This window comes from Mirounga angustirostris, unplaced genomic scaffold (assembly GCF_029215605.1).
Source record: "Mirounga angustirostris isolate CCGP_5_RB_7025 unplaced genomic scaffold, mMirAng1.0.hap1 SCAF_4, whole genome shotgun sequence".
Taxonomy (NCBI): Eukaryota; Metazoa; Chordata; class Mammalia; order Carnivora; family Phocidae; genus Mirounga; species Mirounga angustirostris.
In genome coordinates this window covers 182,201,792-183,342,006 of record NW_026991712.1, presented here as the reverse complement: position 1 = coordinate 183,342,006, position 1,140,215 = coordinate 182,201,792, and the positions used below count along the sequence as shown (strand labels likewise).

Here is a 1,140,215-nt window from a genome sequence, read left to right as displayed (position 1 = left end):
GACAGGGAGAACCGGGCAGCAGGAAATCCACACAGTGTCCAGATTCACCACGAACCTGCTGAGAGGTCCCAAGTGAGGCCAGAAAGTCTGCAGGTAGAGCTGGAACTTGAGGGAGAGTGAACTCTTCGTAATCACTCTGCTAACCCGTCTGGCCTCCCTCCTCAGCCCCCTGTGACCCGTCACTCTCAGTGAGAACCAATGCATCCGACACTGGGTGTGAGACACTCGCCCTCAGCTTAGCTTCTGGAATCGAGTTCTTTGGCTGCTTTGTGGCTGTTTCTTCACTCGGCTGCTGTAATCGCGTCTGCGCTTGATCTGGCAAGAGTCCTGCAGATGGGGCGAAAATTCTGTCGCTTGCAAAACTGTCCCAGGTTGCAATCCTGAGTTCGTGTCTTAGAGTGGAGAGAGATGACAATCAGGAGCTGAATCATGTGATTGTTTTTGGTTTGTGCACAACCTGTTCCGGTGTTGTTGTTGTTGTTGTTTTTGTTGTTTAGATTTATTTATTTCTGGGGCACCTGGGTGGCTCAGTTGGTGAAGCGTCTGCCTTCGGCTCAGGTCATGATCCCAGGGTTCTGGGATGGAACCTGGTGTCGGTCTCCCTGCTCGGTGGGGAGCTTGCTTCTCCCTCTCCCTCTGCCTGCATCTCCCCCTGCTTGTGCTCTCTCTGTCAAATGAATAAGTGAAACTTTTTTTTTTTTAAAGATTTCATTCATTTATTTGAGAAAGTGAGCAAGAGAGAGCGAGCATGGAGAAGGAGCAGAGGGAGAGGGAGAAGCAGACTCCCTGCTGAGCAGGGAGCCTGCCTGACATGGGGCTGGATCCTGGGACTCCAGGATCATGATCTGAGCCGAAGACAGACGCTTCACAAAACTGAGCCTCCCATGCGCCCCTATTTATTTATGTTAGAGAGAGAGAGAGAGTACAAGTGGGAGGGCAGAGGGAGAGGGAGAGAGAGAATCTCCAGCAGACCTCCCTCTGAGCGAGGAGTCCGACAGGGGCTCAAGCTCACGACCCTGAGATCACGACCTGAGCCGAAATCAAGAGTTGGACATTGAAAGGATAGAGCCTCACAGGCGCCCCACACCTGTTCCCTTTTCATTCCCCCTCGGTCTCCAGGACCTCACAGATGTGCGCCGCCAGCCCCGAGGGTAATGTGGTTTTATGCCCTTTGAATAGGCCGCCTCCTCTGGTCCTGAGTTGATCTAAAGCTGCTCCACCCAAGCTGGGGATGTCATGAAAGTGCCAGTTTACGCAGTGACAGCTCCCGGTTGTGCATGTAAGTATTACTAATCTCAACGAAGACTGCCTTAAAGCAGTCAGAGAGGGTTTTATTTTGTTCCAGTTTTTAGCGACAGCTTTATCGAGCTGTAGTTCACATACCGTTCAGTTCACCCACTTAAAGTGTACAATTCGCTTTTGGTATATTCACAGGTAGGTGCGCCCATCACCACCACAGTCAATTCTAGAGCATTCTTACCCGAAGAAGGAGCCTTAAGCATCACCCACTCATTCTGCTTCCCCTCAGTTCCTAATAACCACTCATCTACTTTCCTTTCCGTCTCTATGGATTTACCTATTCTGGACATTTCATATAAATGGAATCATCTAATATGCGGCTTTTTTGTGTGTCTAGCTTCTTTCATGAGGCGTACTGTTTTCAAGGTTCATCCACACTGTAGCAGGTGACAGACCTTCTTTCCTTTCTATGCTGAGTAATATCCCATCATGAGGATAGACCACATTTTGTTTATCTGTTCATCAGTTGATGGACATTTGGGTTTTTATGCTGTTTGGCTATTATGAGTAATGTTGCTACGAGTGTTCGTGTCAGCAAGTTTGTGAAATATTGCGTTTCTTTTGGGACCACAAGTAGAAAATGTGCAAATGTCCTTAAGAGAACCATGGGCACCGTCTGGCCTGCTCACCAGGAGAGCTTGGGTCATGAATTCTTTCCAGAGAGAGAAGGGACCTCTGTGCACAGAGAGGGGGTGCCTCTTAAGCGTCGGGGACCCTAGCAACAGTCCTCTAATGGTCAATGTTTTTGCAAAATTTGCAAAAGTGAGATATTCAACAACAATCAGTTAAATATTGCTTCTTTCCCTTTGGACACCCCCTCCAATTCACTCCCCCTCCTGTGGGGGGGGGTCCTGCATGACAATGGCTGCGGGCCATGCTTGGGGACTGGGGAGGGGACAGGGAGCTGTGTTTCCTGGCATGCATTTATATGGGCCATAGCCAAGTCTGTTCTGTTAAGTGTCTGCAGACAAGCCTTCCAGAAATGCTTCCACCACTCACTGCAGCTCACCCCACATGGCGACGAGGCGTAGGGTCAGAGAGGGTGCAGCCAGATGTAGGAGAAAGAATGCCAGCAGCCTGCCGGCCAGCTGATTCACTTTTAAATGATTTTTTTTAAGTTTTTATTTATTTAAACAAAATGTTTTTATGGCCCCCCGCTTTGGGATGACTTCTAGTACCATGGGGGGCGGCAAGAGAATGAGGTTGCCGTGGGTCCCGCGGTGTTGGAGGCGCCTGTGAGAACACCTGGCGGGAGGTCCCGGGGAGAGCAGGAGGAGCTCAGTGAAGACAAGTCTGGGCGCGGTGTCCACGGGGGGGCCCGGCATGCGGGTGCTTATTAACGCTGGGGAGGAAATGAGTCACGGGGAGAGACAGTGTGGGGGAGAAGTGCGGGCTGGGCTTCCTCACCAGGAGGTGGCCAGAGGGCGGATGGAGGGTCCTCTGGGTTTAGCAACAAGGAAGCCATTGGTGACCTTGGCAAGAGCAGTGTCAGTGGCTAGAGTCAGGCTGAGGACAAATCCAGAGTTTGGGGGACACATGGGGTGCCATGGTGGGAGGAACCCAAGGTGATTGGGGAGAAGGATTTTCAAAGATGCTAAGTGCCAGGGCGCCTGGGTGGCTCAGCTGGTTAAGCGACTGCCTTCGGCTCAGGTCATGATCCTAGAGTCCCTGGATCGAGCCCCGCATCGGGCTCCCTGCTCGGCAGGGAGTCTGCTTCTCCCTCTGACCCTCCCCACTCTCATGTGCTCTCTCTCATTCTCTCTCTCTCAAATAAATAAATAAAATCTTTAAAAAAAAAAAAAAAAGATGCTAAGTGCCAGAGGGCAGGAACGCACAGGGAAAGTCAAGTTCAGTTAAAATGGGGAAGAGGGAGAGCAATGGTTGCCAGGGTTGGAAGGGAAGCTGAGTAGGTGACACACGGCGGGATTTGGGGGGCAGCGAACCTGTTCCGTGTGACACTGGGCCTTTCAAAATCCCTGGCTCCAGGAGTGAACCTTAATGGAGGCAACCTTTTAAAAACTCAATGAGGAGGATGAGAGGCAGACTGTGGTGAAGAATCCTAACTGTTACAAACGCGGGGCATGGCCGGCTGATGGGGGTGCCCACCCGACATCATCTAACAAACCAGGGCTGAGCGGAGACCCGGGGATGAAGACGGAGGAACATGCTCAGAAGCCCTTGCTCGCTGCTGGTGATGTGATGCCTGGCCGTGTGCGGGCCCATGGTTCTGCGGCACCACGCGTGTGTGCCGGGACTAAATACACAAGACGGTGGGGTGGGGGGGAGTGGGAGCCAGGTCCTCGCTGTTGGAGCAGGAGTGACAGACAAGCACGGGGGATGCCCAGAAGGAACCATGTGATATGGGTCTAGAGTTGGAGACATCCCCACGAACTCGTGTTCAGCCTAATGTAAGTACAGACGATGAACACAGAAATCCTCGACATGCATAGACGCACAGGTTACTGAATTTGTGTGTGCATTTCCAGTTTTGTCCCTCGAGAGGGCTAGCAGCATGGCACCCAGTGGCAAGGAGCACACATGGCACCCAGATCTGGGTCTCTGGTCCCATGCTCAACAGCAGGGACCGGGGCTCCTTGGTGAAATGGCTGATGCCAGGGTGGGGGAGGGAATGCATAAGAGCAGCCTCCCGACGTATCTTGTCGATCCAGAGCGTCCGAAGTGCTCGAAAAGCAGAACAGTGGGGGCTCTGTCAAAGAGACAGGGGCCAACTGAAAGCCCCTGGTGGCTAACGCTAGGACAATTGGAACAACAAAATAAATAGTGTAGTATTGATAACAACTCAAAGTGTATAATAAATGTCCGTGAGTCCATACTTATGCAAATAAATGATTGATTAAGTACGTAAATTGGAAAGACAAACCTCACGTACAGAGGAATTCTAAGTAACAATGTAGATATGACCCCCCGAGAAGGTGAAGCATAACTCCCACCCTTTAAGTGTGGGCTGTGCATAGTGACTTCCTTCCAACAAGGACACCAAGGAAGTGGGGACAAAGAGGAACTCTCCAGTGGAGACACCTGGCAGACACCACCTCGGCCAGGTAACCAAGGTCAAACCAGCAGTGGTGAGTCATGTTGGTAGCAGGTACCCTTGATAGGGCATGATGAGAAGGGCACCGTCCCTCTGTGGTCTTCCTCCCAAAAACAAACAAGCCCAGTCTACTCATGAACAAAACATTGGATAATTCCCAGCTGAGGACTTTGGACAAAACACCTGCCCAGTACTCAGAACTGTCAAGGTCGTGGGGCACCTGGGTGGCTCAGTCGGTTAAACGTCTGACTCTTGATTTCAGCTCAGGTTGTGATCTCAGAGTCGTGAGATTGAGCCCGTGGAGCTTGCTTAATATTCTCGCTCTCGCTCTTCTTCTGCCCCTCCCCCTGCTCGTGCATACGCACGCGCATGCACTCTCTCTCTCTCTCAAATAAATAAATAAATAAAAATCTTAAAAAAAAAAAAAAGAACTGTCAATCATCAAAAACAAGGAAAGTCTGAGGAACTGTCACAGGCAAGAGGAGCCTAAGGAGAACACAACAACCAAATGTGGTCTCCTGGATGGGCTCCTGGAACAGAAAGAGGATATTAAGTAAAAACTAAGGAAATCAGGAAATTTGAATAAAGTATGGACCTAAGTTAATAATAATGTGTCAATATTGGTCCATTAGTCGTAACAAACATACCATACTAACTGTAAGGTATCAATGGAGGGGAAACTGGGTTGGGAGGGGGGTGTTGTTAAGGGAACTCTCTGTGCTATCTTTGTAACTTTTCTGTGAATTTAAATGATTCTAAAATTAAAAGTTTTATTAAAAAACAAAACTAAGGGGGCGCCTGGGTGGCTCAGTCGTTAAGCGTCTGCCTTCGGCTCAGGTCATGATCCCAGGTCCTGGGATAGAGCCCCACGTCGGACTCCCTGCTCTGCGGGAAGCCTGCTTCTCCCTCTCCCACTCCCCCTGCTTGTGTTCCTGCTCTCACTATGTCTCTCTCTGTCAAATAAATAAATAAAATTAAAAAAAAAAAGTTAAAAAAAAGCAAAACTAAAATGCAGAAGACGAGCTCATCGGTGGAGCTGGAGGGGGTCGGGGAGCACTGGGCCAATAACAGGGAGGACCCCCTCCCACTGCACGGAAGGAAGGGAGGGGCTGGTGCTGCAGGGTCCCCAGCAGGAAGCCCCGGGAGTTTGAGGTGCACAGCCCCAACACCTGTTTTCTCTTTGAAGCCAAGCTGGGATCCTTTGAGGGCAGAAGGGGCTGGTGGGGCCTGAGCAAAAGGAGGTTTGCGGAGGCCACTGCTGGCGGAGGAGAGAACCCAGCTGAGGACACGGCATCACCTACTGAGCTATGGAATAATGAGCATTTTGTTTTCCTACTCTTGGAAAAAATAACGCAATTGTTTTCCCCTTCCTCTCTCTCCCCTCCTTGACACATACTATCTGGGCTTTGAGGCTAGAAACTCAGGGATTCTCTACTCTGGGACAAGTTCAGTTTTTTTCCATTTCCCCCAAAAAGTTGAACTGTCTGAGGCTAGGGGCTTAGAGAAGCAGGGAAGGGCAGACTGAGGGCCCTGGAGGAAGGCTGCCTGGAGGAGGTGGGGGTGGGGCTGCGGCTTCCGCCAGAAGAGGGTGGCTAGGAGGTGGGGCTGATCAGCAGCAACCCTCGAAGCCCAAGTTCCCTGGGTCCTGTCCCAGTGTCTGGGCCTCAGGACACCTTAGGACGCCCACAGGTGGGAAGGCGGGGGCTGCAGTGCCTAATAAAGAATTTCCCTTCTCGGGGCGCCTGGGTGGCTCAGTTGGTTAAGCCACTGCCTTCGGCTCAGGTCATGATCCTGGAGTCCCGGGATCGAGTCCTGCATCAGGCTCCCTGCTCGGCAGGGAGTCTGCTTCTCCCTCTGACCCTCCCCCGTCTCATGCTCTCTCTCTCTATCTCATTCTCTCTCTCAAATAAATAAACAAAATCTTAAAAAAATAAAAAAAAAAAAAGAATTTCCCTTCTCTGCCATATGACAGGGCCCAGAGCAGATACACTTTGATTTAAAGAAAATTAGGTGTGGAGCACCTGGGTGGCTCAGTCGGTTGAGCATCCGACTCTTGGTTTCAGCTCAAGGACACAATCATGATCTCAGGGTCGTGAGACCGAGCCCGGAGTTGGGCTCCCAACTTGAGATTCTCTCCCTCTGCCCCTCCCCCTGCCTCTCTCTCTCTCAAATAAATACATAAAATCTCTAAAAAAATAAAATTGTGTCCCCTCCCAAATTCATATGTTGAAGTCCTATTCCCTAGTACCTCAGAATGTAAATGTATAGGCAGATAGGGCCGGTAAGGAGGTGATCAAGGCTCAGTGAGGTCATTTGGGTGGGGGCCCCTCGTCCAGTAGGACTGGTATCCTCATAAGAAGAGAGAGACACCAGGGATGCCCACTCATGGAGGAAAGACCATGTTAGGATACAGGGAGAAGGAGGCCACACGCACCCAAGCAGAGAGGCCTCCCAGGAAGCAAGACCCGGTGGCACCTCGATCTAGGACTCCCAGCCTCCGGAACTGGGAGGAAATACATTTCTGTGGTGTAAGCCCCCCTAGTCTAGGGCACTTTGTTAGGGCAGCCTGAGCAGACTGAGACATTAGGTAACCTGACATTGCTCGCTCTGAGAATAAGGGAGTGGCATTTATGGGGGGACAGGTATGCTCCTGAGCGCCACTGGCTTGGTGGCTGTCCAGAGGGCAATTTGCTGATGCCCTGAGTCCTAGCACATGGGTATGACCTGTGCTGTCCGTGACCACCACTCCTCTGTGAAACCTTAGCATTGGTGCAGCCTGGATCTGGGAAGAGCCGCGGGTAGAGCTCTGTGTGAGGCCAAGTTACCTTGTCCACTTCATTCATTCATTCATTCATTCATCACATATGTACAAATGCTCAGTGCCGCCCAGCGTTTTACCAGGTGCTACCGATGGGTGGCGTTATTAACTGCTTTATCATCAGTATTCTAACCCAAGGCTCAGCAAACTTTCTCTAAAGTACCAACCAATAACTATTTTTACCTTTGCAGCCATGCAATCTCTGTCTCAACTACACAGCTCTGCCTTTATAGGGAAGGCAGTCACAGACAATATGTAAATGAGTGGGCATGGCTGTGTCCCAATAAAACTTTATTTAAGGATGGAGAACTTTGAATTTCTAGTCTTACGTCATGAAATACTGTTCTTCTTGTATTTTTCTTCCGACCCTTCAAAAAATGTAAAAACCAGGGCACCTGGGTGGCTCAGTGGGCTGAGTGTCTGACTCTTGATTTCGGCTTAGGTCATGATCTCGGGGTGGTGGGATCGAGCCCTGAGTCGGGCTCTACACTCAGGGTGGAGTCTGTTTGAGATTTTCTCCCTCTCTCTCTACCCCTCCCCGTGCTCGTTCACTCTATTTCTCTCTCTCTCAAATAAATAAATAAATCTTTTTAAAAAAAAATGTAAAAAAGATCTTAGAGCCCAGGCCATAAAAAAATGGGTCTTTGGGTTGTAGTTTGATGACCTCTATTTTAGTAATAAAAAAAAAAATCCATCAAAACAGATGAATAGGGCGCCTGAGTGGCTCAGTTGGTTAAGCGACTGCCTTCGGCTCAGGTCATGATCCTGGAGTCCCGGGATCGAGTCCCGCATCGGGCTCCCTGCTCAGCAGGGAGTCTGCTTCTCCCTCTGACCCTCCTCCCTCTCATGCTCTCTGTCTCTCATTCTCTCTGTCTCAAATAAATAAATAAAATCTTTAAAAAAAACCACAAAAACAAAAACAGATGAATAATAAAATGGCCCTGAGTCTAACTGATTCGTCAGTTTCAGTTTTCCTTTGTTTCACCCCTCCCTGATGGATGTGATTCCTGATACCAAGTCTGAGCTATAAAACATAAACTTAAGCTGGGCTCTCTCCCCGGGAGAGCCCCCCCCCCCTCCACCCTCTGCCTGGGCAGTTGATCCCGGAATAAAAACATCCACACGTAAAGTCACTTTCCCAGTTCACTCCTCACTGAAGACTTGTGACTTGTAACTGAAGCTGCCATTCAGGAATTTTTAAAGGCCTTGGGATGGAAATATGATCCGGGACTGTGAGGGCCTCCTGTGAGGGCACAGATGGGGGCCAATTCCCTGCACCGTGTCCTTAACAACCAGGGTTGAAGTGCCAGTTCTGTTTCTCGGTGGAAAGATTGGCTTGTCCCTGAGGTTGCCTAAGAAGTGCAAGCCACCCCAGGTCAGTCCTAGAGCACCTGCTGAGCCCCTGCACTCCCCCAGGGGAAAGCCCTTGGTGGGGGGGCCAGGGCTGAGGAAGGAGGCATCTCCATGCTGTCACAGCACAGCGAGTTCCCACCAGCTGCCAGGACGCGCCAGAGTCCCATCCCAGGGATGGGTCCCCGGAACCCGACGCCAAGAGGTGCGTTGGAAACCCCACTGTAGGGGAAGGAGGTAGAGCTCAGCACCATTTAAGACAAAAACAAAAACACTGATATGCACGCTTCGAAGGGAGACCTGATCTAAAATTCACAGACCGTTTTAAATAACTAAATGCTGTTGTTTTCGAGGACGCAGGGTTATTGAAACTAAGTGGACCAGCTTTGCAGTAGCCGGGCTCTCCTGAGGAAGGGACCAGACCGTGCAGTGAAAACTAAGGCAGAAACGACAAATGTAAACAAATGCTTCTCTTTTGGGACATCTGGCTGAGGTGCCCAGAGGCGCACAGGGAGGATTGCTTAGCTGGGGCCGGGGCAGAAGAGCAGCGGGCTCCCCGGGGAGGTGGCATTTGAGGTAGATCTACCAGCAGGGAAAGGGGAGAGTCCAGGCAGAGGGCACAGCATGGACAAAGGCACGAGGCATGAAGGAGTGTCCCGTGACAGAAGAATCTGAAACTATTGCCAGGGGGCAGATGGTGCTTTGAGGTGGTGGCTTTGAGCTCACATTCAGCTGGGCTCTGGGGGATGGGAATCCTGTAAAACCACTGTGGAGGGTGTGCGACTTCCATTAGACCCCCCAGCACTGCCACCTGGGGCTACTGAGTTAATGGATCAAACACTGTCAGGGACTCCCCTGTATCCCCTCAGCCAGCCCCAAGTCATGGCAGCCACTTCCTTGGTGGGCCCCTGTGGCTTCTGGAATCCTCCATGAGGACGGTCCCCGGCTATGGGAACACGGGCAGTCTGAGAGAGCCAGGAGTTAGCCCCAAAGAAGGAATAGAGGCTGGTGGACAGACACCCAGCTTCCATGCCCCTGAGGGAGGCATTCTGAACTGTGTCCCACACAGCCTCCCTGGGGTCCCATATCCCCACAGTGGTAACAGCTCCTTAGAACCCCCTGGACCTCTCTCCTCCCTTCCCTCACCTCACTGCAATGCCTGGGACCACCTCCCAAACAAACTAGCCCCGCTCAAGCCCCATCACAGTCCCTGCTTTGGGGAAAAGCATAACTTTCCCATCTGGTTCTTTCTGGATCACAAGGTCGTATCAGTTTAACCCACAAACTTACAGGGAAGCAGGCCTGTGAGCACACATTTTCGGAGGAGTTTTTTTTCCCTCCTCCCTGCGTCCAGATGACAGACAAACCTCCTTCCCTATCTTTGCTGGTGGATGTGTTCAAGGCCACCCTTCATAGAGGCTGTGGCCCCTGGAGGGCCCCTCCAGCACCCCTATTCCCTCAACCATCTGACCCCAAACACCTGGGTTATAAAGTTCAGCAAATAGCTAGAGGGTAGCCACAGCTCTGTCTGCTGACTCCTGGAGATTTCTCATGGGTTTACTGAAAACGTCATGGCACTTCCCCCAAAGAATTAAGCATAGAACGACCACATGACCCAGCAATTTCTCTTCTGCGCACACACCCAAAAGAATTGAAAGCAGTATTGTGAACAGATATTTGCACAGCCATGTTCGTAACAGTCTTACAATAGCCAAAGGCGGGGGCAACCCAAGTGACCATCGGTGCATGAATGGATACACAAAATGTGGTTTATACGTACAATGGAGCATTATCCAGCTTTAAAAAAGAAAAGACATTCTGATACCTGCTACAACATGGACGAACATTGAGGACATGATGCTAAGGGAAACGAGCCAGGCACAAAAGACAAATATTGTATTATTCCATGTCCATGAAGTACTTAGAGTTGTCAAATTCATAGAGGCAAAAAGTGGAAGGGTGGTTACCAGGGGCTCGAGGAGCGGGCACAGAGTTAGTGTTTACTGGGGACAGTTTCTGTTTGGGTAGATGAGAAAGTTTTAGAGAGAGATGGTGGTGATGGTTATATAACAATGTGAATGTATTTAATGCCCCTGAACGGTATTCTTAGAAATGGTTAAAATGGTAAGCTTTGTTAGGTCTATATTATTAGAATTAAAAATAAATAAATGAATCAGAGAATCACTCAAGTTTGTGTTTTGTTTATTTTTTTTTAAGATTTTATTTATTTATTTGACAGAGAGACACAGTGAGAGAGGGAACACAAGCAGGGGGAGTGGGAGAGGGAGAAGCAGGCTTCCCGCGGAGCAGGACCTGAGCCGAAGGCAGACACTTAACATCCGAGCCACCCAGGCGCCCCTCAGCTTTGTGTTTTAAAAGTTATTTGTGGGGCGCCCGGGGTGGTTCAGTCGGTTGAGCATCTGACTCTTGATATGGACTCAGGTCTTGATCTGAGGATCGAGTTCAGGCCCCCGCATTGGGCTCCATGCTGGGCATGGAGCCTACTTACAAATTTTTAATAAATACATCAATACATAAATAAATAAATGTTATTTGTTATGTCTCATCTTGGATTTGGAGGTGTTTTCTAGCGGGGGGGGGTGGGGATCTTTTGGGATCCCAAACCCGCCTCTTTCCAGAAGCAGAGGCTCTGGGACCAGAGTGGAGGGTCCTGACGTCCCTCAGCATTTCTGCAGAGAGGCTCCCTGGCCACCCTTTCCAAAGGGAATGTCTGATGCGTCACACAGCACCCCACCTATTCCCTCATGGCGTCAGACACGAGGTAAGGATTTAATGTACCATTTGTTTCTTTGTTTGGTGACAGTCTCCCCAGCTGGAATTTGAGCTCCAAGAGGCTCCCAGGGAACCACTCCTTGTTCTTACCTGAGTCCCTACTGCCCAGACCAGGAGGAATTCAGGTAGAAGTTATGTGTCTCCACCTCTCCCAATAAACTTGTATATATATCTCAGACTTTTCATGGTTCAAGGACACCATTAAACCCTGAGCTGCTTCCAGGCCTAGAAAGCACCTTGTGGGTGGCAATGTCCTTCTAATGATGGTAACTGTCCAGTGGGGCAGATAAGGCAGGCTTCGGGGATGGCAGATGCGGGGGAGGATGGGATGAAGGATTAATAGCGGTGCTTTGTCAATGTGCAGTCCTGCCTGCCTGCTCAGTGCCCGTCGGAAGTGTCAAGTAGGTAGGTGGATGGATGCTCCAGAACATATCTCAGGGAAAGTGTGGAGCTGCAGCTAGAAATGGGGAGTCATATGGATGCCATATAGATGGTTTTTAAGTCTTGGGGCTGGGGGAGGTCACCTAGGGAGAGGGTATAGCCCCCAATCACAGGTGAGGAAGTTTGGCATTTTTTTGAGCTGTAGGAACCACATTTATACCACATGGTCAACCACCCAAAACATCCCCTTTGGTGGTGGGCAATAGGATTCCACAGAAGGAGCTTGGAATCTGGAATGATAAGACTCAAGTTTCATCTTATCTCTGCCCTCCTAGCTATACAGCTCCGCAAGATGTGACCTCTCCCAGTTTCCCCATTTGTAAAATCGCCGTGGCCCACGGGATCTACCTTATTTATCAACAATAAAACCCGCCCTTATTTATCAACAATAAAACCCGCATTCCCCCAGTGTCCTTGAGCACCTGTCTGGGGGAACAATACGCCCTGTCCTGGGCCCCACCCTTTAATGGGAGAGGCCTGGAGGCAGAAGGAGGAGAGTTACAAGGAAACATGGACCGAGTTCCAAGGAATCAGGAGGAGCCACTTCTAACTCAGAGAGGGTGTGAGTTGGGAAGATTCGGAACCCCCTGAGGAGGTAAGAATTTTATTCATTTATTTATTTTATTTATTTTTTTAAGTAAGCTCCATACCCAACGTGGGGCTCAAACTCATGACCCCAACATTAAGAGTCGTGGGCTCTTCCAACTGAGCCAGCCAGGTGCCCCTGAAGGAGGCATTTTCTTTTCATAAAAAAGAAAGGTTCCGAGAAGGCGGGGAACTCGCTCGAAGTCATGCGGCCTGCCAGTGGCAGCGGGCTCGGTCATCTTAGCTTTGATGTGGACGGCCGGCCAGGGCAGGCTAAGCCCTGCGGTAATGAGAACCCAGCCTGCCCTCCTCTCTTGCCCCTGCCTCCCTCCTCCCTCACTGGTAACAGGTTTACACCTCAGCACAAAGGGGAGTGATCCCTGGGGAAGGTGGCTCACAGATCAGCTTAACGTGAACGTCAGAGGTAAGAAAGTCTGGGATGCATTCTGCTTAGAGCCTCTAATCCGCCTGGGAGGAAGTGGAGCACAGACTCCGGAGCCAAACCACACTGGTTCAAATCCTCTGTGCCTCCGCTGTAAAATGGGGACAATATTAATAGTCTCCACCTGACGGGGTTGAAACGGTTGGCTGAGTTAATATGAGCACAGGTACTCTCTAAAGGTTAGCTAGACTTCTGGATCCCTTTTGCCGACCTGTCCCCTTCCCTTGACCTGGGCCCAGGGCAGCTGCATCCCGGCTCTGCCCTACTTAGACCATGGCGATGTCAGGCCTGCAACCAGAGCCAGCTCCCCAGGGACGAGAGTGACCGTGGGAGAGTTTTCAGGAGCTAATGAATTCTTCAAACCCCTGGGGCTTGTTGGCATATTACCCCTTCAACACTCTGAAGGGTGCCCTGGTTCTGCCTCCCCGGGCAAGCAGGCCCAGAAAAAGGCCCACTGAAAAGTGACCCATCCAGGGGCGCCTGGGTGGCTCAGTGGTTAAGCGTCTGCCTTCAGCTCAGGTCGTGATCCCAGGGTCCTGGGATCGAGTCCCGCATCAGGCTCCCTGCTCAGCGGGAAGCCTGCTTCTCCCTCTCCCACTCCCCCCTGCTTGTGTTCCCTCTCTCGCTGTGTCTCTCTCTGTCAAATAAATAAATAAAATCTTAAAAAAAAAAAAAAAGTGACCCATCCAAGCCTGAACCGCTCTGCTTCCATGGCAGTACGGGGACCCAGGTGGGGACCCATGTCCATCTGTGTGTCTGCCCTGAGCTGCTGGGACTCCCGGCCCTGTTCTGCGTCCTTTGTCTACCAACTCCTGTGTTGTCTTCCAGGAGGCCAGAGAGAGCTGTTATTTCTCAAAGTACTGTCAGGTGCAACTGGGGTGAAGCCGCCCCGAGAAAAAGAGCTCTCCCCCACTCGGCATTTTCTTTTCTACAAGACGGCAGCCCCAGGCAGGCAGGACTCTGTGAGGCCCACCCATCATGGATGCGCCATGTCATACTCAGGTTTGCAACAGAGCGGGGGCCAAATCAGTACTGCTCATGTGAATCAATGAATGAAGGGGGGTGTATCAACCCTGTTTCTCTCTCCTGCTCTGTCCCCCCCTCCCACACACACACACTGTGGGTCCAGTCACCGTTGCCTCTCCCTGTGGGTCGGCCACATCCATGTAGATGCTCCCGGCCCAGCATCCCTCAGGATTCAGTGCTGTCGGGCTGAGGGCCACACTCTGTGGACAAGAACCCAGACCCCACTTCCTCTGCTGAGGGTCCTCAAAGGATTCTGGCACCATAGCATTTCCCAACTGCCAGCCGGCTCCCCTCAGTAATGCAGCTTCACCTCATACGGAGCTGAAAGCATGCCAATAACAAAGCTTATGTTTACTGCAGGCACAATGACCTTACCTAATCCTTACCACAACCCGTGCTGTCCTGTCCTTTTGCATTTGGGGAAAGAGATGCTCGGAGAGGCTGACTGTTCAAGGCTCTGGGACTGAACCCCCAAGACCTGACTTTAGGGTGGGCATGCTCACCTCGGCCTCAGCTTGGCGGAGGAGCACTCGCATTCTGCAGGCTGGGGTAGTTAGCTGACTTAGCCTCTCCGAAGCTCAGTCTGCTCATCTGCGAAAGGGGCGTAACAAGAGCCCATGGCACTGGCCTGGCGAATGCTCTGCCTCCCAGGCTTGCTGGAGGATGAAATGAAACGGCATCCTCCCAGTCCCTCATCCACAACTCCAAAATCCAAAAAGCCCCGAAGACTGGAAGCTAACTCCCTGGGCAGCAGAACCCGACCTAGCTCCACCTCGTTTGGTGGCAAATCCTGACCTTGCCTGACCATGAGGCTGTTCACAGAGTGCTTTTAAATCCCACAAAGTGTAACTGTTCAAAACTGTTTTGTGCTGGAAGAGTGAGTGCTGCCCTGGGGGTGGCCTCTAGCATATATGCGTCCTCTGACTTCTCTGATATCATCAGAACAGCTCTGACTTGTGAAACACAACCTCCAGGGGTTTGGGAAAAGGGGTTGTGTTTGTATATCCTTCACAGGAGGCTGGCCTACAGCAGGTGCTCAATAAATGACAGTTCTCTCTTGTTTTAGGATTAGACAGCTCCTTAACCTCTTTCTTGCCAGCCCACTCTGCTCTTCCATATTAGAAACAAGGCTTCCGGTGCATTTCAATGGCTGCAAACAGGTATGAGTACGAGTCCTGGTAATAACATCCGTGTGCTCAGTCCTGACTGCAGACAGGGCTCTGAGCCCTTCCTGTGTCCTGCCTCAGATCTTGTAGCTGGGTGGTTAAGCCCCTGCCCTCCCACCACGGCACTTCCTCTGTTCAAATCCCAGCTCTGCCACTTCCTAGCCAGGCCTGCTGTTTGAATGAAGTTATGGTTCCAACTTAAAGAGTCCTCGCAGGATAGAAAGCAGTGTCCGGCACACATTCAGAATTAGCAGAATTATTATTATTATTATTTTTTTTTTAAAGATTTTATTCATCCATCTGAGACAGAGAGAATGAGAGAGACAGAGAGCACATGAGAGGGGGGAGGGTCAGAGGGAGAAGCAGACTCCCTGCCGAGCAGGGAGCCCGATGCGGGACTCGATCCCGGGACTCCAGGATCATGACCTGAGCCGAAGGCAGTCGCCCAACCAACTGAGCCACCCAGGCGCCCCCAGAATTAGCAGAATTATTATGATTCATCTCCACTCCGCAGTATGTACCATAACTGGAATGGAGAGATGAAGTCACTTGGTAGTTTGGCACCATGCTCTACTGCCACTCAGAAGCTGGGACACAGGGAAGTGTGGGAGGGAAGGACAAGGGAAGAAGAAGGGCAGGGCCTGCCTGACCAGTCAGGTAGTCCGGTTACAAATGCCATAAGGTAATATCCAGTCTCCATCAAGCTCCAAGCGTTATTCAAAATGTACTGGAGTTGACATTATACCGAAGATGCTGATGGGGCTTAGAACAGGTCGCCCTAAAATATGCCACTTTGGCATGTTGATTATTTAGAATTAAAGTTACTTAAGAAGCAGCTGGTACATGAAGGACACTCTGACCCTCCTGTGTCCCCCTGAAAGCAGGAAATAATCTCTCATGTGAAAGTTACCCTCCCTGTACCAGGAGAAAGAAAGACATCCTTATCGCCAGAGACGGGAATTCTGGGCTGAGAAAGCCATATAAACAAAGCTTGGTACTTCCTCCCCAGTTTCTACCCCAAGCCCGAACCCCTTTGTCCTGTCAGTCCTTCACAAATTTTATTGTTTCCTTGTCCACAAGGTATAAAACCTACCTGCTTGGGTCACTTCCCTGGGTCTGATATCTTTGGGGCCCTGTACATATGAAATTCAATTAAATTGTTTTTCTCCTGTTAATCTCTCTTTGAATACAGGGAGTGTCTCAGCCAAGAACCTAGAAGGGTAGAAGTAAATTTATTTTTCCTCCCCCACAGTGCATTTCTTCTAAGAAATGAACAGGGAAACACGGGGGCAGGGACGACGGGCTTACAAAGAGTTTGGAAGGCAGCTATGCTGACCACTATGCCACCAACGCTTACAAAGAGTTTGGACAAACAGGTTCCAGCCTGGCGGACCTAAAGAGGGCAACTCACTGGCAGTGGCTGAGCCTTGCAGGAGCAGGGACAACACAGGCCTTTCATTAGCGAGAAGGCTGGGTTACAGAGTCTCACTTGGACTGTGGCAGAAACTTGGCTCAGGCTGGATCTCTTAAGGAGAAACAAAAGGAGGGAAGGCAGCAGCCTGCTGGGCATTTGTCCTTTGCCCCCCAGCCATACCCCCTGGACAGACAGAGGCCTTGAACATCAGCTCATTCTAGATGAGGCCTCTCAGGAGAGAAACCAGCCCTGTCCCAGAGTTAGGCTCAATGAAAAACTGAAATGCTCGTTACAATTCCCTGCAAAGATCTGAAATCCCAGCCCTTGGGGGTGCAGTGGGAGGAGGTGTTTTCCCAGTAGCTGGCAGGCAGCTGGAAGCTTTGCAGAAAAACAAGGATTAAAGAAGCAATTAGAGGTTTGACAGCCAATAATCAGAGGAAGAAAGCAAGAAGAAACCAGCAACAGGTCAGCAGGAAGCCTCAGGCCCTTCAAAATTCAAACAGTTGCAAAAAACCCAAACAAGCCTCTCCTCCCTCACCTACCAAGTCTGGGAGTGGTGGCTTAAATGGGGTAGCATCTAAATGGGTCTGCTTGTATAACCATCTGTCTGCACCCTTCCTCACCCCTAAACTTGATATGTTGTACATATATTTATACATGTAGTCTGCTTTGCTTTTTTCCTTGCCAATCAACTTTCTTGAGATATAATTTACATACAATAAAATGCACCTATTTTACTGAATTTTGACAAATACCTATACCCTGATCAGGATAGAGAACGTTTTCATCACTCTAAGAAGTTCTTCTGGCCTCTTTGCAGTCAATCCCCATCCCATTCCTAGCCTCAGCCCCAGGCATCACCTGATGTGCTCGCTGTCACACTAATGTACAGTTTTGCCTTTTCTAGATTTTCATATAAATGGAATTATGTATTCCTTTATGTCTGGCTTCTTTGTGATTGTTGCCGTTGTTCAGATGCTGTGGTAAATAGAATTTTTAAAAAATTTCATATTGAAAAAAATAAAAAAATAAATAAAAATTTCAATATGAAACCGTTTGCAGCTAGCAAAAGTTCTTTCTTCCTTGTATATTGACCTTGTCTCTTATGATCTTACTAAATTCACTAACTAGTTCTAGTACTTGTTACGTAGATTCCTTAGGATTGCCTAGTAAACTATGACATCATCTATAACTAAAGATAGGTTTCCTTCTTCCTTTCTGATCTTTATATCTTGTATTTATTTTTCTTGCCTTATTGCACTGACTGGGACCTCTAGTACCACACTGAATAAGTGGTAAGAGCAGACATCTTTTCTTGCTGCTGATCTTAGGGAGGTAGGCAAACAATCTTTTACCACCAAGTATGATGTTAGAGATAGCTTTATTATAGACACCCTTTATCAGGTAGAGGAATTCCTTCTTAATCCTGGTTTGTTGAGTTTTTTTTCAGGAATGGGTATTCAGCTTTCTCAAATGTTTTTCTGCATCTGTTGACATGATCATCTGGTTTTTCTTTTTTTATTCTGTTCGTATGCTGAATTATATTGATTGACTTTCAAATGTTAAACCAATCTCATTCCTGGGACGTATCTTGTTTGGTCATGATGTGTAATCCTTTATATATATCGCTGGATTTGAGTGCTACTGTTTCAATAAGGATTTTTATCCATTTTAATCCCTGATGTACCCCCAGAGCCTAGAAAACAACCTTAAACAGAACAAATGCTCAATAAATATGTGTTGAATAAATGAATTAATCAATCAAACATCTTCCTCCATGTGGGAGTCAAAGGATGTGCCCATTTCAACATTTTGGCAAAATGTCCAGACTTCCCTCTGAAGATGTTGTCCCAGTCTTCACTCCCACCAACACATATGCCAGGGAATGAATGCTGGTGCTGCTCCCTGGCTTTACAGAGAAGCTAATTGTTGAGGTGGCTTCAGAGGAGGTCCAACAGAGGAAGGGGACATCCTGGGCAACAGCATGTTCCAAAGCACAGAGGCATGAAAGATCATTGCATCAGCGGCTAACTAGCTGTGTGACCTTGGGCAAATTTGTCCTGCTTATCCATGAAACGGGAACGAAAACAACAGGTCTGCCAAACATTGTGAGTGTCCAGCGAGATAATATATGTGAAAGACCTTGGAAAAACTCTAACATGAAGGCAGCGTTACTATTAACAAGGAGGTGGGGAGGCTTGTTCTTGTGTCCAGCACAGCCCAGACTAGCTTAGCAAAAGCAGGCAAGAGGTTGGGTGCTGCCTTGGCATTACAAGCCTGTGTCCCACCCTCAGACCTCCATGGCATCTCCTTGGGTTAGAACCCTGCCCAGATATGGGAGAGGTTCCCTCCTGATTAACGGGGTCCCGTTACTCTCTCCTGCCTTCTATTCATGCCTCATAAATTATCTTCAGTTAAGACCAACGCTGACTGCATCAGCAGCTAAAGCAAGGGATTTGGGAGATCTAGGAAACACAAAGAAACTCACTTTTTTTCCCCCTTCCTGTTTGTCTTCTTCCCTTTTCTCTTTTTTCCCATATCATGGAGCACTAGTGTGCTTTTCCCCCTTTCTGAGCCTGGGAGTAATGGTTTTAATATGGAGTATTCACTGTGTTTGTGTTTTGGATGACTGCTCCTAAGAGCTGTTTTTAAATAGTCCCAGCAATCAAATACCTGGCTCTTGTGTTTGCACACAATTTCCCTTCTGCTTAAGCTCTCTTTGTGTTTACACACTGGACATCTAGCAACGTGGTCTGGTCAAGGTACTGCTTTTAGCAGCTCTGGAGACTGAAAACACAGGGCTGGTATATTCTGTATCTTGTGCCTCAGGAGGGGGATGGGAGTGGGGGATGACAGACTAAGGGGTGACCTGTGAGAGCAGGCAGATTTTTTTTTTAAAGGAAAGGTTTTTATTTTTATTTTTTTAAAGATTTATTTATTTGACAGAGAGAGATAGCGAGAGAAGGAACACAAGCAGGGGGAGTGGGAGAGGGAGAAGCAGGCTTCCCGCAGCGCAGGGAGCCTGATGTGGGGCTCAATCCCAGGATCCTGGGATCATGACCTGAGCCGAAGGCAGACGCTTAACGACTGAGCCACCCAGGCGCCCCGAGCAGGCAAATTTTTTGCTACAAAGTAGGTGAGAGGCATGAAAACTTCCAGCAGCAGTAAGGACAGGAACACAGAGAAGGAGATGGCTTTGGGAGAATTTCAGGAAATGGAAGTGCCAGGTGAGTGATGGGCTGCTGAGAAAAAGGGGGGGGGGGGGCGGAGTCCACGGTAACAGGGAAGTTTCTGGTGTTAGTGGCTGTGCAGATGGTGGTGTCACCATCTCGACAGGAAATACAACAGGCCGGACAGGTGTGGGGGAGGGGAAGAATGGTGAGATGAGTTTAGTTCGGGACATTTATTCATTACTTTCTCGGGCATCACTAGCGTTAGGTACCTTGCCAGGAACGAGAAATAAAAGAAACAAGATCCCCGCTCTCCTGAAGCTTACACTCCAGGGGTAAAAGGTCAGCTTAAAGGAATAAATCAACAGAGTAACTGCAGGAGCCTATATGAGACAATTAAGTGGAATCATGTGATAGTGTGCTACAGGGTGGCCAGGGAAGGCCTGCGTGTCAGACCTGGAGGTAAGATGCCAGCCTGAGTTTGACAGTGACCCAAGGACATACAAGTAGAGAAGCAGCTTGACTATAGAAGCTTGGAACTCAGAAGTCTGGGCAGCAGATGATCAGAAAGGATAGACCAAACGCGCTTTTGCAGAATCACAGAAGAATAAAAAATACACAACATTATACTAGGGGTACACTGGGGGCGAGGTCTAGGCTGTTCTGATCATGTGTTTTCCCTAAGCTGGATGTTGAATACAGAGCTGTGAGATGTAATACGTAATTTCGACACCTTTTTGTACATCGTATCACAAAAACTAAACTGAGCTAAAAATAGGCCAGAAAATGGGCGGCAAGTCCAGGCCCTGGGTCTCCCTACGTTTTGGCAAGCCGGGTTTCTCCGCATCAGGACGGGGACCAGGCAGCTTCGGCCGGATCTCACTCCCGGCGCATTGGCCCAGGCCGGCCCCGCCCAGCCGGGCGCTCCGAGCAGGCGCCCGCCCAGACGGCGCAGTCGCCCCGCCCACGTCCAACGCCGGCCAATGGGCGCGCGAGATCCGGGCCCACACCCTCGCCGCGTGCAGCCCGGGACTCGCGCAGCCGCGTGACGACGCGGCCCGGCCCCCGCCACGTGACGGCCGCGCGCCGGGCTCCGGCTGGTGCTGGGCTAGCGCCGCAGAGGCCGGTGAGACGCCGGCGGCCACGGTGGGGAGGGCGCCGTGCGAGGGCGCAGGGTGTCGGGGCGCGCGCGCATGGAGGCGGAGCCGGCAGCCGCGTGAGGGCGGCCGGGCGAGCCGAGCGGGCCTTCTCGCGCATCCCTCGAGCGACCTCGTGCTCGCGGCGCCCGGCGGCGGCGGGCCGCGGAGCCGGCGCGGCCATGGCGACGGGCACTCAGCAGAAGGAGAACACCCTGCTTCACCTCTTCGCCGGCGGGTGAGCGTCCCGGCCGGACCCCGCGCCCCCCACCCCGACCCCGCTGCCCCACCCCGCGCCCTCGGGCGCGCCGGCCGGTTACCCGCCCTCCCCCGGGCCGGAGCGCAGGCTCCCGGAGGAGGAAGTCCTGGTGGTGTGGGGAGGCCCCGGGGGCGCGGGCCTTCCCCCGCCCCGGGCCGCAGACTCCGAGGGTGGTTTTCCCGGCGCCCGCCGGGCTCCCACGCCCATTCCCCTCCCGCGGCGTCTCCTGCTTTTCCTCCTTTTAAACGTTAGAGGCTGGTGTGACGAGTGTCACTCGGGGGCGGTCCTGCCTGGCCGCTGTGGCTCGGTCCGCCCCACATCCTCCCAGCTGGCTGCTCTGTCGTGCTGCCCTCGCTGTCCTTCTGCCTGTATTGTGCTCCAGGGCCTCTTTCCGAAGGCCCTGGGCGGTCTCGTGGATGCTCGGGGGGCCCGGGACCTCCTCAGGGTAGCGCCGCGGCGAGTTCGGTCTAGAGGGCTGCAGGTGTTGGACATCGGCGGGGGCCTGGAAAGTGCTGGCGAGCCGTGATGCTGGCCCGCAAGCAACCTGTGGGAGGGCAACTGGGGGACGGGGACGGGGGTGGGGAATGAGGTCAGGAAGGTGGGTTGAAATGCTTCTCTGGGGTGCCTGGGTGGCTCAGTCGTTAAGCGTCTGCCTTTGGCTCAGGTCATGATCCCAGGGTCCTGGGATCGAGTCCCACATCCGGCTCCTGCTCAGCGGGAAGCCTGCTTCTCCCTCTCCCACTCCCCCTGCTTGTGTTCCTGCTCTCGCTCTCTCTCTGTCAAATAAATAAATAAAAATCTTTATAATAAAAAAAAAAAAAGAAATGCTTCTCTGGGCGCCTCGGTGGCTCAGTCGGTTAAGCGTCTGCCTTCGGCTCGGGTCATGATCCCAGAGTCCTAAGATCGAGCCCCACATAGGGCTCAGCTCAGCGGGGAACCTGCTTCTCCCTCTCCCTCTCCCTCCCTGCTTCTGCGCGCTCGCTCTCTCCCTACCTCTCTCTCTCTCTCTCTCTCTCTGTCAGATAAATAAATAAAATAAAATCTTAAAAAAAAAAAAAGGAAGAAATGCTTCTCATCTGCTGGTGGACGCATCCACTGTAAGATCTGCCCTGTTTTTGAAAGCTGCATTTTTTTTTTTAATATTTATTTGACACAGAGAGAGCACAAGCAGGGGGAGCGGCAGGCAGAGGGAGAAGCAGACTCCCCGCTAAGCAGGGAGCCCGATGCGGGACTTGATCCCAGGACCCTGGGATCGTGACTTGAGCTGAAGGCAGAAGCTTAACCGACTGAGCCACCTAGGCGCCCGAGAGCTGCATTTTTATGATCATCATGCACCTGATACTTTTCAGTGGCGGCGCATTTTTAGGGAGGTTGGGTGGTAGGGGGTTTAGGAGAGGAGCTGATTTTTTGTTTCTTCAGAAAATAGTAGTGAAAATGAGTATTAGTAATTTTCTTTTCTTTTAATACTGCCAGTGGCTTTGGTTCCTTTTGGAGTCTTCCAGATATTTTGTCTTATTTGAGGACCTCACAAGCTTGGCACAGCAATTTTTAAGTATAGGACATGCTGCATAAAATAGAATTTATTCTGGATTATCATCTTGACTTGAGTATTAGTTGCAGCTTGGACTGAGGTATGTTTCTTATTACAAACGAGTAATAGTTGAGAACTTACCTGCAAAATAACTATGATGAAAGTGTTTGTACGGGGCGCCTGGGTGGCTCAATCATTGAGCGCCTGCCTTCGGCTCGGGTCATGATCCCAGGGTCCTGGGATCAAACCCCGCATCAGGCTCCCTGCTCTGAGGAAAGCCTGCTTCTCCCTCTCCCACTCCCCCTGCTTCTGTTCCCTCTCTGGCTGTGTCTCTCTCTGTCAAATAAATAAATTAAAAATCTTAAAAAAAAAAAAAAAAAAGAAAGTGTACTTCTTACTGTACTTGACCACCCACTCTGTTTCTCCAACCAGAAAATTTTAGTTCTTCATACATAGGGAGAATTTCTCATTCATCTCTTCTCTGTCATTCCCCCTTCATCCATTCACTTTATCTCCCAGTGTTTCCTGAAAGTCACAGGGGAGGGGGGAGCATTCCTAAATTAATACAATATATTAATTGGTCATTCTAAGGAATTTTAAACAAGTTGGCCATGTTAAAGTAATTTCTCAAGCCAAGAAGGGTAACTTAAAAATGATTTTATACTTCATGATTTTGATTTCATGTTGTTGTGAGGTGGGCTTTTAAAAAATTTCTTTGTCTTCCAGACTAGGAAGAGTTACCTGCTCCCGAGCAGCCTCTGTGAGGCTTGCTGCATAATCCATTGCCCTGTCTTGATGAATCTCCCTACCTGCCCTTTACAGTGCCCTCTGGCTGCTAATTCTCCTACCAAGCAGCAGCCTCTTAACTTGTGTTGGAGGAAAACTGCAGTAGCCAGCACAAGTTGCAAGGACTGATTAGAATGTAGAGGGTTTATTAGGGAGGTGCCTGAAGCCATTGTATTTAACAGGTTCCTTCTTTGTCCAAAGCTCAGGATTACTTACGGATACTCCAGAAAGAAAAGAAATCTTCGAACAGGATGCTTTCAGAGTAACTAATTGGATTTTGATTCATTCCCACTAGCCTAAAGTAATATTACTTCCATTTCTTTTAGGGAAGAACATTAAAAGGAGCTAAGTATTGAGTGCTTAGTATATCATACAGTTAAAATCAGTAAACCCCGTGGTCCCACCTGGACCAATGGCAGACGCAGTGCTCTGCTCTAAGTAACTAGTTTCCACTGTTGTTAAGCTGGCATCTTTCCAGAAGTCAGAGCCCTTTGTAAATTTGTCACTTTTCTCCTGTTTGTTGAATAGCCATTGGAAACTAACATCAAACAAGCTTAATGCTATCACTAATTAATGATATTGAATAATGATTTTTACCAGGTATAAGAGGCTTAGGAATCGTTGAAAATTAATTTTAGAGCCTGGGAAATAAAAACTACACCCCAAACAACTCATAGTCTTTTAAATTTTTTTGATTTTTTTTTTTTTAAGACAGTTTCTTGGGCTCTTTGCAAAGGCAAAAATACTCCTTTAATCTCTAGTAGTCATCTTTTTTTTATTTTTAAGATTTTTTTTTTTTTTTTTTTGGAGAGAGATAGTGAGAGAGTGGAACACAAACAGGGAGTGGGTGGGAGAGGGAGAAGCAGACTTCCCGCAGAGCAGGGAGCCCAGTGCGGGACTCGATCCCAGGACCCTGGGATCATGATCTGAGCCGAAGTCAGTTGCTTAATGACTGAGCCACCCAGGCCACCCCTCTAATAGTCATCTTTTTAACACTGTTACCCTTGAAGAAGAGAACTGGAGGAAAACCACCCACAAACCAACACCTAAAAAAGGCACTTTAGAAAAGGTTATGTGTATGTGTACTAAATGTAATTCCATAGCTACTTTAAAATAGGCTCCTATTCTTTAAATTGCTTTCTTCTTAGTAATACGTTAATGGCAACATGGTAGTGAATTTTCTCAGTATACCTTTAATCAGTCCTTACTGTTCAGTGGTTGCAATGAAGAAGGCAAATACAGTTTCCAAGCCCAGTGACTGGAATGTAGAGTGAGGATGTTACAGTAATTTTATGACAGGGCTACCTAATTTATTCTGATGACATTGTTTCTATTTAATCTCGTTTCTGATTTTTTGCCAACATAAATAACTGGATATCCTTATGTGTACCTGTGTAGTTCTCTGATTACTTCCTTAGGATAAACCAGTAATGATACAGTTGCTGAGTCAAAACACATTTTTAAGGCTTCTGTTACCTCCCAGCACTTTCGTAACCAGTTCTTACGATGTGTTACTTCTGCATGAGCAAATGCCATTCACTTGATATTGATTTTTAGTATCTTTAGGGATTCTGTTTTCTGCTTTCTTCCCTCCTGTCCCAAAATCTGGATAGTGTTGTTGCCAAAATAAAAAACATTCAAACAGATGTTGTTACTACATAAAGAAACCTATGGTTCCTTTTCTACTGTTTAGATTCTCTCAGTAAGAGAGGCACAGAAATCCTCTGAAGTGGCTCTTCTGGGACTAGGACCTTATGGCTGTTAAGAAAAATCCTTTAACCTTTCCTTCTTGAATGTCTTGGCGCTCCACTAGTCCAGATAGTGTTAGCGACACCCTTCACCTGCTGAACAAGCAGTGAGAGCCGGGTGACAACTTAGTAGACATGCTCAGCGCCCGAACTAGCTGGGCTAAGCTGGCTCTGGAGTTAGAGGTGGACGGCCCGGATTATATGCTTTAGTGCTATTTCTCTGCCGGGAGTTTTTTCTTTTGTCATCAGATATACTCACATAGCTTTTAAAATGTATTTTAGTGGGAACATGGTATGTCTTTAAGGTTTTAAAATACGTAATCCAAAATAGTTCCAAGATTCAGTGTTTTGTGCCCCCCCCCCCCATTATGGACAGCTGTCACTTGGTATATATACTTCTACACTGTGCTTGTCCCTACGAATGTAATCTGTATCAGCTAATGGTTACTTCGGGAGTGTTAGGCACGTGTTCATGTATTTGCCAGGGGAGCAATGCAGAGAAGATGCAAGACTTAAATGATTAAAGAAATTTTGGTAAGACAAGAATAGTGTGCACATAATATTTTATATAGGGTTTATGTATATCGAGAATATAAATTGTTTCATCGGTGTATTTTTTTTATGTGACAAACATTTTTTTTTTGGACAAGGTCATATTTATTTGACAGAGAGAGACACAGCGAGAGAGGGAACACAAGCAGGGGAAGTGGGGAGGGAGAAGCAGGCTTCCCGCAGAGCAGGGAGCCTGATGCAGGGCTTGATCCCAGGACCCGGGATCATGACCTGAGCCGAAGGCAGATGCTTAACAAAGGCAGATGCTTAACGACTGAGCCACCCAGGCGCCCTGTATGTGATAAACATTTTCAAATGCTGTATGGTGTTTGTATGAAAGATTCCTGCTAGCAGTAAGCTTCGTGAGAATAGCTGCCATGTCTGTTTTCATCACTTGTACATCTTGAGTACAATATCACACTTGTTATAGATGCGTAAACAATACTTATTTAATGATTAAGTGAATAAAAGGTAGTGTGTGTCGGGGCGCCTTTAAATCTTTAAAAAAAAAAAAAGGTAGTGTGTGTTTTATCTGGGGGTTTAGGTTTATGTGGCCAGTTAAATTGTCCCAAATAAAGAGAAGCGGTACTTTGATTATTCATGAATTGTGAACATGGTTCTATATGTAAGATTTGCTGAACCAATATTGGCGTAAGGTAACATTTTGGATTTGTGTATTTGTGAAAAATAATGATTCTCTTCAGGTTTGGAAAGTACTATAGGGTTGGGTTTTTTTATTCATTCATAGGGTGCTATTTAATTTTTCTTTCTAAATGAGGTAGAATATAGGAAATAGCATCTAAAAGGTAATTAGCTGCATAGAAACTAGGCATTTTGCTTTGACTGAGTAAATACAGAATTTGCATAATCAAAATCTTCCAAGCCCTGTACCAGGTATTCAAATAAGACATTCCAGAAAGTTACAAAGAGGCACTAGTGTTTTCAAGTAGTGACCATAGAGTTAGCAGGTGAACGGGGGAATTCCTTGAAGACGCCAGAGATTGGGATCACAGGTTGTCTCACAGGTTCATTTGTTGGTGGAATCCATGTAGTTATGTATAAGCTGTGAATCTGGGAAACAGTTGACCACCAGTTGGGTAGCGATTAAAATAGAGAGCATATCGGTCTTGGCTTTAGTGCCTAAAGCACTAATATATACACTGTGTGTGTATATACAGGAAACAGGTTCTTGTTGAAAACATCTAGTTTTTGAAAGGTGTCCTTGTTACTTGATACTCAGAGTTAAAAGGCAAAAATTTGTGTGCATAATTAAAATTTTTTGTGTCTCTGGTCACATGAAGATAAAAGAAGAAATCCAGTGTATATATTGTAGTAGTGATAGTCTAGCTTTGTTCTATAAACTGGAAGAGAGGAGCCTAATCCATCGGGGAAGGTTTAGGTGGGTAAAAAGAAAAGGTTAAATCCATGTTTATATACTAAACACATGACTTCAATTCTGGGCAGAAAGAATGAGAGAAAGTGGGGGGAGGGCATTCAGGAATAAGTAGTAGGAGTGGGGAAATGCACAGAAAAATCCAGGTAATAGATTTTTTTAGAAAATTGGGCAAATAGATTTCAGAGAGCAGCTCTTTGACTGCTCCCAGACATGTAATTTAACGGCTTGCTGTGCATGGTCTTTCTGCCATTCTGTTCACTCACTTCCATGGTTTCAGTGAGTGGAATATCCCACGGAGCGTCCTCTCTGAACTTTGGCATCAGTTGTTAGAGAGCATTACCTCAGGACCAAAATTATATTAACATCCAGGGAGTTTCCTCATAGCTGCTGGAAACATAGCCTACTAGCTACATGAGTCCTAACTACTTTTTGGAAGATTACTGATAATAGTAAAATTCTGTAAGTGCTTTCTTGGAAAATGAGGGTGTAAATTTTTTTTTATTGACTAGGCTCATTTAGGAGGCTTTCATTTGTAAGTAATAAAAACTCACTTCCAAATGGCTTGATTATTGGCACATATACCTAAATTCTAAAGGGAGAACAGGCTTTGGTGAGGGCTTATTTAAATGGCTCAGCAATGTCACTGTGGGACCCCTCGTTGATTGCTGTGTTCCAGAAATATCTGTGTGATTCCAGAATTGGTTCCTGCATGGACACGGACTGGCTTCCAGCAGCTCCTAGTGTTTCTCCACCATTGAAAAGTCTTAAACTTAATCTGATTGGACCAACTTGGACATGCACCCATCTCTAAACTGGTCACTGCTCTGAGGAGATTATGCTGTTTATTTTGGGCTGAATCATGTACCCATCTCTGAACAGATGACATGGCAACATAGATGGTATTATGTTGATTAAGTGAGACATAGAAATGGGTTCAATATTATCCAAACTATATGACTTAAGAAATTTGGGCTCTTGTTAAGACAAAGGAAGAGGGGAATGGATGCTGGGGAAGCAACCCGGAGTGCCCTCCACATTGCTTGTACTGCCTTCAGATAGATTGTTTTATTGATCTAGAACAGAGGTTCTCAACCTTGGCCAGATAATTGTGTGGGGAGGGGCACGGTATTACTGGGTGGTTTCCCGTGCATCCCGTGTAGGATGTTTAATGGCTACCCTGGTCTCTACCCACTAGATGCTAGTACCTCCTCCCCCAATAGCAATAACCAAAAATGTCTCCGGACATTACCAAATGTCATTGGGGTGGAGGTGTAACTGCCACAGTTGAGAACCGCTGGTCTAGAATAGTGCTCTGCAGCCTTTGATCACACAGTCCTATAAACTGCAAAGTGTTCATGCATATCTGCATATATATTTATATTGCCCTGTTAATTTTATATATATTGTAAAGCATATACACAAAATAGAACTTTAATGGTAGAGATTATAAATAAGTGAAAAATTTTTTTCTGTAATTTTTCCCCCCTCTATGTCAGTATTCCATTGTGCACACTTAAGAGTATGTCCCCCACTTTGGAGATTAGGGGTCTGAAATACTGGTATCCAGTCAGACTTGCTTTCCCGACAACGTGATGCCAACACTGTCACCGTGTAATTGGATGTTGGATGGGACTTTTCCTGTTGGCCATGCATTGGCTGCTATGGCCCTCAGCTGAACCAAGAGGGGTCTACCGTAAGACTTAGAGATGGCAAGATCTGCCTGACTGCCCTTGAAGGAAAGGCACCTAGTGCTGTCCGTTGGGTTCCCAGCCAAGTGAGGCTGAAAGGAAGTTGGGGGATGGACTGCTGGTGGGACCAGTATGGGAGTGCCCAGTGAGATTGAGCACCACTCCAAGAAGGCTTGCACACCATCTACACTGAAATCATAACCTTTCCCGAGGCTGTTAATAAAACACACAGCCAGGTGGACCCACAGCAAGACAGAAACCAGTTACATAAGACCACTTCACTCCTCTCTGTCCTCATGCCCAGAGAACCCTTAAAAGAAGGGAAGAAAAAGAGCAGACCAAGTACCCTCACGCCATACTTCCAGCTGGCAGTGCTGGAGGGAAGTTTTGAATGAGATTTGAGATTGAAGTTTAAGACGGGCCTGAATTTGAAGACCTGGAAGTTACCAGATATCTGTCCATGGTGTCATTGCTAAGAACGGGGGAATTCAGTAGAGGACAGCTGAACAGCAGAGATGGAGGAGGCCTGGTGGACAGAGCTAATGTCTTTTTCTGAATTGAGACTCAAAAAGCTCTGTTAATAACTTCTGCCCAGAGTCACGGTGGACAGGGCTTTATCTGAGCTGAGTGACCACGGTTAGGAGCCAAGCTAATACTGAAGGACGTCTTTGTATCGAAAAATTAACAGGAACTTTTTTCAACAAATAGTGTAATTTGTTGTAATCGCAAGTGCTTAGGACTCAACATGATTAAATATTTTTAGAAAAACTTGGAAAGCCAATTCAGAGAAGTCCATATTTCTATTCATACTCCCAGATTGATGAGTGTCTTATATGTGATGGTTCATGAAGAAAGAAAATAAGTTGAGCTGAAAGATACTTTAAAAATTCTGCTGTGGGGCGCCTGGGTGGCTTAGTCAGTTAAGCGTTTGCCTTTGGCTCGGGTCGTGATCCCAGGGTCCCCGGATTGAGTCCCGCATCTGGCTCCTTGCTCTGCAGGGAGCCTGCGCCCTCTGCCTGCCGCTCCCCCTGCTTGTGCGCTCACTCGCTCGCGCGTGCTCTCTCTCTGACAAGTAAATAAAAATTCTGCTATGAAATGTTTTAAATTTGGGGAAGAATTTTGTTTGGAAATTTCAGTTTAGTATCAACTTCTTTCCTTCTAATCAGGAGTATTTTAGTGACGATGTATCCAACATAGCTTAATAACTTAAAAGTATTAATGAATTAAAAAATGATTTAAAATGACTGAAAATCAATGCTTGTTTCTCATCTAAGGTTTCTAGTAGGTAGGGAGGGGCTCGCCTACTGAAGAGTTGCTTCTTACCGCTGGTTACGGTTGGCAGTGTTTTCCCCGTTTTGTCATTTCTTATAACACTGAGGCAGCATCACTCTGTCTTGTAGAAGAGGTGCCTGAGAGTGCCTTAGTTTGTCCCCTGGTGAGTGGTCTAGAAGGCCAGCCGGGGCCTTTTTACCACCGCCCCCCTCCTGCCATGGGCCCGGGGTGTAACATACAAGAGGGTGTGTGGTTGAGTGTGGTCTGCCAGCCTCAAAGAGCTCCCCGACTTGCCCTCAGTAGGGCACTGCTTTGTGGGGCAAGCGTACCGTCCAGCGGGTCGTCCTTTGATCAGTGGCGTGGGTTTGGTTGGTGGTTGGCCAGAGTGAGGAACGTAACTGACATGGGGCCAAAGCAAAGGTGGTTGACCTATGTCGTGTTTGAACTTGACTTTCTTATGAAAGACTACCCAGAAGTTCTGTTCTTTTTCAGCCCCGTGGAATCATGTTATTGAACATAAGTAAATTTCAGTATTTTTTTTTTATCTTACTCTGTAGTATGTGAGTTTTCCAATGTTTTAAAATATTAAACCTTTTAAGCACATGGTTATTTTTCTAATAGGTAAGGGTAATTTCGTGTGAATGGACATGAGTTTTTACTTTTTTTTTTTTTTTTAAGACTCCCCACTATATCCCATTTTCTTTAGACACATTCTAGTGCTTAGCAAATTATACAGACCAGTATTAGGTAGGCTCACAAATTTTCCTTGGTGCAGAAGAACACAGAGATTGATTGATTTAGATTTTGTTTGAGAGAGAGCAAGAGTGCACACGAGCTAGGGAGAGGCAGAGGGAGGGGGAGAAGCAGACTCCCCGCTGAGCAGGGAGCCGCACTCTGCTCGATCCCAGAACCTCGGGATCACGACCTGAGCGGAAAGCAGACACTTAACCGCAGATGCTTAACCAACTGAGCCACCCAGGCGCCCCAAACACAGAGTTTTAAAGGCCTTATTGTCAAATCAGCTATTGGCCAAGTAGAGTGTGTATGTAAATAGTCTAAATTTAATCTAACAAAATTATCTTTCCATCATCCTTCCCAAGAGTATGGTGGGAAGAACATTGGATTTGGGTCTCAGTTTAGCCACTTCGTCACTTTGTGACTTTGAGAAAGTGTATGACCTCATTGAGACAAGGATTCCCCATCTAAAAAGTAAAGACAATACCAGTGGCAAAATCCTTGAGGGTTGAATGGTACTTGTCTGATATACATCATGTCCTTCCTGCCCTTCTCCCTTCCCATTCTGTTTGTGATCCCCTAAATTGCTTTTGTGGTTGATGGGCTTTGGCCCACAGTTCAGAAAACACTGTTGTATGTAAACAGTTCAATTTACGTGTATTATCATCATGATTCTAAAGCAGGTTTGCCTAAACTGTCAAAAATTACTATTTTCCTCTTCACCCTCCCCCAGTCTGTACATTTCATTCTTTTTCTTTTTTTAAGATTTTATTTATTTATTTGAGACAGAGAGAATGAGAGACAGAGAGAGCACATGAGAGGGGGGAGGGGGAGGGTCAGAGGGAGAAGCAGACTCCCTGCCGAGCAGGGAGCCTGATGTAGGACTCGATCCCGGGACTCCAGGATCATGACCTGAGCCGAAGGCAGTCGCTTAACCAACTGAGCCACCCAGGCGCCCTCGTTCTCTTTTTCTGACATTCATACTCCTCATGGTAAATTGGGGGTAAATAATAGCTCCTACCTCGTAGGATTGTTGGAGGATTGAATGCCTGTCATAGAATAGTCATTGGCAGTAATGCTATTTAAACTGATAGCTTCCAGCTCTTAGTTATCATCATTTTACTTGCTCTATGGAACTTTGGGCTCCTGATTCTAAAATACTGCATGGAGTTTTACTTCATTCTTTCAGAGTCTGTGCTGGGTGCTAGATTCACTTCCACATTTCCAACACTTAGATCTGGTGGCGTAGGGAAGCTAACTTAAGTACTCTCTGTCTGCCAGCGCCTGTCCTTTCCTGTCGTTACTGTTTCCCAATCACAGGTGCTGGTGCTTATTTTTATTGAGCCACCTGTTTGCCAGGTGCTATCCTCTCTAAGTGCAAGAGTATGTGAATACACAGCCCCTCCCTACCTGGAGCTCCCAGGTAATGGAGCCTGTGACAGAAGGTAGAGAGTATGTGCTATTTTCTTTTTCTTTTTTTTTTTTTAAAGATTGTATTTATTCATTTGACAGAGAGCACAAGTAGGCAGAGTGGCAGGCAGAGGGAGAGGGAGAAGCAGGCTCCCCCCTGAGCAGGGATCCCGATGCGGGGCTCGATCCCAGGACCGTGAGATCATGACCTGAGCTGAAGGCAGATGCTTAAATGACTGAGCCACCCAGGCGCCCCGAGAGTATATGCTATTTTCAAACATTTAGATCCCTTGAAAGACATTGTCCTTGAAATCTCAATTTAATAATTCCTTGGTTTAGCAAATACTGTTTGTGCACTTGCAAGTCCTGATGTCGGGGATATAAAGATGAGTAAGACACAGGTCCTGATCATCAGTGTTTTCCAAAGAGTAAAACATTTATTGGTGGTGGTGGGATGGTTTTAGATGGTACTGACATTGTTAATTATAACTAGCCCATCAAACATGCAATTCATGGATATTATTAAGAAAAGATGTGGGGTCCCTGGGTGGCTCAGTTGGTTGAGCATCTGATCTTGATCTCAGCTAGGTCTTTTTTTTTTTTTTTTAAGATTTATTTATTTGAGGGGCGCCTGGGTGGCTCAGTCGTTAAGCGTCTGCCTTCGGCTCAGGTCGTGATCCCGGGGTCTGGGATCGAGTCCCACATCGGGCTCCCTGCTCAGCGGGAAGCCTGCTTCTCCCTCTCCCACTACCCCTGCTTGTGTTCCTGCTCTCGCTGTCTCTCTCTCTCCGTCAAATAAATAAAATCTTTAAAAAAAAAAAAAGATATATTTATTTGAGAGAGAGCGTGTACGTGTGAGAGCCCCTGGGGCGGGGAGGTAGGGGGACAGGAGATGGAATCTCAAACAGACTCCACACTGAGCATGGAGCTGGACGTGAGGCTCGATCTCATGACCCGAGCTGGAAACCAAGAGTCGGACGCTTAACCGACTATGCCACCCAGGCGCCCCTCAACTCAGGCCTTGATCTCGGGGTCATGAGTTCAAGACCCATGTTGGGCTCCATGCTGGGCTTGGAGTCTACTTGGAAAAAAAAAAAGAAAAGATGAAAGTGGGTATTTTAGGATAAATAAGTGAGTTGTCTTGAGGAAAAATATTTAGATTTTTAATTCGGGTAATATTTTGACATGAACAAATTGTAAAGGGTGGTTAGGAGAACCCTGATCAGGGAGACTGAAGGACGCTTGAGGACTTCATCATTAAAAGGAGCTTTAGCTTTATTTTCAGTGGAGTCCAAATTAATCATATTTTAATAGAAGTCTGTGTTGTAGTGAATGTTGATTTCTCAAAATAGCAGCATTATCTGAATAATTTTTGACTGTGCAAAGAGGCATTGTCTAGAATATTCACTGCAGGGGTGCCTGGGTGGCTCAGTCAGTTAAACGGCTGCCTTTGGCGCAGGTCATGATCCCAGAGTCCTGGGATGAGTCCCGCATCGAGCTCCCTGCTCAGCAGGGAGCCTGCTTCTCCCTCTGCCTGTCTCTCTGACAAATAAAAATATTAAAAAAAAAAAAAAAAAAAAAGAATATTCACCACAGCATGGCAGCGGAGTTGGAAATGGCTAACAGAATAATGGGTTAAAATGGTAGACCTTGGCAGAGAGGACTAGTGTGTAGGCATCACAGATGGTATGGTAGCCATAGATGCGGCCCCAGAGAGTGGCCACAGCATCCGGGTAAGCTGGGGAGGGGACGTTAAAAAGCCAGTGATAGAGACCCTGAAGGGCGCGCATCATGTTAGCAGTGGTTCTCTCTTTAGCTGCTGAGACTTCAACAAATTCTTCTTACCTCCCAGTATGTTCTAATTATGAAATAAACAAGTGCCTTTTTTTCTTAAGAGAGAAAAATGAAATTTCATACTTTATCAGTCTAGGGAATAGTACAGCTTTTCTGATCCTGTTGTGATTTCTTCTCTTAACAGGTGTGGGGGCACGGTTGGTGCTATTTTTACTTGTCCACTAGAAGTCATTAAGACACGGTTGCAGTCTTCAAGATTAGCTCTTCGGACAGTCTATTATCCTCAGGTTCATCTGGGGACCATTAGTGGAGCTGGGATGGTGAGACCAACATCCGTGACACCTGGGCTCTTCCAGGTTCTGAAGTAAGTTCAGTCCCCGTGCTGGACCCCGACTCTCACTGAATACAGAAGGTCTGTCAAGCCCATCAGATGGGGTGTTCTGTTTGCAGTCTCTGTCCAAACTTGAGAGTTAGGTTTCCGTACTAATACCTTTGAGCTCTGACCTCCCTTGGCAGCAGGGCTGTGTGTGATCATCATCCAGCGACAAAGTAAACAAAGTAAACCAAAAATCCATGTTTAAATTGTTGCATCAGAATGTTGCTCTTGCCCAGAATCTTTTGAGGGCTGGCAAGATCTGGGTTGGTAGAGTGACGTTAAAAATTTAAAGACTGCACGTTATATAGAGACAAAATATTCTGATGTTTTTTACTTGCTGTTTGGAAATAATTTTACATTTATAGAAAAGTTGCAACATATATTTAGTGAAATGGTTTTTAAAATATTTGTTTCATACTGAGGCTGCCTGCTTAGTGTGTTATTTTTACTGCATTAAAAATGTCTCATTTGCTTATGAAGTGGCTGAATAGTCACAGGCTGAATTTGGCTTAAGGCAGAATCAGAAATGCAGAAGAGTGATTGGCAATGCCTGCATTTTAGCTTGGGGCCGTTTACTTTAATAGAGGTGTTCAACAGGGGTATCTGGCTGGCTCATTTGGACCGCACCACTCTTGATCTCAGGGTCGTCAGTTCAAGCCCCGGGTCAGGTGTAGAGATTACTTGAAAATAAAAAATCTTGGGACGCCTGGGTGGCTCATTCGGTTAAGCATCTGCCTTCAGCTCAGGTCATGATCCCTGGGTCCTGGGATCAAGTTCCTCATCTGGCTCCCTGCTCCACGGTGAGCCTGCTTCTCCTTCTACCTCTGCTCCCCACCCCCAACCTGCTCATGCTTGCTCTCTCTTTCTCTGACAAATAAAATCTAAAAAAAATAAATAATAAAAAATCTAAAAAAAAAATAAATATAAAAGGGGTGTTCAATAAATAGTAGTTGAATTTAGCTAAACATGACACTCAGATCTCTGAAACTTACCACCAGAAAAGGGTGTGTTCAAGAAGGACATTGCTGTTTTGTCGATGTAGACGTTTAGTTGGGAAACGTTAGGAAAAAAATGCAATAAAATGGAGATGTTCTGTCTTAATAACCATATCACTTAGCACTTTGGACAGAATTCAGTCACATTTTAGATAAGGTGGAATGAATTGGAAAGTGCTTAATTTATTTTTAGGCACGTTTTGTTTGTAAAGTCTACCAATGAGTCACCCAGGCCTCCATGCCAGATGTGTGTATGAGAGTGCATCTGAGTTTACTGAGCAAAACTGGACAGCAAACCAGCTGCGGAGGGCAAGGTCCCAAGGGAGAGGATCAGAAACCCAGCTAGGGGAAAAGGAGGGAAACCCAAGATTCCGGGACGATCAGCCAATTTAGTGAAATAGTGAAGAAGGGGCTTGGAGACACAAAAGGCAGAAAGCCTACCTGGCGGTAGGCCCAGGAAGGAGAAATACAGAGATGTGGAGGTACACTTTGATCCCAGTAGGGAGAGCGACAAGCCCACGTCGTTAAAAAGCCATGACTGTGGAGACACCCCCCACCCCCGCCCCCGGTTTGCCTTCTTCCATGTTTAGGCAGTGGCGGTGTCTCAGATGACACTTCCCTTTTGAGGAACACGAAGTGTTTTGGACACAATGAAACAGACAGGTAATTTGCCAACTTTACTGACATCCAAAAAGAACTCCCTCTTACGTGCTTGCCAAATAACTCATGACTAGCGGATTTATCTATTTACTGTAACTGGGAACTGTTACCCAAAAATGGTGGGTGTCAACAGGGCCAAGCTTGTAAGGTAGACAGAGGTAAATGGGGATGTTTCTCTAGTTGAACTTTTTAGGATGCATGTTCTACATCCCTAGTATTTCTATCTCCTGTAAATCTCTCTCTCTCTCTCTCTCTCTGTGTATGTACATATTTTCCCCCATTGAGGATAATTGTTTATTAAAATGTAAGTCAAAAAAAGCCTCTCCGTCTTGGAAAATACAGGAACAGTGCCCACACCACACCACACACAGGACAGTTCCTTGTCCCCACGGACCCACAGCAGTCATTGGTTCATGCAGCCACAGCTACACAATTGTGAGACATTCCTGACACATGAATACTTTTCAAAACCACCTCTTCTATATATATTCACATCAAAATATGAATAATGGATGGGCGCCTGGGTGGCTCACTTGGTTAAGCGACTGCCTTTGGCTCAGGTCATGATCCTGGAGTCCCGGGATCGAGTCCCACATCGGGCTCCCTGCTCAGCTGGGGGTCTGCTTCTCCCTCTGACCCTCCCCCCTCTCATGTGCTCTCTCTTTCTCTCTCTCTCAAATAAATAAAATCTTTAAAAAATATATATATATGAATAGTGGAAAAATTTTTGTCATGATATTTTGTTAGAAGAGTGTTTGTAAAGTGGCCTTTTTCACCCAAGAGCTGTTTCGTTAAGTTTTATTTCCTTAGCTTGATGTGTATATACATTTTTAATATTCTCAACTGATCTTCATTAGCTTTCAAGTTAAAAAATGATCACGTTTTTATAGTATTGCTTCATTGATTTTTCACAAGAACCCTGAGATTAGCGCTCCGGTGTGAAATTCTTTTATAGACCCTTATTTTATAGATGAGAAAATGCAAATTAGAGATTAAGTGACTTGTTCAATGTCATTTCAATGTATATTCACCTTAAAATAGATTTTTTTTTTAAAGATTTTGTTGATTTATTTGAGAGAGAGAGAGCATGAGAGCAGGTTGAAGGACAGAGGGAGAAGCAGACTCCCCGCTGAGCAGGGAGCCCGATGCAGGACTCGATCCTGGGATGCCAGGATCATGACCTGAGCCGAAGGCAGACGCTTAAGCAACTGAGCCACCCAGGCGCCTCTAAAATAGATTTCTAAGAAAGATTTGAAGAGCTAAGAGTAGACGACAACCACCGCCCCCCCCCCAACACGAACCTCTGCTGCTGCTTCTTTCATGTGGAAACAGCAGTGGTTCTGGCTCAGCGCCCGACAGGACCACATTCCCACCGCGCCAGCTGCTGCTTCTGCTGCTTTGCTGAGTCTCCATGACAGCCTCTTGATGTTGGAGGGCCCCAGGGCTCCCATGGTGACCCTCTGCCTTAGCTCCAGCCGCCCCTTCTAGGATCGCCTTCACTCTTGTGGCTTTAATACCACCTGTAAGCTGACAGCGTTTCTCCTCTGAGCCTCACACGTTAGTGCAGCTGCCTGTTGGACATCTCAGCTTGGATGTCTACTGGGCATCCAAAGTGTAACTTGTGGAAAACGAAACTTCCCCAAACCTGCCGCTCCCAAAGTCTTCTCCGTGTCCATTAAAGGCGACTCCATCCTTTCCACTCCAGATCTGAAGCCCCAGAGTCCTCCCGAGTTCTTATTTCTCTCAACCCCACAGGAAAATCTCCCAACTCTGCCTTCAGAATCTGTACAGAGGGCGTCTGGGTGGCTCAGATGGTGAAGCGTCTGCCTTCAGCTCAGGTCATGATCCCAGGGTCTTGGGATCAAGCCCCACATCAGGCTCCCTGCTCAGCGGGAAGTCTGCTTCTCCCTCTCCCTCTGCCTCTCCCCCTGCTCATGCTCTCTCTCTCTGTGTGTCTCAAATGAATAAATAAAATCTTAAAAAAAAAAAAATCTGTACAGAACCTGACCCCTCTGCCCTCCTTTCTGCCTCCTTTCTCCGCTGCTGCCATGATGGCGGCCGCCACATCTCACCTGTGTTGCTAGACTGGCGTCCTGTCTCGCGTGCCCACTCCTCAGCAGAAAATCTTCTGCTCACATCCCTCCAGGGGCTGCCTTCTCCCGCCAGGGAGATGCCAGAGTTGTGCTTGCCACTCAGTAGGCTCTCCATGGCTGCCACCCCTCGCCGACTTCTCTGACTTCACCTCCTTATGTTTCCCTTCCCATAGCCAGCTACACTGGCCTCCTTTCTGTTCCTTCTCAGCCTTTGCACCTGGGAACAGTACAACATTTGCTGAGGAAGGGCCTTTGTTCTAGGACGCCATCTGCCTGGCTGACTCCCAGTTGTTACCTTTGCAGGAAGGCCTTGCAGTGACCATGCTATTTAAAACTAAGCCCTCCCCTCACGCCATCCCTTCTTCCTGCTCTATTTTTACCTCCAGCACTTACCCTCCATCCAAGGTACAGTGTAGTTTACATATTTATATTGTTTCCTCTCTTCCCCCACCAGAATGGAGGTTCCTTAAACACAGGGACTTTGATTTATCTTGGTCCCCGAGGTGTCCCCACGCACATAGAATGCTGCCTGTCACGTAGTAATAAGCATTCAGTACCAATAGAATGAATGAATGAATTGGGGCATGTCGTAAGATATTGAATATAAAGGGTTCAGCATGCACACTGCACCATGTAAATAATAAATATTAGCTGCTGTCATAATATGTACTTTCTGCGCTTTTTTTTTCTTAAATATTTATTTGACAGAGAGCACGAGAGAGCACAAGCAGGGGGAGCAGCAGAGGGAGAGGGAGAAGCAGGCTCTCCGCTGAGCAGGGAGCCCGATGTGGGACTCGATCCCAGAACCCTGAGATCATGACCTGAGCTGAAGGCAGACGCCAACTGACTGAGCCACCCAGGCGCCCCATTTTCTGCGCTTTTTATTGATTTATTTATTTTTCTTTCATCCTTTTTTTAAAAGATTTTTATTTAATTATTTGAGAGAGAGAAACAGCATGAGAGGGGAGAGGGTCAGAGGGAGAAGCAGGCTCCCCTCTGAGCAGGGAGCCCGATGTGGGACTTGATCCCAGGACCCTGGGATCATGACCTGAGCCGAAGGCAGTCGCTTAACCAACTGAGCCACCCAGGCGCCCTCTGCGCTTTTTTTTTTTTTTTAATATTTAATTTATTTATTTGACAGAGAGAGAGAACAAGAGAGGGGACATAAACAGGGGGAGTGGGAGAGGGAGAAGTAGGCTTCCCGCCGAGCAGGGAGCCCGATGCGGGGCTCGATCCCAGGACCCTGGGATCATGACCTGAGCTGAAGGCAGACGCTTAACAACTGAGCCACCCAGGCACCCCCCTCTGCGCTTTTTATTTTTTTATTTTTTTATTTTTTAAGATTTTATTTATTTATTTGAGAGAGAGAGAATGAGAGACAGAGAGCATGAGAGGGAGAAGGGTCAGAGGAAGAAGCAGACTCCCTGCCGAGCAGGGAGCCCAATGCGGGACTCGATCCCGGGACTCCAGGATCATGACCTGAGCCGAAGGCAGTCGCTTAACCAACTGAGCCACCCAGGCGCCCCCCTCTGCGCTTTTTAAACATAAGATTTATAACTGAGTTTCTTGGTGGCCAAGGCAGAAAAAGGGGACTATCCTATTACATAATGCTCATCTGAAGAAAGTGCACTTGCTCTGCAGGGGAGATATGTGTCTTTCCCTGTTACGTTCTAGAAGCAGCATGTTGGGGCGCCTGGGCGGCTCAGTCGTTGAGCGTCTGCCTTCGGCTCAGGTCATGATCCCAGGGTCCTGGGATCCAGCCCCACATCGGGCTCCTTGCTCAGCGGGAAGCCTGCCTCTCCCTCTCCCACTCCCCCTACTTGTGTTCCCTCTCACGCTGTGTCTCCCTCCGTCAAATAAATAAATAAAATCTTCTGAGAGCAGCGGGTTACTCAGCGCTTGCATAAAGAGAGTGCGCCGCATGGGAAGCGTGCTTCCGGGTGCCGGAATAGCAGTGGCTGCTTTCCTCTCTGCCACCGCCTGGTTGAAGCAGCCGCCCTCCTGCCCGTAGATCGGTAGGTAGCTCTCTCCTTCCTCCATTAACATGGCTGAGCTACGGGCAGTGATGGGGGTCTACAGAGAGGGCTTCTCATCTGGTAAGTGATCAAAGGACGACAAGAGTTAGGCTTTTCCTCTATACCACAAGCCCATCAAGGTTGTCTGTTCAGTTTTAGAAGACGTTGGGTTACCAAAGACCCAAGTGAATAAAATGGTTATTCACTTAAAACTAAGCAGCTTATATCTAGTCTTACTCTTTCAGGCAGAACGACTTTAAAAGACTTACCACGCAACAGAATTTCTTTACAGGAAGCTAATTTTTCAAAATGCAAATCAGTGTTTGCATGTGTCTCATGTTAGGGTAACGTATTAGGGAAAAAAAAATATCCTCCGCCGGAGCACCAGTAACCTTTACATTTTGAGTATAGTTGCTTAAAAAGAAAAAAGGTAAGATGCTAGCATATTTAGGCTCTCGCTGTTAGACCTGCCATAGAGATTATTAATATATCAGTTTATGTCTGGTGTCTGCTTTAAAAAATCTTAAGCATTAATCTTTTTCTTTTTCTTTTCTTTCTGTCAGAGCTCCTATTCTGTAAAGTACTCAGGTATCTTATTTTTGTTTTTTCAAGTACTTTTTTAACCTGAAAAGTAATATATTAGTGAGCTAGTCTCTATCTTGTAAAAACCTTTATGTTCAGATGAGATCTTTGTCTTGGATTAGTCTGTAGTGTTCGTATTGTGATTAAAGCTAGTGAAGAGAATGAAATGCTCCAAACAAGACCCTAATTTCCTTTTGCATTTCTTTTCTAAATCAAAGTTGAAATGACTGTGGGAAGATTAGTCTGGATCCTAACATGCTTTATTATGAAGCCAAAGAATACCTATAGTAGGAACTTGATTGTTCCAGAAGAGTTTTGTAAACATCCAGATAGGTTAGCAGTTTGAATTATGTAACAAATTTGACTTTTTGCCCACTGTTAATATGCGTAGCTATGGAGACCGTCTTTCTGCAGTTCTGAAAAGGCCTGAGTCACTTGAGGACATGAGTTCCCTACTGCATTATAGATGAGAGGCTTCAGGCTTCCTAGAGCCAGAGTCCCTTAATTGTGTTTAACTGCCTTCTGGGCCTGGCTCTGCACCCTGTACGTTAATGGGACCACAGACAGAATCTAAACTTTAAAAATATTTGAATATACTGACCATTTGAAATCGTTTACATACTCTTAGAAGTTGTAAATCACTTCAAGGTGTTACTGGAGAGAAGTTTTTGTTCAGAGAGCTTGGCTTTTTGTAAAGCACAGTCCTGTTTTGAGTAAAAGTAAAGTATTTACAGTTGAAAACACTAAACTCTCATGCCTCTAGTAAGAGCTGAGTGGCTTGTTTGAGCCAGTATGAAAGTTCACTCAAAGTGCAGGAACTTCATTTGGCGTGTTAGGTTTACAGAAACCCAAGAATTGTCTTTACCCCACCCATTGCTTCTGTGACTTTGTGGGCTGTCGTCATGAGTTTAATTTTTTTTTTTTAAGATTTTATTTACTTATTTGACAGAGAGAGACACAGTGAGAGAGGGAACACAAGCAGGGGGAGTGGGAGAGGGAGAAGCAGGCTTCCCACTGAGCAGGGAGCCCGATGCGGGGCTCGATCCCAGGACCCTGGGATCGTGACCTGAGCCAAAGGCAGACGCTTAACGACTGAGCCACCCAGGCGCCCCTAATATTTTTATAATCTATGACCTATACCTTGTTTTGTTTTGTTTTTTTAAGAACTTTTTACTTTGAAATAATTTCAAACAGAATAGTTACAGAAATGGTACAGATTACTTGGTTATATTCTTTACCTCTAATCACCACTTTGTAACATTGGCCCATTTGTTTTTTGTTTTTTGTTTTTTGTTTTTCTTTTTTGCTCTGTATACATACATATTTTTTCTGAACCATTGGAAAATAGGTTACACGCATTATGCCCCTTTACCCTCAGTTCTTCAGCATTTATTTCCTAAGAACAAGGGTATTGTCTTAAAGCCAAGGTATGGTTTTCAAATTCAAGAAATTCAGTATTTATATACTGCTTTCTAACTAATCTACAGTCCATATTCATTCCTTTTATTTATTTGAGAGAGAGCATGAACAGGGGAAGGGGCAGAGGGAGAAGCAGACTTCCCCCTGAGCAGGGAGGTTGATGCAGGGCTTGATCCCAGGACTCAGGGACCATGACCTGAGCCAAAGGCAGACACTCAACCAACTGAACCACCCAGGTGCCCCCCACTCTGGTATTAGACGTTTTTCAAGGAGCCTTTCTCTTCTCCTTGCTGGGTTATTTTTTGGTTTGGTTTGGTTTGGTTTGTTTTTTTAAAAGATTTTATTTGACAGAGAGGGAACACAAGCAGGGGGAGTGGGAGAGGGGGAAGCAGGCTTCCTGCTGAGCAGGGAGCCCGATGCAGGACTCGATCCCAGAACTCTGGGATCATGACCTGAGCCGAAGGCAGATGCTTAACGACTGAGCCACCCAGGTGCCCCAAGTTTTTTGGTTTGTTTAACATTAAGATGTAATTCACATACCATACAATTTACCCATTTAAAGAATACCATCCAACTGTTTTTAGTATGTGCACAGAGTTTTGTGTGGCCAACACTACTAATTTGATTTTAGAACATTTTTATCCCTACTAAAAGAAAACCTCTCACCCATTTGCAGTCACTCGCCATCGCCCACCCCCAGCCTAGGCAACCAAGCACTAATTTACTTTCTGTCTCTGGATTTGTCTCCTCTGGACATTTCATATAAATAACATGAAACAACATACGGCCTTTTATGTCTGGCTTCTTTCACTTAATCTAATGTTTCTTGAAGGTCATCCTTGTTTTTGTGTATCAGTACTTCCTTTTTATTGCCAAGTAATGTTACATTGCATGGCTCGGTCTCATTTTAAATGCCTTGCTTTTACATTCCCCAGATGCCATGAAAAAAAAAGAAAGGTACTACTTACGGTAGCTGTGCCCTCTAATTGTGTAGTATCTCAGACAGAGGCCCTTCATGTGATGCTCAGGGCTGGCCAGAGGGTTTAGGCTGGGCTACACAAACAGGAGTGTGTCATGGGATCACTTAAAAGGGCCTGGGCTGATAACTGCCAGTAAGGAAAACATTCTATGATTAGAAAATAAGACTATTGTTTAGAGAGAGAGAAAAGAAAAGACTGTTGTCCCCCTAATATTTTGAAATAATTATTTAGCTGGAACTAGGGTCCAGTTCATTACTTTTTGAAAGAATAGCTTTATTGAGTTATTACTCACATACCATAAAATTTATCCTTGTGAAGTGCACAATTCAGTGGGCTTTAGTGTAGTCACAGAGTTATGTAACCACAACCACTATCGAATTGTAGAACATTTTCGTCACCCCGAAGGAAACATGCACCCATCAGTAGTCAGTCCCAGTTCCCCTCCCCCACCCTGGCAACCACTGATCTACTCCATCTCCCTGTGGTTAGGGATATTCTTCTCCTTGATGCTGTTGTAAATGGAATCAGTTTTTACTTTTGTATTCAGATTGTTCATTGCTACTGTGTAGAAATACAATTAATTTTTGTATATTGATCTCATATCCTGCAACCTTGCTGAACTTTATTAGTTATAGTAATTGTTTAGTGTACGCCTTAGTATTTCTATGTGTAAGATTGTGTTGTCTGTGTGAATAAAGATAGTTTTGCTGGGGCACCCAGCTGGCTGAGTCACTTAAGTGTCCGACTCTTGATCTCAGCTCAGGTCTTGATCTCAGGGTCATGAGTTCAAAAGCCCCATGTTGGGCTCAATGCTGGGCATGGAGCCTGCTTAAAAAAAAAAATGATAGTTTTGCTTTTTCGTTTCCAATTTAGATACCTTTTATTTCTTTTTTCTTATCTAGATAATTGCTAGCCTGCCATTTTTGAGGAGAGCTTACAGGTACAAGTATTCTTTCATTTTCAGGCAATTGAAATATTTTATAAACATCAAAAATTTGAGGAAGAGAAGCTAAGATTCACATTTTTTAGTTTGTACATTCAGGGACTCTAGACCATGAAAAATTACATTGACCTGAAAAAAGGAAAGAACAGGAAAGAAAACTATGAATGGATAAAAGTTGAACATTATCCAGCACGCTAGGGACCAAAACATCAACTTAACCTCTTCTGCACCAAAAATTTCAGCTTTGTTTCTAGAAACTTTCTCTATGGGAAAAGTGGAAGGTGGTAGAAATAAAATTGGCAGGATTCACTTTACCAATAGCTTTTCCATAAAGTGGAAGACACCATTTTATTTTACCTTCAGTATCCTAATGAAAGTAAAGCATTATATAAACTCTTTTGACAACAGTACAATTATTAGTGAGCTAGATAAACTTAGAATGCTGTCAGATTGGAGGTACTAATTACCAAGTGCAGAAAAATCTGCAGTAAGAGAAGGAAATGAAATCAGAGGGGACCTCAGTGTAATGTAAATTCTCTTGGATACCATGAAAATTGAGCCATTGAAAAGAATAAATTTAACCAACTTGAAGAATCATTACGTTGGAGCGGGAAAATGCCTCTAAAGAATGTTCTACACAGGGGCGCCTGGGTGGCTCAGTCGTTGGGCATCTGCCTTCGGCTCAGGTCATGATCCCAGGGTCCTGGGATTGAGCCCCACATCGGGCTCCCTGCTCGGCGGGAGGCCTGCTTCTCTCTCTCCCACTCCCCCTGCTTGTGTTCCCTCTCTCACTGTGTCTCTCTCTGTCAAAAAAAAAAAAAAAAAAAAAGTTCTACACAGTCCTTTCCTTAGTTTTTTTTTTTTTTTTAAGATTTTATTTATTTATTTGACAGAGAGAGAGCACACACAAGCAGGGGGAGCGGGAGCAGCAGAGGCAAAGGGAGAAGCAGACTCTCCACTGAGCACAGAGCCTGATGCGGGGCTTGATCCCAGGACTCCCGGATCATGACCCGAGCTGAAGGCAGATACTTAACTGACTGAGCCATCCAGATGTTGCCCCTTAGTCACTTTCAATGAGAAAACATATTAACACTTTTTTTTTTTTAAAGCACATTGGCAGGGGTGTGGCAAAATTGGAACCCTTGTGTATTGTTGGTAGGAATATAAAATGGTACAGCTGCTGTGATAGGACAGCATGGCAGATTCTCAAAAAATTAAACATAGAAATTACCATATGATTCAGCAATTCCACTTCTGAGCATGTACCCCTAAGAGTTTAAACGAGGGACGTGAACAGATATTTGGACACTCATGTTCACAGCAGCATTAATCACGATAGCCAAAAGTGGAAGCAATTCGAGTATCTATCAAACAGATAAATGGATAAACAACATGTGGCCCATATACAATGGAGTATTATTCAGCCTTAAAGAAAGAAGGAAATTTTGGCACATTCTGTAACATAGATGAACGTTAATGTCACTGTGCTGAATAAAAGAAGCCAGCCACAAAAGGACGAATACTGAACAATTGCACTCCTATGAGGTCCCTAAAGTAGTCTAATTCATAGAGACAGAAAGCAAAATGGTGGTTACCAAGGGCTGGGGTGGGGGGGAGGTTAATAGGGAGTTAGTATTTAACAGGTATGGATTGTAATTCAAGGAGATGAAAAAGTTTTGGAGATGGATCGTAATGGTTGTACAACATTATGGAAATACTTAATGCCACTGAACTGTACACTTTAAAATGGTAAGTTTTTATGTATATGTTACCATGATTTTTTTTTTTTTAAAGATTTTATTTATTTGACAGACACAGCAAGAGAGGGAACACAAGCAGGGGGAGCGAGAGGGGGAGAAGCAGGCCTCCCACCGAGCAGGGAGCCCTATATGGGGCTTGAATGCAGGACCCTGAGATCATGACCTGAGCCGAAGGCAGACGCCTAACAACTGAGCCACCCAGGCGCCCATGTTACCATGATTTTTAAAAATTAAAAAGAAAAAGTGTTCTCTTGGAGCTTGAGATACTGTGCTTTAACTTTAAAAAACATTCATCCAGCCCTTGAAAATAATTTGGTTTTTCTATTCTGTAGATCCCTGATTGGGGCCCTTCTACAGTAAGTAAAGATCTGAAGATAGGATTATTAGAAAGAAGGAGTAAACCCCAAAGAAATACGATCCAAAGAAATAAGACATGATTCCCTGGAGCAGCTGCTTTGCCAGATGCTTGTCCTACCTCACTAAGATTTCAGTGTGTAGTGCAAACCCTGAACATCTTGGTCCTTCATGAACCAGGGAAAAAGCTTCTTGAAAAGAGGTCAAACTGATGCTCTGAAGCCTGCTTTTTCACTACAGTAATGAAAGCAGTGTTCTTCAGCCTTCTGATGCTGTATTGTAATATAACCAGATAAGAGTCTGGGGTCTCGTAAACATTGTTCTGTATTCACAGAGCTGATGTGAAGGCTGACGCCTCACTGTTGCATAGGCCCTGCCTAAGGATTTTAAAGATCTTCTCTTATTATTCAGGTCAATCTTGGAGAAGGAGGGACCAAAGTCACTTTTTAGAGGCTTGGGTCCAAATTTGGTTGGAGTTGCGCCATCAAGGTAAGCATTAAACGTCCAGCTGGCTCACTACATATAATACTCCTTTCTTACTGAAGTGCAGTCCTGCTAGATGGCCAGTTTCTTTTTCTGTATGGGATTTGCCTAGTTGCAGCTGACATACAGAGTAGTGACAACTGCTAGTGTATCTTGTGGGGTGTGTGTGTGTGTGTGTGTGTGTGTGTGAGAGAGAGAGAGAGAGAGAGAGAGAGACTCTAGTTATTTTATTCTTCAGTGAAAATCTTCTCATTACCTGGAATCTTCTAAACAAGTATCTGCTACTTCCTGTATGGTTCGTGGCTAGCGATATTGGCATCACCTGGGGCTTGTTAGACCTGCACACTCTCAGGCCATACCCCAGACCTACACCACCTTCTAGCAAGATCCCCAGGTGATTCATATGCACTTGGTAGCACTGATCTGAAGCAATTTTAAAGGCTTCTAGCCTTTACTTTATTTAAAACACCCTTATTTCGGTATCTCTTTAAAGCCTGTTTGAGAAAAGTGAACAGGTGAGTGTGTGTGTAGCATATCTGAAAAGTAGATAAGAAATTGCTTCTAGAAATTGCCTCCTGGGAGGGGCGCTGGGTGGCAGGGTAGAATACTTTTATATTACTTTATGTAATAACTCGGATAGACTTTAAAGAGAATTAATCTTTATAACAAAAATGAAAACGTTTTCTATAAGGTAAAGACTAAAAGCTTCCTAGAATTCTTGCAGATTTGTGCTCTGAGGTGATTTATACACAAATCACCTGAGAATGTTGTAAAAATTCAGATTCTTAGTAAATCCTTTTGTTCCTTTAGAATTTTGTAGCATATGTGTATCATCTATTTAAAAATAAAAGCACTAGTCTGTGAGATTATATGGGGTATGCATTATAATAGATGGTAGACGTACTGCATTATGTATAGTAAATAAAATTGAGTTGTATCTCCTCATGGACAGTGCTCATTTGGTAACAGGTGTTAATCTGATGTAGCTTCCTGGCTGCCACACCCATTTAGAACAGTTGGGACCTAGAAAAAAAACAATACTGTTACATAAACACAATAATGATAAGTAGTCCAGAGCCTAAGTTGAAAAATACATTCTATGATTGATGCATTGGCCAGCCAAAATAAAGAAGCATTTTCCCTGGCATTGCTGGTGAAGGAGCAGGGAAAATACCAACCAGCCCCTACTCCCCAGCCCCAGTAAGAAAGAAGTCAAAAGAGGGAAAGCAAAGACCAGACCAGAGCTGGGGATGGGGATGGGAGGGCGGGCGCCTAGCCTCCACCTACAGGAGCTGCAGGGTTGGGGGAGGCGGGGGCGTATTCAGTGGCGGAAGCTCTACACGAAAATATGCTCATGATGATTGTTCCCTACGTGACCCTGAGTCATCAAAAAAAAGAAAGTCAAATTATATTTGACATACTCATTGTGTAAGGCAGGACAAGTGTGGTATATTTTAGAAGTATTACAAATTTTAGAAGTTTCAATATAGATTTTGGTGCTTAAAGAATTGACATCCAAAATGAAGAATATAAATAGATTTTACATAGTACCAAAATCTCCTCTTCCTCAATTATTTTGGACACTTCTGCCATCACTGAATACTTTCTGGAGGGACAAGCAGGAGCTTTCTGCAGGGGCCTGCAGCAGCTTTTGGTTTTACAGATGAGAGGTCAAGCTTTTGGTTACATGTTAACCTTCTTTCTCATATTTTCCTAAGTTTTTCAGAGGTTGCGGAGGGACGTATATAGTGCCATGCGAATGTCTGTAGCATTCTCTCTTTCTTCAAACAGGGCTGTGTACTTTGCGTGTTACTCCAAAGCCAAAGAGCAGTTCAATGGCATTTTTGTGCCTAACAGTAATATTGTGCATATTTTCTCAGCTGGCTCTGCAGGTATGTTACCCTAGTGAGTGGAGATAAGTTTCCCACTTCCCTAAAGCATGTGTTGTGCCAAACAGCTTTTTCCAGGAATTAGAAATTAGCTCTCTGCTTCTTTTGCATCTAAAAACATTTTTCTAACGCTTTATGTTAGAACTAATAAAACAGGAATGTATGAGAATAGTTTGTAACCTGGTTGCATTTTCTTTGATAACTAAGACTTCTACTCTCCCTCAAAATTTACCTGTGCTCATGTATACTACTGGTGAGTGTTATGTCTCTTTTAAAGGAATATTAATGCGTTTTCATGTCTTTCTGTTTCATTAGGTTATTTTTTTTTTTTAAAGATTTTATTTATCTTTTTGACAGAGACAGAGATAGCGAGAGCAGGAACACAAGCAGCGGGAGTGGGAGAGGGAGAAGCAGGCTTCCCCTCGAGGAGGGAGCCCGATGTGGGACTCGATCCCAGGACCCTGGGATCATGACCTGAGCCGAAGGCAGACGCCTAACGACTGAGCCACCCAGGCACCCTCATTAAGTTATTTTTAAAGGTGGAGCTTTTTTGTGTGTGACTCCCCATGGTGTCCAGCGTACCCTGTGGATAGCTGGCATTTCTGCCCACAGCTGGGTTCTGTGATGAGGGCTTGGGGCTGTGGAGGAGATCTTTTAGGAGGGCTGGTACCAGATCAGGTAGTATGGGAGTCATTCCACTCACTATAGAAAATGCGTAACAGGATTTGTTCCTCAGGAAATACTTGGCAAAGAACCACGGACTTGTAGATTGCTGAGAGAAGGCTATGTCTTTTTAGGTATCATTTTATGTCCGATGTAAATAGAAGAGTATTCTAGAGAACTTAAACAGGCATTCTGTGAAACGTTTCTGCCTCCTGCCAGCCTGTAAGGTTTTGTCTGCCTCTGTCACTCCAAATAAAAGTTCTAGTAACCTATCTGAGTAGTTATAAGTCATAATTACTAGACCCCAAGTAGAAGATAGCTGCTTCGCACAAGAAAGGAGTTTCTGCCAAATACAGAGCTCCGAGGAGGAAATGCAGAGTGGCAGAATGAACGGGTCAACCCTCACTGATGAGGGTGGTAGTAAGTGAGCCATAAGCCCTAAGCTGTTGATCAGTTTTGTGACTTTTGCAAAATTACCTTAGAGGAAAGGTTGCCAAATAAAGGAGACCTGGAGGGAGTTCTCTAAACCACTCTCTGGGTCCTAATTAATCTGCTTAGGACTGTGGAGGGGACGGGGTATTCAGAGCTCACCATGTGTCAGGCTGATGCCACGGTACTGCTCTTTCTGGTTGGCCTGGAACAATGAGCAACATTAAGATGAGGAAGACTTGAAAAATGGTTCCTATAAGCAGATCGGTCTTTAAAACTTCCAATTTCCTGATATGATTAGTGAGATACTAAAATGTGTATGTTCAGATTCAGGTAAATGGAGATTTAGTGGCTTCTATTTTAAGTTTGATATAAGGTAGCCTTTTGGATTAGATCACCAACTTTTTAAAACAAATTATTTCTGGACCTGAAGCTTATAAATTGAGTTTTAGAATAGTTTACATATTTATCATAGGAATTGCATTTACAGAAATATCAACAGCACCATCTACAGGTTGGAAAAACTAGACAGGGCTCTAGAAAATTGAGAGATTTCTTTTAGGTCCAAGATATCAATAGATGTTACATTTTAGGGGACTGTACCTTCCATCTGCAGTCTGGAAATATAACTGCTTCCTACTATCCATTTTTACTATTAAGCCATTTAAATCCTGATCTCAAAGTTTATCATATGAAATAGCTTTAATAAGCATGGACTGTGTTCAGTGATGATGTTTTCTGTTTCTTTTTTTTTCTTCCAGCTTTTGTCACAAATACCTTAATGAATCCTATATGGATGGTTAAAACCCGGATGCAGCTAGAACGGAAGTAAGTTATTAATTGTTCCTTCCTAAATATTCGTGGAGATTTTCTTTTTCCTCCCAACTCCAGTTGTGAAATGAGGTGTACAGAGCCCTTAGGCATCCCCATCCTTGTTTTTTCCTGAATATAAGCTATCTGTAGAAACTCCTTTTGTTTTGATATGTGTGCTGCCAGCCGTTGTGGGTATATGACAGCCAACAGAAGTTACCACTCGGGGGAGGTTGGAAGCTTATGGCCCCTGATCTGCTCCTGACTTCTCTCAGATAGTTGGTGGGTCTCCGCTCTTGGCCGACCCCACCCTCAACTGGAGCGCTGTGGGCTCCTCCAGATGGCCTCTCTTTTAAGTGGGAAGAAGCCGGTAAGGGTAGAATGGCAAAGGGTCATTTTAATCTCCAAGGCCCTCAGATTTACTGGGTTTCTGCCCTGAAACTCTGGCCCGTGGTTCTTTTTTTTTAAGATTTTATTTATTTGACAGAGAGCGCACAAGCTGGGGGATCAGCAGGCAGAGGGAGAAGCAGGCTCCCCACTGAGCAGAGAGCCTGACGTGGGGCTCGATCCCAGGACCCTGGGATCATGACCTGAGCCGAAGACAGACACTCAACCGACTGAGCCACGCAGGCACCCCTGGCCCGTGGTTCTTAACATTTTCTTTTTTTTTTTTTTTTTAAAGATTTTATTTATTTATTTGAGAGAGAGAATGAGATAGAGCATGAGAGTGGGGAGGGTCAGGGGGAGAAGCAGACTCCCTGCTGAGCAGGGAGCCCGATGTGGGACTCGATCCCAGGACTCCAGGATCATGACCTGAGCCGAAGGCAGTCGCTTAACCAACCGAGCCACCCAGGCACCCGGTTCTTAACATTTTCATGCTGTGGATCCCTTTGGCAGTCTGGGAAGCCTCTGCAGTTGCTTTTCAGAGTAATATTTTTGAAAGCAATGGAAACCAATTGTTGAAGTATAATTATCAATGTTTTTTTAAAATGCAATATAGTAATATACCTCTTTAATACCGTAAATAACAAGATCAAACGGTGGCCCAGTAACCACCATAATTTCAAAGACGTGATAGTGATAAGGGACACTCTCATCGAATTCTAAGAACCCTTGTGTAACCGTGTGGCCTGGAAATACGTGTGGGCACTGGAAGCTTTCAGCTAGTCCAGCTGAATTCTAAGCAACCTGTAAAGAAAAGAGAGAAGCAGCAAGAATACCCCCCTGGACGTGTAACTAGGGGTCTGCCTTACTTTGTTTTTTCTCTCTAATGACCACGAAAACCTCTGAATTGGTCTCAGATTACATGTTTCCCCAATCCATTCTGTGTGAAAGAACCTTCTAGAATGCATCAGATCTCATCATTTTGGACAGATTGCTAGCTGATAATCCTTCAGTGAATCTTGCTTACTCTGACGGTCAAATCCTAACTCCTGGGCTTAACATTCAAGGTCCTTTGCAATTTTCTAAAACTGTCACGTGCTCGTAGGCTTCCATCTCCCCGTGTGTGCTGTCCCTCACCAGGAATCCCTCTCCCCCTCTTGTCGCTCAAGAACACTTGCTTGTCCTTCAGGCTTCTGACCAGCATCCTCTCCTGGAAACCTTTGGTAATCACTCCCCATTCCAGGTGTGCCCCACACAGTCCTGGTATCATTCCTGCTTAGCAGCAGGTACGTGCACAAGTCAGCTAGGAGACTGGACGTGCACTCTTTTCAATCTCCATGCTCCATGCAATGTCCATGCTCAGGACATTGTGTTTTTTTTTTTTTTTTTAAGATTTATTTGTTTGTTTTAGAGAGAGAAAGAGTGCCTGAGTGGGGGGAGGGGCAGAGGGAGAGAGAGAATCCTCAGGCAGACTCCCCGCTAAGCACGGAGCCTGACTCAGGGCTGAGTCCCAGGACCCTGAGATCATGACCTGAGCCCAAATCAAGAATCGGATGCTTAACCGACCAAGCTCTCCGGGCGCCCCCATGCTCAGGACATTTTAAAAAGCTTCGTTTGGGTGGGCTCTGTTAACCAGTCCTGCAACAATGCAGATTTGTTGCATGCTTGCTGTGTACTAGTCACTGGGGAAAAGGGGGTTAAGCCATAGGCCCTGCCTTCCAGAAGCTCACAGCTTTACAGAAAATAAAGACAATTGTAGGCTGATGAAATAGGGGCCAGAAATGCTAAGGACCCCAGAGGTCCCTCATGCCATCCAGGCAGGGCGGGCACAGGAGGGCCTCCCGCGTCAGTGATGTCCACCCTCTACCGTCTGAAAAATAATGGGGAGGGGGCCCTGGCACTGCACGTGCTTCAGGCCAAGAACAGGGTATGCGGAAAATCTAGAGACAAGAAACACTTGTTTCCGGGGACCCGAAGGAAGGGCAGTGTGGTTGGAGTGTGCTCTGGGTGTGTGCGTGTGTGTATGTGTGTGTGTGTGGTGTGTGCGTGCACGCTGGAGGAGGGGGGGATCATAGAAAGCCAAGGCTGCAGAAATGCATGGGGTAGGGGGCATATCCTTCAAAGCCCTAGGAGGGTCTTGGAGTTTGGCTTCAGGCTCTAATTTGAGGGCCGTGGGGGGCCATTAGAGCCGTGGTTTGGGGTGGGAGTGGGGAACACTCTGCCCCCCAGGGGACATTTGGCAATGTCTGGAGACATTTCCAGTTGTCACAACTTAGGTGGGATGCTTCTGGCATCTGGTGGGTAAAGGCTGGGGTATTGCTCAACATCCTACAATGCAAGGACAGCTTCCACAGCAGAGAATCATCTGGTGGAAAGTGTCAGTAGTGCCCAGATTGAAAAACTACATTAGAGGCTTTTAAGCAGGGCAGTGGTGTGGTCAGATCTGTATTAGAAAGGTCGCTCCAGCTAGGGTGTGGAAGCCTCGGAAAGACACAAGGAAGAAGGGGAGAGCCCATTGTGACTGGTTGGAGCAAGGGGCGCGCTGGGCTTCAGCGCCGGGGGAGGACTCTGTGGTGCAGACCAGTGGATACACTGTCAGGCCCTGGGGTTCCCTCTGCATCAGGCTGTTTAGGATACTTGCCATCACGAGCCAGGAGCAGGGAGCCTGAAGCCTTTTATTAGTTCTTACGTAGTTTATTTGATGTTTATCATTCCATAAATTTAGAAATAATGGAATCAAAACACACCATCTGGAGACTAGAGTTAAGAAAGCTCACTAGCGTAAGCAACCTCGCGCTCACTGCCCAGGCGAAATGTTGGTGAGGCTTTTCCTTCGGCGTTTTCTGAAAGCACATTTGTGCCATGATTGTAATTACACTCACTGTATAATTGCGTCCTGCTTTCCACGCAAGCACTTCCACATAGTTGACTGCCTTCTCAACTATGTTAACCTAGTGTGCGTATCATAGTTTACTTATCTATTCCTATTTTTAGATATTCTGACTGTTTGGATTATATCGCAGTTATATTTTCCTCCGTGATGAACGTCTTCCTCCGTCCGGCTCTTTTCTAAAGTTAGGTCAGAGGCTATGGACATGTTTTCATGACTCTTGGTACAGATGCACATACTTTCTGTGGCTTATCAGGTGCCCCATCTGGTGGGCCTGGGCTCAGCTGAACACAGGACACGGAAGACATATTTCACCTGCCGTATAATTTCTCTTTATACTCAACGCTTATTTTTTGCAGCTTGATACAGGAGCCCAGCTCCTCCTGAGTGTGGACTTTAACAGCTCTTCATTGATCTTTACACAGAGTGAGAGGCTCTAAGCAGATGAACACAGTCCAGTGTGCTCGCTATGTTTACCAGACAGAAGGCATCCGTGGCTTCTACAGGGGATTAACGGCCTCGTATGCTGGAATTTCAGAAACTATCATCTGTTTTGCTATTTATGAAAGTTTGAAGAAGTATCTGAAAGAAGCTCCATTAGCCTCTTCTACAAACGGGACTGAGAAGAGTTCCCCGAGTTTTTTTGGACTTATGGCAGCTGCTGCGATTTCTAAGGGGTGTGCTTCCTGCATCGCTTATCCGCACGGTATGTTTTGCTCTTTCTTCCAGAACAGTAAAGCAGCTGTGCGGTTCGTGTCGCGGTCCGTGTATGTAGACCTCTGCAGCTCCCAGTGCAGTGCCAGTGTCCGCAGGTCCTGAGGTGATGGAGTACAGTTCACTGGCTTCTACTGTCTGTAGGTTAGGGGAGCGGCAGGCGCTCGGCTCGGCTCGGCTCAGCTCCAGCTACTAGTGGCCAAAACGTGGGCCTTCTGTTGTAGAACTTCAGGTGTTTTCAGAGAAGCCAGAAATCTGGATTTTATTTAAAATTCCTCGATTTAAGGGTGCCTGGGTGGCTCAGTTGGTTAAGCAACTGCCTTCGGCTCAAGTCGTGATCCTGGAGTCCCAGGATCAAGTCCCGCATCGGGCTCCCTGCTCAGCAGGGAGTCTGCTTCTCCCTCTGACCCTTCCCCCTCTCATGTGCTCTCTCTCTCTCTCTCTCAAATAAATAAATAAATAAATAAAATCTTTAAAATTCCTCGATTTAAAAAAATGGTGTGAGTGCCAACCAAAAAAAAAAAAAATCGCTCAGCTTCCACTTTGAACGGAGTGCTGAGTGAGGCTACTTTGCTAAGTCTGTTTTTTAAGGAATTAGAGACCTAATGTTCCACTGACCTACATTTTTAATTTTTTTTAAAGATCTTATTTATTTATTTGACAGAGAGAGAGACAGCGAGAGAGGGAACACATGCAGGGGGAGTGGGAGAGGGAGAAGCAGGCTTCCGGCCGAGCAGGGAGCCCGATGCGGGGCTCGATCCCAGGACCCTGGGATCATGACCTGAGCCGAAGGCAGATGCTTAACCAACTGAGCCAGCCAGGCGCCCCATCCACTGACCTACTTTAAAAAAGAATAGCTTAGTTTATTGTACCATGCAAAAGGGGTTTTGTTTCCAAAAGCCCGCTGTGCTGTCAGCTGTGACGAATGTACGTGGTCAGCTCCAAAGCAGGTAATTGAGCCCTTGTCACATGCTGGGACACTAAGCGGCTCCCCAGGGCTCAGGGAAAAGAGGTTGGGCTGCCTTCTGTGGGCTGGGGAAGATGGGAGCGTGCCAGGCAGTGACAGGTGTCAGGCTGGGCGTGGCTGCGTCAGGGAGGGCCAGGTGTGCAAAGGTTTGAAAATGTAGGAGGCAGCTTTTGAGCTGGAGAGAGTGGTGAAGGGTTTTAGTGGGAGAGGAAGTTGGCAAGTACATGAAAAGAAAATCTTGATGATTTGCCATGCTTAATACAAATTACACCTTCAGTGAAATTACAGCGTTTGCTTAATTGGGAGTAGAAAACCACAAACTATCTTAAAATGAAGTCCCATTCAAAGTAAGCTTTTACAGTCCCTTAAAAGTTACTTTGTACTTTTGTCTGTATATGTAATGTCCCTAATTGACCATTGCCCAGAGTTAGAAAATGTTCTAAAAAGATTGCAACTTTTCATTGTCCCTAAGCGACTTTGCTGTCCAAGTAGAACTCCGATGGCAAATAGCCGGAGATGTACATTGACGGTTACAGAGCTGTGTGCTTTGAATTCTCTCATTGTATCACTTGGTGATGCAGTTCGTTTGTAGCATAAAGTATGTGTTTCTGTCTGCAGAAGTCATAAGGACACGGCTCCGGGAGGAAGGCACCAAGTACAAGTCTTTTGTCCAGACCGCTCGGCTGGTCTTCCGGGAAGAAGGTTACCTTGCCTTCTATAGAGGACTCTTTGCCCAGCTCATCCGGCAGATACCAAATACTGCCATTGTGTTGTCTACCTATGAGTTAATTGTGTACCTGTTAGAAGACCGTACCCAGTAATGGGCCAGAAAATTGTGCCCTAGAAGAATAAAATTGAAAAACTCTAGAGAAAATTTTTTTTCCATTGATGTTTAGAATGTTTGAGACTGAAACAGGAAAGGCCATAAAATATGTGGCCTGTATCACCCGTTGGACATTTCCTTTTGGATTCATGTTTTCTGGAAGGTTTAAATTCATTAACGTTAATAGTTAATTATAACTTTTGTTTTTTTAACTTAAGAGGATTCAGGATTAAGCAGCAGCTAAATTAAATCATGCTACTTAATTTAAGTATAAATTTGGTTTGTGTCCTCTTTTATGTTCACTGTGCTGTAAACTTATTCCTAAGTACTTTAGTGAAACATGACCCTAGAAATGCAGAGAAAACCTGCAGAATCAAAATACAACTTATTGTCTCATGTGACACTACACCGCTGAACAGGTAAGATGTGTCACATTTTGGTGGCACTGGGTGGACCGAGACAGACTTCCCAGCCATTTTTTTTAATCTGTACATTTCCAAGTCTCACGCAGATTGATAATTTAAGCCTTCAGTCTGCTGAGTTAAAAAAAAATAAGTACAACTTTCTGATACTAAATATTTTAAACTGTAAACATCTTTCTAAAGTTATCCTTTATCCCCAGTTTGAACCAAAGGCAGGAGTTTTAATGAACTATTCACTGATTGTCTTACTCCTGGACCTATTTCCAGAAGTTTAAGTCTGGTCAAGCCCAGGTACCTTATATAAGTGTCAGCTGTGAATGTGGAGTAGGGTAATAGACTTTTCCTGTCAGGTCTTTAACCCTGTTCTTGGGTCCCTAGCACTGGGGAGAGGGAGGTGACACAGGGTTGATTGCCCACCTCTCAAAGAGTTCTCTTTTATTCTCACAGGAGGTGTGTTTAAATACCCTAGTTCGGGGGCGCCTGGGTGGCTCAGTTGGTTAAGCGACTGCCTTCGGCTCAGGTCATGATCCTGGAGTCCAGGGATCGAGTCCCGCATCAGGCTCCCTGCTCGGCAGGGAGTCTGCTTCTCCCTCTGACCCTCCTCCCTCTCATGCTCTCTGTATCTCATTCTCTCTGTCTCAAATAAATAAATAAAATCTTTAAAAAAAAAAATAAATAAAAATAAATAAATAAATACCCTAGTTCAGTGTTTAAAAAAAAAAAAAAAAAAGCCTACAAATGACCAGAATTTTAACCACACCCCATCACTCCCCATTTTTAAAGGAAATTTAATAAGGGACAAAGATAATGCAGAAGGCAGGTAAGACGGACGGCCTTCCATTAGCTCTTCCACTGGAATTTGCTTATTGTCCATTGAGATTAGTTTTCAGTCTGAATATCTAGAAAGATACTGGATTCTAATAACTGATGCATTATAGTTTCAGATTCAGTTGCAGATGCACTGGGGATGAGAATAGGATATTTTCAAATTGTATTTAAATGGAGTTTAACTTTGCTCATCTTTAGGCATGAAGGAGGTTAGTTGGTTTGCTTGAGCTCACTGGTAGAATTTGCTTGAACTGTAGCAACTGTGTGGAAGTCCAAATAAATCAAAATGTAACCGCATAGCAGTCAAGAGATTTCTATTCCAGGAGCTCGGTTTGATAGTGGCATTTAGCAGCATCTTCCTATTTTAGTATTCATATTAAAACCTGAATTTTTCCTCAAGATTTGAAGGTTTAAAAACTAGGTTGCTTAATATTTGCTAATTGGGTATGAGAATTATTTGAAAATAATTTTCATTTCTACATTCTTGAATTAATAAATTTGATGCTGACCTAGGATCATTTAGTTCTCTGATTGCTTCTGCACCAGAACATTGAAATGAAAAAGGTGAGCACCAGAAGTAGGAAGAAAAGCAGGAAACCATAAAGTGGCTTGTCAGATTTAAAATGGGAATTGTCGCTGTTTGAGCTGTCCACGGGGAGATCCCATGATTTATTTCTCTCTTGCGCACAAGCTCAGTCATTGGGATTTCATTATTTTTAAGTAGCCCTACGTATAAGACTTGAAGTACCAAACACTGTGTAAGATGTTCTGTATTTTCTCATGGAAATTATTTCTGACACCACCTCGTGAGGCAGGTATTACCATAATCCACATTTTACAAATAAGAGAGGCTCAGAGGTTTAATGACTTGTTTGAGGTCTGAGAGATGGTAAGTTGTAAAATGGCCAGTAGTGGGTTTGTAGTGCGTGTTGGGTAGATGAATATAAGCTAAAGGGGGCATCTGAGCCTGTGGAATGGTCTGACCGAAGCCAAGGTCCAGCACACCATTCCATTCACTCAAGGATCACGAGCCCACAGGCACTACCACTGATGAAGGTGAGATCACACTAGTGTAACCCCCAGGACACTGTTGGCCACCCTGTGAGTGGGACATCGTGCAGTCTCTGAATCTAACTCGGAAGGAAAATGGTACTTAAATACAGTGCGACACATTATAAAGGAGGTTTCACTGCTCTTTGTGCATTTGTCGTGAGAGCAGCAACACGGGCAAAGCAAGGCCTTGGCTCTGACCCACGTGGAAGAAACAGCAGCAGCCTCTCTCTCCAGCCCCTGGGTCCTGTGCCCTGCTCCCTGCCCCCTCTGCAGCTCCTAGAAATGCCGGTGACTAGGGTGCAGGACAGATCAATTGGCAACAGGAAACAACGGTAACATTTGCTGCTAAATGACCCCACACCAACACTGTCCACCACAGGAAGAACTCCAATTTGACCTCAGAAATGCTGGAAAAGTGTGGACACTGAGACATGTATAACTGAACACGAATATTTACAACCAGCTGGGTTTTTTGTTTTGTTTAGTTATGAAAGTAATTTAGCTCAAACCAATAATACTGAAACTGGCATAAAGTGAATCTTCTCTAAATCCAGACCCCTGGGGTAACTTTGCAGCTCAACGCTAACAGTCCTCGACTTCCTACAAGCATACACACCTTCTAGGAGTGTCTTTATTCAAGCTTCGTTATTCCCAAAATCAGTGTGCATGTCCCCGCCCCCACCTTTTTTTTTTGAACAGTATCCTCCCTCCAGGCCAGTACTCATAGCTCCCACCTTACGTTCCGAAGTTCCGAGGTAGAGCTGTCCCGTGATTCGTTCAACCTCGCCCCTGTGGATGGACGTTCCTGTCTCCATTACCTATTACTTTGTTTAATGGAGTGGCTTAAAAAGCTGCAACTTGCAGCAAAACAGCTATTCGCGCGCAGGCTGGTCTTGGCCAGCGTTGGGCAGACCGGACTGGAGGGAGAAAAGACTACTTACAGCCTGTGCCCCGAGGCGCTAAGGTTGGCGGACTTTGCAGGACGCGGCGGGCGGCGGGCGGGCGGGCGCCTCGCCGCCTCCCACCTCCCGCCGCGGGGGGGCGCGCGCGGCCCGGTGCCACCGCTTCCGCCGGCGCCCCGCCCCCCGGGCTCGCCCCGAGCCCCGATTGGCTGCGCGGCGGGAGCGCGCCGAGTCAGGGGGCGGGCCCGCGCCGGCTACAAAGCGGCGAAGGTCACGGCGCGGCCGCCGCCCCGCGTCCCGCCTGCGGCCCTGGGACCCCAGCCCCGCGGCCCACCGCCCGCCGCCCGCTGCCCGCCGCTCGCGCGGGGAACCATGGAGGGAGTGAGCGCGCTGCTGGCCCGCTGCCCCACGGCCGGCCTGGCCGGCGGCCTGGGAGTCACGGCGTGCGCCGCGGCCGGCGTGCTGCTCTACCGGATCGCGCGGAGGTGAGTGCGCGCGGCCCACGCGGCCTCGGCCCGCCGCCCTCCGCCCGCCCCAGCCCGCTCCGGGGCCGCACGGCTCCTCCCTGCCCGCGAGGCCGCGGCGTGGCGGTGGGGGCCCGGCCTGTGCGCCCACGCGCCGGGGCCCGCTGTGCACGCCCGCGTCCCCCTGGGGGCTGGGTTGGGCAGCTTCGCGGTGGGCAAGCGGCCGGGGAGTGGGTTCGGGGATCCCAGAAATGCGGGGCGGACGAGGACGGCCAGCGCGTGGGTTACAAACTTCCTCCCCCGCGGAGACGCGTGCCTGCCGAGCCGCGGGATCTGCGGGGCCGCCCCACGCCCACCCCGACACCCGGCGCCCTGCGGGAGAGAGCCGCCGAGATGGCACTGCGCGCTCGTCCGCCTTCAGCCCTGCTCCGCGGGCACGCGTTGGAATGGACTGATGCTAGCTGGCCCTTTCTGGTCGGCGTACGCTGTCTCAGGCGTTGGTCTGATTTCATAGGGGCCCAGTCGGAGTCACGACCCCAGCAGCCCGTAGAGAAGGAAGCCCGGGGACAAAAGAGCTGAGTAAATTGTCATTAATTAGAAGAGCCGCCGTGTGAACTGAAGCCGCCTGGGCCTGGAGCCTGCATTGCTAACCCCTGGGGTACGCTACCTCCGGGAGCAGGAGAGCCTCCTGCTGCTGAGCTGGTTCCGTGGCTGCCCCAGCCCTGGCAGCGCTCAGTCATGCTGACCCCCGTGTTCAGAGCGGGCCTCTGAGGGGCCTCCGTGGTCAGGGATAAAAGCCGAGGGGCCTCTTGTTTGAGATGTGTCCGCCTCTGATCCAGCGGCAGATGACAGGGAAAAAAGATAGGGCTGGGAACAAATCCTAGGGACAGAGTGGGTGGGTTTGTGCTTTCAGCAAGGGACCCGCAAAGCTCAGATAGGAGGTAGGAGAAGAGAAGGCCTTGCCTGCAGGCGCTCAGCAGCAGGTGTGGCAGAGCTGGGATTTGAACCTGGGCAGTCTGGTGGTTCTTCGTTAACCGCCACCATGTGCTGCTTCTCACCCGAGGGAGAAAGAAGTGAGGGCGACTGAGTCACAGGCTTCCTGGAGGAGGAAGGGTAGGTGGGACATCAGCTGTGTCTGCAGGGTGAGCCAGACGGGCAGGCTGAGGAGGGGGTGGCCTCCCAGGGGAGGATAGGTGGGGATCGAAAGAGCTTCTAATTCAAGGGGTCCCTGACACCGCACGTCTCCCAGTGTTCCAGTTCCTGCCCAATTTCGGGAAGCTGGAGGGGCTTCCAGGACCAGCTGGTTCAAAGTGGTCATTTTATACATGAGGGAACTGAGGTGCAGGGGCACGTGGCAGTTTGCTCAGATTCCCAGAGGGTGTGGACAGCAGAGGGGAGTCCAGGGCCCGGCCTGTCTCCTGGACGCTGCTGTCTGCCGGCTACCCTGGGGTGGGGAATCCAAGGATCGGAGCCTGGGTCAGGCTTCAGGTGTGTGTGTTAGTGTGGCTGAGTTTGCTGGGTTTGCTCACTGTGCCTCAAGCCCCTGTGTCTTCAGCTGTGGCTGTTTTCAGGGGTCCTGTTCTTCCCTCCTGGGCTGCTAGGCACAACTTCCCCTCCCCCGGAGGTAGGAATCTGGAGCCTCGGGGCAGTGTCGGGCAAGCTGGTTCACGGGGACCCAGGAGGGTACCTGGGAGGCCTTTGCACTCCAGCGGCATGACACCAGAGTCATGGTGTGGCGTGGGGACCTCTTGGTCGGGCTGAGAAGGACCAGACCTCTCCCAGAATGCTCTGAGATTTTCAAAAAGCACTGGCTTTTGTCTGGGCATCGTAAATTGGTCACTGTCCTGCTCCAGAAGCAAGACCAGCCCTGCAGAGACTGAGCCCTTCTCCCTCCAGCGTTGGGCTTATGCCCTTCTCTTGCCTCTGTTGAACAGCAGATCCACTCTAGCCCTTCAGCTCCTAACCAAGCCCCACACTCTGGGTCCTCGCTGAGCACGCGCAGAAGGCCACCACTGTCCGCACGGGCTGGGAGCCTGAATTCCGCTTCCCTGGGCTAGTTTGCCCTGCCTCCAGGCGCTCGCGATGGCTGTCTGTTCCTGCCCCCACCTGACTGCTATCTCCGGACTCTGCTGCTCCGCATTGTGTCCAGGATCTTATCTTCTGCCAGCATATCCCTGCTCAGGGCCTCAGGGGCCTCCCGTGGCACCCATGGGTGTTTGTTGGATTATCTCCTTTCTGGGGTTTGGAGACGGAGAAGAGCAGCCTCCCGGGTTAAGTCGCAGAGCCTCATCCTGGCGTCCAGAGTCCCTGTCTCCCGCCCACCTCTGGCCACACACTCCGGCTGCTAGCTGAGGGGCCACCACTCCCTGGATGCACGCTGGGTGTCCCCTCCCCCTTCGGCCCGGCAGCCCCGCCTGTTTGAATGCCATCTGCTCATTGTGCCCTGCTGACCAGCAAACCCGTTCCTTAGGGTAACGGCAAATGCTCTGCGTGTTGGCCTCCTGTGACATCTGTGACCAGCTGCCCTGTGAACTTGTCGTTCTCGTCCTCTTGTCCAGGTCGGAAGTGGAGAGCCTTGCTCATTTCAGTCTCCCTACAAGCCTAGCGTGTGCTCGGGAAACACAGGTTGTGCTGAGGTGAAGGAGGGCAGTCCGCCATCCCCAGGCCAGGTCTGCCCCCAGAGAGGTGGATTTGGGGGCTTTCTGGCTTGGTGCTGGCAGGACTGCCTTGAGGCTGGGCGGGAGGCCTGGAGGCACCAAGTTGCTCTTTGGTGCTGCGGCCCCCGGGGGCACCTGCTCGGACTCTCCCGGCCGGATAGGACGGCATGTGCTGGGCACGTGGGGCACAGAGGAGCAAGTGAGGAGCCACCTGGGTGTCCAGCAAGGCCCCCCCTCACCTGTGAAGCTGTCCTGTGCGATCTTTTGGGGCCCTGCCCCTGGTTCCTGAGGGAACCAGCCTGACTCTCATAGAGCCCATCTGCCAGACTACATGCAGCCAGCACACAGCGCCCAGAGTCATAAGCTGCCGGCCGGCCCCTCTCGGGGGAGGCTCGGCACTTCTTGGGGCCTGGTAGACACGAGTCTTCCCCAGACGCTAAGCCCACTTGGATAGGGATGAAGCCCTATCCTTGGGCCTCCTCTATGTGACACGGTGCTAGGCTCCCAGCAGGTGTCGAGGGTGTAGAGCTGCATCCCTCAGAGTGGTGGGCTCACTCCTAGGACAGACGCCCCCGCCGCCATCTGTAGGAAATATCAGGGCATGAGCTTCGTTTTAACTAAATGTCCATCAGAGCTGATGGGGTGATACCATTGTTGAGAGCATGTGTCCTTCTTTTTTCCCCCAGCTTGTGTGTTTAAAAGGGCTTGTAGGGGCACCTAGATGGCTCAGTCGTTAAGCGTCTGCCTTCGGCTCAGGTCATGATCCCAGGGTCCTGGGATTGAGCCCCACATCGGGCTCCTTGCTCAGCGGGAAGCCTGCTTCTCCCTCTCCCACTCCCCCTGCTTGTGTTCCCTCTCTCGCTGTCTCTCTCTCTGTCAAAAAATAAATAAAATCTTTAAAATAAAAAAAAATTTAAAAAGGGCTTGTGGAGGGGTGGGTCTGGAGCATGTAGCTGCCCCTTGCTTCTCCCAAGGGGCCTACCCTGCTCCTGGCTGCTTCAGGCCTCCTCTCGCTCCAGCAGAGCCCAGGAGCTCGGCACGCAGGTAGCAGAAGCTGGGTGGACCCTTCTAGACCCTCCTGTCTGCCCACCTGCTGGGGCCCAGCCTTCCTCCCTCAGGCGGCCTGACTGCGGCCCGTCTCACTCTTGCCTGTGTTACAGGGACAGGCTGTCTTACTACCTTAGACCTCGTCCACTACTCAGTGGTTTGTCCTACAGCCTCCCTGGGGTGGGGATTGTTGGCTTGAGGAGAAGGGGTTTGGAGGTGTCAGGAGGGGACCTGGGGGGGGCCTTTCCCTGGGCAAGAGCAGGACCAGTGCTAAGCTGGCTCAGAATACAGAGACCCTAACACTCCTTTGTCGGGCCTGTTATAGGTACAGGTGGAGGCCGAGGTGGGTGCAGCCCTGGGAGGAGCAGCGCTGGTGGGGGGCTGACACTCGTGCCCAGCCCCCCAGTGCCCACTGGCCCATCCGCCGCTCCCGGGCCCTGGACCCTTTGAGGACTAGCCACATAGGAGCTGTGGGGAGGACTCGGTGGCCGGGGGACCCCCGCCCCGGACAGGGATTGCCACGGATGAGAGTGACAGGAGCCAGAGCGGCTGGCTGGCCCCGGGGACCAGAGCTCATCCCCCCGCCTCCCCTTCCTGCCCCCCGCTTCCAGGCCGGGCTCATTTCCTGAGCAGCGGAGCTGGAGTTTCAGAGTGGAAATGGTGGCTTCCTGGGGCAGGAGGGGCTCCGGGGGCTCCCTGGGGCCGAAGCCGCAGGTCCTGCTCGCCCGCATGGGTCCCCAGGGCCAGCGCCTTTACCTCCTGCCTGGCTCGCCCTTGATGCTGAGGCTGCAGGTTCCTCTGCTTGGCTTCTCTCTAGAGGCCAGGCGTGGCCTGGTTTGGGGGGTAGAGGAGGCCCATGGTGAGGATGGGGGGGCCCCGGGGGCAGGAGAGAGAGATCTCTCGGCCTGCGCCATCACAGAGACACCTGCAAAGCAGGTACAAGTTAGCAAAGGGCAGGCCAAGTGCCCGCATCTCGGCGGGGCGGGTTTCCACGCCGCTCGCCCTGCCTGGCGCCGCTCCCACCGCTCTCTGCGCGGAGCCCAGGGAAGCTGTCCAAGGGCCTTGCGCCAACCACCTGCCAGGCTCAGCGCTTTCCTAAATGCCCTGGTTTGATCCTCTCGGCGGCCTCCGTTTGGGGCAAGGATTATCGTTATCCTCATTATCCCCACAGCAGTGGAGGGTCCAGGAGGTGGGTGACTTTGCCCAGAGGCCACACTGCACAGCCATGATCGCCGTGCTGTGCGGCGGGGCCGTTTCTAGGCCTTGCTCTGGCCTCTTGCTGTTGACAAGATGCGGCGGTCCCTTGTCCATCACGAGGGCTTTGGCCTGAACCGGGGCAGGGAGTGCGCTGCTGTGGTTGCGGGGGGCGATGCAGGGTGCCCTCTGTACCCTGGGGCCCTTCCTTGCATATCCTCCTCTCCCCCAACCCCTTCCCAGCCTCACGACCATTTTTTTTTTTTAAAGATTTTATTTATTGGGGCGCCTGGGTGGCTCAGTCGGTTAAGCGACTGCCTTCGGCTCAGGTCATGATCTCGGGGTCCTGGGATCGAGCCCCGCATCGGGCTCCCTGCTCGGCCGGAAGCCTGCTTCTCCCTCTCCCACTCCCCCTGCTTGTGTTCCCTCTCTCGCTTTCTCTCTCTCTGTCAAATAAATAAAATCTTTAAAAAAAAAAAAAAGATTTTATTTGAGAGAGAGAGAGAGCACATGAGTGGGGGAGGGTCAGAGGGAGAAGCAGACTCCCTGCTGAGCAGGGAGCCAGATGCGGGACTCGATCCCGGGACTCCAGGATTATGACCTGAGCCGAAGGCAGTCGCTTAACCAACTGAGCCACCCAGGTGCCCCTCACGACCATTTATAAGCACTTACGCTGGCATTGTTCAGTACTTCCCACCCTTGACATGCTCTTGTCCCCAGGTGGCAGGTGGTTGGACTGAGGCCTGGACAACCCTCATAACCTGCCCATGGTCAGTAGGGGGCAAGGAAGGGGCAAGGCCAGGAGGCAGCTGCGGATCCAGGAACTTCCTCCAAGGCCCCTGGCAAGCCCAGGGACAGGAGAGTGACCGAGCTGGCCCTTTGCATTACAGAGCACCTTTATGTGTCTCGTGTCCTCGGATCATCGTAACACACGGATGCACGGGTTCTATGATCGCTCGCACTTGGCAGGTGCAGGCCCAGCTGGGTGAGAAGGAGCTTCCTGGGGCTCACATCTAGAAGTTGGCAGAGCCAGGGCCTCTGGCTCGAGGAAGCACGAGGTCGTGGCTGCCCATGGCAGCAGGGGCCCAGGCAGTACCCCAGAGCTGGAGGTGGCCTTTGGCGGGGGGGACAGGGGCCGTGAGGGCAGGAACCCAGGGCTCAAGTAACTGCCGCCCATTGCCTACATGGTTTCTAGATCCCTGGGACTGGGGGGTTTGTTGGGCAGTTGCTCTACTCCCCCTGGCCCCCGCCACAGCCAGTGAGGTGGGCGGAGGGGCCCAGAGCACAGATCCCCCAGTGTCTGGGCCGGGATTATCCTGCAGACCCCACCTGTCACCGCATGTGTGGCCAACCAGGGCCACTGTGGATTGCCTGCCCTGTACCCCCCAGCAGGGACGCTTGGCTCCAGTCTGAGCAGCTGTCTCTAGTCCCCGCCCCTCAGTGTCCTCGGCCTCCATCTCTTGGGGTTTTCATCTGTGGAGCACAGGAGGCTCCTGCCATCTGGAAACGCCCAGAGGAGCACCGTTTCCACAGCCCAGGGACAGGCCCAGGGTCTGCAGACCTCAGGAGGGTGGTCCTAGGGCCTGGCCCCCTGTTGCTCCCCCTGCCTGAGCCCCAGGACGCCGGGAGCTGGTGGCCCTGGGTTCCCACGTAGACCAGCAGGAGCCAAAGGGTCTGGTGCATCTTCAGCTGTCCCCGTGGTGGGGGGTGGAGCCTGTGGCCTGAGGAGAAGGTTGACCCTGCCTCTGCCTCCTTGCTGGTCCTCCTGGTGAGCCCTCAACACGCAGCCAAGCCCCTCACCGAGTCATTTCCTCCAGCCCGCTGTGTCTGCGGCTCTGGGTCCCACGTCCTGCTTCCTGTGCTCTTTCTCGGGTCCCCGTAGCACGCGAGGCAGAGCTCTTCTGGCTGACGCGACCCTGTCCTCGTCCACAGGATGAAGCCGACACACACCATCGTCAACTGCTGGTTCTGCAACCAGGACACGGTCGTGCCGTACGGGAACCGCAACTGCTGGGACTGTCCGCACTGTGAGCAGTACAACGGCTTCCAGGAGGTGCGGGCCCAGGGAGCCGGGGTGGCAGGGTCACGCTGCTACAGGTGGAGGCTCGGGGTTCGCAGCCGGCTCTTTCTGGCTCCGACGCCCCTTGCCTGCCTTGCGTCAGACCAGGCGTCGGCAGGCTCCCCGCGGGCCGTGCTCGGCCGCGACCGCCCAGCTCTGCCACGCCACCGGGCTCTGCTGCGGGAAGACTGCACGCACAAACCCAGGCGGCCAGCCCGCGGGGTGCAGGTTGGCGGGGTGGGGGGCAGGCTGCACTCTGGGGGCTCCACGTGAAGCCTCTTCGGAAGAAGAGCTCCCGCCGCTGCGTGTAATGAGATCCGCCACCTCTCGTCTGGAGTGGCGCCGGCTGGGGCGTCTGCCCTCCCGCCGGCGTCGGTGGGGCTGGGCTCCCCCGCTGACTCCCGTCCCCCCCCCCCGCCCGCCCCCAGAACGGCGACTACAACAAGCCCATCCCCGCCCAGTACCTGGAGCACCTGAACCACGTGGTGAGCAGCGCGCCCCGCCCCCGCGCGCCCGCGCAGCCGCAGCAGTGGGTGAGCAGCCAGGTGCTGCTCTGCCGGAGGTGCAGCCACCACCAGACCACCAAGATCAAGCAGCTGGCCGCCTTCGCGCCGCGTGACGAGGTGAGGTGGGCGTGAGGCGGGGGAGGCGCGCACGGGGCCCCCTCCTCCCCCCGTGTGGCTGCAGCCGTCGGGGCTCCCGGCCTGGGCACCTCGTGGGGACCCTGGCGCCTGCCAGAGGGGTTTGTCCCCGTGCGGGGCTGGGGGGGTCCTTGGGCTCCCGCGCGGGCCCTGTCGGAGCCGTCGGCGTCCGTGTCCCTGGGTCAGTCTTGTCCACTGGCTGGGCAGGCGGTTTGCTCCGGAGTTGGCGGAGGACGCTCCCGGCTTCCGGGAGAGGAAACTAGGTCAGAGAGAGAGCACAAGCAGGGGGAGCGGCAGGCAGAGGGAGAAGCAGGCTCCGCTTCGCCGAGCAGCCCGATGTTAGGAGCTCGCCAGGCCTGGTTAGCTAGCATGGCCCAGCTGCCTGCCCCCCGCCAGGCCTCGCCCTGTCTGGGGGTTCGCTGACCACTGGAGAAGAGCCCACGTCTCCCACGGTTCTGTCGGCGGGAAGGAGTACAGCACAGAGCCGTGGCTGGGCAAGGGGGAGATGGGAAACCTGCATAAAGAAGGGAAGACGTGCAGTTTGGCAACCAGAGCAGTCGTTCTGGCATATTCGGTCCCAGGGAGAGACCAAACTGATAAGTCTCCTGGCCACTGCAGACTGCAATATTTGACTCCCCTGGGGAAGGGGAGGTAAGTTGCTGCATCTCTGGAGGGAGAAGGGCTGAGACTCGAATCTGGGCTCTTTTCTGAAGCCCAAAGGACCCTCCAGCTCCCACGAAAGCCCTTGACTTTAGTGTTTTCTGGGCCCTTGGTCTTCGGGGGAGGGCAGGCCCTGCCTCTGGGTGGTTCTGTCTGCATCTAAGTAGCGTCAGCCTGGAGCTATTTCTCCTGTGACTCACCTGCCTTCCTGGAGCCCAGGAGTGGAGCCTGAAGCAGGGCCCATGACCCAAGCCCCTGGCTTCTGGTGCCTCCCGTGCGGCCACAGAAGCTGGCTAGAGAGGCCCCTGTCGCCCGTGGGCCCCTTCCGTGGGCCGGGCTTGCCGCTCGGGCGCCGGCATCACCGCAGGCAGTGGGCCGTCGGTCTGGTCAGGCACCACCAGAAGCAGGTTCCAGCAGGGACGCCTTGCTCGAGGTCGCCCCCGAGGACGCTGAGCCGCTGTTGTGCCCCCACCCCCCGCAGGGCAGGTACGACGAAGAGATTGAGGTGTACCGCCACCACCTGGAGCAGATGTATAAGCTGTGTCGGCCCTGCCAGGCGGCCGTCGAGTACTACATCAAGCACCAGAACCGCCAGCTGCGCGCCCTGCTGCTCAGCCACCAGTTCCGGCGCCGGGACGCCGACCAGACCCACACGCAGGTTGGAGCGGGGCCCCCCCGCTGCGTTCAGGGGCTCACACCCTTGAGTGGGGCAAGAAACCCCGTGCGTGGAGGGCAGCTCTTCAGAGCCTAGAGCCTTCCCAGGGGCCCCATCCCACCCTGTCCCCATCCCCACCTGTCCCCAGGCCCCTTCGTGTCCTCAGCCCGAGCAGGGGTCCCAGGAAGAGTGGCTCAGGGTCGTGTTGCATTTGTGTTTGTGCTCTTGAGCGGGGGCTTGTCAGGGCCCTGCTGTACGTGGCTGCTGCCCCGACACCGGCATGTGTCCCCCACGGCACCCTTCGTGGTGGGTCTGCCCTTCGGCCCCGTGACCCCCGGGTACAGCTGGAGACCAAACTTGGGGAGTTAACTAACTTGCAGGGCGCCGCGCACCAGATTTGAACCCAGGACTATCTTGCTGAAAGTGTTTTTAATTATTATCACTACACTAGGTTGATGGAATGTTCTGGTTTAAAAACTCTAACGTGAAGCAGGTGCATTTAGAAGTAAAACCATCCACCCCAGGGGCGCCTGGGTGGCTCGGTTGGTTAAGCGTCTGCCTTCTGCTCAGGTCATGCTCCCAGGGTCCTGGGATCGAGCCCCGCATCGGGCTCCTTTGCTCGGCGGGGAGCCTGCTTCACCCTGTGCCTGCCACTCCCCCTGCTTGTGCTTTCTGTCTGACAAATAAATAAAATCTTAAAACAAAACAAAAAAAACCCACCCACCCCAGAAATATTCCAGGCTGCACCCAGGCCCCTGACCACAAGGCCACAGCCCCGGCCCCCATGCCCACTTCTGCATAGTCGGAAGCCAGACACTCTGACCTTTGGCCTTCCTCCTCAGCACCGTGTTCCTAGACCAGACAACTTATTGCTGTGTTCTTTTAATTGCATTTTGGCCTGAGTTATCTCTGTGTGTAGTTAAGAGCATGATAGGAACTTTTGATGAGACCTTGACAAAATGAAAAACGTACTAGAAAAAACAGGTCACCGTGATATCAAAAGGGTTTCTCTAAAGAACATAGCAGAGCAGTAGCCTACCTAGCGTAGTGACTTCTGCGGTGGATGAAGGCCGAGAAAGGAGACAGATCAGTGGAACACAGCAGTAAACCTAGAAACAGCTGGGAGTACGTAAGAATTTAAGACCCAGTAAAGACACTGTCTCTGACCATCAGGAACCAGGTGGATTTTTTTTTTCCCCCCAAGGGGGGCTTGGACTCAGAACCCTGAGATCAAGACCTGAGCTGAGATCAAGTCAGACACTTAACTGACTGGGCCACCCAGGTGCCCCTGGAACCAGGTGGATTCTACAGCAAGTGCTCTGGTGCCCTGGCCAGACCCCCACGCAGGGCGGGCACTGGGAATGGCTGTCGGTGGTGCTGGCCATCTCGCTAACCAGTCTCTCTTGGTCCCTCAGAGCTTCTCATCCGCGGTGAAGGCCCCGGTCCAGGTCATCATGCTCCGTGCCCTCGCCTTCCTGGCCTGTACCTTTCTGCTGACCCTTGCACTCTATGGCACCAGCAACCCCTTTGCCCCAGAGGCCACCCTGCCCCCAGCCCTGCTGCCTGGTGGCAATGGCTCAGCCTCACCCGACAACAGCACCGCCCCGGGGGCCGAGGGCTGGCAGCAGCTGCTGGGCCTGCTGCCCGAGCACGCGGCAGAGAAGCTGCGCGAGGCCTGGGCCTTCGGGCAGAGCCACCAGATGGGCGTCGTGGCCCTGGGCCTGCTCACCTGCCTGCTGGCCATGCTGCTGGCTGGTCGCATCAGGTGTGTGTGGAGCCAGGCGGGGCGGGACTCGGTAGGAGGAAAAGCTCCGTGGTGTGGCTGGAGCAAGACATGGTCCCTCTTCTCTGGCAGCTGGGAGCCAGGGTGGGGGGGTGGGGCAGAGGAAACAAGTGTGACCTGCCCAAGGGAGTGGTGGCACTTAGAGCTGGCCTGCCCCTCCCTGCCGTGCGCTTCGGCCACGTGGCATGCTTGTCCCCCTCAGGCTCCTCGCCTGCAGAGTCGGGGTGGTAATGACCACCTACCTCTCCGGTTGTTGGGGGACCAGGTGGGTCCCTGGCCCCCCTGTGCACTTGGAGACTGTACTGAATGGTGTCTGCGTCATGCCAGTGGCTCCGAGGGACGGTCCTCAGGCCGGCTTTACAGGCTGGGATCTGGAGGCCCATTCAGAGTCACGCAGCGTGTGGGTGTGGGAAGTGGGAGTCAGAGGCCCCTGCTCTCCTCTTGGCCCTGGACTCTGACCTCTGAGCAGGGTCAGGGATGGACGTGGGAGGCTGGAAGGGGCAGGAGGGGGTATGTTCTTACCCTGCCCGTCCTGGGCCCTCACCGCCGCCCCTCCTCTCTCCCGCAGGCTCCGGAGGATCGATGCCTTCTCCACCTGCCTGTGGGCCTTGCTGCTGGGGCTGCACCTGACCGAGCAGTACCTGCAGGCCGCCTCACCCGGCTGGCTGGACACGCTCAAGTTCAGCACCACGTCCCTGTGCTGCCTGGTGGGCTTCACGGCAGCAGTGGCCACAAGGAAGGCGACAGGCCCGCGGAGGTTCCGGCCCCGAAGGTCAGAGAAGCAGCAGTGACTGCGGGGGGAGGACAGACGGACGGACAGGCCCGGAGCAGGGCCCCTCTGACTTGCGTCTTACCTGCCTCACTCCTGCCCTTGCCCAGCCTAGTGCCCCCTGTCCTTCCAGCACCACCAAGCCACCCTCCCAAGTGCCCTCTAGCTGCCCACCACTGCCGCCGTCTTTCTGGCAAAGACCCCGTCAGTGCCCCGAGACTGGATCACGGGCAGCACCCGCACGGCCTGCCTCTGACCCAGGGCCTCCAGCTGGCAGCTCCAGGAGCCCCCACCCTGGCCGCGTCCTTTCCCTGGTTCTTACACCGTGGGTGAGCGTCGGGTCCCTGCCGCTCCTCTCACTTTGCTCCATCCCTGAGCCCCTCGCTCGGGCTGGTGACAGTGGCTGTGGGCTGGGCCCTTGCCGCATGGCCTCCTTGGGCTGCTCGGCATGGGCAGGTGCTGCTGAGCAGGGGCCGGAGCAGAGCCCCACACCCCCCCCCCCCCCCGGTCCCCACATCACTTCCCTGGTCCATCCTTCTGGGCCTGATGGTGGTCCGGCCAACCCTCACGGAGCCGGGGAAGCAAGAGGACACAGGGCTGCGCCCCCGGGTTTACAGTTCGCTTGCAGCTCCAGGACCTTCCTGAGACCCATGGTCCCTCAGCCTCCTTCCCCAGGAATGGAGAACACAGTTCTTGGGTCCCTACTGGGCCTGACCATGAGTGTGTGGGGCGAGGCTCTTGAGGGAGACAGTAGAGAATCCTGCTGCTCGTATGGTCAGCAAGTGTCTTCTTAGCAGCCAGGCTGCTGGGGGAGTTCACCCAGGTGGGGATCCGAGCAGTCTTTTCTTTATTCACCTATTTTTGGGGCACTGCTATGGGCTAGACAGAACCAGGGCACACACGTGCTGCTCCCTCTTCTGAGACGCAGCTGCTCTGCCCTTAAAAGCCAGGGCCCAGTCCTGGTGGCCGAGCCCTCCGCCCACCCCTGCAGGGGCTGGGGTGCAAGCCTCCCTAGCAAAGGCTGCCCCACCTGGCAGTGGGGGCCTGAGTGCTCTTGGCCCGCTCCCCTACCGCGTGCCTGGGATGTCCCGTTGCCTCCACTCAGCCCCCGTATGGTGCCTGGGGAAAGTTCTTGCTCCCTGCGGATAGCACGGGGCAGGGGCCCAAGAGTGACACACGTGACACTGGGTCATTTGTCACCTTCTCTCTCTCTGGCCTGTCACTACCCTCCTGGCTCCTGGCACTGCTCATGGAGGCCACTGAGGCTCCCGCGTTCCAGTTCCCTGTGGGGCAGGCGGAAGGGTGGGGACAGAGCCACCGCTCCCGGGGAAGCACGCCTGCTACTCACTAGCTGGTTCCAGCCAGGCCCCGGGCTCTTTCCAGCCTCAGTTTACCATCTGTGAAATGAGAGGTGGACCTTTCTCCAGGGCCCCTGAGTGCTGCCCTTGGCGTGGACACACTGTGGACGCAGAAGTGCCGCCCACATGCAGAGGAAGTAGTTAGCCTAGGGTGCCGTCTCTGAGTGCTGTCCCTGCAGGTGGCGGCCCAAGGCTGTCTCCGTCCTGCATTCTGCACTCTGATGACTCCTGCCAGGGCCGGTGTGCCCTGCCACTCATCATTCTGAGCATCAGTCCCCCTCCAGTTGGGACCCCAAGGATGCCAACCACTCCCCTTTACACATCGGAGCCGGGGGAAGGCAAAGCAGATGACGTGCACATGAGGCTCATGTGAGCCTGAGGGGCAGGTCAGAGAGCACCCTGGCCAGGCCCTTCATGGAGCCTGGGCCCCACCGTCACAGTCTTTCTATGCTCTCGGGGTCCTAAGAAGCCACCCCGCCCCACTCACATGCGTGTGCGGCAGCCCTTGCCCCGCCCTGGCACCCGGGTGGGTCTGGAGCTGCCCTCTTAGGCTTGTGGCCCCCGATCAAGCCCCTGCCTGGCTGGGCTCAGCTTGTTCTCTGCAGAGGGTGAGGTGCAAGGTGACTGACCAGGAAGGAGGAGTGGGGAGCCTGGCTAAACTGGGAGCGAGACCTGCTGGCCTGGCTTGGCTGTTGGGCGGGGGGGGGGGGGGGGGGACGGCCCGCCCGCTGCCTGTCCCTTCACCCCCATCAGTCTGCCCGAGAGGGGAGAGGAGGCCACAGGTACCAGGCCGAGAGCCAGTGGTCTGGCTGTGCGTGCCCTCGTACACGGAATCTCCCGTTTTCAAGGCAACGGACAGTGTGATGCTAATTACTGCTTTTCTTGGCGTTGAGTAGAAGCAGGACATCTGTGTGTATGTGTGTATTTAAGTTAAATTATTTATAATAACCATAACCAGCGCTCTCGCTGGCCAGGAGCCCCTGCTGAGCAGATGTTTTTCCTGCCCTCTAGCGGGGGGGTGGGGGGAAGTCACCCTCATGAGATGAGCCTCATCAGAGTGCGGCTTCCTGGGGTTTTTAGAGTTCTGTGTGACTTTTTAAAATTACGTGTCTGTCCTTTCATTATTTGGAACATATTTCCAGCACCTTCTGATGTTTACTGGCAACAGCTGAGGAAGTGCAGGCAGCACTGGGATCGTGGCTTATTAACTGGAAATGTGTCGCCCTACCCCGGACCTCTGTCCCCTCCACTGGGGACAACTGTCAGACCACCTGGGGTCAGGGTGACTGTCTCCAAGACGTGAGGGAGGCCCGCTTGGCTATCTTCTCTCTCCGAGTCTGGGGTCCCCACCGTGGGCTGAGCAACTGCCTCGACGCACCCGCTCGGGGAGGAGCCCGTGTCCCTTCTGTCTGTGACGCTTGCCAAGTGGCTCGCCTTCTCTGGTTGTGTAGCGCACCTGCGGAGGATTGGCCGGTGACTCTCTTTGCTGTAACCGTAACTCCTGGCCGTAGATGTCGTGTTTTTATGCTGTATTTTCAATAAATGCCTCCGGGGCTCTGCTTTTACCGGTGGGCATCAGGTACCATGTCTTTTTTTGTTTGTTCTTTCACGTTCCTTCAGAGGCTTCGGGGCCGGGGCAGGGGACTTCGGGGCACAGGCATGCCCACAGGAGTCAGGTTTGGTTGCTGGCGACGCGGGGCCCAAACGGCTCGGGGCCCGGCTGTCCTCCGTGCCCTGCCGGGTCCTCTTTTCCCCCATCTCAATAAACTGCTGCCTAAAATGTAGTCCTTCTCTCCTTCCGTTCCCATCTCGGACTGGGATTGGATCGAAAAAGACCGGCCGGCCCCCTTAGTGTCAGGTGGGACATGGGACAGCCGCCTGCCCCGTCCCAGAACCCATTTATTCCAGTAAGCGTACAGACTTGGATTCGGGGCTGAGGGCCTCTGTGAGATGGGGTTTGAGGGTGCAGGGTGGGCTGTGGGGGGTTGCTAGCCAAAGGAAGCGTCGATACTTCTGAGCCCTCTGGAGCCTGGCAGAGGTTCCCAGGGACCGGCTGCTGCGGAGCCGTGATGGCGGCTCCCTTGGCACTTTACAGAGGATCTGCCAGGTGACTGATGTCACTGCGTGTCACAGCAGGAGGGCTCGGGCCAAAGAACTGGCTCCTTAGGGCCAACGTTCTTAGTGGAATTAGAGATTGGGAACAGCTCCTGTGCCACATTGGCTGAGAGACGGGTTTGAAGCCCTGGGGTGGCCCCAGGTGTGAGCAGGATCTGGGAAAAGCAGGGAAGAGCTGGAAAGACCCTGGAAGCTTCTCCTGGGCACAGCTGACCACCTCTGAACCCTGCAGCCCGACGTGGAGCCTCTTCCCTCACTTGCCCGGGTTGGGGGGGACACGCTGTGGGCTCTGCGGTAGGGGGTGGGCACAGGAGGCCCTGTGCAGAGTCCTGCTGCCATCTGCTGGACAGGCCTAGACGTGCCCTGCCCCCACCCGGTCCTGGGGAGGTGCAGGGCCCGGCAGGGGACAGAACTTCAGGGCAAGGAGAGCAAGCTGACCAAGGGCCCCAGTGCGCCTTCCCTGCCCCCACAGCGAGTGAGGTGCCCCCCCCGCCGACCTCTGGTTCTTCCCCCACAATAGTGGCGCCATCCTGCCACATGGTATTACAGTTCTACAGTGACAACACCAAATCGATCTGTGTAGAGACAAAACCTTCCTCAGGTGTCTGGGGGTCAAGGAAGTGGGTGTCCGACAGGCTTGGGCAGAACAAGTCAGCATGCGGAGTGCGGGCGCGTCCAGCCTGGAGTTGGCCAGATCCTTCTGGTGATTGGCTTGATGAGTTCCTGCCACAATTTCCCCATGTCCCCCAAACCCGGGGGCCCTGCCTTTGGTTCTGACATCCACGTAGCCTCGTGGCGCTTTGGAAAGCATTAAAAAGGTCCCATGATTCTCTAGGAGGGCAACGGTGGACCCCACACTTGCCTCCTAGAATTTATTTAAAGCAAGGGCTGGGAGTGAAAAACAGGGAAATGAGTGGACTGTAGTTTGGCTAGCGGTGCCCTGAGCGTTTGGTCACGAGGGGCGCGGGGTGGGTCCCTTGGCAGGCCCCCGGCTCTGCTGCAGGGCCTGAGCCAGCCTGCCCGTCCATCAGCACCTTGTCCATGGCCCCAATTGTCCCTTGGGACTGAGGTAAGGCTGGACCTCCCCCAGCTCCGTCCAGACGGCGGACTAATGTATTAACTGCCTCTGTCCCTCTCCTCTCTCTGTAATCGGTTGCCTTAATCAGAAGCATGGTTGACAATCTGGCTTGGGGCCACCAGGTCCTGTTGTGTGATTTGTCCCATTCTCGAGTTAAAGAGACACTGTCACCTTCTGTCTTTTGGGCAGCCTTGCGATCGTTTACCGGTCTTTTCTAAGCTTGAGTTAGGCTTGTGTCCCCCAAGAGCCTCTTCCCGGGGATCCCCAGCCTGGCCGCCTCCCCCTCCGCTCTGCAAGGGGCTTTAGACGAGTGTCCAAGACCAGAGAGCAGTAACGGGATTCCCGGAGCCGGGCCCTGGGGAGCAGGGGGCTCCCTGAGCTCAGCCGCCCTGTCAGGAGGCTCTGGGCACGGAGCACAAAGTGGCCAGCGGGAGCCCAAGGCCTTTGGCCTTCATTGAGTGCCTGGCACGGGGTTGGGCATTTTTGCTTCAAGGTGAAGGGTTGGCGTGAGGTTGGCAAGGGCGACAGTGTCACTTTAATACCGAGACTAGTAGTGGAACTAGTTTGCTGTGAAGCCGAGGGGTGGGTGGGATCGGAGGGGGCATGCAGGGAGGGGTGGGTCACGCTGGCTCCTCCCAGCCACCCGCTCCTAATGGCGTGAATGTGGTCGGACTGCTTTTCTGCTTCAACTAACGCACGCCTCCCTGGGACCCCGGCTCCGGCCCCACCTGGCACCAGGGGAGAGGGGACAGGGGACGGGACCTGGGCGGAGGCCGCAGCCTCCAGAGCCACCCAGGGCTGACCCTCCTCTTCTCTCCCGTGCCCGACGGGCTCTTGCAGGTATTTCCCGCGCGACGCGGCCGGCCTTTTCCCCGCGAGCCCCAGCCTGGCTGTGCCCTGCCCGAGCACGGGCCCTTCGCCGTCTCTGTTCATCCCCACCGCACCCGGCTTCCTGCCGCTCGCCAACCAGCAGCTGTTCCGGTCTCCTCGACGGGCCTCACCCTCGTCGCTGCCAGGCCGCCTCAGCCGGGCCCTCTCGCTGGGAACCATACCCTCCCTGACGCGGGCAGGTAAGAGGTGCTGGACGCGGGCGGGCAGAGCGGGGCTGGGCGCGGGGCGGGAGGGTGCTGAGAGCTCCTGCCCTAGAGACAGGCGGAACTGGGGTTGGATCCCGGGGCGCCCATTCGGCAGCTGCCTCGCTCCTCTGAGCCTCGGTTTCCCTCCAAGAAAACGAGGTTAGTAGCAGAACCCGCCTGTGGGTGTTCGTGGCAAACTGAGGTGACACATTCAAAGCACCTTCTGGAAGGGCGGCAGGCACTCGGTAGGCATCCACACACGCTGGGCGTTGTCTTTCACCACCACTCTTACTGTCGTTACTACTGCCGTTGTTTTGAGATCTTGGGGGCTGGAAAATTTGCCCGCATTTACTGAGTGCTTGCCGCACGCAGGCCCTGGCGTGACCGAGACCTGGTCCTTGTCCCGAGAGTCTCATCTTTCACCTTTTCCAGCAGGATTTTCCCGGGAAGTCAGTTATAAATTAAATCCAGTGTTTCCTCCTCGGAGCCTGGCAAGCTCTCTGTGATGGCCCTCGGCGCTCTGGGAAGCCACCTGGGCAGACTGGGCTTGCCTCCTCCTCGGGCTGCGTCCTGGGGGCTGGCTGCGTGGGTGGCAGGTTTGGGAGTGGGAAGCCACGAGGCAGGATCCCAGCCTCCAAGAATGTGGATGCCATCTCGGTTAATCCAGGCTTGATAATCTGCAGTCGGTGTCTCGTTTAAGCCCCTCAGCAGCTCCACCGGGCTGGGAGGCTCCAGTTCCAGTCAGATGCCCCTCTGAGCTTCAGTCTCCCCCCGTGACTTGCCCAGGGTCCCACTGCAGGCTGGGCTTTGTGCCGTCATCTGGCTCCTGAGCTCAGGCATCCTCCTGGGTAGAGGGTGGGTCACACCGCAGGAGGGACAGGTCATAACGGTGGGTAGGGTTCAAGGCCTTTGGGGTAGGGCCGAAGGTGTGATTGCCCTGAATATAGACGCCCGGACTCCAGATAGTTCTGTGTAACCAGAAGTGAGCTGGCTTGCTGGGCGAGCTGCCCTCCTCCGGGAATGGTCATTCAGCAGAGTTCTTGATCCCCTGCCTGCGGCCCTGGGGGTGGGGGTGACCCTGGAATTCCCTGAATGTGGGAACCTGACAGGCCCAGCAGCTGGGCCCTTCCCCTAGAGTGTTCTCTGGAGCTGTCCCATCAGGCCTTCTGGGTGGGGATGCGGGTGGGGCTGGTTGGGGCCAAGGTGGGGACAGGGGCCCAAGCTCCCAGGCCTCTGTAGGACCAGCTCACATCGGGTCCTGCCAGAGCCTTCTGATGGCCGTCTTAGGGACAGAGATGCAGACTGTGGGAGAAGTCTGCCTCTTGTTTTGCTCTTTAAAATATGAAATGACTGGGGTGCCTAGCTGGCTCCCCAGTCAGTAGAGCATATGACTCTTGATCTCAGGATCATGAGTTCAAGCCCCATGTTGGGCATAGAGCCTACTTTAAAAAAAAAGAAAGAAAAAGAAATGACTCCGGTTAATGTCTACGGGGTGAAAGGCAGGGACTTGACCTCCGAGGGGCACCTTCCTACCCCTCCTGTCCCCTGTAGTCAAGCTCAGGGTTGAAAAAGTGAGCCCCAGGCTCCCTACCACTGCCCCTCCCTCTGGAGAAAAGCTGCCGGTCTGATGGAGGCAAAATGGGGGTGCTCAGACTCCCCCATCACCAGCCGGGCTGGTGATGGTACACGCACCATGGTGGTGTTGTGAGCACGTGATGTGGGCAACCGAAGTGCCAGGAATCATCAGCGGGGCGCAGCCAAGCAGGCCCCCAGCCCATGACCCTGGGAGGGTCTAGAGCCAGAGGCTGTGCCTCAGGGCTGAGATGGGCATGATGTCAGGGAAGCTTCTAGAACAGGGCCGTTAAAGGCCATTTTGCGTATATCCCGAGTTCATACTCGGATGGTTTTCCTTTTCCCCCTGAACAGAGATGTCCCTGTCTGTTCCCTGTGGCCCTTGAAGAGAACGTGGGGAGGGAACAGGCCGACTGCTGAGGGCGCCAGGAGCAGCCCTGCCCTGGGCCCCACACTCCCGGGACGACTCCCAGTGCACTCTGACCCCGGGGGGCCGAGCTGGGGGGCTCCCACTTCCAGCGCCTTGGAGCGGTGGGTGGCATTCCAGAGCCGGCGCAGGCCGTGGAGGCAGGGTCTCCCACCCATCGTGGAGGACCCGCAGCCTCCCTGTTGCCCTGTGGGGCTGGAGGCAAGGACAGCAGGGCAGTTGTGAGACGCGGGCTGGTCTCGGAATGTCTGGTGGTGGGTGGGATCCCAGGGTCTCCCTGCTGGGGGCGTTGAGGATGAGTTTCTGCAGCTCCTTGGCTCAGGTAACCAGGACGCGCTGGTGGTCCGGGGCTCAGGCGCCAGGCCAGGTTCCTGTTTCCTGTGTGTGTCTGTCTCTCTCTCGCCCTACTCGCCTCTGCTCCTCCCTGCTTCCAGCCTCATCCCTGCGCCCCTATAGCTCATGCCTGGCAAAGAGACTGCTCTCCTGGCATCTATAGAGCAGGTTCTGGAAAGGACTCTGTGCTTGGGCAACACGGGCACCCTTACCCAGACACGGGTTGACCTGGGTCTGTGTCCCTGGGCCTTGTGGGGGAAGGGGCAGGCAGCCGCTGTGACCGAGGGACCCTCGGAGACCCGAGGGTGGTGAAGCAGCAACCGCTCGGGACGGCACGTGGTGGCCGCTGGATCTTTGCACACTCAGCTCTCAGCCGAGCGCTGGGGGAACATAGGATACGTGGGGGGGTGTCTCTGCCCTCGGGGTGCACTTGGCTGAGGAAAAGCAGCATGTTCGGTGCCCCCTGAGGTGCAGCACGGCCGGCAGGCGCAGGTTAGTGGAGGGGAGGACCCCAGAAGGCTGAAGGAGTAGCTATGGGGGCAAGGGGCCGCTGTGGGTTTCTTTCTCTGCAAGCTGAGAGCGGGCCAAGCGGATCTCTCCTCAGTGAGAGACGCAGTCAGTTGAGGGCGCGTGTTTTTGTGAAGGCCTGACGTGAGTGACAAAGGTTAAGTGTCAGCAGAGCGGGGACTGGAGAATGGAGGGGGTGGGTGGCTGTTGTCACCACGGCCCGACACGTGTCGCCCTTCTCTTTCCTCTCCAGACTCGGGGTATCTGTTCAGTGGGAGTCGCCCCCCGTCTCAGGTGTCTCGATCTGGAGAGGTTCCTGTTTCAGGTAAGGAGGACGGGGAAGCTGCTTTCAACGGGGGCAGTGCGGGGCCGGGGTTTCCAGAGCATCCTGTGGGTGGGACAGCAGTGTGGTTAAGCGTGAGCTTTAGGGTCTGACAGGGGCCTGTGTTCAAGTCTCAGCCCTGTGCCTCCCAGCTGTGCAGCCCTGGGCAAGTGACTCACAGCACTGTGCCTCGCTTTCCTCTTCTGTGAAATGGGCGCGGTAGTTTCCAGGATTTGATACGATGCCGTCACCCTTACCAGTGATGACTGACGGAGACGCACACTCAGGATCCCGCCAGGAGCGGGGCTGGGGTTCGCTGACCCTAGTTAAGTCAGGAGTGCCCTTGGGGCAGCAGGGATGTGGTGAAGGGTCTGTGATCCTCTGCCCTCCCTCAGCCCCCAGCAGGCTTCCCTCTGTCCCCCGTCTGGGTGCAGCGTTGCCTTTCTTCCCGGGTTACTAGGGGAGAAGCCCCAGGAACAAGGCAGCCATAGCAAGGGTAGCTGCGACAGTGGGGGACGCTCACGCCTTGTCTCCAGTCTTACCCGAAATCGTGGTCTCTGTCCTCCTGCCCTCCAGATTACTTCTCTCTGCTGTCGGGATACTGCCCCTCTTCCCCACTCCCTTCCCCGGCGCCTTCCGTGGCCGGCTCCGTGGCCTCCAGCTCTGGCTCTCTGCGTCACCGCAGGCCCCTCATCAGCCCAGCCCGGCTCAACCTGAATGGGCAGAAGCTGCTGCTGTTCCCGTCACCCCCCGGGGAGGTCCCCAACACACCCAGCAGCTCAGACGAACACTCGCCCCACAACGGCAGCCTCTTCCCCATCGAGCCGCCCCAGGTCCCCCAGAGATCGCCGGCACAGGACACGAAGCTCACAGTGGGTACGACCCGCTGACCGCCGCCCCCCCGCCCCCCCCCCCCCCGGGAGTCGGGAGAGCCCAGCTGAGCTGTGACGGTGCCTCTGGCCCACAGGTGTGGGATGAGCCGGCACTGGGCCTGTCCTTCCTCTTCCCCAGGCACGTGCAGCCACTCTCCCAAGCTCCAGACACTCCCCGCCTGCCTTCTGGTGACCTTGAACCGTCCGAGACATTGCCCTCCGTTGGCTGATTTTATTTTCTTCTTTTGCAATTGACCTTGAGGGTCCTTTGTTCCTTGGGATGGATCAAAAACGCATCATGCCCTGCTAGCCTGCACCTGTCTGGTTGCAGATATTTTTGTTTTGCTCAAATGGTGGTGTTCTGCCAAGCATTTTTTTTTAATTTATTTTTTATTTTTTTTATTTTTTATTTATTTTTTTTTTTTAAAGATTTTATTTATTTATTCATGAGAGAGAGAGAGAGAGAGGCAGAGGGAGGAGCAGGCTCCCAAGGAGCAGGGAGCCCAATGCGGGACTCGATCCCAGGACCCTGAGATCATGACCTGAGCCGAAGGCAGACGCTTAACCATCTGAGCCACCCAGGTGCCCTTTTTTTTTTAAAGATTTTATTTATTTATTTGAGAGAGAGAATGAGATAGAGAGAGCATGACAGGGGGGAGGGTCAGAGGGAGAAGCAGACTCCCTGCTGAGCAGGGAGCCCGATGCGGGACTCGATCTCAGGATTCCAGGATCATGACCTGAGCCGAAGGCAGTTGCTTAACCAACTGAGCCACCCAGGCGCCCTCTGCCAGGCATTTTTAAAATTTTTAAAGTTAGGCCTCAATGTGTGGATTTGCTGTGCCTCTTACAATGTCAGAAGATCTGGCCACAGTGGCTCTGGATACTGGCCAGACAGGTGGAAGGACAGGTTGAGATCCCACATCCCAGCCTCGGCCACCCCCGCCCCACCTCCCGAAGCCTCGCTTGTGGCCACCATCTGTCAGCGCCCGTTGGCCATGGAGTTTGCTGCTCCTGATCTAAAACCAGCTCCCCTTCGTGGCAGCCACACAGCCGGGATATCAACGAGGCCCTGGCCTCCCGTTGCCCAGGGTAGGGCAAGTGGGCTGGGACGGGCAGGGCTGGCTGGCCACATCCACGGACGGTCCAGGGACTGGAGGTAGCGCTGCCCCACGTCCGTCCCTGGGGGTGAGCTGTGCACATCCACCGAGACACCCCTTCTCTCCGCAGACATGAGGTCGGCGCCAGAAAGAGGCAGTGCCTGCAGTAGCCGGTCCATCAAGAAAGAGGACGACTCATCTCAGTCGTCCACCTGCGTGGTGGACACCACCACCCAAGGGTGCGCGGAGGAGACCGCCGCCTGGCGAGGTCTGTGCTCCGACCTGGGGGTGGAAGGCAGGGGGCCGTGGGGGCCGCGGGGCTGCAGCCCCCCTCCCCTCCTGGTCTGTCTGGGACCCTGAGAGAAAAAGCCCTCCAGGCTCTTGAGTGGCGAAAGACAGTGAGTTAACCCGCCCAGCACCTTCTGGGTCCAGCCACCCCTCGGCAGACAGCAGCCCATCCTTGGATCAGGGTCTGGATCCGCTGCCGCACCCCGAGTACCCCAGAGCCCCGTGTGGGCTCCTGTCGCTAGCACAGACGCAGAGCGCTTCGGCCCCCACGCAGGGTCCCCAGGGGACGCCAGCCGGGAGCGCCGCAGGGCAGGGAGTGACATCAGATCCTGGTTCTTTGAAGTGCCGGGCACCCAGTGGGCATGCAGCAGTCAGCCCGGGGGACCCCGGGGGAGCCCGGGGGACACGTGTGTGGAGAAGATGGATGGACAGGGGTGCGCAGATGGTTTTGAGCTGACCGGAAATAGGTGCTTCCCCCACATCCGGCTGGTCTTGGGTGTGACCCAGCAGCCGCAAGACCCAGAGCACAGACTTGGGGCCGGGAACCCCAGCCTGGAGCCTGGGCGGGGTACTCCTCACTCCCCTAGAGCCCCGTTCCCTGTCTATGCAGTGGGAGTCGCACTGCTGACCCCTCACCAGGGTACCGTACAGGGCACCCTCACCCAGGACCTGCCTGGTAGCGCGGGCTCGGGAAATGAGGCGCCTCTGGGGAGGCAGGACTTGACCAAGTGACCCCAGGCGCAGGGGTCTTCCTGGCCTCTGGGCCCCACAGCAGCATCTCTGGGAGGGCTGGGCCGGTGGTCCGCTGCACGGCGACCCCGCCACCCACAGGTCCTTCTTCTGACCTTTGCCCTCTGACTGTGTCTCTTCACCGTCTCTCTCAAGGTCGTTTCAGGCCCTCCCTGGTCCGGGGCCTCCTGGCTGTGAGCTTGGCCGCCAACGTGCTCTTCACCTCGGCCTACCTGTACCAGGTCCTGCGCTGACCTGCGGTCCGCGGCCTCCCAGCGCCCAGAGGGGCTCGGAGGCGCCCAGGTGCATGCTGCTCCCACCACTGCCGGCCTCGGAGCCCCCCCAAGGGGCTGCCTCCGCTGTCCTCTCCAGGGCCCTTGACCTCGCTGGGCCAGTCCTGTCCTAGGGATCCCTCCTCCTCACCTAACAGGCCGCAGGGCTGAGCGTGGTCCGTGAGGTCACTCTCCTCCCTGCCTGTCTCCTCAGCTGACGTCACTTGTGTTTGGTGCTGACCCTGATCCCGAAGCCAGGGATCCCCGAGGGGCGGCAGGGCCCTGGGGCCCCCTCCCCCACTGCCCAGCCCGCCGGGCAGGACTACTACTACTGTAAGTGCAGCAGGAGCTGGCTGCCTCCCGACGCTGCGCTGCGGGCCGGGACCACGTCTCCGTACTGTGCTCTGATCCCACGCAGCCGCCTCAGGTTCCGTGGGGAGGAGGGAGCGACGGTCCCTGTGTCACTCCTCCTCAGTCCTGCCCGGGGAAGAACAGAGCCCTGGGGCAGGCCCCCTCAGGACGGGCATCCCCTGCCCCTGTCTTGCCCTGTCCTATCAGCTCTAGGCCCGGCCTGCCCTCTGGCTCTTCTGGCTGGGCAGGTGGGTGCCCGGGGTCCCCAACCCAGGGCCCCTCAGAGTTCTAGTGTAAGCACCTCCGCCCACCCCCGCCAGCCTCCCTGCTGCCCTCTCGTGCCCCCATTTTATTACCTCTAGTGACCTTCCCAGGCAGCAGCCCCGTGACACTGAGAACACTACCCAGGGCCCACCCACCTCCCTTCCAGGCCTGCGCTTCTGGGCCCCTCCTCCATGCACTGCCCACAGGGGCCTCGCTTGAGCCCTCAGCCTGCATCGCCCTGCAGGGCGGGCCCGGGACAGCCTGCGGGTCTCTGAGGAGACCGGACCCCGCCCCTGCCCTGCCACCAACCTGGCCCCTTTTGGCCCCCGAGGCCCTGCTTCCTTCCTCCCTTTCGTTGTACTGTCACTGTGGGCTCAGTGTGACCTCGGTCTCCAGGCCACCTCGGCTGGCTTTCTCTCCCACCCCCCTCCCCTCAGGCCCTGCCGCTGCCGTGCCGACTGCTACCACAGATTTGCCCCCCACCCCTGCCTTTGGGCCGGGGTCCTGTCCTGCCCCGAGCAGAGGAAGGGGGGCCCTTGGTCTGGCGCAGGGACACACCCCCCTCCCGCCGTGCTGTGAGGAACGAGTGTGCGTGTGCCTGTGGCCCTCAGAGTCCCCCCGCCCCCGCTGCCCTGGGCCCGGGCCGCGGGCCTGGGCCGCGTGTGTGTCCTGCAGGCGCCCGCGCCCCTCGGGGGGGGCCTGGCGGTCTTGGTGAATTCTGAGACTGCCTGGTGGGAGGGTGGTGGTCATGAGGGCAGGAGGAAGGGTCTTTACCATTCAGGGATAAAGTTTAGTTTTATTTTTCTATACATTGTTGCCAGGTAAGGCATTCTGCGGGTCAGCAGGATGCCCTCAGTTCTCCCTGCCAGGGAGCTTTCGTTTTTTTAAGCCTTGGGTGCTTTTTTAGTAATTTTTTTTACCATGTGGGGAAGGAGTTGCTCTGACTTCCCCCTCTCTCCTCTTCCCCCCACTCCTGTCCTGAGAGCTCTTTCCTGCCCCGTCTCCCACCCCAGCAGCTGGGGCCTGGGGGGCCAGGGGCCACACCAGGACCCCGAGTCCCACTGCCAGAAATGATGCCAACATGGAGGTGGTGCTTTGGGCCTCCGTTTGTAGAGTGGGCATGCGTGTCAAGTTTTTTAATTTTGTTTTTTTTGCCTAACAAAGCCGAACTCCATTCCCGAATACCCTTCCTCTGTGGCTCTGAGGAAGCCCCAACACAGAGTGCCCGCCCCTCTCCTCTCGCCCCTCCTGGCACCCCGCAGGGGCAGGGGAGAAGCAGAGTGGGGAGGGGGGCTTACTTATGTTTTCTTTCAAACAAAAAACACAACCTTATTTTTCTTTACAAAAGCAAAAAAGGAAACCAAAAAAGATACCAACCTTTGAACTATATACCTCAGTCCGTCTGGTCTTCATTCTGTTCCCTCGGGCGGCTCAGGCCTGCGGGAGTGAGGAGGGGTCCTGGATCTCAGCCCCGCAGCCAGCGAGAAGTGATTTCTCTCCTTTCTTCCATATGGAGTTGAGAGTGGGGTCCTGGGGCTTACGGTGGCTGTCGCCGTGGCAAGTACAGCGTGACCGTGTCCCCAGGAGGTGAAGGGATTTGAAACTAGGTGACCCGCTGCCTGGGGGCGGGGCGGGGGGGCGCTGGGCGGGCAGGGCAGACAGGAGTTTGCTGAGCACAGAGTCAAGGAGGGTGTCCCGGGGGACATGTGAGTGAGGGCTCAGGCAGAAAGCCTGTCCCAACCAGCAATCCCCAACCTGACCCCAGAGCTGCAGGGGCGACAGACCTTGTTTTCTCCTGAGCCCCCTCCCCTCTGCTGACCCTCCTGCCAGCTAGGCTCAGCGCTGACCCCCCACCCCCCCGAGGTGTGCAGACAGACACAGCCCAGCCTGGGTGAGGAGGCCAGGCTTCAGGCCCAGCGAGGGCAAGTGGCAGGGTGGGTCCCGAGAAAGCGCTCGAAGGTGCCCCAATGGACCCACGCTGAGCCAGAAGCGCAGGGGTGGCCCTGGTCAGTGTGCCCTGGACGGGCTCTGTGCTCGGGCTGCCTGGTGACTGTGTGGGGTCTGCATTTCTGTGGCCTCACTCGAACTCTGAAGGCGCGGGCGTGAGGGAGGCTGAAGCACAGCGCGATGCAGAGGGGCAGCCCAGCAAATGTGAGCAAGGGGAGGCGGGTGGTGGGTGGGTGGTTCTCGGGGGCCATTCAGTAGGGTCCTGGGCTGGGCCAGTCACCCGTGGCGCCGAAGCTGGTCCTCTGCGATGGCAGGGCCAAGCTGCTCACAGGTGGAACCTCAAACAGACCGCAGAGCTCACTGACTTTGAGGGTGCTTGCCGTGCCCCCTGAGGCCATGACCAGCCTGCAAGGTGTGTGCGCAGGACAAGCCCGCGGCTCCCACAGGTCACCTGCGTGTCCCCTTGCCCCGGGCTCCCTGGGCCCTGTGCCATGAGGAGGGAACCAGACTGGCGGTGGGAGAGTCCGTCCCAATGTGTCGGTTCTGTGAGGCGTTCTCCTCCTTCCCTGGATGTGTTCATCTTCTACTAATGTCTTCTGTTGCTTTCTTATAAATGGGAAACACGTTCATTGTAGAAAACCTGGAAATACCAGTGAGCAAGAAAGAAAATCCCCCACAGTCCCACAACTAAAGTACTGGCCTACCCTTTTTTTCTCTACATCTGTATCTACATATGTATCTTTTTTACAAAAACAAGGTCTTTCTGTACCTAACATTTGTCACTTTGTTTCTCTCCTGATACCATCATAAAACTATTTCCATGCCATTAAGTGGGCTTTCTCCTCCCCCTAGAGGCCGCTCCGTGTGGCACTGCTGTGGTTGATCTTCCCTCACGGTTTTTTTTTTTTTTTTTTTAAAGATTTTATTTATTTATTTGAGAGAGAGAGAGCACATGAGGGGGGAGGGTCAGAGGGAGAAGCAGACTCCCTGCTGAGCAGGGAGCCCGACGCAGGACTCGATCCCGGGACTCCAGGAACATGACCTGAGCCGAAGGCAGTTGCTCAACCAACTGAGTCACCCAGGTGCCCGATCTTCCCTCACTGTTGAGCGCCTAGAAGACTCTCCCGTTCTCCCTGCATTTATAACTGGGGCCGCCATTCACCTCTCTGTAGGCTCCTATTTCTTCTGTATGTTAGACTTTCCTTGGATAATTCTTGAGAGTCAAATCATTCTATCAAAGGTTTATCAAGATTCTAAAGCTTTCTATATGTGATGCCTGGTTGCATACTAGAAAGGACAGAAAATTATGTAGTTGTGGGACTTTGTGCTGGTTTTTTGTTCACTTGTTTTTGAAAAATCCAGAGCTGACTTTTGCTTTGCACACCTGACCCTGGCTACCAGACAGCTTACGTGGTGGGATGGGCAGATGATCAGGTTGGAGTTCTAGTAATATTTGTGAAGAGATGGTTTTCACCCCGGGCTCCAGGGGGAATCTGGGGAAGGATGAAGGGAGTGGGGGGGGTGCCTGGCACCACCCCCACTTCTCTGCTGGGCTCCACTTGAGTTTTATGTCAGGAAAAGTTCTGCTGATCTTTTTTTTTTTTTTTTTTAATATTTATTTATTAGAGAATGAGAGAGAGAGAGCACATGAGAGGGGGGAGGGTCGGAGGGAGAAGCAGACTCCCTGCCAAGCAGGGAGCCCGATGCGGGACTCGATCCTGGGACTCCAGGATCATGACCTGAGCCGAAAGCAGTCGCTTAACCAACTGAGCCACCCAGGCGCCCCTCTGCTGATCTTTTAAAAAGTTTCAAAACCACTGCTAGCCTATCACCCCCTTACCAATAAGCCATGTGACACCGGGACCTCTCTGTGCAGCAGGAGCCAAAGGACCTAGTTGATCTGGCCCTTCTGGGAGGTGATCAGACGCAAGACCCCCCGTGAGGACGCATCTGGGGGGTACAGAGTGGTTCCACCTCTGCAAAATGTTTTTTATGGTAGCAGCTCTGAGGACATTTTGCTACCTGGGGCGGGGGGCTGGGGAACCTGGGGAAGGCTGGGGTATAGCCAGCTTGGCTTCGGGGCCAACGTGGGATTGTGCGCACTTGCTGGCTTTGAGTTCTGGGTGCCCCCCACTCACTAGGTGGGAGAGTGGGGTCACAGTGAAGGAAGGGAGAGATCCGGGATTTCCACAGCACATTCTGCACACACACAGCAGAAGGCTGTGAGATCACAGGACATAGTGTCTCCAGTGCGAATAGTCAGGAGGCTCAAAGACAAGATAGAGATCACCGTATGGGGGGGGGGGGGGTCAGTGCTTATGGAAAGGCCCAGGGGCGGGCTTTCAAGGAATTGAGAGTGTGGCAAGAGCCCAGGGAGGGAGGAGAGCAGGAGGTCCCCCAGGAAGGATGCACTGGGGTTTTCGATTTCATCCTAAGAGCAAAGGGAATGCCGATCCTGCATTCAAGCAAGGGAGTGACAGGAGCAAATGTGCATTTTTTAGAAGGTCACTTGGCACAATATGGAGCCCGGGTTGGAAGAGCACAAGAATGAAAGGAGGGAGTCAGCAGGGGTGGCCGCCTGGTAGGGGGGAGAGCAGGGGCAGTGAGACCAGGAGGATGGAGGACACTGCCGGATTCCCAGGACAACCCACAGGACCCGGCGATTGGAGGTGGGGGCGGAGGGGTGTCCAGGTGGACCTCTGGGCTGTTGGCCTGCACAGTGGCTGGATGGAAGGGCCCCTCCTAATCTAGGGAAACCAGGAGGGGGACAGGGCCGAGCACGGGTTCTGTGAAACTCAGCTTCGAGCTTTTGCGTTGGATGCTTTGGAGACAGCGGGTGGACACGTACCCCTGGGCACCCTGCCCAGAGCCCTCCTCGGCTCACTGCGCAGCCGCGGGCACCCCTCAGAGGCCGCCTGCTTTGAGAGACCTCTGTCTGGATCCCCCCGTGACTCTCCCTCAGCGTCCTGTCGCTTCCATTCAGTCCCAGCGGTGGCTGCCTCCCCTTTGGAAGGGAACTCCCACCGGGGCAGGCCCCTCGGCTCATAGCTGGAGGCTCACGAAATACTGTTGGATGAATGAACGAGATGTCCACGAGGAAGCCAGCGTGCAGGTGTTTCCAGGTCTCAGCTCCGAGGAGAGGAGACAGGAGAGACACACGCCCCGAAGCCAGGCAAGAGCGCCAGAAGCTAGCTCATGGAACTGGAGCAGACGGGTGAGACCAGGTCCCCCGGGAGGCTTGAGGTCACGCATATTCCGTCTCCATAGGGGGCACGTTCCTGTCCCCCTAGGGTTTGCGGTGCTGGGGGGCAAGGGGACACAGGATTAAAGCAACAGTCACAAAGAATGAACTACTGTCAGAACATCAGGTAGGACAGCAGAGGCCAGGAGGCACCCAAAGCCCCTCCCCACCCCGGAAATCCACCACCCTAGAAGGGAGGGGGGAGGGCTGTGTGAGGTGGGGGCAGGAGCAGAAGGGGGCGGAAGGCTGGTCTTAGGGAAGGGGTCCTGACGGTTTGTAGCACTTGTGATTGCAGAGGCCTGAGTGACACAAGCTTTGACCCCCTTCCCCTGAGCTGCACCTGCTTGCCAGAGGGTCCCCAGGCCATGAGGGTCGGTGGGGGTGTTTCAGGGTGGAAGCCCAGCTCCAGTCTCCTACTGGAGGTCACCGGGGAACTGGTCTGACTTCCTAGATCCATTCGGAAGAAGGTGCCTGTCACCCACATTCAGAGGTGAGGTACCTGTGCTGGCTGAGGTTCAGAGAACGGGGAGTCTCTCAGGAGGAGGAAGGGGGGACAGGCATTTGCGAATGTCCTGCCCGGTCTGGCCACCAACCTGCTGTGACCCTAACAAAGAGAAGGATGTCAGGCTGGATCTGGGGCTGTGGGGAGGGACCTCATGGGACAGTGGGTCTGCTGGCCGGCAGGTAGGCCCTCACAGAGGAGTGCAGGGGTAAAGGGATGGCCTCCCGGGGGCCCAAGGTCATGGCCTTGGCTGCCACCGCAGGGATGGACCTCAGCAGAAGCATGCAGACTGTGGTGACTGTGGGCGGAGCTGCTTGCTTTGGACCTGAAGCACAGAGCCAGGGACGAAGCCTCAGCTGACCCTTGGGGCATCTGTCCTGCCCCCGAAAGCCGAATAAGGACCTAATGTTAACAATGCTTAGAAGCTACTCAGGGCCAGGTTTCCCACTCGGTGCAGGCTCTGGGGTTTGAGGGGGAACCTCCAAAAACTGACTGAGTTGTTGCTGCCCAGAAAAAGCACATAGGATATCAAAGACAGAGTCCCCAAGGGCCAGAAGAGGAGCACCTCTATTATACGCTGTTGGGTTGGCAGAGAGCAATGCTGGCTGTGACTCCCAGGGGTTTTTCTGCTGCACTCAGGGCTAAGGAGGCAGGGGGAAATTTACTGGGGTCTTTTCATTGTTACCATGGATTCTAAAGCCGGAAAGAGTTTTCAGGTGGTGAAATTTTTTTAACTTAAAAGTTGTTCAATTTTTGGAGAACCAAAAAAGATCGGAGTCCAAGATCTATGTGCGGAGAAGCATTTTTCGTGTTTGATGTTTTCCTCTACTTAACTGAATCAAATAGTCACTTACTTAGCTTGAATCCCGTGTGGGAATCAATAAATTCATGCCTACGGCGTCTCAGCCAGAATCAGGCAGTGCAGGTCACAGAAAAGCTTCTGGGGCCACTCGGGGCCTTTTGCAGAAGTAATTTTTTCTTTCCCTTTCTTTCTTTCTTTCTTTTTCTTTCTTCTTTTTTTTTTAAAGATTTTATCTATTTGACAGAGAGCGACACAGCGAGAGAGGGAACACAAGCAGGGGGAGTGGGAGAGGGAGAAGCAGGCCTCCCCCTGAGCAGGGAGCCCCATGCGGGGCTCGATCCCAGGACCCTGGGATCATGACCTGAGCCGAAGGCAGACGCTTAACAACTGAGCCACCCAGGCACCCCCAGAAATAATTTCTGTAAATGAATTTAACTTCCTTTCAATGCTAGTGGAAATTTCCAGATTAATGCATCTAAATGCTGCACATTAGCACAAATCCACATGGCAGGGCCCCAACATGCAGACCCCCAGGCCCAGGACCTGTGGGGTGTTCCATCCCAGTGAGGGGATGTAGAGTTTCCCCTTCTCCACTTGCTGTAGCCTGAACACAGGAAGAACAACAGAGCTAAAACATGCGGCACATGGATTTCGACTTTACGGCAAAGTCTAGTACAGAGCTGCTGTCACTGGTCAGGGCATTTTATGACTTTGAGTCCTCCCCACAGCTGCAGAGAGGTTTGCTGAGCTGGGATTTTGTCTAAAGATTTTGTTTTCTTTTTGCCAAGACACTGACAATTTGTCATGAACTTGCAGCTTCCAAACTCACTGTGGTCGGGCTTGAGGAACAGGCTTCTCTATTTTGACGTTATAAATAGTAAAGGGGGGGGAGTTGAATTTAATACTTCATTTTTATTTGGCCCTTTCACTCAAACCTGCTAAACTACCAACTGCATTCACTGATGACTTGACAAAAGGGCTGATATAAATGTCCCCAAGTGACCCCTGGCACAATGGAACAATCTAGAAAAAGACCAAATTAGCAAGTCCCTTCTTCTGCCTTTATGCTGTGTAAACAGCAGGATTACGTTGCTTTTATTTATTTATTTATTTATTTATTTATTTATTTATTTATTTAGGAGAGAGAGACAGAAAGTGTGATTGGGGTTGGGGCAGAGGGAAAGAGAGACTCTCAAGCAGGCTCCAAGCTCAGCGTGGAGCCCAATGTGGGGCTCGATCTTACAACCCTGAGATCATGGCCCGAGCTGAAATCAAGAGTTGGGTGCTCAACCTACTGAGCCACCCAGGTGCCCCAAGTTGCTTTTATTTATTTATTTATTTATTTTTAAGATTTTATTTATTTGAGAGAGAGAGTGCTTTCACGAGCCAGTGTTGGGGAGAGGGACAAGCAGACTCCCCGCTGAGCAGGGAGCATGACGATGCAGGGCTTGATCCCCTGAGATCATGACCTGAGCCAAAGTCAGATGCTTAACTGACTGAGCCACCCAGGCACCCCAAGTTGCTTCTAAACACATTTTGTTAAACTTGCATTCCCTCCCCGCTCACAACAAAATCACTAGAATACATGCAACCGGCATGCAGTTCCTAAATATTATCCTATGTAAAAATAGGACCTTGTTGTGGAGTTTTGCTAATAGTGTTACGGGTTCATTCATTTCGACAGAGGACCCACACCAACAATATGAGATGGTAACAATCAGCGAAAGCAGATGTGGGGTGTACAGAAACTCTGTTGTATCTTCTCTGTAAATCTAAAACTATTCTAAACTAAAAAGGTTATTTTTTTTTAAATGACAGAATGTGGGGAACTGGTCATTTTATAATAACATTGCTTAATGGGACAGTCACTTGAATATTTTTCTTAGGCATTTCCCCCAATAAATGTCTTCACTCTTCCACTTGGTTCCTAAGTGATCACCACTGTATATGCATCACCACTGTCTAATTCCAGAACATCTTCATCACCCCAAAAAGAAACCCCATGCACATTAGCAATCGCTCACCATGTAGTCATTAGAGAAATGGAAATCAAAACTACAGTGAGACCTCACCTCCCACCCCTCGGGGACGGCCAGAAACGACGGAGACAGACAACAGCAAGTGTGGACGAGGATTTGGAGGAACTGTAGGCCTCGTGATTTCCAAATGTTACGCACCAAGTTACCACGTGACCCGGACCCCACACAAAGACTCGCACTTTGTGCTATGAAATTCATAGCAGCTTTAGTCACAATGCCAAAAACTGAGAACAGCTTAAATGTCCATCACTGGGTGGATGGATAAGCAAAATTCGACAGAACGGAACACTGCCTAGAAACAAGGACCGGGCTGCTCACACGGCCAGCAGTATGGACGGGTCTCCAAATCAACTATGTTAAGCCAAAGAAGCTAGACACGAGTACTACAATTCTAGCAAATGCAAACTAATTTACAGTAATTAACAAACAACAAAACAAACCCCAACCCAGAGCTGCAGCCTGAGCTCAGCTCCCAGGCCCCAGTCAGTGCCTGAGGGTGGACCACACTCTCCCCTGCTGGCCCCTGGCCACCCTTCGGCTTGCAATTCCACCCCCCCCCCCCCCATTAGCTGTTCACAGCCCACACCTGAGGGCGCTGCTGTCTTCTCTCACCCGCCTCCTTCAGGGACCCTGGCCAGGCCCTGAGGTGGGACAGCCCCTCTCTCCCAGAGCTGGCTCCTCCCTGGGAGGGTGACTTCGGGCTGGCTGCCCCCTCTGTTTCCCATCCTCAGCTGAAGTTTGATGAACTGAAATTGGGCCTCTGTGCCAACTGTTTTTCTTTATTCTCAATAAATACTGGGTTTTGTAATTAAAAAAATAACAGATCAGTAGTTACCTGGGGCAGAGGGAAGGATAGATACAAAGGGGCCCAATGCATCTTGAGGAGTGACGGGAATGTTCTTCATCCTGACAGAGGCAATGTTTCAAGGGTGACTACGTTTGTCGAAACTCAGCCAACAGGATACTCTAAATGGATGCAGTTTGCACTACATAAATTATAACTCCAAAAGGTTTATTTTTTTAAAAAGAGAAGAGGGCACCTGGGTGGCTCAGTCGTTAAGCGTCTGCCTTCGGCTCAGGTCGTGATCCCAGGGTCCTGGATCGAGCCCTACATTGGGCTCCCTGCTCGGCGGGAAGCCTGCTTCTCCCTCTCCCACTCCCCTTGCTTGTGTTCCCGCTCTCGCTGTGTCTCTCTCTGTCAAATAAATAAAATCTTTTAAAAAATAAAGAGGTTTTTAAAAACTCTTTCATTGTCTCAGATGTGTGGCCCCCAACTTGATTAAAGGGACGTGGTGGCAGACAGAATAATGAATGGCCCCCAAAGATGTCTGCACCCTAATTCCTGGAACCTGTCGGACCTAGAGAGTTTGGGAGGTGCTTTGCTGCTGGCTTTGAAGTTGGAGAAAGGGCCAGAAGCCAAGGAGAACGGGCACCTCTAAATAGCTGGAAAGGGCCAGGAAGCAGATTCTCCCCTGGGGCCTCCAGAAGGAACGCAGTGCTGACTCCTTGACTGATCTTAGACCTGTGAGACCCCCGTGGCACATCTAACCTGAGGAGCTGTCACATGATGCACGTGTGTGGTTTTAAGCCCCGAACTTTGTGGTTACTTGTTACCGCAGCTACAGGGAGCTAACACAGACCTTCCTGGTATCTGTATGGACGCACTCGGAGCAGAACAACCCTCCCAGCACTTGGCTGATCTCTCTCACCGGCTGCAGGGCTGAGATCCAGAGCTCCTGTGGTTTTGTCATGCCACCCCCGCACCGCCTGCCCCCAGCCCAAGGCCCCCTCCCCGCCCCCCGCCCAGGGCCCTGCCGCTTCCCGCACCTGCCTGACTACTTACTCACACCTGCACCCTCCGCACTCTTATCCTCCGCCTGGATGTTCCAGGTGAAACATTTCCCTGGCACAGCCCTCTCTCCTGAGGACTTGACATTCCCGCTGGCTGGGGCTCAGCTCAGACTGCAAGCCCCCAGCCCACCGCATGGAAACATCCTCTCCCCAGAAACTCGGGTTGGTCATGAGATCGAGAAATTGAAAATAGCCTGCATGTCCGTCGGCAGGAGACTGATGAAATAAGTATGGCACATCTCCAGCTGGTGAAGCCTGGGACGGCTGCCGGCAGTGAGGACAGAGAGCTTTGCGCATGCAGACCTGGAAGTCGGCTCCTCATCCACAGTCTCTGCGTCAGGAGGCGCCAGGCAGAGGTCAGCCGGGCAAACCCCAGACCAAACCTCCTGTCCTCCAACCCGCCGTCCGCCACTCACACCTTAGCCTTGGACGAGCTGCTATTCCTCTCGTGCCTCTTGTCCCTTCAACTGTGCAATGGGGACAAGGACACTTTGCCTATATCCCGTGATCCCTACCTCATTGCACTGGAAAGGTACATAGCATTATGTGCCATTCTTCATAAATAAAAAAGCAAATGCCAGTTGCAGAATAGCAAGTTAGGAGGTTGGCTCTCTGTACATATTTAAAAGCCTGAACATATTTTAGGAGTGTATTGAAGAAGCAAACCAGGGAGCAGAGCTAGCTTTAGGGGTGGAGCGTGGGGCCTTTCTGAACGCGGGGGGCTGTGTCGCGGCATGGGCCTCACACCCCTAAAGCTGCGCCATCTTGAAATTTTTGATAATTTTTGAACCTGGGGCCTCACCTTTTTGTTTTGCACCAGGCCCCTCGATTATGTAGTCAGTGCTGGCAGGAAGGGACTTCCCACCTGACTGCTAGGACAGCTATCCCTGGGGAAGAGGACCTCGGCAGAGTGAAAGCCGCAAGGATCTCCTGGAAACTTCTGTGGAGTCTACAACACCTGGGGATTGCTTCCTACCCCTTAGAGCTGCTGTTAGCTGGAAAGAGTCCATAGCGCAAAGGAGCTTTGTCTGTAACAGGAGTAACGAACCACTGCTTGTTACTTAGTGAGCATGACTGGGGGAGGCGGGGGCGGAAGAGCACTGGAGGACAGACAGATTAGAGAGAAGACCCTGGGGTCAGAAGCCTCGACTGACATGTGCCAGGTGACAAAGTGGGAGAATCCAGCTCAGACCAGCTTCAGGGGGAGGTGAGGAGCCAGCCTGGTTGTGCCAGGATCAGAAGCACCCCCAGGTGGGACTTGGCTGGACCATTGTCCCTGTGCCTCTCAGGGCCCAGGGAGGAGGTCTCTGGCTCGCCCAGCTCACTCTGCATAGCCCCAACCCCAAAGATGGAGAGCCTGGGATGTGGGCCCCTGTCTCCAGGGGACAGGTAACGGGGCTGGGTGTTCGGAACCAGCAGCTGCTCCTTGGGTGAGGACAGGCGGGCAGGGGCGGCAGCCCAGGGGGGCAGGAAGAGAAGATGGAGGGGCAGGTGCAGGTGCAGACCCCCTCGGACCAAAGCCCAAAGTCGGGAGAAAAGCAGCCACGTGGATGGGTCTCACTTTGGCTGCATGGCCACCAAACCTCGAGGGGCCTTCTGCAGCCCCGCAGTTCCACTCCTGGGGGTGTGCTGGGTGCTCCTGGGAGACTTTCCACACCCTCACTTCCCGCCCTCATTCTCAGCATCTCCTCCCCTCTCCTCTGTCAGCCAATGAGCTTGCTTCCTACTGCACAGAACAAAACCCCAACACCCAGGAGAGAGGTGCACAGACTCGCCGGCCATAGCTACCAGCCACGCACAAGCTCCCCTGCCCCTGCCCTCCTGCGTGTGGCTGGACTGTCCACACAGCCCTCCAGGGCCGCCCCCTCCGCTGGCATGCGCTCCCGCTCCCTCCTACCGCGCCACCCCATCCAGTCCCCACCAGACTGTTCCTCTGTTATCAGAAGACACCTTGCTTTAGGGTGTATGGCGTTCACTGAGCTACTCCTTCTGCTTTTTGGAGGGTTTGAAATTTTCACAATATCCAGTTGAGGGACCACTACCCTCTCTGCCTGCTCCCCGCCCCCCATCCCTTCCCTCCTTTACAATTCAGGCCAGAGGGGAGGGGGGGAGGTGTGGGGTGAGGACAGCAGTTGTGAGGCGGGGTGTGGAGCCCAAGCAGGGGGGGCGCCTGGTCTGGTGGCCCCCCACCCTGCTTTGTTCTCCCCAGTACCACCCACCCTGCAAGGTATTAGAAATGCATTTGTTTCTTCTTTCTGAATCATCGGCTCCGCCCCCACCTCAATGTCCCGGAGGCTGGGACTTCGGTCACAGTATTCTCACGGCATAGGACCACACGTCTGGTGGCATTTGACATGTGTTGAATGGGTGAGTGAAACTTATAGCCCCGCCCCCCTGATGGTGGCACAGACCGCGAGGCTTGGCGACACCTGCAGTGATGGGGGAGGAGAGAGAAGTGAGCCGTGAGGCGGGTTTCTGCTTTGGCCACGGGGTGAAGAGGGACCACTTTCACTGAGGCGGGAAGGAAGTGAAGGACCGGGCTAGGCTGGGCGGGCAGTTGGGTTGGGGTCACGTTCCGTTGGAGGGGACTGCCAGATGTCCCGGTGGAGACGGCACAGGGCTGCCGGCGAGGAGCGGGGGAGCCGGGAGGGAAGCCCCGCGGGGAGACGCAGCGGCCCCGGGCGAGAACCGCGAGCGGCTGGCGCGCTGGGGAAAGGCGGAGCGGCTGGGGCTGCGCTGCCGGAAAGCGGCTCTGGAATAATCTGCCGCTTGCGTGCAGGAATTGAGAAAGGAATAGGAGGCGTGGAGAAACATACATTTTCAGCAGAATGAGCTTGCAGTCTCGATACCTGCCCGCAAACCAGCAGCGGCCCAAGCGCAGCAACGCAAGGGGTTCCGCGCTCGCCCCACCCCCGGAGGAAGCTGGGCAGGAAGGAGAGGGAGTTCCCTGGGCACCAGATCATTAGCTTGGCAGAGTCCCGCCCGGCACACCTTAGCCAAACGCGCGGCCGGGAGCGGCGAAGCGCGGCTGGGCCAGTGGTGGCGTTGACCCCCGCCGCCACCAGGTGGCGCCCGTGCCTCCCTGGCGCCCAACCAGGAGTCCCCGAGGTCGGTGCCCCGCGCGAGAAGAGGGGCTGGCCAGCCGGGAGGCCCCGCCCCGGGCTCCACCTCTGCCTCTTTGTCGGGTGCAGCCTCGCACCCCATCCTGTCCTCCTGCGGGGGTGGGGGCAGCCCAGGGTGGGTGTGTGGGTGGTGCTGGGGCGGGGGTGGGGTGGGCATCCAAAACTGGCCTCCAGACCAAGCCTCCAACAGACTTCGTTTTAATTTCTGTTCAGTCACTTAATGCTGCCTAAAAGTAAGCATGCGGCCTCACTTCCCTCACCTGTAAAATGGGCACATAATCCTGACCGCGCAGCAGTGTTGTAAAGATTAAATTAGATGGTGATGATAATACACATACACTGAGCTCTTACTAAGGGTTGGGCATTGTTCTAACCACTTTACATATAACAGCTCATTTATTATTTCTTTATTTCTTTATTTAAATTTATTTTAAGTAGGCTCCTCACCCAGTGTGGGGCTTGAACTCATGACTTTGACTGAAATCAAGAGTCACAGTCTTTCTTTTCTTTCTCTTTCTTTCTTTCTTCCTTTCTTTCTTCTTTCTTTCTTTCTTTCTTCGCCCCTCTAACACCTCATTTTAATAGCTCCCTTTTATGTGGAGTGGCTGAGGACAGAGCCTGGGTCTCCCCTGCAAAGGAAAGAGGCATCCTGCTGGCCCTGGGGTGCTGCTCAGGACTGAGGGGCGACTGCTACCCAAAGAGGGCAGAAAGAGGGAGGAACGCTTCTGACACCCAAGGCCCAGAGCCTCTCTTGTTTCCAGTCCTGCAGCCCAGCGGCCCTGCTGCAGGCGGCAGGGGCAGCTGGTGGGGGCAGAGCCCACCCACCACTCAGAGAGCAGCAGAGGGACCAGTGAGGCCGACCGTGCCCCCTGGCCTGTCCGTACCCGGCTCCTGCTGTGGTCTGACAGCCCCCAGGCTTCTGGGAAAGGCACCCCTGTCGTAGCGGGTGAGTGAAGGCCACAGCCCAACACGCTGTGTTCAACCTCAGAGACCGGGGGTGGGGGTGGGGGGGCAGTGCCTTCTCTAGGGGGTAGCCAGGTTTGGTGGGCCTGGGAAACTCCACTCAAGAGTTTTGGGGAATGTAATGCCCAGAGGTAGCCGGAGGTAAAGAGGCGATGGTCAGGAAGGAGGTGTGAGTGAAGCTCAGGGCAAGACCCTCTGCTCAAGGCCTGGGAGAAACTAGGGCCAGAAGGGCGATCTCCTGCCTCAAGGCCTCAGATCTTTGGAAGCCGGGGCCAGGAAAGACGGGGTGGAACTCTGTGAGGGGATCCCCAGATGTCCTGGTCTGCCTGCTGTGGTTTGTCCTGGCATGGGTGAGCAGGGTGAACTGGGCGTCATGTCCCGGGGCCGGGCGAGCCAGGGTCCAATGTGCGATCGGGTGGGGTGGCCTTCGGAGCATTCTCTCCCCACCTCATCACCTCACTCCTGTCTGGAGACCTAGAGCCGGCCTCCCCTCTTCTCCTTGGGCTCTCATTCTGATGCTGCCTCTCGGGCCCGAAACTATAGGATTGGGGCTACCCTGAGTCCCAGGCCTGAAAGGGAAAGAGGGTTCTGGACTCACCAGAATTTCTGAGTCCTTTGGGCTGTGAGCCAGCTGAGGTTATCAACACTTGATTTTACTGGGGGTCGATCCCTCCCCCATGACTGTCAGTTGGCTGACTTCCCCTCCAGGGCACCCCCACCCCCTCTCTAACAAAGGGACCAGGGCACTTGGGCCTTCCAGCTCACACATTGCAGGAAACTGAATCTCAGGGGATGAGCCCTCAGAAGCCTTTTCTTACCACCAGCTTAGACGTGCTGAGATGAAGGAGCCAGAAACAGTGCTCCCCCCTTCTGCCCTCCCCCGACCCCCCTGTCCGCTCACAGGCCCAGAACAAAAACACGCCACAAATAGAAATCGAAGTCTGAGAAAGAATCAAGGAGCCATGACCCGGCCGTGGGAAATGCTGTGTGGCCTTGGCCAAGTCACTTAACTTCTCTGAGTCTATTTGCTCATCTGTAAGCTAGGGGGGTTGTATTAACCTTGAGGAGCTGCTGGGAACAGGTGAGAGAAGATGTAAAATGCAGAACACAGATGTAATGTTTGGCCTAAAAACAAGGCCCCTAAAAATACAGCCGAAGGAAGGGTCTTTGCTGGACTCTGCCATCCGCCCCCCCCCCACAGTGCCCCCCTTCCAGTTCGGGCCGGGGCTGCCCCATCGCCACTTTCCTGTAAGGCTGCGGGTGGAAGGGGGCTGCCACATTCTCTGGGTAGCTGCTGCAGGCTTGCTCTCAGGCTCCACTTCCTGTTTTTCTCCCCAACGAGTTTTGCACCATTGCTTTCATCAGAGCAGGCTGGGGGGTGGGGGGTGGCGAGGTGAAGGCAGAGGCCCGCCTGGGAAGGAACCCTGGGGGTCAGAGGATCCCAGGGCGGCATCAGGAAGCCGGGGAGAGCACTGGCCTGACGTGCTCTGCCATCCAGCTGCCACGTTTTGGACCCTGTGGTCTCCAGCTTAGAGCAGATTCAGCAGTGGAGGTTGGGAGGCTGGGGGTGGGGGTGGCAAGCCGGGGGGGCTGCCTGATGGGAGGAGCAGAGGGGGCCTCGTGCCCATCCTCCATCGGAAAGCGGTGGTTTTTCTAGACATGGGGGCGGGACCTGGGAATGGACGGACCCAAGCTGAAGCCACACCTCTGAAGGAATGAGGGGTGGAGGGGCTACTCTGAAAGGTGAGGCTGGGCTCCCTGAGGCTCCCCGGTCACTGGGTGCTGAGCTCCCGCTGGGAGGAAATGAGGGCGCTGCTCCCACACTGGCAGGACCAGGACCTTTGTCCTTGCTCTCCCCTGGCTACAGACCCCTGACCCTTCCACTGGGCAAAGACCCTTCCACTGTCCAGCCATGACTGGGTCATTCATTCATTCGTTGGTCCCACATTCCCACACACTCAGCTTGTAACACTCTGCGTGCCCAACACAGAGCTCGGGGCCCGGATACCAGCCTGGATCCGCGCGGAGGCCCCGCTCCCAGGAGCCTCTGAGCACCCAGGCTGTCACACTTGAGCAGACCCAGCCTGGAATAAAGACCCTTCTAGACAAGGGGGCTCAGTGGGTAGTATCTGTGTGAACTGGCCAGGCAAATGAGAAGGGGTAGGGTAAAACAAAGAGTTTGGGAAGGGTACTCCAGGCAAAGGGAACAGCATGAGCAAAGGCCCAGAGTCAGAGAGCCTGGGGAGGTCTGGAGCTGCAAGAAACAGCCCAAGGGGGCGCCTGGGTGGCTCAGTCGTTGAGCGTCTGCCTTCGGCTCAGGTCATGATCCCAGGATCCTGGGATCGAGTCCCGCATCGGGCTCCCTGCTCAGCGGGAAGCCTGCTTCTCCCTCCCCCACTCCCCCTGCTTGTGTTCCCTCTCTCGCTGTGTCTCTCTCTGTCAAATAAATAAATAAAATCTTAAAAAAAAAAAAAAAAGAAACAGCCCAAGGTGCAGCACAAAGGGTGAGGTGGGAGAAGTGGTGGGAGGAACCCCAGGGGGCTGGCTGGGTTGCCTCCCTTGATTATTAGATGCCTCGAGCTTGTTCTCCAGCCACAGCTGACCCCATACCCCAGTGCAGGTCGCTGTCCCAGCCAATAAGTGGCTTTAAGGGTCAGAATCAGTCCCTGGTAGGGGCACCTGGCTGGCTCAATCAGTAGAGCGGGCAACTCTTAATCTCAGGGTTGTGAGTTCGAGCCCTACATTGGGTGTAGAGATTACTTAAAAATAAAAAATCTTTTTTTTTTTTTTTTAAGATTTTATTTATTTATTGACAGAGAGACACAGAGAGAGAGGGAACACAAGCAGGGGGAGTGGGAGAGGGAGAAGCGGCTTCCCGCGTAGCAGGGAGCCCGATGTGGGGCTGGATCCCAAGACTCTGGGATCATGACCTGAGCCGAAGGCAGTCGCTTAACAGCTGAGCCACTCAGGCTCCCCCAAAATAAAAAATATTTTTAAAAAAGAGGGCAGGAAGGAAGGGAGGGAGGGAGGGAGGGAGAGAGAGAGCAATCAATCAGTCCCTGGTAGCTGAGGCAGGAAAGGGGACTTTTAGCAAAGGTATGGGGTATTCTCATGGACCCCAGAGATGCAGCCTGGCTTTGGGGAGCCAGAACTCTTGGACACTTTTTCAGCGCTGCCTGCCTGTCCCCCATTTGCCCACCGGCGTCGCACCTGCCAAGCTGATGTGGCCTGGATCCCTTCACCCAGAGAGAACTAGGTCCAGGTCCCAAGCCCTGGGAAGCAGGAATCGGCTATGGCCAGTGGTCAAGTGGATATGCTGCTTTTCTGTCATGACTACGTGAGGAAGGGCTACCAGGAAAGGGGGCCAGAGGAACAGCCCAGTAGCCTGAAAGCCAGTGGCGTCCACTCTAGGCCATTCCGTTTTATCCTAGCCCCCCACCCAAACACGTGCTTAATTCCTTTGGCTTTCCCCAGATAGCTCCATTCCAGTTGCTGTCGCTTAATCTTTATATCACGAAGTCCACCACAAATATCTCTCCCCCTGCCGAAGGTAAGGCAATCCGGGTCAGGTCAAACTGCGGCTTCCAGAACTCCATTCTCAGAGCCTCTGTCTCCAGCGGACACCCAGCCCCGTCTGTTTCTACTGAATCTCCTCTGAGGTGGCTCCCCCGGGTCCCCCTCAATCTATAGACCGAGTGATCAGTTTCACCTCTCCTTCCATGCTTGATCTATGGAGCAGAAAAGGGAAGCACCATACAGGCAAGGTAAATTACACATCAGGAACAACATACCGCATGGGGTTTGCTCTGCTGGTTACCTTCTCTGGCTTCTTTGTTGGCAAACATGGCTGTCCCAGGTTCTGCTCACTGGGAAGGGGTCCCTTCTCTGGGGGTCTTTCAGGTCTGCCCTGAAAGGTTCTTGGGAAACCTTTTTCTAGGAGGGACCCAGCTGCCCTGGTAGCCTGCTTCATATTGGTGCTGGGACCTGGGCCGAGGGTAAGACATCACAAGCCCCAGTGTGCCAGGTTTTAGGGTTTCCTGGAGTTTCAGTCCCCACAGAAGCATCGTTAACTGGCTGCCAATTTTCTTTTGGGTCTTGTCATTAACCAATAACCATTGCCATGAAATCCTGTCTGGTTGAATATTTGGTCTTAGGCTGGGTCATCCCCCAGGGTTAGGGTGTCTCAGCAGCAAGCAGGGCAGCTAGTTTCTTCTTTTAGCCTAAAGGTGAAGAGGAAATCATCATCTAACTTGGGTGGAAAGAAGCTTTTTTTCTCTGGGGCGCCTGGGTGTCTCAGTCGTTAAGCGTCTGCCTTCGGCTCAGGTCATGATCCCAGAGTCTTGGGATCCAGCCCCACATCGGGCTCCCTGCTACGCGGGAAGCCGCTTCTCCCTCTCCCACTCCCCCTGCTTGTGTTCCCTGTCTTGCTGTGCCTCTCTGTCAAATTAATAAAAAATAAAATCTTAAAAAAAAAAAAAGAAGGGGGCACCTGGGTGGCTCAGTCATTAAGCGTCTGCTTTCGGCTCAGGTCATGATCCCAGGGTCCTGGGATCGAGCCCCGCATTGGGCTCCCTGCTCAGCGGGAAGCCTGCTTCTCCTCTCCCACTCCCCCTGCTTTTTTTAAAAAAAGATTTTTCTCTGATTTCTCTTGGAATACTACCCCTACCTGCCTTCGCGCCACTTGACAATGAGAGGCTAAAGGACCAGAGGTTAAGGATTATTCACTCCTGTGGCTCTTCCCAGATATCCCTATTCCAAAGCTAAGCTCACAGACTTTTCCGTTTTGTCTGAGACACGGGGCATGGCAGAGAGTGTGGCTGATGCTGTGCAGCAGGTGCATGATTATCTGATGCTTGCTTGTCACTGGCTATAGGAAAAATGGGATCTCCCTTCACATAAATATTTGCCTTGCTTTCCCCCAATAAGGCTGCTAGAAGTAAATCATATACTAATATGCTGGACCCTTTGCTACCATGTTCTGAGTCCCGTGAGACCACTGAAAACAGTTCAACTGATCTGTTACCACAAAGCAAGAGCTGCTGGAGTTCCATCCAAGAATAGGGAATCCTCAACACCCCTCATTCTGCCCCAGGTCACCTAGTTTCAATACTTTCCTTGAAAAGCTCTTTCTTTCTTTTTCTTTCTTTCTTTCTTTCTTTCTTTCTTTCTTTCTTTCTTTCTTTCTTTCTTTCTTTCTTTCTTTCTTTCTTTTTCTTTTTTAAAAGATTTTATTTATTTATTTCACAGAGAGAGACACAGTGAGAGAGGGAACACAGGCAGGGGGAGTGGGAGAGGGAGAAGAAGGCTCCCCGCGGAGCAGGGAGCCCGATACGGGGCTGGATCCCAGGACCCTGGGATCATGACCTGAGCCAAAGGCAGACGCTTAACGACTGAGACACCCAGGCGCCCCGAAAAGCTGTTTCTTTCAATGCTGCACTTCCAATACTGATTTCTGTATTAATTCTGAGTGTTGTGTTTGTTGTTTCAAAAAACAAAAACCAACTCAAGAGAGTTTGTACTGGGTTGAATATTATCCCTCCAAAATTCATGCTCACATGGAACCTCAAAATGGGACCTTCACTGGAAAGAGGGTCTTTGCAAATCTAATTAGTTAAGATGAGGTCATCCTGGATTAGGATATCTTTATAAGAAGTGGGAAATTTGGACAAAGACACAGACACACAGGGAGAATGCCAGTGAAGATGGAGGCAGAGATCAGAAGAATGCTTCTACGAGCCATTGAACGCCAAGAATTGCAGGCAGTGCTGGAAGATAAGAGAGAGGCCTGGAACAGATTCTCCCTAGAGCCTCTGGAAGGAACCAACCTGGCCAACACCTTGATTTCAGACTTCTGGCCTCTAGAACTGCAAGGGAATAAATTTCCATTGTTTTAAGCCATCTGGATTGTGCTAATTTGTTACAGCAGTCCTAGGAAACTGATACAGATTTTAAGCAGAATACAGGAGTAAGGCAGAAGGGCGTAGGGGACTTTCAGAGGAACCCAAGGGGAAGAATGCAAGGACATTCTTGATGCAAGACAAGGAACCGAAAAGTTGCCCGAAATTGTCTCTCTCACCTGCGATCCTCTCTTCCTCTCTGTGCATCTGCTTGCTGGTTTTCTTTCAATCTCAGTCTCTGCACGGCAGCTTCTCTGATTTCCTCAGTCCTGTCGAGAGGCGTAAGTGGCTCCCAGCACCCAAGGGTCCTGGGTACCTGAAGAATCACTACGCTCTTGGTTCTAATTCCGCATTCCTGAGGAAGCCACTGGTTGGCCAACCTGGGGCCAAGTGGCCACCACTGAGGCCATCACCTTGGGCATGCTTCAAGGCCGGCATACCTGACCGGAGACTGCAGGTATCCCCACGCAGATGCACAGAGAAGTGTTCCTGGAGAAAGGAGCTGGGTATACACCCCAGGAGCACCGGGCTCTTGGCATCTAGCACCTCCCCACATTGTAGTTCCCATTGGCTGAGGCCCTACTATCCACTGATGGACTTCCCTGATGCCACCTGTATTCCCAAAGGAGTCCTTCTCCAGGGGCTTCTCATCCCTCCTGCTGAGAGCTGAGGCCATGGGGTCATTACCCCAGTTTGACTGGAGCCCAGGCAGAATGGAGCAGCGGCTCATCCGTCGTTCTGGTGTGAACAGCAGTAAGAGGGATTGTTAGCTCTGACTTGGGGAAAGGAGATAAAGTTCACGTTTTTGCAGTTTTATTACACATTTGGCATAATGTGAACAGAAAGGAAAAATGGCAGGGAAAACATCTGTAATGCTCCTCCTCCGAGGCTTTCACAGTTCAGTCACCTCCCACTACATATGTGTGCATACGTCACGCTTACACGGTGGCGATCCTGCACAGAGGCAGTTCAGCGTTGAACTTGATCCCCTTGATGATGTCACCATTTCCCATGATGCTACGGGTCTCCAGGATTGCCACTTTTCTTTGCTTTTCTAAATTTATTTATTTATCTGAGAGCAAGAGCACACGCATGAATCAGGGGAGGGGCAGAGGGAAAGAATCTTCAAGCAGACTCCCCGCTGAGCACGGAGCCCGCCGTGGGGCTCAATCACACCACCCATGAGATCATGACATGAACCGAAACCAAGAGTCGGACACTTAACCGACTGAGTCGGACACTTAATCAATCCCCAGGCGCCCCAGGATGGCCACTTTCAATGGCTGCACACTGTTCCATTAAGTGAATGTACCATGCTTTCCTCCGGGCAGTTCTGGCCAAGGGGAGAAGGCAGACCCTCCACAGTGTTAAGGTGACACATTTTCTTCTTCCCATTTTTGGTTCACCGTCCAGCTTCCTGCGATCGCTGGTCCAATAGACCCCACACCCTTCCTGTCACCTGACTTCAGAGTTCTAGGAAGGCTGCCCCCTAATGAACTCCCACCTGCCATCTGGGTGACCTCGGCGAGTTACCTGCAGCATTGCCTTAATCTCTTTGTTTGTAAGATGGGGATAAGAACAGTATGCACCACACAGGGTTCCAAGGGGGATGAAACAGGGTAATGCATGAAAACAGCCCGCGCTGACAGCTCACTATAGTTCTACTTTTTTTCATTCGCTGTGTAGCCCGGATGCTTTCCACGAGGCCACGTTTACTGGTTCCATACATGCTATAACAAAGCACCACAAACCCTGTGGTTTAAAAAAACAGAGATTTGGGGCACCTGGCTGGCTCAGCTGGAAGAGCGTGCAACTCTTGATTTCAGGGTCTTGAGTTTGCACCCCACGTTGGGTATAGAGATTCCTAAAAAAATATATATATATAAATAAAAATAAACAGACTTAAAAACCAAAATCCAAAACACCAGAAATTTATTCTCTCACAGTTCAGGAGGCCAGAAGTTCAAAATCAAGGTGTCAGCAGGGCCACTCCCTCCAGAGGCTCTAGGGAGAACTCTTCCTTGCCTCTTCCAGCTTCTGGGGCTCCTGATGCTCCTCGGTTCGTGGCTACATCTCACCAACCTCTGCCTCCAAATGCACATGGCCTTCACCTCTGTCTGTCTCGACTTTCCCTCTGTCTTCCTCTCATCGGGACGCTTGCCATTGGATTTAGGGCCCACCCAGATAATCTAGGATGACCTCATCTCCAGATCCTTAACTTAATTATATCTGCAAAGACCCTATTTCCAAATAAGGTCCCGTTTCCAGGTTCCAGGGATTAGGACTTGGACATACCTTTTCGGAGGTCACCAGCCAGCCCCCTCCAGGTAGAAAATGGCTTTCCTTCTTCTTCTAACTCTTCTCTCTCTTCAACATTCATGCTCTTTTGTTCTCTTTTTCCTGTCTGGGGAAAAAGTCACCAGACATATGTCTTCTCATTGAGGTTTTTGGGGTTTCGCATGGGGGTGCTCCTCAGAATCGATGACTTTAAAGATAGATATCTATCTGGAGGGGTACTTATCTAGATAGAAGGAGGTTTTTAGAGCAGGTGGTAATGTGGTGGGACACAGGACCGGAGCAAACCCCAGCTCCCCTTAGCACTCCCTCTTCTGCGCCCCGTTTGCGAAGCTGTGACTGTCCCCAAACCGCTTTCACTGAAAGATATGTTAGTTTTACAGGCTCTCTGAAGCTGGAGTAATAAGCGCCATCTTATGGAGGAAGGGACAGACAGGAGGATGTGGGGGCAGGGCTGGGTCTCAGGGTCCCCAGAAAAGGTGCAAAAATACACTCCCCCCTCCATTAGACTCCAAGGGTGGGGAATAAGGCCACGCCTTCTTACTTTCTGCAGCCCCCCCTTCTGTGACTCTGCCCCTCCCGCCCCCCCCAAACCATTGTATTCTAGGCTTGTAAGGGAAGGCCCTGTTCCCAGCCCCAGGGACTGATTGGCCTTTTCCGCCTCCCACACCTCCCCATTCTATTATTTTTTCTTTTCTTTTCTTTTCTTTTTTTTTTAAAGATTTTTTACTTATTCATTTGAGAGAGAGAGACAGAGAGTGCTTGAGGGAGAGCAGAAGCTGGGGTGGGGGGTGGAGGAGGGACAGAGGCAGAGGGAGAAGCAGACTCCCCGCTGAGCAGGGAGCCCGACACCAATCCCAGGACCCGGGGATCATGACCTAAGCCCAATGGCAGACGCTTAACCGACTGAGCCACCCAGGCGCCCTATTATTTTTCCTTGAAATAAATGCTTAATTTTAGAACAGTTTTAGATTTTTAGGGAAGTTGCAGAGAGGATAGAGAGTTCGCACATACCCCACACCTTGTCTCTTCTATTGCTAACATCTTAACTACTACAGTACATGTGTCACAGGGGATGAACCAACATTGATACGTTATTATCAACTGAATCCCAACTACCTTAGTTTCACCTACTGTCCTCTCTCTGTTCCAGGAGCCCAGCCAGGACACTGCGTAACATTCGCTTGTCATGTCCTCCTTAGGCTCCTCTTGGCTGACAGTTGCTCTAATTTTCCTTGTCTCTGATGACCTTGACCGTTTGGGGGACTGGTCAGGTGTTTTTGTAGACCCCCACTATCCCTCCTCCATCTCTCCCCTCCTCCCCACCTCCTATGTCTTTGCAGTGCTTACTACTTCACGACACTGTATCTTATTTTTATTCTTCATAGTTTCTCTTCGTGGAGTGTAAGCCCCGGGAGGGCGGGTCTTTGGCTTGGACGGTGCTGTATCCCAGGGCCCCAACTGTAGCAGGCACGCAGGCTGAATGAGTCAGTGTTGCAAAGCCTGGGTCACCCCCAGTGTATGGAGGCAGGAGTTTGGATCCAGCCTCATGACCCCAAACCCTGCTGCTCCCCACCACCCCCTTTCCCCAACACCCCCACACCCTGGACTAGGAAGAGCATTAGAAGGTATGTTTAAAAGCCAACAGCTGTTTCTGGAACACTGACTTGGTGCCAGGGGCAGGACCCTCCCCCCTAGTCCCCGGTCCTGAGGGCCGGAGGGATCCCCCCAGGGTTGCACAGCGGGTAGGGGTTTGGGCTGGGATTGGAACCCAGGCATCTTGGGTTTGGAGTGTTTGTGTTTTACAAAAAGGACAACTCAACTTCTGTTTGGAGTCTCCATTTACTTGGGCCCAGAAACTCAATCTCCAGCAATTCAAACCTGACCCCATAAGGGCCTGGTTCACCTGGGCCACCTCTGAACTATCTGGGTCTTTCTGGACCGTTCAGTCCAGCTGTGACCCGGGATGAAGCACAGGGGCACGATCCATCCACCTCTGAGTCTTTCTCCGGAGGGCACAGCCTGGGGACGGGGGCTGCAAGGACCCCTGTCTTCTTTTCCTCGGGCACCTGCACCTGGCCAGCTCTCCGGGCTCCTCTGAGCCTGTGTCCTCAGAAGTCAGACTTTCCAGGAATCAGTTCTGACCTCGGCCTGGTTCTCCAGGTCTCACGCCCTTGCACCATCATCACCATGACGTTGCCCAGGCAGCCGCTGTCTCATCGCAGGGACCAGGGCCTGCAGTAAGAAATGCATTTTATGTCTTGACTTAATGCACACTCACGCGTACCTATAAACCGGGCAAAAGCCGCAGGCCATAGTATTCTCCCTCCCAAAGTGGAATACAATCTGATCATTTCTATTCTATTCCATTTTTGTAAACTTGACGTGCTGAGCGGGTTTCCAGTCCACTAACGTGTTCATATGTCACACCCTGCTGTGGGGAAATGTTGTTTTAGAGCAGAAACATCCAGTCCCATGGAGCACAGAGACCCTGTTCTAGGATTGCTCAAGAACTAACCTTCTCGGGGGGTTTGCTCTGTCAGTACCGTTAGAAGCAGTTTCCATGTATTATTACCTCGGGTAATTCTAAGAACAATTTTTAAAAGATTTTATTTATTTGAGAGAGAGAGAGAGAGAACAAGCAGGGAAGGGGGAGAGGGAGAGGGAGAAGCAAACTCCCTGCTCAGCTGGGAGCCTGACTTGGGGCTCCGTCCGGGTCCTGGGACCCCAAGGTCATGAGATCATGACCTGAGCCCAAGGCAGCTTAACCTGACTGAGCCACCCAGGCGCCCCTCTAAGAACAATTCTAAATGCCGAAAGCCATGATCAGCATCCCTGTTTTCTCAGATGAGGAGTGGAGGCTCAGACAATTTTAAGTCACTTGCCGGAGGTCACACAGCTCCACAGCAAGGCAGTGCTGAGGAGTTTGGCTCCAGGGAAGGTGCTCTTAATCAAGAAGCTTCACCACACGTTTCTTGGCCAAGGCAAAAGGGCGAGGGTTTGAGCTGGGTAATGTTTGCTTGGGAGGAAAGGACCCACAGCAAAGTGGGCTTCCTGCCAGGACGGGGCACACAGGTGCCTAGAGTCCTTTGTGGAGGGGCTGAAGAGGTGGGCTTCTCATGCTTGCACCCCTGCACTGGGTGCAGGTTCTGAGGTTGGCTCTGGCTGCCCTGAGATAACCCTGCTTGTGGGCATGTGTGCGTGTCCGTGCTGAAGCCCCTCAAAGCTGAACAAAGATGCTTACTGCATCCGCGAGAAGCTGCACACGCTGGATGGCTTTTGGAGGGGAAGTTTTGCAGGAGAGGGGACAGAAGGAAACAGGTCTGGAGGGCTGTGTGTGCCCCTCCGGGCTGCAGGGCACCTTCTGCCGGCCGGAGCCTCTTCTCCACTGACCAGCAGCCCCTTTAATAACCGAGACCTCTTTCTTCCCTTCCATAACATGGGGCGGAAGGATTGGCCCTTCAGGAGATCATGTGAATCAGGAGGCATTGACTTCCATGCAGCTAAGATGCTCCTTCTCTTCTAGGACTGCTATAAATTCTCCACCATGGCTAGTCTATTTTGTTTACAATTCAAAGGGAACTTGAAGTAGCTTCCTCCAAACACACATGACAACAGTTAAAAATAAAGTGAGAAAGAGAGATCAGAAACCATAGAGAGGAAGGCAGAAGGCGAGTCTATCGGGAACTTGAGAGACAAGGGAGAGCGATGGCAGAGCCCTGTGTTACTGTCAGCCTCTTTCTCCTGGCACCCCGGGCAACACAGGGAGATCCTATGGCGCCGTCTCAAAACGGAAATGTGCTGGGTTTTCAGGAAAGTGAAACTTCTAGAACTGGGCCATAGGCAGCATGATATGGTCAGAGGAGCAGTTAGACTGGCCCCCAAATGATTAAACTTTCCTGAGCCTTGGTTTTCTGATCTGTAAAGTGGGGCTAAGATTGCCCTTGGGAGATTGTTGTAGGGATCAGAGATAATAACAGGTGGAGCATATCTGAGCATTTGGCATGCCTTGGGTCCCTGTCTCGCATGTTACAGAGCATGATGCGAATGGCTGTCAGCAAATATTCAGTGAAGTGTTCTTCTGAATGAGGCAAAAACATTCCTCATCTGCCGGCTTCTTACACCAAACTCTGAAAGCCAGGGAGTAAATTGTTTAAACTGCAAACTAGCAAAAGCTGGGCTGGGGCAGGTGTTCAGAAACCTCAGGGCAGGCTGCTTACCCTGCCATCAGATTTTCTCTCCGATGTGCCCATTTCTCTTCTGGCACCCTGCAGTGGGCTGGAGACCTCTGCCAAGGACCAGTGAGCCGGGCCTGGGGTAGGAGTGAGGCTGTGAGCCTGGGATGTTTTGTTGGGAAGGATGTTAGGGTACGTTCCTGGGGACAGACCCAACATTCTTCCCTAAAGGGACAATATGGTCCCTTCTGGCTCCTCCAAAGATGTCTAGCTGAGAATTCAGAGCCTGCAGCCTAGATCTTAGAACACCGGAAGCGTTTAGTACCCAACGGGTCTTGCCTCAGTGCTCTCCCCTTTCCTGGCAGGACACGGAAGTTTCTGCTCCTCCCTTTGCTGCAGCCAGAGCTGGGCCCACGCTGGTCCCGGAGGCCAGGGTATTGCATGGGTAGAAAGAGTCTTCCCAAGTTTCAGGTTCCTCCTATCTCCAAGGGGACCAAACGGGTGTTTTACCTCCCAGACCCTGTTGGAGAGGGTCCTTTAAGTCTAAGCAACTGACCGACTCTTCCGCCATCACACCCCAGAAGGATTGGAAGCCACTCTTGTAATCTGGCTACTCCCACACCCCCTCCTTGCTCTTGACTCCCCCAAGCGTGGAGGCCACGTCTTCCCTCCAGGGCTGAGCCAGTGGGACTTTGCTCCAGTCTGTCTGCCCGGCCTCTTGGACCGTCCCTGGAGCCCAGCCCCGTTGCTCTTGGCACTGGGGGGCACCCCCCGGGTGCCTGGAGCTGCGGCCGCCGCCGCCTCCCTCTCCCGCCCTCCAGCCTTTCTCTAACCACTGTGGAAATTCTTGGTGTGTGAATGTGGAAGGCGTGGGAGTTTTATGGGCTTTAGGACCTTTATTTGGTTGTTTTCCTTTGTATAAAAAGAAAACTTGTTTTGAAGAAGGGCAAAATGCAGCTTCCAGAGACACCTGGGATGATGCCCTTCCAGCCGCAGACGGGGTGCAGATTTGGGGGGTGGAGAGGACGGGGGCGGGGGGGGTGCAGACTGGCGGCAGGAGGACCTGTTGTTTTTCCTGTTGCAAGTAAAAAGGAAACAAAGTGGGAAGTGGAGTGTGCGGGCTGTCAGCAGGCGGGGCGCCCCCAGCGCGCCCCGCCTCCCTCCCTCGAGGCTCACTCGCGCCCAGAGCCTTCGCTCCTAGCGGCCGCCGGGCCGAGCCGCCCAGCGCCTGCCCGCCGCGCCGGGACGGTAAGCACTCGCCTCCGGCTGCGTCTGGGGAGGTCGGGGGGAGCACCGGGACCCGGCGCTTCGGGGACCTCGGGGACCGGCTCGCGGGCGTCTCCCGGTGCCCGCAAGCGGTGCGCCCCGGCCGGCTGCGCCTCCCGCGTCTGGAGAGAGCCCGGCAAGGGGCGCCCCCCGGGCTGGCCGCCGGGACCTGGGCGCGCACGGCTCCCCTGCGCGGCTACCGCGCGCCCTGCGGGGCCCGACGGGGCGTTCACGGGCGCGGCGGCGGCGGTCCGGCTGCGCTCCCAGCGGCGGGGCATGGAGCCCGGCAGCGCTCGGCCGCGTGCGCCCTGCCCCGAGCGCTGGCGAGCCGGCCCACGGGCGCTCCGGCCGCGCTCCCACGAGCCGTGCAGCCCGGTGTGCCGTCCCCTGCGCCCTGGCCCTGCGCGCCCTCCCCGGCGCCGGCGAGCGGGGACCGGGCTGGGGAGCCGCCGGAGTCGAGTCTGCCGGGCGCCCCCCTCCGGCCCCGCCCGGCGCGCCTGGGGGCCCCGGGGCCTCGGGAGCCGCTTGCCGCGTGTTTACTGCAGCCGCCAGCGGAGACCAGCCCCCGGATCTGCGGCTGAGCCTGGGTTACGGCGGCAAAACCGCCTCCAGCTTTGCATTTCCGGACTCCCCCCCCCCCTTCTTTTTAATACTCTTACCCGTAATTCAGCCAGAATGAGGCTTCTTTTTTTAAATCGGGTTTCCTGTTTTTATTTAGGCTTCCTTCTCTGCATCTTCCTTGAAATCTGGGAGAGGGGAGCAGGGAGACCTTTGGTGGGGACCAGGATGCGGGAGCACGTAGCGGGCGGTGCTCTGCCCGGGTGGGGAGATGGGGGTCCAGAGAGCCAGGAAAAGGACTAATGCGAGGCCCCGAAAAGCGCGCTCCCGGAGGGGACGAGGTGGGGATGGGATTTCCGAGGCTGGGGTCGGGCGCCTGGGGCGGCCCGGGCTGGCGGTCCACGTACCAAGTGGTCCCGCGGCACCCTTGGGATCTGCCCAGGTTGCGGATGGAGCGCTCGGGAGCCCTCGAATGACCGAGTAGCTTTCACTTGGTTCAGATCCCCTGGAAGGAGAGAGCTGAAGGTCTAGAACCCCAACAGATTATGCAGTGGGGCGGCTTCACCTGGGCTCCTGCAGAAAGCCCCACTGCGCGCCGCCCGCCCCGGCAGAAATGTGCTGCACTGTCCCGCCTGTATGTGGGGCAGGTGTGCCCTCGGTGTGTATGTGTGTGTGTGGGGGGGGTCCTCTTTCAGGGGCTTCGAGGGTAAAGTTCGCCGCTCCAAAGGGACCCTGAAACTGAGGATTCATCCCACTGCTCACTTCCAGGAGAGAGGATGGTGCTGGAGCGCCTGGCACTGCCTTGGTGTTCTGGTCAAGTGAACGGTACTCCTGGGACTCTTCCCGCCCCCCTCACAAAGAATCAATCGTTTTTACATACGTGTTTTCAGTTAAGCAGTCGTAGGAGCTGACTGATGTCTCCATTTTCCAGTGGGAGAAACTAAGGCCCAGAAAAGTTACATAACTTCTTTTTGCAAGTAGCTGATCCAGAACCCGCTGAACAGTTCCATCATCTGTAGGTGCTGCGGTTTGCCGATTAAGGAGAACATTTCCTAATAGTTCTCTTGGTGTAGGGACGAGGACCCTTGGAGTGTCTCTTCAGAGATGCGGCCTCTAAGGGACCCACCTTGGTAATACCCGGTAAAAGCTGCCCCTACTATTCACCACCAGGTTTGACTGCGGTGATTAAGTGGGCATAAAGAACCTTCTGATTAAGGAGGCTGTCACCAAATATAAAGAGATGGGAATAGAACTTTCTCTTCCGTTCTCTAGAGCACATATTTGCCAACCCTTTATCGTTTCCACACCCTGCTGTGGTTTGATTTCTCAACTTCAGGATCCCATCATCCATCGTGCCTCATGAGAGCACCGCCCAGCACATGCTGAGGGTGGTTCTTGTGCTGCTTTCATGAACTCCTACAAGTGGTGGAGGACGCTGGGGGGGAGGGTCATGGGGCGGGGGGCGGGGGGGGGTCGGGTCTCTTGAAACCTAGTTGGCCCTTGCCTGTTCTAAGACATCCAAGCTTACCTCTTTCGGAGCCCCACTGCCCCCCACCTCCTCTGCCCACGTTTAGAAACAGTGCTGGCCACTCAGCAAATAGACATGTTTCTGGAACTAGGGCATGTGCCCCAGATGGTCCCCTTCCACTAGGACTTTTCTCTGGCTTTCCTACGTCTAACAAATGTTTACTCAGATCTCCCTCACAGGGGCTCTGCTAAGAACGAGGCAGGCAGGTGGGGAGGGTCCCAGCCCTCGGGTGGGTGGGTAGGGGGCTTATGAGACGCAGGCGGTCCGCACATAACTAGAGACCAGCCTCAGGCCTGGTTAGCTTGTACTCCCAGAACTGCTGTGTCCAGGGAGATTGTGGGCATGTGAATGGGGGTGTGAGGGGTCAGTTCCTGCTTCACCTTGTTTTTCTTCAATTGCACAGTTAAAGGGAGAAGTGAATGTGCAACTCATGAAGCAATTCCCCTTTGGCTGGCTTATTTTTCAAAACGATTTTTGTTTAGAGAGCAGTCTCCTCCCTCCCAGAGGCCAGATGCTTCTGCGGGTCTGGTGATGGGGCGTGGGGCCCCACCAAACGTTTCTTTACCATGGGACCTTAGAAAAGCTCTTTCAGCCACTCCCCAGGGGACAAACATGTTTCCCAGCAAAGCTGGCAGGTCCAGAGGGAAGTGCTCCAGGAGGATGGGGGGGTTGGTGCTGCCCTGTCTGATGGCGGAGGCATGTAGTCATCGACCACCAGCTGCAGGACGGCAGGAGCCTGACTTGTCAGGAAGGGAGGAAGACGTTCTCCTCGGTGCCACGGCCAGTGTTTCATAAATGGCAAGGCTTGCAAAACTCCTCCTCTCTCTCCTTGCCGCTAATGCTAAAACCGAATTTTCTTTGATTCGGTTGGTGGAAATCCCCCGCAATCATATCAGAAATGCTGCCAGTGTCAAGATGGGAAAAAAAAATTTAAAACCCCGGGAACCTCCCTGCCCACTCCTTCCTTGCAGAGCCACACGGTGGCCCACTCTCCCCTCCCTGGGGGCCCGCACAGTCCGCGGGGCCTGAGGCCGGTGCAGTGAAGGTTCCAGCTGCCCTGGCCTGTGAGAACCACCCCCCACCCACTCCTTCACCAGAGGTGATAACCTGGCTCCCTTGGATAAGGGGGGGGTCAGGACTTCTAGAAAAGGGTGCTTCTCAAGGCCGCCTACTTTCTGGGCCGAGAGGGAGAGTGATGGAGGAATGGGAGTGGCATTTCGAAAGTGGTATTTCAGTTCGCTTCTGTTTCACTCACTTTGGGGAAAATGCTTTCCACTTAGAGAAAATACCAGGAGAGTGGGGAGGGGGGAGGTGGGGAGAGGGCAGCCACAGAAAGGGAGCAAGCTGCCTGGGTCAGATTTATGTCCTGGAATGATGCTATCTGTGTTTCCTGGGACCGCTGTAACAAATTACCACAAATTCTGTGCCTTCAAGCAGCAGACGTGTATTCTCTCGCGGTTCTGGAGCTCAGAAGTTCTGAGTCAAGGTGTCAACAAGGCCTTACTTCCCTCCAGGGGCCTAGGGAAGACTCCTTCTTGCCTCTCCCAGCTCGAGGTGGCTCCGGGCTGCCCTTGACTCGTGGCCACGCCACCCCACTCTCTGCTCCCTCTTCACTTGGCCTTTTCCTCTGTGTCTGTGTCTTTCTGCTGTCTCTTAAAGGACACTTGTCATTGGATTTAGGGCCCATCCTTAACTTAATTACATCTGCAGCGACCCTTTCTCTGGATAGTGATTTTCCCAAATAATCCCCAGGTTCCTAGGGTTGAAACATGGACACATCCTTTTGGGACCACTGTTCAGCCCTCGGCAGGTGGACAGGAGCACGTTTCTTTCAGTATCTCCCGGGAAGGTGTTGAACACAGGTATCTTTGCAGGGAACCAGCCGTCCCCTGCGTCTGGGCCCTGGGCTACTGCTTCCCAGGCTCTACCCTTCCTCTCCTATTTCCAGCTTCACTTTCCCAGCTTTGTGAACTGGTAGCCACCTTAGTAGTGGGCTCTGCCAATGGCAGTCCCCCTCCCCAGGGTCCCAAGAGTAGAAAAGACAAGTCCCAAGCTTGGAGAAGTTGCCCGCAGGCTAAATTCTGCACCTGCAGAGAATTGCCCCTGCCTCCAGGCAGTCCTCCGGTCTGGTCTCCCTCCTGACCTTTCCCCTTCCCTTCAAGAACAGCTCCTTCGCTGCTCAGGGCCTCTCCCAGCCAGGGCTCCCCCCACCCTCTGTTTGGGGCCACACAGCACTTCTCATTTTGGAGTTTCCTCTGTTGAGCAGCCCCCGCCCCCAACCAGGAGAGGTGGGGGCAGGGCTTGGTTTTGCTGCTGTGTCTGCTGTGGGATGGAGCTGGTGGTACTGAGAGGGATCCGGAGCTCCCCGGACCTGGGGGTGCAATTAAGGAGTGCTCCAGGGCTCTCTGGAGGGCAGGGCCACTCTCCTGCCTCCTCTCCCCCTCCCCCAGCCTCCCCCCCCACCCCAGGACAGGAGAGGGGTGTGTGTGTGCATTGCCACTCTTTGCTTTGGTTGTGAAATCTGGGAGAAGTCTTTTCTTATCAACAGGGAAGCAAGGTCATAGCCCTGTTATTGAAATTTTGAAAAGTCACTTAAGTATGGTGGGGTGGGACGGGGCACAGAGGTGGTGGAGGGATCTCTGCATGGAAGAAGAAGCATTATCTTTGGAGTCAGCCAGACTGGGTTTTAATCTCAACCTCGTTTTATCTGCTGAGTGACCTGTGGCAAATCACTTAACCCTCCTGAACCTCAGAACCCCCGGGGGGAACATGGGTATAGTAATATCATCAGCCTGTAAGATTTCGTATGTTGTCACATGTCTAGGGCCAGGCACAGAGCCCCATGGCGGAACAGGCAATGCCTGTAAGGAGCTGGGGTACCGTGGGTGGCCTGTGAGTGTCATGATCCCACTGTCCCCAGTGCAGCCACTGCCAACTGGACTATCTTTTCCCTTTTTTTGGGGGGGGTGCACTTTTAATACAGTTGGACCTCATAAGCAGGTGAGTTTTTATATTTTTGTGTCTCAATTGTAAAATATACACGAAAAACTTTGCCATCTTGACCGTGTACAGTTTGGTGGCATTTGGTACATTCACACTGTCCTGCAACCAATGACTCCAGAACTTTCTCATCTTGCAAAATTGAAACGCTGTCCCCATGAAGCAATAAGGAGCCATTCTTCCCTCCCGCCGCACCCACCCCCGGCCACCGGCCAGCAACCACCATGCTACTTTCTGTCCCTCCAAATTTGACTGCTCTCTGTGCCTTATTAGTGGAAGCGCACAATGTCTGTCCTTGTATGACCGGCTTATTTCACTTTGCGTAATGTCCTCAAGGTTCATCCATGTTGTGGCCTGTGTCAAATGTGCCTCCTTTTTAAGATTGCAAAAGGTTCCTTTGGGTGCCACGGTTTGTTTATCCATTCATCGGTCCACGGACACTTGGGCTGCTTCTGTCTTTTGCCTACTAGGAATAACGCTGCTATGAACACGGATGTACAAATATCTGTTCACGTCCTTGCTTTGAATTCTTTTGGGTACATGTCCAGAAGGGGAATTGCTGGGTTGTTGGTAATCCTATGTTTAATTTTTTGACGAGCAAGCCATGTGCTTCTGGAGTTTGCTTCCTTCACGATGTCGGCTTGTTGGCATTTTTCCTCTTTGCTTTGCAACCAAGCCATCCTTCCCAGTGGTATTTTAAGTGTCCTAAGGGACACCATCATTTTATCAAGCATCTTCCATTGTGGGACGTTTATGTTGCTTCCAGCCACACACACACACACACACACACACACACACACGTGCCCACGAGACTCTCGAAATCCCGTCATTGACATTTGCCCATATTCGAGAATTATTCTATCAGGAGCGCCTGGGTGGCTCAGTTGGCTACGCGTCCAACTCTTGGTTTTGCCTCAGATCATGATCTCAGAGTCACGGGATCGAGCCCCACGTCGGGCTCCAGGCTGAGCGTGGAGTCTGCTTGAGACTCTCCCTCTGCCCCTTCTGGTTGTGCACGCAAGTGCGCGTGCACTCTCTCTCTCAAATAAATAAATTTTGAAAAAAAAAAAAAAGAATCATTGCATCAAAGGCATTGAACATTTTGATGGCTCTTCCTGCTAAATGGTTTTCGATTTAGGAAGACTGGACCAGTTTATCCCAGTGATACATAATAGTTTCATGACACGTTCACTAGTATTAAATAATATTGGGAAAAAATGTTTTACTCATAGGCCCCAAAGGTAATCATCTTAAATATGTTTCTTTTATTGCTAACGAAGTTAAATAGCTTTCTTCTTGGCTCTAGCTGTGTGTTTAACATGAGATTTGCTGCAGTGGAATGCAGTGGTTTAAACCCTTGAACTCTGGAATCGGATGGATTCAGATTCAAAACCTTAGCTTTGCCACTTGCCAGCTGTGTGACCTTGAGTAGATTATTTACCTTCTCTGATCCTTGGCTTCCTCCTCTGTAAAATGAAGCTAATTCGACCTGTTTGTCGGGTTGTCTCAAGGATTAAATGAGATCAAATTAGATAATGAACATTGGCTGGCCCGTAGTTGACAGTCAGGAAATATTACTGTCAACAATATTGCTGTTACTGTCCTTACCATTATTCTAATTTAAGTTAACAAGTCTCCACTCACCCTCAAGATTCATCTTGTTTCCACTAGGGCAGACGGTACACACTTACGCCAAAGGGATTTAGGTTAAGCACAGGGATCAGTTTCCTGCTCTAAACACAGACAGTCCCAGAAGGAAGCCAACAGCCGCCCTCCGGTGAAATGGACGGTGTCCTTGGCTGTCTGGCTGGATTTGGGTGTGAGCCTCCCTAAGGCAAGCGGATGAGCCTGTGTCACGTGATGCTTACCTCCCGGGAGATGAGAAGAGCCGTGACGGGCTGCCCAGAATCCTGAACCCCCGACAGGGCTGTTTCGCCAGGACCCTGTCCCCCTGCGGTTCCACAGCCTCTGTCACGTGCAAGTGGCAGATAAAGACTCACTAGATGGTCGAGTCCGGAGCTCATTCTGGTGGCTGTTCCACAGCTGACCTCCAGATGCTCCATCAAGCAGTTTGGGAAACTGAGGCAGACACTTCAAAGGCAGGACCCCCGGGCTTTGGTGCCAGCTTGGGTTGCTGCCCTTGAGGCCTGCTTTTGCAGCCCCGTAGAGGAAGGTGGGGGCCACTCTCGGGTAGACCTCGGGGAGCCCCAAGTGGGGGGGATGCCAGGGGAGCAGACAGTGCTGGGGCGCGCTCAGTGCGTGCATTTTCCTCTGCTGCCCACCTGGGTCCGAGGAGGAAGTTAATGAAACCGGGATCTGGGTCTCAACCAACCTTTTCTCAAGAAGTTTTCTCTTAGGGGGAAAAACACTGAAAACCGTCAACTTTCCCCGTCACCTGTCTCTGTGTTCAGAGCCAAGGGAAGGACAAGCAAGATCATACCTGCTGTTTCTGGTGGGAAGCACAGCACAAGGCACAGTATTTCAAGAACGAGTGGAAAGGAAGCTTAATGTTAGTGTCAAAAGCCAGAACTTCAGAATTCGATGGAAGTCCAGGTCTTAGCTTTGACGCTTGACACGTGGATGACCTTGCAAGTTATTTTCCCTCTCTGAGCCTCCAGGTTTTTTTCTGAAAATCGGGAACAAGTGCTTCTTTTACTTGATTATCGAAAAGATTAGAAATAAGGAAAAACCTGTCGAAGGTCACGGGCTCTCCAAAAATCGCTATTTTTGCCACTGGATGAATGAATCCTTGCAGCCCACGTTATGGGAGCGAGTGGGTTTTTAATGACAGGGGTCACTGATTGTTGGGGTTTGCTTGCATCGTAAAGTCTATCCACCCATCATTTCATCTGGCCCTCCCGGGGCTGACCCGTATGAAAGGCACAGAGCACGTGGCAACAAATACCACTGTTTTATACCTAAAAGTCGGAACGGCTTTGTCCTTTGTTATCAGCCCGCTTCTCTCAGATGTGTCAAAGCCCAACGTTTATTCTTTTTTTTTTTTGAGACAGAGACAATGAGAGAGAGAGAGCACATGAGAGGGGGGAGGGTCAGAGGGAGAAGCAGACTCCCTGCCAAGCTGGGAGCCCGATGCGGGACTCGATCCCAGGACCCTGGGATCATGAGCTGAGCCGAAGGCAGTCGCTTAACCAACTGAGCCACCCAGGCGCCCTGCCCAACGTTTATTCTTTTCCAGCTTTTTCTAACCCTTCAGGGTCTAAAGGAGCTTGGGGAATAAGAGCGGAGGGCTGAGGGGGTGAGATCTTTCTGGGCCTTTTCTTCCTTCAGAGCAGAAGGGAGGGGGTGAGAGGAGCAGCCCCTGGACTAGCCCACCTGGCCTGGACTGGCAGGCAAGAGCAGTTTGCCCGTGAGGTCTGCCATCCGGTGACCTTGGCTGTGGCAATTGGACCTTGGCCATGGCAGTTGGACCTTGGCCGTGGCAGTTGGACCTTGGGTCAGCCCGGTCATTTTGAGTGGCAGCAGCGAGACGGGGGGCTACCGAGTGGGCAAGGTGCCCTGCAGGCAGCCACCCCAGGAGCCCTTGTGCTGCAGGTGTGTGGGAAAGTGGTTGGGGAAGGTCTGGCGGCTGGCCGTGACCTTGGCCCTCATGGACCATGCCTGTCCTAGAGGGGATGGGATATGCAAGCCTGGCCTCCTGCAGCCCCCTCCAGCCATGACCTTGCTTTGAAGCTTCCAGTTTTATTTTTAACACGAACGTTAATTTTACATTTTATTCCATGATAAGCCTGTGTTTATTTTACTAGGAGGCATAGTTCCCCCTAAACATTGAGTCAGATGGACGCTCTGGGAAGATGTTTGTGTTTTTTCTGTGGCTTCCGCTACTCCCAGGACAGCATCTCTCACCATAGTTTGAAAGGGTGGATCGGGGCAAAACGGCGTGAAGGATGATTGGCCGCAATCATGACAAACCGTAAACAGTTTAATAGGAGTCCCGTTTTCCTATGTGATTCGCTGGTTGAGTCGCTGAAACTCTGGTTGGTGTAGAGAGTATTAAAATGCTACCCCTCAAGTCCAGGGGCGCCTGGGTGGCTCAGTCAGTTAAGCCTCTGACTCAGTCTCAGCTCAGGTCTTGATCTCAGGTTTGTGAGTTCAAGCCCCACCTTGGGCATGGAGTCTACCTGAAAAAGAAATAAAATAAAATGTTATCCCTCAAATCCAGACATTTTAACCTAAAACGCATACATGTACGTTGGTTCACTGATGCACAGAGGCAAGGCCCCAAGGGCAACAGTCCCTGTAAACTTTGCTCCTTCCCCCCAGTCTCTCATGCCTTGGCCATTCCGCTGCAATGGAAAGTTTGTTTTAATGACTCCTCTTCATTGGGTTTCTAAAGCATTCTGCTTCGTTGTCATGGAAACGACTCTTTCTTTATACACCCATATTTCTCTGCTTTTCCTCTTCCGTGTCATGTAATTACTAAGGTGGGCAACTGGCGTGAGCTGATGTGGGCCCAACCAAGCACAGCCAATTCCTGTTAGCGTGCAGGGACTGGGGCCCTGAGGAGGATCCTGCTGGCCCCAGTGGTCAGCACGCTGAGGCCATCGGCCAGGATGGGTTGGAGAGGGCATGGGGAGCACAATTCGCCCCTGAGTCTGCTGGGGGGAGGTTGCATAAGGCCGAGGGATAGAAGGAATCGCAGGGCAGGACCAGAGCAGGTCAGAACTCCCGGCTGAAATTCACCAGCCCCTCACTCTGAGAACGGGCACCACCAGCTCTAGAGCGGAGGCATCCAGAACCAGTTTCTTTTTCTGTGGAGCCAATCAGCAAGCATTCGTACTTCGGAGTTTCCCCATCAGCCAGCTCAGAATTGCCACCTTTGTTAACCGGGCTATTTCTTTGTCTGATAATTATAATGGCAACATGCACCCACTCTGTCGTGTTGCAGGCACTTTGAAAATGCAGATTTATTCTTCTAAGTACTGTTGCGATCCCTGCTTTATAGAAGGGGAAACCGAGGCACGGAAACACTTAGTAACTTACTTAGGGATTGCCCAGCTAGGAAGTGGCAGGGCCTGTTCCTCACCCCTGTGCTGGGCTGTCTCCAAATGTGGCTGCATTTGGGAGGGAGCACTTGGTTGGGGCAGGGGGATCTGGACCCCAGGCAGGAGGATGGGCGAGGCCTCTGAGAGTCCGTGGCTATGCAGAGGGGCTTCCCAGCCCATTCTGACCCGTCCCCTCTCCCCCCTCCCCACCCCAGGACTTAGTTGGGCTCCAAGCAGCCTTCCCTGTTCTTGCTGGTCCTGCAACTCTGGGAGAGCTGACATCCTGGCCTCTGGTCCTCTAGAGCGAGACAGGCCAGGAGGATGCGGCTTCTGTACCCAGCCCTGCCCCAGTCTGCCCAGGGTGGTGCCCATTCTCCCCCTCTGTCCCGAGGAAGCAGGGCCTGGCATCTGAAATCTCATCCCCTCCTTGCCCAACTCTTGAACCTTTTGCGGGAAGTCCGTCTGACAGTCCTCTGCTGGTGGGTGACAAACAGAGCAGCAGAACTCAGGTGTCTCTTCAGTCAATGGCCCCAATCAAAAGATGAGAAAAGAGACAGAAGGCGCCTACGCTTTGCCGGCTGATGGCAGGTGCCCAGCGATGGGCTCTGCCCTGATAAACCATGCAAGGCTGTTGTTCCGGACAGAGTCTGAGCATATCCAGAAGCTCCCAGGGGCAGAAGTGGCCTGGAGACCCGCTCTGGGAGGGGAAGGAGGTGACCCGGGGCACTTGCTGAGGAGAGACTGACCCCATGATGGATGATGGAGGGAGGTGTTCCGAGCACTGTGTGTCGTCCCCAACATAAGTAGTCTGCAGATCTGGGGTCTCGCAAGAACAGGAGGAGAGGAGGACGTGTAAACCCATGGCCGGATGGGGAACTGGAGTGTTGAGTGCCTGGGTAGGCAGCCAGCTGCAGAGCCAGACCCCAGGAGAAGGGGGTAAACCGCCCCTTAGCTGAGACCCTGAGAAGGGAACCCATCTCCACTGCTACCCCTCTGTGTGTGTGTGCGTGTGATTAGCTTAGGGGGTCAGAACAGAAGAAGGAAGTGGAATTTGCAGTTTTAAAGGATATTAATTATTTGGGGGTCTTGATATTGGGGCAGACTAGATCTTCTGGGTATTATAGGCTGGGATCCTGCCCGTGGGTGTTTTTAATATGTGTGCTATGTTTTATAAATATGTGCATGCGTGTGTGCTAAATATTTTTAGTTGTATAGGATTAGTGCAAGCTAGTTATGAAAGGCTTGTAAGATACAGATTTGCCAAAGAAGAAATCCATCATCTGCCTATCCTAGAAAACCCCCACCACTCAGTGGCTCCTGATCTTTTTCAGACTTTAAATCCTTTTGAAAATCTGCTAAAGATCATGGACCTCTCCCCCAGAAAAAGGCTCTTAGAGTATAATGTTAGGGGGTTCCTTGGTGTCTCCCAAGTTCACCCTAGACTCATTAGGGTGCACCGAAGGACTGTTTGGGTCCAACCCCCGGCTTCTCTGCATTATGGGATGCTGCCTCCAAAACCAGTGTCGAAGGCCAGAGGGAGACAGAAGATTCCAACACCACCGAGGGCTGCATAAGACATTCTTGCCCAACAACTTAGTCAAAGTCTGCTTTGAGGGGTGTCTGGGTGGCTCAGTCAGTTGAGCGTCCGACTCTGGATTTCGGCTCAGGTCATGATCTCAGGGCTGTGAGATCAAGCCCCACATAGGGCTCCACCCTGGGCATGGAGCCTGCTTGAGATTCTCTCTCTCCCTCTCCCTCTGCCTACCCGCCCTTACTGCTCATGTGCTCTCTGTCTTTAAAAAAAAAATCTGCTTTGAAGCTGCTTCTGTTTTCAGCCTTGACTGCCTCTTAGGTACCATGTACAAGTTTACTCTGTGCTGTTTAAATCCTTTCTTTTGTCTAAAATTCACTACTCCTTTTGGGGGGCTTTCAGCAAGGACAGACTCACCTGAATCCTTTGGTGACTCCTGTAACGTCAGCTCACTTACGGGGCCAGCTGAGCTTTGGGACAATTGCTACCTGTGGTTTTGTGGCCCTACCTTGGCTTGGCGGGTGGAAGGGCCTAGGAGAGGTGGGCATACGTCAGGTGGGGGGCGTCATCTACGGAGGTTGGGAAGTCAGAGCCCATGTCCAGGCTCGGCACGTTGGGCTCTGCGCAGCCTGCAACCAGGCAGGGTCTCCCTGGAAGATTAGCAGGCAAACCTCCTTTTGCCAAGTTTCGGGGAGCTGGCTGCAAGCATCCCACCCCACGGCATCCGAGGCTCTGGTTAGCTATCCTTCGCACCATGGTCTCTGCCCCAGGCACGGGGAAACCCCTCCACTTCGTTTCCCCAGCCTTGCCAGTGGCCGGCCTCCCTAGATGCCACTCCCTACTTGGGACCCGTGACCTTGCCTGAGCTCCTCCTCCTCTTTTAATAAAACAAGCTTTATATTTCACTTCATGTGCACAATTCCATGGTTTTCCTATATTTACAGAGTTGCACAACTGTCACTGGAATTGACTGTAGAACATTTTCATCACTCCAAAAAGAAACCTCATACCCATTCACAGTCACTCCCCACTTCTCCCCAGCCTTCCCAGCCCTTGGCAACCATGAATCTCCTTTCTGTCTCTATGGACTTGCCTATTCTGGACATTTTGAGTAAATGAAATCATACAGGATGTGGTCTTTTGTGGCCAGCTTCTTTCACTCAGCCTGTTGCCTCTTCTTTAGAAACATGTCTGACTCATACAATTACAGTAGAGGGGTTGTTCCTACCGATCATTTACTCCGTCACAAGTATTGATGGGGTGTCTGCTGTCCTAAGCCTGCAGCAGGTGCTGGGCCACATGGCAAGGAACGCAGCAGCCGTGGAAGGTGTATTAGTCATCAATTGCTGTGTAACAAATGATCCCAACACTTAGCAGCTTCATTAATTACCATCTCACAGTTGCTGTGGGTCCAGAATCTGGAAGGAGCTGGGGCTGCAGGTGTCTGGAGCCGGTTTGTTGGCAGGTCTCAGTGACTGTCCTGCTGATGGCCAGATATCTGCCCCCCCACTTCCCCCACCCTCACCCCCCCACCCCTGCCATGTGGCCTTCTTTACAGCGCAGTTTGTGTCCTTCCAACATGGCGGCCGGCTTACCTGATACTGAGAGGTGAGAAAGACAAAGAGCCCAAGGCTAAAGCCCTCAGTTTCTGTGAACCTAATTTTGAAGGTGACGTGCCATCACTCTGCCAGATTCTCTTGGTCACACAGAGCAATCATGCTATCATGTGGTGGGGGCTGCAAAGAGGTGTGAATACCAAGAGGGGCAAGGGACTGGATATGGTTTCATATGGAGAATGGTCCTCATGATAGCGAGCTCCCAGCCAGCTTGTTCATGAAGGGCCCACTGGGCTGCCTCTGGACGAGCCTTGGGTTGGCTGTGAGTTCTCTGGTTCCAGACTCCGCTCAGGCCTCCTCCACCTTTCCCCGCTTTGTATTTGTAACTAGGGAACGGAGCTTGTAACTATATACATTGCCCTTGGTACCACCTGATTTATTCACTTCACATAGAATAATTTTTACAGATGATTTTCCAGGTATTTGTGAATTCTGTGTGCATTTCTATCAAATGGATGAGTCAGCTTTGGGATTTCCTTTCATTTGTGTGGTCAAGAAGGATGTTGACTAGAACCGTCCCCGGGACCCATCCCGGTGGGTTTGATACTTCCCACCACGGCACGGGGACACACCATCCCACAGAAGTTGCTGGAGACACCTTCTTTCCCAGATGGCCCATGAGACTGTCTTGAGGGGCAGGATCAGGTCTTGTTAAAAGGGACATATATCATGCATTAAAAAACTGAGCCTCATACCCTGAAGTAGTTGGAAGCTTTGTTGTGAGAAGCAGTTTTAGGCTCAAACGCATTTAGTCAACACGGAACGGCCAGCAGATCAGTTTCCTGAGTCCCCAGGGTATCTTTCAGGAGCCTTGATGTGTGACTCACACAATGAACGCCCTGTTGGTCCCATTTATCCCCCTTACCCTAATTTCTCCCAGTACATATTCACACTTGATCTTCTTCACAAGCAAGGAATAGCTTTCCTTCTCTAAAAGATATAAAGAAGTCTAAGACGGGGCGTCCTCCCACGAGGATCACATTCTGGAACTGGAGAGACCTCAGACTCCAGGAAATGGTGGCAGAATGCAGCGTGTCCCCGGATGCTCTGCTGCGAGCTCCTGGCTAGAAACCCCCCCTCCAGAGGCTGTCCCATTGATATTTGCCTCCACTAGCCGAGCTGGGCACTGTGTGCGGGCACCTGCTTTTACAGCTGAGGAAACAGCTCTGGAGTAGTGAAGAAACTCCTCCAAATCCAGATCTAACGCCAGGGCTCATGCTCCTGCCTTTTGTGAGAGAGTCCCTGCAAGCATGAGTGCTTTTGGTATACCCCTCTCCACCCCAGGTCACAAACTCAGAAAGCCTCAATGAAGGCAGACTCTTAGTCTAAGCTTGGGGAATTGGCCAAAGGAAAAAAGAAAGAAGCTCCAGAGTCTAATTAACTTCACTTTTTAACTACAGATGAGGCAATTTTGAATTAATGGGGGGTGAGAGTCTTGAAGATTAATGGAAATATGTGAAGATGGCAGGAGAGCAGGGGCCAGACATTCCTGTAATTAGGCTCCCTCGTCTGTGTGCCTGGAAAGTAAAAAGATCAAGGGGACAAAGCCATGGGGGGATTATGTGAATAACTATGGAAACTATCTCTCCCCTTTGAGGAGGATTATTTTCCAGAGTCCTCCTGTTTTTCCTAAAAGAACTAAAAACATTTAGCTGGGTTTTTTTTCTTGTTAGTTGCATCTTATTTTTACTGACTGTAGCATTCTTGTTCTCGACTCTACTCCGCATCTTACCTGATCACACCTAAAAATGCTGTAGGGCAGGAAGAATAAATTTCCCTCTACCCTTCTAGATTCTTGGCTGAGAATCCCCCACCCAAAGATAAAAAGACGGGTTAACAGGAGAAAAACGTATTTAATTACTAAAGGATGGGAGCCCCACAAAAATACAAGATTCAAAGATGTCACCGGAGCAGGGGGCTTTATACTTTTTAGACAAAGAAACAATAAATGTATGAAGGATTGACAAGACAGAGAGGTTCGGGCTTGGGGAAGTAACAAGGTTTATTTATATGGCCTTCTTGGCCCTAAATTCCCAGTCCCTGATGATAAGGATGCCTTCTACCCTCCCCAGGCCCCCACCCCAACCCCCTGCCCCTTACAGGGAGGGGTACCTTTAACACGCAAGATTTAGCTCCTGCTGTCAGGGGGACAAAGGAGGTTCAGAGTGTCCTTCTTGCATTGCTGTTTCTCAAATACCTTTTATTCAAAATAATCAGTATGCCAAAGTGGCATATGGGGGTAACAATTCTAAACCCCTACAATGCAGAGTGCCAAATGTGAATAGGAAGAGCCCACCAAAATTCCAGGAAGGTTGGTGGTTGGGATATTGGTGGGCAGCTGGGAGAAGCTGACATTTCCTCACCTTGAGCTTACCTGGAAGTGTCAGGAGAGAGGAGGAGGAGTGACTAATGGAGCAGAGAAGTTTCCCTCTTATGGAGCTTCTTGATTGTAGCAAGGGTTCTCACGGGTGGGAGCAGAGACTCATCTGGTTTCCTGCCTTGTGCTTGCGAACTTATAAAGAGGATCCAATCTTTGTCTATAGCAAGTAGGAGGGCAGGAATCTAATTTTTCTGTTTACTCTGATTTCCTAAGAGTTGGTGAAACCTATTTAGCCACCAAACTAATTTATTTAGACCCTCATCTGTATTCCAGAAAGGATTTAACATACCTGAGCCCCGAATGAGGCAGGAATCAGGACACTTGGGTGTTCCTTTCCTCTCTGCCATGTTTTGAGCACGTCACTCCGTCTTTGCATGTTTCCCATCTATCTGTGAGAGCAAACGCTTTTCGAGCAATTACTGTACACACCAGGTACTGTTCTAGAGACTTTCCACTCACCTGTATTAATTCACTTCATTCCCTCCCAATTATTATGTGATGTGTCTTTCTGGATTTGTTAGCGCAGTTTCAGTACGTTGTTCTGATACGGGCAGGATGACTTTTGGTGGCTTCTGCCATTTTCAAGGGATGCTGGCTTTTCCTCGGGGCTCCAGAGGGACCAGTACCTGACGCTCCCAGTTTGAACCCCAAGCCATGTCACTGGGTTCCATTGCTGATAAAGAGCTTGTCTTTGCACTTGGCTTTCCATGCTGGAAAGAAAGCGAAGTCTGCAGGACTGGGCCCCTAAGGAGAAGGGCACGCACGGGGAGGATGGGGGAGTGGAACCAGGAAGCCTGTCTGCCCGCAGACAATCTCTCCCCTGGCTTGGTGGCATGGGGTCATTATCCTTTCCTGGTTGGGGGTTGTTGGGGATACTACAGACCCCCAGCCAAATGGTTGTCAGAGAGAACTCTCAGCTCAGTCAGCCTGTCTAAGATCAGGCTGTGACTTCTGGCGGCTTATGTCTCATCCTCATACTGCACCTCCACCCCACCCCACCCCCACACCCCTACACTCCCCGCCTGTGAGTCAAGGGCAGCTCAGCAGGAGGCCCGCCCTCCACCACCCTGACCTCCTTTGGACTGTCTTCTGCTGCACCGCTCCCCTTCCCAGCTGGGGGTGCGAGGAGCGAAGGGCAAAGTAGAAGAAGCCAGCAGGTGCAGCCCTGGGGTGGACGGGGTGGCACACGGGGCAGTCCCCATCGGGGGCCCAGGCTCCACCTTTTCCAGACCTCCTCTGCCATGTGGGTGGCTGGGTGAGGTTTGGTGTGTGAATGTGCATGACTTCGCTTTGCCTCCTCCAGCCCTGAGATGCCAGGGACACTGAACCCGTCTCTGACAGGGTTGCGGGGTGCTGGGGGCGGGGACACAAAGGTCACCGAGGGTGGCAGGACCCCCCCTTAACCCACAGCCCGGCCCTCTCATCCCAGGCTTCTTCACGATTCCAGGAGCTTGGGGCTGTTTTTCTCCTTTTCCTCCTCTGGGGCACTGGGCGACGCTGGGGCTGAGGGAGGCTCTGGGGGCTCAGATGGACGGGCCCTGCCCCGGGCGCCTCATCTGGAGCGCTCACGGCAGGCGGAGTCGACCACCAGAGTCGTCCTCAGACCACTTTCGTCCACCCCACGTCCGCCGCACCTGCAGGGACACCCGGGGTGATTCCGAACTCACACTCCCCTCCTCCTCTTGCGCTCCACGGTGGCAAAGCTTGAAGTCTAGGGCTGTGGACTCCAAAGAACATTCTGCCGGACACGGGACACTGTGGGGCAAGAAGCATTGCAGTCCGGTACCAAACCAAGGTGGTTCGGAAGCTAGCCCTGCCGCTGCGTGCGGACCTGTGTGCATGTGTCAACTGCTTGCCCTCGGAGCTTCGGGTTTCTCATTTACAACCCGAGGGAAAACAGCACCCACTTCGCAGGGGGATGCGTGGGTTCACTGGAGCGCTGTGTGAGGTGCAGGACGGGGGGTTACTGCGTTAATGCACCAACGCCCCGCCAGCGCGAACGTGGTTCATTGTAACGAATGGATGCACCAGCGAAGGTCCCTGGCAAACTCGTTTACCTTCCGAATCCGACCTGTTAAGGGGAACCCCGATGGAAAGGAAGGCCCAGCGGCTGGGGAACAGCCCGCACACCGGATGGGAGCCCAGAGCCCGGGATGGCCAGTTATGTGGGTGACCCCGGCTCCGGATCATTGACGGTGGTCCAGTGCCCCGTCGGTTCTGGTGACTCCCTGGGAACCCGGGAGGGGAGAGCGGTTTGGGGGACCACCGGGCCCCGTTCCCTTTGCAAATGGCACTTTCAGTTCTCCGGCTACGAGGCGGGAGGGGGGCCAGGGCCAGCGTGCGCACGCCGCCCGGGGTCCCGCGACGGCTGGGGCGCTCCCGGCTCCAAGCGCACACGCCACCTGCGGGCCGGGCGGGAGCAGCAGGGGTCGGGGAGGATTTGCAGCGGCGTCCGCTGCGCTCCCCGCGGTCGCCGGCTCTCCGACACTCCGCCTGGCTGGGGCTGCGAGAATTTGCCGACGGTGCCCGCGGCGCGGCGGGCCCTGGCCCCGCCCCCACCGTCGCCCCGCCCCCGGCCCCGCCCGCGCCGGCCTGCTGTCCGGGCCCCGCCCCGGGCCGCGCCCCTCCGCCGCTGCCCGGCTCGCCGGCTCCGCGCCGCGGGCCTGCCCTCAGGCCCCCGCGGGCTCGGCGCCGCCGCCGGGAGGCTCGCGTAGCTCCGGGACCCGCCCGCCGCGTCCCCTGGGCAACCGTCTCCAGGGAGATCGGGCCCCGCCCCCGGCACCGACACCCGGTACGGAGCCCACCTGTGCGGGCGTCTGCGGGGTCCCAGTGCACCCCTGCGCACACCCCGCCCCGCCCAGCGCGGGGCTTTGTCCGCCTGGGGAGATCGGGGTCCAGGGGCGTGGGGGCTGGGGGAGGCGCGCGCGTCCCGGGGCGGACCGGACCCGGCTGGGGAGGCCGAGGCAGGGGGCCGAGCTCGCGTTGTGATTCTCGGGTGTGGGCTGGTTCATGCTCTCCGGCTCTCCAGATCTCCATGCGTCCCTTTTGTGCCTCCAGGGGGGGCGGCGGGGATCGGGGTGTCCCGCGGCCGCCCTTGATGGGATGAGCAGGGCCCTCAGCCGGGCTCCGGACGTGGACGCGCCTGTTCAGGGCAAGCTGTTTACTTGTCAGGGACCCAGCAGTTGCCGTGCGCATCTTCCCCTCCCCCTGTCCCCGATTCGGGACGGAGCATCCTGCGCTGTGTCCATTCCTGGCGTTGCCTCCCAAGCTTTGCCCTTGAACCCAGAGGGCTAGAGGGCGGCCGACCCAGATCCTGAGGTCTTGGGCAGACTGAGGGCCAGAGCAGAAGACGCACCTTCCTCCGGGAAGAGCCTCCTCCTTAGCCGCCCTCTTGTGAATTCTGCCCCAGCTCCCTGTTTCCTGACCTGAATTCCTGAGCACTAATTCCTTCTTGCTTTCCCTAACTCTTCCTTCCCTAGGCTCCATCATGCTTTCTGCTTTGTCTTTCCTCATTTTGAAAGTGTTTTCTTTATAACCATGTCTCATTTCCCTGTGACTGAACGGGTGGGTTTTGTTCCCTTGTTAAACTCCATTGGTCAGCAATGGAAGTTCTTTCTTCCTTAGCTCCTGGCGCTGACCTCTCATTTCTCTTGGGAAGCCCTTGCTATCCTCGCCTGGATGCTGAGTGGAGAGACCATCCAAGTCCCCATTCCCGGGCTCCTGCAGCAGGGTCCATGGGATATCCTTCCAGGGATTAGTCTCTCAGCAGTGAGAATTCCAGCCTGGACCCTGGGAAATGTATTCTTGGAATGGACACCTTTTCCAACTGCTTCCCGGCACTGGGCTTTTTGCTTATGGAGAAGCAAATGGTTTAGGGGTCCTGATCCTCAAGAGCCCGCCCTAGCCTTGCCCAGTGGGTTCCCACTGTGGAGGTAGCTGTGCCCTGAGCCGCGGGTTGGAGAAAGGGGTTGGGTCCTACTCTGAGCATCCAGCCGGCTGGGCTTCCGGGCTTCCGGAGCTCAGGTGTCTTCCTGTCTCTGGGGTCAGATTATTTCCAGGAATGGCCGGCAGGGGGGGAAAAGAAACACCACGGATGCAGTGAGTGGGCGGCCCTCTCCCCACACACCTAGGCTTTTCACCTCCAGCAAGCAGGGATGAGTCTTCCTGTATGATGCAATTTAGTACTTGAGTAGGGACCTCCCTATTCAATGGGACCAGCCATTGAATGGAACTTGAACCCAGGCTTGGCACAGATCATTCACTTTGCCTTCAAAAACCAAACAAAAGCAATGGATACTTAAGAATGATCTGAGTTATCTGTATCTGAGTGCGTGTGTGTGTGAGTGCGTGTGCGTGTGTGTGCGTGCGTGCGTGTGCGTGTGGTGGCATTGATGTGGGTGGTAAGAAGAGCCCATCAAGCAGAATGTGATTGGTTTGCAAAATGGGAGCCTAGGTGCAAGAGTAGCTTTTGAGCTAAAGTCTTGCGAGGGAACGCATAGAAAGTTTGTGAGACTTTCTCTTTTAAAAATTTCATTCATTCATTCATTCTTTTTTTCCCCCCCCCAGACAGATAAGGAGCTCAGAGTCAGGCAGGGGCGGAATGGTGCTCACTGATTCCAAAGCATCTTTGATCTGCCAGCCAGAGGGGCATTTGCTGCTGGTCTTTCTTGGACCATTCCAGAGAGGTAGGTTGGGTGAAGGAGACAAATGTGTGGGGAAGAAGAGATGTGATTTTGTAGACAGCTTAAGAATTTGAACAGACTCCGCCCTCCCTGACCATCCAGCCAAAGGAGAAGCTCTCTTAACTTCCCATCTAGGACTAGATCACGCAAAGGAAGAGAATGACCCAAATGTGTTCTATGAGCCAACAAGGGGAAGTGAACTAGACCTTGGCCAGCTCCCCAGGAGAGGGGTGCTGCTCCCTTTGAAAGGAAGGGGGGCCCTGCTCCCAGAAACCCTGGAGCTCATTAATAAGCTATTTGACTTGCTTCAGTCATGGTAGAGTTGGGCTGGCCCATCTGGGGAGAGAAAAATGAAAACATTCTTCCGAAGGGAATGGATTGAATTCTTATAACTCAGCATTGCTTCTCAAAGAGTCCTTAGGTAGGGACGTTCTGTTTCTCCAGAGAGTTGGCAATCCTATATCAGTAAGACAGTGCTCCTTGGAACTTCTTAGATGTTCGCTGGGATATGAATGCAGTCCTTTCATTGTGCAAATGAAGAAACTGAGGCCAGAGACTGACATTGGCTGAGCATTGGCTTTGGTGTCTGGGGCTAGCTGGGTATGGTTAGCAAGCTCCCAGACTGGTAGGCCACAGTCCCATTTGCAAGCCCTATGGGTACATAGGTATGCTCTGGCTGCAAAGTACATTCCTTCTTACCTGGATGCTTGAGCAGCTCCTGTCATTTCTGATGGAAAAAAGCACAGGGTTACAGCATGGTGTCATCCTTGGAAGCTTCCCCCGGGCCCCACCCCAACCTCATTTTCTCTAGATCTTCATCAGTACTTTCCAAACGTCTTTGTTAGTGCAGCTCTCTTTAAAAAGATCAAAATATTGGGGGCGCCTGAGTGGCTCAGTTGTTAAGTGTCTGCCTTCGGCTCAGGTCATGATCCCAGGGTCCTGGGATCGAGCCCCACATTGGGCTCCCTGCTCGGCGGGAAGCCTGCTTCTCCCTCTCCCACTCCCCCTGCTTGTGTTCCCTCTCTTGCTGTGTCTCTCTCTGTCAAAATAAATTAATAAAATCTTAAAATAAAATAAAAGATATTAAAAACAGAATTTTGACCTGTAGAGTAGATAAAAACAGAGTGCCCTGTGGTCCAGGCAGAGACTGGCCTAGGACTTCCACTTAGCACCCCGTCCCACTTCTGCCACCCTCTGAAGACCTTGGGGTGCTTCTATGGAACCCCAGGACCTCCTGGAACATAGTAAAAAACCATGGGTTGTGTAGACCTCTGTTGGGGGATTAGAGTTTCTTCTATACACCTGTATACCTATTTACAATATCTTGATTCTCTCTCTTTTTTTTAGGATTTATTATTTATTTGAGAGAGAGAGTGTGTGCATGCAGTGGGAGGGACAGAGGGAGAGGGAGAGAGAGAATCCCAAGCAGACTCCACGCTGAGCACCGAGCCTGATGGCAGGGCTCAATCCATAACCCCAAGATCATGACCTAAGCCAAAACCAAGAGTCCTATGCTCAACCAACTGAGCCACCCAGAAGCCCCAACAGTATCTTGATTCTTGTTTCAGCAGATGCCTTTTAATAATTTTTAACCCTCATGCTTTTTTATTTATTAAAAAATACCGATTTACTGTTGAAAGTTTGCCCCCAAAATTAGCATAACCTACCCTCCCCTACACCCCCAGAGGACCACTGTTTCCTTGATGGAGTGTCCAACCCCCAAATCCTCCAGAAAGCCTTCTATGTGCCTATCTTTGGAAACCTGATTTTTATGTATTGTTAAATATTATTATGAACTTCCGTGAAAACTAATAACGTAACTAATTGAATGCATATGTTTCTCCTGGCTCTGCTTCAAAAGCCCACTAAAATGAGAATAAAGGACTAAAATAGGACTAAATCCTTAAGGAAACAGAAAAGGAAATGATTGAGGAGGAGGAGGTGGAGTGAGCAAACCCACGGAGAGACAGAAGGCAGGTCGGCAAAAGAGATGCAAAGCTTAGAATCTTGAATGTCCCGTGCCGTGGTGGAAGAAGGCTGGTGTGTTCAAGGACCCACCAAAAGTCCAGGAGTGGGAGCTACAGTGTTCCTAATGACAGGCTGCAGGGTGGGCTGGAAGCAGGAAGATTGATTAAAGGTATGTGTTGGAGCAACAGACCCCTCTCTCAGCCCACATAGTTAGGTGGCTCCCTCCTCCTTCCCAGCAGAAGATGCCTGTTTTCCCAGAGGCATTGCTGAACCAGAGTAGCTCAGGCCCAGCCTGGGGTGGAGGAGGCTTTGTGGGGAGCAGCTGAGGGCAAGAGGCACTGTATTGAGAACAGAAAGATTCAGTGAAAGTTTATATACTGAACAGTGAGACCCTTTCCTGGTTGGCTCCCAGAACATGGCAACCTCCTCTATACCACTCTCCAGTCAGGGCCTTGAAGAACTTCTCTCTGAGGAAATTGAGCTCACAAGAAAAAATGACCCTCAAATACTAACATTGAAGGGACCCTCTTGGAAAGCTGCCAAGCAACTGACCTTACCTGTGTACAAACAGCTTTGAGTGCCTCTCTCTTAAGTTTGAATACACAGCTATGGATCATCCCACATAGAATGAAACCTCTAGCGTGAAAGATAGAGACCCAAACAAACAGAAAAAAGGGAGCCAGAAGTGATAAACGTGGTTGTTTAAAAACAGGAATACTTAGGAAACAATAATAAGCTCGTGGATGTAAAAACTCTGATAGAAGAGGTGCCTGGCTGGCTCCGTTCAAAGAGCGTGCGACTCTTGATCTCAGGGTTGTGAGTTCAAGCCCCATGTTGGGTGTAGAGATTACTTAAAAATAAAATCTTAAAAAAAAAACTAATAATAGAAGCAAAAATTTCAATAGAATAGAGCTGGAGATTGAAAACTAAATTTCTAGAAAGTAGAACAGAAAGACTTGAGAGAAGGAAAATAGGAAAGAAAATATAAGAAAACTGGAGAATCAGTTCAAGACTCCTGATATCCACCTCAGAGGAACCCAAGACAAAGAGAAAAATGAAGACGGGGAAGTTATCAAACTACAGGAAAAAAATTCTAGAACTGAAGGAACTTCAACATGAAGAGTCTCTGAGTAGTACCCAACAATGAATAATAAAAGACATACTACATAAAAGTAAAGTATGTACTACAGGACATCATCATGAACTTTCAAAACTCCAGAGACAGGAATTGCCAAAAGTCAACAAAGAGAAAAGGGGCCACATCTAGAAGGTCAGATAAAAGAATGGCACTGGACTTTACAAAAGCAACACCAGAAGCTACAAGACAATGGAACAGCTCATTCAAATTTCCAAAGGAAATTAATTCCTGAGCAAGAATTCTGTAATTGTCATCCAAGCAAAATAATAGAATTAAGGCACCTTTGTAGATGTGAATTTTCCAAAGCTCTGTGTGTGAGCACCTTTGTATCGCTATTCAAGGAAACTAGTGGAGATTGTACTCTATGAAAATGACAGTAAACTAAGAAAGAGGAACAAGTGACACAATATATAATTGTCTCTTGTTCTCATTTGGCTCCATTTCCAAATGGCTTTCAGTATTTCAGCTGTTACCTTACTTTGTTACCGCACTTTGCAGATGCGGAGAAAAAACAAACACCTACCCCATCATGGGAACTGAAAAGGACTGACTTCCAAGCTTTCCCTGTAGCCAGGACCTGTGACCTCGACTCCACAGATGGAGATGTACCTATGCTGTATTTTGACAGAGGAGAGGGATGAAGCATGTGCTGTATCCGTTGTTATGGCGGTGGCGGCAACGATGGGCTACAAGTTCAACTTGTTGGCACGGAAATGACAGAAGTACAAACTGGCATTCAGTATTCAGTGGCAAATAGGGGCAGTTTTGCCATCAGACATGCATCATGGAATCTAGTGTACTAGGTTCTATTTCTTCTTTTTTGTTCAACTTTTTGTTTTTCCTGGAGTTGATAAGCGCCTCATCTCTTATTTGCTATGTTTGCAATATACTAACTACTAATTCTTCCTCAAACTCTCCAACAGAACTGTAAAACTCCTCACAGTGCAGCAAATAAGCCAAATAATCTGTCAGCAAATTTTCTGCTTAATCAGTGGGAGTTGGCTTCTTTACTTGCAACCAAGAACCTTGACTGGTAGAGAGAATGATGAGGAGAATCCCCATAATAATGGTGAAGCAAAGTTCCAACAGTATAGCTCTCTAACAGCTCATCTAGAGATGAACCAGGCGAATTTGGAGCAGTATGGCTGAGGACTCCAGGAGGAATATAAAAAATGAAGCTGATGGATTATCTGACATATTTACCATATTAGGAAGAGTTTTATAATTCTGTTAGAGAGTTGAGGGAAGAATTACATATTAGTACATAGAAAACAAAGGAATTATATTTGTACATGGAAAATGAAGCAAATTTTGAGTGAGGCAACTATCAACTATAGAAATAACAAAAAGTTGAACAAGAAAAGAAAGAAATTAGAGCGGTTTAGTGTTCTGTTCTATAAAAAGAGACCACTATGTGGTTTAGTGTTGAACAGTATTTTATGTAGTCATAATAATGTAAGCACTCAAGTTTTTTTTTTAAGATTTTATTTATTTACTTGAGAAAGAGAGAGCACAGAGGGAGAGGGAGAAGCAGACTCCCCGCCGAGCAGGGAGCCCGATTTGGGGCTCGATCCCAGGACCCCGAGATCATGACCCGAGCCGAAGGCAGACGCTTAACCAACTGAGCCACCCAGGCATCCTCAAGTTTGATTAACAAAAAAATGATCACATAGCTGTGTTCAGAGGATGTGTGTGTGTGCAGGAGGCCCAAACTCATCTTCTAAGATCAGAAGTTAATAGTTGAAAATCGAGAAATACCCGCCTAAATCGATTATTTAGATAATCAGAGATAAATACCCAAAGAAACACCTGCAATCGGGGGGTGGAGGTTTGGATGTGCAGGGCACGGGGCTGCTCCTTTTTTTGCTGCAAAAAGCTTAGCTTTAATTAATTTTTAAAACCGTGTGCTTGCCTAACTTTCATAGATAACAACATTTTGAAATCATTATTATAGCATCCATATCCACCCATGTTATAGCTGTTTTCATTTTCTCTACCCTTTCTGAAATGTTTTGTCCATAGACAGATGTTGCCATGGCCAAGTGGAGGGGCATTTTTGGGTTCCATTTCATGGGGGGAATATTTGCATTGCTCTGTATTCTACACACGTGCCATTGTAATGACTGTCTTCACTCCTGTTAAGTCAGTTATCATAATTTCCCTGTTATTTTGTGATTTTCTACTTCCGTGAATACCACAAATGAATATCTTTGTACATATAGCTTTGCACATATTTTTTCTTTTGCATTGCTTCCTTAGGACGATCCCCGAATTCCCCAAATTGCCAGACCTGAGACCATGGATCTTTCTCTTGATTTTGATGGGTAGTGGCAGGGGATTTTCCCCTTGGGTGCAGGCCTATGGCCTCCCTGGGTGGGCCATGAACTGAGCATCATAGGGGATAGTCGGGATAGAATTTTTTTGGTAGGATAGTTTGTTCATTCTTCTGATGACAGCAGAAGAAGTCAGGAGTCTCTCTCTCTCCCTCTGTCTCTTTTTATAGAACAGAATTTCCAGAGATCTTTGCCCCTCATTCTTCGATGTCTATTTGTCTATTTGGTTTTCCTCCACTGAGGACTTTTTCTTCATTTTTAAATATTCAAAATAAAAGTTACCACTCTGTTAAATAATATGGCTTCAAGGGAGACACATTTAAAATGGGAGAGAGTATGGGGCGCCTGGGGGGCTCAGTCGTTGGGCGTCTGCCCTCGGCTCAAGTCATGGTCCCAGGGTCCTGGGATCGAGCCCCGTGTCGGGCTCCCTGCTCCGCGGGAAGCCTGCTTCTCCCTCTCCCTCTGCTTGCCCTGCCTTCATGCTCTCTCTCTCAAATAAGTAAATAAAATCTTTTTTAAAAAAAAGTGGGAGAGAGTAAAAAGAAGAAGAAACAAAGAAAGAACAGGGGGAGGCAGCAGCGGATAGACATGGAGTAAGGCAGCTCATGTCCTCAGCTTACCTGCCAAGCAGACATCGGGATGCCTTTTGCAGGATTTCATGTCACTTTATTTCATCCATCCCCGGCCTTCACCCGTCTCATCCCTTTTCCTCCTGTGGTGGGAGCTTGGGGTGTCAGACCACCCTCCAGACAGGCCCTTCCTTCCTAGTCCTGGGCATGGTTTTGGGGATGTCCTACTTGGCTGGCCGCTGGCTTCTGGAGATTTCCCTCCCATTCCATTTTTGGGGACAGGTTCCTCCTTCACCTGGCCACCACTGGACACCGTCTGCAGGGCAAGGCCACTTTTGCTCTGCCGTTCCTTTGCTGTGGTGCAGACTCTGCCCCACCAACTGGGGTGTCCACCAGGGACGGAGGATGCTGCTACCCCCAGATCTCCGGGAGGGACACACTGACGCGGGCCTCAGGAAGGGTTTTGTGTTTTGGGAGAATAGCTCACCTGTCCTAAAACTGGACCTGTTGGGGGGACCCTGGGCCAGTCCGTTTTCCATCTGGTCTATAGCTTCAGTTCTTTGTCAAGAAGGTTCTTAGGGACGGGGAGTTTCAAGGCTGGGGTGCTAGAATGCCTGATCCTCAGCTGTTAAGAGCAGAGGATTGGGGCGTTTTGTGGCAGGTAGGGCCCAAGTTTTCCCTCATTAATCTCGCCCTGTCAGCTCTTGCCTGGGGCCCTGGCCTGATTGCTTTCCCACCTCATTCTTGCCTCTCTCACTTCCATCTTCCTCACAGCAGCCAAAGCAGTTTTTGTCAAGCATAAACTCAGGCCATATCAGTCTCCTGCTTAAAACCCTCCAGTGGCTTCCCATTGCAGTGATAACAAAATCTGGCTCCACACTGTGGCTACAAAGCCCTGCAGGATCGGCCTCACTGCCTCTCCCAGTCATCTCCCCTCTGGGTCCTGGACTCCAGGTACGTGGTCTCCTGCCTCAGGGCCTTTGCACTTCCTGTTCCAGCTGCCTGAATCCTATTTCATGGATCTTTGCCTGTTCTTTCTCATTCTTTGGGCCTCAACTCCAATATGACCTCACTTGAGCACCCTTCCCTGACCTGCCGTCCAAAGGAGACCCTCCCTCCCTGCAAAGCCCTTTTTATTCCATTCCAACTCTTTCCTTATCTGATGTCATCTTGTTTGTTATTCTTTTTCTTTTTCTGATTTCCTCCTGTTAGACTAAAAACTTTGTAGGATCAGGGATGGTGCCTGTTCCATTCCCGATGGGCACATTCCCTGATGCTCAAATAAATATTTGCGGAATGAATGAATGAACAGAACTTGCAGCCTGCAGCCTCCTGGGCTGAAGGGGGGCCCATTATGTCCTTTTTCCCAAGGGTCTCCAGGAGGATGTGGTTATTGAATCGTCTCTGGGCTTTCCCTGGATGCCAGAACAGGGGTGGTTTCTAGAAGGCTCCTTTAAGGCAAACATCCAGGAGCTCCGGTGGGAAGTGGGACCTCTGGGTAAAGCATCTTCGGAATTCACCTCTGAAGTGCCCACCTGCACCCACTTCCCACATAAGTTAGGCAACAGGAAAAGCATCCACTTCATTCTCCACAGAGGAGAGTGTGGGAAACAGAACACTTCTTAGAATGACTTTTTGAGGCTGAGAAGCACCTGAAAATCAGCCCAGGTCAGGAAGCTTGACTGGACTCTGCTCTGTCCAGCATGGTGCAGAAGGCCTGCCCGTATGGCTCGCTGTCCCTTGTCCCAGTGGTTGCTGGTCTTGTATCCTCCGAGCCTGGGTTGATGGTAGATATTGGATAATGTGTGTAACCACCTTTGAGACGTTCTGAGACTCCTCTTGAGCTATTGGGGTGGTAACTTTCAGCTCTGAAATCCGGGTTTTGAGCAGATGTTTTGTCCTAGAGTTACAAGAACAGAGCATGTCTCTCTATAGACGGATTCATAACAACGACCCAGGGGGACCTACGAGGCCTGTCTTGCTCAGGGCACCCTCAGGGAGGAGAATGTTTATTGCTCAGATAAGCAGGATACAGCTTCCCTTCTCCCTGCTGCTTGTCCCCTGCACCGAGCCCGCTGAGAGTGACTCATGTGTTCCCTTGGGAAGCTGTTCCCCGGGGCATGTGACTCGAGCACCGAAAAGCCTGTCTTTACATTGACAAATGGTGGGCAGCGGTTCCTGCTCAGAGTGTCCGCCACACTTGCGAGAGAGACGTGGAACCCTAGCAGACCCAGGAGCCAGATACCAGCTCACAGCCCTGACACGGTGGAACCTCAAAGAAACGAGAGGGAGGCTTCAGGGGTCCTGAGCTCGGCACAGGCCACCAGCCAGCAGGTCCTCCAGCCGGGGAGGCGGACTAGTCGATGGGCTGCCACTTCCTTCCCAGGCTGATGAAAGCACTGTGGCTGTTCTGTGGCTGTGGATGTGGATGCCACATCCCTCGCTTGCCCTCCTCTCTTAGAAATAGATTAGGGCTGTTGGGGTGCCTGGGTGGCTCAGTCGGTTAAGTGTCTCTTGATTTTGGCTCAGGTCATGATCTCAGGGTCGTGAGATCGAGCCCTGCGCTGGGCGTGGAGCCTGCTTAAGATTCTCTCCCTCTGCCCCCCACTCTAAAAAAAAATAAAAATAAACTGCATTAAAAAAAGAGAGGGAGAGAGAAAGAAATTAAGGCCCCGGAAACACTCTCTGCGGCCGGCTGGGAAGGACGGAGGTAGCATACATGCTGTTATGGACTCTGGGGAGAAACTCCTCTCCCGGCTGCTCGGGACTCAGACATGGGCAACCCGAGGAACTGCGCTCCGACCTCGGGCCGGAGGGAGCACGGCTAACTGGGCGCATCTCAGGACAGCCGGCCGAGGGCTGGGGCGCTCAGGGACAGAGCCCCACGGCTGGGGGGGTTCCACCATCACACGGCCGTTCTATGCATGGCGCTGGCCAGAGTGGGGACGTGGCAGGATTGTGCTCCCGCTTGTCCAGTTCCTTTGATACTGTGTTCATGATTTGGATGCGGACAGAGAGGGAAGCCTGCCGCAAGAGTCGGGCTGGCTCAGAGCAAGGAAGGATGGCTCATGGTTCATCTTGGGCTGATGCCTCTAGTGCCTTGAGGTGGTCCTGGCCCTCGCTTACCCTCTGTCTCCAGGCCAGCTCACCTCTCTCTGTGGGGAGCCTGCTGACCCCCAGTTATACCTTGGGAACCGCAAAGACCTCTCCCCTAGGCGCCACACTCGGGGCTGCTCCTCGGCTCTCGTCACAGGGCTGTTCACTAAGCAGCTCAGGTTCACTGTGTCTGGAATGGACCTCTTGCCGTCTTGTTGCCCCCCAAATCTGTTTCTCCCTCACACTTCCCCCATCTCGGTGCATTTCCCCCACCCCTCCAGTCTCCCAAGCCCGCACCCAGCTGTCATCCTTACTTCTTCCCCCACGACTTCCCATCTCATCCGCCAAGCTCCTAAATATATCCTGATTCCCTGCCTTTCTCATCCCCTGGGGCATGAGCCCCCCACCCCACTCCCCATGGGCATGCTTGCTTCTCTCCAGTCCTTCCACACTGAGCCAGTGGCATCATTTTAGGTGCAAATCGGGTCCCATGGCTCCTTTGCTAAGACTGCCCATCACTCTTTGAGTGACACCCAGGTGTCTCCCCTGTAAAGACTCCACAAACCTTGGTCCCTGCTGACCTCTTCAGCCCCTCTCGTCCTATGTCCTCCCCTCCCTGCCCCACCCATACGCTCCAGTGGCGGTGGCCTGCCTTCCGTCTGCTCTGGACACAACTGGCCCACTCTTGTCCTCTGCTCTGGTACCCTCTTCTCAGAGGGGCTCTTCCTGGCCTCCCCACAGGGAGTAGGCTGCTCTCCGTTACATCACCATTTAGCACGCTGTCTTAACCGTGTTGCTATAAGGTGTGATCGTTCTTCCTACCTACTCTGGGCTTGGGTATTAGTGTCTCCCCCTTGCACCACTCTTGGCACTTAATAGTTTAAACTAGTGTATCTCAGACTGAGTCGTATGTACAAAATATCAAATCCAGTAATACATGGGTGCCAATTATTTCCAAGAGATGAAATCACCAACAGTAATAGTGAATTTCTGCATTCAGATTCAGGATATTCATTGGGAGAACCTGGCTTCCTGGGAGAAATAGCTAGAAGGTTGGCAGCCAATGAGCTCAGTGATATGACCACTGAAGAACTTTCTTGGGGGAAAGGGGCTGATATGCTTTTATTAGGCTAAGCAATGGGAGTCTGGTACCCAGAACATTCTTCTACAGTTGGCCTGTCAGGCCCCATCCACAGCAACCTCTTGTTTTCTCAGAGTACCGAACTTTGGGAAGAGTCTAAAAACTGTGTTATAGGGAGAACAGCCAGAGGTACTGAGGCCATCATCCAGCAGAAAGAGCCATCAGATGACAGACAGCTCTCGGTACCTCTAGATGACAACACAAAGATCAGGGTTGGCTCCTAGAGGCAGGCCAAGTTCCAAGGAAAGAATCTTCTAAACACTAAAAGCTAAAATGGAACATGCAGCTGCAAGTGACCAAAAAACTAAAAACAAAAAACCAAAAAAAACCCCAAAACCAACTCGAACTGCACTAAGTTAAAAAAAGATGGGGGTGGGGGGAGGCAGGGAGGCTTTTTTGGCTGAAAGAACTGAAAAGTCCAAGGATAGAGTGTGGCGTCAGGCACGCCTGCCTCCAGGGGTTCAGAGGATGTCCTCAGGACCCCACCCCTCCAACCTGAGCTCTCCTCTCCTTCGTGGTGGTATTTTATCAGGTTTCACCCCTGAGAGCAGCAGGAGGTGCTCACCAGCAGCTCTAGGTGGATACTCTCTCTTTTTTGCCACCCCGGGAGGCAGTACCCAAAGAAGTCCGGGTGTCAAACGCCCTGGACTGACTTGACATTCTCACGCCCAACCTGGAATCAGTGGCCAGGAGAGGACACACAGTGATTGGCTGGGCCCAAACCCCCTTCCTGGTTCCAATCCAATCCCTGCGGCCGGGGGTGGGAGGGGGTGGGAAATTCAGGGCTCTGATTGGCTGGGCCTGAGGCTCAGGCCATGCCAGTGGCCAGGAGTGAAATCAACTTGGCTGAACCACTTGAACTGAGGGTGTGTTGCGTTTGTGAAAAGTCCTCAGCTTCCAGATCAAGAAACTGAAAAGTACCAGCCCCCAGAAGCCCCTCATACCCGTTTCCCTGGGGTAACTGCCCTCCTTCTGGGGTCCCCCCTGTCTCTTCCTCTGCCAATATAGATTAGCTCTGCCTGTGTTCTCTGGATAATTAGAATCATGAGCACATAGGCTTTTGTGCCTGACTTCTTTTGTTCAGCTTCATGTTTATGAGCTTCGTTTATACTGTTGTGTGTATTTGTAGATCGTTCATTCTCATTGCTATGTAACATTCCATTGGAAAAAAGAGACCATTATTTATTTCTCCATTATACTGCGGATGCGCATCTGGGAAGTTTCCAGTTTGGGGCTATTAGGAATAGCAGTGCTGTAGACACTCCTGTTTGTGTTTCTTCTTGCACATGGACTCATGTTTCTGGTGAGTGTATACCTAGGCTTGCGATTAATTGCTGGGTCATAGGGCACCATGTGCTCAGTTTTAGTAGATACTGCCAAGAGTAGATACTTTGCCAAAGCGGTTGTACCCGTTTGCATTCTTGGAGCAGTTCTAAAGTCCCTGGATTAGTTGGCATCTTTGTCCCGTACGTTGCAGAGTGATGAGTCTGAGCTTCATAGAGAGTTGGGGCTTGTGAGTAGCTGCACCTGGGTCCTGGGCCCGCAAAGAGAGAGAGGGTTCCTGCTTCCTCCTCTCGAATCTCTGGCATTTGATTATGTGTGGCCAACACCATCCTGGGTCTTCCTTCCTTAGGCACGAGCTTTATACATGAAAGTATGTCCATGCATCCCAGGTGGGTAAGTGTAGTTGAAGGCTTCATTCCACAGCACGAAGGGGCAGAAGAGCAAGGGGGTGCATTTGTCTCAGGCACCGCCCCTTTGGCTGGAGTCCCAAGAGCTCATGCTACATGTGCTCATCTTGGCCTCAGGATCGAGTGGCCGAAGGTGCCCCTGACTTCCTGAGCGTGGCCAAAGCACATTTAGCATTGTAAGTGCATTCTCGAGGATTCCTGCCTGCCCCCCCCCCTACATTTTGAATCAAAAGGAAAGCCTTTGGCCTGGCCATTCTCAGAAAGAGGAACCCAAAGTAGGATGTGGTTTTACAATCCGAGGAAGTGGATCCCAGCAGTGGTAACATGGTCGCGCCAGCGTGATGCGCATGTCCTACAGCTCCAGGCAGATTCTGCGTCCAGCGCTTCTGCAAGGCTGAGGTCTGGGCCCTATTGGCAGAGCCCCCAAAAGAATATCTCTCATAAACTAAACAATCTCTTTCAACTATTTTTCGAAGTCATTTAAATCTACGAGAATGGGACCCTAGGGTAAGGAAATCTTTTTTGAAAGAATAAAAATTGTAAAACATAAAGGACAATATTTGACTACATCAGCATTACAAACTTTTCCTCACCAAAAAAAGGCACCATAAACAAAGTGAAAAGGTGACTTGGACCAAAAGAAGATATTTTCAGCTCATTTAATCAACAGGGGAATTGAATCTAGAGTATATTTTTAAAAACCCTATAAACCAATAAGGAAAAGACAACCCCACAGGGAAAAAATGGGCAAAAATTATAAGCAGGCTATTTGCAGAAGATAAACATTTTATGGCTAATCAGGGAAATGCAAATTAAAATGACAAAAGAGCATTCCGTGCCCCTCAGATTGGCAGCAATGAGTGAATTGGACAATACCAAGCGCTGATGGAGATGTGGAGAGTAAGCGGTGGACAACTCTAGCACCACTGCCTTACTTACAAGATCCAAGCTCAGGATCTTGTTCGAGCCGTCCTAGGTATGGCTGTGATCCCACAGTTCCCCTGGACCCGTGCGGTCCAGCGTGGCGGCCCCTTGCCACGTGTCTCTCTTGAGCACTGGACATGCGGGAGAGTGACTGAGGAATAACATTTTTAAGCAGTTTATTTCATTTTGATTCATTCAAATGTAAGAATGGATACTCAACTCGTTTCTTGGAAAACTTTTCAGTACATTTGGAGCAACTTGAGTCCGCGGCCCTCCTTTTTCATCTGTAAAGTGTACGACATTGACATATAGATGAGGTATTTCTGATGGAAATCTAGTACCCAAGCTGCAATGTGCTCTAAGTGAAAATGCACCCCAGATTTCAAAGACTTCATGCCCTCCCAAAAGAATGTAAAATATCTCATTAGTAGTTTTGCTATGTTGATGGACATTTTGAAATGACTATATTTTGGATATATTGGGTTAAGCAAAATAGATGATTAAACTTAATTTTTATCTTTTTACTTCTTTTGAATGTGGCTACTGGCAACGTTGACATTATGCATGTGGTTCGCATTGTATTTCTTTGGACAACACTCATCCCCGCTCTACGTACACACAAAGTGAGGTGTGTAAGGATATACATTGTAGCGTTGTTTGTAATAACCAAAGAGTGGAAACAAACCCTGAGGGTCATCAACAAGAGGAGGGGTAAATAAATTGTGGTTTATTGACACAGCGAAATAACTCAGGAGTTACATAGCTACATGTATCCCCTCGGATTAGCCTAAAGAACATAATGTGGATTGCAGGTTGCAGAAGACTCCCTATTCATGCGAAGTTTGAAAGCATGCAAAAATATTGGGAATTGTTTGTGAATACATATTAGTATAATCAAAGTATAAAAACATGCATGGAAATTATAAACAACCAGAATCCAGATGGTGGTAGCCTGGAGGAGGGGAGATACTCGAAAGACCTTTAATTGTGTCTATAGCATTTTGTTACTGAGGAGTGGGTATGACTGAGGGGGGGTTGGTATGATTGAGCTATTTCAACAAATTGTTTGATGGCCAAAGCCATTTTTAAGCCACTTGATTTCTGGTTAGAAAGTTTCCAAGAGGGGTGCCTGAGTGGTTCAGTCAGTTAGGTGGCTGCCTTCGGTTTGGGTCATGATCCCGGGGTCCTGGGATAGAGCCCCACATCGGGCTCCCTGCTCGGTGGGGAGCCTGCTTCTCCCTCTCCCTCTGCCTCTCCCCCTGCTTGTGCTCTCTCTGTGTGTCAAATAAATAAATAAAATATGAAAGAAAGAAAGAGAAAGAAAGAAAGAAAGAAAGAAAGAAAGAAAGAAAGAAAGAAAGAAAGAAAGAAAGAAAAAGAAAGAGAAAGAAAGAAAAAGTTTCCAAGAACTGCATCCTTTGGTCCTTCTCAAGTCCTGGGTTGTCTGACCAGCGACCCTGCCATCCCCTGCCTCTGGCCGCCAGCTGGTGGTCGTGGAGGGGTCTCCCACGTGTATGTGTTCCTGAGAAAAAATGATTTGGAATGGGTCTGTTGGTGTCTTGAATTTGGGCCACTGTGGTGAGGGATGCAGGGTGTGATGAGAGGTGAAGTGGGGTCTGGGGGGCAATAAAGCCACCCCAGGCAGGATGAGGCCCAGAGGGAGGTGAGCCTCAGGTACCCGCGGGAGAGACTCCTTCCGGACCCTCCTGCCACCAAAGGTCCTGACATTCTGCTTTCCAGAGGATCCATTCAAAGAATTCATCCAGCACACACTTGGAAGGCCTCATTTTGCCTTTCCTTCCTTTTCAGGACAAGCAGGGTCTGAGAAGTGAAAGAGCAGGATGCCCCCTGGGGTTGACTGCCCCATGGAATTCTGGACCAAGGAGGAGAATCAGAGTGTGGCCGTTGACTTCCTGTTGCCCACCGGGGTCTATCTGAACTTCCCTGTGTCCCGGAATGCCAACCTCAGCACCATCAAGAAGGTACGATCCCGACCTTCGAGCTTGGAACTCAGAGGGAAAGACAGACAGACAGATGCTCAGGCTCAGATTTGAGATCCTATAAAACCAATTTCAAAAGATAAATAATATCTAAAATTTGTTTGCAAGCTTATAGTTAGAGCCCAGCTAGCATTTTGAATTCAGCTTCTCCCTTTATGGGGGCAGGATTACCCTCTCTAGATTCCAGTGGGAGCCTCGGGCTGTGGTTCCCATGGTGGCTTTTTCTTCTCTCCATGACTATGCTATCATTTCTGGAACTGATCCCCAGCCCTGGCCACTTAAAAGAGTCTTATCGGTCTTTTCTCTGTAGAGCTGTCATCATAGAAAACATCATCTTTGGAAATAGTTTTGGGTTCTGTTGAATAATTTTCAGGGTGGATTACTGAGTCAAAGGGTTAGACATCTGGAAAGTATTTGGCAGAGAATGTCTTGTGATCTTGCAGCGGGCTCGTCCCACTTGCGAAGTGTGGGATTTAGTGGGTCATGCCAGAGGACAAGACCTCAGCTCAGAATTTTAAAAGCTTATACTTGGGAATGGAACAAAAAAAAAAGGAAAGAAGCAGTGGATCGTGGATCATCCTTGAGGTTTTGTTTTGCTTTTTTAGTCTCCCCTTCCTGGGAGATTTTTTTTTTTTAATTAAATTTCTTCTTCTTTTTTGTTTTCCATTTCAAAAGTAATATGGACGCATTGATTGGGGAAAATAGGAAAAAGTAGAAGAAGGAAAAAAATCACCTGTGATCCAGCCCTTATGAGACAACCACAGTTAACACTTCGGGTGTTTCCTGTTTTCTATGGAGTGTTGTTTTTTGTGATAATTCTGATTATGAACTTTGAGATCTTTTTTTTTTTTTTTTCCTGAGTTAACATTATAACATCTTTTTCATGTGATTAACTCTATTTAAGGGTAATCTGATTTTCCTGAACCATACATGCATCCTACTACAATTCCAACAGAACAGAAATGCAAAACACATGGGTCCCTGCATACACCCCAATTTGCCTTCAGTTTCTTCATACTTTTCTTTATCCGAAAGGCCAGCTGGTAAATATTTGAGGCTTGGCTGACCATCTGGTATTTGTCGCAACCACTCAGCTCTGCCAGTGTGGGTCCAGAACAGCCTTAGACTCCATGTAAATGAGTGGGCATGGCTGTCTTCTAGCAACTTGGGAGTGGACCAGGTTTTGCCTGCAAACCCTAGTTCCTTTTGTCAAATCCCTGTCTCTATTCATTGTGATGTTTATTCGAGTTGTTTTTACAGAAATGGGCTTGAATTATACCTGCTGTTATATACCTTGGGGTTTTTTCCTACTTAGCACGTCTCTCGGAGCCTTCTGTGCCTGTTCATACAGGTATCCCTAGATTCTGGGTCATGCTCCCCATGCTATCCCTTTGTGCTGATGGACCATAATTATACATCCCTCATGGAAGAAGAATAGGACTATTCTTTTTTCTGTCTTCTCTGTGACTCAGTGGTGAACACCTTTGCAATAAAGCTTGACCATTAGATGGCTCTCCCAGGGGTCCCTGGGGACACCTTGCCCTGAGGGCACCCACTGACCGCCCTAGCTGAACACAGCCCATAGAGGGTTTGACAGCTGTCTCTATGTGTTCAGCTTTTCTGAATTCGTTGCCAACATTCGGAAATCAGGGTGATGAACCCCAGAACGATTAGCTGGGGGGTGCCTGGAGGTCATGTCCGGCCGGCCATCTCTCAAGGGTAACATACAGGGGAGACTGTGGACAGGCTTTTAGCCTATATCAGGCACCCTCCACAGAAGGGCAGCGACAGAGACTCCCGGGGTCCCATGTGGTCATCACTTAAGGGGTCAGGAGAGGACAGGGTTTGGGGATCTTGGCTTTGCCCTCTGGTCAGGGTCGTGCAGGGCTGACTGAGGCCAGCCCCAGCCACCTCGTGGCTGCCTGTGGCCCTGCTCGCCTCGGCTGGAGGGGCTGACCGGCCACTGTCCCCTCAGGTGTTGTGGCACCGAGCCCAGTATGAGCCACTCTTCCACATGCTCAGCGACCCCGAGGCCTACGTGTTCACCTGCGTCAACCAGACCGCAGAGCAGCAGGAACTGGAGGACGAGCAGCGGCGGCTCTGCGACATCCAGCCCTTCCTGCCAGTGCTGCGTCTGGTGGCCCGAGAGGGGGACAGGGTGAAGAAGCTGGTCAACTCGCAGATCAGCCTCCTCATCGGCAAAGGTGACCCGCGCGCGGGCGGGGCCTGCCCCGGCCCCCGGCCCCCGGCCCCCCCGGCCCCCCGCGCTGACCCAGCCTCCCCGCCTCTCAGGCCTCCATGAGTTCGACTCCTTGCATGACCCCGAAGTGAACGCCTTTCGCACCAAGATGCGCCAGTTCTGCGAGGAGGCGGCCGCCCGCCGGCAGCAGCTGGGCTGGGAGGCCTGGCTTCAGTACAGCTTCCCTCTGCAGCTGGAGCCCTCGGCCCGGAGCTGGGGGGCCGGCACCGTGCGGGTCCCCACCCGGGCCCTCCTGGTCAACGTCAAGTTTGAGGGCAGCGAGGTGAGCCCGTTGGCAGCGTGCGGGCTCCGGGGCCCACTAGGGGGCTGCTTCCCGTGAGGCTTCCCAGCCCTCCACCAGCACCCCAGATTCGCTCTCCTCCCAGGGGCACCAGGGGGGATTGGTGGGGCACCCATGCCTGTGAGGGGCTCGGGCAGACGTCCCACCAGGCAAGTTGGACAAGGCCGAACGACCCGATGGCCTTGGTCGTGGGTCCATTCATTCATTCAATAACTATTTCCGGGGTGTTGGCTGTGTGCCTTCATCAGACTCTGCCTCACGTTCGGGGGGCGGGGGGGGGGCTATTCCAGACAAATAGGCAGCGCCACCCTCTGCAACCCAGAATCCATGGGCCCTGCACAAGGGTGGAGGGCTGACCCTCCCTCCTCCCCCCAGGAGAGCTTCACCTTCCAGGTGTCCACCAAGGACGTGCCCCTGGCGCTGATGGCCTGTGCGCTCCGGAAGAAGGCCACCGTGTTCCGGCAGCCCCTGGTGGAGCAGCCCGAGGACTACACGCTGCAGGTGAACGGAAAGCACGAGTACCTGTATGGCAGCTACCCCCTGTGCCAGTTCCAGGTAAGGGGTGACGCTCCTGGGGCCTGCAGGGTGTAGGGAGCTGGGACTTTGGGGGTCCCCTTGCTCAGCTGCCCTCCCCAGGGGCACAAGGAGGGCTCCAACTTCAGGAAGTGGGGGAGGGCAGAAGGGTCAGCCGGAGAGGCCTGGGAGGCCTGGGACTGGCGGTGGTCAGCATCGGGGAGCCCCTTATCCGGACAAGGTTGGGGCTGCCCCATCGGCCACTCACTCTGCACCCCCCATCGCAGTACATCTGCAGCTGCCTGCACAGCGGGCTGACCCCCCACCTGACCATGGTGCACTCCTCGTCCATCCTGGCCATGCGGGACGAGCAGAGCGACCCTGCCCCCCAAGTCCAGAAACCACGCACCAAACCACCCCCCATTCCCATGAAGAAGGTGAGCCGGTGCCTTCCACCTCCCCTCCCCTCCATCCCTTCCTCCCCCTTGTCGGCCAACCCTAGAGCCCAGTGGCAACGCTGCGGGCTGGCAGTGGGTCCAGGGCCCCTGTCTCGTGCTCCTTGGTGGGTCAGTGTTGAGAGCTGGGCCTTGAGCTTGGCCCGCCACCACCACACCAGTGTGCAGGGGCAGCGGGTGATGTTTGAGCTTCCCGGGGCAGCTCCCAGGCCCGGCTCACGGGCTGCCCTTCTCATGTCCCTCCTGCCCCTGTACTGGAGAAAGAGACAGAACGCCATGCCCGCAGAGCTCAGGGGTCCTGGGGCAGCTGCATGGCAGGTTTTCTGACAAAGCAGCTGGTATTGCGGGCGGGCACCTGAACCTCATCCCCAACCAGCAACACTCACCCCACCCACGAGGGGCCACGGGCCTTGCGAGGGGCCGGGGGCGCTAGCCACGGGAGCTCCCCTGGATTCCTCTGCTTTGACGGCCCTGCTTCCCCCCCTCCGGCCCGCCCCAGCCTTCTTCCCTGTCCCTGTGGTCCCTGGAGCAGCCTTTCCGCGTGGAGCTGATTCAGGGCAGCAAAGTGAATGCCGATGAGCGGATGAAGGTAGGGGGCTCCTGGGGGGAGGGGGGATGTTTTCTGCACAAACAAGGTGGCTGTGGTCTAGAGGGATGGCAGAGGAAGAAGGGGGGGGTCACATGAAAGCCACCTGACCACATTACCCAGCATCCCTGCCTGGGGTGGTTGTGAGCCACTTCAAAACAGGAAGGGGGGAGGGGAGCTGGCTGGCCAGCCAGAGAGGCTAATTCGTGGAAACCAGGCCCAGCGAGTTCTGGGTATTTGACTCGGGTGGAAGTTGTGGGGCCAGGCCCAGGCCCAGGGATGTGGGAACTGCAGGGTCTGGGAGGTGACAAGTACGGGAGAGGAGCGGCTCTGGCTGGGCCCCGGGGCCTTGGGACTCCCAGGGGGCACTTAGGAGGCGTGCCGCCTGGACCCCTGGGGTTTGGCCACCTGGACCCCTGGGGGCCAAACCCGCTTCGCTTCGGGGCTGTTCCCACACCCCATCTCCCTCCATCCCCAGGACAGCTAGCGAGGTGCTTATTTCATTGTCCCATTTGCTGGATGTTACGCTTGGGTCCACAGAGGTCTAGTCTCTTTGTGGAGCACTTTTTGTTGGGGTGATTTCACAAGCAGGCGGGGCTGGGTTTCCCTGATGGCATCCTGGAGCCCTGGATGGAGGCAGCTTTCTGGCTGGGCCCTGAGGGCTGTCAAGGTGCAGTGGGAGGAGGCAGGGTAGGGGTGTTCAGGTGGCATGAAATCCTTGCCTGCTCGCGGGGCTCATATGATTCTGAGCTGTGCGGGGAGCTCGTGGGTATCAGAGCGTGAAGGGCCCCTGGAGTTCCCAAGCCCCAGTGGGGAAACTGAGGCCCCGAGCAGGGAAGCGACATGCCCTGGGGTCCCACAGAGTCGTGGGGAGCCCATGCATAGTGCCCATGGTGCCCTTCCCTTCACCCTGTGGCCCCTTGTCCCGCTCAAGGAGTCAGCCGCCCCTCTTCGGCGCCACTTTCTTCCGAGTGGGAAGTGGGATTCAGACCCATGTGAAATAAGGGTGTTTCAGGAGCTTTGGGCCTTAGGTGGGTGGGAGAACCTCGGAGGGGAGAGGGAGGCTGGGCCTCTGCCGCCTGGCACCAACACCCGCCCCTCCCCCAGCTGGTGGTGCAAGCTGGGCTCTTCCATGGCAACGAGACGCTGTGCAAGACGGTGTCCAGCTCGGAGGTGAGCGTGTGCTCGGAGCCCGTGTGGAAACAGCGGCTGGAGTTCGACATCAACATCTGCGACCTGCCTCGCATGGCCCGTCTCTGCTTTGCACTTTACGCCGTGATCGAGAAGGCCAAGAAGGCTCGCTCCACCAAGAAGAAGTCCAAGAAGGCGGTGGGTGGGGCTGGCTGGGAGGAGGCTGGGGCCAGGCCTCCGGGAGCCACTCGCCGCTCCTGGTCCACTCCAGCAGGCGTGCACCTCGGGAGGTGGGGATGGGGGCGGCCCTCCCTCCCATCCTGGCCACCATCCCTGCCACGTGACGGCTCTGGGTCCCAGGGCTGGTGAGCAGGGTGACTTGGAGGCACCTGGGAACCCGGAGGCCGCTCTCTGGGGTGGAAGGACAAGCACGCTGTCCTCACAGGGAGCAGGGTGTCCTGAGTCAGCAGCCAGCGGGGAAGGAATGGGGGGTGGGCCCTGAGTCACCAGGCCCAGGATGTGACCGGCCACTGAGCCACGCCGACTTACCCCACAGCCGAGGTGGGCCAGCCTTCTCGGGCCGGTGTGGTTGGTTTGGGGGTTTCTCAAGAAGCCGGCAGTAGGGATGCCTCTGGGAGCAGAAGGGAGCCGAGAGGTGGTGACCTTGCTGCCTTCCTCGCAGGGAGTCTGGGTGAGGGCAGGGAAGCTTGGCTCTGCCGCCGCTGGCCCTGACTTGCCCGTGCTCTTTCCCAGGACTGCCCCATCGCCTGGGCCAACCTCATGCTGTTCGACTACAAGGACCAGCTCAAGACCGGGGAATGCTGCCTGTATATGTGGCCGTCCGTCCCAGGTGCGCCCGGGTGGAAGGGAGAGGCGCAGGGGAGCGGGCTCCCGGATGGTGGCGTTCCCCGGGCAACTCCCGTCTGTCCCTGTGTCCAGACGAGAAAGGGGAGCTGCTGAACCCCACGGGAACAGTGCGGAGTAACCCCAACACGGAGAGCGCTGCGGCCCTCGTCATCTGCCTCCCTGAGGTGGCCCCCTACCCTGTGTACTACCCCACCCTGGACAAGGTCAGCCCCCTCGCCGTCCAGGGTCTGGGATGGTCCAGAGGCTGTGGGACTAAAGATGACTGTTCTTGACCCTGCCTCTGGGGTTCCCCCCGCCCATCCCCTGAGTTGCCCAGGGATAGGGCTTGGTCACCCACGCAGTCGGGGACTTCCTTAACTCTCTAGAACCCTCATGCGCTCTAGAGGAGTGGTTCTCGGTCAGGGCCACGTGGCTCCCCAGGGGACTTGGGGCAATGTCCAGAGACACTTTTGGTTGTCGTAGCTGGTGGGAGAGATGCTCCTGGCATCTGTGGGGTGGAGGCGGGGATGCTGTGCACAGGACAGCCTTCACCGCTGAGAGTTGCAGGCCCCCAAGGTCAGGGGTGCCGAGGGGTTGACGCCCTCCCCCCTCCCCCGCCGGCCCCAGGGCCCTGCCAGGGCTGGCCCAGGGTCCGGGGTCTCCGCTGAGATGGGCCACTCATTGCAGATTCTGGAGCTGGGGCGGCACGGGGAGCACGGGCGCTTCAGTGAGGAGGAGGTGAGCCGGGGCCCGGGGCTGGCGGGGCGCCAGGCTGGGCCGCAGCTCACCCTGCCTGCACCCCTCAGCAGCTACAGCTGCGGGAAATCCTGGAGCGGCGGGGCTCCGGGGAGCTGTACGAGCACGAGAAGGACCTGGTGTGGAAGATGCGGCACGAGGTCCAGGAGCGCTTCCCCGAGGCGCTGGCCCGCCTGCTGCTGGTCACCAAGTGGAACAAGCACGAGGATGTGGCCCAGGTGGGGGGCAGGGGAGGGGTGGGGGAAGGGGGGCAGGGCCTCCTGCCCGGCCCGCACCTTGACCACCGGCGCCCCCCAGATGCTCTACCTGCTGTGCTCCTGGCCCGAGCTGCCTGTCCTGAGCGCCCTGGAGCTGCTGGACTTCAGCTTCCCCGACCGCCACGTGGGCTCCTTCGCCATCAAGTCTCTGCGGAAGCTGACGTGAGGCCCCCCGGGGCTCCCTGCTCCTCGGGAGGGCGGTTTGGTCCCCACTACCCCCGGAAGGCGGAGCCCGTGCCCGGTGAGGACTGGACCTGGCCTGGGGTCTGCTCAGGTGAGGCCGGCCTCCCTTCTCCGCAGGGACGATGAGCTTTTCCAGTACCTGCTGCAGCTGGTGCAGGTGCTCAAGTACGAATCCTACCTCGACTGCGAGCTGACCAAGTTCCTGCTGGACCGGGCCCTGGCCAACCGCAAGATCGGCCACTTCCTCTTCTGGCACCTCCGGTAGTGGACCCACCGGGGCCGCTGCGTCTCCCCGAGGGCCCTGGGGAGGAGGGGCCCCTGGCCCGCTGGCCTCCCGTTCCTGCCGGCCTCGGGGGTGTGGCCCTGCCAGGCGCGAGGCTCAGCCGTCCTCCCCTCCCTCCCTCCGTCCGTCCAGCTCCGAGATGCACGTGCCCTCCGTGGCTCTGCGCTTTGGCCTCATCATGGAAGCCTACTGCCGGGGCAGCACCCACCACATGAAGGTGCTGATGAAGCAGGTGAGGCTCGGGCCCTGAGTCCCTGCCCTGGGCCAGGCTCTGTCTGAGGGGGTCGGGCCCTTTAGAGCCCCTGGGGCGGGGCCGAGGCCCAGAGCCTGCCCCTCCTGGCCTCCCACCCCACCACACCGGCCCATGCTCCCTGCCAGGGGGAGGCGTTGAGCAAGCTGAAGGCCCTGAGTGACTTCGTCAAAGTGAGCTCCCAGAAGACCACCAAGCCCCAGACCAAGGAGCTGATGCACCTGTGCATACGCCAGGAGACCTACCTGGAGGCCCTCTCCAACCTGCAGTCCCCGCTGGACCCCAGCACGCTGCTGGCTGAAGTCTGGTGAGCCCCGAGCCCCCGGCGCCTCCTCCCGCCCTGCTGAGCCCTGCCCCCCCCCCCCCCCCCGCTGACTGCTTTCTGGCCCGCAGCGTGGAGCAGTGCACCTTCATGGACTCCAAGATGAAGCCCCTGTGGGTGATGTACAGCAACGAGGAGGCGGGCAGTGACGGCAGTGTGGGCATCATCTTTAAGAACGGGGACGGTGAGCAGGCTGGGCCCCGGGCAGAGTGCCGCGGAGGCCTTGGCCCCCGACCCGTGCTGCGCTGAGTGGGGGGATGGGGAGGGCGGCCTGAAGATGGGGTCCCGGGGCTCCGGGGCCTGGGCCTGGCTGGGAGTGGAGAGCCCACCAGAAGCTCGTGCTTTTCCTTCCGGGGGGCGGCTGCGCAGACCTCCGCCAGGACATGCTGACTCTGCAGATGATCCAGCTCATGGATGTTCTGTGGAAGCAGGAGGGACTAGACCTGAGGTGAGAGGCCCTCCTGTCATCCGCTTGTTCTTGCTGCAGGCCTAGGACCCTGTCCCTTTGGAGGAGTCCTCTGTCAGAGCCAACACTGCCACCTCCGTTGGAAAAGGGGTTGTTCTAAGAAGAGCAGAGACCAGTTTAAAATTAGGGCCAAGGGAGGCGATGTGGGGCCACAGAGTGTGAGGGTGGAGAGGCCAGGCCTGGCCCTCGGCGTCTGTCTCGCTCCATTGTTTCCTTCACCCCACGCATCCCTGGCCTCCTGCCCCATCTTGGGAAGCGGTGGCATCTTCTTCCAGGCCACTTGGATTTCTCTCTGAGCAAACATGAGCTCGGCCAAAGTGCCTCCGTTCCTTCTGTGCAGCTTGGGTGCAGGTCCTGACCTCTCCAAGGAGTCTTCCCCCCGAGTTCCAGGCGTCACGGACCCCTTCCAGTGCCTCTCCCCTCCCTTGCAGCATCTCCTGGGGCTGTTTTGGCTGTCTTGAGCCCCTCTGGGTGGGGCGGAGTGTCAGGCCACCCCAGGGACAGCCCGTGACCTCAGCATTTCCTTGCCCCTCCTCCCCTCTGGCTAGGATGACCCCCTATGGCTGCCTCTCCACGGGGGACCGCACAGGCCTCATTGAGGTGGTGCTTCACTCAGACACCATCGCCAACATCCAGCTCAACAAGAGCAACATGGCGGCCACAGCAGCCTTCAACAAGGATGCCCTGCTCAACTGGCTCAAGTCCAAGAACCCTGGGTAGGTTCTGGGCCCGGGGACGGATGCCCTCTCCTTTCCAAGAGTCAAAGGTTTAGGAGTCAAAGGTGAGGGGCAGGGCCCGTGACAGTCTCCACGGCTTCTTGGCTCAGCCGGGGACCAGGTCTGCTCTGTTGGGGCGGGGTGGGTCTCCATGAGCCCAGGGGTCGGTTCCCCGTGTCGCTATGTAGCGACCACTCTCAGCTTAGGGACGTAAAACCACCACCAGGTATTATAGGCTCACAAACCTGCAGCTTGGGCTGGCTGAGCTAAGTGGTTCTCTGGCCTGGAACCACTCATGCCACTGTTCGCCGCTGGTGCCTTGACCGGCCGGGTGGGCCCCGGTCACATGTCTCCACGTGGCCTCCCCTCTGCAAGTAGACCAGCCTTGGCTTCCTGAACCGGCCTGGCAACAGGTCAGATTCGAGAGCTGCCAGGTGTCTTAAGGCTGAGGCTGTGGGATGAGCCCAACACCGCTTCCTCCCTGTCCCACTGGTCCTAAGGGCAGATTCAAGGGGAGGGGACACAGACCCCACCTCTTCGTAGAAGTTGCTGAGAAATGCGTGCCCACCGTTTTGAATCCCCCTTCCCACCAACACACACCCAGGGAGGCCTTGGATCGAGCCATCGAGGAGTTTACCCTCTCTTGCGCCGGCTACTGCGTGGCCACTTACGTGCTGGGCATCGGTGATCGGCACAGCGACAACATCATGATCCGCGAGAATGGGCAGGTAGGGCAGAGCCGGCTGCCAGGTGGGCTGCACCCTCCCGGCTTTCTCTCTCCCTCCCAACGCCCCCTTCCCCGACCGGGGCACTCTCCTCTCTGACCGCTTCTCCCTCCCTCTTCTTAGCTGTTCCACATTGATTTTGGCCACTTTCTGGGGAATTTCAAGACCAAGTTTGGAATCAACCGTGAGCGAGTCCCGTTCATCCTCACGTATGACTTTGTGCACGTGATCCAGCAGGGGAAAACGAATAACAGTGAGAAGTTTGAAAGGTGAGGGTGCTCAGGGTCCCGGGCCGGGCTCAGGGTCGGGTCCTGTAGGAGGAGGGGTTGGGGGCCCTTTCCGGGGCACGAGCAGGGTGGGAATGGCTGGGAGCCAGAGCCCCACCTGCCACGTCCCTCTGGCCCCGCAGATTCCGGGGTTACTGTGAGCGAGCCTACACCATCCTGCGGCGTCACGGGCTGCTCTTCCTTCACCTCTTCGCCCTGATGCGGGCCGCTGGCCTGCCGGAGCTCAGCTGTTCCAAAGACACCCAGTATCTCAAGGTAAATGCCAGGGTAGGGCCCAGCCGGGCAGACCCGGTAGCCCCCAAGGCCCCGAGGCCCGCCTCTGAGCGCTGTGGACCCCACAGGGCACTCCCGGTGGGGGTTCCTCACGCCGCCTGCGACCCAGCCGGGGGTCGGCCTGGGTCCATGGCAGATGTGCGGGGACCTCCCCTGGCCCGCCCTCCTGTCCTCCGCAGGCTGCCGTGGTTCCACTCGAACAAGAGGGCGCGATTAGATACGTTCCGTCCTCGTTTAAAAATGCTTTTCCTTCCTGTGTCTTTTCAGTGTGGGAGAAGCTGGGGGGTCGGGAGGGTGGTCGGCCACGAGCCCCTCTGTGGTGCCTGGTTCATGCACAACGACGCTGCCCCCTCCTCCGCTCCCCCTGTGCAGAAGGTGAGGCCACCTGTCCACCCCTGCGACTTTGGGGGCCCGCGGCTTCCTGGCTGGAGCTGGCGTCTTACTTGGAGGGTGGGTCAGGAGACCCATCTCGGTTTGGGATCAGAACAGAGAGCTTTTCCCAGGGCAGACGTTGGTGGCGGTCTCCTGATTCCCTTCCTGCGAGTCTTTCAGGAGGGAATTTACAGTATTCGGGGCGGGGTGGGGGTTGCCCCCCCTCGGGTCGAGCTCACTGCTTTGATGGTTTTACCCCAGGACTCTCTGGCGTTGGGGAAGACTGAGGAGGAGGCTCTAAAGCACTTCCGAGTGAAGTTTAACGAAGCCCTCCGGGAGAGCTGGAAGACCAAAGTGAACTGGCTGGCCCACAATGTGTCCAAAGATAACAGGCAATAGCCGCCCGAGAACTACCCACCCGCCTTGGGAACCGGGCACCGGGCACCCTCAGCCGTCCTGTGGGGCCGAAGAGCCTGAACGGCACCCCGTGGGCAAGCGCCTACACACTGCCTTTTGTTTACACTGGTTATTTATTTATGACTTGAAATGTTTCAGGAGCTAAACAGCCATAAATGGAGATGTATCCTTTGTACAGGGGAGGGGCGCCGTCCTCCTGCGCCCCTGAGCCGAGCCTCAGGCTCTGAGGAGGAGACGCTGGGAGTCGGGCACCTCCGAGGCCGCATCTTGCTAAGGACCGTCAGTCACCCCGAGTCTTCCAGCTGGTGAATCAGGACCCAGCAAAGACTGCTCTCTCCCCACTGCTGGGAAGCCTGCCTTCTTCCCGGGCTCCCGCCGGGCCGCACAGGGCTTGGCGCCTGGTGATCACCCTGGTGACAGGGTGCCCACGACTCCGTTCCCCCCTCCACCTTTGTGCTCTCCACTGACTGAGCACTGGGCAGCTCCCAGGGGAAGCCTGGGTACCCTCTAGATTCAGGGATGCTTGCTTTCCACTTTTAAAGTGACTCGGGTACGGGACTGCTCCCCTCTCTCTGCTGTAAAGCAATTTTGTTTGCGGGTAGGAAAGAAAACAAACTACTCACTGAACCTCGATGGCTCAGAATGGCCTCAGCCCCAGAAAGTATAATATACGCTGGTCCTCAAAACATTAAAAAGATTGGAGCTTGATTGAGCTCAACCACGGATCAAGGCGAACGCAGGTCGGAATACTCGGTTGCAATTATCTGAATCCGGCCTCGTAAAGCAGGCTTTGAGGACAGAGGACTTGCTCTTCAGACTCGCCCCTTTAACCTGCTGTGGGGGAGCAATCAGGTTTCGGAAATGTGGGGCCGGTCTGTGGTGGAATGTTTTTCTCTGACGGTACTTGGCTTGAACCAGTTCAGGCTTCGCCTTTGGTGGACCTGAAGAGCTCTAGCAGTGCCAGGTTCCTGGGCCCCTCCCGGCCATCTGAGGCCGACTCCGGAGACGGGGCTAGGAATCTGGGCTTCTCGAAGCCCACGGGTGAGCCTGACGTGTTAGCAGCCGCCTTGGGCCCCACCCAGCTCACTACTGGTCTCTCAATCTCTCAAAGGCCTCGCAAGGCCTGGCAGAGCCGGGAGCAGCTGCCCTCTGTGCAGGTGCGTGGCTTTAAAAAAAAAAGAAGCCAGGTGCCGACCTTCTTTGGTTAGAGGCACAGTCCGTGAGCAGGGAGTACCGGCCCCAGCCCACCACTGACCACACCCTTGTCCCCAACTAAGTGCTGAATTCATTCGCCCCACCTCGCCGGTTTGGCAATAGGAAGAGCTGAGTGTATGTCTCTATGTTGTGTTATTTATTTAAACGAGTCTATGTGCTTCCTGGCGTTCTGGTTCGGGTACACGGCCTGTGCACCTGCCGAGAAAGGATTTTTTTTTTTTTTTTGGTCTTTTAACATTTCTGTACGGGGAAGGTGAGTTCAACACTTAACCCGTGGGGGCTGAAGACCCGCACTCTGTGAAGCTTTCACAGGAGAGGTAAAAGCATACTAAAAGAAAGAAAAGCCTTTTTATGTTGTGTTCTCAGGTCAAAAAAACCCCCAAAGCCAAAAAAACCCACAAAAAACAAAGGGGATGCAGGATTCCAACAAAACCGGGCCCAAAGCTGACACACTGCCACTGGGGTTAGAACCAGCATTTTATTGTCGTGTATACACGTTCTGGCCTCATCAGTACACACATCCGGAAAGCGGCCCACGCGGAGCCCGCATCAGCCTCCACCATCGTCTACATGGGGCGGCTAGGGCAACAGGACACAGAGGACGGCCACACACGACGCAGGACAGCCGCAGTGTCCTCGCGACTAGCAGTCATGATCACAGAACAGGATTCAAATGATTTTCCCCCAGTTTTAGAAATCTAAAATTTTACATGTAAATTAAAAACAAAGTGCCCACAGGGGTTTTAGCTCAGGACATGTCCTCTCCTTTTCCTCCCCCACCAGGCCGAGCAGTGGGGCTCCCCACTCCTGGCGAGGGGGCTTACCTCTGGGGCTGTTGGGGGGGAAGCTAGCACTTTGCCTTCCGGCCACAGGGCGTCCTTGCAGTGCGTCTGTCCTCGGACGTTCCGAGTACGGGCCACTCAGGCCTGTTCTGTCTCCAACCAAGTGGCCAGACGCTTTGCACCGTCCGTACGCACACTCACCAGCAGGACAACGGACATCTAGTAGGTATGAACCCAAGGCTGCGCACAAGGAGTCCAGCTTCCTGCGCAAGGAGCTGCCGGTCATCGGAGTGTGTGAAAGAGGCCAGAGACCCCGGCATGCCCACCCCTCTGTCAGATCAGAAATGGGCAGAATCCCAAAGGAAAGGCCTGGCCGTTTCCCAGCCTCCAGAGAGGGGTCCCGATCTGGTGCCCTCCTGCTGAGCTCGGGTGGGAGCGCAAGTCCATTCCCCCTCACTGCCTGGCCACCCACCAAGGGGTGCACCCAGCAAGGCCCGAGCAGGGCAGGTCCCTCTCCTCTCAGGGTGGGGGTGAGGCAGGAGCCCGCGGGGTCTCTCCTGCACTGTTTCAGGCTTCACCTTGCATATGCCAGTCCCGGGTCACACTAGCATGGAGGACACGAGGAATCGCAATTTATTTACAAAATATTAAAAAGTCAGTTCATCATCTACATATTAACCCCCATTCTGCCATTTTATACATGCACTAGTTTGGAAAAAATAAAAACTTTTAAAAAAAAGAAGAAAAAAACGGATTACGAGGTGGGAGTGAGCGATTTTAACCCTTGGTCGAGTCCGGTCACTGCAGCTTTTCTGGAGGCGCGAGGGGGCCGCGCAGAGCGAGCCGTGGACAGCGTGCGTCAGCTCCTCACATAACTTAAGAGCGGTCTGGGTGGAGGGCGGGGGGCCTACACACCAAGCACAGGCGGATGGTCAGCGATGGGGAGGGTCTGCAGACCTACTGGCCAGAATGACTTTGTACACCGTGGACCCTTGGGCCTGGGAGGACAGATGGCAGCAGAGTCTCTTGAAGCAGAAAGGGAGGTGGTGGAGGGAGCGGCCGCGCGGCTCAGTAGCTGAGGGTCGAGTCGTCCCACTCCAGCTGCTGCTGCCTGTTCACGTTCTGCTGGTCTCCGTGCTCCCCCTCCTCCTCCTCGCTGCTTTCCGACTCGGCACTGGTGATGTCATCCTCCTCCTCCCCATCCTCGCTCTCCTCTTCCTCTTCCTCTTCCTCCTCCTCCTCGCTGCTGTGCTGGTCCTCGTAAGTCTGACAAAGAGACGGCATGTGAACCGAGCCCCCGGGCCCCGCCTCTGCACACGAGCCGAGCTTGCCCAGCTGTTCACCCTCCAGGAGCCGCGGAGGAAGGAACCCCCCGCGTCACATTCCACGTCGAGGGCGGGCTGGACCACGCTGGAAGTCACCTCATCCCAGACGGGAGGGAAAACGTAGCTCTAGTCGCTTCCCACGGGGTCTGTCACGTGCGGTGGCATGAGCTAGGATAAGGCCTCTCTGGGCCCTCAGTGTGTCCACCTGAGGAGCGGGGACACCTGCACCTCACCAACTTGTCATGTGGATCATGTGACATCTAAGCCACATAAACGTGGACGTGCCACCGCCATGTGGCTTCTCTGGGGCGCGCGTCGCTCTGGCCCTGGCCTGCAGTGGTTTTCAGTTGCGGGGTCGCCTGTCAGCACCTACCTCCATGGGGTTTACGGTGATGGTCAAGGCAGAGTCGTCCCAATCCATCTCGTTCTCCTTCCCGGCGTCCTGGTCCCGCATGGTTCGCTGGTGAGCAACCCGGATCCGGAACACGCCCAGGATGATCATGAAGACCAGGAAGCTAACGCACACCACAATCACCACCGTGGCGGTGCTGGGGACAACTGTGATCAAGGGGAGAGGGGGCGGTGAGGCTGGTGCCCGCCCCAGGTCGTGCCCGCGACCCCCCCGCCCCACGCACACAGGGCTGCTCCGTCCGACCCCAGAGAAAGGAAGAGATGTAAGGAGAGTCTGAGCACAGGTTTCGAGCCCTGGGCTGGCCACTTTCTGCCCTGCTGTGCTTCCATCCCTCGCGGATGGTGCAGAATCACAGAGCCCAGTCAGCTAGGGCTGCTCGGACCGGGGGCCAGGCTCCCAGCAGCACGCGGGAGGGTGTCCCCCCTAGACCTGACCCAGATGGCCCTGCTTCTGCTCACAGTCCTACCTGCAAAGGGGTGGGGGCTGGCCAGGTTGTGACCCGAGAGGTCGACGAAGGCATGGTGCTCTGGGTAGACGAACTGGGGCTGTGCTGCCATGTGGCTGGCGTGCTCCATGGGGCTGGCTGCGTGGATGACGTTCACCTGCAGCAGAGAAACACACAGCAGCCTGAATGTGGCCCAGGGACGGAAATGCAGTTCAGAAGCTACCGGGGCTAGCGCGACTCAAAGGGATCCCTGGACCAGCACTGCTGAGCAGATGAGAATAGAGAAAAAATCAAGGGTTAGCTCTCAGAAACCATCATTAACTGCCTAATGCTGTCACCCGTCCCAGAAATAGAGCGCTGTTCTAATAATTCCCTTTCATTGTATTTCATAAAAGAACCTGTCCACAAAAGAACAGAAAAACCACCACCACCGTCCTTCACTGCGGGTCATTCGAGAAGCACCGGCATAGCCCATTTCCCCGCTTTTCCCCAAAACCACAGCCACATGAAAGAGCACAAATCATAACCATTTATTTCCTTTCAAATACGTCAGCCTTTGGCTCAAACAAAACCCTCATCGATTCTTCAGCACCGTGACTTCAGCATTCTGCTGCTCTGAGGTCACTGTGCAGACATTCGATTGCTGAGAATAACTCGGCCCATTTCTTCGGACCACAGAAGCCCTGAGTGACGAAGGGGCTCCCATCCCAGCCTGTGGAAGACTTCAGAGTAGGGTGAGCACCCTCTGACCACCGCATGCTGAGTTGCCACCATCAGGCTTGGCAGAAAGCACAGCACCCCTCTCCCCGGGCCAGCCCCGTGCCGGGACCCCTCTCCCCCGGGCAAGCCCCACGTGAGGACCCCTCTGCCCAGGCAGGCCCGCACCGGGACCCCTCTCCCCGGGCCAGCCCCGCGCCGGGACCCCTCTCCCCCGGGCCAGCCCCGCGCCGGGACCCCTCTCCCCCGGGCCAGCCCCACGTGAGGACCCCTCTGCCCGGGCCAGCCCCGCGCCGGGACCCCTCTCCCCGGGCCAGCCCCGCGCCGGGACCCCTCTCCCCCGGGCCAGCCCCGCGCCGGGACCCCTCTGCCCGGGCCAGCCCCGCGCCGGGACCCTCTCCCCGGGGCCAGCAGTCTGCAAAGAATCTTTGGTTCCCTGGGAATCACTCTTTCTCAAGCAGAGTCAAATCTTAACAACGTTGGCTCTACTCATGAGGCATTAACTGCCTCCAGCTCTCGACCGCCTCCTTCCAAAGGCCCCTCAGACGCCCACGGAAGGGGCACCCCAGCTGCACCCAGCCCACCCAAACCTGCGCGGGTCTAACCTGCAGCAGCCCCCCGGGCTGGGAAAGGCTAGCGCGCCCCTGGACGCACCCCAACAGTTGTCACACGAATGCTCTGTAAATGGCGTTTGCAAACATCAGGGCTGTAGGTGGGCACCCAATCACCCACCTCCACCTGAAACTCGTTGCTGACATAGCGGCCATTTAGCTCGGAGCAGACAAGCTTGAACTTCCGGTCGAGCAGGGACCTGCTGTGCCAGTTCCGATAGCGCAGGAGACGCAGCCCCTCCTCGTAGCTGGCCATGCTGTCCACACCTGCGGGGGCGGGTGAGAAGGCTGCCTGCTGGCCGGGGTCAAAGCCAGGGTCAAAGCCGGGGTCAGGGGAGGCCGGGGTTGGGCCCGGGGGCAGCTGGACCAATGGGCACGGCACGCGTGTTGGCTTTCCAGTTGTGGGGAGAAGTGCGAGTGTGTGGGCACGTCTGCCCCTCTCTCGGGTGCCATCCCGAGCCTGACTTCTACCCCCTCGTAAGGACAGGAAGTAGGGCAATACCTGTACTTTCTGCCAGGAAAAGGCGAGCAGCCCATGCTGAGCCTCCAGGACTCGGACTCTCCCAGAGCTCAGAGAGGACAGGGGCAGGGCTGAGGCTCCCGCTCCGCCCCCAGCCTGGCCTTGGCCCGCTCACCCGTGAAGACCATGCCCAGGTCGGAGGCGCTCACTGCAATGCCCTTCTGCTGCAGGCGGGCCGTGTCCACCTCCAGGCTCTCCTGGGCCGGGTTCAGCTCGTCCCCGTCCACCGTGACCTCACAGGTATCCAGGTCGTGCACGATCTCCTCAGACACCAGCGACTCTTGGACTGCAAAAACAGACCAAGCACCCATAGCAGAGGCCGGGGAGCCCAGGCAGGCCGGTCACGCTGGGTGGCCTGCTGGCTGTCCTCGAGCTCACAGAGCCCTTTCAAAGACCGATGACAGAGGGACAAGAGAGGCCCTTTGCAGAATCGGGGTGCCTTCTGTGTCTGGGAGGACTGGCCCCCATGCAGCCAGCGGGAGCTGCATCGTCCGCTGCCATCGGCCCGGATCCTCTCAGCCTGCACAAGGGCAGCTCAGATCTGGACATCCCACTGGAAAAGGAGGAATGGACTCTCCAGGTGGGCTTCCGAAGAGCACAATGAGCTCTTGACCATGGGTCAGATTCCAGGAGCAGACCCGAAAATAACATTAAAACATTCAAATCTCAAAATCTCAGGAAAAAAGAATGCAGGAAGTAGGTAGCAGCCGTGGGGTGTCAGCCGCCCGGGTTCAAGCCAAGGGGAGGCCGCTAGCCTGGCAGAGCTGTTACCTGTGGGGTCCTCATCCCCTTCCCCTTCAGGCTCCACTTCTCTCGTGATGGTGCTGATGATCCGAAGCTCAGGGAAAAGGAAAACCCCTTCTGCGCTTTCAAATTCGGAAGCCGCTCGAGCGAAATGGTGGACGCCACTGAGGCTGATCTTGGGCTCCTCGGGCTGCAGCACCATCACGTAGCCGTCCACCGGGGGCACGGAGATGCAGGCGGCCTCGTTGAAACACCTGCCGGCAAGCGATGGAGGAGGCAAGGGTCAGGGCTTTGAGAAGCGGTTCTGCAGGCCACACACGCAATGGCCCACGGATTCCCCAAGCCCCTGGGGGGACAGAGGTAGCGGCCGGGCCCAACACCCTTCACGGACACCGTCCATGCCCTCTGGTAACAAATGATGGCTGGGGTGTCTTAGAAACCTAAATATACACGTTTTCTTCTCAAGAGTTAAGAATCAGCACATACTTGACCGTGCTGGTGATTCTGAGCTTTCGGATCCCCGGTGTGGGGAACTGCCTGGAGTTCAGGTAGGCAACGTGCTGCATGGCCTTATCCAGCTCCCCGATGTCGTCTCCCTCCAAGGTCAACGCCAACTGACTGGGGTTCGTATGGATCTGAAATCAGGCCAGAGGGGGAGAAAAAAAGGGTTGAAACTGCAAGAAGCTGAAACCACACACACTCTGGCAAAGAAAGAGGGTCAGCTGGGGATCGGTCTGAACTGGGGACCTGGGGAGGAAACCTCATGGAACTGCAGCGACGAGACCCTCTTGTTCAAGGGAAAACACCAAAGGTGCAAACGTATCTGTGGTATAAGAAATACGGGGGTGCCCGGCGGGCTCAGTCGGTGTAGTGCGTGACTCGACTGCGCGATTGTAGAGATTACTTAAAAACGGTAAAATCTTAAAAAGAAAGAAAAAAAAGAAATATATATATATTTGGTCTCTATCCCCGGTTTCTGGCACGGAGACCCCCAAACCCTGGAAATTTCCTGAGTGACAGGAGCACCTTTTGTTACTCACAATAAGCCCCTTCCAAGCACAGCAGCATCTGTGTTAACGAGAGTGGCTTCTGGGCGGCTGAGGCGGTTCGGGATGGAGCTGGCCACCACAGAGCCCGTGTGACTACAGGGCTGTCAGCCCCAACCCTGACCTCTGGCCAATGATTTAACCAGCTGTGCGTACCTGACAGAAGCTCCGTAAACACCCCTGAAGGACAGGGTTTGGGAGCTTCCCGTGTGTGGGAGGGTGGCGCTCCTGGGGCGGGGGGGAGCTCCCTCCTCCTCCCCACTTCCTTGCCTTCTGCAATGTCTCCATCTGGTTGTTCCTGAGTTGTATTCTTTATAATACACCAGCAGCAGTAAGCAAAGTGTTTTCTGCAGTTTTCTGAGTAGTTCAAGCAAATTACTGAAACCCAAAAGAGGGGGGGATAACGGGGGCCCCTAACTTTGTAGCCAAGCTGGACAGAAGTGTGGGTAACCCAAGGGCCCGGCACCTGCACACAGCATCTGCAGCGGGGGCAGTGTGGTGGCACCGAGCCCTCCTCTTCTGCAGGCTCTGTGCTAACTCCTGGGAGTCAGTGTCAGAAGTGAAGCGACTTGCAGGACACGTGGAGGTGCAGGTGTCTGGAGAGGTGGGGACTGGTTCCAGGGAACACCCCCCACCCCCCCACGTTTGGGGTCAGAGGTGTTGTGAGTAAACACATCAGTCCTTTGCCAGCAGCCTGCATGCTGGTGCTCGAGGAGGTCAGCAGGGCCATGCGAGGCAATGCCAAGGTTACCTCCACGCCTCTGCTGCTGTCTTCGGGGACCTGCAGGTCCAGCCCTTCTTTGCAGGTATAAAGACAGTCGATCACCTTCTTGTCAGCGAGTTTCCCGGAACGGACGGTCAGGCCGGCCAGGTTACCTCGGAAATACTGGGTCATGTGCAGCTCACCACCTTAGGGACACGGGGGGACAAAGCAGGCAATTACGTGCACGGCCCGGGGCCTCCTGCTTCACCTCACAATGCAGCGTTACCCGTGGTGACAGCTGGATGGAAGGACATGCAGGTTAGTTCGTACCAAATCCTGTTAGCCTTGCAATCTACATGGAAGCGCAATGGAGAAATTAAATTGTTTATGATCATGCACATGGCATGGAGAAAAGAGGTGGTGGGGGTCCCTCACCCAAAGCCCGGAAGCCAAGAGGTCCCATGAGTGTCCCCACGCAACCGGCCACTTCCTGGAAAGGGTGGCCTACGCTGCCCCCATCACCCTGTGCACTGGTGACATTTTCCAGTATGGCCAGCCTCCTGGGTCACTGCCTTCTCGATCGGCTGGGTCACGCTCTGGGCTGCTTTTTCTGACTGAGCACACTCGGGGACACATACAACCTTGGGAACGAACCCACACCGACAGGACTAGGAAGGTAAGAGGGACGCTTACTCCCCCAGCCTGCACGTGAGAGGCCTTGTGTGGCTGCTACCTGGCTGAGTCCCATCGGGCCGGCCCCCACGACTGAGGATAGCTGGCAACTGATGGTGTTATAAGGAAAATGGAGACCCAGAAAGTGGCCTTGATGGACTGTAGCCAAGAGCCCAAAGCAGGTGAAACAGAACTTATTCTCGCAATGACGAAGGAGACCCATGTCCACAGCATGTCTCGTTCCTGATAAGGACATTAGACACTATGAGCCATCACCAGGGACTGAAATTTCTAAGAAACGTTATGTCTAAAATTTAGTATTGGTCAGGATAGAGAATCTAGTAATGAGTCTCTTCCCGTCTTGTGGTTCAGCCACAGGGGAACCAGGAGGTGACCTCCCTGATGTGACCTGTGAGATTTCAGCAGGGAGCCTCATGCAGTTGGATCAGGGTCAAATCTGATGGGGGGTGGGGGGAGGAGTCCCATTAGTGCAGTGCATTGATGAGTCATTTGCCCTCACTTCAACTGGGATCAGATTGGGCAAAAAAAGGGTCAATCCCGTGAAGCAGTGGGGGGAGCATAACGCAAAGCAGCAGCTCAAATGGTTCTGGGACCAAAATGCAACTCGGGCATTTCATGCGAAACGTGGAATGAATTGATGTCTCGTCTTTAAATGAAACACAAGAGTGAACCGTAGGGAAAGATCCAGCAACCTGTTGAGGCCATAGGCACAGACTCGGTTTCATTGTCATTTTCAAATGCTGGATACTCTGTAGAAAAGCAAGACAAAGACAATAGAAAAGGACCAAGAGGTTAGGCTCTTCACACTGGAACTTGAAAATTAGTCTTGAAAAGCTACCTACTGAATATAAAACACAAAGGGAAGAATTCCTGTCTGGGCCCCTTGGGGACACCTCCCCTCCCCCAAGCAAGCTCATACTCCATCACCTTTTCCAACCCCCTGCTCCCTGCCTCTCCGCATTCTTCTTTTATCTTTGCACACCCGCCTTGCCAAAACCCAGGCCCAGTTCAAAACGGGACGAACAAAAGCACGTCCACTGAACTCCCATCTCTTCGGCCTGTGTTACTGGGTGGGGTATTCCAAAGAGGCTGCTCAGACCGACGGCAGAGACGTGCCAGATACAAATACAACCAAACCCTGGGCCCACAGCACTTCTCTCCCTAATAGGGAGGACACTTGTATAGACAAAATGGGACAGCACCAGTAAGCATCCAAAGCCTGGTATGTGTACGGTAAACATATAAAAGTATGTGTTTTTTGAGCTCCAAACAAGTTCACTTTGGTCTGGACTTTAACCCCTAAGCCACAGAGAAATGAAGGCATTTTTACCCACTTTTTCTGAACAGAAAGGGAGAGTCTGGGGTTAAGGAACTCACCCAGAAATAGGTCGTCAGTCATCGGTGGGGGGCCCGGGGCCTCTAACCACTGATCCCTCTTGGCCCTGGCCCGGTGTTCTGACAGTAACAGCAGGCCAGGGAGGCCCAGGCCCAGCGATTGAGCACAGGCTCTCCACTTTCCAGACTGTGTCGCGGGAGCGCCCCACAGCCCACGGCACAGGCCCCCACGCCTGCCGTGCTGCGGCGGCATGGGGATGCACTGGGGACGCGCTGGGGACAGGCCTGGCCTAAGCGTCTGCGTTCCCGTGATGCCTCCAGGTGCCTCCAGAACACCGTCAGGGATGACATCTCGGTCGATGGGCGGGAGGCTGCTGCTCACAGCATGGATCCTCCACCACGATGTGTAAGGGAAATGGTTTCAAATCTAAAGGGAGGGAGCGCCCGGGGGGCTCAGTCGTTAAGCGACTGCCTTCGGCTCGGGTCGTGATCCCGGGGTCCCGGGAATCGAGTCCTGCATCGGGCTGCCTGCTCAGCCGGAAGCCTGCTTCTCTATCTCTCACTCCCCCTGCTTGTGTTCCCTCTCTCGCTGTGTCTCTCTCTGTCAAATAAATAAAATCTTATAAAAAAATAATAAAAAATAAAAAAATAATAAATATCTAAAATAAAGAGTAGGTATATTGCATGAAAATGCAGGAAAACAGGGCGCCTGGGTGGCTCAGTTGGTTGAGCGACTGCCTTCGGCTCAGGTCATGAACCTGGAGTCCCGGGATCGAGTCCCGCATCGGGCTCCCTGCTCGGCGGGGAGCCTGCTTCTCCCTCTGACCCTCCCCCCTCTCATGCTCTCTCTATCTCATTCTCTCTCTCAAATAAATAAATAAAAAAAATCTTAAAAAAAAAAAAAATCTAAAGGGAGGAAGGAGATCTTTCCCCCGGGTAACTACATTTTATAAACCATGTGTTTGGGAGCTTAGGTGTGTTTTCCTGGCTGAGGATCTTGAGAGGCTGAGGTAGAAAGAGATGAAGCTGATGGCCAGTGGGTGACAGACGCTTTGGCCCAAACAGGCCCCGGAGGCAGCCCAGAACAGGGGCTTTACTTGGACCCAAGCAGCAAAGCTCTTGGGTTTGCATTCATATTTTTATTCTTATTTTATTTTTTAATTTATTTTTATTTATTTATTTTTTTATTCTTATTTTAAAACAACATGAATTATTGTTTAATTTGGGAAGCAACTCTGGACTGAAATGTTAAGACTTAGCAACTAAGGGGATGCCTGGGTGGCTCAGTCGTTAAGCGTCTGCCTTTGGCTCAGGTCATGATCCCAGGGTCCTGGGATCGAGGCCCGCATCGGGCTCCCTGCTCCGCGGGAAGCCTGCTTCTCCCTCTCCCACTCCCCCCGCTCATGCTCTATCTCTCAAATAAAATCTTAAAAAAAACAACAACAACAAAATCGACTTAGCAACTAAAACAATTCCCACTTCCCTGTAATCTGTTCCTCGTTCCTTGGCCTCAAGTTCTACTTTCTCATAGATGAACCGTCCCCGAAATTAAATCTAGTAGGAGTCAGCTAAAGAGATTCACTCTAAAATGCTGTCTTAACCTTTTTAATTTAAAAGGATCCGCAGGAAAATGATGAAATTCAAAGTCTCTGAAATTAAAGCAACGCTGTCACGGGAATTAGGCTATTTGGTAAATTTCTCGCCGACCTCAAGGTACGATGTTTCCACAGGGAGAAAGAAATACCAAGAGGTCTGTTTGGCAGGTACAGGCAGTGACGGCAGCCCCGTCGAGTGTGAGGATTCGTGTGTGAGGCCATGAGCCTTGAGGGGAGACTGAGGGTCCCGCAAGCTCGGGCGGGAAAAATTACGTGCTTACTTCCACGGATTTCTGCAGGTTGGCTTTCCCTTCGGGTACGAATGTCGCTACAAAGCACAGCCCTGGCTGTCACCACTACTTTCCAGCATATCGTGATGCTGCAAACACTACGAACCCTGTTACTACTTCCAGATTACGGCAGTTACTAAACCTGCTGCCAGAGCTTGTTCTCCATTTGTTAATAAAGCAGCACAGGTATTACCATCTCAAAACCGTCTTCTAGTACTTTGATAGCTCTCTTTCCATTTCATTGGTTACTTTGGAAATCCTACGTATTTTGTTTCATAGATTAATATAAAATTATCCTGAGAAGGGGTGCCCATCAGATCACAGGCTCCCAGTGCACTGGCTTCAGGGGTTCAAATCCTGATGCCAAGATTAACTAACGGGGTAACCCTGGGCTCTGAGCCTGTTTCTTCGGCTATAAAATGGGGCTAAAAACTGCTCTTTCCCCACACACTTACTGTTAAGGATTAGTGAGAGAACGCATATAAAGTAATCGGCACGCGGCCTGCCAGTCAGATAGTATGAATAAATGGTATTGTTGCTTGGTGGTTGTCATATCCCATCCCTGGTCCTGCAGCAGAGACGTCCTGGGAGTCCCTTCGAGCACCGCTCCTGCTGGGTTAGCCCTCACTCAACGCTCTGGAAGAGTCCTCTGGGTCAAAGTACACTTACAATTCTGTGCCTGATGGTCAGTTGCCGCCTCTCTGTTTTCGTGAACTTTTCAATAAACAGATTACTTTATAAAAACAATCCCTCAATTGCACTCTCCCTCCCAGGTTCCCAGAAGGGGCTGGTTGCTTCAGTCCTATAACACACCGTTAGTGAGCGCCCCAAAGTATGACATCAGCAGTGTCCCCAGAAAGGCCATTCCCAGGAGAAGGGACAAAAAGATGAAGGACACGAGGGTGAAGGGTGAGACACTGAGATGAGCCTGCTTCCACCGCTAAGGCCGAGAGGCAGGATTTACTTCCCGAGACTGGGGAGAGGGCGCCAATGACCCTTACCTTGCCAGCAGGCCCCAACCACGAGCTGAGTTTCGACCTTGGATGGATGAAGCGGGTAATCTTCGGTCACCGAGAAGGGCTCATGAGAAACTCCGTCCACGTACAGAGTCACGCTTGGGAATTCCACATTGAGGACGTAGTGATGCCACTCCTCATCACAGACCTACGAGAGGCCAGTGGAAAAACCAGAGCACGAAATGTCTACCTTCCCTCTCATCCAGAAACAACGAAAGCCATACAACTGGATACAGAGAGCAAGTCACCCATAAGGAATAATGTCTTCTGAAAAAGGAAACGATTTTTTAAAAACCTAACAACAAAATACATCTCACTCACTCAACCACATCTCACCCCAAAGGACCAAAGCAACACTATCACCTCTAGGGCGTTCCAGATCAGAGGGCAGTGCTCATTCATCATGCGACAGGGCCTCAGAGTACGGAACTGCCCAATTCTCTTCTGCCAATAGTCTGACACCAGGAGATTCTGGTATCGGCAGGCTAGACAGCCTGCCACTGAGCTGGCTTAGCCTGCCTACTGGCCATGCCTCCTTTTCTGGATCAAAATGAAAAACACCTCCCATCTCAAGATAAGGCATGCTGCAGCACATGTATCTTCTTTTTCAATTCAAAGGTGATGATCTAAGTAAACTGAGCATACAACTCAGAGGGCATGATAAATTAAACCGCGTTCCTTCCCCATCGTGAACAAGCATCTCTCTCGCGGCCAAGGGAAAGCACTGGTCAGCAGCGCTCTCAGTCCAGCAAGGCCCCTTCAGTCTGGCACCCCCTCATCTTTGGCTTCAGAGGAAGAGGCAGGCACTCAAGAACAGAGACAGGCAGAGAAAGAGACGGAGTGGGATAAAGAAGTTTTTAAAAAGGTATTTCTAAATAAGCTTGCCTAATTTACACATTCTAAAAAACTGAACCGATGAGAACTTCAACAGACCAGAAACAACACAATAAATGAAGAAATTACCAAAGAATACCCCCCAGAAAAAAGCGACTGCTCCTGATGAGTTTATTACAGAAAAAATTCAAACCTCTAACACCATGCACATGTCTATTTCATATGCATAACAGATCAGTACATATATTGATTACATGAAACATTTTTAAATGAAGGAATTGCACAGCAATTCACTTTTGAGGCAGGTAATATCTTAATTTCAGCCTGTCTGTATTTAAAACAAGTTCTGTAGTATTAGCTCCTTCAGAAAGCAATTTCTATTGTCCCCCTAGTTTCTGGAGCATCAGCAGAATGACACTGTAATGGAAAATCCATTTGACTCTAGTCAAAAGTCCATGAGAGTATTCTGGGAAGACAGGGCTAGAATTGGCATAATTTTCGGATTTCCCTGAAAACTGGGTGAGCAGAATAGCAAAGCCCAAAGCCACAGACAACACCCACGATACTCCTTAGTCCAGTGCCCGGGTGCACTCTGAGATGCTCATAGGTGGAGAAAAGCAACAGGGCTCCAGGTCCGGGGGATATCAGAGGACGATGAGACTGTATTTACTTGTTGAGATGCTTTATGACAACAGAAGGGGGAGGCAGAGCCCAGAAACTAGGAAAAAGGTCAGGCTACCCAACTCCCCCCCCATGAAAGTACAGGAAAAGGAATTTTATAAGAAAAATGAGGAGGGGAGAAAGCTCAATCCCCTATGAACTTTTTAAGAGAAAGAAAGAGAACTGCTGGAATAATATCCCTCCAGACCCCCTTTCAAGACACGCCGGCAACAAACATGAAAATGATCATGTACACACTAGAAACGTCAGGAAAGTGACACAAAACACGAAAGAACATAGCTCCTGGGGGCGCCTGGGTGGCTCAGTCATTAAGCATCTGCCTTCGGCTCAGGTTATGATCCCAGGGTCCGGGGACCGAGCCCCACATCGGGCTCCCTGCTCGGCGGGAGGCCTGCTTCCCCCTCTCCCACTCCCCCTGCTTGTGTTCCCTCTCTCGCTGTGTCTCTCTCTGTCAAATAAATAAATAAAATCTTTAAAAAAAAAAAAAAAAAAGAACGTAGCTCCTAACTACAGCAACTCTGACAAGAGCTGACAAAACAGGAATGACTCGGACAGAAAGTGCCAGATACAGAAAACAGGTAAGGAATACCAACCAAAGGCGAAGGGTCCCCAGGGAAGAAAAGCAAAATGATGAGGGGGGCGTGCTAAGAACTGTTCACAACAACATCAAAAACTTGCCTGAAATACCAAACGGCTTCAACTGTATACTAAAAAAGGGCATACCAATATCTGGGAAAACAGACCCAAAACAACCACGACGTAGGCATAAAATTAACTGGCTTCAAAAAAGAAAAGAATCCTTTGGTCACCCAAACGAAAGGACCAAGTGTCTTACAAGGGAAAGAAGACCGGACGGCCATCAGACGACCAGCAGCATCTTATGTTGGAAGACAATAGACAGAGAGATCTTCTGTTCTTGTAAATCCTAAATGGGAGCCAGAGATTTTATATCCAGCCAAACTGACCTTCCGTGTAAAGGCCATAGACACACTATTAAACATGGAGGAACTCAGGCTGTTCCCATGACTCCCTCCTGAGGACACACGCCCCACAACACAGATGATGGAGACAGAGTGGAGCACGAATGGCTCCTTACATCACAGAAACAGAAACAACCAGACACAGAGCCTAAAGGGACCAGGAACATGCAAACCCGAGCCTGATCAAGCCTCAAGGCCACATTACTGATTTACAGGCTGTAAGGAAGAGAATGGAATATATGGCCCCACAGGGATGCAACCAGCCAAATCTACACTATGGGAAACTCTGTGGGACAAACGGCCTGATTTTGTCATCAAATAAATTACAGGAGAGAAGAGAAAAATTTACAGATTATAAAATAAACTCAACCAGTCACCACGTACGGCCCCTTATTTGGATCCTGATTCAAACAGATTATAAACGTAGAAATATTTTTGAGACAGGGGCCTGGGTGGTTCAGTCAGTTGGACGTCTGCCTTCTGCTCGGGGTGTGATCTCAGGGTCCTGGGGTGGAGCCCTGTGTCAGGCTCCCTGCTCGACGGGGAGTGTGCTTCTCCTTTTCCCTCTACTCCTCCCCCCAACTCATGCTCTGTCTCTCAAATAAATTAAAAAAAAAAAAATTTACGAGACAATCTGAAACTTGAGCACTGGCTAGATATTTGACGATATTAAGGAATTGTTAATTTTTTTGAGAGTGAGAGAGAGCGTGCACATGCGCACAAGCAGAGGGAGAGAATCTCAAGCAGACTCCATGATGAGTGTGGAGCCTGGTGCGGGGCTCAATCTCATGACCCTGAGATCATGACCTGACTTGAAATCAAGAGTTGGATGCTTACCTGATTGAGCCACCCAGGCACCCTGTTAATTTCTTTAAGACGTGAAAAAGTATTATGATTATGTTTATCTTTTAGAGACACATATTGCATTATCTCCACAGAGAACGAAACGCCACATCTGGGATTTACCTTGAGGAGCTAACGACAATCATTGATAATGAAACCTGATTGGCCGAGTGTTAACTGTTGAAGCTAGATGTGGGGTTGTTCTTTACACTAATCTGTCTGCTTTTACGTATCTCTGAAATTTCGCATGGTGAGGTTTTTTTTTTTAAATGTTATCAGAAGAAACTAAACACATAAATATAGACTATGGTTATTATAAAAGAACTGTGCCTGTGAACTCTACGTACACTGCAAAAAGCTTTCTCTGGACTGTACCTTTCTTTAGTTTCTTGAAAAACTGTATATATAAAAGTTTCTGAGACCAAGTCTCTATGTAAATGAAAATGACACAGTAAGAGATGGATGCTACCGCTGGACAATCGCTTCGTCTTCACACCTACACACGGTCTTCCTCTCCTGTTTATGCTGGTACACACCCCTCTATCCTGTACGTGTCGTGGACGATGCTGTATTCCAGCAACTATGGGAGCATATTTGTCAGCCCTGGCCCACCAACTCCATGAGACAGAACTAAGCTCAGGCCACGGGTTTCCATCTTGACCCAACCAGAAATCAAGAGGAGAAATGATCTGCTGTGATTTTAATGGAGGGGCCTCAATTCACAGCGTCCCCTTGTTTCCTGTAACACATCGGTTTTTCTCACGTGATACTTGCTTTTTATCACAGAAATTATTGGGAAGGCGGCTTTGCAGAGACAGGCTATCATCAAAAGGGATATAACGTGACCTCATGTCGAAACTGTGAACTGCCTCCAGCTTGTAGCTTGTGTGGGTTCTGAAAGATGTCGAGATTGCTGGCTCCATGACAATTTAAAATATCCCGTGGCACCCCCAAATTTGCAGAGGCCCCCAGGGGAGCCAAGGCTTTAAGTAATGAATAAACCAATACAAGGACCTCAAGCCCAATTTTTAAGCAAGCGCTGCTTATTTCAATAAATTACAACACAGTATTTTTAATTTAAAAGCCTATAATTTCTTTATATTAATACTGGATATATAAAATACACACTTACGAAATGAAAAACTGAGGTTTTCAGTGGAAAGGAGTTCAAAGGATTTAATTTGCTATACTATCACCCACAGGTAATATAATAAATATAATAAAGTTTTTCTGAAGTGTCATCAGAAGAAACTAAACATGGTTACTATGCCTAAAATGTCTATGTAGGTTGCAAAAAGTTTTTTATATTTTTATATTTATTCATAAATATAAATATACAGTACCCATAAACTGCCCATAAGTAGCTGGTCCTGTGTAAAGTTGCAGCACCTAGTTAGAGTCTCTGAAAGATCAGAATCAGAATCAGCGAGTTTTCCGGGCACGTACCTGATTCAACTTCCAGTGGAATTCTGCAGGTTTGTATTTCTTCTCTTCCGAAGGATCCTGGCGGAGGAGGAAAATAAGCCGGCAGCCGTGGACATAGAGTGAATAATGGTGTCGGTTCATGTCTGCAGAAAGAAATCCTACTGGTAAACTGCCAACTTAAGACCCGAAGGAGAAGTAAAGGCCATCTCCTTAATGGATTCTGAAGACACGGTTTTATCAGCATAAGTGAACTCTCCAGTTGGGCCAAAGCAGAATTTAGAAACAAACACACTTGGGTTTCACTGCGACGTGGGACCCAATTCACTGAGTAAAACTAACAACCAAATACCAGTGCAGTATCTTGAGGACAGAGCGCCCTGGCCCAGGGCACAGAACGCTGTGTGTCGCCAACCAGCCTGTGGGAGCCTCTGGCGGAGGTCAGGAGCCCCGCCTCCAGCAACCACTGCGGGGGTCACTCGAGTATGACGGGCGCCAGGACGGCAAGTTGACTTACCGGTTTTGTCTGAACTACAGAGAATCGTCTCCTTCTTCCTGCCAAAAGGCCCGTGCCTCATCCACACAGAAATGGTAAAAGGCTCTTTCGGGTTGACCGAGACAACCCCATCGGGGATCCTCACTGCCTGTGTGCCATTGAACTCGAAGACCTGGTCACTGTCGTGGCCGTTGTCAGCGGGGAGGCCCACAGTCCAGTTCAAGGACCCGCTCGGGGAAGGGAGCAGCTCAGCAGTGCCAGACGCAGCACCTAGGCCAACACGGTAACGTTTAACACACCTTATGTGAAGGGCTTAAAAGGCGTAGTTTCAAAGCCACACTACGGCGACATCCTTATCTTAGACAATCGGCTAGTCCCAGTTTACATTCCCTCAAAAATAACGGTTTTGATAAAAAAAAAATCATAAATAGTAACTGTGAATATTTTTAAAAAAGGAAAAAAGGAAGAAAGCCTTACTTGCAATCCCACCCAAATATAACCACTATTAACATCTGCATATAAACACTTCCAGTCTTTTCTTTATGAGCATATACATATTATAAAAAATGGAGTCTAGTAACGTACATACATACATGCACCCCCATTAATATTCTTCTACAGTGTAATTTTACATGTCTGAAAGGCATTTCATTGCACAGATATGCTGTGATTTGATTAGGTCTCCCTAGTGAACACTGAGGTTGTCCCCACTTTTTTCTATGACAAACCTTGCCTTTATGAGGACCTCTGTGTGACTCCATCATTATTCCCTTAACATACAGTCCTACAGATGGAATCAGTAAGCCAAAGAACATGAAACAAATTTTCCAAATGCCGTTATACACTGCCAAGCTCAATTTTCTTTTAAACGTGTCCACAGAAGAAGGCTGCGCTCCCCCAGTCACCTGGTCCTTCCCTGTTCCTCGGAGCCACGTGACCTAACATAAAACCTCAGTCAGATGTGAGCGCCTGCCACTTCCTAAAAATGTGAACCTACCCTCCTCCAGTCACAGTTCATTCCTCAGTAAAAATGAGGTCAACACCACCTCCTTGTAGGCCTGATGGGCACATATGGAAACTCAGGGCATGCAGTAGGCACTCACATATGAAATTCTTCCATTCTTCCTGACTTTAAACTGTTCTGAGAAAATGTTCATTTAATACCTTAAAAAATCATGGCACTGGAGAGAGAAAATGAGTTTTAAACATTATACTTAAATATGTATGGGGCGCCTGGGTGGCTCAGTCAGTTAAGCGTCTGCCTTCGGCTCAGGTCATGATCCTGGGGTCCTGGGATCGAGCCCCGCATCGGGCTCCCTGCTCGGCGGGGAGCCTGCTTCTCTCTCTCCCTCTGCCCCTACTCACACATAGTTTAAAACAGAATATGTCCCAGTCCTCTTAACTACATATGTAAGTACATGAATATTTGGACTCAGAGTCATGCAAAACCAGAGTACATTCATCATAGGGATAAGCTAGCAGAGAATATACTCTTTTGTTTTTGCTTATTCCAGTTTTGTAAGAAATCCTCAATCTGCTGGCTGTGATCAGGCTGGTGGAAAGACAGGTAAGCATGGGTGAACGCCTGCTGCACAGGGGACACTGAGTAGCTCTTAAAGCACAAAATACCCTCAGATCACGAAGAGCTCATTCAAGTTACGGGTATCTTGTCACTGGTGAAATGAAACATTTTTCCTCAGCAGTTTCCACGCCAGGCATCCACACCTCACCTCTACCTCATTTAGATAAACTAGGAAAATGTCCACAACTGATGGTGAAGACAGAGCTCGAGGCTTTGATCAGATTTGTAACCACTGGTCTCCTGACTTCACGTAATGTTTGTGGTAAAAAGAATCTGCTGAGACTCGAAATTAGATGGGAGTATTCTTAGTTTTGATTTTCTATCTCATGTTTGCCATAAGCTATTGCATTACCTATGTTTTTTTCTTCAGTCCTGAGATAAACATCTCATTTCCTTTCAAACTCACTCCACTTACATAATCCCTCTTTTGAGGATTCCCTCGGTTAGAGAAATACTTTCTTCCAATCACTAGTTCTTAAGATGCACATGCACGTAACATTTTGAACAGACTGTTAGGGGTTTATGTACCTCCTAAAGCCCAAAGTATGAAAATTAGCCAGGAAGGCAGTAATGGCCACTTCAGATGAAGAGTCCAAGTCTGTTTCAATGTCTGATTCTAACCAGCGACACATGCACACATTCCCTTCCATTTGAGAGGGGGTCTCTCGCCTTCCCTGAAGACCACCGGGCCCCCTTACCACACAGTTGGTGAAGGGACTTCTCAGAATAGGTGTCCCGGTCACAGCCTTTCCCGATGTGGCCGGTCTCTAGCTCCACCGTCGCCTGCACCGAGGCCACGGATTCATCACATGTTTCCAGGTGGACACTGGGGAAGAGGGCCAGAGGGCCCATGCCAGGCTCATACTCGATCCTATTGTTCCACCCTGGGTCGGTCCACAAACCCGGGTGGGGAGAAAGGAGGAAAACTCATACTTTAGTTTTCTCTGGTAGATGGCGTTTAAGAGTAGGTGTGGGAGCAGGAAGGAGAACGAAGCTCACCTTGCCACCCCGGGGTGCAGGTGGGCTTGATGCTGACCTTCACCAAGGCATCTTCGGCTGCTCTCCGCTTCCCGCAGTCATAGGCGGTGACCGTCAGCTTGTACTGGTGCTCCTTCCCGTAGTTTAGCTTCTCTGTGTTTTTTATATAACCTTCCAGAGGGGCAGAACAACAGTGAGAACGCAGAGCCGGACTGAGACACAAGTTCACGAGCTTCAAGCGTCATAAACACCGATGGCGAAATAAAACCTCGGCTGGAGATAATTAACACTCGGTCTGGCTGTCCCGAGCTTGAACACACACTAAGTCCACCTTTAAGGACTGTTCCAACAGAAGGAACGAGACTAGACAATTCAACCTTCATTTATTCTTATGGTCTTTCTTTTTTGGTTTTATGTATTTGTTTTAAGATTAAGTAGTTCACATGTAAGAGGACAAAGAAGACAAAATAACTCAAGTAATTCAAATACGAAATACAGGATCAAGCTGCACTAAGTATTTCTTATTAAAAGATTTACTGTGTGTGTGTGTGTGTGTGTGTGTGTGTGTGTGTGTGTGTCAGACAGGCAGAGATTTCCTACCCCCACCCACCAGAACAGGAGCCTGCTTTTTGAATCTGAGTGCAGATGTCTGCAAAGAGTCTGCAATGTCCGTGATTTCCTTAGAAGATTCTGGACTGTGCATCAACCACAGAGACACTGTGTCACCATCAAGAAGCCATAACCTAATAAAGAAGCGGAGTTTAGCATGAGTTCGTTCAGCTCAGTGACGAAGGACGGGAGGATCTGGCAGGAAGGCATAAGCCTTCACGTTCCAGATGAGGCAGAAGATCCAAATCTAACAACAGAAAACAGACCAACCAAAGGTCAGTCTTTTCGGGTGCACACTGATGGAAAGGTGAGAAGGTACGGATTAAAAACATGTTAAGTGGGGGATTTTTTAGACCTTGGTGGGAGAGGAAAAAGAAGGGTGCAACTTCAGGTGCCAGGAGCAAGGCTTTCAGGAGACACACACACCCCATCAGGGCTCTCTGCTATGGACTGAAGGCTTGTGTTCCCCCAAATCCCTACGCTTAAGTCCTAACAAGGCTTGTGATGTTGTTACAAGGAGGTCCTCCTTGGGGAGGAACTTAGGTTTAGGTGAGGTCATGAGGGTGGGCCCCACACTGGGATCCCAGAGGGCTCTCTCCCCACCACGTGAGGAAGCAGCGGAAAGACCTCCTGTGAACCAGGCCTCAGGCCTCATGAGACACCGAATCTGCCAGCACCTCGATCCTGGTCTCCCAGCCTCCAGAACCATGCGAAGTTAAGCGTCTTGTGGTACTTTGTTACAGCCGCCTGAAGGGACGGACGAAGATGGTCTCGAATCTGAGTCTCGCCCGTGTGCAGACCTGTCCACGGACCGTCGCCCCGGTAACGAAGGCTTGCTCCTCTGACTTACCGTCTTTGTCGATGGCGAACGGCACATCTGGAGTGACGATCTCATAGCTGCAAATCTGGCTGAACTGAGGGGAGCAATCTGCGTCCACGGCCTCCACCCGCAAGATGCTGTCATACTGTTTGCCCTCGATGACGGTTGCCTTGTAGGACTTCTCCTTGAACACCGGTGCGTATTCGTTCACATCGTTCACCTGAATATGGACAGTTGCCCTGAAAGAAGAAAAAGAAAAAAAGCTGTATGTTTGGTTTGTTATTTTTCCCCAGAGCATAGCAATTCTGCCCTGGTTTTAAATTTCTTTTTGCTACTATCTTGTTTCATGAAGATCAAATGATGGAGATCAAAATCAAACAAGTCATTGTTTTTACTTTAGCGTGGAGACGACTTTAGAAAGTTAAAATAGGAATTTGAGTTGATTCTTCCAGGTCCTAAGAGTCAGGCGGCTGGTTTAAAAAAAAAAAAGGGGGGGGGGGGCGCCTGGGTGGCTCAGTCTTTAAGCTTCTGCCTTCGGCTCAGGTCATGATCTCAGGGTCCTGGGATCGAGCCCCAAATCCAGCTCCCTGCTCAGCAGAGAGCCTGCTTCTCCCTCTCCCTCTGCTGCTCCCCCTGCTTGTGCTTGTTCTCTGTGTCTCTCTCTGCCAAATAAATAAATAATCTTAAAAAAAAATTTTTTTTTAATTAAAAAAGTTAAAAAAAAAGAAAAAAGGGGCAGTAGTATAAAACAAAAGAGACTTGGGGTTGTCTTGACAGTATGGGACAGGGCATGCAGAAGGGGGATAAACTAGGTAAGACGAAATTAGAGCCCAAGGAAGAAGCGGTAAGACATAGAAGATGGGAAACATGGACGGGGAGTCTGACTAAGAGCATGGAAACGAGTTCTGTCCCACTTCTAAGGAACCGAGACCACTAGCAACCCATTGTTACCCATCCCCCACCACTGATCCAACCAACGAAGGACCTCAACATGACCTCAACGTTCCCCTCCTAGCAGACCCCTTGCTGCCCCGTTCCACCTCCCCAGCTCGGGCAAGAGGCAACAAAGGTGCCATCAGACGCGGCTGCCAAGAGAGGAAACAGTCAGTCTCAAGGGCTATTGATCAGGGCGTGTTTCTGACTCAGACAAGATCTCTGACCGAAATAATGCCTTTTTCAAGGACAACGGTAATGTCACACTGTGCGAAAGGGATGAGGAGAGATTCACTGGCTCTCAGCACCCGAGTGTTCACCAAGACCCTCCACACCCAAGGTGGAGCATCCTCCTGACCCAGCACAGTGGGTCACGTGCTATCGTCCCGAGTGCCCCTCTCCCCTTAGCCCAGGTGCTAAGTAAAAACTGAGACTCAACAAAACGAAATTTGCCTAATGCCGAAGGGATAGCAAGTGGTGGAGGAAACACTGGATTCTGGGACGCCTGGGTGGCTGAGTCGGTTAAGCATCTGCCTTCGGCTCCGGTCATGATCCCAGAGTCCTGGGATCGAGCCCCGCATCGGGCTCCTTGCTCTGCGGGGAGTCTGCTTCTCCCTCTGCCTCTGCCTGCAGCTCCCCCTGCTTGTGCTCTCTGTGTCAAATAAATAAAAAAAATCTTAAAAAAAAAAAAAAGTATATGCTGCTGGATTAAGTGTTAAAAAAAAAGAAAGTAAGTAAAGACTGGATTCTATCTAAATCTAGGTCTGTCCAGAGTCCCGTCGGTTACACCAGTAGTTCTCAGCCGGCAGGAAGGACAGGGACACAGCCAGGAGGGGGACGCAGCACTCAGCCTGCTCCCACCAGCAGGAAGGAATTCTACACCCTTAGAATTCACAGAAAAGGAGCAACTGGGTGGCTCAGTCGTTAAGCATCTGCCTTCGGCCAGGGTCCTGGGATGGAGCCCCGCATCGGGCTCCCTGCTTGGCAGGAAGTCTGCTTCTCCCTCTCCCACTCCCCCTGCTAGTTCCCTCTCTCGCTTATGTGTTTCTCTCTGTCAAATAAATAATAAAATCTTAAAAAAAAAAAAAAAAAGAATTCACAGAAAAAAGAAAGCTAACAACAAAATACCTCCCTCGGGAAAAATTGGGCTTTTCCAATTTTCAGTGTAGGGCCTTAGTGTCTTTAACAGAGTATTTGGTGGGATAAAATTACTCATTTATTTATTTATTCAACATCTAATGCTGTGGGGTAAACAGACAGGATTCCTGCCCTCAAAGAGCTTATAGTGTCATAGGGGACAACCCAGAAATATCTTCTGCCTCATCTTTAAAAACACAGAGCCTTGGGGGGCACCTGGGAGGCTCAGTTGGTTAAGCATTTGTCTTTGACTCAGGGGTCCTGGGACTGAGCCCCATGTTGGGCTCCCTGCTCAATGGGGAGTCTGCTTCCCCCTCTCCCTCTACCCCCTGCCCCAGCTTATGCTCTCTCTCTTTTTCTGTCTCTGTCCCAATTAAATAAATAAAAATAAAATCTTAAAAAAAAAAAAGTCTTGGGGACAGGGACAATGGTCACTATTGCCTTCCGCACGCACCCGCCCTCTGCCCAGCTTACTTACTTATGAGACTTTTTTACATTGGTGCCGTCCGGCCCCTTGCCGCAGTCATAGGCCTGGATGGTGAATGTGTAGTCTTTCTGCAGCTCACAGTCCAGTTTCTCTTTTGAGCGAATGACTCCCTCGCCAGTGGACTTATCCACTACCACTGCATCAAAGGGGACATTCTGCCCGTGAATTTTAAATCCACAGATCTCACCTAGGGAGTCAAAGCAGCGCAGGTTAGAACTTCTGCGCCGTGCATCTGCACATACCCCCTTCCTCCCCTCCCCGGCCCCACGCCCCCCAAAAGAAAAGAAACGACAACAGTTCAGCAGCCAGGGGTTTAGAGGGTCTGTGGACAAAGCAAGGGCACTGTGCTTTGACAGGGATAAGTTCTGGGGCTTTAGTAAAAAGAAGCATGTTCTGGCTTTCCAAGCAACTTGCTTAACTTTGCATCCATTCATGCAGGAGTACAAAAGAGAAAAAGAGAAACTATAGACAGGCATTTCACAGGAGTACTTAAGACAGCTCCAGGGTAAAAGCAGCGTCATTAGCAAACCACCGTGGCCTGAGAACACGGAGAGCTGTCCCCAGCTACTGGGGACAGCTGGGCAGCGATTTTGATTTGGACCAGAGAGAAGGCTAAAATGCAGTTAAGTGTCGAGAAGAGAAGTGTGACGTTATAGGTTCAACACCACAATTACAGAAATTCTGTCCAAAAAAAAAAAAAAAGAAAGAAAGAAAAATCAAAAGAAACAAGTCTTCCTGTGCAATGAGCCTGGCTAAAATTAGGGAATCAAAACAAACTACTGAATGAGAAAGGTAGAAATACCAACTTCTCAGGCATCCATTTCAACAACTATAGTCCACTATTAAGATCGGTTCTGTCACGGGCAGGGATTGGCTAGACTTGCCTTTGTTGCCAACACTAGACTACCAGACCTGGAAAAGAAGCCTGCCTGGGGACATCAGTACATCTAAGTTGGCTCACAAGCTAAATTAGGGGTGAAAATCTAGGTTTCCATTCTTGCCTGTGGGAGAACAAACAAAAATGTTTTGATATACATAACTTCAGAAAAATGTATTTCACATAAAAATAAGACTGCCCTCTTCCAAAATTACAACTCACAGAAAACGGTTACAAAGTGAATCTCTGAAGTTCAATTGAGAAAAAAAATGTACAGTATTATCCATACAGTTCAAATGGATGTCTGATTTCCAGATATTTCTAACCAAGGGTTTGGTTACATACAATTTCCATCAACATATTTAAAAATAGAAACAAAGTAGGAGAATAAATCAGGGTAAAAGAGCATGACAGTTTCTTCTGTTTAAGGGCTGATTCCCAATTTTATAAACAAGGTTAGTGGGTTAATATTCATAAGAGGGATAGAAAGAACCCTTTATCACCTTCTTTGGTGACTGTCACCTCAAAACTCTCTAAAGGGAGAAAAGACAAACCCATGTCAGTAACACAGGAAAGAATAAAGATGGAACAATAAGGAAAAAAGTCAAAGATGCACATATTACATAGAAAAGCTTGACATAATTCAACAATAGGCTCAGTAGCCACTCGCTAGAATCGCTCCAGAGAACTGGATCTTCAGGAGCACAAATGTCTCTGAACCCAACACCATAAACCACTACGTAATGTTGAAATTACACCAACCTGGAGGTGAAATCTACTATAAAATTTCGTAACACCCCTCAGGTGCCGTTTGGACCATTTTTAATGACCACTTTCACGGTAACAGTTAATAAGTAAACCTATTTGTTATTTTACAGTTTTCAGATTTTTCATTTTCAAACTGAGTTCTTGTGGCTCAATTCTGGTAACATTCAACCCAGTATGAGATTTGATGAAACAAAAAACAAAACACTTGGGGACCAGAGGGTTTTAATTCTCTGTTCTTGAGTGGGAGAAATAACCACGTTTTCTAATCTAAAGGACCCAACCAAGACAACGCACACAAACCCCTTGTCTAACGGAGTATCTGCTTGAATGTGAACTGAAACCAGGTTCAATCCTAACTGCAGTGATGCCACAATGACCGTGGCTTTTAGTGAAAACACTGTTCTCCAAAGTCAACAGAAGTGATGCTTGCTCACCCCCCAACCAGGGCTGCTACAGAGGAGTGCCACCACGCAGAGGTCAGGAGGTCAGGAGCCCCGCTGCCTCTTCAGGACAGAGCCAGCCTCACTGGGGCATCTTCTCTGCCCCAAAGGCAACGTACCCACTTTCTCCTGCTTTCCAATGGTTTTACCATATATTTGTATGTCCCTGAACAATGTTTCATTCTGCTTGTTTTTGAGGTTTGAAAAATGGTATCACATGGTGTGCAATTTCTGTGACTTGCTTTTTTGTTGTTATTTTAAAGTTTATTTATTCATTTTTTCTTTTCATTTTAAGTAGGCTCCATGCTGGGCGGGAGCCTACTTAAAATGCAGGGCTCGAACTCACGACCCCGAGATCAAGACCTAAGCTGAGATCAAGACTCGGACGCCTAACTGACTGAACCACCCAGACACCCCTACTTTATTTTTTTAAGTAGGCTCCGTGCCCACCATGGGGTTTGAACTCACAACCTCGTGATCGAGAGTTGCGTGCTCCGCCGACTGAGCGAGCCAGATGCCTCATGACTTGCGTTTTCACTCAACCTTGTGCATCTAAGATTCATTCATCCCTGTTGGCAGATACAGAATACAGTTTATTTCTTTTTACTACTACATTCGGCGAGAATCCAAGGAGTTAGAGCAGCTAAAGTGCTTAGAACATGGCCTGGCTTAAAGAAAGCACTCAACAAATGTCTGCTACTACTCTAAGTATTTTCCACTGTGTGAGTGCACCATCATTCCCGTTTTCTGCGACGGACAACGCTGTGATAGGTATTTCTCAATGTGCTTTCTGCTGCACGTCTGCAGTCACTGCAGGCCCTGTACTGCCCAAAACTAGAGCCACTAACCCACATGCACTGTTTAAAATTAAACTAAAATTCATATTAAAATTGAATAATATTGGGGCACCTGCGTGGCTCAGTTGGTTAAGCATCCACCCTCGGCTCAGGTCATGATCTCAGGGTCCTGGGATCAAGTCCCACATCGGGCTCCCTGCTCAGCAGGGAGTCTGCTTCTCCCTCTCCCTCTGCCCCTCCCCCCAACTCGGGCTTACTCAAATAAATAAATAAAATATTTTTTAAAAATTGAATAATATTAAAAATCAGTTCCTCAGCGCCCTGGCTGCCACACCGCGGGTGCTCAGTGGCCACACATGAGGAGTAACTACTGAGTGTGGGATGCAGACACAGAACATCTCTGTCACCACAGCAAGTTCTACTGGACAGAGCTGCTCAGAATCCGGGCAGACAAACTATGGCCTGCACACCAAATCCAGCCTCTGTGTGTTCTCGAATAGCCTGGAAGCTAAGAGTGGTTTTTACTTTTTAAAATATTACTTTGTAATATTTAACCGACTGGGTGGTTCAGTCGGTTAAGCTGCCTTCAGCTCAGGTCATGATCCCAGGGTCCTGGGATCGAGCCCCACATCGGGCTCCCCCTTGGCGGGAAGCCCATTTCTCCCTCTCCCTCTGTCTGCCGCTCTGCCTACCTGTGCTCCCTCTCTCTCTGTTAAATAAATAAAAATCGTTAAAAACAAACAAAAATATTACTTTGTGACAAGAGTAAATTGTTTGAAATTCAAAGTTCAGTGTCCATAAGTAATGTTTTACTGGAATGTAGACGTGCTCTTTTATTTCTGTATGGTCTACGGCTGCTTTTCCACTACAATGGCAAATGTGGGTCACTGCAAGAGAGACCCTATGGGCCACAAAGTCTAAAACATTCACTACCAGCCCTTTACAGACGTTTGCTGATCACTAACAGATACACCTCTGTGTAGAGAACTGCTGAGTACCAGGTATGTCAAATTTCCAGAATGTCCTATGTTTACGCTTCTTTTGAGTGTATATTAATACTGCATAATGCATTTTAAGATGAGTCAAGTTGCTCAGTTTTCAACTCAGAGTTTACTCTTTTTTTTTTTTTTTAAGATTTTATTTATTTATTTGACAGGGAGAAACACAGCGAGAGAGGGGACACAAGCAGGGGGAGTGGGAGAGGGAGAAGCAGGCTCCACGCAGAGCAGGGAGCCCGATGCGGGCCTCGATCCCAGGACCCTGGGATCATGACCCGAGCCGAAGGCAGTCGCTTAACCGACTGAGCCACCCAGGCGCCCATCAACTCAGAGTTTACTCTTCTAAAGAGAAAACAGTGATCCAGATCCACATTATCGGAGTTGCCATACCTGACAGTGGCCGAGGGTGCCTTCCTGGCAAAGGCCGCTGCGTAGGTGAGTGCAGATTTAAGACCCTGCCATGAGGTATCTATCGTGGGTAATGCTGCTTACGTAGTACATCACCGAATTAAAGTATAAAGCGGCTGGGGCGCCTGGGTGGCTCAGTCGTTAAGCGTCTGCCTTCGGCTCGGGTCATGGTCCCGGGGTCCTGGGATCGAGCCCCACGTCGGGATCCCTGCTCGGCGGGAAGCCTGCTTCTCCCTCTCCCCCTCCCCCTGCTTGTGTTCCCTCTCTCGCTGTCTCTCTCTCTGTCAAGTAAATAAATAAAATCTTAAAAAAAAAAAGTATAAAGAGGCTCGTTCAAGCAATATCCTTGAGACCGTTTCTGACCATGAGTTTATCATGAGGAGTGGAACTGTTTGCCAAAAGATGTACACTCCCTAACTCTCTCCTCTGAGATACCAGGCAGGGAGGCGGGAGGAGGAGAATGTAGAGTGTGTAGGAAGACAATGGGGTGTTTCAATTTTATATTTCAGTGTTCAGGGGAGGTTTAATTGATAATGTCTGAGTAGAAACCAGAGGGAACTACGGGAGCAAGCCACATGATTATCTAGGGAAGAATTTCAGACCGGGAACAGCAAGTGCAAAGGCCCTGAGGCAGGCCTGGGCCTGGCCTGGCTTAGGAACTTAGAGGCTGCTGCTGCTGCAGTGGCTAGGCAAAGCGGAGACCAGCAGAGGAGGTCCGACAAAGATGAGTAACCTGAAGCTACAGGGGCTGCTACAAGAATTGCAGCTTGTCCTCCGAGTGAGAAGGAAATGACTGGAACGTTTTATGCAGGGAAAAAAGTATGGTTTATATTTTGAAAGAATCCAACTGGCTGCTGAGTTGGAAATAAGTCTATAAGCAGGCAAGGATGGCTACTGGAATAAGGCAGGCACGAGAAGCTGAAAGTGGTCAGACTCGGGCCGTGTTCTGAAAGTACGGACAATGCCGCGGGATTACGAGTGAGAAACCCAAGGATTAATAAATTCCCTGCAGCCGACATGGGAGAGACCATGGGCAGAAGGCCTGGACGGGGAATGGGAATGCGAGCTGCAGCTTTGAACATGCAACTGTATTACAACGTGTTAAGGAATAGCCTCTCGAAGGTATGATTATCAAATAAAATATAAATTATCTAAACGCTTGTATTTCCAAGCTGCTCTCTAAAAGACTGGATCCATTTATAATGAGAACAGCAAAAGGGTGTACTTCTGTCTTTCCTACTATCCTCACCTATTTTCAGTATCTGAGGGGGCTACTTGAATCATGGGCTGCACCAGAAGGATTTGGCGCCTCAAATCCACGTACTTATTAAATCGCTGGCAGGCCGGGTCCTTTTGCCTAGAACGACTTTAGACACCGTCTGGCCAGGTGGCGCCTGCTGCAGCAGGAGCAGCGCTAGGCTCACACTCGGGCAGACCTGGGTCTTCCGCACCAGCTGTGTGACCCTACGCATCACTAAGCCCGCCGAGCCACCATCTACAGACCTGGCGGTAGACCAGGAAGATGGGCCCGAGTGGAGCAAAGCGAGGGGCAAGTAAACAAGTTAAAACACTGCAGTATGTCTGATGGGATCTCAAAAGGACTAATCAAAGGCAGTTTCAGGAGGAAACATTTAAGGGATCTTAAATTAAGGGATCTTAAGCCGGTCACTAGTGCCGGCTCGGACAGTCAGGGTTCTGCGGGTGCAACAGAAACCCACTCCAGCTAAACTCAGGCAAAAAGGGACTTCAGTGAAGAACCATCAGAAGCCCATGGAATTGACTGCAAGCCAGAGAAAAGGACTTGGAAAGAGCCAGAAACCGAGGCAGGAGGGCACCTGGGTGGTTCAGTCGTTAAGCGTCTGCCTTCGGCTCGGGTCATGATCTCAGGGTTCTGGGATCGAGCCCCACATCGGGCTCCCTGCTATGCGGGAAGCCTGCTTCTCCCTCTCCCACTCCCCCTGCTTGTGTCCCCTCTCTCGCTGTGTCTCTCTCTGTCAAATAAATAAATAAAATCTTTAAAAAAAAAAAAAGGAAGGAAAAATAGACATTTGCTGAGAGCAAGTGTCCAATACCATGTCCCTGCTAGTCCCGCTCTTGTCCCTAACCCAATTCTCTCTACACAGCCTTGGGCCCATGCTCGCCAGCTGGATGTCCAGGCCGACCCTTATTTTCAGTGACGTGACTCCTTTGCTGACTAGTCCAGGCTAATTTCTGGGACAAGCTTGAATGTTGCTCTAATCAGAGCAGTTTTCCAGTTTATATATATATTTTTAAAGATTTTTATTTACTTATTTGACAGAGAGAGACACAGCGAGAGAGGGAACACAAGCAGGGGGAGTGGGAGAGGGAGAAGCAGGCTTCCCGCTGAGCAGGGAGCCCGATGCGGGGTTCGATCCCAGAACCCTGGGATCACGACCTGAGCCAGAGGCAGAAGCCCAGCCTGAGCCGCCCGGCGCCCCAGTTTTCCAGCTTAAATGTGCAGCAACCACCACACACCCAGGGGCTACCCCTCCAAGCTCCTCACTGGCTTCAGCCACAACTCTCAAATTTCCTGTGCAAGAACCACCGGAGGAGCTTGTTAAAAATGTGGTCTGTCGAGCTCCATCCCCAGAAATTCTGACTCCGCGGCTCTGCGGTGCAGCCCAGTAGACCTGCATTTTTAACAAGTGTCACAGATAGCTGCAATGCAGCTAGAATGTGGTCTACACTCGAGAGCCTGGCCTGTCACCGGCTTCCAAACCTCGCCGGCTGGATACAGATTTCTTAGGCTCTCCTCCTGGACGTTTAGATTCAGGCAGCCGGGTCTGTACCTCAGTGACTGCACTCAACGTGCAGGCCCGGGTGATGTGGACACAGTATTAAAAACCACATATACAGAAACATCCCATCTACTCAAGTTGGCAACAGAAATCTTGGGGCCCCAAGCTGACTTCCAAGCCTCTGCTCCCGCACGGTGCGCTCACTCCACACGCCCCACGAGCTGTCCATCTCTCCCTTTGGAAGCCCCTCCGGCTCCCACCCCTGCTCGACTGTTCTCCACTAGGTATGTCAGGTCCGCTCATCCTTCACGCCCAGTCACCTCTGTACCTTCTTTAACCCACACCGTCTCCAGTCCAGGCTGCGTGTCGCCGCTCTCACTTGGCACTAAATTATAAACTCCAAGTATCCCCACTTAACTCTTGGTCAATGCTGGTTTTGCTTCCCACCTAGACTATTGGTGCTTTGAGAATAAACACCAACTTTTATGCTTTTTTTCTACTCTCTGGGAGACCTGGCGTGGCTACCTAATATTTAATGGTTACTATCTCAAACCTCTCCTGAAGGCAACTGCCCTCAAAATGAATTCCCTCTAGTCCATAACTTAACGTGGAGTTTCTGGCCTAACATTCAGATACTGAAAACTGCTAACTCAATGGAGAACTGCCTTATGTTAGGCTGAGCCACATGAAATTTCTGGCATTCTATTTTTTCAAATATTTTGATATTTTCAACACACAACAATGGCGATTTCATGTGGCTTAACCAAATATATCCAAGTCACTGTGGCAAACACAATGTCTGCCCAGTTGCATCTGCCAGAAAAGCAGAATTGGGTGGTGATGTGTGGCGGTCAACCCCCCTGGCCATCCTCAGGCCACATGAGTCACACAAATTACCCAGAATATGGAGAAAAGTATCACAGATCTGAGCTGGTTCTAACTAAATATCAACAAAGATAAAGTTCCCATTCTTGCCCTGAAATTTCCTTTGGTTCTCTTCTTGCAAATGATCCGAACTCCATCTGGGGAGGCAGGAAATGAGTGCTGGGCTGGAACCACGTAGTAAAGGGAAGAGCCTGCAAACAAGGGGGCGAGGGGGAGACTGGGGTTTCTCCTCCAGGCAGTGAGGAGGGGTGGCCTATATAAGGGGTGCGGGCTCCTAACTCCCCATCGAATACATAAAACATACAACATACTTCCATACCCACGTCTACCTGGGCTATTAGCAGATTATAGAAAAGGGGATGAGTAAGGAATTGACTCATTTTAATTTCCCAGAATAGCTGACAAGTACCAAGACTTTAGTCTCTGGGTTTCCCCCAAGAAGACAATCTGGGCTGGACCCTATATGTTCAACACTAGTGTCTGACTGGAGACCATTTACAAAGCACGCTGGTGACTAAGCTTCCAACGTTATGTGTGTTTATCTTGGGGCTTCGACAAGTAAGCCGTGGTGGTTGCCCACTCTCATGTCCTGTGATGGGACACGACTGTGAGCTGGGACATTCACAGTGTTTTGTTTTATTTTATTTTATTTTTTAAAAGATTTTATTTATTTATTTGACAGAGAGCGACATAGTGAGAGCAGGAACACAAGCAGGGGGAGTAGGAGAGGGAGAAGCAGGCCTCCCGCGGAGCAGGGAGCCCGATATGGGACTCGATCCCAGGACTCTGGGATCACGACCTGAGCCGAAGGCAGACGCTTGACGACTGAGCCACCCAGGCGCCCCACAGTGTTTTAAAGATAACGTCAGGGAAGTGGGCACAGCGAATGTATGAATCCACACTGGAGCCAGATTGCCTGGCTTGAGGCTGGCTCTACCACTTCTGAGCTGGGTGATCTTGGGCAAAGCCTCTCGTTCCTTCTACGAATGTTTGTGGGGCATCAGCTACTCCCACGTGCCAGCCTGGGCGCTGGGGATTAAGTGAAGAACAAGGCTGTCATGCTACTGACGGACACACTCCGACTGCCAGTCCCCCACCTGGAAAGCCAGCAGCAGCAAGCATCCCCACTGCAGGAGACTGCTGAATCAGAGAAAGTGACCCCTGTAAAGCCCTTAGAACAACCTCTGCCACCTGCTCAGCAAGCACTGGATGCTCCCATTGCCACAATACCAGCACCATCATGCTGGTAAACTAAATTGCATTTCATCACCAAAACCAATCTAAGATCAAAATAAGCCTCCCGATGGGGCCTCTGCCTTACCCAAAAAACTATTTAAGAAACTCAGTGAGAAAATGGAACACTATGAGGACTATTACAGAAAGACAGAAAAACATTTCTCACGAAATGTTAAATAAAATGTTTCTAGGGCGCCTGGGTGGCTCAGTCGGTTAAGCGACTGCCTTCGGCTCAGGTCATGATCCTGGAGTCCCGGGATCGAGTCCCGCATCGGGCTCCCTGCTCAGCGGGGGGTCTGCTTCTCCCTGTGACCCTCCCCCCTCTCATGCTCTCTCTCTCAAATAAATAAATATTAAAAAAAAAGATGTGTGTTTTCATATTGGGCGCCTGGGTGGCTCAGTCGGTTAAGCGACTGCCTTCGGCTCAGGTCATGATCCTGGAGTCCCGGGATCGAGTCCCGCATCGGGCTCCCTGCTCAGCGGGGGGTCTGCTTCTCCCTGTGACCCTCCCCCCTCTCATGCTCTCTCTCTCAAATAAATAAATATTAAAAAAAAAGATGTGTGTTTTCATATTGGGCGCCTGGGTGGCTCAGTCGGTTAAGCGACTGCCTTCGGCTCAGGTCATGATCCTGGAGTCCCGGGATCGAGTCCCGCATCGGGCTCCCTGCTCGGCGAGGAGCCTGCTTCTCCCTCTGACCCTCCTCCCTCTCATTCTGTCTCAAATAAATAAATAAAATCTTTAAAAAAAATGTTTCTAGAAGATTCTATTAATAACAGCAGCAGCAAACACTGTATACAGCACTTACTATGTACCAGGCATTGTTTTGAGCTCTTCATTTTTATAAATAAGCAAATCATCCCCAAGCCCTGGAGGTATGTGACGTCACTCTCCTTGTTTTACAACGGATGAAACTGGGACACGGAGATGTTCAGTCATTTGCCCAAGGCCATCCAGCCAGTAGTTGGCCGAGACAGGACTCAAGCCCAGGCTGGGGTCTGTGTTCCTGACGTACCTGCCAGCTATGGCCTCAGGGGGGCAGCGTTCTGAGCTGCGGCGGGACAGGTGCCATGGCAACAGAGGAGGGAGGGAGGCCCCCCGGCTGCCGCCCCCCAGGGCGGGGGGACCGGGGCTGTGCTTTAGTAAGAGCGTTTGCACAGCAACTCCACGCCCAGGAGTACACCCACGCACACCGGAGACCTACGCCCACACGAAGACTTGTACGCTAATGTTCACTTCAGCATGATTCATAATCATTCCACAAAGTGGAAACCATCCTAATGCATGTCAGCTGATGAACAGATAAACGGGAAATGTGGTACGTCCACACGACGGGCTAGTATTCAGCAATAAAAAGGACGGGCGGATGCATGCGACTACTGAAGCATGGGTGAAGCTTCAAAGTACCAGGTGAGGTGAAGACACTAGTCACAACAAATCCAGAATAGGCAAATCCATAGACACGAACTAGATTAATGGTTGCCAAAGGGGTGGGGGATGTGGGCAGTGGGTGCTAATCGGTGCAAGGATTTCTCTGAGGGTGATGAAAATGTTCTGGGATCAGACAGTGGTTGATTGCTGCACAATCCTGTGAATATACTCAAACCCAGTGAACTGTATGCTTTGCTGCTGCGTGGATTTTCTGCTGTGTGGATTATATTTTTTAAAAAGAATATAAGAATAATTGGTCCCCCGTGAAAATCTCCAGAAGGAAAGGACCGATTTACCTGTCTACCTAGGGCAAATATAATCACGTTACCACTGTGACTTGGCTCTCAACTGCTTCTCTTCATAGTTTTTTCAATCTCAATATGTTAACTTTTGCACATCAATAAAAAACAGCTGGGAACCCCTAAAAACATACAACTTTAAAATAAGTATTATTTCATTCATGATAATACATTAGGTTTTGGTAAATGCTGCAATAACATTTAATCCAACAAGAAAGAAAAAATAGATGACATTTTATTAATAGGACTCTTTCCTCAAAGTGTATTTCGCTTCCTGCTTCCGCTGTAGCTTCCTGCAGTGCCCACCAGGGCCTCATCGTGGCAAAGAGCCACCCTGCCTCTGACACATGCTGACAGATGGGGTCACTGCTCTGTGTTCCAGCTTCCTCTCCTTCAAATGAGGATGGCAGAAAGCACTTGCATCTGCTTTTGTTTCATTTGTGGGCAAAGACTTAGACAAGAGCACGAAGTAAGTCCTGTCTGGCAGCCCAGAACTCACTGTTCAGTCTGATTGGATAAGAAGGAACACGACACCTAAAACGGGGGAAACTGACGGTGGCGGTGCTGGTCAACAGGAAGGTTGGGTCCAGGACCACAAAATGACTAAAAGCTTAGGACATAAGAGAAATCTCAGCTATACTGAATTTAACATTCTAACTTTTACGTCGACATGAAACAAAGGTGCCTTCTCACTTGAGAACACAATGTCTGGACTTCAAGGTATTGGCATATCCCCCAAATCTGTCCAATGCTAGGGGGTGATCGTTCTGGGGTAAACACGGTTTGAACTTCTTCAGGTTAAGGGGGTGTCTGAAATTGAGAACCAGGCAGATCCATCTACTCTGACCTGAAACATGAGGGGAATTTTTGAAGTATGTCCATATTCAAGCGGAGGTCAAAGAAGCCTAACCAGAGGAACTGTGGACGGAGAAGTGACAACCGGGACTGAAAAAAGTTCCTTTGAAAAGGACTATTTTGAAGACTGCGATTCTGACTTCGGAGGAACTAAGGTGATTGGGAGCGGAAGGAATCACATGTAAATTCCTTACATAAAAATGTACTGACTTTAAAAAGGAAGAAAGAAACAAACCCGGGATGATGGCAGGAAGCGTACTTACCCCCTAAGACCATGGAGGATTACATACAAATTTGTATTTGTAAAGAACCTAGAACAGCGCCTGCAAGATCTCAAAGGCTCTATACACGTTCCGTATTATTAGTAAGGCAGCAGGAGGGTGCTCTGCACACAATAGGTCTGCAGCGGATACTCCACAGAGAGACCCAAAGGAATGAGTCTAGAACTCCTGACTGCAGTCACCTCTTCAAATGCATGAAAGGTGTAAATCCACTCTAAAACATAAACTTATTTACACAGCACTAAATATCCCACTCCCGAGGAAGAACTGGACATAATAACCATACGGTACACATGGGATGTCTGTGTGTGTACATATATATATATACACACACACACACAAACACCCCCAAAACCCAGGTAGTTACAGAGAAAACCAACACGCAATGCTAAAATGGTTTTAAACCTAGGGGAAACAAAACGGAACAAACCACCTCAACTGATAGACAAACACTATGTGCGTTCCCGGCACAGAGCGCTTCCTCTCCTGTCCATCTAACTGGGTTTCTCTGTAAAAACCAATAAACAAGTAAAACTAATTGGTCTGTCTCCACCACTGACTCGAGGAGCGCAAACTGGTGCTCAGGTTACGTTCCTGAAAATGGGATGTGGCACTCGAACAGAATATGAAGAACACAGTCATTGTAAAAATAGCTCTTCAGAAACAACCGCACACTCATTTCCCTCAATTTACCACAGTAAAATTAATGTACGATAGAATCTATACGAGTTCACTGAATTGTCCATATCTGTCCCTAGACAAAGAGAACACCTTCTTTAATATGAGAAACTGGGTTCGGGAAAAATACCCTACAAAAACTAGTCTTTACAAAAATTACCATCACAATGTCAGTTTTGACTCTGAGGCAAACCAAGGGTGAAGCAGCACTTCCCCCCCCAGCTAAGGAAGCTACTATGGTCACTGTGTAAAAGCAAGCACAGTTCTGACCTGGAAAGTGCTATTAAATGTTACAAAGCAGAGGGGCGCCTGGGTGGCTCAGTTGGTTAAGCGACTGCCTTCGGCTCAGGTCATGATCCTGGAGTCCCTGGATCGAGTCCCGCATCGGGCTCCCTGCTCAGCAGGGAGTCTGCTTCTCCCTCTCCCACTCCCCCTGCTTGTGTTCCCTCTCTCGCTGTGTCTTTCTCTGTCAAATAAAGAAATAAAATCTTTAAAAAAAAAAAAAAAAAAAGTTACAAAGCAGAAAACCTCCAAAGCAATCCCAGAGATTTGTCTCTTATAAATACTTAGGTTACAAGCTTATGAAGCAACTCCTGTTAAAAATTTATTAAAAGTAAAAATCTAAGCCAAAAGCATTCTTCTATAAACACGGCTCCGTTTTCTCAGCTCAGTCTTTCCTGGTACCTGACACCTGGGCCATGCAAGGACAGCCTCGAGCCACTCACGAACCAGCAGCACCAGGGAACAGGTCAGAAAGGCAGAATCGCAGGTCCTCCCCGACCCGCTGTACCCAAATCCGCATAAAAACATGATCCTCAGGTGCTCTGTGTGCACGCTAGTCTGAGACACACTGGTCTAGGTGTTCTCTATCTGGTCACACCGAGGAATACAATGATGCAATAAATATTTTGCTTTTCAGCAAGGACAGGTTTTTTCTTTCCAGTTACTCCAACTATTAAAATTAAAAGGAAAAAATGTCATACACAGAAGCCACAAACACCTCTTAACTATCAAGACATTTTCAGAAAGGCTCAGAAATAATCTAAACGGGATATGTGAAATGCTTCGCATCCAGTCCGCCATTTATCAACAGTAAGATAAAAGCCGCGTTCATACCTGCGAATCGCAGAGGTGCGTCTTTATCCAGGGCAATCAGAGGAGGGTCGAGAAGCACTGCATTATCGTTTTCTGTGATTATGCCATGATAGGTGGGCTCGAGCCATGGTTTGTGCTTGTTAACTGTGTTTAAAAAGAGAAAAAGAAGAAAGGGAACAGACCAGGTCAGAATTATTAAACTCCACTGCTTTTAAAGACACACATCTATTACTAAAATAATAAAACACTCATTAGTCTGGAAGGCAACACTTGTAATTTTTTTTAAGATTTTATTTATTTGAGAGAGAGTGAGAGAGAGAGAGCGTGCACGAGCAGGGGAGGGGGGCAGAGGGAGAAGGAGAAGCAAAATTCCTACTGAGCAGGGAGCCCGACCGTGGGGCTCGATCCCAGTAGTGACCTGAGCTGAGGCAGATGCTTAACCAACTGAGCCACCCAGACACCCCAACACTTGTATTTTTTGTTGAAAACTTTGGCATCAAGACCCTAATGGGATGAAATTCTGAATTCCAGAGTAAGTAATATAGAAACTGAGTCTATGAAGCAACCGGAATTAAGAAATAAACTGCTCTAGAAATTAAATGACTGATGGCTATAGACAAATTATCTGTTTTTAAGCTATCACAGAAAAGTTACAAAGAAAAATATACTATCACTTCTTTATGGCAATAATAATACAGTATTACCTATTTAAAACTAGCATTACAAATAAAAATATAAAAGAAAACTTATGAATATAAAATTACAGAGTACAGGGGCACCTGGGTGGCTCAGTCGGAAGTGTCTGCCTTCGGCTCAGGTCATGGTCCCGGGGTCCTGGGATCGAGCCCCGCATCGGGCTCCCTGCTATGTGGGAAGCCTGCTTCTCCCTCTCCCACTCCCCCTGCTTGTGTTCCCTCTCTTGCTGTCTCTCTCTGGGTCAAATAAATAAATAAAATCTTAAAAAAAAAAAAAAATTACAGAGTATAAATAAAACTAAATGCAAATTTCTGAAAACCTTGACTGAAAACAGTGTTTACAAATAACCCACTTTGAGGGTGAGGCCGTGTTAAGGTCAGATTCCAGCTCCCTCCTATTACTGGCTACGTGACCTTTAGCACATAAAACCGGCCTCTTAATCTCAGTGTCACCTGCACACCAGGGACATGCACACAACCCCCAAGGCTGGGGCAGATCACTGGAGAAGCGACCTGTGTCCTTCTTGGTTCGGCACTGGCACGGATGCTTTTGTTCCTAAGGTAAGAACTGCCATCCTGGCGGTGAAATCAAGTTTCATTCCTCTCCATTTGTTTTGCCTGGGGCTTGGCCCGTGTGAGACCTCCTCCCGCTCAGAGCCAGGGCCCTCTCTGAGTCCCCATCTCCCCCAGCACGGTCTGGGCGGCCCAAACCTTCTCATTCCTTTTTACCTTCACCTTACGAGCGCTCACACTACAACCTCGGCGTGTGTATTCACCGCCGAGCGCCGGCCCCAGCTGGGCCGATCGAAGTAGAAGGAATGGTATGAAGAAGCTCTACTTCCAAGCAGATGGTGCCTATTTGTTGAATGAACGACCCGATTCTTTCCCGTACGTCCATCTCCAGAAGGAGCTAAAGCTAAGGTTCAGTATTCAGCCACGATGGGATATTAGCAACCACCACGCTGTGTCTGCTGTCACGTGATGACCAGCACGAGCCGCCAGGAGACTGGGCTTCACGGGCCCGTGCTCTGCGGCTCCCGTGTGCCATTCTACCCCAGCACGGAGGCGGGAAAGCAGCTACCGTCTCCCTGACTGATGGCGCGTTTACCAGACATTTACACGTGCCTCTTCTAGACCAAGAGCAAAGCCCGTCGGCTTCGCTTTCAAAGTAAATCCAGACCCATGGGAGTTGTTGGTTCGTGGGTACAGAGTTTCAGTTTTGTGACAGGAACACAGTTCCGGGATCAACCACACAGCACAGTGAACGCATGTACTTAACACAGCGTGCACTTCCGATGGGAGGCTTCGCGTGTGCGTTACCACAATTAAAAAAAAAAAAAAATCCACACACACAAATCAATCCAGACGGAGCCATTTCTCATCGTCCGTGCTGCTCACCTGGACTGTTTACAAAATCCAGGTAACCAACCTCGTCCTTGCCCCCCTGCACGGCAGCCGGACGGACGCTTCTCCACCTCTGCTCTCAGAGCCCACGGACACGTGTTCCTGAGGACCCTACGTGGCTTTTGTTCATGTGGGATCTATCTGTTAACTGGTGACCTAATCAGCATTTATTGCACTGGGAATCAAAATCAAGAAATATTTTATTATTTATCAATTCATTTTTAAAAACAATAAGCCTATTACATGTTAACATAACATTTTCGTGGAAGTAACTATACTTTTTAAAACAGAGTTTACGGGGCGCCTGGGTGGCTCAGATGGTTAAGCGACTGCCTTCGGCTCAGGTCATGATCCCAGGGTCCTGGGATCGAGTCCCACATCGGGCTCCCTGCTCCTTGGGAGCCTGCTTCTCCCTCTGCCTCTCTCTCTCTGTCTCTCATGAATAAATAAATAAAAATCTTAAAAAAAAAAAAAAGAATAAAACAGAGTTTACGAAGAAGAGTGGCGACGTGTTACATGTGTGCAAGTCTTTCTACAGTCAGCGGAGTCCTGCTTCTCCCGCAGCCTGTGGGCCGCTCTGTCACATGTCACGCGGCCCCCAGAGAGCTCCAGCAGGCCCGTGAGAGACAAGGAGGAAAAAGGCAAGCGACGTCTTAGCGTAATTAAAACAGCTCTGACCTCTTCCAACCCAACAGGGTCTCAGGGGACTCATCACCTCACTCAGGTCTCCGTTCAAACGTTCCCTCCTCCAGCTACAGCACCTTCTACTCTGGTCCCTACGTCCGCTTTTCCTTTTCTTCGGCTGCTCGTCGCCACACCGTCAGGGAGAGGGCAGCGGTGTGAGCCGGGGGCCTCGGGGCAGGCTACACGGCTTCCTCCATGGGCCTCAGTTTCCCCACCCATAACTGAGGATGGCAATGGTACCCAGCTGATGGGTTGTTCAGTAAAAAGCTTAGGACAGAGTCTGGCGCTCAGTAAATGCCATTAGGTGTCGCTGTGACTTCTCTTCCATTCAAACGTGAACAAAAACACAGATTCCAGGAGAGGGAGACCTCTTGTTCTCTGGTAATTCCCAGCACCTAGCACTGTGCCATTCCTCAGGAACTACTGGCTAGATGGACGAGTGCATAAGGAATCTCATTATAGTACAATTAAAGTCAGTGCTCTGGTTTGTAAATTCTCCCACAGAGAAGATAATTTTGGTGCTGAGAACTGAAAAACAGGTATGATTTGGTCTTTTAGACACTGGGAAGGTGCTTTTTGTTGTTTGTTTGTTTCTGGCAGGTGGATGTTCCTTACAAGTAAAGGAGACTAGAGAATCTGGAGGCACAGAATACATCAAAATACCGTGGGATCTGCCTGGAAAGGTAAGCTGTGGTTAGATTATAGGGAGATATGATGGGAAACCAAACCCCGATTATAAAGACCAAAAATTCAAAGGGCCTTTGGGAAATCTCCCCCCCAATACCACCCCCCCCCACACACACACACAAAAGCTACAGCCGGACAAGAGATTTGGTGAAGAAAATTCAGATGGTTGTGCCCCACCTGCCCTTCTCCAGAAATACTCCCCAGGACAGAGGCGCGTTACCTGGGGGAGTAACTTGCAGGGGCCCCACAGTCTGCTGCGGCCACTGGTCTGAGAAGGTCCCACCGAACACAGGAAATAAGCTCACTTTGCAGTCAGGCTGAGTGTTTTACCCAGTTGCCGAGACTCCCATCCTCCCCAGACAGCTCGTTAAACCATCTAGGACAGAGGCTGGAACACTGCCTGCAGTTACAGAGACAATACTGAGAAACAGGCCACCTGAAAGGAAGTAGTGCAAAGCCCTCTGTTTTTTGTCACTAATCTCATTTTAAAAAAATTTTTTAAAAAGATTTTATTTATTTGCAGAGAGAGACACAGCGAGAGAGGGAACACAAGTGGAGGGGAGTGGGAGAGGGAGAAGCAGACTCCCCGCTGAGCAGGGAGCCCGATGCGGGACTCGATCCCAGGACCCTGGGATCATGACCTGAGCCGAAGGCAGACGCTTAACGACTGAGCCACCTAGGCGCCCCACTAATCTCATTTTAAAACACAGAAAATGTGAGTTCGACTTACTATTAACAATGCACCATTAATAGCAATATTTGGTTCCAATTTGGTTCCATATTAAAGGTTTCATTAATAAAGTTATAAGCGTGGCAAATAAAGCTGAAGATTATTCCAGTGTGCAAGTCCATAAACGTCCTGACACGTAAGCCAAATGACTGTTCAGCGCCCTAGGAATGTGGAAATGCCAGGCAGAGCACACCGCAGGAAGCCTGTGGTGGGTAGGAGCACGGTGTGTGCCCCTCTGCTATTCTCACGGGAAGACCCGCAGTGGGGCGCCCGGCTGGCTCAGTCGGTGGAGCATGTGACTCTTGATCTCAGGGTTGGGAGTTCGAGCCCCATGCTGGGTGTGGAGATTACTTAAAGATAAAATCTTAAAGAAAAAAAAAAGAAAAGAAAGGAAGAAGAAAGAAAGGCCCATAGCTGAAAATGGCTAATGGTTCAAAGCAAAAATAATTGTATAGCTATATTCCCAGTTCCTAATTTTGTAATTCAGAATTTATAAATTGCTCCTTTCAGCTGGCAGTAGAATGAAGAGATTCGGCCAGGTCCAAGGACTGAACTTTTAAATATTTAATAAATGGTATTTTTAATATTTCATCACATTCAATTGGCCTTATCAAATATTTATAGAAACAAGTGAATGATATTTCTGTAATCTTTCCCCCAAAAAACCACAAATAAAGGAACATGTCACCCATGTTCTACATTCACCACATTCCAGGTCATTAAAAAGCCAATTCAATTTTTAATTGAAATCATGGAATAGCCAAGACTGGCAATCAGACCTTCCGTACATGTAAGTTCCATCTGGGGACATGCCTATGATTTTAGGACACGGCTGGTTTTGTGGTTGTGGGAGATTTTATTTTTTTTAAAGATTTTTTTATTTACTTGAGAGCATGAGTGGAGGGAGGGGCAGAGGGAGAGGGAGAATCCCAAGCAGACTCCCCGCTGGGCGGACACAGGGCTCGATCTCACAACCCTGAGATCACAACCTGAGCCAAAATCAGGAAGAATCAGACACTTAACCAACTGAGCCCCACAGGCGCCCTGTGATAGATTTTAATCATTAGAAATTGCCATCAATTTAGAAATCAAGAGGAAAAGAATGCCAACAGTCAATCTCAGGGTTAACCTCAAATATATTACTTAGGCCTCCCTAGTACATCCCAACTCTGTGGGTTGAGGAGAGGCTGGTCCCCATCCAGGCCACACAAGTCACCCACCCCCAGAGACGTGGTTCTGGAGCCACCTCTGTGGCCTTGACATCAACCCAGCACCAAGCAGTTTCCCTCTGACTTCTTCCTTCTCCTATAAAGAGACACGCACTGTTTTCGAAAGAGAACTTAATGTGTGCCCCTTCTCATTCCCAGAAACCCAGGCTGGTCACACTGGGCCAAGAATGACATAATAAATAATAACAGCTCGATGTCTTAAGAGACCGCCAGCATTTCACAGCGAATCCTAGACGGTGTTACGTCTTGTTTGCAGAATCAGCTTTTCATCTCAGGCCATCCAAAGAATCTGCAATTAAGGGATGCTGCCACTAGGTGGCGAGAGGTACCATTGATCGGCTTGGATGAACCACTCCAGCCCTTGCCTCAGGGAACGAGCAGAATGTAACCTGAGTCACCGGGGCCCTCGGCTCAAGACGATCTGCACAGAAAAGTGTCCTAACTCTTTAAGTATAAAATCTCCAGCTGATTCTTTTTCACCTCAAAGAAACATTTAGAATAAGTAAAAGTCCCAAAATCAAAATGTAAAAAGGCACACATTCTCACAGACTCTCTTTGGGACAGTCCTCAGTCCAATACATTCTTATTTAAATCAGACCGTCCCTGGTCATTCAAGCCAGCTTAATGTCAAAGGTCCTTTCAGCTTCACATCCCACTGACTTTGATTTTGTCCCAAGAGATCCTTCCTGAGTATCTAACACACATGAGCACGCTGCAAGGTGCGGGGCTTTGGGGAATCAAATCACAGGCTCGCTGAGGACACAAACAGCAACAGCCATCTACAATATTCCAAAATGGCGTGGCTATAATTAAAGGGCTACACAGTGTGGTAAGAAAACTACAGAAGGGGACTCACCCAGTGTTGGGAACTTCATCAGCCAGCAGAGACCGACATGACCTAGGAGCCACCATCTCAAATGTGGCCCTGCCCTGTGCCAGAGGGAAAGGGGTCATGGGAGCGACACCTTCCACCCCAAGCCACACATGGCTCCTCACTCATTCAGCCAGAACTAGTCACACGGCCCCACCCAAACCCACCAGGGGGGAGAAGTGCCATGCTACCATGTCTGGAAGAAGGGCTGGAAATCCGAGATCAGCTCTAGGGTCCATCAAAGTACAAGCGGAGATCTCCCAAGGACATCTCTGAAGGGATAACTGAGGCTTCCTGGGTGTGAGGGAGTATTTTAAACAGAATAAAAACGTGTATCAGGTCTGTGGCACATTCTGGGCCCAGCAAGACTGCTGAATGTACGGCTCTAGTAGGAGTATAATGAGGTGCAGCTGGAGAGGGGCCTGACTTACAACTGACGGGGAGCACCCCCCTCCACCAATGAGCTCTCTTGATTCTTTAGACAGCAAGATGCTGTTAAAAGTTTTAGACAGTGCAGTCTGGTAGAAAAGGCAGGAACTTTGGGATCGGACAGAATGTAGTAAGTAAGTGAATTTTGTTTCTGACTCACTCTGTAACTAGGTGTGGATTCTTTAACCACCCCTTACTTATTTCTGCACTGTAAGTCAGGAATGGGACCACCTTCCACAACCTTGTTTGGCGGATTATAAATAACATCAGTGAAGAGCCCACTCTGTGCCTGGCACACAGGTGCTCAACAAATATTTGTGGATAAATTAAGTATAAGCAAGAGCTAGGTTTCAGAAATAACTGCGAGGGCAGAGCTAAGGAGACTCAGGAGGCATTCCCGTGATGACCTCCCTATCATCATCGTCTGAAGTACAGCCGAGAGCTACAGGAAATCCCTACAGTCTCAAACCCTGCAGGGGCCTCACTTTATTCCTTTTATTCAGGAAAGAAAGGAATTAAGTAGTATTATACACAGTAATATTAAGTGTAAAACAAAAAGCAAACCAAAAAAGTGGCTTTTTTTTTTTTTTAAGTAAAAGAGGAAACTTTTTAATTAACCAAAGTGACACTGCATGAAATTTACAAACAGTAGCTCCCCCTTTCAGGGGACACCGTTCCTAGTAACGAAACAGCATCACTTTCCCCTGACTTCGTAAAATACGTTTTTTAAAATTACTCTTTTTTTCTAAAATGGAACACTTCCAAAGACCCTCTAGACAAAATCTGTAAGCATAGGTTAAGGGCTTCATCACAATCCCAAATAAATTTAATACTAAAGTGTTGGGAAAACCTCTATCATGTAGCTCAGGGGCTCTCAACCATCCTGCGCCAGATCATTCTCTGTGGTGGAGCCGTCCTGTGCTCTGCAAGATGTTTAGCTGCTTTGCTGGCCTCCAGCCACCAGATGCCAGGAGCACCGTCCCCAGTTGTGACAAACAAAATGTCTCCAGACGTTGCCAATGTGCCCAGGGGGCAAACACCCTCCCCAGATCCCTTGAGAACCACTGACATACCCACTTCCTTAAGGAAAACCAAAGTTTTCCACATTAAAATCATTTGTAGACTTCAAAATAGCCATCTTTATAATTTATATGTATTACAAGTTCATTTTTATTTATTTTTAAAGATTTTATATATTTATTTGACAGAGAGAGAGACAGCGAGAGAGGGAACACAAGCAGGGGGAGTGGGAGAGGGAGAAGCAGGCCTCCCGTGGAGCAGGGAGCCCGACGTGGGGTTTGAATCCCAGGACCCTGGGATCATGACCTGAGCCGAAGGCAGACGCTTAACGCCTGAGCCATCCAGGTGCCCCAAGTCTTTTTTTTAATTGTGGAGTCAAAAACAACATAAAACTAACCACCTTACCCATTCTAGGTGTACTGTTCAATGGTTCTAGGAACATTCACATTGCTGTGCAGCCATCACCACCTTCCATCTCCAGAACTCTTTTCATCCCGCAAAACTGAAACTGTCCCCATTAAACACCAATTCTCCATCCCCCTTTCCCCCAGCCCCTGGTGACCATTCTACTTTGTCTCTATGAATTTGACTACACTATCCCCAATAAGTGGGTATTTGTTTTATGACTGGTTTATTTCACTTAGCATAATGTCCTCAAGGCTCATTCATGTTATATACTGTGTCAGAATTTCCCTCCTCGTTAAGCTTAATACTATTCCATTGTGTGGATATACTACACTTTGTTTATCCTCATCCATCAGTGGACACTTGGGTTGCTGCACCTTTCAGCTCTTGTGCATAATGCTGTCATGAATATGGGTGTACAAATATCTTCTCGAGATCCTGCTTTCAACTCTTTTGGGTATATACCCAGAAGTGGACTTGCTGGATCCAAGTAATTCTATTTTTAATGTTTTGAGGAACCGCCATACTGTCTTCCACAGTGGCTGCACCATTTTACGTTCCCACCACCAGTGCACGAGGGCTCCGGTTTCTCCACATTCTCGCCAATAGTCGTTCTTTTCTGGGTTTTGATAGTAGCCACCCTAATGGGTGTGACCAAACAAGTTTTACATTGAAGAATTTTATCTTTTTATATTAGGTAAGATATAAAAGTAGACAGAATAGAATAATGAATGACTCAACCACTACAGTGAGCAACAAAGGGCCAATCTTGTTTGATTTCTACACCCCCATTCCCACCACCAATTTCAAATATTTTGAAACAAATCCCAAACTTCATACACTTCACCCCTCATCTTCAACACACATCTCTAAAAGACAGTAACTCTTTTTAAAACCATAAGGGCATTATCATCTAAATAATTCACAATTACTTAATACCATCAAATACCCAGTCAGGATTCATATTTATCTGGATGTTTTGCTATAGCAAATGATTTAACCCAATATATCTCTCTGACATATTTCATCATAAAGTCTACTGCCATGAAAGAAAAAATTTTAAACAATAATGCTTTCGTGGTTTCTACAACGTTCCCGACTTTTTTCACCAATAAGTATGTCTACTAATTAGGTTTTTCTGTAACTATTCTTTATCAGGTTGAGAGTTCCCCTCTACTCTTAACTTGCTGAGAATTTTTGTCATGAATGGGTATTAGATTTTGTCAAACGCTATTTCTGCTTTGATCAACACGATCGGTGATTTTTCTTCTTTAACCTGTTGATATGGTAGATTATTGATTTTTTGAATATTGAAATAGCCTTGTGTACTTGGAATAAAGCCTATTTGGTCATGTTGTATAATTCTTTTTAGACATCGTTGGGTTTGCTCTGCTAATATTATATTGAGGATTTTTTTTTCAAACAGCTTTACTGAGATTGTCATTTTAAAGAGTATTTCAATAATATGGGGCGCCTGGGTGGCTCAGTTGGTTAAGCGACTGCCTTCAGCTCAGGTCATGATCCCAGAGTCCTGGGATCGAGTCCCGCATCAGGCTCCCTGCTCTGCAGGGAGCCTGCTTCTCCCTCTCCCACTTCCCCTGCTTGTGTTCCCTCTCCCGTTGTGTCTCTCTCTGTCAAATAAATAAATAAAATCTTTTTTAAAAAAAAGAGAGATTGTCATTTTAAAGAGTATTTCAATAATATGGGGCGCCTGGGTGGCTCAGTTGGTTAAGCGTCTGCTTTCAGCTCAGGTCATGATCTCATGGGTCCTGGGATGAGCCCTGCTCAGCGGGGAGTCTGCTTCTCCCTCTGCCCTCCCCCCGCCGCCACCCCGTTCACCCTCTCTCATGCATGCTTACTCTCTCTCAAATAAGTAAATAAAATCTTTTAAAAAATAGTATTTCAATAATACATTTCAATTCAGTTCTGTGTTGACCTGAAAATTCTACTGGCCTGAGGGGTGCCTGGCTGGCTGGGTCAGTGGAGCATGTGACTCTTGATCTCGGGGTTGTAAATTCGAGTCCCATGTTAAGTATAGAGATTAAATAAAATCTTAAAAAAAAAAAAATTCTACTGGCTTAAGTAATACCCCAGTTTTGTATATTCAACATCAAATACAGCATGTACTCACTGATCATTGGCTACATTCTAGGCACTCTGTATGCTCAATTTTGTTTACCATTAAGACTAATTTTCTAAAAGAGATGTAGCTACACGATTAGGCAAGAGACAGCAACAGTCACAATGCTATTTTTGAGAAATCAGAGTGTGATGATCTCAACTGTGATTTTAAAAATTAGGATAAAAAAAAGTCAAGTGGAGGGAGCCTGGGTGGCTCAGTTGGTTAAGCGTCTGCCTTCGGGTCAGGTCACGATCCCGGGGTCCTGGGATTGAGTCCCACGTCAGGCTCCCCTTGCTCAGCGGGAAACCTGCTTCTCCCTCTGCCTCTGCCTGCAACTCCCCCTGACTGTGCTCTCTCTCTGTCAAATAAATAAATAAAATCTAAAAAAAAAAAAAAGTCAAGTGGAATGAATGTTTCTGATATTAAGTCTGGCTTAAATATAGCATCCCCAAACTCAAATAACTGGAGAACTGTTATGGAAGTAGCATGACCCCCTAAAGCAAAGGTCATAACATCTTCACGTTATGGACTCTTTTAAGACCCTATAGAAAGGGGCGCCTGGGTGGTTCAGTCATTAAGCGTCTGCCTTCAGCTCAGGTCATGATCTCAGGGTCCCGGGATCGAGTCCCACATCGGGTTCCCTGCTCGGCAGGAAGCCTGCTTCTCCCTCTCCCACTCCCCCTGCTTGTGTTCCTGCTCTCGCTGTCTGTCAAATAAATAAAATCTTTAAAAAAAAAAAAAAAGAGAACCTATAGAAAGCCACAAAAACCCCTCCGAAGGAAAAAATGCAAACAAAAAAAACACTAGGCAGGAGGTTTTAGGGGCTTCAGACTCCTGCTGAAACCAGTCCAGTTAAGAATCACTATTCTAAAACATAGTGAAATCTCTATTAATGACCCTAAGAAATCTAGCAGCTTCAAAATCAAATTGTAACACTATGTTTCTTTTATGCCTGCCTTTCTCAAGTTTTACTTGTATTCTCTTCAGCAACAATATCTTAACAGTTCCCAGGAGACTCCCCCAAGTGCTACCCTGGGGAAGGAGACCAGGGAGGGGATACAAGCAAGGCATCAGTGACTCTGGTGCTGCATTTCCAGAGGACGCATCGGCTAGTGACACAGAAGGGCTGAAAGCAACAAAGAAGTTCATCTGAAGCTGAAATGACAGTGTATGCTTTGAATAATGGTAAGAAGTAAAGGATAAACACAAAAACATTATGCTTTTATTGAGAATACAAATTTTAAAAAACCAACTCCCAAGAGGGTTGCTTCCTTTTTGTTCCCCTAATTAGTTTTATAGATGGACATCTTTGTTACACTATTCAACAGGTTCCGTAACTCAGCATTCTCACTTCACTGTTATGAGAAAGACTGGAACAGAAGTCAGATAGATGGGTGGGTGGATGGATATACAGAGAGATGGACAGACAGACAATATAAGGGTTTCTTTCTTTAAATAAGTTCCGGGTATATTCTACAGAGGGGTCTGTGAAGCCCTGCTCTGTGTATGCACCCATCCAGAGCACAAAGTAACAACCTATCCTAAGCCAATCAAGAGCAGTTGGTATATTTTATTCACTGTTATCAGGAAAATGTGTATATTTTAAAGAAGTCTTTAATAAATGTTTTGATGTTTACATTTAAAGAGGCCACACCTCAGGGCCTTATTATCTCATTTTTCTACCACCCAGATTTTCATAAGAAGTTACACTTAATTTTCCAAAGTAACTCAGGATCATACAAACTTTTCTAGTAATCAAATGAAAACATTTCACTAGCATGAAGTGCAGAAATCAATTACTTTCCTAATCAAATTTTGTTTTACTCAATATTAAGATTTACCACATAAAATTAAAAGGCCAGGCACCAACCCAAAACATAACCAGCAAGGCTAATAGGAATTTAATGTCCGTGTTCCATTCTTCATCTCCTGAGCAACTATCTCACGTATTAACTGAGAGCCTCTCTTTAATGTCACAAATGTCATGTGGCAGCCACAGTAGTATAGGAACCTTGTGTCCAGCTCAGTAGGATTTCCAAAGGCAAAAACTCTTACACAACTCTTCCAGAAGTTCCAAAGGTGATGGGCAATGAGCACAGGGAGGATAATTCTTAAACGTTTACGGAGTAAGGGGTCTCCCTCAGGATGAGGCGGTCACATCTGGAAGGGTCCTGGTGGACGTGCTTCCGGAGTCACAGGATCCCTCGCAGGTGCTGGTATTAATGCCCTGAAGCCCACAGCCCTGCCCTCAGCTACAGGAGCCCTGGCAACAGAGCAAGCACTCGGCCTGAATCCCACAATACCCCAGAAGGACGTGTAAAGATGGGTGCCTGAAAGGGCACTGTTTGCTGGTCTGCATACCCAGGGGACTTGGGGATCTTCTCTGACCAACACGGGTGGGCGTTGGGTTGGGTCCAGAGGGTCCTGAGTTTTTTCTTAAGCTCTGTTCCCTCAGGTGGTGGCTGTTCATGCATGCATTTCAGAGCTATGTTTTACAAGGAGTGAAAAGGGAGGAAGAGATGGAGTTGGAGAACATGTCTTCCTCCTTCAGATGTTTATCTCTGCAGCAAGTAGGGGAGGTGCGAAACTGAAGACACTCCATTAAAATTAGTATCCTAACAGAGGAGGGGAGACCAAACCAGAGAGCAAAGAATATGCCTCAGTTCATCAGCCACAGCAGTGCTCCTTAGCCTGGTGTGAGGCAGAATCCCCTAGATGCCTCCCATCAACTACACCTCCTGGGCCGCGCCCCCGCCCCCCTGGAGTCTGAGTCAGGCAGGCTGACCTGGTGCTGGGCAGGTTTGGAATGGAACATTCTCCAGTTGGTTCTGACGCACTCCCCAACAAAGAACAAACGTATCACAGAAGGCTCATGAATAGAGACATTTGGAGAGTTTCCTTGTCAGAGAAACTGAGCCATTTTCACTTTTGCTCTCTTAAATGCTTTCTTGCCCTTTGTCCTCCCCACCCAAAACTCCCCCACTTCCAGGCTATTTTGGTAGGGACCTGTCTTTGGCTTAGCTTTTCTAGGACACTTACTCATAGCTGGTACCAACTATGGCCACTGGCTCCTTGCTTATTTTAGCACAAGAGCCCCCCCCCCCCCACTTAAGCAAAATCATCTCACGCATGACTATTAATTCTCAGAAATGTAACGTAGAGCATTTCTCACAGGCAAAGCGATGCAAAAGTGTGAACTTTCTCTTCGGTGTCAATCCACTGCCTTTTTTTTTTTTCTTTTTTTTTAAAGATTTTATTTATTTATTTGACAGAGAGAGACAGTGAGAAAGGGAACACAAGCAGGGGGAGTGGGAGAGGGAGAAGCAGGCTTCCCGCCAAGCAGGGAGCCCAATGCGGGGCTCGATCCCAGGACCCTGGGATCATGACCTGAGCCAAAGGCAGACGCTTAACGACTGAGCCACTCAGGCGCCCCAATCCACTGCCTTTCTACACGCGCTACTAACAGGTTCCCAGAGCTTCCCCTGGCAGGCCAGTTTCCAACATGTACACCTGCCCCTTCCCCCATCAGTATGTGCTTCCAGATTTTCCTGACCTCCTCATTTGCACCGAATCAAAACTTACCTGCAGCAACTTTCCACTTCCTCACAGTCCTGCTAAGACTGGCCAGTTGGCCTGAGAAATGAACTTGAGTTGGGCGCTGATCAATGACAATGACTTAAGGTCCCCACACTTGCATTTTGCAAAGAACTGCAATGATTTAATATAAAAGTAGAAACTAAGGTAAGAAGTGGAGGCAAGCTGCAAGCTGCTGGAAGAAAATATTTTTGGAACAGAGCCCTTTCACGCCTCTCAGTTCCTAGCTTATGAGCATGGAAAGGATTCAGAGTACATATATTTTTATGCAGTTTTCTACAGAATTAAATATATAACATGACAGTAACAAATTCACTGCCAAAACACGATCAGAACATTTCAAGTAGTTGGTTCATATTCATCCATTTATCAATTAACCCTTACAATGCAAGTCAATCAGAAATCTAGCGACACAACAAAGTGCAGGCCATGATTTCCTTAAATTTCCTCTTCTGCAATGTTATCAGAAAATACAGGCCAAGAATGCCCTTTCCTTTCTTCTTTATCATCACCACATTTGTCTCAAATTCAAATAGGACAGGGCGCTGTCCCGAATCGTAACATAATAGTCTGGTGGTAATTTCCAAGTTCTGCATGTTTTTTTTAGTCTCCTGACCTTCATATACAATGGAAAACTTTATCATATATAGTTCAGAAAAGGCCACCTAGCATTCAAGACCTGCTGACATTCATTATCAATGCAGAGTCCTTAACAGCTGTTACCCAAAATACTGTCATAAGTTGACTAGAATTGCCTAATAAATCCAGGACAGCTGGTCAGAAAAATGAAGATTCTGTCCATTGCTCCCCTATTTTTTGCTCATTGCTTACATTCTTACAATACTACCCACAACCAGATAAATGCTTTTACACAGAGTTCTTACATTACTTAAAAATCAATGTAACATTTTTATGATAAACACAGAAAATAGAACCGCTCAATCTTATTTTGCCACCTCGTCTCTCAAGAAGCACGTTTATAGTAGAAAGAGCAGAATCGCTGTAACGATGAGAGAAGTCCAGTCCAAGACTAGGGAAGACATACAGACTAAGAAGAAAAGGACACACTTCTCCTAAGTTTCGGGGTGGGGGGGGTTTAAGTTGCAGGACACGGAGAAAACATACAGACAGAATCGCTACACTACACTAAACTTTAAGGAATTTGCAAAACACATAATACCCGAATGTTCAAAATGGGAAGATGGACAGTTCAAAACTGTATTTCAGTGAGTCTGACACTGATCATGAACAAAATTCTAGATTGGTTTTTGTGCCTTTAGAGAAGGAAAAGAAATCACGAAGAGCTGGTAACATTACTCACAAGTACAAGTGATCTACACATTTCGGTTACTAGGAAAGTGACAGGGATGCTGGAAGAAGAACTTCAGCTACAATTTATGAAGTGCCAAGCACCTCAATAAAAACGATGCTTACCACAACTCAAATGAAACTCCAGAAAAGGTGTACTGAACTGTGACGAGGCATCTGACGAAGACTTTCATTTTCTTGTGACTAAGAACAAGATGGCAAAACGGAAACTGGATGGAAATAAAGATGGGTGGACTTCAATGGGTTTAATGACACCCCAAAAGGTCACTGAATAATGAACCTGGGGAAACCTAGGACAGTGTCTCATACCCTTTCAAAGTTCATACTTGGTTGGCTGTCTCCAGCCTTCACATCAAATTTGAGAACAAACAGATGGAATGTGGAGTCAGGATCAAAACTCACTTGACAGAATGGGGTGGTGGGTCACACACAGCAAGATGAAATGTAAAGACCTGCATTAAAACAAAGCATCGAGTTAGAAGATGAGAAGCATGGTTCAACACCAACATGGTGGAAGGACTTGGTTAAATAAAGTTGGTGTGACAAAGTGGCTGAAAAGCACAGACAGGGGGTGCTAGCCCCACAGCGTTCCAACTCTGCTCCTGTATGCAGAGCTCTATTAAACCCTCTGCCCCATCTGAAAGGTGGTATCTACAGCATGGAGCACTCAAGGAGAAAGGAACGAGGCAGGCTGGCAGAGATTTTGTTAATAAAGTCATAAGTGATATGAAGAACAGTTGAAGAAATAGAGGATGCTTTACTTTGAGACGTAAAAAGCTGAGGTGTCGGGATGGAGGAGGTAGTAACGCCCTCTGCAGGTAGGAATGCAAAATAGTTCAGGCATGTTCTCTGGTTCCTCAATCAAAGAATTACCATAGGACCCAATAATTCTACTCCTCAGTAGATACCCCAAAAACTGTCCCTGGTACTCAAACAAATACGCATACACTAATATTCACAGCGGCACTATTCACAACAGCTAACGGGTAGAAACAAGCCAGAATGTCCATCGGCAGATGAATGGATAAACAAAATGCAGTGGAATATTATTCAGCCATTAAGAAGGAATGGAGTACTAACACACACTCCATTGTGAATAAGCCTCAAAAATGTTATGCTAAGTGACAGAAGTCAGACATATTGTATAATTCTATTTACATGAACTATCCAGAACAATTAAATCCAGAGACAGAAAGCAGATTAGTGGTTACCAAGGACACAGGGGAGAAGGAGAGATGAAGTGACTTGAGGTGATGAAAATGTTTTGGATTTTGGAATTAGACAGAGGTGGTGGTTACACAACATTGTGAATATACTAAATGCCACTGAACTGTACGCTTTAAAATGTTATATTGATGGGGCGCCTGGGTGGCTCAGTCGGTGAAGGGTCTGCCTCTGGCTTGGGCTGTGATCCCAGGATCCTGAGATCGAGCCCCACATCAGGCTCCCTGCTCAGCGGGGAGTCTGCTTCTCCCTTTCCTTCTCCCCCTTCCCCCGCTGGTATTCTCTCTCTCTCCCTCCATCTCAAATAAATAAATAAAATCTTTAAAAAAAAGTTATATTGAGAACTTGTGGTTTCTGGTCCAGCATGTAAGGAGTTTAGAAGTCACCACTTTGGGGGCACCTGGGTGGCTCAGTCGTTAAGTGTCTGCCTTCAGCTTGGGTCGTGATCCCAGGGTCCTGGGATCGAGCCTCACATCGGGCTCCCTGCTAGCGGGAAGCCTGCTTCTCCCTCTCCTACTCCCCACTGCTTGTGTTCCCTCTCTCGCTGTGTCTCTCTCTGTCAAATAAATAAATAAAATCTTTAAAAAAAAAAAAAAAAAGAAGTCACCACTTTGTCCTAACAACAAGTAAAAAGTTGAACAAACTGCAATATCAACAACTCTTCTTATGTCATCAGAGAAGTGAGGTCAAAGGGCAGACCACTGCCCCCCTAAACTGTAGGGGCAGGAATACAGAGCGAGAACTAACAATTCATCTGAGCAAAACCCTCAGCAGAACCCTCTCTTACCAGTGCCCGGGTAAGAGATCCTGAACTATAATTGATGAACAGCTGGAGGCTCGGTGTGGACAAGTCTGAAAGCTAAAAACTCCAGGAGGGCCCAGTCTTCGGGAGACCCCCACACTTTTGTGAGTTTTATCTCCAGGAGCCCTACAAGATCCTCACAGGGACTATCAGAGAAAATCCCTTAGTGCTTCCAGCAAGGGAAAGGAGAAAAAGCATTATGAAATATACCAGACCATTCTGTTCTTCTTTATAGGGCCTGCCCTTGGGAGGAACTACTTGATCAGAGCCTAACCCACCTGGAGGAAAGGAAATACCCACCTCCAGCCCACCCAGCCATCCTGTCCCACCTTGGTGGGGAGAGGGATGACTGAGAGGTGCTCGTGTTGTTCACAGTCCCAGGGCACAGGTTACTCAAAGACTGACTTACTCACAGCACTAGGAAGCACCCCCACACACCCCTCACCACTACCTCACTGAAGGCCTCTTCCCGGCAGTTCCTTTCACCCAGCACATCATGTCCACTCTTCAACAAAAAATTACAAGACTTAAGATACAACAACACAGTTTGAAGAGACTGAACAAGCATCAGAAGCACTCACATATGGCAGAGTGTTGGAATTGTGAGACCAGGAGTTTTTAAAACTCGGAGTAATGTGCTAAGAGCTTTAATGGAAAAAGCAGACAACATGCAAGAACAGATGGATAATGTAAGGAGAGAGATGAAAATTCTACACAAGAATAAAAGAGAAATGCTAGAGATCAAAACCAGTGTCACAGAAATGAAGAATGCCCTTTGAAGGTCTCATTCCGACTGGACTGGACACAGTCAAAGAAACGTTCTTTGAGCTTGAGGATATGACAACAGAAAGTTCCCAAACTGAAAAGCAAACAGAAAAAAGACTGAACAATCAAACAAACAAAAGAACAGAATATCCAAGAACTGCAGGACAACTACAGAAGGTCTAACATGTACGTAATGGGAATACCTGAAGGAGAAGAAGGAATGGAATGGAAGCAATATTTGAAGCAATGACAGAATCTTCCCCAAAGACACCAAACCACAGAAGCTCAGAGAACACCAACTGGGATAAATATAAAAATAAAACAGGGGGCGCCTGGATGGCTCAGTGGGTAAAGCATCCGACTCTTGGTTTTGGCTCAGGTTGTGACCTCTGAGATGTGAGACTGAGCCCACATTGGGCTCCTTGCTCAGCACGGAGCCTGCTTAAGATTCTCTCTCTCCTTTTGCCCCTCTCCCCGCTTGCGCACATGCACGTATACTCTCTCTCAAATAAATAAGCCTTAAAAAACAAAACAAAACAGGGGGCACCTGGGTGGCTCAGTCGTTAAGCGTCTGCCTTCGGCTCAGGTCATGATCCCAGGGTCTTGGGATGGAGCCCTGCATTGGGCTCCCGGCTCAGCGGGAAGCCTGCTTTTCCCTCTCCCACTCCCCCTGCTTGTGTTCCCTCTCTCACTGTCTCTCTCTCTGTCAAATAAATAAATAAAATCTTAAAAAAACAAACAAACAAACAGAACCTCAGATGTACATAAAGGAAGGGCAATGGAGTATGAATAAGGTAAAATAAAAACTTTTATTTTTGTTACTCTTAATTGATCTAACAAATATAGTTTTTCAAAATAACAACAGCAACAACGTACTTGATAATGGAAGACATAAAAAGGAACAAAGAACAAGGCAACAAAAAGAAAACAGTAATTAAGACAATAGATATTAAACCAACTAAATCAATAATCACTGTAAGCATCAAAGGTATAAATCCACCAATTAAAAGACAGATTGTCAGGGGGTGCCTCGGTGGCTCAGTCAGTTAAGTGTCTGCCTTCGGCTCAGGTCATGATCCCAGGGTCCTGGGAAAATCAGTAAGGACACAGTTGAACTGAAAAGCACCAATAAACTGGGTATAATGAACATCTATAGACTACTTAATCCAACAACAGCAGATTACACATTCTTTTTAAGCTTACATGGAACATTCACCAAGATACACCACCACATTCAGGGCCATAAAACACACCTTAACAGATTTAAAAGAATAAAAATCATACATCATTTACTCCCAGACCATAATGTAATTAAATAAGAATCAATAACATAAAGATAGCTGGGAAAGCCCCAAATACTTGGAGATTAAACATTAAACTTCTAAATAACATAGAGATCAGAGAAGAAATCTCAAGAGAAATCTGAAAATATTCTGAACTAATGAAAGTGAAAATACAACTCATCAAAACATGTGGAGTGCAGCTAAAGCAGTACTTTGAGGGAAATTAATAGCATGGAATGCATATATTAGAAAAGAAGATCTAAAATCAATACTCTAAGCTTCTATCTTAGGAAACTAGAAAAGAAGAGCAAATTAAATCCAAAGTAAGCAAAAGAAAAGAAATAATAAAAGAGCAGAAATCAAGGAAATTGAACACAGGAAATGAACAGAGACCAAAAAAACAAAACAAAACAAAACAAACAACAAAACCAAAGTTGGCTCTTCAAAAAGACTGATAAGCTTCTAACCAAGATAACAAAAGAGAGAGAGAAAACACGAATTACTAATATCAGAAATGAAACAATCTACTAAAGAAACTGAATCAATAATGAATAACCTTCCAAAATAGAAAGCACTAGGCCCATATGGGTTCACTAATAAATTCTACCAAACGTTTAAGAAAAAAATTATATCAGTACTCCATAATCCCTTCCAGAAGACAGAAGCAGAGGGAAAACTTCCTAATTCTATGAGGCCAGCATTACCCTAATACCAAAACTAAGCAAAGATTTTATATGAATATCTTATCACACCAATATATCTCATGGAAAAATCCTCAACAAAACATTAGCAAATCTGTACCAACAAGGTATAAAAAGAATTATACAGCATGACCAAGTCAGATTTATCCTAAGTATGTAAGGCTGTTTCAACATACAAAAATCAATTAATGTAACCCATCACATCAATAGGTAAAAGATGAAAAACTACATGATCACATCAAAAGATGGAGAAAAAGCAGGGTACCTGGGTGGTGCAGTTGGTTGGGCAACCAACTCTTGGTTTCGGCTCAGGTCATGATCTCAGGGTCCTGATCTCAGGGTCGTGAGATCAAGCCCCACAATGGGGCGATGGAGCGATGGGGTGATGAGGTGATGGGGCAATGGGCTCTGAGCTCTGAGCTCAGCAGGGAGTCTGCTTGAGATTCTCTCCCTCTGCCCCTCCCCCACTGTGCTCACACTCTCTCCCTAATAAATCTTTTTTTAAAAAAATATTTATTTGTCAGAGAGAGAGCACAAGCAGGGGAAGCAGCAGAAAGAGTGAGAAGCAGGCTCCCTGCTGAGAAAGGAGCCCAATGCAGGACTTGATCCTAGGACCCTGGGATCGTGACTTAAGACAAAGGCAGATGTTTAACTGACTGAGCCACCCAGGTGTCCCTCAAATAAATAAATCTTAAAAAAAAAAAAGATGGAGAAAAAGCATTTGACAAAATCCAACACTCCTTGGGAGAAAACAAAAAAAACAAAAAACAAAACAAAAAAACTATCAGCAAGCTAGGAATAGAAAGGAATTTCCTGGGGTGCCTGACTGGCTCACTGGATTCAGTAGAGCATGCAACTCCTGATCTCAGGGTCATAAGTTCAAGCTCCACGTTGGGCATAGAGCTTACTTAAAAATAAAATAAAAAATTAAAATAAAAAAAAAAAAAAGAAAGGAATTTCCTCAGCTTGGTAAAGAGCATCTACAAAATACCTATAGTTAACATCATACTTAATGGTGAGAAACTTGAAGCTCTCCTGCTAAAATGAGGAATAAGACAAAAAAATGCCTTATGACTACTGCTTTTCAACACTGTCCTGGAAATCCTAGCTAATGAAATGAGACTAGAAAAGGAAATAAAAGGTCTGCAGACGGGGATGGAAGAAATAAAACCATCCTCTGTTCTCAGATGATACATGATCATCTATATAGAAAATGTGAAAGAGGGGCGCCTGGGTGGCTCAGGTGGTTAAGTGACTGCCTTCAGCTCAGGTCATGATCCCAGGGTGCTGGGATCGAGCCCCACATCGGGCTCCCTGCTCACCAGGAAGCCTGCTTCTCCCTCTCCCACTTCCCCTGCTTGTGTTCCTTCTCATGCTGTCTCTCTCTGTCAATTAAATAAATAAATAAAATCTTAAAATAAAAAAGAAAATGTGAAAGAATTAACAACAACAACAACAAAAACTCCTGGAAATAATAAGTGATTATAACAAGACTGCAGGATAGAAGGTTAATATGCAAAAATCAATCACTTTCCTACATACTAGCAGTGAACAAACAGAACAGAATTTAAAACACATTACCATTTACATTAGCACCCAAAAAATTAAATGCTTGGGTAAAAATCTAACATATTTATGCCTAAGATCTAGATGAGGAAAAATCTAATCAAAGATATCAAAAAACAACCAAATAAATGGAGAGATATTCCATGTTCATGAAGAACACTCCATATAGTCAAGATGGCAATTCTTTCCAACTTAATCTATAGATTCAATGTAATTCCAATCAAAATCCCAGCAAGTTATATTGTGGGTATCAATAAACTGATTCTAAATTTTATAAAGGGAGGCAAAAGACCCCGAATAGCCAACTGAATATTGAAGAAGAACAAAGATTTATACAAGGGCGCCTGGGTGGCTCAGTCATTAAGCGTCTGCCTTCGGCTCAGGTCATGATCCCAGGGCCCTGGGATCGAGTCCCACATCGGGCTCCCTCCTTGGGGGGAAGCCTGCTTCTCCCTCTCCCACTCCCGCTGCTTGTGTTCCTGCTCTCGCTATCTCTGTCTCTGTCAAATAAATAAATAAAATCTTAAAAAAAAAAAAAGAATAATTTAAAAAAAAGGCTTTATACAAAGCTACAGTAATCAACACAGTGTGGTATTGGTGAAGGAATAAACAGATCAACAGAACAGAATGGAGCCTAGAAGTAGATCCACATACAGTCAACTGATCTTTGACAAGGGATCAAAGGCAATACAATGGAACAAAATCTTTTCAACAAATGGTGCCAGAACAACTGGACCTTACACCCGTCACAAAAATTAAATCCAAATGGATGCAGGAGACCTAAACGTGAAATGCAAAACTATAAAACCCCTGGAAGATAATGTAGGAGAAAACGCAGATGACCTTGGGCACTGTCATGACACAGTCCATTAAAGAAAGAATTGATATATTGGACATTAAAATTGAAAAACCTCTGCTCTGTAAAAAGGAACGTCAGGAGAATGAGAAGACAAGCCACAAACTAGGAGAAAATATTGGCAAAAGATACATTTGATAAATGACTGTTATCCAAAATATACAAACAATAAGAAAACAAACACACAAACTCAACAATAAGAAAACAAACAATATGGTTTTTTAAATGGGCAAAAAACCTGAACAGACACCTCATCAAAGATATACAGATGGAAAGTAAGCATATAAAAACATGTTCAGGGCACCTGGGTGGCTCAGTTGGTTAAGCGACTGCCTTCGGCTCAGGTCATGATCCTGGAGTCCTGGGATCGAGTCCCGCATCGGGCTCCCTGCTCAGCAGGGAGCCTGCTTCTCCCTCTGACCCTCCCCCCTCTCATGTGCTCTCTGTCTCTCTCATTCTCTCTGTCTCAGATAAATAAATAAAATCTTAAAAAAATAAAAAAATAAAAAATAAAAAAAATAAAAACATGTTCAACATCATATGTCATTAGGGAATTGCAAGTTAAAACAACGATACCACTACACACCTATTCGAATGGCCAAAATCCAAAACACTGATAACACCAAATGCTGAGGAGGATATGGAGCATAAGGAACTCTCATTCACTGCTGCTGGGAGCCACTTTGAAAGACAGTTTGGCAAGTTTCTTACAAAACTAATCATACTCTTAACATATGATCCAGCAATCACACCCCTTGGTATTTACCCAAACGAGTAGAAAACTTATGTCCACACAAAAACCTGCACATGGATGTTGACAGCAACCTTTTTCATAATTGCCAAAACTTGGGAGCAACCAAGCTGTCCTTTAGAGTAGGTGCTTGGATAAACTGTATTCCATCCAGACAAGGATTATTCAGCACTTAAAAAAAGGGGGGGGGGGCGCCTGGGTGGCTCAGTTGGTTAAGCGACTGCCTTCAGCTCAGGTCATGATCCTGGAGTCCCGGGATCGAGTCCCGCGTCGGGCTCCCTGCTCGGCAGGGAGTCTGCTTCTCCCTCTGACCCTCCTCCCTCTCATGCTCTCTGTCTCTCATTCTCTCTCTCTCTCTCAAATAAATAAATAAAATCTTTAAAAATAAAAAAAAAAAAGGAGGGGGGGCGCCCGGGTGGCTCAGTTGGTTAAGCAGTTGCCTTCAGCTCAGGTCATGATCCTGGAGTCCGGGGATCGAGTCCCACATTGGGCTCCCTGCTCAGTGGGGAGTCTGCTTCTCCCTCTGACCCTCCCCCCTCTCATGCTCTCTCTCTCATTCTCTCTCTTAAATAAATAAATAAAATCTTTAAAAAAAAAAAAGGCTATCCTCCACGAAAAGACACGGAGGAACTTTAAGTGTGTTAGTAAGCAAAAGAAGCCAAGCTGAAAAGGCTACCTACTGTATGATTCCAACTCTATGACATTCTAGAAAATGGAAAACTATGGAGACAGTAAAAAGATCAGTGGCTGAGGGGTTGGGTGGAGAAGGGAACGAACAGGTGGAGCACAGAGGATTTTTAGGGCAGTTGGCACTATTCTATATGATCCTACAGTGGTGAATACATTTGTCAAAACCCACAGGATGTACAACCACCACCAGGAGCGAACCTTAACATACACTCTGGACTGGGTGATAATGATGTGTCAATGTAGGTTCTTCGATTGTAATACATGTAACACTATGGTGCGGGGTGTCAAAAGTGGGGGAAGCTGTACATGTGTGGGGAACAGGGTATATGAAAACTCTATGTACTTTCCACTCAATTTTGCTCTGAACCTAAAACTGCTCTTTAAAAAAAAAAAAGGTTCATTAATTTAAATCTGACAGGGGCACCTGGGTGGCTCAGTCAGTTAAAGCATCTGGCTTCGGCTCAGGTCATGATCCCCAGAGTCCTGGGATGGAGCCCCACATGGGGCTCTCTGCTCAGTAGGGAGCCTGCTTCTCCCTCTCCCCCTACTCGTGCTCTCTCTCACACTCGCTCACTCTTTCTCTCAAATAAATAAATAAAATCTTTAAAAAAAATTTAAATCTGGCAATGAAGGCTGCCGCTCCCCAAAATGAAAGGAGCTCCCTGATTAGATGAATCCCAGCAGACACTGGCTAACAGATGCCAGTCCTCATTGTAGAGAAAAATCACATGCCGAGAATCACTGTCAACTCTGACACTGTGATTTGGGCATAGTGTGCAAACATCTCAGATGTTTGCACAAACAAGTGCTACAGGATTAAAAATGATGTGACTTTAATACAGTGTACTTTCTCCAGACTCCACTCCAATTTCATAATCATTCCTGACTCAACTGCACATGAAATATTCCTAACTAGCCACTCAAATTTATGCTTCCTGAATATTCTTTATTACAGAAAAAAATGGGTTAAAGACTCTAGATGGGGCTCTACATATTCCTGCTTTTCATAGTATGAGCTACAAAATATCATACTGACAACAATAACAACTTCACTTGTTTATTCTTTGATAAAATGGGCTGATTGAGCTAAACTGATTCTAAAATCCTCTCCATTTCTAGAATTCTGGCCATATAATTCAGAAACTGATTTTTTAGATAGATTAGTAGGTTTTTAGGCCAGGTTTAAAAAAGTACTTGAAGTTCTAATGCAGTAATAGACAAGTAACCAGAGATTCCTTAAGTAGGAAAACAAATTGTCAGGTTTTATTTTTTTATTTTTTAAAGATTTTATTTATTTATTTGACACAGAAAGAGACAGTGAGAGAGGGAACACAAGCAGGGGGGAGTGGGAGAGGGAGAAGCAGGCTTCCTGTGAGCAGGGAGCCCGATGCGGGGCTGGATCCCAGGACCCTGAGATCACAACCTGAGCCGGAGGCAGACGCTTAAGGGCTGAGCCACCCAGGCGCCCCACAAATTGTCAGGTTTTAAAAGTAAAGGACTGGCGCTGGGGCACCTGGCTGCCTCAGTTGTAAGAGTACACGACTCTTGATCTTAGAGTTGTGAGTTTGAGTCCCATGTTGGGTCTGGAGATTATTTAAATATAAAATCTTTAAAACAATAAAAAGGGGCGCCTGGGTGGCTCAGTCGTTAAGCATCTGCCTTCAGCTCAGGTCATGATCCCAGGGTCCTGGGATCGAGCCCCGCATCGGGCTCCCTGCCCCGCGGGAGGCCTGCTTCTCCCTCTCCCACTCCCCCTGCTTGTGTTCCCTCTCTCGCTGTGTCTCTGTCAAATACATAAATCTTTAAAAAAAAAAAAAACTAAACTAAAAAATTAAAGGACTTTATCATAAAAGAGAGAAAAGGATTAGATTTGACCTTTCAAGAGGAAATTAGATTTATGGAATATAGTCCAACCAAGAACTAGGTCATCGGTTAACCAAGGATCCTGCCAAAACAACCAACCAACCATTCCCCACCAAGATAAACAGGACAAGTACTTATGTATAACTTATTCCAGATTCTGAGAAAACTACAAAAGATTTTTTAGGAAAAGAAAGCAAATAGCACCAGAGACTTCCTTTATTGGGGTAGTTATAAAAAGCACTTTTACAATGAAATCAGCCATTTAAAGGTCTCAAAAGGGCCATCTTATAAGGAAAAAAAAGATGGTAATTTTTTCTTTTAAGTATTGAACTTTAAAAAAAAAAAAGCTTGATTTTTTTCTAGATCTCATTCTAGAAATACTAATAAAGTGTATGCTCCCAAAGAAAAAGTCCAAATAAATCTGATTTTAACATCTATTTTTTCACCTATTCTTGCCTTTTCCCTCATTAAAAATTTGTCCTACAGTAAAACTAAAAAGAAAACCAAAGTAATCAACCACAGTCACACGAGATCTAGATTCCTCACATACAGGGTATTGACTGCCGACCTGTAAAGGCCCCTCACTGGGTGGCAGCAAGATGTGCTGTCCATCTGCACATTCCAGGCTAGTCCACGCCTGGGCCCCAGGGCCGCACTGTCTTCTAGAACACTCAAGAAAGCAAATGACAATGTAAATAAGAAAGACACAAGATTACAGGAATCAGTTCAATTAACTCTAATTTCTCTCTTTTTTTAAAGCAAATCCTTTGTAAGCTTTGCTTTCTACTTCATCTATTATTTAGAAGCAAATTACAGGTGACATATCCTTCAACTGTATTTTGACATCAACCACTGTTATCAGAATGTGGTTGGTCTGAGGACTCCTGGGGTCCCCAAGACCCCTTCAGGAGGTCCACAAAGTCCTCCCTTCTCCAGCTACATATCTGTGCTAGGCTAAATTTTCTTCACTGACTTCAACCAAACAACAGATAGCAAGGGGTTGAATACAGAATCTGGCGGACTTCTCTTAAATCCACATTACAGAGATTAGCAAAAATGTAAAACAATGCCAGTCTTCTCACTAAATTGTTTTTTGTTTTGGAAAATACAGTGTGTTTCGTTAAAAATATGTTGCCCAACTATATTTCAATTTTAATATAGTAAATAATGTTATCACTTAATGGGTTTATTACTGCTATTTTAAATAAGTTAATAAATATTTTAATAGGTTCTCAGTTTAATTTCTAAGAGTAAATATTCATCGATAAAACCCACATAAACTCTTTGAGGTCTTCAATAATTTTTTAGAGCACAGGGGTTCCTGAGACCAAACAGTCTGGAACCCTACAGGATTGTTAAATAGATCCTACTACATACATCTTTCTAATGGATATACCCACCATGCCCGGGACAAATGTTTAATTAATGACACTGAGGAAGTTACAAAACAACTTGTATAAAAGTGAACTCAATTTTGTTTAAAACTCTGACTACTTAAATTTTTACAAGAGAAAAAATCTAGAGAAATACACAAAAGGGTTGAGACTAGTGATCTCAAAGAGGCAGTATTTTAGGTCATTTTAACCTATTCTTTTTGCACTAAATCACATTTTTCTTTTTCTACAATATGGAGGCGATCGCATTTCCCAAACTGTTCTATGGTACAGTAGTGTCATGGAAGAGTCCATGGTCTTTAGCTGGATGAATGTGGATTATACCTCCCCACCCCTCACCCCCAGCAATTCTTCAACACAGTCTGCTAAGGGTTCTGAGAAGTCCTGCAGCGTTGACAGCATTTCCCAAACTTACGTATGACAGACCTCTTTTGCCAAATAACACCTAACCACGTAACACCCTTAGGGAAAAACTGCCTCAGAGACCATCCTAAACAATGATTTGAAGAGGGGGCCTGCAGGCATCCTTTATCATCGGTACTCTTAGAAGTCACCAGGTCACCACTATTTAGAATGGATGACCACCAGTAAACAACATGTACACATCCAATCAAGAATATTTGGGAGTTATGTAAACCACCTTTTTTACATTTGCTTCAGTAAATTAACTCTACAAGGAGTAAATTTAATTTGTATACATTCTGGAACTTGGACAATCCAAGCAATGGTTTTATTTTATTTTTTATTTATTTTATTTTTTATTTTTTTTTAAGATTTTATTTGAGAGAGAGTGACAGCGAGAGAGGGAACACAAGCAGGGGGAGTGGGAGAGGGAGAAGTAGGCTTCCTGCATAGCAGGGAGCCTGATGCGGGGCTCGATCCCAGGACCCTGGGATCATGACCTGAGCCGAAGGCAGATGCTTATTACAGACTGAGCCACCCAGGTGGCCCTAAGCAATGGTTTTAAATGGCAATTCTTAAGTAAAATCTTCTTTGATGAAAGTACATGTGACCATAAGTCATTCCTTTAAATGATGCACATGAGTAAGCATTCTCTACAGGGGGTGACCTGCACACACAGGCAGTTCATGTAGTAGACCCAGCTATTGGCAGAAAGCCCTCGGCACCCCGCACCCCCTCCCCGCCCTCCGCCCCAGGCTTCAGCCACCCCTGTAGTGTTGCCACCTGGCCACCAGGGGGCCTGCTGGCCCACATCTCTCCGCTTCCGCTTTCTTCCTCCTCAAGATCACAATGAACGGGTCGCTTTCCCACCCGTCCCTCTCAGGGGCCAGGTCACTTAGAAGTCACCCTCTTCAGTCCCAGTGTGAGCCAAGCGTGACTGATCACAGCTAATGCTCCCCACAAAATCTTTTAAAGCCACTCTACTACTTCAAGCCCTACTTACCATATTTTTTTAGAAGAATATGAACCTTTTTATTCATCACCTACTTTTAACAATTGTTAACATTTTGATATATTTGATTATTTTTTGTTGAAATATTTTAAAATAAATCACAGATATTATGATATTTAGCACTTCATCTCTGGTTTATAAAATTAATACTGTAATAGTGTGTGTGCTGTGTTTTACTACAAATTTGCCTGGTTTCCACCTGTGTTATGGGTTAAATGGGTTTCTGATGATCACTTTTATTTTATTTTATTTTATTTTTAAAGATTTTATTTATTTAACAGAGAGAGACATAGCGAGAGCAGGAACACAAGCAGGGGGAGTGGGAGAGGGAGAAGCAGGCTTCCCGCTGAGCAGGGAGCGCGATGCGGGGCTCGATCCCAGGACCCTGGGGTCATGAACTGAGCCAAAGGCAGACGCTTAACGACTGAGCCACTCAGGCGCCCCTGACGATCACTTTTAGAGCTTAAAGAGTTTATAACAATGTTTCCAGGGGAAAATGCAATTTGAGTTCTAACTTGAATTCCTAATAGGTAGATACACCTGGGAATCAGAAATGGGCCCCAGGAAGCAACACATCATCAAGTCAAAGCTCCGCTAACAGCTGAACGAGAAGACCGCCCAACCACCCGGAGCTAAGGTGGTCAAGGAGCTCGTACCCAGGCATCTAACTAACTTTTGTCGGCCACTGCTGAGGGTGTGGCGGCCCCGTCACCGCCCACTGCACCAGCCTGCCTCAGTTTGCCTGCCTGTACTTGAATTTCCCAAAGATAAGAAGGTACAGTCAGGACTGCTGTGTTCCAAGTCAAGGTTTCTGCCCCAAACCCATCTGCTCTCCTACACCACCGAGCTGAGTTTCCAGATAACACTGGAACTTCAGGAAACCCTTCTAGCATTCCTCCTTCCTAAACCATCAAAGCCTGGTCCAAGTGGCCCACATTTGCTTTCTCACTGCCCCTGGTTCCACTCTGTCCCCCAGCACTGAAAACCACATAAATACACACTTAATAGGAAGAGAAAAAATGCAACAAATACATACTTGCCTTATGCATTACTTTTTTAAAGCAGTGGTAAAAACCTCAAGCCTTTCAAGAATACTCAAAGAACAATTCTAGAAAAAGTGGGGTTAATAAATTTTATCAACTGAATAAGCAAATATATACTAATCACTGGCATTGATGACCTATCTAAAACATTTCATCAAATAAATATTCACATTGCAGTTGTTATTAATTAAAGTCACCATCAGGGGAAAAGGGAGACTATGTTATGAAAATATCCCACTGGTACATGTTCCTCCAGGTTTAAAAATGATCTCATATAAAAAAAAAAATTTAAGTCATTTTCTCTTCTAGGCTGTGAATGTTTGGAAGATGCTTATTAGCTGCTTCTCTTAATTAAACGAGTGGTTTCTTACACTCGGGCATGGACTTTTTAAACCCTTGCCAAATGAAAATGCTTCGTTCAGGAATCATGGCAGATATTAATGGATATCTTACAAACAACTCAGAAGCAAGTTCAAAAACACTGCCAATTCAGGGCTTTATAATACAGGCTGGGGATTATCAAGGTACCCCATTATCACAGCACTAGTAACAGGTGTTCCCATACCGAGAACGGCCCCTGCCCACCTTTTAATCCCTGTGGGGTTCCTATAATAACTGCAGCCCAAGTGAATGGGGCCTAGGAAGAAAATTCAATACAAGCCAGTGCATTTCGCTACTTACTAGCTACTCTGATGAATGTCTGAAAAGCGTGGCAAAAAAAGATGAGGGGTTATCCAAGAATTTTAATTATTTCTGTTGTCCTCGTTACCGATTCCATAAGTAATAGGAAACTGGCATGAACTAGTCACGGCATTTTATTTTATTTAAAGATTTTATTTATTTGACAGAGAGAGACACAGCGAGAGCGGGAACACAAGCAGGGGGAGTGGGAGAGGGAGAAGCAGGCTTCCCGCTGATCAGGGAACCCAAGGCGGGGCTCAATCCCAGGACCCTGGGATCATGACCTGAGCCGAAGGCAGACGCTTAACGACTGAGCCACCCAGGCGCCCTAGTCAAGGCATTTTAAAAGTAAACATCATCTGCTGATGCAAAGGCTTTAATCCCCCAAATCAAAAGCAACCTTATTCCTCAATTAGCTTCTACCTCTGATTTGCTGACACTATTGTAAGCTGAGTATACTCTGTCCTTTGCTAGGTGCTGAGGAGAGAAGAGTGAACACCCCCCACCCTAAGGCCATCAGTCTTGCCATGAGGAGGGGGGCATCAGGGGAAGGTGCCACTGAGGAAGGCAGGGCGTAAGCTGGTTGATCTGAGCAGGTCCAGAGGACCAAGGGCTCTGGTGAAAATGCTAGGGCCAGGCCAACGTTCCGACTATTAATACCCTGCCATGTAAGCCTATCAGTACTCAAGACAATTTTCTAGGTTTGCTGGGCCCCATGCTTGGTTTAATGCTCTTCATCATCTTGAAATTATTAATAATTTTTGAGCAAAGGGGTCTTCACTTTGATCTTGCACCTGGCCCCACATATTATGCAGCTGGTCCTCTCAATATTCATCATTAACTACATCTAAAATATGTAAAATTAAATGTGACTGGATTCTGCATTTCAGACGTAATAAATTATGTTCTTTAAAAGCCACTTAATAGACAACTTCATATAAATCATTTTCAAGTTTTACATATCTTCAATTTAAGTTTATGACAATCAATTTTTTTCTTGGTGATCCTTAAAATGAAAGTATTGTATTATACAAGAAAAAAATTTTAAGTATTAGGAAGAGCTCAGAATGTCTTTGTTACACCTTAAATAGGTCTTAAGCAAAGATGACATTCATATTCACTGAGTTTTAAAATTCACTTTGAATCTGAAGACATACATTTTACTAAGTATTTTATACTATGATTAAAGACTGGATAAATAACAAATCGTTACTTAAGAATAAAATCAAAGGACGAGACAAAATAATTCACTGTAAAAAAACACACTTTTTAGCCAATTAGCAGAACAAAAATGTAATGAATGAAGAAACGTCATATTTTAAACTAGTTCTAGCATTTCGGGGGCAGCTGGCTGGCTCAGTCAGGTAAGTGTCCAATTCTTGGTTTCGGCTCAGGTCATGATCTCAGGGTCCTGGGACTGAGCCCTGGATCAGGCTCCGCACTAGGCGAGGAGTCTGCTTGTCCCTTTCCCTCTGCTCGCTGGCTCTCTCTCTCTCTGTCTCCAGAATAAATAAATAAAATCTTTAAGAAAAAAAAAAGAATTCTAGCATTTCATCCATTTCTTTTCAGAAAGTTAAACCCTGCTCCTGGAAGCTGAGGTTCACTCTGCTTGTCCCCCAACCAGAGTCTGCACCTTATGAGCCCATTCCTCATCACAGCCAGAAATCAGAGCCTGGGGTTGGATGCAGGCTGCAAACGGTCTCAGCCTTTCTTAAAGTGAGAGGTGGTAAAAACAAAACAGCTGCCGGGCTGGATGAGGCAAAGATTTGAAGGACTGGTAAGCTTCAGACCTAAGGAAAGCCAACTCAAGTCTCAGTGTTTTTTCAGGAAAGTGTTGCTTTTTGTGCTAGCAGGTGCCCAGGCTAAATGATCAAATGTCAGGGAAGTGTGAAGAAATATCTGTTTTTACAGGGAAGGCTACTTAGGTGTAGAGGGCAGAACTTTCAACATTGGAAATGATATGGGAGAGGATGGTGGAGGAAGGAGCTGGATGGATGAAACACCAATTTATCCCTAGAGCAGGAAAACATCAGCAACTTAAAACCCTTGTAAGAAAACGCAGACAACCATGAAATATGTATCTGATTAGAAAAAAGCTCCCAGAGGGCACCTGGGTGGCTCAGTCGTTAAGGGTCTGCCTTTGGCTCAGGTCATGATCCCAGGGTCCTGGATTGAGCCCCGCATCAGGCTCCCTGCTCACCAGGAAGCCTGCTTCTCCCTCTCCCACTCCCCCTGCTTGTGTTCCCTCTCTCACTATCTCTGTCAAATAAATAAATAAAATCTTAAAAAAAAAAGAAAAAAGCTCCCAGAAGCAATTACAGAGGTCAAGAGCAAGTGTAAGTGGTGCAGCCACTCTGGGAAATGCTTCTGCAGGTCCCCCAACATGTTAAACAGTGACCATGCGACTCAGCAATTCCACTCTTGGGTGTACACCCCAGAGAACTGAAAATATGTGTGCACACAAAGCCTGCACACAAATGGGCAGAGCAGCATTATTCACAGTAGCCACAAAGTGGAAAACCACCCAAATGTCCATCGAGTGACGAACACATCAACAAAATGTGGTCCATCCATATAAAGAAACAGTGTCTTAGTCTATTTGGGCTGCCAAAACAAAATACCATAGACTGGGTCACTTATGAACAACAGAAATTTATTTCTCACAGATCCGGAGACTGGGAAGTCCAAGATCAAGGTGCCCACATGTTTGAGTTCTGGCGAGATCCCTCTTCTGGTTTGCAGCTGGCCATGTTCTCGCTGTCTTCACTTCGTGGAAGGGACTAGGGAGGCCTCTGGGTTCTCTTTTATAAGGGAGCTCATGCCTCATGAGGACTCTACCCTCAGACCCTAATCCCCTCCCAAAAGCCCCATCTCCAAATACCATGATATTGGGGATTTGGTTTCAACATACGAATCTTGGAGGGACACAAACCTATGGCAGATATTATTCAGCCATAAAAAGGAATGAAGTTCTGATACACGTTACAACATAGATGAACCTTTAAAACATCAAATGAAAGAAGCCAGTCACAAACAGATCACATACAGTAGGATTCCACTGATACGAAATGCCCAGAACAGGCAAATCCATAGAGAAAGGAAGTAGATTGGTGGTTGCCAAGAGCTGGGGAAAAGGGGAAATTAGAGTGACAGTTAAGGGCTCAGGAGCTCCTCTTTGGGGTGATGAAAATGTTCTGAAATGAGGACGCCTGGCTGGCCCAGTCAGTACAGCATGTACCTCTTGATCTCAGGGTCATGAATTCAAGCCCCACACTGGATGCAGAACTTACTTAAAAAAAAAAAAAAAAACTATTAGGGATGCCTGGCTGGCTCAGCCAGTAAAGCATGCGATTCTTGATCTCAGGGTTGTAAGTTCGAGCCCCACACTGGGCACAGAGCTCTGTCAGCTAAGCAACCAATTCTTGATTTCGGCTCAGGTCATGATCTCAGGGTCATGAGATTGAGCCCTGCGCTGGGCATGGAGCCTGCTTAAGATTCTCTCTCTCCCTCTCCCTCTGCCCCTCCCTGCCCCCCGCCCCCCCTGCTCATGCATGCTCTCTCTTAAAAAAAAAAAAAGTTAAAAAAAATAAAATTTGGGGGCGCCTGGGTGGCTCAGTTGGTTAAGCGACTGCCTTCGGCTCAGGTCATGATCCTGGAGTCCCGGGATCGAGTCCCACATCGGGCTCCCTGCTCGGCGGGAGTCTGCTTCTCCCTCTGACCCTCTCATGCTCTTTCTCTCTCATTCTCTCTCTCAAATAAATAAATAAAATCTTTAAAAAAATAAATAAATAAAATAAAATTTTTATGGGCACCTGGGTGGCTCAGTTGGTTAAACAGCTGCCTTCGGCTCAGGTCATGATCTCAGGGTCCTGGGATCAAGCCCCACATCAGGCTCCTTGCTCAGTGGGGAGTCTGCTTCTCCCTCTCCCTCTGCTGCTCCCCTGCTTGTGCTCTCTTACTTGTGCACTCTCTCTCTAATAAATAAAATCTTTAAAAAATAAAATAAAAAATAAAAACTTTAATAATAAAATCTTTAAAACCCAGAATCTTAAAAAAAAAAAAAAAACTTTAAAAAAAGGGGATGAAGAGGGGACTTGGGGGGCACAGTCAGTTGAGCGCCTGACTCTTGGTTTCAGCTCAGGCTGTGATCTTGGGGTCCTGGGACTGAGCCCTGCATCGGGATCTGCACTCAGTGGGGAATCTGCTTGAGATTCTCTCTCTCTGTCTCTCCCCTCCACTGCTCACCCACCCACACACACACACGAGCATGCACACTCTCTCTCTCTCAAATAAATCTTTAAAAAAATAAATGAGGGGATGAAGGAAAAGAGAGTCTTCTTTTGCCCTAAACAATGTGTTTAAGAAAGTACAGATGAGGGGCGCCTGGGTGGCTCAGTCGTTAAGCATCTGCCTTGGGCTCAGGTCATGATCCCAAGGTCCTGGGATCAAGCCCCACATTGGGCTCCCTGTTCAGTGGGGTGTCTGCTTCTCCCTCTCCCTCTACCCCTCCCCCTGTTCATGCTCTGTCTCTTTCTCAAAAATAAATAAGACCTTTAAAAAATAAATAAATAGGGGCGCCTGGGTGGCTCAGTCGTTAAGCGTCTGCCTTCGGCTCAGGTCATGATCCCAGGGTCCTAGGATCGAGCCCCACATTGGGCTCCCTGCTTGGCGGGAAGCCTGCTTCTCCCTCTCCCACTCCCCCTGCTTGTGTTCCCTCTCTCGCTGTGTCTCTCTCTGTCAAATAAATAAATAAATAAAAATCTAAAAAAAAAAAAGTAAGTACAGATCAAGGTAGACTTGAAAAGTAGCAGATTCCAAAGTTCTTGTCACAAGAGAATCAGCCTGGTCCAAAACAGATGGCTAAAAGATAATATTCATGCCTGACCTACAGTAAAAAAGGAAAACACGATTCTTCCTTTACTATGGTACCACCTACTTCTTACTGGGGTTCTGGAATAGATGTGTTTTATAGGTTTTTAAGATGTTCTCAATTCAGTTACTTTGAAGTAAATGAATTTTCATCTAAACCTTTAAAAATGAAAAAGCCTTGGCAACACATCTTGTGAAAAACTTTAACAATGATATCCTACAGTTAAATGAGAAAATGAACAAAAATACGCCTAAAACACAAAGAAAGGACCTATCAAACTGGGGACAAACAAATGCAGTATCCCCATTCCTAGGTGGTGGTGGCCCTAAGAAAGGATGGCTCACAGCAGGCAAGGGAATGTCGTCAGTTTGAGGGTTCCCATTTCTGGCTTTTGCACAGTCTCTACTAATATCAAAATGTTGTTTTTATACAGTGCTAGAACACAACGCCGCGTAAATCGTTTCCCCAATCTTGAATCCCTATTTCTGAAGCTCTACCAAACTCTGCATTTTGTAACAAATCAATTATCTTAAATTCCATTTATAAAAGACACAACATATCTTCAAATACCTCTGCTCTTACCAAATCAAGACCACAGAAATAGATATATTTTCTTTAAAGCATAATGATCTTAAACCTCAATTAACCAGAGTAAGTTAGAAATAGACTCTTGGTGATTTTCAGGATAATCAGACCTCCTATTTTGTTTCAACTCTTATAAATGAAAACTTTACCCTTGCCCCTGAAATTATATTTTCCTGCCTTAGGAAGCAATAATAAAAATAACTCAATCTTGGGGCGCCTGGGTGCCTCAGTCTGCCTTCGGCTCAGGTTATGATCCCAGGGTCCTGGGATCCAAGCCCCGCATCGGGCTCCCTGCTCAGCAGGGAGCCTGCTTCTCCCTCTCCCTCTGCTGCTCCCCCTGCTTGTGCTCTTTCTGTCAAATAAATCATCTTTAAAAAAAATAAAATAAAAAAATCACTCAATCCTTTTTAAAAATGTCTTAAAACTTTAACATCCTCACATTAAACATTAAGAGATGGTTTAATAAACTCAGCCAAGTCCTGAAACCAGTATCATGGAATTACAGCATTTTCTAACTTGAATGCAAAAATGTTTTATTTCATTAAAATTTCATTTATGGGCCATATTCTTCATATCTAAAACTGAAATATTAATTGCTTTTTTTCGTTTAAAAATCAAATAGTACCGACACAGATAATGTATGATATGAACTTCTAAAACTTCCTTTTGCAAAAGAATTCCTATGAAACTGCTTGGTTTTATGCTTTTCCGCCTAAAAGGGGTCTGCAGCCAGAAGATGAACTGTAGTTAACTGAAGGTTCCAGTTAACTGAGTTAGAGCTCTTAAACTGGAGTACATTCAGAATTATTAATATTTTATCATCTGGGGTGCCTGAGTGGCTCAGTCAGGTAAGCGTCTGCCTTCAGCTCAGGTCATGATCCCAGGGTCCTGGGATAGAGCTCAGCAGGGAGCCTGCTTCTCCCTCTCTCTCTCTCCCTCTGCCGCTTCCCCCTGCTCGTACTCTCTCTCTCTCTCCGTCAAATAAAATAAAATCTAAAAAAAAATTAATAAAAAAATTATTTTTAAAAATCTATCTTATTTCTTTAGTAGTACAGGTCTCCTATTTGAAATAAATGACATTTACTCCCAGCAATACAACTGTTAGATTAAGTATAATATTGAAGTCTGTATTCTAAGGACTTTTCCTCAAAGTTACTTATGAAAAACAAGGTAACAAATTAAGAAACCACTTTCCAAAAAAGCAGAGAATTACAGTATTTTTAAAAATTAGACTCAGAGGCACCTGGGTGGCTCAGATGGTTAAGCATCTGCCTTCAGCTCAAGTCATGATCCCAGGGTCCTGGGATGGAGTCCCACATGGGGTTCCTTGCTCAGCAGGGAGCCTGCTTCTCCCTCTGCCTGCCGCTCCGCCTGATTGTACTCTCTCTCTCTCTCTCTCTCTCTCTCGGGCAAATAAGTAAATAAAATCTTAAAAAAAAAAAAAAATTAGACTCAGAGTGGTAACCACAAAGCTACAGCCTTCAAAAGCTGCTACAGATTTTTATGGTCTAATATCCCCAACACTGCAATCAAAGAGCCTTGAAAAATTATCTACTAATGAATTTCTATATCATAATGCAGAATTTAGGTTTGTTTTATAGTCTGTAATGCCTTTTTCAGTATATAACATTTATCTGTCAGATGAAAATTAGGACATAAAAATACTATGCTGTCGAAACTGAGATAAGAGTTGTCCAAGATTCACATGCGAACAAAACAAACCAAACACCTTTCCATCTCGGGGCCTCTGTCCTAGTGAGGGGAGACAGACAATAAAAAGAATAAGGCTGTTTGAATGGGATCAAGTGCTATGGAAAGAGGGAAAGTAAGGCAGGGAAGGGAGGATTCAGGGGATCAGAGAGAGATGAAATTTCACAGAGGATGGTGAGGGGAGGCCTCACTGAGAAGTCTGTGTGCAAACAAACAGGACAATAACAATGAAAATGATTTATTTGGCTTTGAAATGCAGTCCGTGCTCGCATTAAAAAAAAAATATATATATATATATATTCATAAGCTTTCTGTATGCTCCATTTCAATTTACTATTTCCTGATCATTGACTGACTGGAGAGAAAGCAGGCAGCCTAGGGCATGCCAAGGATATGCCTAATATTTTGATTTACTCGTTTTTTAAGAACGACAGCTACAAATTAAAGTGAAATTCGGACTTCTCTATTAAATAACTAATTAATAGTCAACATGCAATTTATATTACAAAACCTAACATTCTCTCCAGCAATCTATATGGGATATTTATCCCATTAATAATTATTAGAGGTAGTTAGAGTACGGCCAGCAGTTCATGTCGTACTGTCTTAGAGCAATAAAAAAATCAGAATATTAGTTGAAATGATCACCTTCTAAAATGAGCCACAGCAAGTGTCTCTACAAATTGCGTATTTACATATAAAATCCACTTGTAACCCCTCAAAATGAAATCATTTTATTAGCATTTCTTGTAATATTCACAAGACATTTTCTACCTTGCAGGCTGGGGAAAAGAAAAAAAAAAGCAACAGAATAACTGATGTTTAAACTGTGTTTTTATTTTGAAGACTAATTATTCTTAAATACTACAAATGCACCAAGAAAAGCTTAGAAAGTCAGCAAAACACATCTTTCACATAAGAGTTCTGTTAGTCCACCACAATGAAGATATCTGATAGCTGAAATTTATATTTGTTGAATAACCCAAGTAATTCAATAATGAATAGCAAATGGAGGTGAATGGACAAACAAGAAAATACGGATTTTAACAAGAAACGTTATCACTGACTAAACTAAATATATTTGAACTATTCCCAAAATACTCAATCCAAGCACATATTTCTGTGAAATGTGTGGGTTTTCCCCAAGAGAAGCAGAACTTTGACATTTTCTCTTGGATATATTAGACTTTCAGACCTCCATTCCACATCTGGAAAGAACATTTCAAACTCAGCTTGATGTAACTTTCAAAAATCAAACTGAGAGCGATGAGATACTTAGTGACTGAGACTTGACTATGACCGTCAACAGAATGTTAGAAATGAAGTATTCAAAGTTTATCAGCCCCAATGTGAAGAAAGGAACACGGAACAAAAGCCGCATTTGCCTCTTCTGCCCTTTAATTTGTGAACACCATACTTAATTCCGTCTGTCATGCCAAGGAAGAGAAAATGAGCATCTTTTAAAAGCTTGCTAATATGAAATATGACCGCTTCATTTAGACTTCCATCAGCTCTCCCCTCCCCCCGATTTTTTCTTAAAAATAAAAAAATCAAAAGAATAGATCCAAGTCCTCTATAGACTACACCTAGATTACTTTGCTCCAAGGCCAAGGAAAATGTTTACGATTCCAAGATCCATTCGGAAGCAAGTATCTGCAATGCGTAAGCTTTTCGTTGGCAAGATCAGGCAATATCAGAAAGCGTGTACTATTTAAAAGGTTAAGTGGATGAAGGTTAAAACAACAAAACAATTCACTAAGAAATATTTTTTCTGCCAAGTAACCGTACAATGATGTCGGCCCCGAGGAATCAGAGAGGTTTCTGTTGAGGGTATGTAAGCCCCTGAACGATCTAAATCACCGCCAGAAAAACTGCACCGAGGTGTCGGGAGTGGAGGAGATGCAGATTTCTAACGCGGGGTGAGACCGCGATCGTAAAGCTCATCACAATTTCACCTCTGGATGAAACGTGGGTGGGAAGCGAGAAGTTTCAGCTTCTGCTCGTTTGAAAACAGACAAGATTCAAAAGGGGCGAGGATGCGGTGTCCGCGGTGCAGCAGCAGAGAACCGGGATCCTTGGAAAGGGGTGCGGAGGAGTGGGCTCTTATGTAAGCACACACCAAACACTGTGCGTGCACCCCAGCCTGATGCACATCTGAGCACACAACACACGTACACGGCCTCTCACCGGGGCGCACCCCCGCCCGCAGGCGCTGCGGAGGAAGGGGGACCGACCCTTGGGCCCTTCCGCACGTCCCCGCCAGACCCGCGCGGCCGCCAACCGGGGGCCCGGCGCCCGGCTTCCCCGGCCCCCCGCGCCCGCCCCGACTCCCGCGGACCCGCCCCGGCCGCCGCTTACCTCGCGAGGCCCAGACCCCGCCGCCGCTCAGCAGCCCGGCCAGCAGCAGCCAGGCGGCCGGGGCCAGCGCGGGCGCAGCGCGGCGCAGCATCGCTCCGGCTCCCGGCGCCGCGGCCGGCCCGAGGCGGGAGCGGCAGGCACGAGCGCGGGGCGCCGAGCGGGGCTCTCGCGGCCCGGAGCCGGCTGCTTCGCGCCGCGGCGAGTCCGGGGCACGACGAGCCGCCGCCGCGACGCTGGGCCGCGCGCTCGGGCCGCGGGCGCCCTCCCCTCCGCCGAGGCAGCGCTTGGCCGGAGGCGGCGGCAGCAACTAAGATGGCGGCGGCGCGCTCTCTCGGGTCCGGCCAGGGTACCGGCGGGGGCGGGGTGGCGGCGGGAGGGGCGCGCGCGCGCGCGCCCGGGAGGGGCGGGGTGGCGGCGGGAGGGGGGCGCGCGCGCGGGAGAGGTGGAGAGGGGGCGCGCGCGCGGGGGGAGGGCGGGGGCGGGGCGCGCGCCTCGGAGCGCCGGCGGAGTCCGGAGCGCGCGCCCGCGGGGCCGCGCCTGGGGGGTCCCTCCCGAGCGGCGGCGAGACGTCTGGGGGCTGCACCCCCTGCCCCCGCTGCGGCCGAGAGCATCAGCCCCTCATCCCCACGCGCGCCCCCAGGCCCCGGAGCCAAGCGCGGTACCCTGGGGCCAGCGCCGGCCTTTCAGCCCTTCGCAGCCCCAGCCCCGCGGAGTGCAGACCCCGCTGGAGGGTGCAGCCGGGGCCCCTGAGGGCCAACACGCTGGGCCACTTCGGGCAAGGCACGTCGCCTCCCAGAGTCTTGGTGTCCTCTGCTGCCAAGTGGAAGTGATGACAGGGAGCCTGCGGGGTCGTGAAAGGTTTTCAAGGAGATGGAGGTCAGCGAAACGCGCTTTGTAAACAGTCAGGGACCGCGCAGCACGTGCTGCCGTGGTTCCGCCCTGGGAGGGGGCATTAGGGGCCCCAGGGAGTCCGTCCGGAATTTGTAAATCCAGATCCCTTCGTCTGCTGGAGAAATCTGTGATGGCTGTTTAAAGACGGCTTGTGCGTGCCCTTTCTAGATGATCTGAGTGTGATGCCAGTGGTCCCTTAGAAATGCAGAGATCCAACTGGATAAAGAAGGGTTCCTGGGGGGGGTGTTAAGTCCTCCCCTTCTGTCCTGGTTCCCCCACCTTCCCTCGGCCCCTGGGACCACCCGACGCTAGAGGAAAGGACTGGCACAGTCATGGATGGGCCCCTCTGCCAGGCACTGTGAGACATTATTGGCCCCATTTTGCAGATGAGGGAACAAAGACTGAAAGGCAAAATGACATCCCCAGTTGTGACAACTACAGTGAAAAGAACACTCAGCCGTCAAGGCCAAGGAGGTGACGTTAGGGCGACCCGAAGAGCAAAAGCTAAATAACAGTAAAATGTGAATTATTCTAGACGGTGCTACAAGAGCTCTGGAAGGTGATTGGAACACTGTGATTGTCATAGCCGTGAAAGCTAAGAGGGTCCGGCAGGCCGGTGGGCTTTGTGGAGGCCAGCTTGGGGTGGGGTTCAGGAGGGGGCCCCTTTGGAGGCTGGGAGAAGTAGGAGGAGAGCGGAGGATTTATTTAGGAGGGTAGTGGGTGAAGAGCCCACAAAGTAGATTCAGGCCAGAGTGTGAGGTGCCTTCGTGGCCAGATGATGCTCCAGGCCACAGGAAGACCTTGAACAGCGGTGAACAGAGGGCTGATGTGACCTGATGGGAGTTTCAAAGCATCCTGTAATGGAATATGCTCCTCCCTGTCCTTTGTCCCTCGAAGGCATCCTCTAGCAAAGCCTGCAGATTCCATCTCTCCTTCCCCTGCCACCCCCTTCCCTGAGTCCAAGAGGACTGGACTCCCCTTGGGTGGACCCCTCCCGAGGTACCTTCCTGGCCCCTACCATCTCCAGGCCTCACAGCTCCACTCCTTTCAGCCAGCACTGCAGAGTCATCCTCTCCTAGCCTCCCCCCCTCCCCCCCACCGCCCCGGCTCCTGCTAGCTCCTTGTTGCCACTTTATCTGGTCCAGACAGCTCTGCCAGGCTTCCCACCCCTCAACCTCAAGGCCCCACCCAGCTGACCTCAGGACCTACTCTCTCAACACAGTCTGTGCTCAAGTTCATTTCTGCCCAGGGCCAGCATTATGTAGCACATCCTCCCTCACCTTTGCTCGGAGTCAGACCTGGGCTATCTCCTGCAGGAAGTCCTCCTGACCATCAGGCTGGCCCAAACCAGGCAGTCCAGGACTGATAATCTGCTACTTTGTGCTATTGACTAACTAACCCGTGTGTGTCTTTTTCTGCTCCCCACTGTGTTCTAGGGGAAAGGACCCAGACAGTAGAGTCAGAAGCACCAGACAGGAACTCTGGCTGCTTCTACTATGAATGATCTCAACAAGTCACGGAACTTCGAGTCTCTTTCCTCACCTGTCAAATGGGATAGCAATAGCTATTTCCTGGAGTTGTCAGAATTAAATGAGATGATGCAATGAAAGTGCCTCACAGAGCCTAGTACGTAGTAGGTCTAAACACATAGGAACTTCTTTTTTTCCCTCGGGGACCTTCTGAGCTGCTTCTGTCTGCTAAACATACAGTAGGCACTCAATAAATACTCAGCGATGAACTCAATGAATTCCTGTATTCTTTTTTGTATTGTGGAGATCGCACCTCAGAGGATAAAAAACATACCCTGTAGGTTTCCAGGGACCTTTGAAATTTACAAAACATAAAGTCAGAAAGGTATAAATCTCAGAACTATGTCTTGAGTCAATAGGCTGATGCCAAGAGGGAAAATGTAATATATTCAGTTCTATTAGAAACACAAACAAAAGCTCTTTGGTGTCTGGAATCCTGATCCCTTTATCTTCTTACCCTCACTGTCCCTTAAAGAAACAAAGAGGTAGATCAAAAAGGTTCAGCGGCAGGTGGGCAGACAGACGGACGGTGAGCTCAGTGCAACCTGCGCACGCTGAGATTTTGCCCGCACGAGAGTTCGTCCAGCTGCAGGGCTCAGCTTGAGTGTCTTGGAAGCCAGGGAAGCCAGTGAACTCAGTTTCCGGTCTGCATGACAATAGCCTTGGCCATATTGGTACTTCTCAAAGGTCTCCACGTGATGGATTAGTTAATCCTCAAAATGGCCCTGAGATGGGGATCCATCCAGCCTTAACAGTTAGCAGAGAGGGGCCTCTCCTGAGCTGAGCCAGCCGCTGAGAGAGCAGCACCAGGGGGTCCCAGAGCAGTGGGAAATGAGGCAGCACCCCAGGAGTGTCCTAGTCAGGGTCAGACATGGGAGGAGAAGGAGGAGGCTTTGATAACCAGGCCGAGGAAGACTTGAGCTTTTGAGCATATAGTCAACCCATCTGTGCGATAGGTAGAAGAATACAGAATTTCCAGGGTGCTGCATCTTTTGTAATGATTCTTGCTAGTAACAACAGTCTCCACTAAGCTCTTTACCGGGGACATTTCATTTATGCCTCCAGCAACCTTTCCAGAAGGTACTTTTGTGCTAGATGAGGAAAATGTAACATTTGATAAAGAGCCCGTTGTTAGAAAGCAGGACACCTGGGATTCAATTTCATGTAGGTCTGAGCCCTAAACAATGCCTCAGCCCCTACATGAAATGACACAACAAATACCAAAGGGGGAAAAAAACGCCCTGTGCAGGATCCCGCAGCGTGGAGTCATCAGCCTGGGCCACCAGAGTCAGAGGTGGGGCCCTGCCACCTGGCAGCTCTTCTGAAGCCATGGGAGGCATTTTCATCCAGCCTGGGTTTCTCACCAAGACAGTCATTCCCAGGTCCAGAGTTGCTGAGAGGAGGAAACACGGTCGCTCGCATGCAGGAAAACCCTTTGCCAGGAAGCTGAACCCCTGTTGGGTGGCGTGTTAGGACTGTTAGCAACAGTGTGCCCTAGGCCAGTGTTGGTGGGACTGAGCTAGAGGGAGTAAGCACCCCTGTGGCCACTGTGAATGATATGCTTGGAAGTTGACCCACTTTAAGGAAGCAGCGGAATGCGGCTGTGGGAATCTTGATGAGAGCCGCCAATCAAATGCCCCCAAAATACTAAAACCACAACCCCCAGCATCACCACTAGGGTCCCCCTGGAGCCCCCGAAGTTTTAAGATCTGGCCCTGTCTCTGCCTTCTGGTGGCCTGGTCAGGTGTCTCCATGGCTGTAAGAAGGGATAGTTAATGAGGGGCAAAAGCAGCAGAGACTCCAGTTGCCCCCCCACACACACACCGGGCTCAAACGCATCTCTATCCATTTCCTTTCCTTTTGCAGAATTTCCATTTAATTTTGTTTTACGGCCATATTAAAGAGTTACAAGGCTCCAAAGGCAAATCCGGAAAACGAGGTGCTCGGAAATGTCTGATTCCATTCGTGTGTGCTCCTCCCTGTCCCTTCCTGCCCTTAAAATTACCATTCTGTCTGGTTTTGGCTTATCCTTCCACTGTGGGTTTTTAAAATACAAGCAAGGATTCTAATACAGTACTCTCCCCTTTCTTAGATGAAAAGAAGCATATCACATCCACATCTTGCTTTTTTTTAATTAATAAAATATCCTGGAGATGGCTCCATCTCAGGATCCCTTTCAGAGCTGCATTGCACTCTCTTGTGCGGTGTGATACTCTGATATAATAAGAAATAGATGGTTGGTCTTCATCTCCAATTCCTAGCACGGAGCTGCTAAATCCCTTGGAATTTCCTGGGGGAGAGGAACATCTTTTGTTGTAATGAGGGAACCCTAGGCAGGCTCCCGGATGGCTCCTGGTTGGGTGCTGGTCACCAGAATAACCAAGCCATGATTAGAAGCTTGGAACTTTCAGGGGCGCCTGGGTGGCTCAGTTGGTTAAGCGACTGCCTTCGGCTCAGGTCATGATCCTGGAGTCCCGGGATCGAGTCCCGCATCAGGCTCCCTGCTCGGCAGGGAGTCTGCTTCTCCCTCTGACCCTCCTCCCTCTCATGCTCTCTGTCTCTCATTCTCTCTCTCTCAAATAAATAAATGAAATCTTTAAAAAAAAAAAAAGAAGCTTGGAACTTTCAGCCCCCTCCCCACCAAATTTGGGGAGGGGGGCGCTGGAGATCAAATTAGTGATCAATCATGCCAAGGTGATGAAGCCGCTGCAAAATCCCTCCACTACAGGATGCAGAGAGCTTCTGGGTTGGTAAACACATCCACGTGCCAGGAGGGTGGTGCACCCTAACTCCACAGGGACACTCGTTCCTGTGCTCAGGACCCTTCCACACCTTGCCCAATGTACTCCTCATCTGGCTGTTCACTTGTCTCCTTTATAATAGTCTTCATAATAAACTGGTAAATGTAAGTAAAGCATTTCCCTGAGTTTTGAGAGCCCTTATGGCAAAATATTGAACCTGAGGACGGGGTCTTGGGAATCCCTGGAAAGGTAGCCAAGTTAGACAGAAGTGGAGGTCACCTGGGGACCCGCTACTTGCAGTTGGCACCTGAAGTGGGGGCAGTGGGGGCGCCTGGGTGGCTCAGTCGGTTGGGCATCTGCCTTTGGCTCAGGTCATGATCCCAGGGTCCTGGGATTGAGTCCCACATCAGGCTCCCTGCTCAACAGGGAGCCTGCTTCTCCCTCTGCCTCCTCCCTCTGCTTGTGTTCTCTTTCTCTCAAATAAATAAATAAAATCTTTAAAAAGATAAACAGGAAATAATTTTTGTTTTTTTTAAATGAAGTGGGGGCAGTTGGTGTCCACAGAGAATCAGAGAATTGCCTGGTGTGGAAAACCTACACATCTGGCGTCAGAAGTGTGACATACGTATCATGTTTGTACATCTGACATGCATACATATAATGTTTTCCTTCATGTGGACGTACCGGAATTGACTGAATCAGTCCTCTATTGATGACTATTTCTCCCACACTGATGGGCTGTTTCCAATCTCTTACTTTCACAAAGAGAGCTGCAGTGAGCCTTTTTGTGTTTCTTGCTAATAGTGTGGTTTCTACCTCCTGGATAAGGCACTTCATCTCTCCAATCTCAGTATCTCATCTGTAAAACAGAGATAAGTCAGTGCCTGCTTCCCTGGGTGGGGTGGGGTGGGGGGTGGGGATGGTGGTAGTGAGGAATAGATGAGCCAACACACAAGTCTCTATCATTATTGTTCATTAGCGTCCATGGCTCAGAGCTTCGTGCCTCTCTGGCAGTGGCAGAGACCCTGACTTAGGAAGAGACATCCCTGTGGTCTCTAGGGAGTCAGGTTGAGGCCTGACGGTTTGTTTCAGACTCCCTTTAAAGCTCTCTATGGGGCGCCTGAGTGGCTCAGTTGGTTAAGCGACTGCCTTCGGCTCAGGTCATGATCCTGGAGTCCCAGGATCGAGTCCCGCATCGGGCTCCCTGCTCGGCAGGGAGTCTGCTTCTCCCTCTGACCCTCCCCCCTCTCATGTGCTCTCTCTCCTCCCATCCTCTCTCTCAAATAAATAAATAAAATCTTTAAAAAAAAAAAAAAAGCTCTCTATGGCTCTCCATTTGCAAAGGAAGCAGGCATTCCCACGCAGGCAACATCAGCCATCACTAGCTATTGAGAATTTCCAAAGAAGGAAAATCTCACTTTCCCATAGAAGCCGGGCAGCTCGCTTTTGCACCCTCAAAAGGTGGGACAAGGATTGGGGTTTCCTACTTATGCTTTCCCCCAGGTGACACACAGCATAGTCCCCTCCTCTCTTTGGGTAGACAGCTGGGAAAGGCACAGGACCTACTCACTCTTCTGTGTGGTGGAGGGGAGGGGTGGCTCTTTCATTCTGCAGCATGAATTATATACCCAACGCACGACATGAACAGACAACATATAGACAAGCATCATCCCTCTGTGGACGCACAAGGCAAACATGATGTGCCCTGTCTACACACAACATCCCAATGGACAGGATGGGGCTAGGTGTCTGGGAAGGAGCAAGGGAGGAGGGAGAGGCAGGGGCAGAAACAGCACAGCTTCCCTGGAGCCACCGAGGGAGCACGGCCACTCCTCGGGCATAGCAGAAGCAGCACCAAACCTAGGTTCTACCCATAGTTCCATCGTATTGCCTGGAATTGGGGGTAGAGTAGGATAAAGTGGTTTAAAAAAATAGGAGAGATGTCTTACTCACATCATTTGGATTCAGACAGACCTGGGTTCCAGTTATTAGCAGAAAAGACCGGAAAACCTAATTACTGTGAGCTTCAGTTTCCTTATCTGTAAAATGGGCATACAATAATACCCCGTGTAGATTACTGGGGAGATTGAACGAGAGGATGCATATCAAGGGTTTAGCTCCGTGTGTGGCACATAGTAGGTGCTCAATTAGCAGTTACTGTTCTCACCATGATGATGATATATATGAATATGCTTTGAAAAGTCTGAGGAGATGATGATGGTTATAACTGCTTTCACAGGGGCGCCTGGGTTGCTCAGTCACTTAAGCATCTGCCTTTGGCTCAGGTCATGATCCCGGGGTCCTGGGATTGAGTCCCACATTGGGCTCGCTGATCAGTGGGGAGCCTGCTTCTCCCTCTTCTGCTTCCCCTGATTGTGCTCTCTCTCTCTCTCAAATAAATAACCTTTTAAAAAAAGAAAAAAAGGTCTGAGGAGATGATGATGGTTATAACTGCTTTCCCAGGGGCGCCTGGGTGGCTCAGTTGGTTAAGCCTCCGACTCTTGATTTCAGCTCAGGTCATGATCTCAGGGTTGTGAGATGGAGCCCCACATTGGGCTCTGCACTGGGTGTGGAGTCTGCTTAAGATTTTTCTCTCTCGGGTGCCTGGGTGGCTCAGTCGTTAAGCGGCTGCCTTCGGCTCAGGTCGTGATCCCAGAATCCTGGGGTCGAGTCCCACATCGGGCTCCTGGCTCGGCGGGGAGCCTGCTTCTCCCTCTCCCACTCCCCCTGCTTGTGTTCCTGCTCTCGCTGTCTCTGTCAAATAAATAAATAAAATCTTTAAAAAAAAAAAAAGATTTTTCTCTCTCCCTCTGCCTCTCTACCCCCCCCCGCCCCTCTCCCTCTCTAAAAAATAAATAAATAAAAATAATAATAATAATAAATAACTGTGTTCACACAGCACTTTACAGTTTGGATTGGCTCAGCATACTCTTTTTTTTTTTGAAGGTCATCTCTACACTCTGGGGCCTCACGGCAAACTTCCTGGTAGAGGTTTTCACTCATCCCTATTTAACTGATGGGAAGCAGGAGTTCAGTGGGGTTAAGTGACTTGTCAGTGGAGAAGTAGCTCAGCTGGCCTCAGGTGAGGCTCCTCTGGCCTTTTTGTGCTTTTTCCTTGCCCCTCAAGCTCCCCGGACCAGCAAGCACCAATAAAAATCAAGAGCCAGACTTCAGAATCTCTGGCCCTTTCAAGCCTCCAGCTTGCTCAGGATTACTTCTCTTTTTCTCCTTCTTCATCTGGGTAGCAGGGATTAACCACTCCCGGAGATCAGGAGCTCACACAGTGAGTGTTTGCTGTGGGCCAGCCCTGCCCGAAGCCTGGTCTGATTCTGTGCCAGCAGCACGGAACACCGTTATTATCCTTCTTTTACGGAGCACAACACTGGGGCTGAGAGAGGTGACGTAATTTTCCCAAGGCCACACAGCAAAGTGGGAGAGTCAGGATTTGAACCTACATCTTTCTGTCTCCAAAGCAGAGGCTCTTACCTATGACATTACTATCTCCCAGAAGCTGCCTGATGGCAGAAGTTTCTGCATGGCCCTGGAAAGTCAGAAGACATCAAGATGGGAGAACTGCTTGGCTGATCCCCATCTGGCTCATGGTATGGTGGGTGGTCAGGAGGGAGCCAAGAAGTTCAGTGGGGCATGAAGGGAAGCAGATGTCCTGACCAAGGACCAGGCCTCCTGCTCCCAAAGGGCAGCCAAGACGTCCCCTCTGTGTAAGGACAGTCCCGTCCTAATCATCCCACGCTGGCTCCCACCCTCACACACCAGCAGACAGGGCCTTCTCCCCTGCCTGTAGCTCTTTTCAGATTACTCAGCCTTTCTTGGACCTTCTCTCATTTAACCCAAAGTCTGCCACTTCCCAGCTCAGTGGCCTCTCCTCTGTTTTGTCATCTATAAAATGGGGATCAGAATGACACATGCCTTATAGGGATGCTCTGTGGGTTAAATGTGATAATGCACGGGAGGACTCAGCACTAAGCCTCGCACATAGTCAGTGCTCCATCAATGTTGGTGATCATTCCAGTGAGGACGTTTTTGGTCACACATGGTGGGGGGATTAACCCTCTCCTCTCTGCCTCCCCAAATCCTGCTGGTTCTTTAAGAACCCTGAGGCCTGAGCCCTGGCATGTCTGACTGGGGAGGATGAGGTAGGTGGCTTCCTCCCAGAGCCTCCCTTTCCTCAGGTCTTGACCCAGGGCCCCAGTCATGTTCAGGGCCTGGAACATCACGGCAAGCCTTGTTGATACAGGCCTGGCACTGTCCTTTTGTCTGTTCAGCCTGCAGGAAAAGCAGAGGGAGAGAACCTTACCTAGAGAGGGACTTCTGCTCCTGCCCCTTTTTGCACTCCCAAGGGCCTCCTGTTTCCAGTTCCCCTTGGGCTTAAGGGGCAGCAGGAAAGGGGGAGGGGAGTCCTGCCTCTTCTCCCCTCCCAAGCCAACCTCACTGAGATTGTAGTGCTGGGCTTTGATCCGCTGAGGGCATTGATTTAGGGGATGCAAATGAGGAGGCTGTCTGTTGGAGGAAGAGACTCTTCTCGAAGTGGGCAGATAGGTCTCAGAGAATTCTCAATGAGCCTTGCTGTGGCTGGCTTGGCAGGAGCCAGGGAGGAGGCCGGCACAGCCCGGGAAGGGCAGGGAGGCAAATGGCAGGAGAGGGGCGAGCAAGTAGGGCCGTCACCCTCTGCCCAGGTCCAGGGAGGCAGGACCTAGTGGCCTAGAGGGGAGGGGAGGGGACCGGCTGAGGAGTCTGTTAATCCTACTCCCGCTGGGCCACCTGGCTTCACAGGCCCTGCAAGGTACAGTGATTGGTGGACGAGGAAAGGGTGCTTGACCTGCAGGCTGCAGGCTGAGTCCACAGGGGGAGAGGCACATGGGGAGACCAAGGACAAGGAGCCCCAGACAGGCAGTGGGGGGGCAGGGAGGCTCTGCCCGGTACTCGCTGGGCAGGCAATGGGATGAGTTGAGACTAAAGCTCGTGCCAGCCGCCTCCAGCTGAAGGAGACAAGCATGGGCAGGGCAGGCCCCAGACAGCCCGTCGCCGGGGCCACAGAGACACGGGGCAGTGAGGCCTGCGTGCTGACAGGGCGGAAAGAAGAGAGGCCAAGAGCATCTACTGGCCCTTTCTGAGGGGGTCTGCCCCCTGCCTCTGGACTTGACCGCCACCCCAGGAATGGAGGAGGAGAGGTGTGGCACTTAAGCCTCAAGCCTCCAAATTGACTCAAACCTGCCCCAGGGCCCCAAATAATCGCAGTGTTCTGTGAGTCACTCCACACGCCCCAATCGCAAGAATCCCTGCCATCCCAGGGCCGGGCATCAGCCAAGGCCCAGACAGGTTGTCGTGATGTCAGAACTTGAGGGAAGATCTGGATTCCTCACTCCTTCAAAGCCCTCACTTGCCTCTAGTTCCAAAGGTCAGGCCCGGGTGCTTGGCTCTGGACAGGATCTGCCCAGGGTGCCCCACCATCCGTTCCCCATCCCAAGGTTCCCCCCATAGCTCCCCTCTGAGCAGGGTGAAGGGGAAGCGGATGTTAATTTGCTCATCTCTGCTAATTTGAAAAGGAGCATAAACAGCAGAGCTCAGTTGCACTGCTCTGCCGAGGGTGTAGTTTAGGTCCAATTATGTGCTATTAGTGCATTTGCTCTTTGTTCCCATGGCATATTAATTGCAGATCTAGTATTGTGGCAATTAACACAATTATGGGCTCTCTCTTCTGGCAGGCCAGAATCCACATGCTTCCGGCCAAGGAACTGAGCTGGTGAGATGGAGAGAAGTGCCCACTGGGAAAATGCCCACTGCTATGGGTTGGATGGTGTCCCCCTCCAGTCTCCCCCAGCAAAAACCAGATGCTGAAGTCCTAACCCCCAGTACTTGGGAATGTGATCTTTGGAGGCAGGGTCTTTACAGACATCATCTGAGTTAAAATGAGGTCACTGGGGTGGACCTAATCCAATATGACTGGAGTCCTCACAAAAAGGGGAAATTTAGCCACATAGAGGGAGGATAATATGAAGAGACAAGGGAGAAGCCAAGGAGAGAGGCTTAGAGCACGTTCTCCTGCACGGCCCTTGGAAGGACCCAACCCTGCTCATACCTTGATTTTGGATTTCTGGCCTCCAGGACGTGAGACGGTACCTTTCTGTTGGTTAAGCACCTACAGGGTTTCATTGAGGCGGGCCGAACAAACTCATAGACCCACTCTGTTCCAGGCAGAGCATCCCCCACGGCAGGGGGTGCGGGGGCGGGGGGACAAGGAGAGGGAACACCAGCATTGCTGTCTGCTCAGAAGTCTCAAGAAGGGATCAGCAGGGATAGTCAGTACCTCCCTCCCACCAGATACCTGTTCCCAGGGCTTGCCACCCGTCAGTGTCACCTCTGTTCTCCTGGCCCCTGGGCCTTCATTCTTCACAGTACCGCTGCTAGAGCTCCTCCTCCCCTCGGAGCCCGTCTCTGAACCAGTCACCACCTTGGCTAGTCTTGGATGAGTCACTTTCTTTCCCTCTGGCGTCCCCTTACCTTGTGAGGTAAACAGCATATGTTATTTTCCAGGTTAAGCCAGTTATAATGGTCAGGTAGCCACACAGCACTTTGCAGCTTAGGAGATACTTACCAAAGGCCTGTTCTCCTTCCACACTTACGACAACCCTGCGGGGGTTAGAATTCCCCCTTATTTGGGGTGCCTGGGTGGCTCAGTTGGTTAAGCGACTGCCTTCGGCTCAGGTCATGATCCTGGAGTCCCGGGATCGAGTCCCACATCGGGCTCCCTGCTCAGCGGGGAGTCTGCTTCTCCCTCTGACCCTCCCCCGTCTCATGTGCTCTCTCTCTCTCTCAAATAAATAAATAAAATCTGAAAAAAAAAAAAAAAAAGAATTCCCCCTTATTTTACAGGTGGGGAAGCTGAGGCTTGGAGAAGTCAGACATAACCCATAACAAACTCAAGTTCCGAGTTCTGATTTTACACCTTGTACTCTTCCTCCACAAGAGCAGTTCTTATGGAATATTCTATGGAATCCGTAAGGAACTTAAGAGTTCTGTGGTCAAAAAGATAAGGTAGAAGCTAGATGAAATGGATGTCTTCATTGCAGGACTTCTCAGAACCTTCACTACATTGTGACTCTCCAAACGAATGTGTACAGCATGCATTTTCCAGCCTTCTTTTACTTTTGTGGGACAGCTGCCATTTCAGACAGGGCTGATGACACCACAGCACCGCTCTAGGCTGGCAAAGCCAGGTCCGAATGGGGAAGAAGCAAGCTCTGATTTCAAGCTCAATGGGAGGGCCCCCTTCCTCCCCCTGCTCTTCCTCTCCCCCGTGGCAGGCTGGCTGAGCACCAGGGTTGGTGTCACCGTGGGGTGTCCTGACGCAGAGGATCAGCCAGCACCAGAGCCCGAGAGTGGACAGCTTGTCCCTGACCACCCAGCATTCTTCCCTTTAGGGACCACTGCTGCCCCCTGCATGGGGCTCTGGTGGCCTGCTCCCACGAGCTGACCTTCTGGTGGAACAAGAAAGAAACAAGCAGATGTTTCACATAAAGAAAATAGAGCACATCAAAGTAAAAAGCAAAATAGGGCGGGTCAGTTAAGATGCTCTGAGGGCGCGGGGTGCCTGGGTGGCTCCCTCGGCGAAGCGTCTGCCTCCGGCTCAGGTCATGATCCTGGGGTCCTGGGATGGAGCCCCGAGTCGTCGTCGGGCTCCCTGCTCAGCAGGGCGTCTGCGTCTCCCTCTCCCTCTGCTGTGCGCTCTCTCTCTCTGTCAGATAAATAAAATCTTAAAAAAAAAAAAAAGAGGGCGCCTGGGTGGCTCAGTTGGTTAAGCGACTGCCTTCGGCTCAGGTCATGATCCTGGAGTCCCGGGATCGAGTCCCGCATCGGGCTCCCTGCTCGGCGGGGAGTCTGCTTCTCCCTCTCCCACTCCCCCTGCTTGTGTTCCCTCACTCGTTGTGTCTTTCTCTGTCAAATAAATAAATAAAATCTTTAAAAAAAAAAAAAGATCCTCTGAGGGAGGGTGTTATGGTCTGAATGTTCGTGTCCCCCCTAATTCACATGTTGAACACCCCCCAATGTCGTGGTGTTAGGAGGTGGGGCTTGGGGAGGGGATCAGGTCATGGGGGTGGAGCCCCATGCACGGGGGTGGTGCCCTCGTAGAAGAGAGCCCACAGGGCTCTCTCGGCCCTTCCATCATGGGAGGACATGGAGGGAAGACAGAACCTGGAAGGTGGCTCTCGCCAGAACCCGACCACACTGGCACCCTAATCTTGGACTTCCAGCCTCCAGAACTGGGAGGAATGAATTTCTGTTGTTTAGAAGTCACCCAGTGTGTGGGATTTTGTTATAGCAGCCCAAGGAGTCTAAGACGGGGGGTGACATTTAAGCTGACAGCTAAAAATTGAGGATTCAGGGCTGTCGGAAGAACAGTACAGGCAGAGGGAGGACGCGCGCGAGCTCTGAGGGACATAAGGCTGCGAGTCAGGAGGAGGGGACAGCGGTGGGAGAGGAGGTCAGAGGTCACCAGGAGCCAGGGCCCTGAGCCCCCAGGGCCGCCCACAACAGGGAAGGGAGATTTGTATCCTGAGTGCAAAGGACAGCCACTGCCTTATAGAGTCCAAGGCGGGGACCGGGGCAGGAGGAGTTCCTGGTGTTTTCTCAGATCCCAGAAAAGCGAGCGGCGGCTCCTGGACACAGCCTTTCAGGGAAGCCGTGGAGCTGGGAGGGGTCCAGAGTATTCTCAGGTACGACAAGAGTCAGATGCCACCCAGCTTCAGAGGCTCGAGCTCGCTGAGGCAACGTAGTGGTCAGGAGAGGCCAGCTGATGGTGCAGACACAGGCAGACCCCAGACCCCCAGGGAACGAAACCACACATTTCCTTGCTCACTTGGGCACTGCCTGGGGCTTTGCCAGGACCCAGGCAGATGGGCAGCAGCCTCTGGAACATTCCCAAGTGGTTCTTCAAGCTCTACCTGCACTGACCCATCATTTACACCCATACTTCATTAGCTAAAGCCAGTCAAGGTCACACTTAGTTAAAGGGGGACAGGGGGACACAACCTTTCCACATGCCTGGGAGGTAGGGGGCCGGGAGGATCCGAGGAGCAGCACCGAGGCAAGCAGCAACCCTGTTTTACAGCTGGGAAACTGAGGCTCAGACACATGGAATAGAATCAACCAAGGTCAGGGGACTCATGGTGGTCCCGCGCCCTGTCTGCAGGGCCCCACCCCCTCCTCATCCCCCCAGCTTCCTCTGCTGGCAAATAACCTTGAGGAGCTCAATCTCCTAAGCCTCTCTGCCCTCCACACCCGGGCCTGAGCTCATCCTCCTGGCTTCTCAGAGTGGGGACAGGGTACTTTTGTCTTTCCTTCCCCCCGGGGACAAACGCTTGGGGCCCTGAGGAGATCACACAGCCTGGGGAGGGCGGGGGTGAGAAGAGCAAGCCCATCCAGCACCAGGAGGAATGCTCCAGGCCAGGTGGGTCACGCTGTGCAGCTGGTTTTCCTCCAAGCCCCAGGCTCCAGCCTGAGTTCCAGGACCTGCCCTGACACATCACTGCAAAGGTTTTCTCCTTCTGAAGCAGCTTCCGGGGCCTCTCCGGCTGCCCTCTCTCGGTCTGGCTACTGGGGGGGAGCCAGGGACCAGCAGGGCACACACAGGCCTCTGCCACCTCCTTGCCCTGCCCCCAGCGTGAGCCGCACGGCACGGCCAGGAGAAGGACAGCCCGCGGGCGGTGCAGGAGTTCTCAGGGGCCCTCCTGACCCCCTCAGCTCCCTGCGGACAAGCCTCCTCGGTGACCAGGGTTTTCCTTCCCCGCGGGACACTGCTCTGTTGCAGCCTGTTTCCGGGTCAGTCAGGCCCAGCGGCCTCGGAGACCACAGGGCAAGGCTGCATCCGCTCATCCCTGCCTCCTCGGCTCACCCACGGCAGGTCCTTGGCCAGCAGGTCCTGACCCGCTCAGTGGTGCAGCTGGGCCCGGTTAACTCTCTGGGAGTCTGGAGAAGCCTGGGGGTCATCCAGATGGCTCAGGGCTCACCCGCCTCTGGAGCAAGCTGCGTCAGCTGGGAGGATCTGTGAGAGCCACGAAGAAGGAAGGTTCCAGATAGAAACCTTGAGGGACCAGAGTCCAGGCTGCCCCTCCCAGGGAATGGCTTGTCTGTCGCCTAGGCAGCTCCGGATGGGGTGTGGGGGGTGATTCAGCCGGAGGAAAGTCCACAGACCACCTTTTCCTGGGATGCTGGCCCATCACGCCCAGACAGATTCCCAAGGAGCAAGCCAGCGGGAGCAGTGGGCTGACACGGGTGGGCGGGCTGGGGTTGCGGAGGGAGCGGCCCCCGGAGGCCAGAGAGGCCCAGGAGGCCGCCTGGAGCACTGCGGCGGGTGGGGGCGTGTGGGGGGACAGCCAAGGGGGAGGCTGGCCCCACTGGGGACCTGTCCCGCTGTCCCCTCCGCCAGGCCCCTTCTCCGCTCACAGCCGAGCCCCCCAGCACGCCTGGGGCCGGGATGTGCTGCCCGGGCTCCCCAGGGTGGTCGGTGTTTTTCTTTCACACGAACACAGGGACACAGGAGGATGTGCAGCCTACGGTAAACAAAGAGCTATTTTTACCGCCTCATTGTTTCCTCGCGCCCTGTCCGAGCTCCCAGGCCAAGGGCCACCTCAGTCCCCCGTCCTCACAGCAACCCCCCCCACCCCCCCACTCCCCCCACCCCCCACCCCGGCTCCGGGGCCTGCCTGACCACCACAGGCTCTGCCCTGCCAGGCGTCCGCATCGCAGCCACCAGCTCTCCCTCGGGGGCAGCCTCGGGCCCAGTCTGCAGAGGGGCGCCTGCCCCGTGATCGCGGTGGGCCTCGCAGCCTGTCTTCCCCCCAACACATGGCCCTTTCCCCCCACGGCCCGTTCAGAAGAAACCCCTGGAGCAGCCCAGCCCCTGCCTCGGGGGAGGTTGAAATTGGGGCCCCCCCCGCCCTGCAGCCCCCAGGGTTTGAGCTGCTGGGTCCTGGAGACAAAAAGGAGGAGCCTGGCCTTCAGTCAGTCTTGTGGTCGTGAAATCCTCCCCAGCCGGCACACCCCCCATTGCCTGCCGGGGTGTGTGTCGGGGGGCGGCGGGGGGACAGGCCACTGCGGCTTCTCACACGCTGACTCCCGGCAGCACCCGAGAGCTCCTGCCATTACTACTCCCATGTTCCAGATTGGGAAGCAGGCTTGACAATGTTCAGTGATGCGTCCCCACCCAACAGCTTGTAACTAGGGGCGCCTGGGTGGCTCCGGCAGTTAAGCGTCCGACTCTCGGTCTCAGCTCGGGTCTTGATCTCAAGGTCGTGAGAGGGAGCCTGGAGTCGGGCTCCACGCGGGAGAGAAACCTTGAGGTTTGTGAGGGGGAAGGGCATTCATTGGGACAGTCCCTCGAGGGGGTCCCCCAGATGGACCTTGTCGAAAAAAAAGAAAAAAAGCCTGTAACTGTCAGAGGCTGAATCGGATCCCAGGTGTGTGCAGCTGAGCCCAGAGCCCAGGAGGGCCTCCCCTGACAGCAGGCGCCGCCTGAGGCCTAGAGGGGCTTCATCCCACTCCTTGGGGTTCAATGTGGGAGGGGTAACGTTAGGCCCTGGGGGCTGAGATCTGTGACCTGGGAGGGCCCGAAGGAGGGCAGCCAGGGCGGGCTGCTGGGGGCTCAGGGCTCAGGGCTCAGCGGCCCCCCTGTCCTCCTCCGCCTGTCTGCTCGGAAGCAGAGCCGGCTGCCGTGGGAAGGAGCCGCTGGCTGTGATGAGGTTTTTTTTAACCACTTGATCATGATCAAGGATTTAATTTTATCCCCTTCTCTGGCTGGCTCTGATTCTATTTGGAGTTTAAGCACGAGCTAGTGAGCAGGAGGGCCCTGGAAGACAGGACTCCTGCCCCCAGGCTGGGCAAGGCCCCTCCTTGCCTGCCCAGATAAGACAAGGTCCATCTGGGGGACCCCCTCAGCCCCGCAGGTTCGCGCGAAGGCCGACGGACTGCACACATTAACGCCCTTCCCCCTCACAAAGCTGCTTAGCAGACGGAGCGGTCTGGGGTGGGTAGGGGAGCAAAAGGGAGCTCTTCTCTCAGCCGCTATCAAGGGATCATCTCAGCTCTCTCTTACTCATCAAAAAAGTGTTTAACGGGGGCGCCTGGGTGACTCGGTCGGTTAATCGTCGAACTCTTGATTTCAGCTCAGGTCATGATCTCAGGGTCGTGGGATCAGGCCCTGTGCTCAGCGGGGAGCCTGCTTGGGATCCTCTCTCTCCTTCTCCCTCAGCCCTTTCCCCTGCTCGCCCTCGAACACTCTCTCTCTCTGTCTCACATAAATAAATCAATCTTTTAAAGATTTTTTTTTAATTCATTTGAGAGAGAATGAGATAGAGAGAGCATGAGAGGGGGGAGGGTCAGAGGGAGAAGCAGGCTCCCCGCCGAGCAGGGAGCCCGATGCGGGACTCGATCCCGGGACTCCAGGATCATGACCTGAGCCGAAGGCAGTCGCTCAACCAACTGAGCCACCCAGGCGCCCTAAATAAATCAATCTTAAAAAAAAAAAAAAAAAAAAGGCAGCATTCAACAAGTACCTGACTGGACCTGCGGCCACATTCCTCCCCTCCAGGAGCTGCACACAGGCCTTGCTCTGAATGACTTCAAAGTAGAGAGGATGGGGGGAGGGGAGGGAGAGACACCATCACGTGACTTAACGACGCCCATATGTGCCGACCACCCACTGTGGGCAGGTCTCTGCTAAACTGGTCATTTGCATTATATCATAATTCTCAGCAACAGCCTTATGGGATAGATGCTCTCGTTCCCATTTTTCCAGTGGGTTGGATAATTTGCCCCAAGTCACGCAGCTGCCTAGGGGCAGGGCCAGTTCTCAGTCCCACCAGCCGGCCTCCAGAGGTCTCGCTGTCTCCCCAGCCCTCACCTGCGTGGACATAAAGATTTATACTGTGGGACTAAACAGTATAAACCAGGTCAAGAGACAACTGTGTTTATCTAGGGCTTTATTGGATTCAAAGCACTTTTTTGTGTAGAATCTGTCAAAGGTACAATGGACTTTATTATTATTCCCATTGTACAGATGAGAAAATTAAGGCCAAGACCTGCCCAAGAGTACAGAGGTCACAGCAGGGAGGCAGGGCTCCTAGCCTAGCCTGCAGCCCCCCAATTCTGAGCTCTTTCACTGACTCACGTGGGGACAGGTGTGCTTTGAGGCTGGACTGTCAGTTCTGGCCAGGGCTGTGAACAGAAAGAGGCAGGGAGAATGGAAGAGGAAACTATTCTAGAAAGACCAGCTTAGCCTGGAGAACTGCTGGGTCCCCACGTGAGGCATCAGAGTGGGTTTAAGGTGAAGAGCAGGAGTTTCGATGGCCGGCTCCCGGCAGCTGCTGGGGCACCGTGAGGGGGTGGGGGGCCAGCTTCACACCCAGGCTGGAAAGGCAGAGGCTTCACCCCAGAGGTAAGGGCTGGCCTGAGGAGCCAGCACCCGACAAATATTTAACAACCTATGATAGCTGGACACAGCGGGACTTAGAGAACAAGGGCAAACCCCAGTTTGGTCCTGGGGTCACAGAGAGGGCACTGGGCAACCAGGGGATTTAGGGCTTACTCTCCCCCACCCCCACCCCCATCAAAGTAGTGGCTACAAGCATGGAGTCTGGGCTCTGACAACCTGGGTCCAAGTTCTGACTGTAGCATGATGATCGTTAGCAAACTATGTAACCCCCCACTCCCTCACCTGTAAAATGGGGATAATACCATACATACCTCACCCACGACTGAAGATGGCGTATACACAGCGCATGCGCCTGCACATAGGTGGCACCCAACACACATCCCTGGTGCTATTAAGACGGGGACAAGGGGGTGCCTGGGTGGCTCAGAGGGTTAAGCATCTGCCTTCGGCTCAGGTCATGATCCCAGGGTCCTGGGATCGAGTCCCACATCGGGCTCCCTGCTCAGCGGGGAGCCTGCTTCTCCCTCTGCCTCTCTCTCTCTCTGTCTCTGTCTCTTATGAATAAATAAATAAAATCTTAAAAAAAAAAAAAAAAGACGGGGACAAGGTAGTTACCTGCATAAAAGATGTTTGTGAAAACCCACCTCCTTCAAGGGCCAAGGCCAAAGGCCAAGGAGGTGGAAACTCTCAGGGGTCTTAGGTCTGAAGTCACCTCCCGGGGCTGTGTATGTGGGGCGGGGCCCCCACAGGTGTGCAAACAGGGAGGCCACCTGTTGCACACTCTGCTCCTTCCCTGGGGACTCAGGAAGAGGCCCCGGGCAGGGTGTGGCTCGGCTCCTGTCAGCAGCTCCCCTGGCCTGCTTGCCCAGCAGGACTGGCAGGTCCCTCTGGGAAACCATCCGTGAGGGAGCAGTTCCAAGGTCAAGGAGGAAAGTGAAGGCAAAGCACTGGCTGATATTCAACAAGCATTTCACCACCCTTATTCTTTGAGGAGGCCTTTCCTTAAATTAGGACTAGCAGCCATGGTCACCCCCAAGCCCCCTCCCCCTCAAATCTCCTAAATGCCCAGTTATTGCTCAAGAAATGTCAGTTCCTTCATTGGACAGAGAAGCGTTTTCTAAACATGGCCTCAGGTCAGTCTGGGACTATTTCATCTTCTGGGAAAGGGGTGGGTGCCATGGGCAACAGGCAAATTGAGAGAGTGCCCCGGGCAGGCGGGGCAGGTGGGTAGTGGTGGGGTCCCCGGGCCCCCCCACCCCGAGCTCCCGGCCCTGGAAGCTCATTCCTGCCCCCACCACCGAACCAGGTGCCATGGAGGGATTGGTTTCCCTGCTACAAAGGGTCCCGTTCAAAGGGTGGAGCAGCCTGGATTCTCCCAGCTGCTAGGCACCTGCAGGGACCGGCAAAGCAGCCCTTCATTCTCAACCACCCTCCCCCAGGGCTGGGAAACACCAACAAAAGGCAGGGTGCCCTGCCCCCCTTCTCAGCCCATCCCTGACCTCCCCCAGACTCAGCCTGGCCCCCAGCTGGCCTCAGGCCTCAGCAGTCCCAGGGCCACCTGTTGTTGTCAATCCTGGCTGCATGCACCTGTACCTAGGAAGATGAACCCAGAAGGTTGCCTGCTGTGCGGGCTGAGGGACCCTCAAAGACTCAGTGCTGCCCCCAGTATTTTTCCTTGGCCTGCTGAGGGGTCCCAAGTCCTCTTTCTTGGTGGCCTAATTCCCATTAGTTAGAGAACCCTCCCCGCCCCCCACCGCAGGATGCCTGCCTCCCTCCCTCCGGGCTCCAGTTCCAGGCTCGCTGCTGGGAGCTGGGCAGTGGGCACCAGAGCCAGCCAGCCCCTCCCTCTGCTCCGCGGCTCAGCTCAGAAGAGCAGATTGGCTGCGAGGTTAACTCCCCGACAGTGCAACTCAGAACACAAATAATTTACCTAATGTGAGCCCTTGATGCGTCTCTGTGATGTTTGGCTGACATAACTATCTTTTTTTGTTTCTTAAGAACCATAAAGTCCTTCCTGGAAAGGGAAGTTACAGAGAAAGGCAGGCCAACTCAATGTAAAGATGAATGTAAGTTACCTGAAGGTCAAATGGGCTGTTTTGTGAGGTAGTGAGTGCCCCATCCTAGAGCGGATTCAAGCAAAGTCTTTTTTAGAGCTATTTCAGAGGTGACGCACACATCTGGCCACTGCGTGGGCTGCTAGGCAACCTCCAACATCTCTCCCAACACTAAGAGTGAATGACGTCGATTGTGCCATCCGTCCTCGTATTCTATGAACCCCACAGTGCTTAGCACCCAGTGAAACTCTTTGAAAAGGAAATAGAAGCAGTGAGTCCATGTAAGCAGCAAAAAAAAAAAAAAAAAAAAAAAGACCTAAAATGGGATGATGAAGGGTAGAAATGAAAGATTCTAGAAAATGCTTCCAAAGCAAAAATTCCTAAAGGAGAAATGATTTCAGCTTCTAAACTTGAATATACAGCTGAACACCAATAAATCTCCCACTTCTGGGATGATGGAAGGACCGGATATTTTATTTGGACTTTTGTTACGAGCAGCCCAAGACCACGGCCATCACACGGGATGCTGGGTGTCTGGGTGGAAGGAAGCATCTCTCAGGGTGCTCGTGTCCGCTCAGGAGCATGAAGGGGCGAGGTCACCTCTGAAGACTACTGACCTCAGTCCCGTCTAGGATGATATTTGGAACCTCCAGGTCAAAAAGGGGGCTCAGCCTTCTATGGACCTGTCAGCTGCACGAGGTAAATCTCGGAATCCTTCCAAAGCCCAAGCTCCACTCCAGGTCGCAGACAATTAAACCAGCAAATGTGGTGGGGTTTTTTTTTTTTTTAAAGATTTTATTTATTTATTAGAGAGAGAGCACATGAGAGGGGGAGGGTCAGAGGAAGAAGCAGACTCCCTGCCGAGCAGGGAGCCCGATGCGGGACTCGATCCCGAGACTCCAGGATCATGACCTGAGCCGAAGGCAGTCGCTTAACCAACTGAGCCACCCAGGCGCCCCAAATGTGGTGTTTTTGACCCTCCTTGTGGTGCCTCCTTGAGGAGAGAGGGCCCCGCGGCAGAGCCCATGAGACACGGGGAATCAGTGAGTGCACCCAACTCTGAGGGAGATAACTCAGCTCACGCACCAAGCTATTAAAAATCTTTATTGTTAATTTTTTTTCTCCAACAGATATATTTTTAGTCGAAATATGGAGCCACAGCAACACCTTCACCTCTCCCGTTCAGACGACAAGACAGATCGGGGTCATTGCTGTTACAACAGGGACACCCGTGACCTTGACAAGGGCAGGCTGGGGCAGAGAACACACCATTGGCCAGGACACGGACCCTTTGTGGGAGCTACAGGTACAAAGAGAGGGCAAATGGCAACACGGCATTGGCACCTGGTGACAGATGTCATAACCTGGGGGGAGGGGGCTGGGAAAAAGCTCATTTTTCCCCAGGGGCTCAACTGGAGCTGCAGGACTCGGGACTGGGAGCGTGTGTGTGTGAGGACACACACGCACCACCTCTCCGGGAAGAAGATGCTCTCAGGCCCCTGCTGGAGCCCCACGGTCCTCGTTCCTGGGGGATCAACAGTCTTTGCAGGGTAACCTAACCGGGTCAGCTAAGCAGGGCCCGTGTGTGGAGGAGGTCAGGGCCATCTACGCTGTGATACACAAGTCCTTCTGGGGCAAAGGCCCAGACGATGCTCAGAGCACAGCATGAACCGCCCACATGGTCCCAGGGCAGCTCCTGTGATCCATGAAGCCCCAGCCCTGAGAAGGGGGAAATTTGGCTCCGAGAGTCTTCCCCTGGCTCTGGATACCTGGGGCAAAAAGAGGGCCTCAGCCATTTACTATCTCAGGAGGAGCGTGGAGGCTCCCCATCCCTGAGGCCTACATCTTTCTCCACCTCCCCACCCCCCGGGTTCCACTCTGGTGAGAGACACAGGGAGAAGGGCAGGGGGAGGACTACCCCCAAGGGAAGGGGGAGGATAGGTGGGAGAGATCCGGGGTTCTTTCAGCCCTTCACATACGGCTGCTCGGCAATGTGTTTCCAGGGACCTGAGTTGAGGGCCAGCCTGGTGGGACCTGCTCAGCGAAGGCCCAGCCAGCTGTCTCAGATGGCACTTCATAAATAATGACTCCGTCCATTCCAGGCTGACATGGAGAGAGACCCTTCTGAAGGCGGTGCAGTGAGGGGCGCAGGCCTGGGATCCGAGAACTCCGAGTGCTGGCCAGGGCCTACTGCCCAGCGGCAGGCACCTTGGGAGCCTGGCTGGCGGAGGTCGGGGCTGGGGGTTTAGAGCCAAAGGCCTCCCGGGCCTTGTGAGCCAAGCTTTGTGAGGGTTCCGGGCTCCTAGGCAGGGAGTTCTGCTCCACTGTGGGGTCTCACAGCCAGGAGCAGCTCCTGCCCATTGCAGGAGGAGCCCCAGATGAGGCCTCAGGAAGTAGATCTGGAGGGAAGAGCTGAAAAGACAGAGCCGCCCAGTGCAGTGCTCCTGTGCTTGGCATGGGCAGGCTGGAGAGGCCCAGCAATTCCATCCTCCACCCCCCCACCCCACCCCCAGGGAGCTGGCTGGTTGCCAACGCATGGAAGTGATGCACATAAATCCTGCCTAATGGTCACCTCTAAGCTGCGGTCTGCGAGTTCTGGACGGCACAAACCTCTCTGGGGGCTCCGCTTTCCAGCTGTAGACCCTGCATGAGGTCTTGGGGGTCCCCCCGCTGGGGAAGCCAGGTGTGGTCATTAAAGCAAATGCACTCTCCAGGTGGGTCCCCGTCTGGAGAGGGACTGCGCGCGGCAGAGTGGGGGGAAAGCCCATGGCAATGGGAGTCCTGGACGAGCCAATGAGAACCCAAACACACGTATCAAAAACCAATCAAATGCAAACACAAACAAAACATGGGAAAGCAGCAACAAGCTCTTTGTGTAATAAATATTGCAAAGCGCACTTGGTTTCTTTCTTTCTTTTCTTTTTTTCTTTTCAAGTCAAATATAACAACCAATGTCCCGAACCCTGTTTTCAGCATTCAAAAGAGAGAAGCTGTTGCTATCAGCAGAACACCTGCAGCCAATCAAAGAAAAAAACCCGTTTCCCACTAGCCGGCCAATCAAAATCCTCTTCCAGTTTAAGCAGCCAATCGGGCCTCTTCACATTCCTAAAAAGTGACCTAAATAAAGCACCAGATCTCGGAGAGCCTCCTGGGAAGCCATATACCGAGGCGCAAATTAAAAAAAAAAAAAAAAAAAAGTCAGAAATAAAAATAAAAGGTTTCTGTTGGTCAAGATTTAAAAATAAAAGGGTTTCTTTCTGCAGCCAATCATGAGTCCGTCCCCTTAAGCCAATTGTAACTGCACCACCGGTGGCTCCCTCGAGGCCAGCCCTGCTGAGTGACGGTGGAGTGGGGCGGGGTGGGGGTGTAGGGGCGGGGGAATCGGGAAGGTGATCTGCTGCCACTCAGCTGGCCGAGGTCCTCACAGATCTCTTGGCCCTTGCCAGCTTCCAGGGTGTTCCAAGGGGTTCACCACTACTGCCTCCGGTCCTCCGTCTCCGACCTGGAAAACGCCATCACCACATCCTCGGCACCTGCAGACCAGGGGGAAAGAACCGTTGGACGGGACAACGCAAGGCGGCTGGGGCCCCTTGCAGCGTTGGTCCGCCTAGGGCGCTCCTCCCCAGTACCCGGTGCTTCCAAGGCAGCCCACCTCCTCTCTAGGCCTTCTTGACAGCCTGGCCAGGGGACATGCCAGCAACCCTGCGGTAGGGTGGCAGGGGGGCCGTAGGGGTGAGGTTCGGAGGCTTGCTTAAGGCTATGGCATTGCAGGCCTGCATGACAAGAACCCAGGGCTGCTGTCCTAGCGCAGGGCTCTGCTCACATCCCTTGCTCCAAGGTCACCAAAGCCAGGGGCGCTGGGAACCTCCGTCTTTCTTCTCAAGGCTCATGTCTTGATCCCTTTGGAGGTTCTTGCTCATTAGGGCTTTTTTTTTTTAAAGATTTTATTTATTTGACAGAGAGACACAGTGAGAGAGGGAACACAAGCAGGGGGAGTGGGAGAGGGAGAAGCAGGCTTCCCGCCGAGCAGGGAGCCCGATGCGGGGCTCGATCCCAGGACCCTGAGATCATGACCTGAGCTGAAGGCAGACGCTTAACGACTGAGCCACCCAGGTGCCTCTCATCAGGACTTCTAATAGCCATCCCTCTTTGCCCAAATCCAGCACCTGCTCAAAGGAGCACAGCCGGGCCCATTTCCAGCATGCAGTCGGCCTGCCTCCTACAGAGATAGATAATGGCCAGAATCTTTATTATTGTTATTTTTAATCATGGATTTGAGATTCTGGTCCAGGCGCTCATGAAATCACTTCCTTTGTCTTGTTTTCCATAAGACAGGCTCTGACATGCAGCCAGAAAAGGCAAGAGGGAGGAGGGAAAGAGCTCAAAATACTGACCTGTCGCAGCCACCCAAAGCAGCTCAGCCACCCAAGGCTGCTCGGGCAGGAAGAGGCTGCAGGGCAAGGTGAGCTGACCAGCAGGTCCCGCCCCCGTCCTGGGCCCTGGCCCTCCCTGGGGCCTACTGTTTTCTCCCCTTTTTCTTTCTTTCCATAGTATTTGTTTTTTAAGAATTTTTTATTTTCATTTTTAAGTCATCTCTACCCCCAATGTGGGGCTCAAACTCACAACCCTGAGATCAAGAGTCGCACGCTCTACCGACTGAGCCAGCCAGGCGCCCCTCTCCCTTTTCTAACGGATGGTTCTTCACCACGCCCTGAACAAGAATCAGCGGCCAGGGCCTTTGGGACATACTTCTCTTCCAGACCACTGGAGGGATCTTCCCCAGGAGGGGAGGATGGGAAGGGCCGACAGAGGAAAGGCCACAGAAGAGGGGGCCAGTGTGCGTGGTGCATGGCGGAGTTTCAGGCACGGTGTTGGCCGGCATCCTCCACACCACAGAGGAGCTCCCCCTCCCCCTTCCTAACCGTCCCACCACACACCAAGGGCTGGCAGAGGCACCCAGCTGTGGGTGCTGCAGGAGGAGGGCTCACCCACAAGGACGCAACATCACAGAGATGGGCCTTCACTCTGGCCACCAGCGCACCAAGGTCCTGCCAAGGGAACCAGCCCCCCACTGGCACCCCAATCTGCCTTGAGGGGGTTCTGCTGTTACCAGCACAACTTCCATTCCTGAAAAGGGGAATAAGCATCTAGCAAGAAGCTCCAATTATCTGCTTCTTGGGATGGGGGCTCCTTTGCTTGGGAAGTCCTACAAATCCTTGCCCTTGTCTTCTTGGGAACATTCTGTTCTCGCCTCGGTCCTAGGACCATGAAATATCACTGCAGGCAGAATTTTCCTAGCAACCACAGAATCCAAGATGACATCATTGCCTGCAGAGCAGCTGAGCTGGTTACCTACCAGACGCTGGCTCTTCCCAGGCCCGCGCCGCCTGCCCAGCTCGCTATTCCAGAGGGGCCGGCGGGGGCTGGGGAAGGGGAGTGGTCAGCCACGAGCGGTGGCAGCCCACCTGCTTCTTTCCTTGCCTGCCTCGTGGGCTCTCTCGCAGGGACCTGAGGCCTCTCTACTGAGCTGCAGGCACAGAAATAGCGTTGGCTACCCGAGGAGGGAATGGTGAGTCTGCAGAGGGAACAGACCAGGGGCTAGGACTCCCGACACCGCGGCCTGCCCGCCATGTGTGCCGGGGTGACGTTCTGAGCTGGGGAAGGAAGTGACCTCCTCAAAGTCACACAGGGTAGCAAGACACCTGAAACAAGATTTGCCAGAGTCCCACTGGTGCCACGGTGCCGGCTGGTCTCCCGGCCCCGGCTGGGGTGGGGAAATCGGCAGCTTCCATTTTTAGAGCCTCCCACTCTGCTGCTGGAGCCGGGTGCGGAAAGGGCCCACAGAGCTGCTGCCCATCCTGTGCCCTGTTCCGTTCCCAAAGGACTTGCTGTTTTTCCCAGGCCTCACCAAGAGGGGACAGGCCCTGCAAGAGCATTGTCTGACCTGTCCTTATCATCGGCTAGCCTGCACTCGTCATTCCACAAGGGCCTGACCGGGAACGTGCAGGCCTCTAGGCAAGGATGTTGCTTTTCTCTCTCCTCTTCTCCATGAAATTTGGGCCAGCAGCCTAACAGGGAGGGTGCGCTGCTCAGTTAGCTGTTGTAAATTGAGCTCTTAGAGCTTTAGAGCTGGGGGCTTCAGGTTGATCCCCACGGTCCCTCCTGCTCCCTTAAAGTCCAGTATGTGGCAGATCCCTTGGGTGCTCTTCCTGCTGGCAATCACAAAGCTCAGAACAGGAAGGCCCAGCCCATGCCTCCAGGCTGTCGGCTAGTTTCCTATACCATTTTACACATGAGGCTGTGTCCATCCCATTGTTAGCTCTGCTGGCACTTTCTGGACTCGGGCTCAGAGCTTCCGGCCATCCCTCCCCACCTGACGCAGGTGAGCATGGGAGGGGAGAAGCTGAGCAGCCTCTCCTGTTCCACACTCTCTGACATACCAAAAGATAAAGATGGCCAAAACCAGGCAAAGGCATCGTGAGAAAAGAGAACATACACCTGTCTCTCTTACGAATACAGATATTCATAATACCTGTGATATGCAAAAATACTCAACAAAGTACTAGCAAACAATACAGCAATATACAAATAGGATTCCATACTCTGAACAAGTGAGATTTATCCCAGAAATGCAAGGGTGTTTTAACACCTGAAAAAAGAGACAAAAACCATACAATTGTCTGAACAGGCACAGAATACACATCTGACAAAATTCAACACCGCTTCACGGAAACACGCTCAACACACTAGTAATGGAAGGGAGCTTCCTCAATCTGATAAAGAGCATTTACTAAAAACCCACAGCTGTTATCATACTTAATGGTGAAAGACTGGAAGCTCTCCCCATTCAAGATTAGGAAGAAGAAAAGGATGTCCACTCCTGCCATTTCTATTCAACGTTGTGTTGAAAGCTCAATTCAGGGCAATTGGGCAAGAAAAAGAAACAAAAGGCATCCAAATTAAAAAGGGGAAGAAGTAAAACTCTATTTGCAGATAACATGGACCTTGTATACAGAAAATCCTAAGGAATCCACTAAAAAACTATTATAACAAATAAAGTTGCAGGATACCAGATCAATAAACAAACACCACTGGTATTTCTATACATTAGCGATGAATATCTGCAAATAAAATGAAGGAATCAATTTCATTTGCAAGAGCATAAAAAATAATAAAACACTTAGGAATAAATTTAACAAATGAAGTATGGAATTTGTACTCGGAAAAATACAAAACATCACTGTTCAAAAACATCATAGGAAGAAATTCGACACAACTCCTATCAAAATCCCTGCTGCCTTTTTCGCAGAAATTGACAAGCTGCTCCCAAAAATCGTAGGGAAATGCAAAGGATCCAGAACAGCCAAAATCATCTTGAGAAAGAAGAACAAAGTTGGACCCACACTTTGGGGATTTTACATCTACTACAAAGCTACAGCAAACAAGATGTGGTGGGACTGGCATAAGGAGAGACATGTAGGATGATGGAACAGAACAAAGAGTTCAGAAATAAACCCTCCCACTTAGGGTCAGTTAAGTTTTGAGAAGGGTATCAAGACAATTGGGTGGGAAAGAAGTGAACAGATGGTTCTGGGACAACTGGATATTCACATGTCAAGGACGAAGTTGGACCCTTACCTTGCACCGTATACAGAAATTAACTCAAAATGCACCAACGACCTACATATAAGTGCTAAGATTATAAAACTCTTACAAGAAAACACAGGAGTAAATCTTCATGACCTTGGGTTAGGAAATGATTTCTCAGATATGACACCCTAAGCATAAGTGATAAAGGGAAAAATCAATAAACTGGGCTTTCTCGAACCTAAAAACATTTATGCTTCAAAGGATACTACCAAAAAAGTGAAAAGGTGGGGGGCACCTGGTTGGCTCAGTCGGAAGAGCATGTGACCCTTGATCTCAGGGTGGTGAGTTCGAGCCCCACGTTGGGTTTAGAGATTACTTAAATAAATAAACTTAAAAAAAAAAAAAGCTTTAAAAAAACAAAATTAAAATAAATTACAATATATCTGTATATAAGATATAATAAGTCATAGGGGCGCCTGGGTGGCTCAGTCGGTTGGGCGACTGCCTTCGGCTCAAGTCATGATCCCAGGGTCCTGGGATCGAGTCCCGCATCGGGCTCCCTGCTCTGCGGGGAGCCTGCTTCTCCCTCTCCCACTTCCCCTGCTTGTGTTCCCTCTCTTGCTGTGTCTCTCTGTCAAATAAATAATTAAAAAAAAAAAAAAGATATATAAGTCATATATCTGGTAAGGGACCAGTACCTAGAATATATAAACAACACAACTCGATAATAATAAAAAGTCAACTCAATTTTTTTTTTTAAAGATTTTATTTATTTATTTGACAGCGAGAGACACAGTAAGAGAGGGAACACAAGCAGGGGGAGTGGGAGAGGGAAAAGCAGGCTCCCCGCAGAGCAAGGAGCCGGATGCGGGGCTCAATCCCAGGACCCCGGGAACATGACCTGAGCCGAAGGCAGATGCTTAACAACTGAGCCACCCAGGCGCCCCTCAACTCAATTTTTAAAATGGGCAAAGAACTTAGAGATTTCTCCAAAGATATAAGAATGGTCAACAAACACACGAAAAGCTGCTCAACATCATTAGTCACTATGGAAATGCAAATCAAAGCTACAATGAGACACCACTTCACACCCACTGGGATGGCTGGAATCAGAAAGTGACAATGACAGGAGTTGGGGAGGAGGTGGAGAAGTTGGAACCCTCATATGGTGCTGGTGGAATGCCAAATGGTGCGGCTCCCAAGCCCACTCCACCCTCAGCCATCCTCTAGTTGCTCAAAACCCCTGCGTGGGGGGTACTTCCTGATTCCCCACCCCCACCCCCATCCTGTGTGCGCACACACTGCCTATAGCACAGCAGCAGATCTTATTGGCTCTACTTTTATTGTTATTTTTTATTGTTATTTTTATTTTTATTTTTTTTAAAGATTTTATTTATTTGACAGAGAGAGACATAGCGAGAGCAGGAACATAAGCAGGGGGAGTGGGAGAGGGAGAAGCAGGCTTCCCGCAGAGCAGGGAACCCGATGCGGGGCTCGATCCCAGGACCCCGGGACCATGACCTGAGCCGAAGGCAGACGCTTAACGACTGCGCCACCCAGGCGCCCCTATTGTTATTTTTTAAAGATTTTATTTTGAGAGAGAGACAGAGAGAGAGAGAAAGAGCGGGGAGGGGGAGAGGGAGAGAGAGAATCTCAAGCAGGCTCCACACCTAGTGCGGAGCCTACGCAGGGCTCGATCTCACAACCCCCAGACCACAGCTTCAGCCAAAATCAAGAGTCAGACGCCCAATCGACTGAGCCACCCGGGTGCCCCTCTTATTTTTTAAAGTGTTTTTGTTTTTATTTTATTATTATTATTTTTTAATTTTATTTATTTATTTGAGAGAGAGAATGAGAGACAGAGAGCACGAGAGGGGAGAGGGTCAGAGGGAGAAGCAGACTCCCCGCTGAGCAGGGAGCCCGATACGGGACTCGATCCAGGGACTCCAGGATCATGACCCGAGCCGAAGGCAGTCGCTTAACCAACTGAGCCACCCAGGCGCCCCGGTTTTTGTGTTTATTTTGTTTTAGTAATCTCTACACCCAACGTGGGGCTCATACTCACAATCCTGAGATTAAGAGTTGCATGCTCTTCCAATTGAGCCAGCCAGGTGCCTCATGTTGGTTCTACTTTGTATGTATGTATGTATGTATGGGAAAGAGAGAGCATGAATGAGAGCACAAGCAGGGGGTGGGGGAGGCGGGAGGGGCAAAGGGAGAGAGAGAGAATCTTAAGCAGACTATGTGCTCAGCAGAGCCCAACACGGAGCTCAATCCCACAACCCGAAGATCACGACTTGAGCCGAAATCAAGAGTCAGATGCTCAACTACCGGTGACTGAGCCACCTAGGGGCCCCGGGCTCTACTTTTAAACTATTACATCACTATTTCCCCTATCACCACCCAGTCCAGGCTACCACTGTCCCTCGCTAGCTTCCTGTACCCCATTTCCTGGATCTCTCCACTCTGGTTCCGATTGTCCATTCTCCACACAGGAGTCAGAAAGTTCTTAAAAACATAAGTCAGACCCTGCCACTGCTTTGCTCAAAACTCTCCAAAGGCTTCTTCTTTTTTTTTTTTTTTTTTAAAGATTTTATTTATTTATTTGACAGAGAGCGACACAGCGAGAGAGGGAACACAAGCAGGGGGAGTGGGAGAGGGAGAAGCAGGCTTCCCAAGGAGCAGGGAGCCTGATACGGGGCTCGATCACAGGACCCTGGGATCATGACCCGAGCCGAAGGCAGACGCTTAATGACTGAGCCACCCAGGTGCCCCTCCAAAGGCTTCTTAATGCAAGATTTCTCACTGCACTCAAAGCAAACTCCGAACTCCATACCTGGCCTGTAAGACCCAACATGCTCTGGTCTCTGGCAGCCTCTTCACCTTTTATACACACCCCTCTCCTCACTCCACTCCAGCCCCATGGGTCTCCTGAGCTCTCTGTCCTTTAGGCACAAGTAACTTGTACCTCAGGACCTTTGCACTTGCTGTTTCCTTTGCCTCGGTGCTCTTCCCCAAGTTCATGTCATAGCTCTTGCTCTTCACGCCAGAGTCTGGGCAAAATGAGCTCCTCAGTCCCTCCCTGAACACAGCTTCTAAAACAGTGCCCTGCGTCAGTCCCTCAGGGGGCTGTAGCCTGCTTCAGCATGACCTACAGAGTTATATATTGATGTGATCTGATTCCCCATTGGAAAGCACATTCCATGGAATCAGGGACTTTATCCTGTTCACTCACACGTTCGAAGCACCTAGAGAGTTCCTGGGACACAGGATGAATCCTCATTTTATAGATGAGGAGCCTGAAGCTCAGAGACTCAGAGCAACTCGGTGAGTCAGAGGCACAGGGAGGACCCTGACCTAGACCCTGAAGTCCCCGCCTTCACCGCTACCACACACCGTCATTTCTCCTCAGGAGAAGGCAATAGCTGACCTGCTCCAGTCACCCAGGGCACGGTGGCGTCTCAGGCTTCCCAGCAGAGACTGGACCCATCCCTCGGCCCCCAACAGAATGGACCCAAGACCCAGGATTTAAAGACCACCACCAAAACAGCTCTCGGATAGTTGGAGAGAATTCAACATGGAGCCCAAAGCACCACCCCGGGAGGACCCCCGAGCCCAGACCCCTGCCTCCAGCCCCCAACTCCCCGCCCTGGCCTAGGGCTCTGCCAGATGTCTCCCTAGTCCCATGGTTCACCTGCCATGGAAACGGCCAAGGCGCTGGTGAGAACACAGCTCTCTGAACCAGGGCACGGCACCCGTCCCACGCCCGATGCCAGCTTTGCCCCTTTAACAGAGTCCAGTCAAGTGACTGGGCAGAGAAAAATGACAACTATGCAGGAGCTTAGAAAAGAGAAGCTGACCCCCCGCCGGGGGTGGGAGACAGACAATGGGCTCACTAGTCTGTTTGCAAGCTCAGGATGAATTCACAGCAGCAGAATCCAAAGCCCAGAACAGGCTCCTCACACCAGCACCAGCACCACCCTCAGCCGTGTCCCCGGCTCAGGGAGGCACTTGCACCTGGCCCTCAAGGAGTGTGGCTCCCTACAGGGTGCAGGGCGCTGGGGGCAGGGGGCAGCATGGAATGGGGAACGCCCAGGGGCACACACACAACCCCCAGCGTCTGGAGAATCCCTCTTGCTCTTTGAGGCTCTAACATAAAGTCTCTCAAAGGTCTTTTCATTAATACACAAGCACCTCAATATGTTTCCTGAATGGCCAGAACACTCTCCTATCAGCTGTCTGTTTCTAGCCAGCTCGGTGATCATGGATGACAAAGAACAGGAAAGAGGAGCAAGGAGATAGCTGCAGCCCCGAGGCCGATGTGCACAGGGTGCACATGGCCTGTAGCACAAACCCGTCTGGAGAAATCCTAGTGGAGCCCCTCACGATTTTCCAGGAAAGGCAGAGCTTGGTCTCAGAAATGCACAGATCCTGGAGTGCAAGCTTCAGGGCAGATGAGGTCGGCTCCGGATCCCACCCTCCCTCTCCAGGAGGGACCCTGCCCAGCGAGAGGCAGGCATGGGAGGATGGGGGGGGGGGAAGGCCTCCTAGGCAGCTTTGAGGAGCCGACCACACAGTTCCTGCCTGCATTCCACCAAAGCGCCTGGCTGCAGGGGGACAAACAGACCCCGAGAGCTCTTCCAGCTCTGGATGTTGCAAAGGCCACCTTAGAACCAGCACTCAAAGGTGGATGGGGAGGGAAGACAGCTCTTAGGGCAGACCCTGCCTAGAAATCGGTCCCATGGTACGGAAAGCCTGGTCCAGCTCCCACAGGCAGCTGGCCCCTGGGCCCCACGGTCCAGGATACAGCCCTGCATAGATGTCACTGAAATAAAGGGGGACTCCCAGGAATATCAGTCACTGGTGGGGGTGTCCCCATCACCCAACTTGGAGCCATGAGCTCGTGCAGACCCCGCCTCCCACAACCGCGGGGAGGGCTCTGAAACCCCTGCACCCCTCGCTGGCCAGAGCTTCCTAGGATTGCTCCAGAGTCCCATGTTCTAGGGCCAGGGAGCTCCTGACCTCTGAAGGGGCCTCACACCTTCCTCGTGAGAGTGAACAACTAGGGCCTGGGAAACTCAGAAATGGAACCCCGAAACCTCAGAGATTTCAAATTCCCATGGCTGCTGGAAGCTGGAGATGACCAAGGAAGCTCGCTTCGGCTAAGGGCTTCCAAACAGTCCCGGGCATCTGGCCTGCCAAGCCCCGGCCATCCTCCACACACACGGCTGACGGGCTAGAGAGGAAACATGACCACATGCTCCAAAGTGTCCAGGGCAACTCCCACCTCCCCAGTCTGCCCCTTCTCTGACCGAGGACTGTCGGTTGCGGTCCTTCCTCCTGAGCCCCAGGAGCTTGCTGTCGATATGAGCTAGGGTCTGCTACCTAGCTACCCAAGACTGCGGTGGCTCAGCTACCAGCTCCAGGGAGATGAGCCAGGCAGCAAGGCTTCTGGAAGAACAGGTCCCAGGCCCTCCTCCAAGGGGGAAAGTTTCCATGGGGTTGAGGTTCCAGTACCACCCTGGGCTAGGCCTCCTCCCAGACAAACCCGCTGGGTGGCACGCGCTGTTTTTAGCAGCCACGGCCTAGGAGCCCCGGGGGTTCTATACATCTCAACGCTGACGCCTCAAGTTCCCAGGGGATGGCTTTTACCTAGAGACAGCGATGCTGGTTGCCATGGGGACAGCGGCCACAGATCCACCAAGGTCTCAGCAGCCAAACCAGGCTCCAGGCTCTGTGGCGCCTACTGGGCTCCAGACTGACAACCACATCACCAGGCACTCAGGCTGCCCAAAGGTGAGCACACAGTACCAGACGTGGGATGGGCTCCTAGCAGAGGCGCTGGGCCTCCTGACCAGCCACCGAGGGCCTCCCTGGGCTTAGGCTCCCTCGGTGGACCCTGGCACCCCAGCACCTGGGCCTGGGTCTGACCCTGCCCACCTGGGCAACGTGCCCGCACACCTACCTCCATTTTCTCATCTGTGAAATGTGACGGATCCCACCTAGCCTACCCATCTGACCAGCCAGGATCTGCAGCAGAAAGCATCATAAACAGCTTCTGGGGGGCCACGGGGGGCGTCACAACTTGGGAGTTCTAATACACCTGCTCTGCTCTAATCCCAGGCAAGTTCCCTCAAACCCACCTCACGCCCGCCCACCCTCACACCCTCCCACACCCCCGCTGAGCCCAACACATACACACACCCTCTACCTCTGGGCTTGTTTTCCCAGGTGAGGTACTTGTTTTCCTCAAATTCTTTGGTCCCCCCCAAAATGTAAGCTCTCCTAAACCAGAGGGCTTGGCTGTACGCGGAAGGGACAGGACTTAGGAGGAGTGGGTGGGAGGGGTCAGGAATGACCAAGTCTTCATCTAAAGCCCTGGTATATTCTCAAATTCCAGTGGGCATCAGAATCACCCTGGGGGCGCTTATTTCAAATGCAGATTCCCAGGCTCACCTGGCAGGCACTCTGCTTCAGCAGAGCTGGGGTGGGGCCCAGGAGTCTGCATTTTTAACAAATACCCTCAGTGATTCAGGGGTGGTGGTCTGTGGCCCGTACGCCGAGAACTCAATGCCGCAGACTGTCCCTTGGCCCCCACCCCCACCCCTGAGCTGATGTCCCTTGTCCACCAGCATTCTGAAAGAGACTTCTGTCCTCCCACTTCCATTTCCTCACTGATCCCAGGCCCACGGCAATCTGGCTCCCAGCCCGGGCTCCGCAGAAACTGTTTTAGGAAAGTCGCCACTGACCCTTTCGTGACAAGCCTGGGGGACCCTGACAATGACCCTGCTGCCCCTCCCCTCCTTCCAAAGCTGCACTGTGTCCCCTGCTGCCCTCAGTGCTGTGCTCACCAGGCTCCGTCCTCCTCTCACTCTGCCTACTCTCCCTGTATGACCTCCCTTGATTCCCCGCCTCCCCCTGGCCCACACTCCTGTACCGGCTCCCACCTTGCACCTGAGCTCTGACCTGGCTCCTGCCCCTACCAGACAGCCCCAGGCACCTCCCACTCAGAGCTCCCCTTCCTGCCTCCCACAGCAGCTCCCGCCCTGGGTCTCGAACCTCACCCCACCTGTTCACGCTGCCTGCAGGTCCTTGGTCCTGAATGTCCCGCCTCTGAAAAATATCTGCATCACCTCACACGTGGGTGTCACTGTGACCTTCCAGCTATCTTCCTGCCTTACCCTTTGTCCTGTGACCTCTCCCCAGCGCTCGCCCTAAATGGATGACAATCTGACCTAGCCATCCCTCCCCTTCGGATCCGTGGGGACCCCTTGCAGTCCTCAAGATGAACTCTGTCCAGAGCCCATGTGCCTTTCCGGCCACTCACCACCCACCTGGCCACTACCCCACCAGTCTCTTAAGGGGACACAAAGACACCCAACACTCACGCTGGGCAGGCTCCTGAGGCTTCCTCCAATTTCCCCCTACACACGTTCCCACACATCCATCAGGGCTCAGGCAATTCTGGGTGGGCTTCCCTCCCCTCAGGATGAGTCATGTTTCAATCTGTGCATTTGTTCGTGTATCCGTCTGCCCCGCTGGACTGGCAGCTCGAGGGCGGGGGCTGTCACCTGGCACCACGCCCAGCACATGGATTGATGAGCCAAAAGGAGCGACACTGTCCCATGGATGCTGGACTGAGCGGCCCCCTGACGCTCCGCTCCAGGACAGGGGTCTGTCTTTGGTGGGGTGTTGAGAGGTCAACGCCGTGTTGCGGGAGGGGCTTTGAGACCTCTGACGCCCCTGTTCTAGTTCTGTGCACTAGAACCCACTAGGCTGGGTAAAGAAAGGTCAAAGCAGCCCTTCCCAGGCCAGGACCAGAGGCTGGACGGGGCAACTGGCCCTACATTTCAGCATATCCCTCACCCGGTCTTGGGATGCTTTTTTCTTTCTCTGTGACCTGGGTTATCACATACCCAATTCTTCTGACTGGCTTTTCAGTCTGATTCAATGCGTATGTGATCTTTTTGGTTCAATTTTATTAGTAGTAGGTTACAGGTAATTCTCCTCTAAATGTTGATTAAAGTTAAAAAAAAAAAAAATCATCTTCCCGTCCCCTAGACTGGAATTCTCCCGAGGCCTGACTGCCATTTCAGCCCAGAGTTTGTCACCGCCGGGAGCCCCTGGGAGAAGCCTGGCAGCCCCACCCGGGGGAAGAGAGGACGCAGAACCCCCAGCAGATGGTCCCCATTCCTACAGGACTCGCCTGCTGGAGGCCAGGCCTGCACAAGGATTCAGGGAACCCCGGCTCTGTGCCAGAATCTGGACGAGGGGCTGCCATGTGTCACGGGAACACAGCACACACCTGGGTCCCAAAGGGCTCCCGACGACATAACAGCAGCAACACTGCAGGAAAGGTCACAGGGAGCTCCGGAGCGAGAGGGGGGCCCAGGCTGACCCCGGAAGGAGTCAGAGAGGGCTCCGTGGAGGAGGTGAAAGAGAAGCTGGAGGGCGTGGGAGAGGACTCCAGGAAGAAGGCTGGCTGTGGAATAGGGCCCACGGTGCCAGGACCTCGCTGGGGGGATGAGCAGAGGAGGGCACTCCCTTGGTCAACCGTGAAGCCCGCGCGGTGGTGGGCCCTCCCCTGGGGTCACTGGCTTCCTGCGGGTTTGCCTGTGACCACAACTATTTTAACAAGGTTCCCGGTGTAACCCTGAGACCAAATGACCTATTTTAGGCTCTCTGGCAGCATACCCTGAGCAGTAGCTTTGGCTTCCAGGGGGGAAAGCCAGAAGAGCCCTGGGACAGCCCAGCTGGCTCCAGCCTGGGGACCTTCCCTGGAAAGTCTCTTGGAGAAGGAGTGTGATCAGACGGAGGCTGGAAGAGGCCTGAGCAGCCAGCGTGCCAGCACTGTGACTCCCAGGGCCAAGAAGGGGGGGCGGCGGCAGACCAAGGATGTCCTGAGGCCCCTGGGCGGGGAAGGGACAGAAGCTTCCTTCACAAAATGGGCCACATCTAGACCAGTGCCCCGGGACACCTGGACAAGAGCCTATCCACGGCACTGCACGAGGACGAGAGTTCTGCGGGCACCTTGTCCTGGGGGGGCCGGGAGAGAGCGCTCGGAGAACCAGCACATTCAAAGGCACCTCGGGTGAAGGGCCTGGGATTAAAAGGCAGAGAAAAACTCCAAATGTTTTCTGCACCTTCCTGAAATACATTAATTGCCTAAATCACCCCTGTTCCTCAGATAAAACGCAGCCCTGCTTAAAAACACACATGACCTTAAAGCCACTCCGAGAATTCACCTTAAAATAAATGATGACGAGGAAGAGCTATGTGCAAGGATGGGTGCTCAGTGCTTGGCACACTGGTGCCCGCCCTGACAGTCTGCGGCCCAGTGCCGGCCTAACCCTCTCCGGGCCCATCCTGTCCTCTCCAAGGCGGGGCCGCGCCGGCACCTGCTTCACAGGACGGTCTTGGGGACTCACGGGGTCACACTGTATGCTACGGGACAAGGAAGCCAGGCAACACAGGAGGAGCTCACCAGGTGTTTGCTGTTACTGTAATTAATAGCAAAAACGAGAACGAAATGTCCAACGGGGGGGGGGGGGCCTGGGTGGCTCAGTCGTTAAGCGACTGCCTTCGGCTCAGGTCATGATCCCGGGGTCCTGGGATCGAGTCCCGCATTGGGCTCCCTGCTCAGTGAGGAGCCTGCTTCTCCCTCTTCCTCTGCTGCTCCCCCTGCTTGTGCTCGCTCTCTCTCTCTCTCTGACAAATAAATAAATAAATAAATCTTAAAAAAAAAATGTCCAACGGGAAAGGACTGGTCAACGAATTACAGCACAGCCAGGTGGCCACATGTTATGTGATCACTAAAATGTTTTCTTGAAAATTGTTTTAAGGGGCGCCTAGGTGGCTCAGTTGGTTGAGTGGCTGCCTTCGGCTCAGGTCATGATCCCAGCGTCCTGGGATCGAGCCCTGCATTGGGCTCCCTGCTCTGCGGGAAGCCTGCTTCTCCCTCTCCCTCCACTGCTCCCCCTGCTTGTGCTCTATCTCTCTCTGTCAAATAAATAAATAAAATCTTTTAAAAAAGAAAAAAAAAGAAAATTGTTTTAAAATACTATAAAATTATTGGGGGGCCTGGGTGGCTCAGTCGGTGAAGCGTCTGCCTTTGGCTAGGTCATGATCCCGGGGCCTTGGGTTCAAGCCCTACATCGGGCTCCCTGCTCAGTGGGGAGTCTGCTTCTCCTTCTCCTTCTGCCCCTCTCCCCCTTTCATGCTCACTATCTCAAATAAATAAATAAAATCTTTAAGAAAATACTATAAAATTACCATAAGTAAAACGTGGATGTTAAAATGGATACTAAAATGTTTACCGTATTGTCCCAAATTTATGATGTAAATACAAGCCTATTTTGTTTTTTAAAGATTTTATTTATTTATTTATTTGACAGAGAAACACAGAAAGAGAAGGAACACAAGCAGGGGGAGTGGGAGAGGGAGAAGCAGGCTTCCTGCGGAGCAAGGAGCCCAATGCGGGGCTCGATCCCAGGACCCTGGGACCATGACCTGAGCCGAAGGCAGACGCTTAACGACTGAGCCACTCAGGCGCCCCCAACCCTATTATTTTAAACATTTTTTTTTAAGATTTTATTTATTTATTTATTAGAGAGCGAGCGAGAGAGAAACAGCATGAGCGAGGAGAGGGTCAGAGGGAGAAGCAGTCTCCCCGCTGAGCCGGAAGCCCGATGTGGGACTCGATCCCAGGACCCTGGGATCATGACCTGAGCCGAAGGCAGTCGCTTAACCAACTGAGCCACCCAGGCGCCCCAATACAAGCCTATTTTTAAAAGGCTGATGGGAACATGAGCAGGAGGTAATAGTGCTTGGAGCTGTGTGGTCGGATTCAATCCGTCCAGCTTTTCTGCTACTTCTCCCTTTCCCCGCTTTCAACAATGACTGTACATTATTTTATAACCAGGAAAAAAGATCAATATGTGTTATGGAGAGAGTAGCACCAGCAATAAGAAAGGAATGAACTCAGCATTCTGTCGAGCCTGCTTTTTGGAAGCTACAGCTCTCGACCGCCATGTTTCCAGCTGGCTTTCTCACCGAGGCGACCTTCCCAGAGAGGTATTGATCTCCTCTGGCTCAGAGTCAGTCCTGCCTGGCTGGCAGCTCTGCTTGGCCACCTTGGGGGAGCAGGAGACAGTGCTCAGAGAATTGGCTCCACGTTCTTGCCTTTCTGGGGGACGGTGGGCCCTCAGACCCACAGCCTGGTCCATTCATTTGTACAAGCATGCCCTGGGCCTCATGGGGGGCCAGCCCCAGAAATACAAAATGGGGGAAGCCACAGTCCCAAGCTGAAGGGGCTCAGAGTTGCTCAAGAGACGGACCAGGAGATGGTGTGGGGAGAAGCACAGCTGGGGTACATGTGTGTGATGGTAACCACAGGAGGCCTGGCCCAGCCTGCAAGAGGCAGGCGAAGGCTGGGGGTCAGGGCTGAGCTCCCAGCAGCCCAGAGGAAAATGCAGAGGCACAAAGACCAGCCCGAGACAGGAGCTGAAGGCCATTCGCTATGGCTGTTTACGGTGCATGAGGCCACCACGTCAGGGGATCTTGCTGATCACGTGAGGGGCTGGATTTCAGCCGCAAGGCCGTGGGGAGCCACTGAAAGATTTTAAGTTGGGCAAAGACCTGCTAAGTTAGGGGTAGGAAGTGCACGGGAGGGGCAAGGTGAGAAGGCAAGATGCCAGGAACTGCTTGCAGGGATCACGACAAAAATGAGCTCTGAACAAAATGAGGGTTCAAACCAAGGTGGAGAAGACAGAGCAGATTTGAGGAGCATTAAGGGAGAAGAATTACAAGGACTTGGTACCTCACTGGACACTCGGGTCTTCAAAGAGGAGTCCCCGGCACACTGGTTATTTGGTGATACATCCGTCACTGAGAATACAGGTGGAAGAATAGATTCGTGGGGGTAGAGCATGAATCCGGATCTGAGTGTGGGTTGTCTGTGGCAAGATGATCAGGAGGGAGTTGCACGTAAAGTTCTGGGGGGTCAGGAGAGGGTCTGGGCTGAGGGTGTATATTTGGAGGGTGTTGGCCAGAGCCTGTGAGACCCCCAGGGGGGAGGTGTGACAGAAGGGAGGGCAGAATGTGGAAAGCACCAGTGGGGTGCGGGAAAAGGAGCACTTACGGACAGTGAGCAGAGGGGGCAGAAGATGAGCTGGGGGAGATGGAGAGACAGAGAGAGGTGTATCACAGAAGACGAGGGAGGGGAAGGAGGGCTTCTAGAAGGAGGCTATCATGGGAGGTCTCAGACCAGCAGAGGCCAGCACTGGTTAGGGAGTCCCTATGGTGCAGGCCCACGCAGCATGGTCTCCAGCACCTGCCCGGACCCAGCAGATACTGTACACACTTTCACAGTTCACCAAGGGAAGACCAGGAGGGTGGGAGGCCTGGGCATGGGGCGAGGGATGCCCAGCCCACTCTCCTCCCTGGGGCTAGGAAGGGCCAGCAGGGCTCCCAGTACCAGACCCCTCCAGCCCCAGAGGGGAAGCGTGTGTGAGTCTAACGATGGTAGACCAATGCCAAGCTCTGTCCCGTTGGTGGGTGGCCTCAGACCCCCACTGAGGGGAACTCAAGGAGTCTGTTCTGTCTCTTGCGGAGGATAGCGCTGGGCATTTGCTGAGACACAGTGCCACCTCGTGGCAGGAGGTGCTCACACCAGACTTCTGCCAGACTGTCCAAGCCCAGACTGTCACCCTGACTGTTCCTAGGCCTTTACTGGGGGGGGGTGTCTCTTATGCTGGGAGCAATTATCCAGGACTTTTACCACTTGGACAGCACCTGAGCCCCTGCCAGCAGCATCCCTGTGGCATCAGCTAAGGTCGGCCCTGCCAACAGATAAGTGGGCAGGCTAGAATGTTAACCAAGACCCATTTGGCCCCCCGGTGTGGGCAGAGACGCAGGGTCCTGCTCCCGGGGTTGTGCCCCCATGACGGGAGAGACTGTACCAACTGCTGTTTTGTTGTGCATCTGTCTACAGTGTCCTTAGGCACACAAAAATAATGCTACGCTCCTAAAGCTCTTCCAGGCACAGCTGCCCATTCGCCCCCAACTCAGTCCACAGGAATCCTCAGGACTTCCTGCAGCAGTGTGTCTTCCTGTGCAGTTCAGCTCAGGGGAGTCCGTGGGGACCCAGGGCAGGAGGCAGGGGGCCCCAACAGCAGAGAATCACCCCAGCCACCAGCTGGGCCCTGGTGCAGCTCCAGAAGCCTGCTCCCTGGGGAGACAGCTCTGAGGCCTGCCTGGCTGTCCCTCGGACACCCCACAACTAGGAGGGCCCAGATTCTGGGGTCATACCCACATGCCCATGGCTCACTCCTGACGGCTCAGCAGTTTCAGGCCAGGTGAGGCCATCATGACCTTAACTCCACACGGTTCATTTTTATTCTCAACTGCTGGGTTAGCTAGGTGAGACAGAGTTCTCTCAATGCTTTTTTAAACTTCCCCTTATTACAGAAGAAATGCATGGGCAATGTTAAAAAATTAGTTTTCAAAAAAATGTGTGACTTGGAAAGTTAAAGTCCCTTACACAGTTCTATTCTCTATTAAAATTTCCTATTAACAGCCTGGTCTATATTCTTCCAGCTTTCCCCCCATACACATACATGAGTGAGTGTGTGTGTGTTGGGGGGTGCTTTCTACAATGACATACAGTTCTACAACTTATTATGGTTTTTTTCCTTTAAGAGCATCCTACTCGAGGCATCCTTATCACCCAGTCCCAATTCTGGTTGATTCAGTGACTTAAAATGGGGGAGGGAGAAAAGGCAATGTCCTAAGGACCCAGGAGCTTGAGGGTTTCAGGGAGATATGGTTCAGGAGCTTGGGGGCCTTGGGGAGCCCCGTGCTGGAAACCCAGATCAGCCGTGGGTGAGAAAGAAACAAACCCCAGGAGGGGCAGACTCCACCCCTGGCCGTTGGTACAGAACCAGCTGCGGCATGAGTGTGACCCAGGCAGGCTGTGCTTGGCGAGTGGCTGTCCCAGGAGCTGCCTGAGCCACGGGGACGCCCGGTACGTTTCTGCTGAGTTGAGTGCACAGACCAGGTGACAGCCAGCGTCAGAGCCGGGGAGCCAGGCCCTGCGCCAGAGCTGAGGCCTGTGATCTCCAGGAGAGCAAGGACAGCTTCAAGACAAGCGGCCCCTTGTGCTACACCTGCTCTCCTCCTGGGCCCCACGGATCAGCCACATGCCCCTCGGTGCTCCGCTGCTGGGAGCCAGCTCACATCTGACGCCCCCCGGCCGCACTATTTCATGGCCTGTAATGCCAATGAGGCAAAAAAAATAAAAGGACTAGATGGAAGAGCCAGTGAGGACATTGTGGGCTTCAGGGTGAGAGTAAGCCTTCCAGAACGGGAGGGCCCGTAAGTGCCCAGCCTCCCGCTACCCCAGGACAGACAGTGACAAGCCCTGCCCTGAGCTGGGCAGCAGGTTGTGCATCCTGAGCCCTCTGCTAACGGGCTGCAAGACCAGGGCGATCCCTTACTGCTTCGGAACCCGTTTCCTTGCCTGTGAAGTGCAAGTAATACCACTGGTACCTCTACGAGTAAATGAAATGATGTGTGCCCGGCACTCAGCAGGTGCCTCCTAGACGATAAATACCTGAGTGTTACCTGCCACCATTATTATGATCAGGTGAGGGGACCCAAAATGGAAACGACTGCCCCGGGCAGACGGAGACCTCAGGCACACAGAGCCCTTGGGGCCTCTCGCCTGGGTACAGCCAGGAACACACAAGCCCCTCACAGCCGTGCCCAGGACAGGTCCTAGCCCATGAGGGTGGTTTCACGCTCTCCCTGCACCAGGTGCTGGGTGGGCGGGGGTCAAGCCAAAGACTGAGGAAATGCAAAAACCCAGAGCCTCTGCAGTCACAGGGGCTCCCAGATGCCTCGATTTCTTGGCTCCTCCGGGCCTAGAAAGGGGGGATCCCACCATTACCTGAGGGGGTCCTCGGCTCCCATCTGGCGAAAGAGATGGGCCCACGCTTGGGGCTCAGCTCTCTGGATGGGAGGCGGCTACAGCCCCTCCTCATGGGCCCCAGGAGCTAAGTTTTCCCCAGGAGCCACAACTTAGCACCTCTGGGAAGGGCGTGGCTGGGCACCCTGGCTGGGACTCACCCTGGTCGATGGAGTGCTGGGGGAGCTGGCTGAGCTGGCTGTTGACTACCCCCGCGTAGGTGCGCAGGAACTCCTCCTCACTGGCCGTCAGCTGCAAGGGGGAGACAGCCACGGGTGAGGGACGGCACGCACGGGCTCCCCAAACGTACCTCCTCCTCTCATCCCAGGGTCGCTGTTCCTGAGTCCTGACCCTTCAGTTCTGGAGCGAGCACCCCCTGCCCCCACCCTGAAGTCTGGCCCATGGTCCCCCAGGCCTTGCCGCTCAGATCAGATCTGAGACTGGGTTCCGTGCAGCACGGGGCCTGCCCAGGGAGCCCATCCCTTTCTGAATCATGCTGTCCTCTTAGGGACCATCCTGCCCAGCGCCCCTTGGACAGCTCCTGGGGAGACAGGAGGAGAGTAAGGTCAGGGCCTGTAGGGGCTCACACACCCCGCCCCCGGGTCACACTCGGCACAGGGATGGGAAGGCCGCCCCAGCAGTCCCCCCGGAACTGGACGGGCAGGGCTCTGGGTGACAAGAATTGGCCACGGAGGCAAACCACAAGCCCCACGTCCCCCTTCCCAGAGCAGGGCTGTCACAGGAGGTGGCTACGGATCTCTGTTCCGCCCACATCAGGCACCCGCCCTGGGGGACCTGTTGCTTGGCACCCCGAAGCACTCACATTTGATCCCATCTTCCTCAGCATGAGCAGCACTCGGACCTTCTGCTGAATGTACATCTCCTCCGGACTCTTCCCGGGAGCCCCCTCGCGGTTCATTCCCTGGCCAGCCCTGGGGACTCCTGCGGGGCAAGGAGAGGCACTGAAGCGGGGGTCAGGACGAGACACACCAGACACAGACCGGGTGCTCGGCGGGAGTTGTCAGGCAGCCCACGGGGCTTCAGGGTCCCGCTTCTGAGAGCCCAGAGCAGGTGGCAAGTTGCCTGTTCCTGCCTCACCCCTGCAGGCCCCAGTCCGCCAGACTGAGCGGCTCGGGCCTGGAGCAGGCGCTGGGGGCCAGCACCCTCTGTGAGGAGCTGCTGGGCCCAGGGCACTGAGCTGACCCAGAACTTCTGGCCAGCCCAACCTTCCAGCCACCCCCTCAGGAACAACCCTGCGGTGAGCCCCTGGAGATGTGCTGAATGAAGCCCGAAGTGTCCCAGGTTTTCAAAGCATGCAACTTCCACAAGGAGAAGTGACATGACCAGAGGCAGCCGGCCGGCGCCCCTGGCTGGAGAAACTGAGAGATCGGGGCCCAGCCCCGAACACGAGGGCGGCCCCCCTCCGCAAAAGCCCCTGACGAATTCAAGAGGCCGGTGCCTGGGCTGGGTTCCAAGGAGTCCCTCGATGCAGACAGGCAGGCCGGGGCTGTGGGGCACAGATACCCACCTGAGCTCACTGCCGTCACCCTCACACACCCACCCCCCCCGTCAGAGGGGAGCGCCTGCAGGCAGCAGCTGCGTCCAGGGACAGCAGGGACCCAACCTGCAGAAAGGTCCCAGGAGAAAAGTCCTAGGGCTTCCCCCCTCCAGGAGGAGCCGGCGGAGAGGAAGCCGGGCGTGGAGGGGTTTGGGTTACACACTTGTAACCCCTGGATGAGTCAGAAATAACGCAGCAGCTGGTGGGGGTGGAGCCTCGGCAGCCCTGGTGCCAAGGAGCTGTGCTGGGAGGACCAAGGGAACCTGGCTTGCAAGCCAAGGACACTCCTCATGCCATCCATCCCTCAGGGGCCAGCAAGCCCTGGACCAGCAGGTTCTCCCAGGCCAGCCTGCTCTCTGTGCAGAGGGCAGACTCAGAAATGTGCCAGAGCCCTGGGCAGTGCCTCCTTGGAGGTCCCCGTCAACTGCTCAGTCCCCATAAGCTCACAGGGTCTCTGGCCCTAAAAGTCCCCACAAGGGTCTAAAAGCTGGCAAGCTGGGGCTTACTTAGAGCTGTATACTTGATGTAGCATGTCTCCTTCTGGGGCCTTCCTTCCCCCCACATCCTTCCCCCCCTCCCCCCCGCCAGGCTCCCTATTGTACTGTCTTCTCACCTGTCACCTCCTTTGGGCTCAGAAAAAAGCCTAATGAACACTTATAACCAGGAAAAGGGGTAAGCCACCTCCAGAGGGGCACTGATGGAAGGCAGCCCCGCCATCCCCAGTGTAGTGGACAACCCTAACTCCCTAGCCAGCTGAGTGGGAAAGCCCAGTTGTGGGACATCACTTCTCACATGGACCCCTCCTCACTTCCTTCCACTCCACTGTCCCACACAAGGACCCATGAGGCCTGCATGGGCGGCCCTGCCTCCTTCTCACACCTCCCCTTGCACCCTGCCCTCCTAACCCGAGTCTATTTCTAGAACATACAAAGAAGCTCTTTCCCCCGGCAGCCTTTGCACTGGGTGTCCCCCTGAGCCCGGGCTGGCTTCTTTTCATCCTTCAATGTGCTTAAAGACACCTTCCCAGGGAACCTCTCTTGTTCTGTGTCCAGCCCCCCCAACCCCTACACCCTCTGGGTCACATAGCCCAGTCCCAATTTTCTGAGAGGGTCTTGCTGGAGTACTTGCTTATCATCTCTCCCCTGCCCGACTAGAGGGCCAGGGCCCACTTAGCTCACCCCATCCTCCATAGCCCAGCACCCTGCCTGGTACTTAAGACATACCACCTGGCTGGCTGATTGGAAAATCAGGACGGCCTGTGATGTCTAAGCTTCTCCCTCTCTACAATATCCATGTTGATTTAGGGCCAAATGTCACCATGTTGACACTGACCAGAGTACCTAGTCTCCATAACCCAACCGAGTCTTGACAAAGGGCTCCCATTCGAGCAACTGGAGTGCCTTGGGCTATCCTGTTCTCCAGAGGACTTCTGAAACACTCCACAAAGCCTTCAAACTGGGAGTCAGGGCTTCGGGGAGTAAAAATCTTCCACCCCCGTCCTGTATCCAAGGGCTAATGGTCAGTTTGCTCTCTCTGTGAAAGGCAGCACTGAAGACCGCTGCCCGGCCACTAGGTGTCACCACACACAAAAGAACCAGAGTTCCAGCAAGCTTCTCCGCCTGCCCCCACCCCAACTCCCCAACAGGCCCATCTGGTTCAAGCCCTTACTCTCATCCTATGTCACAAACCACACCCCAGTCCCACAGCAAGATCTGTTCTTCATTCAGGGGCCGGCCCTACTCAGGCAAGAATACATATCTGGTTTTGCTGCACATCCCAGGACCTAGGGGTCCTGGCTTCCCCGTGGTTGGGGACACCTTCCTCACTGTCCTTTCCTGACCAGCCAAGCTTCCTCCAATAGAGAGGTAGGCTCGGAACCTGCAGAAGTGTGTGAGTGTGACCATGAGCCTGAGTGTGTGTGAATCATTTTACATGGTCCATTTTTACAGAATTTTGCTCTGTCCAACAATCCTGGCATCCTGTACAAATGGATGTCATTCCATTGTCTTCCACTCAAGCCTTACCGTCCGGGGGGAACCCCCACACTCAAACTGTCATTACTGAAGGGGGAGGGGTTCGCCACCCAGCCATGGGCCTAGGGTGTCATGGGGCCTGAATGGATCTTTGGGGCCAGGTTACTCCCACCTCAGCTTCCTTGGCAGAGACAGTCTTGCTTTGAGGCAGACTCATCATTTCTAAAACTTCTGGTTCTCTAGTATTCTTTGGGCTCTACTTCAAGCTGCTTCTGCCCTGCTGCCTGACAAGGGGAAACACTCAGGGCTGGATCTGGGGCAGAATGTAGGGGCCATGAGTGCATGTGCCCACCCAAGAGAGGAGGACATCATGGCTGGTTTACATGGTTCTGTCCTAAACAGAATCTGCATCGGGGGGTCGATGTGAAGAAAATTAATAACTGAAGAGAGTAAACCATGGTCAACCCAAACAACATAGACATTGCAGTCGCTGATATGCTACCAGTCTATTAAAGCATGTTTGGGTTTGGTGCCTATCCCAGCAAACATGCTATTAAATTTTCATCACCATTCTGACAAGTATCAGATTAACTTCATTTGAAAATCCGTATTGGATGAAGAACTGGGCTCCAGTGAGATGTGTCTGAATCACCTAAGTCCAAACTGCAAGTAATTTGGACACAGTAGTTGTATAGTCTTGAGCCGTGAGAGGCAAAGATAACAGTGCTTCTCAGTTATGGTCTCCCAGCTGCTCCAGAAACATCCCATCATCTACAGTGGCGGCACTTCCATTCTAAGCCCTGAGAAAATGTCTCGGTGTTCACGGCCCAAGTCAGAGACAGACCTGCTCCCTCTCCTCGCTACCACTGTGGGAGCTAACTAGGGAAAAATGTAGATGAGCCAGAAAATGAAAACAGAGAGAAACAGGAAACCATCAACTACCCAAATGAATGGTGAGGGCAGGGGCCCATGGCTACAGATGCTGCTGTAGATAGCCACGTGTTATGCAAAAAGTGGGGAGGAGTCCAGAAACTTACATCTGCAAATGGGACAAATGCAATTAAGGGAAACCAAGGAACATACATTCAGTGCACACACAGAGACACACTCCCTACCACACCCGCTATGTTCCTGTTGGTTCTGAGCCCGCATCTCTGTGGGAGGAAGGTTGACTGGGATGGGGATCCCAACCACTAGGAGGAATCCTAAGTGACAAAGTGGCCCATGGCCTCAGAGGCCACACTGCGTTCCGTGGGAGACACCAGGCCACAGGCGAGAGAGCATGCTCCTGCCCTGCCCTGCCGGGACCTAGCCTCTCCCAGAACTCAGTCTCCAGCTTTGAAGCAGTGGCTGTCACTTCAGAAGAACCGTGGCGCAGGAGGAACCCCAGAGCTGGACCGCCGAGTGTCCCCTGCGGCAATCAGGCCCATTCTGATAAACAGCTTTGAAAGCTGGCCTCCTCTGGACAGGCATAAGTGGCCCCGAATACAAACACAGCCACCTGCACGCATTCTTATTTATAAACTTGAAGCTCATGCTGTCTGAATACCCACATTTATAAAACTGGAATTTACATTTATACCCGGGGTGGTCTTACACCTGCTTGGAAAACAGTGAGTCACCTCAGGCTGGGGCCAGGCAGCCAGAGCGTCCTTGACACACACAATCCACCTCTGCTCCAGGGGTCCCAGCACTTGGCTTTTGTCCTATCCATTTTTTTAAAAAGTTGTGATATATTTTAAATGCTCACATTAAAAAAGGTACATTTACATGTATGCAATGTAAAACAACATCATATAATTGTGATTCACAGAACTGACACAAAATATTAGTCCAGAGACTGCACACATCTCAGCCTAAAAGAAATGAGCCGCGCCACGGCACTGACGAGAAGGGCCCACAGCGGCAGAAGAAATGAGCAGGAGCGGGCTTGGTGGAAGAAGGAAGCGAGAGGAGCTCCCTTCCACTCGAGCCCCGCAGCCCAGACCCAAGAGCCGCTCCCCAGCACTGCCCTGTGGCCTGCCACCAGAAGTCCTTCCCCTGGGGTCCTTACCTGCCTCTGGAAATTAACTTCAGGCAAACAGCTGCTCAACTGTGATGGACGGGCTGTGGCCGGGGAGAAATAGGAAGGTGGGGCCCTGCGGAAACACAGAACACGGGTCATGGGAGGAGCCGGGAGGGCCCACGGGGCTGCCGGAGTCGAAGCTGGAGCTCCCGCCCCACGCCCATGGACCCACCACACTGGCGGGAAGATCCTGGCAGCAGGCTCTGCCACGATCCGGAAATACCTGTGTGTCTGGCCAGCCCAGGGAACCTGCACCAACACCTCTGGGATCAGGCGCGGACTGCAGCTATGCTCACCTGCCACTTCCAGCTGAAGCAGGTCACCACACCCCCTCCTGCCTCGGCTTAGTCACCAAGTCCAACTGAGAGCTGCGCTCGGAGACGCAGCCCCAGAGGTGAGTCACTCCAGGCAGCTGACGGGCAGGTCCTGCACCTGCACAAGAAGGCGTCCCAGCCACCACACAGAACCTGAGCCGGGCACGTGCACGGGCACCGCGGTTCTCCACCTGCTCTGCGCTCAGACGTGCGTTTCTGACGGTCCTGTGCCTAGTGAACATCTGTAGCTGGACGTGTAAGCATAAACTAACCGCCCCCCATGCACATAAAACACAGCTGCAGGTCATTTACAACCTACCGGCCTGCCCGCATGTCTCCCGGCCCCTAACACAACTCTTGCAGGGATCAAAGAACACCGTCTTCTCTTTCACCCCTGCCGCCCAGCCTCATCATTGAGGTCCCGTGCAGGTTACTCTGGCAGGAGCACAGGCGGAGGCAGGTGGGGGGCACCAGGGAGCGGTGCCCACCGCACCAGCCCGGCCACCTCCTCCGCTGTGTGCACTGATCTCGGAGCCCCTGGTTCCAACAGGGGGACTCCCAACTCTCAGCCCTGCTGTGAGGACAGAGGTCTAAGGATGACACTTTGAGAAACCTGTTCTGCGGGAGATGCAGGACCAAGGACAGCTGGGAAACCCCTCTTCCACTGTCTTTCGGCAACGAAAGACGCTCACTCGCGGTCGGGGCGGGGCCCTAAAGAAAATGGGTTTCCCGGAGAAAGTGAGATTTCAAAAGCTCGAACCCTCTGGGGCTCTGGTCTGAGTATCTCTTCAAGCAACAAGGGCCCTCGGATGGAGGAACTGTCACCCACCCCTGCCACTCCCTCTGCCCTCAGACTGCCCCTATGGGGACACTCCCTCCACCTTCAGACTGCGGGAACAGCCATCCCTACGGGAACAAGCATCTTTAGCGATTAATTGCTCTTTTATTCCTGTAGATATCAAAGCACCAAAATACCAAGGCTCCCTGGGGAAACTTCCACCCAAGTCCCCACATTCCTTCAAAAAGAGATGAGAAGAGACAGCCTTCTCCCACCTCTGAGGGCTTTAATTTCTTCAGCTACCGCAACAGCCAATTAGCCTCCTACTGTCTACAGGACTCAGGTCCTTCCAAGAAGCAGAGAGTACCTTTGCATTAGTGACTTTAAGGGGAAGGCATCCAAAGGCTGCAGTGCTGTTCCTGATGGGACTGTCCGGGGATTTGCGACCAGCTGTTCTAGTTGCCATTTTATGACCAGGTCAATGTCCCCATTTTACAGAGAAAACTGAGGCTCAGAAGTCCTGGGGGCCCCTGAGCCAGTGGAAGGCAGTAAGCATGCTCCAGGAGCTGGCATGTTTTCAGTTCTGCTTTGTTGCCGATCAGCTGTGCACCCTGAGGTTGGTCACTGCCCTTTGGGCCCTTCATTTTGCCCTCTGTAAAAAGGAAATCATGACCTCTACCATGTCTTCCCTCATTGGATACAATGAGATCAGGGCAGGCTTCATGAGCTGAGGCCTAGAAGGCCCCATCCTTGGTTTAGAGCTCTACTATCACAGTCTTGAAACGCTTCATCATTTTTGAACAAGGGGCCCTGCGCGGGGCCCCGCAAATTATAAAGCTGGTCCAGAATGAGAAAAAGAGTGTCAAGGTGCCTCTCAAGCTGCCACGGGCCCTGGAACCTGAAGTAGACGTGACACTGACTCAAGAAGGATTCACTAAAACCTTTCTTGGGGTACCCAGCCCTGTGTCAGGCTCAGGGAACAGGAGATACAAAGGTGGGGCTGTGACACCTCCTTCCAGGAAGCGACCATGATGCTGAGGAAATCATACTACACAAAGCAAACGGGAAACAACACAAACAGCAACGACGAGCCAAGGACGTAGGTCGGGCTGAGACACAAACACCACCAGAGTGTCAGATGCGCGTATCGCGCCGGCCCCCCGCCCCCGAGCAGCTCCGTAGCAGCAGGGAAAGGCCGGGGCCTGCGCCCAGGGGAGTAAGTGGCAGAGTAAGGAATGTGCGAAGCTCTGCGAGAACGCAGAGGAGCTCCGGGGAGAGGAAACTGGAGCTAGGTCTCAAAGGATGAATAGGAGTTTGCTGGCAGAGAGGAAGGAGAAGGGCACTGGAGGCACTGGGATGTTGTCTGAACGATTACTGAGCGTCTATTGCATGCCAGGCCCTGTGCTAGGCCTCGAAGATAGACAGCTGAGCAAAACAGCCGTGGTCTGCCTGTGATGAGGGGCTCCGGGCGAGTCACACCCAGGTAGGCGCACCCACAGACACTGGGATAAGTGCAGACACAAAGGGTAAGTGCGCGGTGCCCCGAGGACACGCAGCTGGGAGTCTGACCCAGCCCTGCGGGGAGGCATCCAGAGAAGATTTAGTCTTTGGAAAACCTAGAGGAAGAAGAAGGTGTCGGGTGAGAGGTGTCAAGGTGAGCTGGTACTGGGCCCCAGGGGTCTCAGGAGGGGTGAGGAGAGGCGCTGAAGCAGGGGGTCCTCAGGTAAGGTCTGAGCTTCACAAGGCCACTGTGGCAGCAGTGGGAAAGACTCTGGGGCAGATCTGGAGGGGGGGCTCCTGCCGGACCAGGAGGGAGCCAGGGCCTGCGCTGGGGGGTGACAGGGAAGGGACGGTGAGGGGAAGGGTGGGGGCACGCTGGCAGGTGGGAGGGCAGGATGGGAGCTGGGTAAGAGCGTGGACTGGCACGGCGGCTGAAGTCAGGGGCATAGAAGGCCTGCTGGTAAGGGCCCTGAGGACAGGCTGAAGAGCTAGGGCTGGACTCCACAGGCCACGGAGAAGCCCACAGGGGCTGGCAAGTAGGGCAGAACCCCTTCAGATAAAGTCGTTCCTACAGTGGACATCTGCAAAGTGTTCTGGAGACAGAGTCAAAACGTGGTGAGCAGCCAGATCTGGGAGATGCTGCCCTGGACGGGGTGGGGAGGACGGAGCAACACGCATGAAGGTGAAGATGTGGCATCCTGGTGACCCCATTACCAGCCAGGTGGCCATGGGGAAGTCATTCAATCAACAAATGTATTCAGCACCTACTACGTATTGGGATATATCAGTGAAAAAACAGTCAAAAGTCCCTACATACTCTGGTGAGAGGGGAGAGCAGACAAAACAAAATAAAAATCAACCAATGGGAAATAATATAGTGTGGATGGAAGAAGGTGACCAAGAAGTGCTAGGATAAAAACCGAGCTGGGTGAGGGGATCAGGAACGTGCGGTGGCCGGGTGGGCCTTCCTGAGCAAAGACTGGAACGGGGTGACGGAGTGAGCCGTGGGAACCCAGAGCAGAGCTGGACGGAGGCCCCAGGGTGGGGTGCGCTGGAGGAAGAGCAAGAAAGGCCACAGGAAGGGAACGCGCATGGGGACAAGGGGCCCAGGGCACTGAGGCCTCTGGGAAACCTGACCTGGACCTGTAAGAAGGGGCAGCAAGCAGAGGTGTAGCCTGGCCTGACTTGGGTGTTGGCAGGTCCACCCTGACTCAGACACAGAGAGGAGGTGGGGGGCTGAGAACAGAAGCGGGGGGGGGGGGCCGTGGTGGGAATCCAGGCAAAAGGAGTGGACGGGACATCAGGAGGGCCAGTGGGTGCCGCACGCAGTGGGGGCAGGTACATGGGATGGGGACCCCCAGTTCTGGGGGCTGAGCAACTGAAGGCAGCATTCCTATCAACCAAGATGGGAGAGATGCAGGTGGAACAGTTTTGGAAAAGGACCAGGGGCTGAATTTCAGACAGCTTAGAGCCTTCCCATCAATAAGCCTCAGTTTCCTTATCTGTAGAATGGGGATGATAATGGCACCTGCCTATCAGGGCTGTGAAAATAAGATAACAGAGAGCACTAGGCATAGTATATGGCACACAGCAAACGCTCAATAAACACTAGTTACTCTAATGATAAGATCACAAGATGATAATAGGCAACGCGAGTAAGGGGTATTTTTGTTATAGAATGGGGGGTGGTGGGAATAAGACTAAACAGTAAGAATTCAAAGGCTTAACATACCCAGCTTCCTTTCCTCCCTTTTCCCTTCCAGTTCACCCATCGGCCCCCAACTGGCTCAAAGGAATGATCAGGGGTGAAGAGTTATGGGGTCGGCGGGGAGGGCAGGACCCCACCTCCATGTTCCACATGCCGCCCTGAATCACTGGGGGTGCTTTAAAGCAGAGTTTCCCAACCTTGGCACGATGGAGAATTTAGAATTCTTTGTTGTGAGGACTGTCCTGGGCATTGTAGGATATTTAGCAGCAACCCTGGGCTCTATCCGCTAGACTCCAGGAGCAGCCCCTCCCTGGTTGTGACAACCAAAAATGTCTCCAGACGTTGCCATTGTGTCCCCTGGGAGGCAAAATCACCCCAGGTTGAGAACTCCTCTAAAGAAATAGTTGACACACATTCTAACTATTGGCCAAGTACTGTGCTCACCCCTTCAGGTACATAAATCATTCAGGCTTCGGAGCAAACATCCTTGTTAAGGTTCAACAAATGAGGACACGGAGATGCAGAGATCACCCAGTGATCACTCAGCCAGTCTGTCCTACTCTGCACTGAGGCGGGATTCAAACCCAGATCGTCCAAGTTCTGAACCACTATGCGACACTGCTATCCAGGATACGTGTAGATGGGTAGAAAGCACTCAGGGCCAAGGAGAGGGAGGCGGGCCCGAGCCCGGTCTGCAGCTCCGTACCAGGCGGCAGCTCAGACCCTCAGCGACATCAAAACTAGGGCACTGGAGAGAATTTCCACAAGCTCTGCTCTCGGTAATTAAGCTGCAACCTCCTGGACTCTGGGGCCTCATGAGCAACTGCCTTAATTAATAAATTCCACATTGAAGCCTCCTCAATCCAGAGCCAGGCTCAGCATTCTCGAACCATGTTCCACCAGCATGAGCAAAACAGGTCTAATGGCAGCTCTGGTGAGTCAGGGAGTCTGCAGGACGTGGCATCATTCTTCCGGAGATGAGCTGGGGATAAGGAGTTCCTCCTGAGGTCGCCAACCCAAGTTCAAACCTGATCCAAAGCTCCTTCCTGTTCTATGAAGCCAGGCCACATGGCAGAACAATGATAATTACTGCTGTTGCCGGAGCGTTCTCCAAGGGACAGGCACACCTTCAGTCACATTCATCACATTTGTCTCGTTTAATTTTAGTCCTTGCAACAAGCCTGCAAGGTAAGAATTACTCCCATTTGATAGATAAGACAACTGCGACTCAGGGATGCTAAGTAACCTGCCCAAGGCCAAGGAGCTAAGAAGAGACAGGGCCCGAATTTGAATGCATGAGTTCCCTCCATCCTATCAAGCGCCTCCTGGCTCAGGAGTTGAGAGAAGCGTCAGCCATTTTAACTGAAATGAAAATGAAAATCCACTTCAGAGGAAAAAAAAAAAGGCCAGAGGCCCAAACTCCTGCCAGTCAGAAAAGAAGATAATACAGCATAACAACTGAACACAGTGAATGGTCCTTGATGGGATCCGGGGAGAGAGAGGGGGAAGGAGTCATAAAGGCCGTTATTGGGCAATTAGGCAAGGTTTACTAGAGAGTATTGATTAGATAATGGTATTGTATCAATGTTGCGTGTGTTGAATGTGATTTTATCCTGGGTGCTCTGGAAAATACCCTGGCCCTTAAGCGATGCAGGCTGGAGTACGTAAGGGTGAAACATCTCAATGCTTGCAGCTTACTCCTAAATGGTTCAGGGGGGAAAAATGTGTGTGCCTAAGTGCGTGTGAGCGTGCACAGAAGGTGCGTGAGCAACTATGGCAAAAGGTGAACACTGGTGACACTAGGTAAAGGTCAGAGTTCACTACTATTTCGACTTTTCTGCAGATTTGAAATCAAGATGAAAAGTCAGGAAAACACTGAAAAGCCACTGGGAAATGGTCAAGCAAGGCAGTAGGAGAGGCCTGCCCTTGCTCTGGGGTTGGGAGGGGTGGTGTGTGTGCGAGGAGCTATGTGTAGTACAACCTGAAGGCCCTGCCGTAGTGGGGAGCAGCTCTGAGGCCTGAACACAGATGAGCCCTGCTCCTCTCTGGCTGCAGGTTCGTGGGCACAGGAGTGAGTCCAAACTCTTGGGCTTTCCCCCCCGCCAAACACCTCCCACCTCAGAGCTGTAACCTCTCCTTCACGGCAATGCGGCAGGTGCATCCTGTTCCAGGAGTGAACCGCTCTGATGAAGGCCCTTGGGTGAAGGTTCTTGCAGCATTAAAATCAAATCCATGGGACCCGATTCAAAACAACCCAACAGCAAGCAGAGCGTGGCCGCCCTGCCCAGCTGTCCTGACAACCGTGGGGAAGGCAGCCACAGAGAAGACCGTGGTTAGGCTGGGAAGGGGGCGCCTGGAAGCATTGACGGTGGGGGAGTGGGGGGTGGGGGGCAGCTCAGTCAGTTAAGAGGCTGACTTGATTTTGGCTCAGGGTCCAGGGATGGAGCCCCGTGTTGGGCTCCTCGCTCAGTGAGGAGTCTGCTGGAGATTCTCTCTCCCTCTCTCTCTGCTCCTCCCCTACTCTCTCCCCAAAATAAATAATAAATCTTTAAATGATAACAACAAAGGGCTGCAGGACAGGCACAGATCTGCCCAGAGAGGGCTCCCCAGGACCTGCACGCTGGACAGGATGCGAGAAGAAAGGGCCTCCCCCCACACCCTGCCTTGGGCAGGGACAGGTAGTAGGACCAGCTGTCCACCACGTCCCTGAGAAGCGGGGGTGCTCAGTCGGGGGCATCTGGTGATGTCTGAGACATTTCTGGTCGTCGTAATGGGGAGGATGCTAGTGGGCAGGGGCCAGGGATGCTGCCGAAGGCCATGGGATGCCCGTGGTTTCCCTCAGTTACCTCAGTTACCTCTGGTAACCTCAGAGTTACCAGCTGCATGGGGTTCCTTCAACACCTCTGGGCCTTAGCAAGCTGCAGGTCCCTCGGCCCAGAATGCCCTTTCCTACTTACTGTTCTCTGCTCGGTAGCACCTTCCCTGGGCTGCCCTGAGCCCTGGGTTTACACCTGCCCAAATTTCCCGCCTCAAGACGCCTGACATCCCCCCCTGCCCCCACCCTGGGGTGTCTGCACATCTCCTCCCACCTCAACCTGCAAGCTATCTGCGGGCAGGCCCCAGGCAGCGTTTTCTCAGAGACATCAAAATGAACCCACACATCTCATTAAATATAATTCTTCTCTTACTCATAGAGGGAGCTGATACACTGGACGGGGGGTAGGGAACAGTGCCGCCAGTCACATCTGGGGCTCTGTTATGTGAATGAACAGATTCGGGAAGCCTGAGAGAGTCACCTGGGAACCACAAAGGAGCCCCCAGCCCCAATGCTGTCCCCACAGGGAATCTGAGACATCGAGGACTAGAAGGGGCCTATATGTATAGACTATATAATGTTGATGTGGTTGCACTGATATAAGGCATCTGTTTAGAACTTCAGGCTTAAAAAATTTTTTTCCCTATGATTTTGCCTGACTGATAAAAATAAGTTACTCGGATGTTGCTGTCTCTTCAAGTCCTGATTGGCGTGAAGCCCCTCTTTTTACAGCTAAGAAAGAGTACCTGGCAGGCCTGCTGTTCAGCTGAGAACAATGCAAACAGGAAGGGAATGCGGAGGGGCCGAAGGAAGTTTCCCCAGCTGCACGGGGACACTCCTGATCCCGGGCTAAGTTTCGAGGCTGTGGTTCCGACCAAGGGACACACAGGTGGTGGTGGTGTTCTCTCGGCACAACAGGGGAATGAGGACAGAAGGAAAAAAGCATCTTTTGACCTAATTTTAAAATATTCTTTTTTCTTCCCAGAGAACGGCTGGAGCCCTGAAACCCGGCCAAGCCAGAGCCGGAGACCTGAAGTCAGGAACCAGCGCGCCTACAAAACGCGGCTCCGGATCTTCCTCTGATTCAGTCTGATTCGTGACCCTCGGCCTCTGGCAGGTTCCAGGGAGTGGGTAATGCAGACTCCAGAGCCCTTGTCTATTTATAAGTGAATGGAGGAGTTGGAAGCTTCTGCTCTCGAATGGGTGCAAGCACACTCTGTCCCCCGTCCTGGGCAGGAGGTCTCCCAGGCTGGAGGACCCTCACCATGGGCTGAGCACCTGGCAGAGTCCGAAGCCACCCTGTGCAAGTTGATGACAGAAGGACCCTTTTTCTCTCCTGTAACCTAGATTGACATCTGAGATGCCCCCCAGCTTGCTGACGCCCCTGCTTCCCTCCACCGAGGGAAAACTCACTTTGCATCGCTGGTCAGTGTTCTGAGGGAGAAAGCTGAAGTCCACTGCAGGCCTGGTGGGAAGGAGCCTGGCCAGGAGGTTTCACAGACCTGTGTCACCTCCAGAGAAGGAGGCGAGAATGGTAATCTCAACCCATGGAAGTCCTGTCAACCCCACAGCCCACAGCTATGTCAATTCCTGCAGGTCACCATTTAACATTTTTAATTAAATTGAGAAATTTAAAAGATTTTTTTTCTAAAGAGGAAGGGGAAAGACTACTTATTCAGTGCTATTTATTTCTCAGGAGCTGCATGAGGTCCCTTCACTCAGAAGCCTATGGACGCGTTCATGCCACCCTCATAATGGCAGGCCAAAAAGCATGGCACCAGCCCGGCCCTCCCCGCCCCTCCCTGCGCTGGCCTCTCCAGCTCTTCTTCCTTTGCCTCAGCTCTCCCTCCATCCCTTCCCTCCATTAAAGTTCTCTTATAATTGGTTCAAGTAAATAAGCTTCCTGAATGGGTTCACTGCATCCCCTCAGAATCCCAGGGCCAGGAAGGCCTCCAACTTCCTGTTGTGAGAATTAGGTCATTAAATCAATGGGGTCGCCTGCTGGGGCGAGGGCTCAGTTCCCCCAGAGGCAGCAGGCTGGCCGCCTCCTGGCCTCCAGAGCCTGCAGGTCCTTACCGCCCAGCTCTGGGGATGACTATCCTTGGGATCCGGCTGGGAGGCTCGAAGCATGGCCTCCTGGGTGAAAATTCTTCCTACAGACCCTTAAGAAAATAAGTTTTAGGGGGCACCTGGGTGGCTCAGTCGGTGAAGCATCTGCCTTCATATCAGGTCATGATCCCAGGGTCTTGGGATCGAGCCCTGCATGGGGCTCCCTGCTCAGCGGGGAGCCTATTTCCCCCTCCCCTCCCTCTGTGTGCTTGCTCTCTCTTTCGCTCTCTCTCTCAAATAAATAAAATTTAAAAATCTTTAAAAAAAAAAAAAAGAAGAAGAAGCTATAGGATTACTGCCTCCTTTCTCCTGTAAGCTTTCAACATATAGGTGTGCGTTAATTTGCATAAAACATAGGCATGTTTGTTTACCTCAAAACCATACGCATACCATTGCTACAAATTGCAAGGATCCATTCTACCCACACGTGCCATTAGCCACACTGTTTGTTTGGATAACTGCTTCTGCTCTCTATGACACAAGCAGTAGCCTCCCCTCTCCTTGCCCTCCAGCTACCTCTGAACAAAAAAATAATCCAAGGAAGGAGGAAACCTCCCCCTAAGAGGCTGTGAAGACTCAGTTTCCTCCCTCTCTAAATGTTTAACAAGCTGATAATCAAAAACAAAAATGTTTCAAACAAAGACAACTCCAGAATCCATATGCATTTATTCCATTAGCTCGAGGTGGGTGGGGGAAGGGGGGTAACATGAAGACGAGAACTCCCGGATGGGGGCCACAAAGCTCCTGCCTGAGGACAAATGTGGTGGCGGCTGGAGAGGTGAGGGATGGTCAGGGAAAACACAGCACCTAACACAGCAGGAATCCAGCCACGGTCACCTAGAGGGTCTGCTCAGGGCCAGGGCCACCAGAGAAGCTCAGAACAGTGGACCGAGATGGACTAGAGGCTGCTGGGGCCCGAGCAGGGGCTGAGAAACTGTCCCCATTCCCAATGGGTGTAGGCATAAACACCCAGGCCAGGCACACCCAGATAATCCAGTTCAGCAGCCAAATCCCCATCATCCGCCTGTAACGACATCCCTCATTCCCAAAGCCACGAAACCATTAGTCACCAAGCCACGGACAGGGAGCAGAAGCTCCCAGCAAAACTGGCTTGTTACCACTCCCCTGGCAAAAAGGCTCCTGGTTTTACAGGCCAGCTACCCACCCAAGACCATCACATTTCTTTTTTTTTTTTTTTTCTTTTTAAAGATTTTATTTATTTATTTGACAGAGACGCAGCGAGAGAGGGAACACAAGCAGGGGGAGTGGGAGAGGGAGAAGCAGGCTTCCCGCGGAGCAGGGAGCCCGATGCGGGGCTCGATCCCAGGACCCTGGGATCATGACCTGAGCCGAAGGCAGACGCTTAACGACTGAGCCACCCAGGCGCCCCAAGACCATCACATTTCATAAAATGAGACGCAGGAGTCTTTTACCATATCTACATAATGCAAGTGGAGCCTGACCTCTTGCAAAAACTCTCAGTTGAGAAGAAAAAGCTTCTATCAAGGTTTGCAGAGGGAGAGGTTAATGACACTACATACTAGTTTGAGGGTATTCTCACGGACTGAGGCTTTTGGTCTCAGAGAACTAAACTTCCTTGCAAATTTACCTGGAGCACGTGATGCAATGTAGGAACAAAAGAAGAATACCAGCGCCAATGTGCACCGCTTCTTACCTGCTTCTAGAAAAGCCACGTAAGTCTGCCAGAAAGATACGAGGTCATAAAAATTTCCAACTCCAAAAAAAGAATAACCCGCCAAAAAAAAAAGGTTCCTAAGAGAAAGGGAAATAGACCACTGTGCACGCTGGAAAAGAAGGGGAAAGAAGCCAGAAATCCAGGACGGTAACCCAGGAGCGCCAGGCAAAGCCAAGAGAACCAGACCAAAATAGATTCCAGATGGAACAAAGTTGGGGTTTTTTTTCTCCTCACCTTTTTATTGTGACAAATGTCAAAGCCATGGAAAAGCTGAAAGATTGGTACAGGGAACATCCCAATACCTGACCCTAGAGTCACCGCTCGCTAACAATTTGCCACATTCGTCTCACTCATGTCTCTCCATGTTGTGGGCACACCAGGGTGTGTACCCTGCTTTTCTTCCTGAGCCATTTGAAAGTAAGCTGTAGACATCACGATACTTTGCTAAATGTCTCACTGCTATCTCCTAAGGCCATCCTCCCACATATAACCAGGACACTATTTGCACCCCCAAGGAATTTCATATTGACTCAGTAGTATTCTGTGATGTACACCCATGTCCCAGTTTCCAAGCCGCCCTGTGTGGCCATCACTGGTTTTCTTTAATTTTTTTAAAGATTTTATCTATTTATTTTTAAATAAAGATTTTATTTATTTATTTGACAGAGAGACAGACAGCGAGTGAGGGAACACAAGCAGGGGGAGCGGGAGAGGGAGAAGCAGGCTTCCCGCTCCGGCCATCACTGGTTTTCAATCCAGGATCCAATGGAGGATCTCAAGTGCATTCAATCCCCACGCTCTTTCACCTCCCTTAGCCTGGAATGGTTCACCAGCTTTTCTTTGTCTATCATGACATGAACATTTTTTAGAGTCCAGGAACGTAGTCTTTAGGACATCCCACAATCTAGATTTGCCTAAGAATCCCTAGAATTAAGAATAAGACTAACTGTTTGGCAAGAAGCTATCACAGCTGTTGCCAACACCCCACTGGAGGCACCCAATCCTGGTTCGCCCCATCTCTGGTGATGCCAGGTTTGATCCCTTGGTTGTGGAACAAAGTTTTAAATATCTAAAATAGAGGGGCGCCTGGGTGGCTCAGTCGTTAAATGTCTGCCTTTGGCTCAGGTCATGATCCCAGGGTCCTGGGATTGAGCCCCGCGTCGGGCTCTCTGCTCCGCGGGAAGCCTGCTTCTCCCTCTCCCACTCCCCCTGCTTGTGTTCCCTCTCTCGCTGTGTCTCTCTCTGTCAAATAAATAAAATCTTATAAAAAAATAATAAATATCTAAAATAAAGAGTAGGTATATTGCATGAAAATGCAGGAAAACAGTGGGACAAGAAAATAGTATGAAATGAAACCCAAACATTATAAAAGATTTTAAAATCTGATCATATAAAATCAAAACTCTATGCATGGAAAGAAATATATAATCAAAAGAATGATGACAAATTGTTGAGCTATGTGTAATGTATATCACAGCCATAGGACAAACTTTTTTTTTTTTTAGATTTTATTTATTTATTTGACAGAGAGAGAGCACACAAGCAGGGGAGCGGGAGAGGAAGAAGCAGGCTCCCCACTGAGCAGGGAGCCCGATGCGGGGCTCGATCCCAGGACCCTGGGATCATGATCTGAGCCGAAGGCAATTGCTGAACAACTGAGCCACCCAGGCGCCCCAAGACAAACTTTCTTAATATATAAAGAACACCTGTTGATCAATAAGAAAAGACTGCCAGCTCAAGAAAGAAATGAGCTAACAGTGTAACACATTGCTCATAAATGGCTCTTGAAGCTATGAACTGAAAAATTCCTCTATTTCTTCATAAGGAAAATGCAAATTAAAATGATAATGAAATACCATTTCTAACCTATCAGATTATCAACAATTAAACAGTTTGACAGCTGGGGTGCCTGCGTGGCTCAGTTGTTTAAGCATCTGCCTTTGGCTCAGGTCATGATCCCGGAATCCTGGGATCGAGCCCCTCTTCGGGCTCCCTGTGAGAGCCTGCTTCTCTCTCTCCCTGCTGCTCCCCCTGCCTGTACTCTCTCTCTCTGTCAAATAAATAAATAAAATCTTAAAAAAAAAAAAGTGTTTTTTTAATTTTTTTTAAGATTTTATTTATTTATTTGAGACAGAGAGAATGAGAGAGAGAGAGCACATGAGAGGGGGAGGGTCAGAGGGAGAAGCAGGCTCCCTGCTGAGCAGGGATCCCGATGCGGGACTCGATCCCAGGACTCCAGGATCATGACCTGAGCCGAAAGCAGTCGCTTAACCAACTGAGCCACCCAGGCGCCCCCCCCCCCAAAAAAAGTTGACAACTTCTGCCAAGGGATGGGGGAAATAGGTATTCGTGTACAGTTTTAATGGGCATATAAAATGTTACCATCTCCACGAGAATGAGTTGACAATACTGCAAATCTAAATTTTTTAAAATATTTTTTATTTATTTATTTGACAGAGAGAGACACAGTGAGAGAAGGAACACAAGCAGGGGGAGTGGGAGAAGGAGAAGCAGGCCTCCCGCCAAGCAAGGAGCCCAGTGCGGGGCTTGATCCCAGGACCCCGGGACCATGACCTGAGCCGAAGGCAGACGCTTAACGACTGAGCCACCAGGTGCCCTGACGATACTGCAAATCTAAACAGATGCACCCTTTGCTCTGGCAATTCAGCTAGAATTTATCCTATAGATACCCTTAAGTGCACAAAAATGTGTATATAAGAATATTCCTTGTTAATAGTAATAAAAGAAAACTTTAAAAGCTCACCAACAGGGGACTGGTTTTAAGAAATTAAAATACAACCGATCAGGGCGCCTGGGTGGCTCAGTTGGTCAAGTGTCTGCCTTCGACTCAGGTCATGATCCCAGAGTCCTGGGATTGAGCCCCGCATCGGGCTCCCTGCTCAGTGGGGAGCCTTCTTCTCCCTCTCCTGCACCCCCCCCCCCCCGCTTGGGCTCTCTCTTTGTCAAATAAATAAAATAAAAAATCTTTAAAAAAATAAAATAAAATACAACCAATCAAAAGAATGCCATGGAACCATTAAAATGAGTAAGACAGTTCTAAATGACCTTAGATATAACTTAACTTCTCCATGCCTCAGTTTACTCATCTGCAAACTGCAGACAATAATAGTACTTAGTTCACAGGACTTTTGTGAGTAAATGAGTAATATAAGTAAAGCACTTTTAACAATACCCAGCACACATGGGGCATCTGATCTCAGGGTCACGAGTTCAAGCCCCACACAGGGCGTGGAGTCTATTTAAAAAAAGAAAAGAAAAGAAAGGAATACCCAGCACACAAGAAGTGCTGGAGAGGTATTAGCTGAATGATGACAGTGATGACGGTGTTGGTACAGAATGAGTTCCAGTACTTATTGTGAGGTGAAAATAACAAGATGCAGAACACTGTGTATGACAGGTGTGCAAACAAACAGGGCACGTCAGGCATGCGTGTGTGATCACGCTTGTGCACGAAGCATGCGCACACATGTAGAATGTCTCTGGTTAAGACACACAGGACACTGGCTGAGAGCGGTCTCTTTTGGGGCTGGGAAGCCAGGAAGGAAGACTATATGGCCTTTTGAATTCTATACTATGTCTCGATGACCCAGGCCAAAAGAAATGAATGCTATTTTTTAAAGGAAGGGGAAGGGGGTCCGAAGACAAGAATAAGAGAGAGCTCTTCCTCTGGGTGGTCCCACCGGCCCAGGAAGTGCTTAGTGGGGGGCATTCAAGCTCCTCTGTCGTGGCTCTCAGGCCTAACAAACCTCTTCTCGCCCTACGAGACAGAACGTGGGCAGCCGACAGCTGCGGCAAAAATGAGGTGACGGGGCACACAGCCTCTCGGGCAGAGCGGCCGCTTCACCCTGGGGGGTACAGAAGGACTCTGTACTTGTCCTGACCGACTCCGCTCTCCCGTGAGCTCCAGAAGGCTGCTCTGTGCAGGAAAGCAGAGCCAGGGCCCTGGAGAGACACCCCCACAGCCGACCTGCGGGCTTGTAGGCCCCACCACGTCCTCCTAAAAATCACCGGCACCCCATCTTCCTCCAACTCCAGCGATCGGCTGGAGGAACACCGTGTGCCTTGAGAGGCCCCTGGGCAGCGGCAACAGCGGGGACAGACACGGGTGGGGGGTGAGGGGGAGACGACACAGTCTCTGTCTCAGTTGGGAAGCTGAGCACACGGTCTGAGGTCATGGCTTACCCAAGCTGACCTTGGCAGTTGCCCTACCACCTTTTGCTCCCACCTTTGTAAATACGATTGGATCATTCCGGGGCTCAGAACTACCACTTTTACCTGCTTAAAACCCCCAAATCATCTTGGTAGTTTTCACATCTCCATGGCTATAAATCAGCCTTCTTCCACCCACCCCCCCATCCCCACAGGAGAAACAAAATCACAAAGAGAAAAATCATTCAAATGTTCTCTACCTGAAGAGAATAAAAGAAACCTGGAAGGTCCGAAACACGTTTCAGTTCATATTCCTGCGCAGAAGAACATTCTGTGAGAGGCGAGGGTCAGGAGGGGTTTGTGGGAAGCCAGGGCTGCCTGGAGCAGGGGGCTGTGAGCCTTGGTCTGGGTAGGGGGGCTGTCAAGGCAAACCCATGTCCTTGGAAACCGGGCCTCTGGTTTGCCTGGTGATTTAGCAGGAAGAACAAGGGTGGGGCCCACATCAGGAAAGGTGTTTGAACCCACAGGGATCCTGACTCCCACAGGAAGCCTCGCTTGCAGAATCCAGGACTGCGGGATGATGAGGCAGTAACTTCATCTGTCTTGGAGCTGTTATTCAGCTCAGGGGCACGGACCACAGGATTCCAGCAGCAAGAAACATGTGGGTGGGATACTCAGGAGATACTCGGGCCTGAAAAAAACCTTAATTGGAGCTGGTCTCCAAAAGCCTCCCACCCAGCTCTCCACATGGGAGAGGACATGGAAGTGGGTCACATTCTCCCGGCTGAACCAGCGTCACTGTGGGCTCCAGCCACACTTAAAGAAGTCGGGGGGGGGCGCCTGGGTGGTTCAGTCGTTAAGTGTCTGCCTTCAGCTCGGGTCATGATCCCAGGGTCCTGGGATCGAGCCCAGCATCGGGCTCCCTGCTCATCAGGAAGCCTGCTTCTCTCTCTTCCACTTACCCTGCTTGTATTCTCTCTCTGGCTGTCACTCTCTGTCAAATAGATAAATAAAATCTTTAAAAAAAAAAAAAAAGTCCAGGGACACTGAGTGACCTGGCCTTCTTGCCGGGCCGGCCATTTCCTCCTGATCCGGCAGCAAATGGTGATGAGCCCCCAGGCGGAAGGGGCAGCTGATTAGCCCCAGGAAGGCAGTGACATGTTAGGGGCCGGGTGAAAGTAACATCACCCAGGAGTATGCTGTCCTGGGTCTTCCTCTTACTCTGAATATGGGCAGATGCCTCTGCCAGTCCTTTGCCCTCTCCACCCCAGCCCTGCTGGAGGGACAGAGGAAGAACGCTGTGTGCTTTCCCATGACCTGCTGGGCCTCCATGACCTCACTCTTTGAAGGGATCCTGAGGCCTGATGCTGGGAAGACTTGGGGAAGAAATAACCCTCCCACCCCACTGTGCATAAATTGACCCCACACAGGTGTTTACAGGCACCAGTCCCCTCGGGAACCCCGTGGGCCTGCCGGAGAGCACCAAGCACTAGCCCCACAGCCCACCCGCTGCCATATACCTGCTTTCCAGAGTTGGCAGAGGGAGACCTGACAGGCAGGAGAGACAAGGCATAAAGAAAGGCACCAGATTGGTGGCATAAATTAAAAAAAAAAAAAAAAATTTGGGAAGAGCCTATGATCATTCCCTCCTGACTTGAACTCATGTAACAAAGGGTTGAGGCTTTCAGTAGAAATGAGTTCTTACTGCCCACACCAAGTGCAGCTTTTGTTAAGCATGACATAGAAGGGCTCTAATCTATTAGCTCTCCCCTTGCTCTTCTGGGAAGCCAAACACAGTCCTCCACCTTAAGGCCCACCTAGGGCAGGTACCCAGGGGAGCCAACGTGTACACCTGGAAATTATATCCTCACTCTTCCCTGAGAGTTCAAAACATTCACCAACACATTCTTTCTTTATTCACATGACTCTATCTAGATAATAAGCCTCTTGGCCCTAGACTGTAAGCTTTGCATGGGGAAGAACTATTTTTACTCTGCTCATCACAATATCCCCAGTGCCTACCATGGAGCCCAGATCGTAATAAAAGTTCTGTAAATATTTATTAATTGAATCAGTGATTCATTAGAAGGAAGGAGGGTAGGAAGAAGGACAAATGGAGGAAGTCCATCACTTCTTGGTATCTCTGTGTTTTTGGCTTATCTTATAAAGACATCATAGCCAGGATTAGAAACCAAGCCCTTTATCCCCCTTCTCTGCCTTGCCATCAGTAGTCCTCAATCATGTTATGAGGCATGCAGATCTGCTTACAGAAACTTATACACTACGACACAACCAGGAAAAACAGAGAAACAATCATGACCCTCAATCCTTACGAAACTTCGGAAGGAGGAAAACAATGCTTTGGTCCAGTTGTGTCCACCACGCAAGGACACCTCTCCCTCTGGGGACTGTTGTCTTTCCCTTTTAACAAGGCTTCATGGAGGATCAGGGCATAATGGGTCTTTAATAACCGAGTTATAACAGCAATTGGTGCTCGGCGCCCTTTCATAAAAGAAGTTCAAAAGCACTTTGGCTCAAACATCACAATGCCCCTGGGACCTCTGAAGGTACAAGTATCATTATCCCCATTTACAGTTGGGGAAAGTAAGGTAAAGGGAGGTTAATTAGCTTGCCCAAGGTCAGATGAGACAGGGAAAGGGTATAGGATTCAAACCCTTTGCAGCAGGCAGTCAGCTAACTCTGGCTACCTGAACAGTGTCACCCATGCTGGGCTTGAGAGACTTTTCTCTTCTCTACTGTTTCTGCTGAGAAGCAGTATCTAACATGGGGCTCTGAGCTCGTGACCAGGAGACACACTGCCTAGGTTTGAATCCTGACTCTGTTCCTGACTAGCTTGATCTCTAACAAATTACTTAACTGTTGCGGGCCTCAGCGTCTGAATATGTAAAATGGAACTAATGGTGCGATCTCCAAAACCAGGGTGAGGATTAAATGAGATAATGTATGTAAAATGCCATTTTCATTCATTTTCTCAATGAGCACACATCACTCTCATTGAAAAAAAAATTACTTGAAAAAAGGGCTGCACCCACCCTGGGCTTAGTTTTTACAAGGCTGCAGATGACATACAACTAACAGGCATTTTGGATTCTGCCAATGAAATGTCCCAGGAGCCTGAAAGTGACTTGCAACACCAAGTTTAGATCCCCGCTGACGTGTGTTGGCCCCTCAAGGTTAGCAGAGCAAGTGGCATCATGAACACCAACTGACAAAGGGGATGCCTGAATGAGAAGCCAGCCAACAGCACCCCGTCTAACGAGGCCAACTCTGGATTCCTGGCCAACCGAACCCCTGGGTTCTAAATGCCATTTCTCTGAGTGCTCTGCTGAGCTTCCCAGCTGCACTCAGCCCAGACCAAAGACAGCCAATGCCTTCTAGGTAGCACCTTGTTCCTGCTCAAACAGGTGTTCATGGGTGACAGGTGTGGCCAAACCCTCTATAGAGGGCCAGGTGATACTGAGCAGGGGCCTGGAAGAGAAGTGGTGGTGGGCTGGGGGGAGACAGCTACCTAGTCAATCTCAACAAAGATGCTGTGACATACATGTGTGTGGACATCCCTGATGCACACATGGAGACCAACAGCAAAACTCCGTTATTTCAGTGTCACTGCCAAGATAAGCTTTAACTCGGGGCGCCTGGGTGGCTCAGTCGGTTAGGCATCTGCCTTTGGCTCAGGTCACAACCTTGGGGTCCTGGGATCAAGCCCTGTATCGGGCTCCCTGCTCATCGGAGAGCCTGCTTCTCCCTCTCCCTCTGCCTGCCGCTCCCCCTGCTTGTGCTCTCTCTCTAAATAAATAAATAAATAAAACCTTTAAAAAAATAAAAAGGTGGGAGAGGTATTTAATTAAAAAAAAAGAAGCTTTAACTCCTACAGAGAAGAGCAGAGAACATACGACACGCCACGGTATAAGGCAAGATGCTATGAGCTGGCAATGCTCATTCATTCAACTCAAGAAACTGATTATCCTCATTCTTGGCGGGGGGGGGGGGGGTGGGGAAGAAGGCTCAAAGGAATCTGCAAGACATACACATACGTGTGCATGCGCATGCGTGCACACACACACACACACACACACAGAAATGAGAGAAATGAGGAACCTGATGGGAATAAAGTCAACACTGCTAGCCTGCTGGCCTCCAAAAGCCTTCCCAGGACAAGGAGAACCCACTCACTGCTCTTGCTAGCATCCTGCTCTTTGTCCTAGCATGAACCCTCAAGGAAGAGTTCTCATGCAGTGACTTCCCACTTCAGAATTGATGAGTAAGATCCAAATTCCTCACCATGGCCACAGATCCAGCCTCTGTCAACTCCTCGGTCACCACACTCCAGCCCCACTGGACTTATGGCTCCTGCTGTCCTCTGTGCCCATCAGCCGGGTCCCCGTTCAAAGTCACCTCCTAAGAGCGAGCTAGAGTTCTGATCCCAACCCCTATCCCAGTCATCTCCATCTTAGTGCCCTGTTTTATTCTCCCCATATCTCTTTTCACCATCCTGTATTATTTTGTTTACCTATTTACTATTTGTCTCTCCCACCAGAGTATAATCTACATTAGACTACGGATCCTGGTGATCTTATTCTTGGCTCTATCCCCAGCACCTACCACAGGGCCTGGCATAAAGTAGATGTTCAATACGTCATTCAATTTAACAAATATTTACTGAGTGCCTACAAAGTTTAGACACTGGACTACAACAGTAGACCAAAAAAAAAAAAAAAAAGACAAAATCTCTGCCCTCAAAGAGCTTCTGGTGGCAAATAAGAAACAGATAAATAACAGTGAAACGATAACTACTACTTCAACCAACCACATACTAAGTCTTTGGTGCTGTTCTAAGCATCTGATAGGTATGACCTAATTTAATCCTCCCAACAACTCCCTGAAGGATTAGTATTTTACAGATGGGGAAACTGAGGCACAGGGAGGTTAAGTTACTTGCTGAAGGTCACGTAGCTTATAATGGCAGAAACCAAGATCCAAACCCAGATAGTCATGGCACAAAGTCCATGCTCTGATTAAGAGCTACACTTCAGGGCGCCTGGGTGGCTCAGTTGGTTAAGTGACTGCCTTCGGCTCAGGTCATGATCCTGGAGTCCCTGGATCGAGTCCCACATCGGGCTCCCTGCTTGGCGAGAAATAAATTCTTTAAAAAAAAAAAAAAAAAGAAGAGCTACAGTTCAGCTTTGCTGAGTGTTGAATAAGGACTCGGCCAGCGGCCCCCACAGCTGTTCTCTGTAGGCAGGGCTGGAGAGAGAGCAGATCCATCGAGGAGGGGCTGCCCTGTTCTGTGAGCTCAGTGAGGTGGAGACAGCTGGCTTTACCAGCGTACTGCTCCCTGGATGAGAAGGGATCTGCAGGGAAGTGTGGTCTGATGACAAGACAGGGACGGGGCCAGGATTCCTGGCTTCTAGTTCTAGGTGCTGAGACACCCAGACAAGTCAACTAATATTTGATGAGTTTATTTTTTGTGCAGGACACTGATCTTGATGTTAGGAGCGACGCAAAGATGAATCCACCAGAGATCCTAGCCTCAGAAAGCTGAGAGTCATGCAGGTACATTTGGAGCTGAAAGAGAAGTCGACATTGGCAGGTGCCACTAAAAAATGTACAAACTGCTATGGGATTTCAGGAGTCACATAGCCTCTAGGGGCCACAGGTCCCCAGCCAGAAAAGAGGGGGCTGGCCTACACAACCCCCAAGGTCCTCTGCCTCTCACATGTTCTGACAGCACAGTTTGGGAGCAGTACAGAGATCAAGTTTTATTCTGGTTAATAGTTCAAGTACATGGCCACTGACTGGTCCTCTCATCTACCATGAGAACAGTCCCAATTTCTCTGAGCAACATCTTACAGCATCGGCAGGGCAATAAAAATACTCTCATTTCCATAATGCAGCCAGATATGGGAACGAAGCCCAGTGTGTTCTGCGCTCCTCCACCTCTAACTGGTTTTTAAACCCACAAACCCTCTTCCATCAAGGAGGGGGTGACCCTTCCGTGAGCACATTGTTATTACGTGGAGCCCACTCCCTATTCACCTTGTTCTTGTCTATATCCCTAGAGTCTAGCACAGTACGTGGCTCACAATATGGGGCTGAGCAAGTTAGCTGGACTAAACCTGAGTATGATCTAGAAATTATCTGCTAGACGTATAAATCCGAGTCAGTGTTTCCTGAAGTTTTGCTTTTCACTTCACTTTTACTACCCCCAGCCTGGTCCCCCAGGTCACCACCGTCTCTCGCCCAGAAGGTGCACTACTCTATCTCCCAACTGGTATCCCTGCTTCTACCTTTGTGCCTTACAATCCAGTCCCTATACAACAGCCAGAACGGATCTTTGAAAGCTTAGATCTTATCACCTCTCTGCTTAAAATCCTCTAACAACTTCTAACTGCACTTGGAATAAGATCCAAACTGGTCCTTCATAGCACTTAACGCCACTAAAATTATTTTGTCTGCTTATTTGTTTACTCCCTCCTCTTTAGAGTGTCCGCTTCGGGCGGGCAGGGGCTGGGTCTGTTTTCACCACTGGAGCCCCAGTGTTCAGCATGGTGCATGTCACATAGTGAGCACTCACCACTGATGGATAAGTCTCCATCTTATAGAGGCAACTTGTATTTACAAGGCCCACTAACTCCACCAGAAAACCATGAATGACACACTGACATTTAACAGCCAGCACCTTTTTTATGATTCAAAGTCCTGCTTTAAATCAGAGGAAACTGGTATCTTTGGACACTTTAATGGCCCAAAAGATGAGTATTACTTAGGGTCTAAAGCCAGGAACAAGAGCCCAGTAGTTGCAGCAGGGAGCTAAGATCCAAAGCACTTGGGAACAAAACCTGAGGACAAACTCTGACTTGCCTCCAGGTCCAATACTGACACAGCCCGTGCCTCAATTTACCCAGCAGCCGGCCAGGCACACTTCGCTAAGTTCTTTGAGTGACAGGAGACAAAATATTAACAGCTACAGCATACTTAGATTCTCAGATAGGAGGTGCTGCAAGCCACACATCTCATTATGCATAAAACTCTTGATTTGCTGCCAAGGCAAGCCTCCCCCGCCTTCCCAGGGGCTAACCTGACAGCAGGTACTGCTCAGACAAGTTCAGCACACGAGAGAGGGAGGCATGGGGGGCCTAACAGAGGTTGGGTGTCCAGGTTACCAGGCTCAAGAATAAGGAAGGTGGTTGGGTGGGGGTGACGAAAAGGAGGTGACAAGTGCAGTTTGGGGCTCCCAGTGGTTCATTTTGCAGGCTCACGCATGCACACCCGCCATACAGGTGAAACATGTGCCCGCAATGTGCACCTTCCAGGAACACTCACCGGGAGAGGTGGAATGGGGAAGCGACAGTTCAGGCACACGAGAGAGAGGAAGGGCGGCCCAGCGGCCAGACCTCGGCAGCATTTACTTTGGGGAAATATGCAGGGGCTCTATACAGAGGGTCGGGATGCTGAGCGTGGGGAGCAAGTGAGGGGACGGTCAGGAGGGCACGGGACCTGGAGTGCTGACAGACGGTGACAACCGCGCCGACGCTGTGGGGTGAACCACAGAGTGGGTGGCTCGGACACCTGTGGAGGCGCCCCCGGGGCGAAGGTGAGGACGGCTGGAGGGTGGTCTGTGGCGGGGTCGGGGGCGGCGAGCGGCGGGAGGCGGCGGCGACCAGCCGGGGCCAGGAGGCCGGGCCCAGACCAGGGCGCCGCGCCGGGGGCCAGCCAGGGGGTCCGAGAGGGGTCAGGGGCGCCCTCCGCGGCCCCTCCCCGGGAGACAAAGGGCCGGCGGCTCCCCCGAGCCCCGGCGCGGCGCTGTGGGCGCGGGGCCGGCCTCGGCGCTTACCTGGGCCGCCCGACCCGGCCGGGCCGGCGGGGGCTGCGGGTCCGCGCACGGCGCGCGGCGGCCTGTTCCGGGGCGCGCTCAGCCCGAGCAGCCGCGACGGCGGCAGCAGCAGCAGAGGCGGCGGCGGCGGCGGCGGCGGTGGCGGCGGCGGCAGCAGCGGCAGCAGCAGCAGCGGGAGCGGCCGCCAGAGCCTCCGCCTCCCGCTCCGTGAGTCACCGCGGCGGGGAGGGAGGGAGGCGCCAGGCCGCCGGGGGAGGGACCGGCGGAGGGGGCGGCACCTGGCTCCGCGCGGGCGGCGGAGGCGCGGCCACCGCAAGGCCCCGGGGTGTGGGGGGGGGATTTGGGGGGGAAGGAGGGCCGGGCGCCAGGGGAGGGACCTGAGGGTGGGGCGGGGCCGCGGGGCCGTGGGGCGCCCATTGGTTAAATCGGCCCATGGGGCGGGGCCTCCCGCCTACGGGGCGGGTGCTCGAGGGAGCGCGGGGACGCTCATTGGGCTCCTCGGGAGAAGGTGGGGCCAGGGATCCCGGGGCGGGGCCACGAGGTGGGCGGGTGGAAACAGGGTCGTGGGTAGTGGCCGAGCCTTGCTCAGAACGAAGGGGTGGAGCGGGGCGGGGGCGGGGAGGGTGGGCAGGGGCTCGGAGGAGGAGGCGGTCTGAGGGCGGAGCCCGGATTAAGGATGGAGCTGGCTCTGCGGTGAAGCGAGTCTGCCCGTCCCTAGCTGCTCCAGAAGCACAGAGATCCCGTAAAAATAATGGCCTCTCCCACACACGAGTCTGTGTTTAAAAATGGGAGCGGTCAGACGGGGCGGAATCCTCGGTGAGGCCGGTTTCTCCAGGACCCCTAAAAATCTGAAACGGACGAGGTTGCAAAACGTTTCGAGGCGTGGTCTTCCTGCGCGGTGTAACTGGGAACAGAGCTACCTTTGAAGCTGCTAGGCCCACTCCTGAATTGGACGCCTGTCTAACCTGGGATCCACGGAGCCCAGAAAGCTCAGGAATGGGCCTCCGTGGGTCCGTTCAACTTAAAACATCATGTATCTTCGTGGGGAGTACATTTGCCTGGGGAGAAAGGGTCCATGATTAAAATGTTTATCTGCTAGATGGCTCTGTCTGGAGAGAATACAGGGAGAAACAGCCCTTTTTGGGCAAAATATGAAATGCTTTGAACACCCACTTTCCCTTTTAAAGGGACGCGTGTCTTTAAGAGTGGCCTCATTTTCAACATTTTTAACAGTTACATAGTGTTACACTAACCACACTTTAGAAGCCCTCCTGCCCGGCTTTTCCAGCCTTTCCTTTCGCCTCTTTTCCGTCCCATCCTCTTCCGCTCCCCTCACATTTCTTCCCCATCCTTTTGCGAGAATAGTTTTTTTTTTTTACTTTATTGTGTTTACATTTTGTAATGTCCACATTACTCTTTTTGAGTTCATAACTATTTTAGTTACAACTGAGGAATATTTTATCAAAATTAGGTGGACTTTAAATAAAATTAAAGTCATGAGGGGCGCCTGGGCGTCTCAGTCGTTAAGCGTCTGCCTTAGGTTTAGGTCATGATCTCAGGATCCTGGGATCGAGCCCCGCATCGGGCTTCCTGCTCGGCGGGGAGCCTGCTTCTCCCTCTCCCACTCCCCCCTGCTTGTGTTCCCTCTGTCCCTGTCTCTGTCAAATAAATAAATAAAATCTTAAAAAAAAATTAAAGTCATGAGATTATGAACTCAAAGGCCAGAAATAGGTCCTCGTCATGTCTGTATCCCCATTAGTATCCAGGCTACTATGTCCGCGGCAAGGGCTCAACCAATATTTGCCCACACTGTACCAGCGGATCCTTCAAGTTTCCCATAGCACACCAATGCAAAAAATGTACACATTCAGATTATTATGTAAATATTGATGTTTAAACAAATGAATTAAAACTAAACAAGTTGCTTGGTATTCAAGACATAATGTATAAATGCATTTTTTTTAAAGATTTTATTTGTTTAGGGGCGCCTGGGTGGCTCAGTCATTAAGCGTCTGCCTTCGGCTTAGGTCATGATCCCAGGATCCTGGGATCAAGCCCCACATCAAGCTCCCTGCTCCGTGGGAAGCCTGCTTCTCCCTCTCCTCCTCCCCCTGCTTGTGTACCTTCTCCCGCTGTGTCTTGCCCTGTCAAATAAATAAATAAAATCTTTAAAAAAAAAAAAGATTTTATTTGTTTATTTGAAAGAGCCAGCACAAGCAGGGGGAGCGGCAGACGGAGAGGGAGAAACAGGCTCCCCGCTGAGCAAGGAACCCGGCAGGGGGCTGGATCACAGGACCCTGGGATCATGACCCTAGCCGAAGGCAGACACTTAACCAACTGAGCCACCCAGGTGCCCCAGCATATGTCTTTTAAAAAATGTATGCATTTTATTGGGGCGCCTGGGTGGCTCAGTTGGTTAAGCAACTGCCTTCAGCTCAGGTCATGATCCTGGAGTCCCGGGATGGAGTCCGGCATCCGACTCCCTGCTCAGCGGGGAGTCTGCTTCTCCCTCTGATCTTCCCCCTCTCATGCTCTCTGTCTCCCATTCTCTCTCAGATAAATAAAAAAATAAAATTAAATTAAAAAAAATTTATGCATTTTATTTATTTATTTGTCAGAGAGAGAGAGATACAGAGAGAAAGAGCACAAGCAGGGAGGAGCGGCAGGCAGAGGGAAAAGCAGGCTCCCCACTGAGCAAGAAGCCCTACATGGGGTTTGATCACAGGACCCTGGGATCATGACCTGAACCAAAGGCAGATGCTTAACCCACTGAGCCCACCCAAGTGTCCCAATAAATAAAATCTTCAAAAAAATAAAATAAAAAATAAAAGACATACGCTTGGGGCGCCTGGGTGGCTCAGTCTGTTGGGTGTCTGCCTTCGGCTCAGGTTATGGTCCCAGGGTTCTGGGATCAAGTTTGGTGTCGGGCTCCCAGCTCAGTGAGGAGCTTGCTTCTCCCTCTTCCCCTTGCTCTTGCTCTCTCTCTCAAATAAATAAATAATCTTTAAAAAAAAAAAAAAGACATATGCTTAAGGATAAAGGTGGAAAAGGAATGCAGAAGATGAAAATGTGTCCGTGTGAAATAATGGATGCTTTTCCTTTTTTCAAATTTTTCATAAATCTATTGTTTTTATAGTTCAAAGTTACAATAAGTTCATCATTATAGTCAGTCTCTCAACTAGCTACCCTTTCAGCTCCGAGCTAGAAAATTCTTCCTTTCTAGACAAGAGTATTACTTCAGGATTAACTCAGGCTCCACCCATCTGTAGGGTCTTAGAATGAAACACTGAAGGTTTAGGATGTAGGGAACATCTGTTAGTTCTGACAGTCCAGCACTGTCTCTTCCCCTTAGGAAACTGCTCCTCCTTACCCTCTACTCCCTAGAGGTCCCGAGGAGGCTATCAATTACAGTATTCTGCCCTCTCCTCTCCACAAAAAAAAAACAAACAGGAGAGACATGGGACCCAAGCTGGACCAGTCAAGTGCTACATTCTCTTGACTGCTGGCTAAGAAGCAGTCCCAAGCTGAACCAGTTGGAGTCCTTCCCTAAAACTTTCTTTTTTCTTTCTTTTATTAAAGATTTTATTTATTTATTTATTTAAGAGAGAGGACAAGCTGGGGGAGGGGCAGAGGGAGAGAGAGAGAAGCAGACTTCCCGCTAAGCAGAGAGCTGGTCTCAGAACTTGATCCCAGGACTCTGGGATCGTGACCTGAGCTAAAGGCAGCAGCTTAACCGACTGAGCCACCCAGGCACCCATTCCCTAAAACTTTCTGAATTGGAAATGAAGGGAAGCTCTCTTTCTCATTAGATCAAGAGCTAGAAGGATATGAACTCAAAAATGTTAGTATCATCTTCCACACACCACATGGAAAATTGTGAAAGAATAAGGCAATGTTACAAGACAGAAAGGGACCAATATTTGGAAGTAGGAAAAAGGAACAGGTAGAGAAGAAGAGAGACCTCTAACATCCACAGTTTCAGTAGACCTTGTACCAGCTCTGTTCACACCATCTCACACTTAATAGGTCCCCAAATAAGCCTCTCCCCCAGCACTCCCCACCTTGAGTAACTGCCACCACACTCCACACAGTTGCTTGCACTAGGAGCTTAAGTCTCCTTGACACGCTGTCTCCTTTATCCCTCATATCCAGTCCATATCATTTCTGCCCCCAAACCTCTTCTTGAATGTCCCCACTTCCCACCACCTCCACTTCTCTTAACCCATCATCAACTCTCATCCTGTCTCCAATAGTAACTTCCAAATGCTCTCTCCTTCAGGCTTTCCCTACCACCCCCAATCCATTTTCTTTTTCTTTTTTTTTTAAGATTTTATTTATTTATTTATTTGACAGAGAGAGAACAGACAGGGGGAGTGGCAGGCAGAGGGAGAAACAGGCTCCCCACTGAGCAGGGAGCCTGACATGGGGCTCGGTCCCAGAACCCCAGGATCATGACCTGAGCTGAAGGCAGACACTTAACAACTGAGCCACCCAGGCATCCCCCCATTGTCCTCCTTAAAATGTACCAATCTTGTCAGTCCTCTGCTATTCAATGACTTCTCTTCGTTTTCACGATGAAGTTCAAACTTTTTAGCATGGCTACAAAGCCCTGTGTCATCTGGCTCCAGTCTGATCTTGTAACTGGGCTTTGCTGACTGGGCTCCAGCCCCACGTAGGCCTTCTCTCTGTTCCTTGATCACAGGGTAATTTGTGCTTCATGACTTCTAGTTGTGCAGTTCCCTTTGCCTCAGTGGTTCTTCTCCACTTTTCCCTTCATCACATGACTGAATATTTGATCTTCTTTAAGAAGACTTTTATTTATTTATTTATTTTAAGATTTTACTTATTTATTTGACACACAGAGAGAGTGAGCACAAGCAAGAGGAGCAGCAGAGGGAGAGGGAGAAGCAGGCTTCCCGCTGAGGAGGGAGCCCGACACTGGGCTCAGTCCCAGGACCCCGGGATCATGACCTGAGCCGAAGGCAGATGCCTAACTGACTGAGCCACCCAGACGCCCCAAGAATTTTCTTAACCTGTGCTAGCCATACATTCCAGGAGGGCAAGGACGTCCCTGCAAACCACTCCCACCTAACACAGGATCTGGCACATGCAGATGTCCACCAAATATTGTTGCATGAATAAATAAATTAATAAAGCCCATTTAGATACCCTGCCCAGGACTGTCCCTTCCACTGGGCAGCCACTCCTGCTTGCCCAGCTCCACCCCCAACCCGAATGCTATCAACCCCTCCTCACTCTTCACTCATCACATTTATGATTCTGGATTTTATCCTTTCAGCTTTGGGGAGGGCCTCTCTGTGCTCCCAGACATGTATGTATCTTTAAATACTTGTTTTCCGGGGCCAAAAAAAATCTCTATCCTCTCTGCCAAAGGGATAACTATAACAGTAAAAAAATTTAGGCCACGTGTGAAACAACAGAGGAGCCACAGGCTTACGGGGAAGGAGAACTATTCTGAAGTAGGCTTGCCAAAAGGGGTCCTCAAGTTTTACCCCGTAAGATGGCCTTCCTGCCTAGGAGTTTAGCGAGTACAAAACGAGGATGGGAAAGAAAGGAAGAAACTTTGTACCAAATAAGGACAAGGTTTGGTAGTAAAGAAAAATGAGAACCCATTCTTTCTGTGTTTTGAGAACCACATTTTAAATATTAATTAATAATTTCCAGGAAAGGGCGCCTGGGTGGCTCAGTCGGTTAAGCGACTGCCTTCGGCTCAGGTCATGATCCTGGGGTCCCTGGATCGAGTCCCGCATCGGGCTCCCTGCTCAGCTGGGGGTCTGCTTCTCCCTCTGACCCTCCCCACTCTCATGCTCTATCTCATTCTCTCTCTCAAATAAATAAATAAAATCTTAAAAAAAATAAAAAATAAATAATTTCTAGGAAGATAGAAAATAATTTGTCTTTTGCTCTGGTCCCGATTTTTGTCTTCCAGTTTACATTTGGTGCATCTCTAACTTTTCGGAGGACAGAGCGATAAGGGGGCTAACGGCACAGCAGGCAAGGAGAGCCACAGTCATGCGCCATTCTCCTGTGTTTCGCGTTGCAGATGACTTGTCATCTAATTTTACTTTGGAGATAATAAGGAATTATTAAACACAATGATGAAAGCATTTTGTAGATCAGTGAATATACATATTTTGTGTCACAAGTGGGCTATGTGCAGCTGTGAACATTTGGCTCTCTGCCAACCTGTCCCTAGAGCGTTGGTTTCTGCATGGGTAGATCCTAAATCACAGAACTCTGTTCGTATTGCACTTGGGAACAACAGAAAGAAACGATTATTCATTTCTTTGGCTGAGGGTAGACCAACATGTCTTGTAAATGTATTTTGTCTGTGCAGAAACATTTTACTTTATTTTTTAAAGATTTTATTTATTTATTAGAGAGAGAGAGAGAGATCACAAGCAGGGGAGAAGGGTAGAGGGAGAAGCAAACTCTCCGCTGAGCAGGGAGCCCGATGTGGGGCTCAATCCCAGGACCCTGGGATCATGACCTGAGCCGAAGGCAGACATTTAACCGACTGAGCCACCCAGGCGCCCCTGTGCAGAAACACTTTAATCACCTAGTAAAGACAAACCAACACAGGACTCCAATCTGGATCCAAATACTCAGCTTATCACCCTTTAAGCATACTAGTCTGTCACCTTTCTCCCCCTGCCGATTATCGTCCAAAATTACTATCCCAGGGGCGCCTGGGTGGCTCAACCAGTTAAGCATCTGCCTTCAGCTCAGGTCATGATCTCAGGGGCCTGGGATTGAGCCCCAAATTGGACTCTCTGCTCGGTGGGGAGTCACTTCTCCCTCTCCTCTCCTCCTCCCCCTGGCTTGTGGGAGCTAGCTCTCTCTCTCTCTCAAAATGAGTAATAAAAAAAAATTTACCATTCCTAAAAGCAAATAGCCTTTACTCTCTGGGAATAAACAGTAAAACAGCTCTTTCCCCCAGCGCATACCAGCAGGCTTCCTATCAGTAGATGTTGCAATGCTACCAATGTATTCAGGGTGAGACTGAAGAACATTCCTGACAGGCAGTTCCTCACCCTGTTGAGGCACAGATTGCCCAGCAGTTTACTGCTGTAAACAAATAGAGGGGCCTGTTCTGATTAAATATGTGTAGCTTTGCTCCTACTCTGCACTGTTGTAAGAGCGGAAATTTTCAAACCTGAGACTATAAACCCTCCCGTTTCACATTCATATATTTGTCAGGGAGTTCCTGAAATCCTTTGCTATTTGTAACACTGAAGCCTGGCTTTGGGGTAATGTGACAGACACTTAGATTTTGCATTTTGGTCCAGCAGCGATTGCTCAATCTAAATGAACTTTGTGGTTTTCTTTCCTCCACGTCCCCCTCCCCTCACTTTCTTCATGACTATTCTTCCGGGAAATTTCTTCCCATCAGCAGGTATTTGCCCCCAGCTGGTGCATCAGATGGGGCTCTTTTTTATAGTTAATAAACACTGAAGGCTGAGGGCGGCACATGTACACCCTGGTGTCAGCTAATGAAGAGCCTCAGATGAAAGCCTATGCAAAGGGGACAGGCATGGTGCAAATGTCCTGGGATCCAAGATTTACTCACTCTTCTCCCACATGCTGCATAACAGATAGTAATGATTATTAATTATTTAAGCAAAGAACATGAGAGCCAACATAGGCAGGAAAAAAAAAAAAAAGGAAGCTGCACTCCAGGATCCTCTGTGGAAACCATTTTAATTAGCACAAGCTATAGAGCCAAGGGAAATAGACCAACGTACTTAATAGCTAAAGAATTTTAAAAAATTCTTTACCACTTTTTTTTCCCCTTAAAAGAAAAGACAACTTAGCTTACATTTGTGTATGTTGCTGATAAACTGGAACAGGACAGTGAAATGGCTTCCATAGGCTCCCTTCAGTGATGGAAGTGGGGGTGGATGTCGCACGGGGGTGACTGGAAGAGGTTGTCAGATCTTTGCAGATGCCAGTGAATCCTAAGGCCATGAGTTCCAAGGCTCCCTGAAGACATGTCTTTTGTGTTCATAAGCGGTAAGGACATTGAAACCTGAAAGTTGAAGCTCCCTCCACCCTGATTTTCTTTCCTTTGTTCTTTGGACTGAAACCTTCATGAGATTTTCACTTCAAATTTCAAAGCTCGTGTCATTCCTGGTATGTTTTACTTTTTCTCTGTAAATATCATGATACTGAGAACAGTTTTTCTCTCTCAGGTAAGCTGTGACACGATTTAAAAAGCTAAGAACCCAAAAGCTGTGAATACAGAAGGGCAAAGGTTTTATTTTATTTTCAAATTCTTGGACTATCTTCACTTGGTTGAAACTAGTCCAACCTTCGCACATTGTCAGTCCCTCGGTTAATGACATTTCCTCTTATAATCAGAGTTTTCGTTTCTCATTCAGTCCCATTTAGAAATCAACTCTCATTATTATTATAACCAACCTGGCTCTGTGACTAACAAGAGACTGTTTCCTTTGCAGGTGTTTTTTTGTTTATTTTGTTTTGTTTTGTTTTCCCTTGTTCCAAAATTCACACTCTCTTACACTAAGTCCTTACAGGATATTTTAGTTGAACTGATTCAGATCGTCATCAACATCACATGTGGCCTATTCCCTGACTTCTGTTCAAGCAGTCTCTGTACTCATTCATTCATTCAAGAACTATTAGCTGCTTCCCAGATGCATGTCATCACTCTCAGCAGGAGATAAAGCAGCACATCAGACAAATATTGTCCTTGTCCTCGTGATGGCTAAGATGAGTTACACAATTGAATAATCCACCGCAGCTATAGTTAAGTGCTAAAAGCTGAAATACACCAGTCTGTGAGGCCATATTATTGAGAATCTAACCTTGCATTAGGGTCAAGGAGAATTTCCTTGGCAATGTAACATTTAAGCTTCCACTTAACTAGGCATTAACTAAGCAGAAGGTGGGGAGGAGAGGTTAGCACCACCGGGACCAGTCCATAAAAAGGTCATGGGGAGAAAGGAAAGCATGGTGAGATCAAACAACTGAGAGAAGGCTGGGTGGCTGGAGTGCAGAGTGATGGGAAAGAGGCCAGGCACTGATGGTACAGCACTTTATAGATCATGCTAAACTTTTGGTCTTTATTCCAAAATAAGAACTACTGAGAGGTTTAAACAAGGACGTGATATGGTGGGTTTGTATTTAAATAGAGAAATATGGGGCACGTGGGTGGCTCAGTTGGTTAAGCGTCCGACTCTTGATTTCGGCTCAGGTCATGATCTCGGGGTCGTGATCTCAGGATAGTGAGATTGAGCCCTGCATTGGGCTCTGTACTGAGCATAGAGACTGCTTGAGGTTCTCTCTCTCTCTCCCTCTGCCCTCCCTACCACTGACTTGCACGTGCTCTATCAAATAAATAGAGAACTATGGCTTTAATATGAAGAATGGAGTAAAATAAAACAACAATGATGTATTAGAGGTGCCTGGGTGGCTCGGTTGGTTAAGCCTCTGCCTTCGGCTCAGGTCATGATCCTGGGATCCTGGGTTTCTGGGATCGAGCCCCACATCCCAGGCCCCCTGCTCAGCCGGGAGTCTGCTTCTCGCCCTGCCCCTCCCCCTTCCCCTGCTGATGCTCTCTCTCTCAAATAAATAAAATCTTTTTTATTTTTTATTTTTAAAGATTTTATTTATTTATTTGACAGAGAGAGACACAGTGAGAGAGGGAACACAAGCAGGAGGAGTAGGAGAGGGAGAAGCAGGCTTCCCGCGGAGCAGGGAGCCCAATGTGGGGCTCGATCCCAGGACCCTGGGATCATGACCTGAGCCGAAGGCAGACGCTTAACGACCGAGCCACCCAGCACCCCTAAAATCTTTTTCAAAACATGATGTATCAGTCTATTGCTGCGTAAAAAGTCACCTCAAAACTCAATGGCAGAAACAAACATTTATAATTTTAGCTCAGGGGTCTGCGAATTGCCTAGTGTGGGTCTACTTCAGGCTGTGGGTTGACTAATTCTGCTGGTTTGGGCGGGGATCAGCAGGTTTTAGCTTCAGGATGGGATTAAGTCTGTTCCACATGTCTCCTCATTCTCCTCAGACCAGAGGCTACATAGGACATACTCCTCTTATGGATGAATGACAAAAGAGCAAGAGTGCCAAGCTAAACCATGGATGCACATTGAAGACCTCTCCAGAAGTCATATCCATAAACATTCCATTGGCCACATGCAGTCTCATGGCCAAGCCCAAAACAGTGGGATGGTGAGTAATATTCCAACATAACAAAGTGGGGATGATCAAGGCATTTTCCATTCTGATGGAAACCAAATAAATCGTAGAGGCTATTGCTTTCCTCATCCTAAGCCACCTTGCTTTAGCCCCCAAACAACTGCTTTAATTTCCCCAAAGCCTTTAACAGGTAGGGTATGGTATAAAATTGGTGTAATATTGGCCTAGAACTACTTTGATCATTCACAGAATGGTTTAGGGTCCTCAACCCCAATTTTTTCACTGGATCTATGGATGCAATGATGATTTTACAAGTTTTCAGAAACAGATTGACCCCTTTTTGCACGTACTTCTATGTAAACATGAGAGGAGTTTCTTCCTGTCATGGCTGGCTCCACCTTGCCCAGGAACGCTCCCTCTTCCGCCAGTTACTCCAAAGCTACCGGTTCTACAATGGTCTCCAAATGGAGAGGAAAGTCATAGTTGGTACCTGATTTATGATGGATGGCTCTGGCATAGTGCTATGTACTCTCATCGATGTTTATTTATTTAAAGATTTTATTTATTTATTTGAGAAAGAGAGAGAGACAGAGATAGCGAGAGAGAGAGCAAGAGTGGGGAGGACAGGAAGAAGCAGGTTCCCCACTGAGCAGGGAGCCCGATGTGGGACTCGATCCCAGGACCCCGGGATCACGACCTGAGCCGAAGGCAGACACTTAACTGACTGAGCCACCCAGGTGCCCCTCTCTGATCAATGTTTAGATATAATTTTGGTTTTTGTATTTATTTATTTATTTTTTAAAGATTTTATTTATTTGAGAAAAAGCATGAGAGAGAGAGAGAGCATGAGCGGGGGTGGGGGAGACAAAGGGAGAGGGAGAAGCAGGACCCCCCCCCCCCAGCTGAGCAGGGAGCCCAACACAGGATTTGATCCCAGAACCCTGGGATCATGACCCAAGCCAAAGGCAGCCACTTAACTGACTGAGCCACCCAGACACCCTATTTTTTGCATTTTAAAAAAATTATTTTTTGCAGGGAAAAAGAAAATCTGTGTCCCCCCCCACCAAGCCCTGATTTCTTGTCTCATATTCTTGGGCTCAGCTTTAGCAGTTAGGCATGTATTCACAACAATTGTCCTGGGTCTTTAATAACAAGCTAGGCTTGTTATGGGCATCAACATTTTTGGTGGGGTGTAAGGCTGAGGAGAAAGTTCAGGTTAAGTTGGAAGCAGCCCTGGGGAGTAAAAGTGAACTATTCTTAGCTGAATTCAAGTGGAGGCAATTCACTTAAAGAACCCAAAGTCTTTTGCAATATCTTAGGTTGACTTTAATGAGTAGTTGAGACTGAAATAGCTCCAGGCTCCAGGGGGTAGACCAGACCTATTGAGAACCTCTCCTAGGAGATAAAAAGGTGCTTATATAGCTTGCGTCATGAAGTAGTGTCACCTGCTTCCGTGGCCCCAGCACAGGCTCAGCATGGGAGCATTTCTGCTCATCTTACTAATTGGTGGCTAAGTACAGACAGAACAGAAAGGGACACTTACTTCACTAATGAGTAGAAAAGTGTTCTGAGGAAAGAGAAGACAGGCTCACAGGAGGCAGGGAGTCCTCAAGCAAGCATACAGGTGACACGTGAGACTTTTATTTATTTATTTATTTATTTATTTATTTATTTTTTTTAAAGATTTTATTTATTTATTTGCAAGAGAGAGAATGAGAGACAGAGAGCATGAGAGGGAGGAGGGTCAGAGGGAGAAGCAGGCTCCCTGCCGAGCAGGGAGCCCGATGCGGGACTCGATCCTGTGACTCCAGGATCATGACCTGAGCCGAAGGCAGTCGCTTAACCAACTGAGCCACCCAGACGCCCTCACATGAGACTTCTAAAAACAACTTTGAGCAGGCAATTTCCATTTAATTTCTTTTCAGAGTAAGAGACACATAGAAACAGCCTGCTAATGGGGCTGCAGAGTCTGGAAAAGATAAAGAGGCTAGTTTTAATATGCCTTCCATTTCTGCAGCTAATGACACCCTGCTGAGACAGACTATAATATTAACACAAATATTCCCATAAACTCAGTAACATTCTTTCAGTAGAATGTCTTGGGTTATTTATTATAAGATCTCCTTAGCAGAACTTATATCACTAAAAGGAAATAGAACAGAAAAAGTAATTTATCTCACCTCCAGGAAAGGAAAAAACAAAAGTAACAAAAGTAGGCTTTTTCCCACATTAGGTACTCCCAGTTAATTTTATGATCTTAATTTCCCATTACTTCAAATATCTAGAATATGAATATGAGCTTCCCTTAGTCAAACCAAACACAATGCCTCCATTTTATTTAGTATTCTTAAAATGCATGTTTGAGATTTAAAATATTTTATTCTGATGAAAGTGGTATTATTTAGCTTTTATACACCTCCTTACATCACAGTTTCAAAGCAATTTATACATTTAATAGCCACTCTTCACAAAATAGCTACATGAATATTTGAAAACATTTGTCTTTAGAGAATATTAAATGGAGAAGAAGTTGGAATACTTCTGTAGGGGAGGAAAAATATCCTTCCTCTACCCTTTAATGTTGTTGAATGGGACCCCTATTACAAAAGATTAACAAGAGAAAAGATACAAATTTAATTAATATAAGTTTTCTGTGACACAGGAGTCTTCATAAGGAAATGAAGACCCAGAGAAATACCTGAGTGGTTTTATGCTAGGTTTGGTGGAGAGTGGAAAGTCAGGGAAAGATGTTGATAAAGTGTAGTAAAGATGAGATAAGTGTAGTGAACTGAGAGAAACTTAGCAAGTTCTTTTTGTTGGGATTCCTCTCCCTGTCCCTTGCCTTCAGAGATAAGGATGCTGCTTGCTTCTAGGTACTGGAAGGGCACCTCTCATAAGGAAGGCAACTTGACAAAGTGGGACAGACCTAAGAGAGTGGCAGAAGTAGGACTAGAAATGGAGTGACGGGGCTCAGGACGTGCTCCCCCAAAATATGGCACCTTGGCACATGGAATATTTTAAGTTGAAGGAATTTGAGAAATGGCACAAAAATTTTCATGAGCTATGTAGTTTCCAAGATTGACCAAAAGGTGAAGTAAAAAATTATAGATGAAAGAGATCATTTAGATCAAATTATATAGATCAGGATTATTTCCAAGCATATATTTTTTTTAAAGATTTTTATTTATTTACTTGACAGAGAGAGACACACCAAGAGATGGAACACAAGCAGAGGGAGTGGGAGAGGGAGAAGCAGGCTTCCTGTCGAGCAGGGAGCCCGATGCGGGGCTCAATCCCAGGACCCTGGGATCATGAGCCGAAGGCAGACGCTTAACAACTGAGCCACCCAGGCGCCCCCAGCATAATATTCTTTACAATATATAGATACACAGTGAAGTAATGTTTCTAAGGACCCAGCTAATTATGATAGAGTAACATATCTTTTTTTTTTTTATTGTTAGGTCTATTTAAAACCTAATTTTATCACTGTAAAATAAACCTCTTGGTAATGCAGCTGGATATCTAAACCTCTATTTTTTTAAAATAGCTTTTTTAAAAGATTTTATTTATTCATTTGAGATACAGAGATAGAGAGAGAGAGAGAGAGAGCATGGGCAGGGGGAGAGGCAGAGGGAGAGGGAGAAGCAGGCTCCCTGCTGAGCCAGGAGCCCGATGTGGGGCTCGATCCCAGGACCCCGGGATCATGACCTGAGCCAAAGGCAGATGCTTAACCATCTGGGCCACCCAGGAGCCCCAAACCTCTATTTTTTTTTTTAAGATTTTATTTACTTGAAAGCACAGAGGGAGAGGGAGAAGCAGACCCCCACTCAGCAGGGAGCCAGACGTGGGGCTCAATCTTAGGACCCCAGGATCATGACCTGAGCCGAAGGCAGACTTAACCGACTGAGCCACCCAGGCACCCCTAAACCTGTATTAATTATATAAATACTAAAGAGTCATTTTTTTAAAAAAGATTTTATTCATTTATTTGACACAGAGAGAGCACAGGCAGGGGAAGCAGCAGAGGGAGAGGGAGAGGGAGAAGCAGGCTCCCCCCAGAGCAGGGAGCCCAACATGGGGCTTGATCCCAGGACTCTGGGATCATGACCCGAGCTGAAGGCAAACACTTAACCAACTGAGACACCCAGGCACCTTTAAACAGTCATTTTTTAAAAGATTTTATTTATTTACTTGAGAGAGAAATAGTGAGAGAGCACGAGCAGGGTGGAAGGGCAGAGGGAGGAGGAGAAGCACACCCCTACTGAGCAGGGAGCCAGACCTGGGGCTCCCAGGACCTGGGGATCATGACCCGAGTCAAAGGCAGACGCTTAACAACTGAGCCACCCAGGTGCCTCCTAAAGAGTCATAAAAAAAAAAAAAAAAAAAAAAGACACTAGGGGCACCTGGGTGGCTCAGTCAGTTGAGCGTCTGACTCTTGGTTTCAGCTCAGGTCATGATCTCAGGGTCCTGGGATTGAGTCTCTTGTCGGGCTCTGCACTCAACACAGAGTGTGCTGGAGATTCTCTCTCTCCCTCTCCTGCTCTCCCTCCCCTCAAATAAATTAAAAAAATTTTTTTTCTTTTTAAAGACTATCAAATATCCAACTGAGAATGTTTAATGGGGCGCCTGGATGGCTCAATCAGTTAAGTGTCTGATTCTTGATATCAGCTCAGGTCTCAATCTCAGGCCCTGTGTTGGACTCCACTCTGGGTGTTGAGCCTAGGGAAGGAAGGGAGGAAGGGAGGAAGGGAGGAAGGGAGGAAGGGAGGAAGGGAGGAAGGGAGGAAGGGAGGAAGGAAGGAAATTTAACAAAAGAGACCCAAGCAATGTGTCTGGCATATATCAGCGCTCAGAAAATGTCTGAGGAGGGACGCCTGGGTGGCTCAGTCGGTTAAGTGTCTGCCTTTGGCTCAGGTCATGATCCCAGGATCCTGGGATCAAGTCCTGCATTGGGCTCCTTGCTCGGCGGGGAGCCTGCTTCTCCCTCTGCCTTCCACTCCCCCTGCTTGTGCACGCTCTCCGTCTGTCTCTGACAAATAAATTAAAATCTTTAAAAACAAAGAAAACGTCTGAGGAAAGAAGAAATGACATCATAGTCAGAAGAGGTAGCCGATAGAAACTGTCCTTGTTCCCACATAGTAATTACTGTTAAGATTTCTCAAAACATGGTTTCTTCTCTCCAATCTCAAGACCTAATCCTCACCAGGGAAAAGCACATTTTGAGTTTTTCAAACCAAAAGGGCCTAGAGTACATTTGCCCAGTGCTTTGATTTTAACAGAATTAACCTGGCACAGTCAACCTCCCACTCTGGCAAGAACAGCACTGTGGGAGGTCCTGAGTGCCTGATGGGAGCAGACAAGCCACTTTTCCAGTCAGACTCCCAGAAGAGAGGCAGGCACATGAACAAGAACGCGCTCACATCCCTCATTTCTCCTCCAAGTTCACAAGTTAAAGACAGAGTTCACATTCTCCTTTCTGAGACTGGGAAGTGGATTTGGTAGGTCTATATGTACTCCTTTTTTCTTTTTTTAAAGATTTTTATTTTATTTATTTGAGAGAGAGAGAGAGCACAAGAGGGGGTAGGGTCAGAGGGAGAAGCAGGCTCCCAAGGAGCAGGGAGCCCGATGCGGGACTCTATCCCCGAACTCCGGGATCATGACCTGAGCTGAAGGCAGTTGTTTAACCAACTGAGCCACCCAGGTGCCCCTATATGTACTCCTTTATACAGTCTTGCTCATGGTATTTTCTTGCAGAGGAACAAACCACTCAAACTTCCAGAAGACAGGATGAAAAGAAATGCCATAAGACTAAGGCTAAGGGACTGAGATTTTACATGTTTGCTCATAAAGTACAAATGCTCCTTTCCTGAGTAAATATGACACAAAATATTTAAGTAAGAGTATAAGCTCAGAGCTTTATAAACCAAATCTAAGTTATAATTTACCAAAACCTAGATTAAATTTGATGTAAAACTTGTGATAAGAAAGTTTCTTTCTTTTCTTTTTACATACATGAAGTAGTAAAAGTACTACATTTTCTAAGATCATGGTCAAACCACAGGGTTAGGGCAATCAGTTATAATCTAATCTAGGCCAAATACTTGCTTTTACCTAATTACCTACCTCTTTGATTACCACTGCAGGTAACAGCCTCACTTTCAACTTGGTCTGGTTTATGAGTGTTGGAGGAGTGATGCCAGGCCTGAAAGAACAAGGTTTTCACACAAGCCAAAAAAAAAAAAAAAAAAATCCTTAAACTCCTTATAGGAAAGAACAGCCCCACATGACAATTTAGTGGTAACAAAGAATAGTACATGACCTACTCAGACGTTTTAAACATACATAATCAAGATAACCTAAGCCCTTAAATCATGTATTGAAATTATGACTGTAACACAAAGTCACAGGTTCTTGTGGGAAGGCTTCCAAAATTCCCAAAGTGGTCAGAAATTGGGGGCAGAGGATCTGTGGCTGGTGCGTTATCTTAGAAAAAACCCTTACCTAATCTTCCTCTTTATTCAAAAAACCAAACCAAAACAAGACCAAAAAAACCCCCAAAACACAAAACTGGTGACTCTCCTTCACCTTCTTTACAGAAAATAATTTTACTTGTTTACTTATTTTTCATTGCAGTCCGTTGTCTGAGGCCATAGGAATGTGGTCTTTTCCAGGGGAAAACCACCAAGCACTACGAAGCTTCCAACGGACAGCCTCAAACCTCTCACTTCCCTGGTCCTCTGCGTGGATGGCAGACGGCATGCAGCTGTGCCATGAGCCCGGTGCAGGAGGCTTTCAGGCGCTTCGTCTCCCCGCTTTGCTGTCAGTATGGCGGGGAGAGGGACTTCAAAAAGAAAGTGAGTTAGGATGTCAAAAGGCCACACTCTAGGGGAATAGCTAGAAGAACCGTATTTTTAACCTGCTTTTGGCAATTATTTTTTAAAAGATTTTATTTATTTGAGAGAGAGAGAATGAGAGAACACGGGAGCGGGAGAGGGAGAGGGAGAAGCAGACTCCCCGCAGAGCAGGGAGCCCGATGCGGGACTCGATCCCAGGACTCCAGGATCATGACCTGAGCCGAAGGCAGTCGCTTAACCAACTGAGCCACCCAGGCGCCCCTGCTTTTAGCAATTTAATGAAAATATTAAATACTAGTTAACCCAGTTTCTAAATCTTTTTAATTCCAGGGCCAAACAGACTGGAAGCAATTATGGCTTGTTCATGGGGGTCTGTGGGAATGCTGACAGTTTTAATTTACATATTAATGCTGAAAAACATTTTGAGAGGCAAAGAAGAGCATTCTTTGGCCTTAGTAATGAATGGAGTAAGGGGGGAAAAAAAAGACAGGAAAGTGGTTGAAAAGCACTAGGCAAAATGGTCTGGGTTTATTTTTTCTGTAATAATTTCAAACTATCCATCATTCACTGTAATCAGATACCATCCAGTGGTGGATTTGTACAGTCTTTTATTTTGGCTAAGATGACCATTCTTTGGCTGAGTTGTCTTCCAAAAAACGCCTAACAATCAAAGTTAACAATATCTGTCTCAACTCCAACTCTTTCCTGGGAACAACTCATTCTACTGCTTGGTTTCTTTCTTTACCACCCACCTAGCTTACCTATCTTACCGCTCACAGGAAAAAACAAAGCACTGAAAGAAACATAGAAATTGTTTGGTTTTTTTTTTTTAATTTTTTTAAAGACTTTATTTTTAAGTAATGTATATACCCAATGTGGGACTTGAACTTACAAATCCGAGATCAAGAGTCACACACTACAGACTGAGCCAGCCAGGTGCCCCTAAAAATTGTTTTAAATTATTAACTTTTATTAAACAGCCCAGTTGTACACTTGCTTGTTGGAATTTACTTCTGCTTCAAACCCAGTTCTTTGAAAAATGCAGGAATTCTTCTCATTAAAATATTAGCTTGACCTAAGGATATCAAAAAGTTAGCTGCCTTGGCATTAATTATTGCAGTCTGAAACCTCCCAAGAAGCTTAAAAAACCAGAAGATTAAATATAGTAAAATATGAACTGGAAATATAGTTTGCACATCATTTAATAACTATAATTGTACAGAATTTTCAAATTATTCACTTTTCAACTTATTTTTCTGAATTATACCAAATTTGTGTAACAAAACATATCATATGGCCCTTGAAAGAAATGTTAAAGGGTAGATTAGCTCCAATGCAAACCTTTCTGCATTAAGGAAAAGAGGGGAATCCACAGTAATCCTATGTGGTAGGTAGGTCCTACCCACTTATCCCCATTGAACAGAAGATGAAAATGAGACTCAAAAAGACTAAGTAACCTACCAAAGGTCACATGGCCATAAATGACAGTGTCTTGCTAGGCACTGCAAACTTCGCAACTTTCCCAAAGGAAGATTAATTTTAAGTTGATACCAGTCATTGCTTACAAAATGAATACACTAATGTGATTAATGACAAAATATTTCACTGATGTTAGTCTTAGAAAAAGTGTAAGAGAAACCAAAATTAAGGACTCGGGATTCATCTAGGCCCCTTTCAAATACCAAATATTCCTAATTTTCCTTATCCTACTACTGGAGGGGAAGGGGGAATCTTGTTATGGCTTAAAAAACAAAACAAAAAATACCCCAAAATACACATACAGACAGCAATTCCATTCATAGGTATATACCCAAAAGAGCTGAAAACAGGTAAACAAACGTACACAAATGTTCATAGCAGTACTATTTGCAATAGCCAAAAAGTGGAAAAAACCAAATGTTCAAGAGATAAATAGATAAGCACAATGTGGTATCCATGCAAGGAAGTATTTTCAGCCATTAAAAGATAGGAAGTACTGGTATGTGCTACAACTTAGATTAACCTTGAAAATATGATGCTAAGTGAAAGAAGCCAGACACAAAAGGTCACATACGGTATAATGCCATTAATATGAAATATCCAGAACAGGTAAACCCAGAGATAGAAACAGAAAGCAGATTAGTGGTTGCTGGAGGGCTGGGATAAAGAGGAGGGCATGGAGTGACTGCTTAATGGGCATGGGGTCTCCTTTGGGGTGGTAAAAATGTTTTGGAACAAGATGGCGATGGTTGCACAACATTGTGAATCTATTAAACACCCTGAATTGTACACTTTAAAATGGTGAATTTCATGGTATGAGAGTTTCACCTTGATTGAAAAAAAAATGTAGAATAGGGGTGCCTGGAGGGCTCAGTCAGTGGAGCATGCGACTCTTCATCTCGGGATCATGAGTTCAAGCTCCACGTTGGGTGTAGAGATTACTTAATAAAACACACAAGCAAAAATGCAGGATAATGAAATGATGATTGACCATAAAGTCCTAGATGAATAGCAGGTCATTTGCTTCTTCTTGGTTTGTCACAATTTCAATGAGTTTTTGACCATCGTAAACCCATATATAAAAAGTTACCCATTAAAAGTTCCAAATAAGGCATTAATGAAGCTGAGGTCCCTAATTTGTCCAGCTGGCAGAGCACCTAGTAGAGTTTACAGTATACAAGAAGCTTTAAAAATGTTTTTAATTTGTATAAAGTGCAAAGAAAAAGAAAACTGAGAAATACATGAAAAAATATAAAGTGGCCAGAGCCTAGAATATAAGCTAACATACACCTGCATGGGGAAATCTATATATTTAAGCATGCAGAGAAACATAAACACTCAATAGTATGCTTTTCCTCATAACTTATTTTGTGTTTCTCTAAAGACTGAAGAGTAAATAATAGTTTACAGTCACCACCCTCTGGGTTTCAGCAAAGAGGTCACACACAGGGAGGGCCTCCAGCTGCCACTTTCAATTGCCTCCCTGGTGGAACAATGGCAGGAGGTTAAGTTACTCCAGGAGACTCTCAACAGGGCTCCCATTGTTCTAAGCTCAAAACTCAGAGATACAATGGGCCCCATTCATACGGAGGCCTTACAGGCTGAGGAATGGTCCCTTAGAGACAACGTTCTGTTGGGACACCGAATTTTTCATAAACACAGACTTGCCCAAATATGTGTTAATTAGTTTTTAAAAACAGCACAAAATACAGAAATAAAACTCAATGGACACAAAGTTGAGAGTCAGGACACCCAAGTCTTATCACCAGCTCTGTCTTGGATGTGACATTAAGCAAGTTAACTTGCTCTTTCTGAGCCTCAGTTTCCTTGCTTATAAAATGGAAATGATTTCTAAGATCACTTAGAACTCTAAAATTCTATGAACACACATGAGGTCTATTGATGTTAGTACACTATTCACTCCAATAAATGAGGATAAATTATGAACAGAAAAGAATCATTAGTTCACATCTTTTCATTTACTATCAGCACTTAAAAACAAGGAGGCTTAAAAAAAACAGGCAGAGAAACTGTTTTCTGTTCTCTCTCTCAAACACACAAGACATAATGAATAAGGTCCAATGGGTCCCTCATCCCAACAAGTCTAGGATGACTCAGGCAGGAGCCCTACACAAAGCACAATGATGAAGGGTATAACCAGAAGCCACAAATATGTTTTTCTGTCACCTTTTCTCAGGTTATCAATGCATTTCAAGAATCTCTTGATTGCTTTGCAATGATTCAAAATCCCTAGAAGACAAACGCCATTTATAGCAAGAATGTGACCAATGTTCCAATCCTCCACACCATGTCATTTTTTTGTTTTTTCAACCTCAAAACTTGCCAATGCAAGAACTTTGTCTCCGGAGCCTAAGGAGAAAGACACATAATAAACAAAAGGTTATTTCAAATGCATTTACAGTTCCAGATAACAAGGGGGAAAATCTATCCCATATATACTGAAATAGAAAATAAAATGAGCTTCTATTATCAGAGCATTACCCCAAACCTTCCCAGTGCCAATTCCCAATTTCCTTTCCCCTGCACAAACATCTGACATACACGGGGTGATTTATTGCTTACAAAACCTTACTCTACCTTTAAATGCGAAATAGAATATATAAAATTTTAGCTTACTTTACTTTTAGTTGACAAGTATTTTTAAAATATTAAGTTATATTAATTTAACTATTTTTAAGTAAAAAGTATTAGGAAATAAACCCAATAAGAGGGATTTATAAAGAAAACACTTCTGGTTTTACCTTTAAACTGAAGAAAAGGCCATCCTGTTATCTTTACCCATGGTATCCAGTAATCTGGAGCAGTAATGCATGCTCAGCTTTCAGAAATACGAGGGTACTCACCAAGGTCTGTAGAGACTTTCTCAAACTGGCTGAGTATAGCACCTGCATTTGCTGACAAGAAGGCCTCATCATCTGCAGTCAGCTAAACAAAACAAAACAAAGCCCAAGGGAGTGGATTCCAATGTTAACAAGTGGTTCTAAGAAACACCATTAAGAATGTCTCAGGACCACAAACTGGATCACAGATCAAGAAGTTCTGTACCAAATACTTTATACCTTTTCTTTATACCTGATATATTAAGTTAAATACAGGTACCTTCTCTCCAAGTTTCCTGAGAGCTGTTAGTATCTCCACTTTCTGCTGAGTGTACAGGCCTCTGTCCAGCTTTCCTACCATGAGATCTCTATCCATCTGAAATGGATGAATGCAAAGTATATGGTACTTAAGTTAAAAACATTCTGCCCATAAAATCCAGCTTTTCAGATCTACCACTACTACTTTTTTTTGTTAAAGTAATCTCTACACCCAATGTGGGGCTTGAACTCACAACCCCGGGATCAAGAGTTGCATGCTCTTCTGACCAAGTCAGCCAGGTGCCCCCAGAACTACTATGACTTTTTTTTTTTTTTTAAGATTTATTAGTTTTAGGTGGGGAGGGGAAGAGGGAGAAGAATCTTCAAGCAGACTCCTTGCTGAGCACAGAGCCCAATGTAGGACTTGATCACCGGAACCACGAGATTGTGACCTGAGCTGAAACCAAGAGTCATATGCTTAACCAACTGAACCACCCAGGTGCCCCCAAATCTACTACTTCTTAAAAAAAATCCTCTAGGGCGCCTGGGTGGCTCAGTCGGTTAAGCGACTGCCTTCGGCTCAGGTCATGATCCTGGAGTCCCGGGATCGAGTCCCGCATCGGGCTCCCTGCTCAGCGGGGAGTCTGCTTCTCCCTCTGACCCTCCCCCCTCTCATGCTCTCTGTCTCTCATTCTCTCTGTCTCAAATAAATAAATAAAATCTTTAAAAAAAAAAAAAATCCTCTAGAGAGGTGCCTGGGTGGCTCAGTCGTTAAGTGTCTGCCTTCAGCTCAGGTCATGGTCCCAGGGTCCTGGGATTGAGTCCCGCATCGGGCTCCCTGCTCAGCGGGAAGCCTGCTTCTCCCTCCTCCACTCCCCCTGCTTGTGTTCCCTCTCTCGCTGTGTCTCTCTCTGTCAAATAAATAAATAAAAATAAAAAAAGATCCTCTAGAGGACTAATATAGAGAACTACACAAATTCAAGGCAAACATGCCAGGAATGCAATTTACACAGCTCTAGTAAATCTTTTTTTTTTTTAAGATTTTATTTTTTAAGTAATCTCTACACCCAATATGGGGCTCAAACTCACAACCCCAAGAACTGGAGTCACATGGGCTACTGACTGAGCCAGCCAGGTGCCCCTCAATCCTAAGAAATCTTTTTTTTTTTTTTTTAAGATTTATTTATTTATTTATTTATTTGAGAAAGAGAGAGAGAGAGAGAGCACAAGCCAGGGGAGCAGCAGGCAGAGGGAGAAGCAGGCTCCCCGCTGAGCAGGAAGCCTGATGCGGGGCTCGATCCCAGGACCCTGGGATCATGACCTGAGCCGAAGGCAGATGCTTAATGACTGAGCCACCCAGGCGCCCCTCTATTTTAGATAATAAATAAATAAATAAATATTTTTTCTTTTTATAGATGGGGAACTGAGGCACAAAGAAGTTGAATAAGATAACTTATCCAACTTCAATAATAATATTTGTTAAAAAGATTAATTGTGTTAAAACAATTTAAAAATAACTTCCCAAGGGGCACCTGGGTAGGTCAGTCGTTAAGCATCTCTCACGGTCTCTCTCTGTCAAATAAATAAATAAAAACTTAAAAAAAATAAATAAATAACTTCCCCAAGGTCAGCTACCTTCACAGTAGAGCAGGGATAAAAATCCTGCCAGTCTGACCCACATTCATGCTCTTAACCACTATGCTACTGAATTACCAGTGGTTGCAAATAACCTGTTAATGTCTTAATCATATTCAAGCCTATAAACAGACTTTCTCAAGTACCATGTTTTTTTTTTTTTTTAAGATTTTATTTATTTTTCAACAGAGAGAGAGAGAGACAGCGAGAGAGGGAACACAAGCAGGGGGAGTGGGAGAGGGAGAAGCAGGCTTCCCGCCGAGCAGGGAGCCCGATGCGGGGCTCGATCCCGGGACTCCAGGATCATGACTCGAGCCGAAAGCAGTCGCTCAACCAACTGAGCCACCCAGGCGCCCCTCTCAAGTACCATGTTTATAGAGATGTTTGGAATTCTTAGATGACAAAAGCCACATGTGCAGAAAGCAATGCTGCTAATGGATTCTAGATGGAATTTCAACTCAGGGCTCCAGAAGTATATGGTAAAACCTTAAAGGTAGGGTCCAAGTAGAAACAGTTAGTAGCAGTATAAACTGTCATATGCTGTTTAAACCTCCATATTCGTTATCAATAATAATTGCTCAAAAGACTAATTTTGTCAGAAAACTATGGGTTGTGGCTCTAAAATCAACTGATCAGGGGCCCCCGTATGGCACAGTCAGTTAAGGGTCTGACTCTTGGTTTTAGCTCAGATCATGATCTGAGGGTTGTGGGATCAAGCCCCATGTTGGGCTCCAAGTTCAGTGAGGAGTCTGCTGAAGTTTCTCTCTCCCTCTCCCCCTCCCCACATTCTCTCTAAAATAAATAAATAAATCTTAAAAAAAAAAAATCAGGGGCACCTGGGTGGCTCAGTCGGTTAAGCATCTGCCTTCGGCTCAGGTCATGGTCTCATGGTCCTGGGATCAAGCCCTGCATCAGGCTCCCTGCTCACTGGGGAGTCTGCTCCCTCTCCCTACCCCCCACTTCTTCTCTCTCTCTCAAATAAATGAAATCTTAAAAAAAAAAAATCAACTGATCAATTTTTTTCCTAACAGACTATTTTTCAGAACAGTTTTAGGTTCACAGTAAATTGTGTGAAAGGTACAAAGATTTCCCATATACCCCTCACCTCCACTCATGCACAGCCTCCCCATCATAAATATGCCCCACCAGAATGGTTCATTTGTTACAACAGGTGAACCTACCCTGACACATCATAATCCCCCAATTCCATAGTCTATACATCATTAGGGTTCACTCTTGGTGGTGTTATACATTCTTAGCCGACCAATTTTTAAATTTCAGAATAACATAATGAAATTCTGGAGCTGAGAAAACAAATACACACAGCAAATAAATCAATTTAAAGAAACTTTACCTCTGCTAACCTTGTCCGAAGCTGACCTGGTTGTTTCTTTGCAAATAACCTGATGACCTCTGGGGTTTTAAAGGCCTGGCTGATAGCTGCCTGGATAGCCTAGAATACAAGAAGGTAAAAACTGAGCAAAATATTCCAATGAATCAAATATTACAATAACTGACTGATGAGTCTTCATTTACAAATAGGTCTTCCTTGTTCGTCAAACACTGTTATAATTTTAGTTTCCACAAAAGCAAAAATGAACTACTGGGACTTCATCAAGATAAAAAGCTGCACAGCAAAGGAAACAATCAATAAAAGTAAAAGGCAGCCTAAAGAATGGGAGAAGATACTTGCAAACGATGTATCTGATTAGGGTTAGTATCCAAAATCTACTAAGAACTTAACAAATTCAACACCCAAAAAACAAATAACCCAGTTAAGAAATGGGCAGAAGACATGAATAGACACTATTCCGAAGAAGACATCCAGATGGCTAACAGACACATGAAAAGATGCTCAACATCACTCATCATCAGGGAAATACAAATCAAAACCATGATGAGATACCATCTCACACCTGTCAGAATGGCTAAAATTAACAACACAAGAAACAACAGATGTTGGGGACGCCTGGGTGGCTCAGTCGTTGAGCATCTGCCTTCAGCTCAGGTCATGATCCCAGGGTCCTGGGATCGAGTTCCGCATGGAGCCTGCTTCTCCCTCGGCCTGCCACTCCTCCTGCTTGTGCTCTCTCTGTCTCTGACAAATAAATAAAATCTTTAAAAAAAAAAAAAAAAGAAACAACAGATGTTGATAGGGATGTGGAGAAAGGGGAACCCTCTTGCACTGTTGGTAGGAATGCAAACTGGTGCAGCGACTCTGGAGAACAGTATAGAGGTTCCTCAAAATGTTAAAAATAGAACTACCCTACGATCCAGCAATTGCAACTACTAGGTATGTACCCAAAGGACACAAAAATACAGATTCGAAGGGATACATGCACCCCGATGTTTATAGCAGCATTAGCAACAACAGCCAAACTATGGAGAGAGCCCAAATATCCATTGACTGATGAATGGAAAAAAAGGATGTGGGTGGTGTGTGTACACCCCCCCCACAATGGAATACTACTCAGCCATGAAAAAGAATGAAATCTTACCATCTGCCATGATGTGGACGGAGCTAGAGTGTATTATGCTAAGTGAAATAAGTCAGTCAGAGAAAGACAAATACCATATGATCTCACTCATATGTGGAATTTAAGAAAGAAAACAGAGGAATATATGGGAAGGGGGAAAGAAAAAAAGGAGAGAGGGAAATGATCCATAAGAGATTCTTAACGATAAAGAACAAACTGAGGGTTGATGGAGGGAGGTGGGTGGGGGATGGGCTAGATGGGTGATGGGCATTAAGTTGGGATGACCACTGGGTATTGTATGTAAGTGATGAATCACTGATTTTTACTCCAGAAACCAACATTGCACTGTATGTTAACTACCTAAAATTTAAATTTAAAAAAAAAATTTAGTTTCCATTTGCTATTTCTGTGCATGTCACTGGAGCCAAATACATAACTAAATGAAGATCTGGAAGCTTATGCTGCTTTATCCATAAGTAGACACTCATCTAGAAGTCAAACCCCCAAACAGGGTTTCTTTTTTTTTTTTTAATTTCATAGTTATTTTAATAACCACGTGTACATTAACAGTCACTTGATGAACTTTTCTTTAATCTCAGCTAAACTCAAAACACAGTTTTCGGGCGCCTGGGTGGCTCAGTCGTTAAGCGTCTGCCTTCGGCTCAGGTCATGGTCCCAGGGTCCTGGGATCAAGCCCCACATCGGGCTCCCTGCTCGGCAAGAAGCCTGCTTCTCCCTCCCTCACTCCCGCTGCTTGTGTTCCCTCTCTCGCTGTATCTCTCTCTGTCAAATAAATAAAAAATCTTTAAAAAAAAAAAAAACAAAAAACCCCCACAGTTTTCTTCATGGTTCAAACCAAACAGCTCTTCACGTTCCAGAGCTGCCTCGCAGCTACCACAGATCACAGGGAGATTTACGGTCTGTTCATATTCACCAGACACAGAACTGAACACCCATACACCATTTTCCAAAGAGGGAACTTGTACAATGAATGCTGGCTGCCCGGGACAGGGTTTCTTTTCTATCTTAAATATACTTATAAAAAAAGAGAGAAAAACCAGCTGTGTCACCAGTGTACGTAAATTATGCTTACCAGTTGCATTCCACTTAGCTCATCTACCAAAGTCATATTTCCAGACATAATTTTCTTCAGTGAATCATTAAATTCACTTAGTTGCTCCAGAGTTTCCTTTTTGGTTTCTTCATATTCATCTGTATCAAGTTCCTCTCTGAAGTACAGTGAACATAATACAGAAAAACACAAGAGTTCCAAATGAAAAAAGCAATCTTAATATTTGTACTCTAAGACTTCAGATACATATATTTACAAAAAATATCTGGGCGGACAAGGCTGAAAGGAAATGACAAAATGCTAACAATAGATGTGTTCAGATGTTAGTAATATGGGCGTTTTCCTGCAATGTGGTTACCTTGATAATTAAACATTTTTCTTTTACCAAAATGAGGCACACTTAACAAACCATATTATAACTTCCTTTTAAGCAGCCTATGAATCAATTCATAACCATGGGCAAGATACTTAACACAGCCAAGTCTCAGTTTCTTGATCTACAAGCCACAGATAATGATAGTACCTACCTTACAGGGTTGCTATGAACATTACATGAACTACAGAAAGTCCTTGACAAACAATAGGTACTTGACAAAATAGATGCTTTTTTTTTAAATTTTTTTATTCTTATGTTAATCCCCATACATTACATCATTAGTTTTAGATGTAGTGTTCCATGATTTATTGTTTATGCATAACACCCAGTGCTCCATGCAGAATGTGCCCTCCTCAATACCCATCACCAGGCTAACCCATCCTCCCACCCCCCTCCCCTCTAGAACTCTCAGTTTGTTTTTCAGAGTCCATCGTCTCTCACGGTTCGTCTACCCCTCCGATGTCCCCCCCTTCATTCTTCCCCTCCTGCTACCTTCTTCTTTTTTTTTTTTTTCTTAACATATATGGCATTATTTGTTTCAGAGGTACAGATCTGAGATTCAACAGTCTTGCACAATTCACAGCGCTTACCAGAGCACATACCCTCCCCAGTGTCTATTACCCAGTCACCCCCTCCCTCCCACCCCACCCCCCACTCCAGCAACCCTCAGTTTGTTTCCTGCGATTAAGAATTCCTCATATCAGTGAGGTCATATGATACATGTCTTTCTCTGTTTGACTTATTTCACTCAACATAATACCCTCCAGTTCCATCCACGTCGTTGCAAATGGCAAGATCTCATTCCTTTTGATGGCTGCATAATATTCCATTGTATATATATACCACATCTTCTTTATCCATTCAATAGATGCTACTTTTATCACCATCATCAATGGTAGGTAAAATTTTGTGCATCGTGAAATACAACAGCAATGTAGTACCTGTCATCTGAGCACGAGGCTAGTTTTTTTTTTATTATGTTCAGTTAGCCAAGAGGCTATTTTTAGTCACTAATGGAACAAGCCATTTATTAAACATTTACTACAAATAATGATAGCTACCATTTATTGAGCACCTACTCTGGGCCAAGCCTACTCTTCATTTGAAATACCTACAACAACCTTTCAAAGTTGTTAAAAAAGGCAATGAACAGTTTCAGTCCTTTGAACAGTTAAGGCTGAAAATACACTAGAAGTTCAAGTATATACCAGGCAGGGCTATTTTAAATACTGAAGACAAGGTAGGTGTTACTATTTCTACTTCACACTCCAGGAAATGGAAACTTAAGGGAGTTACTTTTATGACTCCAAAGCTTGCACTTTTATTTCTCCAACAGACAAAGCACTGGGAAGAACACTACAGGCGAAACCCAAAATCACACATGGGCCTGCACCCACGGCTGGGCATCCAGCTGCAGAAAAAAACCATTTGACAGCAGAGCAGCATCCAGTTACGCTATTACCTGCATTCCTCCAGATCTTGTAATTGCTGCATTAGTCTATCCAACTGTTCTTCTAAATTCTGCTTTAGTTTGCTTGTCTCGGTCTTTCCTCTGGAAGCCATTTTGATCTCTAAGTAGAACAATAAGCCCACATATAGTATTATTTGGTTATCTGAAATGATTCAACATACCAGTACAATTTTAAATGGGCTATACTCTTCCTGAGCTACAGGTGTGGGAAAGGCAGCTGTGCAAAGAGAATTTCATTTTACATACAAAAGTTTAAACTCATATACTAGTAAAACCCCACAAAAATGCCTGGCAGTCTTCCTAACTGACTTGACAAGTTAATTAGAAATCTTACTGTTGGGACGCCTGGGTGGTTCAGTTGGTTAAGCGGCTGCCTTCAGCTCAGGCTATGATCCCAGGGTCCTGGGATCGAGCCCGCACTGGGCTCCTTGCTCAGCGGGGAGCCTGCTTCTCCCTCTCCCCCTGGCTTGTGTTCTCTCTCTCTCTCTCTAATAAATAAATAAAGTCATAAAAAAAAAAAAAGAAATCTTCACTATTGGTCCATCTTACTTTAAACGAATTGGAAACACAATTTTATAAAGAAATAGATCTGGTGTGACTTTGCATTACAAAAAGACTTTTATAACATTCTTTTTCATTCTTACTAAGTACTCTCCAGGACTCAGAACACTCCTAGCCTTATCTTGTTGGTCTTATGTGCATTTACCTGACTTATGGGCATTAACAACTTTTGATATGAGTTTCTTCTTTGGAAATGTGCCCATGTTTCTACTGGATTATCTTTCTCTTACTGATTTATAGAAGTATGAAGCCTTTGTAGTTATGTTGCAAATATTATCCCTTGTCTCTTGACTTTAAATTTCACTTAATGTTTTTTTGTCATGATAAATTATTTTTACTTTTTATTTTTTTTTAAGATTTTATTTATTTATTTGAGAGAGAGCGAGAAAGCACAAGCAGGGGGACAGGCAGAGGCAGAGGGAGAAGGAGAAGCAGGCTTCCCGCGGAGCAGGGAGCCCGATGCAGGACTTGATCCCAGGACCCTGAGATCATGACCTGAGCTGAAGGCAGACTCTTAACCGACTGAGCCACCCAGATGCCCCACAACAAATTATTATTTTTAATGGCCAAATCTGTCTTCTTCTTTAAGACTTTTTAGTTTTATGTCCCATGAAGGCAGGCCCTAACCATCTCAAGATTTAAAAATGTATATATTTTGTATTCTAAGATGTACATAAATTTTTCTCTTTTTACATGCAGTTAAGCCACCTGCAACTTTTTTTGTTAATGCTGTAAAATAGGAGTCTAACTTTTACTTTCTTTCAAATGGGCAGCCAGTTGCCCCAACACTGTTTACTAGTCAGTACTTATGCCACTTTTATTGGTTGTTTGTTTTAAATAGGCTCCATGTCCAGCATGGGGCCCAACACGTGGCTTGAACTCACAACCATGATATTGAGACCTGAGCTGAGATTGAGTCGGACGCTTAATCAACTGAGCCAACATGGGTGCCCCATGCCACTTTTAATAGATTCAGTAGAAACAGACTGAAGTTGATTTCACTGATAATGTTCTGGTCCTAAGACATTACCTTGCTATTTTAATTGTTAGCAGTAGAGCTGGTGTACATTGATAACTGATAAGGAGTTGCCTTTATTATTACAGAATTTTTCCCCCCATAACTCTTGGCTATTCCTACGCATTTTCTCTTCTGCATGAACTAAAGAATCAGCTTGTCAAATTCCCTTAAAAATGCAATTGAGGGGCGCCTGGGTGGCTCAGTTGGTTAAGCGACTGCCTTCGGCTCAGGTCATGATCCTGGAGTCCCGGGATCGAGTTCCGCATCGGGCTCCCTGCTCAGCAGGGAGTCTGCTTCTCCCTCTCCCACTCCCCGTTTGTGTTCCCTCTCTCGCTGTGTCTTTCTCTGTCAAATAAATAAATAAAATCTTAAAAAAAAAAAATGCAATTGAGGGGTGCCTAGGTGGCTCAGCTCGTTAAGCGTCTGCCTTCTGCTCAGGTCATGGTCCCAGGGTCCTAGGATCGGGTCCTGCATTGGGCTCCCTGCTCAGCGGGGAGTCTGCTTCTCCCTCTACCCTTCCCCCCTGCTCGTGATCTCTCTCTCTCCCGCTCCCTCTCTCAAATAAATAAATAAAATCTAAAAAAAAAAAAAATGCAATTGAAATTTTGACAGGGATTACATTAAAATTAGAGACTAATATGAGAAGATCTGTATCCTTGAAATTTGAATCTTCCTATTAAGCAATATATCACTCCATTTATCTCAGCTTTCTTTCATGATCTCTAATTTAAAAAGTATTGTTTCATTCACAAAGGCCTTGAACATTGGCTATTCTAAGACATTTTGTTTTTTTGTTAATACTGGGAATAGACTTTTTGTTACTACAATTTCTGATTATTGTGGGGCACCCGGCTGGCTCAGTCGGTGGAGCATGCGACCCTTGATCTCGGGGTTGTGAGTTCCAGCTCCATGTTGGGCGTAGAGCTTACTTAAAAACAAAAATTTCTGATTATTGCTAGTGTAGAGAAAAATTACTGATTTTGGCATGTTGATATTACATGCATTTACCTTAACATTTATAGCATTTAAGTTTTTCCATTTATAAAAATTAAACTTACATTCCTTTCAGGAAACACATTTTGCTTAATATTAGATATAACCATTCATTAAAACCTAAACCCTGGGGCGCCTGCTGGCTCAGTCAGTGGAGCACGAAACTCTTGATCTTGGGATCATGAGTTCGAGCCCCATGTTGGGTGTAGAGATTACTTAAACAAAAATTAAAAAAAACAAACACCAAAAAAACAAAACAAAAACAAAAACCCTAAATCCTAGGGTAACTTATTAAAGCATTTAAAATTTTCCCACACATAATCATTACCAGATGATCTGATATGTGAACTTCAACGAAGAGGATTCCTTACATTACACTCAAAATAGAATGTAATCAGTGAAAATCTATTCTTACTACTGTATCTTTTAAAATTGGCTTATCTATAATGATTAACGATATGTAAATACAAATGAGCTACATTATAGCCAAAAGTGTAATTTCATGTATAACAGGTTAGCCAGAAGTGTAATTTATTACACATAATTTAAATTCTTTTTTTTTTTTTTTTAAGATTTTATTTATTTATTTGAGAGAGAGAGAATGAGAGAGAGCACATGAGAGGGGGGAGGGTCAGAGGGAGAAGCAGACTCCCCGCCGAGGAGGTAGCCCGATGCGGGACTCGATCCAGGGACTCCAGGATCATGACCTGAGCCGAAGGCAGTTGCTTAACCAACTGAGCCACCCAGGCGCCCTATTACACATAATTTTTTTTTTTTTTTTTTAAAGATTTTATTTATTTATTTGAGAGAGAATGAGACAGAGAGAGAGAGCATGAGAGGGGGGAGGGTCAGAGGGAGAAGCAGACTCCCTGCCGAGCAGGGAGCCCGATGCGGGACTCGATCCCGGAACTCCAGGATCATGACCTGAGCCGAAGGCAGTCGCTCAACCAACTGAGCCACCCAGGCGCCCTATTACACATAATTTATTACAGCTATGCTTCATGTATAATTTCTCCTGGGACACATACAATTAAACTTTATTTTATATCTGCTGAATTTTCCAGTAAAAGTAAAACCAAACCTAAAACCGACAGTGTCTTTTCAGGCTCAGTTTCCTACAGTCTAACCACGCTAAACTATGTGCTGTTTCCATTTTTGTGTATGTGCAGCCGAAGCGAGCACAACTTGGTGTTTCAAAACGTGCCATGCACTTTCATCCTTCTCTTTTGAGCCAGCTTTTTTTTTTTCTTTTTTTTCCCTACCTATCAAGCCCAGGTAATCCATTCTTCAAGGTCTAGCTCAAGGTTCAGTTTCTCCATGTCTTACTTGGTTCCCTCCCAATCACTAAATTGTGAGCAGGGATTTTTTTTTTTTTTTTTAGATTTTATTTATTTGGGGCACCTGAATGGCTCAGTCCTTAAGTGTCTGCCTTCAGCTCAGGTCATGATCCCATCATCCTGGGACAGAGTCCCTCCCACATCAGGCTCCCTGCTCAGCGGGGAGCCTGCTTCTCCCTCTGCTGCTCCCCCTGCTTGTGTTCCCTCTCTCGTTGTCTCTCTCTGTCAAATAAATAAATAAAATCTTTGAAAAAAATATTTTATTTATTCATTTGAGATAGAACGCGAGAGAGCGCACACATGTGATCGCAGGCGCTGGGGGAGGGGATAGAGGGAGAGGGAGAAGAGCAGGGAGCCTGACAGGGCTCGATCCCAGGACCCCGGGATCATGACCTAAGCCCAAGGCAGATGCTTAACCGACGAAGCCACCCAGGCACCCCTACTTTTTCTTTATGCATCAGCATCCAGCATAACGTTGGGCAGACAGAAAGTACTGGATAAATACCTGGTAAATGAATAATGAGAACTGATTGCTTCTTCCACGGCATTTCACATCTTATTCTCTATTTAGCCCTTATTTCTTCCTTAAATTATATGTGATTTCATTACAGCACATTGTTTACTGGTCATTCTCTCCAGACTATAAACTCTGGGAGAGGAGAAAATGAGTCTGATTCCTCCTTTAGCATCCTCAGCACTTAAGAGGGAATAGGTATTTGATAACTGGATACAGCGTATAAAGGCACCAGATATTTTAAAGGAGGTAAAACTATTTTAAATAAATTTCAGGGAAGATGGGGCACTTTGAAAGCCTTAACCTGGTGCTGCCCGTCGTTTGAAATTTATCCCGGAAAGATTAACTCGCTGGCACCACCTAGTATCCAATACAGGCGGTGCAGCTTTCACAGAAACTGCCGAAATAGCCCTCAAAAACTGTCATCTGGAGCGGAAGATGCACTCATTCATGCTCACCTTGTCTCTTAGTACTTTGAACTCTGCACGCTCTTGGCCGGTCCCAAAGTGCATAAACCTCCAACTGTCGAAGTTCCAAGCGTCATAAACTTGAGGAAAGCGAAATTATTCATCAGGACTACAAGAGGCTCAAAGTTCAAACCACTTGGCGGTGGAGTTGGCTGGGAAACAGGGAACCATTAACAAGTAGTTTCATTGACTTTACAGAAACTAGCCTAAAGCAGTCCAGATAACGTCCACCTGAGCAGCCTGCATCGGACACACACCCTTCTCTTTTTAGGAAGACACCATGGGAGAGAGGGAGCGGGGCGAAGAGGGGCAGAAGACGTTTTCTCTCTTGACAGCGCCTCGGGCAGCCTTGCTGAGGCGTCCCCTAGCGATGCTGCGGGCGTTCCTGAGGAAAACCCTGCACCCCCACGTGTCCGGAGCGCGGCTGTCAAAGCCAGAAGCACGGATAAGATTAGGGCGGAGAGCACACGTTTTTCCCGGCTGGACGTGAGCAGCTAGGGACCTCAACCATCGGGACGCGACACGGAGCAGCTCGGGCCACCGCCCCAAACGCCGTCTCCACGGGGGAGCTCGGAGCTCCCGCACTTGGGTCCTGCGGCGGCCGGGCTCGACTAGGCCCCGGCTGCCACCAGAGGTCGCAATGAACCCCTGCCCCCGAAACTCTTCCAGCCCTCCCAGACCAAAACCCAGACAGCCTCCTGGGGCCCTCGGGGTCCCCTCTCCGCCTGTGCCAAAGCCTTGGTCCCAGAGTTCGGAGCCCGGGGCCCCGCCTACCTGAGGGTCCCGGCCCGGCCGACGCTCACAGTACGAGCACTTCCGCCGGACGCATGCACTTCCGGCCTCCAGGAGCCAATGAGAATGTAGCCAGGGGTGTTCCCCGTCTGGCGCCCGGGCTGCGGGTCGTCTCCGGGAGGGCTCGGGCGGGTCGGCCCTGAGAACGTGGTAAGCCCTCTAGCCCGAGCCCCCTGAAAAACCAGTCTCTAGGGGAGTCAGCGCAGGACTCTGTCGCAAGCATGGGGGAGTCCAAGATGGAGGAATCTTTGAGAGGCAGGTATAACGGTCCCCGAGGCAAGGTCATATTCCAGTTTGGGTCAAGGAGTCTTGCCCCTTCATTCTTTCCATCTTTCTTTTTTTTTTTTTTTTAAAGATTGTATTTATTTATTTACTCATAAGAGACAGAGAGAGAGAGAGGCAGAGGGAGAAGCAGGCTCCCCGCTGAGCAGGGAGCCCGATGCGGGACTCGATCCGAGGACCCTGGGATCATGACCTGAGCCGAAGGCAGATGCTTAACCCTCTGAGCCACCCAGGTGCCCTCTTTCCATCTTTCTGTGGAACCAAAAGCCTCGGTAATTTTTCCTCTGGCCCTCTGAACAGGTGATTCACCTTGGGGGGAAAAAAAAATCCCTTTGTAGAGGCTTCTTGAGCTTGGCGGAGGTGGGGGGGGGCGGAGGAGGAAGTTTTCCGTTCCGAAGGGCTTCTCTTTCCTCGGAAATCTCTTTCCAAATCCATAAAGACGAGACCCGCCCCCCAGGCAGCGGTTTGACGCTCACGGCCCCTTGAGGACACTACCAGCTGTTGGGCAGCACTTTTAAAGTTACTGAGATCGTGGGCGGAAACCCTTTTACCAGCTGTTGCCATCCCCGCTCCTTGAGTCCGTAGTTCCCAAGACAACATGAGGGTTGACGGCAAAATTGTTTCAGAGATGTTGCCTTTCAGGCTAATTCTATTCCAGCCACCCCAAACAGACTTCCAACTAAAGTTACCATAGGAATCTAGCAGAGAGAATTACTTCTGCCAGTTCGAATTGTAGGATTTCGTACTTATTACCATACGTTGTTTTTCAGAGTTACAGTTTGGGTGTGAAACCGCTGTGGCAGCCCAACTTAGAGAAACTTGACACAGTTGGAATGGTTCCAGTAACCTCCCTTGCAAAAGGCTTCGTGTTCACGGAATTTCCTTTGTGAAAGTAAGTGGACAGCTCTGTTAACGTAATCATCTCTAAATTTTGATACGTGAATGCGTGTGGACGGGTCAAGGCTTTGAGAAATGCGGAACTCCCAAGGACAAATAGGGTCAGTGCCAAACAAAACAAAACTGAAAAATATACTTCTTTGTTTCACCATTGGAAGAACTTGCGAAATACACATTTGCTCACAGTGTACTTCCCCTAATTTTTTTTTTTTTTTAAGATTTTATTGATTTATTTGACAGAGAGTTAGAGCCAGAGAGCACAAGCAGGGGCAATGGCAGAAGGAGAGGGAGAAGCAGACTCCCCCCTGAGCGGGGAGCCCTCCTCTGGGCAGGCCCCTGGGATCATGACCTGAGCTGAAGGCAGACGCCCAACCATCTGAGCCACCCAGGCGCCCCTACTTCCCTTAATTTTGAGGATGCTAATATGGTGTTCTATTCAGGCATTTGTGTTGGTTTTAGTGTGTGCAATCATAGGAGCTGTGGAGGGCAGGCCTCACCCGATCCATGCATTCTGTTTGCCTGCTCTTCTTTCTCAGTGACTTGATATGATTCAGCACTTCTATACTGAGGGTGTTCCTTGGGTTCTTTTTTTTTTTTTTTTTTTTAAGATTTTATTTCTTTATTTGACAGAGACACAGTGAGAGAGGGAACACAAGCAGGGGGAGTGGGAGAGAGAGAGAAGCAGGCTTCCCGCGGAGCAGGGAGCCCGATGCGGGGCTCGATCCCAGGACCCTGGGATCATGACCTGAGCCGAAGGCAGACGCTTAATGGCTGAGCCACCCAGGTGCCCCTGTTCCTTGGGTTCTTGTCTTCATTTAACGGATAATGAAAAAGTATTCCTAGTTCATAAGTAAGAGAAATTGGTTTGGGTTCCAGTTCTCAAACGAAAACAGAATCAAGGCTTTGGAGGGGTTGGTGAGGGAAGAGAAGAAACTGGGAAGATAGGAATAACATGTTAGGTAGGTAGTCACTGGAGAGAGCATGGGGGAAATAACCTCAGAGCTGGGAGTCATAACTGGGAAACTGGGATAAGTACTGTTTGGCAGCTGGAGGATTTTAGGACATTTTGACTTGGACTTGCGATGGGAGCCCAGAGAGTGCAGGTTGCTCCAACTAGGTAGGGAAAATGCTGGGGCAGATGAAGCTTGAGTGGCTAACAAGAAGTACATGAGCCAAAGGCTCTCTGAACATGTGGATCTCTTAAATATCTACCAGTAGATAGCTTGTACCATTGTAAGTCTTTTTTTTTTTTAAGATTTTTTTTTTTTTTTAATTTGACAGAGAGAGAGAGAGACAGTGAGAGAGGGAACATAAGCAGGGGGAGTGGGAGAGGGAGAAGCAGGCTTCCCGCCACCGAGCAGGAATCCCGATGTGGGGCTTGATCCCAGGACCCTGGGGTCATGATCTAAGCCGAATGCAGACACTTAACTGAGTCACAGAGATGTCCCTGGTTTTTTTTTGTTTGTTTGTTTAAGTAAACTCTATACCCAAACCTGGGGCTTGAACTCATGACCCTGAGGTCAAGAGTTGCATGTTCCACTGACTGAGCCAACCAGGCGCACTTCTCCCCATTATTTTTAAGCTATCCTTTTACATTGTACCTAAAATTCTTTCTCTGTAGTCTCCTTAAGGACCTTCCTCCATCAATTATTCACTTTCTTGAAGCTTCTGTGACTTCCCCAAACTAGCAATAGTCTTATTCTTAAAAAAAAATTAAATAAACAACCTTCTCTTAAGTATGATATCTCACTGAAGATAGTGTTTAATATCTCTGGGTTCTAATCTCTCTCTCTACGTCTGTCTGCCTGCGAGATCTCTACTTGGATGTCCGGTGTGTGTCTCAAATTCAATACCTATAAAACAGTAGCCTCTGTATGCCTTCCCCCCACACCTCCTCTAATATTCTTTGTCGACTAGTGGCACACCATCTACCCAGTCACTTGAGTCAGAAATCTCCTCCTTCTCCCTGCATTTCCTTCTCTCCTCCATTCAGCCACTTGTGAACACTTGCCATCATCCCTCCTGTTACTGCCCTTCATTATCTCTCACCTGAACCAATGGAGTGCGCCAAAGCAGTGCTTTGCGAACTTTAAAGAATCATACAGATCACCTGGGGATCTTGTTAAGACATAGATTTTGATTCAGCAGGCCTCAGGGCCTGTGATTCTGCATTTCTAACCAGCCCCAGGCGATGCCCATACTTGTCCGTTCTGTCTTCACTCCCTGTCTAGGTAATGTCATCCTGTCTTGTGACTTTAAATACCATCTATATGCAGATGACCCCAAATCGCTAGTAAATCTCTACAGTCTGTACTTCCCCCCCTGAACTTGGCTCTGTTCTCCATTTGCCTACTTACCATGACCACACTTGGATAGCTAGTAGACCTCCCAAATGTAACTTCTGTATAAACTGAACTACAGATCTTCTCCCCTAAACCTCCTCCCTGGCCATCTTTTTGTTCTCAATCAAAGGTGACCCTTACTCTTTCAGTTGCTTAGGCCAGACGTTTTTGGAGTCGTCCTTGACTCCTCTTTCTCTCACAGCCCACATTCCTGTCCTCAGCAATCACATTGGCTCTCCATTTATACTATTTCCAGACTCTGGTGCCTTGTCACCACTTCTGCTGCTGCCACCCTCGTCCAAGTCAGCATCAGCTCTCACCTGGCTGACTGGAGTAGCTTTCTGTCTGGTCTCCCTGCTTCCACCCTTACTTCTCTCTACGTTCTGTTCTCAACTTCAACAGCCAGAAAGATCCTTTAAAAATCTGTTGGATTGGGGCGCCTGGGTGGCTCAGTTGGTTAAGCAACTGCCTTCGGCTCAGGTCATGATCCTAGAGTCCCTGGATCGAGTCCCGCATCGGGCTCCCTGCTTGGCAGGGTGCCTGCTTCTCCCTCTGACCCTCCCCCCTCTCATGTGCTCTCTCTCTCTCATTCTCTCTGTCTCAAATAAATAAATAAAATATTTAAAAAAATAAAAATAAAAATAAAAATCCATTGGATCATGTCATTTCTCTGCTCAAAACCCCACAGTGGCTCCCTTTCACCTCTGACTACATCTGCCCCACCTTCTGTCTGTGAACTCTGACTCAGCCATTCTGGTTTCTCTGTTCCTGGAGCATGACTGGCATACTTCTGATTTTTCGTGGTTACCTTTGCTTATGACATTCTTCCTTCAGAAATCTGCATGGCTCACTCTTGCCTCTTTTAATTCTTTGCTCAGATGTCACTCGTTGGGGCCTTTGCTGAACACCCTACTTAGAATCCCACCTCTCCTTAACCTCTTGCCCTGCTTTGTTTTTCTCGCAGCCCCATTATTTAATATACAGAGTATATGTGTATTTATTTTGATTATTGTTTGTCTCCCAACACTGGCATGTAAGCTCCAGTGTGGATCGGGAATTTTGACAGTTTCATTTACTGCTTTATTCCCAGCATCTACAGCAAAGTGTTTGTTCAGAAATATTTGCTAAACTATGATGAATACATGAGAACTATTTCTAAAGTTCACCGGTACATTACTTCCTGTTGAAACCCGTGAATACATCCCCATTCCTTACAGGATAAAATCCAGTCTCCCTAACATGACATTTGAGGGTGGAAAGACCCTGAAAACAGTATTCTAGTAGTTCCATGTTAACTTTTTTTTTTAAGATTTTATTTATTTATTTGAGAGAGAGAGAGAGAGCATAGGCAGGGGGAGGGGCAGATGGACAAGCAGACTCCCCTCAGACCCAGCAAGGGGCTCAATCCCAGGACCTCAAGATCATTACCTGAACCGAAATCAAGAGTTGGTTGCTTAACTGACTGAGCCACCCAGGGGCCCCTCCAAGTTTTTATTTAAATTCCACCTAGTTAGCATACATATTTTGTTTCTTTCTGGGGTATATATGCTATTTATTTATTTATTTAATTTATTTTTTAGTGTAAGCTCTGTCCATTGTGGGGCTTGAATTCACAACCCGGGGATCAAGAGTCTCTTGTTCTACCAACTGAGCCAGCCAGGTGCTGAGAATTTGATTTTTTTTAAATTTAATTAATTAAATAATTATTTAAATTTTTTTTTTTTTTAAGATTTTGTTTATTTGGCAGAGAGAGACACAGCGAGAGAGGGAACACAAAAGCAGGGAGAGTGAGAGGGGGAGAAGCAGGCTTCCCGCGGACCGGGGAGCCCAATGTGGGGCTCGATCCCAGGACCCTGGGATCATGACCTGAGCTGAAGGCAGACGCTTAATGACTGAGCCACCCAGGAGCCCCAATTTATTTATTTATTTTAAAAGATTTATTTATTTGTTTGAGAGAGGGTGCATGCAGCAGGGAGGGGCAGAGAGAGAGAGAGAGAGAAATCTAAGCCGACTCTGCTGAGCGGGGCTCAATCTTATGACCCTGAGATCATCACCTGAGCCAAAACCAAGAGTTCATTGCTTAAGCAACTGAGCCACCCAGGTGCTCCTTAATTTTATTTTTTATTTTTATTTTTTAAAGATTTTATTTATTTATTTGACAGAGAGATAGCGAGAGAGGGAACACAAGCAGGGGGAGTGGGAGAGGGAGAAGCAGGCCTCCCGCGGAGCAGGGAGCCCGATGTGGGACTCGATCCCAAGACCCCGGGATCATGACCTGAGCCGAAGGCAGACGCTTAACGACTGAGCCACCGCGGCGCCCCCTTAATTTTATTTTTTAAAGTACTCTCTAACCCTAAGGTGGGGCTTGAATTCATAACCCAGAAATTGAGAGTTACATGCTCTACTGAGCCAGCCAGCCGCCCCCATCAGGTTCCTTTCTTTCTTTTTTTTTAAAGATTTTATTTATTTATTTGAGGTAGAGAGAGAGAGCAAGCCAGAGAGACCAGAAGTGGTGGGAAGGGGCAGAGGGAGAGGGAGAAAGAGGCTCCTCGCTCAGCAAGGAGCCCAATGTGGGGCTTGATCCCAGGACCTCGGGATCATGACCTAAGCCCAAGGCAGACGCTTAACTGACTGAGCCACCCAGGCGCCCCCCCCCCCCCCAATCAGGTTTCTAATTCATAAGTTTGAGCACTATGTCTGAGATATGGAAAGCCCTCAGAAATGTCAACGTGCTAGATGGATAGTGTTTGTTAGGTAACTTTTCCTCCGGCAGGTGTCCCCTGAATAGAGAAAGAGGTGGAGAACAGTCATTCCCACTTGTGAAGGTCTGTGCCTGTCATAGATGTGTTGGGAGATGTTTATATTGAATTTGATCCTCCTGCCATAGATAGTTCTTTTCCTCAAGAAATAGAGTTGTCTTCACTTTCTAAAAACGTTGAGAGCATCTGTGATTAACTAGCTCCTACTTAAAATACCTCAGAATCTGTGAATACACACAGGAAAAGCAAGAAGATGAACATTATGTGGATCAATTAGTTATTTTCTCTAGACAACCTTGACTGTCATGATGCAGAAGATTGTTGTCACCCATATGGAGGAGATTTTGGTTATTTTTACTCTAAAATTTCCCACTACATTTTTATTTTTATTTTATTTTATTTTTTAAAGATTTTATTTATTTATTTGACAGAGGGAGAGAGACAGTGAGAGAGGGAACACAAGCAGGGGGAGTGGGAGAGGGAGAAGCAGGCTTCCTGCTGAGCAGGGAGCCCAATGTGGGACTCGATCCCAGGACCCTGGGATCATGACCTGAGCCGAAGGCAGTCGCTTAACCAACTGAGCCACCCAGGCGCCCTCGGAAGAACATTCTTGAATGCAAACCTAAATAGAGGATGTTTCCTCACTTCCCTCCCGTGGGACACAGATGCTCAAAACCTAGCCAAGCTGAGGTTTTCCTTTGACGTGGGCTGTGTTCTTATTATTGGCATTGCTGGTGATAAGAACTCTGACTGCTTTTTTCACAATTCTATTATCTCATTTAAACCTTAGCAAAACTGAAGCCAGCTTTTTATCTCCACTTTATATTTGATTTTTTAAAAGATTTATTTATTTACTTTAGAGAGAGAGAGAGCATACGGGGGAGGATAGGGGCAGCGGGAGAGAGAGAATCCCAAGCAGACTCCCTGCTGAGCGTGGAGCCTCACACAGGGCTCAATCTCACGACGCTGAGATCCTGACCTGAACCGAAATCAAGAGTCAGATGCTTAATCGACTGAGCCATCCAGGCGCCCCTTATCTCCATTTCATAAATGAGGAGCAGGAAGCTCAGAGAGGTTAGGTAGCTCCGGTTGTTGCAGAGTCAGTGTTTCCGCTGGCCTCCCTCTGTCTCTAAAGCCAGTACTTTCACCATCACATATGTTGCCTCTCGTGGAGCTGGGATTCAGCAGCAGACTCTAGAACAGTGCCTAAGGCATTCAACAATTCTTTTTCTTTTAAGATTTTATTTATTTGGGGCCCCTGGGTGGCTCAGTCGGTTAGGCGTCTGCCTTCGGCTCAGGTCATGATCGCAGGGTCCTGGGATCAAGCCCCACCATCGGGCTCCCTGCTCGGCGGGAAGCCTGCTTCTCCCTCTCGCACTCCTCCTGCTTGTGTTCCCTCTCTCGCTGTGTCTCTCTCTGTCAAATAAATAAATAAAATCTTTAAGAAAATTTTTTTTATTTATTTATTTGAGAGAGAGGGAGAGAACAAGCAGTGGGGAGGGTCAGAGGGAGAGAGAGAGAGAAGCAGACTCCCTGCTGAACAGGAGGCCCGATGGGGGACTCGATCCCAGGACCCAGAGATCATGACCTGAGCAGAAGGCAGGTGCTTAACGACTGAGCCACCCAGGCGCCCCAGTGACTATTTTCTCATTAAAAAAATTTTAGGGGTGCCTGGCTAGCTCAGTTAGTGGAGCATATGACTCTTGTTCTTAGGGTTGTGAGTTCAAGCCCCACGTTCGGTGTAGAGATTACTTAAAAAAATAAAATCTTAAAAAAAAAATTTAGGGGCTCCACGGTGGCTCAGTTGCTTAAGCGTCCAATTCTTGATTTTGGCTCAGGTCATGATCTCAGGCTCATGCGATTGAGCCCTGTGTCTGCTTTTCTCCCTCTCCCTTTGCCCCTCCACCTCCACCCCTGGGCACACTATCTCCAAAATAAATAAATAAATCTTAAAAAAAAAATCTTAGATGGGGCACCTGGGTGGCTCAGATAGTTAAGCGTCTGCCTTCAGCTCAGGTTATGATGTCAAGGTCTTGGAATCAAGCACCTCATCGGGCTCCCTACTCAGTGGGGAGTCTGCTTCTCTCTCTTCCTCTGCCTCTTCCCTCTGCTTGTGCTCCTTCGCTCACTCTCAAATGAATAATGAATAAATAAACTCTTCAAAAAAATTTTTTAAAAATCTTAGACATAGTTTTTATTTAAATCACACATTGCTCTTATAAGCACACACATAGGAAAATGTAATCAAAATGTATTAAGATAATCCTAAAACTTTACATTTCAGAGTCCAACACGTCTCTGTCACTTCTTTATTTCAAATTGTCAAGGTCCCTGGTTTTCTACACGGTATTATCTCCTGTCCAGTAACCATTTATTAAATGAATGAATGAATTTGATATTTTTTTATATTATAACTAAAGAATTTTATAACACCAACAGCATATTGTATGGACCCAAATTTGAGGACAACCAAAACAGTTACTAAGGAACTTATAAAAAATTTCCTTCACCTGAATTTTAAATGTGAATTTTTTCTGAAGTTTCAGTCTGAGCTCCCAAGGAGCTTTTTTGTTTGGGGAATGTCTGGCAAATAATAGGCACTTAATAAGTCTTACCCATTTTTGTTTGGGCAATATCTGGCAAATAATAGGTACTTAATAAGTGCTTGATAAATGCACACTTACCAGTTGTGAAGAAAGTAAAGATGATACTGCCAGCCAAGTTGGTAAGGAGAGGTTGCCTGCAGTATCGGGAAGATCTGGGCCTAAAATCAATACACAGGTCATTAATTTATCAATTATTAGAAGAAATTCACCCTATAAGCAGGATACCAGAAGGCACTAACCATTGAATTCTAATTCTAATTCTGGCCTGAGGTTCATTTGGCTGCAGGCAACTCATTTAAGAACCTTCGTTCCTGGGGCACCTGGGTGGCTCAGCCGTTTAGCGTCTGCCTTCGGCTCAGGTCATGATCCCAGGGTCCTGGGATCGAGCCGCACATCGGGTTCCTTGCTCGGCAGGGAAGCCTGCTTCTCCCTCTCCCATGGCCCCTGCTTGTGTTCCCTCTCTCGCTGTCTCTCTCTCTCTGTCAAAAAATAAATAAAAATCTTAAAAAAAAAAAAAAAAAGAACCTTCGTTCCTGGGGCGCCTGAGTGGCTCAGAGGGTTAAGCATCTGCCTTCAGCTCAGGTCATGATCTCAGGGTCCTGGGATCGAGCCCTACGTCGGGCTCCCAGCTCAGTGGGGAGTCTGCTTCTCCCTCTCCCTCTGCTTCTCCCCTTGTGTGTGCTCTCTCTCTCCCAAATGAATAAATAAAATCTTTAAAAAGAGAAAGAACCTTCGTTCCTTTACAGTGACTGCAAATTAATAGTGTGAAAACAGCCCACAAGTAGTGTAAGAGTTGTTAACATTTACAATTGGTGGACAAATAATGTTTATCATCTTTATAATTCATGTTAACCAGATATTTTGGTGAGAAAATATCTTGTGGAATTTCTGGCCTTCTGGAGTAAGGAAATAGGCCTTACTGCACACAAAACTCCTATGACAGACGTTGGCAAGTTTAAACTAGGCTAATTACAGTGAGTATCACAGTTCCTTTTCTTGTCACTTAAGTAGATTCTCGGTTTTCAGATTGTTTTAGAATTTCCACATTTTTAGAGCTACAGTTTTTTTATTTTGATGTATCAAATGGCATTTGCTTCATTTGTCCAGTTACTAGCTGACTTTTTCTGCCAAGACTAATGTCCTCCATAGAATCTAAAATAATATATCAAGTCCCAATCTGGTCACATATGTCTGTGTCACCCTCAGCCCTGCAGACGTTAGCTCATATGAGGCTGTCAGGACTGGTCTCTAGAGAATCCATACATTGAAATGTTGGTGCCTTCGTCTCCCATTTAATGGCTTCTTGTACCAGAAGAAATTGTGTTAAGTTAAACTCAGTCTGCCCTATTCCCAGCTATTCTTTTGGTACTGAGATTTTTGACTTTCCAAAGAGGTAAAGCAGGTAACTACCATTGATAATAGGGGCAGAAGCAATGAGGCAGACTGCAGTTAAACACGTAACAGGAATCTCAGAGCATACCCCAACGATCTCCAGAGGTAAGACCTGCATGCTGGGCTGCCAGGTAAGGGGGTTGGTGGTGAAAGAACTTACCTTAGCAGAACATACAACTGGAGGACCAGAGCGGTGATCCCAAACAAGAACACTGTCACTTGCCTGCATGGGACACAGCGAGTTACATTTTACGTTACTTCTTTAGTGATAAAATGGCTTCAAGAAACTAAATTTATGGGGTGTCTGGGTGGCTCAGTCATTAAGCGTCTGCCTTCAGCTCAGGTCATGATCCCAGAGTCCTGGGATCGAGCCCCGCATCGGACTCCCTGCTCAGCGGGGAGCCTGCTTCTCCCTCTGCCTCTCCCCCTGCTTATGCTCTCTATCACTCTCTCAAATAAATAAATAAAATCTTAAAAAAAGAAACCAAATTTAGGTTCTGTTTCATAACAACGTTACGTTAAACCATGGAGATAAAGTTTTAAACACAACAAGGATGACTTGAGATCATCCCATTAGAGCAAAATTATGTCTAATAATGCTTCACTAAGAATAATGGCTACCATTTATTGAGCTCCTACTATGTAGCAGGCGCTGTTAATACGGTCTCTAAGGAATCTTTAGAACTTCTGTTCCTTTACCATGACTATAATTTAATGCTATAAGACAACCCACGGGTAATAGTAAAAGTTAATATTCATCATTAGTAAACAAATGTGTCAAACATTTTTTATTCACTTTCTCATTTAATATGCATAAAATCTGGAGTGCCTGGGTGGCTCGGTTGGGCGTCCAACTCTTGGTTTCAGCTCTGGTCGTGATCTCAGGGCTGTGAGATTGAGCCCCATGTCAGGCTCCACGCTCAGCAGGGAGTCTGCTTGAGATTCTTTCCCTCTCCCTCTCTGCCTCCCCCCTCCCCCCAGCTCAGTCTCTCTCTCTCTTTCAAATAAATGAATAAATAAGATCTTTAAAAAAATATGCACAAAATCCTATGAGGTAGGGACTGTGGTTCCCCATTTTTTTTTTTTAAAGATTTTATTTATTTATTTGAGACAGAGAGAATGAGAGAGAGAGAGAGAGCACATGAGAGGGGGGAGGGTCAGAGGGAGAAGCAGGCTCCCTGCCGAGCAGGGAGCCCGATGCGGGACTCGATCCAGGGACTCGATCCAGGGACTCCAGGATCATGACCTGAGCCGAAGGCAGTCGCTTAACCAACTGAGCCACCCAGGCGCCCCATGTGGTTCCCCATTTTATTGAGGAAACCGAGACTCAGAATGATGAAGTGTCCTGTCCAAGGACAAATGCTGAGTAGTGATAGAGCTAGAATTTTGAACCAGGTCTGAGAGTCTTAACCATGCCTCTGTGCTGCGCTAGCTCTGTTCTGGCCGGATGGTTCACACTGAGTGTAACGAATAAACAGAGTACCACAACTTACACAACCAAATGAAGTCTGCTGTTCCTGCTCATTTTTGAAATTCTTTTGAGATTATGTGCACATAGTTTCCATGCATATAAGAAAATCTTCTGCAATAACTAATAGTTCTCTTCACCATAAGCTGTATTATTTACCTTAATTATTTTATTAATCAGGTTTAACAATGAAAGAGTTTAGGATATTTGTAGAAATCAAATCTACCCTCCAGAGACAAAGATTTATCCCCATTGATGGGGGTGCCTGGGTGGCTCAGTCGTTGGGCGTCTGCCTTCAGCTCAGGTCATGATCCCAGGGTCCTGGGATCGAGCCCCGCATCGGGCTTCCTGCTCTGCGGGAGGCCTGCTTCTCCCTCTCCCACTCCCCCTGCTTGTGTTCCCTCTCTTGCTGTGTCTTTCTCTGTCAAATAAATTTTTAAAATCTTAAAAAAAAAAAAAAAGATTTATCCCCATTGAAAGTACTAAAAAAAAAAACCAGACAATTTTTTTTTTTTTTTTTTTTTAAACCAGACCATTTTAAAAGACCCCCAGACTGGTAATTGCACATTGTTACAACTAGGATATAGTTATAGGCTTAATGTGACTATTTTGGAAGGAATAGCATCTTTTTAGGGGTATAAATTCTGATCAGTTGTCAAGTCAATCATATTATTTTAACAGTCAGCCAACATAGATTTAATCATATTGAGCATTTCTGAAATGTGACAAGAAAAGACAGTTAACTATTTTTTTAAATGTTAACATTTAAAAAACTGGCTTAATGTTTACAAAATATTTCATTAATGTTTACATATCAGGTTTTAAAACTTAAGAGTCAGTAGTTATGTCAAGTACACCTGTTTTTAATAAAATGATTTAAAAATTGAAAATAAATTTTAGTTAAACGTTGAGACTGTCTCAGGAAGAAATGGGCTTTTTGTCATCGAGAGCTGGGGAGGGACACTTACAGCCTGAGCCGGCGTGATCTCGGCAGCCAGCCGTGTGCAGGTGATACGCTGTGTGGGCCAGACAGAAGTGAATCATGGGGACGCTGGTCCTTGAGCACCTGGAGCAGGGCACGGAGGATCCAGAGCAGCCCTGTTAGAGCTCCCAAACTACTTCTCCCCCCATTTGTCCTCAGCTTGTCCCGCTTCCCAGTGCAAGTACTCTGGTACCCTGCAGTGATCCAGAGGAAGTACTTTTCCTTGGAGAGGGACAGATCCTTGTTCTTCTAAAGCCACCCTGGGCTATGATGGACGCTCACTGTAACTTAATTCTTCTGTGGTTTTGAAGGTTGTAGCTCAAGTTGGCTGTGTTCACGGGGAATTAATAAAACCAAGCTGGATATTTGAGATGGGTTGAATGTGACAAGGGAGAAAACTTCCTTTAGCTGAGAGATCAGCTTCCCCCAGCCCCTTTCCCAGCCTTTCCCCTGGGGAGGACCTGGAAACCTGAGTGCATCCCCAAGGTTGGGGAAGGGCTCCAAGCTCTTTGTTCTGTCCTTCCCTGAACGGCAGGCAGCTCCCTTGGGGACCCATACCTCCTGTTCTTAGCTTTATTGTTCTTGCGGCTCACAGCACAGTCTCGGGGCGGGGGTGGGGCGGGGGAGAGCGGTGCCTGAAGCTTGAGGTGGGCGGGGCTGGAGCTGCTCTGCTGCTGGCCGGTTACCCTGGTTTCCATGTGGGCCTAGAGTACCCTTGGGGATGTTGTATTCACCACCACCCCATAATACCACAGGCACTTCCTATGGGAATTGGGGGATAGGGATGGGAGGAGTGGGAATGAGCCTCAAGTGAACCCCAGTATCATCCTTAGGCTGATAATTGAAAGGTAGGACATTTAAATCATTCTTACGAATTAACTCTTTTTTTGTTTTGTTTTTTTTATTTCCATGTGGAGCATTACTGACCCTTCTGTCCTTTATTTCTTAGCAACAATTAGCATCCCTCTGATCCCTACCACTATGCTTTGTTGGGGAAAACCTCAGATGTTTGTTTGTTTGTTTGTTTATTTATTTATTTTTAAAGATTTTATTTATTTATTTGACAGAGACACAGTGAGAGAGGGAAAACAAGCAGGGGGTGTGGGAGAGGGAGAAGCAGGCTTCCCGCGGAGCAGGGAGCCCGATGCGGGGCTCGATCCCAGGACCCTGGGATCATGACCTGAGCCGCTTAACGACTGAGCCACCCAGGCGCCCCTCAAATGTTTGTTGAATAAATGTTTCTTATTTCCATTCTCACTGACTACTTAAATTGAGGCACTCATGACTTTGTAACTGGACTTCCTGTCTTGTTTTGCCCCTTCCAGTTAATCCCCTAGCATTACCATCATCAGTATTGTCACTTTCCTCACAAATAACAGCTAGCATTTATTTTTACACTGTGCTAGGCAATATGCTAAGCACTTTGCCATTAATCAGAATTAATCCTCAAAGTAACTGAATTGGTGGTCATTGTCTCTATTTTACAGATGAGGAGACTGAAGACACATAATTAAGTGATTTGGTTAAGTTGGTAAAACCGAATAAAGGTTTTAAGTACCCATGTCTTATTTTTCTAAAACATTGTTTTTATAGAACCCTGTTGTCACTCCATTGCTCAGAAAGCTTCAGAGGTTCTCATTACCTAAGGGGTTAACAGTCAAATTCCTCAGCTCCTCAGCTAGGAGGGCTCATTTCTATTCTGCACAGCTCCGTGTATCTCCCATTTTTCTTCTTGACGAGAGAGCCTAGGATTCAGGAAACTGAGATGCTAACCCTGGTTCTTTCACTCCCTAGCTTTGTCCAATGAGCATAGAATCTGAGCAGAAGTGAGGTGGTCACCCTAGCAGTTGGATCTGAACACTATTGGGCTACAAATAAATGGTCCTGACACACAGATCTTCCGAGCATTGGCAAGTCTTAGAAGTGCACAGCGAGGGGCACCTGGGTGGCTCGGTCGTTAAGCATCTGCCTTCGGCTCAGGTCATGATCCCAGGGTCCTGGGATCGAGCCCCGCATCAGGCTCCCTGCTCCGCGGGAAGCCTGCTTCTCCCTCTCCCACTCCCCCTGCTTGTGTTCCCTCTCTCACTGTGTCTCGCTCTGTCAAATAAATAAAATCTTTAAAAAAAATAAAACTTTATAATAACAAAACTGTTTTTTGATGGTTCATAGGCAATGTTTATCAAAAAAATAGAACTGAGTGATTTGACTTTGAGGGATGGAAAGGTTCATTGTGTCAGGGAGCAAGAATTCCTGTCCTCTCAGGTCTTTCTAGCTTAGGGACTAAGAATCAAATTGACATGAGAGAGATAAAGAGGAGAAAATCAAATTTAATAGAGTACATACGGGGATTCCACACAGACATGGAAATTCCAAAGACAGGCAAAATGAGGCATATTATGTCATTCTGAACTAAGGCGAAGAGAGTGGAGGTCTGGGATTTCAGAGGAAAGGAATGCATCTCACAGGGCAGCAAGAAGAGCAGATATTTGGTAATTAGATGTTTGCCCTGCCATACAGGTGGGTCCCTCAGATAAAATTTATCTCTGCTAATAACCCTTATTCTGGGAAAGACCCCCAATTTAGATTCTTCTATGTAACTAAGGGAGGGACAAAAGTTTCTCTTGAGCCTGCAGGGTCTCAGATGCCTTCCACTCAAAGTAATCTGCATGCCAAAGTGGCACATTCTGAACCCCTTCAGCTGACTCCCAGCACAATGAATGAAAAAGACCCCCACGAAGATACAACACTAAGCCATTTCAGAGCACTGGGGATAAAGAGGACATCCCACAAATCAGCCAAAGAGAAAAAAGTCATGTAAAAAAGGAACAAGAGTCAGAATGGCGTTAGACTTTCAACAGCAGTGTTGGATGCTAGGAAACAATGAAGAAATGCATTCCTAATTTTATTCTTCTTATTATTATTTTTAAAGATTTTATTTATTTATTTGACAGAGAGAGACACAGTGAGAGAGAGAGCACAAGCAGGGGGAGTGGGAGAGGGAGAAGCAGGCTTCCCACCACAGAGCAGAGAGCCCAATGCGGGGCTCGATCCCAGGACCCTGGGATCATGACCTGAGCCGAAGGCAGGTCTGTTAACTGTTAACTGTTAACAGTTAACTGACTGAGCCACCCAGACGTCCCCAGACTACTGTTCGGAAGGGCAGGTTGTTGGGGAGTCCTATTATTTGGTAGTTGATAATGTCATTGTATCAGTTAACTGTGACCACAGTAGTGCAAACCTCGGCAGCATACAATAATAAACGTTAATTTTTGCTCATGAGTCGAGGGTCAGCTTGTGGGTTTGTTGATATAAGCCCGGCTCAGCTGATCTCGCTGGGGCTTGCCTGTGTGTCCGAGCGTGTCATCTGTGGTTTGGCTGGTGCAGGATGGCCCCCGCCGCATAGCTGGTGTGGTTGGCTGTCCATCAGTGGGAGTACAGTCTCTCTCCCAGGCGGTCTGTCATCCTCCAGCAGGCTGGCCCTGGCTTGTTTTCATGGCAGAGGCCGGACTCCAGAAGAGTGTGGAAGTGTGCAAAGCCTCAAAGGCCTGGCTCAGAACCGCACACTGTCACGTCTGCTACATTGTTTTGTCCAAAGCAAGTCACAAAGAGGGGGAAGGAGATCCCATCCCTGTACAGCAAGAGCTGCAAATGCACCCTGAAAAGGAAGGGTGGAGGATGGGGCTGTCTTTGTCACTGAAGCCACAGGCTTTTGTCCATCCACTTGGAAGGTGAAAGGACATCTAAAGACCTAGAACTGAACTTGTTGCCTTTGTCCTTTGCAGACCACAAGCAAAGTGTCAGAGTTTTCCATTCAGATCAACAACTTCAAATTCTTAGCATGGAACATTCAGAGAAGACCGAAGTGGTTCTCCTTGCTTGTGGTTCCTTTAATCCTATCACCAACATGCATCTCCGGCTATTTGAGCTGGCTAGGGACTACATGAATGAAACAGGTAGGAACAGTAGCCAGGACACTACCCCAAAATATGGCACTGTGGCTTGTTGGGTATTTTAAGCTGAAGGAGTTTGAAGAAATTGCAGAATCAGGAAGGTCCCTCTGACCTCCTCCGAACCGTTCTCCCCTGAAGCAGCTCATAAAATCTTGATGTGAGAAGTGCCCTCCGTATACTGGGAGGAAAGGAGCATCCTTATTGCTAAAGACAGATGGATGCCTGGAAGAATCTAAACTAATGGGCCTTGCCACATTTCCCTGAGTTTACTACACTTACCTTGTACTCTTTGCCCTATCATATTTCTCGACGACTGTCCACTCTTCACTAAACCTGGCATAAAAATACTCAGGTTTAACTGTTTCTTGGGGTCTTCATTTCCTTATGAAGACACCTGCGTCACATAAACCTTCTATTAAATAAGTTTCTACATTTTTCTTCTGTTTTTCTGTTTTTGTCAGTTTAATTTTCAGACCCAGCCAGGGACCCAAGGAGGGTTGAGGAAAACTATTACCTCCCCTACACAATATGTTTTGTTACATAAATGATCATGCATATGCTGCTAGATAGATGGATGGTTGCTCAGACTCACTAATAATCCTAATAATCAGGGAACTAAGATAAAAAAATGAGGTCTATTTTGCCCATCACATCGACAAAAATGTTTAAATTTGATAGTGTCAAGTATCAGAGGTTGGGCAGAAATGGGTTCTTACATACACTGTAGGTGGACGTACACATTGATGAAGGCTTTTTATAAGGCAATTTGGCAATATCAAAACTTACACTGTGTAGGGGGTTGGGGAGTTAGTGTTTCATGGGGACAGAGTTTCAGTTGGAGAAGATGAGAAAGTTCTGGAGACGGATGGTGGGAGACGGATGGTGGTGAGGACGGCGCAACAGTGTGAATGTGCTTGATGCACTGAACCGTGCACTTAAAATGGTGAATTTTATGTTCTATTTCACCTTGTTTGTAAATGAATGTATGAATGAACCTGAATCCCTGTTTTGAAAAGGGGGGGTCTGTTATAAAACCATATTGATGATAATATTTCCTGTGCATAAAATCTAACTTGTTACACCTCACATCAAATCTGACTCTTTATCCAGGAAAATACAGAGTTATCAAAGGCATAATCTCTCCTGTTGGCGATGCATATAAGAAGAAAGGACTCATCTCTGCCCGCCACCGAGTTATCATGGCAGAACTCGCCACCAAGAATTCAGAATGGGTGGAAGTTGACACCTGGGAAAGTCTTCAGAAGGAATGGGTAGAGACCGTTAAGGTGCTAAGGTATTTATGGTGAAATCAGCTTTGTCAGTTCTTCGGAAATGGGTTAGGGGCTTTTTGCCATGTTCCAGTGCTGCCTGTGTCTGTGAAATACAGATTTGCGAACTGTGACTCGGGTCGGGAGGGCTTCCCACGTCCGGTGATTTCTTGGGTGTAGAGCACAGCTACAGAGCACGGGGCTTCCTTAGCCTTTATGCCTTTCATCATGTTTTGAGCTGTTTGCATGCTTGTTACTGTATCTCTACGAGAGAGAATACATAGAGAAGCCTGCCCCAGACAAGAAAGGCACAGTTGTAAGATGTTGTCGTTAATTTTTTCTTTTTTTTTTTTTAAAGACTTTATTTATTATTTGACAGCGAGAGAGCACAAGCAGGGGGAACAGTAGAGGGAGAGGGAGAAGCAAGCTCCCCACCGAGCAGGGAGCCCGATGTGGGGCTCGATCCCAGTACCCTGGGATCATGACCTGAGCCGAAGGCAGACATGTAACCATCTGAGCCACCCAGGTGCCCCTTGTTGTTAATCTTATAAGATTTTTTTTTTTAAGATTTTTTATCTATTTATTTGACAGAGAGAGACATAGCGAGAGAGGGAACATAAGCAGGGGGAGTGGGAGAGGGAGAAGCAGGCTTCCCGTGGAGCAGGGAGCCCAATGTGGGGCTTGATCCCAGGACCCTGGGATCATGACCTAGGCTGAAGGCAGACGCTTAACAACTGAGCCACCCAGGCGCCCCCCTTTTTTTAATAAGATTTTTTTAAAATTAATTAATTAATTATTTATTTGACAGAGACACAGTGAGAGAGGGAACATAAGCAGGGGGAGTGGGAGAGGGAGAAGCAGGCTTCCCACGGAGCAGGGAGCGCGCCCTTGTCATTAATCTTTTAAGTAGAAAAGAGAGAGGCAGGTAATTTTTTTTTTTAAAGATTTTATTTATTTATTAGAGAGCGAGCGAGAGAGAAACAGCATGAGAGGGGAGAGGGTCAGAGGGAGAAGCAGGCTCCCCACTGAGCTGGGAGCCCAATGTGGGACTCGATCCCAGGACGCTGGGATCATGACCCGAGCCAAAGGCAGTCGCTTAACCAACTGAGCCACCCAGGCGCCCGAGAGGCAGGTAATTTGAAGCAAGAGAAGCAGTGGTACTTGGTCATGGACGGCCCTGATTTTACATGCTGCTTCCGTGACCACATATGGGGGTTGTCCCAGATCTCTGTTCTGTCACCTTTGAAACAGTTCCGGGTGAGGATTCAGAAACTAGAGGGAGTGACATCTAATTATTACTTAATATTATCTTGAGTATCAGAGAACTTTCTGAAAAACCTTCATGTCTAATGTCTGTTCTTAGAGTTCTGATTCCTTTGGTTCTAAACATATCAGTTAGGGTTTCAACAGGAAATAGAGACCACTCTGAAGTGTTTTTTGTTTTTGCTTTTTTATTTTTTTTTAAGGTTTTATTTATTTATTTATTTGAGAGAGCGAGAATGAGAGAGAGAGAGAGAGCACATGAGAGGGGGGAGGGTCAGAGGGAGAAGCAGACTCCCCGCTGAGCAGGGAGCCCGATGCGGGACTCGATCCAGGGACTCCAGGATCATGACCTGAGCCGAAGGCAGTCGCTTTTTGTTTTTTGCACCCTGTTTTTGCTTGTTTAAAGGTTTTATTTATTTGTTTATTTGAGAGAGAGAGAGTATGAGTTGGGGGAGGAGCAGAGGGAGAGAGAGAACCCTCAGGCAGACTCCATGCTGAGCGTGGAGCCAGCTGTGGGGCTCGATCCCCCCAACCCTGAGATCACAACCTGAGCCAGAATCAGGAGTTGGGCGCTCAACTGACTGAGCCAGGCGCCCCAAAAGCAGAAAGGGATTCAGGTGCTCGTGCGGAAGTGTCAAGGGGTGGCAGCAGGAAAGTCAGGTCTGTTCCAAGGTCATACCTCCTTAGCTGCAGTCAGCGTTCAGGAAGCTGTTCCTGCCTCTGCCACCACAAATACGGCTGTTCACCTGTCTCAGTCTCCTAAAGTTGGTGACTGGACAGTGGAGTATGGAGTCCGGCCACCACGCTCATGCCCTAAGAGATGCTTCTCAGGCTCCACAGCCCAGAAAGATGGCCTCTGCCTCCCTTCTTCCTTCCGAGTCTCTCGTGAGTGAATCTCATCAGCAGAATCTCTGTCACATCGAGAACATGCCGCAGGGACCTCTGGGAAGTGTGTTTAGGGCAGGATTGGATACTGAGCCAGCAGACCATATGCAGCACAGCAACTTAAGAAGAGGAGTGACTTTTCGGGCTCGGCAGGAAAGAGTCTGCCCTCTTTGTTGCCCAGCAGTTCTCCCGTCAGACGGCAGGCTTCTGCATGCCCACCTGGCCCAGCCTTCCCTCTCTGGCTCCACAGCGGTCGCACTGTCCGTTCCGTATTAACTCAGCTGCTCAAAAGGGAAAGGAGTTAGGGGCACAGAGGACCCACAGTGGGCTCCCCCAACTGTAGCTCATGTTTCCTGGGTAACTTCACAGTGGTAAAGTGGTGGGCATCCTGCTGCCAATCAAGAAGAAAGCTACACACGAGTACTGCCTGTGGTCCCTTCCTTTTAGGCCTCAGGCACTTGTCCCCTCTACGACCTTGTCCTTGGCCTTGTGGCTCTCCTTTACTAGGTCAAGCCACACTCTTCAGTGGTCAAGAGTATTGGCTCTGGAACCAGACTGCTGGGGTTCAAATACTAGCTCTGCTACTTATAAGCTAAATGGCCTTGGGCAGGGGCGCCTGGGTGGCTTAGTCGGTTGAGCATCTGACTCTTGATCTCGGCTCAGCTCTTGATCTCACAGTCATGAGTTCAAGCCCCACATTGGGCTCCGTGTTTGGTGTGGGGCCTACTTAAAAAAAAATGGCCTTGGGCAAATTAGTCTCCTGTCTCGATGGGGAGAACAATTCTGATATGATAGTGGGAATAAAAGAGTTGCTTTATAATAACCAAAACATTCACTCAATCAGATTGTTATTGAATGCCTCCTGTGTCCCGAGGAGTCTACCAAGAGCTGGAGTCACAGCTCCAAGCCTTCACTTCCCTCCACTATGGGAATAATAATAACAATAATAATACTCATGGCACGGGATATTGAAAAGATTTAATCAAATGATCCATGCAAAGGACTTAGTGTAGTGCTTAGCACATAATAAATAACTAATATTCACTCTTGTTATTATGACACACACATAAAGCTTCGAACAGTAATAGCCACCATCTGTTGTGCTCCCAGGATCTCCTTGCTTTCTGTTCCTGATAGCCAGTCCCCAGCACTACTGGCCAGCATCCATGCTGACTGGTCAGGCATCAGGGGTTCTTGTGGTTAAATGTTTTTAATATCACACAGCCTTAACTTTGGTCAGAGGCTCTCGGGCATCTCCAGAGAGACAGTATTTTATTTTATTTTATTTTATTTTTTTAAAGATTTTATTTATTTATTTGACAGAGAGAGACACAGCGAGAGAGGGAACACAAGCAGGGGGAGTGGGAGAGGGAGAAGCAGGCTCCCCGCAGAGCAGGGAGCCCGATGCGGGACTCGATCCCAGGACCCTGGGATCATGACCTGAGCTGAAGGCAGTCGCTTAACCAACTGAGCCACCCAGGCGCCCGAGAGACAGTATTTTAATTGAATGTTGTGAGAAGAGAAATGCGCTATTGCTTTGTTGTCTTATAGACACCATCAGGAGAAACTGGAGGCTGGGAGCTGTGACCACCAGCAGGACTCACCTACACCAGGAAGGCCTGGACAGAAAAGGAAGTGGGTGGAACAAAGACAAGATTTTAGTCAAAAGAAATTGCTAGAGCCAAAACCAAAAGGTCTGTATGTTTCATCAAGACTTACCAACTAAAGTAGATAAAATTCTAGAGCTGAACAAGCCCCTTTGTATTTTCATTTCATATTCAGTATGTGTGAGTGCCTGGAAAATACCCCTTGTTAGTTTTATGAAGGGAGGGAGGGAAGGAAAGGAAAAGGCATCTTGAGCTTATTTCTCCTACAGTGGTCCTTAACTTTTGTGGTATCCTAGATCTCTTTTGAGAATCTGATTCTGATCAAAACTATGAACCCTCTAGCCAGAAAAACACATTGTTGTGTTCATTTTGATGCAGGGAATTATTAGCAAAGCAGACCCTGAAGCTGTGTTTTCTTCTTCTTCCCAGTTGTGCCAGAGGTAAAGCTGCTGTGTGGGGCAGATTTATTGGAGTCCTTTGCTGTTCCCAATCTGTGGAAGAGTGAGGATATTACCCAAATTGTGGGAGACTATGGGCTCATATGTATTACTCGGGCTGGAAATGATGCTCAGAAATTCATCTATGAATCTGATGCACTGTGGAAACACCGGAACAACATTCACCTGGTAAATGAATGGATCACCAATGACATCTCATCCACAAAGATCCGGCGAGCCCTCAGAAGGGGCCAGAGCATTCGCTACTTGGTACCAGACCTTGTCCAAGAATATATCGAAAAGCATGATCTGTATAGCTATGAGAGTGAGGAGAAGAATGTCGGGGTCATCCTGGCTCCTTTGCAGAGGAAAGTTGCGGACGCTAACTCATAAATCCTACAGAATGATATTTTGGATTTCCAGTTTGGGAATTTGAAACAGTCTGGGTGTTAGTAACTGGGAAGAGAAATTGTGATTCTGTTTCATAAACTAAAGCTTCTTAAAAGTTTGGTAAAAATCAGAAGTAGATTAAAATCAGGTTTATCATTTTATTGGAAATTGCTAAGATGAATGTTTTCAATATGGTCTTTTTTCTTTTTTTTCTTTTTTAAAGAATGTACAAATCCTTGAATCTTTAAAATGGGATTAACGGCACTAAAATCAGAAGACATTCAGTTTAACTACAAATAAGAAGTCAAAAAGGACATTTTGGTTTTATCACATAAGAGGAACAAAGTGGGAAAAACAAGAGTCCATTTAAAATGCTAACTTTAGGGGTGCCTGGGTGGCTCAGTTGGTTAAGCATCCAACTCTTGGCTTCGGCTCAGGTTGCGATCTCGCAGTCATGGGATTGAGCCCCGTATCAGGCTCTGCATTCAGCGTGGAGTCGGCTTCAGATTCTCTCTCCCTCTCCCTTCCTGCTCACTCTCTTTCTCAAGTAAATAAATAAATAAAATCTTAAAAAAGAAACTATTTAATATCCTAACTTTAGTTATAAAGGGAATTAACATTTTGTGCATGCCTGTTTCTAGGCATTCTTCACCAGGGGTGGCCAAGGAAATAATTCTTAAAATAGTGATCTTATAAAATGCACCACTGATCAGTCATCTTCAGCTGTAAACTTGACGCTAACGGTTCAGTCTCTCTGGCACACATCCGAAGTTGGCCAGTTACGTTTTGCCAAGACACATCTGCCTGGAGCTCCACCTTTGGCCTCAAATGTTCAGAGAGGTGCACCAGTGTTCCTACTGCCCACAGCCGAGGTAGAGAGGTAGTGTGGGTGTTAGTAACTGGGGAAAGGAATTGTGAGCCTGTTTCATAAACTAAAGCTTAGAAGTTTGGTAAAAACTAATAGTAAATTAAAATCAGGTTACACGTTATGCATGTTCTCTCAGCACAGCCTCTGGTGGCTCTGGCCATCTGCCATCTCGCTGTCTTCAGGAATAACTTCAGAGATGACGTCACACTACCTGGAACAGAGAGAACCACAGAGAATGAGGGAACTTATTCAAAGATTTTATTAAATATCAGTGCTCTTAGCCTTTTTTTTTTTTTTTCCTCTTAGCCTTTCTTAATAGCTTAATAAACCAAAGATGAACGGAGATCCTACGAACATGGGAAATGCCGCAAGGATGAGCTCAGCAGTTCCTCCCGCTCAGAATTTTGGGCACTGACAAATGGCTGGTTGGAAGAATGCTCCATGATCTCAGTCTAAAACTCTCTTGAGTTTCTGAAGAGCCTTGCTGCTTCTGTTCCAGCCTGCTGTGAATCTGCCATTTGGGAATTTAAGCAGAAAAAGGGTCTACGTTCTTACCCTTTTCCCCTTGTCCTTTTATATGCACTTTAACCAAGTAGAACTCCCAAATAATAATTGAGGTCATAGCTTTTTTTTATGTTACAAACACAGGCTTGTTATACAGTTGGATGCTGATTACAATTTTGTGGAGGTTTTACCAACTGGTAAAGCAGTAAGACTAGAAATAGCTTTTTATAAAGTAGTTTCATGATTCAGGAAAATCATCCTGTGATAAAAACAGGACTAAAGTTAAATTTCTCATGACAGTACAATAATTTACTTTTTTGCAATTTATATTTCATACCTACACCATTCTAGATGAAGGGCTTATGACTCTGCGGAAGGAAAAAATACTTAAAACTATGCAGTTGTCCAGTCAAATCTGAATACACAGTCTGCAAAGGGACAATGTGAAAGCCAGCCAATGTACATTCTGCAGCTACTGACTTACTCTTACTGAAGCCAGCAGGCCAACCTGACAAAGACCGGGAGGGGTGAAGAGCCTGCCGCCAGTAGGCTTCAGTCTCTGCTGACGGAGTGACAGGTTAGAGTCTCGGATCGTAGAGATGAGGGTCATTTCTCCCCCTCCTTAGCTTTTTGGAGTTGAGAGTTGAAGCGGTCCTGAAAAAGAACCGTCTAGAAGCAGATGAAGCTACTGAAGTGTGTAACTTTGATTTCTTCTGGAAGACTGCACTTCGCTCATCTGATGTGTGTACGGACTGCAGAATGCTGGAAATGCTAGAAACTTCTTTTATTTTGTAGAAACTTCTCATACCATGGTGCCTTCCTACTTAGAAGTGCCCAACCATGCTCAGCTATGAGTATATTGACCTCAGGACCCACTGGGTAAAGCCTTTGAGGACCTCCCAGGAGATGTGGTAATAGTGAAATGATCCTGTTGTTGCGCTATTTATGGATCAATACCTTTGTACATGGAACAAGCTGCTTTTAGCTTTGTCCTAGTACCAAGGATGCTGCTAATGCCACAGCATAATGACATAGTTTTGGGTGACCCCAAGGGCAGAATTTCCTGTTTTGCTAATGGAAATTAGAACAATGAATTTCACAGGGGAATAAATATTAATAATTGTGACTTCCATTGAGGAAGAGGAAAATATGCCACTATTTCCTATTACGGCTTTCTCATAATCTGCTTTTGTAATGTGAATTTTGAGTTTAGCAAGTGTGTAAAGCTGGTGTTTTGTGTGTTTGATGCGGGTGTTTTTTATGTGTTGTACTCCTTTACCCCTTACGCTGTGTAATTTGCGTGCAGCCAATCAACAAAGTCCTTTACTGGCAGCTTAATTCAGTTGAATGTACAACATCTGGAGAATTTTTTGTTGTTTACCTGTTTAGGGGACAAGTGTGAACAGTAAACCATTTAGATAAAGAGGACTGGGTTCTCCTTGGTGATCAGGGTAGAGAGATTGAGCCAGAGGCATGATTTAGGCCCATCCTGCATCAAAGGATGCTCGCTCTTTTTCTGCCATCTGGAGGGCCTCCCCTCAGCGTGGAGGGAAGCCGTCAAGGGTCAGCATGCATGGTAGTGGCAGGCTATTTTTCTTACCCAGCCTCTGATTCACTTCTGTCAGCCCAGAAGTCACCATGGGCTGTGGTGAAATGGGCTCCTTTAGCATTGACTTCTGGGTGCCACAGGACATCCCTTCCCCTGCCATCCTCATACCTGTTCCCACAGGCCTCATGATCTAGAACGTTCGTCACAGCATCCACCCACCTGTGAGGCCGTACAGTGTCTCTGAAATGTGTACCTAGCTTCCCGGTGGTGCTGTCTGAACTTCAGGATGCCAACACTGAGCACCTACGGTGTGCTGGGCGGGAGTGAGTTGGAAAGAAACGAGGCACAATCAGGTGACTGGTATAAATGACGCACCCGAGGCTTGAATGAGCAGTTTGTCTTCAGAGCCTGGGCTCTTAACCTCTTTATGCCTCATGTAACATAACACTCTTCAAAGAATGAAGTTTTAGCCAAATCTTGGCGTTTTCATCCACCCCAAGTGGACGGCTACAAATAACACTTGCAACATACGATAGTCTGACGGTGACGTGTGATGTGTTCTGTCCGCACGGAAGGACCAAGTGGAGCCTGCCCGGTGTTGGCAGTTCCTTGGAATAAGGGCAGTGAACGCCCAGAGCGGGGGGTGGTAGGAGCCCTAGTTTACTCCTCATCAGCAGAGGCAGGAAGAAGGGCACCCAGACGCCCCGGCCGATACCGCAGTGCCACGGGCAGCACTGTTCCCTGCAAGACAGAGCAGAAGCGGCTTCTGCCCCGACGCGGGTGCCAGCACCAGGCGTGCCAGCCGGCTGGCTGCGGGGGGAGGGCGGGGGCGGTCACTGACTCCCAGAGTCTCCTTCTGTAGAATGATGCAGTCATCTCCGGGGTCCCTCCAGCTGTGAAAGGAGATCGGCCCGGTGGACGGTTGGCACCTGTCCCTTCTCCTCCGTGTGACCAGGAAGCATTTCTTGGAACACTATTATTATGTGAAGTGCCAACGGGGAGCACACAGTACAAGTCGGTCTCTGCCGCCAGGTCGCCTACAGTTAGGTGGCGAGAAAAACAAGGCTCCATCTGGAGCATCAGCAAGGGACTCTCCAGTATCACTGCTGAGGGTTTCCTAAACGTGAGCGCCCTGGAAACCAGGGTGGAGGGCCCTCCAGGGGGAGCTCCTCACACTGGGAATATTTGTCGTTTATCCGAAGGCCAAGGAGTCCTATTTCTGTTCTGTTTGGGGGGCTTTTGTTTTTCTAATGAGGGCAACCTTACGTGGGGGGAACAACCTACAAGGAGACACTGAGAATCGGCGTGCCATGCCACCGTATGTTACCACAGTTGTACGAAAGGCTCTCAGGAGGGTCTGAGGAGCCGAGGACAGTCAAGGAAGAAAGGAGGTATTTTTTTAAAAAAATCGTTTGCCCTATTCGGTCCTCCCCAAGGTCTCAAGAACAAACCGCTACAAGGGAAATCAGTGAGCTGTGTTTGGCCCAGCTCATGGAGGCAAAGTCCCTCTACCTTCTTCAAGGTACATTCTTGGCATCCAAATTTCTCTGGATTAATAGGCTTTAAAACAGTGCAGCTTGGGGCGCCTGGGGGGCTCAGTCGGTTAAGTGACTGCCTTCAGCTCAGGTCATGATCCCAGGGTCCTGGGATCGAGTCCCACATGGGGCTTCCGGCTCGGCGGGGAGCCAGCTTCTCCCTCTGACCCTATCCTCTCTCATGCTGTTTCTCTCTCTCTCAAATAAATAAATAAATAAAATCTTTAAAAACAACAACAACAGTGCAGCTAGAAGTATCACTCCCAGGCCTGAGCTTCTGGCCACACTGTTCTCGTTGAAATAGTAGTACTCAGGGCGCCTGGGGGGCTCAGTCGGTTGAGTGTCTGCCTTCAGCTCAGGTCATGATCATCGGGGAGCCTGCTTCTCCCTCTTCTCTGCTCGTATGCTCTCTGTCTCTCAAATAGATAAAATATTTTTTAAAAAATAGTATTGAAGTAGTATTTTTTAAAATATTTTTTGAAGTGTTTTTTTAGATTGTTTTCTTCTTTTCTTTTTTCTTAATTTAAATTTTAGGTAGTTAACATAAAAGTGCAATACTGATTTCAGGAGAATTCATCACTTACATACAACACCCAGTGCTCACCACGACAAATGCCCTCCTTAATACCCATCACCCGTCTAGCCCGTCCCCCGCCCACTTCCCTCCAGCAACCCTCAGTTTGTTCTCTGTAGTTGAGAGTCTCTTACGGCTTGTTTCACTCTCTCCAAAGCTTGCTTTATTTATGAGAGAGAGAGGGAGTGCCCATGAGTGGGGGGGAGGGGTAGAATGATCAAATCCTCAAGCAGACCCCGAGCTGAGCAGGAAGTCCGACATGGGGCTCAATCCCACAACCCATGAGATCATGACCTTGAGCCAAAGCCAAGAGTCAGAGGCTCAATCGACCGAGCCACCCAGGAGCCCCATAGTAGTATTTTATTTAACATTTGCTAAGTACTCTCAGCAAGTTAAACATGCTCAGAACGGATCCATAATTAGCTCTTCTGCCCTCAAACAGATTCAAAAAGGCAAATAAGTTACTTAAGGAGACAAGAGTAATTTAACTTATTTATTTTCTATATCAGGATATTCTCCACTGCAGGTAAACAGGAATTTTAACTCCAGGTGGTATAAACAATAAGGACACTTACACCCAGAAGCGCAGATGGAGGGCCGGATTCAAGGTGCGCAAACTGAACCAGTGGTGTCATTGGGGACCCAGGGGCTTTCCATCCCCCCACTCTGCAGCTCACGGCGTCCTGAGTCTGGAGCTCCTTCAGTAGTTAGGATGGTCACTGTAGCAAGGCTTCCCTGCTCTTGTTCAAAAGTGGGAGAAAGGCTGGCTCCCTGGGGCTTTGTTAAAATCAAAGAAACATCTTTCCCAACAGGCCTACCAAACTTACCATATATCCTTGGCTGATTCAAATTCACTGAAACTTGCTTGTCCCTAAAACCAATCACTGTCAAAGGAGGTAGCCCTTCTGTGATTGCCTTAGTCTTAAACTAACCCAGATCTCACTCCTAGACCTGGACCAAGCTCCTTGATGGCAATGCTTCTCTGCCTTAGGGGGTGGAAGGATGGATGGCATGAAGTGTCCACAGTGTCCACGCCATTCTTTGCTCAACCAGTACCAGACTCCACCAGGTGAGACAAGAGTGAGTCCACTACCAAGTGCCCCTCATTCATTCCCATGCATTTCTGTCAAGGAGGAGCAGAGTTGGTACACAGGTTTAGGATCTCATCTTGGCTATAATCTTATGATTTACTTTACCAGTATCAAATGGAGAGGAAGAAAGGGCTCAAATTGGCCAAATAAATGTCACCCCTCTTTCCAGAGATAACTTTTGGTCCTAGTCTAGAAAAAAGATCCAAGAATTGTGGAGGAGAAAATTACTCTTTATCCCATGGCCAAGCTCAGTCTATGTCCACTTCAACTGAAATTCAGCTCTATCCATACTACATGGCCCGTGCTCAAGCTAGCCAAAAGCCATACCAACCAGCACAGATGCCAAAATTATTATTAGTTATTTCTGTGACTTTCATTTTCAGGCCAGCATTTAGAACAATAAGATGTTAAAGGTAGGAAGTAAGTGTGACTTTTCCATGTCCTGTTCCTTTAGTTTTCTGGAATTTAAATAGGCTCCATGCTCCAGAAATCTGGTCAGAGTTCATCGTTCTCTGCCCATTAAATGGTAAGATATAGCTAATCCAGGATTTGATATCAGCCTGTCATATTCCACCAAAGGAATCAATGTCTTATAGTTAGGAGAATCAACAGTCTCATTCTGGGTGGGCCACTCTCGTTTCTCAGTAAAAATGGCATTTCTCCTTTGGAAAAGGCTGTAGCCATTCATTCAACAAACATTTATGGAACACTTGCCAGGTACCGTGCTAGGCCCTGGAGATGCTGTAGAGGCAAATGAGATGAACGTGGTCTCTGCCCTTAAAATTTTAATGAAAAAGGGAGTCCAAGAAACAAACCAAAAAAAGATAATTGTGGATTATAATTATAAGGAAGTAGAGATGTGATGCAGAGTAAATAGATATGAGAAATGTATCCGAAGACTGTCCTAAAAAGGTGACTCAGAGATTATTAAAGAGAGTCAAGTATTTTTTTGTCCACGTTCTAAACCAACTGAAAAATAAAATGAAAAAAAAACAACAAATGAATGAAAAGAGCATTTAAAAAAATTTTTTTAAAGTAATCTCTACACCCAAGGTGGGATCAAACTCATGACCCTAAGATCAAGAGTCATATGCTTCATGGACTGAGCCCACAGGCACCCAGAAAATAGCATCTTTACAACTGAGAAAGTCTGATAAACGTTCAAAGTTGAAGCCTGCTGTGAGGCTCAAAGCGGAATTAGGTAACCGTGACAGATTATGTGTTTTCCAAGATGGCTGTTATGAGACCTCCCATCCCACTTGCTCTTCTTACAATGTGACATTGAGAAATGAGGTCCAAGTTCCCTCCCTTTGGATTTGGGTAGGCGTGTGACTCCAGCGGAAATGACGTTATGTGACTTCGGAGACTAGGGCATAGAAGACAGTACGGCATCTTACTGGTTCTCTTGGAATGCTCCTTCTCAAAACCCAACCCCCCATGCTGTGAGGGAGCCCAAGCAGCCCATGGACAGGCCCCCATGGATAGGAACCTGGCTTCTGGCCCACAGCCCTGGCTAGGCTCCAAGATAAGACAGCCCGCACTAATTTGCCAATGGTGAGAATGAGCCATTTTGGAAATGTCTTCTACCCTGCCAATGTAGGGTCGGGGTACCCCTGCTAATACTACATGGAGCTGGGATGAGCCTTCCCCCGCGAGCCATGCTCAAATTGCAGATTTAAGAGGAAATTAATGATTTTTGTTATTTTTAAGCCATTAAATTGGGGGGAGCAATAATAGCTTATATACTAACTCCCCTAGACTAGACTTTGGAACAGTCAACCAGAGGGAAAGTTTGGATCTGTAAAACAAATACACTCTCGAATCTGTGTCAAAAGGGGAGAAGGAAAAAGTGGAAATACCCTGCATTTAGAATGTTTGATAGATTAACTCTACCTTACAGTAGAGAAAAATGGTTCAGTAGCTGTGTGCCTAAGGCAAGCAACACATTCTAGGTTTTCCTGGAACTTTTCCACCTGGAGCAGTGAGAGTCCCATGTGTTGGGCATTCCTTCAGTCCTGGGGAAACCAGGGTGGGTGGTCACCCTTGCTGACTCCAAGCAGAGAACTCATTCCACTTCCACGAGAAAGAAGTAGGTTTGGAAAGAAGCCAGGGTGTTTAGGGGAAATTTCTCTCCATGAAGAGCATGATTAGAAAAGACTGTTCCCCTAATTGTGACTTTTGAACTGGAAGTCAAAGGAGCTAACCATGCAAAAACCAGAGAAAAACATCCCAGGAAGAGGGAACACTGTATACAAAGACCCTGAAGAAGGAAACAAAACTGCTGTGATTGGAGTTCCTGAGTTGGGGAAGACAGAATGTAATACTGTTGGAGAAGTATCCAGAAGCCAAATCAGGAAGAGCTTTATAAACCATAGGAGAGAGTGCAAATTTCCTTTTAAGAAAAATAGGACAACACCTAAGAGTTTTAAGTAGAGGAGTGAAAAGATCCGAATTACTTTTCTCAAAAGCTTGCCCTCCTGGCTACAGTGTGGAGAATGGTTTGGTGGGATCAGAGGGGAAGCAGCAAGTCCAGGGAGGAGGCAAGACATGATGGCAGCTTAGGTTAGGTCCAGGACTTGCTGACAGATTGGAAATGGATGATCAGAGAAGAGAGAAATCCACAGTATCTACTGGGTTTTTGGCTTGAGCAACCAGGTGACTGGTAAACCAGTCATGTGGTTTATGGAGACAAGGAAAGTGAAGAATAACTATTGCGTGCCGTCCTGGATGTGTTCAGTTTTAGATGTATTTCAGACATCCAAGTGGAGACACCAAGCAGGCAGTGAGAGGTGGCAAAGGAGCTCAGAAGTCAGGCTGCCTGGGTTTGCATCCAGACTCTCCCACCAACTGTATAACCTCTCTTTGTCTCAGTTTTTGTCTCTGTCAAATGGGCCTAATAACGTAACTATTGGAGAAGTAGGATTTTGTGACGAATGATAATATACACAGTAAGCACTCAATAAATGTTAACTATTAATATATTTGAGTCTGCAGCGCCTGGCTTGCTCAGTTGGTAGAGCATGCGATTCCTGATCTCCAGGTTGTTAAGTTCGAGCCCCCATTCAGTGTAGAGAACTTAAAAATAAAATCTTGGGGCACCTGACTGGCTCAGTTGGTAGACTATGCAAATCTTAATCTCAGGGTTGTGAGTTCAAGCCCCACATTGGGTGTGGAGCCTACTTAAAATAAAATAATAAAAAAATAAAAAATAAAATCTTTAATATACAAGTATATATTTAAAGATTTATATTTAATATATAATATAAAGATAAATAAATATTTTGAAATATATATAAATGTAAATCTTTGTATTTAATGTATATATTAAATATAAATATATATTTGAGTCTGGAGCTCATGGGTGAGGTCAGAAATAGACTAACTTTTGCAGCCAGCCTATATGGATGGTGTTTGTGACTAATACTGTAGGGTAGCCTCCATTCCCAGCCCTCTTCTCGGTTGCCTTTCTCTACTGCCAAGACTGAAGAGGAGATGGGAGATTCCTCAGGCTCCCTTGCAGTTAGAAGTGGCATGTGACAGGGCGCCTGGGTGGCTCAGTCGTTAAGCATCTGCCTTCGGCTCACGTCATGATCCCCGGGTCCTGGGATCGAGCCCCGCATCGGGCTCCTTGCTCAGCAGGGAGTCCGGTTCTCCCTCTCCCACTCCCCCTGCTTGTGTCCCCTCTCTTGCTGTGTCTCTCTCTGTCGAATAAATAAATAAAATCTTAAAAAAAAAAAAAGTGGCAAGTGACACAGCTTTGGCCAATGACTGTCAACAGGAATCTAATGACGGGATAATGACAGGTGGTGCTTTCCCCCTTCCTTCTCACCTGGAACGCGGATGTCCTGGCTGGAAGCCCAGCAGCCAGTTCATGATGGTGAGGGAACCAGCAGGCATAAAAGGCCAGGAGAATCACAGCGACTCCACTTCCACCTTGGGGGGTTGCCAAATCATCCCCCATCCCGGGACTGCTTGAGAGAGGTAAGAGAAACCAACCTCTAGTATGTTGAGAACACCAGAGTTGGGTTTCCTGACCGGAGACGCTAATTAATGCCATGCGTTTGAATTCCCTTGGTCATAAGTACCATGCAGGCGGGTGCCTGGGTGGCTCAGTTGGTTAAGCGACTGCCTTCGGCTCAGGTCATGATCCTGGAGTCCCTGGATCGAGTCCCGCATCGGGCTCCCTCCTCGGCAGGGAGTCTGCTTCGTCCTCTGACCCTCCCCCCTCTCATGTGCTCTCTCTCTCTCATTCTCTCTCTCTCAAATAAATAAATAAAATCTTAAAAAAAAAAAAAAAGTACCATGCAGGCAGAGAGAAAAAAGTGTGGCCGGGAAGCCAGGGTTTAGAGCTCAAGAGGAGGAGGAGGAGGAGGAGGAAGGCGCAGGAAAGCAGGCGTGGCTGCGCGCGGGGCGGCCGGAGCCCAGAGGGTTTCCCAGCAGGTGCGTCCAGGCTCTGCTCCTCCGGGCGCGGCTGTCACCTCGCGGTCCCGCCCCCGCCCGCCTCCTCCCCCCGCACCCCCTACCCCCCACCCCCGGGCCGCAGATAAGCCCAGGCCCCGCCGCCCGCGGCCGCCGTCGCCCTGCCCCGCCATGCCCGCCGACCTCAGCGGCACCTGGAACCTGCTCAGCTGCGACAACTTCGAGGGCTACATGCTGGCCCTAGGTAGGGCGGGCCCGGCCTGGCCGTCCGTTTCCCGGGGCGGCCGCACCCCCGTCCGTCTCCCCCTCCTCCGTCGCTCCCGTCCATTCTCCATCCCCCCACCCCGATTCCCAGTCTCCCCGTCCTGTGTCCCTACTCCCGACCATCCAGTGTCCCCCCAACCCCGTCCCTACATCTCCGTCTCCCCGTCCCCTCACCCCCTCCCCCTTCTCCCCGTCTCCCCCTCCTCCGTCCCTCCCGTCCATTCTCCATCCCCCCCACCCCGATTCCCAGTCTCCCCGTCCTGTGTCCCTACTCCCGACCATCCAGTGTCCCCCCAACCCCGTCCCTACATCTCCGTCTCCCCGTCCCCTCACCCCCTCCCCCTTCTCCCCGTCCCCCCTCTTCCGTACCCTCCCCGTCCATCCTCCGTACCCCCCTTCCCGTCCCCCCGTCCTTCCATCTCCCCCGTCGCCCGTCCGTCCGCCTCTGCCCCCGTTGGTCTCTACCCGCCCGGTGGCCAAGTCTCCTGTCCCACCGCGGACAGCTGAGGCGCCGGCCACCTCGCAGGAGGACTCGGGGGCCCGACCCCCGTCCCCGTCCCTCTGCGGCGGGGCTCTGGGTTTCCCGGAGCCCGGGGGCTCTGCTAGGGAGGTCGCCGGCCCTCGGAGTCCGAGCTCCGGGCTGCGCTAAGGTGCTCGCGGTCCCCGCCGCCCCCACCAGGCGACTCTGGTGCCCGCTGGAGTTCGGGAACCGCTTTGGAAATCTTTGGTTTTCTGACTTCCCCGCTCCCCTCGAGGGCTTGGGGACAAGAAACCCAGACCCCTTGGTGGCCACCCACCCTCGGCCCCAGGGTCGCAGTGCCAGCCCGGGGAGGGGGCGGGGGGCGACAGTCGTGGGTGCCTGGAGGGGTTGCTTCTTCGCCTGAGAGGGAAGGGGACTTGGTGGCCGCCCGGGGTGTGTAAGGGGTGGCGGGGGTCTGGCCCATGTCCTTGCTTCCCAGAGGGCTTAGAGAATGTTTCCCGCCCTTGATGGTAGAACGCCTCCCTTCCTTACCGGTTCCCAGTTTGTCCTGCTCTTACTGTCATTCTTCAGATGTGGGGCATCGGAGCACCTCGGTGCCAAGCGCCTTCCCCTAAGTGACACCCATCAGTGGCTAGAGCTGCTGGGAGCATGGGGACCCAGCAGCTGCTTTGGCTTCTCCTTATCTGACACTGGGCCTGTTTCTCCATCTATAAGTTCAGACGGAGGGAGGGGGCCGATTTTTTTTCTTTTCAAAAAAATTGTGGTAAACTATACAAAACATAAAACTGGCCATTTCAGCCCTTTGAAATGTACAGTTCTGTAGCTCCAGTGTGTTCTTAAGAGTTCTGTGCTTTTGGTAGGCTTCTCTCCTCCCTTCTCACATCCGGGAGGGAAGTCCGGGGCTTCTCAAGCTAACTCTGATTCAGACCGCCATAAAACCCTGCAGCGGAGGAAAGAAATACTTTGCTCATCCCATCCTAGGTTCATGGGCTGGGGCTGTGTAAATTAGACGAACAAAAGACAGCTTAACCACCAGAAGTTAGTTGCACATGGGCGGGGAGGGCACCTGGGCGCACTCAGTGTTGCGTGGCTGGAACTTGAGCGAGTCTGTAGGGCATCTTAGCAAAGAGTAGTAACTTTTTTTTTTTTAAGATTTTATTTATTTATTCATGAGAGACAGAGAGAGAGAGAGGCAGGGGGAGAAGCAGGCTCCCAAGGAGCAGGGAGCCCGATGTGGGACTCGATCCCAGGACCCTGGGATCATGACCTGAGCCGAAGGCAGACGCTTAACCATCTGAGCCACCCAGGCGCCCCAAAGAGTAGTAACTTTGTCGAGAAGTGACAAGACGGAGACTTTGAGTTTAGTTTCTGGGGAGCGAATTGTGGGGAAGGTAACTAACAATACAAGGGGCTGGTTGGGAAGGTTTATCATGTAAGTTCTGGGGCCATGTCTAGGCTGCTAAGAGACCAGAGCTGCCTCCCTAACTTCTGCCTGTCCTGGAACAGAGGGGAGAGGGGACAACTTGACAAATTTATGTCCTGCTTTTAGGCAAATGGGGGAGGGCAGAGAGCTTTGCTTCTGTCGGCTTCTTCCCAGGTACCTTCGGTTCAAAATAATCAGTATGCCAGAGTGGCATATTTTGGGATGGCGTATCCTGCTCACCCTTCAACCTGAGTCGCATTTCCTTTCTGTTTCCAATTCCTAAGTAGGAATGAATGCTTACGTTTCCCAAAGGTGGTAGGTCCTGATATTTTACTTATCTGCCCACCTCCAAATTAGTGGTGACATGTGACCCTAAGTGCTTTCTTCCCTGATTTATCTGGCTGCGATCTGGCTACTTGTGTGGGGGATAAAGGCTAAACGTCAGGTGATGGCTTCGAATGTTGCCTTTATGTGTACTGTGTTTGTGACGATCTCCGTGGCTTTTAGAGCAAACCTCTGAGACAACAGGGAATGGAGTCAAGAGTCACCATTCCAAGTCTGGGAAGACATCCTGTGCTAAGTCCGTCTGGTATCACAAAGTAGGCTTCCGGGCGCCTGGGTAGCTCAGTTGTTAAGCTTCTGCCTTCGGCTCAGGTCATGATCTCAGAGTCCTGGGACCGAGTCCCACATCCGGCTCCCTGCTCGGCGGGAAGCCTGCTTCTCCCTCTCCCACTCCCCCTGCTTGTGTTCCCTCTCTCACTGTGTCTCTCTCTGTCAAATAAATAAAATCTTAAAAAAACCCACACACACACACACACACAAAAACAAAGCAGGCTTCTGAGGGCACCTGGGTGGCTCCGTCGGTTAAGCGTCTGCCTTCAACTCAGATCATGATTCCGGGGTCCTGGGATGGAGCCCCGCATCGGGCTCCCTGCTCAGCGGGGAGTCTGCTTCTCCCTCTCCCTCTGTGCTCTCACTCTCTCTCAAATAAAAAAATAAAATTTTTTTTAAAGATTTTATTTATTTATTTGACAGAGAGAGACACAGCGAGAGAGGGAACACAAGCAGCAGGAGTGGGAGAGGGAGAAGCAGGCTTCCTGCGGAGCAGGGAGCCTGATGCGGGGCTCGATCCCAGGACCCCGGGATCATGATCTGAGCTGAAGGCAGGCACTTAACGACTGAGCCACCCAGGCGCCCCTAAAAAATAAAATCTTTAAAAACAAAACAAATAAAGCAGCCTTCTGAATGTCAGAATTAAGTGTTTTCACATGTGTATAGTACCATCCGTCACCTGTCCCCACACTGTCTTGCTTTTCGGTATGCTCTGCTATGATCCCTTGTTTGATACTTCTTTCCCCATGATGTCAGTAGAGGCTTAACAATGATCTGCCACCATATTAGGTCCTAGAGGCTAGCAGAGGCCATTTATTTGTTTACTTGACATATTTATTTATCATCCAACTCCCATCCCAGAGGACTAAGCCATGTAGTACTGAGTCAGCATCCTGCCTCTCAACCCCTATTCTTACTTTTGGTTCAGGTTCCGGAAAGATACTGGATCCCGACAACACATGTAACTCTTACTTGCAATCTGTTTTCCAAAAGAAACGTAAGTGTGCTAAGGATTTCTGGAATAGAGAGACTGTTTAGTGTAACAGAGTGTCACACCGGAAACCCAGCGAGCTTAGCCATTGATTGTGGGTCATAGAATCAAAGTTACGAAACTTATGAGTTCCTTTAGTTTCCCTTTTTGTTAAATGAGGTAGTTGGGCCGGATCGGATGTTCTAAGTAGCTCAGTTACAGACCAAGAGATCTCTTGCATTTTATATGATAGCTGAAATCAGACTTAAAACCTCTTGCCTGTTCCTCATAAGCTGGGAAGAAAGTGATCTGGCAAACATTGTAAAGAACACAGCTTCCAGGGTCAACCCAGTCTCCCCTGGGCAGATTAGGGGCTCAGGACCAGATGAGGGTAGGGTTTTGTTACTCAGAACTAGCAGGAGCTTCTTAGCTTGCAGACTATGTGCCTCACCCCAGATCCCAGATCTACAGCATCAGAATCTGCATTTAACCAGATTCTCAGGTGATTCAGATGCCAATTAAAATTTAAGAAGTGCTGCTTTCTGATATGTCAAGTGGTCCTTGGGACAACTGCAGAATGTAACTACAGTTGACCTTGAACACACAGGTTTGAACTATGCGGGTCTGCTTATATGAGGATTTTTTTTTAAATAAATGCAGTATAGAATTGTTCATGTATTTTCTCTTATGATTTTCTTAATGACATTTTCTTTTCTCTAGCTTTATTTTAAGAATATAGCATCTAATACACATAATGTACAAAATGTGTATTAACTGTGTTATTGGGAAGGCTTCTGGTCAACAGGAGGCTATTAATAGTTAAGTTTTGAGGGAGTCAAAAATTATACAAGGATTTTCAACTGAGCACAGAGGTGCAGGGGGCGGGGCAGTGTGGTGGTGGGTGGGGGGGACTCCCCTAACCCTAACCCCAGTGTTGTTCAGGGTGAACTGTACTGTAAAACCTATTGTCCCTATTTATGTATGTTCTAATGCCAACTTATGCAGAAGTATTTAGACCTTTCCTGAGGACTTTTGCCTCTGCTAATGGCAAACCAATTTCTACTAACTCTCCCAAAGAAGATAGCTAAATTAAGTTAGACCATATATATATTTTTTTTTTGACTATATATATATATATATATATATATATATATATATATATTTCTTGAACAGACTGTAGTTTCACTGTGATTCATCTTGGTGGTCCAGAAAAATCTCAAGACCTGAACTTGAATTCAGGTGCTCCCAGACAGCTAGTAGCCTTAAAAGCAATTTAAAAAACCCTTTTTGGAGGAAGAGAACGTCATGGCAGCTCTGTATGCACACTCTACAGAAACAATGCCCAGGAAATAATCACAGTCAAACAAGTACATACGGAGATAAAAAGGCATGACAAGAAAATTCTGGAAGGTGTTGGCTCTGTCTGTTGCCGTGATTGTGTGATGGTACCATGGGTGTTTGCTTAAGTCCAGACACATTAAGTTGCACATATTAAATATGTACTGTTTTTTGTACATCAATTATACCTCAATAAAGCTGTTAAAAAATTAAAAGACCCTAATAGCAAGAACCCGTAGAAACAAGAACAACAGAAACAGGGTCTCCAGATACTGGGATTATCTGAAATAGAACAAGAAGCAGTTATGCTGAGCTTAATTATGGCAAAGAACCAGAATCTATACAAAGTAACATAGCAGAGTCGAGAAAGAAACAAATAGAAATTCTAGAATTGAAACATAACAAGCAAACTTAGAAATTTGGCAAGCTCTGTTCTTTAGATTCCCCTCTGTGTCCCATGTTTTCAGAGATAAGGATGCTCCTAACCTCTGTTGTAGAGAAGGCACCTCTCGTATGACGGTTTTAGGACCTGCTTAGGGGTAAGGTCAGAAAGCTCTTCTCCCACATACCATTCCTCAAATTCCTTCAGCTTGAACTATTCAGTATGCCAAGCTACCATATTTTGGGGGAGCGTGACCTATGCCCCATCAAGAACAGAGTTTCTGCCTAGGAGGATGAAAAAATTCTGGAATTGGATAATGGTGGTGGCTGGACAACACTGTGGATCTACTTACCACCCTTGACCTGTATGCCTAATAATGGATAAAATGGTAAATTTTATGTTAGGTATATTTTATTGCAAGGAGACTTTAGTAGAAAACCTACAGCAAATCCCATATTACATTAAAAAAAATTGAAACTCCTTTTAAATGCAGTTGTTTGAATGGGTTAATAAGTACGTTTTATGAATTAGCCTTCCCTCCTATCTTCACCGTGTCTTATTGATGTGGGAAAGAAAGGAAAAAGAAAAATTAAATTTCCTTACTTCGTACAGCCCATTGACAAGTCCTTGAAACAGGCAGAGTGACCTTCCTCTGGGAGCTCGGGTGCCTCGATGTTGACACTTTGCTAAGGGCAGAAGGCAATCTTAGCCCGACCCCCAGGATCCTGTAAGTCTACTTTAACTAAAATTCCTTTGGAAACTTCCTTTATCTCTACCCCCCAAGATACATATTGGCAATCATCCTCCAAGCATATGATCCACCGATATACATCTGAAGAGTCTCATGATGAGTTTTTACTGAACAGTAATAAAGGACCTTTTCCTAACAATAGCTAGACCCCCGGGATCCTGGAAACCTTGTTTCCAAAATACCTGGGAGACTTACGCTATCCCTGACCCCCTCCAACTTAAAAGTATATAATGGGCCACTCGTCATGACCCCAGTGCAGCTCCTGCTGCCCACGGGTCCTGTGCCCAAGCTTTAATAAAACTACCCTATTGCACCAAAGACGTCTCAAGAATTCTTTCTTGGCCATCGGCTTTGAACCCTAACATCTTTCCTACATCATTATGACTTTACACAGTGAACTAAAACATGTTTTGTTTTGTTTTTAAAGATTTTATTTATTTATTTGACAGAGACACAGCGAGAGAGGGAACACAAGCAGGGGGAGTGGGAGAGGGAGAAGCAGGCTTCCAGCAGAGCAGGGAGTCCGATGCAGGGCTCGATCCCAGGACCCTGGGATCACGACCCGAGACAAAGGCAGACGCTCAATGACTGAGCCATGCAGGCACCCCTAAAACATGTTTTTTAAACACAAAGTTTTATACTTCAGGTGAGTAAAGATAGCTCCTATAATAAAAACCAGAGAATCCTTATCTTTTTCATTAGATGGAAGGAATATACAACCAGGACATCCATCCTTTTTGGTGAAAAACAGAGCTTGAGATCTCTGTCCTGGCTGAATATTTAACTTAACAAAGTGCTTAGTAAATTATACAATGTCTTACGTTTAGATTCTTAAAAAAAAAAATAAGCACATAGCACATAGAAGGATTTTATTTATTTAATAAAATAAATAAATAAATAAAATCTTTTAAAAAAGGAAGATTGTTTTCAATTTTCCTTTAATTGGAACAGATTCTCCTCTTAAAGGGAGACTTTGATTATTCTGTTTTCACCCCCCTTCTTGGTTATAAGCGCATTTATAACTTTGATCTCTCTACCCTTTACTCCCACCCCCAGTAAAAGGTATTTAAATATGTCATTTGCCTGAAGAGAGGGAAGGTCGTACCACAGCCGATAAGAAAGTGTCTCTCCTTAAAGCTACTGTTCAACAAACTCCAGGAATCTCCTCCAGCTTTAATCCATTAATTAATATCATTTAGGCACTTCCTGTGTATTAGGGGCTGGGCAGGGGGAAGGTATATAAAGAAGCAAAGAAAGTGCCTGCTGTCTGAGATTTCCTATTCCAGTGCAGAGGGAGGGCACCTCCCCTGCCCTAGGGCTTTGCACACACTAGGTGTGTGTTTAATACATGCAACTTGACAGAGGTATTAAATAGTCATCAACTTAAACTACCAGCATTTCACTTTCAAAGAAATGAGGACGGTAGGGCAACCTATATAGGTTTCATGGGCACAGAAAGCAGGGCTCCTAAGTTAAAAAGGCAATTATGGGATCTGTGGAGGCAAACTATCTAAATCAGGAGGGTGGGGAACCTGGGTGGCTCAGTTGGTTAAGCGTCTGCCTTCAGTCGGGTCATGGTCTCTGGGTGCTGGGATTGAGCCCCACATCGGGCACTCTGCTCAGTGTGTGGGGGGGGTCTACTTCTCCCTCTCCCTCTGTGCTCTCCCCACCCCTCTCTCAAATTAAAAAAAAAAAAGTCTGGAGGAGCTAGCCTGGGGGCTGGGAGTTCCTGGTGGACCCCACAGTGGCCAAGGAAGACCCAGAGTGTGAAGCTCCAGGCAGGAAGGAACCAGCTGCTAATGGCTGCAGGTGTTCACCATTCTGTCCCTATCCTCCTCCTTAATCCTGATGACTACGAGAAGGTGGTGGTGTGATCACCTTGCCCAAGATCACCATGTAAGCTGGGATTTAAAACCAATTTCTCTTGGCTCCAAAACCCACGTTGCCTCAAGATTAGAAGTGGCTTTGGGATTAAGGGTTAATGTGAACAGATGAAGTTTAGAAAAGTATATGTCTGTCGGCTTCTTTGAGATCCTGCCCTAAAGGGTACACACACACACACTTGTAATGGAATGCAAAATAGCTAGATCATCTCTTCCTTCTGCATGAATGTCTTATTTCCTACGTAAAAACCTAATGGTATGGAAAAGCATGGCTTGCCTGGATAAAAGCCTTATGAGCACAAAGCCATTTGGACCACTGAGGTCACAGCAAACGTGGACTGGCAGAAATTGACCAGACGTTAAGCTGATTTAAATTTTGATCCTAAAGGGCACCTGGGTGGCTCAGTTGGTTGAGCATCTGACTTCAGCTTGGGTCATGATCCCGGGGTCCTGGGATCGAGCTCCTTGTGGGGCTCCCTGCTCAATGGGAAATCTCCTTCTCCCTCTCCCTCTGCCCCTACCCCTCCGCTCGTGCTCTCTCTCTCAAATAAATAAATAAAATCTTAAAAAAAAAATAAATTTTCATCTTTAAAACGACAAGCCCTAAGTAACAATTACAACATTGTAGTACAGATTATAAAGTTACTGGCAATGAATCACTTCACAGATTTTCTTTTTTTTTTTAAGTAATCTCCACACCCAGTGTGGGGCTCACAGATTTTAAAAGTATAACTGATGTAAAGTAATAATCTAAAGTTTGTTTTTTGTTTCTTGGGTTGGTTGGTTGTGTTTGACTTACAGAATAGGGTTTAAGGAAAGTCAGCAATAACTATTTTAAATTTGGCTTGGTCTGTTTAATAATGAGATAAGTATTTTAAGGCTTTAGCCTCAGTGCTTAAAGATTGCTGAAAACCAGTAAAGACTGGATCATTTGCAGCTCAAGCTAAAACGTTGCATTCTAGGTGTATTAAAAAAAAAGAGTTTTCTCAAAATAAGGACATTTATATTCTTTTGGGGCTAATGAGATGATGAAGGAGCCCTGCTCTGTGCTTGGCCAAGTTTTCTGGACTGGAAAAGCTTTCTGGGAAGCCCTGGGTGGCAGTTTCATGTCGGATGAAAATGAAATCTGTTAGGCAAACAAATTAAAATGGGGATCGGCACCTGGCTGGCTCAGTCGGTGGAGCGTGCGACTCTTTATCTCAGGGTTGTAAGTTCGAGCCCCACGTTGGATGTAGAGATTACTTAAAAAAAAAAAAAAAAACCTTAAAAAAAAAATTAAAAAATGAAACAGGGGTCAACTCTGGAACCAAACTACCTTCATTGAGGCATGTAATTCTCCGAAATGAAGATTCTTGGAACTTTATTTTACATAGTAGGATAATCCTAAATGGGAGAACCATGCATGCTCTGTGGCTCATGGAAATGTCTAGGTGATGAGCCAGCGTCAAGTAGTGCCTGACTGCCTATTAGACCATGTCACCTGCACCTAATAGTCCAGTGGCACCCATCTACATTTTCTTGAGTTAGAGCCCAGTGGTCCTTATGGTACCCCACATTTCAACTCTTGATCCTCTCCACTCCTCATCTCCCTCACTCTGCTCCAGCCACCCCAGGCTCCTGGTGGTTCCTGAAACCATCTGGCATACCCTTCCTTGGTGTCCCTGGGCTCCCTGTGATCTCTGCCTTACGCTCTCCCCAGAAATCTGCGTGGTTTGCTTCTTCACCTCATTTAGCTCTTGCCCGAAGTGTCATCTGGCTACCCTACTTAAGATAGCAACAGGTGCCTGGCTGGCTCAATTAGTAGAGCATGTGACTCTTGATCATGGGGTTTTGAGTTTGAGCCCCAAGTTGGGCATAGAGATTACTTAATTAATAAATAAAGTAGGGGCGCCTGGGTGGCTCAGTCGTTAGGCGTCTGCGCTTCACTCATGTCATGGTCCCAGGGTCCTGGGATCGAGCCCTGCATCGGGCTCCCTGCTCAGCGGGAAGCCTGCTTCTCCCACTCCCCGGGCTTGTGTTCCCTCTCTCTCTCTATCTCTGTGTCTCAAATAAATAAATAAAATCTTAAAAAAAAAAAAAAAGTAAAATAAAACAGCAACAGTTACCTCTAGCTACATAATGTGCTCAAAACTACTAAATGGGAAATGGGGTTCAAATCCACTGTCTATATCAAAACCTGGATATTCTCAGCATGCCATGTTTCTTCTGTGTGTGACTTCGTTTTAGGTTTATTTTATTTATTTTTTTAAGATTTTATTTATTTATTTGACAGAGAGAGACACACAGAGAGAGGGAACACGAGCAGGGGGAGTGGGAGAGGGAGAAGCAGGCTTTCCGCTGAGCGGAGAGCCCGATGTGGGGCTCGATCCCAGGACCCTGGGACTATGACCTGAGCCAAAGGCAGACGCTTAATGACTGAGCCACCCAGGCGCCCCTGTTTTAAGGTTTATTAAAGATTTTGGGGCGCCTGGGTGGCTCAGATGGTTGAGCATCTGCCTTCGGCTTGGGTCATGATCCCTGTGTTCTGGGATCGAGCCCCGCATGGGGCTCCCTGCTTGGAGGGGAGCCTGCTTCTCCTTCTCCTACTGCTCCCCCTGCTTGTGCTCTCTCCCTCTCTCTGTCAAATAAATAAAATCTAAAAAAAGAAAAAAAAATTCTAAAGGGATAGTAGTATATGCATATTTACAGTGGCTTTCGACCTTTTTTGTTGTTTAGAAACTGTTCAAATGCTTTTTTTTTTTTTTTAAGATTTTATTTATTTGACAGAGACACAGCGAGAGCAGGAACAGAAGCAGGGGGAGTGGGAGAGGGAGAAGCAGGGTTCCCGCCGAGCAGGGAGCCCGATGCGGGGCTCGATCCCAGGACCCTGGGACCATGAACTGAGCTGAAGGCAGACGCTTAACGATTGAGCCACCCGGGTGCCCCTGTTCAAATGCTTTTTAAATTTTTTAAAAAATTTTTATTTAAATTCAATTCATTAACTATAGTATATTATTAGTTTCAGAGGTAGAGTTCAGTGATGCATCCGTTGTCTCTAACAAATACTGTCTTAATCCAAAGTGTAAATACATAAAGCAGACAAAGGCTGAGTTGCTGTGTTTGAGTTTGGGTTGGGGCGTGAGTCCCGTCCCCTTGGCTTCCTTGTCCTCTTCTCTGCCTCTGGGGTGACTCCCAGAACTGCTTCTTCCAGGCCCCGCTTCAGATCCATTACCTAAGGCACAGCCAGCCAATGACTCTTCCCTGAAAGCTGTTCAAGCTTTTTTTTTTTTTTTTAAGATTTTATTTATTTATTTGAGAGAGAGAATGAGAGAGAGCACATGAAAGGGGGGAGGGTCAGAGGGAGAAGCAGACTCCCTGCCGAGCAGGGAGCCCGATGCGGGACTCGATCCAGGGACTCCAGATCATGACCTGAGCCGAAGGCAGTCGCTTAACCAACTGAGCCACCCAGGCGCCCGTGTTCAAGCTTTTTAATCAAGCCTCTGGATAGAGTTTTACCAGGACAACTCCCTACAGATCCAATTTCGGCAGCAAGCAGCACTGAAATTACAAAAGAAACACTAGTGATGAAAAACAATGGTTCTGGGGCTCCTGGGTGGTTCAGTCGTTAAGCATCTGCCTTCAGCTCAGGTCACGATCCCAGGGTCCTGGGATCGAGCCCCTCATCGGGCTCCTGCTCGGAGGGAAGCCTGCTTCTCCCTCTCCCACTCCCCCTGCTTGTGTTCCCTCTCTCGCTGCGTCTCTGTCAAATAAATAAATAAAATCTTAAAAAAAAAAAAAAAAAGAAATACAATGGTCTGAGGACAGCTGCCAAATTCTTAGCTTTCGCATCTCGAGTGAATGTTGAGATTTCTTTTTTAAAAATTGTTTTCGAAGGTATTGACTTTGCTACTCGTAAGATAGCCAAGCTGCTGAAGCCACAGAAAGTGATTGAGCAAGATGGGGATTCTTTTACCATCCACACATACAGCAGCCTGAGGAACTACTTTGTTACATTTAAAGTTGGAGAAGAATTTGATGAGGATAATAAAGGCCTGGATAACAGGAAATGCAAGGTAAAAAAAAAAAAATTCAAATGATAACACAGGCTCTTGATTTTGCAAGATTAACTGGGCCTTCTTAGTACCCGTTGAGGAGTCTGCCAGGGCAAACCAGCCTCTTCTCCCCTCTCTCATGCAGAGCCTGGTCACCTGGGACAATGACAGACTCACCTGTGTCCAGAAGGGGGAGAAGAAGAACCGAGGCTGGACCCATTGGATCGAAGGGGACAAACTTCACCTGGTACTTGCCACATTTTGTTCTTACGTCCCATGAGATGATACAGTATTAAACCATGACAGTGTTCCCACCATTCCAACCCGCTGTTTTCAAATTGGCATGTTACCTTCCAGTCTCTGGTGAAGTAGTCTTTTTCATTTACGACAGAACATATTCCAGGTTTCAAAATAATTTTCCTGTTGAATTCGTCATGTATTAACTGAAAAAAATATAGAGGGGCACCTTGGTAGCTCAGTCGGTTAAGTGTCTGCCTTTGGCTCAGGTCGTGATCCCAGGATCCTGGGATCGAGCCCCGGGTCAGTCTCCCTTCTCCATGAGGGGCCTGCTTCTTCCTCTCCGCGCCTCCTGCTTGTGCTCTCTCTCAGTCTCTCTCTCAAATAAATTAATAAATAAAACCTTTAAAAAGAAAAAGAAAAAAAACATAGTTCTTATAGATAATATATACGTATATTACATTTACCTTAATATATATATTTTATATATATAAAATAAGGTAGCAAACTGGCTTCATAATATTCTATCAGGTTGGTGAACTATTCATTTTTAGAAAACAATTCCATAATCTCAGTGTCCAGGAGTATTGTTTTTAGGGTGTTTTCTGCTATTGCTTAACTTCATGTAAGTAGAGCCTTTTGCATCCGTGGATTTACTTCCTGAGGAAGACTTCACAGAGAGGAGCATTGTCAGAGCACGTCACGGCCGCTCTCTACTTAGTGGCCTTACTTCCAAAAGATCGTCTCCTTGCTGATGTCACCAGCACTTCATGAACATACTAGTTATAGCTCAAGCTAATCAATAATTTTGAAATATAATTCAGAAGGTATAGGGGCGCTTGGGTGGCTCAGTCGGTTAAGCGTCCGGCTCATGATCTCAGCTCAGGTCTTGATCTCGGGGTTGTCAGTTTAAGCCCCACATTGGGCTCCACACTGGCCGTGGAGCCTACTTAAAAAAAGAGAGAGAGAGAGAGAAGGTATAAAATTGTACATCAAGGCTTAATTATGGCTTTTTTTAAAAAAGATTTTATTTTTTTGACAGAAAGAGAGAGAGAGCAAGAGCAGGAACACAAGCAGGGGGATTGGGAGAGGGAGAAGCAGGCTTCCCGTTGAGCAGGGAGCCCGACGCGAGGCTCGATCCCAGCACCCTGGGATCATGATCCAAGCTGAGGGCAGACGCTTAATGACTGAGCCACCCAGGTGCCCCTAATTATGCCTTTTTAAATGAAAATTGCTTCCTGCCATATGTATTATAACGGCTTACATTTTTCGAGTGATGATTTTTCGCTCAATTACTGTGCTAAATCTTTGTATGCATTATCTAAGTTGGTTTTCAAGACAATTCTGTGAAAGGGACACTATTTTTTCCATTTACAAATGAAGAGACTGAGATTTAGAAATTCCCCAAGGCTGCCAAGTAGAGATTCAAATCCAGATCTGATAAAAATGTGTGCTTTCAACTCTATGCCTTTTTACCTTAATGTATGGAAATCTAAGCCGGACCCATGAAAACAAAATTAGAGCACTTATCTTAGAATTGGATGTGGGTGGTCTTTGAGGGTCTGGGTAGTCTTTGATTACAAAGGCATTGAATATATTTTGATTTTGGGGGCGCCTTGCTGGCTCAGACATGGAGCATGTGACTCTTGATCTCGGGGTTATGAGTTCACACCCCAGGTTGGGTGAGGAGTATTCTTTAAAAAAAAACAAAGATATTTTGATTCTAGATTGATAAATCTTACACTCTTCTGACAATTGAAACAAAATTAAGAAACTTGCCATCACAAAAATGTAATATGGAACTTCAAGGAAAACACAAATACGTTTGAGGATATACAGGTGAGTTGGCTGTAAGAAGTAATGTTCAAATTGCATGCATCCTTCTTGGTATATACATGAACTCTGCCCAAGCAGAGAATAGAAGGAGCCTTCCTCTGAGGATACTCACAGGGCAATCTCTCCATGCTGTGATATAATACAAAATAAGTATTTGGTCTTGGTACGTGGTTCCTAAAACCCTCGGAATCTCCAGAGTAATTAATGAGTGTCTCCTGTAGGCTAATGAGATGATTGGTGATTGGGGTCTCCCAGATGGCCAAAGATTTAATCAATCATGCCTATGTAATGAAACCTCCACAAACACCCCTAAACGAGAGGGTCTGGAGAGCTTCCTAGTTGGTGAAAACATTGATGTGCTGGGACAGCGTCATTCCTGAAAGGGGCATGAAAGGTCCGCACACGCACCCCCACCCCCATACTGTGTCCTATGCATCTATTCGGCTGTTCTTGACTTGTATCCTTTATAATAAACCTGTAATGTAAAGAGTGAACCGTTCTTGCAAATTACTGAACCTGAGGAGGGGGTCATGGGAATCCTGTTCATAGCTGGTCCGTCAGAAGTTCGCGTAGCCTGGGACTTGGAACTGATGTCTGAAGTGGGAGCAGTTTTTGAGACTGAGCCTTACTTAACCTGTGGGGTCTGTGCTAGCTCTGGGTCGCTAGTATCAGAATCGAATTGAATTGTTGGACACCCAGTTGGAAAAGACACCACGTATTTGGAATCAAAAGTGTTGTGAGTAATAAATAATAATAATAGCCTGCATGCCCACTCATCTTCTTTCTCCTCCTATTCCTCCATGTCCCTAGGAAATGTTCTGTGAAGGCCAAGTGTGCAAACAGACGTTCCAGAGAGCCTGAGCTGTATCCAGCCACAGAGCCCATGTGTGACTGCAGCTGAACATTGAAATCTATCCCCAAATGAACAGATGTTCGTCTGTCCTGGTTTGGCGATGGGAACTTGTGGTCGGAGAGATGTCCCACAGCCTGTACCAGAAGTCATTTACTCTAACTGGGGCAAAATGGCTCCGTTTCAATAAACCTGTCCAACAACCCTGACTTTTTTTCCTTCTAAATTTAGTGTATCCCATTATTTGAAGAAGTATTTTGAAAGCCTTCTAGGTGCACCATGGACACACCAATGAACAGGATGTAATTCCGTCTTCAAGGTCTAGTGAGGAAATGGACAAAACAAGCATCGGAACCGCAGTGATAAGTACAGACAACTATGAGAACTCAGGAGGGGAAACCTGACTTTTGGGGATGAGCAAGTGGCAGCAGGGGTCAGGGGTAGCGGAGGTGGTCTCCAGGCTCAGAACTGAAGCACAGGTGGGCAGGAAGCATCGGGAAGCATTCCAGGTAAAAGGCTGGGGGTAAGTTGGAGGGATGTTTGAGGAACTGAAAGAATATGTTTGCTGGAGCAGGGGCGAATGTGGATGGAATGGTAAGAGATATCAGAGGAGGCTGGAAGGCAGGCAGGGGCTCTTTCATGAAGAATCTGGAAGAATCTGGCGACAGAGCTAAGATTTATCCCCAAAGTCATAGGAAGATGGTGCCTGGCTCTAAGCAGATCTGCACAGCCAGGTTGGCTCACAGAAAGGAACCCCAACTGCACAGGGGAGAAAGGGCTCTAGGTGGGGGATGCAATTCGGGAGCCAGTTTAGAAAGCACTGCTAGAAATCCCAGCGTGAGGTGGTGATGGTCAGGAGTACCTGGAGCCCAAGTCTCAAATACAGTGAATGGACTCGGGGCTGGAGAGAAAAAGCTAATCATGTAGGACCCAGACTCATAGTCCAAGGTGGTCAATGAGCCATGAGCTGTAGGGATGATGGAAGGGGAGGGGTCAAGGGAGATGCCCTGTTTGGGGTTCAGGCAGCTGTAGGAAGAAAGGCAGGAGCCACTCAGAAGGCAACACAGAAGAATGAGCTCTGGATCTTGAGGGGCCTGTGCCCAGTTTAAGCCAGGCCATCAGGAGAGGATGAGATGATGTGAAGCACATAAACTCTGCATATGGATGAGACTGCCTGGGACATTGTGTTTACAAGTAATCTCTACGCTCAGGGTGGGCTCGAACTTACAGCCCCAGAATCAGGAGTGGCTTGCTCTACCAACAGAGCCAGCCAGGCGCCCCAGGGACATGGTGCTCCAAGTGAGGAGAGAGAAACCTGAGGCCCAAAGGGGTACATTAGCAGGGGTGGCCAGAGGGGCTGGAGAAACAGGGGGGCATCCAGGAAGCAAAGGCAAGAAACGTTTCAGGGTCCAGGGAGTGGTGGGCTCTTCCTGAGATGTCCGAGGCAGCAATAAGTCAAGCTGATGGTTCTGCCTCGGTGAGGTTGGTTCAGGGGCAGGGCTGGTGCTGAGCCAGCACCCTGGAGGGTGTGGAAGTAGGGGAGGTGAGCAAGTACAGACAGGGAGCGTTTGGCTGAGAAGCAGAAGGAACACGGGGATAGTTTCAGGAAGGCCTGCGAGGGAGTGACCAGTTCAGACGGGTGGGACTGCTGGATCACAGAGTCAGCATGGGGTAAGGGAAGTCAGGAGTGCCCACGGTGAGCTAGGCTCTAAGCTGGGCTTTAGGGGCTCTCTGGACAACAGCTGAGGAAAGGTCTATGCCTGAAAGGAGCTTATAGACTCTAGAAAGTGACAGAATTCAAGAGGAAATTAAAGTCTGAGCATCTGATCTAACTCTTGTTTCAACTAACAGAAACCGACTTGTTTGACCTTAGCAGCAGTGACTTTAGAGCCAGAGAAAGTCAGAGGGCAATTGTGGGTCCAATTAGATATGGTGACCCCAAACAGAAAGACTATGAAATTGTTTCAGGGTCGAATCAGGTAGTAAGTGGATTAGCTGAGCTGGCAGATGGACACCTGATTTGAGAATTATGTGGAGAGTAATCTTTCTTTTCTTTTTGGTGCAAAATGGTGGTTTACTAAAGCCCAGGGACCGGACCTGTGGGCAGAAAGAGCTGCAGCACTGGGGTCTCGAGGAGTGGTGATGACATAGTCAGGACTTGGAGGAAGTAAGGAAAAGGGAGATTTCAAAAGAACTTTCATATGCTAAAGAGGACCGACCTACAAGATACCAGAGGCCTTAACATTGTCAAGGTAAGGTTGTTTTCCCCTCTAGCAAGGTATTAACATTAAGATAGTTGGGACATCCCTGGAAGAATGCCACACATTTCCCACCCTGGGGGGTGGGGGCAGGTTGCAGGGTGTCAGCTTGGGCTTTGTCTTCAGCTAGCCTTCTGCTCCATCATTCCCCGCCCTGAACAATTTTGACCCTTAAATCTTTAAGGTGGTTAGGTGGAAGGTGGTGAAGGTGGAAGGTCGCATGTTCTGTAACGTCTTCCTGCTCAATAGGGGCGTAGAGATGTCCCTACCTATGGGTCACTATTGGTCAGTTGGGGAACACATAGGGGAGTTACGAGAGGGCATTGTAGGGATGGGACCTCGACACCAAGCGGAGAGATACTGAAAAAGACAATGCATTAAGATTAGTGTTCCTAGTGTTCCAGAACCTGGACTGGATCGCCCGACGCAAGAACCAAGCGGCACTCCGAGATCTTGGAGGCTAGGAGGTTTATTTAAGGCCCGCGGGCTCAGAGGAGCGTGGTCTCCGAAGGTCTGAGCCCCGAGCACAAAGGGGGCAATTTATACACTTCTACTTCCGCATACTTGGCACTTTTGGCGCCTGCGCAAAGCGGGGCAGGGAGAAGAACCCGGATTGGTGCGCGCGGGAAGCAGAGCAGGAAGAAGAACCCGGAAGTGGCAAGGACTGGGACTCTCTCGCTGGCTCGGTCGGCCATCTTAGGACACAGATTTTCCTTATTCCCCCCTTTGATGCCCCTTTAAACACCTAGTTTAGAGGTCACCATCTTCATCTTTTTTTTTAAAGATTTTTTTTTTTTTTTGGAGACAGAGAGAATGAGAGACAGAGAGCATGAGAAGGGGTAGGGTCAGAGGGAGAAGCAGACCCCCTGCTGAGCAGGGAGCCCAGTGCGGGACTCGATCCAGGGACTCCAGGATCATGACCTGAGCCGAAGGCAGTCGCTTAACCAACTGAGCCACCCAGGCGCCCACCATCTTCATCTTCTAAGGGGCGATAGTGAGTAAGGAGTAACTGGAGTCTGATTTTAGCAATTTGAGTAGTGATAAACCTAGTAAGGGCATTAAGAATACAAAGACCAAATGCTACTATGAGGAGAAGCAATAGGAGGGGGCCGACGAGGGGGGCGAACCAAGGGAACCATTGTGAGACGGTATCCCACCAAGTTGTCTGCTGGAGTTTTCCCACCGGTGATGTACTCGTTCCTGTAGCTGGGTCAGAGTTTCTTGGACCACCCCAGCTCATTAGCATAGAAACAACATTCCTCCTGTAAGAAGAGGCAGAGCCCCCCTTGCACAGCCGTGAGCAAGTCCAGCCCGTGCCTGTTTTGGAGGACCGAGGCCAGTAAAAGTGGGATCTTTGACCTTAGGTAGAGGGAGCCATTGTGGCTAACCCATCAGCAGATGAAACCCGAGGACAAGTAAGTGCAGTAATACAGCCTAGAGACCCCCAATAAGCAATGACAATAGTAAGCTTCTGGGGGAAAGTCCAGTCAGGAGGGGCAACAGTGTAGAGTCTGACTCCCAAGACGAGGGCAATCACGCCGATGAGAGCCAGGGACCACGGTGAGCAGGTGTCCATCAGTCAGTGGGGTCTCACCGAAGGTGAAGCCGGAGTGGGTTTGTGAAGTCTGGCTGGACTCTCCACTGGCACGGCTTCTCGTCCAAATGATGAGCTTTCTTCACTCTGGAGTGGTGGACCCATGGGTGACACCTGAGACCTTGAGGGCAGTAGGGGCGGTTAGAAAAACAGTGTGGGGCCCTTTCCACTGTGGTTTGAGGGGGTCTTTCTTCCAATCTTTGACCCAACTGAGTCCCCTGTCTGGAAGGAGTGCACCTGAGACCCAAAGGAGATTGGGGCCCTCTCAATGGTATACTTTTGTAATTTATTTAGGGTGGCCCCCAGGGCCTGAGGCTGCTCCTTTATCCCTTTATCTCCAACCTGATGCAAGTTTCCTGGAAGGCTTCCCAAGCAAGCATGGGGGAGGCCATCCGTATATTAATTCAAACGGGGAGAAACCTGATGTCCCGGGCGTGCAGCGAGCACGCAGGAGAGCTAGGGGTAGCAGATGCGGCCATGGGAGGTTAGTCTCCTGATAAAACTTTGCTAAGGTTCCCTTGAGGGTGCGATTCATTTGCTCTATTTTCCCTGAACTTTGGGGCCGGTAAGTGGTGTCGAGTCTCTAGGTGATGTTGAGAGATCTGGTCAACACCTGCACAATGTCTGCCACAAATGTGGGTCCGCTGTCACTATGGATTGTCAATGGCAGGCTGAACTGGGGCACGATCTCCCGCAAGAGGACTTTAGCTACTTCCTGGCTTTGCTCCGTCCTGGTCGGGAAGGCTTTGACCCACCCAGAGTATGTGCATCTATTACTAGGAGATATCTGAACCCCCTGCTTGGCTGCACATATGTGGAGTCTACCTCTAGATCTTCGAAGGGGGTTGCTCCCATCCTCCGGACACCTGGCGGGGGCCGTGGTGCAGACCGAGCATTATGTTTAGCACATGTTAGGCACCGTTCACTCGGTGCTCGGCATAGTGCTGGCAGCTGACTGAGGTAGTGGTGCTTCTTGAGAAGGGCCTCTAATGCAGTTTTCCCCAGATGAGTGAGTTGGTGGTGTTCCTTGACTAGATGCCCTTCAGTTGCTGTCGGAACAAAGATTCGTCCATCTGGCATCATCCACCATCCCTTTTCAGTCAGGGCGGCTCCCTCAGCCATGGCCTGTTCTTTTTCCTTTTCAGTGTTAACTGGGCGGGGGGACTTCTTCCGGGGGTGTCAGGGCCATGGTGAGGGAAGGGGCTCTGTCCGTGTCCTCACTGGCTGAGGTCTTGGCTGCCTCATCTGCCAGATGATTTCCCCGCGCTATGGGGTCATCTCCTTTCTGGTGTCCCTTACAGTGCAGGATTGCTGCTTCCTTTGGAAGCCAGACGGCTTCGAGGAGTCTCAGTATCTCCTCCTTGTTCTTGATAGCTTTTCCTGTGGCGGTTAGGAGGCCCCTTTCCTTGTAGGTGGCTCCGTGTATATGTACGTAGCGAAGGCGTGTCGAGAGTCAGTGTAGATGTTGACTCATTTGCCTTCACCAGGGGTGAGGGCTCGCACTAAGGCATATAATTCAGCCCGTTGAGCTGACCATCCAGCTGGTAATGCCTTAGCTTCTAGGACTTTAGTGGTTGTGGTTTATTCTTGGTAGGATAAAAGTTTTGCATTTAGTGCTGATAACTTTAAAGGTCTATCTTAAACCAACAACCTTAAATATTGAATTATATTCCACCTGGGCCCACTCCATTTTCAGTTTTTACCTGAAACACTGGTGGGGAAATCTGGAGTGAGCGGTGTTAAGTCCAGGGAGTGCTCTTCTTGCTCCTTGAGAGCGAGGGAAGGAGCCATGGTGCCTGAGGCACTGAGGATGGTCTGGAAGCCAGCTATGCAGGCTGCAACCCAAGGTGGTGCAGAAAGAAGAAGGGGGAGGGGGACACAGAAGAGGCAAAGTGTTGCCAGAAGGCAGAGAAAGCGTTCCTGGTTCTAGAGCTCATCAGCTCCAACAGAGGCACAGATGCCATGTTTTCCTGCCAACAAGTGGAAATAGGCCGTCCAAGTCAGGCCAGAGAAGACAGGGAACTTGCCCGAAACAAAGCGAGTTTCAGCAGCTGCTTGGGAATATTCCTTAAAGTCCCTGTCCTGAGGGAGACTAACCACAGTCTGCTCCAGTTATAGCCATTAACTCAAGCAATGAATGAGGGACAAGCCCCCACATCTATTAGGAAGAACAGTGAGAGAGAGAGAGTCAAGCGTCCCCTTCGTCTGGAATGGTCCGTGTTTCCTCCAGCAACCTGGGTTTCCTCAGAGGAGGCCTATTTAGATAATTGTCATCTAATATGTTGGCGGGGGTGGGGGTTACAAGCTGACACATTAGGGCAAACACATTCTTCCAGAGGCTGTTAGGTCAGGGTCCTGGTGTAGAGCAATGAAGGCCTAGGTATGAGCAATGAAGGTATCCTAGGTCCACGTGCCCTGTTTCCTGCAGAGGAGATCTAACCGATAGACCCCACTGAGCCCATGCTGTGTTACAGGAGCTCAGTCCTTTCCTAAGTTTTGCAATCCAAATTGTTTCCAGTGGGTTAAAAGGCACCCCAAGGGGGAGTCCTTGGGAACCAAAGAAAAGAGAAGGTCCATTACCTAGAAAATCCCCCCGACTCCCGGGTGGTGTCCCATGCGCAGGATATGTCAGAAGCTCCTGGTGTCATAGCGACCCGAGGCGTCCCTGAACAAAATCGCTATGATCACTGCTGCAGTTAAAGGCCCCTGTAACAGGGAGGCCTGCCCTGCCCCCGCTTTCCCATTGCATCCTAGGACTGAAATATCATGCCTTGAAGGTCATGGATGAAGGTCACGCCTTTACCTGCTTTGAAGGTATTTTACCTTGATCTTGCCTTTAAGAACCTGCCGCTTTTAACCCATGGAGAACACTAGAAAAGTTTTACAATGGGAAAATTACCGAATTTTGTAATTTAAGTAATTAGTAGAGGACACTGACGGAAAACAGTAAAGATAGAAATCCACCATGATTCTAAGCGACATTCCAACACATGTAGTCCTTACAGCCGACTTCCCTACAAACAGTCCCCAGTTGGGTTTTAATTCAATCGGGTGCTGGTTTCGGCCGGCTCCCAGTGGAGGTCCCGTGGCCAGAAGCAGCTAGATCAGGGATGTGAAGGGGATCACATTAGATCAATCAGGAAGAACTCTCACATGGGAGTCTTAAGATTGGCAGCTGTCCTGGTGACTTAGGTGGCTGTCCCATGCCCAAGATAGACGACTTTGTATAAGGACAGCAGTAAAAAGAGGGCATCAAGTTTCTGGGTCTTACTACCATCTGGCAAGGTACTCACTTCCAGCCAAAAGGCAGGCTTTCTCCTCCCCGTAGAGTAGCCACAGGCTAGAGGTTTGGAGCCTGAGCAATCGGCGTGAAAGTGTTCCAGTAAGACCGTACTCCTTGAAGGGCCCCTGAAAGGAGAGTAAAGGAAGAGGAGAGAAAGTGCTCACCAACTTTGCACTGAAGCTCAGAGTTCAGATGTAAAGACTCAAAGCCCCGCGTTTGGGCACCATATGATGGGGTTTTGGAATACAGTTGAGGTTTGGTGGGGTGAGGTCCGGAGCCGACAACCAAGAAGGAATTCTTGAGACGTCCTTGGTGCAAAATGGTGGTTTATTAAAGTATGGGGACAGAACCCGTGGGCTGAAAGAGCTGCTCCCTGTGGTGAGTAATCTGAATCCGGGGCTGTGGGTGGTGCGGGCTCCCCTTTTTGGAAATCTCCTCCCTAACCTAAGGTCATTGCTTTGAGGCAATTTGAAACAATAGGCTCTTGTGGGAGGCAAAATTTTTTCAGCATTTATTAATTTATCCAAATATGGGTAAATGTGTGAATTCCTGGAATTTAGCAGTGAACAAAAGGAAAAATTTCTCCCCTCATGGAACTTCCATTCCCATGGGAGGAGACAGATAATAAACATAAGTTAAAAACATAGCGAATCAGGGGCGCCTGGGTGGCGCATTTGGTTAAGTGACTGACTCTTGGTTTCAGCTCAGGTCGTGATCTTGGGGTCGTGGGATTGAGCCCCACATCGGATTCCATGCTCAGCTTGAAGTCTACTTAAGACTCTCTCTCCCTCTCCCTCTGCCCCTCCCCCTGCTCTCTCCCTCTCTCTCTCTCAAATAAACAAATCTTTAAAAGATATATAATGCATCAGATAGTGGTAAGAGCTACAGAATAATAATAACAGGGAACTTGGGATGTTGGTGGTGCTCTTCAGGTAAGATGTTAAGGACTCAGAAAGTGTGACATTTAGGCAGAGTCTTTTTTTTTTTTTTAAGATTTTATTTATTTATTTGACAGAGAGAGACACAGTGAGAGAGGGAACACAAGCAGGGGAAGCGGGAGAGGGAGAAGCAGGCTTCCTGCGGAGCAGAGAGCCCGATGCGGGGCTCGATCCCAGGACCCTGGGACCATGACCTGAGCCGAAGGCAGACGCTTAACCGACTGAGCCACCCAGGCGCCCCTAGGCAGAGTCTTAAGCTGAGGAATAAGCTGGGTGGATGGCTGGGGCAGACAATCAGTGCAAAGGCCCTGGGGTGAGAGGATGTGTGATGTGCTAGAGGTGTAGCTAGGAGGCTGAGGGAGCAAGGCCAGGAGTATGAGGAGACGAGGTTGCCTTTGGCAGAGCCAAGAACTTTCAGCAACCTTATATTCTTTTTTTTTTTTTTAAGATTTTATTTGTTTATTTGAGAGAGAGAATGAGAGACAGCACAAGAGGGAAGAGGGTCAGAGGGAGAAGCAGACCCCCCGCTGAGCAGGGAGCCCGACGCCGGACTCGATCCCGGGACTCCAGGATCATGACCTGAGCCGAAGGCAGTCGCCCAACCAACTGAGCCACCCAGGCGCCCGAGCAACCTTATATTCTAAGACTGCTGCTTTGCTGCCCCCGGAAGAGCCAACTTCAGTTTAGGGCATAGAAGCAGTTGACTTTGCACTTCTTTTAGCAAAGCTGTGTTCCCCTCCACCTCTGCTTGCAGGCTGACCTGCTCCACTCTGGCTGGCCCCCATCCATCCTTCTCTCAGGGGACATGACCCAAACAGCTGCAAGTGACCAGCAGTTAGTTCAGATTAAGCAAATAGTCAAGGAAGGGAAGTTCTTGTGTATAGGATGCCAACTAATAGATGGGAAAAGAATAACAGATTGAGAAGATCACGATTTTTCAACCCTCGATGAAAGCGTGGCCCTGAGCCATAATCATCATTGGTTGCTAACCGAGTTCTATGAAGAGTTAAGAGGGTCTTTAAAACGGATGGGTCAGGCTGATGCCCCCAAATGAGCCCAGTGATCAATCTTTTTTTTTTCTTTTTAAGGATTTTATTTATTTATTTGAGAGAGAGAATGAGGGGGGGAGGGTCAGAGGGAGAGGCAGACTCCTGGCTGAGCAGGGAGCCCGATGCGGGACTCGATCCTGGGACTCCAGGATCATGACCTGAGCCAAAGGCAGACGCTTAACCAACTGAGCCACCCAGGTGCCCCCCACCCCCACCCACCCCCCAGTGATCAATGTTATCACTCAAGGTAGGGCCAGGTACTGTGTGTGTGTGTGGTATGATGCGGTGAGAGGTGCTATGGGAGTACCTGTGAATCCTCTTCCAAAAAGAACAGAGGGGTGCCTGGGTGGGCCAGTTGGTTAGGTGGCTGACTCTTGGCTTCGGCTCAGGTCATGATCTCACCATCATGAGATCAAGTCCCGAGTCAGGCTCTCAGCTCAGCGAGGAGTCCGCTTGGGATTTTCTCTCTCCCTCCCCTCCTCACCGTGCTCTGACTCGGGCACCTGCATGCACATGCACTCTCTCTCTCAAATAAATAAATAAATAAATAAATAAATAAATAAATAAATAAATAAATAAAATCTTAAAAAAAAACAAAAAAGAAAAGAAATTGAATCGAAATCAGCTTGTAAATCTAACCACTGGTTCATAGGGAATGTGGAGAGAAAGCAGGGCATGTTACACCGTCCGTCAAGTCCAGAATGTGAGGAATTCAATTCTAGAAGACAAATAAGCAATTATGTCACCCAATAACATAGCATGATAAAAATAGAGATAAGGAGAAGTGTTCTAAATTAAAAGAAGTAAAGAAGTAGAAGCCTTACCAATCAAATGCAATACGTGGAGCTTGTGTATGTCCTGCTTAAAATAAAGCAAACAGAAAAGACCTATCTTAGGGGCACCTGGCTGGCTCAGTTGGAATAGCATGAGACGCTTGATCTCGGGGTCATGGGTTCGAGCCAACATTGGGTGTAGAGATTACTTAAAAAGGGAAATTACTTAAGGGAAATTTGAGTGGATATTAGATGATAAAAAACTGTTGATTTCTGTGTGTTAATGGGGTGTGTGTTTTTTAAACTTACCTTTCAAGACATGCTGACATATTCACATGTAAAATTATATGTCTGAAATTTTCTTTGAAATATTCTAACAAAAAAAAATTTTTTTTTTTTTTTAAAGATTTTATTTATTTATTTGACAGAGAGAGACACAGCGAGAGAGGGAACACGAGCAGGGGGAGTGGGAGAGGGAGAAGCAGGCCTCCCGCCGAGCAGGGAGCCCGATGCGGGACTCGAGCCAGGGACTCCAGGATCATGACCTGAGCCGAAGGCAGTCGCTTAACCAACTGAGCCACCCAGGCGACCACAAAAAAAATTTTTAAAAACGCAAAACATGAGGTGTATCAATGAAACAAGGGTTGCAAAGTTTTTTATAACTTATTGGAGCTGGGTGTATGTGAGTGCTGTGGACAGAATTGTGTCCCCCAAAATTCATGATGAAGCTCTAACTACCAAGTGACTGTATTTGGAGATGGAACTTTAATGAGACGGTTAAGGTTAAGTGAGATCACTTAACCTGACCCTACAGAATCAGTGTTCTGGAAAAGACTCTAGAGAGCTTTCTCACTGTCTCTCCCTGAAATGCTTCCCCCGCCTCTCCCTCCTTCCCTGTTCCTTCTCCCTCATCTCCTTCCTCTCTTCCTCCTCAGGTCCAGAAATTTTATTTCAAGACTTTATTTTATTTATTGGGGGAGGGGTGGGCAAAGGGAGAGAGAGAATCTTAAGCAGGCTCCATGCCCAGTGCCAGGGAGGAGGCTGAAGGGGCGCTACCTCACAACCCTGAGATCATGACCTGAGCAGAAATCAAGCACCCCATGCTTAACCACTGAGCCACTCAGGTGCCCCTTATTTTTTTGTAAATATTTATGTTTGTACTATGGAATCTCTATGCCCAAGGTAGGGCTTGAACTCACAACCCTGAGATCTAGAGTTCCATGCTCCAGAGACTGAGCCAGCCAGGCGCCCCAAGAAAATGTTTCTTTTAAAAACAGTTCCTGACTTAAGCAGCACACAAAATCAAAGTGCATGGTTGTTTTCCTTCAACCTTCATCTTTTAGGACTGCTGAGATCTGCTTCTTCAGGCATCTTTTTTTTTTTTTTTAAGATTATTTATTTATTTATTTATTTATTTATTTATTTATTTATTTATTTGACAGAGAGAGAGCACAAGTAGGCAGAGTGACAGGCAGATGGAGAGGGAGAAACAGGCTCTCCGCTGAGCAGGGAGCCGGATGTGGGGCTCGATCCCAAGACCCCAGGATCATGACCTGAGCTGAAAGCAGCCGCTTAACGGACTGAGCCACCCAGGTGCCCCTAAGATTTTATTTATTTGATAGCGCGAGACAGTGAGAGAGGGAACACAAGCAGGGGGAGTGGGAGAGGGAGAAGCAGGCTTCCCGCCGAGCACGGAGCCCGATGCAGGGCTCGATCCCAGGACCCTGGGATCATGACCTGAGCTGAAGGCAGTCGCTTAACTAACTGAGCCACCCAGGCACCCCACCTTTTTTTTTTTTTTTTTTTAAGATTTTATTTATTTATTTGACAGAGAGACACAGCGAGAGAGGGAACACAAGCAGGGGGAGTGGGAGAGGGAGAAGCAGGCTTCCCGCTGAGCAGAGAGCCTAATGCAGGGCTCGATCCCAGGACCCTGGGATCATGACCTGAGCCAAAGGCAGATGCTTAATGACTGAGCCACCCAGGTGCCCCTTCAGGGATCTTTTTAAGGAAAGTTTTAAGTGTCAGAAATCAAACGGGAAAATGCAACTTCCTGAGGCTCTCACTCTCCTCGCTCTCCAAGGAAAGGACGGGCACCCACCTTCCTGTGGCCTTATTTTGGCCCCAAATACCGAGGGCTGGGGAAGCGGCACCGCGTGGGAGCTTCCCGCTCCAGCCGGGCTGCCCCCAGGGGACACCCAGTCACCCCCTGCCCTGACGCCCCCTGCCCCTGGCCCCTCTCCCCCTGGCCGGGGCGCCTCCTCCCCCTCCCCAGCCCTGGCCCCAGACGCCCCGCCCCCTCTACCCCCCTCCCCGGCAGGGCTGCGCTGCTGGCCCAGCGGCTCAGGCCCTGTGGGGGGCCTGCTGGTTGGGGGGCGGCGGCCCCCACGCTGTCTGTGCCCGGCGCCGCTGCCGGGCACCCTGGGCGCCGCCTGGGGGAGACGCGCTGCAGGTTGCAATGCGGGCTCCTCCCCGCCGCTCTTAGGCCGCTCGGAGGCTGCGGGGCCTCGCCGAGAGCGCCCCCTCCTGGCCCAGCCGCACCTCCTCCGCCGGTCCACTGCGGAGGGAGGGAGGGGGCCCTCGCTCTTTTTATTTTTTAGTTTTTTAGTTTTTAGATTTAGGGTGTTTTGTTTACATAACAAAATTTTATCATTTTAACAGTTTTTAAGAGTACAGTGCATTTGCATTAAATACACTCACGTTGCTGTGCAGCCATCCCCACCAACCGTCTGCGGAACTTTTCCATCTTCCAAACTGAAACTCTGTCCCCATTAAACACAACTTCCCATGCTCTCCTTCCCCAGCTCCTGGCAACCACCATTCTGCTTTCTGTCTCTACCACTCGCTCTGACTCCTCATATATTCGTCCTTTGTGGCCGGCTGGCTTTATATAGCTCACATCAGGGCTCATCCATGCGGCAACATGTGTCAGAATTACCTTCCTTTTATTTATTTATTTTTTATTTTTTAAAGATTTATTTATTTGACAGATAGAGACACAGCGAGAGAGGGAACACAAGCAGGGAGAGTGGGAGAGGGAGAAGCAGGCTTCCCGCAGAGCAGGGAGCCCGATGTGGGGCTTGATCCCAGGACCCCGGGATCATCACCTGAGCCGAAGGCAGACGCTTAACGACTGAGCCACCCGGGTGCCCTAGGATAGACATTTCTATTCCCAAAGGGAGAAATCAGAAAGGAGAAAGGGGTGACGAGCCCCAAGCAAGTCCAAAACTTAGCAAGACAAATTCCAAGAGATATTAAGGCTCAAGAATAATCCTCTTCGGTTAGATACTCTGACCTCTAGACCAACAAGGGCCGCAGTCCCACTCCCAGGACCCACTGGGGTGCATGCTCTATGGATTGAATCAGCCAGGCACCCCATTCTTGCTCATAGCTCCATAGCAGTATGACCTGGTCCTGTAGGATCTCAGAATCCAACAGCCTTCCTTCGTGTGGTTCTGCTACTTCTGTTCCCTTTAATATCCTCTCTTCCTGACTTCTGTTGAGATGGTTGATTAGGTCCATGGTTCACACCCACACCAATCTTGTCAAATGGCCAGTGAGCCACATCCTTGATGTTTTCTTTTTAATAACACACTTTCTTATTTGTTGTAATATGGACAAGCTGAGACTTTTCCAAATCTTCAAGTTCTCATTCCTTCTTACCTAGCAATCCTTCTTCAATTCCTCTCTTTCCTCTCATGTTTTACTCCAAACAGTCTGGAGGAACCAAGCCGCCCCTTCAACACTTCACCTAGCAATCTCCACAGCTAGATATCCAACAATTCCATCACTCTTCGACAAAACACTAGAACCAACGCACAATTCAGCCAAGTTCTCGCCACTTTATAACAAGGATTGCCTTTTCCCCATTGTCCAAAAACGTGTTCCTCATTTCTGTCTGAGACCTCATCAGAATGATCTTGGCCACTCATGTTTCTACCAACATTTTGCCCATGAGAAGGTGGAGGCTTTCTCTCCAGCTTGCCTCTCTCCTTCCTACGCTCTCACAGAATCGCCATGAGCCGTCCCTTTATGGCAGTCTGAGCTTCTAGTGTGCACCTCTAATCTCCTCCAGCATCTTCCCGTTACAGCTTCAAAGCCATTTCTGCTTTTGTAGGTATTTGTTGCAACAGTACCCCACCCATCAGATTTATTTATTTATTGAGAGAGAGAGAGCAAATGAGAGAGAGTACGAACAGGGGGCAGGGAGAGGGAGAAGTAGGCTTCCCCGCTGAGCAGGGAGCCCAACACGGGACTCGATCCCAGGACCCTGAGATCATGACCGGAGCCGAAGGCAGACGCCCAACTGACTGAGACACCCAGGCACCCCAGGACCAGTTCTCTCTTAATCAGCTTGGACTGCTATAACCAAATACCATAGACTGGGAGGACTGAAACCACAGACATTTATTTCTCATAGTTTAGGAGGCTGGGAAGTCCAAGATCAAGGTGGCAGATTGAGTGCCTGGTGAGAGCCTGCTTCCTGGCTTATAGACAGCAGGCTTTTCACTTTTCATTGCTTCTGATGTTCTTTGTGACCCAAAATATATGGAGTGTTTTCCCATACTAACAACCAATTCTCGGATTCTCTGACACTCACTAGGTGTACAACAGTTCAGCTCAATTCTGATATTATCTACGTGGAGTGAGCGTCAGACTCTACAGATTAAAGGGCTCGGTCCTACAAGACTGCCTCTACTTCCCATACCAACTGCAAATGGGGTGCCCAGGCTGCCTACACTTTGCCCAACTGACTACAAATTTGGAGGTTCCTATGACAGCTGCCTAGAATGACTCACAGAGCACAGGAAAGCACTCTACTTACTATTACTGGTTTGTTAGAAATGATACAACTCAAGGACAGCCAAATGGAAGAGGTGCTTAGGGCTGGGTACTGGGAATGGCAGGCTGACATGCCTGGTGTATTATCCTCCCAACACTTTTTTTTATAATGATTTTTTTAAAAGATTTTATTTATTCATTTGACAGAGAGATAGCGAGAACAGGAACACAAGCAGGGGGAGTGGGAGAGGGAGAAGCAGGCTTCCCACTGAGCAGGGAGCCCGATGTGGGGCTTGATCCCAGGACCCTGGAATCATGACCTGAGCCGAAGCCAGACGCTTAATGACTGAACCACCCAGGCGCCCCCTCCCAACACTTTCATGCGCTCACCAGTCTGGAAGCTCTCCAGAACCTCATTGTTCAAGAGTTTTTACAGAGCTCCAGCTCCAGTCCCCCATCTTCTCCTGGAGATCGGTGGGTGGAACAGAGGGTTCCCAGCCTCTAGTAAAGTGTTTAGTCTTCAGGGAGCTGCCCCCATCCTGAGGCTATCTCTGGGACCCACTGCAAGTCACTTCTTTAGCATAAACTTAGATGTGCTCAAAATTGGCCCCTTAGGAATGATGATAGACACTCCTATCATTCAGGAAATTCCAAGGGTTTTAGGAACGTTGTGCCAGGAACCAGGGGCAGAGACCAAATATATATTTTTATATCACACTGTTTTAACCTCAGTTTGGAAAGGCGTTTTGGAACCGAGACAGGAAAACTATAGGGACCCCATGAAAAACTTTTTTTTTCACTCCTTTTCCTGCTTCTATTTTTGTTAGGACTTATGCCCCCGCCTTACGCATGCCTTATAGCACAGATAATGTATGTCCTCCTTGTAAAGGACTAGGATTTAACAATTTCTTCCAGCACAATAGATAACATCCAAGGAGTGACCAGGCAGCATCATCATGAACGTTTTCCAGACCACTGACTCACCAAGAGCCCTGTCTCCAGGGTTTAAGTAACTTATGGAGAATGCCTAAAACTTGTCTTTTTTCCTGGACGCCTGAGAAGACATGTCACCAGATCACAATCCTCAATGAAAACCCTGGATCCCAAGTAAAGACAAGACTCGTTTCTTTTTCTTTCTGGTCTCCCAGATGCCCTATCCATATCTACACTCTCTATATATCTTTAATAAACTCTGCTCTCACTTCCTCTTGTCTGATTTCTATCCTGTGTGAAGCCAGTGACCCTCTTGGCTGGTCCTGCCAGACCTCCCTCTGGGTCCTCAGACCCAGCCAGACTGCATCAGAACCATCCAGAAAACAAGTGAAGGATCTCTTTGTCATCTTAAAATGCAAGAGGCTGGGGCACCTGGGTGGCTCAGTCGGTTAGGCATCTACCTTCAGCTCCAGTCACGGTCCCAGAGTGCTGGGATCAAGCCCCATGTCAGGCTCCCTGCTCAGTGGGGAGTCTGCTTCTCCCTCTCCCTCTGCTCCTTCCCATGCTCGTGCTCTCTCACTTGCTCACTCTCACAAGTAAATAAATAAAATCTTTAAAAAAAATGCAAGAGACTACCTTCATGGTGTTTTATTATAGTTAACTATTGGAAGCATTTTGTCACAATTGCTTAGACTGAATTCAATTCAGCAGACATTCAAAGAGACTCAGTAGGTTTAGAGAATATGAAACAAAAGCCATGAAAAATGAATGACAAATTCAATAGAAATTATTCTGCCATTAAGAAGTGAATTATAACAACAACAAAAAAAAGAATTTTAAGTCATACCAAAAGCAGTAATTCATTATGACAATTCATGTTGAATAAGTGTGATGAATAAGTTCTGGCATTGTTTGATAATCCAATGAATGGCAAGGGGTGAATGAAAAGATTTAAATTTTTGTTAATTTGCATAAAATATGCCAATGAGTTGATATGAAACATAACACATCACGACGACAGCAAAACCAAACTGGTTGATGCATGTCATCAATTCAGAGCATTACCACTAAGCACAGGGTAAAAAAAAATTGAAATGCCCGGAAATCTTGCAGTTCATCTCTGAAGCTTCATGGAAATAGCCACAAATTTAAAAACAGTCCTAAAAATACATGTCCTTACCAATAATGAGGGGTTATTTTTATTTATTTATTTATTTATTTATTTATTTATTAAAGATTATTTATTTATTTATTATTATTATTTTTTTAAATATTTTATTTATTTATTTGAGACAGAGAGAATGAGATACAGAGAGCATGAGAGGGAGGAGGGTCAGAGGGAGAAGCAGACTCCCTGCCGAGCAGGGAGCCCGATGCGGGACTCGATCCCGGGACTCCAGGATCATGACCTGAGCCGAAGGCAGTCGCTTAACCAACTGAGCCACCCAGGCGCCCAAAGATTATTTATTTATTTATTTATTTGACAGCAAGAGAGGGAATACAAGCAGGGGGAGTGGGAGAGGGAGAAGCCGGCTTCCTGCTGAGCAGGGAGCCCGATGCGGGGCTCGATCCCAGGACCCTGGGATCATGACCTGAGCCAAAGGCAGACGCTTAATGACTGAGCCACCCAGGCGCCCCTATTTATTTATTTTTTAAAGGTCTTATTTATTTTTGAGAAAGAGACAGAGCATGAACAGGGGGAGGGGTAGAGGGAGAGGGAGAAGCAGACACCCCACTGAACAGGGAGCCCAATGTGGGGCTTGATCCCAGGACCTTGGGATCATGACCTGAGCCCAAGGTAGATGCTTAACTGACTGAGCCACCCAGGTGCCCCATTATTTTTATTTTTAAATAATCTCTACACCCAGTGTGGGGATTGAATTTACAACCCTGGGATCAAGAGTCACACACCCTACCGACTGAGCCAGCCAGGTGCCCCACCAATAATGAGTTTTGAAGCAAAAACACACTTTCCAGAAACTACCAATAATAACAAGTAAGTTTTGTTCAACCATACTGGCAGAAAGATTAATTTTTGAACCTAAAAATTATCTTATGAAATTGTCATATGGAGAGGCAAAGCTGCAGAATTAGTATAGAGGCAGTTAATAAAATTGTTTTTCTGAATTTTTAAGTTTCTTTTTTCATTCTAAATATTCATACTTGAAACTAATTTTGTATTCATTTTCTTAAAGGAGACCCCTCCTCCCAATTCATCCCTCAGGTGCTACAAAACCTGGGTCCATCCCTGCACTGGTACTATCTAAAATAGCATCTCACTAATACTATTTATTTAGCCACTTATTTCTCAGAAAAAGCTGTCTAAAACCTACTGAGGTGGATGATGGGACTTTTGGTAAGAAGGTATCTATTTGGTTCTGCTGAAGGTAACTCTACCCAAGCTCCAGATGTGAAATCCATGACATGTGACCAAGACTAAGTCCTGTGTCGCTTCCTGTTTTCCCATGTGGTCCAAGGTGATCTAATCTGAGTGGGTTTTAGGATTCTAGCTGGGAATTATGGGAAAAGATGATAGCTCTTCTTTGCAGGGCCTGGATGAGGAAATATGTTGTGGCCCAGGGGCCATTTGAACACCCTGAAGGAAGCCAGCCAGGAAAAGCAAGGGATATGGCAGAAAGCAGAGAGAGAGAACCAAGAAGAAACTTGGGTCCACTGTTCAGCCTCAGAACAAATGTGACCTGAAAGTCTACTTTTGGATTCTAGTTCTGTAAATCAGTAAGTAAGACCCACTCATTGTTGACAAGCCAGTTTGAGGTGTGCTTTTCTTTTCAAGATTTTATTTATTTATATTAGAGAGAGAGAGAAAGTGTGTGCACGGGAGCAGGGGGAGGGGTAGAACAGGAGGGAGAGGGAGCAAGAAAATCTCAAGCAGACTCCATGCTGAGTGTGGAGCCCGATAGGGGGCTAAATCCCACGACCCTGAGATCATGACCTGAGCCAAAACCAAGAGTCACATGTTCAACCAACTGAGCCACCCAGGCGCCCCATACGTGTGCTTTTCTTTTACTTGCACAGAAGGTGTCCTAAAAATGAAACACAGTGTAGTTACAGAGAAGCACCTGGGAAATCCTAAGCATTATTGAATATAAACTGTGAAAAATAGGCAGGAACTGATTCTCATGTTTCCTAGTCTCTTTGCCTTAGTTTGTATGACCCAAATATTGATAAGGGTAATGATCATGATAAAAATACAGATATGTTCTCAATACAGGAACATGTGGTGAGGAATGCAAATATGACCAAATAAAATCCTTCAAGCCACGGTTTCCACTCTGTGTGTCATGCCTTGTTTGTTAGACCGGTAGGTACTTGGGTGTTGTTACATTATTCTTTGCACCTTTTTGTTTATCTAAAACATTTCTTAAGTAAGTAAAAAACACTTTGGGTTTAAACAATCATGCTCTGCCAATGGGAAGAGACTCAAAACCCCGTGAAGTATTCATGGTAAGTGTTATCCCTGTTTTACAGATGAGGGACATCGAGTTACAGAAAGGGTAAGTGATTTCCTAGGAGGGTCATGAAGTGGGTTAGTGATAGAGCTGAGAGTAGAACCATAGGCTTTAACCTCTATACGAAACATCTTCTGGATTGGTTTAATGTTCTCGTAATGGCAGTCGGTATTAATGTCCTTTGATGTAGGTGATCCGATCTTTCCACTGTAGACACTAGGAATCCACAAGATTGGATAAGAGTCAGGCAAGACTCACATTCAGAAGTGAGCGTCTCAGCTAAGTACGCATATCTTTGGTAGTGAAAGATGGGTCTAAGTGGGGAAGGGTATGGTGTATGAAGAAAGGCTGAGAAGTGCTATTCACTAAAAGGAAAGTTGAAAAACTAGGCAATAATAATAAAACACTTCTATAATGCTTACTATGGGTCAAGCAATTTTCCAAGTACTTTACAGAGATCAACTCATTTAATTTTCACATATATGAAATAGCTACTGTTCTTACTCCCATTTTATAGATGGGCAATTTATTTATTTATTTTTAAAGATTTTATTTATTTGAGAGAGAGAGAATGAGAGAGAGAGAGCATGAGAGGGAAGAGGATGAGAGGGAGAAGCAGACTCCCCGCTGATCAGGAAGCCCAATGCGGAACTCGATCCTGGGACTCCAGGATCATGACCTGAGCTGAAGGCAGTCGCTCAACCGACTGAGCCACCCAGGCGCCCTATAGATGGGCAATTTAGACCCTGGGTATTGCGATTTTATAAGAAATATATATCTGGTCATTCAGATGACCAAAATAGATTTCTTATATATATTCGGTCTTCATTCACAGTTCTGGCTCACAGCTCCCCAAACCTAAGTGTTGAGTGTGATAAATGTGTCTTTTGTTGCATTAATGAAGGTGACGTTTGGATCTCACCCAAAGTGGAAGGCTGGTTACCAGGGTGGCCAACCATGTGACAGGAGGGCTGGAAATTTCAGTCCCAGCCCCCGACCTCCAGGGAGGGGAGAGAGACTGGAGGTTGAATCAGTCAAGTCAATCCTGACTATGCAATGAAGCCTCCATGAAAACACAAAAGGACTGGGTTTGGAGAACTCTTGGGTTGGTGAACACATGGAGAGTAGGAAGGATGGTGCTCTGGGGGCCGGGGTGGGGCATGGAAGCTGTGTGCCCTTTCCAAAGACCTCGCCCTGTGCATCTCTTCATCCGGCTGTTGATTTGTATCCTTTATGATATCCTTTAATAAACTGCTAAACATGCTTCCCTGAGCTCTGTGAGTTTCTCTGGTAAATTAGAGGAACCCGAGGAGGTGATTGTTGGAATGTCCTATCTGTAGCTGGTTGAGTCAGAGGCACAGGCAGCAGCCTGGGGCTTGCAACTGGCATCTGAAGTGTTGGGGCAAGGGTGTGGGGCTGGGGGGGCAGTCTTGAAGGACTGAACCCTTAACCTGTGGAATCTGATGCTCTCTCTGGCAAATGGTGTCAGAACGGATTTGAATTGTCAGACACCCTACTGATGTCTGAGAAGTGCTTGGGTCGTGTGTGTGGGAACACCTCCTCCCACATCAGAATTGGGTCCGGGACCCCCCCAAAAAAACCATGAATTGTCTTACGTTAAGAAACTTGCTCAAGGTCACAGTAAAATGGGGAAGTGAGTTTGAAATCAGGTAATCTGGTTCCAGAGTATGTATTTGTAGTCCCATGCTGAACATACATAATATGTCCCATGTCATGAATCATTTTATCTTGGATAAACCCTGGTGCTTCATAAAATGTTGCACCTTTGTTCCTCATATATGTTTCTCCTCTTACTTCTGCTGTTTGGGCCATCAGAACACCAGGTAACTATTTCTATAGAGAAAACTTTTCTTTCTTTCTTTTCTTTTAAGTAGGTTCCACGCCCAACATGGGGCTTGAACTCACCACCCTGAGATCAAGAGTTGCATGCTCTACCGACTGAGCCCGCTGGGTGCCCTCAGAAAACTTTCATGTCTTCATTCCTTCAATATACCGTGTCTACTACATGTGCTCATGTGTGCTGGTTGTTTGGAGCATTTAACGTTTCTAGTGAGTTCTGCTTTGCAGATTCCAAAGCTCCCTACATACAGCAGTCTTATCCCCTTATTCCAGGTCACTGCTCCCAAATTCAGAGGTGTGGGTTTTGACTGTAGAAGCAAGGTGAGGAAAGAACTTGACAACAAGGAAGCTGAAAACACAACTCCCCCATCTTTGGATACTGTGAGTTACATGTTCTTTCTCAAGGCTTCACATGGCAGCTTCACCCCATCATCTCCCAGACTAGGGCATGACCTCCAGGTAAAAATGTGCTAGAATCTGGTTTGTTTGTTTTAAGATTTATTTACCTGAGAGAGAGAGAGAGAGAAAGAGAGAGCACGAGTGGGGGGAGGGGCATAAGGAGAAAGAGAACCCACAAGCATACTCCCCGCTGAGCCTGGAGCCTGACGCAGGGCTTGATCTCACGATGCTGAGATCATGACCTGAGCCGAAACCAAGAGTGGGCCTCTTAATTGACTGAACCACTCAGGCGCCCCTAGATTCTGTTTTTGATCTGCCAACCATGTAGGTCAAATCAATAACATGGTTAAGGTCACTATTATAGATGTCCATTATACCTCAATAAGGCTGAAGTTAAAAAAAAAAAAAAAAAAGCCTGTCCCCCAAAGTAGTCCTGGTTCAGAAATGTATGAGCTCAGTGCTTCTGCTGTTCATAAAGAAACTTCACAGACTTTGACTCTGTCTAGGTCTCTCGTGTTTTGGCTCTGAGAAGCACTGATCAAAGATCTTTCTATGAAATCATTACCAGATGTTGGCCCCTTCAGACAACTAGCTGGACAGGCCCATCTTTAGCAAAGGAATGTCTCCTAGCAGGCACCTCCATTATCTATCCCTTCTGAATGCACTTAAAAGAAAAACAAAAAAGAAATAAACAAAAAAACAAAGGAAGAGAAGATGGGAGAAGGAGGAAAAACAGCATTTCAATTTTACTGGTAATAAAAATGTAATTTCTTGGAATGTGACTTGTGTTTTTGAACATTTTAATGGCTTTATTGAATTATAATTTACACACCATAAAATCCACCCATTATAAGTGTACAGTTTGATAATTTTTAATAAATTTATACAGTTGTGCAACCATTCCCACATACCCTGACATTCCAGAGAACATCCATCACTCCAGAAAGTTCCTTCCAGCTTGTTTGCCGACTATTGTTATTTTATAACCTTTTTGTTTGGAGTCTCAGACAGTGAACTCAGTGAATATACTTATAATGGATGCTTTTTATATTCACTTTGTTTCTGCCCAGGGCAAGAATCCCTACTTTATTTCCCCTGAGATCTTTTGTAGGATACTATTTCCCCTAATTTTCTCACCCTCCCTTCATTTGAAAGGTTTTTAATTCTCCACAGATGACAGGTTTACTTTTAATATTTACTCGGTGTGCTCTTAGCATTTAATTATATCTTTGGGGTGCAACACTTTGGGCCCTTTGCAAAATAGTCTTCTAATCAATAACAACAAACCAGCTTTTGGTTGTGTGTGAAAAGAACAGCTATATTCCCAGTCCCATTCATGCTATGAAAATGTTTTCTGCAAATGTAAGAATCACCAGTCATGAAATTACAGGATAACCTTTTTTTTTTTTTTCATGAAGACATGTAGATTTATCTCACCACTTTGAAAAGTGCTTATCTTAATATTGAGACTGGCAGGGCAGATTCTGGTGTTGGCAGCCCCTAGAACAATGAGTGCTGACAGAGGGCATTGAGCCCCAAGCCTTAGACTGAGCCCTGTACCTTGTTATTCCTGAATCTGGTGGACATTGTGGTTGCCTCCCTAATATCCATTTTGTCCTTTTCCCATTTTGTTCCAGCCACAGGCTTAGAATGGGATTGGCCACCCAGGTCTGAGAGAGGGCTGTGATTGGTTTGATCGTGGTTGGCATTTCCCACATCCCTAGTGATTGGTTCAGGGTTGGGTAACGGGAGCATAGTTGACCCATTCAGAGTGAAGGATTTTTATTTATTGTTGGCAGGAAGAAATTTCATTCTCCCTCTATTCCCCATTCCCTGCTTCCCACTTTTTCTTCAAGTCAGGTGGGTCAATAAAGTCCTTTAGTATCTAACACGGTTTGAGTTGGACTTGCTACTTGCTTCGTAAGGAGTCCTTGTGGACATGCCTTACAGTAACATTGTAAGTATTATTATCCAAATTTCATAGATTAAAAAATTGAAGATTGGAGAAGCTTAATTTGCCTAAAATTTGCTTAAAGTCGACATGATTCTAGGGCCCACATAATTTACTATTGTGCTTTAGTAGTTCTCCCGACTTGTGTAAGTACTCCTGTTTTCTGCACATTGAATGATGCTGGATAGCATTACCAGATTGAACAAACAAGATATATATATTCCCAATATTAAATATATAACTTGGGGTGCAAGCACATGAATATAAATAAACTAAGAAACTTTCTATTCAAGCACATGAATATAAATAAACTAAGAAAAATATGAGAAATTGCCAGGAAAAAAAAAATTCCATTATAATGAAGACACTGTTGTTTTCAAGTCAAGAAAAAAGGGATGCATATGCTTAGGTGTGCCAGGATACAAAACCAAAAATATTCACGACAACATTGTTTAAAACTGCCAAAATCTGGAAAGAATAAGATGGGCTCTTTTCCACCCCGGCTGCCTAAGGATAGCCTGCCATCATGAATGATGCAGTCAGTGTCTGGATGGAAGTTCATGACCAACCACTACTTCAGCAGAAACAATCCTTCATCCTGCGAAAGTGAGGTACATAAAAGAAATTCGGGGGAAGCTAGCCAAAACGTACAAGACCACACCAGATGTCATCTTTGTATTTGGATTCAGCACCCATTTTGATGTGTTGCAGGACAGCTGGCCTCAGCATAATTTATAATTTCTTGGATTAGAGAAAACAATAAAATGAACCCAACCCTGATTTGCAAGACATGGGCTGTATGAGAAGAAAAAATCTCAAGGAAATGGTGAACTTTTACACTAAAACAGAAGGAGGAAAGTCAGGGGCATTGAAAAGGCCAATGTTGGCGCTTGCAACAAGCAGGAACAATTCTGCAACCATTGCACCGTGTTTCACAGAGCAGATTAACAAGCTGAAAAAATGTAAAAAGAGTAAAATGGATGAATAAGTTGTGGCATACAATTCGTGCAATGGAATATTTTACAGCAATAAACATGCATAGACTATGCAAGCCAAATAAAATAACATAGATGAATCTTATAATGTTGAACAACAAAGAGGTTATAGAAAAAGACTATAGAATAATTTCATTTATAAACACTTCAAAAATGGGCAAAACATATAGTATATTGTTTGGGGATGCACACATCAATGGTAAAATTATGAAGAAAAGCAAGGAAATAATCACTATGGGAGTTAGGATGGTGACCCTCTAGATACAAGGGACAGGGTTGTGAAGGTAAGTGGGTGACTATGGTCTGGCAACACTATTTCTTTGACAAAGGTGGTGAATATACAGGTTTTACTCTATGATAACTTTTGTGCACACTTCTGTATGTGTTATATTTCATGATGAAAGGGGTTTTTTTTGTTTTTGTTTTTGTTTCCCCCAAAGGAAAGGATATCCTTAGAGAAACAGGTAAGAATTAAAAATCTTCCTGTGGGGGCACCTGGGTGACTCAGTCATTAAGCGTCTGCCTTCGGCTCAGGTCATGATCCCGGGGTCCTGGGATCAAGCCCCACGTCAGGCTCCCTGCTCGGCGGGGAGCCTGCTTCTCCCTCTCCCTCACTTGTGTTCCCTTTCTCACTGTGTCTCTCTCTGTCAAATAAATAAATAAAATCTTAAGGAAAAAAAAAATCTTCCTGTGAGGGGCGCCTGGGTGGTTCAGTCGGTTAAGTGTCTGCCTTTGGCTCAGGGCATGATCCCTCTCCTCCCCACCTGTGCTCCCTCTCACTATCTCTGTCTCTCTCTCTTAAATAAATAAAATCTTGAAAAAAAATCTTCCTGTGATTATTTGCTATTTTACTGTTGGTACAAATTTTCAGAAACAAAGACACAATCTCTGTGATGAAGTCCAGTTGAACAGAAACATACCAGAATATCATTTGGAAACCTGTTTCTCAGAATAGTGCAAACTAGAACTGCATTCTGGAACCTCATTTTAAATATGTTGTCAATGTCAGCTATACTTAAAAAAAAAAAAAAAAGGAAAAATATATGTCAGCTAGAGATATAAGAAAACAGGTACTAAATATACCAATGGACAGCAATGTTCAAATAACATAGGTTCATTTTTAAGTTTTTTATAGCTCTTTATACATACATAAAACTTATAAAAACTTGGGATTTTTTTTAGTGGGGGGAGGGGCAAAAGAAGAGGGAGAGAATCTCAAGCAGACTCTGTGCTGAGCATGGAGCCTGATGTAGAGCTCAATCTCACAGCCCGGAGATCATGACCTGAGCCAAAACCAAGAGTTGGACGCTTAACTGACTGAGCCACCCAGGCGCCCCAGGAGAGAGAGACTCTTAAGCAGCCTTTACACCCAGTGTGGAGCCTGACACAGGGCTCAATCTCACAACCCTGAGATCATAACCAGAGCCCAAATCAAGAATTGGATGCTCAGGGCACCTGGGATGCTCAGTTGTTAAGCATCTGCCTTCAGCTCAGGTCATGATCCCAGGGTCCTGGGATTGAGTCCCACGTCGGGCTCCTTGCTCAGTGGGAGCCTGCTTCGTCCTCTCCCACTCCCCCTGCTTGTGTTCCCTCTCTCCTGTCTCTCTCTATATATATCAAATAATAAATAAAATCTTAAAAAAAAAAAAGAACTGGATGCTCAACTGACTGAGCCACCCAGGTACTTCAAAACTTGCGATTTTTATGTGGTTGCATAAAAATAGAAATGTGTCTTATGTTTTACAGTTTACAGGGTTGACTTACTGTCTTCTAAACAGTTCTATCACCTTATATTCTTTTTTTTTTTTTTAAGATTTTATTTATTTATTTGACAGAGAGAGACACAGCGAGAGAGGGAACATAAGCAGGGGAGTGGGAGAAGGAGAAGCAGGCTTCCCGCGGAGCAGGGAGCCCGATGCGGGGCTCGATCCCAGGACCCTGGGATCATGACCTGAGCTGAAGGCAGACGCTTAACGACTGAGCCACCCAGGCGCCCCTATCACCTTATATTCTTATACACAGACACACTACGCTGGAAGCTGGGGATGGCGGGAATATGCTCTTTGTCCTTTTGCTCACATTCAACTTATAACCTTCTAAAACAGAACAAATTGTATTTTTTGGGTGGTTTTCTAAATTCAGTGTACAACTTCTTCCTGCCTCTTTCGGATCTGCTGTGATGTCAGCTAAGTCACATTTGAAGCTACCAGAAATATTTAGAGAGAAGGAGGGGAGAGAGGCAATTAGTACTTTTGTTTGTTTGTTTGTGATAATAGGTACTTCTCTTCTCTCCCCAAACCCCTCAAATCTGATGTGATTAATTTACTCTCACGTGAGGTGGTGACCTTCCACCTTGTCCCTTTCTTACGCTAGCTGACACATTTAGCAATCTTTTTTAAGCGAAAAGAGAGAGGAAGGTAGGTGACTTATGAAAATATAGCAAGAGGTAGAGTTTCCTTCAGATAACATTTTTCTTTTTACTTAATAAGGAAATAAAGGTATCGAGTTGGTGAATGGGTTCACCTGATTAAAAAAACATTCAAACTTATTTTTATTAAAATGCAGCTACTCATTAGGTTTTAAAAATTCAATAAAACTCTTCTAATATTAAATTTTAAATATAATATTAATGGGGAAAATGTTATCAAAAAGAGGTGGAATCAGTCCATTTGGCTGTAAAATGAAAGTGGGGTTGGGGCACCTGGGCGGCTCAGTCAGTTAAGTGCCTTCAGCTCAGGTCATGATCTCAGGGTCCTGGGATGGAGCCCCATGTGGGCTCTCTGCTCAGTGGGGAGTCTGCTTTTTCCTCTCCCTTGCTCGTCCTCCACTCATGCTCTCTCTCTCTCTTGCTCATGCTCTCAAATAAATAAATAAAATCTTAAAAAAAAAAAAAGAAGAAGAAAGTGGGGTCAAAATGTTCCTGCTTCTCAGGAGATTATAAAAAATGAATCATTATGTTTTAAAATGTGGGGACATAGTAATACAAGTTGAGATCATTGTAAGGAAGGCTGATGGGTAGATTTCCTTCAGAATCCCTGCCTGCTTCAGTGAGTCGGAGCTCCGTCCCCCAAACGGGAAGGAATAATCTCTTTTTCTTTTGGATTCTTTTAGTGCTTTCCTTGAATTTCTTTTATGGCACTTACTACGTTCTACCGTGTGTTATAGTTCTGTAGGTATTTTCTTTCTCTCCCTGACTGTAAGTATCTTATGGGCCAGGTAAGACCTGGGGTGTCCTGATTCTCCAGTTCATCTTTGTGTCTTGCCCAATGCTTAGCCCGGTTAGTGGTTACTGGACAGGAGAATAGATGAGAGACTGAGTCAGTGGCATTCCCCACCTCCCCCGGCTTTGGCAACCACATCTGCTGAGTGTATCAAACAACCCCAGACATTAGGCATGGTCGTGTAATCCCATGGAGATCAGATCCTGCGCCAGGCAAGAGGAATTCTGAATCCTAAACCCAAGTGAGAGTCAGAATAGACAGATTTAAAACAGTTAATGTTTAGAGGTGTTAACTCAATCACAGGCACTACCTGTGATTATAGCCAGAAAAGACACAGAGCTACCAACAAGACCTCATAAACAGGAGGCAGCCCTTGGCAGGCATGCTGCAGCATTTTATGCAAGAAGAAAGTGAAACATCTAGAAAAGTGCTAACACCAAGTCAGCAGCAATAGCAAACAAGATGTAGTACTTCAAGGCTTTGTGTAAGAAAAACAATTACTATTATTTTCCTTTCAAGAGGAACTAGCCTTTTCCAATTTATAGGATAAGGATATGCGTCTTGGGAGGTGAAGAATTCAAAGACACCAATAGTGCACAGAATCTAACAGTGCTCCTGTTTTCTCTCTACTTTTTCCTAAATCTTCATATTTTCCCCCCTCTACTAATAATTCTCATTAACATACAAGATATGTGATTATTTCTCCCAATCTTAAAAACAAAATACATTTACCCACTTCTTGCTAAGGTCCCATTTCTCTGCTCTCTTTTGCCCAAAACTTCTTTTTTTTTTTTTTAAAGATTTTATTTATTTATTTGAGAGAGAGAGAATGAGAGACAGAGAGCACGAGAGGGGAGAGGGTCAGAGGGAGAAGCAGACCCCCTGCTGAGCAGGGAGCCCGACGTGGGACTCGATCCCGGGACTCCAGGATCATGACCTGAGCTGAAGGCAGTCGCTTAACCAACTGAGCCACCCAGGCGCCCTTGCCCAAAACTTCTTGAGAGAGTTGTCTATCCTTGTTTTATTATTATTATTATTTATTATTATTATTATTATTTTTAGGTAGGCTCTACGCCCAACATGGGGCTTGAACTCACAACCCTGAGATCAAGAGTCACATTGTATTCTACCAACTAAGCCAGCCAGGTGCCCCCCCACATTGTTTCTTTTTTAAAATTTTATTTAAATTCAATTAATTAGCATATAGCATTAATGAGGTAGAGTTTAGTGTAGAGGTAGAGTTTAGTGATTCATCAGTTGCATATAACACCCAGTGCTCATTACATCATGTGCCCTCCTTAATGCCTATCACCCAGTTACCTCATCCCCACTTCCCCTCCAGCAACCCTCAGTTTGTTTCCTATAGTTAAGAGTCTCTTAGCGTTTGCCTCCCTCTCTGATTTTGTCTAATTTTATTTTTCCCTCCCTTCCCCTATAATCCACTGTTTTGTTTCTTAAATTCCACATATGAATGAAATCATATGATATTTCTTTCCCTGATTGACTGATTTTGCTTAGCATTAATAATACCCTCTAGTTGGGACGGCTGGGTGGCTCAGTCAGTTAAGCATTTGCCTTCGGCTCAGGTCACGATCCCAGGGTCCTGGGATCGAGTCCCACACTGGGCTCCTTGCTCAGCGGGGAGCCTGCTTCTCCCTCTCCCTCTGCCCCTCCCCTGCTTGTGCTCTCTCTCTCTCTGACAAATAAATAAATAAAATCTTTAAAAAAAATACCCTCTAGTTCCATCAACATTGTTGCAAATGGTAAGATTTCATTTTTTGATGGCTGAGTAATATTCCATTGTATATATAGACCACATCTTCTTTATCCATTCATCTGTTGATGGACATCTGGGCTCTTTGCATAGTTTGGCTATTGTGGACATTGCTGCTATAAACATTGGGGTGCAGGTGTCCCTTTGGATCACTACATTTGTATCTTTACAGTGCAATCGCTGGGTCATAGGGTAGCTCTATTTTTTAACTTTTTGAGGAACCTCCATACTGTTTTCCAGAGTAGCTTTACCAGCTTGCATTCCCATCAGCAGTGTAAGAGAGTTCCCCTTTCTCCAAATCCTCGCCAACATTTGTTGTTTCCTGACTTGTTAATTTTATCCATTCTGACAGGTGTGAGGTGGTATCTCATTGTGGTTTTGATCTGTATTTCCCTGCTGCTGAGTGATGTTGAACATTTTTTCATGTGTCTATTGGCCATTTGTATGTCTTCTTTAGAGAAATGTCTGTTCACATCTTCTGCCCATTTCTTGACTGGATTATTTGTTTTTTGGGTGTTGAGTTTGATAAGTTCTTTGTACATCTTGGATACTGACCCTTTATCTGATAAGACATTTGCAAATATCTGCTCCCATTCTGTCGGTTGTCTTTCGGTTTTGTTGACTGTTTCCTTTGCTGTGCAAAAGCTTTTTATCTTGATGAGGTCCCAATAGTTCATTTTTGCTTTTGTTTCCCTTGCCTTTGGAGACGTGTCTAGCAAGAAGTTGCTGTGACCGAGGTCAAAGAGGTTGCCGCCTGTGTTCTCCTCTAGGATTTTGATGGATTCCTGTCTCACATTTAGGTCTTTCATCCATTTCGAGTTTATTTTTGTGTATGGAATAAGAGAATGGTCCAGTTTCATTCTTCTACTTGTGGCTGTCCAATTTTCCCAACACCATTTGTTGAAGAGACTTTTTCCGATTAGATATTCTTTCCTGCTTTGTTGAAGATTAGTTGACCATAGAGTTGAGGGTCCATTTTGGGTTTCCTATTCTGTTCCATTGATCTATGTGTCTGTTTTTGTGCCAGAACCGTATTGTCTTGATGATTACAGCTTTGTAGTAGAGATTGAAGTCCAGAATTGTGATGCCACCAGCTTTGGTTTTCTTTTTCAGCTTTCCTCTGGCTACAAGGGTTTTTCTGGTTCCAAACAAATTTTAGGATTATTCGTTCCAGCTCTGTGAAAAATGTTGATGGTATTTTGATAGGGATTGCATTGAATGTATAGATTGCTCTAGGTAGCATAGACATTTTAACAATATTTGTTCTTCCAAACTGTGAGCATAGAATGTTTTTCCATTTCTTTGTGTCTTCCTCAATTTCTTTCATAAGTGTTCCATAGTTTTCAGAGTACAGATCCTTTACCTCTTTGGTTAGGTTTATTCCTACGTATCTTATGGTTTCTGGTGCAATTGTAAACGGGATAAATTCCAATTTCTCTTTCTTCTGTCTCATTGTTAGTGTATAGAAATGCAACTGATTTCTGTGTGTCCTCACATTCTTTCTTAAGCACACTCCAATCAGGTTCCTGCCCTGTCATTCCACCAAAGCTGCTTTGAAGGTCACCAAAGAACTGCTTGTTGCTAAATTCACTGGACAATCTCTGTCTTCATCTCACGGGATCTATCAGCAGCATTTGAAACACGGGATCATCCTTCTTTCTTTAAATACTTTGCTCACTGAACTTAACAGATACAAAGTCCCCTGGTTTTCCTCCTAGTCCAGGCCAGTCCTTGGCAGTCTCCTTTGCTGCATCCTTAACCACTCTTTGCTTCTTAATGTTGGAGGCCCCAGGGCTCAGAAAGAGACTTCCTCTCTTGCTGTAATCACCCCTGTGGTGATTTCATCCCATTTCATGACTTTAAATTTCATCTATGCACCAAAGATGATCAGCTGATGTCTCTGGTGTGGACCTCTTTCCCAAATTCCAGGTCTATTACATCCAACTATTTACTTGACATCCTTACTTCACATTCTCGTACATATCCTAGATTTAGTATGTCCAAAACTGAACCCATTATCTTCTCCTCAATTCTACTCCACCTATAATCCTCCCCATTTCAATGAATGGCAACATCATCCTACTACTCACAGTTGCAGTCATCCTTGACCTCTCTCTCTCCTTTTTCATTTTCACATCTACTTCCAAATTCTGTTGGCTCTTCCTTCAAAATATATCCAGAATCCAACCACTTCTCCCTACCTTCATCACTGCCACCTTGATTCGAGTCCCGGCATCTCTTACCTGGACCATTCCTCTCGCCTGGATCATTGCGCCTTTTGCATAACTGGTCTCCGTGTTCCTCTTGCTCCCCTCCTATTTTCCACCTGGCAGAGTGATCCTTTTAAAACCTAAGGGGATCAGGTCACTCCTCTGTTCAAAACTTGCCAGCAGCTCCCATGTTAGCATCAAAAGCCACCAATATCACCTTCTACTTGCCCTAACACTCATTCTGCTTTGGCCATACTGGCCCTGCCAGGCCTATTCCTGACTCAGGGCCTTCTGTTCCCTCTGCTCTGAATGCTCTCCCGCTGGTACCCACTTGGCTCACTTCTTCACTCCCTTCAAGTCCTTCTTCAAATGTTACTTACTCAGTCAGACCTTCTCTGACTACACTACTTAAAATGGAAACACCGAGCTTCAGCATTATTCCCCTTTTTGGATTTATTTTAATCTAGAACACTTATCACCCTTTAATATACCACACAATTTTTAAAAATATAGTATACAATTTATTTTCTTAACTTATTGTCTGTCTCCCCACTGTAGGATGTAAGCTCCACAAGGAGAGGAATTTTTTTGTTTTGTTTTGTTTTGTTTTCCCACTGCTACACCTCTGTACCTTGTCAGTGCTCAATAAATACTTGTTGAAGAGTCATGCTCTTTTCTAGGTACTGGAATTTTATTTTATTTATTTATTTATTTATTTATTTTTTAAAGATTTTATTTCTTTATTCATTAGAGACAGAGAGAGAGGCAGAGGGAGAAGCAGGCTCCCAAGGAGCGGGAGGCCCGATGTGGGACTCGATCCCAGGACCCTGGGATCATGACCTGAGCCGAAGGCAGACGCTTAACCATCTGAGCCACCCAGGCGCCCGGTACTGGAATTTTAGCAATAAACAAGGCAGGGCAGGTCTCTGACCTCAAAGGATTTACATTCTCTTGGTGGAGGATAGTGCGGGGAGGAGGGAAGGCTATCAAATAAGTAAACAAGCAAATGAAATTATTTCAGATTTTGACTGAGTGCCATGAAAGAACAGGGGATATAATAAAGGAATGATGGAGAAAAGAAGGTGACTTAGGAGAGGGTGGTCAGGAGGGCTCACTCACTCATCCTTAGAATGTAAGCCCCATGAGTACTCAGACGTTGCCTATCTTGTTTAGAGTGCCTATCTTGTTTAGAGCGATGGGATTTTCCAGGGTGGGGATGGAGCTTCTCAATTTGGAACCTGTTGAGAAACAGGACCCAGGAGATGGAAAAGTAGAGAATTTTTTTTTCATTTTTCATTTTTATTTTTTTTATTATTATGTTATGTTAATCACCATACATTACATCATTAGTTTTTGATGTAGTGTTCCATGATTCATTGTTTGCATATAACACCCAGTGCTCCATGCAGAACGTGCCCTCCTTAATACCCATCACCAGGCTAACCCATCCCCCCCGAAAAGTAGAGATTTTTAAAATCATCTTTATTAGGAGCCACGGATGGCTCAGTTGGTTAAGCGTCTAACTTGTGATTTCTGTTTAGGTCTTGATCTCAGGGTCATGAGTTCAAACCCTGCAATGGGCTCCACGCCCAGTGTGGAGCCTACTTAAAAAAATTATCATTATTACTAATAAGATAAGGTCAAACTTTACCCCTAAATAAGAAACACTAATGTTAAATGAGTCGGCGGGGGCAGCTGGACAACCATAGGCTTCCCAAGAGGGACAGAGCCTGCCCCAGTTTGCTTATTTCCTCAAGGAGAGCAGACCTTGCAGGCGGGCAAGCACTAGGGCATCAGAGAGAAAAGCCACGTGGCACTGAGTCTAGCATGCGCAGTTCCTACTCCAAATTCAACAAGCAGCTAACTTCTTCTTCCTGCCCTGGGGAAGAGTGAGGTGGGTTGATAGTGTGCAGCTGGAATGGACATTCAAATTCTGTCTTCCAAGGAAACATAAGGAAGATAAGTGTTTCCTGCTAGCATGCTGTGGTAGCAGGGAGACTCAGATTCCCTGCTGAGGGGAGGGAGGTGGACTTAGGACCCCAGCTCTTGCCCTCTGGATCCACCACAGTGTTTGTGAGAGGCCAAGCTCCCCCTGGGCTGATCCTACTTACAGGGTGCAATGCTAATTCAGGCCCATTCCTGCAAGAGGTGGGATTTTTCCAATGGGCAACTTTGACCCATCAGCTTGGCCAAACACTTTCTCGGAACTGCTCTGCAGAGACTTTCTACTTGATGCTACTTCCTTTCTGATGAGGGAGCAGAAGGCTAGCTGAAGACAAAGCAGAGGCTGACACCCTGCAACCTCCCCCCACCCTCCACTCCTGGGACATGTGTGACATTCTTCCAGGGTTGTACCAACTATCTTTTTTTTTTTAAGATTTTTTATTTTTTATTTATTTGACAGAGAGAGACACAGCGAGACAGGGAACACAAGCAGGGGGAGAGGGAGAGGGAGAAGCAGGCCCCCCGCGGAGCAGGGAGCCCAATGCGGGGCTCGATCCCAGGACCCTGGGATCACGACCTGAGCCGAAGGCAGACGCTCAACAACTGAGCCACCCAGGAGCCCCTGTACCAACTATGTTAACGTTAATACCTTGCTAGAGGGGAAAACAACCTTATCTTGACAATGACAAGACCTCTAATATCTTGTAGGTATCTTGTAGGTTGGTCCTCTTTAGCATATGAAAGTTCTTTTGAAACCTCCCTTTTCCTTACTTACCCCAACTCCTGAGTATATAATCACCACTCCTGGAGATCCCAGTGCCACATCTCTTTCAGCCCACGGGGTCCTGTCCCCTTGCTTTAATAAACCATTTTGCACCAAAAATGTCTCAAGAATTCTTGCTTGGTCATGGGCTCCAGACCTCACCCCACCAAACCTCACCTATATTCCAAAACCCTATCACTTTCTTCTCCCCTTTCCATGGTAGCTGACCTGTATGCGGTCTGAAAATCTAAACCTAAATCTTCCGTCTCCTCACCTTCTCTTTTACCCCTTATCCTTCACATGCATTTTCCCCAATAAATCTCTTAACACGTCTATTTCTATCTGGGTGTCTGCTTCTTGGAGGAGCCACACAAACGTGGATGTTGTATGCTCAGCACCTAGAACAGGGCCTAAGATGCAAGGTGCTCAATAAATATTTGTTAAATGAATTAATGCACAAATGAGGAGGTGACATTTGAGCTAAGACCTGAAGAATGAGAAGAAACCAGCCATGCAAAAAGCCAGGGGAAGAGTTTTTCAGGCAAACAAGATGTCAAGTACAAAGGCCTCTAGGAAAGAAAGAGCTTGTCTTATTGAAGAGCCAAAGCCAGTGGGGTTGAAACACAGGAGAAGGGGAGTGTGGTATAAGATGAGGCAAGCGAAGCATAGGTGGCTAAATGCCATAGGATCTTCCAGGTCATAAGGAGCTTGGGTTTTATTCAATGAACAATGGGAATCACTGAGGGATTTTGAATGAGTGAACAGCATGATTTATGATTTAAGGTCACACTGCTTTCTGAAGTGTAGGTTGAAAAGGGACATGAGCAAAACAGGACCAGGGAAATAGCCAGACAAGACATGATGGTAGCTTGGATTATGGGGTCGCAGGTGAGTTGGAGAGAAGAGAATGGTTAAGTTTCTGAATATCTGCAGTACAACCAACTCTAATTTGCTGATAGACTGCGTGAGGGGAAGGAGTCAAGGATGATGCCAAGGGTTTGGGCTTGGGCCCCTGGATGGCTAATGATGACATTTGCTCTGGGGGAGGAGGAGAGGACAGATTTGCAGAGACCATCTATTATGCAGCCCAATACAAGTAACAGTTATGCAGCTGGACATGTAACTGGAATTCAGGGAAGAGATTTTGGCTACTTGGCACCCAGCATACGTACATGCTCTTTAGAGCCATGGGCCCAAGACTTAGGGAAGGGGTGTCAACAGAGAGGAGAGGGCTCAACACTGACCCTGTGGCTCTACAACATTCATTCATTCATTCATTTATTATGCCTTTGGGGGTTTTTGTTTTGTTCTTTAGATTTTAAGCAATCTCTACACCCAATGTGGGGCTCCAACTTACAACCCCAAGATTAAGAGTCATATGCTCTACTGACTGAGTCAGCCAGGCGCCCCTCTACAATATTTAAAAGGCTGGGTGGAGGAGGCAGCAAATGAACCTGAGGAAGAGCTTCCAGTGGAAAACCAGTGTGTGGCCTCATGGAAGACAATATAGGGGAAAGGGTTTCCTAAGTGCTCAACTGTGCTGGATGCTGTTGTCAAGGCCAGTAAGTATCGGACACAGAGCTGGAACTGATCTTGGCCTAATGGAGGTCGTTGGTGACTCTGACAAGAGAATTTTCTCAGAACGGTATAGGAGTAAGGGAATAAAAAAGATGTCTCTTTTGAGAGGTTTTGCTGTCAAGGAGGCAAAGAAAGAAGGCATAGTTTGAAGGAGATGTAGAGTCAAGATAGGTTTTTTGTTTTTGTTTATTTTGAGAGAGAGAGAGAGAGAGTGTGCAAGTGGTAGGGAGGGGCAGAGGGAGGGAGAGAGAAAATCCCAAGCAGGCTCCTGCAACCAAAGCAGAGCTTGATCTCATGACCCCGACCCTAAGATCATGACCTGAGGCAAAACAAGAGTGCCCAACCAACAGCGCTGGCCAGGTGCCCCTACTGTATTCTTATGATAAAGTGAACTAGAGAAATGAGGTTATTAAGAAAATCTTGAGGAAGAGAAAATACACTTACAGTGCTTTCATTGAAAAAAATCTCCGTATAAGTGGATCTGCACAGTTTGAACCCTTGTTGTTCAAAGGTCAGCTGTACTTCGGGAGGTAATTAGCATTAGATAAGTTCATAAAGGTGAAGCATTCATGAATGAGATTAGTGCCCTTATAAGAGTCACTAGAGAGCTTGTTTCCTCCTTCTGCTCTCAGTCACATAAGGACACAGTAAGTCAGCAGTCTGCGCCGACCCGACCACGTTGGTACCCTGACCTTGGATTTCCAGCCTCCAGAACTGAGAAATACATTTCTGTTGTTTCTAAGCCACCCAGTCTATGGTGTCCCATTACAGCAGCCCAAACTAGCTCAGACAATATTAAATGATTAAACATGCCTTGTAAAAGTCAATGTGTTGTATCAAAAGTGTAAGAGACAAGAGAAAAAATAGATAAACTGGACTCTATCAAAATAAAAACTTTTGTGCTACAAATGACACCATCAAGAAAGTGAAAAGACCACCCACAGAATGGGAAAACATATTTACAAATTGCGATCAGACCTATAGGTACAGAGAACGGACTGGCCAGAGGGGGATGGGCCAAGTGGGTGAAGAGGAGTCAGAGATACAGGCCTCCAGCTATGGAGTGAATAAGTCACAGGAACAATAGGTACAGCACTGGGAATACAGTCGGTGGTACTGTAATGGTATTGTGCGGTGACAGACGGCAGTGGTGAGCACAGCATCATGTACAAAGCAGGTGAATCACTGCGTTGTATACCTGAAATTAACATACCACTGTGTCAACTGTACTCAAAAAAGACTTGCAAATTGCACATCTGATAAGGGACTGGCGCCTAGAATATATAAAGAACTCTGACAACTGAAAACAATAAAAAGACAAGTAACTCAACTAAAAAGTGAACACTATTTGGCCAAAGAAGATAGACAAATAGTTACTTTTTTTTTTAAAAAGATTTTATTTATTTATTTGAGAGAGAGAATGAAAGAGAGAGAGCACAAGAGGGGGGAGGGTCAGAGGGAGAAGCAGACTCCCTGCTGAGGAGGGAGCCCGATGCGGGACTCAATCCTGGGACTCCAGGATCATGACCTGAGCCGAAGGCAGTCGCTTAACCAACTGAGCCACCCAGGCACCCCTAGACAAATGGTTACTAAACACAGGAAAAGATGCTCAATTTCATTAGCCCTTAGAGAAATGAAAAGCAGAACCACAATGAGATACCAGTTCACACCTACTAGTGTGGCTGTAATAAAAAAGACAGACAGTAACAAGTGCGGGAGAGGAGGTAGATAAATGGGAACCTCATACATCGCTGGTGGAAATGAAAAATGGTGCAGCTGCTGTGCAAAGCAGTTTGTCAGTTGCTCAAACAGCTAAACATCTATGGGGCACCTGGCTGGCTCAGTCAGTAGAGCATGCAACTCGATCTGGGGATCGTGAGTTCCAGCACGTTGGGTGTAAAGATTACTTAAAAATAAAATCTAAAAATAAAAGCTAAATACATAACCCAGCAATTCTCATTCTAGATATATACCCAAAAGAAATGAAAACATGTCTACACAGAAAACCTGTACATGAATGTTTATAGCAGCATCGTTCATAATAGCCCGAAGGTGCAAACGACTCAAATGTCCATTAATTGATGAATGGATAAGCAAAATGTGATATATCTATTCAGTGAATATTATTTGGCATTAAGGAAGTACTGATATATGCTACAACATGGGTGAACCTTGAAAGCATATGCTAAGTGAAAGCAGCTAGACATAAAAGGCTGCATAGAGTAGGATTCCATTGATGTGAAATGTCCAGAATAGGAAAATTCATAGAAAACAGAAGGCCTGGGTGGCTCAGTCAGTTAAGCGTCTGCCTTCGGCTCAATCCTGGGATCGAGCCCGGCTCCCTGCTCCGTGGGGAGCCTGCTTCTCCCTCGCCCTGCCTCTCCCCCTGCTTGTGCTCTCTGTCAAATAAATAAATAAAATCTTAAAAGAAAAGAAAAGAAACAGAAGGCAGATTGCTGGTTGTCCAGGGAGGAGAGGGGAGAATAGGAAGTGACTGCTAATAGGTATGTAGTCTTTTTTGGGGGGTGATGAAATTGTTCTAGAATTAGTGATGGTCGAACAACTGTGAATATACTGACCTTTGTATACTTTAAATGAGTGGATTGTATGGTATGTGAATTATATTACAATAAGGATGTTTAAAAAAAGAAGTGAGAAGTGAACATATTAACATCAATGTCACCAGGAGTCCAAATTCTGGCTTATACAGAATTCCTTTCCTGGAGAGCAGATAATATGCAAAGCCAGCAGTGGTCTCATTTTACTCACAAATTCCTTGCATATCTAGCTGTCATGTTACTATTCTAAGCAAGTACCAAAGGGGGGGAAAAAAAGAAATTCTTTTAATTCTGCAATACAATCTTTAAGATTATGGTTTAGTAAATCATCCAATACAGTATATTCTTCAGTAGGTGGCAAAATCTAGAATTTCATGATACTGCTATGTTGACCACTCAATTTAGATTTCTATATTACAAAATATTTGTATTCTTCAGAGAACAGATTGGTGATCGCCATTGTGGGGTAGAAGTGGACCAAATGGGTAAGGTGGTCAAAAGGTACAAACCTCCGGGCACCTGGGTGGCTCAGTTGGTTAAACGACTGCCTTCAGCTCAGGTCATGATCCTGGAGTCCTGGGTTCGAGTCCCGCATCGGGCTCCCTGCTCGGCAGGGAGTCTGCTTCTCCCTCTGACCCTAACCCCTCTCATGTGCTTTCTCTCATTCTCTCTCTCTCAAATAAATAAATAAAATCTTAAAAAAAAAAAAGGTACAAACCTCCAGTTATAAGTCCTGGGATGTAATGTACAGCATGGGGACCACAGTCAACAATACTGTATTATAGATTTGCTATATATATACAAGATGTTAACTAAACAATTTTGGTAATCATTTTGCATTATATATATACACACATATCAAATCATTACTTTGTAATGCAAATCGAAACTACAACAAGGGGTACCTGGGTGGCTCAATCGTTAAGCGTCTGCCTTTGGCTCGGGTCATGATCCCAGGGTCCTGGGACTGAGCCCCGAGTCAGGCTCCCTGCTCCGCGGGAAGCCTGCTTCTCCCTCTCCCACTCCCCCTGCTTGTGTTCCTTCTCTCGCTGTGTGTGTCTCTGTCAAATAAATAAAGTCTTAAAGAAAAAAATAATAAACTACAATGAGATATCATCTCACACCTGTCAGAATGGCTAAAATCTACAACACAAAGAAACAACAGGTGTGAGTGAGGATGTGGAGAAAGGGGAACCCTCTTGCACTGCTGGTGGGAATGCAAGCTGGTGCAGCCACTGGAAAACAGCATGGAGGTTCCACAAAATGTTAAAAATAGAACTACCATATGATCCAGCAATTGCACTACTAGGTATTTACCCAAAGAATACAAAAATACTAATTCAAAGGGATACATGATGTTTATAGCAGCATTATCTACAATGGCCAAATTATGGAAACAGCTCAAGTGTCCATCCACTGATGAATGGATAAAGAGGTGGCATGCACACATACAACGGACTAGTACTCAGCCATGAAAAAGCCATAAAAAAAGAATGGTCTTGCCATTTGCAATAACATGTTTGGAGCTAGACAGTATTATGTTAAGCGAAATAAGTGGGTCAGAGAAACAAATACCATATAATTTCACTCATATGTTGAATTTAAGAAACAAAACAGATGAGCAAATGTTAAAAAAAAAAAAAAAAGGCAAACCTAGAACCAGACCCTTCACTATGGAAAACAACTGGATGGTTATCAGAGGAGAGGTAGGTGAAGTGGGGGGGGTAATGGGTGAAATAGGTGATGGGGATGAAGGAGTGCACTTGCTGTGATGAGCACCGGGTGTTACATGTTAGTGTTGAATCACTATATTGTACACCCGAAACTAATATTACACTGTATATTAAGCAATTGGAATTTATGTATTTATTTTTTTACTAACTGGAATTTAAATAAAAACTTAAAAAAAAAAAAACCCCAAACCCCACGAATCTTTATGCTGTATATCTAAAACGAATAGGACGTGGGTGCCTGGGTGGCTCAGTTGGTTGGGCGACTGCCTTCGGCTCAGGTCATGATCCTGGAGTCCCTGGATCGAGTCCCGCATCGGGCTCCCTGCTCATCGGGGAGCCTGCTTCTCCCTCTGACCCTCCCCCCTCTCATGTGCTCTCTCTCTCTCTCAAATAAATAAATAAAATCTTTAAAAAAAATAAAAAAATAAAACGAATAGGACGTTATACGTCAATTATATCTCAATTTAAAAAAACTGTATTCTTAAGCAGGTGAAGATGGCTTCTTATCATTGACTCCAAAAGCCTTTCTTGTATATGTGCAGACACTTCAACATTTTCTAGGTCTCCCAATCATTTATACCTTCAAATTTTACCATCACTCTGGAACACGTTTAAAAAAAAAAAAAAAAGCCAAAGCAAGAACTCTCTAAAAGGCTAAAGTCAAATAAAATGAAGTCGTACTTGTCTTAGTTTTCTTCCAGATGGGCTTTCTCTGTGGAGGTGAAGTGTCCAAGGGTTTTTCGGAATGTGAGCGGTCAACGCGTTAGAGAACGTTGGCCCCAGAAAGGTCTTCTCTTTCCCTTTACTTGGTCTGCATCGTGGAGTCGCTAGAAAGCAAGCGCCTGGAAACCACGCAGGCGCTGCGCGATCGCAGCGCAGGCCCGCATACCCTCCTCGCCCAGCTTCCCGCCCCTCCAGGCTCTCCCCGGAGCCTACCTGGCCGCGCCCGCCGCGCCCGCCGCCCCCGGGCCGTCGCCATGGCACCGCGCCGCCCCGCCCCCTGCGCGCCGTCCGCCCGCAGCCCCGCTCGCCCCGCTCGCCCCTCCCCCGCCCGGCGCGGCTGCGGGGGAGGGGGTGGGGCGTGGGGGGAGGAGACGCAGGCGAGAGGAAATCGGCGGCGCGACGCCCGCGGCCCATTGGCTACCTCGTCCTGGGGCCAGGAGCCCCGCCTCTCTGGCGGGGTCACGTGATCCCTTTCAAAGATGGCCGCCCTGTTGTTTTGATGAATAATACTTGGTGGGGCGAGGGGGTAAGAGTAGGGGTGGAGGGGTAGGAGGATTTACTCTTACATCCGGAGCACCGCGAGTCCCGTCCTCCCCCTCCCCCCTGCCCGGGCTCCGGCGTGGAGGCGGGGCGTGGCCGGCCTGCTTTGGGAGGGGAGGGGCTTCCCTCTTCAGTGCTGGGCTCTGCCTCGGCGGCTCTGGGGTCGCCTTACCTCGGGGCATCCACTCTGCAGTCGAACAGTTCCCGCCTGGGGCAAAGGGTAGGAAAGAGAGCAGGATCTGCGGGAGGAAGCGCACCTGCCGCGCCACTACCACGAAGACCCAGCAGGCTCGGGGCACGAGACGAGCTGGAGACCCGAGTCCCTGGTCTGGGTAACCTGGGAAGCAGAGGGCAATAGTGGCGCCTTAAGATAACCCTGTAGGGCAGCAGCAGTGGCGGCCAAAGGAGGCTGCTCGGGGCACAAGCAGCTGTAGGAGTCTCTGGGGCGATTGGAGTGACCGACGCCAAGGCGGTTCAGTGCCTCTCGTGTTCTTATTTTTTAACCTCTGACTATGCAATTCTGAAACCTCCCCCATTCGGGGGACCAGACAGCCCGATAGACACCTTCCATTCTCCTCCCGCCCTGGTCTCAAGAACAGAAGGATCTCTCCCTAACGCCTTTCACCATTAAGAGGAAAGCGATGGAGGAGCTGAGCGCTGACGAGGTGAGGAGGTTGGGGGACACCTTGGGAGATTAGTTGGCAACTCTTTGGCGCTTTGGACAGGGATGGTATTGCGCCAGTGGTGCCTGGCCTTTGGGTTTGGGGAAGGAATGGAGATGACATTTTCCCAGAATAAAATGAGTCCCTGAGAGGGTCTCCAGTTGTATTCTCCTGTATTACTTGCCTTCTTTCTTCGTTCTGAACTCCATTGGCTTCTTTTCGAGTCTTGTAGGGTCTGAAGAAGAGGAAAGCCTACTGAGGCGTTCATTCTTTTCCTCGGGGTGTTTAAGCAAGAAGGGCTAGATTTACATCAAGTTAAATGTGTGTGTGTGTGTGTGCGTGCACGCGCGCCTTACTGCAGAGATTTAAAGAATAATTTTGGGTGGAATTAGAATGTATGGGTGTATGTTTTTTAAAAGGCAGTATTTGAAATCCCAAGTATGTGTGGCTGTTGCCTTGAATAAGTTGATTAAACATGCGTTTGTGTTTGGGGGTGGCCTACAGACAGATTCTTTGATACTCAACAGAATATGTATCTTCTCAAAAGCCTAGTGAATTCCAGTTAAATTCTGTAATGTAACAAGTACTAATGACCCCTGGCATACTTCTCTCATTCATCCTTTTTCTAGTTTTAGGCCCTTTCAACTTGTCTTTTGCTGTAGCAGACACTGAACAGGAAGCAAATGGTAGCAAATGACTTTGTAAACTCCCCGTTATTATTTCTGAAAGGAGTTTTACAGATCTCTTTCTTGATGTTTTAAAGATTATTTAATAAGGTTGTCATAAAAACAGTGGCAATTAAGGTACAAGGAATTTTCTGTGATTCTACTCACTTTTCCCTGCCTTTTTACAAATGAGGAGCTACCCTTTCAGGACCCCTGCTGGCCTCCCTCTCATCAGTCTACCTCCTCATTTCTTTCACTAGTTCATATAAAACTTCCCTACAGTACTATGAAAGTAGTCATCCATCAGGTTGGCTAAGTACATGCTTCCGTTTCAGCTAGAGTAGTCAGTATATTTACTTAGGGACTAAAATTCTCCAGGGATGGGGCTTGCAAGTGGTGAGTTCAGATGTCAGGTGGGAAGGGAAACAAATAATTTTTGTGGGTTGTGATGCTTGGCTATTTGGAGAGTCAGGATTGCTCATTCTGGGGTACTTTTTTTTTCTCAAATACATCAGGAATGTAATCTAACTAAAATTAGAAGAATATTGAATGGTTTCTTTCATTCCGGTAGGAACTCTCAAGAGATGATGCCCTTAAAGGCACTTTGTTTTAGGTAATTTTTAAAAATCTGCTCTCCCTTTCTTAACAGTAACTCAAATGGGTAAATTAAGGCAAAGAGTTGATGTTTTTTAGTAGTCCTTTGTTTCCAGAAATTACTTTTTTTCTTAACGTTCTCTAAGTTGCTGCTGGTTTAGAGTTTTTACATACTTGGTGTTTCACTGAGAAATTGTCAAATAAAGCATAGAGACCATTGGAAGATACTGCATAATCTACACTGCACTTTAACCAGTCTTTGAGGAAGTTGTAACTTTTTTGTGACCGTATAGGAACAAATGTAATCGTTGTGGAGGAGATCAGAAAAACATTTTTCAAGGTCAACCGAATATTGAAATAAATGTGAAAAATTAAATTCACTAATGTTAGATCAACATAAAATTACGTTCGACAATTAGGTGACCTGAACGAAGAGGAACAGTTCAGTAACTGGTAATTCGGTCTCAGCAGAACCTAGAACAAATTAATGGGTTGTTTTGTTTTGTTTTGTTTTAATCAATTTCCTTAATTCTGGGAGTAAGTGAACAGTTATCAACAAAGCCATTTCCAGAGCTTTTGCCTTTGTATTGTTACTTGCTTGGTGGAAACTGTGTCACAGATATGGTAGGTGGTATTCATTTGGTTAGAAAATAAGACATTTTTCTTGCTGAAAATTCAAACATAACATCTCAGTGTGAAAACAGGCAAGACAGTGATCTTTCCATCTAAATTAGGCAATTAGGTAAGGCAGAGTTGTATATTCGGACAAAATGAAAATGTCTGAGAATACAGTCCCTACAAAATAGAGGTTGCTATAACCAGACTGGTAGCTTTAGAAGATTTTAGATTATGGGTCCCTCTCATAGATCACCTGAAATTCTTACACTTTTCTTCTCTTGTGTAGTTCTTTTTTTTTTTTTTTTTAAGATTTTATTTATTTATTTGACAGAGAGAGACACAGCGAGAGAGGGAACACAAGCAGGGGGAGTGGGAGAGGGAGAAGCGGGCTTCCCGCTGAGCAGGGAGCCCAAGGCGGGGCTCGATCCCAGAACCCCGGGATCATGACCTGAGCCGAAGGCAGACGCTTAATGACTGAGCCACCCAGGTGCCCCTAGAGTAGTTCTTTAAGTGCCTTATTGTTTGTTATTTATGTGGCACATTACAGTGAGTTCATTGCTCTATGGAGCAGATCCATGACTAAGTTCATTCTCTTCAGGAACCTACATTCCAAGGCTCATTATGTACATTACATTCAGTCTGTAGCCTACTCATGTGTTGTTCTTCCTATACCAAAATGATGCTATGAGTAGGGCAGGACAGGTATTTTAAACTGTTTTTCAACTGTGGTGATGAAATTGCATTGAAATGATTTGCTTTTTCCTCTTCTTTCTTTTTTTTTTTGGCTTAATCTTCTTTATGACCTAGTTCATCTTCAAGATGGCTGGCTGGGATAGTTAGGGTGTGGTCAAGGTTTTAGAAGAGTGGTAAGTCTTCCTTCTCAAACGCAGAATATGTGACCTTGCACTTTTTAGCAGTGTTCTCTAAGTGGAAAGGGACCGACATTTATTAACAGCCTTAGAAACCAGCTCCGTGCCAGGCACTTTACAACCATTGTCTCATTAAATACAACAGTGCGATCAAGAAGGTCCTTAAATTTTCCTTGTTTTATAGATGAGGCAACTGAGATTTAGGTTAACTGACTTGTCCATAGTGATCTGGCTTAGAAGTGGCAGAGTTGGAATTCAAACCCAAAGTGCCTGATCTAAAAACTCTTTTTACTACATTTTACTGCTTAACACCTGACAGTAAATTCACTGTAACTTCCATATACATATCCTACTAACATGCTTGATCTACATAGCTTTTCTGTAGGAATGTTGTTTCTCATGAATGCATTCATGATATGATCGAGTTTATAGTCTTTTTGGTACTAACCCTTCATCAGGCCTCTCCAAAATTGTTCACTCCACAAACATTTTTTTTTTTTTTTTAAAGATGCTAGGTCTCTCCAGCTATGTGTTAGTTAGGTTAGGAGAAAGTCCTTTTTCTTAAAGAAATTGTAATTTAACTGGGGGGTGGGGGTAGAGATAGATACAGGTAGGAGGTCCAACAATTTCAATCCAGGGCTAAGTGCTGTTGTGGAGGGATGCACAAGACATTAAGAAAAACAAGAAGGGACCCCTGATGGGGCAGTGCTGTAGTGAAGACTTTCAAGAAAAAGTGATGCTGCATGCTGAGCAGTAGTTGCCAGGCGACAGGCTCTTGGAAGTGGCTGTGAGACTGGGGAGCCCAGGAAAAAGTAAGAATGAGGGCCCAGAGGCAGGATTTTGCTAGGGGAGTGCCTGCAGGTAGGCAGGCACCAGATCTTGGAGGGTCTCAGAAGTACTTAGGAGTTTGAACTTTGTCAGTTAAGACTGTAAGAAGCCTTTGAGGAATGTGAAGGGGTTAGAAAGATGACTGGCAAGGTGTAAAAGTGGGTTGGAAGATGGTGGCTGCAGGCCGGGAGACAGATTAGGAGGCTCGTGTTGCTCTCTAGCAGCGAGGCAGTGGAGTCGAAGGAAGGCATTGGCGGTGGGGATGGAGGAGGGCAGACACCAGAAATATTGAGGATCTAAGTTAACCCACTTCTAACAATCAGATTGATGTAAAGGAGGCGGGGGTGGGAGAGGAGAGAAAAAGATGATTCCTTGGTTTCTAGCTTGAGAGAAGGAGGATGAGGAATTCCAGACAAGGAACAAGCAGATTTTTGGATCATTGAAAGATGAGCCAACATAGACACCCCCACCTCTGGCCTTTCTACTCCGACTTCTCCATCTCTTTGACCTTTTCTTTCTTTGTAACAGGCCTCAGAACCTAAGCTCACTCTTTTCCCAGTAGGTAATTGCTGCCACACTATAACTAGGATTCTTTCTCAAGCCTGGTAGGGAAGTGGGATGTAGCCTCCCACTTCGTTCTTCACCCTTTCTGTTCATCTTAGTCAAGAGACAGAGAACGATTATGATATCAGCTAACATTTATTGAGCATTTAATATGTGCTAAGCATTTAACTTGCTCAGCAAGGTTGGTAATATCACCCCATTTTACAGATAAGAAAGTTGAGGCTGGTAGAAATTAACTAACTTGCTAAAAGACACACAACTAGGAAGTGGCAGAGTCTGGATTCTAATCCAGAGTTTGATTTCAGAGTACTTTTTTTTTAAAGATTTTATTTATTTATTTGAGAGCGAGAATGAGAGAGAGAGAGCATGAGAGGGGGGAGGGTCAGAGGGAGAAGCAGACTCCCTGCCGAGCAGGGAGCCTGATGTGGGACTCGATCCTGGGACTCCAGGATCATGACCTGAGCCGAAGGCAGTCGCTTAACCAACTGAGCCACCCAGGCGCCCTCTTTTTTTTTTTTTAAGATTTTATTTATTTATTTGTGGGCGCCTGGGTGGCTCAGCCATTAAGCGTCTGCCTTTGGCTCAGGTCATGGTCCCAGGGCCTGGGATCGAGCCCCATATCGGGCTCCTTGATCTGCGGGAAGCCTGCTTCTCCCTCTCCCACTCCCCCGGCTTATGTTCCCTCTCTCACTGTGTGTCTCTCTGTCAAATAAATAAATAAAATCTTTTTTTTTAAAGATTTTATTTATTTATTTGAAAGAGAGCAAGAGCAAGAGGGATCACAGAGGGAGAGGGAGGAGCAGACTCTCCGCTGAGCAAGGAGCCCGATGTGGGGCTCTGTCCCAGGACCCTGAGATCATGACCTGAGCTGAAGGCAGATGCTTAATCGACTGAGCCACTCAGACACCTCTGATTCCAGAGTTCTTAATCCCTTTACTAAACTACCTGAAAACAGAAATAATCTAAGCAAGTTTGTGATGTTTATAGCATTTTAATTGTTCCTTTTGAGATGGGCAGTGGAAGCCCTAGTTATTGCTAAGAGTGGAGCTCATCAAATAGCCCCCTATTCTTGTAGGGGAAGAAGACAGAAAGACTTGTGACGAGAGGCCCTTGGGTCTCCAGGCCTTTGCTTGTTGCAGAGTGTATTTGCTCACTAAGTGCTTAGGGTACGTCTAGGTAGACGTGTCCTCCCATAAGCAGCTCATTGAACTGTATTTACTGTTTACTTGCTGTGGGTCAGATACCACAGGAGGCTGCTTGCATGGAGCTTCATTCCAGTGGGAGGAAACATGATAAACAAACATGTACCCTTAGAATGTCATGTGGTGATAAGACTACCAAGAAAAACCAAATCAGCAAAAGGGGTGGGAGAGTAATGGGGACATGGAGTGTGTACAGTTTTGGAGGTGGCTTTTTTTTTTTTTTTTTAAGATTTTATTTATAGGGCGCCTCGGTGGCTCAGTCATTAAGCGTCTGCCTTCGGCTCAGGTCATGGTCCCAGGGTCCTGGGATCGAGTCCCACATCGGGCTCCCTGCTCCACGGGAAGCCTGCTTCTCCCTCTCCCACTCCCCCTGCTTCTGTTCCTGCTCTCGCTATCTCTCTCTCTGTCAAATATATAAATAAAATCTTTAAAAAAAAAAGATTTTATTTATATATTAGAGAGAGAGGGAGCTCGAGCGGGGGGAGGGGCAGAGGGAGAGAGAGAATCCCTAGCAGACTCCATGCTGAGTGTGGAACCCAACACGGGGCTCCATCCTAGGATGAGATCATGACCTGAGCCGAAATCAAGAGTCAGATGCTTAACCGACTGAACCATCCAGGTGCTCCAGGAGGTGGCTTATGAATAGAAATTTTAGGGATAATAGGGAGCCATCTGGGGGGAAAAGTGTTCCCAGGTACAAGGAATAGCAGGAAACAGGGGCGTGTCCTTGGTCGGCTCCAGGAACAGCAAGGAGGACAATGTGGTTGGAGCCTGCTGAGCAAGGGCACAGGAGCAGAAGTCAGTCATTCTGTCAGCAGAAATTTGAGTTCTTATAACTGGGGTTCAGTCAGTTATGAGATGCCCTTCCCCACCCCTTTTTTTTCTTCACATTTTAACATCTATTACATTGGGATGCTTGTTATAATGGTATCATCACTATTGGCCAGGTGGCAGGTCTGACACACTTGTCACTTCCTGTTTATGTGCACACCTGGTTTTACCTGTTTATATTTTATTGCCCCTTCAATTGAGTGCCATGGGTGTTAAATTTAGTTGCCATTTTAAATGCCTTCCTCCAAATCACGCTTTGATCAGCAGTAATTAAAAGCAAATGTTACTTTGTATGCAGAGAGGAATGGCAAGAGCAGTGGGGTGTCAGTATGATATTAGTAAAGAAAATGTTTGTTGTTGGAGGAATGACCACGATTCCGTATTTTATCGCAAAGCACCAACAAAGTGCATCAGGGAGCTTTAGAAAGGCAGCAGCCTGTAAGTTTATGAAGCTGTGCCACATTTTGCAATTGAACATATAGTTAGAAGGGTTGCCTTTCATACCTAGGCAATGCAGCTAAAGGTCACAGACACTTCATGTTCCTCAGAAAGAAATCTCAAAGCAACGGGAGGCTGGTGTAACTGTTTACAACTCTGTCCTGGTCTGTTGTTCAGCCATTTTGTTGTGGTTTAATGGGCAGTATTTTTTTCCTTGGCAGTGCAAAAAATAATAGTGCAGCTTATAATCACTGACATCTTAAATTTGGTGAAATATAATATATGTCCAGTCTTGTTCTAGACCATGAGGATATACCAATGAAAAGTACAGGCAGAAACCCTGCCTTCATGGGGCTTAAATTCTGATTTATGTGTTTTTTTTACTTTATTTATTTAAATTTTTAAACTAATCCCTATGTCCAATGCGGGGCTCGAACTCATGACCCCAAGATCAAGAGTCTCATGCTCCACTGATGGGGCTAGCCAGGTGCCCCATTCTTATTTATGTTTTAAAAGAATTATATGCTGTGAAGTGCACAGACAAAAGGGGAAAGTGAAAGCAGAAAGGAGGCCGTCACAGGAGTCCCCGGACAGGATTAGTGTGAAGAAGTAACAAAGGGTCAGATAGTGATTGGTCAGATAGGGGCGGGAGACCCTAGCACTGGGTAATGCCATGGACGTGGCGTGTGAAAGAGTGGAGTCGAGAATAGCCGTGTGAGTCGGGATATCACTGGGCGGACCTTTGTAACAGAGACCTGCAGTTACAGCTGCTTACGCCAGATTGAGGTTTATTTCTCTCCAAATAGGAGGCTGGGGCTGCTGAGGCCGCTCTGTGTTCATTAGGGGCCCAGGTGCCTTCTGTCGCATAGTACCAACTTGCCTGACACATGGCTTCCATCTTTTGGTCTGTACATGTCTGCATTCTAGCAGGAGGGAAGAGAGGAGAGGGGAAGGAGAAATCATACTCCTTCTGTCGAATGGCACAACTTGGAAGCCTCGTGATCACTTCTGCTCACTCCCATTGGCTAATGAAAAATATAGGCAGAACCTAAGGCACGTGGCCACAGCTTCTTGCTGAGAAGCTGAGAAGTATGGGTTCTACTGGGTAGCCAAATGTTCACCTAAAAATTCTCTTTTGTTAGAGGGGGAGGACAGTCTAGGCCTTTCTTTCCAGACCCTTCTTCCCAAATCTAGAACACACTGTGCACCTTTCCAAAAGAGACAGCCTTCAGTCAATTTCAGAGCCCAGAATCTCTGGCTGATTGATATACAGTCTAGGAACCTTTAGATTGAGATACAAGATGTCATGCGCGTGTGTCCCCACCTTATGTACTGTGATTGAGTAGGACAGAATAATGGAAATAGAACTCTAGTTTGGGAAAGGGAAAAATGGGGAGTACAGACCCCTCACTGGTCCTTAGCCATTATTAGCTCCTGCCAGGCCGTGTTGTGGGGACTTCCTGCCTTGGCAGGAGTTCCTGACTGCTCATTTAGCAGCCCTTGGTCTGCTCTCTTGGAGGAACTCCCTTGTCCCTTGCCCTTTGTGGTGGTTTTCAGTATCTGTTTTCCTCTGGGAATATGTCATTGGAGAATATCCCCTTCTGGGCGATGAACAGTTTCTCCAGCTTCTTTCCTGCTGGATAGTGAAGGAGTTGGCTTTATCAACCCTATTTAGCCTCCGAATTACCAGATTCTGAGGAGTTTTAGACTGTAGGCTGTGGACATGTCTTAGGCAGACCTATATTCCCTTTTATCTCTGCATGCAAATTGGCAGGTTGTAGCTTGAATCTGTCTCCTTTTCATGGGACTTCTTGCTTAAAAAGTGGCAAGAAGCCAGTAAGCACCCAAATTCTGAATTGTTCAACCAGTTCCCCTAGAATTACAGGCCATGTTGGCATGCAGGCAGTCATTGAAGATGTCATGGGTTTTACCATATATTTTGTTGTGGTCTAACAAGGGTTACCAACCTTCTGTCCTGCAACATCTGTGCCCATGCTGACCCCCAAGCCATTGCCACATAATTGTAGTCTATTTATTTATTTATTTATTTTTAAAGATTTTATTTATTCATTTGAGACACAGAGATACAGAGAGAGAGAGAGCATGAGCAGGGAGAGAGGCAGAGGGAGAGGGAGAAGCAGGCTCCCCGCTGAGCAGGGAGCCCGATGCGGGGCTCGATCCCAGGACGCTGGGATCATGACCTGAGCTGAAGGCAGACGCTTAACCATCTGAGCCACCCAGGCGCCCCAATTGTAGTCTATTTAGGTTGATTACTTCCAGATTCAAAATTCTGTGCATTGGTTAAGATATTGGTTCGTTTGTTGGAGCCTAGCGATCCAAAACAATAATAGCTTAAACAAGGTAGAAGCTTATTTTATTTTCAAGTAAAAATCTGAGTAGGTGGTTGGGAGCTGGTTCAGTAACTTCATGATTGCTAGGGATCCAGACTCATTTTGTTTTGTGCCCTATCATCCTCGGTGTGAGGCATCTAGCTCGTAGTCCAATATGGCGGCTCCAGCACCTACTCGCACATCTGCATTCCAGTACTTAGGGACTAAAGGGGAGGGGAGGGCATGTTCCTATCCCTTAAGGACATGATCAGAAAGTGTCACACATCATTGCTTACACCTTCTTGGCCTTCTTGGTGGCTGAATATATAATGAGGAGGCAACTAGCAATCTCTACCGCAGTCATATCAAGAGTTTTAGCCTACACAGCTTGAAAAATGGAGTTGTCATATACTGAAATGAGGAATACTGAAAGAAGATTAGAGGAAGAAACTAAGTTATATTTCAATCATATTATGACTATATTGCTTAGCAATTATCCACATGGAGATGTTAAGTCATTTGTTGATATATGTTGGGTTTGCAGCTCAAGAAGGAGGTTGGGGTTGGGATACTAGTCAGGATGTGTCAGTATATTTAAAACCATGAGAATGGGGACATCTGGGTGGCAGAGTCAGTTAAGCTTCTGACTTGGTTTTGGCTCAGGTCATGATCTCAGGGTTGTGAGATTGAGCCCTGTGTTGGGCTCTGCGCTCAGTGCAGAGTCTGCTTGGGATTCTCTCTCCCTCTCCTTCTGCCCCTGGTGCTTGTGCTCTCTCTCTCAGATACATAAATAAATCTTTAAAAAAAAAATAAAATCATGAGAATGGACAGATTACATAGGGAATGAGCGTAAATAGAGAAGAGAGGAAGTGAGAGGACTGAGTCTTGAGCCTCTTCAGCAGTTAAAAGGTGGGGAGGAGATAAAGAGGACCCAGAAAAGGACTGACAAGGGACAGCCACTGAGGTAGGAGGAAGGTCAAGAGATCATGGAGTCCTGCCATCCAGGAGAAGAAAGTGTTTCATGCCAGAGGGGAGTGTTCAACTCTGTTTAATGTCAGTAAAATAAGTTAGGGAAGGACTAGGCCTTGACAATAGGGTTGGGCAATGTGGAGGTTGTTGGCGACTTTGACAAGGCCAGTTTCACTGCTGGTCACAATTGGTTCAAGAGAGAATGGGAGGAGGGAATAGACAGCTCAGGAGCGAGGCATAGGCTCCAGGGATAGGCCGAGGAGCCCTCTGAAAATGGTAGAAGAATGGGTTTAAGAAGCGGGGAGAAAATCCTTGGTGAGCATATCTTTTAAAATTTAACTTTTACCATTCTCTATTATAATCATCAATGCCTTTCTTCATTCAGTAAATATTTATTCAGTGTTTGCTCTGCTCCTTTCTTTCCCTGAAGTAAGAAGTAAAGGCATAGAGGTAGATTTTGTATATTGTTCCTAGCAAGGTGTTTTGGGCCTGAAGAGTGGCACATACACATTTTGAACTGTAATCAGAGGAACACTAGATCATATTATAGTTAATTTTTAAAACCTTTAATAAAAAACAAATAGAGTGGCAAATATGTAGATGGTAAATAATTCTGTTTGTTTACTTTCAACGAGTATCGGTAGGATATTTACTCTCTGCTAGGTACTGAGGGATACACATAGAGAGATACTGTCTCGAATATGAATAAGGCCTGGTCTTTTCCTTCAGGAACTCATGCTCCAGTGGGGAGACAAGAACACAGGCAGCTAGAGTTCAGGTGCTACCCTAGATATTTAAGTAAAGGGAGTGCTGTTGAGGGAGCACTTCATGCTGACTATTTCCTCCAGGAGGATCGAGTCAGTCCTTAAAGATGGTCGGAGTTTTGACATTGAGAAAAAACTGTGGTGAGGATAAATGTTTCAGTTATTTCTTACTCTGGGCAAACTCAGTTAACATTCATTCTTTTGAAATTGGTTGTAGAAATTATGAGAACCACTGAGGAAAAATAGGAGATGGTGAAAAAATCTGATAGGGGTAGGTATTTGCCGATCTGAAAGGTTTTATGATGTATCAGGCACAGCCAGATATGTCACCCCAAACTAAACTACTAAAATTTGGTGGAAGCTGAAGGAGGAGCTGCTGGGGGAGAAGTAGAGAAGACAGCAAAGGTGTTTGATTAAAGTTGCTTCTCCTATCCTGATGCCAGTCACACTGCCTTGGAATTGCCTGTATGCGTGATGTACCAACTGGTGCAACACAGACTTCTGACTATCCTCATTCACTGTTTCTTATCCAGCTCTTAGCACAGGGCTTGGCACAAAGTGGCCCATAATAAATAAATAAATCGAGGGGCTCCTGGGTGGCTCAGTAGGTTAAGCGTCTGACTTCAGCTCAGGTCAGGATCTCAGGACCTTGGGATCTAAGCCCTGCATTGGGCTCCCCGCTCAGCGGGGAGTCTGCTTCTCGCTCTGCCCCTCCCCTGCTTATGCTCTCTCTCAAATAAATAAATAAAATCTTTAAAAAGAAAATACTTGTTGAATGCGTGAATTGAATACAAGGCGTCTCTTTGTGAGTCCCAATTCTTGTGTTGGAGGGTTTTTTTTTTCTTTTTTTAAGATTTTTTTATTTATTTTGAGAGAGAGCGAGAGAGAGAGTGAGAGCACGAGCTGGAGCTGGAGAGGCAGAAGGAGAGGGAAAGGGAATCCCAAGCAGTGCAGGGAGCTCGGCTTGGGGCCCGATCTCACAACCCTGAGATCATGACCTGAGCCAAAACCAAGAGTTGGATGCTTAACTGACTGAGCGACCCAGGTGTCGTAATTGTTTTTTGTTGGTAGTACATTAAGTTGCATGAGTTAGGTAAAGGTAGGCGCTTGAAAGAAACCTTATTGTCAGAATTGTAATTCGGAGTCAGATAAACGTGAGTTTTAAGTGAACCAACCAATTGGAGGACCCTGAGCAAAGTACTTTCTGAGCCTCAGTTTCTTCAACTTGTAAAAGTTATGAATATCTATCTCATGGCATTGTTCTTCAGAATAATTGCAGTGGTATGTAAATTGTCTAGTGCAGTGCTCTGGCAGAGTAGATTCCTGGGACATATTAGTTCTCTTTTCTGGAGGAAGATGGAATTGTACAAAATTAGAATTTTAGTGGCTGCCCATACAATATCTAAAAAACTCCATGCATGCACAGCACACCTTAGAGATACTGCAGGTTTAATTCACAATAAAGCAAATATCAGAATAAAGTGAGTCAAACAAATTTTTTTGGTTTCCCAGTGCATATAAGAGTTATGTTTACACTACACTGGGGGCACTTGCGTGGCTCAGTCGGTTGAGCGTCTGCCTTCGGCTCAGGTCCTGATCCCAGGGTCCTGGGATCGAGCCCCGCATCAGGCTCCTGGCTCCGCGGAGAGCCTGCTTCTCCCTCTGCCTCAGCACCTCCCCCTGCTCATGCTCTCTCTCTGTATCTCCCTGTCTCAAATGAATAAATTTTAAAAATCTTAAAAAAAAAAATACACTACACACTGGAGTCTGTTAAGTGTGCAATAGCATTAAAGTATATATATATATTTTAAAAGTATGTATATTTATATGCATATAAATATAGCATAGAAATGTACATGCCTTAATTTAAAAATACTTCATTGTTAAAACATGCAAACCATCATTTGAGCTTTTAGTGAGTCATAATCCCTGATCACAGATCACCATAGCACTTATGATAATAATGAACAAGTTTGAAATATTGCAGGAATTACCAAGATGTGACACAGAGACACAAAGTGAGCAAATGCTGTTGGAAAAATGGCGCCGGTAGACTTGCTCGAAGCACGGTTGCCACAGATGCTCAATTTTGAAAAACATAATATCTGCAAAGTGCAGTAAAGCGGGGTGCAATGAAACGAGGTATGCCTATAATAATGCCAGGAGTGTAGAGGGCCGTATCTTACTGGTTACGGTAGCGAACAGGCCCTGGCTTGTGTGAAAGGTTAGATTGGAATTTTCTCCCTCTATCCCTTAATCTTCCTGAAGTCTCTTCTCACCCAGTATTAAGCCGTACGGTTATCACTCGTCAGGCCTTCTCCCCCGCTTTTTCTAAAATTGGGAGTGATCTGGTGGCCTGAAGGAACCTAGGGGGTAAAAGTGGATCCAGGAGGTTTGAAAGAGGGGGAGCCGTGCAGACAGGACCTGAGGAGTCCCAGAAGCAACTTTCCATATCAGACCTAAAAAATAATACCCGAAGTGACCCAGTCTACCCAAACCAGAGGACTGACTTTGTCTTCTGAAGGGCCTGCTGGTCCTGCAGTGCTGGGAAGGGAGGGGCAGTCTCTGAATTGGAGGTCGTTGTGTTAACTGCTCACCAGCTGCTCTATCTTTGGCATCTTGTCCAGTTCTTGGAAGACAATAGTCAGGCTGGGAAGAGAGGTATCTTTTGGGGCCTAGTATTAAGAAGGGCTGGGCCTTGACTTAATTAGCTTTCTAATTAAACATTGTGGAATGTATTTAGTGCACAATGTTTCTTTGTTCCCTGTCAGTGTTTGGTATAAATTCTAGATGTGTACTAGTGTCGTAATTTAATTAGTTCAATTTTTGACTAGATGAAGTAGTACTTTGCTTTTATGGGCCTTTTGGGGAGCTGAGCTCCTAGGACTTCCAGGCAGAGCATAGTGAGCACCTGTCACCTGCCAGGCATTCTTCTAGAATCATATCAGGTCAGGGTCTTTTGTTAGACTGTGTCTATACTTGTCACCAGGGCTGGCATTATGGGCATGTGACCTGCAGTCAGATGGTTTCATGCACGCGTGATTCAGTGCTCTGCTGTTGCTGTCTTGTAACTCTTAATAAATTTGGAGCAAGAGGCCCTGCATTTTCATTTGGTGCCAGGCCCCGCCAGTTCTGTAGCCTGTCCTGCATTGTCTCTGACCTTCTGTCTGGTGGATGAATGTCTGGGAAGAGTTTGACCAGATCCCGAAATTATAGAAAACCATGTGAAAACTCACCAAAGAGAGATGTTCATGTTCTTATGGAGAATATGTTAGTATGTGTCTGACTATAATGCCATGTCATTAATAGAGTTTCTTGAAATTTTTAACAATTTTCTACTTCTACGCGATATGAAATCTTTGGATAACTTATTTCACTTCATCCAGTGGATTCACTTTTTTAAAAATTAGGGTTTTTGACATAGAGGCATTTACTTCTGTATTATGTTTTTCATGTTGTACATCTTACCTCTCCAATCTCAGTAGGACCTCTTTTGTATTTTACCCAGTATAGTAGGTATCTTGGTCATGCTTTTACAGTATAAACACTTCCTTTTTTTCTGAAATATGGATTGTTGTATTTAAAACTGTAACTCGGGGCACCTGGGTGGCTCAGTCGTTAAGCGTCTGCCTTCGGCTCAGGTCATGATCCCAGGGTCCTGGGATCGAGCCCCGCATCGGGCTCCCTGCTCCGTGGGAAGCCTGCTTCTCCCTCCCCCATTCCCCCTGCTTGTATTCCCTCTCTCACTGTGTCTCTCTCTGTCAAATAAATAAATAAAATCTTAAAAAAAAAAAAATCCACATTTTTTCCCCTCAAGGACAGTTTGGGGCAGATGAGGTGGTCATCTACTCTGGTTTGTTCATTTTTACTTTGTTCAGATGTCCTCACTCTCAAAAAGGTTTGGTGATTTACAGCCTAGGGAAATGTGAATCAAGCAGTCTTTTTCCTTGAGATGTTATGATTAGAATGGCTTATGAGTGGGAGAACTTTAGTGAATGCCAAGTGGGAGAAATGCTTGTGGAGGTGTCCCCGTTGGACACCTCTTCATCCTTTTTTATGTTTTGCCTGTAGTAAGCCCATTCACCCATCATGGAATGAGATGGTTATGTGAAAATGTGGCCATTTCTGATTTTATTTACTTATGTAAAAAATTAAAAAAAAAAACCCATATTTTTAAAGATTATTTTTTAAAGATTAGAAAGAGAGAGAGAGTGTGTGCAGTTGCAGAGGAAGGGGGGAGAGGGAGAAGCAGGCTCCCCGCTGAGCAGGGAGCCCTATGTGGGGCTTGATCCCAGGACCCTGGGATCATGACCTGAGCCAAGGGCAGCCGCTTAACCTACTGAGCCACCGAGGTGCCCCTAAAAGAATCTTTTTTAAGTAGGCTCTACACCCAATGTAGGGCTTGGACTCATGACCCTAAGATCAAGAGGACTGAGCCAGCCAGGCACACCACCATTCTGATTTTTAGAAGGGAGAAGGGCCTGTTGGCATTGGTGGAGTGATGATGCATAACCTGCAGGAGGAAGTTAACATTAACAGTTCACATTAGGAAGGAAACGTGTATTCACACCAAGAACTTGATGGGTACATAGTGCCCAGAGGAGTATTTTCTCTCCCCAAAAGAGCATACTATACACTGTTGTCTAGATCTGCTAGAATATTGGCTTTGAGTATTCAGACTGAGTGGGATTGTAGAGCTTTGGTAGTGATCAGAGGAAATGTGTGAACCCTCCTGCAGAAGAATGTACCCTTGGGTCTCAGCAATGATTAGTTGGTGAGTCAATTTAAGATACTTTTCATGTACCTGGGTTTTAAAAAATTCTTTAAAAATGTTTAATGCTGTCAATTTCAATTGGTCCCTTTTAAGTGACCAGAATCCATTTTATGGAATAGTGTCAGAAGCAGCTGCTGCTTGGTCTTGTCATCTTGTCTGCTTAACCAGTTGGGGTCAAAGATGAGAATGGGGCCCACATCATCTCTTTCTCTCACTTGGGATATTTTTGGTGAGGACATAAAATTGTAGTTGCAAGAATCATTTTTTCAAAAACCAGATGTAATTAAAAAGCATCTCAGCATGCTTCTCCACTGTATAATGTTGGCGGACTTAGGCTCCTGGTCCTAGTAGTTTCTCTTGCTGCCAGTTTCACAGTCAGTTAACAGATCTGATGCTAATTTTTAGCAGCTGTGCTACATATTCATATTGTTGGGGTGAGACAGAGCCCTGAGCCCAAGGAAAACAGTGTCTGGGCCTAAAAGAAAGATGGAAAAGAGCAAAAGGATGGAGAAAACTTGTGGGCTGAAGTTATGAAAAAAAGCAATACCTTTATTGTGTGTCGGGTAGACACTTGTCATTTGTTCAACAAATATTTACTGTGGGCTGTCTGTTTTAGGCATCGTCTCAGTTAGTGGGGAGATGGCAGTGAATATAGTACATCAAGTGTCTGCCCTCTTGGAGCTTACATTGTGTTTGGGGGAGACAGACTGTAGACTGATAAAAATTCAGGTAGTATGTTACATTATTTTTATCTCTGATGACTCTTGCTAGATAAGTGATATTTATGTCATCACCTTCTTCTAAATGGGGAAACCAAGGCTCAGAGAGATAACACAGCTAGAAAGGGGTACAGCTGGGACTGTCACCAGAGCTGGCCCCCTGAGCTGGCCCCCGGAGTCGTGTAGAAGACTTTGTGAAGATAGGGCCACCCAGCAACAATTCACTCATCCACTGCTTGGCCCCTTGTCTCACTTTCAAGTGGAATGCTTTTTAAAAAAGATTGCTCTAATGGCAAATGTTGATGAAGAGTCTCGAATAAGTCTTTATTCTTATAAGCTATTTATTATTCTAATTTGAACTAACAATAGTAATACTTTCAGTGTTACAGGTGACTCAAGGAAGTACCTTTGGTAATTAGGCAGGTTATGCCTTTGGTTCTTAGCCCTTGCCAGCCGGCAGAGCGTGGTTAGGCCTACTTAATGTTTTCCACGTTATTGATCAGGCAGAAATTATTGGTGTGAGCAATTGTTGCAGTTTATAAAACTCCTTGTGATGAAAAAAATAGAATCACTGGATTACATCAGAGATTTGTAAGGGCCACAGCCTTTTTTGCTCTGTAAGGAAATACAGTTCATAGTCTGTTTCTGATGACAGTAGGACCATTTCTTTGGTTCTGTTGCAGCCAGGGCAGTAGGAGTTCAAAAGATGACAAGTTTGAAAGTTGTGTGGTTTGCTAGTAAGTGCTAGAACTTGGCCTTTGTAAGAATTTTGTACTTTATTTTTGAGAGATTTATTCAACTAGAATAGGACTTGTGGAGGAAGTAAGGTAACTTGCCTTGTCTGCTTTCCTTTCTCAGGGAAGGGAAACATGGCCGGCAACTGAGGGCATGGGGGTAGAGAGAGGCGCAGGAGTACGGGGAGGACTGTCAGATGGATGTAGGGTGACCATAAAATGGTCACATCCAAACTAGGACTCTTCTGAGAGGGAGAATTAGACAGGAGCCCCCAGAGTCCCCCTGCCCTCTGTGACACTTTGGGGCTGGTGGGAAGCATTTGGATAAAAGCACTAGTTGCTTTATAAAGGTTTTGATTTGGGGGGGTCAGTCCTGGACATGGTCATAATATCTTTTGGAGGAGAAATCAGCCTCTTGGTAACTTCGAGTCACCGTTGTTTGAGCTGGGTGAGTAATCTGGGAAGGAAGGCAGATGATTGGAAAACCAAGGTTACAGAGGTGACAGTGCTCCTGTGTTCTCTTCCCACTGTGCCCTGGTGTGTCCCGTGGCAATTCTCAGCTGACTGGGGGCCTTGGTCCTTCATTTGTCAGCGTGGGCAAGGGGGTCGGGGGTGTTAGATTCATGCGTGTCAACACTGATGGTGCAGTTACAGGATAACAACCAGTCGCCTGTTCCTCTCTTCTGATGTCTCCCTTTTCATGCTAGCAGAGGCCAGGTTAGACTGCTATGCATTCTGCAATGAAATGTAGAGGCAAAAATAAAAAGGAAAATAGGAAGCAGAAGGTAAAAAGAAAATCTTTGTTCAGAATCACACTTTCCAAGGATACTTTTTTTTTTTCTAGGTTAGGATTTATTTTTTTCCAAGCTAAATCTTCTTCTTCTTCTTCTTCTTTTTTTTTTTTAAGATTTTATTTATTTATTTATTTGACAGAGAGAGAGAGTGCACACAAGCAGGGGGAGTGGCAGGCAGAGGGAGAAACAGGCTCCCTGCAGAGCAAGGAGCCCAATGTGGAACTCGACCTCAGGACCCCTGGATCATGACCTGACCTTAACCAATTGAGTCACCCAGGCGCCCCCAAGCTAAATCTTCTAATGCTATTTCTTTCTCTTAGAATCACAGATTTTTAGAACTTGAAAATATTTTAGAAATCTTCATAGCCTACATTCTTCACTCAAATTGATTTTTTTTTATTATAAATTCAGTAGCATAGATTCACTGAGTTCTGTGTGATTCTTTATAAGAATATTTCCAAATCAAGAATTAAGGCAAGAGCAAGAATTACCTGTAATCCTGTTATCCAGAGGTAATCATTGTTAATTTTTTGGCCTATTATTTTTTGGTGTTCCATTATTTTCTCTGTGTGTTGTTAATAAACAAAATTCAGCGGAGTAAGTTTAAAGATCAGGTTGGCTTTATTCATTGAATCATGAATCGGGCAGCATCCCATCTAGCAAATGGAAAGGAGTTCCCAAGAGCCAAACAAAATGGCAGACTTTTATGGGCAGAAGGGGTTTAGGAACAAGGAAAGAGTAGAGCACCTCATCTTTCTGTGGGGGCCAGAAAGGGTCTGTCAGGCAGATCACCTCCCTAGTGCTGTCAGGAAATTCCACGTTTACTGGTTTAAGATTATGCTCCCAGGAGAGGTTGAAACTGCTGTTAGGTGAGGTGTGAGTCTTGTTTTGCTGATATGGGGCTTAGTACAAGTGACTCCATTATGGGCCCGTTGTCTCTCTTTTTTAACTGTGTATATTTGATGTACTCCCACTGTTCCTTACTCCTATATCTCTGCTCTTCCTGAAGCCCTCCCTCCCTGAGCATGACAAGCTTGCCCTCTTTTAAGACTCAGCTGCCTTGTCACGTTCCCCTGGAACCTTTCCCTCAACACCCCACATTCCTGCAGGCCCCCACTCTGGGGTTTGGCTTCACTTCTGCTCTTACCATATTGCATTAGAGCAATCTGCCTTTGTGTCTGTTTCCCCTACTAGATTGACAGCACAGAATAAGTCACATTCATTTTTAATTTCCAAAGCCCATTTATTTCTGCCTGAAACATTGGGGCTTGGCTAAAGTTTGTGGAATCAATGAATAAATCATTTGAATCATATCGTATGCAGTTTTATATATTGCATTTTAACTTAACATCGAATTATAAGCATTTCCTTGCGTCCTTACAAATTAAAACACCAATTTTAATGGCTACAGGTTTTTCCATCATTAGGTATACTGGTTAAGTTTTCCCCAAATGTAGGAAATTCAGGTAGTTGTCAGTTTTTTTTTTCTGTTTTTTTTTTTTTTTTTTTATGATTTTATTTGGGGTGCCTGGGTGGCTCAGTTGGTTAAGTGGCTGCCTTTGGCTCAGGTCATGATCCCAGGGTCCTGGGATCAAGCACTGCATCGGGCTCCCTGCTCAGCAGGCAGTTTGCTTCTCCCTCTCCCTCTGCCCCTGCGCAAGAGAGAGAGCATGAGCGGGGGGCGGGGCGGGGGGATGCAGAGGAAGAGGGAGAAGCAGGTTCCCCGCTGAGCAAGGAGCCCTATGTGGGCCTCAGTCCCATGACCCTGGGATCATTACCTGAGCTGAAGGCAGATGCTTAACCATCTGAGCCACCCAGGCGCCCCAGTTTTTTCCTTTTTAATATATATTTTTTAAAATGTTATTTATTTAGTTTTGAACTTTTTAAAAAAATTATTTTTATTTTTATTTATTTAAGTAAACTCTACTCCCAATGTGGAACTCAAACTCACGACCCTGAGATCAAGAGTCACTTGCTCAACCAGCTGAGCCAATCAGGAACCCCTCTTTTTAAATATTATATCTGATTTTGTGATGAAGCTTTGTATATGAATCTTTGAATTTCTTTTTTTTAAGATTATTTATTATTAGAGAGAGAAAGCGCATGTGAGCGAGAGCGTGCGCTGTGGGGAGGGGCAGAGGGAGAGGGAGAGAATCTCAAGCAGACTCCCTGCTGAGCGTGGAGCCCGACATGGGGCTCCATCCCATGACCCTGAGATCATGACCTGAGCCAAAACCAAGAGTCAGATGCTCAACCGATGGAGCCACCCAGGTGCCTCTGATTTTCTGATAATTTCCCTAAGATTTCTGGAAGCAGAATTACTGAATAGAGGGTATGATCATCTTTAAGGACTTTTCTAGAATGTAGCCAGATCGCTTTCTAGAAGAGGGGTAGGGCTACTACCTCAGTGTCAAGAGGGTGGGTAGTGTTTTGGAGGGCTAGTATTTTTGACATCACCTCTTTGTGATCCAGCGTCATTTTCTGAAGATGCAGTGATGCCGGCCTAGTGCCGCACCTGTGTGGGGCTCCGTCCGAGTCTCAGTTAGGATTAGGGTAAGAAATAGGCTGTGAGGAGATGTGAAGAAAAATCATTGGAAGGAAAATGTAGTGTCAGTGGGCTACTTTTCTTTGTATGTTAATTATATTACAGAACGACTGACTTTGATCTCGTCATTTGTTTTCTTTTTCTTTTTTTTAAACCATTTACTAATTTTTTCTAATCTAACACTTATGACAAATTACCCTTTTTCCTGGCCTATTCTTGAAAAACGTGTTTTGTTTTGTTTTGTTTTTTGGCATGCCAGAAATGGTAATAATGATAGCAATAATAGCTAATGTGTCCAGCACTTAGGATGTGCTAAACACTTTACATGGGCGATAACTATTTGACCCTATGAAGTGAGGTTATGGTCAGTGTTTTCATTTTATATGTGTACAAGGAAAGCGATACTCAGTCACTTGCCCAGGTCACCCAGCCATTGCTGGTGGTCGGTTGAGCACTCCCTACCTGCCTGACGTCCAGAAAACAGGGGTCTTGCTAGAGCAAGAAGGAGTCTTTTTTTTTTAAAGATTTTATTTATTCATTTGACAGAGAGAGAGATAGCGAGAGCAGGAACACAAGCGGGGGGAGTGGGAGAGGGAGAAGCAGGCGGCAGAGAAGCGGAGCAGGGACCCCGATGCGGGGCTCGATCCCAGGACCCTGGGATCATGACCTGAGCCGAGGGCAGACACTTAATGACTGAGCCACCCAGGTGCCCCAGCAAGAAGGAGTCTTAAGCAGCCAGAGTTACCTAGGAAGACACGAGATACGTGTCTTTGCCCTTCCACTGCCCTCCAGGCTGTTCTACTGCCCTCCAGAAATATTAGAAGTACCCACCTCCCCCAGCCCCCCACTTTGCTGAAGGGACAGCCCCTTCACATTCCCTGCAGGTTACATTGTCTTCTGCTTTTCAAAAGAAATCATAGTAGTCGGGCACTTGTTGCCTATTCCTTTTATCTCCCTCCTTCATTCCCACTGACTTCTTTCCATTTTCAGGGCATGAAGCCTGCCTCTTCCTAATAAAAATAATAATTGTGGTAGTGGTGGAGGGGAGGTATTTATGGGGTGCCACCCCCTGTTCTAAGTGCTGGATTTTTATCTCTGCTCTGTAGGGCAGCGTCTTCATCGGTGTTCGTTCTGTCCCCATCTTGCCCTGTGCCTGGCTTTCTTGGTAATCATTCAAACTTCTGCCTTCCTTCTCTACTCCTTTTGATTCAGAAGCTCTCCAGTTCACTCCGGTTGTAAAAACAGCAAGATGCCACCTTTGGTCCTGCCCTCCCCTCTAGCTGTCGCTTTATCCCTGTCCTCCCCTTTCACAGACCAGACCCTTACAAGAGTGGATCTCCCCGCCCCCTCATTTTCCAGTGCCTTCCCTCCTTGTGCTCTTTTGGATGCTTCCCCCTTCATCACTGCATCCACACTGCTCTTGCTACGATTGCCAGATCCCGGGCACTTCTCAGAACATGTCCTTTAGCCTCTCTTCAGCTTTTGACCTTGGCGATCATGGTTTTTGGCAAGTATCTTCTGGATGCCATGGGTGTATGGCTTTCTTACTTTCCTGTCTCCATCGCAGACTGCTCTTTCCTGATACACCCTAAATGATGTTTCTCAGGACTCTATTCTTGGTCCTCCTTTCGTTTCCTACCTTCCAGGCGCATTTGTTGAATGAATGAATGACTAGCCTGTTTGGGGGCATTCGTTTTATTTATTCCCCAGGTACTGTGGTCCATGCTGAGTTCTGAAGTGCTCAGGAGATAGCAAAGTTCTGCCCTCTTGGTACCTGTAGTTATCTGCCAGTACGTACTGTACTAAGTAGATACTGAGTACTCCCTCAAATCCCCTCGATGGTCCTATCCCCTGCTTGAACTGTGCACCCAGATCTCCAGCTTCCCCAGCTTCTCAACCTGTGGCGCTCATACACGTGGCTCTGCTTGGGGGTGTCCCTGGAAAGCCACTAAACCTCACCGTGGCTCAGTGCTTATCGGGAGTAATGCTGGGCGCATGTTTTTACAGCGGATTGAATGAAGGCTCTGCAGCCCATGCATGCCCCGAGAGAGTAGTTTTTATTTATTTATTTTTAATTTAATTTAATTTAAGATTTTATTTATTTATTTGACACAGAGAGAGAGAGAGAGCGAGAGAGAACACAAGCAGGGGGAGTGGGAGAGGGAGAAGCAGGTTTCCCGCTGAGCAGGGAGCCCGATGTGGGACTCGATTCCAGGACCCTGGGATCATGACCTGAGCCAAAGGCAGATGCTTAATGACTGAGCCACCCAGGCACTTTTTTTTTTTTTTAAGATTTTATTTATTTATTTGAGAGACAGAATGAGACAGAGAGAGAGAGCATGAGATGGGGGAGGATCAGAGGGAGAAGCAGACTCCCTGCCGAGCAGGGAGCCCGATGCGGGACTTGATCCCGGGACTCCAGGATCATGACCTGAGCCGAAGGCAGCCGCTTAACAACTGAGCCACCCAGGCACCCGAGAGAGTAGTTTTTAATCTTTTTTAGAAAGGGACCTCTTTGAAAAGCTTATGAAAACCGGAGGCCCTCCTGACCCTCCGGTTTTGAACCTGCCCTTGGTACTCTACCTTAAATCAGGCCACACCAGCAAAGCTGATGTGTGGATCTCCTCATTGGGGTGCCACCCCCTGTGTGTCCCTCTAAAATTGCTTTTTCTGAATTGTACTGTGGCATTAAGCCTCTGCAGATACTGATACGTGGTTTGTGTTGTCAGTCACACATATGTTGATACACATGTGTAATGTGTACGAACCTCACTTCTGGCTTAGTCTTATCTTTTGTGTCCTCATTTTACTTCTGTCCTAATATCCTTATCTATTTGATTTTAAGTTAAATTAAAAATATTCTTATGTGTTGTTAATCCCTTTGAATCTAGTCGCTAGAACAAGGAAATGGAAACCATTTCCATCCATCCGTACATACGGACATCCATCCATACGTACATACGTACATCCATCCATACGTACATACATACATATGTACCTCTGTACATCTATACCTTACCGTGTCACTACCTGCCGGGCATTCTGTTTGGGTGTTCTTACGGGCATCTCACCCCAGAGTGTAGTCAGAACTCACCTTCTCTTCTCAAAAATCTCCTTCTACAGCCTCAATTTTAGGGAGTGGTACCAACCACTTAGGCCTGAAATCTAGACTCCATCCTTCCTCACATCTCACTTGCAAATAATGATCAAGTTCTGTTGAGTGAACACATGAAATATCCCTGGAACTGTCCCTTCCACAGTCCCCATCACCCAGGCTTGCTTTGTCCCGCCCCAGTCCATTCTCCACATAGTAGATACAGTGATTCGTTTTCAAAGACAAATCTGATCCAGTTATTCCCCTGCTTAAATCCTTCAAAATCTCTTCCTCGCCTTCATGAAAAAGTTCAGTTAGGATGGTATTCAGACCACACCATGAGCTTGTCTCAGCCTGCCTCGTCGTGGTCCTACACACTTATCCTTAAACAACTCAGAATTCCCTAAAACACTGTGTTCTCTCAGCTTTTGACAGTGCTCCTCTGTCCTTTCATCTAACTCCTCCAACCTGTCCTGAAGAAGAAACTCCAGTCAGGTGACGTGTATGCGTAGCATATGAGTTTGTATGTTGCTCGATTTTCAAAATCACTGCCTAGGATGATTTGTCATGACATTAATATATAGTCGGTATAAGTGAATTTGAATCCTGAAAACCCACTAGTGAGAAAAGGGAGGTGATACTGTGTGCACAGATTCCTGAGAGTACCTCTGGGGAGTTGAAGTAGTTATACACATACAGTAAGTAACAGAATGGCTTATCGAGCTGAGGCAGAAACTGAGATTTATTTTAAGGATGCAGGGGTCTTCGGGGCACCTGGATGGCTCAGTTGGTTAAGCGTCTGCCTTCGGCTCAGGTCATGATCTCAGGGTCCTGGGATCGAGCCCCACATCGGGCTCCCTGCTTGGCAGGAAGTCTGCTTCTCCCTCTTCCGCTCCCCCCTGCTTGTGTTCCCTCTCTTGCTGTCTATCTCTCTGTCAAATAAATAAATAAAATCTTTAAAAAAAAAAAAAAAAGGATGCAGGGGTCTTCTTTCGGAACCCAAGGACAGAAAGATGGCTGGGTCACAGGAAGAGACCAGAACCCAGAATCCAGATGCTGCCTTTGCCTTGGGTTTCTGCTTCGTGATACTCACGCCTTGTGTACCCTGCCCATTACCTTCCTCGTCCTCACTTAGCAGCCCTGGAGACCCAGCTTCGTGCCTACTCTGTGCAGCTAAGCCCAGCTGGAAAAAACACAAGCCGTGTTGGTGGATCTAATTTTTCCCTCAACTTTTTGCTCCGGGAATTTTCAAATCTGCAGAAAGGTTGACTGAGCCACCTAGATGCATCGGTGTTTGGTGTTGCCTTCTTGCACGTTCACTTTAGCTCTCTCTCTACGTGTGTATACCCGTGTGCGTACATATACACGCGTGTGCGTGCATGCATGCGTACGTAATACACATACCTGTTGGTTTGGGCTGAGCTGTTTGAAAGCGTGGAGAACCATAAAGCAAAGATGGGAAATAGGAGGTGGTAAGGGAAGGCCTCCCTGGGGAGGTAGCATTTGAGCCAAGAGCTGAGGAGGGGATGCTGGGCAGTTATCCTGGGGAGCAGTGTCCCCGGGGAGACAGAGGTAACAGTACCGTAAGTGACCCCTAACATCACGTATGTGGTGAATTAAAAAGAGAGTCTATTGTACCAGACTTTGTTCTTTTCAGATATTCACTGCCCCTTCCTGGGGGGAGGGTCTCTTTCTCCTCTGCCCTGCTGGCTGTAGGTGTGGTCGTGTGACTTGTCAGAGCCAATGAAATGTGAGCAGAAATGAATGTGTCCCTACTGGCCAGAACAGCCTGTGCCTGGTGGAGGCTCCTTTGTCATCCTGGCTGTCGGAGCGAGGATGATCTTGAGCAGAGCTGCACATCCACCTGAATGTTTTCAGGGCAGAGCAGGAAATGATGGTTTCATTTTCTTCTTCAGAAATTGTGGGAAAGGAGGAGATGGGAAAAAATAGGAATTTATTATGTATCATTGCCATTTTCATTTATGTATAATTTGCACTTAATAATATCCATTGTAATGTAAATATGCCCAAATGGAATTATTGTGTGTGTCCTTTTGCAACCTGCTTTTCCAACTTAATTTTAAAAAGTACTGTGGTAAAACACGTATAAAAATAATTCTCCTTGGGGTGCCTGGCTGGCTCAGTCGGTGGAGCCTGTGACTCTTTATCTCAAGGTTGTGAGTTTGAGCCTCACAATGGGTGTGGAGATTGCTTAAAAACAAAATCTTTAAAAAAGAAAATCCTCTTTTTTTTTTTTTTAAGATTTTATTTATTTGAGAGAGAGAGAACACATGAGAGGGGATAGGGTCAGAGGATGAAGCAGACTCCCTGCCGAGCAGGGAGCCCGATGCGGGACTCGATCCAGGGACTCCAGGATCATGACCTGAGCCGAAGGCAGTCGCTTAACCAACTGAGCCACCCAGGCGCCCGAAAATCCTCTTTTTAAGAACAGGAGATCTTGAAGTAAATAGAAAACCCGTTGGGGGGGGGGGGCGCTGCTCAGCAGGGAGCCTCCTTTCCCCTCTCCTTCTGCTGCTCCCCTGCTTGTGCTCGCTTGCTCTCTTTCTGTCAAATAAATAAACAAAATCTTCAAAAAAAAAAAAAGAAAACGCATTGCTTTCTTTTAAAGATACAGCAGTATTGAGCTCCCTGTGTATGCACATGCGTATGCACGCATCTTTAACCTCCCCATGAAGCGATAACAGATACCCCAGACTGAGTTGGGGTCTGAGTTGCCCTCCTTTGTGTCTTTTCTACTGTTATTACATCTTATGCAGACCTCGTCGTGCTCTATCATAATTGTTGGTTTTCGTCCATGTCTCCCCCATGGATCTGGAAATCCTTGAGAGTGGGGATTACGGCTCAGGTGTTGTCTTATCTGGACTTCCTGCTACAGTGACTTCAGTGCACTTAATAAACCAATAAAAGACTGAATATGGGGGCAAGATTATGTTCATATGTCATTTTTGTTTGTTTTATTTGCTGGTAATCCGTATACTTTGGACCAGAAAATAGAAATGTTCTTTGAGTGTACGCACTCATCAAAGAGGGAGCTTACTAATACTCCAGTGTTGTTAGAGTTGAACACAGTATCTGAAATACTAACATTAATATATAAATTCATGAATTCGGGGCGCCTGGGTGGCTCAGTCGTTAAGCGGCTGCCTTCGGCTCAGGTCATGATCCCAGGGTCTTGGGATCGAGCCCCGCATCAGGCTCCCTGCTCAGCCGGAAGCCTGCTTCTCCCTCTCCCACTCCCCCTGCTTGTGTTCCCTCTCTCGCTGTGTCTCTCTCTGTCAAATAAGTAAATAAGATCTTAAAAAAAAAAATTTCATTAATTCATAACTGATAATGAACAAGTACTATGTCCTCAGGGGAGTGAGGCTGCCTCTATATGAAGATCACTGTAACCTCAGAAGGGATTTTCTGCCATAAAGATCAGTGGGTTGTGGTTAACATCAGGTACTCCAGAGTTAGACTGCCTGGGTTCAATCTCCTCTTTCATTTTCTAGCTGTGTTACCTTGAGCGAGTCATCTAACCTCTCTGAGTTCAGTTTCCTCATCTGTAAAATGGAAAGATAAATGTACTGATTTCTTTGGATTATTAACTAGGTTTATAAACTGAAGCCCTTAGAATAGCATCTGGCGCATGGTTTAAGGGTTGGGTAAGTGTTAATCATATTATTATTTTTTTTAATTTTATTTTATTATATTACTTTAGTCACCATACATTACATCATTAGTTTTTGATGTAGTGTTCCATGATTCATTGTTTGCGTATAACACCCAGTGCTCTGTGCAATACGTGCCCTCCTTAATACCCATCACCGGGCTAACCCATCCCCTCACCTCCCTCCCCTCTAAAACTCTCAGTTTGTTTCTCAGAGTCCATAGTCTCTCATGGTTCGTCTCTCCGATTCCCCCCCTTCATTTTTCCTTCCTACTTTTTTTTTTTTTTAACATATAATGTATTATTTTTTCAGAGGTACAGGTCTGTGATTCATCAGTCTTACACAATTCACGGCGCTCACCATAGCACATACCCTCCCCAATGTCCATCACCCAGCCACCCCATCCCTCCCACCCCCCTCCACTCCAGCAATCCTCAGTTTGTTTCCTGAGATTAAGAGTCTCTTATGGTTTGTCTCCCTCTCTGGTTTCATCTTGTTCATTTCTCCCTCCCTTCCCCTATGATCCTCTGTCTTGTTTCTCAAATTCCTCATATCAGTGAGAGCATATATATGATACTTCTCTTTCTCTGAAGTGTTAATCATATTATTAAAAATTACTGTTTTGGGGCGCCTGGGTGGCTCAGTTGGTTAAGCGACTGCCTTCGGCTCAGGTCATGATCCTGGAGTCCTGGGATGAGTCCCGCATCGGGCTCCCTGCTCGGCAGGGCGTCTGCTTCTCCCTCTGCCCCTCCCCCCTCTCATGTGCTCTCTCTCATTCTCTCTCTCTGAAATAAATAAATAAAATCTTTAAAAAAAAAAATTACTGTTTTATCTTAGAGTTTCCAGCACCCTTCTGGAAGTAGTTGTCAGTGACTAGCCTAGAAAACTTTATTATCTGAGTACTCAATTAGCTTCCTATTTGCAGGAGAGGAGGTAATGGGATTGTATTGAGAAGTAAGGAGATAATTACTTGTGTTCAGTTGAAATCTTTAAAGGAGAATTTAAGTCACTTCTTGCCATAATGTTAAAATTGAAGCAAAAAGTATTTTTGTAGGGGAACCTGGCTGGCTCAGTCGGTAGAGCATGGGACCCTTAATCTCAGGGTCCTGAATTCAAGATCCACATTGGGTATGGGGCCTACTTAAAAAAAAAAAGAAAGGATTTTTCTATATTTTTGGACTCATGTATAATAGGGTGACAGTAGCAGATTGAATTTAATATATTTTTTCAAATGGGGGAGGGATTTAGATGACAAGAATCTTAGAGCTTTTGAGTGAAAATTAATTTAAAATGGTGAATTTTTAAAAGGCAGCTGGTGAACTTTTGGTCACAGAGGTGTGATGTTCAGATTTGAATTCATTTACTCTGAGATACAAAACCAGCAATAATCAAAATAAGAGACATCTCCAGGGCACCATTCCAAAGAGTAAATATTCAAACGTGTTTATGTTGGAATTCAATTTTTTTTTAGTATTGAAAGATGCTTTTGTAGAATGACTATTTACTAAATTTAAAACAATGTTTTTTGGATTTACCGCTCCTCCCCCCCGCAAAAAAAACCCGCTAGAAATAAGAGGAACAGTTTGGCCCATCCTGTCAGAGTCTCTGCCCCACGCCACCGCAGAGGCCCTTGCTGTTTTGAACAGTAGCTGTTTTCAGTCTATTTTTAGTTGATCAGGAACATGAGAGTAGGAAATGCATCAAGATAGAACAGTTCTGGGGAAAGCCCTATTTTAATGTTACTTGTGAAATGAGGACTCAAATAGTCAAGACCAGAAAAACTCTAGAAATGAGATTTCATGATCTGTATGTTTGGGTTTGAGTTGTGGTTCAGGATATAAGTTGAAGAATTGGAAGTTCCTTTTTTATGCTTTTGGTATTTTTTCTTTGTGACATCTGGGAAAACCAAATCCTTTCAAAAAGGACTTGTTTAACTTAAGAGAGGTTATACCAATCTTATGTGCTTGGTGTTAAAAAAGTATAGTAAGCAAAGAGAAAAAAAGTTTAAGAATATTTTGATGTGCTGAGCTATTTTTAGTTTGTGTCTCATATGTTGTGATGTTCTGTTTGTGATGAAAGTGAGGTCACATCTCTTAATAGTCAAATTAATTAGATAAGCCCTTATACCTTCGGTTGCTCAAAGCCATCTCCTGGGGGTCTCCTGTCTAGATAGTCCCTGGGTCTTTGGGCTGCTAAACCAGTTCATGGCCACCCCTGTCATAGAAGGTGGTCAGTCCCCGGAAGGGCACTGTCCTCCGTTGAGTGCTGTGCAGGCGGCCCAGACTGCTGGCCCTTTCGTGGCTCCTTCTCCTCTTCCCAGTAGGTCTTTTAAGATGGTGGTGGGTGAGGACTGCTTTTATCAGTCACCTCCTACCAGTTCGTGTCATGCACGGACCTGCCTGTGTCCCTTACTGCACTCCTCTGTCTTCGTTAATAGTCCACAGTATATTTCACAAAGTCCTGATTCTTCACTCCTTTCTTTTTTCTTTTCTTTCCTTTCCTTTCCTTTTCTTTTCTTTCCTTTTTCCTTCCTTCCTTCCTTCCTTCCTTCCTTCCTTCCTTCCTTCCTTCCTTCCTCCTTTCCTTCTCCTTCCCCTTCTCCTTTGTGGAGTGTTGGAGGCAGGGATTGGGGAACACCAGTGCAGTGGAAATCTTTCTTGGAAAACTTCCTTCCTTCAAACCCATATTGCAGTGAGTCAGGACATTTATTCTATGTTTGTTTCACCCAGGAGAACATTTAAATTTAACATCTCAGGCTGAACTTGGCACCAGATTTAAAAGTGGCTTTATAGGGCGCTTGGGTAGCTTAGTCATTAAGCGTCTGCCTTCGGCTCCAGTCATGGTCCCAGGGTCCTGGGATCGAGTCCTGCATCGGGCTCCCTGCTCAGCGGGAAGCCTGCTTCTCCCTCTCCCACTCCCCCTGCTTGTGTTCCTTCTCTCGCTGTGTCTCTGTCAAATAAATAAATAACAATCTTAAAAAAAAAAGTGGCTTTATATTTTTTTTAAAAACAACATGTGTGCTTTTTCAAAATAATGATAATATAAATTCCTAAACACTAAATTTTATGTGCAAGACATTTTCTAGTACTTTTCGGGGCACCTGGGTGGCTCAGTCGTTAAGCGTCTGCCTTTGGCTCGGGTCATGATCCCAGGGTTCTGGGATCGAGCCCCGCATCGGGCTCCCTGCTCGGCGGGAAGCCTGCTTCTCTCTCTCCCACTCCCCCTGCTTGTGTTCCCTCTCTCACTGTCTCTGTCAAATAAATAAATAAAATCTTAAAAAAAAAAAAAAGACATTTTCTAGTACTTTTCATTTATTCTTTCATTAACTCAGCAACTATTTAGAGAGCACCTTCCGCGTGCCAGGTACTCCTCTCGGCACCGGTGAGACGTCAGAGAGAAAACAGAGAAGTCCTTGCATTAAGAAAGCTAGAGTCAGGGAATGGTGAATAAGCAGTACATAAACAACATCACGTATATAGGCGGTCAGACACGAGCCATGGAGAAAAATGAAGTAGAAAACAGGGCACAGATGATGGTTTTCTCACAACTCTGTGGAGGCTACAGTTTTTACCCCCACCGTACAGATGTGGAAACTGAAGCACAGGGAAGGTTAAGTGACTTACCTTTTTTTTTTTTTTTTTAAGATTTTATTTATTTATTTGACAGAGAGACAGCGAGAGAGGGAACACAAGCAGGGGGAGTGGGAGAGGGAGAAGCAGGCTTCTGGCCGAGCAGGGAGCCCGATGCGGGGCTCGATCCCAGGACACTGGGATCATGACCTGAGCCACCCGGGTGCCCCTATTTTTAAAGATTTTATTTATTTGAGAAAGAGGGAGAGCACAGAGGGAGAAGCAGACTCCCTGCTGAGCAGAGAGCCCGATGCAGGGCTCGATCCCAGGACCCCGAGATCATGACCTGAGCCGAAGGCAGACGCTTCACCGATTGAGCCACCGAGGCGCCCCAATAAACAAAATCTTTAAAAAAAATAGAATTGTATCATGTTGGAAACATAAAAAAGACTACATTTGACATTTAAGTTATGAAGAACAAGATGAATACCCACAAACCCGCTACCCACATTGAAAGTGTGCAGCCCAGCGAATTTTCATACAGTGGACACACCTGTGAAAACTAGTGTCATTTAAAAAACAAGACCATCACCGGCACCCTAGAAGCTTGCTCACGCGGCTTTTTTCTTGTTTGTGAACTTGATATAAATGGAATCATGCAATCTGTGCTTTTTTATATGTAGCTGCTTCTGCTTAATATTGTTTGTGAGAGTCATCCAGGCTCTTGTGTAGAACACCAGCTCATTCATTTGATTACTCCCTGGATTCCAGAGTAGGAATGTACCACCATTCATTTATCCTCACCGTAGTTTTTAGAGCACTTTTACATATACCACCCCATAACAGCTACCTGGGAAAGCTATTTAGGGCTGAGTTTATTATCCCTGTTTCCTAGCTGGGAAAGAGTTAAGTGTGTTATCCAAGATGACAGCAAGTGCGGCCAATCTGTGGTGGCACCAGAATGCAGGTTTCCTGACGGATCCTGGGTTCACGTCACTCTGCTGCAACCACATTTCCTGTTGCGTCATGCATGTAACACCACTGGGGTCTGTAGCCCATCTGTCTTCAGATGCTTCCATCTTTCCTTCTCTTCCTTGGCAGGGTGGACTCACTCCCCTCCCCTCTCCCCACTTATGCTCTTTTGTTTTTTTCTTTTTTCTTTTTTACAGTAAAAAGATCTCAGGAATCGGTACTTCCAGTCTCCCATTCTTTGTTGGACTTGCTCCGGTCAAGCTTTCAGCCCCTACATTCCATCAAAATAGGTCTTGATGAGGCCCTCAGTTCCCACCTCATTGCCAATTCCAACCGGCAACTCTTCAGTCTTCACATTGCTCAGCCTGTCCACAGAGTGATGTTAATCGCTGTTGAAAGTCTCTGACTGGTTCCTAGGAAGCCAGGGTCAGTTCTCCTGGTGAACCCAGAGGCCTCCCGACACCATTCTCAGTCTCCTCTATTGGTGACACCTCCCTTCCCCTCCCCCACTCCAGTTGTTGGTGTGTTGCCGGGCTTCATCCTCAGACTCCTGAATCACTGCACACAGGGCCTAGGTGACCTCATCCTGGCTCACGGCTCTTCGTGCTGTCTGGAAGCTAACAGCTCTCCAAGGGTCATCCTAACTTGCCCTCTCCTGCACATCAGATCATGTTTTCATTTTAATTGCTATTTATTTAATGACTGTTTATTTATTTATTTTTAAAAGATTGTATTTCTTTTTTCTTTTTTTAAAAAGATTTATTTATCTGACAGGACACAGCGAGAGAGGGAACACAAGCAGGGGGAGTGGGAGAGGAAGAAGCAGGCTTCCCGCCGAGCAGGGAGCCCGATGCGGGGCTCGATCCAGGACCCTGGGATCATGACCTGAGCTGAAGGCAGATGCCTAATGACTGAGCCACCCAAGCACCCCAAAAGATTGTATTTCTTTATTTGTGAGCGAGAGAGAGCACAAGCAGGGGAGGGGCAGAGGGAGAGGGAGAAGCAGACTCCCCGCTGAGCGGGGAACCGGACCCAGGACCCTGTGATCATGACCTGAGCCGAAGGTAGACGCTGAACCGACTGAGCCACCCAGGCGCCCCTCTAATTACTATCTTATACTCAATTAAAAAAATCATAGAATTCACACAAAGACAACTCCATCTGCATGTTTAATAATCATGTTTCTAGAATAACTTTTATCTCCTCCTTCCCTCCCATGTTTTTACCGTTGTCTTTGTCTCAGTAAACTGATTTGATAAGTTGCTTGGGCCCAGGACATTGGTGTCAGCCTTATTACCTCCTTTGGTTCTGTTCTACTTAAACATTTTTTTTCTAAAGATTTTATTTATTTATTTTGAGAGACAGAATGAGATAGAGAGAGCATGAGAGGGGGGAGGGTCAGAGGGCGAAGCAGGCTCCCCGCCGAGCAGGGAGCCCGATGCGGGACTCGATCCTGGGACTCCAGGACCATGACCTGAGCCGAGGGCAGTGGCTTAACCAACTGAGCCACCCAGGCGCCCCGGTTCTGTTCTACTTAAATCCAGTCCATCAGCAAATCCTGTGAGCTGGCGCTCTGCCTTTAAAGTATATCCCAGTTGACCACTCACCACAATTTTCACAGCCACCCACTTGAGTTTAGGTCGTCGGCATCCTCCTACGTAGCCTCTCTGCCTATTTCCTTTCTCCCCTACAGTTTATTCTCCATAGCAGCCAAAAGAATAATTTAAAAATGTAGGTTGAATTATGTCACTTTTCTGGTCAAAACCCCCTGGTAGCTTCCCAGTGTTTTCACCGTGGCCTACAAGGCCTCTTCATGCCTCCGATCTCATCATCAGCTGTTTCTTTCTTTCTTTTTTCTTAAGATTTTATTTATCTATTTGACAGAGAGAGACAGCAAGAGAGGGAACACAAGCAGGGAGAGTGGGAGAGGGAGAAGCAGGCTTCCCGCCGAGCAGGACGCCCGATGCGGGGCTCAATCCCAGGACCCCGGGGTCATGACTTGAGCCGAAGGCAGACGCTTGACGACTGAGCCGCCCAGGCACCCCTCATCATCAGCTAGTTCTGTCTTGCTCATTTTGCTCCAGCCACACAAGGCTTGCTGACCTTGAACATGAGTCAAGCACACTCCCACCATACTTCCCAGATACCTACCTGGTTTCCTTCCTCTCTTCCTTCATGTTTGCAGACGCCTTACCAGAGAGGCCTTTCCATCCACCTTATATAAAAATCACAGCACCCTCCCCCCAGCATGCCCTGCTGTCCCTCCCTCTCCTACTTTATTTCTCTCTAATGGTGCTCATAACCACCTGGCATTCTCTTTGTTAATTTGGCTATTGTGTTTTTGGCCTCCGCTAGAATCTGAGCAGCATGAGAGCAGGAACTGTTCAGTTTACTCTCCCGTACTTGATGAGTATTTGCTGAATGAGTGGCTATCTGAAGAGGCGTTAATGGCAGAAGTCTGAATCTCTGTCTGGACTTTGAATTTTCAGTTAAGCACTCTTCTGTGTGGCTTTACTGCTTCGCCTGTCCTGCTTCCCTGTATTACTTTTTCCTGTTGTTCAGTATGTACAGGGCTGTTATGTGCCTGGCACAGCACTCTGCTGGAGATAACACCAATGAAAGCAACATAGCCGTGGCTTTCTCTTCGAGCTTCCGTTCTACTAGGGAAACAGATGGTAAGCAAGACAATAAGAAATGGATAATGTAATGACAGGGGTGCCTGGGTGGCTCAGTTGGTTAAGCATCGGACTCTTGGTTTCAGCTCAGGTCATGATCTCGGGTTCGTGGGATCGAGCCCCACATAGGGCTCTGCCCTCAGCATAGAGTCTGCTTGTCCCTCTCCCTCTGCCCCTCCCCCTGCTCATGGGTGCATGGGCGTGCACGCTCGCTGTCTCTCTCTTTAAAATAAGTAAATAAATCTTAAAAAAACAAAAGAAATAGGTAATGTAATTACAGACCACGCAGAGTGCTTGAAGCTGTGATCGGAGGGCTACAATATCAATGAGTGTTTGCTAGATAAAGTGATCAGGGAAGTCCTCTAGAAGGAGGTGATATTTAAGCTGAGAATGGAAAGAAGAGAAAGAACCAGCCATGCCAAAAATTAGAAAAATTGCTTCTAGGCTTAAGGAATTGCAAGTGGCTGAAGGTAAGCTAGAGCTTAAGATGCTCTAGGAGGTGTCAGAGGGCCAGCGTGGCTGCCGCCTAGCGTGGCATACCAGGAGCCTGGAGAGACAGCCGGTGGCTCCTTAGGACACGGTGAGGACTTGGTTTTTAGTCCAAGTGCAGTGGGAAGCCATTGAATGGTTTGAGCAGGGGAGGGTGGTTTGTGTTTTTAAAGAATTACTGTGATTGCTGTGTGGAGAGTAGATTGTAGGGGAAAGTAGGATAACATGCTTTCTTATCACTTAGGATTTTATTTTATACTTAGATTTTGAAAATTGCCCCAGCCCTTGGCTACAGCTATTCTACTTTCTGTCTCTATGAATTTGACTACTCTGGATACCTTATATAAATGGAATCATACAGTACTTTTCTTTCTCTGACTGGCTGATTTCACTTAGCCTCGTGTCCTCAAGATTCATCTGTGTTGCAGCACGTGTCAGAACATCCTTTTTAAGGCTGAATACTGTTCCATTGTGTGTATGTGCCACATTTTGTTTATCCATTTATCCATTGATGGACACTTGGGTTGCTCTTGCTAATAATGCTGCTGTGAACATGGGTGAACAGCTCGCTGTTTAAGTCCCTGCTTTCATTTCTCTTGGGTACTTCCTAGGAGTGGAATTACTGGATCCTATGGTAATTCTATTTTTAATTTTTTGAAGAACCACCCAGCTGTTTAAAATGGTGGCTGCACCACTTGACATTCCCACCACTGGTGCACAAGGGCTCCAGTGTCTCCACATCCTCACAAACACTTGTTATTTTATGGTTTTTCGATGGCAGCCATCTTAATAGGTATGAGGTGTTATCTCATTGTGGTTTGATATGCATTTCAGAAATCTAAGACTTTGGAAGTGTTTAAAGAAAGGAATGTGGAGCCTTTGCTTTTACCAGGCCAGAGTGGACACAGAGAGATTCCTTGGGACCTTTCGCAGAGGGCCTGGTGAGAAAGCGTGGTGGCCTGGATAGGGTGGTGGCAGAGGAGCTGAGGGGAGAGGGTGGACCCAGGTCGAAGGAGCAGAGCTTGGTGATAAACTGGGTGTTTGAGGAGATGAGGGGAGGCGAGGAAACAGTGGACAAAAATCCTGGGTCTCTGGCTTGAGTAATTGGATCGGGAATTTCTGGTCCATGTTCCCCACCCTCCAACCCAGGTAAGTGTTCATGAAGCACTTCAGTCATTTCTTTCAGTGAGGTTTTTCGTCTCAGTCCCACTTCTCCCTTCGATGATTTGTGATGACCTTCACCGTTCGCCGTTCAGCTCAGGTCAGGGAGCGCTGAGCACCTGTTACAGAGCAGGTGTGATGCTTGACAGTAGGGAGATAAGGATGAATAGGAGAAGGCGGTCTGGCTCTCAGAGGTTTGGTCTCAGGACTCCTTTATGCTCTTGCGAAACCATGAAGAGCTCAAAGAGCTTTTGTTTAGGTGGGTTCTATTCATTGATATTTACCATAATAGAAATAAAAAGTGAGAAACCTAAACAAAATAATAAAAACATTGTATGTTAATATAAATAATATATCTTTAATGACAAAAACTACCTTTTCCAAAACAACATGTTTAGTGACAAAAGTTGACATTATTTTCACTTCTGCAAGCCTTTTAAATGTCCGATTTGCTAGAATACAGCCGAATTCTCATATTAAATTCCGTATTTAAGTTGTTGCAACATGACAAGTCACATAGTCTCTGGAAAACTCCACTGGACACTTGAGAATGAGAGCGAAAGAGGCAGATGTCTTAGTGATACTGTAAAAATGGCTTTGGCCTCAGCATACCCTCTGCAAGGGTCTTGGAGATCCCCAGAGATCCCCAGACCATTGGATTAGTGGTGAGGGCATATGCTCTGGAGCCAGATTACATGAGCTTACATTCCAGCTCTGCCACTTATAATTAGGCAAGGATATAACTTCTGTGCCTCAGTTTGCTCGTATATAAAATGGGCATAAGTACCCACAGAGGCTCATTATAGGGGTTAAATGAGTATGGATTTATAAAGTGTTGAGAACATTGCTAGAAGACAAAGTGCCACATCAGTGTTTATTTTAATTTTATTATTATTTTTTTAATTTGTAGTCTCTGCCCCCAACATGGGGCTTGAACTCACAACTCTGAGGTCAAGAGTTGCATGTCCAACCAACTGAGCCAGCTCCTCAGTGTTTATTTTTAATAATTAAGACCTGATCTTTCCTTCAAGGGATTTAATCTAGTGAAGTAGATAGATGAACAACCAGACAACTTGAGGATTTTGTGTAAGTTCGTTGATAGATGTATTTGCAGCAGGGGCATAGGAGTGGGTTTCTCAACTTTGGGGTCAAGAATCTTTGGTCCTTGGTTGTGTGAACAATAGAAGGAGCAGATTTTCTGCAGTGTTAGAATGACAGATTCTTAGTTCAGATGAGGTCCATCCCAGTTAGCATTTGTCGTAGGTTAACTTTTTCATCTTCCTTATTTGTAAAGGAATGAGTGGGAGCAGCCTAGTTGGTTTGCTTCTTTGATGCTTACGTAGAGCCAGAAGCCTGTCACAGTAGTTAGATGTCCTCACTGCCTGGGACAGCAGGTGGTCAGTGAGAGTTTATTGCCTGGTTATAAATTAATGATTATCAAAATGTGAGGAAAACATTTCTGGGATCCACTGGGATTTTGTGGTAGATATTTGTAATCACTGCATAACTCTGGGGTATTATTATAAGGAAGAAGTGGCAGATTATATTTTTATTGCAATTAAGTAAGACAAATTGAATTGCTTTGCACCTGAAAGTGATGGCAAAATTTGGCTCTTAGTGTAATGTTTGCTACTTTTGAAACTTTTGCTTTAGTAAATTAAGTTGGGTATTTTTTGAGAAACAAGACAGAGAATCATAGGGGAAGGGAGGGAAAAAATGAAACAAGACAAAACCAGAGAGGGAGACAAACCACAAGAAACTCTTAATCTCAGGAAACAAACTGAGGGTTGGTGGAGTGGAGGGGGGTGGGAGGGATGGGATGGCTGGGTGATGGACATTGGGGAGGGGTAGGTACTATGGTGAGCGCTGTGAATTATATAAGACTGATGAATCACAGACCTGTACCCCTGAAACAAATAATATATTATATGTTAATAAAAAAATAAGTGAAAAAATAAAATCTCACCTATTTAGGGGAGCCTGGGTGGCTTAGTTGGTTGAGTATCTGACTCTTGATTTCTGCTCCGGTCATGATCTTAAGGGTCATGAGATCGAGCTCTGCGTTGGTATGGAGACTGCTTGGAATTCTCTCTCTCCCTCTCCCTCTGCCCTTTCCCCCATCCCCTTCTCTTAAAAAAAAAAAAACACCACACACACAAAAAACAAATCACCTATCTCACCTATTTACAATAACCAAGTTACGTGGTTTTATTAAAATAACAAGCTTCGGGGTGCCTGGGTGGCTCAGTCGTTAAGCGTCTGCCTTCGGCTCAGGTCATGATCCCGGGGTCCTGGGATTGAGCCCCGCATCGGGCTCCCTGCTCGGCGGGAAGCCTGCTTCTCCCTCTCCCTCTCCCCATTTGTTGTGTTCCTTCTCTCATTGTATCTCTCTTTGCCAAATAAATAAATAAATCTTTAAAAAATAAAAAAATAAAATAACAAGCTTCAGTGTGTTTAAAAGTGTAGTATGGCAGATTCACGCTATCGGTTAAGGAAGTGTGATAAACAGGGATTGTAAGGCAATAAGATGTAGTTTTTATTTTTTTTCTTAAAATTTTTTATTTATTCATTTGAGACACACAGATACAGAGAGAGAGAGAGCATGAGCAGGGGGAGAGGCAGAAGGAGAGGGAGAAGCAGGCTCCCTGCTTAGCAGGGAGCCAGATGCGGGGCTCATTCCCAGGACCCTGGGATCATGACCTGAGCTGAAGGCAGACGCTTAACCATCTGAGCCACCCAGGCGCCCCAAGATGCAGTTTTTAAAAAGTAAGGTGGTAGTTTGTGAAAGTACTGGTATGCCAAGTTATTACTTGTCTTGAATGAGTCCTTTTTTCTCAAAGCGTATTTAGTTGTTAAGCTCTGGTGTGGTTTTCGATGCTTACTGACAACGTTAATGTTGTTCTCAGGCAGAATTGTGTTTCTGCGGTTGAGTTATAGAATGTCTTTTCTCCCCTCTTGTAGATCCGACGGAGGCGCCTTGCACGACTTGCTGGTGGACAGACCTCCCAGCCGACCACCCCGCTCACCTCGCCCCAGAGGGAGAACCCTTTGGGGCCTCCTATAGCAGCATCAGCCCCAGGCCCCTCCCAGAGCCTTGGTCTCAACGTCCACAACATGACCCCAGCTACCTCCCCAATAGGTGCATCAGGTAAGCCTCATTTTCATACCTGGGACACATTTATAATTTCAGTCATGGCTTTCTAGGAAGCTTATGGTTGTGACATTTTCACAGCAGGGTAAAATGAATTGGACAGCAGCTTTTTAAAATCCTGCAAGCAAAAAAAAAAAAAAAAAATTCTGCAAGCAGTAGTTTAAAAGATTAAGATCATTATATTGTGTTTTGTTAATCTCTATTCATTTTTATGGTGATCTGTTAAAACTAATTGTTTTCCTTTCCATAACTTTCATCCTTTGTTTCAAACAGAGTCAGGTCTTAATCTCTGATGGCAAGGCGATTAAGAATTAATTTGACTCAGCTGATTTTATGAGTTTGGTGCTTTTCTTTTATGATAAAATCATCTGAAAATGCAAGATTGAAATAATGGTCAAAATAACAAGCCTCTAATTATGGATTTCCTTGTCTTCATTTTACATTGTCTTGTAATTCTTTCTCTGAGTTTTCAGGGTATAAAAGTTTATCTGATGGGATGTTTTATAGCTGTCTCATTGACAATTTAACTGTTGTGAAAATTTCTTTCTTTATAATTAATGGGTTCACAGTTAATATCCATGATTGTCTTTGTTGGGAAACAGTGATACTGATGCATACTGTATATTTGAAAATATCTGTCTTTTATCAAGTGAACTTTTCTACTGAACATGAGAATTATTACCATTACAATAAGTATTATAATTAGGATTCTAATTTTGAAAAAGCAGGGGCATTCAAATCTGCATTCTTCATCATCATGTCATTGACTAATTTAATATGATTGTTAGTTCTGCAGTCATGTAAAGCACTCCCTTGGTTGCCTTCCACATAATCTGTCTTTCTGAACTAGGTAACTCGTCAATTAAGAGTATTTGCAGAGTTTCTGTTACCATAGCTCTTGTTAGGCATTGTGGTAGACTCTTCCCCATGTCAATATAAATGCTTATACTTCCTTCTGTTGATTGTAGAAGTGAGAGATGCTTAGGCCACATCATCAGTTAGTAATAGACAGTGCCTTTGCCTGAAAGGTCTCCCCTGTACACCTGTGAGAAGCCGTGGTGGTCTTCTGGCAGGGGAAGGGCTCGGGATCCTAGTTGGGTTTTTGCCCTTTCCTTAGAGACCGTGCTACCAACAGTGCCGTTTGTCTCACCAGGACCAGGTCCCACCTGGAATGCTGGAGATGGTTGGGGGAGAGCTAGTGGGATGGGGAGGGGCCTGAGATCTCACTGCAGTAGCGGTGGGCAGACTGGAAACCGGAGCTCCGCATGCACATGGTCATTGCACCTGGTCATAGCACCCTGCCTCTTTGGGACCACCAGGAATCATCACAGCACGTGCCCTGTCCTGCTTATTATGTCAGCCACCGCGTCTCCCAGGTCCTCATCCCTTAACCTCTCAGTCTCTAACCTGTGTATGGCTTGTTACAGACACCTCTCTCCCCCCGCCCCCACCCCCAGTTCTGAAATGCTCACGGTCAGTCCCTGGCAGAATCCTTCTCTATGGACAGCCCTTCCCCTTGGGGCTCTCGCTGAATTTACTCTCTTCCTCCGTTGCTTTCTCGTTTCTTCTTCTAGGCCACTCTTCCTCCTCCCTAAGAACACATAGATTTGAACTTCGTGTCGTCGGACTGTATTCCCCACTCCTGTCCTTGTCGCAGCCATCCCCTGAACCCGTTCTCCCTGCCTCATTTGGTCCACTGTCTCCCTGGTACTGCCTGTGTCATGATTCATGGTGATTTCAGTAGCAACATGGATGACCTTCCAGGACTCTGCCCTCTCACTTTTGTGAGCCGCTTTCCCTTAGTGACCTTGTCTTCCATCCGACATTAGCTACTCATGGCCGTGGTCATGCTCTCGACCTTTACATCTCAGCGCTTCCTGACTACCACCTTCACCTTTTTGGCTCACCCCCTCTATGCCACTTTCTTCACTTCTCCCTCCCCCAGGGTCCCCACTTACCTCCTTTCCCCATTTAAATTCCACAGTCATTTATTGTCACTCCTCTCTCTCGCCTCCCTCTCACTTTGTCTCACTTCCTTGGTTAAACCATGCTCCTGGTTTGTTTCATAAAGATTTTATTTATTTATTTATTTATTAGATTTATTTATTTATTTTAGAAAGAGCAGATGCACACATAGGCAGAGGGGGGGGCAGAGGGAGAGAGAGAGAGAGAATCCCAAGTGGATTCCTCGCTGAGTGCGGAGCCTGACGCAGGGCTCCATCTCAGGAACCTGAGACCGTGACCTGAGCCGAAATTAAGAGTTGGATGCTTAACTGACTGAGCCACCCAGGTGCACCTAAAGATTTTATTTTTAAAAAACTGTACACCCAATGTGGGGTTTGAACTCAACAACCCTGAGATTAAGAGTTCCATGCCCTACTGACTGAGCCAGCCAGGCAACTCCGCCCATGCTCCTGGTTTCAGATACCATTTCCTGGTTCCTTCCTGTCTCATGCTGTGGGACAAGACTAGAGAAAAGTCCAGAACCATGCTGTCTCATTTCAGATTTGTGGTCACACACTCTCTCAGGTAGTTAGAGTGTATTTCCCATTCACTCCCCCACTCCACAGGTCGTTTCAAACCTCCTGCTTCAGTGGGCAGCACCTCGTTCTCTGTGCAACTCTGGGCTGATGGCCTGCCTTCCTATTTCATGGAGAAAACAGACACAGGCGAAAGGGAATCTCTGTAAGCTCCCCATCACCGCATCCTCCTACCTGCCTGTACGTGTGGCCGGTTCTTCTTAAGCGTGAACCGTCCACCCCTGACTGAATTCTGTCCCCAGATCCCACCTCCTCTGTCCTACTCAGAGCCTTTGCCCGAGCACTTCCCATCTTTCCTGCTTCGTCAGGCTTTCTATCTCAAGTGGAAAGCTTTTATTTTTTTAACAGTCATTATAGATGCTGTTCCTTCTCCCATCATGGGAATACATAAAAAGGAACTCTCTTGATCTCATTTCCCCTGCCAGCTTCCACCCCGCTGGCTCTGCATCACAACAAAACTTCCGGAGTGACTTGCCTATCCTCTGTCTCCTTTGTCTGTCCTCGCACCCACTGCTGATTCGAATCCAACTGAGTGAGGCCTCCTGCGGTCTGCTCTGAGTCACCATCTTGGCCTCAGTTGATGGGGCTTTGGCCCTCTTCTTGAAACACTTTCTTCTTTTGGCTTCCAGAGCTCCACACTCTCTTGGCTTTCATCCTGTCTCTGTCTGTCTCTTCTTGCTGCTCTGTATGGTTCTTTTTCATTTCTCTGACCTGTAAATGTCAGGGGTCTAGGGCTCAATATTTAACCTGTTGTCCTTTCCATCTGTGTTGATTCCCTTACTGATTTTATCTGGTTTCCCAGCTTTAATTATTATCTCTAAGCTGCTGGTCCCTAGGTTGATCTCTCCAGCCCAGAACTGTTCCTTGAACCTCAGACTCCTGCAATGTCTAAGAAGCATCTCACAGTTAACACGTCCAAAACTGAGCTCCTGCTGTTTCCTCACATCTTATCTTCTCCTTGAATCCCATCTCAATAAATGGCAACTCATTTTTTTCTAGTTGCTTAAGCCTAAAACATTACCTCTTCTTTTTACCTCATATTCTAGATCAGGGGTCAGTAAACTTTCTGTAAAGGGCCAGGTACTAATATTTTTGGTTTTGCAGGCTGTATAATCTCTGTCACAACTATTCGTTTCAGCCCCTGTAGCACAAAAGCAGTCATAGACAATATATAATGAGTGTGGCTGTGTTTCAATAAAACTTTATTTACAAAAACAAATAGTGGTCCAAATGCAGGGTCCAAGGCACCAACATATCTTGCCTGGATTATTGGAGTGGCCGCCTAACTGCTGTCTCTTAGGGTAGCACCAGACTGGGTCCCACTAAAGCACAAGTACAACCTTGTATAACAGCAGGGTTATTTTTCACAGCAAGCTCATTATGTTGCCGTCACGAACTACTGGAAAACTTGGGCAGCTCTAGATGGTTAGTTCTGGCCAGTGCACCTCTATGCTGTGAAGTCCTGATTATGTTTCTCACATAATCATCATCATTCATAATCACAGTTAGGTAGATATTATTAGCTATGTGCCTGGCAGGTTGGATAAACAAATTTTCACAAATTTATTAAATAAACAAGCTTAAACGAAACAGAAAATAAGCACCTCATAAGGTGGGCCACATCAGTCTTCTGTTGGCTCCCTCCATTGGCTCCCCGCCTCGTCAAGAATGAAAGTCACAAAAGGGGGGAGGGGGGATTGGTTAGCCCGGTGATGGGTATTAAGGAGGGCACGTACTGCATGGAGCACTGGGTGTTATACGAAAACAATGGATCGTGGATCACCACATCAAAAACTAATGATGTATTGTATGGTGACTAACATAACATAATAAAATTAAAAAAAAAAAAAGAATGAAAGTCACAGTCCTTACCTTGACCCAGGGCTGTGTATGCCCTGGCCCTGTTTTGGCTCTGACCTCCTTTCCCACTGCGCTCCTCTTCCTTGCTGCCTCTGCTCCAGCCATACTGGCTTCCTTACGCTTTCTGGAACATTCCAGATATGACCACTGTTGGGGGCCTTCCTGTTGCTCTCTCTGCCTGGAATGCTCAGGCCCTAAAAATCCACGTGGCTTTTCATTCAACTCTTCAGATGCTTATGCAAGGGTCACCTTCTTTGGCCACACTGAAGGTGCTACCTCTCTCTGACATGGCTGCTGCTTCTTTGAGCTCTGTCATCAGCTGATGTAGCACACCCATGACTTGTAGGTCCCGGTTTCTCTGCTTCCCCTACTAAAGCAGGGACTTGGATCCATTTTACCGACTGCTCCGTCCCAGTGCCTTTAGCAGTGCTGGGAGCGTTAAATCTGTTCATCCAGTGAATTAATGACTCACAAGAGAAAATGGCCAAAACAACATAGGCAGGTATAACCTAAATCTCAAGAGGATGTGTGAGTTTTCCGTTAAAAAAATGCAAAGAGGGCGCCTGGGTGGCTCAGTTGGTTAAGCGGCTGCCTTCAGCTCAGGTCATGATCCCGGAGTCCCGGGATCGAGTCCCACATCGGGCTCCCTGCTCGGCAGGGAGTCTGCTTCTCCCTCTGACCCTACCCCCTCTTGCGCTCTCTCTCTCACTCTCTCTCTCTCAAATAAATAAATAAAATAAAATCTTAAAAAAAAAAAATGCAAAGAGTTGCTGTGAGGAAGATGAAGGCTAGTGCTTGTTTTCTGTGGTCCTTGATGGTAGACGGAGGGCCAGTGGGTAGATTTATTGTCCACTGAATATGAAGGAGAGACTTCTGTTCCAGAATCAAGAAGTGCTTTCTGACAGACACAAATCCTGGATAGACTGGCACCCCTGGTGAGGAGTTCCTCATCCAGGAGAGACGTGGCGGTCACTTGGCAGCCTCCTTAGTTGAGATGCTCTCTGCTACAGGGTTGGGGAGCTGCAGTGAGTCCTGCTAGTTGCTTCTCCCATCGGTGGTCCCAGCTTCTTGCAATGCCCTCTTTCCTAGGGCCGCCATAGCAAAGTATTGCAGACCTGATGGCTTGGAACAACAGAATTGTATTCTCTCACAATTCTGGAGGGTAGAAGTCGAAAGTCAAGGTGTAGGCAGGGCTATGCTTCCTTAGAAGGCTCCAGTGAAGACCGCTTGCCTCCTCCAGCTTCTGTTTGTTGCTGGCCACCCTTGGCGTTTCTTGGCTTGTGGCCGCACCACTCCAGTGTCCTCTGTCTTTTCGTGGCCTTGCCTCTGTGTGTATCTGTGTTCAAGTTTCCCTCTTCTTGCGAGGACATCAGTTAGTGGATTAGGGACCACTCTAAGCAGCATGACCTCGTCTTAACTTCATGACATCTGCAAAGACCCTGCTTCCCAGTGGAAATATCATTTATGGACTTTTTTTTTTTTTATCACCATCCCCTCCTCCCTTTATTTATTTATTTATTTTTAAGATTTTATTTATTTATTTGACAGAGAGAGACACAGTGAGAGAGGGAACACAAGCAGGGGGAGTGGGAGAGGGAGAAGCAGGCTTCCTGCCGAGTGGGACTCGATCCCAGGACCCCAGGACCATGACCTGAGCCGAAGGCAGACGCCCAACGACTGAGCCACCCAGGTGCCACCCCCTCCCTTTAGAACATAAGGTTAGAACAGGGACCTCGTCAATGCTGTTCATTCCCTTATCCCCAGAACCATCCCCAGAACCATACTGGCATGCAGTAGGTACTCTGTCGGTGCCACTGGTTAAATGACTGAATGAGTGAAAAAATATTTTGTGTTGGGAATGTTAGTTGCAAAATAAGACTCCAGTTCTATTGATTGATTGATTTTATTTTTAAGTAATCTCTACACCTAATGTGGGGCTCAAACTTAGAACCCTGAGATCAAGAGTTACACACTCCATGGGGCGCCTGGGTGGCTCAGTTGGTTAAGCGACTGCCTTCGGCTCAGGTCATGATCCTGGAGTCCCGGGATTGAGTCCCGCATCGGACTCCCTGTTTGGCAGGGAGTCTGCTTCTCCCTCTGACCCTCCTCCCTCTCATGCTCTCTGTCTCTCATTCTCTCTCTCTCAAATAAATAAATAAAATCTTTAAAAAAAAAGGAGTTACACACGCCATTGACTGAGCCAGCCTGGCACCCCTTGAGTTCTAGAGAACATTTACTATAACATTATTCTTGCACCATGACCAGATCTAGCTGTCTCTTTGCTTTTCTTGGCATTCTGAACAGAATTTTAAAAATCCCTAAGCCTATTTTTTTCTAAAATTTTACCAAAAAGTTATTATAGAATATTCTGGACTTACGTGATAGATAACATCCATGAGACATAGTACCACCTGTGAACCCCTGTTGGAATCTCTGGCTCTGTACACCTCTCCCCCACACCAGCAGGCCATTGCTGTTCTGAATTTTGCATTTATCTTGCTCAGATATTTCTTTTTCTTTCTTTCTTTCTTTTTTTTTTTTTGCTGCATTGTTAATATGACATTGCTTTTGCCTGTCTGAAAACTTTATAAGTATGGGTAGTATTTTTCCTGCAGCTGATTGCCACTTTTTTACAGTCATCATTGATTATGTTGCTTTTATGTTTCAGTTCAGCCTGCTTGTATTTAGGGCCTACAGCAGGCCAGACCCAGTGCTAGGTCATGGGAATGCAAATACGAGTGAGGCTCAGTTTCTTTCCTGGAAGAGCTTACTGTCCAGTACGGGAAAAGGTGTTCTTTCATTTCCTTTTAAGAATCTCTGCTTATTAAATTCCTGGGAGGATGAACTGGTTTTCTTACTTCTTCCCCCCTCTTTAGATTGGTTTGTGATTGCCCAGCTTTCGGAAATTCTTAAGCCCCTTGAACGATTTTAATTTTATAGTCTTGTTTTGAAATTATACTTCTCTTCCTTCTGTTCCCTTTGATGTCCACCCCTCGGACATCTTGAATATATCCAAGGAAATCCTTACCCTTCCTGGCTGTCTTGACCTCTCCGAAGACGTGGCCTTTCTTGCACAAGAGTTCCCCAGTGAATCCTTTATCAGCTGGTTTTATCTTGACAGAATTCTTAGGTCTAGTGGAGCAAGTTCCCTTGGGTGCCTTTTCTACCCTCTCCAGTCAGAGTTCTTTTTTTTTTTTTTAATTTATTATTTTTATTTATTTATTAGAGAGAGAGAGAGCGAGCCCAAGAGGGGGTAGGGTCAGAGGGAGAAGCAGACTCCCTGCTGAGCAGGGAGCCCGATGTGGGACTCGATCCCAGGACTCCGGGATCATGACCTGAGCCGAAGGCAGTCGCTTAACGACTGAGCCACCCAGGTGCCCATCCAGCTGGAGTTCTTTTTTTTTTTTTTTTTTTAAGATTTTATTTATTTATTTGTCAGAGAGAGAGAGAGCGAGAGCACAAGCAGGGGGAGCTGCAGAGGGAGAAGGAGGAGCTGGCTTCCCGCTGAGCAAGGAGCCCGATGTGGGACTCGATCCCAGGACCCTGGGATCATGTCCTGAGCTGAAGGCAGACGCTTAACTGACTGAGCCACCCAGGTGTCCCCAGCTGGAGTTCTTAAAAGACTGTTGTCTTTTCATGAGTTCTCCTGGCAAACTGATGAAGCCTTGGATCGGCATCTCAAAGTATATTTTTAAATGCGAATAATAAAACATAGGATCACAAAGGAAACCAATGATATAGAAATATAGTTATCACAATATTTTTAAAGATTGTGGCATAGTAATTTATGTGCTTCTGTGTTAAATGCTTTAGATAAAAGATCTAGCAGCTAATCAAACAGCTGCTATAATTTCGACCCCCTAAATTCTGTTTCCATCTCTTGTAAAGCACCTCTGCTCTGGGAGCAGAAATGAATGACGGGGCCTGTTTGGAATGAGTAAGAAACCAAATGATAGGTTTGGCTTCTGGGCTAGTTCCAGGGTTTGGATTAGAAACACAGAAGCCATTTCCTCTGTCTGCCTGCTAGTCTTTAATATACTTAATAATTTAACCTAAATTCTTCTTATGTTTGAAAATGATCTTCATCCTGCTTCCACTTATGCATTTGGACACTTGTTTAATGCCTTCCGTGTGCTGGGCACTGTGTTAGGAGCCCAGGCTGCAAGCCAAGCTGGGGGGTGTCAGCAGGCCCCGAGTCCGGCAGGAGGGGACGTCCTCATGGAGGCTCACGCGCCGCACTGACTCCGCCTGGCCGCAGGTCGTCTCCCTCTGCCCCACACTCCCAGTCTCCCAATTGGAATCTCCACTCTCCAGTCTCCCAATTGGAATCTTGCGGTGGCCAGCTGTGCGGGAGAATTTTCACTGAAGGATTTATCTGATTGAAAATTCTGCCTTAAAACAACAATGACACAGGATTATTACTTCTGAAAATAGGGAACATCCTTCCATATCCCATTACAGTTGTTATTCTAAACCCTCCAGATTTGTTCGACATGTTTTATGATCTGTTTTATGTTTCATTTTATATCGGTTGTTATCAGTGATCTACTGAACGCTATAAATTCATGCAGCCTTCATTTACTACCTAAATTTGTTTAAATCCTTTCATGTGTCTGTTCGGTTCTGTTCTAGGTCACATTGCTTGTAGTCTCATGGGAGAAGACAAACAGTTTTTAAAAACCATAAAATCTATCAGGTGGTGAGAATTATTTTGGAGAAACTAGAGAATTATGTTGCCAGGGTATGAGGGCATAGCTTTTTTCAGTTAGAGAGTCGATGGTAGGCCTCATTAAGAAGATGACATTTCAAAAGAAGCCTGAAAGAAGCTGGGGAACAAACCAAGGGATTATCTGTTGGGCGTTCTTTTCTGACAGAAGGAACAACAGATGCAAAGGTCCTGGGGCAGAAATGGGCCCGGTGATGATTGATGCAAGGCCTGTGATGGTGCCGTCATCTTCAGTTCCCCTCAACTTCCTTCTCCAATTCTGATACTGAACATCATTATTAAATAGCAGTACATTTGTAGAAATTTCAACAAAATCACACTTTTATAGTTAATTGTATTTGGCTAAGAATGCTATTAGCAATGACAGAATTATAACCTTTCATCCTATCCTTGATTGCTAATCCAGTATTTAAATCTTTTTTTTTTTTTCTTCTTCAGAAAGAAGCCCTATTGTTTCCACTTGGTCTGCAGCTTGGGAGAGGGCAGGGAAGAGGGCTCGAGGATGAGTCAGAAGCAAGCTGGAGGCAGAGGCTCAGGCAGAAGTTCCAAGGCCAGAGGGCTGCATTGGGACCCCTCGCAGACTGCAGGGCTTGGGAGGCTCCTGGTGGTGGTTGAAATCCTTTTTGCTTTAGTTGTGACAGATGTATCTTATACCGGCATGAATATTTCATCTCACTGGAGTGGCTATTTGGTCATCCAAGGGGGGGTATATTTTACATATATTTTGGCCACCAGAGGAGCAGGATATTCTATATATTGGGCTGGCTGCATTATTATAATGGGCTGTATTATATAGCATTATTCCTAGGGTCATGATACTTACTTTGTGAGTCTGGAAAAAGTGCTGACAGCTTGTTAGTGAGAGGTATGTAGCTCTGGGAATCAGATTCCTGTCTTGACCTGGGGTTGGTCCCTTTCTTCTCCTCCTCTATCCCCATTTAGGCTAACCTGGTCCTTGAACTTCTGTTGTGTCTGACTCCATGGGACATGAACATTATGACACTCCTGCTCTCACTGCTTAGGTCATGCTTTCAGGTCTCAGGAGGACTCAGTGGTCAACAGTGTGTGAGAGTCCTTTCCATAAAATGTACTTCCTGTCTCTTGGGGAATTTATGGCTTAGTAGGAGAGGTCAGACATGTCACCTGCTCAGAAGTCTTCTTTGTCTCCATGTTTGCAACTGTAATGTAGTCCAAGAACTTTCAGGGTCCTCTGTGATCAAGCCTCCCTTCATTTCACTCCATGTTCTGTTTTCAGAGCATCTCTGCTCCTGTTCTAGCACCATCATACTCACTGCAGATACTGATAACCCTTAGGAATTGTGCTGCACAAGCCATTCTTAGTTTTGTGTGCATTTATCTTGTTTTCCTAACTAGATTGAAAACTCTGAATAAAGCTGTCTTATATTTCTCTTCTATCTGTTGAGCTCATAGTAGGTATATGTCCAGGAAGTAATTCTCTGGTTTTGATTTGGGAATGTGCTGGCACTTTTTCTCACCATCCGTCTCCAGTCTCCCAAGTGGAATCTGAGGGAGTATGTTTAAGAAAAATTAATGTTTTGGGGACTCCTGGGTGGCTTGGTCAGTTAAGTGTCTCTCTTCGGCTCAGGTCATGATCCCAAGGTCCTGGGATCGAGTCCCGCGTCGGGCTCCTTGCTCAGCGGGGAGCCTGCTTCTCCCTCTCCCTCTGCCTGCCACTCCCCCTGCTTGTGCTCTTTCTCTCACTCTGACAAATAAATAAATAAAATCTTAAAAAAAAAAGAAAAATTAATGTTTTTGCATACAGCCTTCTAAAACTGAGTCATGAAAAAAATAGAAAATCTGAATAGACTGATTACTAGTGAGGAGATTGAGTCATTAATCAAACACCTCCCAACAAACAAAAGTCCAGGACCAGACAGCTTCACTGGTGAATTCAAAGAATTAATACCGATCCTTCTCAAACTCTTCCAAAAAAAAAAAAAAGAGGAGGAGGGAGCACTTCCAAACTCATTTTATGAGGCCAGCCACTGCCCTGATGCCAAAATCAGAAAAGAACACCACGGGAAAAGGAAATTGTAGACCAATATCCCCGATGAATATAGGTGCAAAAATCCTCGACAAAATATTAGCTAACCAAAATCAACAGTACATTAAAAGATCATATACACATTGTCATCATGTGGGATTTATTTCAGGGACCCAGGGAGGGTTCAATGTCTGCACACCAATCAGGGTGATGCACCCCAGTAACAAAACGAAGGGCAAAAATCATGAGCTTTCAGAATAAGCGCTCAACATCCATTCATGAGAAAAACTCTCAGCAAAAGTGGGTATAGAGGAAATGTACCTCAGTATAATAAAGGCCATATATGCTAAGTCCACAGCTAATGTTGCACTCAGTGGTGAAAAGCCAAAAGCTTCTCCTCCAAGATTATGAACAAAAGAAGGTTGCCCATTATTGCCACTTTTATTCAATACAGTTTTGGAAGTCCTAACCAGAGCAGTTAGGGGGGAAAAAAAAATCCAAATTGGAAAGAAAGTAGAACGGTTGCTATTTTCAGATTTGCAGATGACTTGATACTATGTGTGCAAAACCCTAATGACTCCACCAAAATACTGTTAAAACTGATAAATGAATTCAGTAAGGTTGCAGGATATAAAATTAATATACAAAAATATCTTGTTTTGGGGATTTTTTAAAAAAGATTTTATTTGTTTTTGAGAGAGAGAGCAGGAACAGGGGGGAGGGGCAGGGGGAGAGGGAGAAGCAGATTCTCTGCTAAGCGGGGAGCCCAACACGGGGCTCAGTCCCAGGACCCTGGGATTATGACCTGAGCCAAAGGCAGATGTTTAACTGAGTGAGCCACCCAGGAGCCCCAACAAAACTCTCTTGTGTTTCTATACAGTTATAACAAACTATGGGAAAAAGGAATAAAATAATCCCATTTACAGTTGCATCAAAAAGAACAAAATACCGAGGAATAAATTTAACCAAGGAGGTGGGAGATCTATACACTGAAAACTATAAGATGTTGATGAAAGAATTTAAAGAAGACATAAATAAATGGGAAGATCTGTGCTCACGGATTGGAAGAATTAATATTGATAAAATGTCCATACTAAGCTAAAGCAATCTATAGATTTGATGCAATCCCTATGAAAATTCCAATGGCATTTTTCACAGAACAAAGAATCCTAAAATTTGTATGGAACCACAGTAGGCCCCTAATAGCCAAAACAATCCCGAAGAAGAAGAACAAGCAGGAGATATCACACTACCTGATTTCAAACTATTATAAAGCTATAGTAATCAAAATCGTATGGCCTGGCATAAGGACATTCACATAGATCAATGGAACAGAATAGAGAGCCTAGAAATAGACCCACCCATATATGGTCAATTAATTTATTAATTTACAATGAAGGAGCCAAGGATGTACAATGGAGAAGGACAGTCTCTTCAGTAAATGGTGTTGGGAAAACTGGACAGCCACATGCGAAAGAATGAAACTAGACTATCTTACACCATACATAAGAACTCAAAATGGATAAAGACTTGAATGTAAGCCCAGAAACCATGAAACTCCTAGCAGAAAACATAGGCGGTAAGTTTCTTGATGTCAGTCCTGGTGATGGTTTTCTTTTTATTTGACTCCAAAAGCAAGGCAACAAAAGCAAAAATGAACAAGTAGGACCACATCAAAGTAAAAAGCTGCATAGCAAAGGAAATCATCAGCAAAATAAAAAGGCAACCTACGGAATGGGAGAAAATATTTGCAAATCATATATCTCATAAGCAGTTAATATTTAAAATATATGAAGAACTAGACCTAACTGTGAGACCCGAAACCATAAATATCTTTGGGGTACGACTGTTGACTAAACTAAAGATGAGTATCCTTTGATCTGTGACCGTTTCTTAGTCTTTCCATGGTTTTCATTATCTTGACAGTTTTGAAGAGCTTTGTAGAATCTCTCTTCATTTGGCTTTGGCTGATGTTTTTCCTCTTGATTCGACTGGGGTTTGGGGTTTTGAGCGAAGAGAATCACACATGCAAAGGGCCCCTCTCATCACTTCCTCTCTGGGTGCACACTGTCCATACCACCCCTCTGGTAGTGTTCACCTTCACCACCTGGTTAATCTGGTGATCGCTAGGTCTCTCCTCTGGGAAGTTACGATTTTTCCCCCTTTCCAGACTCAGTTCTTTGGAATCAGAGTTCCTAAGTCCAGCCCACCCCACTCAGGCAGTGGGAATTAAGCTTTACCTTCTGGAGTGGGGAATGTCTACATGTAGATACGTTATATGGAATTCTTCTGTAAGGGACATTTGTCCTTCTCCTTACTTATATCAGTTTGAACTCATGTATGTTTATTTTGTACTTTGAGTTCTAATTCAAATTGCTGTATTATTTATTTTTGCATTATTATTTTGCACAAATTGTTCTAGCTTTGGCCATTGGGAGCTCTTTTGGGTTGACTCCTCTGTTTGACATGCTCATCTTTTAATTTTTTTGAGTATTGTCTCTTTGGCACTGTAAGATGCTCCAGGCTCATCCTGTCTTTTCTCTGCACTAGCCCGCCACTCAACCATTTTTCTAAGGAGCAGTTAAGGTCTTTTGATTCCAGGTGTATGATTCTTTGCATGATTCACCCTTTTGACACGAAGGAAAGGAAACTCTATCGCATAAGTAAGAAGATTAAATCATTTTTCTAATTTGAGTTGTTGGTTTTCTTCTCTTAATGTTTTAGGTACCACTGTATTCCTTTACAGGATTGAAATTTCATTCTATTTGTGTTAATTCACAAGAACAAAATGTTTTCACTAGGAAGTTAGCTGCTGACTGAATGTATCAGTTGGCTTTATGGAATAGAATATGCTCATCATAAGTACTCTTGAAGGGTGAGGTTTGGTATTGGCCAAATAAACTATGAGGGTACTTTGTGTTTTCCATGAATGTTAACCCTTTAGCTTAGTTCATTGTCAAGATCTGTGTAAATTAGCCTTAGAATTTTGATTAGTAATAGAATGATGGTTCTTTTTATAACACTAATATCTTTTTAAGCTTTGCTCTTATAATTTTAGAATGCATGAAACATATAGCTTTGGTTTAAAATAGCTGTGATCAAAGCAGTGTTCAGCAGTTTGGGGTAGTGGAAATAGCATTTTCTTTGGAGTCAAGAGACATGCATTTTAATCTTGCCTCTATTTCTAACTTGCTAATAAGGGAAATTCTTAGACTTCACAGATCTCAGTATTCTCATCTATAAAGAAGAGGATTGGGCGAGACCTTTAAAGTCACCCCCCCACACACACACACCTTTTTAACAGCTTTTTTGGGGTTTTAAGGTCCCTTTTGGCAATTCTGTGCTTCTTTTTATACTAGAATTTAGCAAGCCTCTGTGTGTGTGTGTATGTGTGTAAAATACTGGACTAGATCTAGTGTTACAGCTTAAATAGGCATTTGGTCTGGTTTATACCTGAAAGGGAATAGCATTCAGGAAATACTACAGTACTGGGAGGAAAATCTTGGAGAAGTAAAACCCTCCTTATTATTTCCTTTAAAATTACGGCCTTCCCACCCAGAATGTATAATTTTCCTTTAACAAGCTCTTATTAGTAATCAAAGTTTGGACAGCTGCCATCTTGAAAGTTTGTAGTTCATCTTTTGTTAAGCAGACATGGCTTTCTCCATTCTTTGTTACACCACCCTCACTTTTTGAAGACTTGTTTTTTGTTTTGTTTTTGTTGTTTTTTTAAGATTTTATTTATTTATTTGAGACAGAGAGAATGAGACAGAGAGCACGAGAGGGAAGAGGGTTAGAGGGAGAAGCAGACCCCCCGCTGAGCAGGGAGCCCGATGCGGGACTCGATCCCGAGACTCCAGGATCATGACCTGAGCCGAAGGCAGTCGCTTAACCAACTGAGCCACCCAGGCACCCTGAAGACTTGTTTTTAAATTGATAATGCAGAGAATTTCTCATCTTGTAAAGGAGAATTGGAGAAGATTATGTCTGTTTTAATTCTTTGATATCTGCCTTTATGGAGATGAGGAAGGGGGGGAATCTCCATTCCTTGAAATTGGGCTTCCTGACAGTAGTTTCCCAAGTTGGGAGCGGGAGAGAGTGAGAGCCATAGGAGTTACGTGTGTGCGTGCTTTGGAAACAGAGCGATATTTTGTGCTGTTGCTTTGATTTGGTTTTAGCCACAGTATTTAATTTATATTGACTATAAATAAAGTCAAAGACACCATCACTTTTTAAGTTTAAGAAAGCAGTGGGGTCACTCCAGATTCTAGATGGGATTGAGGAACACTGTGATACATAATAAATTCTGGGGAGAATTGCCCCACTGGACCCAGGATATGAAGATCACATGGAGGGTTCAAGAAAAAAAGAATTCAGATGATATCCTTGATGTTTTATTAAAATACTGCAAACACAGTATTCTGTACTGTCTGGTATACTCTGGCATTGTATTACTGGAGGATCATTGTACCTGTAGTGTAGCGAGGGTTCTTTTTATTTTTTTATTTTTGAATATTTTATTTATTTATTTGACAGAGAGAGACACAATGAGAGAGGGAATACAAGCAGGGGGAGTGGGAGAGGGAGAAGCAGGCTTCCTGCCAAGCAGGGAGCCCTATGCGGGGCTCGATCCCAGGACTCTGGGATCATGATCTGAGCCAAGGGCAGACGCTTAACAACTGAGCCACCCAGGCGCCCTCAAATACAGGTTTTTTTAAACAACTTACTCTGTTTAATTTTAGAACTGGTTTTATAAGGTAGAAATTTTAAAGCTGCTTAATTGCTATTCCATAAAAATTGTTGAACTTTATTATTATTGATTAGTTTTATTTAAAAACTGTTAGGGCGCCTGGGTGGCTCAGTCGGTTAAGTGTCCGACCCTTGATTTCAGCTCAGGTCATGATCTCAGGGTTGAGATTCTTGAGATTCTCTCTCTCCCTCTGCCCCTCCCCCTGCTCACGCCGGCTTACTCATGCGCACACTCTCTCTCTCTAAATAAATAAATTCTTTAAAAAAATTGTTAGAGGGGCGCCTGGGTGGCTCAGTTGGTTGGGCGACTGCCTTCGGCTCAGGTCATGATCCTGGAGTCCCTGGATCGAGTCCCACATCGGGCTCCCTGCTCCGCAGGGAGCCTGCTTCTCCCTCCTCCGCAGGGAGCCTGCTTCTCCCTCTGCCTCTGTCTCTCTCTCTCTCTCTGTCTCTCATGAATAAATAAATAAAATCTTTTAAAAAAAAAATTGTTAGACCTTTTATTGTGCTAAGTAAAATAATATTCTCCTAAGGACCTTGTTGTGTATTATTTATTCCTTCAGTAAATAGTTACTGAGAGCTTACTTTGGGTTACATTCTTGAATTCGGGAATTGAAAGTTTTACTATCTTCTCCAGGCTTATTTCAGAGTTTTTACCACATTAGGTACTTTCTGTATTCTCCTTGAGTCTATTTAGGAATAGAGGATTTAGTTTCTCTTTTCTTTCATGAGTCCTGCAGAAGCTTTAATAAACAGGCACATGTTAAAACCCGCCATCAGGAATGGATGGACGTTTTCTGATACTCTTCAATGAGGGACAGGGAAAGGTGGCAAGTTTACTTTCTTGTAATGCTGGGAGTGTTCAGGTTCATCCACTTGGTACTTGTTTCAGCTACAAATGGTAATTGCAGTTGTGGTTGTTTTTTGTTTTTGTTTTTAATGTCTCATTTTTTAATTTAAATTCAATTAACTAACATATAATGTATTATTAGTGTTAGTCTCATTTTCTTTTCATCAACTTAAGTATATATTTTTTAAAGTACTTGCATATGCCTGGGTAAAACACTTTTCCCCCCATGGAAAGATAGAGTTTTTTTTATTTTTTATTTTTTTTATTTTTTAATTTATTTTTAAGATTTTATTTATTTATTTGAGACAGAGAGAATGAGAGAGAGAGAGCACATGAGAGGGGGGAGGGTCAGAGGGAGAAGCAGGCTCCCTGCCGAGCAGGGAGCCCAGTGCGGGGCTCAATCCAGGGACTCCAGGATCATTACCTGAGCCGAAAGCAGTCGCTTAACCAACTGAGCCACCCAGGCGCCCCGATAGAGTTTTTTTTAAATTCTATGAGAAAAACATGGTTTTAAAGACATTGATAAGAAATAATCTGCCCTGTACTCATCGCTGTTGTTCTCTATACTGTAGGCTCTATGAAGGCAAGGGCATTGTCGGGGTTTTTATTTTCCCCACACGATCATTCGATGAGATGTTCAATCAATAAATGAGTTGATCTGTATTTAAGGACATTGCTTAGATGGCTCTGTTGGCATGTTTTCAGCATTTTGTTGTGAAAATCTTAAGCCTAAACCAAAGTTGAAAGAATTTTGCAATGAACACCTATATACACACCATCTAGATTCTACTATTAACATTTTGGTATATTTGCTGTGTCACACATCTATCCATCTGTATATTTCTATAGCCATTTATTAACTTATCTTACTTTTGGTACATTTCAAGGATTTTTCTGGACCATCACGGAAGCTAATTTGTATTTGGGAACCATATTCGAATTGGTGAAAGAAAAAGTGATGAGTTAGTTTTGGCTATCAGATGTAGCTTTGTCACTGACCTCACATGACATATATGGATAAACTATGATTTCTTGCTAATGTTTCTATGATTTTAATATTGAACATTTAACATGATCTCCTGATAGAGATTCCTCATTTGCTGACTGTCGTGATGGTGTAAATGCTTATGTTTACTGTCGCCATTATAAATGGCTTTAATGTTACTTCACAGGAAACTTAATTTTTCCTGTCTTTTCTGGCTAGGAGTAGCTCATCGAAGCCAGAGCAGTGAAGGAGTCAGTTCTCTCAGCAGCTCGCCCTCCAATAGCCTTGAAACCCAATCTCAGTCTCTCTCACGTTCCCAGAGCATGGATATCGATGGTGTCTCTTGTGAAAAAAGGTAAAGTAAGCCAGTTTTCCAGTAAGCTGTCGGGTTTATGGAAAGGGAGAGATTCAGTCACTTTAGTCTCTAGTCCGTTAGTCCCAAGTGCCAGCCCAGAGATTTATGCCAGTCCTTAGCAAATTAGTGTGAGATCTATGAGATTTATAGGTCTTTGTATTATTCTGAAATATTCTTTATAAGTTTTTTTGGTTTTGGTATTGAAATCTTTTAGGAAATAATGGTATAAGTGGTAAAAAAAAAAAACTGTTTTAAATTTTTTCTAATGTCCTCATTTGTACATACCATGTTGGCAAGCATATGTCAGTCCCTAAAAATTTCTTCAAAGTTACACTGATCAGTGAAATTTAAAAGTTTGGGAAGTTACAGACAGGTAAGCCACATACCTTCGGAGCTCCATAAGGGTCAGGACGTCCTAGAGCAGAGTCTGCCTGTGCTGTCAGAGTGCCGCGAGTGGGTGACAGAGTGGCTGAGGTACTGATTTCTTTATTGCGTGGGCAGGCCAGAACCCCCTACCTCCCAGCCCAGGACCCGTCTTCTCTGCCCTGAAGCAGCTCCCACAGTTTACGCCAGGGGACCAAATACTATTTTTCTATGTGTGTTACGATGTGGAAAAGATTAAGAAGCATTGGCATAGAGTTTCAGCACTTGGTGGGGTTGGGGTAAGGAGCCAGATGAGAGATCACCTCACATTAGGTAAGAATTCAGAAAGGACTACATTCTCAGGAAAAAGATAAAGTAGAAAAAAAAAGTCAATCCCACAGAGTAAAAACAATTGTGTTCTTATTACCTTAGCTCTGAGTAGATATATTTTTAAAAAATCAAGTCATCTCTGCAATTTCATGGCCAGTGGGTGCCTGCATTGGGTCTGGCACCTAGATTTACACTATTGGTAAGTCAATAGTCTGAAAAGCCTCAAGCTGAGAACTACCATACACAGTGGAACCAGGCCTATACAGCCTACAAGGCATCTAGCAGAAGCAAACATAAATCATCCACGTCTTCAGAGGATTTCCTTAGAAAAATTTCCAAGAAGTGTGAGCTCATGGTCGGAAATCACAGAACACACTAGATAAAAGCCACCATGAGTAAGATACCACAGCATCAGGAAAAACAGAATTGTTCACCTAGGGATTTTGGGGGTTTGGAATTAACCAGATACGGGATACAAAACACATAGGTTTAAATAAATTACAAAGGGAATTGAAAACATGAATAAGGGGAAAACAGCTATAAAAACAACCAAGCACATTTGAAAAAGAACCATGTAGAATTTCTAGAAATGAAAAGATAATTCACATGGAAGACTTGATGCAAGAGTTAAGACAGTTGATTAGACATAGCTAGAGAATTAACATACTGAATGATAGAGCTGAAGAAATTACCCAGAGCGTGCCACAAAGAGAAAAAGAGATGAAAACTATGCCGTGTGTTTAGAGATGTAATGGACTCAGGGCCAATATATACCTAATGGAAATTCAAAAGGAGAGAGTAGGGAGACTTAAAGGAGTTCCCCACACCCCTCTTTATTCCATGGTTTTTCCTCTACTGGTTTGGAAGCCATTATCAAAAAGATAAACGGCTAAGAATTTTCCTGGAGTTGATAAATGATATTAATCCTCTGATTAAAAAAGTCCAGAAACTCGCATGCTGATTAAACCAAGAGAAATTCGTCTCTGGTCATTTTATAGTAAAATTTCCAAACATCGAAGACAAAACACCTTTAAAGCAGCCAGAGAGAGAAAAGAGATTATCTGCCAAAGACCCAATAGATGTCTGAATGACGTCAGGAAGTCACATGGAGGCATAATAGTGTCAAAACGCTGAAAGTAAGTTAACTGCCCACTGGGAATGGTGTACCCTTGTGCACCTTTCAGGAGCAAGGGTGAAATAAAGACACTTACCGATTCAAAAAACAACCAACCAAACAAAAACAACCTGATAGTCTGCCACCAGAAGACCCCAACTTTCAGCAGATGTAGTTGAAGAAGAAGGAAAGTGATCTCAGGACTGATGTCTGAGATGCAAGCTGGAAGGATGAATGAAGAAAATAAATGTGGTACATCTAAACAAACGCAGTATAAACAGTAGTAACAGTATATAAAATAACACTGGGGGGGAGAAGTAAAACAATGAGTTAGATGTAACATGCTGGACAGCATAGCAGGGAAGCCAGAAGCGGGGTGATTAGAGCAAGCTCTAAGGTCCCTGTGTACTTGGGACAGGGGTGAAGACACTGGCCAACTTTTAGATTTTGAGTTAAGGATACTTGATAAAATTTAAGGGTAGCCACTAAAAGAACGGGAATGGAGTTTATCTTCCAAACCGGTAAAGGGAAAATATGGAATGGGAGTTGGGAGTTGGGAGGGATTTAAGTCAGTTCAAAAGGAGGGAAGAAAGAAGCACAGGTTTAAAAAAAGGGACAAATAGCACAAAATAAGAAGGTCAAAAGAAATGAAAATTGTTTATAAATCACAGTGAAAAGGCTTAGATTGGGGTAAAAACAAAACAGAGTTCAGCTTTATCCTTGTTTACAGAAGGCACACCTGAAACATTAGGTTAGATCTTCAACCTTTCATTGAAAGCGAAAGAAAGGGAAAAGATATCCCACACAGATACTAAACAAAAGAAAACGGGGGTAAACATATTCATAAGTTAGACTTTAAGGCACAAAGTATTATTAGAAATAAGCACTGTGTACTGTTTAACAGTTTCCAAAATACATGCACTTAGTAAGAGGACAGCAACAGCACGTAATCGTAGAACTAGAAGAAAGTGACACATAACTGTAATGGGAGATTTTAACACATCCCGGGTTTCATCCATCGATAAATCAAAAAGAATGAGCATCCGTAAGCATATGAACAAATTAAACAACACAGCTAAAACCTTGATCTAATTGACAGATACAGAACGTTGCACTCTGCAGTTGGAGAATACACGTTCTTTCCTAATACCCAACGACCAGAGAGTTTCTATGTGACGCTTCACATAGATCATGTTTTCTTTTTTTTTTTAAGATTTTATTTATTTATTTGACAGAGAGAGACACAGCGAGAGAGGGAACACAAGCAGGGGGAGTGGGAGAGGGAGAAGCAGGCTTCCCGCCAAGCAGGGAGTCCGATGTGGGGCTCGATCCCAGGACTCTGGGATCATGACCTGAGCCGAAGGCAGACGCTTAACGCCTGAGCCACCCAGGCACCCCTCACATAGATCATGTTTTCTGACGAGGGCATTACGTTAGGTAATTAATAGAAGAAAAAAAACTTAAAAATTTCCTCATACGGTTGGCAATTTTTAAAACAGAGCACGCTTCTAAATACAGATCAAAGAAGAAATCATAATGGGAATTTGAAAGGCTCTAGAACTGAACAATAAGAAATATTCCATGTTACGAGCTGTATGTCGTAGCAAAAGTGGTCCTCAGAAGAAAATATAAAGCTATAATTTACATGAAACAAGGAAAAAGAGAATATAAATAAGTATTGGAAATAAAAAGCCTTTTCTGGGAAGACTCCCTGGATATGTGCATGGCCAGCCCCCCTCCTATTTGTATTTATGTGGCATTTCTCAGTGAGGCTCACCACATTTAAAGTGGAAAGGCCTGCACTCTCAATTGCCTTTTCCTTAATTTTTCCATAGCAGTTATCATTATATGATGTTTTACTTATTATGTTTATTAGTGTCTTTCTCCCTCCATGACACAGGGATTGTTTTGCCCCTTTTGTTTGTTCACCAGCCTCTCTGACAACTAGAACAATGCCCGCACAGAAAGGGGATCTCGGTAATGTTTTGTTATTAAAGAAGAGAATTCCATGAAAGAAATGTAAATATGCAACGTGCAAATAAACATGAAAATCTGGCTGAAAATCAAATTCCTAGAAAAACATAATTCTCCCAAAATTGACTCAAGAGGAAAGAGAAAACCTGAATGATCAAAAACCATGAAATAAATTGAATCAGTATTTTAAAATTTTCCAAAGCAAGCCCCTCGCTCATATGATTTTATGGGCAAATTCTGCCATTCCAGTTATACACAGATTTTTCCAGATAATTTAAAAAAATAGGGAATACTTAACCAACTCAATTTATAAAGCTTGTAAGACTTTAATATCAAAACCAGACAAGAATAATATAAAAGAAAAAAATTACATGGTAATCATGCTCATGAATGTACTTGCAAAAATCTTGAGATACTGACAAATCAAATATTATAACACATAAATAGCAGACAAAACTTTTGTGGGGCTGGATGCCAGGATAGTTGTTGCTGTGGGCTAGCTTAGTTGTGGAAGGGTCATCGGGGTGCTCTTGGGGTGCTGGGAATGCTCTGGTTCTGATGTGGGTGCTGATTACATCAGTGTTTCTTTTGTGAAGCTTTATTCAACCAAAGACACATGATCATCTATGGATAGGGTCTGTACAGATATTTCAATTATAAGTTTAGTTTAAAGTAATAATATAACATAACATGAGCCACTTGGATTTATCTCAGGAGTGCAAGGGTGCAGCGTTAGTGAATCTATAAATATCATTCTCCACATTATATATGAAAGAGAAAAGCCATATAATCTTGGTAGTTGGAGAACTTTGATAAAATTCAACATCAGTTCATGATAAGAATCTGCGCAAACAGGAAACAGAAAGGTGCCTCCTAAATTGACAATATGGCAGAGACAGAGTTCAGCAAATATTCCACATGATCCCCTGCATTTCCAGTTACCTTTGCAGTTAGATGGGGACCAAGTGACTAGTTTTGTCCAGTAGACTGTGAGTGGAAGTGACATGTGTCACCTTTAGGCAAAGGCAGTTGAGCCGATGTTCCTCCTCCATCCCTCTCTTCTCTTGCTCCAGTGACCTTGGAGGCTGTGTATTGCAGATGGCATAGATTAAAGATGGAGTAAGGATGCTTCACTCTCACCAGACTCGGCGTAAGCAAGAAATAACCCTTATAGTGTTAAGCCTCTAAGATTTCCAAGTGTGTGTGTGTAAGCACAGCAGAGCTTACCTTCTTCTGACTAATATAGTCTCTCAAGAAACTACAGCAACTCTCATACTCTGGGGTGAGAAATTAGAAACACTCTCTTTAAAATCAGGAAAAAGAACAAAGATGGCTGCTCTTTCTACGTCTGGTCAACGTGGGGATTCTACCCAGTGCAGTAGAACAAATAAGGATTAGAGTGGAAGAAATAAAACAGTTATTATTTGGAGATGAAATTATTTTCTACCTAGTAAATCCTACATATAAGTAAATAAGTTGTTTCTGAGAGGTCTATATCAGTTATATTACTATGGACTAGCAACAAGAAATAGAAAACTTAATCTTTAAAGAGGTACCATTCACCGTTTCATTTAAAAACATATGGTACCTAGGTATAAATTTAGCAAAAGAAGTGAAAGACTTATAGAGAAAACTATAAAAGTTTATTGAAAGACCAGGGGTGCCTGGGTGGCTCAGTCAGTTGAATGGCTGACTCTTGATCTCTGCTCAGGTCTTGATCTCAGGGTTGTGAGTTCAAGCCCCGCATTGGGCTCCGTGCTGGGTGTGGAGCCTATTTAAAAAAAAAAAAAAAAAAAGTTTATTGAAAGACCTTGAAGAAGGTCTAAGTACTTGGAGAGAGATACTTATCTATGGACTCAATAACGTAATGATGTCCTTTCTCCCCAGTTTGATCTCTAGAGTCAATGAAATTCTAGTGAAAATACCAACAGGATTTTCAAGGAATCTGTGAAGCTGATTCTTAACTATGTGTGGAAGAGCCAAAGGCCAAGAATGGCTAAGACTCCCTTGAAGTAGGAGTGTAAGGTGGAGACATTGACCTAGCAGATAATCAAGATTTATTGTGAAGTAGTAGTAAGTAAGATAGAGTGGTTTTTGTTTGGGGACAGGCAGATTATCTAATGGAACAGAAATGAATATCCAGGAAAAGACCCATATATACATGGCCATTGGACCTATTGAGAGGTGATTTCCTATTAGGATAATAGGATGGTCTTTTAAATAAATGGTGCTGGGAAAATTATTTATTTAATGTGGGAAAAAAGAACATATGTGCTTAACCAGATTTTTGTGATCAGGCTCTGATTGTATGTATACCATTTAAAAATAATATGCATAGAAAATAACCTCTAATTTGCTTTTGAAAGTGAGCCTAAGAAAATGACAACTTAGGAAAAATATTTCCAGCAAGTATAATAGACAGAATGTTTACATCCTAGTTTATGAAGAGCTCTTAAAAGTCAATCAGAAAAAAGAGTTTATTTATTATTATTTTGCCTTCTTGACTGATTTTGACTTCTTTGCTTTATTATTTTGCCTTCTTGACTGATACTTAAGAACTTTTCCTCAACCAGGAAGCTATGACATTGGGTGGATTTATAAAAGGTAAAAGCCTTATTTGTCTTTTATACTTAAAGCATGTCCCAGGTGGATGTGGATTCAGGAATTGAAAATATGGAGGTTGATGAAAACGATCGAAGAGAAAAGAGGAGCCTCAGCGATAAGGTTGGTAAGAGATGAAGCCCTTGCTTCTGTTTTTAGAACAGGTAATATAAATACCCTTTTAGTTCTTCCATCTGCAGAGTCGATTAGAGTGCGCAGCCCCAAGTCAGCAAATCCTATTGAGGTGACTCTTTTTTTCTTTTGAGGAGAAATGGAGCCTAGATTGCCCTAATGGAAGGAGAGCTCACTTCTTTCATCTGGTCAAATCCTTCAGTTACCTTGGTTTCAGATCCATATTTCTATCAGTAAATTGAGTTTGTAATGAGAAGGAATTTCACGCTAACTTGAACTTTTTCTGTTGGTCTTTTGCTTACGCAAGTAGGTCATCACATCTTCCATAGTATTCTGAGGAGAAAATGGCTGGGAATTGAGGCAAGAATACGTGAAATCTAGTAGCACTTAGAAGCTTATTTAAAATATGAGGTCTTTATATTTTGTTATCATCTGAGCTTAGTTCCCTATAGTCAGCCAGAGAGAGGTGTTTTCTTTTGGCGGGTGTCATGGGGTAGAATTGGTAGAGACAGTTGCCTCACTTACTGTGCAATGATTTATGCGTGTTCAGCAGCACTTGGTGATGGTCATCTGTTGGACTGTGGCCTTCTGATGGCACAATGCTTCGCTTTGTAGAGTTCTTGCGTGTTTCCAGAATTCTTTTATATATATTTTATCTGTGACAGAAACTAGTGAGTAACATTAAATTCTGGAAAAGTTTTTGGATGAAGATTAGTTCTGTACTGATGTTATCCTGGTCCTTTGGCGTTCAGAAAAGTAAACAAATAGGATGTATGTACATCCTTTATCACATGACTCCCTTGGTGATTACAGGTAATGTTCCCGCTCTTTTATCCACCCCCCGTAGATAATTGTAAGCTTATGAAACCTCCATGTTGGTACTTCAAAGTCATAGTAACAAGTTCATTTTTCCCTTAGTCAATGGGTGAACAGTTGTGTGTATTTCTAAAATATCCTCATTAATAAATGAATTACTTGAAATTAACCCCCAAATCTTCTTCCTCACAAGGAGCCTTCCTCGGGTTCTGAAGTGTCTGAAGAACAGGCCTTACAGCTGGTCTGTAAGATCTTTCGTGTCTCCTGGAAGGACCGGGACAGAGATGTCATCTTTCTTTCTTCTCTTTCTGCACAATTTAAGCAGAACCCAAAAGAAGGTAGGAATCCATCTTAGCTGTTAAGAGAAAGCAAGAATGTAAGATCTTTGCCCTTCTGTTACCCGCATTCACTTTCTCTTGCTTTGGGGTTATATTTTTTGACTACAGAGATAGTTCTTGATGAGGACACTGCTGTTTGGCCACTTTCCACTGATCTTACTGATAAATTATTTTTTTTCTACTTTCATGATTTCTCTAGAAGAAAACTATATAAATAAGTTGATGGTCTCCATTGTTTCAGAGTTGAAGTTATTAATGTCTCTAATAAATAGGAGTGTACTGGACAGTCTCTAGGGATCCTGGGAGAGGTGCTCTGTATGACCTATACTTGCTTTAAGTGCCTGTCAGGTCATGTGCAGACAGTGGAGTAAATCCGCTTGATTTGCTTAGCAGGATAAAACACTGATACTTTGCTGTGTTCCAGGATTCTATTTTAAGAGGCTACCCTAAACCACACTTTTATAACAAAGTAATAAAACTTCTAGCAAGATACCAGCATTTCAGGCACTGATACTCTTCTTTACAGAAGTCATTTGGAATGCAGAAGAGGCAGGGGTGGTTTGCCGTAGTGTTCCTTTGCGTATCACTAGAATATAGCCCTGACGGCAGGGATTTTTGTCTCTTTTGCTCCCTGATGTATCCCTGGTGCCTAGAAGGGTGCCTTGCACTTAACTATCCCTCAATAGATGTACTTTAAATGAGTGAATGAAAAGGAGATCATCTTTCCCTTTTTTGTGCTGCCCATCTTCCCTGGCAAGAAAAGTCCCCTGTGTTCCTGGCAGATGGATAGTTTACTTCTGATTTTGCTGGGATCTTCTTATTAACTGGTTGTAGATATGAGCCTAGCACCTGTGTGTTTCAGAAGCCTGCCACTTGTTCTTCTTCTTCTTCTTTTTTTAAGCAACAGCTACTTAAAAAAAATTTTTTTTTTTTTTACTCCAGAGCAAGAGAGTGAGCAAGGAGGGGGAGGGGCAGAGGGAGAGGGAGAATCTCTACCAGACTCCCTGCTGACGTGGAGCCTGACACGGGGCTCGATCCCACAACCCTGAGATCACGACCTGAGCCAAAATCGAGAGTCGGCTGCTTAGCCGACGGAGTCACCCAGGCGCCCCCTTGTTATTATTCTTATTGTAAACCTTAAGATTCTTTTTTTTTTTTAATTTTTTTATTCTTATGTTAATCCCCTTACATTACAACATCAGTTTTAGATGAAGTGTTCCATGATTCATTGTTTGTGCACAACACCCAGTGCTCCATGCAGAATGTGCCCTCCTCAATACCCACCACCAGGCCAACCCATCCTCCCACCCCCCTCCCCTCTAGAATCCTGTTTGTTTTTCAGAGTCCATCGTCTCTCATGTAAACCTTAAGATTCTTAAATCTGTCTTGTACACATATAAGTGATAATTTTTAATAGCCAAATCAGGTAAGATTTACATGTGTTACAGCTCTCATTTATTTAGTGATATTTAAAATGTATCCAAAGACCTCCAGGAAAGCATTTGGGAGCTTCGAAGAAGAAGGAAGCAGTTAGAAAATAGAATTTGCTCCAGAAAGCCAGATGGTGACTAAATATTAGACACTTCATAAAATATTTTGAACTTCGCATTTAGTAGTTTTACTGTATATAAAGCATAGGTAGGTGAAGAAATGTACCCAGCTTTACTTCTAGTATGATAAACAAATGTCCATAGCTGGGAGTAGCAAGACCATAGCCATAGGGTTAATATATCTCAGCAGGGATTCTCATTGGGTGCACTCCAGTTTTCTTTCTTTTTTTTAAAATAAGTTTTGTATTTTGGAATAATTTTAGATTTACAGAAAAGTTTTGGAGATTGTGCAGGGAGTTCCCATATACCCTTCACCCAGTTTCCCTAATGTTACCATCTTATGTAACTATAGTCTATTTGTCAGAACTAAGATATCACTATTATCTGAACTCAGGCTTCATTTGGATTTTTCACCGGGTTTTCTCCTAATGTCCTTTTACTGTTCCAGAATCCAATCCGGATACCACATTGAACCTCTGGTTCCAGTTGGCTGATTCAAGGACTGTGTATATGAAGAAGCATATGTAACCTCTTCTTTATTCTGCCTTTCCAACAGTGTTCTCTGATTTTAAGGACTTGATTGGCCAGATTTTAATGGAAGTGCTAATGATGTCTACTCAGACTCGAGATGAAAATCCATTTGCCAGTCTGACGGCCACATCACAGCCAATCGCAGCGGCAGCTCGGTCACCAGACAGAAATCTCATGCTCACTACTGGCTCCAACCCAGGAACAAGCCCCATGTTCTGCGGTGTGGGTTCCTTCGGTACCAGCTCTTTCTCTAGGTCAGTGCACTTCCTTTTGCACATCTAGTTTGGTAGTCCAACAGCCATGAAGTATGTGACGGAAGGGACTGCTCACTCACGGGCCTTTGCCCGTCGGATTGTGCCATGTGTTGTATTTGGGTGGGTGCGTTTAGTCGTGGCTGGAGATCTTGTCTTTCCCAGATTGGTTTGTTTGGCTTCCCACGGTTAGGCTGTTGGTAAATTTTAGAAGCCAGTGGCTGTATAGAGTACATTATTCTTTGGAAAGAGGGCTTTATCAGACTGTAAATGTAGCCTCGAGATCGGTGCGGTAATTAGATTATAACCATTCAGATGAGTATCTGAGAGATTTGTACACTTGAATGCTTAGAGATGCAAAGTGTCATTGTACTATTCTTTAAAAGCTTGATATTTTCCATTTTAGTTATTTACCTCAAGTTTTTCTTCAATTTTCTCTTCTTTCCTCTCTTTCTCAACTGATTTAGCCTCTATGAAACTAGCCCGGCTCCCAGGACAAGTTTCTGGAGCTCGGTGCCAATGACGAGTCCATCCTTTGCCTCCTCCCCTTCCCGTGCAGCCGGCCAGATGGCTGTGCCGTCCATTCCCCTCAGCCCTCATGGCGCGGCTCCCGGCGCTGCCGGAGGAAGCCAGCCCGCATCTTCACGGTATCGCCCCTACACGCTCACACCCCCGTGGGGCTCTTCAGCTTCTCCTACCCCGCGGTCCCCCGGCATCTCCATCCTGTCCAGCTCACCCAGCCTCCCTGCCCTCGCTAGTAGCCCTCAAGCAGTGCCTGTCAGCTCTCCCAGACTGAGACCCGGCAGCCTGGGGCCACCTTCCCTGGCCACCTCCCCCAGTGCCATGAGCAGACGTTCCTCATCCCTAAGGATCTCTCCTAGGTATTTATTCAGCAGGAAATCTGCGTGCGTGTTTGCAGTGCTGGGAGAGGCGATTAACTCGGTTTGGAAGAACTGCTGTGTGACGCTGACCTCAGTTACATGTGCTTTCCTGTTCGGGGTTATTAACCTGTGTGTCTAACTAGTTTGGTAGGCTCGCGCCCCGAGTCCATGCTTCTGCCAGGCTCTGATAACAGTAGAAGGTGTGGGTGTTCCATTGTGCGTCCCTCCGTCTGTTCTTACCCCTCACTCTTCCTCCTTCCTGGCCAAAAAAAAAAAAAAAAAAAGAAGAAGTCACTTTTCATTTTTTTGAAGTCTAGTTCATGTGTCATTCCTCATTACAAATGAATTCCAGAGGCTGTGGGCAGTTTGTATTTGAGCGTTGGGGCTCACAGGAGCACATTTTAGCTCTTCGTACTGTTGTCAATCAGAGTTGAAATACCGTTAGCCCAGGGGGTGGTGGGAGCAAGTCTTGGGCCCATGTCCCTCACCTCTGATCACTGAGGCGGGGCCGGTGTTTGTACCTTGACCCTTTGATTTGAGCCTCTTAGAAAGAAGCAGTATCAGAATTCCACTAACCCAGTGCCCTCCCCGCGCGCCCCCCCCCCCCCCCGCCGAATGTGCCTGTGCATTTATGTCATCGAGGTGAATTATTTTTCTGCATGTCAGTAATCAGAACTTTTAGCATAACATTTAATTAAAAAGGGATAGCAGTTGCAAAAGCTTTCTACCTCTTGTTTTTCCTTTGTTCCCTGATGACCTTTTTTGCTTTTGTTGTGGTAGTATGTACGACAATCCTTTCTCCTTCCTCTTCCTCGCACTTTCTGGCGACAGTAGTGATGAAGATGAAGAAGAAGATGATGGTGATGATGGTGATGATGAAGGTGGTGGTGGTGGTGGTGATGAGTTTTCTTGTGTCCAGTTTGGGTCCAGGTATCAGAGGAATGGAGTCTTACCCCTGCATGTGCATAAGTGCTTAGGAACTAACTTTTATAAGCCCTCATTATGGGCGTGCTTTGGATCGAAACAGGGTAGGGTCAAATGAGACAGCCTGGATAGTCAAGATGTGGGGAACTTGCATGTACTGAGGCTTTAGGACCTTACCTGGGATAAAGTGGCACATAGGAAAATCTTCATCGTTGTTGCCTGGTAAGTTTGGAGGAAAACTTATGTGTAATCATTTGTCAGAAACAAATGACAGATTAAAGATGAATTATCAAGCACACCCATCCTGAGATCTGAAATGAGGTACCCTTCATTTAACTATGGCGAGTGTTCTCGTGAACTGCCAGATGTGAGCGACACGTACTCAATGGGGCATGTTTCCTTATGTACAGTTGCATGGATTGCTGCTACTTAGGAATGGCAAAGGGGCTGGGATCGTGTGTGCGTGTGTGTGTCTTTTAATTACCCCTTCCACCCCAGCTCGGGCTGACAGTCTGTTCAAGAGCATATGGGGCCATCCTGTCTGGTATAAATGATTCTGCTTTCACTTCTAACCTTAAATTTCACTGATCACCTCCTTGACCTCAGTGAGGCTAGACCCTTGTTTAGACAGCCTCTGGAATGACAACAGAGGCTGAAACTGAGTTTGTGATGCTGCTGAATGTTAACCCTCCAAAAACGGTGTGAAAAAAGACTGCTTGGGTTTTCTAGGTGATTTGGGGCAAGAAAATATAATGGCACCTTCTTTCTGAACCTCGGACTCATTGTCTTACGATTTTGCTCTTAAATCGAAGTTTCCACTGGACTGATTTGGTATTTATGCCCAGCACTGCTCAAAAATAACTCCAGGCTATAAATAGAGACGGCAGTAGGAGTTAGGTACGCTTCATTAAATTGGACAGTGTTCAGAAGAATCATTAGAGAGAGTACATAGAGAGAGAAAGGAATGTTGGTGCAAGGTTGAATATTGATTCAGGAAAGTTGATGTTTGTATTAGGTTGAACATTGTATTACTGTTTCTCAAGTGAATTTCCCAAAGGTAGAAGTGTCTTTTTCATGTGCATAAAATCCTCCCGCACGATTATAGTAATGCAGCAGGCATCCTTTTTAGGAATCAATTTCCATACATGATGAAAGTGCTTTGTTATCTGTTTTACTGTAAATTGTGAGAGAAATGCTCTCTCTCCCTGGCCTGTTTCATTCCAGCTTGCTCTCACCAAGATACCAGATGGCGTGCTGCTTTTACTAGCACTAGACTCCTGGCATCCCAACCTTGTCTCTGATCTAGATTCTATAGCCACAAGGAGAGATAACCGTGTAATAATAGCTCCGAATACTGACTGAGCATCGTGGGCCAGATCCCGTGCCAGCACTCTGCACACATTATCCCTCTATCCTCACAGCAGCCCTTCCGGTTACTGTAAGGAACCTGGGGGACAGGGAGGTCAGTCACATAACTTAAGTACGTGGCAAGGCCTGAGTCCAGAACTCACCTGCTTCACCACCACACTGTGCTCCCGACAGGACTCGTGTTGTTCTTGTTCCTTAACTAGTTATTTTGCTGCCGAGTGTTTATGCATCTACTCTGTTCCTTGGCAAGGAAGTGCCAGCATTTTACTCGGTAATTACAAAATTCCATTCAGTTGGCAGGTCCTTTGCTGGCTGTTAAAACGGAATCTGATCTATCCAGATTTTGGCAACTTAACTTAACAGCTTTTGAATAGCTATCAAGCAGAATGTGAGAGGATGTGTAAAAATATATGACTGATTAAGCAAATAGAGAGGAATTCAAGAATGCACGTAGGGCCAGAACCAAGAGGAGGTTAATTTGAGTGATCAGGAAATAACAGTTATTTTCTTGCCAATCGATCTTCCCAGAATTTTATTTACTTTCAAGTAAGCAATTTCAACACCTACTCCTTGCCCGGTAAGATGAATGTTGTAGAAGAGCAACAGGGGGCCGCATCTGTCCCCCTCCTGCCCGCCTCTGGCTCGCCCGGTGCAGTTGATACGTTACAAATGTTTTTGGAAGTAGTTGGGACATACGTACATACGTTAATTATCTATAGTAGGGACGAGAAGGATTAATTTAAGAAAGGTAGAACATTCCTTCCGTGACATTCTATAGTCCTCCGGAAAGAGCTGTATAAATTATAAGGATCGACCTGTTGCAGGAGTGGAATGAGCGAAGTGAGAGAATCGTCTTGTAATAAAAATAACATAGCATTTGCTCTGAGGAAAATTTTTCCGAGTGTTTCCTAGGAAAGAAATCTGTTTGTAACTGCTTAGATATTTCAGTGAAGGAGGTAGAATCTTCAGTGTCGTGAACCTGTGTGAATAGAGAAAGGGAAAATTAGCAAATGGTGAAAAATGTTCACATTTACCCTCTCGTTTCTGCTGCTCGTCACTGCTTGGAGATGAAACATGGCAACAGTCCCACCGTGTGTGTCTCCAGACCCTCACACGCAGTGTGCCCCTGCTCACACAGAGTAAAACCCAAAGCCTCACCCTGGCGAGTGAGACCCTTCGTGTCACGTACATGCACATGCACACGTGCACGCACGCACACGCGTGTTCCTCCGTTCTGACCTCACGTGCCTCCCCTTGCCCCCTTCGCTGCTCGCCACCCTGTTCTTGACCTCCCCTGGCATACTCCCGGCTACCTTGGGCCTTCACACTTCCTTCCTCTCTTTGGACAGCTGTTCCCCGGATGGCTGCATGGCTTGCTCCCCTGACGCCCTCGGGTCTCCGTGTAGACACCATCTTCCCAGAGGGTCATATCACACATTATATAAAGCACACACGCACACTTACTGCCCGTCTCTGTCACCATGCTCCGCTGTCATCGTTCTTCATAGCATTCCTGTATTATTTTGGACTATCCCCCCCTCTAGAGTGTAATCGCTGTACCAGCAGGGTCTGTTCCATTCAGTGTCTGCCCCCAGAGCCTACAAGAGCGCCTAGAATGCACAGTACACTGTGAACATTTGTTCAATGAATTCACGTTGCTCGAACCCGCACTGCTCTGACTTTGCCTTGCACTGAGAAAACACAACATTCTAAAGTCTGCATTCAAAAAAATGAGTTACACAGGAGAGAGATTATTCATACCATTATAGAAGAAATTATCAAGGAACATGTTTTCTTGGTGCATTTCGTATGGGATTCAGTTTGCAACAGATCTGATGCACGTCGGCTCCCCTGGAAGATTTGCATTGTGTTTTCGGAAGGAGTCAGGTGTATTTCTATTATGCAAAGTAATCACTTTATTAAATTGGACTGTCGGTGTAGTTATCAGAAAATGGTTCACACATTCTCCCAGAAGGAGGTATAAGTTTGTAGATACTCGTAGGACTTGAATGTGACATATGTCCAGTGTGGTATTACATGTGTCACAGTTGTAAAAGCATCATGAATTTGGGAATAACTTGTTTAGGGAAAAATGAAATGTTCTTTTAAAACTTTAAAAATGTTTATTGATAGCATGAACATGTGCACACAAACACTACACCACTTTTCTCCTTCAGAGTGGCATTCAAAATTTAAGTCCAGCGCTTTCACTTTGAACCTAAAGATCGTTGTGCGTTTTGATCATTGAGACCTGTGTGTAGCGTTATTGAGACGGGCTGCTTTTCATGCTAGGGGATCATGGTTTACTTTAGCACCTGTAGGACCAATCCTAAAATTTGTAATCTATGAACAAATACTGGAGTTTATTCTACATTTCCTATTTGGTTAAATTTTATTTCAATTTTTTGGGTCGTCTGTTCTTGAGAGTCAGCTGAAGTGTTGTTTGGTGTCTGACAGATGATCACCAAAATATACCAACTTCTTTTAGCTTTGAAAATTCTCTGATCCATTCCGGATGCCTTTCACTGCATTGCCTGGCATGAGACCAGCAATCTTCTACATACTTTGTCACTTTTCATGTCTCAGTGAAATAGTTGTGAAGGTACCTCAGTTGGCTTTGAGGTGTTCACACTGAAGTTAAAATTCCGTGGGAAGTGTTGGCTAAGAATGGAATCTAGTTTCAGCGTGTGAGTGGCCACCATGGAAGCATGCTGCCTTCATGCAGATGTTCGCGTGCTGGCTGTGGGTAGTGACCCCTTGGAGCTGGGAACGACCTATCGGCATCAAACGTAAGATGCTTTTCATCAGAACTGTAAAAATGTGAACAATTTGGGCCTTATTATAAAGGAAATGTATAGTTGAAATTTTCATTTAAACATGAGGCAGATGGGTTTTCGTTGTTTTCTGCGAGAGAGAGCCACTCGAAGGAAAATTAACCTTAGTTGTGTCTGGGGAAAGCCTGTGTTGGTCAAGTTCATCTTTGGAAGTGCAGTGAGTAATAGAGTCACTGGGTCCCTGACGTCAGACAGAGGAGGAAGGAATCGCAGATAGCTTGAAACTGAGATGGTGCAGTAAGAAAATATCTCCCTTTTCCCTTTCTACTTTTGGGGATTCACCACACTTCTCATATTTTTGGTTGGTTTTTCTCTTTTGTTCTGATGTTGCTTTTCTTTCCCCCCCTATGCTTTCTTCTCTCTTCCCTTCTGTCAGACCTATGGAGCAGATTGTAGGAATTCAGATTGACTAGACTCTGGCCTGAAAGCCTTGGATTGAAAACTGGCATTGTTTTCATCTCTTTAACTTTAATATCATACTTTCATTCCAAGGTCAATTATATATCCAGTTGACCCCCAAACAAGATGGGTTTGAACTGTGCAGGTCCACGTATATGTGGATTTTTTTAGGTATATACGGTGCAGTACCGTAAATGTATTTTCTCTTCCTTATGATTTTCTTAATAATATTCTGTTTTCTGTAGCTTAAGAATATACTGTAAGAATACAGTATATAATACATATACAAAATACATGTTAATCGACTGTTATGTTATTAGTTAAGGCTTCTGGTCAATGGTAGGCTATTAGTCTTTAAGTTTTGGGGGAGTCAGAAGTTAAATGCAATTTTCAATTGCATGGAGGTGGCAACCCGAATCCTTGTGTTGTTCAAGGGTCAACTGTATTTTTCTAAAATTCTAAGGTCAGTTATGCATATATTCCAGAATTAGTTATGTATATCTATGCGTCTACCTGCATAACATATTGTTAATAACTCAATCCCTCTTAGTCCTGTTGGTTTCTAGCCTTTAATCGTCTGCCCCAGTTGAAGTAGGGATGGGCCTTTCAGGGTCGTGATATTCTTCCCATCCTTTATCATCTTTCATATGTAATTTTTTTTGCTAAGTTTATGTTTTCTCATTTCCTTTTCATTTTAAAATTCCTAGCCTCTCCCTGTGCCATGATTACTCTCTTTGTATCTTTTGTGTATATCAAATAAATTTGTGAGTTAAACATCAGGCTTGGTATGTGACTTGTTGATGGTTGATCTAAACTTTAATTTCCTCACTTGAGATAATGTTTGGCTTTGGTCTCGGTGAATAGTTCTTACTAATCATAACAGTGCTTCATGTTGTATCCTGCTTATAGTCTACGACACACTTCCATTTGGCTTCCTTTAAGCCTCACTGCACAGGAGATGAGGTTCCAGGTTCAGGTCACAAGCAGGCAGTACAGCTGGACCAGAATCCAAGTTTGGATACCCCCACACAAGATTTTTGTTTTGTTTGTGTTTACTCTACAACTTTGCCTTTTTCACTGAAAGTTTTAGAAATTTTTGTGTTAATAAATAATTTTATGTTTCCTTCTATAACTGGACAGTTTTCCTTTTCTGGTCCTACTGCCAGATGCTGGATGAAGGCTTTTGAGATTATGTCAGAAGGCATGAGAAGGGGTTTTTTGTTAGTCTTTATAACTTCACTCCTGCTGAGTTCGATGATTGCAGTAGCATAGTCTGGTTTCAACCTATAAGTCGGTCTGAGTGAAGACGGCCAGTTTGGTTTAAGCACATGTGCTATCCCTTCAGGTACCCAGCACAGTAGGTCTTAGTCCTCCTGGCTTTGTAAGTTGCCACTCCCAATAGGAGAAGATGTTGGGTTTCTGCTCCAACTCTCTTCTTAGGTCAATACAATGTTTACTAAGAGTTACTGTTGTTGGATTCGGAGCAGGTGCAATGAGCAGGTGCAATGAGCAGTCAGCTCCAACCTTGGCTGCATGGGTGTCTGCTTTGTCGTGGGTGCAGGGATCCTAACAGGCTTTCTGCTGCAGAAGTGCAAACTCTATCAAAGATAATTCATTGAGAGGAGGTAAGAATCATCAGTTTTCTTTTCTCTTCTCCAAAGTTTGGGAGCCTCTGGTGGGGCCAGTACTTGGGATTCCTACAGCGACCATTTCACCATTGAGACCTGCAAGGAGACAGACATGCTGAACTACCTCATCGAGTGTTTTGACCGAGTTGGAATAGAGGAAAAAAAAGCACCAAAGGTAATATGAAATAGATCCACTTAAAAACCCGTAAGAACCTGGTTATTTTTTGATAAATAATCTTTTGCCCCCTTAAGGAACATTCCTTCATTTATTCAATCAGGAAAATGGTTCTCCAGCATGTATTATGTGCCAGGCACTGCACTGGGAGCTCAAGGCGTATCAGTGAACAAAACAGAGATCCCCCCCACCCTCACAGAACTCACATCCTCGTGGAAGGAAGAAGTGACGGGGGCAAATGCCACTGCCACCAGCGACTTGCATGGCCCTTATAGTTCCTGGTAGTCTGTAACAAGTGTAGTAATAACCCACATGTATGGAGTGCCCGCGGACTGCTGACCTTGTGTTTCGCCTACGGGAGCTCAGATTCTCACGGTTGTTCAGTTAATCTAGTGTAAGATAGGTATTATTTTTACTGTATGAATAACCAGATGAACCTCAGAGACACTGAGTAATTGTCCGGAATCACATAAAAGTTACAAAAATGGGTTTAAACTCCAGAAGCTATGCTTTCTCTCCTGTTTCATGCTGTCTTTATTATGATTTCATTCTCAGTTCATTGTCCACTTCTCGTTTCCAAACTAGTCAACTTGTCCACCTGTTAGTTACATATTTGTAAAGGGCCTCTCTGGGGTTTGTTGCACTGAACCTTAAGCAAAGGCGGAGAGCGGGCACACAGCTCTGAGATTCCCGCTTGGCCACCTCACTCTGCGCTCTTCCCTGACCGTAGATTTCAGTGGAGGCAGTACACGTGGACGGTACAGTTACTCTGGTTTGTTCACTATGAGTCAGGCAAGAGAAAAGCGTGCCATTTCCTGGAGATTGACGTCTCCCGACTCTTGTCAGTTTTCAACAGGACAGGCTTATTTTGTTTGTTTTTGCAGTCCTGACCTCCTCCGCCTTTTCTTTCAGATGTGCAGCCAGCCAGCAGTCAGCCAGCTTCTGAGCAACATCCGCTCACAGTGCATATCCCATACCGCATTAGTCCTACAAGGTTCCCTCACGCAGCCAAGGTAGGGAAACCCGTGTGCGCTCGTGTTAGCAGGCAGAGGAGCCTATCCCTCAGCGGACGTCGGGCTCTCCGGCCCACTTGCCTCATCTTGGATAACACACTTTCTCACCTGGAAGACAAAAGTGGTTGAATGGATAACCCAGGAGGTCCCTTTCCTTCTCTGAAACACTATGAAAATAAAACACTGTCTGCTTTACTTCTAGACCACTGTTGAAATATGTCAGCGTCAAGGCAGGAAATTAGTATTTAGTTTAAAAGCAGCTCCTTGAAATCAGGGGAGATCTTTGAAAAAATGTGCAGGTTATCACTTTCCATGTATCATACAATCAATTTCTGTTATTCAGTGATAAATAACAGTGGGAGAGCAGTTAGTTTGGGAATCACCCAGAGTACCCTACATTATTGATTGTTTCGGAGGGTCCCATCAAGGTTTCTAGTTCAATATAAGAGTATTTATATATTTCATTATTTTATGAAAATATCTGAAGGAAAAGTAATGCAAAAATTTCTAAGGAAGAAATGGCAAAGTTACACTTATTCGTTCTGGATGTTCTTATATTATTTTCTGTACCAGAACCATCTGTTTTTGAAACTTGTCAAAAAGAAGGAAAAATTTGGGGATGCCTGGCTGGCTCAGTCAGGGGAGCGAGGGACTCTTGATCTCCCGAGGTCGGTCATGAGTTCAAGTCCCATGTTGGGTATAGAGATTACATAAATAAGTGAACCTTAAAAAGGAAAAAAAAGAAGAAGAAGAAAGAAAAGGATAAACATGGACCAAAACCAAAAAAAAAATTCTGTGGTTAAAATTAGCAAGAGTTTTATTTAAAAGTCCTCAGCCACCACTGATCTTTTCTTTTCAGTTGGATGTACCATAAACAAATAAGTAAAAGAGACATATAATGCCTCATTTTTGGGGTAATGCTTTATTTTTAAAGGGCTTGACTGTAGGAAAAAATGGATTCTTTGAAACTTTCTGCAGTCTCTTCATTAAAAAGACCAAAAAGTGATTATGAACAATTTAAGAAGGGTGGTCTTTTGCCTAAAACTGTTGTGTAGCATATTTGGGAGATTTAAAGTTTGACATTTGACTGGACACGTCTGCTGACGTGACAGCCCGTGTGCCGTGTTATTGCACGCTGCTGTGCTGAGCCATTGCGGTCCTTGACTCTTGTGGGTTCGCAGGTCCATGCAGCAGCCGTCCTTCCTGGTGCCGTATATGCTCTGCAGGAATCTCCCGTATGGCTTCATGCAGGAACTGGTGAGGACCACTCACCAGGATGAAGAAGTGTTCAAGCAGGTGAGGTTTTGTGAATTTGCTACCAGGACATTTAACCTAGGAGCTTCTATGCCAAGGGTGATTTCTAAAGACACCATCTATTGAAAACCTCTGTTTCAGAATTTGAACATGCATGTGTTAATTGCTCAGAGAGATCTGATACTTCTTTCTTGAGATAATCAGATTGACAACTGCATTGTTCACATCATTTGTCCATTTCAAGCAGTCAAGCATCAAGTATTTTAAACAGTGCTAAGTGCCTTGAGAGGGAAGAAGAAGTGTAAGGCCCTGTCCCTCATTTCAAGGTGCTTTTAACACAAGTATACCAAGAGATGGCATAAGACATGACGTGCATTTGCCAGTTGAGTCGTGTTGAAAATTAGTTCTCCAGGGTGCCTGGGTGGCTCAGTTGGTTAAGCGACTACCTTCGGCTCAGGTCATGATCCTGGAGTCCCGGGATCGAGTCCCGCATCGGGCTCCCTGCTCGGCGGGGAGTCTGCTTCTCCCTCTCCCACTCCCCCTGCTTGTGTTCCCTCACTCGCTGTGTCTTTCTCTGTCAAATAAATAAATAAAATCTTTAAAAAAAAAAAAAGAAAAGAAAAAAAGAAAATTAGTTCTCCGAGTTTGCAAAAAGGAGATTAGTAAACCAGCGACGAAATTAGCTCAGTGCAGTTTGCGTACCACACAGAATCTTTTTTCTTCTCGCCACTCAACTGGGAACGATGTCTCATATCTTACTAATTACTTCTTCCATTAAGTATTCATACAGCTTTTATATCTCACTGTGTGAAGTCAAGTGAAAATGCAGATATGGGATATTTAGTAATAAAGCTATTTATGTAGTCTTGAAAGTTTCTTCTGAGGTGAAACCTTGGCATCACGTTTGGTTGCTGTATCCCAGCCTGTTTTGTGACATGAGCACTTGGCCACAGCAACTTCCACACAAACTGTTTCCAGTGATGGGAGGGTTTTTTTTTTTTAAGGATTTTTATGACACTTTCTTACAATTTACCATATGATCGTTTCTTTCTACACAGAACAGAGGCAATAGCTGTAAGTGATATGATTCCTTTTTATTTGTTTTTATACCTAATACCCATGTCCAGCTCCACACTGGGCCTGCAGCCTACTTGAAAAAAAGAAAGAAAGAAAGAAAATAAATAAGCATCTTGGAAGGTTTAAGTGGTACCCTCTGTTGTGTATATGATGTGCATTAATTAGAATACTTTCTCGGGGCGCCCAGCTGGCTCAGTCAGTGGAGCTTACGACTCTTGATCTTGGGGTTGTGATTTCTAGCCCCCACTATGTGGGAAATAACTTAAAAAATAAATTCTTAAAAAAAAATGAGAACACTTTTCCTATTGTCTTCATTTGAGGAACCCAGAGTAGCTTTAGCTCTATAAAATCAGTCCAGTGATCAGCTGAAAGGACTGTGTTATACCTGTCTTACTCATAAAGAAACTTACACAGATGTTGTGAAGTGACCTCTTTTTTTTTTTTAAGATTTTCTTTATTTGACAGAGAGAGACACAGCGAGAGAGGGAACACAAGCAGGGGGAGTGCGAGAGGGAGAAGAAGCAGGCTTCCCCTGGGGCTCGATCCCAGGACCCTGGGATCATGACCTGAGCTGAAGGCAGATGCTTAATGACTGAGCCACCCAGGCGCCCCCCCCTTTTTTTTTTTTAATTGAGATGAAATCCACATAACAAAATGAACCAATCCGTGGCATTTGGTACATTCACAGTGTTGTGCACCCACTATTTCTTTTTTTTTCCTCCTTCGGTGGGGGAGAAAGAGAGATGGGGGGAGGGGCAAACAATCTTAAGCAGGCTCCACATAGAACGTGGAGCCCAACATGGGGCTCGGTCTCACAACCCTGAGATCATGCCCTGAGCCAAAATCAAAGAGTCGGACTCTTAACCGACTAAGCCACCCAGGTGCCCCCCACTATTTCTTTTTAATCATAGCATTCGGATGCCTTTCCTGCCACTTGGTCCTGAACACTCCATGTCTGTTTTTGTGTTACCATGTCTTTTTTTCTAGAGAGAAATGATGACTGAATGGAAAACAGTGCTTCACTTTTTTTGTCTGAAGAGTTTGGCAGATTTGAACTATTAAATCTTTTTTTTTTTTTTAAAGATTTTATTTATTTATTTGACAGAGACAGAGACAGCGAGAGCAGGAACACAAGCGGGGGCGGGGGGGGAGAAGCAGGCTTCCTGCTGAGCCGGGAGCCCGATGTGGGACTCGATCCCAGGACCCTGGGATCATGACCTGAGCGGAAGGCAGTCGCTTAACCAACTGAGCCACCCAGGCGCCCCTGAACTATTCAATCTTTTGACTGAAACTTCAGTCTCCTTTTAATGTTTGAGATATTCACAGATAAATAAATAGCAGCTAAAATTTAGGATTGGAGATGAATACTTGTATTTTTTTTTGTCATTGCTCCAGGGAGTTTATTTGAAAACAAGAGAATCATTTAAAATACATAAGTCACACAAATAGCGGCACCTGGGTGGCTCAGTTGGTTGAGCGTCTGCCTTCGGCTTGGGTCATGATTTCAGGGTCCTGGGATCGAGCCCCGCATCGGGCTCCCTGCTCAGCAAGGAGTCTGCTTCTCCCTCTCCCTCTGCCCCTACCCCCTGCTCGTTCTCTGTCTCAAATAAATAAATAAAATCTTAAAAAAAAATACGTAAGTCACACAAATATTATAATGCTTGACTATTTGAAAAATATTATAGCTAGTAATACCTTGTGTATTATAAATTAAATCCTACCTGCAGAAGAGGTTAAGTCTACTAGAAAACGTAAAGATGTTTTCTTTATAGCATTCTGGAAAAAAATGTTGAGATTATTCTAGATGACCAATTGTGAAAATTTATTTTGGTGATTTGGGAACTTCAGTTTTGTTTTTCTTGATTGGGATGTTGTCATTCCCCCATCCCCACACCTCAGCTTTACCTATCCATTTTTAGCTAGCTTCTGACAGCACGTTACTTCTACCCTGATGGTTTGAGTTGCAAAAACTGGAACGATCTCTTCCAGAGCTATCTTGTTATCTGAAGACACCCCACAGGCACTTTGTAATCCAGGGCACTTTCTTTTTTTTTTTTTTTTAAATCCTGTGCTCCTTAAATGACCAAGCTGCTCAGTACAATGGGATGAAATTAGTAGGAAAGGGAATTTTTCAGATTTTCTAGTGGCTTTATACAGCGCTCCCATTTCAACTTGCTGACATTCGGATTGTCAGCTGTTGTTTATACCATCTTCTACTTAATGTTATTAGTCTTGAATCCCAACCAGCTCTCTAAATGAGTCGGTCAGTGAGTACGTTGTGGCATTTGTAGATGAGCTGTGCTGAGCAAATCTTGCATGGTGATAGCATGCTCTGGTGTTGATGGTAAACTTGTAAAAATAAATACGCGTGCCCTCGAGCTCTGGCATCATGCTCATGTTTTCATTATACCACAAACGGAGGTAAGTCGTTCTAGTCAAGTTTAATTTTGCAGATTCCACATTTACCAGCTATCTCTTTGCTCTACATAATTAAAGTTAATGTAATGATAATAATATTCGTTACTGGTGTGTTTTTCTTCTCTTCAAAATAAACAGGAAGGGATGGGAAGAATCAGATGGAGGTGGGGGAGTGGCTGGGAATAATTTTTTAAAATACTGATAGAGTTGAGAAAATAGTGGAACATTTAGTCCAGTTTCTTTACAGATTGTAGGTGCTTGGTCATCAGAAACATATTCATTGTCGAGATGTAGAGAATTTAGTTGACTAGAGCGAGGACCCCTGGGGACTCCTGTAGCGGGCTCAAAAATTGTGTTTCTATTGAGTCACTCGGAGTCTTGCCCGAGAATTAGGGCTCACCAGATCCTGTTACCTCTGGAAAATTCAGCTATATCACTTTATGGTCAGCCTCATTGGAGGACAGAGCCACACTCCGTGGCTAGATACTAGACTCCTTTATAAACAAAACAGCTTTTCCTTGGGGAGGGTGGAAATGCTTAGACATTCAGATTCAGCACTTTATTTTAACATGCCTCCTGTTCTTAATTTTTCCTAAGCTTATATTTCCCATTTCTTTTTTCTTACAGATCTTTATCCCCATTTTACAAGGCCTGGCTCTCGCTGCCAAAGAGTGCTCCCTCGATAGTGACTACTTTAAGTACCCCCTCATGGTAAACCTCTCTTCGTTTTCTTTAAGCCATTCACCAGATGCTTTCTTCCAGATGATTGTAACACACACTTTTCTTTCAGGTGATCAACCTTGTTTTCACACTTAAAACCGGAAAGCATTGTGTTGGCCATGCAGTGTTTGATGTGCAGTGAGGTGTATCAGTGAAGAGAGGGAGGTAGTGGCCCAGGACATAATCCGCGCACGCAAGCCCTTGGCAGGAGTCAGTGATGTAGGCACTAAAATACACTTCACCTGACTGTGTAGCTTACGAAAATGTTGGCTCTCGATTGTATCCTTCTGATCTTCCTGGCAACAGGAAGGGTCTTGACTGCTGTGAACACACTGGAACCAGGAAGAAACGAAAAGACCCTTTTCTTTGTGAATTGGCTTCTTGGAAATTTGGGGAGAAAACTACTTTGACATATGACTAAATATTTTTCACTCTAGGATGTGAAGGGAAAAATACCAAAATACAAAATTCGCTAACTCTATGAATAAATACAGTCCCATAAATTGAGGCCTTGGTTAAATTGATCTTTTTACTACAGTTGTTCCTTGTACTCGTTCTACTGACTTAATTCCATCTTACCATTAAGTCAGTATCACTGAGGACCTCTTCTGTGCCAGACACTGGGGCTAATTAGGCAAGGCACCTCTCTACGAGTTGTTCCTGACCCACTGCAAAACTCAAGTCCGCAACAGCGCAGATAATCACAGCATGATAAATGCTAACACGGGTGTACGTGAAGGGTGCATGTCTCTATTTTAATCAGTCAAAATGGAGCTAAGAGGCGAAGATACTGTGGGAAATTAGAAGGCGAAATAGCAATTCTTTTTAAAATAACTTTGAATGGATTTATGTCAGGGCTCCTTCTACTGCCCATGCCATTTGGGTTCCAAATAAAATTCTGTTAATCCTTATGCATAATTCTGTCTGTGCCAGAGAAAAGGAAGTGAAACCATCTGATTGTTTGAGTCCAGTGATGAAATACTCGAGTGCACATTCATTCTCAGTGGATGATGTAAATGTTCCTTCACAGAATGGTTAGCTTTTCTGTGCGGTCTGAACTGGCTCGATGTCTCAGTAAGGAGCGTTCAGTGTCAGATATCAACAGAATGTTCTTCGTGCTCAAAAGACAGAGGCCTCCATTATGACAGACAATAGTTTTATTTTATACCATTCCTGATGCTTGTACAGCCGAGAGAGCACTGTGTGAGGAAGGACAATGGGAGCAGGAAGAGGAAGACCACTGGAGCTGCAATCAGAAACAATTGTGATTGTTCTCTGGCTCCGTGCCTCCCAAGGTTGCCATGCCCTGGAATCACCTGGGGATCTTTAAAAAACACCCGGTACCTGGCTCCCACACATTGTGATTCCGCTGGTCGCGGGTATCGTGAGGATGGGGCCTGGCGCTGGGTTTTTCCAACTCCCCTGGTGATCCTAATGCGCAGCACTGTTTGGGAACCCCTGCCCTCTGCAGCGAGAGCTTTTCCTTCTCAGTGGCACCTCAGAGACCTTTCGGTGCCTACATGCATTGCCTCAGAAGCAGCTTCCGCTGGCTGGCTCGGGAGCTTTGGTAGCCATGTTCAAATCACAGGAAATGAAGCTCACTGTTAAAATAGTGCTTGGTTGGAATACGCCGGCTACGTTAAACTGTGTTTATGTCCCTAAAACCTACTTTTCCTGATTCTCTAGTGTGAGAATGTTTGCAGCTCCAAAGGAAAATGTTGGAGTTCTCAAAAATATCCAAGATCTCGAAGCCAACTAATGCTTTTAAATATGTTCTGAATTTGGTAGCTCATTAGATGGTAATGATTTATAGTCCTACTTAGCACTGGCAAGACTAGCCATCTCAAGTTTATGAAGCATATCTTTTTTTTTTTTTTTGACATGGAAAGATGTTAAGTGAAAAAATCACTTTTTATAAAAATACACACATTTATTTCAATGTGTATAGGCACAAAGATTATGGCTGGAAAGCTGTTAACTAAGATATCAATAGAGGTTAATCTCTTCGGGTAAAGTTTATGAGTGATTCTTAGTTTCATCTTGTATTTCTATTTTATCTGAAGTTTTTTATACCATGCAGGTATTAGCTTATTCATCAGAAAAACAGTGAAGCTCTTAGTGTTTTGGAAGGAATGCAGATGTATTTAAAGCAGCATTAGAGCTGTTCCTTGATATTACACATGTCAGTCAGTTTAAGATGGAATACATTTAAATGACACTTTCTGCGGGGTGCCTGGGTGTCTCAGTCGGTGAAGCATCTGCCTTCGGCTCAGGTCCTGATCCCGGGGTCCTGGGATCGAGCCCTGCACGGGGCTCCCTGCTCAGCGAGGAGTCTGCTTCTCCCTCTGCCTCTGCCCCTCCCCCCTGCTTATTCTATGTCTGTCTCAAATAAATAAATAAAATCTTTTTTAAAAAATGACACTTTCTGATCTTATTTCTAGGCTTTAGGTGAGCTTTGTGAAACCAAGTTTGGGAAGACACACCCTGTGTGCAATTTGGTGAGTGCCTCCCTGATGGACTTGCACATGTTCAATGGATGTGTAACTCCGAAGATATCCCTTAAGTAACATTATGTGGAAAAAAAAAAAAGTCTCTTAGAGGACATTTAGATTAGATATAGGTAACACGTCTGGGTGGCTCTCAGTAGTTAAATTGGTTAACCCTATATGTTACTGCCTGGGATGAGGTTATTTATTTTCTTCCATGATTTTTGTATAAGTTTCGTAGAACAAGGAAAACAAGTCCTATGGAAAAATTGACCTGAGTCCTTTGATAGTGTAAAAATAGTTCATCTGAACTCTATCAAAGAACTTCTCGAAACATAAAAATCAAAAGACTATCTTGTGAAAATGTAGAGGAGTTGGAGGCTTTTCTGCCTCCATATGAGATGAGAAAATACCAACAGGGATCCTGCATGTTTGTGACCTTTGGGTTTCTGTGTGTTCACTGTCAGCCGTGGTACTGGTGGCTGAGACCCAGCTGAACAGGTTGGCTGTTGAGAACTCTGTTCATTCCATTTTCCCCTCACTTGCCGATGTAGCAGCTTGACTTGCCTCTTCCATTTTTTGCATAGGTGGCTTCTTTGCCGTTGTGGTTGCCTAAATCCTTAAGCCCTGGCTCTGGGCGGGAGCTGCAGAGACTCTCCTATTTGGGGGCTTTCTTCAGCTTCTCAGTCTTTGCAGAAGATGATGTAAGTACAGTGGCTATTTGTGCTTTGCTGCTCTGATGTTCAGATGCCTTCCTAAATGTGCATATATCGATGGAATTTTTCCCTTCTCTTCCCAGGCTAAGGTGGTTGAAAAATATTTCTCAGGGCCTGCCATTACCCTGGAGAACACTCGCGTGGTCAGCCAATCACTGCAGCATTACTTGGAGCTGGGAAGGGTAGGTGTTTGGAAAATGAATTCGAAGGACGAGTGACAGAGAGGCTGTATATAAATAACCAGTGTCTTGAGTAATAACTGCCACAACAGTATGTGGCATCACTGGGGACCGGTTCTGAGGTTAGCGGCCACGCTCTCCCTCCACCCTGCTCGTAGGCCTTTAAAACACGAGCGTGAACGAGCGCTGTTAGTGTGCACGTGCTCCGTGATGACTCGTGTGTCTCAAGTGTAGATTAATATGTCTTCAGTTCTGAGGTTTTTTGGCAGCAAAATTAGGGGCTAACGATAGCATAATTAAGGTAATTTTGATCCTGTCCCTAAAAGACAATAGCAAAGGCTATTTCATTAAAACTCTAACTACTTGCCTCCTCCAGCCCACCATCTGCCTTCACGCGAATTGTCTTGACACAGTTGAATTTGGACACTTCTGTTCCTCTTGTAGTCAGGTTCTCTTAAAATGAGCGGAAGAAGGAGAGGAGAGAAAGGGGGAAGAAGCCCAGCTGCTCTTGAAGTCAAAGGGAATCATTTTTAAAGTCAAGTCTTAATTTCTTTTCTTCCTTTCTAAATAAATTCCAGCAAGAGCTTTTCAAGATTCTGCATAGTATTCTGTTAAACGGTGAGACCCGTGAGGCTGCTCTTAGTTACATGGCAGCTGTCGTCAATGCCAACATGAAGAAAGCACAGATGCAGGTAGGATTCCTAAAGACCACTTTTATTGATTCGCTAAATTCATTCATCTAACTTGTCTTCACTCAGTATCTACCAGGCACTGTTCTAGGAAATGGTGACATAGTATTGAGCAGGATAGAAAAACGTCCTGCCCTTGTGCAGCTTATGTTCCATAGGCTAAGTGAGTAGGCATATAAATATATTATTTCAGGCAGTTGTAGAATCTGTGAAGCAAATAAAGCAAGGTAGAGGACTCCGGAGTAACCGTGGAGGTACCAGAAGGAAGGTAGGGGAGTTTTGATCAGTGGTAGGGAAGACACCTTTAAGGAGGTGACGTTTCATCAGAGACCGGACTGATGTGAAGGTCAGCCATTACAAGGCTGGGAAGAGAATTTTCTAGACCTGTGTAAGGCACCAAGGTGGGAATGGTCTAACTCTGGAACAAGCCCCACACGCAGACTTCAGTGGCTGGAGAATAGTGTACAGGAAGGAGAGTGGCAGGTCATGGGCTAGCAGGGCGGGCAGAGGCTCCATCAGGCTGGGGCTGACATGGTAAGAACTGTAATGGGACGCCCCTGGGGGTTTTTCAGCAAGGAAACCACCAAATGTGCTGTGTGGAAAATGGACTAAAGTGGGAGGAGGGACAGAAGCAGACCCGAGGAGACCGGTTATAAGGTTATAAGTGTATCAGATCTGGTGAGGAGCCTGGTGGCCTGGACTACTGTGCAAGGGTAGAGAAGTTAAAAGGGCATCCTTCCTATATTATTAATAAATAATGATTGAATGATGTGACATTTCTACTGAGAAGAAGAAAAAAGGTATAGAGAAGAGTGTGGCCCTGCATGAGACTACCTGGGTTTCCTGCTGTGGTCCCACCATTTACTAATGGTGGGACCTTGGACAATTATTTCTCTGTGCCTCGGTTTCCTAAGTGCTAAATGGGGATAATAATGGTTCCTAACTGTGGGTTTACTATCCATAAGGCTGTTAGAACAGTGCCTGTTGTTAACTACCGTTATTAATAATTGTTATGTTGTTAATACAGGATTTCACTGATGATGTCAACCAGAGAAAGTGTTAGTCAAACGGTACCTTGTGAAACTAGGGTTTTGATGCTCTTGAGGGGAAATAAAGAAGAGAAAGGAAGGAACATTTATTGTGTTTCTACTTAATTAATTTTGAAGATCTTAAGGAAGTCATTTAACTCTCTGAGCCTTAGTTTCCCCCTCTATGAAATGTGAATAGCAGTATCACTGACTTCCAAGGGCTCTTCTGAAGATTCAGTGAATGTATAAAATGCTTCACGTAGGATTAATACTCCACAAAGAGCACCTGCTGATAAAATTACAGCGGTGATGATATGTGTCCTCTCACTGACTTTGGGATGAATGTCTGGTTTTCTTCCTTACAAAGTTGTGCCAAAATTTCCATTTAAATCATTATTTTAAGTACCTTTTTTTCATATTCCACAGACAGATGATAGATTGGTATCTACAGATGGATTCATGCTGAATTTCCTTTGGGTGCTGCAGCAGCTAAGTACAAAGATCAAGTTAGAGACGGTGGATCCGACATACATATTCCACCCAAGGTGTCGGATTACTCTTCCTAATGATGAGACGAGAGTGAACGCGACGATGGAGGACGTGAACGACTGGCTGGCTGAACTTTGTGAGTGACATTGCTCATTGTGAGGTTATTAAAACGCTGCCCTTTTATTTAAAAACTTCTTGTAGATTTATTTTATTTGGATGCTAGTGATTACTCACAAATTGTTGTATCCTCTCCAGAAAATGAATTTATGAGCCAGAGATACACAATAAAAATTAACGCAGTAAAAATGTTCTTACTTGGCTTAGCCAAAGTCAAATAGATACATAGAACAAGTGGAAAGAAATACACTATTCAGAGTAAAACAAACAAACAAATAAAAAAAACAAAAAAACCCAAAAAGAAATATAATAAAAACAATAGCAGAGACTTATGATAGAGATTTTATATACCAATTAAAGTTCTCATGAAATAGTTCATAGATCTTGATGCTGTGTTGGTATTAAAATATGACTATTTTAAAGGTATTACAATTGTTGATCTTTTTCCTTTCTGTGTTATAAAACATGTTAATAACAGACGTCAAAACCCTATGGCATTTATTTGTTCAATATTATAAAATCATTCATGGAATAGGATAGAGATTCCATGCTTACCTGGCAGTATCATAATCAGATGCATGCACATATTCCAGAGAAACATGGGAACTATAATAAGAACTAAGTATCTGATGAACAATAAAGTTAGTATTTGATTAGTGTGATTTGAATTAGTCACTGGTATCGTCTTGGAATCATATCATGGATTCCAGAAGAATCAAAGGGTTAAACATTTAAAAAATATCTATATATGTATACACACACACACACACATAAAATAAACATAAAACATGAAAAAACCAAACAGAATTTGACCCACCCATGAAGGAAACAAATTTATAATGATTTAAGAAACGAAGCATATCATCAGAGACAATATGTATATACAGTATCTTAATAGATAAATATGCTTTTTGTAGAGTGAGACAAAATGAATATGTAAAACTTAAAAATGGGGCAAAATATATGTCATACGTTTGATAGAATCATGCCTTTCAAAATGTAGAACTGTTATAAATGTATAAGGCCCAAACTAAATTCTACCAAGAGACAGTTTTATTTTGGGGAAAGAAATGTAAGCAGTATATATCATAGAAAATAAAATACACTTGTTGGAAAAAATATACATACTAATAGGAATTAGATACAAATTGGAAATTCAGGTTACTGTTGTATATCTGTAAATTATCCAAAAACAGGGACGTCTGGCTGGCTCAGTCAGTGGAACTTGTGACTCTTGATCTCAGGGTTGTGAGTTTGAGCCCCACGTTGGGCATAGGGATTACTTAAAAATAAAATCTTTAAAAATAAATAAACAGATAATCCAAAAACAAAGCGATAAGATAGAATATAAGTTTGTGAGGAAATGGATGGCATTTAATCAATTTATTTAATGAATTCTGATTTATACCAAAATTATAACACTGTCATTCTCAATAATTTTACATTTTAGAATATGCTCCCAATGCTGGGAGTGGGGTGAGGGAGTAATTTTTCATACGTAGATCTTCTAAGCACTGTTTATAATAGAGAAAAATTAAAAATGACAAACATGCCCACAGTAGGGAAATGTCTTTGGAATCTGTAGATTATTAACATAGTCTAATAACATCTTGAGATTCAAGGTGATGTTTCATGACCTGTGTTGAATTATAGGAATGGTTATATAAAATACATCAGGAAGGCACATAACGACAGATTGTTGATGTACATCTATGCAAACATTTAATCAGATGGGGCAGGATACCTAGTCATTAAATGGAGCTCATAGGAATTCTGTCCTAAGCAGGATAGAACATATAAGCAGGACGTAACTAGTCTATATTTTTAAAAAAATTTTTTTAAGATTTTATTTATGTATTTGACAGAGAGAGAGAGAGCACAGAAACAGGGGGAGCAGCAGAGGGAGAGAGAGAAGCAGGCTCCCCGCCGTGCAGGGAGCCTGACATGGGGCTCCATCCCAGGACCCTGGGATCATGTCCTGAGCCGAAGGCAGACGCTTAACCAAATGAGCCACCCAGGCACCCCTAGTCTATATTTTTTAAAAAACATGCTTAAACTTCTTGAAAACTCAAGTGTAATTCTGTCTTAATTGTGCTTTTTTCTCCTGATTTAGTCTTGTTAGAGACTTTAGGGAATCATGTTATTTTTCCTAGATGGAGATCAGCCTCCATTTTCTGAGCCGAAATTCCCTACAGAATGCTTTTTTCTTACCCTGCACGCCCACCACCTCTCCATTCTGCCAAGCTGCCGTCGCTACATCCGCAGACTCCGGGCCATCCGGGAGCTCAATAGGTATGTGTGTGACTCCATGTCCTGGGATTGCCTGAGGTACCACTTGTTATCACAAAGCAAGCAGTTCCGTTGTGACCAGTGGATTCGAATGTGGGGAGTAAAGATGTTGCAGTGAACCATCTGCTTCTGCTTCCCCATCCACGATCCTCAGTTGACCAGAGTTCTTTATGTGGCAGAGTGACCCAACCTTGGTTTCTGAGAGTCCTCAACCCCTCGGTATGTGGTTACTAAACTTCCATTAACTTTTTTCACTGAGCATGGTATTGACCAGGAGCCACTTTAAAGGATCTCCCAGGTTCCAGACATTCTCCTTCTTCCCTGGACTCTGAAACAGTAACTCTAGTTTCCCTTGATAATCAAGATCATTTACTCCTGCCATCATGGAATTCCCTTTTTTGCATGTTATCCGGTGGCATAAGGAACCCACAATGGCTGGATAGTAGCCTCAGTTTCCAATGCACCATTGTTGTGTTTCTTAGTCTAAGCATTTTTCCCCGTGTACCAACACCTCCAAATAAACAAATCACAGGAACAGGAAGCAAACACATAGTGTGGCCACTGCCTTTGGTCCAGGACCTACAGACACGTCTGACTATGAGAAAAAGGATGTCATATCTGCATTTGTAACTCTATCTCTGTGTATCTATCTTGCTAATCACCTGTTAATGCCGATGGTTACTCTGTAGATGCTTTAAGATTTTCTTTCTACACATATTCATGTTGTTGGTAAATGAAGTCAGTTTTCTTTCTTATGCTATTTTTCTGTGCCTTAGTATCCTGGCTATAATTTTTAGTACAATCTTGAATAGAGGCAGCTTTCTTGAAATTTTTCTATTGTTCCAATTCAATAGGGGAAAGTTGTTTTTTATATCCTCTATTACCAGATGAAGAACATTTCCCATTATTCCTAGTATTTTAAAAGTGTTTTATTCCTAACAGAAGTTGCATTTTATTAAATGCTTTTTTCATAGCTGTTAAAGAGATCAGAAATTTTTTTCTCCTCTATTCTGTTAATGTGGTTGAATTACATCAACTAGGTTTTTTGTTGTTTTTTTTTTAATGTCAACTAGTTTTCTGATATTAAACTAGTCTTTCAGGGGCGCCTGGGTGGCTTAGTCATTAAGCGTCTGCCTTCAGCTCAGGTCATGATCCCAGGGTCCTGGGATCGAGCCCACATCGGGCTCCTTGCTCCACGGGAAGCCTACTTCTCCCTCTCCCACTACCTCTGCTTGTGTTCCCTCTCTCGCTGTGTCTCTCTCTGTCAAATAAATTAATAAAATCTTTAAAAAATAAAAAAATAAAAAAAAACTAGTCTTTCATTCCTGGAATAAACTCAGCTCTTATGTTATTGCTTTTATAACTCATTGGATATTCAATTTGCTATACTCTATTTAGGATTTTTGAGTCTGTGTTCAAAAGAAAGATTGACCTATAATTTTCATTTCTTGTTAAGTCTTCCTCAGATTTTGCTATCATGCTTGCCATATAGAATGAGTTGGAGAGTATTCTCTTTTTTTATGCTCTTTGGAAGAGTTTATTGTATAACAGTTTTGTTATTTCTTTCTTAAATGTTTGGAAACATTGATGAAGCTATCTGGGCTTAGATTTTTCTTTATGAGAAAGCTTTTAATTATGTGTTTTAGTCAATTATTAGATATATGACTGTTTACACTTTTATTTCATCTTGTGTCAGTATTTCTATGACATCTAAAGTTTCAAAATTTCTAGGCCTAAAGTTGTTCATAATATCTTCTTTTTATCGTTTTAATGTCTGCAGGGTCTTCATTATTTCCTTCTACTTTCTCTTAGTTTAAATTTGCTTTTTTGTTGATATTTCTATTGCCTCTTAAGACTGGTACTTACATCATTCATTTTCAGCCCTTATATATGCATTTGAGGCTGTTTCTTTCCCTCGAAGCCTGGTTTTAGCTGCATCCCTCATTTTTGTGACATTTGTCACATTTTACTGTTCAGTTCAAAATGTTTTCTAATTTTTATTATTTCTTATTTGACCTATGGGTTATTGAAAAATATATTGTTGAAATTCCAGATTCTTGGGGAATTTGTCTGTTTATCTTTTGTTACTGATTTCTAGCTAAATTTCATTATGGTCAGAGGACATGTTCTGATTTGTGTCCTTTTAACTTTATTGAAATTTGCTTTATAGCCTAACATGTACTTGAGTAAATGTTCCATAGAGACCTGAAAAGAATGTGTTTTCTGTGTTGCTTATTGCACAGTCTCATATTTTGTCGGTTACGTCAAGTTTGTTCATCTTTAATTCAAATTTTTCTCTTCCTGCTCATTTTATCAGCTTATAATATCAATTATTGAGAGAGGCTTATACAGTTTCAAACTGTGATTGTGAATTTGTCTGTTTCTTCATCTTGGAACCCTGGGATCCCATCTCTTTTACTGACTTTGGATGATCCATTTCAATGGTACCATCGACTGCTTTCACTCCCACCCTACTGTGGACGGTCACTATTGTGCTTCTCAAAGACGTTAGTGTTCCCCTCACCTGTGTACTTTCCAATGCTGTGATACGAGAGATGTCCTCTAGGATATGGGGAGGGCGAGAGGGCAGGTTTCAGGAGGAGGGGTTGTCTGAGCCAGTCACACATAGTATTATATATCAATATTTTCAGCTTCTTAAACTTTAGATTCCTTCCTCTGAATTCTGTCAAGGGATACCAGATAGCTCAGCTTCACTCAGCATAGGTCAGTGTCAAATTCCAAGTTTGAGTCCACTAGCTGGTGGCACATTTCAAATCCCTCCCAGCTACTCATGATAATCTTGAAACCAGGATCTCTGGTAGGTATAACCGTGTCAGTGAATTTAGTTCTACATAGAAGGATCTTTGCATGGTTCACTCTTGCTGATCAGGCGTCTCCAGGACCCATTCCACACACACTCCCACAGTCTGTCACTACAAATGTGGTAGGTAGAATAGCGATGTCCCAAAGTTGCTCATGTCCCAGCCCATAAAACCTATAGATCTGTCACCTTCCATGGTAAGGAGCCAAGGATGTGGAAGAGAATAAGTCCAAGTGCTTTGAAATCTACAGCAGTTTGTTTGGAAAAACAAATTTGTTATCACATTTGTTGTCAAGACCACCCAGTTAGAAGCCGAACAAGGCTGCCTTGCACTTTGCCTCATTGTTCTATGAGCCTGTCCCATGTGGCTCCCTAGAGGTGGGCTGTCCGGCCAGTCTGCCATCCCACAGGGCTTCTGAGCGTCTTCCAGTGCCATCTCCCCCTCATAAGCTGCAGAGACAGGTGTCACACAACAGTCTTAGTGGCTGCAGTCTGTCAGATCATCATCAGTTTTGGGGAGTGAGGTATGTACCCAGAGTTCACCTTTGAACCTGACCTGGCAGGAAGCCGCTCCAGGGTTCATCCTGACTGTAGAGCCTCTGTCACTGCTTTTGGCAGAACTCCTCCACTACTGTGCTTCCAGAAACACTGTGTGGCTGCCACTCCCCAGGATTCACTTCTGCCTCCAGCGAGGGTTCACCTCTTGATGGAAGCTAGGTCATGGGCAGATTCGCTGGCAGCAAGGGAGTCTGGGGAAGTGTAGGTTCAAAGAATTTACCAACCTCCAGTTTTCTGTACATTATCTTGATAGAGAGGGGTTGATACAGCATTTAGTGAGCCAGTCTCTAAGATAGGCAGGATATGGCCTGACTGGCAGGTGATATTTGGGCAGGCATCTGAAGGAAGTGAAGGGGCAAGCTGCAAAGATAACCTCAGAGAACAGCATTCCACACAGAGGGAACGGTTGCGGGAGAGGAAAAGGAGCTGCCATTGTTGAACTAGCCTTCGGTTTGACCAGGTCTAGTAACCATGAATTTTCACAAGGGACTTCTTTTTCTCCCTCCCAGGAAAATAAGGGAACAATGTATTTCTTTCCAAAAGAAATTATCATATGTCATTAAATCTAAAGTACCATCAATTTTTTTTTGTTGTTTGTTTTTTTTTTAGATTTTATTTATTTATTTTTTTTGACAGAGAGAGACATAGCGAGAGCAGGAACACAAGTAGGGGGAGCGGGAGAGGGAGAAGCAGGCTTCCCGCAGAGCAGGGAGCCCGATGTGGGACTCGATCCCAGGACCCTGGGATCATGACCTGAGCCGAAGGCAGACGCTTAACAACTGAGCCACCCAGGCGCCCTAAAGTACCATCAATTTTAAGACATTCATTATATGAGGAACCAATAAGAAAGAAAAGTTCTGCCAATGAATGATAAGAAATACTCTGACTTTAAAGATGCTAAAATGTGGGAGGAAATGTGTATCTGACAGTCCTTGAAATGGTCAAAATGAATAGATAAGATGGATCCGTGTGTCTTCTTGTGTTTGACCATTAGTCCTTGGTTTCAGAACTGTGGAAGATTTGAAAAATAATGAAAGCCAATGGAAAGATTCCCCACTGGCAACTAGACACCGCGAAATGCTGAAGCGCTGCAAAACTCAGCTTAAGGTTTGTAAAGTGAATCGCAGTCGTTCTAGATCAGCCTCTCCATAGCGATCTTCCTACCAGAATGTGTGCCTTGAGCGAGCCACGCAGCGTCCTTTATCCTTCATCGTTCTTTCCCCTAAAGATAAAACACGGCACTTTCGAACTAGTTGATGATCTCACCTCGGTCTACATACAGTATTTAAATCAAGACAGAATCTGCAACTGCTTATGCCAGTGACAACATGAATTCTTCCTGGTTTTATCGTCCTCAGTTTGACGTCACCTGCCTTTCTTAACCCTTCTGCGAGGTTCTTCCCCTCCGCTGCCTCCCAGCCCGTGACCCAGTGTGCCAGGCATGCATTTTCACGATGTGTGGCTGAGTGGATTTGTGGCAGTGGGAAGACCCCCCCCCCCCCGCCCCACCGTCCCTCCTTCTTCATTTGTCGTTAAAAATGATCCACTGCACGGAACCTAACTGTAGACAGGAAGATTTCCGCTGGTGAGAGACAGCTGAAGACGGATGCTGGGCAAAGGCTGTACAAGGGAGTGTAGACAGCTTATTTATGCATTTATCTTGTGTTTTTGTTCAAATTATAAAACTGAATATTAGCGGGTTCTGCTTTCTTTCAGTTAGTAGGAGGATATGTGGACATTTTAACTTCGATTTCTGGTGCAAGTTAAGATAGATTTGTTTTATTTGCTAATAAACTAGACCTGCTGAGATGCAGAATACACCAGGGGCCCTTTCCTGGCGTCTGTAGACCCCCGTGAACACCCCACAGACATGTTAGAAGGCGCCTGGAAACTTTAAACAGATGCGCCAATGCGCATGCATGCCTGGGTTTCCTTCTCACAGCTGTCCTCTGAGGCGGGTGTGGGACCCTCAGTGGACAAGCATTTTGTCCAGGGGCAACTCATAAATGGTGACCTGGAATTCAGGTGCAGATTTGTCTGGCTTCTTTCCACTGACCATCTCTGACGCCCATCAGCCCTGTCCCCCAGTCAAGCTATTTAGATATGACAGTATTAACTTCCTTTTTGAGCCTTAACTATGTGCTCAGCTTTCCGCCCAGTGGTTTGCATGGCGTACTTTTGTTTTTCTCAGAACAAGGAAAGCTTTGGGGACATGACCAGCACGTTATAGCTAGTTAGAGGTGAAGCTTGCGAAAAGCCTAGAAGCTCGAATTCCCATCTCCTGGCCCATTCCCTGGCCAGTCAACGCTGCAGGCACTTGGCTACCAACTAATCTGTGGGTGGGGGCATACCTCCTTCCACAGAAACTGGTACGGGGCAAGGCCTGTGCTGACGCTGGTTTACTTGATGAGAGCTTTCTGAGAAGATGTCTGAATTTTTATGGCCTTCTCATTCAGTTGCTGCTCCGCATCCTGGACCCCGCCTATCCCGAGTGAGTGTGCCCTTCCTCCTCACCTCCTCTCTCCTCGGTGGGCTGTGTTGTCTTCATTGTCCTCCAGTTGATAGCTAAAACCCAAACCCTTACTTTATCAAGAATCCGTTCTTCAATTTCTAGGTTGTACCTGTATAGACTACAGAATTAGTAGTATTAATAAGTGTTTTCCCAGTGATTACAGTAAGAAGGGAATGTCAGCACCTATGAGTTTAATTTTGACCTGGTCCTCTTTACAAATTGGCTATAGATTGATAGAAAAGGAAATCTACAGATTGGAAACTAAAACCTGGAGGTAACAGGATATTAGGCCCGTTTGAGCACTGGGTCCAGGAAAATACCCAGCCAGTTACTATTAGTTTATTGTTACTATGAAATGTCTGGACCGACTGATGTTGATGAGGTTGGCCCAAGGCCCCCTGCAGGAGTAGAAAATATTATTTAGAGTTATATACGTAGCTCTGTTGCCTCGAAACAGTTTGATTTGCATAAAATGACCAAATATGACCCTTTTATTTCCTTCGTATTTTATTACATTAGCCTTAACAGAAAAGCAGTAAAAGGAGAAACATCTCCTACACACCCTAATACATCCACTGTCTTCATTATTCCCTGTTCATTTCAGGTTCTAGTCTCCTGGCTTGTGTACCTTTTCCGTATTTGTGTTATAGGAGGTTTTTCCCCCAGTAAAATACTTACTTGTAATGGCCGTGTCATAGTCCTTATAGTTTCGGGTGCCATGATTTTGTGGGTTTTTTGTTTGTTTGTTTGTTTGGGGTTTTTTTGGGGGGGGGCGGGCGGGTTTCCAGGGGCCATGATTTTGTTCTGTAACTTGTGCTTTTATTCTCTTTGACAGTATAACACTGCCTTTAAACTCAGATGTCCCCAAGGTATTTGCAGCATTGCCTGAGTTTTATGTAGAAGATGTTGCTGAATTTTTATTTTTTATTGTACAGTAAGTGCCTTTGACATACTGCATGGTTCTAATTTGTTTTTATACATAGAGTGTATATTGTATTATGAACTATATTGCAGCCCTCCATTTTATGCCTGAAATTTTATGTAACTGCTGTAACTGAATGCTGTCTGGAGACTGGAAAAATAAATCCAACTATGGCACCAAGCCAGTTCCAATAATATCTTCAAGACAGAAGCAGGATTAACAATGCTGATAAGAATGTACTCTCGGAAAATTGAGTTGAATTTCTAATAATTGAGTATGTGTTTCTGAGAAACAGAAGGAGCAAACAGTTTATAAATATCTAAGTGAACATTCAAAAGCCAGAAATACCCACATCTATATTTTGTACCAAATTTTTTTTCAATTATAACATTGGAGAAAGCTTACAAAGAAATGGTTTGAGTTTATAACTGACGTTTGAAGTTTTTTGTTTTGTTTTTTTTTTTGTTTTTTTTTAATTAAAACAATTACCAGAAAAAAATTTCAGGGGTGCCTGGCTGGTTCAGTCAGTGGAGCGACTCTTGATCTCGAGGTTGTGAGTCTGAGCCCTGCATTGAATGTAGAGATTACTTAAAAATAAAATCTTTAAAAAAAAATTTTTTTAAGCCTTTTTTGGTAGCAAAGCTCTTTTATGAAACCTACCTCATAATTTAATCATGGCTTTGGTTTATTTCCTAAAATAATATAAGTTAATATAACATGCTTCAGCCAGTAGACACAATAGATTTAAAATCTGTCTAGTTATAAAGTAAACAGTCATTTGAAACTCAGCAAGTTCAAAGGAATTCAGTATCTTGGCTCCTAGACCTGTTGGCCCCTTCCCTGCTTGATGACCCTAGCATCTGCCCAGCGAGAGTTTCTGGGAGCTTTATTTCTTGCTCTTCTTGCCTCTCTCCAGATACTCTCCTCAGGTGCTTTATGAGCCCTGTACTCAGGATATTGTGATGTTCCTCGTTGTGATGTTATGTAACCAGAACTACATCCGAAATCCATATCTGGTGGCCAAACTGGTAGAAGTCATGTTTATGACCAACCCTGCTGTTCAGCCACGAACCCAGAAGTTTTTTGAAATGATTGAAAACCATCCTCTCTCCACCAAATTATTGGTCCCTTCACTGATGAAGTTTTATACAGGTAAGAGTATTCGGATAGGCAAGGTCGTCTAAAGCCAGTGGACGGAGTTACTCTAAATCTGGTAGCTAATATCCTGATGGCACTTACAAGTATAACCTACTAACCCCACCACCGGCAGAGAATGTACTGTTGCTTAGTTTTCCCTAGGGAGTGGAAATATCCCATTGACTATACTGCGCACTAGTCCCTGACGATACGCCAGGATCCACTGAAAATCAGATGAACTTCTGGCTACTTTTATAATACTGTTGTATAACTCAGTGTCTAGAATATGGGTAAAACAAGGAGCTTGTTAAAAATGTTTATTTTGGGGGCGCCTGGGTGGCTCAGATTGTTAAGCATCTGCCTTCGGCTCAGGTCATGATCCCAGGGTCCTGGGATCGAGTCCCACATCGGGCTCCCGGCTCAGCGGGAAGCCTGCTTCTCCCTCTGACCCTCTCCCCTCTCATGCTGTTTCTCTCTCGCTCGCTCTCTAAAAAATAAATAAAATCTTTAAAAAAAAAAATGTTTATTTTTGAACCCCACTCAAATCAGTGGAATCAGGCTATCAGGGAGTCTTTTCTCATTCACTAAATCCACACACATTTACTGAGGGCCTGCTAATAGCCGGGCACTGTCCTAGGTGCTAGGCTACACTGGTGAACAGACAGAGAACACATCACACCCTCTGTAAGGAGGTCCTCCACTTCTGGATGAATTGGATTCCAAATTTTTACGCTTAATTTGGCTTTTGAACTACAAATGTGTTTTCATCAAGCTGATTAGCTTGGGACCTTGTTGACCTGTCTGCTCGTAAAGGCATAGGATTATACTAATGGTACATTTTCCTTCCAGTTTGTACATGTTGCAGTAAAGGAAGTATGTCTTGTCTGCCTTCTCTTCTCTTGAACCTAGCACATTCTGGGCACTCAGTAAGTGTCTTTAGCATTTAGTAGAGTGTACTTGCCATACTCTGGGAGAAACACTGGCTGTCCGTGAGTACGGCCACTTGCTGTTCACTGCAGCAACAGAAGTTTGAGGATTCCTCTGTGTGACAACCGTCAGTGATCAACATCCCTTCCCTGTTGACCGAGACCTGCTCCTGCTCATTTGGAGCTGGTGCCGTCACCTCTCTACTACTACTACTACCATGCTTTGTGACATCTCATAAGAGTTTCTCTGGGGTACCTGGCTGGCTCCATCGGTAGAGCATGCGACTCTTGATCTCTAGGTTGTGAGTTCAAGCCCCACGCTGGGTATAGAGATTACTTAAAAAAAAAAAAAAAAAAAGGAAGGAGAGAGAGAGAGAGAAAGAAAGAAAGCGTTTCTTTTCTTCCCAGCCTATGGATATTCTCTTAAACCTAAAGCAAATAGACAAACACTTTGAAGTTTTGTTAACACCCTCACTTTGGCAACAGCAGAGAGAACACTCGTGGGTAAAAAGCCTCTTGGCCCTCCAGTCCTCTTTCATTCCTTAGTCCTGGTAGGGAGGACCTTCCTCCCTGGTAGAGAGGGCCATTCAGGTACAGATGATGAGCTACATATGTACGGGACATGACCTCATTCAGTGTCTTGCACATATCAGACTTAGTTGAAGATAATTCTGCATTTCTTAAAATAACAATAAGGTACCACCTCTTCTCACCTGTTTATTTTTTAAGATAAGAATACCTAGTGCTAATAACATAGTTGTAGAGAACTACTCTAACCCACCAATGCCTGTTTCATCTCCCCGTTAGCTAGTATGTGGAATCAGCGCTAAGAAACTCTTAATGAAAATGTAAATTGGTAAAACCTTTCCAGAAGGCAGTTTGGCAGTGCACACCAAAAGTCCTAAAAATGTATATATCCTATGTATTGGTCAAGGTCCAGTAAGGAAAATAGAAACATACTAGTTATTTTATTTTATTTTATTTTATTTTAAAGATTTTATTTATTTATTTGACAGAGAGAGACACAGCGAGAGAGGGAACACAAGCAGGGGGAGAGGGAGAAGCAGGCTTTCCGCCGAGCAGGAAGGCCGATGCGGGGCTCGATCCCAGGACCCTGGGATCATGACCTGAGCCAAAGGCAGATGCTCAATGACTGAGCCACCCAGGTGCCCCCATACCAGTTATTTTAATAGAATTTAAATACAGTTGACCCTTGAACAACGTAGGAGTTAGAGACCCCCCCACACAGCCAAAAATCCACTTTTACCTTTTGACTCCCCCAGGTTTATTAAAAGCCTACTATTGACCAGAATGTTGAATTTGTTATGTAGTACCTTATCAGTAACATAAACAGTCAATTAACACATCTTTTGTATGTTATATGTATTACACACTGTATTCTTATGAGAAAGTAAGCTAGAGGAAATAAAATGTGATTAAGAAAATCGTAAGGAAGAGGGATGCCTTCAGCTCAGGTCATGATCCCAGAGTCCTGGGATCGAACCCTACATCGGGCTCCCTGCTCACCGGGGAGTCTGCTTCTCCCTCTCCCTCTGCCCCTACTCATGCTCCCTCGCTCTCTCTTGCTCTCTCTCAAATAAATAAAAGTAAAATCTTAAAAAAAAAAAGAGAATCATAAGGAAGAGTAAATGCATTTATGGTCCTGTATGTATATTTATTGAAAAAAATCTGTAAGTGGACCCATGCAGTTCAAGCCTGTGTTGTTCAAGGAGCAACCATATAAGGAACTGGTCAAATAGATATTGGAGGACAGAAAGGCAAATAAGAACTTTGGCATAAGGCAGATTATGGGTTCAGGAAGCAGCCATTATTTCTCTCCAGAGCTGGGGGAACCCCGGGAAGAGGCTGGAGTAAGTAAAATCTGGCAGCTCGAATGAGGGCCAGGACAGAACTGGGACCTAGGTCTCTGAGGAAGGACACTGGCCCGCTCATGTCTCTGAGGAGCGCAGGCTAACTAGTTCTACGACTGTGGGACTGAGCTGGAGACTGGAGGTAGCTGCTGCTGATGGGAGGAAGGACCATCGCTGGCAGGAGCAGCCCGCCTACGGCCTGGGACCAAGTCCCTGCTGTCCTGTAGTTTTCCAGTTCTCCTGCAGCACCCCCTATTGGTGGACCCGGCAGAGGGCCGGCTGGCAAGGGGAACCTTGGGGAGTCCTAGCCCCAGCCTGGCAAAGCCAAGTATAAAGGGTGGGTTGGGGGCTGAGAGACAGCAGCTAAACAGACAGCTCACCCTTCTGCATGTAAATTTCATTTCTAGTAATCTGTGGGGATAATTATAAATGTGTGTGCACGTTTATGAGGATACTGCAGCGTTATTTATAATGCAGTGTAGTGAAAATACTAAAAACAGCCTAAATTTCTTCCAGCTGTGGACAAATTAAGTAAATCATAGTTTATCCATGAAGTGGGTCTATATGAGCTGCGAAAAATACTGTGTTATTTACATTAAAAATGTCAAGTAATGAACCAGTATGTACAATATGTTGGTACACATCTGTACGATAGACAACAGCGTGGAGGAACATATAGCAAAATACTAACAGTGAGTTGGTTAGTTTTGAATGGTAGAACTGTGAATGGTTTTGTTTCTTTTTCTTTTTAAAAAATTATCTGAACTTAATTATTCTGCAGTAAACATGTATTGTTAGTACTAAAAGCAAAAAATGTATGGTTAAATGTATTTTATACTCGGTAAGTGCCCTGGGCCTGTCAGTGTGGCTTTGGGATACAGCATGGGGGTGCAGAGGGGTGGGCCTCTTCCTGGGAGACCAGTGCTGGGTCTGGCAGAGCCCCATAGTAAGATCCGAGGAGCTTCTTTTCCCCTGTGCCACCAAGCGGTGTACCCCCTGGCCCTGGCCCACATGTACAATCCTAGAGAGATGATACCCGTACTAATAGTAGCCACGACTTACCGAATCCTCACCAATCCTTTCACTTAATCTGCACAGCCATCGTCAAGATGGGGGCTATAAACATCTCCGTCTTCCAAATGAGGAACCTGAAGCTTAGAAAGGTCCAGAAGCTTGCTGAAGGGCAGCAGCTAGTGAGGGGCAGCAGCTTCAGCAGGTGGACCTTAGCACAGGTCGCCCTGACTGCTGCACTGTTAACTGTTGCGGTCACAGGGGCCTGGTGCCCAGGGAGCCCTCCAGTGGGACACCAAAGAAGACAGCCCCCCACTCGTGCATCAACCCCATAATAACACCTGCTGACTTAGGTACAGACTCTCCAGCGTGAACTAGAAATGGACCTATGGAACAGGCTCCTCTTTTCTACCCCCAGAGAATATCCTAGCTTTGGAAATGCTTAAGATCAAATTTTTGTTTCAAAAATAAAATTAAGTTCCAAAATCAGAGTATTTTATTTGTACCAGCCATCAGTTCCGTAAGGACCAGCTTTCCCAACCTGGCTACTCAGAACTTAGAAGAACACTGGTAACTAAGACTTACTTCCAGACTCTTCTCCTCCCCAGGCGGATCTGAATCAGCAAAGCCAGCATTAGCCCAAGTAGATTCAGTCTCTAATTCTACAAACACTGGTTTTGATGCTAAGGCCTAGTGGTGAGGATGTCCAAGTCACTGGTCTTGTGAGCCAGGCGTTCTAGTTGGCAGATAGACAACGGAACCAATAAATAAGGTACTTGCAGATGGTTGGTGTGGGAGGAGGGCGTGATGCCACTTTAAGGAGCACAGTCAGGGAAGGTCTCTGAGACGGTGACTTTGGAGTAACATTGGAAATGAGACAGAAGAGTGAATCATACGACGATCTCAGCCACAGTGTAGCAGGCAACCGGGACAGCAAGTGTAAAGGCCCTGAGGCCTGGGCAGCTTAGTGAATAAGAGGACCTGTGGGAAGGAGCACAGTGAGCAGCAGGGGAGCAAGGCCAGCCAGGATGTGGTTCATTTCAGGCCTCTTAGAACTCGGACTTGCGAAGTAGAATTCGGGCCACCGCAGTTTTGAGGGAGCACGAGGAGTGAAATTTTTTAAATGTTGGCATTACCTAGCTTTTGCTGTGCTCGGGAAGTGGTATAGGTATTAAGGGCGATTTTGAGGCTATGAGAGGCTCTTTATCAGCCCCCCGGCGTCTTTCTCAAGTAGACTCTTTCTAAATCAGCTCTCCACACTTTAGTTCACACCTTTTTAAAATAAAGATTTATTGGGTGCCTGGGTGGCTCAGTTGGTTAAGCGACTGCCTTTGGCTCAGGTCATGATCCTGGAGTCCCTGGATCGAGTCCCGCATCGGGCTCCCTGCTCAGCTGGGAGTCTGCCTCTCCCTCTGACCCTCCCCCCTCTCATGTGCGCTCTCTCTCTCTCTCTCTCTCTCTCTCATTCTCTGTCTCAAATAAACAAAATCTTTAAAATACAGATTTATTTATTTATTTGAGAGAGTGAAAGAGCGCTCATGAGCAGGGATGGGGCAGAGGGAGAGAATCTTCAAGCAGACTCCACACTGAGTGGGGAGCCTGATGCAGGACTCAGTCTCACCACCCTTGAGATCACGACCTGAGCCGAAACCAGGAGTCAGACGCTTAACCGACTGGGCCACCCAGACGCCCCAGTTCACACTTTTCTACAGTTAACAAAATGACACTTAATTCATTGTAAAGAAAGGTTGACCTAATGAATATGTGTAAGTGCTTTCAGGTCTTTGTATGATAAGTGTTAATTATCTTATGCCTCTCATTTTTCAATAATCTTTCTTGTCACAAAAAAAATATGTTCTTTGCAAAATATAATAGGAAATACCAAGAAGAAAATAAAAGTTACTGCTAGTCTCTGGCCTCAGAATCTCTGTTAACATTTTGCTCTGTATCATATATATATACACATACACATATGGGTGTGTGTGTGTGTGTATGGTTTTAAATATGATTGGCCCGCTTCGGTAACCTGTGTTTTTCACTTTGTATATCACAAGTATTTTTTCATCTTCTCTGTTGGGCATTTGCATTTATACTTTTTCTCTAATGTAAATCGTACTGTAGAGAGGATCCTGGGAGATCAGTCTTTGAACCTGCCTGCATGTGTTTTCTGGCATAGAATTGGTGGGTCAGAGAGATGGGCTCGTTGATGGCTTGTGATGCAAGTTGTCACGTTGCCTTCAGGGGGTTTTGTCACTGTTCATTCTCACCAGCAGTCAGAAGGTACCTCCCGCCCAGATCCTCACACGCGGTTTTGTCATTTTTGTAATAATCTGCTAAGTTGATAGGTAAAAATGGTATCTTATTTTAATTTACATTTTTATCTTTTTCTTGAGCCTTATTGGCTTCACCTGACAACTTTCCCTCTTTTTAAAACTTGTCATAAACTCAGGAACTTCTCACGCTTAAGCTATTTGTCTTTTGGATAACTGAGTTTGATCTTTGTTCCATTTTAATTAATAGTACACAGATTTGGTAATTGGTAATTGATGAGTACATAGGATTTTACTAAGCTTTTCTCTACTTGGGTTCCTGTTTGAAAATGTTAATTATACAAAAGTATTTAAAATAATAAGGCATATTTTGGAGCTATTGCAGATTCAGATCCAGACCACTATAATAAAGCAAATATGAGAATAAAGGAAGTCAGATGGATTTTTTCCTTTCCCAGTGCATATGAAAGTTATGTTTACACTATACTGCAGTCTGTTAAGTGTACATTATCATTATGTCTAAAAAACCAATGTATATATCTTAATTTAAAATTGGGGCACCTGGGTGGCTAAGTCAGTTCAGCATCTGTCTTCGGCTCAGGTCATGGTCCCCGAGTCCCGGGATCGAGCCCCCCGTCAGGCTCCCTGCTTAGCAGGGAGTCTACTTCTCCCTCTCCTCCTCCCCCCATTTGTGCTCTCTCGCTCACTCACTCTCAAATAAACAAAATCTTTTATTTTTTTTTAAAGATTTTATTTATTTGACAGAGACGCAGCGAGAGAGGGAACACAAGCAGGGGGAGTGGGAGAGGGAGAAGCAGGCTTCCCGCGGAGCAGAGAGCCCAATGCGGGGCTCGATCCCAGGACCCTGGGATCATGACCTGAGCCGAAGACAGACGCTTAACAACTGAGCCACCCAGGCGCCCCAAATAAAATCTTTTAAATAAATAAATAAAAATATTTTATTGCCAAAAATGCTATCATCTGAGCTTTCAGTGAGTCATAATCCCTGATCACAGATCACCATAACAAATATGATAATAATGAACAAGTTTGAAATATTGTGGGAATTACCAAGATGTGACACAGAGACATGAAGTGAGCAAATGCTGTTGGGAAAATGGGGCTGATAGACTTGCTCAATACACAGTTGCCACAAACCTTCAATTTGTAATTAAAAAAAAACCAAAAACCCACAGTATCTATGAAGTGCAATAAAATGAAGTAGGCCTGTAGTCACATTTAATAGGTATGTGGACCTTAAGAAAATTCAACCCAGTTTTTTTTTCTGGTCATTGGCGGGTGGGTGCTGTGCCGATGAGGCCAGCTGCTTTCCGAGCCCAGTTCATTTGGTGTGTCATTCCCGGCCCTTCACTGTGAAGCTTGTGTCTTCAGAACCACCTCCTGATTTCTGTCCTGCCTTTCATGTGAGAGAGAGGTGCACGATCTTATCACATCTCTGAGTTTACAGATTTGTATACGCTCAGTAACATCGTGGACGCAGTAACTGCGTTTAGAAAGGTAAGGCAGTACCCATCCTTCTCTCTTCTCTAGATGTTGAGCACACCGGAGCCACCAGTGAGTTCTACGACAAGTTCACCATTCGCTATCACATTAGCACCATTTTTAAAAGCCTTTGGCAAAACATAGCTCACCATGGCACCTTCATGGAGGAGTTCAAGTGAGTATCGGGCGCCCGATGTCACAGCTTGCCCTCTTGCAAATCACAGGTAGGGTGACTGCTTAAATCTTTCCAAGCTGATTCTCCTGGACTGTTGGCTTGGTCGCAGCCTCCTTTAAGTTTTCTAGATGGTCCTGCTGCATGTGAGCAGAGTTAACTAAATGTCTGTGCTTGCGAGGTATTGCTGAACTTTAGTTTTGTCAAGACACTTTGGGGATGGTATGTATACATAAAGAATCTATAAATATTCTGAGATGATCCGTGAAGTGTTTTTGGGTGTTTCTGCAATTACAGTGTTAAGTGAAGTTGTCAGAATGACTGGAATGAGAGCATAAAGTGTTCTGGAACATGATGTCAAGCTTTAGATGCAAAGTGTTAGGAAGACTTCGGATTTGGAAGCGGTTAGGTTGGGGTTGTCATTTCAAATGTCACTCTTTGTAATAAGTCCCTAAACCTTGATTAAGGACTTTTTGTTACCTACCTGAAATTTTAGTGGCTACCTAAATCTGGACATTAGTCATTTCATCTAAGTTACTTTAAAAGGAAAGGTGCTTTAAAAAGAAGGGAGATTGGGGCGCCTGGGTGGCTCAGTCGTTAAGCGTCTGCCTTCAGCTCAGGTCATGATCCCAGGGTCCTGGCATCGAGCCCCGCATCGGGCTCCCCGCTCGGCGGGAAGCCTGCTTCTCCCTCTCCCACTCCCCCTGCTTGTGTTCCCTCTCTCACTGTGTCTCTCTCTGTCAAATAAATAAATAAAATCTTTAAAAAAAAAAAAAAGAAGGGAGATGAAAATGTTGAACTCTTGAATTATTCTTCTGGAGAAATTTTATCCCATCTGCTTGGATCTTTTGCAACCCATGTTAGATCACTGATCAAGTCTAGCTGTCACTTGTTAGCTGAGTTACTAGTCAATAAGATTTCATATTACCATTTGCTAGATAGGTTTCTGCAGAGTAGACTCTTCAAGTTAATTCTCTTTCCAGAAGTTGCTCTTATGGTCGGAATTATGTTCCCACAAACCCTGGCATGAGCTTAGACCAGACAGGCCCATGGCTTGATCTGCGTGGTGCTGAGTGGGAGTGCTTGCCCTGAACTTTCCTTGTTCCTGAAATCTAAGCTTCCCACCCTTGTTCACAGGAACTTCTCCTCCCCAGGCACGGGCTTCCCGCCCCCTGATTACACAGCAGTAGATCCTAAAGTGTATGTAGCTCCTCTTTGCTCCACTAATCTTGCAGTTACAAAGCCTAACGGTGCGCCAGCATCTCTGTGCCCCAGCGAGCCCTGCACTGTAACAGGATATGCAGGACAGTTTTATAGATGGGAAGCTTCAGGTTCTAGAAAGTGAGTTAATATTCTCCTTTATCAATATTGCAGCTTCCAGCTTTTCTTCAGTGTGTCTTTATAATGAGGAATCACTGTATTGGTAATTCTCTTGTCTCTTATATGTGGGTAATTGTGCTTTCTTTGTATCTTGGTGAGTTTAAGCATATTTCCTAGTCTGGAAGAGTGTCTTTTCTACTTAAAGTCATTGAGAGAATGAGCCAGGGACGTGTTGGTAAAACTGCTCTCTGAAGAAGGGGAGAAAATTCAGCATTTGCTGGTTTTCCGCACTTGATCTTAGCCAAAAGGCCGAGAAGCGGGATGTAAATACTTCCACTGGTGCCAAGTTTAAGCTCTCAAGGGAATCTGCTCACAAAATCCTGAAGTATTAGCAATTGGCTCTCATAAATTGTGCAGGGTACCTCCATTGCACCGCTGAAGTGGGCTTATCACACTTACTTCAAAGGAGGAACAAAATCCAAGGAGAAACTCCATAGTCCTTGACCTCCGCAGTACTTGAGTGGTGCCAAGGTGGGCGGTCTTACAGGACGACGTGGTTGGCACTTTGGGCGGGGGCCCATTTTCTTCGGGATCTGCTGCGGTATTTTGCCTCAGGGAGCTGTATGACCATGTCCAATGTAATTGCCTTTTCAGTTCGGGGAAGCAGTTTGTTCGCTATATAAACATGCTGATAAATGACACGACGTTTTTGCTCGATGAAAGTCTGGAGTCTCTGAAGCGAATCCACGAAGTGCAAGAAGAGATGAAGAACAAAGAACAGTGGGACCAGCTGCCCCGGGTGAGGACATAGTGGGACAGCTGTGGCGGGGAAGCTGCCGTTCGCCCCGGGCAGAGCTCTGCTTCGGGGCCACATCTGTGGGCCCTGGTGACGTAGCTGTGACTGACTTGTCACTGCTTGTCACCTCCCACCTGTGGGCTTCCATGAAGTTACATCCCAGGTTTGGGGTAGGAGTAAGCTTAGACACCTGATCTAAAGCTAAGAAATGAGTTGAGAAGTCTTTCAAAATGTGTCCTGAAAACTTCCTTGCCTTTTTTATTTCAAAGGGCTTTTTTGGAGAAGAGCTTTTATTATCTGAATGTGTTGATGTCAATTTATGAAAGTAGGAAGGAAATCTCTAGAATGCGGTGCCAGACAGGCATTTGGTTTTGCTCATGTGATCTTCAGACAACTCTGTGACTCACGCAGGATTCTGGTGGGTTTTTTCCTTCCAGTTGATCTTGGTTTTTATGTTCAGTAATTAATGGAAGAGAGGGCTGTTTTGCCAGGTTCCGTGAGAAATTCATGCTGTACCAGTGACAGCACAATGACACGCTTTTCTGACATTTCTTGCAGCCGTGTAGCTGGGTCTCTGATCAGTTACTTAGCCCTCGACAGCTACGGGTGACTTCATACATTGGTTCATTCTGTGCCTAGTGTTCTCAGGCTCAGAATCAGAACTGCTTTCCAAAAAGAGTTCTCGTGGAAAAGTAGGGAGGACTGTTTTTTCTTGACTAGCAGTAGCATCCTCAAAACGAAAATGCTGTCGAGCTTCTAATGCTGAAGAAAAGGTAAGCACATATGAAAGCCCATTTAGGAAAGGTTTTCATTCCAAGTATTCAGGCAGCTTTGATGAGAAGTTTCCATCTTGCTGTAGCTAACGTGCTTACACCACAGACTGAAACCCCCCGGGGGCTTTGCCCAGGGCCCGTGAATGCTGGATTTCCCGAGTCCGGGCTGCCACACTGCTAGAACCCCTCTCGTCGTATTCTTGAGATGATGCAGTGGTTGTCCTCTTTGTCCCTGACACTGGACGGGCGCCTGTCCGAGTCCGGCCTACCCTCTACCCTCGTATTCACGTCTACACACCTGCTAAACTGTTTTGCTCCTGTGCCTCCAAAACTTCCCTCCCGCACCTCCCCATGTCGCATAGGCGGGAGGTAGCTCAGACTTGACGCTCCATGGCCCCCCCTACAGTAGCTCTAAGAGATCCTTCCAAGCTTACCTCCCATTCCGGTCTGTTGGCTCCAATATGGACCGGTCCCCAGGCCCTTGCAGAGCAGGCTGGGAAACAGGTGAGGCCAGTTGAAAGAGCTCCAGCTTTGGAGTCGAGGGCACCTGGGTTTGAGAACAGACACTGCCATACCTTCAGAGTTCCTTAATCTCTGTTTCCTTGTCCACAAACCAGAGACGATCCCTGCTTTGCAGAAGAGCAATGAGGAGGAACGGTAGATGTCACCACGTAGCTCAGGACTGGGTAGCTTCTGTTGTTTCATGTGCCTTGAGACATTCCCTCTGTCCACAATTCTCTACATTCCATTCTTGTATATTAAAATCCTACCCATTCTTTGAGTAAAGTCTTGTCCAAGTAGTCCCTCATGGTTGGACTACCCCAGTCAGTGCGGCTGCAGATCTTCACCTTTCTCTCTACTTCTGTAGCGCCCACTTTATGTTGCTCAAGATGCTCATCTCAGCCGAGCTAATGTCGGAGATGGAGGGATACTGGTCTGTGGCACATTATCTCATTCACGGTCTGTGCTTGCTAGCATTTGCTTATGAGATAGCCGAACAATTCCTATTGACTTTTCCGTGCTCATGGATGAGAAGACAGCATAAATAATCCTTTCAAGCAAGTGCTATTCCCGACATCATGTCCATTTGATCTTGAAGTCACTTTCTGCCATCCCGCTCCGTGCCTGCTCCTCCCACGGCCTGTCGTCTGAATGCTGGAGGACGCCACTGCTCAGCCCTCAGGTTTTCCCCTTCTCTCCCCACGCCCGTGGCTGAGGTGCTGTCTCTCAGCGAGCGTGCTAGTTGGAATCGTGAGTGCAGCGGAATTTTGCCGTAGCCATAGTTCGTTATTACGAGAGACTGCACCGACGTGGCAGGACATTTAACATCTCGGGCCAGTGATGTACCCTCCTACCCCGAGCCCTGTCAGGCAGCCAGAAGCGTTCCCACACACGGCCTGATGCCCCAGTTCAAAGTCACTGCTGGGTGATCTCATCTGTTTAACGGTCTGTATTCTAGAGATTCCAGAATGTGTCTCCTCAGCTCCTATCTCTCCTGACTCCAGACCTGCTTCACCAACCAGCTGTTGACTTGCCCCTCTGCCCGGTGGTCTAATAGTATCCCTTATCCGGGTCTGCCCAGCCTCACTGAGTGACTGCTGTATTCTGTTAAGTGCTCTGACTCAACACTTGGGAGTCTTCCTTGATTCTTCTCCTTCAACAAGCGCCTCAAGACTCTACCCTAAAATGCCCGTATCTGGCCTCTTGCCCTACCTCCAGGCCACAACCCTCTCTCACCTGGCTTGCTGTAGCCTCTCTCACCGGTCTCTCGGCCTCCACTCTTGCCTGTGTCCATACCAGAGGGATGCTGTTAAAACCTGTTTGCTCATTATCACCACTTGACTCAGAACTCGTCCAAGCTTCCCTTCTCACACAGAGTCTAGTCCCAAGTTAGAGTGGGCCCCTGGCCCACCATTTTCCCCGTCACCCACTCTCCCCGAACCACACGGGCCTCCTTGCCCTCCTGCTGACACGCTTGCTGTTCCCTCGACTGGGAGCACCGTTGCCCCCGATTTCTGCTGAGTCTCTTCTTCAGACATCCACCTAAATGTCAACTTCTCAGAGGCTGTCCCTGACCACTCTTTCTCTCTTTTTCTTCTTGCCTTTTCTCCATCACTCTCAGACTTGTGTGTCTGTGTGGGCGTTTGTCTATTGCCTGTCTCCCTGCCTGAGAGCTAAGCTCCATGAGGCCTGCGAGCTTGTTGGTCATGTTCCACGCTCCAGTGCCTGCAGGTGGGCCTGGCCTGGACGAGGGCCCGGATACCATGTGTGGAGGAAAGCGTGTGGCACGCAGACACGCATTGCACTAGTTCTCACCTTGTCCTTATGTCTTCCTGCTTGGATGTGTGTTCTATAGGCGCATTCTTGGCCAAGGGGGCAGCGGACAGTTACCCAGCATCGCTGCACGGCGTCCCCCACGCACCCTCTCAGAGGGCACCGCCCCAGGAGGTCCTCCTGTGGCGGCATCAGCTGCTCTAGCTATTGCCCTCCCCTCAGCATGAAGTAAGACGGCCTCTGAGCTGCGATACAAGAATTTTCGTCTTTACTGCTGTTGCTGGGTGTTTTCTGCATCCCAGAGCCTTCAGTGCTCCACCTTGCTTTACCCCCCGAGCCAAACACACCTTATTATCTTGTTTCCTGGCCCCTGGCAGAATTGAAGGAGGAGGACAGTGCCAGAGGCAAGCATGCTGACAGTTGTCCGGGGCGACAGCCCGAGAGCACAGCAAGACGAAACTCAAAACCTTAGCAGTCTGGGGCGCCTGGGTGGCTCAGTTGGTTGGGCGACTGCCTTCGGCTCAGGTCATGATCCTGGAGTCCCGGGATCGAGTCGGGCTCCCTGCTCGGCAGGGAGTCTGCTTCTCCCTCTGACCCTCCCCCCTCTCATGTGCTCTCTCTCATTCTCTCTCTCTCAAGTAAATAAATAAAATCTTTAAAAAAAAACAAAAAACCTTAGCAGTCTGGAGGCACTTGGTGTAGGGGCAGAACCTCTAGGCCCCAGTATCGTGGCATAGCCCAACACGTGTTTTTAAAATAGTAGTGACTACAAGTTGTTATTCAGGGAAACAAACTATCCTGGATTAGCAACCACATGTATCGGGTGTGATGGAAGATTCACTAATTTCATCCCGCACAGAAGTTGAAGGTGACTTCTTTTATCATTGAGGAAATAGGGGCTCATGTAAGTTAAACAGTGTGCCAAGGTCACCTTACTCAGAGACCCAGAGAGTTCTCACGCTGAAAAAGAATAAACTTCAGTTATCTGGAAAATTCTCTGGTTTGGGTCGTTCTCATTCCCTCAGTCTATGGGCTTTGTTGTGCGCTCGTCCCGTTTTCCTTCACCCTCGGTGTGCGGGTGAGCTCACAGCCAGTGCTGACTTCTGCTTGGCCTTCCTAGGATCAGCAGCAAGCCCGTCAGTCCCAGCTTGCTCAGGACGAGCGTGTGTCCCGCTCCTATCTTGCCCTGGCAACAGAAACTGTGGACATGTTCCATATCCTCACAAAGCAGGTCCAGAAGCCGTTCCTCAGACCGGTGAGTAGAACCTTCGGGATGTTTATTTTGTGTGTCGGATTCCACAGTAAGGCTCCGTCACCTGTCACTAAAGGTAGTTATTGAGATCCTGGACGTTTCAGCTCCGAGTTGCTAAGTGAAAGCTTGATGCTGATTTTGTTCCCAGTTACGCTAAGTGATCTAGCACTCTGGGGCGAGACCAAAGTCTGCAAACAGTCTCTTCCAAAATAACGTAATTCGCTTTCTGCTTACATAGCACATGGGATTATTAATGCTGAAGCTGTGACATATTTTTATTGTTATTGATTCCTGTATTTTATTTATAGGAAAAGTAGAAAGTAGCATCAGTTAGAAATTAGAATATAGTAAGTAGAAGGGCGCCTGGGTGGCTCAGATCGTTAAGCGTCTGCCTTCGGCTCAGGTCATGATCCCAGGGTCCTGGGATCGAGCCCCACATCGGGCTCCTGGCTCAGCAAGGAGCCTGCTTCTCCCTCTCCCTCTGCCTCTCTCCCTGCTCATGCTCTCTCTCTCTCTCTGTATCTCTGTGTCTCAAATGAATAAATTAAAAAAAAAAAATCTAAAAAAGAATATAGTAAGTAGAAATCATTGATAACGGTAAGATCTATGGTTCTCCTGGTTGTAGCTTTGTTACACTCAAGAAGCCGAAGGGTAATGAGAGCCATAATTGGGGTTTATGATAGATTGAAGGTAGTCAGAATATTTGGCCTTGATACTATTAAGACCTGGGTCCTGCCCCTGAAATGGAAACTGAGTGACCTAACTGAAGATCGCTGCTTTGTGTTGACCCCCTGCCGCACAGCACAGAAGCTTTATGGTGTGGCCAGGACAAGGGTGGTGACGAAGGCAAGGAAGGGGCCTGGGAGCTGGTCATTAATTGCCTGGAGATATGGAGACAGGTTTACAATGGAACGTAATTTTATTCCTCACTTCCTCCAGTGTCCCTGCTCAGCGTTCTCGCCACACCCTGGCCTGGGTGCCTCTCAGCAATGAGTCTCCTCCTCTGTCCGTTTTCCATTTCACTTCTCTTCACAAAAGAGCAGTGGAACGTGAAACAAAACCGAGCTCACTATTGAAAGCATGCAAACACCGCAACTAATTCAAACAAGATAGTTCAGACCCTTGCTTCCCTGGGGCTTGCAAATGGAATTTCTTTTTACTTTTCCTACCAAGCCCAGATAGTGAAGAGTTAGACATCGTGGGCTGCAGTCTGGCACGGCTACTCAGCTTGGTTCTTGTAGCACAAAAGCAGTTACAGAAAAAATATATATAAACAAGTACGTGTGGCTGTGTGAATAAAACTTTATAAAAATAAGCATTGGGCCACATTCGGCCTGCAGGTAGCAGTTGGCCAAACCCTGCACTAAAAACATGTTTTATTTTATGTTTAGGAACTCCCAATTCAGCGAGTCTTTGATTGTTAGGAAACTATAATAAATTATTTGAGATGGAATTATGAGTGATTTTCCCTCTTAACCTGCTTCTCAGTGAATTTGGAGTGATACTTGTTTTTGTCATTGAAAGCGTGAATTTAAAGAAAAGGTTACCTTCTGTTCGTATTTATAGATATTCCACCAACCTGTAACATTATTAGGTGTTAGAATTACTGGATTAGAGATGGAGAATGAAGAAAATTTTGCATATAAATGTCCTTCTTCAGCTTATGACTCACAGTACATCTAAGGGGTTCTTTGAAGATTAATCCAGCCAATTCATGTTCCTCCACTGAAATGGGAGTTTTGGTCCTTCTCGCTTGTCTCAACAGCACGAATTGTCCTCTTACCCTGTGATTTCCTAGGAACTTGGACCCCGATTGGCTGCAATGCTGAACTTTAATCTTCAGCAGCTCTGTGGCCCCAAGTGCCGTGACCTGAAAGTTGAAAACCCTGAGAAGTATGGCTTTGAACCAAAGAAGCTGTTGGACCAACTGACGGATATTTACCTGCAGCTGGACTGCGCCCGGTTCGCCAAAGCCATTGCTGACGACCAGGTCAGTGCCCAGGGAGCAGGCCATTTCAGGGGGAGGCTGGGCCTCAGGCCGCCGACCCGGCTGGCCAGAGTTCGCATCTCTCTGGACTTCCTGGCAGACCCATCTGTCCCTGGGTTTTCCCCACTTGGAATCAGGGAAGGCGGTACTTTTCAACTTGTGGTTTGGGAGGTTTTTAGTACGTAAGTGGAAATAATCACCACTTACGCCAGGGGATCTTGTCTGGTGTAAATGAAGATCAATCAGCTCTTTTCCTTCGGGTGTGAAAGCCGATTTGGCTCCCGGATCCGTCTCCAGTGGGGTTCCTAGCCCATCCTGCCAAGGGCCTCATGCAGCAGATCCATCACCTTCCCACCAAGGTCCAGCCTTCTCAGGGGTTCAGGGGTCCCAGTCTGCTTCCCAAACCCCCCACGCTGGTGCTGCTGTTATTGCGATTTCTGGTTTCAAACCTCGTTTGGTTATCTTCACAGTCTTCTCTCTGCTCTATTCCTTTTGTCCGCCGCGGTCATGACGCCCATTCCATGTTTGTCATTTCCACACCTGCCAATGTAGTCCAAGCACCCCCACCCCCTGACTTCCCAGCAGTCTCATAAAGGGCTCCCCCACCTGCCGTGTTCTTCTGTCCTGCATCATGGCAGCATCCTGAGAGCTGACGTTTATCATTTGAATACCAAGTTCTAACCACTTGGCTTGTTTTCGTTGACTTAATCCTTGCAAAATCCTGTGGTATGGGTTCTATTAGATTCCTCATTCTTACCTGAGGAAACTGAGGCACAGAGAGTTGACACAGCTTGCTCCAGGCAGCAGGGAGTATGGGATAGAGGCAGGGTTCGTACCCAGGCAGTCTGGCCCTGAGCAGGTACTCCCAGCCTCTCTGCCCTCTACTGAAAACACCCAAAAAGTTTCATGCTCATCTGTCTCTCCATCTTTGTTCACACTCTCTGTCCAAATCTCATGTTTCAGGTTAACCAGCAGTAGGGGTTCTAGAAGGTTCTTCACCCATATCTCACCCAAAGGAATGATAGTAAAATATGGAAATTGTAGGTACTACTTTTTTTTAATAACAGCTTTACTGAGATATAATTCACATATGTGGGTACTTTTGGATGTAAGCAAGAGAGTCGGTCTTGACAGAGTGACGGGGAAACAACACATATGTCTAAAGCAGGTTTTCCATAAAAAGTGGTGGTAAAGGGGCGCCTGGGTGGCGAAGTAGGTTACACATCTGCCTTCAGCTCAGGTCACGATTCCAGGGTCCTGGGATCAGGCCTTGCATTGGGCTCCCTGCTCAGCAGAGAGCCTGCTTCTCCTGCTCCCTCTGCTGCTCCCCCTGCTTGTTTTCTCTCTCTCTCTCTGTCAGATAAATAAAATCCTTAAAAAAAAAAAAAGGGTGGTATAGGAGGGGGTAAGAGTTTGCAGTTACTGTGGGGAGGTGCAAGGATGTTTTTCTAGCTGATAACTCTACAATACTGCACATGCTGACCTCTGGACAGTAAGTGGCAGTCTGCAGTTGACAAAGAAAACGAAGACGCGCCTCCATCCAGATGGGGGTGTCTGCTGGACGGCAGGCCGACTGCAGCCAGGCTGTGGTAGCCTGGCCAGAGGTCGCGGTGTGAGAAGTCCCCAGAGACTCTTCTGCTCTTTACTGTAAGAGACTTGGAAGAGTCACGTAGCGGGGTCTTGCTGGCAGGCCTTGCTGTGGCTGCCACATCACGAGTGGTGAACGTAACCAACTTGCAGTGTGAATAAACACAGCACAGCCCGTGAGATGGTGAAGACCAAGTGGGGGACAATGCCTGGTAATACCTGTGGGGTGGGGTGGGGGCCTGTGGTGGCACCCGGCTTGAGTCGTAGGCCGCTCTTTCTGCACCGTGGCACGTGGCTTTTCTTGAGTGTCTCTGTAGCCCTGCTCTTCCAGACTCATGGAGCAAACACACACATGTACCAGTGTTGCCATGGACAGGAAAACATTTTAAGTGGGCTTTTTGCTTCCTTTTACAGTGTGGTGTTTGTTCTGATTGTTGGGCATTTTCCATTTATAGTGGCTGTAAGCTGATTAGGGCCCTGATGATCGTCTCAGAAGAGGGTTTGGGGGGCTGAGGAAGGAAGGTTGGAAGTCTAGAAAGCTCCAGAGGAATAGTAGTGGAATTTTGTTTGCTCCTTTGGGAGCAGTGGTCTTGGTTTGGCCTGGTATGTCTGGGAAGACCAAGGAAGAAGAAAATGGTGGCCGTGCAAGGAAAGAAACTCAGAAGCTTCTCTCCCCGTCAGCCAAGAGCAGACTCAAGACAAGTGTCTAGAAGAGGTGACAGGAGGACCGGCACGAAGAGCCACTGAGCTTTATGCTCACAAACTGGAGGAGAGAGCCCCTTGTCAGAGGAGGAGTGGAGAACAGTTGTCCTGGAGATGAGGGAGCCTAGGACAGGGAGGCTTTAGGGGGACTCTGTGTGCTGCATTGATCGCCATGCAGGACTAGCTTTCATGGACAGACTTTGTGTGTGGACTGCAGGTCTGCTGTTCCTGGAGCACTGTCCATTAGCACTGGGGTCTGTTCAAAAATAAAGAGGGGCACCTGGGTGGCTAAGTCGGTTGAGCGTCTGACTCTTGACATTGGCTCAAGTCATGATCTCCCAGTCATGAGATGGAGCCCCACGTCGGGTTCCACACTCGGTGTGGAGTCTGCTTAAGATTCTCTCCCTTCCCCCTCTGCCCCTCCCCTTGCTCGCACTCAAGTGTTCTCTCTCTATAAAATAAATAAATAAAATCTTTAAAAAGTAAAATAAAATGAAAATAAAGAACAAAGAGCCCATCTGAAGTCACACTTCTCCCATCCATCTTTCCTTTTTGTTTTTGTTTTTTTTAATTGAGGTGAAATTCACATAAGATTCACCATTTTATTTTTTTTTATTTTTTATTTATTTTTATTTTTTATTTTTTTAAAGATTTATTTATTTATTTGAGAGAGCGAGAATGAGAGAGAGAGAGTACATGAGAGGGGGGAGGGTTAGAGGCAGAAGCAGGCTCCCCGCCGAGCAGGGAGCCCGATGCGGGACTCGATCCCGGGACTCCAGGATCATGACCCGAGCTGAAGGCAGTCGCTTAACCAACTGAGCCACCCAGGCGCCCCTTATTTTATTTTTTTAAAGATTTTACTTATTTATTTGACAGAGAGAGACACAGCGAGAGAGGGAACACAAGCAGGGGGAGTGGGAGAGGGAGAAGCAGGCTTCCCGCCAAGCAGGGAGCCCGATGCGGGGCTCGATCCCAGGACCCTGAGATCATGACCTAAGCTGAAGGCAGATGCTTAACGACTGAGCCACCCAGGCGCCCCAAGATTCACCATTTTAAAGTGTGCAATTTGGTGACTTTTAGTGCATTCCCAGTGTTACGCAACCTCCACCTCTCTCTAGTGCCAACATCATATGCAAACATCTCCCCCAGAAGGAAATGCCATATTTATTAAGCAGGCACTGTCCATCCCCCCGTCACTCCAGCCCTGGGCAACCACTGATCTGCTTTCTGTCTTCGTTTTACCTAATTTTAGATTTACCTATTGCCTATTCTGGATATTTCATGTAAATGGGATAATACAATATGTCTAGCTTCTTTCATTTAGCATAATGTTTTTGAGATTCATCCATGTACAGTACTTCATGCCTTTCTTATGGTTGAATAATATCTCATTACATGGATCTACCATGATGTGCTCATCTGTTCATCCATTGGTGGACCTTTGAGTTGTTTCCACCGTTTGGCTATTATAAATGATGCTGCGCTGAACATTTGTGACCAAGTATTTGAATACCTGTTTTTGATTCTTTTTTTTTTCAAGATTTTATTTATTTATTTAACAGAGAGAGACATAGTGAGAGAGGAACGCAAGCAGGGGGAGTGGGAGAGGGAGAAGCAGGCTTCCTGCTGAGCAGGGAGCCCAATGTGGGGCTCGATCCCAGGACCTTCGGATCATGACCTGAGCCGAAGGCAGACACTTAACGACTGAGCCACCCAGGTGCCCCTGCCTGTTTTTAATTCTTTTGGGTATATGCTCAGGAGTCAAATCACTGAATCTTACAGTAATACGATGTTGAACTTTTCCAGGACCTTTCCCACTGTGTCCCACAGTGGCCGAACCATTTTCCATTCCCACCAGCAGTGGACAAGGGGTCTCATTTCAGTTTCTTCACATCCTCACCAACACTTGTTATTTTTTCGTTTTTTTTAATAGCCACCCTGTTGGGAGTGAAGTGGTACTTCACTGTGGTTCTGATTCACATTTTCATAATGACAAATTTCATGTGCTTCTCAGCCATCTGTATATCTTTTTTGGAGAAATGGCTATTCAAGTCCTTCACCATTTTTTTTTTTAATGGATTGTTTGTATTTTGTTGTTGAATTATAGGAGTTCTTTATATATTGTGGATACAAGACCTTTATCAGATATATGATTTGTAGATATTTCTGTGTTTAATTTTTGAATGACTCCGTAAGATCCTTGAGGACAAGAACAGCATCTTTGCTGCGTCTCTTACCCAACCCACATCAGACTCAAAGCAGCAGCTCAGTAATGTGCCTTTGTTCCATGCACTGATTTCATTGCTCTGTGAGGCTGAATGCCACATCCCCTTATCGCGGGTTGCCTTTGATTTCTGATAATGCCCACCACACTGCTCTTAGAAGTTGACTTATAAGTAAGCACAAGTCAGGTGGTTAAAAACTCATCATCATTTGAGAAATAGAGTGGGTGATGTTTCACAAGGAAAGCAAGTGGCTCCTTGTTACAAAGAGAAGTTCAAGGTGAAATCATCTCAGTCGCAACGCCCAACCCACAGTAAGTCCCTGTGCGCAATATTTTAATTTTGCCCTTCCAACATCTTACTATAATCTTTTGGCCACTTATCCGCCGTGCCCCTCCCCAAAGGGATAGAGACTATGGCTTCCTGGCTCATAAGAAGGAGATGTCAAATAAGGTATTTGCTGAATCCGTGTAGTAATTTAGTTTCAGAAAACTATACTCGAGGCTCTTGGAACTTTTCAGGATTGTACGAGATTACGAGATGGCTTTTAGGATTCCTGCCAGGCCGATGGTAGTGCGTGCCCTTCCCTCTCTCTTCCATGTGGGTGTGTATACTCACTTAGAAACTGAAGTTAAAGAAGAAAAGAAGAAAGGTTGAGAAATCTCAACCCCATGCTCTAAGAAAATACAGGTATTGACATGAATTCATCCCATAGACGTTTGTCTGAGTCCTTGGAAGGGAAGCACCGCTCAGGGGTTATCGGGCCATCATTCAGAGGCTCAGGCTTGATCAGTCTCCTGCTCTGTTCGCATCACTGTCACTGAATTGACAAGTGGCCAGTGTTTTTGCCATAAGTGCAAATTCGGATATGCTGTGATATTTCGAAACGGCAATGATGTATATGAATTAGGCACGTGTCAGGTGGCTGTTACCACGCCCCATTTTGTGCTGGAGGAACCTGGGGCCCAGAGGGGTTTGCTTGAGACTACCCAGTGGGTAGACTGTGGAGCTAGAGTTCAAGTCCAAGTTCATCTGGGTCTTTGGTGGGCACTTGTCCTCTCTCCACCATCCCTCATGCTCCTCTCAGCAGAGCACCTGACATTTAACAGTGTTGAGCTGAGAGCTCTGGAAGAAAGACTGACCACGAACAGGATAAAGCTCCTTTTGATTATGAACCATGTTGGGTTGTTTTCACCATGTTGACCTTTAGGGAAAAGAGGCGACATTTGTTGCAGGGCACAGTGCCTTTCAAAGCCTCACACAAACGCAATTTTCATTCTCTTTTTGATATTTAAATTTTAGGGGCGCCTGGGTGGCTCAGTCAGCTAAGTGTCGGACTCTTGATTTTGTCGCATCATGATCTCAGGGTCCTGGGATCGAGCCCTGCATCGGGCTCCCTGCTCAGCAGGGAGTCTGCTTGTCTGCTTGAGATTCTCCCTCTGCCCTTCCCCCCACTCTCTCAAATAAATAAATAAATAATTTAAATTCAAATTTTAAAAGAGAGGGCGCCTGGGTGGCTCAGTTGGCTGAGCGACTGCCTTCGGCTCAGGCCATGATCCTGGAGTCCCGGGATCAAGTCCCGCATCAGGCTCCCTGCTCGGCAGGGAGTCTGCTTCTCCCTCTGACCCTCTCATGCTCTATCTCATTCTCTGTCTCAAATAAATAAATAAAATCTTTAAAAAAAAAAAATTTTTAAAGAGATACATGTTTGATGTAGAAAATAATTCCAAAATTCAAAATTCCCCTCATTTGCCTCAATCCTGAAGTCGTCCTCAGAGGTAAGGACCTGGTGCAGTCTGGTAGGTGTTACTCCAGTCTATATGTGTTTATAGCCACGTAGAACTGTTTATGTACACATTAGCATTTTAGGGCTTTTTTAGAAAGACACAAATGGATCATACTTCAGGCACTTTCTGCAGCTTGCTTTTTTCCCCACTTAAAATATATTGATGTCTCACATTGTCTTCCCTCATTCGCAGAGATCCTACAGCAAAGAGTTGTTTGAAGAAGTGATCTCGAAGATGCGGAAGGCGGGGATCAAATCCACCATAGCGATCGAGAAGTTTAAGCTCCTCGCGGAGAAGGTGGAGGAGATAGTGGCCAAGAATGCGCGTGCAGAAATCGACTACAGCGACGCCCCCGACGAGTTCAGAGGCAAGCGGGCTGCTCTCTTCGTGCCGAATTCTTTGAATTACCTGGACACACGTAACGTGAAAAGACAGCGTTCTGTGCTTTTAACTTCTGTATGATGTGCTAGAGTTACTCCTTGAGACACGTTGTCTGAAATTACATTTGCCTACTTTTAGTTCCTGTTGTAAATTAAAAGGGGAGAAGAGTCCTTATCTTGATTTCAAACCGAGTGCCAGCTGTGAAAATGCCGAGCTCAGCCTTGCCTGCGCAAGAGGGGATTTGCATTTCCAAAGAAGAGTCCTGGAAGGTCTCGGATGAAGGGCTCCAGCTGCTGTCTTTCCTGCAGAGCCCTGGTCCTTTTCCTCTGTCCGCCCCCCCCAGCTGTAGCTGACGAAGGGGGTGTCCCCCTCCCCCGAAGGCACCTTGGACGTCTATATCTCATGCCAACTTCGGCTGCATTTGGGGGCCTGGTCGGACCATGCGATTGCTGTGTCTGTGGATAGACACTGTTAGGAGGGGCTTTGTTTCGTTTTCAGTTTCAGTTTTGGGCGCCGAATGAGAGTTTGCTTTGCTTTGTCTCCGCAGACCCTCTGATGGACACCCTGATGACCGACCCCGTGCGGCTGCCGTCGGGCACCATCATGGACCGCTCCATCATCCTGCGGCACTTGCTCAACTCTCCCACAGACCCCTTCAACCGACAGATGCTGACCGAGAGCATGCTGGAACCAGGTAGAGGAGTGGCGCCCGAATCCCGTGCCAGAGATCCATCAGAAGGGGGCAGTTTGGGTGCCTGGGTGGCTCAGTCGTTAAGCGTCTGCCTTCAGCTCAGGTCATGATCCCAGGGTCCTGGGATCGAGTCCCACATCGGGCTCCCTGCTCGGCAGGAAGCCTGCTTCTCGCTCTCCCACTCCCCCTGCTTGTGTTCCTGCTCTCGCTCTCTCTCTCTCTGTCAAATAAATAAATAAAATCTTTAAAAAAAAAAAAAGAAGGGGGCAGTTTACCAAATCCAGAAGCTTCCATAGCTTACGGCACTTCATGGAAAAGACACGAAATATTCTTTGCTCTGATTCACTGTGGGAGTTAGTCCTTATGTCCTGCTTCTTCCTCAGTCCTCGTGTCAGTGAGGGAATGAATGGCCTTTTCTTTCCGTTTGGAGAGAACTGCAGGCTGCATCTCCTAGGAAGAGCCCTCCCATCTGGGGCCATTAATCCTCTCCTTTTCTCTTCCCAGTGCCAGAACTGAAAGAACAGATTCACGCCTGGATGAGAGAGAAACAAAACAGTGATCATTAAACCGTCCCCCGTGCCCACCCTCTGCGAGACGGCCAAGGCCAGCCAGGCAGGCGGAAGCCGCGTCGGTGGCGGAGACGCTGTTCAGACGTTTTCAGCCCCGCACGGCAGAGACGCCGAGAGCCCCCCAGAGTGACCAGACGGTGGAGACCTGCAAGGACGTGGATGAGAAGAGGAGCCCCATTCCTGTACATATATTTAAGTGACACACATGGTCAAAAGCTTGAGGGACACACTTTACGATTGCTTGTGTAATAAAGCTCGTCCTTCCTATGTCACCATTTGGGGCTTTTGCAATGGAAGTCTTTTAGTGATTGATGACAAATGGGTCTGGGCAGCATCCCGTTCATCCCCCCCCCCCCAATCCAATATCCGTTGATTTGATTGTGATTAGAGAACCTTGGACATTTTGCTGCTAAAGAATCCTTCCCCCGCTCCCTTCCTGACCCGACTTGCACTGCTGTGGATTTTTTTAAGAGAAGCAAAAACAAAAATAAACTCCTTCCCCCTGGCCCTCCAAACATATATTCTGTGAGATAACTGTGCCTGCAACAAAGTGTTAATCCTGGGATCGTATTTTTATATCATATTCACATATTTGTTTTTTTTAATTGGTGTTAGATGACATGATTAATAAAAAAGGCAAGATATTTTCAGAATTCGAATTTCAGTTTTTATTTTTTTTTCTTTTGAAATGTCCCTCTAAAGTTTTTTTATTCGAAACAAAGTGAAGAGAACCTGTTGCTCTGGTCCTTGTCATAAGGCCTCTATTAGGAATCTGAGGAACAGCTGCAGCAACGGAAGTGTTCAAGTATATCAGGATTTACACAACTTACGGTTTTGGGGGGCGGGCCCGGGGGGGGAGGGTGCGGACAGTTCAAAACCATTACAGTTATCCTAGGAGGGAAAAGAAATTCCTCAGCTCTGGAGTCTGTGAGTTCGAGGCAGGGGATCGTCTGTAGGACGTGTCCTTCGGGGCTTGGCCTGACCAAAGTGAAAACAGGGTGCAGGAAACGTGGACGTGTGTCTGCTTGTAAACACACACACACACACACACACACAGAAACATAAGACTTTGTATTACTGCTCCCGACTTTAACATACTTGAATTCTCACATTTCCTTGGGGTAAAAAAGGGTCTGAAACCGTAAAGTGTTTGGAAGAAATTAAGCTACGAGAACAGACTTTCTTTTCTTTTCCTTTTTTTCCACCCCCCTCCACAGACAATGTCCTCTGTTCGATTCCTAACGCAAACTACAATAAATGGTGATACACATTCAGAAGGAACCTTCTTTGAGTCTCTTCTTTTTGTGGAAAGCAAAGGGGTGGGTGAAGAACAAGAGCCAAATGAGTTTGCATGTGGTGAATCCTCTTGTCTGCAGCCAATTAAGAGTTGCTATTTTTAAAATAAAACTTTTGCGTTTGTATCAGTCTCGGTCCTCCATTTGGTTCTCATTTCACCGTTTGCGTGTGGGAGGGGGCTGAGCTTTGTCACATTCGGTCTCTGCTATTCTCAACTTGGTCCCCGTGGCCAGTACCTTTTCCCTGACTTCTCCAGTTCTTCCTCAAAGCCAGCCAGTGTCATCGTGCGATGATAAAAGCAAGCATTTACTGTGTGTTGGGTACTCTGCACGAAGAGGCTTTTGCACACTTACGGCTTCATCCTCTAAGAAGGCGATACTCTCGGGGCACCTGGTTGGCTCGGTGGGTTGAGCGGCCGACTCTTGATTTCGGCTCAGGTCATGATCTCAGGGTCCTGGGATCAAGCCCCCCGTCGGGCTCCCTGTTCAGCGGGGAGTCCGCTTGAGGATTCTCTCTCCCTCTCCCTCTGCCCCTCCCCTGCTCGCACACGCACGCACTCTCTCTAAAATCAATCTTTTTTTTTAAGATTTTATTTATTTGAGAGAGAGAGAGCACGAGAGGGAAGAGGGCAGAGGGAGAAGCAGACCCCCTGCTGAGCAGGGAGCCTGATGCGGGACTCGATCCCGGGACTCCAGGATCATGACCTGAGCCGAAGGCAGTCGCTTAACCAACTGAGCCACCCAGGTGCCCTCAGGTTGTTTTTAAACACATCAGATGTGAGGTGAGGGGAGGTTAGGTAACTGGCTCAAGGTCACCTGGTCAGTGGAAGAGCACGCGTCCAGGCTCCGAGGTCCATGCCCCCAACTGCCGTCGGTACTACTTCTCTTGAGCAAATTTGTACTAAGTCACTTCCCCTCCCCCCAGAAATAGAATGCATTCATTATCCCACCATGCAGATAATGCCATTAATTTAGTTCACTTTTTACTAAACTTGTTTATGTGTATGCCTAAAAAATTATGTTTTGGGGCTTCTATGACTAATTGTTTATCCATCTTATGAATATGTATTATTATCTCCTCTCTAACCAGATTATAAAGTCTTCACAGGCACAGATTCTGTCTTACTGTCTGCACGTCTCCGTGAAAGTAATAGAATGCTGTTATATCCCTCCGTACGCCCTCAGCATTTTGAATATTCAGAATTCAGAGGTCTCAAGGATCTGCGGGGTAGGACATGTCTTCTGCCTGTACCATCCCTAGGGGCAACATAATTCATGTTTCTATTTATTTTAGAGTCTCAGGGTTACTGTTTTATAGAAACTTATGCTTGATGCAATCTGTTAATTACGGATATTAAGATAAATTCCAAAATATTTTAAAAGTAGGTCTTGGCTACAAGAAAGATGGTCAAATGAGGAGGATCCGAGTATCAGATGAGCAGAAGAGAAATGGTCCTTGGCAGAGAGATGATTAAAATAACTTCTTCCTCGTTTTGTGACTCACTATTGTGTGGGATTTTAAAAGGAGTTGATAAAATATCTTTTGAAAAGATAGCACATTATTTTGTGCACGTTTTGCAACCTTTGGGTTTGGTGCAGAAAGTAGTGAATTTCACCGTGTTTTGGTTGGAGTGGAAAGGAGACATAAAGAGGCCTCGTCTCACTAGGTTAAGTTTTTGAGGGAAAGAGACCTCCACGGTGGCCTATGAGCTTGGCCCTGATATCTACTAGTGTTGGGCTGAAGGAAACCACGTTGGTTGTAGATAACTTGTCTTTCGTGAGCATATTCTATGCTCAAGCCACTCTTTCATGTAATAATTCACTTAATCCTCAACAACTGTCTGAAGGAGATGCTGTTAGTGAGACAGGCATGTGAGACTAAGCCACATGGGCTTCAGAGTCATCCCTCCAACGCTCCTGCTGTATGGCAGTATTCCAGAATGGCCCAGCTTCAGAATGCCCAAGGACATACAGAGAAGCAGCATACGATTCTGGAAGGGGCTTTGGCCTTGGGGTCAGCTCCAGACCCAACCTTCATGGGAAATGGTGAAATGATTTCAATCTCAGGGCTTTGCTTGCTGGCCACTCATTGTCAAGCCCCAAGTTTGTATCTTCAACCCAGCCCTCTCTCCTGTGCTCAACACACTAGTCTTCTCTGATGCCCTCAGAGTTCTGAATTAAGTTCCTTCTGTTTCACCCCCAACCCGCTCCTCTTTGTCTTCCCATCATGATAAATGGCAACTCCATCCTTCTAGGTCACTTGGACCAAAAACTTGGGAGTCATCCTTGATTCCTCTCTTGTGCTCTCCTCCTATCCAGTCTGTCCACAGATTTCTCAGCTCTACCTGCAGAATGTACCCAGAATTCAGCCACTCTTCACCAGGCCCACTGGTGTGACTGGTCTGAGTCATTAGCAGTGAGCTGGCTTATTGCGATAGCCTCCTGACTGCTCTTCCTGTTTCCTCCTTGTTCTCCTTTCTCATAACAGCAGCTAGAACGGTCTTGTTAAAACTTGCCTAAGATCAGGGGCACCCGGCTGGCTCAGTCAGTGGAGCATGCAACTCTTGATCTTGGGGTGATGAGTTCAAGCCCCACAGTGGGTGTGGAGAGATTACTAAAACCAAGAAACAAACAAACAAAAACCACTTGACTAAGATCACATCGTTTCTACGCTCAGACCTTCCATGGCTTCCCAATCCCCTAGGAATAAAAAGGATTTTACAGTAGCTTAGAAGGCAGCACGCTCCCTCTCCATGATCTCTCTGAACTAACAACCTACAGCTCCCCCTTCCTCCAGCCACCAAGCCTCCTTGTCCTCCTTGTCCTCCTTAACCTGCAGGCATGCTCCCCACACTGCTAGGGCCCTTGTATTTGCTCCCTCTGCAAGGAATCCTCTTCCCATGGATATCCACCTGGAACACAGCTCCCTTAACGGCTTTAGGTCTTTGCTCAACTATCACCTCCATGAGCCCTTCCTTGTCCTCCCTGTTTAAAATCACACTCATTATTTGCTGTCCCTTGTGATTCCCTTTCTTGCATTTTCTCCTTAGCATTTATCATTAGCTAACGTATAATATCACTTACTTATTTACAGTCTATTTCCCCCACTAGAATGTGTGCCCCAGGAGGGCGGGATTTTAGTCTGTCGTGTAGCCCTAGCGCCTAGAAGGGTGCCTGGCACAGGGCCAGTGCTCAGTCTCTTTGTTGAATGAATGATCTCTTCATGTATTTGTCATTCCAGTTGTATCATTTATCTGTTGCTGCAGAACCAGATCACCCCAAAATTTAGTGGCTTGATACAGTCACAGTGATTTTATCTCCGTTAGTTCTGGAGGTTCCAGGAACAAGCATCCAGGAGGACCAGACAGAAGCTGTATCATCTTTTACAGTCCAGGCTTGGAAGTCACACAGTGTGACTTCTGCCTTAGTCATAAACCCACCTGGATGCAAGGGGAAGGGATGTAGAAGCCACTGCATGACAGGATGTTAGCATTGCATTGTAAGGATAGCTTCTGAGATAGGAGATACTGTTCTGGTCACCTTGCAAAATAAGATCTGCTGCATTCCCCTCCCACCAACAATTTACAGGCTCCCTATATGCCAAATACATCCATTTCTTCCCCCAAAGACTCCCAGATTTCATCCCATTATGGCATCAGCTTGAAGTCCAACATCTCATCATCCAAGACAAGTCCAGGTGCAGGTGAGTCTCCTCTGATGTGATTCTTCAGGTCCAGTCCCTGGAGTGCTACTCCTCTTGATTTAAAGCTCTGTGAACTAAAGATACAAGTTATCTACACACACACACTCACACACACACCATACAATGATGGGACAGATATGGAAAAATCATTATAGATGCTCCTATCCAAATGTTGGAAAATAGGAACACACAGGAGTCACTGGACCGTAGTAATTCTGAAATCCCACCTGGCACATGTTGCCAGTTCCTTATGTAGGAATCCGTCCTACAACCTACCAATTGTTCACCAAGACTCTCAACTCCACCCTCTGGGCTCTTGGGTTTTGCCCCTGCATCTTTCCTCCCTTTTCCATAACAAAACCTAATCGCAATGAAGTGGGCATCTCAGTCTGTTTCCTGTTCATAAAAAGAGGTTGGGTTCAGAAGTCTCTTTCTCTATTGCCTTTCCTCTAAGCCAGAGGTACTTTCCTCAGAACAATTCCCTTAGAATTTTGTGGGTTTTCTATGAATCTCCTTGGGGTTGACTCTACTAAACAAAAGCTACACCCCTAAATCTCTTCCAGATAAACTCTTCCCTATTTAGGATTTCTTGTGAAATCCTTAAATCTTTCTGAGCTCTTAAAGGGGTTTGTAGTCACATTCTTGGCCTCGCATGTAGATGGTTTCTAAAGATCTAAATGGCTTCCGGAGGCAACAAGAAGAAGCCAGGTGACACTTTCAGTGTTTTGCCTTGCGATCTCCTGACCTCGATCATTGAGTCCACTCCTCCACATTTACTCTTCCTCTAACACAGATGACGGCATTGCCAAAACTTCCACCACCGTATGACAAGGGGCTTCTTTCCTTCAGCTTCCAATAACTTTTACTCACGTTCCTTTCAAGCCTCTTCAATGGCTTTTGGGCTGACTAACAGCATCCTCAAGGCACCCCCGTCTTCTGTCCACCATTCAGCCCCAAAGCCAACGCCACGTGTTTTCGGCTTTGTTACACCCACACCCACTTCCAGGTCCTAAATCCTGCTGCTAAACAGATCTCCCAAATTTAATGGCTTAAAACAGCTGCTATTAATTTATTATCGCCTGTCATGGTTCTGGGGTGAACTGAGCTCAGCAGCCAAGTCTTGCTCCAGGACTCCGGACAGCGGCAATTGCAAGCCTGCAGAGGATGAAGTCACCCGAAACGCTTCCTTCCATCGGGCCGGGGGCTGGAACACCTACACGTCGCCCCTCTGGGGCTCTTTGGCTTCCAGACGCAGCATGGTGACCAGGTTCTAAGAGCGAGCACTCCAAGAGGTGCAGGCAGAAACGGGTCTTGACAACCTAGTGGCCTCAGGAGACATAGAGCGTCTCTTTTGCTGCAGACACAGCCCCTCCCGGGTTCCGGGGGAGGAAGCGGAGACCCCAGCGCTCCGTGGGAGGAATGTCAGTGTCACATTTCAAGAGTAGCATGTGGATGAGAGATCGTGTTGCTGCCATCTTAGAAAACGGAATCAGCCACACCGTCTCTCCCTTCTGTAAATGGTCACTTCTTACCTTCTTGTTTTCCTGCCCCTTTTCTTGCTGTTTTGCAGGCATTCTTGTGTATTTTTCCAGAACTTACCCCCTAGTCCATTTTAGATGTTGGGGATATCTTCTCGCCGTCTGTTATCTCTCTGATAGCTTTGTTGTGATCTCTTTTTTGAAACAGAAATTCTGAATGTTTGTGTTGTTCTAGCTATCCTTCTGCTTATGTATTTTTTGAGGTAAAATTCATATAACATAGAATTAGCCCTTTTAATTTAATTCAGTGTACAATTCAGTGGTGTTTAGTGTATACACAGTGCTGGGCAATGACCAGCTCTCTCTAGTTTCAAAACTACAGATGTGGTTTTAGGGCTTCGATTTTTTAATTTAATATATATATATTTTTTAGATTTTATTTGTTTATTTGACAGAGAGAGAGACACAGCGAGAGAGGGAACACAAGCAGGGGGAGAGGGAGAGGGAGAAGCAGGCTTCGCGCCGAGCAGGGAGCCCGATACGGGGCTCCATCCCAGGACCCCGGGATCATGACCTGAGCCGAAGGCAGACGCTTAATGACTGAGCCATCCAGACGCCCCTAATTTAATATTTTGAATAGGAAAAACCCAAAGAATATGGAGGAAAAGGACTGCCTCCTCTTTTCTACCCCATCCCCCAGCCTCCCATGGCCCTTACACTATTACCCGTTTTCTTTCTCAGTGGAAATGGCCATCCTAGCTAGGCTGCACCTTGCTTTTTTCACGTAAAATATACCTCGGGATCCTCTCTTCCAGCAGCACCTCTGTCCTATTATTACCAAGCCATCGACTGACAGCATGTTAGCTGATTGCAATCTGGATTGCCTCCAACAGCTCCACAGTGAACAGTCTTATAAATACACCATTTTTGCACGTGTGCAAACATAACGTGAAGATAAATTCCTAGCAGTGGACTTGGACGATCAAAGAGTATACACACATCTCTACTTATATTTAAGTCAGTTTGAAATTTGTCATTTTATTGCACCATGTTCTGAGAACAATTGTCAAAATGGTGTTGATCCTTGGGAATCTGTCAAGGCTTCCTTGTGGCCTTGAACATGATTGAGATTTGTGACTCTTCCCTGGAGCTCAGTGTGTCTTCTCTGTTTATGAGGTATAAAATTTTACTTGTATTTATTATTTACAGCTTGTTGATTGTATTATTGAAATCCTCTCTATTTTTGCTTCCTTTTTTGTCTGGTTTCTGCTTGATCTATTTATTTCAAGATGTATGATAAGATCTCTATTCCAGTTGTTGACTTATCTCTTTCTCTGTGTGGTTTTATCACTAATGGCTTTGGATCTTCTGAGCTTATGTTATAAGGGAGATATATTCATGGTTATATTTTCTTGATTATCTTTCTTTTTATCATCTGTCTGTTACGTAGTTTTTCTTTTTTTAAAAAAGATTTTATTTATTTATTTGACAGAGAGAGAGAAAGAGAGATCACAAGCAGGGGAGGGGTAGAGGGATAAGCAGGCTCCCGGCTGAGCAGGGAGCCCAATGTGGGACTTGATCCCGGGACCCTGGGATCATGACCTGAGCCGAAGGCAGACGCTTAACCGACTGAGCCACCCAGGCACCCCTGTTACGAAGTTTTTCATATTAAAATTGCTACTTTAGTGTTGCTTTGGTTGATATTTGCCTAGTATATATTCCTTTTTCCTTGTTCCCCCCCTACCTGTTTTTTATGAAATAGTACACCTATTTAGAAAATGCATAAAACATAGACAGACAAATTTATTAATTACCATAAAGCTTATACTGGTGTAACTACCACTTAGGCAAAGAAACAGAACATTTCCAGTATCCCAAGCCCATTTACTGTTCTTCCCAGGCCCAACCCCATCCACAGATAAGTATTATCCTGATTTTTATGGTAATCATTTCCTTGCTTTTCTGTATGGTTTTGTCACTTAGGTATATATTCCTAAACACCATAGTTTAATTTTGCCTTTTTTGAAATGTTATATTAATATATTTAAAGGTGGGGCACTTGGCTGTCTCAGTTGGAAAGGTGAGCAACTCCTGATCTTGGGGTCGTGAGTTCGAGGCCAACGTTGTAGAGATTACTTAAATAAAAACTTTAAAAATATATATACATATTTAAAGGTAATATATTTAAATCTGGCTTTTCTGGTTTTGATCTTATATCATAAGAGTAAGTATAATCAGTATTGCTGCGTTACATGTGACTCATTCACTTTCATTGCTATATATACTTCATTGTTTAAATATACCAAAATATTTTGTATCCATTTTACTGTTGAGGGACACTGGGTTGTTACCAGTTTGGGACTATTACAGCTAACGTGTCTGTGAACATTCTTGAATATGTTTCAGGGCCCATTTGATGTTGGATTTTGGACTTCGGTCAAATGCATTTTAAACGGTAATACGGTTTTTAAATTTTAGGCTAATATGGTGAAGTGACACCAATTAATTTTTGAAAGTTAAACAAACCTTGGAATCCTGGGAGAAATCCCATTAGAATATCATATATTATTCTATTTATGTATTGTTGGATTCAATTTGCTAAAAGTTTTTTAAAAGATTTATTTATTTATTTATTTATTTATTTGACAGAGAGAGAGAGAGAGAGAGGGAGAGAGAGCACAAGCAAGGGGAGCGGCAGAGGGAGAGGGAGAAGCAGGCTCCCCACTGAGCAGGGAGAGCCTTATGTGGGGCTCGATCCCAGGACCCTGGGATCATGACCTGAGCCGAAGGCAGACACTTAATCGACTGAGCCACTGAGGCACCCCCAATTTGCTAAAATTTAAAAAAATATTTTTTTTATTTATTTGAGAGAGAGAGCTTGAGAAAACGAGTGGGGGGAGGGGCAGAGGGAAAAGCAGACTCCCAGTGCAACAGGGAGCTCGACGTGGGACTTGATCCAGGCCCCAGGATCATGACCTAAAGCTCAACTGACTGAGCCACCCAGGCACCCTCAATTTGCTAAAATTTTTAAAAGAATTTTTGCATCTCTCTATATCTACCATTTGTGTCATAAGGGATATTGGCTTATAGGTTTTCTTCTCTTGTAGTATCTCTTTCTGGTTTTAGTAGCTTCACCATTTAGTTTTTCTCACAAGGGAGGTGCCAATTTTCAGATCACTACATTGCATAACACAGTGATTCAGGATTATATGCTATGATACCATTTCTACACATATGTTAATGGTTCCCTTCTTGGTGTTTTCTGATGGAGTTTCTCAATCTGGTTTTCTAGGTCACTAATTCCTTCTTTGTATGCATTTTCCTATTGAACCCTCTCTCTCCAATTAGCTGTTTGGTTTTTTAATAACTGCTTATTTCCTGACCTGTTACCAATAACCTATCTCCTTGATGTTTTTTTTAAGTAGGTTCCATGCCCAACGTGGAGCCCAGTGCAGGGCTTGAACTCACCACTGTGAGATCAAGACCTGAACTGAGATCAGGTGTCGGACGCTTAACTGACTGAGCCACTCAGCCCACCTCTTTGAAGATATTTGAAGTTCTTGTTGGGTCTTCTCCATTAATTCTGCTTCCTCAGATATAAGCTTTTCAGTTTTTTGTCTCTGATTTGGAGTGTGGCTGTTTTGCTCCTTAGATGTGCAATTATTTTCACATGAGCTCATCTTCCCCTGGGCGTCAGAAACCACCTGGATGGTAGTGGTAGTGTGTATTGAGCAAGGCTAAAGCTCAGCACCCAGTTTCTGCCCTCCTGGTGCAGTGTGTGTGTGTGTGTTGGGGGGCTGGCACAGGGTGGAGGTGGTGGCATTAAATTATAGGTCTCATAAGCCCTTTCAAGAAATCCTCCTGTATCTCTTTTGAGCAGTTGTTTTGTTTTGGTTTGTTTAAGTAGGCTCCAAGCCTAACATGGGGCTTGAACTCACAACCCTGAGATTAAGTCACACGCTCTACCAACTGAGCCAGCCAGATGTCCCAGTGAGCAGTTCTTTTCTAGAGGCCTCTTCACTTGGATGTCATCGCCTGGTCCTGAGGGAATGGAGGAGCAGAAGGGCCAACCTCTGGCATGGGCTACCTGCTGCTCCCCAGCATCTACGCCTCCCCCACACTGCTCCTGCACCCCAAGCAGAGCCAGCAGAGACAACACGGGGAGGGAGAGGAACACACCAGCCCTTGTCCAGCCTCCCCTCTACCTGGGGCCGACACCTCGGTCTGCTCCCTGCTGCCCTTACCGCCGTCCTCCTCCAGCCCGACCACCTTCTCTCCCCTCTTGCATTTCCCCATCTCTAGTTTCTCAGGCTCACCTGCCTCCCTCTCGACTGGCCGCTCCATGGCTGGGCTCAGTGATGTACATGACAGCCCCATCCCATCGCCCAAGAACCCTCGTGGCGGATCCTATTAGCCACGTCTTTCTCCAGATTGAAACGGAAATGCAGAGCGGTTCAGTATTTGCCTGCAACCACACAGCTGCTAAGTGAAAATCTGAGGCTCATCGCTTCCTCTCTGCCTGTGAAGGCTATACCCCACTCTTTGGAGTCGTTTGTCCCCAAAATAAAGAAGTGTGGACAAGACCTTTGCTTCAGCCATTTCCAAACCCCGTGGGATCCTGGGACGGACAAAGGAACAGGGCTGTTCCTGATTTCCAGGAGACAGTCCCCTTTAAATCTTTCGTCCTTTTGTCTCAAGTATCACTTTTTATGGACGTTTAAATTATTTATACTGTTTTGTTGAAAGCTAAGCACGTTGGGTAAATTGCCACCCGTTGGAGGGTAGAAAATGGACAGGCAGACTGGATTGTGATTTAGAAAAAAATAAAACATGGTATCTCCGACCCCAGTACCTTGAGGTTCTTTTGGTGCAGGCTGTGTGTGTGTGTGTGTGTGTGTGTGAGAGAGAGAGAGAGAGAGAGAGAGAGAGAGAGAGAAAGGGAGAAAGAAGGAGAGGGTTGGTTGGTTGTCACAGCTGGGTTTATAGCCTTTGGAGATTATTCCTGTACCTTTCAGTTTCTTTGTAAAATGAGCATGTTACCTGTCAACATTATATGGTTGGAAGGAAATTGTTGATGTAATGGATTTTTTTTAAAGCAAAAAAAAAAAAAAAAGCTCTATAAAGAAAAGTACATTATAAATAAATGGGGTTAATTTCTAGTCAAAACCACAGTCAGCTGTTTATATAAATATTATAGACCTAAATGCTTAGCTTCTTCCTTGGAGGCTGACTCCTTGTCTTAGAAGGCTGTGCTTTAGGGATGCCTGGGTGGCTCAGTCGGTTAAGCGTCTGCCTTCGGCTCAGGTCATGATCCCAGGGTCCTGGGATCGAGCCCCGCATCGGGCTCCCTGCTCCGCAGGAAGCCTGCTTCTCCCTCTCCCACTCCCCCTATTCTGTCTCTCTCTCTGTCAAATAAATAAATAAAATCTTAAATAAATAAATAAATAAGAAGGCTGTGCTTTATTGTCCTTTCAAACCACAACTTACTGAGGCCATCAGTGATGCAAAACATTTTCTTTTCCAGTTGATTTCTTTAGGATGATTGAGAAATACTATGGCAGCCAAGGGGGTCCCATCCTCAGTTCTCTGCCTGCTTACTGCTTTATGCTCTTACATTTGGGAGGAGAACATTGAATTTAGAGCATGGCAGACCAACCTATTATGACCACTCATCTTCAAACACTGTGTATATTCATTTAAATGGCCAAAGGGGGAGGGTGAGTGGATAAAATGAATAAAGTTGGTGGACTGATGACTATTACAGGCTCAGAGTATAAACTAGAAGGTTTAATGAGTGTTAAGAGTATGAAATGCAGGTCCCATTCCTACAGAGAAAAATGTGGGCTCATTTGAAGTTTAGGATTAAATTCAAACCCCAAATCCCAACTCTCCCATGAGTTGATTTGCCTGGGAACTCAAATAGTCAGGAAAGTAGCAAGTGAGGGGAATAAAAATCAGGTTCTTAGTTCTTACTCACTTTCCTTTTCAGAAAATTGAAGACAGAGTCCCAATTGAAAGGGAGGGAAAAAAAGGAAACAAACCCTTTAAAAAGATAAGAGGCTTCTGCTTGTCTGATTGCCCAGAGTGGACTGAATCTCAAATTGCCGCCAAGTAACCTCTTCAGTTATAAGCTAAATATATCATCTTTTATCTTTTCACAAAGTGTATCTTCTTGTTGAAGTGCACACATTCTTGGCTGGGATGCAGGTATGACCTAATTTCGATGTCAAGTGTGTGGGAGAATCAACTTTTAAAGCAGTGCTTCCAAAGCTGAGATGTTTGCAGCCGGGAGAATGAATGTGGTTGAATCCACCACTAGAATGCTCCCTTGTTATTGATAGAATTCCAGTGCTTTTTCTTTCTTTTTTCCTTGTTAATACTTAGTCCACTTTCTGTTTGTTTTAGGTGTTCTAAGGGGCATACAGTGCTGTGCTGAAGAGCATGGGGTTTGGAGCTAGATGTTCATGGATTTGAATCCTGAGTCCACCCCCCACTTATCGACTGTGACCTTGAATAAATTACTTCATCCCGGTGAGAGTTTCCTGGGGCTGCTGTAACAATAAACCGGATCACCTACAGGGCACCTGGGTGGCTCAGTCGGCTGAGCGGCCGACTCTTGCTTTCGACTCAGGTCATGATCTCAGGGTCCTGGGTTGGAGCCCTGTGCCAGGCTCCACGCTCAGTGGGGAGTCTGCTTGGGATTTTCTCTCTCTTTCTCCCTCTCCCTCCGCCCCCTCCCCAACTCTCGTGTGCCATCTCTCTCTCTCTCTCTCTCTCTCTCAAAAATAAATAGATCTTAAAAAAATAATAATAAACCAGGGGCGCCTGGGTGGCTCAGTTGGTTAAGCAACTGCCTTCAGCTCAGGTCATGATCCTGGAGTCCCGAGATCGAGTCCCGCATCGGGCTCCTTGCTCGGCAGGGAGTCTGCTTCTCCCTCTGACCCTCCCCCCTCTCATGTGCTCTCTCTCTCTCTCATTCTCTCTGTCTCAAATAAATAAATAAAATCTTTAAAAAAATAATAATAATAATAAACCAGGTGAAATTAGAACAACAGAAATTTTGTATTCTTTCCCATTTCTAGAGGCCAAAAGTCCAAAATCGGTATCACTGGGGCCGAAAATTCTTTTTTTTTTTAACTTTTAAAAATATATATATTTTTTAAATTTGGTTGTGGAACACTCTTTTTTTTTTTTATTCTTATGTTAATCCCCATACATTACATCATTAGTTTTAGATGAAGTGTTCCATGATTCATTGTTTGAAAAATATGGAACGCTTCACGAATTTGCGTGTCATCCTTGTGCAGGGGCCATGCTAATCTTCTCTGTATCGTTCCAATTTTAGTATATGTGCTGCCGAAGCGAGCACTGGGGCCGAAAATTCTTAAGTGTTGACCAGGCTGTGCTCCTTCCAGAGTCTCTAGGGGAAAATGTGCTTCTTGCCTCTTCCAGTTTCTGGAGGCTGCTGGTGTTCCTAGGCTTGGCGTTGCATCCCTCCAGGCTCCGCCTCCCGTGGTCGCACTGCCGTCTGCACATCTGTCTGTGCCATCAAATCTCCCTCTGCCTCCCTTATTATAAGGATACATAGGACTGCAGTGAGGGCTGATCGCAATAGTTCAGGATAATCTCCGCCTCTACAAGGATGCTGTCTCCTTATAAGGTAATATTGACAGGTTCCAGAGATGAGGACCTGGTGTCGCTGGGGCGGCCCCCACAACCTCTCTGAGTTTCATCATATGGGAACAGTAAGAGTCCCTGTTTTACAGGACTGTGGCTAGGATTAAACGAGGCAATGAACGTGGAGTGCTTCCAGTAGTTCTCGGTTTAGAGTCCATGCTCGATAAATATCAGCTGTCATCATCCCTACCCCTACCGTCATCATTACCATCATCTACTTAAATTCTTCCCCTCTCTTGGAGAGGATGAGAAAAATCCAGTAAGCACAGAATGCTGAGATTATAGAACCTGGACACACTTTAGAATTCATCTACTCTGACATATAGGTTAAACGGAAGTCTAGAGGCATTGACTTGCCCAGGATCCCACAGCTAGAATGAAGCAGATTTATTTCATTGTAACATTTTATTTATTCATTCATTCATTCATTCATTCATTCATTTATTCATTCATTCAAAGTAGGCTCCACACCGAGCGTGGAGCCCAATGCAGGGCTTGAGATCATGACCCTGAGATCAAGACTTGAGCTGAGATCAAGAGTTGGATGCCCAACCAACTGAGTCATCCAGGTGCTCCTCATTGTAACATTTTTTTTTTAATTCTAATTTTTTTTTTTTTAAGATTTTATTTATTTATTTGACAGAGACAGAGACAGTGAGAGCAGGAACACAAGCAGGGGGAGTGGGAGAGGGAGAAGCAGGCTTCCTGCCGAGCCGGGAGCCCGATGCGGGACTCGATCCCAGGACCCTGGGATCACAACCTGAGCCGAAGGCAGTCGCTTAACCAACTGAGCCACCCAGGCGCCCTAATTCTAATTTTTAAAAAGATTCTATTTATTTGAGAGAGGGAGAGAGAAAGACAGCACAAGCAGGGGGAGGGGCCAAGGGAGAGAGAAAAGCAGACTCCCCACTGAGCAGGGAGCCCAACGCAGGGCTCCATCCCAGGACCCTCAGATCATGACTTGGCCTAAGGCAGACGCTTATCTGACACGCTGATCCCAGGTGCCTCTCACTGGAACATTTTAGATACTAGGACTCTCTGTAATCTGTAGATAGGGACACCAAAGGAAAGGGATGATAGGGGATCACTTAGGGAGAGTGAAGGTGAGAGAGAATAAAGATTCAATGTGAAGGGTGAATTAGGTAGTATCTTCATTCCCATTTTATTTATTTTTTATTTTTATTTTTTTAAAGATTTTATTTATTTATTTGAGAGAGAGAGTGAGAGAGAGAAAGAGCACAAGAGGGGGGAGCAGGAGAGGGAGAAGCAGACTCCCTGCTGAGCAAGTAGCCCAATGCGGGACTCGATCCCAGGACTCCAGGATCATGACCTGAGCCGAAGGCAGTCGCTTAACCAACTGAGCCACCCAGGCGCCCCTCTTCATTCCCATTTTAGAGATGAGGACACAGGGGTTATGTGCTCAAGGGCACATACCAAGTGATAGAATTAGAATCCCAACAGTTGGACTGTAAAGACCGGGTGCTCTCGGGGCGCCTGGGTGGCTCAGTCGGTTAAGCGTCTGCCTTCGGCTCAAGTCATGATCCCAGGGTCCTGGGATCGAGTCCCACATCGGGCTCCCTGCTCTGCAGGGAGCCTGCTTCTCCCTCTCCCACTCCCCCTGCTTGTGTTCCCTCTCTTGCTGTATCTCTCTCTGTTAAATAAATAAATAAAATCTTAAAAAAAAAAAACAAAAAAGACCAGGTGCTCTCAACCCCTCCCTATTCCCTCTTCCCAGTAGATGGTTTCTCAGCATGAGTTATGTATTCATCTCAAGTGGTTACACTGTAAGCGAGAGTAAGAAAATGCGATTTCCAGGAGACTCTGAGAGCTAGAGCTCTGGAGAGGGCTATGTCTTCAGGATAGTCTCCTTGGACTGGGGATTTGGGAATGGTGGAAACAGCGGTGTTACTTGAGATATCCTGACCCTACTGAGCACTGTTCAGCTGTGGGCATTGTGCTCCCAGCTCTCCGTGTTGCCCAGATCCTCCCTCTTCTCGTGTCCCAGGCATCGCTCCTGGTGGCTGGACTCTTTGGAGCTGTAGGAAGCCCATTTCAGGCACTATGTTCTGCCCATACGTTCCGGGGCCATCTGTCACTGCAATTCCCAGAGACAACAATTTGGTTTCTTTAATCATGGTTTTAAGACCAAAGTTAATTGATACAAGGTTGTTCCTAATTAGTAAAAAATGCCTGTTACAGAAAAATGATGTATACATAAACTGCAATTCAGAAGAGGGGAATCTATGCAGGGTATTTTTATCTGGCTGAAATGATAGATCCCCAGTCATGACCAGGGGAAACAGCCAGACATGCTGATTATAGCTGTGTTTGCAAAGAGCCAACAGCTGATTAAAACGAAACCTTGCACTAATCGTGGGGAACTAAGGGAACACACCAAATTAAAATTTCCCATTCTCTTGGTCTTTACAAAAATATCAAATGTTAGTGTTTGGTTCTTGATTCATTACTTCTGCATGGTAAATATCATGTTTGGTATTTACTGTGGGGTCCTCAGGGCCACAGTGATCTCAGCAATTGTGCTAATTTGCATTGTGATGTATACATTCCTTATAAATGGATATTCATTTCAATATCATTGAACATTGGAGGCAAAGAAAAAAAAATGACACCAATTGATTTTGCTACTGGCGTTAGGGACTTCAGAAAATGTGGTCTAGGCAGACTTCTTTTTTTTTTTTTAAAGATTTTATTTATTTATTTGAGACAGAGAGAATGAGAGAGACAGAGAGCACGTGAGAGGGGGAGGGTCAGAGGGAGAAGCAGGCTCCCCGCCGAGCAGGGAGCCCGATGCGGGACTCGATCCCGGGACTCCAGGATCATGACCTGAGCCGAAGGCAGTCGCTTAACCAACTGAGCCACCCAGGCGCCCCAGACTTCTTTTTTTTTTTTCTTCAAGTCTTCCCAGGAAGACTGGAAACTTCTTTTCAAAGACATAAGCCTTGTCCTACCCCACATATTTTTGAAATTACCGTTCTAGATTTGCGTTTATATGCTGAAGCATGATTTTGACTCTTCCAGGCAGTATCAGAATTCACCTTTTGTATTAATCTGGCTTTTGGAGATAGCCAGAAGTCATTGGGAGCCAAATGTTGTCAGGTGGCTATGTTGTCTGAGATCTTACACACGCTTTTTAAATTTTTGATCTTTGTTGGAGTAAGACTCACTTCTCCCAGCAGCTCACTCCCCTATTTCCCGTTTCCTACTTGTTCCTACCAATCTCATTAGCAAAAAATTCAGGCAGTCGAGCTTGTTAGAATTCAAGGTGAAAAGATAAGTAAAGAGACAGGCTTGAGGAACTTTTCAGTGAGTAGGAAGCATGAGTTTTATGACATCTATTTGGGCTGATTTTCTTTCCTTTCCTTCTGGATTCTGGGTAGTCCACAGGTTGTGGGACTAGGGCATCTTAAAACCAGGTCAGAGAGAGGATTATGGCTTTTATTTGGTGAAGCCACCAAATAAAAATCAGTCCTCAGCAAACTGGAGGCTTGCTGTGCTCATCAGTTTCCTGACCGGGAGGACTAACCTGTGCTAAAGTATCTTCCCCTTTTGACTCTCTTGATTCCAAATAACCTCAGCAGAAGTCGTGTCACTGTATATTAATATTAATGAGTTAGATCAGATTGCATCCTAAGTATTCACTGAAAACAAAAAACAAAAAACAAAAAAATCAGAGCCTTTATTGATTTGTCTCCAGCTCTGTATTGTTCACTTAATATAGTGTTCAATACAATCTGTACACATGTACTTCTATCAAATAGACAATATTTACAAGGACTTTGTATTATAAAAGATACTTTCCAGCTTCAACACAGTACCCTCGTAGGTCCAAACACATAAGCAATTACTATTTTTAAATGTGCAACATGATCCAAGACTTAAGTACACGTGTTACCTGACCTTGGTTAAAACACCCGGAAGGTAATTCTCTTTATGGGCACGGACAGTCCTGCAGAGGATTGCGGTCTTAATTCTCCCTACATTTTCATCAGTGCCCATGGCGGCATGTGGCAATTTTGAATGAATATGGCCTCTCTGAGTCAGGAAGGCCAACTGTTTGGCCAAGAGGCAGTGACCTTTCGCAGGGCAGGTTGTGGGACTAGGGCATCTTAAAACCAGGTCAGAGAGAGGATTATGGCTTATGGCCTCCCGCCCACTCAGCCCCTTGGGCTTGCCCAGCTGCCACGGGTGAGTCCTGGCCCCTCCGATCCAGCTGCTGACCCAGCCTGCAGAGGATTACTGGTGACATCGCAGCTGGCATGCCTTTGGACAAATACCATCTTTAAATGATGAAATGTTTTCTAACAGGCAGTATAGAGACTGACATAACGGCACCCACCCATGTACCCATCCCACCGACCCCCCCCCCCCCCCGCCGAACATTTTCATCCTGTGTCTTTTTTTTTCCCCCAAGAAATAAAATATTAGCTTCCTGTGTCTTGCTTCCTGCTTCCTTTCTTTCCTCTCTCCTAGGGTAACCTCTTTCCTGAATTTGTTGATGATCATTTCCCGTGCAGGTTTTCTTACTTGACTCTGCAGGAATGTAGGCCTGGGCGCTCTAGTGTTCTTCCGCACGTGTTTTCAAACTTCATGCATAAATGGCGTTTTACCGCACAAATTATTCTGAAACTCTTACTATTTTTTTTTGCTCAGCTTTATCTTCTTGAGATTTAGTCATTGCGCTAGCTGTCTGCTTATTCTTTCTCAGCCCTGTGCCCACCTTTCCATATTGTTTGCATCCCTCAGGCTCCTTCGCCAGTTGGTCTCTCTTTGGGTTCTGCCAGTAGGAGGCGTTGAGGGGAGGAGAGAAGTCTTCGTTTTCCTTTCTCTTTTGCTCTTTCCCTTCTTCTGGTGCTTTTTCCTGATGCTGCCGCCTCTGCCTCTCCCCCGCCTCTCCCCCCGCACCCCAGCTCCAGTCCTGGCCCCAACCCAGTCTCCTGGCTTCCCGAACACTCCCTCCTCCTTTATTCTCCCAGCGCTAGGAATGTAGCGCCTTCCTGCAGTTTCTAGTCTCTGAAGTAGCATCCCTTCCCCTTTTCTTTTCTTTTTTTCTCTTCAAGCTTGCAACATCTGCATAACCAATTCCTCTATTAAATCTCCTGTGTTTGTCATGACTACTGGGGTTTCTAACTGGGCCCTGACTGCTGCATTAATTTTAGTTGCTGGACCATTAATCTTAGTTGCTGCATAGTATTCCCTCCTATGACTCACAATTTATTCATCCGATCTCTTGTCGATGGGCATTTTGATTTTTCCTTATCGCAAACAATGGAAAGACTGCATTCTTGGACCTGTTTCCTCACTCACCTGTGCAAGAGTTTCCCTAAAGTATCTACTGGAATCCTGGGTTACAGGGCTGTGCTCATCTTCCATTTGGCTGGCTGCTAACAAATTTTCCAAAATAGCTGTCCCGGGCGCCTGGGTGGCTCAGATGGTTAAGCATCTGCCTTTGGCTCAGGTCATGATCCCAAGCTCCTGGGATCGAGTCCCGCATCGGGCTCCCTGCTCCTTGGGAGCCTGCTTCCCCCACTGTGTCTCTCTGTCTGTCTCTCATGAATAAATAAATAAAATCTTTTAAAAAAATAGCTGTCCCATTGCCTTCTCTTCCATCACTGGGTACTGTCACACTTGCCATTGCTGGCAATTTGATGGATTTGGCATGATATCTCATTTCCATGATTTAAGTGTCTTTCCGTTCTTTCCTCTGTGGTTACCTACTCATATCATTTTGCACATTGTTTTTCCTGTTAGGTTGCTTGTATTTTCCATATCGGTTTATATTACTGTAAATTGATTGGATTTCTTTATATATTCTGAAACACTGGTTATATGTGTTGCAAATATATTTGTCCAATCTATGGTTTGTTGTTTGCTTTGTTTCATTATATCTTTTGTTGTATAGAAGTGTGTGTGTGGTTTTTAAAAAATATAGTCAAGTTCGTCAGTCTTTTTGGTTAGTGGTTTTTGTTTCTTGTTTAAAATATTTTTTTTCATAGGGGCCACCTGGCTGGCTCAGTTGGTGGAGCATGTGACTCTTGATCTTGGGGTCATGAGTTCGAGCCCCACCTTGGGTGTAGAGTTTACTTAAGAAAATAAATAAATAAAAATTAAAAAAATATATTTTTCTTTATCTCAACATCATAAAATATTTTATATTTTCTAATAAAATATTTAAAGCTTTGTTTTTCTGATTCAGGTTTGCATTCCACCTGAAATTTATTTTTTATATGGTATAAGGACCACATTTTTAACTGTATAGTTAAACAATTATTTCAGCATCAATAATTATCATGTATAGTTTACCGTTTTCCCACTGATTTGTAATGCCAATGCTGTCATATGTTATGTTACCATATGCATGTGGTCTGGACTTTATTCTGTTCCATTTCTGGACTCGTATATTCTTGTGCCAATGCAACAGAATTCTAATTAGAATGACGTTCTTGCTAACTTATGGGCAAGTCCCCACATCTTGTTCTTAAAAATTGTGGATAATCTTGGCTTCATTCTAGCATATGAATTTTTTAAATGGACATGGAATAGATTTATTATTTAATTTTATCATCACCTTGTCAAATTCCATGAAAAATCCTGTTCAAGTATTCATTGAAATTATATTAAGTTTATAGATTAAACCTGGAGAGGACAGACAACTTCATAATATTTTCTTCCTGTCTAAAAATAAGGACTATCTTTCCCTCTACTTTTTGGTGATTAGATGAATTGTTTTAATTGATTTTTTTTAAAGATTTATTTATTTATTTGAGAGAGAGAAAAAGCATGAGGGGGAAGGGGCAGAGGGAGAGGGAAAAGCAGGGCTTCCCGCTGAGCAGGGACCCTGATGTGGGGCTCCATCTCAGGACCTGGGGATCATGACCCGAGCCGAAGGCAGACGCTCAACCGACTGAGCCACCTAGATGCCCTGATTTTAATTTAATTTAATTTTAATTCCAGTATCATTAACACACACTGTTACATTTGCTTCAAGTGTACAATGTAGTGATTCAGCAATTCTATACATTACTCAATGCTCATCACAATAAGTGTAATCTTAATCCCCTTCACCTATTTCACCCATTCCCCCACCCACCTCCCTTCTGGTAACTATCAGTTTGTTCTCTATAGTTAAGAGTTGGCTTTTTCCTTCCTTCCTTCTTTCTTTTTCTTTCTTTCTTTCTCTCTTTCTTTCTTTCTCTCTTTCTTTTTCTTTCTTTCTTTCTTTCTTTCTTTCTTTCTTTCTTTCTTTCTTTCTTTCTTTCTTTCTTTCTTTCTTTCTTCCCTTCCTTCCTTCCTTCCTTCCTTCCAAACTCTACCTCAAACATAGGGCTTGAACTCACAACCCCAAGATCAAGGCTAAATGCTCCACCGACTGAGCCAGCCGGGTGCTGCTGTTTGTTTTGTTTCTTAAATTCCACATGAGTGAAATCCTATGGGATTTGTCTTTCTCTGACTGACTTCTGTCACTTAGCATTATATTCTCCAGTTCCATCTATGGTTTTGTAAATGGCAAGCTTTCACTCTTTTTTATGGCTGAGTAATATTCCAGTGTATATATACATATGTACACACATGTATGTATATGTATGTATATATACATATATGTATACATATATATATATACATAGACATACCACCTTTTCTCTATCCATTCATCAGTTGATAGACACATGGGCTGCTTCCATAATTTGGCTGTTATGAATAATGCTGCAATAAACATAGGGGTACATATATCCTTTTGAATTCGTGTTTGTGTATTCTTTGGGTAAATACCCAGTAGTGGAATAACTGGATCATATGGTAATTGTATTTTTAATTTTGGGGGGAAACCCCATACTGTCTTCCACAGTGGCTGCACCAGTTTGCATTCCCACCAACATTGCATGAGGGTTCCCTTTTCTCTACATCCTTGCCAATACTTTTTGTTTCTCATGTTTTTGATTTTAACCATTCTGACAGGTGTGAGGTAATATCTCATTGTGGTTTTGAGTTTCATTTCCCTGATGATGAATGATGTTAAGCATCTTTTCATGTGTCTGTTGGCCATCTGTATGTCTTTTTTTCTAAAATTTTTTAGAAGATTTTATTTTTAAGCAATCTCCACACTCAGTGTGGGGCTTGAACTCACAACCCCGAGATCAAGAGTCAAAAGCTCCACCGACTGAGCCAGCCAGGTGCCCCTGTATATTTTCTTTGGAGAAATGTCTGTTCATGTCTTCTGTCCATTTTGTATAAGTTCTTCATGTATTTTGGACACTAACTCCTCATCAGGTATATCTCACCCATTCAGAGGTTGTCTTTTAGTTTTGTTGATTGTTTGCTGTACAGAAGCTTTTTATTTTGAGGTTGTCCCAATAGTTTTTTACTTTTGTTTCCCTTGCTTTAGGAGACAGATCTAGGATAATGTTGCTACAATACTTATGTATTCTTTAAGTGTTTTCTTAATACAGCTGTATAATTTTTTTTCCCATATGGGTCTTGATCATCTTTTGCTAACCTAACCTTACATATTTAATAGTTTTATTGCCATATTTAATGATTTAATGGGATCTTTTAAAATTACATTCTAATTGGCTATTTCTATTGATTTTTGTATGGTGATCTTGTATCCAGAAACCTTATTAGTTATAGTAGTGTGGGCATGTGCATCACATTAATAGATCTTTTGATGTTATTTTCTGGCATTCCAGGGATAACCCAATGGGGCCATGGCTAAATTCAATTTTCTAGAACTTGACAGCTTTTAAAAGGTGCCTTTGTACAAAATCTGTAATCTTTTAGATTACAGAGAAATTGAATGACCCCGCAGAGTAACTTCATCTATCAAAGGGTCAAAGGGCTTATGCAGAGCTGGCTGTTTTGGCCTTGAAACCTAGAACAGCCTTACCTGCCTCTATTGACCCTTCTTGGTATGCTTTTGCTTAATTTCAGTGATGATTACCACCACATTCCCTTCACTCAGTTTTAGATTCTTTTCTGATTGAGCTCCATTGAGAGCTAAAACAATATTAACTACCATCCAGGTTTTTGTAACTCTCCATGGTGCTTATCATAGTACTTATACAAAGAGTCCCAACCTAGGAAAAACTTGGTGTCTACTGATGAATTGATGAGCTTCTGTTCATTAACCCATTGGAATTTCACTTTTGTTCTGATTTTCACGAAGCTAAGAGCTGAGTTTTGTGCTCAGTGGTAGCACATTCCCTGAGTCTGCTTTTAAATATTACTTTTCTTTCTATGCACTGGGCTTATTCATATAGCTTTTATCTCCCACCATATAGCCTCTTATTTTTTTTAATTATTAATTTTACTCCTATGTTAATGCTATACAGTTTTATTCCTTGTATGCTTCCATGGAAGTTATGTCAAATCCTTTTGTGGGTAGGTGGGGTTTAATTCTAAATAAAATGAGAAATGTTCAATAAATGTTGACTGGATGGAGAGTATGAGGACTTTAGTGGGGAGGCAGATTTTCCAAAATCATTAGTGTAGGAAATTAGTTTTGATGTTTTAGTGTCTGCTTATAAGTAAAACACCCAAACCTGTATTGAATTCAGGGGGGAAATCCAATTTTGCTTTCTGTTAGTAAATAAAAAAGCATTTCACACCTTATAAAATAATGGTGCTTGGCATGATAATTGCACATGTATACCGTGACTATTTTATTTCATTAGGTACTGAATTGGACCACTCATGAACAGTCGTGGGCTCTTCCTTTTGAGCTGAATCTAAATCTGATTTTCAGAAAATCGCTACTAGAGTGATCGTGTTGTCCGGGTTGCTGAATTCCAACAACCCTCCTTCAAGGGCATCTCCCGGAGGGGAGCTCGGGTCATTAGCTCAGGGACGATACAAAGCGTTTTGTTCTTTTACTCACGGCCCTTGCCCGGTCTCCCAAGGAGACAAGTTGAATGCCCACTAAGTCATGCTTTTCCATTACTCATTCCGCCTTTTCTCCGAAGGTGGCGTGTGGGAGGTGTTGTGATCGGGCTCGATAAGAATAGGCCGGGAAGCTTGCTGCGGGATAATACACTCATCCCTTTGCGTGTTTCAATTCCGACTGCGCCGTGTTTGGCGGCTTCGGCGAGCGAGCAGCTTTCCAAACGCACAATGACTCCACACTCGGCCGCCTCCCGTATTCATCTCAGCCCCTCCGCAGGCGCCTGGCCCTCACTGTCCAGCCCCGCCCCGCTTGGCCAAGCTTTGTTTCCTTACAAGGCGGATCATCAGGTGGGCCAGGCGCGACCGCTGCCGAATGACGTCCTCCGCGGGTCACCCGTGCGGGGGACTCTGGGCGCCGGCCTCCCCAACCCCGCAGCCCCGCAGCCCCGCACCCGCGCGCGCGTCCCGGCCACCAGGAGGCGCCCGGGCATCTCCTCAGCTCCTCGCCCCATCCCCTCTCTGGCTCGCCCTGCGATTGGCCGGCCGCGCGAGCTCTAAGCCCCGATTGGCCGGCTCCCGCGTCAATCGCGGACGTCGGGGCGGGCCGAGGTGACGCGCGGCGGCCCGGCTCGGGGCGGTGTCCGGCGCGGGCGGCTGCGGGCGGAGCTTCGCGAGGAGCGACGCGGGGCCGTCAGACGGCGGCAGCTTTGGGAGGCGCCGGCGCGAGGCCGAGGCGCTCCCCGTCCGCAGCAGCTGCCACCGCCGGCGCGTCGCCGCGCCCCGGCTGCCAGTGCTCCCGCCCTCCCCGCGCCACGGCCCTCGATGCGGGGCCGGGCCGCTGCGTGATGGGGCTGCGGAGCGGCGCCCTGCGGCTCGCGGCAGCCGCTGCTCGCGCTGAGGAGCGTCGGTGCCGGGCCCCCCGCGCCCCCGCGCGTCGCGGCGCCTGCTGACCCGGCCCGCCAGTCGCCCGTCGGTCCGCAGCGCGGCTGAGGTAAGGCTGGGGGCGGGCGGCGGTTGGCGCCGCGGCCGCCGGGGCTGGGGAGGGGGCCTGCGGGGGGAGGGGAGGCCGGGCCGGGGCCGGGCGGGGTCCGAGCGGAGGAAGCGCGGGGCCGGGCGGGAGCCGCGCCGCCCCACCGGGGCACGGGGTGGGGCGGGGCGGGGCGCCCTCCGGGCCGGCGAGCCCGACCTCGGGTCCAGCGGCCTGCTGGGTCGCCCGCCGTGCCCCGCACCAGCCCTCGGCTTCCCCTGAGCGGCCGGACTGGGGCTGTGCCCAGCGGTCGGCCGGCCCGCCGTTGTCGGCTGCCTGCGCTCTCTGCGCACCCTGCAGCTCTGTGGAGCGGGCGCCGCGCCGCTTTGAAGCCCCCGGTTCTCGCTTCCCCCATCCCCTCTCCCCCATTACGGTTGGCGTCGGAGCTGAGCCTGGGAATGCGGTTATGCCCTCTGGCCAGATGAAGGTAGGAAGGGGCTTGGCGTGGCGGAGGGGAAGCCGATGGCGCGAGGAGCGGGGAGAGGAGCGCGATGGAAAGGGAGGGGGCGTGTGGGATGCTGGCCAGGCGCGAGGAAGGCTGGTGTGGTCTCGGCGTTCGGCAGCCCGGGATCACTCTGGCAGCCATATTGGGAGGATGATCTGACAAATCCTTTAGTAGCCAAGTCCGGTTGCTGGAAGGCACCGAGTGACAGCCCTGGCAGCTTTCAGGGTGACTGGCCGCGCCAGAAGCCAAGTTGTGGGGGTTGGGAGCCTGCTGGAGCAAGCTCGTCATTGTTCATGCAACACGACACATTCCGGCCCTAAACCCAGAATTGAACTCGCGAAGCACTTTTTCTCCTTGGTGAATTGCTAAATGAGCTTCTGTGCTCAAGTGCCTTCAAGCTTCCATTCTTGTTGGGGTGAATACTGTGTTTCTCTATTCATCTTTTACGGCCAGTGCTATGGACGTGGAGGCCTGATGATGATACCTTACATGTACACAGGCAGATCTGAGGATTGCTAAGGCCCGTTTACCAGTACGGAGGCTTCGAGTTAGTCTATCGCACTGGATGGGTAGGTTTTCAGAGTAGCTCACCATGCAGAGATTTAGTAACCGGGCATATTCTGACAGTGGGAAGGCATGCAGCAGTATTTCTGAGGATGCAGGTTGTCATCTTTGTGGAATCTGGAGGTAGCTGAAATTAGATTGTCAACAGATCCCTTGCTCACATATCTCTTACTGTTCTAGGCAGCTGTTCTGCCGACACTGAGTGTGTTGCTTTGTGTCATAGATGGGTCTGTCTGAGCCCCATGAAAGTGTGGTGATTGGGTCTGAATAGCTCTTAAGTGATATCATGGTGGATATTTTATTTAAAGGCTGGCATTTTGTCAGCTTAGCTTAGTCATAATAAAATCTTAGCTCGTGTTCTCTTAAGTGAGGTGGTGCTTTCTAATTAACTTGGTGTGGCTGTTGGATTATGAGGCAGGTGGAGTTAAACGTACCGTGTGAGGATGGAGTATGAGGATTGCACACACCTTGGGATTGTAAAGCAGATCTGGAAATGATCAATAACTGAATTCAGTGTGAGCTTGTAAATCTGGCTTCTCCTACATGCTTGAGGAGAGTGGCATGCCTGTCTTTGTGCCTTTTGCTTTCAAACTTCATTTCTTAATGAACAAATTCCTGTGACTTCTTAAGTTGAACTATCTAAAAATTTTCAGTTAGGGTTTTCTAAGAAAAGTCTTAATGCTTTATTTTGGTATTTTTATCATTAAGCTTTCCTTTTAAAACTTAGTTGAGGGCGCCTGGGTGGCTCAGTCGGTTAAGCGACTGCCTTCGGCTCAGGTCATGATCCCAGGGTCCTGGGATCGAGCCCCGCATCGGGCTCCCTGCTCAGCGGGAAGCCTGCTTCTCCCTCTCCCACTCCCCCTGCTTGTGTTCCCTCTCTCGCTGTCTCTCTCTCTGTCAAATAATAAATAAAATCTTAAAAAAAAACACACACAAAAACTTAGTTGAATAAAAAGTGGTGTCAATGGAAACCAGTGCTTTTTGTATTACTTTAGCATGAGAGAAATACAGAATGTCTGTTTTAAAATTCCATGCCCCAATTAAGAACTATTTCTAAGTTTTAAATTTTTACAGTTACTTTACTAGCAAAAAACGATCTGAAGAATTGTGTTTAAATATAATTTTTAGCGTTTGATAAAATGAGACCTTATTGTGAACCTGATTTGGTGGCAGAATTTTATGAATCTGTGCAGCTCTGTTTTGATGAATGTTTTTCCAAAATTTATCCAATTAAGTACAGCTTCGAAGGCTTTAAACAGACCATTTTTCCTTCTAAGACCAGATATGAATGCAGCTTTCCTTTTTTCTCTTTCCCACTTTGAATTTGTTCAGGGAATAAACTCTCAAGAAGAGTGCCAATAGTCTCTCCCAGGCCAAAGTTTTCTAGCCCACTTCCCTGCCATGGTCTTGTTCTGTGTACAAAGTAAAGGACAACACTGGGCCCCTGCCTTCTGGTTTGTAAACCCCTTCCCGGGCTGCTAATCACAGCAGGTCTTTTCCAGGAGTGAAGCATATCCTTTTGATCTTGTAAACTGATATAATTTTACAAGGCTCTGAAGTGAAAGGTATAGTCTGTCTACTTCATGTCGTTCTCTTTGAAAGATGGCCTTGTTGGAACAAACTGATGAATTTCTGGAGTTCATAAAAGTTTGAATAGCAGTGCACCCCAGAAGTCTGGGGATAAATACACATACTTTCAGAACTTTTCTTTGTGCAGCTCATTAGAATAGAAGATAAATGAAGCAGATGTGACTGTGACAAGAAGTACAGAAGGGTCCTGGGACTTCTCTTTGAGGTGGACTTTTTGGTTAATGGCCCAGTGATTCATTTACGCTCACTTTTATGACGTTCATTACCAGTTTATTGACAGTACATATAGAGATTTAGTTCTTTACTCTCAAGGAATGTACACTTTACCATTTGTATACAGACATGGTAAGATAGAGTTAACCCTAGGTCTTTTCCGTTTTAGTACAATTTAATGGTTTAGTACAATTTAGTCCATACTGTGGTAGTTTCCATGGTTTTTATAGTCAGAGCCTTTTCCCTTTTGTATTGCCATATAATACTTACCTAATGCTCAGTCTGTACTTTTATGATTGCTTTGTCGTTGTTTGTATATGTGTTTGAAGTCACAAGATTGTAAATGTCTGATGGATTAAAGAAATTTTTTTTATATTTAATATCACATTGTTTATTCCAAAGTGTATCATTCAACTATACCATCCTCTACCATTGCTCTGTGTGATGTCTTTGATACTTGGCTTAATTCTTCCTCTGTCTGAATTTCTGACACCATCCTGACAGATGTCAGTGACTATAAACAATAACAACAACAATAATGACAAAATAGCTCACTCATATTGAGCCCTTTCTATGTACTAGGCTCTTTTCCAAGCAGTTTACATTGTTCACTAGTTTAATCCTTGTAACAACCATATGAAATAGATACTGTTACCCCCTATTTTACAGATGAAGAAACAGAGGTTAAGTGACTTCCCCCAAGGTCACTAGAAATAAGTACGTAGCCACTGTACTGTACTTCTTCTGTAACTACCTTTAACCATAAAATTTTTCTGACTTCAGCTCAAGCAAACGTTAGCTTCATGCTGTTCCGGTAACTCAGTATTGTGGCCCCATCTTCTACCTTGTCATCACCTTCAGATCTGTCTTAATGTCAGATTGTCCTTCAGATCTGAAGCTCTGATCATTTACAGCTCTCATTTTTGTAGTCTCCTTCTGTGTGCTCTTCCACATCGTCTCCTGGTCAATCAGCCTCTTCCAGATTTTACTTTTTTGTCTTCCTTTAGTACACTTAACTTCTGGGGAGCACTGCTTCAGCTCTGTGACTTCTGGGGTGCACTGCCTCAGCTCTTTTCTTACCAGCACTTGCAGTCTTTAATTCTTTATTATTCTGCAAGACCCATTATGCAGATGCCAGTCTTACATCCTTCCTACCACCCATACCTTCTATATTTAGCCTGCCATGGAGAAATCTCACACAGTGCTGGGGGTTAGTGCCACAATTAATGTGTAATCTTAGGTCTCCTCTGAATCTGTCTTTGGTGTCTGTTGAAGTAATTCTAATTCTGTTCATTTCCCTCCACTGTTCTCCACAGTGACTTCTAAAATTTTGACTGCTTTACTCAAGCCTCCCCACTGCCCCATGCTTGGCTTAAAACCTTACCTACCGGGTGCCTGGGTGGCTCAGTTGGTTAAGCGACTGCCTTCGGCTCAGGTCATGATCCTGGAGTCCCGGGATCGAGTCCCACATCGGGCTCCCTGCTCAGCGGGGAGTCTGCTTCTCCCTCTGACCCTCCTCCCTCTCGTGCTCTCTCATTCTCTCTCTCTCTCTCTCTCTCGCAAAACAAAACAAAACAAAACAAAACAAAAACCTTACCTACCACCTCATAGGGAAAAAAAGGCATGAACTACCCCGCCGCCCCCCCCTCCCCCCGCCTCACGCTTCCTCTTTCTCTACTGAAAGAATTCTCTGCCTTCTTTCTTACCTTTCCTCCAGTCATAGAGAAAAGGTTACTCTCCCAGACTTCAGCTAATCCCTTGGCTTGTGTTCTGGATGTCATCACCTTGTAATCTTTAGGGACTTACTGTATTGGTTACTCTTTTCCCCTTCCACTGTTTCCCTACAGTCCCACCTTAGGGCCTTTGCTCTGACTCTTCTACCTAGAACACTCTTCCCCTGGAGGCTGCTTGGCCAACTCCTTCATGTCTTTCAAATCTTTGCTTAAACCTCACCACCTCAGCAGGCCTACCATAACCTCATTTATGCACGTGCACAGAGTTCCTCCCCACCATACTCCTGAGCCACCTGCCTTTGCTGTACTTTCTCTCCCTGTAATGCTTATTATCACATAGCATTCTGTAGAAATTAATGTCCCCACTTGCCCTCCTAGGATTAGAATGTAAGCTTCTCCATGGCAGGGATGTTTATCTGTTTCATTCATTGATTTATCCCAGACTCCTGGAACTGCCTATCACATGGTAGGTACCTAATAAATAGCTGTTGAATAAAGTATAGAAACATGCAGATCTCTCCTAATAAAAACGGGGAAGTGGGGGAGAAAAATCCTTCCTTCATTCCTGTTCCCTCCTAGCTGTCGCTCTCCTGCCCCTCACAGCCAAGTTCTGGAAGCAAGGAGGATGCTTGTATTTCCACTTCCTGGCCTCCTAATTACTCCCCAGCCCACCATAGACTGGCTTCAGTGGCCCTCACTTCATGGGCACCTGCTCTTGCTCTGGTTTCCAGCCTGTTATTGCTGAAACCAGGAGACACACTTCATGCCTTTGCTGCACTGGAAGTATTGCTTACTTCACACTCCCTCCTTCATTGAACTTTTGTCTGCTTCTGCTTGGTGGATCTGGTTTCAGATCTTGGCCTGCTTTTCTGGCCACTCACAGTTATCAAATTCATTCAACACAAATTTTTGTATAATTTTTAAAGTCTTTTGTTTTTAGGAACTAGAATTTTGACATATTTCTGATGTTAAATAGCAGAATAGGTTTATTACAGGAACTTTTTTTGGTTTATAATTTCTACCACTTACTGCTTCTAAAAAGGTTTTAAGCAGCCTCCCACAAATAGCATAAATATAAGAGGGGCTGCTAAAGTATAGATAAGAAAGAAAACTCTGTGTAACAGGAGGAAAAACTAAATAAATAAATTACAGCAATTTGTGTAATGTGGTTATTATAATTTAGTTTTGAAACTTTTAGAAGTCAAAGTAAACAGGGAAAGAAAATATACATATACATATATATAATGGTTCATCAAGAGAAACTTTTTTTTTGTAATAAATTCTAAAACTGTAAGAGAAAAGTGTTAGACATCCTGATACAAGGATGTACACACTAAGTGTTTTCAACAGGTAAAAGGAAAAGATGTTCTTCAAAGAACTTTTTAAAAAAAGTCATCCACCTGCTTTCCAAACTGAAAATACAACACTAAACCATAATCAGTCTTTTTTATGAAGGATATGACTAATATGGCTCAGATATGTAACTTTATATAAAGATAAACCTGAATTTACCAGCAGAAGACTCATTATTTAACCCTTGTGAGAGTCTGGAATACTTGTATTGTCATTTAAATGAAAAGTACTTTCTGTATCTGTTTATCATGTGGCAAGATTGACACATTGTTGACACATGGATGGAAAAGTCTGACCTGCATTCTTGCCCAGATAATGAGCTACCTCCTAGGCCGGTAGCTGCAGAGGTGTGGTCATGGGGAGGTTTCAGAAGGAGGGAACCTTGGTTCATACCAATTTTTTTTTTTCTTTTTCTTTCTTTCTTTTTTTTTTTTTGTCATGCTGTCTCTTTAAGGGCAGGGACTCAACTCATACCAAATTTGAATTAACTACTTACCATTTCTACACTATAGCTGAGCTGAGTTCATTTTAGCCTGGACAATTCCAGGAGAAGGTGTTGTCTGTCATCCACTTTGACAATAGAAGAGCTTCAGTGGAATGTGGGATTTGAGTGGCGGAATTCCCAGATCTGCTAAAATAAAATTATGAGACATAGCTTCAGATATTAGAATGAACTGACTTACTGGGTAGAGTTTAGTATTAACTATCCAGACTTTGGAAGAAAATAGAAAAAAAAATCACTTTCATTTAGAATCGTTTATTTTATACCATAGGAGCTGTTGTCTCTTTTTAATTTATTTTTATTTTTTAAGCTCTATGCCCAGTGTAGGGTTTGAACTCATGACCCTGAGTCACCTGCTTTACCGACTGAGCCAGCCAGCTGCCCCTAGGAGCTGTTGTCTCTTGATGCACCTCTTGGTTTATGAATAAAATCATGTTACCAGTTAAAAGGAGGATCCTTGATTTATTAATTGCAGTGACAGGAGGACATGTGTCTAATAAATCCAAAATTGTATATTAAAACTTACTTTAGTATAAAATGGTTAAAAGAAAACAGTTGGAGAGTTTGGGTGAGCTAGTTTAACCCCATTTGAGATTGAAAATCTGACCTGTCAGGAGACTCTGTACAGTCTGATTCTTGGCATTGGGTTAGAATGCAGAAAGAAGCCTTTCCAACATGTGATTCATTTTGAGCTTTCACAGCTTGGCTCATGGCTGATTTTTATTCATAGAGCCAAAGACCAAGAATAGACAGGTAATTCATACACACAGAAAAATAAATTCTTACCTTTTGCGGGGGAGGGGGGGGCATTTTATCGGTATAGCCATGGCCAGTGACAGAGTATTGGGTCCTAAAATCTGCTTGGTCCTCGTGAAAATTATTGGCCTGAGAAATGCAGAACTTATAATAACGAAGTTTTCATAGCATCTGAAAATGGGCTTACTAGCTACAGATATTTACTTTTGGGGACCCATTCATTCTTTAAGTTATAATTAATTTTTTAAGCCATAATTCATTGGAAAAGATGATCTTTTTTTTTTTAAAAGATTTTATTTATTTATTCATGAGAGGGAGAGAGAGAGAGAGAGAGAGAGAGAAGCAGGCTCCCAAGGAGCAGGGAGCCTGATGCGGGACTCGATCCCAGGACCCTGGGATCATGACCTGAGCCGAAGGCAGACGCTTAACCATCTGAGCCACCCAGGCGCCCCGGAAAAGATGATCTTTTAAACAGACTGCTTGTTGCTGTTGTAAATTTGCTGCTGTATCGCAAATTGTGTGAATATTGAATTTAAAAGACTGAATTTCTGGGTTAAATTCTATTTTCACTTGTGATAAGCATGTACTGAATACTGTATCAGTGTATGAGAGTTAAGTGAACTACTGGCTGCAGCATAGGGCAGATGGAATAAGTAGGAAAATGAATCACAACATTTTTAAGGAGTAAAGAGAAAGAAGGTATCACTTGTGGCTCAGAAAGGGGCACATTAAGGAACGTGTGACTTAACGTTTCCTGCTTCATGGTGATATTTGATCTTGTCCTTGAAAGATACGGACTTGTAATAGGTTGAGAAGGAAGATTGAGCTTCCAGGAGTAGAGTGTTTGGTGCAGTAAGAGGGTGCTTGGTAGAGAAGAAGGCTTGAAGCTGGTCAGTGAAAATGGAGGCTGGGGAAGGAGGTTGGATTGTGGAGGCCCTTGAATTTTTAGGTTATGTTCTGAGGCTGCGGAAACCAATGGAAGGTTTTTAAGTAGAGGAAATGACATGAACTGACTTCTGTTTTAGGAATATAATCCTGGCTCTTTTCTATAGAAAAGGAATATTACAAAAACAAACCAACCAAAAACTAGTATTATTTCATTCCTGTTTATTCATTTTGCTGAAAGGTCAGTTTGAGAATTAATCTTCTCCTTAGGCTCCTAATAGTCCAGGGAGTCTCTGAGGGCAAGTTCAATTGCACAAGATCAAAGTTAAGCAATTGGGCAAAAATTCAGAAAAATTCAAATAAATTGGGCCTGTTTTATTATCCCTTTATTGTTAGTGAGTGCTTCTGGAATTTTTGCTCCATTCCGCTTTCCTGATGCTTCTAATTGTGTGTCATAGGAAGGAAAACTGGTCAGAGGAACAGTCTAGAACTGAGGCTGTGTAAGTGATTTAGAGTATGTGTGATTGTCTTTCCTACCTGCCTTTCTTCCTTTGGCTGCTCAAAGCTTGGAGAATAATTTTTATGCTAATTAAAAGAAGTATTGTTTTCCTATAACTTCCTAAAATTGTTTTTGTAATTTAATTGTAATTATTGTTTCCAACCGGAATTTAAGCCTGATTTCTGGCTTATATAACGTAATTTTTCTTAAAGAGCCAGGGAATTTTGAAGCTGTAATTCTTTGATGTAATTCTATTATAAAGAGATACTGTTTGGGACACCTGGGCGTCTCAGTCCTTAAGCGTCTGCCTTCGGCTCAGGTCATGATCCCAGGGTGCTGGGATTGAGCCCTGCATTGGGCTTCCTGCCTGGCGGGAAGCCTGCTTCTCCCTCTCCCACTCCTCCTGCTTGTGTTCCCACTCTTGCGGTGTCTCTCTCTGTCAAATAAAATCTTAAAAAAAAAAAAAGATACTGTTTATAGTAGTAGAGAGGTAACAAAGTAACACTTTCTGTAGTTCATTTAACTCTAGTTTCCTATTACTATGTAAAAAATTTTTTTAAGATTTTTATTTATTAGAGAGAGAGAGAGCGCGCGCACATGCACACGAGCATGAGCAGGGGAGAGGGGCAGAGGGAGAAGCCAACTCCCCGCTGAGCAGAGAGCCAGATGCGGGGCTTCATCCCTGGACCCCAGGATCATGACCTAAACTGAAGGCAGTCGCTTACCTGACTGAGCCACTGAGGCGCCCCTACTGTGTAAAATTTTAACTCGTGAAGGTGGTTACAGTTTTACCTTAAGACAGTAAAATCAGAAAAAATACATATTTAGGTTCAAATTATTTGAGAAAAGTGATTTTGTTATTTATTTATTTGGGGGGGAAGTAATTTTAAAATGTACTTATTATTTCCAAAAAAGAATGACTGTTAGCTTTTTTAATTAGGAAGGAATTTGAAATTAATTTTATCCTTTTTCCTTTTGATCAAACGACTTGTCTCTATTTTGAAACAACTTATGGTTTTTATTAATGCCATTCGGGCATCAGCCTGTTGACAAAATAACCAGGACTTCAACCAAAATATTTTAACTACCATATTCAAGACCCTGTATCTAGGGGATTAGAAACATGACTGAAATTCAGTTCTTATCCACAAGGAACTTAAAATATATAGTAAAGATAAGAAAAGTAAGTAACTTCCTTGACCTCGGTAAGGTCAGTGAGCTGAGTAGTAATAAATGGAGAAGCATTAGCATTTAGTTTGGGAGGTGGGGAGATTCTGTGAAGGCTATAGACATAGGTGGCATACAAGAAGATCTTAGAAGAATAAATTGGATTTTGAGAAGAATGGTAGAGGGAGAAGGGCACAGTGTTCCTTCAGGAGCAAAGGCACAGGGACAGAAAAGCATGAGATACTTTCAGGAAGCCCTCTGGTGGGTGGTTGTTAAGGAATGTGGATGGAAGGCAGTGTTTGTGGGCTTGTAAAAATAGGTGGTTTATGTTGCAGGACACATTGAACGCCAGTGTGGGAAGTGCAGTCACTGCTTGGGAGACAGTAGAGGAATTTTGAGGATTTTTAAGTGGACACTGATATGAACAGACCTGTGCTTCAGGAAGACCAGTTTGTCAGTACTGCATGGTACGGATGGAGTAGATGAACGTGGCAGTATTGTGCAGTAGGTTTGGCGTAGAAGCAAGAGAAAGTGGTAAGGTTAATAGTCTTGGGTAAGAATTATTGAAGATCTAAAAGGGATGGCAGGGGTAGAAATGGAAATAAATTTTATAGGTAGAAGCTGTGTAATTTAGCAGTTGATGATTAGATGGATAGAAGAAGCAAGTAGGTGTTGGCGGTCTGGTTAGTGTTTTGGTTCCTAGTTACAAATGCATGGTTCTTTATATCTAAATCCAGGACGTTTCAGCCTTTGTTGTCTGTTTCTAAATCAGTCAGCAGCATTCAACGCTTTGGCAGGCTTGGATAGAATACAAAAGAAAAAGGTTTTGTTTTTTTAACTTAAATATCTAAATATTCTATAATTGTCATTTTGGCAAACTTGCTTCTTCTATCTTCCCCTAACAAATTTCTTAACATTATCTGATACCCGATCTATGTTCAGACTAATCTGCTATCTAAGAAATGTTTTTTTTGCGGAGTTTCTTGATTAAAAAAAATCATTGCATTTGGTTGGTAACTAACACAAGTCTTTTTTATTACACCCCCCCATGCTATTTATTTTAAGAAACTGCGTGACATGACCTATAGATTTTTCTGTATTCTGGGTTTGGCTGATTGTATCTTTCAGGTATCATTTAAATTTTTCATTTGCTCCCCTATGTGTCCTGTAACTGGTAGTCTGAGCTGAGGCTCATTTTCTTCATTTTTTTTTTTTTAAGGGGGTGGGATAAGAATGCTTCCTAGGTGGTGCTGTGTGTTTCCCGCTGTAGTACATGTGGAAGCGTAGACCACCTAGGTGTCCCACTTTTAGTGATGTTAAGATTGATTAATTGGCTCAGTTACTGTCCTTCTAATCCTAGCAATAAAATGTTCCCACATCAACCAACCATTCATCTAGGGCTTTTTTTTTTTTTTTTTTTTTTTGTAGCCAGTCACGATTGTTGCAGAGAGCCTTTATATCAGTAGGGTTGGAAAATGGTGACATTCCAATTCTGTCATCTCTTCTGCAGTTATTAGCCAGACTTTTTTTTGTGTGTGAGAAGAACTTGCCCTCATTGACTATTTGGCTGTCCTGGAGTATAGTTTATATAGGATATACAGACTGGGTGTATGCTTACTTCTTTTGTCTGCCAGTTTTCAGAATAATGAGGCTTTTTAAAAGTATTATGAACTTGTGAATTTATATATTTGATGTTCTTCAATCCATTTGTGGTTTGTATGAACGTATTTATCTTTATGCTGTAATTCCATGTTTGGGAGCCCCTTTAAGTTGGCACTTGTGTCCTTTTGCCATGACTCTATTCATCTGTGTTAGATTTCTTGCTTGTGATCACAATAAAATGTCCCAGGATCATCTTGAAATTTCTTGCCCAGCCTTGGAATTAGCCATTTTTTCAAGGAGCCCAAGTTCAAAGAGTTTTTCAAGGCAATAGGAGTTTCACTTTGGGAAGCTATTAAAGAACAGTACAAGATAGAATGCAGTCACATGAATGTATTTACCTATGGATAAATGGACTATTGGATTCGAATACCTAAAAAGGACTATTGGATTTGAATGAAAAACTCAAAGATCAGTTCCACTATTCCAAGTATGGTAGGCATGAGGTAGTGAGGACTAGATTAGGCAGTGGCAGTGGGTTAGGGTAATGGCAATGGGAATGAGAGGAAGGAATTAATAGCAATATGTATTATGTTTTAAAAGTTTTGATATGGTATGTCATTAATAATGTTAACACTAATAAAAGGATTCAAAGAGAAAAACAAAGATGACTGCAAGATGTATGGTATGGGGTCAGATAGAAATGGGAAGATTGGCAGAGATTGCTAGTTTGGGGGAGAAGATAATGGAGCATGTTGAGTGTTCAGATGTGGCTGTATATCACAGTGAACTTTGTAGGGGGGGATTGAAATGTGTTCTATGTCTTGCTTTTTCTGAATACTTCATCCACTCTTTTGGCAAAGTACTCAGCTAGTGACTATAGGTGATGCTGTATTGACTGGGAGTGTTAATAACTCTAAACTTTCATTTGATAAATGTGATTACAATAAATGTTTGATATATTAAACAAGAACCATCTGTTTAATGTTAAGTGAAATGGGAAACAGACTGGAAAAACATCACAGCAAATATAAAAAAGATTAATATCAATAAATATTACAATTATTTGAAACAAAACCAAAAAATGTCAGCAAACCAGGCAAAGGACTTGAACAGATAATTCTCACAACTGGGAAATATACAGTTAACCCTTGAACAATGTAGACATTAGGGGGTGCCCTTCCCTTCCCCTCCCCCTTGTAGGGGAAAATCGATACGTAACTCGTGACTCCCCAAAATTTAACTGCTATCAGTCCACTGTTGACCAGAAGTCTTACTGATAATATAACGAGTTGATTAACAGACATTTTGTATGGTATATGTGTTATATACTATATTCTTACAAAAAAGAGAAAAGAATATGTTAAGAAAATTATAATGAAGAGAAAATATATTTACAATACTGTACAGTATTTGTCGAAAAAAATCCACGTGCAAGTGGACCTGCGCATTTCAAGCCCATGTTGTTCAGTGGTCAGCTGCAATTTATTAATTCACTCCTTCAGCAAACATTTATTGAGCTCTTTCATCAGGCACTGGTCTGAGTGGTAGCAAACAAGATCTCTGAGCTTTTGGACGGAGGTGTGAGAGATGGACAATAGCCGCGTTCCAAAAAAACAAGAATTTCAAATAGTGCTATTAGGAAAATAAGGGTAATGAGGTAGAGAGTGGCTTTTGGTTTTTATTTTGTTTTGTTTTGATTGATTTTTGCCTTTTCTTATTGGAAAGCATTAGTAGTTGTGCAGCTGTAGTTTAGGATTGCTAATCGCTAATTATGTGGGAAAAATGAGATTGAAGTTTTATTGGGGTTCCCTGATAATTGGACTTATATGTGGTTTTCTTTTCAGTTTTTTCTTTTGTTTGGTTCCTCTTGAAGACGTTTATAGAATGGATAGAGTGCAGATTGAGATCTTTCGTTTCTTGTGGAGCTTACGTGGGTTCTTTTCACAGAATAGTATTTATTTTGTTCTGTTGGGAGGGAAACTATTCCTCTGAAAAATGTTCACATTTTTCCCTGTGGCTTCACTCAGTAGTGAAATGTAGTGATATGATTTTGCCATGAGTCAGTGGCACATCTGAGGGTAGAACCTTCTCTGGAAACTTCTCTGCTCATAAAGGATGGTTTAAAGGGTCACATGAGATACATGTGGAAATTAAAGGAATCCCTGGGTACTTAGAAGTGGAAGGAGCTGCTGGAGCTTATTTTTGTCCTTTGCTGTTTAATTATATATCATGTAACTGAATGTTTCAAACTGCAATCGAAGTATAGGAAGTTCAGAGCATTTCTTTAAAGGAAGGTAATAAGGGGTTTTGCAGATGGGAAGTTACTTGTGTAAGGAACTCTCTTTAACAGATAAACATTTGTTGTTGTTTTTTTTTAAGATTTTATTTATTTATTTGACAGAGAGATAGCGAGAGCAGGACCACACACAGCAGGGGGAGTGGGAGAGGGAGAAGCCAGCTTCCCTGTGAGCAGGGAGCCTGATGTGGGGCTTGAACCCAGGACCCTGGGATCGTGACCTGAGCCGAAGGCAGACGCTTCCGACTGAGCCACCCAGACGCCCCAGCGTTTGGTGTTTTTCATATATTACTGAAGATTGATCCAGAAAAACAGAGAGCAAGAAAGATGCCTGTTACTTTGCAATTATATTTATTATTATTGTTACTATTATTATTGTTACTATTTTATTATTATTAAGTTTAGGGACTTTTTAGGTATGGGAAAGAGATATGGAATAGGAAAATAAGTTTCAGTCTTTAATTTTCTATTTGGAAATTTTTGAGAATAGAAGATCTATGGGAAGAAAAGGGATGAAGTTTTTAGAAACGGAAATAGAAATAGTCCTGAGACTTAGCCTGTGCTTTCTTTAATTCTGACTACCTGTGTGGGATTGCTTTCTTTTTCAAGGAAACTTGAACATAACTTCAAAAGAAGATTTGATTTTTTATTTCTGGACTGCATATATATAACAAGACCATCAGAATGTCGGGAGCCTCAGTGAAGGTGGCTGTGCGGGTTCGGCCCTTCAATTCTCGAGAGACCAGCAAAGAGTCCAAGTGCATCATTCAGATGCAAGGCAACTCGACCAGTGAGTTCATGTTATTTTCTATCAATTATATCTCATCTTCCTGTCCTCTTTCTTTCTTTCTTTCTTTCCTTCCTTCCTTCCTTTCCTTCCTTTCCTTCCTTTCCTTCCTTTCCTTCCTTCCTTCCTTTCTTTCCTTTCTTTCATGAGAGAGAGATAGAGAGAGGCAGAGGGAGAAGCAGGCTTCCTGCCTAGCAGGGAGCCCGATGCGGGACTCGATCCCAGGACCCTGGGATCGTGACCTGAGCCGAAGGCAGACGCTTAACCATCTGAGCCACCCAGGCGTCCCCTGTCCTTTTTCTTTTCCCTTACTGTGAACAGAATAAATGAACATTTGGATAGTAACACTTTGAACTTTGCTATTCTGAATGATCCACTAAATGGTCCCTGTGATATGATCCCTGTGATATTTGCTGTAGCATATTTAAATATGGACTGTTTATTTTGTTCTTTACAATTGAGAAATCCCTGGAGAACTACACTAATTTAGATCTTAATGATAGTAAAGGTATAAGCAGTGATTTTTTTACTTAATCATGATGTGAAATGTATCTATTGAGGCTCTAAGATTATTTTTCTTTCTTGATTTTAAATGGTACTTGAGCTTGCCAAGATGGTCTTAACTTACTCTCCTTCCTTACAATGGTTCTTTGAGTTGAACAACAGATTTAGCTACAATCAATAATAAACTTGTAAATTTATTACTAAGATTATAAGTAATAATTTGCTTATAATTTTTTTACAAATAAGAGGATTTATTATTGAAATTTAAGTCCTTGCTTTCTAGCTTCTTTCTTCATATATAATTGCTTAGGTGAAAAATGACTTAAGCTGGTTTATTTTGTACTTGCATTAATAATGCCTTGAAATGGATCTGTAGGCAAATTACTAAAGTAGCAGTAGGTTCTACTGTCTTGAAACCTACAACTTTGTGATAAAGCAGAATCGTTGCTCTCCCAGACACAAGTTAATGCTGAGTTGTTGGGGAAACCATTCTGATTTCATCTATTTGTAGGCCATTTGCCAGTGTTCTCTAGAGGATTCTATCAGTGGGAAATAAAATTGTATATATTTAAGGTGTACATTGTGATGTTCTGATATATGTATACATTGCAAAATGATTACCACAATCCACACTAATTAATGTATCCATCACCTCTCATAGTTACCCTTTTTTGGTGTGCGCGTGGTGAAAACACTGGAGATCTGGGACGCCTGGGTGGCTCAGTCAGTTGAGCGTCTGCCTTCAGCTCAGGTCATGATCCCAGGGTCCTGGGATCGAGTCCCGCATTGGGCTCCTTGTTCAGCGGGGAGCCTGCTTCTTCCTCTGCCTGCTGCTCCCCCTGCTTGTGCTCTCTCCCTCTCTCTCTCTAATTGATAAACAACAAACAAACAAACACTGGAGATCTATTTCTCAGCAAATTTTAAATATACAATACTTTATTATTAACTATAGTCACTATGCTGCACATTAGGTCTCCAGAACTTATTCATCTCAGGACTAACAGTTTGTATCCTTTGATCAGTATCTCTCCTTTGTCCCCATCCCTACCCTCTGGTAACCACCATTCTGTTCTCTGTTACTATGAGTTTGCCTCTTTATTAGATTTTTTTAAAGATATGAGTCCATGAATTATATCCTATGAGTAATTGTAAAAGAAAAAGATGCAAAATTTAGCATTGAATTGTACACTTTAAATGGGTGAAAGGTGAACTTTATAGGGTATGAAAATTTTAAATTTTTTTTTGAAGATTTTGTCTATTTACTTTGACAGAGAGAGACACAGCGAGAGAGGGAACACAAGCAGTGGGGAGTGGGAGAGGGAGAAGCAGGCTTCCTGCTGAGCAGGGAGCCTGATGCGGGGCTCAATCCCAGGACCCTGGGATCATGACCTGAGCCGAAGGCAGACGCTTAATGACTGAGCTACCCAGGCGCCCCGAAATTTTTAAATTTTTAAAGAAATGTCAGTATTGATCATTTGCTCCTTAAAGTTTGAGCTAGATTTGTAATTGAACTAGAGAACAAATGTTTGTTTGTTTGTTTATAAACAAATTTATTTATTTATTTGAGAGAGAACACAAGCCGGAGGGCGGGGGGAGATGGGAAGGGGCAGAGGGATAAGCAGACTCCCTGCTGGAGGCCCCAAGATGGTGACCTGAGCTAAAGTTTAGACGCTTAACCGACTGAGCCACCCAGGTGCCCTGAGAACAAATGTTTATGCTCTTAAATGTCACTCATTTAAGCTATGTTGTTACTTGTGCTTCATTTTAAGAGTTACATTTCACATAGAATATAAGTAAATCTTTGCACAGGGGCCATGCTGATTTGTAGCAGTCCAGTTTTAGTATATGTGCTGCTTAAGTGAACCCACTAAATCCTGATTATTGAGCTCTTGTTTCTCTCTGCAAAAAGTATTTAATTATAACTTAGTTTGGAGGCATTTTTGGCTGTTGGCATTGCCTCTAAAAATGCTGGTATGTATCACAAGTTCTTTTAAAAGGTAGACTTTAGGAAATCCTCGATCAGGAGCCAGAATTAATCCTAAAAAGAACTACTTTTCTCTGTGATATGTTTTGCATACTGAACTATCCAGGAGAAATCCCCAGTGTCATGGGTATCTGTTGCTACTTTACTTATAGGGTTGCAAATCTTACTAAAAACTTGTAAGTAGAGAATGAGTATTAAAAGGCCATATTCATGAAATGTGAAAATCAATTTATTATATAACAAAAACAAATGGAAAGTTTTATTAATATAAATAATGATACTAGTGTTTTTTTTCCTTGATGACAGATCATTTTAGAATGCCCACATCTTAAATTGGCTATAAGTTTATATTCATTGTCAAAGTCAAATAGCATTGTGTTCATTTCCCCACAGTTTTTTTTTTTTTTTAAAGATTTTATTTATTTATTTGAGAGAGAGAATGAGATAGAGAGAGAGCATGAGAGGGGGAAGGGTCAGAAAGAGAAGCAGACTCCCTGCTGAGCGGGGAGCCCGATGCGGGACTCGATCCCGGGACTCCAGGATCATGACCTGAGCCGAAGGCAGTCGCTTAACCAACTGAGCCACCCAGGCGCCCCCCCACAGTTTTTATTTTTGTGATTAGGTGAAACCTTCATTCACGTGGTATAAAATTCAAAAGGTACAAAGAATATACAGTTAAAACACTTCCTCTCATGTAGAGGACCAACCTGTTCCTCTCCCCAGAAGCAACTTGTGTTTCATTACCCTTCAGAGATAGTGTAAGCGGCAACATCTTTTTCTAAGATAGTTTTTTTACCATTTTAATTAGTGGTAAGTTATAATATTAGCTTATTTTTCAGTCTTGACTGATTTGTATGTTTTATTTATTTCTTACCCCTTCCCCCAGCAGCGTATGTTTTAAATACCTGAATAATACAGTTCATGTTTATAATTTGTAATAGTTGTTTCCTTTGAGATTTTAGCATGAAAGAATATCCGTGTAAATTAATAGGGTTTTATGTCTACTATATATATAATGGTATGCTGAGTACTAAATAGAATACCAAAAAAAAAAAAAAAAATCAACTGACCATGTAGGAGAAGAACACTATTATAGTATGTAGTAAAATTGAAAGTTTTTCTGTAGTTCTGGATAGTTTGAGAAATAGATCTGGGTCTGCTAGATTTTCTGACTTTGCTATTTTTTTTTTATCATACAGATTAAAAGCTCATAAGAAATTATTAATGGATTACAAAAAAGGTGTTAGAGCTCATTGTTTCTAAGATCTATAGATTTCTTTTTGACCTTGTTGTTTTGGTTGTATAGAAAATACTGTCAATTTAGGGGAAAAAAGTAAAATTATCCAAATATGTTATTAACTCTGGATAAAGAATGTCAAATTTTTTCACTTGTAGTAGGTAGCAAACTGAAGGAGAAAATAAGATCCCTAGTTGTATGCCTTCTGAGGATAGGGCCGTAAATTTTATAGTTTGTGAGGATATAAGTTCTTTTTTTAAAAATTTTTTTTAAATGTTTTTATTTATTTATTCATGAGAGTCAGAGAGAGAGGCAGACGCAGAGGGAGAAGCAGGCTCCCCGCCTAGCAAGGAGCCCGATGCCGGACTCGATCCCAGGACCCTGGGATCATGACTTGAGCCGAAGGCAGACGCTTAACCATCTGAGCCACCCAGGCGCCCCGAGGATATAAGTTCTATTCACCAATCTTGCTTATCTCCCACAAAAATCTCTCCAGAATTATTGGATATATTGATTTATCTTTTTATGAAATATTAATGAAGAAATGACTAGTTTTTATTCAAAGTAATAATTTGGTTATAGTAGGCCTGGGCATATTGTACTAGTCATATGAGAACCAATCTTTGGACCATGTGAAGCACAGTGCTGAACTCCCAAATGGTTTTTCATGATATTTTGTTCAAAACTGTTGTAGACAACAGACTGGGTGGCTCTGCTCTGCCTTACCCTTTCTTTTCCTTTCTCTTTTGAGAGTTTGCTCTAATGTGAGTCTATAGGAATCACAGAGTTGTATGTACTATAGGACCCTGCCTTTAAGAGGTTTAAAAGTGTGTGGTAGAAGACACAAGACATACTGAAATAAACTCAATAGAAAGTAAAAGTGATCAAAGTGATAATTGCCATAAACAAGGGTTTTTAAAAAGTGCAGAAGTGAGTTTGGCAAAGGGCACATGTAAGATTTGTAGATGATAGGGCATTTCAGCTGGACCTTGTGGAATAAGGAGGATTTAAACTAAACATCCAGTATGTTTGGGGAAAATGTCAGAATTGCAGCTTTTTAGAACTTATCAGTGTTAGGACTAGACATGGTATTCCTGACCTTCATCTGGCTATACCACATTGCCTCTCTGCACATAAACATTTAGCAGGAGAAATTTGTGACATACATGCATACATACATTTATTTAATTCATTTATTGACTTTTTTTGAAAGTAGGCTCCATCCCCAGCGTGGGGCTTGAACTCAACGACCCCAAGACCAAGACTCGTGAGCTCTACCAACTGAGCCAGCCAGGCACCCCCAGAAGTTTGTGACTCTTAAATTAACATTAGTCTACTAAAACAAAAATCCTCATTTGATGAACTAGCTTTGGGAAAAGTAGGGTTGGTTTTCTAACTGACTATTTACTTTGTTATGGCTCAGAAGTTTTGGGGTAATTTTGGGTTCTTTTGAAAGGTATTTCTTGGAAAACTAATTAATTGTATGAGAGACTTTTTCCTCTAGAATTTTTGGCGGTTTCAGTTTTCAACTAATGTTTTCTTTTTCTCTTCAATTTTATGTGGCAATTTCTTAGTAATTTGACTAAAATACAATCCAAATAATTTTATATGAGAGATTCTAAGCAAACTATATGCTCTGTTAGAAAGTATTAATGGCTTATTTAAAAAAAAGTTGGGCTTAATATTGGGAGAAAGCATGCATTTTGTTGCAAAAAATGAAATAAATTTGCTATAGGCACATGTGTTAGCTGTATTAAAAGACTGCTGTGCTGGCAAGCTGGCCTGGACTGTTGCTCACAGGAATTATAGCTGATTGCACATGGAATGCAATGGAATGTTCCTGCCATAAGGTCTCTTACGAAAAAGTAGAAGAGGGTGAAGAGTACTTTAGGGAACGTGCCAAATCTGAAAACTGAGTAGTAGCAGTTTTATTTAAGCACTTTCTGGTCTCAGAGAGAATATTTTCCATGGCACAGATAAATGTTACTGCCTTGACATTTTGGAGACCCAAGTGCATACAAATGGCTTTGTTTAAAAATATCCCATTATATTCCAAGTTTCACCCACTTTGGAAGCTTTTTTTTTTTTTTTTTTTTTTGGTCTAATTAATCTTAAGAAGGAAAGTGGGGCAGAATTAATGGTTGAACTGCTCACATTTATGGTAAATCTGGAGACTTTGAAACTGCATGAATTCCCCTCTGAAAAACCGGAGGGTAGATAAAGCTGGTTCCGACACAGTCCTTTAGGTGATTAAATTGTAAACGTTTGCTTCGTCTTTAACCACAGGAGTCTGTCTCTAGCTGGCCCTTTGGTAAGTCTCTTTCATGTATTTATCAAATCTTCTTTTGCCCAGGGTTTGTTTGTTTTTTAGTGCCCAAATCTTAGTGGGACAGAAGGGACTCGGTTTTTTTTTTTTTTCTCCTGTTAATTACTAACATGGTACATTTTAAAAGGCTATTTCGTTCACACATGTACATTTCTAAATGAAACGGTGCACATCACAACTGGTACAAAGAATGACTTCATGTCCATTAATGAAAATTTGGGATGGAGGAAGGAACAAAGTGGAGGTTTGGAAAGAAAGACTTTTGAAAGAAATTCTTTTAAATCTGAATGTGTTTTTCTAGCTGACAATCAGAATGAGGTCTCTTTAAGTCTTTTCTGGGATAAGCCATAATTAGTTAGATCAGACTCCAGGTGTAAACTTCATAACACAGTATCCAGAGTGCTTCCCAGTGTGGCTGTAGATGGAGGATAAGGCCGGTTCTTCAGCAGTACTTCTCCACCTCCATACCAGGTGCTCTAACCTTAGAGATGGACTGCTCAGTAGTTCTTTTTTTTTTTTTTTTTAAAGATTTTATTTATTTATTTGAGACAGAGAGAATGAGAGAGAGAGAGCACATGAGAGGGGGGAGGGTCAGAGGGAGAAGCAGGCTCCCTGCCGAGCAGGGAGCCCGATGCGGGATTCGATCCAGGGACTCCAGGATCATGACCTGAGCCGAAGGCAGTTGCTTAACCAACTGAGCCACCCAGGCACCCTGCTCAGTAGTTCTTAACCTACCCTTTCTCAGGATGCATTCTGTGAGCTGCATATCTCACTCATGCCCAATCATGTGTCTCTATAACCTGCTATCATTTAATCTACCACTGAAACGGCTGCTGAAGATGGGGGCATTTAGACTTTTTTTTTTTAGTAAGTAGGCTTCATGCAAGGGCCTTGAACTCACGACCCTGAGATCAAAGACCTGAGCTGAGATCGAGAGTCAGATGCTTAACCGACTGAGCCTCCCAGGCACCACTTGGGCATTTAAACGCTCTTAGCAGCATGATTTTTTCTTAGAGCAAAAAACTGGAATCAACCCCAGTATCCGTCAACAGGGGAATGGATAAATAAATCATGGTAGATTTACATAAAATAGAATATAGCAAAGAATTACTATGTGCACACACACAAATTATAAACAAACTGTAGCTATACAAGCAACTCAAAAAAGAAATCGGTGTATTTATATAGATTTCAAAGCATGCAAAGCTGTTCTCTGTATTCTTTATGCCATACAAAGACACGGGTAAAACTATGAAGAAAAATAAGGCAATAATGACAAAATTCAGCATGCTTCAGAGATGAGACAGTGGGCAGAGAGATCTGGAAGGGTCAGACAGGGGAGCTGCAGAGGTGAGAATCCTATTCTGTAACTGTCTGGTGGGTACTTGCGGTTTTGTCCTCTTGTCACAGCTTTTACATTTTATTTAAAAAATATATATATATGTAAAGATTTATTTATTTATTTTTAGAAAGGGAGCGTGCATGTGCACGAGTCGGGGGCGGGGAGGGGCAGAGGGAGAGGGAGAGTCCCAAGCCGACTCTTTGCTGAGCATAGACCCCAGTGTGGGGCTTGAGCTCACGACCCTGAGATCATGACCTGAGCTGAAACCAAGAGTCAGACGCTCAACCCACTGAGCCACCCAGGTGCCCCTATAAATTATAAATTTTATGAATCTATCTACTGTTTGTATACTAAGTACTTAATTTGGAAAGTATACAAAGGGAAAAAATGAAGTCCTCACCTTGCAAATAGAGCTACTATGTACTGTGCCTATTTATATCTGTGACCAGGGCTTCTCAATGTGAGGGGCACAAGCCCATGACATTTTTCTCCTGCCCCCTCTTTCTGAGTCCTTCTAGACACTTTTCACTCCTTTTTCCAAAGAGAGGCATGTTTACTCTCTAAGTGATGTACATATTGATTAAATGACACTCATTTGGTCACTGGAGTGGAAGACGGTCAGCAGCAACAAGAGCTTCTATGGCACTGGGAGAAGAGCTTAGTAAAATCTACTGAAATCAACTTGGGTACCAGTGGCATTAAACTTTTAAAAAAATTTGAAATGAAACACTTTTCTTCTAGTCAGGACTTGGAGTTACAGCTGTGAGGGGGGTATGTGTGGGGGTGTTGTGGTTGGGGAACAGAGGTGCCCCAGAAATGATACATTTCCTCAAGAGTTGACTGAAACTGAGTTTGTCCTTTAGAATGACCTTTAGATGACTTTTGAGGCTAGCCTTCTCAATGTAGCACTGTCTGCTGGCCCCTGACTTTGCCGTGCACCTTTTTACACCCTGACCTTCTGCTACCCCTGTCAGCCTTTAAAGCAGCTTTTGCCTCCCTTTCCTCAGGCCCAAAACAGACTTTGTATTTTCTTCTACATCTGACACGATGACTTCTCATGTGGCAACTTACTAAGGTGACATCCTGGAATGTATCCGTGGAATGTACCTTCTTTTATTTATTTATTTATTTATTTATTTATTTTTATTTTTTTATTTTTTGATTTTTAAAAAATATTTTATTTATTTATTTGACAGAGAGAGACACAGCAAGAGAGGGAACACAAGCAGGGGGAGTGGGAGAGGGAGAAGCAGCCTTCCCGCGGAGCAGGGAGCCCGATGCGGGGCTCGATCCCAGGACCCTGGGATCATGACCTGAGCCGAAGGCAGACGCTTAACGACTGAGCCACCCAGGTGCCCCGTACCTTCTTTTAGATGAGATAAATTATCATTAACTTATTGAGCACATTTCTTTTAAGTATTCTTCAAGAATGTGATTGTAATGGCTATGTAGTATTGTTATATATATATATTTTTAAAGATTTTATTTATTTATTTGACAGAGATAGAGAACACAAGTAGGCAGAGAAGCAGGCAGAGGGAGAGGGAGAAGCAGGTTCCCTGCAGAGCAGGGAGCCCCGATGCGGGACTCGATCCCAGGACCCTGGGATCATGACCTGAGCCAAAGGCAGCCGCTTAACCGACTGAGCCACCCAGGCGCCCCTGTAGTATTGTTATATTAATAAACCGTAATTTATTTAGCTAATCCCCTATTATCAAACAGTTGAGCTTTAAAACCACTTCTTAGGCCTGCTGTAGAGAAGAGCCCACACAGGTAGGGAAGGAAGGAAGGAAGGAACTGAGAAGCTGAACATGTCGAACCCAACATGTTCAAAACTGAATTCCTAATATGTCCTCTTCCAGTCCTGCTCCCCTGCACTCTCCTTCAACTCAGTGGAAATTCTGTCTTTGTGGTTGTTCAGGGCAAAAATAATGTAATTGTCCTTGACTTCTTTCCTCCCTCTGTCAGAAAGGCCTGTGGGCTCTCCCTCAGAAGATACTCAGAATCTGACCACTCTTCCCCCTACTGCCACCACCCGCAGTTGCCTCCTAGCAAGTCTTTGGGCTTCAACCCTTGTTTTCTAGGACTCCCTTCTCGACAGAGCAGCTAGAGCAATACTTGTAGAATGGAAATCGGATTTTTTTTTGTTTTTTTTTTCCCACAAAACTCTAAGATGGTTCCCATTTCACTCAGAATAAAAGCTAAAGTTTGTTCATTGACTCTCCTCTCCCTTTGTAAAGACTGTAGCCTCTTTGGTCTTTTACTTAATAGTGTATTGGGTACATTTCCCCATGTATTCTTTAAGAATGTGATTTTAGTGGCTACATGGTCTTCTCTTGTATTTATGAAGCCTTCATTATTTAGCTTCTCTGTGATCAGACACTTGAACCTTCAGTCTTTTGTTTATTCAGTGGAAGTGTGGCTAGTGCCCACCTAGCCTAATGTCCCAGGGTTGCTGTGAGGATCGGATGGAATCAGGTATACTGCATAGGATGGTATTTGAGAAGTTACTCATTAGCTTGTTTTTTTGTGGTTAGTTTTGGTACCTAAATTGTTATTTTCAATGGGAATGTAAATTTAAAGGCGGAAACAGTTGTACCTATCCCCAAGTTGGAGGAGGCCTTTGGTATTGTGTATTTATAACTGCTTTTAATTACATTTTATAATTTAAACTTCTTCAATTACCCAAAAAATCTGCCATCTAGATTCCAAAACAGTGAAGAGAAGAAGACTAGCTAAAATCTTGTAGGAAACCTAGTCCTCTTTCTGTGCCAGTTTGCATCTTATTGTTGTAGTCTTTTGAGGTTGCCTTGATTAAATCCAAACTGTACTTCATGTGGCCTTTATATATGCATTTGTTGTTTTTTTTTTCCAAAAGGGAAAGCAACCATCCCAGGCTTTTCTTCCCTCCTTTTCCTTTTCCCCTTCCTTCCTTCCTTCCTTCCTTCCTTCCTTCCTTCCTTCCTTCCTTCCAATTCTCAAGAGATGTTTTGGAGTTCATTTTTAAAAGTCCATGCTGATAACATGGTGCTGATTGCTCTTGGTAGTTGCCCATGGAGTGTGAAGTGCTGTAATGGGAGCTAGCAAAGTCTGGAGAGCTGTTGGTGAGACCAGGAAAGGGCCTGCAGCATCTGGTTTTTGGTAGGCAGGTAGGTATTTAGATTAATTTTTGGTAGTATATTAGCAATTGCTTATCATATCAACAATTGCATAAATTTTGTCAATCATTTCCAGTGAGGTAAAAATAATTTTTAGTTGCATGCTTAGGGATGAATGCTCTGTACATAGAGATAGTAAGAATAAGAAATATGAAATTAGGTTTTTGAGAACATCTATAAGAAATTAGATTTTTGTTATTCAGAAAGCATAGGCTGGGAGGCCACCAGGCCACCAGGCTCTCAGAGCCTTAGAGATAAATAATCACAGCAGTGTGATGACTCATGAAAGCATCAAGGAGACATCTGAATAATTGAGGGATAGGGCGGGGGAAAGGTAGGGAATGTCTGGGAAGCCTTTTTGTTTTGGCAGAACAGAAAACTGTATGGCCAGAATTAGCAGAAGCCATGTGAATGACTGAACTGCATTTACTGTTTCCCTGTGACATTGTTCTGCTCTGATACCAAGAGTTCATTTTGTAACTCTGAATAAACTTGAGGAGGCAAAATGGGTGAAGGAAGAAACAAAAGCAGCTTTTTAAATGCCTGTTAGTGGGGGAAAAAAACAAACCATGATTAGTAATTAACAACAAAAACAGTAATAACCACTTAAGCTCTGCCAGCCACAGTCAGGCACTTACAGATTTTAACTCATTTAGTCCGCACAGTAATCCTAGGGCAGATACTCCTATTTTCCCCATGTCACAGATGACTTGTCTGGGGTCACAGGTCTAGGCATTGGGAGACCTAGAAAATGAACTTGTGCCACCTGGCTCCAGAACCCCTCTCTTAAGCTCTGTGCAGTACGTCTTGCCTCTCAAACTAGTAGGATTTACTATTCTGTGTATAAGTACTGTCTGTGTGTAATTTGAACTTAACTGTTAGGTTAAAATTTATTTTGATGACCCTTGATGCAGGGTAATTGTGAATAACAAGGACACTATTCCTAGTTCTACCATCTTTGTGCCACTCGGACTGAGCAAGAGCTGGGCCTTCCAGAGCATCTCCCTTCCAGTCATTCAACATTTGCTTAGGGATGGTTGTTCTGTGTTTATTAGAGCTTGGGATGCCTGGCTGGCTCAGTTGGTAGAGTGTACATACAACTCTTGATCTTGGGGTTGTGAGTTCAAGCCCCATGTTGGGTGTAGAGATTACGTAAAAAAAGTAAAATCTTTAAAACAAAATGTTTATTATAGCTAGCATATTTATTTTATACCCAGTTGATGACATTGTGACATTACGGAGTTGGTAGGTTCCCCCCCCCACTGTATATTAATTTTTAATACTCTGGGATTGAGTATATAGTGAACACATATAGTACATTTATATTGTTTATAGGATTTGGAATCTAAGTTTGTTATTTTAAATGATGAAGGAACTTTATGATTATAGTTCTTCTGCTCAATTATACTTTATGGCAATATGCTTTTATATCATTTTAATATGTTTCCAGAAATATGTTATCCTGAGAAATATGTTATGGGTTTTGGTTTAATGGTTTTGGAATAGGTGTACAAAATGGCTTTATTGTGTACAATTTTTAAAAAAATTTGTGTATAGAAGCTTTTGGAAGAGGAAGTTTGTACTGAAGATGTCACTGGGATTTTTTTTTTTTTTTAAAGATTTTATTTATTCATGAGAGACAGAGAGAGAGAGAGAGGCAGAGGGAGAAGCAGGTTCCCAAGGAGCAGGGAGCCCGATGCAGGACTCGATCCCAGGATGCTGGGATCATGACTTGAGCTGAAGGCAGACGCGTAACCATCTGAGCCACCCAGGCGCCCCTGTCACTGGGATTTTTAACAAGCCCCAAACATTGCTGTTAGAAAAGTTAATACAAAGTTACAGTGTTGCACAATGATAAGTTAATTGTAGTTGTGGGCAAAATCTTTCATAGTTTCCCAACAGCAGTATAACTGCTATATAGAGACTTTGAGAAATTAGATAAACAAATTCATTCTGGAGAATTAAAAGGTTTTTAAGTACAAATCTTGTTTTGAGTGCCTTGTTTTCTAGGGCTTAGTAATTAAAACATTATTTCTGCATCTTTATGCTGAAGTAACAAAGTTGGGAAGAAGGCAAAGAAAAAAGGGGGAAAACTTGGGGCACTTAACAGACTTTGCAAGGCCAATTTTGACTGGAAGAGTCTCTAAGAAAGAGAAGACGGTCTTATGGTTCATCAATAAACTAACAACTATAGAACATTTTGTGATAATCATTTTAAAAGCATTTCCATTTGTCTTGGATAAGTGTCTTCAGGTAAGCCTTCACATGAAAGAAGCTGTCCTGTTCTTCACCCTTCTCCAGGTCTCCGAAGGTAATGAGTGTCAACTATAGCACGAGGAATAAAATGTTTGAAGACAAAGTGGGGGGCGCCTGGGTGGCTCAGTTGGTTAAGCGACTGCCTTCAGCTCAGGTCATGATCCTGGAGTCCCGGGATCGAGTCCCGCATCGGGCTCCCTGCTCGGCAAGGAGTCTGCTTTTCCCTCTGACCTTCCTCCTTCTCATGCTCTCTGTCTCTCATTCTCTCTCTCTCAAATAAATAAATAAAATCTTTTAAAAAAAAAGACAAAGGGGGAAAGGAGTGTAGGGCATAGGGAGAGAGAAACGCAAGATCCTCTTCCCTGTGGACTGGGGAAAGATCTAGTCAGACCTTCAGTGCTGAAGCTGCCTTTCTGATTTGTGAAGGGGACTTAAGAAAACAGCCTTGAAGCCAGATGAAATCTGGATGGTGATGGGAACCAAGGCACAGAGGTGAGGAGGAGCAGAACGAAGTTGTTCATCGGGAAGTCAGGAGATACCCAGAACAAAGACTCATTCCTCCAGGAGGGCCAGAGAAGCTTGTGGTAATCAGCATTGTCATAATAATAGGTAGCATAGCTTGACTTCCTCCATGAAACATTTCCATCTCCTCTCTTGGCTCTCGGGTCCCTGTCCTCTCCCACTTGCCTTCCTCCCTCACAGGCCATTCTCCCTCTGTTCGTCCTCACCTCCTAGGTTGAAAGTGCACAGGATTTTGTCTCTTTATTTTGATCTCTCTTCTGTCTCCAGAGAAGACAGACTCCCTAGGTGATTTCATTCATGCTCAAGGCTGTAAGGGTCATGAGATGACAATGACTCCCAAATTCATTTCTCCAACCTGGACTGACCTCTCTGTAGATCTCTAGAATTGTCCACCCAGCTCTTAAGCTAACCCTACTTGAAAGCCTGAGAAGCATCTTAAACTTAACATGTCCTTAATAGAACTGTTGTTTTCTCCTCCCTGTGCACCTAAGTGGCCCTTCCTTCATTCGCACCCATTCTTTTTAGTTTCTCAGACCAAATATTGGAGTCATTCTGGCCATCTCTCTCTTTCTTATAGGCTGCCTGCAGTCCATCAGTAAGGCCTGTCCCTTCTGCCTTCACAGTGTGTCCTGAATCCAGTTAACTTTTTACTGTTTCTACTCTAGCCTGAGTCCGTGCTGCAGTAGCTTCTGTCTTTCTGCTTCTGCCTTTGTTCCTATACAGTAGCTGGAGTCCTGTTTGGAAATGTAAATCAGATTATGTCACCTCTGTGCTTCAGATCCTTTGTTTACTTCCTGTCACTTTTAGAATAAAACTAAAAATCCTCACCTTGGTCACAGGACCCCACAGAATTTGGCCTCTGGCTGGCTATCTGATTAGACATCTCATGATTTTTTTTTTTTTAAGATTTTATTTATTTATTAGAGCATGAGAGAAGGATGAGGGGCAGAGGGAGCAGCAGACACCCTGCTGAGCAGGGAGCCCAATGTGGGACTCGATCCTGGGACCCTGGGATCATGACCTGAGCTGAAGGCAGATGCTTAACTGGCTGAGCCACCCAGGCACCCTACATCTCATCATTATTTATTTTTTTTCTGGCTACAGTGGTGGTCTTGCTTTTCTTTAAATGTTACTAAGGTCCCTGCTCAAATATTACCTTTTCAGAGGTGACAGTCTGCCCACCTTTAAAAAAAAAAAAAATTTATTTATTTATTTACTTTAGGTAGGGGAGGGACAGAGGGGGGGAGAGAGTCTGAAGCAGACTCCAAACTGAGTGCGGAGCCCTAAGCGAGGCTCAGTCTCACGACCCTCAGTACATGACCTGAGCCCAAACCAAGAGTCAGATGCTTAACCGACTACACTGCCCAGGTGCCCCAGAGGTGGCAATCTGTTCACTTTTTTTTTTTTTTTAAAGATTTTATTTATTTATTTGACAGAGAGAGACACAGCGAGAGAGGGAACACATGCAGGGGGAGTGGGAGAGGGAGAAGCAAACTTCCCGTGGAGCAGGGAGCCCGATGTGGGGCTCGATCCCAGGACCCTGGGACCATGACCTGAGCCGAAGGCAGACGCCTAACGACTGAGCCACCCAGGCACCCCAGTTTGTTCACTTTTAAAAGCCACCCCTGCCGGGGTGCCTGGGTGGCTCAGTTGTTAAAGTCTGCCTTCGACTCAGGTCATGGTCCCAGGGTCCTGGGATCGAGCCCCACGTCGGGCTTCCTGCTCAGCGGGAAGCCTGCTTGTCTCTCTCCCACTCCCCCTGCTTGTGTTCCCTCTCTCGCTGTCTCTCAAATAAATAAATAAAATCTTAAAAATAAAGCCACCACTGCTACCCCACTGTCATCTTATATCGCCTAACTCTGTCTTCCCCGAATGATACTGTCTACATTAGTTAATTATCTGACTTCCAGATTAGAATATAAGCTCCTTGAAGGTAAGAGACCAGTTTTCACTAGATACTTCAGGTCTGGGGCAATGGTAGGCACTCAAATATTTGTTAAATGAAAGAATATTTTGAACATTTGCTTTGTATTAGAATTCTTGACATGGACTAGTCATTAATCCCCACAACAATTCTATAAAGTTAGGTAATAATATTATTGTACCCATTTTACAGATAAGAAAATTGAGGCTTAAAGAGTTTGTTATATGTCAAAGTTACAGATAGATGCTAGGATAATACTGGATACTTGGGGTGGGGTGGCTAGATTAAAACCGCTATAGTATTCTGTTTCCTTCATTGCTAAAATCCTTGAAAATGTCTTCTAAAAATATTTTCTATTCCTAGATCAACTTGTATTTGATCACTGAATATTGAGTCATACTGTAAGACAAAATTCAGTTTTGGATCAAGAGACACAATGTTTTTGTTACAGGAATGGACCTTTCTCTCTCCCTGCCCCCACAAATGCTACATAGTGGAACTCATGGGTTTCTGATGCCAAGTGCAGTTCTCATGGGAGTCATTCTATAAATGGCAAGCAAAATTTCCCAAACATTCTGCAGTGGCTGCTGTGTTCTGTGTAATTGGTCTCTACACTTCCACTCATGCCTTCCTCCAGTCCACTCTCCATACTGTAGTCTATAAATGTAATCAAGTCATTCCAGGGGCTTCACCAACTCCTTGAGGTCCATCGGTGATTTGGCCCCGAGATTTTAGTGCTTTTTCTAATTCTTTGTTGTTTCTTGTACTTGAGCCACAGCTGCCAAACCAGTATCTGGATGCCACATGTGTCTTTTTGCCCAAGGGCTTCCTTCCTTTCTTGGGAAGCATACTGCCCAGTGGTTTGGAGCCTTGGGAGCCACATCTTCCAAAGTTTAGTCCAGCCTCTGGCCTTGGGCAGGTGCCTTCTTTGGTGCCTCAAATGTAAAATGGAGGTGATAATAGTTACCTACCTCATAAGGTTATTATAAGGACTAAGTGAGTGAATACATGTAATGCTTTAGCACAGTGCTTGGAACATAGTAAGCATTTAATAAGCGTTAGCTGTGGTTATCTCTCCACTTTCCCTAGCTGTCTCCTCTTTATCCTCAGCCCAGCCTTTTCTGTTTTATCAAATCAGAGTTTACGGACTCAAAAATCATCTCTCTCAAAAGTTTCTTTTTATACATACCTGTTTCTGTGTTCTTCTAGGACTCCATGCTTAATCTAGAATGGCTCTTATCATAATTTGAAAGTGTTTGTTTATTTCGTGTGATTATATGTCTGTCTCCTCCATTGGCTATTAGCTCTGGAAGGGCAGAAATAACTTGTTTGCTTGCCATTGTATCTCCAGCACATTGTCTGGCACATAATTTGTGCTTAATAAATGTGCCCAATGAATGAAAGGGTGTTTAACTTTTCCTTTCTTAAAATAGGATCTTGGGATATTTTGCAATAGTGCTGCTGCTGCTTTTTTGGCGGGGGGGTGGAGGGGGTGGGCAGAGGGAGAGCGAATCTTAAGCAGACTCCATGCCCAGTACGGAGCCCAACGGGGGGCTTGATCTCATGACAATGAGATCATGACCTGAGCCAAAATCAAGAGTTGGACGCTTAACCAACTGAGCCACCCAGGTGCCCCAATTACGCTTTTTTTGAGAAAGATGAATGTTAGCATGGAAGCTAGCACTATTTCCAACTTGGGAGACTTGGAAAACTGAGCACAATGAGTACAAGTACAGAAGGCAAAGGGGCAGGGACTGTTGGAAGACAGGCAGAAAGGCCAGGAAAATGGACTTGTTCGGTTGGATGCCATCTAACAAAGTGTTTTTGTTGAAGATCTTTGCACCATCCTGGGTACAGTGTATTCAGCAGTGGCTCAACCAGTGCTTATTGAGTCCCTGCACCTCACCCTTCTAACTGAATGTGTGTTTCAGAGGAACTGCTTGGGAAGATGAATGCTGAGAATATTAGCATTTGTTTATGTCTGTTGGTGCTTATCATATGGCACTGCCTCTTGGGTGTGTGTCTTGAGTGTGAGGACAAGAATCTGTTTCACACCCACACAAGAATCCTTATGCAGGTCAAGCTTGTCATATCTAGAACACTGGAGAAAATTTTACAGCAATAAATTTGGGTGGTAAGGTACATCTTCTGATCTGAGATTCCATATTTCCTGTGAAATGCATACTATAAGAGACAGTTCTAAAGACCTGGGGAGGAAGGGGGATTTCCAATACCTACCCCACTGTCTGCTTCCCATTATATTTTCCTTTACCCTTGTCTTTCCTGGTGACCCCCGTCAGCACATCTTCCTATTTGAAACCTGGTCATCTTTCCTTCTGTCCCCTGTTTACCCATTCCTGCTGTTTCCTAGAAGTTGTATTTCTCCTCCTGAAATAGAAATTTAGATTCCTCCTCTCCCAGAGATGAACTTTCTTGCCAGAAGTTGCGTAAGTTGGCTGCTCAGGGAGAAAAGACTCAGGAAGCGAGTTGTGTTGGGAGAGCTCTGTACCAGTTCACAAATAAGCATCACCTACTTATGAAGTCAACACTGAGTGATGCAGAAAGAGAAGTCATGGTTTCCAGCTACAAAGAAGTAACAATCTGTAAGGAAAGATAAAACTAACATAGTCATTGGTTCTTTGGGTATATATTGAGTATTTACTATGTGGCACGAGCTCTCCTTGGAGCTGGGATACAGCAGTAGATGAAACAGAATTTCTCGTGTCATGGAACCTATATTCCAGTGACTCACATGACAAGTCAGGTAGTCAGGAGTGCAGTGAAGACAAAGCAGGGTAAGCAGGTGGAGAGTGAAGGCATGCTGTTTAAGTAGGATGGTCAGAAAAGGACCATCTGATATGGTGATGTTTGAGCAGAGACCTGTATGAAGGTAGGGAGGGGGCTGTTCAGATACCTGAGAGAGTAGCATTCCTGGTAGGGCCAAAGTACAAAGGCCCCGAAATGAGAGTGTATATCTTCAGTGAGAAGGGCAGCGGGGCTGGAGTAGGGGGTGAATCACTCCAGTAACTGGGCAGTAGGTCAGAGAGGGAGTAGAGTTTTCTTCAGTGTATGTTAGGAAGCTATTGGAATGTTCATCAGAGGCATGACGTGGATATGATCTGGGTTAGTGTGAGAAAAGGACCAGTGTTTGCAGTGTGGAGATAAGACTCTCCAGGGGCCCAGGGGGAAGCCGGGAGCCCAGTAAGGAGTTACTGTCGTCTTCCAGGTGAGAGAGGTGGTGGCTTGGACTAGGATGGAAATGAAGGTGGTGGTGAGAAGCCATGGGATTCTAGAATCATTTTGAAAGTAGAGCTGACAGGATAGATCATATGTGGGGTGTGAGAAAAGAAAGTTAGAGATGACTCTAAAGATCATCTGTGAAAAGTTACTTGTGGAGATGGGTCCAGGTCTGGAGTATACTGTGTGTCCAGAGAAGTCTCAGTAGGAGGGGAAGCCTCAGGTGTGGAAATTGCTTAAAAGGGGCCTTGAAAAGTGGCATGAAAGGTGATTTTATAGGAAATAAAGCAATATGAGGGGTACAGCACTTAAAATAGAGTTATGTTCTGACTCCAGTCCTCAAACTATGCCTGGAGTCCATTCGTTGGAAAAAGTGGTGATTTATCGTAAACAAAGCCTGCACACTGATGACACGTGGCCCTGGGAGGCATGCTGCGTTTATAACAGCTTTTATGTTGGTGAAAATAGTTTTTATGTTGAAGATATTCATTAATTACTATTATTTCATTCTTATGTGCTTTCTTAGCTCAGTTGACTTTGATACAGAGAACCGTTGTATTAAATATTGCCTAATCTTGTGGTTATTCTCTCCATATTCTTTCTGTGAAAGTTGATGAACTGATATTTTATGTGTATATTGCATAGGTATGCACTGTTTTTATTTTTCTTTTTATGCTGAAAATGGTATAGGATTTAATGAAATTAAAATTGTACATGACAAAAGAAGGACATGCATCTGAGTGCCTATTTGGTGTAGGGCATTGTAGAGGATCCACAAGACATGGTCCATATACTGAAGGGATTTATAATGTGGTAGGAACATCAGAGATGTGGTGACACAGCTGTGGGACCCCATTGTAGTACTTTGATTCTGGCCATGAAATAGAATTCTTATTTTATCAGTTAGTGGATGAACTTTCCTCACTTTGGTTTAAGGACCATGGAATAGGGTTAACATATCCACCAAAATACTGAGAGAGTTAAAAACAAGATAAAATACCTATTTTTGAAAATTAGCATTTGTGTAGTGCTTTACTCATTTAATCCTGTGAACTAGATATTATCTCAGTTTTAGAGAGGACTCAAAGTGCAGCGATACCCAAGGTGACAAAAAATCCTAAATATATTTATTAAGTGTTCATCATATGTTTAGAATATTAACATATTCTAAATGGTCTTCTGATCCAAATCCCATGCCCTTTGCATTACAAGTACTGTGTCCCTCTCCCCCCTTTTATTCATCCTGTTTCTTAGTTGGGTTAAAGGAAGTAAGTTAGATCTCAACTGTTACTAATTCAGAAAGAGAAAACCTTTAGCACATTAGAAAACATTAGTTCGTTGTCCTTGGAAATAATGGCGGAGTTCATGGGCTTCTGATGAGGTGAAGGGCTGTTACTGATATTTTATTTTTATAACTGTTTTTGTTTGCAGAGTTGGGAAGTTTCAAAATGTTTTATTAGTAAACTTTTCATATATTCAAGATAGTACAATGCATATATAAATATAAAGAATTATATAAAACAAACTATCCTATTAAATAGTCTTCAGCTAACATATAGAAATTATCCCTGCTTTTTGGGGCTTACACTACCCCCTCAAACAGGTAACAACGGTATTGAGTTTTACATTGTTCTAAGGTGTTTTCTGTAAATATCTTTCATTTAGGAATTAAAATCTTTTAAATATTGTGGGTAAGTTTCATCTTGTTTGACATAACTATTACGAAAATAGCTCTTCAGAATTATATTTTGATTTACTTATTTATGTTAAAATAAAAGGGTTTTGTGTACATACAGGCAGTTACTTAAAAGGCAGCTTGGTTTCAGATCTGTAAGTTAGGAGACGATTAGATTCAGAAGTTGCAAAGATCTGGAAGGAGGGAATCTCGAGGAAGAGGAAAAGGATTTCCTGTGAATCAAGAAAATTGCTCACTGGTGTAGTGTTTCTGCTTCTTAGTACTAGGAAAAAGAGAACAAAGAGGTGGGATCTGAAAACTAGCCTTTCTTAAGTTGTTCTTGGCAAAATTGGTACCACCAGTGAGTAGCTAAAAGAGTGAGTGAAGGGGGCGCCTGAGTGGCTCAGTCGTTAAGCGTCTGCCTTCGGCTCAGGTCATGATCCCAGGGTCCCGGGATCGAGCCCTGCATCGGACTCCCTGCTCTGCTGGAAGCCTGCTTCTCCCTCTCCCACTCCCTCTGCTTGTGTTCCCTCTTTTGCTGTCTCTCTCTGTCAAATAAATAAATAAAATCTTTTAAAAAAAAGAAAAAGAGTGAGTGAAGTATGGCTTTAAAATTTTATGACAGCAAATTTCCTGGAGGTTAGAAAGTGTTTATATTAACTAGTTTTTGAGTAGTGAAGACTACTTTAGGGGTCATATCTGATGTCTTGTCATTGTCTTTATCGCTGAGCCACTGAAACCTGAATATGGTGCATGTAGCATGACACTAATTTCCATTTGCTTGGTAGAGTTTGTGTGTAGTCTTTCATCTTTTAGGAATTGTAGTCCTCATAGTTCTTAGTTTTAAATGGGTAAGGAGAGTTTTAAACAATGCCTGGGCTGTAATTTTAGGGGGCTGGTCATATACATGTGCGTACATGCACACATATGTATGCATATGCATAAAAATGCCTTACTGTGTTTGCCTTGGCAGTCGCTACATACATATAGGTATACATACATATTCTCTACCTGCATATAGGTAGAGAGTAAGCCTATAGATGATGGGTGTCTTGGCTAAGAGTGGGGACTCTGGAGTTAAACTGTCCAAGTCCACATCCTGGATTGCCACTGGCTAGCTCTGTAGCCTTGGTTTAAGTTACTTAACCTCTTTGTGATGGTATTTCTTGTCTATACAATGGCGGTAATAAAACCTCTGTCTGCCTTAGTGGTAGGGAGGATCAGTACACAGGAAGTTCTTAGAGCTCAGTGCTTATTTATAGTGCTTATAGTGCTCCACGAATGTTGGCTATTATTTAAATCTTGTCCCTAGTGCCTTTTGGTTAGAAGCACACTTCATTGCTTAGGTTGCTGTTTGTGTGTGGGGAGATGTTCTTTCTAGAACCACATCTCCTTGTCACATGATTATGTGCAGTGCAAGCCTTATTCATACTCTGTCAGCAGTTGAGATTTGAACGTAAGTGTGTGGCCATACCCGCTGGAATCCAGCAAGAGAGAGAACTAAGCACCATAGCAACTGTTGCTATTTGTGTCCTGAGCAGCAGCTGCCCTGGACAGATTTATTTTTTAATCCTGATCTCACTGATAGCCTGGGATGTGGCCGTGCCTTAGAGAAGTGGATTGGTTGAGATGTCTGGTCTTTGAGGAGATTTCATGACTACATGTTATAAAGATTCTATTCCATGTGAAATATGAGGCACTAAAGCTTTGTGTGTATGAGAAAGGAAGAGAGGCCAAGCCTCAGTGTTCAGACAGTCCCTGAAGTATAGTGTGATTGGATTAATCACACAAGAAATACTTTCAGTAGGAACAGTAAGGCTTCATGCTTTTCAGTCAAAGAGTAATTTTGGGGCGCCTGGGTGGCTCAGTTGTTTAAGCGACTGCCTTCGGCTCAGGTCGTGATCCTGGAGTCCCGGGATCGAGTCCCGCATCAGGCTCCCTGCTCAGCGGGGAGTCTGCTTCTCCTTCTGACTCTCCCCCTCTCATGCTCTCTATCACTATCTCTCTCAATAAATAAATAAAAATCTTAAAAAAAAAAAAAAAGTAATTTTGCTGTCTAGGGGCGCCTGGGTGGCTCATTTGGTTGAGCGTCTGACTTTGGCTCAGGTCATGATCTCAAGGGTCCTGGGATTGAGCCCAAGTCAGACTCCCTGCTCAGGGAGGAGTCTGCGTCTCCCTCTTCCTCTGCCCCTCCCCCCTCCTCGAACTCGTGTGTGCTTTCTCTCTCAAATAAATAAATAAAATCTTTAAAGAAAAAGTAATTTTGTTGCCTACAACAGTCTGCAGATGATTTGTGGTCTGTGATTCCACTGTGTACATGCATAATACACTTATGTACGTGTATACATATATATAACATGTTTATTATCAAATGTGGATTTCAGAAATAAGACTGTCTTTCCTATGAATACTTAATTATCAAATGCTTTTCTGGGTGCCTGGGTGGCTCAGTCGTTAGGCGTTTGCCTTCGGCTCAGGTCATGATCCCAGGGTCCTGGGATCGAGTCCCACATCGGGCTTCCTGCTCGGCGGGAGGCCTGCTTCTCCCTCTCCCACTCCCCCTGCTTGTGTTCCTTCTCTTGCTGTCTCTCTCTCTGTCAAATAAATAAATAAAATCTTAAAAAAAAAATGCTTTTCTAAAGTAGATAATAAGATATTTAAAAAGGGTTTATTTCAGGTAGTAGTTGTATTCAGTAATTTTCTAATTTTTATTTCTAATGTATTGAAATATTTATGCAAATAGTTATGTGTGGCCTGTTTCTGACTTTTGGCTGCTTATTTACGTATGGTTCAGCCATAAAATATTTACTGAGCACCTGCTATGTACCAGACTGTGTTCTGAATCCTAGTGGTACCCAGTGAATACTGATGGTCTGATACTTTTAAGTTTTATATACAGATCCTGCCTTTTAAAAGTGTGATTATTTTTATTTTTTGATTACCTTCTTCAGATTCAGTGGTATGAATTTACTGATTTGGATGTTTTGAACTTACAACATAACATCATGTTGAACTAAAGAACATGTAACCGAGTGACTTATAAAATCAAATCATTTTTATTCTCTAGGTATTATTAACCCAAAGAACCCAAAGGAAGCTCCAAAGTCCTTTAGTTTCGACTACTCCTACTGGTCTCACACCTCGGTGAGTATACTTATGGTGTAGTATAATAGAACAATGCAGGTTGTGAACAGTTTTGAAAGAGCTTGAAGGTCCAGATGGAGTACAGAGATGACCAACACCTAGGAAAATGGAGAGAGCAAGGCCCTTTGCAGTATCCTGCTTAGGAGAGGACCCCAAATCTTGTTGGCTTCTAGGGATTGTTCCTGAACTACAGTTTGCATTTGCTTCTCTTCATTACATGTTTTTAGTTTTTTGGGTTTTTTTTTTTCTGTTTTGTGCTGGAGTAGGAGAGGTTTTAAACTACTGACAGAGCCTGATGGCCAACAAAAGGGCCTGTGAAGGGGGTTGGACAACATTTGTCATTGAAAGCTAGGTTTACTGAGAAATAGCTATACTACCTGGAGTGAGTACAGGGAAGTATTTTTATATGTGGACTTGACCTGTGAGCTTTTAGTACCATTTTCCATTTAAGAAAATTTTCTTGCACATTTCTGTGAATGGAAGAGTGATACTTTTAAGGTTATGGAAAGTGACATGTAATCAAGTGTTCATGTAGCTGTTTTTATGTATGGCTGAGCTGGATGACTGTGTGTGTGTGTTTAATAAGAGAAAAATAAGCTATGTGTAGGAGGGACTTAAAAATTTTATAATATATTTTAATAATTGACTGTTGAGATTCCAAACACTTGAATTTATTATAGCAGTAATCAAATAAGTGTAGGAAAGTATACGAATAAAATGTCATTTATTTCTTCTTTTAATTGTACAGCCTGAAGATCCCTGTTTTGCATCTCAAAACCGTGTGTACAATGACATTGGAAAGGAAATGCTCTTACATGCCTTTGAGGGATATAATGTCTGTATTTTTGCCTATGGGCAGACTGGTGCTGGGAAATCTTATACAATGATGGGTAAACAAGAAGAAAGCCAGGCTGGCATCATTCCACAGGTAAGAAAACAAAAAACAACAAAAGACCTCTGTTTAATATTACTCTTAGTCTTTGATTGCTGTAACAGTTATTTTTATTTAGCAAAGATTTATTCAGGGACTATCATATGCAAGGCACAAAAACAAATCACTTGTTCCTTTCCCTCAAAGGAGCTAACAGTATGACGTGTATACATGTCTGTCTTTAAAGGTGGGGAAGTTGGCATTCTGTAAAGGTTTTGCTGTATACCCTTGTCTGGGTGTTTTATCTTTTGAACAGTGTTACCAGCTTCTTAAAAAAAAATGGTAGTATATAGCAGGCTTTGTTCTGAATCCTGGGGACGCCTGATCGGTGTTGTTGGTCAAATTTTTTTTCCCCATGTCCCATATATAGTTCATCTTTTAAGCGTGTGATTATTTTTTAGTTTTTTGGTTGCCTTATCAGAGATATTTTCCTTTTATCTTAATAATTTAATACTATCACGTTAAGCTTGAATAGTCTGAGAATTCTTTTTTTTTTTTTTTTTTTTTAAGATTTTATTTATTTGACAGAGATAGTGGGAGAGGGAACACAAGCAGTGGGGAGTGGGAGAGGGAGAAGCAGGCTTCCCACTGAGCAGGGAGCCCGATGCGGGGCTCAATCCCTGGACCCTGGGATCATGGCCTGAGCCGAAGGCAGACGCTTAATGACTGAGCCACCCAGGCGCCCCAGTCTGAGAATTCTTAAGAGCAGTGTGTTTTAACCTTGTGTTGTTTCGAATGGAGAAGGGTTGTGACATAGGTATTTAGAAGGAACTTCCCTCATTAATAACAGAAATGTGGTTTGCTTTTATTGATGATATTTGGAATTAATTTTAAAGTGTTTTTTGTTGTTTGTTTTCTTACTATAGGCCTAGTGTGACCTCTCTGTATTCTGAGATACATAAGAGAGCAATAGCTGGGGCGCCTGGGTGGCTCAGTCATTAAGCGTCTGCCTTTGGCTCAGGTCATGATCCCAGGATCCTGGGATCGAGCCCCACATAGGGCTCTCTGCTCGGCGGGAAGCCTGCTTCTCCCTCTCCCACTGCCCCCTGCTTGTGTTCCCTCTCTCGCTGTCTCTCTCTCTCTGTCAAATAAATAAATAAAATCTTTAAAGAAAAAAAAAAGAGCAATAGCTACTTTTTCTTTTTTTTTTTTTTTTAAAGATTTTATTTATTTATTTGAGAGAGAGAATGAGAGACAGAGAGCACGAGAGGGGAGAGGGTCAGAGGGAGAAGCAGACTCCCTGCCGAGCAGGGAGCCCGATGTGGGACTCGATCCCGAGACTCCAGGATCATGACCTGAGCCGAAGGCAGTCGCTTAACCAACTGAGCCACCCAGGCGCCCAATAGCTACTTTTTCTATTGGATTATTGGACTGTAATTTTAAATTCAGCTGTATAATTGAAATGCTTAACTATCAGTAAAAATTAAGAATTTTTCAGAAAAAATCGAATATATTGGCATATTTTCTTCTGTAAAAAATATATGTCAATATTAAGACATATACTTGGGAATTGTCCTTCTATATATATAAGAATAGCAATAATTATAATAATAATTAGAGAAAATACTGTGTGGCATTCACCATGTGCAAGCACTGGTCTAAGTGTTTTACAGATATTTGCTCAGCTAATCCTCCTAGTTTGATCCTACGAAGTAGATGCAGTTGTTACCTTTATTTTATTGTATTTTATTATTTTATTTATTTCCCTCATTTTAAAGATGAGGAAACTGAGGCACAGAGAGGTCATGTCACTTGCCCAAGGGAGTGGCAGAGCCAGAATCCAAATTCAGGCAAGGTGGTTCTGGAGGCTTTGCTTTTACAACTATATAATACTTCTTTAGGAATGAAACAATTTTTTGTAGATTATAGCAAGTTATACTAAACAGTCCTTTTATTCCATCATCACACTTAGTTTCTCCTTCCTTCTCCTTTAATTTGTTTTTGTGTAATTACATATATATCTCTTTTCTGGTAGAATTTTGGAACATTTTATTTTAATGCAAAAGCATTAATTTTTGAAAATGGGATTATCATTTAGAAACTGCCATTTATAATAAAGGATGGGGAGAGTGAAATTTTGTGATTTTTCCTGATCTAGAAAAATTAATGTTTTCTATTGGAAATGTCACTATGAGATAGAGTAGCCTCTTATAAAGGGCTTGGAATCTTTTTTTTTTTTTTTTTAAAGATTTTATTTATTTATTTGACAGAGAGATATACAGTGAGAGCAGGAACACAGGCAGGGGGAGTGGGAGAGGCAGAAGCAGGCTTCCCGCTGAGCAGGGAGCCCGATGTGGGGCTCGATCCCAGGACCCTGGGATCATGACCCGAGCTGAAGGCAGACGCTTAACGACTGAGCCACCCAGGCGCCCCAAAGGGCTTGGAATCTTAAGACAGAGGAAAAGGGGAAATTTTATAGTCAAAATTCTTCTTCTTTTTTTTTTAAGATTTTATTTTATTTTTTATCTTTTTTAAGATTTTATTTATTTTTGACAGAGAGAGAGAGACAGCAAGAGAGGGAACCACAAGCAGGGGGAGTGGGAGAGGGAGAAGCAGGCTTCCCGCTGAGCAGGGAGCCCGATGCGGGGCTCGATCCCAGGACCCTGGGATCATGAACTGAGCCGAAGGCAGACGCTTAATGACTGAGCCACCCAGGCGCCCCTAAAGATTTTATTTTTATTTTTAATTTTTAAAAAGATTTATTTATTTATTTGAGAGAGAGAGAGTGAGCAACCATGAGAGGGGGGAGGGTCAGAGGGAGAAGAAGACTCCCTACTGAGCAGGGAGCCAGATGTGGGACTCGATCTGGGACTCTAGGATCATGACCTGAGCTGAAGGCAGCCACTCAACCAACTGAGCCACCCAGGCGCCCAAGATTTTATTTTTAAGTACTCTCTACATCCAGTGTGGGGCTTGAACTCACAACCCTGAGATCAAGAGTTGTATGTTCCATTGACTGAGCCAGCCAGGCACCTCATACTATCAAAATTATTCTTAAATACCTTTATTTACTCCCTTGAAAGAGTATGCATTCTCTCTTTATACATATGTATGCATGATTTGTAATGTATATAATAACTGGCAGTATAAAATAAAATTTATATAGCATGATAAAATGTGTGCAAAATGGTTTTTTTTGTTTTGTTTTATTTTTGTCAGAGAGTGCACATGCACACAAGCAGGGGGAGTGGCAGGCAGAGGGAGAAGCAGGCTCCCCACTAAGCAAGGTCCCAATGCGGGACTCAGTCCCAGGACCCTGGGATCATGACCCTAGCTGAAGGCAGACACTTAACCAACTGAGCCACCCAGGCATCCCCAAAATGTAGTTTAATATTGGTTTGACTGCTACATAATAATACTAATAGTAGAGTCACAGTTACTCTAGGATAATGTGAAGAATTGAGTTCACATAAATTTAATGTGCCAGGGACCTAACAGAGGAAGAGACAGAACTCCTCCTCTTCCCTAAATGGCTTGCTTTCTAAGGAAACATTTCTGGGGTGCTGTCATCAAGGGAGAATAAAGATGAGATGAGGAGAATGCATTCACAACTGTCCCCTTATTTCATTCAAAGCCATTCTCCTTTGATGTTGTTGTCATTAATATTTTGAGAAAGAGGAAAGGGATCTCACTAATTTGTTTAGCATTCATGGGTATCTTTGTAATTCTCTCATTTATGCTGTTCGTGCCTCTCTCCTTCTGCTTCTGTAGTTATGTGAAGAACTATTCGAGAAAATCAATGACAACTGTAATGAAGAAATGTCTTACTCTGTAGAGGTGAGTACAACCGTGGGTTAAAGCCATAGGCCTCTGGACTCCATTCCCTCCAGTGTTACTTTTCAGTGGTCCCAAATGATGACTATAGATCACTTAACTACTCCCCCAATTTTGTATTCTTAGACTATTTTTAAGTTTTGTTCATCATCAATAATGTTGCAGTTAAATAAGTCAGAAGCTTGTTCATAAGCTTTATTTGTAGTTACTTCCTTTATGTATCAGGTTGTCAAAACAATACATGTGAATTGCCAAATGGCTTTTTAGAAAGAAACACTGTACCAATTTTCAGTCCCATCAAGAGGGTGTAAGCACCCATTGTGTCCTTGCCAACTTTTAATATTTTTGTTTTTTCTCTGCCAACTTGATAAGGGCACTCTTTTTCACTTATTTAAATTAAAGTTTTTTTGATAATTAGTGTAATTGAACATCTTGTAAATTATGCATATGCCTGTTTATATTTTGGGATTGCAGTGTTTATCTTAATCATTTGTGTGAACTCTTTCCCCCTTTCATATTTATTAATAGTGATTTTTGACATGGTTTTTAAAATCTATATAATCAGATCTCTTCTCCTTTTCCTCCTTTATAATTGCTTATAATCTTAGACAGTTATTCTTTTTTTTTTTTTTTAAAGATTTTATTTATTTATTTAACACAGAGAGAGAGAGAGAGACAGCGAGAGAGGGAACACAAGCAGGGGGAGTGGGAGAGGGAGAAGCAGGCTTCCCGCCGAGCAGGGAGCCCGATGTGGGACTCGATCCCAGGACCCTGGGATCATGACCTGAGCCGAAGGCAGACGCTTAACGACTGAGCCACCCAGGTGCCCCTTAGACAGTTATTCTTCATCCAGCGTATACTCCAGCTCTTTGAAGAGGGGTTTTATAGAATTATATATATTAATATAGTTGATAAACATTTCTATTCATTGATATGTGCTTTTTGAGGCTGTTGTTTCACTTATCTCCAGTTTTGGTACTCAGTTCTATAGAAACTGAAATTACTAAAGCGTTCTGTTAACATGAGCCTGTTCTGAGACATGAAGCTGTTTTTAAGCAAACTTGTTTTTTATGTATGTGTTGTGATTTTCTGTAGGACTTACACAATTCCTAGTTGACCCACCTAGCTGGTTTGGGTTTTTTCTTTACCTACAAAGTGTTGCATAAATTTATTAATTTTAGAGAATTCTGCCTTGTGACTATGATACACCAAAAGGGGAATGTGCAGCTCTAAAAATATTTTTTGTTAAAATTAATTCTCCAAATAACTTGTCTCATCCTATAACTATTCTTTTTGAAGACTAGGTGTATAGCAAATGAAAATTCAGTAGATTTTTTTTTTTAAGATTTTATTTATTTATTTGAGAGAGAGAGAGAAACAGCATGAGAGGGGAGAGGGTCAGAGGGAGAAGCAGGCTCCCCACTGAGCCGGGAGCCCAATGTCAGACTCGATCCCAGGACTCTGGGATCATGACCTGAGCCAAAGGCAGTCACTTAACCAACTGAGCCACCCAGGCGCCCAAATTCAGTAGATTTTTATTCTTATTAAAATATCACATATTTTAAATAAATTCAAAGGATAGAGAGTGACAGAATGTGACAATTTTTTGAGCTTATAGATAATAAAAGAAGATGCCATTTCCTTTCATATCGGAGTTCATAGGCTTGCTTGGAGTGCAGTGTAGATCCCTAGTTGATACTCTGGTTCCTTACATTTGTGGGACCTCTACCTCCTCTTCTGCTTCCCTCTGTTTGCTCCGGCCACACTGGCTTTTTGCTGTTTCTGGAACAATAGGAACTTTCCTACCTCAGGGCCTTTACATTTACTTTTTTTTCTGCCTGAAATTTTCTTCCTTTGGATATCTTTTTTTTTTTTTTTTAAAGATTTTATTTATTTATTTGAGAGCGAGAGAATGAGAGATAGAGAACACATGAGAGGGGATAGGGTCAGAGGACGAAGCAGACTCCCTGCCGAGGAGGGAGCCCGATGCGGGACTCGATCCAGGGACTCCAGGATCGTGACCTGAGCTGAAGGCAGTCGCTTAACCAACTGAGCCACCCAGGCGCCCTGGATATCTTTTTTATCGAAGTGTTTCACCTCCTTCAAGTCATTCGCTCAGTCTTACCCTCTCAACGAAGTGTACTTTGACCAACTTAATTAACACTGCAACTTGCCCTCCACCCCGGCACTGCTGGTCTCTCTTGTCCTGTTCTTTTTCCCTCCATAGTAATCATCATGTTCTAACCTACTTTATAATTCTCTCTGTTTATTTATGTATGTGTTGTTTATTTTTATTTAGAATCATAAGCTCGCTGGGGCAGGGATTTTTGTCTGTTTTATTTACTGATGTATGCCCTGTACCTAGAAAGTGCCTGGAAGATAATGCAATTTGCCAAGTGGGGTCTGTAATGGTTGCCTCAGAAGTAAAAGAACTAGTGCTGGCTTGAGGTGGGTTTGCATGGTAGAAAATAAGTAGCAGAGCACAGCAGCCTTTACCTCGGTTACTTGGGTTCCCAAGCTTCCCCACACCTTGGTGAAAAGAGGTAAGTTTTCCAAGAAGATATAGTATCTTTCTGGGATTCTGGAGTTTATGTCCAAGTTTAAGTACTACACAAGAATGAATAAAGCACCATTTCACTTTGTAGGAAGACCTGCTTTAAGAAGGAAAACTCGTCGTCCTGTTGTTTTAATCTCATAGGGGATCAGTTACTTCAAGGGTTCTCAATATTTAAAAAACTGATTTTAAAATACAGTATAAATATACAGTCAGATCTGAGACTGAGTGAAAGAAAAAAGCAATAGAAATGGAGATTCTGTTGTTTCAGACACTCAGAAATGTGTCTATAGAAATTTAAAGTTGACAAGTGCTGAAATTTTATTGTGTGCTCGACTAGCTCAGGATACACAAGGGAAGACCATAATGAGGCTTCCTGTGGTGAATTTCCCCTAGTCCAGAGCCTTATTTGCTTAGAAGTCTGATCTTACAGATAGATAAATCAGGATCAGAAGCATCCTTCAAAGCCAGACTCTCTTTTTTTTTAAAGATTTTATTTATTTATTTGAGAGAGAGAGAATGAGAGACAGAGAGCATGAGAGGGAGGAGGGTCAGAGGGAGAAGCAGACTCCCTGCCGAGCAGGGAGCCCGATGCGGGACTCGATCCAGGGACTCCAGGATCATGACCTGAGCCGAAGGCAGTCGCTTAACCAACTGAGCCACCCAGGCACCCTCAAAGCCAGACTCTTTAGTGAAGCTCATTTGACTTATGTTATGAAACCACTAGTTTTGTTACTTTCCCTTGAGGAAAACTCTTCCCTAGACCAGAACACTCAGTATTAGCAAGCCTGGTATGTTATCTTTGTATCTTCCTGTGGACAGACTTCTGTGGAACCCTGTCGGTTTTTTAGTGAGCATGGAATTAGAGAGGGAGGAGCTGACTAGACAATTGAGATGCTTGCTTGGCTCAGGTAAAGAAAGGATAGTCTGAGAACTTCATCCCCGTGATAGGAACGGTCTGCTGGTGGGATGGGAGTTCCGGTAGTGTACTTGCTGAGGCTTCCTCTTCCTTCACAAGTTATGGATGGGTCCCACCATGCCGTCAGACTCCCTGCTGACCAGTCCTCACTCCTTGTGGTAGATACATGGTTTGTGTGTGGTCAGTCTTACAGTGCTGGGGTTGCTGGTCTCTTTTGTCTTCCCTGCTCTGGAATATCGATACTGTTTCTTGATTTTAACACTAATAGAATTTTTATTTCCAAGCTTTTAGAGTAACCTCACTGTAATCCTTAACTATTGACAACAGCATACATTTTTAAAAGTGTATTAGTAACTGGTAAGTTGCTACTAAAAATGGTATTTTTTCTGACTTAGACAAATAGTGGCTACTGATTGCAGAGGTAGCCTTCTTACCTCCTTTTCTTTCCTGAGACCGTCAGAAGGCTGATTCTAAGCTAGTCAGTGATGTCTGTGCAACTGTTAATAGAATAAAATGGACTAGACCTATGGCATTTCCCTTTATAAAGATTGCTGATCTCGGGCACCTGGGTGGCTCAGATGGTTAAGCATCTGCCTTCGGCTCAGGTCGTGATCCCAGGGTCCTGGGATCAAGTCCCTCATTGGGCTCCCTGCTCAACGGGGAGCCTGCTTCTCCCTCTCCTTCTCCTGCTCCCACTCCCCTGCTTGTGCTCTCTCACCCTCTCTGTCAAATAAATAAAATCTTAAAAAAAAAAAAAAAGATTGCTGATCTCTCATTGTAGAGCTTTTTTTAAAAGTAATCTCTGCGCCCAGTGTGGGTCTTGAACTCACGACCCCAAGATCAGGAGTTGTGTGCTCTACTGACTGAGCCAGCCAGACGCCCCTAATTGTAGAGCCTTTTTTTTTTTTTTAAAGATTTTATTTATTTATTTGACAGAGAGAGAACACAAGCAGGGGGAGCCGCAGAGGGAGAGGGAAAAGCAGGCTCCCTACTGAGCAAGGAGCCTGATGCTGGACTTGATCCCAGGACCCTGAGACCATGACTTGAGCCGAAGGCAGATGCTTCACCAACTGAGCCATCCAGGCACCCCAGTTGTAGAGCTTTTAATAAAAATTGTTAAACTTTTTTTAATGTATAGTATTTCTTTTTCCAAGTCCTCCAGTTCACTTTAATAATTTGCTCCTAGGTGAGCTACATGGAAATTTACTGTGAACGAGTACGAGACCTGCTGAATCCAAAAAACAAGGGTCATTTGCGTGTGCGTGAACACCCACTTCTTGGCCCATATGTGGAGGATCTGTCCAAGCTGGCAGTCACTTCCTACACAGACATTGCTGACCTCATGGATGCTGGGAACAAAGCCAGGTATGGTAGAAATAGACTAATGACTGAAGGCTTTGGCACATTTTCAGGTCCTTTATTCCCAGTTAAGGATTTGAGACCACCTTTATACTTATGAAAGTTGCTTTAATTGTAGATCCTCTGATCCTTTGGCTGTGCTGGGGTAAAAAGTAAGGGCTTCCGCATAGTCAGCATCTTCTCATCAAAACAATGCAGTGCTGAAACATGTCAGAACTTTGGTTAAGTTTTAATATCAGGTTTTGATTAAGTCATGGTAAAATGTTGGATAATCACATGCCTATGGAAGTAACTGATTGCAAAATAAAGAATACAAATTAAATGCGTCGGTGGTTTCTAAAGGGACAATTGAGGTATGAAAAATGATTCTGATGGGGGACCTTTCGAGTTGGGGATAACTTGATAGACTCACAAATAAGGTGTATTGAGAACAATTTATATAAGTGACAATCTCATGATCTATGAATAAAGTTGTTGCTTGTGATTGTTATAGTTAACATGGAGCCTGCTGTCCATTTTAACTTTCATCTAACAATTCCATTGTCACATGTCACCTTTATGTTTATTTAGGACGGTGGCAGCTACCAACATGAATGAAACAAGTAGCCGTTCCCATGCTGTGTTTACCATTGTTTTCACCCAGAAGAAACATGATACTGAGACCAACCTTTCCACTGAGAAGGTAGGACAACTTCAGTGTCCGGGCTTGAGTTGTATAGAATGGGGATTTTCAGAAGTCCCTCTTGCTACCCTCTGCATCTTATGGAGGGGAGAAAGTTGCCCTTTAACTTAACGGTGAATATTTTGTATCTTTTGCTTGTCATTTTTATTCCCACTCTAAACCAATTCTGAGCATGGGTTTTTGAGTGAAATTGCAAGATAGAAAATAGGCTTAAGAAAAAACAAAGACATTGGGTCTCAAAAATTACTCTGTGCAAGAGAGTTAAAGTTAAGCAGTTGTGTGGGGAGAAAATCTTCCTTTTTTTTCTTCTCGACTAGAACCTCTTAATTAACTTGCTTGGTATATAGGTTTTTTTGTTTGTTTTGAGCTCTGATAATGTTATTGTGGGATTAAATATTTAAGCAAACAATTAAGCAGACAAGGTGTGTTTTTCCTTGGAAAGTAAAGGACTGCACAGCAGTCCTGATGCTCTTCGAATACCTTGCTTGTTAATGTCTCCTTTTCTACAGTAGGTAAATATAGTAGACTTTGGAGTTAAACTGCTTGATTTAGATCCTGCCTCTACCACTTTGCAGCACTGTTACCTTGGGCAAGTTACTTAACCTCTTTGTGCCTCATTTCCCCAACGTCATAGGATTGTTAAGATGATTAAATATTGATACAGGTTAGTGCATATAATAGTGCCTGGCTCAGAGTAGCCATTCAATAAATGTGAATTTTAGCGTTGTTATTGTTAGTAATAAATTTATGTTGAATTCTTCTCTGCCTACATACCTAAGTAGCATGCAGCTGGATTTTTAAACCAGAAGTTAGATTTATTATACTGGCAGTGATAAAAGATCCTTTGCCTTATAAACTGAGTTCTTTGTGATACTGACAACACTAAAAACTAGGATCACCTTTTACTTAGTGACTTGTTTTTAGCTGAAAATTATTTTACTTATTTTAAAATTTTTTATTTAAATTCAATTTAGTTAACATATACCATATTTATTAGTTTCAGAGGTAGTGTTCAGTGATTCATCAGTTGCGTGTAACACCCAGTGCTCACTACATCAAGTGCCCTCCTTAATGCCCATCACCCAGTTACCCCATCCCCCCCCCCCAGCAACCCTCAGTTTGTTTCCTAGAGTTAAGAATCTCTTATGGGGGGCGCCTGGGTGGCTCAGACGTTGAGCGTCTGCCTTCGGCTCGGGTCATGATCCCGGGGTCCTGGGATTGAGCCCTGCATCGGGCTCCCTGCTCCGCGGAGAGCCTGCTTCTCCCTCTCCCACTCCCCCTGCTTGTGTTCCCTCTCTCACTGTGCCTCTCTCTGTCAAATAAATAAAGAAAATCTTCAAAAAAAAAAAAAAAGTCTCTTATGGTTTGTCTCCCTAGCTGAAAATTATTTTAAAAAAACATACCCTTCATATAGGTGATCAGATAACTTGACACTGCTTAGCTAGTTAAAATATTAATGCTATTTAGTACATCTTGTGTGAAACCATATTATTCTTCTATGATGTCGCATCTACAAAAATAATGATGTTAATCCTATAACCATAGCTTCTTTGATAATCCATTTTGGATACTTTTGTCTCACTTTCCTGAAGCTTTATTTTTTTTAACAACTTTATTGATTTGTTGAAGTACAATAGACCACACATATTTAAAGTATAAAATTGGATTCCTGTGTATGCACCTTTAAAACCAATATCATAGTCCAAGTCATTACCACGTCCATTCCCCTGAAAAGTTGCCTCATGCTGCTTTATAATCTAACTGTATCACTCCTTCCACCCTGGTACTTAGGCAATTCTGATCTGCTTTTTGTCACTGCAGATTAGTTTACACTTTCCAGAATTTTATATGAATGGAATTATAGAGTATGTACTATTTTCTTGCCTTGCTTCTTTCACTTAGCATAATTTTGAAATTTACCTATGTTGTTTTGTCTATCAGTAGTTCACTTGTTTTTTTTTTTTGTTGTTTTTTTTTTTATTTATTTGCGAGAGAGAGAATGAGAGACAGCATGAGAGGGAGGAGGGTCAGAGGGAGAAGCAGACTCCCTGCTGAGCAGGGAGCCCGATGCGGGACTTGATCCCGGGACTCCGGGATCATGACCTGAGCCGAAGGCAGTCGCTTAACCAACTGAGCCACCCAGGCGCCCAGTTCACTTGTTTTCATTGCTGATTAGTAGTCCACTATATAGATATATCACAGTTAGTGCATTAACTCGCCTGTTGGTGGTGGGCATTTAAATTGTTCCCAGTTTTTGATCATGAAAATGAAAATGCCGTGAATGGGGCGCCTGGGTGGCTCAGTTGGTTAAGCGACTGCCTTCGGCTCAGGTCATGATCCTGGAGTCCCAGGATCGAGTCCCGCATCGGGCTCCCTGCTCAGCAGGGAGCCCGCTTCTCCCTCTCACCCTCCTCCCTCTCATGCTCTCTATCATTCTCTCTCTCTCTCAATAAATAAATAAAAATCTTTAAAAAAAAAAAAAGAAAATGCCGTGAACATTTGTGTACAAGTCTTTGTGTGGATATTTGCTTTTGTTTCTCTTGGTAAATAGCTGGGAGTACAATGGTCGAGTCTTACGGTAGGTATATGTTTAGCTCTGTAGGTCTACAACTCTGCTATACTTTCTTCCAGAGTGACTGTATCATAATACATTCCCACCAGCAGTGTGTGAGAGTTCCAATTGCTGGAGGCTTCATATTTAATATGCCATTTAATGGGTTATTGAGTTTTATACTTTTATGACACACCGTTATAAAATATGTCATGTGTATCTTAAAATTACTTATTTTGAACCAAGAAAATTGCTGTGAACTTTTGTGCATGCTGTGTCTTCTTGTGCCATATGTAAGAGCCCTAGCTAATATTTGTAGTCTTCTTCATGCCCGATTTTTAATTTCCCGCCTCTTAATGTTTTCTAGTTCTACCTTGCTTATTTTTGAATTACCCCAATGTTCTTGTTCTTGACCAGGTCAGTAAAATCAGCTTGGTGGATCTAGCAGGAAGTGAACGAGCTGATTCAACTGGTGCCAAAGGGACTCGATTAAAGGTATTTATTTTATCAAACAGTTGACATAGTCAGTAAATGTTCTGTAACATAGGTCAGCAAACTATGGCCAGTCGGTCAAATCTGACCTGTTGTTGTAAATAAAATTTTATTGGGACACAGCCACCTTTGTTTGTGTGTTGTCTACAACAGTAAGTCTGAGAGCTTATGACAGAGACCACATGGCCTGCAAAACCTTTACAGAAACATTTTGCTCATGCCTGATCTGTAACTTCAATGAAAGATAAGTAACATAATGTGATAGTTAAGGAGGACTTGATGGTCAAGGTGAAAGCTGAAAGGTGTTTTGAGGAACAGGCTGGATGGAAGCGACACTAATGGTACAAGATCCAAATGTGAGAACACACACAGCCCTCACCAGAGGGATGCTTACTTAACAAGAGCAGAAATTGCATGTTGGTGAGTTGGGGGGAGAAGGCTGCCTCCATAAACATTTGGGGCAAGCCATCTTGCCGATACTCAGGACTGTGAGTTAGGTGTGTGGTCCTGGCATGGCATTAAGTGAACAGGGGAGAGACTGAGGACTAAAAGAGGTTTTTAGAACTTGTGGTCATAAGTAAACAAAGAGTGCTAATACAAGGCTTAATTGTATCCTATGCATTATAGATGATATGGCAGTGGAAGAAATTCTTCATCATAATTCTTTCATGTTTGGTATTGATTTCAGGAAGGAGCAAATATTAATAAGTCTCTCACAACTCTGGGCAAAGTCATTTCAGCCTTGGCAGAGGTGGTAAGTATTATATACTTGGTTACATGGGAAAACTTGCCTGTTCAAATGTACTTGATGATATTTTGTGTTTATGAAGACTGACGTTTTTTGATCCTTTTGTGTAATCTTTTCTCCTTTAAGAGCTTTTCAGATAAGATACTAGGTATAACACACTTTGACTTTCTACTGAACATAAAAGAGATTAAGGAGAAAGTAAACATAATCTATAAAGGCTAGACTGAAAACTAGCTCTTTACGAAGACTTAGGGTTTGATTCCTTTTTTAGCCTTACTTCAGGTTTCTCATCAAAACCAAGGGTTTTTGTTACATGTTCTTTTCCTATACAATCTTTTTTAAGTAGGATACAGTACCTTTTGGAGTTTTTTAAGCATTTGCCTTGCTGAATGCTGTTGATTTGGGGGCCAATAATATACTTTTTAAAATTGTGTTATTCTTTCCTATTCTTTAACAGTGGGACACTAAATCTGAAACACTTTTGTATCAGGGGCTTTATTTTTTAGGTTAAAGGCTAAGGAAGTACTAGTCCTTTTGCATTCTAGTTTAGTATGTTATTTGAATCCCTAAAAAGAATCAAATGCTTTCTTGCTTGTTTCTGAAAAGTCATACTCAGTTTATTACTTTAAAGTACTTTCTGTTTGAAGGCTTATCCTGTGTTCTCATTCTTTCTTTTAAATGCTTCAATTATAGGATAACTGCACCAGCAAGGTACGGTGGGGTTTGTTAGGCATTGAACTAGCTGTAGAATCAATTGTGATGATTGTAAATCCTCAGCAGGTTGTATGGAGGCATAAGTAGGAATGGAACCTTGAAAAATAACTTCTTGTTACTTGCTTTCTGGCTCTGGAATTTAGAATTGCTGTTCTGACCATGAATCATGAGACTGCACACCAAACCTAATTTAGGGAACATGATGTGTTTTGGAGAAGGAATTCAGAATAAAGGAACAAGAGAGAAACTGAGGAAGCTTCTATATTGTGTTATCTTAATGATGTTTCTCCTAGTGATCTGTAGGACTGTTACTTGAAGAAGTCACCTATAAACCTCTTGAAAGGGCAATAAAGATATTTCTTATGGATACTATTCTAAAATATAGCTGCCTTCTTGAAATTATTAGGATATTTTTCTTAAACCTCTTTGTATAATCTTGTTTCCTATCATGAGAAGTCATGGATTATTTAAATTGTTAAAAAAAATTTTTCTACTCTTTGGTTATACATAAAGTGAAGGCTGTAGAATCAAGTTAAAGTCTGTATCTAGAACACATGCTCTGGGCATCCTTTTAATCCAAATACGATAGACTTTTCCTTATATTTCCTTACAAGACTCTAAAATTTCTTAGTACTATTTTGCATTTATAATAGAGCACTCAACAGTTCTGAATCACATGAGTAACATTGGAGATAAAGGCAATATCTGCAATGAAATATTTTATTTTATTTTTTAAAAGATTTTATTTATTTGAGAGAGAGAGAGACAGCATGAGCAGAGGCAGAGGGTAAGCAGACTCCCTGTTGAGCAGGGAGCCCGACATGGGGCTTGATCCCAGGACCCGGAGATCATGACCTGAGCCGAAGGCAGATGCTTAACCGACTGAACCACCCAGCTGCCCCTGCAAGATGAAATATTTTATACTCATATTTTAAAATATATAGGTTTGTTCTCTACTTGTACAAAAATTACTTAATAAGAAGTAATACTGGGGCGCCTGGGTGGCTCAGTCATTAAGCGTATGCCTTCAGCTCAGGTCATGATCCCAGGGTCCTGGGATCGAGCCCTGCATCGGGTTCCCTGCTCCGAGGGAAGCCTCCTTCTCCCTCTCACACTCCCTCTGCTTGTGTTCTCTCTCTTGCTGTGTCTCTCTCTGTCAAATAAATAAATAAAATCTTAAAAAAAAAAAAATAAAGAGTAATACTTTTTTTCTGTTTCTTTTGGCTTATTGGAAAAAGCTGCCTTAGATTTAAAGCTATCTGTTATTTGATATTATGCAGTAGTTTGGATATTCTTCAGATATCTAATCTGAGTCCCAGAACCATGAAAGCTGTTAAAATTTAGTGGTTTTTCTAACTTGTCCTGTCCATTTGCTCATTTTTTTAACATTCTTTATCAACCAAAGGAAAAGTTTACATTTATCTGCATATTTCCCATATTGCTCTGTGCCACAGTAATTTGCAAATGACTTTTTTAGAATTAGTTTTGGAAAATCCAGTTTAGAACTTTGCATCTATGCCATAACTATAACAGATCAAAGACAAATTTTAGTTTTTATGTAATAAGCATAATTTTTGGTGAATTAAAATGTACTGTTATTCCCACTGGGGAGAGAAACAGGATTATTATTGTCTATACTTGATAGCACTTCTTTTTAGAGAGGCTAGTGATGTAAGTAAGTAAACCTGTTTAGGTAATTACTGAGGCCCTTATTTGTGAGAATAGATGAGATTAATTTGTGTAAGAGAGCAAATAGAAAAGAAGTGGCTAAAATTCTGAGATATTTCAGATGGAAAATATGGAAGTTCTATTCATGCTTCTTTATTTAGCTACTCCTTCTTATTTTAGTCTAATCGACCAAAATGAAAATAGAACATCTTTTGGCAAAGAGAAACTGCTTATTTTTATAGTACTGTTTGCAATCCTTGTAAGTGACGTACTTTAGATCTTGTAGCATTTTCAGTACTAACTGTAGGCAAAGTGGAGTGTTGAGGGGCTAGAGAAGGAAGAATTGAGGTCTCAGGACTCAAGAATTTTGCAGTGGACTGATAGTCCCGCTAAGCTGTGATTGACTGAGAGGGTTAATTCTCCCCACAGGTCTTTGTCATTTGGAAATAGATCTTGCTATGGGAAATGACTTTCTCATTGGTGGAAAGTGTGTCTGTGGGTGGGATAGGATGAATTGGAGGGAATGTTTTTGATAAGAGATGGAATTAAATTGCTACTTGCCTACTTCCTTTCCTCCTTGACAGACCAGAGGTCAGCTATTTAGTACTCTTTTTCTGAATACCCATGTTTTCGCAAGAACTAGATTGTCCTTAGTTTAACCTCAGATTATACCAGGACTGGGAAGAGATGTTTATCAGTGAACCCTGGCTTCCCCTTAGTGGCTTCTTAAATTATCACGACCTAGTCATCAGCCAGGACATAACTGCAGTAGCTGTTATCTGCAAAGGGTTTGCATTAATTTTTACTTTCAAAGGATATGATAATGAGGAGGGTCACAGCTGTATAGTCAATGCTTGATACATATATACAGACCATTCATCTTTTTTTTTTTTTAAGATTTTATTTATTTATTTGACAGAGAAAGACACAGCGAGAGAGGGAACACAAACGGGGAGTGGGAGAGGGAGAAGCAGACTCCCTGCCGAGCAGGGAGCCCGATGTGGGACTCGATCCTGGGACTCCAGGATCATGACCTGAGCCGAAGGCAGTCGCTTAACCAACTGAGCCACCCAGGCGCCCCAGACCATTCATCTTGCAGTCTTTACAAATCTCCAGATTAGCAAATCACATCACTTAGACCTTTTCACTTTGAGTCCTAATTCTGTTGGTTGAATTTATTTGGAGTGTGATTTCTTTCTAAAGAAACCAAATGTGTATTACTTTTATAAGAGTTGTTAGAGATGCAACAGTCCACTTAATGATTTGGTGATTGGCCAAGTAAATTCGTTAACTAAATGACTTGGCTCCTGCACATCTAACCTGGAATGCCCAGGATTTATATTTGCCCCTCTGCAAAAGTAAAAACTCATTGTTTGAGACTTAAAGAAAAAAAAGAACCCCTTCTCTGTTGGAAATATGTATCTGAAATATTTATTTATAGGTGAAATGTTGGATTTGCTTTAAAACGCTACCAGCTGTAAAAGATATGATATAGACAGGATATTAAATAATAGTATTATATTGATGTTAAATTTCCTGAACTCTGGGGCGCCTGGGTGGCTCAGTCGTTAAGCACCTGCCTTCGGCTCAGGTCATGATTCCAGGGTCCTGGGATTGAGCCCCGCATCGGGCTCCCTGCTCGGCGGGAAGCCTGCTTCTTCCTCTCCCACTCCCCCTGCTTGTGTTCCCTCTCTAGCTGTCTCTCTCTGTCAAATAAATAAATAAAATCTTTAAAAAAAAAAAAAAAAAGGTTTCCTGAACTCAGTCATTGAACTGTGACTGTGTAAGAGAATGTCCTTATCTGCTGAAGTATTTAGGGATAAAAGGGCATGGTGTCTGCAATTTATTCCAAAATTGTTCAGGAAGAAAAAGTATAAAGTGTTTGAGGGATAATAGAAACATGATTGGCAAAATATTGATAATGATTGGAGTTGCATGATGGATATATGGTCGGTCATTATGCTACTCTCTAAACTGTCATGTACACTGGAAATTTTTCAAAATAAAATATAAAAAGAAAAAATTACTTTATTGCATGAACTTTGGGTATGGTGAAGAATTGAAGCCATGAGTGTTAAATTTCAACAGTGATAGGGTTCTACTATAATTTACTCAGAAATTTTGGACTTGTTTGCCTTTCAAGTGAATTTTTCCTCCCTAACAATACTAAGACCATTTCTTTCTGTTTAACAGAGTAAGAAGAAGAAGAAGACTGATTTTATTCCTTACAGGGATTCTGTACTTACTTGGCTCCTTCGAGAAAATCTAGGTACGTTGATCACTTGTGTGTAGTTACCTTTTTAAAGCTGTTTATTGATTATCTTTTGTGGTTAATTGTCTTATATGTTTGTTTTGGAGAAAAATAATCTCCAGATATCCATGTTACTCTTGATTTAAGCTGGTTGGATTTGCTTACCTTTTTTTTTTTTTTTAAATTATGTTATGCTTACTTTTTAATCAGGGTTTTCTCCCCCATCTTGTTGACCTGGGAACGTGGACTGTGGTGTGGTGGTGTGGTTTTCTTCCTAACCACACCTGCTTCAAACTATTGCTCCTTCTTCAAACCTCTTTGGAAACTTCATGTTACGTTTTTGCTGATGGTTTTGGACCTTCAGGTCATTCTCTTTATTCTCTGTTCTGTTAGCCTCTTTCCCTCCTTCCTTTTAGAAGGGAAATGACACTGATAGAAGGAAGAGAGTGAGAATGGCCTGCTGGACTGTCCATGTCACTGTGACTTTGACTCATTAAGAGCACTTTGGTGGAGTGGCTGAGGTCTTAACTGGAGTGGGGAGAGGAGAACTGGTCACAGTAGATACAAACACCAAGATTAACAGTATGACAGTGCCCGGCATGGGAGCATTCAAGACATTTGTTGATTCTTGATTAAATCTTAGGATTTGAGATGGTGTTGTCTAATTTGACATAAATTTAATAAAATTCTTCTTTCTAAAATGAATATGATTTGCAATAACCATGATTCATCTTCTTAGGTGGCAATTCTCGGACTGCAATGGTTGCTGCTCTGAGCCCAGCAGATATCAACTATGATGAAACTTTGAGCACTCTGAGGTACTCCAATTGCTCTTGATAGCTAAATAGAATACTGTGCCACCCTAAGTCATTTTGTTATGCCATTGGTTTTCTTATGCTATATGGGTAATTTTTTATGTAAGTAATGATCCATCCCTCTCATAACAGGGAAAACATGGTTTGGGGGAGATTTCTATTTATTTTTTTGGGCGGGGGAGATTTTTATTATAATAGAATTTACCTGTTTATGGTTTTCAATTTCAGTTTGTTACGATTTTCATTTCTGTAAAAAGAAGTTCCCTTGTGGTTTTCATCATTATAGAGATGCTCAGCTCTTAACAAGTAATACAATTATGAGTACACATAGTGTTAAAAAAAAAATTACAGGATGTTCACTAATAGAATATAGTCGGCCCTTGAACAACACAGTAGTTAGGGGTGCCAACCCTCTGCACACTCAAAAATCCGCATATAACTTGACTCCCCAAAAACTCAACTCCTAACAGCCTGCTGTTGACCAGAAGCCTTACTGATAACATAAACAGTTGATTAATGCGTATTTTGTATGTTGTAAGTTGTACAAATACATATGTATATGCATATAAGCCATATGTTTTCTTACAATAAAGTGAGTTATAGGAGAGAACATGTTATTAAGAAAATTAAGAAGAGAAAATACATTTACAGTACTGGACTGTGTTTATCAAAAAAAATCTGATTATAAGTGCAGTTCTAACCCACGTTGTTCAAGGGTCAGCTGTATTTCTATTTATGAATAGTTTTCATTACTTTAATCTGGAACTTTCTACTCTTCTCCCAGTGATGGAAAGAACCCTATATAGTCTCACAAATGCATTTTGAGTCTTCTTTTTGGTATTTATTTCTTTTATGATTTTGGGTAACTCACTAAAATTCATCTGAGCCTTTTTCCTCATCTTGATAAGATATTATAAAACTTTCTATGCGTATGTTATTAGTAAGGCTCATAAAATGTGTAAATACTCAAGCTGTTTGATTTAGAGTTAGAAATAATGGCATGTTACTTATGAGAAGTAGAGTATCTGAGGAATGGCAAGAATGAATGTTCTTTTCGGATATAGATACGCAGATCGTGCAAAACAAATTAAGTGCAATGCTGTTATCAATGAGGACCCCAATGCCAAACTGGTTCGTGAATTAAAGGAGGAGGTGACACGGCTGAAGGATCTTCTTCGTGCTCAGGGGCTGGGAGATATTATTGATAGTAAGTGAATTAAGGATCAACATAAACTCTAATCTTTTCCTCTTTAGAGTTCTTATATTTAAACTTAGATTCAAAGAACATGATGAAGTTAGATGGTATAACAGAGTTTTTTTTGTTTTTGTTTTTTCTTTTAAAAAAATCAACGAAAATGATCTCAGAATCTTTCTTTATATAGTATGTACCAGGCTATCCAGCTGAACTCATGAAATTAGTTTTTAAAATGTAAATATGTTACCGCTTGTATTTTTATTAGATTTTCATTTTAGATCAGCAGTGAAGTTTATTTGGAATGTTGAGTTTATTCTCACGGAGAAATTAATCATGTTGTAAAATTGGTACTTGAAATTTTTGTTTTTGTCCTGGGGCTTCTCTGGATTAATGTAGTAGTGGTAATATATGTGTAACAAATCCACCATTCCAGTCCCCTTTCAGATAAGATTTACCTTTGAGTGGTATCTTTCCCCTCCTGCAGAATGATTGAAGGACACTCCCCACCCAGCTCCCTATGAACACATGAAGGGAAAAATATCCATTTTCTGTCAAATTCAAGAACTAGACTTTCAGAGAATACTATTTTACAGTGTTGTCTTAAAATGAGTCTTTTTTTAACCTCCGTGATCTCCTTGCATAATGCCTAATCAGAAGTTAACTGGATGATTCAGGTAGAATAGTATATGGGTTTATTTGATAAAGTATATTTTTATTTTTTGAGTGAAAAATTAATATTTAAATTCTAATAAGATTTTCAAAGTCTCTTGTAGTTTAGTTCTTCTTACTGATTAACACCTGAGTTTAAATGAATACAGTGTGCAAAATGATAATCTATTTTAAGTGTTAATTTTTTTCATCTTCCCAAATGCTGCTCTGTTCCCTCTCTGTGTCACTGCTGAACCTGAACTTTGACCCTTCTTGTATTTTCCCTCCTGCTTACCTTCAGTTGATCCATTGATCGATGATTACTCTGGAAGTGGAGGCAAATGTGTGTATTTCATGTATTGGTTATTTCCAGTACTCTGATTTGCTAATCTGCCTCTGCTGGATCAGCCTTAAAATGAGCTTTGCATGCCAGCAATCCTAACAGGGAAATCCCAGACAGAGCATACTGTAGATTCAGAAATGATCCTGTTTTTGCCCTTCTCCATGTAGCAAACGCTGCTGAATTTCAGTTTATGGGTTAAGTAGTTTAGAGGGTTAAGAGTCTCTTGCTGCTTCTGCTCTTCAGTTTTTCCACTTATGTGATTAAACTGAATCCAAAGTCCTAGAGGATGATGATAGCGGTGACAGCAGCTCACATTTCCTGCGTGTTTATAGTGACCTTGAATGTATTATCTCACTTAATCCTGTCACTGATTCTGGAAAAGATTGTTAGGCCCATTTTACCCATGAGGACACCCTTGCCTGGGTGGTTAATTTGCTCCAGAGATCCCATGGTTTCTGTGTAGTTCGATTGGATAGTGTAACTCAGAGCCCCAGCTTTTAATATCATTACTATACCTTTTTTGGCCTCTTGAGATCCTTCACGTGTCTGATTATTTAATAGAAAACTCATTTTAAATTAGCTATGTAATTCTGAGCCTTGGTGTATGTACAATTAAAAACAATCACTTCTGGTTGGCTAAACTATCCCTGACTGAGTAGCTCTGAGTGTTGGGTTAGCACCCACCTGTGCTTATGCTGAGTTAGTTTCCTCCGTATCTTGGGCCTCAGCTTACATAGTGGTTAGGAAAACTTTTTTTTTTTCCTCTCCTTTTCTGGAAGTACACATTAGATTTTAAAAACTTGGGTGTCTAAAATGTGTGTTCGAAATGAGACATTTTTATGAAGGATCACACCTCGTTCTCTCCATAGATATCATTAAGTTGGTGAGGACATGATTTCTTACCCTTTTAAGATAATTCATGAGGGGATTTTTATCTTAGAAGAAATGAAGAATCTTGACTTCTTGGTTAAGTTTTAGGTTTTAATTGATTTGCTTGTTCATTTAATGAGGCACGTAATAGGGCTTGAAGGGAGGAAATACATAGGTGAAAGCAAACGTAGCCCTGGCCACTGTGATGAGGCTAGGCCTTGAGGACACAATAACACTCCAATACAGAGTGACTCTTGGACTGGAACAGCTCTGTCTGAGATTTCCGAAGCTGACTGATGCTGATGTGAGAAAGACACCATCTTGTTCTTGCTTTTGTGCCCCAGCTGGTGCTGCTACCAGCTTGTTGCCTCACTCTTTTCTGAGCAGTTGTGACATCTCCCAAAAAGCTATGCATGACTAAGTTTTAATTTTGTCTCCATGCAGGAAAGCAGCCCTGACTACTTCTGAATTTCCATTTCAGTCTACTACTCTTAATTTCTTTTAGGGCTTGCATGTGTCCATTGGACCTTCTCAGCTCCACCCATCCTATTCTTTCCTACCTTGCTGCCATCGCCTGATGGCTGATTTTTTGCTCCAGTTCCCATCCCCCTTTTAAAACTTGCTTGTTTTCCTATGTTCTATATTTGCAGATGGTGGTTTTCAAACTGTCTTGAGCAACCACTGGTTTTAAGGGGTTTCAAGAACTGGCTTTGATGAAGTAGAAATGAGTAGACCCAGCGAGAGCAAATAATAATGTTTTCTGACTCTGCATTGACTCGTATCATTTAAGGAAAACTTAAGTTAGTTTTGGTATGAATTTTAAGCAATGTAGGTTTTCTCACATTTTTAAACATAAGCTAATTTTAAAATAGAAATCCATCAATACCTATGGTTTTCCTCTGGTGTCTGTTCGACAGGGATGACTAATGAAGGAAAGTACGAACAGCAAATTAATGAATTTTGTTGTTTGTGGCTCTTTTTATCAACACTAAATTTAAAAACAAAACTTACAGTTCTATTAAAGACCTTAGTAAGTGAAAGTATGTCCCTGAAACTTGAATTCCATACTAGGAACTCAGCTCACCAGTGACTCATGGAGTACTGTTAGGCAGAGTAAGAGCCTCACTTTGCAATAATAAGCAAATAATCAGCCTTGATTTTTGCTTGTGCTAATAGATGAATGTAAACTGTACCAACTTCATTAATTTGCTAATTGTTCTTCCCTGTTGAGGTAATTGGCCCTGAGTTCTCAACCAGAACTTACACAAATTTCTTGTGATTTCTACATTTACCTCTCCTTTTTTAAAAAAGCGTATGTTAAAGATGCTTTTTAGCATGTTGACATGTTGCTATACAAAGGACACTACAGATTTTTGTTTTAACTGTAGTATCTTCTTGGGAATTTTTGCTGAATGCCATAAAATACTGGGCCAGTTTGATATTACTGATAAATAAATGTTCATCTTTTTTCCTGTACCATTACAAACTACTGGGATTTAAGAGTACTGGAAATCTAAAACATTGTAGATTTGGAGCTCTAGAAGGAATAGAAGGAATGTAGCATGTCTTGTTTACGGAGAGTGCCTGAGCATTATTATCCTTTGAGGCTCTGGTTACCCCCTATCAAATACAATGTTAACCCACCCTGGAATTTTTTAGTTTCTAAATTTTTTAGTTTCAGAAGTGGTTCTTAACCTCTAGGATACCAGTATTAAAGACAGACATGTTTTAGAACTGCCATCTAGAACAATTATAACTTGTCTTTGTATTATAATGTCTTTGTCTTGGCGCTTTAATACTATCCTTTCTTACGCTGGTGTTCCTTCCTGTCTTTTTTCTCCCTCTGCTCCTTTCCCTCTTTTCCACTTTTTCTGCCTTCCCTTCTTTCTGTCTCCCAGATCTGAAAGATTTTCAGAACAATAAGCATAGGTACTTGCTAGCCTCTGAGAATCAACGCCCTGGCAATTTTTCCACAGCATCCATGGGGTCCCTTACTTCATCTCCATCTTCCTGCTCACTCAATAGTCAGGTGGGCTTAACATCTGTGACCAGTATTCAGGAGAGGATCATGTCTACACCTGGAGGAGAGGAAGCCATTGAACGTCTAAAGGTAAGTAATAATTCAGACTGAATGAAAGGTGTTCTGTGTAGCTCCACAAAGCATAGTTGGTCTTGAAAATCACCGAGATTTTTGTTAAGGATACGGAAGAACTTTCTGACTCTTAGAGGTGTCCTGAAAATGGCATGTGCTGCTTTATAAGGTCATTTCTTTTTACCAGAATGCTTGAGTCTCACGTGGCCAGGCAGAAATTAGAGAGGTGCGTGGCCAGATCATAGGTTGGCCATGAAAATAACTGATAAATAGATAATGTCCTTTAATTCCCAGGTAGTTTATAAGTCACAGGGACATTGTTTAGTTAGAAATTTAGTTGGAAACTAATTTGATAGAAGCACTTGGATTCATTTGAAGATGGAATTCTGTATAGAGCCATGTCTGTGTTAGTAAAATAAATAGACAACCAAAAGAAGGCTTGAGCATATGAGTGGCTGTACCAGGCTTATTCAGAGACATGTGAAATGATAACTTGTGGAAGCTCATAGGAAGTCTTGGAACCCTATTATAACTGCCGTGGGAGGGCTGCCTCCTCCTGTGCTGGCGCCCATGGGATCAGGGGCCTCAGTGCTGTGTTGCGTGCTTGCATCCTGCACGTGCAGGGCCACCTGCTGTGGCACCCAGCTCCACTCTCCCAGTCTGTGCTTGGCTCTGTTGGGGATGTTCTTGTCTTCTTCGTGAATATGAAAGTGAGCAGTAGCAGCACCTGCTGATTCCTGGCTTCTTCCTTCCCCTCAGTGACTGCAGTGAGAACAGACCGTGCCATCCATCAAATCACTGTGACAGTATCACAGATGCTTTTTCTTTCCCTGCTCATTGCCTCCAGGGTGATCGTGTGATCCACGCTTTTGGGCCTTTGTATTCCCAAGGGCCAGGGCAGGGAAAACAAGGAGGGCAGAGAAAGTGTTTTCAGGAGCTGGGAAGTTGCAGTTGTGTAGGCAGGCCTCTTTGTGTTGCACTCAGCGCTCTCCACAACTGCCGCTCGCTCGAGCACTGTTGAGAACAGTAACACACTTGGGCAAATGAACGATGGAAAAGGTTTGTTGAGCCTTTTCACCGCTAAAAGGGAATGAGGCTTGATAATTGAAGATGACAGAAGGTTTCATTTCAGTTTTCAGGTGAGGCCAAGAAAGATTTTATGTGAAGACTGGGCCTCTGCTTCTTAGTCAGTCTACCTTTTTCCTTGGCATTTTTTACTTACTTCTAACCTAAGGTGGTTCAGAAACAAAAGTAATGATCTTGTTTCTTCCTTCAGAACTTGTTTGTAGGAAGTGGGTAAAGTTCTGAAATACCTAGCAAAGGGAGAAGGGTGAGAAATCTTTTCATTTCATTAATTGTTGCAAATTGAAGGGTAATTCCTGCTTTTGTAAAATTGCCTTTGGAATTGTAATAAAAACATTAGTGAAGCCTGTGCAGGACAGCTTTATGTGTGTGTGTTTTCACGATGGGCGTTGGTGACAAAGTTGCTGTGCGGGGTTCTGTTTGGGCCAGTGGGGGAAATGCAGGGGTTCCGTGGGAAAGAAGTGAAATCTCCTACTTACTATTTAATATAAGATGTTCTTTATCTTTGGGGATTTTGAATCTTACTTATATTGCCTATTAAAGCCTTGGTGTACAAATAAGATTATAATTTCCATTAACTTACGTCTTGGTGTAAAAGAAAACAATTTTCCTAACTGCCACATGGGACCAACTGGAAATAACGTTGAATGTTAGGAGTCAAGACGTTAACCAGACTCTTTAAGAATTAGGTCACCCAATGTCTTCCACATAGTTTCTGGGGAATAACACTGCCATTATTCAGGGAACCCTCCCCCCAACCTTCCTACTTCCCACGAAAACAAAACTGTATTACTTTCATCAGAAAATAAATTTCTGTTTTAATTTTCCTTTAAGTCAGCATAAGTGAAATCTTCCATTTTCCTTACCTTTAGAAAATTGCTTCTTGATGGTTTTGCATTGGATCTTGAGTTTTTAAATGCAGCATGGCAGTCCACTGAGGCATAAGTGCCTTCGTTCTGCTCCTGTTTTGTGAATGGTGAGAGAATTCAGTCCAGCAGACCTGCATTGTAATGCCTCAGGCAGATAGCATCTTGCATGCACAGTGCAAGGCAGTGGTTATACAACAGAAATGCTTGAGAATTCATTTTTGGACTACTTCATTGTTGAGTGTTTAGGAGCTACGTTCCTAAGCCATGATACTGCAGGAGAAAAATACTGTAATGGAAAACAGGAATAGAGGTTAATTCACTTCCCTAACATTTTATTTCCCTTTGCTTCTCTTTATTTTTGACTTTAAAAATATGATCAGTTGGTAAAATACTTTTGCATAACGTGTTGCTTCTGCTTCGTTTTTTGAATAGCTTCTTTCCATATGGAAGAGACCCATGTTACCTCATCATAAACAATCTCGACCCCTCCACAAACCTCTCTGGCAAAAGAGTGAAATGTAATTGCTTTCATTTTTTAATCACAACTCAAACTGAGTTGGGATGTATGTATCCTTGATTTGGATTCTTATTCAGTAAGGTTTTAAATATGTAACTATAGCTACTGTGTGGTGGCTCTGGGGTTTGTTTATTAATCTGGCATCAAAGTTAGTACTATGAGTGCCATCGCCTAGGCTTGGACTATAAATATCCAAAGTATCCATTACAGAAGCATGCAAGGGCAGGTGCTGTGCTAGGCGGCCCAAGGGCCCCACACTTGGAACACACGGAACATACTATGTTCAGTACAGTAAAACCTTGGCTATCTGACGGCTTCAGGGAATGTTCCATGTAGTAAGCATTTAACCTTTTAAATATCACAGTTGGAACTGTAGTTTTTTTGGTGGAAATATTTCTGACTTGTTCTGCGGATTTCTCTGTCACCTTAACTGAATCATGACAAAGAAATTAAATTGTGTTTAGCTGTGTGAACATAATTGTTAACGAGTGCTGCATAGAGAGCTAGACATTCGTGATGTGAGACCGAAGTTGAATGGCGCCTGAGCCCAACATTTCTTGGAGCTTTAAAAATAGGTTCCTGATGTCACTGTTTTTATTTGGAATTTTTTTGTGTGTACTACCTGTGGGAAGGAAGGACCCTTAAAGATTGTCCGGACTCCTCATTTCTGAAGCATGCATCCCAATTTCAATTTAATCTTATAAGTTGGGTTTCTAGAGTGGGTAATAGGCAACATTGGGCACCAGTGTGCTAGGCCTGCCTGCAGGGTAAGTTGATAACTCAGAGATCAAAAGTTATCTAATGTTGGCATCTCAGTTTTATTTAAGCTAAGTTTGCTATTCAGGCTTGAAGAAATAATATCCTTCATGCTTTCTTAATTGATGGTGAGCTGTTTTGTAGAATATTTTCTTTAAAGCCTAGTGATTCTACCTTAATTGAAGAAAGCATCAAGAGTCAGGAAACCCCACTCTAGGGTTTAGTGGCTCAGGATGTAGTGTGGCCTCAGGTTAGTCCCTTAGCGTCTCTGGTCCCCAGTTTCTTTATCTCTAGAATGGTTCTGGAATAAATGGCTTTTTCTAGCACTGAACTTTTGCTTAATATCATTTTCTTTAACCTTTCTTCAGAGTTTTAAAAAATAAGCTTTTTTTTTTTTTTTTTAAGATTTTATTTATTTATTTGAGGGAGAAGGAGAAGCAGACTCTTCACTGAGCAGGGACTCCCGATTTGGGCTCCATCCCAGGACCCGGGGATCATGACCTGAGCTGAAGGCAGACGCTTAACCGGCTGAGCCACCCAGGCGCCCCTAAAAAATAGCTTTTTAGACAACATAAAAATTGCAACGTGAAGCTATAATGAAAAATAAAAGAATACCATATTCAGCTAACTCATTAAATCTCTTTTTTTTACAAAGAGATCATGTCCTGATTTACCCTCCAGGTGGGAAGTAAAATTAGAGAGTTCACCTTAGAATTGGCAGCAGAATGACAACAGGATCCCTAGACTGATTTTGCTACCTTGGGTGAATTTACAGTTGCCCCAAAATAGAATAGCTTTTGTACAGCCAGATAAATCTCTTATCAGACATGATCTTTTCCTGAAAATAACCAACCAGGAAAAAAAATTTTAAGTTTCTCATGGGTCAGTTTGTATTCCATCACCAAGATCAGGGCTTGTGCGCCACACTCTGTATAATAAACACTAGTCTAGATGCTCTGTTTGGGCAGCCTGTTGTCCTAGTCCTTTCTTTCGAAGTTACCATTTTGAGATCGTAAAGGTTTCTACCCAGCTGTCTTTAATAAGCCTTGCTATCACGTAGGCTATGGTGCCAACTTGTCTCGTATTTGCCCTCTTACGGTCCTATGCAAAAGCATTTAGTACTACTCTGTTAGAGTTGTTTGAGTAACTTCTGTGGTGCTTACTGACCACTTGGTTCCTGGCCATCTCCCTCCTTGCTGAAATTGTATGGGTGTTTTTGGTTGCTGGCCCTCTAGCGTGGCACGTTGTTTCCTGTCTCAGCTTGGGAGGGGTACGTGCACTGCAGGCTAGATCTGTCCTCTTGGAGGCCACTGGAGAGATGCTGTTCAGGTAGCTGTTTGAGTCTTTCAGCCCCTGGGTGTTGGGAGAGTTAAATGAGAGCAATTTAGGTGGTTCTGTCTTTCCTCCCCACCTTCCCCACTCCCTCTGTTGACTTGTTCTGGCATCTACCCCTTTGTGACTGACCCTTTTCTGAACGAGTACCTATTCAGCGGCCCCCTTCATGGGAACCATACTGATGTTTCTACCTTTTCTAACTCGCTCATCAGTTTTCTCTTTGCCCTGCTTAGCTAGTTGTTCTTCACTGTCGTCATCATGATGCTCCCCTGTCTGTTTCTCCTGACTTCTGTACTCCTTTGCTTTTGCAGCTGCCGCCTGGAATTCTCACTCGTGGCTCTTTAACACGCTCCCATGCCTCCTTCCGGAAAACCGAATCGCAGACACCTTAGGATTGATTGTATTATGTGCTCACTGTTTCTTTCTTTGCAGATGATTATGTTTTCAGATCCCAGAGGCTTCTTACAATGGCCTGTTAAATAATCAAACAGTGAGCTCTTTTGTAAACTGTGCAGGGTTTTCATCCTGAATCACTAGTGCTGCTGTCATCAGAACTGGCATCTCATCACTCTTATGCTCCTGGCATCATCTTTGGGCTTTCTAATTTCGTCTCCATGACCAGATCTTCCTCTGCTTTTTGCATGTGTCTGTCCTCAGGTCGTCTTCCTCCCTCCATTTTTCACCGAGTTGATTTCCTACTTGTCCTTCATTCATCAGTCTGAGCGTCATTCTTATGCTCACGCATTCTCCAGCGACCTGTGAACACTTCAGTTCTAGCACGTGACACAGTGTTCTGTTGTTTTCTCCTGCCCTACCCATTCACAGTCTGCGAGCGCACTGCTCTGGCCACACTGTGGTTCCTGGAAAATGCCAGGCATTTCTTACCTCTTCCCTCACATGTTCATGTGGTAGCTCCTGCTTTGTCTCTGCTCACACAGAACCTTGTCAGCGAGCCCTGTTCTGACAACCCCATTCCAAATTGCTCCCTCATTTACCCCTTTCCCTTTCTTCCTTTTTCGCCAAGGCACTTGCCACTATCCCATGTACTGTATATTTGAATTATTGATTAAAATTGATTACATTCTTTACTAGAATGTAAGTCTCGTGAAATCAAGGATTTTTTCCCTGCCACATCCCTAGTTGCCTGAAACAGGGCTTAACATATAATGTAGTTCTGTATAATTATTGAATGAATGAATCATCAGTTACTTCTCTCTTCCTCATATACAGTAAACTCCCTGAGAGCAGGAAACATGTTCTTAATTTCTGGCATTCATAAAAACTCAGCGGGACACTGTCACTTCAGTGGCTATATGCCTTCGGCTGAGATTAATACTAACCCTTTCTCTTATCAGGTATTGGGTTGTGTTCAGAAGGGTGTTATGTTGTAGAGGAATTAAAATATTCATTTACCCTTCAGGTTTTTGACTGGGGCTTCTGCAAACAAAAGACAGATTAATAAGAGAAAAGCACACAAATTTATTTAATATAAGTTTTATGTGACATGGGAACCTTCATAAGGAAATAAAGACCCAAAGAAGTGTTAAAGCATTTTTTTTGCTAGGTTTGATAAAGAGGGAAGAGTTGTGGGAAATTATGATAGGACCTGGGGGGAACTTATCAATGCCTGTTTGTTCAGATTCCTCTTAGTGTTCTTCCATCTTTGGAGATGAGGATGCTCCTTTCCTCCAGGTGTAAGAAGGCTCCTCTCATGAGGGTCTTAAAACCTGCTTGAGGAGTTCAGAGTCCTTCCTGCAGAAACCATTTCTCAAATTACTTCAGCTTAAAATAGTCAATATGCCAAGATGCCATATTTTAGGGGAACACGTTCTGAGCCCCATCAGGCTATGGTGAAGTTATAGTGAAACAAAAGCAATTGTTTGGTGGCTTTATTCTTTTGTAGAAGTGGTTTTCAGAAATAGAGTCCTGCATTTGGGGATGTTAATGTTACTCCTCTTTCTACACACACACATATGCACACCCACTCCTTGGGCATTTTTATTAGGACTTAGGAGAATTTATATATCTAGGGCTGATTTAATGTTAGACCTAGTCTTCATGAATTTTATTGCACATAATATTAAGAAAGGAATAGAATCTCATTGTATTAGATTCTGCCTCATACCCACAAAGGGCATTGTGTGCTTCTTGCTGTCTTTCCTAGACATAGCGTGTTACATCATAAGGCTCTTCTTCACTTTAACTGTGGACTTCCTCTTAGGAATCGGAGAAGATCATTGCTGAGCTGAATGAGACCTGGGAGGAGAAGCTGCGTAAAACAGAGGCCATCAGAATGGAGAGGTCAGCAAGTTAAGCTCTCAGGGTTGTCTGCACATTCTCAGGGGAACTGGGATTCCTTTTATAGAAGGAGAAGTTGAGCTGGAAGTAAAAATGAAGGGCCCCCTTGCCAACCACAGAACAGAACAGAACTCAGCCTGCTCTAGGTCTTCCCCTAGCAGAGCTTATATAGTTAGACTACTCTAGGGAGTCCTGTGCTCATTACCATACTGCATCGTGTTCAGGGTCCATGTAAAATGGAAGATACTGAGGGATAGGGGTTTTTTTTTTAAACATTTCTTTTTAGGGTGGGGGGGGGGGCAGAGGGAGAGAGAGAATTCCAAGCAGACTCTACACCCAGCATGGAGCCCAATGCGGGGCTTGATCCCATGACCTAGAGACCATGATCTGAGCTGAAATCGAGAGTCAAGAGTTGGATGCTTAACTGACTGAGCCACCCAGGTACCCTGGGATAGAGTTTTTACTTTGTAAAACAACTGCCTTTGATAAAGGCCCAAATAATAAAGCTATCTGATGATTGTCTGAGTTATGTTTTATAGAACCTCTTTGGTAAGAGGTGAAGTAGTTTGAGTTGCAGACTTTTAAAATCCCTTTTCTACTTTAACCTCTCAGTTATCTACCTGAAGGTGAGCATAACCCAAAATAATACTTTTCCTCTTGGGATGAATATACATTAAAAGAAGGTCAGACTTGTCTTCCCCCTTCATGGAAGATGAGGTAGAAGTAAGTGCTGATGTATTGATGCAGTGGATGTATCAAACAATTAGAATATTCTTATTATAGGGATTTTTTTCTTTTTAAAGATTTTACTTATTTATTTGACAGAGAGAGAGAGAGCACAAGTAGGCAGAAAGGCAGGCAGAGGGAGAGGGAGAAGCAGGCTCCCCGCTGAGCAAGGAGCCCAACGTGGGGCTCAATCCCAGGACCCTGAGATCATGACCTGAGCCGAAGGCAGATGCTTAACCAACTGAGCCACCCGGGCGCCCCTCTTATCATAGGGATTTTAAGCTAAAATTCTTGAATCAATATGATGTTGGGCATGGGAGCATCACATTTGAGAAAATCACGCTTACAGACAGTCTTCATATATCCAAGTTACTTTCTGATTGCTTTCTTAGATTTTGAAGAAATGTTCTTTGAGTTAGATGTCTGGCCTTAAGGAATACCCGTCTTCCTTTTTTTTATATTAATAGACATATTATTTATGAATTACTGTCTGCCTCCAAAGTCAGATGAGACAAAGTTCTTATTTGGGTGAATTCAGCTTTACCTAACATGGGAACAGAACTTATTTTGAATGTGCTGTTTCCCTTAAATTCTCATGAATGACGGGATAGACAGATTTTTCACATTTGTATTACTAACACAGACAATAGTTTTTGCTTTGCATGCTTTACTTTCCAGTTCACAAGAGACTGATTTAATTGACATTTTGGTATTGGTATTCTGATGTGCTTGTTGTTTTTCTAGAGAGGCCTTGTTGGCTGAGATGGGAGTGGCCATTCGGGAAGACGGAGGAACCCTGGGAGTTTTTTCACCTAAGAAGGTAGGAACCTGTTGTGAAACTCAACCCAACAGAAGCACTTCCTGTTTGTCTTGGTCACTGAGGCACTTCTGGTCTTTCAGGGCTGGCCCCTCCTCCCTTCATTTTTATCTTGAGATTTGTCTTAATTTCAGACATTTCTGATTTCATCTTACAGTACAGGGGCAGTCTGTTTCTAAAATGCCTATCGTATTTGCTATTTACAAAATAAAACCCAAGGCAGTATAACTTCTGGTCATGATTCAGTATGTTTACTCATCTGCATTGTTGCTTTCTCTTAAATTCCCAGCCTCTCACCTCACATACCTTGCTTCAGTTTGGCTACTCTTTCTATGTAGATTTTCCCACAGATGCCAGCAGCCCTGATTTATAACTCTTTGGAAGCAATTTCAGCTATTCAGGTTTGTGTAGAAAAATACCACGCAAGTTTGTTTTTGTAGTTTGTGTTACAGACAACCATTATACTGAGTAAAGCAATTCCTGTCCTCACCCTTCTAGCCTCCTCTGCTCCTTTCTTAGGTTTTTTTTTTTTTAATGACTCCAATAGTACCCTCCCACTTACATAATCTTATAGTTGTTAGGTAGTAGATTCCTTGTAGCTAATTAGAATAGTAAGGTAGGTTTTGGTTTTTGGGTTTTTTTTGGTTTTGTTTTGTTTTGTTTTACTAAGTTGCTTCCTAGTTATTCTTAGATATTGGAAAACTGTTACAAATTATTTTTGTGTGCTTCTTATATGACAGTAATAGAACATATTTATTTATTTACAAAGCAGATATATTCATGCCAGTAATAAATGGTTCTTCATTTCAGATGACCCCAGCTTGCCTATCAGAGACTTACACATGTTCTGTGGGGTCTGATGATGATCTCTCTAGGTTGGCATAGAATGGGCAGGGGGGTTTCCATTTTTGTGTTTATGTGATAGGAAATATTCCTGGTTTTTGCTAGGATTCTTTAGGTTTGGTTTTTCTGTCAAGGTCACATAACTTTTTTTTAGGAATTCCATTGCATTATTTTCAACAAAGAAGATGGTTTTAAAGACATTTTTGGTACACGTCGTAGAACTGGAATAACAATAACAGTATTTTGTGTGTGTATTGCCAGCAGTCTGTGATTTTCAGTTTAATAGTGTTTCCTTCAGTAAGACATTATTTGTTGAGATAGTATACTTAGGATTGTGGAGATTTTAACAGTTACGGGTTTGATCAGATTTGTGCCTTTGTGTATATTGAAAGAGATTTTACAACGTCTTTGAGTGTTAAGAACTATATGGAAAATTTTTGTAACAACTTGTAAAACGATGGCATTTAACACAAGTCATAAATAATTTAAATAAGTGGTGTGATATAAACAGCACGGAATTCCACACTGAGATCTCTGTTTCCAAAGCTTTTTCTTACTTTAATTTTATGCATCTTGTTTTAACTTTCTAGACTTCCTCAGGAAAGGAAGGGATACACCACTGGCTACATCCAGATTCAGTTTTAGAACCTGTTTCTGATGTGTTAACTTGATTGTGGTAATCATTGCATGCACATTCGCCACCTTAAAGAAAAAAAAAACATGTTGTACAACCTAAATGTATACAATTTTTACTTATCAATCATACCTCCATAAAACTGGGTCGGGGGAAATACTTTTAAGGCAAGGGGCAAACAGACAAAACCTGTTTCCAGGATCTCCTTTTTCTGAGGCCAGTGTCCTAATGGGCTTTAAAGAACACTGCCCACAGAGGGACTTGACTTTCTCAAACCAGCAGAGCTCTTAGACTACAGAGGCAGATGCTGATGTAGAGTTTTTTCTAGTTTCTGTTTAATCATCTTTCTCTTCCCTGTTCTTAACCCTCTCATCTGATTCTTCTTTCATTTTTTCACATTTGCTGGCACTGTCTTGAGTAGATTTTGACCCCAAGACCATGTGACTTATTTTTGGATTCCAGTGGGGTATTTTCACCAAAGAAGGTTGGTTTTTCAAAGATTTTAGAAACATTAGAGTTAGATGAAGAAGATTTTTACAAGATGTGTATATTGTTGAACGTCAGTGATTTTAATTTCTCTTTAATGTAAAGACTAATAAACTAAAGACAATAGCTGAGACCATGGAAGAAGTGATAAAAATTATAGAGGGAAATGCCAGGGGATGTGGGGACTTTTTTTTTTTTTTTTAAAGATTTATTTATTTTAGGGGGAGGAGGGGCAGAGGGAGGTGAGAGAATCTCAAGCAGACTCCATACTGAGTGCAGAGCCCAGTGTGGGGCTTGATCCCACAACCCTGAGATCGTGACCCGAGCCAAAACCAAGAGTCAGATGCTCAACTGACTGTGCCACCCAGTCCCCCATTTTTTAAAGCAGTTTTATAGGGGCATCTGGGTGGCTCAGTGGGTTAAGTGTCTGCCTTTGGCTCAGGTCATGATCTCAGGATCCTGGGATCGAGCCCCGCACTGGGCTCCCTACTTGCCAGGGAGTTTGTTTCGCCCTCTCCCTCTGTGCCTCTCCCCCTGCTTGTGCTCTCTCTATCGTTCTCTCTCTCATGAATAAAATCTTGAAAAAAAAAAAAACAATTTTATAAAATAAATGAAAAGCATTTCTGGAGATTGTAGGAAGGGAAGATAATTTTCCCTCTACCCGTTTTAGTTCTTGGCTGAGAGCCCTGTAATAAAAGATTAATAAGAGAAAAACAAAAATAAACATATTAACGTGTCTGCCTCGTGTATGTGTGGGAGCTACCCAAGGGAAAGTGAGTGACTCCCCAAGATGGCTTAGAATTCAGACTTAAATACCATCCTAGTAGGAAAAGGCGAGTGGGGATGTAGGCCTCTCAGGAGGGAATAAATGATTTTCAGGAAAGATGAAGGGGCCCTTGGAAGAACAGATGGAAGGTGTGATCGTTTGTGACAAAGTCTGAGTGTGGTGTTGACTTCTGGTCTCCTTTCCTGGGATTCAAGTCCTTCCTCCCTGGTTAATGGACTCCCGAGGGGACATGGCAGCCGAGGCCATTTAGGAGGACCTGTCTTCAGGCATGAGAGGGGTTTCAAAGAAAGCCTCTCCCTGCATTTGCTGTTTTTCTGGTGCCTTCAGCTCAAAATAATCAGTATATCAAAGTGGCATATTTTGGGGTGGCATATTTTGTTACCCTTCAAGATTTTTGTCCAGATAGTTACAAAAATTATGATTAACCCATCCAGAGAATCGTCCTGTCCTTATTTTTCTTTTGTGTTCTTCATGCTTTGACCTTATCAAGAATTGGATCTTGTTCTTTATCCCTGAACTCCTGTTTTTAAATAGAATGTATTAGTGCAGTTTGAGAAGGCCTGAAGAGAGTGTTTTCTTTTTGTATGGAATTGCAGCTGGGAACTAGGAATAAAAGACATCCCTCTTCTAGGGACTGTGGTTAATCCAGGAAGCCACTGGCCCCCCTGTAGGTCACTGTTATTGTCACTGCCCACCCAGTGGTACTTGCTCCAAATTGATCATCTGTACCCTTTTTCAGACCCCACATCTTGTTAACCTCAATGAGGACCCACTAATGTCTGAATGCCTGCTTTATTACATCAAAGATGGAATTACAAGGTATATTTGTTTCTTTTGGTCACTTACTGTTTTCTGTTCTCATAAATGATTGAATAACTAAAAAGTTATTTGTTGAAAAATTGTAATGATTTGCTGTTTTTTGTGTCTGAAATAGTTACAAACTATCCTGTCTTCCCAAATTATGTAAGTGCTTTAGCCATCTGAACCAGTTAACATGTAGCTTTCCCTAAAAACCCTAAGTAAAAATTTTTTTTTCTAACTTCTTATATGAATTCATTAGGGAGATTAATTCACTCGTGTCTTTTTATAAAGCTGAGTGAGTTACATTGATGTATCCTTGCTCCTTGGTTTCTTATTCTAATGTAGGGAGGTTGATCATATGTGAAAATAAAATTTGCAGTTGAAAGCCTCTGATAAAAAGAAGCGATACCTTTTTTGTACATACCAAAGAATATTCTTTGGGAGAAAGAGGTTCATTGTTTTCAGTGCTTTTTGTGTCTGAATTTCCCTGGGAAACACTTTCTCTTGTGTTCAGGGTTGGCCAAGCAGATGCTGAACGGCGCCAGGACATCGTGCTGAGTGGGGCTCACATTCAAGAAGAGCATTGTATCTTCCGGAGCGAGAGAAACAACAGTGGGGACGGTGAGAGTTCCTGGCATTGCTTTTCCAACAACCTTTTCATTCTATATTACTAGAAATCCCCAGGGCTTGCTATTCCCTGTCTCTCTCAGTGATACTTTTTGTACAATCTAATATTTGAAAATGGAGAAACCTGGCCTGCTTACAAATGCAGGGACAGACATAGCTACTTTACATGAAAATAGCCTGGACAAAAGGAGCCCTTTTGTAACTGCCAAGAACTGAGCGGGACATAGGCAATTAGGCTTGGTCTTGAATGTTAATTATTTAATAGACAAGTAAGAAAGGAACAAATATCCTGGGTAGTGGGAGATTTGAAGGACCCCTAATCTTAACCCAGCATGTATTTTTTCTAGAAGGGAAGAAAAAGTCGGTCTTGATTTTTGTCTGGGTTACTAACAGAACAATAATCTAATGGTATTTTTGTGCTAAATGACTCATTCCTTTAATCAAAATATTAGCTGCTTTTGATCTTCTGTTTCTGGTTTAGTACCTATATCTTTTTTTTTTTTTTTTAAGATTTTATTTATTTATTTGACAGAGAGATAGCGAGAGCAGGAACACAAGCAGGGGGAGTGGGAGAGGGAGAAAGCAGGCTTCCTGCCAAGCAGGGAGCCCGATGTAGGGCTCGATCCCAGGACCCTGGGATCATGACCTGAGCCGAAGGCAGACGCTTAACGACTGAGCCACCCAGGCACCCAGTACCTATATCTTATACTTAAGATTTCTGATGGTTTTCAGTTTTATGGACTGATCTGTCACATATCACCAAAACGACCATTTCCCATCTTCTTCTGAGGTTTGTCACATTCATTTAAATGTTTCTCTTAGCCACATGGCTGGTTTTGATACCCTAAAATGAACTATTATATAGATGCTCTGCCACTTGGTTGGTTGCAGGAATGTATTCTAGTTACCCTGAATCTTCACAGTCATCTTCTTTCCATTGTTTTATTCCACTGGTTTGTGATGCTAATACTAGTTTGCTCTTCTTAGTTATTGTGACCCTAGAGCCCTGTGAACGCTCAGAAACCTACGTAAATGGCAAGAGGGTGGCCCAGCCCGTTCAACTCCGCTCAGGTGAGACTGGGAAAGTTGTTTTTTTGAAGTCCTTTGCTTTTTCCTTTTGTTTTTAAAGATTTTATTCATTTATTTGAGAGAGAGTGCACGCAAGTTGGGGGGAGGAGCAGAGGAAGAGGGAGGAAGCAGACTCCCTTGGGGCTCAGTCTCAGGACCCTGAGATCATGACCTGAGCCAAAATCAAGAGTTGGATGCTTAACCAACTGAGCCACCACTCAGGCGCCCCTGAGACTGGGAAAGGTTTGAAGTCTTTAGTAAAGAACACGTGGTTTGTGTGAGCAACTCTTTAATTTTTGACTCTTTGTTTAAAGATTGAAGTATGATAGCGTTAGGATTTCTGTTCTTGTAAAACCACAAAAGCTCTCTTTTTGCCTTAGGGAAATGAAGGGAGAGTGAGGTTATTACCTTAGATAGGTATACCTTTAAAAAATGGCTTCTTAACTCTTTCTGTTTTGTGCTAGGAAACCGTATCATCATGGGTAAAAACCATGTGTTTCGTTTCAACCACCCGGAGCAAGCACGGGCAGAGCGGGAGAAGACTCCTTCTGCCGAGACCCCCTCTGAGCCTGTGGACTGGACATTTGCCCAGAGAGAACTTCTGGAAAAACAAGGGATTGATATGAAGCAGGAGATGGAGAAAAGGTAATGCACAGATACGATGTGGCCCCCATGACTGTCACTTCTTTTAAACATGCAGTATGTAGCACTCATGAAACAGCCCAGAGATTGCACAGTTTGTTCTTTCCTCTCTTGTTTTTCTTTTCCTTCTAGACTTCAGGAGATGGAGATCCTATACAAAAAGGAGAAGGAAGAAGCAGATCTTCTCTTGGAGCAGCAGAGACTGGTAGGGGTCCCTCCTGAATCCTCGGTCAGGAAAGGGGCAGCTTGCTCTCATACCTTCCCTGTCCCACAGATGAGCACTTGCCCAGTTGCTTGTCCAGCTCTCATTGATGCCATAGGCTCTTCTCTCATTTACTTAATGGAGAATGAACTTACATCTCCTGGCAGCCTTAGCTTGAAAAAGTGTCCATAAAGGTACCCAGTTTTGTGCCTTTTGTGTGTTAAATCTTTAGTTCTAGCAAAACCAAGTGCTTTTTGAGGAGCTAGTGGGAGCTTTTCTGGTAGGCTTTACCTCTTGATGGTGGTTTTTGAGTACGCTGCAGTGGTGATTCTTTTAATGATAATTATATTGAATATTGAATTTAGTGAGTGTTTGCCTTGGTTTTGTTTCTGATCACCTGATAGTACTAATTCTCTGCTCTTGGGCTGACTTGGGGATTGTTCTTGTGCTGGGCAGACTTTTTTTTTCTTTTTCTTTTTTTAGTTAAACTGTGTCTAAAAGTGTTGCTGCACAGTTGCATGTGTTAATCCTTTTCTGTTCCCCTGCATGGAGTCTGAATTCTCAATAAGGGTCTCCGTGGCGTGTGGGATGACAGTGGAAGCAGGGGCTACACAGCAGCTCAGATAGTAGAAGGAAGCCTGGTTTCTCCGGGTTGAGAAAGATTTGGGTAAGCCGCTGAAAAGTTGGTTTGAGGTTGCAGCTTATAATGCTAATGGATTTAGCATTTTATGATGTAAATTGATTCTCTAAGTTTGATAGAAACTGAATCTCATGAATAAATAAGTTGACCCATTAGTTAGATTTTCATTTTTAAAGCCATCCAGCTTTGGTTAACAAAGCCCTGGTCATAAAAAGCTTCTTCTTGGCATTCATTTGATGTGTAAGGGAAAGGTATAATAAACCTTTGGGTACTGTGGATACAATTTAGGATTTTTTAAGACTCATAGGCTTCTTTTAAGATAAGGAGAAAGCTGTGATACTGGTTTCTTCCCTTAGCATAAAACATAGCATCTAAAATACTGTGTGTAAACTGCAGCCTTCTGGTCATGCTCTGCTTTGGAGAAGAGAGGCTGGTGCTAAATGGGCCAGAAATGGCAAAAGCAGCCTTTTTCAGGGCCACTCATTTCTTAGGCCTGGCAGTGGGTTAAACCAGTTAGTTTGTTGTCTTAGAAACTATAGTGAAGTCCAAGAAAGAATAAATCAGGTATTTGGGGCAAGATAATAGCAGTGTTCAAATCCCTTTATGAGGCCTAGTTGACATTTAGTTTTTAATGAAAACAGAAGGATTTGACTACAGTGTGATTAGGAGCTTGAAAGGTTTGTGACACATGAGGGGCCTTTTATCTTAATAATGTATAATCTAATAACATGCCTCTGATGGTCTGTGACAGATCAAATGAGGACAGGTGTCATTAAGCTGTATGTATCATTAACAGTAGTGCCTTGTATTTGTAGAGTGCTTTATAATTTACAGGGAGCTTTAACATCCATCTTTTTTTTTTTTAATTCCCAGAACAGCCCTCTTTGATAGGTGTGTATGTAAATAAAATGAGTAATATTACCTCCAATTTATAGTTGAGGAACCGAGGCTAAAAAATTCTGTCTTGCTCACTCTTAAGCACCTGTTAAGTCATGGGTCTGAGGCTTAATCCTGGGGCTTCTGAATTGCTTCCGTGTTCTTTCTGTCCAGTAAGAGCAGTGCTTCTTCACCAGCTAGCAGCCCTGTTAAAATGCAGGTGCTGATTCAGTAGGCCTAGGGTGGGACCTGAGAGTCTTCATTTCTAACGAGCTCCCAGGTGATGCCAGCACCGCTGACCCGAGACCAGCCTTTGAATAACCAGGTGAGAAAGAATAATGATGGCTGGTGCTCTCCATAACCAAGAGCTGATGATCATTCTTTGCTCTGAAGTAAAGATGATGACCATCAAATAAAGAGAAAGTAAATGTCTCTAAGACATATTTAGTTTCCAGGGGACATACGTAGCTTGCAAGTGATCAGGTTCTGGTTGTCATATGTTCTGTGTATCTGAAAGCAAGCTAGGATTTTCAAGAGCAGCTACTTAAAGCAAGAAGGTTGCTTTCCATCCCCCTAAGTCCAACTGTCTGTTCCACTCAGATTTCTTGTCCTCCAGAGGAATTGATTTCTAATGCCTTGGCCTGAAGAATATCTAGCAGTAACAATACTGAATGGAAGATGTATTTTTATGACCCTGTATTGGTCAGCCAACAGATACATTTTGAATGCACCCTATGAATAAACACTGAGAGGATATAAAGGAATAATTATTCAGTAAATATGTATTTAATATTATATGTAATCATTTTTGCATAATGACAACATTAAAAAACGGAATTCAGGCTCATGAGTTTTCTATTATGATAGTTCCCCAAACGCATCATATAGTCGCAGTGCTGAAACTTCTCTTCTAGTTAGTGCTCTATTACACACCCGGTCCTTTCTGTGCTTGCTTTTTCACCTATGTCTTGTAGGTATCTTCTTTCTTCTTTCTGCACAAGCTTCTTGCACAGTCTCTTCAGGAGGCCTTTGCATTGGGATTTAATGAAAACAGAAGCATCATTTAGTGACACGAATTGGCCAGACCTGAGGAGTAGTTTTTCCAACTCTGTAATAAGTGAATCTAAATATCTTTAAATCTTTTTTGACATGAGATAGGGTGTACATCTTGGCACATAAACTTTGCCTACGGAATTTTTAGTATCTTGGTCAGCATGTGATATGGGGGCTGTAAGCTGAACATATTCTACAAAGACAATATGGTAGTATTTTATTTTATTTTATCTTTTTTATTTATGGGGGCGTTAGGGAGGGGCAGAGGGAGAGAGAGAGAATCTTAAGCAGCCTCCACTCCCAGCACGGAGCCTGATGTGGGGCTTGATCTCAATGACCTAAGCCAAAATCAAGAGTTGGACGCCTATCTGACTGAGCCACCCAGGCGCCCCCAATGTGATAGTATTTTAAAAAGAATGAAAATTATGGCCACGTAATTTAATTGAGTTCCTTTGGATTTATGTAGATATTCTTATTTATTTATGTTTTATTTTAGAGTTTAAAGACCTAATCTCTGCCTCTCAAGCGTGATATTTTGAAAGCAGTGATTAGAGTATTTGTTATTTCGTAGATTAGGTAGTATTCATTTCATTCTTGAGCAATCTTTTTCTTTTTTCTTTTTTTTTTTAAGATTTTATTTATTTATTTGAGACAGAGAGAATGAGAGAGAGCGAGCACATGAGAGGGGGGAGGGTCAGAGGGAGAAGCAGGCTCCCTGCCGAGCAGGGAGCCCGATGCGGGACTCGATCCAGGGACTCCAGGATCATGACCTGAGCCGAAGGCAGTTGCCCAACCAACTGAGCCACCCAGGCGCCCCCATTCTTGAGCAATCTTAAAAGGAAAAGAAAAGAAGCTGGGGTGGGGATAGAGTGATAGTTGTCAGTTATGTGGGAACAGTCAGAGTATATTATGTTCTGTAAAATTAGTTTATACATACTGGCAGGAAAACCTTTTTTAGGAGTCAGACATATTTTTTTCTCTAATGTTTATTAATGTCCCCTTTTATCACTCAGATGAGACATTCTGAGGTTTAAACTAAAAATGAAAAAAAAATAGTGTAGAGTCCATAAATTTAACTCCATCTGCTTTTTGTTAAATTTTCAACTAGGTACAAATAATACAAATCAGCAGCTCCAAATTCAGGGACCAAATTATTGTCATTATTGTTAAAAGTTATTTTTTTTTTTAAGATTTTTAAAATTTATTTATTAGAGAGAGAGAGAGAGAGCGCAAGAGGGGGTAGGGTTAGAGGGAGAAGCAGACTCCCCGCCGAGCAGGGAGCCTGATGCGGGACTCGATCCCGGGACTCCAGGATCATGACCTGAGCCGAAGGCAGTCACTTAACCAACTGAGCCACCCAGGCTCCCAAAAGTTATTTTTTAGAAACAACTGTACATAGGAATCTTTGGCCTAGAAAGCAAAATACTATTTACTAGAGATAATTTTGGTAATCACAGCCAAGTAAAAGAGAGTATTAAGATTTTTTTTTTTTTTTAACTAGATTATCCTGAACTACTCTTCTAAGTGGATAGTTTCTTTTCCAAGGAACTTTTATTTCCTGAATAGAAATTCTTCCTTAAGCCTTCCTTAATTCCATAGGGAATTCTAAATCTAACATAGTTTTTGTGTAGATCCAACAGTGCTTTCATGTCATGAAGATGTGCTTGTGTTATTTAAGAACAATTGATTATTATCCAGATAGCCCTTGAAGACTAGTTAGTTGGGCAGTCAGGCTGTGGTTTTGTTTTGTTTTAAGATTTATTTATTTATCTGAGAGAGAGTGAGAGAGCAGCAGAGGGAGAGGGAAAAGCAGACTGCCCTCTGAGTGGGGAGCCCGACTCAGGCCTCAGTCGCAGGACCCTGAGCGAAAGGCAGAAGCTTAACCGACTGAGCCACCCAGGCGCCCCTGGGCTGCCGTTTTACTTGGGCCTAAAACAGAAGTAAACAGCAGCCTGACTGCCCAGCTAAAGTTTTTGAAAATGAGGTAAAGTGCAAACATAGCTGGAAAGACAGAATTAGAGACAGCATTTTAAAGTGGATCTATTTTACCTAAGCAGAATATAATCTGTTTTATGTGCTGATAGGTAGAGTTGTCACTTCAAGTGATACTCCTCAAGTAGCTAGAAATGCCATGGGTTTTCATAGAAAACATCTTTAGGTCATATTTATTAAAATATTACTTGGGGAATTTTAAATGATGTTTAATGGAAGTATATTTGCCTAGCTTAATTTATGTTCTGGAAACTTCTTAAAATTTTGGAGGTGAAGTGTTTATTGGTTTAAGTGTGTGAAAACAAAAAAGCAGACCCACTATGAGGATCCTTTTTTTATGCTTCCTTGTTCTCTGGATAACAAATGTTAGTTGTACAAATGTAGCACATCAATTTAGCATGACAGGAAAATAGTAAATCCAGTATATGCTCGTGGAAGGACTAGTTTCAAAACTCACTTGTCTTCTAGAAAAAAGTTTGGTTGATAAGAACCCCATGTGGTCTGCTGATAGGGATTCATTTTTAACATCATCCCTGTTTGACTGCTTCTTTTTCTACCTTCTCCTCTTCTAACTTTTTTCTAGGGCTGCTCTTTTTAGTAAAGCTAAACAAAACGTGGCATCCTACAGCCTTACTAACCTTTGTTAATCCGCCTGCTCGTCACATCTTGTATGGCATCTGTGCTCACTCATGGGGGAAAGAGTTTCTGGAAGAAGCAACAGCAATAACCAAGGCAAATGTGGGGACATGGCTGCATGGGGCGTTAGCATGTGTGGGCCGTAGGTTTTACTGCAGTTCCGCAGGATGGTGGAGGTGTTACTTCACAGCATTTGGTTAATAACTTCACATGACCTTAGAGGGAAAGGTCACCGTATCAATCCTGCTAAGAAATTGGATTGCAGATTTCATCACTTAAGCCAGAAAGTGGGAATTCGCATTAACGAATCTTTATATTAATGACCTATATATACATAAGTTTTGATAAACTTACACACCACTTAGGGGGTTTTTTGTTTTATCTTTTTTTTTTAAGTTTTATTTACTTATTTTTTGGTTTTGGTTTTAAATTTGGTTAAGGCTTTTTTACTTGTTTTTTCTTCAATTTGATTTTCCTTTTTTACATTTTAATTTTGGTTATTTTGGGGCCATTTTTTGATTTTGTTTTTCCAAAGGACGCGGATTCTGATAGCGGGGACGATTCTGACAAGAGGTCCTGTGAAGAGAGCTGGAAACTGATTACTTCTCTGAGAGAAAAGCTACCTCCCAGCAAGTTGCAAACCATTGTTAAAAAGTGTGGCCTCCCTAGCAGTGGGAAGAAACGAGAGCCAATTAAAATGTATCAAATCCCCCAAAGAAGGCGCCTGAGTAAAGATTCCAAGTGGGTCACCATCTCAGATCTTAAGATTCAGGCCGTAAAAGAGATATGCTACGAGGTTGCGCTCAACGATTTTAGGCACAGTCGGCAGGAGATTGAAGCCTTGGCCATTGTTAAGATGAAAGAGCTTTGTGCCATGTATGGGAAGAAAGATCCCAATGAGCGGGACTCTTGGAGGGCAGTGGCCAGGGATGTGTGGGACACTGTCGGTGTAGGGGATGAGAAGATCGAGGACGTGATGGCCAGTGGAAAAGGCGGGACTGACGTAGACGACCTCAAGGTTCATATTGACAAACTGGAAGATATTTTGCAAGAAGTAAAAAAGCAAAATAACATGAAGGATGAGGAAATAAAAGTCCTAAGAAACAAAATGCTCAAAATGGAGAAAGTCTTGCCACTGATCGGATCTCAGGAACAGAAAAGCCAAGGAAACCACAGAGCAAAGGAGCCTGTTGGTGCTGGTGTCAGTAACAAGTCTGAAAATGATGGAAGCAGAGGGGACAGTGGAGAACTTGGGAAAGAGGAGCGCGTTTCCCAGCTGATGAACGGGGATCCCGCTTTTAGACGCGGACGTCTGCGCTGGATGAGGCAAGAGCAAATCCGCTTTAAGAATCTGCAACAGCAGGAGATAGCAAAACAGCTGCGTAGGCAGAACGTACCTCATAGGTTCATCCCTCCTGAGAACCGCAAGCCCCGGTTCCCCTTTAAGAGCAACCCTAAACACAGAAACTCTTGGAGCCCTGGGACTCATATCATCATAACAGAAGATGAGGTCATAGAGCTTAGAATCCCAAAAGATGAAGATGGAAGGAAAGGAAGTAAAGAGGAGAGCCAAGAAAAGGGGGGTAGAGCAACTTCTAAGGATCCCCAGTTACCATGGGGCTCTCAGGGCACACGAAGTCAAGAGCACATCCAAGTTAGCAAGCAGCATATTAACACCCAACAACAGCCACCTCAGTTACGCTGGAGAAGCAATTCTCTCAATAGTGGCCAACCGAAAAGTACGCGCGGCCAGGCATCTGCCTCCTCAGAATCATTAAATTCCCACAGTGGTCACCCCACTGCCGATCTGCAGACTTTCCAGGCGAAGCGCCATATTCACCAACACCGTCAGTCTTACTGTAATTACAGCACTGGAGGTCAGTTAGAGGGCAGTGCAGCCAGTTCCTTTCAGAAGCAGACGGACAAGCCCAACCACTGTAGCCAGTTTGTGACACCTCCAAGGATGAGGCGCCAGTTTTCGGCACCCAATCTCAAAGCTGGTCGAGAAACCACAGTATAAATTACTGGACAAACTTGAAATCTTGGTGGAGGAAATAGGCAATGTTAGCTCATGATTTGAGTTGGTTCTAGCCTTGGCCTTGAGTTTCTACTCTTTACATTATGGTTTTAATGTTGCGTTCCTACAAATCTTAACTGATTTTAATATTGTTAAAACATAAAACACTGGTAGACAGTTCAGCACCTCCCTTTTGTTTGTATGCCACAGTTGGGCAGTTTCTGGAATTTTGGACAAAACACTGAGACCTCCCTTATTTTTCTGAGACTTTCCTCCTTTCTTGATAATACACTTACACAGACTGATCTTGTTTTGGTGTAAGTTTCTTATGTTTTTATAATGCCTGGGAACTGATCTGACACCCAGAAAGCCCTGCCTCTTGGTTTATGCAGACATTAAAAGGGGGAATTTGATACGCAGAATTTAAGTGTCTGTTATTTCCCCATAAATGTTAGACATTAGTTTAATAACATTCAACTGTGTGGACACAGCTTTGGATTTCTCATCCATGTCTGTTCCTGTCTAAATATAATTGGAATTTTCATAAGCCAGAACTAAATGTCTTTGGACATATAGTACACAGCTTTGCATCCTTCCACAGAACTTCCCCATCTTCTTTTTCTACCATATTTTACATAGAACTGATTCAGTGGGTTTGTTTGTGTTTTTCTTTTGAATGTATCAGTATGTGTATGAAATTTGTCATAATACTGAAATCTTTAAATTGGCACCGTTTCTGGATTTGTTTGTAGTTTGCTTTTTGAAGTTTAACATACCATTTCTCACATACACACACACACACTCACATTCTGAACCATTCACCAAAATCATGCCAACAGAAACGCCAACAAAACACTTGCATGGCGCTTTGAGCAGTGTGTGTAAGTTCACAGGGAGCTTATTTGGTGGAGAGGGAAGAGGTGGGACGTGGGGAGAAGGCCACAGCGTATGGCTCTGTGCTGTTTATTCTTAGTAGATGATGAGATCATGAAATAAGTTAACTCTGGTTGGATTGAGAATAAAGGAGATGATGTATAATAAACTATTCTTTGCGTACAGTAGTAATGCTCACAGATGCTCAAGCAAGGAGAGAAGTCCTGGTGAACATTAATTGTATCAATACCTCATTTTACCGTGTCGTGGTCTCAGTTTGCCTCACTGGAGAATCCACTAAAAAAGATGGATATTAATGGGAAGAAAAGAATAGTTTTCTACATCCTTCCTCATCTCTTGAACTATTCAGCAACTTCTTTAAGAGGCGGTGCGAAGAGCCAGAGAAGTCTGGGACACTGCCTGACTTCGTGATGACAGCTCCTCTAAGTCACGGAGTCACCTGCCCAGCACTTGGCTTCCAGACGGTGTAGAATTGCAGCCAACATAGCGAGTGGCATTCAAGGAAGCCTTTAAAGATTGTGATTATATGGTTTTCTTTTCCTTTGCGTGTGGGCTCTATGCCTTACTAGAACACATTATTTTAATCATAGTATTTTTTTTTAATTTTTAATTTTTTTTTTTGCTTCTAAGAAAATGCTTTCTTAATGCACAGAAAGTTGCTTCTGATTAACTTTGGGGATATTTTTGCTTTCATAGCTAGAACGGTTCTAGTCTTTAGCTGAGGTTTTATGGCAGATTAGACAGATTAGGCAGATTAGGGTGAATGATGTTTGTAATGGGTGGATTTAAATTGAGACAATCTCCTGTACCATGTGGTTTGAATGAACTCACCAGGCTATTTCAGATCAGTCACTTCAGTGCATCTTGTGTAAGCCCCAGTTGTTGTTCTTTATGATTCTTAGAAACAGATATATTAATTGTTCCTTTCTCGCAAAAAAATTCGTTTTCTATGACAGGTTTCCCCTGCTTTCCGAAAGAGAGTGTTTCTGTGAAACTTTTCATAAGCTGAAAATGGTGTAAAGTGAAGAAGCCATTATTATCAATTTATATGGAAAAAATTTTTGAGGGTTCCCAGACTCAAAGAAAACCACCTCTCCTAGGCTTTTCTGATACCTTATGACACATCTTGCTGACGGATGTGCAAAATAAATTGAGATAAAGCCCAGATGCTCACAGACACAGTTCAGAGCTCTGGCGGCTGGACGCTGACACGCTGTGTGTGTTTCCCGGGAAGGAGCTTGGTGGGGCCACTAGCTGCCTGGGATGTGCATGCTACCTCTAAACTGGCTCGCTGCAAAACACACACACACACACACACACACACACACTCTAAGTGCAGTTTTTCGTAAAAGCAAAAATCCTCTTTGGACTTCTTTCAGGTAGCAAAAACAGGTACTAACGTGGGTCTTTCATAGAAGCAAAGTGGCCTAACACACACTTTCGAGATGCAGGGGATACCTGTATTAATATTAGTAATAATTAACTCCACTTTCAACTCAGTAGCAAAAGTGGGCTCTCATTTCCCTAACTTGAGATACCATAGGATAGTATTTTCGTTTTTATGGTGGCCTTTTAATCTTATTATGAGCAGGTGCCTCCCTTTCCCGATAAACAACAGGAGTGAGTTTCTACTGGTAATCAGGTGACATTATAGAATGGAAAGTAATCAGCATTTGCATTTACAAATGTGGGTTGTGGTAAGCACTGTGCCCACACTGATATTCCAAAGAATTAGGTTTGTGTTTGTGCTTCATCTGCTGATCTAGGTGCCCTTGAATTGCTAAAATGTTTAGATCTCTAAAGGAGCCCTTAATTTCAGATGACCAGAAAGAAATGAACCAGGGTTTGATTGATTGCCACATGTGTGCCCTCCTGCATTTCAGAGCAGATGCTTGTCTTAGAAGATAACTTTGGGTAAATGTGAATAAAAGGACTTCATTGACTTTTTTTTTTACTAAATAAGCTCTTAGTGCCATGCTTTTGTGAGCTATTGGTATAGCTTATATTTTTTTGTTTTTAAATTTGACAGGATCTCTCCCTAAGCCTAAATACTACATGACCAAAGAGAAATGGTCATCATTAAACCGTTATTATATTATTGAAGTATTCATAGCTATTATAGAAAAATGGGGAAAGTGTGCTGCTGAAATTATATGATCTGAAAATTATGGAAATGTGAAGGAGTGTTAATTAATTAGTGTAATTTTGTATGCCACAGTGGTATTCCCTGAAGAGTTAAAGACATTCTGTTCATCTAATAAGTCTAAACCAAAGGGCTTTTCCTTTATTTTTGCCTCTAATTCTTTCTAGCACTTCAGATTGTTTGCTTCATTCACTGAAAATGCAATGACTGGGGATTGTTTATTCCATTGAAGTGACTTGAAGTGACCTCTTGTGCTTTAGGTGCAGGTTGATGCTGAAAATAAACACAACACAGCACAGAGTTTGCCACACTGATGTCTGCATTAAAGGCTGTCAGACTACAGGAAGTTACATAGATTTCCTCTGGTCAGCTGCTGTAACCTGTGCCTGACTGGTCCTTTGTAGACTTGCCTTAATGATTTGTTCAAAAGCCTGGGAGGAGGGGAAGCTGCCATGTCCTGGTGTGAAAATGTCCCGTAGTGAAGACCCCTTCTCGGATACAGTGTAGAGCCAACATCTGTCCTAAACTGTCAGAGCCAGAGTCCGCATTATGAGCAGTTTTCGTAATTGTCCAGTTTATGTCATTTTTCCAAGATTTCAAAATCTGCTCTACATACTTAGTTTGAACCGCTCTAGGTTGTGAAATGTATTGGTTTCCTGCCATCATTACTGTAAAAAGAAGTTGTGAATCTTGTTAATGAACTATGGATTTCTCCCCCAATTTCTAAAATAAAATGCTTGAAGATTGTCTTTGAGTGTAAGATCTACCTTTTCAGAAAGGGAGAGTTAGTTTGTCATGTTAGAAAATAAAGTCCTTGTTCAATAAAAGCTGAAACCATCTTTTAAGAGTGTGATTTCTCTCTGATGTGGGAAGAAGGAAAAGTGAAACAGGGTGGTGCTGATTAAGTCTGGTCTTGACTTTTATTTATTCCTTTTTAATTGGAAGATGGTTGCAAACCAAATCTTTTTTTCTTAATATATTTCTGCATGAACTTGATTCATTTAAAGCTTTTGCTTCTGTTCCCTTTTCTGTTTATCAAAATTCTATCTTAGAAGGGATCTTTAACCCCTACTTTATGCCACATTTTATTTGAATAAAAACTTGTCTAGTATAAGTTGAGTTTATCTTAGCTGTATTTTTTATCTTTTAATCATATAATCTGAAAGTTTTTAAAATGAAATAGTATAGTTCCCTTCACATGGATAGAAACTGAATTTCTACAAAGCTTTCAGTAAGTCCGTTTAGCTTCTCTTTTTACCCTTAATCGCTGCTCTTCTCCACCTGGAGTATTTGTGGTGTGCTGGAGGTGACACAGGATAAAGCAGAAGAGTTTTCTGGAGTGGGTCATCAGTCTTAATGATCATTTGGACATGACATTGTTTTTTATATTGAAAAATGACACAATCATGTATTATGGAGTAGAATACAAAATCTACATGAGTCTCTTTTTTCCCCCGTGAGTTTATGATATGAAATTTGGAACTTGAGAAAAATGTTATATGTGGATTGGTCTGCTTCAGGCCTTATACTCTGTCCCTCAGGGTACTTTGTATTTCTTTGCTATTGGAGAAACTGGTGGAAAAGTTGCCAAGATCTGACTGACCATTTCTAGGGTGACACAGATGATTCCAATGTAGTATGAGGTGTGCAGTGATAGTCATGTGCACAGGGGGAGAGTGAGGAAAGGTGTTTGAAGGAGGAGGCCCTGAGCCAAGAGCAGAGTCCCAGAGTACAACTGGGAATTTATCCAAATGAAGAATGGCAGGGGGAGAGAAGCAGCATATGTCAGGTCCAGCGAACTGGGAGTACCTGCGAGTAACCCGCGGTGGTCAGCACAGCAGCTGTGTGCCAGGGAGAGGTAACAGACAAGGTCCACATCGTGGCATGCTAAGGAGTGGGGATTTTATCATGAGTGTGATGGGAAGCTACTAAGTGATTTTATACAGGGGGATTGCATGATTAGATTCACCTTTTAGTAATGGTTAAAGCTTGAGTTGGAAGGAGGCAAATTCAGAGCCCCGTGCCTCAGTTGGGAAGTTGCTGTATGGACTAAAAGAGAAACAATACTTTCCAAAGGCAGGGACAAAGGAGAGAGGGAAAGTAGAATCAACAAATCAGTTTGTGGGTGGGATAAACCCTGTATGTATGACCGGAAAGGTGATGAATGCCCTCACTTGGATCATGGTTGGAAAGTAAGTGAGACCAAGATGGCCCTGGGGGACTGGGAGAAAATAGGAGCCACTCACTCTAAGAATAGGTGTTGTGGGATCTCTGGAGGGAGAGGTCTGACTGAGGCTGCGTCCTCACCATGCCGCAGGTGGGGAGCAAGGTTAGGCATTGACAAGAACTGGGGCGTGGATACCTTCCTTCCGGCTATTGCTTGCTAATTATAATCTACCATTAAAAGAGGAAGGCAATATTAGCAAAAGGAGCCAAGTCTCTAATGTCAAAAACAGACCCAACCAGAAACCCTAGAATGGTGACATTGATTTCACCTTAAATGCCACTTCCTCGGAGATGCTCCAGTGTGGCGCTAGTATCTTTTCCTGAGAGTGCTCTTCCTACCTTGTCTCTTTGCTTCTGTTCTGGACCCTAAGCCACTGTCCGCATAGCAACCAGCATCATCTTGTGTGAAAACAAAAATCAGATCCTATCAGTGGCCTCTGGTGGCTTCCCGTTGTGCTTTGAACTCTAACCTTCTTACCGTAGCCTACGGAGTGTTCCGTGTTCTCGCTGCTTGCCTGCCTCTCTGACTTCATCTCTTAACATTCCCACATGGCAAGCACTTCAGACTTTTTGTTCCTTGAACATGCCAAGTGTGTCCCCACCTCTGGGCTTTTGCACTTCCCCAACACTCGAGTCCTGCCTCATCATGTATGACTCCTCTTCAGACCTGCACTCGAAGGCACATCTCCTGCCCCAGCCCACGCCAGGCCAGCTCTCACAGGTTAATAATGACAGCCTGTCTTTGTGCTTGTTTGGTTCTTCCATGGGAACATAAACTCACCTAGAATAAATGCCTTACCTATCCTGTTAGCTCCACTGTTCCTCAGTACACATTATCCAGAAGGGTGGTTCTGAAACTGATGTGCATCAGAATTCCCTGGGGGCTCATGAGAATAGAGATGGTTGGGCCCACCTCAAGAGTTTCTGATTCGGGAGGTCTGGGGTAGGGCCTGATCATTTGCATTTCTTTCTTTTTCTTTTATTATTATTTTTTTTTTTTTAGAGAGAGAGAGATGGGGGAGGGCAGGGGCAGAGGGGGAGAGGGAAAGAGAATCCTAAGCAGGCTCCACACCCAGTGCAGAGCCTGACTCGGGGCTTGATACCATGACCCCGAGATGATGACCTGAGCTGAAATCAAGAGTCAGACACTTAACCGACTGAGCCACCCAGATACCCCATAATTTGCACTTCTGGTAAATTCACAGGTGATGCTGATGCTGCTGGGCCAGCATCCACCTCTGAGAACCACTGATCTAGAATGGGGGGTTGGCAAACCTTTTATGTAAAGGGTCAAATAGTGAATATTTTAGGCTCTGTGGGTCCCATGGCCTCTGTTGCAACTGCTCAGCTCCACTGTTATAGCTGAATAGCAGCAGTATGCAAAGGAATGAGTGTGGCTATGTTCCAGTAAAAATTTTACTTACAAAAAATAGGCAGGGGACTAGATTTGTCACAGAGGCTGTAGTTTGCCCACCCTGATTTAGAAGATAGTCACTTTTGAGGACTTCCACTAGAAGCTTAGTGCATTTCTATGTATCTGATCTAGAAGACAGATAGGCACCAAATGCTGGTGATTCCATGGTGAATGGCAGATCCCTAGCCTTGGGAAGTTCACAGTTGTGGACAAGATAGCCATTAGATGAATAGTCACACCAGTAGTTACAGGGTATATTTGTGACAAATGCTATGAGGGAAAATGCTATGAGGTGTGCTGAAAGTTTACAACCAGGAGACTCTGGTAATGAAAGGTGGCCTTTCCTTGCTCTCAGCTGATGACCTCCATTTTGCTGCACTGAGAAAAAGAATTGATCCTAAGAAAACTTCTTTTCTGCCCACTTCTAGTTTGTGCATCCATCATGCATCCTTCCCTCCTGATGGTGTTTGGACTCGCCTTGCTCCTACCTTAGCCCCACCCATTTTCCCTGCATTTTATCCTCCGTCACCTTCTCAAGAACTCATCATGCATTTACCCTTCTCTTGAACACTTCCATTCAAGCACAGCTTTGTTTTGCCACTTACAAAACACTCCCATGTTGTCTGAGAGCCGCCACCATTCCATTTCTCTGTTACTTTTTTTTTTAAAGATTTTATTTATTTATTTGACAGAAACACAGCGAGAGAGGGAACACAAGCAGGGGGAGTGGGAGAGGGAGAAGCAGGCTTCCCGCCGAGCAGGGAGCCTGATGCGGGGCTCGATCTCAGGACCCTGGGATCATGACCTGAGCCGAAGGCAGACGCTTAACGACTGAGCCACCCAGGCACCCCTCTCTGTTACTTTTTATAGAAATACTCCTTGAAAGAGTTTGCTCTATTATTTCCCACTCGCCCACCCCCATTATTTCTTTTTATTGTTCTTCTGTTGTTTCTTTTCCCCATTCTTGCTTGAACTCACTCTAGTCACACTCTTGTTCCACATCACCACACTGAAGCCACTCTTCTCAGGGCCACCAAAGATCTCCACGATGACAAACCCAGTGGTGTTTTCTCAGTCCTCTGCCCTGACCTCAAGATGCCGACACACAACTATGACCTGACAGCCATATAGCTGACTGGCAACCAGTTCAGGTCAAACATCCAAGAGCCATCCTCAGTTCCCCTTTTTTTCCTCACACCCCATGACCACATCATCAGTAAGTTGTATTTCTTCTACCTGTAAAGCATACCCCAACTCCATTCTCTTTTCACCACCTTTACTGCTGACCTGGGCCACCTACCACCATCTCCCTAGCACTGCTGTCCCCACGCTTTCCTCCACGGAGAGCGATGTTTTTAAAACATGTTCTAGACGCATATTACTTCCCAGCTCTGAACTGCCCAGTGGCTTCCCTTAGAATGAAATCCACAGTCTTTACCATGTCCTCTAAGGCCGAACATAACCCAGTCCCTGTCTGCCTCCTTCACAACTGCATCCCTGAACCTTGTAGCTCCTCACTCCACTCACACAAGTTTTCTTGCTTTTCCTGAAAACACACCAGGCACCTTTTGCTCTCAAGACCATTGTACTTGCTGTTAGTTCTCTTTCGATTGGCATCATCACCATTGCCACCACTCCCCCCGGAGATCTCTCAGCATGCCTGCTTAGATCTCTGATTAAATGTCCTTTCCGCAGACAGAACTTCCCCGAGCACCTAATCTAAAAGTTCCTCCTGTTCCTCTTGCCTCTCTGTCAGCCCCCATACCTACCAACCTTTTGGTTTTCCTTCATAGTACTTCTCACTACTGAACTCACGGTGTGTCTTGTGTCTGTTTACTATTGATCATCTCTCTCTCCCTCACCAGTGAGACTTTTGTCTTACTGACCACTGTTCTCCTAACATCTGCATGTAGTAGACATAATAGTGGTTAAAAGAGCATGCCCTAGAATCCAGTTGCCTGAGTTCAAATCCCATATCCATGCTTACTAACTCTGATCTTTATAAAATTACTTAATTTCTTTAAGCCTTTTTCTTCTTTAACATGAGGGTAACAGTAGTACTATCTTCCTGGGGTTTTTGGGAAGATTGAGATAACCTATACAAAACATTAAGAACAGTTCCTGGTGCAAAGTAAGCTTAAAAACAAGGATGGGAAGGAGAGGGAGAACATTCTACAAGCGGGAACAGCCACTCTAGTACCTTTATAAATATGGGGATATATCTAACTAGTTGGGACTTCTTATAAACACAAAAGGCTACTGATAAATATATTGTTATTTGATGGGCTTTCCATAATTATCCTAGTTTCCACCGTGAAATCAACAGAACAATCGTATTCAAATTTGTTTATCCATTTGTTGTAGGAAAATCCTATACTTCGAGTTTTTCTGATGACATACAAAATGTCCTTGTTGCAAGCTCATATACAGCCTGGTTTGGGGAAGAGGAGGGCCAGTTCAGGTTATAGTGTTGATATTTGAACTGTCAACTGCTGATAGAAATTTTCCGGAGTCAAAATGCAGTTAAAATTCTAGGTCCATAGTGTTACAGGAAACCTTTTTATGTGAGCTTTACTGCCACTAAAGCATAACCAGAGCCTTTAAAGGGAAGGTCATCTTCATACCTTAACTGTCAGAATCTAAGGATTTTGTTTTTATTGGTAGTTTGAGCAATAAAACTTGTAAAATGAGTCTTGAAGAAAGCTTCAAAAATAAGCGAGTCACTAAAGCTAAAACTGGGGTGCCTGGGTGGCTCAGTTGGTTAAGTGTCTGCCTTCGGCTCAGGTCATGATCCTAGGGTCCTGCGATCGAGTCCTGCATCGGGCTCCCATGTCAGGCTCAGCAAGGAGTCTGCTTCTCCCTCTCCCTCTGCCCCTGCTCATCTTTCTCTTTCTTTCTCTCTCAAATAAATAAAATCTTAAAAAAAAAAAAAAGCTAAAATTATGTGATTCCACATATATGGAATAGAGTAGTTAAAATCATAGAAAGTAGAATGGTAGTTTCCAGGGGAGGGGGAAAGGGAGCATGGAGAGTTAGTGTTTAGTGGGTATGGAGTTTCAGTTTTGCAAGATGGAAAGAGTTTTGGAGGAGGATGATGGTGGTGGTTGCCCAATGGTGTGAATGTATTTGACACCACTGAACTGTGCACTTGACAATGGTTCAGATGGTAAATTTTATGTCATATGCATTTTACTATAATAAAAAATTGGGGGAAAATGAAAAACAAGAAGAAAATCCTCAAGATAAAATATTAACATTTTCCCACCTGAGGATTTTTAGGTAAACCAGCCATCTTTCTCTTTTTACTGAAAGGATCCCATAGAACATTTGGTTTTCTAAGGGAAAAAAAGTACCCCTTCCCCAACCTTTTATTTTGAAATATTTCAAACATACCAAGAAGCTGAAAAGAGAGTATAATGAGCCTTCATATACCCATATTCGTGTATTTTTTCTGAATCATTTGAAAGTAAGTTGCAGGCATGATGCAGCTTACCCCTAAATACTGCCCTGTGTATATCCTAAAATCAAGGATATTCTCTTAATACCATTAACCTATCCGAGAAATTTAGTACTGGTTCAGTACTATATAATATACTGTCCATTTTCAAATTTTCCTAATTGTCTAAAAAATACAATGGTTACAAGTGTGTGTGTGTGTGTGTTTTAATCCCAGTTCTGAGCAAAGTTTGTGTTACATTTGGTTATGATGTTTCTTTTCTCTTTCATTACATAGGTATTTTTGAATAGGCTACATTTTGATTAGTCTGTTTATTTCCTCAAGATTAGATTTAGGTTAAGCATGTTTGATAAGAAAGCTGTCAGGGTGACATTGTGTACTTCCCTCGTGTCACATTGGCAGACAAAATGTCCAATTGTCCTGTTATCAGTGATGTTAAAGGTTATAAATTTAATGTGACATTTCCCAGCTCTTTCTCTGTCTTATTAACGGGTATCTAGGGTGGCACTTGGGATTGTGTGACTATTCTGTTCTCCATCCACCTTTCACTCAGTTGTTTTGGCATTTATTAATGATTCTTGCCTGATTCAGCCATTACATCTGGGGCTGCAATGTAGTTTTTCTAATTGCCATTCCTCTGCATTTATTTATTAGCTGGCTTTTGCGGGGGAGCGAAGAAGGGCTTCTCCTTTTTTCCCCCTCTTCTTTTAGTAACACTGTGGACTCCTGGAGTCATTTTAATACCCAATGTGCTATATCGTGTTTCTGTTATTACTCTTATTTACTGGCTACTGGGATTCTGTGCCCTTTGGAAATGGCCCCATCAATGTTTGAGCACTTCTTTGCTTTCTTGTACAAGATATTCTGAGCTCACCTTGTGCTTTCCTTGCTTCAGACCTGGAATCGGTTGTTTTCCTAAAGAGCCCTGGTTCCTTTTAGTGGGGAATAGTATTTAGAAACCAAGATCTGGGTGCTGGGTATACTTAGAAAATAAACTTTTTATTTATTTTTAAGATTTTTATTTGAGAGAGAGAGCATGAGAGCATGAACGGAGGGAGGGGCAGTGGGAGAGGGACAAGCAGATTCCCCACTGAGCGCAGAGCCCAACTTGGGGCTGGATCTCAGAAGCCCAAGATCATGACCTGAACCGAAGTCAGATGCCTACCCGACTGAGCCACCCAGGTGCCCCCACAAATAAACTTTTTAAAACACAGCCTGTCACTTTGATAGTGTGTGTTACCAATGAAGAAGACTTCCACATGCATTTTTAAATGGTTCATCATTTGGTTCTTCCTTCGGTCCTGTGTGGGAGACAGGTCAGGAACTAAACTGTTCATTTTAAAGATGACAAAAATGAAGTGTAGAGAAGATTTAACTTTCCCAGAATTATAAGACTAGTAAGAGCAGGTGCCAGGAGCAGAACTTTCACCTGCAAATTTAATTTTTTTTTTTTGCCACAGTACATAGTCTCCTAAAAAGTGTATTTCGATATCGACTGAAGCTGTGTCTCTGGCTCCTGCTCAGTGCCAGCTCCTCTAAAGAGAGAAAGTTCCCCTGTGAGACTCAGTGGTAAATGATGAGCCTTGAGAATATCTGCGTCCCTCTTAGCATCGCCACTGGGAGCTCCTTTCGTAATAGTTTGCTAGGAGGCTCTCAGTGGTCCTTTGTAATGAGAAGAATATTTGACTTACGACTTGGGGCGAGCTCTGTTCGAAAACAATACATGGCCACACCGAATCCCTCTGTCTCAGGACAGCCTATAAGTGGGTCACCCCAAGGAAGCAGGAAACCCAGGCAGTGTATCTTAAAATACAATGCTTATGCTATGATTTGGTATTTTATTATGTGAAGGTCTCTGTTCTTAACCTTACTTGATTTATTTTCAATAACACAAGCTTTAAACATTAACACTCCAAGGAATCTTTTTAAATATTTTTTCCTTAATCTCTCCCCACCATGAAATTTTAATACCTCAGATATATAGTGCATCTGTTTATATACTGTATGTATATTTGTGCTTTATGCATCAAAAGAGTAAGATTTTTTGTATCCTTCAAGAACCATTTTTTTTGCCCTCTTCAAGGTGATACCACCCTCACTGAGAATGCGTGGAGTGAGTAGATGGAGAAATGAAGGATACATCTGATTTGTATTATAATACAGTAATAATTTTATATATATATATATAATACAGTAATACATTTTGTATTATAATAGTGTATTTTAAAATGTCTTTCTTGAATAACTAAATACAATTTATAGATTATTTCAGCCCTAATACACTGTGATCTTTTGGTTACCTGAAGGCTGCATCTTGCATCCTACAGCTGCAAAAATACTAATATTTCATCCACAGAGAGTTCAGAGTCCACGGTTCTCATTCAAACAGCTAGATAATCAGAACTGTTGGTGATACTGGTGAATTTTCCAGTATTGTTTTTTTCTAGAACTCCTTGATGTGTGAAGGCACTACTTAAATACTACTATTAAGGGGCGCCTGGGTGGCTCAGTCCTTAAGCGTCTGCCTTCGGCTCAGGTCTGATCCCAGGGTCCTGGGATCGAGCCCCGCCTTGGGCTCTCTGCTCCGCGGGAAGGCTGCTTCTCCCTCTCCCACTCCCCCTGCTTGTGTTCCCTCTCTCGCTGTGTCTCTCTCTGTCAAATAAATAAATAAAATCTTAAAAAAAAAATACTATTAAATAAATTTAAGGGATACACGTGTTTTTCCCCTCAAGAGTCCCCCCTGTCTGGACCTCAACCCAAAATAAAGAACCCTTGAGTCTGAGGGAGTAGAAAGAGACTGCAGTTCGCTTTCTTCAGCATTTTCCCCTTACAGACTGTCTTGTGTGCTTTGTGGGTTTTTCCTACGTATTTCTCTGTATGTCTTTTTATTGTTGTTTCCTGCCTTTGTCTTCTCTTTTATCTTTTGCTTTCTGTGCTTTCCCCAACACTGCTCTCATTCCTCCTCCCCTCCATCCACTTCCTCCCTCTCCTACATGTCCTCTCCTCTCTTTTCATCCAGGACTACGAGAGTAAGTTGCAGGCCTTGCAGAAGCAGGTTGAGACCCGCTCCCTCGCTGCAGAGACGACAGAAGAGGAGGAAGAGGAGGAAGAAGGTGAAATCTGGAAATGGAAACTTCCCTCTCTATAGCTTTTGGATCTGTACTATAAGATTAGCCCTTCATCTATGATCAAAGCTGGATTTGATCATAGTTGGCCCTACCATTTATTGATATTTTACCGAGAGAGTTTAAAGGTGATTCAAAAGATTCTCAATGCTGAGAACACAGACTGTGCTCTCTGAGGTGGGAGCGGAGCTGATTGTGTTCCTTAGAACACAAGATTTCTTAGCTCGGTCCTTATAGAAATCTCTTGGGCAGTTTACATATATAGTCTCAAATTACTATACATGTGAAGCTTGTGTATATGTTGCAGATAAATACAGAGCTTAATCTTTATTAAGATAACTCTTTGATTTGCTGATCTATGGTTTATGCCCAGGATTACCCAGAGAGGACTTTGGAATATATTAATGTATATTAAAGCCATTTCTGGCAGATTTCTAATCCTATTGCTTAGTCATGCCTACCTGCCTTAAGTTTTTCAGAATTTCTTAGCTGAATCAGGGCCTTAATTGTTTGTTATTACCTTATAATACAGTATGAACATTCATCACATTTTGTTTCTCCACCCAACCTCCCAGTAACCTCAAGGCTTCAGATTAGCTTTGGAGAATCTCTAATTTATGTACTAAATTCTTTAATTTTTTAATATCGAAGTAAAATATGACCTTTTTATTTCTTGTACTAGCAAGAAAAATAGATATTATATGAAGTACAATATACCAGAGGGTTCTTCTTTATTATAAGCCATGTATTAGATGTATATGTTTCTTTTTTTTTTTTTAGATGTATATGTTTCTTAAAAAGGAAGAAAAGTCTATTTCTTTCATGCACTATTTTAAATAGGATTTTTTTAGGTTTTCTAAAATGTACATACTACCGTCATAATATCAACAGAATTTAGTAAGCTTTACTGAAAAGCAGAAAACAAAAGCAGCTGAATGGAGAAATATGGAAAAATACTTTAACTTGATAAGAGAGATGAGGTAGAGGAGAGATGTAATTTCTATGTAGTTATGAGATCACCATTTGTTATGCTTCATTTGCTCTTTCAGCTCCCTGGACACAACATGAATTTGAGCTGGCCCAGTGGGCCTTCCGGAAGTGGAAGTCTCACCAGTTTACTTCATTAAGGGATTTACTCTGGGGCAATGCTGTTTACCTGAAGGAGGCCAACGCCATCAGCGTTGAACTGAAGAAGAAGGTATGAAGGGCGGGAGGCCATGGGTCATCTGGACGTGCAGATGACCCTCAGGGGGCTCATGGCTCTCATCTTGAACTAGCCTTTCCCTTGGGTGAACTCAGCTGCCGTTTGCTGTGAAACAGGGTTATATATGCCTTTATTTACCGTATGTGCCTAGACCACAGTAGGTACTCATTAAATATTTATTACACTACATTTTTTTTTTAAAGATTTTATCTATTTATTTGTCAGAGAGAGAGAGAGAGCTCCCAAGCAGGGGGAGTGGCAGAGGGAGAGGGAGAAGCAGGTTCCCCGCTGAGCAGGGAGCCCGATACAGGACTCGATCCCAGGACCCTGGAATCCTGACCCGAGCCCAAGGCAAATGTTTAACCAACTGAGCCACCCAGGCATCCCAATTGCACGACATTTTTAAAATAACTTGTTTTCTATCTTATTTACAAATGAGAAGACTGTATTCTGACAAGAGCTAAGGAAACTTTTTTTTTTTTAAGATTTTATTATTTGAGAAACGGGGTGAGCAAGAGAGAGAGCACGTGAGCAGAGGCAGAGGGAGAGGGAAAAGCAGGCTTCCCTGCCGAGCCTGATGTGGGACTTGATCCCAGGACTCTGGGATCATTACCTGAGCCGAAGGCAGACGCCCAACCCACTGAGCCACCCAGGCGCCCTAAGACCTAGGGAAACATATTAATAGGAGAATGCTATTCTTGGGTTTCTGAAAATCTCAATTTTCTTTTAGTTTTCAACCATTACATTTGCACCTATAAGTCCTAAGTGCCCTTCTTACTCTAGGGCCTGGGAGGCAGGTATGTGCAGCGGACGGGCCCTCTGCACACAAGACAGCCAGCCAGGCTCCAATTCCAGCACGCCTTGTGTGTTGACCCTAATGGCCCTGTGCCTATATTCCCTCGTTCCCTCAAGATGGACTTTGCAGCGGCCCCTGCCACCTAGGGTTCTATGAGGCATGAAAGAAGGAGTAGATGTAAAGAGCTGAAATAGCTCTTGGACTTGGTAAAAGGCAATAAATGTTACTGATTTTCCTTATTACCAGAACGTCACACCACATCTTAGATTGATTCTTCTGTATGTCCCACTGTTGAATGGTCTAGAGGCTACTAGGATGACAGCGGGGGACAGTATCACATGGCAGGAAAGAGCAGACTGCTCAACCTTGGGGAGATTCATTCTCTTCCCTATATTCTAGTTCTGTAAAACAGGGTAAGATATCTTCTTCATTCAATCTCGGCATCCCATTTCATTTTGTAAGTGTTTACCCCTCTCTTCAAGTAGGTGAAATACAGGCAGGGGACTATGTCTTTTCTTTTTGCTGCTGTACCTAGCATTTACTTAATATTTGTAGGTGAAGATATAGGGTGGTAGCAAGAAATAAATGAACAGGGTGCACACAAAGCACTTACCATGTAGTAAACACTTTTAAGAGTAGCACCTGTGATTCTTGAATTTAGGATGGAAAACTGACTGTGACGTTTCTGCACCCACCTCAGTGAGAGGCTAGAGATGTCCTCGTGGGTCCAAGTTTTGTTCTCTGGTGTAAATTCCATCAACCAAAACATGTACTGAGATTTTAGTTTGTGTAAAAACACTGCGCCAGGCTAGAACAAAGTCTGTAGCTTAATTTGAAATTAGGATTATTCTACAGCTAGTATACAAGTGGCCATTTTTCCCCCAGTTAATCACAAGCTGTTTGTTGAGCACATACTACATGTTTGATCCCTTTCCCATGGGGCATGATTATATAGCCTTGTTTCTGAAGTTGACTTGCTGAAAACATAAAGGCCATTTGAACGGTTTATTCTTTCCACATAGGTGCAGTTTCAGTTTGTTCTGCTGACGGACACATTGTACTCCCCTTTGCCTCCGGAATTACTTCCCACTGAGATGGAAAAAACTCATGAAGACAGGCCTTTCCCTCGTACTGTGGTGGCGGTAGAAGTCCAGGATCTGAAGAACGGAGCGACACATTATTGGTCTTTGGAGAAACTCAGGTATGAAAACATTCCTCATAAAACCAGTTGTTTTATTTAGGAAATAATAATGAATTGCTCAGGGGGGCTCCCTCAAACTCTCTGCCTTGTGATGTCACTGTTGCTTCCTTTTCTGTGGTGCTAAATGCTGTTGCTCACTGGTAGCTAGTTCTGTCTTGGGTCTAGTAATTATTCATCTTTTCTGTTCTGGATCTGATGATCGGTAATAAACAGGAAAGTTATAATGTGGTTTCCTTTGTCTTTAACATGGTGAGGTATTTTGTACTGTTTCAGTATATTTGAGATGTCATATACCATTGAACTACATTTCTCTTATGATTCAGTAGAGGTTAGGTGGCCTTTTTTCCTTTTGGTGGCTTGTCTCTAGACTCAGACACTTTGGATACTAAGTGTTTTGAGTTCCTGTACTTTTGACCTTCATCCTTTTTTAATATCATTAAATGGTGGGAGCAGCTTTTTTGTTTTTAATCTTGGATGGAAGATAATTCCAAAGTGAAATTTTAATGCAATCTCATGATATTAACCCAGTGCACTTTATGTTTATGCAGGCAGAGGCTGGATTTGATGCGAGAGATGTATGACAGGGCAGGTGAGGTGGCCTCGGGCGCCCAGGATGAAAGCGAAGCCACTGTGACTGGCAGTGATCCGTTTTATGACCGGTTCCATTGGTTCAAACTGGTAGGAAGGTACGTGATGATTTCATCAATGTCTTCTTTTTAAATAGTGAATGATTTTGTTTAAAACCTCAGCAGATACTACAGAAAGTTCTGTAAAGAAAAAGTGTGCAAAAATGCTCCACGTGTAATCTCATCCACTCAGACGCAGCCAGTGTGTCACCTGGTGTGCTTCCCTTTGTTTTATTCAGTGTGCGCACTTAAGTCTCATCTTCCATCCAGAGTAATTGACAGCCTTTCCTGCCTCTTACAGTTGAAGAGGATAAATTTAAAAGAAAAAGAAAGCCTATGTCTGTATGTTGCACAGTTTAAAATCATAGTATGACTTAGAGCTTACCAGCTTGCAACCTCTCCTTGATCCAGTGTCTCCTCTTTTTTTTTAAGGCAATTTAATCTCACATTAGTCTTTGCCAAGGGTGAGCCAAGTGCATATCTTGGCCATATGCCTGAGCCTCCTTTGTGTATACATGAATCCCAACATGTAATGAAAACAAGTAGTGCCCCTGTGAATCCATACTGAGTCCAAGTTCTTAGAGGTTTAGAATTTAAAAAGCAGAGACATGTAAGTTTTGAGCTTAATGATTTCGGGATTTGAATTGTTTTTCAATTGCAAAATTTTTCTGACCATTTTTAAAGGAACTAGGAAGAAAGGAGGAGCTGAAGTCACAGTATTTTGTAGAAATGAAGTTAAATCTGTTCCATTTCACTCTGGTAGTGGAGTGTTTCTAAAGAGTTGAATTGGCCAAACACATCTTATCCAAGCAAGGCACGTACTTGCTTTGCCATATACCATTCCATCCATTTTGTTTTCTGCTCCGAGATGACATGGGAACTGGAATAAACTGGAATAAAGATCACCTTTTTTATTTCACCAAATGTTGAGTGGCTCCTTTGAGGCCTGGCTGCTGATCTTTTGTGTGAACTGGAAAATATAAACATTTTTACAGCACACTATTTACCTGGGATCTGGATCTTCTACTCATGTATTTCCTTTGCTTTTCTTATTCTAAGAACCAGTCCTTATTTCCTTTCACCTGAACCAGATGTTTTATGCTCATTTTATCCTTTTGCTTTTCCACTTGCTTTTATTGTGTTGATTCCCCAGTGGGTTCTGTCCTGTTGACACATATAGCTTCCTGTTTAACCAACTATTCCTCTCTCCTTCCTTGGCTGTGTCCCTTGGCGTCTTCCCTGGTGTCTAGCTCCCCCATTTTCCACGGCTGTGTGAATGAGCGCCTTGCTGACCGCACACCCTCCCCCACTTTTTCCACGGCCGATTCCGACATCACTGAGCTGGCTGACGAGCAGCAAGATGAAATGGAGGATTTTGATGATGAGGCGTTCGTGGATGACACCGGCTCTGACGCAGGGACGGAGGAGGGATCAGATCTCTTCAGTGACGGGCATGACCCGTTTTACGACCGATCCCCATGGTTCATTTTAGTGGGAAGGTTGGTGAGGTGATTGTGAGAAGGGCAAAAAGGGACCAGCTCTTGCTTTAAAGAGGCTCCTTGTGCAATTTTGGATGATCTTACCTTAGCAGATTCAGTTTGTGACATGCTGATCTGGCGAGGGAGAGCCCTCAGGCAGTGTTTGTGAGGTACGCACTCTGCTTGGCATGGCGTACGGCAATGTGTGAAGGCTCTACGCAGAGGACCCCTGTCTTAAACCGCCCAATATTTTCCCTCTGAAGGAGAAAATCCCAGAGGAGAAAGTAATTAAAGCTAAGAGTCTAATGTTACAAGGTCAAAGAATGTTACTATGTTCTGATGCTTCCTTTTTGTAGGAATGTGAGTGAAGAAGCATATGGGGATGACATGAGAAGGAGAGCAGAGCAAGGCCAAGGTTAGACTAAAGGATGTGTAACACCAGCAGGAATCAAGAGGACAAAAGTGGAATCAGGAGTAGTGTTAGGTTACTTAAAAATAAAATCTTAATAAGTAAGTAAGTAAGTAAATAAATAAAAAGGGGATGCCTGGCTGGCTCACTCAATAGAGTGTGCGACTCTTGATCTCTGAGTTGTGAGTTTGAGCCCCAAGTTGGGTGTAGAGATTACTTAAAAAATAAGTAAATATAAAGGAGTAGTGTTAGGTTTATTTTTTACTTAGTTTGAGTCAGAAAAAGAATCCGGAACATGAAGTTACCTTTTGTCTGAAATGGATGTCTTTCTTTGGCCAGTTTCACTAAGCCTATCTGTAGATCTTTGGCTTCTGCCAAAATTTTACCTATAGGTTTTATAATGATGAATCTCATAAAATTATCTATTGACACCATCAACAGTGGATATTTGTTTAGCACCACATGAAACTGCTTTGTGTGTTAAGTTTGGTTTTCCAAACAGGCCTTGTCTTTGACTCCATCTGTCAGTGATGCAGAGCTCTCACGCGCATGCTCCTTGGACTGGGGTCTTTGTCTACACCCAGTCTTCATGCCGAAGTAATTTTATTACAAATTCAACAGTGCAGCACATGCTGCATTGACAAAAAGTGTGTCCAGGTTTTAAGGTATGCAATTGGATCTTAATAGTGCATTAGGACCACATATTGCTGAGTCCTTTAAAAAGAGGGAATCATGCCAGTGTTAAACAGATAAACACCAGTTCTCTAAAAATTAAGGCGTGGCAAGTATCCTGACCCGGTAGGGAGGTAAGGTTCTAGCACTGAGCTCATGGTGTGACGTTGGTCACCTGGCAAGAATTAAATAACTACGGTAGCATATGATCACTGTGGTGGAAAGAGGGAAAGGCAAGATCTCTGATAGACATGAAAGCCTCAATTATGACCATGGGTTGTAATTTAATATTAGACAGTCTCAGGGTTTTATGATACCGGAGGGACATCTATTCAGTTTTTCCATGAATAAACATTAAGGGATTGTGCAGCCATGAATATTGTTTTCTGTTGGTGTATTGCCAGGAACAGATGCTTAGAATTTCGGAGAAGCTGATTTATATTAAAACTGAGAACAGTAGTTCTATGTACAAATAATGGGACCATAGTGCTTTTTCTTATTTTATGGCTGTGTATTCTAAAAAGGTTGGAAGTTAGAACCAAGTTTCTGTTCATAAACTGCTTGGTCCTGGTGCCAGTTGCGCAGCTTCTAATGCTGCTCGTCTGTGTTATCACCATTGCACAGGGAGGACTATGTAGCTTCATCTTACATGGCACATCGGGAAGAACACTGACCCTAAGAGATGTCTGAGGCCTAACGTCCGCTCAGCTGAAACTGAGGCCTGTCAGGTTCTCAAGTATAAATGAGGAGTTAGGTAGGAAAGCAGAGAGCCTTAAAGATCTTTTTTATCTGTCAGATTCTGTCATCCACACTAGCAAAGTGAATATCCTGGTTAAGAGTTCTCCAAAGCATTTGTATTTTGAGTCATTTGTATGGAGAACTTACGTCAGAATCCCACTTAATATGGACATTCACTGGCTTAAGATACATGCATTATTTTCTCTCTTGTTTTATTCATTTTAATCATATCAGATTAAGTGTAGGTATAAAGCAATCAGCTCTGCTTTGATTTTCAAGTAATTTCCATATGTTCGGCTTCCCAGGTTCCAAAACTTAACTTTAACTTGCGAGGAAGAGGTTAGTGGAGGAGGTGAAATCATGGCCATCAGTAAAATGAAGGATAGCTCTTTACTTTTCGCCCTTGACTACATTTCTCATCTACAATCAAAACTGATAACTATGCAACATCACCCAGATATTAGTGGTCATTGTATGTGTAAGAGAAGTGACTTCTTTCCTGTTTTTGTGATTTCACAGGATTGGATTTCCCATATTGGCACATAATTGCAAATACAATTCACTTGTAAAATTTTCCAGTTTCTTGTGAAATTCCATTTGTAGGTTTTGTTTCTTGGCCTTGGCTGCCTCTGGTGAATTTTTATATGAAAATGAAAAGAGCTTGTCCCTTTAGCTATTCTCTTATGGCATGCTGGGATGTTATGAACCATCCATCATAATTTGGGATGAAATGTAAAATATTTAAGCTAGTCTTCTGGGTTAAAAGGGGGCAAAAGATGGTTATCCTGACATCTAAGTCTGAACCGACATTGTGTTCTTTAACTAGAACCATAATTAGGCTGATTTGTCTTATCTTTATGTTGACCAAATTTGTTTCCCTTTTGATGTAACTTCACAGAACTTATGCTAATATACCCTTTACATCTTCCCCTCTCTCATTCCTGTTCTCCTTCAGTCTGCTAGGTCAAAGTATAAGGACTCTCAAGAATGCAGAGTATTTATAAAAATTCCAGCTTAAAAAACTTCAGAGGAGAACTTCTACGGCATTGACTTTGGGCTAAGGCTGTCTTCTGATAACAGGACAGGGAGAGCTGGCTAGTGACCGTGCAGTTGCATAGCCGGAGAATCACAGAAGACTCTTTTCTAAGACGGGAAATACACAAGAATACTTTCTGTCCTTTCACCTTTGGAATAACCATTGCCATAGGTGGAAAGGAGATTCTTGTCTTTAATGTGTGCTCAAACAGTACTTTGTTGTAATGCGTGTGTGAACATGATATGCAATGCCTTCAAGTGGGAAGCTTTTTGAAAATTAGAAACAGGCATTCCTGGTGTAAGTATAAAAACAACTATACAAATTAAGTATAGTTAGGAACCTAAACATGTTCTCTATAGTTAATATCCATCTTGAGTATATCTTAGAAAAATCAACCTAGTATATAAAGTTGGATGGCTTTGCTTCTCTACCTCTGTTGTAACCCATTTTTCTGGAAAATGTTCCACTTCTACTTAAAGATAGAGGACAAATCATTTTCTGTTCACGTGTGTACATACATGCTCAATCATGTTGATTGAATGTTGAGTGTATTTACTCAATAAATATGCCAGACCCTCTGTAGACAGTGGCAAGCAAAATCAGACATGATTCCTGCTCTCCCGGGTTTGCAGTCTGGTGGGTGAGACAGACAAATTAAACAGTCACATAAATGAAAATCATAACAATGATGGAATCATGTATGTTACTGAGATCACTTAACACTGGGGGAGCCTGTCATGAGAGTGTTCAGAATAAGACCTGCAGATATGAAATCAGAGGCGTGAGGGTGGGTAGTAGAGTTCAGGGAGGACTCCACGCAGGGGACAAGTATGTGCGGTGACTCTGTAATGGTGAGGCATTGAAAGTGAGCACGTGTGGCTGGAATACCATTAAGAGACAAAGGTGGTCTGTATGGTGCTGACTTGGGAAGTGAAGCAGTCTGTTTGGTACTGTATGCCAAATTCTTAGTCTTTAAACTCTGTCACAGTAGCTGATTTTTGAGAGTCTTGTTTGTAATCCTTTTTGGAAGACTTTTCATTTTTTAATTTTTATGCAACAAAGCTTTAACCCTCTGTTTCTTAGCATTTCCTTCCCTACCTTTGGAGCAGACTGAAAGGGAAGTAGACTTCATTTGATCTGATTCAGTGTTTTACTTACAGTTATTTTTGTTATGCTTTTCATTCACATTTCATTTATGTTCTTAAAGTTTTATTAACATGTTTTTCTGTGGTGTATTTTGTCTGTTTTCAGTATTTTTTTCATTACTTTGAGTTGAAATCCCACAAATCCACTCCATCTTCCCATTTCTCTTTGTTCTAATGTAGATTCAGAACAGGAAAAGAAGCAGACAGGCATATGTGTCACGTTCAGTTATGTTTGATTTCTTGGTGCAAATGTTTACTCTTTGTCTTGCCTTGTGTTCAAAGATCAGCATATACCCAGTGGGAAGACAAGAGTAACAGTCGGAACTAGATTCTGTATCACATCCACTAATTGGAATGAACATACCTAAGCTTTGTGATGACCTTTTTATTGTTAAAAAAAAAAAAAAAGATACAAAATAATGAAAGAAGTAAAAAGAGTACAAATGTGATGGGAGTCTGCTAGTTTGTTTGAAATAGACGATATTAGGTCTATAACTTCCCTTTTGTGTTTCCATTTCTGAGTTAAGTTTTGGACTCCAGGAACAAAAGAAGTCCTTTAGGGATGAGCTATCTTTTTCTTCCTGGATATTTGTCTCCGTGTCCAGCCAGAGTCTCCTATAAGCTTGTTACTCAGAAACTTCTGGCTACAAAACCTCTCTGCTCGTATGTGTCAGTCACTTGCCTGAAAATAATAGTCATTTCCTAGAGCATTTCCATAATGCTGTGACTTGAAATCTATTTTAGAGTTATTAACTGTATTTCAGGCACATCTCCTGCCTTTTTTGTCTCCTGATTTCTGTTTTATCTCTTGGCAGAAATAAAACGCCATTATGTTAAAAGGTTAAGTTCTTTAGTGGGTTCCCTTTTCTCCACCCTTAGCAGTATCCATAGGACAGTCATCTTGAAAGTCTATTTCCAATTGTTACTCTTCTATCTACACTAGTCATTTTGTTTTTTAACTGGTTATTTTTATAGAGAGTAATTTGGTGTAAGTTGGTCTTTGTCGACTGCTTTACCAAGCATTTGCATTTCTTTCTGTATTGTCTCTGCCAAAAAAGCAACAGGAAGCAGTCTGGTAGTGCAGAACAGAAAGGTGGCCTTAAGACAGGGCCCAGAAACCCTGAAGGTATTCTCTGGAAATCTGAAAGCCAGCTTCTCTGTCTGCAGGGTGCTCAGATGTTTGTCTCCCGGTTTCTGTCTCTAGGGCATTTGTTTACCTGAGCAACCTGCTGTATCCTGTGCCCCTGATTCATAGGGTGGCCATTGTCAGTGAGAAAGGTGAAGTGCGGGGATTTCTACGTGTGGCTGTGCAGGCCATTGCAGGTAGGTGACCCTCTTCCGGGTGAGAGCTTTGGATTCTTTGCCTAGGGACAAAGCAGGCCAGTTCTTTTGCATGATGGCTTGTCTGTCGTGGAGAAAGCTTTTATTGCTTCCTTTTAGTTATTATTCCCCAGTATCATAAATAGATTCTGTTTAGTCTGGGCCACAGCTATTTTGGAGTAATGGGATGAAGGGATTTCCTTTAACATAAAGAACAACTCTTACGGAAGTCTTTTATAAAACTGCTTCAGAAGTAACAAAAGATATTCAGGACTTTTTCTTGCTTAATTTTCTCTCATGGAACTTGTACCAGACATTTCTGTCCTTTACTGTTTTGTTGTTTATGGATCAAGATTCTGATATTTTACACTTCTCCATGATCCAGCCTACATTCTGAGGAAAGAATGTGGCCATTTCCTGTAATTTTTCTCTTTTAATTTCCAAATGCCATACGGTATGGAGTGACCTCTCAGCTGTTCCCTGTGGAAATCTGTGGCACGATCACCAGGGTTGAGTTTATGGAAGTTTGTGCAAGTACAGTCGAGTACCTTCAAATATTTGTTGGGTGGTATTGAGCATCATCTTGCCAAGTGAGGATCAGTGTTTCTAGGTATACATTTGAACAATAGCAAGAATAAAACCAATTTTTTATTAACTAGTCTCATTTGAGCTAAGCAGGTTGGTAAATATACCTGAGTAGAGTTGGGAGCAGCCCCTGTGACTTTGCTGCTTCTGGCTTTTCCTTTCTGAAGCAAAAGATTGTTCTTTAGCATCTCCTTTTACTAAAGTCCTCGAACCGGAACACTCCGCTACTTTCCTGTTTATCTCATGATCCAACAAGAGCCATTCATCTGGGCCATATGTAGTCTCATTTGATCCTTCTCTTTTTTGTTGTTGTTTTCTACTTAGCGGATGAAGAAGCTCCTGATTATGGTTCCGGAATTCGACAATCAGGAACAGCTAAAATATCTTTTGATAACGAGTACTTTAATCAGGTGAGAAGCCTTACAGGGAGAGAAAAACTCATAGAAGGAGAAAGTAGAAGACAGGTTTATAAGGAGGACGTTCACTAGGAAACAATTCTTCTACCTAGAACTACAAAAGACAGATAACTATGGGCTCATTCCATAGAACACAGGGCATGTCTAACAATTACAGAGGTAAAGGTCCTTACTTATATTTTATTGTATTGCCTTTTCTCAGGCAGCTCTTAATCCACATAATTTTCCAGTCACTGTTGCTTGTTGGGCAAATAGACATTAAGTAAGGAGATTGAGAGAAATAAGCTGTTGTGCTACTTGATCATCTACCTGTTCCTGCCTTGTTTTCAGAATGACTTTTCTTCAGTTGCAATGACTCGTTCTGGTCTATCCTTGGAGGAACTGAGGATTGTGGAAGGACAGGGTCAGAGTTCTGAGGTCATCACTCCTCCAGAAGAAATCAATCGAATGAATGACTTAGGTACGTAGACAGAGTTTACTGTGACTGGGGGGACTGGGGACATTCTCAAAGAGGGCAAAATATTGACCACCGTCAAGGGAGATAGTTGCTTTCATCAACTAGGAATGGAAAGAATGCCCTCCTCTCTCCTCTTTGAAAGGTGTTCTGTGCCATATTTGAACCATATGTGTGTTCATTTGACCCTCTTTAGATTTGAAGTCAGGCACTTTGCTGGATGGTAAGATGGTCATGGAAGGGTTTTCTGAAGAGATCGGCAACCACCTGAAACTGGGCAGTGCCTTCACTTTCCGAGTAACTGTGCTACAGGCCAGTGGGATCCTCCCCGAGTATGCAGATATCTTCTGTCAGTTCAAGTAAGCCCACCTCTGCCTGCCTACCTAGCTGTTGACCCAGGTGACATCCTTTGTGCACCACCCAGTGCTTTACTTATCATACGTGAGGTGTTAACACTCTCAAGAGGGAAACTACTACCAGTTTCCGAAATAAAACAGCTTTCTTCACTCCAGGGGGGAATAAGAACCAGAAACCTAAAATGTTATGAAATAGAATTTGCTGTGGGGAGGAGTGTGACCATGTATCCTGCTAAGAGGTTTATATGGGGAGTAATTTGGTGTAAGTTGGTCTTTGTCAACTGCTTTACCAAGCATTTGCATTTCTTTCTGTACTGTCTCTGCCGAAAAAGCAACAGGAAGCAGTCTGGTATTGCCATTTTGACCACACAGATATTTCAGGAGTATCTTCTGTATCTGGACACTGTGGCCTGTCCTCCTCTGCTGGAAATATAGGATCGGATGTAGATTAGCCTGTTTATTCATCTTTTTAATGCTCTTCATGGGGAAATATCTTACTAATAAACAAGTCTGAAGGCCATGAATTATCCAGCTACCAATTGTGCCTGTTCAATACTTGGGGGGGGGGGGGGGAACAAATAAATTAGAGTAAAATTCCACGTCAACTGAAGAATAGTATGTAGAAAAGATATGACAGGTTTCATTCCTTAGCCACTTACAAGCTCTTTCTATCCTATAACCCTCTGGAACTCTGGAGTTTTTCTTCTCATGACCCCCCCCTTGGAAAACACTTTTATTGACAGTCTTAAGTTTTAATACCTCCAGACATCAGTGGATCTCTTTAGTACTTATGAAGGGCCACAGTACAAGAGAGTGCTGTCTCACGAGCCTCCTTCCTGAAGTCTGCAGTTGGCCCCTGGCGCCACCAGGAGGTTGCTCTAGAGTTCTGCCATCCCTCTCAGAATGTGCCTCTCTGCCTTCTAGGGGTCCTAATACAGTTGTCAAAGCACTGCCTTTATGGAGATTTTAGCCAAGTCCCGAATCAAATGTGATTACTGCATAGTAAGCCAATAATATAATTTGCTATGACTCACAGTTGTTGTTGAAGTATTATCTATCCAGTGTTGATTTTGCCCATTCAGTGTGTTTTCACTAGCAGCCCTAAGTTAACGTTGGGGGATGGAGTTGGCTAGATGATCCAGTTGCTTTGAGCTTTCATTATTATACCAGTTAGGCAACTGAAATATTTTTTTAAAGATTTTATTTATTTGAGAGAGAGGGAATGAGCAGGGGGGAGGGGCAGAGGGAAGGGGAGAAGCAGACTCCCCACTGAGCAGGGAACCTAACGTGGGGCTCAATCCCAGGACCCCGAGATCATTACCTGAGCTGAAGGCTTAACCGACTGAGCCACCCAGGCGCCCTGCAACTGAAATATTTTATGGAAAAGACCTACTTGGTTAACTGGCATGTGAAATGCCAGTAATGTTACGTTGATCTTTTGTCCTAAAATCTCCAGCAAGAGAGCAGCATCTCCACCTGGTGTCAGCTGTGGAGAAGACGGAATGTTGAGGGCGCCTGGGTGGCTCAGTCGTTAAGAGTCTGCCTTCGGCTCAGGTCATGATCCCAGGATTCTGGGATCGAGTCCCACATCGGGCTCCCTGCTCGGCGGGAAGCCTGCTTCTCCCTTTCCCACTCCCCCTGCTTGTGTTCCCTCTCTCGCTGTGTCTCTGTCAAATAAATAAATAAAATCTTTAAAAAAAAAAAAAAAAAGACGGAATGTTGACTCATATTGAAAGAAGGGCCAGATTCTTCTTGAGCTTTTACAAACTCTCATCTGGCCTGTGTAGAGAAGACGCAGCTGTCGGGCAGTATGAATGATTTCATGCATCACCATTGTGGAACCCCAGGATATTTGTACCTGCTCTAAGCAGAGCATTGGAGGAGTGTAGATCACAAATCAAGTAATGCCCCCGGCATAAACAGCTTATGGTCTGGAGAGGAAAAAAAAGAGTAAGAAATAACAAGAAGGAGAGGGGCACCTGGGTGGCTCAGTCGGTTGAACGTCGGCCTTCAGCTTGGGTCGTGCTCTCTCATGAGCTCTCTCCCTCTCTCAAATAAATAAAATCTTGAAGAAAAAAAAAAAGAATAAAAAGGAGGGGGGCGGGGGGTAAGAAGAATGAGAGGAAAGAAAGCAAATAGAAGGTACGTGTAGTACAGACTGCTTCGGTGCTCATAACAGGTGGCATCTGGGATGGGGAATGTGGGACAAGAGCACTCCACTGTCCTCAGACTCAGTGAACTGATTTGGAAGACAGGGAGTTCATAATCCTGGTTTCTCTACCCTATGCAAAGTATTCCCTTTTTCCCCCTTTTCTCTTGTGGGGTGTGGGATGTCCTTCTGATGGATATTTCTGTCTGGGAGTAAATCTTTGTATTCAGTATTCTTTAATTTTCTACTTCTGTTTATTTCAGACTAATAGGGAGGGAGAGAGAAGTAAAAACTCACTATCTGTGAGAATAAATAAACATAGTCTGTTGCCTCACAAGTATCTCAGAAGTATCTTCTATATCTGGAGAACTATAGGAGATACTCGCTGTCTTTCGGGGAGACAGGCATATAAATACATTATCATAAAGTGAAACCATTGCGGGGCGCCTGGGTGGCTCAGTTGGTTAAGTGACTGCCTTCAGCTCAGGTCATGATCTCAGGGTCCTGGGATCGAGCCCCGCATCGGGCTCCCTGCTCGGCGGGAAGCCTGCTTCTCTCTTTCCTACTCCCCCTGCTTGTGTTCCCTCTCTCGCTGTGTCTCTCTCTGTCAAATAAATAAATAAAATCTTTAAAAAAAAAAAAGGAGTGAAACCATTGCTATTGAAGAGAAATGGGTCCCTGGTGCTGTGGGAAGACACAACTGTTTGGGTGAGTTAGGGAAGACTTCCTGGAAGAGGTGACATTTAAATCTAATCTTTGCAGGTCATCAGAGACTCTCCTAGGCAAGAACACTAACAGGCTTTCATACTACCTTATGGAAGCTTGAATCTGCCAGATCTTTTCTGCACAAAATGATTTCATAATTTTTATTCTCAGTAAAAAATGTTCCTACAAAGAAACAGGAATTCACTGAATTCACTCTTGATGCTCTCTGAGATACTCTTGCATATGTGTCCACATAGCTAAGTGGTCAGGGTCAGTTATCTTTCAGTCATTTTTGAAATAAAATCTAAAATGCTGTTTGAGTGATAATGGAAAATGTATTATTACAAGGAACTACAAATTACTTGGTTCAGTTAAAGACTGTGCTTAAGTAGGCTGCTTCTTTCCAAGTCAGGTTCTTTTTTTTTTTTTTTAAGCGGGGTGGTCGGAGGGGACAGAAGGAGAGAAAGAGAGACTCTTAAGCAGTCTCCCTGCCCAGCTCAGGCCTCTGTCTCACGACCCCGAGATCATGACCTGAGCTGAAATCAAGAGTCAGACGTTTTAACTGACTAAGCCACCCAAGCACCCCTCCAAGTCAGGTTCTTAAAACATAGATCTTGATGAAATTGTGTAATGCGAAGTTCATGTGTCTTATTTTTTTAATTAAGCTTTTTGCATCGCCATGACGAAGCATTCTCCACTGAACCCCTCAAAAACAACGGCAGAGGAAGTCCTCTGGGCTTTTATCACGTGCAGAATGTAAGTGACATGGACGTTTTTGCCAAACGCATTGCAGGTCTGGGGGCTGTCTGAGAGGCCAGTGTTAGGCAGTCATCCTGTGTGGGTGGCCTTTGGCTTTCTCAGCCCTGGAAGGAGGATTATCCAAGCTGCTTTGTGGTGAAAATAGACAATGGAGGGAGTGGCCAGAGCGGTGAGGTAATCCTCAGTGGACTGAGTGGCCAGCCTTCTCGGAGTTACAGTGGGCCCCATGAGTGTGTGGGGGTTGGGCTGCCAATAAAATGTTCCATCAGTTTGAATGCAGTGAGTTGGTTTTAGTGTTTCCATCCTAGAAAAATAAGTGCATTTAATATGAGTTTTGTTAAAGTTAATGTATTGTCCTTTAAACTATAAGATACTTAGATTGCTCCGTTGTAGAAAAAATTAAAATGATCTTTTGTAGCTAAATTAAGATTCAGTCTCTTTTCCTTGCAGCTGATAGTATGATGAATCCATGACTGCCCCTTAGAGCTCTCATTTGTGGAATAAGACAACTGGCCTTCCGTCTCTTCTAGGAAGGGTCACCCAAACTCTGTTCAAAGTCATCATCCTCATCACAATAGCTAACATTCTTTGAGAGCTTATTTCGTGTCAGTCACTGTTCCAAATGCCTTTTTTGTGTCTTCATTCATTTACTCCTTACCTTTATAGTATAGACCCTCATAACCCCCATATGACAGCTGAGATAACAGGCACAGAACAGTTAAAGTCACTCACCAGGGGGACAGAGTTAGGAAGAGGCGGAGATGGGGTTTAAGCCCAGAGCAATGTGGCTCTGGTATCCAGGATCTTCACCATGACATGAAACACTCTAATTCTCTTGCTAACCATATCCACTATCTAAAGTGCAGGCAGAAAGGACAACACTGAAAATGGAATAGCAAACACAAAACTTTTCTTTTTTAGGTTTAATTGCATGAATATAAGCATGCACGTATCTGATAAATACTCACTGGGATAATGTGCACAAGGACTGTGCCTGACATGTCTGGGGAGTAAGGATGAATCACAGAGGATCATGCCCCCGAAGAGCTTAGGGGAAATAAAATGAATATTTAAACAGCAGTAGCACACGATCCAGAAAGGTATTCCTTAAATGCAAAGGGAGTAGAAAGAAGGGAAGGTTATTTCCATTAATGGAAATTTCCATTAATTTAAGTTATGTTGGGTGGAGAAAGGTGGGGAACTTCCTGAAGCATATAGTGTAATAAGAAAAGGTGGGTCAAACTTGGTATTGTACCTGGTGCCTGGTCAACAGTCATGTTTTTCTCACTGTTGTTACTATTAAATGGGGGCCTTGAAGTATGGAAATGACTTAGAAGTACAGAGATGGGGGCAGGCCTTCCAGGCAGAGCTGTTGCCTGGTCCAGTCCCCAGGCACCACAGGGGAGCGAAGCACAGGCAAGAGGAGCAGCAGGTGAATTTGTGCCCAGACAGTAAGTGTGTGAAGGGCAGCAGGTGGGGCAGATGATGGAAGGTCTTGAAGGCCTGGAGCTTGGTGAAGTTGCTTTAGAATGAAAACCAGGGAGGAGCCCCTGTCTTGGTGTGGGAGGCCTGCTGAGTCAAATACCCAGCTCATACTGGCTCCTCAAAAGTGCTAAAATTCTGATTGCAGCAAACATGTGTGTTTGTTATAGTAAATTTTTCCCTAATCTAGCTTGGCTTTATTCCTTATTAGATTGCAGTGGAGGTCACTGAATCATTTGTGGACTATATCAAAACCAAACCGATAGTATTTGAAGTCTTCGGGCATTATCAGCAGCACCCACTTCATCTGCAAGGACAGGAACTTAACAGGTTTGAACCAGATAAGCAAAGATTCTGTTGTTGCTCTTGTTACTCTTACTGCCACTTGTCCGGAAGGAAGAAATCTTTTAAGGGATTAAGATAACTGAAGAACAGTTTTCTCTGTTACCTGATGTTCCCTCTTTAGAAACATCACCACCTTTTTTCTAAGCCACGGAACCACTAACTATAGGTAAAGCACGTTGAATTTTGCCCAGCTAACCTGGCGTACCATCTCTTTTGTAGGAAGAGACTTTGAACAGGATAGAAAGTGAGGTGATAAGACACAAGGATTGTGTGTAATTGTTCCTCACTACCCAGAACTTCAGGAAGCATGAGCTATAAGTGGAGACATCACAGTTGGTGAAGAGAGCAACGACGGGGGCTTCTGGGTGATGGCAGAGTGTCAGTGTTAACAGAAAATTTCTCATATTTCACTTATTAGCTAGGACCCACAGGGGACTTTCATTAAAATATCTGAGCCTCAGTTTGACTATGTGGGATTATGTCTGGTGTCTGATATTATGCCTTATCTGAAAGTGCAAATGATCTGTTTCTAGAGGGGATTTAAACATGCCATTAATGTCAACATGAGACCCTTTCTCAGCCTTGAACTTTGTTTCCTTCCTTTGCAGCCCGCCTCAGCCATCTCGTCGCTTCTTCCCTCCGCCCATGCCGCTCTCCAAGCCAGGTGAGCCCTTCTCTGGGTGACGGGGCTCTTATTCGGATGGCTTTTCAGACAGAAACCATTTTTACATGCCCACTCCACTCCTGTGTATCCTTCCATATTCCCGTGTCTAGCAGGAACTGGAATTCTTGGTTCCTGATTTAAATAAGAAGTAAGAAACGATAGGGCTCCTTCCCTGCCAACTTTCTGGTCTTCTTATCGCAGATTTTGATAAGCTCCCTAAAGAACCATAAGCAATGGTTCTTTAATTTTAAAGATTTTTACCAGTAGGTGGGTTGGGGTTTTTTTGTTTGTTTTTAATACTTCTGATTTTGCTTTTTGGCCCTCAGATGACCGCCAGAATCAGTGACACTAATTTTTTCTTGAGCAGCACCAGCTCATGTGGAATTCAGCTGAAGTGAATAGTGCAAATAGGCTAACATTTGACTAGGGCTGTGTGAGTCATGAGGCCCCTCTAGATCCCTCGTGTCAGTGGGTCATCACGATACCTGTTCCTAAATCTCTCTGCTTTATATGTAACTCCTTCTAACTGTTGGGTGACTGGGCATTTCTTTGCGTACCAAATGTATTCTGCATGTTCATTCATCTTGTTTTGCTTTTTCTTTATTTTCATCCTTTTTCCTCATTGCCCACTTGCCACCTTCCCCCCCTACCCTGTACTTGTCCACCTCTGTATTCCTGCTCTCCATCCGGCCTTCAGACCATGAGAGAAAGATTGAACTGGTTCGATTTCTCATAGCTGACTATGTGAATGTGCATGTGTTGGACGCGTTTTCTGAGCATGCCAACGCACTTGCTTCCTCCGCTGTTGCCACCTTCCAGGATGGGGCGGACCCAGGGCCGTCTTTTCTCTCTCTGCCAGTGCCAGGCTGCCAGAGTGAGAGGGCACCCAAACGAGATGGTTAGTAGCTGACTTAGCTCTGCCTTAGGTGTAGAACCATCCTCAGGGGCTTAGCCTAAAGCCTGGCTCTCTGTGTAGGAAATACTGGCATTGCTGTTTGCTGCTTGAACTGGATCTAGGGTCTAGCACATTGGCAAGAATATGTTTCCTTGGGAGAGATGTGAGGACACACCTTCTCTCCTTGAGCCTCTTTCACATCACCCTGGTGGGGGGAGGGGTTGTGGAATCTCCTTATGTTTGTTCACTTGGATTCTCTGCAATGGTTCTTTAATTTTAAAGATTTTTACCAGTGGGTGGGTTGGGGTTTTTTTGTTTGTTTGTTTTTAATACTTCTGATTTTGCTTTTTGGCCCTCAGATGACCGCCAGAATCAATGACACTAATTTTTTCTTGACTAGCAGCACCAGCTCATGTGGAATTCAGCTGGAGTGAATAGTGCAAATAGGCTAACATTTGACTAGGGCTGTGTGAGTCATGAGGCCCTTCCAGATCCCTCGTGTCAGTGGGTCATCATGATACCTGTTCAAGATTGCAGGCTAAATATTCTAATTTACTTTTTGTAGATGAGGAGACCTACTTCCAGAGATTAAGCGACTCAACCAAAGTCGCCTAGTAGTCAGCGGTTGAATAGTAGTAGATCCCAAGTCAATGGATTCCCATTCCAGTGGTCCCAGGTTCTGAGCAGAGAATGGGCACATTGGAATCATCTGAAAGGGTTTCAGTCCTCTCAGAGGACTGGGTCCCACCCATAGAGATTGTCATTTAATTGCCTGGGCTCTGCTTAAAGATCCCATGTGCAGGGAGGTTTGGGAACCACTGGGCTGGAGCATGGGTCTTCCCTCATGCACTCCAGCTTTGAGGAGACCCTGTGAGGTGTGAGGCTCTGCCCACACTGTCTCTCCCACATCATTTCCATGCTCAACATGCCACAGAATAGGAGAGTCTAAGGAAGGTTTTTGAATGGTTTTATGAGCACATTTACTCTGCACAAAATCTGTTTTCTTGTTATTAGATATACTGTTTGGTGAGAGGGAGAAAAATTCCAACTCTCCATTTTCCCAGTTCTCTGAATTTAGAGGCACTGATGTTGTTGATGGTGACGTTTATCTAGGTCTTCTATGTTGAAATCTCACCCCGACTCTTGTTACCTTTCCCAAGTGTGTCCTTGAAGAGCTTATGCTTTTACTAAGTAGACTGGGACCATATTTTGATATTTTCTAAAAACTTTTAAAAGTTCCAGCCACCAAGTTAAACACCATGAGCAAAACCAGCCTTGGCCAGAGCATGAGCAAGTATGATCTTCTGGTTTGGTTTGAGATCAGTGAACTGGAGCCTACAGGAGAGTAAGTCCAACTTTCTAAATTTTTAAACAAAGGCTGTTTTTCAAAATAAAAAAAAATGTAATTTTGAGTCGCCTCTTATTCAGGTTAAAGAATCATTGTCACTGTTGAATTCCAGTTTTGAATTGAATTTTTGGTGGTGGTGGCATTATTCTTTGAATTAGATGTTTGTCAAAGAAGTGACTGTCCAGAATAATAATTTGCCTTCTTATTAGCAACAGCCAAGAACACGGAGACTGGCAGTTTGTATGAGGAAGGAAAACTTACAGAGTGGATTCCGTCAGCAGCAAAGCAAAGGGAGTCAGAAGCATATTGCACATAATATAGTCAGGACTTTAACCTTAATAATCTCAGTGAGAGGATTGGGGGCAGAATGATTCTTTAGACCAGGGCTTCTCAACCTCGGCACTGTTTTGGGCTGGATAACCCTTTGTCATGGGGGGGCTGTCCTATAGGATATTGAGCCGCATCCCTGGCCTCTACCCACAAGATGCCAGTAACACCGGCCCTCCAGTGTGCCAACCACAAATGTCTTCAGACATTGCAAATCACCCCCAGTTGAGGATTGTTGACCTAGATCAAAATAATCAACATCAGCTTACTTTCTCTGGGTGAGCTGTGTTAGAGTAAGTGGTGAAAATAATTGTTGTTCACAGTTGTCTCTAAAATGCTCTTGGAAAAACACACAGAAAAGATCCCATTCCGAAACAGAGGCAAGGGGCTTTATCAGTTCATGTAAGGGGTAGGGAATAAATGTTACCCTGATGATCCTCTGTTTATAATGCTGAGTACGGCCATCATGATCAGCTCCATGGAAATTTTTTGAGTTCCTACTCTGTGTGAGAGTATGGCTGCATCAGTCCTGTATTTAATTGTCAATAGTGACATTGCTTTAAGAAATTGTACTTTCCGTAGACAGATCTATAATGTGTTTATAACTTGCATTATGAGGGAGACATAGTTACAGTGGTAATAGTGTCTACTGAGTTCATTGCTTTCTGATTCTTAAACACTACCTAGAATCTGAAACGATCCCTTTCTTCCCTCCTGACACCTCCTGTTGCAGTTGTACATTTATTTATGGAGTATCTGTCATGCAGGAGGATGGGATGGAGCCAAAGGATGTTACCGTGCTGTGAGCACTTTGGTCTAGTGAGGGTGATGTGGTGTGGATAAGTGAAAAGGTTTATTAAATGCAAATGAGTATGTGATGAAGTGCCCAGATGGTGAGGAAGACGGGAAACAGAGACCATGGGGGCTGTAGCGACAGGGAGGACCTTGCGGATGAGGTGGCACTCAGCACAAGCATCCCATCTAACTGCCTTCTCGTGCATTTCTATTTTTATAGGTACATCCCAGCTGTGGTTGACCACACAGCAGGCTTGCCCTGCCAGGGGACGTTTTTGCTCCATCAGGTACTAACGAGGGAGCCAGAGAGGGCCTAGGAAGGACGGATACAGAGCTCTTTCTGTCTCTCTGCTTTTCCTCTTCATTTTAAGTGGATTTGGGGATTGAAGAGACCTTGTCCTTCTTTTTTTTTTCTTTTTTTGTATGTTTGTTTTTTAATGTTTCTTCCTCAGACCTTGGCTTATATTATACCCTTGCTTAAATATATAAATATATTTTAGAGGACCTATTTTGAAAAAGACTTTGTTTTATTCAATTATTATAATTTGTGCAGCTCCCATGTCATTTTAAACAATTTTATTTTCTTATATACAGTTTTCATGTTTGGAAACTGTGCTTTCACAGTTGAAAGTTCTTAATGGAGATAGAGGATGGAAGTTGCAGTGGACTAAAAATCTGGCCATGAAATGTAGGTCCTCCTTTTGTAAATCAAGGGTAGATTCAGTCAGTGCTCAACAGTGCTTGACTGGCACACCTGGCTGGCTCAATCTGTGGAGCATGTAACTCTGGATCTCAGGGTTGTGAGTTCAAGCCCAACATTGGGTGTAGAGATTACTTAAAAATAAAAATGCTTATAACCCAGGTGGGCATAGGAGCTGAGGGTCTCATATTCTGGGTCATATGATCTGGTCATCTGTTCTTAAAGCCATGTCAGAACCTGGTTCTTCCTCATCCCCTGACCTAAATCCCTTTGTTTAGAGTAACAGTGGGGCAGCGTTTCCCCCTCTCTCCAGACCTCTCCTTGCCCAGCCCTACACCATACAGTCCAGAAGTCATAGATTGTGCCAGCTAAACTGCAACCCTGCTCCGTTACCTAGGGCATCCAGCGAAGGATCACAGTGACCATCATCCACGAGAAGGGGAGTGAACTCCATTGGAAGGATGTTCGTGAGCTGGTGGTAGGTGAGTACATTCCATCGGCTTAGGTTGGAGCCAGGCTTTTTCGAGGAGTGTGGGGAATGTGGGGAAGGAGTACTGGAAAACACAGAGTGTGGAGAACATGTGTAGTTTGAAACTACTCTTGTTTCTCAGCCCCCATCATTAGGGATATGTTATTCAACCAATCTTTATTTTACTCTGTTACGGTGGGAATGGTTCTGTGCTAGAGGCTCAGAAAGGGCATAAGAGAAGTTTCTGCTCGTTGTGAGCTTGCAGTTTCGTTGAGGAGACAACCTATGAATGTTTAAAACAGTTTGGGGCACCGGGCTGGCTCAGTTGGTGGAGTGTGCGACTCTTCATCTCAACGTCCTGAGTTCGAGCCCCACCCTGGGTGTGGAGAGTACTTAAATAAATATATATACTTTTAAAAAAATAACAAAACAGTTTGATGAGTAAGTGTGAGGGCAAGTGAGAAAGATCTGTGCTGAGAATTAACAGCAAAAAGGATCCGTTTTCATCTCTTTTGTTTTGTTCTCCACACACAGAAACATCTTGAGTAAGAGAGTCAGGAACGTCTCTAAAATGCAAATGGCTAGAAACCCATGGCCAGGGTTGCATGATGAAAAGAAAAAATTGACTAAACCATGTAAGCTTTAGAGTCTAAGGCAGGGTTCTGAATCTTTTATTGCCATGAACCCCTTTGACAGTGGTGAAGCCTCAGAATTATGTTTTTAAATGTAGAAAATAAAGTACAGTTGACCCTTGAACAACATGAAGTTAGAATAAGCACAGTTGAATATTCACTTTTAACTTTTGACTCCCCAGAATTTAACTGCTAACAGCCCACTGTTGACCAGAGCCTTCCCAATAACTTAGTCAATTAACACATATTTTGTATGTTATATGCGTTATATACTATATGCTTAAAAAGCTAGAGAAAAGAAAATGTTATTAGGAAAATTGTAAGGGGGCGCCTGGGTGGCTCAGTCGGTTAAGTGTCTGACTCTTGATTTTGGCTTAGGTCATGATATCAGGGTCGTGAGATTGAGCCCCGTGTCAGGTGTGCTGGGCTTGGAGCCTGCTTAAGATTCTCTATCTCCCTCTCCCTCTGCTCCCCTCAGCTCACGCATGTGCGCTCTCTCAAAAAAAAAAAAGAGGAAGAGGGAAGAGAAAATACATTTACAATGGTGACTGTATTTATCGAAAGAAATCTGTGTATAAGTGGCCCTTGCAGTTCACACCCAATAACACCCTTGTTGTTCAAGGGTCAACTGTACATAGGATTACAAAGGGAACTAGTGGTACTGAAATTTCTCAAATACTAAACAGATTTATAATATAAACTGTGATTTAGGGGCACCTGGGTGGCTCAGTCGGTTAAGTGTCTGTCTGCCTTCGGCTCAGGTCATGATCCCAGGGTCCTGGGATTGAGCCACATATCAGGCTCCGTGCTCAGCAGGGAGCCTGCTTCTCCCTCTCCCTCTGCCTGCCTGTCTGCCTACTTGTGATCTCTCTCTGTCAAATAAATAAAATCTTAAAAAAAAAACCTGTTATTTATATTAATGCATTAAATGCATTAAAGAAGCAGTGGGTCTGATTTCTATCATTCAGAGTGTAATGAACGTCAGGATATTTTACCTTAGTATGATATGAAAACTTCTATGATTTCTACTGTGGACAGAGTCACAGGTACTGCTGATTTTCCTGTGGGTTGTCCTCGCCTTTCATAATTGAAGGAAATGCCAAATTTCAGTCAGAAGTTTATGAAAATAAAGTTGTAATTTTTTTTCCCATTTAAGCACATAGACCTCCTGAATTCTATACACAGACTCTTTGAGTATCTATGGACTAGACTAAGAACCCTTAGAAGGGAGATTTTACACTCTACTGTCTAGGGCAGTGGTTTACAAGCTTTTTTTTTTTTTTTTTTTTTTTTTTAAATGAACATTTATGTAGTGCTTACTCTGTAACAGGTACATTTCTGAATGCTCTAGAAATATTAGTTTATTTAATATAACATAACAAACATATAACGTGGTTGTAACAATCATGTGAGGGAAGAATTGTTAATCCCACCTCACAGAGGAGGAAACCAAGACTCAGAGGTTGAGCAATATGCCTAAGCCTCACAGCCAGAAAGTGTTGAAGCTGAGATTTGAACCCAGGCAGTCCAGCTCCCTAAGCTGTGCTCTTGACCTCTATGCCATACATCCCCTAGGATTCCCCTAGTGTTAATTTGAAAACGGTTGTAGGATTTTGAACAAGAAAGTAGTATAATGAAGGCGGTGGCTAAAGAAGTTTATGTAAAGTGAGCGCGGGGTGGATTGGAGAGGGGGAGAGGTGAGCAGCCGGGGGGCCAGTGCCGTGGCCACCACGGTGTTCCAGACAGGAAGGGGATGACCTTTGTGAGCAGGCAGTGGTATCAGAAATTAAAGTTGAGATGAATATGAGAAATTTTTTGAACAGAGTCTGTCAGGTTTCACAGTGGACTAAATGTGGGAAGTAAGTGGAAGGCGACGTGTATTGTGGGAGACCACTCAGTGGTGAGCCACGTGACCTTCCAGCACCTGAAGGTACCTGGGTTTAAAAGTTTCTCTTTGGCTTAATGAATCTCCCTTGTGTTTTTAAGTGTACCCCTGTCCTAGTTTGTTTATTCTTCCTTGTAGGCCGGATCAGGAATAAGGCTGAGGTGGATGAGGCTGCGGTTGATGCCATCCTCTCTCTAAATATTATCTCCGCCAAGTACCTGAAGTCCTCCCACAACTCCAGCAGGTAGGGAGGGCCCCTATGCAGCCCGATGAGTCCACACTCTGGGGGCTGATGCTCCCCCATTAGATTCCTTTTTCACCCAGTGACTGCTGTTCAGGTGCAGAAACATATTCCTTTCTCACTTCAGACATCCCTTTCCTCCCTGCACCCCTGCTCTCCAAAAGTAAATAAATAAATAGAGATCGGTGTATGTGGATCAGTTATCCGTATAGAATGAAAATGTTCTGTCCTGTGTGGAGTTAGAGTAGATGTAACAGAGTCTGAGAGACAAGAACAGAAAAAGAAAATGCAGCATGCTACCCAAGGGTTTAAAAGTACAAATTAATTGTTGCTGAGCTGTTTTCCTATGAAGGGGTTGCTGTGGAGAAAGGTCTGTTGGTCCTGAGTGTCATGGAAACACGCCCTCCGAGGCATAGCGAACCGTCTTGTGTTTAGCTTTGGCCACTGCCAGCAGAGGCTCCAGGGGTCTCAGTGTTTGCTTTTCATTTTTATTTACTCATAAAGGTGATAAATTAATACATATAAACTCTTCTGAACAAGGTTGTCTGCTATAAATAGTGAATTTTACTTTAAATTTTAAATTAGTTTCCCTTAAAATTCCATTTTATAATCAAGTGATGACAGTGCATAAAGTCCATAGCCAGTCTGCTTTCCCATGTCCGACTGGAGATAAATCTCTTGGGGCCCCCCTCTGTCCCCAGGAAAGGAGTTAAGTCACTGTGCACAGACCCCACTCCTTTATGTGGCAAGGGCTGGGGAGCAGAGGTTGGCTCTGTGTTCTGATGTGGCCTTTGCATTACAGGAGGACTTCTATATACCCCTCTCTGCTCCTGAAAAACGTGCTCACATCTGTGTTTGAAAGAGGGAGAGGAAAAAGGAGACAGAAAGCAGAAACAGGATTAGAAGTTTGGGCCAGGATTAATTTTTTTCCGTTACAGTTTTGCATAGAAAGAGGGAAAAAAAGCAACTGTCTGTGTGCTTTTTGCCTGTAGGTGGAGCTGCAGGCACTGTGAGAGAGAGGGAAGGAATCTGAGGGTGTGCCGGTAGGGGAGGGGTGGCAGAGGTAAAGAAGCATGCTCTGGCCCTGCCCGATCTATTCCTGGGCAGAATCGTGAAGAATGCCGTTTCTCTGAAGTCAACATTAACCCCACATGGTATTCTCTCCACCTGGACGTTGATAGCAGATATTCAGGTGGCATTCACCATATTTTCTTGGCAACTATGAGAAATACATCTTAAATTTCCCTAGAATACTTAGCAAAATACACAGAACAATGATGTTTGGTTCAAATGCTGGTTGCCTGCATTAGAGTAACCTTCAAAAGTCCTTTGATTCATACCCAGCTACGGGTAGGATGCTGTAGATTAATTTGGCTTTTGTTAGAAGCAGCTTCTTTCACAGGAGAAGTTTAGAGTTAATTAATCAAAAAAGTTGGCTAAAGTTAGGTATAATAAAAAAAGATACGCACTTTAAACAATTTAAGCTATATAAACGTACATTAACTTGTCAAGCTCTTACCGTAGGGCCAAAGCCTTTCCTTAAATTGTAGGCTCATTTATTGAACTTCTGATTGTTATTCTTGCAAAACCATGCCCATAATTCATCATCTGGTTTTTAGTTGGGTGGAACAAGAACTAGAAACCTATGAAGAATCTAAATGCAAAATCCTTTAAACTTTTTATCATTTATCATTAAAATTTATTATTTGCCCCCCCCCTTTTTTTTACACTGATCATACCCAAACTTAACAGGTGTTTTTTAACTCAGCATTATCACATCTTTTAAAAAGATTCAACTTGGGGTGCCTGGGTGGCTCGGAATCGGTTGGGCATCTGACTCTTGATTTTGGATCAGGTCGTGAGATCAAGCCCTGTGTCTGACTCTGTGCTGACCATGGAGCCTGTTTGGGATTCTGTCTCTCTGCCCCTCCCCCTGCTCACTCATGCTCACACCTCTCTCTCCAAATAAATAAATAAATAAAGTTAAACTTAGTTTTGTTTCACACTAAACAAAAATTCCTTTTGCCCTCATGTTTCATGGATTTGCCTAATATTTTATTAAGTTAGATGATTATAATAAGTACAACTGTATAAACAGGTTCAGGACCAAATACTGTTGATACTTGATAAGCACAATACTCAGCTCTTAGAAGCCAACTGTCTGGCATATGAGATACCACTAGTTTAGGATGCTCACTGCAAAATGGACATCCTTTTTTATATTAGGAAATACAGAGAGCATAAGTTAATTTGGCAAGTTGCTAAGTAGAATTTAGTTAAGAGAGCTTTTGTTCTGTTTGCCTAAGGTTTAATGTTTGAAGTTGAACTTAGAGACTGCAGTTTGGGTGTGTGATGTACATTTATCTGTGAGAGCCATTCCGGCGTGCTCATTGGATGTGTAGCCCACAAGGGCCACTGCTGCTCTTCTTCCCAGTCCTGCTTATGTGTTACCTAATTGACTTGGTTTTCCCTTCACTCCACAGCAGCTTCCTACCATTTCCAGTACCGAGTCACCTGCAGACAGGTGTTAATAGAGGTGGTGTTCACCATCCCTTCTGTGCCCAGCATTTTCCTTAATTAAATGTCTCAGGAGAGGGACCCATGTCATTGTAAGCTGTCTATCAAATTGTGCCCCATGGAGTTCTCTGTTAATTGTCCACTTGGATTCACTTTGCTTAACAGCAAATTTGTCCTTTTTTATATACTTTTTTCTCTTTTGCTTTTCTCTCTTTTTTCCTTTACTTTTTTGTTCCGCAACTGCACTAACAAAAGCCTTTTCTGTGTTTTTGCAGGCTCTTTCTTGATAAGGATATTCCTAGGTATTTTCTGTTTGCTTTTTTGCACATAAAGATTCTAGTTTATCAGAATGCTTTATGTCTTATGTTGCTTAGACTACTGTTTTAATTTAGTAGTTTTTCCCCATGCAGACCTAGGATAGAGCAGCACCTTATCTTGTGCCCTGGCTTTTCCTGATGCGTGTACAATTTCACATACAGCTTCTTAAGTGATTGGTAGAGCGCTTCTTTTCTCATCCCATTTACTAAACTCTTGTCCATTTTATTTTTATGCACCTTCAGCTTTTCTTCTGCTAGATTACAAATTAGGGTGTTACTCCCCCTCCTTTCATATGAAATCTCAGCCTGGGTCTTCTCTTCTCCTTGTCTGTCCTCTCTTTCAGAAGCTTGAAGGTTTGCTGCTCTGTAGCTTTGCATAATTATCCACTGTTTTCTTGGTTTTATCCTGTGAGGTAGTAGAGACCAGTTCAGCTATTTGGGAAGCTGAGTCTGTGAGAAATAGGTTGTTTATTTTTAAACATTTCTCTTTCTGCTGTCAGAGCTGCTTGTCTCATCTATTTTCTTCTTTTGGGGTAGAAAAAAAATCCTGGTTCAGTAGTGAAGGAAGTCTTTCTCCTATCTCTCTTCATCTGATTTAGGGAAGTTATTTGTTATAGGAAATCTAGAAAAGACAGCAATAGCAAGGTTACTATTGGGAAGGAGCAAGGAGGAACGTAGAAGGAAGCAAAGTGTGCAGAAAGTCTTTCTCGCTGAACTGGGTGTGAGCCAGTGGTGATGGAACGTGCACTGTGCAGAGTAGACACTTGTCATGGGGCCGGAGTGGGGGTGGAGGGCACTGCGGGCAGAGCTGGGAGCTGGGCTGTAACTCAGTGCGGTGCTTCGGACGATGCTGCAGAACTGGCAGAACGGATGTCAGGTCAGGTCTGTGGGGCTTTACCAGTAGGAGAAAAGGAAGATATTAGAACAACTTAAAAAACTGTTTCTGGGTGCTTATTAAGTCAAGCTTCTAGTTGTTACTGAAGCGGAAGATTGCTTTTCATGTGGATTTTTTTTGAAAAGTAACAAATAGTAGTTAGCCAGCTTTGGTATTAAAATCATTCTTTTACTTAAACATCAGCTAAGAATAGCCTCCTGTTCTTTTATTTAAAATTAGACTCTCTGTACTTAAATTATTCTGCCTGTTTTCTCTGTCAGGCCTCCCAGGTGTTTGTGACATTTCGAAGGCACAGCGGAACTGGACTGGGATGTGAAGATAGGATTGCAGGCTCCTGAGGATTTGCTTCCTGCCCTATTTGTTGACTGCGGAGGCGCTTACTTAGGCTTTCTTCCTTTAGTTTCTGTCCACAGGCAATCTTAATCTCTTTGATTGATCTGTTTTTATGTTTATAGGCAGAGAAGCAGGCTTGTCCAGAAAAAAAAAAAGCATAGCTAAGTGCTCCTGGATGGTGGGTGGGGCGAGAGACTGGGGGCCTATCTTTTCCTTCTAGGGGATAAAGGCACCACCGTGTCATTAAATGATCTCAGTATATTCCAAGTGTTTGTTGGTGTAGGATTCGGTAGTGTTACTGACAGAGAACCTGGACTAAGGTGACTTCACTTCTTCTGGATGACTCCTTCTTGCCTTTCTGACCTCAGGACCTTCTACCGTTTCGAGGCCGTGTGGGACAGCTCTCTCCATAACTCTCTTCTTTTGAACCGAGTGACGCCCTATGGGGAAAAGATCTATATGACCTTGTCAGCGTACCTAGAGGTGAGGAGACTTTGAACCTAAATCGCCGTGAATGGCTAGCCCTGAACAGTGGGCAGATTACCACAAGAAATGAGGAGGAAAGATTCGACTGCATTTTTTGTCAACTGTTGGCTACTGTTCTGATTGTATTCGCTTCTGTTCCTCATCTCTACGTAATCACAAAAATCCTACGACCGGGCGCCTGGCCAGCTCGGTCAGAAGAGCGTGCGACTCTTGATCTTGGGGTCGTGAGTTCAAGCCCCATAGTGGGTGTAGAGATTACTAAAAAAAAATAATAAATAAACTTAAAGTCATATGGCTTCTATTATAACTTCAGTTTTAGTAACCTAATTGCCTTCTTCAAAGAAGATACAATTTAAAGAAAACTTCACCTCTTGTTTTTGTGGCTGTGGGCAGAGCCTAGTAGTGATCAACGGCACAGACCCTGGAACCAGCCTGTCTGAGTTCAGATTCCGGTGCTGCCACTTACTGCCAGCACGTCCTTCCACAGGGGCTCTCTCTGTGCCTCAATTCCCTCATCTCTTAAACAGGAGTAGTCATGATGGCATTTACCTCAGAAAGGTGTAGAGAGGTCAGATACAAAAGCATTCGAACAGTGCTTGGCACATAATACATAATAACTATTAGCCATTATTTCAGAAGAAAGTTTTTTAAAAATTGGGGAAAAGAAAGCAGCTGCAAGGACTACGACCTAGTCTTGCACACATTATCTGCCGAGCTGCTATTGAAGTAATTGGTAGAGCTGAAATAAATCTTCCAGCCCCCACCAGCTTTCCAACTAAGCTAGTGCACAGAGTCCTGCCACAGACGCTCTGTCTGCATTTAAGTGGAGCCCACTCATTTGTGCTTTCAGTTGGATCATTGCATCCAGCCGGCGGTCATCACCAAGGACGTGTGCATGGTCTTCTACTCCCGGGATGCCAAGATCTCGCCTCCACGCTCTCTGCGCAGCCTCTTCGGCAGCGGCTACTCAAAGTCACCAGACTCGTAAGTTTCTGAGACAAATGTAGCTTCCAGCTCGTTTGCCCCCTACAGAAGCAGCTGAGCCCTCGGTGTCCCTCGCCTGCTGCTTCAGGGTTGGCTTACAACCTGATACCAGGAGTGCAGTAACTTCAGAGTGTTGGCATTTACTGCAATACTGATGGACACATGAGTGTGTGAAGGAAGGAAGGAGTATTACATTGTGAGCACTCGCAGAACAATTTTGCAGGGACTAAATGTTCTTTCAGATGTCATTAATTCTGATTACCACTGGGATTTTCTTCTTTTAAAGATTTATTCCTATTTAAGGTATATCAAAATACGTCAAGACTAATACAGGGATTACCGTGCCTCACTATCCAGCCTAACTAATAAGTGTTACTAATACGTGGAAGGTCCAGTACCCTTCCTAATCACATGCCCCAGATTTGATGCTCATCGTTTCATTCTAGTCAGACTTTCCCCCTCATCTCTTCTCTTGTGGTAAGGCAGATCTTTATTTTTTATATTTGTATTATAAACTTTTGAGTTTATCGTTCAATTTTAGTCCTCCTGTTGAAGTAATTCAAAAGATTGGGATGAAAACAAACTCCTTCTAGGAAAAATATACTTCTTAAGTTCAGAATAAGAAAAGAAATAAGAAATGTCTGTAATTATATTTGAGGGTGGGCTGTAGTCCCTACACAGGAGACCGTGTTTTAAGTAGAAGGAATTGAGATTTTCCTGTTTTTGTGCTGTAAGAAGCTAAACAGTTGTTTGTTTTAATTCGAATAGCAATCGAGTCACTGGAATTTATGAACTCAGTTTATGCAAAATGGCAGACACGGGTAGTCCAGGTAAGCCCGTATGGATTGGGGAGGTGATAGTTATCTTTGCCTGTGTTTGGAGTATATTATGTCAAAAATCTATCCTACCCATGTAGGATAGATAGAAAATTTTTTAGAAACCAGGTATATTTATTTTATAAGCCAGTTTTTTGGTGGTGATGAGAGTTACCTTTTTCTGAGTTACAACACTATTTGGTTTGTGACCTGCAAAAACAGTTATAAAAATTGTATTGAACAAAATGTCACGAGGTTGCAATATATTATAACAAAATTTGGGTCTATTAGAATGAATTTGGCTTGGCAAACTTCATAACCGTTTCCCTTTCCACGTTAGCACCAAAGATATCTTGGCAAAACGTAACTTAATAGGTGCTGTCAAGCTAGAATTCGAAGTTCCTGTGCTCTAGGGAGACAAATTATTAAATTGAATCTGTGCTGTGTCCTTTTTGATGTCTCTCTGGCCTGCTGCTGTTCCTCTAGCTTGGTGGCCTTAAGCAGCCCTTTGTAGTTCTATGTTTATAAGCTGCAACGTGGACAAAAGTCAGGGTTTTTAAAAAACATTTGATTAAGGTGAGTTTGGTCATTCATTTTAGAGAACATATACAGAAGAAGGTCAGGTCCCACAGGTAAGATTTAGATTAAAGTAAGAATTTTGAGTATGAATCCAAGTCTCAATAGCAGCTAATTATAGTGTCCGGATACATCCTTGAGAAATTTTCTTACTTAACATTAATTTGTGTCTTTGATATGTAAAAACAGTATAACATTTTTTAAAATTAATGGAAAATGATGGGGCTGAAGCTGTTTGTCATCTGCAGTCCCAATTAAGCTCCTGAATGTGGGGTGTGGTTGGGGGTGGAGAGGTGGTCCTTTCTTACTTTTTTCATATGGGTGTATTTTTATATATTTGGAACCATAGGGTACAGACTAGTCAGTCTTTCTATATTTTCACTTAACACAATAATTTGGGCATTTTCTAAAGTTGCATTGTAGTCTTCATTGTTATCAAAGAATGTAAAACTCTGTTTTAAAAGAAGTTCAGAGAATTGCTTTGAGGGAAAAGGGATGAATTTTTATTAATAATCAAAATCCCTTGTATCGTGACTGTGTTGGTTTGCCATGTATATGAATTACTAGTTTGTTTTGAGCTAAAAATGCAACCAGGTTTTTCTCTGAAAAAAAATTATTTCCTCTTGTCTCAGGCATGCAGAGGAGGAGAAGAAAAATCTTGGATACGTCTGTGGCCTATGTGCGGGGAGAAGAGAACTTAGCAGGCTGGCGGCCCCGCGGGGACAGTCTCATCCTGGAGCACCAGTGGGAGTTAGAGAAGCTGGAGCTCCTTCACGAGGTATCCAAGGGCAGGAGACGCTCAGATGAACTCTGGAGCACGACTCCCAAAGTGTCAGTCACACTCACCTTCTCTGTGTGATCTTGGCTTTTCAGCTTTCAGTTATGATGGAGGCATATTTTGCTTATTAAGATTACGAGCTTTGAGTGCCTGGGTGGCTCAGTCAGTTAAGTGTCCGACTCTTATTGTCGACTCAGGTCATGATCCTGGGGTCATGAGATCGAGCCCCATGTCAGGCTCCTTGCTTAGCGGGGAGTCTGCTAAAGATTCTTTGTCCCTTTCAGTCTCCCTCTGCCCCTCCCTACCTTGTTCACATGTGCACACACTCGCACATGTGAACACTCGCACTCGTTTCTCAAACAAATAAATCTTTTAAAAAAGAATCTTAACAAGCTTTATGTTTGCTGAGGCATTTGTGTTGATCTTCTTAGGTGGAAAAAACTCGCCACTTCCTGCTGCTGCGTGAGAGACTTGGTGACAGCATCCCCAAATCCCTGAGTGACTCGTCCCCCAGCCTCAGCAGTGGGACCCTCAGCACCTCCACCAGCATCTCCTCTCAGATCTCTACCACCACCTTTGAAAGCGCCATCACCCCCAGTGAGAGCAGCGGCTACGACTCGACAGACATTGAAAGCCTGGTGGATCGAGAGAAGGAGCTGGCTACCAAGGTGTGAATCCCTTCCTCGTTGCCGAGCATTTTCCCACCGTGAGACTCCTGTGAGCTTGTTGGATTTTTCGTTTTCATCTTCCTTTGAGGGCCTCTGTTTCAAGGCCTGCACTAGCTGTGAAGGTAGAAATAAATAAGACTCCATTTCTATCCTTACTGAACTCACAGGTGACTCGGTGACAAGCATATAATAGAGGTGTGTGTCTGGAGTCTGGGGGAGCCCGAGGAGAGGCCTCCACGGGCCGGTGCTGCTGAGCTGAGCTTGGAAGGCTGCACCAGAGGGGGAGCCTCGTAGGCTACACGTTCAGTGCTAGGGAATCACATGGGGACCGTGGGGAGGGGCAGGGCATGGAGTCAGAGACTTGGGGCAGGACCAGATCTTGCGGGATCTGGGGATTGGACTAGCATGGAGAATGTCCTGGGGGTGATGTGGAAATATTTTAAACAGGTGTTTGTGTTTTAGGAAGATTGCTGTGGCAGCAAGAAAGAGGGTGGGTTTAGGGTGACAGAGCCTAGAGGCCCAAAGAGCTCTTTATTGCGGTGCTCCAGATGAGAGATGGTGTGGGTCTCAGCTGAGGCGGGAGGCTGCAGGGAGAAGAGGAAGAGTCGGCACAGAAGAGACTTTGGGGAGGTAGAGTCGGCACTCCTTGTTGCCCAGATGGGGTGGGAGAGGGCAGAGGGGTTGCTGAGGATGACACTCGGGCATATGGTGTCTGGACAACTGGCCCACAATGGAATATAGAGGTGAGAGGGCTTCTGTGTCGTGTTGTTTCAATAACCAAACGGTCTTCTAGTCAGTTTAGAAAAATAGGTCCATCCAGAAGTGTCCATGACTTTTAGTACCAGGACAAATCGGAAGGGGCACTGTTGTGTTCTTAAGCACTTCTCAGCTGTGGTGTTGGCAGCTATTTGCTTTCGTCGTCTTGAGACTGGCCCTTTTATCCACTTAATTTGTCTCCGTTAGGCATACTCCAGGCTTCCCTTGCTAAATTCTTACTTAATTCTAGAGTTGTTGTGGCAGCACCTGAGCTCCCCTGTGGGTGTTAGCCTATTGTTTTCTCTTCCTGCCTTGCATCCAGGGCTTCATTTAACCATTGAAACTCACACTTTCCTCTCTCTTCCCTAGTGCCTGCAACTTCTCACTCACACCTTCAACCGGGAGTTCAGCCAGGTGCACGGCAGCATCAGCGACTGTAAGGTGAGCAGCTCAGATTTCCCGTCCCAGGCTCCCTGCTTTGAGGTGGTTTCAGATGGGTGTAGCTTTGGGTCTGAGGATGCAGGGCATATCTGCTCTTGTATTTATTTAATTTCTCAGAGGCAGAACACTGACTTCTGCAGATAAAGGCATCCCCCTGTGTCTCTTAGAGTGTTATCAGATGGGAAACATTTTGGCTTTTCCCCGAATCCCTTGGAGGAGATTCTGTAGGGGCTGGTATGTCACTGTGTGACAGGACACCAGAAGTCCTGAGGTTCGTGGTGGCATTAAATGTTATCACCTTCAACAAAGAGTGAGGTGAGCACTTTAAAGAACCTCTGCAGTGCTCATGCAGTTTTAGTCATTGTGACATTTTTTTGCTGATCCTCAGACTCCAGCTGCCTAGGTGGCCTTGGCAGCCTTGCTGTCCCTTTCCCCGGGATAGTCTTCCTCCAGAAGTGCCCACGATTGGCGCCCTTTTCTTGTCCATTTTTCAGCTCAAAAATGAACTCCTTAGCCCCCTCTGTAAAGGCAGCAGCTCTCTGAAGCTGTCTGACCTCTCTCCCTGCTTTAGTTTTTGCTGTAGCCCTTCCCACTACCTGATGCTTTGTGTTATTGACATGTAGTTGACACACGGTGTTAAATTAGCTCCAGGCATACAACACAGTGATTGAACAGTTCTGTACATCACCCAGGGCTCACCACACGATAAGTATTGTCCCCATCTGTCACTGCACGACGTTATTACAGTATTATTGACTGTATTCCCGATGCTGGACTTTTCATCTCCGTGACTTACTTATTTTATAACTTGAAGTCTGTACTTCTTCATCCCCTTCATCTGTTTCCCCCATCCCCCCACTGGTCTCCCCTCAGTTTGTTTTCTGTATTTAAAAGTCTGGTTTTTTGCTTGGTTTTGTTTCTGTTTTTTAGGTTCCACATGTGTAAGTAAAATCATACGGTATTTGTCTTTCTTGGTCATATTTCACTTAGTGTAATACCCTCTGGGTCCATCCATCTTGTCACAAATGGCAAGGTCTCATTCCTTTTTATGGCTGAATGATATTCCATTGTATATATAGATCATCTTCTTTATTCATTCATCTTATCAATGGACACTTGAGTTGCTTTCATATCTTAGCTATTGTAGATAATGCTGCAGTGAACATAGGTGTGCATATGTCTTTTTGAGTTAGTATTTTCATTTTCTTTGGGTAAATACCCAGTAGTAGAATTACTGGATCATAGGACTACCTGACACTTTGCAAAGTGTTTGTTGATTTGTTTGTTGTCTGCCTTCTCCACTTACAGCGTAAGCTCCAGGAGGGCAGGGCTTCTGCCATATTCTTAGAATAGTGCCTGTTGTTCTAAATACTGGGCTCATAGAGATAGGTTCATTTAATTAATGCAGGAGTGTCACAAAATAAAAAGCCAGCCTTGCCTCTTTTGTAAATGATTCCTAATGTGACATTCAGGTCATAAAGTATTTATAAGTCGTTTTCTTGAATAACCTACAGCAGCAGATACACGAATGTGAGGTCACTGGGTGTCAAAGCTCCTCGTTGCAGAGGTATTTTGGGTTTTCAGCTGCATCTCACTGGCTGTCTCCTGTTTGCCTCCAGTTGTCTGATATCTCTCCTATCGGACGGGATCCCTCTGTGTCCAGTTTCAGCAGTGCGACCCTCACTCCCTCCTCCACCTGCCCTTCTCTGGTAGAGGCTAGGAGCAACTCTCTGGATCAGAAGTAAGTACCCTAGTTTACTTAAAAAAAAAATAATAATCAGGGTGCCTGGGTGGCTCAGATGGTTAAGCGTCTGCCTTCGGCTCAGGTCATGATCCCAGGGTCCTGGGATCGAGTCCCGCATCGGGCTTTCTGCTCCTTGGGAGCCTGCTTCTCCCTCTGCCTCTCTCTCTCTCTGTCTCTCATGAATAAATAAATAAAAATCTTAAAAATAATAATAATAATCATAATCATAATCATAATTAAAAGAGGCGCCTGGCTGGCTCAGTTGGTGGAACATGCAACTCTTGATCTCAGGGTCTTGAGTTCAAGCCCCACGTTGGTGGTAATGATTACAATACATACATACATTCAAAAAAAAAGAAGCTGCAAGTACCCAGACTTCACTGAGAGAAGCTAGCCTAAGAACCAGAGAAACACCAGCCTTCCTCTAGCTCAGTGGTTCTCTGCTGAGGGCAGGACCATCCGTCTTGGCAGCACTCAGAAGTATGTGGGAGCCTTTTCTGGGTATCACAGTCCCAGGGAGATGCTCCTGTACCTTCTAACACCATGTCTCACCAACTTTCTATAAGAAAACCCTTGGTTCCTCTTCTGAATCCCTCTCCTGCTCATTTTGGCCTTCCATTCCCACTCCTTTTTGGTTCCCCAGTCATACCAGACAGACCAAGTCCCATCTTGGGGAAAACAGTTTAAAACTAGTTTGGAAAATATATTTAATGGCACAATAAAACATATTGGTAAGAATAATAGAGACAAATGTAGTCTAGATCCCATGAATTCATCACTGTAATCACTTGTTTGTGACTCACCATCACACTCCCTGGCCCGTCTCCATTCGTTGTGCTCACCTGTCAGAACCCACCTGGGTATCGTCCAGCTGTCTGTCTTACTGTACCAACACGGCGACAGTTGAGTGTGGCTGAGAAAATAACACAACCAGGTAATTGAATTAATTTGCGATGTCATCAACCATAACATTATTTTATGTGCCACTACAAAAGAAAAAAACACTGCCAACCAAAATGTGTCATCAATTGTACGATGCATCCCAACTTGAGAAATGGTGAAGTATTAAAAGATGGGCTTTTTAGAGTTGATGGGATACAATTCATCAGGCTGAGCTGCTCTACGGTAACCCATGGTGCAGAGCATAGGAGCTCCTGCTCATGTCATGGTCCCGACCGCTCTCAGTCGGCGGTCGTTCCAGAAGCCAGCTTCTTCCCACTCGTTTGCTTTCTCTGCCAGCCCCCTGTGGCCGTGGTTCTCAGAGGTCAGTGCACACCAGCGTCACCTGGGAGGCTTGTTAAAAGTACAGGTGGCTGAACTCCACCCATCGTTTCTGACTCCGTAGGTCTGGGTTGGAGCCCAAGAATTTGAATTTCTAACAAGTTTCCAGGCGAAGTTGATGCTGCTGGTCAGGGATTACACTTTGAGAATCACTGCCCTAGTTGTGGCCTTGAAACGAAATAGAAACATGTAAGGGAATGGAGTTCATGCCCCAGACGCTTCTGTTCAGAGGGCTTCAGAGTCGGAAGAGGGACTGTGGGCCTTGATGACTTTTGTAACTTCTAAAGGATGACCCCAGTTGAAGTTGGAATTAACTTTCTGACACCAGCTTGTCTTAGCTCTCTGAAACTGATGTTTGCAAGGCCCCTGTTCTTAAGGGGAGAGCTTGTTCCTCCTGGTGAGAGGGTTGTACACATTATGCATTGACCTTGCTGAAGCTCCTATTACCCCTAACCTTTCTCTTTTAAAGGACCCCAGAAGCCAATTCCCGGGCCTCTAGTCCCTGCCCAGAATTTGAACAGTTTCAGATTGTCCCAACTGTGGAAACACCTTATTTGGCCCGAGCAGGAAAAAATGAATTTCTCAATCTTGTTCCAGATATGGAAGAAATTAGACCAGGGTGAGTATTGTATTGACCAAAGATGCCAGGTATAAAAGACAAATCACAGTAATTTACTCTCCACTCTTGTACTTGAGGTGAATATTATTGTCTAATATCAGTGGAATCTGGGATAAAGAGCCAGGCTGGGTTCCTGCCACACTTGTGTCCTATCAGGCATCTCCACCACACCACAGTATGCTGTGGGGGCCGTACTTTGTGTTCTGTTGCTGTGTAACTTCAGCAGAGAAGATTCTCAGCCAAACAGATCTTTTGCCTGTTTTGTTCATCCTAGGGCCTAGGATGAGACATATTTTCATGTTCCTCAGGCCGTGATCACTTTCTTTTTGTGAGAAACTAACCTCTCTTGTACTGCCCTTTTTAGCTCCGTGGTCTCTAAGAAAGGATACCTGCATTTCAAGGAGCCACTTTACAGCAACTGGGCTAAACATTTTGTTGTGGTCCGTCGCCCTTATGTCTTTATCTATAACAGCGACAAAGACCCAGTGGAGCGTGGCATCATTAACCTGTCCACAGCACAGGTGGAATATAGCGAGGACCAGCAGGCCATGGTGAAGGTCAGTCCTGCTCTTTTGGCTACTAATTGCCGCCTGCCCCCTTTCCTTCTGAGTTCTGAACTCTGTTGTGTAGTGTGGCATCTCTCCTATGTGTCTGGTCTCCCTGAACCTTCAGTATGAGGTTCTGTGTGCCCTGGGAATATGGCAGGGTCGTCCCCGTTGTCAGCAGCCATCACAACCTCCTGTCTCCCTGTGTCTCTTTCAGACACCGAACATCTTTGCTGTATGCACAAAGCATCGTGGGGTCCTTTTACAGGCTCTCAATGACAAAGACATGAACGACTGGTTATATGCCTTTAACCCACTCCTTGCTGGCACAATACGGTAAGAAGTTGTCCTCGTGTTTCCTTCTTCTCCTAGGCTTCTGGTCAATGTAAATCGAGAAGGAAGTCTTGTTCCCAAAAAGTACGTTGACTATAGAGGGAGGGAGGACAGCAGCATAAGTGTGATTGTAAGGTGGTGATGAGGCCTCCGCTTCTCATAAGGTGTCACCTGGTGTCCTGAATGGCTAAGGGAACCTGGTCACATTTGCACCCAGTTAATGTCCTGCTTTGATTTTGTTTTTTAAGATTTTTTTTTTTTTTTTTTTTTTGACTGAGTCAGGGGAAGGTGGTGAAAACCTTCATGGTCTCCCAGTATTCCACCCTGTGATCCAGCCTCTGATCCTGTGAGGGGCTTGTGTCCCAGGGGCCCCCGCAGCTTAGCCTGCTTATTCAGGGAGCCTAGAGACCTGAGACTTGAGTGCTGGAGGGGAAGAAGAAGCCCAAGGAGGGAACTGTAGAGGAGAGAGACCTGTGAGAGGAGAGACATCTGGATCCAGCTTTCTAATCCATCCTCTTCCTCTGTCACCTGTAGGTCAAAACTCTCTCGCAGATGCCCCAGCGAACCGAAGTACTAAGTGACCCTGCTGAGCATCCTCACTTGCCTTCGAGAGATAAAGAAAGTGTTGCCTCTTACTTCTCTCTGTGATTCTTGATGGCCCCTCTCGTGTGTAAGCCTGTGGGGTAACTGCTTTCCCTCCTGTCAACACTCCTGCTAGCTCTCCTGGTCCCCGTCTCCGTTGCTCTGTACCCTTCTCTTTTTCCCTGTGCTGAGAATCTTGGTAGCAGCATGTGGCCTAACAAGGGAGAAAAACAAACAACAACAACCCAGAGGGGATCCAGTGAATCTCCAAATTATTTTTTTGTGTCTTTGGCTTCCTTTTGTATGATAGGTCCCCATTATGACCCCCTGTGATGTCTTGTACTGCTGTCTTTGGATATCTTTGTCTGTTTTTAAGACAACATAATGCTTTTCCTTTTCTCTCTTTGTGATATCACTTCAATTTTGGGTGGGGGGGGTGGCTTAGAGACTACGGGAGGAAACATCTGGCTTTTTTTAGAACCTAAAAGGAAAAAACTTACCTTTTCCCTTTCCATCTCTTTGCCATTGCTAATCCCTGCATTTTCCATTCAGGGAGAAGGTTGTGGGGAGCTTAGAAATGGCACAGGTGTATTCTCTGGAAATGGAGCTTATTTAGAACGTAGTTATACGGTTTTCTTTTAGTGGAAGAGAGAAGGGAGGACTTCTTAGCGGGCCTGGAACAGTGGCTGCTGCTGACCTTGTAAGAAGGGAGGGGCCGAGGATACTGCCCGTGGATTTGAGGGGACCGTGGGGCTTGACAGTGGGTCATGACGGCGGGCTGACAGCAGGATGAGGATAGCTCCTCACAGCAGTGCTCCTGTGAACTGCTTTTCTCTCAGTTTCTCATTTCTCTTCTTGGCATTAGTGATGGTACAGTTCGGAATTAGTACAATGTCATACACAAACGTCCCACAAGGGGGGAGTGACTCACTTCTGCTAATGAACTTGATGGTCGTTGTTGTCATTATAATTATGGGAATGCTGAGTAGTGACCTTGTGATGGGTGTAGCTCCCTTTGATCAAAGAAATGTAACTCTCAAGTATAGACTTGGAAGTCTCCCTCTGAATCCAGTGGTCATTTCCAATGATCCTTGTCAAACTGAAAATACTTTCAGTAATGCTTCTCCCTCTATAATCATAAATAAGCAGACTAGGCAGTCTTTGCTTTCTGGATCCCGGGATTAAAACCAATCCCCTTCCACCACTAAAAAAAAAACAAAAAACCAAAAGGACACCTGGGGGCAGAGAAGAGGCGCACCTGAGTCCTGGCCCCAGTGGCTTACTGCTGCCTCCGCCTTCCCTCTCCTTGGTTATCTTCACGGGAGTGGAAAAACTGCCAGAGGAGAAAGGAGGAAGCTCACTGCTGACAGTCTCCTTCTCTGACAGAACAGGGTCATCCGCCTCCAGACGCCATCATGGAAGAAGATACTCTTTCTTTCAGCTGCCAGTAAGTTTTACAGGAATGGCCTGGGGAAAAGAAGGCCTGCAGGTTAATTCAGCTGCTTTGCCATCTGACCTGGGGTGTTTTGTACCATCCTTTACCTCCCTCACGCACATCTGTGTTTGACCATCCCTCAGGCATTCAGAAAAGTATCTGCCCTCTCCCACCTCGCGGAGACTGAGGGTCTCCAGCCTTGAAGTTGCTGCCTCTCAGGTGGTGGGGACCGGCTGATTTTCTGCTTCAGGCAGCATAGGGCAGGGGCTGGTGCACGCTGTGGAATAGAGCTGGGCAGGCACGTGTCAGCAGACCCTTGCTTCTGACTTTCTGGTTGGGCTCATCGCTAAGAACAGGTCTCCTGGCCTCAGTAGAGTTGCCCTGCAAAGAGGAGGAAACATGAATCGTGGAGAGCTTAAAAGACAGGCTAGAAATCCCAGGCTGTGACCTTAGCTGGAAAGTGATCAATAAAAACTCTACAGTAGTTTTTTTTAACTTCCTTCCTCTCCTTAAAACATAGGTCATTAACTGTGATGTTGTTTGTTTTCTAAGCAGTACTTGAGGTTTTTAATGTAGTTAGAGGTTCCTTAGTTGTCTAATGGACACAATATGCCCTTCTGGTGTAGACTCAAATCCAGGATCTGTTGGTGCTTAGAGACCGCTCCTGGACTGGAATGAAATCTGATTTCAGGGGAAATGAAGATGAAATTCGAAGGTTACGTTGTAGAATGAAGTCACGGGTGCCGCTGCTGTTTGTCACGAAGTCTGACAGAGGGACCCATGTCCGTGACAGAGGGAGGTGGGGAGGGCTGAGGGGGAGTCACATCATGTGATACACTGAAATGGCATTTGATTTTTCTTCTCACTCAGAACTGGCTTGGAAAGTCTTTGCTTTGGAGGTGTCAGAGATTAGGACAGGTAGAACTGGACTGTTGGTAACACCCGGGGGGAGAGGGCCCCCTGAGGAAGCAGGACATCCGCGTCTGGCAGGGGTCTCTGGCAGGTGTGCTTTCCACCGAAAGTCTGAGGACAGCCCTTATTGGTTCCCCCTTTTCCTCTAGCGGCCCATATCCAGATTATAGTTGGAACAGTTTCAGGATTAATGTTCCCCTTCTGGACAGATCCATCCCCACTTTCGAAGCTGAGAGAGCTTTTATGGCAGGAACTATTTATGAGGATTTAGCTGAAGCCATGGTGGCAGAAAAATTGATATTTGATATTAATATAATATTAATACTGGTATTTAAGGAAACTACCTTTTGAGGGTATTTTTATGTTTTTTTTTCCCTAAAGCACTCCTTTAAACAAGCAAAAAACAAAAAGAAAGAAAAAGCTCTTACACAAATTAAGAAGAAATGAGTGCTAGTTAAAAGTAATCATGTCCTCCCCTCCTTCCCCACCCTCCTTTCTCCTGCCAAAGCAAAACAGGACCTCACAGCCCACACCAAACCAGTGCCCACAGCCTCCTCACCTCTGCGCCTGCCTGGGAGTCAGCCAGCTCTCGGGCCAGGCTGTGCAGGGCCGACCAGCCGCGCACACAGCCAGGGTTGCGGGGAGGGGCAGCTGCTGGCAGCCGGGTGGGCACTCCAGTCCTAGCACATCGTTAAAACACTTGCGCCATCACTGTGAGGGGAAGGAAAATGATTTTTCCTGGCTAAGAAACCACTCTTGTTTTACATTTTTATTTCCCCGTTCAGCTACCATTGAACTTCTATAGCTACTCATATTTTCAGTGGGTTTTTTCAGCTCTTTTAAGATGAAGGAATAAGTTAAATCATTGGGAAAGATCTTCAGGGATCTAAAAATAAAATGACTTCTCCTGGCACATTTCAAAGCAAAGACTGTATTGCCTGCTGCTTGTTGTGGTTTACAGGGATATTTAATTTTGTAAGGTATTTGTATATTTATACACTGTAATTAATTGCACATTGGACTGGGAAAGAACGGATGATCTAGGGCGTAGCAGTTCCGGTACGCGCCATTTCCTCACGCTGCGTCCACTCGGGTCCTCCAGGACGGGGTCAGGGCTTGTCTGTCTCTCTGACTTGGGTCCTTCGTTTTTGCTTTGGGTTCCCTTTCTAAAATGTGATGTTAACCTGCTCCTTAAAAAGAAGACACTAATTCTGCTGCAGCTTTCAGAAGGTTTGCTGAATGTATTTGCAAGAGGACTCTGACTCGTGGGCACTGCACTGTCCACCATGGCCAGTAACGACTCACCCCAGTGTGCGGCCAAACCATGACCGTGTAGCAGGGATGTACTGATGGTGCTTCCGTAGGGAATGGCAATGTCAGCTGAGAGATTATCTGCGGTTGTTCAAAAGGCCATTTATGAAATCCGGATTTGAGCCCCCATGAATCTTAAGAAAGCCTCTGATCATTTAAAGGAAAGAATGAGAGTTGATGCAAATTTCATGTTAAAAGCTGTGCTCAGGAAGTCCGAGCTGAGGTTGGTCTCTTGCCAAACCCTGGCTGTTGCGTGTTGTCTTCATGTCTTCAAGTTCCCTTTTTCCAGGCTGCACATTCTGGCATCAGCTCGCCTGAGGCCTCCATCGGCCTTCTCGTGTGCAAGGGGCCACCCGTCGGGATTTCGGGTCTCTTCTCACCATCCGCGTGTGCTGCCACGGAACCCGTGGAGCACGTGTGGCCTTTCTGAACCAAGACTTTGCAAACTGATCTCTCCCCAGCAAGGAGTTGAGCTCATTAGCAACAATGTACATTATTAATTTCAGATTTTCATTTTCATGTTTTATTATGTAAATATTATCTGATGTTGGAGCTTGAGTATACAGAATGTAAATATAGTTCTTGTATTTGTACTAATTCTGGTTCTTTTGCTGTATAGCCTTAGATGTGCAATGCGGACATTATCTAACTGTGTATGGTAACCTTGCATCACGGAACTCCTAGTGAACGAGGTAAACATAATAAAGGTACAACCAGTGCATCAGAAGGCTCTTGACGTGCATTTATTCTTGCATCCTTTGAAAGGTAGTTACACAAGATTTCTTGACTTGCAAAGATACTACTGTGGTGTGACCTGTGGCTTTTCTGATCATTCAGAGTAGGGTTATTATAAAGCCAGGTGCTATTTCTTCGTGCTGTTTCTTTGAAAATGCTTTCCTCCTGAGTGTCGTCTGGGTTCTCCCGAAGCCTCTCCTTAGATACCTACCAGTGACTCTCCAGTGGTGGTGTGGTTTTTCTGGGCAGAGAGGTTGAATCATTCACCCTGTGCTTCACTTAACAAGTTCCCATTATGAACAGAGCATGAACAGGGACCACCATCCTGGTTGTCTGGGGGGAGACAGAAGGGAGGAAGAAGCAGCATTCAGGTAAAGGGCAGTGATTGGGTCAGTGCCCATCTGAGCGCCCACCCCATGCCCGCGCCCGGGGTGTGAGAACTCAGCAGCAAACAACGCACCCCAGCATTCCCGTCCCCATGAGGAAAGACCTTTATGTCACGAATGGGGAATGTCTAACGTCAAGTGGTCAGTGACCGAGCAAACAGCAGGTGAATGGAAGGGATGGGTGGGAGGGAGGCATCCCTCTAGATCTTGTCGTCAGGGAAGGCCTGTGTTGGCGGAGAACTTTTGAGCAGACACTTGAATATGAGGGAATGCATATGCGTGCAAAGCCTGGGCAAGGAGGCAGAGAAGCTAGGCCCTTGGGCAGCAGTGTCCTCTGTCGGTCCCAAAGATAGCAGGGAGGCCCGTCTGGGTAAAGGGAGAACACGAGAGCCTTGGCGGCAGCAAGTAACTAAAAGCCAGGTGGTTTAAGGCTTAGGTAACTCTCATTAGTGTGAAATAGGAAGCCAGTGAAGGCTTTGGGGAAGATGAGTCACATGGTCCTATTTGTGTTTTCAAAAGACCATTCTGACTACTGGGTGAAAAACAGCCTGTTGGGGGTGTGGATGGGGGACTAGTGGAGGAAGGGAGACAAAATAGGAAATTGTTGCCCAATGTCCCCAGAGGAGGGTGGCAGCTGGGACCCAGGTAGGAGCAGTGAAGGCAGGAGATGTGGTCAGATTGAGGATATTCTAACGTCAGAGCTAACAGATTTGCTGAGCCACTGCATGCAGTCGGGGAGAGAGGTACCTTGGGATGCGTGCCTGAGCATAAAGAACGCGTTGCAATTGCCTAAAATGAAGAAGACTGGGAGAATGGGGTGGGGGTGGCTGGCGGTGCTCAGTGAAGGATTTGGTTCCAGTCACGTTCACGTGGAGACCCCGACTTTTCCACCCGACTATATAGCTGCCGAGGCTGCTGGATTCAAGGGGACAGGTGGGGCCCGAGACGCACATTTGGGAGTTGTCAGCGTGAGGGTGACAGAGAAAGCAGGAGGCGAGGAGGCCCGGGAATGAGTAGTCGGTGAGAACCAAGGCTTGGGTCCTGGAACACTGGCACCAGGACAAGTCGGGAGGGAGAGGACGAACGTGTCTGTGTGCAGACTGGATGTGTGAGCAGGAAGGGAAACCCGGCAAGGGGAAGAGACCAGCGTGGGGAGCTTTGCAGGCTGGTGCGGGGGCGCGCTGGGTCTCAGGTCCCCTGGGGGCACCTGCAGGCAGCCAGTGCTGGGAGCACACGCAGGGCCTCTTACGATCGCCACAGCTTCTCTCCGTGGGACTCCGGCCTTAAGAGCTAAGTCGGCTCCAGGGGTTATGTCGGCCATGCCTTCCTGAATTGCACTGGATTTGCACCGACACCGACTTAGTCTTACAGAGTGGGTGTCTCCTGCAACCACACCTCATCTAGGCTCGTGTAGGCTTGGCCCCTCACCAGGGTCGCTCTCTTGAGGGTCGCCATTGTCTCTCACAAAGCTGATAGTACAAGAACATCAGGAGGTCCCCCGGAACTGTGTACGTTGAATGCGTTACTTTTCTACCTGATATTTCTTGTCATTCCACTTGTGGTCGGGTTTGGAGGTTCTTCCACGTCCCTTAGGAACTCTTTGTCTCTGCACAGTCCCTTTTTTTTTTTTTTTTTTTAAATTTATTTGCGAGAGAGAGAATGAGAGACAGAGAGCATGAGAGGGAGGAGGGTCAGAGGGAGAAGCAGACCCCCAGCTGAGCAGGGAGCCCGATGCGGGACTCGATCCAGGGACTCCAGGATCATGACCTGAGCCGAAGGCAGTCGCTTAACCAACTGAGCCACCCGGGCGCCCTGCACAGTCCCTTTTAATTTAGCTTTTCTGAGTACATCACCTGCCTGCTCCTCTGGCTTTTGAATATATGGTCTCCTGGGTTTTTTCCATATTTGCTCTTTCTACCTAGCAGGTGAACGAGTCCTTTGAGTTCAGTTGCAGGAATTTAGAGCAGGTGAGTGGCAGAGCTGAGATTTTCAAATCTGCCCCAACTAGTATGTTTGTTAACTTAGACACTCTCTTACGTAAGTCTAACAAAGGATTCTGCCCTGGGAGAGTTGCATAGAAGGGCTGTTTTTATAGAATTCATGCCCGTGTTTTGATTTGGGATTTGGGGATTTAGGGCAAGGTGAAAAGTTAAGGTGAAGAATAACTTGAGTTGACTTTTCTTAAGCATTCTAAGCCAAGCATTTGAGGATTTTCTAAAAACTAAAGGTCAGCTTGCTCTGGCTCTAGCAAGCCTTAGCTTTACTCTGTTCATCTCTAGGAGAGACTTGCCTTTGTCCCAGCCCTGCTATTGTGTGCTGGGCTCAGCCCATCAGTAACCAGTGTTGTGGCTAGACCAGCCCTGTGGTTATTTTGATTGCAAGGTGCCCTCCGGCAATAACAATCAGGAAACTGGGGAACAACAACAACAAAAAAGGTTTATTATTTTTACAGGACCTGAAAATTGCCTGGCACTCCTGGGGCCACCCAGCAAGGTTACAGTTAGAGAAAGCACCCAGGCCTGGGGTTCTGCTTTTATTAGGGGAGGAGGAGATCCAGGGTTTAGCTGGGCTCACTCTTTTTTTTTTTTTTTTAAGATTTTATTTATTTGTCAGAGAGAGAGGGAAAGAGAGCACAAGCAGGAGAGGGAGAAGCAGGCTTCCCCCCCCCCCACCCCGCCGCCCAAGCAGGGAGCACAATGCATGGCTCGATCCCAGGACCCCGGGATCATGACCTGAGCCGAAGGCAGACACTTAACCAACTGAGCCACCCATGCGTCCCTGGGCTCACTGTTTATTGGTGAATTTAAAAAAAAAAGAATTTAAAGGAGGAAGAAGAAACAAGTGGCGCAAATGGTCAGTTAATCAAGATCTCTAAAACAGAAGAGCTGGGGAGTCTCGGGGAGGGGGGGGGCGGCTAGCTCTTTATCTAGTGGCCTGGCTGGCAGAAAAGAGAAAACCTGACTGTCACTGTCCTGACACCTGCCCTCTCCTAAACCAGTTTGTGGCAGTTTACCAACAGTCCTGGGAAACAGCATTTTTTGCTGGTTTTTAGCACCTCAGCAAAGCAATGGGATGGCTTTGCTGCAAGCAACATTAGTAATAAAAGGAAATGAATGGGGACTGTTGGATTCGACGTTTAAACATGTTTACCCAAAGCAACGCCTAATGCAGTAGTGACTTGGGTGTGTCCAGATGTTTAGTCACATTGACTCAGCATAATTTCTCTCGCTTGCCAAATCACAGACTAGAGCAATCAACTTGTTCCTGCAACAAAACCTGGTGGCCGGCTCTCCTTGCAGCCGAGCCCCACAGATGGACGGAACCCTTGCAACAAAGCTGAAAGGTGTGTGGGCACCGAGGCCCTCCTGAGGGAGCCACCTGTACAATTTCCAGAAGGGCGGTTTGTTCTCCAAAACTAGTCACAGAAAGGCCATTTCGATTTAGCTTTCCTTTGAAAGTCAACTAAAGGTCACTAATAATGCAGCTGAACCCAGTTTTGCTGGGGAAACGTGTCTCTGAGCCTCCTGACGATGGCCTGCTACTCCCATGAGGACGGAGTGCTGGGCTCTGCCTTAGCCAACTTGACCTATGGCCTAAGTTCCGTTCTGCCTCTAACGGGCTGAGCAAGTCTCCTTCCCTGCACTGAGTCTCCTTGTCATGTTAGATAGTAACGGCATCGTGAGGGGTGCCTGGGTGGCTCGGTTAAGCATCCGACTCTTGATTTCAGCTCAGATCATGATCTCAGGGTCACAAGATTGAGCCCCGTGTTGGGCTCCCTGCTCAGTGAGGAGTCTGCTTCTCTCTCTCCCTCTGCCCCACCCCCCACGCTCTTTCTCAAAAAAAAAAAAAAAAAAAAAAAACCCTGCAACAAACCATGTAGCAAACTGAAGTTTGCAAGGAACTTTCCTATATTAGCTCACTTTGATCTGCCCACTCTGGGAAGGAGGCAGGACAGACCCTGCGGTCAAGGACTCTACAGACTTCTTTTTTTTTTTTTTTTAAGTAAACTCTGTCCAACGTGGGGCTCAAACTTACAACCCCAAGATCAAGAGTCGCATGCTCTACCAACTGAGCCAGCTAGGTGCCAGAAGAACCTTGCAAACTCTAGCCCTGGAGAATAACAGGAATTAGGGGAGGTTCCTGATCCCTTTGTCCTCTTTGAAGCTTCTCCCTGCATGTTCTGCTTCTTGGTGGCTCTCCTCCTCTGTTAGGTGCCGAATGACCGTGGAGGCAGCCCCGGCACAGTCTGGCAGTTTGCCCCCAGATCGGTGTCTGGAAACCCCCAGACCCTGACTGCTCTCTGGCGGACTCACGGTGAAGGTCCTCACCGCGGATGGAAGGACAGAGCTGTGGACGGAGTGCGGGCTCTGGCAGTGTGGAGAGGATAGGCCGTGCTCTCTGCAAAAAATAAGAAAGCATAACACTTGGAAGAAGTATTAAAAATGTCTCAAGGTGGGGCGCCTGGCTCAGTCGGTCAAGCGGCCTACTCTTGGTTTCAGCTTGGGTCATGATCTCGGGGTCGTGGGCCCACTGCTCTGCACGGAATCTGCTTCAGATTCTCTCCCCCTCTCCCTCTGCCCCTCCCGCTTGTGCCCTCTCTCTCTCTAAAGTAAATAAATAAATCTTTAAAAAAATGTTTCAAGGCTCTGGAAATTGACCAAATGCAGACAAATTAAAAAGCATTTATTCTTGGGAAAAACTACGAGAGCGGCAGGTAAGAGCAGTGGAGGCCTGCAGTCCTCTTGCCTGGAGCTGCCCCCCACCGCCCACCCTCTCTCTGTTGGTAAGGGAAGCAGTTTTACCAGATCAGGGCTCTGCTCTGAAGGGGGCATACTGATCATGGTTTATTTGGGGGTCACGGAGGAGAGCTGTAGGTTTTTTATCAGCCAAAAGCAGCAAAGGTGGTGAGAAATGAATGGGAAAAACCCAAGGCTTGCCAGCCTGAGGTCTCAGTGGGGCAGGCAGCCGCTGAGCCAGAAATTTATCAGGGAGACTGTGGGAGCAAGAGTGCGGTAGGAGGGGCGCCTGGGTGGCTCAGTTGGTTAAGCGATTGCCTTCGGCTCAGGTCATGATCCTGGAGTCCCAGGATCGAGTCCCACGTCGGGCTTCCTGCTCGGCAGGGAGTCTGCTTCTCCCTCTGACCCTCCCCCCTCTCATGCTCTCTGTCTCTCATTCTCTCTCTTGCAAATAAATAAAATCTTAAAAAAAAAAAAAAAAAAAGAGTGCGGTAGGAGTGGGTAAGCGCTCCGCACCTCCCAGGCTGCCGGGACCTGCACAAGTGCAGGCCCCCAAATCACTAACCCGACCCTCAGTACCCAACCACCTGCAGTTTCAGCCCCCCGGAGATGTACCAGTGAACATGGGGATTTCCTGGTCGACGTTAGGAAATTTACTGGTGGACCCTTGGGTTCCTCCGGGGGGAGGGGTGACCTTGCCTAAAACAACAAATTCTTTGCTAACAATTTCCTTTTCTTCTACTCCGCTCTCTACCTTTAAAGGCTTTCCTCTTCTGTAGCCCGTTGGAACCCCCCTCTACTTGCTTAGGATGCTGCTGACTTGTGAATCGATTAAGAAAGCCAATTAGATCTTTAAAATGTATTTGGCTGAATTTTTGTTATTTAACAGATTTGGTGGCAGCAGTGGGATTCGAAGCGAACTTCCAGCAGATTCAGGGACAAGAACTGGTATGATAGCCCTGAACCGTTTGAGTTCACTGCCTTTCTCCCTGTTTCTGAGGGCTGTTGGTGAGTTCCTCCTGGATCTAAGCTCTGCCCTTTTTGTGTTCAGGCTCCTGATCTAATCAGCTTTTCTTTACAGGGCAGGTCAGTTTGAGTGGCAGAGAGTTATGCCTGGAGCCCAGCTGAGCTGGCAGGGGGTCTGCCCAGAGCCAAGCCCTTGGCTTTTCAGATCACAAGTTCCCAGATGGAAAACTTAAGCAAGTGTCCACGGGATCGGTGGTGGTGCGCACGGGGCCGTCTTGCGGCCAATACCGTAACATCTCTTGGTTACTGCCAATGCATTAAGATGCACTTGTTTGTTTGTCTTATTTTATATAGATAAAGGCTTACTAGCAGGGATCTCAGAAGAAGCCAAAACCACAAAAATCGGTTGGCAAAGATTGAACATTTAAAGCCTGTTACAGCACTTGCCACCTCCAGAAGACTCCTGTGATAGGATAAGTTGGTCACGGAACAGGTTAGATTGACATCAGGTCACCCACCAACCTCAAGAAAACTTGCATGCAACAAGGTACACTGTTGAACACACACAGTCCTCAGCCTCACCGCACATCCCATTTAGGTGTCAGTTGGGCTGTTGAGAAACCCAAAGTCTTAGCAATGGGATCCTTAAATTCTAAAGAGTCACATGCTCAACCTTCCAACACACCTGCTTATTTTATGTCTAAGAACAACATAAGTTTTTCTTAGAAGTTGCAGATGCCTAGCAAAAACAGCAAAATCTCACTAGGCTTGTTTTGTGTCCTGAGGAATTTGGCTCGGGAACCGTCAGGCTGGAGGCCCCACAAGGCCAGACAGAGACGCAAGTTGCCCCCCATGGGCGTTTGGATATGGCTGTGGGAAACTGGGAGTTAACTCCATTTGCAGCCAGGGTCCTTCAGAGCTGCTGCAAGCCCTCAGAGTTGCAGCCTGAAAAGACAGTGGCCCCTATGGGGAACATTCCAATTAGAAAAGATCTTTAGGAAGTACCCTTGGAAGCAAAATTTCCCAAATTAAGCCAAATGGGATACCTGTTTTAATTGGCAAGCAGAAGCCTCGAAAAGGTTTCAAAACCCCTGAGTGGTTTCATTAAAAGATTCACTGCAAGAGGCTAATGAAAAATTGCACACACACCCCTATCTACCTTCAAAGAAGGGCCCCCACACAGGCCCCTCCAGAGTTGACGAAACTGAGGGGTTTTCCGGTAAACAGCCAAGGGGAAACTCTGGTAGATCCCAGAGCCAGCAGAGGGGATCCTGGAAAATCTGGCAGAAGCCAGCAAAGGTTGGAAATTCTTACCAGAATCAGCTCTTCTGAATCTCTGTCTGCAGTGCCCAGTTACGAGGGGAAATTTTCATGTCCCTTTCCAAATCCAGACCCACTGGTCATTGATCCTTCTTGTCCTAGCTGCTGCCTTTCTCCTCTCGTTCGCACAGCTGGGCTGGGCTTTCTGCCCTGCCCGGGACTTGCGGTAGTGTTTCTTTCTTTTGGCTCTCTTTGGGAGTAACTCTGGATCTTGGGAAGTTACTATCCTTTGCACCCTCTTTGTGGACCGTCTTACACCAAAGGGGGGATTATTCAATACTACCAGAAATATTTAAAATTAGAACTATGTACCCAGGGGTACCTGGGTGGCTCAGTCGTTAAGCCTCTGCCTTCGGCTCAGGTCATGATCTTAGGGTCCTGGGATTGAGTCCCACATTGGGCTCCTTGCTCTCAGTCGGGAGTCTGCTTCTCCCTCTCCCCCTCTGCCCAACCCACCCCCATGCTCCCTCCCTCTCCCAAATAAATGAATAAAAGCGTTAAAAAAAAAAAAAGAACTATGTACCCAGAGGGGAAAAAAGCAAATTGAGATAAAGTAGTCGAGTAGGTGGATCGACCCATGATATCATTTAAGTTATAACCCAATTGTCTGAGGAACTGAAAGCAACTGTCCTTATCTTTCAAATCTTCACAGAACTAGAAACGCCGCTCTAGAGGCAATTCAAAGCCCACCTGTTCCTCTCCCAGTCCCCAAACTTCCCCTAATTATCTTAAACCGCTGGTAAACTACTGGCTTTAAGAAACCAAAGTCCTTCTAGAGGAATGTGCATTCCTTCTCTGTCCCTCAAACTTAAATCATCTTATCAGGACTTTGAAATGTCAATACAGCCCACAATCACCTGAGGTTGAAGGGAAAATGAAGGGGGAAAGAGGCCTTTTTATAATATAAACTGCTAAAAGGGTTCTCATGCCCAAACTCTAGCACCTCTTCCTTAGGATCAATTCCAAAGAACAAAGACAAATCTTGAAAATCTTCTCCGCAAATATTAGTAACTACAGGGTCCCTGCATCTGTCTCTGTGTCTCTACATACATATGGTATAAATGTGAGATTTTTCTACCTCCAATAGTATTGCTAAAATTAATTTGTCAAAGAGCTCTATTTAGTTGGACAAGTGCTTGTAAGGATAGGGCATTCTAAAACTCTAAGACACACAGAAGCTAATCCAGATGCTTTTTCAAGTTCACGTGATCTGGGAAAATATTCAGTTCCTGGTTTAATTAAAATAGACTTGTCTCTAGAGTTATCAGCATTAAAATTAAAACTTTCATTCTGCCTGGGTTTACTGAAACTCAAATAGGTTGATATCATGATCTCTTACACAAAGTGTTTTTTGTGTCTTTTTTAAATACTCGGAAGAATGATGGACTTTGATGTCTCATAAAGTTTCTGTGTACCCATAAAGATTTTGGTAACCTAAAATCTTAAAAGTTTTGCTGAGTTAAGTTTAACTTAATGAATTAAGTTAAATTCATTAAATATGTAGATCATTTCCAAATAAGGTATAATTCTAAAATATTAGTTACTGAACATGGGTTTATCTACTTTTGGCTTCCTTATTACACAGAAACTATAGATAAGTTTGGGTCCTTAGTGACATGGGTGGGGTTTTTTGTTTATTTTATTTTTTTTAAAGATTTTATTTACTTATTTGACAGAAAGAGACACAGCGAGAGAGGGACCACAGGCAGGGGGAGTGGGAGAGGGAGAAGCAGCCTTCTTGCTACTGAAGGCAGATGCTTAACGACTAAGCCCCCAGGCGCCCCTTGTTTATTTTATTTTATTTATTTATTTTAAGTTTATTTTGGGGGGCGCCTGGGTGGCTCAGTCAGTTAAGCGGCTGACTCTTGATTTCGGCTCAGGTCGTGATCTCAGGGTCATGGGATCGAGCCCGCCTTGCACTGGGCTCTCTGCTCAGTGGGGAGCCTGTTTCTCCCTCTCACTCTCCCCCTGCGCGCGCTCTCTCTCAAATAAATAAATAAAATCTTAAAAATAAACAAATAAATAAGTAGACAAAGGTTTCTTGGGTTTTTTGTTTTGTTTTGTTTTTTTACTTTTGGTCTGCTTAAGTCTTTTTGACCTGGAACATTCCAAAGGATTTGTTCAACTAATTGGCCTTATTTGCTATGTTACATTGCATGGGAAGCATTGTCAAATAAGAAGCAAAACTTAATTTTCTTTATGCTGTATTTGTATGATGGTGGCAGATGTGGATAAAGTCCATTCTGCTTCTACAGTAATGGCCCCTCATTGCCAGACGTGCCATCCTGATGTCTTGGTGACATGGCAATAGTCTGCTCCTGAATCAGAGGGGGCTGACTGGTGTCTGTAAATTAACCGAACTGTCAGGGCCTCGGGGAAACCAGGATGGCACTTGGTCCTTCCCGACTCCCCGGCAAACCCCATTTTTCCGTTTCTGCACTCCTTCACCCACCATAGGGCATTTCAAATAAGATGACTTAAATTATAGACAGACATTGGTGGCGAGGCTTCTGTAATATTACAGAAGCCGTCTAACCGCAATGTCTGACTTGACAGGTCCATAATCCTGGAAGAGCCTTGTCTATTCCCAGAGGCCTCCTCCCTCCTCCTCTTCCTCCTGGACACTTTGAACAGGTGCAGCTGGACTTCGGTTTCCACCTAGTATGAGTTACAGATTTGCCCTTGTCATTATGTATCTGTTTTCCAGGTGGGTTAAAGCCTTTCCCTGCCTCACGGCTCTTGCCCTCACAATGGCAAAGAAACTGTTAAAAAATGTGTCTCTCACTTGGGTATATCTTCTGTAATCTCCAGGGATCAAGGCACCCACTCCACTGAGCAAATCACATGAGCCTTAATGAAAATCTTGCAAACTTCTTGACATTCTATCGGTGTACAATCTTCTGTATACTGCCAGAAGTCTCTAGTGTCTCACACGCAAGCCTGTCACCGGAGTGAAAGAGGCCTTCCCAGATCCCAGTTCAGAGGGTCCTGTGGGTCACAGTCTAGAGCCTGATGAGTGGGTATTCTGCAAACGTGAGCAGTAGAAGACAGCCCTCGAGCCCCACTGGAAGGGACCATATCAAGTGCCCCTGAAGGTATTAAGCCTCGGGTACACTTCTCACAGCTGAAGAAGGTGCCACCTGCCACCTGGCCCGGCACAGACACTGGAGACCTCCGAATCCAAGTGGCAAGGAAGAAAAGCAGCTGATGCCAAGGCAGACCTCTCGGGCCCAAGCCAAGGGGTCAAGGCTTCTTACGTTAACTAAACCTAAGAACGTTCTCCTTCTTTTCCTTTCTTTTACTCCGGCATTGTCCCAGAAAGATAATGCTCTCATCTCTATCTCCCAAGTCACAGCTAAGGGGAAGGGTGCAACCTCAGGATTCAGAGCATCCTTTTATTTCAGGCTATGAGAAAATCAAACTGTGCTCCTAACTTTTCACAAGCAAAATAAGACATCTCATTGTTCAGCTCCCCTACCAGGAGGCTCTTGTGATTCAGGATGCACTCCTTTCTCCCTACTTCCCTGGCTAGGGATAAATGTAAGTGAGGGCTCTATGATCAGGAAAAAGTGACGGCAAACTCTGCTATTGAAGGTCAGTAGCTATCCACCAGCAACCCTAAGACTTTCTGGTCAAAGTAGTTCTTGATAATAAGATAGCCCTTGATTATCTTCCCGCTGAGCAAGGAGGTGTCTGGCCAACACCACCTTCTGCTCCTGGATTGACACTTCGGGGGAAGTCAGAACATAAAATCCCTGAGCAAGCCACCTGACTAGAAGAGTACCTCCTTCAGCCGGGTCTTCCTTTGACTGACTTTAGTTTGGTTCTCAGGGTCAATGGCTTCAAAGTGTACACCAAACATTGGAAGCTATCCTGCTCGTAGTCATCGTAATAATCTCCCTGGTGCGTTATATTCTCTCAAAAACTTTACGTGCATTTTTGCCGCCGCTAACCCACGGCCAATGACCTCCCTGAGACCGGAACGTCAGAGAAGGAATGAAGACAACCAGCTTAAAGACTGTGCACCTGAAGTCGTAACCTGTGAATACCCCAGAGATTAAGTAAAAACGTCACACACTGTGAAGACCACACAAAGGATCGACAGAAGCTTTGAGAAATAGAGCAGTAGCTGAGAGTGGCGTTAATGCCTTAAATTTTGATCACGTCCCTCAGCTAAGCTGAGAGTCTGATCAAAAGAGGGAATTGTTAAAGAGAAACCACAGGCCTGAAATGGTGGCACCTAGGTTAAGGCCCCAAGTCAGTAAACAAACAATACCTAATCTTTTTTTTTTTTTAAGATTTTATTTATTTGACAGAGAGAGACACGGCGAGAGAGGGAACACAAGCAGGGGGAGTGAGAGATAGAGAAGCAGGCTTCCGGCTGAGCAGGGAGCCCGATGCGGAGCTCGATTCCAGGACCCTGGGATCATGACCTGAGCCGAAGGCAGACGCTTAACGACTGAGCCACCCAGGTCCCCTACAATACCTAATCTAACTGCAGTTTCGACCCCCCACCCCTGTCCCCCAGATGTGTAACCTTTAACATGGGAATTTCCTGGCCAGCATTAGGAAATTTACTAATAGACCCTTCTGTTCCCGTTAGGAGGGCGACCTTGCCTAAAACAATGAACTCTTTGCGAACAATTTCCTTTTATTCAACTCCTCTCTCTACCTTTAAAAACCTTTTCTTTGCTGTAGCCCTTTGGAGCTCCCCCCCCCCCACTTGCTAGGTGGGTTGCTGCCGAATCATGAATCAATAAATTAAATCTTTAAAATGTACTTGGTTGGGGGCGCCTGGCTGGCTTAGTCAGCGGAACATGCAACTCTTGTTCTTGGGGTTGTAAGTTTGAGCCCCACGTTGGGTGGAGAGATTACTTAACAAATAAATAAAATCTTAATAAGTAAATAAAATGTACTTGGTTGGGGGCGCCTGGGTGGCTCAGTCGTTAAGCGTCTGCCTTCGGCTCAGGTCATGATCCCAGGGTCCTGGGATCGAGCCCCGCATTGGGCTCCCTGCTTGGCGGGAAGCCTGCTTCTCCCTCTCCCACTCCCCCTGCTTGTGTTCCCTCTCTCACTGTCTCTCTCTCTGTCAAATAAATAAAATCTTTTAAAAAAATAAATAAAATAAAAGGTACTTGGTTGAATTTTTGTTACTTAACAGATCCAAATAGGAACATTTCACGATGGTGAGGGATCAATACATCAGGAAGCTATAACCATTATAAATAACCATTATGGGCATCTAGCATCTGGGGCATAATACCTGAGGCAAAGACAAGCGCAAGGAGAAATGGGCAACTGAAAATTCATCGTAAAAATTCTCAGCAAATTAGAAATAAAAGAGAAACTTCTCAACATAGTGAAAGACATCTATGAAAAACCTAAAACATCATACTCAATTGTGAAAAGCTGATGCTTTCCCCCTAAGATTGGGAACAAGGCAAATATATCTCCTCTTACCGCATCAACACATTATACTCGAGGTGGTCTCAGTGCAAAAAGCAAGGAAAATAAAAGGCAGTCAGACTGGAAAGGAAGAATTAAAATCGCATTCATTCACAGATGAAAGGCGTCAGGAGACAAGATCAACGAACGACAATTAGTTGTGTTTCTCTGTACCAGGAATGAACAATCTCATACTGCACACAGGAAAGTCCCATTCATAACAACACCAAAAGGAGTATTTGGAATTGAGTTAACAAAAGTGCAAAGCCCCTGCACTGAAATTACAAACATTGCTGAAGCAAATTAAAGAAGATCGAAATACAAGGAAACATTTTAACACGTTCATAGCTTCAAAGACTCGATATCCTTAAGATGACCATTCTCCCCAAATTAACCTAGAGATTCAGTGCACGCCTCAAAAAATCTCAGGGTGCTTCTCTGTAGAAATTGACAAGCTCATCCTGAAATACATATGGAAATGGCGAAGGACCTAGAATAACCAAAAAAAATTTTTTGGAGGAGAAAAATTCAGTTGAAGCACTTAAGTTACCTGATTGTAAAATTTACCATAATCTACAGTAATCAAGGCAGTGTGGTGCTGGCATAAATCGGTGGGACACAATAGAAAATACAGAAACACACATTCACATTTGAGGTCAACTGATTTTTTACAAAGATGCCACGGCAATTAAATAGAGTCTTTCTGACAAGTGTTGCTTGAACGATTGGATATCCATATGCAAAAAATATGGATTTAGACCCTTACCTTACATGTTATACAAAAATTAACTCAAAATGGATCGTGCACCTACATGTAAGAGCTAAAACTGTAAGAATTCTGGGAGAAGGGGCGCCTGAGTGGCTCAGTCATTAAGCGTCTGCCTTCGGCTCAGGTCATGATCCCAGGGTCCTGGGATCGAGCCCCACATCGGGCTCCCTGCTCGGTGGGAAGCCTGCTTCTCCCTCTCCCACTCCCCCTGCTTGTGTTCCCTCTCTCGCTGTCTCTCTCTGTCAAATAAATAAATAAAATCTTAAAAAAAAAAAAGATTTCTGGGAGAAAACCTAGGAGAAAATCTGTGTGACCTTGGGTTAGGCAAAGATTTTTTAGATATGTCACCGAAAGCATGATAAATTGGACTTCATCCAAATTAGAAATCTTTACTCTTCAGAAGACACCATTGAGAAAATGAAAAGACAAGCCCCAAGCTGGGAGAAAATATTTGCAAATCATATATCTAATAAAGAATTTGTATTTAGAATACAAAAAGGGGCGCCTCACGGGCTCAGTCGTTAAGCGTCTGCCTTCGGCTCAGGTTGTGATTCCAGGGTTCTGGGATTGAGCCCTGCATTGGGCTCCCTGCTCAGCGGGGAGCCTGCTTCTCTCTCCTACTCCCCATGCTTGTGTTCCCTCTCTTGCTGTGTCTCTCTGTCAAATAAATAAAATCTGAAAAAAAAAATAGAATACACAAAAACTTTTAGCACTCAGTAAGACAAACCTATTTAAAAAACAAAACAAAACAGGCAGAAGCAGGCTGTACTTAGTGAATGGCTTCCAAAGAATAGAACATGGAAAAGAGGAAAGAAATAACTTTATAGTGGGGAAGCTGGACAAACACTGCCTCAGCTAGTGGTCAGGACCAGTTTCATCCCTGTTGATAGCAGGTGCCTCTGAAATGATGTCAAGAGAATGGCACTTTACCTCTGTGGTATTCTTCCACAAACCCACAACCCCAGTATAACCATGAGAAAAAACATCCGGAAAAAAAAAGTCCAAATTGAAGGACATTCTATAAAATACCTGACCAGCATTCCTCAAAATTGAAGGTCATGAGGCAACCATGTTAACATTAGATCCTCAGACCTTGTTCACCTCATAGCTGAAAGTTTGTATCCTTTTACCAGTCTCTTCTTATTTCCCCCACTCCCCTATACTTCAATAGATCTTTTTTTTTTTTACAGGACAGTCCTATGAAAAAGTTGTGATAGATTTTTTAAGCAAGCTCTATGCCCAACATGGGGCTCAAACTCATGACCCCGAGATCAAGAGTCACATGCTCTACTGACTGAGCCCACCAGGCACCCCAGCATATGATTTTAAGCTGGGGTGTCAATAGAATTTATCATTCAAGCCAGAACAATTTTGAGAGTGAAAAGGATTGCTGCTAAAGCTATGCAGGGAGAAAAAAAAAAAAAAAAAAGCTATGCAGGAAAACAGGTGTGAATGATGACTGTTCCAGACCATCTGCATGGATTGTATCCCTTAAAAAGAAACTGGTATAAACCAGACATTTGACAGCAGCTGTTAGTGGTCATCTGTTGTGTATAAGGCAAAGGACGGTGATAGAAGCACACGGGAGCAAGATAGACATGTGTCTCTCCTGGTCACCCTACTTAGGGCCCCCTAAAGGGATGTAGAGCAGAGGTAATGACTATGGAGAAGAGGATAGGATGCTTGGGATGATACGCATTTGGATGAGGAAGACAGGTATTGCTGTCATGGGTAGGTCATTGTCCACTGGGAACTATTTCCATAGCAAACAACTAACAATGGGGCATTTTATCACCAGCTGAGTTAGAACCAGGGGAACAGCTCAGAAGCTTTGCAGGAAGCTGCAAAGTTGCTTTTCTGCTTCTGTCCCCAGAAGGTTGCACAGTGAAGCCTGGGAGAAATGTTTTGATTCAATCCTGTTTTCCACTACAGTTTGCATCTCTTCTGTGTCCTTTCCATAAAAAAAGACAGAGGCTAGCATGTGGGCATTAAGTCTAGATGCAAGTCCCTGTTTGTGTCATTTCACCCTAGAGCTACCATCTGAGATTTTGTCCTTCCCGTTTCACACATGAAACTCTTTTTTTTAAAAAGATTTTATTTATTTGAGAGCGAGAATGAGAGACAGAGAGCATGAGAGGGAGGAGGGTCAGAGGGAGAAGCAGACTCCCTGCCGAGCAGGGAGCCCGATGCGGGACTCGATCCCGGGACTCCAGGATCATGACCCGAGCCGAAGGCAGTCGCCCAACCAACTGAGCCACCCAGGCGCCCTCACACATGAAACTCTTAAGACTCAATAACTTGCCCCGAATTGCACAGCTAGAAAGAAGTGGAACCGGAGCGAGCTAAGGACAGTGTGACACCAAGACCCATTCTTCCCCTTCTCTATCGAGCAGCCATTCCATCTGACTTCTGCAACAGGGTGCTGTCCTACCACTGAATCTGTCTCCGGACCCCAGGGCCCACTGAGAGGAACCGTGGAGGGCATCGAATCTGTCCCCAGAGGGGCAGTTCTGATGTACCTCTCTGATTAAGCAAGTCTCGGCTCTCTGAACCGCAATTTCCTCCTCTCTCAAAGAGGAGTTGGGCTAGATCCGGGGTTCCAAAACCACTGTTCTCAGACCCTTTTATAATGATACAAAGAGCTTTCGTTTATGTGAGTTTTATCAATAATTACCATTTTAGAAATCAAAACCGAGAAACTTTTGAATAACAATTTCCCAAAACAAAAGGAAATTCAGTGATATGTGTCATTGTTTGACAGTTTTGAAATCTCTCTAACGTCTGGCTTACTACAGTTTAAGATAGCTGGAATCTCTTACTTGCTTCTGCATTTAATCTCTTCCATATCACGTGTCTCAGAGCCTCTAGAAAACTCCACTGGACACTTGTAAGAGAGTGAGGATTTTTTTTTTAAGATTTTATTTATTTGATGGATAAAGAAGATGTGGTATATATATACAATGGAATATTATGCAGCCATCAAAAGGAATGAGATCTTGCCATTTGCAACGACGTGGATGGAACTGGAGGGTATTTTGCTGAGTGAAATAAGTCAAACAGAGAAAGACATGTATCATATGATCTCACTGATATGAGGAATTCTTAATTGCAGGAAACAAACTGAGGGTTGCTGGAGTGGGGGGTGGAGTGGGAGGGATGGGGTGACTGGGTGATAGACACTGGGGAGGGTATGTGCTTTGGTAAGCGCTGTGAATTGTGCAAGACTGTTGAATCTCAGATCTGTACCTCTGAAACAAATAATGCAATATATGTTAAGGAAAAAAAAAGAAGAAGGTAGCGGGAGGGGAAGAATGAAGCGGGGGAAATCGGAGGGGTAGATGAACCATGAGAGACGATGGAATCTGAAAAACAAACTGAGGGTTCTAGAGGGGAGGGGGGTGGGAGGATGGGTTAGCCTGGTGGTGGGTATTGAGGAGGGCACATTCTGCATGGAGCACTGGGTGTTATGCACAAACAATGAATCATGGAACACTTCATCTAAAACTAATGATGTAATGTATGGGGATTAACATAAGAATAAAAAAATTAAAAAAAAAGATTTTATTTATTTGACAGAGAGCGAGAGAGGGAACACAAGCAGGGGGAGTGGGAGAGGGAGAAGCAGGCTTCCCGCCGAGCAGGGAGCCCGATGCGGGGCTCGATCCCAGGACCCTGGGATCATGACCTGAGCCGAAGGCAGATGCTTAACCAACTGAGCCCCCTAGGCACCCCAAGAATGAGGATTTAAAAGGCAAGTCAGATCTTGCTAGTGCTAGTGAAATAGTTTTGTGCCCACTTCTCCCTGAAAGGGTACCAGGGACCTCCAAGGGTCGTGGACCACTCTTTAAGAACTATTTCAAAAGGTGGTCCAGAGACCATTTGCAGTGAGAATCACCTGGGGTGATAAAATGCACTTCCTGGCCTACCCCAGATCTATGGAATCGGAGTTCATATTTATGAAGCTCCCTTGCACACTAGAGTGTGGGAGAGCCCCAAGATTCCTGCCAGCCTGGTTCATCCAAAGCTGGGGTTAAGACCTAGGTCCCTATGCCTCAGCAGTGACCAGTGACCAGTGATGGAAGCAGCTCTGCCCTCCCTGATTTTGCCTGGCTCCATCAGCTCCCATATTCACTTCCTTCTCCCTTCGAGGAAGTATTGAGGGCAGCCAGGCATCGCACTTGTAGCTTTAAAATACATTCTGGGGCACCTGGGTGGCTCAGTCGGTGAAGCGTCTGCTTTTGGCTCAGGTCACGATCCCAGGGTGCTGGGATCGAGTCCAGAATCGGGCTCCCTGCTCAGTGGGGAGTCTGTTTCTCCCTCTTCCTCTGTCTCGCCTCTCTCTCATGTGCTCTTTCAAATAAATAAAATCTTAAAAAAAAAAAAAAGCTACTGTTCCTCTTTAAAAAAATAAAATAAATTCTGGGCTTTACTGGCAAAAATCAAAAACACAAGAAACAACAGATGTTGGCGAGGATGTGGCGGAAAAGGAACCCTCCTGCATTGTTGGTGGGAATGCAAACTGGTGCAGCCACTCCGGAAGACAGTATGGAGGTTCCTCAAAAAATTAAAAATAGAGCTACCCTGTGATCCAATAATTCCACTACTGGGTATTTACCCAAAGAATAAAAAAACATGAGGGGCACCTGGGTGGCTCAGTCATTAAGCGTCTCTCTGCCTTCGGCTCAGGTCATGATCCCGGAGTCCCAGGATCGAGCCCCACATCGGGCTCCCTGTTCAGTAGAAAGCCTGCTTCTCCCTCTCCCACTCCCCCTGCTTGTGTTCCCTCTCTTGCTGTGTCTCTCTCTGTCAAATAAATAAATAAAATCTTAAAAAAAAAACCAAACACGAATTCGAGGGGCACCTGGGTGGCTCAGTTGGTTAAGTGTCCAACTCTTGATCTCAGCTCAGGTCTTGATCTCAGGGTTTTGAGATCAAGCCCTGAGTTGGGCTCTATGCTGGGCGGGGAGCCTAGTTAAAAAAAAACCCACTAATTTGAAAAGATGTATGCACCCCTATGTTTATAACAGCATTATTTCCAATAACCAAACTAGGGAAGCATCCCAAGTGTCCATGGATAGATGAATGGATAAAGAAGATGTGGTAAATATATCTAAAATATATATATTGGAATATTACTCAGCCATAAGAAAGAATGAAATCTTGCCATTTGCAACATGGATGGATCTAAGGAGTATTATGCTAAGTGAAATAAGTCAGTCAGAGAAAGACAAATACCACATGATTTCACTCACATGTGGAATTTTTTTTTTTTTAAGATTTTATTTATTTATTTGAGACAGAGAGAATGAGAGAGAGAGAGAGCATGAGAGGGGGGAAGGTCAGAGGGAGAAGCAGACTCCCCGCCGAGCAGGGAGCCCGATGCGGGACTCGATCCAGGGACTCCAGGATCATGACCTGAGCCGAAGGCAGTCGCTTAACCAACTGAGCCACCCAGGCGCCCACTCACATGTGGAATTTAAGAAACAAAACAAATGGGGCGCCTGGGTGGCTCAGTCGTTGAGCGTCTGCCTTCAGCTCAGGTCGTAATCCCAGGGTCCTGGGATCGAGTCCCGCATCGGGCTCCCAGCTCAGCAAGAAGCCTGCTTCTCCCTCTCCCATTCCCTCTGCTTGTGTTCCTGCTCTCACTATCTCTCTCTCTGTCAAATAAATAAATAAAATCTTAAAAAAAAAAAAAAAAAGAAACAAAACAAATGAAAAACAGAGACAAACCAAAAAAAACCAGACTCTTAACTATAGAGAATAAACTAATGGTCACCAGGGGGGAGGTGGGTAGAGGGATGGGTAAAATAGGTGAAAGGGATTAAGAGTATACTTAATGTGGGGCACCTGGCTGGCTTAGTCGGTAGAGTATGTGACTCTTGATCTTGGGGTCATGAGTTTGAGCCCCTTGTTGGGGGTAAAGATTACTTTTTAAAAAAGGGTACACTTGGGGCGCCTGGGTGGCTCAGTCGTTAAGCGTCTGCCTTCAGCTCAGGTCATGATCCCAGGGTCCTGGGATCGAGCCCCGCATGGGGCTCCCTGTTCAGCGGGAAGCCTGCTTCTCCCTCTCCCACTCCCCCTGTGTGTGTTCCCTTTCTCGCTGTCTCTCTGTCAAATAAATAAATAAAATCTTTTTAAAAAAAAAAGGGTACACTTAGGGCACCTGGGTGGCTCAGTTGGTTAAGCGACTGCCTTTGGTTCATGACTGCAGGGTCCTGGGATGGAACCCCATGGCAGGCTCCCTGCTCCTCCGGGAGCCTGCTTCTCCCTCTCCCTCTGCCTGCCGCTTCCCCTGCTTGTGCTCTCTCTCTCTCTGTGTCAAATAAATTAAAAAAAAAAAATTTTTTTTTAAAGATTTTATTTATTCATTTGAGACACAGAGAGAGAAAGCATGAGCAGTGGGAGAGGGAGAAGCAGGCTTCCCACTGGGCCAGGAGCCCAATGTGGGGCTTGATCCCAGGACCCCAGGATCATGACCTGAGCTGAAGGCAGACGCCCAACCATCTGAGCCACCCAGGCACCCCAATAAATAAAATCTTAAAACAAAACGGGGTACACCTATTGTGATGAACAGAAATGTATAGAATTATTGAGTCACTACACTGTCTACCTGAGACGTCTTATAATACTGCATGTTAACTATACTGGAATTTTAAAAAAACGACTAATGTTGAACGAACAAATAATTAAAATAAATTCTGGGCTTGCTTCCGGTTGTATATTTCTGCAACCAGGAAAAGCAAGAAGGAATGAAAGAAAGGGCCTCATGGGGCAGGAACTTTTCTTCCTAAGGAGGAAGTTCTGCTCTAATCTTGGCCCCACCTGGACATTGTACAGTGAGTCAACCACAGAGTCCATGAAGGCCATGCTCCACACGGGAGAGTAGAGAAAGGAAAATTCGACCTTCAGGAGTGTCAGCCCTGGCTGGTACAAAACCTGCAAATAGGGAAGCACCTCAAGGAAAAGAACAAATTAACAGAATGCCTTTAATGCAGAAAACAATACACAAAAATTTTTACATGCAAGATAGATCGTGATATTTTATTTTATTATTCTTTTTTTTTAATTCTTTTTTTTTTTTTTGACAGAGAGAGATACAGCGAGAGAGGGAACACAAGCAGAGGGAGTGGGAGAGGGAGAAGCAGGCTTCCCCCCGAGCAGGGAGCCCGATGCGGGGCTCGATCCCAGGACCCTGGGAGCATGACCTGAGCCGAAGGCAGACGCTTAACGACTGAGCCACCCAGGCGCCCCTAGATCGTGATATTTTAAATATTCAGAGTGAGATTCCATATTGCATTCAAAAATATCGTCAACTGAGGTTTACTCATACCCAACTTCCAGTAGGAAAAGTCCACTGTAGTGCGATACAGGCTTACGTGTAAGTTATTATAGTGTATCTGTTAAAACCTGTATTACAAAGGAACTTGTGCAATTGGTGTGATGGAACCAGCTCTGGGCACTAACGAGCCATTAAACAGCTGTGTGACTTTTGTTTCTGGTGAGCACTTAGTATGTGCAAGGTACATGTTAGATGATAGGAAGCATTCACAGAAAAAAAACAAAAAACAAAAACCCCTAAAATGTACCGGAGGCGCCACCCCCGGCTCACCAGCATCTGCTGTCAGGGGCAGGAGGGTTCAGAGGGGACGGGAAGACGCCTGGAGCACGGAGCGGGCCTTCTGCGAAGGCTGTGGGGCCGCCTCTGGTGCCTCAGCTGTACGGGAAGTTCAACGACGGCCCCATCGCACCCCAAGTTCATTCACCGCCTGCTCTGCGCCTGCGGCTTCTCCTGCAACCAGGGGCCGCACGTTCCCCGCTCACGGTCGCGGGTGAGGACCCACATTTCCTGGCACTCATTACACCCACATGCCAGAACGAACCTGGGTCCCCGACGGGGTTGAACCCCACAGTGCGCGGCAGCGACGGGAGGAAGGGGCTAGGGACACTCGGGCAACAGGCGTCCGAGGGCCGGGGACAGTGGAAAGCACAGCGCGGAGTGAGCTGCCACTCTTCCAACCTAGCCGAGCCCGGGCCCCGCGTGTCCTCCGCTCCCAGGACCGGAGGGAGCCGGCCGCCGCCCCTCCGCCGCCGCTCCCCGGTCTGCGCCCGGCCCCCTTCGCGGTCCCAGCGCCTCCTGGCTCGCGTCCCCCGCCCCCTCCGCCAGTGATCGCTAGCCGCCGGGCCCCCAGCGCCTGTTCCGGGCGCCCCTCCGCCCCTCCACTTGTGCCCGCGCCCTTCCCAGGCCCCCGTGCCCGGCCCGGGTGCCCCTGCTCCCTGCCCGGCCTCCTGCACCTGTTCTAGAGCCCCAACCGCACGCCCAGCGCCCTTGGGTCTGTTCCAGGAGTCCCCGCCCCGCCCCGCCCCGCCCCGCCCCGCCCCGCCTGCCTCGGCGTTGCCATCGATGTGCTCGGCGCTCTCCGGAGCCTGCTCCGGGGGCGGGCGGGCCCGTTTGCCTCAGGTGGTCTAACAGGCGCCGGGGAGGGCCAATGGCGTGCTGCACAGCTCCGCCCCTTCCTTCCGATTGGTCGGCGCCGGAAGGCCGCGGCCAGGGTCTGGGGGCCCGTGCGGGCGCGGCACTCATCCTCAGCAGCCGGGCCGCGCGCTCTCAGCTCTTCGCTTCCGTCCGCTCCTACCCGGTCTGCCGCCGCCGCCGCCGCCGCCATGGCCCAGTGAGTGACGGCCCGCGGACGCCCGGGGAACTTTCCGAGGCCCGGCGCGGAGGGCGGAGCTACTCCTGAGGTCGCCTTGACCACGGGGGCCGCGGAGCCGGGCCTCGTGGCGCCCGGAGCTCCGGACCTTCAGGGTCTCAGCCCCGTCGGGCCCAGGCCCTCTGCCCCTCGTGGCGGCGCCGGGCGGATCCCCGTTCCCAGAAAGGGCTCGGCGGGGAGGGGAGCGGCATGGCCGAGGGAAGCCAGGGCTCGAGCCGGGGAAGTGGCTGGCCCGTCGGCGGCTGTGCCTGCAGGGGCTTCTCCCCAGTGTGGGGGACGAGGCCACCCGCAGTGGGTCATTGCCGGGTAGACTGGAGCACAGCAAAGATTGCATGCCCTCCTCCGTGCAGGATTAGTTGATCTCAAGAGAACTTGAGGTCCTTTGAAGTGGCAGAGTGCAGGGTGGCCTGTCTGTAGGGGCCTGGGAGGTGCATGCCTGGGTTCTCGGGTGAAAGGGAGTAGGGGGACAGAGGAAAAGGGAAGGCACGTTATTCACAGCGAGAGCCAGGGCACTCTTGGGTCCCCGAGTTGGAATGGATTAAGTGGAACTGACACATTTTTCTTTATTCCCTTTCCTGGTCTTTTAGAGCTGACATTGCACTGATTGGACTGGCTGTCATGGGCCAGAACTTAATTTTGAACATGAATGACCATGGCTTTGTGGTAAGTCTGGAGGACACACACTTCTCTTGTGGGTTCTTCGGTGCACTGCTGTTGATTTCCAAGATCCTGTACAACTGCAGCTTACTTCTCTTGATGTAATCCCTGTTGCTGCTCATGAGGTTTTTGCAAAGGAAGGGGAAGCACCAGTTCGCATGGGGGGAGGGGCAGCTCCACCATTCTCTGAAGGAGAGTCTTGCTAAATATATCTGTAAGGTTGCAGCCTGAATAAATTTATCTGGGTTTTTTTTTTTTTTTAATTTTATTTACTTATTTGAGAGAGAGGGAGAGAGAAAGCACCAGCCAGGGGTGAGGGGCAGAGGGAGAGGGGGAAGCAGACTCCCTGCTGAGCAAGGAGCCCAGCAGGGCTCCATCCCAGGACCCCAAGATCATGACCTGAGCCAAAGGCAGACACTTAACTGACCGAGCCACCCAGGTGCTCCATCTTACCCGTATCTTAAGGAGGAGGAATCTGCACTGGGTTCGTAGAACTCAAACTTTAATGTTAGAGAACTGGGGTGAGTGAAAGTTTAAATAGTATAAACACTAAGCTTGTTTCGATACAAAGAGTATCGGTGACAAAAGATAAACAGTTTGCAGCAGCTGGTTCCTTGATTTGAGTCTGAGTCCCAATCAGCTAGTGACAGACTCCAGCCTGATTTGCCTCAGGCAGCTGAGTAGAAATTTCACTGCCACTTAATCTAGGGTCAGAAGGCCTTCTGTGTTCTGGATCTCCTAATCAGACCTTTTGTCCTTCTAGGTTTGTGCTTTCAATAGGACAGTCTCCAAAGTTGATGATTTCTTGGCCAATGAGGCAAAGGGAACCAAAGTGGTTGGTGCTCACTCCTTGGAGGAGATGGTCTCCAAGCTGAAGAAGCCACGACGGATCATATTGCTCGTGAAGGCTGGTCAAGCTGTTGATGATTTCATTGACAAATTGGTGAGGCTAGGTCTGCTCCCGGCTGCTGCTGGTGGGGGCAGCTTTTCTCCTTCAATCCTTCAGCTATTTCACCAGTTTTTTTCTTAAGAGATTTTTTTTTTTTTCTCTTCAGTGTCTGGATGTGAACTGTTGAGTTCAGACAAAACAGTGCTTCAATGTCTCAGTGTTGGTTAACTTGATTGGCACTAATTAAGTCACAACATATCCTCAGGTGGTAATAATTCCATATATGTGAAATTCTGGGACCCCAAGAGACATTTCAATTGGAATTCATTAACAGTAGGAAGAGAAACCGTAGTAATCTCGGTCTCTTTGAGATTCAAAAAAAACTTACTGTTTTGGTTGTGCATTATGCATGTCTAGTGCTATTCACTAATAAACCGTAGTGTCCAAATTTAGAAGTAGATTTTATTTTTTTCAGCATTTGTATAAAGTAACAGTATGTAAATCGTTGTATAATTTAATATAGATGATGAGATCCCATTAGGGAATCTTAGGATTACATGCTGGGTACTTTCTGAATGATTTGTTGTCTCTAGCAAGTATATATATATTTTGGAAGAGAAAACATATGTGTTTGGGCTGCAGTGGCCTTGCTAGGGCCTCTGCTGCACTCTGACCCTGAGCATCAGCTGAAGGTGGGTGCTTTGTGTCGGGGCTCATTCTGGTTCTTTAACACATCTTAGTCTGACCCTGTCTTTAGGCTTTCCCCCACGGGCCCAGGGCTAGGGGGTGGTGGGCTCACTCCTTACTCCGTGTGGTCTCCGCCAGGCTGTCCCCTCACAGGGGGGGCTGATGGCCACTCTCCCACTGAGACGGCGGTGGGAGAGGAGGAGCCAATAGCGACAACATGTTCTTCCCCAGGGAGCGTGGCCAGCAACATTGGGGTGAAGCGCTGTTGCTGTGAGTGGTTTCTGGGGTCCCTCAGCACACCTCCCCGACAGTGAGAGGGTCAGTGGAGACAAGCTCGCAGCCAGTGCCCTGCAGCCTTGGGTGCTTTTCCTTCCAACAAAACCCACAAAACCACACACAGCATACGGGCGAAGGGGAACGTGTGTGGAAATAACTTACGAAGATACTCAAAACCATTCTCAATAACAGCTCTGGAAAAACCAGGGCATTAGCTGATGGGAAGAAACAGTTTCGCTGTGAGAATGTAGTGACAATAAACAAAGGCAAGGGGTGAACATTCCTTTTCTACGGGAGCCCTGTTAACAGTGGGGGTGGCTCTGCAGGGAGAGGAGTTTGTAACCAGTGTGCTGCCATTTAAAGAAAAAAAATGACCTAGAAAAGAAGAACACTGTGATAAGGAAAGGACATACCAAGCTTTTTGTGTAGCGAGATGCTAAGCTGGTCACGATTAGCTATAGAGAGAATGGCCTGGAAGGTGGTAGCTTATTCTTCAGCATAAGAAAATAGGAAGTCATGTTCGCTGGATCCTTGGGCGGGGAGACTGAAGAGTAACTGATAAAGCCAGCCTCGTTGTGCACCGTAGGAAGATGCGCTTGTTCGAGGCCTGGTCTCCTGCCAGCTTCAGGCAGGGCTGATGACAGCATTGAGTCAGGCACCAAACCGGCTTGATGGCCACTTACCAGACCCCTGCCCTGTTCTGGGCAGATTTTATAGGAAGTGATGGGATCCTTTAGAATGAGTCCCGTTCCCAGGGTTTGCGACGTAAAGCATCCGGTGGCACAAAGTAGAAATACAAAATTTTTCAAGTGGGTTTTGGTTGTTGTAAAATCTTTTTTTTTTTTAGATTTTATTTATTTATTTGACAGAGAGACACAGCGACAGAGGGAACACAAGCAGGGGGAGTGGGAGAGGGAGAAGCAGGCTTCCTGCTGAGCAGGGAGCCCGATGCGGGGCTCGATCCCAGGACCCCGGGATCATGACCTGAGCTGAAGGCAGACGCTTAACGACTGAGCCACCCAGGCACCCCAGTTGTTGTAAAATCTTTTTTTTTTTATTTAATTTTTTTATTCTTATGTTAATCCCCATACATTACATCATCAGTTTTAGATGTAGTGTTCCATGATTCATTGTTTGTGCACAACACCCAGTGCTCCATGCAGAATGTGCCCTCCTCAATACCCACCACCAGGCCAACCCATCCTCCCAACCCCCTCCCCTCTAGAACCCTCAGTTTGTTTTTCAGATTCCATCATCTCTCATGGTTCGTCTACCCCTCCGATTTCCCCCCCTTCATTCTTCCCCTCCTGCTACCTTCTTCTTCTTCTTTTTTTTTTCTTAACATATATTGCATTATTTGTTTCAGAGGTGTACAGATCTGAGATTCAACAGTCTTGCACAATTCACAGCCCTTACCAGAGCACATACCCTCCCCAGTGTCTATCACCCAGTCACCCCATCCCTCCCACCCCACCCCCCACTCCAGCACCCCTCAGTTTGTTTCCTGCGATTAAGAATTCCTCATATCAGTGAGGTCATCTGATACATGTCTTTCTCTGTTTGACTTATTTCGCTCAACATAATACCCTCCAGTTCCATCCACGTCGTTGCAAATGGCAAGATCTCATTCCTTTTGATGGCTGCATAATATCGGTTGTTGTAAAATCTTAAAGAGAACGATCTTCGTTGCAGAGAGTTCCAACTGGGTTGCGAGCCCTAACCTCGCACGTAGGCCCCAGCTCTAGCCACAGGGAGGATTACTGAAAATTAGGTAACGTGTGCTTTTAGATTGGGCTTATTGGGTTAAATTCTTGTTTGTTTTAATTGGTCAAGGTACGTTCTATTTTGTCTCTCATTTCTTTGGCCCACCTTCATGCTAGCGTCTGGTTACAGGTACCATTGTTGGACACTGGCGACATCATCATCGATGGAGGAAATTCTGAATACAGGGACACCACAGTAAGTATTCTTCAGGCTGAATTCTTCCTGGTTCTGAGAACATTCTAGAATAAAGTACCAGCATTGCACACATCATAAAAGAGTGGACCGTCCTTCTGCAGTGCTGATACTAGAGCTTGGAGCGGACACTGCAGTCCTCAGCCTCTGTTTCTGCCGCGACGTACCTGAGGTCTCCTCAGTCATACCTGTAACTCAGACGGAGGACTTCTGCTTAAATACTGCAGGCTGACGGTTTGTGCTTAGCTCTTCCCTCCTCCACCAGCAGCCCATGACACGTCAGTGAACAATGTGGTTGAGAACCACGGCTTTACTGGCCTTGTGGGCTGAAAGAAGACCCTGTACCATCTCAAGTGCTGAGTGGCAGGAGGTCATACTCATACGAAACCAACTCTTAAAAACCAACCCCCCCCCGCCAAAACCCACCAACTCTTAATGGAGTCTTACGGTACTAGATCTTCCAGGAAAATGAGATTGTATGTTTGGCTTTATTTATTATTTCCCTTTGGGGGAAGGGTAGCTATTTTAAACTTCCATGGATTTTTTTTTTTTTTTTAAGTAATTTCTATACCCAGCATGGGGCTCAGACTCACAACCCCAAGATCAAGAGTCACATGCTTTACTGACTGAGCCAACCAGGCTCCCTGGATTTTTTTTTTTTTTCTTAACTCCCAAACTGAGGGAATTAAATTTCTTTTTAAAACTGTTTATTTCTATTTATTTTTTTTTAGTAGGCTCCACACCCAACGTGGGGTTTGAACTCATGACCCTGAGATCAAAGTTGCATGCTCTACCACTGAGCCAGCCAGGCGCCCTGGGATATAATTGCTTGAATGATCAGGTTATTCTTGGATCCTGGGGTCATTTCATGTCCAGTGTGGGCTCTCCATTACCAGTCTTATACCTCTTCTCATTCATCGGGAGAAACTGTCTTATGGAAGCATAACAAAATTATTTTTCTCTCATACAGAGACGATGTCGTGACCTCAAGGCCAAGGGCATCCTGTTTGTGGGGAGCGGAGTCAGTGGTGGAGAGGAGGGGGCCCGGTATGGCCCCTCACTTATGCCAGGAGGGGACAAACAAGCCTGGTGGGTATCCGAGGTGCCACCCTCACTTCACAAGGGAGCCTGAGCGGTGAGGGGAGTGAGCTGTGGGCAGCGCTGGTCTCTGTGGCTCCTGAGTGGTGGAGATGCTGGAAACACTTCTTTTGTCTCTACATTTTGCTGCTTTGATATCATGTATATGCATATTCTCTTTGCCTCCTCTGTTATTCCCTCCAAGACTGATACTGGAAGCTCTAAACAGGCTTACTGAGTTCAGGGGCTTTAAGGAAGCCGTTCGAATAATGTCCTGGGCACTGTCTGGACTTAGAAGTAAAGTCTGCCTCTCTAAGTGATGGACAGTCCTCAAATAACTTTATTTAATAATCGTGAGTAATGGAAAAATCTGATGGGGCCTGTTTTGTCCCTGGGAAAGTGAGGTGGAAGTTTTGTATCTACTTGGGGATAAAACAAGTTTTACACTGTGCACTGTGCTGTACATAAGAGGAAATGCTGGTCATAGAGGGGAGGGTGTGGCGGGGATGTAAGAGCAGGGGTGGGGTGCATAAGGCATAAGGGTGGGGGGTGAGCGGGACAGAGAATCGAAAAGGTGCAAGTAATAACCACGCCTGACGCAGACTGAGGGAAACCCGCTGCTGAGATTGCAGAGAGGTGAGCCAGACAGAGGGAGGTGGGTAAGCGGAAGAGAAAGAAACAGAAAAGGAGGGATCCTTTTGAGGGAGACGTGGAAAGGTACCATTCTTTCCTAAATGAGTTTGATTTCCAATATGCTAGAGTTATGTAAGGAGTGATCAAACCTAATTCCCAGAGGTGCAGGGTCCTGGGGAAGGTTATTCTTTAAATTACTTCTCTGATGAGTAAGTTCGGGGATTTTCTGCAGTACGTGAAATCTAAAGATTTTATATATTTATTTATTTGAGAGAGAGGAGAGAGAACGTGTGTCAGCAGGGGGAGAGGCAGGGGGAGAGGAGAGAGAGAATCATAAGCAGACTCCCCGTTGAGTGTGGAGCCCAGCATGGGGCTTAATCTCCTCGACCCTGAAATCATGACCTGAGCGGACATAAAGCGTCAGATGCTTAACCCACTGAGCCACCCGGGCGCCCCTGCAGTTTGTGAAATCTAGAAGTAGATAGAGGCCTTCCTGCTTCTCAGTAGTTCATAAACATTTATCTTGGGCTAGACATACAGACGATACACATGAAAATATTTGATAATGCAGAGATGCTCCAATTGCTCATTGACTCATTCTCAGACCGGTCTGGCAAACTTCAGCATATATAAGACTCATTCAAATTGTTTGCTAAAAGTAATAGGAATGATGGTTAATATAGTGTTTAAAATGGGGTCACCTGGGTGGCTCAGTTGGTTAAGTGTCCAACTCTTGATTTTGGCTCAGGTCACGGTCTCAGGGTGGTGAGATCGAGCCCCAACAGAAGTAGGAGTGGTGCCGTTACCTGAAATGCTCAGTACGAGTTCAGTGAAGTTCTAAAGCTTAATGTGTAGCTGTCTTAGCTCTAATCCTGAGCGTTGACTTTGCAACCCTGGCAGCCCTGTGTCTTTACCAAAAACTTCTTGTGAAGAAGCCTTTATTGGTCAGTAGTGAGGAGAACAGAAGCAGAAAGCCTTGTGAGTTCACAGATCCTCCTAGCGGGGCAGTGGGAGGGGTGAGGAACAACTGCACTAGCGAAGAACGCTGCTCTGGGAACTCCAGCTCGGGTCTGTGCGGGCGGAGTCCTGCTGGGCCTGATAACGTGCACCCAGACCGGTAACAGGCATCTGCACGGGAACTTCCTTGTTGCTTGCTGTTCGGCATCACAGCTCCTTTATAGTGCAAAAGAGATTTCTCCTGGTGCTTGGATGCTTCCGGCTGGCCTTTCTGTCTTCTCCAACAAGGTAGTCTGCAGCCTCTGTGGGGCTTACCACGTGGACTTGGAACATTCATTACTTTTTCCACGTGGACTTGGCACGTCCACCTCCCATTCGAAAGAAAAAGATTGGGGGGGAGGTCCTTGAGTATTTAACTGAGATCTCAGTCCCTCTTTTCAGCAGCTAAACTACATGGTTCCTTCCCACAGGCCCCACATCAAGACAATCTTCCAAGGCATCGCTGCGAAAGTCGGGACGGGAGAACCCTGCTGTGACTGGGCAAGTTCTAGCTCCTCTTTCAAGCCAGCTGGTAACATGGGCACAGACATGACAAAGTGCACAGAGCCAGGACCGCCTTGGTGGCAGTAGTTAGTTTTGTGACAAGCTTCTCAATCTTGAAGTCGCTAGCGCAGCTGAGGCCTAGGATGCATGCCTGCTGTTTTACGTGTCCTTGCCTCCTAACTGAATATTTCAGAGCCTTGAGGTTGGTATTAAAAACAGCCCTCCTCAATTCATCTAAAAGTTGGATTTCTTAAGAAGGCACAGCAAGGATGAGGTGAAGCGAGACTTGTTTTATTAGCTGTGTGACTTCATGAAAATGAAGAAAATGTCAGAATGAAAGGTGGGCTCCGTCTACCTGCATGGAAGGAGCAGGATTGAAGGGCTGGTGCTGTCAGATGTCCTGGCCACGGCTGTGGAAAATCTCTTTCCTGTAGCTTGGGACGCAGGTATTCTGTGCTTGAACAGAGTATGTGACATACGGCCTTTCGCCTTCACGAAACGGGAGGGAGGCCTAGGCTCATTCTTATACGCCTCCCTTCCTGCATTTGGTGTTGCTACCAAAATCAGTTTTATCCCTCCTGCAGCCCCAGTCCATGCCATGGGTGGGCAAAGCACTAGGCTGAGAGACCCGACCTGTAATTCTGGCTCTCACATTCACTGTGGGACATTATCGAGTCAGTCAGGAAGGTGTTCTTGTCCGTAAAATATGAGGGGTGGGCTGGGTGGTCTCCGAGTTCTCTTTAGCTCCTAATCCCCTTTATTAGCTTTATTTCGTATGAGGGAGGTAAAAGGCGGAGATGGAAGGGGGCCTGACCCCGCCTGCTGATGGCAGCTGTAGCCCCCGATGCCGGTCCGTACATCTTAACCAGCGGTCCCCGAGTCAGGCAAAGTCTGCTTAGGGTGGAGAGAGGCTGGGCTGGATTTGGGGGGCTGAGGATTTTCTCATTAGTATGGACGGGGCAGGGAACTTTCAGGCCACGACAGTCGATTACGACAGTAAAAGGACAGCCACAGTCACTCCTTTGTAGACACGTTTCTTGTAGACACAGAATCATGAAGAAAAACCAGTACTGGCCCTGCTGTGTCTTGACTGAGTCGGAGCTTGACGTTCTTTAGCCTCAGACTTACTCTCAGGCTATTGAGAAAACTGGTATAGATACTAAAAGCAGGCAGTCCTGAGTTCATTCTTGAAGTTACAGGAGGGATGGGGTGAAGTACGATGTTATTAGCCATGTTACTTAGCAGCCAAAGAAGGTGTCAGAATCAGAAGGGGGCACGTCAGCAGTGGAAACTCAGACGGCGGGAGTCTCGGATGTAAAGGTCAGTTGTATGGATCCTGGCGGTAACAGAGCAGAGACCGCTCAGGTCAAGCGACCTAGGGTCCACCGCGCAGGTAGATGCCTGTTGTGGAGATGGATGCGCCTGACTGCAGAGCCCGCTGCCCCTGAATATTTGACCCTGAAACTCCCTTTGTTCTGATTCCTGGCCCACTGAGCAATTCTCGATGATTTGGTTTCCTACGCAGCTCGTCTGTAGGGACAGAATGTGCCATCGGGACTAACACTTGTAGCCACTAAAATCCGTAGTTAGGTTTTTTACCCTAAATTCACAAACTGGTATTCTGCCTGTATACATCTTGCCAGCTTTACTGTAAATCTGTGTCTCGTCCACGGTGAGACACTGGCAAGAACACATTTCTGGGCTTACCAGGTTGAGGGCCAGACCTGGGATCTAAGGTCATTTTACCCCTTGGTAGCCATTGGAAACAACTACAACACAGTTATATACTTAACAGTGCCAGTGATTTAATTAGCCAACTTGCTGTAACCCCCAGTGGCTAGGAGAACGGTGACCTCGGGAAGAGGAGGTCTTTCACTTGTGGGCAGGGCTGGGAGCGAGGGGCCCTTCATAACAAGGGAGGGTGGGAAATGCAGGCCGACGAGCTGTGGGTGCTTACAGTGAATGGGAGGCTTGGGAAAATCTTGAAAGGAACGAATTCAGAGTGAGTTTGAAGGAACACTGGACTGGATTGAAGCTTGTATTGAATTGTTATGTAGTGACGCTTAATTTTAAAAATACTACAGATATTTGCTCCCTATTTGTTATTTTTTGTATGGGGAGGGAGCCTCGCCAAAGAACTTGATGTGGGCTTTTCTGGGTTATTACCTGCCTCTGAAGGCCTCCTGGTGCTCGTTGCCCTGACAGGTTGGGGATGAAGGAGCAGGACACTTTGTGAAGATGGTGCACAATGGGATCGAGTACGGGGATATGCAGCTCATCTGTGAGGCTTACCACCTGATGAAGGATGTGCTGGGCATGGGGCATGACGAGATGGCAAAGGTGAGTGCCGGGCCCTGTCTCCGGGCTACAGCAGGCGACTGCTGCTCAGATGAGAGGGATTTGCTAGCAACAGTAAAGCCTTCCTCCGCCTCCTTCCTGTGGTCATGCTGGTGGCAGGATGGACTCAGCCCAGGGGCGCCTGGGTGCCTCAGTTGGTGAAGCGTCTGCCTTTGGCTTAGGTCATGATTTGAGTTAAGCGTCAGGCTCCCTGCTCAGCAGGCAGCCTGCTTCTCCCTCTCCCCGGCTTGTGCTAAGTAAAAAAAAAAAAAAGGATGGACTCAGCCTGATTTAAGGGAAAGCTGTACGATAGGATAGCTAGCCGCTGAGCCAGAAGTCCCCCGAAAATCTTGGCGGTGATCATTACCACCATTTAGTGACCCTTCATGTGTCAGGCCTGTGTCCTTTTATGGTCATTACCTCATTTGGTCCCCCCATTGTCCCATAGGAGAGGCAGGATGGAAGCTTGCTTTCCTGGTCAGGTTGGGACTGGCTGTTTGACAGTTAATCAAAAGTTAGTCAAAGTTGGGGAGGGGCGCCTGGGTGGCTCAGTCATTAAGCGTCTGCCTTCTGCTCAGGTCATGGTCCCAGGGTCCTGGGATCGAGCCCTGCGTCCGGCTCCCTGCTCTGTGGGGAGTCTGTTTCCTCTCCCTTTGACCCTGCTCCTGCTGTCTCTCTCTCTGTCAAATAAATAAAATCTTAAAAAAAAAAAAAAGTCAAAGTGGGGGAAACATAAACATTCCCCCCAGCGTTTTATTATGAACCGGATGTTCAAACAAACAGCAAAGTTGAACGACTTTCGTGGTGAACACTTGTATGCACACCCCCCATATTCGCCTACTAGCATTTTACTAACTTGCTTTATTGAATGTCCGCCCATCCTATCAGTTTGATCTTCTAAAAATACATTTTGAGGTAAACACCAGTACTCTCTTAAGACTTCAGCATCGTTCCTAGGTAAACACTTATTTTCACTGAAAATGGAGGGAGGCACATCCATCTTCAGTCCCGTCCTTTCCTCGAAGTGCAGCTCTGCTGGCCGGCATCATAGGTGTCTTTCTCATCATCTCAAATTTCCACTTCCAGGGACTTCGAGGGGAACATAATTTAGGGACACTTCCTTGCAAGGTGACACTGCAGAATCCTTCCAGATTTTTTACAGTTTTTCCTAATTTTTTTTTTTTAAGTTTATTATTTTTTTAGTAATCCCTACACCCAATGTGGGGCTTGAACTGACAACCCCGAGATCAAGAGCTGCAGCCTCCACTGACCAAGCTCCCTGGGCGCCCCTCCTCCTAACTTTTAAACGTGTCATCCCCACTTGGTTTCACTAACTTGCCTTTACTCTTCTTTCCAAAAGTTTTTTATTTTCATAGAAACAGTGCTTTTCTTTTTGTGTGTTCAAATGTAATTGATTTACTTAAAACTTAACGTATTTATATATACAAGTGCTGCTCTGTATGCCAGGAACTGTTCTAGATGTTGGGGATGTAATAGTGAAAAAACCGAAGTCCCTGCCCGCACGGAGCTGGGAAGACACGATAGTAACCCCCCAGCCGGTGTAAAACTAGGTGGGGGTAACTGTTCCGAAGGAGAGGAAACGGGTGTAAGGAGTAGGTCCGGTGAGCAGGGAAGGCCTCCGAGGAGGTGATGGTGTGAGGTGAGGAGGGCCTGGCTCTGAGGGGAGAGCCGTGCTGGTCATCAGTCAGCATAACCAGGCTCAAATCAAATACAGCTGACTCGTGGTGAGCAGAAAACTCAACTCGGGGGGAGCAGGGCTCAGACCCGTACGTGGAGCCTGTTAGTGTGGACGGCGGGGCAAGTCGTGAGCGCCGGTCCCTCTTCGCAGGGAAGGGGGCTTGTGCGTAGGCCTGCTTTCTCTCACGCTCGCTCCTCTCACGTCCTGCACTAGGCGTTTGAGGAATGGAATAAGACAGAGCTCGACTCATTCCTCATTGAAATCACGGCCAATATTCTCAAGTTCCAAGACAGCGACGGCAAACACCTGCTGCCGAAGATCAGGGACAGCGCGGGGCAGAAGGGCACAGGGAAGTGGACTGCCATCTCAGCCCTGGAGTACGGCGTTCCCGTCACCCTCATCGGTAATGTGCGGCTTCCAGCCGAGGCCCCTCGCCTCACTGGTGCTCCCTTGCTGTCCTTCTGGGATGTTGGGGTAGACTGGCCACTAAGGACCGGGTTTTCGGGAAACGTGTGCAACCCTCGTCAGCGGTCAGTGCTTTCTGCTCCTCGCGTGTGAGAGGCTGACACTCGCGAATCTCTTCCTGATGACCTTCTCTCAGTCATAGGGTCTTTGAGATGTGTTTGGGAGTTCCTGGCTCTCTTCTCTAGTTCGACCTTCGGGGTAGCTTCTGTCTTAGGGATTGAACTGTGTTCAGTGACTTCCATGACTTTCCAGTGGGGAAGATCATGGTAACGAAATTTTTCATACGGAAGTTCACCGAACGACATAAGCTTACGTCCCAGCATTTATTGTTAATATTTTGATTAGGTTCCCCCCCAGTATTTTATTTAATTTTATTTAAAGGTTATTTATTTATAAATAATCTCTACACCCAACATGGGGCTTGAACTCATGACTCTGGGATCGAGAGTCACATGCTCTTCCTACTGAGCCAGCCAGGCGCCCTTCCCCCAGATATTTTTTTTTTTTAAAGATTTTATTTATTTGAGAGAGAGAATGAGAGAGAGCATGAGAGGGGGGAGGGTCAGAGGGAGAAGCAGACTCCCTGCCGACCAGGGAGCCCGATGCGGGACTCGATCCCGGGACTCCAGGATCATGACCTGAGCCGAAGGCAGTCACTTAACCAACTGAGCCACCCAGGTGCCCCTCCCCCAGTTATTTTAAAAATAAAATAGTACCTATACATTTCAGGTCCTTTAATATTCTCTTCCTTCGTCTTTCGTTTAGAAGAAAGCCACTATCCTGACCACTGGTGTGTGTCCTTCTCTCACATGTTGTTTTAGAGCAGTGAGCTGAGCATCAAACTCGAGAAGATACAGGGCGAAGGAAATCACAGAAAGCAGAAATAAACAGAACAAATAATAATAGGGTTCATAAAACAAGCTGGTCCTTTAAGAGTAAACTGGGTACACTTCTGGCAGGCTTGAGAACGGACAGTCAAGGTGCCCAGCTTGCCGAGGGAAAGGCTCATCTTTGCTCCTGGCAGGAGGGCGCCCCTCCAGTAAAACAGATTTTCCTGTCTGCTCGGCTGCCCTAGCCCGCTCCCTCCTTTTCGTTTCCTATGAATTAGGCTGCCCGCCGCCAGTGGCCGTGCCCGGAGGCACGCGAGGAGAAGCGGGCGGCTCAGCCAGCTCGGGGCGGCGAGGGCAGGGCGGTGGAAGAGCAGAGTAGGTTGAGAGAGCCCTGCTCTCTTGTGCGCCCCTCTCCCCGCCCGAGGCGGGCCAGGCTTCAGCCCTGGGTGGGTGCCCTTCGTGTTTGTTGAACTAACGGGGAAGGAAGTCTTGGAGCGGGCCCTTGGGTAACACGGCCTCCGTGCGCCCGCTGTGTTACACCATCGCTTCCGCCCCGGCGCGGGCGCCTGCGCGGGACGGGCGAGGCAGGGCGGGCGAGGCAGGGCGGGCGAGGCAGGGCGGGGCGTGGCCGCCGAGCCGGCTTGTGTTTCCAGTTTGGGCTGCCTGTCAAGTGAATGGCCAGAGGCTTTACTCCAGTCTGTCTGTGGAGCGAGGATTAGTTAAGAGTAGTTTATTCTTTTTTTTTTTTTTTAAAGATTTTATTTATTTATTTGACAGAGACACAGTGAGAGAGGGAGCAGAAGCAGGGGGAGTGGGAGAGGGAGAAGCAGGCCTCCAGCCGAGCAGGGAGCCCGATGCGGGGCTTGATCCCAGGACCCTGGGATCATGACCTGAGCCGAAGGCAGATGCTCAATGACTGAGCCACTCAGGCGCCCCTAGAGTAATTTATTCTAAGTATATAAAGTGTCAGTTAAGCAAGTTGTCTTTTCGAAGGGCTAATTTTTGAAGATGCTAAATGTCTTGATATTAAAATACCATAATGAAATGTTTATTCAAATGAAACAAAATTATGGTGATCAAGGACGTGTTGGAAACTAAATTTTAATAATTAGAAAATGGAGTTTTGGGGGCGCTTGGGTGGCTCAGTCAGAAGGCTCTGCCTTCGGCTCAGGTCATGATCCCAGGATCCTGGGATCGAGCCCCACATCTGGCTCCCAGCTCAGTGGGAAGCTTGCTTCTCCCTCTCCCGCTCCCCCTGCTTGTGTTCCCTCTCTCACTGTCTCTCTCTGTCAAATAAATAAAATCTTGAGGAAAAAAAAAGAAAATGGAGTTTTTTGAGGGGCGAGTCTGTTATTTCTCAATGTACTAGCTGTTGCAGACAACCCCCACATCAAGGCAATGCCACCGTAGCTGAGCATCTAGCTGAATTCGAAGGCTGCCTGATGTTAACTAGTTTTCAAGGGGTAGTGAGTGCTTCTAAAGAAGAGAGTCTTTCAGGGCGCCTGGGTGGCTCAGTCGTTAAGCATCTGCCTCTGGCTCAGGTCATGATCTCAGGTCCTGGGATCGAGACCTGCATCGGGCTCCTGCTCCTCCCTCTCCCACTCCCCCTGCTTGTGTTCCCTCTCTCGCTGTCTCTCTGTCAAATAAATAAATAGTCTTTGGTGAGCATTTAAAAATTAAAGTCCTCTCAAGTGAAATTGAAATTTTACATATGGACCAACAGAGTAATTCTGAATAAAAGTGGTTTTTTACTTCCTTGTTTTTTTCCCTAGAACTCCTCCCTTTTATTTTTTTTAAGATTTTATTTTTAAGTAATCTCCACACCCAGTGTGGGACTCGAATTTATAACCCCGAGATCAAGAGTCGCAGGCTCCACTGACAGCCTGCCAGGCGCTCAGAAGTCCTCTTTTGAATTTCATGTTGATCTTTGTGATTGATACCTACATTTAGTTGGAAGATTGACTTGTTTGGAGTTTTAGTTATCACGTTAACGGTCTAGAGCTTTTTATAAGTTCAAAACTCTTTCTGAGCCAGGTTAAATTTTGTGGCCTAAGGTTGAAACTTCAGCTCTTTTGCAATTGGAAATCAGCTCCTTTTCTAATTTTTCTCATTCTTTCCGGCTTATGTGTACTCTCGTCCCTTCGGTTTTATGAGTGAACTTTGGTAATGTTATTCCTTCCCCTACGCAGGAGAAGCAGTTTTTGCTCGATGCTTATCATCTCTGAAGGACGAGAGGATTCAGGCTAGTAAAAAGCTGAAGGGTCCCCAAAAGATCCAGTTTGAAGGTGATAAGAAAGCATTCCTGGAGGATATTCGGAAGGTGGGGCCCAGTCCCTGGCCGTGGTTGTTGGTGCCTCGGGTGACAGTGGGGGTGGGAGGACGTGGGAGGCCCAGATGGGGGCAGCAGAGCCCTGTCCTGTAACCACTGGCCCTGCCAGGACCCGCACTGCTGACGGGGAGGAGGTGGCTAACTCTAGCTCTGGTGGGTCCATCATTCTTTAGGCCCTCTATGCTTCCAAGATCATCTCGTATGCGCAAGGCTTTATGCTGCTAAGACAGGCGGCCACGGAATTTGGCTGGACCCTCAACTATGGTGGCATCGCCCTGATGTGGAGAGGTGGCTGCATCATCAGGAGGTGAGTGCGGGGCACACGCCAAGCCACCGTGTCAGAGTGGTGGCTCTGCGCCTATGTGGACAATTGCCCTGGGACTGGCGCGGTGGGTCTCCGCACTGGCGACGAGACTGGTTCAGATGGTCATGTCCCACTTTCTTCCTGTAGTTACCTGGTCTGACTAGATCATCTGTACTCTGTGGGAACGATCACGCCCTCTGGCCTTTCCTCTTGGGCCTCAGGCCCCATGTTGTCCCCGAGCGAACCGCTGGCGTTCGGGAATGAGGAGTAACTCTGTCACTAGCATACGTGTCAGCTGCTTTCTGTCGGATGTTCAGCGGGCTCAGGTTAAGAGTCACGGTTGCTTCCCTCTTGATCATTTCAGCGTGTTCCTAGGAAAGATAAAGGATGCATTTGATCGGAACCCACAACTTCAGAATCTGCTACTAGATGACTTTTTTAAGTCAGCTGTTGAAAACTGCCAGGTAGGTAGCCCGGAGCTGGTTGCTGGGAATTCTGTTTTTCACTTCCCAGCCTCGGTGCACATGGAATTCTGTCACTTAGAAAGGAAGCAGTTCTCGGGGGGCTGACCCCTAGTCGTGGGCTTGTTTTGCCACAGGGCTCGTGGCGGCGGGCAGTGAGCACCGGGGTCCAGGCGGGCATCCCCATGCCCTGCTTCACCACGGCCCTGTCCTTCTATGACGGGTACAGACATGAGATGCTACCGGCCAACCTCATCCAGGTGAGCTTTCTGAGCAGGTGGTAAACATTAACCTGGCTGCTGCCTGACGGCGGCCTGTCTGCGTATCATCCCAACCCACCCGACCTCTTGTTTCAGGCTCAGCGGGATTACTTTGGGGCTCACACTTACGAACTCTTAGCCAAACCCGGGCAGTTTATCCACACTAACTGGACGGGCCATGGTGGCAGTGTGTCGTCCTCTTCATACAATGCCTGATCAGACTGGTCAGCTGCCGCGATTCCCTAGACTGGAACATCCCACTGGCCACCGACACTGCTTACACAGCCCTCCGCCCTCCTCTCTGCTCAGACCTTTTAAAATAAAGTCTCATAAGAGACTCCTGAAAAAGTCACGTGAGTGTACGTGCAAAGAAGCTCCGTGAGCAGCACCATGCCCTCCGCCCCGGCCTCTTGGAGCCGAGCGCGTGCGTGCGTGCGTGCGTGGTCAGCTCCCGGAAGCCGTTTCCCACGCGTCCCTGTGCTGAGGGGCAGCAGCTCCCCCTGCTAGAGGCTCGCGGGAATCCGAAGGGCTTCTGTGGACTTTGCTCAAACTGGAAACTTTGTATCACGTAGATTTCCCATTTTTCTCTACTTAATAAAAGGTACATTCTACGGATGCTTTTTCTCCAGACTCGTCAGTATTCTCCCCTCGGCCACACTGAGCCGTTCTCACCACTGGCAGGGAGGCTGGCGGCTGGTTGCATCACATTGGAGCCTGTTTCCTTCCAGCCGTGTTCACTTTTTCCTCTCTGTTTTCTTTAAAAAAAGACTCCAGAACAATATACGAAACACACCAAAGTTAGGATCCTGGTTAACTGTGCGAGGAAGGAGGAGGAGGCGACACAGGGGACCCGAATGTTTTCTCAGGTTGGGCGCTGGGTCTGCGGGTGTTCACTGATAAGTCTTCATGCCTTTTGTGTGTCACACTTCATACTACACGTGTTAGGGAGTGACATTTAAACGACACGGGGGCCTCAGTGTGCCCACCTCTTTCTGTTTGTCCCTAAGCCAGGCGCATGGGTTTGGGGTGGGAATTTTAGCAACCTAAGCCTACTCCTTGAACGGGGCCTGTTCACTTCATCTTAGTCGAGAACCAAGGTCCCGCTAGCACACTTGCTGATAGTGTTATATGGCCCGGCGCCAGTGTAATTGTTTTATTCCAGCAGCTTAACCCCAGAAGATTTCTCTGGAATGCTTTACAGAGTCTTGAGAGTATCCTAGAATAGAGCAAAGGACTTCCTTGTTTTGACAGCTGGTGTGTAATCTGACCCCTGACCTCTTTCCAAAAAGTGCAGGGGCTCACAGAGCTGACATGGGAGGCGATCCTTTTCGTTAAATGTTCAGCTTTTGAAGCTCTCAGCGTGGATGTAAGTACTTAGCTAGACACGGCTCTGTCAGCCCTCCCCGCCGCCCCCATCAAATCTAAGAGGTGCTGAGTCACTGCTCCTGACAGGGTTCTTTTTTTTTTTCTTTTAAAGATTTTATTTATTTGTCAGAGAGCGTGCGTGCACACACAAACGGGGGGAGCGGCAGAGGGAGAAGCAGGCTCCCCGCTGAGCAGGGAGCCCGATGCAGGACTCGATCCCGGGACTCCAGGATCATGACCTGAGCCGAAGGCAGTCGCCCAACCAACTGAGCCACCCAGGCGCCCCGACAGGGTTCTTTAAGGGATGGGAACCCCTCGATGCAGCTTTTCTCGCAGGTGATCTCTGACTACTTGCTCTGAGGCAGACAGGTGCTCCTAGGATGGAGAACGAGTTCCTTCAAAGAGAAACACTTGTGAGGGGTGGGAGGCTAAGTGCCAAAAGCACATAAAGCTGGACTGTCCAGAAGTGTCTGAAATCCTACTGATCACGTGCAATAGAACTTAAGCCCCTGCTCACCATCCAGAAGCTATGAAGCTTCAGATCCAGGCCCTTCCACCTACTAGCTGTAGGACTTTCGGCAAATTATTCACTATCCCTGCTCTCAGTTTTCTCATTTGTAAGATGGGATAACAGTACCTGTCTCCTCAAGGCTATTTTGAGGATTCGTGGAGTAAGAATAGGCCAGTGCCTGGCACGTCATAAGCACCTCTATGTGGCATTATTACCACTTCGGGCTGCACCTGTCCTGAAGCAGTGGGATTTCTGAGAGTTCGAAACCAGATTTATGTCTCAGCACCCAGCGGGAAGTTCACTCTGCAAACCAGTCCTCAGAAGGTTCCTGGTGGGGCTCCTCTGTGTGCCCCACGGCGGGGCGTGTAGGTTAAGACAGGCATCTTCCAGAAGGCCAGTGGAGGCCGGTGGAGCTTCTCAAACTGTATACAACCCCCCCCCACCCCCGGGGATGGGTCTTGAGAAAAAGGGCAGATTTGGATTCAGCAGGACAGAGGTGTGGTCCCACGCTGTGCATTTCTAACGAGCTCCCAGTCGCTGCCACGTTGGCCCCTGGACCAGAGAGAAGGGCTGGAGCGTGCACCCGGACTCTGCTGGCTGGCATCGAGGTCCTCCGCCCTGCCATTTCTTCATCTGTGAAGCGGGGTTAAAAACGTCTTCCCCAGGTTATTGGGACAGTAACAGATTATGTATCAAGTACTTGGCCCAGTACCTGGCACACAGTGAGGGCACAATGAAAGGAAGTTGTTTTAAAGAACGTAACAGTCCTTTGCCTAGCTCCTTGGTGGGGAGACTATTTTTACTAGATAGGCATTCCTGCTTTTTGAATTTTACATCCCGTGACTGACTTGAAGAACAGCTCAGTAAAAACTGTTAGCTCCAGTAAGGGCAGCTCAGCTTCCTGGCTAGGAGCCTGGGCCCCAAGCTCAGCCCCGCCACGAACTCACCGTTGCTCCGCTCGTTACTGACCCTCTGTGCCCATGTACTTTCTCATCTGCACGGAAGGGGCGGTGAGACTCCCTCACAGAGCTGCTGGGGGAAATCAGTACCTGCCACACAGTGACTGCTACGCAGGGTCTGCCATCTCTTACCCGGCTCCTGTGGAAGTTGAGCTGCTCAACAGTCCTGAAGGTGATGGAGGTGACCACACAGGGGTTCTGCCCCCAGCCAAGTCTGCCCCCTTCAACCTGACTGTGCAGGGACAACCTGCTGGCTATTCCAGGAAGGGGCCTCTCTGGGCAGGAATCCTATTAATGACTTTAGCCACAACTTCTGCTTTATTTTGGACACAGAGAGGTTGGTTATAAAGACCGATGGATCAGGCAAGGGAGCAGACAGGATTTCTCAGCAAGGAGACTTTAGGCAGGGGATTGACAATGTTACACATTCATTGAGGCAGATGTGGAGCCCATCCTTTTAGGAGAGGCAGAGAGGCCTTCCGGATACGTGAACTATGCTTAGCACGTATGTTAGTATATATATGTTCACTGTCTAGTAATCCTGTATGCTGTTTTAATAAACCACCCTGAACACAGGTAATAACCATTATTATTATCCTAATTCTGTGGGTTAGGAATTGGAAGGGCACAGGGGGCACAGCTTGTCTTTGCTGCACGGTATCTGGGCCTCAGCGAAATGACTTGAGAGCTCAGGGCCACTCAATGGCTGGGGTCACTCGGAGATGTCTGTCCTCTTCATTCATCTGGCGGTCGATGCTGGCTGCTGGCTGGGACCTCAGCTAGGGCTGAGAAAGGTACATGTGGCCTCGCCATGTGGCCTTGGGCTGCCGCACGGCATGGCAGCCTTCGGCTGGGCTAACTGCTTACCCGGGGCTCGGCTCCGCAGGTGAGTGTTCCAGCTAACAAAGCAGACACGGCCTTGCCTTTTAAGACCTAGCCATGGATGCCACACAGCATTAGCCACATCCTACCAGTTACAAGCGAGTCATAAGCACCCCAAATTCAACGGGTGGAGGATGAGACTGTACCTCTTGATGGCAGAGTGGCGAGGTTCTAGAGGGGCATGTGCATCAGGAGATACTGGTTCGACTTTTCGAGCCAGTATCTGTCACATATGCTTCCCTGGAAAAAGACAGTTTGTTAAATGGAGAAGTCAGGACCTCTGGCCCTAATTGGGAGTTTTCCTGAGGGACTCACACCATATAAACGGCACGTACAGGAATATAGTAATAATTGTGCACCAGGCATTGTTTTAAGTGAACTCTTTTAATACGACACCCTCTGAAGCAGGTACCGTCCTTATCCCCAGTTTACAAACGAGGCACAAGGATGTGAAGGAACTTGTCTGAGGTCACACAGCCCTGAAACACTGCGGCCGGAACCACGGCAACCTGGCGCCCGAGCCCGTGCCCTCAACCACCGCGCCACCTTCCTGCTCCGAGTGCACAGCTCACTCCACCCGGCCACGGCCGCTCACCGTGCACCCACCACGTGCCAAGCTCACCCCTCCACCCGGCCACGGCCCGCTCACCGTGCACCCACCACGTGCCAAGCTCACCCCTCCACCCGGCCACGGCCCGCTCACCGTGCACCTACCACGTGCCAAGCTCACCCCTCCACCCGGCCACGGCCGCTCACCGTGCACCCACCACGTGCCAAGCTCACCCCTCCACCCGGCCACAGCTGCTCACCATGCACCTACCACGTGCCAAGCTCACTCCACCCGGCCACGGCCCGCTCACCGTGCACCGACCACGTGCCAAGCGCCGTGCGGGCGACCATGCGTCAGCGTCCGCGGGAGAGCAGATGGAAAGTCCTGACCTCAGGCGCTCACCGAATCCACATGACAACCAAAGGAGATTGATTTTTTGGAATCAGCATTTTATGGGGTAATTTGAGAGGAAATAAAAGATGACTGTTATTGAATTAAGTATTCATGGAACCCTATTTAATGCAGCTGAAAAGGATCCAGGAAGGCCGCAGATGTCCCTGCCTTTCTTACAGCGAGGGCTCGGGCTCAGAAGCCAGGCTGCTCTGGGCTCCACCACTTCCTAGCACGTTAACCTCGGGCAAAGTTCTCTCACCTCTGTGACCCTGTTCCCTCACTTATCAAACGGGATCCCAGTACCTACCTGTGAGGGCTCCGAGAACCGCCCAGGAGCTGGCAAGCCCTGGGGAAGGGTTCGATCACCGCCGTAGGGCTGGCCTTGTTGCACAACGTGGCACAAGGCTGACATCTAGTGGCCACTTATCGTGGCTGGTTCCTTACTGGGCAAAATCGCTCCATCCAAATAGACCCATTTTCTGTGACGTGACACCTCAGCTCTGGACCTTCCTCTATCAGACTCTGAAATGCGTGCATATTCCACAGACCACTAGAAGAACGTTCTTTTGCCCTGGGAAGCAATTTATACATATATATGTGTATATATATATATATATGAGGGAGGGAGAGAGAGAATCCCAAGCAGACTCCACACACAGCGCGGAGCCCAACTCGGGTCTCAATCTCATGATCCTGAGATCACGACCTGAGCCAAAATCAAGAGTCGGACGCCTAACTGACTGAGCCACCCAGGCGTCCTGGGAAGCAGCTGCTTTAAAATGAGGTAACATGCAAGGTACAAAGCACAAAAACTGCCCAGGAGAAAACCATGACTATTTTTTGAGCACTTAGGTGCAATCTCGGCCTCACAACCACTGTCTATGTTGGTACTAGGGTCCCCACTTAATAAATGCAGAAACTGGGGCTTGGAGAGGTCCTGCGGCTCGCCCTGGGTCACAAAGCTTGTGATGGGGCTAGGCTCCGAACCTGAGGTCTGGGCCTAGGGCTGGAGCTCCCCACCTGCTCTCCGCCCATTCCACACCCCCTGGTCCCCTTCTTTCCTGCTGGAGACCGGAGAGTGGCAGCATGGGGAGCAGGGCGGCTACTGACGGGCAGAACTGGGCCTGCTAAGGCAGAGGCTGCAGATCAGGGACATCCCGTGAGAGGCCTGCCCTGCATGGCATTGGGGACCATCCCAGGAGACTGGACACTGGGATTCTCTCAGGGAGCAATGGGGAGAGGAGGCCAGAGGCACATGTTATCTCGGATGCAATGGAAATTGATCAGAAGGCCGATTCCTCCAAAAAGAGGTTCTCTGGGTCTCAGCCATCGGCACGCTTGTGGGGTTTGGGGCACTTCTGTGGAAGAGGAAGATCAAGAGTGGCTTATGGGAAAGACAAACATACTTGTTAAGAAATGCAGAATACAGGAATATATAAAGCGAAAATTTGAGTGTCTTTATCTGCCTTCTCCTCAGCTCACGGCTCAGAAGTTAACTGTATTTGTCATGTATCCTTCCAGCTTTCTATTCCTTTCAAATATCCCACTTCTCCATATAGATGCATATGCTCTTTTTTAAAAACAAAAATAAGGTTATTCGGTTCATACCGGTCTGCAAGTTTTCTTTCCCTTAATGTCCTCATTCTATAAACTGGCAGTTAAAATATGTTAGAGCTTTGTGTTTCTAAGAACCCTTTGTAGATTATTTTGAAGAACAAAATCTCCAGGTTAGGCATATAATCACCCCTGTAACTTTGTATGTCACATCTCTGCCTCCTCAGCCTCCACCACTTAGGATTCAGCAGGGATGTGGACCTGCATGACGAGTCACAGGAAATCCTTGTGGGATTCTGCCCCGGCAATTTCTCCCCCCCACCCCCCCATCCCTGACTTTTTCCACAGAGGTGGTAAGGGGGGAGGCTGCCTGTGTGTTCTCTCAATTGAGCACAAATAAATACACACCGAGCACCCTTCTTTTCTTCCTTAGTTTCATATTTGTCAGGAAAGGCTGATGATTTTCACGTGCCCTGGGAAGGGGTTCGAAATACCCCCAGGAACCCTCAACGCTCACCTCCATATGTAGTAAAAAATGAACACAACCTTAAGCCTTAAGGGTGAGGAGGTCCAAGGAGAGTGTTTTCTCCCTGATGACTGCAGCGAGACTTTAGAAAATATATAACCAAGTCAAAATCCTTTAAAAAAACTGGGGGCCCTGAGGCGCCAGGCTGGCTCCCTTGGGAGAGCATGGACTCTTGATTTCGGGGCAGGTCATGATCTCAGGCTCTGTGGTGGTTCCGAGTCTGCTTTCTCCCTCTCCCTCTGCCCATGCACACACACTCTCTCTCTCTTTAAAATATATAAATAAAGGGGCGCCTGGGTGGCTCAGTCCTTAAGCGTCTGCCTTCGGCTCAGGTCACGTTCCCAGGGTCCTGGGATCGAGCCCCGCATCGGGCTCCCTGCTCAGTGGGAAGCCTGCTTCTCCCTCTCCCACTGCCCCTGCTTATGTTCCCTCTCTCGCTGTCTCCCTGTCAAATGAATGAATGAATGAATGAATAAATCAATAAATCTTTTTTAAAAAATAAAATATATAAATAAATAACATCTTTTTAAAAATGTTAAAAAAAGTTGGGGGCCCTGGAGCGCCTGGCTGGCTCAGCTGGAAGAGCATGCATCTCTGGGTGCGTGGGTTCGAGCCCCGTGTTGGGCAGAGCTGCTGAGTGACCGAGCCCGGGCTCTGTCACCTACTCACTGACTCTGCGCTGCTCACTGGGACAGTCATCCAGCATTTGCCTGCGGTCTGACGCCCTAACACTAGCTGGTGGCACAGTTACGGACACTGGGTGGATTCTGCAAGGCCCGCGGAGGTTAGAGCCACACGGAATTCACAGCGAACGGTGCCGCCCGACAACGCTGTACCCGCACACGCGCCTTCCTTCCGAGGGCTCCCGTAAAGCCACGGGGCCGCGCCGGGGCTGGGGCCGCCGGGTCCCGCCGCCGGACGGCGAAGGACCGTTCCCGGAGCGGCCGCCAGAGGGCGCGCGCGGCGGCGTGGGGCTTCGCGCTCTGTCCCCCCGCGCGGCCCGTCGCCCGGAGCGGCGGCGCGAAATCCGACGGGCTCCTCCCGGCCGCCACCTCCCTCTGCCCTCGCGCGCCTGCCCGGGTTGGCCCTGCTGTGATGGAGGAGGAGGAGGAAGGGAGTGGGGAGGAGCAGCAGCGATTCTCCTACCGACAGGTACAGGAAAGTCGGGTCCCTGTCGGGCTGGGGGAGGACGGCGTGGAGCTTCTGGAGCCGGAAAGGCCCCGAGGCCTCCGCCGGGCGCTCCTCGGGCCGCGTCCCCCGGGGCGGAGGGCGCGCTCCGGCCGCCTGCGCCTGCGCCAGCTGGGCTGCCGCGGGGCGTGCTGGGAGGCGGTCTCCAGGGTAACGCGGGTCGGCGTGGGACGGGGGGGGGCCCTTTCTGGCTGCGGCAGCCGCGGTCTCCCTTCTCAGGGCTGTGGTGAGAATGGGGTGTGCGCCCGGGAAGGGGGTCCAGGCACGGCACTTAGCGCGGGGCCCGGCCTGCGAGCCCGATACCCGGCGGCTCCTTCCCGCGTGGGTCCCGGCCCCGGCTCCGCAGCCCCAGCGGCGCGCGGTCTGCCCCAGCCCAGCTTCCCCGCACGCAGAGTCCGGGTAGTAAGAACCTCCGGCCAGGGCGGCTGCGGGAGCATCGGCAGCAAGCACACGGGCAGAGTCGTGAGAGCGAACGAAGCAAGAACCAGGGCGGCCACCTCAGAGAGGGTGGACTGAAGAGCCGCAGTGAGCTCAGTGCCCGGGAGTGCCCTCCTGCCCGTGTTCCGTTCCAGAGGCTGTTAACCCACCGCCCGCCTTTCTTTGGGGAAGCGCAAGGTTTCAGGAAAAGTTGCAAGAATAGTGCGCTCAACAGCCATTTGCTCCTCGCCTGGATTCACCAGTTGTTAACACTTGGCTGTATTTACTCCTTTGCTCTTTTTTTCTTAATCATTTGAGATTTAATTGCAGGTACCTTGACACCTTCCCTTTAAGTTTTAGTACTTTCTTTTCTTTTTTTTTTTTTAAGATTTTATTTATTTATTTGAGACAGAGAGAATGAGAGAGAGAGAGCACATGAGAGGGGGGAGGGTCAGAGGGAGAAGCAGACTCCCCGCTGAGCAGGGAGCCCGATGTGGGGCTTGATCCCAGGACCCTGGGATCATGACTCGAGCCAAAGGCAGTTGGCTAACCAACTGAGCCACCCAGGCGCCCAGATGAGGACTTCTTTTTTTTTTTTAAGATTTTATTTATTTATTTGAGAGAGAGAATGAAAGAGAGCGAGCACAAGATGGGGGAGGGTCAGAGGGAGAAGCCGACCCCCCGCTGAGCAGGGAGCCCGATGCGGGACTTGATCCAGGGACTCCAGGATCATGACCTGAGCCGAAGGCAGTCGCTTAACCGACTGAGCCACCCAGGCGCCCAAGTTTTAGTACTTTCGCATGCCTCTCCCAACAAGGGTATTTTCGTACATAATAATTTCAAGTATCACACTCAGGAAGTTTAATATTGGTAAAACCCTATTATCTGACGTTCAGTCCATACGCACATTGCCCCAGTTGTCCCAAAGCTGTTTCTTCTTCTGGTCTTTTTTTCTTTCATCCAGGATCCAGTCAAGGGGCATAACTTGCATTTAGTAATCCTGTCTCTGATCTTCCCTGGAACAGTTCTGCACCCTCTGTTTTTCCTGGCATTGATGGTTTTGAAGAGTCCACAGATGGCAAAGGTGTGGTGGGGAGATAAACCCTGAGAGCCAAGGCTGTTCTTTTCCTTTTTGCATTCTCAGCCCCTAGTGCAGAGCCTGGCTCCCAGTGGACAGTCCATACTTACCGAAGAAATGAGTAAGGCTGCAAAGGTGGGCTGAGAAATTGGTGAGCAGGTTGAGGATCCCGCCACCCATTCATCCAGCTGTTCTTGGTGCTGAGTGGACAGTAGTGAACAAAACTGACAGGGTCCTGCCCTTGAAGAATTTGGATCTAGGGATTGAGGCTCGAAGTGCAGTGTTGTCTGCAACATTATAGAAGGCACACGCACTTGGCCCCGTCCAGGAGGCGTGCAGAGGAGGAGGGATAAAAAAACTCTGGAATGTTCAGAAGGCTCCCTGTCCTGTTCCTCTAATGACACCCCCATGCGTACCTAAAAAAGATGACCCAGGGGGCTCTTTATCCCTCGCAGGGTGATGGTCCCTTTGTCTCCTCCTACCATAGGCCTGAACTTACCTAGTTGTTTGACATCTGAAACTAAGAAAGGTCGTTGCCCTTGCTTATCTGCCCGGCCTCTACCCTGGGGTCCTGGACCTGTGTTTCTGCAGTTCCTCTTCATTCTGTTTCAGCTGTGAACACTTGCTGTTTGGGGTTCAGCTGTCCCCCTGTCCAATTCAGTTCTGTCTCCAGCATAGAGAAGGAGCACACCCAGGGGCACAATAAGTTTGTTGACAGGAGACTGAGATTTTAGCTTGGCTTTGTTTTGCTTCTTTGCTCCTCTGCATGGGAAAGCTATGTTCTTCAGTATCTAAAAGGGTTGCTAAGGAACAGTGAGGGTCCTGGTGAGGTGGGCTAGCAAGCCAACAAATCAAAGGAGGGTCAGACGTGTCCTCACAGACCTTTCCCAGCATGGTCCTGAGCGTTTGTCCTTTGTAACATGCAGGCCTGGGGCTGGCAGAGACTTGCTGCGGAGGGATGGGATCCTTTTGCATTTCACTAGAGTAACCCCTGTCTGGTTTTTCATTGTTCCCTAAGCACCTAGCATATGCCTTTACTCAGTAGGAACGGGTACACATTTGTGGAATATCTGAGTAAAGTTATGCAGATACTTTGCAAGTGCAAGTCTGACTTTTCTCCCCGCTGACCTGCCATTGTAATTCCTTATCTTTACTTGACCTAAATCATAACCATTAACAAGGAAGTAATGTTTCTCCAAGTCACACTCCAGAGGGCCTCATTAATTTATTAGTACACTTGAAAAGTCTTCAGCCATTATGGAAAGTGCTGAAGGAATTAGGCTGAGCAGACCCCTCTCCTTGGTCTTAATTTTCGAAGGTGTGGAAAGCTCTTATTTGCAACTTCACCCATGAAGTATTTTGACTTTTTGCTGCAGAGGCTGAAAGCGGCTGTCCACTACACTGTTGGTTGTCTGTGTGAGGAAGTTGCATCGGACAGAGGGATGCCGTTCAGCAAACAAACCATTGCAGCGGTCTCGGAGCTGACCTTCCGGCAGTGCGGTACGAAGCCAGGGCCTTCCTCCCTGTGGATAGAAATCCCCCAAGTTGCTTTTGTCTGGGAGAAATGTGTGGCCGGGTGCTGTGGCTTGTCAGACGGAGAACATTACCGTCGGGTGCTATTCACGAAACATTTCTTTTCTTGGCTGTAAGATTCAGGGGTTTTATGGAAACATCTACTTCTAGTACCTCATGAACCTCTTTATTTTATTCTGTTTTAAACTGCCTGGAACATTAGGCATTACATTTTTATCTCATTGCTTTATAACGTTTTTATATCGCCCATGCCGTGGTTTATATGACAGCTGAGCTTGGACATTGGTATCTGCTTGACGTCCGAGGAAATTAATGTCCTCTCAAGCCCTAACTTGGGGCAAAATTTAACATTTAGAGTTAGTTTCATGGAAGAAGAAGTGTGGCCACAATTACCACAATTATGACAAGGAGGTCATAACAAATAAATCACACAGCCTAGGCTAAAGGCTCACAAAACAAACAAAAAAACCAAAAGCAGCTAAAGGCTCCTGTCCAGGGATGGGGCGGCCCGAAGCGCATCCACCCAGCATGGAAAGGGCTTCTTGTATTCATCACTGTATTGTGGGAACTGAGGTCGCACTTCCCCTCCTTCTGAAATAAGATTGACATGAGGATAGCTAAAGCATGTCTTTTTCTCTTTCAGAAACTTTTGCCAAAGACCTTGAAATGTTTGCAAGGTGGGTAAAGAGCTTGCGTATCTGATGCTGTGTGTGTTGACATCCTATTCATACTCTCCATCTGGTGGTGTATTTCAGGAGAGCTTTAGTCTTTTTTTTGGGTGTGTGTGGATTTATTGGAGGCTTCTCTCTCATCATGGTTCTGCAAGAATAGAACATCTGCTTTAATCACGTCCATTCAGACTTGATTTGGCTTTTTTTTTTTTTTTTAAATATCTTCTGAGTACTTCTTGTCAAAGAAGCAGAGTTGTTCAGTTCCTGGTTAAAAAGGTATGAAGAACAGCTCGAGGGCTGTGAACATGCAGGGCGTGCGTGTTCCGCAGGGCGGTGTGGGGCGCACCCACACTGGGTGCCTGGCGGTGACTGCGGGTGGGTGTCGGGGCAGTGACAGCGCGCAGGGCCCGGCGCCCACCGACACTCAGCCTCAGGTCCACAGCGTCTGTCACCCGAGAGACACACACTCCTTGAAAAGTGGGTGACTTGCTTTCAGCGGGGAAGCTTGAGCTTTTACAGGTGATTTATGCTCATCTCTTCAATTAGTACCTCAGGTAATTGAAAACAATCGCAACGAATTGCTTTTATGAAGCAGTTTGATGACTGAGGCCGGAAAGGGCTAAAGCTTTCCAATTTGCTCGCACTGCTGATTCGGTGCCAGTCTCTCCCACACCCCGAGCTTTTCACCTTGCTCCTTTTAGCTCTCTGTTGCTCGGGTGAGTATTTTGAATGAATTAAAGCAGTAGGTTCTCAAAGGGCAGACTCTAAATCTTTCACATCCCTGTGTTTGTGAATTCCTAAAAACTGCTTAGCATCGCCAGCTTGGCCAAAAGGGATAAGATAATATTATGGGATACTAATAGCTCCTGTGGCTTATTCGTTGTTAATTCAGGTGGGGGCTCCTTACATGGCGCCCACTATCTCCCCCGAAGCCCCGCGTCTCTTGCGAAATACATTTATCACCCCTCTTGCCACGTCTTTCCTTCTTTCGGGAAATACAACTTCTTTTTATTACAAAGGGCGGCACAAAATGTAAATATGTAAGCACATGATTATTTGATTTGAACATAAAGTTTATCAACATCGAGCCAGGTTTCTCCATCTCAGCACTGTTGGCGTTTTGGACCGGCTCATTCTGGGTTGTGGTGGGGACTGTCCTGCGCATTGTAGGGCGTTTCTGAGCCTCTCTGGCCTCTGCCTGGTTAGATGCCAGCAGTAAGCCCCCAGTCATGACTTTTCCTGCCATTTCTGTGTTAGCTGTGGGAAAAGACAACGAACGTTTTTAGATGCCTCTGTAAAAATACTGGGAATAAGAACGAAATTGGAGATATTTAGCATTGTAATACATTGCGCTTTCAGGTACTCTGTGTTTTATGATTACGTTAAGAGGTTGATTTTCTTTTTCTTTTTTCTTTTTTAAAGATTTTTATTTATTTGATAGAGAGAGACACAGCAAGAGGGAACACAAGCAGCGGGAGTGGGAGAGGGAGAAGCAGGCTTCCCGCGGAGCAGGGAGCCCGATGCGGGGCTCGATCCCAGGACCCTGGGATCATGACCTGAGCCGAAGGCAGACGCTTAATGACTGAGTCACCGAGGCGCCCCGAGGTTGATTTTCTTTTGCTGGGTACTTGGTGGGTGGGGGGAGAGTCATGTGTCACTTAGAGTGTAAGTGCCCGGGGAAGGGTCTGTGTAAAGGCTGTCTCGCTGCTGTTGTCTAAGTGAGAGGCAGAGGCTTACTGATGAAGCAATGTCTCCCCTTTCTTGTGTCCAGGGGTGTCCTCCAGTGCTCTTCACGCCCCCTCCCCCCCCCCCCCCGCCGTGAACCCTGAGCCAACACAAGTACGGATTTTCTTTGGAGACTCATCCTTTGTCTAATTTCACACTGATCTTCAAAATACTTCAGTTTGCTGTCATATAAAAAAAAAAATCCTGTTTTAAAGTTTATCTCGGGGTGGGGGTGAGGGGGCTCCTGGGTGGCTCAGTCGGTTAAGCATCTGCCTTCGGCTCAGGTCCTGATCCTGGGGTCCTGGGATGGAATGCCACATCGTGCTCCCTTCTCAGCAGAGGGAGTCTGCTTCTCCCTCTCCCTCTGCCCCTCCTCCCTGCTCGTGCTCGCTCTCTCTTTCTCTCTCAAATAAATAAATAAAATCTTAAAAAAAAAAAAAACTTATCACGGAATAAAATTGATATTCCCAGAAGGTCAGCTTTGTTTATCCTGTGGCTTTGTGTTTTCCCCGAGGCCACCGTCTTCTAGAACTGTGAGTCCTACAAGGAGTCTGAAGGACTGTTTCAGGCCAGCTGTATATTAAATGGTCTTTGTCAGCTGGCTGGGAACCTAACTGGTATTTGTAACATTGTTTCTATGAGAAAATGGGTTTAAATTTGAAATAATTCACCTGTAAACTTTGGAAAATCATCTCCCAATTTAAGTTGCAAATTTCCTTTACTTAGCTTTGAAATCTCTAGTCACCTGATACCGTTAACATGTTAAAGATGTCACATTTTGAAGAAGATAGATATTAGACAGTGAATAGGTTCTAGGAACATTTTGGGAATCGTCTTTAAAACCTGTGTTGCTAAACGTGTTAAATGAAAAACTGCTTTGTAATTTTCCCTTGGGTAATTTTCTGGAGTCAGAAGTTGGGGCGACTGCCTTTGGCTCAGTTCATGGTCCCAGGGTCCTGGGATTGAGCCCCGCGTCGGGCTCCCTGCTCGGCGGGAAGCCTGCTTCTCCCTCTCCCACTCCCCCTGCTTGTGTTCCCTCTCTCGCTGTCTCTATGTCAAATAAATAAATAAATAAATAAATAATCTAATGCAAAAAAAAAAAAAAAAAAGGTTTGATTCAGGAGAGTCTCTGATGTGCGGCGGCCGGCGTCGGATATGCCCGCCCCTCCGTTTAGGGAAGGGGCATTAAAACGTGCAGAGGTAGCACATACCAAGCTGAGCAGTGGCGAGGCTTGGCTTTGCTGTTTCCGGAACACTTCCTCGTGAACAGATCGACTAACCTTACTCTGTAAACAGCTCACTATGCTGCTTCCTTCTGCTTGTTCTTTTGTGGCACTTTGCGAAGAATGTGAAAACCGGCCGAGCGGCCCGATCGTGTGGCTGAGGGCCACGCTGTGTGCATGGTGCCAAACTGCCTCCCCCCCGGTACACCTGTGGCCGGGCTGCCTACCTTGTGACTGCACCGATGTCCCCTTCTGACTGTCCCCTTTCTCTCCCAGTCCTTGCGGATGGCCGATTAGAAGTCGCCTCCTGAAATGGTTACTGTCAGCGCAGGCAGATGCTGTCATTCGTGAGGAGATGACACACGCCATCTGCACATTTAGTGGGAGGTGAAGGTTTAATTCGGCCAAATTATGGAGTGTAATTTCTGTGTGATTTTCTTGTTAATGGAACAGATATCCGGTGAGGACTGTGTGTTGGCCACTCTACTTGTTATTAAGGATACAAAGATGCCTACTTACGCCTGTGCGTAAGGTTTCTACTTATTTTTGGAGGAGGTGAGAAATGGCAAGAAATGGTGTAATTAGAGCAATAAATTACTGACTATAGCTTATTATCTGAAATTACCTTTTAAAGCAAAGATAAGAGGATTGGAATGAGAATTTGAGTCCCAAGTTGTGAGCAAGACATAGACTCCAGTTTAAAAGATGTTCTTTGTTCTAGCTCGGCTGTGCTGAGGGAGTACATTACCTCCTTGTTGGGAAGTGGGGCGTAGGGGGACATCTGCCTGAGCTGCTTCCTGTCATGTAGCCCTTGGGATCTTGGGATCTTTGTTTTTCTACTTCACATCTGTTTAAGCAGAGGCGATCTTCGTGCTGTTTGATAGTGTGCTGTTTTCTCTTTTCACTAAAGGTGCATGCACACGTGCTGCGTGCGCTTTCTGTGGTGTTTGCTGTGACCACTGTGCCCAAGCAAGTCCCCGCTCAGGCACCCGTGGCCTCGGGCGGAGGTGGACAGATGGGCTGTTGCTTTCCTTGGTCTCTTTATTTAATTAGTATCTTGGCGAAGTCACTTCACTCATTTTTACGTCATTGCTGCTTAATGAATTTAATCTAAAAAGATGGGCTACTTAGAGAGCCTTGCTAGTTTGGAGTCTGACCATGAACTTTTGGGTTTCATCAAAACTTGAAGTGATACTAAACATTTTGGTGAATTGTTCCTGCCCTTTCTACAGACACGCGAAAAGAAGCACAATTAACACCGAAGATGTGAAGCTCTTAGCCAGGAGGAGTAATTCACTGGTGAGAGATGAATTTCTTTCCTCACTCCCCTTTCCCATCAGAATACATTATTCCCAATTAATCACTTGCAGCCATGAAGCGATTCCCCAGGGCACCTTGCATTAAGAACGAGAGACGGTTGAACCATTCAGACCTGCCCGCAATTTATAGTCTCTCTTTCATCATGATGGATCTCGCTAAGCCAATTTGAAATTTTCTAATCAGCACTGTCTGGATTTCATAATTTGCCTTTTCCGTAACATCTCAAAACTTCGGTCCTGTGTTCCATTTACAGCGTGCTGTCAGAGACAGGCCACGGGCTAGCGCGTGGGGAGACTTGTGTTTCGGTGTGCACAGGGATGGAGGGAGTGTCTGCACGGGCGGGATGGGCAGAGAAGCAAGCCTGTTTTCTATCTTTCCAAAGAAATCTAGACGTCATCTTGACCAGCCCTCATTTTACAGGTGATGCTGTGATCGTCCCTGGCTAGTGGCCGTGACCAAGGGCAGACCCAGGGCGTCTGAGGTTTTCTGACCTTGTCTAATCCTAGCAGTGAGAACGCTTTTCGTTCCCTGTCATGTGAGCTCCACCAGGGTGGACCTTTGTCTCTTCTCTGTTCCATCTGCTGTGCCTAGAATAGGGCCTGGCATACAGCAGGTGCTCAATAAGTAGTTGCTAAATGAGTTTGTATAGCAGTTGACAGTTTACAGGGCGCTTTTATAGTTATTATTTTACATATGTTATTTAAAACCTCACAGCCACCCTCTGAGGGTTTTTCATAACCCCATTTATTAGCCCGATTTTACAGGGGAGGCCCCTGGAGTTCAGGAACCTCGCAGAGCTGAACGTGGAGCTCTTGGATGGATCACTGAACCCAAACCATCGAGCCCGGAATCTGGCGCCGCTTCCACTGGGCTCCCCCCCCCCGCCCCGCCCCGCTCTTCTGATCCCTCTCTCCAAAGTTGAAGTCAAGGCTAAGGATGTGATTCCTAAGGAAAACAGCTAAGGTGGCTGGCGGTGCTGTGCATCCGTGGGAAGACACTTCCCTCTCTCCATCCGTTCTGTGCAGGTCATGGCTGGCAGCTGGCCGGCTTCGGTGAGCCCTTTCTTCCTTTGGCAAAGGAACGGGCAGTGCCAGTCATCTTAGAATGTTAGCTGGGAAGTTCTCTGTTTATTGCACATTTGTTTACTTCCAAATACTGTTTTTATTTGGGGCTCTCAATTTCTTTTCATGACAGAGTTGCGGCTGAATTTACGCGTTCGATAAAATGCTGCCCGACGGCAGGGACCTGCATTATTTACCCTGTATTCCTGGGACCTGGTGCATAGTAGCTGCTCTGTGACGTCAGTTGGATACATTTAGGGGGGTGTTGATTGTACTGCTGCTTGGTAGAGTATCTTTAGGCCTGGCGTGCCTTCTGCACGCTCCACATTTTAACTCTTGACTACTCAAGGAGCTCCTGCCTGTTGGGTAGGAGTGTGGGCAGCATTCGGTTGATTTCTGGAGTTGATTGCTTTTTCCAGGAAAAATTGGAAGTTCTGTTTCACTCTGAGGAATGTAACCCAGGCTTTCCCACCCAAATTCTTAGGGCGGGAGTGGTTAGGAGGGGTAGATTCTCCTCTGCTCCCCCAGGTTTATAGAGTGGCTTCACAACCAGATAAAATTGTAATTCTTTAAATTTTTTTTTTTTTGATAGCTAAAATACATCACAGAGAAAACCGAAGAGCTCGCTCAGTTTAACACAGAACAAAAAGCAAAGAAGAAGAAGAAGCTAGAGGATGACAACACAAAATCAGTGGTGCCGGCAGAGGCTGCAGCTGCCAAAAAGGACGGTTCTTGACTCTGTCGCCACTGGCTAACTCTGTCCCTTCAGCGGGGGGGGGGGCGGGGGGCAGGGGCTGCCACAAAGGGATTTTCGAAGGGATCAGTCGAGATTAAAATAAAAAGGCTAAGAGGCTTGCTGGGCTGTGTTCTGCGGTCATTGGCTGCAAAAGCTAGTGCTGGAGCCGGACGCCCAAGGAAAACACACCGAGTCTCCTCCACGCTAACAGGAGTCCGAGGGGCCGAGACTGGAAATGGTGTCTGTTGCCATTCATAAGGTTGTGTCAGCAATAGGATGTGACTGACTTTTTCGAGCAAACATCTTAGTTATCTCTTTCTTCTTCTACATGAGTCTTCCGGCTGACAGTCCCGGAGAGACGAGTAGAGCTGTTTGTTTGTTTGTTTATTTATTTATTTATTTATTTATTTATTTATTTATTTATTTATTTATTTATTTAAAAGATTTTATTTATTTATTTGAGACAGAGAGAATGAGAGACAGCATGAGAGGGGGGAGGGTCAGAGGGAGAAGCAGACTCCCCACCAAGCAGGGAGCCCGATGCGGGACTCGATCCTGGGACTCCAGGATCATGACCTGAGCCGAAGGCAGTCGCTTAGCCAACTGAGCCACTCAGGCACCCTAGAGCTGTTTATTTAGTTCTGTCGATCAGATCTGTCGGTGTGGTTTTTAAGCCTGTGTCGCGTGTGACCACAAGGTCAATGTGATGCTCACAGGTGCGCGTTTGGAAAGTGTCCATTTTACTTTTTAAAGGTGATTTTCTCCAGAAACACAGTTTATATAACTTTTCTCCAGCTATTTTGTAATTTAACTCTGGTTCTACGGGATGGAGGTTTTGCTTGAGAGGAAACCTGCTCTCTTCCCCAAACGCTTCCCTGTGTGGTGCTCTGGTTCGGTCTGTGAGGGCCGGAGCTTCCAGTCCTGCTGTCTTCTCTGCAGGGTGTCAGGGGTGCCCAGGGCATGCCTTTCCCTGCTGGGCCAGGAGGGATAAGGAACGGGACTGCATTTGGGAGCCCTCTCTTTGTGCCAGGCTGCCCCGGGGCTCCATATAGGACCTCAGTGCATCCTCACAGCCTTATGGGGCGGATGTGAATCTACCCGTTGTACTGGTGTGCAGACCGAGGTTTGAAGAGGTTGGCACGCTGCCCGAGTCTGCTGACCAGTCAAGACAGTATTCACCCTGGGGTGCTCACCCCCTAAAGAGGGGATGAGAGAGCACAGGACAGGTGTTCTGGAAAGAATGGATACCGATCAGCAAAAGACACCCCACAACAGTTTGGCTAAGCTCTGGGCACAGGAAAGCACTGAAATCAAGCCTCAGTCTCAGGGTCTGTAAATGACTCCTCCTTTCACCTCAGAAAAGGACTGTGACATCCACGCATCGCATCAGCTAAGAGAAGGGAATCCTAAAGCTTCGTCCTGACAGTCCCACTCCCGCCGAGATCTGTACTGAGTAGCTTCCTTTTCGGGTAAGCTGTAAATCTGCATTAGGCGAGGTTGGACGCTGGAGGCCACGGACTTGCCAGAGGTCCGCCGACGCGGATTTGCTTCCTGGTCTTGGGACTCTAGTGGCGGTGTGACTTTCTGTAGCTTTGTGTTCTCATCAGCGAAATAGGGCTTATGTGACTGGAAGAGGAAATGGGGAGGACTGTTGTTACGGGTCTTGTCTTTATGGATTTCTATAGCTCTCCAAACTGGGTATATGGGGGATTGGAAGTGGTTGAACTCCATGTGTGCCACGGGCGTCTGTGTCTGGTTCAGGGCTGGAGAGGGCCCTCTGGCCATGGCCTGGCTATTTTGATGTGAAGTTTTCTAGCCAAATTGGGAACTCAACTTGATGTTCATGTAATCGTTTGGTATATTTGCATATTTATGTATGATCTGATTTCATTTATTTGAGAGAGACAGAGATAGTGAGAGAGCGAGTGAGCACGTGTTGGGGGGAGGAGGAGAAGCAGACTCCCCACTGAGCAAGGAGCCCCGATGCAGGGCTCGATCCCAGGACCCTGAGATCATGACCTGAGCCGAAGGCAGACACTTCACCGACTGAGCCGCCCAGGCGCCCCGTTTATACTTCAGATGAGCAGGCTTACAACACGTTTTTCAGGGCTTGTAACACAGGAGCGGTCAGGCTTTGCGAGGAAGAGCGGACTCCATTTCCTGGGTTCTCTGGAGCTGCCTCTTCCCCACTGTACGCTCCACGTGGGGTTTCGCTCCCTCTGGAATATCCACAGTGATGCCGATCATCCTGTGCGATTCCGTCTTTGGGGACAGATGGCAGAAAGGGCTTCTGGAGGGCCCTGTTTTTGTGGGCTGGCTTCCTCAGAGTCCTGGAAGCTCCTCTAAACGTGAACCTATTAATCATTTACCAGATGATGAACCAAATAAAGAAGGAGTGTGTCCTGGTCACATAGATGGGGCAACTTATATTTATAATGTTTGTCGTCGTCTTGTTGCACTGGTTCCTCGAAGCACTTGAAATAAAGGGCTTGTGGTGATGTGTTACTACTGAAATTAACCGGAGTCAGAACACTTTGAAAGCATCCCTTTCTGCACACACCAGCAGCTGGAATGCGCACTGGCTCGCACACAGACAATACTTTAAAACCTGGATGTCCCAGAAAGGCTACATCAGGACACGCTTCTTCCTTTACTGAATTGTGGAATTTCTGAAGAGCCCCTAGGGGTCGTTTAGTCCAGGCTCCCCATCACCTAGGAACTCCGGCAGAATTCTCCAGGGACAGAGCCCGTCTGGTCACGGGACACTCACTGTTAGGTTTCTTCTGTACTTAGAGAAAAGTCTTCCACCCTCTAACTTCTCTCTTGGTCGCATTTGGACCTTTAGAAGGAGCACTCTTTGTTTTTCAAAATAATTCCGGACTGAGTTCCTTTTAATCAAAAGTTCCCATTAGACATCTTTTCAGAAACACGTTCTTGCCTAAGACTTCAGGTTGTCAGCTCCCAGAGGGCAGGCTCTGGGCTGGAGAACGTGATGGCTGGTGCCTTGTGCAGTGCGGGGCTCGCGGGAGGCACCCCGAGATACTTGGACCCTGGCATGTAAGATGTGCTGGTGAAATAAGTAGGAGCCCTTGGGTTGCATGGCTCTTGTTGTGGGGGCTCCCACATGTTGTGGTGTACGGCTCTTCTCCTTACCCTGGGGAACAAGGAGAAGGATTGAGGATGTTGTCTTCTTAGCGCTGCCCGACGTGCGTCCTGCCGTGGGTTCCACGTGGGCTGGGTGCTTTACGGGACCTTCTTGGGTCCTCACGACAGCTCTCTGATGGGGGCAGTAGGTACTAATTTTTGTTTTTTATCCCCGTTATACAGATGAGGAAATAGGCCACAGAGAGGCCAGGAGCAAAGCCAGGGTTTTAGTCTTCAGCCCTCTCCTCCAAGGACCAGGACAGGTGGCCTCCTGCTTGAAGGCAGCCAGGAATAAGAGGGCACGTAGGCTTCCTCCACCCATTGTGCCCTCCCTGGCACACTCCCATTGCACTGGAGGCTGTGGGTCCTGCCCCCTGGCTAGGCTCTCCCAGCCCTGCTAGTGTGGGTGGTGTGGGTCCTTTGTAGTTCTGTGTATGCATAGGTGCTCAGAGTGTCTAAGGAGTCTGTCCAGTAAAATCTGCAAAATATACCAAGGGTATAAGAAACTGGTGAGCTGCCGTGAGTTTCTCATCTGTAAGAATTGCTCCATTTGGGGGGCACCCGGCAGGCTCAGTCGGTAGAGCAGGGGACCGTTGATCTCAGGGCTATGAGTTCAAGTCCCATGTTGGGCGTGGAGTCTACTGAATTAAAAAAAGAATCTCCATTTTTAATACCATTTGTGGGAATTTTCTTAGGCAAAAAAAAATTATTTTTGTATAGAAAAAAAAGACGAAGCAACATGCAGTAATGAGCCATGATTCTTCAGGCCATGCCCGTTCTGCCTAGAATCTTTACAAGTCTCTGCTGACCTGGAATTTAAGATGGAGATTTCCCTTGGGGGAGGGGTGTAAACCAGGACTTTGGAAAACTGAAAGTCAGCCTTCACTTTTGGAGAGCGCGTCCATTCGGTTGCTTAACTTCCACTTGGAACCATGCTGTGGCTCCTGGCCCCGTGTGGCAGGTTTGCGGCCAGTGACTCAGTTTACCGGCTGTCTCAGTTGGATGAAGAGGGTCTGTGCATTTGCTTGTGGGATTCTGAAACTGGGACCAGGGAGGGGAAGCCCCGGGGGGGTGGGGGTGGGACACGGAGGAGGACTCCACGCTCCGGACTTCCCAGGAAAGCGGGTCAAGTGCGGGTCATTGAGTAAGAAGTAGCCAGGCCCCTCCGGGCCAGCATCCCCGGGCGCTCCTGAACCTGCCCTCTTGTCTGGGTTTTCAGCCTCCTTGCCTGCGATTTGGTGAGAGCCGGCGGGTGCTCTGAGCACCTCCCTGTACCCCCCGGTCCCCCTTTGTCTCTTCGGCCCACAGCAGATTCCGCCACACCTTACATGGGCAGAATTTCAGCTCCTCAGCTCCTCATACACCGCTGATTTTATATTGTGTGAAATCACTTGGCTTTGTGCTCGAGGCTTCCTGTCGCCTGTGGGCGTGATCATGAGGAAGAGGGACTCCTTCAGGAGCGAGCGCACTGTCCTCCAAAGTAAGCAAATCTGCTCTAAACTTGGGAAACCATGGTGGCTTTAATGAAGGGTTAACTCTGATCCAAAAGCGCTTTTGTGGGCTGAGGGCTTAGGCAGGTGCATCACTGCTTGAGGATGAGGGAAGTGGGGGTACAGGCTTTTGACAGGGACAGAGACAAAAAAACCAGCTGCAGGTGGAGCTTAATTAAAATGCCCCCCCACCCCTCCCCTCCGGTCGATGAGACCAAGTGCACAAAACATGGATTTCGGGGCTCCCAAGGATAAGCAGCCCCAGAGCTGGAGGGAAGTGCCGGTCAGCCCGCAGGATGCCGCCACCCCTCTGCCTGCTCCTACTCCTGCTCTCGGGGGCCACGGCCACCGCGGCCACCGCAGCCCTGCCCCTGGAGGGTGGCCTTGCCAGACACGACAGCCGGGTGAGTAGTGACGGGGCCGCAGGCTAGTCCACTTTCTGGCTGTCTCGGTCCTTGGCCTTGTTGGCTTGGCTTGCCGGCGGCTCCAGGGCGAGTGTGTGTACGACAGATGGCAGGCAGGGCTGACCTTTGTGGGCTGCCCCCCAGCCACCCCCCTGGCCTGCGATGTCCCCTCTTAGACTGCGGGGTCTTGTTTACCTCCAGTGGTCCCAACAACCTGCAGAGAGCTCCGAAACTCAAGGGGGGAGCTTCCCTGCCGGCGATCTCCCATCTGCTCGTCTTTGAAACGTTAAGTGATCATACCAGTCTATCGCAGGGCAATCATGGGGCCGCCGACGGCCTGCGTTCGCCACACATGCTTCTAGAATCTTAATTTATAGGTATGGGACTCTGCTCATTGGCTCAGGTTCATTGACATCGTTACAGTTTCCGTCGTGAGAATTCGTAACTTTGTGAGGTGATTTATTTTTCTTTTTTTTCCATTTTGAAAAAGTTCCAAGAAAGAGTACATAAAGTTGGCCATTAAAAATGGATTTTTCTCTAAAATTACCAGATGAGTTTCAGACAAGTCATTTATCATCAGGTTACTCCTAGAAGGTTTCTAAGGAATTTGAAAGAGGGGACTATCACGTCTCAATCTGATCTGTCTCAAAGAGTAATTTGTGGACATCCAGGAGTCAGACCAGGCACTTGGCGGCAGGGAAGATGATAGATTTCCTGACCTCGTCTAATGAAGGACCTCAGCCAAGATTATGGGCCAAACAGGCCGTTTTTTTCCTTGACTGAAATTTCTTAACTTTTCCTTCTCTAACTAGAACAATTTCATTAAGGTGTTCTCTTAACTTCCTCATTATTTTATTTTTCTTTTAACTTTCTCATCCTTTTTTTTTTTTAAGATTTTATTTATTTATTTGAGAGAGAGAGACAGTGAGAGAGGGAACACAAGCAGGGGGAGTGGGAGAGGGAGAAACAGGCCTCCCGCGGAGCAGGGAGCCCGACGCGGGGCTCGATCCCAGGACCCTGGGATCATGACCTGAGCCGAAGGCAGATGCTTAATGACTGAGCCACTCGGGTGCCCCACTTTCTCATCCTTTAAATGGAAATGTGATTTATTCTTCTGAAGCATCTTTTTTTTTTTTTTTGAGGAAGGAGAATTATAGATCTTTTAATGCTGGCTCAACCAGATGGTTGATTATTTTTCTTTCCTTTGTCCTCTGCGTCTTTTTAAAAGCATCTGCAGGAAGTGATAGAAATGAAGAAAAACAGCCTCTTGACTTTCCTGGCTGGGCGGTACCAGTGGGCCTCCCAGGTGGGCGCAGCACCCTTCACAGGAGGGGCAGGTGGGGAGGTGGCCAAGCGGCCGGACATCCTGCCCCCTCAGCGGTCCCTGCAGGAGAAGGCACGTTGCAAGAATTTCTTCTGGAAGACCTTCTCCTCCTGCAAATAAAACTCCACCCCTGATCACTCATGCAAAGGAGTGTAACCATGGATCTGAATAAAATGTATTAACAGCCATGATCTTCTTTGCACAGTTGTCTTCTCCTCGTGTAATTTGGAAAGTTTTATTTATTTGTTTATATTTTAAAATATTTTATTTTTAGTAATCTCCACACCCAACGTGGGGCTCGAACTCACAACCCCGAGATCAAGAGTCCCCGTGCTCCACTGACTGAGCCAGCCAGGCGCTCCCCAAAGTGAACATTTTTGAAAAAGATTTTTATGTTGTCTCCTGCAGTGTACCCATTGGGCTTTCTTTTCACTTTAGTTATGTGCTTGGAAGTTCTGCCTTCCAGTTGTCTCCCTTCCTTTGATTTAAAACGGTTAAAGGCGACATCTTTAAGAATCCAGAATCCAGAATAACATCTTATTTCAGTTTGTTTTCATAGAAATTGTCTAATTTAAAAAATATTTCCCTCGTATTAAAAGCAAATTTTTAACATTGTGCTCAAAGAGCAAAATGATTACTTCTTGTGTTTTGGCGAAAACCAATTTAAAAACAAATGTCACGCTCTCAAACATGATCTTGTGTTCACATACTCATAAGAATAGTTACATTCAAACCTTCTCTGATAAAATACCCATACTGATTTTCATTAGTAGGTTAATTTTAATTTGTTACAGTTCTTTCATGGATCAGAGCTTCTACATTTGCATTGTGAAGAACGAAGTCTGTTTAAAGGCCTTATTTCAAACCAAATACAGAGCAGGGCTGCTGTCGAGCCTGGGCCTGCTTACCTCAACTTTTTAAATTTAATTTTATTTTTTAAGATTTTATTTATTTATTTGACAGAGACACAGCGAGAGAGGGAACACAAGCAAGGGGAGTGGAAGAGGGAGAAGCTGGCTTCCCTGTGAGCAGAGAGCCTGATGCGGGGCTCGATTCCAGGACCCTGAGATCAGGACCTGAGCTGAAGGCAGACGCTTAATGAATGAGCCACCCAGGTGCCCCCTTGCCTCAACTTCTAATTCAAGACTTTCAGGATCGCAGGAACCAGACTTTGTTCCGTGACAGATGCATATATGTAATTTTTTAATAAAGATTTTATTTATTTAAGACAGAGATAGAGATAGAGCGCATGGACAAGCAGGGGGAGTGGCAGGCAGAAGGAGAAGCAGGCTCCCCCCTGAGCAGGGAGCCCGATGCGGGGCTCGATCCCAGAACTCCAGGATCACAACATGAGCCAAGGGCAGATGCTTAACGAACTGAGCCACCCAAGTGCCTCCACATGCATATATGATTTGATATATTTTCCCATTCCCCAAGAATTTCCACAGAAGGGACAATGAGTGATGGCTACACAGGAGGGGAGTTCCTTTTTCTGTAATACAGGGCCGAGCAGCTGTCAAGCCCCATGCAGACCAGGATTTGGGGTTGCTCCAGTGAAATGAGGAGTGAACAAATCACTCAGTTTCAAAACCCTAATCAAATCTTTAGTTCTCTCCCATAGCACCAATATCCTTGCCTGATTCCGCATATTGTTTATGGCTCTTGAATGCCAGACTCTGAAGAATACTTCAGGGTGAAGGTGTTTAGATGCTAAACTTTAAAGTTCAGAGATTCATACCTGGAGTTATGGGAAGTTTCTGAGGGTCAGGCCAAATATGGGGAAAACTGGCAAAGGCTGGCTGGAGGAGCATTGTAATCTCTTCTCGGGATACCAGGGGAGAAGGCGCGGAGTATGACTGCTGACCGTTCCGTTCTGTTTTCTGCAGAGCTGAGCTCAGATCCATAATTACTAGCTGAGTAAAGTATAATGTGTTGGAGGACCTTAATAGCATCCAAATTTCCAGACACAGCAGCTTGAAGAGACCAGTAATTGGGTCAGTGCACTGGTGCAAGATGCCGGCCTGGAAGGCCAGCTAACCTTCAGAACTTTGTCTTTTAAGATTTTCCTAGAAGAAAAGCATGCCCCTTGTTTTTCAGTTTCTTTTTTTTTTTTTAAAGATTTTATTTATTTATTTGACAGACAAAGATAGCGAGAGAGGGAACATAAGCAGGGGGAGCGGAAGAGGGAGAAGCAGGCTTCCCACTGAGCAGGGAGCCCGATGCGGGGCTCGATCCCAGGACCCTGGGACCATGACCTGAGCCGAAGGCAGATGCTTAACCAACTGAGCCACCCAGGCGCCCCTCAATTGGGGTCATACATACACAGTCCTTAGGATTGGGGACTTACAACTTTGAACTAAGTAATATCTGAAGGATAATGAGGCTATGCTAATGAGACTGGCAGGAAATCTGTCACGTCTAAGTTTACCTGAGTTCAGGGGGCTGAATAGAATGTTAACTGGCATCAACTGCAGGGTAGACTAGGTTAATATGCTCATGATGAATACATTAGGGTGAAATGGGTATATTAGGGTAATTTTCTACCATCAGGTTTTGGGTAGACTTTTCTCAAAGTATACCTTTCTGTAGTTCAATATAGACAAGTGTGTAGATGTGGTCATCGGCACCAGGACAACTTGTAATTCATTCTTGTGCATTTCTTTTTTTAAAGATTTATTAATTTATTTGAGAGAGAGGGAAGCACACAGGAGCAGGGGGAGGGGCAGAGGGGGAGAGAGAATCTCAAGCAGACTCCACGCAGTGTGCAGAGCCCGAGGTAGGGCTTGATCCCACAACCCTGAGATCATGACTTGAACTGAAATCAAGAGTCGGACGGACGTTCAACTGACTGAGCCACCCAGGCGCCACTCTTGCATTTATTTCTAATATTTGGCACCAGAATGGATCCTTAACTACTGGGGAAGAATTGAGTGTGACATAAACATTCGACAGAAATCCTTCATGGTATTCATATTTCAGGACTGTTGGCAAACCATTCTAGGCTTTAGGAAACTCAGAGCAGTAGGCTCATGGGAGACACTTAAAGACCTTGATTTAACAGCACCTGCTGAAGGGATCACCCACATCTTAGTAGCAGCTTCCTCAGTAGAGCTATGGATTCCATTTTTTAAAAGTTTATTTAAATAATCTCTACACCCAATGTGGGACTCCAACTCTTGAGATCAAGAGTCACATGCTCTTCCAACTGAGGCATCCAGGAGCCCCTAGGTTCCGTTTTGAACAAATCAGACGAGGAAGACTCAGGTAGGTATTAAAAAGAAGGAAATTTTTGGTGTTTAGACGAGAAAGGAAAAGGCAAAGGGCAGCTGGGCTACCCACTATTTCTAGCTTGTCATAACCCTAATAAAAGTAACGCTAATTTATCTTTTCCACTTATAATTAGTTAAGTGTTCAAAAATGTAGGTGCTTGTCTTATTAAAATAATTATAACTGGGGAAAAGCTAGATTTTTATTTTATTTATTTTATTTTTATTTTTTTAAAGATTTTATTTATTTATTTGACAGAGAGAGACACAGCGAGAGAGGAAATACAAGCAGGGGGAGTGGGAGAGGGAGAAGCAGGCTTCCCACTGAGCAGGGAGCCCGATGCGGGGCTCGATCCCAGGACCCTGGGACCATGACCTGAGCCGAAGGCAGACGCTTAACGACTGAGCCACCCAGGCGCCCCGAAAAGCTAGATTTTTAGTGATAGTTCTTGGAACATGGTATTGGGAAATATTGAGGAAAATCCAGTATCTATTCATTAAGCTGTTGGTTCACTTCCTTGTAATTGCCAAGTGTGTTTTTTTTAAAAAAGATTTCATTTTCAGGTAATCCCTACACCCAGCACAGGGGTTGAACTCACAACCCTGAGATCCAGAGTCCCATGTTCTCTACCAAAGGAGCCAGCCGGGCGCCCCTGCAAAGTGTGTTCTGATGTAGTTTGAGCAAACCGTGAACTCTGAGGTTCTGCAATCTGAAAATTCAATGCATTTCCTGGGAACGAGTCTATCTCCCTCGTTGGAGGCCTTCCAGCAGGACGGAGGACCCCACTGTCAGAGGACTCAGGCAGTGGCTGGGTGTTCAGAACACATCACTTACAAAGTCCTTAAACACTTCAGGTAATACAAGACACAGCAAGATAATTAAAGGCAAAATGTTACAAATAAAATAGAATGGAGAAAAAACCCTGAAGGCCAAAAGAAAAAATTGAGTGGATGGCTAAGAAATAAAACAGCTAAGCAATCTGGTTAGAAAAGTCACATTAATCATTTTTGTAATTAATGCAGGTTTTCTTTTCCCAGACTACTATTATTTTATCCCTTTCTCTCTGGAAAATGAAAAACCCATTAGTTTTTTTTCCTTTTGCTTTTCCCCAGAAATTAAAGGTTGGTAAGTGGTAATTAGCACAGCTCCTGTCAAAGCCAATTGCCTAATGGGGACCGACATTTGACTTGAGTTGAAAGAATGGAATATGGCTAATGCGGAGTTCATTAGTCCCAGCTGCTTCCTTTGACATTCTTTTCTCCTACCGTAAGAACAGGCTGCCCTGCTCACTCTCTCCTATTTTTAGCCATATTGCTGTGCTGCTACGTTTCTATTCTGGAAGGCCTGGAGGCACAGTGGCTCAGGGAAGGTAAATGGCACCAGGGGCAATATAATGTGTTTGCAGCCTCACGTGTCACGCATTTTGGGCCCAAGTCTGCAGACTAACGTCTTTGTCTCGTAGACCCATAGATAGGGGCCTCATACAGCTCTGTCTCTGCCCGCCACCCCCCCCCCCCACCCAGGGGAGATAAGGGAAACGGCTCTCCTGCCTGGGCTAGGTACTGGCCTCCTCCTCGGACTCTACATTTAACCCTTTCATCCATGGGCTTGGCTCCCTCCAAGCCCACAGTACTTTCTCCATTATTCTATGCAGCCAAGATGTTTGGTGGATCAGTTTCTAGTAGAGCATACCAACACCAACACCCAGGCCAGCCAACTAAAGCCCTCCGGTGTAACTGACAGACATAATTCGAGACAGTATTTTTAATTCAGTAGGGCAAAGATGGAGATGTTGATAGAACTGGTGAGTAGAGGTACCATTCTGTTTCTGGAATCCAGGCTTCCTTTACCACTGGGCTAACTGTACAGTGTTCACGGGGCTATTTGCTTCTCTTATACCACCAGCACTGTGCCTGCAGCAAGAAATCTTTCGGCAATTATGCTGTAGACACAGGAGGTCTTGTCCAGTTTGAGTTGACTCTAACTTATTATGTTGGTGTAACAAAACCAGTGATCTGGATGTAGAAGGAAGAGTGTGTGGACCAAAGAGAAAACACACGTAAGTGGGAAGATCACTGGGAACCCGGGTGGCTCAGTCAGTTAAGCTTCTGCCTTCGGCTCAGGTCATGATCCTGGGGTTCTGGGATTGAGCCCCACATTGGGCTCCCTGACTGGCAGGGAGTCTGCTTTTCCCTCTGCCCCTCTTCCCCGCTTGTGCACGTGCTCTCTCTCTAATAAACAAAAAAACCTTTAAAAAAATAAGTGGGGAGAGCATTGGAATTAGAACCAGCATCCTGGCCCTCCAATAAGCCTTGTGACATGGGGCAAATCTCTGCACCTCGCTGAGCACAGCTTCACTCATGTGTGTGAGATGACAAGCCACACCCTGGCCAGCTCACTCAGTTTTGTGAGGCTCCAGGATGGGAAGTGCTAGCCCAGAACAGACTGCAACCTGCTAGAAAAATCCCCACCTGGCATTAGTGCCCCTGCAGGGGCATTCTGAAAGTGTGTGGGGATGTTTTCAGTTGTCTCGGGGCCTGCAGACTGCCATTGTCATTGAACGCGTAGGGGGAGGCGGGGGATGCCAGTCCTTCCTGCCGTGTACAGGATGATTCTGCATAATGAAGAATCGGCCCATATCCTGCAATCCTGCATGGCTTTTGAATGTCACGCTGGACATTCATCTGGATGAAAATCTGTTCCAAATAAGAGCACAAAACCCAAAGACCAAGTTTGTACAGAAACACGAAGTGTATAAACCAGAAGGCTCTGCTTTGCACCCAGAGACTCACAGTCATATCACATGGAGATCAATTTAATGACCTTTCATCCCCCCTGCTGATAAAACATATTAGAAAACTGGAAACAGTCTCACAGTGGTAACAGATATAATTTCACAATTAGAAATGGCGAATTACACTCTCCATATGTCCCTGTGGTCTGCAAACTTAATATGCGCCTTTACACAAACCAAAAAACTCATTAACTTGAGACACAAGTTTGTGGCCATACATCAACTCTGTTCTATCACCTTCTCAACCATCATTTGTGTTTAAAAGTCTGCAGTTCTGGCTTCAGAACAAGGATAGTGAGTCTGAAATGCGACAATTTCTTTTCACTGTCCTTGACAATTTCTTTCAAACAGAGAACCTAAGAAGGTGTCATCAGAAGAGGCGGGGTACTGTTAATGCAGCCTCGTCATTCAAGACCGGTGGAAGGGCTCTTCTGGAAGGGACAGGAGGCTGGTCTCCCAGCCTGTTCCGGGAGAACATGCTGTAAGGCAGGGAGGCCAGTAGGAAGGCCACAGCTCAGGGAATTAGGCTGACGGTATTTACTGCGAATAAGAACAAGGTTGTAGGCTTTCCAGCGGCGGCTATGTGGGCTCTTGTTTGGCTCGCTTGGGCTCCCGCGGTTCTCCGGACAGTGAGCTCCTCCTTGCTGACACGCTCCGGAGAGAACTCAGGCTCTGCACCTGCTGGAGACGCAGGCTGAGCTCCTGGTGACAGGCCTGCTGCAGCGTTTCTGTCTTCTTTAGGCCCCAGCTCAAGGCAATAGCGAGCGCTTTGGGGTCTTCCTTGGTGACCATCTGCGGCAAGAATAAGAACCACTGAGAACCACGACCTCTGCTCTCCTCACCTGCTGCTCTCAGGCTCCTGGGGGTTTCTTTAGCGGAGCAGGGCCAGGCAGTACCAGCTTATGTTATGTCCTGGCGCTGAAATGCCAGAGTTCTTTCGCATTCAGCGGCCACGGGCCTTTCCTTACCCTCCAATACCGCCAGGAAAGGACCTCTGGAAAGTCAAGTCCTCCACTTACAGGAAATGTAGCCCAGCCCAAGTCAACAGGTTTCCTCCCTCCCAGTGACACTGGGGAGGTGCTTTGGACAGGGACAAAGATGAAGAATGAGAAGTGGCGCCCACTCTGATGGATTCTGCATCAGGCTTCTGGTTCCCTGGCCATGGAGCCAGCAGGAGAGGACCCGCTCAGGCGTGCCTTTCACCATGATCGTGTATGTGCCTCACTGACTACGGCTCTTCCTCAAGGGCTGACAGAACCAGAAGCTTGAGGCCTGCCTTGCCTCCCTGTCAGGTTTTGCTCGTTCTATAACCTGCTGTGCCCCAGAGAATGATGTTTGACGATCTGAGGGGGTGCACCCCGTTTTGTTCAAGCCGTTTTGATATAGATTAAATGAGATGTTTTGCATATAAGAGGCAAGTGGGCAGCTGTGAGTCAGGGTCTGCAGAGGTGAAAAGCACTCTCGCACGCGCCTCCGCAGGGCAACACTGGGAGTGGCTCGTGCAGCTCAGGGTCCCTGGGTCTTGCCCACCTCCAAATCCCGACTAGACAGACTCAGCTCTGGGGCCGGCTTCTCCTTCAGCGCAGTAAGGACCTGGCCGGTGAGGGTGATTTCGGAGGTGCTCTCGCGGTTACTCCCCGCGTCCACTGCATCCATCTTGTCACTGAAGCTGGCACTGGCCTCTGCAAAGCGGACGTGAGATGGAGATGGCCCTCGCTGTGTGCATACCGCCGCACACACAGCCCTCCGTCAGGCAGGACGGAATTGTGTGATCTCAAGACTCCATCAGCTGCGGCTCCCCCCTTGTTTGATCCCATTATGAACCATGGTTCTCTCCCCAGGAAAGGCTCTCCAGGCCCTCGGCCCTCAGGGTGACTCCCCTGGCCAGTGAGTCCTACCTTGCTGCTTTGACAAGATGCTGCCCTCCTTCTCCAAAGCCTGGAGGTAAAGCTCCAAGAGCTGCTTGGACTGACGGGCTTCCTCCCTCTGGTCAAGTACCTGCTGGAGGGTGTTCTGGAGCCCCTGCACCGTGACGCAACTCTGGCATAGTTCCTGAGCCAGGTCTGAACATGGAACGTCAATGAGCACCTAACAAGCAAATGCAGACTTTAACAAACCTAAAAATCTTTCAAAACACAATGGCCCTGACCCGTCCATGGCAGGCTCCCTCCTCCCTTCAGCAATCCCTGTCCTTGCCGCCTCTAGGGAACCTGCCCATGTTTGCCCACTATGCTTCTGGGAATTTATTCTATGGACAAGCATGTGTGTGAGATGACATTGATCTAAGTTTTTTGTTGCACTGTCCGGACCAGCAGGACTGATGTCAACCCAAAGATCCACCAGTGAGGGAGCAACTCCTTAAGTAAGTCATGGTACCCACACAAAAGGGAATACTATGCAGTAGTAAAAAAGAACAAGTCTTTTATATACTGATCTAGACTACTCTCCAAGTATTTTTTTATAAAAGATTTATTTATTTATTTTAGAGAGAGAGAGAGCACACGTGTGCACATGAGCGGTGGTGGGGGGCAGAGAGGGAGGGAGAAAGAATCTCCATCAGCCTCCCTGTGAGCATGGAGCCTGTAGCAGGCTCAATCTCACGACCCTGAGATCACGACCTGAGCCAAAATCAGGAGTCAGAGGCTTGACCAACTGAGCGATCCAGGCAAATATTTCTTTAAAAAAGAGTAGATATGCTTCCATTTGTGTAATATAGGGGAGGAGAAAATATATTTGTATTTGCTGGTATATAAAATTTAGAATGGGAATTTGAGAGATTGGTTATCTCTGGGAAGGGAAACCTGGTGGCTAGGTGCAGAAGTCGGATTTTTCATGTATATCCTCTCCCCTCCTCAAAAAGCTTTATGGAGATAAAATTCACACACCACATGATTCACTCATATGAAGTGTACACCTAGGTGGGTGTAGTTCATTCGCAGAGTTGTGCAGTCATCGCCACGATCCAGTTTAGAACATCTTCACCGCCCCGAAAAGAACTGTACCTATTAGCAGTTACTCCCTATTTCTTCTCAAAGTTCCCCCAACCCCAGCCCTAGGCAGCCACTCACCTACCTTCTATCTCTATGGATTTGCCTATTCTGGCCACTTCATATAAATGTAACAAAAAAAGCCGTGGCCTTTCACGTCTGGCTTCTCTCACTTGGCACAGTATTTTGAAGGCTTATCTATGTCACAGTGTGTGTTAATCCTTCATTCCTTTTAAGGGCTGAATAATATTCCACTGTGTGGATAGACCACGTTTTATTTACCCATTCATCAGTTCATGGATGTTTGGGTTGGTTTCACTTTTTGGCTACCAGGATATCTTTCTATACCTCTCAGATTTTGAGCCATGTGAACGTATTCCTATTATTCAAATATATAAGTTTAAAAATTACCAAAAAGCCACCTCCTTGAAGGGGCCTCCCTTGACCTCCCAACCTAGACTACTAGCCCTGCCATTCTCGGCACACTGCCCCACCTGCTGCCCATCTAAGAAGCTCCCCTCCATCAGAATTCTGTGTCTGGCTTGCTCACCACCGTACCCGCTGGACAGAACCCTGCCAGGCACAGGGCAGGGGCTCAAGAAATATTTTTTGGAATTAACACATACTATTTTTATCCCAATTTTTATCCCAATTTTACTGGACAGGAAACGTAGGCAAACTGGCTACATCTGACGGGCTCAAAGTCATATCGATGGAGCTGGGATTTAATTCGGCTCCTCCCGATTCCACATTCTTCGGCACTACATCCTTAACAACCCCCCATCCCCCCACCCCCACCTCCCCAGTGGGCCTAAATAGGTCTAGGTGGGGCCTAGGCATCTGTATTTTCTTTCCTTTTTTTAGAGATTTTATTTATTTGAGAGAGCAAGAGAGCAGGGGGAGGAGCAGAGGGAGAGAGAGAATCTCAAGCAGATCCCATGCTGAACACAGAGCCTGATTCAGGGCTCGATCTCACCACCCCGAGATCATGACCTGGCCAAAATCAAGAGTCAGACACTTAACTGACTGCATCCCCCAGGCGCCCCTGGGCATCTGTATTTTCTACTCTAGGTGCGAGAATTAGAAAATGAAAGAGTCTTGGTTGTCACCAAAGCATGGTTAGAAAATTAAGAAATAATGAAATTATTGTGGCAAGACACATGAAAACTAAGGGGCTGGGGGCGGCAGAGGCCAGATGAGCGCGGCTGTGGGTTGTGGAGGGGGCTTACCTGGAGGTCTTCTTCGGACAGGAGGATGATGCTGGATAGATCTTCTTTCAGCTGCCTGGCCACATTCTTCCACTTCAGCCCCGACCCACTGTCTGTTTCATCCACATCAAAGGACTCTTGGGTAATCCAAGCTGTACCTCCATCTGACATGAGGAGAAGCAGCCAGTCACAGGGTAACCTGAGGTGCTGTGTTCACCTCCTCCTCTAACACACAGGCCTTGGACTGGCCATTTAGGATAATTTCAGTGGTGAAGGAAGAGCCTTTCCTCAGGGATTCATGAGGAAGCCAATCCTCATCTAGGACCTACATTTTCCCTTCTCTTCCACCCTCGATTTATTTCTGTGTGAAACTGCTCTGTAACCTTCTTACAGACAAAAGCCACTTTATTTTTTTAATTTTTAAAATTTTTAAGGTTTTATTTATTTGAGAGAGAGAACGAGATAGAGCGAGCATGAGGGGGGGAGGGTCAGAGGGAGAAGCAGACTCCCTGCTGAGCAGGGAGCCCGATGCGGGACTCGATCCCGGGACTCCAGGATCATGACCTGAGCCGAAGGCAGTCGCTTAACCAACTGAGCCACCCAGGCGCCCAAGAAAGAAGCCACTTTAAACCTGATGCATGGTCATGCACACCCAGGATCCTACCACACTTCCCTTTAGGTGAGTTGTTGTGTCTCTGTGTTCCATTTCTGTATACAAAAACATTCATTGTCACCAGCACTTCTCCTGTGCTTGGGGATTCGTCTTATCCTTGACTGGAGGAGCTGTTGCCACTGTTTGCTGTCCCTGTACTTTGGAGTACAAAGGTGGCTGGTAGAGGTACTGCTGAAGGGTGAATTCCTCAATTTAGTGGCATGGGAACTGTCTTCAATGGGGACACTTTTTTATTTTTTAGCCTTTGGTCCTTGCTCATCCATATTAGTTCCCTTTGTATCTCCAGTAATGATGATGGTGTAACATTTACTGAGCCCTTTCTGTGCGTCAGGCAAGATCTAAATGCTTTTTATCAGTGGTTCTCAACTGGGAGTGATTTTGCCTCCCCTTAGAAGACATTTGACAATGTCTGGAGGCATTTTTGGTTGTCACAACTGGGGTAAAGAGGTGCTACTGGCATCTAGTGGGCAAAGGCTGAGGTTGCTGCTAAATATCCTGCAATGGATGGGACAGCCCCCACAACAAAGAATTCTCCAGCACGAAATGTCAATAGTATTGTCAAGAAACCCTGATTTGATATATATTATGTCCTATCAGCCTTACAACATCCTAGGAGAGAAAGGTACTATAATTATTACCTCAGTAAGGTGCTAAGAAGTTAGGTAACTTGCCTAAGGTCACATGGCTAGTAAATGATAGTCTGGAGTGAAACCAGGCAGCTTGACTCTGCCTGTGGCACTGATCTCTCTGTCATGCTGCATTTTAGTTACTGTTGGTCTGTGAGTTATTTGAGAACTGGACCCGCGTCTCATTCATCTTTACCCGAAGACTCAGCATCACGCCTTGGCATGCAGAAGGTGCTCAGTAAATGTTGGGTACATAGATGCTGAAGCAGACAAACGGTGACCAGGACCTGTGTGGTAAAATGAATCATGGTGGATGCTGTATCGCATAGATTACTTTATATGTGGCCAGAGTTTCTTACCTGAATTGCTGTATGTCCACTTCTCATTACTGGCCAACACTACAAACTTAGTGTTAGAAGGTAGGCACAGGAAGTAATCGTCATCATCCACGATGGTGCCATCCTCTGCTAGGACCAGGGTGACTGGTGTCAGGGACTTATCAATGGCCAGAATGTCACAGGCTGAGAGGAATAAAATATTTGGCAGTTGACAAATATCCATAAGGAAATTACATCTGTCCCTGTACCCACTATATATATGCTCCCAGAGCATAGCAGAATTTCTGGTAGTTAACAGTAACTACGATAACAACTCCAACTACTAGCACTAATATACCACTTCCCACATGCCTGGTACTAAGTACCTTTTGTATACATTATTCCCCTAAAAATCCTATAAGGTTTGTACAATTGTTATTCCCATTTTACAGATGTCAAACCCAAGGCTCAGGGAGGTTAAGTAACTTGTCCAAAGTCACACAGTAAGTGTCAGAGCTGAGATTTAAACCCTGACTCCTGAAAAACTTTCCTCCAGCTGCTCTACCTCCACATTAGAAGGCCCTTGCATCTTTACTTGGATGAAAAACAAACCAAAGTCTGATTTGATTCCTTGTGAACAAGCAGTCTTTCATTCATTTACTCAGTGGTCATCTTAAATTCTCCTGTGCCAAATGTTGAAAGAAAGAAAGAAAAGCAAGAAAAGAATAGGACAGAAAAAAGGAGATGCTTTGTGTTCTTTGAAGCATCGTTCTCTGCAGCCTTTCTAACCTATAGGAAGGCACAAGAGAAGCAAAAGTTTGTATTGGTAGCCTTCTCATCTTTATTGTCAAAGGGCAAAAGTCTTGTCCAGGGCAGATCTGTACTGTCCCATTTAGTGATGACAAAGCCTAAAATGCGAATGGGATGAGAGTGAGCAGCAAAGTAGCCACAAGACTAGGTATATGGTTGGGCAATGTTATCCAGCACCCAAATAGAACAGCAAGCCTTCCAAAGGCTGAGCTCCAGAGAACATAAACACTTACACAAGCTTCTGTGCCAAGTGCATCCAGCCGACGCACTCAAGGGGAACTAAAACTTAAGTACCCTAATGCCAAGGGAAAATATGTGAATGTTGATATGGCAAAAACGATCTCACTAAAGCATTTATAATGTTTGGGCTGCTCCTGAGTCTCTGAAAGATTTCTGTCTGGTATCTTTTGGGTCTTGGTGACTCTGAGAGGAAGCACTGAACCCTGACACCCCCTTTGACTACCCCGGGACCGCTCCGCTCACACTTTAACCAGTAGAACTTCCGTGGATAAACAATTTATTGCTACCGGCTCATAATACTTGGAAGTCATGTAAATATATCATCTGCTTTGAGAGTCCCAACAATCCTGTAAAGCAGGGCTGGAAATATTATACCCATTTTGCCGATGAGAAAACTGAGGGTCGCGGGCTGCTTAAGTGCAAGTGGGGCCGCGACTCTGAGCTCTGGTCACTCACAGCACCTGCTCCTTGTCTGGAACTCCAGAATGGTCGGCTCCCTCTTCGCTGCACAAGTGCCTGGGAGAACTGACGGTGAAAAGGCGCTCCCACCCGGCCGGGGGCTCAGCCGGGGGCGCCGGTATCACCGTACGGAGCCCGGGCGGCTGGGTCTGGTCCAAGGTCAGTGATTTTAGGCGAGACACCTAAGTCGAGTCGGTCTTAATTTGCGTATTGATTCCCGTCTACCTTCCCACCATTAGGAGCCTCACACGAGATAATCGCTATGCCCACGTCGGTTATTTCCGTCCCAAGTCGCTCCTGCTGACCCCACCTCGCCCCTGCCAGACATCCTCACCCGGCCCGGCTCCCCGCAGCCCCGGCCCGGGCCCCCACAGCCTCCGCCCGCGTCCCGTGCCCACCCTTGCTCCTCAGCTGCTCGAGGCAGGAGGCCGCCACGCCATGCTGCTCGCGGCTGTGGTTGCGGCGCAGCAGACACGGCTTCAGAGCCTCGGTCTCAGTCTCGGCCTCCCCGACCACCTCCATCCTCTTCACGGTGGGACTCCGGGAAATCAGGGAGGCTCAGCGCGGCCCCCTCCCCCCACCCACGGCGTGCCGGGAGATGTAGTTCTCTTTGTGGCAAATCACGCGTGGGACCAAGGCACGCCGGGAGTTGTAGTTCTGGTTGCCGCTAATCACGGATGGCTCCGGGGGCATGCCGGGAGCTGTAGTGTCTGGGTTCGAAGCCGACTTCGTTATGTTGCTCAATACGGCCCAGGGGGGTGTTTTTCTACTTTGTATTTAGGAGTTTCAGTAGCGGGATCAAAATGAGGTCAATAGGGATTTATTTTGCATTATGAAAGACACGCATATACACTCCCTTGGGTTTTTAGAGCACTCTTGTTTACATATATAGATGCATAATATTAATACTTAGATGAAACAGTCTGTCATTGTACTGTATTAATTTGTTTTCCCTCTCCAAACTGAAAAGATCTGTAAGATGTCCCAAACCTCAGGATAATCTGAAGGAAGTCAATTTTAAAAATTGATGAGTGTAGTTTTCAGTCCTGCTGAAAATGTAACAGAGAAGCATAAGATACTCGCACATTTCCACCAGTTCGATTCCCTGCTTTAACTGTGCAAATTGGGTTGGGATCCCGGAACAAAATGCTTACATAACTAGATTAAACATTAAGGTCTCAAAGAAATCAGAGGGGAAAGGGAAAATGCGAACAACATCACTGTTTGAGATTGTCCAGATGCTGCTTGGCAATAAATTCATCTTTGTTCTAATACTGCTACCTACCCCTTCGGAAAAAATTTAACATTAAAATAATAAGAAGAAAATCAAAATGGTTCCTCGCTTAAAAGGTGAGGGCATATTATGTAAACGAGAAATAGCCCATATTCATACAGTCTCTTTCGTATTTCTTTTTATAAGAAAATAAGATATTATCTCATAAGAAAAGGGTAGGCATTTAAAACTGTTTGGTAGGGGGAATTGTTACTTGAGGCAACCCTTTCGAATACTCCATGATCAATCAAAACCCAACTGCAATACAAACTGACCGGTAGTTCTAATACATGCAATCATTTCGTGTAATTTTATACTTAGCTTAAAATCTAACAACTCAACTACTGTAAAGTAAGAATGTGGAAGCCTCTCCAATAAAGCCCCGTTCAGTGTCCTCCTAATAGATCTGCAAACCGTTTCAGACTCTTATCTCCAAGATGCTGTAATTGTGTGTGCAGGAGGTGAGTCTTGGATCTTTTTATTTCTAGCGACTACCAAAGTGCCTGGCAAATAGTAGGTACTCAACAAATGGTACTGAACTGAACCATTAATTAATTAATTTCCAAGTTTCTTCCCATTCATTTATTAAAGACTTAGCGAGTCCCTGCCTGTGCCCAAGGCCCCTTGGGGATGGGCAGAGATTTAACTCAATGAGAATAATACACATCTAAAAATGCAAAAAGGACGGACTTAGGATCTTCCTGGCCAGCGGAGACCTAATGGCAATAAGGCGAGGTGACCCAGACGTGCGTGTTCGCTCTCCTCCCTGCGTGCCCGCCATCGACCGGCTCCGTTCCGGCTACCTTGGTCTGGGCGGGTGAGCGAGAGCGAGGGCGCTTGGGAGACGCCTCGCCCAGCGGCGATAGATTAGTTAGGCCTCAGAAAGATGGCGTCCTCGGAGCAGGCAGAGCAGCCGAGCCAGGTAAGGGGAGTGGGACTGCTCCGCCGTAGTGGCGGGGACCCTGGCTGGAGGGGGCGCTCGGCGTGCGGCTGGAAGCCGGGCGGGGTCCCTGAGCCTCCGCAGCTGGTGGCCCCGACCTCTTGCCCCCTCCTGGGCCCCGCCCCTCCTCAGGTCCTCGCCGCCCGGCCCCTCCCCCGGTGACCCCTCTTAGACCCCATTGCCGAGCCGGGGCTGCGGGGCGCCCGCGGGCCCCCACTTTCAGCCTGAGGGCCCCTCGGGCCCCACTTGCGCTTGGCCGGGACGGTGGCAGGACCCTTGAGAAGCCTTCAGCCTTGAGCTGTAAGGGCCCCTGCTTGAGGAGAGAGGGGTGAGAGGCTCGAACGTTCTCAGTTGTCCCCTCCCAGGAGGGCCCTGAATCCATCAGGGTTCCCACTCTCCCACAGCCTCAGCCTCGCTGAAGTGGCCCCACTGCCAGCCTCTTCGTCACCTTTGCGCTTTCCTGCCAAATTGGAGGGTCGGAAATGTACTCGGATCCTCTCAGTGCGTTGGTAGGAAGGGGTCTCACTTGTAAACAACAGACGCCACCAGGCTTTTGGTTGAGGATCCGTCCTTGCTTCCCAGAGTTTGGTTTTCTCGGCCAGAGGACTCCGCTCTAGCTTTTCAGCCAAATCCCATTCCATTAAGGGGACTTTGAGGACCAGTGGTCTTGCCTGTATGTCTGCTGTCAGGAAGCAGTGGATGATAAGGCCTATGAAAGGATTTGAAATTCAAAGGTGGGGTGGGCTGGGGTAAGCGGTACCTTGCATTTACTGAGGGTGTGCTGTCATGCTGGGGGCAAATTAAGGTTAACTATCTCCTTTATGAAAATCAGGCTATTAACTGCCATTTCACAGAAGTGGGTGCTAAAGGTCTGTAACATGCCCTAAATCATGTATCTGATTGGGTCTGGATTTAAACCCAGATGTGTGTGGCTAGTTAGCCACACATGCTTAAATTTAGTTAGGATTAGAGAGAGGAAGAAGAAAATGGTTCCAGTCTGGACTTCCATCATTCACCTCTCACCTCCTTGAAACATCTGTAGACTTCACAGCCTACTGGTGTTTCACTTCCTTCCTTGGCAGAAGAACACTACTTCCAAGTTTCCTACTGTTTTATTCTTCATGATAAGTCTATTACAGGAATAGCACTTAGAGGAGCTGTGTGTTCCCCAGACCAGCTTCTGTTAGCAGAGTGAGTGATTCAGAAAGATATCGGGATTGTAAAATAGGGGAAATAACTAGGACTGATTCTGGCCTTCTCACTGTCAGAAATTCTGGACTGTGGAAGTGTCTCAGAGGACAGGCCCTCCTTTCTTGCCTTACCCCACTTAGCTTGCGGAAATGCTGAGGCTCCTCAGAATCTGGACTTTTCTGAACTGTTACATGTTAGGAATGCCCACAGCCTGGGATTAAAGGTGCCTTCCGTCCCTGATTCTTCTAGGACTGTTAATTTGTCAGTGCTGTGAAGGTTACTAAAAAGCTTGCCACTTGGAGCCATTGTAGTGCCCAAGGATTCCTTTGGTTCTGGAAATTGTCCTCTCTGTACATGTGGAAGGGATCTAAGGTCCTTTGAGGGGGTTTGGCCAGCACTTGTTTGGTTTTCAGCTCTGCTTCTCTTTTGCCCTCCTTTCCAAAGCTGGTAGAGTTGGGATTGCGTCAGAATACGCTGGCAGTTTTGGGAAAATTTGAGCTCTTCATGCCAAATTTTGTCACTGTCTAACAATAAGCTGCAAATGCACACTTATTACGTGAACCAGCTCTCTTCAGCAGTTGCTTGTCATTTTATCTTCAAATCCTGATCTACTTGGCTTCCCATTTCTCCAGTCAAAGCAGAGTGGAATTGAAAGAACTATTTGGATAATTCCCCGCAAACCTGGTCTGTAAGAATGAACACATTTTTCCTTTGGGGCTGAGTCAGTATTTGTTTCATAGAAGGTCTGTTGGTTGGCCTTGTGGCCTCAGTCTCTCATTTTGAAAGATACAGGGTGATAGCCAACCCTTTCTTCCTTTGAGAGGCAATGTAGAACAGTGGTATGGGCTCCAAAGCCATCCCTATTGGCTTAGAATCCTAGCCCCACTACTTAGAGCTGTGTGATCTTGGACAAGGTACTTGACGTCTTTGGCTTTAGTTTCTCCATCTGCACAATAGGAATAATACTAGTGCCTATCTCGTAGGATTTCTCTGCGGATAAGTACATTAACTTATTTTACTTTATTTATTTTAAAGATTTACTCATTTGAAAGAGAGAGAGTGCATGCGTGTGCGTAAGCAGGGGAGGGGCAGAGGGAGAGGGAGAAAGAGTCTCAAGCAGACTCCCTGCTGAGTGTGGAGCCTGATGGGGACTTGATTCCATGACCCTGAGATCATGATCTGAGCCGAAACCAAGAGTGGAACACTTAACCATTTGAACCACCTAGGCACTCCTGAATTAATTTTATTTATTTACTTATTTATTTATTTTTATTTATTCATTCGAGACACAGAGATACAGCGAGAGAGAGAGAACATGAGCAGGGGGAGCAGCAGAGGCAGGGGGAGAAACAGGCCCCCCACTGAGCAGGCAGCCCGATACGGGGCTCAGTCCCAGGACCCTGGGATCATGACCTGAGCTGAAGGCAGACGCTTAACCATCTGAGCCACCCAGGCGCCCCTAAATTAACTTAATTTTAGAACAGTGCCTGACATAATGTGTTATCTGTTATTATTGCATTCATTAAATTCTGGATTTTCACTCACAAATGAGAAATCTTTCTTCAGGCCTTATTATAATGTTTTTTTTTGGGGGTATGATTTTTCACATATTGACTACCAGCCCACTAAAGTTGTTCTTTTATTTGTTCTCGAGTAATTTCCTTCCAATTTAAAGGAAAACCCTGAATGCTGCTGTTTATCTTAGCTGTCCTTTGTGACTTTTAGATATCAGTGACATACTTGCTTTATTCATTATGGTGGTCTTTTTAGTCTTTCTTTGGGATGGTCTGTTGGAGTTAGAAATCACATTTATTGCTTCCTATCCTTGTTCTGTTTTCCCCATGTTACTCTAGTTTGCATGGTTGATCTCTTATGAGAGGCCCTTGTAGTCTGTACGTGGTATGGCTTATAGGAATGGGAGCTATTATTCCTATTTCTGTACTTCTCCACCAGTTATCTTCAATGAAGAGCAGAAGTGTGGTTCAGTCTGATTGTTTAGTGGTTATTCAATATTGACTATATCACAGAACATAGATTTTAAATCTGTTGAGATTCCCTGGATATAGTACATTTGGGATTGAGAAAACACAGAAGCAGGGAAGGGAAAAGAACACAGTGAAGACAGTAAGCAGTAGAAGAGTATGGCCTTGTATCCTGACAGACTTTGAACTCCAGCACTCACTTGCTATTGGACTTGTCACTCCACCTCTCTGACCCTGTTTTCCCTTTTTAAAATAATAATTACCCAAGGGTTGTTCTGAGGGTTGACTGAAATTGTGGACGTAAAGAGCATCTGCTGCACAGTTAGTGTTCAGTGAGTGTTCGTTTCCTTCTCCAAGAATCTGTGGGCAGTTTTGGAAGTCTGCTGAACTCTTGAATAACAGTAGTTCAAACGAGATACTTCCCCCCTCAACTTTTTTCTATTTTGAAAAATTTCCAACCTCTAGAAATGTTGAAAAACTAATACAGAGAACTCTTGTAAAACTCTTATAAAAACTTCAAGATACACTGTTTACATTTTGCTGAATTTGCTTTATTTCTGTCTCTTTACATGTATTTTTTTAAAGATTTGAGAGTGAGTTACGGACATCAGGGTATTTCATCCTAGGACAGCTAAGATAAACACCAGCATTCAGGGTTTTCCTTTAAGAGTGTCATAAGAGTGAGGTTATTCTCTTATATAACCATAATACCATTATCATACAAGAAATTCAGTATTGATAAAATACTACTTAATAATACAGTCCACATTCATATTCTCCCAATTAAGAAAAATCCAAATCCATTCAAGAAATAGGGATTGCATTGATTTTTGTCTTTAGTATGCTTCAATCTAGAATGATCCCCTAGTCCTTAAATTTTTTCTTTTTCTTTTCTTTTTTTTAACTGAAGTTTAACATATACCCAGAAAGCACACAAATTATATGTCCAGCCTGGTGAATTTTCAGAGTGAACATACTTGTGTAACCAGTACTTATATTAAGAAATCAAACATTACCAGGACCTCAGAAGCCCCCCTGGTGTCCCTCCTGTCATTGTCCAACCCTCTAAAGGTTGCCCCTATCCTAACTTAAAATCCATAGATTAATGTAATAGCTTATTGAGTGACAAAGTCCTTATGGCCAGAAACTTTCCTGTGGAATTCTAATAGGTGTGTTGTGGTCAGTTTAATGAGTTTTGACAAATGTACATACCTGTGTAACCACCACCACAACCAAGATCAAAACGATTTCAGTTTTCCTAAGTGTTCCCTTATGCCTATCCCAGTAAATCCTAGCCTTTGGCCTCAGGAAATCTGAACTGCTTTCTGTTGCTATTGATTATATTTGTCTTCTCTAGAATTAAATATGAATGAATTCATAATGTATGTATTCCTTTGTGTCTCACTTCTTTTGCTCAGAGTAGTGTTTGTGAAACTTACATTGTTGTATCAGTAATTCATTGCTTTCTATTGGTGTGTAATATTCTCTTGTATAGATATACCACAATTTGTTGATCTGTTCACCAGTTTATGGACATTTGGATTCTGTTAATTATATATTGCTGCATAACAGTATTACAACACGTTTACACAAATTACCAAAAAGAGCACACATTTTTTTGTTTCAGTTTCTGTGAGTAAGGACACAGTTTAGCTGAGTCTGACAAGGCGAGAAATCAAGGTGTCTGCTGGGGCTGTGATCTCATCTGGGTCTTGACTGGGGAAGGATCTGCTTCCTAGCTCATGTGGCTGTTGGCAGCATTTAGTTCCTTATGGCCTGCAGAATGAGTACCTCAGTTTGTTATTGGCAGTCAGCCAGAGGCTACCCTCACTTTTTTTTTGCCACAGAGGTCTTCCTAACATGGTCACTTGGCTTCCTCAAAGCTAGTAAGGAAGAGAGTCTCTTAGCAAAATGGACATTACAGTCTTACGTAGTGTAACCACATACATGTAATTACATTCATCCTGTCATCTTTACCATGTCCTGTTGGTCAGAAGCAAGTCACACTCAATGGGACCACGCAAGGGCATGAATACTAGGAGGTGGGGATCCTGGGAGTCACCTTAGAGTCTGTTACCCCACATGATTGGTTCTAGTTTGGGGCTACTATAAATACTCATGTATTGTGAAGAGATATGTTTTAATTTTTTTTTGGTAAATACTTATGAGTGGAATTGCTGGGTCATATGGTAAGTATATGTTGAGTCTTTTTTTTTTTTAATAGATTTTATTTATTTATTTGACAGAGAGGGACACAGTGAGAGAGGGAACACAAGCAGGGGGAGTGGGAGAGGGAGAAGCAGGCTTCCTGTGGAGCAGGGAGCCTGATGCGGGGCTCGAGCTCAGGACCCCAGGATCATGACCTGAGCTGAAGGCAGACGCTTAATGACTGAGCCACCCAGGCGCCCCAGTATATGTTTAGTCTTATAAACAAAGTGTTTTTGCAAAGTTGTACTATTTTTTATTCTCACCAGCCGTATATGAACATTCCACTTGTCCTACATCCACACCCACACTTGGCATTGTGTCTTTTTAATTTTAGCCATTCTACTGAGTGTGTAATGGTATTTCCTTGTGGTTTTAATTTGCATTTTTGTGATGACTAATAACATTAGGATCTTTTCATGTGCTTATTGGTAGAGGCTGGTATTCATTTTTTCCCCCATATGGATATGACCTATTCCAGCATCATTTGTTGAACAGGTTACCCTTTCTCCATTGAAGTGCCACCTTTGTCAAAAATTAAAAAATTGGGGGTGCTTGGGTGGCTCAGTTGGTTAGGTGTCTGCCTTCAGCTCATGTTGTGATCCTGGAGTTCTGGGATTGAGCCCCACATCGGGCTCCCTGCTCAGCGGGGGGTCTGCTTCTCCCTCTGTCCCTCACCCTACTCGTGCTGTCTCTCCCTCAAATAAATAAATAAATCTTTAAAAAAAATTTAAAAAATTGTATATACATAGGTCAGTTTCTGAGCTCTATTTTGTTTCATTTATCTCTCTGTCTATCCTAATGCAAATGAAATACCGTCTTTTTTTTTTTTAAAGATTTTATTCATTTATTTGACAGAGAGAGACACAGCGAGAGAGGGAACACAAGCAGGGGGAGTGGGAGAGGGAGAAGCAGGCTTCCTGCTGAGCAGAGAGCCTGATGTGGGGCTCGATCCCAGGACCCTGGGATCATGACCGGAGCTGAAGGCAGACGCCTAACGACTGAGCCACCCAGGTGCCCCATGAAATACTGTCTTGATTGCTGTAGATTTATAGTAAATCTTAAAATCAGGTAGTGTAATGTCTTTTGACTTTATTGTTTTTCAAAATTGTTTTAGCTATGGTCCATTGCATTTCTGTACAAATTTTATTTTTTTAATTTTTAATTTTTTAAAGATTTTATTTATTTATTTGACAGAGAGAGACACAGCGAGAGAGGGAACACAAGCAAGGGGAAGTGGGAGACGGAGAAGCAGGCTTCCCGCTGAGCAGGGAGCCCGATGCGGGGCTCGATCCCAGGACCCTGGGATCATGACCCAAGCTGAAGGCAGATGCTTAACAACTGAGCCACCCAGGCGCCCCTCCGTACAAATTTTAGAATCAGTTTATCAATTCTTACAAAAAAGCTTGGTGGGATTTTTATTGGGATTGTGTGGAATCTGTAGATCAATTTGGGGGAGAATTGACATTTTGGCAATATTGATCTTCTAATTCATTAACATGATATGTGTCTCATTTAGGTTGTCTTTTATTTTTCTCAGTAGTGTTTTGTAGCTTTAAGTTTGTAGGTCATGTACACATTTTGTTAAATTTCTCTCTAAATATTTCATATTTTGGCATGCTGTTTATGGATGTCATGTTAAAATTTCATTTTTAATTGTTGAATGCTAGTATATAGAAATAAAGTAAAATTGTGTCATTGTTTACAATAGTCATACTATGGACACAGCCCAAATGTCCACTGATAGATGAATGGATAAAGAAGGTGTGAAATATATATATATATATGTGTGTGTGTATCTCATATATGAATATAATGGAATATTATTCAGCCATAAAAAAGAAAGAAATCTTGCCATTTGCATCAACATAGGTAGAGCTAGAGAGTATAATGCTAAGTGAAATAAGTTGGAGAAAGACAAATACCATATGAAATACCATATGATTTCACTCATATGTGGAATTTAAGAAACAAATGAGCAAAGGAAAAAAAATAAGAGAGACAAACCAAGAAACACTCTTAACTGTAGAGAACAGACTGAAGGTTGCCAGAGGGGAGGTGGGTGGGGGGATAGGTGAAATAGGTGATGGGGATTAAAAAGTGCACTTATCATGATAAAAAAATAAATAAAATTGAGTTTGTATGTTGGCCTCCTATCTGTAACCGTGTTACACTCACTTATAATTCTAATAGCTTTTTTTGTAGATTGTGTGATTTCTTTGTAGATGATCCTGTCATCTGCAAATGAAGATAGCTTTACTTAACTGCTTTCCAATTTATATGCTCTCTAGGACTTCTCATACAATGTTAAGAGGAATATTGAGAATAGACATTCTTGCCTTATTCTTGATCTTAGGAGAAAATTCAGTCTTCACGTTTATTTTTTTTTTCAAGATTTTATTTATTTATTAGAGAGCACAAGCAGGCGGGAGGGGCAGAGGGAGAAACAGACTCCCCGCTGAGCAAGGAGCCCCATGCAGGACTCCTGGGATCATGACCCAAGCCAAAGGCAGATGCCTAACCGACTGAGCCATCCAGGCGCCCCTCAGTCTTAAGTTTTTTTGAAGGTGCCCTTTATCAAATGGAGGAGATTTAATTTTTTTCAACTTTTTAATTTTTTGAGTGTTTCTGAAAAAATTATGTTGTCTAGTGCTCTTTCTGCTATCTGTTGATCCTGTTTTCTTTATTAATATGATGATTCATGTTGATTGATTTTTAAGTGTTAAACCAACTTTGTTGGATAAATTCCACTTGGTTATGAAGTATTATCCATTTTATATATTGCTGGATTTGGTTTGTTAGTATTTTGTTAAGGGTTTCTTCATTTATGTTTAAGAGAGGTATTGATTTGTAGGTTTCTTTTGTGTGTGTCTGTGAAATCTTTGTCTAGTTTTGGTATTAAGGTAATGTTGTTCTCATAGAATGAGTTGGGAAATTTTACTGTTTTTTTCTTTTTTCTGAAATAGTTTGTATAAGGTTGGCATTACTTTTTCCTTAAATGTTTACTAGAATTCACCAGTGAAGCCACCTGGGTCTAGAATTTTCTTTTTTTAGTTTCATTACATACTTAATTTCTTTTTAATTAATTAATTATTTATTTTTAAAGATTTTATTTATTTTGAGAGAGAGAGAGCACACGTGCAGGGGGAGGGCAGAGGGAGAGGGAGAGAGAATCTCAAGCAGACTCTTTAAAAAATAAAAATAAATAAATAAACTAGAAATTGATAATAGAAAAGAAATCTGGAAAAATCCCAAATGTTTGGAAATTAAACAACAGATTTCTAAATTATGGGTGAAAGAAGAAATCATAGGGGAAGTAAAATATTCTGAGCTGAACAAAAATGAAAACAATATAATTTAAATTTGTGGAATGCAACCAAAGCAGTGCTGGGAAGGAAGTAACATTTTGAGTACCATACTAACTTTAGAAAATATGCTAGAGAAATAAAGAGCAAATGAAACCCAAAAAAGGAGGAAAGAAATAAATGAAAAATTCCACACGTTACAAAAAACATGGAATGCTTCATAAATTTGCATGTCATCTTTGCTCAGGGGCCATGCTAATCTTCTCTGTGTTGTTCCGATTTTAGTGTATGTGCTGCTGAAGCAAGCATGTATTTTATTTTGTATTTCTTTTTGAAATATATTTTCACTGGATATAGAATTCTAGGTTGACAGGTTTTCCCCTCACAGGCATTTTAAAGATACAGTGCTATTATATTTTTTATTTGGCTTGCATATCTTCTGATCAGAAGTCTGAAGTCATTCTTAGTCTTGATTAATATTTGTAGGTAATGGTTCTATTTTTTTCTGGCTGCTTGTAAGATTTCCCCCTTTTCATGGGTTTTTAGCAATTTGATTGTGTAGTGCCTTAGAATGCTTTTGTGTTTGCTTTGCTTTGGGTTTGTGAGCTTCTTGGATTTGCGAGTTTGTAGTTTTCATCGAACTTGGAAAATTTTCAGCTATTATTCTTCAAATATTTTTCGTTCTTTTTCTTTTTTTCTTTGTCCTTCATTTTGGTCAGTATCTGTTGCTGTATCTTCAAGTGCACTTACCTTTTCTTCAGCAGTATCTAATCTACTATCACTCCCATTTGGTGAAATTTTTATTTCAGATATATATTTTCATCTCTAGAAGTTCTACTTTCGTTTTGTGCAATATATTTCTCTCCTTACTATGATTCTGTTTTCCTTTGAATTTTCTTTTTATTAAGGCATAATTGACATATGTTATATTAGTTTCAGGTGTGGAACATAATGATTCAGTGTATGTATTTTTAAAATTGCATTAAGTTCTTGAATAAGGTTATAACACCTGTCTTTTTTTTAAGATTTTTATTTGACAGAGAGAGACAGCAAGGGAGGGAACACAAGTAGGGGGAGTGGGAGAGAGAGAAGCAGGCTTCCCGCTGAGCAGGGAGCCCGATGCGGGGCTCGATCCCAGGACCCTGGGATCATGACCCGAGCCAAAGGCAGACGCCTAACAACTGAGCCACCCAGGTGCCCCTGTAACACCTGTCTTAATGTTGTTTTGTCTGTGAATGATTTCTTCTAATTTTTCTTATTATTATGGATCACACTTCCCTGCTTCTTGACATCTTTGAGATTATTGATTGGGTGCTGGATGCTGTGAATTTTACATTGTCGAGGGTCTGGATTTTGTGATCTTTGAAGAGTGTTGAGATTTGTTCTGGTGGGTAGTTAAGTTACTTTTGGTTCATTTTGATTCCATCAAGTCCCGTTTTTAAGCTTTGTTAGGGTGGATCTAGGGTGGCCTTTACCCTAGGAATAGCCTGCCCTTCCCCTACCAGGATGTGGCCCTTCCAGTCTCTACGGAGTGCTCTGACTGAGCAGTGAGGACACCCCACTCTGGGAGCCATTCACCTCACGGCTTCTTCATTGTTGTTTCTCAGCCTTGTGGAGCTTCACTCTGTGTGTGCACACATTTTACTGTGCAGCAAAGACGTAAGGGAACCTCTGTGCAGATTTCTGGAGCTTTCTTTTGGTGTAGCCCTCTCCTGTCTGGAACTCTGTCCTGCAATTTTCAGTTGCCTTAGCCTCCCTGAACCCTAATCTCTGTTTCCTCAACTCAGCAAGAGACCGCCATGCTCTGTTGGGATTCCCCTGCCCCCCTTCTTAGTCTGAAACTTGCCTCTTGGCAGAAAACCAGAGTGACCTTAGGGCTCATATCATTTGTTTCTGTTCTGTCAGGAATTACTACTGTCCAGTGTCTACAAACAGTGGTGTCATGTGTTTTGTTTCGTTTTCTAATTGTTCACAGTGGGAGGTTAAATCTGGTCCCAATTACTCCATCACAGACAGAGCAGAAGTCTATTGGTTGATTTTGAGCAGAGGGGCGATAGGATAGAACTTCTATCATCTCATCTCACCCTGAACGTGAGGTGGTGGTATTTTTCCCATTATTCCCACGGGTGGGGAGACTGAGGTTCAGGGAGGTTGAGCAGTGTACCTGCGGTCACTCAGTTACTGGTGCCAAAGTTCATGCGCTTGCCTCTGGGCCAGTACCTCTCAAAAAATAATTGTTGAATTGAACCTTATTCTTCTCTGCAAAGAGCTACAGGCCAGACCGGTGTAGGACATACTCAGAGGTACACAGCCCCGTGGCAGGTGTGGGACGGGATGTTCAGCCAGGTGCTCCGACCTGAGCTGCGTGTGCCGTTGGTCTTTGCTGTGCCTCAAGGTCAGCACTTGGGCACACCTTCTGGCTGGGGGAGGTCAGTGCCTGGGCAGCGGGAGTGAGAGCACCTTTGTGCCTATCAAACTGGGAGCATTTCTCTCTGCCACTGTGGTCTTTTTTGGTCTGTTTTTTATTTTTTATTTTATTTCGTTTTATTTATTTATTTTTAAAGATTTTATTTATTTGACAGAGAGAGACACAGCGAGAGGGAACACAAGCAGGGGGAGTGGGAGAGGGAGAAGCAGGCTTCCCACTGAGCAGGGAGCCCGATACGGGGCTTGATCCCAGAACCCTGGGATCATGACCTGAGCCGAAGGCAGACGCTTAACGACTGAGCCACCCAGGCGCCCAAGTTATTATTATTTTTAAAGTCAAAACCGCCCTGTCAAAATTTCCAGGATCAAGGTGGAATTTAATTTGTAGAGATTTGTCTCAAGCCAGAAAATAGATTTGACCACTTAAAAGGGGTTGATGCAGGGGCAGGTGTTTGAGAAGTGTTGGGCTTTCATAAAAGCTGGGCTGGTGAGCTGGACGGACCCGCACGTGCTGGGGGACTGAGCTTCTGACAAGCAGTGGCTGCTCAGACCTTTGCCCTTCTTTGAAGTGACACCTAATGCTGCATGTTAATGATGGGAATCTGTGCTTCCCCTCAGCATGAGGAAGCAGAATGGTCAGCATTCTCCAAGGGGTCCTGTTGGTGTTTGGAAGAAACAGTTTTTCACTGCATGCAGTGCTGGACATAGAGCCTCCCAGGCCTCTGCCTTCTAAATGCCAGTGAGATCCCCTGGTCATTGTGACCACAGAAACCCCCCCCGACAGTTTCAGATGCCCCTCTGGGGGGTGTTGTGGGGGGGTGATTCTGCTCTGGGGTTGAGAACCATTGGACCACAACACTGCACTGGGGAGTAGGCCAGGTTTGTGTTAAGTTGTAGATGAAATGTCCCAAGATGGACACATCCTGCTGTGGTCCTCTGCTTGCTTCCTTTATGCGTTTGTGTATGAAGTGATTGCTTTGTTTTAATTTTTTTTTAGTTAAAAAAAGCTTAAGATCATATTTATTTAGTACCAGTGCTATTTTAAGTGCCGAAGATCAGCCTTCAGTAAGATGGTAAAGTGCCTGCCTTTAGGGAGCTTAAAATCTAGTGGGGTGGGCGCCTGGGTGGCTCAGTTGGTTAAGCGACTGCCTTCGGCTCAGGTCATGATCCTGGAGTCCCTGGATCGAGTCCCACATCGGGCTCCCTGCTTGGGGGGGGGGGGGAAGTCTGCTTCTCCCTCTGACCCTCCCGACCCTTCCCCCTCTCATGTGCTCTCTCTCTCAAATAAATAAATAAAAATCTTAAAAAAAAAAAATCTAGTGGGGTAATAAACTAGTTATTTCAGATGGTATTATCAAGGAAATCAGTGTGGAGAGTAGTAAGGATGAAGGCTGTTTTAAGAAACCACTTTTTTTTTTTTTTTTTTAAGATTTTGTTTATTTATTTGACAGAGAGAGACACAGCAAGAGAGGGAACACAAGCAGGGGGAGTGGGAGAGGGAGAAGCAGCCTTCCCGCGGAGCAGGGAGCCCGATGCGGGGCTCGATCCCAGGACTCTGGGATCATGACCTGAGCCGAAGGCAGACGCTTAACGGACTGAGCCACCCAGGCGCCCCAAGAAACCACTTTCTAAAGAACATTGAGATGAGAAATGGGGGATGGTCCATTTTAGACTGCAGATCTTCCAAAATGAGCTGGAGAATCATCTAGAATATAATCAGTGTTGGGCAATTACGAGATTGGTGAGAGGTCCTCTGTGAGCTCACTGATACAGTCTGACAGACCTCAATAGCACTGGGAGTTCAAACAGGGTGTGGGGAAATCTTGCTCCTCTTAGCAGCCCTGAGGCTGGGCGTGGAGTCCTGGCTTTGGTGTGCTGAGGAAGGCTCTGGAAGTCAAGACTTGAGTTTGGTGAGTGTCGCTATTCAGATTCCTTGATGGAGGTATACACATGCGTATGGGTTCTTAAATGCTCTGAATGTCCCTGGAAGAATCTATAAGGAACCAGCATCAGTGGTGGGTCCCCCAAGGAAGAGGGGAGTGTTGGAATGAGAGAGCAGCTTTCTTTTTAAAAATTTTAATATTTTATTTTTTAAGCAGAGTTCACTTTTGTGGCTTACAGTTTAAAAAGGTACAAAAGGGTATATGATGAAAGAGACTTCCTTAGTACTATATACTGTTTTCCCTCGGGCAAATACTGGTTATTCAAGAGATGAACTAATCTTAAGGGAAGTTCCTTGGTGATAATGATTCATACTGATTAGTTATATTTCAGGAAGAAGAGAATTTTGGGTTAAGTCAGAATGAGGCTTCCTAAGTATTAAAGCTGTTTGAGTTAGTTTTGTTGAGTCAAATAATCCACATTATTATTTGAGGGGTAGCATTAAGAGTGTTGCTTAATGAAATGTGGTCTAGAACTCTATGATTTTAAGTAGAATGTTTCAAATCCCTTTAGTCCCAGTTACTGGCTGAGTCATCACAGGCACATTATTTAACCTCCTTTGCCTCAGTTTCTCATCAGCAATAATTTCAGACATTTATTGTAGAACTAAATGAAAAAGAGCTAGATAAATGTTAGCATTTCGTATTTGCCAAGTGGAGTGAAGGAAGCCCTCGGGAAGATAATGAACTTGAGTCTATAATCCATTCAGTTGAGTAAGAACCATTGTTTAATTCGTTGTTGCCTTTCATTCATTCAGCAGCTATCTGTGGAAGGCCTGATCTGTGCCTGATACTGTCCTAAGCCCCAGGGATGCAGTAATAAGCACACAGTTTCTGCCCCTGTGGAGTTCGTAATCTGGTGAGGGACACAGACCTCAGTCAGATAATCGCACAAGTAAAGTTGCAGTTCTGCTCAGTCCTTGAAAGAGAGATGGATGGTGTTAGTATATATTAGGGAGAATTCACCCTATTTGGGATGTTAGAGAAGAAATGCTTCCTCAAAGAAGTGACATAGCTGAAATCTGAAGGACGAGTTAAACTGTCAGAGGTGTGGGCAGGGATAGCATGTGCAAAGGCCCGGGTGTCAGGTGGGCAGAGCCGGGCAGTGTGGCATCACACACACCTGAATTACAGTCAGTGGATGCAAGGCCTTGTGTTTTCTGTATTAGAGCTGTTGTTGTAGTGGTTTACTGGGGTGGGCAGGGGTGAGATCTGATTACTACCGTTTTGAAATGATAGTCTGTTTGCAGTGTGGAAAATGAATTAGAAGAAAGCCAGCATGGATGTGGGTGAACCGATGCGAAGGCTCTTGGCAGTGGTCCAGAGAGGAGTTTTTGGAAGCTTTGACCCAAGTGATGGCAGTAGAAGTGGAGAGAAGTGGATGGACTGATTACATGGATATTTAGGAAGGAATGTTGGCAGGACTTGATAATGTGTTAGCTCTGGTGAGTGGGAGAGAAAGAGTTGTCCAGAATGGTCCTTTGGACTCCGGTTTGTATATTTTGGTGGAAGGTTGTGCCATTCTTGCAGACAGGGAACAGTGGAAGAAGACATGTGTGGCCGCGGGAGGGGATTATGAATCTGCCGAGGAACCTGTTGAGTCCAGAGGAAGATGGAAGGCGGCTGGATGGAGAACTCTGAGGGGGATCTGGGCTAGAGATCTAAATGCGGGAGGTTATCCCTGCTGCCCCTCACTGCTGCCTGCTGCCTGCTGCCTGCTGCCTGCTGCCTGCTGGGAGCCTTAGGAGGGAGCGAGCAGGGCGGGGGAAGGGAGGAGGGAACACGAGCTCAGATTCCCTGAGACTTTCCACTTGGTTTCGTGCAGGCTGACCTTGTCCTGGGACTTTAGATGAGGAGATAGAGTCCTTCTCCCAGCAGAGTCCTTGTCACTGTGCTGTGTGCCATCCGTGCGGGGGCATCGGGGCATGAGGAGATCTTTGGGGACCCTTCGTGGACTGGACTCTTTCCTCTCCCACCTTCTTTGTCCCCCCCACCCCCGGCCCCGGAGGCCTGGCACTTGCTATCTGAACAAACTGGGAGGAGTGTGGAGGCTGGAGGCTGGTTCCAGAGACCCACAGATTAGCTGCACTTGTCTGGATATTATCTGTAGATAATTGGAAATTGGCTTGAATATCAGTAACAGTAAACTAATCATAATTCTCTCAAACTGCTTGTTCTATTCTTTTGGAGATTTGTGAGTTTCCTCCGAGTCTGTCTATCTCTGTCTCTCCCTTTCTCTAAATTTGGCCAGATCATCAGCCAAGGGTTGAAGGCAAATGTGAGCTCCAGAGAGAGGAGAGGGTGACAGACTGGAGCCAGGCGAGTGGGCCACACGCTCCCTGCCCGCTGGTTGGTCTTTCGGCCTGTCACTGGCTTATTTACACAACAGATTCAAGCTTCCTTACTACTGGGGATTGGTGTCCTCAGTGACAGGTGATAAATCAGAACCAGTGTCCATAGTTTCTTTGCTTCCTGGCTCCAAGTAGATGCCTGGAGAAAATCCAGAGTGTGGGCACCTGGGGCCCCCTTGTGGCTGGATCTGGTTTTCCACTTCGGCTCTGCTTTTCCCCCGTCAGTTGGTGGGAAGATGGCAAAAGGGAAGTTTTGCTCTCACATGAAGCCTTTCCTCTGGACTTTGCTATTCCTGTGGATCTTGTGATGGTCCCCAGCCCTTGCTGCTCAGCTGCTGATCTCGGGCCCTCCTAAGCCAAACCTAGCCTTCTCCTTGATGTGCTATGGCAGTGAATCCAGAAGCAGTCTCTTCATGTTGACTGGCAAATTCACACTCCGTGGGTGGGCTACTTCTTACAGGCAGCCCACCGTGGAACACTCTACAGTCTGAGAAGCTGGTGAGAAATAGGAGGAATAGGTGTTGGTGTGTGTTGTTTGAGAATATAGTGTCTTTGGTTTTTTGATGTCCATTGGGTGGCACTGTGATCTTATTTTTGTTTCTGTTTTTCTTTGCAGCCAAGCTCTACTCCAGGAAGTGAAAATGTGGTGCCTCGAGAGCCTCTGGTAAGTACCCAAGATATAGAGTATCATTTTCTAATCATTAAAATACTGTGTGAGTGTGGAGAAATCCTAGGATCCTATAGTTTTGCATCATTAGTGTCTCTTCAGAAGTAGGTGCTGTGTGGAGACTAACTTAGTGACCTTTGACTTCTGACTTCTTTTCTGGCATGCAGGGTTAGTGGGCTCCCTCCTTAGTAAAGCCTGGTCTTTTCTGAAACAGAGAGCATCTGCCTCAGGGCTTGATGCACTGCTTTGTTTGTTGCTGATCAGTAGTAATCAGTGGGATGCCTGAACCCTTTGGAGGTGGGGTTGGGAACAAGTTGCTACTTGATTGTCTGAAATAGCCATTTTGCCCTTCAGGGTGAGAGCGCTGTCAGGTGGCCTTTGAGGAACAGGTAAGGCAGGGAGTTCTGTTTTTGCCTGGTCGGTAATTTGTGATGCCTCGTACCAACATTACCTGCTTCTAGTATTGACAGGGCAGCGGCCTCCTGAGTACTGAACGTAACTTTCTTCACGAAGCGCTTTTGCTTTGGTGGTGTGAGCCCCAGTCCCTGCCAGCACCCCCCCATTTTCATCCTAGCTTGCATTTCAGGGCCTACTGCAAATTCTGTTTGTTGAGTAGCAAGACTTGTTCTGTACTAACCAGATAAGTTTTATGGAAGGGCAGCTTTTAGAGCTTTGTCTTTGTTTGGATGGTGATAGTAAGCTCAGGGATGCACCGCCCAGTTTTGGTTTCGCAGGCTTGGTTTTCTTGCCTCTCCTCCAGTAGTAGTGGGAGGAGGTGATGTGAGGTCCTTAGCTGGCGTGAACAGGCCTGAATTCTAGCCCGAACTCAGGCTTTCCAAGGCAGAAGGTGAGTTGGATTTGGCTGAGGCTGAAAGACCAGGGTGATGCAAGCCCTGCTGGGGCTGTTTCAGGAAAGTGTGGTTGTCTTCTGTGACACCCACTGTTACCAAGTGTTACCAAGTCCAGCTCCCTTCCCACCACACCCCACAGTGGCTTCGTTTCACTCTTGGTATTGCCCGGGTTTGTCCTGGAGGTCAGGGTGGTGGGAAAGCCAGAGGCTTCAGAAGGGCTTTGCTTTGCCAGGCCCTTAGCGAGGGAGCTGGAGTGTTCCCCTGGGGCCTGTCAGTGCCCTGCAGGCTGGAGTTGTGGTTGGTTTTGGACTGAAGTCCAAATTGAACGCTGTAGTCCTCTGCAGCCCTTTACCTCCTTGGTCTCCTTTTACATTTTTATCTACTGACTTTACTGCTGATCCCCGGCCGAGCTGACTGGTCCTTCTTTTGCAGCATGACTGGGTAAACTCTTGGGGGTTCTTAGGGCAGCGAGCCCTAAGCAACGGCAGCCTTGCTGATTTCTGGTATTTGGAGCCCTGCAGCCCCTTTGCTCTGCTGACATTTCTGGATGCTGCTCTTTTCCTGCTGTACTCTGCATCTGCGTGTTGTTTGGTTGTATTTTCATTTCTTTCTTTTCTGGGAGGCCCCGAGCAGTCTTCAAGCCCTAGTAGCCTGTGATTGTCCAGAGTTCAGACTCACTCTCTCCAGGCCAACTCTACAATTACCTTATATTTAATTAATATTTTTCCCCCTCTTTACGTACTTGCTACATAATTGCTCAGAGGAAAGAAAACACATAGCAGCAATTTATATATATATAAAAAAAACAATAATTAAAAAAAAACCCCCGAAATAAACTCCCATCTCATTTGGGCTGATCCTATGAGTTGGGTAATTAGGGCCCTATTAAAAGGTAGACCCTTTCTCCTTCCCCCTTTTTTTTTATTAATTTTTTTATATTAAACTCCCACAGTCTTTCAGTCATGCCCTTATTGCTTTTGGCCAACCATTCGCAGCAGCCTGATTAAATGAGGGCACCAGCCGAGTTGTATGGTCTTGTGTGAGCTACTTCTGCCTCTCGAGAGCAGTGGTGGGAGGGTGCCAGGCAGCGGGGCCTGCCAAGGACTAGTGAGGACTCGTGGTGGGTAGGGGTACAGGACTTTGAGCTGGCAGTAGGCTGGATGAGAGTCACGGGGGGCTGGTGAAGGGATGGGGTGGTATCCCCACCCATAGAAAGCCCACAGCTCTCTGTCCAAGTCCCCCTTCCCTAGGGGAGGTTTCTCAGGCGTGTGCATTAGCCGTCTCTCGATGCTCAGGAGTAACAGACAATTGAAGAATAAAATTAAGCCTTCTTCTTAAGTAATTTATGCATTTTATTGGGGAAGAAAAGGCATTTGTACACATGAAACAATTAGCAGACAGCACAAGACCATATATAATTTTAGCAAACAGTACAGAATCGCATATAATTTGGTGCAGAATTGCCTGGCTGGGAGTATAAGAGCCCTCATTATTCAGAGAAGGAAGAGTTCTGCCTGGGGTATACTTAGGGATGTTTTTTTGTGAAACTTGAAGCCAGGTCTTGAGGAATAGAATTTTCCAGTGTTGAGGGAACACCCTGCTAAGTTGCTTTTGTTTTTGTTTTTAACTGGGAGCATATTTTCCATAAAATTCTTTCGTGGAAGCTGCCTGTTCTCTACACTGAAATGGCTAAGAATAGGATACTGAAGGCGTATCATCTTATTCTTGGTCTCCCAAACTAGGTGATCACTTTGGAGTAATTTTTCCCTGTATTAGAGAAGTGAGTTGTGACAGAAGAGGCTCCATGGAGTGGTCAGTACAACGCAGATGGCATGGACGGGTGATGTTCGGGGGTTCGCATTAGTTTTTTGCTTTATCTGCTAGGGAAGGAGGGCCTGATTTTCATTTCTGCCCTCTCTGGACCAGAAAAACGGTTTGTGATTGTGGTGGTGAGGAGTATCGTCTTGTAGTCTCGAAACGACACGCTGGTGTTTTTAGCCACCCCGTTGTCTGGATTCCACCCCCATAGTGACTGCATGTTACCTTCTCTTGCCCCTCAGTCCTCCTCCCCACCATGAAAAAACCACCCTGGCAACCCTGGCCATATTAGTGAGATAGTTGCTTTATAATGTCATAATGCCCTCAGGGCTGGAGATTGGTGAACAGACCGGTCTTGATAAATTCTGTAAACTCCCAGTTGAAATTCCCTTATTATTGATGATAAAACTCTGCCAAAGTTAAAATGGCCGATTGCTGTTTCTTCTTCATACTTTCTTCCCTGAGCTTTGCCTCCTGGGGCAAGGAGTTTTGACAGTCCTCCAGAGTACTGACCTCCAGCCACCCCCCCACCCAACAACCTGTTGAAAACCTTCTGTAAATTCCCTCAGACCCGAGTTTTCTCGTCCCCTGTGTGGGCATGTGCTCGGGCCCTGGGTCAGGTCCCCGCACAGCTCCCGCAGGATCAAGCCCCACCTGGCCGATGGGTCTTTAAATGGGTGGACAGTTGTTTGCATGGAGTAACTCGGGTTCTGTCTTGCTGGGATTCAGAAACTAGGGTTGTTTTTTTTTTTAAGATATTATTTATTTATTTGACAGAGTACAAGCAGGGGGAGTGGCAGGGAGAGGGAGAAGCAGGCTCCCTCAGAGATCCCAACGTGGGGCTCGATCCCAGCAACCTGGGATCATGACCTGAGCCCAAGGCAAACGCTTAACCGACTGAGCCACCCAGGCACCCCAGAAACTAGGGTTAAGTAACCATCTGAGAGTCCTTTTAGTCATCTGGGTTTAGGTTATTTGAAGTGAGCAATAAATAAGGTTTCGTTTGCACCTTGCTCACAGGTTTCAACACACGTTCCTCAATATCCAGCAATACTGCAGGCCGCCTACTTTATACAATTCTTACGCATTTGGGTTAAATTAGCATTTTGACTTTCTGCTCTTTGACACCACGTTCTTCCTAATGGATGTGTCTTCTGCCATTCGTTCTTCCTCTGACTTACAGGGATAGTTTTTTGGTTCTGTTTTGGTTTTTATCCTTTCCCTGCATCCCTCCACCCCAATACTCCCAAACTACGACAAATTTATTTTTATAAAATATGATGGTTATTTCTACTTTATCACCTTCCCTAGGATTAATTGTTTTTAGTAGGCTCAATTACTAAAAATAAGGATGCTCTGCACTCGCTGAGCCAGGCCATGTCTCAGCTTTGCCCTCTAAGTATAGAAGTATCTTGTGGCCTCCAGTTTCTCCCTGAGGCTGATGGAACCTTGCCCAGGGGGTCCTACATCGTCGATCTGATCTCAGTCCTTCTTGGGGAGCTCATCTACCTTATGCCTGGGACACCGAAGATTTTCTCTCTGGTTTTTAAGTCAGTTAACCAGAGGTAGGTAATCAAAAGGCCATTAATACCTTGATGAATTCAGGGAGTTAGTCTGTGAGCTCTTCTTTAAGAATACCTATGGCTTGTTGCCTGTCTCGTAGAGACCTTGCGAATGAGTATATTCCTGGCACTCACCCTGTATTTGTATCTTTTGTGGCTAGACTTCTTTGGACATACTTGCTGGTGGGCTCACCAGGGACAGGTGCTTCTCATGTTTTGTCCCCACCAAAAATCTCTGAAGGATGACATTCACATGTTGAACCCATTTCTTTGTGTATACTCACATACATATGCGTGTTATGTATATGTGCATATACAGAGCATATAATGCATATATTTCATAAACTTCAAAGCAATTCATGGAGAAATAAAATGGATTTTTTAAAAAAAGATTTTAAGTAATCTCTGTACCCGATGGGGGGCTTGAACTCACAACCCCGAGATCAAAGGTCAGAGGCTCTACTAACTGAGCCAGCCAGGCGGCCCAAATTCATTTTAATATTGTATTCATGAGGGCGCCTGGGTGGCTCAGATGGTTAAGCGTCTGCCTTCGGCTCAGGTCATGATCCCAGGGTCCTGGGATCGAGTCCCACATCGGGCTCTCTGCTCCTTGGGAGCCTGCTTCTCCCTCTGCCTCTCTCTCTCTCTCTGTCTCTCATGAATAAATAAATAAAAATCTTTAAAAAAAAATATTGTATTCATGAAGATGTATTCACAAGCACAGGGGTAATGAAACTGGCCCATTTAGAGATTTCAGAAAACTGTCATTTTTTTTTTCAGGAAAAATAAATCAATATGTCAAATCTAAAGTATTTAGCATTATTATTGTAAGAATCTGTTGTGGTTGATTCCTGTGCTGAGTTAGGTTTACTCAAGTGAGCTGTAATTTCCACTCAGGGACATCTGTCTGGATACAGGTGAATGGGGGTGACATCATAGGGATAATCCTAAATCTGCTCTACTTATTTATTTTTTAAAAGCAGATCATCTGCAGATTTTAGTACTTAGACCATTACTAGCAGCACATGGGGGAGGTGAGCCCCTCACAACCGCTGCTGAGAAACTTGGGACTGAAATCAGGAATAGACAACTGAAGGGTGGGGCTGGTGGGATACCCCTCTGATGACGCCTTCATCCTGGGAGCAGGCTTCAGGCTGGTGCCTTTCAGATAGGGAAGGTGGTTGGCTCTCCTCCTTCCCCACTCTTATTAATGGTGGAAATCCTTCAGTGATGAAAATGCTACTCTTTTGACACTGACATGCCTTGTGGGAGGGTGCCAGAGAGTCCTCAGGTCCTTGGGGGAGGAAGCTGATGAGAGTCTTCGGAGCTGGATGAACTTGAGAAAAGCCTCGTTCCGGCTCTGGGTGGCTTGGCTATAATCTCTAGGCCACTTACTGATTTTGAAATTACTGTATCTCTCTACTTCATCCTTCCTGTTCTAGAGGAGGTTTATTGAATAGATTAGGTGGGGCCCTTTAAGTTCTTTCCTCTTTCAGGTAAATGAAGAGGTGGTTTTCTTCAGTTTTAAGGTATCCTTTTACAAATGATTATTAGACTAATCGAAACTCTTAGGAGTAATAATTAGGAAAATGGAATTTGAAATAGTTACTCATCTTTGTTTATACTTTGGGTTCCTGGCTTTTTTTTTTTTTTTTTAAAGATTTTATTTATTTATTCATGAGAGACAGAGAGAGAGAGGCAGAGGGAGAAGCAGGCTCCCAAGGAGCAGGGAGCCCAATGTGGGACTCGATCCCAGGACCCTGGGATCATGACCTGAGCCGAAGGCAGACGCTTAACCATCTGGGCCACCCAGGCGCCCCTGGGTTCCTGGCTTTTATAGTAATACTTGGTATTTGTTATAGTTCCTGTAGTCAGAGGCCCTGACTATCAGGTGACCAACCAGGCAAGTGTTCTGGGAACTCAGGAGCCCAGCACCGCTGTGCCTTTTGCAGAGTCGCACAGAAATAGAGTGAATTCAGTCTGTAATCTTGTCATCCACGTCATTTTTCCAGAAGGAAAGGCTGTGGTTGCCCCCTTTCTCCTGGAGATGGTCTCAGAGTTCTTCAGGTGCCCTTGGTCATTGCTGAGGCAGGGGTAAAGGAAGCTCTTATTTGGGCAGAGGGCATTCAAAGGTTTTTCTTTTGCTTAAGATCGATCATTATCTTACTTGAAAGACTTTTCACTTAGAAGCGTTTTTTTTTTTTAAGTGCCACCTAAAAGATGGGTATTCCATGTGGCAAACTCCATAAATCTCCCATGAGCCTCTGGTTGGAGAACTGCTGAATGTCATGTTGTACTGAGGACTGCCAGGTGCCCCACGTTTTGCAGGATATTTTCACTTGAAATATTTTTGCACGTTCTCAAACCATGCAGACCAATTTGGGTTTGAAAAATACGATCTTGTAGTTAATCCCACTTCTGTGCTATGAGAAGCCGCAGGAAGATGAAGTGGTGCTTTGCAGGAGGACGCGTTTGCCGCCCTTCCTTCTTCCCTCCCAGCTCGCCTTTCTTTTATGGTTTGTAGTTATAACCAAGATTTATGCTTGTTGCTCCACAAATCTTCTCCCTGCCATTATGAGTTTGTCTGAACAGTCTAGGGATGGGGCCGACACTGAGTGATTCTTGAGGTAAATCTACCCGGGGGCACTCTCTGACGCTCAGAGTCACAGAGGAGCTAACTCATAGCCCCCAGTGGATCGGATAAATTGCCCCTGTCGAGAAAAAGACGTGCTGCCACCTTTGTGACCCCCTGCCTTAGCAGTGTCCTTGGTGGTACAGGGGCCTGTTTGTGCTTACTGAGTCTGTGGCGTGGCGCTCTGGGTCCCAGTCACACCCTTCACCCTGCGGTGTCTGTCAAGAGGCCTTTCTCTATCTCACTCCATTTTTCTCCCTCCCTCTCTCTCTCTGTCTCTCTTCCTCCCTCCCTGTCTCTCTCTCTCCGTGCTGTGGCCCCAGTGGGCCACAGCAAGAGGGTCTTTGGGGCAGGGCAGCTTTCTCCAGCCTGGTGAGGAGGAGCTGCTAACAGGATCAGGTGCGCAACTTGATGATTTGTATAAATGGTTTAGTTTTCGCACACTTCACTGCAGATGGATTTTGATGGAGAAGGGGAAAAAGTGGACAGTATGTATTAAACATCTTTTCTCCCCTTTCCTTATACTTTCTTTTTGCTGCATCCTTTTGGCTTGTGTGTACTTTTGAGAGTTATTTCAAACCTCTTGTCATGTGAAGCGGCAGCATCAGTAAATACATACTTTTTTTTAAAGTGTCAAGAGCTCACATTAGACACACTCCTCGAAGCGACGGACCCGCTGTTATGGCACCAGGGAAGCCGCTCCAGGAGGCCTGGGGTGCTCTGAATGGGCGGCTCCTGGCCCATCACGCCCACCCCTATCCTGCAGACCAAGAGGTCGTCAGCTCGCCCTGAACCTGTGTGTGCCAATTTTATTTGTTAGCGAATGAGGCAGTTTTGTTAAATATGCTATAAACAGGTAAAATACAAAAGTGAACAGAGGGAGCTACAAATATAGTGTGTTTTATAAACATTAAGTGAAAAGAAGGTTCTGTGAAAGCTAAGCTTGAATGCTTTGGTAAATGTGAATTGCAAGTAGAATGTCTTTTCAGGTGTGAGCAAGATGACAAACTAGGGGAAGATCATAAAAATCTACAAGTATTTAGTACTTTGATTTGCGTTACTAGTGTCTTTGAGTTCTCACTCTGCTTTAGAAATTGTGAAGGGTGTGTCATGGGTGGGGTTTATGCAAGAAAGACATCTGGGAACTTCAGTCTGTGGGCCCAGACTCAAAGAAAAGGTCTTGGCTCCACATCAAAAGATTAGCAAATGACTGTATGTTTATAGGTTTTAAGTTAATGTAAAATGGTTAAGTTATATAGAGTAGGCTCCATTTTTAATGATTCCCGGCTTTAACCGATTTTTCGATTAACTGACCAATTACCAGCTCTGATGGCCTAGGTCAGGAGGGCTTCTCCAGTGCGTTTTGCCGGCCTTGGCACTGGTCTCTTTATTTTTGTTAGCTTGTTTCATCCTAACAAACAGGTGAGAACTACTCTTTTCCTCAGTTTACAGTGAGGAAACGAGCCCAGGGCAGGCCAGTTCCTACAGTTTGCAGGGGGCGGGACTGGGCTTGAACCCCCCCCAGGTGCGGACAGCCCAGCTCTCTCGTCTGGGTCCCAGGCAGGGACAGCATGCTGACCTCGCGCCGCCTCGAGCCAGAGTGTGCAAGAGGGGCCTTGGCTCTGTTCAGGGGCTGCCTGGTGAGTCTGTGCTGCCTCTGAAGCTGCTGCCTTCGTGCGTGCTCCCCGGTGGGAGTCTTTTGTATGCATCTTAGCTGTTGAAAAGGCACCTATTAATTTATCACAGGTGATGTGGGCCTCCTCATGCTGGAGGAGGCGGCTGCACCCCTGTACCTCACTAATGACAGGTTGAGGGATCGAGGCGCGATAATAGGATCTTTTCATCTGTGTCTCTAGAGCAAAGTGCTATGTCCCTGCCAGCTTCTAGGGGGCAGCAGCTGCTTGTTGTTTTACCTCCTGCTGGCGGAGGAAAGGTTCCACAGTTGAGCAATTTGCTTTTGACTCTAGCTCTTAGTGGTGCTGGGCTGTGCAGGTCTTCGGGGAGTCACCTGAATCCACATAAGTAAAGAAACTGCAGGATCCAGGGTATTCCATCCCTGCTTTCTCTGCCCCCCTCAGGTAGATCCTTTATCTGTGTCCCCATCGACATCCATAAATCCCTCACTGTCAGAGTTAACAGCAGAGTTCACTTGCTTTGAAGATAAGAGACATAGCGATGTCTTTAAGAGGGTAAAATCTCTTTGTCAGATCTTACTTGTTGCCATTGATAACCCACTCTAATAATGTGTAGATGTTTTGAAATTTTTCCCTGTGGGCACGTGTCTTTACTCTGTTGGGAACATGACTGTCATATGCTTGATTACCTGTTCTTCCTCTGGGCGCTTCCCTGGGCTTCCCTCCCCTTCTCTCCCCCACCCCAAGCTGGGTTTACAGAGGTATGTTTTTTCGGTTCTAAATGACTCACTTCACTAGCACATCGAGCACATTGAAGGGGAGACTTTGGGTTTGCCAGTTGTTTTAGACATTGGGGCCCAAGTCTGACACATGGCCAACTTGTGCCTTGTTGAAGTGAGTGACTAGCACCCACCCTCCCACAAGCCCGAATTTCACCAGGGCCCTGGCTCTCAGATCTTCCAGCTGTGTGGCTCAGGCGAGTGATGGAAAGGGGAAGGCTTGGTTGCAGGCAGAACCGGATGGTTGCAGTATACACCGAGAAGCAAATTGGCCACGACATTTCAGCCCTGGGAGGTTTATTTAGGATTAGCTAAGAATTCTCAGCCCTGACTCCACTGTGGGAGGAGCTAGTATTGATGGCCGCTCTCAGGGCTCTGCCTGCTTGCAGGGGCTTTCATCTGAGGACCCCCGAGCCCGAGAGCACCGGGGAAGGGTGGGGGTTTCCATGCCAGCTCCGAGAGTGGCTTTCCTCAAAGACAAAGGCATGCCTCTTCACCTCACCTCTCCAGCTCTCTCCCTGTTGTCTCTTTGAAAAATGGCAGTTAATAGAATCTGCTAATGAACAGAAGAAATAACTAGAAATAGTGGCAAGTCATTTGACAGTGAAGTGGTTTATAACTTCTGTTTATCAAATGATTATAATTATTATTATTGTTATTTCTATTGGATTTTTGAAGAATTCATCCAGGTCTCCAGAGCCCCATTGATACAACAACATTTTATTTCTTTCTTTGTTATGTCTAGAAAATAGCTTTATTCCAGTGAAATCCAGATCTGTAGTCCCCCCCCCCCCCCCCGGAATCCCACCCCCAGCTCCGTTCTCTCCCCTTTCTGCTCATCTTCCACGGCCTCCGCGAGCTCCATCAGGTGGGGCATCCCCCACTGGCCAGCCTGGCAGAGCTAACACTGGCTGAAGCAACGCTTTGGTGGTTGTTTTCGCAGTTCCTGGATTTGGTTTAATGTACAATTGATTTTTTTAATGTATTTAATCATTTTTTTCTTACCTCATAAGGATTAACCTGCACAAACCTCATTTTATCCTAAGTGTGGCTTTGGGAGGAAGGGAGAAGAAAATTGAGTTTCTCTAGCTTATTTTATTCTTTCACTTTTTATTTTCCGAATGGCTTTTCCTGCCGAAGCAGCTCCGTAAAATACAATGTATTTTAGTGGCCATTACTTACTCATTACTAACTGGTCTCTCCTGCTTCCCTTTGTCTGTGAACTAAATACAGGGGGCCTAAAGATAATTGGTAGCTCTATCACAGACTCGCCAATTATAGATCAACAGGGAAGACTGCCCAGTGATGGTTTGTGGTTGGCACTGGCTGCCCACCTAGCAACTGTGAGTTATCACTCTGTATCTGCCACCGGGCTGGGCTTGACTGGATCAGGCCTTTCCTAATTTTGTGCCTTGGCTTTCCTAATTGCTGCACACGGTCTCCCTGACTTACAGATGTCAACTTCATTTTATTTATCCCTGTGTGTGGTTCTCATGTCCATCTTGTTCTTGCTTATTAGTTCCTGCCTCTTTGTTATGTCTGTGAAGTATTAGCATAGTTTTTGTTTCTGTTTTTCTTTGCGGTTCCCTGTGGGCCTAGAATGGTTAGGTGGCAGGCTGCAGATAAAAGATGCTCTTGATATTAGTGGTTTTCTGTAGTTTTGTCTGCTGAGTCCAAGTAAAGGCAAGTCTTAGTGGGTGCTCAATTTAGTCCCCTTTTCGGGTGTTCATCTGATTTGTATTATAGGAGGCATAGGATGGGAAGAGTTGCATCTCGCTGTCAGGTTACCAAGCTCTGGTGTAAGGCTGTTAGATGCAGACGTGGCATAGACGTCCCCATGTTGTATGGCCGTGTTTCCAAGCAGAATGCGCGTTTCGTTTGTTTGTCTCCTGGGTGTTTGGCACCTAGGCATCATGCTCACCCCTCTATGGAATGGGAAAGTATCCTTATAGCTCTGCTCTGGGCAGGAGGTAGGCACTCAGTACATATTTGTGGAGTGTGTGTGTGCGTGTGCGTGCGTGTGTGTGTGCGTATACTCACTGTGGTAGGTGGTGATGAGGGGCCTGGGGTCTGGAGAGCACAGCTGCTGCTTAGCTCTGACTGGGGACTCGGTGCGAGGTGCCCACTGGTGCCTACATACGCGGGTGTGTAGTATATCACTGCCACGTAAGCAGCATAAAACGGGCATTTTATGACAGGGGACATCAGAGGAAACATTATAGCTGAGACCTTTATAGCCTTTCCATTATTATGGTTTAAATCTTGACAGTCTTTATTCGCAGTGATGCTGGGACCAGCAAAGACAGTGCTCACTCCCACCTCCCTGTCCTCTCTCCACATCCTGTTCTGTCGCTGTGATAGGCATCGTGAGTGTGCCTGCAGCAGAGCTGCTTTGCACTTTGTCTAGAAACAGCCCCTTTTGACTCAGAAGTTGGAAACCAGATGACTCACCGTTCTGTTTGTTTTATTGCAACTGTCATTTCGTAAAATGCCCTGAAAGCTTTAAACTGTAAATGCCAAAGTGGGCTTTTCGTCTTTCTTTTTCATTTTGTTTCCTCTTGTGTTATCTCTCATCTTTTCTCTCATGCCTCTCCTTTCTCCTTCCCTTTCATACTTTGTTTCTCCTTCATTACTCTCTCTCTCCCTTCCTCCCTGCCTTCCCTCTGCCTTTTGAGGACCCAGCTGAAGCAGTCTGCTAACACCATGCTGCGCTCTCTCCAGCCGCCTGATTGAGAGTCTGCACCCTCCAGTTGTTGTGTGGGGCTTAGACTTGGAAACAAACGTCTCTGCACATCAAAGTTTATAAAGTACTCGTTGGCGGCAGCTCTAGAAGCTAAGTGCCATGTCAGATCATAACAGCTACTCACCTTCTGCGAATCTACGTTTTGCACAGTTGTGGGTGACTCCCAGGTCTCCCCACGTATCCATCTCTGTCCTTGTGGCTGCCACAATCACGGCGGCGAGCGACTGGAGGACCAGGTACCAGTCTCCCTCAGCAAAGTGCTGATTTCTGTGAGAGGGCCTTGCGCAAGCATGCTGACCTTTTTTGCTCCGAGATGTTATTTAACTAGAATTGCTGAAGTCAAGAGCACCTGCTGAGTCCTACAGCTTAGGCTGGATGTTGGGATCTAAATTTTTAAGGACCTGAGCTCTCAAACCAGGACTTGCAGGATCTTTTTTCCGGCAGTTTCTGACTCTGTGGCACTTGAGTGAGTCACCTGATTGATGACATGAGCAACACTGGGTGCTAAACACCTGGCCAGGGAAACAGGGACCCTCAGTGGATTTCCCCCAAGGATGGCAGACAGATTGTGGAATTTTAATGAAGGTGGGGTGGGTCCCTGATGTTCATCGGCTTTGGAGCATAACAGAATACCAGCATTAACTTCAGGAGTGTCAGTTGGAAGCCTGCACTGGTGTTGGTGGTTCTATTCCACGTTTGTCAAATTCGTACATCCAACTGAACTAATTTTAGAAGTAGCTAGTTAGAATGAAAAAGAGCGAGGACTTCAAACGAACAGGAACCTGTCTTAATCGGATACTCCTTGTTGTTTTTCTTTTTCTTCTTTTTTAAAGGCTTTTGGTCTATTTTGGCCTTCAGAGCGAGCCATCCTCTGAATTCGGTTATAATTAAACTTCTTTCCTGTATGTCTCCAAGGAAGGAGAGTGTTTTCCAAGTTGTGAATCAGGGCGGGGCAGGGGGAATAGGATATCGTTACAATATTTAATAAATTGATGGCTGTGAGTTTTAAAAATGAGTTCTGTGTATCTATCTGCTGGGCGGCATTCAACATAGGATGCTCTGTTTCTCACCCACTTGGCTGGATGTCTGATTCTGACACAACCGCCATCCCTTTTGCTGGAAAACAGAAAACCACAGGCTGTTAACTTAATACTCTTCCCTTCTGGGGCTAGGGTAGGAGCAGGGTGGGGAGCAGGCTGGGAGCAGGCTGGGAGTGCGCAGGCAGGAGCGGGGAGGGGGGCGCGGGGTTCACATCAAGATACTCTCACTCCCCACTGGAGACAGATGTTCCCCTGTTCCCACTGACCGTTTGAGCAAGGATTCTAGAGTTTTTGGCCATTTTAATTAAACTTCAGTGAGAGGTGCCTGGAAGCCTGCGAATGACATTTACTCCTGGGGACCAGGAGCAGCCTGCCAAGTGTCTGTTGCAGGCTCCCCCCAGATTCCCTACCTATGGATGTTTTCTCCCTTCCTGGGCAGGGCCTGTTGGAGAAGCAGGAGGATCATTTAGTGCTCATGGCTTCTCTGCAGAGCTATCCAGCGGGGGTGCCAGTTCTTCCATTTAGCTGACTATTATATAGCCCTTAAAAGGGAAGGGTTTATTTTAGCTGGCTGCTATATTGATTGCTACAGGGACATTTCTATTTTCACTGGCTGCTATATTGACTGGGAAAGGGAAAGGGGCCGTATTGCCGGGAGCTGTCATATTGACTGTTACAGAAAAGATCTGTATTTAAGCAGTACCAGTGCACTGGGATCTCCCAGGCAGGATATTAATGCTAATTCATCCGCTCACCCCCTGCTGTGAGTGTTATTTGTTTAAATCTGCAGATTCCCACAGCGCGTTTATATCCTCACTAGAGTGAGCTCCGCTCCCTGTAATTATTTAACATTATATGCTGATATAAATTGTAACAGTTAAAGAATGGTAATGAGTAGCCAAAAAAGAAAAGAAGGAAACAGGGAAAAGTGAAAAAAAAAGAAAGGGAGAAGATATATTAAAAACACATATAATGTATACATATTAGAAGCATGTACATGTACACATACGACATTAGAAACAGTCAGGTTGTAAAACAGCATGAACAACTTCTGGCATCCTTTCTCCCACTTCAGGTTGACTTGTACAGTGTGGCAGAGTCCATGCATTGTGCATCGGTGTGTGCGCGTGTGCACGTGTGCTCACATCCCTTCGGAAAGAGACCGTACTGATGTGTGTTCTACTGTGCAGTTTGCACACACACGTGTATTAGTACATACGGTGTGTGTATGTAGACCGTGTAGCGGCAGGAGATTTATCCATTAGCAATTCAGTTTCTTGATGAGTACCTGTTGTCTGAGTTTCTTTTGAGCTTCCGTGTTCTCGCAGGAACTCTGGGCTTGAGACCCATCTCTGCGAGAGACACGGGGAATGCTCAGTTGGGATTGAACCAACAGGCCATTGGGTGTCACTGTCGCTCTGTTGGCTAGAGTTGAGAGAGGGCTTTTCTGCTGGGGAAGCTGGATCTCAGAGAAGTTTTGCTCAAGTTGGAGGTGTTGTCTTTGAGATGTTTGTGTGCATTTTGAGGCCCCCGTTTTAAAAATAGTTGTTTTGTTTGCTTGTTTTTGCTATGCTAAGCCCTGGAATTTATATTGTTCTTGAAAACTCTGTGCTGATCCCAGTTTGGATATCACCTGGAGCACGCAGGATGAGGACTTGCCATGAACAGAAAACTTCCGCCTTAATAGAAAGAGGCAGCTCAACAGCATTCTGGAAACCCTTATCGAACAAGGAGAGGGGGTTGGGGCAAGAACTTGGAAACGGAGGGAGCGAAATCTGCTTGCATAGCCTAAATTCGGTGAGGGCCTGCAGCTCGTCTGCTGCTGTCCTGGCCTCGTGGAGGTGGGACGGGTGCTGAGCGCCCAGCTGCCGCCTGGTCTCGGAGGAGCGGGCACGCTCCTCCAGCTGGCTGCTCCAGCAGCGTGGAGCCGTGCCAGGCTTCACCACAATTCATACTGTGTCAGTTTAATAAATGCACTACTTAAATTATGAAATTACAAAAGAAAAAAGAGAATGCACTTATTCAGACTCTTAATACATTAAAAATAAGGCATTAAAACTCTGACTTTTTTTTTTTCTTCCAGAATCAATAATGAACAGGAAGGGTTGTAGACATTAACAGTCATGGACATTCAAACTCTTATACATAAATTATCTCAGAAAAATGCACATAAGACTTGAATAATGTAAATACATTAATGCATTTAATAATTTAAACATTAAAGCGCAAGCAGGAATTTGAGGTAGAGGCTGTTCTGAGGTAAGGGATTGGTCCTAGAACGCGTGTGTCCTAGGATCGATGGGTGATTTCCCCTAGAGACACCCTGGGAAGAGAGTGCCTGGCCTGCTGGTGTGAGCTCCCATGCCAAGAATCCCTGGGCATTTCTGATCTCAGCTGCCTCCCAGCCCCGCGTTTTCACATGTCCCGACCTTCGTCCTCAATTCCGTGTTCTCGCTAGTCCCGTGCTTCTAACTGTTTGTTTGTTCGAAAATCAAACGCTTCCACTTCAAAGACCAACCAACTTTGAGAGTGTCTTGGTTGGAAAACCAAGCTAAATTAAAAAAATCCTTCACCCAGCTCTGGCTGCTTGTGTCTGGGAATACGGAAGTGGTTGTTCCTTATCATCGTCCGTGGTGCTCTGAGCCTGGAACTCCCCCGCAGCACGATGGTCAGTGGGTCCAGGTTGCAGTGCGCTGATGGATTCGGGGACAGATCTAATGGGAGTGCAGAGATGATGTACAGTGTTAGCGGCTGGGTGTTGGGCATAAAGGCCGAAGGTCACCACTCCAGGAAACAAGACAGGTGCCATGGGGTTAGCCTCAGTGGTCGGTGACTGATCACGCCTCACATGGATTTGAGGGTTTAACCATCAGAGAGACTGATGTTAGTATTCGTTCCCCTGTCTTCCAAAATTGTATTCACAACAGCAGAAACACTGGAAAGTTAAAGCCCCCTTTTCTGGCAGAGTACAGATGACTGAATTCAGTCTTTGGCATCTGCGCTGTAGAGTGCCCTAGGAAGAACTGGGAAGCCAGGACAGTGCGCCCCAAGTTTTCATTTGTTCGCCCTGATGCTATTTCTCACTAGCTCCCCAGCATCGTTTTATAGCCCAAATCACATGAGAAACTGGGAAAACCGCAGCAAATGTGTTACTGGGTATACAGTCTTGAAAACTTTTTCTCCACCTGTAGAGGATATGTGTTTACTTGGTCAGTGACGCAGATTTGCTCCCCTGGGTTTGCCGTGGGCCTGAGGGACCCTTGAGAAATGGTTATCAGATGGTAGTGGCCAGACAGAACCTGTTTCCACGATTGCGAGATCCGTTAGCGTCTCTTGCTGGATCTCAGATCTCAGATCTACCCGAAACTTTACCTGGGGTCGTCTTGATTTGACTTAGGCCTTGTCTGTTCTGGTATCTGTGGCTTTGTTTGCAACCCTTTCCAGTCTCTGTTGCAGCCAAAGGCAGCCTGCTCTCCAGTGAACGTCGTTGCAGGCCAGCTCATTACCATTCTCAGGAGTGGCAGCAGGCTGTCCTGGTGCGGTCACCGTACAAACGGTCCTGGGCTGTGCTGCCCAGACAGCCAGAAGAAAAACCAGTTCTTTAAAAACTGGTAATCAGGTGTTGGTTTAGAAGGGAGTAGTGTCAGGAATGGGTGAGGAACCCCCGGAGACAGATCTTGAGGTCATTTTGTCATCCTTGGGACGTGCACAGATTCTTCTTCAGACCCTGTGAACAGTATCTTCAGGTCATGACTCCTTCCCCACCTGTTTTGCCTTAAAGAGTTTCATTTCAGCTTTGGGATGAAATGTCAATCCCAGGTCTTTTGTGCTTATTTCTTTTCCAGAGTTTTTCAAAGCCCAGGCCTGCTCCCTCTGTTGCTTGTCGACCCTTCAACAGTGGCTGTCTTTCCCGCCTGCACTCCCCACTTCATCCTGGCAGAGGGAAGGAAGTGAAATTGGGGAACACTCGGACCAGGGGGAATCTAATTCTCTTTGGGTTTTGCTGGGCACACCCAGGAAAGCTTGCTTCTCTTCCCTTAAGTTCCAAGAAATGTTTTATGGCCTTAACCGTATAATAGGCTTGTGCCAGATTGGGATGTGTAGCGGAGGGTGGGGGGGTGGGGACACCCTCACTCTCCTGTTGGAGGTGCAGAGTGCTGGCTGCCATCAGGCAGAGTGAGCAGATAGCGCTGATTGGGGGTCAGTTCACCCCTGTGATATATCCCTTATGCAGATTTCCTTTGAAGAGTGAGGAGTCAGGTTCATTAATTAAAGGAGCCTGGCTCGAGCGCCCTGTAATTATAGGTGCTAGAAATCTGAATTTTAAGAGATCTGTGCAGCTGCATTTTGAAAAATGTTAGGGAGGCACCGAGAAGTACAGGCTGTGGGCAAGAATGTGGCTGAACCAGATTTGGGAGGTTCAGGTTTTGGCAGAATTCCCCTTCAAATTCATATTTATCTTTTTTTTTTTTTTTTAATGGGAAGCTGAAGCTCTGATTTTTATTTACTATTGTTATTATCATTATTTTTTTTGATGAAGTTTATACCCTGTGACAGGCTGGTATTGTCAGAGTATGGAGGGCAAAACATGTAAACTAGAAGATGCTTATTTTATTTTATTTTTTTTTTAAGATTTTATTTATTTGACAGAGAGAGACACAGTGAGAGAGGGAATACAAGCAGGGAGAGTGGGAGAGGGAGAAGCAGGCTCCCTGCGGAGCGGGGCTTAATCCCAGGACCCTGGGATCATGACCTGAGCCGAAGGCAGACACTTAATGACTGAGCCACCCAGGTGCCCCAAGATGCTTCGTTTTTAAGGAAGCAAGGGATATCTTTGGGTTCTAGGGATGCAGTGTTTGAAAAAATTAAGTAACTTCTTTCTTGAAACGAGTGAGGGGGAAAGGGAACAAAGTTATTTTGAATGCGATGTAGGGAGAGAAGTCCCAGGCATGAGCGGGACCCTAGAATCTTTGTGCCTACTTCTCTTCCCCAGAACAGTGTCCCCTCTGCCATAAATCACTTTTTGATGTGAACCCAGAGGTATAAACAGAAAATTTCAGACCTTTGTGGGAAGTCCAGACCTGTCCCTTTTCTTTCTCATTTCCTTAATTATTTGTAGGTTGACCTTTTGCCTTGGGTGGTTTCTCTCCCCCCACCCTTTTTTTTAAATTTTCTATTCGATTTGTGAGGTCTCTTTTTACTTCTTGTTAAAAACCTTTATTTTGGACTGTGACTGTTTGCATCCCTGTTAATTAACATGGCTAATTTGGAATGTGGAGAAGAGGGGGGAAATGAAGATGAGTAGGGGTCCCTTCTTCACTTCCCCCAAGAAGGAAAGAGGAGGCCTGTGGTGAGTGGGATCTCACCAGAGACCTGTGTGGCCAAACACACGGCTCAGCACAAACCTGATGCCTCTGTAAGCCTCCTTTGTCCTTATTGGCTCTGTCTTCTTGGGAGTCTTGCAAACATTATCCCATTTCACAGTGTGGACCCTCTGCCTCTCCTTTGGGGATTACAAGGGGCTGAAGAAATATTATAAATGAATAAATACGCAGAGATATATAAATATATATGTTAAAAGATAATCTTCTGTACTCTTTTATTCCATTCGCTTATGTATGTATACTGGGAAATCTTCTAGTGAACCCATAAACTGTGGAGTAGAACAAAAGTCTCGAAGGCTGTCATTTGCTGCATTTACCATATGCAGATTGCAATTCCAATTAGATTGAAACCTCTATTTAGCAGAGTGGTTTTGTGAAATAAATAACTTTTGAAGAAGGCCTACTACATATAATAAATACCTATTTTTCCTTCACTTGCTGGCATCAAGCTTCCTGCCTTCCAAACACTTGCCCTGAAGTGCTGATTCAGAAGCAGGCGGCATCTTTGGGCTCTTTACAGAAGAAATGTTTCTCCTTTGCTTTCCTGGCACAGGGATTTCATCCTTGATTTACAGTGCTCAGCTTGTTAGCGCCGGCGAAGGGGAGGTGGTGTGAAGGTCATTATGTCCGTTTTGTCCTCTTGGAGCGAGAGTGAGGGGTGTGTTTATCTCCCTGTGTGCTTGTGGTGGTAGTGGTGGGGTTCAGGTGCTCCCCACTCTGTCCAAATGAGTCAGCCAAAACTCTTGTGTCTCTTTTCTACCCTCTCTACTACATGTCACCCAACAGGGGGTGAGTGATTTTGAAAGCCTAATTCAGAATTTCAGGAAGAGTAGCGCACCACCTAGTAGAGAGCTTCTTCCCAGCACCCCCCTTTTCATCATCCTTCCCTTCTCAGCCCAGCCGTGACAAACTGGCGGGTAATGAACAGATCAGGTCCTCCTATTAGGCGAGTCCCAATGCTGGAAGCTGCCCTCGCTTTGTGCAGGTCCTTTAGCAGCTCTGCGCTTGTGGGTGGTGGTGCTCTAAGTGGTCCTAGCAGAAGGGAGTGAGTGCTTTGGGGAAAAGCGAACAGAACGCTCTTTGGAAGAGAGAGTGCTTAAACGGGAGAGAGGGGGCAGTAAGGTGCCCAGCTTGAAAGCACCTGGTGAAAATACTTGGACTTCCAGGGTTGCGGTCCTGAACACCATCGCCTGTCTCAGCAATGGCACTCTGGGTTATAATAGGATGCCTGATTACAAAGAACATTGTGAAGGCCACTTAGTCCCAGGTTGGGCTGTGCATTAGGCGGCTAATCCTTTGCCGTAATGCTGACTAGAATCGCAAAATTGGAAGTAAGCAGTTGTGTTCCAGCTTTGGCAGTAAATGATTCTGTTACAGGTGCTGCCCTGTGTGGCTTTTCCTCAGCTCCCCAACTTTTCTTTCCACAGTGGAAAGAAAAATTCGTTGTGAGAGTGTCCTCTTCTACCTACCAGTGACTTTTAAAAACGACTTTTCTACTTATGTGGTTGCTTTTTTCATCTTCATAATTTGAAATATTGACATGTAGATTAATATAGTAACATGCAGGGGCTACACATAGGCTCAGGTCCTTGGGCCTGGCATGTTGGAGCAGAAAGAAATACCTAATTGCATCAAAACCACTCTAAGTTCATATATGTGGAGCCCATCAAGCTGAAAGCATCCAGACAGCATCTGCTGTTATCAAATCACTCGCGAATCCAGCTAATTAAAATAGAGCTTCATTTTTCTGAACCATTGTTTGGCAGGAATTCGAAACGGGTCTAACCCAATTTCTGCGTGTTTATGAGCCTTTATTATATCAGAGGTACTTTTCTGTAAATGTACAGGGCAGCGTTAAATGAATTGACCCGCGCGGTATTGCTGTAGACGCACTGTGGACTTGCTAATGATCTCTCCTCCAGCTTTCTGGTTTCCAGACAGACTCCGGAAAGCTTCATGCTCTCTCTCCTTTTCTATCCTCTGCTCTTTGTCCTCCTCTTTTTTTTTTTTTTTTTTTAATTTTCAGTTTTTAACTTTTACTTTTGACCGTCTTGCTTTCTTTGAAAACAGTACACACTTTTCATATTTGCTCCCTCGATGTTTGCTTTTTCCATTTCTGTTTTTCTCTTTCTTCCTCCCTTCCTGTTCTTGCTGTGCTTCCAGGGATAGATTTGCCTGCTCCCTATTCCTTCTTCCCCTTCACTTGTCTCTCCCCCGGTCTCTTCCCCTTGACATTCTCTTCAGTGCCTTTTCTTGAACCTTCTCTTTCTCCTTTCTCTTTTCTTTCCACCCCCTCCCATTTTTCCTAATAAAACGTTCTTATACCTTTGTCTCCACATGCAGATTTGGGCAGAAAATAGGTGCCTGGGGAGGTAGAGGCATTGGCTGCTGCGAGGTGACGTCAGCCTGTTTTGCTTCTCTGAATTTGCTTGCATGCTTCATTTTTGGTTTTTAAAAGATTTTTCAAACCACATCTACTCTAGTTTATAGACTAATAATCTTACTTTGAAGATCAAAAGTGTGGTATAAATGCTAACTAATTCTTCCACGTGACACTTTGGTGCGTCTCTCTGCAGTCTTAGTCCTATTTTACAGATTAGGAAGTAGAAACAGGAAAGGTAAGCACTTCTTGGGAAGTTACCAAAGACGTTGGTGACTGAGTTAGAATTAGGACCAGGTCAGCTTTGGCTTTGCTTCATTGATGATCCCCTCCTTTTCGGAGCTTACTCTTCTCCCTGTAAGAAGATGTCTGTAAGATGAAGCTGAGGGGTTGTTACTACTACACCTTTTTACCCTTCTCTTCGTGTCCTTACTTTTAGCCTTCTGAAGTTTTTTTTTTACATTTGTAGTCTTTTGACATTAAATGAATTTCTAGGTAATTCCTGGGAAAGGAGGAGGCCAAACCACTTATGGGCTGGTAAAAACCCGTCCGTTACAGTCTTGAAGCAGAGTGCTCACTTTCGGCTTCCAGCAGCTTCCAGTAAGTGGGCCCACGTCACACACGCTGGCCCCAGTGATCAGAGCATTGTAGGAAGCATTGCCGTATTTGATTGAATTTAGCCATTTGGGAATGACGTGTGTATGAAGTCGTCTCTTGCATTACTGTGGCCTTTATTATTGCTAATGCATTCTGACATTACAGGTGTAGCCTTGGCCCTCCCACAAAGGGCAAGGCTGCTCTTACCAAGCTTATGAGCAGAATTCATGAAGCTGTTATACAGTGAAACTGGTGTTCACATTTAGTTAATAAGCAGAGTAAGGGAAATGCTTTTATAGAAAAGATAGCCAAGTGACAGAGGACTTTCCTAATTCCTCACCCAGCATTGTTTCAAAAACTGGATCTGTTACTGTTCTCCTACAGAGAACTGGGGCGAGCGGATAGAAAGCTCAGGAAAGTATATTTCACCTCTGTTCAAAGAAGGACTCCTGAGGGGCACCTGGCCACTCAGTCAGTAGAGCATGGGACTCTTGATCTCAGGGTTGTGAGTTTGAGCCCCACGTTGGATGTAGAGATTACTTAAAAATAAAATAAAATAAAATAAAATAAAATAAAATAAAATAAAATAAAAGGACTCCTGAAAATGAATTGACAGTCTCTTGAGAGTGAGTTCTCTTGTTTCTCTTGTTTTATCTGTAAGCATTGAAGTGGAAGCCCACTGATCATTTGTCAAGGTTGTTGAAGAGGGGGGAGTCTTAGATCGTATGTGGGACCGGATGGCGTAAGATCCCTTTTGACTCCTTTCCTTGTCCTGGATTGTAACAGCAAAAGCAGCATCTTCACTTGGTGTACCTGGTTTTATAAGTGCCTGGTGTACTGTGTGGACCCGGTGAATGCTCAGTTAACTATTCATTATTTGATCTTTGGCTTCCTGCTTCTTAATCTAACTTGAGTAAAAACTGTTCATGTTTGGGCGCCTGGGTGGCTCAGTTGGTTGGGCGACTGCCTTCGGCTCAAGTCGTGATCCTGGAGTCCCGGGATCGAGTCCCACATCAGGCTTCCTGCTCAGCAGGGAGTCTGCTTCTCCCTCTGACCCTCTTCCCTCCCGTGCTGTCTGTCTCTCATTCTCTCTTTCTCAAATAAATAAATAAAATCTTTAAAACAAAACAAAAAAAACTGTTCATATTCAGTCCAGGAAAACCACTATCTCTGGCTCCCTCCTAGATGAGTCATTTTGGATAGGCACAATGAGATGGCCATCAAGATCTGTGTGAAAACCAAACAAAACACTTTGAAACTTTGGGCTGGGAATTACATAAAATGGGTTATATACTTTCTTACGTTATTAGGCAGAGTATCTGGAATATAATTTAGTCCTCATGACTCAGTATTGTCATTGTAGACATAAATGTTTATATTGTGTTGAAAGTGAGCTCTGTTTTCAAAAACTGTTGGAATATAAATCTGTTGTATATTTGCCCTTATTCGGAATGATTCCACCTACGCTGAACGACCCCCAACTAATAAACTTTTTGAGTTTTCTGTTTGCTTTTCATAGATGTTTCTCTCTTGACATTTGTTGCTAGGCTTCTTTTGCTGTCTGGTCTTTTTCCCTAAGTATCTCTCTGTTAGCTGGCTTGTATCTCCTTTCTCATTTGCAGTTTTAATCTTCTGTAATTTGGATATCAGATAACTAAGGTTGTCTGTAAAATAAGTGTAAGTAAGTAGTGTGAGTAAAGCTTTGCTATGTGCAATATATGTGGAATCTGTCATTTCTTTTTTAGCAACGGTGATTTTTTTTTCTCCCTTTCCTTCTCTCCTTCCTCTTCTCTGTTGGTTTTCTCTCTCTCTCTCTCTCTTTTTTTAATTTGGGTGAGATTAAAGAGCTGAGATCTAGAAGGGTTGGGTCTTATCCTTGACCTGAGCCCATATCCCTGGTTGAGGTATCAGGCCGCCTCTCGGAGTCAACTTAGAAATTATAGAGTGGATGGCTGGAGGGTCCAGAAGGTCATTTGCTTTAGCTCTCGTTTTACAGAAATGAAGGAATCTGCGGCCCGGAGCGGGGACATGAGAGGCTGGGTCTCAGGACACATTAATATCAGGGCTGGACTCTGTGTGCAGGTGTCTTGAGACCCAGCCTGCTTTCTATTCTGCCATTCCACCAGGTTCCGTTCCTTACCAATTTTGAGCAAAACGTGGGTAAATGAGGAAATACAGGGTTTGTGTAAGGTGAAGTCATAGAGAAAAATTCTCTGCTGGCTAGGGTCAGGTTTAGAATGAAAGTACATAAACCAAAAAAGGTTTCTATTTGTTGCAGTGTTTGGCTGTGTTTGCACTCAAGGCTGATATCGATATTGTAGGAGAAGCTTTAATCCTTTCATTCAAATTTACAAGAAATGCTGTTTCCTTTTAGTTAAAAAAAAAAAAAAAAAAAAAAAACTCCAAGAGAGCATTTGATTTGAGGAACCAAAAGTCTAGAAAATGTATCCGGGAGTCCTCGTCAATTTGGGGCATAATGAAATATAAAAAATACTCAATAAAAGCTCCTTTATTACTTTAACTGTTTAGATGTGGAGTTTTTAGCCATCAGGTTAATGTTTTGGTATCATTTTTTTATTTGATTGTGAGCACTTTTCCAGGTAGCTCTGCCACTCGAGCGCTAATCAGATTCCCACAGACGAATGGTGCTAGCTGCAGCCTGACATCACCGCAGTTTTGCTTCGACATTATTTTATTTGGTTTTCCTGTAAAAGTTAATAACTCTGTGTCCATGTGTTTAAACAGGCAGGAAGAGAGAGAGAAAGGACAGTGAGCAGAGAACGATGAGCGAGGTCTCAGGAAGCTTCTGCCAGATTGAGGAAATGTAGGGATTTTGTGATTTCAAAGTATTTCACCCTCCTAGTGGGGTGTGGAGAATCAAGAAGGTTGCAGAGCAAGATGGTAATTCATAATCCTTCAGATAACAAAAAGTGAACTTCTCTGTTTCCCAGACAGAGCTGGAAGAAATTGGAAATGAGTTACTCTTAATTTAGAGGAGGAGCAGGGTGCTCAGTAGAACTGATTTGCTTAATTGTGAAAATCGTTTAAATGTTGTGTTAATTGTAAGTAAATTACGTGCTAATTTTAGATGACCAAGATCGGTAAGAATATCAGATGTAGGGCGTAAAGACCCTCCTTTTGATCTGCCCATCAGAGGTGGGAGATCTGTAATGAGGGCCTCATGGCTAAGGTGGCTCTGGTGTCTAGTAGGCCTCTCTCGAATCTTTTATCTTTAAAGGTTTTTTTTTTTTTTTTTTAATTGGTAGCTGTGGTTGTTAATAATAGGAATGTTCACCATGTTTAGTGAAAGATTACAGAATGGTTCAAAGCCATGATGATTCTTCCATTTGATTCTTCCTTCCTGCTGTGGATTTCCTTGCTGAGCTAAAAGTTCTAAACTGGAGTTTATCAGAGAACGCAACTAGAGTGATGGTGTTTGATTCACTCTCTCTTCTGAATTTACACCTTGGTCTTGTGGGTACAAATCTGACAGTGGGGATGAGAGTCAGTCCCAGAGCTCTTGTTTCAGTGCTTCTGGAAGATGCAGGAAAGAGTGATGCCTCTTTCCCCATCTGTGTCCGAGGTGTAGCTTGACTTGCTTCTCTCTTCCGTACTCGTGGTGTGGATAAGTTCCTCCTAAAGTCAGCTACGGGGGAGTGACCTAGATCAGATACCTCTTTCTTAGAAGATAGAACCTGACCACCAAGTTTCTTATTTCATATGGATGCCAGATAGCCAGAGTCGGTTCCACTGACATGGCTCATCTCTTTAGACAGCCTATTCCTGTCTACTCTCTGGGGCTTGTGTGCTTGGAGAGGAGGGTGCTTTTCCTCTGAGAGGAGCTGATTTCATTTCACTAGTTGAATAGAAACCGTTTCTAATCCCTATCATCTTACTGTAAATTTGAAGATTTTTGAGTCTGCCAGTATTATGAATCATACTTTTGGATCTCATACTTTTATTTTTTTCCTCTTAGGTCATAAAAGAACCTAAACTAATAGCGGAAACTAGGACTTGGTGGTCTTCTGTTAGTGCAGATATTAACTGCTTACTTTCTTGGGCTCTCCAGTAGATCTAAAGGTGATTTAAAGGCGGTCTACATTTGTCATTATTTATTTACTTATTTATTTATTTATATGCAAAATATTTTACATTTCTAAAAAATACTTATTTATTAGAGAGATAACACGAACAGGAGGGGCAGAGGGAGAGGGAGGGAGACTCTGAAGCCGACTCTGTGCTCTGGGCTCGATCTCATGACCCCGAGATCACGACCTGAGCTGAAACCAAGAGTCAGAGGCTTAATAACTGACTGTACCACCTGGGCGCCCCTGTATACAAAATATTTTAAATAACACACTATCTATATCTAGTTAAGCGATATCCAGCCTGGAGGCCAAGGCAGTTGCACGTGAGCTAGAATGGAGTCCAGGCGGGCCTAGCTGAAAATTCCTCTTTTCTTTATTTTTTTTCTTTTTTCTTTTTTTTTGTTTTGGAGGAGTACAAATTAATTTAGTAGGTTAAGTAGGGAATGCTAACTGCAGAGAGGGCAGATCAAGTACAAAAGCAAAAGAGTATAGCAGAATGTCACAGTATGGAAAGAGCTAGATCTTGTCTCTCCTTTGTCTGTGGGACAGCACTAAAGAAGAGCTAGCGGTATACCTGTTACTATTTATGAAAACAGTTTTATCTCTTCTTTTTACCTCTGTCCGTCGTCTGTCTGCTTATTTGCTCAATCCTAGTACGTGTATAGCAGTATCAGGATTGTTGACTTGCACTCCCCTGGGAAACAACTTTATTAACTACAGGCCAGCGCTTATGTATGATTCCTTTAGTCCTCAGACTACAGTCTCCACTTGTTTCCTAAGGTACGTACGTAATTTTCCCCTTATGCCCTCGAATGAAGTTATGTCCTAGACTTGAAACACAGGTTCCTTTTTTTAAAATACATTTTTACCCCCTTCGCTCATGTCTTCTACCCCTTCTACCCCTCAGCCCCTGTCTCTGGCAACCACCAATCTGAGCTTGTGTGTATGTTTTTTTTTAAGAATTTATTTATTTATTTATTTGGAGATTGAGAGTGGTGGGGAGGGATGGAGGGAGAGGGAGAGAGAATCCCTAGCAGACTGCCTGCTGAGGGCGGAGCCCAACAGAGGGCTCCATGCCATGACCCTGAGATCATGACCTGAGCTGAAACCAAGAGTCGGAGGCTTAACCGACTGAGCCACCCCTGCGCCCCTTATTTGTTTTTGTTTTGTTTTTTTAAATTCCACATATAACAGAGATTATATGGTATTTGTCTTTCTCTGTCTGACTTCACTTAGCATAATACCCTCGAGGTTCATCCATGTTGTCACAAATGGCAAGATTTCATTCTTTTCTTTTATGGCTGAATAATATTCCTGTGTGTGTGTGTGTGTGTGTGTGTGTGTGTGTGTGTGACAGAGAGAGAGAGAGAGAGAGAGAGAGAGAGAGAGAAAGGGAGAACACACATAATAATTTCTTCATCCATTCATCCATTGGACACTTAGGTTGTTTCCATATCTTGGCTATTGTAAATAATGACATTTGTCATTTTAAATTCTTTTCTTGCTGTCTTTGCATTCAAACTGTTTCAAGACTATGTCTGTTTCTTTTGTATTCAAATCTATTTTAACATTAAGTCTCTAGTTTTTTTGTGGGATGTTTGGTAGGAGTGTCATTTAGTGACGCCTCAAAGGTTTTAGTGTTGTGTTGTATGTGGGGTGACTGTAGACAGAGTTTCTTGGTCTAGAGCTTATCTTCCGTGGAATCCAGGAGCCCATCTCATTGCTCTCAGAGCCCAAGGTGCTAAGCCATCCTGAGGAGACCCTGTCCTGCACCGCCTGGTGGTCATCCGTTCAGTGTCCAGCCTCTACTGTCACTGTCCATGACATAACCTTTGTCCCCTTTCTGATCATCTCACATCTCAATAGTGCATGACCAGAGAGGGCTTTGCCAATCTCCATGTGGCCCCGACTTCAAAAGAAGTGGGACATGAAGCACTGTTCCATCTGCTGAACATCTGAGAAGTAGTGGCGTTGGAGAGCCATAACCAGAAAGCAGAAAATTCAGCCTGTGGTGGAGAGAGAGGGACAGGGAGGTAGAAGCAGTGGTATCATTAGGAAGGTCCTGGGGACTGAGTGCTACATATTTTTAGTGTTGGAGTCACCAGCCTCCGTCACTGAGTGAGCTCACAGTTCTCCTAGGGAGCATCTTGGACACTGAGTCATTACATTCCTTTGGAGTGATTCAACCCAACAGCTTGACACCTTCATTAATTTTACAACACGAAGCCTGGGTGCTCTCTGCTTCCTCTTTAGCAGCGCAGGGAAATTAGAGGAATATAGAAAATGCAAAACCGAGGGAAACTGGCAGAAGGAGCAGTCAAGGAGCTGTTGAAAGACACCGTGTTAAGGAATTGAACTCCTTGCCTTTCCTTGGTACCTCTTGGGAACGAGCACCCAACTCTTGCCACACGTCTCTGGCACATAAACCTTTTATTTCTGTTCCTGGCACGCCGGCCAGACCTCCGACTTGCAGCCAGCTCGTTTGCCTTCTCCGCTGAGGTCACTGTTACCGTGATCCGTGTATAATGGCATTTTCCTCCTCTTTTCAGTATGGAGGCTATTACAGTTTCTTCTCTAAGCAGGACTTCAAACAATTTGCTGCCAGTTGGATTTCAAAGCCAAGGAAAAGGCAAATGTCATCCTTTTTTCCTCCCCTCTTTGGGTAACTGCTTTGTTGGTCGCATCAAAAATTAGAGGGGCTGCTATCTAAATTCAGGTGGGGATGCATGGGGACAAGGCATTTAAATTTGCTTTTCTTTCTCCCTGAAGGAGAAAATCCTTTTCCTTCTCAACCTTTCCTAAAAAGGAACTTTGATCTTCTCAACCCAGAAGTAAGGGTTTTCGTTTCCTCTCCGGCAAGCGTGTGCACTCCGGCCCCGTGTGTGGCGCTGTCACAGGCGGGCCGTGCAGCGGCCGCTCCTCTGCTTTTCAGCTGTGCCACCCCAACTGCACCAGCTCCCCGTGGGCTGCAGGCTGGCACCCAGAGTACCCTCCAGGGTCACCCTCGTGCCCCTAAGATCACTGTCACTTGATATTAAGCTGTGCACGTTGGCTTAAGATGCTTTTTAATTTCCACACACATTTCTGGAAGAACTAGTTTAGTCAAATAACAAAACAATGACATTCTGACAAGCAGTTCATGCAATATTTTTAACTCGGGCCAAGAAGAAGAGAAATTTAAATGCAGAGGTATTTCACTTTGAAAGGTAGTTTTGGTGCATACGACGTTGCCACTTTTCATAAAGGCTTTTACTACATATATCAATGTGTTTTAAGAGAGACTAGGGTCAATAATGCGTGCTTTGGAATTCCCTAAATACAGATTTACACAGTAGACCTTAAAAATATTATGTTCTATCATGTCAACTCTTGTGCACTCCTACTAGAGATACTTTATTTCTTTAATGTGAAAAACAAAAGGACAGAGGAAAGTAAAACAAAGGAAATTAGGGCCCACAAGCTTAATTAGTATAGGGTTGTAACCCAAATCAACAATGGGAAGGACACAGTGACAAAAACCAGGAAATTCCAAGTCGAAAGAGAGGCTCTTTCCTTTAACTCCTTGAGTGCCGGGGCGCTTACTAGCATACTCCTTGCCCAGGTGCAGGAGGCTGGCTCAAGTACAACGCACTGTCTTTATCTTTGAACTTCCTGGCCATTGTTGACTTTCCCCTCTCCTTTCCCCCTTGATGTAAATGAAACATACCTCTGTGTGTGTGTGTGTGTGTGTGTGTGAACTGTAGATAAACGGGCTAGAAGTACCTCTTGATTTTGTAACCCTCAGAGAAGGAGAAAGAGTAAAAAAAAAAAAAAAACTGTCACTGTCATCTGTTCATTTTTAATGAGCAATTTTAAAAAATTGAAAATAAAAGAGGAAAATGAATAGGTGTTGAACCAGCCCGTGATATGTAAATGCCAACTAGTAATTACCTAAAACCTCAATTTTCATTCTGTTTCATCTTGCAAAACATTTCATTTTCCCTGAGTGAAAACACTTCACTGGGGCTGTGGGAGTCAGCGGGGCGGCTGCCCCTGGACTGCGCGGCCGCCGGCTCCGGCTAGGGGGCACTTTGGCTCTGCGCTTGGGCTGCCTGAGCGGCGCGCGTCCACCTCAAGGTTATTCCCCTCTTGCCATTCCAGTGGTTTTGCTCCGAGCGTTCAGTGGCGCCCCTCCCTCCTCTCCCACTAGTCTGGTTTCGGGGAGCCTCATTCCTCCTTGTCCTTGCACGGGATCGGATTGAATTTTGGCTGACCGAGCCTTCCTGTGCATATTAACTTTCCCCTCCCCTGCCTGCGAGCACCTCCGCTTCCCTGAGTGGCACCTCACTCTTAAGAGCAGCTTTCTGCCAGGCCCCTTCCTCCCTTTGGGATTTCAAACACAACAGTCTCAGCTTTTTGTTTTTAAGATTTTTTTTTAATTTATTTGACAGAGAGAGACACAGCGAGAGAGGGAACACAAGCAGGGGGAGTGGGAGAGGGAGAAGCAGGCCTCCCGCCGAGCAGGGAGCCCGACGCGGGGCTCGATCCCAGGACCCTGGGATCATGACCTGAGCTGAAGGCAGACGCTTAACGACTGAGCCACCCAGGCGCCCCAACAGTCTCAGTTTTTATGTTTACTGCTGCTGCTTTTTCTTCTTTCTTTTCATTTTGGCGACTGGGGGGGGGGCAGGGGGGATGGCGGGGGCGGCCCCCCTCGCTTGAAGCTCACACACGTTTGCTCCCCTGCCGCACTTAGAACGCGGGTTCTGACATTTCTTTGCGGGCTCATAGATTTCCTTTCATTCTGGTTTAGGATCTGACGCCTTCTGGGTGCATTCGTGCAGTGTCTCGGCATGTGGCCCGCGGGTGCCCCTGCTTCCAGAGCGGTTACCCTTCTCGGCCCCTTCCCTAGCTGGAAGGAGAGCAAGGAGGCTCGAAAGAGAACGAAGAGCCTGGGATTGGCGGCCACAGATTAGAGAGGATTCTGGATGCAGAGAGCCAGAATTATGTTGTCCTAGGACCCTGGATCTGAGACTGCTTTGCCTGGAATCTCAAGGAACACGGCCTCTTTAGTGAGATATATAGCTTCATAATTAGCCCGTTGCATTTTTTCATGAGTGCTAGCATCAGCGTTCTACGATGTGTTTCTCTGATTAACAGCTGCTTTGCAACTATTTCCTTGTGCCACCGATGACCATATTTGTCAAGGAACTCCTGACAGAGTACTGATTTCTTACTAAAATGCAGCATTTCTGTTTGAAGAGGGTGCTCTCATTCTCAGCATTGCCTAGCTTTTAAAGTCAGTCCTTGTTAAAACTCGAGTTGGCTTTGGTCTAACGCTTGTTAACAGGATGCTGGGTATCTATCTACTTTAGAGCACGAGCATAGGAACCTTTCACAGGCAATTTAATCTTCTGAGCGGTGCACGTGCGCCGGCGCAGCGTCGGGAGTGGGGGTTCAGGCCCGCACATCGGTCATTTCTTTTGCCCTCCGGTTGTGATCTCTCTGGGTTAAAGAGGACTTGGCGTTGGTTGTTAGTGTCATTAATTTTTGAATATTTTTAATATTTTAAAATGGCTCATGAATGCTCACAGTTTAGGAGATAGATGTTTATGTAGCACACAGGATTGCTGGAATTGGTGGCATTCCAAATAAGTGTCACTGGAGACAATGCATCCGGTTTACATGTCAGGTGCAAAGTGCTCAGGCTTCCTCACACCCCAGGCTCGTTATTAGGCAAGCTCTGTTCTCCCGTCCCCCTCGTGCAGAAAATAAAGCGTATGTTCTGAAGATTACAGCGTGCAGGTCTTTTGTAGGAGAGTGGGAAACACATAGGAAGCACCTCTTCAGCGAGGACTGCCAGAACCTTGATTCTTCTCACCAGGGATTACTTACCCTACACAGCGCATTTAACAGCGCATAGTTCATCGTAGAGAGCCCCCGAGTATACTGTATTCCACTGATTTACAGTCACAAATCCTGGGCTCTCAAACAAGGGTCTCTCGCGGTTGGCTGATCATCTGGGGTCCAAAGGTGTCCTTCAGCCCCAAGTCCCCTCTTCCTCCTGGCTGCAGCGGTCCCTCCAGCACGCCCAGTGCAGAGGCAGGCAGTCACTTTAGTGATCAACAGGGAAAATGATCAAATTTCCCTAAGACTGAGGAGTTTGATGGTGCCGGGGTGCTTTTATTTTGCTTTTTGGGGGAGGGAGGCAGAAGATAGGGTCACAGAAATAGGGGTGGCGAGAAACTTTGCTTCTGTTTTCTTCCGAGTTCGTCGTCTCTATTTTTATGGTGCAGCTCCTGGTAATCCGAGGTGCACTCATTAGGAACTCTCAGTGCAAGAGGAGGGGAAAGGAAAGCCGATTCCACGTTTCTCGTGGACTCAGCGGCGAGTGGCTTCCCACAGCGGCATCAGGTGCTTTGCGCCAGAATCTTCCCTGGCTTACTGCACTCCCACGACATGTGCAATAAAGTTCCTGTCTCCGTTTTACATCTTTGACATTGAGGCGGAAGATTTGGCCTGAATTTATGTAATTTAGTTGGGCACAGATATAACCCATGAATAGTCACATTCATCTCCTAATTAGAAAATCAAACGATAATACAGGACAGGCTGCAGGCACCCCATCCCTTCGGCCAACAAAAGCATGCTGTGTGTGTTGGACCTCTGCAGAGGAAGAGTCAGTTGAGTTGCTTCATGAAGTTAATGAAAAGTGTCCAACCATGGGTGAATGAAAGATGCGGACCGAGGGTGCTGGCAGTTACTTAGCGTGCTAAAACGTTTGCATTATGGGTAAAGATTTGGGGGAGATCTTTTACCATCTGCGGATGAATCCCCGGGCATATAAAATTCCGGATTGGACAGGCCTTAACCCCCTGTTGTGGCGGCAGGGGTGGGGTGGGGGAGTAAAGAGTAGCCGAAGAAATAATTAGTGAACGGCGGAGAGAGGTTTTCATATGTTCACACTTACATGTAGCTGCTTATCTGGGTATCTTTCTTATTCAGCACATTATGTTGAGGCTGTTAGTTTGGATGCTTTATATTTTTGCATCTGGCGTAGTGATATCGATGCTGTTAAATATGTGATTTGCCTTTCGCCTGCATTTTCAGACAAAGATCAAGAGGAACATAAACGAGCCCCAAATATACTTTATGTAGGTGTTTGGCAGTATGATTTTATATGGCTTGAAATTAGTGAATGGAAACTTTAAAAGAAATTGTTCATATTTTTGCAAGTTTGAAGTGTGCCGGGACTTTGTCAAATTCCCGTTAAAATAAATACGTCAATTTCATCTCCCTTCCGAATTCATTTATCTTGCTTTTTTAAAAGGTGTTTTCTACTTTACCTGATGTTTAAATTGGATTCGCTCGTTTATGCTGTTCTTTGCTATATCCCCCACGTTTTTCTTAAATGAATTACTAATGACAGAGCACTCCATCATTCCCTCTCTACAGCCACTTTAAGGAAAGCATGGTGATCTAAACCTTTTAACCTATTAAAGATGATTTTTCCCAATTGAATCAGACCCACCACAGGTGTAATAACTAATCATTTAAACTACACCTGCTATTATGTATTTTTAAGCCATTATGCGTGTTGGATAGATGATAATTCATGTTTATTGCATTGTCCGATGGATCCGTTTTGCCTACACTAGGCTGATTAATGTATTTAAAGAAATAAGAGATGCAATTTTAAAAAAAAAATTGATGGAATGCGCCAGGCGCTGCATTGAGTGCACCATTAAACCCATCAGAACTTTGCTCTCTGACCAGAAATGCATATACCAAGGACTATATTAAAAAAGCAAGGTGAAACCTGTGCGTTTTAGTGGTGGGATTCTGTTTTCTTCCTCTGTCATGGAAAATTTTGGAAGGATGAAGGAAAGGTCGATGCTTCTGTGGGTAAATGAGAGGAGCCGTGCTGTTAATGTCTGCTGCTTAAGGGCCGCTCATCCACAGTCCCTCTGACACCTGGTGCACATGTCGCTGCGTGCAGCCACCGCTGCGTGGGACTGGTGCTGTAATTGTCTTGTGTGTGGAAGGTGCGTTTTTTTCTCCAGGTGAAGAGCAGTCATCCCCGAGCCATCGGAACCAGGCCGATGGCCTTTGACCCCGTGGGGCCTGTGACTGTGTAGCTGTCCACTCCTTCCTGGACCTGGGCCTCTCTTCCTCCTGTCTCTCTCCTTCCTCCTTCCCCACGTCCCCTTCCCACTTCTCCTCTCCCCACTTCTTCTGCCTCCCCTTCTGGTCCAGCTCCTCTGCCTTCTCCACTTGTCCAGTGGCTGCCTTCTCCCCTGCCGCTCCCTCCTGCTCCCCAGTCCCTCTTCTGTTTTCCTCTTCTTCCTCTCCCTTCTCCCATCGCTTCATTAAAACGCATCCGTTTTGTAGATGTGTGTCAGATTGTTCTTAAGTTTGGTGCGACCCGAGGTGATGTGGTTGAGGGGCCGAGGGGGCGTGGGATGTGGAGTTCGGGGGTCTAGAATCTGGAGCATGGGTTTCTCTCTAGTCCAGAGCTGGCTGGTTACCACTGCAGCTCATGATGCGGGTTAAGAGTTTGCAATGCTGGACGAATTACAACCAGTCTCTAGGAACACGAGTGTGTCTTATCGCCGCCAGGCCCGAATCTAAAGGTCTGGGACACCTGAATTCATCCTTCAGGGAGAATGTCTCAGGCTAGCCTCCAATAGAGGGATTATGGGTGAAGGTACATAAGGGAATTGCCCTGGCCTTTTGTGTTTTTTTTTTTTCGTCATTTATCCTGCTATCTTTTGCTACCAGGGAAGCCTGGCTGGACTCAGGATTAAATTCATATAAAATAGAATATTTGTAAGTTGTATTCCATTGATAGTCACAGTACTTTGTGCTTGAGTCTCTGGATAGCTGCTACCCTTAGTCTGAAGGATCTTAGAAAAGTTCCTTATATTTGGTCCCTTAGAAATGTTTTCTTTCAACAGCTTAGGAGTGAACTCCAGGGTCTGTTGACTTTACCTGTAACACAAGACTATATTATTCTTTTGGTCTTGATGAGATGAATAATGCCAGCCATTTAAAACGGCCCCTTTCCTGTCTGGGGCAGGTTGGCGTGTCCCCCCCCGTTGCACTAGTGCGCGGGACGGAGAGCACACAGGCGGCGTGCAAACACACGCCGAAGGTTAATACCTTCAGCAGTTTTCCTCCCACCCCCTCCTTGGCTTATTTGTAGATAGGAAGATTTCATTAAATAATATCATTACCAGAGGTAGGGGGATTGTCTGTCAATCTGTCAGCTTTTAGCTACGAAACCCCAAACTTTGTCCTTTGAAGTCTCTTCAGGACTGAGCTCCGTTGCATAAGAGGGACCGGTGTGAATGGCTGGGTGCCGTTGTCTCTTATATAATCCTTCCCAGCCGGTCTCTGCTCAGCACTTTGCCAGGCTCTGTGGAGGCAGCGTGGTCTCTTCTCCTCGGGTGCTTGCAGTGTAGTTGGGGAGGCAGCCTGAACATTAGAAGGCAGTATAATTATGTCTTCAATTATATGGAACACACTACGAGCATCAAAGAATTTAAGAGAATAGGGAGATCAGAGATGGCTTGCTTATTTAGGGAAGACTTCGAGGAGTTAGCACAGGCTGTAAAAGGGCTGTGCTGGTGTGCGTGTGTGCGCGTTTGTACATGTGTACGTGTGTGTGTGTGTGTGTACGCAATGTTTAGACAGGTAGAGGCAGGAAAGGGAGGCTGTCTAGAACGAGGGCATAACTTGAGCACAAGTGTAGTGACATGGATGAGCATCACCAGGAGAGGGCTACCTGCCGAGGAGTATGAAGAGACAGCTTGAACAGGGAGAAGAGGAAAAGATTATTGCAGGTCTTAAAAGCTAGGCTGAGGAGATTAGGTTTGATAGAATCAGATACAGGGAGCCAGTGGGACCTGACATAGTCTTTTATTTAGGTAGATTTTAAATGTGAGAAGTAACTGGTTATATATTTGACCACAGTGGTGTGCCTATTTCTCTGGACCTGGGATAAACTGGTAGGATTTTTAATCTTGAAATTCAGCCTATTGAAGTTTACTTTTTTTCTTTTATCTCCCTGACCAGATTGCCACAGCAATGAAGTTTCTACAGAATTCCCGGGTCCGCCAGAGCCCACTTGCGACCAGGAGAGCGTTCCTTAAGAAGAAAGGTACAGGTTTCCCAAGGCCATACAGTGTGGCCTGCAGAAAGGGACTGGGGACGGGGCAGACGAAAGCCACATTGTTGCTGAAAGGACCTTCCGTAGTTGTCCCACTGGTGTGGGGGTGAGGGGAGCCCCCTCAGTGGGAATGCAGGCTTCTTTCCTTACAGTGGAGCAGAGAGATGATACTGTCTGGATGATCCAGCACCAGGTGTTAGGCCAACAATTAGCCCAGGACAGCCTGGTACTGGCATCAAGAAGAGGCCCATTGGATGAGACTGTGGAGGACTTCTGCTTCTGGTCCGTTCTTCTGATAATATGACCCTGGCTACACAGTGACTGGCTTTAGGTTAGGAGGTCAGCTGCCTCAGTAAAGAATCAGGAAGAAAGAAATTGAAAGACGAGGGAAATGAGATGACTAAACAAGGTCAGGTTAAGGTCAAGCTTGGGGTCAGTCTGATTTACGGATTGAAGTGGTAAATTACTGGTTTTATGGTATTTCTGTAAGCAGGGATTAAATGGATCTTGACAAATTCAATATTGTCCAAAGCAGAAAGAATCTCTTCTGGCTCTGTTGCAATTTAGGATATTTTTCTTGTTCTGTAAAATACAGAACAAACCCCAAAACAAACAAAAAAAGGAATCTGACTTTTCACTCTTTGAACATCTAATTTTCTAGAAAGCTGGAAAGTTGTGTGGAGGCCCTTATACACCATGGTGGGGGGAGTGAGTTTTCTTCCTCCTCTCTGCCGCCGCGCTCCGCCGCCCCCACCCCCCCCCCCGCCCCTAAACAAAACTCCTTTTCCTTCAGTAGCTGGAATGTCAGCTTCAGAATTTGAGGTTGTGAGCTTTAAGTCATCTGTGGCTGGAAATAGAAGACGGAGTGGTTTGGTGGTGTTTCCTCCGTCTGCTCCCTGGCGTCCCACCACAGAGGTGCTTGCGGGACCGTGTCCCAGGCCTGCACCCTTGGCACTGGGGCAGAATGAGCCTGAAGCTCTCCATTCGCAGGCATCTGTTCAGAGGCAGCCTCAGGGCTGGCCCCTGCGACGGAGTTGGTGAGGGGCACTGTGCATTTGCTGGCGGCATCGTGCTCGCCCCCCATCCGTAGGTGGTTATTACAATTTGGAGTGCGTTGGCCGGCCTCTCCACTCCGCAACCATCATGCCATAAAAGAGTTTTTCCTTGAAATATGTGTACCTATGGGGAGTAATTAATCATAAAAGCTTGGGGATTTCAGCTCTCTCATCAAAGCATCGAAGCCGGGGAAAGCTGAGCCTAAAAGCTGTGCTGATTACCCGGGGTAACCTGAGACAAAATCTATGGTTGCCGAGAGATCCTCTGCCCCAGTATATTGTGCGGTATTATAACTGCCTGATCTTCTCTTCCACTGACAATGACCAGTTATTCCTCATTTTCTCTCAAACGCAGCTGGGTTAGAATTTCATTTGCAGAAGGTATTTAGAGCAATTTAGAGACAAATGTCTCTGGTGTTTGCTCGGCACTTCCCCACCGCAGGCTTTGCTGAGCAGTTTTAGTATCAGGAGCTCCATCTAATCTGTTTAATTTTAATAAATCCCTGACTGGGAGAGGGAGAGGAAAAAGAGAGAGAGAGAAACTCTGGACCAAATAATACTTCTTTTGAGTTAGTTGGCTAATAATTACTGTGGAGAGGAAACTGTTTTGTGCAATTATTATTTGTTGCTCCTTTAAATATAACGCAAAACAAAACCAGTCGATTAGTTAATCCATCGGAGAGTGTTTGCCTTGCACACGCCCCGTTCTGGGCCCCAGGGACTCAGCAGAGAAGAGGGCAGACAGCATCCCTGCCCTCACCAGGCTGACATTCTAAGGGGGAAAGGCAGACAATTAACCAATGAGAAAACGAGATCCATTGTACGTCGAGTGACAAGCGCCACGGAGAAAAATAATGCCGGGCGCCCGGGGTTGAGGAGCACCAGCGCTGGGGTGGGAACGGCTTGCACACCTAGACAGGGCGACTGGAGCACGCCTCTCTAAGAGGGAGATGAGTATTTGTCAGTGTGGAGTGGGCACAGTTCCTCCTTGACCCCTAATGTGGATGAGAGTTTTTAGAATTTCAGGCAGCAGGAACCTGGAGAGGCCTCCTACCCTTCTTCCTCTAAAGAGAGCCACAGGAGTCTACCCTGAGCCTCAGTCCAGAATCACTGGCCGTAATCACCCATCTCCATTATCCTGTAAAATGCTGCTTCAGTCAGTAATTATCTGTTTCCGAGTTGAGTCCCAATAGGGTAAGTTCTGGCAGGACCTTTTCTGGGCAGAGGATTCCATGGTTTGATTGGCGTCTGGGGAAGAAGCGCCCCTTCGTGGATTTACACTTCACTTTTTAAATTTCCGGTTGTTCCTTGGGTCAGGTGTACGTGGTCCGCGGAGCTTGGCACCGGCTCCGATGGGGTGAGGGAGGAGGGGATTTTGCGAAGGAGCCGGTCTCCCCTGTCCCTGACTGTACTTGGGAAGGAAAGAGAGTTGGTGGGCTGGTCTGTGGGGGCGGGGAGGGTGTCCTGAGGGGGAGGGACCAAGGTTCTGGCATCCTCCGCATGCCTCCCCCCCAAGCAGGACTCGTTGCAGGGGTGGGTTTGGAGCGCTGGCTTTGGGCGAGCTTGCAGCTACTGTAGTCTTGGCTTTTCCTAGCAAATGTCACTTCAGGGAATTGCAATGGAGCACTGCCTTGAATTATAATCTTGACTTTCTTTTTTTTAATAAACATCTCTTTCCTGAAAAGGCAAATCCAATTTTGTTTTTCTTTTAATATTATTTAATATTTAATATAGAAATTGAGGTCCCTGTAGTGCATGTCAGTTCAGTGGAAAATGAGGGTTACTTTAGGCACATCAGCTGAGTTTGTTTTAATGTGAAACCACAGCCTGGAGCAGGGCTACAGCCTGCCTCCGTTACTGACACGTTAAATGTTGTGCTCTCTGATTTGGGGCACCGAGGGGACCGGAGGCAGGCTAGTGGGGAGTGGATGGGATGGACATGCAAGAGCTTTGGTTTGCAAAGGTCTTCTGTGTTTGTGGTTTTCTTGTTTTTGTTTTTTGTGTTTTGAGTTCTCTTTTGGATGCTTTAAAGTCTGAATATGAAGTCATTAATGAGAAACATGAAGTTATTGGAATCATTTATCATTTTCCTTGAAGTTTGTACTGCCATTTTATGTAATTTACGACATTTCTTTCTTTTATCGGGAATTTTTTGGGTGGAAGAGAAAAGCAGCTGTTCACCTTTGGAGTATTAGAATAAACGTTTTTGTTTTCCTTCCAACTACTTGATTCTGCAGATGGCACATCAGCCGCGTAGTCAGCCGCACATGAGCATCACTGGACTATGTGTTGCGTTTAAGCCCTCCTGGAACTGGACTGCATAGGTTCTCACCAGGCAGGCATCGTGTCTGGGCTTTAAGTGGGCTGCAGTCCAGGAGGTTAGAGTAGCTTAAAAACAGCAACAGAATCGGTCCAGAAAGTTAGAGGCTTGGACAGCGTTGTCAATAGGCTTATGTTTATTTGACACCCTATCCAACCACAAAGTGTAGGAGGCAGGCTGCTTCCAAACATGTTGGCAGGGTGAGTGTAAGGTGGGTAAAAGTGATGCCTCTTCTTTGGGGGGTGGGGTAGGTGAGGTGGGGGGAAGATAGCGTTGTCTGTTAGCTTACTCCTAATCTATCTGTTGCAAAACAGGCTTCTAGAAAAACGATGAGCATCACACACTTCTCTGTATAATCCTGCATAATGGGGCCTGGGTGCTGTTGGCTGAGACTTTTGCTTATTGTGCCTTTCTCAAGTGTGTAAGTAAAGGGCTGTGTTCTCGCTCATCTAATAAATAGTCCGGGGGGAAAGGAAAACTAAACAAATGAGACACACCACCATCCTTTCTCATTCTAAAAGGTGAAACAAGATCTTATCTTTCTTCTGTTCCTGGAAGCGGAACCCCCGGTAGCAAAGCCGCCTCCTTGCTGGAAATGAACTTGAGGAAGAAACCTGATGGTCTCAACCTTGGTAGTGGGGTAGAGGTGAAGGGCTGCTCTCGCTGGAGTATTTCAAGGGGGAGTAAATTCTTACGCAGATTTCAATTTAACTCTCTTTTATTACTTTTCTTTTTTATCATTTACGTCCATTTCATGAGGTAGTTTGCATGTCCTTGAATGGAATCTCGTTACCATGAAAGCTTTTTTAGCATTGATTTCATAACAGTCTTAATTTAATAGCTCCGTCATTACTGAGAAGCTCTGGGAGTGGGGCCCTGGCTTTCCAGGTCACTGACCTTTTAATTACAAACCTTGTTCTGATGGCCAGGTTATCGACTGGACAGCTCCCAGCTTGTGCCCCCAGGATGAGAACGAAAATAACTGTGTTTCCTCCCCCATCTCCAGGAAAAAAAAAATTGTAACCTCATATGTTTCTAAAATTAATTTTCTCCTTCAGCTTTACTTTATAATTAATTCTTTAATGTGTCTTAGTGAAGCCAGAAGTATTTTTATAACGCTGTTTTTTTCTAGAGCTTGGGTCCAGCAGAGAGCTTGGAGGGGGCAGGGAAGGGAGACCCCATGCTTGGCTGTGGCCCATTTCCTCACCCTCAGAAACTCCTGTGGCTGAGCTGGAAGGAAGGGTACTGGCTCTGGAGGGGCTGTCTGGCCCCCCTGATTTCTTTGTTAATGAGACGTGGATTGTGGCATCGAGATTTAGATTCATTCCTGTATTTGCTGGAATAATTGTGCCTTCTCTGTCATGGATGTTTTATTTTATTTCTTTATTTTTTTAAAGTAATCTCTACCCCCAACGTGGGGCTTGAACCCACGACTCTGAGATCAAGAGTCACACGCTCCACCGACTGAGCCCGCTGGGTCTCCCCTAACATGGACGTTTTAAAAAGATGCTCCCCGTCTGGGCAAAGATGGGGGGTGGGTGATTTTTCTTTTTCTTTTTCTTTTTTTAAAGATTTTATTTATTTTTTGACAGAGAGACAGCGAGAGAGGGAACACAAGCAGGGGCAGTGGTCTCGAGAGGGAGAAGCAGGCCTCCCGCGGAGCAGGGAGCCCGATGCGGGGCTCGATCCCAGGACCCTGGGATCATGACCTAAGCCGAAGGCAGATGCTTAACGACTGAGCCACCCAGGCGCCCCTGATTTTTCTTACTGTCTTACCTCTCTGTGAGTCTTAGATGACTGGAAGAAACAAAATACCCGACCTGAGGAGTTCTGCTCAGTCATGAGGTTGAACTGAATTAGGTGGTCTAGGTTCTCTTTCACCGATGATGAAGAGGGAAAGAAAAAGGAGAGGACAGTGGCTGGTAAGTAGGGTGGCCACTGGTTCCGGTTTGCCCCACACTGTCCTGGCTTTAACACTGGAATTCCTATGTCCTAGAATTCCTGTGTCCCTTAGGTCTGGGCAAACAGGTCACCCCAGCAAGGCAAGCCATACCCCAGAGTATGAGCTATCCAGAGAGACAAAATGGGTGTTTTTTTGTTTTTTTTTTTAAAGATTTTATTTATTTATTTGAGACAGAGAGAATGAGAGAGAGAGAGCACATGAGAGGGGGGAGGGTCAGAGACAGAAGCAGGCTCCCCGCCGAGCAGGGAGCCCGATGCGGGACTCGATCCAGGGACTCCAGGATCATGACCGGAGCCAAAGGCAGTCACCCAACCAACTGAGCCACCCAGGCGCCCAAAATGGGTGTGTTTTTGGAAGCTCAGGAAGAAGTTCACCAGCAGTCAGTCCCTGAGAGTCCCGCCTGCAGTCCAGTGGCATTTCCTCAAGCACTGCCTGCCGTCAGTCCCGCAGACCCCGCCCTGGTGTGGGTCCCGTGCAGAGAGCCTCGGGGGCTGGGGCCGTGCCCTGAAGGTGAGTGAGGAGCTGCCGGTGGCGGAGCAGACAGGACTGTGTGTGGCAGCCTCGGGCTCGTTCCTGAGGATGATTGAGCACCTCCATCCATCTGTTGTGAACGGACCATCTTCCTTCCCTGCCAGTCTTGCATCTGCATATCCGTCACCTGCTGTTCTGGACCAGCCTATTCATCACACTGACTGGTGTTCCCCCCATCAATTTTCCTGCTCCCCTTGTTATCCAAACTTGTCTTGAGCTCCAGAGATTTTTTCAGCATCTAGGATGAGAGCTGCAGCAGCTGGGCCGGCTGAAGGCCGTGGAAATGGGGACGCCGTGGCCTCCTCGTTGAGAGGGGGAGCTGGTGGCACTTGCTTCCCCGAGGAGGCTGAGTCGCATGGGTTCCTACACTTCACCCTACCATGGGGGGGGCGTGGCCAGAGGAGCTTGGGGCGGTGGGGGGGGCAAAGCTGTTTTGGGTTTACCCGGTTGCTTTGCGGTTTTTCCTGAAAGTGAAGAGTGATTCCTCTTTTCTTCACCTTGTGTGCCTGTGACAACGCTACAAAGAAAGGCACAGTGACGTCGTCATGTATGGTGGTAGTATTTTTGAAGTTTTCCTAAAATGTTTTGGAAAGGTAAGCTGTGTGTGTGGCTTCAAAAATCTGAACCATAAGGAACGACACACAGTGAACGATGAGTCTTCCTTTCGTCTCTTGCTCCTGCCGCCTCCATTCCTTTTCCAGAGGATGCTTCTGTTTATTCACAGTTTCTTAGCTATCGTTCCCAAGATCATCTATCCATACAGAAGCATGTCAAGGGGCGCCTGGGTGGCTCAGTCGGTTAAGCGACTGCCTTCGGCTCAGGTCATGATCCTGGAGTCCCGGGATCGAGTCCCGCATCGGGCTCCCTGCTCAGCGGGGAGTCTGCTTCTCCCTCTGACCCTCCCCCCTCTCATGTGCTCTCTCTCTCTCATTCTCTCTGTGTCAAATAAATAAATAAAATCTTTAAAATAAATAAATAAATAAATAAATAAATAAAAGCATGTTAATATTTATTACTCCTCCCAGAGAAGGACAAACACTTCTTAAATGCAGTAGTGGTGTATTTTACCCTTCGCCTTTACACTTGACATTACATTTGGGCATTCATTCCACATCAGCACCTACAGATTGGATTCCTTCTTCTCAGTGGCTGTGTAGTACTCCAGGATGAGCGTGTATCAGAATTTTTTTTAGCCAGTCCCAAATTAGTGGACATTTAGATTGGTTCCTGCCTTCTGAGGTTTCAGACGACGCCCCAGTGAATATTCTTTTGCAGACATTGTTGGTGCTGTGTTGGTTTGGCATTATGCTAAAGTGAAAGCATTTTGCACATGTGAGTAGGCTAGGGTATGTTTTTTCTTAAAATTTCGTGAGACTTTGAATATAAATAATACAGAAAGAATATAAAACTTTTCTAATATAAACGTGACTGCAGGTAAGAAGAAATTAATAAGAGAAAAAAGGCTGCGGGACGACTGGGTGGCTCAGATGGTTAAGCATCTCCTTTTGGCTCAGGTCATGATCCCGGGGTCCTGGGATCGAGTCCCACATCGGGCTCCCTGCTCAGTGGGGAGCCTGCTTCTCCCTCTGCCTCTGCCTCTCTCTCTCTCTCTCCTTGTCTCTCATGAATAAATAAATAAAATCTTAAAAAAAAAAGAGAGAAAAGGCTGCATAACAAATTGTCACTAACGCTTAGCACAGATTTGGATTCTGAGGGGACATTCTGGTCATTGGTTACAGGAAAAATGCTTTCTAAAAGAATCCTTTTTCAGCTCATTTTTGAAGGGATATGGGCTCATAAGTTTAATTTTTGATGCAAAAAAGCATTCAAATAAATGGAAATCTTCAGAAACTTGGTCGCAGTCTGTTCCAAATGAAACACATGGCTTAGTTTTCTTCTGTCGTTATTGGACATTTTATGGGTCCTCGGCCATTGGTTAGGTGGTCGGTCTTTATTCAGTACCTGTTGTGTGCAGAGTCTTATCACGTTAGGCACTTCCTGAGAGAAAAATGAAGCACCTGTCTTTCACAATGCAAGAGGCTCATTAGAAGGAGGCAGGGATGGGGGCGCAGTGCCTTTGAGCAGTGTCTACGCATACCCACAAAGGGCGGCAGTGTCTCCGTTAGAAGTTGGCCCTGTCCGACCAGGAGAGACTGGAGTGTAAAGCTCACTGGGCTGTGAGTCCCTCGAGGGCAGCGACTGTGCCTCGCTCTTCCCAGCTTCCTCCATACCCAGCAGAGCCAGCCCCAGTGAGAAGCTACTGAAGGAGGGCCTGGGCAAACTAGAAATAGAAGGTGCTTACCAGGATGAGTTGCAGAAGAGTTCGGTTTTTCTTGAGTCAACACTGCACATATCTATTCATCTCTGGCGCACACGTAAGGTAGTTTCAGAACTGCTAGCCAGTACGCCATCACCAGCTAGAGTACAGTGTTGTATGCAGTTCTTTGTGTCTTTAGCCTTACAGTAGCCAGTGAAAATGCTCCTTTCCAGTTACTTAGGTCAGCAGAGCTCCTTCTTAACATAGACGAGGGAGGCAGTGGGTGTAGATGGTCAGAGAAGAGTGGGGAAGACAGTGTTAGGGAGGGAGGCTCATGTGGAGGCTTCCGTGCCGTTATTAGCTGGATTGGCCCGTGGGCTCTGTAGAAAAGAGAAATGAGGTTGGTGAGATGGGCAGCGAGGAAGGAGCCAGCCTTAGGACTCAATATTATAAATCATGGTTGACAGCATTATTTGAATCAGTTGAAACTCTGTCACAATGCTATCGAGGAAGTTAACTCTGGGCTCTGTATTTAAACTGAATAGGCCTGGCAGTGGTAGAACCAGCCACAAAGAAAGGCACTGCCAAGTCCAATGTCAAGTGAGAGGATCTGGACTGGGAAGGTGGGCAGCAAAGATGGAAATAAAAATGCCAGCATAGGGGCGCCTGGGTGGCTCAGTCAGTTAAGCGTCTGCCTTTGGCTCAGGTCATGATCTTGGGGTCCTGGGATCAAGCCCTGGGTCGGCCTCTCTGCTCAGTGGGGAGTCTGCTTCTCCCTCTGCAGCACCTCCCCCGCTCATGCTCTCTCAAATAAATGAAATCTTTTTAAAAAAATGCCAGCATATTTATGTAGAAATTTTATGGTTTACAAAACACAGATTAATTTCTTCTTCACTATGGTCTTTTAGTAGGCAAGTTAATGAACATTTGTTGAATGAATGAATACGTGATTTAGCGAATCTCTCATTTTATAGATGAGGACACAGAGGCTCAGAAAGATTAAGTAGTGCAAATATGTGGCAGAAGTAGACTTAGGACCAAGTCTTCTGACTAGAGTTCTTTGAACTTTACCACATGCTTTCTGGGAAGGGAGGACAGAGCCACAGATGTTGTAGGAAAAAGAGTAAGCCATTCTCAGGAGGCAATTGAGTGTGTGAGGTGAAGGAGACAGGACTGAAGGTGACTCTTAGGGTGGGGTTTTGGTATGTTAAGCAGCTTTATAGAGGTATAACTGACATACAATAAACTATATATATTTAAATTGTACAACATTTAAAATTTTGACATGTGTATACCTGTGAAACCATCACTGTAGTCAAGATAGTGAGCCCTCCGATCCCCCCCAAATGTTTCCTCCTGCCTTCTTCCTCCTGCCACACTCTGGTTCCGATGCAAACACCAGTCTGCTTTCTTTCATACAGATTAATTTGCATTTTCCAGAATTTTATATAAATGGGATCGTACAGTGTGTATACGTTTTGGTCTAGCTTTTTTCACACCGCATAAATATTCTGAGAGTTGTCTACGTTGTTACGTGTATTAGCGGTTCATTCCTTTTTATTGCTGAATAGTATTCCATTGTTTGGATATAATACAACTTGTTTATCCATTCACCTGTTGATGATTATTTGAGTTTCTGGTTTTTAGCTATTAAAAATAAAGCTGCTATGAATATTTGTGTATAAATCTTTGTAGGGACATATAATTCTTTTTCTCCGGGGTAGAATGTCCGGATCATGTGGTAGGTGTATGTTTAACTCTTGAACAAATTTCCAAACTGTTTTCGAAAGTGGTTGTGTCATTTTATGTTCTCCCCAGTCATGTAGGAGTGTGTAGGTTTGGAGCCTGGAGAAGAGCAAGATGCAGGTGTCATATTTATAATGTCTTTCCAGTAGTAAAACCACGTGGCTTTGGCAGCGTTGTTAAGAGACTAACAGGTCACGTTTGGAGTACTCCAGCGTGGGAGGTAATAGTGCACAGACGGTCTGGGTTGAAATGCTAGCGTCACCACTTTCTAGCTGTGTGGCCCTGGATAAAATACTTAGCCTCACTGTGCTGTGGTTTATCTATCTGTAAAATGGGGTTAATGGTAGCATTTACTACAAAAGATTCTTGTAAGGATTAAATGAAAGTAAGGTGAAAAGCTCTTAGCAGAGTGCCTGGCACTGAAAATAAGGGCTTAGCTCACAGTGACCATGATATGACAGAGTATATCTTCTTAGAACGTGTACTCTTAATGGGCTGTAGTCAGTTTGCTGTAATGTTATGTTAAAAAGACAGATGTAGGGCGCCTGGGTGGCTCAGTTGGTTGAGCGACTGCCTTCGGCTCAGGTCATGATCCCAGGGTCCTGGGATCGAGCCCCACATTGGGCTCCCTGCTCAGCGGGAAGTCTGCTTCTCCCTCTCCCACTCCCCCGCTTGTGCTCCTGCTCTCGCTATCTCTCTCTCTCTGTCAAATAAATAAAATCTTAAAAAAAAAAAAAAAGACAGATGTGTTGGTATCATAAAAATTCACATCACGAGAACCTCTAGGAATTTTGAGCAGAGAGGGATTTAATACAGGCAGTTAGGGGCTTGCTCACTGTAGAAGGGGCCAGAGGAGTGGAATCAAGTCCAGGCCTCCAGGAATGACTTTCAGAGCATGGAAGGAGTGACTTGCCAGGGGTGCCGCTCCGCCCTCCAGTCCAGTCAGGAAAGCGGGGAATCGGGAGGCTGCCACCGGAATGTTCGAGGTCAAGAGCACACCCTCGTAGCTGTGACTCAGGATCAGGAAGTTGCCGCTGCCACCGCTGCTGTGTGTTCTACATCCATAAAAACAGTGACAGGACATTGGCATATGAACTTGGCTTCTACCTCTGTAAAACTGTCCCTTGACCCCCGTGAAGCGAGGGCTAGAGATTGGGCACTGCGATAGGGAACCTAGGTATTTCCGGTCTCCGGTTTGCTGATTGGCCCATGTTCGCCACAGTCAAAAGCAGTGGGTACAGATCTTTTACCTCGTTTCCACTTTTCAGATCACCTGTGCGTGCTCCTAACTCCCATCCAGAACTCTCGCTGCCGAGGAGTCTGGGAAGGGTAACTTTTAGCATCCGGCTTCTCTAACAGAGGAAGGCACACTAGGAAGAGGTGGGAATGGACGCCGAGTGCCATCGGAGGAGCCCGTAGAAGAAAAAAGATGCACACACACAACATATTTGCCCCCAAACAGCGTCTAAGCACCTCTTTATCACAAGCCTCTTTCTTACTGAAGGCTTAACTCGGGATTTTTCAAGCCATTTAGATAAACGGTCCACAAAATGAGGGAGGCATTCATTTGGCTCCAAAACACGCTAATAAAAAAAGTCCGCCAAAAGAGAGTTCATGTTTTCAGTCTTTAAGCAGGTGGCAGTGGTTTAGTTGTAAATCTAAAGTATTTCATTCAACGAAGAGCAAATTGTATGTATATGTGAAGGGGGGATATTGTTTTTAGTCAACTATCTTTGTTGTTTTTGAGAAGAGCTGGACCTTTGATTGTTAACAAAAGCTGTGTGGTAATGTATCTTCAGTTTGTCCAAGAGATAAACATTGATGTGTTCTTTATCGGCACTGGCTTTCTGAGCTGGTTGTAAGAATACTTGTCAGTCCTTTCTGGCTCACTTAGGGTTGGGAGTCGTAATGAGATTTAGCTGTTAAGGGTGGGCAAGCGAGTTTTCACCAAAGGGACTACATGATATGTGGGTTTGTCTGGAAAATGTTGGAAGTAGGGACTTCCGAAACTTAACCTAAGATATGACGTTAGGCAATCTCTGCTTTACAATATTTTATGTTGATTGGACTATAGTTAGAAAAATTTTAAAGTAACTTTGAATAGTATTCATTCATGTACCAATCCATTATTATATTAATATTTTTGAGCCTCTCCTGCTATGTGTGTGTGTGCATGAGTGTCTGTATTTGCAAAGCATGAGTTAGTGTGCTTTTATTTTAAATTTACTTTTTGTTGTAGGCTTGCTAGTTGGTCAGTCGACAGCTTTATCTTCTTTCCGTTTGTGATAGTAAGTAGAGGTCACTCCTAACGGTCCTCAGGCAGTGGCATGATGGTGCAAGCAGGCTCCTCTTTAAATTGAACAACTCGACTACTTTTTCCCTTCCAACTTTCCACAGGCCTGCGCCTGGTTTTTAAACCATCCGGTAGGAGCTAGTCTTCTCAGATGTCGCCCCTTTCATCAGAAGACTTGTGAATGCTCCAGTCTCTTACTGTTAATTATTCTTTTTAGTTTTAAAGCCCTTTCGAGAAATCCTTCTGTAATTAGATTGTTGAGGAGATTGTCTGTAGTAAGACGGTGGTCTTTAAATTTTGTGTAGATTTTCAGTTTGTTAAATGCTCGCAAAGGCTTTCATTCATAAAGTTGAAGTTTACCTTATCATGGCATTTCAGGGGAAGAAATCATGACCCTCTGTGATAAATTAAATATCACAACCACACAAATGTCATCTTGTCAATGAAATCTAAAAGTGCAGACGAACGGAACTCTCGTCCACTCTGTTTTTGGCTTCAAGCTGGATCTGTACTCTCAGCTGACAAGAAAAATATTTTACCACTGACAGGGGTAAACCTATGAAGCTAAAGAACAAAGCCATACCCTCTCCTGCTTTGCGAGTCACAAACAGAATTGTCAATTAAATTATTCTAATTGCAAAATTTGGGGTCTTGGCCAAAAGAACACAGGTTGAGTTTGAAGAAGAGGCTGTTAGAAAAATCGGTTTAACTTACAAACGGAGCTAATTTGTACAGAATGTAATTGAAAGAGAATAAATACGGAGATTCATGATGACCTCTTTTGAGTCCAATTCTGATATTTACTTACATTTTTTTTAGTCAGAGCCTCTCCGTGAAGCAGTACTGAAAAGAGCAGACTAAGTACTAAAATAGAACAGAAAATAGTGCCGTTGTGTGCAAGACCTGAATACCTGATTTTGAAAGGTTTTTACCACTCATTCATGCATTTATCCAGCAAGTATTTATTGAGCATATTTTTTTACAAGGCACTGTGCTGGCCCTAGGACCAAGAATATCAGGGCTAATAAAATGCAGCATTCTGGGCCGGGGGAGGGGGGTACAGAAATGCGAAATGTGCAGAATTGTCGCAGTTAAGCAAAGGTGCTCTGATAGAGGGTATTGGGAGGGTGGAGGCAGGAGGGTGGGGAGGTTTGCTTTGGGAGGGTTACTGAAACTGGGATGCAAAGAACAAGAGTGTTGGCCGAGCAACAGCCATCTCAAAAACTCCAAGGCAGAAAACGAGCCTGATTTGATCCAAGAACCCATAGTAGTCATGAGTGAAAAGGAGAGTGACATCTTACCAGCTTCCATCTAGAGATGCCATTGAAAATAAAAGTTCCGTTGGAGTTTCATATCCCTCAGTCTGTAATTTTTCATATCATCAGTGACCAAGTTCATCCCTGTGCGCCAGGCATTTCTAGTGTGAGGTCTGCTGAACCACTATGCTAAGTGCATGAAGTGGGGACACAAAGGGCCCATGCCATTGGAGAACTTGGTGCTGAGACCGTAGACACTATTAGTGATACAGATACTGTGACTCATAAGCAAAGCCCAGGGTGATTTGATACAGACCATATGATTGCCACTAGCCTATGTAGATTGCTTTCCATTTAAAAAAGCGTTCTCACATATTTACTCATTTAATCTTCATGGTAACCCAAATAAGTTCCTCAAAAAAAGTGCATGTGAGCATGAGGGCTTTGGGCAGCCCACTGAGTCTGAGGAACAGGTGTCTGTCATCACTGAGCCGTTGAATTTCAATGCACCGTCTGCTCGTGCGGACTGGGGCGCTCTCCTTGAAGAGTCCCGTTACTAGAAATGAAATCTGGAGTGACCACAGAGGTTATTTATTTCATGCGTGCCTTTTCACATACATTCCTATGATCAGGAATAGAAGATGAAGGTAATTTTAGTTTTATTTAGTCGTGGAGATTTTCTTGCTGCCTTCTGTGAGGGCTCTTGCCCAGAGAGCTCATTCTTGTGTTCGAGGAGAGGAAGGTTCGGTTTGAGAGGATGGCTGTGTTCGTAAATGCCGTTGACTTTGTTGTTCTGTGTGGAGGCTTTTATCAGGACAATAAAGGGTAAATAGGGTGATCTCTGCTCCACTGGAGAGGTCGAATGGTTACATTACACAATCTTCTAGAGCATCTTGCAGCAAATACATGGGTTATATTAAAAATTGCAATCATATCATTTTTTATAGTAAATTGCTGACCTTATGCAGTAGAATCAGCTTTATTGAATTTCGCCAAAAATGCGTTTATAATTCTGCCATACACACATGATATTCATGTCCTTGCTGTCCATGTGGAAATGTCCCTTTTTATGATGTTAAACAAATTAAATCGACTTTCTCCTGAGCTGCTGTGCCTCACCTTTAAGATCCACTCTCAGGAGTTGAACCTCCACGGAGCAGAGCTCACCTCCATCAGCTCGGATGTCATTGCATTACACAGAACACTGGAGTCTGGTGCCCTAGGAAGCCTTGCCCCAGCGACACAGATCTGGCTTTGAGATTATTTTGAGGTGGTTCCAGGGCCATTATTGTGTATCGCGTGTACAGCTGAACGCTAACAAGGCCTTACCATAATTACTCTGTTTTGAGGAAATGGTAGGTATTTGTTTAAAAGCATTTCATGATGAACTGAGAGTAGTACACACAGTATGGTTTGTTCTCAGCTATTCGCTGGTGAATATTCATCGCAAAAGTTTAATCTTCGATCAGTTCTTTAATTCTCTGTAGCTCTGCTCCCTTTCCACCCAGGGATGGATCCAGGATGCAAACTAGTTTTCATATCAGTCTAACAACAAACACAGTCAGGAAGTTATAATGCATATTTAGGTGAAACAAGCGTTTTTAAATTATCTGCTTCTTAGAATCATTGTTCTGAGTTTGTTTCTCCTTTATGTGGACTGTTAGGTATATGTCTATATATGTGTTTATATGAATTGCTAGTTCCCAGTTTTATACACAGAGACAGTATAATACAGTGGGAAAATCCATCCATCCATTCTCTAATTTATTAAATGCCCATTTCCTCTGTGGCCAACGTTTGTGCTAAGCACTGAAAATATAAAAATAAGATTTAATATTAGTGGTCTAGTGAGGTTCCATGATATGTAAACAGGTGTCGTATGGGTGATAACACATTACAGGTGCTATAATAGGTGTTTGTATAGGGGCCCAGGGGAGGGGGTGATCAGTTCTGTGGTGGGGGAGGAGGATTAGAGTGGAAGGGTTAGAAAAGGCGTCATTATAGGGGAGGTTACCCCTATAGATGTTCCCAAGAGGATTTGTTGTCTTTAGGGTTTGGGGAGCAGTGCTGACTTTAATCTATGCAGGGATGGGATGGGAACATTGTCTCTGAGACCAGGAATGGCCTGGAGGTTCAGGAAACAGGCTGGAAAGTTGGAGAGGTAGGCAGGGGTCAGACCTCACGTGTGTTAACTCAAGGGTTTGGGTTTTATTATGTGGACAGTGGGGAAGCTATGAAGAGTTTTATGTCGAATCATATATCCTGTTTGTGTTTGAGGAAGCTCTTTCTGAAGGCAGGGTGGGCAGCTGGGAGTTCACTGAGTAATTCAGGTGAGAAATGATGGATGAACAAGGGCGGTTGTTGTGGGGTTGGAGAGGATGGATTAGGGACGGTGTGGAAGTAGAGTCTGCAGGAGTTGGTGGCTGAGTGATGCGAGGAGTGAAGGCGAGAGAGGTGTCTGCGCTCACTGTCAAGGTTTTTGGCCTGGGGACCTGGATGGAGGGGAACGGATAGAGTGGAGAGAGTGCGGGGCCGGGAGTCAGACAACATGGGGTCCAGAGGAGGCCCCCGTGTAATTAGTGCTCACACTGCGGCTGCACCACGGTGTGTCACCATCAGACACCAGTGGCGTGGTGTGGGTCTCCTGGCTTTCATGTTGCTTCCACGGGTGACTGTCAGGCGTGCTCTCTGTGCGGAGAGACATGGGTGAGTGGTTTCACTGAAATCTGAGGCTTTCTGAAGACAGAGAAGATGGCATTTGTAAAGCAAGTGGTATTTTATCTGGAAATGGTTTCTCTGTGAGAAGGTGATCACTGCTTCCTGGTGAAGCCTGCCTCTCCTTTCCAAGAAGAGGGTTCCACGGAAATGGACCAGGATCATGGTGAGTTGCCACTGGAAACGCTTCTTCCAGAAAGCTCCTCTCTCCCCCTGCCATCTGCCCTGAGTTTGACCGTTTATTTTATTTATTTATTTGGTCCATTTATGTTTGTATGTATTTCCACTGATCCACTCCTTACGGCCAGTAGGCTCTGCTGATGTGGTCTCCATGGGTGTCAGGGCCTCCCTGCACAGTGTACGACCTGATGGTTACAGCGACCTGACCCTGCATGTGCCTTGGTTTTCTGGTGGCAGATGGCCTTCTCAGTACCTTAACTCTTGTGACTCGATGTGTCAGAGGGGTAGAAAGTGTGTGGTGCTAAAGCAGAAAGCCTAAGGCAGCAGCTCCAGCAGGAGTGAGAGTGAAAGAGACCTAGTTAGTGCTGTTTGTGATGGATGACTCCCTGGGAGGTCGCAGAGCTCAGGGCAGGTCCCCTGGAGGAGGGAAGGGGAAGAGCATTTCACTTCCTCAGACTCCTCCTCTGGTGCTGGTCCAGCTCCACCCCAGGCCCAGACACTCAGCCTCGGACTGCCCTGCAGCTCCGTCCGGACCCATTCCTGGGGCAGAATGCACTTGTTTTGGTGGTGGATTATGATCTGCAGTTTTAGAAAGCATATAGGTTGCACACCTTTTTAAAAAATGTATATGTGAAAGCAAGTTTCTTCCCTGTAGGCATCTTGCTCAGTTGGCTTTTGTCCAGCCTTTTCATGGAAAACAGCCTCCTTATTTGATTTGGGGCTGCTTTAAAGCTGGACATCTCCAGAAATCACTCCTCTGGTCCCCTCATTAGAGTTACCCACAGGACGGCTCCCTGCCCCCCCCCCCCCCCCAGTCCTTTCTGGTCTCTCACTGACCATATCTGTCTGGGATGGTCACTGCTGTAGTCCACTTTGGTGGCTTTTGCGTCTTCCTTCTGCCTTTTTTTAGATTAAGATTTTTAAACGTTATATTAAAAAGAGATTGTTAATTAACGGTTTGGATGTGCGGTATTGCTTTCCATTTACCTCTGGTAACTTTTCAAGACATTGACCTAAAGAGCCTTTCTCCTTCCTCCCTCCCTGTGTACATGGTGGGGCGGGGGGAGAAGGGAGGCTGGGGAAAATTATGGAGAAAAACATGTTAAAGATGACTTCCAGTGTAAAACGAGAGGGAAAAATCAATGTTTGAGGAAACCCAAAAAAAGCACCTCTCATTATAGTAATTAAATGGCAGCATTTAACCTATCAGAATGTTCTGCATGCGTGAGAGACAAGCTGAGGAGCTGTGGGTTTGAAATTACAGCTCTAATCCTCAGGGAAGAGAATAGTTAAATAATTTGTTTTTGAGGTGCGGGAGCAGAGCCGGGGAGGTTGTGAGTGTGCGTGTGCATGTGTGCGCGTGTGCGTGCGTGCCCCCCTGAGGGTGAGGGGCCGCGCTGCCTGTGTTTGCAAAGAATACCCTGGAGGTCGGTATTTACCAGCACCTGTATGCTGCCAAGAAGAACACAAGCTGCTGTTGCCCGTTCGTTGGGTTTCCGGAAGAGTCCGGGTCTCACCTGTGGCCAGGCGTTGCATCATACCCGTAGGGCTTGCCTCACTCTGGCCCCTCTGGGACACACAGGAATAGACTGGAGAGGAGGCCGGGTGACACAGACAGAGAAAGAGAGACACAGGAATTAGGGAAGGAAGAAAGCGGAATAATTTTAAAGAATGTGCATGGCACAGACTCTCAGGACAAAGCATTCCGACTTACAGGGCTGGCGCTCGCAGGCCAGCCTGGACACTCCACAGAGCACGGGGCAAAAGGGAGAGGGGCCACCTTCTCTGTACGGCCTCCCCTGCCAGGGCTCCTCCCGTGCCACCGTGCAGCGTTGGGATTTCTGTGAACGACGGGGATTGGCTGTGTGTCCTGTCTGCCCCGTCCGTGCATGACCTTTGTCTCTCTGTGCCCCTGGCAGGAGTTTGTGACATTGGTGATGCTCTGGCCCTCCGGAAGCTGCTCCGTTTCTCCCTAGATATTCCCAGAGCTTGGCAGCTACAGTCTGAATTCCACAGGATGGGCTGACACATGGCAAAGGGGAGCCATGCACATCTGTCCCTGTGCCCCTCGTTAGGGGATGAGCTCTTCAGTGACTTGGGGTGGGGGTATTGGTACACCGTGTTCCTTTTAGGCTCACAGTCCCCGTCGGTCTCTATGAGAGAATGAAGGGTTTCTATTAGACTAATAAGGAGCCCTGGGGACACTGGTTACAGTGTGATAATCGTCCCCTTGGAGGACCTGAGGCAGTCTGTGTGCGCTGACCTCATCCTGGGGGAGAGCTGATGAAACCCGGGCTGCCGCGGTGCCTGCCGTGGAGGGGGAGGGGACAGGTTGCCTGGTGTTTCTTCTCCTGCTTCATTATTATCAGTCTTGCTTGTCTTTGGGGCATTTCATCAAAACTTCTTCAGTTTTGCCTAAGAATTTTCAAGAGCTGATGAACCTAATGGAAAATTTTCTGTAGTAACTCAGTATAGCCACTCACTTCACAAATACCAGCTGATTAATCCTCAGAGCGCCCTGGGGACAATGGAGGGGTTCATAAGGGCAGTGACATTTTTTAATTTCCATTTTATTTTATTTTATTTTATTTTATTTTTGAAGTTCTTTTTTTTTTTTTTTTTTTGACATTTTTATTTATTTGACAGAGAGACACAGCAAGAGAGGGAACACAAGCAGGGGGAGTGGGAGAGGGAGAAGCAGGCTTCCCGCCGAGCAGGGAGCTGGATGCGGGGCTCGATCCCAGGACCCTGGGATCATGACCTGAGCCGAAGGCAAACGCTTAACGACTGAGCCACCCAGGCACCCTAATTTCCATTTTATAGACTGAAAGACTGAGGCACCTGGAAGAATCTGTGACTTGGGTCCGGGGCCACAGATCTAGAAGCTGAGATTAGAGCTCCCTGCCTTTTGGCTTCTGTTGGAACTGTTGGGTTCCACCTTAGAGGCATTTAGAAAATCACCTGGGTTTTCTTCTCCTCTCATCCTTCCCCCTGATTCCCACTTGATGCTATGTCTGGGACCTAAGTTCGTGTTCATGAATACAGATCCCCGTCATCAGTTGTAATTGCTGCCTGGTATTCTGCTGAGAGCCTATACGTCGTTTCTTTTAGCCAGTCCCCTAGATGGACATCTAGATTGTTTCTGTTTGTTACCATTATAGCAGATCTTTTTTAATATCCTTGAGAAATAGGCATTTTCCTCCTTCTGTGATTACCTTTTTAGAGTAAAAACCTTAGAGTGGAACTCCAGGTTAGGGAAATGGGCCTGTTTTTGTCTCCTTGTGCATTGCCGGGCTGCGCTTTGACAGCCTGTGCTGGCTCCCACATCAGCAGCTGCCATTCGGGCACTTGAGCCCGGGCGTGAGCTCCATGTCGTCAGGTGGGTCGTCTTCTCGTGTCTTCTTTTGGTCAAGCCTAGAAGCCGCCACCCAGACACACACACACCTCAACAGCAAAGAAACATTCACCTACTCCTTTTCTTTTATGGATTTAGTTTTCTTGTATGGAATTTGATTTGTTTTTAGTAGAGTAACAGGGGATATAACTTTTTTTTCCTAGTGACCAACTCGATTGTTCCAGCACCATTTTTCAAATGATTTCTTTTCCCCACTTACATCACATGCCACCGTTATCATATATGAAACTCTTAAATATGCTGATGTGTGATCAAGGACCTTCTGTTCTTGTTCTTGGATATATGTGTTGCTTGTTGTATCTTGATTGTAGATTTGTTACATTTTTTTATCCGTGTAGCGTAAGTTGTACTCTTCCTTTGTCCTTTTAAAGAATATTCCTGGCTTTTCCGGCCCTTGTGTACTTCTTTTTTTTTTTTTTTAAGATTTTATTTATTTATTTGACAGCACAAGCAGGGGGAGTGGCAGGCAGAGGGAAGGGGAGAAGCAGGCTCCCCACTGAGCAGAGAGGCCGATGTGGGTCTCGATCCCAGGACCCTGGGATCATGACCTGAGCCGAAGGCAGACACTTAACCGACCGAGCCACCCAGGCGCCCTGTGGCCCTTGTGTACTTCTAAGCTCATGTCAGAATCACCATATCACGTTTCCTCCTCTCCTCCTTCGTCCCACCTCTCCCCTTCCCATGCCAATCAAAAATTAAATCCTTTTGGAATTTGGATTATTACATCCAACATAGAAATGGCTTTGGAGAGAATTGGCACCTTTGCGATACGCAGTTTTCCACTCATGAATGTGGTGTTATCTTTCAAGTAAAGTACGTTCCTCACTGATGAAGTTTGACACTGTTTTACACTTATAGGGCCTTTATTTTTATTATATTTTCTAATCTTTGCCGATATTTAGGAAAGCTATGGATTTTCATGTTTTAAAAATTATCTTACTGTATTCTTTTTAATAGTCCTAATTGTTCTTATTGGTTTTCTTAGTAATACATTATGTGAAAATAACATTTTCCCTTTCCAGTGTTATATGACTTTGTTATTATTTTGGCTGGGCCTTCCAGAACAGGATTAATTAAATACATATGCTCCAGGAAGTAAAATGCTTCTCTTCAAAGCATCAGTTTAGAAATGAAGGGCATAGGAATATGAAAGAAATAATAATGATCCCTAACTTTTTACCTATGTTGGCCAATACGTATTCTTGGGCCAAAAACGTTTGACATGCTCATAACAACTTTGTATTAGACTAGAAAAGTCAACGTTATTTCCATTTTTTTCAGGCGGAAAAGCTGAAAGACAGTGGACATGGTTTCCAAAGTCACTTGGCCAATAGATCAGTGACTAGACTCCAGAGTTGCGGCTCTCTGTGTGAGACAGAGCCAGCGCCTCGGAGAGGGAGGTGGAGGGGCTGGTGGCTAATAGAGCTGCTACTGCCTCCCAGCATCGCCAGCCCTTCCTACAAACAGTGTAAAGTCGGGGGTGGAAAGGGCAAGTTTTTGGCTTAAAGAGTACGTAAGACGAGAATACCGTGGGGCATCGAAGGTGACCTCTCCTGTCTCAAGGACATGTGCACTAATGGCAGCTTCTGTGTCATCAGGCTCAGCCCGAGACAGATTATGGCAATGGATGGAACACGGAGTCCTTTTATTAACGTGGGCCTGGGTAGCCGCCAGGTAGGGCACTTGGGCTGCCATTGTCACCAGATTCTGGTCCCTCTGTGCATTGTCACCAGATGGTAAGATTCAAACTCTGCTTTTCGCTGTCTCTTCCTTGCATGGAAACTTTGGGTATTTCTTCATTTTTTTTTTTTTTGATTTATTCATTGAGAGAGTGCGCACGCCTGTGTGGCCTCATCTGTGGGAGGGGCAGATGGAGACGGAGAGAGAGAATCCTAAGCAGACTCCCCACTGAGCGCCAAGCCCGACTTGGGGTTTGATCTCACAACCCCGAGATCACGACCTGAGTGGAAACCAAGAGTCAGAGGCCCAATCAACTTTGCCACCCAAGTGCCTCTGTAGTTCTTCATTTCTTTTTTTTTTTTTTAAAGATTTTATCTATTTATTTATTTGAGAGAGAGAGAGAGAGAGAGAGAAACAGCATGAGAGGGGATAGGGTCAGAGGGAGAAGCAGGCTTCCCGCTCAGCGGGGAGCCCGATGTGGGACTCAATCCCAGGACTCCGGGATCATGACCTGAGCCGAAGGCAGTCGCTTAACCGACTGAGCCACCCAGGCGCCCTGTAGTTCTTCATTTCTTATAGGATCAAATCCTGTCTCTGTATACTCTTTCCAACCTGGGGTGTTCTTTTTTGTTGTTGTTGCCATCTTTTTATTTTGAATAATTTCAGAACTACTGAAGAATTGAATGGTGCACTGAACAGGTACCTTTTATCCAGTTTCTCAGTTGTTAACATTTTGCCACATTTGCTTTCTCTCTCTCTCTTTCTACACACATACTTTTTTTTTCTGTTTTAAAAGTAAGTTGCAGGGGCACCTGGGTGGCTCAGATGGTTAAGCGTCTGCTTTCAGCTTCGGTCATGATCTCCAGGTCCTGGGATCGAGCCTTGCGTCGGGCTCCCTGCTCAGCGAGCGGGGAGCCTGCTTCTCCTTCTCCCTCTGCCGCTCCCCCTGCTTGCGCTCTGTCTCTCTTTCTCTCTCTCAAATGAATAAATAAAAAATCTTTATTTCTTTTATTATTGTTTTTTTTTTCACGTCAGACGGGTAATGTGCTGAGGTTGTAACAAGGTTTGAGGGAGGCACGTCACACAACAGCGTGAACACCCGATCATCACGCTTATGAACTACAAAAGGATCTAAAAAAATCTTTAAAAAAAAAAAAAAAAGTAAGTTGACACTTCAACCCCAGTTACACCAGTATGTCTCCTAAAATAGGGCATTCTCTCACATAACCACACCTAAGAGATTAACACTAATTCCGGAAAATCATCTCACGTGTAGTCCATACTTAAATTTTCCCAGTCCCCAAATTTATTCTGTACCCTGTAATCGGGCTCATGCGGGCATTTTACTACTGTGTCTCTTCATCAGGAAGAGACATCTTGCCTTTTCTTGTTTTACTTGTCATTGACTATTTTGAAAAGGTCAGTCAGGTCAGTTTTATAGAATATCATACATACCAGATTTGTCTCATTGTTTCCCCTTGATAAGATTGAAATTAAACATTTTTGGCTAGGATACTCGATAAGCAATATCATGTCCTTGTTATTACATAACATCAGAAGGTGAGAAATGTCAGATTCTTCCTAATGGTGGTGTTAAGTTGATCACTTGGTTCGTCAGGTAGCTACCAGATTTCTCCACTGTAAAATTCTCCTTTGTGGGGCGCCTGGGTGGCTCAGTCGTTAAGCGTCTGCCTTCCGCTCAGGTCATGATCACAAGGTCCTGGGATCAAGCCCCGCATCGGGCTCCCTGCTCCGCGGGAAGCCTGCTTCTCTCTCTCTCCCACTCCCCCTGCTTGTGTTCCCTCTCTCGCTGTGTCTCTCTCTGTCAAATAAATAAATAAAATCTTAAAAAAAAAAAAATTCTCTTTTGTAACGAGTAAGTCATCTGAGAAGTGCTTCTTTGAGAGCATGTTCTCTTATTGCTCAACAACCTTTCATTCAGTGGTTTTAGCGACCATTGGAGATCCTTGCTCGAATCAGCTGTTTCTTTGGGATTTTAAAAATAGCGATTTCCTAATTTTATTATTTTATATACATTTATTGCCTAGTATTTTTCTATAAAAAAGAACTTTCTCACCTTCCCTCTTCTGTCTCTCTCTCTTGCTCTCTCTTTTGAGTATCACCATATACTCTTTAGTTCAGAATAGTCCATTATTACCATATTTCATTTTAATGCTCACATTGTTCCAAGTTAGATGAGTGGGCACCTGTTCAGGTTAGCTCCTGGGTCCCTTGCTTTTTGGCACAAATGTCTCAGGTGCACCTTTTACTGTCTGTGACTTAACCCAGGCATTAGACATTTTCCTCAAGTGTTGTTTAGGAGGAATGTTACTTAGAAGCTGGGATCTGGACACTGGTTTTACACACAGTCTGTCTCTCTCTCTCTCTCTCTCACACACACACACACACACACACACACAGTTTTATTCGTTTTTATTCACATGATACATATGTATATACATATACACACAATTCAAACTGAATATTACAGGATTTTCCTTTCATCTCTTACTTTGCATTTATATCTTTTCTTACAGTGAAAAACTGGATTCTTAAGAAGTTTGCTATGGTTATCATTTATTGTTTCTCATATAGAAAAATGGTTTTTAAGTTAGTTTGTAACTTATTATTGTCAACATTTCTCTTCCTGAGGAGCTTAAGAAAGCTTGAGCTATCTTTCCAGTTCTCTGTCCTTAGATCAAGTTAGAAGTTTTCAAAGTTTTAGGTCTGTAGAGCCCTGGGGCCCCCCAAAACCCTTTCAGGGAGTCAGGTCAAAATGATCTTCATAGCCAGCAGTGAGACATTATTTACCTCCTTCACTGGGTTGGCTTCTGCGGTGACAGTGCAGGAACAGTGCTGGGTAAACTGCTGGCTTCTCACTGTAGTTTTTACTGCTATTCACTTGCGGTTTAAAAAAAAAAAAGCCATTTCATTGAAGACTGTCCTTGATGAAAGAGTAAAAATGATTAATTTTATTAAATCTTGCCACTTGGGTATGCATCTTTGTAATATTCATGTGACGAAATAGGAAATAGGCATAAAGTACTTCTGCGAAAGCAGCAGAGTGGTTGCCTGAGGAGAAGTTCTTGTGTGATCGTTTGAGTTATGAGCTGAACGAGCTGCTTTTTTTCTTGGATATCACTTTTACTTGAGGGAATGACAGAGAAACTGTGATAAAGTCAGACTTCAGTATTTGGAAGACATTTTCTCAAAAAAAGAATAAAGTGAGCCTGTTGTTTTGCTCACTTGGAAAACATACTGACAGTATTTGTTGTCGGTAATAAAAGTTGAACTTTCAAATGAAATTAGAATTTTGGAAAAACATGTATCCACCACTGTAAATTAGGCAGTTTCCCCATAGTTAATGAATTCTGAGGAGATCATGGTGATCTAATGAGTGTGCTGTTTTTTTTTTTTTCTTTTTAAAGATTTTATTTATTTATTTGAGACAGAGAGAATGAGAGACAGAGAGCATGAGAGGGAGGAGGGTCAGAGGGAGAAGCAGACTCCCCGCCGAGCAGGGAGCCCGATGCGGGACTCGATCCCGGGACTCCAGGATCATGACCCGAGCCGAAGGCAGTCGCTTAACCAACTGAGCCACCCAGGCGCCCGAGTGTGCTGTTTTGATAGTGTATAAAAAGTATGTCAATGTTTGGAAGCTCTGCATACCTTAGTGAACCAGTATTTCCTAAATGATCAATGCATGATTTTATAAAATTACACATGAGTAAATTGTCCATTCAAAGTGCAAGATAGACCAATGAATTTTAATGGAACAGGATATGGGAGTTTATTGATAGGATTTCACATTGCAACGAATCCTTAAGAAACTGCCACTTGTGGAGTTTTGGGTGTAGTATCACAGAAGAATATCCACAGTTATCTGAGAAAGCTATTAAAAGACTCCTCTCAGGGCACCTGGGTGGCTCAGTAGGTTAATTCTCTGCCTTTGGCTCAGGTCATGATCTCGGGGTCCTGGGATCGAGCCCTGTATCGGGCTCCCTGCTCAGCAGGGAGTTTGCTTCTCCCTCTCCCCATGCTTCTGCCCCTGACCCGTGCTCACACTCTCTCTCTCTCTCAAATAAAAAATAAAATCTTTAAAAAAAAATAAGAGACTCCTCTCTTTTTGCAATATATATTTGTACTAGTCTGTATTTTCATTTGCTTTAACCAACCCCACATAGCACAACAGATGGAATACAGAAGCAGATATGAGAATCCAGTTGTCTTCTATTAAGCCAGACATAAAAGATTTGCAGAAAAGTTAACTTATGCTGTCCTTCTCACTAATTATTTTTTGTTCTGGAAACTAGTTATTTCTTTTTTTAAAGATGATTTATTTGAGAGAGAGAGCGCGATTGTGTGTGCAAGTGGGGGGAGGGGCAGAGGGAGAAAATCTTCAAGCAGACTCCCCGCTGAGCATGGAGCCTCACACAGGGCTCAGTCTCATGACCCATGAGATCATCACCTGAGCCGAAACCAAGACTTGGACTGACTGAGCCATCCAGGAGCCCCTAGTTAGGTTTTTTTTTTTTTTAAATAAAAATGTTTTTCATATTAACATATAATAAGTTTATTGCTATTATTTTTAAGTGAATTATTTTTAAATTTCTCAGTTTTGATATCTTTTTAAAGATTTTTTATTTTTAAGTAATCTCTACACCCAGTGCAGGGCTCAAACTCACAGCCCCAAGATCAAGAGTCGCATGCTCTTCTGATTGAGCCAGCCAGGCGCCCCTTTTGATTTTTTAATTGAAGAATAATTGACATACAATATTGTATTAGTTTCAGGTGTTCAAAATAGTGACTCAGTATTTATATACATTATGAAATGGTGCCAGGATAAGGCTGGTTAACATCTGTCACCATACAAAGTTGTTATAGTATTATTCACTATATTCCCTGTGCTGTACATTATATCCCTGTGTCTTATTTATTTTATAACTAGAAGGTTGTACATCTTAATACCCTTCACTGATTTTGTTCATCTCCCCCCCCCCCCCAGCTGCCATCAGTTCTCTGTCTCGGTGAGTCTTGCTTTATTTTTTAGATTCCACGTATAAGTGAAATCATACAGTATTTGTCTTTGTCTGATTTATTTCACTTAGCCTAACATCCTCTAGGTTCATCCATGTTATCGTAAATGGCAAGATTTCATTCATTTTTTTTTAATGGCTGAGTAATATTCTATTGTTTATATATCAGATTTTCTTTATCTATTCATCTATTGGTAGACACTTAGCTTGCTTCAGATCTTGGCTATTGTATCTATGCTGTGATGAGCATAGGAGTGTATATATCTTTTTGAATTAGAGTTTTCATTTTCTTTGGAAAAACACCTAGAAGTGGAATTGCTAGATTGTAGGATAGTTTATTTTTAATGTTTTGAGGAATCTCTATACTGTTTTCCATAGTGGTTGCACCAATTTACATTCCCACCAACAGTGCAGGAAGGTTCCATTTTCTCTGTATCTTTGCCAACACTAGTTCTTTCCTTCTGACAGGTGTGAGGTGATATTTCATTGTGGTTTTGATTTGCATTTCCCTGAGGGTTAGTGATGTTGAGCATCTTTTTTTATGTGCCCGTTGGCCATCTGTATGTTTTGTTTGGAAAAACCTCTATTTTTAGGTCATCTGCCCATTTTTTAATTGGATTGTTTGTTTTTTTGATATTGAGTTATATAAATCCTTTATATGTTTTAGATGTTAACCACTTATTGGATATATCATCTGCAAATATCTTCTCCCATTCAGTAGGTTGTCTTTTTGTTTCCTTGATGGTTTCCTTTGTTGTGTAAAATCTTTTTAGTTTGATGTAGTGCCATTTATTTCTGCTTTTATTGTCTTTCTCTGAAGAGACGGATCTAGAAGAATATTACTAAGACCAGTGTCAAAGAACTTACTGCCTATTTTCTTCTGGGAGCTTTATGGTTTCAGATCTTAATTTAAGTCTTTTTTTTTTTTTAAGATTTTGTTTATTTGACAGAGAGAGACACAGCGAGAGAGGGAATACAAGCAGGAGGAGTGGGAGAGGGAGAAGAAGCAGGCTTCCCGCCAAGCAGGAGCCCAATGCGGGGCTCGATCCCAGGACTTTGGGATCATGACCTGAGCTGAAGGCAGACGCTTAACGACTGAGCCGCCCAGGCACCTTTAATTTAAGTCTTTAATCCATATTGAATTTATTTTTGTATATGGTGTAAGAAAGTGGTCCAGTTTCATCTTTTTACATGTAGCTGTCCAGTTTTCTTGGTACCATTTATTGAAGAGACTACCTTTTCCTGATTGTATATTCTTGTCTCCTGTATTGTAGATTAATTGGCCATATATGGTGGGCTTATTTCTGTTCCATTGATCTTTGTGTCTGTTTTTGTGCCAGTCCCATACTGTTTTGATTATTGTAGCTTTGTAGTATAGTTTGAAATCTAGGAGAATGATATATCCTCCAGCTTGTTCTTTCTAAAGATCGCTTTAGCTGGTCAGGGCCTTTTGTGGTTCCATACATATTTTAGCATTATTTGTTTTAGTTCTGTGAAAAATCCTACTGGTGTTTTGATAGGGATTGCTTTCTGTAGATTGTTTTGAGTACTATGGACATTTTAACAATATTCTTTTTTTAAAAAGATTATTTATTTATTTATTTGAGAGAGAGAGAAAGAGAACACAAGTGGGGTGGGGTGAGGGGCAGAGGGAGAGGGAGAAGCAGACTCCCTGCTAAGCATGGAGCCCAATGCAGGGCTCCATCCCAGGATCCTGAGATCATGACCTGTGCCGAAGGCAGATGTTTAACTGACAGAGCCACCCAGGTGCCCCTTAACAATATTAATTCTTAATTCTTCCAGTCCATGAACATGGTGTATCTTTCTATTTATTTGTATTGTCTTCAGTTTCTTTCATCAGTGTCATAATTTTCAGAGTATGGGTCTTTTACCTTCTTGGTTTAATGTATTCCTTGATATTTTATTCTTTTGGATGCAGTTACAAATGGGATTGTTTTCTTAGTTTCTTGTTCTGGTAGTTACTGTTGTATAGAAACACAACCGATTTCTCTGTGTTGTTATTGTATCTTGCAACTTTACTGAATTCGTTTATTCTGATAGTTTCTGGGTGAAGGCTTTAGGGGTTTTCTATATATAGTATCATGTCATCTGCAAATAGTGACAGTTCTACTTCTCCCTTACCAACTTGGATGCTGTTTCTTTCCCCTGCCTAATTGCTGTGGCTAGGACTTCCAATTCTGTATTGACTACAGGTAGCGAGAGTGGGCATCCTTGTCTTCTTCTTGATCTTAGAGGAAAAACTTTTAAGTTTTCACTATAGAGTATGATATTAGTTGTGGGTGTTTGTAATATATGGCTTTTATTACTTTGAGGTACATTCCCTCTCTACCTACTTTGTTGAGAGTTTTTATCATAAACAGATGTTGAATTTGTCAAGTGCTTTTTTCTGCATCTACTGAGATGATGATCTGATTTTTTAAAAAAGATTTATTTTAGAGAGAGAGAAAGGTGGGGAGGGGCAGAGGGAGAGAGAGAGAATCTTCGGCTGACTCAGCACTGAGTGCAGAGCCTGACTCCGGGCTTCATCTCATGACCCTGAGATCATGACCTGAGCTGAAACCAGAGTGAGATGCTTAACCGTCGGAGCCACCCAGGTGTCCCAGATGATCTGATTTTTATCCTTTGTTTTGTTGACGTGTTGTGTCATGTTGATTGATTTGTAGGTATCAAACTATCTTTTCATCCCTGGATTAAATTCCACATGATCATGGTTTATGATCCTCTTAACATATTGCTGAATTCAGTTTTGCAGATTTTTGTACCTTTGTTCATTAGGGATATTGGCTTGTGTGGGTTTTGTTTCGTTTTTTGTTTTGTTTTGTTTTGTAGTGTCTTTGTCTGGTTTAGGTATCAGGGTAATGCTGGTCACATAGAATGAGCATGGAAGCATTTCTTCCTCTTGAGTTTTTTGGAACAGTTTGAGAATGATAAATATCAACTCTTAAAATGTTTGGTAGAACTTACCTGTGAAACCATCTGGTCATGGACTTTTGTTTGTTGGGAGTTTTTTGATTATTGATTCAATTTCATTACTAGTAATCAGCTGTTCATATTTTCTGTATCTTCCTGATTCAGTCTTGGAAGATTGTATATTTCTAGGAAATATTTCTTCCAGGTTTTTCAATTTGTTGATGTGTAATTGTTTGTAGTCTTTTTCATCCTTTGTATTTCTGTGGTATTGGTAACTTCTCTTTGATTTCTGATTTTGTTTTTGGGGGCCCTCTCTTTTTCTTAATGAGTCTTGCTAAAGGGTTATCAGTTTTATCTTTTTAAAGAACCAGCTCTTAGTTTCATTATTCTTTTTTTTTTTCCTTAAGTTTTTGTTTCATTTATTTCTGCTCTGATCTGTATTATTTTCTTCTTCCATCTACTTACTTTGGGCTTCGTTTGTTCTTTTTTTTAAGTTCCTGTAGGTGTAAAGTAGATTGTTTGAGATTTTTCTTGTTTCTTGAGGTAGGCCTCTATTGCTATAAACTTCCCTCTTGGAACTGCTTTTGCTGCATCCCATAGATTTTGGAACATTGTGTTTTTATTTTCATTTATCTCAAGGTAGTTTTTCATTTCTTCTTTGATTTCTTCATTGACCTGTTGATTGTTTAGTAGCATATTGTTCAATCTTCACGTGTTTGTGGGGTTTTTTTTCCAGTTTTTTCCTTGTAATTGATTTCTAGTTTCATGGCATTGTGGGAAGAAAAGATGCTTGCTACGATTTCAATCTTCTTAAATTTATTGAGACTTATTTTGTGGCCTAACATGTGATCTGTCCTAGAGAATGTTCCATGTGCACTTGAAAAGAATGTGTATTCCGTAATTTTGGATGGAATGTTCTATATCTCTCTATCTCTCTATCTCTCTTTCTATCTATCAAGTCCATCTGTTCTAATGCATTGTTCAAGGCCAGTGTTTCCTTATTAATTTCCTATCTGGTTGATCTAGCCACTGAAATAAGTGGGGTGTTAAGTCCCATACTATTGGGGCGCCTGGGTGGCTCAGTTGGTTAAGCGACTGCCTTCGGCTCAGGTCATGATCCTGGAGTCCCAGGATCGAGTCCCGCATCGGGCTCCCTGCTCAGCAGGGAGTCTGCTTCTCCCTCTGACCCTCCCCCCTCTCATGCTCTATCTCATTCTCTCTCTCAAATAAATAAATAAAATCTTTAAAAAAAAAAAAAAAGTCCCATACTATTGTGTTACTGTCAGTTTCTCCCTTTGCATCTGTTAATATTTGTTTTATATATTTAGTATTCTGATCTTGATTTCTAATATGGTAAGTATCAGTACATATGATCTTTACTAACAAAAGTTGTCTGAAATCATTAATAGTTTCTAAGAGTGTGAAGGGGTCAGGAGATCAAAATGTTTGAGAACCACTGACCTTGAGATTGCAGTATGCATCTTTAATTTACTTAAGTCTCAGTCAGTGAGGATCTTTACCACTTCCCAACGTGCTAGCTCCTTAGAACATTTCACTTCCGTTTACTCTCTTCCTGCCTTTTGTGTTGTGGGATTTTTTGTAGTTTAATACTACATAGATTTCAAACCCTATAAGACATTATTGTTGTTTTATACAGTCAATATGTATTTATATTTATTTTTTCCTTTGTTCCTCATACCTTCCTGCATTTCTCCCCTCTGTCTAGGATCATTTTCCTTCTGTCTGAAGAGCTCCTTGAGTGTTTCATTTAGTGCAGGTCTGCTAGTGATGAATTCTCTGATTTTGTCGGTCTGAAAATGACTTCATTTCTCTTCAGTTTTTAAAAGGCTTTTTAATTTTGAAATGATCCTTTTAATACTTAATATATTTTTTAAAGATTTTATTTATTTATTAGAGTGCACGAGCATGGGGAGGGGCAGAAGGAGAGAATCTCAAGCAGACTCCGTGCTGAGTGTGGAGCCTGTCATGGGGCTTGATCTCATGACCCTGAGATCACGACCTGAGCCGAAACCAAGAGTTGGTCACTCAACTGACTGAGCCCCCCAGTCGCCGCTCCTTAATCATATTTTTAAATAAATTGCAATAGTAGCACAATGAATTCCCATATATCTTTCACTCAGATTCCTCAAATGTTATCATTTACTTCACCATATATACTTTCTCTCTACTTCCTCTCCCCTTCCTCTCTCCCTTCCTATAGATACGTGTGTGCATGCATCAAAATCAGGAAAATAATTTGATAAAGTTCTATTATGTAATCAGTGCACCTTGTTCAAATATAGTCAGTTGTCCTAATAATGTCCTTTGTAGCAAAAAAGAAATTTCTTTCCTGGTCCACCATCTAATCCATAATCATGAGTTGCTTATGACTGCTGTTATGTTGTTAGCCTCCTCTAACTTGGAACACAAAAGGCTTTGTCTTTTGTAACCTTGACATTTTTGTAGGATATAGGACAGTTTTGCACCCTGTACCTCAGCTTGGATTTCTGATGTTCCTGATGACTAGATTTAGTTGCTGCACTTTGAGTGGGAATACATGGCAGTGATACTGTGTTGTTCTCAGGGCATCGTGTAAGGAGGTGTATGACATTGGTTTGTCCCACTGTTGGTGGTTTCACTTTGGTCTGTTGGTTGAGGTGGTGCCTCCCAGGTTTCTCCACTGTAAAGTTAATATCTTTTTCCCTTTGTAATTAATAAGTATCTTTTGAGGAGATACTTTGAGATTATGTAAATATCCTATTTTTCATCAACTTTCATCCACTCTTTTTACCACCCATTAATGATTCTTAATCAGGTATTGTGGGGATTGTTGAATCCTCATATCATTTGCCTCAGATCAGTTATTATGAGGATTGCTGAATGGTGATTTTCTAATCCTTTCTTTTGAAATATGTTCTTGCTGGTACAGAATTCTAGATTGGCAGCTGTTTTCTTTCAGCACTTTGAAGATGTTATTTCATTATTTTCTGGCTCCCATTGTCATTTATCAGTCTTATTGCTCCTTTTGAAGGTAATATGTCTTTTTCTTCTCTAGCTGCTTTTAAGATTTTTCTTTTTATTTTTAAAGCAGTTTTACTGTGATTTGCCTAAGGTGGTTTTCTTTATAGTTATCCTGCTTGAGTTTTATAGAGCCTTTGAATATGTGGCTTGATTGCCTTTTGTTAGCTTTATAAAATTATTGACCATTATATCTTTAAATATGGCTTCTGCCTTGCTCTTGTTCAGTTCTCTTTCTTAGACTCCAATTATAATTATGTTAGAGCATTTTTTCCATGTTCCATATGTCTTTTATGCTCTATTCTGTGTTGTCCATCCATTTCCTCTTCTTTCTTTTTACTGACCTATCTTCTAGTTAACTAATCCTCTCTTCTGCTGCATCCAATTTGCTGTTAAACTATCTGTTGAGTTCTTAATTTCAGTTAAGTGTGTTTTACAATTGTAGAGTTTCCATCTGATTCCTTTGCATCTACTCTGATTGGTCTCTTTGTGTACGAGTGTCATATTATCTTGGAGTATGTTTTATTATCTATTAGGGTTTATCTTCCCTCATTGTCTTTTCAATTATTCACAATTTTTATAGCTATTCTTATTACTCTGTATAATTTTCAAAATTAGCTTGTCTAGTTAGAAAAGAAACATAAGACTGTTGATATTTGAAATATTGGAATCACATTACATTTATAGATTAGTTTAGGACAGATGAAATCTTTATAATATTGAGACTTCCTATATAAGAATAAGGTAATCCTTTCCAAGTATTTAAGATTCCTTTAATATACCTTAATATCTTTATATAGATTTTGCCCATTTACTTCTAAATTTATGTTCTGATATTTTGTCTTTTGTTGCTGCTTAGAGTGGTATCTGTTCTTTCATTATGTCTTCCATCCAAGCCTTTAATAAATTTATTTTTATTTTTAGTTTTTTAAAAAGATTTTATTTGAGAGAGAGTGTGACTGGAGGAAGGGGTAGAAGAAGAGGGAGAGAGAGAATCTCAAGCAGACTCCCTGCTGAGCACGGAGCTGGACACGGGGTTACATCTCACGACCCTGAGATCATGACTGGAGCTGAAATCAAAGAGCCAGATGCTTAACTGACTGAGCCACCCAGGTGCCCCCAGACTTTAAATTTAAAGGTGTTTTCATATACAGTTGACCCTTGAACAACGTGGGGTTTAGGGGTACCACCCCTGTCCCTCCTGTGCTTGAAAATCTGTGTATAACTTTTAACTCCCCCAGAACTTCACTACTAATAGCCTATTGTTGATTGGAAGCCATACTGGTAACAGTTGATTAATACATATTTTGTATGTTATATAGCATTCTTATAATAAAGTAAACTAGAAAAAAGAAAGTGTTATTAAGGAAATCATAAAGAAGAGAAATTTCATTTATAGTACCGGATAGAAAAACCGCATGTAAGTGGATCCACTCAGTTCAAACCCATATTGTTCAGAGTCAGCTGTACTAATTTTGAATGTAAACATGTAACTATATGGTTTATAAAAGGTGTTTTTTCTTCTTTTTTTAGTTGACTCATATTAGTTTTCCTGGTACTGTTGGGAAATCACATTTTTGCCTATTCCTTTACAGTGTTTCTGTCTCTTCTTTTCTTGTTCAGTGGCATCAGCTAATACCTCCAGAAAAGTGATAAATAATGTGATGCTTTGTGAACATCTTCGTCCTATTCTTGGTTCTAAATGAAATGCATTTATGTCTCCCTGTTAAACATGATGTCAGCTTTGGAGAGTGACACTAACCCACATATATACAAGTACTCCTGCATCTGTCTGTCTGCCTCTCCCCACCCTTCCATCATGTTAAGGAAATATTTATTAAGAGTTTTTACCAGGGGCGCCTGGGTGGCTCAGTTGTTGAGTGTCTGCCTTCGGCTCGGGTCATGATCCCAGGGTCCTGGGATCGAGCCCCGCGTCGGGCTGCCTGCTCAGCAGGAGGCCTGCTTCTCCCTCTCCCACTCGCCCTGCTTGTGTTCCCTCTCTCGCTGTGTCTCTCTCTCTCAAATAAATAAATAAAATCTAAAAAAAAAAAAAAAGTTTTTACTCTTTCTGGGTGGGGCAGGTTGCTTAATGTTCTATGTACTTATTACTAAGTAATCCTCAGAATTTCTGCTGGAGCTGTAATTCCCCTCAGTATCATCAAAGACATCAGGTGACTTATTTTTTTCTTAGTGCCATTTGCTCTCCTGCTCTAGTCTGAACTTTTTTTTTTAATTTTAAATTTTATATTGTTATGTTAATCACCATACATCATTAGTGTTTGATGTAGTGTTCCATGATTCATTGTTTGTGCATAACACCCAGTGCTCCGTGCAGAACATGCCCTCTTTAATACCCATCACCAGGCTAACCCATCCCCCACTCCCCTCCCCTCTATGAACTTTTATTTTTTTTATTTTATTTATTTAAAAAAAATTTTTTTTTTTGTTAAGATTTTATTTATTTGCGAGAGAGAGAATGAGAGACAGAGAGCACGAGAGGGGGGAGGGTCAGAGGGAGAAGCAGACTCCCTGCTGAGCAGGGAGCCCGATGCGGGACTCGATCCCAGGACTCCAGGATCATGACCTGAGCCGAAGGCAGTCGCTTAACCAACTGAGCCACCCAGGCGCCCCGAACTTTTATTTTTTTAAAGATTTTATTTATCTGAGAGAGAGTGAGAGAGAGATCATGAGCAAGGGGGAGGGGTAGAGGGAGAAGCAGACTCCCCCCTGAGGAGGAAGCCAGATGAGGGACTACATTCCAGGACCCTGGGATCATGACCCGAGCTGAAGGCAGACACCCAACCGACTGAGCCACCCAGGCGCCCTCTAGTCTGAACTTTTTGCTCCCTAGATCTAATGTGTAGCTGTCATCCTTCTGCCATTATTCTGGGTAGTCCCTTTATCTCTCTCTTCTGATCGATTTCTTCTTGTCTGGCTTCTTCATGTTCTTTCTTGGATTGCTTCTTTGGTTTGGTGGAACAAATCCTTCAAAAGCTTCCTAAGAAGCATGTGGGGGGAGGGGAGTAAACATTTTTAGACCTAGTATTTCTTTCTTTCTTTTTTTTTTTTTTACGATTTTATTTTTTGACAGAGAGAGAGAGACAGTGAGAGAGGGAACACAAGCAGGGGGAGTGGGAGAGGAAGAAGCAGGCTTCCTGCCAAGCAGGGAGCCTGATGCGGGGCTCGATCCCAGGGCCCTGGGATCATGATCTGAGCTGAAGGCAGACGCTTAATGACTGAGCCACCCAGGCGCCCCTAAACCTAGTATTTCTGAAAATGTTCTTAATTTTACCTTCATGTTTCATTTTTAGGTTGGCTGGGTTTAGAATTCTAGATTGGAAATAATGTTGCATCAGAATTTTGAGGGTACATTCTATTGTCTTCTAACCTTCCAGTGTTGCTGTTGAGAAGTCTGATGCCATTCAGATTCCTGATCCTTTCTTTGTGAACTGTTTATTTTCCTCTGAAAGGTTTACTACTACTACTACTACTTCTTCTTCTTCTTCTTCTTCTTCTTCTTCTTCTTCTTCTTCTTCTTCTTCTTCTTCTTCTTCTTTTTTTTAAGATTTTATTTATTTGAGAGAGAGGAGAGTGCATGAGTGGTGGGGGGAGGGCCAGAGGAAGAGGGAGAAGCAGACTCTGTGCTGAGTAGGGAGACCCATGTGGGGATTGATCCCAGGACCCTGGGATCATGACCTGAGCTGAAAGCAGATGCTTAACCAGCTGAGCCACCCAGGTGCCCCTGAAGGGTTTACTTCTTATCTTTATTCTACATATTCTGAATTTCACTGAAATTTTCCCTGTGCATTAGGGAGCTCCCCCCGCTCCCCACTCACTGTGTTCATCATTTGCTGACCTTTTCATTACAAAACTCATATCCTTTAGCTTTGTGGAATGTTCCTGTACTATTTCTTTAATAATTTTCTCTCCTTTGTGTTCTATGTTTTGTTTTCCAAGAATTCCTGTTGGATGTTAGATATCCCGGGGTTGACTCTCAAATATTTTTTAAAAACTTTTTCTTTCCTGTTTTCCATCTTTTTGGTTTTTTTGCCCTACTTTGTGAATAGTTCCTTCCAATATTTTATCTTCTAATAATTTTATCTTCCAATATTTCTCTTGGAAAAGGGTTTTTTGTTTGTTTGTTCTTGTTTTGCTCAGATCTTTAAGTGTCTTCTTTTTCTCCAAGTGTTCTTTTTCTCTGGCATTCTGTTCTTGTTTCTTGGATGCAGCATCTCTTTTTTTCTCTGAGAATATTATTATTATTTTTTCCTGTTGTCTAAATAATTTGTTTCCTCAGTTCTCTTTTATTATGTTTTTATTCATTTTCAAGATTTCCTTTAAATGTCTGGCGATCCTTTGCTAATATTTAAGACAGAGGCTGTAAAAAAAAACCAATTGGAAGGTCCCTGGGCATGAATCCTTTTTATCATGTTAATGTAGAATGAGTTAAAATAACAATCAGAGCTGTGTGCTACAAGCTGCCCTGTCCAGCTGGAAGTCTCCCTTAAAAGGGATTTCAAGAGCTATTTTGACTCTACAGAGTTTTCACTGTATAAATAACTAAAATCTCTGGCTAGGATGTGATTTCATTTTATGTTCAACATATTAACAGTAATTGCTTCTGGATGGTAGGCATGTAGGTGATTTTTCTCATTTGGCTTCTTTCAGCTTTTCTGTGTTAAGGTTTTCAGTTTTGGAATATTACTTTCATAATCAGAAGAATATCAAAAGGAGTAAGTTTTCTTTATGCTCCTTCCTTAAATACCATCATTCTGTATTATATTTGGAAAAATTGAAGCAGAACATGGAGTTTAATTAATTTAGTACAATCAGGTGGCTAGATACTGGACACAAGTTCGAGATTTTAGTCAGTTGTTTCCTCAGATCAAGAATTTTCTGAAATTAAGGGCTGACAGACCCAACTTGTTAAACTGCTTACTAGATTCCATGAGGATAAGAATGATGTCTTCCTTGTTTACTGATTTGTAACATAGTGTCTGATTTAGTAGGCTCTCTATGATACATGTTGATGAATAAATAAGTTAACAGAACGTGCCATTGCTCCAAAAAATGGTTTTGGAATCAGATACTCATGTGAAAAAATCAACTTTGACTCTTATCTCACAACCATACATAAACAATAGAGTTAAATCTGTGAAGTTTCTAGAAAAACATAGAGTATCTTCTTAGTCTTTGAGTAAGCAAAGATTTCTTATTTAGGCCACAAAGCCTACTACTATGAAAAGAAAAAAAAAAGCTACATCAAAAGTAAAAACTTCTATTTATGAAACAGTAAAAGTGAGAGCAATACATCCGGGAAAAGGTATTCATGATATATGTATTTGGCAGAGGTCTTGTATCTAGAATGTATAAAGAACTCCTACAAATCAGTAAGAAAAAGTCAAATAACCTAATTTTAAAAAGTGTTCAGAAGGGGTACCTGCGTGGCACAGTCAGTTAAATGTCCAACTCTTGGTTTCAGCTCAGGTCATGATCTCAGGGTCATGATCTCAGGTTTGTGAGATTGAGCCCTGAGTCAGTCTCTGCACTCAGCACGGAAGCTGCTTGTCCCTCTCCCTTCCCTTCTGCTCCTCCCCCTGCTGGTGCTCGCTCACACTCTCTCTCTTACTCTCTCTCTCAAATAAAATTAAAAAAAAAAAAAGTGTTCAGAAGCTTTGAACGGATGTTTTATTAAAGAGCATTTCTAAATGGTTGATGAGCTTATAGAAAAATGCCTTAACATCATTACTTACTGGGGTAATATAATTCAAAACCGCAGCAAGTCACCATTATATGCCCACCAGAATGACTAAAATTTAAAAAGTGAGAATACTAAGTGTGCAACATGAATGTGGAGCAGCTGTAACCCTCACACATTGCTGGTAGGAGTGCACCCACTTTGAAAAAAACTATCACTTTCCACTAAAGTTAGATAAATCCTTGTTCTGTGACCTGGCAATTCCAGTACTAGGTATAGACCCAAAGGAAATGAGTGTGTGTGTGTATACACACACACACACACACACACATATATATATCCATGAAAAGACATGCACATGAATATATATAGCAGTTTTCATTTCTATTCAAAATAGCCCAAACTTGGGGGGAAATGTCCATCAGCAGAATAATGGGTAGTTTGTGGTGTAGACACATAATAGAATATTGCACAGAAAGAAAAAAAGAATCAATTACTGCTTTGTGCAACCAAATGGATGAAGCTTAAAGCATTTTGTCAAAGAAGTCAGATGTAAAAGAATAGATGCCATTTATATGAAGTTCCAGAACAGGGAAGACTAATATTAAGGATCAGAGTAATAGTGTTGCCTTGATGAGGGTGTGGATGGGAAGGGCTGCCTTTAGACATACTAGGAAATGTTCTGGGTCTCAATCTGAGTGGTGTTTACACAGTATATTCATGTGTACAAATTCTTCAAGCTGTGTACATAAGAGTAACTGGTATATTACCTCTCAATTTTTTAAAAAAACAGGGCTCATTCTTATTAGACTAGAGGAAAATAGGATTTAGAACTTTTAAGTTACATTCAGAGGGAAGAAAAGATGATCAGATCAACAAAGGTCAGGAAAGGAGAAACAGAAACTATGAAATTAGAGGCAGTGAGCACAATAAATATTCATGGGATTAAAACAGTCCTCTATTAAACAACAGATCACAGACCCACTACAACCTGAGGGAAAAACAAAGGCCAGTTTTATGCTGTTTACAGGAGAAACACCTGAAATGAAACAACATAGGAAAATTGAAAACAAGGGTTGGTCCACATGTAGTGAAGCAAATGCAATCCAAAAGAAGCAGAATTGGCAGTATTCATATTTGGCAGATTAGAAATTCCAGGTTAGAAAATATTAAAAAGAATGGTCAATTTATACCATTACAAAGTTCACTCCACCCAGAAGACATAATGATCAGTGAAACTTTATGCACTTGAAAACATTTTATAAAACTATATAAAGCAAAACTATTAGAAATAAAAGAAGAATTTAAAACTGTACAGTTGAAGACATTAACATAGTTCAGCATTTAATATACCAACAGTCACAAGATAAATAACAATGTGAAATAATTGGATAACAATGAATAAACTTGTGTGGTATATAAATATATAGAATTTTGTACCCACCAGGGTGCCTGAGTGGCTCAGTCATTAAGTGTCTGCCTTCGGCTCAGGTCATGATCCCAGGTCCTAGGATCAAGCCCCGCATTGGGCTTCCTGCTCAGTGGAAAGCCTGCTTCTTCTTCTCCCACTCCCCTGCTTGTTCCCTCTCTCTCTGTGTCTCTCTCTGTGTCAAATAAATAAATAAAATCTTTAAAAAAAAAATTCTGTACCCACAAAACAGGTAATATTCAATTTTTCAGTACATTTATAAAAAGTTAGGTAAATTGACCACAAAGAAAAGTCTCAAAGTCCATGGGCAGAAATCATGTAACACCCCCTTCTCTGACCAGAGGACAATAAAAGTAAAATTTACAGTAAGAAGACCTGCAAGAAAATTTGGCCACTGGAAAATTTATAACATTCTTCTACAGAATTCCTTTCACCTACTTTGTTTGGATTTTTCTTTTTTCTTTTTTAAAGATTTTATTTATTTATTATTTGACAGAGACACAGCAAGAAAAGGAAAACAAGCAGGGGGAGTGGGAGAGGGAGAAGCAGGCTCCCCGCTGAGCAGGGAGCCCCATGCAGGACTTGATCCCAGGATTCTGGGATCATGACCTGAGCCGAAGGCAGACGCTTAACAACTGAGCCACCCAGGCGCCCCTGTTTGGATTTTTCTGACGTTCTTCTTTTACCTTCTTGAGATGAGTACTTAATTTATTTTCTTTCTTAATTTTTATTTTTAGGAATTAGGAAAAAAAAAACCCAGAAATGTCTGATATTCCTTCAAAATAGATTCCTGAAATGAGGAAGTATTGAATCACAGGGTATGATTTTTTTTAAGACTCTTGATACATAGCAATAGTTTTCCACATGGTCTTACCAATTCCTTCACCAGGGACTGAGAGTATCCGTCTTAATATACTAAATGTGTCTGGTCCCTAAAAAACAACAAAACAGGAACAAGACCACTTTCTCAGATTACTTTCATTTGCATTTATTTGATTAATAACACAGTTGAACTTCTAAAATATGTTTATTTCTTCTCAGAAATGTTTATTCAATCCTTTATTTTCTGCTGGGATATTAGTGCTTTACTTATTGATTTTTAAATGCCCTTTATATATTAAGAATATTAATTCTTTGTCATGTTTGCAAACATTTTCCCCATTGTTCCTTGCCTTTTATGTTTTTAATATATAAAAGTGATTATTTTCACATAATCAAATCTGTCAATCTTCTAATAACTTCTCTATTATTTTTATGAAAGAGATTCCTTTCCCATAATTATTAAATAATAATAATTATAGTAACAACAACAGCAACAGCTAACATTTATTGAGGGGTGATTATGTGTCAGGCAATGGCCTAAGTGCCTTTATTTAATCACAAGAACCCTGTGAGGTGGGTATTTTTTTTATTATCTTCTTGCATTTGAGAAAGAAACTAATGAGAAAGGTTCAGTAGTTTATCCACAAACACAAAACCAGCAATAAGTTAAATATTCACACACATTTTATTTTATATGGTTTATGTTTTATTTTAACTCTTTGATTCCTGAATTTAATGAAATGATATGAAGTGACACTCTTTTCAAACATCAGTTTTCCCCAAAATGTTCTTCAAATAGTTTTTCCCCATTTGTTTGTTTTGCTTCCTTTATTATATATTAAATTTTAGTGTAACAAGGTCTCATTCAGGGGTATCTGTTGTATTTATTGGCCTATACACTCTTACACAAGTGCCACAACATTTTAATTTCTCTATCTTTATCATCAAGATTAATATGTACAAGAACAAAATTTACTCCATCATTTTTCTCTTTCAAAAACATTCTGAGGGGCACCTAGGTGGCTCAGTTGGTTAAGTGTGTGACTTCAGCTCAGCTCATGATCTCAGGATTGTGAGATTGAGCCCTGTGTGGGGCTCCATGCTCAGCAGGGAGTCTGCTCGAGATTTTCTCTCTCCCCCTCTCCCTCCCTTGCTTGCATGCATGCACATGTGAACCCTTTCTCTCCAATACATAAATAAGTATTTAAAAAAAAAAAAAAACCCATTCTGAGTTAGAGTTCTGGCTTTCAGTAATAACCGAGTAGCTTGTATCAGAATAACATTCCCACCAATATCAGATATAAATTCTGGACAAAATATTTTGAAAATGTTATTTGAAGGCATAAGAAAGCAACCAAATGCAATCAGAAATTGGAGAGGATTTGATTCTTGAGAGAATGAACCACTTTGGGTGAGAGCCAACTCTGTATGACTTTTTCCTTGAGGGATTCTGTCCATCAGGTTCTAGCAAATAGAAGTTAAGCAGAGAGCTGCCACCATGTTGGTTTGAGGAATTGGGGGATGGATTTCAAAGATGCCAGAGTGGCTAGAACTTAAAATGGAAATTACAGGAAGAACTTTGGAGGGAGTAACCCCAGCCTGCATATAAACACCATTCAAATTGTAGGCTAACCCTGAACTGCCCATGCACAGGGCAGGTGTCACAGATTCCAGACTGATTTCAGCAGCTACCTACTGTAGGAAAGGAAGCATTTAGAGCTTAAGTCTTATCAAATTAGAGGGTCTTGATAAACCCTTTGGACTTTCATTTGAATCCCCAGAAGGAACACCCATTAGGAGGAAACATGTAGGAAATGCCTACGACTGTGGCATTTTCCCTAGGATTAAGGATTAAGCACAAAAAAGAAAGTATAAAACGGTCTGCCCCAGATTAAGGTGATCTGCCAGTAATTTGACTCCCTACTGTGACAAAACTCAGGTCTTTAGAAGGAGACAGCAGGATCCAGAGCCTCTACAGCCTACCATCCACAATGTCCAGTATAAAATAAAAACTTTCTAGACATGCGAAGATGAGCAAACAGGAACTTGTGATCCTTACTTGAAGTGAAAATCAATAGAAATAGACTCACAGAACACACACACAAAACACTTTAACTGAAAAATATATTGAGTGTATGTGAAAAATATGGGTGAAAGGATAAAGAGGTGAGGAGATGCCATATAGGTATGGAAGCTGTAAAGAAGAACCAAGTGAAATCTTAGAACTGAAAAAGGTAAAACCTGTCACTGAAATTTCACTGGATGGGATTAATATCCGATTGGGCACAAGAGAAGAAAGGATCAGTGATCTTGAAGACAGGTCAGTAGAAATCTTCCAAACTAAAGTACAAAGAGGAGGAAAAGATTGAAAAAATAAGACCAGAGCTTCACTGATCAAGTTGCCTAACATTCAAGTAATCACAGCTTCAAAATCTGAGAAGAATGAGACTGAAAAAATATTTGAAGAAATGTTGGCTGAAAAACTTCCAATTTTGATTAAAACATGCACACACAGAGCAACCAGGAAGCATGGCCAACCTCAAGCAGGATAAATACAGAGAAAATTAAACCTACTATAGTGAAGCTGCTGGATACTAAAGACAAGGAAAAGGAACAGTGATCAGAATGATGGCTGAGTTATAGTCAGAAGCCAGGTAGCCCACTAGACAGTGGAATAATACCTTTAAACACTGAAAGAAAAGATTGTCAACCTAGGATTCTATACACAGTAAAAATATCCATCAAATATGAAGAAATAATGGTATTTCTAGTAAAAGCTGAGAGAAATTGTTGCTGGCAGGCATGCATTGTAATAAATATCAATGGGAGATCTTCATACTGAAGAGAAAATAATACCAGGAGAAAAATTTGGATCCTCAGACGGAATAGAGTGTGGGGAATGTGAAATTTGTGGGTGAATATAAAATACTATTTTTATTTTTATTCTTAAATTTTGTAAAAGTTGTCTAAAGCAATAAGATATTTTGGATTTATAACACATACATATATGTGTATATGTGATGAACAGTAGAACAACAGCACGAAAGGCACAAGGAGGTGTAAATGAAATTGATTCTTAATAAAATGTGTTAATACATACAATATGGCACATATAATAATATGTATCATATTAAGGTCCTTAATATGTAAAGTGGTAGAACATTAATTCAGAGTAGACCCTGATGAATTACGGAAGCATACTGAAATCCCTAGAGGAGCTAGTTTAAATAGATTTCAAAGCAGCATATTTAAATATCCAGCAGAAGAGACAGAATGAATTCCCAAACACTCCTTATTATTCTTACTTGTACATTCTTATGTGCTTATGCAGGGTAACCTTTTGAAAAAATTTAAAATAATTGGAATTTTTATTGGATCGAATCTTTCAAATTAATTTGAAAAGACTATTCCATTTATTTCAATATTCTTATTTCTCTTTTTTTTTTTTTTTGAGAGAGAGAGGTTGGGGGGAAGGAGAGAGGGAGAGAGAATCTCAAACAGGCTCCACGCTCAGCACAGAGCCTGATGTGGGGTTTGATCCCAGGACCCTGAGATCATGACCTGAGCTGAAACCAAGAGTTGGATGCTTAACCGACTGAGCCCCCCAGGTGCCCCATCAACATTCTTATTTCTCTTGCAAGGTTTTCTTTATATAGATCTAACATACTTTAAGATGATTCATAGTAATTTTATATTTCTTGTGGCTATTGTGAGAGGAATTTATTTTCATTTTATTTTATTTTATTTTTTTTTAAAGATTTTATTTATTTGAGACAGAGAGAATGAGAGACAGAGAGCATGAGAGGGAGGAGGGTCAGAGGGAGAAGCAGACTCCCTGCCGAGCAGGGAGCCCGATGCGGGACTCGATCCTGGGACTCCAGGATCATGACCTGAGCCGAAGGCAGTCGCTTAACCAACTGAGCCACCCAGGCGCCCCTATTTTCATTTTATTTTTTAATTGTTGCTGGTACATAGGCATGCTCTTCAGTTTTTTAAAAGTATATATTATAAATCTAGCCATCTCATTAAACTTTTTTATTGAATTGATTTTTCTGGAAATATAATCCTAATGTCGACAATTGATTATTTTGTGATCTTCTTTCCAGTTCTTAAATATTTTAATTTTATGTCCTGCCTTATTGCATGGGATAGAACTTCAGAAATAATCTTGCATGCTCATTGTGGCAGTGGCGGTGAGTTTTATGGTAAATAACTTTAAAGAGAGAAAAAAGAGATTGTCCCCAAGTGTTACAAATACATCTTTCAGTTACTAACAATCTGCAGTCCATTAAATACCCGTATTCTTTATTCATGTTTATTCGCACAGTGAACAATATTCAGTGAATGCCCACTACAGGTTGATCCGTATGTTAGGCTTAGTTGATACAGCAGATAAGACAGTAAAAGTTCAACAATGGTTAGAAAACCATACAAGACACAAGGAAAGTTACAGAGCTACCTATGTTTGACAACCAGAGGAATATTGTATAGATGACAATGGCTACAGACAAGTGATCTGGCTGGGGTGTCCAGAGGAGACTTTGGTGGTGGGAGAGAGAACCCAGGACAAGGGACAAGATAGGAGTAGGACTGTAAGGAGTCTGCAGTGGGTGGAGGACTGAAGAGTGCAAGGCCTATTGGGTTGGGAACAAACTAGTTTGCCTTAGTGCAGAATGAATATATGGCTACAGTTTTACACTCACCTCTGCGGCTCCTTGGAGGTTCTAACGAGATGTTTCAGGGGCAAAGAGGGATCAAGAAGGTGGGACTCTGGGTTTGCTCCATGCTCCAGCTGGCTCTCCCCAAACCTGTGAGTAGCTGTTTTGCATATTGGGTTTCCTTCTACACAGTTTTGTTGAACACCTACCAGTACCTATAGAATCCAGGCAGTATTCTAGGTACTGGAAAGATAGCAGTGAATAAAATAGCCCCCAGTCTCTGCCTTCATGGAGCTTACATTCTAATGGTGGGAGGAAAAGGAGACCATTGGGGAATCAAATGTAACCATAATGTTAAGTGGAGTAAGATCAATAGAGAGTTCTTGGAAGGTTGTGATTTTAAATGGAATGGTCTGGAAAGTCTCCACTAAGGTGACATTTAAGCAAAAACTTGAAGAAAATGAGGAAGCAAGCTATACAAATTTCTGGGCAGAATGAGTTCCAGGAAAAGGGAACCACCTGTACAAAAGCCTGAAGAGGGAGCTTGTCTGGCAAATTCTAGGAACAGAAAGGAGGCCAGAGTGCAGGCAAGGTGGATCATAGTGAGAGCTGAGGACGCAGCATTGATAGGAGGTGAGGTTGTATAGGGCAGTATTGATCCACATGAGGACTTTGGTTTTACTTTTCATAAAATGCGAGACCACCATAGGGTTTAAGCAGAGGGTTTACATGATCTGACTTAAGCTTTTACAGGATCACCCTGGCTGCCACGGTAAGAGTAGACAGTTGGGGAACGATAATGGAAATGGTAGAGCAGTTACATCCCTGGCTATTATGTGATAGTAAATCCAACAGAATACCCTGATTTGTTGGATCTGAGGTCTGAAAGAGAAGCAGAAGCTAAGGATGACTCTAAGGGTTTTGACCTTGTGACTAGAAGGATGGAGTTGCCATTAATCTTGGTGGGGCAAGATGAGGAGCTCAGTGTTGGACATGGTAGGTTTGAGGTGTCTATCAGGCATATGAGTGGAGGCCCCAGGTGAGCATATGGGTTAATGGGAATTGGGTTCAGAGGAGAGGTCTGAGCTACAGATAAAAATATAACAATGTTAACTTCTTGATTTTGATAATTGTACTGCGGTTATGTATGAGCATGGAGTCCCACCCCATAATCAGGAAATGAATACTGAGATACTTAGGGAGGAAGGGGCATCCTGTTTGTAACTTAGTCTTAAACAGTTCAGGGAAAATAACTATATAGATAGATTGATAGAGAATAATAAAGCAAATGTAACATTTGAAGAATCTGGGTGGAAGATACATGAGAATTCTTGGTACTATTCTTGCACCTCTTCTGTAAGCCTGAAATTATTTCACAATAGAACACTTTTTAAAAGTGAAGGAAAATATAGATATTCCAGATAAACAAAACTGAGGGAATTCATTGCCAGCACACCTACACTGAAAGGAACACTAATGGAGTTTTCAGACAAAAGAAAATGATCCTACCTGAAGACGCAGAAATACAGGCAGGCAAGGGAAGGGACAAATAGAAATGGATATTGGCTGTATAAAATAACAGTGTCTTTCTTGTGGGGTTTAAGACACATGTATAATTGAAATGTATGACAATAACACAGGCAGAAGGATGGATGAAAGTGTTGGAATTGCTGGCAAAACGGTAACATTTCTCATTTATATGAAACTATAGTAAGTCAAGGGTGTATGGTGGTATCTAGGGGATTGGTTCTCAGACATTTCCAGCCTAGGACCCCTTTCACTCTTAAAAATTGAGGATCCCCCCATTAGGCAAACATGACAGTGATTATCATCGCAGACACACAGTCCACTGATGGATGCTGAAATTAGAGGTGAAAGTTTGAGAGTCTCTCCTCCAAGCTATTTAGTAACTACAAAAGGAAAGTTAGTAACACTACAGTGAAGAAACCCATCAAAAACCACCTTGACTACAAGCCAATGGAGGGGCAAGCTGAATTAAAAAGTTGGCAAGAAGAGAAAGGAGGGCATTAAACAGATCAAAAGGAAAACAAATTGTGAGATGAAAGAGATAAACCCCCCAATTTCAGTATTCACGTTAAATGTAAATAGACTAACTACTCCATTAAAAGCAAAGTTTGTCAAGATTAGATTAAAAAAAATGCTAACCCCATTCAGTGCTGCTTACATCAAACGTACCTTTAATGAAAAGACACACGGGATTAAGAGTAAAACGATGGGAAAAGATACTATGCAAATACTAACCAAAAGAAACCAGATACTAATATCAGACAAGGTAGACTTAAAAGTGGAGTGAGAGGTAAGGAAATTTCAGAATGATCAGTCATCAGGAAGATTTGACATTTCTAAGTATGTATATACCAAATAACATCACTTCATTATACAGAAAGCAAAAATGGACAGAACTGAAAGGAGAACTAGACAAATCTGCTATCACAATGGAAAGTTTTAAAACCTCTTTCTTAATAATTGATAGTACACACAGAAATCAAGTTTCTGACAACACAGTTAACAAACTTACCATATTTATGCATCTGTATAGAAATAGTGTATATCTACACATACGTGTATATGACACTGTACCCAGTAAAGACACTAAATATGCAAAAAGACAGTTCAACCTCATTAGTCATCAGAGAAATGCAAATTAAATTCAGAACAAGATAATCACTTCACACCCACCAGAATGGCCAAAATGGAAAAACCCTGAACTTTGGTGTTGGATGTAGAACAGCTAGAACTCTCCCACATTCTTGGTGTGAGTGTAAATTGGCCTGACCACTTTGGAGACTTGACAGTGTCTGTTCAACTGAGACTATGCACACCCCACATGATCCAGCAGGTCCCCTCCAAAGTCTCTGTGTAAAAATGTGATTAGCAGCATTGCTGTGGAACAAGCAGATATGTTGTAGTTCATGCTTGTCCTGTGTAATAATACTGTATGGCAGTCAGAGGGAGTGAACCATGGCTACACACAACAGTGTACGTGCATTACGCAAGCATCATGTTGAGCAAAAGAAGTCCTCTGTGAAAGAATGCTTTTGGAATCATTCCATTTTTATATAGTTCAAAAATAGGCACATTTCATCTGTGGTGGTAGAAGTTCAGTGGTGACGGGAAGGGCACATGAGGGCTGCTTCCACAGGCTGTTGTTTTATTATTATTATTTTTATTATTATTTTTTTTTATTTGAGAGAATGAGAGAGCACATGAGAGGGGGGAGGGTCAGAGGGAGAAGCAGACTCCCCGCTGAGCAGGGAGCCCGATGCGGGACTCGATCCCGGGACTCCAGGATCATGACCTGAGCTGAAGGCAGTCGCTTAACTAACTGAGCCACCCAGGCGCCCTATTATTATTTTTTAATCTGGGTGGTAGCTACATGGAGATTTGCACCCTGTGAAAATACGTCAAACTGTCGGCTTAAAATGTGTGCTCTTCTATATGTGTATTGAACGCCAACAAAAGTTTACTTAAAACTACAATGAGGCCATTCTTTTACCTTTCAGGATGACCAAGAAAAAGCTTGATAGCATCACGCAGGCAGAGTTGTGGGAAACACACGCACACTGGTGGGAAGTAAATGGAAGCCACTCTCAGGAGGGTTAATCAGTGTTTATCAAAATTAGAACTGCACGTATCTGAGCCTACTCCCAGGGACACCGTGCACGTGTGCTGATGGTACATACAAGGACTTGTTTTGGGGCTTTGTAATATATGTGCAATAGGGGACAAGTTAAGTAAGTTATGGTACATCCACAAAATGGAATACCTTATAGTTACTAAGTAGCATGAGAGAGCGCTACAGATACTAATAAGGAATACTCTCTAAGATGTATTAATTAAAAATAGCAACTTGTAGAATGGTGTTTACACCATGCTATTATTTATACACAAAATATACATATGCATATATACACTAATATATAAAATGTATATCATATGGATATAGAAGAGCACTTTCCTATTCATAGACTATCTCTAGAAGGCATATAAGAAACTAGTATCAGTGGTTGTCTCTGGGAGATCTAACTGCATGGTCAGGTGGCAGGAGTGGGAGGGAGACAGCTTTTCACTGTATACCCTTCTGTATCTTTGGAATACGGAACTGTACTATGGAAATATATCTGTTAAATATTTTTAAAACAATTGTTAAAAATCCCATAGAAGGGTGTTTTGCAGGATATAGCTGTATCGCTTCTCAGTAGGCCTGGTATGGCAACATTTTTCTTCCCATTGAAGCAGATCTTTGGTTCAACACCAGATGACACGGTTGGCTTTGCACATGGGTGCCAAGATATATGGGGGGAAAGTTCCCCGTGGTAGGACGCTCAGACTGTAGAGCGTGTGGGGATGAGTTGATGAGCAGACAGCAAATTCAGATGTCCTGTGTCACGCCTGCTTGCAAACACAGCACTCCTTGAATGGAATGGTGGGCCCTCCCCACTGCTTGTAGCGTTGATTTCCCTTCTCTCTTCTGAAGATGTATAAGTTGGATTCAGATTAAGTTAAAAATGATGCAACTCTCCTGCTTCCTTTTGTTCTTTTTTTAAATGTAATTAAGATCAAGCTATGAATATAACATCTGCTTTTTATGTCTTAATGTATCAAAAGCATTTTCCCATGCCATCAGAAATTGTTCATGAGAATGTGCACAGTTGAATAATACCACGTTACTGAAATGTGTCCTAATTTGTTTAATCAGTCCTCTTTGGACATTTACGTTGTTTAAATGTTTTGCTTTTCTTAAAAATACGGTGAGGAACCATCTTTGTACATTAGTCTTATAGTATATATTTTATGATTTCCTAGAAGTAAAATTATTGAGTCAAAGGGTTATGAACATTATTTTTAAGATTTTATTTACTTTGGGGGGGTGAGGGGCAGAGGCAGAGGGAGAAAGAGAATCTCAAGCAGATGCCATGCTGAGCATAGAGCCCAACACGGGGCTCCGTCTGAAGACCCTGAGATCATGACCTGAGCCGAAACCAAGAGTCAGACACTCAACCGACTGAGCGACCCAGGCCCCCCTGAACATTTTTAATACTCTTGAGATAGAGTGCGGAATTATCTTCTAGAAGCTTCTCGGTTTGTACTTCCACAGCAAACTTCTCAATTGGCACTTCCTTTGCCAGCTTTGGGGTATTCTAATGCCAAAAAAGTCATTTTTATTTTGAAAAAATTCCATCTTAATAACTTTACCAACACATCTGAATGATACGCCAGAAGTGAGGGCAGGATGGCAGCATCTCCTTTCAACATGAACAAGAGGTTTGGAATACTTGCACTGAGTTGCCTGGAGTTGTGCGGATTCCTGCCTGTCCCCCCCCTGCAGGCACTAGGACCTGAGATAGACTGCTTACTGTCCCCATAGCTCAGCTTCCTTACCTGTAAATTGGGAGCCAAAGGGCCACCCCTGTCACCTCTCACCGCGTGGGTTACACACTACACAGGCCCACGAGGTGCCATGGGCACAGTGACGTGGGGCCCTGGAGTTGCACCCCTTGGCGGCCCTGCTCCTGTTTGGCATTCAAACAGTTAAAAATATAGAAAGCTCCTTAAATTATTCTTTGACACTTGGGCTTTATAAATTTTGGCTGTTATTTCTAGGTGGAGAGTGGAAATGTGAATGATTTTTACTTTCCCTGCTTTTCTTTATTTTCCATGTTTTCTGCAATTGACGTGCTATTTTTACTATCAGTGGATAGATATGTCTATGTATTGTAGATCTTATGTTTATATATTATACAATATTACATGTATTATAAATAGAAGACACAAAATACTCTTTCAACATAAGAAATTGGGGGGAGGAGGTCTTAGGGAGGCTGCCATTTAACAGGTAGGGAAGATGAGGTCTTGGCTCTCACATTGCCTAGCAAAATAAGCACTCAAATATTTATGGATTTGGTTGAGTACTAAATATTTATCTCTACGCTAGTAATGTTGACGGTAGTAGCCAATACCAAAGTCATTTGAGCTACACAAATAGGTGGTGACAAAATAATTTACGTACTATATTGACCTATTAGGACACAGCATGTTTTAATGTGTTAATATCAGATTAATGTGAGGACTTTAAAAGACTTGGTAGTTCCATGGTAATTTAGAACTTTAGGGAGTAAGTTGAATGCCAAATAATAAGCCTTCTGATCATATACTTAAGATTCAAGATGCTAAAGAAAACCCCAAACGAACACTGAACCGTCCCAGCACTCAGCCGAGTGACTGAAGTGTGTCTTGGTACACTGAGCTCTTACGCCAGTGCTGTCCTTAAGGAACAGAAAGCTCCACCTTGATCTGGGGCCCACGGTGAGTTGTCTCCCAGATCACTAACATATGAAACAGCGTATGGCTGTCCCTACCATCCCAAAGCAAATGTTTGTTTTGTTGCAGTGATGGAAACATTTCCATTGGTGAAGCAAATATTTAGAGCTGAAAGAAACATTTGGGCTGCCAGGATGTGTCAAAATAGAACAGATGCCTGCCTTTTAAAAACACACATTAAAAAAAAAAGAAAGAAAGAAAGCCACCTTGTACTTGGCTGCTGTGGTTACAGCCACAATGGGTTAAGCAAGGAATTAGCAAATGTGGTAATCGATCTAATCCCAGTTTTCTGGGCTCGTCTCTTTTTCTGTCTTGGTTTTTCTCCTCCAGAAAATGGGGATAAACATTTTTAAGTGATTTTGCTCAGGATTAAGGGTTTTTGGTTTTTTTTCCCCCCTTCCCAGATATTCTCTTTGTTCTTAAAAAGTAATTTATCCTTTTGAATTGGAAATATATTCACATGGAATACAGTTCCTAAGGATAGACAGTGTAAAGTCTGCCTTCAGTCTCTGTCCCCAGCTGCCAGTCCCCTCTGTCTGTAACCAGTGTTACCTGTGTCATCTCTCTTTATTTTATGCCCACACACAACTAAATAGATGTGTTTGTATGTGTGTAGATACACATGCTCTTTTTTTTTTTTTAAAGATTTTATTTATTTATTTGACAGAGAATGAGAGAGCACATGAGAGAGGGGAGGGTCAGAGGGAGAAGCAGACTCCCCGCTGAGCAGGGAGCCCAATGCGGGACTCGATCCCGGGACTCCAGGATCATGACCTGAGCCGAAGGCAGTCGCTTAACCAACTGAGCCACCCAGGCGCCCTGCTCTTTTTTTTAACATAGAGGTTCTGTATACCCTTTACCTTGTTTTCACCCTATGCTCCATATATATTCTTTTTGTTTTTCTTCTTTTTTGAGGCGATTGATTCTCAGAGTTTGCTTATTAAAAATGTCCTAGCTGTGTCAGATAGTAGAGGGGAGCACGCATGCCCGGCTGCTCTTGCTTGACGCCCCCCCCAACCCTTCACCGGCCACCCTGTAAAAAGAACTCAGTGTTGAGAATCTGGTTTTGCCTCTGGGGCTCACCAGGGACTGTGGGTGAGTCACTGTCCCTCTCTGTGTCCTTTTCTCTCGACTTTTAAAACAGAAGAAAAAGGAAAGGAAAAGAATAGGAGATTGACCAGATGAGCTTCAATCTTTTCTTCCAGATCTGAATTTCTTGGTTTTGTTGTCAGAGGTGGAAAAAAAAAAATTTTTTTTTTCTTTAAATACACTTCTCTGCCTCTTCTAAAACAGGAGCAGGATTCAAGTATAGTTAAAAGTGCTTACTAATTTGGCTTTTCTGCATATGCACAAACATACCTTTGGCTTACCTGGCCCTTGGCATTCAAATAGCTATGATTCCTGATTATCATACCCTCCGGTCTTTAAAGACACAGTTCCTTCCCCAGGACTTGTTCAGCGCACTGTGGCAGGGCTGACTTCTCAGCCTGTTGCCAAGGACCTGCTGGCTTAGATACTGCCATCCACAACAGCCGGCGACAATATTTGCCGTGGTATTAATCCTTTGGAATTGATGATCAAATAACAAAATCAGCTCGTCTTTGTTTTTGTTTTTAATTTAGCAGAGAGGGATTACAAGAAAAAAAAACCTTTAGACTATAGATCTAAAAATAGACATCATGGATGCTGATTGGAAACCCTCCCAGTCTTTCATATGAGAGATCTCAATTTGGGTTACACAGAGGGGCAGCTCACTTCTGTCTTGTTCACCAGTTATACTACTCCCCAGAGAAGCTCAATAAATTTTATAGGGAAGTTTCCTCCTTATGCGGAAGGAGCTAAGCTCAGTGACTGGTGTGGCTGAAGTAATTTAGGGCTCCAGGGGAGTACGTCTGCCTGTGGAATAACGTATCCGAAGTAAATGTACAAAACTTAGTGATCCTGGCCATTGATGCTACTGAGCACTGGGTCCCGGGGCCCCAGCCTGTCTGATTTGGAATGCAGTTGCTCCCCGAAACTTGCATGTAATTCACGGCTCAGACAGTCCTTCTGCGGGCCTTGCTGGTAATGGCTGCAGAGCCTGCCTGCTGGTGTGCTGGCGTTTTCACCACCAACTGTTAGAAATCTCCAAACTTGGACTTGGCTGAGTTTCTACATCTCTCGGCTGCCTCTCTGAGACGCAGAGGGATCCTCTTCCACCAACATCAGGAGAACAGACTGCCTTCTCTTTTCAGACTGACAGTGGAACAAGGCTGCCTGGTTCCTCAGTCTCGAAGCTAACTGCAATACATTTGGCGCTGGCTTTTTACTCAGTGATTTATACTAGGAGACGTGGCTGGGTGATATCCAGTGTCCTTTTGTCTTTGTGTTTATTTTTCTTGCACATTTAATGTATTTAAAGGATATATTGTCTTTATGGTTCACTGGGATAAGGAGGGGGTTAGTGCAAATTTTAATGAGAGGTCCCCGGCTCCCTGTGTTGAGATGAGAATTATATTCTTGGTTAGGTATTTTTCTTTCTTTCCTTAGGTGGCAGGAGGCAGTGTTTTGCTGCTTTTTGAAATAGCATTTCTGCCTAACGATTTTTAGAAGGGTACTGAAAGGACATTCAATTTCAGGGCATCATCAGCAACTTTTCTCCTATTGTTTGAACTTTCCTCATTTAAGGAGACAGGAAAGTCTCATGTCTTGTTCCTGAATTTACATATTAGTATCAGATGGTGGGGACCAGCCCTATCATCAGATCAGTTTTTATAAAAACTCTTTCATTCAGGGGCTAATGATATTTGGAACTAGTTTTCTCAAAAACTGTTTTCACCGCTTGAGAATAGTTAATCAGTAGAGGAGAAAGCACTTGGCTTATTTGCTTCATATTTTAACCAAGTGAATTAGACAGGTTGGGGGGCTGGGGGAGGGGATAAGAAAGTGGGTGGGGGAGGCCCCATAAACAAGGTGATATATAATATTTTTTTTGTTCTCCTTTTAAATAAATACCGATCAGCTTTATGTTCAGAGACAATAGGAGCCGTTGGCTTAAATTTGCAGTTTACTGTATTTATGGCTGTAATATCAAGGTGCTGCCGTCGTAATTTCATGCCCCAATGAGAAGAGCAAGGTCGAAGCAAATGCTTCCATCGGCATCTGCTAACACACTAACTCATAAACAAGGCCCGGCTGGATCAGGTGGCATGGAATAATACAGGCTAATGAAATACAGCACAGCTTTCCATTACTGTTAGTTTTTACAGTGTCGTCATTACGTGTAATTTATGTTTAAAAAATTCAATTTTATACAAGGCACTGGGAAATAGGGGTCTACAGGTCATCCAACGACTTTTAGAGGCTCTGAGAGTCCTTATTGTACTCTACTGTTCCAACAAAATGTTAATAAAATAAAATAAAAAATACTTTTTTCCCTCCCCCCCCAGCCTTTTCTGAGAGAGTTGATTTTTCTTTTAATTTGGGGAGTATTTTTAGCCAGCTGTCTTCTCTGCCTCATCTCCTCTCAGAGTGTGCATGGGGAGATAACTAGTTGTGTTCTCAGAGAGGTGACCCCCGCACAGTCTCCGCGCGTCCCAGATGAATCACCCAAACCCTGTACATGGAGAGACTGTGATGCGGGAGGAAGATGGCCCCAGTGGCCAGCCTGCAGCTGCCGCCCTTTGCTGCTGGCCTTCTGGCCCTGTTCCCCAATCCCAGCCAGACTTGACATTTTTATTATAAAATTCAGGTCCGGCTGGAAGGTGCCATCGGGTGTTCATTACTTTGCTTATTTCTAAACTATTCCTAACCCCACTGTCCGGGCTGTTGTTTGACCTGTTTGACCTGCAAGATGCAGGGAATGCTGCTGTCTGCTGTCACCTGTCTTTCTGCTTCACCTGCATAGGGCCAGGCCCCGTGGCAGTGCTCAGCGGTCACTGGGGACAGCACCGAGGTGACTTATTCTGAGAAGCCCTTGCACAGCCAGTCCCGCAGGAAAAAGTCAGCTCTTCCCGGTGCCCAGTTTTGTCTGAGTCCGTGGGAATGGACCTGCAGCGTCGAGCTCCCAGGTCCCAGGTCCCAGCTGCAGCTCACAAAGTCAACCAGTTTGGTTTTGTTTGCATTTGAATCGAAACCTTTAGAAAAAGAAAACAAATCTGTGTATCTTCTAGGGGATACAAACAAGCAGGTGTGGCAGCCCCGAGGCCGTTCACTTCAGTTGCCCACAGCAGTAACAAGGGGCTTTATTAATCAATAGCTTGTAACTTGCTTGCTCTGTTCTTTTAAAAGAATCCCACCCTGGGGAAAGTGTTGGAAAAGAAATCTTCCGGGCGGCTTCTGCACTGGGGCCACAGCTGTCTCCTTGTAAAGGGCACTGGTTCTGGAAGTAGATTCCGGAGAACTGAGAGAACAAGGAGACCACCCTGATTCCGGGTGCTCGGGACCTTCGTTTGCACTGTGTGAATTGAGAGCTCTCACTTTTGCCAGTCAGGCACCTGTGGTCCTTTTTTTTTTGGTCCTTTTTAAAGTATTTATTTGAGAGAGAGAGAATGAGCGGGGGTAGGGGCAGAGGAAGAAGCAGATTCCCCGCTGAGTAGGGAGTTGGACGTGGGGCTCCATCCCAGGACCCTGGGATCATGACTTGAGCTGAAGGCAGCCGCTTAATCGACTGAGACACCCAGGCTCCTCCAGGCACCTGTGATCTTAAAGGTGAAATGACACTGCCTCTCAGAGACAGGTGTTTTGGCCTCCTCATATTGGACAGGTGCCCTCGCTCCTTTCTCCTCCTCTTGGCTAAAGCTAGTGAGTGGATGGAATAACTTTCTTAGTTTTACTCTCCGTCAGTGATAACGTTTTAGTTGTCACAGACCAAGGCAGGTAGCTCTTGGAATTGGCAAGTGGCAGAGGTTGACGTTCCCGAAAGCATCTAGATGCAAAGTGCTATCGCATAATGCAAACTGATACCCCAACTGAAAGAAACTCTTGGGCTTTATTGAAATTGGCTAATTCTTCCAAAGGTGGTGACTAAAGGAAGACTCCATGGCAGGAGGTTGGCCTGCCACAGGATGGCAACACCCTTTGCCCCCGTCTCTGCTCTGCTCAGCCCTTGCTTGGTCCCTCTGCGGTTAGATTATTCCTTGCAGATAGCAATCAACTGGAAGGAAGTGTGTGTGTCTAATTTGCATGAGATTATTTAAAACAACAACAACAAAAAAGGTCTGCATTAGTCAGGGTGATGGTAAACAACGCAAAGAGATGCCTTTTATGATATAGCCTATGCCTCAGCTTTCACAGCCAAATATAATTCACTTCCAATTGGCGGTTTCCTTTATTATTCCTTTTAACCTTTGGGATTCTGCAAGGTCTCAGTCTAAGCTCTCTGCCGTCTGTGGGGGGGAGGGGAGGGGAAGGAAGCCTGGATGTCCTGTGTGTGGGTCCTGTGGCTGTCCCTCTTCCCTGCCTTGGTCAGTTCAGCAGCAGGAGCTCATGACTGCGTAGGTAACTGTTGTGTTCTGAAGGAGATGACACCCCTTCCCGCTGAGTCTCCATGAGTCCCAGATGAATCAACCTGAGTTGAGAGAACACTGAATCTGGCTGGCCAGTGCACCCCTTGCTGGGGGCGCTCTGAGGAAGAGGGCTCTCAGGTCTGTGAGAGGCCTTTGGATTTATTGGGGGTTAGAATATTAGAATGAGACGGGGACACTACCCTTGTCATTTTGGAGTGGTTCAAAAAGTTGTCCCGGTGTCACTTGCAGATAGGATCCGGGTGTTCGGTTTCTGTGCTGTTTTGGTCTGGCCCCCAAACGCCACTCGTCAGCCCTCACCTGTAGATGTGGTGCCAGCTGGGGCTGAGAGAGACCATTTAGTGCTTCTCTCAACCTCTCACAAGCTTGAAGACTTAAGACGTGATTTCAGAATCTGCCATTTGTTGTTTCTGTGCTAGAGGGGCAGTCACCAGGTGGCAGATGGAGAGCCGTGGGTTGTCGAGCAGGCAGCACCATGCCCTGCCTCGTGGGATCTGAGGCATGTTTTCACCTTCCTCGGGCCTTAGTTGTTGTTGTTCTTTATCTGTTAAATGAACGCAGTGCCTGGGATCATGGTCCAGCTATGAAATTATATTATTCACTGAGATCATGAAAATGCTTTTTTTTTTTTACAAGAAGAAAAGTGATTCATTTTATGTAACTAAATCAAAATCCTGACTCTCCAGAGGACTGGGGATATCAGAATTCCAGCCAATGTAAATTTAGAGCATCAAATGATAAGGTCTCTGAAAAACAAGAGCTTGGAAGGAAGTGCTGATGCCCTTTAAACCACGGCCTCAGTAGTGGGCTCGGCTGCAATAATGCAAGGAACATGTTTTATTAGGAAAATAGGCTTCGTAAAAGCTCCGGGCCAGAGGGCAGAGCAGCGGGCAGGGAGTGCTGTCCCTTTAACCAGCTCCGGCTCTCAGGGCCGCGGCTCAGCCCGTGACTTACTGTATATTTCCCCAGCGTTAAACATTATCGTACTTGTTTATATTTGAAAGAGCCAAAAGGGAAAATGAGAAAGCAACTGAATGCTCCTTTTGGGAAAATTATCCTCATTTGCAGCCAGCGGCTGACAAGGCACACGAAGCGCCAGGTTTATGAAAGCCCGTGGTGTACCAGGGACCATCCGCGCCTGCTGACGCCGCACGTGCGCCTGCTTCTCGCGCGGCGGATGACGAACTGGTTAAAACCGGGTCTTCCCTGGGAGAGCTCGGAAAGGGGCTCCCCTTCCTCTTCGGAAGGTGACTAGCTGGCACTCCCAAGCTGGGTGGAGCCCGAGAGGCACACGCTCGGGGTACCTGTCCGTCTGTCCTGCCCGTTTCTCTCGGGAGGCCTTTGGGGCAAGCTGGGGAATTTGGGAGGAGGAACGGCCCAGTACAGCCCCGCATACTCAAGAGGTAGCTTTTGTATTTGAAGGTGCTTGGCACCAGCCTTTCCATCTGCCCCGCTGGTGCACTGAGAGTGGGGTGCGTTGGGGCCCCCCCGCAGCAGCAGTCAGGCTTCACTGAGGGGCAGCCTTGCCCACCGCTGGCTGGCTCCCCTGTGTGCGGAGGGGGCAGGGGCAGGGCTGCGGTTTCAGAGGGGGGACCGCCCGCATCTGCTCAGCGTAGGGAGGGGAGTGGAGGGTCCAGGGCCTTCCAGAGTAGTGCAGGCCTTCTCCCTGACCGCTTGGTGGTGGGGCCTGAAAAGGGACAGAGGCGCCGCACCAGCTACACGCCAGTGTGGTGCGGGGCGGTGCTGTGCTCCGGAGCAGTAACGCGCCCCATCTGTTAGCCCCTTGGCACAGAGCGGGCGGCCCCGTGCTCCGGAAGATGCTGATCCTCAGAAGCTCCTTGAACCTCATCTACCCCCAGGGGCAAATACGCGGTGCCATGGGCCTCTAATGGAGAGCTGCCGACCAGATGGGGAAAAGCCCTCGGCCCTCATTTAAAGGCTCTGCGTGGTGGCTGCACTGGATACTGGGATTCCTGGAACAGCACGGGCTGGCCGGAGGGGTCTCTGCAGACTTAGCAGTGACCTCCCCACTGCCAATCCCACTGTCGGCGGCCCGAGCACTCTTGTACCCACTGTACCCACTTCTCGGACCGGCCCTGCGGGCAAGTCTTTCTCACACCTGTGCGCCACACCTTGTCCCTGTTCTTCGGGTTGGTTGGCATCCTCGTCCTCTTCCCACAGGGCCAGCGTCCCCAATGGGCTGCAGCCGTGTGCCCACTGGAAATGGGGTCTCCTCGGGCCCTCGCCCGCCTGTTACTCTCCCATGGGCAAATCCTCTCCTCGCGCTGCAGCCACTGCAGATGGCGCCCTGCTCTTCCGGGCTGTCCTGAGCGCAGTGCGCTCTAGTGTGGGGAGGATTGAAACAAAGGGAAGCAGAAAAGCTCGCCAAAGGCGATACCGGCAGCCTATGCTAGGCTGGAGCAATAACCATCTGAAAGTTTGGGCCTGGCCTTGTTTTGATCTGTTTTCTTGTTTTATTTTCTTCTTTACATTCTATATCCCATTCATACTAATCACAGTCAGTCCTGATTTTTCTTTTTATTTCTGCATTTGTCATAAAATAAAGCAAATTATTCCCGTCTTCGGAAACGATCGAGACTAATTAGTCGTCTCACCCAATAATTAGTTTTTTGTTTCCCTGTCTGTTTTCATGCATTATTGTTAGTTTTTCCCCCTCTTTTTTTAACACCATTACAGATTAAAATGAGTCACATTTGCAGTTGATGGTATCTGTTTTCGGGGGAAGAATGGAGAATTGCAGTACGGAGCAACTTCAAAAGCAGCAATAAACTCAAGGATAAATTAAGGAAATTGAATGAGCCACATTTGGAAGCAGTGTGGAGGCTAATATTCTGTCGCTTAAGGTTAAATTGCAACTGAGAGAGGTTCCTGAGAATCCGAAATCGGGGAGGAAACTTACCAGGATGCTAGGCACTCTGTGGGCTCTCAGGGTCTTTTCTCAATGAAGATTTCGATGCGGCCAGGGACAGTGGCAAAAGGTATTCACCTGCACTTATGTCCTCTTCTCCCCCCAGGGCTGACAGATGAAGAGATTGATTTGGCTTTCCAGCAGTCAGGCACAGCTGCTGATGAGCCTTCGTCCTTGGGCCCAGCCACACAGGTGGTTCCTGTCCAGCCCCCTCACCTCATTTCTCAGCCGTACAGTAAGTCACCCGTTCAAACTCCTGCTTTAACCTTGCCTGGGGTTCAGGATTCTGGCCAAAGAGCAGTGCCTTCCATCTCCCAGACTCAGCAAGCGGGGAGAAACCGGGATTAGTAGACAGCTCTTGGGTTTTTCCAAAAGAATGTGCCACACCCAAATCCTCTCCTAGACAAACTTTTAAGTATGTGACAAAGGTTTAAGAAGAGATGAGAGGGACCAGAATAAATGAGTGTATTGTGTTGTTTGAAATATTTTGGTTACAAGTAAGAATCTATAAAAGTATTTCTTGGTTCTGTTTCTGTTTTCTTACATCATGCTTTTGCATGTCACTCTTTCATGAAGAACATGAACATCTGATTCATGACTTCATTCTCGTTTGCTCACTGAAATGACTCCTCTCCTAATTTTATTTTTTAAAGTTAATATTAGTAGATTTGGGGTGGCCTCTCCCGTTGCCCTTCTCCCCTTCCTTCCTTTTCCTTCTTTTCCTTCTTTTCTTCCTTGTCCTGGCTATACCATGTATGTTTATGTGGTGACAGTCTGTTAGAGAATTTCAGATTAAATGTAAAGCTCCTTTTTTGAATTAGCTTTTAATTATTACATGAGAACAGGACCCATGTTGTTTTTAAGTGAAGCTGTTTGAGGAATAACGGTTCTTCAAACTAGTAATAAATGTACAGTCTCCAAAATACAACCAGAACCCCTTCTTTAAGTCACTTATAAAAAGTTTAAAAAGATTAAAATTCACTTCGAAGTGATGGAAAATAGCTCAAGTTTCATTTCTTTAACATAACTCAGCCTTGGATCTGTTGTCTTTCAAAATGCCTTTTCTGTAATTGTCTTCATTTTAATTGTCTTAGAAGTTTTTTTTTTTTCAAAACATGTTAATTTAAAACAGTGTTAGATGTCAGATTTTGGAAGGCATAACAAAATGCTAGGCTTGTTTTGACCCCCACCACGTGGTCTGGAGCTACCTTCTGGCTCTTGCTTTGCTGTCGTCCTCACTGGCTTAGACAGTGCGGGGGGCCGGGAGGTGGGTTATGGTGTCACAGATGTCAGTTAGATATCTCCTTTCTTTTGCTTTCTGGATAAGGTTGAATGGGTGAGGCCAGGTGGCACAAATTCAAGTTCACCTCGTCCGTGGTCACCTTGTCTCACAAACCGCTGGTGTCCCCTGATCTCTGAGACCCAAGAAATGGTGCTCAGCGGTAAGCCTTGTATTGGAGCTACTGAGTCAGTAGCTACAGCTTGTCAGGCTGGGACTCACATCTCCTTCCTGGCCGGCATTCTTTCCGATCCATTGTGTTTGTTTTGGGTCACTAAACATACTCTCCGGGTTTCCTTCTATCCAAAGGCTAGGTCTCCACACTTTTTCTTTAGTTGTGTCCCTGGGCCCAGCCATTTAATGGGATTTGTTGAGGACAGGCAGTGGCAGCTGGGGTGCAGAATTTTCTAAGACGCACATCTGTTCTATTCCAGCTGTTTCCTCCATGGCTTAAAACCAAACAGGTCTCTCGGCTATTTGGAAACTTCTTGCTCAGAACAGATTGTTCTGGTTGGTCAAAAAGTTGGCCTAAAACATCACGCGCGTGCCTACTTTTGGTAGGCGCAAAGGGTTAAACTGTTGGTCTTTCTGAAAGAGGTGAAAGAAGGGGGGGGGAGGGGGACAGTGCCGTCATCTAGATTCTTCTGTCCAGGTCTCTCTGAGAAGAAGCATAGCACGTTTCGGTATTTAGGTAGGAGTATTTTTAAGAGTCTCCCAGCCCTAAAAATAAAATACATCTTCTTAGAGACAGACTCCTTCCTGCTTTGACGCTAGTATAAAAACAATGGTCATGGCAATTTTAAATCCTTGAAGTTTCTACTTGTCATTGTTGAGCTTCATTCCTCTTGTACTGTTACACTGCTCCTTTCAGCTCCGGGGGTGACTCTACCTCTTCACTTCTGTACTTTTGCCAAGAGGTGTCAAAACTGCTCAAAAAAAAAAAAAAGAAAAAAGAAAAAAAAAAGCTTGATTTTGATTAATATAGAGAAACAAGACTTTGCCTGACTGATAATAAAACTGATAAATGACATTTGAATTACTTGTAGCGGTAATTTATTACATAAAATATCTTTTATTTGACATGCGATTAGTTGCTGGAAGCATCACTCAATCTGACTAGTTTAAACATGCTCTGAAATGAACCCCAGTAAAAACCAGGGCTGTCTGCTGCTGGCATTATGAAATATACTAATCCTGGAGTGGGGAAAAAATCTGACTTTAAATATTTAAATGATTAATTGGGTTTATATATTTTTTTTACCTTTCTAACCCCCTTAATTACAAGCAAACTCAGGGGAGTTTCTGAACTAGGTGTGCAATCTGCATGCTTATCACTGAGGCATTGTCTGCGTCCTGGGAGGGATTTATGGCCTCCACTCATGTGTGTTCTTGCCCATTTTACATCTAGAGCCCTTTCCTTCCCATGTCTTGGCTCTTTAAGGACAGATACTCCTTCTCTGAACCCAAGCCTAGAAGATGGGATTCTCTGGGCTCAGCCCCAGATGCTCACATCTCAGGGAGGGGTAAGCTTTTTCAGGACACTAACCGCCACCCCGCCACCATGGAGCCCGGTGCTCTTGGATTATCACCTCTGGACTCGCCAGCCCTTCTGCTTTGGTGGGAGATGTCCCACTCTGTGCCTCTTTTGGTATCTCTGCTCTTTGGTGAATGTGTTTGACCTTGAGATGGTAGTAAATGCCTGTGTCAGCAAAGAGAACTTAGACACCTGCCAGAAAGGTACCAGGTCAATCCATCCGTGTTTATTAAGCATCTACTTACTGTGTGCTTAGTACAGTATCGTCAGAGATACAAAACGTGATCCTTAAAAATCTTACAGGCTCTCTGGGAGAGAAAAGATAAACTCTTAAGAAAAGGATAATAATATAAGACATTGTGATTTAATGCCAAAATTAATTATACAGACAAGAAATTCCATAAGAATACAGAAAAGAGAAAAATTAATGTGGGCTAGAGAAGTCGGAGAAGGCTTTGTGAAAGCTGTAGGAGGTTGACACTGAGGGGAAGCTTGATGTCACCTGGTGTGAGAATAAACCAGTGTTGTCAGGGCTCAGAGGAAAGTCAGGCTGGGATTCGAGAGGAAATCTGACGTTCTCTGCTTCTCGTTTTGCTTTCTTTTTGTTCGACTTTAATCCGGAATCAGTATGTGTGTATACCCGCAGCACCTACCCAGTCCTGAACATAAAGTTCTGATAAATGCTTGCTTGATCGATTTGTTCCAAGCTGATTTTTCTTATTTCCTCCCAAAGCAAGGTAGCTTTGGGATTTAGGGCCATTATAAATTTTGTAGGATAATATTTTTTTGTTAGGCTTAAATATTTTCCCTCACTGTCTTTGGTACCTAACTTAGGTCTTTCAAAGATTGACCTGGGGGCGCCTGGGTGGCTCAGTCGGTTAAGCGACTGCCTTCGGCTCAGGTCATGATCCTGGAGTCCCGGGATCGAGTCCCGCATCGGGCTCCCTGCTCAGCGGGGAGTCTGCTTCTCCCTCTGACCCTCCCCCCTCTCATGCTCTCTCTATCTCATTCTCTCTCTCGAATAAATAAATAAATAAATCTTAAAAAAAAAAAAAAAAAGATTGACCTGTATAGCTTCAGTTGGGATGTACATGTGTGAGGTTATTGAAAGGCTTTGACGTTTGATTAGAAATCCTGAGAGTGTGGGTTCTTTCTCACTCTGCTTCTTCATAGCCCTGTTGAGCAACATATACTTACCCGTGGTTATCTTCATTCACTGAGCAAGCATTTATTTTATTCCTGCTATGGGCCAGGCACTGTGCTAGACCCCGGTGGTGAAAAGATTAATAAAGCCTAGTTGCTCTCTCCAGTTTTTCCTGTTGAGTAGGAAAGGCAGTTAAGCAAATAGCGGTGCCTGTGAAGTAGGTCCAGGTGAAGCCCGTGGCCCGGACGAGGCAAAGGGGCACATCAGACAGTAGGAGATGTTTAACTGGGCTGGGGGGGGTGTGGACATGGTCAGCTCATTGACCGACCAAGATGGACGAGAGCAACCAGGCTAAGGCAAAGGCATATGGACATGACACCATGCAATGTTCAGTGGCTGGAGCCTGGGATGGCAGGGCCAGAAGAGAGGCCTGGAGAGGGAGGTGGCAGCCAGGCTGTCACCCTAATGGAGGACAGTTAAAAGCACATTGATTTTTTTTACTTCAAAATGTGTCATCTAATCATTTTTGAGGCTGTATTACCTATTTGACCATATTATTCTTAGACTAATATTAAAATTATTTGTATCATCTGAGAAGATGCTGCATGGAGAGGTGGGGAAGATGTTCTAGGAGTGTGTGAGGCAGCTGTCCCGGATGCTCTGCCCGGAGTGCCTTCCGCTCTTCTTTGCCCGGCCAGCTCGTTGCTGTCCCTCAGGGTTGGGGACAGCCGTCAGCTCCTCCCAGGACTGTCCCAGATGCCTCCGTTCCAGTGGGACGGAGGCTCTCCTTGGCCTGCCCAGTCCCCTGTTTGCTGCCATACTACCGTTAAATGTTTATTCACTTGTCTTTTCTATTACATTGGAATTCCTTGAATTAGAGGCTTTTTTTTTTTTTTTAATCTATAACCCAAGGCTCTGACTTAGCAGGTGCTCTAGAAATGCTTGTTGAATGGATAGATGGTGGTGGAAATGTGCTTGGGAATTGAAAGGCTGTCCTGTAATACCACCATCCAGGGGGAGCTTCCCAGGGAGCCAGTGAGTGGGGCCTCCTGTGTGCTCGGCCACGCAGGCTCTCGGAGCGGACAGGCCTTGCCTTCAGAAGGCCACCATTTGACCATTTAGAGGGAAGCCCAGTGCTTGGGGGAGTACAGTGAAGACTAACCCATGCCATCGTGCTTGGCGTGATGGTGAGAGCTTTTAGAATTAATGAAGGCAGATCTCACTTTTTACTTACAAAGAAGTTACTGGTTTATATATTGAAGAAAACATTTCTCTAATTTTTAGGAAATTGTATTTTTTCTTTTGTCCATGTGACTGGTTTAGAATAGTAGCTTTTCAAGAGCTAGCACACTCTCTCTTTTGTTTGCTTTGTGCTGCTCCCATTGTGGTGCTCTGTGGGTGCCGCATAAGTGCCATTTGTAGATACTGAGGAGGGCAAGTGTCCCAGGAAAGAACCAAGTGAAGAAATCCATTCTGTAGGTTTCTTAGGCCACTGAAAGAGTCTTTGGTGTTGGTGGTAGGTAGGGTTATATCTTTGCCCACAGTGCAGCCTGTGTTCATTTTATAAGATTCCCCAACAAATAACGGAAAACCCAAAATAAGAGTAGCTTAAACGAGATGGAAGAATATTTCTCAGTTCTGTAAACATGGGCAGTCGGGGCTCTATGCTCTGCATCCCTGATACCTGGCTAGCACCCATCCTGTGCTCCGGTGTGACTGCCTCGGCTCCAGCTGTCCCATCTGCTGTCCAACCAGCAAGAGGAGGGACAGGAGGGAGAAGGACCAGCCTTCTAAGGACACCTCCTGACAATTGCCCGCATCACTTTCACTTTCTGCCCCCTGGCTGGAACTCCGTCACACGGCCACACCCGTCTGCACAGGAGGCTGAGAAGTGCAGTTCTTGTCCTGGTGGAGCATGTTCCCAGCTTTTCATATCCCACAGAAGGTTTGAGTTGGAATAAACACTAACTTCAGGATGATAGCTTCCCTTGGGTGGAGAGGAACACATGGCTAGTTTCAGCGGTATTTGGAAAGATCTAGCTGGTACAGTAGGTGGGTTTAGGATTACTAATTTTATTATCATGCTTTATAATTTATATAAATGTTATATTCTTTTGTATGTGTCAGAAATTGCAGGGGATACTTTAAAAAGTTGAATTTGAATTCTCAGGTCTTGCTTTTCCCCTTGGTGTCAGCTGCTAACTGAGCAGAGAGAGAACCTAGAGCCCACACTGCTGGGTATTGTTCTCAATCACTACTGGCTCCCTTTACCTTTTCTCTTTGTTTTAAAAATTCTGAGTTTTTTTTTTTTTTTTCCTAAATCGACTTTATTAAGGTATAATTTACCTAAAATAAAACACACCTATTTTATTTGTATGATTTTGAGTTTTGGCAGGTGTACACTCCCATGTGGGCATCACCACATTGTAGAACATTTGCAGTACCCTAGAATGTTCCCTTGTGCCCTTTCCCAGCCAGCCTGACTCTGGGGCAACCCTGGTCTGCCTTCTGTTGCTTCTGACTAGACTTCTCTTTCCTGGGTTTTATATAAATGGAATCATACAGTATGTACTCTCTCTTGTCTGGTCTTATGCTCAGCATAATGTTTTTGAGCTTTATCCGAGTCGCTGTGCATAGCAGGGGTTCCTTCCTTTTGATTACTGAGCGGTATTCCATGGTAGAGATGTACCACATTTGTCCGTTCACCGGTGGAGGGGCTGTGGGCTGTTTCCAGTTCTGAGCTAGGACGCTCGAAGCTCTTGTGAATGTTCGTGTACAAGTCTGTATGTTTTTGTACCTCTTGGGTAAATGCCTGGGATTGGAGTTGCTGGCTCATATGTTAAGTGCATATCTATCACGATAAGAAACTGCCAAACTGGTTTTCAAAGCAGTCGCACCATTTCACATCCCCATCAACAACGTGTGAGAGTCGTGGTCGCCGCTGTTGGTGTTCTCGGTCTTTTTTAATGCCAGCAATTTTCATGCGTATAGTGGTACCTTATAGTGGTTTGAGTTTACATTTCCAGGATGGCTAATCATGTTGAGCGTCATTTTACATGCTTTTTGTGCATTTGCATACACCTTCTTTTGTGAAGTGGCTGTTCCCATCTTTTGCCTATTTTTAATTGTCTTCTTGAGTTGGAAGAGTTCTTTACGTCTTCTGGATTCATGTGCTTTGTCAGATGTGTGTTTGTTAGTATTTCCTCCTGGCCCGTGGCTACCTTTTTCTTTTCCTTGACATTGCCTTTTTACAAAAGATTTTAAAATTGATGATGTCCATTTATCTTTGGGTTTCTTTTTTTTGGTTTTTTGTTTTCGTTTTTGTTTTTACAGTTTTTGGTTTCGGTGTCCTATCTGGGTTTCTTTTTTTGTTTTTTGTTTGGTTTGGTTTTGGTTTTTGTTTTTACAACTTATGGTTTTGGTGTCCTGTCTGTGAAGACTTTACTTCCCCCAAGGTTAGAGAGGTTTTCTACTTTTTTCTTCTAGAAGTTTTAGAGTGCTTTAATGTTGAGATCTGTGATTCATTTTTAGTTAATTTTTGTGTATGGTGCAATGTGGAGGTCAAGGTTCAGTTTTGCTTGTCTGGATGTCCATTTGTGCCAGCACTATATGTACAAAAGATTATCCGATCCCCGTTGAATTACCTGTCTTTCTATCAAAAATCAATTGTTTATATAAATATATGCATGGCTCTGTTTCTAGACTCTTTAAAGAAATTTTTTTTAAACAAAGCTACTGAAGTACATTTTACATATCTTAACACTCACCCGTTTCAAATGTACAGTTCCTGACTTTCAGTATCTTCTTGAGTGATGCACTTACAATCAGTGTTAGCACTTTCATTACCCCAAATAAGATGCTCTGTGCCCATTTACTGAGAATCTCACCTCCCACCCAGGCAAGCACTAATCTACTTTGTCACTATAAATTTACCTTTTCTGGACATTTCAGGTAAATGGAATCATACTATAGGTGGTCCCTTGTGCCTGCCTTCTTTCAGCAGGCACAGTATTTTTTAAGTTCTTCCATGTGGTGACATATAGCAGCACTTCCTTTTTATTGCCGAAGAGCCCCCATTGTATGGGCATACCATCTTGTGTCCAGCAGGTCACCAGCTGACAGACATTTAGATTTTCTCTAGTTTTGGTTGACCTGAATCACACTGCTAAGAACATTTGTGTGCAAATCTGATGTGGATGTATGTTTTTAGTCCTCTTGCGTAGACCTCTAGGAGTTAAATTTCTAGGTCATATGGCAGTTATATTTCTGGATTTTTCTTAATTTTTCTTTCCAGTCAGCTTTTTTGAAGTATAAGTTATACACAGTAAGATTAATCAGTTTTTAGGGGCAACTGGGTGACTCAGTTGGTTAAGCGTCTGCCTTTGGCTCAGGTCATGATCTCCGGGTCCTGGGATCGAGCGCTGTGTTGGCCTCCCTGCTCAGCAGGGAATCTGCTTCTCCCTCTCCCCCAGCCCCTCCCCTGCTTGTGTGCATGTGCACGCTTTCTCCTTCTCCCCCCGCCAATTAAATAAATAAATCTTTAAAAAAAGAATCAATTTTAAGTGTATAGTTCGGTGAGTTCACAAACTGTAACTCATGTAACCAACACTACAGTTACAATATAGAAAATTCCCACAACCCCAGAAAGTGTCTTTGTGCCCCTTGCACCAGTCCTCTTCTCAACATCAGGTTCCTTTCAACCAGCAATCTACTTTGGATCACGGAAGTTCCGCCTTTCAGAACTTTTCATGTAAACGGCATCATGTAGCATGTAGTCTTTTGTGTCTGGTTTCTTTACCGACGAACATAATTCTTTTAGATGGATCCATGTTGAGATATATATACCGTCCATATTACACGTGTAACACACACACACACAAATACACGTTTCTGTGACATATCCCCCTCCTCCACATTGCTTTAAAAATATAAAAACTATTCTGAACTCACAGCTAAATAAAAGCAGGCCGAGGTGGGGCTTAGCCAAGTGGGCATAGTTTGCTAACTCCTGTTACTCCACTCTTTGGATATACCACAATTTGTCCACTGACCATTGATAGTTGTTTGGGTTTCCAGTTTGGGGCTCTTATGAATAATGCTGCCGTGAACATTCGTGTGCAAGTGCAAGCCTTTGTGTGCATGTATGCTTCCTTCTCTCTTAGTTTCATACCTGGGAGTAGATTGCCTTAGCCACACGTTAGGTGTATGTTTGACTTTGTAAGAAATTGGTTGCACCATTTTACATTCCCATCAGCAATGTAGGAGAATTTCAGTTGCTCCACATCCTTATCTGCACTTGGTATTCTCAGTTTTTAAGTTTAGCCATTCTAGAAATGTGTATGTAATCATTGTACTTTTAATTTGTATCTCTCTAATGACTCTCTAATATTTTCATGTGCTTATTGGCCATGCATAGGTCTTTCATGGAGCATCTCTTCCAATCTTCTCACACTTTTTTCTAAATCGTGTCATTTTATTGAGTTGTATGGATGTAGCTCTTTATCAAATAATATGTTTTGCAGATATTCCCTTCCCCCTCCGACGACTTGCCTTTTTGTTTTCTTGGCAGTGTCTTTTGAAAAGCCCCAGTTTAAGCTTTTGATCATGTCCATTTTATTCTTTTTTTCCCCCTTTTATGGCTCATTCTTTTTGAATTTTAAGATGTCTTTGCCCACCCCAAAGATTTTCTTCTCTGTTTTCTGTTTTCTTGCGGCATCTTTAGAGTTTTGCTTTTTGGCTTCAGCGTGTGGTCCGTTTTGGGTTCATGCTTGTGTATGACACAAGGTGAGGGTCAAGATTCAGTTTCTTCCCCCTGTGGCTCTCCACTTGTCCCAGCACAGTTGTTATACAGATTATCCTTTCCCCATAGAATCACCTGGGCCTCTTCATCAAAAAAAATCCCTTGAGTGCATAAGCCTGGGCCTATTCCTGGGCTCTTCTGAGTTCTTACAGTTTAATTAGAGCTCGTATATTTTAATCTGTGAGTGAGGATATAGATATGACTGTCCGTGTCCTTCCTGCCTGAAGATGACACTGACGATAGCATAGCAGCCCGTGAGAAGTGGAAGGATTGTCTTTCACAGGATGTTCATGTGAAGACAGGCTTGAATTTTCAGATGTGACCGCTGTGGGGTGACAATGTATCTGTGCCTCAAGCTGCCCAGGTGCTTCGGTTCAGAGCAGAGCTGTTGTGTTTCTAGTTGCTGCTCTCTGGTTGGTGTGTCCTTCCAGCTGCCAGCCACACTCAGCCGTGTGCCTCAGTGGGCCCCCACACAGCGGCCGGGCCCCTGCAACCCCGCCCGTAATAACCCTTAGCAGGTCGCCGGGCCGTGTGCCGCTAGCCCCGCCACTCTGCTGTAACAAGCATGGGGTTGGCACACCGGCTGGATTCCAGGACCTCACTGTGGAAGAGCCTGTCTTACTCAATTTTCAGGGCGGCTTGTTGGGATGATTTGAGCAGCTAGACAGGGCACCGTGTGGCGTCATAGCCCCAGCCCCGTGGAGGGGACCTTGCCCTGCGCTCAAGCTGTCGGCCTCCCCAAGGACTTGATAGTTTCTCCCCGTCGTTAGCAAGCGCCTCAGAGTGTCTCAGCAGGATGATTCTGTGACGTTTCCAGCTCTGTACTGTTGATGACCCGTTACTGGATTGTGGATTGTGGGATTTCCACGGTATCAGTGAGTTGAGGTTCATGACTTGGTGACTTCAAGTTCAACATTGCTGTGTTGTGTGTGGGATTCCCAGCCCCACACGTGTTATTTGACGTTTGTTCTCGCCTGCTAGGTGAGAATGTCTTGGTCAGTGGAGGTTTGACTAAAGGAATGGAGTCAGGTTGGTTTAGTTGTGTTCACGGAATGGTTAAGGAGTCACAGGGATGCATCTCTCCTGCCCCTGACAGGGCCACCGTATGCTTTGGATTCGCCTTTGGGCAGGAGAACCTCCGTGGAGACTGTCCGAGCTCAGGCTAATTGACAGAGTCCTTTGGGAGGTGAAAGAGGGCGTTGAGTTTCGAAGAGCCCTGTGCTCTTCTCCCTGCAGTGATTTGTCCTCAGACCTCGTTGCTGCCTGAGGCATCGGGGCAGTGCCAGCATGCTGGGCTGTGCGGGGGGACACCTGCTGCCACCACTGACCGTCTCTTCAGTCTTCGTGAGACGCCAGTGATGGGGTCTTGGTAAAGTTCTGGGCCATTCAGCTCGTTAGCTGGTCGGGCATGTTGGGGAAGTGCTGTGGACCATTTGAATCTGAGTGACAGTAAACAGATCATTGTTCCTCCGTTCTTCCAACGTAGCAAAGCTCTGCCACCTTCAGTCAAGTGGCCTGTGCTTGATGAGAAGAGAAAAACGTCCTTGGGAGCCATTGTGTTGGTGGTGTGGAACCAGGATCTCTGATCTCAGGCTTCGTGTCTGCTTTGTACGCAGGCAGGCATCTGCTTCCAGACTGGAGGCTCTGAAGCTTTTAAAAAGCTCGTTCATTCCACTCCCCTTTCTTCCGAGTGAGAGCAGAAAAGTGACTGACCCCATTTTCTGCCCTTGCCTGTAAAATTCTGGACCTTCGGGGAGCGTGGGGACCCGGTGCCCTGCTCTCCATGCCCTCGTGGGGGTCTGCACTGGCTTTGGGGTAGATTGGGCCTAGGGTGGGCGGCAGAGAGGACTCCACGTGGCCACGGCTGGGGCTTTGAGCCAGTTTGGGATCACGCCGAGTGCTTTCTCAGTAGCCCTGGTCTGTTACCCTTTGAAAGGTGTGCGGTGGGTCAGAGTTCCCTCCATCTTAGTTTCTCTCTTTTTTCATTTTGCCACAAGACAGAATTGTATCACACATCTCCAAAACGAGTAAAATGGCATTTCAGCTTCTTGTCTTTATAGACTCTCTGAACTTTAAGAAAGATCATTCTGGTCCCTTTTCATTAATAATGAAAACCAAGGGGCAATAAAATGTTCTTAACGCGAGCATGTCAGGAACGAGTCGCGGTGCGGGGGCTGAAGGGTGCGGCCGGCAGGGAGCCACAGGTGTTGCTTGGTGCTTGAGAGGTCAGAGCTCTGGAAAGGCGGCTGCAGCTGTCGCGGGGGTTCTGCTTCGTGGACCCTTGAACTGTCAGCACCTGTTCAGCCTTCCGGCTCCAGTGCCCAGAATGAGAGGCTGCGCTTCTCAAGACAGCATACGTTTGCAGGAAAGAAGAAGCCAGGCAAACTTTGGGTTCTGGTCCAGTTCCTTGCCCAGGTGTAGCTGTTCTTGCAAGGTACTGAGTGGGGATTTGCGAAGTCAGTGGTGAATACAGTATTCTGGACATGTGCCTATCTTGAAGGTGCTCTCTCTGAGGACTTTGACAGCGCAGATGGATGCTCTGGGTGTGGACGAAAGCCCTCCTGACCAGTGACTCTCTTGAAGAGTGATAAGGTGACTCTGTCTCCACTTTTCTTCCTAAAAATGAGCTTGTGCTGGATGTTGGATGTTGCATCCAGGCACTCAGAGCAGAGTGGGCTTGGAATGAGACAAATGAGAAGGTTGCCCGGAACTCAGAGCCTCCTGGCTCCTCCAGGCCAGGGTGAAAGGTCCATCTATGTCAGTGGTCTCAGAGCTTTTGATTTAATGAGCTGCAGCTGCTTAGCCACGTAGACGCCTGTTGGACGGGGATGTTCACTACGGCAGAGCAGCAGGACTCCTTTCTTTCTTTTTAAGTGAGGGAGCAGGGGGAGGGCCAGAGGGTGAGGGACAGAGAGAATCCCAAGCAGGCTCCATACCCAGCACGGAGCCCAACACAGGGCTCCATCCCAGGACCCTGAGATTGTGACCTGAGCTGAAATCAAGAGTCGGCCGCTTAACTGAGCCACCCAGGCGCCCCAGCGGAGCTCCATTCTAGAGACAGCTTCTGTGACCCTGAGTGTCACTGCACAACCGTGGGAGGAAGTGGGGATGACCCCAGAGCCCATGCGAGAGTAGACAGATACGTTTATATAAACATGGGTATGCTACATGTCAGGAGACACCATAAGCAGGGTCAAAAGAAAAATATACTGGGAAGGATTTTTGCAATTTTCTAAAAAGATTTTATCGATTTATTTGAGAGAGAGAGCGGCCATGCACAAGCAGGGCGAGTGGCAGAGGGAGAAGCAGGCTTCCTGCTGAGCAAGGAGCCCGATGCGGGGCTCCATCCCGGGACCCTGAGATCATGACCTGAGCCGAAGGCAGACGCTTCAGCGACTGAGCCACCCAGGCATTCCCGATTTTTGCAACTTCTGTCATAGAGGGCTCATTTTCCAGGCTCCTCCATCACTGTCACCTCTGCCTCCTGAAAGCCGCATTCAGCTATATAAGAAATTTACATAAATTGATGAGGAAATTAATAAAGAAATTGAATAGGAGAGTAGGGATCATATGCAATACACCAAAAAGGACACACAGTGCAGAGATGCTCAGTCCTACTCACAGTAAGATTCATGCAAATGAAAATGGGCGTGAAGTAGTCTTTTCTACTTTCGTATGGGCAGCAACGCGGGTGTGATGAGCGCGCGCTGTTGGTGGCTATGAGGAAATAGGCACTCTGGGACGGGGCTGGTGGGAGCAGCCTGGTTCAGCTCCTGTGGAGGACTATTTGAAAGTATCTTTCTGAATTGCAAATTGCATGTACCTCTGACCCAGGCTCCTAGGAGTTCACGTGTACAAGTGTCCTCCCACGTTATGTGCGCGAGATGACGTGTACGCGGCCCTTGGGGGCAGCACTGTGTGAAATGGTAAGAGGCCGGAAATCAGAGGGGAATGGCTTAAATGGAACATTACGCAGCTGTGGGGGGAAAAAGCAGGATGAGAAGTAGGGTGTGCAAGAAGAAAAATAATACGTATCTGTGTTGCCTTACATGTGCATAAAAAGCCTCGGGCCGGACAGACGGGAAGCTGTTCACAGTGGCTCTGGGTGGTGGAGGGAGCCTGCTGGCAGTAGACTGATGACAGATGCTATGTGCTGTTCAGACCATATGCATCTATGAGCCGCTCAAAAGCTGTAAAACAAAAAGGGGAGTTGAGGGCTGAGGGAGAGGCCACCTGTTGATTACAGTTTGTGCACGAGACTCCAGGGCTGGGCCACGTTGGGAAACTGGTTTGGGATCCACAGGCCGTGCCGGCAGTGAGGGGAGGCGGGCAAGGAGAGACTCCTCCAGGCCCCTGCATCACTGTCACATCTGCCTCCTGAAAGCCAATTTGGCAGCTCGGGTAGGAGGGAGCGTCTCCCTCGCCCCCTTGGAGGTCTTTGCCCCTTGGATCCCCCTGGTGGCCCGTGTGTCAGCAGGCCCTCCTCACCGAGTGCCCACATCCTGCCACTGAGCCTGGAGAAGGGAGAAGGTCCCTCTCCTGTTCTCCTTTGTCAGGAGATGCCAGGCTATGAGGAGTACCTGGAGAGCTTGCAGGTACGGGGAGAGGTAAAGGCTGAGACACACAGTGTCTGTCCCCGCGATTTGCATGGGGCCTTGCTCCGGGAGCTGTAGTGGTCTTTTCAAGAAGTTTGAGAATGCTGTTGTTCTTCCTTTTCTCTCGTGCGTGTCCAGACCCCAGCTTCCTTGTCATAACAGCACGCCTCGGGTGGGTGCCTTCTGGATAACTTGCCGTGGGCACTGTGGTCTGATTCTGCAGACCCGATTAGTGTCCCGCACCACTGATCATTCTGGAAATGGTGTGCCGTGCCTTCCATGGCAGATCCCTTGAGAGGAGGCAGAGCGTCAGAGAAGATTATGGACATGCAAGTACTTTGTAAACAGTCCGTGGGAAAGATCACAAGGTAGAACACTCTGCTCTCCTCCTGTGGGATTGGAATTCCATTCAGGAGTCGGGGGGAGCTCCTGAAATGGTGTTCTAGAGCACTGGGCCAGGGTCCTATTCCTGCAGGAGGACTGGCTGCCCATGTCTGGTCCCCGCCCAACAGCAGCATGGGTTCTTCTGAGCCTCTTGTCCTCTCCCAGTCCGTCTTACCCCCTGGCAGGAGCCTCCTCCTGCCTCGCTTCCCTCCCGTCTGTATCTTGCCCTTGAGGGTACCCGATGTTGTTCTCCCAGAATATAGGGCTGACTGGGTCACTCCCGGATTCAGAGCCTTCAGTGACCCTACTGCTTGTGACATGATGATCGGGTGGCCTGGCCACACTCTCCACCTGGCCACTGTGTGTCCCAGCTCTTTACCCCCACTCTACCCTCCACCACTCCCGCTTGATTGGCCCCTCTCTGTTCTTGCCAGTCTCCCCTCTTGGGTAGGCCCAGTTGCTCAGTCGGGCCACAGTGGCCACCTTCTCTCCTTAAGCACAAGTCAACCCCTGCCTTGGTACTTGCTCGTCCCCTGCCTGGAGCTCTGTCCCTGGGACCCCACACGTTTCAGTGTCTGCCTCCTCCAAGGCCCTGCTGACCCCTGGCTCTCCTCCCTGGCCCTTCCCACCTCACATTGCCCCGTTGGGCCTTCTTTTTGTTGTTGTTTAAAGATTTTATTTATTTAAATAGTCTCTCTGCCCAGTGTGGGGCTCGAACTCAGGACCCCGAGATCAAGAGTCGTATGCTCCACCGACTGAGCCCGGCCAGGCACCCCACCCCATTGGGCCTTCTTGATCACTCTCTGGAGTTAACTTGTTCAGTCATTTGTAAGCTGTCTGCTGCATGGTTCAGGATGAGAGCAGGCCAGGGCACCGGGGTCTCGTCACCCCACGCCCCTGGGCCTACAACACTGTCCGGCACACAGTTGATGCTTCATGAAGTCTTGAATACACAGATGATGCAGTCTCCTCCTTTCCCCTCCCCTGGTTCTGAGGTGGCTCTTAGCTCATCCCTGTCTGTAATATGGCGTGGGGACGTGTATTTATGTACACTTAAAAGTGTGTTTGTGTCAGCCTCACTGGACCCTTTGTTCCCTGAGAGTGGAGTCCATGTGCTAGGTCTGCAGATCACCTCTGCCACCTGACTGCCACCCTGGGACTTGGCTCACGGCTACCCATCTCCACACAGCAGGTGTGTAGTGGAGGCAGGTCGTTCCGAGAGCCCGGACTGAAGAGAGAGTCACAGCCATGCCACCGTTCTCACCGTCACATGCTGTCTCCTGCAATTGTGTGTCGCAGTTGCCGATCCTTCGAGATTAAGAGGCAGTACACGTGCTCTCCCCTGCCCGGGAAGGATGTGTGTGCTTCTCCTGACGCACCTTTTCTCCCAACCTCAGGCCCTGTGGGGTCCCGATGGAGAGACTACGGTGCCTTGGCTGTCATCACGGCAGGCATTGCGTTTGGCTTTCACCAGCTCTACAAGGTACGTCCGCCCTTCCTTTTGCCCCCCACGCCGGCATTCAGCCCCGTTCCAAGGTTGATCTGTGTCGAGGCACCCAGCCCTGGAGTGCGATGGCAGGAGAGGGGCTGCGTGTGGAGGCAGAGTGTACAGATGAGCACGTTTTCTGCGGGGGCGTCTGGTTCAGTCTCTGTCCTGCCCCCACCGGGATGGGTGCCCTTGGCAACTTCAGACCCTGCTCATCTGCTGCACTGGGCATTGCTCCTCAGAGTCCCTGCTGCGCAGGGTGACCATGGGGCCCGTCCATCAACAGGCCATGTCGGGTACTTAGAACAGTGCCCGGCATATGCTGAGGAGGTGGGACATTTTTGAGAAACAGAATGACAGGGTGGTTGAGAGCAGGGACACTGTAGCCCAGCTGCTGTGTTGCATCCCAGCTTTGCCACTTAGCAGGAGCTCAGTGGTCTCATCTGTAAAATGGGGACGATAGTACCTACCTCACGAGGCTGTTGTGAAGCTCCTTTGGAAAGTGCTGTGTGCCTGGCACTCAGGAAGCTCTCTGTGCTATTATTCTACTTGAGTATTTGAAACCGGCTTTGAGAATCTCAGGATCATTTTATTTACGGGCTCTGTTTTTGTTTCCTACATATTGTGTTGGCATCCCTGTAAATATAGGATTTTTTCCCCAAACTTCATAGTCAACCCTCAGGATCCCAGCCTTGGTTGCTTACAGCAGAACTGCAGGCATGAAATGAACACGTACTTCCTTGATACCAAATACTAACCAGATACGAACTACCAGATACTAACTTTGACGTGAAGGAAGCGAGTCTTTTCTGGAAGATGCAGAGCCAGGGTAGGTCCCGGAGACAAAAGACAAAACAGTGGTCAGAGAACTTACTCTCTGCTGGTCCTGGAGAGAAGGCCTCTTTCCTCCTGATGTCACCTGCAACGAATACCCAGACTCACTGTTGTAACTTTCAGCACGTGAAACATGTTTAAACACTGTGCTCTGGGATTCTTAATTTTTGACTTCATGCAAAAGCTAGTGACAGAGTTGCAGCAGAGTATAATTTTTCAGAGGAACGTCTATTCTTGGAATTGGAAATTTCCATGCCAGAAATCCAGAAGCAAAATGTTCTAGGTCCTGGGACTTCTCCCCCTGACCTGATGCCCTTCCCTTACCCTGTGTGCTGAAAGCCTATTTCCAGTTGCTAACTGTGTCCAGTCACCAAGAAGAATAAAATGCTAAGACAGAATTCTCAAAATAACGTCCCAGCTCTTACTAAGCGGTACCTAATCATCACGTGGCCCCCCTCGGACGGCCTGTGGTCTGCTGGAAGTGGGCCTAGTTCCGGTTGGAGCAAAGCAGAGGTATCATTAACTTTTCCCACCAAGCTCTGATCTTTACTCTTGGCCTTAAAAAATAAGAGACACCGAAAGATCAGTGGCAATGGTGATGAGAATTTTTTTGTTTAGTTTCTTTAAATTAAAAAAAAAAAAAAAAAAAGGAGGTAAGAACCATCACCTTGTTTTATAAATATGTAATGATTTAGGCTCGGGGGAGTGTATGTGCTCCTTCCTTTGGCTTTTTTGATCTCAGAAGTTTTCGTTTGTTACATGTGTGCGAATCCCTTGATTTTTATGCTCAGGAAACTTTCAACCTGGAAGGTAAGGCTAAACATTTGATGAGTTTCGGCTCAGTTGTGGGTAATAACTCACACAGTGGTTGAAAAGCTTTTTGCAAAATAGAAAATGCTTCTGTGTCTTTGCTAAATAATGATCTTCACTCCGGAGTCGCTCATGAAGTGAGTTCTGCGAGAGACCTCCTTCTCCTTCCCCGGTACAGAACCCTTAATGGAGAAGCTGCTGCTGTCTCTTTTCCCATCTGGGCCCCAAATGGAGTAGGAAGCCACGTGCTTTGGTCCCACCTGCCAGTTACCACACCTGCCAGCCTGTGCTGCCTCCAGGGCCCTCCGCCCCCATCAAAGCTGGAGACTGGGCTCACGCTTCTAAAACAAGAGTTTCTGGAGTGCAGTGCCCATATTCTGTCACCCAGCCCTCCCAGCGGCTGCCCTGCTGCCCACCCTCCACCCCTTCCCACCTCAAAGCAGGCAGCCAGTTACCAGCTATGCCCCACTTGCCTTCTTCCTGAATGTTCCAAGACCCTCCTCTTCCCCTGGGCTTCCCGAATTCTGGGCCGCCTTGTTTGGTTGCTCTGTGGCATCTACTTCCTTCTCCCCAGGGTCAGTTTCTTCAGGTTCTGCCCCTTCCTCTTCCTTCTGCCCTTGTGTCTGGGGGAATTTGACTGCATTTGATTGACTCTTACCCGAAGGACGCTAGTTCTGAGGATTCAAGGCTTAGTTTAGGAAAAAAACTTGAGGTGTGACCTCTTTCGATGGCCTCGGAATGCTGTGTATTATTCCCTAGTAAAAGGACCAAAGGCCCAGACATGTGCTGTCGATTTTCATCTAGTTTCTTGAATAATTTTTTTGTTTATTTTATTTTATGCATTTGTCTCTGAATGGTGATTCATTCATGTGGATCAAAATGTCTAAAGGATCAGAAAAGTGTACAGTCAAAAGCGTCCCTGCCGCTCCTCCCTGGAGGCCACCAGTGGTATCACTGTCTTGCATCACCTTCTACATTTTTATCTTACAACTTTCAAAGCAGAATTTTAAATATTTTTTGTTACGGAAATCTACGTAGCATCATTGAGATGATTAAATAAAAGGACCAAAAATAGACCGAATTGACTTTAACTTGTCCCTACTTCCTGGTCCTTGTCCTTATGCAGAATTTTAATCAGCCTCGTAACTTTCAAGTATCTCATTGACGGTGTTTGCGTCGGGTTTCCGAAACCCGGAGGTGACAGAGAGAAAGTGGGTGGGCAGAATTAGAGAGGTGGCTGGAGAATGACCCCAAGTGCGTGCCCGCTGCTGACGCCCGCCCTGCTCCTTGTAGAGATACCTGCTCCCCCTCGTCATGGGTGGCCGAGAGGACAGGAAGCACCTGCAGAGTATGGAGGCGAGTCTCTCGGAGCTGAGTGGCAGCGTGGCACAGACAGGTAAAGATTAATGACTCCATCAAGTCGCCCCTTCGAGCCTTCGCCAGCAGCCCCTTCTCTGCCCCGCCCCTCCCCCTCCGTCTCCACTTTATGTGGTGACTTCATTTATCTGCTCTGAGAATCTGTTCACATTTGCAAATGAAGCCGCCGTCATTTCGGTTTAATTTGAAATTGCTTGTTTACTGTCGGCGCGGCCTCAATTAATTATGTTTTTACGGAAAGGCTCCCAACCTCAGAATATTAATAAGGGGAATAAAATGACAGCCTTTCTAAGGGCTGTAAAGTTCATTTTTAATTTCTGCTTCTGTGAGGTTTTCAGGGGGGTTTTCAGCGATTTTTTTCCCCCTTCCCTCTAAGAATCCAACACAGGGTCAAGAAAGGCTGTAATTACTGCGGCTCTGGGGACCCCAGCCACCTCCTCTGTCATTGACTCCACGGGGCTGGCGTTCATTACCCGGTGCCCCAACGATGGCCCAGATTAGCTGGGACCTGTCGCACCAGAGGTGGCTTTTCCTCTTTATAAACTTGTTTACTAGACAGAGGCTCTGAATCTAAAAACTCAGGCAAGCGCCGGAGCCACTGTCCCAGGCAGGAGTCTGTCCCCCCGGGGTGCGTTTGCAGAGCCTCCAGAAAGGCTCTGGTGCGTCTGCCCCCGGGGAGGCTGACGCTGGGGCCCATGGCTCCCACACGGCCCTGTGACACTGTGACCCGGGGGCATGCCGGCATCCTCGGGATTGGGTGTGGAGGGCAGGGAGGAGCAGCCAGAGAGCAGGATTTGGAGTCTCGAACCGCTCCCGGCATCGCGGGCCTGAGATGCGTTTCTGCCAGCATGGGAGAGTCCGCGAGTTCCCACGAGGTGAGGGGCTGAGATGAGGGACATAGACGGTACCAGAGTCCGAAGAGCCGAGCACTTCATAAGCACATGTAACTGGAGGGGAGAGGTTTCGGACGGATATACTGTTGACCACGGACAAGTGCACAATGGAAAGATGGAGTGGGAATGCTAGAGGTTAGATACGGTGCAGGTAGATGGCCCAGAGTGCAGATAAATTACATGCATTGCGGGGTGGGGGGTGTCTGCTGATCAGTGAGATGCGGCAGCTCTAGGTGTGTGGACAGAGAGGGGAAGAATCCGTATCATTTAACAGAGATGCGACTGCTTTCTCCTCCCAGTGACTCAGTTACAGATGACTTTAGCCTCCATCCAGGAGCTGCTGATTCAGCAGCAGCAGAAGGTCCAGGAGCTCGCCCACGAACTGGCTGCAGCCAAGGTACTTGTTCCTGACCCTCTCCAGATCCAGGTCTGCCCTGCTCCGGGCTCCGCTCAGGGCCCTTGTGCCCAGTTCACCGTGTTCCATGGGGGCCGACTCTGTCTTTTCTCGTGCCCGTTACACAGCAGGGGCCCACACGCCCTCTGCGGAGAGAGGAGGGAGTCACTGTCTCTCCGTGCCCCCTCCTAGCAGGGGGAGGAAGCAGCTCTTCGCCTGTGGCCCTCCCGTGTCAGCACACACGCAGCTCTGGACGTGGTTGGGGTAGACACAGGATGGTCTCCCCGAGCATGTTAGGCCACAGGTCACAGCGTGGCCAAGAGCGAGTCCAGGGGACAGGGAGGTAGGGGGAGGGTGCCAAGATGCTGGGTGAAGTCGGCTACAGTGGGCAGAGTCTCTACACCCAGCTCTTGGGAAGTCAGGTGACCCCTGAAGGAGCAGTTTCCTTGCCTCACTTCCCACATCTGAGCAGTCTTGGCAATATGAGATCCTAGGATCAGACCGCCTGGGTCGCAGTCCCAGCGAGCTGTGTGAGCACAGGCAGGTTTCTTAACCTCCCTGAGTCTGTTTCTTTATCTGTAAAATGAAGCTGTAACGGCACCTCCTTCGTTGTCTGTCCGTGCTTAGAACAGCGCCTGGCTCCTGTCGGCTCCCAGCATGGCAGGCTGCTGGCTTAGGGCTGTGGGTGCGTGACAAGGTCATTCCCGGGCACTGTCTTGGACAGACCCAGCCCAGGAGACACTGGTCCACCAGTGACTCCAGGACGTCCGCTGTGCTCCCCACTCCATCCCCTGCTGCTTTCTCGTTGCTTCCACACAGCCCGCACCTCCTCTGAGTGGCTCTCCCAGGAGAAGCCCCACCCGGTGCAGAACCCAATGTGAGTGGGTGCTCAAATCTTTTACATTCGCAAAACCAAGTGAAACAGGAATCTTTCCATTTCTGATGGAATCTGGGGTGCCTCTTGTGAAGAGGGTCCCCAAGAATCCCCTTCTTGGATACCCCACTTCCTCCTCAGATGGCTGTGGTTCCCTGTGGCCACCTCTAGCCGCGGTACGTGCTCCCTGTGGGCGGGCAGCCCATAAAGCAGCCGGGAAGGCCGGGTTATGGCCCCCACCCTGCTCTCCTCTATTATCTTTGGGAGCGGTGGCCTGCCAATGGCCAGAAGCCATTCCGGAAATTGGAAAACTGTTTGCAGACCTTAAGCATTAAGATTAAGACCACATGTTGCATTTTAAGAGGGGAGGGGGCCTGAGACTGTGCTTGGTGGCTGAGAGCTGTCTCTGTGAGTTCCTAGTGCTTGCTTCCCTGATGGTCCCCCCCCACCCCCCCACCGCCCGCGTCCCCGGCCCCCTTTCATCCTCTCCTGTACTGAAGCGGGCTCACTGGTGTGGTGTCTAAACCCAAATGCGTGAAGACTTTGGTTACCCCATAAACCAGCGACTCAGAGCTGTGTTTTCTCAGCTGTAATGTAAGTTTTTATATCTGGCTTCCAAACTCCTACTGCAGCCCTGTAAAAAATTAAAAAGAAGAGCGTTAAGTAATTAAAAAACCTACATAAAACTGAAGGCTGAGAGTTTTCTACAACTGTTTTTTAAAGAGACTGGCTAAAAAGCCCCAGATGTCAGATTTTATTTCTAAATCCTGGCATCTGGCACCATATGCGTTTGGAAATTTGAGTCCTTTGTAGGCCGGTGAGTGGAAATTGCTCCCTTGTTAATGGGCTGCTATGGCTTTCAAGGTCCCCGAGAAGCCAGAACGGTGGCTCCTGGATCTGCGCTGTCTGGTGGTCTGGAGTGAGGACCCTGAGGGGATGTGTGTGCGGGCGGCTGGTGTTTGCAGGGGGGTTGTGTGCACTCCCTCCAAGACCTCCAGCCCCTCTGCAGGGCTTCTCCCTGTAGAGGAGTGCTCACCTGAGTGGGGCCCCCACCCCAGGTCAGAGATCCCCGCCAGCCTGGTGGGAACATCCGAGGCCCCTCCCCTCTGCCAGCCTGGGCCTCCCCGTGTTCTCCTGAACTTACGGTTCCGGTTTTCTGGGTCCGGCCAGGGTAGGGGTGTTAGGGAAGCTGGGCCCTTGCACGACTAATCCACGTACTTGAAGCCCATGTGGAGGTGGCCTCCGGCCTGGTGGATGTGGGCCCGTCACACCTGGAACCGGCCCATAAACACTTCACAGACCACTTGGCCACCAGCAGCTACCATTTGGGGGACCACCGTTTGGACTTTGCTCTTCTCCGTCTAGCCCAGCAAGATTTGCCAAAGAAAGGTATAGTTCTCTGAAGTTTATTTGGAAAACGGTCAAGGATGGCGTCTGTCCTAGGGGCTGTGGCAGTTTCTCCGTGGTCCCTCTTCAGGGAAAGAATTGGCGTTAAGTCCTAGGACAGCTTCTTGCTCTCTGCTGAGCCTTCAGAATCATCCCAAAGCAGTGGCTGCGGATGGATGGTGTGGCCCACACATTGTTGCAGCTTTGCAGATAGCCGGGTGCAGCCTGGGGGGCTGACCTTGCTGCGGTGGGAGCCGAGGGCTGCCCAGTAGTGTGGGAAGGTGCTCCCGGGGCGAAGCCTGCCTTCTGGGCGTGCTTGCCACTGGAGCTGGGGGCCGGGCCGGGCAGGTGCTCAGCGGCCTCCCCGGCCCTCCAGCACACCTTGGAGATACTGCGGGTCTGGTCCCAGGTCACCACAGGAAAGCCAGTAGCACAGTAAAGGGAGTCAGATTACTTTTTTGGCTTCCCAGTGTGTACGAGAGTTGTTTACACTGTACTTCAGTCTGTTAAGGGTGTAATAGTATTATGCCAAAAAAATGTGCATACCTTAATTTAAAAATACTTTATTGCTACAAATTGCTGACGATCATTTGAGCTTTCAGTGAGTCCTATTCACTGATCACAGATCACTATAACAAACATAATAATAATGAAAAAGTTTGAAATATTGCGAGAATTGCTGAAATGTGACACAGACACTCAAAGCGAGCAAGTGGTCTTGGGAAATGGCGCCGACAGACTTGCTCAACGCAGGGTTGCCCACAAACCTTCACTTTGTAAAAAAAAGCACAGTACTTGTGAAGTAGGGAAGCGAGGTAGGCCTGCCCAGTGTGGTTGTGGTGGCTGCCGGCCTCCACCCCAGGGTTCCCGCCTGTGGTGGTGGGATCGTCTCTGCAGGGAGAGGGACTCCGCTGGAGCAGTTGACATGGAGATGGGCTTCACTGAGTTTATTAGTTTAGTTTTAATGGGACATTTCAAACACAGGCGGAGACAGAGGGCCACAGAGCGGATGGCTTGCTTCCAGCACGCCGCTGCGCGTGGCCTCGGCCCCCCGGCCCGCACCCCCGGCTCTCGTGGTGGCACATGCCAGACGGTGGATCATTTGTTACTGCGGACACTTGAGTTTGCATCTCTTGAAGGATACGGGCTCTTGTGTTGCCGTTATTTTACATAGTCGGAATACCGTTATTATATACCTGAATACATGTCACGATCGCTTAATAGCGTCCGATGTCCAAACAGGGTTGTGGGCATGTTTGTTTTGAGGGTGCCATCATTGAAGCAGAAAGACCCGGGTAGGCAGACCCCTGAACGGGCAGTGGCAGAACCTTCCCAGGGGGTCTCCAGGCTGGCACCCAGGACCTAGCAGGACCTGGGTACCACACTCACACCCTGGGTCCTCTGGAGCTGGCAGCCCCTCCTGCCACCCTGGCCGTCTGAGCTCCACGGGGCAGGGGGGAGGTGCCGCTCTGATCCTCCTTCTCCCATGTTTTGACTTTCAGGCCACCACATCTACCAATTGGATCCTGGAGTCTCAGAATATCAATGAACTCAAGTCGGAAATTAACTCCTTGAAGGGGCTGCTTTTAAACCGGTAGGAGGGGAGAAGGCGTGGCTGTGGCCCCCAGCCCGGGACCGTGGAGCCTGAGCTCCTGGGGCCTGGCCAGCTCTCATGGGCGGGGCGCATCTCCCCGAGAGGCCCCTGTCCGTCCAGCCCCTGGTGGAGCTGGGCGACTCAGGCATTGAGTTTGGGAGTCGTTGGAGCTTCTGCCTTCCCTCCCCGGGAGGCCCCCTCCCTCTCCACTCCAGGGGGGGCAGTCTGCAGTGCCCCCAAGTTCTCAAGTACAGCAGTTCCTCAGCCCTGTCGGATAGCTGGAGCCACAACACAGTACCTTGAACAAAGGAGAACATCCCCATCCTGAAAAGGACCTCCAGACAGGGACCTCCTCCTCCTCCTCCATCCTGAGCCCCGACACTGGACCTCTCAGTGACAGCTTGGTCCCAGAGAAGTTCCTCGCAGAAGGCCAGGGAGTCCTTGGTTGGAAGGATTCTAGGTTCGAGGCAGGGGACAGGAGCAGTGGTCTCCTTTTGCTGTCCCTCTGTGGTGATAGCACCTTCCGTGAACCCCCACACTGGAGGCTGTGTCCCAGTGCTGCCCTGAGTGGAGGGTGACCGACTTGTGTCCCCTCCATCCTGGGATAGATACTGGGACGGTCACCTCACCTCAGGGCACTTCAGGTTGGCCTTGCCTGCATTCTCATTTCTCCGGGGCTTAGTGGGGGCTCCGTGAGGCAGTCCAAAGGCACAAAGTGGCCCTTCACTTGCAGTCAAAGATTGGGGGCTGCAGGGGTCTTGTGGCCCCAACCAGGGGATCCAGTTTCTCCAAGCCACCTACTTGTAGGCCATCTTGGAAGAAAAGAATGTGGCCCTAAGAGAGGTGTGTGTCATTAGGAGAAATCCTTTGTGTTTCTGAACCTCGGAGACAAGAGCCTTTGAGGTCAGAGGGACAGAGAGTGGGCATTTGGGTAACACTGGAGCCAAGAAAAGTGCCAAGTGCATTTCTCGTTAGCATACAGGCCGCCTTCGCTGTGCGCCCGCCCGCTGTGGGAGCCGAGGGGGAAGAGCTATCCTGGGACCAGCACTGGTGGACGGTGGGCCACCCAGGAGAGAGCAGGCCTTTGTCCTCTTGGCTCAGGCAGAGATGGGCCTGCATGTCCTAGACCATTGCCAAGCAGACCTGACCTCCCAGGTCCCTCATGGAATCGGCTTTGGTCCGGCTGGCTGCTGGCCCAGGGCTCAGGGCCCCGAGCAGGGAAACAGGAGTGGAGAAGGGACTTCCCTGTCGAGTGTTGAGCTCAGAGGTTTTCTAGCAAAGTGCACCAGTGTTACCCTTCTGGTTGTGAGGTTTCTGACCCCACAGCCAGTGGCCAGGTCTTCCCTGTTCTGCCCAGTCCGCGGATCAGGTAGATGGAGTCGAGGCCGCATGGCTTGGGTTCCCATTTCTCCGGCTCAGTCTCAGTGCCCTGCTGGCTCCCCGTACTCACCACCCCCAGTCCCAGATGCAAAGGACCAGGAGAGAGCGGCTTCTGTGTGTGGCAGCCCCTGGGGCCAGCGGGCCAGTACCTGCCAAGGCAGGCAGGCCCGGTCCGGGCAGGGAGGGCCCGGGAGGCGCCCTGCGTGGGGCAGGCCGCTCCACGGCCTCACGGGGCTCCTCTGGCTTCCACCTCAGCTGCTCCAGCCTCCAACCGGCCAAGAGGCCTTGTACCTGGGAGGCAGGCAGGGAGGGAGGTGGTGGGGCGCTGAGCTCCCTCCTGTCCCCCTGCTCGGCAGCCCTGGGGGAGTGCTTCGGATGGGGGAATGTGGCTCTGCCGAGGGAGGACCCCAGGGTACTGGCACCAACCCTGCTTCTTGTCCCCCTCTGTCAGGAGGCAGTTCCCTCCGTCCCCCTCAGCCCCGAAGATACCGTCTTGGCAGATCCCAGTCAAGTCCCCGTCACCCTCCAGCCCTGCGGCTGCCAACCACCACAGCAGCAGTGACATCTCGCCCGTCAGCAACGAGTCCACGTCCTCCTCGCCCGTGAAGGAGGGCCACGGCCCCGAGGGCTCCACGGCCACCTACCACCTGCTGGGCCCCCAGGAGGAGGGCCAGGGGCTGGTGGATGTCAAGGGCCAGGTGAGGATGGAGGTGCAGGGCGAGGAGGAGAAGAGGGAGGACGAGGAAGACGAGGAGGACGAGGACTTGAGCCACGTGGACGAGGAAGCCTGCCTCGGGGTGCAGAGGGAGGACCGCCGGGGCGGGGACGGGCAGATCAACGAGCAGGTGGAGAAGCTGCGCCGGCCGGAGGGCGCCAGCAACGAGAACGAGCGGGACTAGGCCCCCCCCGGGGCTCGGCCTCCGCCAGCGGGTTGCCGGGGCCTGGCTCCTTCTCTGGCTCTGGGAGGGCGGCCTCGAGCCGGGTAGGGCCAGAGCCGTCGCAGCCTCCGTGGGGCCTGAGCCCTGTGCGTGGGGTCGCATTTGTGTGTGGCCAGCCTCCCCCCGCCTGAACGCCAGCCCCAGCCCGCCACTTCCTCAGCTCAGCCCCAGCCCGACGGGCCTGCGACCTTGTGCTCAGGTCAGGCGGCGGGGTGGCGGCGTGTGCTCTGGACTCCAGCCCCCTTGAGCCCCGGCTCCCGGACAGAGGTCTCGTCCAGGGCGTGTCTGCTGAGCATCTTAGCTAACCTAACACCGTGCATGACAAGAGGTAGTTTAATTACCTGGCTCCTGATGCTCCGAAGAGGAAGGGCTGCATTGATGTGTCTGCTCTTCCACCTCCCTCCTGTCCTGCCATGGCTCCTTGACTTGCCCGCAAGGGGCCGGGGGGCCGTCTTGTCATGTTTCCAGAGCCACGGCCCCGGGCTCTTCTCTCTGGGCCGGGGCCTCCCCGGGCCTCCCAGCCAGGTCTCGTCCAGATGATGCCGCCCCCATGCGCTGTCCCAGCCCCACCGTGCCCTGTCGTCCTTCCAGACGAATGAAATCACACTGCACTTCTGCCGTCCTCGCTTGCTGCGTTGTGACTCAGCTAACCCCGTGGCGAGACGTGGTTCGGACTCCCACATAGGAGCCAGGCGTCAGGGCCTCCCTGTCTGCCCTTCCCACCCAGAAACACATGTGCATTTGTGTGATCAGGTCTAGGTTTCAGAATATAAGATACTACTGTATATAATTGTAATAAATACGAGTTGTCGCTATTTAATTCCTGCCTGTGGCTCTCTGTCTGCTGTAGTACCCTGTGCCCAGATGCAGGGTTCCCCTAGGGCTGTGCCAGGTGCACCCTGGGTGGGGGGGCCGGTTGGGGGGCCAGGCCCGGGCAGCCCTGCCCTTGGGCCCGAGGGGCAGCGGTCCCTTTCCCGAGGTGGGTTTCATGAGCTGCTCACTGCGAGCTGGAGGGTTTGGTCCTCGGTGCCGAAGGGCGACATCCTGATGCAGAAGGGACCTCATGTTACTGTATATAGACCTGGGGTTGAGTGTGATGAGCTCTCCTTCCTTAAATGGATGAATGTGCTCCCAGGAGAGCGTGTGTCTCGCTCTGTCTTCCTCCCCCGTCTCCCGCGCTCCCTCCCTGTCTCCCGTTAACCTTCACACAGCGTTCAGCTGCGCCCAGAAAAACAGTGTGACCCTCCTTCCGAGGAGCCCCCGCTCCCTCAAGCCCGTGCTGCGGCCAGGCGTGGGGACAGACGGCAAGGCCACCTCCAGGTGGCTCGTGTAGTTACAAAGTGGGGACACAGTGCAGGGCGAGTGGCCAGGGGGCAGAGCCCCGCAGCGCACTATGTCCCCCTGGGGGCGCGCACCTCGCAGCCTGCTGGCCGCCGTGCGTGCGCCGCTGCCCGGCCTCGGGCCCGCCGGCAGCCCCGGGGAAGGAGGTGGCCGCGGATCGACGGGTGAGAGACTCGTTGCCGGGGCTGTTCTGTCGCAGAAAACATTTCTTCTGCCTAGGCCCCTTTTGGGGGCTCAGAGCCCAGTCCCCTCCCTGCTGCTGCGCACCCATTCCGGATTCCGTGGCCCAGGGCACCATGCAGGGGTCACGTGACAGTGACCCAACTCTTCCCGACCCTCCTGAGTGTCCAGCCCTCTGGCCGGCTTTCAGGTGTCACCTTTGATGCTCATAATCTCCCGTAACATCCCTGTGGACCCTTGTCCCCACCACGTGCTCCCTAGGGCCAAGCAGATCCCACATTGCCCCCCTGTCTCCTTGCTGCCCCCGAAGCAGCCAGGCTTCCCAGTCTGCGGGGGCTACCAGCCTGTCTGGGCCGAGGACTCCCCCTGCCCCGTGTCGGGGAGCCGGGTGGGCGGACCCGAGACAAATGAGCAGAGGGCTGGAGGCCTGGTCCCATCCCTCAGCCTCCGTGGGATGTGGCCGGAGACCCCGCTGGGCCACCACCTCTCCTCAGTGAATGGAAACCCCAGGTCCTCGGTGGGTGCTTTGGGGGTCCCCCCATTCAGCTCTTCAGCTTGGTGGCCACTTGTCACCGTCTCTAACTTGGTCTCGAACTTTGCAGAGGTCCCTCCTGCGGTGGCCCCAGAGGGGGAGAGCAGAGGGCAGGGAGCCTGGGGCGGGGCTGGCCAGTGCTGTTGGGGTGGGTGGTGGCCCCCCGAGACCGGGTGACCCGAGGCCTCGCCATCCCCAGCCAGGGGCAGTGGGGTTCAGTGGGCCGGCGGGGCCCGGGGGCTCACATGCGGGAGATGGGGAAGGAAAACTGGACCTGGAGGCCTTTTGCCCTGCGGGTCCTGAGCTCCAATGTCAGCTTTTGAGGACAGAGAGTCTGGCGAGATTTCAGGGAGGAAAAAACCCCTCCCCAAAACGGCGTGAGTGCTGCCTAATAAAGGCAGCTGCTGGACGGAGGGAAAACAGCCCTTTGGAAAAAAAAAAGCCTTTCATTAGAAAAATAATGCATTTCATCCAAATAAGGTAAAAATATTTGGAATGGGGCAGAAGTGAGCAGCAAGCAGCGCCCGTCAGGCCTTTCTGGAAGGGGGAAGATTATTAAACTCAATGACAATGTAGTTTTGTAAAGTGTCTTTTAAGAAAGAACCAGCCCCAGCCCCAGCTCCGGGAGGCTGCGGGGCCGCCCTCCTGGCCCCGAGGTCTCCCCAGCCGCCCCCCTGTGACTCCTGGGCTCCGACTCTGCTGTGGCCGAAGGCACGCCCCCCCTCCCCTGCCACAAGCCAGCCTGGCCTGGTGTTGGCTCTGCCCCAGGAGGCTGCTCCCCACCTGCCCGCCCAGCCTCCTGCGCTCTGTGCCGTGGCCTTGACCCCTGGGGCTGGGAAGGAGAGCTTTCTGGGGGCGGGAGGGGGCTGTTGAGTTTGAAGTGTTCGGGGGTTTTTCATGTGGTGAAGCACATCGAAGAGGTTTAAAAAGCCCGGTCAGTACAGAGAGGAATGGAGAGCACAGATCTCCTCTCCTGTCCGTCTGGGTTTGTGGCTTTGTTTGCAGGCCCCCGCCCCACCTTTATTTTACTAAAGACGGGAAGCACCTCTTCACCCAGTGGTCCTGTGACTGGCTTGTCTCACTGAAAGTCGTGGCTTTGGGGGCTCACACCAAATGGGAGTGGAGGGGTTCTCTAGAAGGTTCTTCTCCCACCCTTGCCCTCTGCCCAGCCGGAAGCGCTGAGGTTGGCTCTTGGGTCTGGTCCCAGAACCTCCCTCTCTGGTGACTGCCCCAGCCCTGCCCAGCTCTACCCCTGCCCCAGCCCTGCCCCTGCCCTCCCTCTGCCTCAGCTCTACCCCTGCCCCAGCCCTGCCCCTGCCCTCCCTCTGCCTCAGCTCTACCCCCGCTCTGCCTCAGCTCTACCCCTGCCCCAGCCCTGCCCCTGCCCTCCCTCTGCCTCAGCTCTACCCCCCCCACCTCAGCTCTACCCCTGCCCCAGCCCTCCCTCTGCCCCGGCCCTCCCTCTGCCCCAGCTCTACCCCTGCCCCAGCCCTCCCTCTGCCCCAGCCCTTCCTCTGCCCCACCCCTCCCTCTGCCCCTGCCCTCCTCTGCCTCAGCTCTACCCCCCCCTCTGCCTCAGCTCTACCCCTGCCCCAGCCCTCCCTCTGCCCCGGCCCTCCCTCTGCCCCAGCTCTACCCCTGCCCCAGCCCTCCCTCTGCCCCAGCCCTTCCTCTGCCCCAGCCCCACCCCTGCCCCAGCCCTCCCTCTGCCCCTGCCCTCCTTCTGCCTCAGCCCCACCCCTGCCCCAGCCCTGCCCCTACCCCAGCCCTCCCTCTGCCCCTGCCCTCCCTCTGCCCCAGCTTTACCCCTGCCCGAGCCCTCCCTCTGCCCCAGCCCCACCCCTGCCCTAGCCCTCCCTCTGCCCCTGCCCTCCCTCTGCCCTGCCCCAGCCATCCTTCTGCCCCAGCTCTACCCCTACCCCAACCCTCCCTCTGCCCCAGCCCCAACCCTGCCCCAGCCCTCCCTCTGCCCCTGCCCTCCCTCTGCCCCAGCCCTCCCTCTGCCCCAGCTCTACCCCTACCCCAGCCCTCCCTCTGCCTCAGCCCCACCCCTGCCCCAGCCCCGCCCCTGCCCCGGCCCTCCCTCTGCCCTGGCCCTCCCTCTGCCCCAGCTTTACCCCTGCCCCAGCCCTCCCTCTGCCCCGGCCCTCCCTCTGCCCCGGCTCTACCCCTGCCCCAGCCCTCCCTCTGCCTCAGCCCCACCCCTGCCCCAGCCCCACCCCTGCCCCAGCCCTCCCTCTGCCCCTGCCCTCCCTCTGCCCTGCCCCAGCCATCCTTCTGCCCCAGCTCTACCCCTACCCCAGCCCTCCCTCTGCCCCAGCCCTGCCCCTGTCCCAGCCCTCCCTCTGCCCCTGCCCCAACCATCCTTCTGCCCCAGCTCTACCCCTACCCCAGCCCTCCCTCTGCCCCAGCCCTGCCCCTGCCCCTGCCCTCCCTCTGCCCCAGCCCTCCCTCTGCCCCTGCCCCAGAGCCCAAGGAGGAGGAAGGACAGGCAGGAGATGTTTTCTGACAACCTGATCCTCAGGAGTTTACTTAATCCTTAGTGTTTCTTCATCTGTTTGTTTAAGATAGTTTCTGCCAAGGCACCCAGGGAAGAGGGTCGAAGGCTCCTGGCAGCAGAAGCGAAGGGGCTGGTGAGACCCTGCACGTGTGGCTCCAGCCTCAGGTGAAGTGCTCACCTGGGGGTAGACCCCAGTCCTGCCCTGCGCCTTTGCCCTGCACGGCTGTTTCCCACCCTGGGATCAGCCGCCCCTGCTGGGAGGCGGGGGCCCGCCACTGGGGAGACACCCTCATGGTGTGGTGCTGACATGGGACCACCACCCTGTCCATGTGAGGGCCTGAGCTGGGGGGTGCTCTCTGCAGCTCCCGGGGACCCCCAGCTCCCAACTCCCCCCACCCCACTCCAGTATTGTTGGGTACCTTTCACGCCAATTATGAACAAACCTTAGTAGTTATTGAGCACTTTAAAGTTCAGGCTCTTCTAGAAGAAGACGTGAGATTTTACTATTTCATAAGGGGAATGCGTGAAGCCTTTCCTTGCTACCTGACAAGTCCTGGAAGGACCTTCTTTATGGTGACGGCCACATTTTTTAAATCCATCCGCACACTCAGATGCCCGGCCCTCCGCCTCCCCGGCCAGCAGCCCGGGAGAGTCGTTTCTGGGCCTTAGCAGTTCCTAGGATGCCCAGGGGACCCAGGGCGCAGCCCCCAGGCCCGAGGGGAGCTCTGGCCAGGGCTGAGCGGGTTCTTCGGTGGGGAGAAAGCTTTGGGCTTCCCTAGGCCACGCGTCCGCCCCGAGCGGGAGCTGGGGCAGGCCGCTCCAGCACCGTCTGCGTCCCGGGGGCTGCGGGCCTCCTGGGCGCCGCTTCCTGTCTGGCTGCCCGCGGAGGTGGGCCGGCTCTCCCAGCGAGGGTGGCATGGGCCTGGCCCCACGAGGTTCCCCAGGGCTCCAGCCCGGCCGGGGGGCCCTGCTGTGCACCTGGCTTCCTGGAGGCCTGACCCGGGCCTTGGGGCAGCCGCACTCCGTCCGCCACCCATCGTGCCCTGGTCCGGGGCCAAGCCCGCCTGTGGGGCCAGGGCCACCGCATGGAAGGCTGGAGAGCAAGCCGCCTTTGCCCAGGTTCACTGGGCCTGCTGGCGACGGGGCCCAGGGAGGGGGCCGGCCTGTCACCGCGTCCAGGTGGGGCTGGGGCAAGGCTGCCGGTGAGGGCCGGGGCCCACCTCCCATGGGTGACTCAGCTGCTGGTAGCCCCAAGCCAGGCCGGGTCTGTGGGAGGTGGGCCGGCCGCTGACATCAGCGTGAGCCTGTGCAGCTGGTTCTGGCTCTTTCCGAGAGGTTACAAAACTCTCGAATTTGCCCCAGTTTGGATGTAGGAGTAGCACGCCACCGAGGCTAATTACAGCCAGGAATGAAGCCGTGTTTTACTGCATTTCCTACTGAGGCCAGCAAGCCATAGGCAGTGCCGTGGGGCCTGGGCCCGCTCCTGGTGGGGGGCGGGGGGGGGCGGGGTGCTGCTGCAGCTGCGAGCCCCTCCCTCCTGGGGGTGGGGGACATGGTCTCAGTGGGCGCTGGCTCCTGGGGGTGATGTGGCCACTTCTCTCTGCCCTCATCCGGGGCAGCGCCTGGGACTCGGGGCGGTGAGAGCTGACCTGGTGCAGCGTCCTGATGGGTCGCAGGCCCTTGTCCACCCCTTAGGCTGTTTGGAGGGGCACCTCGAGACCCAGCGCCCCCCTCCCTGGGCCAGGTCCAAGGCCTTCCTGATCTATGCCCCTGGGCCCTTGTGCCTGCCTTGTCCTGGGTCTAGCTTGGAAGCCGGGCCTGCCCGCAGCTTGGCTGGGCCTCCCTCCTGTCCACTGTGTGTGGGTCTGCCGAGATCCATCTGGGCGGGGAGGACCCGGGGGCAGCTGGGGAGGGGGCGTTTGTCTTGGGGGGGCCTCATCTGCTCGGAGTCTCTCCTCCCTCCCCTGGGCCCCAGGGGTCCCTGAGAGGCAGCTGACGTTGGAGGCCCCGAGAGCTGGCCCTCCAAGGCCCCTGTGGGGCCTGCCCCCTGGCCCCCTGCTGTAGCACCCAGAGCAGCCCTGTGGTCGCGCCACCCACTCACCCAGCTGAGGTCCGGGCTTGGCTCCACGCCGCCCCTCGGGCCCCATGGGAGGGCTGCTCGGCCCACCAGGGCCCGTGAAGCTCCAATAATGGTTTTAATTTGTTGAACTTGTGTTTTATCCCATAAATTAGTCACTGTTTTATTTAACAGAATCGAGATATCCACAAACAATAGGCGAGTTCCAACTTGAACATTTTAATAAGACAGAAAAAAGTATATATTTTCGCGTCTGTTACAAACATATTTATGTAAATAGCCTGTGGGCTGCGTTCCAGGAAGAAAGGAGAAAAGGAAGGGCCTTCTGTGCTGGGGCTGGGCTGGGAAGGAGGCTTTGTGGTGGGAACGACATGGAGCAGAGTGCTGGGCGGGTGCAGACCCAGGAGACGGAGGGAGAGGCAGCCCCCCGCCCCCCCCCGGCCGCCCCCCCGCCGGCCCTGGCCCAGCTGCTGCCCAGCCAGGGGAGCAGGGCGCCGTGGGGCCTCACCTTCCCGGCCCCCAGTTCCCGCTCAGGAAAGTGGGTGTGCTCAGTGCAGGGCTGTGACCCGCAGGGAGATGCTCCTCCAAGTGGAAGAATGTCCCCGCCCCCACGGGGCTCTGGGATGCTTTGGCCACCTGGAAGGACGTCAGCTCAGGGCAAGGCTGGCAAAATGGTGCTGATGATGAGGGTTAGTGGGAAGTGGGTCACCATTTAGAAGTGTCAGGGCAAACGAGGCATGAGGCCTGCGCTCTGGGCCAGGCCTGGTGGCGGTCCACGCACACTTGCGAGGGAACCTCCCCCCGCCCCCTGCCAAGGGGCCACCAGGGCCGGCAGTTCAGGCCTGGGGCTGGTGGCTGCGGACCTAGGAGTTGGCCCCCTCTGGCTCTGCCCCCCTGTGCTCCAGGCAGGAGCCGAGCCAGCATCCGGATCGGATCCGGGTATGCACCGTTCCCAGCCCAGGCAGGTCCCTGCAGGAAGGAGGAGGCAGAGGGATGACCCTGCCAAACGCCTGCCCAGTAGCCCTGGCTGCGAGAGGTTGGGCTGGCCGGGGTCTCAGGGGGCCCGGGGAGCCCATGGAACCTTTGCCTGCGGCCAGAGGCTTCCATGCCAGTCGGCTGTGCCCTCTGGCAGCCGCTGAGCCTCCCGTGCAGGCAGGAGGGGAAGGAGGCCACCCTTTGGGTGGACAGGGCCTGAGCTCCCCACCGTCTGTCCCCAGCAACCTGGAGGAACTTGGCCCCATCCCAGGGTGGAACTGGTCTGCCCCTTTCCTGCCAGGGTTGAGGGGTGACCGACTCCCTCCACTCCTCCCTGCCCTGTGCCGTCCTGCACAGCTGGGTCCCCGCCAGCCACTTGGGGCTGGTTTTAAAAATAAAAGATAACTTGGGCGCCTGGGTGGCTCAGTCGGTTGAGCGACTGCCTTCGGCTCAGGTCATGATCCTGGAGTCCCGGGATCGAGTCCCGCATCGGGCTCCCTGCTCGGCGGGGAGTCTGCTTCTCCCTCTGACCCTCCTCCCTCTCATGCTCTCTGTCTCTCATTCTCTCTCAAATAAATAAATAAAATCTTAAAAAAAAAAAGATAACTTGATAGATTTTTTTCCAGTTTTTATTGAGTGAAAATGTCAAACCTTGCATCAGTCATGCAAAAAAAAAAAAATCAAATAAATAAAACACATATATTAAATTTCTAATAGCACTAAATTCAAGTGGAAAAATATTCAGTTAACCAGGTGCCGAGGAGACCAGATTCAAGTAATCAGAGCACACACTGTTCAGTTCGGTTTTCACGTTCTGCATTTTTCGTCTCAAAACCTCTCTATATATCTCTATATATCTATATATGTATATACATATAGATATATACACACACATATGTGCATACATGTTATTTTATATTTATATATATACACATACATAGTTATAAAACATTAAAAAGAGCATTGGTGGATCAAGCATTGTTTTCCCCACAGAAAGAAAATAAAACAAAATTACACATTAAAATTCAAAATGAGCTAGCGATGGCTTATAGTCCTAGTGTGCAATATGAAGGTTACAAAAGGCCAGACTTCGCACTGTCGGCATCTCCGATTTTCTTTTCATTTTTTTGTTTAATTTTGCTACATTGAAAAATGTTTTTGTGTTTTGTTTTTTTGTTTTTTTTTTGTTTGTTTCTTTGTTTTTTTCCTTTACAAAACTCCCTCCACACACCCAGCGGTTCCGTGGTAGGGCACAGAGTCTGGGCGAGTGCTCAGCAGCAGCGTGGTGCCCACAGAATTCAGGAGGCTCTGGTAGGGGCTGTTTTAGACAACGATCTGCTGCCTGATGGATCAGGTACGCTCGTCTGACCGCTCCTCCCTCCCTGCTCCCTCCCCAGTGCAGATGATCCTGGCTCTCTGGCTGTGGGCAACCAAGAGGACACACACACACACACACACACACACACACACGGACCAAAAAAAAAAAAAAAAGAAACCAGTGCCCCCTGCCATCTGGGGCTCCCCTTGGAGATCTGTGGGGGAGGCTCTGGGTGGCAGGCCTCCTCCAGGCTGGGCTTGGCTCTCTCCCTGTGGCCGGGTCTCAGGGTCCCACCTGAGCCAGGCGGGTGGCCAGGACTGAAGACGCGGGAAGCCCTTGTCCCTGTGGCACCCCCCTCCCCGCAAACTGGGCTTGGTGACCTCGTCCACTCTGGGAAGGGGGGACGTTTTGCAAAGGGAAGCAAATCTGGATGGGTTGCACCAAAGAAGCATCCCAAACAAAGAAATAAAATAAAAACAAACTGGAAAAAAAAAAAAAAGCCCTACAAAGCCACACGCATAACCAATAGAGAAAAACTCAAATGTTAACTACAAACTTGTATCAACAGTAATAGTCCTTTTTCCTTGTTTCTACAAAATTCAAGTTAAAAGTTGGAATCACGCAGCTCCCGTCAGTGCTAGTGTGAAGACGGCCTCAAACGGGTAAGGCCTCTAAAATAAATGCGAAACGAAGCCCCACGTGAGCGATTGCACTCGGTCTCCAACCCCAGGGCTGGTCCGAGGCGGGCCGGGCTCTCGCGGCCCGCCTGCCTTTTTGTTTTGTTTTGTTCTATGTAGAATAATAACCTTTACAGGAAAAATACTGTACAACTTTCTCGCATTTTTCCCCCCATTTTGAATATTAAAGCCCAGACAGTGGTATCCTTCCTGTTCCCACCACGTGGTGGCTGAGGCCCCTTCCGGGCCCAGCACCCCAGCACTGGCTGCTCTTCGGTCTGGAAGCAGCGGATGCAGCCCCGGCCTCCCCCCTGGGGGCAGAGGCTGGGGCCTGGGAGCCCCCGAGCGGCAGGCTGAGGCGCGTCGCCTCCGGGCCCCAGCCCTCAGGAGCAGACCCCAGGGCCGGGCCCTGCGGTGGGGCGCAGCGCCCCGGCCTCCCGGCTCGGCTAATTCCGTGGGGTTCCCTGCGGTCCCTGCAGTGTCGCCGGCGCTGCTGCCTCTGCCCCGCCCCCCACCCCCCCAGGGCCGGGAGGGAGCGTCTTAGCTGCACGAATGGGAGGCCCTGCCAGATGCTACCGCGGCCCGCCTCTGGGGGGGAGGGGAGGGGGTCGCGGTGACCCCCAGCGCCCTTCCCGGTCCTGAGCAATGAGGAATCCCACCGGCGTGGTCGTGGGGCCCGGGGCCCGGCCGCGGGGAGGGGCGCGCGGGGCGGCTGCCCGGTTGTCTGTGCCCGCCTCGCCCTCGGGGGGGCCCCCTGCTCCTCGGTCCCACCCCGGACAAGAGCACCTTCTGTTTCCCTGAAGAAGAAGATCCCCGAAGTGCAGCCAGAGGAGGGTCGCTCGCAGCCGGTCCTTCCAGCCGCTGGCCGCGCACCGCGGGCGGGGCGGGGGCGGCCCGGGAGCACCAGAGGGAGGCCCCCGCCTCTGTCCTGAGACGGACTCGGGGTCCGGAAGCACCGGCGGGGCCGCCTCGAGCCCCGCGGCGGGGGCGACCGTCTCGCTCTGGACCGAGGGCAGCGTTACACATAAATAGCATCTCTTACAAAAGGAATCGCAACGGCCACCAGAGGGGGGGGGCGGGCGAGGAGGCCCCGGGCCCGGTCCCCGCGTCCCTCCCCCCGACGGGCCGGCTAGGGCGAGGCTGCGGCGGGCGCAGGGGCCGCCAGCTCCGGGCTCCGCGCCCCGGGCCCCCCCGCCGCCGCCTCGGGCAGCGACTCCTCCTCTGAGTCGGTGCGCAGGTCCTCGTCGTCGTCCTCGTCCTCGTCGTCCTCATCGTCCTCGTCGTCATCCTCATCCTCGTCCTCGTCCTCGTCCGCCTCCTCCTCGGGCAGCTCCAGCTCCTCTTCCTCGTCCTCCTGTGACGACTCTCCGGCCGCGGGCACGGGCGCGGGCGCGGCGGGGCCGTCGCGGGGCCCGGGGCCGTCGAGCGGGCCGGGGTCGCCCGGGTCGCCCAGCCCCAGCCCCAGCCCCCCCGGGCCACCGGCGGCGGCGGTGGCGGCGGCGGCGGGCGGCAGGAAGAGCAGGGCGCCCCCCGGCTCGGCGCCCAGCGACAGCGCGCTGTCCAGGCCGACGGCGGGGCCCGGGGAGGCGGCGGGCGGCTCCCCGCGCTCCTGCTTCTCGTGCTTGCGCTTGTGCGAGTCCATCTGCGACATGCCCACGACCGTGTGGCGGCAGCCGGGGTAGGTGCAGTGGAAGTGCGAGCACTTGAGCTTGTACTTGCAGTCGGGCACGGCGCAGTCGGCGCTGGAGCTGAACTGGCAGAAGCCCGCGGCGCTGATCACGTCCTGCTTGCCGTGGTGCTTGCGGTGCGCCGTGACCTTGGTGCTGTCCGTGCAGCGGAAGCGGCAGCGCAGGCAGTGGAAGTGGGTGCTGCTGCCCGAGAAGGGGCAGTCGGCGAAGTGGCAGCGCAGCGAGGCCTTGAAGCGCTTGAAGTCGTCCAGCACCAGGTTGTCCACGCGGTCGTGGTGCTGGGCGTGCTTGTACATGTGCGTGCGCCCGCAGAACTTGTAGCCGCAGTTCTCCCGCGTGCAGTGGTAGTGGGTGACCTTGAGCGAGAACTGGCACGCCGCGTCCTTGCAGTCCTCGTAGAGGTCGAAGCGCCGGAAGCCCTCCAGCATCATGCCCTCGTCCAGCATCTTCCGCGAGGAGGCCGTCTTGCGCCGCTTGCCGAACGGCGACATGTCCTCGATGATCCAGAAGCGCTTCTTGGCCCCAGAGGCTGTGGGCATGGAGATGGTGTTCCCTGGGGAGGGGCAGGGGAGGTCAGTGCCCACCCCCCCGCCCGGGGCACCATTCCCAGGATCACACACCCACACCGGGTCCCCAGTCCCGGCACCACACGGCCAGAGGGCGCCCCTCGGGGGTCAACGCCTTGGCTTCCCCGGGACTCTGGGGGCCTCCCCCCTCCCCCTCCCCAGAAGAGTCGGGGAGCCCCAGGCTTCCCCTTGCATCATCGCATGTCTGCAGGATGAGGGCACAGGCATCCGCCCGGGGTGGCAGAGCAAGCAGCCCGGGGGGAGGGGGGGATGTGGTGGCTGCTTCCTGGCCAGTTTGGGTGGGAAGTGAGGACACGTCCCGGCGCTAATTGAAGCTGAAGGGGGAATCTAGGTCGGCAGAGTATAATTACCCAGGTTGGCCGGGGGCCAGGACGCCATCATGCACCCGCCTCTAATGAGGGACAGGCCAGTTCCTTCTCCAGCTGGCTAACCAGTTTCCCCGGCTGCCCACCTGTCTGCACAGGGGACCAGCCTACTTGCAACAGGGATGCCAAGCGCCCCGGGGCTGTTTGGGACTGCAACTCCCTGCCCCGAGGGACACCTTCCCCTTCATACCAGAAGGTTCTTTAAAGTCTTGTTGGGGTCTTCTGGCCCCAGTTAGCTGGGAGAGGACAGCTCTGCTGAGGGGCCAGGCTGGAGCAGGGGCTCAGCCAACAGATGGGTGCCCATCTGTGCCCTCCCTACTGGATGCAGCTGCCTCCCTAGACTCCGGATGCCCCACTGCCAGGTCTGCCTGATCCCCTTTCTGGGAGGCACCAGGCCCCTACTGCTGCGGGGTGAGGGGCGTGGCACAGGCCACGGGGGAAAGGGCAGCGATCCCAGCGCTCCCTGCCCCACACCCTAGAAACCAGAGAGAAAGCTTCAGGGCCCGGCCCTAGCCGGGGTCAAGGGTGGGCATCCTCCAGGCTTCTCCCACGTAGCTGACGCATTCAGCCTGTCCTGAACCTGCCTCGAACGCCCAGCCTCCATGGCACCACTGGGCCGCATCGTCCACTAAGGGAATAGACCCAGTCACCCACCCTTAGCGGGTGAAACCAAGGTCTGCCACGGGGTGGGGGTGCCCAGCAGAGGACCGGGGAGGGTCTGGGGCCTGGAGATGCAGGCGCATGTGGAGTGGTCGCTGGTACAGGGCTCTGCCTGGTTATGGCGGCAGCTTTCCATGGGCTGAATCCCACGAGGCAGGGCCCCCCTGCCCTGCTCTCCACCACACCCCCGGGCCTGGCACTCAGCAGAATGTGAGGCCCAAATGAGTGAGGGAAGGCACAGAGCCGGGGTGATGAGTACACCCCGGAGGGGAGAGGAGGGCAGGTCTCGTTCCCACAGGGCATCAGATGTGGGGGGGGGGGCTTGAGGGTGGGCGCAGGAGGCGCCTCTGCCATTGAGCACTGCCTGGGGCCTGGGCCACACAGACTCCCCCCTTCTTCCTGCTTGGCCCCAGGGATGGGGGTTCAGGCTGACGTCAGGACCCTGGCTGGACCCAGTGCCGGGCAGGGGTGGAGAGGAGCAGTCTGCGGGGCAGAGACTAGGTTCTCTGGTCTGGGGGGGTGCTGGGCTGTGAGGGGCACAAGGCGGCCCTGTCCTCGGCCCGGCAAGGCCACAGGAAAAGGTCAGGCCCCGGATCACGGCCTCGATGGTCAGCCGGGGTGACAAACACTGGCAGGAAGTCGTGTGCGAGTTACCTGCGGCGTCCTGAACTAGGGGGGCGTCGCCTTGTACTGGACTTGGAGTCGCAGTGGTGGGCGGGAAGCGGGGTGGGCTGCTGACAGGGCGGCCCAGGCCCCGGGGGGCTCCGAGAGTGGCACTGAGCAGAGAGTATGAGACACAGGGCGGAGAAAAGAGGCATGGGAGGGAGGGGAGGGGCGCCCGCAGCACGGCCGCTGAGAAGGATGGGGTCAGTGGGGGCTGCGGAGCCACGCGGGCAGCCTGGTCACCAGCGGCGGCAGGAGGAGGAGGAGGAGGAGCCGAGCAGCCTGGAGAGGGTGGAGAAACGCAGGGGGAGAAAAAAAAAAAGGAAACCAAAACAAAGAAAAAACAAACAAAAAAGAACCCAAATGAGAAACCCAATGGCAGAAGCAAGTATGATATGAAAACATGTGGACAGATGAGGAGCAGAGAGGCGCCACGACAGAGTGGGGAAGGAGGTGGCAGGGGGAGGAGAGAACGGGAGGGGCAGGCTGTGCAGGGGGAGGTCACGGTGGGCTCGGGGAGGGCCTGCGGCCGAGCCCAGCGTGGGCGGGAGCCTGGTCTGGGACGACGGCCGCTGGGGGTGCTGGGCCGGGTGCCTGGGCCCCGGCCTACCTGCCCTCCTGGCGGGGGGCGGGGCTCTGCTGCTCTATTCGGTTAGTGCTCAGAGAGGACAAGCCTGGGGTCCTCTCCTGGAAACCAAAGCCAAGGGCTGAGTGCTGGCAGGCGGTGGCCTCCATGACCCACGTCCCACAGACCCGCAGGCTCTGCCGCACCCAGAGGCTGGCTCTGTCCCCGCTTTGAGGCCACTTGACCATGACCTTCCAGTCCTAAGACCGACCCAGCAGTGCCTTGGGCCTTGGGAGGAGGGGCCTGGCCCAGGCTGGAAGTCTCCGGGCGCCCAAGGTCTCTTCCTGGCCCGCAACTGGCGCCGTCCCAGCTCCCCGGCCACGCACTCACCTGCCGCCGTGCTCTCGTTGCCCACGGGGGTGCTGGAGCAGCTTCGGTCCATGGTGGACGACTCGGAGGACACGGCGCCCGGGCTGCAGCCCATGTAGTCCATGTACTCATCTGTCTCCGTGTCCATCAGGCTCGGGGGGCCCTGAAAGGAAGCGGGGGCCCCTGAGGAAGCTGGGCTGGGGGCCTTGCTGCCTTCAGGGCGGCACGGGCCCCCCACCTGGAAGCAAGAGCAGGACAGGGTGATGCCCTGTCGCCACCCCAGGCGGAGGAGGGGGCGGCGGCCGGCTGGGGGCTCTCACCTGGGAGGGAGGCACGCGATCGAAGTTCTTCCCCAGCATCCTCCGCATGTGCTTCCGGGCGTGGGAGGTCATCTGGTGCTTGAGGAGGAAGGAGAACTGGCAGCCCTCCCGGATGCAGTGGAAGTGGCTGTTCACCTGGTTGTACTTGCAGCCTGCGGACACAGCCCCGCCCGGCCGTGAGCGCCCCGCGCCGCCCAACGCTCGCCGCACCTGCTGCGTGTCGGTGGCCTTCTGGGCACTGGTGTCCAGGGAGAGGGCACGTGCCCCCCCGACCCGCAGGGGCATTCCTCTGAGGAGGCCTTGCACTCCACCCCAGCCCCAGGTGGCAGGAGGGCATGTGATGTGGCAGGCTGGGCCCCCCATCCCCTGTCCCCCCAACGGAGAGATCCCGGGGCTCCAGGCGAGAGACCCTCATGACCCGTCCGCCAGGTCAGCCCCCTCCCAGCAAGCAAGATGTGTCTTCACGTCTCCTCTGGGGAGCCCGGGAGCCTCTCCCCGGACCTGTTTAGGCCTCTGCCCTGCCCCCACCCCACCTCCGCTTGGCTCTGGGCTGAGAACAAACAGCGCGCGGGCAGGGCTGAAACAGTGTCAGCGCAGGGCAGGTGAAGGCCTGCCCGTTGCCATGGCACCGGGGCTGGCCAGGTGTCTTATGTCATCCCCCAGCTTTGTTTGGCCCCAACTACCACCCAAAACCCCCGAAGCTGAGTAAATACGGACAGCTACGGAGCACCCCGACACCCGTAAGCTGAGCCTGAGGACGGCACGGGCCACTGAATGTTGACCTCTGTTGCCAGTTACCAACCCTCTCCCAGGCCGTGAATTCTTTTCGAATTAATACTTGAAAGAAAGGTTTGTTTCTTGCCCTTTCCTGGCAGTTGCCCTGCGTAGCTCCCCCTTCCCCTCTGGAAGGGCCAGTGCAGATGCAGCTGCCCCACCTCTGGTCCCCCAAGGCCCTGCTGCTCCAGCCACCGAATCCCAGCAGGCCCGGCCTGCAGCCCAGATGTCTGGCCCGCCTGCCTCGCGGCCACCTGCCTTCCAGTTTCCAGTTTGTTCCTGGCAGATTCCTGCCCCACATCTGTAGGCCCAAGAACATGTGGCTCCATCGTGAGGCACATGGGTGGGCTCTGCCCTGTGCCCGCTCATCCCAGAGCCCCGTCCCCAAAAGGCATCCCCAGGGCAAGCTGGGGCCAGGGAGTGACTCGGGGGGCCCCGGGTCGGGGGCTGTGGACGGCTTCCCAGCCGAGGCCCCAGCTCTCACAGCAGACTCCGCTCCCTGGCATCTGCTGCGAAGCTCAGGACACGTGTGGCCTCCTCCTTCTGGGTCGCCCAGGTCGCAGATGCTCTGGGCTGACCCACAGTGTCCCTGCTTGTCCCACCAGATCCCTGCCACTAAGCACGGCGCTGGCCAGAGCAGACGCCCCAAAGCCTTACTGCCACCACCCCCCACCCGCCACCTCCTGCAACAGTATGCTCCGCACGCAGCCGTCCCTCAATACGCATCTGCTGCACGAACACACGAGCAGACGGAGCAGGGTCCGTTCTGGACAAAGCCCTTGTAGTGCAAGCCCTGGAAAGCAACCCCAGGGCAGGCCACTTCAGGAGCTCCTACGTTACCGGCACGGCCTCGAGGGAAAAGGAAAGAGCTCCGGGGTCAGGGCCTGACTCTGCCCATGGGGCGTTTTCCTTGGGGGGAGGGTGGTGGCTGGAGTGCTCTGAGTCCCCCTCGCCCCTCTTCCTGGGCTCTTTGTGTCGGACAGGGTTGCCCCGTGGCAATTCCTAGCCTGTGAGATCTGGGACGTTTTTAAAGAACTGTGGAGCCTGAGAGGCAGGGACAAGAGGGGGGTACCGGGAGAGGGGGCCAAGGCTGCACCCCTGCCCCTTGCCGCAAGCCGCCACCCCCAGCCCCGGCCGCTAGTACCTAGCCTGCCACACTCCTCGCGCTTGGTGAAGTACTTGAACCCGTTGGCCGCCCGCCGCTCGGCCTTCTCGTGCTTCTTTATGTGCCATGGCAACTTGGTGGTGATGTTGGTCACAAAGTAGCAGCCAGTCCGGAGGCAGTGGTAGTGTCCACGCATCCGGAACTCGCAGTGCTGCAGGGAGGGGCAAGGGGGTCAGGAACAGGCGGACAGCTTCTGTGAGCTCCCACCTGGCCCCCGCGTCTGGGCCATGGCAGGCCCTCCTCCGTGCTCAGAATCAGGAATCGGATACAGGCCTTTCACGTGTGCAAAAGCAGTATTGTCCCTTTTGTCATTTGACTGAAACATCCAGCCTGGTGATCGTGCCAACTGCCTCCGATCCCACACCCAGAGCAGACATCACTAATCTATCCCTGCACTCTTCCCTGCATCGCCCAGCTCTGGGATCAGACTCCTTCTCAAGGCACTCTACCAAACAGCCCCTACCAGTCTCGGGGTAGGCCTTTATTAAGGTGAACTTGATCTGCCCTTCCTGTCTGGGGCATGGACAGTTGAATCTCTAACTGCCCAGTGGGCCTAGAATTGTAAAATTCTCGGCGTGTGGGGAAAGGGAGCCCAGTTCCAGGACCGGCAGAATGATGCCAAGTGTAGAGCAGCTGTCCAGCATGACATCCCCACTGAGGGCCGGGTTGACATGACAGACCTCACCAACGGAGCCCCAGTCTGGACCCCTGCCCAGGGGCCTCCAGGGGCCGACAGTGCCCTTTCCAGGGACGGGAGGAGGCCAATTCAAAATGGGTGTGAGAAACGGAATCCCTGCCAGGAGGAGCTGGTCCCGGGCCCTGCCCCCCGCCCCGTGCTGACCCCTACCCCCCGGGCCCTGCCCCCCAGCCCTGTGCTGACCCCCACCCCCTAGGCCCTGCCCCTCCACCCTGTGCTGACCCCTACCCCCCGGCCCTGCCCCCGCCCCCTCCCCGTGCTGACCTGGTTGGGACAGAGACACTGAAGTGAGTAGTACGCAAACTGGTCTCGCACGTTCACCAGGTTGTTGTTGGGGTTGATGTGGTCCAGGCAGTGTGACTCAGCCTTGCCTGAGGTTTTGCAGACGTACTTGCAGTTCCCAAAGAGACAGTGGAAGTGGAACTTGCTGGCATACTTGCAGTCCGTTGCGAGGCAAGGATCGCTGGAATGAAACCACAGCCCAGAAGGTCATTGGCATTCCCAGGGCCCTCCCCACGGACATCCTGACATTTGTCGTGTTGGGGTTCTGCTCCCTCATCCCCTGGGGTGCAGCCCAGAGGACTGGCCCCTGGGCTGCCCTCCTCCCGCACCTCAAGTGGCTTTGGCCAGAGGAGACTACAGATCCCAGCATGCATTCCTGCCTTCTTTTTGGAGCTCGGATGGTGCAGGAAGGATTGCAGTGTGAAGGCTGCCCAGAGCATTGCATGCTGGGACACGTAGTTTCCATGGCCACACCTCAGGATTATAGATAAGGACGGCTGCAGTAACCTCTTGGATGTGAAACTGAGAGATGGCGCTGCCAGCCCTGGCGGGGGGCCAGTGAGGGCCTGGCAGGCCTGGCACGGGCACTGCCCTGGGTGTGGCTGACTGACAGGGTGCAGATGGGTGGGCAGCCCTACCAGGAAGCTCCGCTACCACGGGGCCTCGACCAGTGGGGATGCGTGCCTGCTGTCATGTGCTGCCGAGGTGCACGGCTGCTGGGGGCCCCCAGGGTCGGCCCAGGGCGTGGGGCTCCCGCCCACTCAGAGAACCTCACAGGCCAGCTGAGTGGTGGAGCTTGGGGGGCGGAGGGGTGCTGGGCTGAGCCCCCCCGCTTCATGCCGGCCTGCCCAGGGAGCAGTAGCCCCGCCCCACGGCCTGCCCCCCTGGGCGGCAGACAGGTGCGAAGGATGATGTGCCCCAGCCTTCAGCCCTGGCCGCCCCCATGGCCACCCCTATGGCCGCCGTGGGGTGGGAAACCGACCGCGCTGGGGAAACTAAGAGGGCTGCTGCTGAGGGCGAGGGGGACTGGAGGAAACCCGGGGAGGGACGGGAGGAGCGCAGGTCCCCCTCCATGCCGTAGGCCCAGCCCCAGGTGCTCAGAGAGGGAGGACAGCTGCCGCTCAGGCGGTGTGTGTTCACATCCAATTTATTACTTTTATTGAGAACAGGAAGCCGCACACATAACGATACAGAGTCACCGTTCTCGCCACAAGGCGCCACCACCATCCAGTGGGGAAGGGCCCTTCCACCCCTGAGAGCTCAGGCCATTGTGCAGATGGGCACGGGCCTGGGTGGGGTGGCGCCTAGCCCCCTCGCCCCCCACCCATGACTTCGCTTGTTCCGCAGAGGCTTGGCCGTGGGTGCGAGCCACAGAGACCCACAAGGAGGCCCAGGGCGAGATGCAGCCCACCACTCCCAGTCCACCCAAGCGGGTCCTCACTGTGTCACCACTGCCCCTCGGGAACAGCGGCCATCCCACCCCCCCCACCCATCTGGCCGCTCTGGGAACAGGCAGGGAGGCCAGAGAAGCAGCATCTTTGGCTAGAAGGCCATCACCCAATGACGGTGTCCCAGAGAGGCTGGGGACAGCCAGGGCTAAGTGCAGGGTGAGGAGCAGGGCCTCCGCGGCTCCCCTTACTAGCACCTACTCCCGAGACACACGGGGGACACGGAACTCCCGGCTCATCGAGGGACTCACTTCTCCTGGAACTGCAGGAATCCGGGTTTGACCTGGGGCTTGGCGTTTTCTAGAGAAGTCGTTGCCAAGGGTGAAGTGGGCAGGTGAGGCACTGACGCTGGAATCTGAGGCATCTGGGGTATGGTGGAAGCGAGCTGCTTCCAGGCGAGCAGCGTGGGGGTGGAGGGCACGGCGGCCGGGCTGGGAGTGGGACCTTCCAGAGAGGAAACCGTGGCTGTGGTGACAGGAGGCGCTGGAGGGGACGAGGGGGCCAAGGCAGGTTTGGTCTCCGCAGCCGAGGCGGGGAAGGAGGCCTCTGCGTTTCCCTTCACTGCTCCTCCCTCCGTCCGGAAGTGGAAGCTGCAACAGGCAGAAGCCACGTCTCAGGTGGGGAATGACGAGGGCCCGAAGCAGGTAGCCTTTCCCGGGGTCTGACCCCATCACTAGCCTAGGGGCCCAGTGTCCCCCTCCCCTCCCTCCCCCCGCAGTCCCCAGTCCTAGGCATGACCCTACCAGGAAAGAAAGACTGACAACAAACGGCCGTATCCTCTGGTCCTCAACTTGGGCTCCTAGCTCGGCCCTAACTACCTTCCTACCTGTGACCTTCCTGCTGTGGCTGTCCCTAGCTCCTCCCTACACAGAGCAGGGGGGGACAGGGACAGCAGGCCCTGGCGCACGAAGTCCGTGCTTCCAGAATCTGCTCTGAGAATTAAAGGCGGGTCTCAGCCTTCGAAGTTGGCTCTTCTTCAGACTAGCAGCTGGGCTGCCTAAGCCGTAAGCAGAGCCTGAGTGAGGGCCCAGGAGCCTCGGTCTGTTTTAAATGTCGGCAAGTTCTGGGTTCAATTATGCTAGGCGGGCCTGCTGCTTTTCAGCTCAATGGGTTTACAAATTAATTTCCTTATTTTTAGGTCAAAGAGAATCTACTCGTCTACAATACTGTGGCTAGGAAAGGTCTTCACCTAGGGTCCCTACCTGGGTCAGAGAGGGGTCTCTCCGGCTAACTCTGCAGGGAACATGTGCGGTCAGGCTGCCGGCTGCAGGGGGCGGGGTGCGGGGGTGGGGGGTGGGGGTGGGCAGAAGCAGACCCTGCTCCGGGTCTCTATGTGGGGCCTGGATGGGCTCAGAAGATCCTGCTGGGAGCTGAGCAGGTGGAAGGGCGGGGAAGCCTGCCTTTTTTTCAGGCAGTACCTTCTAAGAAGCCAGCTCAGCTTCTGAGGTCTGGTGGGAGCTGCACACGGGTCCCTGCTTGGAAAGCAGCTAGAGGCCCGCGCAGCCCCTGGGCCCACCCAGCCCAGAGCCTGAGCCCGGCTGGGATGAATGAGGCTAGGTTGCCATGGGCCGCGGGGACCCCCACTCACTTGGCGTGCTTGATGGCCCCGTCCAGGGTGCTGAAAAGCGCGCCGCACTCCTCCACCACACAGTGGAAGTGGGCCTTGTGAAGGAAGTCACACTGGGCATCACAGAAGTCCTTGGTGCCAAACCTGGCAGAGGAACCGGTGGTCAGAGGAGACCCTGGGGCACTGGCCACCACGACGGGTGGGCGTGGCCCTCCCTGCTCTTTTGCTCTGCCAGGAAGCCCCTCACCTTCGAAGGTACACCTTCCAGGGCTCGGACAGCTTCTCCTGAACCAGTGCCTTCACAGCCTTGCCCAAGAAGGGCGAGGACTCCATGGCGGCGCTGCCCTCTGCTTCCGTCTTGATGTTCAACAGGCTGCCGAGGTTGGGGTTGCCCTGAGACATCTGCGAAGAGCACAGGGGCCATGCTTGAGGCTGGGGACCTCAAGACACAAACGTGGCCACCCTGGGAGCAGCAGCAGCTCTGGGCCCCTCGGGCCTCTCGCAACAGACCGGAGCCACTGAGAGGAGAGGAGGCCTGGCCCCACGAGGCTCTGTCCATAGCCGAGCCCTCTCTGAACGGATGCTGCCCCAGGCAACGTGCAGCACTACCCTGGCCCCGTGGAGATGCCAGGGCTCCTCCACACAAGCCCTGTGGTGCTAAGATCCATCACTCAAGCTAAGGCCGAGACTCTGGGCACATGCTCCAGCCTAGCTTTTCCCAGACTTCGTGGCTCCCTGGTTATTTTCCTGCCAGGTTTTCAAAAGAAGTGCAGGAGGAGGAGGGGGGGGAACCCCTATGAATTCCTTGAGAACAAGAGAAGGCACACAAAGGAGGAGCAGAGAGGGAGGGAGGGAGGCTCATGGGGTGAGATCAAGATGGCTCACTGCTGCTGGGCCCCGGAGGGGGAGTGGGGAGGGGGAGCCCGTGTAAAGGCTCGACCCACATGGGGCATGGGGCCCTGACAGGAAGGAACGAGGGGATGCAGGGGGCAGTGACCCGAGAAGGGAAAAGGAGAGCAAGAGAGCTAGGAGGGAGGGAGGGAAGGTGGAGGGCACGGGGCCTGTGGCGGAGGGCAGAGGGCGGCAGGGGGCTCCTTCCCCACCAAGGGCCCAGCCGGGACCTCCACCCGTGAGGTCCGGCCGGGGCCCAGCTCCCTCAGCAGTCACTTGTGTGCGGTAACCAAATTAATCTTGCTGTAGTCAAATTTATCATGTGAAGGGGGAAAATATATTTGAGATGATGTATAATTTACAAAGACCCTGCATTATTTAAAATAAATATTCTGGAGCGACCTCTGTGGAAGGCGTCCGAGACCATTACTCAACCCGAAAAGTGGAAATTGATGCTTTGCTCCCACTTTAGGGCCCCTCCCCCACCCCTTTTTAAACAAACAAAAAATATATATAAAATAAATAAATAAAATTAATAACTGAGAGCGGAAGAAGTTAGAGGGCTCTGGAAAAGCTTTTGGAGTCCTCCATCTGAAGGGAAAAAAAGGGTGTCAGAGGCTGGAATATATTTCTTCAGCCAGTTCATTAAATTAATTTGTAAGCAGGGGCTCTGAAATTATATCCGATGAAAAATGGCCTCAAAATTTAAATGGTACAAACTCATCTTATTAGAGGCAAAACATTAAAAAACAAACACATCCCCCCCACCCCCCAGCATAGCTTTAATTTCTCTGGGTGGGGGAATGGGAGGCGTGTGATGGATGGTTCCTACCTTATTCATAAGCGAGGATAAAAGAGATGAATTTGCCGGGACTGCGTGGCCATTTGATTCATTGCTGGAACACACAAACCAAGGGGCTTTAGCTTGGATGTACGTGGGACTGAGCCCAAATACTCACCCTTCCCAGCCCATCCCTCGGGCCCCGGCCCCGCCTACGACATCTGCCTGGGCAGGACGACGACCCCCGCTAGGAGGGGTCGTCTCCTGGCCTCTGTGCGGTGTGCCTCCAGGAGTGCTGGCCCAGAGCCTCCTGCCATGGAGCAGAACTGGAAGGCCCCAGCCTCGCCTCACCTGGGCTCCTTCACAGTCAGGTCTAAACTGCGGTCCTGGGAGACCTCGTGGGGAACCGGGGTGCCAGTGTCCTCACCGGGCTCCTGCTTCACTGGGGTTGTGGGGAACCTGGCGGGGGCGGCCTGCTGCCCGCTTCCTACAGGGGAGGGGAGGGAAGATGGTGTTAGAGGGGCTGAGGGCTTCCTCTGGGCACAAACCGGAACCCCCTCACCGCCCAGCAGGGAGGGCAGTGGGCTGGGTGGGCTGGGGCCCTGGGGGAGCCCTGGCTGCTGGTCAGCGATTCTCCCCATTGACATGATCGCTTGTGACGCTTACCCCTGTGTGGCAATTCTTCAAGTGATAATTATTGCAAAATTATGTCAAAGTTGTCCTGGCTCAGGGCCTCCTGGAGGAGAAGGGCGGGAGGCTGGGGAGGGGGCTGGCACGGGGGTGGGGGCCCTTCATTTTCTCCACCGACTGTCACAGTCAATTTGTGGGGCTGCCGCTTAGGCTTTTATTAAAGACTCTGTTAATGCTGAGGGAAAGTGGCAGATCTAGACTGGGAGCTGCGCCCCCTCCGCAGGTCCCCGGCCCACTGTTGCCGGGGCGACGGCCCTGCCTTCCACTGAGCATGCCTAGGAGGGGCATCTGCTGTGTCAGGGCTATGGAAGCTGACAGCCAATCAGAGCGGTTCAAACTATGTGACCTCGCCCGTCAAGCTGTCCAGGGCAGGGATAGGAGGCCCACTCGGGCCGGGCTGGGCTGGACCGGGGCTAGGTGGGAGCTGGTGGGGTGCCGCCACTGGGGGAAAGGCCGGAGCTGGGCGGGCAGAGGACCGGGGAGGCCGAGCAGAGCAGGGGCAGAAGCAGCTGCTGACAGGAGTGTGTCCACCGAGCCCTTCTCCACAATCCCCAAGTGGCTGAAATACTGCTCTGCCCCAAGGCGCTGTGGCCGACAGAGGCCTGCTTCACAGGCAGCAAGTGGCATTTTATTAAAAAATAAAGGAAAATGGGCCCCCTCCCCTTCCTTGCCCTTTCTTTTGGGGGAAGGAGATTTTTCTAATGAAAAGGAAGAAGTTGCCAGTCTGGCCACGGAGCCCCACGTGGCCCTGAAACGGCTGGCCAGAGAGGCATAGCCCCTGGGGCAGTCCTGCTGTCCCTCCCACGCCTGGAATGGAAGGTGGGTCTTGCCACTTCCAGCTGACAGGAGTGTCCCACTGGGGACAGCCGAGTTTTTGGAACTCAGCGTCCACATGCCGGTAGCTCCCCAAGGTCACTTGCCCAAGGTCCCCCAGGATATGGGCAGGCCCTCCGGGAGGTCTGGGCAGATCCCTGGGCTAGGCCGCAGGGACCTTAGGGCTTGGCTGGTCTCGAGATGACCTCACAGAGGAGCAGGGCGCTCGGGCTCAGGAGTCGGACCACCGAGGTCCACCAGACTTGGCCCCCTCTTAGCTGTGTGCCGGGAGCAGACTATCCGCACTGGTCCTTCAGCTCCACAAGGCAGGACTCTGCCTCCCTGTGTGTCCCCAGCACCGGCCAGGTGCCCGGCCCTTAGCAAGCACAGCGGTTGTTGAATGAGTGGATGAAGTGACAGCTGACTTTTGTCACAGGGGACAGGCGAGAGGAGCCAGGTAAACAGAAAAGCCGAAGAGCTCCAGAGACACAGAAGACATTTAAAAAGAGTAGAAAACCTGAGAGAGGAGAACTGCGCCCCTTGGCGAGCCAGAGGGAGGGCGGAGGTGTAAGCAGGAGGCTCCAGCTGCGTTGTCCAACATGGCAGCAGCTGGCCAGGTGTGACTCGGTTAAAGTAATTCCAATAGAAATCCAGTTCCCTGGTCACATGGCCAATTTCAAGCGCTCAACAGGCACCTGTGACTAGCGGCTGCCATACTGGACAGCGCAGAACAGAACGTTTCCGTGGTCGCAGAAAGTTCTACCAGATGGCACTGATTGAGGGGGAGAGACTGGAAGGATGTCCTTGGCCTTGAGGGGCTGGCCAGGTGTGAATCCCAAGCATCCCTGAAGTCTGGCCACCCCACCGGAATCCTGTCCCCTCCAGGTGACACAGAGGGGGGCCCTAGGGAAACGCGGGGGCTCTGGGACTGCTCTCATCAGGGGCCGGACTTGGGATGAGGTCGGGTGAGAAGTCAGGGCAGCGGGTGAGGAGCAGTTGCCCCCAGGATGTGAAGGCTTAACCGCCTCCACTTCACAGATGAGGGACAAGGGCTGCCTGCAGAGGGTGGGCAGGCCAGAACGAGGGGCCCCCAAGAGCAAATAAACGGTAGGAGGAAGAGACCAGGCAAGATGGGGGGCTGGGCGGGCAGGGGCCGTGGGTGCAGAAGTAGGAAGGCGCTTTGCCAGCCTCCACCCCACTCCCCCTCTGCTCCGCAACCCGAGGCTGTGGGTTCCTGGGGCAGGGCCCGGCCTGCTCACCTGGGTCAAAGGTGGCAGAGGGCTTGAGGGCGGCGGCGGCCAGCCTGGCCATCATGGGTGAAATGAGGCCCTTGCTCGCCGAGATCCTTTCCATGATGGAGGTGGGGGGCACCGGGACGGAGGAGGCAGCCGCCGGGGCAGAGTCGCCGGCTCCCGAGGCAGCCAGAGCAGGCGTGTCAGCAGCTGCTGAGGCTGCCACCCCTGATGACATGGCACCCAGCAGGCCGGGGGCGCCCACGGGCAGGGAGGCGCCGCTCCGAGCTGGCAGGATGGGGAAGTAGGGGGCGGCGGTGGGCAGGCCTGAGTTGGAGAGGGCCAGTGCCAGCGGGATGGAAGCGGGCAGGCCCTGGGACAGCAGCCCCGAGATCTTGCTGTTGGGAGGCTTGGCGGCGCCGGGCACGGCCTCCGAGGTGGCGGCGGCGGCGGCGGCCAGGGAGGCGGAGGACTGCTGGCTGGTCGGGGAGGCGCTCAGGCTGGAGTTCTTGCTGCTCAAGGCCGAGAAGTCGACCAGGTCGTCGTTGCTTGACTCCTCGTGCTCTGTGTCCTTGGCGCCCAGCAGCGAGGCCGGCAGCCCCAGCACGCCCGAGGAGCGCACGTGCCTGCGCTCGTGCTTGCGCTTGTGGGAGGTCATCTGGCTGGTGGAGGTGAAGGTGAAGCCGCAGCCAGCGCGGATGCAGTGGAAGTGGTTGGTGGCCTTGCTGTACACGCAGCCCTCGTACCTGCACTCCTCGTACTTGTAGAACTTCTTAAAGCCGTCCTTGGCATACGCGTCATCCTTGATGTGGTAGCTCTTGTGCTTCTCGATGTCACACTTGTTCTTGAAGGTGAACGTGCAGCCAGGGCGCCTGGGCGGGACATCGGGAGCCTGTTGCAGGGCCCCGGGGGGCCCGGAGGCGGTCCTGCGCTGCCCCCGCCGCGGCCCCGGAGCGGGGTGGGAGGGTCAGGGAGCGGGGAGCCCAGGAGGAGTTTCTGGGCAGCCTCCCACCCCTGTACGGCCCACATCCCTATGTCCCTCCTTCCCCCCTCTCCCCGGCCAGGAAGCCTCCCCGGCTGGCGCCCCGCTTACCTGCAGTGGAAATGGGTGGTCTTCTGCCCGTAGAACTGGCAGTCAGCTGTGCCGCAGTCCTCGGTGGCTCGGAAGCGCTGGAAGCCATCGTTGATGAGCTGGGTGTTCTTCTTGTGGAAGTTCTCGTGGGTCATCACGTCTGATGTGCTGGTATACACCTTGTTACAGCCCACCTGCAGGCAGGACAGCCGTCAGGGCAACTGAGGCCAGGCACCCCAGGGCCCAGGTCAGAGCAGCCATGCTGCTGGCCAGTGACCTCCCTGCTCAGGGGGGGCTTCGGCCCCGTAAACATCACCCTGGACGGTGGAGAGCCTCTAACAACCCCTCTGGCCCTCCAGGCCTCGCCCGTGCTCAGGGCCGGGTTGTCTTCAGGGCCCCTGGACGCCTCCCGGCACAGGTGTTACAGTCTAGTCCCACAGGAGGTGAGTCTGGGGTCCTCATCAGTGGCTCTCCCTCCAAAGCCCCTGGCGGTGGGCAGGGCTGGACCTGGGGGGCCTGGCGGTCACCTTCAGCCCAGGGACTCACTTCGTGGACAGTTCCTGGCACAGGGCCCTCCCCACCCCACCCGGGCTGGGCCAAGGCAGGCAACGTGGCCATATTGAGTAAAAACCAGTGGAATCTGAGCACTCTTGAAGGCTGGGCCGTGCCAGTGTCTGCACCATCTCAGGGCCCGGAGAGCGAGCCCCCCTCTCCTCCTGGCCCAGGTTGTTCCACGGAGCCCATAACAACCCCCTGACAAATACCCGGGGGAGGCGCGCCGGCTGCTATTTGCAACCCCCAGTCGCTCCCCCTGGACCTGACACCTTGAAAAAGCCCAGACTCTGCGTGGCATTAAAACAGAGAATTAAACAAAAAGCTCCTCAGGAACCATTTGCAATGCGGCTCTTGGTGTTAAAGCCTGAAAAATGTCGGTCTGTATAAACAGCTCCCTGAATTGCACCCGCACCAAGTATGGCCATGGGGCCAGCCCCCCGGCCCGCCCGGCGCTGCCCCCCGCCCCCCCGCCGCGCTGGCCCCCGGGGCGGGCGGGGCACCTGCATGCAGTGGTAGTGGGTGCTCTTCCCGTTGAGGTGGCAGCCGTGGTAGTAGACGCTGCAGTCGTCCAGCGGGCTGAAGCGCATGAAGCCGTGCTGCAGGGAGTTGTCACGCTTCTTGTGCATGTTGTAGTGACGGATCACGTCCTGCTTGCTTGTGAACCTCTGCGGGACAGCGCCGCGTGGGTCGGGGCCGGCCCCCCTACCCCGCCCAGACCACTGGCCCCTTGGCTGTCCCGGGGAGTGATCCTGCCTGGGGTGGAAGCAGCCCGCGTGGCCTCCAGGCCAGCACAGGGGACCGGAGACGGAGCCATTCCAAAGGTTCCGGAGGCCCCCCCCCCCACGCCGACCCTGCCCTGGCCCCCCCCAGGCTCCCGGCAGTCATGCCCAGGAGCAGAGGAGCCGAAGCAGGCCCGGCCCTTCAGGCAGGGGCTCTGATGGGTGACGACTCCTGTTGCCCAGGACCACCGACGGGCTGTGCCAGCGCGAGCTCCCTGGTGAGCAAGAGGGACAACCCGCTCTGCACGTATCAGAGGTGGTTTTGACCATAAGTGACAATCTATCTGGGCCTCAGTGTGATCATCTGTTAGACGGGGCAGGAGACCTGACCTCATGAAGACACTGGGAAGTGTCCGATAAGGGACCTCTGCCTGCTGGCCTGGTCCCTGGGTCAGGGCAAGCCCCCAGTGAATGGGAGCTTCAATTATCACCCCGGGGATGCAGATGGCTCAGGATCCTATCAGACGCCTATCTGCGGCTGCTGGTTTTCTGGGATCTCTGCCTGCTTGAGTTGAGAGCCCCCAGCGCACTTGCGGGAAGCTCGTCTGCCGCTGGGCCGGCACGCAGGGGCAGGGCTGGTGCCCACCGGGCCCTACCTGGTAGTTGCACTCGGGGTCCAGGCAATGGTAGTGCTCTCGGTACTGGTAGGCGCAGTGGATGTGGCCACAGTGCTGACTGCCTGAGAACCTGCAAGGACGAGCGGGGGGCTCAGGCCTCTCAGGGCAGCAGTCCCAGCAAGGACGCTCCTCAGGCTCGCGGCCTGAGCAGCTGAGAAAAATGTGTGCCCATACCTCAGGGAAGCACTGCTGGGGCTCAAGGGGGCACAGGGCCCTGTGTGGGGGTGCAGGGGCAGCAGAGGTAGTCTGTAGGGGTGAAGTGGCAGAGGCCTAAGAAAGCTGGCGGAGGGATCGCGCCTGTTGGGAATCCCAGAGCCACTGAACTGCAGGCCTGTGCCCCCTGCGCTGGGAACGAGGGCCCAGGGAGGCGCACAGACCTGGCACCAAGGTGGGGAGGAAGAAGCCGGGGCAGGTCGAAAGTCAGAGCAGAGACACGGGAAGACGCCTGGGATGGGATGGGATGAGGCGGTGAGGGCAGGAGCCCCCCACGGTGGCCCGACTGCCTTTCCTGCAGGGGCCGCTGCTGGCCCCCCACCCAGGGCTAAGCCAGGTGCTGCAGCTACAGGCCGGGAGGGCCCAGCTGCTGAGAGGTGTTAAGGCCTCTCTCTGTCCCGGGCTCTCCTGACACTTGAAACAGCCCAGGGTCATGAATTTTTAAAGCACAGCATCTGTTCGGCTTCCTGCAGCAGGGAGTGTACTCTCCAGCCCACTCGGCAGCCAGGAGCCCCCGGCTGCCCGGCCACGGCCTGCCTCCCGGGAAACCCCGTGCCTTCTCTAGGCCCCGAGGCTGCCGCAGTGTGGCTCTCGGTCTCGGTGCCGGCTACCCTGGGGAGGCTGCTCTGGGGGAGAGCCCACAATGACAGCGGGAAGGAGACGGGCCTCAGACTGCAGGACAGAGACGGAGACGCCCTTACGAGGGGAGAACGATTTGCAAATACATATTTACGCTGAAGCTGCCAAAAGGGCCATCTGCTGAGGCCCTAATAATAATGATAATAATAATAATAGAACGGAGAGAAGCTGAAAAGGCAGAGAGGGTTGGGAAGAACCTAGAAGATCAGCAGAAAGACAGAGGCCGGGGCGCAGCCCCTGCTACGTGCTGCCCCATCGGGTGCTGGCAGCGAAGGGCCTGATTTGGGGGAATCTGTTAAGGCGAAGGTTCTTTACCTGCCCATCCCGCTGCCTTAGAAATGTACAGGAGTGGGTCTGGAGTCGGGCGCTGAGGATCAAGGCCTGGCCCGGGGAGCACACTGAGGCCAGGTCAGGGAGGACCATCGCCCACACCCCCTTCTCATCCCCACTGGTTCAGCTCTGGTCTGCGTCCCACCCACGGCTCCATGTAAGCGACGGTGGGGCTCTGGGCTCACCCGTGGCCTTCGGACACCCTGGCCCAGACCACATCAGGGGGCAGGGGCTCTGAGATGGGGTGCAGTCCCTTGGGGGAATTTGAGGGCAGGAGTGCACAAGGGTGGGGAAGCCACAGGCACCTTGGCACTGGCGGTCAGATGGACCTATGGTCCCACAGTCCCTAGGTGTTCCTGGCACCATCCCACCTTTTCTCCATGGCCGTCTCCTCCCCAGGGGCCTACCTGGCAATATATTTCTGGTAAATGTTTACATCTTCGGTGACAGCTGGTTTATCTGTGGGCAGTCCGTTCCTGGCGAGAGACACACAGGGCACAGCCGATGAGCGGACAGGGGGTAGCCTCATGCCCCAGGAGTGTCTAAGGGGCAGCTCCCTGCCCTGGGGCCCTGGCCCTTCCCTCTCTTGCTCTGTCATGTTCTGAGGCCCTCATGGTGGGACTGAAAAGCCCTTTTGGCAGAAACTTGGCTCAGGTTCAATTCGCCCAACTCCGGCAAAGGCAGGACCATCCCAAGCTGGCCGGCTGGAGGGCTCCACCTCAGTCGTGGGCCCAACCTGGAGTCCAGCTGTGTAGGAAGCCTTAGAAGCTGGGGCCTGGCCCCCGTTGTACACCATGAGTCAGGAGGATGCTGGGAAGACCCCAGGGGAAGGGGCGAGAGCAGTGCCAACCAAGTGTGGTTAGCTGGTCAGAACCAACCCCCACGCCAGGCCAGTGGGCAACTCCCTAGATCAGCTCCCAGGTTGTGGGCTCTGCCTCAAGGGTGTGGGAGGGTGTCTCCCAGTCCCATACAATTGATCCACAGAGGATTTTACCATTGCCCGGGGGTTAGCAATGAGTGGGCTCACCCCCACCCCAGACTCCTGCCTTCTCTTGCTGCCTTCCCCAGAGCCCAGGCTTTGAGCCTGGGAGCCATGACCACCAGTTTGGAGCCCAGAACCCCTAACCCGGACTGGGGCTTCCCCAGCCAACCCCAAGGCTGCATCTGAGGTGGAGAAAGCCTGTCACTGGGAAATGGGGGTCACAGTAGGCCCCGGTGTGCTTGTTAGCAGACGAGCACACGTGAGAGCAAGTGTGCACATCGCAAGATGTCCGGCCCAGGAACCGGGCATGAGCGATTATGTGTGTGTGTGTGCAAGCACGTGTATGAGAACCTGAGTGTGTATTAACCTGTGTGCGTGGCAGATATGCCTAAGGGATGAGTGGATGTGTGCAGAAGCATGGGCTTCAGAGGCAGAGAAGTGGGCCTCCTGGCTACTCGAGTCCCGAGCTCAGGATGGGGCGTGACTTACTTGACAGTGGAGACGGTCCCCGTGGTGATGGAGTCTGTTTTGGAGAAGGTCGACTTCAGGTACTCGGGAGTGTTGAAGGGCAGGGAGGCAGGTGGCTCAGGCCCTGGCCCAGGGGCGCTGGGAGCACTGGGCACGCTGGGGAGGGGCGCAGGAGCCAGGCTGGGGGTGGGCGGGACCTTGGCAGGGCCCGGCTTCTGGATGGCGCGGACGTCATACTTGGAGGGGCGCCCCACCTTGCCCGTCTTGAAGGCAATGGCCCCGCCCATGTCGGGGCTGCCTTCCCCGGGCTTGAAGAGATGGAGGTATTTGACATTCTCCAGGTCGTACTTGGATGGCTTCTTGTAGGTGCTACCGTTCTGGGGCCGCAAGTTCTCGCCTGTCTTCAGTTTCTGGATGAAGAAGTCGTACTTGGAGGCGCGGGCCACTAGGCCCTGCATGGGGACACTGCTGTGTGAGGGCAGGGGCAGGATGGTGGCCTTGGTCTCCAGGTGAGCTGTGCTGCTGGGCAGCCTCAGGCCAGGCAGGGGCCCCGCCACCTCCTTGCCCGCCCGCTCCTCGGCCTTGGTGCTGTGGGCTGGCCAGGAGAGCTGCTCGCCGGCCTTGAGCTTGCGGATGTACTCCTCGTATTTGGAGAAGCGTGCCCGCTTGCTGAGGGCATCCTCGGAGGTGGGCAGCATGGAAGAGGTGGCCACCTCCGGGATGGAGCCCGCGTGCAGCTTCTCGAAGCTGATCTTCCTGGCCAGCTCGTCCCTCGTGTTCTGGTCATCATAGCCAAACATGCCGAGGAACTCGGTCATGGTAGAAGCCGCGTAGTCCCGGAGCGAGGAGGCCTCTCCTGTGGTGCGGGGAGAGCCCAGTCACCTCTGGGAAAGAGCAGGGTGGCCAAGGGATGGGGGGCACCCCCTCCCCACGAGCCCCCACCCACAGAAGGAGGAGGCTGGCGTGGGGAGGGGGCGGAGCACGACATGATCTATGGACATTTGGCTCACTTGTTAGGTTTTACGACTCTTAAATTAATTTGTTTTAAAAAAAAGTAATTAATACCGGGGTAAAATAAAACGAGTTCATCAATGCCAGGAAAATCAATTTCCTAAATGTTCTGGCCGATGGCTTTTCAGTACATTAAACAAAGTTTCATAAATGTCTCCTCTCTCTCGCCTTGGCCTAATATGAAAGAGAAGTCACTTTACTGGAAGTAAGGCCAGATCCCAACCTGGCTCCTCAGGGTGGGGTGACATGGGGGCTGGGGACAGGTAAGGATGTGGGGCAGCGGCCGTGCCATCAGGAGGGACCCCAGGAGGTGAGGGAGCCCTTGGGGACAGGGTTGGGGTGGGACTGGGTAAGCCCACCTGGGGGACTCTCCCAGACCCCCCAAGTGGACACACAGCCCCTCATCCCTGGGAGGTGGAGGGCTTGCCCCAAGCCTCCCCAGGAGCTGGCCTCTTGGCTTCCCACCAGCCCCCCAGTGGCTGAGGGTCCCAGACAACAGGGCGGAGGGGGCAGGTGCCCTGCGGATGTGTTTACTCAGACTCACTCAGGGCTCTTTGCAGTGAAGATTTATGACGTGGGGAGTCCTACGAACCTCCCCTGTCAATCCTCATGCTTGCGTGTGAGGGTGGTCCCCCCGAGGAGAGTCTGGGCCTGAGAGGTTGGGCCTGCCAGCCCTGGCAGCGGACAGACTACGGCCCATCTGTGGGCCCCGCCTGTGCCCACTGTGGGGGCAACTTCTCCACAGGGACATGAGCAAACACCCGTGTGCATGCGTGCACACACGCCCACCCCCAGCTACCTGCCCAGCTCCACAAAGACACACACACGTGGACACAAACCACCCTAAATCCTACGCGCCATCTCCCCAGGATGAGTCTCCTGATGGTGGGGGCAAGCTGACCCTAGGCTGCCTGGGCTTTTCCTGTGGAGACCTGCCTCCCTGCACACGCCACCTTCCACCACAGCAGACGTGTGACTTCCAGCTCACCCAAACCTGCTCGTTCCTGTGCAGAAACTCGCTAAACACCTACTATGTGCTGTGCCCTGAATCAGGGGCGGGTGCACATAGGAGGGTGAGACCCTCATGGGCCTCAGGGACACACACGTTCCCTGCATTCTCGTCTGAGCCCGCAAAGCCGGGCATACTCGGAGCAACGGGATGCCCGGCTGGAAGTTCTAACAGCACAGCAGGGGAAGGCGCGGCTGAGGAAGGGGAGGCCCAGGACCCCAGCAGGGCGGCCGATGGGGGTCACCTCCCAACCCACATCCCCACCTACCAGGTCTGTGTGAGGACAGTCACAGGTAGCACCTGGCCCCCAAGGTGGGCAGAGTGACTCCAGGAGCCAACAGACGGCTCTGGGGCAGGGTGGCCGGTGGGCCACTGTCCTGACCTCAAGCTACGTGGGGTGGGGGGGGCCCAGCCTGGGAGGAGTGGGCTCTGGCTGCTAGATTCAGTGGTTCAGGGACCAGGGAAAGGGGCTAAAAATAGCAGGAGGCAGCTGAGCCCTCACTATATATGGCAGAGAGACAGAAGGCTTTGAAGGGCAGGCAGCTTAGCGGAGGGAGGGGGCCCGGCAGGGGTCTGGGGCAGCCCAGAGGCCTGCATTCCTGAGTCCCCAGGCCCAGAGAAGGTGGCCCGAGCCCGGTGGGCGGATAGGGCTCCAACTGGTTCTCTCTGGTGGCCCGGGCTGAGCAGGCTGCCCCGGGTGTCAGACTGCAGTCCCATGGGGCCTCCAACCCGAGGAGGAGCGATGCCTGGGTCATGAGGCCACTGGCAGTTCCAGGCCTACCTCTACGGTCCCAGCTCCCCACTTGGGCTGAGAGAATCAGGAGCCAGGGCAGAGCTGGGCCTGGGAGGGGCTGGGGCCCCGATGGGACAGCGGCCCTTGTCCCTGTCCCTCCCTCTCCTCTGGCTCAGCACAATCACCTTGTGTCTGGGAACGGCAAGGGCTTTTCCTATCAGAGGAAACTGAAGGTCACACTTTTCCTCATTGATCTTGCAATGTTTGTTAATTACTCTGTCACTGATGTGGCGAAGGATAATTAAACAGCTCTGTTTATATCTTATATGCATAATTATGTAGCTGCGCAGGGCTCCCCGCGCAGGGAGGAGATGCGCCCCTCGCTGCAGGGGGAAGGGGATCGGGGAGCAGGCAGGGGAGGCTCGGGGCACCACGCACAGGCCTGAGAAGGAGGCTGGGAGCGGGAGAAAAAAACCCCAGACCTGGGGTTCCATCCTAGCGGTGGTGACCCCCTTCCACCCGAAACTGCAGGCCCTCCCTCCCTGGAGGGGAAGGAGCTTGGGGCTGCTCTGAGTTGTAAGGACAAAGAGAGCCCAAAAGGTGGGCCTTAGCCATCTCGTGCACAGGAAAGAGGTGAGCCAGAGGAGCGCGTCCCGGGCAGGTGGGTATGATGGGACATGCAGGCTGGGCCGGGTGGGGCCATCCTGTGGCCCTGGGCCTCACCCCTGAGAGGTCCTGCCTGGGATAGCCAGTGTCCCTGGTGAGGGTAAGGCTTTCGGGAGAGGGCAGGGGAGGGTGGGAGAGCAGGCCTATCCTGGAGCTGAGCAGCCCTGCCCCTGCAGGCTCCTCTGTGCAGGTGTGGAGAGACAGTCCAACAGTCTGTCCTCTGTCCTGCGTCCCTGCAGCCATCAGACACCACTGTGCCCACGGCCGCCCCCCACCCGGCTCACCCTGGGAAGCTTCTCTCCCCCCCCGAGCAAGTCTCCCGTTCTGGCCACTACCTTGGCCCTAGGCCCCCATGTCAGGAGAACTGGCGGGGCAGAATGAGGTACCGGTAAGGGGAGCACACAGGGGGAAGGCGGCAGGCTCCGCGGACCCCCTACTCCCCCCCGACGGGATCATGCCATCCTTCCATCCATCCATCCGTCTGGGGCTCAGACACCTACCTGAAGCCTGCTTGGCACCGGGGCCGCTGTTGTCCTTGGAGGCTGCCCCATCAGGCTCCTTCTCGCCTGCAACACCACTGCCATCCTTGGGGGGCTCTTCACCGTGGTCCTCCTCATCGCTGCAGCCCTGGGGCTGCACCATGTAGACGCCCTCGGGGGGCAGCTCCAGGCCCTCGCGGCCGATCCGTCCCAGGCCCAGCGCGGGCGCGGGCTCCTCGCTGTACTCGCCGTTGACCCACTTCTCGATCACCGCCCGCCTCTTGTCTTCCTCGCTGCGGGCGCCCCGGGCCACACCGGCCTCTCGGTCCCGCGGCCGCAGTGGGCTGCCCTCGGCCTGGGGGCCCGCCTCCGCCCCCTTCTCCACCACCACCTGGCGGCTCAGCTTGGCACAGATGGCATTGAGCTTCAGGCCGCCTTTGCGCTTGGCCGCCATCGCGGGCTTGCCTGCGGGCGGGTCGGTGCACCGGGTGCCTTCAGCTGTGGGGCGGACGGAGAGGTCAGGGGCGGGCGCATGCTGGACTCGGTCCCCCCGCCCTTGGCAGCCCCCAGGCCCCATGTCTTCCCAATCCTCCGCCTTCCCCACACTGCCCTGAGCCTGGCTGGCGGGGCCTTGGGCCCTTCACCGGACCCGGAGCTCCAGGGGCCCAGCTCACCCGGCGCTCCGTCCCCAGAGCTGGGCACCGGGGCGGGCCTGTACTAGGTGGTTCAAGGAGGGCTTGTTTGTAAATGAACATCCTAATGGGTGATCTTCAAACACCAGGGGCAGGCTTCTCCTCAGCACCTGGTTTCTGGAAGCATTTCCTACACTTGCTTGGCTCTCAATTCCTCTTCTGACAGGCAGGCCACACATGACCCCAGATTGAGGAGGCGGTGTGTCCTCTGACACGCAAGGATACCGAGGCACGCACGCCGGCTGAGGGGCTGGGCACTGGGTAACACTGGTAAGTGACAGCATCTTGGGAGCATCTGCCACCCCGCCCCCCTCCATGGCCTGCCGCACAGGGAGGAGACTGCCGAGAGCCAGGGAGCAGCCCGCACCAACCTCCTGCCTTCCTGTCCCAGCCACAAGGGGCTGGCACCCTTCCCCACCTGAGCATCTCTTCTCTGGCAGCTCCTCTACCAGACCTGGTCCCTGGGCCCCACCGGACTCCTACCTCTGCTCACTGGAGAGCCCCAAGACCCCTTCCTTCTCCCCCCAGCCACCCAGGGCCCTCTGAAGGCCTCTGTCTTTCCTCCCTCCCCTCCCCTTCACAGACCCGCTCGAATTCTCTGGCCATTTCCTTTCCTCAAGCCTCAGTGAGGGCCATTCAAGGACAGAACTCCTGATAGTCCCTCCAAGAACCGCTCATCCCCGTCTGGGGATCTCACTCTGCCTTCTCGGCCTCGGCCAGCTCCCGCGGCCCTCGTAGACCTGGCTGATTCCGGGAAGCCCACGTCCCCGCCTGGAGAAGCCACAGCTGGAGCAGGCTGGGATTCCTCAGATCCCCAACAGAGAGCCCAAAAGCTGCGGTTGCAGTGCCGAATGCCTGCACATGACAGCTCGACAGAAACTCTAACTAAGGCTGCCCGAGGCCTCGCCACCTTCCTCACGGCTGCTGAGCGGGGCGCCCAGGGTCCGGGGTGGGGGGGATGGCGCACGGCAAGTCCCCTCACCACACAGCCTGGGACCTGCCACAAAGGCCAAGGGTGGACACACATATACATGTTTGTGTATCTGTCTGTCTGTCCTCCACCCTTCCATCCGTCCATTTAGTCAACTCCTGTTGTGGGCCAGACCCTGTGGTGGGCTGGGCACACAGGCTCAGCCCACACTGGCTTTGGGCACAGGGAGCCCCACTGGAGTCTCTCAGTGGCAGGGCTCCCTCGCGTGTCCCTCAGCGGAGGAATGGGCATGTCTGAGTCTCCACCCACAATGGTCAAAAGGCTGAGTGAGGGCAGGGGCTCCGCTCCCAGGGCCATGGGCAGAAGGGGCTTCCCTATAATGTGTCAATGCCCTAAAAACCCCCACACCTGGAAGCCCCCTGAGAGGCATGCTCAGACAGGATGACCACACCTGGGCCCCTGCCCAGGGACCCTGTTCCATGAGACTCGGCTTGTGCACCCGGGTGGTTGCATAATGCCCAGCAGCCCCAGACCTGCTCTGAAGCCGGCCGCCAGGGCATATGGCCTGGGGCCCTGGGGGCCCAGTGACCGAGACCAGGCTAGGTAGTGTTCACGGCCAGAAAAGGCTCTGCTTGGCTCACACCAGTCCTCCCAGTCCTGGGGCCCTGGCTCTGCTGGGCCCCACCCTTGCCCAGGCCAAGGGCCCGCTCTCCCCAAGTTCACCCAGATCTCCAAGTCCATGCTGCCCATGCCCAAGTCTCCAAGCACTGACATGGGTCCCCTAGTCACACCATCCCACCCAACTGCTGGGCCAGCCGCCAGGCTGCACGACACCAAGTTTCCTCCAACAGACCTACAGGCAGCAGGCCTCACCTGGCCCCCTCTGTCCCCTACCCTGGTTGGGAAGGGAAGGGGGGAGTAGGGGAGCCTGCTCTATTTTTACCAGGAGGTAAGCAGCCAAGTGTGTATGGCAGACAGCAAATGGATCTATAAATATTTATCCCAAGGAAGAGGGAAGCAGAAGCTCCCAGGGCTGCACTTGCTGCTGGTGACACCCCCTCCCTGGGTTCCCACCCATCCTGGAGCCTCCCGGCACTTGGGCCCACCCAGTCCAGCCCACCCTCCCCTGGTCTCGGCCGTGTGCCTGGCTCGGTCCCTCCTGGGCCCCCACCAGCTGCGATGCAGCTGTGCACCCAGGGCCCACCCCCAGCCCACAGGCCCCTTTGCTCCGCCTACACCCCCCACACCTGCCCTCCAGATGCTGCTCTGCCCCAGCCCACCTGCCTTCCAGATGTTGCCCTCCCTCTGACTCTACTGCTGGTCCCAGGGGTAGAGGTGGAGAAGGCGTGTGGGCCTGGGGTGCAGGGCAGGAGGCAGAGGCTAGGGCAGCGGTAGAGAGTATGAAAGAGCTAAGGTCCATCCGCCTTCCGGCCCACTCCGCGGAGCCCTTCTCCCCTCCCCCTCCTTCAGGGCCCTGGGATATACAGACTACCCCCCTCGTGGTCTGACCCCAGGCTCCTGTCCATGTAAACATTCCCCCGACTTTCTTCCCTAAAATATAAACGCCGTGGCCAGGCCTCAATGGGAGGAAGCCATCCGTCCCCGGCCCTGTCACTGCCCCTTTCATCTCCTTCCCGCCACCAGCCTGCCCGCTGCTGTATTTACACTGGACACTTCCTCTGGGAACAATACTGCCCAGGAGGCAGGCTTGGGCCGGAGGGTGGGAAGGCGAGGGGACTCCTGCACTGCTTATTCAGGGACAGGCTCCAGAAAGGAGGCAAGGGGCGAGGCCGCTGAGGTGGGCCCAGTCAGGCCTGGGGGAAGGAGCGGCCAGGACCTGCACGCAGGAAGCAAGCCCAGCGGCTCTCCCAGACTCTAGCCTCTGGCCCCGGCAGCTCTGGCCCCGTGGGGTGAGCCTCAGGAGGTGGCACAGCCCCAGGGCACAGCCTGGCTCTCCCCCTTGTTAGCTCACGGCCCCGGGCGGGCTCTCCCCCCGTGAAAGGGCCACAGGACTTTAAGGTGGGAGAGTTCTGGCAAGCAAGGACCTGAGAAAAGGCAGCTGAGTCCTGAGTGGGGGGGGGACAAGCAAGCAGGTGTGGTGCACATCTAGGCACAAGATCCCAAGACCTGGAAACCTCACCTGGCCCTGAAGAGAGAGGGGAGACCAGAGAGGCTGGGGGGCCTGGCTGGGGGGCAGGCTGCCTACTCAGCAACAAACGCGCCCCCCCCCCCTCGCCCCCGGCATCAGCTCCCAGGGTCTGAACCTTCCCTCCCGGTGCTCCAAACTCCACCAGCCCACCTGCAAGCAGCCCTCCTCTGTGAGCTGAGCGGATCCTGGCGGCAGGCAGGTGGGGCAGAAACCGGACTTTCCATGCACATTTCTGGGGACTATCTCACGATATGCCTCACGGTGACCCAGTGAAGCAGGGACTGCCCTCATCCCTTCTTTGATAGAAGAGGCAACTGATCCTGGAGCCGCGCAGACACCCCAGAGCCTGGGCTCACAAAGGCCCCAGGCTCAGCAAGGCGCCGAGGCTGCCATCACGTCCCCAGTTCAGGCTCCTGGGTGGGCTGTAGGAAGTCCCAGGCCTCTCTGCCCCATCTCCTCCTCACCCCCACTCCTGGTTCCCGTAACACGGAGCCCCCTAAAGTGTTAACTGCAATGGGTGAAATGGTGCAGCAGATTGCTACAATAAATAATTTACTGATATTTATAAATATTCAAATCAGCCAGCTTCAGAAATCAAATGAAGGGAGGGCCTCGGGAGAAGGGCCGGTTATGGCAGGAATCTCATCATTCCCTCCAAAGGCTGAGGAGGCCAGGGCTCCTGCCAGTTATGGGGGAGACAGGGGGGCTCCTATAGCAGCTGCACCTGGGCCCCTGGGCCCGGATCCCTGGGGACTAAGGGGTTGGGGGTGGCTGGAACGGCTCCACCTCCCGGCCAGGTTGGGGCCAGGCCCTCCCCTGACCTGCGGCAGCCTGTGCTCAAGGGGATGAGAAGCTCCGGTGCCCAGTGCCCATGGCCTGGTTCTCCAAGTTGCTTGTCCTGCTGTGTGTGTGTGTGGGGGGCAGTCCCTGGGGGCTGGGCAGGCCTGGCAGCACCCCCCCAAACTCGTGAGTAATGTGTTTCGGGGCCGGGCAGCCTGTCAGCTACCAGGCTCCGGGTGCTTTATGGGCTCTGCCTGGTGGCTCTGAACTCCCTGGTAGGAAATAAAGTTCTCCCTGTGCGTCCCTTCTAAACATTTCACTCAGTGGAAACGGTGTTTAAGAAAAATGAGGACATATTTCTTCCTAAGGATGCAGTGTCCCCTTTGGGCAGCCTAACGCCCGCTGTATATCAGGAGGTGGGGAGGCAAGGGCCAGGCACCCATCCCTGGGGTGGGGATGCTCCAGGGCCCACCTGCCTGCGGCCAGGCAGCTCAGGGGCCACGGACACTGCCAGGCCACGGGCCCACAGCCCGGAGTGATAGGGCAGCTGGGACCCTCTGAATACCTCCTGTGCTAGAGATCGCACTGGGCACGTCAGTGATCACCCGCCCCCAACAGTCCCATGAGGCTTTTGACCTGTCCCCATTTCCAGAGTCCAGAGTGCTAACCATTACACGATGGGACCGACCTGTCCCCATTTCCAGACGAGGAAGCAGAGCCTGGTGAGATTGGTAACTGCCCACGGTCACCCAGAGTCAGTGCTGGAATGGGACTCCCATGGGGCTCGGATGTCCAAGGTCACGGTCTAACACCCCACATGCCCCTCCCACAGCCTCCCAATCAGGGTGGTGGCAATGTTGGAGCCTCCACCCTTGCATCCCTAAGAACTTGAACTTGACGGGCCACAAACCCCAGTTTTGGGGGGGATGTGTCTACGTTCATTCAACACCCCCTCTGAACTCCTTCTACAGGCCAGGCCCTGGGCTTAATCCTCAGGACACGACGTGAGCAAGACAGACTGTCCTGGTTCCTGCTACCACAGCCAGCTCAGACTTAGACAAGGGGGCAACATTCACATCATTACAAGCACCATCACTGTGGTGAAAGGTCCAGGTGCCACAGGGGCAGCGAGGCTGGGGAGCCAGGAAGGGTCCCCCTAGAGACAGGTGCCCCATCCCCTGCTTCCCCCAAGCTCCCTGACCATCCCTCCCACCTCTCTCCTCGCCCCCACGGCTAGCCCAGTTTGCTGCCCTATTACCTTCTTCAGCACTGACTCCCTCCCCCAGCCAGCACCTGTCCTCTAGGAGAGGGTGTCCTCCTCTCTTGGGCCAGAGCCCACCTCCAGCTCAGAACAGAAGGGCCGCCCAGCTTTTGCGGGTGAGAGCAGGGCCACTGCTCCCCAGGGCTCTCAGCCAGGCCCCCTGGTCCCCAACAGCGCTAAGGCAGGAAGTGGGGGGGCCCTGGCCACCAGGTCCTACTTGCCCCCCTTTGTTTATTTATTTATTATGATTTTTTAGTCCAGTTAAAAGGTTTACTATCCAGACGCGTCTAAGTGGCCTCACTTAGCGTAAGTAACTCTATAAATCAGGGGAACTGTTAGCATCCACCGCACAGGCTGGCTATCAATCTCCCCCAGGTCACAGCCAAACAGGAAGGGGAGAAAAAAAGAGCTACCACCCAGGGGAGATTTAAAACACACACACGGCGCACACACAGACCGTGCACGCGCGCACACACTCGGGCGTCTCCGTATTTGTACAATATTATTAGAAGTCACACGTGCACATGTGGAGTGGCCCGGAAACTGAGCGTGCCGTGTGTGGTCATGATAACAGAGCACAAACAGGGCTCCTGTGGCTGAAAAGGGAGTCAGAGCCCGAGGGCAGGGAGCCTCCCATGGGCCCCCCCCAGGGCTGGGCGCTCACGCCTGAGCTGCGTTCCCCGGGCAAGTGGCTCTGGAGGGCCCGGGAGGGGCTCTGCTCTTGGTCCCCTCCACTCTCTGTGGCCCCTGCCTCTGTAAACCCAAAGGGCCGAGCTTTCCCCTTTTGTGTGCCCAAGGTAAGCACTCAGCGGGGAGGTGGAGCCATGGAAAGTGCCAGGGAGGCCGGCACTCGCAGGCCACCGCAGAGGGGCACGCTGTGGTCCCAGGTCCTCGCCAGCCGAGGCCACCCAAGGCCGGGCCCGCCCCCGACACAGCACAGGACTCAAGAAGGGTGGCACCATCTGAAGGAGTGACCAGCGGCCTCGGAAGGTGCCCAGGCTAGGTGAGCGCCCAGAGCCACCTGTCCACAGGGATGCCCCACCTTTTTACTCCAGTAGGTGTGGCCGGATGTGCACGCAGCTTGGACACAGGTCCCCACCCCCATCACCCAGAGAGGCCCCGGACCTGGAAGGACCCACTAGTTGGGCCATACCAGGCAGCGGAGTGGGAGAGGCCTCTCCTGGCCTCCTCTGTGGATCCCCAAGGCCAGGCAAGGCAGCCTGAGGGGGGATGGCCCGCCCAGGGCCCACCTCTCCCACCTCGCCCCGGAGGCCTCCCGGCTCACCCGCCTGCCTGCCCGCTGCATCTCCCGTGAACTCTATTTCTCTTTCCTCTCTGAAAACAACTGAGCTGTAAATACTGTTTAACCTTCTCCCCCCCTCCCCCCCACCCCCTCCCCTTCGCACTATAAAAACACAAATATGCCATAACTCAGCCGGCCCGGCCGCCCAGCCTCCAACATGCCCCGCGCCCGGGCCTCTCAGGAAGGTCATTACAAACGACTTTCCGATTCACTGCTCCTGAAATAATTTTGTGTATTAAAACCTGAATCTGCACTTTCTGGGGCCGAAAGCCTCGCTTAATTATGGCGGGTGTCCTTGGGACGGACAGTGATCCTTCACTCGCCAGCCCGCCCGCTCCAGCCCTCCGCCCGCCAGCCCGCCCCCCTCCCTGGGCCCAATCTGTTTTCAAAGTGTGTCTGTCCTTTATTAAATTGTTTTCTTTTCCACATTATCAGTTGCCATGGAGACCTCATCTCTCGGATTATTTGAATTTCATTATATCTATTGATTTGGGAGCATTTCATCTTTTTTATTGTTTTTCTGTCAATTTTCAAAACGAATAACCATCTAATTTGCGTCAGTGCTGATTATGTTTGTCCCTCAATAGAGGTCGGCAGCTGCGCTGGGGAAACAAATCAATGAAAAACCATCATAAAACTCCCCACTCCAGTCTCCGGGATGTGTGGGTGACATTCCACGCCTGTGAGAGACACACTCATCAGCTCCAAGTTCGGCTACGGTGGCAGCCGGCTCCGCTCCACGTCCGCCTCCTCTGGCCTTAATATTTAATTTCGCGATTTGGGGCATTATTAGTGGTGTTTTTATTAGTGCGTGTGCATGTGAGTGTTTGGTGGTGGGCCGGCTGTTCCGTTAATTTGTGGGTGAGGCTGGGAAAGCCCAGGGGAGGGCAGGGCGGACGGGGCTGGGGTGCGGTGGGAAGTGAAGGAAGCAGGAGGGGAGCCCCGAGGAGGGGGATGGGGGGCCCGGGAACGGGAGGACCACGCTGAGGGGCCGGAAAAGGGGGGGTCGCAGAAGGGGGACCAAGCGAAGGGGAGGAAAAGAGGGAATTCAAATTGCTTACTTTGTTGGGTTTTTTTAAATAATTTATGCAATTTTAAGCATTTATGTATAAATTTTTTAATAAGCCACCCTGGAGCAGGATGGCCATTAACATCCCAACGTCCTTCTGTCCAATGGGCTGGCGGAGAGGATCAATTTCTGAGAGTACTTTCCCTTTTTTATGACATGATAAAATGCTTTTAAAGCAACTTACACAAATATGGAAATTTTTTTCTTTTTTTCCTTGTCCCCTCTCCCTTCCCCTAACAGCCTTCTTATCCACCAGGGAGGGGTGTGTGTGTGCGTGTGTGTGCGCGTGCACGCGCGGGCACACACACGCACACACACACTTGTGCTCCTGCTCCCTCTGCTGCTGGGGAGGGGGGCTGCGGGGGGGCTGGCAGGGAGACAGCCCCAGTTCTAACTGGAACTGGCCGCCTGTCCTTCTAACAAGGGCATAAACTTTCATTACCCATGCACGCAGTCAAAGACAATTTAGGGAAACGCGCTGCTCAGAAAAGGAAAACCTCAGCGATTCGTGACCCACGCCGCTGCCATCTGGGGGGCTCTGGCCTCCAGCTCCAGGGAGCCAGGGTCCTGAACCTCTGGCCCTGCCCACTGGAGGGTTGGGGAGGGGCCCCCGTGGGCATAGCTTGCAGAGGGAGGGGAGAGAGTGGAGGGAGGGCAAGGGTCTCTGCCTTGGCTGGCTGAGAGCACCTGCGCAGGCCAGGGGACAGTCCCCCTTGTTGTGCTCTCCCCCCACACCTCTTCACTGCCCCACTAGGCATGGGCCCTCGAGGGCAAGCATGGGGCCCGTGCCCTTCTGCCACCCAGTGCTGGCACAGAGCAGAAGCTCAGCGCTGTGAATGGATGGATGAATGGATGGACAGGCGGAGGGACTGAGTGAAGACAAAGTAGGGAACCAGGCCCAGACGCCCTCAGGCTCCAGAAGGAGACCCACAGATGCTGGAGAAAGGCTCCCTGTCCAGGTATCACCTGCTCTGGAAAGGGGTCTGGGACAGGAGTGCCTCTAGGTATAGAGGATGGGGGACACTGGAGTGAGATAGGGCACTGGAGCGAGACCTGGCTACCATCACCCCTACCCTAGGCCTGAACCCCAACTCCCTGAGATGGAGCCAGGTCTTTTGAGGAAGAGGGCAAGTGTCCTATGCCCAGGCTTGGGGACGACCCTTACTTCCATGTCCCCTTCACCTTGCAGCCCTTCCTCCTGATGAGGAGCAGGAGGGGGGACTCAAGGGGTGAGCCCTGCCCAAGGGCCGAGGGGGATGATCCTGGTTCCCAGCACAGCGCCTGGAGCCTTTCCCTGCCTTGCCATCGAGGGACAGTGCCTGGCCCTCCCATAGCATCCACGCTCGGGCACTGGGATTTTGACAGCACCCAGATCAGACAAATCAACATTAGAAACTTGGATCTTCCTCTTAAAGCTTGCCACTTCTAAGGAAGTTTGGTCTCTGCCCTGGGCCTCAGTGTCCTCATCTGAAACAGGGCTGTTGAAAGGATGGAATCGAGTGACATGTCTGGCACAGCACCTCGGAGCACGTGGGGCCTGCCCCTCTACTGGATGGTGACTGTGGGCAGGGTCCCTGCCTTGGGAGGGGGAAGGGCTGCTCCCTCCCAGACCGGGCGTGGGGGGCAGGGAAGGGAGTCCAGCCTCCCCGAGATCTAGGAACTCTGGGTCCTCCTGCTTTTCCCAACCCCCAAAGCCCCCCTTTCTCCTGGGACCCTCAGCTGTCTAGGCCTCTGAGACCTGAGTGTTCTCCTGCCCTCGAGCGTCTCTTGGGAGGCACCCCCCTCTGGGCGGGCCTGACTCTTGGCGTCCTCGGAGCAGCAAGGGAGCACCCCTGCTGTCGCCAGGCCACCCAGCCCTCGGTGGGGACCCAAGGGGAGCCCACCCTCCCCCTTCCATGTTCAGATTCCCCCCCAACTGTCATTAAAATAACAAGTTTCTGTTACAATCTAAACATTCCCACATCGCATAAAGGGTTATATTACACCCGAGTCACTCCCGGGCCCGTGTTTGCACAGAAAAGCTCACGGCAGGTCCCCCCTCCTGACGAAGTGACTTATTAAAGTTTAAACAGTAATTAACAGAACAATAAAAATAAAGGGATGTTTGGGGAGTCATAGCGCACACAGGGTTTTGGCAGTGCCAGCAGTTTTGCAGTACCCTGTGCTGGCAGCCAAATGCGACTGTGAAGCCAGGGGGGCCGGAGGACGGGGCCGGGACTGGGCCAGAGAGGCTTCAGGCCTGAAGGGTGAGGAAGCGGGGCCAGGCTGGAGGGAGGGGAAGAGGGGCTTGGGAGGCTGGCGCGGGGCTGTGCGGGGCGCCACCAGCCACCACCCCACCCCCCAGGATCCGGAGGAGCGGGGTGGGTGCCACGGGAGCAGGAGAGAAGGCCTGACGCCGGCAGGAAACCGCCGAGCCGGGTGGCGGAGGCTTTGCCAGGCCAGAGCCCAGCCTGGCCCCGGGCACTTCCGGGAGCCCGCTGCCTTGGTCACATCCAGCCAACTCCAGCACGGCCCTGGCTGGGGGAGCACCGTGGGCATCGCCAGACCCCGCCGTGAATGATTCCCGGGGCTGGACCCCAGCCACTCTGGGCTCCTCTCCCAGTTGGGCAGGTACCTCTCCCAGCTCCTGTGGCTGGGGCACCACATACCCCTGAGAACTCTCCTGAAGCTACTGGACACTAGGAAGCACGAGCAAGGACTCAGAGGACAGACCCTCCTCTCTGCCCTCAGTGGCGGGGAGATTAGCCAGCCCCACTCATGCTGGGCCCCACCTAAAGAGAGGAAGCACGGGGCTAGCTAGGCCAGGGTGGGCCCCCGCTGGTGGGAGTTCTCCTCACTCACAAAGGGCCTCAGGGAGCCAGGCCTGGAGGGCTGGTCCAAGGCCGAGCCAGTCATCCTTCACCCTCTCTGGTTCTCCCTGCACAAGCTCCACCTAGAGGCTCAGACACCTGGCTGTAGGGGATGGCAAAGAGCCAGGGAGGAGCCCCGGAAAGAGGAGGGCTCCACTTGGACAAGGCCAGCACGCTTTGCTTTTTCCTAAAGCCTTGGGGGCTGAGGAGGAAGGGTGGGCGGGAACCCTTGGAGGCCACAATGCATGTGTGTTCTCAAACCCCAGCCAGGTGATGGGCACCAGGTACTCCTGGGTGGGCCTCAGACTTAGCAGCCCCCAAATACCCTCCCTTCATCTCTCTCCCAGACTCCTTGGGCTGTCTGGGACTATGTTGTCGGGGGCTCTCTCTCTCTCTGACCTTACAATCTCAGAGCCCGTGGCCAGTCTTGTGGACCTCGCCTGCCCACTACCTGTGCCTGTCCTTCCAAGAGAAGCCACTGCACAAAGCTCTCTCCTCACTGCATAGGATTCATTCCCAAAGCAGTTTGGGGGACAGCACCCCCAGTTCAGGTGCTTCCCACAAGGGCAGAGCAAAAGGCCAACTTGGGGACACCATGAGGACCCTAAGAGCACTCTTCACCCTTCTCTTGGCCTTCTCCACATCCCTGTGCCTCAGTGCACCAACCTGCCCAGGCCCGAGTGGGCATCTGAGTTCTGCTGTAGTCTCTCTCCACCTTGGTGCCCGCCACCCGCAGCCTGGACTAGCATCGAGCCCAGAATCCGGCCCCTGGCCCAGGGAGAGCAGCTCTGCTGGGTCCCTGGTGCTGGCTCCCAGGCTGGTTCTTCCACATCTCAGCTGCAGGGACTGACGTGAGCAGCTGACAGCCACACGTGGAGGTGAGGCGCTAGGGCCAGATATGCTCTCTTAGCCCTGTGTCTCCTGGGATCTGGTTCCTGGGCAGCTGGTGGGCACAAAGGGCAGGGACTCTGGCTCTGGCTGGCCCCCACGGTGCCTGGCCATGCCCCTGCCTCTCACCAAGTTCCTGCAGGCACAGCCAGGGGAGTGCTGGGCCCAAATGACCACAGTGCCGCCTGGGCTCTAGGCACAAAGAACTTTGCCCTGAAGAGTGGAGAAGAGCCAGTAGGAGAAGGGCTCTCCTCCCACTCTTTCCTGGGCAGAGCGCTTTGGGGCTCCACCCCCTGCCCCAAGATGAGTGATTCATGGTGCGAAGAGAGTGGAGGATCAGGCAGAGAGAGCTCAAGAAGGGGGCAGGCGATGCTTCCCAATCCCCCAGAGGCTCTGCTCAAGAGCCAGCCTGGAAGGAAGTCAGGGGCTCAACCCCCCTTGCTGCTGGAGGAGGCCTCCCCTCCCCCCGAGTCACCCAGCACCAAAGCTGGGGTGGGAGTGGGGAGACACACTCAGGGTTAGGATAAGGACTGATGGAAGGAGGGCAGGTGGGGACAGAGAGCTTCTAACAGGTGTGCTGTAATGTGGGCAAACTGGGAGCAGGCTGCTCATCCTAATCTGCTCTGTTTCTAGAACCCTCCACCTTCTCCTCTGTCCCAGGGGCATGGCAAGGAGCTCTGGCTGGACAAGGAGCTCCCAAGGGTGGCAGCAATCAGAGCACAGGTTGTCCTAGATTTGCATAGAACTTTAGAACTGGAAGGGAACTGAGGCCCAGGAGGTTGAGAGACTCCTCAGAAGCCCATGTCACTCACTCGTCAGGACCAGACAAATCCGGAGCCTCAACCCCCTACCTGGGCCCTCTCATGACCAGCAGATCAAATTGCTACACATTTGTGCTTTAAAGGGGAACTTTCTGCAGCCCTTGTAGACTGCTCCAGGGCCCACTGGCCCCAAATCCCACAAGGGTTCCCTGCTGGAAAAGCTTCAACCCCACACTGGCCCACCTGGGCAAGAACCCCAAATGGCTCTGAGCCAACACTTTCAGGGTGCAGGGCCTGAAATTCAGGCTCCCAGCACCCAAGGGAAGCACAAGGAGAGTCTGTGGCCTGGCTTACCCACTGGAAAAGGGGCAGGATATGGGGGTGGGTGGCCATATGAGGGACAGCCTGCCTGGGTGGAGCGTGGGAGCATGCGTGTTCGAGGGAGGGGACCTTCCTCTTGCAGAGACTGAGACCCCCAGAACTTGTGAGTTGTGCTGTGAAGGGGAAAACAGGGCAAAGCACCATTCTGGGATTTAGAGGAAGGGCCTGGGAGAGAGGCAGCCCCGGGAAAGAAGGTGGGGATGGCAGCAGGTGGCAGAGGGGTGTGATGGTGGACGCTGCCATCCCACCCTCCCCACAGCCCATCTCCACAATCCCCTTGCTAAGGCTGCCAACGACATGAGGGGACTAAGTTAAGAGTATTTTTAAAACTGTGGCCCTGGTGGAGGGGTTTAGCAGTTGTCAGCCATCTGGAGTAAGGAATTACCGTCACCTCCCTGATCCTATGGCCCTAAACCCAAAGCTGGTTACAGCACGAGGGGGAGGCAGCAGGTGGGTGGGGCGGGGGCCTGTCTGGGGAGGTGTCCACAGGCCTGGGGAGCCCCTCCCTTTGCCCTGGGAGGGGGCCTGGGGCTGGGGAGGGGGCTGGAGAGCCTGGTGTCCTCTGTGCCCACTCAGGCTCCCCCGCCCGCTCACGCACGCTCGCTCCCTGGGCCGCGCCAGCTCGCGCAGGGGCCGTCAGGTAAATTAGATCTGAAAGCTGACAATTTCTGACCATATTTCCTTGATTATTTCAAACAAATGCACAGCAGCCGCTGTAAGGAGATTAAAGTGACATAAACGTCCCGAGTGGGAGGGGGGAGGGCAGAGGATTCAGGTCACCCCCATCCGTCCCCCGCCTGACAGACGCTATATCGCTATCCAATCCAATAAAAAATCCCCCCCTTTTGCTTTAATTAATTTTACAGCTAGCTTGCTTAATTACTTTCAATCAAAATCCTCCTGCCATCGCAAAATTAGAGATGGTTGAGCTCCATTAGCCTAAATTCTTCATTTCCATATAGAAAAGAAGCTGTCTGCATAGCCAGCCTGGGCCCCTGGCAGGACAGACGCCCGTCTGCCTGCCAGCCCACTCCTGGCCTGCGCTCCATGGCTGTCTCTGGCCTGGGCATTGCCCCCCATCCTGCTCCACCACTGCTCCTGGGGGACATGGAGTTGAGGTCCAGGACCCCCCCCACCCTGTCCCCAACCCTTCCCCTGACTCATGCAGGGACTGTGGAGCCAGGCTGGACGACCAGGGCCCGCTGCTCCTGGCTGAAGGGAATGGCCAATCCTGGGAGCCTGCTTTCCTGCTCAGGGGCCCCTGCTGCTCCCCCCCAGGAGCTCAATCCCCTGGCTGCCCAAGCCCCTAGCAGGACAGTTGCGAGTCCCCTGCCTCAGCCCTCCTCAGGAAGCAGAGCTCCTAGCAGGGCAGGAGCCCTTCCCGTCTTGCACTTGGGCCCAGGTCGGTGTAGACCCCTGGAACCCACAGCACCCAGGGTCCCCCCTCTCTGCTGTTTCCCAGCTGGAGTCCTTGCTCACTATCTGAGCGACTCCAGGGCCAGCTGTCTCAATGGTGCTAACAGGCAACGTGGGCAGCCCCCACAGACTCTGGTGTTCTCCAGGGGGCCCCACGTGGGCCCCTCCTCGTCCTCTCACATCCCTGGTTCCCAGCCTGCAACAGCTGCTCCTCCACCCCCAGCCTGGGTTGGGTGGGTGGCGGTTCTGGGCTCTGTCCACATCCTGTGCCTGCACGGGCTCTCTTCTCCTCCCCTCCACCTGCCTCCTCCTCGCAGCCCCCAACCCCAACTCCGGAAGCTCCACTTCAGGTTTTCCATCCTACAGCCCTGAGTGTCACCACAGGGTCCGCCCAACCTGGGCTCCAGCTGATTAAGGATCTGCAACAGGATGTAGGGATTACAGTAAAACCTGGCTCCGGATCTACAGGGGCAGGGGGCCAAGTCCTGGCTCTGGGGCTCCCCTCCCCTCCCATTTCTGCACGCCTCATCCCTCTTGGCTGCCAAGGGCCCAGGAAGGCTGAGCCTCTGGGGCCTCCCTGGGGTCTTGGCTGGACTCTGAGATGTGGATGACAAGGGGTAGCATTAGGGCACCCAGGCCAAATCTGGCAGAAAGGCAGGATCGGGATGGGGTGGGGAAGGGGAGTTATGGCTGAAATCTGCCCTGGACCCTTTAATGGGGACCAGAAGCTAACCTGGTCCTCCTCAGGGAACAGGTATGGAGGCAGGATGTCCTGGGTCTGACCTCTGGGCAAAGGCAGAGCATGGTGGGGAAGGAAGCCCTCAGAAGTCTCCCTGAGGCCCTTCTAGGCAGCAGCCCTTACTGCGGCCCCACTGCTATGGCTGAATGACTCTGGGGTGTGAGGGCAGCTTGGGTTGGGTGGGGAAACTGAACCTGGACCCCCAGAGCCTGGCTTCCCCAACGCCAGGGGCCCCCTGGTCTGTCTACAGGCTCCTCACTTCTAAGGGTCAGTGCACGTCCTCGTCTTCTGGGGCCCAGGTGAGTTTCTCAAATACATCCCAAGTACCTATAGGCACATACTTCGCAGGGTCCCGCTGGCCCTAGGGACTCGGGGAGTGCGGTTTCAGGTGTCAGAGGGCTCAGGGTCTACTGGGGAAGACACACCAGCACCAGAGCATTCTGCACCCACGGAAGGCATGGGAGGGAGGCCAGCTGTGAGTTCGAGGAGGGCCTCCTGGAAGCCAGCAGGTGCAGGAGGTAAAGAGGGTTAGTAAGCGGACACAGAGACGTGCCACCGTCCCAGCTGGGCTCCCCTGGGCTCCTGCTGCAGCTCTGCCCTCCGCGCGGGTCTGCACGCTCTCTCCTGCCCCCTCTTCAGTGAGTCATCAGCAGAGGTGCCTGGTGGGAGGCATGGTGGGAGCAGCCCACTCCTCAGTGGCACCTGCTGACTTCCTGGCTATTCTCCCTCACACAGGGACAGGGCTGAGCCGCGTTCCTGCTCTGCCTCCAAGTACCGTGCTTGGCACAGATGGGTCAGCTTGGTAGGAGGGCGGCTGGAAGAGCAAGTCCCGGGCCCGTTAGCCAGAGCGCGAAGGGGCACGGCCCTAGTGGGCTGGCACAGCTCACCACTCACCCCTGGCCTGCCAGCCAGCCCCTGGGGAACAGGGAGCATCCCCCCCCCCACCTCCTTCAGTTCAGGGCCCAGCTAATCCCACCCGGACCCCCACGCATCTTTCAGACGTCCCAGGTGAAATTTCATTTCCTCCTGGAAGCCCTCTGAGATCACCACACTCTGGAGGGTCCTGTCCTTGTCCTCTCCTGACGCCCTGCTCCGTCAGTGGCAGCGCATCTGTAATAACTTGTTTAATGACCCTTCTATCTCCCTAGACTGCAGGATCTGTAGGACGGGACTACTGTTTTAGCAGAGCGCCTGACCCAAATAAATATTTACTGAATGAATACAGAAAACTAAGTGCTTCTGAAGTTCATTAGGGGAAGAGCGGGGATGGGGGGTGTGGCCCGGCTTCTGTACCAAGCAGGCCCCGCGGAACTCTAGGAACCTTTCCTCCCTTGGGTGGGACTGAGGTTTGAAGCTCCTGGGTCTCTGACCCTCTTGTGCCTCAGGCTCACCTCCAAATGCCCTTCACAGGGCTCTGCCTCGAGAACAAAAGAGGCCCCAGTTGTTCCAACATTTCTCTGGGAGACGAACAACTGTTACCAGCCAGGCCCCTTCGGAATCAATCCAGCAACTGTTCGCACTGCTCTCCCTCCACCTCCCATCTCTGTCCCAAAAAGGAGAAAAGGAAATTGAAAAAAGATGGGGGAAAATCCCAGCCCCAGCCCCAGCACCTCCCTACAGCCCCTCTCAAGTCTGTCTGGAAATGTTATTACCACAAAGAGGGCACAGGGACAGCCACCTGCCATTGCAAACAACTGGCACGGCCACAGCAGAGGGTGAGGCTGTGAGATCAGGACCCAAAAAAAGGAGAAGGGAGTGCAGGCTGTGGGGAGAGATCAAAGCGGAGGGAGGGGCTGTGGGGGGGCAGTGGGAGAGCTGGGAGAGCTAGCAGAGCTGGAGGCTGAAGGAGGGAGAGGCCGGAGGCCTGCAGAGACGCAGGAATTGGAGGCTCCCTGAAGCCAGGCTGAATGGGGAGGCAGGTGGCTTCTGTGGGGGCAGTGGCTACAAGGGTGGGGGAGGGTTTAAGGGGGGAGAAGAGGGAAGGAGAAGTTGACTGGGGAAGAGGGAGAGAGGTCTATTAAAAACCTCTCAGTGCATAACACAAAATGTCAGGGTTTATAGCTTCATTCCTGGCATTGCAGGGACCGAGAACCCTGCACAGAAATGTCACCGCTTGTCATGTTTAATCACCTGCTGTTTGTTAACACCTTCCCTGCAAGGAGCCTGTCTCAATCTGTCCCTGGGCCCCCAAGGGACCCGGAAACAGAAAACATCCCCAGCTCCTTCTCTGGGCTCTTGGCCCTGCCCCGGGGTCTCCAGGGAGGAGCTCCATTCACCACCTATCTGAAGGCCTCCCAGGAACCCCCAAAGTGACACTTCCTATCAGGCAGGCCTGGGAAAGGGGCCCATGCGGACCGAGCAAGAGGCTGCACCCTCCGGCCAGGGCCCGGGTGCTCCCAGGCTGCCTATTTGTCTCCTCCTCCTTCCACCTGCCTTTCTACGGCTGGCTGGCAGGCTGCCCCCTCTGTCTAACTCAGCTTTGCTCCCCCACCCTGGGGGTGAGAGAAGATGAACAGAGGAGAGCCCGCTCAGATCCCAGCAGGCTGGAGTTCACCAATCAGTCTGCTTGAACAGCAACTGCCATAGAACACGGGACATTCACAGCCACTGTCCTTGTAGTTAAAACCGAGGCTCGTACCATCTGTGGTTCCGGCTTGGCTCACTCCCGGAGCATGCTTTCCTGAGTTGTTTAGACTAGGAATTCTCAGTCCTACTGCCCCATAATTCCTTCCTCTGGGGTGGGGGGGGGGTAGGTGTGCGGTAGGAGGGTGGAAGAGGCCGCTCAAGCAGCCGCAGTCTGCCCAAGAGCACCCAACTGCTCCCTCCCTCCCTCTGAAAGCAGCGTGGTCAACACGGGGACAAGAGCGGGGGACTCCCTAGGATCACACCTGCCATACTCAGTACAGCCCCCAGGCTCAAACCCCACGCAGGGACCAGCAGCAAGTTTATCCTCTACGGTTCCCAAGGAGGCCTCATTACTTCTAGAAGCCATGAAGGCCAGTGGTGATATGCACCCCTTAGCTGAGCTGCAAGGGTCTCCTGGTGAACCAGGGGAAACGTCCTGATCTTCCCCTCCAGCAAAGTCTATGCTTACACAGAAACACATCCGACAAAACCAGGGGAAACGTCCTGATCTTCCCCTCCAGCAAAGTCTATGCTTACACAGAAACACATCCGACAAACATGCATCTGCCGTCCTGTCTCCTAGGAGAATGCCCGTTCATTAAGACTCTCCTCCTGAAGGGCCCTGGGTCCAGTCCACTCACTTCCATTTCACCAAAGAGACAAGTCAGAATGTTTTCCAACTCCCCTTCAACCCTTCCCTGTGAACAGAAGGGGATACCCCTTTCTCGGGAGATAGGTAGTAATGAGCGCCTCGAGGGGAGGCTACCTCCGAAAAGCTCAAAATGCAACCGCATGAACAAGTGCATTTTATTTTGCAGGGAAGGCCCGGGATGTGCCCATATGTTACAGGTGGGACCTAGGGGGCACCCAGAGAGGTTTGGGGCAGTGGGCCCAGCAACACGGGAAATATCCAGGACTGGGCTGCCAATAGAGGGGTCCTCCAGCAAGTCCCTCTTCCCCGTGGGAGGCAACCCCCTCCCTGACCCGTCCGTGTCTCTGGACCTCCTGTTTCTCCACCTGCGAAATAGGACAACTCTCTTTCTTCTGGGGAACTGGGATATTAAACTTGGCGTGCTCTGAATCTCTCGGGAGGCAGGTAGGCACTAGGTAAACTCATGGGTGCTCTGTTGTCACAAATCTGCCCCGTGTGCCCATCCTTGCCATAGGGGGAAGGGCTCAGCAGAAAGAGGAGGGGCGTGGAGGTGGGTGCACAGGGGCAAGTCCCTTCCTACGTCCAGCAGAGGCTCCCAGGCAGTGTCTCGTCCTGCACTGGGAACGCGTGTGTCACACCCGCTTGAGTTCACACGCGCCTCACCGAAGGCAGCAGCCCGTAGAGCTGGGTGTTTTAGGTGGAACCAGCTGTAAATCACCCATCCTGGACAGAGAGTATTCTAGTCCATGAGGTGCTCAGGCTTTCCGGGACCCCAAGGGAGGGGCGGTATCAATCAGCCCATCCACCTGCCTCCACAACTGAGGTGTTCACTGGACGTGGGTCTTTCAGGTCCTGGGCAAACCAGCGTGGCTGGTCACCATGCTGGGAGCTGGAAAGTGCTCCTGAAGCTCTGTGTTCTTAGGTATCAAGAGACGCGCTCTCTTGATGCCCAAGATGTGCTCCTGGGTGAACGGACCACCCAGGGCCTTCTCATGCCTGAGGGACGTCAGACTTGAGCCTCTCCCACCTGGGGGCTTTGAAAAGTGGTCCCCAGCATTGACAGGGACCTTGAGCACACATGAGACGTGTCCTCTCAGCTCAGCGGCCATGGTGGAGCTCGAGAAGAGCTGGGGGATGGGGCCTGGCCTGAGGTTTAGGGGAGCCCCCGGTCTAGACCTGTTCTGCCCAAGCCACCTGGATTTATCAGATGAGCATGGCCTCCCAGCCAGGCCCCCTGGTATAACCCTTCCATTAATTTACTATTCGATGGGAAATTATTCCTCACCCAGGAATATAAGTTTTCATCTTATTTTAAGTTAGATTCTTAAAGCAATTAGCAAGGCATCTGGCGATGACCTCACTGCCGTGGCTGGGCCCTGCAGGGGAGAAGGGCCGCCCTGAAGCTGCACAGACCCCGGCTCCAGGCCCACGAGGGAAGCTCAGGGAGAGCTGGGAGCCCCTAGACACCTGTCCTGGGTCCTGGGAGGGACGCGGGGGTGGGGCAGGCGTACGGTAGTCTCTGATATTCTCTGTTTGTGGAAAAACGCCTTTCCAGCACCACTTGCCCTGTGAACCTCCTGGTGGCAGATGCCGAAAAGCCTCAGCAGCTGGGGCCGCGGGCGCATTTTCTATTTTTAATTGTTTGATCAGAATATTAACTCATCTAGGTTCACTCCCAAGACACAGTTCCCAGCCAGAGGGTTTCCCCCATTTCCCAGACCTTCCTCTCTTTCACCCTCTCGAGTCAGAAATCAACTTTGAATTTAATAATTGGAGACACAGACCTCAGTGAGTTTGCAAAGGTTCAGAACACTGGGGAGAAAAGGAAAGTAGGCGCTCCTCACTCAGAGGCACCCCGCACGGGGACCTCTGCTCTTCTCTCCGAGCCACTGACACGAGGTTTTGGGGCAGCAGCACCAGGCTCAAGGACGCACAGGCACTGCCCCTCCGGTCGGAGCCCCACTTTTCCTGGCTGAGGGCCCTCTCCCCTCCTGGTCAGCCCCGCTGACCAGCGGCTCACTTGTCAATCTGGAGGGCCACCCAGAGGGGCTGGGGCCACTCAGGAGGCCCCTAGGGAAGGAGGCACGTGCCCCTGGGCTCAAACGGGTTTGGCAAGAGGCTGACTTTCCTTTTAGCTTCCATCTCCAAAAGGAGGGGAGGGCCGTGTCTCTATGGAGCCCAGAGGAGAACCTGCCAGAAAGTCCTCTGTGGGAGCAACACCAAGGGCTCCCGGCCCAGTCCCCCAGCAGGAAAGTCACACACCCCAGCCCGAGCCAAGTGTCACTTGAGCTTGAGACGGACCACACTGCTGGGAAGAGACTGTTAAGGCCAAACCCAAACACTTTGGCCCCCTCACTCCATCCTAGGGGGCCCCCCGACAGCACCGGGGCCACTGGGTCTCCTTTCTCCTACATGCCCTTGGCCCCCCTGCCACGCTCTTCCTTCTCAAGGTCACAGGGCTGTCCACACCAGGAATATTTACTCACCAGACTGGCCCTGTTAGCAGCACTCACCACAAATATGCTTTCTGATAAAGTTGGCAGAAAAAAAGTTCTAGAGCTCAAAACAATGTCAGAAATCATCCCCCACCCCCACCAAGTGAGGGTGAGGTGAGGCCTGCAACCAGACTGCACAGCCAGCAGGGAGGAGTCCTGGGGGAGGCTTTTGTCACTCTCACAGTTCTCCTTCCTGTGCTACTTCCCAACATATAGCCTGTTGCCAGGGCACCAAGGGCTGGGGATGGTTCTGAGCTAGCCCTGGGTCTCGGCCCCCAAAGGGTGCAGCTCAGAAGCTGGGGCACGGGGAACGGTCCTCTGCTTCTGCCGGCCAAGAGCCCTCTTGGTGGCCTCTGGAGGACAAGGCCAGCGGCCTCTTACCTCTGCTTCTCCCCGGGCCGCCTCACCTCACTGAGCCCCCTTCCCACCCACCCGCCCTCCCTCAGTGCACATGGGCCTTAATGTTTTTATTACCTGTTTGACTCGCTGCCTTATTGCTTCTCCCCTTAATGGGGCCGTAACCGTGGAAACGAGGAATAAACGGCCACCAGAAAATGAGATGATTAAACAGGTCACCCTGGCAAAACAAACTCAGCCAAGGAACCTCTGGGAGTGGGGAGGGGAGGCTCCCCTCCCCCCACCCATGGCCAGAAGGCTCGGACCAGACCCGGACCAGCATCCCAGTCCTTAGAACTGGGGCAGATACGCTGGGGCGCCCCCTGCTGGGCAGTGGGGCACCTGGCCAACCCCTCCCCAAGGCAGCCCACCTGGCTTGCTGTGGCCTTGGGCTCTCCGGCTGAGGGGATGATGGGGCGGCAGGCCCTGGTCTACAGGGAGGTGATGATCTAGCCAAGGAGATGTACTTCTAGTGACGGTGACATGGTGGGGCCCCCTCTTACTCTTCGCCAGTTTCCATGCAGCACATTCCCTCCCAGGGGTCCCCCGAGTTCATGGAGAAAGCCTTACAAGGAAAGGCCAAAGCAAGCCAAATCTCACCTTGAGAAGGTTTCCTCTGGGAATCCCTGGTCTTTGGAGACATAACATGTGTCCAACCCACCCCCCGCTCCCCCAAAGCCAGACAGTGTCCTAGCCCAAACGCCACGCCAGGGGACAGAGGTCCGAGGTCTCGGCAATGTGGGGTGGGCCGTCTTTCTGGCACTGGGCCTACCTAGTTGGAGGGGTCCTGGGACTGGAAGCAGGACCAGAGAGGACGGACATGCTGTAGTGAGGTCTGCTTGGGGGGAGATGGAGACGGGCGGGAGAGGAAGTAGAGGAGAGTCCCAGACCATGCATCAGCCACTGCCCGCTTGCCCCCCATAGGGTAGCAGGCCACGGGTGCCAAATACCCTCCCAGGCCCAAGCCAGAGTCACGGTTAGTAGCTAATGCAGGCCCCCATCTAACCATACAATGCCTATCTTTATCCTTGGGCCCCCTTCATGTCATCTTTAATCCCAGCCCCACTCTTTCCTGTAAACCAGGCTATAGAAAGCTCTCAAGGAGCTAAAACCCAGGTCCCAAGGGAATCGGCCAACGTTTCCTGCCTGCCTCCTTCTGCCCCCACTAAGAAGCCAGGAGGCACTTGGCGAAGAGGCACATCAATCAATCAATTCCACCAGCACTAACAGTGGGAAGGCATGAGACCAGCCCCGTACCGAGTGCTGGGAGGGGATGTCAACACAGAGCTAACACTAATGGTCGCCCATTAGGAGCAGGAGTAGCAGAAGAGAGCACTTTGCTGGCCTTGACCTTCTGGGGGCCAGGGTACAGAAGCCTGAGTGCCACCCAGACACACCACTGCTGTGGGCCTAACCAGATCCTCAGAGATGCAGGCCCCCAGCCAGCCTCTTATCTCCTATCTCTTTCCAGGTCCAACTGGGCATGAGGCTGTAAAGAGGGGCAAGGTAGGCAGAAGGGCCTGGCTTTAGGGATCTGGGCGGCCTGGAAGAAAAGGGCAGAAGGCTGAGGTTGCAGGATGGGAAGCAGGAGTTCTGTTGGGGGGGTGGGTGGCAGAGGACTAGGGAGCAAGGCCATGTGACGTCCAGAACGTGCTGGGGGGTGCAGGGAACATCCGGCTGCCTATCTCCATCTGTGCCGCTACTTTCCCCATCCTTTATCAAGTCCAAAGGCCACTCCTTCACAGAGCTCCCTGGGCTCCCACCCTGTGCCCCTCTGCCCCGTGGCAGCTGAACACGCCTGTCTCCCTCCACCGGGTGGGTCCCAGAACGCAGGGAAGGACCAGGCAGCTTCGCGGCCCTGGCAGCTCTAGCAGGTGCTCCCTAACACGTTCTGAATCGCCAGCCTCACCACCCGCACGGGGTCTCTTCCTGGACAGGGGACACTACGTCCTGATGAACGTGGGGTGTGAGGAGCCAGGCTGCGGTCAGGCAGCCAGAGGGGTGAACGCTGGACCACCAAGTGGCTGCCTTTCACAAGCGGTCCAAGGGACATAGGCCATCCTCTACCCCCTGGGACCGCCAGCCTTCTCCTCCTCCCCTGCTCCTTCTTCCTCCTGCTGTACCCTGGCCAGGTATCCTGGGATAGCTGCTGCTTGCCTCAGGGACCCTCAGGCTGGAATTACTACAGAGCAACTTCCTCCTGCGACCCCACGGCAAAGATGAGGAGGAGGAGAAGATGTGGCAGCTGCCGGGGTGGTCAAGGTTTAAAAACCAGCTCAGGGAGGGCAGTGGTAAAGGACAAGCTTTGGGGCCCCAGGTGAGTGGGGCGGGGGGAGAAACGGCCTGACTCCTCTAAGCATGGCGGGCCAGCCAGAGGAGGCTGATGGTGGGGCAGGCACACCACTAACCTGGCAGGGTCCAGGCGGAGGAGCCGGCGCCCAGAATCTTCCCGGGCCCCACCCGATCCCCAGCCCAGGGACTTGAGCCAGGGGCAGCAGCTTTAATGAGGAGATGCTGCTGCGTGACTCAGCCCTCCAAAGGTGTCTCCATTTATTTTATTTTTCCATCATAAAAACCCAAGCTGCAACTCAGCCAGATTCCCTGGCCGTGGGGGATGGGCGAATGGCGGCACGATGGCCAGGCTGCACGAGGTCTGGCTAAGTGGCCCCAGTGCCCTTCTCGGAGAGGAAAGTTAATGGGTTCTCCTGGCTGGTCCCTACAGGAAAAAAGGGCCTGGGATGGGGCCCCTCTAGGGATCCTTCCAGATGTGCCCTTGCTGCCTCTGCCTCTTGTTGCTAGAACAGCTACGCTTGGGCTTTTAGCCCATGTTCTGCTCTGATGTCTCAACCAGGACCAGGGCTGGTGCGAGGGCCACTTTGCAGTCCAGAGCCGCAGGTCGCAAATGCCTTCTTCGGAAGAGAAGTCCCGAACGATGTGCTTCTCACCTCCTCCCCTCAACCCCGTCCCCACAAACTGCCCCCACTGACGGTCCCCAGTAAGATCCAGTTGAGAGCTGGAGAGCCAGAGGCCTTAAAGGTCATCTGATGCTCAAGTCCCCGCACACGTCACAGCCAGCCTCTGTTTGAATGGTACCAGGAAACTCGCTACTTCCGAGACAGCCCATTCTGTCCTTGGCTCTGACTGCACCTTCCTGCCAAGATGGCACCTACCCCCTGCAGCAGACTGGCAAAACCGGTGCCCAACCTGACTGCAGGGACTGGCCCTAGCTTAGACTGGTGGAGTGGGTGTATCTGGCCAAGTAAAGGCTTGAGGAAGGAAAATCGAGGACAGCCGGCTTCAGGCTTCCTCCACCGCTGAGGCCAGGGCTCGGATGCAACGGTGCGGGGTGGGGGTGGGGGTGTGTCTGTTCACAAGGCCAGGGGTTCCCGGCCCCAGAGTTCCAGCAGAGCTTATCCCAGGGAAAAAGCAGGTCTGGCTCAGTGAGCAACGCCAATTCCTCCCACTGACCTCACCTTGATACCATGGCTACCAAGTGGACAGTGCCACCCCTTTCTGGCTCTCTGTCCCTGACCATCCCCTTGAACTTGCTCTCTTGCCTCTTTGGCCCTTGACCTGGTGGGGCCTAGCTTGGATCCTGATGGACAGCTCTAGCCCTGGACAGCCTCTCCTCTTCTTCTCACACTCTCCCTGGGGAGAGTGTGGGCAGTTACAAGCAGACCCTGAGAATCAAGGGCAAGGTCCCTCTCAAAGCTCCACTGTTGCTTCACGGCCCTTGCGCCCCTGCCTCCAGTCTTGTTGGGGCCTAGCCATCAGCCTAGTGGGGCCTAACACTGCGGAGCTTCCCAACTGCAGGATGGATTTACCTGTGTCTGAAAGCTCCCTCCCCCTCTCCCCTCCCCTGCCCAGCTCCCTCCCCCAGGGAAATCACTCTAAAAGGGCCTAATGGAACTATGTCCTCCTCTCTTCCTCTCTCTCCTCCCTCCCTCCTCTCTTTCCCTTTCCTTTTTTTTTTTTATTAGCATTTGTGGAATTTATTCCCAAACTCTCCTAATCTTCCGTACACAACCATTTGATTTGCATAACCCAACCCCCTCTCATAAAAACTGGCTGCTAGTTTAATTAAAAAATGTAAATTTGCTGTCATCTCGGGGCCTGGTGAATTAGGACGACATCGGCATTTTTTATTGCTAAAGACGTCCAGATTGATCCAGCCCTTGGCTGAACTATGGTGGGGGAATAGGGGTCCACATGGCCCTGGACGGTCCTGAGGTCCTGCTGTTCCCTTCTGAGAAGCCTAGGTTCTGCCACCACTGAATGGCTTCTGGACGGAATGCTTCAGGACTTGGACCTGCCCCAGGCTAGAGAGGATGTTAACCCATGATCCAATGCTTTTAGGGTCCCTGGCGCCAGCAACCTTTTGGGGCCTGAGCCTCCAGCCTTGTCCTCTGCTACAGAAGCTCTCGGTGTAAGCTGCCCATGGTCCCCCCGAAGAAGAGAGCCCCTCACAGTCTCAGCAATGAGCCCTGGCCAGTGACGAGACCTTTGGCCATGGCTGGGTCCAGAAGTACATTCCAGATATTTTGGAAGATGAGCACAGAGTCAGCCCAGAGATGGGCTCCGAGGGGGATCTCAGAGTTCCCACCTGCTTCCCTTTTTTTGTGAAGAGGGAAAAAATTATTTTTCTTCTGAAGTTCTGAAATTAAGTGAAACTTCCAAATTCAAAGAAAAAGCTGAGATGGTATCGCCACATGACTCCTCCAGGAAGCAGTCAGAGCTCTGACACCCGGACCTCCCCTCACCGAGTGGCCAGAGTCCAGGTCTAAGCCCTGCTGGGAGAGCCCTGCTCCAGCTAGAGGATGGACCACTCCACCTCAGTGACTCTTCCAGCTTCTAGGAAAAGTTTCCAGAGCCTATCCCTGGAGTGCTGGGAGAAGCAAGTCTCCCTAAGTCCCATGAGAGATGCTCTAAGAGGTTCTGCCACCCACAGGCCCAGGAGGCTCTCTCTCCAGTCGGAGACACCCTCCAGAAGGGCTTTGGAGTCATGCGCCCATAGCAGACTGGGAGGGACTGTTTGGGGGAAGGCAGGAGAGTGGACGCCAGCTCCAGTTGGCACCCAGGTTAGAGGGAAGAAGACGAGGAGGGCCCGCCTTCCAGCTGAGTAATGCCTGGGTCCACAGTGCCCGCCCACAAGCAGAGGCTCATCTGCCCCAGGTAGGGGGTGGTGCACACCGCCCGGCCCATCTGTAAGGACTGCTTTTTGGCTGGGTTGGGTGGGGGCCCTTTTTCTGAAGAAAGGGGGTGGGGCCCGGAGGAAGGAGGCAATGAGACACCTGATTAGGGTGGGGGTGGGCTGCTTCTCTGTGGGCGTGGAGGCCAGGGAGGGGCAGCATGGCAACAGTGGCCTTAGACACCTTCAGCACTTTGCCCAGCAGGGGGTGTCACATCTTTCCTGGGCACAGAGGTCCCGAGGACCTCCACGTCAGATTACCCGAGATCACACCTGGCTGGAGACCGTCATAAAAACTCTGAGCCACCTCCCTCCCCACAAACACACCCACTACCCAGAGCTGACTGCCATCTCACCTACCCTGGGCCCCCCAGTGCTGCCTCCTTCCTGCTCTCTCTGCCCACTCCCCTTTGACCTCAGAAGGTCAAATGTCAGCTCATGGGCCCCAAGGGGCAATGCCATGAACTTGGGCCCATTATAAACAACAATCCTAACCGCCACCTATTCTTCTATAAATGAGACACAAGGGTTCAGAGATCAGTCTCAATGAATTATCCGCCTGTTTATTACGGACTCCTTTCAAAAACATTTAAGAAGACAGTGGCTTTTTCAGGCTAGGATCTGGGGTTCTGGTCAAAATGTGGTTTTAACAGAGAGGGCTAATTGAGAGCCTGAGGGGCTTATGGTAAACCTCAATCTGGGCTCAGGTTGGAACCCCAGGTGGGAAGAGAAGCGAAATACTGAAAAAATTAGATTAAAACCAATAAAAACACCAAAATATCAGGATAGACTGCCCCAGGCCAGCATCATGCTATCGGGAACCCTAGCCTAGGTGTCATACGAGGCCCCCCAAAACCCAGAGTCCAAATTTAGTAGTTTGCCTGGTGTACCCCCTGGGGGGAGCTAAAAAGGGGGATGGGAGAGAGTCCTGGGCCCCTCACTTTGAACTGATAACAGCCGCCTCATCCCACGGATTCTCAGGTGAAAAATACTCATTAGCCATAATAAGCAGCTTGATCATCCGACACAGCCTTGTCCCAAATAAATTAAATTCCTTTACCTTGAGACAGTCGCCCCGAAACCAGACTAACCACCTTTCCCAACAGGACGCTGCTTTCAAAAACTAAACCACCCCCCACTAAAAAAATAAAAACACACACCCCACAGCCTAACACACGGCGATCTTTGCAGGGGAAAAAGAAACACACACACACACCAAACACGGAGCCATTCAAAAACACGGAGAACAAAAACCCCCACAAAAACCCCCTAAATCCTCTCTCTGGGTGCCCCCCAGCTCCCTCTCCCCTCGGTCCTTTCATAATGACAAGCATCAAATTAGTCACAGTCACTAAGCAAGTAACAAATAATAACAATAATATCATCCGAAGCCTCGCAATCCAGAAACCAGGGCGAGAAGCGCAGCAGGCACCGGACCCTCTCCAGGCCAGCCCCCACCCCCTGCTCAGCTGCTACCTCATTGGGCTAAAAATACTAACTTCCGTAAAAGAACCGAAAGAAAAGTGAAAGAGCCTCCCCTGGTTCCCACCGCCGGTACCTGTACCAAGATCCATTCTCCTCTCTTTGGTCCCAAACTCTTCGAGGAACGCCAAAAACAGAAGGGGAAAGAAAAAACATGTTTAGTCTCTCGCAGTGCCCGCCGTCCCCCTCCCGCCCCCCTCGGCTCGCCGCACCCCCCAGCGAGGGCCGGACAAGTCCCCGGGACCCGGCGAGCAGTGACAGGGGGGCCCGGGAGGGAGAGCGAAAGTTTCTCCCTCCCTCCCCTGTCGCTCTCACGCTCCGGCATTGCACACTCGGAGCAGCTCCTCTCGGCTCTCGAGTTTATTAAACTAAAAGAGAAACTATTTATAGACGCGGCCCGGGTCTGGGGGCCCGGCGGCCCGCGAGGCCTAGGGGGGCCCCCGCCCGCGCTGGGGTCGAGCCCCGCGGCGGCGCCCCCTGCCCTCCCCCGCCCCACTGCCGTACTCACCATAGTCGGAGAGTCGAAAGCCGAATTCACTTAAATAATCAACTTTCATAATACTTAATTAATGCCTAATTGCAACTGATTACTCCCCGAATAACAAGTTGTTTTAAAGCCCTGATGTCATTGCTCCTGACGGTAACACTCAGGGTAACAGTTTGGCAGGAGGGAGCGGGCGGACGGGAGCGGCCGGGGGCGCTGCCAGGCGCCGAGGTGATTGGCAGGGCGGCCGCGGCGCCGCCTCCTCCGGGCCGGGCCGCGCCGCCCCGGCAGGTGAAAGAGCAGAGCTCGGCCCGCCCGCGCGCGCCCGCCCGCCGCGGTGCTGGAGTGAATGGGCGCGCGCTCGCCCGCCCGCCGCGCCGCTCCCGCACGCGCGCCCCCGCACGCGCGCCCCCGCACGCGCGCCCCCGCCGCTCCCCTGCGCCCGCGCGCAGCTCCAGCACACCCACTCGGGAGGCCCGCCTCATTGGCTCAGTGACTCCCCAAACCTTAGACTTCGGGAGGAGGGAGGCGGGGACTCGGGGCGCTGACCCTGGCGGGAGGGGCGAGGCGGGCGGCGCTCGCACGCTCCCGCCTGCGTCCCGGCTCCGGCCCCGCGGGCGCCACTCGACGGCGGCCGCGCGCGGACTCGCTCCGGGGGCCGGCGGGCACAGGCCTCGCGGCGCGCGCGGCCGCGGAAACTTTTCCGCGAGGGCGGGCGCAGGTGTGAGCGCCGCGGGGTCGCGCTCGCTGGGTTGCGCGTCCTCGTGGTCCCTCGCGCGCGCCCTGTGGGCTCCGGGTGAGGCGGTACCAGGGCTTGTGTTTCCCCTCATACCCGAGTCTCATGGCGGGGGGGGGGCGGGGGGGGTTGGGGGTTGGGGTGGCGGGGCTGTTTAGTCCCAAAGAGGAAAGGCTACCGGGTGGTGGGCCTGGAGGGGGGGTGCGGGAAGGGGGACGGGACGTGTGCGTTGGCCTCCCGCAGCTCTGCACGCCACCGCCTGCAGGTTCCAAGGAGAGCCAGGACCCCTGGCTTCCACCGATTGGGTTTGGCTGTGCCTTGAAATGGGCCCTGGTGCCCTCCCTACCGGGCTAACCCAGACCGACCCAGGCCCCTTACACATCCCTGCTCTCCTCCCGGGGCCTTTCTCCTCCTCCTCTGCTCCGCGGTTGGGCCGAGAGGGGCATCCAGCACCTCCTTCTTCCCTCACTCCGCTGGGAGACTTTACTCCGAGCGCCCACCACAGATCCATGCCATCACTTGGGCTTCCCTCCCGCCCTCTTGCCTGTGCCGTGCCTCATTAAGGATCTTGGCATGGAGGGAAGAGGCACCCTTGAACCAGGGAACGAGTGTCCCCCCACCTGTCCCTCTGGCAGTGGCCGCATTTCCTGTCTGCCAGCTCATCTCTGGACTAGGGCTCCCGCGCTCTCCTTGGCCCCCCTCCTTTTCCCCCAGAGAAAGCATTTTGGTGGGTCTCTGTCCCCAGACGTCCCTGCTATGGCCAAATATGTTGAAATTCCTTAAATTTTAGTGATTCAAGTTACCCATTGGACTTGGGGGGCCTCAAGGAAGGAGGCAGCCAGGTGAGCAGGAAATGGGCAGCTTTGCCAGTACAGTACCTAGATCTCACTGTCACTAGCTCTCCCTCTATCCCTTGTATCCCCATGCTGCCACCTTCCTCTCCTCCTGTTTCAGGGAAAACCACACTGCCTCAAGTTAGGGGAGGGGAATAGACCCCGGGTTTTCTCTGGTCTTTGGGCAGGATTCAGCAAAATGGCACTGGCCTATTTCTGTAATATGTCTGTTTTGCAAAGGGAGAGGCTCAGGGAAACCTTGGGGCAAAGAAGTCAGAGAATAACCAATCTACTCGTTCTCCCACTTTCCCCTTATTTTTCTTTAGTCTTTTTTTTTTTTTTTTTAGTTCCAAATGGCAACACAGGGAGGAGGTTAGCATCTCTTCCCTATTTGACTGTCCTCCCTGATGCCTTCTTGGCAACCCCCTTTCCTGGTTGCCACACGCAACCCTCTGCCCTTCAGGCCTGCCCTGTTCCTACGTAGGAGAAGTAGCTAGAGAGGCCCAGACGCTTTGTGGAGGGTCCCCTGACCCTAAAACCCTGCATAAGGGATCAGAGCTTAACCAAGCCATGTGCCACCCGGAGGCCAGGACAAGAGTTGGTACAGGGTAATCAGGCACAGAAGACTGTGAGCTCTGCTCCCCACATGGGATGTCGGAGAGGGTGTCTCCATGCCCAGGACTCTGGAGTATACAGATGTCTCTGGCCGCTCTCCCCTACGACCCTCCGAAGCGAGGCTTACAGCCTTTGGCTGTAACAACAGGCAGCAATCCCAAACCCCAATCCTGAGTGTCTGCTCCCCGACCTGGGCAGCTGGGGCGTGGAAGGAAGCCTGAAGACATAAGAGTCACATACGAGTGGAAGGGTGATCTCTGGGTTTACGTGATGAAGCACGTATAGGGAGCCCCCTGCATATGTGACCCAAACGGCCTGCTGGCTGTCTCTGAATACCCTTCTGGGCTCCTGCTGATGGCGGTGAGGGCATGGGAGGGCATGCCTTCCAGTTACCTAGACAAGGCCAACTGGACTGGCTGCACGGTGACTTCGGGGCCTCTGGTGGACAAAGGCTGGAGAACTGGCAGCGCACAGAGCCGACAGGGCCTGCCAGAGGGACAGGTCAGGCACAGTGGTGGAGGGAGGTGTGGGCTGCCGAAGAGCCTCTGTTCTGCCTCTGCGACAGCCACAGGCAGCCACTAAGGCTTAAGGGGTCTTGCCCAAGAGTGGAGGGCAAGCCAGAGAGGCACAGAGAATGAGGCCATCTTGGCGTGGTATAATTTAAGAAAGTCTGAGAAGAAGGCTGAGGCGTCGAGGTCATGAGGTGTGAGTCAGAGACTGCCTAATGGAGGGGTCCCCAGATTTCTCTCTCTTTCTTTCTCCTTGGGTGTGTGCTCGGAGGAAGGGGAGAGGCCCAGAACTCTGGCATCTCTGAAGCTATGGCCCATTTTTGCCTTGAGGACCCTGATGTGGTGACACCTCTTAGACCCTGAGGCCAGGCCACAGTGAGGACATTTGTGTCTGGGACTCAGGGCACGGAAAGCCCAATGCCTCAATTCCTCCCAATCTCGAGGCCCTGGGCCCAGAGACACCAGTTCCTCCTTACGCACCCCATCCCATCCCCAAGAGAAAATGTGCAGCTGTGCAGAGCAATCCCGGCCACTGGACCCCTCACACGGGTCCAGGGAAAACCATCAACTCTCCCCAGGCCAGCTTCCACGGTTGGCTCCTGGTCCCCTCACACCCCCAGAGTGTGCCCACTCATTCTCTCTCCCTCCCGAGCCCGGGGCCTTCTCACTCACCAGCCTGTTTACACACCAGGTATCTCAGGCTTTATCTGCTCTCATTCTGAATTTGTAACTTTCACATAAACTTGAACAAAGCTCCTTTTGTTCCTGCACCCCACCCCAGGATCCCAATAAACTGGTTCCCTCTGAGGCGACTGGGCCAGGGCACAGAAACCTTGGCCAAAGACTGTGTGTGCATGTGAACAAGCATGTTCGCACCTGTGAGGGAGTCCATGTGTTTGCGTGTGAGTGCACTGCTTGGGCTGACAGAGGGAGGGTGTCGGGGAGAGCGTCAAGTGAGCAAAGTGTGGACAGGAAGCACGGTGGCACGGGGACGGTCTGCCAGGGCGCAAGAGGCTGTGGGCCAGGGACGGGTGGGTGTCTGGGCAGGGGGCACACAGGGACGGAGAAGGTACAAAGGGCAGAGAGGAGCAGGGAAGTGGGTGGTGGAGCGAGGGGCTGAGGCCAGGCTCAGGCTAAGTATAAGGCAGATACAGGGATCGCATTATGGCCATGTAGGGGCTGGCACAGCCGCACGCTCGGCCCCATAATCCTGTTAGCCAGCAATCTCCATTCCGAAAGAGCTTCATTTCTTTGTGAATATTTGTAAACTAGATATCTAATGGAAAATTATAGGAAAATTATAGTGAAATTCATGACGGAGAAATCCGATTATCCCTAATTCAATTATGCCATCTTAGCCCACACAGCACATTTCCCATTTTTTTCCCATAAATACCGATGCCAGGGGTCCCGGTAATCAAATAAAATTGAAAATCATCTTCCCATTAAATTCAATTAGCTGCAATTTCTAAAGCCTATCAGAGATTTTAATTACTAAATTATAAAATTCTCCAATGCTAAATTGAAACCAAAAAAATTGCACATCCTTATATTTCAGAGAAAAAAAAAAGGGCCAGCAAAATCCTTGAAAAAAATGCCCTCCTTTCTGTACCAGCACCAAAGCGGGTTCCCTACCTGGAGGGACCTCGCATCGCTGCCTACTTGCCCAGTTGGGGTTGAAGCCAGGGGCACGGAGGAGAGGTCTCTGCCAGGGGAGGGGCTGAGCCATATTCATTTAGCAGAGGGGCAAACCACACCTCCAACCCTCAGCTTCGGCTTGGCTGGCCCCTAGAGAGGACTTGCCTTCCCCACTGGCTGTCCCAGCTCCCGAGATACTCTCAACTCTGTCCCTCCACGGAGAGGTCTAGAACTGCCACTTTCTTGGCCCACGGACAGGGCTCAGGCTCAGGTCGGAGCTTGGCCTCAGGGCTCTGCAGGGTTCTAGGGCGGCAGGCCAGAAGCAGCGCGGGGTTCCCTAACCATGCTGTGGGGCACCCAGATGGCCTGGGCTGGGTCAGAGGTGGGGGTAGGACGGAGGCCAGTGCTGAGGGTAGACAGCTATCGTGGGATGGTTCTGTGGCCCCAAGTCTCCTCCAGAGCCTTCCCAAGGCCCATGGGTTCTGGCAGCGTAGCCGCCTCCTAGGAGAGCAGGTGGTGGCCATGGCCCAAAGCTGGCCTCTCCTCCACTTGCAGCTCATTCTCTGTTCTCGCCCTCTTCTGGAAGGCGGACAGCCCTGAACTGGCCAAGGGACATGCCCTGGCCCCATGGTAGCCCTCGCTTTTTCACCGTTTCTCCTTTTAGGGAAGTGCTGGCCACCACCCCAACGGTAGCCCTCCTCTCTCTCCCCCCCAGGCCACTTACCCAGCTCTAAAGGCTGCTCTAGAAGTCAGAAGAGCCTGGGGACGTGGCATCGGTGGGCGGCATAAAGTGACCCTGGGTTTGACCCCCCAGGTGCGTGGCTGGGTGGGCGGCTGAGGGGCCGGGCGGTTCCTGGGCAGCCAAGTTGCCGGCAGCCCAGCACCCAGGGAGCAGGGAGCAGGTTTAATTTGCCAGGCAGTCAGGAGTGCCAGCAGGGGAGGCACCCGCAAACAAAACAAAAACAAAAAAGTTAATTATCTTTGGCTTTTTCTTAATAAATATCCAAACTGGCCCGGCCGGATCCTCCGCTTTAGAGGGAGAGAGAAGAAGGAGGAAAAAACCCCAAACCAAATCCAACAGACTCATTCTCTGGTCTACCTTTCCCTTTGTGTCTCCTCCTGTATTCATCTCTTATCAGAGGCAGGACGAGTTTCAGATTAATGCCCGAATTTTGCAAGTCAAGAGTATGGCCACAAAAAAAAAAAAAAAAAAGAAATTTTTTTTTTTGGAGTTTTGGGGTGGGACAGCAGGAGTGTAAAGAAGAAAGAGGTAGGTGGGAAGGACAGGATAGAAGCAAAGGAGAGAGTGAGAGTCGGATGGAAAGAGAGTTAAGTGTGATGTGGGTGCTGAGCTTCTCGAGTTCCCCTGTGGGCACCACACGGCCTAGCCGGTGGCCCCAACCCGGGCGGGACCTGTTCAGGAATGTTGTGTTGGCATCGGATTTTAGTTATGATCAGCTACAGGCGATGTGGAGATTTCTCCTTTTAAAACTCTGAAACCACCGAGGCCTCACTGGCCACTCGAGCTCCCCTGTTGCTGCTGGATCCTGTGCCAACCCTCCCTTCCAGGAGCTGGGCTGGGGAAGAGAAGGTGCTAGAGGAGGGGACGTTGGCTGTCCTTCCGCGTGGTGTGAGATTTTTCTGTATGGGCTCGCAAGTGTACCTAGGGAGAGAGATGCGTGTTGCCACCTGGGCCTACGTGTTTGGCTGGTGCTTGTACACGCCTGAGCCGGGGCTGTTAGAAACAAGCGGCAGGGCACGTGGGGGTGGGGGCGGCCGGGGCAGCCAGGACATCGGGCAGACAGTGCCTCAAGGAGCACTGACTCTGGAGTCCCACTACCTGGGTTCAATCCCAGCTCCCTCCCTCACTGGCTGTGCCACCTTGACCAAGTCACAGACCCTCTCTGAGCCTCCATTTTCTCAGCATCAAAGAGAACAATTAGTGCTTGCCTAGGGCTGGGGGTCAAGGAGGAATGTGGAGTGACTGTTAATGAGTATGGGGTTTCTTTCTGGAGTGGTGGAAATAGTCTAAAATTAGATAGATGGTGATCACACGATATTGGTAATATACTAAAAAACCACTGAATTGTACACTTGGCATGTAAACTATAGCTCAGAGAAGTGGATTATAAGAAAGTGGGGATGAAATGGGAGGAAGAAAAACAGCATTTACTACACAGAGTGGTGGTATAGGGCACAGCACATAGCTTGGCACAGAGTAAACGCTCAGTAAGCACTAGTGAGCAGAGACGAACACGGACCCGGCCGGATGGGCTGGCATCCTGGGCCCTGGGCTGGGTGCCCACAGATGTCTCCCTGGGTCCCCAGTGCTGGGCCAGCAGGTCGTTAGGCAAGCTGAGCTGCCCCCCATATGTGGATGGGGTCCCGGGTGGCTGTTCCCTGGCAGGGATGGGAGAGGGCATGGCCCTCCTCCCGCCTCTGTGCCTGGGTCCCTGGAGAGGGGGTTGCCCACCGTGGCAGGCAGACTCTGCCGTTCGCTCCCCTCGTCTCCCAGAGCACTCATCTTTTCCATGTGCAGCAGACCGTGAATTCACCTTCATACTAGTTACAGGGTTATTTAGCTTCTCCTGACACTGACAATCACCAAACTTTAATTCGATGCTTGGCTTCTCCCTGCTGTGCCCTCTGCCCACCCCCAAAATCCCTGGGAGAGGGTGGGAAGGACCTAATCCGGCCCCCTGTTGCCAAAGCTTGCCCTTCGGAGTGATGGAGTGACGGCAGGAGGGGGTGCTGGGAAGGAGAAGATGATGGGCAGAGGGTGGGGGCGGGGTGGGGGGGGACAGCGCGGGAGAGAGGAAGTACATCAGGGCTAAGGGGAGCTTCCGTCCCGCTCCTCCGGCCTGACACTAATGTATTCAACCCGGCGTCCAGCCTATTGTGAATGAAGATTCGGCTGACCAGGCTTTGGGTCTGAGGGCTGGCAGCCCCAGCCAGGACCTACAAGGCCGGGGCTCGCTGAGCTCCCAGGACCAGGCAGCCGGCACGGACTGGCTCCTTTGCCTGATTGCTGGACCAGGAGGTGCCCGTCCGAGAACCCACCTGAGGGAGCCCGTTCTCACTAACCTGAGAAGCCAGCTTTCGTTTTCTCCTGCCTCCCCCATGCCAGGTCTCCTGTGAGGCTCAGCCAGCCTGCCTTGCAGAGGCTCCTCTCTGGCTTATTGCTCTGCTGCCTGTATCCCCTCCCTCTGCCTCCTGAAGTGGTCACCATCATCTTTCCCCAAAGCCTCCGAGGCAAGCAAAGGAGTGACGGTTTGCTCTGAGATCCATCTGGTGGAACCAGGGGTCTCTCTTACTCCCCAAATCCAAGCTGGCCCCGTCAGCCACTCCTTAATGAGAGTCCCAGGAGCAAACAGCCGAGCCGAGAGGATCCTCCAAGACCAGAGGCCCGGTGAAGGACCCAGGCCAGGAGGCTAGGAGAAGCAGAGGCAGAGCAGGGGCAGAGCTGGGAGGAGGGGAGGTGCAGGGAACTCCCTGGGGGGATGGGGGGGTCCAAGCTGTGTCTGCTTCCACCCACCCTCATTCCCCTGCCCCACTCCTGCTGAGGCGGGGGGAAGTGGCCGTGGTGGCTGGGGCAAGAGAGATGTCACCAGGCCAATGGCAGAGAAGGGAGAAGGGGCTTGTTGACTGCAAACTGTCCATTATGGCTCAGATTATAAGCATATTGCGCAGGGCTCTCTGCACGATGCCGAGGAATCCAATACGCTGAAAGGTTAATGCAATCAATTAGGGTGACAAGGAAGTAAAGTAAAGCCTTCGGAGTAGATGAAAAGGAGAGAGAGAGAGAGGGAGGGGGAGAGAGCGTGTGCGCGCCGTGGAGTTGGGGGTGGCAGTATGGGTGGTGGGAAGGCCAGGAGGAAGAGAAACTAGTGGGATGCTGGGAGGGGGACACAGATACACAAAAGGCCAGGAGCCCAAGGAAAGAGGGCAGTAAGAGAGCCGGCAGCAGAAGCAGCAGGAGTGGGAGCCAGTGGACACAGATCTGGCCTCAGACCTCCAACTGCTGCCCAGCTTCGTCTTCCCTCCCCCTCCCCCGGCCTCCCTCCCCCGCCAGCTCCTCTAGAGCTTGGAGCCGGGCTCCCAGATCAGCTCCCGGCACCAGTAACAAGTCAGAGCTGCCTTGGTCCCTGCCCCTATACGGAGCAAGGGCCCACCACGTAACTTCCGGGGTCTTCTCAACTGGAACTACAGCCTAGTTCCCACCTCCCCCAGAACGGCCCACGTTCAAACTCAGACTCTTCCCTTGGCCTGCATCACTCCCAGCAGCACCCACAAACACAACCTTCATGACTCTCCCCCGAGCACCTAGTTCCTACTTGCAACAGCCTGGGAAGCAGAGAGCATGGTGCAGGATGCCGTTTGAGAGAGAGCGGTGCCCAGGGAACTTATGCGATTTCCCAGAGCCCTGCAGCAGAGGACCCTGCACTGACCTGAGAACCCCAATGCCCCTCAGCCCACCACCCGTGGGGCATTTCCTTCCATGGCGCCCACTGGAGTGAGGAGACTCTCGTTCACCAAGAAGTCAGGCTCACAAGTCCCTGGGCAGGGGTGGGGAACCCCTTAGAATCTGCCCAGGGATGGCTAGGGCTCTGGGAGGTGAAAAGCTATGAAGGAAGGAGGAAATGTGAGTTTTTCCTACCTGTCAGGCCCCAGGCCAGACACCTTTGACCACATTAACTCACTATTCCCAGTAACTCTGTCTGCAGAAGTAGCTGTTCTGGGGGTGCCTGGGTGGCTCAGTGGGTTAAGTACCCAACTCTTCATTTCGGCTCAGGTCATCCTCTCAGCGTCCTGAGATCCAGCCCCGAGTCAGGCTCTGCACTCAGCAGGAGTCTGCTTGGGATTCTCTCTCTCTCCCTCTCCCTCTGCTCCTCCCCCTACCCATCCCTCCCACAGGCACACTCCCTCAAATAAATAAATCTTAAAAAAAAAAAAAAAAGTAGCTATTCTGCTCACTTTACAGAAGAGGAAACTGGATGTGAGAGCTTAGTAAAGGCTAAAGGCTATGCAGGGCTCCTGGGATGGGATGCCAAGCTCTCAGGAAATGGTGGCTGGGAAGGGAAGGCAAGCCTGGACTTCTAGGTGGGTGGGACTGAGCAGAGAACAAGACCCTGAGGAGGGCAGAGAGAGAGAGGGCGGGCCCCTAACAGACCAGATCTGCAAATAGCCCGCAGCCCCTCAGAGCAATCCCATGAAAGACAAGAGCACAGGGCAGATGACAGTCAACACTGGACATACTTAATGCCAGGAAAATACACTTAAAAATGGTTACAATGGCAATTTTCATGTTAGATATATTTTGTCACTTAAAAAAAAAGAGCAGAGGTCAGGAGATAGCAAACTTTTGCTAAAGGGTTAGAGAGTAAATATTTAGGCTTTGTGGGCTAAACATTCTCTGTTGTAGCTGCTCAGCTCTGCCACTGTAGAGTAAGCCAAAGCCACCGTGGATATGCAAATGAGTGGGCGTGGCTATGTTCCAATAAAACTTTATTTACAAAAACAGGCAGTGGGCCTCCAGAAAATAGGATGCCATCCCACTGCCTGGGGACAGGAGTATCCAATCTAGACCTTGCCGAGAAATGGAGGGAAGGGCTGGGCAAAGGCCTCAGGTGGAAGTCAGGCTCTCATGACCGGCAGAGAATAGATAAAAAGAAGGGAAAGAACAAGCACTGATACGGGGGGACTAGATGTCCCAGAACCGGCCCCGGCACCTAGCCTGCCAAGAAGCCCTTCACTTTGCTTCCGATTCTCATGGATGATACGAAGGGGCAGATGGTGGTGACTCGGAGCCTCAACATTCTAGGAGTCTTGACCGCCACCAGAGAGGTGTTACGCTGTGGCTAAGAGGGGATGGGAGTGGGCAGCAGTGGGCCAGGATGGCCAGAAGGGACGCCAGGGGAGAGGGAGGCAAGGAGAGAGGCCCGGGGAGTGGAGCTGTAACCAGGGTGGAGCTGGCGGCAAAGGGAGGAATCTACGGGCCCCAGCGAGAGCGCAGGGCGCGGGCCGGGCCTGCCCTACACCGGCCGCCTCTGATCACGTTTTCAGGGCCACTGCCCGCAGGCACAGACAATGCTGGGGGAGCCTTTGAAGTCCGAAAGGGATGCCGCGGTGGGAGCAGCACGAATCTCCTCCCTGCCCCCCATCCTCCCCGGGGGAGGGGGCCGGCAGGACAAAACCCGGAGCCGGTCACAGCCAGGCCCAAAACGCGGGAGACAAAGGGAAAACAAACAGGTTTGGAGCCAGGCGCACGGTGCCCTGTCTGTCCCCCGCCCCGCCGAGCGAGGATGATGGATGGCTGCAGCCAGCCAGCTCGCCCGCCGGGCAGGTCCCGCTATTTACATAACACTGGCGTTCCACCGGTCACCTCTGACACCGCGCTGCCTGGGGCCGAGGCCTGGTGGCCCCCGACGTTCCTCGAGCCACTTGGGGACTGCGACAGCCTGTGGAGGCCCAGCCAGACCGGGGAAGCCCCGGGCTTGGGAAGGGCAGGTCAGCAGCCTGATCGGGGCTCCTCCCTACCAGCCACTCATGGAGGGGGGCGGAGGCCACGGGCCGGGTAGCTCCTAGGAGAGAGGCAGGGCTGGAGTTCTAGGGCTTTCAAGTCCACGAGGCTCCCCAAGAGCCACAAGCAGAGCTTCCAGGGACAGCCAGCAGCTGCTGCCACAGCGGGCAGACAGCACTGCAGAGAACTGGGGATGGCACCAATGGGCGGCCAAACCCTGGCACCAGGGATGCCTCTGCCCCACACCACCTCGGACACATTCCATGCCCACAGTCCACAGCCCACATGCCCCCCTGGCCCATTCCCAGCCCAAGAGCCAATCTGACATGTTCCTACTGGGGCCATCTTTTCTGGCCAGGTTCCAATGGGCAGTGTAGCTCCAATCCCCACTCTCCATCTTCCCAGTACCCCCGGGTGCTCCACGCGACTGGACCCAGCCCAGAGTGACACCTGTATCAGGTCACCAGTGAAGGGGGGAGGACACAAGGAACAGGGAGGGGTCTCAGGCTTACCTCGTAACGGGTCCTAGAGGCTCCTCTTTCAGAGTAGGGGCGTCACTTCATCCTGGGGAGGGAGAGAGAAGATCCCTGTTAGTCTTTCATTTCATTTCATTCATTTTCTTTCATTTCATTTCATTTCATTTCAGGCAGGATGCCCACAATTTCCCAGCGCATGCCCTCCAGCCTGCTCTGTGCCCAAGGGCTCCCTGCCACCTATGGGCCAAGGGGCTAATGCTCCAGGACCGGCGAAGGGGGTCAAAAATGGATTTTGGCTCACTTAAGTATATGGCAACCAAATTTTGAAAAAGTTCAGGAAGCATTAGGAGCCGATGCCAGGAGAAATAGGGTACTCGGGACACCCCTAACCAAAGAGAGAACAGCCAGACCCTACTGCACACGCATCTGCAGAGGCGGAGATAGCAGTGTGTGTATGGGGGGGGGGGGGGCTGCAGTGGCTAAACCGAGGGGCCTGGGGACCACAGAGCACAGCAGTGCCCATTCCTTCATTCTCTTCCCCAGCCCCTGGGAATAAAAATGACAGATGCCAAGCTGTTCACTACAGTAAGTGGGAGACAGAGGGGCAAGGGTGGACCAGGGCCCATGGCACCAAGAAGCCTCACCTCCCAGAAACAGGCTATGACAGCACCTTCTACCCTGAGGTCCTACCAAGGAGACACAACAACCCACGCTAGGGGCCCACGTAGGGAAGTGGACACGGTCCAACAACGTAGAGGATCTTTAGCCAACATATAACTCAGCCAAGCTTGCTAGGCTCAGACCTTCCTGCCCAGAGCTTGAGTTTGGGAGACAGACTCCTGATATGGATAGAAAACCCAAGGAGCCCTCAGTCCCCCACCCGGACTCCCACCTCCACCCCCCCTGCCCCGGGGCCTCAGAACCCTAACCCACACTCGGCAACAGTTTTCTGTTTATTACGTTTTTTCCTCCCCACTCCCTCATTCGTGGCTTATCAATGATGCAAGAGGAATAACACCAATTTCCTTAGGCTGTGTAATCCCCAAATCAGATTGGGGGGATTGCAAGAGGTGAGGTGACCTTGTACGGGGCTCCCAGAATGCCACCCAGTCCTGCGGCCCTCCCTCTCTTGCCCAGGACATATTTAGACAGATAATGCTAATTGTACTTGACAAGTCCTCCTAAGGAGGCTGGGTCTTCTGCCGGGTTTTGTAGCCTTTGTTGGGCTGCCTGGGCAGAGGTGCTTACCTGGGCAGAGCCCACCCTGCCAGGCCCAGGGCTCTGAGGGACGTTGGGCAGTTGGGGAGGCTGCTCCCCCTGCCCCCTGAGGGGTGCCTCCTAGGCCCACCTGACCCTGAGGGTGAGAGGCTGGGGGTCAAGCAGAGGGCTGGGCTGACTGAGACAGGGGGCAGTAGAGAGGAAGGGGGAGGCTTGTGAGGTGGGAGAGTGCCTGTGGAAGTGCCAAAGAGGAAGAGGCCAGAGAGGGGAGCTGGGGGACACGGAGGCTGAGCAGGGCAGGGCTGCAGGGCAGGGGCTGGAGAGCGCAGTCTCCGCTGAGAGGTGCTGGGCAGGCCTGGCAGAACCCGGCTGCGCGTCCATCCCATGTTCGCTGCCTGAGATCTCTCCGGGCGCCCTGGCCAGCCTCCCTTGAACCCCCAAAGCCCCCCAACCCCGTAACTCCAGTATCTCCCTTCCACCACCTTTTTCTCCCCTCCCATCCTCCCCTGCAACTGTGCATTTATTAATTCATGAGGCACTAATTAGTTCTTTGTTTAATTTTGTGTTAAACAGACTGACCGGAATGATAACGACTTGCAGCACGGTGTTGCCGTCCCCAACCGCCCCCGTTTTCTGACAACAAGGGAGCGAGGGAGGCCGGAGCGCTGAACCCAAATCCCTCAGCAGTTGCACTTCATTAAGTCAAAATGTGACAAGAAGCTTAGAGAGCAACTTGCAGATCCAATCGCACACAACAATCGCAGGAAACTTTGCGGGAGTTGGCCCCGGTGGAGGAGGGAGGGGGAGGGGCAGGGATGCTGGCCGAGGGGCCGGCCCTAGGTGGCGCCTCTCACAGGCCCCTGGGGCAGGTGGCCTGCCACACAGGAGCAGGGAGGTCAGCTGGGTGCATTCTGGAACCCCAGTGGGAGCCCGAGAAGTCCAGCTTTGCCTCTCTTTTCTTCCCGCCTGGGGCATCTTCTGTCTCTCTCTGCCCCCCACTGTCCCTGACGTCTGGTCTGGCCTGTGTGAGCTAGTGGCCGGGCACACCCAGGGCCCCACAGAGGACTAGAAGAGCTGCTGGGGCTCAGGAAGGGCTTCTTCAAGGCCAGGGGACAGATACAGAGGGGGAAAACACAGAGGAGAGCAGGCGCCCCCACATTTGGCTAAGAAAGAGAAGTAACGTGCTCAGGGATCATGGCCGACGTGTCTTTTCTCTGCCAGCTGTCCAGCCACCTCCCCACTGGCCCATTCACCCATCCGACGGTCTTCATCCTAAGTACTCTGACCAGGAAACTGAGGACCGAAAGGTTGTATTCTGTGCCGAGGCGCACAGCAAATCGGATACAGAACCAGGTCCTGGAGCTTCCAGACTGGAGGCAGGCAGCTGAGCTAAGCAGGCCAACAGCCCAATGACCGGCTCCCTCCTGTCCACGTGAAAAAGCAGAAGCTTGGCCCCAGAGGTGTCAAGCCGCTAAGCCCATTGGCCCATGGCGTGAGTGAGGATGGGTGGGATCGCAATCAAGCCAGCCCTGCCCCAGTCTGAAGGCAGGGCCCCTGCCCTCCTTTTATACCTGGCCCTAATTTCCACAGATGTGGACGATGTCTTCTGTGAATGAGAACATGGGAGGGGTGCGAGGAGGAGAAGAAGAACAGAAGTGCACAGAGAAAGTTGCCACTTATGTGCCTTGTGTGCCAAGAGTCTATTGCCTTCTTCCCATCGGCCACTGCGCCTGCCAGGTGTGGCCCGACCCTCGCTGTGAGAGCTGTCTTTCGGAGGCCCACCCAGCCGGCCCACGGGCCCCCCAGCTCAGCCTGGCCTGCCTTCGCCCAGCCAGTGCCGGAGTGCAGTGGTCTCTCCCCGAGCCTGGCAGCCCTGGGCTGGCTTCTGTTAATTTGCTGTCAGGCTGCCTAAGCAAACCAATTAAAACTAATCATTAATTATAAAAGAGAGCGAGAAGAGTAGAAGAAAGAGGAAAAGGTGAATGTCTGAGGTGGGAAGGAGGAAGAGGGAACTGGGAAGGAGAGGGGGAGACCCCCTGAGGGCCAGCGGGGAGCTCTGGGAGGGGGGGTGGTGGGCCGGGGAATGGGATGCTCGCTGGAGGCTCCTCCAGGCACAAGGAGGGTTGGGGTGGAAGGAGGGCTGGATGGAGGCCAGAGGGGCTGCCATGGGTGAGAGGGTGGAGGGACAGGCTGGGAGAGGAGGGAAGGGGCAGAGGGAAGGGTGAAGAAGCTGCTGTGCCAGGCATACCGGGACCTGAAGAGGCCTCATCCAGCTGCAGTCCCTTCTGGCTGGAGCCACCGACTATCATGGACTTGCCTTCGGAGTGTCTCGCCCACGGCTCCCCAGCCCCATATTTATGAGGCTCAGCTGATTATGCAGCACCAGGCCAGGCTCCTCGGCCCTGCCGCCCCTACCTGCTCCCCAACCCTCTCAGGCCACGGAGGCTCGGGGCAGCTGTCGGCCGCCCATCTACCCCCCAGTGCTGTCCCCTGCCCCTCCCCCACCCTCACACACACCCTCTCCACGGCCCTTTCACAGGGGCTGAGGCCATGTCAGCCGGCAGCTTGGGGAGGGGGGCAGCTCAGACAACAAGGGGCAGTGTCATGGAAACGGGCACTTTCCCCGAGAAATATTCTGTTTGGCCTCCTTCCTGCATTGAGGAGCTGTCAGGAGCCTGAGTGAGAGCCACACCACCCCGGGACCAGGCGTGACAAAACCTATTTTCTGCCTCAAATTTGATTGATTAAAAAACTTTTTAGGAAAACCATGTTAAAAGAGTGAAAGAGAGAGAGAGAGAGGGAGAGAGAGAGAGAGAGGGAAGGGAGGGAGGAAGGGAGGGAGGGAGGAATAGAGGGGGAAGAAAGAAAGAATAGAAAGTTCTGCCAGGGGAGCAGGGCCAGGGAGAGAGAGGCTGCAGGCAGGCAGGGGCTGAGCAGTTAGCCGGCAGACGCCCCAGGGCATGTGTGTCACTAGGACAGCCACAGACGAACCAGGCAAGACGGAAAGGTCAAAGGAAGCCCGACTTTTACACAGTGGTTAGCGGGACAAAGAGGGGTCCAATGGCTCTGCATAATCCAGCAGGTGCCTGTCTCCTCTTAGGGAAAGGGACCTAACACCTCAAGGCAGGCAGGGGGCAGGTGGGGCGGGCGCCCAGCACCAGGAATCCGAGCAGGTCCCTGGATTGGCTCTGGGGGGCGGGGGTGGGGGCTGGTTTCCAAACACAGTCTGGGCTGGAATTTGGCCAGAATCCTGAAAAATCTGTACAGGGTCAACAGGGAGAGAGGGTCTAGTCGTTTGGGGGCAGGAAAGGGGTTTGCCCACCTTGTTCTGTCAAGTCCTGGCTCAGGAAATGTGTTCAATAAATACATAAATGAAAAAGCAGGGAAGTACTCAGCTGACTCCCACCAGCCCCGGGGCCTCTCACTCGCCCTCTCTGCCTTAGACATTCCCTGCCCAGGCCTTGGCCCCTTTGCCGGATGCTGCCCTGAAAGGTCCCCATTCCTGGCTTGCCCTCTCTCTTCTTCCTGTCTCAGAAACTGAGACCAGCCCTGCCGGGACTCAGCCTGTGATGGGAGGCCCTGCCTTACCCTCTCAGGCTTCCAGAAGAGGAGTCGGCCTCCCCACCCCTCCTGAGACCCCACAGGAGGAAGAAACTCTTCCATTTCGTGAAAGCCCTGTCTGACCATTCAAGGCAGAAGTGCCTGAGACCTTCCTGGTGGGGCCCATCCTCTCCCTAGTAAGAGGGATCCAGGTCGGCGGCTGGGTTTGCTCTCTCCCCTATCTGACAGCCTTGAAGGTCAAGACGAGGAGTCATTCTGGCCAGAGTGTCAGCAAGAAGGTTTCCTGGGAGGAGTGCTCGGCAGTGTCCAATCCAGTCTTTGCCACCTCGGAGCTCAATGAGGGTAAGGCAGTGCCTCCTTGGAAAGACGGTCCAATTCTGCCAGAGAGATGCACAGAAAGCCAACAGCTGCTCTGGGTGTCACCCAGCCCCTCTGCCAGGTAAATCGACCCTAGATCTCTTTCTGTCCCCCGCTCCACAGTGGGCTTAGGAATTCAGCGAGTGCATACTGTGTGCAGGGGCACGGTGCTAGGCATAAGGAAGAGAAACTGTCCAGCATGTGGGAGCAAGAGCAGAGTCAGGGAGGTGGGGCTGGAATCTTGCCTCTGTCACTTAGAACCACGGGATCTGGTAGGGCAGACTACTTAACCTTTTCCAGGCCTCAGTTTCCTTAATGGAAAAGTAGGAACAGAAGTCCCCACCTCAAAGGCAGTTGGTTCAGTGAGTCTTTCTTATCTACTACGTGCCGGATACTGTCCTAGGCCTAGAGGACTGTGGGAAACCAAAGACAGTTCTCACAGAGCTTCTACTCTCATGGTGGTGGCAAAGATTTGCTGAAATAATGCGCAACGCTATCATCTGACACACGGTAAGTGCTCAATATACATTTCCTGTTACTAACTTTCAGGGTCCCCGCCTTGAAGAAGCTGGGGGGAGATCCAGGTATATATCCAAAAGAATGGAAAACGGACCCAAATAAATGAACACGGATGTTCATAGATGCTCTCTTCACAAGAGCCAAAAGGTGAGCAGCAACCCAAATGTCCGTCAACGGATGGCTGGATAAACAAGATGAGGCAGAGCCACACAATGAAATATTAGTCAGCTGTAGAAAGGAATGAAGTTCTCATACACACTACAACATGGATGTGCCTCGAGAACATGCTAAGCGAGAGCAGCCAGATGCAAAGGGCACATATCGTACAATTCCACGTACACGGAATGTCCAGGACCGGCAAATCCATGGGCACAGAGGGCAGGTCAGTGGTTGTCAGGGGCAGGGCGAAGGGGGACTGGGGAGTGGCTGCTAACAGGCATAGAGTTTCTGTCCGGGGCGATGAAAAACTTTTGGAACTGGATGTTGGCAAGGGTTGCACAACATCATGAAGGTGCTTAATGCTACTAAATCGTAGAGTTTAAAATGACGACGATGGTAAATTTTAGGTGACGTGCATTTTACCACGAGGTAACGTAAGAAAGCTGAAGAAACAGTGGCAGCAGCAGCCCCAGCAGCTTGAGAAAGGGGAAAGATAGTCCCCACGTGGCAGCTCAGCATAGGTATTAGATAAGCCAAGCAAGGGGGTGGGAAGGTGAATCATCACAATTGCGGATGGGGCCCGTCCTCCTCGAGAATGGCGTGCACCCTGCCCAAGGAATTCCTAGGCCTCTGTGAGACGCGCTTTGTGACCGCCGAGGGAAAAAAGACAATATGGAAAGGCAAGGGTGGCTCCAGGGACGGGCCTCCCCGCAGCCTACGTCACTCAAGAGCCTAGGATTCCGTGATGCTACCATTCCCCTGCGCACACGCGGCGCATCCCGTCTAGTGTGTGGATCCCAACGAGCACGGCCCCGGCCATCCGTCTCCGCCAGGCTCCCCTGGTAACTTTTGCTGCTACTCAGCCACTTGGTGTGACAAGCTGTCCTCCGGGAGGGGAAGGAGGGTCTGGATCAAGGACTTCCCCACCCACAGGGCTCTGGGACCCCCTCCCAAAGTATGGGGTTCCACCTGGCAGGGAAAGCCTAGGATACCAGGAGAGCCAGGCCCTGGGGGCAGCCCCCCGAGCCCTCTCCCCGCCCTCCTGCCCACATCCTGAATGCGTGTGCACACAGAAACCCCTGCCTTGGCCCGGGAACTGTCAGGAGATCAACAAACAAAAGCTGCTTCTTGACAGGGAGTCATTTATATTTTAGCTTCGTTCCATTATCCTAACGAATCCTTCATCAGCAGATGCAATATTAACAGCAGAAAATCAGCTCATTACATCCGGGGGGAGTTCATCAAGACGGCAATCATGTATGCAGCTCCCCAAGCCTGCAAGCGGCCAGTGTGGCTGTTATTTATTTATTTTGTTAGTTATTTATTTAATTTGGGGGGTTCTTTCCACATAATTGCGCCGCATCTCAGATCTTTAATAAATAATTTGTAGGTCCTGAACTGCAGACAGCTTTGTTCTCTGCCATGAGAGCCTGCATTAGCCAAAATATTTACCAATATTTAGAAGTCATTAGAACCGGGAGGAAGTGGGGAGGGGTACTCTGTTCTTCCACAAACAGCCTGGTTTGGGGCTAAGGGGCTTGGTCCTTGCTCCGGTCCTCAGACCCCATCTCCTGGTCTGAGAGGAGCTGTTCTGGATGGGATGCTGCCGCAGGGCAGGCCCGAGTCACTTGCTTGGGCTCACTTGGTTTGAGCAGGGGGGTTTCCTGGGAGCTCTTAGACGCACAGGGCACAGATGTACTGCGGGCTGCTCACAGCTGATGGGGCTGGCTGCTGGAAAGGCCCTCCTTGGCGCAGGGGCGAGCACCTTCGCATGGCATGCCGCAGCATCCTGCAGGGAAGACACTCCCTGGGTCTGCCCAGTGCTGGGGAGCTCAGTGAGGGAAGCCTGACCCCTTCCTCTCAGCTTTCCAAGCCTATGCCTTCAACGTCAAAGGACAGGAAAGTTCAGTGGGTCCAGAAGGCAGACCCGTCCCATTTTACAGATGCGAAAACTGAGGTCCAACCAACTTAATTAAGCTCTCTTCCCAAGGCAGTTAAGCCCTCTTCCCACTAGGCAGAGGCACAGAACCTGGGTTTAGACTCAGAAGGGGCTCTGCTGCGCCTCCATTGTTTGTTTCTGCTGGGCCCAAGGCTTCCAACAACACAGCCCCGGCCTTCCGAAGGCTCCTGGCTCCAACCCACAAGGCTGAAGTGGCCAGTGGGCCTGATGGGCACCCCCCGCCACCACCCCTGGGCTGGCCATGCTTTCACAGGTTTTTCCCAGCGGGGGCTGGATTTCTGCCCAGCCAGGAATGTGCTCCCAGGATGTCAATTCTAATCTCCCCAGCGCTCTGACAGAATTAAGCTCCAGTTTGTCCGACAACATCCCAAAGTTTCAGAAATCCAGGGCAGACTCTCTAATCAGGCTGGAGGACAAAGGTCTGGCCTGACCCTGTCACTTCCATTTACTCCTCCTGTCTGTCTCCTGGCTGCGGCCTTTCCACAGCTTCCTCCACCCTCTGCCCTTCCCTGGCCAGCTCAGCCCCCACCCTCTCCTCAGAGCTCCCCTGTTTCTCCGCCCAGCATTTCCCCTCTCTGGCAGTCGGGCTAATCCTGGGGGCTCCACTATCTAAAGCTGAGGAATTCCTAGGAGACTGACCTGCCACGGCACTCCGCCTGGCTGGCCTCGCCTTGGCTAGGGCCCCCTCCGGGTCACTACCTCTAGAAAGCACACTGGCTCGGCTCCTCCTCGGCTCGGCTGGTTCTCAAACTCTGCTTACCCTTGCCTCTGGTCAACCTGACTTTGGGTTCCCTGCAACTGCTCCTGAAGCATCCTCTGGCCTCAGCCAGCCTCCACCCTGTTTGGAGGGCCCTGGAAAGCCTTAGCCCTTTAGTCATGTTTGGGGACAGCCATGTGGGCAGAGATGTTCCTGCCTCAACCAACCCCTGAGGCACCAAGAGGGACACTGAGTAGAGGAAAGTAGCAGTAGCAGCCCTGGACCTGGGATAGCCAGGGCCCGTGGTAACCACCCCTAGCCCTTGGCTCTGCCAGGCCGTGGTGTCACTAGAAAGGGGTGAGGGGCCCGGGAGCTAGGGCGCTGGGCTAGCCGGGCAGAGGACAGCCCCCAGGAAGTTGGAGAAACAGAGGTGCCTCCTTTTCTACTACACACAGCACCCAACTCGCTCCCCTTCCACGTGGCTCTCATCTGGACCCAGAGAGGTGGTACCTGCCTCCGTTTCTGGAAGAAATCAGAAGAGGCACAACTTCACAGCACATGCAAAGAGGCGTTGTGGGGACCGCGGCTGAAATTCGGTCTGCTTACATCAAAAGGTGCATCGGGAGCCGAGGGCAAAGGGAGGAGCAGGGACAGTCAAGAGGAGTACTGGGTGCTGCTGCCCTTGAGCCTGTGCACTGGCCAGAAAGCCAGATCAGGGAGGGGCTCCCCAAGAGAAAGGGGCAAGAAGCAGCATCCAGGGTGCAGAGAGAAGGCTTGAGGAGGAAGAAACAGAAACAGAAATGCCATTCGGTCCTTTTGCTGACCCTCCAGGAGGTATAGAAATCTAGAGTGGCCAGGATAGGGGGCTCCCCCAGAGCCACCCAACTGGCAGAGAGCTCGGAATGTCCTGGAATGTCGCAGTAGGCGGAGCCTGCCAAAGCACCTCCAGCTTCCTCCTGTGACCTGGGCAGAGACTTGACCTCCCCTACCCTGCTTCTTTGGCCGCACTTTGCTTTACGGAGGGGGGACCCCGTTTCTCAGAGTTGCAACTCCCCATGCCTGACGGTCTCTCCTGCATTCTGCCAAACACGTCCCCCTCCCGACGCTCCCTGCCTTCACCGGCTCAGCCAGCCGGGTGGCCTGGAGGATTCACCTTGAGATTGAGGAGGGCTGGTACGGCAGAGGGATAGGAGGAGCAGATAAAAGCGGCCAAGGAGAATGAAAGGTCTCTTTCACCAGCTCTTTCCCTGGAAGAATGAAGATATTTCTTGTATTTTTTGCTGAAAACCAGAAAAATCTACAAAGGCCACCAGTGGAGAATGGAAGAATGCCCGCCTGTTAGCACTTTCGAGAAAGCACCTGTATTCCCACTGCACCCATCACCACTCTCACCCCCTGCAACTCCACAACCCCCAAAACTTCCAAGTTTGCTTCTCTGCCCTTCCGCCTGCCTTGCCTTTTCTCCCTTGCTGTGCTGGGTGTTGGTGAGATGTTGGGTTTTTTCTTTTTTGCAATTTATCAGCAGATTGTGTGGAGCTGAGTGGTGTGAGCCTCACCCTGCTAAATAAAGCTTTGGTATTTCTGATAAAGCCATCAAATTCCTTATCACACTGACACAAAGTGCATTTAAAGAGACAGACACCCTGTCCCTCCCGCCCCACCAGCCCCTGCCCCCTCCACTCAGTTCAGATTTCCAGCTGCTCAGGCTCTTCTGGATCAGACACCAAATACAGCTCCTGAGGATGGCGGGGGGACAGGGGGAGAGGGGACAGGGTGGAAGCCAAGGGGTCACCTGCCCTCTCCAACTCTCACCCACCCGTGTCAGGGCTGCCGGCACCCAGACCACGGACCCCGGTCCACAGGGAGGGGCATATGTACTTCCTGCCCCAACGCTGGAAGCAGAAGGAAGCTATCAATAGAAATGTCCTACAACAGGGGATGTCCTCATAAACAGAACAATCCTGTGTTGGGACAACAGCCGGCAGCTGGAGGAAGAGCTCCTGGTGAGCTGCTGGACCAGCAAGGCTGCTCAGTTGCTGTGAACATGTCCGGTCACCTCGGCCACAGCAGTACCAAAGGGGGTGCCCTGGGTGCACCAAAGCGGGGTGCCCTAGCTGTGGCACTGCCCAAAGGGGGGTGCCCTGGGAGTACCAAAGGGGGGTGCCCTGGCCATGGCAGGACGAAAGCAGGGTGTCCCGGCCATAGCACTGCCAAAGGGGGGGGGTGCCCTGGTCATGGCAGTGACAAAGGGGGGTAAAAGGAAGACCGAGAGGGGCCGCTGGGGCCCACTCAACACGGGGCCGACCTGCGTTCACATCAGGCTTGACTCCTCACCCTGCCCCATGAGGTGGGGTCAGATGAGGAAACCGAAGGTGGCCCAAGGCCACAGAGCCAGTGGCAGGCCCCAGTGGGGGCTCCAGCCCAGGCTGGCCAACAGCTCTGTGGAGTGAAAGACCCTCTTCCCCTAATTGATTTGCCAAGCTCACGTCCACCTCCTCATTTATGATCCCACGAAGACAGGCATTCCTGTGTCCCAGGCCCCCCGCCCCTCCACCTCCCCGGCCCTAGCTCGGCAGCCCAGGCCCTGCGCCCACACACAGCCTGTTGGTTTGAGGAATCAAATTTATTATTTTTAATTATTTTGATTTATCAAAGCAGCAGCTACAATCATATTAAACCAACTTGGCTGCTTGGCATTTAACAGATACAGCTGCTGTAGGACTCCCCCAGACTCCATAAAACACCCGGCCTATCCACAGCCTCCTCAAGCAGAGCACCCAAGGCCCCTTCTCCAAGAACCCCAAATTTGAGGACCACTAGGCACCCCCACCTGCCCTGCCAGAAGCACATGCTGACAAAGTTGCTGAGGGCCAGACAGGACAAGGAACAAACTGGGCAAAGGTGCCAGGTCTTTGGGAAATGATCACATCCATCCCCCAGCCAGGGAGGCCCTTCCAGAGTCCTGACCCCCTGGGGAGTAGGCAGTAGACCCAAGCACATGCCCCCTGAGCTGGCCTTTGTGGGGGCCTGCCCTATCCCAGGCCTGTGTCTAGGCACTCAACAGAGATGAACCAAATTACCCCTCAGACCCTGCCCATGGGAGGAATGATTGGCCCCTTTTTGCAAGGGAAGAAATCCTGCCCAAGGTGCATGCTCATAAAAACAGCCAGGTCAGAGTCCAAACTGATTCATTTTGAATGAAAAGCCCCGGTTCTTTCTACCATACCTCCCTGCCTCCCCCTCAGACCCAGAAGCAGTGTTCCTGCCCAAGTGCCCTGGCTAGCGGAGGAAGGTGGCAAAAGCGAAAGAACCCTGAAGTTCAAGGTGATGGCCCAAGGCCGCACACACCGAACATTCAGAATCTGGGTGCTTCGGAGAAGGGGGTCCCTGAGAAGCAGCACTGTGGGGCAGGCAACACCAACCCAACAGCCTTCCACCTGACGCTCGGGCCCACTGCAGGGCACAAGGATAGGCTGGCCCGCCTTTCAGTTGGGGTGGGGGGAGTTGCACAGGTGGGCGGCCTCACAGCTCAACCAGGGAGCTGTTGGCCATGCCCTCGGGGCCAGCCCAATCCCTAGGGAGCCCAGGAGCCCAGGGAACTGCATGGCACCAGCGGGGTGTGGGAACAGGTAAGTGGGCACTTCACAGTTCTAAGCAAAACCGCACACCAGGAGCGTGGGTAGGCCTGGAACAGACCCCTCTGGTTCAGGGGCCCACAGAACCCACAGGAGTCAGCCCCCTGCAAGTCTTGTGAACATGGGCAGGGCTTTCTCCGCGGGGTGAGGGGAGGCAGCAGTGCTGAGAGTCTCAACCCACGTCCTCCGATTTCATACGCGGACATGACAGTCAGCTGCCATCAAACCAGGAGCCAGACCCCACTGGTCCCCACGGCCCGGAGGCCCCACAGCCTTGGGTGAAGAGCGTGGCTGTGGCTGCATGTTCTGAACCCTGATGGCACCATGGGCACCTTATCCGGCCCCTCTGAGGTCAAGTTTCCTTATCTATCAAATGCATGCGCTGATAGTGCCTATCTCAGAGGGTGCGGTGAGGATTCGGGGAGACAGTGAGTGCCAAGCTTAGCCAAGTGTCTGCACATTTCCTATGTGCAAAAAGTGGTGGCAGTCATCCTTGTCGTTCTCATCATCATCATCATCATCATCATCATCATCATCACCTGAACACCTAACCAGGATAGGGCACAAAATCATCATCATCACTTAAACACCTAACCAGGATAGGGCACAAGGGATTGTGGCTTTAGGCCCAGTGAGGGCAGAGAGGCTGGGACGTAAGTTAGATGTTGCTGACCGGCCTCACGGCTGTGCTCCTCAAAGAATCCAGGGGAGGTCTGAAATGTCTAGAGGAGGCTGTCCCTGGTGCCTGCCCAGCACACTGGCATGAGCAGCCCACAAGGACCTAGAGTTAAAGGCAGGAGGGGGAAACCAGGATGACTTTTGGCAGTCACATTTGCCTATCAAAAACTCTACATTCACTCAGCTTTCCTGGGCAACTCATGCCCTAATATGGGCCCAGTGGCTTTCTGGGTTATTTCGAGTGCTTGTGATAATGACTCCAGGCTTTGCTTCTACTGCCCCCAGAAAACTTTCCATGTGGGGACAGGGAGGATGGTGGGTGCAGGGAAGCCCAAGGTCAGAGAGCATGCAGAAAGGGGGCACAGATGGGTAAGCCAAGGGGAAAGGAAGAGCAGGAGGCTGGAGGAGCGGGCTGACCCTGAGGTCAAGGTGGTGGGTGGGACAGAGAGCTGGGCAAAGCAAGCCAAGATCCCCAAGACACAGGTGGGCACTGAACCACTCCCCTTGCCCACTACTTCCTGCCCTTGCGAAATGCACCCAGAACAGCAGTCAGGATGGCACCCTGCCTCCTCGTCCACATCTCTGGTAGGAGTCCCCTTTGCACAGGGGCCAAGCCGGCCTCCTGGGCAACCCTGCGATTCCTTGGGGCCCCTGGGCTCCTGAATTAATTTACACATTAATGATCTTCTGCCCAAGCTTGGCCCATGGACTCCAGACTGCACAGGGTTAACTCAGACAGAGGGGCTGGCTTTGCCTTCACTCTACCTCAATTTCTACTGCACCCATCACCTACCTCCCCCACCCCCTGATCTTAGGAAAAAAAACCCATCAAAATAACTATTTTATGTCTCCAAATATGCAGATCATTTTCTTTAATGAAAGATGCTTGACGTCTCCGATCCAATTAATATGCAAATGCAGGAGAGGATTTATTTGTGACATTCTGTCTGGGTGAGAGAAAACAAAAAAGGCCTGTTAACCAAAACACTAATTGCTGTGACTGATTGTCACATATCATCATTTTCATAGGATCTCCTCCATTCCTAGCTCTCAGGGAGCTCGAAACCAGGACTTGTCCACGTAGGCATCCAGGAGAAGCAGGGCAAACCGGCTACCTGCCTGTGTGGCCCCTCCCCACCAGGCCTATGTCAGGGACCAACTGAGGGCAGATGCTCTGCCTGCTTCTGGTCCCCTGGGGCAGCCGCTGACCCTGATCTTCTACAGGACTTTGCAGGTGACTCTCCCTTCCTACGTGCACTTCATTCAGGCGCTGGCCCGCAAACCAGGGAGAGGGAGGCTGGGTTGTCTGTTGGGTCTGATAGGCTGGGGGAGGCCTCAGGCAGCACACTTTCCTGCCTCGCTCCCGGCCAGGTGCTTTTTTGCCTTCTGTTCCCCCCCTCTAGGAAGTGTTCAGAGGAACAAGAGGGACCTCTTTGGGTCCTCTAGGCGCCCACCCCTGACTCTCTTCCCTTGCTTCTCCAGATGTATCTCTCCCAGCACTTGTTGAGAGAAGACACCTAGGGAAACTGAAGCATGGTGTCCTCCCCTTAACACAGGGGGTCTATGGAAATGTTTGAGGATGGCTGGGCACGCACGCCGGCTAGGCAGAAACCTGCACGTCAGCCCCCTGGGGCGCTGAAGGGGGTGGGTTAGCTGCCACAGCCTAGGGACCCCTGAGCCACTTAGACCCCTCAGCAGGACCATGGGGCTTCCTTTTCCTTTAGGGGGAATGGGGAAGGGAATGAGTGTTGACAGGCATCCTTATTACCAAAGGCCAGGAGGAAACTGGAAAAGACGGTTTTTGCTCAATATACCAGGTGAAGACAAGAGGGTTCCAGGTGTGATGCAGTTCCAAACTCAAGGCCAAGAGGGAGAAGGAGATTCACCCAAGCACTCTTCTTTCCCACTCAAGGGGCCAGCGGACCAGGGAAGACTGGAGGGCACAGCCTTGGGGCTCAGGAGCTTGCAAGGCTGGTCTCTCACCATTTGGACTCAAACATTCTGGACCCTCAGAAGGCCTCTACTACCTTCCTGCCTCCTCCCTAGAACTCCCCCGAGTTCCCAAGGACATTGAAAATGGGGGGTTGGGGAGCCAGTGTTGGCAAGGCTGAAGAGCCACGAGGGTCCCTGAGCCCCGCTGTGGGTGCTGGGCACAGCTGAGGGCACAGTGAGGGACTCTGTCCTCATCCTGCAGGGCAAATCCCACTGAGGGCCAGTGAAGCAACCCCCACTTAGTGGGCACCAACGCAGATGCGCCTAGGGCTCTGAGGTTGTCCCCAGCGGGCCCGCGGTGGCGGTGGTAGGGACGTGGCTCCATCCCAGTTGACTCCCATCTCAGACGTGCCCCTCTCCTGTCCTGGCCCAGCTGCCCGCCTCTGGCAACTCCGACTCGGGCCTCCAGGAAAAGCCGGCGCCATGGCAGCACGGGGCAGACACTCTCCCCCCAGGAGGCCTGCCCCCGCACCCCAGGAACAGGCTCAACAGGATGCCGTGCGGGGGAGCTTGGAAGCCTTCCGGGAAGAGCGCAGCCCTGGCACCAGTCCCGCAGGGAAGGAGGTGAGCTGGGTCTGCCACTCTGTCTGCTGCTCACCTGACTCGCGCCCACGGCGGCTAAGCACCAATGGGGTGTGCGTGGGCGCAGACGGGAGGTGCACATCATGGCGCCAGGAGCCAAAGGGGGAAGGGCAGGCGGCTGGGGAGTGGCAGCAGGTTGGCTGGTCAGCTGAACAGGGCTCTGACTGTAAGCCCCCGGTGGGAAGGCCCCACCTGCCAGTGGGGAACCAGAGGAAGGGTCCTCCCGAACACTGAGCCTGGCTTTCTCCTGGCCGGAAGTGCCCACTTACCCCTTGGCCTAGTCTCCACCACCAGCTCGGTGAGAGGGGACAGGCCTTGTTCCTACTTTGCATGTGTCTACCCCACAGGCGCTCCCAGGCACAGCCTGTGGGGCACTGGGGTGCGGGGAACATCGATATGGTCTCCCGGTGCCGTGACTTAGAGTCCCTTTAAAACCAACCCATCTTTCCAGTAAACCATCCCATAAAACAAAGGAGTACGTGGCTGTGGCCCTGAGCAGTGTGTTAAAGCCAGACGCCTGCCCCTATCCCACTGTCTCATCCTTCCCCTGGTGCCCAGCCTGGGAGCAGAGCACGCCCAGCCGCAGATGACAGCCCGACCTATGGAAGGCCTGATGTCCAAGTTCAGGTCAAGATAGACCAGCTTCCTGGCACAGGGCAGAGAGGCCCTGCCCTTTGCAGGTGCCCTTGTCTGGGAAGGTCAAGACCCCAGGGCACCAGACTGGAAGCTCCCTCCATCCCTTAGTCTTCCTTGGCCCCATCTCCCATTTTTTCCCCCTGTGGTATGGGTCCAGAACCAGACACCTAGAAAACTTGTCTGATTGTTGCATTTCCCCCAAATTCCTTCCACAGCCTGGCTACTCCCACAGTCTGCTTTATGCCAGATGCCGCAGGTGGCCACCCCGTTCAGCATGGCCTCGGCTCCATGTACCTTTCTGCGGGACCTTGGGGTTCTCATCAAGTCCAAACCACATCAGACTGGGCCAACCCCAGGCTCACACCCAACCCTGGGGGTCTCCTACGGTCTCCCAGATCATTCAGGTTCTTGGTGGGGAAGAGACTAGAATCTGTTTCCCGAATCTGAGACCTAGGAGCTCTTTCACCATGGGTCACTTTCAGAGAGGTAGAAGCGTCCCCCCATCTTTGCTGAAAGGGGTAGAAGGTTAATGCCATACTAGCTTTAAAAATACCCCAGCATACAACCCACGGGGTTAGAGCAAAGGCCACGGTCAGAGCCGGACTATAAATAACCAGCAAATCATTTCCCAGAGCTGCGGCCCCCTCCCCAGCACCAAGAACCTTTCTGAGGAAATCAAAGTGAACACAACTGTTACCAAGTCACTACTAAAATATTTACCAGCCTGGCGAAGTGCCGAAGGTGCTTGGCACCGAGTGTTTGCTTATTTACAAGGCTGTTTTAAAGGGTAGAAAGCAAAATAAGGTAACCTGAGCTATTAAATGGAGGGGCCAGGTGGTACCCACCAGCTGTCAGATGTCCCAGGCACATGGGGGCTGGAGGAGCACTGGCAGAGTCCCCCAAAATGGGCCAGAAAAGCAAAGAGGCAGGCTTTGGAGCTCCAGAATAACCCAACCAGCAGAGGGGGCTCGGGGTTATAAGTTGGGGGGGTTTCTCCTTGGCCCCAAACACCAGCTAACACAAGCCCCCAACCTGCTCCTGGACTTCTGCATCCACACTCAGAGGGGCAACAGGGGTCACTGCCCTATCTCAAGGGGGGTACCCAGGCAAGGAGAGGGGAAGCAGAGGAAGGCAGGCAGTGGGGCCCCTAGAGGATGCCATAAGGGGACCCAGGGGGACCTGAGGAAGAGAATGTACTCAAGTGTTCTTGTCTTCCTCCTCTTCCTCTTTCTTTGAAGTTCCCTTGTGGTTTGAATTTCATTTTGATTTTCTCAACTTTGGCAGATTGGAGTTGAAATAACCTACAAATTACTTAATGTGTTGTAAATCTGGGGGAATTCAGGAGTAATGGGGACCACATGTTGGCCTGAAGGAAGCCCATGGAGGGCTGAGGGAAGGCGGCCCTCACAGACACACAGGTGGCTGTCCCAGGCAGGGACACTGGATGCCCGCGGTCCCCTAGAAGGAGGGGGTGTGGGCTCCCCTCGGGGTGGGGTAGCATTCCCTAGGGGGCCGGGGAGCTCCGGATGGACACAGAGAGAACATGTTAAGACGGCGGACTGACCAAGTCGCCGCCTGGGGCAGCCTGGTGACCGTGGACAGGGGGCAGCCAAGTAGGCCGTGTGCCAGGTGCCCGCCAGGCCCCTTGGCTTCACCAAAGCCGCTGTGCTGGCCCTGCTCCCCTCTGGCCTCCCGCTGCATGTGTGTGGCTGTCAGCTGAGCTCCCCCCACCCTCCACCCCCCCCCGCCCTCCCTCTTCAGCAGATTTCTCTCAAGTACTAAGCCATATGGTTCCAGTTAAGCTCCATATTTTTCCTTGTCGATTGAAGAGACACACTTTCCTCTTTGCCAGACAGTTTGCAGATTGCTCTGTTGGCTCAATTTCTTATTGGATTTCTCAAAAAACCTGACATTTTAAATTAATTTACAGCCACAACAAAAAGAGTTCAGAATTTTAATGGTGTTGTAAGTAATTTTTAGGTAATCCACTCCAGATTTTGATATTAACCTTTGAAACTGGAGTTCATTCAGCTACTATGTTACAATACCCAGTCAGATTCCAGGCCTGGGGGAGGCCAGGCTGGGGTAGAAGGCAGAAGCGGGGTTCTGGGGGAGCCCTTTTCTGCCAGGAAACCCCAGAGGGGTGGTGCCTGCGGAATCCTAGATCAGTGAGTGAGAGTGAGAGGGCACGGAGGGCATGGCAGGGGGTCTGTAAGGCAGTGGGGCAGGTGCTGGAGAGTAAATATGGGGGCAAGAGGACCTACTGAATATTCTAGAAGGATCAGCCAGACTCAGCAGGGGGCAGCATCCCCAGAATCCCTCAGCAGGAAGAGCACGGCTCCGGGTATGGGGTGTGCGGTATGAGAGAGGCTCCACCTCAGTGCACCAGGAAATAATAATGATAATAGTAATAATAATGGTGACAGCTAACATTTGCTGAGCTCGCTGTATGTCAGGCGGTGTATTAAGTGCTTCACCGGCTCTGGCTCATCCACTCCTCAAAACCACCTCTGGGGTAGCTACCGTCACTACTACTCCAGCTACAAACACCGATTGCCTCGTTAAGGTGTAGTGAGGGCTTACCGTATCCCAGGCAGGCCGAAGCCCTTTATACCCACTACCTCATTAAAGGATAACAGAAACCTGAGAAGGGAGATAGGCTATTCATATCCTCATTTTACTGAGGAGGCAATGAGACTCTGAGAGGTGAAGCCAGGCCTCCCGCGTTTGGCCGCTGCTGACCAATAGCCAGAGAGTTCTGGGACCCCCGCCCGTCCTGGCTGACCCCGCACCCTGGGGCTCCCTTCCCCCCATGCTACAGAACAGCGCCATCGTGCTCCTTCCAGCTGGGGCTAGAGCGAGGCGGCGAGGAGGTGTGGTCCTCCAGGCAGGCCAGGCTCGGGCCTGCCGGATGCCACCTCTTCCCCGTGCTGCTTCAGGCTCAGCCGAAGGCTGCACGCCAATCCGGACAGAGGAAACTCCAGGCATGGGAGAGGAGCCCTCGCCAACGTCTTTACTAGGCTCTGGCACTGAGCGGCCCCTGCCTGGATACGGTGCCAGCTTACTACACCAGCAGATTGTTCACATTCCTTCCCTGCAGGAGCTTCCCAGGGCACCCATGAAAAGAGATGCAAAGACAGAGCCCCGGCCAAGGCTGTTCCAGTCCCTGGAGGGTCCTCATGCCAGCAGTGAGCCAGGGCTCGGAAGGGAGGCCAAAGACAGGCTGGACAGGGCCTGCCCTGAAACCAGGGTGTCTTTCTTGGCCTTCTCCCTGTCTTGGGGGAAAATGGCTCAGGGTGGGAGTCAGCCCCTGCCAAGCCCACTGAGATGTCATGTAAATAGTGCTGTACGGGGCCTCAGGGAGCTTCCCGTCATCAAAGCTAGAGAAAGGAGAGAGTTGACGGCTGGGTGGGGGATGGGATGGAAAGGTTTTCACTTTACTGGCCCTGCGCGTGAACAGAGCCCCAGAGCACACGAGCGCGAGTGCGAAGGACCACGGACTGAAGTGCAGGCAGAGAGGGGAGCGAGCCAGGGTCAAGACCTACAACCTGTCAGGGAGGGCGGAGGGGGAAGCAAGAGGGCTGTGGGAGAACTGGGCAGAGGTAGCGGGTGGCCCATTGCAGTTCCAGGTCTGGGGGGAGCTGGGCCACCTGAGTGTCTTGTGGAGCACTGACTACGAAGCCGTGAGGCATACATATGCCTTCCAAGCCCAGCCCACTGCCCTCAGGATAGGAAGTGGCCCTGGGACCCCCTGCTCTAGCCAGGCCATCCATCCATCCATCCATCCATCCATTCATCCACCCACCCATCCACCCACCCATCCATCCATCCATCCACAACCATCAGCTGTTTGCTTATTCTGAGTGCCAGGTTTTTGCAAGGCTTTGGAAGTCCAGAAAAAAACTAGCCCCTTGGAAACCCACAGACTCAAGAACCTCAGCCCTTTTATCCTCAGGGACCTGGGGATTCTGCATGGCCTAACGGTGCCAAGCAAATGCAGACCTGATGCCCACTCTCTGACAGGCTCTGCCCTCTTGGGTCCCCTCCTCCCTCCCCTCAGACCCCAAGTTGGATTCCTAGACTCCAAGAAGGAGAAAAACCTCCCGAGGTGCTAGGAACCATGAACTTCTGACCTTCTACCACTTCCATGGAGAAGGCCTGGGCCCCCAATTTCGGGGTGGTCGGCAGCCCTGAGAGTGAAAGGCTGGGCCTTGAAGCTGGCCTTTGCCTACTTCCCGAGCACAGTTCTCAGAAGGGCCAGGCAGCAGCTGCCCGTGCCCAGACTGTGCAGACCTTGGAACCTGTGGAGCCCCTGGCTAGTGGCCAGACAGCATGTATGAGTATCAGGGGGTGAGGTGGGGGGGTTGAGAATTCAGGCTTTCCATGCCCCCGGCACCATGCCAACACGTGGAAGGTTGAACTCACCCCTGGCGGGATGCCACGTGCCCAAGGAGTGGGCATCTGCTGGCATGGCATCGTATGAAGAACTAGGGGTCTTACCACTGCCTGTCACTCCGGGCTTTCCCTGACACGTCACGGGGGTAGGTCTGCTCCTTCCCTGCATGGCACGGAGTACGGAGGCCCCCAAATGTCCCTTTGGCATCATGCCCACCACATACCATGGGCCATCCCCATTGGCACCCGGCCGCACATGGAAGAACTCAGACACTCTGCTGGACCCCAGCCAGGCTCAGAATGGTTCTCCCTGCTGGCTCGAGGCCATAAACGGGGCATCTCTGCGTTTGGGCCCATGGTACCATCTATTCACTACAGCGGGCCAGAGGACTGCCCTACCTCCCACTCTGTCCACAGACAACCATGTTGGTCATTTTATGGACCATGGGATAATGCCAGAAGCCTTTGTAAAATTAGTTGCAACATACGTACTATATGTAAAAATTAAAATGAATGTCCTTCCCCTGCGGTCATTAGGACAATCCCATCCAAATGATTAAATTTTCATTTGTGTTCTGATTGAGGGAGCAAACCCCAGAAACTTTCTGAATTGTTCCCTGCCCCTCCCCCCCCGCCCTCCCCGAGTTGTCTACTGGCCTCTCACTCTCTTTCCAAGTCTTTCTTTCTTGGCTTTTTTTTATTATTATTATTTTATTTTTTATTTCCCCCTCTTGGTCAGGTTAAAGCGCTCCTGAGGGGTGATTGACGGGGGTTGCCATGGAGACCCTGGCTTGAAAAAAAGCCTCGTTAGTTGCCAACTCTGTGTGTTGTTGTTTTACAACTGTGACCGACCGTCACATGAGAGGGGGGACAGCTGGGGGCCGGGCAGCACAAAGGGGAATGGCTTTTTAATGGAGTGCCTGGCCAGCGCTTGAAGACTCAATAAAGAGTTGCTGGTGAGTCCCCTCACTGGGCCTGGCCCAGCACACGGGAGCCGGAGGCCCTTTGTTCCTCAGGAGCTGGGATGGGAAAGTTGAGAAAACCAGCCACTGGGAGGTGAAAACAAGAGGCCTTCCGCCCCACCGCTCACAGGACAGCTATTTTCCCTCACTCTCAGGGTGCCGGGATCTAGGGGACAAAACCTAGTGTCTCGGACAGGCTGCCATGCTGGGGGAGGTGGCTGGGAGGCAGCTGGGGGAAGCCAAGTGGGGAAGCAGAGGGAGGAGAAGGGGGCGGCAGGCCTGCCTCTGGCTCCTGCATGCCCCCCCCCCTCCTGCCCAGCCCCCGGAGTGAAGGCAGGTGGCCGCTGGGAAACTGGGCCGCTGTGGGGGCGGGGACAGGGGGAGCCCAAGCTCAACACAGGCTGCTCCCTAATGGGAAGCCAGGGGGCTGCAGGAGGATTTTCTAGCGGAGGACGAGACCGTACTGGAGTGATTCAGGCCACGGCCAGGAGGGTGCCTGCGTCCACGGACACAGACCGCAGGGTGGTTCCCGTCCTACGCCCCAGGCCACCAGTGAGGACCTTCTCGCTGTCTCTCCCCACGGCGGCTCTCGAAGGGGGCCCTGTCCCCGGACAGAGGCCAGGGGGCCCAAGGGAGGGGCTGAATCCAGCCAAGATCTTAGCCTTTTCTGAGGGCAGAGACCAAGTGCCAGAGCGAAACACTTTTCTTCAGCCCTGACCAGAGAGAGAGACGGAGACAGCGAGAGAGGGAGACTGGGGTAGCTAAGGGCGGCGGTTCTCAAAGTGTGGCCCACAGGCCTCTGGGGGGGTCCTGAAACCTTCTCATAATAATGCTAAGATGCAACTGCTTTTCTCACTGTGGCGACCTGGGCACTGAGGGTGGAAAGCAGCGGTAGGTAAAACCGAGGGTGTGCCCGCACCAACCAGTGCTCCGCAGTCACTGTGTTGGTCATCACCATGCCCTTGCATGGAAAGAAGAGCCATATTCACTTAAGAATGTCCTTGATGAAGCTACAAAAATTGTTAACTTTTATGAAACCTTACCCCCCGAGCATGTGTCTTTTTAACATCCTGAGGGACGAAAAGGGAAGTACACACAAAGCTCTTCTGCTGCGTCCTGACGTCCAGAGCTTGGCCTCAAGGTCAGGTACCCACGTGACTGCACCGAGAGCCACTCTTTTCACCGAACACCATTTTAACTTGAAAGAGCGACTGACAGGCAAACCCTGATTTTTCAGATTCGGGTATCTGGCAGACATTATCTCAAAATTGAACAAAGTAAGACTGTCACTTCAAGGGGGACACAAAACTGACAGTATTTGTCGCCAGTGATAAAATCTGAGCTTTCAAGTGAAAATGAGACTTTTGGAAAAAATCTCTGTGATCTCTACAACTTAACATGTCACTCATTCCAATGAGACCGGTGATGATACCAAGGAACCTCATTTCCTAAAACATCGTGGCATGAAACGTGTCGACATTTGGAAGATCTGCATTCCTCAGTGAACCAGTATTTTCTGAATGACCCATGCGTCAGGTTACAAAATCACGCGTTGAGAAATGATTCATTCAAAGCGCAAGGCAGACCAGTGGGTTTTAATGGAAGAGTGCGCAAAGTTCAGAGCTGTAGTTTCAGATTCCACACTACAACTGACCTTCGAGAAGCCATCGCTTGCCGAGTTTTAGTGTAATAGCAAAGAAGAACCTCCACCATGATCTGCAAAGTCCACTTCAATAGTCCTCCCTTTCCCAAATACATATCCGTGGGAAGCTGGATTTTTTCCACAGACTAACCAAAACAATATATCAGCCAGGCTTGAAGACAGAAGCACGTGTGAGAGCCCGGCTGTCCTCTGTTAAGTCAGACGTCAAAGAAACTTGCGAACATGGAACGTGATGCCATTCTTACTGTTAACGTGTTACCGCTGTTATCTTTACAGAAATTAATAAGTTTTGAATTTTTTTTCTCAGTTTTGATTTCTCATACGCTAAATATCAATAGCTATACGCCATATGAAGCCAAAGCTCTTTGGGGTCCTCAATACTTTTTAAGAGCATAAAGGGGCACTGAGACCGACGGTTCTAGAACCACTGGCTTAGGGCATGGGGAAGACAGGAAGAAGACAGAGGGCCTATGTGCTGTCGCACTTTGTGGAGCAGGGCTCTGGCAGGGATAATTCTCTGCCCCCATGGTTGGCCTTGGATCAGTAAGAGCCCTTGAGGAGAACTCCACATTGCATCCTATGGTGAGAGATACAACCTTGGGCAGGATGGTGACCTGGGTGAGATGGTTCCAGCAAGTATTAAAAGAACCACCGAGAGGCCCTGAGTGAGCAGAAGGAGAGGGAGAGGAGGCGGCCACTTCCAAGTTGACCGGGGGGGGGGGGGGGGGAGGTGGCAGTGGTGGCGGCAGCTCGGGAATGCAAGCTGCAAGGGAGGTAACATGCCCTGGGCCCCACTGCCCCATCAGAAAGTAAAGAGGAGCTGGTGGAGGGGGTGCCCAAGAATTTAGAGCTGAACAGGGATTCCTGCCACCAGTGTGCAATTCACAGGATGCCCCGGGCCCCTTCCCAGAGACGTGTTAATTACCTTCCCCCACTGGTCCCCATGGGTAACCAGGCTGGAAATGAGCAGAGGCAGGCTCCAGCTCACTTTGCTCTGTTCTGGCTGGGAAAACCAACGATCCTCAGCCCCAAACTTGGCTCTGGTGCAGAGATGTGGAATTTTCCAGGAAAACTTCAAAATCATCACTGAGAGGGGAAAACAGTTGAAAACTGATCTTGAAAAGGAGAAAGAAAAGAAAGGGTAGGCCAGGTTCCCCAGGTACCCCCAGAACACAGGGTACTGGGGATGTGAACACTGAAACTATGTGTTTTCATCTCACACAAAAGGTCCCCGGGACAGCACCCAAACTTGACCTGGTACCCCAGGTCATCACCCCCTCCCGGAATTTGAAGCTCAGTGACCCACAGGCCCTACGGCTTCTGCTGAGAGCAGCGTCTTAGAGGGAGCCCCTGGACATTCAACCAGCCAAACATCTAGGACCGGATACCCCAAGCGGAGGCTCTTAAGGTACAGCACTCTACCAGACACACCTGCAGGCCTATCCATCCCGCAGACAGCACTGAGAGTTGGCTTTGCACCAGGCACCATATTACATGCTAGGAGCCCATCAGGGACGATGGCAGAAAGCCCTCTACCTTCACAGGTCTCGCTCCCAGAGAAGTAACCAGGCCACAGGGGCTGTGGGAAAGCAGGAAGAGAACCCTAACATAGCCTTGGGCAATCTGGGAAGGCTTTTGGGAGGAGGTGGTATCTGGAGGACCTGCTCAGTAGAGACAATACAGTGTAGGTGGTAGGAGCCTTGGGTTTGAATCCTACTTCTGAGCTCTGTGATTCCAAGCCTTGGCCCCTCCCCTATAAATCAGAGATGATATTAGTATCAGTATCATAGGGTTGCTAAAGAATTAAGTGAAATAATGGAGGTAAAGAACATGAGATGGGGATTACCACATAAATGTTAAGTGTTCTATTTATAACCATGCCAGGTCCTATTCTTACCCCTGACAGGTCCACCTGGGGCAGACCCCAGACTGGCCCATACCAGGCCGAGCTGCCAGCACCAGGTAGGAGCACTGATAGACCCCCTGGCCCTATCAGCCTCAGCCCTGACCCTCTCCACATACCAGGTACACGTGGGTTGGAAGGGGACAACCCTAGGGCCCGGTCCAGCAGATGACAAGCAGAGGAGGCAGCTGCCCACCTCTCCTGGGTCTGTGGAGTGTCAAGCACGACTCAGTGCTGATCTTGATGAGTTATCTTCCAGCATGGAAACTCCAATTCACCTGCCTGGGAAGAAGCAGGGAAAAAAATCCCACGGCCATGCCCTCCCCTGGAAAAAAAAAATTCTAGGAAACAAAATACAACGACATCTTTTTATTTTGTTTTTTTCGGTAATTATACTAAAGATGAAAAACTCATAATAAACATCTCCCAGTCCCCACCTGCTAACAGTAATTATAATAGACTCAACAATAAATGGTAAAGCAGGGCAGAGCTGCATCTCGGGAATTCTCTAGGGCATGTGGATTAGCTCGGAAAGCCTGAATGATTAAAATACACTAATTAAAATTTTGTGTTCCTTGGTAACTCGTCTGCCTGGGCCCCTGGTGTTGGCAAAATGGGAATTAACGTGACAAAAGCAACACAGAGGGTTTTTGTTTTAAATAAAGAAAAAAAGAGAGAGAGGGAGGGAGAAGGGAAGATCTATATAAACAAGTTAGACACCAGGAGAAAAGAAAGATGAGGTGGTTTTCTCTCATTTTCTAACTGGAGCACCAGGATGTTTGGGACAGGAAAGTGTAAGGAACGAGGTCCGGGGCCTGGAAGGGAGTCCCTCTGCCTGCTCTGGGGTCCTGTGAGGGGCACGAGGAGCATGTGTCCAGGGGTCACTGTTTAAAAATAATTACTGGAGAGAGGAGGGTGGGAGGGAGAGAAGTGGGGACAGCAGGCGCCCACCCAGTCCGGCTTTCCAACGGCATTCCTCTAGGGCGGGCCACATACCCCCAACTCCCCACCCCATGGCCAACGGGACCCTGGGAGGACGCAAGGGAGCTTCTACCCCATTGCAGTTGCACAAAAGAAATTGAACACTTTTGAGTTGCCCTTAGCAACCTAATTGCATCAGTACATTGCACACAGGAGCCAAAGTAACTGAATTTTGATGAAAAGACGGCGGTAATTTACGGCATCACAAAATTAGTTGTCATGGCGACGGGTTAATTACATCTCAAATTAACAATGCAAGTGTGGTGAAATTAAATATAAATCATATTTTCTGCATAAATTATAGGGGTTGATTAGACCGGGGCTCTGGGAGAGGGAAAGGTTGAGCCGCCACGGGCCCCAAGCTGCATTCTGAGCTGCCGAGAGAGGCGCCTGCAAATGCGGGCGCGGATGGGGAGCTCTTGGAGGGGACGGGGGACCAACGGAGTCAGGCGCCAGGGCTGCCGAGGCTGCCTCCCTCTGCTCCCGCTGCCACTCGCTGGCTCAGCTGGCTCCACGCAGCGCCAGGGCTGTCCCCAAAGTTTGCTTCTGTTTGGATCAAACTTTGGCTGGGGGGAGGGGGCGGGCAGGCAAGGAGGAGGGACGGCAGGTGCCTTTTTAGCTGAGCGCCGGGGACGGAAGTTTTACCTTCAACCATCCCAAACGACTTTCCCGCTTTCTGTGCCCTGAGCCCTCAGAGAACCCTCCACAGATGGCCGGCTTAACCTCGCTCTCTTCAGTTAAATGGGGTCAAACGGTTTCTGAGTCACAAGCGTCTGCCTACCAGGGGACAGGCCCCGTGCCACCCGACAGGCAAACGGCGCACAGCCAGGGCTGCACCAAGTGGGCAGCATCATTGTAGGGGTCCGGGGTAGCCAGAGACAGACCATGGGTGGCAGCAAGCACAGCTGGCTGAAGAATGTGCTTTTCCAGCCAGCTCTGGTCAGGCAGACGCTGCTGCCCGCTCTGCTACCCAGGGGCAGGGCAGTTTGACCCTGTCTTCCTTGAATGCAGGAAGAACTGCAGAGAGCAAGAAGCAGAGGAGACCCCAAAGAGCACCATGTGCATGCTCCGCGGGGGCTCTGCCAGCAACACGAAGCCCAGATGCCCATGCCCCGGTGCCACCCACCTGTTGCGGAGGGCCAGCCCTGCCACTGAGCACGACTGGACCGACCTCGGTTCGGTCTCTGGGAACCCCCAGGCCAGGTGTTCATTGGAACACCTGGGTGATAGATGCTTTAGAATCGGGCCTCTCTCCTCCTGCTCCTGGCCTTGTTTCTTGGCTTCGGGGGAACACGCAGTAGAACTCTGGGTCACAGATGAAAGCCCCATTTGCTACCTGGACGAAGGAGTTCCAAACTTTGGTGATCAGTGAATCGCTGGAGAGCCTCCTTAAACCTGCAGGCTCGTCAGGCCCCGGCTTCAGAGATTCTGATTCTGCATCTGGAGGGATCAGAATCTGCGTTTTTAACCTGCTCCACCTGAGAGTCTGATGCAGGCCGTCCCATGCCCACACTTAAGAGGCACGGGTAACACAGTCTGTGATCCTGGTTTGCAGATGAGGAAGCGGAGGCCCAGCGGGGTTTAGTTCACTTTTGAAGACAGGGCAGGACTGAGATTCAAAGCCACCTCTGAGCTGTCACCCGTCACATGCAATGCCCCACTCTCAAGGCTGTGCCAGGCACCGTGCCAGGCCACGTGGGAAACACAGGGACCAATGGAACCACAAGCCGGTCCTTGAGGAGTGCATGGTCTAGTGAGGACACAGAGGGTCAAGCAAACAGACACGGCCCGACGTGTCCAATCCATCACTAAGGGACAGGGACACGGGAGCACGGGAGCAACGCTGGGGACAAAGGGAAGGCAGGGATCAACATGCAGTGAGTCAGCCAGCCTCAGGTTGGAGGCACTCCCCAGGGGTACCTGACTGGGCTGAGCACCTAGTCGGGCTGCGCCACACTTCACCTGGCCCAGGTGGGAGGAATTTCCTGAAAGGCCCCTGCAGAGAGATGGGGCGGAGGAAGGAAGAGAAGGCCCTCGGCGGTCCCCCGACCACGGATGTGCATGTGCAGCTCATGAATATTTCAGTGGCCATTTATTTATCCCTGCACCATCCAGCTGCTGGGGCCACAGACCCAAGGTGGATAAATATAGCCACTGGGCGATCAATGAGGCATCCGCTCCCCCCAGCCACATCCATTAGGCCCCTCGTTCCCACAACCTGCTGGCTGGGCACCTTGTCCTGCTCAATTGGTTTCCGATTTTCATTAGCGGTGGAGGCACAGCCCCGCTCCAAGCCTGGGCGTCCCCCTCACCCCTCTGGCCCCTCCCCCCCTCAGGCTGGGCATGGAGCCCGAGGCTGCCTGCTGTCAGCCTAGAGGGGCCTTTCAGAGAGCCCAGCCCACCAGAGTGGTGAAGCCGGGAGGTGCAGAGCTCAGCAGCCAGACCTCACTTCCCCGGCTGGCCTCTGTGCAACGCAGAGGGGGGCGGGGGTTTCCCTAGGACTCTGCCACTCACATCAGGGCCAGCCGGTGAGCACGATCTAGTTCTAGAAAGCTGAGGTTCTCGTTTGCTGGCTCTGAAGTTTCTGGGGGGGGGGCTCCACTTCCCTGGGGTGGGGGTGCCCAAGGGGGAGTCTGGTGGCTGTAGGGTTGGGCTGCCACCAGGGCACCCCTGGCTCCATTGGCCCCTACTCTTCTCCTGAGCCAGAAGTTGCACCCGGGCCATCCTGGCCCCATCCTCCAGGGTCAGGCCTGGCTCCAATCTACTGTCCAAAGGAATAAGTGTGGGCTACCATGCTCTCTTCGAGGGCCTCATATCAGACTGGAAGGTGCTGACCAATTCCCAGCCCCTGCTCCTCTCACCAGGCTGAGCACCTCTCACACAGGCTGGGGCTCAGCACCCCGGGAGCACTGTGCTTGGTGGGGTAGAGACTCCAGGGGTGGTCTCAGCCCTGACCGGGGTCCTGGCACCCACTCCTTCATTCGACAAACAGTTCCTCAACACCATGATGTGCCAGACATTGTCCTGGGGGTACAGCTGTGAATAAGACATACCCAAATCCCTGCCTTCATGGGGCTTAGCCTCGGTGGGGGCAGGGTGGGAATAATTAATCCAGTAAACGAAAAACTACTGAGTGCTGGAGGACAATAAAACAAGGACCGTGATAAAGAGTCACAGAGGAGAGAGGTGGGGTTACTTGAGTCGCCTCTGAGGAGGTGACATTTGAACCAGAGACCAGAAAGATCAAAGGGAACAGGGCAATCTGGGCCTTCCAGTCGAGGAAGGTGGGGAAGGTCAGTCCCAAGGGGCTGACACAGCAGAAAATGCCAGGAGGAGCACCCCACCCACTCCCTCCCTTGGTGCCAGGTGCCCAAAGGCTTAGGCCCAGTGGCTGGCAGGATGGGTGCCCTGAGGCAGGCTTGCAGAGCATCCACATGGCCTGGGGAAGGGTAGGAGGGGTAGAATGGAGAGAGGAGAAGGACAATGGCTGGCAGAGGACCAGGGGCCTGAGGCCACCTGCCTGGTTGTTGTGAACACAGGCCCCTCCTCCAGGGCCACCGCCAGGACAGAAGGGAGCCCGGGCGGCCTGTGTGGGGTCCTGCCTGCACTAGGAGGCTGCAAGGCCACGGGGTGACCAAGGGCCCCTTGACTCCACCCCGAGCCAGCTCCAGAGACAGAGGGCCTTGACCCTCCAGTCCACTTGCAAGGAAGACACAAAGGGTGGGGTGGGAGGTGAGAGGCAAAGAGTGAGCATGAATTCCAGAGGGAGCCGAAGAGAGAGGCAGGCCTGTGCCTTTAAAAGAATTTTCATTTAAAGGCTCTTCTCTCTTCCACCATTTCAGTGATCTATATGCAAATATGCTAATGCATGCAAATTAAGACACCACTTTTAGTCCCAATTTAATAGAAAGCATTAAAATACCATTTTTTTTTCCAAAAAACTCCATATGCATGAAGGAAGGATTTTTTTTCTTTTCTTTTTTTTTTTTTTACTTTTCACTAAAGTCACATTCCGGCAGCATTTTATGCTGTCAAAATGTTCTCAACGAGGGGAGATTTGACTGGCTTCTCTGAGAGCCAGTCATAGGAAGCTTGGGCTCTCCTTGTTGAGTTTTTCTTTTTTCTTTTTTTTTTTATTTAAGGGGGTGGCAAGGGAAAAAAAAATAAGGAAGGAATAACAGAAAACAAGACACCCAAGAATTTTCTGAAGGGTAGTTTCTAATTCCAGGCCAGGGTCCAGTCCACTCTGCATCAAGTGTGTCACTCAACCATGGCCACCAAAGATGCACACGGACAACCTGGGTGTGTGTGCGTGGGTCACTCCTGCGCTCTGTGGCAGGTACACATAAAGCTGGTGGGTGCCCCTGTGTGTGTGCCACTTGGCGGGAACATCCTCCCAGGGGCCCGGAACTGCCAGCCACACACACCTTGGGAGGGCAGTGCCCCTGGAGATGAGAGGACAGCGGAGGGCACCAGGGCTGGGGGAAGGGCGTGGGGGGTGTGTGGTGTGTGCCCGCCACTCCGCCGCCCCAGCTGCACATCAAGGGCTCCATATTTTCACTTCACTCACTGCTCTGTAATTAAACTCGGCTGCTCCCACTTGGGCTAACAGACCTTTTCCAGAGCGCCCCAACCCCCCCCCCACGGGGCCCGTTCCCCCTTCCCAGCCTCGCTGGCCCCTTGGTCTTCCCATAGACCCTTCAGGAGACTTCAAATTCTTGATCTGAAAGGCCTTTGTCAAAACCACGGGCCCCCAGTCCCTGAATGGCCGCTGCGGGTCATCTCTCCCATTTCCCTGGGCCCATTCTCTGGGGGACCGGCTCCTGATTAGACCTCCGCGACTCGAGCACCCGCGTTCCACCAGCTCCTCCATCATCCCTGGCTTTTCCTTCCAGGCTGAAGTTAGTCAGGGCCTGAGCTCTGGGAGCTGCAAGGTGCTCTGATCCCAGCCGGGGTCCACCTGAGGGGTGACACTCAGCCATTCAGGGAGAAATGGGTAAAGGCCATCCTGCTGCATGGGTGGCACCCCTGGTGGGCGAGGTCTCAGCCCCGTGTCACAAGGGTCCTCATTTCACAGTTAGGGTGAACACTACTACCACCACCTTCTGGGGAAGGGCACCCCACAGGCCGAGCGCCCATCCGGGGGCTCGTCATGTGTTGGCGCATTTACTCTTCTCAGTGACCCTACAGCATCAGAATGACCAATTCCAAGGTATGAAAACAGAAAAGCAAGGCCAAGGGAGGTAAGGCCCATTGCCCAAAGTCTCACAGAGAGTACTGCCAACTGGCGGTGGGGCCTGTGAGTCTTTCACACTCCCAGAACCAGCTGGAAAGTGAGGGGTCACACTCCCCCCCCCAGCTCTGCCCCGTCCCAGTGAGGAACCCCGCCTGCCCCGCGCAAGGCTGCAGCTCTCCATCTGTAGAATGGGAGAGGGAGGCTGCCCTCATCCATGGCTCTTTTGGCTCCATCTGTTCACAACTGTGTAACAGATGGAAGAGAATCAAGGGGGGCGGGTGTTCTCCCCAAGCCGGGGCAGTAAGGCAGACTGGCTCTCCAGGGCCGCTCCACACTGCAGAAGAGGCCCTGAAGGCGATGGGCCAGGAGGTTAAGCAGGGTTCGGGAAAGTGGGGAGAGAAGGGTCTAGAAGCAGGAGACAGAGGAAGAAAAGCTGAAAACTGGGGGTAAGAGGGGCTTAATGAAATCAGAAAAATACTAAAATGGGGCTTTAAGGGATAATGAGGCAAAAGCCCCATTCCAGAGAACCGTTCAAAGGGAAAAAAGAGCGAAGAACAGAGGGAAGACCCACCTCAGCAGCCCCGGGCTGGGTGAGGGCAGAGGATGGGGACACGCAGCAGACACAAGGGGCACAGCGCCCACACGGGCCCTGGGTCGGGGGCTTGGGCATGGCGTGCAGGGAGGGGGGCTCCACACACACGCATTTCTCCAGCACACATGAAAAGGCAGGAGGGAACAGCAGAGCTGGGCTGACGTGGCGGGCCGCCTAGCAGAAGCCATGGTGCAAAAAGATTGAGATAGCTACCGGAAGTCCATCGGTCGGTGCCAAAGCCCTGGTTTTATTGTCAGGGAAAAAACAAACCCAACCACCGAAACTCGTCCTCATCTGAGAATCCACACAGAGAGAAACGATTTCCCCATCAAACCAGTTTTATTGGATATAAATATCTAATTATTTGTACCAGGCCCTGGAATGCCAGACATTTTGCAGCTTTTATAACGTGTGTAGGAGTCTTTACAAAAGACATATATATAACTATACGTGTATACATCGTTATATATATAGTCATACATATATATGTATGACTATATATTAACAAACCTGATTTGAATTTCATCTGAATATTTTGCTTAGCAAGCAGGGGGGTTTTTTTGTTTGTTTTTTTGGTTTTTTATGAACCTGGGAAAGAGCTAGAAGGTTTTGGTGCTGCTCAGACCCTCTTTCAGAGCGGGGGTGGTGCATATTTCTGAGACCTAATGTGCCTGACCCAGAAAGCTCAGGGGAAAGGGACACCGCGCCACTCTGCCATGACACACGCGCCCGCCCCCCCACGACCCCTCGGCGGCTCTCAACTGCACACAGGCTCACAGCACTTTACAACCACAAGACCCACGGCTGCAAGTCAATACTTCATACATGACACAAACATGATGTCCCCAACAGACAAACAAAAGTATTGACTTCTCAAACACAAAGCGCACGATTACACTTCATAGCAACCCCCGTGTCAGCTTTGCACAAACCGTGGAGGGCGACAAAGAACCGGGCAGAGGGGCAGGGAGGGGGAGGGGGGAGGGGGGGAGTTGTCTTGTGGGGAATAATGTGGATCAGCCTGTCATCTGGAGACCCATCTTCATCTAGAATTAATGCACTAAAGTTCTTTTGTTTTTCCCCTAAATGGTTTTAAAGAGACAGAGAATTCTCCGTCCGGACCTGGGGGCTTGGCGTGCAGCTGGTCCAGGCTCTGGAAAGTGAACAGGCGGCCCCTTCTAGCCAGGCGTGAGTCCATTATCTTTGTATCCCTGCCCCACCCTGCTGCCGCCTTGTCTTCTCCCAACTTGTAGAAAGAAAAGTTACAAATCTCTGGCTTTCACAGTTCCCAGAAGTAAAGAACGCGAGAGCCCCGGGGCTGGGCAAACTGGGGACAGGAGAAGGGGTGCGGCGGGCCAGGGCTGTGAGCAAGGTGCCTGGGTCAGTGCCGGGGTAGGGGGTTGGCTGGCAGCAGTCTCCTGGAGGCAGTGCTAAGACAGTGTGCAGGGAGAGCCGCAAAGGCCAATTTTCCCCAGACAGGAGTCCCCTGAAGCTGAGGACAGAGGCGCAGAGGCTGCGGACAGGAGGAGCCTGGGCATCAATCACAGAATTCCGGGGGGGGAGCCCTGTGGGAAATCATGGGCAGGGGAAACTGTCCCTTGAGGCCCAAGGGCCAAAGGAACCATTCCAGTTTGAGTGATATTTGGGGAGACTCTAGCCAGAGGTTGGCTGTCCACGTGGGTGGTGAGAAGGAAAGCAACCAATTTCCAAATGCCTCTGTCTCAGACCTATGGATTCATGGGGAGAAAGGGCTCAAGATTGAGCAGAGCTCTAGGCCTCTGCAGAGAACATTCTGAGAATGCCCGCACACCCTCTGCTTAGAGAGCCGTACTCAGGGGGCTGGGCTGGGGGCTGAGGAGCCAAGAACAAACAGCAGCAACAGGAACAGAGTTGAGCCATTTCAATTATTCATATGCCAGATGGATTCTTTTCCTGCCTTTTTTTTTTCCTATAAAAATAAGGAGGGTGGGGGGAGTAGGTCTTACGACAGTCTCCAAAATGTGGGGAGGAAGGGGAAAGGGAGAAAACATAGAAATCGAACCCCTCATTTGTGCCCCATCCCCTTCCCTGGAGACCCCTGGTCTACTGACAGGAGGGCAGGAGGGACGGAATGCCCTGTCGGGCAGAGATTGGAGGGGTCATTTAGGTTCTCTATGAGCAGAGAGCAAGAAGCAAGGAAAATGGTTGAAGGAAGGGAGGGAGAGAGAGAGAGAGAGGAGCACGGAGCATGGGGTGGAGTGGGGGGGAGGCAGGCAGAAGAGGGTTCCGACCTTCTGTGAAGGATATAAAAAATCCAGCCGCCTCGGGGGACACCCAACTATCTAGCATATTGCTGTTAAAATGTCTGCAAAATTTAATACCCTTGGCATGCCATCTAATCAGTCCTTGGAAACTCGGGCACTCTCTCCCTCCGAGAGTCAAACCGCCTCAGACCTCACACGTATGCGGTTCCCACCGCCACCCTGTCCTCCGATTTTAGATAAAGTTGTCCCCCCCCACCATAAAACCAGCTGCTATGGCTTTCAGGACACGTTTCATCCTGAAGTTTGTCCAAGGTCCAGAATCTAGAACATTTTCTAGGAAGCAGGCGGTGCCACAGAACGAGCCAGGGGTGGGGTCCTGGGGCCGGGACTTTGGTTCCCAGACTTCTTGGCGGGGGGGGTGAGGATGTATTAGTAGGAGAGAGAAAGAATGTGAGGGACAGGCATGTACTGCCAAGGGAACATGGTCCCAGATGGCCAGGCAATGGCTGCTCCGTCCGCGGAAGCCAGTGAGAGCCATTCATTCAGCTCTTCTTTAAGTAGCTGCGCAGCACACAGAACACACACACACTCCACATATGCCCGACTGGGTGCTCTATCAATCCATCCATTATTGGGAAACTTCGGTGAACCCCACAAGATTCTGTGGCTACTCCAAGTGCCCAACAACCAACCAGGAAGTTTCCAGATCAGCCCCAGGAATGGCCGCCTGACCTTCTACCCCAAGCATGGCAATCGGAGCCCAGCATGACTTGGACATTTTGGCAGGTCACCACCTGCTTTAACTTCACAAGGAGAGATCCGTAGAGCTCCTGAATGGGCCTGGAGGATCAATCCCCAAAACCTTCACCCTCCACCGTATGGAAATGGAGTTCGTACCAAATCCTCTTTACTCTTTTTTTTTTTTTTTTCTCACCTCTGACTGACTTAAAGTCTCAGGAGGCCTTAGGGAGGCCTGGAGGACCCTAAGAGACTCAGGGAATCCCAGAAAGCCCACATCATGCTAATGCAGTGGTTCTTCATAAGATAGGGGTCAGGCGGGACAGGCCAAGAATAGGGAGAACTCAGAGTCCCCTCCATCTGCAGGAGAAAGCCACAGTGGCCAGGGACCTGAAGCACAAGTGACTCCTTATGGACTACCCTGCCCCTCACCATGCAGGTGGGAGTGTTGGCAAACAGGAGAAGGGCGTGGAGACAGGGAGTGCTGCCTGGGTGGGCAACCCATACAGTTACCCAGGGCCCCAAGCTCAGGAGGGCACGTGCTTTCACTGTTGTGAAATTCTTTTTTTTTTTTTTTTTTTTAAGATTTATTCATTTATTCGAGAAAGAGAGAGGGAGGGGGAGGGACAGAGAGAGAGGGAGACTCTCCAGCAGACTCCCTGTTGAGCACAGAACCTGACATGGGGCTTGATTCCAGGACCCTGAGTTCATGACCCGAGCCGAAACCAAGAGTTGAACACCCAACTGACTGAGCCACCCAGGTGCCCCGTCATGAAATTCTTAATAATTTAGAACAAGGGGCCCCGTATTTTCATTTTGCATTGGGCCCCGCAAATTATGTAGCCGGTCTTGGGTATGGGTTTTGGGAGATCAGAGGATCTGGATTTGAATCCCAAGGCTCTCCCCCTATAAGCCAAGTGACATCAGAAACGCTACTTATTATATATCTCTGGCTGCAGGGAGCCTCGCCTATCAAATGGCGTGATCACACCTGCTCTCATGGTGGCCGGGGGAACCAAGAGGGGCAAAGTGGGGGAAGAGCTTTGGGAACATGATTACATGCTCCTATTCAAACACAAGGTGTGTTGACCAAGAGGGAAAAGTGAGGCCAATCAGTTCGTGTTGGTGGTGGCTTCCTCCCACCCAAGGATGACCTTCCCCCTTGTGGCAAGATGTCTGTTTTCAGAGCAGTGTGATAGGGAAGCCTCTGGCATGCCCAACCCGCTGGCCCCATTCTCAGTTGAAGAAACTGGGACAGAGTCAACAGATGACCTGCCTGTTGTCACAGAGCCGCCTCCAGGCAGGGCAAGGCCAAGGACATACTGTTCCTGCTGTCCAGGCTCTGCTTTGGCCACAGGACACTTGAGATGGGGACAGTGAGAAGGAGAAGGAGGCAGGATTTGGAGCAGGGAGAACAAAAAGGCTTCATTCTGTTCCATCATACACATGCACACGCATGCGCACACGCACACGGACACACAACTTGTGCATGCATGTACGCGTACACACAGCAAAATTAAAGCTGAGAACTTGGCCAAAAAGAAAAATCCTACCCCTGTTCCATCGAAACTTATTTTAGGGCGGGAGGTAATTGCCAAAGACCCAAATAAAAAGCCAACCACAGGCTGTAAACGGCTTCAAGTCTTTAATTAGACCCCAAGAAAAAATAGTGGCAAAAGAAAAATGAACGTAGAAGGCTCCCTGAGGAGGGAATATGCATGTGGCCCTTTCCCCCTTCCCAAGGCCAGGGGCTTCAGATGAAGCCTACCTGTCCTGTGGTGGACACTGGAGTGTTGGCATTGCCCATCTTGAGGGCAGGCATGAAGCCAAGCACGGCACACGCCAGGCGAGGGCCAGGCTTGGTCTTGGGTCCTTTTCCCAGGGCCGTCCTAGGCCCCAGCCTGAGGAGGCCGGCCCAGCGTTGGGGCTCCATGAAGCCAAGGGGAAAATGAGCAATTTCTACCAGCTCTGGAGGTGAGGGAGCAAGGAAAGGGGAAAGCTTAGGGTCTAGAGTGGCTTTTGACTCACTGAAAGATGTGCCCATCAAGTCACAAGGCCTGGCTCCTTGGCCACTGACCAATCTACCCACATGACACTGCTCCCATTCCCTGGAGCTGTTCTCCAAGCTGTGACTCTAGACCCTGGGCCCTGAGGAGTTAGGTGGCCCTGAGGTCATGTAGGCAAAGCCGATGCCCCAAGACCTCTCCTCACATGGTCCCTCCATGTGAGGGTGTGCTCTCAGGAAGCCTTGGGGTGATGACATGCCCAGCCCCTGGGTTCCAGGTGGCATTGGCCACCCCATGATCTTTCACTGAGCCCCTGCCCAGCCCTGGCCCTTGGAGGACATAGAGGAACCTGGACTGGGTGTGTGGGACTGGAAAGAAAAGGGAAGGTGGGGGTATGCAGAGAAAGGTGTCCATACTCTCACCCCTCATATCAACAGACGCGACTCAGAAGACTAACCAAAACCCATGGTGGGGGGGTCGTGCTAAGTGCCAAGAGCAGCATGAACCATCCCATGGCAGAAGCAGTGGCCTGCACTGATGTCATAATGACAGCTGGTCCCCATGGCGGAAGAGAGGCACTGCACCCAGAACCCAGGGAAGAACCCAGGACAGGGATGAGCCCCAGCCTGCCTCAAGCCAGCGAGCAGGATAGGGCAGCCTGGTCCCCCACCTGTGCGGTGTGGCAGGATGGTGCGGTGGCTTTACAACTAAAGCCAGCCTACCACAAGTGGGCACGTCCAAGGGAGGGAGAGGAAGAGCCGCCTCACTGCTGGCATCAAAGGCAACGGGACAACCATGCTGAAGATCCCCATCCTGCTTTGTCCCATGTCACCCCACCTGCCACACCCACACCTGGCTCCCCTACCAGAACGGGCACTCACTGTGAGTGGGGTGCACAGTGCTCCCCTGGCTCTCTTCTGCCCCCTGCCTCTTCTAAGCCTAGCCTAGGAGGACGTGCTCCAGAAACCCCACTGAATGGGTGGGCCGGCCCTTACCTGCTGCCAAGACATCCCCCTGCTGGAGTGGTGGGCCGTGCCCCGCCGGATATGCTGTGTTTTTCCACCAGTTTCCTTCCCTAGCTCTCAAACAGAATGTCAGTGACCACAGATTAGCAGCGGGCCAAACAGCAGTAAGGGCGGTAGCACCTAAGGGGCCCAGACCCGGTTGCAAGCACTGAAGAGGCCACACCCCTGCAAAGAAGGAATTGGCATGTCCATTTTACAGAGGAGGACATCGAGGCTAAGCGTGGTGACGTGGTGGCCACACGTCGACCAAGCGTGGGCCTGACTGCAGCCCAGGCGGGCCTGGTTCCAAAGCCTGTCTCTCACCATCAGCCCCTTCCGCCCCCCAGTTCTCTAGTGCAACCTCTCGTGCTAGGCCTGGCTGACCCCTTCGCGCTGGCTGCTGGATTCTGTGCACTGGTTTAATGCTTGTGCCTTGTGCACTCGGAGTATAAAGCAGGTGATAAGCATGACTCCTTTCCTAGCTACCCACCATGCCCTGTGGTCAAGGTCAAGGCCTGCATGGCCAGAGCAAGCTGGAAGGTCTTTCCAGGAGGAGAAGCAGGTGTAAATCTGACCTTCCAAGGCAGTCCCCACATCACCATCCGGGTCAAGTGGGCCTCCCTGCTGGCCCCTTCCTGCTTGCCTTGCTCTGTGAGGCTGGACAGGCTTTCATCCATCAGGACAGGTGGAATTCCTCCTGGACGAGCCCTATGGCCACTGCTTCCCAACTTCCTTCCCAGCTTGGGAGCAGGCTGGGAGAAGCAGTCCAAGCTCCTGGCAGAGGCAGCAGGAGTCCTGCTAATTAATTAGCTCTCTGTCTTCCCCGAGTGTTCACCAGACACAACCAGATGGTCCCAGCAACGTGCCCTCTACTCCCGTCCTCCCCTTAAAATGACATGACATCTTCACCTTATACCCCGCCTCCATCTTCCCCTTCTATATTGCAAACCCCTCCAAAAACCCTTTCTCTCCCTCAGCCAGGCCCGGGCCCAGAGAGCCCCAGAAGGATGGGAGGATAATGAGAGCTCTGGTCCAGGTTTGCAGTGGAGAGAGTTCCAAGTGGAGCCCAAGTTTAGACAAGACTCTACTTTCCTTTTGCTTTCAAACAATTCAGCTAGGGGGTAGGAGACCCAGGGCTGAGTCTGCCCCTATTTCTTGGAAGTGTTAAGAGATGACTCTGTGTCCAAAAAACACAGACAACTTAAAACCCCAGACAATCAAGGCTGACTGGTCCCCCCTACCCTGCCCCAGGAGGACACCACATAGAAGCTGCTCCAATCAGAAGCAAAAAGCTCACTGGGGCCTCTGCAGTACCACAGACTCTTCCACGGACTCTCTGTTGACATCTCTGGGTCCTAGGTGGGGTGGTGGCCTGCAAGGGACAAGACTGTGCCCTCCAGGTGGCCAGCCTGTGTAGGCACACTCAACCAGGCATCGAGTAATGGAACAGCCAAATCCCAGGGGCAAAGAGCTAGGGTCAATCGAGGCTGGAGCCACAGTTGAGAAGCCCTGGTGGGTCCGAGAGGCCCAGGAGTGGGGATGTCAACAGGCCCTATTTCAGGAGGCCACCCAATGCCCCGGTGCCAGCCCCTATGAGGTGTAGGCTCCAGCTGGTGAACCCGACTCACTCTTCTGGGAGTTGGGTTTTCCCCCTTATAAAATGAACCTGAGCTGGATGGCCCCTGGGGTCGCAGGGAGCCGGACTGCTCACACTTAGCCCTCCGGAGGGGCCAGCTGCGATTATTACTGTCATGATTATTATTATTAGCATCATTTTCAGGAGCATCGCTCTTTTGGAGTCCAAACATTCTATGGGCCTCCTCTCAGACAGAGCTACAGAGTAATGGGGGAGATCTGAGCTTATGGCCTAGAAGAGCCACACTTCCCGAAATGTTTAGCCCAGAATTGAAACTAGCGAGGAGAGAGAGGGTAATAAAGATTTGATTAGAGGCTGTGAGGGGTCTGGCCAGGTTTCACGAGCCTGAGTGATCCCAAACTGGCCCACTTGGGCTCCACAAGGCACCCACCTCAGAGCAGCCAGAACTCAGACACACGGCTGGATCTTCCAGGCCCACCGTGGAGTTGATGGGGGATGATCTTTGGGACGAAACATGATTGTCTAGGGCAGCAAGGGTTAAAGCCGGGGCTGGGAGAGGCCAGGCAACACGAAGCACTCCCTGTTTATTAATAAGCTATTTATCACCAGCTTTGCTTTTAATGCCATTTGGGCTTAATGTCGTTAATGAAATATAAATGCCCATGCTAACGATGTGGGTCAGAGGCAGCACGGGCAGCAGACGGCTCGCGAAACAGGGCCAAACCGCCGGGCACACTGGGGAAGAGGCTGAGAGCTCAGCAGGAGGAAGAGGTTGCCACCGGCTCAGCACCCCCAGCCCCCTCTGCTCCTGTGCCAGGGGGGCTCCACAGCTGGCTGTGTGTGTGTGTGGGGAAAGGCTGGGAGGAAGGCACCCCAGGGGCTGGGGGAGAGGAGGCCTCAAGGGCACGGGATGTTGTTAACTCCTAGAGAATGGAGCGGGAGTGAGAGAGCTCCCACCTCGGGGGCACCGCCTGCCTGGCATCAGGCCCCTTGGCTGCAGGAGGCTGGACTACCACCAGCTGGCAGTGGGCCCCTCTCCCCGCCCTGAGCGCCCTGACCACTGGGAACAGAGCCGGAGTGAGAAGGGTCATGAGAGGGAACAGGGAGGATCCCATAGGAAGTAAGGACTCCAATAAAGACCAGCATGACATCCCAGGCTACCCAACCCCCCTGGCTCGGGCTGTTCAGTGGCCTTGGGGGTGGGCGCCGAGAGGTCAGCAGATGGGTATTTCTATCCAGTGCCCTGAGGCCCTGGAACCTGGAGGTGGCTCTGCATGGCAGGCTATTGTCCCTGACCTTCTACCTGACCTGACCTGGCCCTGCCCACACAGTGGGTCCTCCCTGCTGACCTCTCCCTAGGCTCAGAGCAGATAGATGCCCTTAACAGATGATGACCACCTAACCCAGATGACCCCAGCAACTTCACACGTTCCCCTCTGCAGAGGCCCCAGACTCTTCCCAGACATGAGCACCCCTCCCCGTCATCCCCCCACCCCCACCGGGGGAGGCAGCTCTGGGACTTCCTTCCCGCTTGGAGGCCACGGATCCTTCAGAGGAGACTTGGACTCTACTCATCCAAGGGCCACCTGGGCCCAAATATAGGTTAGAGACTCCTGCAAGCGGCTGACCCTTGTTCCATCCTCCTTGTCCTGCAGCAGCATGCCCATGAAGGTCACTGTCCTGGCCCCGCCTTGCTCCCCAAGGATGCTACCTCTTCCAGAGGGAGCTCCAGGCTATTCTCAGGAGGGAGCCCAGCAGCCTCTGTCCCTACCCGCTCAGGACTGGCTGAGGAAACGCAGGATGACCATTGGCGAAATTTGAATTTCAGATAAACCTCGCATACTTTTTTAGTGTACGTACGTCCCCGATATTACATGGAACATACTTCTACTAAAACTTACTTGTGGTTTATCTGAAATGCAAATTTCACTGAGCATCCTGTATTTTTTTTTCCAGTTTTTATTTTAATTCCGGTTCGTTAACATACAGTGTCATGTTAGTTTCAGGTGTCCAACATGCAGCCCGTTTTTTTATTTGCTAAGTCTGGCCACTCTCTCCTGCTTCTCGGCAGGTAACACCTGGTAGGTGGGTGAGCAGAACTGTAGGGGGCAGTGAGGGAGAAAGGAGGACTCCGCCCATCTCGGGACAGCAGTCCTCCTTTCAAGAGACTCTGTTTGTCACTGTCCCACCCCCGCCCTCTCCCCTCAGTGGTCACTACGACACAGCCCGGTGCCACGGCTCACCTGTGGGGGTCCCCTCTCCCTGCACCCCTCAAAGTCACCTCCGTGTCCCCAAGGAGTACAGGGCTCATTTGCTGGGGCTTGGTGGAGCTCAGCTCAGAGGCTAATCCCCTGGGTGGCTCCTGTCAGATTATTAATTAGCTAAAGCGGATCGGTCCTGGAACAACATGCGCTTGGACTTCAGATAAAGCAGGCCAGGGGAGCCGGGCGGGGGGCTGCTTAAAGTGACAAGAGCCTGTTTCTGAACCGCTCCCCGAGGAGGACTGAGAGGGTGGGCAGAGGCTGGTGGGGGGGGGGAGGGGGCAGCGCGGTTTGCAACAGAGCCCTCAGCACTCCCCTCCCCTGCTCAAGAGCACACACCCGGGAGGCAGTGGGTGCAGACGCACCTAGGGACCCGGAAGAGGAGGAGTCGGTGACAGTTGGGTCTTGCTTTTTAATAAAGTACTTGTGCCTGATCAGATCGAGTCACCCAGAACTCTTCCAAAGCCTCTTATTTCACTTGGGGTAATGGCGGCGAGGCCTGGGGGATCTGGGGTCCCTCGCGCACCCCCATGACCTCACGTGGCATCTCCCCCACGAGCTGCCCTCCAACAAGTCAGGCTGCTCTTGCATCTAGGAGCTCACACTTGCTGTTCCCCCTGATGGGAACACTCTTCTCCCAGGTATTAAGTAGGGGGGCTCGCTCCATCACCTTCTCCATCCTTACCCAGATGTCACCATCCCAGTGCTGTGTCCCCCAGATGCCACACTGAAGAATTACAAACCATCCTCCCCCACCCCCGCCACACGCTCTCCCCATCCTATTCTCTAAACGTGCTGGTTTTCTCCTGGACACACGTGGCCATCCAACAAATACTGTATTTCTTTATCTCATTTGTCATTGCCTCCCTCCACTGAAAGGCAGATCCCACAGCACTGTTCATTCGCTGCTGTGGTTCGGGTCCACTTCGCCGTGTCTCTCAGTAAGGCTTGATGAATGAATGAAAATGAGAAATGAATGACCGAGGTTGAAGGTCAAGATTCGGACCACCACCTCTTCCGGCTCTGAGCCGAATGTGAAGCCTGGGCTGCCCTGGGGGCTTCCCAGGCACACATCTCCCCCGATTCCTCCTTCTGCCCCCACAGAGGCAGGTGCTCCTCTCACCTGGTCCTATCATTTCCCTTAAGATGCATTTCCGGCTCTGGGTCTCCTGAAGGATGGCCTCGGGGACCCATCTCCCTGCCACCCAGACCCTCCCCCAGCTGGGCCTGCTACAGGCTCTGCCCCAGAAGCAGGGGTGGGGGGTGGGGTGGCAGTGAGGGGGTGAGGAGAGGGAGTGGGGGCTCCCAGCTGCTGCCCGGGCCCAGCTCAGCTGCCGGCAAACTCCTGGGCTTGGATTGTTTTGACTTGAGTCGGTGAAGCTGAAATATTGAGTCACGACGGCCCTAAACTTCATTACCAGCTTTTAGCACAGATTACTAAGGGAAAAAAGTTGCTTTTAATTGCTTCTCCCGATTAGCATTTCTGGAGAAGAAACTAGTGATTAATTACACCTTCCCATTTCCACTCGCCCTGGCCACAGGGGTCCCAACCCCAGGCTGCCATATGGAGGCTCAGGGGCAGAAAAGGCACCTGCTCCCTAGGGGCCAAGAAACCCAATCAGAGAGAAAACATGAGTGGGTAGCGGAAGGTGAGGAACACGCCCAGAGCAGGTTTAATGGAGAAGCAGTAGCTGGTGGTGAGGGGCGGCCACATAAGTGTCCCCACACTGGGCTGCCTCAGGCCTCTGTGTGGTGTCCTCTGGGCTGAAGGGCTTTCTAGACCAGCTCTACACCTGGGTAGATTCTGGAATAATAGAGGCCGGGGAAGCTGGGGGAGACAGAACAGCAGGAGCCCCGGGACCTGCAAGAGAGGACGACATGTTCACAGTCCCCGGGACTCCTCTCTGGGGGCTCCCCGATGGTGCTCCTCCAACACCACCAGAGTGCTCTCCCTGTGGAGGCCTCACAAGGATGGAGGCAGGACAGAAGTGCCTCTCCCCTCGTCCACAAGACCTTAACCCTCCCAAAGCCATGGGCTGTTGTCCCTTTGGAGCAACCATGTCACCAAACGCAGAGAGGCCCCGAGGTAGCTCCAGACAGGCAGGTACGGCCGGCCCTTCCCCATCCCTCTCCCCTTGGGTCTGTGCCTGGTGGGATCCAGGGGCTTCCTGAGTCTGCTAAGAGACAGGGAAAACTGAGGAAGGAGGCCCAGGGCCGGGGCGTCCGCAGCATCAGGGCCGAATTCTCACCCTGAACAGAAACCAGAAGGTTCGGTGACACTTCCCAAGCCTTGTAGTTCAGCCATCCCCCCCAAGCGTGAACTTACCCAGGGGTGGCACAGGGCTCGGACCCCCAAGTCCCATAGCCAGTACCTCTCCTGATCCCCCCTCTGCACCCCCTCCCCCAGCTGCTTGCCTGGAACAGCCAGCCCCACATCAGATCAGAGCCCGGGAGGAAGGAGTTAGAACTGTCCAGTCCAGTTACAAGTGAAGGCCATGGATCTAGTACAGGCCATGGAGGCAAAAAGCAGAAGAGCCTCCCACGCCTGCCCACCCAGACACACCCTCCCCCGGGGCTCAGCCCAGGGTTCTGATGTTGGCAGACACACCCAGGAAGGCTGGCTGACACCCCCTCGGAGCCAGGCAGAGTCACCAGCTGCCCGCCTGGGACATCCCTGTCACCCCCTGCAAACGTCGCCAGCCTGCCCTTCTGCTCCCTCCTGTCACTCCCCCTGGAGGTCAAGCCTCCAGAGCTTTCCTGGAGGGCTGAGCTGGCCCATATGGCTGAGAATATGTTGCCAGCATGGGCGAGTACTCACTGGGGCCCCCGCAGCCGGCTGTGACAGCTCCATGCTCCCTCCTCCCAGGCCTCTGGCTTGCTGTCTAGGACGTGTAACACTTACCCCGGAGGGCCCAGGATCGCTTCACTGTGATAGCATCGCTGTTTGGGGTTGCCTGCCCCATCCTAGCCCAAGCAGATGATACCAAGACCCAGGAGAGCTGAGCCTTGTATCAGAGGCCCAGGAAAAGGGGACAGTGGCCCAAGTCAAATCTGATGGGGTACCTATGGGAATCCACACCGTGAATTGTGAAAGGACTTTCCACATGCAAAGACTGCTAGGATCCCTGCCCATACACTGGGGCTGGAAGCTGAGCTGGCCCCAGTGGAAATGAGGAGGTCTTAGACAAACCCTTAGACAAATCTGGCCCTGGGTGACCGGATGCCCGGGAGAAGGTATGCAGATGCTCAGCCCTTGAGAACACAGATCACATTTACGACCACAGTGACAGGAACTATACGAACTAGACCCAACCTCAAACCCAGCACCGAGCCCACGGAGCAGAGGCACAAAACAAGCTCCCGTGCAGTCTTCGGGCCAAAAGGACGGTGAGCTTGGAAATACCTACTGAAAACAATGCCAGAGACGAGCGGGCCTCTGGCCTTCCCTCTACATGGTGCCGGCCAAGAGATGCCTAAACCACTCTACCACGCTTTCTCAGCAGCCAGCACCGGGCCCTGGATGGTGCTTCTCCTTAATCCACAAAACGTATGGCCTCTGAAAGCCACGGGTGGTGCCTGGCACTGGCAGGGTGGGGGTGTGAGAGGAGAGGAGATGCAGGCCCACATCGGGGCCCCTGGAATCTGGGGTTGGCCTGGCTCTTCTTTTCGCCGTTCGCTCCCACAGCAAGCACTACTCACCCTCCCTCTCAACGCATGGACTCGGCGCCCTTCCACGCTGTCCACCTCCTCGTGTCAGCGTCTGTCCACAGCAGCCTCCCATCCGGCCTGCTTTCTCCCCTGCCCCCGTGCAATCCATTCTTCCCACTGCAGCCCCAGCCAGCTTTTCCAAAGCAAAACCCAGATCACTTTACCTCCATGCTTAAAACCCTCCAGTGGCTTCCTGTCACCTAAAGAATAAAATGCCAACTTCCCCGGCCTACTGACCCCTACAAACGGGTCCACCTCCCAGCCACCGGGACCTTCCTTCTGTTACCAAATGTACTGAGCTCATCCCACCTCAGGACCTTTAGACCAGTCGTTTTCTTTCTGGACTATTCTGCCTGCTCCTCAGAGGGCTGTCCACTTCCTCTCCTTCCATCTCAGCTGTCACCTCCTCAAAGAGGCCTCCTCTGACTGCCCCCTCACTTCACACCACTTCATCCTATGTCCATTCTGTGCTAATGGTGTCCTTGTTCCTTTTTGGTGGATTCCTTGTCTGCCTGCCCAACCAGAACTCCATGAGAGCCAGGGCTGTCTTGTCCACTCTACCCCCAATGACTGGCAGAACCAGGCCCTCGGTTTCTGTTGATTAAATATAACCAGATCTTACGCAGCACAACCAGAAATAGGGAGAGTCTGAACTATACAGGAGCAGGCCTGTGGATCGGGCCTGAGTATAGACTCACCTTGGCCCACACTCCGAGGTGGTGAGGAAGGACACCTCTGAGACCATGGGTCAGCCCTGCCCCAGAGGACGTGGACCTGCGGCCAAACCCGGTTCCTGGGAAGAGGTGGGTAAATGTGGAGGGGCTTGGCCACAACATTCCCTCTCAGGGCCCTCAGAGTTCCCAAGCTTCGTTATTAAGCTTTAGATGGCTGATGCCAGGACGCGGGAGCCCCACAGGACTCGTGGAGCCCGTCCCCTAGGCCAGCATGGCCCCTGGGAGTCAACAGTGAGTGGAAACTTCAGAAAGGGAAAAACTAATAGGCATGTTTTGCCGAGGGAATGAAGAAAACAAAAAGCCAGCCACTGAGAAGAGAACGGGCAATATTCCCCCTTCAAAGCGGGGAGCTATACGCACTTTGGCAACCTGCTGCTCATGTGCTGGGCCCAGCCGGGCCCAGGGAGACCAGGTAGAGGCTTGAAGACACGTGGGCCTGCCTTCCCAGGACCCACGATGATCAGAGAAGCAGAGTCAGGCAAGAAGAGCCCAAGAAGTGTAGAGACATACAAGTGCTCGTGCCAAACACCCAGCAAGACCGCTACACCAACAATCTCGACACCGCCATCAGGGGACAACAGTAGCACATCTTAAATGTGGACAGACCAGCTCCTGGAGTGTGATCGCTTTCTAGACACCAGGAAGAAGAGTCTCGGCCACGCAGTTGCTCCACCACAGTAACCCAAGGTGACATTTACATCTGATTTGCAAATCCCTGCCCTGTATCCAAGGCTTCTAGTCCCTGAGGTGGCACAGCCTGGAATCAAGCAGGCCCACAGCTTTGGGGACCTCTCAGACCCCAGTGGGCACCAAGGCACCCATCGCTGCCAAGTGCTTCCTCCCTGCAAGTTCAAAGTCCAGAGTTGCAGAGCCTGGCCACGGAGGGAGGGGCAAGACACACCTGCCCATGGCACCCACAGGGAGGGACGGAGCTGGTAAGTAAGCTGGGGCTGCTGACTCCTGTCCTGCGCACACAGGAGGAATGGCTTGCGGCCTTGCCCTCCCCGCCATTTTCTAGACCCTCCACCTCGGCCCCTGTCCTAACACCATGCCCATCAATTTCATCAGCACCTAACCCTTCTGGACTGGTTTCCTTGGGATCCCAAGAGAACACTGAATGACGACCAATAGGTGGTAAGTCACCTGCTGTGTGTCAACCCCCCACCACAAAAACTGCCACGTCTGCTACCCGCAGGGAGATATCTGACAGTACCAGCCTCACAGACTACCCATCCCTGGTGTTAAGTGACCTGCCTTCGGCGAGGGGCGATTTCTGAGCCTGGATCAAGACACCTGTGGGAGCCGCCTGGGTGGCTCAGTTGGTTGAGGATCAGACTCTTGATTTCGGCTCAGGTCACAATGTCAGGGCCTTAGGATCGAGCCCAGCATTGGGTTCTGGGCTCTGTGCTCAACAGGGAGTCTGCTTGAGATTCTCTCTCTTCCTCTGCCCCTCCCCTGGCTCATATGCACACACACTCGCTCTCTCTCTCTCTAAATAAATGAAAAAAATCTTTAGGAAAAAAAAAAAAGACACCTGTGGCTTCTCCTCTAAGGTCCTCAATCCTACGTCTTCTTACTTTCACCTAGGGTGCCTGAGCCACCACCATCTGGGTCAGAACCCTCTGAGAAAGGCCTCCTCAGTCCCTCTCCTAAGAAGGAACCCCCAAACTGGCCAACCACAGCCCCCACCCACATTTCCCAGACACATCTTGGGCATCAGGAGTAGCTACCTTTGCATCCCAAGAGGCCGGGGTCCAAAGTCCACTCCAATGCTGGAGCTGCAGGATCCCCTTCTACGGGAGGGGGTCGACAAGTGTGGCGGCTGGAAGGGCAGGTGAGATGGAAGGGGTCTTTGCCTTCAGTCGGCGAGGTATGTTTGCCTACCAAAATGAAAGGGGAGAACAGATTATTAGGCTACAGCGGAGACCCACAAAGCTACTCCAGAGAAGAGGACAACAGATGGCGTGGTTTCGACATTTTGCACCGTAACCAGCCAGCCCGTTGCTGGTAAGAGTCTCGGACCCTGCCTGACCCTACGATCCTACAACCAATGCACCCTTTGCACAATCATTAGCCAATTGCTAAGCAGCGGTCACACCTAACACAAGAATCAGACAGGTAGAAACCATGATAGGCCAATCAGATGCCACCCAGGTAGAACAGAGGGATCATACCCAAGGCTCGGCACCCCGGGGGAAAGGTCAGCCTGACAAGAGATCACGCTGACCTGGAAGGCAGATCAAAGCCACACAACCAAAGGAAGCCTTGGGCTCCCCAACCTCTGCTCCCTCCCCGTTCCCTAGGCCAGCTTCCAGCCGCTCCCATGAACCCCCAGTGGCCTTGTGGGAGTCTCTAAAAACGGAATCAACAGGTGTCTCCGCAGTGACCCAGGATGGTCAGTTTGGTTTCTTCTGTTTCCCCCTCCCCTCCCCACCACCATCCATGCTGGTCCCATGCCATCTCATCCCATAGAACAGAACAGAGGGTGCAGGCGCATACCGAGAGGGGACTGCTGAAATTCATGTGTGATAGGTGTTGGCCCCAAAAAATGTGGCCAAAGAAAGTTGGTGCCCTGCTACCGGCAACCTTTGTGTCAATTTAAGCAAATATTGTGGTGTTTCCATGGTGATTCCTGTTTTGAATATCCACTACACTCACTTTTTAAAGGGCTTTTCCTGTTTGCGTTTCAACTTCAAATCTGTAAATATTTTCAGCCTTTTTAGAAAAATCAGCCCATGCGCATGCAAACACGAATACAGCACCTAACCTCGGTGCACAAGCTCCCAGGCCCGGAGGTCCAGGCGCATGGATGGGAGAGTGGGCGTGGAAACCCCAAGGGGGCTCTCTATCTGCTCCCACACGGCCCCCCCTGCACATGGGGCTGGCATCAGGGAGGGTGGTGGCTGGGGGACGGCAGCGTCCATGGCGCCTGTATGCTCCCAGGGCGTGTGAGCGGGCTCGGCCTGACTCTACGGGGTGGCGTGGTGTGGGCAGCCACCCAGCAGGTTCTCCGATGCGGCCCAGCCCTCGGATCCCCGAGCCTCCCTGGAGGGCAGGAACCCCTCCTCTCCTGCCTCCCAAGGCTGGGCCCCGAGTGGAAGGGGTTGTTGGGCTGTGAAGGCGAGAGGTCCCAGCAGCGGCTCCCCCCACCTCGACTCTGGGGCACTGCCACTGAGCCGGGCCAGTGACAGTGGCCCCAGGCCTTGGATCGGCCCGGCTCCCACCCCACCCTTCGGCACCATACAGGGTTAACAGCGGGTTTCCTGGTTTCCATGGATTCCCGCCAGGCCCCTAATGTGAGTTTCGTGTGATTTGGGGGAAGTGGATTTCCTTTGTTTTCCAGTTTGGGAATATTTTTTTCTTTAAAAAAGAGGAAAAAACACTTTAATGGGAACTTCAGGGCCACTGGGAGACTTACTCTTCTGGGCTTTGACATTCCCCTGCCTGTTGGTCCAGAATCCCCCAAAGCCCTGGGCAGCTCACCCACCAGCCAAATATCTCCAAGCCAGAGAGGAAGGGGTGCCTCAGACCACCTACAGCTCCCTGCCCCCAGAACATTCTTCTGCTGGGGGGGCTCCATTCCAATATCCCATCAGAATGGCCCCCGCCTCATCTGAAAGCCAACATTTTGTACAGGTGGCTCACACTCTCCCCTTGCAGACATACACATTTCCCAGGGAAAAGGTCAAGAGGAACACTCCTACCTCCCTGATTCCTGGCAAGGAGCTAGAAAGACCAGAGCCCGACCACACACACGGGAATGCGAACGATACCAGGCTCTTATGCCCTGGCTCAGAAGGGGATTCCAGTTCCAGGAGAAGAGGGTGTTCCAGGCCCTGGTGCGGCCCTTGTCTGGCCTCTTCCAGCTGAGGGAGGGGCCTGCCCAGGGCAGAGGGAGCTTCTCACCTCGGCAGCAAGAACAACTGGAGAAAGGGTGTGGCCAGGCCTCTCCCTCCCCCTCCTCCTCAGTCTTCCCCATTCCTGCCATCCTCCAGCCCTGCCAGGGTGTGGCCTTGCTCAGGGACTGTCCCCAAGGAAGTGGCCTGACCTATTTACCAAACCAGGGCACAGGCCTTGGGGCCTGCCATGGACGGGGCCCTCCCATGGCACAGGCCCCCGGGGCCATGGCGGTAGCATGAATCTCGGTCAGTAGGTAGAGAGCCCAGAGGACAGAGCTCTCTGGCCAGCAGCTCCGGGGTGAAGGGGTGAGAAGCCATGTGCAGGTACAGAAATAACACAGGGCCGAGAATCAGCAGACATGGGTCTGAGTCCCAGTCGGGCCACTTAACTCACTGAGGGCCCTGGGACAGGCCGTATGATCTCCCCAAGGCCCCATTTCCTCACAGATGGAGGGGACACCTTCTTCCCTCCTACCTAGCAGATGTTATGGGGCATCACCAAGAGATGCGCAAGGTGTTAACAGCGCTCCAGAAATGTTCTCCCCTACCACCACCTTCTTCTCCCACACCTCTTCAAGGTGACCTTCCAGAATCCGCTCCAAGCAGGCCCATATGCCTCTCTGCTCTGCTCCTCACGCATCCTTCAGTGTGGCATTTAAATCTGTACCGGACTAAAGTAATTCGTTCACGAGTCTGTCCCCACCATTGAGTTTTTAACTCCTCAAGGGCAGAGACCAGGTCCTAATTATCTTTGCGTCTCCAGCCTTTAGCACAACAGCTGGCCCACAGTGGGCAGCGTGTTTGCGGAACTGCACCAGTCCCTGATCTCATGTCACAGTCAGATGGGCCTGGGGCAGCTTCATCCCTGTCCAACGACAGAATACTTCACTGGCCGTTTCTCCTGCTCCACTCCGTCTGGTTCCCCTAAGCCCCAACCTGCATCTTGGTTCTCGCGCCTCCATTAGCACCATGAATGAATAGCTTCCAGGTTCAAGGGGACCGCTTGGTTCCCTGATGCCAAGAAGAACTGACTGAGCACCTACTATGTGACAGAGAGCATGCTGGGAGTGGAGGGCACACCAGATGATTGGTTTTCACAACTCTGCCAACAGGCCCACGTGATGCCTTCTATTCACCAAGCACCGTGCTAAGTGTTGTACACGTGTAATCTCGGCAAATCTTTACAACACGACGTAGGAAGGATTAGGGTCCCTGTGGATCAATTAGGGAGGGGAGGCACAGAGATATGAAGTGACTTGCCAAAGGTCACACAGCTCAGGCCTGGACTCGGGGCTGACAGGTTCCCAGGCCCAACTTACATGCAAGTTCCCCTTTGTCCCCACCCCTGGTCTCAGCAGCGACCCACACCTAATGCTCTTCCCGCTCCTGCATCTCCGTCCTCCTGTCCCCAGACAAGTCTCCCTCAAACCCCGAAGAGCCAGCAGAAAGCACCCAGAGATCACAACCAGAGGGAAGACAAAGGTCGTGCTTAGGTGATTCCTTCTGGCTGGGCTGTGAATGGGGAAAGGTGGGGCCTATGGTGAGGTGCCCGGGGAGCAGGAGAAACCCCTGAAACTACCTAGTAAATGGGGTCCCAGCCAAGGGCATGGCCTCCTGGAGAGAGAAGAGCTGAGCCGCCCACTGCTGTCATTTGATGAGATGGGAGACAACAAGGCCACCTAGAAGAGGGCCACTCTGAGTCAGAAGGTTCTGTGGGAATGGGACAGCTTCTGTTTCTTCTCTCCAGACCACGGGCAAGCTAAGGGGCTTCTCCGTGGGGAGGGAGTGGGGTAGCACAGAGATTTCTGCTGCCTCATCCACACTGGGACCTCCTACTACAAGGCACATCTGCCTCAGAGATGTGGGACTGAGAAGCAGGGACACAGGAACCCCTGATTTTCACATGGGTGAACGCGCGTGGCGAGGGTACCCAGCATCTCCCCAAAGGAGAGAAGATAACAGGAGATGACGGGGAAAGATCTACACCCGAGAGGATAAAGGGCTGAAGGATCAGGCCAGGATGGGGAGAGGACAGAGCCCTAATGAGCAGATTTCATAAACCACCCGGAGTGAAAACAAAAACACAGACATGTACATTGCCCAACTTCAGGCTGTATGGAAAAGGGGAAAAAAAAAAAACAATAAAAAAATCCACATCTTAATACAAAAATCCTACACGATGTGTTGTGGCACGAAAGTGTTTTTCACTGCATTTTTCATCTGTGATCTCACACAGCCTACGACGGGTCCGCCCAAAGCAGTAGGTATTTGATGGTACACAAACAGAGCAAACACATACACAATTAACCAAAACAAGGGCAGCAAATATTCAAATTGGTCCAAGCTGGCATCTCAGGACTTTGGGTGGCCTCCGGAGATGGCTACATTGGCTCTGCGGATGGGACCCTCACTTTCTGAGGGAGAGAAAAGGGGGGACAAGAACACAGCTCAAATGGAAGGAAACGGCGCGGGGTTCTGAGAATTCAGAACCCCACAGGCGGCACTCCGGGCCAGCTGTTTATGTCGCACTTAAGGTGCTGTCCTGCTGCCGGGGGGACAGAGAGGGGACCCACACCCCAGAGGCCCCTCCTGCCTCTCGCTCACCCCAGTTACTATCCGGCTCCTTTTTGTTCTGCCCCTCCCCCCTTTTAATTGTTGGATGAGTTTACAGAGCTGTGTGCCAAAAACAATCAACTCTAGGGAACAGAGTTCTACAAAAAGGGCGTGTCGCCAGAGGGAGACGGATATCCATGGAAACCACCACCTTTTCAGGGCAGCCTAGGTGAAGCCAGGATGAGGGGGATGGTGCGGAGGTAGAGAGGTAACACTTCACGCAGAACAGGGCCCCAGAAAATGCCGGGGTCGCCGATGACCCGAAGGAGCCACATGAAGTGTGGAGGGTCCGGAGACCACCACGAGGGCAGGGCTGTTGGAAGTCACGTGCACACACTCGTGCAGGCACACGCAGAGGGGCCACCCCTGCCAGATCCTGGGGACGGTGCGACACGGGGGTTTAGTGTACAAGCTCCGGAGCCAGACTGGCAGGCATGAATCCAGGCTCTGCCATTTACAGTTTGGGTAAGCTTGAGCAAATAACTTTAACCGCTCTGTGCCTCAGTTTCCCCATCTGTAAAATGGAATAATAAATCAAAAAGGCTCAATGAAGGCGGGGATAAGGGTCTCCAGACTCTGCCACAGTACAGGAAAATAACAGTTGATGTTTATTAAGCAGTACGTACTAAGGATTTCAACACATTAATATCATTGTAAGAACCCAACGAGATGGGTTATTATCTCAAATGGATAGTTGACTGACTGAGACTCAGAGAGGGAGGTGACCCACCCAAGTCACACACTCAGAAGTGGTTTGAACCCAGGCCTATCTGCCACCTTTGCACTACACTGCTTGGCAAGGGGAGGCAGAGGGAAGGGGCTGGGGAGGGAGCGAGGGAGGGATGGGCTTTCAGGAGATTCTCTCTCCAGACTGGACCTGGATGCACAGCAGTGGGACCCAGACATGTTTTTCTCAAGCTTCCAAAGGGAAAACAGAAATCCTCCAAGCCAGTGACTGCCGATGGAAGGAACAAGCAACAGGGAAAAGCTGAGGTGGCCACGTTCTTCAGGAGTTCCCATCCCAGGCCTGACTCGAAGAGGCCCTCTGAATCTCCCCAGTGCCCAGGCGGGCATCCCCGGAATCAGGAGATCCCTGGAGGGAACACGGCAGCACCTCCCAACCACAGAGACCCAAAACCTAGGAAAAGTCTTATTTCTGGGTCAGAACCCTGCGAACAACCCAACTGGTCTGCCTTCCCAGAAGCTAGCCAGACCCCTGGAGGGGATGGGGCACAGGCAAGGGGAGCAGAGGGGAGCACAGGCCTCCTCTATGGCGAGGCCAGGGCCGGGGAGGCCATAAGCTGAAGTCACAGGCTGCCTGCCCTGAGTGGTCTTATCCTCACCCTGCTCGGAGATGGAGGCCACGCAGGCCCGGTGGCTCAGCCCTTTCTGCCATCGACCACCCAAACTCATTCAGATACTTCCTCTCTCGCTTGCTTTTTAAAAAAAATTTTAATGTTCTCTATAATTCATCCGTCCCAGAAGATAATCGATAGAGCCCGTAATGAAAATCTGAGCCATATTTTATGATCCGCTGCGAGCAGAAAGGGCCACATCAGCAGGTCCGGTTTTGGCTCTGCCTGTCTTGCCCACTGCTCCGGGGATTGCTTCCCCAGCCGGTCCTGCCCACCCACAGCCCCCCACCCAGGGCGCTGCCCTCAGCCACGTGACCGGGGCGTGCACCGCCCCGCTGGAGAGGAGGCTCGGGCCACAACCCCAGCACCCAACACTCACTGCACCACCCCGCTACAGGATGCCACCGGCCATCGCGAGGTCTTCCTGAAGCTGCCCCAGACCTGGGACCCCAGCACCCCCACCCCGCGACCTCACCACCATCTTCAGTCCCGGCCCTTCCCGAAGCCTGAAGACCCCCACCAGGATCTGGAGGCCTACACCGGCCCCCAACCACAACATTAGTCCCCACCAAGAAAGGCTGCCCGCTCCCTGGGGACTCCCTGGGGGGGGGGCGGGGTTCCGGTTAGGGGGAGGGGCTTCGAGGTACACCTGGGATCCTCAGGTCGGTTGAGGGTGGGTCATTATTGCTCATTTTTACTACCTCAGACACGTCCCTCCTCTCCCTGGTCTGGGCCCTGTGAGGTGATGATGTGGATGAGCCAGCCTGAGGGGGACACACTGGGAGTTCAGGGGAGGCAGCCTCCTCCTGTCTGCCAGGGCCAACTGGGGGCAAGCAGAGCCCCGCCTCTTGCCCTGGCACCACCACCGGGAGCCAATCAGCAGGCAAGGCTCTGCTCCTCCCAGAACCCCTTGCTGCCCAGCACCAATCAGAGAGTGCCACGGCACCAGAGCCCGGCCGGGCAAGCCCAGCAGGCCCAATCAGAGCCCAGAGGATATTCCAACACCCCAGGAACAAAGCCTCAAGCCAATGAGAAGGGCGATTCGGCCACATCACGAACTACTATGCAGCCGTCAACACACATTTACCCAAAGCGGGAAAACCCAGATGACTCTATTGTTTAGAATGCCGTCCAGTAGAACTTTCGGTGCCGTCCAGTATGGGCAGCCACTGGCCACGTGTGGCTGCGGAGTCCTTGAAGTGCGGCGGGTGTGACTGTGGCACTGAATTTTTTATTCGACTTGATTTTACTTAATTTAAACAGCCGCACGTGGCTACAGGCTACGGTATTGGGCGGCGTAGGGTTAGACAGAGAATTTCATGGATGTGGGAAAAAAAAAAATTCTTCATAAAAAATTTAAAAGCCTATTATCTCAAAGCAGTGGAATAATCATTATTAACTACAATAACAGAAATAGTTAATGTTTATGGGCGCTGTGTGCCAGGCTCGGTGCTCAATATTTTATACGGATCCTCACACTGAATCTGACCACCTTCCAAGATGCAGACGATCATTATCCCCACTCTATAGGGGAGGAAACTGAGATTCAGCAAACTTAAGTAACTCACCCGAAGTCGCACTGCTGGGTGGCAAAATTGGGTTGCGAACCCCGGTCTCTCTGTTCCCCTAGCCTGTTTAATGAGCGCACTGCATATTTTTAAATTATTTTCTTCACACTTTCTTTGTGTTTTCCAGTGAGCCATAAGCACGAGTTATAATCAGGGAGAAAATGTGTTTTTTAGAAAGACCCTAAAAAGAAGCAAATCCTTCCTCCCCCGGTGGGGAGTGTAGAGAGAGATTTCTGGGATCCCTGGCCAAGTGGGCCTCCGGCTTTTGGATGGAGAAAGGGAAGGCCATGTGGTCACGGGTCCCCTCTGTCCCTCAGGCTCCCACTGCCCAGATGCCAGCACTGAGGAGGCCGGGGGCCTACAGATGAGGCCAGGCTTAGGATTCTCCAGCAGCCAGGCTGCCAGGAGGATCCAGTTTCCTCCCAGCCCCACCCCGGAATGAGTTCCTGACAGGTTTCTCAGCAGTTTTGCAATCACCACCCAGGTCTGCATCTTAAAGAAGGTGGCAGGCCACAGAGGAAAGACAACGCACACCATTCTTACCATGGACCACCTTTCCCACTACCCCTTCTAGGAGAGCCAGGGACTCAGGGCCAGCGGCCCAAGCCTGGGGACATGCTGTCTTCCCTCTGTGGGCATAGAGAGGCTTGTTTTTCCCTGGCGGGGGGTGGGGGGGTGGGGGGGTGGGGGTGGGGAACAGTCATTGTCTCCATTTGCTCCCTCTTGGGACTGCATCTAGGCTCAGAACGATGGGGACGATGAAAATCCTCTTGAAAGGTCTGTGATGAAAGAAGAAGCCCCAGCAAAGAAATGGAACCAGGGAAGAGTCCAAGTTGTTTTTGCTTTTTTTCCATAGCACCAACTGGGGTGCGGGATAGGGAGCGATTACCCCACTCGGTCTGGTTTCCATTTCAGCTCCCTGACCCCCCCACCCCCACCCCCCAGCCATGCGCAGACCGGTTCTCCTTTCGGGGCAAGCAGGATAAATGTCCTTACTTAAGAGGGTTTCTTCTTATTATTATTATGGATTTTTGGTTCCCTGCTGTCTGCCGTTCTCTGTCATTTCCAATCTACCTTAAGTTCCCCTTGGATTTATATATTTATTTTTTGGGTTGGTTTCAGGTGCTTCTAGTTTATCAAACAATCAGCTCTGTGAGGTACACTGGGTGTTTCCAGAAATTACATCACAAAAAATCATGCAATTAAAGTGTAAGGGAAAAAAAAACATAGCTGTTGCTTCATTTTGTATTTTAATTAGCGACTTATTGTAAACGTAGACTTCTAAAATGGAGGCACCTAAGCAAAGCCAGTAAACAAGTTTTTCTAATGAATTAATTTTACCTCTTCCCTCCTCCTCCCCACCAGCCCAACTGTCATCTTCTGGAACTTCTTGGCCCTCTTTTTATCTATTCCACTTCTTAATCCTTGCCCGACACATATTAGAAAAAGAATACCCCAAAATAAAATTAGAAGCCACGGCTTGTACGATCACAGAAGAAGCCTCGATGGTGAGCATCTTGGCTGAGGACCCTTTGCCCTGTCCCCAGCCCTGCAAACCCCTCTCTGCTGGGCCCCAGAGATCCCACTGCTCCTGTCGGTGCCCTGTACTCAGGAGGGGAGAGAGCGGAAGCCCAACGCAGTGCTGACTGCCCAGGCAGTGGGGAGAAGGTGGAGACATGAAACATCTGCAGCAGGATCGAGGGCAGACCACCTGGAGCGCGAGGGACACCCAAGCCATGACCCATTGCCCGGAGGAAGGAGAAGGGACACAGGGGAGAGAAAGAAGAGGGAGCCTGTAGCCAGGGAAAGAGAAGCTGAAATTGGAAGGGTCAGTCTAGGTCCCATGGCAGCTCAGAGAGAGGACACATCCATCAGTCCCAGGCATCCCCGAAGGGTAGATCCAGGCTGCCACCACCGGTGATGCTTCAGGAGGTTGCTGTAGAGTCTTGCTCCTTCCTTCCTAGAAAGTTCCCAGCCTGGGGGTGGTGGTGGATGGGGGAGAGTAAGTTAATCTGCACTTTTAGCCTAGTTTCTGAAAGAGAAGGCTAAGCATGGGGACAGAGTTTGCAGGAAAGCAGACAAGCCCCGGATGTCCCAGAGAAGGGAAGATCCCTGGAAGCTGCCTCTGCCCCAGATCGGAAAGTGAACATCACTGGGTGCTTGAATGTCCCTGTTCACTGGGGAGTCTCTGAGCACCCCTGTCATTCCTCCCGGAGGCTAAGCCAACAAGGACAGACAGGAGCACACTGCCTCCCTGGTCCTGCATCTCCAAAACCAGTGCAGAGACACCATGGAGGAACAGGTTTGCCTTGCAGACTCCCTCCTGGGGCAAGCCAGGGTATTCAGCATCATGAGCAGAACTCCACACTGGCCCTTTTTATTTCGAGTGGGAAGAATCCTAACGATGTCCTCTGGAGAAGCTGTCATTCACCTGCTCATTCCCATCTCAGACCATCCTCAAGCTGGGGACCCCTTGCTTCTGACACTAAGCCCACTCCGGGGTCCCCTCCCCTACATTGCAGCAGTGGCCTCAAGACAAAACTGGTGGGGAAAGGGGCACGCAAGAAGGCTCTAGAACACCTGGCGGCAGAATCCTGGCCCCCACTCACTAAGATTCCCAAAGAAAGGAAGGAGAGGAAGGAAGAACCAGAGAGGAAGGGGCTGGACCTCCATGTCATCGTGCACCGGTGGGAAGCCAGACCCAGCCTCACAGATCCTGCTCGGTTCAGCTTCAATCGGAAAGGAAAGCTCCCATCAAACATGGGCTGGGCAGGGATGTGGGCACTGAGATTAGGAATTTGGAAAACCATCTGAGGAACCTGGCCCTGGGAAGACAGCAACAGGATTTAATACCTTATCCCTGCTGTCTGGTAAACACCCTGAACCATCCCCGCACTCCGTTAGGCAGCCTCGGATCCTCAGGTGTGCCGGCGACGGGCAGGTAGAGGCAGACGTGGGCAGAGACAGGAAGGGAGGGAGTGCGGGCCTGGGGGGAGGGGGGCGGGGGAGGCCTGGGAGGTAGGATGGGTGGCAGCCAAGCCAGACAGTCAATGAAACAGCTGACAGGTGCAGGGAAGGGGGGGCAGGGAGAAGAGAAAGGTGAGCCGGGGGTTTGGAATACTTGGGGATGCCACCGTCACACCCCAGGGGGCTGAGTAGGATGACAGGAAGGGTCACAGGCGTGTGGGCCAAAGACCTAGAAGTTCTGGCCACTTTTTCACCCTATTAAAAGGGGAACTGGGGAGGTGCTGTGGACCAGGCCACAGGCTCCCCCAGAACAAACAGGACAAAGCAGTAGATAGGGAGCTAGGTTCGGGGGCTTACCAAGGCCACCTATGAGAGTGATCCGCAGTGTCCTCTAGGGTCACCCTCTCTCCAACACGCATGCATAGACCTCATGCCGAAAAGAAAGTCCAATCAAATCAAAGAAGGAGCTTCCTTCTATTCTAGGCTGGAACTGAATGGGAAAGCTAGCGTTGAGAGGAAGCAGGGAGGACGGAGGGCAGCCCTCGACCTGCGCAGAGGAGACTCACCTCTTCAGGGGTGGCCTGGGGACGGTTAAGAGCAGACAAGCAGAAAAGAGGCGCCCAGGGTCCTGGCTGTTCCTTGGGGTGGTGGGGGGCGAACCACCTTGGCTAGGATCCTGGCACAGAGGTCGAGCCTGAGAGGGGCTCCTGGAGCCATCTCCACCACTAGGCCCAAGCGGGCCACGCCACTAATCCGCTTTTCCCATTTCTGTCTGCTCCTTGATGTAATTACAGTTTTGGATTGAAATCCACCCGGAGTGTAACCCCTCCGCCCCCTTGCCTGATGTACTCTCTAAATCCTTGGGTACACAGCAGTGCGTCTCCCCGCTCTCTGAGAATCGGAAATTATTTCAAAAGCGAAAAGTCGCACCCCTTTTCAATGTCCTCATCTCTGGTTTCTTTCAGCAACCCTCTCAAAGCTGTCCTTACCCTGGCCGCCTCGGCCAGCTCAGGTCCTCCCTTTCTGTCCCCTCGGCCACCGGGGCCTCCTGGGCACCCAGCAGGGGAACAAAGAGGTTCCTGGCCTGTTACGGGGCTGGGCCTGGAGCCCCTTGTCTTCTGCATGAACCCCATGATCCCAGGAAATGCCATCCACAGACCCTGGATCCAAAAGGAAGCTGAGAGGCCCAGATGCAGAACTTGTCCTGCCTTAACCATAACCATGTGGGGTGTTGGTTTTACTGCTGGAAGCCTGACCCTTGGCGATTTCCCAGCACCTAAGTCTGCTCCAAACGTGACCCCGTAGGCCCGACTCTAGCTTGTGCCCACCCTCCTCTGCTCGGGTCCCAAGTTCCCTGCAAACCCACAGAGTGCTGACACCCAGAGCTCACACCGTCTGCAGTCAAGGGAATCTTCGATTGCCTTCTGCCGCCATTGTGTTCCAGTCTCTCAACTCTGGTCTTGCCAGTATCAACACTTTGAATCTTTGCATTAAACACACACACACACTCACACACACACACATCACTCCCAAACAAGGGCGAGAGAACACCCTGACAAAAAACCCACAAGACCTGGAGTTGGGGCTGGAAACCAGTGTCACCAGCTCACTGTTTCCCCCACATCAGGCAGGCGGCCAGAGAACCCTGGGCAACACGTGTCACAGACCTCGCCAGACATCGGTACACTTGTTCGGGTCCCTACCCTTTGGAAGCGAGTCCCCCAATGCATCGCTTCGGGCCACTGCTGCTGATAATTTCTCAGAGATAAACAAACCGGTTTGGATAAAACAAGAACCAACCTGAATTCTTCACCCAAAACTCAAAATGAAACTCTCCGGTCTCCTATTTCCTTCCCTTCACCTTCCTATGCCATCATCAGGTTCCCTAAAACTCAGACAACTGGATTTTTTTTAGTTCAGTTCTCTAGCCTTTTTGTTCATGGATATGACCATACCTAGGACCAGTGGGCCCAACCTGATGGGATGCTGGCTTTTACTGAAAAAGGTTTTGCTTCCTGTCTCTTAAGTATGCACAGGACAGAAGAAAGAACAGACAAGGGGAACATGCCTTGGAACCTCTGCTGGGCTGGTATCCTACCTGGGTCCTTTTCCCCAGCTCCTTTTAGGTTCTGGGTCTTTCCTCCATACTCCTATGGCTCCCCTCAATTTTCAACCCCTTTAAAAAAAAAAAAAAGGACCAGACATCTGGTCTACTCCTCCTTTCTAGGACAGAGGAAAGCATTGCTCAGTTCCCTTTGAGGAGTCACCTGGTTAATCGAGGCTCAATGTCAAGACAGGAAGGAGGCCAAAGGGCAGAGAGGAAAGACACAGCCCTGAGGTCGGCAGCCACGTGTGTCTCCCTGCAGGCTCAGTACGTGACATGCTTGCCTACCCCCAGAGTCATTCGTGCCTGACACTTTCTCACCCACCTCCCCATCCCACCCAATCAGACCTCTGTGCCCCTCCAGCCTCTTTGTGGAACAGTCTCTGCTTTCTGCTCTGAGCTAGTCTGGAACCTCTGCCAGGGCTCCCGCCTCCCAAGTCCCCATCAGTGGGGTCTGCTCGGTCCCTGTAGCTAATTTACACCCGTCAGGGTTTAAAATAGCAGAGGCATAAATGAAAAGTCCAATTTCTTCAAATTTGCATTGTAAAACCATCCTTCAACTTCCTTGAAATAAATTTTACTATTTTATTAGTGCAAACAAAATGGTAATAAAACACTAATACAGCGCCTTGTATCCAGGGGAAGAGCTAAAATTAACATAGAGCGAGCGGTGTTTGCTATTACATTCAATTACCTTTTTACTTGAGATTTACATTCTCATCCCCTTAATCTCCATAGTAGTGGCTTCAGAATCATTCCTCCCAGGCTCTGCCCTTCCGGAGCCCCCACAGCTGGAAGCCAGGCCTCCTGCCCAGATGGCGCTCACCCTGGGCATGGCGCCTACCCCCTTCACCGCAGCTGCCTCTTGTCAGAGGGTACCACTTCCCTCCCCTGCTCGTAATTTCCTCACGTCTCGGCCTCTCAGTACTTGGAAAGTTCAAACCAAAGGGCTCTGACACAAGGCACATTCAGACACGCAGTTATCAATAAGCAGGTGCATGGGGCATGGGCCGGGGGGCATTGCTCCACAAGCCTGCAAAGTCTCTCCTTGGCATAAGAAAGCGGCTGGGAGCTCATGGGAGCCCTGAGGAAACCGGCACCTCTGGTTTGACAGGTTGTGGGAGAGGGTTCGCTGCATGGCACAGCTGGGGACTCTGGATTGTGGCAGGAAGCTCAGCTGTCCTGACGTGGGACAGGACAAGGAACCACTGGGGCCAGCCTCTTACTCTGTACACAGACAGCAAAGCCGAGGGCTTGGGATGTGGCTGCTCACAGGTGACAGAGGTGCGGCTAGCACTCCCCTTGTCCTTGCTCACCATCCAGAGCTCTTTCCTCAACAGAGACAGACCCTAAAACCAGACCAGTCACTCCAACCACAGCCACAAAACGTCTGATGCTCCAGGAGGGTCCCTTTGTTTCCCGGAAGAGGAAGAAAGCAGAATTCCTTGTCTGGGACCAGTCAGCCTTGCCCCAAGCCACTGGCATAGATGACCATATTTCCAAGTGGCCCCAAGCTCTGTCCTGGTTTCAGATCTGTCACTGACTAGCTGTGTGATCATGGACAAGGTGCCTCTCCTCTCTGGGCCTCAGTTTCTTCATCTGTAAAACAGGCACAATAACCTCTGCACTGTCTTCTTAGGAATGATCACCGTGACTGAAAGATCAAGAAGGCCCATTAAAGCCCACAGAGCCTTGGAAGCTCCACAGCAAATCCGTTCCCAGGATGGCCTGGACAAGGTGGGACAGGAGAGCAGGGCCTCGGACATGGACGCCTGAGTTCCAGGCCAGGCCACCACATACCTCTCTGTCTTTGCCTCTAACCCAAGAGATTCCTCTCTCTTACTGGTCAAACTGCTGCCAAAGACCCTACAGAATACTTTGCCCACAGAATCCTTTAAACTAATCTTGAAGAAAGAATTGCCAATCCGCCCAGGGTCCAAAGCCGCCTGACAGGTTCACTAGGAGAAGTGGTTTGGGTCAGGGAAACAAGGTAATATGGGAGAAAAATAGATGTAAGGCCCCCCGTAAGCTCTGTGTTCTGGGAGGAACATTCTGGTCCAAGCTGGTCCAAGACAAACTCATCCTAATTCCCGATTCACATGGAATTCTGAGTCCCACTCCCACAGAGCTGCTTCTGGGACACCAGGAGGTAGGAATCTTACTTACACCTAACCAGAAGTGGGGGCAAAGGCTGTTGGCAGTCGGGCATGACTGGCCAGAACAGCCAAGTGAAACATCGATGCTCACCAGAGCCCAACCTGGCTGTCCTTGCTCCAGCCCTTTCTGCTCAGGCCCCTCCATTCCTACCCTCACCATGTTCTGGCCCAGAGATGAGCTTCATGAAGTAGCTTTCTTATTCAACAAACAAAAGGCAAAACCCACTGCAAGAAACAATCCCATGCACAAAATACAAGGAGTTTTATTTGGTTCAAACTGGTCCTCTGCATTTTTTCCGCCCTATTTTTTTCTCTCCAAGGGGGAAACAAAAGAAAGTTTGTTGGTGAGGCTCAAACGTTTCTTGGGCCTTGTCCGAGTTCTACCTTGTTTTTCTTTTCCTTTCTGTCTGCCCCCCACCCCCACCCCGCCTTCCCTGCCTCCCCACCTTGAATAAATAAAGCACCCGAAGCTGGCACAGGCTGGGAAGGAAAGTACAAACTATCTCATAATTTTATAATTTTTTTTTAACACACTGGCCTAGGGTTTTGGGCAAAGGACAAAAGCTATTGTTGAACAGCATAACACGAAGGTCTGAGTCACCGATACGCCTTGGCTTCTGGAGATCTCATAGGTTTCTGTGGCTGCCACAGCCGGTGAGCTCAGCACCCTGCGGGGGCCGTGGGTGCAGGCGCCCTCCCGCCTGGCGCTGCCCCGCCCCCTCCCCCTCCCCAGGCTCCCTACTGGGCTGCCACGTTGGCTTTGTTGGTTTTTAATCATAGGGGGGAATTTAAAGAAAATGTTGTGAAATAAAAAACAAATCACCGTGGTCCCACCGCTCATGCTATAATTTTCATTTTGGAGGATTACCTTTCAAGCTTTGTCCATACGCATTTGTGATTTTTATATAGTTTCTATCGTGGCGTTCACTTGGCCTTCGGTGTTTTGTTTTTTCCACTCACGTAATAAACATTTTTCCATGTTTCGAAATCATCTTCAACATCATTACTTGTATAGGTGACACAGTATTTCTTCCGCCCTGTTATTCTTGGGCTGACGCTGGGAAGTCAGAGAGGCAGAAGGGGGCCCGTGGGAGACCTTTCCATGAATTGAACCACTTAGCCACATGCTTCTGGCCGAGGTGGGGGCTTTGCCTGAACGATCTGGATCACCCTGGCCTTGGGAGTGTGAACCCGGAGGACAGGCAGAGGCTCCACCAAAACCCTCCCCATCCTGTACCGAGCCATGCACGCCCCTGCCCTCCTGCCCAGAGAGACACTGGTTCCAGCAATGGCCTTCATCCTCATGCTGACCTTCACCCCCACAAGCTGTATGTACTTCCTCTTTATAAAGCGCCCTGGCAGCAAAAGGCCCATGACAACACTCTGCTCTCCATTTTTATATCTGAATATCTCAAAGCACTTAGCAAAGACTTTCATTTTCTCATTACCCCAAGGAGAGGAGGTCATTCGGGAAAATGGTACAAATATTCCCATTTGTCAAAAGCAAGAAGGAAGTGAGTTAAAAGGAAAATTCTACCACTTAACTGCGCCCGACCAGCCCAGGAGGGAACGCAAGGGTCTTCTTTGCCTCTTCGTTCACCCAGTTTGCTTTTTCCGACGCAACTTCAGGAACCTCATTACGGAAATGATGGCTCAGGGCCAAAACCAGGTTTCCATTTTGCTGAGAATCAATCACTCCCCAGTGGCCCCAGCTCAGGAGACCCTCTCACTTCTCAACTAAGACCATATTCTCTTAGGATTATAATTATGTAAAATGTATATTATACAAGTATATACAGTCACCAAAGGAAAAAAAAAGACACCAGAATACACTAAATACTAAAGGAGGTGATATTACAATAGTTAAATTATCAGTGAATGTTTTTCCTTTATTGTTTCTCAAAAACTATTTAAAATATGGTTATATTCTCCCAGCACATGGAGAAAAGCAATGCTTCAGAGTTGTATCAGCCGGCGTTCGAAGGCTGGCTCTCCTTTAGCCAGCTGGGTGAACTCAGGCAAATTACTTAGCCTCTCTGAGCCTTATTTCCCGACAGGTACAACAGAAGTCGAACCACTACCTGCCCTGTGTCCTTCAGTCCCACAGAAAGTCACGGCACGGCATCTGACACCTAGTTGGTGCTCAGAAAATGTCTATTTCCTTCCTCTTTTAATAAACTGAAAAGGTAAAATCACCCCTTGGGGACAAAGGCAAGAGGCTTCACCCGCTTCCTCTCCAATTTCCTACTACATCCTTCATCCCTTTTCCTGGCTCCCGTCACTCCCCCAGCAAGCCCCCAACACACAGCCCTCAGGCTGCTGGTCCTGGCTGTCCTGGGACCCTCCTGGGACTCACCTGGAGGGCTCGGAGGCTGGGGGGGGGGTGTCTCTGGGGACGACAGCACAAGCCCTGCTCTGACCTCCTCCACCAGGTCAGGCCCAGGCGAGCCCTTCCAGGGAGTAAACAGGCCTCGTGCAAGGACTCGGCAGACACACTGGGCGATCCCCAGGTTTGCGCCCTCCTGGCAGCCGCCGTCCAGGAACAGGTGCCAGGCTGCAAAGGCCACCTGCTCTCCTGGGGGAGGGCAAGGGCCACGCTCCCGACTGCGGAGGGAAGGCCAAGGAGAATCAAGATGGCGCCAGCGTCTGGGAGCCAACCCCTCCCTGGGCCAGGCAGGCCAGGCCGGCCCAGGGGCTGCCACCTTGGGGGTCCGCGAACCCAGCCCCGGCTGCAGCAAGCTGTCTCCCTGCTCCCCTCCCTGCTCTGTACTGGGCCGACATGTTTTCTTCACGTTCACTCTGCTGGTTTGGCAAGTATGCTTCAGTAGAATTCTGGTGGCCACAGCCTCTGGGCTAGGGTGCCAAGACTCCAGCCTGGCCTGGGGCATCCTGGAGCCTGAACACAACGACAGGCCTGAACCCTCCACCTTCCTGCCTTCCTGATAATAGATGGGGAGCAAGGAGTCTTAATAGTAATAGCCGCAATAATGGCTACCCCTAGTTCCCATGCACCAGGCCTCGCCCTAAGTGCCTTACCAGCATTTTTTCATTTAATCCCAATAGCAACCCCATGCTGGAGGCACTATGATCTCTCTCCTTTGGCAAGGAAGGAAACTGAGCCTCACAAGGCTTAGGGAAGTACCCAAAGTCATAGTACTAATAAAGGAGGAACTAGGAATTTATTTATTTATTTATTTATTTAAAGATTTTATTTTTTTATTTGACAGAGAGAGACACAGTGAGAGAGGAGCACAGGCAGGGGGAGTGGAGGGGGGAGAGGCAGGCTTCCCGCCGAGCGGGGAGCCCAATGCGGGGCTCGATCCCAGGACCCTGGGACCATGACCTGAGCCGAAGGCAGGCGCTTAACGACTGAGCCACCCAGGCGCCCCGGAACTAGGAATTCAAACACGTGCACTCAATTATCCTACGGTGTCTCTGCATGGGGGCCATCCTCCCAGTACAGCTGCTAAAACCACCACACTCCACTGGAAGGTTCCAGAAAAGGAACCCCTGAGAGACATCCGCAGCCACTGCGGGACACATGACCTCCCCAAGAGTAGGCTGTGATCCTGCCAAAAATGAGTGCTGCTCCTTGCCTCTTGCCCCTGAGGAAGAAGAGGGACTCCACACCTCCACCAAGAAAGGATGGTCAAGTTCAAGAGCTGCCATTTTACAAACATAGCAGTGACTGGAGGAGCACCTGTAAGGTGGTGATATTTCCCTCCCTGGCTCTCTTGGGAATGTTTAAGTGGGGAGGTCTAGGGACATGGGATCATTGCAAGGGCCAAGTACAAGTAAATGTCTGTTGACCAATCTACTAAGGTAGGCTTGGGAGAGAGCGGAAACATGGCCGGGGAAGGGGGGAGGGGGGCAGGGCCCATTACATATACAAACCCTCAAAACTGTAAGCCTCCTTTGCAAACCAGGCATGATACCAGCGCAAGATGAGGCAACCTTTCTTTTAAAATTAAAATAGGTCTCTCATGGGAGGCCGGATGTGGGGACCCCCGGACAAGGCTCCCCCCGCCCGCCCACCCGTTGCCAGCAGCGGGTCCCATGGAAGCTGGTGGAGCCTAGCAGGGTGGGGGCCCGGTGGGCCACCCGGGGCAGACAGTCTCCAATCGTGCTGACCACAGCACATCGCTTCATTCAGGAACCCAGAGTAAAATGTACAGCTGGGTCTAGCGTTGATTCAGCCTTTAACTCGTTCGGGATCGCTGGCGGAGCCACCGAGGCAACCGGGAGGGGGTTAGGCCATCCCTGGGGAAGGGGGCAGGTTGGGGCAGAACCCCTGCTGATGATGTTGATACGTATGAAAAGAAACCGTAATTTTTGTTTCAAAACCCCTCTAACAACCCTACGAGCATTGGGAGTTTAGGGAGGGATGAGTGAGTGTGTGTTAGGTGGGGGGCAGGGGTGGGGGGAGCTTGTTTTCTACCCACTGCCAAATTCTCATTTACTGTCAGCTCCAATCCATTCAGAACTCACTGACTCAATTGCCTTTTCACGGGGAAAGGAGCCTGCACAATGCAGGGGACTTTTCAGTTCCACATTAGCACACAGGGCACTGGGCAATGTCCAGGAATAAACACACACGTCCCTCCCAGAGGCCGCCGCCCCCACCCCCAGCCCCAAACAATCCAGCCAGCCCCGCCTGGGCCACATCTGCTCTCCCCCTATTTTGCTCAACCCTACTTTGGGTTGTTGTTGTTGTTGCTTAATGTAGTTTGGCCACTAGAGAAGTGAGTGTGTGTGTGTGTGTGTGTGCAGACGCACAATTTCTGTGTGCTGGGAGAAGTAGGGGCTCTCACAAGTAGAAGGGCTTGCAAGAGTTAATTCTAGGGCAGTTCCAACTCTTCTTTTTGCCCAAAGAAAGAAGGGATGGGGAGAGATGGAAAGAGATCCAAATTAGGCTCCCAGAAGGTAGGGATTTGTTGGGGCGGGGGGGACTCATTTAACCTAATTCTGAAAAGTGTTGATTATAGAGAAATTAGCATTTAGTGTGGGAATGTCCTTAAGAACTTGGCAGCCACAAAAGCTCTTCAATAATCACATTAAAATAATATCAGCAATAATATAATTATTATAAAAACTGGGGTCCCCATTTTCCGAGCGTTCACGATGAGCCCTGTGCTCTACTAAGTGCTCACACCCACTGGCTCAGGCAATGATCCCAAAGACCCACTGAGCAGATACCACCTCCCGTTAGCACGTCCACACAATCAGACAGTTACAACCCCTGCCCCAAGTCAAAAAGACTGCAAGTGAGAAAAGGGTTTAAATCCCGTTCTCCTAACTGTAGACCCACCATCTCACCCTGCCCCAGGAGAGAGGAAACCTGCAGTAGATTCTAAAGAGAGAGGAGGCCCCAGCACCACGGAAGCCTTGGCTGCAGGCAGGGAGCCCAACCCCTGCCTCCATCACTGTCCCGTGGGGGCTCGTGCTTCCCTTTAGCCCAGGCTCTAGGAGGGAAGCACCTGCCCCTCTTATACCTCCCTTGTCCAGTAGAACTTGACGTGATGCTGGAAATGCTCTTTATCGTGCTGCCCAACACGGTAGCCACTAATGGTTATGGAGTACTTGAAATGTGGCTAGCTCACTGAAGAACTGAATTTTTCATTTCAGTTCCTTTCAACTGCCACATGGGCTAGGGGCACTGTACTGGACAGTCCAGATTCAGAATCCCTCCAGCTGCCCCTTTCCCTCCCAGCCCAAGAGCAATGTTGGAAATAAACTTAAGTGCACTGGAAGACAGAAGTGTTGCTGGGTCGGAAGGCCCCCACCTCAGCCACCAAGCCTCTCCTCCATTCTGGCATAGCCTTCCAAAAATCGCGAGTCTGCCTCCAGCTTATCTGTCTCCTTCCCTCCCTCCCTCGCTCCCATCTTTCTTTTTTTCTTTTCTTTCTCTTCCTTTCCTTCCACCCATGCTTCCTCCCTCCCTCCCTACTTCTCATTCCATCCTTCCTTCTCTCCCTCCATTTCTTCTTCCTTCTTTCCTTCCTTTCTTCCTATCTTTCTTTTCTCCCTCCCTCCCTTCCTTTCTTTCTTAGGAAAAAAAAAAAAAAGCATCAGTTTAATTAGATAAATCCTCTGAGCACGTGGCCTGGAGTTCGTCATGGAAATTAACCTGCTCCCAGATCTCAGATAGTGAAACAAGAACCGGGGTGTTTTGGCATAGCACAGTGAAATGGGAGAGGCCGGGGGCAATTCATATACCTCATCTTCTATAAGTGCCCCCGGCCCCTCCAGTGCCCCCTGCTTCGCAGCCTCCACGTCCTTGGCTCCTTAGGTCACTGCCTCCAAGCCCCCTCTGCCTCTCCTCCTGGCCTTCCCTCCCCACCTCCGCCCACCTCCGCCCAGGCCCGCCCAGGCCCGCCCAGGCCCGGCGCTGCTCCCCACGGCAGGATCGCCCAAGGGCAGGGGGGAAGCCGAGGCTCCATCCCCACCATGCCCTGCAAGTCAAACCTCAGTGAATGGGAGTTAGGATTATTGTTCTCTCTGTGCTCACAGGTGGAATTCCAGCCCCATTTTACAGATGTAGGAACAAAGGATTAGAGAAATTAATCCGCCTAACCAAGAGAAACATGGTTCGCATTGGGTCCAGCCTGACTCCAAAAGCAGGCTCTTACCCCTCTGCTGGCCACGCCATCTCTGCACAGCAGGGCCCGTCCATGCTGGCCTCCGGGGCCCCCGGCACTCAGCATGAAACTTGCAGGCCACCAGCACCTTGCAGTGGTTCCCAGGAGCTTCCTCCACCAGACTGCTTGCCTCCTGTCCCAGAAAGCTCCCGTGGTGAACCTCCCTGCTTCCCCAGCTCCAGGAACATCCACTCTGGCCACAATGGGGATGAGAGACCAACGGCCCCTCTCCCATTTCAGGTGGACTCCAAAGGTGGGCACACCTTGCTTCTCGACGCCTTCTGACTCAACACCAAAAATACCCGGAGACCTCAAGGTAGCCCCGAAAGATGAAACACAAAATCAGAATTTCCAACTAACACCATCACACCCCACACCTTCGGGCGTCCCAGCCCCCAGTTATAGAGAGTGGGTTCTCCCTTCTCTCTCGTCCACAGCACGCCCTGGTGGGCAGCAGGTGTGTCCACACTCCCTCCCGTGTGAGTCTGAAACACACATAGGTGCCAGGCCGGTTCTAAACACTTCACGAGTCTCAGCTCATCTGATCCTCACATCAATGCCACAAGGCGGAGAGTGTTATCCCCATTTTACAGATGAGAACACTGAGGCACAGGCTAGTTAAATAACTGATGTAAGGCCGTGACTTTGATCCCTAGCTAACTAGTTTCAGAATGCATGATCTATAATATACACAGTTCCTCAAGGGAGCCCCCATACTGCCTGAAAAGCAACTACCCACCCCCAACTCAGCCCCAAGCTCCCAAGGATGAGAACCAAAACACAACCTGATACAAAAATGCAGCCCCAGCACCACACACACCATGACCAGGCCCATGGCTTTCTGGAATGCTGGATCCCATATTATATGAAACTGGCTCATCTGACGCTGGGGACACCGTGCACTTGACCACGTGACCGTGATAAATTCCTCATTACATTTCACGATTTCAAAGAACGTTCCTAGCTACAAGGCCAGCCGATTTCAGGGAAATCAGGTCAGAGACCATTTGATAAGAGAGGAAACTGAGGCCCAGAGAGGTCAAATGACTTGCCCAAGAGCACACAGTGATTTACTGGGGAGCTAGAACAGGAATGCGGTCCCCTGACCCCTACAAGTAGACCACCCAGGTCTCATCCCATCCCCTCATGCCAGACCAGGGATGCTGGGCTTGGCCCATGGTCGTCCCCCCCGCCACCACCCCGGGGATCAGATTTCCCTGAAATTCCCAAAGGAGCCTCCGGGACGAGTGGGCCCGGAAATGGCCCGCACAGAGCGAGCTGCGCAGCTGAGCTCCCCAGGGGCGAGGGGGGCAGGCGGAGCTAGAGACACCAGCACAGCCCCCGTGGGTCTCTGCCAGCAATTAGTGCTGGAGAAGGGTGCCAGTCTGGCAGAGCTGATTCCCCACCCCTTCTTCTCATCACACACACACACACAAACACACACACACACACATGCACACGCGCGCGCGCACACCCTCGTGCGCGCTCACCCACCCCAAGACCAGCAGAGAGGCAGCGCAGCTTCCTTTCAGTAAATCTCGTCGGCAAGCACACGCTGGCCATGCAATTTGGTCATTACTGCTTTTAAACAACAGAAGAGCAGAATCCACCCACCATTAACCCGTCCTGCTCTCCCTCCGCGTTTCACACCAGCTCAGTCACCAGCCTTCATCTCCAACTCCCACGCACCCCCTTTTTGCATGCTCCCCAGAAGTTGCTTTCCCAAAAGAAACACGGAGTTAAAACACACACACACACACACACACACACAACCTGACTACGGTAAGTCAAACCTGAATTTATCTCTTGCCCGCTCTGTCCCCAGAGAAAATCATCCAGGGTTTGCACATGACCTTGGCTAAGACCCTTCCTTAAATACCCTAGGAATCCTACGGAATGCCCGCCAGACGAGGGTGAGGCTGCCTTTGTCCTGGAGAGGGGAATCGACCTGAGCAGGTGTGGGTTCTTCAGACGGGAACCTGAGTGTTGGCCCCAATCCACCTGTGGGGGACGCTGGATCACAGTTTGACATGGCTCTGCTCCCTGGTACTGAGGCAGGCAGGGGTGGCAATGGACATGAGGCCGGATTTTGCCTCCTCACTTCCTTACCGCCCACACAACAGTCCTGGAGAATTGGAAAGAAGCCCACCGGAGCCAGAGACCCTAGACGGTCCTTAGCTGGGTTTTTAAGATCTGTGAAACCCCTCAAAGAATAAGTAGTATTTATGCTTGAGAGACCTTTTTTTATTAAGAGAATTCTCAAAGGGGGCACATGAACTCAAAAGAGGAAGAAGCAGAGACCCCCCTCCCACTACCACCATGGGCTCAGCGGTGTCTCCCACCCCTACTGCCCCTCTCCAGTGGCTCTGACCAGCTGCCTCTCTGGCCCCCAGGGCCTCCTCCTCGCCTGGCCTGGAAGCCGGTCATGGGGAGCGCTGGGCCCGGGAGCTGTGCCATGCCCGTGTGCCAAGGCCCACTCACCCTCCTGCCAGTGTGCCAGGGCGGCCGCAGGCCCGACAGAGGACAAGCACGGCAGGGCCCACCAGCGGGGAGAAGAGAGGAAACCAGCGGCTGCTCGTCTTGGAAAACCTCGAAGATCCTCTAAGCCACCTAGTGTCCAGAGCTGAACTCTGGCCGCAGCTCTGTCCCTCCCGCTTACCAGGGCGGACAATGCGGGGGGGAGCCCAAGGGGGCAGGACAAGCCGCTCTCCCCCCTTCTCCAGGAACCTGAGGCCAGGGGGGCCAGCGGCTGAGCCTGCTGGGGAGACAGTGCCCGGGGGGGAAAAGAGGAAAGGCCCTGTGGCCCCTGCTCCCCACCCTAACCCAAGGCAGGGCTGACCCAGGGCAGATGCTTCCCTCACCCCTGCTCCTCGCCTCAGCGAGTCACCCTCTCCTGGAGATCCCCAGTGTCATCTCAGACAACCGGCTGGCTGGGCTCCTCTGGGCTCCCCCCAACCCCAGCCTCCCGGCCTCCTGCAGAGCCTCCCAAACCCTGGGCCCGCCACTCCCCCAGGACTGCTTGCCCCCCCCTCCTCTGCTCTCTCTTTTCTCTGTGTCCTCAAGACTCCTCTCACCTTGAGAAGTGTTAGGATTACCCAGCATTTACACTCAACGCTCTTCTTTATTCCTTAAGGCTTATTAAGAATGATAATGAGTTCCAAAGGAGCCACACGTCTCTCTCTCTCTCTCTCTCTCTCTCTCTCTCTCTTCTCTATCCTTCCCTCTCTCTCCCCACCCCCCCGCTTGCTGTCTTTCTCTACGTGTCTTTTCCACCAAAGACACACAGGACAAATCCAGACCAAAAGGAAAAAATAATTCCAACAATATGGAACAAGGGCACTTGAGGATTTATATTCAATAAATCCCTCTCTCTTCTTCCCTCTCCCTAGTTGTTCTCAATTATTCAGATTTAAAAAAAAACAACAACTCCCCCTTCTCTTTCCCACCCTCCAGGCCACCCCTCACTCTGCTGGACTTTGAGCAGGGGGAACTGGAGAAGGGCCCGGCTTGCCCGCACAACCTCATTAACGTGCGGCTCTTAAACGGTTGATTAATTTTTGCAGAATTTATGACAGGCTTCAGCTGCCCCCCCCGCCCCCCCATCGACCCACACGGTGGCCTCAGCACCACAGCAACTTAACTTGGTGAACTTGAGGGGGGTTGGGGGGGCAGAGCTGGGGTGCCCCCCTCGTCAGCGGCTTCCTGCAGCCGGAACCACGGGCAGCCCAGCGCCAGACGGAAGACACACAGATGCCAAGGCCAGGCAGGGGATGAACCCGCTCGAGGAACGGCATGGCACCCACAAGGGAGATCGCCAGGCAGCCAGAGGCCATGGCTAACTTTTGGTTCTGCGGGACTTTTTAAATTCCAAAATAAGGAAGCCGTCAGAAAATGGGCAATGAGCAAAGGAACCCGAGGGTCTGCAAAGGATGCCCAAGTTCACGCCCACCGAGCCACACCAGGCATCTCAGCAGAGGGACCGGCCTTATCGGTCTGCCGGGCTGCCCTTCAGAGAAGGGGAAGAACAGATCCTAATGAAATTACAGTTTTTAAAATGTCTATAAATTAAATCTTCCCCCCCCCCACCGCCTCTCTCTCTGAATCTCCCCCTGAGCTCCCTCCTTTACAAGGCTTGTTTGCCTCTCCTCGGTTCCCTCTGCTCATGTCTGCTTTTCTGATATAGACATCAAGAGGTTACGGGCTCAATTACAACTCTGCTGGAGTCTCAGCTCCAGACTCGCCTGGCCTTCTCTTCTGCTCTTCAGAAACCAGATACCAAAGAAATCTCTCTTCTGCTTTATATTTTTATTTTTAATGCCAAAAGCCTCAAGATTCATTCAGTTGACTCACGGCCTTTTTTTAACTTACTTCAAATGGGAGGGGGGGAGAGAATATCCTTTTTAGTTGTGTCCGAGTATAAATATAATGGAAATGCTTTTCTCTTTATCTCATTCCCCTTTCTTAAGGACACACACAAAACCTTAGCAATATGTGGAATTTCAAAAAGGGGGGGGACAGAGTATAAGTGTGCTTAATTAATGCATATCTGTTGGGGGGAGGAAAGAGAGCTGCCGGAGAATATCAGTTGGACATCTAGTGTATTTCTAAAGTTAAGGAGTGACATCATAAGACTTCTTATTAGCAAAAAAGTCCATTTGAAAGGGGTGGAACATACATGGTGATTTTTTTTTTTTTTAAAGGAAAACATTTCTTCTACCTTCCACAACACTGTCTCTTGATACAGAAAGGAGACAGACCATCTATATAATGTTACATCCTCAAAAAGCCACCCCCCCCAAAAAAAAGTGAAAAAAAAAATCCAAGTCATAGTCAATCATCATAGTTGAAACCAGTTTCGAATTGTAGGTCTAAGGGAAAAAAACAAACAACCCCTCCACTATAATTCTGGAAATATTAACCAGAGGGGATTCCAAAAGGTACTTTTCCAGGAAAAAACACTTGAGACAAAGGCTGGAGAAAGCTAAAGCTCAAGGTGAATCAAAAAAGAAAAACTTTGGTCTTTCCAATTAACCAGACTGGGAAAAAGAAAGGAGGGGGGGCACACATTACTACCAACTCATTACTTCTTTCCTGTAAACAATTTAATTAAATTCTGCTAAATACAGGAGAAATACTCATTTTGGAGTGCTTCTCTCCCCCCCCCACCTCAAAAGCAAATTCCTGCAGGTTACTCCCCCCCATGCCAACACTTCTGCTGCACAACCTCCAAATGGATTTCCAACCCAGGCGTGGACTACACAGCTCACAGCCGCCAGAATGACAGCCTCATATGTCTGAAAGCTGACACTTCAGCTTTGAAAAGAAATGGGGGAAAATAAGCTGTTGACTTCTTGGTTAAAGTATTTTCTTGTTCTAACTCATGTTCTTATGTCACTGGGCTAAAAAAAAGGGGAGAGAGAGAGAAGAGAGAAGAGAGAGATATGACTTTCCTTGAATGATCTGTTTAACCTAAGCCAGAGGAAAAAAAAGAAAGTCATTAATTACTTATGTGAGCTATTGCTTCAGAAAGACAATAAACCTGCCCGGTCGCCATGGATATGACATATTTGCTCTGAAAACAACACAATAATTAGCAAAGGGGAAAGATACAAGGAGAATATGCAAACTCCTGAGTTTAAAGCCACAGTGCTCTTTTCTCCCGTAAGCCTGTTCTGTTTGCAATCCAAATCAAACAAATTTTTAAAATATAGCAAAGGGGGAAAGAGCAGGAATGGTTCCTCTCTCCTCTGAGCTGAGAAGCAACAACCACTCCACCTCCTTCCAAAATAAAATAATGTAAAAGAGAACCAGGATGGCATAAGGGGGGGGGGAAAAAGTCAAGTATTGACTCTGTTTTATTTCCTATAGCAGGGGTGGAGTCTAAGTTTTGTTTTTGCTTCTTTCTTTTTTTTAAGTGTGCTCTTATTTAGCTTTGGACCTTCTGGCCAGATATAAATTTATTTATGAAAGCCAAATGCCCTGTGTGTGGCTCACCCCTCCCCAAAGTAAATGGAAATGTGAAGGGGTAGAGGGGGAATTCTACTTGAAAAAGCAAAACAGTATACTCAGAAAGCATCAGCTCTAGAGAGGGACATCCACTCCCCCCACCTCCAAGAAAATGGAACCCGGGCCTTACTTTAAAATTAAAAATGCATTAAATGGTTTTACCTACAACTTAGTCCCAGAGGATCATTAGGAAATGCAATCGCTTTGTATCATATCTGTCAGCGTGATAAATATCTGAGTTCAGAGTAGGTTTGCAATTTTTCAGAGCGTCACAAACCAAGATAATTTTTTTTTTCGCCTTACTTTCTTAATTCACTGCACCCACCCCCTCAAAGTCAGGAGTCTACAGAAAAATAACTGAGAAGAGGACAGGAGGAGAAAAGGAGAAAAAGTTGATATGTTCTTATACACGGACAGAGGTTACTGATCTTCCCCCCCCCAAAAGTGGGGAAATTAGGACTGTCAAATATTTGGGTATTTTTTAAAAAATTTTTAAAGTACTCCCATTAAGTTTGAGTAAAAACTTTCCCCCTCTTCCCAGAGGCTAATTTTCCAAAAACAGATGGTCAGGATCTAAAAGAGAAGCAAATATACCTCAACCCCCACAGGCAGAGAAATCTAACTTTGAACTTCTTTTTAAATTAAAAAGGGGGGGCAGATAAACTATTAATAAGTATGAAAAATTAGCTGAGCTACAAGTTTTGTTTTTCTTATTAAAAAAATTCTTTGAACACAAGGGGAGCAGATACAAAGGAGAGGTTCACATTTGACTAACTTCCTATTTTTTTAACAATAGTTGTTTTTTTGTTTTAGATTGGACTCTTTGATCTTGAAAGAATTTTGTTCTTATACGATGGGGAAGAAGGGGGTGGTGGTGAAATGATCTGTTTTAAATGATGATGCAACTTAGGGATCAAAGCCTTCGCTCTCTTCTAGCCATAATAAGCTGTACTTGCCACAAAGCGCGAGTCTCCCGGCTCCTCTCCTTCGTAAGAAGGAAATAAAATGCACGGAGACTCAGGGAAAGACGCGAAGTCTCTGCAAGGTGCAAAGTCTAAAAAACAAAAATCAAAAAGAGAGAGAGAGGCACTGCCCCTTTAAACGTTTTAGTGCATATGGAGTTTGATTTCTGAAAGAGATCAGTTTAACATCTCCATAGAAACCAGCAACAGATTATCATCAACAGAATAAATAACTAGTCTAATAAATTAAACAGGAGGCATAAGATCGCTGGAAACCTGATTACTGAAGTTCAACAATATTCCCCATAAACTCTCGTTAACCGCCTCTAAGGTGGCTAACAAGATGGGGGCGGGGGGAGGGGGGCAATCTCTCCAGCTCGCGGGATCCCGGAGAGAGACGGTGGCCGCCGCCGGGAAGGGAAAAGTTCCCCACCCTGGCCTGCAGAGGGTCCGAGAGCTCGAGTGAGGGGCAAACCATAAAGCCGAAGTTTGGCAAGTGGGAAAGCGGCTGGCGTCGGGGGAGGTAGCGCGGGTCGCCGGAGATGGCGCGGGGCGCGACGCCTGCCCGGGACGCAACTCCTGGCCGCCACCAAGGCGCAAACCCGGAGCTTTGCGCTCGGGCGCCGAACGGCCCAGCGCCCCCTCTGGGCACGTGGAGCGCAGCCCGGGCGCAGCCCCCGGGGACCAACTACCCCCCTCACCACGCCCGGCGCAGCTGCTCCTGCTCAGCCCGGACAGCTCCCTTTAGGACGGCGACGTGTGTGGTGTGTGTGTGTGTGTGTGCGCGCGCGCGCGCGCGTGCGTGTGTGTGTGCGCGCGCGCCGTGGGGTGGGCGGGGGGGGGCGCGCCAATTTACCCTGCGATCTGTTTTCCTGTCCCCTCGCTCGCTCTTATCGAGCGCTTGTACCAGCTCCGAGACGTCCTAAATTTACCAACTTTGCTCCACGACTACCCTTGGCCTTTTCCCCCCTCGCGGCCCCCATCTCTTTGAGTGTACCGGGTGTTGGCGGGACAACCACACACTCTGGGGATCGTGCCCCCAGACTCCGCTGGGACAGCGACGCATAACCCCCCCCCAGTTGCCCCTTGATCCAGCTGAGTTTGGGGGAGCTCCAGGCTTGTTGGAGGGGTGTTTTCGCTGCTTCCCTGGTGGACTAATCATACGCACCCGCACACGCACCCGCACCCTCCCCAGCGTGACTGGAAGGAGGTCCTCGCCGCACCCAAGGCCCGCTTCCCAAGCTGAGGCTGGGTCCGGAAGAACTTGTGTAGAGGGAGAAGCGGCCCCCTGCCTCCCTCGGCACTCTTCTCCTCCCCCAACTTCGGACCTGGGTCGCGGACGACTTGGAAGAAGAATCTGCGCCCACCCCCTAGAGAAAAATCTATTATTATTATCTTAATCTACGCCCCCAAAGTGTCCCTCCCGCCGTGATTGACGGCGCATACACCTGTTCCCCTCGCCGAGAAGCTCCCAACGCTGGGGACAGACATTCGCCCAAATGCTCCGCTGCGACCCAGCGCCCGCTCGCCGCCCTCGCCGGCCAGCCCCCGCCCGCCGCCCCAGCGCGCCCCTGCCCGCACCTTGCCACCCCAGCGGCCGCCCCCTCCCCTTCCAGGCCCCGATCCCCAGCCCGCCCGCTCCCGGACGCGCTGGCTTCGGGAAGAGAGAAAGAACAGAAAGCAAAACTTCCTGGCGGCCGACGGCCATCAGCTGCACATTCTGCAAATGCCACCGAGTAAAAATAAACCGGCCGCCGCTCCGCCCGGCCGGCTCACCCCGGGCGCACGACTCGGCCCCCTACCCCGGGAGCTCCCTGACTGTCGGTCCGACCCGATCCCCCATTCCCGCGCGCCCCCTGGAGCCCCGCTTCGCGACACTCCTTCGCCAGCCACCACGCGCTCCTTTGCCCTGAAGGTCGACCCCAAGTGACCGGGTGGTCCGGCCTTCTCTCCGTCGGTGCCCCTCTGCTCCCCTACGAGCTACTCTTGTCTCTGTCCTCCGCCTCGTGCCTATTTCAGCCGCGCGTCCCTGGTTTCAGGGTTTCCTCTCCCCAGCTGCTAAGCCCCGAGGTCACCCTCAGCCCACCCTGGGGCACAGACCCCGCCAGACCCTCACCCACCTCGGCCGAGCCCCCTGGAGCGCACCGCTCTACCCGCCTGCCCGCCAGCCCAACGTCCCACATCCCCGGGCGCAACTTCTCTCCCAGCGCACACAACAACCGCGTCAACTCCCCCGAACTTTTCCCCGGACCCAGGAGGGCTCCGACGGACAGCCGCGTGGCCCTGAGCCGGTGTCCCGGCTCCCTGTGCCCAGCACTGCCAGCCCTGCGCCTGGGGAGGCTGGGGTGGGGGTGGGGGGAGTGAGGAGCGCCACTTGCCGCGCCCGGAGCAGCGCACTTGAGACAAACTTCCCAGGCACAAATGAAAAAGGGGGCGCCGCTCCCCCCAGCCATGCAACCCTTCGTCTTCATTTTCCCACCCGGAGGCACCCCTTGGCACCCCGCGCCTAAGTGAACACTGCCTACCTCGGCCGGTAGCACCTACACCCTGGTATTGGGGCACAAGAGTCGGCTGGAGGGGTTCCCCACCCACCCCTTCCCCTGGGCAAAGTCTTGCAAAGTCACCCCAGGCACCCCTCACCCCTGCCTCCTTCTCTGCCCTGGCGGGCGCTCGAACCCCTGCAACCGGGGGTGGGGGGGGAGCGTAGGGGGAAGGAGTGATTACCCAGTGTTGGCGAGCACCTGCCCCCCCCCCGAGCCTGCAGCGCGGGGGGCGCCCCCACCCTATTTGCAAAGTCCTGCACTCGAGCCTGGCACCTCCCCCTCTTCTCCCCTACCCCGCCGCCCCCTCAGCTGGAGTAAGTGACCCCCAGGAGCAGCAGCCCTCCCCTCTCCCGGAGCCGCGCGCTGGGCATTCCCCGGGCCGCGGCGGGCGACGCGCCGCCCCGCGCCCGGATGCCAGCCCTCCGTGCCCCCTGCCTCCCGCACGGCCGGAGTTGGGTGGCAGCCGCCGCGCGCAGGCAGGCTGGCTGGCTGGCTGGCTCGCTCGCTCGCTCGCCCGCTCCCTGCTGCAAGCGGCAGCCCCGGAGGTGGGGGGCTGCACCGGGACAGGGGGCGAGGCGGGGAAGCACCTCGGGAGGCCCTCGGAGCTGAGGGGCGTGGGGGGGCCGCGGCGGAGGGAGCGCCGAGTCTCTTACCTGCACTTGGGGCGGCTTTGGGTGACTTTCCAAGTCCGGGGGAAAAATGTGTGTGTGTTTGGGATGGAGCGCCGCGGGCGCGCATGCGCTGCCCAAAGTTGCCGGATCCCGGATTTTTCGCTCCCAGTCTCCGCTCTCGCCCGCTGTGATTATGGAATTCTCCGCGGCCGAGCGGGCGAGTGGGTGGCATGCAAAACCCGGGCCGGATTGCTGGGCCGGGCTCCGCTCCACCCTCACACCCCCAGACCTTCCCCTCCCTGTTTCTTCCCACCCACCGCCCAGGCTGAGCTCGGCTCGTGCGCGCAGCGAGACGCGGCCTGCGGAGGAGCATCTGAGCGCACGGCTCCCTTTTGCGGCTGGAGAAGCTTTCCACACCCCCTAGTTAAGTGGAGCTGAGGCTGGGGCACAAGAGAGAAGGGACAGGAGTGGGTTACTTTTCACCTGTTCTGATCCTGGAGAGCCAGTCGGCTTCCCACTTTTCCACTGAAGACCTAGCTCTTTTCTGCAAGTTAGAATGTTAGAATTGTTGAACCCAAAGGAACGTGATGTTCTCACTCTTTGATATCTGCTTTGCACTTACTCTTTGCAAGGGAGTTTTCATTCAGTCCATTGTGCAAGAAATAAATCCTTACGTGAGCAAGATAGTCCGTGAAGAATGAACCTGGCTGGGGGTGGAAGGGGTGTGAAGGGGTGAAGGTAATGAACATTAAAACAAATGAATAATATTATTTCAGAGAGTGAAAGGATCCATGAAGAAAATAAAGCAAGGCAATTGGATAACGTGTTTTGGGAGAGCTAATTTACCCCTCCCGGGTGACAGAGGAGGGCCTCTTGGGGAGGGGCGGGGACCTTCGAACTCCATTGGAGAAGCCCCCCTTTTCTCCCTTTGTTCCCACTGCCCACCTCCCAGTTGGTCTGAGGTGGCCACACCAGGCTGAGCCTGGAGGTCAGCGGCAGTCTTGGTGCAGTGCCTCTGGTCCTGCCTTTCTCCGCCAGGCCACCCCTGTCCCAGGACTGAGCTCGTCACTGTTCCTGTTTTTCCTTCTTAACAAGGACATGATGGAAATAACATCAGACGTGAAAGAAATGGGTAAACACTCCAATGGTGAGAGAAGTGAAAAATTGACCGCAATAGTAAACGAAATAGCTAAATGACTTGTTGAATAAATGAATATAAATTCAAAGTATGACCCACAGTTTGGAGAAGTGTTCAACAGAATGCATTAAACTAAGAGGAAATGCCACAGGCTGGTAAATGGTGTTGCAGGCTGGTAGACTTTGGGACCTATTCTGCAAGGTTTCGGCAAAGCTTCTCAGGACCAGAAGTTTCCAGAAGCCCTGGATGGTAATTGCCCAAGACAGACATCCGCTGGGATGCATTCCATGCCCTGCCTTAAGCTGGAAGTTAATTGGTAAATGCATAGAGACCGGGGACTCCATGGCCCTCTGGCCCTGAGGTGGCCAGGATTTGCCCTGTCCCCTAATAAAGCCTCCAGATTTGGGAGAGGAGGCCCAACCATCCCCTTATCCCATAGTTGTTGAGTGATCTCTACTTGTTTTAGACCAGCTGAGAAACAAACAAACAAACAAACAAACAAAACCCCTCAAAAGTACAGCTTGTCTCCTTCCCACCTGGCATGGGTCTGAGAATCCCATGTTTGGGATTTGTCCACACAGGAAGGCCAGATGTGGGGGTGGGACACACCTCTCAGGTTCAGAGAATTTTCTCCCCTCTTTAATCCTGTAATTAACAGGAAGCAGCAACACATCAATAATTAACAGTCCCCATGGACCACTGACCCATTACTCTCCACTGCCACCCCACACCATCAAGTCAGTCCTCGGTTTCAGGAGTTGGTGTGCTGGCCTACCACGCAAAAGACCCTTGTGTCTGGTGACTCAGCAGAACACACGGCCCCGAACATCTCAAGCCCAATCCTGCCATTCTGCAGGAGAAACTGAGGCATGGTGAGGGTAATGACCTGAGTAGTGGTGAGGGAGGTTTTCTAGCTTTGGATTTGAGGCTAATTCCACTCCTGGGGCTGTATGAAGAAGTGGGTCACAGCTTGTGCTTTGGGGTCAGACCCTAGCTACTCACCAGCGGAGTGACCTTGAGTAAGGCATTTGACCCCTCTGTGCCTCAGTTGCCTTAACCGTAAAATGGGGATAATAATAGTACTACTGCCTGGGCTTGTTGAGAGGCTAAAATGAGTTAATGCATGAAAAGTGCCTGAGCCAAGTGAGTGATCGATAAATGCCAGTAATTGTCATTGCTCCTTGGGACATCCGGTGCTCCCTCTACTTCTCATTTCTTCCTGTCCTCTCTCCCTTCCTTCTTCTCCTCTGTCCTTTTCTTCCTCCAGAACGGCCGGAGGAGTCCTGCATGCACACGTTTGTTTAGCAGGCTTTCGTCGCGCCCCCAGTGAAGAGCAGGTCCTTCCCAGGGAAGCCACAAATGAACGAGACAGGCCCTGCCTCTGAGGAGCTGCCCGAGGAGCTCACTAGTTTTCGCCTTCCCGCTTTCTCACTAGAAGGCTCACCCCCCTCCCAACAGCCACGTCTCAAGCACCAAACTTTTATTAAGACATTTATTCTTCCCTCCATTTTTTTCTGAGATACTTCGCAATTCTCCCATCCTCCAGGGAGTCTTTCTGCCTCCTCTGAAGGAACTTCATCTGAGAGGGGGAAGCTGGAAACAGTGGCAAGAGTGGGAGTGGGGAGGAGGACTTTGGCGCCAGGTGAACGGGGACGCTAACTCTTCCTTTCCTGACCACCGCCCCCCCAACTCAAACAAAATTTTGTTTTAAACAAAGCAAGGGGCTAGGAGAGAACACCACACCTAAAACGTAGCCTCTGGTCTCTCAAGCCTCTTGCTGTCTTGTTGCCCACCCCCCTTGTCCCTACCTCAGGGCCTTTGCACTTGTTCCCTCTGACTGGAAGGCCCGTTCTGCGCCTGCTTCCCTGGCATCACTCAGGTCTCTGCTCACATGTCACCTCCTCAGGGAGGCTTTCTCCCTGAAGTAGTTCTCCAGCTTTCTCTCTCACTTTACCCTGTTGGAGTGTTTGCAATGATTTTGCTTATTCATTTTGTTCTCGTATTTCCTGTCCAGTTGCCCCTGCTAGAATGGGAGTTCCTTGGAGGCAGGGACTTTGTTCTGTGTTCCCTCATGTCCTCAGCACCTCGAATGGTGCCCGGCACACAGTAGGCCTTCACTGTCTGTGAGTCAGGCACCAAATCAAGATGAGCCTCCATGACCTCTGCCCTTGAGAAGCTTGTGCTGCAGGAGAATAACAGCAAAGTTCCCAGGACAAAGTTTGGGGGAAGGAGAAGGAGCTGATACAACCCAGGAATTGCCAGAAGTTGCCAGGTTGGCAAGGGGGCTTTGCCGAGTTTCCCACTCCCTGACCTTAGGCCAGGGGTCAACCGTGAGGATATAGCTGGTTCTGGTAAACTACGCCCCAACAGAGGAGCCTCCATAGACAGGAGGGGGTAGGGTCAGCGAAGGACCCTGTGGAGGTCATCTATCTAGCCCCCTGCCTCCACTGAGAGCCTCTTCTGTTTCTGAGTCTCGAGGGGAAGACCCCCACCCCCTGCCCTCGCCACCTTCCCCCCTGGACTGTGAGCTTCCTGAATGCAAGGTCTGTGCCTTTGTGGCAAAAGCCAGGGTGACAAGCACAGTGCCTGGCACCCACGGGGCTCCTGATGATTGTTGAACAAAGAAATTTTTCTGTCTCCATCTGTGTAATTGGCAAAGACTTGAAAGCAATCACAGCTCAGCTTCCTGGTCACAGTCTTTTGGTTTCTGGTCCCTCTGCAGTGACGGAAAGCAACACCTAGCTGGACGTCAATCGTTACTATTTGCTGAGTGGTTGTCATGCGCCAGGCACCAGGCTAAGCGCTTGAATCATCTTATTAGACCCTCACAACAACTGTAGAGAGGGAGGGGGCGTATATGTAATATACCTATTCTACAGATGAGAAAGGCAAGGCACAGAGTAACTTTCCCAAGGCTGAACTGGGCTCTCTGAACCCAGAGCCGATGCTTTTCACGCTTGGGCTGGGAGGTGACTTAGACCAGAGCAACAAGCATTTTTTTTACCCTAACTCTGAGCTCATAAAGAGATGAAACTTGAAGGTGAGTGCGTTGGGAAAGGAGGAGAGACGAAGGAGAACAGATCTGTCCTTTAACTGTAAATCATATCTCAGTGTTGTAAAAGACAAAAAAGGAACCAAAGAGATTCAGGACCCAGCACCAGATGCTGTATACAGTAAGTGCTCAATAAGTGTTGACAAAGAATGACGATTTTTCCAATTAAAAAATTACAGACTGTGTGCTCTGTCTCCCTTTCTCCTAAGCTGCTCCTGGTCTGGAGACTTTCTTTGGGCGAGGTCTGTTTTCTGGGGTCCCGGGGCTAGCATCACAGTAGGTGCTCAATAGATGCTTAGGGACTGAATAATTAAACAAACGCCCGAGATAAATGATTATGGTGATTACTGGGCAAGTTTTAATTAAAAAAAAAAAAAAAGCTGAATGCATTTCTTTTATTTACAAATGCCTCTCTTGGGAGTCCTGGGAAGGGAGAATGGGAGAGGGGCTTTCTCCCAAAAGCTAAGCATGGTTCCTGAATCCCATCCAAGTTGATGAACTTGACAGATCCTTCCACCCCCCCCCCAATCTCCTCATTCTTTTTGCAAAGTGCATGATTATTCCTTTCTGACTATGTATTTATAATACGTGTTTATCATAGGAAATTCACAAAATACAGATAAACAGGAAGAAGAAAATTTACATCATCTGTAACCCCACCATCCATGAATAATCACTGTTGATGTTTTGGTGTACTCCCTGCCAGTCTAGGTTTTTGTGTTTGTTATTTTTCGCTGTGTTTTGTTTTTTAAGATCAGAATAGCGCCGAACATACCTGGTGGTGGTGGTGGTGGTGGTGGGTTAGCCTGCCACATGTATGCAGGGTGGACATTTTCTCACACCATTGGCTATTCTTCCATGCCAGGATTCTTACTGGCTGGATTGTAGAGTTCGTCATAATTTGCTTAACCAGTCCCTCACCCTGGGAAATTGTGGACATCAGACTCCTTTCCAGTACTTTCCATTATCCTAAAGAACACTAATGAATATCCTTGTCCAGAAAGAATCGTGCACCATCCTTAAAATGGAAGTGTTGAGTAAACAAAGTGCATACATCTCCAAGCTTTTCATTCCTGTTGCCAGTTGCCCCTTCCTGGGAAAGGCTGCGTGGACTTGCTCTCCCACTGGCTGTGTTCTCTCAGTAAGCTCTCCAACCTTTGGTATTCTCTCTCTTTCCCTCTTTTTTTTTTTTTTTTTTAACCCCTGTTAATTTAATGGGTGAAAGAGTCTGTGATTCTAGTAATGAATCCTTATTAGAACCATGCTGGCCACAAGCAGGGTCTGTTTCAAGGTTTGAGTGGCCTTGTTCAGACCCACAGCCTCGGGCAGAGATGAGCAGAAGGGCAGACTCCTGGAGCTGAGAGCAGAGTCCTTTTGCAGAACATCTACCTGAGCCCAGGCTTCTTGGGCATCCGCTCAACTGTTGGAGGTGGAGGGGTGGGGTCTGTCTCAGTCTTTCAGCCTCCACAGAGATGAACTCTGGCTTCCTCCTACCTCTCTGCGCCCACACCTTCCAGAAACCTCTCTCGACAGAGGAGTCTTAGGGATTTCTGTGCCATAAATACTATCTGTTTTCCAAGCTCAGGATCCACACTTTGTACCTGCTTTTGCTTTCCCTGCCTGGGCTCTCACTCAGCTCCCATTCGAGCTTCTCCTTTCTAGTTCGTTCTAATTAACTCACTTTTTTGGGGATTTATGTTTACCCCTGCCGGGTCACGAGGAGAATGGCAGGTGACTAATTTTTTCCCTTTTAGGAAATATTTTCTGGCCCCAGGGTTTCTGGTCTCTATGGCCCTTTTCAGTTTTAATAACTTAAAAAAAATAGCTTTAAATTTCTGAAGAAAAGGGTAATTCACATTTCATGCTAACAGTTCAGGAAACACAGAGAAATACAAATATAAATATAATTCATAAAATTAAAAAAAAACCACCCAAGATCAGAGAGTCATGTATTTGGGCATGAATTGGATTAAAAAAACTAGAAGAATGAATTTAAATGAACCCCCCATACCTCTTTTGGGGCCCACTCCAGCGGTCGGCCTGGGCGATTGGAGGGTGTGTGTGGACAGGAGTGACTTTCATGCCTAGTAGGGAGGTGTGCGTCTGATTTTATCTGCAACAGGAGAGTGTGTGTCTGAGGGTATATCCACACGTGTGCACTCCATGTCCCTTTTTTTAAATTTAATTTAATTTATTTATTTGACAGAGAGATAGAGAGAGAACACAAATAGGCAGAGGGAGAGGGAGAAGCAGGCTCCCCGCAGAGCGGGGAGCCCGATGCAGGACTCGATCCCAGGACCCCGGGATCATGACCCGAGCCGAAGGCAGCCGCCCAACCGACCGAGCCACCCAGGTGCCCTCCATGTCCCTTTAAAGGAGGGTTTGGTCACGGAGGTACGGCCGTGTGCTGTTTGCACACCGCAAGATCGTGCTCACGCTGTCAGCAGGCACCTGAATGCAGAGAAGTACAGCCAGGTGAAGGGCAGGGCTGACTGCTGACATCACCACTTACCCAAAGATCCACGGGCAACACCTGACCCCTCCCATGCCTGCCAGGGAGGGGCAGGCCTGGCACTGGGGCCCTGGTGAGCCAGGGAAACCCAGTGATGGAGAAGCGGAAGGGACCACCTGGGCTCAGGGCAAAACCCACGCCCCCACGGCCACCACGGACCACGTTCCTGCCACAGACCACGTGCACTCCTGTCGCCCCTGCCCCTTCCTCCCCGCCTTGCCCGGATCTGAAATCAGCGTGGACCTCTGGGGGCAGGAGCAGAATGGCCTGGCCGTGGTGGTGCTGCCTCAGCCCCAGGATGCAGTCCTGCCTGAGGTTGGCATGGCCGGGCCACGGCCACAGGAACCTGCTCTGAGACTCCGGAAGCAGCCATGCTTCCTCCCGCCTGGCACCTATTCAGGTGCCAGCCACCGCCCATGGCACGGTGTCTCACAGAGGGCGGGGCTGGCCGGGGAGGCAGGAAAGAGCTGTTTTGCTGATGAGGTGCCTTCGTGTCACGGACAGGAGTGCCAGGGAGCTGAATGTGGGTGGGGGAGGGCTGCCCCGCTGGGCCAGCCTGGCCGGGATGGGAGCGACGGCCCACCCGCCTGCCCCTCCAGCCTCACCTCTCAACATTCTCTCCGTTGCACGCTTGCACACCCTCTGCTCCAGCCACACAGAGCTGCTTAGAGATCCGCCAGGCCTTTGTCCAAGCTGTTCCTCCTGCCCTGAAGGCCTTTCTTACCTTTCTTTACTTGTCCTGCTCCCACTCGTCCATTAAGACAAAGTCTACATCACCTCTTCCAGGGAGCCTTCCCTGATGTCCCCCTGCCCCACATGGGCTTGGGTGCCGCTATTTGGGCTCCCACCGCCCCCTTGTTTCCTCTGTCCCATTACTTATCACACTGTATTATAATTATCTTCTTGCAGCCGACTATGTGTGTGTGTGATTTTTAAATCTATGTTTAAATAATGGGTATATTGGAGCGTGGGTTTCTGAATCGGGTAACGTGGGTACAAATCCTGGCTCTGCTACTTACTAGCTTACTACATACTAGCTGTATGACCTTAGGCAGGTTCCTGACCTCCCTCAGCTTACAGTACCCATCTGTAAAATGGAAACAAAATCAGTATTTGTTTCACACAGCACTGTCGGAAGAACTAATGGAGATAATCCATGCAAAGCACTTAGCCTGGGTTCATACATAATAACTGTTGTTTTTATTATTCCCAGAATCTAGCAAAATGCTTAGAAAATGTCAGGTGAACGAGCAGCACCCCTGTGTTTGATGTACACGTGTGTGTGGATGTGTGGTATATACCAGGGCATGGGGGGGAGAACCAACATCTAGAAGGAGGCAGGTCCTGTATGGATATGTGTGTCCACTCTGAAGGGTAATGGGCTGGTTATTTATGGTCATGGCTTAAGAAAAAAAAAAAGACAAACCAGTGTTCAGTAATGACAAAGTAATTACCTTTTTATTATTTTTTCAATAGGATTCAGAGAGAGTGTGGGCTTTGGCTATGGCCAGAACAGCCCGGCTTTGAGAATATCCTGATGCTTTGATCTACCCCCATTCCAACTGCCCAGCCAGGGAAAAGGCTGGAGAGGGCTAAGGGGTGCTCCTAAACATTTGGGGGATGTTGGGACAGACGGAGAGGGGCTGCCCAGACTATAAAATAGGAGCTCCAGAGGTAGAGTTCTTCTGAGTTCTGGCTGAGTTGTCTGCATCGAAGGGACCAGACTCGGAGCCTAGAACACTTAATAGAGAACATTTCAGAGGAGACTGTTGAGGCCCAGAGAGAGGAAGCCATGTATCTCCTAGGACCATGCAGCAAGTCAGTGGCAGAGTGGGAACAGAGCTCCAGTCCTCCCACCCCAGACCAGCACTCTTTACCACATGACTCACTTGAACAGAGGGCCGTCTTGGTCCCAGAGCTCTGCCTCAAATTTCTACCTGGAAGGGGTCTGACTTGCTAGAAGGTGATTTTTTTTCTGGGGTCCTTCAGGAGATTGTTGGAGACCCCAGATGTTAAGTAAACTACACTGTGATTGGCTTATCTATCTGGTAGTAAGCTAATGACCAGTGAGGGGACCAAATCAGCTTTAGCTTCTATTTATCCATCCATCCATCCATCCATCCATCCATCCATCCATCCATCATCAATCCATCCATCCATCCATCATCCATCCATCCACCCATCCATCCACCCATCCATCCATCCATCATCCATCCATCCACCCATCCACCCATCCACCCATCCCTCCACCCACCCATCATCCATCCATCCATCCATCATCCACCCATCCATCTATCCATCCATCCACCCATCCATTCATCCATCCACCCATCCATCCACCCATCATCCATCCATCCACCCATCATCCACCCATCCCTCCACCCACCCATCATCCATCCATCCATCCATCATCCACCCATCCATCCACCCATCCACCTATCCATCCATCCACCCATCCATTCATCCATCCATCACCCATCCATCCACCCATCATCCATCCATCATCCAACCATCCATCCAACCATCCATCCATCCACCCATCCATCCACCCATCATCCATCCATCCACCCATCATCCACCCATCCATCCACCCATCCATCATCCATCCATCCATCATCCATCCATCCACCCATCCACCCATCCACCCATCCATCATCCATCCATCCACCCATCCACCTATCCATCCATCCATCATCCATCCATCCATCATCCATCCATCCACCCATCCATCCACCCATCCCTCCACCCCCCCATCCATCCATCCATCTATCCATCCATCCATCATCTATCCATCCATCTACCCATCCATCCATCCATCATCCATCCATCCATCCATCCATCCATCCATCCATCATCCATCCATCCATTCACTGATCCATATATCTTACAAATATCTGGTGAGTGCCCCCATGTACCAGGAACCTTGCCCACGTGAGGGGCTCAGCACCCCTCAAACTTGCTAGAACCTGAGTATCTGGGGATGCTGAGATGCACAAAACCAAATACCAGGAACAGGCTGTGAAGAAAAGTCAGTGTCAGGAGGTTTCTTGAAGACACCTAGAGAAAAGTGCAAGTACACAACGGGTGGCCTGATGAGGAGTCAGGCCCCCAGAGTTCCATGTCCAGTTCTGTCACTAGCTTGCTGGCATGTCTTGGATATGTCCTTGCATTCTCTCTTTGCTATGGTTTCCTCCTCTATCCACTCAGAGGGTTGGACTAGCTCAGAGGATAGGCAGACACTATACAGAGACGATCCCTTGCATGGGTAGCCTTTTGAGAGGGACACTGTAAAACTCCAAGGGGGCAGGGGACAGGAGTTCCCTTGGTTTACAGTGAGAGGATGAGGAACAGAAAATTCTGGAAGAATAGAAAAGAGGAAACAAAGGGTAGAGGGTATGCTCCAGATCCACCTCGCTCTCTGGGTCTTCAAACCATCACTGTGCTGTTCTGACCCCGCCTGTGGGTCACCTAGAGCCGGGTGTCTGATCCCAGGTAACTGACAAGGCCCCTGTCCCCTTGTCCTTCCTTCCCCACCTCCCAGCCCCTGCCCCTCACAGCTGTGATAACCCACACGGAGCACTCTGCCCTCTGGAATTTATTTTAAGGTCTTGGCTGTTTATTTATTTTATTTAGAGATTTCTCGGTGCTTTGAGGGGAGGAAAATTCGAATGGGGTGATTATGAAATACTATTTCACCTCGCTGTTCATTCACAACAAACAAAGAGAAATGATTGGTGATTAAAAATGCATTCTCTCTGCTTGTTTTCTTTTGTTTTACCATTATGGAAATATTATAAATACTGAATACTAATCTGGACCTGCGGGGACCTCATAGACCTTCCAGAAACCAAGGCTCCTGCTCTTCCCTGGGGCAACGTCATGCTGTCCTCTCAGGCACAAAACTATGGCTCAAACCCTCCCAAGAGGGTCCCAGTCAGGCCAGGAGGCCCCGGCGCTCAGTCCTCACTGGACAGATGTAAGAGTTTCCCCCATTTCCTTGTCCTGGTTCCCTGCGTAAGCAGAACCAGTCAGGGAGAGCAGAGCTGTGAATATCAAGAGCACTTGATATTGATAGTCCAAAAGTCACGATCGTGGGGTTTTATTCCCAGAGTCAGGCTGCCTGAGCCCCACTCCCTGCCCCACCACTTCCTGGCTGTGTGACCTTGAGTACATTGCTCCACCTCTCTGAGCTTCCCCATTTCATCCTCTGTAAGGGGGGGGTGGTGGTGAAAATGATACCCTGGCAGGCCGAAGTGCTCCTAAATGTTGGTTCCCAGAGTGATTAATATTCTTTACCCTTCTTTTGGGGGCTCAGTTTCTCCCTCTGGAAGGGAAGAGAGCTGCGCTGGTGGTCGTCTCAGTACCCCCAGCTCTGGTGGGCGAGGCTTCTGCTTCCAGGATGGGGTGTAGTGGGGACATCCTCACCCACCTTGACTCTCTGTCAGAGACCTTGGCTCCTTCCTGGGAACTCAGCCGGCACTTGTTCGGAGGCCTCCTGATCAGAGCCTGCTTTCCGTGGCCTCTTTTTGAGCCATAAACCCGGCACTTCCCCATTTATGTCAATCACAAACAAATAAATAAGAGCCAAAGGGCCCAATCCAATTCCAAAGTGTTACACCAAGTCCAGATAAACAGCGAGTTCTGTGGCGTCCGCGTTCCTTTTATCTTTCACTTTATTTAACCAAATTAACTGCTCTCCATGTCCCCTGCGTGTGAGTGTCTCTCTCTGTCATATAAAATACAATCACGCCTGCTTGCTACATGTTTCAGATACTTTATCATTAACATCAATTCCAGCCAAATTAGGAGTTTCTCCCAACATAATTGCCCTTCCCATTATCCAGCACTTTATTTTTTCAAAGCACTTTCCAACCATTAATTAGTTAACCCTTAGGACGCCCCAGAGCCGGCGCTCAATGTCACCCTCCCTGTCTCCCAGCTGGGAAAGGGGGGGGGTCAGGTGGTTTGTTGGAAGTCACCCTGGATGTGGGGGCTGGGGGCTAGGGTGGGACCTTGGAAATCCCCCCTCCGGCCTCAGGCCCTCTGTCTCAGCGGGCCGGGTCCAGGCCCGGGCTGCAACCGACTTTCATATGATCTGAGCTGGCAGGGCCCCGGGGGGTCCTCAACACCTTTAAGTCGGCTCACTCCTGATTCTCTCTATGGCTCGCCCAAGGAAGGTGGGAGCAGACTGAAAGAGTGTGTTTGGGTGGTGGCACCTTCTTGGCTGTGGGGAGCCCCGGGGCAAAGGGAGGAGAGAACAAGACACCCCTTGGAATGTCCAGAAGTGAAGTGCCTTTGGCATTATGGTTATGGTTGCTGACAACCAAGGTTGAGGGCCGGGGGGGTGTCTGGAGGATTGGCTCTCTTGGGCGCCCGAACCACAGGGGAGGTCCAGCTCTCTCTCATTCTGCCAATGCTTTGTCCCTCCGTCGGCCAGGTGTAGCCACGGTCTTCATGGGTCCCAGGTAGGTGGGCAAATTGAGATTTGGTGCAGACATCCTAGGAAGATTCAGGGGGAGCCATCTGGGGAAAACAAAATGATTTATTTCTTGTACTGTGTTCTGCCTTGTCAAGATGAACTCTGCTTGCGGCTTCTTGGGATACAATATTTTACATTTATGGCCTCTCCGTCGTCCTAACTTCTTTAATGATTTTTTTTTTTTCCTTAAAATCCATGAACTGGCTCCCCACAGGGACACTGCCAGGAACCTTCAGAGAGGTTGTCCAAGCTTCTCGTGACCTCGGAGACTGGTGAGTTTCCCAGCCCTTCTGTTCCCTCAGCTCCCCTTCCTTCCCGTTGCCTTGAGGCTGGGTAGCACTTGCTAAGGCAACCTTGCAGATAGGACACCAGCTACCAGCCTGGGGACTTGCCTGTGCCCTCCCCCCACTTTTCCTGTGCTACCGCGCTGTGTGCAGGGAGCTTTGCCAACCCAAGCAATGGACTCCCCAGAGCGCACGCTGACCACTGGGTCTCTGTGGTCACACACTCCGGGGTCCAAATCCCAGGTCTGCCCCTTACTAGCAGTTTGACCTCGGGCACGGTGACCTCTCTACACCTCCATTTTTCAATTGTCAAGTGGAGTCGTTTGGAGGGCCGAGGGCGGTAAAGCACGTGAGGGGCTCAGCACCCCGCAGTGGATGTGAGCTATCCTTTTGGTCAAGGAGCAGATTGTAGGCTGTATCATGACTCTCATTCTTCCAATGTGCTCCCTTCCACAAGGACTTCCTGCGCGACGCCCCTCCATTGCCACGTGCCAGAAGCACCTTGAGGGCAGGACGATGTCTGGTCCGTCCAGGGTTGCATCCCAAATCCGTGGAAGGTAGCAGATCCTCCAAAGACACAGTGAATACTCAAACTGGCCATGGAACACTGCACTCTTCCTTCTGGGCTGGATTTTTTTTTTTTTTTCCTTTTCATCTCAAACTTCTGGAGCTCTGTGCAATAACAGGTAATAGCTTGAGACCGACATAAGCCATGGGGGACTCTTTTCCTCACTCCCCCTGCCTTTGTAGCTTCACTGAAAACGAAGAGCCCCCTCACTAGCCTCTAACCAACAACTTCCCTGAACCTCCCATTCATCTGTTCACTTATTCATTCAGTAAACATTCACTGAGTGCTTGGGGTAGCCAAACTGGGTTTGAATCTTGGCTCAACCCCTTAGCAGCTGGAAGAACTCAGGCAAGAGACTTAACCACACTGCTCCTGGGATTCCTCATCTGTAAGAGGGGCGAAGAGCCCCCATCTCGCCAGTGAGCTGGTCCGTGGTGAGGAGTTGAGATGGAAGAAATGCCCAGTGCTTAGCACAGTGCCTGGCAGGTGGTAGGCCCTGCAAATACGGCAGGGATTTTTATGAAGGGTAAGACTCCGTGTTAGGAGCACTACACCCTGGCTGCAGCTGAATTTGAGTCTCTGTAAAGATTCCTGTAGTGGATAAAGCTTTCTGTAGGACCATCAGCCAATTTTGGTTCCTAAATAACATAATCCCTGAAGTTTTATGACATGCTATCAATTTACAGAGCGCTCCACTGTCTCCTGCAGGACTTTCACCTACGAAAATCAAAACTCAGAGAGGTTGTGCGGCTTTCTTCAGGTCACGGAGCAGAGCCATGTGGTCCACTGAGGAGAACCTCAGACTCAATTTCTAGCACCTCCTTCTACCACTCCCCTACTCTGCCTTGCAACCCACCCCCCAACCTCCACCCCTTCATAATACCTTTCACTTACACAGACGTAGCCTTGGGACCTTCTCTGGCACCTTTGGATGGTCAACTAGCATTCTACGGGGCTGAGATGCATCCCCCCGCCAAGACTCACCATTGCAGGGGGGTTATGCTAGAGACCCCACCAACGCCCCTTCTGTGACAACAGGCAGTGAAAACCATCCCCGGGGCCCAGCATTTCCAGGTGATGCCAAGGGAGAATGAACATGCCAAAGTGTTTGGAAAAGAAGGACCAGACGTGGCTATACCTGCCCTCTGTCTCCCCTGAGACGCTTAGCCACGTCCCTAAGTCCTGGCACCGAGTGGGGGAGCCCTCCCAAGCAGCCCCAGCAGCCCTGCCCACAGCAGCCAATGGATGGAGCCTCCTTCCCAGGTGGGTCCTGTGAGCAAAGCTGGGCTGTGAGTAATGGAGTAGGGCCACCTGCCTGGCCTGCAGCCCCCTCCCCCCAGTTCTCCTGGGGCCCCTGCTCCCCTTCCTCTCACCAATACCTGCAATGTGGGGCTCAGCCGGTGGCAGGCCTTGAGCTGAGGGTTTTGACTTAGAGCATCTTACTGAAGCCTCCCTCTGCCCCTTTGAGATAGTCCGTCATCATCCCCATTCTACCGATGGTCAGACTAAAGCTTGGCGAGGTAGAAAGATTTGCTCAACCCTGCCCCCAGCACCCAGCCTGTGCTGGGCAGTACCTAGTAGACACCTGATGAACGTCTGTGGGAGAAATAAAAAACATGACCAAGAGAGTGGATAAATGAAAGAGAAGAGCTCCTTTCAGTAGGGGGCCGACCACAGGCCGGCCACGGTCTGCAGAATTTCTCCGAGTTAGCTTGTTTAATCTCTGCAGCAATCCTATGGGTAGGTACGATCATCACCTCCGTACAACACAAAACAAGACCCAAGGAGATTAAGTGACTCCCTCGGGGCGCACGGGTAGCAGGCAGTGGGGCTGGGAGTCAGAGCGAGACCATCTGGCTGCGGAGCCCGTGTTGTTACTGTTCTCAGCTGTGGTGGGTGAGTGGGTGTGGGGCTGGATGAGGGTTTGGGGGTTCAGGAGCTCTGCCCCCTGGGTTTCTCGCCGCCTCTGCAGCTCCCGTGTTCCCAGTTGGCATCCAAGTGAGGGGAAGCGTTTCCTCTAAGTCCTGACCGCTCTCCCAGGCACATTCCCACCGTTACCTACACAGGGAATTAAGACTCAAATCCTCGTTTGACACGATGCAGGAGGATGCTAAGTACTTAAGCGCTAATTAATTAGTGAGCTGTACCCGCTGCCACCAGCCGCTGGAGGAAACCTCAGACAGACCCCCAGAGCGAGCACCAGGGCCCTCCCTGCCACGGAGGCCAAGGCACCGGCCAAGCACAGGGGACACAGAGGAGGGGGCCACATGGGCAGCCCCAGGCCCAATCTCTGCAGAGAAAGGGGTCCAGGTCATCTCTGACCGCTGCCTTCCGGTCTTCAGAACACCGTGGGAGCTGGAATTCTGGGACCCCGTCATGGTCGGAATCCTGAATGTGACTAGTCTGACTTCACAACAGGTTCTCAAAGGAAAGCAAGATTCCAGGGGCCACACTGCCCCAACCCCTTATCTGGGGCAATTTCTGGGGCCTTTTAGATAAGCCAGAAGCATCTTTTTGCCCCAAACCAGCTGATATGTGTTTTTCAGGGGTGGGGCCACTCACCAGGCATCTGGGCCCCCCAGTACTGATAGGCAAGGGCACTGTAAAGCCAGCCACACCGAGGGAGCACCAGCTAAGGATTGGGCTCTTTCTACCTGTCTCGACCTTGGTCTTATCATCTGTAGTTGGCCAAGGTCAATCTCCCAGATGGGTCCGAGAGTGAAAGCTAGGGCTTTGGAAACCCCCCGGGTTTACCTCACTGTACCGCCACTTCCCAGCCGCATGACCTCCTACAGGTCAATTTCTGAGCCTCCGTTTTCTCAGCTGTAAAATGGGCCTCATGGTTGCAATCACTCAATAAATGGTGGCGATGGTAGTAGCCCATGTCCGTTAGCATCATCATCATGTCCAAGGAATCTTCTCTGTTGACTCTCAACTCTTGGAGGCCTGTAGAGTGGCCAGTCATTCTGGTTTGCTCAAGACTGTCTCAGTTCTAGCACTGAAATTCCCATCACAAGAAACCCCACAGTCTGGAGCAAACTGGGGCAGTCGGTCAAACTCCCTATTGCCCTAGAGAGGATGGAATGGGGGAGGCCTGGTGTTGGGCGGCAGTCCTGCTCTCCGTAACAACTTCTCTCAAGTCAGGACTCCCTCGAAACCCAGTCCCTGAGGGCCCCTCCCCAGAGGTGGCTGGACTTGGGAGGGGCGAACAGAGGGACCCGGAGTCCCCAGGGAAGAATCTGTGGGCGACAGGGCCCCGGGACCGGGGCTGTAACTCTGATAACACCCCAGCCTGCGTCAGCTATGGGGCCCGCCTCCTGCAATATTTGCTCAGCAACCAGCCCAGAAACGGCATTGTTCGGGACAAAAATAAAAAACACTGGGCTGGGGCTTGTTGTTTTTTCTTTGCTGTCCAAATTCCTCTGCGCCCTGGGGAGGGGAGACCGCGTCTCGGCGCCGCCACCCCGAGGACAGGCAGAGGCAGGAGCCAGCCCGCCCTGGTTCTGTTCCCCACCTGGACCCCAGGAGCGAGGGAACAGGTCCTCAGGCTCCCCGGGTGCTCAAAAGGAGGAACCTCAGCCTGGCAGCTGAGGCAGCGGAGCATCTGGTTAAGCTGAAGTGGCCATCCCTCCAGGTGCTTTTACTGAAGCCTCCCAACCGTGCAGGAAGGCAGTCTCATCCCATTTTACAGAGGAGGAGGCTGAGGCTCGGAGCGCTCAGCAGATCCAGCGTCTAAACCAAAGCCGGTCAGGGGAGGTGGGCGAGGGAATGGCTTACGTGGCATTTCAGGGGAAGCAGTCTTCCCAGAAGCGGGCCTCCTCTTTATACCTGTGTTTGCTCATGAAACACCTTTATGGAGGGCTGAGGAAGCAGCCTGGGGGAGTGACGGTGGCGGGGGCAGGTGGGGGGGGCTTCGCCCTTTCTCCAGAACTCTCGGGCCCTCAGAGAGCATGGCTGCCCTCTGTGCCCAGCGCCCACTCTCCCCCAGCCCCAGCCAGGAGAGGCCGGAGGCCCCCCGCCCAGCGCCCAGCTGGGACGCCCCACGGCCCAGCCCTCTCCCCCTCGCCCTGCACAGGAGGGAGACCGGGAGGCGGGCCCGGCTCAGCGGCCAAGGCTGGCAGCTTGCCATGCAAATGGGCGTGGGGCAGAGACTGAATGTGCCCGGGGCCGGGTGCGGGCAACCGACGGAGGCCGGGCAGGGCCAGGTTGGCTGCCGGAGCCCCCATCCTGCTCCGGACACTTGGAATACAGCCCTTCCAGTGTCTTCAGAGCAGCTCCTGGAAGTCCGCTCATCCTCATCCCCGCGTGCTGGGAACAGAGGGAAGAAAACCAAGGCTCAGCAAGCGGGATAAATGGCAATGGTCACTTAGTGGCGGGGCTTGGGCTCAGGCCTGCCTGACTCTCAACTTGGCATAACCCGTCTGCGCCACGGTGCTAAGAGACGGCTCTGGGGTCAGGCCCCTTGGGGTCCAATCCTGACTCGCTCTCAGCTGTCACATAAATTATGTCACTGGTCTGTGCCTCTGTTTCCTCCCCTGGAAGACAGGGCAATGACCCAACCTCCTTACGGGTGATCACGAGAGCTCAACAAGATGGTGCTGGGCACATAGGACAGAGGGTGGCCCTGTTGTTACCACTGTGGCTGGAGTAATAACATTATTACGTTATGACTCAGGCTGCCTCCTTAAAAGCAGCAAGGCTGCCAGGGGTCCCCCCAGGGCTGGGGGCTCAGTGCGCTTGGGATCCCGCATCACACTCAAACCCGGTCCTCTACGTGCTCCCCCTCCCCCGTTTCTTGGAAGGATTTTTTTTATCCTCAGCACCCAGTTCTGGACTATTCTAAATGCCCTAGTCTTGCCAGGACCACTCAAGACTATCTTGCCTGTGGCCTGAGCACGTGCGTCCTGACAGACCCCTGCTCTCACAGGTGCCTACCCCCCTCCCCTGCTCCGTGGTGGTGGTGGTGGGGGTGGGGGGGGACCCTGGCCTGAGATCCGGGACCCAGGTTCTGGCCCCAGCTCCTTCTCAAACTTGAGCAAGGCTGGCCCTAGTTCTGGGCCTTGGTGCTCCCACCTGGAAGTTGAAGACAAGACTGAATGAGCCCCGAGCGTCCCCAGAGGCTAAGATTCTTAGTGCTGAGGAGGGAAGAGCAGTAAATCCAGCTGCCCTCAGGCTCCTCTAGAATCCTACAGCTGCCCAACAGGACACTGGCCCCCGGCTGGTCCTGCTTACCCGCTGTCCCTGCAACAGTGCCCAGAGCCCATCAGAGGGTCCCCAGGGCCTGTAGGATGATCCCGTCCAGCCTCCTTCACAGGACTCACCAGGTCCCACCTAGTGGGGTCTGGCCTGCCCTCTCCTCTCTCCTCCGTGGCTTCCCCATTCCAACACTGACCTTCTGCTCTCCCTCAAAAGTGCCATGTGATCTTGGTCCTGGCCCTGGCTCATGGCATGGCGTTCCCAGGAATGGTCTCCCCCGCCGCTCCCTGCCCCTACCCTTCTCCCAGCTGCTCCCTGCCCCTGCCCTTCTCCCCGCTGCTCCCTGCCCTGCCCTTCCATTGTCAGCTCTGCAATGAGACAGCACTGGCTACCTGCCTTAGCCTCGGTTACGTGTCCCTCCTCTAAGGTCCCGGAGACACCTGCTTTTCCTGAGTGTAAGACCACCTGGTCCCTGCCCTCAAGAAGCTTAGAATTGGGCGCCCGGGTGGCTCAGTCGGTTAAGCGACTGCCTTCGGCTCAGGTCATGATCCTGGAGTCCCGGGATCGAGTCCCGCATGGGGCTCCCTGCTTGGCAGGGAGTCTGCTTCTCCCTCTGACCCTCCCCCCTCTCGTGCTCTCTGTCTCTCATTCTCTCTCTCGCAAATAAATAAATAAAATTAAAAAAAAAAATTAAATTAAAAAAAAAAAGAAGCTTAGAATCCAGGAGAGGAAATGAAGCCAACCCACAGGTACTGGCTCATTCATTCATTCACTTCATTCCTCATCCAGCAAGTACTTTTTGAGGACCTACTACGAGCTGATACCAGCTGAACCTGGGGCGGCTGCACCCCTGGGGACTAGAGACCTGGGGACCTGGGGGGCACAGGGGGTGGTGCTTGTGCTATTTAGAAGAGTGCTGTGGGAATGTCTGAGGTGATCTCCCTCCCCTACAAGGCTGGGCTGTGGTTACTACTGTTTTCTCTCCCCCCACCCTAGAGAGCGCAGCACCAGGACTGGCCCGCGGGAGGGGCTCGGTCAGCGCCGGTCAGCACCGCTGAAGAGGACTACACAAAGCACAGAGGTCTCCATCAAAGCCTTGCAGGCTCTGGGGGAGGAGGGAAGGAGACTGTTGTGGGCTGCAGGAGCCAGAGAGGCCTTTCTGGGGGAGGCTCTAGGAGCAGGGCCTTGAAGACTGCACAGGGAGGAGGACGGGCACTCTCCAGGTATGGTGGGGGTGAGGGTCGAGGTGGGGGAGCAGGGGCTGTGGGGTTGAAAATGAGGTGGTTTGATACAAGGTGGGGGGGAACGGGGGCATCGGTACAAACTTTGGGGGTGAGGGTCTTGTCTGTGAACTTTATTTAGGAAAGATCTGGGCTGCCCACCTGGCCACCGCCGTGCCTAGGAGCCCCTAAGCCCCGCTCCGGCTGGGGATGACGGGGAGCCCCAGCTCTTGGGCGCAAGGAAAGCAGTGCCTGCAGTCAAAGATGTGGGTGCCCTCCCCCGAGCCCCAGAGCATGGGGAGTGCCCTGGGCAGGGCTTGCCCAGGCCTGGCACTCAGGCTGCACCCTCTGCCCTGGGACGTCCTGTACCAAGAAGGACCTATTAAAGGGACAAAGGTCCTCGCAGGGTGCAGGCACCCCAGCTCAGCCCTGGCAGCTGGCCCAGGCTCGGGCTGCAGCAGGAACCCCCACACTCAGCCCTGCCACCTCAGACCTCAGGGCAGAGAGAGAAAGAGCAGGGTCCTCGGGCTGCCTCCCTAGGGGCAGAACCACCCAAGTTACGTGAGGCTAGAATGCTGCTTGCCAGGGGCTCCCCACCTGGCAGAACACAAGCAGGAGGCTCCAAAGTCTGGACCCTGGAATCTAGCAGTCTTGCTTCGGAATCGTGACTCTGTCCCTAACCAGCTGTGTGATCTTGGGCAAGCCGCTTGACCTCTCTGAGCCTTAGTTCGCTCATCTCTGAATAAAATGGGGTTAAGAAGAATACCTGTTATTTAAGATTTATTGAGAAAATGCTTGGAACACTTGCCACAGAGCCTACCCCCAAACAGGTGCTCAATTAACAGTAGCTGTCGCTTGCTGTTATTTGGAGAGGGGGATGGACAGATGGACACCACAGGTGAGTCTTGGGTGTGTTCTATAGGTTCCCAGAGAAAAGGGAGCAGTTCTGAGATACTAGGAGAGATGGGAGGCTTCCTCCTCTCCCCAGAGGCCCGAAGGGAGCCGGCCGGGGGTGGGGGTGATGAAAGTGGCTGCAGACGCCGTGGGGCGGCTGCCGGGGACACGGGCTGCCGTGTGGCTGAATCAGGGCGTGGGGCAATCAGCTGTTAGAAAGTGGAGTCGGGTTTATTATTGCTGAATGTTATCATCCCTGATAAGAACTAGATTAAAAGGAGGGAGGGGGAGGCAGAGGCGGGGGAGGGGTGGGGGAGGAGCAAAGTGCAGCATTGGTCTTGCTGAGCAAGCCCTCTGGTCCGGGCCAGCTGGGACCCCGGAGCCAAGCCCCTTCCTGGGGACGCTGGGAAGAGACGGGGGACCGCAGAGACAGGGCGAGGGAGCTGCCGGCACCTGCCTGGTGGAACGGGCCGGTGGGGGGACAGGGACTTTGCAAGGTGAGGGCTTGACACGGGGACACAGCCCCCCCACTGCTGCCAGCCATCACGGGGGCGGGGGGCTGCCTGCTGAAAGGACCCAAAGGAGGGACAGATCTGAATGCGAATCCCAGCTCCACCCTCTTCACCGGGTGACTGTGGGTGAACCCCTTCAGCTCTGCCAGCTGTGGTGTCCCCATCTGTCAACCACATTGATGACTTGCTCCTACTCCAAGGCTCCGGGGAGGATTAAGTGAGGTAAAGGAGGCGGAGCGCCTGTGACACAAAAACACTTCCTCCCTCCTCCTGCCAAGTCCTTTAGCGCCGGGACGGACCGACCGAGGCTCTCGCACCCACACAGGGCTGCCCACATTTTCCCTGGGCCCTCTCCCTCTCGCCGTCCCAGGGTTCTGGCCATGGGACCCCTGACCCTCTGCCCCATTCATTTCCAAAGCTTCCTGACCCTTCACCGCTGCTACCCGAGGCCGACAAGGCCCAGTAGTCCCATTTTACAGATAGGGGAACTGAACCCACAGAGGATCGTGGCTCGCCCCAACACCACACTTGGAATTTGGGACTCGTGGCTCACTGTCCAGGGCACTTCGCCCTCTCAGCCAGCCTCCCTGTCCCTTTGACACCTGGCAATGGGGGGGATGCCTGGCCTGGGAGGGCCCCAGACTCCTGGGGTGTCAGCCTGGTGTGGCTGTGGGGCCCCCAGCCCCTGGAGGTATGTCTGCCCCAGGACAGGACTTCCCAGGACGGGCCCCACAGGCATTCCTTGCCATCAGGGAAGGCTATAAAAAGCAACACTTTTCAGCCCCAGAGTGTGACCTATGCGACTTCACAGAATCCAGAGAAAAACAGAGATAACCTTGGGAAGGCCCGACCTTCAAGAGGAGTGGGGACAGGAAGGGGGCGCCCCTGGGCTGCAGCTTGGCCTGGGTTTGGGATGGGGCAGGGGGGCAGGGTCTAAAATGAAAAACAGAGCTTCTTGGTGGTAGTTAGAACAATAATTGCTATTATTATTATTAATTATTAGTCAAATTATTAGTCGTAGTCATAGTAGTGCCCCTGCATATTCAGGACTGGCCACGGGCTGGCCCCGTGCATCGACGCCTGGGTCCTCCCAACTCCCCATGACGTGGATCCTTTTATTCTCTCATTTGACAGACCAGGGGACTGAGGCTCAGAGAGGACCAGTAACCTGTCCGAGGTGACACCGTGTCCCACCACAACCACATCTGCCTTGTCTGAGCTCTGCCAGCACTCATTCATTTGGGCTCTGTTTGCCTCAAGTCCTCTGGCTGTGCTGTTCCCTCTGCCTCCAGGCTTGTCCCTTCTCTCCCACCTCCTTATCCTTCAAACTGCAGCTGGAATGTCACTCCCACATATAGGGAGCACCTACTGTGTGAGAAGCGCTGTTCTGGCCATGATCACACAGCAGCGAACAAAACTGACAGGATCCTCTGTCTTTGAATGGACCAGTAAACCCTGAGCTTCTCTAGCCGGGGGAGCTGTCCCCCTGCAGAGCTACTGCCCCATGCTTGGGGGACACGAATCGGCAGGATAAACCCGGCACATCATCCCGATATGTCACTTTAAATTGGCCTGGGGTGGGGAAGGATGGGGTGGGGGAGAAGCATTATCTTTTATTTAAGCAGCACAGATCCATTATGGGATAGCATCTCAACCTTCTGTCAACATTTTAAGAGAAAGCCAAGCCTGAGGGAGACCCTGGGGCTTCGCCATCAGCATGCCCAGGCGAGGGGTGCTCTCCATGGCCCCAAAGGGTGAGAAGGTTGGAAACCTCATGTCCCAGGGATGGAGAGCTGTCCTGGCCTGAGAAAGCCAGGCGTCCAAAGGTCTCTGGATTCCTCTGTCTGAGCCCAGAGCAGCGAGGTCAGGAAGGTGTTGAAGCTGAGAGCCCAGGTTCAAGTTGGGGCTCTGCTCCTGCCTGCTATTCAAGCCATCTCACCCCTGTGGGTCCTCTTTGACTTGTGGATAAAATGATGAGCTTGAACTAGAGCTTCTCTAGGAGTCCAGAAGGCCCGAAAAACCTGTCTGACTCTAAGGCCAGAATCGGTTGACCAGCTCATCCGGTCCCATGCCACCTCCCAGACCCCTCCCCTAGGTCTTCTCTCCCCCCTACCCTGCCCCCGCTTCCCCATCCTCACCCCCGACCTAGTGGTACCTCCTGCCTGAGACCCAGCTGAAGGCAAAGACCCTGCCCCACCCCACCCCAGGCTCAGAGAGGAGAAAGAGGAGAGGCAGGAGGAAGGTCACATTTCTGACTTGGCCCGCTGCCTGGTTTTCATTAGGCCCACTGCCTAATTTTCCTGGGCGGCACTTGCTTTCTTGGCTAGTCTCCCCTCTTTCTTAACCGTTTCAGAGGAAAAAGCTGTCACACCCCGTCCCCCTGGCCGACGCTGGTATCATGGCCCGGAGTGCTTCCTGCTGCGTCACCTCGGTGCCTCTCTCTGCCACATCAGCCACGTCCCCTTTACCTGGAGTCCCCAGGCACAGAGAAAAGCAGCCCAGATGGACCCAGACTTGACTAATAATAACACTAATTATGATCATTAGCATTTATCGAGCACTTACTGTGGGCCAGGCCCTGTGAACTCAGTGACTTCCTCCACCGATCTCATGAAATAAGGACTATTATCATCTCTCCCATTTTATAGATGGGGAAACTGAGGCCCAGAGATGTTATGCAGTGGACCTGGGACCCAAAACCAATGCCAAGACTCAGGGAGCCTTCGAATATCCTTCTCCTCGTTAAGTGTACCCTTCCCCCACCCCTACACCCTTATCTTCTGGATCTCTCCCTGTCTGCTCCAGAATGGGATTAAGGGTAAGGGCCAAAGCCCCAGACATAATGCCTTTGGGGAATGCACAGCCTATTTTAAAGGTGAAGGAGGCGAGGCTGCCCAGGCAGGACTTTGGGACCCAAAAACCGGTTTCTGTTTTTGGGCTTGCTCTTGATGGGAGCAAGATCAGCTGAAGATGGCACCAATGGGGAAATCAAGTCACCTGGGAAAGGATGAGGAGAGTCAGGGGCTTCATGGGGATAAGCAGGGCAGAGAGCTGGTGCTGGAAGCAAACCAGTCCCATCGGTGCACTCAGTGGGCGTGGAGCGGGTAAGAGAGCACTTGGAACTCTAGTTGATGTCCTAGCTATGGGGGGGGGCTGCCGCCTTTCCATCCAAAGGGGCGGGAGTATGTTGCTCCCACCAGCCACAAGACCACCCCCTCCCCCCCAGGAAGGAATACCCAGCTCTCCTGGGACCCAGCACTCGGCTGGTACCACTGGGGCTGCCCAGCTCCTCTGGCCAGGCCTGCGATAAAAATCCTGCAGTGATCCAAGTCAGAGACAGAAAGAGAGAGAAAAGGGGAAAAAAACCCTCCAGTGTCTGACATTCTTTTTAGGATGCCCATAAAAGATAATGTGACCTGTAAGATCGGCAAGCTGCTTCCCAGCCTGTGGCACCCGGGGCCCCCCCGCCCTGCTACCCACCCCCCAGGTCCACTCTCTTGCCCTCAGGCCGAGGGCGCTACCCTGGGGACCCTCAGGCTGGGGGAGACAGCAGCCCCAAGCCTGTGGTCTGCCCAGGTGGGGCCCCTTGCTCCACTTCCTCCTCCCCCCACACCACCATCCCCCACCCCTTCCTAGGGCCCTTGGGTCCGCGGAGCGGTTGCTGCCAGGCCAGGGGGCGGGAATGTGCCGGGACAGGTGCGCTCTTCTCTTGTTCTCTCGCTCTCCCAGGTGAGTCACTCCCGTGGGAGGATGTTGATGAATCCGAACCCGGGCTCTTTGTTTGCAGCTCCTGGGAATTCACACACTGAGGGCTGTGGCCAGGCAGCACTGAGAGATGAGAGTCAGGAGGCAGGGGTTCTAGTCCCAGCCTTGCCACCAGCCGGCTGCTTGAAACTGTGTCCGTTCGGAGCTGATTTAGGTCTCAGTTTCTCTACCTTGGAAACAGGCCTAAAAATCGTGTCCTTTGTAATTTTGCTGGAAGGTAATAAAGCAGGTATGTCCTAGCAAGGGTAGTTTCTGGGATGGTGACACTGTCATTTCTTGAGTGCAGAGGCTTACTGTCCGTTCTCCCCGCGCCCGAGGGGGTCTGTGAGGTTATCATCCCTTCTTTTAAAGGAGGAAACTGAGGCTCAGAGAGCTTAAGTAACTCCCCTGAGGCCACAAGCCATACACCCAACGGCCAGGCTCCCTGGCCACCCACAGTGGGAATTAAGGACATCCCTGCAAACACCAGGCGCAGTGATCACGGTGCTGGCCTCGCCCCTCCCCCGCCCTCCAGGCGGAAGCCAGTCCAGAATGAAACTCGGTGTGTCCCCTCCTGAGCTTCCTCTCCACTCGACCCGTCCCTGCCACCGTCCTGATGGAAGTCACAGCATCCTCCCCGGGCCGTGCCTCCCCAGCCCTGCCCCACTCCCAGAGGCCTTGTCTTCTCCCAGCTTCCTCCCGTGGGTGGACAGGGCTTAATGCTATGTCCCAAAACCCAGAGGTACATTCGTCATGGCCAGGGAGCCTTCCAGATCTGCCTCGGGAAGGGCTCGCCGGCCAGATTTCCCCATTTCCTGGACTCCACATCCTCACCCCAACCAGGGGAGCGAGTGTACTGTGTCTGAGGACAGACCCTGGGAACACCCTCCTTGTGTGTGTGTGTCGGCAGGGGGAGATCTGAGTTGCGCTCCTATCCTCCCTTGGGGTTTATCAGACATTTCTGAACCCTTCACTTGGGCAGTGAGGCAAGGCTTTAAGTGCTCTCTCCCTGGGGTGCCTGAGTGGCTCAGGCGGTTAAGCGTCTGACTCTTGATTTTCGGCTCACATCGTGATCTCAGGGTCATGATTTCAGGGTCACGATCTCAGGGTCTTGAGATCAAGCCCTGAGTCTGGCTCTGCACTCAGCAGGGAGTCTGCTTGGGATTCTCTCTCTCTCCCTCTCCTTTTGCCCCTCCCCCACCTTGCTCCTGCGTACATGCTCTCTCTCCAAAATAAATAAAATAAATAAATATTTAAAAAAATAAAAAATATATAAATAAATGCTCCCTCCCTGGGCAGAAGCCCTTGGACCCATGCTCCTCTCCCCCACCTTACATTTTTCTAAGCATCTCGTTCACATTTTCCAATTCCCTATTGGCTTAGGAATTCCACTGTCTCTCTGTGTCCTCACAGTGACAAAATGACAATGGCAATGGGTGTCGTGTGTCAAGAGTGTGCTCTATATTAAGTGCTCTCCAGACAGTCACTCATTTCAGCCCCATTTTACAGATGAGGGAATGGAGACTTCCCGAGGGCAAATGACTTGCCTAAGGTCATAGAGCAAGTTAGTGGTAGAGCCAGGATTCAGAGTCCACATCTCCGGGCACAAGGCTCCAGCTTTTAACCCCCAAGCTTGCTTCTAGCTCCACCAGCTTGCAAGTCTTTTGCTGATTCTGCCTGTGTGCAGAACGGCCTGGTTTAGGGAAAGTGTCTGTCGGGTGCTTACAGAGTGGATGAACGTATTGAGAGGTTTTTGAATGTGCGCAGATGAGTGAATGAATGAATGACCTCAACTCTCAGCATAGCCATGAGAGATGGGCAGCATTTATCCTCGTGCATCAGATGAGGGAATTGAGGCAAAGAGAGGGAAAGCAACATGCTTGGGGTCACACCGTGTGCTGAGGCAGAGATGAAGATCAAGCCTCTTGCCCCCTCCCCCAGGACTCTTCCCCCCCCCCACACACCTGGCCAGCCCTTCCCACCACCTTTCCGTTGTTCCAGCCACACTATGGGCCAGCTCTGCCTCCCATCTCTAAGGGAGACTGCGGGCACAGCGTCTTTAAGCTGCCCTTTGAGGGACGAGCCAAGGAGGGGGCTGGGGAGGGGGCCTCCACCCAGCATGCAGGGCAAGGAGCCCAAACCCCTCCGTCTGAGATGGGGTCAGTGCGGGGGGTCTTTCTCAGCAAGCACTTACGGCACAATTGATGGGAGAAGCTCTCATCAAACGAGGGACAAATCATAAAGTTCGGGAGATGGAAATTAGGCACGGACAAACGATCCAGGTGCAGGGGAGATTTATGGGGGAGGCTGTATTCTAGCTAATGATTTCTGCTAATGATTCTCCGAAGTGTATGGTGGCACGGAGCCCGCGCTCCATGGGGTGACATGAACCCCGCGGGCCAGATGAAGGACATTCCTGGGGAGACAGAGATGGCTATGGGATGATGAAGAATGACGGAGGCACCCCCAGATCCCAGGCCCCCTCCCCCGGCGGTGGCTGGAGGAGACGGGGTTCTCAGGGTGTGAACAGGTTCCGGCCAGAGATTTATGGCTCGACCCGGCTCTTTGGCACTTTCTCCACTTGCCCTGAAAGTGCCTCCCTGCCTGGCAGCTCTGAGTGTTGGCGGGGTCTGCCCATTGCTGACACACACATTTTCAGAGCCCACCACCATCTTTCATCCCACCAGCCCCCTTGCAGACGCAGGGTTCTGGCTGCAAATGGTCCTTCCCTCCTCCCCATTCCTCCCCTCTGTAAGAACCATCTTCAAAATGCCACCTGTCCCGACTTCATGGCCCTTTTCCTCCACCCTCGAGTGTCAGCGCTTTTGCCGGGGACTCGGCCAGCATCTGGTCCTGAGGCACCCCGTCCTTCTCTGTTTTCCTCCATCACCTGAGCCAGGGACGCTGACCCTCTCGGCTGGGACAGTCCCTCCCCAATCTACCTTCAATCCTACTTACTGCCGACCACGTCCTGACCTCCTGGTTCTGTAGCGGAGGGCCCTTGGGGAATGGCCAGGCTCTGCCTTTCAAATCCATGACCAGAAAATGTTCACAGTAGTTAATTCACAGGGGTCAAATCACCAGGGAATTACATTTGCTTTCTTAGACTCCTTCTGTATTTTCTGACTTCTCCTCGATGAGCATGTGTGTGTTGTTTTTTTAAAGCGAAGAATGAAAGTGAGAAGATGAGTGGGTATGAGAAAAAAAGAATGGAACCCCCCCCACATGTCTGCTCAGCCTGCCTCTGCCTTAGACAAAGCTGCCCCCTCTACCTTGGCTTTATCTCCACCGTGCTGAGCCCCCACCATGTACCCAGGACCAGCTCACACCCACAAGGTCACGAATTCCTCACATTGGCCCTAAAAAAGGAGTTTATTATTTCCCCCCATTTTTCAGATGGGAAAATTGAGGTTCATAAAGGTAAAGAGCTTATTCAAGTCCTGATGATTCACAGATGGCCCAGGAGGCGCTTCAACCCAGGTCTCTTGCATTCACACCCAAGTTCCTTCCGCAGCATCGAACCCTGCCCACAGCCTGCACCAGCTCATGCCTGTGAGCTGAGACCCTCCGTGGTGGATGGAGCTGGAGGAGCACAGGGAGAGGTGGAGGTCGAGATGCCCAGCCGGGAGGGCCAGAGCGAAAGCAATTTCCACGTGCAGCATGAAGGAATTGGTTAAATACCGCCCAGCAAGGGAGGACTCCTGTCTGGTCATTGGACGTAGCTTTCAAAGGCCATGGAGAAAGGTTCAGAATACGTCGGAAGTGAAAAAGGCAGGTCTGAAAACTGTGTGAGGCAGAGCATCCTGTTTCCCCTAGCGGAGAAAGACCTCTGTGGGCACGGGGGCATAGAAACAGGCCCCCGCTCCCCCTGTGTCAGCCATGGGAGGGACCATTTGGGGAGTTCTCTTCTGTGTTGCCTGAGTCTCATACGACAAACATACGTGGTCTTGACAATCAGGGGGAGCTCGGCAAAGCTACTTTCATCTGGAAAACAAGAAAAGAAGAAGCTCCAGGAGTGGGCCAGAGGCAGGTGGGGGCCTTGTGTTGGAGCCTGGGCTCCTGGCCATGCTTCTCTCTTGTCCTCAGAGCATCACTCCTGACCGCGGGGGAGGCGTTTCTCCTTGGAATCCACTCTCCCCCATACTCGATCCTCCCTGGCCCACCTGCCACCCCCTCTGGGTGTGAGCAAAGGCCAGAGTGAAAATGAGACATGAAACTGGAACCTGGATAAGCAGCATGGCGCTGATGGCGGATAAGGAGAGCTCACCGCTCACCAGCTGGGCGCCCCCCACCTTGGGAGCTGCCCCTCTCCTCTCATCACCTTCCCCCTGCATCCCAGGCCCCATGGGGGATGTGACCCCAGGAGTCCCCGACCTCCTCCACTGCGAGAGCAGACTGCAGACTGGCCCTGCAGGCCCAGGCACTCAGAGGGTGCTTCCCCAAGGCTCCTGAGGACCAGATTCATGGATGTTTTCACAGCCCCTTATCCTGCATGGCCCTTCGGACTCAGGCAGCGTCTCTAGAAGGCCCCTCTGACAATGAGCAAGTTCATCCATTTAACTGGAGGAAATGATCCGATTGGCTGCTGAGAGAACTGAGCCCTGATGGGCTTGGACCTGGGACAGGGACCTGGGGGTTCCCCGGCCAGGGCACTCAGACAGGAGGGAGGACCACTAGAGAGCTAGCGGGGCACGAGGCACACCAGCTGCACAAAGCATCATGGAAAAATCGCACGCTCTGGCATCAGAGCAACTCAGCTGAGATCCCCGCCTAACCATGCCTAGCTCTGCAACCTTGTGCCAGCCGCTCACCTTCTCTGAGCCTCCTTTCCATCACTTGTAAAATGGGATAATAATCATAACAACCTCGCCTGGCATATAGAGTGATTAGATTTAATGCATGCAAAGCAGTGCATAATTGGTAAGTGCTCAATAAATGGCGGCTATTATTATTGTCATCAAACCTAGAGACAGAAGGCCTAGGAGGACCAGAGAACATGTCTGGCGTAGGAGAAATCGGGGCCTGAGTAGTCGCAGCGTTGGCATGGCCCACTCAATGACTGGAGGAGGGGATGAGAATAGGAAGAGGAAGGGGAAGGGAAGTCATTGGGGAGATGACAGAGATAAAGATAGGTCCTGATCTTGCCCCATCTGGGTCACCAGCTGCACCCCAGGGGTGATGACTCAGCTAGTGAGGAAAGGTCTCCACCCAAAGACTGGTCCCACAGGTGTGGCCCAGTCCCACGGGCACAACACACACACACCGGGGAGGCCCATGGAGTGATGCCCAGAGTCATCCATCTGCACAATGGCTCACGCATCCCCCCGTCTCTTTACACCCCAGCCCAAGCTGAGGACCCAAAACTAGCTAAGTGATTTCCCTGAGACAGGGCAGACCAAAAGACATCAAGGAATTTGCTGGACTACATAGCAAGTCCTGTGAGCTTCATCCCATTCCAACTCAGAGAGGTCAAGTACTTGCCCAAGGTTACACAATCAGGCAAGATAGAGCCAGGAAACCCAGATCTTGCCCATGATAGCAGGCTGTCCAGTCTGGCTGGAGATGGCTCTGGTCTGAGTCTTAAGCCTTTTACTCCTAAAACCCAAGAACCATGGACTGCTCAGGAGGAGCGGCCCTGCAGGCCCAGGTGCTCAGAGGGTGCTTCCCCAAGGCTCCTGAGGACCAGATTCATGGATGTTTTCACAGCAGACCTTGCCCCCGGGGTGTGAGAGATGGACAATCCCACTTATCCATGTGCCCTCAGGGACTCACCTCATCCCTGAGCTCCCCAAACACCTCTCCTTCGACTGAGAACAGCTCATTCCTGCCTCCACAGTCCCATTGCATCCCTGCTTAAAGCTCTCCGTCCTCCTCCAGGCAGCCTTCCTGCCCCACTGTGCCTCCCTGAGCCATTATGGACCTCAGGCCCAATGTCCTGGACTCAGTGTCCCTGACTCTGGGGGGCTGGGTTACTTCTCCAGTCTTTTTTCTCTTTTTCTTCAAGGGGTGTGTGTGTGTGTGTGTGCGCGTGCACGCACACATCACCTTGTTTGTTTCTTCATGGCATTTATCACTGCATGTGCCTGTCTTGTCCCCAGCTAGGCTCAAAGTTCCCAGAGAGTGGCAACCATATCATCAATGCCCTCCATCCCCAACCCCCCAAAGAGCCTTTGCCCACAACAGGAGGGTTCCTGCACACTCCTGAGAATCACAGATCAGGCCCACCTTGCTCTAAGCAAAAGTAACTCTTAACTTGCTGATCCAATGCCCAGGGTCGGGGAGCATCATTCACTTTTAAGATAAAAGTCTTTGCTTTAGAGAAGGATGCTGGCAGAGTCCCTCAAACAGCCAGCTCTCCTGGTACCTGCAAAATGGATTTGCCTACAGAGATCCACCTTGCCTGCCCTGCTCTGTTCTGAGCATCTTGGGCTGGGTTCACGAGCAGCCTGAGAAGTCCACATACCTACCTGCTCTTTGCTGTGGCATTCAAGGCCTTCCCCAGTCTAGCCCCAGCCTGCCTTTCCTAATAGAAATAAAAATGATGGTGGTGATGGTGGTTGACATTCACCAAGCACCAACTCTGGGAGAACAGCTGACAGCTGTCACTCATTCATTCCTTAGATGACCCTCAGATGGATTGTCATCTATCATCCTCACTGCAGAGAGGGCGACAGAAAATCTAGAATGCCAGGAAAGGGGCTGGGACTTGAGCCCAGGTTAGCCAGGTGCCCTAGGGCACATCCCTAACCCCAGAGCCACACAAATCCCCTTAGGGGTAGCCCCCAGGCTGGCCAGCCCTGTCATCACCAACCACAAGCCTCTGTATACACCCTGCCTGAATGTTCTCCCCCTGCTTCTCCTGGGGTCCACCTCCTCCTTATCTTTTCAGAACCAGCTCAAATGTCACCTTCTCCACCCTGCCACCCAGAATTAGGACCACTCTGGTGGTGGCCCCGAGTCCAGATCCTGTCGATGTCTGTCGCCCTTGCTGAACCAGGAGCCCAGCCACGTCATCGGGATGGATCAGACTCACTCGGCTACTCAGCTGCTATTTAGTGAACACCTACTAGACGCCAGGATTTGTGGTGCACAAGACAGACAAGGCCTCAAGCTCTGGGAGCCCAAATCAGAGAAGGAGAGGCAGACAATACATGTGTCGACAGACACATGAACAAGATCATTTCAGATAGCGATGAGCAAACGAGGTGATGTTCTAGAGAGAGCTCGGCAGACGTGACTCTGGTCTTTAGTGAGTGAGTCCTGCTCTGAGCCTGACTTGGCTCTGATGTTTGACCCCATCTGTCACTCACTCACTCACTCACTCACTCACTCATTCATTCGTAGACTCATTGAATCACTAGTTCGCTGAGCAGGGACCGCGCGGGGTGCTGTCTTCCAACGCCCCGGGCTCTCTCTGCAGGAGGCAAACCTGCTTCAAGTCCCCATGAACCCAGGGAGACTGAGGCCAGGGCAGGGAGAGAGCAAGGGGTACTCCATGTATAGACCATTTCCACTCCCTCTGATCAGTCATGCTTCCTAATTCAATAAGGTGAGAGGGAGCATAATTTGATCATATTTGTTTTGCATCACTGCAAAAACAGAAAATGAAGGGCTGCAGAACCGCGCCAATTTACTTCATCCGACCTTGATTAAAAGAAAATTAATTGTCGCATCTCTCAGGATATCACAGGCAGCAGCCAATGGCTCTCCAGGATACCACAAAGAGAGGGAAAGGCGGCGAGAGACGCTCCATGCCCTTTTCTCTAACCGCTTCCAGCCTCCTGACAGCAGATAGCCAAGCTGCAGAGGCCCCGCGCTGCACGGGCGGCTGATGGTAAATGGGGGGGGGGGGGGCGGTCGGGGGGTCCCTGAGCCCTTCCTCTTCTCTCCCACCCACTCAGGGTTCCGTTCACCCCCATGCCTGCCCACCACCCAGAGAAGAGTCTGTGGGCTGGAGCCCTATCCCAAAGGCCCCCAGGGGCTCCCCTCCCTCCCCAAAGTTGGCAGATGCCCTGGGGAGGAGCCCCCAGAAGATGCCCCCCAAGAGAGCCAGGTCCCCTCGGGCTTACCCAACCCCCACTGTGGGCTGCCCAGCCCAGCTCGGAGCGGGAAGGAAGGAAGGAGGGGGCCTGGCGCTGCCCTTACAGAAGGGGGTGGCGGGTGTCAATGGGGAGAGCATCTCATGAAAAGTTAATGCCCCCTTGCAGGTTGTTGATTTTTGTTTGTTTTTCTCTTTTTGCCAGAAGAGAAGCCTCTTTCATTAGCCCAGACTGTCATTACCCAGCATTAAATTTTCATAGAGCGGGCGGGAGGCCGGGCAAGGGGAGGCAGGCAGGGGGGTGGGCTGGGGGCTCCCTTGGCTGGGCCTGCTGGGGGCTGAGAGTGGCTCCCCTGGGTTCCCGTCTGCACTCTACCAGGTCTTAATAATAATAATGGCTTTTCTGTGTCACCACTAGGTATTCAGTGTGGCATGGACTATATCGCCTTTGATCTTCCTAATGCTCCCATGGGGTGTGTCCGATGATTATCCCCATTCTACAGATGAGAAACTGAGGCTCAGAGACCTTGTGTCTCTTGCCCATTACGGCCAGCAAGCGGTCGCGTCCCTGACATGGGCTCAGAGACAAAGAGAGGACCAGGGAGGTGGTGGGTTTGGAGGGGCTGGGGAAACAGACCCGAGCAGGGCAGGGACTCGGGGTGTGGTTGGGGTGCCCTACCCTGGGAGAAGCAGCAGGAGCCTAGCCCCCGGCTCTACCCCTGCTGGCGGGTGGGTGGCTCCTCTCAGTCAGGCCAGGGTCCCCGCAAGCAGAGCCTGTGTCCCGCCAGGCAGGTGTCAGGGCCCTCACAATGGTTCACCTGGCGTGGGCGCCAGGCCTGCCCATTCAGCCCTGAACAATCACGGTTCCGCAGCCGCAGGCCCAGCGGCCTCCAGGGGCGGGAGGACGGGAAGGCAGCAGATGGGCCCTGGGTGTCAGATTTCCAGTCTGGGGTTGGGGGGGTGCCGGGGATAGGGCAGCCCAGGATGCGTGGTGGGGAGGGTCGGGCTTCTCCCCACCCTTCAGTGGCCCCTCCCAACCTCAGGTCCCTGAAGGAGGGTGGGAGGGACAGAGCTGGGGGTTGGGGCGCACTGTCTGCCCACCACCACTGCCACCTAGAGCAGGGCAGAGGGGGAGCACAAGTCCCAGACCAGACTGAGCTGACTGGTGGAACTGGTGGGCTTCTTATAGTGCTGGGGAATCCTGAGGAGGCTGTACTCTGCACCCATTGGAGCAGTGCACAGAACCTCTCTGGGCCTCAGTTTCTTCATCTGTAAAATGGGTGTCTATTCTCTAAATATATACTGAGCACTTGCTATGTGCCAGGCACTGCCCTGGGCACCAGAAAAACAACAGTGGAAGGGGGGGGGGGAAGAGATGCAAATCCCTGCCCCACAGAGCTCACATCCTAGTGTAAGAGACAGACAACAATCAGGATAAAGAAATTAAATACTTCGCAGGATTAGGAGGGAAGCAGAGGAAGCCCAGTGAGGGGTTACAAACTGAAACAGGAGGTCAATCCCAGAAAGAGGTCTGGAGTGACCCAGGCATTTCTGAGGGAAAGGCACTCCTGGCAGGTAGATGATAAGAGTACCCGCCTCATAGGATTGGGGAGGGGGGCAAGTGGAGGAGGGGACGCAGGTGAAGTGCTTAGAACAGGGCTGGGCTCACAAACAACACGCTAATAGCAGTGTTGATGTTGGCCCTTGTCACACTTCTCTGCCGATTTATTTATCCACCCCATGGCCTCTGAGCTCCAGAAATGTAGACTCATGTCCCCCATTTTCCAGATGAGAACACTGAGGCTTGAGAAGGAGAGCATAGTAAGTCATGCCCTGGGTGCTGGGTACTGAGTTCTCCTGTCCCAGGTCAGAGGTGAGGACGGGGTGCAGTCAAGACACCATCCAGACTGGAACTTGCACTCCAGCGCTTTGGAACCAGACAGGCAGAGAACAGGATGGGGAAGTTGGGGAAGGAACAAGAGCCCCATAGCTGGTGCACGTGTGGCCCATCTTTGCAGGGGCCTGGGGTGAGTTTGCTCCCCCTGCAGCTTGGAAAACCTTCCTTGCCACGCTGAGCTTGGCTTTGAGGCACCAGGTGCCTGTCGGGGTGGAGACAGGAGCATCTGAGAAGGAACGGGAGAGAGTCCAACCTTCTTCTGTTACAGAAGGGGAAACCACAGCCCCAAGAATGCCTTTGGAAAAACCCCTGCCCATCCCCGGCCTCAGTGTTTGCATCTGTGCAATGAGCCTGACGCCGTCTTGTGTATAAAGTACCAATTGCTGGAGGGTTTCCCTTCATCCAAGGCCTGGGAGCGGGGGCCTCAGAGATCAAGTGGGAAGAGTCTCTCGAAGGGACCCCTGCGGGGGGCCTGGCATGCACAGGAGGGTCCCGGGGAGGAGGAAGTCCTCACAGGCGTGTGAGGATGCTTGCCGCGGGCACGGAGGCAAACGGCAGTGCGCCTGGCAGGGATGCAGATGGGCATCAAGGAGAGGCTAGAGAAGATGGCCTGCCTACTCCTCAATTGGCTGCGATCGCCTCATTTCCTCGGGGGGACAAGCCAAGCTCCTTGGAGGCATGTCAAGAAGGCTGGGGGGCCCTTCCCCGGACCAGGAGAGGGCCACCCGCAGACACGGGGCGGCTGCCTGTGGCAGGGAGGACTCTGGTGTCCCAGAGACCTGGCTTAAACCCGAGCTCTGCCACTTGATCATGGGCCACCCAGCCATTCGTATGGCCTCCCCATGCCTCCATTTCCTGGCCTCGGGGGGGTTGGGGGGAGGGCTCGCTGAGAGTGCACGCATGGCCCTCTCACAGCCTGGCCACAGGGTCAGCGTGGGCTCTGTCGTCAGTGCGCCGTGACCTGGGAGCGTCGCGCCAGCAGGAAGGGTCCTGGGGCTTAAAGGGTTCAGGGCCTCACCCAAGTTTACAGAGCCAAAAGTGAAGGAGCCAGGATTGGAACTCAGGTCCACGTTGTTCCCTGGGCCCTTGGCCGCTTCCCGTGTGGAGGGCAAGGCCCAGGGGAAGGCAAGTGCAATGAGGCTGCTCTTGGGCCCCTCCAAGGCCCAGCTGGCTCCCGGAGGACTCCCCCCCTGGTGGGCTTGGGCCCTGATGGTGCCCGCCTTATGCCTAGCAGCGGCACCCACCAGGCGGCAGATGAGGGAGGAGGGCACCCTGCTCCCCGCCCCCCCACCTCCCCGAGCTTGGCTGGGTTCCTTCTCTCCCATCCCCCACGTATTCATTCTAGGAACAAAGGCAAGGCGGGCACATCCCCACTTCCTGGCGGTGCTGATTATCTAATTCTCTACCCCGCAATTACTACTTCCTGAGGGAGGCATTATCCAGGGAGCACCCACCCTCTTGTCTGTCCCAGAGGCTGTTGGGGGTGTTTTTTTAGCGGGGGTCCCCATCCATTCAGGGAAGCCCATGGGGCGCCACGCTGGGCCCTGACGGCTGGCCTCTTGGGCAGCCTCTGGGAAGTGGGCCCTCCCGTCATCGGTCTCGGTAGGTAGGTCGCTCGGTCAGAGCACCCAGCCTGCCCCACGGCCCCACCCCGCTGCCTCTCCCAGGACCCTGGACTCTTGGCCTGGATGGGACACAGGTCCACAGGTTCCCACGAGTCCAAAGCTCCCACGAGTTCAAGGATAGGTGTGTGCGTGCGTGCAAGTGATGTGCATGTGTGTGAACAAGTGTGCTACGGGGTAAGTGTGTGTGGATGTGCAAATACAAAGACGTGAATGTGTGTAGGTACATACGACAAAGTGAAAGGGGGCAAAGATGACTGTGAACACATACATGGGTAACACAAAGTACTGCATAAGCGAGTGTGGGGATGAGCGTGACAGGGTGTGGCTGAGTGTGGACAGGGTCAGCTGAGGTTGGAGCAGGAAGCGGGGGACCCCCACTCCCTAGCAGGGGAGCTAGCTGGGCCTGGCAGTGGGGAGGCGGAGGGGAGTGGGGAGGTGGCCCCCAGGCTAGTAGGCAGGGACCTCGGAACTAAGTCCAGCCAGAGGCCTGCTTCCTACTGCTACAGGAACCCCGATCCTTCCTGGGAGAGGGAAGGAAGTGCTCACCTAGGGCAGGTCGGCTGGTTGCAGATGCAAAAAGGCTCAGTGCTGATTTGCATCTTTAATTTGCATACATTTCCATAAGGCCCACTGATTGGTTATTTGAAAGCCCCCTCCCCAGCCCCTGCCTGCTTGCAAGGGCTCTGCTTGGAAAAAAAAAGCAAGGTTGGGTTCTGCCTGACAGAGGCCTGAAGCTAACCCACCCACCAGCCCGGTCTCGGTGGGACTGGGTGCTCACGGAGCAACAGGCCCTTAGGGATTGCTCACTAGCACAGAGCAAATGACAGTCCTCGGGGCTCCTGACACCAAGGAGGTGCCCACTGGCTATTCCGTCTGTGAGTGAGCAAAGGCACGAATCGGGGCAAAGCAGGCACCACCCACCTGGGCTTAAATCTTCTTCTAAGACCTGGGGTCTTCGGTGATGGGATCCCCAGAACCTCTAAGCTGGGGCCTGGTCCCCTGGACCAGTGGGGCCAGCCCTGAGGGTGGATGGCAGGGAAATCTCGGGGCTGCTGGTCAGGATCCTGCCTCCCCACCGTCCCTCCCCCTTCTACCTCCAGTCCTCGCTACTAAGATGGGATCCAGAGCCATGACTTCCTCCCTCCAGATCAGGGCCAGATGCCTGGTCATGCATTTTTGGAAACCCTTTCTGTTTCCCCAGGCCTCTGAGTCTCCCAGTCGCCCAGAGGGCGGGCAGCAAGAGTGGGCAAATTCTCAGAGAAGAGGGAAAACCTGAGATGCCCAGCACAGGGGTGTGTGTGTGTGCGTGTGTGTGTGTGTGTGTGTGTTGGTGCGTACATGAGTGCATATGCCTGTGAGCACAAGAGTGTGGCCCGTGGAAGGCACGCTTACTGTGGGTGTCCATGACACAGTCTCCGCAGAGGGGGGCCAACGTGCATCTCGGGCCTGGCACGCTCATGGACCTGTAGGTCTGTGTGCACGGGGCTCCATTCGCGTGTGGGGGGTGTGTGTGCTCAATACCATGTCAGGGAAAATAGAAGTTTTCAACGGGAAAGCCCAGCACGCCCCTTCCCATCCGTCTTTTCACCCAAATCGCCTGATTTTTCCCTATCGTGGGCAATTCAGTTTGACAACGGTACAACTTCTACATGTTTCTTTTCTCAGCAACACGTCACGCACGCGCGTGTGAACACGTGCCCCTGAGCGGCTGTATCACTGGGACGTGCACCTCTGTGCACGCACACCCACACAGAGGGACTGTAAACACGCTCGCGCGCGCACCCCCGGGTGCTCCATCCGTGTTTGGGCACACGCTCGTCCGCAGGCACCACTTGCCCGTATGCTTCTGTGTGTGGCTGCCGGGTGCGCTGTGTGCGGGTGTGCCCGTGTGGACACGGGAGTGTCGAGGGCCCCGTGGCCGCGCCTGCACATGTGCGTGGGCACACGGGGTGTGCGTGACCGTGGGCAGTAGGTGTGTGTATGGTTCAGCATGTGTTTGCCCGTCGGGAGTCGGGGATGTTTCGTAATGAAATTCCTTTTCATCCTTCTGCACCTGTCTCCTTCTGAAAGCTGAGAGAACAGACGTCAAACGGGACAAGCGCGGGATTGAATACAGCCAATTCTGAAATATTTATGAGCTTGCGACTCCGCTCAATGGAGGAGAAGGAATGCCAGCTAATCCACCCAGCAGTGCTCGCAGCAGGGACATTTTTCAACAGGGACTTCTTGTATTTCAGCGACTGCCCACTCTGTCCAAAAATGGGAGACTTTTCATCTGGGCCCGTGTGGGGTTCTCTAGCACTCCCATTAAGGACTCACAGGGCAGAGATCGAACCTAAGTGCCTACCCTCTGTCGCCCGCTCACCGCTTCCTGGGGCCCCTCCTCAGGCAAAGTACTGATGAGCCGGCAGATAAGCATGGTGGCCTTTGCCAGCCGCTGTCCACGGGGCCCTCGCTATGTCCCAGGCGCTGTGCGTGGGGTTGTCCGTACATTCGCTCATCTGATCTTCACAAAACCTCAGTGAGCTAAGTGTCAGTATATTAAGCAGCTAGGAAAGTCAGGAACATTTAACCGATAAGGGAACTGAGGTTCAGAGTAATGAAGTAACTTGCTCAAGGTCACAAGCTGCTTCGTGGTGAAGCCAGGATCTGAACGCAGGGGATCAGGCCCCCAAGCACAAACTCTCAACGGCTACACCTGTTGCCTCCGATGTGAACCACTGAGGGCCTACTGCGTGCGCTCTGTTGAGAAGCATTCCGAGGCTGTGTCTGAGGTCGGTGAGGAAGAGTGGAGCGGTCCATCAGTAAGGTCTACCAAGGAGACAGGAGATGGCTCTGTGCTTGCTGTCCCTGATCCTCACCCCACCCCAGACCTGCTCATCATGAAGTCTTCCCTTCCTATAAATGGGAACTCAGTGCCTCTGACCACCAGGCCAAAAGCTCTACTAAAGGCTTCCTTTACTGTCTTTTCTCTCTACCCCACATCCAAGCCCTAGGCAAATCCTGGTGTCTCTACTTTCAAAAGATACGTATCCAGACCCCAGCCATCTCTCACCATCCGCATGGATGCTGCCCCAGTTTGGGTCACCATCATTTTCCCCTTGGATTATTTGCAACAGCCCTCCTCCTGCCAGTCTTGCCCCTCGAGGTCCAGAGGGAACCTTCTAAAGCCCTCTTCAGATCTGCCACTCCTCAAGGTGCTCCAAGATTCCCATCTTCCTTACGTTGCCCACAAAACCCAACCTCACTGACCTCGTGTGCTGACCTAACCCCAGCTCACTCCTGTTACATTGGCTGGCTTGTTCTTCCTTGAACCCACCAGGCATGGTCCCTTTTCAGGGCTTTGAACATGCTCTTCTTCTGCCTGGAAATCTCTTTCCCCAGACACCCACACCTCTTGCTCCCCTTGCCTCCTTCGGGCTCTGCTCAAATGTCATGTTATCAGACCCCCCCTAGGGAAAACTTCCTTCCCCTGGGTCTGGCACTCCCTTTTCCCCTTATCTTGTTTAATTGTTCTCCCTAGCTTTTATTTGACATTCTACATATTTGTTAATTTCATCCATTTCAATAGTTGGCAAATATTTATTGAATATTTGTGCCAGGCATTGTTCTTCCATCACAAATTGGTTTCTAGCCATTTGCCTATGATGTTTCCAGGTGTGGTTTCTCTTGGGGCTCATGAAACTCTGGGGATTGGCAGGTGTAAGGTTTGCATCAAATTTGGAAAAATTTTTAGCAATATTTCTTCAAATATCTTTTCCCACCATCTCCTTCTGGAACTCAACTACACATATGTCAGACCTCTTGATGTTGTCCCACGGGTCCCTGAGGCTCTGCTACATCCTCCCACCCCCCAGTTGTCTTCCCCCTCTGCATTTTATTTTAGGTCATTTCTATTGCTGAAACTCTAAGGTCACTGAATTTACTTTAGCAGTGTCTAACCTGCTGTTAGTCCCATCCAGAGCATTTTTCATTTCAGATACTGTCTTTTCCACCTCTAGAATTTGAGAGTCCTTCTTATATTTTTAAACTTCCCTCATTATGTTTCTCCTTTCCTCTACCATCTCAAACATGGAGAGTATTTTAATAATAGTTATTCTAAATGTCCTCATCTGTTGAGTCTACCACCTGTGACATTTCTGGGTCTATCTCTACTGATTGGCATTTTTTTAAGATTTTATTTTATTTTATTTTATTAAGATTTTATTTATTTGCGAGAGAGAGAATGAGAGACAGAGAGCATGAGAGGGAGGAGGGTCAGAGGGAGAAGCAGACTCCCTGCTGAGCAGGGAGCCTGATGCGGGACTCGATCCCGGGACTCCGGGACTCCGGGATCATGACCTGAGCCGAAGGCAGTTGCTTAACCAACTGAGCCACCCAGGTGCCCTAAGATTTTATTTTTAAGTAATCCCTACACCCAAAGTGGGGCTCGGACTCGCAACCCCAAGATCAAGAGTTGCAGGCTCTACCAACTGAGCCCACCCGGCTCCCCAGAACTTTCCTGATTGCATTTTCTCCTGGTTACGGGTCATATTTTTCTCCTTCTTTGCTTACCTGGTAATTTTTATTGGATGCTGGACATTTTTTAAATAATTTTTTTATTTTGGAATAACTTCAGACTTCCGGAAAAGTTGCAAAGACAATACAGAGAGCTTGCATATGTCTCCTATTCGACATCTCACATTGTTAACATCTTACGTTACCATGGTACATTAGTCAAAACTAAGCAACTGACATTAGCACATTACAAAGAACTAAACTCCAGACGGTATTTGGGATTCACCAATTTTCCCATCAATGTGCTCTTTCCATTCCAGGATCTAACCCTGAATATCACATTGCATTGAATTTGTCACGTCTCCCCAAAGTCCTCTGGTTTGTATCAATTTCTTAGTCTCTTCTTATTTTTCATGACCTTGACTGTCTTGAGGAGTACTGGCCCAGGTATCTTATAGAGTGTCCCCTGAGCTGGGTTTGTCTGTTGTTTTTCTCATGATTAGATTGGAGTTATGGATTTTTGGAAAGAGTATCATCAAGGCGAAGCGCCTTCTTAGGACATCATAGTAGGGGTAGCTGATATTGACATGACATCACCAGTGTTGTTAACCTTCATCCCTTGGTTAAGGTGGTGTTTGTCAGGTTTCTCCACTGTAAGGTTACTATTTTTTCCTTTCCCTACTCTCTTCTTTGAAAACAAGTCACTAGGTCTAGACAACACTAAAGGGGAATTAAGCCTTACCTCCTATAGGAGGAGCATCGACATACATTTTTGGGAGTTCTTCTGTAAGAAAGATTGACCTGTTCTCCCCCACCCCCTTTTTTTTAGTCAATCTTATATTTATATCAGTATGGACTTATGTATTTATTTTATACATTGGATTATAATCCAATACCACACTATTTGTTTTATTGTCCAAATTGTTCCTGCTTTGGTTAGTGGGAGCTCTTTCAGGTTAGTTCTTGTGTCCCTTTGATATGCCCCATACTTTTGGTTTTGGAGTACTTCCTTACTTTTCAGTGATATGAGAGGGTCTGGCTCATCTTGAATTTTCCCTACTCTGGTCCTAAAATCTTTCATTTCTCCTTTTATTGGGGGATAGTATGAACAACCAAGATCTGGCTGGGGATGCCTGGTGCCACTGGCATATCAATGCTTCTGGGCCCCCCCATCAGACACAACCCATGTATATGCACATATCGGTAATTAGTTCTGCGTCTATCCATCTGTATCTACACTACACTAAACATTAATTCGTACTGATGTCTTTAACTAATCTAATCCACAGATTTCAGTCTAACTCTCCTTAATCTGTAACTCCCTCTCCAACCATGAGGAACCTGGCTCCCACCATCCACCATCCACATACTTATTTCTTCCACCAACATTTTAAATTCTACATGGTTGAAGACTGGATTTGGTTATAGTCCTTTAAATATTATTGGCTGTGTTCCAAGATGAGTTAGGCTACGTGGAATTGGTTTGACACCATTAAGGAAGGCTTGCTTTCAAGTTTTGTTAACGTCAATTCAGCGAAGCTTTAGTCTGGGGCTCAGTTGGCCCCACTACTAAAGCAATGCCCTTCCAAGGACTCTACCCGATGCCCCATGTAGCAGGAAGTCTTTCCACTCTGGGGGGGTGCAAGAGACGACCTCTCCTCACATCTCTGCACGCACATTCTGCATTGGCTTCCTCTTCAGCATTTGGCTCACAAATTCAGCCTCTTGGCCCCCCTGAATCCAAATTGCCTGTCTTCAACTCAGTGAGACCACCAGGCTCCACTTGGCTTCCTCTATTCCTTCCCTGTACCCATACCTTCCCTGGCCCGGTACTTTTCTCTAGGCGGTAAGCTGGGGGTGATCGTCGGGCTCCCTTCATGTTTTCCTTCTCTTAAGGATCACTGTCCTGTGCCATCTGTTGTCCAATGTCTGAAAACCATTGTTTTATAGATTTTGTCCAGTTTTCTAACACTTCAGGTGAGAGGGTAAATCTCAGTCCTGATACTCCATCTCTCCAGAGCGTAAGTCCAATCACTGTTCTAGATGCCGGGGACGCAGTAGCAAGTAAATAGACAAAAAGTCCCTGCCCTGTGAAAGTCGCATTCTAAGGCAGGGATCAGCAGGCTTCTGTGAAAGGCCAGATAGTAAATATTTAGGCTTTGTGGGCCAAGAGGTGAAATCGAGTTGTAACCATGTCACTGTGATTTGTAGCTTGCTGGGCAGCGAGCAGCGAATGCCACATTCGGTCTCAGCCACCACTGCTCAGCTCTGCCATTACAGTATGAAAGCAGCCAGAGACAGTACATGAATGAATGAGCATGGCCGTGTTCCAATAAAACTTTATTTATGGGTATTGAAATTCGGATTTTATATCATTTTTGCATGTCACAAAATACTATTCTTTTTATTTTTTCTTTAGCCATTTAAGAATGTAAAAACCATTCTTAGCTCACCAGCTGTACATAAACAGGCAGCGAGCCAGATCTGAAGGACTATGGTTTGCCAGCCCCTGATCTGGTGGGAGAGATGGAAAGTAATCAAGACAAATATGTTAAGTATACAGCATTTTAGATAATCGGAGCCAAGGAAAAGCAAAACCCAACAAAGCAAAAGGGGGTGGAGGGAAATCTTGGGCAAGATGTCCAAGCTTCACTGAGAAGGTGATTGTGTGTCAAAACCTTGAGAAAGTGTGAGAATGAGCTACCTGGTATTTATAGTAAGTAAGCGAGAGGTCCATTTGCCATTGGTCTAACACCTGCCACTGATCAGACTGAGCTCCTTGAGAGCGGAGACTGCCTGTGTCCCTGTCTGGCTCAGAGCAGGTGCTTAGTTAATTCGTGTGTGTGTGTGTGTGTTTGTGTGTGTGTGTGTGACTTCACTGACCAAATGAATCCGTAGGCATCAGGCAGGTTCAAATTCCAGTTCAGCCACCTTCCCACTGTGAAACCTGAGGCAAGCTGCTTTACCTCTCTGAGACTCGTTTCCCCATCGATCAAACGGAGGGCATCCCACCAGATGGTTGTGGGATTTATATGAGATGGCATATGGAATGTGCCTGGCTTGTCCTGATGCTCAGTAACAGGCTGCCATTTTATCAGAAAGAGACCGAAGGTCTGCCCTGGAGCAGCCTCTGGGATGTGTTTGTGAAGCCAGAGTCCTGGGCTCCCTGCTCCCTGCCCATCACCTCTGTCCCAAGAGGTCTTGGAAGATCCACAGCTGGGCTCAAAGCACAGGGATTGCCCCCACCCAGTTCATCGTAGGGAAGTGGACAGAGAAAGGGACAGTGGGCCAGGAGTCCAGAGCCCCGAGGTCTAGTCCTGACTGCATCGCTGCCTCCTTTGAAACTTTGGGAGGGTCTATACCTTTTGATTGGACAGTGATCCCTAAGAGAATTATTGTCGGAGAATGAATGAATGAATGAATGAATGAATGAATGAATGAATAAATAAATAAATAAATAAATAAAAATAAATCATAAACTAGTAAGCCCTGGAGCCAGGATTCAAAATGAAACCTCAGGCTTAACCAGCATGCTGATCTGCTTCTCCCGATGCCCAGCCAGCTCTGGCCCGGGCAGCTCCCCTGGAAGGGGATGGGAGCCGGGAGACTCACGGTCCAGTGTTTCCACTGTCACTTCCTGGCCACGTGACCTCAGAGGGTCTGATTTGAGGGTGGTTGCTGCCTGCAAGCTGGGCCCTTCCTCTGCTCGTGTCACCTCCCCAAGAGTCTCCTGGTCACTGTCCCTGCCCCTTGTCCCGTTGCCCTCAGAGGGCTTATCACCACCTGGTTTCCCTTTCCTCAGTGCCTCCTGCCTTCCCACCAGACCGTGACCGCCATGAAGGTAGGGCTCGTGTTGGCCCGTGTGTCACCCTGCTCGTGCAGCTGGGACAGAGTCGGGCAGGTGATAAGCGTTCAGAACATGCTCGTGAAATGGATGAAGCCAAAGCAGCTCAGGAATTTTTCAGTCCCACGCCCTGCAATCTCCCGTTACACAGATTTGGGGGCGCTAAGGGCCGCGTGGGGGGTGGGGCTTGCCTAAGGTTGCTGGGACTTTGAAGCCCAGCAGGGCTTGTTCCCCCACTGTGCACTGCTCCTCTCTTGGGCCTCAGTTTCCACATCAGGACAATGGGTTGCGGTGGGCTGTCAGTGAGTGCTGGGGCCCAGCAACCGGCTCTAGCGAGCCGAGGCTGGGAGGTGGCTGGGATGACCCGTTCAGAGCCAACCAAGCAGGACACCTGCCAAGGGGAGGATGCCTGAGCCTCAGAAGACCCAATGCGCCAGGATGAAGCACTCAACACCGTGCCTGGCACAGAGTAGAGCTGCAAGGAATGGAGCCATTACTATTACTATTATTAATATTATTGTCCTGCCTACACTCAGGGATGTTCTAAGGCTCAAATGTGACAACATGCAGAAAGCGCTTTGTTCTTTGTGATTCTGCAGCATGGTGCAAAAGGGGAGGGGGCCCTACTTCATTGTTAGGACCAATAATGATATCACCGACTTGTATTTTCATGGACTTCCCCCCCCAGAAGGTATAAACAGGATGGTATAAATCTGCTCTCACTGACAGATCCTGAGAGGTATCTAGGAGGTGATCAACCTGATCATCCAGGACCTGGAGAGGTGAGGCTACTTGTCCTAGGGTTCCTGGCCAGTGGCCTGGCTGTACCCACCCCAGCCACCCACAGAGCCCGGGGAGTTCTCCCTCCCCTGCTGCCTGGGTCTGCTGGCCAAAATCCAGCCCACACCCCCCCACCACTTCCCTGAGCTCGGCTGACTCTTCCAAGGCAGGCCCCCGGGGAGGCCCCAGTCCCTGGTGGGGGGGGAAGGGACAAGTCAAGGGCAGACAAGGCTGGTTTGGTTCTGATGCTGTTAAATTCACGGTGCCCAGTCAGCCATTAGCCAGCCCCTCGGGACAGACAGAGCATTAAAGGGGGCTCAGCCCACAGGAGCTGCACGGCTGTTACATCCCAACCCCAAATCCTCCCTTTGCTGGCCCTAGATTGGCAGCTGAGCCAGGCCTGCCCACATTCTGTCCTCTCTCCTGAGGCCTGGAGGCCTGTGCCCTCCCGAGAGTTGAGTAGCAGAGCCAAAATCAGGGGGAGGGGGCAGCAGAGGGGCTTTGAATTAGCTTGTGACCAAGGTCAATAAATATGGCATTTCCTGAGCACTCTCTGAGCCAGGCCCCTGCCGGCTCCTGGGGCTAGAGGTGAAGGCAGGGGGCTGCCCACAGCAAGCTCACACTCAGTCTAATTGTGGAGTTAGACAGATCACCAGGCTACTGTACCACGGCCTGGCCATCCCAGAGGAGGTGGTGAAACCCCCCTGAGGCTGCAGGGAAGCTCCTGAGGGAGGCCACCCGCTGTGCTAGCCAGAGGGAAGCAGAGTTATTAAAGGGGAGAAGGGGAGAGAGTAAATCCCAGGCAAAGTAGTTTCCGTCTCCGTAAAATGAGTAACAGCGCCCATCTCCAAGTGCCTTGTGAGTTTATAAGAGAGGAGGGAGGGGAAAGTTCTTTTGTAAACAGTGAATCGCAGGACACATGGGAGGAAGTAATAGTTAGGCACTTAATATAGACAGGGGTCCCAGGTCCCCTGGTTCCTCTGTCAGACCCCCCAGGCCCTGTGTCCCTGAGCTACTCCCGGGGCTCCCACGACCATGGCTCTGTGTGGAGTCCAGGCCCTGCAGGTCCTCTAGTCACGAGGCCCACCCTGGGCCCACGCCAGGCCCTAGGCAAACAACTCCCACCCAAGCTCCCTGTCAACAGGCCTGGATCTGCGCCCTGTGCCCAAAAGCCCTAACTTTGTCTAGCACTCAATCCTCCTGATTTGAGGCCTTTTGCTTCTTGCCCTGTTTCCATCCTTACCTTGATCGTCATACTTGACATGTAGAACCGAATTGTGACCTTGGTGGCCTCTTATAGGCATGATTAAGATCTACCACCTTCCTGCCTAGGGCTACACCGAGGCAAATAATCCTTTTGGTTTGATTCAGCTATCACCATGACAACCATCAAAGGATCACCATCTTTGCTCACTCTGATCACCACCACCACAAACACCACCATGATCACCACCAACCTCACCATGATCACTGTCATCACCGTCACAATCACCATGGGTCTATCCTTGTCAACATCTGCATCCCCACGTGCCACTAGCATCCTCATCTCGTCATTACCCGCCCCTTCTCCCTCATCATCTCTCTTGGTCATCATCATCGTCTTCATCATCCTGCCTCCATCTGTCACCTTATGTTACCTACAAAGGGAACTTTTAAAAGCCCCTTCCCGCCCCCCCCCCAGGGGACCAATTATCATAGGCCTGGTCCCTGTTTTCCGGTGTTTCTAAATCTAAGCCCTGCACTGCTCTGAGAGACGGGCATGCTGA

General features: G+C 48.2%; 16 protein-coding genes, 5 long non-coding RNA genes and 4 other non-coding genes across 61 annotated transcripts in view; 14 read left to right on the top strand and 11 right to left on the bottom strand.

The window, feature by feature from the left end:
- The window catches only part of LOC123858479 (uncharacterized), a 3,122-nt gene extending 138 nt beyond the window's left edge, over positions 1 to 2,984 (top strand). Inside the window, exons 1-3 of the long non-coding RNA XR_006794163.3 lie at positions 1 to 93; positions 1,180 to 1,279; positions 1,435 to 2,984. The exon at positions 1 to 93 is cut by the window's left edge and continues 138 nt beyond it. This is a non-coding gene — a long non-coding RNA (uncharacterized LOC123858479). The remainder of the gene's footprint in view (positions 94 to 1,179; positions 1,280 to 1,434) is intronic.
- A 17,631-nt stretch (positions 2,985 to 20,615) lies between these two features.
- Positions 20,616 to 56,133, top strand: SLC25A33 (solute carrier family 25 member 33). Of its 2 annotated transcripts, XM_045898756.3 has the most exons (7): positions 20,619 to 20,930; positions 34,048 to 34,227; positions 46,452 to 46,529; positions 48,315 to 48,415; positions 50,266 to 50,332; positions 54,014 to 54,294; positions 55,888 to 56,133. In XM_045898756.3, exons 1-7 carry the CDS (start codon positions 20,875 to 20,877, stop codon positions 56,088 to 56,090), a joined length of 966 nt encoding a protein of 321 aa, XP_045754712.1. In that variant the 5' UTR covers positions 20,619 to 20,874; the 3' UTR covers positions 56,091 to 56,133. The 2 variants fall into 2 exon arrangements, with proteins under 2 accessions (XP_045754713.1, XP_045754712.1); XM_045898757.3 differs by lacking the exon at positions 34,048 to 34,227 and having other exon boundaries at positions 20,616 to 20,930.
- A 3,405-nt stretch (positions 56,134 to 59,538) lies between these two features.
- Positions 59,539 to 85,278, top strand: TMEM201 (transmembrane protein 201). 5 transcript variants are annotated; one of them, XM_064589961.1, is made up of 12 exons: positions 59,640 to 59,782; positions 61,696 to 62,319; positions 66,592 to 66,712; positions 67,147 to 67,341; positions 68,501 to 68,677; positions 70,090 to 70,439; positions 71,026 to 71,229; positions 76,618 to 76,847; positions 79,946 to 80,017; positions 80,591 to 80,890; positions 82,114 to 82,251; positions 83,157 to 85,278. In XM_064589961.1, the coding sequence occupies exons 2-12, from the start codon at positions 62,243 to 62,245 to the stop codon at positions 83,252 to 83,254; spliced, it is 1,962 nt and encodes a 653-aa protein (XP_064446031.1). In that variant the 5' UTR covers positions 59,640 to 59,782; positions 61,696 to 62,242; the 3' UTR covers positions 83,255 to 85,278. The 5 variants fall into 5 exon arrangements, with proteins under 5 accessions (XP_045754711.1, XP_064446031.1, XP_064446032.1 ...); XM_064589962.1 differs by having other exon boundaries at positions 59,654 to 59,782; positions 61,699 to 62,319; XM_045898755.3 differs by lacking the exon at positions 61,696 to 62,319 and having other exon boundaries at positions 59,539 to 59,782.
- Positions 85,279 to 103,841: 18,563 nt separating this feature from the next.
- Positions 103,842 to 113,821, bottom strand: LOC123860099 (uncharacterized). The gene is made up of 3 exons (XR_008507916.2): positions 113,426 to 113,821; positions 108,692 to 108,781; positions 103,842 to 106,655 (listed from the first exon to the last, which is right to left on the bottom strand). It is a non-coding gene; the product is annotated as an uncharacterized LOC123860099 (long non-coding RNA).
- Positions 111,897 to 160,058, top strand: PIK3CD (phosphatidylinositol-4,5-bisphosphate 3-kinase catalytic subunit delta). Of its 4 annotated transcripts, XM_064589957.1 has the most exons (25): positions 130,242 to 130,394; positions 132,170 to 132,288; positions 146,955 to 147,127; positions 149,121 to 149,349; positions 149,438 to 149,667; positions 150,061 to 150,240; positions 150,486 to 150,635; positions 151,153 to 151,242; positions 152,347 to 152,568; positions 153,124 to 153,220; positions 153,310 to 153,440; positions 153,904 to 153,954; positions 154,023 to 154,190; positions 154,270 to 154,391; positions 154,530 to 154,673; positions 154,828 to 154,927; positions 155,074 to 155,252; positions 155,339 to 155,451; positions 155,637 to 155,715; positions 156,282 to 156,449; positions 157,054 to 157,177; positions 157,298 to 157,443; positions 157,584 to 157,716; positions 158,002 to 158,109; positions 158,368 to 160,058. In XM_064589957.1, the coding sequence occupies exons 3-25, from the start codon at positions 146,987 to 146,989 to the stop codon at positions 158,503 to 158,505; spliced, it is 3,243 nt and encodes a 1,080-aa protein (XP_064446027.1). In that variant the 5' UTR covers positions 130,242 to 130,394; positions 132,170 to 132,288; positions 146,955 to 146,986; the 3' UTR covers positions 158,506 to 160,058. The 4 variants fall into 4 exon arrangements, with proteins under 4 accessions (XP_045754704.1, XP_064446027.1, XP_064446028.1 ...); XM_045898748.3 differs by lacking the exons at positions 130,242 to 130,394; positions 132,170 to 132,288 and adding an exon at positions 111,897 to 111,969; XM_064589958.1 differs by lacking the exon at positions 132,170 to 132,288.
- Positions 160,059 to 160,197: 139 nt separating this feature from the next.
- CLSTN1 (calsyntenin 1) lies at positions 160,198 to 237,651 on the bottom strand. 5 transcript variants are annotated; one of them, XM_045898753.3, is made up of 19 exons: positions 237,335 to 237,650; positions 197,601 to 197,723; positions 185,155 to 185,184; positions 183,766 to 183,961; positions 181,248 to 181,456; positions 179,810 to 179,959; positions 179,509 to 179,694; positions 177,250 to 177,498; positions 176,757 to 176,878; positions 171,958 to 172,120; positions 168,429 to 168,485; positions 167,092 to 167,249; positions 165,781 to 165,929; positions 165,322 to 165,548; positions 164,666 to 164,836; positions 164,152 to 164,297; positions 162,724 to 162,859; positions 162,219 to 162,403; positions 160,198 to 161,786 (listed from the first exon to the last, which is right to left on the bottom strand). In XM_045898753.3, the coding sequence occupies exons 1-19, from the start codon at positions 237,423 to 237,425 to the stop codon at positions 161,589 to 161,591; spliced, it is 2,946 nt and encodes a 981-aa protein (XP_045754709.1). In that variant the 5' UTR covers positions 237,426 to 237,650; the 3' UTR covers positions 160,198 to 161,588. The 5 variants fall into 5 exon arrangements, with proteins under 5 accessions (XP_045754709.1, XP_045754707.1, XP_045754706.1 ...); XM_064589959.1 differs by lacking the exon at positions 160,198 to 161,786 and adding an exon at positions 161,851 to 162,050 and having other exon boundaries at positions 237,335 to 237,651; XM_045898751.3 differs by lacking the exon at positions 168,429 to 168,485.
- On the top strand, positions 195,083 to 195,200 carry LOC123860733 (small nucleolar RNA SNORA40). Its single transcript, XR_006794846.1, has one exon. It is a non-coding gene; the product is annotated as a small nucleolar RNA SNORA40 (small nucleolar RNA).
- Positions 237,652 to 259,084: 21,433 nt separating the features above from the next.
- Positions 259,085 to 309,303, bottom strand: CTNNBIP1 (catenin beta interacting protein 1). Of its 2 annotated transcripts, XM_045898744.3 has the most exons (5): positions 309,093 to 309,231; positions 286,136 to 286,220; positions 281,375 to 281,493; positions 280,713 to 280,803; positions 259,085 to 261,529 (listed from the first exon to the last, which is right to left on the bottom strand). In XM_045898744.3, exons 3-5 carry the CDS (start codon positions 281,468 to 281,470, stop codon positions 261,471 to 261,473), a joined length of 246 nt encoding a protein of 81 aa, XP_045754700.1. In that variant the 5' UTR covers positions 281,471 to 281,493; positions 286,136 to 286,220; positions 309,093 to 309,231; the 3' UTR covers positions 259,085 to 261,470. The 2 variants fall into 2 exon arrangements, with proteins under 2 accessions (XP_045754700.1, XP_064446026.1); XM_064589956.1 differs by lacking the exon at positions 286,136 to 286,220 and having other exon boundaries at positions 309,093 to 309,303.
- LOC123860096 (uncharacterized) lies at positions 288,374 to 295,833 on the top strand. Its single transcript, XR_006794652.3, has 4 exons — positions 288,374 to 288,722; positions 294,248 to 294,393; positions 294,610 to 294,858; positions 294,959 to 295,833. It is a non-coding gene; the product is annotated as an uncharacterized LOC123860096 (long non-coding RNA).
- A 17,651-nt stretch (positions 309,304 to 326,954) lies between the features above and the next one.
- On the bottom strand, positions 326,955 to 343,382 carry LZIC (leucine zipper and CTNNBIP1 domain containing). 2 transcript variants are annotated; one of them, XM_045898739.3, is made up of 7 exons: positions 342,688 to 343,382; positions 337,740 to 337,848; positions 335,923 to 336,058; positions 333,707 to 333,805; positions 330,740 to 330,835; positions 330,484 to 330,565; positions 326,955 to 329,989 (listed from the first exon to the last, which is right to left on the bottom strand). In XM_045898739.3, exons 1-7 carry the CDS (start codon positions 342,740 to 342,742, stop codon positions 329,931 to 329,933), a joined length of 636 nt encoding a protein of 211 aa, XP_045754695.1. In that variant the 5' UTR covers positions 342,743 to 343,382; the 3' UTR covers positions 326,955 to 329,930. The 2 variants fall into 2 exon arrangements, with proteins under 2 accessions (XP_045754695.1, XP_045754694.1); XM_045898738.3 differs by having other exon boundaries at positions 342,630 to 343,376.
- A 65-nt stretch (positions 343,383 to 343,447) lies between these two features.
- NMNAT1 (nicotinamide nucleotide adenylyltransferase 1) lies at positions 343,448 to 366,540 on the top strand. Of its 6 annotated transcripts, none has more exons than XM_064589953.1 (7): positions 343,486 to 343,689; positions 343,812 to 343,984; positions 344,483 to 344,604; positions 359,941 to 360,111; positions 361,219 to 361,402; positions 365,076 to 365,218; positions 365,561 to 366,540. In XM_064589953.1, exons 4-7 carry the CDS (start codon positions 359,997 to 359,999, stop codon positions 365,959 to 365,961), a joined length of 843 nt encoding a protein of 280 aa, XP_064446023.1. In that variant the 5' UTR covers positions 343,486 to 343,689; positions 343,812 to 343,984; positions 344,483 to 344,604; positions 359,941 to 359,996; the 3' UTR covers positions 365,962 to 366,540. The 6 variants fall into 6 exon arrangements, with proteins under 6 accessions (XP_064446021.1, XP_064446023.1, XP_064446020.1 ...); XM_064589950.1 differs by having other exon boundaries at positions 343,786 to 343,984; XM_064589952.1 differs by having other exon boundaries at positions 343,786 to 344,012.
- Positions 366,541 to 376,587: 10,047 nt separating this feature from the next.
- On the top strand, positions 376,588 to 391,782 carry RBP7 (retinol binding protein 7). 2 transcript variants are annotated; one of them, XM_064589954.1, is made up of 5 exons: positions 376,588 to 376,742; positions 388,476 to 388,654; positions 388,779 to 388,880; positions 390,598 to 390,709; positions 391,517 to 391,782. In XM_064589954.1, exons 1-4 carry the CDS (start codon positions 376,670 to 376,672, stop codon positions 390,697 to 390,699), a joined length of 456 nt encoding a protein of 151 aa, XP_064446024.1. In that variant the 5' UTR covers positions 376,588 to 376,669; the 3' UTR covers positions 390,700 to 390,709; positions 391,517 to 391,782. The 2 variants fall into 2 exon arrangements, with proteins under 2 accessions (XP_064446024.1, XP_064446025.1); XM_064589955.1 differs by lacking the exon at positions 390,598 to 390,709.
- On the bottom strand, positions 388,580 to 432,609 carry LOC129046481 (uncharacterized). Its single transcript, XR_010411119.1, has 3 exons — positions 432,304 to 432,609; positions 398,702 to 398,816; positions 388,580 to 389,273 (listed from the first exon to the last, which is right to left on the bottom strand). It is a non-coding gene; the product is annotated as an uncharacterized LOC129046481 (long non-coding RNA).
- A 218-nt stretch (positions 432,610 to 432,827) lies between these two features.
- Positions 432,828 to 556,646, top strand: UBE4B (ubiquitination factor E4B). 4 transcript variants are annotated; one of them, XM_045898733.3, is made up of 29 exons: positions 432,828 to 433,550; positions 472,378 to 472,564; positions 490,502 to 490,637; positions 497,055 to 497,142; positions 498,161 to 498,305; positions 500,412 to 500,640; positions 501,105 to 501,518; positions 502,299 to 502,448; positions 508,705 to 508,846; positions 509,759 to 509,859; positions 511,041 to 511,155; positions 515,236 to 515,319; positions 517,770 to 517,826; positions 518,402 to 518,518; positions 518,614 to 518,712; positions 519,288 to 519,401; positions 520,853 to 521,051; positions 523,186 to 523,324; positions 527,708 to 527,807; positions 529,064 to 529,191; positions 530,048 to 530,146; positions 531,051 to 531,286; positions 538,901 to 539,027; positions 540,999 to 541,143; positions 545,308 to 545,442; positions 547,238 to 547,429; positions 553,917 to 554,091; positions 554,653 to 554,799; positions 555,301 to 556,646. In XM_045898733.3, exons 1-29 carry the CDS (start codon positions 433,527 to 433,529, stop codon positions 555,360 to 555,362), a joined length of 4,086 nt encoding a protein of 1,361 aa, XP_045754689.1. In that variant the 5' UTR covers positions 432,828 to 433,526; the 3' UTR covers positions 555,363 to 556,646. The 4 variants fall into 4 exon arrangements, with proteins under 4 accessions (XP_045754689.1, XP_054369123.1, XP_045754691.1 ...); XM_054513148.2 differs by having other exon boundaries at positions 432,829 to 433,550; positions 502,350 to 502,448; XM_045898734.3 differs by lacking the exons at positions 432,828 to 433,550; positions 472,378 to 472,564 and adding an exon at positions 495,492 to 495,568 and having other exon boundaries at positions 490,500 to 490,637.
- Positions 556,647 to 569,103: 12,457 nt separating this feature from the next.
- On the bottom strand, positions 569,104 to 569,210 carry LOC123860594 (U6 spliceosomal RNA). The gene has a single exon (XR_006794723.1). It is a non-coding gene; the product is annotated as a U6 spliceosomal RNA (small nuclear RNA).
- Positions 569,211 to 580,065: 10,855 nt separating this feature from the next.
- Positions 580,066 to 722,600, top strand: KIF1B (kinesin family member 1B). 7 transcript variants are annotated; one of them, XM_045898724.3, is made up of 48 exons: positions 580,066 to 580,406; positions 594,657 to 594,837; positions 618,067 to 618,143; positions 618,892 to 619,071; positions 622,786 to 622,851; positions 627,508 to 627,686; positions 628,251 to 628,362; positions 631,331 to 631,408; positions 632,094 to 632,159; positions 636,729 to 636,804; positions 637,526 to 637,604; positions 638,666 to 638,808; positions 639,746 to 639,787; positions 642,556 to 642,767; positions 649,531 to 649,610; positions 651,078 to 651,153; positions 654,640 to 654,719; positions 655,216 to 655,322; positions 656,316 to 656,399; positions 656,861 to 657,041; positions 657,171 to 657,243; positions 677,608 to 677,701; positions 678,763 to 678,911; positions 680,736 to 680,914; positions 681,463 to 681,600; positions 682,791 to 683,039; positions 688,223 to 688,341; positions 689,248 to 689,333; positions 689,670 to 689,799; positions 689,990 to 690,152; positions 693,669 to 693,759; positions 695,456 to 695,574; positions 696,198 to 696,253; positions 698,385 to 698,493; positions 699,839 to 699,905; positions 700,716 to 700,800; positions 703,443 to 703,548; positions 707,976 to 708,090; positions 708,944 to 709,077; positions 709,846 to 709,907; positions 711,101 to 711,246; positions 711,678 to 711,914; positions 713,040 to 713,111; positions 714,731 to 714,852; positions 716,606 to 716,755; positions 717,120 to 717,312; positions 717,518 to 717,636; positions 718,168 to 722,600. In XM_045898724.3, the coding sequence occupies exons 2-48, from the start codon at positions 594,732 to 594,734 to the stop codon at positions 718,208 to 718,210; spliced, it is 5,430 nt and encodes a 1,809-aa protein (XP_045754680.2). In that variant the 5' UTR covers positions 580,066 to 580,406; positions 594,657 to 594,731; the 3' UTR covers positions 718,211 to 722,600. The 7 variants fall into 7 exon arrangements, with proteins under 7 accessions (XP_045754680.2, XP_045754683.2, XP_045754684.2 ...); XM_045898727.3 differs by having other exon boundaries at positions 580,067 to 580,406; positions 642,634 to 642,767; XM_045898725.3 differs by lacking the exon at positions 580,066 to 580,406 and adding an exon at positions 580,572 to 580,869.
- A 22,142-nt stretch (positions 722,601 to 744,742) lies between these two features.
- PGD (phosphogluconate dehydrogenase) lies at positions 744,743 to 767,405 on the top strand. Of its 2 annotated transcripts, none has more exons than XM_064589945.1 (13): positions 744,743 to 744,899; positions 745,526 to 745,601; positions 746,359 to 746,538; positions 749,341 to 749,406; positions 750,374 to 750,492; positions 752,541 to 752,610; positions 754,819 to 754,953; positions 756,863 to 757,052; positions 760,134 to 760,264; positions 760,447 to 760,580; positions 760,942 to 761,041; positions 761,176 to 761,298; positions 765,424 to 767,405. In XM_064589945.1, exons 1-13 carry the CDS (start codon positions 744,892 to 744,894, stop codon positions 765,466 to 765,468), a joined length of 1,377 nt encoding a protein of 458 aa, XP_064446015.1. In that variant the 5' UTR covers positions 744,743 to 744,891; the 3' UTR covers positions 765,469 to 767,405. The 2 variants fall into 2 exon arrangements, with proteins under 2 accessions (XP_064446015.1, XP_064446014.1); XM_064589944.1 differs by lacking the exon at positions 765,424 to 767,405 and adding an exon at positions 761,395 to 761,913.
- Positions 764,433 to 769,341, bottom strand: LOC135364229 (uncharacterized). The gene is made up of 3 exons (XR_010411118.1): positions 769,185 to 769,341; positions 766,266 to 766,529; positions 764,433 to 765,255 (listed from the first exon to the last, which is right to left on the bottom strand). It is a non-coding gene; the product is annotated as an uncharacterized LOC135364229 (long non-coding RNA).
- On the top strand, positions 769,044 to 779,105 carry CENPS (centromere protein S). 3 transcript variants are annotated; one of them, XM_064589946.1, is made up of 6 exons: positions 769,044 to 769,190; positions 772,098 to 772,221; positions 772,898 to 772,931; positions 776,327 to 776,428; positions 777,106 to 777,172; positions 778,847 to 779,091. In XM_064589946.1, the coding sequence occupies exons 1-6, from the start codon at positions 769,134 to 769,136 to the stop codon at positions 778,988 to 778,990; spliced, it is 528 nt and encodes a 175-aa protein (XP_064446016.1). In that variant the 5' UTR covers positions 769,044 to 769,133; the 3' UTR covers positions 778,991 to 779,091. The 3 variants fall into 3 exon arrangements, with proteins under 3 accessions (XP_064446016.1, XP_054369122.1, XP_064446017.1); XM_064589947.1 differs by lacking the exon at positions 769,044 to 769,190 and adding an exon at positions 769,427 to 769,973 and having other exon boundaries at positions 778,847 to 779,105; XM_054513147.2 differs by lacking the exon at positions 776,327 to 776,428 and having other exon boundaries at positions 778,847 to 779,102.
- A 147-nt stretch (positions 779,106 to 779,252) lies between these two features.
- On the top strand, positions 779,253 to 785,533 carry CORT (cortistatin). The gene is made up of 2 exons (XM_045899163.3): positions 779,253 to 784,028; positions 785,257 to 785,533. The coding sequence occupies exons 1-2, from the start codon at positions 783,921 to 783,923 to the stop codon at positions 785,470 to 785,472; spliced, it is 324 nt and encodes a 107-aa protein (XP_045755119.1). The 5' UTR covers positions 779,253 to 783,920; the 3' UTR covers positions 785,473 to 785,533.
- Positions 785,534 to 791,418: 5,885 nt separating this feature from the next.
- DFFA (DNA fragmentation factor subunit alpha) lies at positions 791,419 to 799,330 on the bottom strand. Its single transcript, XM_045898723.3, has 6 exons — positions 799,132 to 799,330; positions 797,267 to 797,428; positions 795,630 to 795,772; positions 793,312 to 793,501; positions 792,944 to 793,095; positions 791,419 to 792,205 (listed from the first exon to the last, which is right to left on the bottom strand). Exons 1-6 carry the CDS (start codon positions 799,253 to 799,255, stop codon positions 791,993 to 791,995), a joined length of 984 nt encoding a protein of 327 aa, XP_045754679.1. The 5' UTR covers positions 799,256 to 799,330; the 3' UTR covers positions 791,419 to 791,992.
- A 1,442-nt stretch (positions 799,331 to 800,772) lies between these two features.
- PEX14 (peroxisomal biogenesis factor 14) lies at positions 800,773 to 939,972 on the top strand. 3 transcript variants are annotated; one of them, XM_045898721.3, is made up of 9 exons: positions 800,774 to 800,928; positions 816,964 to 817,011; positions 852,579 to 852,663; positions 912,557 to 912,685; positions 928,584 to 928,669; positions 931,610 to 931,712; positions 932,886 to 932,983; positions 936,743 to 936,834; positions 938,666 to 939,972. In XM_045898721.3, the coding sequence occupies exons 1-9, from the start codon at positions 800,893 to 800,895 to the stop codon at positions 939,111 to 939,113; spliced, it is 1,125 nt and encodes a 374-aa protein (XP_045754677.1). In that variant the 5' UTR covers positions 800,774 to 800,892; the 3' UTR covers positions 939,114 to 939,972. The 3 variants fall into 3 exon arrangements, with proteins under 3 accessions (XP_054369120.1, XP_045754677.1, XP_064446013.1); XM_054513145.2 differs by lacking the exon at positions 912,557 to 912,685 and having other exon boundaries at positions 800,773 to 800,928; XM_064589943.1 differs by lacking the exons at positions 931,610 to 931,712; positions 932,886 to 932,983.
- LOC123860615 (U6 spliceosomal RNA) lies at positions 809,832 to 809,934 on the bottom strand. Its single transcript, XR_006794743.1, has one exon. It is a non-coding gene; the product is annotated as a U6 spliceosomal RNA (small nuclear RNA).
- Positions 875,113 to 875,214, bottom strand: LOC123860738 (small nucleolar RNA U13). The gene has a single exon (XR_006794851.1). It is a non-coding gene; the product is annotated as a small nucleolar RNA U13 (small nucleolar RNA).
- A 7,404-nt stretch (positions 939,973 to 947,376) lies between the features above and the next one.
- Positions 947,377 to 1,093,357, bottom strand: CASZ1 (castor zinc finger 1). 3 transcript variants are annotated; one of them, XM_064589940.1, is made up of 22 exons: positions 1,093,212 to 1,093,357; positions 1,061,478 to 1,061,627; positions 1,013,767 to 1,013,818; positions 1,001,996 to 1,002,034; positions 973,884 to 974,360; positions 969,986 to 970,820; positions 968,922 to 968,990; positions 967,312 to 967,402; positions 966,437 to 966,601; positions 965,403 to 965,575; positions 964,337 to 965,181; positions 961,926 to 962,061; positions 961,626 to 961,689; positions 960,150 to 960,304; positions 959,924 to 960,046; positions 958,587 to 958,925; positions 956,870 to 957,068; positions 955,888 to 956,059; positions 953,970 to 954,121; positions 953,671 to 953,887; positions 952,707 to 952,997; positions 947,377 to 950,993 (listed from the first exon to the last, which is right to left on the bottom strand). In XM_064589940.1, the coding sequence occupies exons 4-22, from the start codon at positions 1,002,009 to 1,002,011 to the stop codon at positions 949,882 to 949,884; spliced, it is 5,631 nt and encodes a 1,876-aa protein (XP_064446010.1). In that variant the 5' UTR covers positions 1,002,012 to 1,002,034; positions 1,013,767 to 1,013,818; positions 1,061,478 to 1,061,627; positions 1,093,212 to 1,093,357; the 3' UTR covers positions 947,377 to 949,881. The 3 variants fall into 3 exon arrangements, with proteins under 3 accessions (XP_064446010.1, XP_064446011.1, XP_045754675.1); XM_064589941.1 differs by lacking the exons at positions 952,707 to 952,997; positions 1,013,767 to 1,013,818; positions 1,061,478 to 1,061,627; positions 1,093,212 to 1,093,357 and adding an exon at positions 1,002,428 to 1,002,671; XM_045898719.2 differs by lacking the exons at positions 952,707 to 952,997; positions 1,013,767 to 1,013,818; positions 1,061,478 to 1,061,627; positions 1,093,212 to 1,093,357 and adding an exon at positions 1,002,428 to 1,002,670 and having other exon boundaries at positions 953,671 to 953,812.
- Between the last annotated feature and the right edge of the window lie 46,858 nt (positions 1,093,358 to 1,140,215).

Bases quoted from the DNA above. Each gene is read 5' to 3' on its own strand.
- CENPS (XM_064589946.1), top strand. From the start codon at position 769,134: ATGGAGGAGGAGGAGGAAGGGAGTGGGGAGGAGCAGCAGCGATTCTCC. The intron at 772,222-772,897 runs GTACGAAGCCAG...TTTCTCTTTCAG, and splicing joins GCTGACCTTCCGGCAGTGCG to AAACTTTTGCCAAAGACCTT. The intron at 777,173-778,846 runs GTGAGAGATGAA...TTTTTTTGATAG, and splicing joins CCAGGAGGAGTAATTCACTG to CTAAAATACATCACAGAGAA.
- PGD (XM_064589944.1), top strand. The intron at 746,539-749,340 runs GTGAGGCTAGGT...GTCTGGTTACAG, and splicing joins ATGATTTCATTGACAAATTG to GTACCATTGTTGGACACTGG. The intron at 752,611-754,818 runs GCAAGTTCTAGC...TTGCCCTGACAG, and splicing joins GAGAACCCTGCTGTGACTGG to GTTGGGGATGAAGGAGCAGG.
- CLSTN1 (XM_045898753.3), bottom strand. From the start codon at position 237,425: ATGCTGCGCCGCGCTGCGCCCGCGCTGGCCCCGGCCGCCTGGCTGCTG. The intron at 165,930-167,091 runs GTAACCTTGGCA...GCCTGATTTCAG, and splicing joins ACAGCAGCAGAGGCGTGGAG to ATCCATACGAACCCCAGTCA. The intron at 165,549-165,780 runs GTATGTGCTGAT...GCTTGCCGGCAG, and splicing joins AGAATCACCAGCACGGTCAA to GTGTTTCAACGAGGCCGCCT.
- SLC25A33 (XM_045898756.3), top strand. From the start codon at position 20,875: ATGGCGACGGGCACTCAGCAGAAGGAGAACACCCTGCTTCACCTCTTC. The intron at 34,228-46,451 runs GTAAGTTCAGTC...CTTATTATTCAG, and splicing joins GGGCTCTTCCAGGTTCTGAA to GTCAATCTTGGAGAAGGAGG. The intron at 50,333-54,013 runs GTAAGTTATTAA...ATCTTTACACAG, and splicing joins CGGATGCAGCTAGAACGGAA to AGTGAGAGGCTCTAAGCAGA.
- PEX14 (XM_045898721.3), top strand. From the start codon at position 800,893: ATGGCGTCCTCGGAGCAGGCAGAGCAGCCGAGCCAG. The intron at 928,670-931,609 runs GTACGTCCGCCC...TGCTCCTTGTAG, and splicing joins GCTTTCACCAGCTCTACAAG to AGATACCTGCTCCCCCTCGT. The intron at 936,835-938,665 runs GTAGGAGGGGAG...CCCCTCTGTCAG, and splicing joins AAGGGGCTGCTTTTAAACCG to GAGGCAGTTCCCTCCGTCCC.
- UBE4B (XM_045898733.3), top strand. From the start codon at position 433,527: ATGGAGGAGCTGAGCGCTGACGAG. The intron at 498,306-500,411 runs GTAGGAATCCAT...CCTTTCCAACAG, and splicing joins TAAGCAGAACCCAAAAGAAG to TGTTCTCTGATTTTAAGGAC. The intron at 554,092-554,652 runs GCAAGCGGGCTG...TTGTCTCCGCAG, and splicing joins CGCCCCCGACGAGTTCAGAG to ACCCTCTGATGGACACCCTG.
- CASZ1 (XM_064589940.1), bottom strand. The intron at 970,821-973,883 runs GTAGGTGTCTGA...CCCGCACCACAG, and splicing joins CGGTGCCAAGCAGGCTTCAG to GAGAGGCCTCCTCGCTCCGG. The intron at 954,122-955,887 runs GTACTAGCGGCC...CTGTGTCCGCAG, and splicing joins CGAGGAGTGTGGCAGGCTAG to GCTGCAAGTACAACCAGGTG.
- NMNAT1 (XM_064589951.1), top strand. From the start codon at position 359,997: ATGGAACATTCAGAGAAGACCGAAGTGGTTCTCCTTGCTTGTGGTTCC. The intron at 360,112-361,218 runs GTAGGAACAGTA...CTCTTTATCCAG, and splicing joins GGACTACATGAATGAAACAG to GAAAATACAGAGTTATCAAA. The intron at 365,219-365,560 runs GTCTGTATGTTT...TCTTCTTCCCAG, and splicing joins GCTAGAGCCAAAACCAAAAG to TTGTGCCAGAGGTAAAGCTG.
- DFFA (XM_045898723.3), bottom strand. From the start codon at position 799,255: ATGGAGGTGGTCGGGGAGGCCGAGACTGAGACCGAGGCTCTGAAGCCG. The intron at 797,429-799,131 runs GTGGGCACGGGA...TATTCCTCTCAG, and splicing joins CGAGCAGCTGAGGAGCAAGG to CCTGTGACATTCTGGCCATT. The intron at 793,096-793,311 runs GTAGGACTCACT...TCCGCTTTGCAG, and splicing joins CATCTTGTCAAAGCAGCAAG to AGGCCAGTGCCAGCTTCAGT.
- TMEM201 (XM_045898755.3), top strand. From the start codon at position 59,670: ATGGAGGGAGTGAGCGCGCTGCTGGCCCGCTGCCCCACGGCCGGCCTG. The intron at 59,783-66,591 runs GTGAGTGCGCGC...CCTCGTCCACAG, and splicing joins CTCTACCGGATCGCGCGGAG to GATGAAGCCGACACACACCA. The intron at 70,440-71,025 runs GTGTGTGTGGAG...TCTCTCCCGCAG, and splicing joins CTGCTGGCTGGTCGCATCAG to GCTCCGGAGGATCGATGCCT.
- PIK3CD (XM_045898748.3), top strand. From the start codon at position 146,987: ATGCCCCCTGGGGTTGACTGCCCCATGGAATTCTGGACCAAGGAGGAG. The intron at 155,716-156,281 runs GTGAGAGGCCCT...CCCTCTGGCTAG, and splicing joins CAGGAGGGACTAGACCTGAG to GATGACCCCCTATGGCTGCC. The intron at 156,450-157,053 runs GTAGGTTCTGGG...ACACACACCCAG, and splicing joins CTCAAGTCCAAGAACCCTGG to GGAGGCCTTGGATCGAGCCA.
- CTNNBIP1 (XM_064589956.1), bottom strand. From the start codon at position 281,470: ATGAACCGCGAGGGGGCTCCCGGGAAGAGTCCGGAGGAGATGTACATT. The intron at 280,804-281,374 runs GTGAGTGCTTCG...TCCCCCTTGCAG, and splicing joins TGAGGAAGATGGGATCAAAT to CTGACGGCCAGTGAGGAGGA. The intron at 261,530-280,712 runs GTGAGTCCCAGC...CCTGGTCTGCAG, and splicing joins CCAGCACTCCATCGACCAGG to GTGCCGAGGATGTGGTGATG.
- RBP7 (XM_064589954.1), top strand. From the start codon at position 376,670: ATGCCCGCCGACCTCAGCGGCACCTGGAACCTGCTCAGCTGCGACAAC. The intron at 388,655-388,778 runs GTAAAAAAAAAA...TCTCTCATGCAG, and splicing joins TGGATAACAGGAAATGCAAG to AGCCTGGTCACCTGGGACAA. The intron at 388,881-390,597 runs GTACTTGCCACA...TTTTGATTCTAG, and splicing joins AAGGGGACAAACTTCACCTG to ATTGATAAATCTTACACTCT.
- KIF1B (XM_045898724.3), top strand. From the start codon at position 594,732: ATGTCGGGAGCCTCAGTGAAGGTGGCTGTGCGGGTTCGGCCCTTCAAT. The intron at 690,153-693,668 runs GTAAGCCCACCT...TTTTTAATTAAG, and splicing joins GATATCTTCTGTCAGTTCAA to CTTTTTGCATCGCCATGACG. The intron at 695,575-696,197 runs GTTTGAACCAGA...CTTCCTTTGCAG, and splicing joins CAAGGACAGGAACTTAACAG to CCCGCCTCAGCCATCTCGTC.
- CORT (XM_045899163.3), top strand. From the start codon at position 783,921: ATGCCGCCACCCCTCTGCCTGCTCCTACTCCTGCTCTCGGGGGCCACG. The intron at 784,029-785,256 runs GTGAGTAGTGAC...TCTTTTTAAAAG, and splicing joins TTGCCAGACACGACAGCCGG to CATCTGCAGGAAGTGATAGA.
- LZIC (XM_045898739.3), bottom strand. From the start codon at position 342,742: ATGAATAATTTCGCTTTCCTCAAGTTTATGACGCTTGGAACTTCGACA. The intron at 337,849-342,687 runs GTTTATGCACTT...TGTTCTACTTAG, and splicing joins TGGAACTTCGACAGTTGGAG to AGATCAAAATGGCTTCCAGA. The intron at 330,836-333,706 runs GTAAAGTTTCTT...CATCCATTTCAG, and splicing joins TTCGGACAAGGTTAGCAGAG to ATGGATAGAGATCTCATGGT.